The 948,999-nt window shown below is 43.2% G+C and overlaps 1 protein-coding gene and 1 long non-coding RNA gene across 2 annotated transcripts; one reads left to right on the forward strand and one right to left on the reverse strand.

The window, feature by feature from the left end:
- The first annotated feature begins 79,841 nt into the window (after positions 1 to 79,841).
- LOC126458517 (uncharacterized) lies at positions 79,842 to 782,967 on the forward strand. The gene is made up of 7 exons (XM_050095620.1): positions 79,842 to 80,510; positions 276,599 to 276,943; positions 337,843 to 338,041; positions 373,483 to 373,561; positions 626,067 to 626,236; positions 632,437 to 632,608; positions 779,632 to 782,967. The coding sequence occupies exons 1-7, from the start codon at positions 79,878 to 79,880 to the stop codon at positions 780,071 to 780,073; spliced, it is 2,040 nt and encodes a 679-aa protein (XP_049951577.1). The 5' UTR covers positions 79,842 to 79,877; the 3' UTR covers positions 780,074 to 782,967.
- A 73,520-nt stretch (positions 782,968 to 856,487) lies between these two features.
- Positions 856,488 to 872,035, reverse strand: LOC126458518 (uncharacterized). The gene is made up of 4 exons (XR_007585644.1): positions 871,897 to 872,035; positions 869,048 to 869,178; positions 868,764 to 868,939; positions 856,488 to 857,292 (listed from the first exon to the last, which is right to left on the reverse strand). It is a non-coding gene; the product is annotated as an uncharacterized LOC126458518 (long non-coding RNA).
- Between the last annotated feature and the right edge of the window lie 76,964 nt (positions 872,036 to 948,999).

The following is a 948,999-nucleotide window of genomic DNA, read 5'->3' on the forward strand; positions in this document are numbered from 1 at the left end:
GAAGTCATTTGTAACCTAGTCCAGGAGACACAAATGAAAGACACAGTACAAAACTGCAAGGCTGTCAGCTGGTTGCAACTAAAGTGCGCGTCATTCATGACGGCGGCCGAGTTTAAGTTCGTTCTGCGCATCTGACGACACAAAACACAGTCAGCCAATGAACAGAGAACGACGTTGCCAGATCTCGACTGCAGTACAGAGTACTGATGAGTGTCTTCAGTTTTAGAAACGTTCAGTCATAAATAAAGTAACTGAAAGAAAGCAATGTCTTGATAGCAGAATTTCTTTTATAGAAAGTTTGGAAAAAGCATTCTTTATACCAATTGCTTCATATTCTATTAATTAATTAAACCAAACAAGCAATAAGCCTCTTAATTCAGGCGATAGCAAGGGAAGATGTTTGTATCATTCTCACTAACCGCTTTTTCGCAATAAAGAACGGCGATAATTGTTTATTTCCTATTGTACTTCGACGAAACGTAAGTAATTCATAATCATAGCAACAGTGTTTGTCGGTATTTTGCGTCCTACTTTAAAGGCCTCCAGGAACCATATTGAATGATGAGCTGCAGTAGTGTAATGGTTAAAGTGTTTGGCTGCTAGGCGAAAGGTTCCGAGTTCAAACCTTGTTCTATGCTTAACATTTTCCTTATTTAAAAACAATATCGAAGTGTCTTACCTCATGAATTTTATTCGTTTGAATGGTATTTTTTGAAATTTCTTGTGGCAACTGAAATCAACCATACGAAAAGTATACGCTATTGACTTTTACCTCTGTAAACTCTTCAAAATTTCGTGCAGTGGTTTACCACATTTAATGCTGCACAATAACTGCGTTGAACATCGAAACAAAATTAAGTCATTTATGGGGGGAAGGTATCAGTCAAAGAAGATGTGTAAAAATCAAATTTTTGGGCGAAATAGTTTTTGTGAAATCAAATGATAAGTGTGTCAAAGCAGTCGGAACACCGTGTGTCTGCACAGGCGAGCAGTGCAGTGATGATATAAATCGCGCACAGCGCGGAATGCGGGGAGCACGTCTCTGTAGCAGCGAAAGGGTTAATGCGGCCGTGGTGACTTTACTTCATAAACTGCTCGCTCCCCCCTAAACGTAAGTTTGCTTGGTGCGTGCAACTGGCAACGCAGCAATCTCCCGCGTCTGGGCGGGCATGCGCGAACCGCCAAGATAAAAGAATTGAACTATAGTTCCAGATCTGCCAGGGGAAAATCTTCTGCCAAAGAATGGCCTAAAGTTTATTAGCAACATTATTACACATTATGGGAATGACGAAAATGAGACTTTCGCTCAACAGTGAAGGAGACATACGACTTCATGGTAGTCATGTTTAAGGAGTCCATGAATACTTTAGACGTCTGATATGCTGAATTAAGTGGTTTATACAGCAAGGAATAATAATAACAACTCTAGTACAGCACAGGAGTTAGGAACATTACAGTAGGTAGCATTACTGCAGATTGCATGTACTCACTGGAACTGCTGAAATCCGGTGATTCTAAATGGGTACCTGTTTTGTGGGATGCTGTTTACCACCATGAGCTGCGTGCTGATGCGCCTGTGTGGAATAACAGTGTGTGTGAGTCACTTGGTGAGGCAATTCATCCTCTATTACATAATGGCCTATTGTCTGGTCAACAATGCACACATACTAGTCGTGTGCTACAGAATTTAATTTGAAATTACGAGTTTAATAGTACACTAAACCACTTGTGCTATGCATAAAACTGTTTGCGTCAGGTACTGTTTTACAGACCAACCGTGCACAGTCATTCATATATAAGGCGTGGATGTTCCGTTCCCACGATTGAGGTGTTTCTGTGATACTTATTCCCTGTCACCGTTCCAGTGCAAACTGCTGTTTGCCTAAGTATTTCAATTAAACAGCTTCATCTATTCTTTTTATACTCAGTTGACTGAATAATTCCAGTGTATCAACTGGACCTGCTATTTTATTTGTTTATTCATTTATTTAGCGTATGGCTTACGGAATTGTATTTTACAGGTATGGGACACTGTTGTAACTAAACGATAGTGTGCCTGGGAACGTACGAGTTTCTTTGGTCGGCATTTCAATCTAGTGTCTGATTTAGAATCACATGAAGGAAAGCGCATTACAGACCACCATAAACAGTTTTCGCCACTTTCTATAGTTTTGTTTTTGTTAGACATGAGGCTATTTTGTGTAACATTTATAAATATTTCGCGTTCTACATATTTAAGTGCTATATCTTACTATGGGTATTTAGAATATATTGTTAATTCTTCAGGTACCGGATTTTATGGTGAGAAATTCTATATACGAGGGTCGTTCCGAAAGTAATGTCGCCTATTTTTACGGTATATTGATAATTTTCACTTATGGACCGTCTGACAGCAACTGAATAAAACACAATTTTAGTGCCATACGCGTATTGGCCTTTATTTTCCGCAAGGCATCATCAGTGGCAGGTTGCGTAGACAGTTTCTTACATATTACGCTCCTGTTGCATTTTTGGTGTTGTTCTTCTTCTAGTGAATGCCAATTTGCTGTTTTTTCCACATTCCACAGCACTATGCACTGAACGCTTGTTTGAAGTGAAAATTATCAATATACCGTAGTATTACGCGCAACTGAGGAGGACAGGACCACAAAAGTTGAAGATGTCGCCTATTTTTATTCATGGAAACTATATGAGATACATAAATCACAACAGCACACCTAAATAGAGCAGTATTTCAGCTGCAGACTGTCATTTTTCCACATAGTCACCAGCACTCGTTACGCACTTTTGCCAAAGGTGAACCAGAGCCTGCATGCCGCGGTTGTAAAAATCGAAACCGACTGAGGCTAACCACTTCCTTACAGCTTTGAGAACAGCATCACAGTGTTGAAAATGTCCGCCACATAGTCCATTTTTCAGAGGCCCAAAGAGATGGAAGTCTGAAGATACTGAATTGGGATGGTACGGTGGATGTGGTAAGACAGTCCAGCCGAATTTCGCAATGAGTTACATGGTCGCAAAGGTGGTGTGGAGACTGGCGTTATCATGTTGCAGGTGACAATCGCTTCTCTGGCCTTACCCCGGAAATTCGGTTTTCAGTTTAGTCAGTGTTGTCTTGTAGCGTGGTGAAGTGACAGTTTCTCCAGGCTCCAGAACATCCAAAAGAACCACACCCTGACTATCCCAGAAGACTATGCGCATCACTTTGCCTGCAGACGGCTGTGTCTTGAATTTCTTCTTTTACGGAGAATTCGCATGTCGCTATTGCATGGACTGTCTTTTGGATTCCGGCTCGTAGTGGTGACAACACACCTCATCTCCGGTGACGATGCTGTTCAGAAAATTGTCAACTTCAGCGTCATATTGGTCCAGCAGGTCCCGATAAATTTCCATTCGATGAGTTTTTTGTTTTCCGCAAGCATATGGGGACGCATCTCGCACAGACTTTGCGATAACCAAGATGTTTCAACATTGTTTCGAAGGCATTACAGCCGACATTCGGCTCTATACACAGTTCTCTGGTCGTTATCCGCCGATCACAAGGGTGAGTTGATCAAGACGCTCGTCATTGCGAGGGATGACAGGTGCATAGGGTCGACCAGGCTTTTGCTTGTCATGCACGTCTTTTCACCTCCTTGAAAACGCCATACCAATCGCCTCATATTGCTCACGTCTATTGTATCGTCTCCATACATCTTTAGCAAGTGTCTATGGATTTCAATCGGTGCAATTTCTTCAGCAGTGAGGAATTCAATCATACATCGCTTTTTTATACGAGCGTCCATATCAGACTCCATTTTGGAACTCTCCTCTGCTGGCGCCAACTACCACAGAACAACGGAACCATCTGCAAATTAAAGAGGAAGGTTCAAGCATTAGCACTACTCCAGCGAAGTCTGGCGCAGACATCCAAAATCACCACAAAAGAATAAGAGATATTACCTTTGGAACGACCTTGGTATTTTTAGAACTACACTACTGGCCATTAAAATTGCTACACCAAAAAAGAATGCAGATGATAAACGGGTATTCATTGGACAGATATATTATACTAGAACTGACATGTGATAACATTTTCAAGCAGTTTGGGTGTATAGATCCTGAGAAATGAGTACCCAGAACAACCACCTCTTGCCATAATAACGGCCTTGATACCCCTGGGCATTGAGTCAAACAGAGCTTGGATGGCGTGTACAGGTACAGCTGCCCATGCAGCTTCAACACGATACCACAGTTCATCAAGAGTAGTGACTGGGGTATTGTGACGAGCCAGTTGCTCGGCCACCATTGACCAGACGTTTTCAATTGGTCAGATATATGGATAATGTCCTGGCCAGGGCAGCAGTAGAACATTTTCTGTATCCAGAAAGGCCCGTACAAGACCTGTAACATGCGGTCGTGCATTATCCTGCTGAAATGTAGGGTTTCGCAGGGATCGAATGAAGGGTAGAGCCACGGGTCGTAACACATCTGAAATGTAGCGTCCACTGTTCAAAGTGCCGTCAGTGCGAACAAGAGGTGACCGCGACGTAACCAATGGCACCCCATACCATCACACTGGGTGAAACGCCAGTATGGCGATGACGAATACACGCTTCCAATGTGCGTTCACCGCGATGTCGCCAAACACGGATGCGACCATCATGATGCTGTAAACAGAACCTGAATTCATCCGAAAAAATGATTTTGCCATTCGTGCACCCAGGTTCGTCGTTGAGTACACCATCGCTGGCGCTCCTGTCTGTGATGCAGCGTCAGGGGTAACCACAGCCATGGTCTCCGAGCTGATAGTCCATGCTGCTGCAAACGTCGTCGAACTGTTCGTGCAGATGGTTATTGTTTTGCAAACGTCCCCGTCTTTTGACTCAGGGATCGAGACGTGGCTGCACGATCCGTTCCAGCCATGCGGATAAGATGCCTGTCATCTCGACTGCTAGTGATGCGAGGCCGTTGGGATCCAGCACGGCGTTCCGTATTACCTTCCTGAAACCACCGACTCAATATTCTGCTAACAGTCATTGGATCTCGACTAACGCGAGCAGCAATGTCGCGATACGATAAACCGCAATCGCGATAGGCTGTAATCCGACCTTTATAAAAGTCGGAAACGTGATGGTACGCATTTCTCCTCCTTACTCGAGGCATCTCAACAACGTTTCACTAGGCAACGCCGGTCAACTGCTGTTTGTGTATGAGAAATCGGTTGTAAACTTTCCTCATGTCAGCACGTTGTAGGTGTCGCCACCGGCGCCAACCTTGTGTAAATGCTCTGAAAAGCTAATCATTTGCATATCACAGCATCTTCTTCCTGTCGGTTAAATTTCGCGTCTGTAGCACGTCATCTTCGTGGTGTAGCAATTTTAATGGCCAGTAGTGTATGTGTTCGTTCTTTCCACTCGCTATACGATATTGTAATAATAGGGAACTGTGAAGGTGGTTCGATGAACTTTCTGCTAGGCACTTAAATGTAATTTGCAGAGTATCCATGTAGATGTAGATGTTGCAATAAAACTCATTAATACGAGTTGTTTGACTGTTTAGCGAACCGAGTATGCAGATTTCCAGACACAACAAAAAACATAGAAAGAAAAATGACTGACGAGTATAGTCGATTTTACACCAATTAATGTTGGCATGTTAACTCTGTGGTGCAATAATTTTACTGCAGACGACAGCTTGTAATGGTCATTTGTCTGGCGTATTCAGTCAGTCATAAGGCTGCAAATGTATGCAGGGCACAACACCAGCATGGAGTGCCCACTGCAATGATCTTCTGCGTTTTCACCCTCAGGACTGACTGAAAGCACTAAAGAAGCGATCATTAGTAGCTGCCCACTGCAGTGGATGCTATGTGTTACAGGGTTAAATGGTGTAGCAGCAATAGTGAATATTTACGGGAAGGCAATGCTCGAGGTCAGAACCGACACTGCAGCCATATACTAAAGCATTCAAGTGAGATGCTGTTGAGGGATGTATCCTAGACATAGAGCTGGACTATCCCGCCCATTTGCATGATGAGCACATAGTTGGGCAACCATTCAATTACAGCAGGATACTTATGAACCATACATATAGAAACTTAACGTATGCTAGTTATGTGATCCAGCAGGCACCAGAGCGTAGACTCAGCTGGCAACCGCCTGTGAACAGAGTCAACGAGAAATTTTGGATTAAATTATTGGTGCTAGTGCAGCAACCACCGTACCCCCACATCAGAGGAAATGATTGTTCAACTGTACGACACCAGCTGCTTATCAATGGATGTGAAACATATTGGAATGGAGCTTCTTTTATATTTAAGTACATTTTTATCTAAAGCAATATGTAAGAATTTATAGAAATAAAAAAAATCAGCAAGTAAGTTACCTGTGAGTTATTGTGCATTTATAAAAATCCCGGGATACTGATATAAATGTAGAGTCGTCGCCATGGCTGAGTGGACGAAGCACCGCCATCATAAGGAGCTTGTGGTAACAGACTGGTACTGCAGTGGTGCTGGAAACATGAGGGGGAATAAGAAGAAGGATGGTTTGTTTCTTCTCGATGACATCCATGATTTAATTGTGGGAGCTCCAATTGTGGGAAGACTAACCTTTTTCTGTCACGGTTAACATATCCCGAAAGGATTCGATTAGAGCATTTATATACATTTTCAAATACACGTATCAACAGAAATACCGGTTATTACAGGAGATTTTACATATTATCGATGAAGTTACTTATCTGACGTTCAGAAAAAGCAGTGACACTCCACCACCAGAAAAGGTAAAATCCAGTAACATATTTGTATTAGATGACATCACTGTGGGTAATCAGGATCAGATATGCAAACATTTCTGCTGTGGCCGACATGTAAAAGTGGAAAAGTAGATGTTTTTTATTTGAATCAGATGTATTCCTGGATTCCACAGCGGTTAGTTCGTGATAACGCTAACCTCATCATCACTTTCAAATGTAACAATATAAATTTAAAGTATATTTGTCATGTACATTGTAACGTGGCAAATTGTTATGAGTTGTCACCTTGCGTTGAAAATGTAGCTTGCCGTCACTTCTGTGCCTGTCGCCCAGGGATATGTAATGGACTCCCTGCAACAGTCTGGGTGACCCCTGTACCATTAATCGGAAACTAGAAGCAGCTGGATTAGGGATTTACTGTCCTATGTGTAGGCTGCTGTTAACACCGCTACACATATGGTTTCACTTGGAATAATGCCGTGACTGGGAATCATGGACTGCTGAAGAATAGCATCGCATTGTGTTCAGCGATGAATCACGATTCTGCTCTATCCTGGCTAACTATCGTCAGCAGCTATGGCCATGTCCTGGGGAGGGGTCCCAATCATCCAATGTTCTGGAGTGGCGTACCTGTATTACTCCTGGCAAAATGGTGTGGGGGGTACGATTTCAGATATCAGCTGGTTGTGATTGAGGGAAATCTGAAGGCACAACGATACGCGTTGGACTTCCTGGGTCCTCACGTGTTACTTCTCCTATAACAGTATCGTGGGGCCATTTCTAAACCGGACGGTATTCGTCCACACACAGCACTAGGCTCCATGAACTGTTTGCATGATATTTAGCTACTCTAGTGAGTAGCAAGATCACAGATCTGTCCTCGATGTAACGTGTTGGACGTCAACTTGGTCCCGGTGCCAGATCCAGGATATCAAGGTCCAATAACTTACAGTTGTGGCCCAGTTTGTCTCATGAGAGGATACAATGGCCTTACAAACCGCTTCCCAACCGAATCCAGGCCAGAAGGTGTGGAACGTCTTACTGATAGATGGACTCATACTGCAAGGTTCTTCGTAAATTTTGCTCGCTATTCTAATCACTAAAATGACATAAATATCCTCTCAGCCCACGAAATTGCATTTCATCTCCTCCTCCCCTTCCACATGTTTCACATTTCTTGTCAGGCAGTTTGATTCCGAAGGGTATTACTCGCCATTAGTTATTAGTTCTTTTCTTATTACAAGTTCAACCAACGAAAAAAAAAACTTTAAAATAGTGCGACAGCGTTTCCAGTAAATTAAATAACGGACAACAGCGTCTGACACCCTTATGAGTGCGATCTACGTAACAAGTTACTTGCTGTTTCGTCGATGGCGTACCAAACAATAAGATAATTTCACTATGGTCTTCGCTCTTCTATTCAGCTTGACTCCAGCTGCGCTGAAAGTAGTAATTAACTTAATGGCGTAACTGCTTAATTAGTCTCAGGATGGAATTACTTTCTCGCTCTCGTTTTACAACAACGGATCGTTAGTTTCATTCGAGTAAGGCAGCAGAGAAGGTAAGTCAGTTAATTTCCTGCGATTTACCCCTGAAACTGCGTTTTTTGTTGGTAACTATCATATTACAATCCAACAAAAGTAGTAAGTTCAACTAAAATTATTAATATATGTTTTGTAGTTTATTTCTGAGTTAAATCTCCCTGCGAAGGTTAGGATCTTTGAGTCTTCTCGCCGGCCATTGGTGGCCGAGCGGTTCTAGGCGCTTCAGTCTGGAACCGCGCGACCGCTACGGTCGCAGGTTCGAATCCTGTCTCGGGCGTGGATGTGTGTGATGTCCTTAGGTTAGTTAGGTTTAAGTAGTTCTAAGTTCTAGGGGACTGATTACCTGAGATGTTAAGTCCCATAGTGCTCAGAGCCATTTGAACCATTTTTTGAGTCTTCTCGCATATGACTAGCAGTCTAAGATATTATCTTTAGAGAAAACATTGTGGCTAAAAATGAGTTACACATAACAATAGTACAGGTAATGAAGATATTTATACCAATGAAAAGGCTTTTTAAAATAGTGAGGGCTTTCAATAAGTAATGCAACACACTGTTTCTCGACCAGATTTGGTCGAAAAAATGCAGAATTTGTTGTGCGACTTTGTGGAATATTCTCGTTTCAGCCCCAGTAGTTTCATGAAATTCCGATAGGTGGCTGCGCTGTACGTAGCCTTCAACATGGCGTCTATGATTCAGGTGCATTCCGAGCAGAGAGCTGTCACTGAGTTTGTTTTGGCGGAAACCAGAGCACCGAAGATATTCATAGGCGCTTGCAGAATGTCTACGGAGACCTGACAGTGAACAAAGCGTGGTGATCGTCACGCATGATGGAACATGGGTTCATCACTTCGAACCGGAAACAAAACGACCATCCATGGAGTGGTGCCACACCTCCTCTCCTCCGAAGTAAAAGTTCAAAGCCGCACCCTGAGCCTGTCTTCTGGGACTGTGAAGCGGTTATTCTGTTTGATGTCCTCCCGCTCAAGTGTATTGCTCTTCCCTCAGGAAACTGAAGAAACGACTTCAGCGTCTCATGACAACTCAAGGCCTCACGCAAGGCCGAGAGGAGTCCACAAAACTTCAAGGACTGTCCTTCCTTATTCATTCTACCTCCTGGATCTCGCATCTTCCTACTTCCATCTGTCTGGTCCAATGAAGGATACGCTCAGCGGCAAGCAGTATGTCGATGATAGGGAGGTTATTGACGCAGCAAGACGTTGAATCCAACGTCGACCATAGAGTGGTACCATGCAAGCATACAGGCCCTTCCAGAGGTGCATAAGGCCATCTCATTGAAAGGAGATTATATTGAAAAATAGGGTTTTGTAGCCAAAAGAGTGGGAATAATATGTTGCATTGAAATCCTGAATAAACGTAACCAGCTTTCAGAAAAAGAAAATGTGTTGCATTACTTATTGAACGCCCCATATAATCTCAGTGTTACTAACATTGTAGTGTCATTTCTCGTAATGTAATTTTCAAACTGAGGCATGACTAACAGAAAGTCATGGGAACGGTAGGAAAGGATCAAATCAGGAGCATAGATGGGATGGCGAAAGTCATGAAGTAAAAGCGAGAAGTTAGTGAAAGAGATACTCAACGACGAAATAATCGAGTTAGAAGATAGAAAAAGAAATTGTTAGGAATGGGAACGCTGGAAGAAGTACTCATATCTCTACCTCAAAAGCTTTTATTATGTTGATAGTGTTTACTTCAATGTCCAGCCTTCTACGCCGTACAGAAATGGCAACCAAATGGAACACCTTAAAAATCCTAATTTTAAGTCGAGGTCAAACTCCAGACATTTAAGCAACTCTTAAGCTTTTCAGAAGGCCAGTCGAGCATTTTCGATACAACTTTTTCTTGCTTCTCCGATTTACAAAGCCATTTGCCCCAGTGTTTAAATTTTCTAGCTCTTCCTATGAGCTTTACGATATATGTTGTCCTAGAGTTCGTAGATAAATTCATTTTCCTTGAGATCATCATGAGTCTTGTGTTTCTGATACCAAGGTTATATTGACCAGTTGTTGTAGTGTAACCATGTTACCACCGATTTGCACCGTATTATCAGCGTAACACATGGAGTTGATTCACTTTAAATTTACTTCACCTCTCATTTTTGCATCGTCCACAGCTCTTGAAATGTTGTTTCCAAATAGAGTTTGAATGACAGATCTGACGACATAAATTCAGCGATCGTACCCATGAATGGTGATCAGTCTTCAGTGGCAAGATGTGTGCAAAAGCTACCACTTGAACAAAGTGCGAAAAACTGGAAAACTATTTTATTATCCTACCAGAACTTTATGAATATTGAAATCTTCGATCAATTAGCTCCTACTTTTTTCTTGACGCTGTTCCAATACCATAACAGAATATAATGAAGATCATGACTGAAACTTTGCACGAGCGTCTCAACTGGGAAGAAAATACTGCCGCTACATGTAGGAACACATCCACTTGACACTTTTCCTTCAAAACACTTCGGAATATATCTCCACAGGACGTGAAACGTAAACTTGTGCACTCACCCGCTCTACCGCACCTCCAGTGTTGCATTGTAATCGAACATGGTAGGAGTAGCGAGAACACTAGACGATTAGAACAAACCACGAATGTTTGTGTGTATTACATATGTAACATCCGTTTATAAGACTGTATGAGTGCTTCATATGCCTTGTTAGGCTGTTTGCGGCCAGACACATTGCATGACTATAACATGCTATACAGTGTGTCCAGGCGCTATCCTCAGACACTTGTTGTTGTGGTCTTCAGTCCTGAGACTGGTTTCACGCGGCTCTCCATCCTACTATATCCTGTGCAATCAGCTTCATCTCCCAGTACCTACTGCAGCCTACATCCTTCTGAATCTGCTTAGTATATTCATCTCTTTGTCTCCCTCTATGATTTTTACCCTTCACGCTGCCCTCCAATACTAAATTGGTGATCCCTTGATGCCTCATAACATGTCCTACCAACCGATCCCTTCTTCTAGTCAGGTTGTGCCACAAACTCCTCTTCTCCCCAATTCTATCCAATACTTCCTCATTAGTGATGTGATCTACCCATCTAATCTTCAGCATTCTTCTGTAGCACCACATTTCGAAAGCTTCTATTCTTTTCTTGTCCAAACTAGTTATCGTCCATGTTCCACTTCCATACATGGCTATACTCCATACAAATACTTTCAGGAACGACTTCCTGACACTTAAATCTATACTCGATGTTAACAAATTTTTCTTCTTCAGAAACGCTTCCCTTGCCGTTGCCAGTCTACATTTTATATTCTCTCTACTTCGACCATCGTCAGTTATTTTGCTCCCCAAATAGCAAAACTCCTTTACTACTTTAAGTGTCTCATTTCCCCTAATCTAATTCCCTCAGCATCACCCGACTTAATTCGACTACACTCCATTATCCTCGTTTTGCTTTTGTTGATGTTCATCTTATATCCTCCTTTCAAGACACTGTCCATTCCGTTCAACTGCTCTTCCAAGTCATTTGCTGTCTCTGACAGAATTACAATGTCATCGGCGAACCTCAAAGTTTTTATTTCTTCTCCGTGGATTTTAATACCTACTCCGAATCTTTCTTTTGTTTCCTTTACTGCTTGTTCAATATACAGATTGAATAACATCGGGGAGAGGCTACAACCCTGTCTCCACTCCCTTCCCAACCACTGCTTCCCTTTCATGTCACTCGACTCTTATAACTGCCATCTGGTTTCTGTACAAATTGTAAATAGCCTTTCGCTCCCTGCATTTTACCCGTGACCCCTTCAGAATTTGAAAGAGAGTATTTCAGTCAACATTGTCAAAAGCTTTCTCTAAGTCTACAAATGCTACAAAAGGAGGTTTGCCTTTTCTCAATCTAGCTTCTAAGATAAGCCGTAGGGTCAGTATTGTCTGAGGGTATTTCGCCTGTCTCATACATCTTGCTCACCAGATGGTAGAGTTTTGTCAGGACTGGCTCTCCCAAGGCTGTCATTAGTTCTAATGGAATGTTGTCTACTCCTGGGGCCTTGTTTCGACTCAGGTCTTTCAGTGCTCTGTCAAACTCTTCACGCAGTATCATATCTCCCATTTCATCTTCATCTACATCCTCTTCCATTTCCATAATATTGTCCTCAAGTACATCGCCCTTGTATAGACCCTCTATATACTCCTTCCACCTTTCTGCTTTCCCTTCTTTGCTTAGAGCTGGGTTTCCATCTGAGCTCTTGATATTCATACAAGTGGTTCTCTTTTCTGCAAAGGTCTGTTTAATTTTCCTGTAGGCAGTATCTATCTTACCCCTAGTGAGATAAGCCTCTACATCCTTACATTTGTCCTCTAGTCATCCCTGCTTAGCCATTTTGCACTTCCTGTCGATCTCATTTTTGAGACGTTTCTATTCCTTTTTGCCTGCTTCATTAACTGCAATTTTATATTTTCTCCTTTCATCAATTAAATTCAATATTTCTTCTGTTACCCAAGGATTTCTACTAACCCTCGTCTTTTTATCTACTTGATCTTCCCTACTGCCTTCACTACTTCATCCCTCAAAGTTACCCATTCTTCTTCTACTGTATTTCTTTCCCCCATTCCTCTCAATTGTTCCCTTATGCTCTCCCTGAAACTCTGTACAACCTCTGGTTAGTCAGTTTATCCAGGTCCCATCTCCTTAAATTGCCACCTTTTTGCAGTTTCTTCAGTTTTAATCTACAGTTCATAACCAACAGATTGTGGTCAGAGTTCACATCTGCCCCTGGAAATGTCTTACAATTTAAAACCTGGTTCTTAAATCTCTGTCTTACCATTACCTAATCTATCTGAAACCTGTTAGTATCACCAGGCTTCTTCCATGTATACAACCTTCTTTTATGATTCTTGAACCAAGTGTTAGCTATGATTAGGTTATGCTCTGTGCAAAATTCTACCAGGTGGCTTACTTTGTTAAAATTACTCAAGGTGTTTAGGGATTATTAATGTAGAATGTTCACATGAATTTACGAAACTTGCATCTAGATAACTTAAAATTTATTGGTTTCATCGAGAAGGCGTCTGATGTACATTCTCATTTAGTTTTCTCCTTAATTCGATGTACTTGCTTGCTCTCCAATTACACAGGTTTGTCCTTTATTGTTTTTCGTATGCGTGCAATCAACATTTCAGGGCTTAGTTCCTGCCATAGCGGCACTCTCCCACCATGCCCGCCTTGGGTTTTCCCATCAGTAACGCCCCCCGCTATCTGCTGCCCTTCTGCTAGTTGTGCTGTTTCGCGAGTACTTTCTACCGCTAATAGTGGAGTATGAGACTATCGTCTGAAAGGGCGTAGCCGTAGCCTAGATGCTATCTCTTGGTGAACTATGCACCTCTCAGCCAAGGTTACCGCGCATGAGAACGCGCGCCCCGCGTACGTGGTAAAGTCTCGGCGTTTGGCCGAGTCTGCCTTAACCTCTCATACGACGGCAATCGATCCAGTTGTAGTTAGTTCGACTCCTTTGCTAGAGTAACTTCCAGCGCAATTTGGCTGCTACGGCCTTGGTATGATTAAGTATTAATTAAAAAGTTTACTTCCAAATCTTGACTTTAAATTTGTGTGTCTCAGATTCCGAGGTCCGTCCAACTGAGAATGATGGTCGGCGGCGGAGGGCATCCCTACACTCCAATAGATAAGCTTCACAAGGTATGCAAAGTGTTGGGGCTGATGCCTTTTGAAGTGAACCCGGAATCAGGCCTAGTGACAAGAGGAGTGGTGAACACGACGTATGCGGTCGCGGTGCTGGTCGTACAAGTTACCGTGCTCGCGACTGCCGTGCTCTTCACAGCCTCACCGGCTGCCAGAGAGTCCTTCGCCAATACAGTCAATGCGGTATGTCACACTGCGCCACCGCTGCTGTCCGTCCTTTCGCTTCTGGCTGACCTGACAGTGAACGTAAGCAAATACCAGAAACTGGTACGTGTCGCTTCAGCCTGTGATGCCTTGCTCGTCACGAAACGTGAAAAGTGTCGGTGGAACATAGTGCTATCAGTGCAGGCAGCTATCATCCTGATGTCAGTGCTAGGAAATGTAATGCATGTCTGTGCTACAGCAAGCAGTATTTCCACTTTCGTGGAAGGAATTGCGTTCCAGTTTTCCGCTGTAATAACCATAGCTGTCACCTTCAGATTCGTTTACATGGTTTTTTATATCAGATGTCGGGCAGTAGCGTTGAATGAGCGCCTTCATAGCATGGCATTGAAATGTGATGGTTTCCTCTCTCCCTGTCGCTTACGGGGTTCACAGAACCGAATTCGAAACAGGGATGCTATTCGAGAGATTGTCTGTCTCAAGAGAGTGTTTGAAGGACTCTGTGAACAGTGTGAGTTGGTTGTGTCCATCCATCAGGTGTTTATGGTGCCGATGCTCGCTCTGTTGTTGGGGAGGTGCACATACAGCGTGTACTCTGCGACGTGGAGCGCCACCGGCAGCCTGGCCACCGTGGCGGCGCATTACTCGATGGGCGACGCGGAGTTCCTGGTGCTGAGTTGCGTCCTCTGGCTGGGCGTGTTGCTGCCACCTCACACGGTGAAGTGCGAGGCGCGCCGCACACGGCGACTGGTCTGTGCGCTCCAGCAGGTGCACGCGTCCGCCGCTACGCGCCGCCACCTGTCTCGCTTCGCTTCCCAGCTGATGCACGACGGTCTGCACTTCCGCTTTGTGGACTGCCTCGTGCTCGACATGGGTCTCGTAGCGCCTGTCATCTCCAACCTCACCACATTCAGCGTCATACTCATCACGTTTGGATGAATCTCCTTTTTGGGATGGGTTGTTGCTACTACGCCTTGTAGGCAGCCTTTATCGAGACTTTCCACCTCTGGCAAGTTGAGAGCTCACAAGAACAATATCTTTGGGTGTAAGATTGTGGACGGGAAACTTCGACCATAGATACTAGTAGACTGTGCATGGGGGCTTAATTAAATATGATTGAAAATACTTTTTAGTATTTAGTATGTCCGATTACGCTGTTTCGTAAACGGTTGGCCCTGACTAGTATTATTATGCAATCTGACTGCAAAGAACAACAACAAAGAATGAAATGAAAATTTTCGTTAACACAATTAATTAATTAAGTCCCCAGCAACTATGAAACCTACGAAACCAAAGCATAAGTATAACTGTTCTGTATGTGGAAGTATGACTCAACGCACATCTGGCACGGTTCTTCTTCAACAAGACAAGAATTTTTTAAATACCAATTTTACTGACGTGATAAAAGAAAATTACAAATACTATAATTGCGTAAGGAAAGCAGAATTAAACTCTAATACAAGAACACACGCCAGATGCTTTGTTGTCTGAACCTGTAATGACGCATTATTTAGGACACTGAAATAAAAAGAAACGGAGTTAGTTACCTCATTTATATTGATGAAAATCACTCTAATCCTTACATTATATCTCACACTAGCTCTCTACTATCACATCTCAACCAGAACTCTCCAATATCACATCTCAGCAAGCACTGCCTACTAGCACATCTCAACAAACACTCTCTGCTACAACATCTCAGCACAGACTGCCACGAGACCTCGACAGGCACTGACTACTACGAGCTCTCTCCAAGCACTGACTGCTACGAGTTCTTAACAGGCACTGACTGCTACAAGCTCTCTCCAAGCACTGACTGCTACGAGTTCTTAACAGGCACTGACTTCTACGAGCTCTCGACAAGCACTGTGGAGGCGGCTTAATAATACTCTTTGGCGCAATCTCTGGCGCAGTGGCTCAGTGTAGCCACCTTTCAACTGGCCTTGCTGTGCAGAAGCTATAGGGCTGGTGTGGCTCCAACATAAACCACGTGACTGTTGGCCAAACGTGGTGGGATTTCAAATCAGCATTCTGCCATCCTATGTTTGTATCGTATTTTACCCACATTTCTCAATTGACTGCCAAAGGCTTCCAACAAAAATTACTTTTTTATTTGCGAAAAATTATGTCAGAACTACATTTGACCTGGATTTGTTCACAGTACCATTTATAAAATCTAACAAATACATCGAACGCCCCTCTGGTGGTCAGCGGGACGAAATTACTATAAACTATCAATTAAACTAAAATGTCGTTAAAATTCTTTTAAACAGTAAGAGTGGGCTCGTGTCAAAACTTTAAACATTGGATTCGCCGCGTTTTGAGCTCTAGTCACTTATAAAAGAAAATGGGATATGGGAGTTATGTCAACTATAGGTGCCAAAATTGTCGAGTTTAGGAGCAGGTCCATTTTAGAGTATCAATTTTAGGTGCACTTCAAAGGTTCAGTTCATACTATTTTTACAGAAGTTTAAGCTATCAGTTAAAAAAATGATATTTTAGATGGAAGGTGAGACTTTGAAGTTTCAGAAAATAATTTTGGAATAGTACTGGAAGGTAGAAAAAAAATTCTCTTCATGTGTCGACTATAGGTGATCTTACAATATTATAAGGTAGCAAAAAGGCGCGTATGTGCAGATGGCTTAAAGTTTTTCCGTTTCAGGGCCTGTATCCAAAGCTGCCTTCGGTTTTCATCCTTAGGGAACCTATGAGTAAGAACGAGAAATAGTTATACTTAATTCTGTAACCGAATTATCACAGATACTTTCCAAAATGAGTCTGAGTCTGACTTTACAGGCATCACTTTCAACACTTTAATTTACTTGATACTCTATTTTAAGTGTAAAAAACATAATAGTCACTTCAGCAGATTTCAATAAACGCATCTGCACTATCATAGAAACACTTACACGTGAAATGTAATGCCATTTCCCCCGACAAAACGTTGAGTACAGCCATAAGCGCAACACGAAACAACCATGTTTTGCCAACTTTCACGTGACTTTAGCCCACAGATGTTGGAGTCACGAAAATGACGTCAGGGCCAGTCTCTTGTATTTGTGGTCGAAGACGGGAAAGCAGTGTATGGTGGGATATGGGAGCAGGAGTGAACGTGCATGTGGATGTTTGCGACAATAAGCAAATTAATTTTACTTTATATGTATATTGTATTTAGTCAAATTTACCAACAATGAAACTGTATTAAAGTCATCACAAAGATTCATTCCTTTTTCTTTGTGTAAGCCCTACCAGCTGACAGTGACACTGAGTGGCCAGAATACAAGACAGGAAGTAACTAATTTTGTGAGTGGCGTGACGCAAACCCTACAGGTACTGGGTACTGGTTTGACAGTTACAGGTGAGGAGAAAGGAAGGAGATTAGTGTTTAATGTCTCGTCAACAATGAGGTCGTTGGAGACAGAGAACAAGCTCAGATTAGGGAATGATTGGGAAGGAAATCAGCTGTGCCCTTAGAAAGGAACCATCCCAGCATTTGCCTTAAGCAATTTAGGGAAATCACGGAAAACCTAAATCAGGATGGTCGGATGCGGGTTTGAACCGTCGTCCTCCTGAATGCAAGTCCAGTGTGCTAATCACTGCACCACCTCGCCCTGTGATTATAGATAACATGAGAGCATTACCTGTAGTGAGTGAGGCTGGATAATATTTATATCTGTGTTTGTCACTCACCACTGACATTGAATATCTGTAAGTTGCTCATTGTTGGCTTATAGCCAATGCATCGATTCTTGAAACTGTAATAACTTCAAAATGATTCTACCATATACATTTCAATAGCTTTACATATACTGGTGAATGACTCAAACATTGTCCTGCCAAAACTAAACAACAATAATTACACACAACACTCATGATACCCAGCCCACCAGTCATAAAAATCCCACGTCTCGTATTGACTCACTAAAATATCTTCCACTAACTCTCCTTCAGACTAGTCACCCCAAGAATCCATCTAAACAAGTACAAAACTGAAGCTACTGACCATATTGAACATGGGAGTTGCACCCTTTTCCCTTCCTTCACAGATAACCATTAAACTAAATGACAATTTTGTGAGTAATAATTCACAATTTGCAAGTATTTTTAACAATCACTTTCAAAATGCATCAGAAAAATGGTATTAAATGGTTTAGTTAAAGATGCAAGAGAATATATTAAAAATGTCGTTTCACAAACCGTTAAGCTATTAGAAGTAGCACCAACACCCTTCTGTGAAATTAATAGAATTCTAAAAATTCTAAAAAAACAATTTATCGTAGGGTGTTAATGGAATTTCAGACGGAACTCTGAAAAGTTGTTCTGACTTAGTAATAGTGCCCTTAATGACATATGTAATGCATCACAGGCACAAGGAACTTTTCCAGATAGATTAAAACATTCAACTGTTAAACCTTTCTATGAGAAAGGTGACAAGAAAGACTTCAATAATTATCATCTAGTTTCGTTACTGATGTTTTTTTCCAAAATATTCGGAAAAGTAATGTATTCATGACTAATATCACATTTGAACAGAAAAAATTTACTTAGCACATCACAGTTTGGATTCCAGAAAGGTTGATCAGTTGATGATGCTATTCATACATTCACTATCCAAGTGTGCTTTAAATAATAACATATAGCCAGCTTGTATTTCTTGTGGTCATTCCATGGGGTTTGCTGCATATATCATGCTAATATCACAAAAAACTTAAGTTTTATAGAGTTGTATGCTTTGCAAACAACTGGTTTGAATCATACCTAACAAACAGAATGCAACACCTTGTGATGAATATTCAAACATTGTTGGAAGGAGAGAGCATTTCAGTGACTGTGGATAAAGTGAAAGGGATTCCCACAAGGTTCATTTTTGGTTCCACTCTTATTCCTTCTCTTTGACAATAACCTTCCACTTAACATTCATCAAGCAGAATTGGTAATTTTTTCAGATGATACAAGTGTTATAATTAATCCCATTACAGAGAAAGCAGCAAAAGAGATTGTTAATGGTTTTTTTCTAAAGAGTCAATATGTAGTTCCCTGAATATGGAACACACTATGTTCAGTTTTGTTCAGTACATAAAGTCGTACCAATGACTGATGTAGCACATTGATCAGCAGTCAGTAAGTAGCGTAGAATGCTCTAGATTTTTGGGTGTACATGTTGATGAAAACTTCAGCTGGATGAAGTGTATAACCAAGTTTCTGAAACAGTGAAGTTCAGCTACTTTCGCTCTTCGTAAAATTGCTAGTCTTTGAAACAAATGAATCAATCTCCTGACATATTTGAATATTTGCACTCAATAATGTATTATGGAATAATTTTCAGGAATAAATCACCAGTGGAAAGATAGTATTGACTTCATAAGAATGACCAGTAAGAATAATATGTGTTGTTCCACTGGGGTCACTGTGAAGCTACCTCCTCAAGGAGTTAGCCATTTTCACAGCACCGTCACAATACATACATTTGCTAATGAAATTCGTCATAAATAATCCATCACAATTTCAGAAGAATAGTGATGTCCATACCTACAAAACTATATGAAGAAATTTTCTTTATTTCACATAATTGAAGCTGTCAGTGGCCTAGACAGGAGTTTGGTATGTGGCAACGAAAGTTTTCTTTTTATTGATTTCCCAATAACATAAAGTGTCTGCCAGGCAGCAAAGTAAGTTTTAAATCTAACCTAAAATCAATTCTCCTAGACAACTCTTTCTATCCATGGACGAAAATTTATTTACAACCTTGTAACCTGTAAAAAAACTATTTTTACTTGTAGTTGCATGAGTGCTTGAGTAGGACTAAACTTAATATTCTCATTAATATTAACACTTATATATACATATCCTGTAAACAGACTAGTCCCATATAATTTCGATAAGAGAGTCATTAGATGATCTATTGAATATATAAGTAACTAAATAATTAAATTTCTTAATCTACATATCCTATATCAATACAGCTTAGATCTCAGCACATCTTGAATTATAGTTCTTAAGGGTGTTAAAACCTATCTATTTTTCTTCTCTCATCTGCATCCTTCAGCTGGTAATAATAGTCCATTACATCCTTAAATTCTACAAAGGTCTTAAAAATCTTTTTTATTTCCTACAAGCTTGAACAGCAAAACCTCAGTGTCTTCTTCATCCCTTACAACTATGGAGTAGTGGCACACATATCTACATATACCTCCACCTACGCATACTCTGTTCCATTCCCCAAAGTATCTTTAATCGGCTCTCTTTCCAACTCAGCTTTACGTTCTAACATCACCCCTTCCTAATAACGATAGTCCTGATCCATATCCTCTAGATAGTTCAGACTACAACTTGGTATTCGACATTCTATTATCATCATCAACTTCGCCTCAGACTCTCTTAGCACTTGTGTAGCAACTCCAACAAATTAAAACTGCTCAAAAGCACAATTTGACTTAACTGTCAGGATACGACAACAGTGCTGTCGGGTCATACACTACATTCTTTGCTGCAATATTTTATCCCCTGTAATTTTGTGAAGTCCAAAACTTCTTGTGATCATCACCAGGTCGGTGAACGATCAGGACTTCCGGCAAACTTCTGCGAAAGTTGCATTAATGTCCCTTCTGTCTCTGTGATCTAAGTATATAGTATCGAATGGTGGCTGATTTGTTTAACAAACTTTCGCCACTTCAATTGTATTTGAACGCTCTTAAAAGATTCTTCGTCAAACATGACATTTCAAGTAAAACAAACCAAGAACACCGTTTTCGAAGATGCTGAGTAGATAACTGGAACGCCACTAGTTGGGAGAATTCTATCTAAAGCTACCATTGTGCTAAATGTCATGAGAAAAATGCTGTCCATAATGCACTGAAGTCATAATCTGTCACCGACGTCGCTGAACAATCAAGATCGTTATCACAGTAGGCTGTACAATGATGTGAGGAAGGTCATTGGGTAGCGATATGCTAAACAGATGGCAACAGTAATGCGTACACAAAGTATAAAAAGGCGGAGCTATCGTTTGTCTCAGGGGATTCATGTCAAAAGGTCGGCGTGATTACTGCCGCATGACGGGACTAAACAGACTCTGGAACATTCATTTCGAAATTATTTAGGGCATTCAATGTTGCGAGATCAATGGTGTCAAAAGTGTGCTGAGAATACAAAATTTCAGGCATTATTTCTGGTCATGGACAACGAAGTGGCCGACGGCCTTCACTTAACGACCGAGAGCAGTGGTGCTTGTATAGAGTTGTCAGTGCTAACAGACAGTCAACACTGCCTGAAATAGCCGCAGTGATCAATGTGGGACGTATGACGAACGTATTTGTTACGATAGTGCACGAAATTTGGCGTTAATGGGCTGTGGCAGTAAACAACTGGCGCGAGTGCCTTTGCACGATATCGCCTGCAGCGCCCCTCCTGGGCTCGTGACCATCTTCGTTGGACCCTAGACGACTGAAAAACCGAGGCCTGGTCAGACGATTCCCGATATTACTTGGTAAGAGCTGATAGTAGGGTTCGAGTGAGATGCAGACTCCACGAAGCCATAGACCCAAGTTGTCAACGAGGCACTGTGCGAGCTGGTGGTGGCTCCATTATGTGTTGGGCTGTGTTCATATGGATTGGACTGGGTCCTCTGGTTCAACTGAACCGATTATTGGCTGGAAATGGCCATGTTCGGCTACTTGGAGACCATTTTCAGTCATGAACTTTATGTTCCCAAACAATGGTGGAATTTTTGTGGATGACAACTCGCTCCGTCACCGAACCACAGTTGTTCGAGACTAGTTTGAAGAAGATTCTGGACAGTTTGAGCGAATGATTTTGCCAACCAGATTACCCATAATGAAACCCATCGAATATTTATGGGACATAATCGAGAGGCGAGTTCGTGTAGGAAATCCTGCACCGGTAATGCTGTGGCCACCCACTTCATATAGCGTAGCGCCTACTGCATCGGCATCCCATTTCACGTCAAACCAACACGGTACGCCTGAACCACATGCCTTATATTCACCAGGAAAATCTGCGTCGTCTGCGTTGTCACACAAATATTTACTGGTGACCACAACACAACACCAGGTCTCCACCAACGGCCGCCACGGACCGCTAACCGTTCGCGGAGCCTGCAGAACAGTTCAGCAAAGGTCGCAGCTAACCCAGAAACTACTTTGATACGCCAGGCAAGTGATCGCAAATAGATCCGGCAGATATATCCGCCAGACGGGCTTTATAGGGCGGCGCACTGCCGACATACGGCAGTTCGACGCACTGCTTCGAAGTCTACAGAACTGCCGCCCCGACAGCCACGGCCAGACGCCTCTTCTAGCGGCCGAACTCTTGCAGATGGACTTGGTAGCCGGCCGGTGTGGCCGAGCGGTTCTAGGCGCTTCACTCTGGAACCGCGCGACCGTTACGGTCGTAGGTTCGAATCCTGCCTCTGGCATAGATGTGTGTGATGTCCTTAGGTTACTTAGGTTTAAGTAGTTCTAAGTTCTAGGGGACTGATGACCTCAGATGTTAAGTCTCTTAGTGCTCAGAGCCATTTTAACCATTTTTTTTTGGACTTGGTATATTCGACAAACCTCTTGACATTGTAGAATTGTTTCGTTGTGATCTCTCCCCGTGAAGAGACGGGTCTTTTCTACTATAATTTGTTATTTTATATTTGTGACGATCCGCAGGTGCGGTACAAGATGACTAAGAATCAATTTCCCTCTGGCAGTATAGAACAGTACGCAGCGATTTACGTAGATTCTTCTCACGTACGTTACTTGCGTTAATATTATTAGCAGCAAATAAATACAATGCCCCCCCCCCCCCCCCTCCGGCGGGCATGACTGCGCACTACGTCGTAGGAATTCATAAGACGCACTTCTTGTGACATAGTGCGATAGATATAGAGGGGAATCTCCTGTTCGGTCTCAGTTTGCAGAATCTAAATCAGATTTTTCCCCCGTCATTCTTCTGATTAGTTTGATCTGGGCCGCCACGACTTCCCCCACTGAGCCGACCTCTTCATCTCAGAGTAACGCTTACACCAAAGCGGTTATTTGTTGTATAGATTCTCTATCTTTCTTTGCAGTCTGTGACCCCTACGACTGATGTTTTAACATATCTTATTGTACCACCTCTTCTTCTAATCAGTATTTTCCTTGCTGAGACATTTCCAAACGTAGCCACGTCAACAGCTGCAGATATAGAAAATAGATGAATAACTGCAGGTATTAAAAAGACCCCCAGACACTTAAATTTCTCAGTTCTTTATAAAAGCACTACGCAGACCTGCAGCTCCCAGGTTGCTACCACAGGTACAAAAATACACGGGAAGATGGTGCTTGCCGTAAAGAATCGCTCAATGTCAAAACAATATATAATGCAGGAAATAAAATAAAAGTAGTACTTGCAGTCGTGGGACGCGAAACTGAAAAGGCAGACACAAGTATAATAACATACAAATCAAATGTAAGTATAAGTGAAAATACTCAGGAATTGGCCAATTTTGTGAATGTCTATTTCTCTGGTATGTATTGCAAAGAAACTACAACAAAAGCTCTCTAACACATATAACACCCACGATGACTTAACACAGCAATCAGACTGCTGTTGTTTCCCACAACACAGCTTGTAATCTGGAAGACAAGACAGGAAGTACAAAAATAAGAAGCCCTCAGGCATGAATGTGCTCTCAGTCTCCGCTCTCAAGCACTACGCAGACCTGCAGCTCCCAGGTTGCTACCACAGGTACAAAAATACACGGGAAGATAGTGCTTGCCGTAAAGAATCGCTCAATGTCAAAACAATATATAATGCAGGAAATAAAATAAAAGTAGTATTTGCAGTCGTGGGACGTGAAACTGAAAAGGCAGACACAAGTATAATAACATACAAATCAGATGTAAGTATAAGTGAAAATACTCAGGAATTGGCCAATTCTGTGAATGTCTATTTCTCTGGTATTGCAAAGAAACTACAACAAAATCTCTCTAACACATATAACACCCACGATGACTTAACACAGCAATCAGACTGCTGTTGTTTCCCACAACACAGCTTGTAATCTGGAAGACAAGACAGGAAGACAAAAATAAAAAGCCCTCAGGCACGAATGTGCTCCCAGTCTCTGTTCAAAAGATGTACATAGACGACATACTCGTACAAGAAACATTAACAAACAATATTAATGTGTCCTTTAGTTTAGATATTTTTCCTGAGTACGTAAAGCATGCACACGTTCTGCCCTTATTGAAAGAAGATAATGAGGAGAGTATTGAAAAGCAAAGGTCAGTTTTACTACTGTCTGCATTCACTAAAAGAATTGAATCAAACACGAAAGATAGATTTAATGAGTTACATAAATAACTACAATCATTTAATGAACCACAAATTGCTTTCCCAAGTGGGAGAACTGCAATATCGGCCTTTACAAAACTCACAAAAGTGAGAAATGAAACTCTTCACAAGGGTAATTGTGTTACAGGCATATTATTAAACTTGTCTAAGGTTTTTCACACTGTGTCCGTCAACGTAACCACTAAATACGCTAGAAGCACTAGTTGTAAGAGAAATAGCAAATGAGTGCTTCCGGTCTTACCCGATAAAGAGAGTGTAAAAGGCAGAGAGAGTCTGGCGCTGAAAAATTTTGGTAAAAAAATTGTCAAACAACAGAAATATGTAAACAGTAGTGTACTTCAGAGTAGTCTATGTTCAAAGGAACAGACACTAGAACATGCAATTAGGGTCTCGCGGGGGCACGTGCATGGATAGCTGAAGTGGTTTAGGCAAACGCTCATGTAAAGTGGGAAGTCCGGGTTCGTCTCCCAGTCAAGCACAAATATTCACATGTCACTAGGAAATCTTATACCAATTGTACATTCTCAATCGCAAATTGCTGATGCATTTCATGATACATTTCCAGACTGTAAGACATAAATTATGACAGCAACATCATAGTCACTGATAAAATACCAGAACTCTTACTCGTATTAGAGAAAGCAAATGAATTCCTCAAGGATGTTTACGAGGGGGCAGTACGTAATAGATTAACACCGAATATAAAGAAAGCAGATAGTACTCACTTAAGCATAAAGAAGCAAAATAACGCTATTGCATTAAACATAGATGATACATTTATATATTGTGTAACAGACACAAAGCTTTTAAGGCCTAATATTGACTGTAAATTAATGTGGGACGATCAGAAGAAGACACTAGCAAAAAGAATATTAACAGTACGTTATGTTATTAGGGTTGTATCATCAGTTTGCAACAGCTAATGTCTTGTGGTGACATACAGTTCCAACGTACAGTCAGTTCGTAAATAAGTGATTCTTTTCTGGGGCCGAAGGCAGATAGTTCTACACATAATCATGGAATAAGAACCAGTTTAAACTTACATTTACGAAGGGAAAACAAACGAAAAACTGAAAACATCATTTTCTACCAAGGAATAAAATTGTGTAATAAAATTTCCAAGGAGATTAGAAATATTACTAAAATACATCTGCTCGAATAGGAAACTAATGCACACTACACAATTACAGATTACTTAGAGGACTCAGAGTAATGGTTAGTAATGAAAGGGAATAACTATAATACCCAGTCACATTCCAGTTGTTGTTATGGTCTCCAGTCCTGAGACTGGTTTGATGCAGCTCCCCATGCTACTCTATCCTGTGAAAGCTGCTTCATCTCCCAGTACGTACTGCAGCTTACATCCTTCTGATACACCTTACAGTATACGATGAAAATGTAATGCTTTTACAAGAAAACATGTGCCAAGATCTATAGTATATTACAGTAATGTCTTGCCATTCTTCTGAGCTCATCATCTCACTCATCGTGGTGGGATGGTCAGACATTTTTTTTCCAGCGGACTGAAGAGAGGACGTGAAGCTGTGCATGGGACTTAGTTGCACGTTACGGCTCTGGAGTCAGTTTTCCGAACAGACTGGAGTTTGCGCAAAGGGCCTAGCCGCAAGTTCGTGGTCCAGCGGTCACTAGCGGATGTCCTTAGTGTGTGCAGCAATAAAATGCAAAACTATGTTGTATGTTATAAGTTATCTGGAGCAAATCGTGTGTAAATCGAAGAACATTGTACAAAAAGGACGAACTGATTTAGGTATTTCACTTGTTAAGACGATTACAATGCTTCATTTTCGGGAGGATGGATAATGCTCTGGCCAGTCATCTTGAGTTAGGTTTTCCGTGCTTTTCCTGTGTTATTTCAGGCAAATGTAAGGACAGTTTCTTTATCAAGGCCATGACAGTCCACCTACCATAGTTTCGTAATAGGATACTTACATATTTTGTGTGTATGTATATTTTGAGTTATTTATTTTCATTATATTACGATGACAAACCCTGTATTACTATGAGATGATCCTCAACAAATAAATAAATAAATAAAGTCATTTCGCATAGAATTCATTGATTTACAGGTAGACAGACCGCGCAACCTATGCTTCGAAATATAAAATTCAGCTTAATCTGAGTGGTACTGAAGTTAACTGTTTCAGATTTTTTGTAAAATCCGAATAAGTAAACATGGAATCCCTTTCTCACGCAACAATAATTCCTCAAACTCATTTTTAAAGAATGGTTGCAATGTATCAGCCATAAACAATCGGCTTTTCGTTATTTTTTTCCGTCGTTCCTCAGTTGCCTCAAAAATTCATTGAGGTATGTTCCGTCTTTGCAACTCTGGAATATTGGGATTGAATTAACACATCTCCAAGTCCACACACATGGAAATCGTAAACAACAACAAACAATAATTCAACCTCAGGAAATTTGTACTACAAAAGATGTTTCTAATCGGAAACGGAAGAGGATATGAGGCAACGTAACATTGTAACATATTTGTAACTACTACATAGTGCATTTATTACACAAATACATATAAAAAGAGACATGTATTACAGGCCACTGAACGTGCTTCAGAAATAAAAGAAGCGAAACGCGTATGGCAAGAAACAAAATGCCTTTCATTTAGTTGCAAAAACATAATATACCTCCCCTAATCGGTTTTTCTCTTTTGTTAACGTGTATGTGTGCGTGCTTGTGTGTGTGTGTGTGTGTGTGTGTGTGTGTGTGTGTGTTCTCTCTCCTTCGTACGACGAGTACTCCAGTGTGAAAGAGAAAGTAATAAATCGTTGCAGATTCCATGCGAAATTCCTGGTTGGCATCGAGTCTGTTATATGAAAGAGTTAACATGTAAGCAAACATGTCTTAGTACCGACTTAATAATTATAGCGATCAACCGGTGGATAAATGTATAACTTGCAACTGTAACTTTGCCAAATTTACGAATTCAAGTAGTGTAAAGTGTGATAGAGATTTTCGAGTCATGATCCTCTTTCCTTAGTTATATAATAAATCTCAACATACGCCTTAGTTATTATCATTGAACTATGATAAAATAGAGGAGGCAAAGTAATTAAGGCACTGGATTCGGATTTTAGAGGACCTGAATTCAAAATTCCGTCCAGTCCTCCAAATTTCTTTCCATAGTTCCTGCACATCATTTAAGGCAAATTCTGGGATAATTCTTACGGAAAGCATACTCCCGTTTTCCTTCCCAATCCTTGTCCTCTCGGAAGTTGTGCTTTGTTCTGCCGATATCGTTGTCAATGGGATATTACACCCTAATCTTTCAGTCGCTGAAGTATGCTTGTTCGTAGGTCATTATCACTTTCTATAAAATGTTGTTGGACTTTGGACGCAAAATGTGTCAATACTAGTTTTATCACTAAGCGTTTCGTTCCGCTCATCAAGCATGATTGTACCATAATTGATCGTGTTCCACTTTCTTGCTTGATGTAACGAAATACAAATTTTTAATAATGTATCGACCGATTCATTAACGATAGTGCCTTATGGATTAATTACGTATCGGAATAAGACTCCGGGCGCAAGAGTGACATCAGAGGCCTCCTCCTAGTTAATTATTCATCTACATCTACATTTACATCCATGCTCCACAAGCCACCTGACGGTGTGTGGCGGAGGGTACCTTGAGTATCAGTATCGGTTCTCCCTTCTATTCCAGTCTCGTATTGTTCGTTGAAAGAAAGATTGTCGGTATGCCTCTGCGTGGGCTCTAATCTCTCTGATTTTATCCTCATGGTCTCTTCGCGAGATATACGTAGGAGGGAGCAATATACTGCTTGACTCTTCGGTGAAGGTATGTTCTCGAAACTTCAACAAAAGCCCGTACCGAGCTACTGAGCGTCTCTCTTGCAGAGTCTTCCACTGGAGTTTATCTATCATCTCCGTAATGCTTTCGCGATTACTAAATGATCCTGTAACGAATCGTGCTGCTCTCCGTTGGGTCTTCTCTATCTCGTCTATCAACCCTATCTGGTACAGGTCCCACACTGGTGAGCAGTGTTCAAGCAATGGGCGAACAAGTGTACTGTAACCTACTTCCTTTGTTTTCGGACTGCATTTCCTTAGGATTCTTCCAATGAATGTCAGCCTGGCATCTGCTTTACTGACGATTAATTTTATATGGTCATTCCATTTTAAATCACTCCTAATGCCTACTCCCAGATAATTTATGGAATTAACTGCTTCCACTTGCTGACATGCTATATTGCAGCTAAATGATAAAGGATCTTTCTTTCTATGTATTCGCAGCACATTACACTTGTCTACATTGAGATTCAATTGCCATTCCCGGCACCTTGCGTCAATTCGTTGCAGATCCTCCTGCATTTCAGTACAATTTTCCATTGTTACAACCTCTCAATGCACTACAGCATCATCCGCAAAAAGCCTCAGTGAACTTCCGATGTTATCCACAAGGTCATTTATATATATTGTGAATAGAAATGGTCCTACGACACTCCCCTGCGGCACACCTGAAATCACTCTTACTTCGGAAGACTTCTCTCCATTGAGAATAGCATGCTGCGTTGTGTTATCTAGGAACTCTTCAATCCAATCACACAACTGGTCTGATAGTCCTCTTACTTTGTTCATTAAACGACTGTGGGGAACTGTATCAAATGCCTTGCGGAAGTCAAGAAACACGGCATCTACCTGGGAACCCGTGTCTATGGTCCCCTGCGTCTCGTGGACGAATAGCGCGAACTGGGTTTCACACGATCGTCTTTTTCGAAACCCATGCTGATCCCTACAGAGTAGATTTCTAGTCTCCAGAAAATTCATTATACTGGAACATAACACGTGTTCCAAAATTCTACAATTGACTGGCGTTAGAGATATAGGTCTTTAGTTCTGCACATCTGTTCGACATCCCTTCTTGAAAACGGGGATGACCTGTGCCCTTTTCCAATCTTTTGGAACGCTACGCTCTTCTAGAGACCTACGGTACACCGCTGCGCTCAAGGAAGTGTGATAAGTAAGAGCGCGGAACGAGCTCTAGTGAGATCTTTCCTGATTCCATTGATCCCGTTCGTCTCAATGCTTGGGATAACGCTTGGCGGCCTCGCCTCTGTGTTACGTGGCACAAGTATTTTCATTTGTTCTTCTGATAGTCCGCATCGTCGGTTCTAAGCCAGTATTTATATTGTGATGACAGTAACTGTTTGCTGTCTGTGCACGACGTATAATGTTGTCATGAGTTAGACAAAATAATTATAACAATAAATTAAGTATGTGAGTGAAAGTGATGAAACAAAATGAACGTAGAGAACGCTTGAAATAACATAAATAGAACGTGAAACTGAAGAATTTACTTTCGAGCATAGGGTATGTTTGAAATCATTAGTGTCCAAAACACACAATGTTATGGAAGAGGCCTGTTTAGCTAATGCTGCTGAATACGAAACTGACGTTAAAATTCACATAATACTCTATGTGATCAAAAGTATCCACACACCCCCCCCCCAAAAAAAACGTTTTTCATATTAGGTGCATTATGCTGCCACCTACTGCCAGGTACTCCATATCAGCGACCTCAGTAGTCACTAGACATCGTGAGAGATCAGAATGGGGCGCTCTGGGGGACTCACGAACTTCCAACTTGGTCAGGTGATTGGGTGTCACTCGTGTCATACGTCTGTAAGCGAGATTTCCACACTCGTAACCATCCCTAGATCCATTGTTCCTGATGTGATAGTGAATCGGAAACCTGAAGGAACACGTACAGCACAAAAGCGTACAGACCGACCTCATCTGTTGACTGACAGAGACTGCAGACAGTTGAAGAGGGTCGTAATGTGTAATAGGCAGGCGTCTATCCAGACAATCACACAGGAATTCCAAACTGCATCGGGATCCACTGCAATTACTATGACAGGCGGGAGGTGAGAAAACTTTGATTTCATGGTCGAGCGGCTGCTCGTAAGCCACATATCACTTCGGTAAATACCAAACGACGCCTCGCATGGTGTAAGCAATGTAAACATTGGGTAATTGAACACTGGAAAAAGGTTGTGTGGAGTGACGAATCACGGTACACAATGTGGCGATCCGATGACAGGTTGTGGATATGGCGAATGCCCGGTGAACGTCATCTGCCAGCGTCTGTAGTACCAACAGTAAAATTCGGAGGCGGTGGTGTTATGGCTTGGTCGTGGTTTTCATGGAGGGGGCTTGCACCCGTTGTTGTTTTGTGTGGCACTATCACAGCACGGGTCTACACTGGTGTTTTAAGCACCTCCTTGCTTCCCACTGTTGAAAAGCAATTCGGGGATGGCGATTGCATCTTTCAATACGATCGAGCACCTGTTCATAATGCACGGCCTGTGACGGAGTGGTTACACCACAATAACATCCCTGTAATGGAATGGCCCGCACAGAGTCCTGACCTGAATCCTATGGAACACCTTTGGGATGTTTTGGAACGCCGACTTCGTGCAGGGCCTCACCGACAGACATCGATACCTCTCCTCAGTGCAGCACTCCGTGAAGAATGGGCTACCATTCCCCAAGAAACCTTCCAGCACCTGATTGAACGTATGCCTGCGAGAGTGGAAGCTGTCATCAAGGCTAAGGGTGGGCCAACACCATACTGAATTCCAGCATTAGCGATGGAGGGCGCCACGAACTTTTAAGTCAATTTCAGCCAAGTGTCCGGATACATTTGATAACATAGTGTACCTCTAGTTCTCGAATTACAACCATTACCTCTAATTACATGTTTTCACTAAATGTCATTCCGATGTGTAATAAGATGTTAGCACTCCATGAATATGCCGTCATTCTCACAGCATGCTGTCATCATGTGACGTCTGCATTGGATCTTCAAGTGATAACTAACGTAGTGGGCAGGAAATGGTTTTAAATTCCTAACACTTTATATAATAGAGTGATCATGTTTTATGCTCCTCCAAATACCCACGTAAGCTTGTATTGTCATATAATTCCAACTGAGAACCAACGATTAACAATCAAGTGTAACTGTGCCTGTCGTCTTGAATCCGAGGCCGAGACGTCGAAGGATCTGTGACAAGCTAGGCATCGATGTCCCCTCCCGCTAAATGGGTTTGGTGTGCACTACATCTCAGAGACTGCTGCCCAGGTAACTGACGGTCTGCGAGGTGCACACAAGTGTTTTTTTAGACTAGGCGACTCTCTAGCCAATACCCAAATAACGATAGCTGTAGGAAACACAGAAATACCAGTTTAAGATGGAAATAAATGCCTTCTACCGGTGAGAGTATTACAATCCTAGTGGTTAACTGCCGAAGTATTTGCAACAAAGTTCCAGAACTCGAAGTCCTCCTGCAAAACAGTGAAGCTCAGGTAATACTAGGTACAGACAGGTGGTTGAAACCTGAAATTGATAGCAGTGAGATTTTTAAGGAAGATTTAAGCGTATATCGAAAGGATAGGCTAATGAGAAATGGGTGTGGTGTATTTGTGGTAGTAGACAAGACGCTCAAACCCACCGAGATAGCCGGCCGGTGTGGCCGTGCGGTTAAAGGCGCTTCAGTCTGGAACCGCGTGACCGCTACGGTCGCAGGTTCGAATCCTGCTTCGGGCATGGATGTGTGTGATGTCCTTAAGTTAGTTAGGTTTAAGTAGTTCTAAATTATAGGGAACTGATGACCACAGAAGTTAAGTCCTATAGTGCTCAGAGCCATTTGAACCATTTTGAACCCACCGAGATAGACGTTGCAGCTGCATGCTCGAGTAAGGAGGAGAAATGCGTACCATCACGTTTCCGACTTTGATAAAGGTCGGATTGTAGCCCATCGCGATTGCGCTTTATCGTATCGCGACATTGCTGCTCGCGTTGGTCGAGATCCAATGACTGTTGGCAGAATATGGAATCAGTGGGTTCAGGAGGGTAATACGGAACGCCGTGCTGGATCCCAACGGCCTCGTATTATTAGCAGTCGAGATGACAGGCATCTTATCCGCATGGCTGTAACGGATCGTGCCGACGTGTCTCGATCCTTGAGTTAACAGATGGGGACGTTTGCAAGACAACAACCACCTGCACGAACAGTTCGACGACGTTTGCGGCAGCATGGACTATCAGCTCGGAGACCATGGCTGCGGTTACCCTTGACGCTGCATCACAGACAGGAGCACCTGCGATGGTGTACTCAACGACGAACCTGTGTGCACGAATGGCAAAACGTCATTTTTTCGGATGAATCCAGGTTCTGTTTACAGCATCATTATGGTCGCATCCGTGTTTGGCGACATCGCGATGAACGCATATTGGAAGCGTGTATTCGTCATCGCCATACTGGCGTATCACCAGGTCTGATGGTATGGGGTGCTGTTGGTTACACGTCTCGGTCACCTCTTGTTCACATTGACGGCATTTTGAACAGTGGACGTTACATTTCAGATGTGTCACGACCCGTGGCTCTACCCTTCATTCGATCCCTGTGAAACCCTACATTTCAGCAGGATAATGCACGACCGCATGTTGCAGGTCCTGTACGGGCCTTTCTGGATACAAAAAATGTTCGACTGATTCCCTGGCCAGCACATTCTCCAGATCTCTCACCAATTAAAAACGTGTGGTCAATGGTGACCGAGCAACTGGCTTGTCACAATACGCCAGTCACTACTCTTGATGAACTGTGGTGTCTTGTTGAAGCTGCATGGGCAGCTCTACCTGTACACGCCATCCAAGCTGTGTTTGACTCAATGCCCAGCCATATCAAGGCCATTATTACTGCCAGAGGTGGTTGTTCTGGGTACTAATTTCTCAGGATCTATGCACCCAAATTGCGTGAAAATGTAATCACATGTCAGTTCTAGTATAATATAATTGTCCAATGAATACCCGTTTATCATCTGCATTTCTTCTTGGTGTAGCAATTTTAATGGCCGGTAGTGTATTGGAGCCTTATATCAACCACTTAACTGGCACCCTAATGTGAAGAAAAACTTAAGAGGAATTATAAAGAATGTAGCATCTAGTCGCGGAAACATTATTTATCTCGTTGCAAATCGATTTCGACCGATATCAGTCATCATCGGTGCTAAAACATACACAAGAGACGGGGCATAAACAACTGCTTGAAAAAACGAAAAAATTGACAATAAAACGGTTACATCAATTACATCATATACAGATGTGTGAAATTAAAATTCAAAGTCATAACATACCATTTTCCTAACCGATACATGCCATAAGTAGAAGTACTGTCCTTGACAGATTTCTGTCATGAAGTGACACATCATTGGTCAACACTACAACAAGACAACATGAGGCTGCGGCACGTTGCAATAAGCGCCCTCTATGTAAAATACAAAAGTAATGTAAAATACAATCAATAAGGAATATATCACATTACAAAAAAATTATACAGTGATGGTAATTGATAATACCAATTTAAATAATTACAAGTGAAAAGTACGAACATTGTTTGCAAGATGATAATAACAAATTAAACATATACGTCAAAACTACGACCGTCAAAATTGTAAGAAGAGATAAATTGGTTAAAAATATGATTCCAGTCTCACAAATGTAGGAAATGAAACTTATTTGTCATAACGACGTACCCGAATAGTGGTAACAATGGCCACTCCCGCTCTACATACGAACTACAAGTGCATCAAAAGGCATATTTATGTTACTTCCAGTAGATAACACTATGTTACTGAACACTAATCCAAAGTTGACAAAGTACAGGTAAAAATTACAGTACGAGATAAACAATCGTACCACTTAAATAATGCTATTAACAAAGTATTGCGCATATAAAGAACCACATATGTGGATAACGACTTTAGATCAACTATGCGAACTATAGCCTCATGAACAAATGTACCATGCGCCCTTGTATTTCTCATGAGTATGGTGGTAACCGATACAAGGATTGCCATATCACAGCCAACTACCGGCGATAAAATAGGTGCTCAATAATCAATCACAAAACAACAAGAGCAGCACGCTCAAAATATGTAAAACTAACTCTGACGATTATTTGGAACCTTACATCAAGTAACGTCTATTTATTCTACATTTTTAACTTTTAGTTTTATAAATGGTTTTGTATCTTCTTGTATGTAATAACTTTTAAATAAAATATGTATTTTGTGGAATCTGATGGAATTTCCAATTTTCGCACCTAATCTGAGGAATTCTTATTAAAAAAGTGGTTGTTAGATGGTAAATGGTTTTCGGCGTTTAGAGTTTCACAAAACTCAAAAAATTCTGGTCGTTTGCAAATACTGTCAGTGGCACCAAAGTTAGTGTCCAATCCCTAGCGAATGAGACAGGAAAGGAAGTTAAGGGTAACAAAGCAAAACTCGAAATGCTTAACTCTGTTTTCAAATATTCCATCTCAAAGGAAAACCCAATAGAATTGCCCCAATTAAATCCTTGTACCACTGAAAAGATGAGTGAAATCAGTTTTAGAATCAGTGGTGTTGACAAACAACTGAAATCGTTAAAATTGAACAAAGCTCCAAGACCCGATGGAGGCCCCATCAGATTCTGTATTGAATTTGCTGGTGAGTTATCCCCTTTTCTATCTATAATTTATCGTAGATCCTTCGAACAGAAAACCATGACCAGCAGTTGGAAGAAAGCATGGACAACAGCCGTCTCCAAAAAGGGTATCAGAAGTGATCCGCAAAACTGCCGTCCAATATCTTTGACACTGCTTTGTTCTAGAATCTTAGAACATGTTCTGAACAAACATAATGAGGTATCTTGAACAGAATGACCTCATAAACGCCAACCAGCATGGATTCCAAAAACATCGATCTTTCCAGTCAGTACGGAATGGTTTCTTCGCTCATCACACGAGCGTGCGCATGGCCAAATCACAAACTGGATGTTTCAAAAGGTCGTGTGCTGTATCCGAACGAGGAAATACCTACTATGCTCGTGATATTCAGAGGTTCCAGTCATACATATTTCTTTCACTTGGAACTTGTAATTATACTCAATTCAGTCCACGTTATCTTCCCGTAGCCATTCCGACGTGACTGGTTATTGACATCCTGACATAACGCAAGAGAACAAAAATCGTCACCTTTTAGGTAAACATTAATATTGAGACATGAACATTAATATGAAATGTACAACTTGAGTGACAAAAGTTTTTAATAACATAACAATAACTTGGAAACTGCGTGGTGTAGCCACTGAATCAACACTGCATGACGACCTGATCCCACGGTAGCTAAGTTACGACTCTCATGCTCTCTGCGCTCGCGAGTAAGACGACTATCGATAGGTCAGCGATTCAACAAAATGTTTATATTCCCTTAGAGAATTTTCTTTTTCTAACTCTGAAAGAGAGTCACGAAAAACAAGTCAAGACATACACTACTGGCCATTAAAATTGCTATACCACGAAGATGACGTACTACAGGCGGGAAATTTAACCGACAGGAAGAAGACGCTGTGTATGTGCAAATGATTAGCTTTTCAGAGCATTCACACAAGGTTGACGCCGGTGGCGACACCTACAACGTACTGACATGAGGAAAGTTTCCAACCGATTTCTCATACACAAACAGCAGCTGACCGGCGTTGCCTGGTGAAACGTTGTTGTGATGCCTCGTGTAAGGAGGAGAAATGCATACCATCACGTTTCCGACTTTGATAAAGGTTGGATTGTAGCCTATCGCGATTGCGGTTTATCGTATCGCGACATTGCTGCTCGCATTGGTCGAGATCCAATGACTGTTAGCAGAATATGGAATCGGTGGGTTCAGGAGGGTAATACGGAACGCCGTGCTGGATCCCAACGGCCTCGTATCACTTGCAGTCGAGATGACAGGCATCTTATCCGCATGGCTGTAACAGATCTTGAAGCCACGTCTCGATCCCTGAGTCAACATATGGGGACGTTTGCAAGACAATAACCATCTGCACGAACGGTTTGATGACGTTTGCAGCAGCATGGACTGTCAGCTCGAAGACCATGGCTGCGGTTACCCTAGACGCTGCATCACAGACAGGAGCGCCTGCGATGGTGTACTCAACGACGAACCTGGGAGCACGAATGGCAAAACGTCATTTTTTCGGATGAATCCAGCTTCTGTTTGCAGCATCATGATAGTCGCATCCGTGTTTGGCGACATTGCGGTGAACGTACATTGGAAGCGTGTATTCGTCATCGCCATACTGGCGTATCACCCGGCGTGATCGTATGGGATGCCATTGGTTCACTTCTCTGTCACCTCTTGTTCGCATTGACGGCACTTTGAACAGTGGACGTTACATTTCAGATGTGTTACGACCCGTGGCTCCACCCTTCATTCTATCCCTGCGAAACCCTACATTTCAACAAGATAATGCACGACCGCATGTTGCAGGTCCTGTACAGGCCTTTCTGGACACAGAAAATGTTCGACTGCTGACCTGGCCAGCACATTCTCCAGATCTCTCACCAATTGAAAACGTCTGGTCAATGGTGGCCTAGCAACTGGCTCGTCACAATACGCCAGTCACTACTCTTGATGAACTGTGGTATCGTGTTGAAGCTGCATGGGCAGCTGTACCTGTACACGCCATCCAAGCTCTGTTTAACTCAATGCCCAGGCGTATCAAGGCCGTTATTACGGCCAGAGGTGGTTGTTCTGGGTACTGATTTCTCAGGACCTATACACCCAAATTGCGTGAAAATGTAATCCCTTGTCAGTTCTAGTATAATATATTTGTCCAATACCCGTTTCTTCTTGGTGTAGCAATTTTAATGGCCAGTAGTGTAATATCACAATAGATACAAGGAAATGAAATACATGTACAAACCTACCTACATTGCAGCCCACTTCAAAAGGACATAACCGCAATTACGAAAACAAAGAAAGCATGAATAGCAGAATACAAAAATATTTAGGTTCCGTGAAAAGAAAATACAGACACATATACGCTACTCAAGACCTAATCGTTTTATACACCTGACACCGGAGAGGAAAAAAAATGTTATGCACTTACACAGTAGTATTTGGCCGTTCACACAAGAAAACTTTCACTACTTACAGCAGTGCACCAGTGGGTTGCTCTCTACAGAGAAAGGTGAGAGGGATTGGGGCGGCGCGGCGCAGCCAGCTCGCAGAGGTATATTACGTGGCCGCTGTCGCAGCATACAGCACTTACAACGTCAAGTATCAGACTGCCACTCTCACTTCGCGGTAATCCGTCCATGGCATACATGAAACAAGTGCTTATCAGTGCTGACCTACTTCTGAACTACTCATTACACATATAGCTTAGCCTACCAGAAGTAACCCTTGCACTATACTCAACTGGTATCAAGGACACATGTAGAATTACAAAACTATAAGTGAGACTGTGCACACTGCAGATATTGTGCTCATCAGAAATATGCCTTATTATGCCAAAACAAAATAGTAATTAATTCATGTTTGAGAAAACTTTTCCAATTACCATCACGTTACGAACCTACCATTGAAACGAAAACATCACCTATCTGTCTCTTTCACATCAAAAATACATACTTTGAATGAACCTCATTAAAGACAGAATGCATATACAGAGTGTCACGTTACTCAGTCTGCTAAAACCAGTCAGTGTGACCTACAATATCACTCCGGTAGAGCGTCGTCACACTTCTCTGACCACACAAGGAAAATGCCGCTGATCTGTTGGCATAAGAATCAATAAACTTCTACTTACTAATCGGAAGCTGAAAATATCTGTAAGTGGCCCACTACATAATTACATACATTCCAGAATTAAACCACTTAATATGAACCAAAAGCATATTTTTCTCTAACACTACTCACAATGAAATGGTTTGACAGTCTCCACACGATGTTTACCCTCATGGTTACCGCATTTCGCGGCTTCCACCTCGACAGTATTCGGTCACTCAGAGCCTATAATACGATATGGAACCTTGCATTCATGATGTAACTTCCGTATCTCTTCATTCATCTCGCTTGAGCGCATATGAGCTAAAAGCGTTTCTGCTGTCTCTCTACTGGCGTGAAAGTAGACTATTAATTACATTCTCCCTGCATTTTTCTGTCTCCAACAGAAGGGCTACATTAAAATATGAGAAACATTTTCCTCATATTATCGACAATGGTACAATCTGTCCGTTGCGATTGGTAGTCTGCCACACGCTAATTGCGGAATTACCATTAAATTATCCCATTATGTTTTTATTCGCCGCAAATTTTTTGTCCGAATATGCTGTGACGCCGTTAATTTGTACACAAGGCACGTGGGTTTCACATACTATTCTACCTCACAATAATGCCCTATAAATCTGCATGAACGGAACCAGCCTGATTCGGTAGCCGTATAAGGTTTTTTTCCAAGTAGAGCATAATGTTCGGGAGGCGACATCTCGCATACACAGCGACACGTATGGTTACGCTGTACGACAAAACAGCTGAGGTTGACTGTGTGATGTCGGTGACCTCGAATTGTAGAGAAAACGTATATAATATTTCACATATGCCACATCACAAGCCCAGGAGTGGGTAACGTTATCGGTAACCACCCTATGGAATTCATAAAGTGACCAGACATGAGACTACAGGAAACTTTTTTATGTTTTCCTTGTTTAAAGAGCAGGGGACTATCTGGCTAGAGACGGCTGCAAGGTGGATCGTGTGTTTGTTCCCCGTGCAAGACTTTGAGGTACGTACATATGAGTCGTATCTTTTATTTTCAACTACTCTTTTATGGAACATAATGATGTCACATTGGCAATTTCTGGTAATGCCTCACTGCTATTTCTGATGTAATTGCACTATTTTGTCTCTGCTTTCCGTGTATTATGACGTTGATACAATCGTCTCTGCAAACCGCCCCTCACATGCTGTCCCACTGAAAAGTTGAGGTATCATACCTCGTAATACTCATATTTAGAGCCATTTTGTTTACGTTCTGCGTATTGGAGGTCAGAACATAAGAAATTTAGTTGATGGCTTGATATTAAGTGTATGCTTCAGCCTGAGGCAGCATCGTGGGTGGGTAGAATCTGTAACGTAATTTCCGGTTCTGACTCACTACACTTTAGAACACAACTAGTTCCACATGTACATCTACATTTCTTTATTCTGTATATGTTTTTCCTTGCAATACGACGTCTACATCTTCGTCTCTGCACTGTCATGCTGTCACACTGTAATGTTGAGGTACTCTTACCTATTTAAAACCATTTTGTTTAAGCTTTGCTCATGGGAAGTCCGAACATGAACGATGTGGTTGAGGACTTGACATTAAGCATATATTTCAGCTGAGGTAGAGTTATGGATTGGTAGTATCTCTAACGTCATTTGTGGTTATGATTTTTTTATAACACGACGACTTCAATATCTACGTCCACTTATCTGTAGGTTATAGAGAATTACATCACTTTAATAAATGTTTACGGCATTTGTTTATCATTTATGGCAAAGGAGGGTGGTCATACAATGTCTTGCGCTAGGCGTATTACGATGGCCATTGTGCTTGCAAGGCATATGAAATCGAATATTCGTAGCAATGTAGCTTATATTACGATAGACATTTATTTTAATGTGTTATACATAATAATTTATACGTGGCAGTAGTTAATTTGTGCTTGCAAAATGTGGGACTTCTCATGTTGTACAATAAGTAGTTTTTTTTCCGATAAATTGACTCTGACATCATCTGTGGAAGTGACACAGTTCTCACTGTTACAGGCGGTACATGTTCTTTTATAGTCAAATTAATATTTGGTAATAAAACCACATTATTCCTTCCTTTCCTAATCAGAGAATTGTTAATTACGGGTATGTGTGTGTGAAAAGGCTTTACTTTCGTGAGTTAATGTTTATGTTTCCTGAAGTGCAATTGCACAGACTGAATACACAGTTTACATATTTAGATACTACTGCAACGTAGCCGGCCGGGATGGCCGAGCGGTTCTAGGCGCTACAGTCTGGAACCGCGCGACCGTTACGGTCGCAGGTTCGAATCCTGCCTCGGGCATGGGTGTGTGTGATGTCCTTAGGTTAGCTAGGTTTAAGTAGTTCTAAGTTCTAGGGGACTGATGACCTCAGATGTTAAGTGCCATAGTGCTCAGAACCATTTGAATCACTACTGCAACGTGAACACCGCACTCTCCACGCCACGTTGATGACATATTTTTAGAACGACGTGAGCAATAATTTAGGACAAATACAGTCTATAAATTATTTAGAGAGCCTCATGATTGCAAAGTGCTGATATTTACATAGCGACCTGTATGCCTGTATCATTTTAATAACAGTGTTTATTTTCAATCAATTTCATCGATTACACTTTTTAGTGAGTAACAAGATGCACTGTCCGTCCTAAAATGGTGCTCGAGAACAATTTAAATATGGGAATATATACTTCGAGGGCGTGTTGTGACTTACGTCAATGGCAGGCCTCATCACTTACATTAAGCCTGTCTATTTGCCTATTTATTGCGGTATTGTAGGTAACGCGGTTTTTTCTACTGTTATGATTCTGGTCAATTGATTTGTGTCTCAGAGCGGTTTTTCATGTATTAACCTCAACCAACCCTGGATATTTGGTGTAAACATTGGACTTTTGCGCTGCCGATCTATTTTTCATTTTAGAATCTTGCAACACCTTAGCTATGGAAAATAATTAATTTATGACTCTTGTGTTTTTTACTGCAGACTAATCTGTTGGTAACAGTGAGAACTACTTACTCATGGTACAACTAATGAACTATGGACGATTTAACAGAGGCTCGAAGCCATCTATTGGTATGGTACAAACATCGTACAACACCCGATTTTCCAGTGCAGCCATCTGCTGGTGATAGGAGGAACTGGGATGTGAAACAGTACTTGCTTTTATTTCGCCTTTTCTGGGTGTGTAGGGTAGTATTTAGGGTAAAAATTATGTTCAACAAATACAAATTCTTAATTTATATGTATATTTTACAATAAAATGTTTTTAGAGAAAAACCGATTTTTCACAGCAGCCAACCACTGGTGATGGGAAGAACTGGGATGTGAAACAGGACTTGATTTTATTTCACGTTTTTAGGGTCTGTGGGATGGTATTTAAGGTAAAACTCATTTTCAACAAATATAAATTCGTATTTCGTTATTTATATTTTTCAAGCAAATGTTGGTTTTAAATTATTTATAGAGAAATATGCTGTCTGCACAATCCAATATCCCATGGCGAATGATATACAATGATGATCTGAAATATTGTAACCACCTGCTTATTAGCCTGTTTGTTCGTCTTTGGAACAAAATACATCACCGATTCTGTGTTCCAGAGATCCGGCAGTTTCACTGTCCTACCTCTTTCCGTAGATCTCATGACAGTATCACGTGAACATACGACCAGCTTCGCCGTTTTCGAGGTAATCGTCCACAGGCTCTGAGTAATAATAACCTGCTTTTTGTCAAAGTCACTTACGTCAATGGGTTTCCCCATTTTCAGCCCATACCTTCGCTAGGGTGATCCCCCCGTCCATGTCTGCTTCTCTTACATACATTTTTTTTCCAAGTCACGTGCCGACAGTGCCATCCGGCGGCATCCAACATCGCAGTGGGCAGTCGTCATAATATTTTGGCTGATTAGTGTATAACTTCAAACAAAAGTTACTGTTATTTATTTAATCATATGTCCAGGGCCCCCCGTCGGGCAGGCCGTTCGCCTGGTGCTGGTCTTTCAATTTGACGCCATTTCAGCGACCTGCAGTCGATGAGGATGATAGGATGATGATGAGGACAGCACAACACCCAGTCCCTGGGCGGAGAAAATTCCCCGACCCGGCCGGAAATCGAACCCGGGCCCAGAGCATTGACAATCCGTCACGCTGACCATTCAGCTACCGAGAGCGGACAAATTTACTGTTGATCCAGTCCTTAAAAGAAATTTTGGAAGTCAGTAACAGAAACGTAGCTGACAAGTTTTTAGGCAGTTCACATACCATATTTGGATGCATATGGCACTTGGGGAGGGTTGTGCTTCATAAAAATTGCAGGAGGACAGGGGGTGGGAGAGCCCTCCCCTCCCCTTCCCTCCCCTTCCCTCCCCTTCCCTCCGCCGGCCGAAGTGGCCGTGCGGTTAAAGGCGCTGCAGTCTGGAACCGCAAGACCGCTACGGTCGCAGGTTCGAATCCTGCCTCGGGCATGGATGTTTGTGATGTCCTTAGGTTAGTTAGGTTTCACTGGTTCTAAGTTCTAGGGGACTAATGACCTCAGAAGTTGAGTCCCATAGTGCTCAGAGCCATTTGAGTCCTTCCCTCCCCTTCTTGACCTTGGCACATGGAAGGATGCCAGGATTCCCGGAAAGGCCTTGGAGACATGGAATTGCTGATGATACCAGCAAAATATGACGTGCACAATTGTCTCAGCTGAACATGATACCAGAAAAAAATGCTGGCAGGTGCTTCATCAGCGTTTTCCGCTAGAATGCGGACTGCCATCCTGCTATCATTATAGCAAAGCCGTTAAATTCATTTCCCTATAAGTACGTAGTGCAAGGGTAGTTCAGGTACACAGTCGAATTCATAATCCACATGTGTATCTGATGTGGATCTCTTTTACTCTTCGATTGTCACAAACCTGAGTGAACATATATACAGATCAGGGGAGAGGGGATTACAAACACCGAAAAATAGCCCCAGAAAAGCATTTTTTTGCCGTTATGCATTTCTTCCCGCCAGATTTTGGTGATGTGAGGGATGAACATGGTGAGTGCTTTCACCAGTTTTCTCCACCGATAAAGTTACGAAAGAAAATGGAGCGCTGCCATGATAGTTGATTGTTACTGGATGGTGGAAAGGAGCACTCCTGCAAACAGTGCCAAAGGTAGGCTGTAAAGAGACGCTCTTAAGGTATAGGGATTTGGGAAGAAAATAAAAGTAAGTGAAGTTGTGATTGGCTCAAGTTCACACGCTCTCCTAAAGGAGACTAATCGAGAATAACAACAATAATAATAATAATAATAATAATAACAGTGTGGTGAAACATTGCTATATCAGCAGCTTGTTAAAGCTGAACATAGCTGGCACTATTATTATCGTTTGATTCTGTGAGTGATAAAACTCTCGAGCTAGAAATGCACCATTCCAAGCAATATTCGATTGGACAAGCACGCGAATCTTAAAGTGGGGGGGGGGGGGGGGGGGGGGAGGAGGGTGCAGAAGTGAGGTAGCGACCTACCCCGAAAGTTATACAGAAGTGTAGTAACTTTCCTTTGAGATAACCTAAGTACAGGGCTCTCTTATCATCCTGCTCCCTTGTCTCCCGCCCCCCCCATCTCCCCCTCCCCCCAACGATACACAAATAGTCCAGCGCCCATCTTTGAGCGATATCCTTTTGTCTGGACTCAGTTCATAATGGCTCAAAGCTAAGAAACCTAAACAACATCTCTGAGATTATAGACATTTGTTACTTGGCTGCACCGAAAACCGTAGTGGGAGATACATCATGAAAGACAGAGAATCACATGACAGTTTTTTTTCCGAAAACGTATCTTCACATTGGATACTAAGCCCACATCTCGTGGTCGTGCGGTAGCGTTCTCGCTTCCCACGCCCGGGTTCCCGGGTTCGATTCCCGGCGGGGTCAGGGATTTTCTCTGCCTCGTGATGGCTGGGTGTTGTGTGATGTCGTTAGGTTTAAGTAGTTCTAAGTTCTAGGAGACTGATGACCATAGATGTTAAGTCCCATAGTGCTCAGAGCCATTGGATACTAAAATCATATCATCTCAAGACCCACACTCTTTACTATGCACAGAGGTAGAATAATAGGGCAGATATAGGTGCACAAGGTAATTGTTTACAGTGTGAAACATAACCTCGTTGTATAAAAAGAGTGATAAATTAACTGGTACCAGGTGTCATCGGTAATGCACCGAAAGTGGATTGGCTCTACAAACGTAGATGCAGATGAAATGGACTTGAACTTTTAGACGTAAACTCATTTGGATATCCGACCTCATTAAGAAGATAGCGATGCAGGAGTGAGGGCACGTCATGCGTAGGCGAAGAGCAGCGCTAATTTATGGACGTTTCAGCAGACACCCGGAGTTGGCGTTAGTTTACGTCTGGAATTCATAATAGACTTGTAATTGGTGAAACGGCCACATTTCGTCCCTAAATGTTAGCACCAGGCGGGAAAATCAACTTGTTGGTGAAGCACCAGCATATGTTGAAAAGAATGCAGTTCATTGTTCGTAGGGAATAAAATTTGAGGCGAAAGTAAATCATATTTGTGATGCTGATGTCGAAATCGCGGCATCAACAAACAAATTGTGAGGAATGTTTATTCGTTTGCAAATGATAATGTGGTATCCTTCCTGTACCCTAGTTGCCGGCCGCGGTGGCCGAACAGTTCTAGGTGCTTCAGTCCGGAACCGCGCGACTGCTACGATCGCAGGTTCGAATCCTGCCTCGGGCATGGACGTGTGTGATGTCCTTAGGTTAGTTAGCTTTAAGTAGTTCTAAGTTCTATGGGACTGATGACCTCAGATGTTAAGTACCATAGTGCTCAGAGCCATTTTTTTGATCCTGTACTCTAGTTACACCTTCTGCACACAAGTGAGCGCGTACGCACTCACTCACAAATATTACTCACGTTTGAGACTTGCTGCGTGCACAAGAGGTATGACAAATTGTATTTTAGAATTTTGTTTTGTTCTCTGTTTGTGGCTATATTACCTTCATTCTCTCAGAATAGGGCTTTTTTCCTTTTCTCAGACCAAGTGGTTCCACTAATTTTGGATTCTTTGTGCCTGGAAAATTGTCCAAACGTTAATTTTCTGGTTAAATTCTTTTTGGTGGTGTATTTACAATAGTGTTACCCCTGTTTCTTTCGGGTTATCTTTCACTGCTAGGGCCCATATTATTGTCTCAGCTTCGAGTTTACTGTAATTTTCAGAAAACTCTGCAACTTGTCTTATTTATCGGATTCAATCCATTCTTTTAACACTTGTAGAATTTTAGCCTACGTTTGTTTATATTCGAATACATGTTGATTTAATTCTGAATCTCTTTATTTCCTCTTCGTTTATGTATTCCTTCTACAGTATACGAGTGCTTCGGTGGGTCGAAGTTGTGTAGTTAAACAACTGGAGATATCACGATAAGTAAAAGACCATTTATTGGCAGTTGAGCTGGATCAGGAGAGTTTAGCAACTCTGTTGGGAAATCCTTAGTCCTTATTGAGTTCGACTAGTGTATCTACGTTCTTATATTCAACGACTCCACCAGGTAACATATAAGTATGTGATTATTTAGGTTTGGAGGTCTTAATCTTTAGCCTCATGAATGTCATTATTTTTACCTGTTATCTCCCCTGTTTCTACGCCACCAGTAAGAGCCAAATGTCATCGGGACCGTCATCCATCAGCCAAGGCCATGGTTATGGTATTAATAGCTATCATTTTCGATTAATTTTTACATGACACGCCTCCCAACTTCACACCTGTTAATAAAGGTGTGAGGAATATCTTACTCCCCCCCCCCCCCCAATGTATTTCCAGATAGAAATGGAGTTGTGTATCATATTTAGTCAAAACTGATAAACACATTCGACAATTATCGGTTGTAGAGAGGAGTGTCAACAGCCAAATACTGTAATTCGACACTAATATTCTTCGTTTTCGTTTATTTTTACACTCCCCCCCTTACCACCACCCCCCAACCCCATCACAACCCTTGAGTGAAATGTCATTGGCAGTGTCAGGAATCAGCGTTTCCCCTCTTACAAACTGTTACACTGAAAAGACATGCAGTTCCCGCCGTGACGCTTTATTGCGTGGGACATACTGACACACAGGTTGCTGTTTGCGGAAGTTTGCGTTTGGGAGGGGGGGGGGGGGGGGCTATGTTGAATGAACCGCCGAAGTAAATTCTACCGAACTGAACAGATTTCGTCCATAGATGTCCAAGTGGAGGCCTGGTTACCCAAAGTTTTCATTTCACATCTCTGCTCGGACTCCCAGATGTGAAATGGCATCGGAACTGTCGGAAAGCAGTCTGGCAACGCCGAAAACTGTGTATGCTCTACCAAGATCGGCAGTTTTGGACTATTTTTACCCGTTGCCTTGTTCCAACACGAAATCCCAGTTCCATATATACTTCCCCAGTATTTTTCCCTAAGCAAGAAGGCAATGTGTATTTAAACAGTAATTTCTACAGACGTTCTGAAGTTACGCCTACATACCACTCCATTCCTTTCCTGACGCCCACCACTATACCTAGGAGTGCTCAGGTTCTGTGGTCCCTCCCAAGTAATGATGTAAAGAATTTCGACACGGCGTTAAACTTTCAGTTTAATAATTATCATAGGCAGTAGAACTTAGCATGTCGATATTTCGTACAGCAGGAGTGTAGTAGGATTTATCACGTTCCGTTGCAAAGTACGAGGGGCGTTTGAAAAGTCCGTGCCAAGTCCGAAAGATGGCACCACCGGCACGTATCGAGGTCATGTTCAGTTAGTAGCATCTTTGGAAAGAACGCACACCAAGTTTCAGACATATTGGTCTATTTTTTGTGTTTGGCATTCGTATGAATCAAGGAAGTCGAGTGATTGTCAAAAAATGTACGAAAAAGAATTTCATGTGGTCATTAAACATTACTTTATGAAAGGTAAAACGCCTCAGGAGACTTATGAGAAGCTTGATAAACACTACAGTGACTCTGCACCTTCGAATAAAATAGTTTATAAGTCGTTTCAAAATTTTCGGAGTGGCCATATGGGCACAAGTGGAGCTGAACGTTCTGGACGCCCTGTGGAGGTTACGACTCCAGAAATCATTGATAAAAGCCATGATATGGTGATGGATGACAGAAGAGTTAAGGTGCGTTGAGACTGATAGTGCTGTGGGCATCCCGAATGAACGGGTACATAATATTTTGCATAAACATTTGGACATGAGAAAGATATCCGCAAGATGGGTTCCGTGATTGCTCACGCTTGACCAAAAACGGAATCCTGTGAAGTGTTGCAAGGATGGTTTGCAGCTGTTCGGGAAGAATCCGCAGGACTTTAAGCGTAGTTTCGTGACTGTGGATAAAACATGGATAGATTACTATACTCCTGAGACCAAAGAACAGTCTAAACAATCAGTTACCAAGGAAGAATCTGCACCAAAAAAGGCGAAGACCATACCTTTGGCCGGAAAGGTTATGAGGACTGTCTTTTGGGATTCACAGGGGATAATCCTCATCGACTATTTGGAAAAGGGTAAAACTATTACAGGTGCATATTATTCATCGTTATCGGACCGTTTGAAAACCGAGCTCCAAGAATAACGCCGGCCATTGGACCGCAAAAAAGTCCTTTTCCATCACGACAATGCACCAGCACACACCTCAGGAGTTGTGGTCGCAAAATTAATGGAAATGGGATTCCAAATCGTTTCACATCCCCCGTATTCTCCAGACTTTGCTCCCTCGGACTACTATTTGTTCCCCAGTTTGAAGAAATGGCTGGCGGGACAAAGATTTTATTCAAACAGGGAGGTGGTTGCAGCAACTAATAGCTGTTTTGCAGACTTGGACAATTCCTATTATTCAGAAGGGATCAACAAATTTGAACAGAGTTGGACGATGTGTATAAGTCTAAAAGGAGACTATGTCGAAAAATAAAAAAAGTTTGACCCCAAACACGTAAGTAGTTTTTATTTTTGCACGGACTTTTCAAACGCTCCTCGTACACGTCACGATTGAGATCCGAACAAATATGCTGCGTAATTGATCCTAGTATACTGAACCGTATACTGAACCACTCAGTCGTATTTTCAAGCAAATATTCTTGGAGGTACCACTCTCTGCAAACTAGAGTGCCGGTCGGAGTGGGCGTGCGGTTCTAGGCGCTACAGTCCGGAACCGAGCGACCGCTACGGTCGCAGGTTCGAATCCTCCCTCGGGCATGGATGTGTGTGATGTCCTTAGGTTAGTTAGGTTTAATTAGTTCTAAGTTCTAGGCGACTGATGACCTCAGAAGTTAAGTCGCATAGTGCTCAGAGCCATTTGAGCCATTTATGAACCACACTAGAGTGTGCCTATGTATCATTGCCCTGTACTGCAGAGTCATATGACAGGGTCCTGCACAAGGCAGTGGTCACTATGACTTTGGCCTGACATCCATTTACATGCATATCCGTAGGAACGTTGCATTGTTCTTCTTAACGACACTGACACTGAGCTATCGTATTTATCCGCCGACACCAGGCAGCGACATTCAACTAAAACGTCCTCCCCTGTACGGGAATTACATGTATGTACGAGTACAGGTTGCGAAGCAGGAACGAACATGTGGAAGATTGGATATGGTCGTGAGTCGTTCACGAATAGCCAGAGGCGTCGTCTCGCGCAGAGCTGGATATCCGGGTTCGAGTCCCGATCCGACACAAACTGTCATCGTCGTCATTCCCTTGAACAGCTGATGGTTCTTCGTATTCGCAACTGCGAATACATTTCACGCAATTGATGTAGTTGCCTGACAGTTGCGTCACTAATCGCTCGTACACATCTCCGCAGCCGTTGTTGACGCTTATCATCCGTGGTCCGTGGGGCATCACAGCGGCCTCTTCGCCGGTTCTGGAAAGCGCCATTTTGCCACGCACAGTATACTTTAACCACGGCGGCACGTGAACAAGTTACAAACTTAGCCATTTAGCGAATGGCCAGTAATCACGCCCCCTTTGAACGTCAGACAACTCGCTCGGTTTCCGCATTGTGACAACTTCTGCATTGCTTTCGCTTCCCCCCCTCCCCTCCCCTCTCGGCCCCACGCTTCATATACCTAAATACCTTCCACTGCTAGTGCTGCCACCTGCGGTCTATGAGTTGTGGTTGTACGTTGAAGTTGAACGTAGGGGGTGGTCACATTAATGAGTCTCGACTGTATTCACATTAATGTGTCTCGACTGTAGGTAATAAAATAAAAATTTTAAGCTTAACAAAAAAAAGCCCCTTGACCCATGTGTGCATTTCTTATGCACTTGAGTCATTCCACATCATAACGGTTACCGTGAGATTGATCAATGGGACACGTAACTAACCAACTAACTAAATGGAAGACTTTCACAGTTGAAAAAGAGTACAATATCTAAAGATGATAGTAAGAAACTGTGGCCTGGTAAATCCGTTCCGCCGAGATTATAAGGTTTACCCAAAATCCACAAGGGAGGTTTGCCACGACACCCCACTGTAGTAATTTGAGTGCGCCAACGTACAACTTAGAGAAGTATCTAGGATGTGTTCTTCATCCTTTTGTCTGCAAATGTGAAAATCAGATCTCCAGTTCAGTGGAATTTATTCGACGTTTGAGTACATTACCAAGGTCCTGTTTATAAACTTGCTGTTGTCTGTCTATTTATATGGTTCAAATGGCTCTGAGCACTATGGGACTTAACTTCTGAGGTCATCAGTCCCCTAGAACTTAGAACTACTTAAACCTAACTAACCTAAGGACATCACACACATCCATGCCCGAGGCAGGATTCGAACCTGCGACCGTAGCGGTCGCGCGATTCCAGACTGAAGCGCCTAGAATCGCTCGGCCACCCTGGCCGACTCTTATTTATATGTTTTCAACTTGCAGAATCTATGAGTTTAATCAGCGAGATGCTGGAAGTGAAAATATTGGAAATTTGTCCTCATGTGCTTACACCAACTTATTTTTATTTAATGAAAAGCCATATGAACTGGTGGTGTGGCTATATGTAGCCGCTTATCACCCACAGTTCTTAACTTGTTTCTGAAAGATTTTGAAGATAGAGGTCTGAAGACAACAGCCTTAAAGTCATCATACTTTTGGAGATATTTTGATAACATCCTTTTAGGTTGGACACATGGACCAGACACCCTTAACCGTTTCTTGGAACTTTTTGATTACCTCCACCTCAGCAATAAGATTAGAAGTGGAGATTGATAGAAAGCTACCAGTTTTGGACGTTCTCGTGTAAAAACTGAATGGTGGGACTCTGGGGCACGGCATTTAACATAACCCTACGCATAGTAACCGGTACATGCATGACTAACAGTCACCCGCAATACAGACGCTCGGGGGTCCTTAGGACGTTGGTCTGTTGGAAGTGAATAAATTACCTAAATTCTCTATTCAAACGGAGAAAATCCTTTAACAAGGGGAGGTCGCCAATCGGTACACGCCGATTTCGCCCAAATTGCGTGTGTAGAAGGAGGTGGGTCTCTACATCACGTGGCTTAAGCCGGCACGTAGCTCAGCGTATTCGCTCAGAGGGTTAGCTGCCCTCTCTAATAAAAAAACTGAGTTAATGGACCAACAACGAACTGAAACGGGTGTCTTGCGACGCTCGCTCCGAGCAGATGCAACGACCTAAAACGAACAAAATGAGATTTAAAAAAAAAAAAGAAGAAAAAAAAGGCGTGTTCAGTCAGAGAGCTCGTTGGCCTCTGTAATAAAAAACTGAGTGAATGGATCAACAACGAACTTCAACGGATGGCATGACGTCCGCAACGGAAAAAAAAGCGTATTGGTAAAGCCCATTGGTTACGAAACAGGCAACCTGAGATCAATCCTAGGTACTTCCTAATTTTTTTCTGTTTTTTCTCGCTGCTATTTTACTTCGTTTCTTCAGATTGTTCAACTATTTACCGTAGAATTTAAATACATTCAAGTTTTCGAATCAAATATAAAACAATCATATTGTGAATGACGTACAAAAACGTTAGAAAATAAAACATTATTCTTATTATGTGCCGGCCGTAGTGGCTGTGCGGTTCTAGGCGCTACAGTCTGGAGCCCAGCGACCGCTACTGTCGCAGGTTGGAATCCTGCCTCGGGCATGGATGTGTGTGATGTCCTTAGGTTAGTTAGGTTTAATTAGTTCTAAGTTCTAGGTGACTGATGACCTCAGAAGTTAAGTCGCATAGTGCTCAGAGCCATTTGAACCATCTTATTGGCTGGCTCTGAGCACTATGCGACTTAACTTCTGAGGTCATCAGTCGCCTAGAACTTAGAACTAATTAAACCTAACTAACCTAAGGACATCACACACATCCATGCCCGAGGCAGGATTCGAACCTGCGACCGGAGCGGTCTCTCGGCTCCACACTGTAGCGCCTGACCCATCTTATTATGTATGACGCTAACAGACGTTACCCCAGCTGACCGCTGGAATCGCAAGCGGCGCGTCAGCTATCAGACGGTAGGGCCTAATGATTTCTCGCCAGTGAGTGTCACGACTGTATGTATTAGACTGTACTTCTATTGTCAGTTCGCAACGAGTCGTGGAGCTGTGAGTACGGTCGCGCCAAAATCAAACATGGCAACCCAACAAAAAGTGACTGATAATCTCGAAACGTTTGATGAAGATTTCAAAGCAAACTTCACCAGTGCTCTTTCCTACGCTTTTTCAATTTATAAACAGAAAGGGATGATCACTGATAATCCTACGTCCTTCAGTCCTACAGTAATATACATGGATTAAGCAACTGAAGAGGCAGCTATCGATGTTATGAATACGCATTTCATAGAGCACGACGAAGATCTGATACTATGCACAGAGCCTGATGAAGAAAATATTTATGAAGACGTAAATGGAACATCTCTCTCTCTCTCTCTCTCTCTCTCTCTCTCTCACACACACACACACACACACACACACACACACACACACACACAGAACACAGAGAGAGAGAGAGAGAGAGAGAGACGTTTATCGTATGCAGTCTCTTTTTATTTGTGACAGGTGACTTCAAGTACAGATGAAGATTATACTCCTGAAGATTTCTCCACGAGTTCCTCACGTCCGTCAGCAACGTCGGCTGACAAGAAGAAGGTCCTGGAATTTGCTGAGGCTCATCCCAAATGGAAATTTTCAACATTGCAGTCTAGATTCCCAATCCTGAAGAAAAGATATTATCTTAAAATTTGGAGAAAAGAAGTACACCAAGGTGGCAGCAGACTTGAAAAGTTGTCCTTAATTGGCTCGGAAACGCGGGAAAAATTTCAAGATGCGCGACACTGCCATGAACAGATGACGTCTAGAACCCTTTATTTTCTTTAACCCTTTCGCCTAATTATATAAATATACTGCTTGAAAGTGTTTAATTTCTACGGTAAATAGTTGAACAATCGGAAGAAATGAAGAAAAACAACATGGGAAATGTTTTGTACATAGTTTCGCGTAGTCAGCGCGTACACAACTTTCCCAATAGAGCGCGCCCCGCTAAGCACAACAGTGCAGGCGCAGCGCTCGTCCGTCTCCGCACTACGAGATGGCGCTGTCTTAGAGACGGGCCAAATTCTGCTTCCTCCGATCCGCGTATTAATATGTAACGCAGCCAAAGAGATTGCTGCTAACGTAGAACCTTTTCTCCTCGCGGGTCACACTCGCGCAGTGATACATGAACGCTCGAGGTATTATAACGACTGTACAGACCTCCAATTAGTCACACTGCACTAGTCTGCAGTTGTCTGTAGTCAAGTTTCAGTCTGCGCCAAATAAGATTATCATATTCCTGTACATGGCCATGAAGATAAATGAATAGACACTTTCTCAAGTATCAGAGATATGTGAGAATAAGATTAACGTACCAAGACCAAAGGAACTTCAGATTGTCAATTGTAAACAGCATCCAGAATCAAGTTATTTCTATGATTTTTATTATTTTAATAAGTGTGTGTGAAAATTAATCAAGTTCTGTTTAAAGACATATTGCTGACACTCGCCTACTTCGTTAGAGCGACAAGGCAAATAATCTGATGGTGTGTGTTCTGAAGGTCTTACAGTACGCACACCACAGGAAAAAACAGAAAAAAACCAGGGATCACCTGGGTTTTATCCCAGTTCGCCAATTTCGTAAGCAATGCGCCTCACCATTACACTACGCCGTTAACGACAAACAGAGTGCTAAATAGGGTATATGGTGCTATCGGAACAACTTTCAACTTTCGAGAGCATTTGCTCCTTTCCTCTGGCCCACTCAGCCGAAATATTTAAGGCACGTGATGTTGGAGACCCACCTCCTTCTACACACGCAATTTGGGCGAAATCGGCGTGTCCCGATTGGCGACCTCTCCTTGTAAGAAGCAGATCCGTTGTGCTTTGGGGTTCGGACCATTACAGGAAGTACAAATAATGACTCTGAGCACTATGGGACTTAACATCTGAGGTCATCAGTCCCCTAGAACTTAGAACTACTCAAACCCAACTAACCTCAGGACATCACACACATCCATGCCCGAGGCAGGATTCGAACCTGTTATCGGAGCGACAGGAAGTACAGCACGATGAATCAACACCAGGCTGCTTTCCTTCCATATCCTGGGAGTGTAGCATTTAAGACAAGGAGAATTTTAAGACATTTTAACACCAAAAATATGTTTCGTCCGCCAATGAAGATTAGTGCCGTTTTGGGTTCTGTTAAAGATGATCGGGGGCTAGAACGCCTGACGTTTGTAAGATTCCATGCCAATATGATAGAGGATAAACTGGTCAGACTATTCGTAGGAGTAAGAACAGGTGTGTGGAACATCGTCGCCACAGGAGAGTACAGCAACCCGAAAAATACGCGGTGACGAAGCATTGCTTAGCCGAGCGACACGCAATGAAATACTCTTCTCGTTATCGGAATTGTGTGTTGAAGGAATCCATTGAAATTAGGCTGGCTGATAATCTTACTACTAATGACAAGAGCTATTCTCTGAGCAAGTCGTGTAACCCTGCGCTGACCTGCATTAAAACACGACGTTCTCAGACTGCAGAAGGTATTGTAGATTAGTTACGGCAGTGATACCTCACTTTTGCTTGCTTTCGCCGCCGGGAACTTGCGAACGGATCGAGTACTCTCTGCTGGGCTGTAAAGGACATTAGTTCGACCAGACTCAGCAACTGCAGCGTCTCACCTGAAGATGACGGCCAGGTGGGCGGTGAAAATATTGTGTCAACTTGACTTGAAGATCCAGCTGCAAACTCGAGAAGAGTACCATGAAGCAGAGAAGCCAGGAAGACAGGTGAGCAAGATAAAACAACGCATCTCAGAAGACATTTTAAAATATCATTCAGTATACATGATATGTGCTAGTGGGGTTCAATAAGTAATGCAACACATTTCTTTTCTGAAAGTAGTTTGGTTTTATTCAGTATTCCAATGTTGTTGTTGTTGTTGTGGTCTTCAGTCCTGAGACTGGTTTGATGCAGCTCTCCATGCTACTGTATCCTGTGCAAGCTTCTTCATCTCCCAGTACCTACTGCAGCCTATATTTTTCTGAATCTGCTTAGTGTATTCATCTCTTGGTCTCCCTCTTCGATTTTTACCCTCCACGTTGCCCTCCAATACTAAATTGGTGATCCCTCGACGCCTCAGAACATGTCCTACCAGCCGATCCCTTCTTCTAGTCAAGTTGTGCCACAAGCTCCTCTTCTCCCTAATCCTATTCAATACCTCCTCATTAGTTATGTGATCTACCCATCTAATCTTCAGCATTCTTCTGTAGCACCACAATTCGAAAGCTTCTATTCTCTTCTTGTCTAAACTATTTATCGTCCACGTTTCACTTCCATACATGGCTACACTCCATACAAACACTTTCAGAAAAAACTTCCTGACATTTAAAACTATACTCGATGTTAACAAATTTTTCTTCTTCAGAAGCGCTTTCCTTGCCATTGCCAGTCTACATTTTATATCCTCTCTACTTCGACCATCATTAGTTATTTTGCTCCCCAAATAGCAAAACTCCTTTACTACTTTAAGTGTCTCATTCCCTAATCTAATTCCCTCAGCATCACCCGACTTAATTCGACTACATTCCATTATCCACGTTTTCCTTTTGTTGATGTTCATCTTATACTCTCCTTTCAAGACACTGTCCATTCCGTTCATTTATACCCTCCTTTCAAGGCACTGTCCATTCCGTTCAACTGCTCTTCCAAGTTCTTTGCTGTCTCTGACAGAATTACAATGTCATCGGCGAACCTCAAAGTTTTTATTTCTTCTCCATAAATTTTAATACCTACTCCGAACTTTTCTTTTGTTCCCTTTACTGCTTGCTCAATATACAGGTTGACTAACATTGGGGATAGGCTACAACCCTGTCTCACTCCCTTCCCAACCACTGCTTCCCTTTCATACACCTCGACTCTTATAACTGCCATCTGCTTTCTGTACGAATTGTAAATAGCCTTCGCTCCCTGTATTTTCCCCCTGCCACCTTCAGAATTTGAAAGAGAGTGTTCCAATCAACATTGTCAAAAGCTTTCTCTCAGTCTACAAATGCTAGAAGCGTAGGTTTGCCTTTCCTTAATCTTTCTTCCAAGATAAGTCGTAGGGTCAGCATTGCCTCACGTGTTCCAACATTTCTACGGAATGCAAACTGATCTTTCCCGAGGTTGGCTTCTATCAGTTTTTCCATTCGTCTGTAAAGAATTCGCGTTAGTATTTTGCAGCTGTGACTTATTAAACTGATTGTTCGGTAATTTTCACATCTGTCAACACCTGCTTTCTTCGGGATTGGAATTATTATATTTTTCTTGAAGTCTGAGGGTATTTCGCTTGCCACATACATCTTGCTCACCAGGTAGTAGAGTTTTGTCAGGACTGGCTCTCCCAAGGCTGTCAGTAGTTCTAATGGAATGTTGTCTACTCCGTCGACCTTGTTTCGACTCAGGTCTTTCAGTGCTCTGTCAAACTCTTCGCGCAGTATCTATCTTACTCCTAGTGAGATAAGCCTCAACATCCTTACATTTGTCCTCTAGCCATCCCTACTTAGCCATTTTGCACTTCCTGTCGATCTTATTTTTGAGACGTTTGTATTCCTTTTTGCCTCCTTCATTTACTGCATTTTTATAATTTCTCCTTTCATCAATTAAATTCAACGTTTCTTCTGTTACCCAAGGGTTTCTACTAGCCCTCGTCTTTTTGCCTATTTGATCCTCTGGTGCCTTCACTATTTCATCCCTCAAAGCTACCCATTCTTCGATCCTCTGCTGCCTTCACTATTTCATCCCTCAAAGCTACCCATTCTTCTTCTACTGTATTTCTTTCCCCCATTCCTTCCAATTATTCCCTTATGCTCTGCCTGAGACCCTGTACAACCTCTGGTTCTTTCAGTTTATCGAGGTCCCATCGAGGCAGCATTCCAATACACGACATTATTCCCCACTCTTTTGGCTGTGGACCCCGTTTTTCAAACTAATCTCCGTTCAATGCGACGACCTTACGGCAGCTTATGGGGAGGGCCTGTATGGCCTCATGGTACCAATCTACTGATCGACGTGGGAGCCAACGTCTTGCTGTATCAATAGCCTTCCCGTCATCCGCCTTCTGCTTCCCGCGGAGTGCATCCTTCATTGGGCCAAACAGTGGGAAGCCGGAAGGTGCGATATCCGGCTGTATGGTGGATGAGGAAGAACAGTCCAATGAAGTTTTGTGAGCTCCTCTCGGATGCGCAGACTTGTGTGAGGTATTGCATTGTCATGGAGAAGGAAAAGTTCGTTTGCGTTTTTGTGGCGACGAACACACCGAAGTCATTTTTTCAGTGGAGAAGTGGTGCAGCGCCACTCCATTGATTGCTGCTTTGTTTCCGTTTCTATGTAAGAACCCATTTCTCATCGCCTGTGACGATGTTCAGCAAAAAATTGTCACGATAAGCCTCTTCTCGCGTAAGCAATTCCGCACAGACTGTTCTTTGTCGTTCTTTATGGTCTTCTGCTAGGCGTTGAGGAACCCGGCGGGCACACGTCTCTGAGTACCCCAACTGGTGGACGAATGCGTCAGCACTACCAACAGAGACATTCAGTTGTTCGATTGTAATCCGTCTATCACCTCGAATGAGAGTGTCCACACGTTCCACCACTGCACGAGTCACAGCTGCGTGCGGCCGCCCGGGATGCGGGAAATCGGACAGGTTCGCGCGACTTTGTTGCGATGATGACAGAGGCATCGCCCACCGACTCATCGTCCTTTTGTTCACTGCCATGTCACCGTAGATAGTACAAATGGCTTTAAGCACTATGGGACTTAACATCTGAGGACATCAGTCCCGCCGGCCGTGGTGGCCGAGCGGTTGTAGGCGCTTCAGTCTGGAACCGGGCGACCGCTACGGTCACAGGTTCGAATCCTGCCTCGGGCATGGATGTGTGTGATGTCCTTTGGTTTGTTAAGTTTAAGTAGTTCTAAGTTCTAGGGGACTGATGACCTCGGATGTTAAGTCCCATAGTGCTCAGAGCCATTTAAACCATCATCAGTCCCCTAGACTTAGAACTACTTAAACCTAACTAACCTAAGGACATCACACACATCCATGCCCGAGGCAGGATTCGATTCTGTGACTGTAGTAGCAGCGCGGTTCCAGACTCAAGCGCCTACAACCGCTCGGTCACAGCGGCCGGCTGTCACCGTAGACAACAAGCGCCTGTCAATATCTGCGATGCTTTGGTTTTCCGCCAAAAGAGTCTCAATCAGAGCTCTCTGATTGGCACACACCTCCGTTACAGACGCCATTTTGAAGGCAACGAGTAGCGCTACCACCTATCGGAACTTCATAAAACTATAGTAGCTGAAGCGGCTATATTTCACGAATTTTTTGAACCGAAATTGCACGAAAAAACGGGTGCATTACGGGTGAACGCCACTCGTATTCTGCACTGGAAACCACTTCAAAAACCGTACGAAATTCTGTGGTTTTATATGAGCAATTTTTTCACGTACTGGAATGTACACCTTTTTTGGGACGTTGTGTATTTAGAAAAAAAATATCACGTTTCGTCCCAGAGCAATACTTACGCTTTTACATGTGAATCCATTTTGTGAAGCGAATTGAATTTTTTAGTAAAACATTTGGATGGTATAAATTCCCAGCGCTGACTGAAACAGCTAAAAAACGTTTCGAGGTTCTTCATTGCATCCATTCTGAGCATTCGTACCAGCTCTTCTAGCGCCTTAAGCGGTTTATAAATTCTACTATGGACTTTCTTCAGCATACAAGCAAATCCCTGCATACTGCGTAAGTCCGAATATTTGCGCCTTTATTTAAAAATAAAGAAGTACAGAAGTTCGCAGGCTTGCAAGGCCAGTGTCAACCTGAAAAAAAAAATCATTTTGCTAATTAGAGCGTTATCATTACGAATGACTAAAACGACTAAAATGCCGACGTTTCGACTGGCTTTGCAACAGACCTCTTCAGGACGACTAAGAAGCTTATAAATTTAGGGTTCCTCGAGGTCGAAGTCTAAATCAGAGACGGACCCGCAGCTCACTCGAGTGGCGCTACCAAGCTGAAAACCAAATGAGGCAGTCCTTCGTTATAGTCGCAGTGCGCATAGCATACAGTTATCCAGAACCAGATTTGGCGGAGCAACAATTTATAACCACAGATTCCGCATTCAGGAGGAGTAGCCAAGGAAGGCCGTAACCTGCGCTGATGATAGATATTTCCTGTTACGTATTCTATTCTACCCCAACTATGGTATCCTTTTGCTGTAGGCGCCGGCGAGGTGATGCCATCCATTGCTGCGTGCAGGAGGCGTAATTAAAGGTGATGTGTATGCGCGGCGATGAGCTTCGTGTATGCCACCCACTCGCGATGTGTCACAGGGGAAGCGTTTGCAGCGGATGCACTAATACACTCGTTCAACTGATCAATGGAGGTACTGGTTGAACTTGTTATGTGACATCAGAAGTGTTCCGATTGTGTGAGAAACTGAGCCCGTTTTCATCCGTCAGACATCTAACAAATAGTTGCGTTGAGACGAATCAGTTCAGTGTGTTGGCAGACATGTAAAACTAGCGGAAAAAGTATTAGTCACCGCTTGAAAAGAACGCGCTTGTCGCTTTGGAGCGTTATTGGTGGTGTCCAACTAACAACCACCCACCACTGCCTTAGGTCATGGCAGTGATGTGGTACGTATGCATCAGTCGGTGGTATGAAATCAGCGCAGTAAGATGGATAGACGTAGAAAAGTCACAGAACGAAATAAACGAGCTATCGTGTTTGGATATGTCCATGACCATAGCGTGAAAGAAGCTGTCGGATTTGTTGGTCTAACGACGCGGCGTGGTCAACGTGTCTACACGGAATGATGTACCATTCGCAGCCATGTAAGACGACGTAAGAGTAACGGTTAAACTATCCTTACCGACAGGGAGCGAAGACGAGTGACACGCCTTATCAGTGAGTATCGGTTTCAAATAAGACAGAAACTGGTACTGTCAATCAAGTCCATTTCAACCGTTTGCCGAGCGAACACTCTGCAGGGATCCGCACGCAATGGACATCTTGAGTCGGTTACCTCGAAAAAGTCATTGCCCACATCGGCACGTGAAGCTGCATGCCTTAGAGGGCAACAAAGTAACAGCACAGCCGCTGATTGGAGGCGTGTAAGGTCGTCTATCGAGTCGCGATTTTTCCTCTGTTCAAACGACGCAAGGCGTCAAATGTAAGATCAGCCCAATGAGATGTTTAGCACGTAATAAGCGGAGGGTGTATTTCAAACCGGAGGTGATAATGTGATGTCTTGGATGTGTTTTACACACCACGACTTGGGCCACTCATTCAGCTTATTGTGAACCTGAACTACGATGTTTATTTCAACTCACTCGGAGACCAAATGCTGCCCTTTCTTCTACACCTTCATGATGTGTACTTATTGCCACACATATTCCAAGATGACAACACCCGTGTCCACAGGGCTGCACACATACGTTCCTGGTTTGACTAACACTAGAGCATCACAATAAAGGATGGCAGCCAAAAACAGTTGCAGGATATAATTTTTTTATTAAAATTCTTGACCAAGGTTTCGGTACATATAAATATACCTTCATCAGAAGTAAACTTCTAAAATTACATCATGCACTGGAGAATAATGAAACAATTATGCCAAAAGGCGTCGTCAGTAATTAAAGTATCATCTCCATTTGTACAACATGTGTAATGGGCACAGGATCAAAGCGAACAGTTTAACAATACTTTAATTACTGACGACGCCTTTTGGCATAATTGTTTCATTATTCTCCAGTGCATGATGTAATTTTAGAAGTTTACTTCTGATGAAGGTATATTTATATGTACCGAAACCTTGGTCAAGAATTTTAATAAAAAAATTCTATCCTGCAACTGTTTTTGGCTGCCATCCTTTATTGTGAAGAATTTTAACAGTTGCTGCTGCAGCCATGTTTAAAATCTTGAAACTAGAGCATCATATCGCATCTCGAAGGGCCCGCTAGAACTCCTGATCTTAATCCCACGAAAAAGGTTTTGGACTATTTGGAATAGAGGGTGTAACATGGCAGTCATCTTTGCTCTAATTGGGTAGCTCTACAAGATGAAATCACTATAACTTGCTTCAAATGGATATGGCGGCATAGCTGAAGAAACTTGCACACTTTCTTCCCAGCTGCACTGATTGGAATGTATACCGCAGAGACAGGCTGGACAGTGAAAGGGGAGGCGTGTTTATAGCGATAAGAAGTGCAATAGTATCGAAGGAAATTGACGGAGATCCGAAATGTGATATGATTTGGGTGAAGGTCACGGTTAAAGCAGGCTCAGACATGGTAATTGGATGTCTCTATAGGCCCCCTGGCTCAGCAGCTGTTGTGGCTGAGCACCTGAAGGATAATTTGGAAAATATTTCGAGTAGATTTCTTCACCATGTTATAGTTCTGGGTGGAGATTTTAATTTGCCGGATACAGACTGGGAGACTCAAACGTTCATAACGGGTGGCAGGGACAAAGAACCCAGTGAAATTTTTTAAAGTGCTTTATCTGAAAACTACCTTGAGCAGTTAAACAGAGACCTTCTGGAGACAAACAGACCCGAACTATTTGAAACAGTTAACGCAGAACAAGGAATCAGTGATCATAAATCGGTTACGGCATCGATGATTTCAGCCGTAAATAGAAATATTAAAAAAGGTAGGAAGATTTTTCTGTTTAGCAAAAGTGACGAAAAGCAGATTACAGAGTACCTGACGGCTCAAAACCAAAGTTTTGCCTCAAGTACAGATAGTATTGAGGATCGGTGGACAAAGTTCAAAACCGTCGTACAATATGCGTTAGATGAGAATGTGCCAAGCAAGATCGTAAGAGATGGAAAAGAGCCACCGTGGTACAACAACCGAGTTAGAAAACTGCTGCGGAAGCAAAGGGAACTTCACAGCAAACATAAACATAGCCAAAGCCTTGCAGACAAACAAAAATTACGCGAAGCGAAATGTAGTGTGAGGAGGGCTATGCGAGAGGCGTTCAATGACTTCGAAAGTAAAGTTCTATGTACTGACTTGGCAGAAAATCCTAAGAAATTTTGGTCTTGTGTCAAAACAGTAGGTAGATCAAAACAAAATGTCCAGACACTCTGTGACCAAAATGGTACTGAAACAGAGGATGATAGACTAAAGGTCGAAATACTGAATGTCTTTTTCCAAAGCTGTTTCACAGAGGAAGACTGCACTGTAGTTCCTTCTCTAGATTGTCGTACAGATGACAAAATGGTAGATATCGAAATAGACGACAGAGGGATAGAGAAACAATTAAAATCGCTCAAAAGAGGAAAGGTCGCTGGACCTGATGGGATACCAGTTCGATTTTACACAGAGTACGCGAAGGAACTTTCCCCCCTTCTTGCAGCGGTGTACCGTAGGTCTCTAGAAGAGCGTAGCGTTCCAAAGGATTGGAAAAGGGCACAGCTCATCCCCGTTTTCAAGAAGGGACGTCGAACAGATGTGCAGAACTATAGACCTATATCTCTAACGTCGATCAGTTGTAGAATTTTGGAACACGTATTATGTTCGAGTATAATGACTTTCCTGGAGACTAGAAATCTACTCTGTAGGAATCAGCATGGGTTTCGAAAAAGACGGTCGTGTGAAACCCAGCTCGCGCTATTCGTCCACGAGACTCAGAGGGCCATAGACACGGGTTCACAGGTAGATGCCGTGTTTCTTGACTTCCGTAAGGCGTGCGATACAGTTCCCCACAGTCGTTTAATGAACAAAGTAAGAGCATATGGACTGTCAGACCATTTGTGTGATTGGATTGAAGAGTTCCTAGATAACAGAACGCAGCATGTCATTCTCAATGGAGAGAAGTCTTCCGAAGTAAGAGTGATTTCAGGTGTGCCGCAGGGGAGTGCCATGGGACCGTTGCTATTCACAATATACATAAATGACCTTGTGGATGACATCGGCAGTTCACTGAGGCTTTTTGCAGATGACGCTGTGGTGTATCGAAAGGTTGTAACAATGGAAAATTGTACTGAAATGCAGGAGGATCTGCAGCGAATTGACGGATGGTGCAGGGAATGGCAATTGAATCTCAATGTAGACAAGTGTAATGTGCTGCGAATACATAGAAAGATAGATCCCTTATCATTTAGCTACAAAATAGCAGGTCAGCAACTGGAAGCAGTTAATTCCATACATTATCTGGGAGTATGCATTAGGAGTGATTTAAAACGGAATGATCATATAAAGTTGATCGTCGGTGAAGCAGATGCCAGACTAAGATTCATTGGAAGTATCCTAAGGAAATGCAATCCGAAAACAAAGGAAGTAGGTTACAGTACGCTTGTTCGCCCACTGCTTGAATACTGCTCAGCAGTGTGGGATCCGTACCAGACCGGGTTAATAGAAGAGATAGAGAAGATCCAACGGAGAGCAGCGCGCTACGTTACAGGATCATTTAGTAATCGCGAAAGCGTTACGGAGGTGATAGATAAACTCCAGTGGAATACTCTGCAGGAGAGACGCTCAGTAGCTCGGTAAGGGCTTTTGTTGAAGTTTCGAGAACATACGTTCACCGAAGAGTCAAGCAGTATATTGCTCCCTCCTACGTATATCTCGCGAAGAGACCACGAGGATAAAATCAGAGAGATTAGAGCCCACACAGAAGCATACCGACAATCCTTCTTTCCACGAACAATACGAGACTGGAACGGAATCGAGAACTGATAGAGGTACTCAGGGTACCCTCCGCCACACACCGTCAGGTGGCTTGCAGAGTATGGATGTAGATTTAGATAGAAGGCATTATCTAGCTGAGACGCGTTATGTCAGCTGAGGATTAATAATTTTTTGTGCGCTTTTATTACGTCCATTTTGGCCACATAAGGACCATCTCGTGTATAAATTTCAACAGCAAATAATTTCCTGCATGCGGTGGCCGGCGTGCTGTTCCGATCAGAATATCGCACTCTTGTCTGGAATACTAACGGGACGTGTGTTGCTGCTCACATTATCCTCCCAAGGCAATTTCAGAACTCTACCCTATGCTTAAGAGGCGTAGCACACTGAATAGGAGGGTGTCTAGGTCCATGTACATGACACTTTTTCGACCCCTGATGACGTACGCAGCCCCTGTTTGGGGATACGCTGCGCCAAATCGCCTGCGCCGTCTGCAGCTCATACAGAACAAGGTACTCAGATTCATAAGCAACGCTCCGCGCTACACACGCACCGCGGACCTTCACCGGAAATATCGGCTAGATACCATCTTGCAGGTATTCCAAAAACTCTCCACACGACTGTACAATAACACGAGACACTCGCGCAACCCGTTTATCCTTTCTCTGGGTAACTACGACCACAACCATAGATGGAAGCGTAACAGACCAAAGACACTATTGGCTAGGAACTAAACATCTATGGTCCATAGCACGCTAACATGACAGTACTGGCGAGCCCCTGCAACACAGTTGCTACTGGTAACCCCAGATGCACGACCAGCCGAAAAACAGGCAACCGCAGGGAAACCGTACTGTACACAGCACGCAAACCAGCCACACACACACACACACACACACACACACCCTACACCGTCTGTGAGCCGATCTATGACCGATCGCCTACTGATGAACAACGACCTTGAACTGATGCAGGGACGCAGCAACTGCAGCAAAGCCCGCAACGATCTCCAACAACGACAAAGGTAACGATGCACGATACCTCGCACTAACATAACTACACCTTGCATGCACTGTCGCAGATAGCCAGCCGCTACTGCCCTTACTACCCGTCCTACTGTCGCAGAGGTTTTTTCCCCTTGGCGCTTGCCTTGGCACTTTTTTTCCTCTGCCCTTACAACCGCTACTCTTCGATCGCTTTCGTCCACTTTCTATCTCCTGATGGACCGTGTTAATGAGTAATCTTACCCAGACGCATGGATAACATCACAGCCCGCATCCTGTGACTCTTGATTCAAAAACTAACATGTTATACGGAGGTGACAGTAGAACTTTTGGTTTGGTCACCACGTTGGTGTGGGCGTGGATGGGTCCCATCCTTGTGTTCGAAAGAATAATGGGAACGTGTGGATCAACGTCAGATAGTTTAAATATATTTTGATACAAGTGCTACATGTGGTCTTATTCAATAGCTTGTGATCTTCGCTTTCAGTGTAGTTATCAATTAAAATCGTTCGCGATCTGTCGGCTGTGTTATGCACTACGTGCCAGGTGAGCCCTCAGAACGAAGTGAGCACAGCTGTCCCAGTGTTTTCTAATGAGGTTCAAAAATGGTTCAAATGGCTCTGAGCACTATGGGACTTAACATCTGAGGTCATCAGTCCCCTAGACTTAGAACAACTTAAACCTAACTAACCTAAGGACATCACACATATCCATGCCCGAGGCAGGATTCGAACCTGCAACCGGAGCAGCAGTGCGGTTCCGGACTGAAGCGCCTAGAACCGCTCGGCCACAGCGGCCGGCGCTAATGAGGTACACAGATGGCAGTTGTCATTTGTGCAGGTTGTGTTGGTGGTCGTCCGGTTACACCACAGAGTCTCCTAGATATCGCACGGGCTCTTATTGAAGAATGGGAACGGATACCACAGGTTGACCTCCGTAGGCGCATACGGTGCACGCGACGTAGGTGTCATGCAAACGCTAACGGATGGCATTCATGTTTCTGAAGGTCTCAGAGTTTAATGAAAAACACCCAGGGTGACGGGATGAACGGTTGTTTGCAATTTGTTTTCAGCACCTGTCGGACGTTGCTGTTCTTTTCATATAAACGACCGCGGATGGAATTATGTTTTGTTGAGTACTTAATTTCCGAAATATAAAGGCATAATCTGATAACATACCAAGTCCTCAATAATTGGTCCCTTCATTCGTTTAACCAGTACATTTTAGAGCTCACTGACACCGCAAAATCATAGCATTACACCTCGCTTTGCCGTCCCACTGTTCGATGTAGTTACACTCTCTTTAAAGTCAGTACCGCCATTAGACTGTTATTTATTTACACTGTTACAGTTATACTTACACAATCATGATTTCGGCTTCAAAGTGCCGTTATCAAGTGTTTTAAGTGTTATTAATTGCCTAAGATGGCATACTGTCGTATTGAAATACACTATTAGACACATTGTCTAAGAGTCGACATTTCTGGCAGAGCCTACTGCTTTGCTTCGTTACTGAGTACACTATCTTGACTCTAAAATAAATAAACAACAGTCTAATGGCGTTACTGACTTTAAAGAAATATATTATGACTGTGGCCCCGCATTACGAAAAAAATTTTAGTTACACTCTGTTCTAACATTACTTGCACGAAACATACCCATCCCCTTTCGTATGTTTCAAAGATGTTCACACTTTTAACATAAATTATTTATTTTACACTTACTGTTTATTTACGCCGTGTCGCTTTTGCTACATTTTCGCCACGTTTTATAATACCTGAGACTCTTCAGACCAAATAAGACAGGGAACAAAAATTTTCATCACTGTAATCGTGACTACACTCTAAATACTCTACATCACTAGGTGGCTATTGTCCGTCGAACACGATCGAGCTGCTAACTTTCCATAACATTCCACTTTTCCATTCGTTTGCTCCTAGGGAAGGATAGGAAAGGTTGACGAGAGATGTCACCATAAGGTCGTAAAATCCTGTCGACAACGAAGTCATCGGAGACAGCGCAAAAGCTCGTACTGAGGAAGAATGGGGGAGGTAATCGGCCGTGTACTTAGTGGAATCACCCCTACACTTGCCGTAAGCGATTTACGGCTTAACGGGAAATTGAAGCTCCGCTGACTCCAATTGAACAACCATGTCACCATGTTCGGTCTGACCGATGAATGTTCTTCGTTTCTGACAAAATTATTGAAGTTTTGAGCGTTAAAATTGTGCAGTACCGTAACTTGAACATGAAAAATCTTCCGAGTGAGCCATCCTGCCCTCGCTTCGCATACTATTCTAAGGTTTCAGTATGATGTGGATATCTAAATGTCACCTTAATAGTAAATAATCATCCTACAAGCTGCCACAGTTTCTATATAGGGAGGCCCAGGAGGAATGGTCAGTATTTAAGGATGTGACAAGAACGATCATCCGAAGCAAAAGAGACTAGTGGACATGGGGTCGCGTTGGTGCTGTTGTAAGTTTTCGTCCTCTGTTGGAGGCCAGACAATATCGCGTAGTTGACATGGTTGCGGTTGTTTCTATTCTTCTTGTGTTGACTGGCGCCACTTGGTTTTGCAAGCGTTGCCTGTCCGCTAGTGGCAGCAGCGGCGTTATCGATATATAGTAACTGTGGACCTATCTTTAGGGATGACGTCGTTGTACTTCTGGGTCGTGTGAGTGAGCAGTTCGGTTGGGGATTCCGGAGGAGCCAAGAAGGCAGTGCGAAATCACTCCGGGACTGCTGGCGGCACGCATGCACTGCCGGATGGCAGAGATGTCACCATAAGGTCGACCTAGTCGTCAACCGGATCCAACAAGCTTTAAGTTGAGTGGATTTTAATCCTAGCAGTGAAACCTCCACCATTGTGAGATCTCGCGATTCTCCAGTGACTTTGGTTGGTGTTGCTGCTCGCATTGACGCTGAGACGAAGAGCAGAGAGTGGAGTGCTTGGGGAAGGCGGATCTAATTAGCTTTCCCCGACCCCTTGTTACTAATTGCTGCATTCTATGTGTTACTATTTGTTAAGTTCAACCAGCGGCATTTTTCCTGCCTGGTGGCCGCTAACGCCCCAGTTACCTGCCCTGGAGGTAAGTGTATGTAACAGAAGCGTACGCTTCCTCACCTTGCCGCTGCTGTCCGGTAAAGCGTGTAGTTTTGACAGTTTCCTTGATTTGTAGATCGGTTGATGTTTCTTCTACTCTGATAGTAGTGGTTCATTTCTCCTTTCGGACCCTCTAAACACAGCATTCTGAGGATGTAGTGCTGACCATCTGTTCTGGCTTTGGCATGGTGTTCCATCGTTGCATTGGTTATCATACGTTAGGTAGCTTCAGCAGATTACCACTAGTCGTTCGTTAGACTGCCACTAGTCTGAGTTACCATCTTGTGAAGTGACTGCAACTCTTGGCTGCCTTTCTCATCGCTCGCGGAAGTGTTTTTGGCCTGACCTACTCAGAGGTCGAGTCCTGGAGCACCGTCTGTGACTAGCCCTAGTGTTTTATTATTGTGTTATTATTTTATTATTGTATTACCAAGTTACCATATTTTGTCTCACCTGTTTTGTGATTAGTTGCCTGTCTTTTAAATTAACTTTTGCTATTGTCTTGCAATTTGACAATATGTTTGTTTAATTTTTTTAGTAATTGCTGTTCTTGACGTTAAAGGCCTTCAGCCGTGACTGTCGCTATTTGTCTTAAAATTCTAATGTGGCAATTGTATTTTAGCAGTTAACCTTTAAGACCTTGGTGATTTGATTTCAATATTTTAATAACTGTAGTTTGTAAGTTGCAACAAGTTAAACAATTCTTAATTTATTGCCATTAAGGCCTTCAGCCGTGAAACAATTCTTAAATTATTGCCATTAAGGCCTTCAGCCGTGAGTGTCGTTACTTGTCTTAAAATTTTAATTTGACAATTGTATTTTTGCACCGAGCTTAAAGACCGTGGCCACTTGTCTTTATATTTTAATATCTGTAATTGGAAGTTGCAGCAAGTTTAATCAATTCTTAATTAATTGCCATTAAGGCCTTCAGCCGTGAAACAATTCTTAAATTATTGCCATTATTTTAATTTGTTGTTGATTTTAAATAATTTGGGTGTGATTAAAAGAAAAACCATCTGGTAGTTACCGATTACGGCCCCGTCCCCAATCGTAGCCGGATCCTGCCTTCCTTGACTACCAGGTCTCAACAGCTCCTAAGGTATGCATTTTACAGCCCGTGTTTGCCACACATTTCTGCTTCGAATGACCATTCTTGTTATAGCCCTGAAAATTGACCATTCCTCTTGCGACACCCTGTACGTGGATCAATAAGTTATTTGGCCGTCTGTATCAGGTACATGTGGAGGAGCAGGTGTACAGGCAGCTTCTGGCAGGATTACTGGTAGACGAGTGGTACAGTTCACTGAGACGAGTGTTAGCATCAGGCCCAATTTCGAAATAATAATAACGTCATTCACAAATGTTACATTAGGTACAAAAATAGCTTCCACTATCCACAAATTAAGCTCCCTCTTGTACAGAAATGAACAAAAAATATTTGACCACTTCCTCTGTAAATTAAAGATTCAGCGAAATAAAGCTCTAAAATTAACTGACATCATTACTGATTTGCAACCCCTCTCACTCCAAAAATGTATTTCTGAATGGATTGAACCTTTACGTGGCTGGGCTACACTTAATTTAATTTAGTTGTAGATTAAAATTTTTTAAAAAAAATCTAGTTACATAAACGACTAGCATGTACCCACGTTTTCAAAGAGAAAATGCAGGGGTTAGACAAAAATATGGAACACGGCGGGAAACGTATTATGCCTGAGCTAATTCGAACGCGGGCAAACTGTTGGTGCTACTATGGTGGGTGCTTCCGAACGAAGGTGGCCAAAGTTTCTAGTGCTTCTGGGGGCAACATATCGAAGATTCATGCTGCAAACTGAGAAAGCGGAAAATGTCGTTAGGCAAGTTACAGAGCGGACGTAGATACGTGTTGAGCAATAGTGACAGATGGTGATTGAAGAGGACAGTGACGAAAAATGATGGCCAATAGCTGCCACAGCAGGACTCAATGTCGCACTCGCGAACCCCGTCAGCACCAAAATAGCACGAAGGGAGGTTCGTGAGCAAGGACATGAAGGCGATCTGAAATTCCAGAATCACTAAGCAGTAATCCAGACGCCCACAACTGGAAAACATGGTGACGAAGCCGTGAAACCTAGGCTGTGGCGCTATGGGAGAAAGTCATTCGGGTGAATTAGTCTTGTTGCACACTGTTTCCACATTCTGACCAAGTTTACGTCCCAAGAGTGAAAGAGGGTGGGAGTTCGGCGGTGATTTGGACAGCCATATCGTGGTATGAGTCCCAGGGTTACTCTGCAAGCTCGCATTACTGCCAATGATTACGTGACCATTCCGGCTGATCACGTCCATTTCGCGGTATGAAGTTTGTTCCCCAATGGCAATGATGTGTTCCAAGAGAACTCGGACCCTCTTCACATAACTCACATCGTCCCGGCCTAACTTTGTGAGCACGACAATGAAATGTCACATCTCCCCTGACCACACGAGCACCAGATTTCAGTATTATTGGGCGTTTGTGGCCTACTTTGGAGAGAAGGCTGCATGATCGCTATCCACCTTCATCATCGTTACCGGAACTCTCCAGTATCGACTGTGGGGAACAGCGAGTAGTCGACGTGAGGGTCACAGATCTGTCGGAGACATAGGATGCAAGGTGACTGGCTTTCTACATCTACATCTACATCTACATCTACATCCATACTCCGCAAGCCACCTGACGGTGTGTGGCGGAGGGTACCCTGAGTACCTCTATCGGCTCTCCCTTCTATTCCAGTCTCGTATTGTTCGTGGAAAGAAGGATTGTCGGTATGCTTCTGTGTGGGCTCTAATCTCTCTGATTTTATCCTCATGGTCTCTTCGCGAGATATACGTAGGAGGGAGCAATATACTGCTTGACTCTTCGGTGACGGTATGTTCTCGAAACTTTAACAAAAGCCCGTACCGAGCTACTGAGCGTCTCTCCTGCAGAGTCTTCCACTGGAGTTTATCGATCATCTCTGTAACGCTTTCGCGATTACTAAATGATCCTGCAACGAAGCGCGCTGCTCTCCGTTGGATCTTCTCTATCTCTTCTATCAACCCGGTCTGGTACGGATCCCACACTGCTGAGCAGTATTCAAGCAGTGGGCGAACAAGCGTACTGTAACCTACTTCCTTTGTTTTCGGATTGCATTTCCTTAGGATACTTCCAATGAATCTCAGTCTGGCATCTGCTTTACCGACGATCAACTTTATATGATCATTCCATTTTAAATCACTCCTAATGCGTACTCCCAGATAATTTATGGAATTAACTGCTTCCAGTTGCTGACCTGCTATTTTGTAGCTAACTGATAAGGGATCTATCTTTCTATGTATTCGCAGCACATTACACTTGTCTACATTGAGATTCAATTGCCATTCCCTGCACCATGCATCAATTCGCTGCAGATCCTCCTGCATTTCAGTACAATTTTCCATTGTTACAACCTTTCGATACACCACAGCATCATCTGCAAAAAGCCTCAGTGAACTTCCGATGTCATCCACCAAGTCATTTATGTATATTGTGAATAGCAACGGTCCTATGGTACTCCCCTGCGGCACACCTGAAATCACTCTTACTTCGGAAGACTTCTCTCCATTGAGAATAACATGCTGCGTTCTGTTATCTAGGAACTCTTCAATCCAATCACACAATTGGTCTGATAGTCCATATGCTCTTACTTTGTTCATTAAATGACGGTGGGGAACTGTATCGAACGCCTTACGGAAGTCAAGAAACACGGCATCTACCTGTGAACCCGTGTCTCTGAGTCTCGTGGACGAATAGCGCGAGCTGGGTTTCACACGACCGTCTTTTTCGAAACCCAGGCTGAAACCTACAGAGTAGATTTCTAGTCTCCAGGAAAGTCATTATACTCGAACATAATACGTGTTCCACAATTCTGCAACTGATCGACGTTAGAGATATAGGTCTATAGTTCTGCACATCTGTTCGACGTCCCTTCTTGAAAACGGGGATGACCTGTGCCCTTATCCAATCCTTTGGAACGCTACGCTCTTCTAGAGACCTACGGTACACCGCTGCAAGAAGTGGGGAAAGTTCCTTCGCGTACTCTGTGTAAAGTCGAACTGGTATCCCATCAGGTCCAGCGGCCTTTCCTCTTTTGAGCGATTTTAATTGTTTCTCTATCCCTCCGTCGTCTATTTCGATATCTACCATTTTGTCATCTGTGCGACAATCTAGAGAAGGAACTACAGTGCAGTCTTCCTCTGTGAAACAGCTTTGGAAAAAGACATTTAGTATTTCGGCCTTTAGTCTGTCATCCTCTGTTTCAGTACCATTTTGGTCACATAGTGTCTGGACATTTTGTCCACCTACCGCTTTGACATAAGACCAAAATTTCTTAGGATTTTCTGCCAAGTCAGTACATAGAACTTTACTTTCGAAGTCATTGAACGCCTCTCGCATAGCCCTCCTCACACTACATTTCGCTTCGCGTAATTTTTGTTTGTCTGCAAGGCTTTGGCTATGTTTATGTTTGCTGTGAAGTTCCCTTTGCTTCCGCAGCAGTTTTCTGACTCGGTTGTTGTACCACGGTGGCTCTTTTCCATCTATTACGATCTTGCTTGACACATATTCATCTAACGCATATTGTACGATGGTTTTGAACTGTGTCCACTGATCCTCAACACTATCTGTACTTGAGACAAAACTTTTGTATTGAGCCGTCAGGTACTCTGTAATCTGCTTTTCGTCACTTTTGCTAAACAGAAAAATCTTCCTACCTTTTTTAATATTTCTATTTACGGCTGAAATCATCGATGCCGTAACCTCTTTATGGTCACTGATTCCTTGTTCTGCGTTAACTGTTTCAAATAGTTCCGGTCTGCTTGTCACCAGAAGGTCTAATATGTTATCGCCACGAGTCGGTTCTCTGTTTAACTGTTTAAATCTGGTTTCAGCCAACTTTCTGTCCCTAGTACTATATGGGCGTTGTGACCGTTTATTAATGAGAGCAGTTCTGGGACCTTTCTATAGACGCTCCTGTAGTTTACTATTAGCACATTAATATTGTTATTCCCTGTTGCATTTTGCCTACTCCTACCCTGCCACGTCTCAGGAGGCGTCTTGTCGGCCCTAGGGAGGGAATTCTCTAACCTAAAAAACCCCCATGTGCACTCCTCACGTACTCCGCTACCCTTGTAGCCGCTTCCTGCGTGTAGTGCACACCTGACCTATTCAGGGGGACCCTACATTTCTCCACCCGATAGCGGAGGTCGAGAAATTTGCACCCCAGATCTCCGCAAAATCGTCTGAGCCTCTGGTTTAAGCCTTCCACTCGGCTCCAAACCAGGGGACCGCGATCGGTTCTGGGAACGATACTACAAATAGTTAGCTCTGATTCCACGTCGCGAGCGAGGCTTTCCGCCTTCACCTATTCCGCCAACCGCCTGTACGAACTGAGGAAGACCTCTGAACCCAGACGGCAGGAGTCATTGCTGCCAACATGAGCAACAATTTGCAGTCGGGTGCACCCAGTGCTCTCTATCGCCGCCGGTAGGGCCTCCTCCACATCTCGGATGAGACCCCCCGGCAAGCAGACAGAGTGAACACTGGCCTTCTTCCCCGACCTTTCCGCTATTTCCCTAAGGGGATCCATCATTCGCCTAACGTTGGAGCTCCCAATAACTAATAAACCCCTCCCCCCGTGTGCCTGCTCGGACCTTGCTGAAGGAGCGGCCACATGTCCACTCACAGGCAGAGCGGGCGATGCCACACGGCCAGCCTCCACATTTACCCTCCGCCTCGTGCGCCGCGAACGCCGCTGAACCCGCCACTCCCCTTGGGGAGAGGGTGGCCCAACCGCGCTCGGTACCCGCGAAGATGTCTCGACAGCAGGGATAGTGGGTGAAGCATGTAACACCTGGGGTGTACCTTGCGACGCACCAGACTCCCCACTGCCGCTACACTCCGAGGCAGCAGCCTGAAGACGGCTGACCGCGGCCATCAACACGTTCAGCTGTTCGCGAACAGTGACCAGCTCCTCCTGCGTCAGAATGTCAAGCTGGGGTTGACTATTGAGCACTCTATTGAGAAGGAAAGAAACTGCTGCCTGTGAGTCGATGGAAAACTTTACATTACTTGGAGGAGTTAATGGGGAGTATAGAGTTGAGTCTAGCGCATATTGGCTGCTAACTCTGGTGTTTTTTGGGGTTGAGTAAGTTTCTGATATGTCTCTGTAATTGCCTGTGGCGTGTATCATAGTCACGAGCCTGCAGGAATGTGTGGTATAAGCGCCAGCACTCAGGTAGCAGGAGTAGAGCTTATGGAGAGAGAGTGGGATGGTTTGTACATATGAGTTTGCAGGAAAGAAGCGGAAGGCTGGTTTCCAGTAGGGATGTCTCTGGATTCCAAGTAGGCATTCCAATTAGTGAGAGAGTAATCTTGGATAAATTTTGGACGGTACACTGAGGTGATGAGATGTGATGAGTTGGGGATGGTCAGTAGGATGGGCAGGTGACCACTTCCAGCGGGATCATAAGGCCGTTGCAGAATCCCTGAATATGAAAGTAAATAGGAATATGAAAAAAGCGAGGAAGGTTTATCTGTTTAGCAAGAGTAATAGAAGGCAGATTTCAGACTACCTAACTGATCAAAACGAAAATTTCTGTTCCGACACTGACAATGTTGAGTGTTTATGGAAAAGTTCAAGGCAATCGTAAAATGCGTTTTAGACAGGTACGTGCCGAGCAAAACTCTGAGGGACGGGAAAAACCCACCGTAGTTCAACAACAAAGTCAGGAAACTACTGCGAAAGCAAAGAGAGCTTTACTGCAAGTTTAAACGCAGCCAAAACCTCTCAGACAAACAGAAGCTAAACGATGTCAAAGTTAGCGTAAGGAGGGCTATGCGTGAAGAGTTCAGTGAATTCGAAAGTAAAATTCTATGTAGCAACTTGACAGAAAATCCTAGGAAGTTCTGGTCTTACGTTAAATCAGTAAGTGGCTCGGAACAGCATATCCAGACACTCTGGGATGATGATGGCATTGAAACAAACGGAGGACACACGTAAAGCTGTAATACTAAACACCTTCTTCCAAAGCTGTTTCACAGAGGAAGACCGCACTGCAGTTCCTTCTCTAAATTATCGCACAAACGAAAAAATGGCTGACATCGAAATAAGTGGCAAGGAATAGAAAAGCAACTGAAATCACTCAACAGAGGAAAGTCCACTGCACCTGACGGGATACCAATTCGATTCTACACAGAGAACGCGAAAGAACTTGCCCCCCTTCTAACAGCCGTGTACCGCAAGTCTCTAGAGGAACGGAAAGTTCCAAATGATTGGAAAAGAGCACAGGTAGTCCCAGTCTTCAAGAAGGGTCGTCGAGCAGATGCGCAAAACTAAAGGCCTATATCTCTGACATCGATCTGTTGTAGAATTTTAGAACATGGTTTTTGCTCGCATATCATGTCATTTCTGGAAACCCAGAATCTACTCTGTAGGAATCAACATGGATTCCGGAAACAGCGATCGTGTGAGACCCAACTCGCTTTATTTGTTTATGAGATCCAGAAAATATTAGATACAGGCTCCCAGGTAGATGCCATTTTCCATGACTTCCGGAAGGCGTTCGATACAGTTCCGCACTGTCGCCTGATAAACAAAGTAAGGGCCTACAGAATATCAGACCAGCTGTGTGGCTCGATTGAAGAGTTTTTAGCAAACAGAACACAGCATGTTGTTCTCAATGGAGAGACGTCTACAGACGTTTAAGTAACCTCTGGCGTGCCACAGGGCAGTGTTATGGGACCATTGCTTTTCACAATATATATATAAATGACCTAGTAGTTAGTGTCGGAAGTTCCATGTGGCTTTTAGCGGATGACCCTGTAGTATACAGAGAAGTTGCAGCATTAGAAAATTGCAGCGAAATGCAGGAAGATCTGCAGCGGATAGGCACTTGGTGCAGGGAGTGGCAACTGACCCTTAACATAGACAAATGTAATGAATTGCGAATACATAGAAGGATCCTTTATTGTATGATTGTATGATAGCGGAACAAACACTGGTAGCAGTTACGTCTGTAAAATATCTGGGAGTATGCGTACGGAACGATTTGAAGTGGAATGATCATATAAAATTAATCGTTGGCAAGGCGGGTGCCAGGTTGAGATTCATTGGGAGAGTCCTTAGAAAATGTAGTCTATCAACAAAGGACGTGGCTTACAAAACACTCGCTCGACCAATACTTGAGTATTGCTCATCAGTGTGGGATCCGTACCAGGTCGGGAGATAGAGAAGATCCAAAGAAGAGCGGCGCGTTTCGTCACAGGATTATTTGGTAAGCGTGATAGCGTTACGAGATTATGGCGGTTTTTGTGTATCATCAACATGGACAAGTGCAGTTGCTTTGATTTGATTTGTAAATGATACTGACAATATTATACACATGTATAATGCATTTGTAATAATGTTGACTGTAAGCTGTGTTCATATCACTAAAATTACAGATCGTACATCAGAGCTTGTATAATTTTTTCGTCTTCGATGGATTTAATTATTCTTAGCAAATTGATCATGAAAAGGAACTACAAAATACCACCCACACACAACACTGACGTATGCTACCAAAAAATATTTTTCTCCATGATTCGTCCGTAGTTTAATTTTGGCCTCATGTGTCAGCAATGAAATCTTGTTCAACAATAAATACCATCGGCACTGTTCTTAGAAAATGCAGTCTGATTCGATTAATTTTATCTTTTATAAATAGAGTTCAGTACCACCGGTGTACATTTGTTTCTTACATATCGGAATATTGTTTGCAGTTTCAAGTAATTTAAATTTGCCGCTGTAATAAAAGTTACGATGGCGGCCAACAAAAGATAGAGGATTCCTTTTTTAATTAAGGTTTTCTTTTTCCCAATAAATAGTTAATCATTTAAATTGATGCCACCAAAAAAAAATTATTAAATTGTTTTCCAAATTAGTTTAACACAAACCCATGCTATTTTCAACTAGAAGTACAGACGAAGTTGCTATATAATCGCAACTAACAATGGCTGTGCTTCTTGCAGCTATGATAAAACAATTAATACAAAATTATAATTAAAAGAGGAAGTGAATTTTCAATAATTAACCATAAATAGTTTTAACGCATTTGGCTAAATATGTTTTTACCTGCAAATGAACATAAAAGTACAATAATTTTGCATTAAATATTTATCATTTAACAGACCTCAAATCGATTTGCGTCTTGCGTCGGCGATGTACATCAGAAGAAGACGACAAAAGGGTACAAAACAAAAGAAAAGAATGACATAGATTAACAAAGAATGTGAGACAAATATTGTCTCTGTTTTACATAATTATCATCTTTTTTAAGAAATAATTACATAATTGAATGAATATTATCCACACGTTCATATTCCACTCGTAATATATATATATATATATATATATATATATATATATATATGTACAGGGTGAGTCACCTAACGTTACCGCTGGATATATTTGGTAAACCACATCAAATACTGACGAATCGATTCCACAGACCGAACGTGAGGAGAGGGGCTAGTGTAATTGGTTAATACAAACCAAAAAACAATTCACGGAAGTATGTTTTTTTAACACAAACCTACGTTTTTTAAAAATGGAACACCGTTAGTTTTGTTAGCACATCCGAACATATAGACAAATACGTAATCAGTGCCGTTTGTTGCATTGTAATATGTTAATTACATCCGGAGATATTGTAACCTAAAGTTGACGCTTGAGTACCACTCCTCCGCTGTTCGATCGTGTGTATCAGAGAGCACCGAATTACGTAGGGATCCAAAGGGAATGGTGTTGGACCTTAGGTACAGAAGAGACTGGAACAGCACATTACGTCCACATGCTAACACCTTTTTATTGGTCTTTTTCACTAACGCACATGTACATTAGCATGAGGGGTGAGGTACACGTACACACGTGGTTTTCATTTTCAATTACGGAGTGGAATAGAGTGTGTCCCGACATGTCAGGCCAATAGATGTTCAATGTGTTGGCCATCATTTGCTGCACACAACTGCAATCTCTGGCGTAATGAATGTCGTACACGCCGCAGTACATCTGGTGTAATGTCGCCACAGGCTGCCACAATACGTTGTTTCATATCCTCTGGGGTTGTAGGCACATCACGGTACACATTCTCCTTTAACGTACCCCACAGAAAGAAGTCCAGAGGTGTAAGATCAGGAGAACGGGCTGGCCAGTTTATGCGTCCTCCACGTCCTATGAAACGCCCATCGAACGTGTACCTCACCCCTCATGGAAATTTACATGTGCGTCAGTGTAAAAGACCAATAAAAAGGTGTTAGCATGTGGACGTAATGTGCTGTTCCAGTCTCTTCTGTACCTAAGGTCCATCACCGTTCCCTTTGGATCCCTACGTAATTCGGTGCTCTCCGATACACACAATCGAACAGCAGAGGAGTGGTACTCAAGCGTCAACTTTAGGTTACAATATCTCCGGATGTAATTAACATTTTACAATGCAACAAACGGCACTGATTGCGTATTTGTTTATATGTTCAGATGTGCTAACAAAACTAACGCTGTTCCATTTAAAAAAAACGTAGGTTTGTGTTACAAAACATACTTCCGTGCATTTTTTTATGGTTTGTATTAACCAATTACACTAGCCCCTCTCCTCACGTTCGGTCTGTGGAATCGATTCGTCAGTATTTGATGTGGTTCACCAAATATATCCAGCGGCAACGTTAGGTGACTCACCCTGTATATACAGGGTTTTACAAAAGGTACGGCCAAACCTTCAGAAAACATTTATCACACACAAATAAAGAAAAGATGTTATGTGGACATGTGTCCGGAAACGCTTAATTTCCATGTTAGAGCTCATTTTAGTTTCGTCATTATGTTCTTCCACCTTCGCTTAATTGAACACGTTATCATGATTTCATACGGGATACTCTACTTCTGCTGCTAGAACATGTGCCTTTAGAAGTACGACACAACATGTGGTTCATGCACGATGTAGCTTCTGCATATTTCAGTCGAAGTGTTCGTACGCTTCTCAACAATAGATTCGGTGACCGACGGATTGGTAGAGGCGGACCAATTCCATGGCCTCCACGCTCTCCTGACCTCAACCCTCTTGACTTTCATTTATGGGGGAATTTGAAAGCTCTTGTGTACCTAACCCCGGTACCTAATGTAGAGACTCTTCGTGCTCGTATTGTGGACGGCTGTGATACAATACGCCATTCTCCAGGGCTGCATCAGCGCATCAGGGATTCCATGCGACGGAGGGTGGATGCATGTATCCTCGCTAACGGAGGACATTTTGAACATTTCCTGTAACAAAGAGTTTGAAGTCACGCTGGTACGTTCTGTTGCTGTGTGTTTCCATTCCATGATTAATGTGATTTGAAGAGAAGTAATAAAATGAGCTCTAACATGGAAAGTAAGCGTTTCCGGACACATTTCCACGTAGCATATTTTCTTTCTTTGTGTGTGAGGAATGTTTCCTGAAAGTTTGGCCGTACCTTTTTGTAACACCATATATATCGATATCGTGGATGTTATAAGATGTTTGGCAAACTGCTGAAGTGGCAGACTCTGCAAGAGAGGCGCTCTGCATAGCGGTGTAGCTTGCTGGCTGGCTCTGAGCACTATGGGACTCAACTGCTTTGGTCATCAGTCCCCTAGAACTTAGAACTACTTAAACCTAACTAACCTAAGGACATCACACACATCCATGCCCGAGGCAGGATTCGAACCTGCGACCGTAGCAGTCACACGGTTCCGGACTGCGCGCCTAGAACCGCGAGACCACCGCGGCCGGCTGTAGCTTGCTGTCCAGGTTTCGAGAGGGTGCGTTTCTGGATGAGGTATCGAATACATTGCTTCCCCCTAGTTTTACCTCCCGAGGAGATCGCGAGTGTAAAATTAGAGAGATTCGAGCACGCACGGAGGCTTTCCGGCAGTCGTTCTTCCCGCGAACAATACGCGGCTGGAACAGCAAAGGGAGGTAATGACAGTGGCACGTAAAGTGCCCTCCACCATACACCGTTGGGTGGCTTGCGGAGTGTAAATGTAGATGTAGATAGCTATCGTCACCGGGTATTTTGCTCGTCCGAACATTACGCGTGACGACGGCTTGTGAAGTACGCAGACGAAGGATTAATGGTCTTTGGAGTAGCTCGATTTCCTTTGGAATGCTGCCAAATCCGGGCGAAAACGATCCGCGTGGAAAGAGCCGCGTCTGGCCGAGAAACAAACCCACGCGGCCGCTGGAAGCTGGCGCCCGAGGGCAGCGCGTCACGCGAGCGTGCAAACGACGCGGGTCGGCGAGAGGGATTCCCGCGGCGGTGCGCATGCGCGACGTGGCACAACCGGAACCCGGAGAGCGGCGCGCGGCAGTGCAGCGCCCGGCGGCCGGTCAGCAGTGAACAGACGGCGGTCTGCGGGCAGCGGAGCATGCGGCTGCCGCTCCTGGTAGCCCTAGCCTTCGCCTTCGCCATCGCCCTCGCAGCACGCGCCGCAGCGCTGCAGCCCGTGGGCAGCTGCTGCGCGCCGAGCTTCAGCTATGACGCCACCATCTGGGCGTGCGTGTCCGACGCCAACCACACGACGGACGCCGGCGATGACTTCCTCAACCTCACCGCGGCGCCTGGCGAATATACCACGGAGCCGCTTCCCACAACCGACGTCACGCTGCTGCAAAGTGACCCCACGTCCGGCAGACGACAGGAGGAAACTGTGGAGAACGCTTACAACGGCAGTGTCGGCGCCACTAGTGAAGCCGCCGTGACCTGGGGCTACGCGGAAGACTCTGGACCGGTATCCGGCGTCTTCGAGGACGTCACAACCGACTGGGACGTTATGTTGGCGAACTCGACGGACGAGCGGCTGCCCGACACGAGCGCGATGCTGGTGCCGGAGAACTGCGAGAAGGGGGCGCTGGTGGACGTGCCGGAGGACCAGCCGCTGCCGGAGGGCGTGGGTCGCTGCCTCGCCGGTGACGGCCTCGTCAGGGTGTGTGTCGACGCCGAGGAATACTGTGCCAGCCACTACTGCCTGCCCAAGTGCTGCCCGCACGGTCAGAGCTTGGTAAGTGCCACAATCCTTCTTCACATCTTCAGATCACAGTGACTGCAATTCTGGACCATGCGTCGTCTCGCTTGCAATAGACGTCTAACATTCTGCGTGGTGTCTGTTTGTTCTAAGTCGTGTCTCCCTACCACTTTCGCGCAACGACGCTCTGAGCTTGTTTTTTACGGAATTGACTAGTTTGAACCTGGGACCTGTTGCTGGTAAGGAGACGCCAGACCACACATGACATGTAGAGTTCAGAAGATCAAATACTTAATGATTTGAGTGTCAGCTCCACTGCACTCCCTGTAAAAGAATCTTAATGCTAACTAAATTTAGTGGAAGGGGTTCAAGGCTTTCCTATTTTTAGTTAGCTGGTAAAATAACGTCGAAAAAGCAGCTAAGTTTACCATTGGAATTTTTATTCTACTCACAAAACATTGTTTATAAATTTCACTATTGATAAAAGGAAATATTTTAATACAGGATGAAAAAAACCAACTGCGTTCAACAAAAATGTGAACGAATATTCCCTGAATGGGTTTCCAAGTTCTATAATGGATCGAAGGATGACCTATGCCATATCACATCTATAATCTAGGTTTAAATGAAGCTTTATAAAAGAGAAAACTATCAAAAATGGTCTACAGTGACCCTCAATTATCTATAATTACTTATTTAACTTGTCGTAAATTACAGTGGCTGATGTGGTTTCTCAATAACTATATAACAAAAAAATCATCCCGTTTCAGATTTTAACTCCTAATAGCAAATGTGAATACCACGAAGTTCAATTGACGATCGACACTAGTATTATGTAATAAGGGGGTGTAGCAGATGAGACTTCTGCAGTTCTGAGTGACGGCTTATGCGCTCTCATGTGGCATCGCGTGCGTTCATTACCTTGTCGTTGATTAGGCAGTATCAGAGGGCGGCGGGCGGCGCAGCTCCACACACCTCGCCATCTAGGAAGCAACTCCTCTCTAACCTCTCCTTACTACAATTTACCAAAGCTGGTTTAAGAAAAAGGTATGTGGCTGTGTTTTTAACTGACCAATCAGGGTCTCAATGTTAACCTTAAGCTCCGCCTACAAAAATTCTGTCTATCCAATGAGAAACGTTATACTTTTCGTGGTGGGGCAATGTTTTTAACGTTTGCAACGAAACAGACACGCGTATAGTCTCACGCTAAAACTTGCAGCTGGTGTGGCCATTTTAGCGTTATCGTAAGATCTATACTGTTCTTCTGGAGGGCTCTATCTCTTAACATGGGCTGGCGGGTGGTCTTGGCGGTCGGCCGACGATGTGGGTGTCCGTCCCATATCGTAGGGCCTTCTAGCTTAACATGGTTCTGCTCTCGGCGTCTGTTGTCGTTTCTCCCCTCGGAACTGCGTCTGTTTCACGGTGGGAAGGTATGACATGCATTTAGGCGTTCTTGTGTTATTCCATTTGGTATTCCATTTGCTCACTCGTTGATCGTATTACTTTGGTTAATTTAATGTCAGGATTTGTTCGGAACTATGTGACATAATGTCGGATTTGCTATCATGTCAGGGTTTTCATGGAAGGTGTTGGATTTGCCTGACACCTTACAGACGCAGAGAAACCACCCTCGTCATTTATTTTGCCGGTATATTTGTTGATCTTCTTTTTTAAGCAAATCCAGGCATTTGTGCTGAACCGAGACTCGAACCTGGTTTTCCCGCTTATCGCGAACGGTCGTCTTACCATTAGACTGTCCGAGCACGTTTCACAGCCAGACGCAAACTTCCATATGTCGTCAACCATGTGTCTACAAACTGCACCTGTACATCCATTATGTATACATTTTTAGTTGAAAGTTGACTGCCCAGTGTTGGCGCATACATACGATAGTGCAGTACCTGTTGTCAGACGTACGATGCAATATTCCTTCGGATATGCATGAATGTCCGAGGGAACATTGCGTCATATATCAGAACAACTGCCAAGATGAGAAACGTAGAAGTAGATATCCTCGGTGTAACAAAGCAGCTTAAATCACTTAATAAAGGCTAGGCCTTCGGTCCAGATTGTATACCAGTCAGGTTCCTTTCAGAGTATGCTAATAAAATAGCTCCATATTTAGCAATTATATACAACCACTCGCTCACAGAAAGATCCGTACCTAAGGACTGGAAAATTGCTCAAGTCACACCAATACCCAAAAAGGGAAGTAGGAGTAATCCGCTGAATTACAGGCCTATATCACTAACGTCGATTTGCAGTAGGTTCAAATGGTTCAAATGGCTCTGAGCACTATGGGACTCAACTGCTGTGGTTATCAGTCCCCTAGAACTTAGAACTGCTTAAACCTAACTAACATAAGGATATCACACACATCCATGCCCGAGGCAGGATTCGAACCTGCGACCGTAGCAGTCGCACGGCTCCGGACTGCGCGCCTAGAACCGCGAGACCACCGCGGCCGGCGATTTGTAGTAGGATTTTGGAGCATATACTGCATTGAAACATCATAAAGTACCTCGAAGAAAACGATTTATTGACACATAGTCAGCACGGATTCAGAAAATATCGTTCTTGTGAAACACAACTAGCTCTTTATACTCGTAAAGTAATAAGTACTATCGACAGGGGATGTCAAATTGATTCCATATTTTCAGATTTCCAGAAGGCTTTCGACACCGTTCCTCACAAGCGTCTTCTAACCAAACTGCGTGCCTACGGAGTATCGCCTCAGTTGTGCGACTGGATTCGTGACTTCCTGTCACAAAGGTCACAGTTCGTGGTAATAGACGGAAAGTCATCGAGTAAAAAAGAAGTAATATCCGGCGTTCCCCAAGGAAGTGTTATAGGCCCCCTATTGTTCCTGATCTATATTAACGACATAGGAGACAATCTCAGTAGCCGTCTTAGATTGTTTGCAGATGATGCTGTCATTTACCGTCTTGTAAAGTCATCAGATGATCAAAACGACTTGCAAAATTATTTAGATAAGATATCTGTATGGTGCGAAAAGTGGCAATTGACCCTGAATAAGGAAAAGCGTGAAGTTATTCACATGAGTACTAAAAGAAATCAGCTAAATTTCGATTACGTGATAAGCCACACAAATCGAAAGACTGTAAATTCAACTAAATACTTAGGGATTACAATTACAAATACCCTAAATTGGAACGATCACATAGATAATATTGTGGGTAGAGCACACCAAAGACTACGATTCATTGGCAAAACACTTAGAAGGTGCAACAGGTCTACTAAAGAGACTGCTTACACCACGCTTGTCCGCCCTATTATGGAGTAGTGCTGTGCGGTGTGGGATCCGAATCAGGTGGGACTGACGGATGACATCGATAAAGTACAAAGAAGGGCAGCTCGTTTTGTATTATCGCGAAATAGGGGAGATAGTGTCACAGACATGATACGTGAAGTGGAGTGGCAATCATTAAAACAAAGGCGTTTTTCGTTGCGATGGGATCTTCTAATGAAGTTTCAATCACCAGTTTTCTCCTCCGATTGCGAAAACATTCTGTTGGCACCCACCTACTGTTGTGGATTGGCAGGAGAGCCAACCCAGGAATCTAGAGGAAGCCGAAAGGCACGCGTTTTAGCTCACGCAGGCTGGCGTGAGGTCTGGAACAGGGCAAGGAAATTAGACTTTAGAAAAAAACGGACGTAGCTGGTGGAATACTTAACTTTAATCCATTAATGGTGAACGTCGGTCTGACGGTACATGACTAACAAGATCAATAGCAACTGATAATGGCACCTTGCTAGGACGTAGCAAATGACGTAGCTGAAGGCTATGCTAACTATCGTCTCGGCAAATGAGAGCGTATTTTGTCAGTGAACCATCGCTAGCAAAGTCGGTTGTACAACTGGGGCGAGTGCTAGGAAGTCTCTCTAGACCTGCCGTGTGGCGGCGCTCGGTCTGCAATCACTGATAGTGGCGACACGCGGGTCCGACGTATACTAATGGACCGCGGCGGATTTAAAGGCTACCACCTAGCAAGTGTGGTGTCTGGCGGTGACACCACACCTACATAGGGAGAAATGACCATCACGATAAAATAAGAGAAATCAGGGCTCGCACAGAAAAATTTAAGTGCTCGTTTTTCCCGCGTGCTGTTCAAGAGTGCAACGGTAGAGAGACAGCTTGAAGGTGGTTCACTGAATCCTCTGCCAGGCACTTTATTGTGAATAGCAGAGTAATCACGTAGACGTATATGTAGATGTACATGTAGACGTAGACACTGCAGTACCGTACGCTAACGTTTTGGGACCAGGCCAGTTAATATTTGAGGATTCTCATACTTGCTGAGTGAAACTAATCAGTAAATCAAATAACACACGTCATGTGGCGGTTTGTCTGTGCATTATTCAAGCCTGAAGACTTTCGTGGTCACGGTCATTGAAGGTAAAATCTTCTAGGACTTTAGGCCGCGTCTGTTACACTTCAATTTCGTCTACGCAATAGACGTTTTGACCCTTCAGCTGGAGTCTTCTTCAAAATCTTCTAGAGTTCGCAGACACGTGAACACTGCCCGACAGTGAACACCAGAAGATCCTGAAGGATATCACAGCAGAGAGGTCGAAACCGTCGATAGCTTAAAAGATACTGAAGACGGACATGACGCGATCTGACACCCTAGTAGTCTTTCATAATTAATGCCAAGTTTTAGGAACCATCGGCTCTTTTGTTATAATAAATAAACAAACACCGTCAGGGTACATTTTTTTATTACCGACTATCGGTTTCTATCTGTGCTGCAGATCACCAGGTCTAAGCTGGAACACGAAAAGAGACAACAACAATAAATATTGCGGAATGATGATGTTACAAAGACTACGCTCAAAGTATGTACAAATAACAACAAAGTATTATGAACCGACAGATACTTGGCACCAAAAATTATTATACTAATGTTGCCGAACTGCACTTTGCGGCACAAGGTATGTGTGGTTTGATAATATTTTGTTATCTGTGCAGTCTTTGAGCGTCAAGTTAGTAGTATCAAGTGTAATTTTCGTTGTTGTTGTCCTTGTTCTTGTCCCATCTTTGACATGAAGATGATCTGCAACGCAATTTTAAACTGCTAACTGGTAAGGAAAAGCTGTGATCCAAACGATGTTTTTTGTTTATAGAAATAAGTTTTATCTTTCTGTACATTAGCAACACTCTTTATGCAGGGCGTACCAAAATTCCCGTTACAAACGTCTAGACTTGTAGAGTGTAATGAGCAGATCATATTCTGAATTGGAACTCATTTGAAAACACGTTGGTAACGCGACCACATTTACAAGTAATTGATTAGGCGTGACCAAGTATATAACATTTTTTTTACAATTCCACTCATTAAAAGCCAAAGCAATTGGTCGTGTACTTGTTGACGGATACTCTTCAACGTGATACTTTGCGGCCTCTTCCAATTCGGGTGTGCGGCGTCAACCTGTTAACGTCACGCCTCTTAACGGCGAAGGTACCCTCTCTCGAAGCCGTTGCGCAATTGTGGCGAAAATGAGGCTCGAACCAGGTCAGAGAGGTAGGATAGACACCAAATGACATTAACCGATCCGTCATCCCACCCCCCTTCTCCCCCCACCATGACCACCCTGTTGCATACCTACCTAGCAAACATATTTTCAGACGGCTATACCGAGGAAACAGTAGGTTTCTGGACATGGGTTCCTATTCAAGCTATTATGTACTCACTCCCTTCTACAAGTCCTTGAAGTTCGTAACCGGAATTTCCGTACGCACTGTGTTGTTAGTAATCAGCTGTAAGAATATATTCTTACCAAGCAAAGCGGCAGCAGCTGTTGAATAATCATTTATTAGAGCAACCGGTTTCGCAGCACTAAAGCTGCATCATCAGGTACAACTGAATAGAAAAAACAGATGGAGGAAAAAAATTTAAAAATTTTTGCAATAGTTACAGTGAAAGCAGTATGTAACTTCAATGCTATTTAAACACTAAATATACGAAAGTGACAACAAACCTCAAGAGAATCGGTACACAATAAGCAGAATACTCACATTCAAACCATTTACAGCAAAATGTAGAGATCATTGGAGGCCCTCACTCACGCTCAGTAATGCTGTATTAAAACGTGCTTGAAAGAACGGGAGTCAAAATAAGAGAGGCGGAATGAAGGAGACGGTCATAGTAAATGACTCAAGTTCTAAGGAGAAACACGGAGAGTCATATAATAAAAATTTTATCAATCAGATCAAGGACTGGATAAAACTCGTAAAAGTCTGTTGTATGACGCTGGCCCTGAGGAAATAACCAAATTATCGTGTACGACCATGAAATGTACACTAAAACCATATAATACAGAAGACCATAACGAAAATAAACGAGCAGAAGGTAAAATGAGTAGCAAGGAAAACAAACTAAATCGAAGAATAAAAACCCTAGCTGTTACCGTATGCTACAAACGTATCACGGCGAGAATAAGAACGAGGCGATACCAGCTGAATACTGAGCAGACGGACAAGTGACGAGTTGACAGGCAAGCGCGAAGCAACCCGGGAATAGGCGGCGCGACAAGATGACAGAAAGAAACTATTTAATAAAACCCGAATGTCGGGACGCGTCCATACATTCATAGCGGTATACTAAAAAAAAGTAACGAAAATATACGAAAGTAATTTGATAATACATGAAACACGGCAAGTAAAAGTTATTTATTGATATGAAGACTGTCGACATTAGCAAGTACTGTACATTTCGGTGTCTTAATTCCGTTTTGCTGTTTAATGTATATTCCAGTCGGCGGTTACCAACCCGCAGAATGTCAATTTCCTCAAGTATATTCAAGGTATGACCTTCATTCTGGCGATGAAAAATTTATGAAGCTTTGGACCAATTGGCAATTCTGTACCCGTGTCCATTTGTACTTAATGCTGACATCAAGTGCGTAAAATTCAAATGCTCACGAAACCTGATCTCAAAATTCCTATCGGTTTGACGAACGTATTTCATGGGTCAATTGTCGCACCTGGTGCAATATACTGCAATAGCTGAATATTTCGGATTTGTTGCATTCTCGCTACGCCTACACTCATCTCGAACGTCACGAAGAATGAAGCAAGCTGGTTTTATACTTTTTCTCCTCAACCTGTAACAAAACTCATAGGAATTTAATTATCCTGCGTTTGTCTCGGAGAAGGAGGGGTAGGCCGGTGTGGCCGTGCGGTTCTGGGCGCTTCAGTCTGGAACCGTGTGGCCACTACGGTCGCAGGTTCGAATCCTGCCTCGGCCATGGATGTGTGTGATGTCCTTAGGTTAGTTAGGTTTAAGTAGTTCTACGTTCTAGGGGACTGATGACCACAGATGTTACGTCCCATAGTGCTCAGAGCCATTTGAACCATTTTTTTTTTTAGCAGGAGGGTACATTAAAAACGTCTAATTCCCCATCGATGTTCGAAATTAATTTATTTTAATTCTGTAGCTAGATGCGTTCCTGTAGCCGTGTACAAAAGCTACCCAAAGCGAGGCAAGCCCTGTACACAGTTGTCTGAGAACTGTATACACAGTTTCAAAGACGATCATAGGATTTCATATCGCTGTATCTACATTAATTAAAAAAGGAATCTCGGGTGGATTTTAACTTACAAATCGAATGAAGAGATTTCTTATTCGCCGGTTGTAAATTGCCGGTTGATGTAGCGCTGGTAGAAGTCTGCGTTGAGTCACTATGTCCAGAGAGCCTTTATAGCTAGTTCATTCTCTCGCTCCTTCAATGTACGAAGTGCGTCGACATGCTAATAACAGAGCAACAAGAGGCTTTTTGCGTTCTCCCTTTTTACAATTGTAACTAATTTAAGCTGCGTGGCTTGGTTGCCATCGAGAATACGTCACTGCAGAAGCGTGCAGATATCTCACTGCGCTACTGGCCCGTAATTTCATGTAAAAATTGTCATTGGCATTATGGAGCATACACTTGCTATGCTGGTGATAAAAAATATGCATTCTCGGGGATATGTTATATTCTATGACTAAACTGTACATGAACATGGTTATACACTGCTGAGCAAAACTTAAGGGCGAAAGTAACGTTCACGTGGTGTGTCACTCCCAAATAACAAAAAAAACTTCGTCCAACGGGTCCGACCTGCCGCCGTGCCATCCTCACCCCACAGGCGTCACTGGATGCGGATATGGAGGTGTATGTATGTGGTCAGCACATCGCTCTCCCGGCCGTATGCCTGTTTATGAGACCGGAGCCGCTACTTCGCAAAACGGCTCTGAGTACTACGGGACTTAACTTCTGAGGTCATCAGTTCCCTAGAACTTAGAACTACTTAAACCTAACTAACCTAAGGACATCACATACATCCACGCCCGAGGCAGGATTCGAACCTGCGACCGTAGTGGTCGCGCAGTTCCAGACTGTAGCGCCTAGAACCACTCGGTCACCCCGGCCGGCCGCTTCTTCTCGGTCAAGTAGCTCTTCAGTTTGCCTCCCAAGGGCTGAGTGCACACCGCTCGGCAGCGCTTAACTTCGTGATCTGACGGGAACCGGTGTTACAACTGCAGCAAGGCCGTTGACCTCCCAAATAACATAGCTCAATGAAACCTGCAGCGTACGTGGAAAGAACAGCTGCAGTATATTAGAGAAGGTAACTGAAATAAGTATACAGTGAGATAAAGAGAAATGACACGTTTATTCAAAGGCAATAATTACAGTGAAGTCACAGCGATTCATAATGGTTCCTGGACTTTACAAAAGGCGGGAAATGGTTCTTCATAGGGTGTGTGATTACCATGGACGTCAATGCATGCTCTGCACAGTGCTGTCACGCTGGCCAAGAGTTTGCTTAGGAGTTCTTGTAGTAGGGGGTTCCATTTCTGCATCAGTGCGGTTGACAACTGCTGATGGCCGTTGTTGCAGGTGGACGTGCTCGATGGGATGTAAGTTGAAAGACAGTTCAGGCTAGGGCAGTCAACGAATATCCTCTCTTTCAAAGCTCTCCCTTACCTGCGCTGTTCGATACGGCCGCACATTGTCACCCAAAAAAATGAAATGAGGGCTGAATGCACCCCTGCACGTCAAGAAGGAGTACAGTGACACATTAGCATTGACGGGTGAGTGAACCGTGTTCAAAGATTTAGATGTCAGTACGCTCAGTTAACAGTATGCCTCCCGACACCGTAACACCTGGACAACCAAAGCGATCTTGTTCGACAATGTTCCTGGGTGCATTATATGTTCTCACCTCTCGCCATATGAGGGTACGTCCAGAATTGTAGAACACGATGGTTCTTATAGTTGTGTCATTGTGTGAGGAGGTATAATGTTGCGTGGTCGTGTTGACCTTCAAGTCATTGCAAGCGATACACTCAGCGTTCAGCATTCTACATCTACATGTATACTCCGCAAGCCACCCAATGGTCTGTGGCGGAGGGCACTTTACGTGCCACTGTCTACCTCCCTATCCTGTTCCAGTCGCGTATGGTTCGCGGGAAGAACGACTGCCAGAAAGCCTCCGTGCGCGCTCGATCTCTCTAATTTTACATTCGTGATCTCCTCGGGAGGTATAAGTAGAGGGAAGCAATATATTCGATACCTCATCCAGAAACGCACCCTCTCGAAACCTGGACAGCAAGCTACACCGCGATGCAGAGCGCCTCTCTTCCAGAGTCTGCCACTTCAGTTTGCTAAACATCTCCGTAACGCTATCACGCTTACCAAATAACCATGTGACGAAACGCGCCGCTCTTCTTTGGATCTTCTCTATCTCCGCTCTCAACCCGACCTGGTACGGATCCCACACTGATGAGCAATACTCAAGTATAGGTCGAACGAGTGTTTTGTGAGCCACCTGCTTTGTTGATGGACTACATTTTCTAAGCACTCTCCCAATGAATCTCAACCTGGCACCCGCCTTACCAACAATTAATTTTATATGATCATTCCACTTCAAATCGTTCCGCACGCATACTCCCAGATATTTTACAGAAGTAACTGCCACCAGTGTTTGTTGCGCTATCATATAATCATACAATAAAGGATCCTTCTTTCTATGTATTCGCAATACATTACATTTGTCTATGTTAAGGGTCAGTGGCCACTCCCTGCACCAAGTACCTATCCGCTGCAATTTTCTAATGCTGCAACTTCTCTGTATATTACAGCATCATCCGCGAAAAGCCACATGGAACTTCCGACACTGTCTACTAGGTCATTTATATATATATTGTGAAAAGCAATTTTCCCATAACACTCCCCTGTGGCACGCCAGAGGTTACTTTAACGTCTGTAGACGACCACCCATCAGTCGTCAAAGGCGCTGGCGGAGGAATGGAACGTCGTATCACAAGAACTCCTTATCATCCGTGTGGTCAGCATGCAAGCACGTTGCAGAGCATGAATTGCCGTCCTTGGTGATCATACACCTTATGTTCCCCTGTTTGTTATGTCCAGGGGACGAGCAGCTCGTGGTCTCGCGGTCGCGAACTCGCTCTCGAGCACAAGGTCCCGGGTTCGATTCCGTGCGGGGTCAGGGATTTTTTTCCCCTGCCTCGAGATGTCTGGGTGTTTGTGTTGTCCTCATCATTTCATCCTCATTCGTGAAAGTGGCGAGATTGGGCTGAGAAAAGGTTGGGAATTTGTACGGGCGCTGATAACCACGCAGTTGAGCGCCTCATAAACCAAACATCATCATCATCATCCAGGGGACGATAATGAAGCGCTGTGACTTCAGTTTGATTATGGTCTAAAACTGACATGGTGAGACCGTGGCTGTGTACAATTAATGTAGGCTAATTCTTACAAAGAAGAAGACAGCACCCAGCCACTATTAATACTGCTATTTATTTAGATAAATAGCGCCGTTACCCGTTTCGAACTGGCAAGTTCAACATCAGACGGCTGTTCTCATGATTTTATAAATCTGCATTCTTTGTGATAACTTCACATGTGGCAAATTCTTTTTGGTGTGTGTGTGTGTGTGTGTGTGTGTGTGTGTGTGTGTGTGTGTATGTGTGTGTGGTGCTTCGCACAATGTGGTGATGTACAAATTACATAAGTGTTGGATATATTTTGGAATATTCGAAAAATACAATCCTGCAACTTCGCAACAAAATCGCGCCGAATTTTCGGCGGCAACAACACACCAAAAAATACTTCGCCACAGTGGAAGAATAAAAATCGAAAATGGACGATAATGTAAAGTGTATCTTGAAAATCATGTGAACAGCCGTCTGATGGTGAACTTGCCAGTTCGAAACCGGTAACGCCGCTATTTACCTAAATAAATAGCAGACTTAATAGTGGCTGGTTGCTGTCTTCTTCTTTCTAAGAATTAACCTACATTAATTATTGTCTTTAAACAATGTGTACTTCCTGTTCGTCTCACCAAATATTCTTTTGAGTTACCGTCTATAGCATACTGTAGCAGTTGTTTCTACGTATGAACCAAGTTTCATCGAGCTATTTTACTTGTCAGTGGCACTTCATGTGAAAGTTACTTTCGTCCTCAACCTTCACTCACCAGCGTATTACTGCTATGCTCCAGGAGAATTCGCTGGTCATGTTCTGTAACAGAAGAGAAGAAGCCGTTACGAGAATTGTAGACACCACTGAAAACTATCACACAAATTAACGCACCAAGCGAAGTGTTATAAAGCCAAAAATCCGGAAACTTTGTTCAGAAGGAAAGGAAGGAAACATTTCCAGTCGGCGACAAGCCTGAATTAGAAGGATGGGGAAGAATATCCCGCATTTTTCCCAAGGAACTACAAAAAATGGCTCTGAGCAGTACGGGACTTAACATCTGAGGTCATCAGTCCCCTAGAACTTAGAACTACTTAAACCTAACTAACCTAAGGACATCACACACAGCCATGGCCCGAGGCAGGATTCGAAACTGCGACCGTAGCGGTCGCGCGGTTCCAGACTGAAGCGCCTAGAACCGCTCGGCCACAACGGCCGGCCAAGGAACTACATTCACCCTATAAGTGGTCTAAACAAATGGAGAGAAGCCTAAATCTGAATAAGCAGACAGAGATCTGAAGTTCACGCCTTAACCATTGCACCCCTTTAACCAGTGTAAATTTATTAAAGAGACGCTGTAAAAATGACTAAAGAAATCCGTCTACATTTTTAGTCTTATTCCTTCTTTCTAGAAGAAAAAAGCAAACGTTGAATTGCGTAAAGAGTATGTTTACATGGCATTTCATTCAGTGAGATACTGGCCTCACATTCTGGAGTTCCTGGTTCAGATACTGCTCTCCAGTTGTGAAATGCATAGTGATGTAAACCCATACATTCACTGTCGTTTACAACCCGCATTCTGGAACAAAGAGAGTATTTTAGTTGTTAGGTGTAACACATACAGTACAATATTACAGTAACCTCGCAATTTTTGCAGATGATGGAGTTATTTACGATGAAGCACTGTCTTAAAAAAAAGAGGCAAAAAATTCAACCAGATCTTGATGTAATTTCAAAGCGATGCAGAAACTGGCAACTGCTTTGAAGGTTCAGAAATGCAGGATTGCGAACATCGTAGAACGCAAAATGTAGTATCCTATGACTACTATAAGTCACTGATAGAGCTAGTTAACTCACACAAATGCTTCGGTGTAACAGTTTGCAGCGATATGAGATTGAATGAACACATGGGCTGAGTCTTAGGCAAAGCGGACTACACATTTTTAATCTTTTGAGAAATGCATGACACATAGCTGTTGGTATTACTTTATTATTACTAACGGTTTCGGTCATAAACCATCATCTCGATGTGAAAGACTGAACGATACTACTCACGTGTCACAAACTGACATGGAAACACATTTACGGGTATACTCATTACAACTGTGCACATATAGCAAAACGAGATTTTTTTCATAATGAATTTTCGCTTTGCTAGATGTACACAGTTGTAATGAGTACACCAGTTCGTGTGACATGACAGTAGTATTATTCATTCTTCGGTACCAAAATGATAGTCTATTACCGAAATGGGGGCTAATAATAAATTAATACAACATCGTTACATTATGCATTTTTCAAAACATATTAGTGTTGTTGATAGCTGCATGAAGTAAATGTTTAACATTTTGATTCATTGGTAGAATAAGGAAAAACAACCTGTCTACAAAGGAGATTTCCTTAAAACCTCTTGTGCGATCCATCCTAGAATACTGCTCTACTGCGTGGGACATGCATCAAATAGGACTAACACTGGATTTTGTACCTGTACAAAGAAGGGTGATATAAATGGCCACAAGTTCGTTTGAGTCATGAGAGAGCGTCAGAGATATGCTGCAAAAAACCTAAACTTGACCCTGGACGTCTGTTTCCGCGCAAGCCCACTTACAAAGTTTCAAGTCTGTTTGGCGAGGTATCTAGGAAAATACTACAGCCTCTTGCGTATGGCTCCTGCAGGGACTGAGAAGATACATTTAGTCTAACTGTAGGACCCACAGAGATCCTTAACCAGTCATTCTTTCCGTGCACCGTACACGAATGGAACAATGAGAAGTATTCTCTGTCATCCAATTCACAGTTGTTGCCGATAATGTGTGTAGGTGTACAAATGACACAGTTTTAGTATTTTTTTCCTGACGTCTCAACGAGAAGTTTAGGTCTTAACAGTTCGACTGCAGCTAGGATATTAGAAACGGAGCAAAAGATGTGAGTGGGAAGTGACAGAGAAGCAAAAAAGCCACGTTTTGTCCGAAGGAACCAACCCGGCCCTAGTGGCATTGAACAAATTAAACCTTAAAAATCGACATTGAAATGAAATACACTACTGGCCATTAAAATTGCTACATCAAGAAGAAATGCAGATGATAAACGGGTATTCATTGGACAAATATATTATACTAGAACTGACATGTGATTACATTTTCACGCAATTTGGGTGCATAGATCCTGAGAAATCAGTACCCAGAACAACACCTCTGACCGTAATAACGGCCTTGATACGCCTGGGCATTGAGTCAAACAGAGCTTGGATGGCGTGTACAGGTACAGCTGCCCACGCAGCTTCAACACTATACCGCAGTTCATCAAGAGTAGCGACTGGCGTATTGTGACGAGCCAGTTGCTTGGCCACCATTGACCAGACGTTTTCAATTTGTGAGACATCTGCAGAATGTGCTGCCCAGGGCAGCAGTCGAACATTTTCTGTATGCAGAAAGGCCCGTACAAGACCTGTAACATGCGGTCGTGCATTATCCTGCTGAAATGTAGGGTTTCGTAGGGATCGAATGAAGGGTAGAGCCACGGGTCGTAACACATCTGAAATTTAACGTCCACTGTTGAAAGTGCCGTCAATGCGAACAAGAGGTGAGCGAGACGTCTAACCAATGGCACCCCATACCATCACGCCGGGTGATACGCCAGTATGGCGATGACTAGAACACGCTTCCAATGTGCGTTCACCGCGATGTCACCACACACGGATGCGACCATCATGATGCTGTATACAGAACCCGGATTCATCCGAAAAAATGACGTTTTGCCATTCGTGCACCCAGGTTCGTCGTTGAGTACACCATCGCAGGCGCTCCTGTCTGTGATGCAGCGTCAAGGGTAACCGCAGCCATGGTCTCCGAGCTGATAGTCCATGCTGCTGCAAACGTCGTCGAACTGCTCGTGCAGATGGTTGTTGTCTTGGCAAACGTCCCCATCTGTTGACTCAGGGATCGAAACATGGCTGCACGATCTGTTGCAGCCATGCGGATAAGATGCCTGTCATCTCGACTGCTAGTGATACGAGACCGTTGGCATCAAGCCCACCGATTCCATATTCTGCTAACAGTCATTGAATCTCGACCAACGCGAGCAGCAATATCGCGATACGATAAACCGCAATCGCGATAGGCTATAATCCGACCATTATCAAAGTCGGAAACGTGATGGTACGCATTTCTCCTCCTTACACGAGGCATCACAACAACATTTCACGCCGGTCAACTGCTGTTTGTGTATGAGAAATCGGTTGGAAACTTTCCTCATGTCAGCATGTTGTAGGTGTCGCCACCGGTGCCAAACTTGTGTGAATGCTTTGAAAAGCTAATCATTTGCATATCACATCATCTTCTTCCTGTCGGTTAAATTTCGCATCTGTAGCACGTCACCTTCGTGGTGTAGCAATTTTAATGGGCCGTGTATAAAAATATGCTTCAGCATGGATATGAAAAATAATTATGTTTTTATAAAAATCATGCCAGTCCTTAGTCACTGCCAGAAATTTCTACAAGATGTCCCTATTTAAACGCAAAAGGTGTAGTAGCTAATTTTTTTTGCTGAGGATCACCAAATCAGACGCAACAGTTGTATAATTGACAGATGCGTAGTAGCCTTTGTTGGGAGACGATTAGGGTCAGTAACAAGAGGTCTCAAGCTTGCAGAGTCACGAACTTGCATGGTCAAATCTTGTGTCGTTGTTCGGCATTGACTCTGCGCGATATCAAAGCGCGTTGCTGCCTCTCCAGTGACCGCAACACGCAGTCGCGCCCTGCTACTGGAGCACCGCAGTGGCCGGTGACTGCACTTCTCCGAACGCTGCCTAACGGCGCTCCTGTAAGACTTGTCGCTGCTACAGGTCACGTGGTACGCTAATGGATGAAAAGCACGTACTCGCTAGTGCCTATACGACAATACGTGCAGGGAAAAAAAGCTGTTGGATCTATTGTATCGATGTTGCTGAAAGCGTTTCTTACTTCAAGTTACTTCAGAAACGAGATGCTGAGTCACTAACGTACGCGGACAAGGAGAAAATCTCACGGCTTGGCATTGAAGGACAGTACTTTTATGCATTTATTTCCATGTCATACCCTCTTAACTTCATGCACTTTATTCAATGTTTTTCCACTGAGCAGACTCGACGACTGATACTGAGAACTCAGTAAAATAACCATTTACAACCACTATCGGGCTAAAAAGTGTTCCAGACGCAAATTTCTCTACCGTTTTTTTATTTTGCTGATATTTTTTCTTTTGTTTAAGTGGTTCCTTCTCGTGTAATTTTTTTCATCTGGTTAGTTAAAATGACTTTCGGTGTGTCTGCAAGTTACTGCTTTCTTTTTTAACTGATAAACAGTAAAAAGAGACACTTTGGAATATCAGAAACTACTAGCCATAACCTTTCCGGTAGATATAGACGATTTCAGTGACATGAGATAAAAACTAATCATAGGGGTGTGGAAAAGAAAACTAAGTACAGATGTGCGGCAACAAGTGGACATGCTGGATGAGTAAATGTTAAGCCTGGTCAAGAGACAAAAAGATGGTTCAAATGGCTCTGAGCACTATGGGACTTAACATCTGTGGTCATCAGTCCCCTAGAACGTAGAACTACGTAATCCTAACTAACCTAAGGACATCACACACATCCATGCCCGAGGCAGGATCCGAACCTGCGACCGTAGCAGTCACGCGGCTCCAGACTGAAGCGCCTAGAAACGCACGGCCACACCGGGCGGCTGGTCAAGAGACGCATGAATCCGTGGACAAGTAGAATAGATAAAGAAAGTAGACACATAGCAGGAAAATTGCAGAAGGTAAAAGAACTTTCTATAAAAATATGCAGCCGTTAAAATCCACGAATATGAACTTCGAGAGCAGAATGGGATTCATGAAAAGCTATGTGTGGGTGCAGTTCTCTAAGAGTGTGGAACATAGACAATGGGGAAGACAGAAATGAAACGTGCAAATGCGTGGTATCACGGAGACATGAACTAATAAAATTTTCTCGGGCTTCCAGCCGTGTCAAGCCACAAGCTTTTGGACAAATGTTCTTGCTGACTGTGGTGACGTCATCACTTGACAATTGCCGAAGGCCACTCTTCCGAAAGCTTGTGGATATTTAACTACTTGGCACGGCTGGAATTTCGAGAACATTTTACTAGAGATGAAACAATTAGAAGCACTCAATAAAAAGGTCTTGATCGCTTTCTCTTAGTTTCAAATAAAAGCCTTTAATATTTACGATTGAGTGAAACACGGTTTCACGTGCTTTGGCGAGGTCCACTGGCTTTCGTGCACTTTTTTGATTGCTATTTCGTTAGGAGGCTGGTTTACATCTCATCCACTGTCACAAGTCGTTGTCAAAAAAAGTGAACTGGATTTTTAAGTGGTAAAGAAGTTTGCTGTTCCTATTGCGTCGCCTATTTCATACATCTTAAATGTCGATCGTCCAAAATCATATGACACTTTTTCGATGTTTTCGTTAGCGATTTTAGTTTTGGACGTCCATCATCTAAATGAGAGTGTAAGAAAAGGACAAGGATGTCCTTGTGAATCTTCACCTACCGAAGATGGATTTGCGTTTGCAATTAACCGGCACACCACAGAATGCTATTTTACCGAAACATAAACGACATGACTACTTCAAAAAAGCCATACAAAGAAATGCATTGCGAATACACCTAACTTATTATTAAACGATTCCCGACGTTATCGTAACAGAAGTTTAATTGATATCAACGCTATCTCTGAGGCAGCCCGAGTAAGTACCCCGTTGTCCTCGTAACTTAGGATATTGACTCACGGATCCGCAATATTCCTGTTCTTTTCTAATGTAGACAGTCCTTATAGTTAGTGTCTCCCAAATTTTGAGCACTCCTAGGAACCACTGTGTATAATACGGCTCATGTGCAATATTCGGTTCACAAATGGTTCAAATCGCTCCAAGCACTATGGGACTTAACATCTGTGGTCATCAGTCCCCTAGTCTTAGAACTACTTAAACCTAACTAACCTGAGGACATTACACACATCCATGCCCGAGGCAGGATTCGAACCTGCGACCGTAGCGGCAGGGCGGTTCCGGACTGAAGCGCCTAGAACCGCTCGGCCACAGCGGCCGGCTTCGACAATATTGCTGCGTGGATTTCGTATTCCCTCTTCCCGCTACATGAGGATACACACTGCAACCTAAAAGCGCGTAAAAACAATTTCAAAAACATGTTCAAATGTGTGTGAAATCTTATGGGACTTAAATGCTAAGGTCATCAGTCCCTAAGCTTACACACTACTTAACCAAAATTATCCTAAGGGCAAACAGACACACCCATGCCCAAGGGAGGAGTCGAACCTCCGCCGGGACCAGCCGCACAGCTCATGACTGCAGCGCCTTTGACCGCTCGGCTAATCCCGCGCCCCAAAAACAATTTGGTACAGTTACACCTAAATACGCTATTCCTCATGCGTATTTTTTTCATCCGAAAGAACTTCTGCTACAATGGGTAAAAACAGACGGCAACTAGTGTAAACAACAACGACAAATGCAGCGTAAACCTGAACAGTCGCCTGAAGGTGAACCTGACGTTCAATACCGGTAACAACAATATTTCTGTAAATAAATAGCGTTATTAATAGTGACTGGTTGCTGTTTTCTTATTTCCAGGAATCAACTTGTATTTTGTACATAGCCGAGGCCAAAAAAAGTTTAAAAAGTCGAGCGAGGTAGCGTAGTGGTTAGTACATCGGTTTTCGGGAAGACGACGGTTCAAATCCGCGTCAGGCCATCCCGATTTAGGCTTAACTTGACTTCCATAAATCGATGCAGGAAAATTCCAGGATGGTGCACATGAAAGGATGTGACTGATTTCCTTCCCCTTCCTTGAATCATTCCAAGCTTGTGCTCCGCCTCTTATGACGTCGTTGTGGACGGGATTTAAGCCCTTATCTTTTCAAAAATTCAGTTTTCGACAAAGATAGTGTTAAGAAAGAGGCCCAGTTTTTTCCACTAAACTAAGGAATTCTGATACCTAGGCAGTGAAATAACGAGAGACGGACGGAACAAGGAGGACATCGAAAGCAGACTAGCAATGGCAAAAAGGGCATCCCTGGCCAAGAGAAGTCTACTAATATCGAATATAAGCCTTAATTTGAGGAAGAAATTTCTGAGAATGTACGTCTGGAGTACAACATTGTATGGGAGTGAAACGTGGACTGTGAGAGAACCGGAACAGAAGAGAATAGAAGCATTTGAGAGGTGGACTACAGACGAATGTTGAAAATTAGGTGAACTGATAAGGTAAGGAAAGAGGAGGTTCTGTGCAGAATCGGAGCACAACGACACGAATGTATTTAACAGGATTGACAACGACACACAAATGTGTCAGCTTACATTACGTTGACGTGGCTTAAAGCCATAATATCAGCACTTGATAATGGCCTAAGGCCGAAATTGCAATAGTGTAATAAAACTTATAACAGTCACTGGCGTAAAGATGATGTCTTTCATTGCTTCTCTGTTTCAGTTGGGGTTGGGTTGGGTTGTTTGGGGGAAGAGACCAAACTGCGAGGTCATCGGTCTCATCGGATTAGGGAAGGGAGTCGGCCGTGCCCTTTCAGAGGAACCATACCAGCATTTGCCTGGAGTGATTTTAGGGAAATCACGGAAAACCTAAATCAGGATGGCCGGACGCGGGATTGAACCGTCGTCCTCCCGAATGCGAGTCCAGTGTGCTACTACTGCGCCACCTCTCTCGGTCTCTCTCTGTTTCAGTGCCTTACCAGTTAGGAACTACATTTTTCTTCACCCAAAACTTCCAGGCTGATGGGCCGTGGTCAATGTACGACATGTGACAATAAAGTAATGAGACTGATGTGAAAAAAAATGTTGCTTACCGTTTTAGCCAAGTTTAATGTTGTCACCCTCACAATACTTCTCTTTTGATTGCACACACTTTTTCCAGCGCTTCTGCCACTGATGGTAACATTTCTGGAACTCATCTTCTGTAATATCCTCCAAGACCCTCGTCACAGCTTTTTGGACATCTTGTGTTGTTTGAAAATGGTGTCCCTTGACCGCCGTTTTGACACTTGGAAATAGAAAAAAGTCGCACGGAGCTATATTTTCTGAATAAGGTGGCTGTGGTAGTACTGAAATTTGTTTTGAGGTTAAAAATTGCTGTACTGACAGAGCAGTATGGGATGGCGCATTATCGTGATGCAGAATCCAATTATCAGTAATGTTGGCACGGACACGAATAACTCTTTTACGAAGTCTTTCTAAAATTTCTTTGTAGTGATATTGGTTAACTGTTTGTCCAGGAGGCACCCACTCTATATGAACAATTCCCTTGGAATCAAAGAAGCACACAAGCATGCATGGTCGTTCACTGCGGTCTTCATCTTCAACATTCGTTCTGCCTTCGCTGAACATTTTATGCCAACGAATAACTTGAGCTCTTGACATAACCTCCTCTCCAAAAGCCTTCTGAAGCTTGCCGTAAGTTGTCGTCGCGTTTTCACCCAATTTAACGCAAAAAGAAATTCCATACTGTTGCGCAATATTATGCGGTTCCGTTTCCGTGACGAGAGACACAAACACGTGTTAACTTATTACAGCACAACACACGACTGACAAGGGAACCTCCCCATCGCACCCCCGTCAGATTTAGTTATAAGTAGGCACAGTGGATAGGCCTTGAAAAACTGAACACAGATCAATCGAGAAAACAGGAAGAAGTTGTGTGGAACTATGAAAAAAATAAGCAAAATATACAAACTGAGTAGTCCATGCGCAAGATTGGCAAGGATAATGTGAACTCAGGAGCGTCGGGGTCCCGTGGTTAGCGTGAGCAGCTGCGGAGCGAGAGGTTCTATGTTCAAGTCTTCCCTCGAGTGAAAAGTTTAATTTTTTTATTTTCAGACAGTTATCAAAGTTCAGGCACTCACACATAATCAACTTCGCTCTCCAAAATTCCAGGACATGTTCAGATTTGCTTCTACATATGCAGGATTTGACGGTCTACACACGGAAAAATTTGAAAACGTTAAAAACATATGTTTTGACAGAGCACAGGGAAAACTGTGCCACTGAGAAACTGTTGCATTCATTTGTTGCAGTTTATGTAACAGACTCTTATGTTTTCATCACTTTTTTGGAGTGATTATCACAAGAAAACCTAAATCGGGCAAGGTAGAAGAATCTTTTTACCCATTCCCCAAGTGTACAAGTTAGGTGGGTCGACAACATATTCCAGTCATGTGACGCACATGCTGTCACCAGTGTCGTATAGAATATATCAGACGCGTTTTCCTGTGGAGGAATCGGTTGACCTATGATCTTGCGATCAAATGTTTTCGGTCCCCATTGGAGAGGCAAGTCCTTTCGTCTACTAATCGCACAGTTTTGCGGTGCGGTCGCAAAACACAGACGCTAAACTTATTACAGTGAACAGAGACGTCAATGAACGAAAGGACAGATCATAACTTTGCGAAAATAAAGAGAGTAAACTTTTCACTCAAGGGAAGACTTGAACCAAGGACTTCTCGTTCCGCAGCTGCTCACGGTAACCACGGGACCACGGCGCTCCTGAGCTCACGCTCTCCTTAATGTTGCCTATCTCAGCTGACACTATCCTTGATGTTGCCTATCTTGCGCATGGACTACTCAGTTTGTATATTTCGCTTATTTTTTTCATAGTTCCACACAGCTTCTTCCTGTTTTCTCGATTGACCTGTGTTCAGTTTTTCAAGGCCTATCCGCTGTGCCAACTTATACCTAAATCTGAGGGGTTTGCGATGGGGAGGTTCCCTTGTGAGCAGTTGCATCGATGTGCCACTTGGACTAGAAGCAGCTTATGGACCAAGGTCAAAGATATTGTGCCTACGCAAGCCTGCAGGGTTGCCACTTCTTGCAAAGAAAATCAGTCTCATTACTTTATTGTCGCACCTCGTATAAAACTCTCCCCTGACGTTTCGTCTCTGACTGTGGGAGACATCCTTCGAGGTAAAGCGGCAAACTGGAGGAAGATGTCTCCCACAGTCGGAGACGAAATGTCAGGGGAGAGTTTTATACATCGACCACGGCCTTCAGCCCGGAAGTCTTAAGTGAAGATAATACCACTGTATGAGCTACATTTTTGTTTTGTTTTGTTTTGTTTCGTATCGCCTTTAGGAGCGGATCAAGGTTGTCGTTGTTGTTGTGGTCTTCAGTCCTGAGACTGGTTTGATGCAGCTCTCCATGCTACTGTGTACTGTGCAAGCTTCTTCATCTCCCAGTACCTACTGCAGCCTACATCCTTTTGAGTCTGCTTAGTGTATTCATCTCTTGGTCTCCCTCTACGATTTTTACCCTCCACGCTGCCCTCCAATACTAAATTGGTGATCTCTCGATGTCTCAGAACATGTCCTACCAACCGATCCCTTTTTCTAGTCAAGTTGTGCCACAAGTTCCTCTTCTCCCCAATTCTACTCAATGCCTCCTCATTAGTTATGTGATCTACCCATCTAATTTCAGCATTCTTCTGTAGCACCACATTTCGAAAGCTTCTATCTCTTCATGTCTAAACTATTTGTCGTCCACGTTTCACTTCCATACACGGCTACACTCCATTCAAATACTTTCAGAAACGACTCCTGACATTTAAATCTGTGCTCGATGTTAACAAACTTTTCTTCTTCAGAAACACTTTCCTTGCCATTGCCAGTCTACATTTTATATCTTCTCTACTTCGACCATCATCAGTTATTTTGCTCCCCAAATAGCAAAACTCCTTTACTACTTTAAGTGTCTCATTTCCTAATCTAATTCCCTCAGTATCACCCAACTTAATTCGACTACATTTCATCATCCTCATTTTGCTTTTGTTGATGTTCATCTTATACCCTCCTTTCAAGACACTGTCCATTCCGTGCAACTGATCTTCCAAGTCCTTTGTTGTCTCTGACAGAATTACAATGTCACTGGCGAACCTCAAAGTTTTTATTTCTTCTGCATGGATTTTAATACGTACTCCGAACTTTTCTTTTGTTTTCTTTACTGCTTGCTCAATATTCAGATTGAATAACATCGGGGAGAGGATACAACCCTGTCTCACTCCCTTCCCAACCACTGCTTGCCTTTCATACCCCTCGACTCTTATAACTGCCATCTGCTTTGTGTACAAATTGTAAATAGCCTTTCGCTCCCCCTTTTTTACCCCTGCCACCTTCAGAATTTGAAAGAGAGTATTCCAATCAAAGGATCAAGGTAGTGGTGCTTACGAAGCCGAGTGAATGTTCCAACAGCACTGATTAATGCGTATTCGTAATATCGCTGTGTTGGTCACTCGTGCGTAGCGCGTGCAGTCGAATCAGTCACCCTGAAAGCGCCTAGGCCATAGCAACGTAGTTCCTTCCGACACGGCAGCGCCCTCTGCAGACAGCACGCCTGTTTCAGTATCTGCATGTCACAGTCGGCGCGACGGCGACTCGCTCCGACGGCATTGTCCTTGATCTTGTATGCCGCGCCTCCTTGCCCCTACCGCTGCCCCCACGCACTGCCTCGCTCTCTGTATTTTGTGATCGCGCGCTGCGAGAGACGGCGAGGCAGCTGCCGTAGTCTGGAGCGGCGACAGCAACAGCCAGACTGGAAGGCCACTGGCGACCTTGACTCTCGTGGCGCCACATGCCGCCGCTTCCCGTTCCATAGAACCGGCGTCTTTCGAAGAAGGCGTGTCCCACAGCTACTTGCGATCGTTCCGAGAAGGTGTTTATCGTTCTTTGAGTGTACTATATGTTGCAAGGAATATCTGCATCTCAAGCACATCGATGTTGGTGCCAACGCCGACTTGCTGGAGTATCTGTGTTACCACAAGTGTCAACTGTACCATCTCCTTTTTCTCTTTCCTGTATCTCTTTCTTTATCCGCTCATAACTTTGTCTATTTTTTATTTCATCCAGCATACCTCCTTCTTTCTGCCCCTCTGCTTCCTTGTTGACTCTTCGGTGCACGCATTATCTTCGCAACACACCTTCCAGCCAAGAAGCTATCCTCATTGTTATCACTGCAACTATTACTTTTTATCCTCTTTTTAAAAACATTTCTTAATTTATCATTCCGTCAGTCCATTTCACTTTAAGAACTTTTCCCTACAACCGCGTTTCAAAACTATCAAAGCATTTTTCCTCCTTTATAACTCTCCTTATAGCCATATGACACTACGATTCCGACAAAACACTTGTCGATTCTCTTTCTTAATTCTATTGGAATTCTTTTTCTATCCACCAACCTTCCAGTTTTCAAAAGCTCTGTGTTCTGCCTATTATTTCCTCAACACGGCTTCCATTTTATGCTGTATAATGTGCATGAAAGATTTTACTTGTACCAATGTGATTGCGTCCAGTAATATTTTGAGGCATCGATCATGTTTTCCGATTCTTGTCACTTTGCTCTTTCCTACGTATATCGTCATTCCGTGGCCTATTTCCCACATTTACGACCTAAACTATCAAAAATTGTAATGCTTACACCAACAGCGAACACCGCTTGATCATCAGCGTGCTCGACTGACTTCATTGTTTCTGTTTCTACTATTATATTTCCTCCTTTCTCTAATGCTTTGTTTGTTTCTGAGCATAAGTGTTGAAATGCATTGGTGACATTACTTGCAATCACTGCAAGCGAATTGGCTTATACACTTAGGTGGAGAAGTCTATCAGGTTCATAGTGTCTGTTCCATTTTACTAAAATTTTTCGCAAAGTACAAAATCTGTACAAGAATATCTCTAATGGCTGGCTCTGAGCACTATGGGACTTAACTGCTGAGGTCATCAGTCCCCTAGAACTTAGAACTACTTAAACCTAACTAACCTAAGGACATCACACACATCCATGCCCGAGGCAGGATTCGAACCTGCGACCGTAGCGGTCGCGCGGTTCCAGACTTTAGCGCCTAGAACCGCTCGGCCACTCCGGCCGGCAATATCTCTAATGAAATAGCATTTAAATTGAATTTTACGTCTGTATTTGGCAAACTGCTGTAGCGCGCATCACAGAGGATATTTTTTGTTGCACCATGTTATGTTTCTTTCTGTTCCATTCGCTCATAGATAGGGAGTACAATAACTCCTTAGTCTAAATATATCTTCTTGGTTTCTGTGAAAGCACTGTTAAGAGAGCTCAAGCTACAAACCGGTTCTCAACAATTTTCTGTGCGCATTTATCGCGATGTAACACGTGTTTTTTACACTACTGGCCATTTAAATTGCTACACCACGAAGAAGACAGGCTACAGACGCTAAATTTAACCGACACGAAGACGATGCTATGATATGCAAATAATTAGCTTTTCAGAGCATTCACACAAGGTTGGCACCGGTGGCGGCACCTACAACGTGCTGACATGAGGAAAGTTTCCAACCGATTTCTCATACACAAACAGCAGTTGACCGGCGTTGGCGTTGCCTGGTGAAATGTCGTTGTGATGCCTCGTGTAAGGAGGAGAAATGCGTACCATCACGTTTCCGACTTTGATAAAGGTCGGAATATAGCCTATCGCGATTGTGGTTTATCGTATCGCGACATTGCTACTCGCGTTGGTCGAGATCCAATGACTGTTAGCAGAATATGGAATCGGTAGGATCAGGAGGGTAATACGGAACGCCGTGCTGGATCCCAATGGCCTCGTATCACTAGCAGTCGAGATGACAGGCATCTTATCCGCATGGCTGTAACGGATCGTGCAGCCACGTCTCGATCCCTGAGTCAACAAATGGGGACGTTTGCAAGACAACAACCATCTGCACGAACAGTTCGACGACGTTTGCAGCAGCATGGACTATCAGCTCGGAGACCATGGCTGCGGTTACCCTTGACGCTGCATCTTAGACAGGAGTGCCTGCGATGGTGTAATCAACGACGAACCTGGGTGCACGAATGGAAAACGTCAGGTGGTTGTTCTGGGTACTGATTTCTCGGGATCTATGCACCCAAGTTGCGTGAAAATGTAATCACATGTCAGTTTTAGAATAATATATGTGTCCAATGAAGACCCGTTTATCATCTGCATTTCTTCTTGGTGTAGCAATTTTAATGGCAAGCAGTGAATTTATATGCTTCTAGTACCATTCTTCATCATTTTTGTGACATTTTCTCGAGATTCTCATGACTGTGTGACCATAGGCGCTGCCATCATTTGAATCCGGCCGATGCCCTTTTGGTCCAATCTGATAAAAAATCCACACGGCAGAGCAGTTTTTTCCAGAGGTTGCGCTAGCGTTTAATAAAAAATTTCTTACATGGACTAAGTTCACGGCGCATCCCATTGATAAATCGAATCGTGCCATCCCTCAGTGAAACAATCTGCTAATTCCACGTTATATTTCGAAGTCTTGTAGCTCCTATTATTTATATATGTCTCCATCTGTGGCTGACTGTGACATTTTTATCTTCTGTGAAACGTTGATCTTTTAAATTTACATTCATTTAGATGTAGCTGCCAATATGTGGACTTTATTGGTGTCTTGTGAAAACTTGACTGACTGTGTGTATGTTTCGTACACAGATAAGAGCATCGCGAGAGATAGGTTTAAAGCTGTAACTAGCAGTACACGTTGAGTTTGCAGCACACCCGTATTTTCTTCCATTACGCTCCGTTATTCAAAAGTTGCCTTCGAGAAAGTTTTCAGTTCAGTCTGGGTATACATCGTCCATAAAGCTTCAGTGGGCCACCGACTGCAAATACTTTTGAAAGCAACGAGATACAGCTTACTTGCAGAGTGGTTTTCTATAGTCGCCGAAGATAAAATGACAGGATACTTCTCAGATGGTTGCACGTATATGTGTAACAAGGTGTTTGGCTAAATAAGAGTCGTTCGTGGAGTGCTTCGGAGGATGGAGAGAGAGAGAGAGAGAGAGAGAGAAAAGAGAGTGATTGGGGGGGGGGGGGAGGGGGGACGACAACGCATTGTGCTACAGCTATTCTAGGGTGGAACTCACTCTATTTGCTGTGACTTTTTAACACAGAAAATGTTTTAAAACTCAGTGAGAATGACAATCCCGGTGAGAAGTTACATGATTAGAAATTGAAGTATTAGCGTACTACCGCACTAAGAAAGCCGCGCTGCCGTGGCGGAATACAACCCGATTCTCACACCATAGTTCTGATCATTACAGAAAATCGAGTTTCTAATCAGATCTTGTTGATATTTAAAGAATTTTTTAAAAGAAAGTTTTACGCGGAGTACTGGAGCAAAGCATTGAAAGCTTCGACTTTAGAAATCGATCCTGTCACTCAAGATCTCACTCACTCGGAAGTACTACGATTTTAGGTTTCCTTATACCTACTACGGTGGCACATAGTTACTAATTTGCACACCTTCCTTGAAAGCAAACACGTAGGATTTCATAATTAAAGACTTGTGAAACCAAAACGCCGTGAGGAGGAAACCCTGCCAGCACAGCTTCGCGTGCAGTATCACGTGTGACGCAAACACTGTGCACTGTGTCCGCTGATGCACGGGACCAGTACAGGGCAAGCGGAGGCATCGTCAGGCTGCAGTCGCCGGGCACGCACTGGCCCGTAGCTCAGACCCTGGCAGGTGGCCGAACTAGCGACTCAGATGCGACCTTGAACGCCACTCCCAGGAACTCACTGTGCCAGCTAGCGTTTCAGGCTGTTGGGTCAGTAGTCTTTGGTTGCTCGAGGTCAGAACTGCAGCTGGCTGTTGCAGTGACTGGACACGTTGATCCCGAAATCCTCTTTTTTCTGACGAAGAGAGACTGCATTTACTTGGGTACATATATCCACAGAAGATCTTAAAATCGTCATCAATGACTTCAAGGGCCTGTGCATGATGTGAAGGCAACTAACTTTGCGAAGTAAAATCGACTGTCAGAAGTAATCTTACGAGTGTTACTAGTTACTTCAGAAATATAGTTGAGCCGTGGCGGGCTCGAGTCACGCTTGTCTTGGGTTAAACCTTGGTTGCAGCCATGTAGTTTTATTTCTCCTGTGGTTATCACGATAATGTTGCTGTCCTCGCCGTGAGTATCTAGTATCGATATTAGTACAGCTATACTATCCTTGGTGTGGCGGATATACACTCCTGGAAATGGAAAAAAGAACACATTGACACCGGTGTGTCAGACCCACCATACTTGCTCCGGACACTGCGAGAGGGCTGTACAAGCAATGATCACACGCACGGCACAGCGGACACACCAGGAACCGCGGTGTTGGCCGTCGAATGGCGCTAGCTGCGCAGCATTTGTGCATCGCCGCCGTCAGTGTCAGCCAGTTTGCCGTGGCATACGGAGCTCCATCGCAGTCTTTAACACTGGTAGCATGCCGCGACAGCGTGGACGTGAACCGTATGTGCAGTTGACGGACTTTGAGCGAGGGCGTATAGTGGGCATGCGGGAGGCCGGGTGGACGTACCGCCGAATTGCTCAACACGTGGGGCGTGAGGTCTCCACAGTACATCGATGTTGTCGCCAGTGGTCGGCGGAAGGTGCACGTGCCCGTCGACCTGGGACCGGACCGCAGCGACGCACGGATGCACGCCAAGACCGTAGGATCCTACGCAGTGCCGTAGGGGACCGCACGGCCACTTCCCAGCAAATTAGGGACACTGTTGCTCCTGGGGTATCGGCGAGGACCATTCGCAACCGTCTCCATGAAGCTGGGCTACGGTCCCGCACACCGTTAGGCCGTCTTCCGCTCACGCCCCAACATCGTGCAGCCCGCCTCCAGTGGTGTCGCGACAGGCGTGAATGGAGGGACGAATGGAGACGTGTCGTCTTCAGCGATGAGAGTCGCTTCTGCCTTGGTGCCAATGATGGTCGTATGCGTGTTTGGCGCCGTGCAGGTGAGCGCCACAATCAGGACTGCATACGACCGAGGCACACAGGGCCAACACCCGGCATCATGGTGTGGGGAGCGATCTCCTACACTGGCCGTACACCACTGGTGATCGTCGAGGGGACACTGAATAGTGCACGGTACATCCAAACCGTCATCGAACCCATCGTTCTACCATTCCTAGACCGGCAAGGGAACTTGCTGTTCCAACAGGACAATGCTCGTCCGCATGTATCCCGTGCCACCCAACGTGCTCTAGAAGGTGTAAGTCAACTACCCTGGCCAGCAAGATCTCCGGATCTGTCCCCCATTGAGCATGTTTGGGACTGGATGAAGCGTCGTCTCACGCGGTCTGCACGTCCAGCACGAACGCTGGTCCAACTGAGGCGCCAGGTGGAAATGGCATGGCAAGCCGTTCCACAGGACTACATCCAGCATCTCTACGATCGTCTCCATGGGAGAATAGCAGCCTGCATTGCTGCGAAAGGTGGATATACACTGTACTAGTGCCGACATTGTGCATGCTCTGTTGCCTGTGTCTATGTGCCTGTGGTTCTGTCAGTGTGATCGTGTGATGTATCTGACCCCAGGAATGTGTCAATAAAGTTTCCCCTTCCTGGGACAATGAATTCACGGTGTTCTTATTTCAATTTCCGGGAGTGTAGTTTCAGGCTGGGCGGTGTGTGACCAGTCGGTCGGTTGGCTTGGGGCAGTAAGGAAGTCTGTTGCGCGTGCATTGGCCAGGGCGGTTGGAGTGTGAGGTGCTGCTTGCGGGTGCTACGAAGTTCGTCGCCCACCGATCTTGAACATGGAAGTTAAGTCGTCACTTAACCTACTATCGAGCCTCAACTGTTTACATTTCCTCGTTTGATCCTGGTTATCGCTTTTGGGACATTCCTGCGAGCAACAATGTGTGTGTATTCAAGTCGGCTAGGATTCCAGCTGTCTTCCTGTGGAGTTTAAATTAATTTATTCCCTGTTATTGAAGTTGACCAGCGGTATCTTCTGCCTTGTGGCCGTTGACGGTCTGGTTACCTGCCTTGGTTGTTAACTTAATTTTCGGCGACGTATTTTCGTCGTCGTGTTGTTGCTGTCCAGCGTGGCGTGTAGTTCGACAGCTCAGGTGTTGTTGGTCGTTGTGGGCTCCAGTATTCTGTGTGTCGTTGTATTGAAATCTTGTGGACGTTTTGCTGATTGCGTGGAGCGGAACTGATTTTGTTGGTTGGTCGGTCGGCTGTCTGTCGGTTGGGTTGCCTTCAGATTAAGAAGTCGTTGGACAGGCTGCCAGTCTCAGCTAAACGAGCGTTAGTGTTACAATCCCAGGCCGACCCTTGCAAACTTATGAGCGCTGTTCCTTGTGTGTTACATAGTAATTTCCCTGATTGGATTTTAGTTATATGACTGATGTGTGGCCTTCAGCCGAGTGTCAATATGTCTTACATTAATGTTCTCGTCTTGCCCTTAAGGCATGAGATTGTTATTCTTTTATATTTGGCCTTCAGCCGAATTTTACATGAGGTGTTTTAAGGTAAAGCCGCCTGCCTCTTAAATTGAAACTCTTTTTTTATGCTTTAAGCCGTTAAACATATTAAGTTGATACGTGGCCTTCAACCGAGTATTAATATCTCTAAAATTAATGTTCTTGTCTTGTCCTTAAGGCATGAGATTTTTGTTCTTTATAGGGGCCTTCAGCCGAATTTTATATAAAATGTCTTGAGATACGGCGTACTCCCTTTTAAAATTGAAACTCTTCTTTCTAGGGCTTAAGCCGTTAAATTATTTACTGATGTGCAGCCTTCAGCCGAGTTTTAATATCTCTTAAATTAATGTTCTCGTCTTGTCCTTAAAGCATGACATTATTATGCTTTTGTATGGGGCCTCCAGTCGAATTTTCCACGAAATGTCTTAAGACAAGACATTCTGCCTTTTGATTGAAACTCGTCTTATTGCTTAATATGTGGCCTCCATCCAAATTTCATTAAAATTAAATTGCTAAGGCCTTCAGCCTGTTTAGATTCAATATTTAGAAAAGACTCTTGGGTGAAACCTCCAGAAGAACGTTGTATTTCAATTTCTTGCTTAGGCCTTGTGTCTTGGATTTTGAGTGTGGCCTTCAGCCAAGGAGGTCGATTAAAGTTTTGAGTGTTTTGCATCGTTGTTGTAATATTGTGTGTTGATAAATAAACCTGTATGTTGAGTGCAATTGATAGCAACTTATTTTGGCCCCTTTCCACAACCTAATCCGCTCTGTCCTGCTAGCCCAGGCATTTCAATAGTGACAAACGTTGTGGGATACCCCTTAATATCGTGTCGGACCTCCTTTTGCCCCGCGTAGTGTAGCGACTTGACGTGACATCGATTCAACAAGTCGCTGGAAGTCCTCTGCAGAAATACTGAGCCATGCTGCCTCTGTAGCTGTCCATAACTGCGAAAATGATGCCGCTGCAGGATTTTGTGCACGATTATGTCCCAAAAATGACCGATAGGATTCATGTCGGGCAGTTCTTCAAACCTATCGCGAACTATTGGGTCCCGGTGATAGCGCATTACCATCCATAAAAATTCCGACTTTGTTTGGGACTCACATTCGGGAGGACAACAGTTCAAACCCTCGTCTGGCCATCCTGATTTAGGTTTTCCATAATTTCCCTAAACCGCTTCACGCAAATGCTCGGACGGTTCCTTTGAAAGGCCACAGGCGATTTCCTTCCCCATTTTTACCTCATCCGATGGGACTGATGACCTCGCTGTTTGGTCCCATCCCCCAAATCAACCAACCAACTAACGTTGTGTGGGAATGGCTGTAAATAGTCTCCAACTAGCCGAACACAATCACTTTCAATCAATGATTGGCAAAGATCAGTTCTTTTGGACCAGAGGACCCAGTACAGTCCATATAAACATAGCCCACATCTTTATGTGGCCACCATCATCTTGCACAGTGCCTTCTTGGCAGCCTGGATTCATGGCTTCATGGGGTTTGCGCCACACTCGAAGCCTACTATCAGCTCCTACCTACTGAAATAGGGACCTACCTGACCGGGCCATAGTTTTCCAGTCGTCTAGGATCCAAATGATATGTCACGGGGCCAGGAGAGGCGCTGCAGGCGGTGTCGTACTGTTAACAAAGGCAGTCACAGCAGCCATCTGCCGCCATAGATCATTAACTCTAAATTACGCCGCACTGTCCAAACCAAGACGTTCGTCGTACGTCCCACATTGATTTCTGCGGTTATTTCACGCTGTGTTGCTTGCCAGACAATTCTGCACAAACGCCGCTGCTCTCGCTCCTTAAGTGGAGGCCGTCGCCCACTGCCTTGTCCGTGGTGCGAGCTGACGAATAAATGATATTTTCGGCACATTCTTGACATTGTGGATCTCGGAATGTGGAAATCTCCTAAGTACAAATGACAGCTCCGCCAACGCACTGCCCTTTTACACCTCGTGTATCGAATGCTTCCGCCGTCTGTATTCAGTATGTGCATATCTCTAACCCACGACTTTTGTCACTTCAGTGTATTGATCCAAAAAAAATTCTTCTTCTACATTAAAAGAACGTTCGTTCATTGCCTCTGAGTAAGTTATCTACTTCCACTAATTTACTGTACAGGCACCGATCAGAGCTTATCGAAACTGTGTATGTTCAGTTGTTCATATAACAATGTAAACAATATGTCGAAGTTACTTGACTGGTATGTCATATACAACGGAAATCATCGAAGATCGCAAGTACACTACTACCCATTAAAATTGCTACACCACGACGATGACGTGCTACAGACGCGAATTTTAACCGACAGGAAGAAGATGCTCTGATATGCAAATGATTAGCTTTTAAGAGCATTCACACGAGGTTGGAGCCGGTGGCGACATCTACAACGTGCTGACACGAGGAAAGTTTCCAACCGATTTCTCATACACAATCAGCAGTTGACCGGCGTTGCCTGGTGAAACGTTGTTGTGATGCCTCGTGTAAGGAGGAGAAATGCGTACCATCATTTCCGACTTTGATAATGGTCGGATTGTAGCCTATAGCGATTGCGGTTTATCGTATCGCGACACTGCTGCTCGCGTTGGTCGAGATCCAATGACTATTAGCAGAATATGGAATCGGTGGGTTCAGGAGGGTAATACGGAACGCCGTGCTGGATCCCAATGGCCTCGTATCACTAGCAGTCGAGATGACTGGCATCTTGTCCGCATGGCTGTAATGGATCGTGCAGCCACGTCTCGATCCCTGAGTCAACAGATGGGGGCGTTTTCAAGACAACAACCATCTGCACGAACAGTTCGACGACGTTTTGCAGCAGCATGGGCTATCAGCTCGGAGACAATGGCTTCTGTTACCCTTGACGCTGCATCACAGACAGGAGCGCCTGCGATGGTGTACTCAACGACAAACCTGGGTGGACGAATGGCAAAACGTCCTTTTATCGGATGAATCCAGGTTCTGTTTACATCATCATGATGGTCGCATCCGTGTTTGGCGACATCGCTGTGAACGCACATTGGAAGCGTCTATTCGTCATCGCCACACTGGCGTATCACCCGGCGTGATGGTATGGGTTGCCATTGGTTACACGTCTCGGTCACCTCTTGTTTGCATTGACGGCGCTTTGAACAGTGGACGTTACATTTCAGATGTGTTGCGACCCGTGGCTCTACCCTTCATTCGATCTCTGCGAAACCCTAGATTTCAGCAGGACAATGCACGACCGCATGTTACAGCCCTGTACGGGCATTTCTGGATACAGAAAATGTGCAACTGCTGCCCTGGCCAGCACATTCTCCAGATCTCTCACAAATTGAAAACGTCTGGTCAATGGTGGCCGACCAACTGGCTCGTCACAATACGCCAGTCACTACTCTTGATGAACTGTGGTATCGTGTTGAAGCTGCATAGGCAGCTGTGCCTGTACATGCCATCCAAGCTTTGTTTGACTCAATTCCCAGGCGTATCAAGGACGTTATTACGGCCAGAGGTGGTTGTTCTGGGTACTGATTTTTGTGCACACAAATTGCGTGAAAATGTAATCACATGTCAATTCTAGTATAATGTATTTGTCCAATGAATATCCGTTGTCATTTGCATTTCTTCTTGATGTAGCAATTTTAGTGGTCAGTAGTGTATAATTTAAGTTTAACAAAAATCTACATTTATTTGCTTGGAATTCTCAATATTTTCTCCCCACAATTTCGAAAATTGCAATTAAGAACCCACTGTAATTCACACAGGTACGTGTTTCTGGTGTGTTGACATTACAATGATTATTGTTACGTTTCTCAGGAGAAGCAATAAATTAATTCCCCGTGAAGACCTTGATATGAGATTGGGCACCTATTGAGTATTGTGTTTCGTATTTGTGATATGAGCTGCATTAGCTATTGCTGATACTGAGAAAAGGCAGATAACCTAAGCACAGTGTTAAAAGTTGTACTTCAGTTCTGTATTTATAGAGTGGCTTGTGTGTGGAGACGTTTTCCACTCTAATATTTTTGGAAGCATGGTTCATTATTGTTTACACAAGCTCATCACGCATAATATTAGCCACCCCCTCAAAAGAGCACTAATGGCCTTACCGCAGTGGTAACAGCGATTCCCACCGGATGACCGAAGTTAAGCGCTATCGGACTTGGCTAGCACTTGGATGGGTCTGCCGAGCGCTGTTGGCAAGCGGAATGCACTCAGTCCTTGTGAGGCAAACTGAGGAGCTACTTGACTCAGAAGTAGCGGCTCCGGTCACAAAAACTGACATCGTCCGAGAGAGCGGAGTGCTGACCACATGCCGCTCTACATCCGCATCCAGCGACGTCTGTTGGCTGTGGATTACGCAGCGGTCGGTCAGTACCGTTGGACCTTTCGAGGCCTATTCGGACGAAGTTAGTTAGTCAGTACACTTTACAAGAGTGCACTGGTCGCGTTGGAGTGCTGTAGGTGGTTTAGGCCTGGCGGAAGGCGATTATCTGACCTTCCACCGTGACAGTGAAGCAGTGTTTCCTTTAATTTACGTCTATGGTCACAAACTTGTTTTTAACAGATTACCGTTTTCCGTCTTTAATGACCATCAACCAGATCTACAGAAAAAATGGGAAAAACGTAAATACACTCGCAGATTGGCTACAGCTTAAAAACAATACATAGAGCACAATGAAAAGTAGCACTGACGATATATACATTTGTGCGCTTTAAGTTTCCCATTTTTGCTGCAGATCTGATGATGGTCATTAAAGACCGAAACCGGTATCTGTTAAAAACAAGTTTGTGACCAGAGACGTAAATTATTGTATTCATGGGTCACTGTTTTTTCGCGACAATGTCGCAGCTTGTGAAAGTGAAGCAGTGTTTACGTGCCAATCGGTTCTATGGAATCAGCACAGTGAGATGGCAAGGTCTAGAGACGTGACAGAATGGTAGAATGGAACTGTCGTCCTTGGATATTCGACCACAAGTTGAATGAAGTTTTGTCCGATAAGATGGTGGGTGTACGTGTCTATAAGAAATGGGGTCTGCATGGAATGTAACTCGGCGTAAGAACATTGTCTGTAACAGCCACTGATACTGTCAATGAATGCAGGACCATCTCAATCAGTTTGCGACCGAACATTGCGAAGGAACCAGCGTACAATCGACAATTTGAATCGAGTACCTCGCAAAAGGCCACTTCAGCGACACATAAGGCTGGACGTATTCAGTGGGCCAAACAGTCCCGAAACTGGACAGTAGCTAGCTGGGAGCGTATATTGTGGTCCAACGAATCGCTATTGTCTCTGTTTTCAAACCATGTAAGACGCCGTCTGCCCTGGTGGCGCAACGCGGCGCTCAACCTGTGTGTAGAAGCTGCAGTTGAGCCAGGAGGTGTTTCTGAGATGCTTTTTTTTTTTTTTTTTTTTTTTTTTTTTAATATACCGCCACTTGGGTCCACACATTCAAGTTACCTTGTACATGAACGTTAACGAGCATGTGTGCTCCAACATTCCCAGTGACGAACTGCTGTCCTTTCTTCGATGTATTCACGACGAGTATGCTGTGGACATTCCCTTCTTGTAAGGTGACAACAGTCCTGTTCGCAGCGTCATATTGCACCCTGAACAGAACGCCAAAAACCAGATCTCAACCACATAGAGTATTTGGATCTGCGAGTGAAACGTAGCAGTCAACATCCCACACGCTCTACGGGATGTACTCATTAATTAGTGGCTTCAGTTGGACTCTTGAGGACTCTCTTCTTCAGCTAATTGAGACAATTATTGTGCTAGATGCGTTGTTACATGGTATGTGTCCTTCGAGGTGATTAACGAGGAGAACGCAGCAAGTGCCCTAACCTGATTTCCCAGAAACTTTGCTCAGTGGAAGAGGAGTCAAAATAAGCGAACACGTGTCTCGGCTTATCCATAGATACTCGACAGATACTGAAAAAAACGACAAAACTTTCGAGATATTTTCCAGGTATCTATTTTCCTTTTACGGTCGATAGGATCAGCTGAAATGGTGATTCTGGGAATAGCGTTGTGAGTTCTTAATTTTGGCCCCATGTTCGGACCCCCCCCCCCCCCCCCCCCCATTATTGATTTTATTTTTGTTTTTCATTTTTATACCCGTGTGTGTAAAACATTACTACACGAATGTTTTCCGTGTGTACTGGTATAACATTGTTATTCTTCGTCTGCTAATTTCAAGTCAGAGGAATGAATTTTTAAAAAATGAGAAAATTATTTGAAATTGTTTTCGGTGAAATTCGTGTAGTGTATCTTGCTTCATAATCAATTTCAAGCGCCAGTTTTCCAAAAAGTGATGCGTTATGCGTTATGGTTTGCCACGAAATTATTGCCTACCGCCTAAGTCTTCACCAGTGTTAGCGACGCTTCTTTCCCGAGTGAGATTTATCCGAAGAAATGTCGCTGTGGAGAACCTGCCTTCAGGCAATGCCCGTGGTGCTCGGAATATCTGTGTTTCGAATGTTTCTACGGTAGGTACCATCCAAGGCAATGCACCAATGAAGAATAAATATATGACTTAAATATAGGAATTAATATAAGAATTGATATGAAACTGAACTATCAGCATATGAGAGTTTTCAAAGATTGTAACTCCCCAACATACCATACACACGTATGTTATAAAATATACAGGGTGGTCCACTGATCGTGACCGGGCCAAATATCTCACGAAATAAGCGTCAAACGAAAAAACTACAAAGAACGAAACTTGTCTAGCTTGAAGGGGGAAACCAGATGACGTTATGGTTGGCCCGCTAGAAGGCGCTGCCATAAGTCAAACGTATATCAACTGCGTTTTTTAAAACAGGAACCCGCGTTTTTTATTACATATTCGTGTAGTACGTAAAGACATATGAATATTTTAGTTGTACCACTTTTTTCGCTTTGTGATAGATGGCGCTGTAATAGTGACAAACATATGGGTCAAAATTTTGGGCGAACAGTTGGTAACAGGTGGGTTTTTAAATTAAAATACAGAACGTAGGTACGTTTGAATATTTTATTTCGGTTGTTCCAATGTGATACATGTACTTTTGTGAACTTATCATTTCTGAGAAAGTATGCTGTTACAGCGTGATTACCTGTAAATACCATATTAATGCAATAAATGCTCAAAATGATGTCTGTCAACCTCAATGAATTTGGAAATACGTGTAACGACATTCCTCTCAACAGCGAGTAGTTCACCTTCCGTAATGTTCACACATGCATTGACAATGCGCTGACGCATGTTGTCAGGCGTTGTCGGTGGGTCACGATAGCAAATATCCTTCAACTTCCCCCACAGAAAGAAATCCGGGGACGTCAGATCCGGTGAACGTGCGCGCGATGGTATGATGCTTCGACGACCAATCCACCTGTAATGAAATATGCCATTCAATACCGCTTCAAATGCACGCGAGCTATGTGCCGGACATCCATCATGTTGGAAGTACATCGCCATTCTGTCATGCAGTGAAACATCTTGTAGTAGCATCGGTAGAACGTTACGTAGGAAATCAGCATACATTGCACCATTTAGATTGCACATCGATAAAATGGGGGCCAATTATCCTCCCTCCCATAATGCCGCACCATACATTAACCCGCCAAGGTCGCTGATGTTCCACTTGTCGCAGCCATCGTGGATTTTCCGTTGCCCAGTAGTGCATATTATGCCGGTTTACGTTACCGCTGTCGGTGAATGACGCTTCGTCGCTAAATAGAACGCGTGCAAAAAATCTGTCATCATCCCGTAATTTCTCTTGTGCCCAGTGGCAGAAGTGTACACGACGTTCAAAGTCGTCGCCATGCAATTCCTAGTGCATAGAAATATGGTACGGGTGCAATCGATGTTGATGTAGCATTCTCAACACCGACGTTTTCGAGATTCCCGATTCTCGTGCAATTTGTCTGCTACTGACGTGCGGATTAGCCGCGACAGCAGCTAAAACACCTACTTGGGCATCATCATTTGTTGCACGTCGTGGTTGACGTTTCACATGTGGCTGAACACTTCCTGTTTCCTTAAATAACGTAACTGTCCGCTGAACGGTCCGGACACTTGGATGAAGTCGTCCAGGATACCGAGCAGAATACATAGCACACGCCCGTTGGGCATTTTCATCACAATAGCCATACATCAACACGATATCGACCTTTCCCGCAATTGGTAAACGGTCCATTTTAACACGGGTAATGTATCACGAAGCAGATACCGTCCGCACTGGCGGAATGTTACGTGATACGACGTACTTATACGTTTGTGACTATTACAGCACCATCTATCACAGAGCTAAAAAAGTGGTGCAACTAAAACATCCGCATTTCTTTACGTACTACACGAATATGTAATGGGGGTTCCTATTTAAAAAAAAAAAAACGCAGTTGATATCCGTTTGACCTATGGCAGCGCCATCTAGCGGGCCAACCATAGCACCATCTGGTTTCCTCCTTCAATCTAGACAAGTTTCGTTCTTTGTAGTTTTTTCGTTTGACGCTTATTTCGTGAGATACTTGCCCCGGTCACGATCAATGAACCACCCTGTATGTATAACACTTATTGTGAAATCCATTTGTAATTTTACAGTTAATATACGCCCTTGTAGCCCACGATATAATAAGAACCATTTATGTAGTAATCTTCTACAGAGGTGGGTAGATAAATGAAAACAATAAAACAACAAAGACCATAATCAGGTTTCGACTACTGGGTGCAAAATTAAAAAGCCGCGGCGCTAACCACTGAACCACAATCACCTCTGCGGATGTCGCGCGCTAAAAGGCACATTAAGTACCTCGAAAATACCTTAAAAATATTGACCGTTCCTTTTTCAGAAACGGTCAAGTTCTAAGGATAAGCCGAGACACGTGTTGGCTTTTTTTTTGGTACTACTCTGTCACTGAACGTAGTGTCTGGGAAGCCGGGTGATGGTACTTGCCGTGTTCTCTTAGTAAGTCTTCGCGCGGTGCGACTGTAGCAGTCGCAGCTGAACTGTGAAGATCCTGCAGTGCAGCTGGAAAGGACACGGTCGGCCGCTCTGTTCCGGGCAGCGAGGCTGAGGCCAGCCTCGGAGTGTCCTCCGCCGTGCAGGCGACCTCCGTGCGTTACACACCTGTCCGGGCCCTCTGCCAGCAGCCACGCCGCGCTGCTGTCCACAGGAATTACTGCTAAGCCGGGCACTGCACAGGTCAAGACTCTCGACATTCGTCTCGGGAGTTTCTCGGTTGAAATAGACTACTGGGTAATCCGTCGTTTCCCTAAGTCGCATAATGCGAATGACAGACTGTACAACCTCCCTCCAACAATACTTTGCTGATTCTCAACTGAAACGGCTTTTGTTCCGGTGATTGGACTCTCCATCTTCAGATCACAACGTCCTCCAGACACGCATGCACGTCTGAACGAACAGACACTGTGCTGACGATTACAGCTGTGGTAAACACAATGAAACTGATTCGCATTATGCGAAGCCAGAGTGACGTCAAGTGTACGCGACAAAATAAAATTTGTGACTGGGCTCGGAATCGCTTATCCAGGGTAGCTGAAATGGTTATGGTGACCGCTCTAGTAAATGGGAAACACGGGTTCGAGTCCCAATCCGGCACAAATTTTCATTTGCCACAAAAAGCTGACGTCAATCCGGATTCGCAAAATGCGAACCAATTTCGTAGTAAAACGAAAACATGTCGTTTTATGCATGAATATTAAAATTCCCCAAGTTTAGGTGAAACACGTTGCCTTGAAAGGATAAGTTCATACCATGCACTTAGACTATTGAGTTCCTTAAGGAATCTACTTCCTAAGAATGACAATACTCACCAGTTAAATTCCACTTTCACACTGAAATTCGCTGTTGCTGAATTGCTTTTCCAAATTAAGCTATCGCTCTACACTACTGGCCATTAAAATTGGTACACCAAGAAGAAATAAAGATGGTAACGAGTATTCATTGGACAAATATATTATACTAGAACTGACATGTGATTACATTTTCACGCAGTTTCGGTGCATAGATCCTGAGAAATCAGTACCCAGAACAACCACCTCTGGCCGTAATAATGGCCTTGATACGCCTGGACATTGAGTCAAACAGAGCTTGGATGGAGTGTACAGGTACAGCTGCCCATGCAGCTTCAACACGATACCACAGTTCATCAAGAGTAGTGACTGGCGTACTGTGACGAGCCAGTTGGTCGGCTACCATTGACCAGACGTTTTCAATTGGTGAGAGATCTAGAGAATGTGCTGGCCAGGGCAGCAGTCGAACATTTCCTGTATCCAGAAAGGCCCGTACAGGACCTGCAACACGCGGTCGTCCATTATCCTGCTGAAATGTAGGGTTTCGCAGGGATCGAATGAAGGGTAGAGCCACGGGTCGTAACACATCTGAAATCCAACGTCCACTGTTCAAAGTGGCGTCAATGCGAACAAGAGGTGAGCGAGACGTCTAACCAATGGCACACCATACCATCACACTGGGTGATACGCCAGTATGACCATGACGAATATACACTTCCAATGTGCGTTCACTGCGATGTCGCCAAACACAGATGCGACCATCATGATGCTGTGAACAGAACTTGGGTTCATCCCAAAAAATGACGTTTTGCCATTCGTGCACCCAGGTTCGTCGTTGAGTACACCATCGCAGGCGCTCCTGTCTGTGGTGCAGCGTCAAGGGTAACCGCACCCATGGTCTCCGAGCTGATAGTCCATGCTGCTGCAAACGTCGTCGAACTGTTCGTGCAGATGGTTGTTGTCTTCTAAACGTCCCCATCTGTTGACTCAGGGATCGAGACGTGGCTGCACGATCCTTTACAGCCATGCGGATAAGATGCCTGTCATCTCGACTGCTAGTGATACGAGGCCGTTGGGATCCTGCGCGGCGTTCCCTATTACCCTCCTAAACCCACCGATTCCATATTCTGCTAACACTCATTGGATCTCGACCAACGCGAGTAGCAATGTCGAGATACGATAAACCGCAATCGCTATAGGCTACAATCCGACCTTTATCAAAGTCGGAAACGTGATGGTACGCATTTCTCCTCCTTACACGAGGCATCACAACAACGTTTCATCAGGCAACGCCGGTTAAATGTTGTTTATGTATGAGAAATCGGTTGGAAACTTTCCTCATGTCAGCATGTTGTAGGTGTCGCCTCCGGCGCCATCCTTGTGCGAATGCTCTGAAAAGCTGATCATTTGCATATCTCAGCATCTTCTTCCTCTCGGTTAAATTTCGATTGGGTAGCACGTCATCTTTGTGGTGTAGCAATTTTAATGGCCAGTAGTGTATAACAGTTCACGGTAGCCTTCATAACTGATCAACTAATAATGTAGCTCGCCAACGGATGCCGCCGACTAAGAATCACGATACTGATTTGTCCGCTGATTTCCTGTGTAATTATGTGCCCCCCCCCCCCCCCCTCCCTGCGAATAAACCGATTAATCACTCACTGTGGCCCGGCTATTCCACGGAAAATTTCCAAACATAATTCACCCAACATCTGCAAACTTCTCATATATACGCTGTCTGATCACTGGGCAGGCATCGTACTTGAACATAATCCTACTCCCTAATATCTTGGAATAACTCTGGATCGCGCGTTAACATATAGAAAGCATTGCCTAAACACCAAACAGAAAGTGGCAGCCATAATAACATAGTGCGAAAATTGATAGGTCCAAAAATGGTTCAAATGGCTCTGAGCACTATGGGACTTAACTTCTGAGGTCATCAGTCAACCTAGAACTAAATAAACCTAACTAACCTAAGGACATCACAGACATCCATGCCCGAGGCAGGATTCGAACCTGCGACCGTAGCGGTCGCGAGGTTCCAGACTGTAGCTCCTAGAACTGCCCGGCCACCTCGGCCGGCTGACAGGAACATCATGCCTCGCTGGCATATCTCCTCCTGAAATCAGACGTGAGGTAGCCGTGAGATATGAGAAAAGTAAGGTCACGACGAAGGAATCCCATCCACTATATGGTCGTCAGCCCGCACGTCCTAGGCTGAACTCAAGAAAGAGCTTCTTGACAACTACTGAGGCTCTCATCAAGAATCCATATGCGGCAGGGATCTCTCGATGGCGGGAGAAATGTCGGTATTTGGGAGAATGGATGGCTCCAAAGGAAGAACTTCCCCCTGGAAATTCGGAGAAGTGGTCAATATGGAGGTCTCTCAATAGATTACGATCAAACAAAACGAGATGTAAGACCAATCTGCGGACTTGGGGTTTCTCTGTGGACTCAGTTCTTTGCCAGTGTGGCGTTGAGCACATTAACAGCCATTTCCTTCAGTGTTACTCCCAACCAACCACCTGCACCATGCAGGACCTTATGAGAGCTACACCAAATGCACTTGAAGTGTCCAATTCTTGGTTTCTTTTGCGTGAAATTATGTCAACACTTATATTTTTTTGATCTGTACATTTGACACGATAAATAAATAAATCAAAAGTATCCAGACATCTATTAGAGGACATTAATATGGGGTGTGTCCTTCGACATTAAAACTTGAACTCTGCTGGGGACACTTTAAATAATGGCCGGCCGGTGTGGCCGTGCGGTTCTAGGCGCTTCAGTCTGGAACCGCGAGACCGCTACGGTCGCAGGTTCGAATCCTGCCTCGGGCATGGATGTGTGTGATGTCCTTAAGTTAGTTAGGTTTAACTAGTTCTAAGTTCTAGGGGACTAATGACCTCAGAAGTTGAGTCCCATAGTGCTTAGAGCCATTTGACCCATTTTTTTTTTTTTTAAATGTGTCTGATCGTCTGTGGAAGAGTAGCAGCTCATTTTTCCTCAAAAGGCGAAACCAGAGAATGTATGTTGGACGCTGGAGTCTGCAGAGAAGTGGACTTTGGGTTCAGGTCGGTCCTCTAGGCAGGCCAGTCCATTTCACGAACGTTATGGTCAACAGACCACTGGCTCAGATAAGCTGCTTTATGAAAGGATGCATTGCTTTGCTGATATACACAGCCATCGTCTCCGAAGTGTTGTTCTAGTTTACGCAGTACACTGTGCTGTAAAATGTGTTAGTATCTTTCCCCACTTAGCTTTTCCTTAAGCACAATAAGTGAGCCATACCGCAATCATGAAAACCACCTCTCCCCCCCCCCCCCCCCCCCCCCCACCGTAATACCACCGTCTCCGCCGTACTCTGGCATTCGCCAGATGCAAACCCTTGCATCAGATTACAAGGTATAGCGTGACTCATAGTTTTTAACTCCATACGCACACTATGAGTGCTATCAGAACTGCTGACAGCACTGTCTTTGGAACACATTATACGTCCCCTTAGACCCGGGTTTCCGATTAAACGTCCCCTTAGACCCGGGTTCCCGGATCGATTCCAGGCGGTGTCAGGGATTTTCTCTGCCTCGTGATGACTGGGTGTTGTGTGATGTCTTTAGGTTAGTTAGGTTTAAGTAGCTCTAAGTTCTAGGGGACTGATGACCATAGATGTTAAGTCCCATAGTGCTCAGAGCCATTTGAACCATTTTTCCCCTTAGAAAAATTAGAAATGATTGTGCTTAAACTGACACGCAATATTTTTAGCGCAACGCAATCTGACTTTCAAATGAAGGCACTAACTACTGATTAGCATATTTAGCAAATGAAAGATTTTGGTAGAGAATAGACAATGTATTTACCTTAATAATGTTCCAAAGTCACCATATATCAGTTCATGGCATCCAGTCTTACAAATTTACTGTCTCTGATGGACACAAGTCCAGATCATCAGCTCTCAAAACTCCACCATCTCTCTCCCCACATGCCCCACTGCTGGCGGCTCACTTCCAACTGCGCAACGCTACGCGCTGTTCACATCCAACTCCCCAACCTTACACTAGCGAATATTAGAACAATGAATCCAACCAGCCACAGACTTCACACAGCACAGTCGGTGATTTTCATATAGAGCGCTACGTGGCGTTACCAACATAAAAACCTAAACAGCCTACTTTCAACATGAGTGATTCCTTCCTCTGATTTCATGCGATTTTTTACAATTACTTTCCGTGATGCCCAACTGTCCCCGTCCGACAGTACACGAAGACTGCCTAGCCATGCTTCAGTTGTGGTTGTTCCTTCGCGTCTCCACAGTCACATCACCAACAGTTGGCTTATGTGGATATGGTGTCTGTTCTTTCGGACACGTCCGGAAGAGCAGACACCATTGATGACCTGCAGCTGTCTAGAACGAAATTAGAATTATATATTAATACATTAAGCTGCTGACGGGCGTTGATATATATCAATGGGATGTGCGGATGCACACATATTACCCGAACCCTTGTGTGCAGACATTTTTACCAATGTCTTCCACGAGTAATGAATGTGTTGGGTAGGGACACTACGATTGTAGTGTGCGGACATATAAGGTGAGAATGTGGGTCTCGCGGGAGGTGTGTGCGAGATAGTCCCTGCAGTCGCACTATCCTCTGTGCCCTTGGTGGCTCAGATGGATGCCAGCGCGGTAGCTCAGCGTGTTCGGTCAGAGGGTTAGCTGTCCTCTGCAATAAAAATACTAAGTTAATCGATCAACGACGAACTTGAACAGGTGTCTTACGACGTTCGCCCCGATCAGATGCAACGAAAGAAAGCGAATAAAAAAAAATGGATAGAGCGTCTGCCACGTAAGTAAGAGATCCCGGGTTCGAGACCCGGTCGGGGCACACATTTTCACCTGTCCTCGTTGATATATATCAACGCCCGTCAGCAGCTGAAAGTATTAATATATAATTCCAACAGTTGTCTTGGTCAGCTTTAGAAGGTTTGAAATTTGCCAGATGGGTTCGTTACTCGTGATGACACCCAATGACGGGTCCACTCAGTCAGCGACCTCTTGTCACCGATCTGTTGTGCTGTTACTGCTTGTTTAATGACAACACGATACTTCCCTCCTGCTTTTATACTGGGGCTCCGCCTCTAGTGACGTATCTGCGTTACGTCGTGGCGTCTGGATACTTTTTACCAGATTGTGTGTTTCTGGTGCTATTGGACTGTATACGACTCGCTGCTCGCATAAATCCGCGTGAACGAAACAGCAGCGCAGTACCGCCTGTCGGAAAAGGCGCGCTCAACTTCGGGTGTCGCAGAGAACCACCGATGCTTAACGTTCACGACTGACTGCGTCACGTCACTGTCGATAAGTGGTTCAAATAGCTCTAAGAACTATGGGACTTAACATCTGAGGTCATCAGTCCCCTAGACTTAGAACTACTTAACCCTAACTAACCTAGAGACATCACACACATCCATGCCCGAGGCAGGATTCGAACTTGCGACCGTAGCAGCAGTGCAGTTCCAGACTGAAGCACCTAGAACTGCTCGGCCACGCCGGCTGGCCCACTGTCGATAACGGCAGCCCTAACAGATGACTCCTTTGGAAAGGAAACAGTCGCTTTCCATTCACATCTTTATCCAGCCTGAGCTTGTGCTCCGTCTTGTCGACGGGACGTTAAATCCGTGCCTTCCTTCTGTTAGGAGTAGCCGCTCCAATATCACACTGTTCAGCGAATCTGCAACTGCTGTAACAAATCAACGGGCAACCGTGAATTTGCGATAGTATCATGCATCGACGTAAATCGAGTTACTTGAGACCTGCAGAATAATTTGACGTTCAAATAGGTATTTAAGGTTTAAATATTGTAGCGAAGTTCTCGCAGAATGGCAGAATGTTTGGATTAAACGAGACCACTCACCGAAAAGCAGAAACGTTGAAACGTTGATTTATCGATAGGCACACACAAAAGAAAGGAAATTTGCTAGCTTCCGGAGTAGGGCATAGGCGCGCGTGATTTGTGTGTTTGTGTGTGTGTTTTCTGTATGCAATTATACTCAAGCTCGTCAAACGATGACTCTGAAAGTTAGAAAGTTTTCTTTCTTTTGTGTGTGCCTATCGATAACTGAACACCTCTGCCTTTTGCTGAGTGGCCTTTTTCAATCCAAAAGTATTTTAAAGGTTTAATGTTTTTAAGTGCACCACAATGACTTCAAGCTATGAAATATTATGGTATGAACGCCTTCTTTTTCCTAGCGTACATCCGTCATACCAGGACCAACGCCTTCGCCATTTGACAAATTTATTCCATTTTAAGTCGTTGTCGGTTGTCCTTCCTGTCGCCACAGTCATTACCTCCAGTGTATCGCATTTTCTGAGGCAGAGAGTCTAAAACCAGCTAAAAACCATACTCAAGCTGGCCGGGGTGTACCAGACCAACCGTAGTTCATTTGGCACGAATTACGGTAAGAATGCTAACATGAATTACAATTTTAAATACTGAAAAAAACTTTAATTTCAAATTAGGTTTAGAGTAACTGTAGGATATACGTTATAACTGTCGAAAGAAAATTCTTTAATTTGCTCTTAAACTGCCCTGTGTTTCTCATAATATATTCAAGATGAGCCAAGTTGTTGAAGCCATATGGCCACATTTTTAAGTTCTTTCTGTGCTATATTAAAACTGTGAAGTAAATGTTGAGACTGGCTTTTGTCTCCATTTTAATATAATTCATTGTGCTACTTTGAGTGTCGTTACTACGTGACAGACTTTATCAAAGGCTATCAACGCATTCACACCCGACAAGTAATTTACTTTAGATGAGTCCTTGCCCGCCTCCGAGAAAATTTCGTATAGGAGTAACTTAGCGGAAAAACAAAATTGCTGCTCCAAATGTTCATAGTTGCCAAACACGGTGCTGTAGCGGTAATGCTACATACATCGTTGCATCGTGTAGGAACGTCGAGAGTAAGAGAGGCTAATGCACTTACTCAAACGCACAGAATGTCATTTTTCTCGATATAAAGTACCTAATATCGCTACAAAGTACCTTCTTTCATACAAGTCCGATGGCTTATGAAGTACACATACAGGATGAACAAGCTGATCCTACCGATGTCGTTTTGTGCAGCCTGCATTACGTCTGTACCAGGAATGGTAACAAGTAACAGGCACGTAACCGATACAGGTTCCCTCTCAGAGCCTCTGGCGATTGTTGTCAAACGGAATCACACTGTAAAAATACAAGTGAAGGTTGGCTATGAGATACACGGTATTTTTTGGATCAAGACATACCTTACTTGTTCCATACTTATCCAAGTGTCTCCAGTCTTTCTTTGTGCAATTATTAGTCGTGTTATCATACAAGTTTCAGATTTTTCTTCTGTTTATAGTATTTAATCTTTCGTAAACGGTTTAGGAACGTTGCGATATACCGTGTGTTTCATCACCGGAGACAACGAAATTAACAGGAGATATCAAAATTGAAAGTGTGGAAGTAACAACTTTCCATTACATAACCCAATGAAAAGATTAATGTATGAATAACGTGACGAAGTAGTTTCATAAACAAAATTTGTAAAATAGGTGTAAGATGTCTTCGTATACTTTACCAGTTATTATGCGACACTTTTCGCGTTGTGCTTCACATCTCCAGAGCGAACTGGCCAACAACATTTGTAAGTAGGCTGTTTAGGTTTCTATGTTTGTAACGCCACGTAGCGCTCTGTATGAAAATCGCTGACTGCGCTGTGTGCAGTCTGTGGCTGGTTGGATTCATTGTTCGAATATTCGCTAGTGTAGTGTTGGACAGTTGGATGTGAACAGCCCGTAGCGTTGGGCAGTTGGAGGTGAGCCGCCAGCAGTGGGGAGAGAGATGCAAGAGTTTTGAGATGTTAATATGAGTGGACGATCTGGACGTGTGTCCGTCAGAAAAAGGAAATTTGTCAAAATAGATGTCAAGAATATATATACACATATTTATTATGACTTTTGAACACTATTAAGTTAAATTCATTGTTTGTTCTCTATCAAATCTTTCATTTGCTAACTATATGCCTATCAGTAGTTAGTGCCTTCAGTAGTTAGAATCTTTTATTTAGCTGGCAGTATTGGCGCTCACTGTATTGCAGTAGTTCGAGTAACTAAGATTTTTATAAGTGATTCATGAAGGGTATAGGTTATTGTTAGTGAGGCGTATTCTTTTGTAGGATTATTAAAAGTCAGATTGGGTTGCACTAAAATATTGTGTGTCAGTTTAAAAATGATCAGAATAAGTAAAGAGAAAACTGTCTGAGTACGTTCAGTTTTACTCAGCTGTTTCTGTATCAAGTAACGTAGAAGTCTACCAGCAGTCTTTCTTTACATTCAAAGGGGAAGTTTCACATTGTTCTGTCATGTGGGTTTGCATAAAAAGACCGGTAGGGGTATCTGAATCACAATTTATAGATGACGATGTACGGAGAAGTTATTAATAAGGGAAATAAATTTAACGAACGACTTTGCGATTACTGTGAATAATCCTTCAATAGCCGTCTAGTCCGCTTAATATATGTCTTTATTTACAACGTAGTTTCGGCTACTGCCACAATGAGATTAATACTTAGAGCTTATAAAACGACGTGCAGTGTCAGTTTCAATAAAACCTAAGTGTGGCGTCAACTCAGTGTTGACAGGTGCTTTTATTGATATTGAAAGTTCTAAGTTTCGCTCTAATTATGGGAACAGCCGGATCGACATTTTAAATATATTAAGCGATCTAGACGACTTTATTCACAAAGCATCGTAGTGTAGCTACAATGGATGGAACCCATATTCAGGAGCGGATTGGGCCTTGAATACTTCCCCCACCTACATTCAACTTCTCTTAATATTTCGGTAAATCAGTTACGGTGAATTCACGGTAAACACCTCTCCAATATGCTTGTCCAGTCTAACTGTTCCATCCCGCATGTTTTGCTGAGCTGCCTTCCAGATCCACACAGACAGACAGCAGACAGAGCAAAACAAGCATTGTGAGCCTCGAGCTTCTATAGGCGTATCGAGCCCACAGCTCGTGGTCTAGAAGCTAGCGTTGCTGCCTCTGGATCACGGGGTCCCGAGTTTGATTCCCGGCCTGGTTGGGGATTTTCTCTGCCCGCGGACTGGGTGTTAGTGTTGTTCCCATCATTTCACCATCATCCTCATTCGTGAACGTTACTAAAATTGGACTGCGTGAAGACTGGGACATTATATGGGCGCTGATGACTGCGCCGTTGAGCGCCCCACATACCAAACATCATCATCTTCAGCGTATGGAATGCAGCCAGGTAGCTTCCTCGACAACCTGCAATTTTTCGACAGGTGTACACCCTGTCACTTTCAACGCACAAATGAAACTAAAAGTTGCTGTGCCTGGCAGTTTTACCTTGAGTGCCTGGGTTGGCCAACCAGGAAACCGAAAGACAGTACATGCAGAAAGACAACAGTCGCCGTAAGCAACGAGCACCGCCACACAACCATATACGACCAACGTCAAACGTTATCGACAGCGAAATATTTTTGGAAATTTGTGGTGAGGTCTTATTGGACTAAACTGCTGAGGTCATCGGTCCCTAAGCTTACACACTACTTAATCCAACTTAAATTAACTTATGCTAAGGATGACACATACACCAATGCCGGACGGGGGATGCCACGCCTACCGTGACAAGACGCCCCAGACCGCGTGGCTACCCCGCGCGGCGATAGCGAAATATTTGCACGCTCCTTCGTTGTTGGTTGATATTTCACTATCGTTAAACTGTTGAACGAACGGAGTCCAACGTCACGCGTATAATCGCAGCTCCTAGGTACTGCAGCGTATCTCTTTGCTGGTGAAGAGAGAGCCCTGTTCTGACAGGTTAACAGTGAAATCATTGTGTGAGAGCCAATACTGAAATAGCACTCGATCCCCTGGCGGGAATCGTCGGTATCTTATCGCAACAATTTACGTTGAAATTCCTTTAACGTTACACTGGGGATAGTGGAATGCCACTGTGTGCATGATATCAAAGAAACAGATTGTTGTTAAGCATCCAACGACTGCAAGGAAAGCGATATAACTAAAATAAATTTGCGCGGTTCAGAGTCTGCGATTTGTGAATGCATGATTCAACTCTGAACACGGTCCCTAAGCCTAAATACTACTTAATCTAACTTAAACTAACTTACGCTGTGAACAACACACACACTCATGCCCGAGGGAGGACTCGAACCTCCGACGGGAGGAGTCGCACGAACTGTCACAAGGCGCCTAAGACCACGCGGCTACCCCGCGCGGCTTGGAAGTTGGTTTACTACAATCAAGTATTTTCAGTGTATAACCAACTTGCATCCGAACGCATCTCACTGGTTGCTTCCACAGCTCCATACATTTCTGCTCGTTGTTTTCGCTGATGATGTGCAGATGCTCTGCTGCCTTTGCGGACTCAAAATACGTATGCGGCATACGGCTTGTACACTGTCACTGAACTGACAGATTTTGATGAAACCCATCAGAGTTTATTGATTCAGTTCAAGATCGAGAAAACGACGTTACTGTGGTCTTCAGTCCGAAGACAGGCTTGATTCTGCTCTCCGTACAACTTTATCCTGTGCTAGTCTTTTCATTTTTGCATAACTCCACACCCTTTCACCCTCCCTCTCCTCTTAATTGCCGAGTGCATTAATACGCCGCTTCTGGGTGATGGGAAGGCGAACCTGACCTGGTTCGAATCTGCCTCATGGATTAACGACGAAAGCTGTAAGCCTGGATGTAGTTTTCAGACGGTTTTCCATATCCCACAAGGTAAATGCCGGGCTGTCATAAAAGAAAGGTCCTGCAGGATATGGCATCCGATGAACAGTGACGAGTTTTCGACCAAAGTGCTGAGCGAGTTCATTCGTTAGTTCAGAAGGGGAGGCCAACAAGCGTTTGCCAGCTTTCGGCCTGTAGGCGATGACAAAATCGACGCGCACGCCCTGCAGTCTTTCTCAAACGATTTTATAGGAGATATTAGGTACAAAAATTTCATTTATGCTTTACTTGTAGCCTTATATGTCAGGTTCACTATGATGTGCCCATCATTTCGTTAATGGTCCAAATGGTTCAAATGGCTCTGAGCACAATGGGACTTAACATCTGAGGTCATCAGTCCCCTAGAACTTAGAACTACTTAAACCTAACTTACTTAAAGACATCACACACATCTATGCCCGAGGCAGGATTCGAACCTGCGACCGTAGCGGTCTGTCAGTTTCAGACCGAAGCGCCTAGAACCGCTCGGCCACACAGGCCGGCACGTTAATGGTCATAGTTATTTTGATATTTACGTAGAAGTAAGACACTGCGCCAAATATGAAAAAGTCTGCAATGAAAAATAGGGATCGCTATGATTTTGCGTTTGTGCATGATGCTGCGTATGAAATTTAGCTAACATATTGAATTTTTCTCTAGACTTGGGTGGAGATCTATCTGTCAGCAATCTCGAGAAAACTGATCTGACGTAACGCACTCATTTGCGATCGCACCGCGCCAGCGATAAAGCCAAAGTGAAATATCCACAACATTCCTCATATTTCGTAAACGGTTTGAGATATCAAAATGATATTTTGGCAAATGGTAATACACAAAGAAGAGAGTATTTTGTCATATGGTTGGTATGCAAAACTTCATTATATACCTTGTTATTCCACTAACTACAGACTTTTTCGATGGAAGAATGTAATTTTTAGGGGCCATCGTTGGCTGTTGTAACGAGGAATGCTATGGGGTTTGGGACAACATAAGTACTGAGGATGTATTTTTTCATAAGATGCGAACGTCGAGAAGAGGACGACGAGAAAGAAGACTGCAACTGACAGGGAACACGAAGAAGCTGTTGTGGCTACGACGCTAATGAATCCTCACAGTGGTACGAGACATATTGCCAAGGAATGTGGAATCAGCAAGACGAGTGTCATTCTCGTCCTGCATCGACAGAATTTCCCTCCCCATCATCTGGCACTACATCAGGCTCTGGTCGACTGTGATTTCGAACGTCGTACAGAATTTTGTCAGTTTGCCCATCAGCAACTGAGAGACGACCCTACGATTTTCCAACGTGTGTTCTTAAGCGGTAAAGCAACGTTTACTAACAACGCTAGCGCAAATTTGCATAACATGCACTACTGGGCAGCCGAAAATCCGCACTGGCTTCGTCAGGCGTGGAGCATGAAAGTGTGGTGCGGCATCACAGGAAATTACGTTGTCGCACCTTACTTCATCTCAGTCGTTCGAAATGAACATTTTTTACTCACATTTTCCGACGAACAGTCTGTCGGTTCTTTTAGAAGAAGTACCACTGGATATTCGGTATTGTATGCGGCTGCAACACGACGCTTGTCCAGCTCACACGTCCCGTGTTGCAACGCAAATACTGAATGAGAACTTTCCTGGACATTGTATAGGACGTAATTCTGTTGTCAAATGGCCTGCGAGGTCCCCAGATCCGACTCCTCTTGATTCCTTTCTTTGGGGAACACTCTAAAGATGCAGTATATGACGAAGTCTCATCTAGCCAGACAATATGTGTCGTCGAATCGCCAGTGTATGCTTTACTATATCAACCATTATAATACATCTGTTCATCACTCATTCGAACGGCAATTGCAAATGTGGCTTCCACTCCATAGTCAACAGTTGGAACACATGCTTAAATTAAAGATAAAGATTTTTCTTCGAAGACAAAGTTTATGTTATGTGATTTGGATAGTTAGTAATTATTTTATTTCATTCACGTGTGTATGAAATTGCACTGCAATGTCAAAGTCGACAGCGTATATTGCACGTAGCTGGTAACATTGTCATTACGCGCTTACGTTCAGCATGAAACAATTTTTCGTTAAGAACAGTATTCATTTTGGGCTGTACAGGCGGTCACCAAAGTATATTTAATAAAATGTTGAGTTCAAGGAATGCACCCATATGACATAATTGAGAACAGTATAGGTAGGGACAATTGTCCGACAGCCGGCCGCGGTGACCGATCGGTTCTAAGCGCTTCAGTCCAGAACCGTGCGCCTGCTACGGTCTCAGGTTCGAATCCTGCCTCGGGCATGGATGTATGTGATGTCCTTAGGTTAGTTAGGTTTAATTAGTTTCTAAGTCTGGGGGACTGATGACCTCAGATGTTGAGTCCCATAGTGCTTAGAGCCATTTGAACCATTTTGAACAATTGTCCGACAGCATGTATTTTATCTCTAAGAAGCATACTGCCACGCACAGGAAAAGATAAACCAAATCCCCCTTCTAACATTAGTTGGTTTTTGCAGCGTATAAGATCTCTTTACTTTTGAAGAATAAACAGTCGATTTCTGTCTTCCAACTCATATAAATTTGGGAGGACACACAAATGTAAAATAGTTTTCTTAAGCCCTAGTTGTGATACGCTAGATTCTAGCTTATGTCATATTTCCATATACAACATTCGTTGTTGAACCTGCATCTAGGTCGTAAGTTGCCTCAAGGGGCAATCAAGCTTTATTCTCGTACCGCAGGCCTACGTTGCGGTGTAAAACTAAGCAGCCTGGTGCGAGACGCCTGCTTGGCAGTGTTTGCACCGCAAACGATGTTTTCGACCACCGTGCTCTCACATCTAGGACATTTCTGTTTTTTTACGACACGTTTCAATGGCAACATTAACAAATGCTATATCAATGTAACTGTCTTTTCAAGGGGTATCGGATACAGTTATGAAAAGTATACGGTTCTGTTTTTTTTCTTTTTTTAACGTACTTACTTCAATATCTCAGTTGATACCAGCGCTAAAAAGATTAACCAAACAAAAACATACGTGCCCCTCGACGCTCTAACATTTGACGAAAACCGCGTTTCATACATGAAACCGTTGATGAAATAAAAGAGGTATTACGTCTTTCGTGAGTTACCCTGTATAATTAAGGCGATGACGGCCAATGGTTCCTTCAGTGCAGATGCACACTAAGCTCAAACTCTTACTGGAATCAGCGAAATGCAGCGAGTAATGAGGTTACTGAGCAGGGGCGCTATATCAGTAGAGTGTGGTGTAAGTTGAGAATTTGGGTCTGACCTGAGGTGTGCTAGGATAGTCCGTGAGGTTGTGGTGACCACTGTTGAAGTGGTCAGCGCATCTGCCTAGGAAGTGAGAGACCCTGGTTCGAATCCTTGTCCGGTACAAATTTCAACTGGCCCCATTGATATAAATCAAAGCCCTCTGACAGCTAATGTCTTTAATTTCTTTGTGTCTTTATTGTCCTTATAATGTGACCTTGGAAATGATATTCCTGAAACTTGTAATCATACGAGGCCTATGCTAAGCAGTTTATCAGGTTCCTTCTTGGAACATGTATCTCCGTTTCCTCTAAAATGTCTAATTGTCCTCCATTTTTTTCTTTAGATGCAATATCTTTATCTGCTCTTGAGTACAGCCAATATTGTAATCATCCCCTGCTGAATGTGAGCCTCTTTTCTTCAAGGACATTTTACAGTATTAATTGTGTCAACACGTCTTAGTTTAACAATTGTAAGCTGCTTTAAGGGCGTAAATAATGGCAGTCCTGATTAATCGCCACCCCTTTCCTCTGCCATACAAAATACTCTGAAGCGCCAAAGAAACTGGTAATGGCATGCGTATTCAAATACAGAGATATGTAAACAGGCAGAATTCGGCCCTGCGGTCGACAACGCCTGTATAAGAGAACAAGTGTCTGACGCAGTTGCTGGATCTGTTACTGCTGCTACAATGACAGGTTATCAAGATTTGAGTGTGTTTGAAAGTGGTGTTATAGTCGGCACACGAGCAATGGGACACAGCATCTCCGAGATAGCGATGAAGTGGGGATTTTATCGTACGACCATTTCACGAGCGTACCGTGAATATCAGGAATCCGGTAAAACATCAAATCCCCGACATCACTGCGACCGGAAAAAGATTCTGCAAGAACGAGACGAACGACGACTGAAGAGAATCGTTCAACGTGACAGAAATGCAGCCCTACAGCAAATTACTGCAGATTTCAATGCTGGGCCGTCAAGAAGTGTCAGCGTGCGAACCATTCAACGAAACATCATCGAAATGGGCTTTCGGATCCGAAGGCCCACTCGTGTACCCTTGATGACTCCACGGCACAAAGCTGGGCGGACGAGTCTCGTTTGAGATTGTATCGAGCGGATGGACGTATACCGGGTATGGAGACAACCTCGTGATTCCATGGACCCTGCTTGTCAGCAGGGGACTGTTCAGGCTTGTGGAAGCTCTGTAATGGTGTGGGGCGTGTGCAGTTGGAGTGATACGTCTAGATACGACTCTGACAGTTGACACTTACGTAAGCATCCTGTCTGCTCACCGGCGTCCTTTCATGTCCATTGTGCATTCCGAAGGACTTGGGCAATTACAGCAGGAAAATACGAGACCCCAGACGTCCAGAATTGCTGCAGAGTGGCTCCAGGAACACTTTTGTGGGTTTAAACACCCGCTGGCCACTAAATTCCCCAGACATGAACATTATTGAGCATATCTGGAATGCATTGCAACGTGCTGTTCAGTAGAAATCTCCACCCCCTCTTATGGACAGCCCTGCAGATTTATGGAGTCCATGCCACGTCGTGCTGCGGCACGTCTGCGTGGTCGCTGAGGTCCTACACGATATTAGGCAGGTATAGTGAAAGGAGATCGGTAGCGTGAATCTCAAAGAAATCAGACAATGGTGCGCCTTAATCAATTAATGAAGTGAGTAAGGTCTTGCTTCTACAGCAGGATGGAGCTTCGGCACATTTCCACGTGCTACGATCAGTATTAAATCTCCTTAGTGTTGACCGGATTTGGTTACCTTTAGTAGTTTCTGTTCTGTAACCACGTACGGTTTGTCACCTGCGTGATTTCGTATCTTTTAACAGAGAGGACCGCATGTTCGTTTTCCTGGTCTATAATGATTAGCGGAACTGATACAAACGATCTCAACTAACCGACTGGTGGACTAAATTCCACGTCCATCGTGCACACCTACAAGACCCTCACCCTTCTTATCCACAGCTACGTAAATGTTGCGCGGATCTCCTCTGCAATTCTGTCATTCCCTTCAAATTGATGAACTTCACACACTCTGTAAAGGGTACCAGTATCGACAGTAGTACGACGTAGTAAATCGTACATTATTCGAACAGTTTGTTGATGAGATTAAACATGACTCGAAGTTTCCTATCGATTGTTAGGTCATCGGCGAGTAATTATTCTGCTTATTGGTGGAAGTTGGGCACGTATAATTACACACGAGATCAGCAGACAGAATAGTATCGTCAACTTCCGTTAGCGGAACGTATTATTATTTCAACAGTTGTAAAATTGCGGTGGACTGTCATAACATAAAAGGTTAATTTGGAAAAATAATACACAAATGGCAACCTTCATTGTGAAAGTGGAATAAATTTATCTGTTAATATTTACATGGTTGTGTCTAGGCATTGTTAGGGACTATGGTATTACGAAATCAGTAAACGAAGTAAAATGTTATGCAATTGCAATCCTAAGTGCCTCCTGCACCCTACACGCTGTTCTTCAAATTTAGGTAGAAAAATGTTTGTTTTAAAGGATATTTCAAACAAAAATTTTCTACCTAAATTTGAGGAATTTTAATAATTCGTCAAGTAAAAACGCATGTTTTCGTTTCAGGCAACACGGTCAGATTTCGCAGCTGTGTTCTCTCTGTTAACCATCCCCTACCCAAGTGCGATCGCCGCAAACTAAACTATTGAATAAAAAAAAGATAGAGGGTGGATTGTTACAACTCCTGCTCGCTTTCTGCATACGACTACTCCCCCCTCCATACCAGCTCATGACGTTCGTACACCTGGAATACCTTCATCAGCCTCAAATCCCCCTCTAATCCAATTCAAACGTCCCGCTGTGTTCCCCATCCTTGAAAACCTTTCGTGCTGCCACACCTCGGTCCCATGCCGCACCTTCCTTACATCTCTACGTACTCCATGATATTTCCTGAGGTAGCCTGAAATATCTTTTCCTCGCAGACACCACCTTTTCCAGTCCCTTCCCCTGAATAACTGCAATCCTGACTGCCTCCTACCACCTACACTCCTGGAAATTGAAATAAGAAGACCGTGAATTCATTGTCCCAGGAAGGGGAAACTTTATTGACACATTCCTGGGGTCAGATACATCACATGATCACACTGACAGAACCACAGGCACATAGACACAGGCAACAGAGCATGCACAATGTCGGCACTAGTACAGTGTATATCCACCTTTCGCAGCAATGCAGGCTGCTATTCTCCCTTGGAGACGATCGTAGAGATGCTGGATGTAGTCCTGTGGAACGGCTTGCCATGCCATTTCCACCTGGCGCCTCAGTTGGACTAGCGTTCGTGCTGGACGTGCAGACCGCGTGAGACGACGCTTCATCCAGTCCCAAACATGCTCAATGGGGGACAGATCCGGAGATCTTGCTGGCCAGGGTAGTTGACTTACACCTTCTAGAGCACGTTGGGTGGCACGGGATACATGCGGACGTGCATTGTCCTGTTGGAACAGCAAGTTCCCTTGCTGGTCTAGGAATGGTAGAACGATGGGTTCGATGACGGTTTGGATGTACCGTGCACTATTCAGTGTCCCCTCGACGATCACCAGTGGTGTACGGCCATTGTAGGAGATCGCTCCACACACCATGATGCCGGGTGTTGGCCCTGTGTGCCTCGGTCGTATGCAGTCCTGATTGTGGCGCTCACCTGCACGGCGCCAAACACGCAGAAGCGACTCTCATCGCTGAAGACGACACGTCTCCATTCGTCCCTCCATTCACGCCTGTCGCGACACCACTGGAGGCGGGCTGCAGGATGTTGGGGCGTGAGCGGAAGACGGCCTAACGGTGTGCGGGACCGTAGCCCAGCTTCATGGAGACGGTTGCGAATGGTCCTCGCCGATACCCCAGGAGCAACAGTGTCCCCAATTTGCTGGGAAGTGGCGGTGCGGTCCCCTACGGCACTGCGTAGGATCCTACGGTCTTGGCGTGCATCCGTGCGTCGCTGCGGTCCGGTCCCAGGTCGACGGGCACTTGCACCTTCCGCCGACCACTGGCGACAACATCGATGTACTGTGGAGACCTCACGCCCCACGTGTTGAGCAATTCGGCGGTACGTCCACCCGGCCTCCCGCATGCCCACTGTACGCCCTCGCTCAAAGTCCGTCAACTGCACATACGGTTCACGTCCACGCTGTCGCGGCATGCTACCATTGTTAAAGACTGCGATGGAGCTCCGTATGCCACGGCAAACTGGCTGACACTGACGGCGGCGGTGCACAAATGCTGCGCAGCTAGCGCCATTCGACGACCAACACCGCGGTTCCTGGTGTGTCCGCTGTGCCGTGCGTGTGATCATTGCTTGTACAGCCCTCTCGCAGTGTCCGGAGCAAGTATGGTGGGTCTGACACACCGGTGTCAATGTGTTCTTTTTTCCATTTCCAGGAGTGTACATGCTATTTCTTGATTTTTTTCGTTGCCTACACCACATTACTATTTTTTTATAACGTTCTCTGGAATTCCTTTTGTACCCAAATCCATCAATCTTAAAGCGTTAACAGAGGCTTCGAGCACCATCATCCCCTCAGGAGTCAAGAAAGTTTGGAAATTTGTGGTAAGGTCTTATGGGACCAAACTGCAAAGGTCATCGGTACCTAAGCTTACGCACTACTTAATCTAACTTAAACTAACTTACGCTAAGGACAACACACACACCTATGCCCGAGGGAGGACTCGAATCTCCGACGAGGAGAGCCGCGCGGACCGTGACAAGACCGAACACATCAGAATCAAGATTCACTTCATCATTTCATTAGATTATTATCAATCTATTTTTATGTATTTTGTTTTATTCGAAGAATTAATAAGGGAAACAGGGCGTAAGCAGTCAGCCACAGCTGGAGGAATGTAAATAACAAACAAAAGAACAGACCCAAAGTACCTATCATGTATTCAGAGACGTACATGTGTAGCACCTATGAGGCACAGACACCTCTTAAGTTGCATATTTTATACTGAAAAAGCAGTAAAGGAAACCAAAGACAAATTTGGAGAAGGAATTATGCTTTAGAGAGAAGAAATAAAAACATTGAAATTGGCCCATGGCTTTGCAGTTCTGTCAGAGGCAACATAGGGCTTGGAAGAGCAGTTGAAGGGAATGGATACTGCCTTGAAATGAGGATGTAAGATGAACATCAACAAAAATAAAATAAGGGTAATGGATTGTAGTCGAATTAAATGAGGCGATGCTGAAGAAATTAGATTAGTAAATGAGACACTAAAAGCAGTAGATGAGTTTTGCAATTTGGGCAGTAAAATAGCTGATGATGGTCGAAGTAGAGAAGATAAAAAATACACAGAGAAAGCTTTTCTGGAAAAGTGAAATTTATAAACATCGAATACAAATTTAAGTGTTAAGAAGCCTGTTCTGAAGGTACTTGCCTGCAGTATAGTCTTGTGCAGAAGTGAAACGTGGACGATAAGAAGAGAATAGAAGCGTTTGAACGTTGATGCTAAAGAAGAATGCTGAAAATCAGATGTACGGCGTGACTAATGAGGAGGTACTGAAACGAACTGAGAAGAAAAGAAATTTATGGGACAACTTAACTAAAAGAAGGCTCGGTTGTCAGGACACATTCTCCGACATCAATGAGTTGTCTGTTTGGTACAGGAGGAAAGTGTGGGCCTGTGGGAGAAGGGGGAGAGATAAAAATTGTAGAGGGAGACCAATGGATGGATACATTAAGCAGGTTCAGACGTATGTAGGTTGCAGCAGTTATTCGTAGACGAAGAGCCTTGCACAGTTAGAACAGCGTAGAGTGCTGCATCAAACTAAACTTTGGTCAGATCACAATAGCCTCTGTGAATGTAATTTTATGTGGTTGCTTACAACGTTTATGATCAGGCACTGGACGCAATCCCAAAAGTTAAATAGTTGCACTTTCCACCCGAAGTATTTCTACTCGTACATTATATGAAAAGATAAATTTCATGGGATAGCAAATGTAGGAATAGGGTTCAAAGGGAGAATTCTAAGTAACCATTTTATGCAAAGAAGAGGAAATCCCAGAATCAGCTCATAGAGCTTTCTGCGCAGCGCTCTACCTTGAGAGAGACAGAGAGAGAGGAAAGACAGAGGGGGGAAGTAGGGGAAAGGGGGGAAGAGAAACTCTCCTGCTCGATCTGAATTAACAGTGGTCGGTGCGGTACACCAGTCAGCGGGAACTTGTTTCATCCGGTTCCCTGCACCCGTGTAGCCAAATACTGTACTTATAAATTTCTGCCTAACAAACACAAGCACAATACGAACATGGAAGATTACATTTTGATACCAACAACCATTCATAGAGAGCATTGTGGCGGAGCGAACTACATTTATCGTAATTAAAAATTGTCTAAGGCACGTCACGAAATGAGAAGCTTAAGTTAAAATACGGGCGGAGACACACGGAATTTGCACATTTTGCCACGAGATGGCGCACACGATATTCTTCCTACGTCGACAGGAAGTCTGTTCGGTTGCAGGGTTACAATGAAACAATTGCTGAAAATGAATGGGTGATTGCCTATCGCTGGTGGTTCTAACGACATAGAAAACCGTTCAGGATGAGGTCGTGGCTCGTCAGAACACGACATTTAGAGACCTGTATAACGGTGGAAGCAGAGAATATTTAGACGACGCTTGAACGACTTGTCTCGGATTTATTTTATGAAAACGAGAGCGCCATAGAAATGCTGCACAATCCCCAGTGGAGGTCTCTAAATGCATCACTTGACTTACCTTTTATTTGGACAACGTGATTTCATATGCTCCACGACAAGCTGTTCCCCTCACCTGACCTCGTTGTTGTTGTTGTGGTGGCCGGCCGAAGTGGCCGTGCGGTTAAAGGCGCTGCAGTCTGGAACCGCAAGACCGCTACGGTCGCAGGTTCGAATCCTGCCTCGGGCATGGATGTTTGTGATGTCGTTAGGTTAGTTAGGTTTAACTAGTTCTAAGTTCTAGGGGACTAATGACCTCAGCAGTTGAGTCTCATAGTGCTTAGAGCCATTTGAACCATTTTTTGTTGTTGTGGTCTTCAGTCCTGAGACTGATTTGATGCAGCTCTCCATGCTTCTCTATCCTGTGCAAGCTTCTTCATCTCCCAGTACCTACCGCAACCTACATCCTTCTCAATCTGCTTAGTGTATTCAACTCTTGGTCTCCCTCCACGATTTTTACCCTCCACTCTGCCCTCCAATACTAAATTGGTGAAAGCCGGCCGGGGTGGCCGAGTGGTTCTAGGCACTGCAGTCTGGAACCAGTCTCAGGACTGAAGACCACAACAACAACAGTATTTGGCCACACATCGAAGTAATCTAGTGATCACTTTGTGCACAAAATCCTTCACCGTCAACACTTTTGCAGTTATGGACAGCTATAAAGGTAGCATGGCTCAATATTTCAACAGGGAACTTCGAACGACTTATCGAGTCCATGTCACACCGAAATGCTGCGCTACGGCGGGCAAAAGGGAGTCCGACACGATATTAGGAAGTATCCCATGACTTTTGTCACCTCGGTGTGTGGAGACATGGCAACAGCGGTTAAATTTGAGCATCTTCTGTGCAGAAGACAAAAAGGGAGAGTGAGTGGGAAGATTGTACCGATACGCATCATTCAGTCTAGGAAAAGTAATAGGATACTTGGTAGATGTAGATTTACATGTGAACGTTCTTGTCTGCTCCCGGAACGAGGAGAGATTCGTGAATTACACGTGGGGTAATACCCACCTGTGTTGCTGTCTTTATTCCACACGATCATTTCACTTCTCCTTGACAAAAGCGAGGAAGCGTAATCGTGGTAACAAAAGTACCCTGCAAGTACATTAGAAGTTAACGTGGCCTCAGCAGGCAATTCAACTGTTGGAGCAGCGTCAGTTTCAATTTTGTTAAGCGTCTCAATGCAGAAATGGAAAGGGAAAACCGTTTAGTGCGGACTACGTGGAATGTATTTTAGACCGCATCGGATACTATCTTGATATTAACTCGGGCGGAGTCGCTATTACGGTCTCTGATGATCAGAACTCGCCGAATTACCCGTCGTTAGGCAGAAATTCTCGAAGCCAGCGTGAGTGGACGCAGCTTCCGGCGCGGACTTTCCGCAGAAGTGACGGCTGGTTGCGTAGCGTCAGAGAGAGCCGTGTGGCGTGCGGTGCGGCCGCTGCTCGGCGGGGTAAGGTGGCGCGTGTTACGTGCAGATCGAGCAGTGTTTGCTTTCGCTCCGCTGATTTACTCTGGCGGCTGGAGGCCACCGGGGGCTAATTTTAAATTAGCTCGAGCTGCACCAAAAAAGATACTCTTTTAATGGACCTCTTTTGTCTACAATAATATACTGCATTGACGAGACCAGATTCATAAATAAATCATGCTAGCTGTAAGCCTGGAGACGCTGATGAAGTAAGATTTTCTTTTCTTTATTCAAAAAGTACGAAGTTTCTCACGTTAAGTGACCCCCAGTGAGTCCTACAAGCTTGGATGATTTGGCGAAGGAAACAGCAGCAGACTTGTTCTTCAACACGGCACTCGCTTCACTGGTTCAGGTACACCAAGGAAAACGTATCTCAAGATGGTGGAAGGAATTGTTAGGGCGAATCGTGTGCCCTACCTCGTGCTGAGAAAATAAATTAAATGATCGTGGCCTTCCGCAACTGGTTGCTGTTGTGGTTTTTAACCCAAAGACTTGTGTGTTGGTGCTCTTGAATAACATGACAACAAAGTTCGACAAAAAGACGCAATAAACGATACATTTGCTGTGAAACCTGTAAGTGTGTTCTACAGAAGTTTCCATGTATTATGTACAGAAGCTGCTAACAGATGGCGCGGTAATCTCAACACATAGTGCCTATAAATACCACGTGGTTATAATTAACACAGAGGTCCAGTATGGGCTATAATTATGGTATGGCAGCGAAAATTGGTACATATTGTAAGTAGGCTGTTTAGGTTTTTATGTTGGTAACGCCAAGTAGCGCTCTGTATGAAAATCACTGACTGTGCTGTGTGCAGTCTGTGGCTGGCTTGCATTGGTGATCAAATAGATGAGCAAAACTGAACGTACTCAGACATTTCTCTCTTTACTTATTCTAATCATCACTAAACTGACACACAATATTTTTAGCGCAACGCAGTCTGACTTTCAATAATCCCTACAAAAGAATGGCCCTGACTAACAATAACCTATACCCCTCATCAATGACTTACCTCACAAAAATCTTCGTTACTCGAACTACTGCAATACAGCGAGCGCCAATACTGCTAGCTAAATAAAAAATTCTAACTACTGAAGGCACTAACTACTGATAGGCATAGTTAGCAAAACAATGTATTTACCATAATAGTGTTCAAAGGTCATAATATATATATATATATATATATATAGCAGTTCATGACAACCAGTCTTACAAATTTCCTTTTTCTGACGGACACACGTCCAGATCGTCCGCTCTCAAAACTCTGCCATCTCTCTCCCCACATCCACCACTGCTGGAGGCTCAACTCCAACTGCACAACGCTACGCGCTGTTCACATCCAACTGCCCAACACTACAATAGCAAATATTCCAACAGTGCAAACCAGCCACAGACGGCACACAGCACAGTCAGTGATTTTCATGCAGAGCGCTACGTGGTGTTACCAACATAAAAATTTAAACAGCCTACTTACAATATTCCAAAGCATTAATGTGGAAGCAATTTAGGCTGGAACAAAGCTAGTCCCAATTTTGGCCGCCTAGTGTAAATGTGGGCTGTGAATGCAAGAAAGATGTTTCAATGCGTGACGGGAAGAAAAGGCCAAACAAGTGAAAAAGGCATAATGTCCATTTTATTATTAACCGTCGCTTACACAATTTGTTCAATATGCGCACTGGAGACGTCGACGAGATCTCCATCCGTAAAAGGACGTGATCAACAGTTGCTCGTAGCAGTTACAGAATCTGAGCAATGTGTTCCTGTATACTCGCCTTCAGATCAGGTAGAGACTGAGCGTGTCCCTGGTAAACGTGTTCTTTCAGATATTACCAGAGTCAAGTCACCTGGATTCAGATCAGGTGATCTTCAGAGCCATGTATCTGGAAAACCGCTAGAGACAACACATTCGTGGACGCTTGCATTAATCTTTCACTGGGCGAGCAATGTGAGGTGTTGCTCCATCTTGCATGAAAACAGTGGTTTCCACACTGTTGCGCTCCTCCAAATCACGAATCACGAGCTGTACAAGGAAGCGTCGATAACGTGCATACGTCACAGTACACCTGACAGGCTCTGTGGGTGTATTATGTTCAAAGAAGAATGGACCGAGAATGAAGCTGCTTGTGAATTCACACGACACAATCACTTACGGGGAGGGGAATGACTCTTAGTGCACAACAAGAGGTTTAGCAGTACCCCAAACTTGACAGTTCTGCATATTCACTACACCCTATAGAGTAAAATGTGCCTCATCACACCACAGAATATTGCCCAGTCACGTGTCGTCATCTTCAGTGCCGGTTGTGGTGGCCGAGCGGCTCTAGGCGCTATAGTCTGGACCCGCGCGACCGCTACGGTCGCAGGTTCGAATCCTGCCTCGGGCATGGATGTGTGTGATGTCCTTAGGTTAGTTAGGTTTAAGTAGTTCTAAGTTCTAGGGGACTGATGACCTCAGAAGTCCCATAGTGCTCAGAGCCATTTGAACCATCATCTTCAGTCCGTGCCAGAAACCAAAGAGCAAATTGGTGCGGATCAAGAGGTTTCACTTGCTGCACCTTCTGGGTCCTTTACGGGTACCAGTGAAAACAGACCCCAAAACTTTCAATAATGTGGACAATGGGATGAACAATTCTCGCGACACTGCACAAGCACTACCACAACTCATGGCAGTTGCTGCACGGTGATTTACAGCAACAGCAACCTCGTCAATGACTTCCACCGGTATAGGACGCCTTCCTCTTCCTGGTGTCACACTAGACGCACGAATGTTTTCGTATTTCATGATCACCTTCTTTAAACCATTTAATGACATGGGGCCTCTCCTCAAACCATTCACATAAAACAGTTTCACTAACAGCGAACGGTCTCTTTTCTCTGTTGACTTACGTTACGGCTTATCATATGACAGCACGGATGTCATACCATCATACAAAATGTGTACAGCGCCAGATCTGGACCTTGTAGCCACAACCGGAACTAATTTTTTCCACTGTAAATCGGTTCCGCATTAATGCATTAGAATATCTACCAAGATTCTCTGCCATACGGAATTACAGCTTACACTGGACCTCTGTGAGTATCTTTACTCTAACTACCACCTCCCGGTAGTACTCCGAAGCCCAGTACCTATTCCTGGATCCTCAGAACATGCCTTCACCTCAGCTGGGCGTTGCCATCTACATGACACTCGTATGGCCAATCTTCGAATGTGCGGCGGTTGTCTGAGACACACAGACAACGAACATTTGCAGAGCTTCAGAACCTTGTCCTCCGCCTAGCCCTACACATGCCGCAACGCTTTCTCACAGATGGAGCAGTGCGGTACCCTCCTTTCGCGGGAAGTACCGCCAAACTCTTCTATCGGAAGACTCCACATTCCGCCAATCCATAATAGCGTGCTCTTGGCACGCGAGTGCAAAGACAACTCTACACATTGGTCGCACCTACTGAGCAACTAAGGCGCTGTCAGTAAGACAGGACTAAAATGGTTCAAATGGCTCTGAGCACTATGGGACTCAACTGCTGAGGTCATTAGTCCCCTAGAACTTAGAACTGCTTAAACCTAACTAACCTAAGGACATCACACACATCCATGCCCGAGGCAGGATTCGAACCTGCGACCGTAGCGGTCTCGCGGTTCCAGACTGCAGCGCCAGAACCGCGCGGCCACTTCGGCCGGCGACAGGACTCACAACAAGTCTGTAGAACTCGTTAAGAACAACCAGATAGCTAGGACATCAACCTCACCCATTAAAAGTTCGGAAGCACGTTACAACGAGGTTGAACTCCGCCACCGTTCGGGATATGAAGAAGTCCCGTCATTTGCAGCGCGACCGACAGTGTGATCGGTTTCACCACAGATACATGTAAGTGGCTTACCGTGTCGAAGGAAGAGGTTAAAAATCATGTATTCCATTGATCAACCTCTGTTTCTGGTACTGGACTATCACAGGTTAGAACACAGTATTACGGTAACAAGGCGCAGCTTTAAAACAGGATTTAGTGTTCCAAAGTGACACGACACCAAAACTGTTCGCAAACTGTTCTCCAAATTCGAACGAATAAGCAGCGTAGGTGATGATCTAGTGGGTACTGTTTCCCCCGGGCTAACTGTCGTTTTCCTGCCCTGGGCTTTGGCGTAATTAAACTCAATAACTCTATAATCGAAGTATTCAAATGGGTCAGAGCACTATTGGACTTAACATCTCAGGTCATCAGTCCCCTAGAAACTTAGAACTACTTAAACCTAACTAACCTAAGGACATCACACACATCCATGCCCGAGGCAGGATTCGAACCTGCAACCGTAGCGGTCGCGCGGTTCCAGACTGAAGCGCTTGGAACCGCTCGGCTGCCAGCGGCCGGCAATCGAAGTATTCAGCAAGAAAGTAAGACACCTATTCGGTAGGATGTCGTTGGCCCCTCCTTGTGGTGCCCGTTCTACCCTCCAACGTTTGTTGTGTAGCGACAAACTGTTCCAGAATTGTAACGATTGTTCACTAGTTATCGATTTTCGCATAAAAAGGGTCGATAGGGCGTCATCTGCATACCACAATCCAAATAGTAACTATTGGAAATGTAGTTGTTTCGCTCCACACTAGTGTGGTTTTCGGAACCCCGAAATAAACTGCTTTACTAGTTCACTACACCATTCAGGTGGAAGGGTACTTCATCTGTGAACCAGAGACTTCATATCTTTCATCATAAATCACTGTTAGAATCTAATTCGTAGAATCAGTACTTTGCCGCACAGTGGGTACAGGTATGTCATGATGGCTTTAGAGTTTGAAAAGAAACAAGTGTACACTGTGTCTCAGTATTATATTCTCGTTGGAATGCTTGAAAACAGTCTCTTCTACAATTCTTCGCTCATATTTCGCCGAATGTTGCTGAATAAGTCCACAAACTGTCGCGACATTTTCAGGAGTAACGAGAGTCAGCATGGGGCAAACAGTCCCCACTAGATCATCACTCACATGAATTGGGAGTCCATCCTCACCCGATATGGCTCTTGTGACTATCTTTGTGGGGCACATTGAAGAGCACTGTCTACTTGAATCCATATCCGTTGTGACACTACAAAATGTGATGGCAGATTTCTTTCTGTGTTTCCCCCACGTTGGACACTTTTATGAAAGGCTATGATGCAGCCCCGCGGGATTAGCCGAGCGGCCTTAGGCGCTGCAGTCATGGACTGTGCGGCTGGTCCCGGCAGAGGTTCGAGTCCTCCTCGGTCATGGGTGTGTGTGTTGTCCATAGCGTAAGTTCGTTTAAGTTAGATTAAGTAGTGTGTAAGCACAGGGACCGATGACCTAAGCAGTTTGGTCCCATAAGATCTTACCACAAATTTTTAATTTCTATGATGTGATTGCAAAGACTGTTGGCAGAGGACAAGTTTATTTATGCATCCTCATGTACAGCGTACAGCTCCATCTGTTACTACCTTTTACTATTATTTGTTTGTTTTATTTTATGTGTCATGTGCTGTAGGACCAAATTAATAAGCAGGTCTCCATGGTCATGAAACGAGTCAATACATAAAATTATAACGGAAGAATAATAAAAGATAAAATGAAATGTATCTGAATCTTATGCAGATGACAAGCCGTAAGTTTAACATAATCAACAATATAACACACAAATTAGATTAATTTCTTAATTTTTCCTGGGGTTCTTCGACAGAAAGAAAGGCATGAGCCATGAGGAAACTCTTCAGTTTATACCTGAAAGTGTATGAATTACTGCTAAGATTTTTGAATTCTTGTGGCAGCTTATTGAAAATGGATACAGGAGAATATTGCACGCCTTTCTGCGCGAGAGTCGAGGAGGTGCTTTCCAAATACAGACTGGATTTCTGCCTAGTGTTAACTGAGTGAAAACTGCTAATTCTTAGGAATATGCTGATATTTTAACAAAAAAACGACATTAAAGAAAATATGTAATTAGAGGTAATTCCCACTTTGGTCTACATGATTTTTTATAATCTTATACAGTCACCCAAGCTCCCTGATAGCGCTATACCCTGTTTTCAACGTTCTAATGGAAAGATACTTTCTAGGAGCATGTGTTGAAGAAAGTATATTTATCGTCTAGGCTATCAGTACTGTAATCGTCCTGCCAATCTTGTACCTTGATGACGGTTAAAAAGGTCTCTATTGCAACTGGATTAGCTTTTCTAAATAATTTATAATTATATTTAACATGTGACTGAGCACAAAAATAATTTAGCGTCGAAATTTGTGCATCCTGGTCTAAAAGACCATTCACCATTTTGCTTACAGAATGCTTCTCTAGTAATGAACGATCAACAAAAATATTGTTTATGGTTGTACTACTGATCATCTTCACTCTTGTTGGAAAGAAAAAAGTTGGCGTCAGATGATATGAATTAAGGAGATGTGCCAGCATCCTCTTACTTGCGCATTTACTTACACAATTAGTATAGAAGTCTCCACAAAAGTAATTTTTTGTACTTCCTATAAATGAACGAAGAACCCTCTCCACCTTGACCCCAGAAATGTTCTGAAATCAGAGACAGGGGACCTATAAATAACAACAATTAGAAGTTTAGTTCCCCTAAATTCAACCATACCTGCTCAACATTGAAATAGCTGTTCCGTGCAGTGCTTTGAAACATCAGTGGACTCAAATAGAATACTGTTTTTCACGTACCTGGCCACTCCCCCACATCGCAAAGATCTATTAGAAAAACAGCCAGTTAACGTATATCCTGGTAAAGGAAGCCTCTGAAGTATCACATAATGTAAGAAGTGCGTTGATACACCAGTAATGTCAGAGTCACGTCTATCTACATCCACACAGATTACTTTGCGAGTGGCGGAGGGTGTCCTATACCACTACCAGCCATTTCCTTTGCTGTTCCACTCGCAAATAAACCGACGGAAAAACGACTGTCTATATGCCTCCGTATGAGCCCTAATTTATCCTATCTTATATTCGTGGTCCTTACGCGCTCTGTAAGTTGGCTGCAGTAGAATCTTCTTTTTTTTCCAGTTCTCTAAATTTTCTCAGTAGTGTTTCTCGAAAAGAACGTCAGCTTCCATCCAGGTATTTCCATTTGAACCCACCGGTAACAAATCTAGCAGCCCGCCTCTGAATTGTTTCGATGTCTTCCTTTAATCCGACCTGGTACGGATGCAAGACACTAGAGCAGAACCCAAGAAAACGTCGCATCTGCGTCCTGTATGCGGGCACCTTTACAGATGAACCACACTTACCTAAAATTCTCCTAAGAAATCGAAGTTGACCACTCACCTTCCCTACCGCAATCCTCACACGCTCGTCCCATTTCATATCGCTTTGCAGCGTTGCTTACAGATATTTAAACGAGGTGACATGTCAAGCAGGACACTGCTACTTCTGCATCCGAACCACAAGGGGTGTGTTTTTCCTACTCATCCGCATTATCTTACAAATTTCCTCATTTAGAGCTAGCTCCTATTCATCGCACCGGCTAGAAATTTAGTCTCTGTTGATCCAATGTGGACACGGGGCAGCTTCTGGCCGAACATTTAACAATGAAATTGGCCAAACAGCCGTGCAATTGAGATGTTATGTTATTTTATCATCGCTACCAGTTTCGACCTGAAGATAGCATAATGAATTGCCGAAACTGGTACCGAAAACAAAATAACATCTCAGTTGCACGGCTGTTTGGCCAATTTCATTGTTAAAAATTAGAAATTTTGTCTGAGTCATCTTGTATCCTCCTACAGCCACCCAACTTCGACACCTTACCGTACACCACAGCATCATCAGCAAACAACCGCGGGCCGCTGCCCAGCCTGTCCGCCAAATTATTTATGTACATGGAGAACAACAGGGATCCACTGTAGCCGGGCGGTGTGGCCGTGCGGTTCTAGGTGCTTCAGTCTGGAACCGCGTGACTGCTACGGTCGCAGGTTCGAACCGTGCCTCGGGCATAGATGTGTGTGATGTCCTTAGGTTAGTTAGCTTTAAGTAGTTCTAAGTTCTAGGGGACTGATGACCTCAGATGTTAGGTCCCATAGTGCTCAGAGCCATTTGAACCATTTTTTGGATCCACTTCCCTGGGCCACTCCTGACTATAACCCTGTCTGTGATGAACAGTCACCCTAGAGGACAACATACTGGTTTCTAAAACTTAAAAAGTCTTTGAGCCACTCACATGTCTGTGAACCTATTCCATATGCTCGTACCTCCATTAACAGCCTACAGTGGGGTATCGTGCCAAATGCTTTCAGGAAATCTAGAAATATTGAATCTGCCTGTTTCCTTTCACCCATAGTTCGCAGCACAGCATATGAGAAAAGCAGTTCATTAACTTTCTCTCTAATACCTTGTACATTTTGATGAATTTCAAAACTTCTGTATAATGTGCTTACACCTTTGACATTAAACACGCCGTCTTTGCATCTTTCAATCAATCTTTGTTTTCATGTAATTTAATTTTAAAATTAGGGAGTCCATAGTTATAGTGAGGTCTTAGTTTTCCATCTATAATCCTCCTTCCCCCCTTCCCAGTAAACAAAATATATGCTGTAGACTGCGGATCTTTAGTGCACCGTCTTGTAATCCATTTGCAGAACTACAATCTGTTACAATCATCTTGTGATCTTAGGCCTTAAAGGCGCAGGAAGTGATACATCGATGGAGTAACTGCTTGTGTTATTGATCCCGTGTCTGCAAGTCGCCGGAATGACACGATGTCCAATTCTTTTCAGCTGGAATGTGACATTCAGACTCATTATCATTCCTATGGCACACACATGCAGTACATTTGTAATAAGTAATGTTCGTCATTGTATAAAACGAAAATAAATCGACTAAATATTAATATGTAGGTTTGTAATCCTCTCCACTGCTCTGGTAATGACATTCATAAAATCATTTCATTAGTCCTTGTAGCATCGCAGGAAGCACTCCTCTCTTACACGACAGACTGTTCCAGTGCACCATAGTCGCAACCCGGCGAATCAGAGCACCGAGCTTATCCAGTGCGGATTCTATTTAATTTGACCCACAGTTTCCTGTCAGGTTCGACACCCACAGTGTCACAGTTAGGTTTCTCGAACCATTTCCACTCTTGGTCATTTCCGATGTGTTGGCAGTTCTTGTTCAAGAGATCTCTTACTTTGGCGTTATTCGTGTAACGTCCCCTTAGAAAAATTATAAATGACTGTACTTATAAACCTCTTACATTATTTGATTTTCAAACAGCTGAGCAGAACTGAACGCACTCAGACATTTCGCTCTTTACCTATTCTGATCAACACTAAACTGACACACAATATTTTTTAGCGCAACGCAATCTGACTTCCAATAATCCCTACAAAAGAATGGCCCTGACTAACATTAACCTATACCTTTCACAAATCACTCACAAAAATCTTCGTTACTCGAACTACTGCAATACAGCGAGCGCCACTACTGCCAGCTAAATAAAAGATTCAAACTACGGAAGGCACTAACTACTGATAGGCATAGTTAGCAAATGAAAGATTTTGATAGAGAGCAAACAATGTATTTACCTTAATAGTGTTCAAAAATAATAATATATATAGCAGTTCATGACATCCAGTCTTACAAATTTCAAAACTCCGCCATCTCTCTCCCCACATCCACCACTGCCGGCGGCTCACCTCCAACTACGCAACGCTACGCGCTGTTAACATCCAGCTGCCAGACACTACAATGGCAGACAACAATGCCAACCAGCCACAGACTGCACACAGCACAGCCAGTGATTTTCATACAGCGCGCTACATGGCGTTACCAATAAGAAAACCTAAACAGCCTACTTACACTTGTAGTTAGCCGTTCAGCTACAGTAGTGGCGGGTGGGTGCCTCGACCGAAGTCTGTTTCTTCGTAAGACAGGTGATGAATACGTCGTTACTTATTTTCTTGTACACTCCTGGAAATGGAAAAAAGAACACATTGACACCGGTGTGTCAGACCCACCATACTTGCTCCGGACACTGCGAGAGGGCTGTACAAGCAATGATCACACGCACGGCACAGCGGACACACCAGGAACCGCGGTGTTGGCCGTCGAATGGCGCTAGCTGCGCAGCATTTGTGCACCGCCGCCGTCAGTGTCAGCCAGTTTGCCGTGGCATACGGAGCTCCATCGCAGTCTTTAACAATGGTAGCATGCCGCGACAGCGTGGACGTGAACCGTATGTGCAGTTTGGAGACGTGTCGTCTTCAGCGATGAGAGTCGCTTCTGCCTTGGTGCCAATGATGGTCGTATGCGTGTTTGGCGCCGTGCAGGTGAGCGCCACAATCAGGACTGCATACGACCGAGGCACACAGGGCCAACACCCGGCATCATGGTGTGGGGAGCGATCTCCTACACTGGCCGTACACCACTGGTGATCGTCGAGGGGACACTGAATAGTGCACGGTACATCCAAACCGTCATCGAACCCATCGTTAGACCGGCAAGGGAACTTGCTGTTCCAACAGGACAATGCACGTCCGCATGTATCCCGTGCCACCCAACGTGCTCTAGAAGGTGTAAGTCAACTACCCTGGCCAGCAAGATCTCCGGATCTGTCCCCCATTGAGCATGTTTGGGATTGAATGAAGCGTCGTCTCACGCGGTCTGCACGTCCAGCACGAACGCTGGTCCAACTGAGGCGCCAGGTGGAAATGGCATGGCAAGCCGTTCCACAGGACTACATCCAGCATCTCTACGATCGTCTCCATGGGAGAATAGCAGCCTGCATTGCTGCGAAAGGTGGATATACACTGTACTAGTGCCGACATTGTGCATGCTCTGTTGCCTGTGTCTATGTGCCTGTGGTTCTGTCAGTGTGATCATGTGATGTATCTGACCCCAGGAATGTGTCAATAAAGTTTCCCCTTCCTGGGACAATGAATTCACGGTGTTCTTATTTCAATTTCCAGGAGTGTATATTATGACCGATATGCGTGACATGAGCCTATAGACTGATGCCATTGACTAAACCATAGCGAAATACCATGTCACTCATTTGACGTGTGCAATAATAATACTTCTAACGTTATTCACACTCCACGGAATCACTAACCTTGTTCTAATGACAGCACAACTTGTGTCCTGTTAAATATTAGAATATGAATTACCTGAGAAAGTAAATCCGAATATGTTCCCATTTGAAAAATACGCCCTCTCATATGCAAAATTTTGACCCATGAATCAGTTTTAGTAACACGATCTGACTGCTTTTGTTGTAGAAAATTACGTAGCCAGTGAACACAAACTTGATTAGTGCAGCGTTTTACAGTGGGCATAGAAAACGAAAATTGAATGTAAGTCAATATGAGTAATCGTATGAGATACCTTACCAACCGTAAAAGTGTTTAAGCAATCTGGCTTATAGCAAGTTTCTGTGAGAACTTGTATGTGGGCGCAGTTTGTATTATAGCATTCCATTATAAGGCACCAAATAAACACGCTTTCTTTATAATAAGTCACTCTTTCTCTGACACCTTCACTTCTCCTATAACATGCCTTTTTGCTGAGAAACATGAGCAGAAATGTGAGCTATAATATTCATAGTGATTGGTATCGATGTTAATGTAAGTTCCCGTGAGAAAATCGGAAAACGTAAATTCAGGTAACTGACTTGAGCAAAAGAGTAAGTTTCAATGGTATCCTATTACTTGTGCCCAGAAAACGCTTGTCACCCAGAGTTCCAAAATGTAAGAAAATCGAACAAAGTGTGATTCAGTAAAAATCGCAAAGCATTTAGAAGGATTCACTAGTAAGGAGTGTGACTAAATTGACTGTATTACCATTCAGATGAATTAATAGCAAGCAGATTCCAAAACGAACCTCGAAATGCATTCTCCTCACAAAGACACATATGTGAGATGCGAATCCAGCACGTGAAAGTTACAGCAATTGCATGACGCGGATCAAGAAGAAGTTAAGCATGGAACATACGTATGTCGTGAATGATTAACGAAATATTATTACAGATATGCATTTCCTGCACAGAACCCAGCCAGCTACATATAACCATTCCACCGCCAGCAACTCGCAGCATTCGACACCAAGAACCTCTTCCTTCAAAAACGAGGGATACGAGAGCGCCTACTCAAGCTCATGACGCAGCATTCGCCACAAGCGGGCCGTGACCTGGTTGGTCGGTTCACCGGCAATGCAAAGACTTCCTGGATGCCTCACGGACTATCCTCGAAGATAAAAAGTTATTCGTAGTCGATTAAGTTATTCGCAGTCCATACTAGTTACAGAACTGCACCTCTGCAGTAACCCTGTGGTAAACTGCACTGACTCGCCAAAGAAACTAGTACAGGCGTTCGTATTCAAATGCAGAGATATGAAAACAGGCAGAATACGGCACTGCAATTGGCAACGACTATATAAAGAAGTGTCTGGCGCAGTTGTTAGATGCTATAATGGCGTGTTATCACGATTTAAGTGAGTTTGAACGTGGTTTTATAGTCCGCCACGAATGATGGGACACACCACCTCCGAGGTAGCGATGAAGTGCGGATTTTTCCTTACGAGCATTTCACGAGTGTACCGTGAATATCAAGAATCCGGTAAAATATCAAATCTCCGACATCGCTGCTGCCGGAAAAAGATCCTGCAAGAACAGGACCAACGAATACTGAAGAGAATCATTTAACGTCACAGAAGAACAACACTCCCGCAAATTGCTGCAGATTTCAATGATCGGCCATCAACAAGTGTCAGCTTGCTAACCATTCAATGATACATCATGGATATGGACTTTCGGAACCGAAGGCCCACTCGTGTACCCTTGATGACTGCGCGACACAAAACTTTACGCCTCGCCTGGACCCATCAACACCACCGTTGGACTGTTGACGACTGGAAACATGTTGCATGGTCGGACGCGTCTCGTTTCAAATTGTATCGAGCGGATGGAAGTGTACAGGTATGGAAACAACCTCATGAATCCATGGAGCTTACATGTCAGCAGGGGACTGTTCAAGCTGGCGGAGGCTCTGGGGCTTGTGCATTTGGAGTGATACGCGTACCTTGATAGGTTTAGGTACGACTCTGTCAGGTGACACCGTACGAAAGCATCCTGTCTGATCACCTGAATCCATTCATGTCCAGTGCGCATTCCGACGGACTTGGGCAATCCCAGGAAGACAAAGCGACACCCCACACGTCCAGAATAGCTACAGAGAGGCTCCAGGGACACTCTTCTGAGTGTCAACACTTCCGCTGGCCACCAAACTCCCCAGACATAAACATTATTGAGCATATCTGGGAAGTCTTGCAGCGTGCTCTCCAGAAGAGATCTCCAACCCCTCCTACTCTTACTCCTTTATGGATAGCCCTGAAGGATTCATGGTGTCATTTCCTTCTAGCACTACTTCAGACATTAGTCGAGTCCATGCCACGTCGTGTTGCAGCACGTCTGTGTGCTCGCGGGGACCCAAACGATATTAGGCACGAGTACCAGTTTTTGTAGCTCTCCAGTGTAGTACGCAAAGATGTTTGAATTTTAAAATAACAAGTTAAATATTGAAAGTTGCGATGTAACCGTCATCTTTCAATAATCCAAATCGTTGCATACGGGATGGATGGCGTAGGAGAATGATGTAAGTGCTATATCTGACAACAGCACCACAGTCAGAGGACCAAGTCCGAAGACATATTGAGTAAGACGTGAACATCAGCAGGAAGACAGCTTACATCATTGGGCACTGAGAAGTGGGATGGACAGTCGACAAGCATTTCTTTCTGGACAATTACTTACAGAATGCTACAAAGATTGTTGAGTTTCCCTTCTACGTCACTATTAACACTCAAAAGTTTGAACATTTAGGTGGGGTTGTGATTACCTGGAATCAGCTAGTTGAGTTCCGCATTCGCTAAACGCCTTCCTACCTACGTGTCTCTGTAAATCGTAGAGGGATGTTAGGCTTTAGTCACCCTTTACAGTATTTGCTCTCCTGTATAGAGAAATGTAATACTGAAACAATTGTGGCTCACTTTGATTTGTGGCTCACTGCTTTATTATGTGTGATTAGTGTCCGACAGCCTGAAAAAAAAGGTCATGCAGCAGCCTGCATAGCACCGGTCTCACTGTGGTGTCAAATAAAATAAAAACTGTCCTGCTGACAGCAGTAATGTAATAAGAACGTTGCCATAGAGGCTTCTGGCAATAATTTTATGGTACCTGATGATAATCAGATGGTCGAAACAAATAAACATTTGTTTCTTTAGCCGCTCTTGGCAGTCCTGAAATACGAGGGTCACTCCAAAATAAATGCAAACTATTTTTTTAAAAATCCATCTTCTATTCTACAAGTTTGAAAGTTTTACTGTGTGTAGATACATCCTTTAGGAACAATATTTTCATTTCTCCACATAATATCCATCCCTCTCAACTGCCTTACGCCATCTTGGAACCAGCGCCTGTATACCCGCACGGTAAAATTCTGGACCAACCTGTTGGAGCCACTGTTTGGCAGAATGCACAATGGAGTCATCATCTTCAAACCTTGTTCCACGAAGAGAGTCTTTCAGTTTCCCAAAGAGATGATAGTCACATGGAGCCAGGTCAGGACTGTAAGGCGGGTGTTTCAGTGTTGTATATCCGAGTTTTGATATCGCTTCCATGGTTTTTTGACTGACATGTGGCCGTGCATTGTCGCACAACAGCAAAACATCCTGCTTTTGCCGATGTGGTCGAACACGACTCAGTCGAGCTTGAGGTTTCTTCAGTGTCGTCACATATGCATCAGAATTTATGGTGGTTCCACTTGGCATGATGTCTACAAGCAAGAGTCCTTCGGAATCGAAAAACACCGTAGCCATAAGTTTTCCAGCAGAAGGTGTGGTTTTGAATTTTTTTTTTCTTGGGTGAATTTGCATGATGCCACTCCATTGATTGCCTCTTCGTCTCTGGTGAAAAATGATGGAGCCATGTTTCATCACCTGTCACAATTCTTCCAAGAAATTCGTCTCCACCATTCTCGTACTGTTCCAAAAGTTCGCTGCATACCGTTTTCTTGTTTCAGCCATTGTCAACATCCTGGGAATCCACCTGGCACAAACCTTTTTTGACGCCAACACTTTCAGTATTCTGCAAACACTTCCTTCCCCTATCCCAACGTAGCGTGACAATTCGTTCACTGTGATGCGTCTGTCAGCAGACACCAATTCGTTAACTCTCTGCACGTTGTGTGGAGTGTGTGCAGTACGAGGCCTGCCGCTGCGAGGACAATCCTCAACATTGCCGTGCCCGCTTTCATCACGTAACCTGCTTGCCCACCGACTAACTGTACTGCGATCAACACCAGCATCTCCATACGCCTTTTTCAACCTCTTGTGGATGTTTCCCACTGTCTAGTTTTCACAGCAGAGGAATTATATGACAGCACGTTGCTTCTGACGAACGTTAAGTGTAGCAGCCATCTATGCTGTGACGACGCCACTCACGGGAACAGGTTGAACTAAGTTTGAAAACAAGGGGGAGAATGTATCTACAGACTGTAAAACTTTCACACATGCAGAATGAAAACTGTATTTTTACAAAAATAGTGTGCATTTCTTTTGGAGTGACCCTCGTATAACTTACTTTCAAATAATGATTATGTAACTGCTGTTACAGCAATGTTAGCGGAACGAGAATAAAGTAGATCAACGGCGGCTAGTATTATACACCATTTTTTATTCTATTTAAGTTTAATTGAAAACCATCTTCTGAGCCACATTATATCAAGCAATCACAAGAACGGATTTCTTGAAGGCTTTCTACCCGGTTAATTATTCCAGCGTGTACTGAACTTTTGAAATGAGGGCATTTGGCCATTTGCAGGAGACCACTGACTTGGTATCTCCATAAATTGAAGCATTCACAGTCTCGATTACGCCTTGATTTATTTCGATAGATACAGGTTTCGGCTTTGAAACGTCACCAGATTTGAAAAAGCGTTGCGTTACTAAGCAAACGTGGTGCAAATTCGCGACGTTGTTCTTTTTCAAATCTGGCGATAGCTGAAAAGCTGAAACCGATAATATGTTTAAATAAATCAAAATGTAACGAAGATTGTGAATTACACGATATATTTAATCAGTTATTACTTACGTTTAGCCGGCCGCGGTGGTCTCGCGGTTCTAGGCGCGCAGTCCGGAACCGTGCGACTGCTACGGTCGCAGGTTCGAATCCTGCCTCGGGCATGGATGTTTGTGATGTCCTTAGGTTAGTTTAGGTTTAAGTGGTTCTAAGTTCTAGGGGACTAATGACCACAGCAGTTGAGTCCCATAGTGCTCAGAGCCATTTGAACTTACGTTTAACTATGTTTAACACTATGTAAGCTACATAACCGGTGCACGAATCTCTGTTACATTCAACATATTGTTCTTCAAAAAAATCATTATGTTCTATCACGACATGAGAACTGTGACGCAACATTGAAAATGGCTCGTTGTGTCTAAGTTAGCTGACATCAATCAAGGCTGCTGTCACGCTGTAGAGCTTCTATCGCGTCGGACGCATCAGATTTCTCACCAGAGGCGTGACGTCATTCCGGACCGAATGGACGAAATGTAATTAGCTGGCTCATCCATCGTGAATATTAATGGAAGCAAAATTGTGACCTGAAACTCGAGTAAATGGTGGCAATGAAATCATGAAGAAATTGATTCAATGCCTGAGATGTTACTACCACTTTAAAATAATATCAAAGCTGAGGTCATGTTGTAAAAAGTTGACTACTTACCTTAATATCAAAAATGGCTCTGAGCACTATGCGACTTAACTTCTGAGGTCATCAGTCGCCTAGAACTTAGAACTAATTAAACCTAACTAACCTAAGGACATCACACACATCCATGCCCGAGGCAGGATTCGAACCTGCGATTGTTGCGGTCGCTCGGTTCCAGACTGTAGCGCCTAGAACCGCACGGCCACTCCGACCGGCTTACCTTAATATCCTGCTTAAAGATTCACAATCATAACTTAATTTCCACAAATACGCCTCAACCAGTTGAATGCCGCGGTATTATAGACTTTTCCAGGCTTCTGACGCAACTTTTATTGCTCTTACTTCGCGGTAGATACACGTTTCTAAAATCTCATTCGTCGTAAATGGCAATGACATTATTGGTTGTAAATTAAAATGAAATGAGTAGCTTCAAGACTGGCCACTCTTTCGCACTTTTATCTTTCACGGAGTCATCTATCAAGTACATTTCACTAAACTGTGTCTAGTTCTGAAAAGTACTCCTCGACTTGTTTGACGGTTTCTGCAATTTCATAATCTTATACCATGGCGTAAATACTGTCAATTTCCCAAGAACCAAATACACTCCTGGAAATTGAAATAAGAACACCGTGAATTCATTGTCCCAGGAAGGGGAAACAGCCGGCCGATGTGGCCGCGCGGTTAAAGGCGCTGCAGTCTGGAACCGCGAGACCGCTACGGTCGCAGGTTCGAATCCTGCCTCGGGCATGGATGTTTGTGATGTCCTTAGGTTAGTTAGGTTTAACTAGTTCTTAGTTCTAGGGGACTAATGACCTCAGCAGTTGAGTCCCATAGTGCTCAGAGCCATTTTTGAAGGGGAAACTTTATTGACACATTCCTGGGGCAGATACATCACATGATCACACTGACAGAACCACAGGCACATAGACACAGGCAACAGAGCATGCACAATGTCGGCACTAGTACAGTGTATATCCACCTTTCGCAGCAATGCAGGTTGCTATTCTCCCATGGAGACGATCGTAGAGATGCTGGATGTAGTCCTGTGGAACGGCTTGCCATGCCATTTCCACCTGGCGCCTCAGTTGGACCAGCGTTCGTGCTGGACGTGCAGACCGCGTGAGACGACGCTTCATCCAGTCCCAAACATGCTCAATGGGGGACAGATCCGGAGATCTTGCTGGCCAGGGTAGTTGACGTACACCTTCTAGAGCACGTTGGGTGGCACGGGATACATGCGGACGTGCATTGTCCTGTTGGAACAGCAAGTTCCCTTGCCAGCCTAGGAATGGTAGAACGATGGGTTCGATGACGGTTTGGATGTACCGTGCACTATTCATTGTCCCCTCGACGATCACCAGTGGTGTACGGCCAGTGTAGGAGATCGCTCCCCACACCATGATGCCGGGTGTTGGCCCTGTGTGCCTCGGTCGTATGCAGTCCTGATTGTGGCGCTCACCTGCTCGGCGCCAAACACGCATACGACCATCATTGGCACCAAGGCAGAAGCGACTCTCATCGCTGAAGACGACACGTCTCCATTCGTCCCTCCATTCACGCCTGTCGCGACACCACTGGAGGCGGGCTGCACGATGTTGGGGCGTGAGCGGAAGACGGCCTAACGGTGTGCGGGACCGTAGCCCAGCTTCATGGAGACGGTTGTGAATGGTCCTCGCCGATACCCCAGGAGCAACAGTGTCCCTAATTTGCTGGGAAGTGGCGGTGCGGTCCCCTACGGCACTGCGTAGGATCCTACGGTCTTGGCATGCATCCGTGCGTCGCTGCGGTCCGGTCCCAGGTCGACGGGCACGTGCACCTTCCGCCGACCACTGGCGACAACATCGATGTACTATGGAGACCTCACGCCCCACGTGTTGAGCAATTCGGCGGTACGTCCACCCGGCCTCCCGCATGCCCCCTATACGCCCTCGCTTAAAGTCCGTCAACTGCACATACGGTTCACGTCCACGCTGTCGCGGCATGCTACCAGTTAAAGACTGCGATGGAGCTCCGTATGCCACGGCAAACTGGCTGACACTGACGGCGGCGGTGCACAAATGCTGCGCAGCTAGCGCCATTCGACGGCCAACACCGCTGTTCCTGGTGTGTCCGCTGTGCCGTGCGTGTGATCATTGCTTGTACAGCCCTCTCGCAGTGTCCGGAGCAAGTATGGTGGGTCTGACACACCGGTGTCAATGTGTTCTTTTTTCCATTTCCAGGAGTGTATAAACAAAGTCTGAGAGGAGTCTAAACGGTTTCGCGGTGACAAATAACTCTACATGCATTTAGTTAAAATTAATCGAAACAGGTGTATAGGGTTATTTGCAAGGACGCAATAAATAATTTCAGTTTCTGGTTTAAGTCTTCCTGCAGGCAGTGTGTCACGTCTAACACAAAACAAGTGGAATGCCTCTTTGCCTAAGAGCAGTGCAGGAAATGTACTGTATTTAGACGTCCAGGGTGCCACAAAATTATATTACAATTGTGGGACAGTTGTCACTTACGATCCCCTTAAGGAATGCCGTGTGTCTCTATACACTTGGCGAAAGTTATGGACGATGTACTGTTACCGTATTCATGACATGTGACATACACTTAAACGAATATTGTTAGCTTTTGACACCATACCAAAACGCATAAACCTGTTGGAAGAACCTCTAATTATTTTTATATGAATAGAACATTCTGTACTTTGCCCTTACCTTGTTCCCTCCAGGTTACGACGAAAAAACTTCTTAAGAGTTTCAGAATCTGGATGGAAGAAAGGTTCGGGTTTGATGTCTGCACGACTGCCGGCCAGTGGAAGCCGGGCTGAAGTTCAACCGGAAAAGAACGAATGTCGAATTCTGTTATTTACCCAGTTATGGAATCCGTCTTACAACGGAGGAAAACCTCCCGAAAACATTGGTCAGAAGCAGGAGATTTTTAATTTATTTCTGGGACAATGTCTCCAATTGCCTCTCATAAAAATAAAAACAATCTTTTGTGTGTCAATTATATAAGTATGTATGCTTTTGAAATTACCGTATTCGACTACAGTAATTTAAGATAACAGCAGAAAAAGTAAATCGTGATGACTGGACGGGTGATAAACCGTTTTCGTCTGGAATACGGCAGTGTGTTACGCTCTGTGTGACCTCACGAGAGGTGAATAAGAACTCCTGCTTCAATCAAGATAAAATTTATTGTGAATAACATATTTTAAAAATAAATGGCAGTCTGCATGAGCAAAGAGCATACGCCTGGACGTTGTTTGAAGATACACATTATTGTTTAGTTGGCTACAGTTTCTAAATTTGAAAATATTACTGTTAAAATCCGAATGACTCAGATGACATGCCCTGTATGGGCAGCACGAGACGCTCGTGAAAGGTGCCATTTACTACTACCGTTTATATTCATTCTTGCGTAGAGGGCCAAAAAAGATTCTCGTGTTTTGGAGTGACTTACCGATCACTGTTAATCGAAGTGAGTAGGTTACAGGAGGGTATTAGTTTCATAATGATACTCATGATGTTGGGTGGCCGTTTGGTTCTGTATCGCTTGCTGAAGAACCCGAGTGCTGAAACTCTTATTAAGAGAGTTAAGAGGCAGACGATTAATCTTATATCGTTTAAAGCCAGAGGACTGTACCGTTAAAATGTGAAACGGTACAAGCCACCTTTGTTTCCTGTAAGATGCACATCTTAGATTGACGGCAGAAAGGCAAGAAGTCTTAATAATCAACATGTCAGTGTTGTAGAAACAGAGTAAAGGGTTTTTAATTATATCCTCCTAGTTACGTTTCGTGTCACGGATGGAGTTTTACTGCGATGTCCAAAAAGTGTGAAGTAGTGGAGGAGGTGAGACATTCATAGGGCAAGAGAAATAAGTCGTTTACAAGTGAAACACGTTTATGTTAGATCAATATTTTCCTGGATTTTTACGATGCGCTAGTAGTACGTAAGAGCAACGCTGAAAGATACAGCACGGAGCGTGCAAAGCCTTCTTGCGAGTCCGTTCGTTTATCCAAGGCTCTGCAAATGTTGTCAAACTGGTTCTCAGCCACCAGCAGTAAGTCTGATCCGTTTGATATCCACGCTGACCGTGTGTACCGTATTCTCGTAGCTTGTAGTAAAGAGAAAATTGCACAGTAAGCCACGCGACATGGTTTCGTACTTTATTCGTTTTAATATTATTTCGTGGTTTCTGGGCTAACAACTACACCACAGCGCACCATGATATTTAACGACACTATATCTAATTAATAGGTAGTGACTGTTTAAAATTTGGGCCAGACTGTGACTCGAATTTATTGCTTATTGCGAGACCTGGCATGCACCGATATCATTTCATCTCTTTAGAGTTTCATTGCTTTCATCTCCACTAATCCGTCATTCCCTTTAAGTTCATTTGATTCACTTCGTAAATAGCATACCTAGTTTACATATTTATAACGGAAGTGTAGTTTTCCCACTCCAGATGAGTACTGGCATACACCTGAGTACGAAAGGAAGAGAGAAAATCATTTTATGTCTTGTGGTTCAAATGGTTCAAATGGCTCTGAGCACTATGGGACTTAACAGCTGTGGTCATCAGTCCCCTAGAACTTAGAACTACTTGAACCTAACTAACCTAAGGACATCACACAACACCCAGTCATCACGAGGCAGAGAAAATCCCTGACCCCGCCGGGAATCGAACGCGGGAACTATGTCTTGTGGATTTATATTGGAGGAAACGTGTTACACGGACGAGGATGAGCGAACGACTCGAACGTGACGTTGAAATCCTGCCATTTTCGTGAACTGATACAAGGAAATCACCGGAAAACTATGCCAGGCTAGAAAGTTGGGAATTTATTACGCTCCTTCCCAGTACGAGAACAATATCTTAACCATTGTTCCATCTTGCTAGGTATTCAACCCCGTTTCATTTACACATTCTGTCAGGTGCCTACACCTAAGTGCAACGTGTGGTATGGAATAAATTTGCATGTGACGACTTTTATGTTGAATGGTTTAAAGATAGAAGCAAAATTCGGCATGTACCGTGTAAATCCACATATGCTTAAAAATGGTCCATTTCGCCTATTCACGTGTATATCTTGAATCAATAACCACATGTGGGAACAGATGCCGTTGGGTTACGTTGCCATTGCTGTGGAACAGTGAGCAGCAATTAGCTTGAGAGAATACATGAACACAACAGCAGACTAAAATTTTTGGATTTCTTCGGTGGCGATCGGCTCTTGTCACCACACACTATCGCACCTGTTCATTTGTTGACTTGAATCTTCTTCGAAGATACCTGTGACCATAAGGACGTATTGGCCGCTGCATGATCCTTTATTGCCACAACGGTGCTGTTAGCTGTACTTGATAAAGCGATATCGTTGTAACCGATTCGAATGATGCTACTGGCGCAAGTCTGATTCGCCTGAATTTAGCTTTTTGATGTTCCTGTTAATACAAGAACGAAAGATCGTCATTATAAACGGCTCATGTAGTCCATGAAACTAAACCTCCCTGATGATGTTCTACGGATAATGGCTAGTTAATCCTCGCTGCTTCATCTTCGACACTGAGGGCATTATTGGGGAGACATGCGATCATTTCCTTGCCGTTACTTGCCGCCTATCAATTGCGGAGCTGTTGGTTCTCTTTCATGAAGCTTTTCAGTTACCTTGCCCTTTCACGATGGACATATCCTTGGTGGCCTTGTTCCTCTATTCTAAAAGAAATAACTTTCTAAAATTATCATATATATAATTTCTCAAGCCAACATTTCTTTTTCTCAACACATACTAATCGTACAGGGATGAAGGAGTATCGTTAGAAACGTTTTTTAACCAGCATCTGACACTGAATGTCGATTTTGCGCTAAAACCTACTATCTGTGGAACATTTCAACATAAAAAAGTCTTTCAACTATCATAGCAAATTGCATCATGAATGCCCAGCTTCAGCCTATATTTTACGAAGCCAACTTATTAATCACGAATAAGAAACTTCATTTTCACATTTTCCTCTTACAAATACCATTTTATTTGTCTTAAAGAACTTATTAAATGGATAATTTGCACACAGCATTGCCATAGATAATAACCGTGACCACTGCTGTAGTCCATTACTCCTGCCCTTAGTACAAGTTGACTTTTCTGAACGAATATACTTACCAAATCGACAAACATATTTGTCATTAAAGAATGTCGAATCAAAACATCTTTCAGCCGTCTAAATGTCCAGCTGTTATGTTATGAGCAAACAGTTTAGGATATATATTATGCTGTCTTCAGGCCCTCTGAGCGACGTTAGGGAAGATTCCCACCTCTGGTCCAGGCAAAATAGGTATGACTGGTATCCGTAGATTTTTGACACAGTGATCTCTTCGACCATCATCCATCATTTGCTGTCTCAAAAATCTACACATACCAGTCATTGAATGCTGGGCCCTATTTTGACTGGATCAGAGGTGGGGATCTTCCTACACGTCGGTCAGGGGGCCTGAAGACGGCATAGCATATAGCAGAAACTAGTTGCTCAGTAAAATAATTGAAAATTTAGGCGGCTGATACGTTTTTTGATTCGACATTCTGTATTGAACAAGGACTCGCAACCATGTGTATAAAGCTAGACATACAGATATTTGTCGTTGTCGCCTTGAATTGGGATTTATACCTATTGGTACTGCGGCTTCAAGTGTTTACAGTAACTGAAAATGTTTATCGAGTTAAAGTCATAGGTTATGTGGCCCTTCTGACAGTGCCTTAGCCGTCAGCTGTGGCCGAGCGGTTCTAGGCGCTTCAGTCCGGAACCGCGCGACTGCTACGGTCGCAGGTTCGAATCCTGCCTCGGGCATGGGTGTGTATGATGTCCTTCGGTTAGTGAGGTTTAAGTAGTTCTAAGTTCTAGGGGACTGATGACCTCAGATGTTAAATCCCATAGTGCTCAGAGCCATTTGAACCATTTTTTTGAACAGTGCCTTATCTCTGGCCGTCGTACAAGCCGGGACAAACACATTTTTGGCTACATGGAAATGTATACACAAGAACGTATCATAAATTCATGATTATTATTTCACGTCCAGAATTCATTTTTTAAGATTTTTCTCTTCATTCCAACAGCTATTCATATCCCAACGACTACACTTATTCCAAATGCCGTTATTATTTAAAACTATAAAAATTCGAATGTTTCGCTCCCAATCCGAGTATCGTTCTCTAAATAGGTTATTATTAAGGCAAAAGATAATTTTTTTCCCTTATGGCTAATGCTACCAAAATGTATCGTCAGAGAGCTGTGAACACTAAGTATGTCCTGTGACATAACAAAGGTACTTTATGGTGTATATGATGGAGTGCTGTTGTTTAATCACGCCGTATTGGTATCAGTGAGAAAGCTTATAACTTTTGCCTTGCTCTTCCATAAAACAAGCAGTGGGTTTGCAGTATATCTCCGTGCATCTCGTGTGCAGCCCAGTAGCACAGGGTTTGCTCATCTAAGAGTTAAACTCAATTTCGGTATCTGGATTCTAATAAAACGTAATACTTTGCAGCAGCTTACATCTGACACAGAATATATTTCAGCACGAAACTAATTTATCATTGCCTCATAAATCACAAGTCTTATGAACACCTCATTTCAGTGGGCCAGTGATACTAGAAATTAATTCGCTATTTGCGTTTACGTATTCATGTCATTTATTGCTGACAATCATCTTGTTAAGATTGCAGTTCTTATTTCCGTGCTTGCTAAGAAAAGTTTATTGCTGATAATACGCGAATGTGCAAAGCTAGTTGTTGCAACCACCTAATAAATGCAAGCCACTCAGATCATTATTCGAAGGGAACATCTGCTGACTATGACTAAAAAGACTGCAATACTCTAAAACATATCTTAAAGTAAAAAAAAAAAATTACGAAATTCCGTGTTCTAGCTGAAGGCTTCCCGTTGATGATGAGGCCTTCCGTCGTGCTTATTTAGCAAACTTGTAGTGACAACTGAAAATCTGTGTCAGCTGAAATTCAAAATGCCAAGCAGATTCTGGTTTTGAGGATCTGAGTTTATTCTCTGCCAGAAACCAGACTGCTCTGTGTGGCAGTATTGAGGAATCACGTAGTTATAGTGGACGTCTTTCTCTAAACTAGTCAATGCTATAACGCAAAAAGTATTAGTTATTGTAACGTTCCGTACTAGTAATTACTGGCGCACATAGCCGAACGTCCGCAGCTCGTAGTCTAGTGGCTAGCATTGCCGACTCTGGGTCACAGGGTCCCGGGTTCGATTCCCGACAGGGTTGGGGATTTTCTCTGACTGGAGACTGGGTGTTTGTGTTGTCCTCATCCTTTAATCATCATCATTCGTGACAGTGGCTAGATTTGACTGTGTAAAAATTGGGCTGCATTAAAATTGGGACTTTGTACGGGCGCTGATGACCACGCAATTGAGCGCCCCACAAACCAAACATCATCATCATCATCACATAGCCGAAGTCACTAACACATGCTGGCGGTAGGTCTGGAGGAAGGTGATTCTAATCCTGGTGACGGAGGAAATTTTCATTCTCACAGTTCTGTGGCAAAGAACGGAAAGATGGAGACGTGCAATTCCTGGCCGCTAAACTGTTTGCCAATGTGCTGTGCTGAATACTAAACATGTTCTCAATGTCTTATCAGTGAAGATAAGTGACATTATGGATCGTCGTACGTCAGGCGGATGGGGACATTAGTGTTGTCGTTAGCATTGTTGCTATTGTAGAGAATTAGGCATCGTGCCAGCATCCAGAATTCCACAGTTATTAATAAACCGAGGGAGCAGCACTAGTGGTTATGGCACTGAACTCGCGTAGTCAGAGAGACGAGTTCAAGTCACGTTTTGGCCATCTAAAAGTACGTTTGCCTAAGTCACTTACGGAAAGCACCTGTACGATTCTTTTAAAAAGGACACTCGTGAATTTCCGATATACAGGGTGATTCAGCCCCTACCGATTCGTTGTAAGCAACCTGCACTACGTATGTACCAGGAACGGTATCCAGAGAGCCGATAGCCACGTAATCGATGGTAAGTTCCCTCTCAGAGCTTTGGGCGACTATTGGCAAACGGAATCATACCGTAATAAATACAAGTAAGGATGGGCCATGAGTTACACGGTATTCTTAGACAACAGATACCTTACTTCTTCCATACTCAAATGGTTCAAATGGCTCTGAGCACTATGGGACTTAACATCTGAGGTCATCAGTTCCCTAGACTTAGAACTACTTAAACCTAATTAACCTAAGGACATCACACAAAATCATGCCCGAGGCAGGATTCGAACCTGCGACCGTAGCAGCAGCGCGTTTCAGGACTGAAGCGCCTAGAACCGCTCGTCCACAACGGCCGGCTCTCCCATACTCATCCAAGTGTCTCCAATCTTTCTTTGTGTAGTTAACGATGTAGTCACACAGCTTTTGGATGTCTCTGTAAGTTTATTCCATTTCTAGTATGTAATCTTACGCAAATGGTACAGGACTATTGCCCTATAAAGCGTGATTCACCATCGAAAACAACAAAATTAACAGGAGATATGGAAATGAGAATTGTGGGAGTAATAACTTTCCAATATGCAACCTCTGAACCATTTACCAAAGATTAAGTACTGTAAACGGAATAAATTTACGGAGATATCCAAAACCTCTACGACTATACTCATAATTACACAAAGGAAGATTGGAGAGACTTGGATAAGTATTAAATATGGACATTTATGTGACAAATTTTGATACTAGCAAACTTGCTCATCAAAACCTACAGTCTACCTCCCGTTGGTCTAGAATTATGAAATTTGTCAAGAAGAGAGGTTTCACAGTACAAGTAAAAGAAAAAGATCCGGAAATTATTAATTTGTAATTCTACCATGCTGTTGTGGTCTTCAGTCCAGAGACTGATTTGATGCAGCTCTCCATGCTATTATATCCTGTGCAAGCTTCTTCATCTCCCAGTACCTACTGGAACTTACATCCTTCTGGATCTGTTTAGTGTATTTATCTCTTAGTCTCCCTCTACAATTTTTACCCTCCACGATGCCCTCCAATACTAAATTGGTGATCCCTTGACGCCTCAGAACATGTCCTACCAACCGATCCCTTCTTCTTGTCAAGTTGTGCCACAAATTTCTCTTCTCCCCAATTCTATTCAATACCTCCTCATTAGTTATGTGGTCTACCCATCTAATCTTCAGCATTTTTCTGAAGCACCACATTTCGAAAGCTTCCATTCTCTTCTTGTCCAAACTATTTATCGTCCATGTTTCACTTCCATACATGGCTACACTCAATACAAATACTTTCAGAAAAGACTTCCTGACACTTAAATCTATACTCGATGTTAACAAATTTCTCTTCTTCAGAAACACTTTTCTTGCCATTGCTAGTCTACATTTTATATCCTCTCTAATTCGACCACCATTTGTTATTTTGCTATCCAAATAGCAGAACTCATCTACTACTTTAAGTGACTCATTTTCTAACCTTATTCCTTCAACATCACCTGATTTAATTCAACTACATTCCATTATCCTCGTTTTGCTTTTGTTGATGTTCATCTTATATCCTCCTTTCAAGACACCGTCCATTCCATTCAACTGCTCTTCCAGGTCCTTTGCTGTCTCTGACATAATTACAATGTCATCGGCGAATCTAAAGGTTTTTATTTCTTCTCCATGGATTTTAATACCTACTGCAAATTTTTCTTTTTTTTCTTTTACTGCTTGCTCAATATACAGATTGAATAACATCGGGGAGAGGCTACAACCCTGTCTCACTCCCTTCCCAACCATTGCTTCCCTTTCATGTCCCTCGACTCTTATAACTGTCATCTGGTTTCCGTACAAATTGTAAATAGCCTTTCGTTCCCTGTATTTGACCCCTGCCACCTTCAGAATTTGAAAGAGGGTATTCCAGTCAACACTGTCAAACGCTTTCTCTAAGTCTCCAAATGCTAGAAACGTAGGCTTGCCTTTCCTTAATCTGTCTTCGAAGATGAGTCGTAAGGTCAGCATTGCCTCACGTGTTCCAACATTTCTACGGAATCCAAACTGATCTTCCACGAGATCGGCTTCTACCAGTTTTTCTATTCGTCTGTAAAGAATTCGTGTTAGTATTTTGCAGCCGTGACTTCTTAAACTGATAGTTCGGTAATTTTCACATCTGTCAACACCTGCTTTCTTTGGGATTAAAATTGTTATTTTCCATCCCAGTTCGAACATGAAATTACAAAACTTCGAAATCCTTGACTTGGGGCTGATATCCTGCCAGTATGAGTTTCAGTAACAGACAAAAATCGTTGAAATCCTCGATTCCCTGAATAGACGTAGTACCTATATACATAATTAAGTTTGCACAGAACCATCAGTACGCGACTCATACTCTTATCTGGCCAATTTTCTTTCTTGAAAAAGGCTAAATTTTTGTATCAGGAAAATGTTCCTACTTGATTCCTGACGCAGCGGAAGTGGCAACGCAGAGGAAGCCGAGACTGCCAACACGGCTCTGATTTGTCTGTTGAAGGCGAGGTCATTCCAGTCAGATGCCGGATCCACTGTCAGATTCCATAGTTTATAGAGTCATTCACGATACACATCCGACTTTCTGCAGCATTCCAGTCTAGCGCATTCTTAAATGTAGTAGCGGAAAATATGAGCTGCATAGTTTGCGTTAGCGCCTTTGCTTACCGTCGGGCACTCACGAAGGTAGTCTCTATTTCTGCAAGACAGAGCACAGAGAAGGAAGAGGTTGTAAATACTGATCAAAGCACTTGTGCTTTGCCCCTTTCGCAGAAGCAGTTCTGCGGCCTAACTCAGAGGCTACAGCTGCATCCTTGTCTGTCAGCCAGTCTCCCAGAGAACGGACGCCCCCAAAGACGTATATAATCAACACAGAGAGGCCATCTGTCCGTTACAGCGCAGTGGATGACAGCAAGAAGTAGCACCGGCCGCTGGCCGCCGTGTTTTGTAACTTCAGGCGCACCGAACAGCTCTACTGGACAGATGCAACGGCACTGGAAAATCATATGTTTTTGCTATCGAAATATACAGTAAAATTATTTTGTTGATCATAAAACATGGTAGGTGTGTGTGCAGTGTACAGTTTTAACAATCATCATAATGATGCAAATGGAATGTCGAACTTCAGGTAGTTACAAGCGTGTTCGCGGGAGAGCTTCTGTGAAGTTTGGAAAGTAGGAGACGAGGTACTGGCGGAAGTAGAGCTGTGATGACGGGGCCTGAATCGTGCTTGGGTAGCTCAGATGGTAGAGCACTTGCCCGCGAAAGGCAAACGTCCCGAGTTCGAGTCTTGGTCCGGCAGACAGTTTTAATCTGCCAGAAAGTGACAATACATCTATAGATCCAGTGTAAAATCATGTGTTAAACAATAAGTACAAATGGGCTATGCATGTATATAAGCTCTTAGTTAGTCCTCATTTTTTATGTAGACTTCCTTTGAAAGCCAACCAGCTAACACATCAGTGGGTAACAAACATAAGGCGGGAACAAGTGACAGCCCAATCAGTACAGCCACATACTCTCTTTTCATCATAGGGCTTCTGGTGAATGCTCTGACACAAAAATCCTAACGCAATATGATATGAAACAAGACAGTCCTATCTTCCATTAGAACTGCTGAAAGCCAAACAAAATACATGACGATAGAACAAAAAACTCCACCCCACATATCTGCAATTGTCCTCAGCAGCAATGATAATGAAGCCTTCGAATCGCGTGCTGAGTTGGTTGTTTACCACGACTGTCACCTGATTTCTTTGTAAATACCGACGATCTGTATAAACATATTTCTTTGATAGACACATAAGACAACTTCATAGCGTGAAATACGCTGAACGTCATCGAAGGCAAGGGTGTAATAACTGCAAGTATGAGACATGCCGAAATTCGCCAGTTTCTGTAGGGTAAGATACATCGGTAATTACAGAAACGCGCGTTCTTACATTAAAGTCACCAAAATGACGCAAGAGCTAGCACATCGTGCTGCGTAGTTTGTATTAATGTCTTTGCTTACGCACTGTGTATTTAGGAGCTACTCGTATTTGCCGAAACGTGTCGTGAGTCCAATAAAAAAGGAAAAATTACGAGTGGTAGTAGCAAATTTTATTGTATGACAAACAAAACCACATGATTTCATGCTAGCAGACGATATGAGGGTGCGAAACATGGCGGATGAGTTTTCAATTGTTTTCAAACGTGGCGGCGCCTTGGCCAGTCTGTGTTGTTTAGCCCGGTATTACGCTATCAAGTTTCTTTCTCAAAGATTTGATCAAAGATGTGATCAAATGTTCGTCAAATGTATTTGACATAGATCTTTGACGTGGCGCTAAAAAGGGGTATTACACTGTCATCATATTTTTCGTCAAAGTTCAAGTCGGCTGACAACAACAACTTGTTATTAACCGCAGCAGTTGCATGTACCACAATTGCACTGTGTGCACATGTGGAAGAAAAGTGGGGTGAAAATGAAACGTACCTAGGTGAAGCTGTGGGTTTTACGACAACAGGATAAAAGCATTGAACAAAACGTGTTACGTGATCTTATAGTGGAGGACGACAAGTCGTACATCAATTACTTAAGAATGGTGGAGCATACATTTCTGTATGTGCTCAGTAAAGTCTATCCTCATATCACAAAGCACAATACTCACTTAAGAACTGCTACAATACTCACTTAAGAACTGCTATATTTGCAGAAGACAGGCTCACTGTAAGACTGCGATTCCTTGCTACAGGAGAGAGATAGGTTAGGTTAGGTCAGGTCTCCAATCTTCTTACTCTATTTATGTATTCAGGGTGCCTCACGTTGTAAAGCGCCTCATGAGCTTCATACATCTCTATTAATTTTGAAGTTGTTGGTACACGCCAATTGTATTTACTGACAATGTTTATAAAAACACAACAGATGACAGAACGCTGCAGCGATGCTAGCGCTCCACGGGTAACATGTCTCATTGTAGTGATGGGGAGCTCGTGAATGAGTCGTTCAAATGAACGCTTCACTCAAGTGAAGTGTGAACTATCCACTCAATTTCAATGAACTGGTACTTCAAAGTCTTCACAGATACCACACTCCACACTTTTTTCTAGTTCACTCACTCTCTTCCCCTCTCACACTACATCGGCGCTACGTCACTCATCCTCCCTTCACTTCAGTCCTCCCTCTACTGCCTGTCGACGAATCGCGCGGTGTTTGTGGGGAACGATAGGTTTACGAGGGGTTGGGGAGGAGAGGGGCGAGGGGAAAGCAGCGTCAGTTACTTCCTGCAGTGCTGACATCATTACCCATGACTATTTGTGCAGTTAAACTTCGCGTCTACGGGTGGCCTAACGTTGGCAGCGCTTGCAGACAAATGAATATTAAAGATACAAACGAAGAGGCTGTCTATGTGAGCACGCACAGCCAACATGAAAGTAAAAGGTTTGTTAATAACACTGAAAGAGGGATTTTACCTGAAATCGTACCAATTTTGAATCTGGAGGGTTATTATTCTCAACAAAAATAAAATCTACAGGAAAACTTATGAATAATTACTTAACGTAGGTATATAGACTTTGTGACAGTGGTAAACATACTTATTCTATTTTGGATTAAATTTAAAAGGAACATAAAATGGGACTGCAGCCGGCCGGTGTGGCCGTGCGGTTCTAGACGCTTCAGTGTGGAACCGCGTGACCGCTACGGTCGCAGGTTCGAATCCTGCCTCGGGCATGGATGTGTGTGATGTCCTTAGGTTGGTTAGGTTTAAGTAGTTCTAAGTTCTAGGGGACTGATGACCACAGATGTTAAGTCCCATAGTGCTCAGAGCCATTTGAACCATTTTTTGGGGACTGCATTTCGTTGGTAGCCCTAGTTTTCAGTCCATGAATACAACAAATAATGTTTCATTTGGCGGATAAAGACTTTTTTGGGCGTTTCATGAGAAAATGCCGAGCAAGATTAAATGTAATACCTTATTTATATGTGACAGGCTTCTCTGTTTGTCTTTCCTTTGTCCACTTCAACCATGCTCTATTTAACACAGACGCTGTAAGAGCGTAAAACGTTGCGTGCAGGTTACAGCAGATTTCAGCTATCTGTTGGTAAAATTATGAAGTATTGCGAAGCTTTATGGTACGAGCGAGGCGAAGCGAGCGTAGCCGCGGCTAAGCGGCGAACTGGGCAACTTCGCCAGGCTTCCGTATTTCATGAATGAACTACTTCATTTGAACGCTGCAAGGCAAAGAGTGAAATGAATGAAGTAGTTCACAGGAATGAACGAGTTCGACCCATCTCTATCATATTGCAGTGAACAGAAGCCAAGCGACTATTGTGATCAAATCTGTAACGAGGCCCGAGATTTGACGACATTTGACAAAGTTCCTTATTACACCATCAAATTTCTTTGACAAAGACATTGGACAAAGAAATTTGATAGTGTAATACAGGCCTTACAGAGGTCGCTGGACGCCCCTCTAGTCACATCCAGTCCACCTGTAGTTAGGCGGGGCAGGGCAGTGTTGACCCGATGCTGCTGCGGCAGAAGCGGACCTGCGCTAACGGGAACGGCTGCAGCCGGTGCGCGTGGCTGGCAGGGCGCCGGCCGACGTTTACGCGCTCTGTCGTCGCCCCTCCCAACCACAAAAACAAATCGCTCCTCGGTTTCATGCCTGCTGGGATGTGTCCAACCGGCCGAATCTCCTCTAGTTACGTGATCTCGCCAATTGCGTCGCAGAGTGAGCTGTTACTTTTTTATTTCAAAAGTGACAAGGTATTTCAGATCGATTCCGTATTTCTGGATTTCCGGAAAGCTTTTGACACTGTACCACACAAGCGGCTTGTAGTGAAATTGCGTGCTTATGGAATATCGTCTCAGTTATGTGACTGGTTTTGTGATTTCCTGTCAGAGAGGTGACAGTTCGTAGTAACTGACGGAAAGTCTTTGAGTAAAATAGAAGTGATTTCTGGCGTTCCCCAAGGTAGTGTTCCTTATCTATATAAACGATTTGGGAGACAATCTGAGTAGCCGTCTTAGGTTGTTTGCAGATGACGCTGTCGTTTATCGAATAATAATGTCATCAGAAGATCAAAACAAATTGCAAAACGATTTGGAAAAGGTATCTGAATGGTGCGAAAATTGGCAGTTGACCCCCAAACTCATCCATATGAGTGCTAAATCGTTAAACTTCGGTTACACGATAAATCAGTCTAATCTAAAAGCCGTAAATTCAACTAAATACCTAGGTATTACAATTACGAACAACTTAAACTGGAGGAAACGCATAGAAAATGTTGTGGGGAAGGCTAGTCAAAGAGTGCGTTTTATTGAGAGGACACTTGGAAAATGTAACAGATGTACTAAGGAGACTGCCTACACTACGCTTGTCTGTCCTCTTTTAGAATACTGCTGTTCGGTGTGGGATCCTTACCAGATAGGACTAAAGGAGTACATCGAAAAAGTTCAAAGAAGGGCGGCACGTTTTGTATTATCGCGAAATATGGGAGAGAGTTCTACTGAAATGATACAGGATTTGGGCTGGACATCATTCAAAGAAAGGCGTTTTCGTTGCGTCGGAATCTTCTCACGAAACTCCAATGACCAACTTTCTCCTTCCAATGCGAAAATATTTTGTTGACACCGACCTACATAGGGAGAAACGATCACCACGATAAAATAAGGGAAATCAGAGCTCGAACGGAAAGATATAGGTGTTCATTCTTTCCGCGCGCTATACGAAATTGGAATAATAGAGAATTGTGAAGGTGGTTCACTTAAATGTGATTTTCAGAGTATCCATGTTGATTTAGATATAGATACATGTGTTCTAGTCTCATATTTGTGATATTCGCTGGGACTAGGCTTAATAATTATGAGTTACAAAACAGTTAATTACGTTCACGTAAACTTGAAATGTCATATGGAATCGTTGGCTGGGATACCCCCAGTGATGGGTTCAGCCGCCTATCGGAAAGGTTGCTTCCCTCCAAGCGCATGGGCCTTTTTCCTTGCTGATACGTCGGACTCAACAGTTAGCCGGTTTCCGTCAAGGAGACAACTTCAGCTGGTTCCCATCTCATGCAGGATGGCGTGTTGTATTGCTGATAGCTATTATTTCAGCAGAAAGCATACGGATTCTCCGCCGCTCATTTTTCTTTCTTTTCCTTGTTTTTCTTTTGCACTATGTGAGAATGCTCATTCTTCTGTACAGTAATACGATACAAGTTCTGCGATTATAGACCTGAAGATGGCCATTTAACCGGCTGATACTGGTTATATACGGAAAAATAAACTTGCGATTCGGGCAGTAAAATCTTCTAAAAGGTAGTAGCCTCTCAAATATAGAAGATCGCCTCCTGCTTCCACTGACGATGTCAGTTAATAAAAAAAAATTTTATATTTCTAAAGTGTATGTGACAATAATGGACGCGTGTACAGTGTAGTTTGTGTTGTATGACGATTATGGGGGATGGGAGAGGGAGAAATGCGGTACCGCGCAATGCCTGCTCCTTTCGACGAGCGCCATGTGAGAGGCTGAGCTTAAAAAAAAAAAAGTCCCACCCGACGGACAGCTCATCAGCGTCACATGCCGTCACTTCAAAGACGGTAAGGGGAAGCTTCGAGTTAAATCCACCGCTCTGGCGCAAAGACTGGTGACCAGCAACTCTCCTCCCCTCGCCGGCCAAATATTGGCAGTCAAAATTTCATCACCTACCAGGATTCGAACCGGCTTTCCTCCGAGTGGAGCGCAACCGCAAGGGCGTGCGTGAGCAACCTCTGTTACGGAGACGGGTTTATGAACATACAGGGTGTCCCATTTATCTTCACCATCCTAGATAACTGTCTGTCCAGATGCAAATGACAAAACGCTTCTAGCAAATGTTCTTTAGCCGTCAGGACGACAAACAATCAGCGTGATTGCCTTCGTTGTAGCTCTGTTTTTTACAAAGACATGAACAGCGGTATGACTTTTTTAAATGGCACCCTGTATTTTTTATTCGGTAATTCATTTTCTTTCCTAAAGACCTATTCAAAAATGTATCACGGTGTACCATTCACTGAAACCCAACGTTATTAATTACATAACAGAAAGCTGACGTTGACGCTCCCAGCGCTTGGTCCAGGTACTCGGGGTAATGGAACACATCCACGTGCTGACGTTGACAGAGGACAGATGTAAACATAAGCAGAATGCACACCCGTCATTCCGTCAACCATCGTCAGTTGAAAACTTGTGTGAGTACAACGTACTCCAACGAGGAGAAGGTAGAAATGCTACTCATTTGTGGGGATTGTAAGTTAGCAGAACAGTAATTGCTACACTGTTTTCTTATGTATGGGTACATTTAGTACTGTAGTTTAGTCCTTTTAAACACTGTTGTGTAGAGTATGCATACAGTAAAGGCTGTCCTTCCTACAAACTGCATCGATAAAACGTTTCTTTTATTGTTGTTGCTGTTGTTATTGAAGGTAGGCGAAATGCTACACAGGCACCTGAACTGTACTGAGAGCGATATCCTGACAAGAATCCACCTTCCCGATGGATATTTTCTCGTCTTGCGACGCTTCAAAAAACGGGAAGTTTCAACCTACGTCAGTGCAATCATCGTAGCACTCGTACAGAGTGTTACTGTTCTCGCTTCCCTTGCTATGAATCCACATGTGAGCACACGACAGCTTCAACACGAGATTGGCATTCCTAAAACCAGTGTACATCGTATTCTTACACGTCATGGTTCCATCCTTACCATGTACACCCTCATCAAGAATTTCATGGAAATTATTTCCAGAATCGTGTGCAGTTCTGTCAGTGGGCAGAGTAGCAAATCATCGCCAACCCGACCTTCTTCTCCAACGTTCTATTTACCATCTATCTACATCTACATTGATACTCCGCAAGCCACCCAACGGTGTGTGGCGGAGGGCACTTTACGTGCCACTGTCATTACCTCCCTTTCCTGTTCCAGTCGCGTATGGTTCGCGGGAAGAACGACTGTCTGAAAGCCTCCGTGCGTGCTCTAATCTCTCTAATTTTACATTCGTGATCTCCTCGGGAAGTATAAGTAGGGGGAAGCAATATATTCGATACCTCATCCAGAAACGCACCCTCTCGAAACCTGGCGAGCAAGCTACACCGCGATGCAGAGCGCCTCTCTTGCAGAGTCTGCCACTTGAGTTTATTAAACATCTCCGTAACGCTATCACGGTTACCAAATAACCCAGTGACGAAACGCGCCGCTCTTCTTTGGATCTTCTCTATCTCCTCCGTCAACCCGACCTGGTACGGATCCCACACTGATGAGCAATACTCAAGTATAGGTCGAACGAGTGTTTTGTAAGCCACCTCCTTTGTTGATGGACTACATTTTCTAAGCACTCTCCCAATGAATCTCAACCTGGTACCCGCCTTACCAACAATTAATTTTATATGATCATTCCACTTCAAATCGTTTCGTACGCATACTCCCAGATATTTTACAGAAGTAACTGCTACCAGTGTTTGTTCCGCTATCATATAATCATACAATAAAGGATCCTTCTTTCTATGTATTCGCAATACATTACATTTGTCTATGTTAAGGGTCGGTTGCCACTCCCTGCACCAAGTGCCTATCCGCTGCAGATCTTCCTGTATTTCGCTACAATTTCCTAATGCAGCAACTTCTCTGTATACTACAGCATCATCCGCGAAAAGCCGCATGGAACTTCCGACACTATCTACTAAGTCATTTATATATATTGTGAAAAGCAATGGTCCCATAACACTCCCCTGTGGCACGCCAGAGGTTACTTTAACGTCTGTAGACGTCTCTCCATTGATAACAACATGCTGTGTTCTGTTTGCTAAAAACTCTTCAATCCAGCCACACAGCTGGTCTGATATTCCGTAGGCTCTTACTTTGTTTATCAGGCGACAGTGCGGAACTGTATCGAACGCCTTCCGGAAGTCAAGAAAAATAGCATCTACCTGGGAGCCTGTATCTAATATTTTCTGGGTCTCATGAACAAATAAGGCGAGTTGGGTCTCACACGATCGCTGTTTCCGGAATCCATGTTGATTCCTACATAGTAGATTCTGGGTTTCCAGAAATGACATGATACGCGAGCAAAAAACATGTTCTAAAATTCTACAAGAGATCGACGTAAGAAAGAAACTTTCCTGGCAGATTAAAACTGTGTGCCGGACCGAGACTCGAACTCGGGACCTTTGCCTTTCGCTGGCAAGTGCTCTACCATCTGAGCTACCCAAGCACGACTCACGCCCTCTCCTCACAGCCTTTACTTCTGCCAGGACCTCGTCTCCTACCTTCCAAACTTTACAGAAGCTCTCCTGCGAACCTTGAGGAACTAGCACTCCTGAAAGAATGTATATTGCGGAGACATGGCTTAGCCACAGCCTGGGCGATGTTTCCAGAATGAGAATTTCACTCTGCAGCGCACACTCCGCTGCAGAGTGAAATTCCCATTCCGAAAATGATGAAATGAAATGTCGTGTGACGAGGGCCTTCCGTCGGGTAGACCGTTCGCCTGGTGCAAGTCTTTCGATTTGACGCCACTTCGCCGACTTGCGCGTCGATGGGGATGATATGATGATGATTAGGACAACACAACACCCAGTCCCTGAGCGGAGAAAATCTCCGACCCAGCCGGGAATCGAACCCGGGCCCTTAGGATTGACAGTCTGTCGCGCTGACCACTCAGCTACCGGGGACGGACTAAATTGGAAATTATGCTTCTTGTGGTTATGTTGTGTACCGTGTGCGTGCTATTCTAGTAATTATACACTGAAGCACCAGAGAAACTGGTATGTACATGAGTATTCAAGTACAGAGATATGTAAATAGGCAGAATACGGCGCTGCGATCGACAACGCCTATATAAGATAACAAGTGGCTGGCACAGTTGTTAGATCGGTTACTGCTGCTACAATGACAGGTTATCAAGATTTAAGTGAGTTTGGAAGTATTGTTACAGCAGGCGAACGAACGATGGAGCACAGCATCTTCAAATGGCTCTGAGCACTATGGGACTTAACATCTATGGTCATCAGTCCCCTAGAACTTAGAACTACTTAAACCTAACTAACCTAAGGACAGCACAAAACACCCAGTCATCACGAGGCAGAGAAAATCCCTGACCCCGCCGGGAATCGAACCCGGGAACCCGGGCGTGGGAAGCGAGAACGCTACCGCACGACCACGAGCTGCGGATGTTCCTTCTTAAACAAAGCACAGGTAAAAATGGTTCAAATGGCTCTGAGCGCCATGGGACTTAACATGTGTGGTCATCAGTTCCCTAGACTTAGAACTACTTAAACCTAACTAACCTAACGACATCACACACATCCATGCCCGAGGCAGGATTCGAACCTGCGACCGTAGCAGCAGCGCGGTTCCGGACTGAAGCGCCTAGAACCGTTCGGCCACAGCGGCCGGCAAAGGACAGGTAAATACAAGGAACATACATTATTGGTCCAGCGACAACCCACGATGTCTCTGACAGGTGGAACATCAGCGTCAATGGAGAGTTAAGGTCTGGTGTGGGATGCTTGGTACTACAATTATTGGCCCTTATTTCATCAGTGGTAGTCTAAACGGCACAGCGTATGCCAACTTCCTTAGACGAGTTCTTCCTCCTCTTCTAGATGAAGTGCCTCTAATAACCACAATGCTTATGTCGTATCAACACGATGCATGCACAGCACATAATGCCTTGCGTGCACGTTGTGTTCTGAACCAAAGGTATCCTGCCAGAGGGATTGGTCGAGGAGGAACAGTTACTTGGCCTGCTAGGTCTCCTGATTTAAATCCTCTGGACTTTTTTTCTTTGGGGATGCATTAACGACGTTGTTTACCGCGATATTTCAACAACTCCAGAGTACATGCAGGAACGTATCGTGCTTGCTTGTAATTCTCTTCAGCAGGCAACACTGGAAGCAGTAAATAATTCTTTCAGTCAACGAGTGCACCAGTGTATCGGTGTCCAGGGTCACCACTTCGATCACCTTTGAATGTTGTACTCCTGGGCAATGGTAAAGTACAGTCAAAGTCAATTTTGTGTTATGTTTCTACTTGGTTTTCATTTTTTCTGACAATTCCAGTAAGGGGACGAGTTTGTGATCCCCGGCTCAAAGTCAATGTTGTGTTAAGTAACTAATAACGTTGTGTCTCAGTGAATGGTAAACTGTGTTACAGTTTTGAATCGGTCCTTAGGAGAGGAAATGAATTACCGAATAAAAATACGAGGTCCCATTTAAAAAAAGTCATACCGCTGTTCGTATCTCTGCAAAATAATAAAGCTACAATGAAGACAATCATGTTGATTCATGTCCCCCTGACGGCTAAAGAACATTTGCTTGAAACATTTTGTAATTTGCATTTGGACAAACAGTTATTTAGGGTTGTCAAGATAAATGGGACACCCTGTATATTTACACGAAACGATTTCCACAAGCAGAATTGAAGTGACGGCATTTCAAGACCAATAAGAGGAAAAATTATAGTAAGTGGACAAATAATCGTACAAATTTATGAATTTAAATATCTAGGGTGTAATGTTAAGCAAACAAAACAATACAATGTTGAAATTAAGTTTTAAAGGTTTAGGAATTTTGTGGTACGATGCGGCAAACATAAAACGCAACTTTAAAAGAAATCCTATTCATTCTATACAAGGCTACCTACATCTACGTGATTACCCTGCAATTCATGGCTAAGTACCTGGCAGAGGTTTCATCGAACCACCTTCAAGCTACCTGTATTTCTCTAACGTTCCACTCCCCGAACGGTAATGGGAAAATCGAGCTCTGATTTCTCTCATTTTATTATGAAGATCATTTCTCCCTGCGTAGTTGGGCGCCAAAACAATATTTTCGCAATCAAAGGAGGAAGTTGGTGATTGAAATTTCACGAGAAGATCCTACCGCAACGATAAACGGCTTTGTTTTAATGATTGCTACCCCATTTTATCTATCATGTCTATGCACTCTCCTATTTCACAACCGAGCGAGGTGGCGCAGTGGTTAGACACTGGACTCGCATTCGGGAGGACGACGGTTCAATCCCGCGTCCGGCCATCCTGATTTAGGTTTTCCGTGATTTCCCTAAATCATTCCATGCAAATGCCGGGATGGTTCCTCTGAAAGGGCACGGCCGACATCCTTCCCCATCCTTCCCTAATCCGATGAGACCGATGACCACGCTGTCTGGTCTCCTTCCCCAAACAACCGGCAACAAACCTATTTCAAGATAATACAGAACGAGCTGCCCTTCTTTGAACTTTTTCAGTGTTCTCCGTCAGTCCCATCTGATGCAGATCCCACATTGCACATCAGTACTCCAGAAGAGGGTGGACAAGTGTGGTGCAAGCAGCAGACCTGTTGCACTTTCTAAGCGTTCTGCTAATCGATTGTAGTCTTTGGTTTGCTTTACCCACAGCATTATCTATGTGATCTTTTCAGTTTAACTTATTCGTAATCATCTCATGTTACGTGCACAACTGATAATGCATTTCTCCTTCTGCTATCTTTGCACATGGATTTCTGAAGATATAAGTAATTACGAAACATGTCTTCACCTGCAGTAGGACTTTTCACGCTACCTAGCCAGCTTACCTACGGGTTTATGCATGTTTTCTTTTTTTTTAGGAATAATAACATTAGACAGGAATGAAAACGTGGAGTCGGCTACAGACGTTATTAAAAAATAAAAAATAAAAATAAAAAAACGAAGTGAAGTGGAGTAATCATGTTTAACGTACGCAACACCACAGAATCACTAAAATTGCTTCTCAATATAAATACCACAGAAAAATAAATATTGATGACCTTTAAAAAGATGGCATCAACAATTCTGCCGCCTTACAGGCCAACAGGTTGAGTCCTTGATAACAATGACGTTATTATCGTTATTGATGATGTGATGACAGTGATGAAGATGATGATACACTGAGTGGCCAAAAAATAATGCGCAGGAACTGGGCATGAGTCGCTCGTCGGCTACTGGAAGCCTGACTCAAAGATGATCAACGATCTCCCTGTATTGGTCTGCGGATACCACGTGACGTCTGTCCGTCAAACGTATATGATTGTTCTGTGCGGCAGTTTATGCATGTTGAAACACTGTCTCTACAAGACTGGAGATCCACAACAAAAACTGTCGAGCTCGGGAACCTGAATTCTTGTGTAATCACCATCATGGTATGACCAACGTGTTTTTTTACCGATCATCATCCCGCGTTTAAAGTATGTTAACTCATGATGTAGTACCATTTTCGCCACACTCGTATCTGCAACAGACTGTTCATGTATCATGTCTAAAATTGCCCCCCCCCCCCTACCGTGTCTACCAGCAAATTTGAAAATGGGGCAATCCAGTTTAATTGTGTAAATAACAATTTTTTTGTTAGTGAGAACTTTGCGTTTAGCAGCTGCTGTGCCTGTTCTGTTTTCCATGCGTCGATAGAATAATCTTAGAGCCACGTTATCATGACCCTCTAGTACCTAGAGTAACCGCCATGTTCTGGGTACATCGCATAGAACGCAACGGCAACATTAGGGGGAGCTTTTCGGTCATATCTACATCCCTGCTCTCTTCAGTGTTTCCACAGTCGTGGTGTAGACACAATTCAATTAACACAACGCTCTGTGTAGTTTCACATGTGTGTAACTGGTATTACCCATTGGGGTGTTAGAGAGATTGGAGGTGCGCGGAGATCTTGATCGTCTTGTTTTAACCACTGATACCTGATCATGAAACTTCTATCAGGCAGTATAGTGTGATCTGCTGAGTAGTTATGTTTTTATTTTCGATCTTTCAAAATTATTTTTCCTTAGAGATCTGAGTCAATTTAATCAAAAGACACGGCCCTCTGTTGAGATCCTGCTTCTCACTTCGTAGTGTGATTTATATTTCAGAACGTATTTGACAATATCCTACGTAAAGCTGCCAAACATTTATGTCATTAGTCATACATGTAAGAAATTTTTGGGTTTTCAGATCGAGAAGGAGGGAAGACAGACTATGTGAGGGTATTATCATACACTGTTAAATAATTAATGGCTCCATTTTGTGATTTTGTGTATGTTATACTAGCTTGAGTTATCTCCTAGCACAGAAAAATACTCTTTCTGCCATAGTACTCTGTATACCTTCGCTTTTCGTTATTCTTGGAGCTGTTCTTAGGTGTTCCTGGTTGTTTAGCTATTCAGTTATCAGTCCTTTCTCGTCCTGCTGGTGTTTGGCTGTACTCACAGAGGTTTTCTGTGTGTATTGAATAGTTTATCTCAGTATTCGCATGTAATGGTGCCCAATAATCTTACCTTCTGGAGCTGCAGACTACGAAGCCAGTCTGAAAAGAGTCGCATTGTACAAGGTGTAAAGATATTTCTGTTGGTGACTGAGGACGATGTACTGCACAAAATAATATCAATATTTACGTCATTTGCAGATTAATAATTATACCAGTTACAAATCGTATGCTTTTGGATTGGGTAGCATCTCTAAGTACATGTGGCAAGAGCAAGACATTAATGCTAATTTTCCTCTGGGCGCCTAGTCAAGTGCTGAAGTGCTGACACGTTGGAGCAAAGTGGATAGTCTATACTGCCAGGAGTTGTTGAGCCGGATAAAGTCATGCGAAAGACATTAGGTCACAAAGTTTGTGATGTATTTGTGGGAAGACTGATCGACACAGGGAAAAAACTACCACCTCACTGATGTCTTGATATGTTAAGGTACCACGTACAAAAATATTTTCAGTTATTCCCATTACACCCTGTACAGTAGTACTAACACCCTCGAGTTACGTTTCATTACGCATTAACAAATAAGTAGTTACTTTTGTAATGTACTTTTCTGAGTGTTAAATTTTGCTGTGAGCTGTTTCAAATCTGGCTGACAACTGGTGACCACAATTCACACAAGTTCAGTTAATTGTTTATCAGTTATTTCAGATCTATGTTTATATTTCACGGAGTTGAGTGCTGAGAACAATGATTCACGCATATGTAGCCCCAAAAATTAAGGTCTTTTCGAATTTTTTTTGTTAAGGGGTACTTTCTTCTGGAAAATTCTTTCAAAATTTAGTAGTTGAATAGCTAATTCGTTTCAGTCCTTTTAGTTTTTTGGCAGTTCCAGTAGCTTCAGCTCCACAGCTGCTGAGTCTTTTACTACCGGCGGTCAGATGCGACAACCACAACATTAACAACAAACTGGCATTCCAGAAATGAACATAGCTTTCTAAGGGTCTTCGAATCACTAAGACTGCTATTCATTTCTACAACGACGTCAGACTTTTACCGTTTTCACTTTTAGTTTACGAAAAGTTTTACTGTTTTCTTCGGACATTTGAAGTGAGCGAATGTTTTCGTATTAAGCTGTTTCCTAAGCAATCTTAATTTGTTGTGGAAGCTAAACCCCATGAGAAATTAGATTTCTACTCCCCTTTAATGATACATTCAGCGTTTGTAAATTCTGTGAAACATTTGTAATAAATCTGTGTCTTACAGCTACTGAGAGAAGATTTTGTCTTACAGCCATTGATTGAAGATTTTCCTTCTCCTGGCAAAAATTGTATGATTATATCCAATAAATGGAGAAATCTGCCTATGACAGTATGTGTCGATAGCCAACTCAATAAAAAATTAAAAATGTACATCAGAAATCTCGTTTTTTTTTTTTTTTTTTTTACATTTATTCTATGAAGGATTTGAACTGTTGGTGTAATTTAAAATATCTACCGTGTAATAATGGTAAGACAGAGATTTCGGAACAGATTTTAATAGTAAGATATTTCTAGGGCAGATGTGGACTCTGAGCACAATTTATTGGTTATGAACTGCAGATTAAAACTGAAGAAATTGAAAAAAAAAGCAGGAAGGTAAGGAGACGGGACCTAGATAAACTGAAAGGACTAGATGCTCTAGAGAGTTTCAGAGGAACATTAGGAATCGATTGACTACTCCAGAGGAAAGTAGAGGCTGAAAATACCGCTTCAGTTGAAAATTACTTTATTTTCACACGACCGGTTTCGGACTGTCATAAGCCCATCCTCAGGTGTCGTAGCTGTGCTGTGATCCCCGAGCGCTATGTGTACCAGCCGCGGTGTGCTGGTGCACGCAGCGCTCGGGGACCACAGCACAGCTACGACACCTGAGGATGGGCTTATGACAGTCCGAAACCGGTCGTGTGAAAATAAAGTAATTTTCAACTGAAGCGGTATTTTCAACCTCTGTTTTAATGCTTAGTTGCGGATGTTCTTCAAACAGGATTGTTTGTACAGGGGAAAGAGTGGATGACCTTCAGAGATGAAATAGAGAAGACAGCAGAGGATGAAGTAAGCAAAAACACGAGACCTAGTAAAAATTGTTGGGTGACACAAGAGAAATTGAATTTCATTGATGAAAGGAGAAAATATAAAAATGCATTACATGAAGTAGGCGAAAGGAAATACAAACGTCTCAAAAATGAGATCGATAGGAAGTGCAAAATGGCTAAGCAGTAACGGCTAGAGGACAGATGTAAGGATTTAGAAGCATATATCACTAGGGGTAAGATAGATGCCGCCTACAGAAAAATTAAAGAGACCTTTTGAGTAAAGAGAACCACCTACATGAATATCAGGAACTCGGATGGAAAAACAGTCCTAAGCAAAGAAGGGCAAGCAGAAAGGTGGAAGGACTATGTGGAGGATCTATAGAAGGGAGATGTACTTCAGGGTAATATTATGGAAATGGAAGAGGATGTAGATGAAGATGATATGGGAGATACTGTGTGAAGAATTTGACAGAACACTGGAAGACCTAAGTCTAAACAAGGCCCCAGGAGTAGACAATGTTCCGCAGGAATTACTGATGGCCTTGGGAGAGCCAACCATAACAAAACTCTACCAACTGGTGAGCAAGATGTATGAGACAGGCGAAAGACCCTCATAGTTCAAGAAGAATATAATAATTCCAAGTCCAAAGAAAACAGGTGCTGACAAGTGTGAAAATTACGGAACTATCAGTTTAATAAGTCACGATTTCAAAATACTAACACGAATTCTTTACAGGCAAATGGTAAAACTGGTAGAAGCCGACCTCGGGGATGATCCGTTTGGATTTCGTAGAAATGTAGGAACACGCAAGGCAATACCGACCCTATGACTTATCTTGGAAGATACGTAAAGGGAAGTCAAACCTACGATTATAGCTTTTGTAGATATAGAGCAAGCTTTTGTCAATGTTGACTGGAATGTTCTATTTCACATTCTTAAGATCGCACGGCTGAAACACTGGGAGCGAAAGGCTTTTTACAAGAAGTACAGATGCCAGATTGGAGTTATAAGAGTCGAGGCGCATGAAAGGGAAGCAGTGGTTGGGAAGGGAGTGAGACAGGGTTGTAGCCTATCCCCGATGTTATTCAATCTGTATATTGAGCAAGCAGTAAAGGAAACAAAAGAAAAATTCGGAGTAGGAATTAATATCCATGGAGAAGAAATAAAAACTTTGAGGTTCGCCGATGACATTGTAATTCTGTCAGAGACAGCAAAGGACCTGGAAGAGCAGTTGAATGGAATGGGCAGTGTCTTGAAAGGAGGATGTAACATGAAGATCAACAAAGCAAAATGAGGATATTGGAATGTACTCGAGTTACATGATGCCGAGGTAATTAGTTTAGGAAATGTGGCACTTAAAGTAGTAGATGAGTTTTGCTATTTGGGGAGCAAAATGACTGATGATGGACGAATTAGAAAGGATATTAAATGTAGACTGAAAATTATGAGAAAGTAGTTTCTGGAGAAGAGAAATTTGTTAACATTTAGTATAGATTTACGTGTCAGGAAGTCTTTTTTGAAAGTATTTATGTGGAGTGTAGCCATGTATGGAAGTGAAACATGGACGACAAGTAGTTTAGACAAGAAGGGAATAGAAGTTTTTGAAGTGTGGTGGTACAGAAGAACGCTGAAGATTAGATGGGAAGATCACGTAACTAATGAGGAGGTACTGAATAGAATTGAGGAGAAAAGAAATTTGTGGCACAACCTGACGAGAAGAAGAGATCAGTTGGTAGGACACAGTCTGAGTCATTAAGGGATCACCTATTCAGTACTGGAGGGCAGTGTGGAGGGTAAAAATCGTAGAGAGAGACCAAGATACGAACACAGTAAGCAAATTCAGAACGATGTAGGTTGCAGTAGTTATTCTGAGATGAAGAGGCTTGCACAGGATACAGTAGTATGGAGAGCTGCATCGAACCAGGCCTCGAACTGAAGACCACAACAGCAACACGCTGCCACAAGGTTGCACGGATACAGCACTGACAAGCCGACAAGAGCAGCCCTAGATCGAGGCAAGCGGCTATAATGCATCGCGTGTTCCTCATACTGAACACTTTCTCTATTCGTGTACTTCAAGGACCAGCCTTATTCAGTAGGAATCAAATAAAAAATTGATAATACCCGACTCCTATATTAAGTGCCCATTATGAAGTACACATAATGAGGAAAAAGTGCTGCTAAAACGAGAAGTGCAGTACCAAAACTTTTAAGAAAAATACGTACTATATCGGATCCTAGTCTGCGCTGTTGTATCAAAGAGAAGCAAAAGAGCGGATAAGACACTGCTGACTACGAAGTCATTTTCGTTCTTAGTCAATTAAACGGACTTTAGGAAAAACGTTTTTGAAGTCAGTGATTCTTTACTTAATAGTTTAAATTATTTTATGTACTATGTGACAACTGAAGTTCATTTCTTGGTAAAATTCGGAAAATTTATACAGAAGAGGTAATTTCGTTATTATATGCAAAATAAAGTTTTCACATAAAAATATTTACTCAAATTGGGAATATATTTCTTGTTTTTGAAATTGTTTTGGATTTTAACTACATATATGATACGTATAGTAAAATTACTGTTTTAATAGCTTGTAATGGTTAAATTAGATCACAAGTGACGGTCACAAATAATGTTGATAGGCTGATGTTCTATTTCGTCGTACGAGTAAAAAAGGAAATATAAATATGTTAACTGGAAGATAAGAATGAGCCGTGGCGCCAGTGAATTAGTAGACTGTTCTGTCTGGCGCCACTGGCTCAGGTGTAGTATCGACTATCCCTCTTGCGGCCCCATTGCCAATGTTTACGAGGAAGAGTTGGTATCTATGGGTTGTGTCCTTAGAAGGTCTTTGCTTGCCGATTTATATATACGGGGTTCGATGGCCCGAGAGGGAGGCACGAAGTTTGGGGATTGGCTGTAGCGCCGCGATAAGAGGTGGTCAAGAGGACCGAGCGTCCGAAGCCACGAGCGGCGCAAGGAGGGCCTGCGCAGAGCGAAGATACCGGACAACTTCACCGGGGTCAGCGTCGACTACAAGCAGCAGGCCGACATCCCGTCGGTTGGTTGGCAACATTCGTGTCGGACGACCGCTCGTGGCCTGGCTGCCCTCTTCTACCTGGCTTTCATCGGCACCCCTCAGTAACCGCTGCGGCGCACCGTGGATCCATGGAACTGCTTGCTGGTAAATTGGAGTAACATTCTGTAATCCTCGTGGTGATTTGTTTCTTTGTCTACCCGCCCGTCTTATTATTTTCTGGTTTGCATCCGACCCTCAGAATTTTACTCGGTAGGCTCTTTGGTCGTAAATATCGGCAGTAGTATTGTACTAAGACACTAGCTGTCGTTTGAAAATTTGTCCCGCTATTATATTGCATTTCCTATCTGGTTTGTACCCGATCATTAATATTGTAATTCGTCAGCTCTTAGTCGTAAATACAGCCGGAAAGATAATACTAAGGCACAGGTTGCCGTTAAACAAAAGAGGGACCTTGCGGTTAGATTTAGTTGTTAACCGGTTCATTTCTTTTATTGTAATTGCATTTCTGGGTCATTAGTTATAATATGAACAACGTGTTGTTCTAAGCTGTTCGTTTCTGTGTTTGAAAAACCGGTTCATTATTGATGTATTTTAGATGGATCTTGTGGTTCCGCCGATTGAGTTCTCTTGTGATAAGTGTTCACAAGTAATGTTTTGAGACGTTCCTTCAGAGCAGTCTTCATAACTGACAATCAGTTTAACTTTGAAAATATTAACAGCTAACTGTCATCGGGGCTTTAGTCAAAATACATTTGTCAGAGGGGACGGGTTGGGATCCAGTCACACCTTGGTAGCCGATTGAAATTAAGAGGTTGGTTGCTTTGAAGTAAGCCTTATAATTGTTTATTATTTGCTAATCTGTTTAATCTTTAAGCACAGGTGCGCATCTTAACCCCGAACATGCAGCTTTCAAATTAAAAGTTAAGTCATCTGTTTTCAGTAACTGAATCACTCTTGTCATCAATGGTGTTTATATAGTTTTCATGTGTTGCAGAAGGGCATTTAATAAGACAGTGTCCAGCGCGGTAGTAAACACCGCTGCAGGTCCGGCCGCCTTGTAATCATTGCAATACAGCACTTCAGATATCTTTTGAAGCGATTAAAAGCTTATTCAACTTAAGGTTTAAGGTCAAAAGAATTTTGCAAATTAGTTCATTTTATTAAAGAAAAATTAAATGTTTCGATTATCTGTAAAACACAGTTTACATATTGTTAAATAAACAGGTTGTGTGAAAAGAAAGTTATATTGGTGGGTCCTCCCTTCGACGTTTTCCTTAATTCCAGTAAGTACCACATATCAAAGAAAATACATACACTTCGAAGACGTGAAAAATAAGTTCTTAGACATATAATTTCTTTATTCAGCGCTGTCCTCTGTTAATGAATCGATTGCGCAAAAACAAAATTGTTGTCAAAGTATGATAAGAATGGAATGTTTCATAGAAGTTCTGTGTTAAAAGTGTCGACTTCTTATACTCTACTCAGGCGAGCTAGCTAATACTCTGGCAGAAGAAAGGAAGATTAGAATTTATTATCCTGTAGAGGATGAGGTCTCTGGAGACGAGGCACAATGGGAAGGATGAGTAATGAGATCGGTTGTTGTCCCCCTCGGAATGGAAATTACCTAAAAATTGGCAGCCGCACGGGGATTTGAAACCAACTTTTCCCGAATGCAAATCCATTGCGTTAACCACTCCCTTCGTCTTTCTTATGCCACTGGGCCATCTCGAACTGTTTAATCTCTTGAAATAACTAGTGATTATCTACAATAAATGGAACGGGTAAACTTGCAAACGATAACTGTGCAGTGCGAATGAAAGTGTGTGAGCAATGTGGCGCCTAGAGCTAATTAGCTGCTAACGACGACAGAGCCTCGTGAATAGAAGTGAAGGCTTTGGCGTTTCTCACTATGTTTGTAACCGGAGAAAATGGTTCACTTTCAGGAAGAAATGTTACCAAATGAGGCACATTCACTATGTGGCCAACAGTCGCCGGAAACTGCACCGAATGCGCTTCCTGTAACTTAAAGCTACGTTCCAGAGGTTTTAAAGTATAGGCACGATTTGTAATGTCAACACTACAGAAATATTTTCTCCAACGATTCAAAGAGGACGAATGATGTACACTACTTGCCATTAAAATTGCTACACCACGAAGATGACGTGCTACAGACGTGAAATTTAACCGACAGGAAGAAGATGCTGTGATATGCAAATGATAAGCTTTTCAGAGCATACACACAAGGTTGGCGCCAGAGGCGACACCTACAACGTACTGACTTGAGGAAAGTTTCCAACCGATTTCTCATATACAAACAGCAGTTGACCGGCGTTGCCTGGTGAAACGTTGTTGTGATGCCTCGTGTAAGGAGGAGAAATGCGTACCATCACGTTTCCTACTTTGATACAGGTCGGATTGTAGCCTATCGCGATTGCGGTTTATCGTATCGGGACATTGCCAATCGCATTGGTCGAGATCCAATGACTGTTAGCAGAATATGGAATCGGTGGGTTCAGGAGGGTAATACGGAACGCCGTGCTGGATCCCAACGGCCTCGTACCACTAGCAGTCGAGATGACAGGCATCTTATCCGCATGGCTGTAACGGATCGTGCAGCCACGTCTCGATCCCTGAGTCAACAGGTGGGGACGTTTGCAAGACAACAACCATCTGCACGAACAGTTCGACGACGTTTTCAGCAGCGTGGACTATCATCTCGGAGACCTTGGCCGCGGTTACCCTTGACGCTGCATCACAGACAGGAGTGCCTGCGATGGTGTACTCAACAACGAACCTGGGTGCACGAATGGCAAAACGTCATTTTTTCGGATGAATGCAGGTTCTGTTTACAGCATCATTATGGTCGCATCCGTGTTTGGCGACATCGCGGTGAACGCACATTGGAAGCGTGTATTCGTCATCGCCATACTGGCATATCACCCGGCGTGATGGTATGGAGTGCCATTGGTTACACGTCTCGGTCACCTCTTGTTCGCATTGACGGAACTTTGAACAGTGGACGTTACATTTCAGATGTGTTACGACCAGTGGCTCTACCCTTCATTCGATCCCCGTGAAACCCTACATTTCAGCAGGATAATGCACGACCGCATGTTGCAGGTCATGTACGTGTCTTTATGGATACAGGAAATGTTCGACTGCTGCCCTGGCCAGCACATTCTCCAGATCTCTCCCCAATTGAATACGTCTGGTCAATGGTGGCCGAGCAACTGGCTCGTCACAATACGCCAGTCACTACTCTTGATGAACTGTGGTATAGTGTTGAACCTTCATGGTCAGCTGTACCTGTACACGCCATCCAAGCTCTGTTTGACTCAATGCTCAATGTCCAGGCGTATCAAGGCCGTTATTACGGCCAGAGGTGGTTGTTGTCGGTGCTGATTTCTCAGGATCTATGCACCCAAATTACGTGAAATTGTAATCACGTGACAGTTCTGGTACAATATATTTGTCCAATGAATACCCGTTTATCATCTGCATTTCTTCTTGATGTAGCAATTTTAATGGCCAGTAGTGTTTATCGGTGAGTAACTGCAGGGACCTAAATGGAATTCCTTAACAGAGGTTTCACGTTAGTTACAGGTTCTCAGTAAGACGCTCTCGTTGATTCTGTGGTAATCCATCGAGGGCAGTGGAAGAGCAGCCGGACCTGAAGTACTTGAATAATGAGAATGAAACCAACAGCTGTATTGTAATCCAACGTCGTTTATTCAAAACATGCTACCACTTTCGAAGGCAAAAAACGTCATCTTTAGGCCGCTGTATATGGAAACATAAATAGCTTGACAGAAAAGAGTGGGAGTACAGACACCAAAAGTCATAGTTTGTGACTAAAAACTGGAATAAATTTCATAGTAAAATTACATAACAAAAGTATACTGTCGTTATCCATACAAAACAAAATGTAGCATCTAAGTTATATTGCTTACTTTTTTTTTAAGCCAATAATCACAGACTCCAATGACATAATGTACCCGAGGGAAAACCATGCATACAGCGACTTACACTAGCAATGTTTGTTTCGTTATGTTGTTGTTATTTTTGGTATATCCTATTTTCGCAGGTGTTCCGGTTAGGGCTGTATGTGACTTCGATTGCTTTGCTGGTGTAAGTCGCTGTACGCGTGGGTTGCACTCAGATACGTTATGTCATTGGAGACTATGATTACTGTCTGAAAAAAATAAAAAAGTAAGCAATATGAGTTAGATGCTGAATTTTGTTTTGCATGGATAACGATAGTATGTTTTTGTTATGTTATTTTACGATGTGATTTATCCCATTTTTTAGTCACAGACTGTGACGTTTGATATCTGCACTCTCATAATTTTGTGTCATGCTATGTATATAGGGGCCTGAAGATGACACTTTTTGGCGTCGAAGCTGGTAGCGTGTTATAAGTAAACGACGTTAGATTACAATGCAGCTGTTGGTTTCAGTTATCATTATTCAAGTTTTCGTTGATGTCCTGGCTTCCTCAGGTGCCGAAAGGGCCGTGACCAGTTGGCAGTTAGCGATGTCGTTTTGAGATGAGACCCAGAAGAAAGCAGACAGAGGAGCTTAGGTCCATGTGCGTTCCTTGCTTCCAGCAGGCCTTCTATATAGTCTCACACGGTTTTCAAAACGCAACAAATAAATTTTTTTCCAAAGCGCCCCAAAATTTAACTCCATGTCCATTCTTAGTGATGTTTTTGAGGAGCTAAAAGTAAGGAAAGCATTACACTTAATCATTGCTGCTACGGCAGATCTAAAAAAATAACTGATTGGGATCGTTGACCCCTCAAGTTTGATACGCATCGAAATCGTCACCAGTTACTTCACAGGACTTCTGAAGCATCTGCAGCTCAGGTACCGAGGTCAGAATTACGCATCGAGGAGCAATAGTACTTGGTTTAGATGATAGCGCTGATGCTCAGGAAAACACAGGAAGGAATGCTCGAATTCACTAAGAGTGGGGCAAAGAATTCCATTATTGATATGTTCAAATGGTTCATATGGCTCTCAGCACTATGGGACTTAACATCTGAGGTCATCAGTCCCCTAGGCCTTAGAAGTACCTAAACCTAACTAAACTAAGGACATCACACACATCCATGTCCGAGGCATGATTCGAACCTGCGACCGTAGCGGTCGCGCGGTTCCAGACTAAAGCGCATAGAACCGCTCGGTCACAAAGGCCGGCTATCGATTTGTGAAGCAGTGGGACGAGTCGTGGTAAATAACGTCGAAATAAGAAGATCGTGTATGGGCTTGGTGGACGTCTGTTAGCCGGTATTTTCAATAGTGTTTTGTGAAGACAGTGAATTTCGTTGAAAGGAGAACGACAATGTTGGATGATCTGTCATAAATAAAATAGCTGGAGACGGTTTTTTGATCTGAAATGGTGTTTCCTGATTTGAGTTCGGGTCACTGTTTTTAATTGGTGCAAAATGAACACTAGTGCTTAGGACATCGTTTTACACACACGTACTTACACTGGGTTAACATTCTGATATTCGATCTTTAATGTATGAATATGGTGATCCATAAAGCAAAGTCCCTCGTATTGTGGATTGAAGATAAATATGTTTGCTGGAGTGGTCTGCACAAAGCGATAAGCTAATATTAAATTGAACATCTTCGGGATGAGGTACAGAGTCACTTACGTACTACATCAATTCCCGCCAAAATTCATTATCACTCAGAATGGAATAAGTTCCACGTTTCTGGCAAGAACTTACTGGAAAACATTCCCTGAAAATTGTTGGAATAACAACAGAAAGAGTAATTAGGCATTGTTAATTTCATCACTTGCGTCAATGGAATGAACAGATCCGGATTTCTGTTAACATTCAGTCACGCATTGTGTGCTATACTTGTAAAATTTGTGTAAAGATGTGAAGCGCTCGGTGATAAAGTTTCTTAAAAAAATATTGGCAGTCTTCTAAAACAATTAACATTCCGGTTGGAAACGTCGCTATAGTGGAAGTGGATGCCACACTGGATTACAAAAATCGTGGCCCACAGTTAAGCTGTGTCAAAGATCTGCGTCTTAACTGTACTTCTTCGCAAAGGCAATGCAATCTGTTCCTGCAGATTTTACGTTGGAGATCCATGATTTAATAATTATATGCAAAACTCTTTCGGAACTCGATTGCGTCGATATCTTCCTTGGTTAGGTGGTAAGTGTTTCGATTGTTGGGTCTTCAACAATTTGGTTCCATGCTATACATATATAGAATATGTCTAGATTACACTCGTAATTGAAAATAATGTTCTAAGCATCTTTTACTCCGTGTTGCTTCAGTAAAATAAAATACTGCTACGAGTATACAAAGTCACATACTCAGTTGCTCAGTCAAGGGCTATATGTTGTTGTTGCTTGTCTTCTGTGTTCCATCCGGAGATTGGTTTGATTCAGCTCTCTACGCTAATCTTTATTTCTGTATAACAGCCGTAACCTGCATCCTTTTGTTGTCGCCTACACTATACGAGATTTTTTGTCTTCCTCTACAATTTTTACTCGCCACACTTTTTTCCACTGTAGCAGTAGCGTCGACAGCAATGGAAAGAGATATACCAAGAAAATTAAAGAGAGGTGGTACTGATAGTCATGGCACACAGAACAGGTCAGAACACTATTGCAGAAGCAACGAAACAGGCATGCCAAATTTAAAAGAACGCAAAACCCCAAGACCGGCGAAGTTTTTACAGGAGCTTGAAATTTATCGCAAAGTTCAATGCGAGATGCTTTTAATAGTTTCTACAACGAAACTCTGTCTCGAAAGAGATTCTGGTCGTATGTAAAGTACTCCAGTGGCAAGACGCAAACAATGCCTTCACTGCGTGATAACAATGGTGATGTTACTGATGACAGTGCCACCAAAGCAAAGTTACTAAACACGGTCTTCAGAAATTAGTTCATCAAATAAGACGAAGTAAATATTCCGGAATTCGAACCAAGAACAACTGCCAACATGAGAGGTAGATATCCTCGGTGTAGCGAAGCAACTTAAATCACTTGATAAGGCGAGGCCTCCGGTCCGGATTGTATACCACTCACGTTCGTTTCAGAGTATGCTGATACAGTAGTTCCATTCTTAGCAACAATATACAACCGCTCGCTCGTCGAAAGATCCGCACCTAAAGATTGGAAGTTGCGCAAGTCACCCCAATACCCTAGAAGGGAAACATGAATAAATTCGATGAATTACAGAGCCATGTCACTAAAGTCGATTTGCAGTAGGATTTTGGAACATATTCTATGTTTGAACAATATGAATTACCTCGAAGGAAACGGTTTATTGACAAATAGCCAACATGGACTCTACAAAATATCGTTCTTGTAAAAGGCAAACTGTTTTTAATTCTCACTACGTAATGAGTGCTATCGACAGAGGACGTCAAATTGATTTCATGCTTTTAGATTTCCAGAAGGCTTTTGACATCGCTCCTCACAAGCGAATTCTAATCAGGTTGCGTGCCTGTGGAGTACCGTCTCAGCTGTGCGATTGGATTCGTGGTTTCCTGTCAGAAAGGTCACAAGTAGCAGTAATTGACGGAAAGTCATCGAGTAATACAGAATATCTGACTTTCCTCATGAAACTGTTATACGCCATCTGTTGTTCCTCCTATAGGTATACGATTTATGAGATAACCTGAGCAGACCTCTTAGATTGTCTACAGATGCTGCTGCCATTTACCGTCCTGTTAAGTCATCAGATGATCAAAACCTATGGCAGATTTAGACACTGTATCTGTATGGTGAGAAAAGTGGCAACTGACTCTAAATAATTAAAAGTGTGAAGTCATTCACGTGAGTACTAAAAGAAATCTACCGTATTTCTGTTACACGATAAATCACGCAAATCTGAAGGCTGTAAGTTCAACTAAATACTTGCGGACTACAATTACGAATAACTTAAATTGGAACGATCACATAGATAATGTTGTGGGGAAACCAAGCCAATGACTGCGGTTTAATCATGAGAGCTCGCACGGAAATAATTAAGTGTTCGTTTCTCCTAAGGGGTATTCGAGGGTGGAACGATAGAAAAATAGCTTGAAGGTAGTTCGATGAATCCTCTGCAAGACATTTCATTGTGAATTGTAGAGTAATCATGTAGATGTAGGTGTAAATTTAGATGTATGACTAATTCTTGATTCTCCAGGACGTGTCCTATGAGTGAAGTCCTGTCATCAAGCTCTTTTATCCCTGATTCGCTTTAGTTTACTTTCGTTAATTATCTGATCTACCCACCTAATCTTCAGCATTTTCCTGTCGCACTACGTTTTAAAACCTCTTGTTCTGTTGTGTATAGTGTTTATCGTCGATGTTTCAGTCCAGACAAATACTTTCAGAAAAGACTTCGTAAAACATAAATTTTTACCCGATGTGAACATATTTGCCTTTTTCAGAAAAGCTTTTCTTGCTATTACAAGTCTGCATTTTACACACTCTTTAATCTGACGTCATCAGACATTTTGGTGCAAAATTAATAAATATTTTCCGCTGTTAGCATCTAATTTCCTAATGTAATTTCTCTATCATCACCAGACTAAATTTGAATAAACTTATTTATTGTTTTATGTTTATTGATGTTTAAATTGTAACTTATTCTCAAGACCCTATCCATTCCATTCATTAGATGTTCTAAGCCCTTTGCCGTCTCTGGCACAATAGCAATGTCATCAGAAAACCTTAGTTTCTATTTCTTCTCTCTGAACTTAAATCCGGTTTTTATATTTCTCTTTGGTTTCCTTTACTGCTTGCTCTATGTATAGGTGAATAACATGGGGGTAAATTACAACTCTCTCTCATTCGCTTCGCAGCTACGTATAACAGCTCCATTGTTTGCAACCAAGAAGTCCGGGACAGCATCCACTTAGAACTTCAGCCAGCAAAGGGTCACCGCTGTACGAACACAAGCAAAGCGTGGGTCGGCCATGAGCCTTTGTTTGAGGACCGACACTGACGGAAAACACTCGCTGCACTGTTTTGCGAGAGATAAACTCTCTTGCGGAATGGTGCTAAACACCTTCTCTGACAGCTAGCTTGGACGAGCTACGTGGTACCCCACACGCGCAGAAGTGTGTTAGGAATATTTTCAGTTTCATTAGCACATGGACAGAATATATAAACTTAACAAGCCATTGTAAACTGCATTGCTTAGAACTGTTTGCGTCAATATTAGCGTTACGTTTTCTATTCTATGACGTGAAGGACAAATAATAGTACAATATGTACACCTCTATATGCAAACTAATCTCTCTTTTCTTGTTTTCACTAATCATAGACGAGATTTGTGCAGAATGGAGGAGTAGGCTTGCTGTATAGTTTATCTCGAATAACGTTCTTTTTAAAGCTTTGAACGCTTTCGTGATGTCAGCCTCGCCGTTATTCCAACTAACGAATCGCTCTTCCTTTATTCCAAATTTACACGTTTTCGTGATGTCAACCTCGCCTTTAACAATCGCTCTGCCTCGCCATTTGATTGAGGATGGGATGGGCCGGTACACACATAGCAAGTGCTGTTGACATTGCAAAAATCCGAAAAGTCCCTCGACGTAAATTGTGGACTATTGTCCAATACGACAGTGGCGAAGATCCGATCTAGAATTTTGACAGTAGCAGAGGATGTCACCGACTGCACTGGCACAACAAATGGAAATTTTGAGTATGCATCCACAATTACCAAGCGGTTCCAACATAGAAATGGTCTTGCATAATCAATTTGTACCCTCTGTCATGATCCCTATGGCTTAGGCTATGGGAAGAACTGCTGCCGCAGCGTACACTGAGTCTGTTGACAAAGACGACAGCTCCTTGACATTACCTCAGTCTGACGTTTCATACTCAGCCATTAACAACGCTTTCTTGTGAGCTGCTTAGTGCGTACCAACATCCAGTGTGCGATGAGTGAAGGAGTCCTAAAACTTGGCGTTGCAGCGGGGCAGGGATGAGTTCGTGAGGCGTGTCCTGTGAAGTGAGCTGCAGAAGAACTTCATAGTGAATCGATAAAGATTTTGACGGTGTTGTCAGGAGTGGTGGGTGACTTTTCTGGCTGTTCATCGTGCCAATACACTGCGGCGCTCGTGCCGAAGCTTCTCGTCAGTATGTGTCTCCTGAGCCACCAATGAAACATCCAGCGGAAATTCATCCAACTGATGGCAGACGTGGCTGTCAATTTGAAGACATTCGAGCTCAGTTCCGTCACACTCTTCGTTACGTCCTACTAGTATCCATGATAAGGCATCTGGGTTGGCGTGCTGTGCATAGTTATACTCGTTTAAGATCAAGGACCATCGTTGCAATTTGTGCGCCGTCCTTTCTGATATCGATCGGTCAGTTCTGAACAACGCGATGAGCGGCTCTGTGACAGTAATTAGGCTAAACTAGCGGCCGTAAATACATACACCAGACTGCAGATGGTAAATGGAAATGAGCGTTTGGCGTCATTGGCCGGGAGGCCCCTTGCGGCGCAGGTCCGACCGCCTTGGTGCAGGTCTTATTACATTCGACGCCACATTGGGCGACCTGCGCGCCGGATGGGGATGAAATGATGATGAAGACAACACAACACCCAGTCCCTGAGCAGAGAAAATTTCCGACCCAGCCGGGAATCGAACCCGGGCCCGTACGACGGCAATTCGTCACGCTGACCACTCAGCTGTCGGGGCGGACACTGCAGATGGTTAAAGCACCAGCCTGCAGACACGATGACTAGGGCGTCTTTTTCCACCTGTTTGTATTTGATCTGAGCGGAATTCAGCGTATTTGAGGCGAACGCTGTCGGCCTATCATGATCGGCGACTTTGTGGTATAAGACAGTGCAGACACCGTACTGGGAGGCATCGGTTGCTAGCGCCAGCTGTCTCGCCAGATCAAAGTGAATCAGGCAACGTCGTTGCGAGAGTGTTTCCTTCAGCTTGTATAGACATGGGTGCACTGCTGCGTCCAGAACAACTTGTGCTGCGTTAGGGATAAACTGCATGTAATGGGGATTGGTAAATCTTTATTTGCTTGAAGTTGCTTGTTGAGAGGTCGTATGCAATAACCGTAGATGACATGGCGCAAGTGCTCGATTCTTGGCTGTAAATCTGATACTTAGGTGGTTGGGGCAAAAGCCAAAGTCTCGCAGTAACTCAGTTAATTGAATGAGATTTTCACTCTGCAGCGGAGTGTGCGGTGATATGAAACTTCCTGGCAGATTAAAACTGTGTGCCGGACCGAGTTTGGAAGGTAGGAGACGAGGTACTGGCAGAAGTAAAGCTATGAGGACGGGGCGTGAGTCGTGCTTGGGTAGCTCAGATGGTAGAGCACTTGCCCGCGAAAGGCAAAGGTCCCGAGTTCCAGTCTCGGTCCGGCACACAGTTTTAATCTGCCAGGAAGTTTCAACTCAGTTAATTGCTTAAGTTTGGCGAGGTGGTCCTGTTCGTACTTTCCAGATACAATAATGTCGTCGAAGTAGTTGCAGCATCATTGAACCTTCTTGGTTACCTGTTCAAGAGATCGTTGAAATGTTTCTGGGGCCAAGGAAACTCCTAAAGACAACTTGTTATATCTGTATAACCCTTGTGGTGTGCTAACCATCAGTTTCTGTTCCGTCTCGTCGCACATTTCCATTTGAGGACACGCATCTTTGACGTCAATCGCTGAAAAATATTTTCCCCCACTGAGCCTGACTGCTAATTCTTCGGGCTTCAGTATCGGATAGATATCCATAATAGCTTTGATGTTGACTCGTTCTTGCCAGACACGATAATGTCGTCAACGTAGATGCAGCAGCGTGGAACCTTCTTGTTTACCTGGTCAAGATATCGTTGAAATATTGTTGGGAACGAGGAAAATCCGAAAGGTGACCTGCTATATCTGTATAACGCTTATGGTGTTTTTGATTCGTCTCGCCGTCCACTTCCATTTGAACAAATGCAGCTTCGACGTCGATCATTGGTAAATATTTTCTCCCACTGAGCCAGGCCGCTAATTCTTCAGGATCAGTGTCGTGTAGATACCCGTAATAAGTTGCATGTTGACTGTGAGTTTTAAGTGTCCACACGCTCGAATATCATCGTTTTTGTTTTGCGTAGAATCACTAGTGAGGTGGACCATTCACTTGACGTCGATGGTCTGATGGCTCCGAAAGCGTGTAATCGATCCAGTTCAGTTTTGCGTGCGTCTTTCAGAGCGAAGGGCACGTTGCGTTCTTTGCAGAACTTAGGCCAAGCGTTTAGTTTCATCGTAGTGTGGATTGAAAATGCTAGATATGGCCTAAAGACTCCGAAAGTAGATCCCCGTACTGACAGACATAAGGTTCACTGCGTCCATAACAGTAAGTCCGAACGTGTGGAAGGCATAAATCCCCAAGATATTCTGCATGACAAGTTGATTGACCACTGTCACATTTAGGCATCGCTGCAACTGATTGTAAGCACCAGAACCCTTTCGTAGGAATGACCATATTGTTCTATCCGACCAATTCAACATGCCCAGATTGCAAATACAGCGCGCCTATGAGCTGGTACGTTTCTAGATTCACGAGGCTTGTAGCAGCTCCCGTTTCTATCTGAAAGACAATGTCCTTGCCATAAATTTGCAACGTGACAAACAATTTCTTCCGATGCGATGATATCGTTTCCTGTGATTTGCGTTGCAGCAACGATTGCGGCCATATGAGCCGAATATGAGTAACAGCGTTGTGACGTGTTGCCATTTGATGGCTACGAGAAGAAGCTACATGTTTGGTTTGTCGCCTAGATGTAACTCGAGCTTTGCGCAAGCCCTTGACAAGCTTGCCATTGCGAGCCTGGTTCAATTTGGCATCGAATTTGTTGGCATCATTTATCGGCCCTTGCGCGGGATTAGCCGAGCGGTCTAAGGCTCTGCAGTCATGGACTATGCGGCTGGTCCCGGCGGAGGTTCGAGTCCTCCCTCGGGCATGGGTGTATGTGTTTGTCCTTAGGATAATTTAGGTTGTGTGTAAGCTTAGGGACTGATGACCTTAGCAGTTAAGTCCCATAAGATTTCTCACACATTTGAACATTTTTTGTCGGCCCTTACTCCTGCACGACAATAGAGCCGGTTTGGCCGAGCGGATCTAGGCGCTTCAGTCTGGAACCGCGCGACCGCTACGGTTGCAGGTTCGAATCCTGCCCCGGGCATGGATGTGTGTGATGTCCTTAGGTTAGTTAGGTTTAAGTAGTTCTAAGTTCTAGGAGACTGATGACCTCAGATATTAAGTCCGATAGTGCTCAGAGCTATTTGAACCATTTTTTTTGTGGATCACGAGGTCCCTGGTTCGATTCCCAGCCGAGTCAGGAATTGTCTACGCACATGGAGGGGGTGTTTGTGTTGTCCTTATTATTTCATTATTATTCGTGAAAGTGGCAAGACTGGACTGTGTAAGGATTGGGAATTTTACGGGCGCTGATAACCGCACAGTTGAGGGGCCCACAAACCAAATATCATCGTCATCATCATCATCAAACAAATAGACTTGATATGTCCTTTCATGTTGCAGTAAACACATGTTGGTTAAAGGCGCTGCAGTCTGGAACCGCAAGACCGCTACAGTCGCAGGTTCGAATCCTGCCTCGGGCATGGATGTTTGTGATGTCCTTAGGTTAGTTAGATTTAAGTAGTTCTAAGTTCTAGGGGACTAATGACCTCAGTAGTTGAGTCCCATAGTGCTCAGAGCTATTTGAACCATGTGAAACACATGTTGTTGTTGTTGTTGTTGTGGTCTTCAGTCCTGAGACTGGTTTGATTCAAATGGCTCTGAGCACTATGGGACTTAACATCTGTGGTCATCAGTCCCCTAGACTTAGAACTACTTAAACCTAAGGACATCATACAATTCCATGCCTGAGGCAAGATTCGAACCTGCGACCGTAGTGGTCGCGCGGTTCCGGACTGACGCGCCTAGAACCGCTCGACCACCACGCCCGCCAGACTGGTTTGATGCAGCTCTCCATGCTACTCTATCCTGTGCAAGCTTCTTCATCTCCCAGTACTTACTGCAACCTACATCCTTCTGAATCTGCTTAGTGTATTCATCTCTTGGTCTCCCTCTACGATTTTTACCCTCCACGCTGCCCTCCAATACTAAACTGGTGATCCCTTGATGCCTCGGAACATGTCCTACCAACCGATCCCTTCTTCTAGTCAAGTTGTGCCACAAACATCTCTTCTCCCCAATCCTCAATACTTCCTCATTAGTTATGTGATCTACCCATCTAATCTTCAGCATTCTTCTGCAGCACCACATTTCGAAAGCTTCTATTCTCTTCTTGTCCAAACTATTTATCGTCCATGTTTCACTTCCACACATGACTACACTGCATACAAATACTTTCAGAAACGACTTCCTGACACTTAAATCTATACTCGATGTTAACAAATTTCTCTTCTTCAGAAATGCTTTCCTTGCCATTGCCAGTCTACATTTTATATCCTCTCTATTTCGGTCATCATCAGTAGCATTCTGAAATGTGCATTCACTACGACGATGTTTCACAAAACAGCCTGGACAAGACTGATTACCGCGAAAAGCGGAAGCACGGCTCTGCACGCTGCGTAGTTGAGTTGTTGTTGACTGCCAGGAGCGCGCGCTGTACTTCCTGGTCCATTGGCAAATGTTTGCTATGACGAGACAGTGCAGATCTGCGCGCGTTCGCACGGTACGGGCGAGGCCCTGCTGTCTGAGAACGGTGGTCGCCGGCTATTCATATCTCACCTGCCGTCACTGGTTGAAATTGCTCTTCAGGAAGCTTCATAAGCATAAACGAGTTTTAGCACAGCGTTCAGCGACAGGTTACTGACGCTGCAGCTTCTGGCCAGGAGGTGCTGTATAACCAAATCCCGAATCATTTCATCCGCTTGCGTAGCCTGACAGGACGATTTGGCACACTGAAATTGGCATTGACGTGACAATCCATGTAGTTCCGTGGCCACTTGCTTAAATGTTTGGTGAGGGTTCTTGACAGCTCGGAAAAGTCTGAAACGCGTAGTGCTGATAGGCGATGAATGTGCATAGTGATCGCAAAATTTCTGGAACAATTCGTAATCAACTGTAGTGTGGTCCTAAAGAGGACACAATTTCAGGGTTAATTTATAAGTAGCGGGGCCAGCCCAAGCAAAAAAGCAGGCGCGGTGTTTCGACTAACGGATTCCGTACGCCCCGAAGTGACATTATACTGAGTGCACTATCCGAAAATTACCTCGAGCAATTAAACAGAGAACCGGTTCGTGGAGATAACATCTTGGACCTACTGATAGCAAACAGACCCGAACTTTTCGACTCTGTATGTACAGAACAGGGAATCAGTGATCATAAGGCCGTTGCAGCATCCCTGAATATGGAAGTTAATAGGAATATAAAAAAAGGGAGGAAGGTTTATCTGTTTAGCAAGAGTAATAGAAGGCAGATTTCAGACTACCTAACAGATCAAAACGAAAATTTCTGTTCCGACACTGACAATATTGAGTGTTTATGGAAAAAGTTCAAGGCAATCGTAACATCTACATCTACATCTATACTCCGCGAGCCACCTTACGGTGTGTGGCGGAGGGTACTTATTGTACCACTATCTGATCCCCCCTTCCCTGTTCCATTCACGAATTGTGCGTGGGAAGAACGACTGCTTGTAAGTCTCCGTATTTGCTCTAATTTCTCGGATCTTTTCGTTGTGATCATTACGCGAGATATATGTGGGCTGTAGTAATATGTTGCCCATCTCTTCCCGGAATGTGCTCTCTCGTAATTTCGGTAATAAACCTCTCCGTATTGCGTAACGCCTTTCTTGAAGTGTCCGCCACTGGAGCTTGTTCAGCATCTCCGTAACGCTCTCGCGCTGACTAAATGTCCCCATGACGAATCGCGCTGTTTTTTGCTGGATCATGTCTATCTCTTCTATTAATCCAACCTGGTAAGGGTCCCATACTGATGAGCAATACTCAAGAATCGGACGAACAAGCGTTTTGTAAGCTACTTCTTTCGTCGATGAGTCACATTTTCTTAGAATTCTTCCTATGAATCTCAACCTGGCGCCTGCTTTTCCCACTATTTGTAAAACGCGTTTTAGACAGGTACGTGCCGAGTAAAACTGTGAGGGACGGGAAAAACCCACCGTGGTACAACAACAAAGTTAGGAAACTACTGCGAAAGCAAAGAGCTCCACTCCAAGTTTAAACGCAGCCAAAGCCTCTCAGACAAACAGAAGCTAAACGATGTCAAAGTTAGCGTAAGGAGGGCTATGCGTGAAGCGTTCATTGAATTCGAAAGTAAAATTCTATGTACCGACTTGACAGAAAATCCTAGGAAGTTCTGGTCTTACGTTAAATCAGTAAGTGGCTCGAAACAGCATATCCAGACACTACGGGATGATGATGGCATTGAAACAGAGGATGACACGCGTAAAGCTGAAATACTAAACACCTTTTTCCAAAGCTGTTTCACAGAGGAAGACCGCACTGCAGTTCCTTCTCTAAATCCTCGCACAAACGAAAAAATGGCTGACATCGAAATAAGTGTCCAAGGAATAGAAAAGCAACTGGAATCACTCAATAGAGGAAAGTCCACTGGACCTGACGGGATACCAATTCGATTCTACACAGAGTACGCGAAAGAACTTGCCCCCCTTCTAACAGCCGTGTACCGCAAGTCTCTAGAGGAACGGAGGGTTCCAAATGATTGGAAAAGAGCACAGATAGTCCCAGTCTTCAAGAAGGGTCGTCGAGCAGATGCGCAAAACTATAGACCTATATCTCTGACGTCGATCTGTTGTAGAATTTTAGAACATGTTTTTTGCTCGAGTATCATGTCGTTTTTGGAAACCCAGAATCTACTATGTAGGAATCAACATGGATTCCGGAAACAGCGATCGTGTGAGACCCAACTCGCTTTATTTGTTCATGAGACCCAGAAAATATTAGATACAGGCTCCCAGGTAGATGCTATTTTTCTTGACTTCTGGAAGACGTTCGATACAGTTCCGCACTGTCGCCTGATAAACAAAGTAAGAGCCTACGGAATATCAGACCAGCTGTGTGGCTGGATTGAAGAGTTTTTAGCAAACAGAACACAGCATGTTGTTATCAATGGAGAGACGTCTACAGACGTTAAAGTAACCTCTGGCGTGCTACAGGGGAGTGTTATGGGACCATTGCTTTTCACAATATATATAAATGACCTAGTAGATAGTGTCGGAAGTTCCATGCGGCTTTTCGCGGATGATGCTGTAGTATACAAAGAAGTTGCAGCATTAGAAAATTGTAGCGAAATGCAGGAAGATCTGCAGCGGATAGGCACTTGGTGCAGGGAGTGGCAACTGACCCTTAACATAGACAAATGTAATGTATTGCGAATACATAGAAAGAAGGATCCTCTATTGTATGATTATATGATAGCGGAACAAACACTGGTAGCAGTTACTTCTGTAAAATATCTGGGAGTATGCGTGCGGAACGATTTGAAGTGGAATGATCATATAAAATTAATTGTTGGTAAGACGGGTACCAGGTTGAGATTCATTGGGAGAGTGCTTAGAAAGTGTAGTCCATCAACAAAGCAGGTGGCTCACAAAACACTCGTTCGACCTATACTTGAGTATTGCTCATCAGTGTGGGATCCGTACCAGGTCGGGTTGAGAGCGGAGATAGAGAAGATCCAAAGAAGAGCGGCGCGTTTCGTCACAGGGTTATTTGGTAACCGTGATAGCGTTACGGAGATGTTTAATAAACTCAAGTGGCAGACTCTGCAAGAGAGGCGCTCTGCATCGCGGTGTAGCTTGCTCGCCAGGTTTCGAGAGGGTGCGTTTCTGGATGAGGCATCGAATATATTGCTTCCCCCTACTTATACCTCCCGAGGAGATCACGAATGTAAAATTAGAGAGATTAGAGCGCGCACGGAGGCTTTCAGACAGTCGTTCTTCCCGCGAACCATACGCGACTGGAACAGGAAAGGGAGGTAATGACAGTGGCACGTAAAGTGCCCTCCGCCACACACCGTTGGGTGGCTTGCGGAGTATAAATGTAGATGTAGATGTAGAACCTGGATATATTGGTCCCAGTCTTCCAACTCAGAATTGTTGTTCTTGTTGTTACTGTTGTGGTCATCAGTCAGCAGACTTGTTTGATGCAGCTCTCCATGCTACTCTATCCTGTGCAAGCCTCTTCATCTCCAAGTAACTACTGCAAGCTACATCTTTCTGAATCTACTTACTGTATTTGTCTCTTTGTCTCCCTCTACGATTTTTATCCCCCACACTTCTTGAAATACTAAATTCGTTATGCCTTGACGTCTCAGAATGTGTCCTATCAACCGATCCCTTCTTTTGGTCAAGTTGTGCCACAAATCTCTTGTCTCCCCAACTCTATTTAGTACTCCCTCATTAGTTACGTGATCGGCCAAAATAATCTTCAGCATTCCTCTGTAGCACCACATTTCGAAAGCTTCTCTTTTGTTTTTACCTAAAATGTTTATCGTCCATGTTACACTTCCATACATGGCTACACACCACACAAAAACCTTCAGAAAATACTTGCCAACACTTCATTCTGTATTCGATGTTAACAGCTTTCTCTTCTTCAGAATTAATTCTTCTCATTATCAAACGGGGCGAAAGGAGGTGGTGGCAGGCTGCTATGGTGGACCGAGTCTGTTGTTCCCACCAGCTGCACGAACTGATTGTGCAAAGTAAGAAGTTGTTCAAGCTGGTCAGACATTGTAAATCGTCTCACTATAAATACTTTGAATCAGTAGGCACCTGGTGATTAGCAACAAATCATCTTCCTTTCATTCTCGTCGACAGTGAAGTATACCAAACAGATATTACAAAGAATCATTAAATCTGGATCTGTAATCAAGAAGCAGGGCACAGTGAACCAGGTATATTTCAGATACGTAAATACCATACATAGAAATATAAATAACAATCGTGACCCGTAGACAGTCCAGGTCACATAACACTTGAGCACAGACAAGCCAGCCGGCCGGTGTGGCCGAGCGGTTCTAGGCGCTTCAGTCTGGTACCGCGCGACCGCTACGGTCGCAGGTTCGAATCCTGCCTCGGGCATGGATGTGTGTGATGTTCTTAGATTAGTTAGGTTAAGTAGTTCTACGTTCTAGGGGACTGATGACCTCAGATGTTAAGTCCCATAGTGCTCAGAGCCATTTGAACCACAGGCAAGCCAATCGATGAACCAGAGAGGAACCAAATAAAGTTTACAAATGTTCGTCTTAGAATCTGATAATGTGTCGAGAACTTGAGTTATTGGCACTTGATACTCTCACGTAGAAATCGAAAGTCGACGGTTCAAACGTCGGTTAACTAGTGTCCAAGGGCGCGGCTCTTCCGTGGCGCCGTTGCTGGCGGGAGCTGGCGTGCGCTGTGGACGCACAGGAGTAGGAGGAGGAGGAGATAAGTGTTTAACGTCCCGTCGACAATGAGGTCATTAGAGACGGAGCGCAAGCTCGGGGTAGGGAACCATCCCGGCATTTGCCTGAAAGGATTTAGGGAAATCACGGAAAACCTAAATCAGGATGGCCGGAGACGGGATTGAACCGTCGTCCTCCCGAATGCGAGTCCAGTGTGCTAACCACAGCGCCACCTCGTTCGGTGTGGAGGCACAGTGGTCTGCATTAAGGCCATTCGTTGCCCTTGCTGTATCCATGGCAACGGCTGCGCGCGGTATGCGAATGTGCGGACTGAAGTGGAAATAGGAAATTTGGTGTCAGGTGCCGGCACCACATTTAGTATCTTATTTCCTTCAGTCACTTGATTTAATTCGACTACATTCCATTACCCTTGGTTTACTTTTGTTGATACTCTTACAACCTATTTGCAATATACTGTCCGTTCCGTTTAATGGCTCTTACAAATCCTTTGCTGTCGCTCACAGAATTAGTATTTCCTCAGTAAACCGCAAAGTTTTTATTTTTCCTCTCTAAACTTTTATTTCCGCTCCAAATTTCTCATTCTCCTTCGTTTCTTTTACTGCTTGTTTAATGTGCGAGAGGTAACTTACAATCCTCTCTCACTCCTTTCTCAACTACTGCTTGTCTCTCACGTCCTTCAGCACTTGTAACTTCAAACTGGTTTCTGCACAAGTTGTTCGCTCCCTGTATTTTATCCGTGATAACCCCAGAATTTCTAAAAGTGTGTTTCAGTCAACAGTGTCAAAAGTTTTCGCTAAATTAACCTACGATTTATCCATAGGTTTACCTTGTTTCAACCTATCTTCTAAATCGTGGGGCTGACATTACCTCTCGTATTCCCACATTTCTGCAGGACCTAAACTGATCTTCTCCGAGGTCAATTTCTACCAGTATTTCCTTTCTTCTGTAAATACTATGTGTCAGTATTTTGCAAATGTGGCTTATTAAACTGATGGTTCGGTAATGTTCATACATGTCAGTACCTGTCTTGTTTGGGATTGGAATTATTACATTCTTCTTAAAGTCTGAGGGCGTTCTCCTGTTTCATATATCTCGCACACTTACTCGAATAGTTTTACCAAGAATCTGAATAATTCTGAAGGAACGGTGTCTACTCCAGAGGCTTTGTTTCGACTTAGCTCTTTCAGTGCTCCGTCAACTTCATTTCGCAGTGTGATACCTCCAAACTCATTTACTTTCTGTTACCTTTCTATTACATTGTCTTCAAGTTCATTTCTCTTGTACATAGCTTCTATGCGGGGTGTTTCGAAACTTGACTGTAAAATTTCAGGAATGTTCTGAAATGCATACATGAATAGCTATGAGCACCTGTTAATCTTCGCTACTGTGAAACACATCTCTTCTATTGAACAAGTGCTCGTAGCCAATAAGGTACACATTGCTTGCTTGCTAAACCTTTCCTGTTGTGTGGTATTAATTCCTGATGTTTTTCTGCGGAGTTTTGGAACAACCTGTATATTCCTTTCACCTTGGAGTTTTCCGTTCTTTTGTTACAAGTGACTAGCTATCTGAGCTCTTGATATTCATACAACTGCTTCTCCTTACTCCGAAGGTCTCTTTAACTTTCGCGTACGCGGCATCTTAAGTCGGTTTGACGTCGCCGCGGGACGTTCTAGTATTTTGGGTTTCGCCATTCTTTTTAATCTTGTTGTTAACGATCTGTTACGATTTGTTCACTGCATGTGCTGCAGGTTTTTTGAATTAAAAAATGCTTACTGTCTTTTCTCATTTGTGTATTTTTCTCATTGTAAAGATTTTATTGTTTGTAATAAACTGCTGTCAGACGTACTTTCCTACATTTCCACTCTCAACCAGCTCCCTACCGCTTTACATTTCTTCTATGCCTCCTTTATAGCAGTATCGTGATTTCCTGTTCTGGGTATGAAATCACGAACTTCTGGCATAACACAGCAATCAGTTCGATGTTCAAAATAATATAAATCGTAAGTTCAGATATTGTAATTACTCCGAAACTACTAATCAGATTTTGAAGAGCGAATCACCATTGAATTCCTCTGTTTTAGAACTACGATACGAATATCAATATTATTATAATTTGATTTGAGAAAGTTAAGTTGATCCCTACACCTCTGTAATTAAACTAGCTACGAAAAAAGACTAGATATTGTTTAATAAAGACTTTGACATAAACATCTGTGTGAAAACAGAATTATAATATCTTAAATGTTTCAGGAAATATTTCACGTGACCATCCTAGATGGTGTACCATCTACAGTATAAAAAAAAAAATTTAAAAAAATTTAAAAAAAGGCGGACACACCATGCAGGAATTGTCGAAGTTAGACGAATTTCAGTAATGTGATGGACATGTACAGAGAAACAAATAACTACAATATCAGAAAAAATGGGTGATTTATTCAAGGAAAAAAGCTTCACAAATTGAGCAAGTCAATAACGCGTTGATTCACCTCTGGCCCTTAAGGGAGCAATTATTCGGATTGGCATTTACTGACAGAGTTGTTGGGTATCCTCCTGAGGGATATAGTACCAAATTCTATCCAACTGACGTGTTAGCTCGTCAACATCCGGAGCTGGTTGAAGGTCTTTGCCCATAATGCTCGAAACGTAGTCAATTGGGGAGATATCCGACCTTGCTACCCCAGGTAAGGTTTGGCAAGCACGAAGACAAGCCTTAGATACTCTCGCTGTCTGGAGGCTGGCGTTATCCTGCTGAAATGTAAGCCCAGGATGCCTTTCCATGAACGAAGCGAAGCGTCGACATGTTTCTGTGCTGTAAGGGTGCCGCAGATGACAACCAAGGTGATCCTGCTAGGAAAAGAAACGGCACCCCAGACCATTACTCCTGGTTGTCAGGCCATATGGCGGACGACAGTCAGGTTGGTATCCTACCGCTGTCTGTGGCGTTTCCAGACATGTCTTTAGCCTGAAATTCATTGACTGGAGTAGAATTGATGAGCCTGTTTCGAACTGAGCGCCGATGATCAGCGTAGACGTGCCTGGAGACGCCTTGGACACCAGTGGGATAGTAATCTGTCTGAATCCCGTCATACGTCCCGACAGTCAAGAGTGATGGTCTGGGTACCAACTGTTTTCATAGCAAGACCCTTTGGGTGTCATCCGCCGTACCCTTACAGCACACCGATACGTCGGAGATGTTCCATGCCTCGTTTTGTTGCGCTTCGTGGTGAGCCATCCTGGGCTTATATCTGAGCAAGTGATGCCCGATCGCACACGGAGTGAGTTTCTACTGCTTGCCTATGTGCTTGCGAAACCCTACCTCGGCCAGCAAGGTCGCCAGAATTCTCTATCATTGACAGCGTTTGGAGCATTATAGGTAGGGCTCTCCAACCAGTTTAGGATTTGGACGATCTAACGCACAAGTTGGACAGAATTTGCCATGATATCCCTCAGGAGGACACCCAATAGCTCTATCAATAAATTTCAAGGCGAATAATTGCTTGTATAAGGGCCAGAGGTGGACCAACGCGTTATTGACTTGCTCAGTTTGTGAAGCTCTTTCTCTTGCATAAATCATCTAGTTTTTCTGAAACTGTAAGCGGGGTCAGGGATTTTCTCTGCCTCGTGATGACTGGGTGTTGTGTGATGTCCTTAGGTTAGTTAGGTTTAAGTAGTTCTAAGTTCTAGGGGACTGATGAAATGAAATGAAATGTCATGTGGCTAGGGCCTCCCGTCGGGTAGACCGTTCGCCTGGTGCAGGTCTTTCGATTTGACGCCACTTCGGCGACCTGCGCGTCGATGGGGATGAAATGATGATGATTAGGACAACACAACACCCAGTCCCTGAGCGGATAAAATCTCCGACCCAGCCGGGAATCGAACCCGGGCTCTTTGGATTGACAGTCTGTCACGCTGACCACTCAGCTACCGGGGGCGGACTAGGGGACTGATGACCATAGATGTTAAGTCCCATAGTGCTCAGAGCCATTTGAAACTGTAAGTAGTTGTTTATCTGTACATGTGCATCCCATATTGTCCGGCCCGTGTGGCCGAGCGGTTCTAGGCGCTTCAGTCTGGAACCGCGCGACCACTACGGTCGCAGGTTCGAATCCTGCCTCGGGCATGGATGTGTGTGGTGTCCTTAGGTTAGTTAGGTTTAAGTTTCAGTTTTAAGTTTCAGCCATCCCATGTTGTGATATCCGTCCCATTCGGATAATTAGTTCGTGGTGCTTCTTTCTTTTCTGGAGTGTATACAAGGGGTAATTATAAAATTCCTGAAACATGTCGAAAAATCGGTAGAGATAAATGACCAAGAAAAAAGTAACAAATGATATAGTATGTGAAATATAAACCCTTACAGTTATTTTTGCTATGTTTATAAATGTGAAAGAAACTTTATAAATGTTGCGTGTGTCCATCTTTCGTCACAAGGCACACATCTAATTGTCAGTCCAGCTCTGCCCATTCCTGACACAGCATATCTGGAGTGACGGTAATAACAGCTGCTGCGAAATTCTGGGGTGTAGGTGGGACGTAAAAGCTATCCTTGATTAAACTCCACAAGAAAATATCGCAAGACGTCAAGTCAGTGACCAGTGGAGAAGCTGCTGCAGCACTGCCTGTGAAACTTACGAAAGATTTTCCACTCTGTTGCCTGAGGGGTACACAATTCTGCACTAGCTTGATGGGTAGACGTTGTGGGAATTCGTAACATTAAGTCCCTTACTCGGCTCACTGTCTGTTCGGATAGGCTCTATCGGCCCGAAATCTTGCAACGCACGACGTATATCTTGTACGACTTCACTATGCTGCTGTTAACTGCTGGTGTCGTGTGAAATTTACTATGGAACACACTTTCGCACACTCCGACTTACCCACACTGTAATTACTGATCCAAATTAATTGTTTAAATTCTGTCTCTGCTGATTTTCAGGACATTACTTCGTTCTTCTTAACATCACATGGAACAAACAGGGTGAAAGTTCAGAAATGTTGACTGACCAAAATAACTGGTACTTAGATGGTAAAATTCTTCTTCGTTGTTTTCGTGGTTCACGTCTAGGGGTCTTCTTCGTTGCATTATTTTAGGTTAGTGACAAAATGTTTGGATCTGCAGGAATCCACGGGTTTGATCCTTTCGCATCAGTTCTAATCAAAACAATGAACGCGCTTCAGTTTTCACTTTATTGATATTCTATTGAAATAATTTAACAAATTTAAAATAATTATAGAAAGATCCTTTTTACTATTGTTATTTAGACATAATGGGTAACACTCTGTCAACTTTGACCACATGCGGGCATACACAGTTTCTCTCAGCGAACTTTCCACCGCAAATAACTTGAACCACTGATAATCCATAGCATGTTAAATACAAAGGTAACAACACTGGGTCAAAGGTTGTTAAATTTCTCCGTGCTTACATGCCTAGGTGACATTTACATTCAACAAAACAATCAAGATAATTTTTATAAGAAATATTTACAAAATTTAAGACAGTTAAAAAAAGGGTATCGCAAAATGCCTGAAAAAACATCTTGTATCGGAAATTACACTTAGTACATAGAACATGGTGTAGTCAGACCAGTTTCATTACAACTCTCACTGCCCACTGGCAGAGGGCACATACTGCATTTTCTCCTTGGTTCAAAAACGGTTCAAATGGCTCTGAGCACTATGGGACTTAACATCTGAGGTCATCAGTCCCCTAGAACTTAGAACTACTTAAACCTAACTAACCTAAGGACATCACACACTTCCATGCCCGAGACAGGATTCGAGCCCGCCACCGTAGCGGTCGCGCGGTTCCAGACTGTAGCGCCTTGAACCGCTCGGCCACCCAGGCCGTCCTCCTTGGTTCGCCACCATTTTTATCAACTACTGTCGGTGGGCCCTTCTCGACTGCTTTCTAAACTAACTTTCCGGTACCACGTTTAAAAATACCTTGAGAGTCTAATATATATAACTGTGTGTGTTTGTGTGTAGTAATCTGCCGCGGAGCTGCAGGCGTGGGGTGATAATGTACGGAGCAGGCGGCGCGCGTGTCAGAACGAACGACCCGCCGGCAGCGGACTCCATTAGGAAGGGCGGCCTGTCGTTAAAACGTCAGATGTGTGGCCGGGAGGGGGGGCGTGCCGTTCAGAGCTTTTCTTAGTCGGCCCAGAATGCACTCCTAATCTAGCTGCGCCCCTTTCATTAATGCAGCACCAGCTGGCTGCGACAGTAATACACGGCGATATAAAGTGTGTGGGCCCGGCACTCGGCACAGTATCACATTCCAGCCGAGAATAGCAGTCCACTGAAACGGACTGTTGTTCCCAGCTCAGCACCAGACACAAGAGAGATATCTAAGAGCTAATAGAGACTGGATACGTCAAGTATCAGGCTCGTGTGAACTACACATGTCTTTATTTACACCTACCATATCATTCTTCACCAACCTTTCCTTACAAATTGGGTTACAGTGGATTAGAAATTTGAAGCCTACAATATAAAAATCTGATAACAGGAATGGCAATAGTAGCATCAAGAATCCGTATCTATATTCTCTATATTTTACTAAGATGTGCAGTATCTATGTAAGTTGAACATCTCCTTCTAAACTGCTGGATCGACTTGAGCTAAACTTGCTGCACGTGTCACTTGCGACGTGTAAAGAAGCACTTTGGGAGTAAGAACTACCTATCTCTCTTAGGGGTGGGGGGTGTAAAAGAAGCCTAACACACCAGGCGCAAGTACCTAGGCTCTGTTCATCCAGTATCTGAAATTGACAGCACTTAGTGACTTGCGTATGACTTTAGCCTTTACGAAACTTTTCTCGCTGACCCCCCCCCCCCCCCCCCCCACACAAATTATGAAAGGAAAAAAAAGTATGTCGTTTACTGCACCTTTACTGTTCATTCAATAAAACTGCCGCAGTAGGTTTCTCCTTTGTCATCTTCTTCCTCTTCTTCTTGAGGATTATCTACGTCTGCCACCGCTTCTCCGCTCCCGGTGCCATCTTTTTCCGCCTTGACTCTCTCCAATGTTCATACTCCATGCTTCCGTTGCCATCGTCTAGTCAGCTGCGTCGTGGGCGACCCCTTTTCTTCCGCTGGGGTGGCATCCATCGGAATATACTTCATTCAACCTATTCACATGACCAAACCACAGCAGCTGTTTTTGTTGGATGTCGCCACAAATATCCTTACCCATTTTATCCGTTGTCGGACTACGTCATTTTTTCTCCTCTCCATCCTAGTACAACTCGAGCGTCGTCTTAAGTAGTTCATCTCAGTGGCAAGTAGTTTATTCTTATTTCTTTTGCAAAAGTCCAAGTCTGCTGCTCCGTAGAAAACTACACTCCGCTATGGTCTTATACATTCTCTTCTTCGTTGCTCTCAGCTTTTCATTCTACTGAACGGAGCTCATTCCGCTTCTTACAGATTGTTATTTATTAATTCTACTATCTATTTTCATCACTACTTGTGCCCTGTTTATTCGATAATATCTCACGGTATTTTAGCTTTCCCACACTTACAATTACTTCTCCTCCTGTCTCGAAATTATTAACTTTTCCCGTTCCAACAGCCAAGTACTCACTCTTCTTCATGTTCATTTTCAGGCCAGCCATATTATATTCCTGTTCACATAATCTTCCGTCAGTTCTTGGTATAACAACATTGCAATAAATAAAAAGCACCAGTTTGCTTTTGTTCTATAATATTACTTTTATTGTTTACTCAGTAAATGTCTGAAAATGGCCTTGTAAGCCGAAAACCGGTTAACAATAAAAGTAATACTGTAGAACAAAAGGAAACTGGTGCTCTTCATTTATTGTTATATTCCTCTTTAAGCTTTCTTATCGTGTAGCACAGGCCATCTTCTTCTTCTGCTAGTATATCTCATGAGCTGCAAAACAGAAGCTAAATGTCTTACTGTCGCCTATCGTCACTCCCGTAACATGGCATTTTCTTTGCGAAGTCTGCAGCTCGCTCATAGATACAGATTAAGAAGGTCGGTCACAGCCCACATCCCTGCCTCAGACCTTATTCTTATGTCCAACTATTCCCAATCCTTACTCTCGCTGTGGTATTTTCATATAATTTCATAACAGCCTTACTAATCTTTGTTCCAATTCTATCTCTTTCAGCTTTTCCCGCAGTTTGTTGATGGTTACATTATCATATTCTTTTTCTAGGTCAGTCAGTGCAATATGCATCTCCAATCCAACCTTCCTGCGTTTGTTACATATGTTGTCTATTACCGACCTTACTGCTCGTAATCTTGCTTGCTCTTCTTGCTGTTTATGACTTATTATTTGCTTCTTTAAGTACTTTCGAGTACACTTCTTCCGCCAAAAGGCATCACTGCCCACCCTCTAAAATTATTTCGATCCTTACGTGACGCTCTCTTATGTACCAGTGTTACGTAACATGCCGTCCATTCTGATGGAACATCCACTCCATTTGATACTATTTCAAACAGCTTCCTGAGCATCTCCAACAATTTAGATTATCTAAATTTCACTAGCTCTGGCTGTAATGAACCAAATCCTGCTGCCTTCTTCATCTTACAGCTCTTCAGCCTGCTGATGAACACTTATATATAAAGGCCATAACTCCTCCTGTTCCGTTCTCATTTCCCGTCTATGCGAAAATTCAGGCCGATTTTCCTGGAACAGATACTTAAATACGTTGTCCATTGACTATGACTAATATTATCATGATGCAACTGGTCACGAGGTCACGAGGTCACGAGTTCACACTCGCATTGTTCTCCTTACTTCAGCACTCCGAGTGCCAAAAAAACATGGACACCGCAAAAAAGACGTTTGAATTTATTACTTCTTTGATAACCTTATTCGCAACACATTTCACAGAGAGTATCCACATAAACTACTGAATGTACCTGCTGTGTCGTGCGAACAAGACACAATCGGGGAAAAAGCACCACAGGCGCAAAGATGCGAGCTGGTGCCAGTGCAATAGAGATTGAACGAGTTCCACCAGCACCCCGAGAGGTGCTAAGGATGAAGATATCGACTTCGCCTCGACCAATTGCAGGCTGAGTACAATCCGCCAATGACCGGACGACAACGGACAGAAGTCTACTCGGAAGATGAAGAGCAACTCTCGCCCACTTGGTTATAGATCATCGTCCAGATCTGACTTAGACAAGGAACGTCATTTAGTGAACTCTTAGAAGTGAACAGATAGTTGTTGTAAATTGCATTTGCTATGTGCTGTGAAGTTTACCTACGATTGTTTGCACTCAGCCACTGAGGGCCTTTTTTGTGTTATATTACACACAGTGTTTCAGATTTCATTATTCAACAAGTCACAAAGATAAGTAAACCTTTTTACTTCGTCTGCCTTTGTTACTAATTTGTTAGAGTGTTGTAGAACTTTAGGTCTCCTCTCCTCTTACCTGACCCTGGTGCATAACTGTGTAATAGTGGCAGGCAGAAATGGTCTTAGCGTTGTACTGCACCAGACGCCGTTTCACGAACTCACAAACTCGGCCTACCGTAACAACAATGGCAACTCGGCCTCCACAGCAGTTGCGACGAGGCCTTTAAGAAACTGGCGACGAGGGTTTACAAAAGTACCTGCAAAGTTATATCATTGTACGACCCACACTTTCGGAAATAAGACGCCATAAACACTTAGACGCATGAAAAACTAGGTTTTCCTGAAAGAGAGCACAAATTATCCAGACAATTCTCAAACGATGACTGACACTGAGAGCCCATAGCGACTTCCAAGAAACTTTAAACATAATTTCAAACCCTTCCTACAAATGTTCTCGCTTACATGCTAAAAAAATGTTTAACACATTAACTCGATTGTAGAGTCATCAGAAGTTGAAGTTGTTTTATACAGGAGAGTACGGTTATTTAAAGGAATTGGGGTTTAGTGTTTCCTTATTATCTGGAAAGAAGCAATGTGAGGTTAAGAAACACCTACATTCCATAGGAGTGGGAACTGGAAGGGAATCGCGTTGGGGTATAACTCATGAACACCTGGAGCAATTTTAACCAAATTTGTTAGATAAATGATTTTTTATTTGCGTAAAAGTACTGTGGAAGCAAGGTAATTCGCTAGCGCTAGGAGTTGGGGTGGGGATGAAAAGGTCTGACGTAAAACTGTTCGAAAAAGATCTGTTGGTACTTTTTCCTGTAATTAGTTGACGTGGAATATTTTTAATTGTGTGATGTGCCATTTGTCTTTTATTTGTGCTGTTCAGTGTATCAATCATTTCGAGGAAATTAGCACTGCAGCGAGTCAATAATTTTGCCAGCGTGTTTCGGGACCTAAGGTCAAGTCATACGGCACAGATAAATTTAACATTCCCTGTGGAGTCGTATGACGTAAAGCAGTAGAGAATCACACATATACAATGCGATGGCTAAAGTCACGAGATAGATAAGATCATATAAGATAGTGCTAGTATCGCATACACGGAGTGTAAAAGGGCAGTACATTGGTGGAGGTGTCATTTGTCCTCAGATGATTCACGTGAAAACATTTCCGACATGATTATGACGTCACGAATTAACAGACTTTGAACGCGGAATGATAGTTGGAGCTAGACGCATTGGACATTTCATTTCGAAAATCGTTAGGAACTTCAGTATTCCGAGATCCGCAGTGTCAAGAGTGTGCCGAGAATACCAAGTTTCAGGCATTACCGCTCATCACGGACGACGCAGTGGTCGACGGCCTTCACTTAACGACCGACTTGATAAACAAAGTGAGAGCCTACGGAATATCAGACCAGCTGTGTGGCTGGATTGAACAGTTTTTAGCAAACAGAACACAGCATGTTGTTCTCAATGGAGAGACGTCTACAGACGTTAAAGTAACCTCTGGCGTGCCACAGGGGAGTGTTATGGGACCATTGCTTTTCACAATATATATAAATGACCTAGTAGATAGTGTCGGAAGTTCCATGCGAGTTTTCGCGGATGATGCTGTGGTATACAGAGAAGTTGCAGCATTAGAAAATTGCCGCGAAATGCAGGAAGATCTGCAGCTGATAGGCACTTGGTGTAGGGAGTGGAAACTGACCCTTAACATAGACAAATGTAATGTATTGCGAATACATAGAAAGAAGGATCCTTTATTGTATGATTATATGATAGCGGAACAAACACTGGTAGCAGTTCCTTCTGTAAAATATCTGGGAGTATGCGTGCGGAACGATTTGAAGTGGAATGATCATATAAAACTAATTGTTGGTAAGGCGGGTGCCAGGTTGAGATTCATTGGGAGAGTCCTTAGAAAATGTAGTCCATCAACAAAGGAGGTGGCTTACAAAACACTCGTTCGACCTATACTTGAGTATTGTTCATCAGTGTGAGATCCGTACCAGGTCGGGTTGACAGAGGAGATAAAGAAGATCCAAAGAAGAACGGCGCGTTTCGTCGCAGGGTTATTTGGTAAGCGTGATAGCGTTACGGAGATGTTTAGCAAACTAAAGTGGCAGACTCTGCAAGAGAGGCGCTCTGCATCGCGGTGTAGCTTGCTGTCCAGGTTTCGAGAGGGTGCGTTTCTGGGTGAGGTATCGAATATATTGCTTCCCCCTACTTATACCTGCCGAGGAGATCACGAATGTAAAATTAGAGAGATTCGGGCGCGAACGGAGGCTTTCCGGCAGTCGTTCTTCCCGCGAACCATACGCGACTGGAACAGGAAAGGCAGGTAATGACAGTGGCACGTAAAGTGCCCTCCGCCATACACCGTTGAGTGGCTTGCGGAATATAAGTGTAGATGTAGATGTAGAGAGCGGTGGCGTATACGTAGTGTACGTCAGTACTACCAGAGAAGCAGCACTGCGTGACATAACCGCAGAAATCAACGTGGGATGTACGACGAACGCATCCGTTTAGACAGTGGGAGCAGTGTGGCAGTAATAGGCTACGGCAGCAGACAGCCGACGCGAGTACCTTTGCTAACAGCACGATATCTCCTGCAGCGCCTCTCCTGGGCTCCTGATCATCTCGGTTGGACAGTAGACGAATGGAAAACCGTGGTCTGGACGGATGAGTCCCGATTTCAATTGGTAAGAGCTATGGTAATGTTCGTGTATGATACAGACCCCTCGAGGTCATGGACCCAAGTTGTCAACAAGGCCCTGTCCAAGCTGGTGGTCGCTCCATAATGGTGTGGGTTGTTATTTATTTCAAGTTTCTGCTACCAGTCACTTTTTATTTTATGCTTAATCTAACATAATGCAACGCGTGTCGAACATGTTTTGTTCATCATCAGGCGTTTATACATACATACATACGTACATACATACATAGAGAAATGTTACTTAAAAATAAACAGTCTTAAACTAGATTAATGTAGAACACATTGCCCATTGTTTTTTAAGGTAGCTGCTGGTGTGGCATTTGGGGGGGGGGGGAAGGAGGGGGGCAGTGTAGTGTCAATCAACAGCTCCGCCATTACACCAGTGATGCAAGTGAAGCAGCAGGATGATGAAATTGTAAGTGATCAACTGTCATATAAAAGCCTTAAAGCCTTTCACAGTATTTTCGTAACACGTAACTGATGCACATCTATCTGCATCCTATACAGGCTCTGATATACATAGTCAACCACAAGGAAGAAAACCAGCAGAAGACCACTGATTTCGATTTCTACGCATACACAGCCCCCCCCTCCTTCCCCCAAATGCCACACCAGCAGCTACCGTAAAAAACAATGGACAAAGTGTTCTAGATTAATCTAGTTTAAGACTGTAAGTAACATTTCTCTATTTATGTATGCACATATGTATAAACGCCTGAAGATAAACAGAACATGTTTGAAAGGCGTTGCATTATGTTAGATTAAGCATAAAATAAAAAGTGACTGGTAGCAGAAACTTGAAATAAATAATTATCCTACACTGTCACGGTTCACAAACATAGCCATTATGGCTGAAAATAATTAGGTGTGGGTTGTGTTTCTATGGAATGGAGTGGGGTCCTCTGGTCCAACCAACTGGTGATTGACATCGACATACCAGAATCTCCTGTAACGCCTGAAGCAATGTCTACGAAACTAGGCGCATGTAATGCTTGCCTTGACAGTACGACTTCCCAATGGGTGACGTTGGGGGCGAAAAGGGGTGATGCAAAAGCATAACTCAGGAACGCCCATAGCATTTTTAACCAATTTTTATATATACATGACTCATTATTTGCATAAAAATATTGTGGGAGTAAGATATACATCAATAACCCTACCACCAAGAGAGGTGCGGTGGGAACAAGAAGAGATGACACGTAAAAATGTTCGGAAACGACCCACTGGTATTTCTTTCCTGTACTTAATAGACTGGAGCGCATTCTGGAACTTATTTGTGTTTTTCAGTGCGTCAGCCAGGTCGCGAGAATGAGCACTGCAGCAAGCTAGTAATTCCGTCAGCGTGCTTTGCGCCAAAGATCACACCACAGGGCACTAAAGTACACACAGAGAGGACGTAATTACAGAAAATAAATGTTTGTCGCATATAGGCATAGATAGGGCAAGGTACTTTTACAGATTTTCATTTGACGTTCAGTGATAAAACGAAATACAGCTCTTTCTTGGACGTAAAACAACATTTCGACTTAGCGTACTATCTGGAGCTACCCTGTACGAACACTTCAGCACATTAGGAAAAATGGAAGTAAATCACTATAACAACCCAAATGTATGAGAGGTATTTTGAAAAATGTGTAATTTTATTGTTACAGGAGTGTCGTTACTAGATCATTGTTCGACTGCCTTATGTGGAATGCACACTGATTTTATTTTATATCTGAAACTCTATACTGCTGTATTCATTCTGGGTTAAGGCGTAAAATAATGTTACTTTGACCAAACAGGCTTCCGCCTGGAGCATCTCTGATTGGGTACCACCATAACTTGTTCTTAGCTTCTGCCGCACAGTTATTTGTCTACGCACCTTCAATAAACTTCTTACTGTTAGGTGATTATGACTTTCTTGTCAACGAGAAGTTTCTTTGAAAGGTACATTACGTGTTGCTATCTTGTGTCTAGTGTTACCTACTGTTTTCTTGAATAGTTCTTCCCTTAATGTGGCTGTGCTGAAAACAATAGGCAGACAATATTCTCGCTTTCTGGCGAGCTGAAATGAATAACTATTGCATGGAGAAATATTATCTACTTAAACATGTAACTTCTGTTTATTTATAACAGTCGTAACATGAGGCTGGCTCGATAAGTCGAAAGGTCGTGATGTAAATGAAAAGTGATAAAACATCCTCATTTCGCGTGTTTAGAGGTGTAACTGCTTTATCAGCAAGCGGCAGCTCACTGCTATTCATATTCAAAGTATCTCTATCAGTCTTCCCTTCTTCTGAAAATGGGACGTCGCTTGCTTTTTTGTTACCGTCACCTTAGTTGACCACTGAACTCTCCTCAAGAAATTACTTACCGCTCCACGCACGCCTTTGCTCGATCTCACGGCGTTTCAGTCTTGCTGTTGCCTTCATCTGTTCCTTGTGACCTGCATTCACTGCATGCACCTCCTTCCCTTGACATACTTTACTAATCCGAAGTAAAATATCGTAGTCATATTTGAAGCTTGCTGTACGACGCCCCAAAAGTTTATTGCAGTTGCATCACCTCGTTTCTTGATGTCGACGTTGTGGCTAACTAGCGTCTGCACTCTGATACGTTATTACAGAACCTTCTCGCTTAGGACACGTTATCTAACAAGTATACTAAACCGTGCCACGGAATTTACATTCGCATTGGGAAAAGAAATATCACGCTACAACCTTCCACATTTTAGTGCCAACCTGATTCTGGCCAAACAGGATTCCGTCTCGCGACCTCAGTATCAATTCAGGTTACTTAGCTTGTGCTTTGAAGTTACTTTGAAGGTTGTAACAAAGTAGCTCTGTGACCTTAACATGGAGTTACTTACTCAGCTCTATGATTATACACTAACGTGACAAAAGTCACGGGATATGCACATACATACATAGCGATATTATCATGCACACAAGGCATAATAGGGCAGTACATTGGCAGAGCTTACACGGGTGATTCATTTAAAAAAGTTTCCGACGTGATTACAGCTGCACGTCCGGAATTAACAGACTTTGGACGTAGAGTGGTTCGAGCTAGATGCGTGGGACATTCTATTTCGGAAATCATTAGCGAATTCTGTATTCCGAGATCCATAGTGTCAAGAGCGTGTCGAGAATACCAAATTGCAAGCATTACATCACACCACGGACAACGCACTGGACGACGGCCGTCACTTAACGATCGACAGCAGCGGCTTTTGTGTGCGGTTGTCAGTGTTAAGGAAAAGGAACATTGCGCGAAATAACCGCATAAAACGCTGTGGGACATATGACGAAGGTATCCGTTAGGACAGCAGGGCGAAATTCGTCGTTAATGGGCTGTGGCAGCAGACGACCGACATGAGTGCCTTTGCTAACAGGATGACATCGCCTGCAGCGCCTCTCCTGGTCCCCAAGCATATCGGTCGGACCCTAGACGACTGGGAAACGCTGGCCTGTAGCCTGGTCACATGAGTCCAGATTTCAATTGGTAAGTGCCGATGGCAGGATTCGTGTGGGGCGCAGACCCCACGAAGCTACGAACCCAATCTGTCAACAAGGCAGTGTGGCAGCTGGTGGTGGCTCCATAATTCTATGGGTTGTGTTTTCGTGGAGTGGAGGAGTTCCTCTGGTCCAACGGGTCCGATCGTGGATTGGAAATGATTATGTTCGGCTACTTGGAGACCACTTTCAGCCACTCATGGACTTCATATTTCCAAACAACGATGGAACTGTTTGCATGAAAATGCGCCATGTCTGAACATTCTGGACAATCTGGGGGAAGATTTGGGCACCCAGATCGGCCGACGTGAATCCCGCCGAACGTTTGTGGAGACAAAATCGAGAGGTCAGCTCGTGCACAAAATGCTACACCGGCAGCACTTACGTAATTATGGACGGTTGTAGAGGCAGCATGGCTTAATATTTCTGCAGAGGGCTTCCAACGACTCGTCGGAGTCTGTTAACGTCGAGATGCTGAACCACACCTGGAAAAAGGAGGTCCGATACGACGTCAGAGGTACCCTATGACTTTTGTTACTTCAGTGCACACTGAGGCTACGTGGATAACATCTCTACTAACACCCTACACAGCTGTTGAGAAGATAGGTAACTTTTGTATTTAGACACTGTCTTAGAACGTACAGAATATCTGTTTTCATTTCAGCCAGCATATTCACAATAAGTTACTAATAAACTTTTCGAAAGGTATGGAACTTCTAGGAAAACATGATTCGAACAACAACGTCGCTACCTCTCCCGGGACGCTGGACTCGCATTCGGGAGGACGACGGTTCAATCCCGCGTCCTGCCGTCCTGATTTAGGTTTTCCGTGACTTCCCTAAATCGCTCCAGGCAAATGCCGGGATGGTTCCTTTGAAAGGGTACCCCGACTTCCTTCCCCGTCGTTCCCTAATCCAATGAGCCGTGACCTCGCTGTTTGGTCTCTTCCCCCAAACAATTAAATCCAGTCCAATCCTCTCCTGGGTTCGATTCCCGGCCGGGTTGGGGATTTTCTCTGCCCGGGGCCTGGGTGTTTGTGTTGTTCTCATCATTCCCTCATCATCCATGGAACTGGCTCGATTGGACTGTATATGGATTAGGAATGTGTAGGGGCGTTGATGACCGCGCACTTGAGCTCCCCACAAACCAAACATCATCATCGTCATAATCGAACAACAACATTTGCGTTCGGTCAGTTGTTTTACCAAAAGGGGCCATCAACTATTCACTTGAGTTTTCTAATAGAAAATCCGAGGGCAGTTCAATAAGTAATGCAACACATTTTTTTTCTGGAACAGAGGTTGTTTTATTCAGCATTGAAATACACCAGGTTATTCCCCAATCTTTTAGATACACAACACTATTTTTCAACGTAATCTCCATTCAATGCTACGGCCTTACGCCACCTTGAAATGAGGGCCTGTATGCCTGCACGGTACCATTCCACTGGTCGATGTCGGAGCCAACGTCGTACTGCATCAATAACTTCTTCATTATCCGCGTAGTGCCTCCCACGGATTGCGTCCTTCATTGGGCCAAACATATGGAAATCCGACGGTGCGAGATCGGGGCTGTAGGGTGCATGAGGAAGAACAGTCCACTGAAGTTTTGTGAGCTCCTCTCGGGTGCAAAGACTTGTGTGAGGTCTTGCGTTGTCTTGAAGAAGGAGAAGTTCGTTCAGATTTTTGTGCCTACGAACACGCTGAAGTCGTTTCTTCAATTTCTGAAGAGTAGCACAATACACTTCAGAGTTGATCGTTTGACCATGGGGAAGGACATCGAACAGAATAACTCCTTCAGCGTCCCAGAAGACTGTAACCATGACTTTACCGGCTGAGGGTATGGCTTTAAACTTTTTCTTGGTAGGGGAGTGGGTGTGGCGCCACTCCATTGATTGCCGTTTTGTTTCAGGTTCGAAGTGATGAACTCATGTTTCATCGCCTGTAACAATCTTTGACAAGAAATTGTCACCCTCAGCCACATGACGAGCAAGCAATTCCGCACAGATGGTTCTCCTTTGCTCTTTATGGTGTTTGGTTAGACAACGAGGGACCCAGCGGGAACAAACCTTTGAATATCCCAACTGGTGAACAATTGTGACAGCACTACCAACAGAGATGTCAAGTTGAGCACTGAGTTGTTTGATGGTGATCCGTCGATCATCTCGAACGAGTGTGTTCGCACGCTCCGCCATTGCAGGAGTCACAGCTGTGCACGGCCGGCCCGCACGCGGGAGATCAGACAGTCTTGCTTGACCTTGCGGCGATGATGACACACGCTTTGCCCAACGGCTCACTGTGCTTTTGTCCACTGCCAGATCACCGTAGACATTCTGCAAGCGCCTATGAATATCTGAGATGCCCTGGTTTTCCGCCAAAAGAAACTCGATCACTGCCCGTTGTTTGCAACGCACATCCGTTACAGACGCCATTTTAACAGCTCCGTACAGCGCTGCCACCTGTCGGAAGTCAATGAAACTATACGAGACGAAGCGGGAATGTTTGAAAATATTCCACAAGAAATTTCCGGTTTTTTCAACCAAAATTGGCCGAGAAAAAAAATGTGTTGCATTACTTATTGAACTGCCCTCGTAAATCGAATTCTGAACAACAGTATCAAAAAGGACAGTTTTGTCACCAGAATTGATACGAATGAGTGGTGACTTATTGTGCAGGGTAGCGGTGTGTAAAGGTGGATGTGTCGAGTTAGAATCATAAAAATCTCAACATGCACTTGATTAAGACAACAACTACCTAAGAAATTGTTTCTCTGTAACAAATAGGATCCACGGTCTTAACACGCACTCCCCCTTCTGCAATAAAAAAGTACGGATCGTAGCTGTCTTCATGCTACAGTCCACTCCACACTATCACACTTTGTGACTCAAAGTTGATATCATTTTCTAAAAACCACTTGAAGCACCATTTTTACTCACAGATTGAGTGGAATAGAACTGACCCTCGTCACTTAACAACGTTTGTCAAAGAGGACTCTCATCTGACTGTTATTTCGTTATTATCTCTGCTCCATTGGTTTAATTTGCTATGACACTTAGGATTTGTTCCTTTGCGTATGCTGGTCTTTTACCAGAATGTGCTACACGGCGGCCATCCACAGAGCCAGCTATTGCGAACGACCACTCGCAGTAACGAAATTACACAAACATTTGGTACTGATCGTAGTCACGCAAGGCGATCGGTGTTCGCTATTCTACATCTACATTTACATGATTACTCTGCAATTCACATTTAAGTGCTTGGCAGAGGTTTTATCGAACCACAATCATACTATCTCTCTAGCATTCCACTCCTGAACAGCGCGCGGGAAATACGAACACCTAAACCTTTGTGTTCGAGCTATGATTTCTCTTATTTTATTTTGATGATCATTCCTACCTATGTAGGTTGGGCTCAACAAAATATTTTCGCATTCGGAAGAGAAAGTTGGTGACTGAAATTTCGTAAATAGATCTCACCGCGACGAAAAACGTCTTTGCTTTAATGACTTCCATCCCAACTCGCGTATCATATCTGCCACACTCTCTCCCCTATTACGTGATAATACAAAACGAGCTGCCCTTTTTTGCACCATTTCGATGTATTCCTTCAATCCCACCTGGTAAGGATCCCACACCGCGCAGGAATATTCTAACAGAGGACGAACGAGTGTAGTGTATGCTGTCTCTTTAGTGGACTTGTTGCATCTTCTAAGTGTCCTGCCAATGAAACGTAACCTTTGGCTCGCCTTCCCCAAAATATTATCTATGTGGTCTTTCCAACTGAAATTGTTCGTAATTTTTACACCCAGGTACTCAGTTGAATTGACAGCCTTGAGAATTGTACTATTTATCGAGTAATCGAATTCCAACTGATTTCTTTTGGAACTCATGTGGATCATAGCATGTAAGCTTTCACGGCCGGTGTCTTCGTTAATTAAAACTTCCAAGCTAAATTGCCGTGGTCCATATATAAAACTTCTTCTCCTTCCTGACGTTTCGTTGCCGGCTGGGGGCAACATCTTCTGAGGTGGGTCGCCGACTCACCTCAGAAGATGTTGCCCGCAGCTGGCAACGATACGTCAGGAAGGATAAGAAGTTTTATATATGGACCATGGCAATTCAGCCCGGAAGTTTTAATTCATGTGGATCACATCACACTTTTCGTTATTTAGCGTCAACTGCCACCTGCCACACCATACAGAAATCTTTTCTAAATCCCTTTGCAACTGATACTGGTCTTCGGATGACCATACTAGACGGTAAATTACAGCATCATCTGCGAACAACCTAAGAGAACTGCTCAGATTGTCACCCAGGTCATTTATATAGATCAGGAACAGCAGAGGTCCCAGGACGCTTCCCTGGGGAACACCTGATGTCACTTCAGTTTTACTCGATGATTTGCCGTCTATTACTACGAACTGCGACCTTCCTGACAGGAAATTACGAATCCAGTCGCACAACTGAGACAATACCCCATAGGCCCACAGCTTGATTAGAAGTCGTTTGTGAGGAACGGTGTCAAAAGCTTTCCGGAAATCTAGAAATACGGAATCAACTTGAGATCCCCTGTCGATAGCGGCCATTACTTCGTGCGAATAAAGAGCTAGCTGAGTTGCACAAGAACGGTATTTTCTGAAACCATGCTGATTACGTATCAATAGATCGTTCCCTTCGAGGTGATTCATAATGTTTGAATACAGTATATGCTCCAAAACCCTACTGCAAACCGACGTCAATGATATAGGTCTGTAGTTCGATGGATTACTCCTACTACCCTTCTTAAACACTGGTGCGACCTGCGCAATTTTCCAATCTGTAGGTACAGATCTATCGTGAGCGAGCGGTTGTATATGATTGCTAAGTAGGGAGCTATTGTATCAGCGTAATCTGAAAGGAACCTAATCGGTATACAATCTTGACCTGAAGACTTGCCCGTATCAAGCGATTTGAGTTGCTTCTACTTCTAAGAAACTCATGCTAGCTGGAATATTCCTTTCGTCTTCCCTGCTGTTCAACAGCGTTCTTCATGATATTCGAGTACTGCAGAAACTTTCATAATTAGTTTCCTCGTCACTGTCAGCATTCTTGTAATTTACACTATCACACGCATTATACAATTGTATGCCTTACACCGAGCGAGCTGGCATATTAACTTCGCGAAGAATGGGATTTAAATCCCTTTCGAGAAAGCATATTTGGATTTTCCTTCCTTCGTATAAATCGATTAAAGAGAATATCGGGACGATTGCTCACACAGCCAATTTTCTTACTCATCCATGGCCAATCCGTGTTCGTGTCCTATTAATGAGGCCTCTGTGACCGCACGTTAAACTCTATAAAGTTTCTTCCTCTACTTTTGTACAACTCTTCAAATGGTTCAAATGGCTCTGAGCACTATGGGACTTAACATCTGAGGTCATCAGTCCCCTAGAACTTGGAACTACTTAAACCTAACTAAGGACATTACACACATCCATGCCCGAGGCAGGATTCGAACCTGTGACAGCAGCGGTCGCGAGGTTCCAAACTGGAGCGCCTAGAACCGCTCGACCACAGTGGCCGGCTACAACTCTTAACTGAAGAACATTTATCCACTCAAAACTCATCCAGTGCGCATTTCAGTTACCACAATTATCTGTGTCCCCTACGAGCCTACTATTTTAAAAATGGTGAGCGAATTAAAATTATGTGTCCTGTGTTAAGCATCTTTACATTTAACTAATACTCTTGTCGCCCTCATACATATCTGGGATATTTCACAACGATTCTTCCTACTTATCAATAATATCTTCTACACGAGGGAACACAGAAACTTGGGCCGGTTACAGGGTACTGGCAGGAGCGTTCCTGCTGCAACTAGCTCGCCAGCTCGTTCATTACGAAACGTGCGTCGAGTCGAGATGGTGATAGCACAACAAATGCACGAGAGGGGCTTCCACAGCTTCATATGTTTCGTGTCTTTATCACGGAGGAAATCTGCGGCCCGTTCTTTCTTTTCGAGGAAAAGTCGCTTACAGATTCACGTACCTGGATATGATGGTGACCTGCTTTCTCCCCAATTGTGAGAAACTGCCGAAAATTCCATTTTTCAGTAGCACGGAGCACCAGCTTACTGCCACCTGAATCCAAGAGCATTTCTTAACAGTGACCTATGACAACGACGGATCGTTCTGTAAAGCCGGCGTCAGACGGATAATGGTTCCAAACGTCAACGTTGAGCGTACCGAGTGCAATGTGAACCTGAACGCTCAGAACCGATGCGACTTGTGTATACGGTACGAGTACTTCAACATGGTGTACGCGATCAAATTGCGCCCCAGTGGCTCGCAAATCAAATGGTTCAAATGGCTCTGAGCACTATGGGACTCAACTGCTGCGGTCATAAGTCCCCTAGAACTTAGAACTACTTAAACCTAACTAACCTAAGGACATCACACACATCCATGCCCGAGGCAGGATTCGAACCTGCGACCGTAGCGGTCGTGCGGTTCCAGACTGTAGCGCCTTTAACCGCTCGGCCACTCCGGCCGGCCGGCTCGCAAATCACACTGTATACAAAATGGACGGGTGTAAAATTCTTACGTTAGCTCTGTTAAAACGCCCATATCCTACCTTCTCCATACGCTAATCGTGTTGTTCTGTCTGTAGTACACATAAATCGAAATTTCAGGAACCGTGAACATGGTATAAGGCAAGAAGCAAAATACGGTGTTCAGTCAATAAGGACATAGGCTTATAAAATATCCATTAAATATAGTGCGATGCAAATTTACAACAGTTACCCACGTCAGATAAAAATTAATTCATCATTCTCACTTGTTAGTTAAACCCTAAAGTTATTTTTACTTGACTGCTGTTCCCATTCAGCAGCAGAATCTTTACAACATCTGAAATACAAAACTTGAAACAAGAAAGTGCAAAATATCTTCGTGCAAGTAGTGAATGCTGTCATGTAGAATATCACAGGATATTCTTCTATTAAACTAAAATTAAAGTTTAAATAAATTTCGGGCTTGCAGCCGGTCGTCGTCTAATACATTCCGAGATAATTCAATTGGGCACCTTCCAGACATCTTCAGGTCAGCCTTCGAAGAATTCCGTGGCTCACCTGTAGCTGACTGGCAGGTGCCCAATTGATACATCGCAGGATGTATTAAATGATGACCAGCTGAAAATCCGAAATTTGTTTGACTGAAGTAGAATTAACTTCAGTGATGAGTCCTGCTTCGAACTGAGCCAGGATGACCAGCGAAGACGTGTCCAATTCGGATAATTCCTTCATGATGCATCGTTCATTTATTTTTTTATTCTTGGAGTGTATTAAGCTTTGGACGCACGTGATGCTGCTTTCGCTTATATGTATCATTCACCATAGTGTTCAACGTACTGGGCTGTATTAGTGAAATATTTTTCGAGCCAGTCACGTACGTATTTACAAAGACGTTACGTGTGATCTATCTTGGTCATTAGTCGTTAAGGAAGTCAAGGAAGACGTACCTACTTGTTCACCTGATCTGTTATTTGCTGGATGTCATGTACAAATTAAGCAAGCTGCGTTTATCAAAGGTGTTTCTTTTTTTCTGAATCTTTTCTGATTTTTTTACAGAGGCTTGTTTTCCTTCAGGAATTCCGGCCGAGGTGGCCGAGCGGTTCCAGGCGCTACAGTCTGGAACTGCGCGACCGCTACGGTCGCAGGTTCGAATCCTGCCTCTGGCATGGATGTGTGTGATGTCCTTAGGTTAGTTAGGTTTAAGTAGTTCTAAGTTCTCGGGGACTGATGACCTCAGTAGTTAAGTCCCATAGTGCTCAGAGCCATCTGAACCATTTTGAACCTTCAGGAATGTCGTAATGTATGACCCTTGAATATGTTGCAAATGTTGTGTACTACTCTACTCTGCACATAACGGTAAGGAGCGAAGGGCTACAGTGTTGCAGCAGCTGTCATCGTAGGGAAGCTGGAAAGGAACAGAAATGATTGGCGAGCACGTAAATACAGTAAACAGAAGTTTCACTTAACTTGTAGCTTTCTCCAAGCGTTGCGAAGAAACTTCACAAAAGAACAAACAGCAGTAAAGTCCAGCTGTTACAAGAAGCAAACAAACGAGCGCCGTGCGGTGTGAGGCTCCCATTACAAAAGCACGAGAGAGCTGTCAGAGACCGACTAAAGACTGTCGAAGAGTGTGGTGGAGACTGGCCATATACCTGCTGCCGGCCATCCTATATCGCGGCAGCAGAGGGTGCTTGTAGCCGGAGTCACTGAAGGCGTGGCGCGGCGGGCCCACATCACTGGATCCGCCGAGTCCCTGTGCGATCGCTATCGGCGTCTGTCGGAAACATGCGTTTCCGTTGTCAACAGTGAGACGCCAGTGAGTGTGGTATCGATCTATGACACCACACCAGGATCCTGCAGCAGACGAACGTTAGCGATACTAGTTGGTAATTCAGAGCATCCGATCTCTTACGCTTTTTGTAAACAGGAGTGACCTGCGCTCTTCCCTAGTCTTATGGAACTACGAGGTTTGTCCAGCAAGTAGGTTCCGATTGGTCTCGAAATGGAAACCATAGTGAAAATAAAAATGTTTTGTTTGTAACAGTTAGATACACGTTCCATCTACTTCTCTATATAGTCGCCGCTCCGAATTAGACATCTGTCGTAGCGTTGTACGAACTTTCTAATACCCTTGTCATAGGAGGCAGCTGCCTGTACTCTCAACAGATTCTCTACGCTGGTCTGCAGCTCGTTGTCTGTGTCAAAACGTTTGCACAGCCAGCGGTTCGTGTGAGCAGAGATGAAAACAGGGGGAGAATGTCTGGAGTGTATGGTTGGTGATCAGACACTTCCCATAAAAATGCTCGTGGAAGGTCCTCATTGCCCCTGCAGTGTATGTTCGAGGACTGTCATGAAGAATGAAATGCAGGACAGTTACGTTGTGTCGCATGAGATCAGGGGATATCTCTTGGCAGACACCCATACTTGAAGGGAGACACTATCTTCTAAGCATTTTTACGTGCTCACTGTGCAACATGACGCGATGGACGGGCGTACTAGAGACACCACCCAACACATCTGTGCAAAACTTCACAGGATTTTCACTGTTGTTTGCCTTTCACAATCGAACGGAACTGACTTTCCGGACACCTCTTCTATTTGCTTCGCAAGCGATTCTCTATCAATACGAGCTAGAAAAGAAGCTAATTCAATTTAAAATCTTATTGAAATTCCACCAGAAGTTGGTGCATTGTTCGCTTTAACTAGTCTTAATAACTTCTCAATGTCGGTGCTACTAATATCGTTATCTCTTCATGTGTGAGTCTGGGCGGCTGTGAAACGAGTGAAAATTAAAATTTCTGCCTACTCTCTGTTGTTATCAGTTTCGACATCGGATGGATCCATTAGAAATTAAATAAAAGGGCTGGATCCGTTCACTGACTTTACATATGATCAGAGCTTCCTAGGAATTTCTGGTAAAATTTACGGGAGGATGTTACTGAAGAAACCATTGCAGGCTTCACGCATGATCCTTTTCATGGATACGAACCTGTTACTAATAATTTTTCTCCATCATTACCCCTACAGTATCTCTTGAGTCTGCCAGTCTCTGTTTTCGGAACGTTTTACGAATGGTATCACTAAATCACGACGGCCCTTTACCGTCCTTTACTGTTGTACATGGAACGTGCCTATCCAAGCCGCCGTTTATGGCATTTTTCAGCTTAACCATAGTGGTTCTGTGTTTGGCAGATCTGAACTAAATGTTAGCATTGCGACTAGATGATGGCTGCATAGGCAAAACTAGTACCTGATAAAGAGTATTATTTTAACGGCAGCTCTTGGTGATTAAGAAAGCAATACAGTTCCGAGAAAATGACGAGCTCTTCACAGAATTAAATTTAATTTCTTGAGTTGGTCACATAGGTTAACCGAACTTTCAGTCTGGTCAGTATAATAATAACACTACGACACTCTCACGCTATAAAGTACAACGGTACAGATTTGCAACTGCCGGTCATGCCGCATACATACATGTTGAGGCTGTTACAGAAAGAGTCACCGATTTCATAACATCGCGCTACCATAAGCAACAATGGGCTCTCGTTGAAATGGTATTTGCTTTTTATGATTAATTTTTATAATTAAACTTATCTAGTGGAAACAAAATCGATATTTTAAACACGCTATTCAAAATAGTACCAAAGTCATGCGGGTACACTTTGAAGCGCCTAGAACCGCTCGGTCACCACGGCCTGCATCAGAGCCAGGCAGGACGCAGATCTATCCTGAAATGCCATTTGGATGAGGTGTCGAACTTCTCGGGTGAGACCTGACCCATCTCGTCGTGTCCTACGGCCTTCCGTGAACCATTCTGCACACAACCCGTTGCACTGCCGAAACACTTCGGCCCAGGCGAACAGCAGTTTCCCGGATGGATGCATCAAGTTCTGTCATGCCAGCAATGCACCCTCTTTCAAACTCACTGATGTAACAGTGCGGTTCGCGCAAAGATCTGCGAGGCATCCGGCAAGTCTGCTTAAGTCGCACTGATCCATTACCTTCGGTTTATAGCGAAAACGAGAGTCGCGGGGACATAGATGGTGTTGCACCGCGATATCGTTGTTGATCTTGAACTCGTGGGCCGACATGGTTCAAATGCTAATCATTTCTGCAGAACATATTAATGCACATGTCCTGTTAATATGAACATCCTTTCTCTAGTCGTTCAAGGTGATTTTTTTTCTATCCAGGCGTTCAACGAATAACGCTGTTGATGTCGTGATACTCGTGTTGCATTTGAATTAACACGCAGGGTGTTTCAGAAGTGATGATCAATAATTCACACTTGGAAAGTACAGGCCGAAAGTAGTTATAAAGCGCCAATAAATATGCGTCCGCAGGTATCGCAATAATTCGAGTTGGTAACCAACTGTAAACGCCCCTGGATACCGCGGTATTTGCGTCAGCATCTGAAGGTTTGGAATCGACTACGTGTTTGTGTACGCAGGTGCATCTACTTCCCTTTCCCTCCCCGTGTACGGTACTGTACCGGCCTCACAATCAGTTACGAATCGTGAAGGCACCACGGACAGAGGCTACACCATGAAGAGTACGCTAACATGTACGGGGCTATTACAAATGATTGAAGCGATTTCATAAATTCACTGCAGCTCCATTTATTGACATATGGTCACGACTCACTACAGATACGTAGAAAAACTCATAAAGTTTTGTTCGGCTGAAGCCGCACTTCAGGTTTCTGCTGCCAGAGCGCTCGAGAGCGCAGTGAGACAAAATGGCGACAGGGGCCGAGAAAGCGTATGTCGTGCTTGAAATGCACTCACATCAGTCAGTCATAACAGTGCAACGACACTTCAGGACGAAGTTCAACAAAGATCCACCAACTGCTAACTCCATTCGGCGATGGTATGCGCAGTTTAAAGCTTCTGGATGCCTCTGTAAGGGGAAATCAACGGGTCGGCCTGCAGTGAGCGAAGAAACGGTTGAACGCGTGCGGGCAAGTTTCACGCGTAGCCCGCGGAAGTCGACGAATAAAGCAAGCAGGGAGCTAAACGTACCACAGCCGACGGTTTGGAAAATCTTACGGAAAAGGCTAAAGCAGAAGCCTTACCGTTTACAATTGCTACAAGCCCTGACACCCGATGACAAAGTCAAACGCTTTGAATTTTCGGCGCGGTTGTAACAGCTCATGGAAGAGGATGCGTTCAGTGCGAAACTTGTTTTCAGTGATGAAGCAACATTATTTCTTAATGGTGATGTGAACAGACACAATGTGCGAATCTGGGCGGTAGAGAATCCTCACGCATTCGTGCAGCAAATTCGCAATTCACCAAAAGTTAACGTGTTTTGTGCAATCTCACGGTTTAAATTTTACGGCCCCTTTTTCTTCTGCGAAAAAAACGTTACAGGACACGTGTATCTGGACATGCTGGAAAATTGGCTCATGCCACAACTGGAGACCTACAGCGCCGACTTCATCTTTCAACAGGATGGTGCTCCACCGCACTTCCATCATTATGTTCGGCATTTCTTAAACAAGAGATTGGAAAACCTATGGATCGGTCGTGGTGGAGATCATGATCAGCAATTCATGTCATGGCTTCCACGCTCTCCCGACGTAACCCCATGCGATTTCTTTCTGTGGGGTTATGTGAAAGATTCAGTGTTTAAACCTCCTCTACCAAGAAACGTGCCAGAACTGCGAGCTCGCATCAACGATGCTTTCGAACTCATTGATGGGGATATGCTGCGCCGAGTGTGCGAGGAACTTGATTATCGGCTTGATGTCTGCCGAATCACTAAAGGGGCACATATCGAACATTTGTGAATGCCTAAGAAAACTTTTTGAGTTTTTGTATGTGTGTGCAAAGCATCGTGAAAATATCTCAAATAATAAAGTTATTGTAGAGCTGTGAAATCGCTTCAATCATTTGTAATAACCCTGTACTTCGTGTATGGTAAAGCGAATGGCAGTGCCTCTAATGCTGCACGATTGTATTAAGAAGCTTTTCCTCTCCGCAGGCAGCCCGAGAGGCGTACATTTACCCGCATACATCAGCGTCTTAGAGAAACAGAGAGTTTCGCACACTATGTACGAGAAAGTCGACCCAGGTCCATAACACCCAATGTTGAGGAAAGAGGAAAGGGTGTTACGCACGTATGAGTACTTCAACAACGAGGACTGCTACCCGAGAGCGTGCCGTGAGTCATGGCAGTGAGTGGCGGATTTTGCATCGGCAAGTATTCTATACATATCATTTCCAGAGAGTGCGAACCCTCACCAATGCAGATTTCCCTCCTGGAGAGAATTTCTGCCAATAGGTGCAACAATAGTGTCCCTTGAATCCCCTGTTTGTAAGCAGTATTCTGTTCACGGATGAGGCTGCATTTACCCATGCCGGTATTTTTAAGTACCGTAGCTTCCCATTTGGGCCGATGTAAGTCCTAATGCAACACACGTGATCACGACGTCCGCGTTGTAATTCGTTGAACGTCTGGGTAGGACTGCTAAGAGACCGCATAACTGGACCACATTTCTTGCCATAGAGAGTAACCGGACAGCAGTACATGATGATGTCCCACTGAACTAACGCCTGAACATGTGGTTCAGGCATGACGGTGTTCCAGCACATTTTCATTTACGAGTGCACCGACTTCTAACTCGGACGTATGGTCAACACTTGATAGGCAGAAGAAGACCGCTACCATGGCATTCAAGGAGTCCGGATTTAAATCCCATGGATTTCTGCGTGTGGGGTCATGTCAAAACCCTGGTCTACGCTGGCGAGGCCAACTCTATTTAGGAATTACGCTTGCGGATTGAAGCAACCTTCCAGCTCTTACAGAATTCCTCGAGTCTGCCTGAGAAAATACGCAATTCATTTCAGAGACGAGGTCAATGTTGCATTCAGAGGCGTAGACAACATTTCGAGCACCTACTTTAACGTTTACGGATGCCATGTGTTTCTTGACATTGATGAACCATAACAGAAAATGTGTTGTATTCCGACAACGGTTGATTTGTGGACCATTTTTGTTGGAGCTTTTTAGCTACTTTTTGCCTGTACCTTCCACGTGTGAATTATTGATCGTCACTTCTGAAACACCCTGCGTGTTAATTCAAATGCATCACGAGTATCACGACATCAACAGCGTTATTCGTTGAACGTCTGGATAGAAAACAAAATCACCTTGAACGACTAGAGAAAGGATGTTCATATTAACAGGACATGCACATTAATATGTTCTGCAGAAATGATTAGCAATTGAACCTGGCTCTGACAGTCCGTCGCCTTTTGTTATAGCATGGGTTACGTGCGCGTCTCCACTTCTCCGCCTACCTTTGACGACTGTGTAGAAACATGCTAGATGGCAATGGTGTATGGAACGACGCCACTGAGGACAAAAATGGCATAGATAGTGTTTCCGGACGGATCCAGGTTTTGTTCGTATGAAAATCAACAGCAGATAGAGTATCACAGTGACTACATTCGCACAAGACGTACAGCGCCAATTCAAGGCCTTATGGTGTGGGATGCTTTTGGGTACAGCCACAAATCACCACTGGTGCTTGTCCAGGACACTGTGACCAGTGCGACTCATAGCCATACCCTTTTTGCACAACATCCTAGACGCCATTTTTCAGCAATACAATGCATGACCACATGTTGCTGCACGAACAAGTGCCTTCTTGGTATCACAAGATGTCAGCCTTTTGCTCTGTTCTTGTCGCCAATCGAAAATGTGTGGGGTATGGTGAAACGACGGGTACAGCGCTGTGAGGGTGCAGCGCTGTGACACAATGCGAACCATCACAGATGAACTTTGGAAACAGGTGAATGCAGAAAGGATGCTTATATCACAGGACGCCATTCGCGCCTTATACGCGTCGATGCCTTCATCATGCATGGAGCAAGTTATCAGGGCCCGTGGCGGACCCTGTGCCTATTTGCCAACAGGACACATGCTGAACCGAAGTGACTGAAATGCTAATCATTTCTGCAGAACATACTAATGTACATATCCTGTGAATCTGTACGTCCTATCTCTAGTCGTTCTGCCGGCCGGTGTGGCCGTGCGGTTAAAGGCGCTTCAGTCTGGAACCGCGTGATCGCTACGGTCGCAGGTTCGAATCCTGCCTCGGGCATGGATGTGTGTGATGTCCTTAGGTTAGTTAGGTTTAATTAGTTCTAAGTTCTAGGCGACTGATGACCTCAGAAGTTAAGTCGCATAGTACTCAGAGCCATTTTTTTCTAGTCGTTCTAGCTGTATTGTTTTTTCTTATCTTTTCTGAACATGAGTGTATATATACACACACACACCAAATAAAGAGAGTGTTAGCTGAAAGCATCATGAAACCATTCAGAAAATTCATCGCAGCTGCAGACCCTATCACAACATAAGAAAAGCTCTTCAGATCTTAAATTCTCTGTAATGGGAATAAGAATTACTCTAAGAGATAAATAATCATTAATTTTGCAAATGCTGTTGTCTCTGCAGTAGATCTGATCCGTTCCGTCCACTGTACTCCGTCCGTAGTAACAGGCACACGAGTCACTTGTTTCACTCACGCCAAGTAATACGCCACACTCAGGAAAACCTTTTCGTGGCATAATATTCCCAGACGGAATGAAAGAAAAATAAAGGACTAATGAAAAGGAAAGAAGAAAATAAAGAATGGAAAATTAAGGAAAAATGGAAAAAGGAAAACAAAATGCAAATAAATGAAACTTAAAGGGAAAAAATGAAAAGAAAAAGAAAAGTACAAAGACAGGCTTGGATTGGATAATGATTACGAAGGAAATCGATTCTTTGTTTAACGCGGTACCCCGATATTCATTTGGAGGCAATGTACGGAAACCACGAAAAGCGTAAATCAGGATGGAGATATGAACTTAGATTCTCGTTAATGCGAGGTCGGCCCCTTCCTCACTGCGCTACTTCGCCCAGTTCAGACAACAGAAGAGTAAAATGAAAGCCCTACAATGCAGTACAGAAGTGCTTCTTTTATAGAAACTGACACCAGCATAAGTTTATCTTTTTTTTTACACGACTGCATACTAATCGTGTAGGACCCAATGAAACCATAAGACGTTATGGATTAGTAATTGATAGCAAACCTAAAGGTTGACAAGTTTAGGTCATTCATTAATACTGGAATAAATAAAAATATCATCGACATTACTCTTTTGTTAGTTCAATTTAACATTAGCGGCAGTTGTGCTTCGGGTGTGGCGCTTCTATACTTTAAACAAACTTTTTGTTTTGAATTACAGTAATTCAAAAGACAAATGCGTTTTGCATACTGCGCAGCCTCGATTCATCTACCGGTAGCAGTTCAGCTGTTTAGGAAAGTGTGCTGCGGTTTTTCTGCCTGTCCACACTTCAGACACGCCTCTCAAAAAGCCGTGATCTGTAATAAGGTGCGGATGGATGGGATCCAGATTGTTTCAGGTTACGTTGGTCTGACAGTGAGATCCGGTAGTTCAGATGAGATGGGCGGTTACGTCACGTTGTTTAGCCGACCGTAACCTCACTCTTCGTTTTGACTATCCAGTCATTTCATTATCAACGCTCCACTTAAAAATAAAGAACACGGCACATGTGTAGTGCTTAGGATGCAGGATGTTTATTGGTAGAACATTACACGAAACATGTGCAAACTGATGTTCAAAATTTAAGAACCTTCAACATTGCAGCGCGTCAGCAATTGTTGGTTAATGTATCAAAAAACTAGAAACCAGCCTCGACTGCGAAAGTAGTGATATCCGGGGCGGGTTTGTAGTTTTTTAAGATGTTCAAAATGGTTCAAATGGCTCTGAGCACTATGGGATTTAACTTCTGAGGTCATCAGTCCCCTAGAACTTAGAACTACTTAAACCTAACTACCCTAAGGACATCACACACAACCATGCCCGAGGCGGTTTCAAACCTGCGACCGTAGCGGTCGCGTGGTTCCAGACTGTAGCTCCTAGAACCGCTCGGCCACAGCGGCCGGCCAAACTGATGTGCTTTCCTTGTTTGATTCATTGTGTTGAACATCTTCGTGTATCAAACAGTGATGATATGCAAAATTTTCCTAATTTCGTGGATATTATGTTATTAGACCCGACCCTCTGAGTTGGCGAAGGAATCTATATGACAAGTTCAAAGAGTGTACCTCCCTGCACAGGCAATTTTTGCTAGTGTGACTAATCTTCACCCGGCTCATGCGACAGTGAACGTGCACTCTAAAAAGTTTAGGGAGACTATACATTGCTTTCAAAATATTGGACCATAACTCGGCTTGGCACTTAACCACTGTGCTCCATGGTACGCTCTGACGTGATGCGTTGTCAAATTTGTCATCCACAGTGTTCTGCTTGGTAAGGACTGTGACTAATTTTATGAAATACACTGAATGTATATTTTTTAATGTCGTCGATGTTGACCTGATGATGCCGAAACAAATCACAACAAAATTTGTAAATAATAATAACCGATATTTAGAAAATATTTCTGTTTGTAGGTGTAGTTATTCGTCACGTAATACGCGAGCGCGTTCTCTTGCACCAATATACTTCGTTTGCCTGTAGATTACTCGATGTTGTAACAGGTTTATACAGGACGATAGCACATGGTTACCTTAATTATAGTGTGAAGTTTTCCATGCACTGTGGTGACACATTTTTTATGAACTGAAGATCCTTGTGGTTATAGGGATTCCCATGAATAAAGTTGGAACCATTATGAAATTATTGGTCATTGTTTATCCACCCCTCTCAAAAAATGGTTCAAATGGCTCTCAGCACTATGGGACTTAACATCTGAGGTCATCAGTCTCCTAGAACACAGAACTACTTAAACCTAACTAACCTAAGGACATCACACACATCCACGCCCGAGGCAGGATTCGAACCTGCGTCCGTAGCGGTCGCGCGGTTCCAGACTGAAGCGCCTAGAACCGCTCGGCCACACCGGCCGGCCAACCCTCTCAGTCAGTGTGGATTTTCAACTGACCAGTAATGAATTATGTGAAGGTTGATTAGTCCATGGTTTTTAAATACTGCTTCACCCGTGAAATGAAAGAAAAAGTTTTGGACTAACCAGAAAATCATTAATTTACTTTATTTAATTAGGAAGAAGCACATTTATTTCTTTATGAGATGAAGGGATACGTGAATGATGACGTATTTACTGAGTCTGGAACACCGAACTGCTTGGAAACAACCCTATATGCTGCGCAACGGGCTAATTTGTAAATTGTTACACCTACTCTCCATTTTAGTGGCAAAGGTTCTCGTTCGCAGACAATGGATAGTGACAAAATATTCATTAATTCCACGCTCATGATTAAGAGTTAGTCTTTACGCATTAAATTACAATTCGATTCTCCAAAACGTTGAGGTGTAATAATGTTCGACCAGTTATCGCATTGCACTTTTTCGCACCGCATGTGATTTAGGTAGTTTTAATTAAACAGTTTCGCATTAATTAATGCTGTACGTAGTGAGTTAGTTAATTCTATGTTGCATAGTTCATTTTTATGATTAATCATAATGGTGTGAAACGACTAATTTTACATTCGTTTGTATTGCCATTTTCGCACGACCTAGTCGTCTTCTTCACGTGCTGCGAATTATGCTGTTATGTGTACTCGCTGCCTGGACTGCAGAAACACTGTAGGTTGCGAAAATTGTGCGAAAATGGACATACAAATTTGGTTTAACTCACGAAAGTACACCATTAATTAATCAAGCAGAAAAAAACTGAGAGATCACATTTATGATGGTACTTTTTTAATAGAGAAGTGGATTAGTAATCCCTACCCATCACCTTGTATATATTGCTCATATAGAAATTTTTCTAGGAAATAGAAGGAATTGGCAAGGAGGAACTATTTCACTTTGTTTTCAAATTCAGCTTCGCTGTCTCTGTCAGCCGTTTCATATTACTGATCAAGTAACCAAAAATTTATGGCAGTATTTTGCACCCCTTTTGTGCTAAAGACAGCCTTAATGTGAAATAATGAATTTTATTTTTCCATTTGGTAATTATGTACGTCATTCTTCCTACTGAATAGCGGTGGCTTATTTACAACAAACTTAATGAGAGTATAGAGCAGTAGCCAAAGTGCCTAAATCCTGAAACAGATATATACGGAATTATCACGAGTGAGCACCTCATATAATTCTTGCAGTGCCTTTTATACGATGAAGACTTTATTTGTTAAAGATAAGGTACAGCAGACCATCATTCATACGACATTATTGAATGAAAATATGCAAAATGCGTGAACTTATTGATTTGCCTGTCCCCAAAATTTGCAATGATTCGAAGCGAAAATATGGCAGAACTGTTTCAGGATTTCAACAATAATCTTTTTTAAAATTAAATTCTCATTAATATGGGAATGAAGTGTCATGCTGCTTGACAGAGCGTAGGGGACCGATGCAGGAGACCCGCATCGCCGTTGCCTTCCTCCGACCTTAATGGGAACGAATGATGATGTTGAAGACGACACAACAACAACACCCAGTCATCTCGGGGCAGGTGAAAAATCCCTAATCCCCCCGGTAATCGAACACGGGACCCCGTGCTCGGGAAGCGAGACCGCTACCGCGAGACCACGAGCGGCGGACATCAGCAATATGGATCCTTAAAATTTTTGAAGTTCCCATTCCATTTATTATTTTGTTGCCATGTGTTACACTTCTCACTAGTTTAGTACGTCTGGATGTGCAGAGCTGAAAGCGTAGTGCGTTTCTTAATTGAAACAATTCTAAGAAAACCACTTAATAATTCTTTTAAGTACTTTATTGCCATTTCTTCTGTTACTGTGCCTAAGTGTAAATTCATTACAACACTAATGGTGTGTGTAAAAAGAATTAATTCTGCTTGAAAGGTGGTTTACATATATGAGAAACAAAAGTGCGCCTGAGAATCTCTCCTCGTTACACTAACTGAATTATTAAGTATAATTTCAGCATTATTTTCGTTTGATATGCTCTCCATTGGTTGGCTATACCATGAATACTGCGGTTCATACAGTCAGTTGCCTTAGACAGGGGCACAGAAAATGTCAACCGATTCTATTTTGTAATTTAATACTTGTAATGTTTGGCGAACGAATGTGTAAAAGGCATTTTCAGTAGAGCAATTCTTCTAAAGTCCAGACTATGATTTACTGAGGATATCAGTGTTGTTCTGGCGGGATGCTATTCTGGAATACATAACCTTCGCAAAGATTTTGAAAAATGATATCATTAGTACATATTCAAGACCATAAAATGCTGAATAGGACATAAAGAAAAGTGGCACTCTTCTAGACGTCGTATTATTTGCGGAAATTTACTGGAAATCCGAGAACTTTGTATAAGAGCACGTCTCGTAGAAATGTGTTAGTGGCCTGTCCGTAATGGGCTCGATATCTTTGGCTGCATGTGATTATATGCTGGTGTACATTTGTTTGTTGTGTGTTGGGTGTATCTTTCATTTTTGTTTTAATTTTGTGATTACGTTTGCTATCATATTTGTTTCCTATTCTTTACGGTTTTAGGTTTTTCTCCTAACGTATTTGCGAACATGATGACAAATAGCGTCGTTAATTAAATTTCCAGCTGATACTCATGTTCTACTTACCCTTCTGCGAAGGACCATATTTGAAAAATCTATCGTCAGTTAGCCGGCCGGAGTGGCCGAGCGGTTTTAGGCGCTACAGTCTGGAACCGCACGACCGCTGCGGTCGCAGGTTCGAATCCTGCCTTGGGCATGGGTGTTTGTGATGTCCTTAGGTTAGTTAGGTTTAAGTAGTTCTAAGTTCTAGAGGACTGATGACCACAGCAGTTAAGTCCAATAGTGCTCAGAGCCATTTGAGCCATTCTATCGTCAGTTCTCAGTGATATAAGTGTAAACAATATGCATGGTAGCTTGGGCTAAACAAACTAATGATCACTATGAGAAATACAGTACGCACGAAGTGTGCAATTAACTTAGTAGGTTCTCACGTAATTATTTTTTTATTGCTTTGTTAATAGTTCCAAGAAAACCAGCCTTGACGTCATTACTTTTTTGTGTCTCAGAATGTGTTTATGTGTACTTGACTCATTCATCGGACCGTCTTCATAGACGTTAGTCTCAACCACGTCACATACAGCAGTCACACACTTGCGGATCTCAGGAGGCAAAAACAAACCCGCGACGGAAACAAATGCCTGTACTATACAGGAGCCGCGAAACTTTCTTGGAACGAAACCATTACGTCTTAAACTAGTGAGGCGACTCGGTCTTAAGAGATCGGACTGGCAATTTGGGGGAGAGCAATTCAGTTCCACATCCAGCCATCTATTTTAGGTTTCCCGTGGTTTCTATAAATCGGTTTAGATCAGTTTCAAAAGGACAAAGCCGATTTACTTTGAAACGTCTCCTTAGAAAAATTTATGAATTACTGTGCTGATAAACCTCTTACATTATTTGATTTTCAAACAGCTGAGCAGAACTGAACATACTCAGACATTTCGCTCTTTACTTATTCTGATCAACACTAAACTGACACACAATATTTTTAGCGCAACGCAATCTGACTTGCAATAATCTCTACAAACGAAGGCCCTGACTAACAATAACCTATACCTTTCATGAATCACTTACCTCACAAAAATCTTCGTTAGTCAAACTGCTGCAATACAGCGAGCGCCAATACTACCAGCTAAATAAAAGATTCTAACTACTGAAGGCACTAACTACTGATAGGCATAGCTAGCAAATGAAAGATTTTGATAGAGAACAAACAATGTATTTACCTTAATAGTGTTCGAAAGTCGATGGAACAAAACAACCAACAGTTATATCTTGGATGTGATATCTGAATATATTCGCAGCACACGCACGGGCCGGACGATCCATTTGTTGTGGGTACCTTCCCACTCTGGTATCCTCTATAATGATGAAGTTGATGCATTAGCCGAACAAGCGGCAACCTTAGGCACCATCCTGGATCTGCACCTTCCTTATACAGACTACTTACGTGAAGTCAAGGATCACGCAAGACAACAATGGCAGGAAATGTGGAACGTTTCTCAACAGACAAAAGGCGGTTATTACGCAGTGCTACAACCTCGGATTCCTTCACAGCCGTGGTTCATGAGGACACATCTGGACCGATCCACGATTTCTGCCATCATAAGACTCCGCTTCAATCATGGCTCTTTGCCACAACATCTACATCGGATCAAAGTTTACAGTTCACCAGCATGTGAGTGTGATCCTGAATCGGAAGCTGATGTCAACACATCTTATTTATGTGCCCCAAATTTGACCGTCAACGGTTGGTCTTTCTGAAGACATTGCTGAGTATGGGCTACCATCTTCCTCAGTCAGCTTCTTCTCTTTTGTGTACTAAAGACGTTCGTCTATATAAAGTGATAGTTAACTTCATCAAGAGTACTGGTTACAATCTGTAGGTTTTAATGGTGTACGTATATTATAAATATGTCTTGCTGATGAAGATATTTCAGAATTGGTGTGAATTGTAAGCCAAGACACTTTTAATTATTTTCCAATTCAATTCAATTCAATTCAATTATTAAAACATTATGTACAAAACTGTAACAGTTAAGCTTTTTATTCTTGTAAATATGCATTTCTGTATTTGTTTATTCAATTATGTGTACATTGTCACTACGTGTTGCCGATGGCTCAATTGAGTACACACTCAAAGGCCAAATAAACAAAAAATTAAAAAAAGTCATTTTATATATATATCAGTTCATGACATCCAGTCTTACAAATTTACTCTTTCTGATGGACACACGTCCAGATCATCCGCTCTCAAAACTCCGCCATCTCATTCCCCACATCCACCACTGCTGGCGGCTCACCTCCAACTGCCCAACGCTACGCGCTGTTCACATGCAACTGCCCAACACTACAATACCGAATATTGCAACAATGCCAACCAGCCACAGACTCCACACAGCACAGCCAGTGATTTCCATACAGAGCGCTACGTGACGTTACCATCATAAAAACCTAAACAGCCTTCTTACAACTTCCCCATCCGAGCTTGTTCTCCGGCGCTAGTGACCTTGTCGTTGACGGGACTTTTAAGCCTTAATCTTCTACGACTGAAATGGAATGTCCGTATGGTTTTGATGGCCAGGAGTTCACTCCTGGGTAAGTTCGGCCGCCGAGTTGCAAGTTCTTTCAATTGCAACAGTTTTTCACACATATCAGTATTCGATGTGATAGTGTATTTCCCGAACTATGTGTCGTATAACGATATAATTTTACTGTTGCATTCATTGCTACATGTAAATGCTGTCTGAAAAATGTGTCGCAAATAAAGTTAGTAGGAAAGAAGCAATTAATTAAAACTTCATGTTTCATGCAGCAGTTCTACTGCATAAACAGCGAAAATGTAGTACGTGATAAACTTTTTTACTTTCATCTATTTGTTTGGGTTATCAGCGAGTAAATGTTATATAAAGGCTTAATATTACGTGTAAAATTTGTTCCTCTCATTCTCAAATACTGGGTGAATAAAGTATGGGTACTCCCGCGTCGTGGGCTAACCTTCTTTTTCACCCCAATCCTCAACCCTTTGCTACGCAGAGATATATACGGTAGTCTATATATTAATTCATGATGTAAGCTGTCTCCGTTTCAAAATTCATCCAAATTCATCCACTCGTTTCATCGTGAAGGCATAACACACACACACACACACACACACACACACACACACACACACACGAATTTTCGCATTTATAATGTGTAAGTGATTAATCATTTGGTAACTTCGGTAGCAAAATATGCAAGAAAGAAGAATTAAAACTAAATATGTTGCGTGAAGGATTCTGATAACAGCTGAGTTTATTTATTGTTCTAATTTACTAGGCCACCACCCGTATGGGCAAATTTAAACAGCAACGAAACTTTTAATATTTTCTATCAGATACAACTACTCCATCACACTGTTTCAAATAACTGACGAGTAGCATTAACGCATGTTGCAAATTCTAATTACAAGACTCTCGGGTCGAACAAGGGCGAAATTTACTAAGCTAAAACACTGATTGGTTCAAATGGCTCTGAGCACTACGGGACTTAACATCTATGGTCATCAGTCCCCTAGAACTTAGAACTACTTAAACCTAACTAACCCAAGGACAGCACACAACACCCAGCCATCACGAGGCAGAGAAAATCCCTGACCCCGCCGGGAATCGAACCCGGGAACCCGGGCGTGGGAAGCGAGAACGCTACCGCACGACCACGAGATGCGGGCAAACACTGATTTAACCAAGTTTTGTTCGCGAGTAAGCTTTCTGTCGTCAAATTGTCGGACTTAAATTTGGGCTAAATAAAGTTGCAATACTTTCGACTAGCAAATCTCTCTTTGAAATAGCTAGCCAGTTACCTCTAAAACATTTCTTGCAACTTTAAGTCAATTCTGAGCGTCTAACAAATTAATAGCGATACTTACTAGATTAACCAATAGCAATCTTTGTGTCCGTTCTGCGACGTTATGCTCTTCATCCGCAATGTTTTCGTTGTTATTTTGATTCGGTGACCAGAGAAGTATTTTACAGTCTCATACCTTGTTGACGTCACCCACAGCTATACTACAGGAAGCTGCGTGAAGTCTGTTCTGTAGCTACACTACTGGCCATCAACATTGCTACACCACGAAGAAATGCAGATGATAAACGGGTATACATTGCACAAATATATTATACTAGAACTGACATGTGATAACATTTTCACGCAATTTGGGTGCATAGATCCTGAGAAATCAGTACCCAGAACAACCACCTCTGTCTATAATAACGGCCTTGATACGCCTGGGCATTGAGTCAAACAGAGCTTGGATGGCGTGTACGTGTACAGCTGCCCATGCAGCTTCAACACGATACCACAGTTCATCAAGAGTAGTGACTAGCGTATTGTGACGAGCCAGTTGCTCGGCCACGATTGACCACACGTTTTCAATTGGTGACAGATCTGGAGAATGTGCTGGCCAGGGCAGCAGTCGAACATTTTCTGTATCCAGAAAGGCCCGTACAGGACCTGCAACATGCGGTCGTGCATTATCCTGCGGAAATGTAGGGTTTCGCAGGGATCGAATGAAGGGTAGAGCCACGGGTCGCAACACAACTGAAATGTAACGTCCACTGTTCAATGTGCCGTCAATGCGAACAAGAGGTGACCGAGACATGTAACCAATGGCACCCCATACCATCACGCCGGGTGATACGCCAGTATGGCAATGACGATTACACGCTTTCAATGTGCGATCACCGCGATGTCACCAAACACGGATGCGACCATCATGATGCTGTAAACAGAACCTGGATTCATCCGAAAAAATGACGTTTTGTCATTCGTGCACCCAGGTTCGTCGTTGAGTACAGCATCGCAGGCGGTCCTGTCTGTGACGCAGCGTCAAGGGTAACTGCAGACATGATCTCCGAACTGATAGTCCGTGCTGCTGCAAACGTCGTCGAAATGTTCGTGCAGATGATTGTTTCTCTTGCAAACGTCCCCATCTGTTGGTTCAGATATCGAGACGTGGCTGCACGATCCGTTACAGCCATGCGGATAAGATGCCGTCATCTCGACCGCTAGTGAAACGAGGCCGTTAGTATCCAGCACGGCGTTCCGTATTACCCTCCTGAACCCATCGATTCCATATTCTGCTGACAGTCATTGGATCTCGACCAACGCGAGCAGCAATGTCGCGATACGATAAATCGCAATCGCGATAGGCTACAATCCGACCTTTATCAAAGTCGGAAACGTGATGGTACGCATTTCTCCTCCTTACACGAGGCATGACAACAACGTTTCACCAGGCAATGCAAATCGGTTGGAAACTTTCCTCATGTCAGCGCGTTGTAGGTGTCGCCACCGACTCCAACCTAGTGTGAATGCTCTGAAAAGCTAATCATTTGCATATCACAGCATTCTCTTCCTGTCGTTTAAATTTCGCGTCTTTAGCACGTCATCTTCGTGGTGTAGCAATTTTAATGACCAGTAATGTACTACAAACGGCGGCCCTCGGTATTCATTTAAGAATAAATTTTGTCGAAAATTATTATCACTAAAATCCAGCTCCTGGATGGCATCGGATGCAAAACGAGTTTTAAATAATCTAAAGGACACCCCTGCATGCCACCTGAGGTGTTAATCTACGAAAAATACAATATTGCCGTAACAAAGAGTAGACGGTCGCTTGAAATTATTTTGTTTGTAGGCATGCAATTTTATTTGCAAATTCACTTCACTGAAAGTTCGTGCTACGCTCTTACAGTCCTGAGGACCTGGGGAGAGGTCTGTTTCCTCCTTTGTTTTCGAGACGCGCTGCGGTGTTACTCCTAGCGTCACGACATAGAGTGCCGTTGGGTATGACTTCACGTCACGGGCGGTAGTGATTAATTTAACACCAGAAACACAACAGTACGTCACGGACGTCCTGTGTCCGTGTGTGTTACCTTTCATGCGACAGTATCGTGTGCCATTTTCCAACAGGACAATACTCCTCCACACATTGCACGTGTTTCCATTAACTGTGCGCGTGATGTTGTGGTACTTCCGTGCCCAGCAACATCTCCAGATCAGTCTGATAGAGCCTTTTTCGCACTAGCCTGGATATCACTCCTGTCTCAGTGCTAGTATCCGGGATATCAAGGACCAGTTACAACAGTTGTCGGCCATCTTGCTTTAGGAGAGGATACTCTTACCAACCGAATCAGTGCACGCATCCACGCCAGAGAGAGTGCAGAGTTATACTAAAACATGGGCTCATAAGGTCAAGCTCTTTGTAGATTTGATTCGATTTTGTAATCACTGAAATAACATCACATACTCTCACAACCCGTTAAATTTCACTTCGTTTCCTCCTCCGCTTCCGAAATAGAGTTGATGTATGTGAACAGAATTTACACTGAAAGTAAAGAACAATTAATTAACGGTAGGCTTTCGCCTGATCCGAGTAGATAATTGTTGTTGTGGTCTTCAGTCCAGAGACTGGTTTGATGCAGCTCTCCATGCTACTCTATCCTGTGCAAACTTCTTTATCTCCCAGAACCTACTGCATCCTACTTCCTTCTGAATCTGCTTAGTGTATTCATCTCTTGGTCTCCCTCTATGATTTTTACCCTCCACGCTGCCCTCCAATACTAAATTGGTGATCCCTTGATGCCTCAGAACTTGTATTACCAACCGATCCCTTCTTCTAGTCAAGTTGTGCCACAAATTTCTCTTCTTCCCAATTCTATTCAGCACCTCCTCAGCCGGCCGCTGTGGCCGAGCGGTTCTAGGCGCTTCAGTCCGGAACCGCTCTGCTGCTACGATCGCAGTTTCGAATTCTGCCTCGGGCATGGATGTGTGTGGTGTCCTTAGATTAGTTAGGTTTAAGTAGTTCTAAGTCTAGGGGACTGATGACGTCAGATGCTAAGTCCCACAGTGCTTAGAGCCATTTGAATCATTTGAGTACCTCCTCATTAGTTATGTGATCTACCCATCTAATCTTCAGCATTCAGTAGATAATTACACATTAATAAAATTTCCGTCTCTGCTCTAATGCACGGATTGCCCCTTCTCCAGTGTGAGAGTGTTTGAGGTGATGTACGCTATATTTTAACAGAATATTTTTAATATGAGGGTTGCAACTGGCTTATCAGCTGATATGCTCTCTATTTCAGGAGACGATGAATCAACTGTGGTTTGTGTCTTAAGATTCTGTGTAATGTGTGACTTTCCACTTTGTCTCTCAGAAGATTTTAATGTGTTTAAACGGTGAGTGGTCCATCTAGTATCTTCTCACTGATCAATCAGGGACAGTTCTATGTTACATTACTATGGTTGCTGTATAGATGTTTCACAAAATTATTTGAGTCATATATATTTTTTTCTTCTGCGTGAAAATGTTAGGGCAAGTCAGTTTCAAATGAAATTAAAACCACAGTGAAAATCCAATGAAGCGTTGCGCAGGTGCTTTTCACGGTGTCTCTAGCACGCCTGTCGCTTGCGTAAGGTCACACTTTTCAGCTGTGAGCGCACAGTCAGCAAGTAAAGATGCCTAGAGTAATAGTGTGTCCCGGCAAGTGTGAAGTGTCTGTTGTCATTCGCTGAGGGTTTTCACCTGATTTCACGCAACCCACATACCGTAAGTGTCATACATGACAGTGTAGGGAATTGGCAGAAAGCGCAGGTGGCTGCCTTCTGTTACGAGGGTATCGGGAAGGTGGAAGAATGATACAACAAATGTCTAAGGCGGGGCAACGACTATGTGGAGAAGTAACTGCAAAGTGTAGCTAAATGTTACAAATAAAACATTTTTGATTGTCATTGTGGTTTCCATTTCGTGACCGATAGAAGCTTGAAAAAAATTCTTCTACTGATGCAAAAAATTAAAAATTTAATAACATTAGTCTTCAGCATTGGCGCTGATGACTTCGTTCTTGAGTGCACAACCATAGACCTCCAGCTAGAATTGCCATTTGTTTATCCCACCGACGTAAATCTCAGACGACGACGTTTTCTGTCTTAACGGAGGCCACGTCGGTCATACACAGATGCCAGTATACGCACATGACTGAGTTCTACGAACAGGCCATTTTTAAACTTGTGTCCGTTTAAGAGAAATGTGCCGAAACACTTGATGCAACACTTAAAAATACATAAGGAAGTGTACGTTTAGATCTGTGCGTATCTTTGTATTGTCCATTACATTAGAGGTATGCTGAAATAATTTCTGTACAATAATTTTTATGCATTGTGATATTTAGCTGAAAATCATTTATATCAGGATGTGAACAACAGTGCTCACTGAATGTCCTGTTTCCATGTAGTTGGCAAGCGAACGACTTTATTAATCTGTAACAATATGCAGGGTGTTTCACAATTCCTATTTTAGGCTTCTACGCATTGTAGAATGGTCTTAGTAGATAAAGATTTTAAAAGAAACCCATGTCCATAACCGTACCGCTCGGACGTAAAATAAGTCTGAAGAGCGTATCAGTGCTTCAGAGTATTCAGCTCTGACCTGTGTACGCTACAGGAGCTCATGGTGTTGGCAATGTTTCGGGTACACCTCGCCGGTTTGTCTTCTGCGTACCGACGGATGCCCTCTTTTAATCCGAAAGAACTGCATATCCATGGAACACCACAGACAACCCTCCTAGTTTCGAAAGTACACTACTGGCCATTAAAATTGCTACACCACGAAGATGACGTGCTACGGACGCTAAATTTAACCGACAGGAAGAAGATGCTGTGATATGCAAATGATTACCTTTTTCCGATCATTCACACAAGGTTAGCGCCGGTGGCGACACCTACAACTTGCTGACATGAGGAAAGTTTCCAACCGATTTCTCATACACAAACAGCAGTTCACCGGCGTTGCCTGGTGAAACGTTGTTGGAATGCCTCGTGTAAGGAGGCGAAATGTGTACCATCACGTTTCCGACTTTGATAAAGGTCGGATTGTAGCCTATCGTGATTGCGGTTTATCGTATCGCGACATTGCTGCTCGCGTTGGTCGAGATCCAATGACTGTTAGCAGAATATGGAATCGGTGGGTTCGGGAGGGTAATACGGAACGCCGTGCTGGATCCCAACGGCCTCGAATCACTAGCACTCGAGATGACAGGCATCTTATCCGCATGGCTGTAACGGATCGTGCAGCCACGTCTCGATCCCTGAGCAATCAGATGGGGACATTCGCAAGACAACAACCATCTGCACGAACAGTTCGACGACGTTTGCAGCAGCATGGACTATCAGCTCGGAGACCATGGCTGCTTTTTCTTTTTTTTTTTTTTTTTGTGGTTTTAGGGCGCACAACTTCAATGGTCATTAGCGCCCTGACTACTCTAAGAATGCACCGCGAGGCACAAGTTGACCACAACAACTAAAAGGGAAAACACGATAAAAGACAGACTGACAGGCATAGGATTAAAAAACAGCATCATCAAATGTCCTTAGCGAGGTGTGTCAAATTGATAAAACGAAGAACACGAGCAGCTGCTCGTGGGTCATCCGCTAAAATGGCATCTAAAGTATTTGGCAGGTTAAGATCGAGGCGCAGTGTGTTAAGATCTGGACAGGACATTAAAATGTGTCTAACCGTCAGCAAGTGCCCACATGGGCAGAACGGCGCCGGCGCAGCCGTCAGCAGATGGCGATGGCTGAACCGGCAGTGTCCAATTCTTAACCGGGCTAAAACGACCTCCTCCCGCCGAGAAGGGCGTGAGGACGTCGTCCAAGCCACGGGAAGAGGTTTTAAGGCCCGAAGCTTGTTGTCGGTAAGTGCAGCCCAATCGGCATGCCACAGAGATAAGATGCGCCTACAAATCACCCTGCTAAAATCGGACGAAGGGACGCAACAAGAAGCTGTCCGAGGCTGGAGGACCGCAGCCTTGGCCGCGGCATCTGCAGCTTCGTTCCCAGGGATACCGACATGGCCAGGAACCCACATAAAGCTAACTGGAGAACCGACGTCCACCAGCTGCTGAAGAGAGCGTTGGATCCGGTGTACGAAAGGGTGAACCGGGTACGGATCACTGAGGCTCTGGATGGCGCTCAGGGAATCGGAGCAGATGACATAAGCAGAATGTCGGTGGCGGCAGATGTAAAGAACAGCCTGGTAGAGGGCAAAGAGCTCAGCTGTGAAGACAGAACAATGGCCATGGAGCCGGTATTTGAAACTTTGTGCCTCAACAATAAAGGAACACCCGACCCCGTCATTGGTCTTAGAGCCATCTGTATAAATGAAAGTCATGTCGATGAACTTCGAACGAAGTTCCAAAAAACGGGAGTGGTAGACCGAACCGGGGGTTACCTCTTTTGGGAGCGAGCTGAGGTCAAGGTGAACGCGGACCTGAGCCTGGAGCCAAGGTGGCGTGCGGCTCTCGCCCACTCGAAAGGTTGCAGGGAGTGAAAAATTAAGGTGTTGAAGGAGGCGACGAAAGCGAACTCCAGGGGGTAGCAGGGCAGAGACATACAACCCGTATTGACGGTCAAGAGAGTCGTCAAAAAAGGAACGATAAGACGGATGGTCGGGCATTGACAGTAGCCGACAGGCATACCGACAAAGCAGTATATCGCGCCGGTAGGTGAGTGGCAATTCGCCAGCGTCAGCATGAAGACTCTCTACGGGACTGGTATAAAATGCTCCGATCGCAAGTCGTAAACCCCGATGTTGTATGGAGTTGAGGCGGCGTAAGATGGATGGCCGTGCAGAGGAATATACGAAGCTCCCATAATCCAGCTTGGAGCGGACGATCGACCGATATAGACGAAGTAGGACGGTTCGATCCGCTCCCCACGACAGACCACTGAGAACACGGAGGACATTTAAAGAACGGGTACAACGGGCGGCCAAATATGACACATGTGGAGACCAGCTAAGTTTCCTGTCAAATGTAAGGCCTAAAAATTTGGTTGTCTCCACGATTGGGAGAGCAACGGGACCGAGTCGTAAGGACGGTGGGAGAAACTCTTTGTAGCGCCAGAAGTTAATACAGACCGTCTTCTCGGCAGAAAAACGGAAGCCATTGGCGACACTCCAGGAGTAAAGACGGTCAAGAGAACGCTGAAGACAGCGCTCCAGGACACGTGTACACTGCGCGCTGCAATAGATGGTAAAATCGTCCACGAAAAGGGAGCCTGATACATCAGCTGGGAGGCAATCCATTATTGGATTGATCGCGATGGCGAAGAGAGCGACGCTCAAAACTGAGCCCTGTGGCACCCCATTCTCCTGGCGAAAGGTGTCGGACAGGATAGAACCCACACGTACCCTGAACTGTCGATCCATTAAAAAGGAACGAATAAAAAGAGGGAGGCGACCGCGAAGGCCCCATGTATGCATGGTGCGGAGAATGCCCGCCTTCCAACAGGTGTCGTAAGCCTTCTCCAAATCAAAGAACACAGCCGCGGTCGGGCGCTTCCGCAAGAAGTTATTCATAATGAAGGTCGACAAGGTAACCAGATGGTCAACAGCAGAGCGGCGCCTACGAAATCCACATTGTACATTGGTAAGTAGGCGTCGAGACTCGAGCAGCCAAACCAATCGAGAGTTAACCATTCGCTCCATCACTTTACAGACACAGCTGGTAAGCGAGATAGGTCGATAACTGGAAGGCAAGTGCTTGTCCTTCCCCGGCTTAGGAATCGGGACAACAATAGACTCGCGCCAGCATGCGGGAACATGTCCCTCAATCCAGATGCGATTGTATGTACGAAGAAGAAAACCTTTACCCGCAGGAGAAAGGTTCTTCAGCATCTGAATATGAATAGAATCTGGCCCTGGAGCAGAGGACCGTGATCGGCCAAGTGCGTTTTCGAGTTCCCACATGGTGAATGGGGCATTATAACTTTCACAATTCGAGGAGCGGAAGTTAGGTGGCCTAGCCTCCTCTGCCTGTTTGCGGGGGAGGAAGGCAGGGTGGTAATGAGCGGAGCTCGAAACCTCTGCGAAAAAGCGGCCGAAGGCATTGGAGACAGCCTCAGGGGCCACAAGGACGTCATTCGCGACCTTCAAGCCAGAAACTGGTGAGTGGACCTTAGTGCCAGATAGCCGGCGCAGGCTACCCCAGACAACAGAAGAAGGAGTAAAACTGTTGAAGGTGCTTGTGAAAGCAGCCCAGCTGGCTTTCTTGCTTTCTTTGATAATACGACGACACTGAGCACGTAATCGTTTATAATTGGTACAATTCGCCACTGTAGGGTGGCGTTTAAATGTGCGTAAAGCACGTCGACGAGCACGTAAAGCGTCTCTACGTGCTGCGGTCCACCAAGGGACCGGTACGCGACGTGGAGAAGAAGGAGGGTGAGGGATGGAATATTCAGCAGCAGCGAGAATGACTTCCGTGAGGTGTGCGACCTGACGATCGCAACTTGTAAAGGTTTGATCCTGAAAGGTCGCCCTGGAAGAGAAGAGCCCCCAGTCTGCCTTGGAGATGGTCCAATTAGAGAAGCACGGAGAGGGGGTATGCTGCAGGAGATGGATAACACACGGGAAGTGGTCGCTCGAATATGTATCAGAAAGTGCATACCACTCAAACCGGCGTGCAAGTTGGGGAGTACATATAGAGAGGTCTAAATGGGAATAGGTGTGAGATGTGTCCGAAAGAAAAGTAGGGGCGCCAGTATTGAGGCAGACAAGATCGAGCTGGTTGAAAAATGGTTCAAATGGCTCTGAGCACTATGGGACTCAACTGCTGAGGTCATTAGTCCCCTAGAACTTAGAACTAGTTAAACCTAACTAACCTAAGGACATCACACACATCCATGCCCGAGGCAGGATTCGAACCTGCGACCGTAGCAGTCGCGCGGCTGGTTGAAAAGGTCGGCTAACAAGGAGCCCCTCGGGCAGGATGCTGGAGAGCCCCAAAGGGGATGGTGGGCATTGAAGTCTCCAGTTAACAAAAATGGTGCAGGTAGCTGAGCAATAAGGTGCATCACGTCTGCCCTGGTAACAGCAGATAACGATGGAGTGTAAACGGTACAAAAGGAAAACGTAAAAGTGGGGAGAGTTAATGCGGATGGCAACTGCCTGCCGGCCGGTGTGCAACGTGATGGGATCGTAGTAAATATCATCCCGGACCAGCAACATAACCCCTCCATGAGCTGGGATACCTACCACAGGGGGTAGGTCAAAACGCACAGAGGTGTAGTGTGCCAAGGCAATTTCATCGCATGGGCGTAGCTTCGTTTCCTGGAGGGCTACGACGAGCGGACGGTGCAAGCGGAGCAGCAACTTCAAGTCCTCTCGGTTGGAGCGAATGCTGCGAATATTCCAGTGAATAAGTGCCATCGTAAGAAAAAGAAGATGAGAGAAGTGGTCACCTCGAAGGCCGCTTAGGGCCTGGCTTCGAGCGAGCACTGCCGCCGCTATCAGTAGGCGGACAGTCATCGTCCATTGGGTCTATAGGGTCATCGGCCATCTCGGGAGGATGGCCGGGAGGGGGAGTTTCCTCCGCCAGTGAACGGCCAGATGTACGGCTACCAGCGGTGCGGCCAGGCGAAACGGATGACGGCCTGGGGCGGCAACCGCTGGGTGGCGCAGGAGAAGAAATGCGCCGTGGCGGAGAAGGAGAACTGTGCTTCCTATGCGCCTTTTTGGAAGGACGTGTAGTGGAAGGACCGGTCGAAGGCTGGGAGGTCGAGGTACGGAGGAAGTCTGCACGGGATGGTTCCTTCTTGAAGGCCCGTGCATCTGACTGCGATGTCTTCGTCTTAGCAGAAGCTGAGGAAGGTGCTCGTGTCTGTGGGGTGATGGGAGGAAGAGGAGACGTCGACCGCGCGATCTTAGCACTGGCCGAACGGACGACCGTGGTGCTGAAGGTCAGATCGCATGTCTGGGTTGCTACCTCCCGGGTAGTCCGAGGAGAGGCGAGGACAGTACTGAATTTCCCCGCTGGGAGCAGCGTGGGCTTCCTACTAGCCAATAGCTTGCGAGCAGCCGAGGTGGACACTTTCTCTTTGACCCGAATTTCTTGGATACAGCGTTCTTCCTTATAGACAGGACAGTCGCGGGAGGATGCGGCATGGTCACCCTGACAGTTCACACAACGAGGAGACGGAGGTGGACAGTCACCCTCATGGGCATCCCTGCCACAAGTGACACATTTAGCCGCATTGGAACAAGACTGTCGAGTGTGATTGAAACGCTGACACTGGTAGCAGCGCGTAGGTGTCGGGACATAGGGGCGAACAGAAATAACCTCGTAGCCCGCCTTGATGCGCGATGGCAGCTTAACACTATCGAAGGTCAAGAAAATTGTCCAGGTCGGTACAAGGTCATTGTTGACCTTTTTCATGACCCTATGGACAGCCGTCACGCCCTGCTCAGCGAGGAATGATTGAAGCTCCTCGTCAGTCAATCCGTCGAGGGAGCTAGTATAGACTACACCACGAGACGAATTCAAAGTTCGGTGGGCCTCCACCCGGACAGGGAACGTGTACAGGAGGGTGGCCCGAAGCAGTTTTTGTGCCAGAAAGGCACTCTCAGTTTCTAGTAATAAGGTACCGTTACGCAACCTGGTACAAGATTTGACAGATCCGGCTATGGCATCTACGCCCTTCTGAATAACGAAAGGGTTGACAGAGGAAAAATCCTTTCCGTCCTCAGATCGAGAAACTACGAGGAACTGTGGGGCAGGCGGTAGTACTTTTGTCACTGTTGGCTGGTCACGTTTCCGTTTTTGGGTCGAAGTCGAAAGAGATGGAGTAGAATCCATTGCGGAGGAATCCCCCATGATTGCCAGCGTCTCCGATGGCGCGCTCCTTCCTTGTGGGGACCCTCTCAGAGGGCACTCCCGCCTTAGGTGAATGTTTACACCTCAGGTCACACCTCCCGAGAAACAGACGGAGGGACCAATCGGCATGGTCAGAAGGTATCAGCTCAGGCAATCACCCCTCCCCGGGCCTGGCCTTTACCAGGGGGTACGCGCGTGCCTTACATGTCTACCCAGGGCGGGGACTTACGCGTTACCCCGTCACCGGCTACGCGTGCGAACGCGTGGGTCGGCCTTCAGGCACGCACAGGGAGGAAGGAAGAAGAGGAAAAAGAAGAGAGAGAGGGAGAAAGAGGACAGACTGTCTCAAACGCCGAGGCGGAGACCAGAGAAGGCAAGGAGAAGAAGGCAATGAGAAAGCAAGGAGAAGAAGGCAATGAGAAGGCAAGGAGAAAAGGGCAATGAGAAGGCAAGGGGAAAAAGGCAATGAGAAGGCAAGGGGAAGTCAAGGGAAAGAGTAAGGAAGACAGTGAGGTGGAGAAGAGCAAAGAAAGGAACCAACAAAAGGAAGGAAGAAACGAGAAGTGAAAAACCAGAAAGACCACGATGATAGGTCGTGGAACCGTCCGTCTCCGGACGCAGGCGCTAACTACCCCCGTGAGGGGGATGGACTCCTTTTAGTCGCCTCTTACGACAGGCAGGAATACCGCGGGCCTATTCTAATCGCCGGACCCGCAGGGGGACCATGGCTGCGGTTATCGTTGACGCTGCACCACAGACAGGAGCGCCTGCGACGGTGTACTCAATGACGGACCTGGCTGCTCGAATGGCAAAAAGTCATTTTTTCTGATGAATCCAGGTTCTGTTTACAGCATCATGATGGTCGCATCCGTGTTTGGCGACATCGCGGTGAACCCAAATTGGAAGCGTGTATTCGTCATCACCATACTGGGCCGGCCGGTGTGAGCTTGCGGTTCTAGGCGCTTCAGTCTGGAACCGCGTGACCGCTTCGGTCGCAGGTTCGAATCCTGCCTCGGGCATGGATGTGTGTGATATCCTTAGGTTACTCGGGTTTAAGTAGTTCTAAGTTCTAGGGGAGTGATGACCACAGATGTTAAGTCCCATAGTGCTCAGAGCCATTTGAAAATCGCCATACTGGCGTATGATCGGGCGTGATGGTAAGGGGTGCCATTGGTTACACGTCTCGGTCACCTCTTATTCGCATTGACGGCACTTTGAACAGTGGATGTTACATTTGAGATGTGTTACGACCCGTGGCTCTACCCTTCATTCGATCCCTGCGAAATCCTACATTTCAGCAGGATAATGCACGTCTGCATGTTGCAGGTCCTGTACTGGCCTTTCTGGATACAGAAAATGTTCGACTGCTGCCCTGGCCAGCACATACTCCAGATCTCTCACCAATTGAAAACGTCTGGTCAACGGTGGCCGAGCAACTGGCTCGTCATAATACGCCAGTGACTACTCTTGATGAACTGTGGTATCGTATTGAAGCTGCATGGGCAGCTGTACCTGTACACGACATCCAAGCTCTGTTTGACTCAATGCCCAGACGTATCAAGGGCGTTATTACGGCCAGAGGTGGTTGTTCTTGGTACTGATTTCTCAGGATCTATGCACCCAAATTGCGTGAAAATGTATTCACATGTCAGTTCTTGTATAATATATTTGTCCAATCAATACCCATATATCATCTACATTTCTTCTTGTTGTAGCAATTTTAATGGCCAGTAGTGTACGATACTGTCGGAGGTGCTGCTGTAAAAGGAAGATTAGAGTTTAACGTTCTGTCGACAGCGCGGTTATCAGAGACAGAGGACAAGCTTGGGTTAGGAACCATTCTGGCATTTGCCTGGAGTGACTTAGGGAAATCAGGGAGTACCTAAATCTGCATGGGCGGACTTGGGTTTGAACCGTCGCCCTTCCGAATTCGAGTTGCTTTTGTAGTTGGAGGAAAATGGTATATGGTGTCATAATGAGAACAGAGGCTGACAATTGTATCCTATTCGTATTTTATTGACGTGCCGTGGAACGCGAGAATTGAAAATGATCCGATGTTCACACACTTATTTCACATCCAGGCGGTACACATTCTGACAGCTGGTTCCTTATCAAATATTTATCTATTAAGTACCCTCTAAAACTGTAGAAGCCTGCAGTAGTAGCTGCGGAACACCCTGCGAAGCGACAATGAAGAGCAGTTGATGCAGGCTGAGAGCGTTCATAATGTTACACTTGTTCGTATAGTTTTAATATCAAATGCGTCCCGTTCCATAGTTTCCTTCAGTCAAACGATCTCTATATCACTACCATAGCCATACAATTTCAGATACGTCTTCATCTATTACAGGCTGATGCTCTTTTGTAGAGTTACAAGTCCTGTCTCTACAGTGGGGAGTCCCTGAGCTGTCATGGCAACCTTACAATAGGCAAGGCGACTTCCAAGGCCACTAGAAGAGAACAATGGTGCTGGCTTCCACTCGTCGTGTTTTGCTCGTCCTCGGGAAACTCAGTTTTCGTCTCCTACAGCGCTCGCTTTAGAACAAACAAGCTAAGTATGTTTTTTTAAGCGTCTTGTGTAGCATAATGCACTATAACGGGAAAGCGAAAACCAATGGATGCCGCTTTTGAATCCCTCGTCATTTAAATTCGTACTTTGACTTTTTAGGCGAGATATTCTGGTGCTTTAGAATTAGAGAATAAGTGAGTCTGGAAACGTAATCACAGCCCTCTGTCTCGTCGTTTGCATGGATGCGAAGTATTTCGTGGGAAACAAGAGGATGAAGTATTGCTGAATTCTTACTATCAGTTCGTCAGTTGCATTTGTGTAACTTGGGTATTGTTTTTATTTAACGTTGTGTGATCTTTATTCTTCCTACATCTAATATTCTTATTTTTCAGCATATTTTGTGTTCGCCTGATGTAGTTAGCCTACAGTTTTTCGATCTTCACCATCTAATCGATTTAGTGCTCTGACTAATACGATAAATTATCTGCATCGTAGAATTTCTGAACTCTTTAATTAAACTATCTGTAGTGCAGATTATTGATGTTTGGTGTAGTCGGTAATTTAGAGTGTTGTACTGTGTCGAATTTTAGTAACAGTTCGTGGCATGTACTGAAGCGATGACGTTTTTTTTCCATTTTAGTGTGCCAAGTGCCTGCGCGTGTCGTGTAATTGGCAATTGTGTATGCCCGTTTGAATCATTTTGGTTCACTATGAAAATTAAGGGAATTGAGATGATGGAACCTGTTTCTGACGTGTAGCCTATTTCTCCGAGAATAATACTGAAAAGGTTACCGAGCTCAGTGACTTCATCCCATAAGTAGATCACCTTCAAAAATACTACTCAATGAGATAGACACAAAAACCTGACACTGGTATTGACGCGATGTATGCTAAGAGGATCTGTACGCTACAACTTTCATTCTCACGTCAGCTAAATAACGGTGAACCTTTTTTTGCCCAGTCAGAACCCGATTAACATAATACAACAAAGACATTGCAGCATCGCATAACTGCACAACGGTAAGTTCCGTCCAAGATGTGGATCGATTTTTGATATTATACGAGCTGAAAGAGTTGTCACAAAAAGCAGAAAGTTGTAGATATGCTTGCTTTCAGCATGTATTCCGATAATAAATATTATGAAATCAGCCTTCCGTATAAGTGCTGCGACTAATATTTGTGGAGTAGCAAGGGAAGAATGTGGAATCGGAAACGGGCTAAATGATGATGTAGTTTAAGGTGTCTAGTATCTCACTCTAAAGCCGTTCGCCTTGGTGGGGCTTCATTGAGAAAATAACGTCTTTGAAAACTGATTTACATGCAGTACATCGAAAGGACATTGTTTTTCGCTGTGTTAATAAAGGTGATTGTGTAAGTGCCACGTTTAGAGTCTTTGGCTCAATTCCAGTCCAAGATCAAGGTTGTTTTTTTCCTTTCTTTTTCGTTAGATCCCCCAAAGGTATAGGGTTTCGTCGGTCATCTGATGTATTCTTTTATCAAGTTGAAAAGATAGTTCAGAAATTTCAAAGTTCATCTGAATTGTTACGGAACAAGCGTGCAATTTCTAAACCTGAGGTTGAGGTAAAAATGGAATCACTTGTTAATTGGATTTTAAGTCCACCTGCCTTTTCCGAATTATAAAGTACGAATGGCATGGATCAAAATTAACGGATGAAAAACCACTGTTTCCAAATATTAATGAAAAAGTTTCTCCTTAAATTTTTTGAAAACTAAAAACCACTGTGGCAAGATATCCTTCAGACAATGTTCATGATGCAATTTCCGTGACAACAATCTTCCCACGAATATCTCTGTTTTAATACAGAATTCATACAAAGAAGAAACGAAATATTTAAGCCACAAGCATTATCCTTGCAATACATACCAGACAACATGACATTAAGACTTTGTAGCATTATAATCCACCCGTTTGAAGCAGAAGTTTATGAACAGCTTCCAGCATTGATTACTAACGAAACTGCATCTCGTATCCTGGTGAGATGAACACACTTTCCTTATTATAATGGATGAGCAACGGTGTTATTGGGAGAATGTGATAATCCTATAAACAAGGCAGCCCTATGATTAGAGCGCTTTAATAACAAAGCTCATGTTCTGCAATCTTTGTGCTCTCCAGCTAAGTGCCGCCCTACAATGAGTGTCTATAATAAGGCTGAGCGACAACGGCCAACCAGGGGAAACGTGTTTGCTAATCGGCGCCACATCGACCCAAGGCGTGGGAGGCCCGACACAAGATGAATGGCTACCCACAGGTTTTCCGGCATAAGAGGTGAACTTTGCGTTGGACTGCGTCTATCACGTCGGTCTGAAATAGATACTCGGAAGTTAGAAACATCTAAAAGCTGTGGTAAAATAGTGGGGAAGGACTGGTAGCTTTTTATGGTGTATAAAATACCCCGGAACAGATGTTACGCTTGATGAATCTTGAGATTATGTCTTATTCGGCGACATGTTTATGTTGTCATACCTAAATGGCTGAGTACGGCGTTCGTCTTACATAGTAAGAGGTTTCAATACCCAGCAGCACAAGTCAGGTATAAAAACTAGCTCAGCAACTTCAGGGGAGAAACTTAGATGCTGGCCATCAGTCGAGCACAATGTTACGATCCACGAACGGATATGACGTGGAGGTGCTCCTGCTACAGCCAATGCTGGCATCACAACGGCAGTTACAATTGTTACCGTATTTGTGAAATCATAGCTCAAACACACTTAAGTCCAGACCCGCATAATGTCGTGGTTTTGACGAATTACAGACAATGAACTAGAGAAGTGAAGTTCTCCAACATTTTCACCAAAAAGTTCTACTATCGGGTTGCTGTTTCCATCGTCTCCTCCCGCATTTTGCCCTTTGTGTCTGTCAAAAGAAACGAAAAACTACGGAAGTGCGAGGCAATTTATAAGCTTTACCTTCAATCACCACACTGAAAGAGGGTAGAAGGTCCCACAAGCTTCCGTGCTAAGGCAGTGGCATTCGACCCAGAGGTAATCTGTTCGAATCACAGCAGAGGGAGAAATTATCATCACATAGAATTTAACCGCAACGAGGACGATAGATCCTGCCACACAAGTCGCGTCTACCAGTTTGTGCACCACTACGTGGGGTATATTCCAGTTCTCTCCGTAATGTTTCATAGACTGACGACATCATGTAATATCACGCTCAAAGTGTTGTTTAGTGGTATCCGAAACGTCTTGTTTCCGTCTGCTTTCGTGCAAAAAAAATGGAACACTAAACTTCAAAAGTTCAAGTTGCATTCATCAGTACCAAATAGATGCAGTCTAAGCTACTAATCAATTGGCACATCTACATCTACATCTACATCTACATTGATACTCCGCAAGCCACCCAACGGTGTGTGGCGGAGGGCACTTTACGTGCCACTGTCATTACCTCCCTTTCCTGTTCCAGTCGCGTATGGCTCGCGGGAAGAACGACTGTCTGAAAGCCTCCGTGCGCGCTCTAATCTCTCTAATTTTACATTCGTGATCTCCTCGGGAGGTATAAGTAGGGGGAAGCAATATATTCGATACCTCATCCAGAAACGCACCCTCTCGAAACCTGGCGAGCAAGTTACACCGCGATGCAGAGCGCCTCTCTTGCAGAGTCTGCCACTTGAGTTTATTAAACATCTCCGTAACGCTATCACCGTTACCAAATAACCCGGTAACGAAACGCGCCGCTCTTCTTTGGATCTTCTCAATCTCTTCCGTCAACCCGACCTGGTACGGATCCCACACTGATGAGCAATACTCAAGTATAGGTCGAACGAGTGTTTTGTAAGCCACCTCCTTTGTTGATGGACTACATTTTCTAAGCACTCTCCCAATGAATCTCAACCTGGTACCCGCCTTACCAACAATTAATTTTATATGATCATTCCACTTCAAATCGTTCCGCACGCATACTCCCAGATATTTTACAGAAGTAACTGCTACCAGTGTTTGTTCCGCTATCATATAATCATACAATAAAGGATCCTTCTTTCTATGTATTCGCAATACATTACATTTGTCTATGTTAAGGGTCAGTTGCCACTCCCTGCACCAAGTGCCTATCCGCTGCAGATGTTCCTGCATTTCGCTACAATTTTCTAATGCTGCAACTTCTCTGTATACTACAGCATCATTCGCGAAAAGCCGCATGGAACTTCCGACACTATCTACTAAGTCATTTATATATATTGTGAAAAGCAATGGTCCCATAACACTCCCCTGTGGCACGCCAGAGGTTACTTTAACGTCTGTAGACGTCTCTCCATTGATAACAACATGCTGTGTTCTGTTTGCTAAAAACTCTTCAATCCAGCCACACAGCTGGTCTGATATTCCGTAGGCTCTTACTTTGTTTATCAGGCGACAGTGCGGAACTGTATCGAACGCCTTCCGGAAGTCAAGAAAAATAGCATCTACCTGGGAGCCTGTATCTAATATTTTCTGGGTCTCATGAACAAATAAGGCGAGTTGGGTCTCACACGATCGCTGTTTCCGGAATCCATGTTGATTCCTACATAGTAGATTCTGGGTTTCCAGAAATGACATGATACGCGAGCAAAAAACATGTTCTAAAATTCTACAAGAGATCGACGTAAGAGATATAGGTCTATAGTTTTGCGCATCTGCTCGACGACCCTTCTTGAAGACTGGGACTATCTGTGCTCTTTTCCAATCATTTGGAACCCTCCGTTCCTCTAGAGACTTGCGGTACACGGCTGTTAGAAGGGGGGCAAGTTCTTTCGCGTACTCTGTGTAGAATCGAATTGGTATCCCGTCAGGTCCAGTGGACTTTCCTCTATTGAGTGATTCCAGTTGCTTTTCTATTCCTTGGACACTTATTTCGATGGCACATTGGGAGCTCCCGACATGAGTAAAGCAGCAAATCTTTGAAATGAGGCATCTGAAGAGTCTCTTGGTTTCTAGCAGCCAACCGTGTCGTGTGAGTCATTCTTTACAGATGGGATGGTTCCGACGACGTCATCAGATGCACTATGAGCGATTTGTGGCAGCAGGACCATCAAATACCGTATTCACGAAATCTAGCCCAGTCCCTACTCGTGGTTCAGGTCCACGTACTGCGGCGTCCTACGCGCTTATTCGTTGCTAGCTCATTAACCAAAAAGGCTTCCTGAGATGCGTTGCCTCCAGACCTGCTCAATTTCCCCAGGGATTGCTCATCGCTCGTACATACACTAGAGCTATCCTAATTCTCACCTTCCACTAGCTGCTCGCGCGTATACTACTTTGCACGCCGGTATACTTACTTTGGAGATATTCGATAGATTCGGAAACCCAGTCCGCATAGCCTAAATCTGGAGTTCGAGGTTCACGACAAAATGGGGATTCAGGCCTCACCTTACTGCATTTGTGCCCGTCACAGATAATTACATGAGAATGTGTATGTTGACACAAAAATTGTCAGACTATGCAGGGTAGTGACGATACTTCATAAACATAATAATGCAAACTTGGAAAGCAAGATGGTTTGACAAGGATTCCTACACTTATGGAAGACATGTGCATCTGCAGAGACACACTATGTGATCAAAAGTATCCGGACACTCTCTAAAACACAGATTTTCATATTAGGTGCATTGTGCTGCCATCTACTGCCAGGTGCTCCATATCAGCGACCTCAGTAGTCATTAGACATCGTGAGAGAGCAGAATTGGGTGCTCTGTGGAACTTACGGACCTCGAACGTGGTCAGGTGATTGGGTGCCTGTTGTGTCACACGTCTGTACGCGAGATTTCCACACTCGTAAACATCCCTAGGTCCACTGTTCCCGATGTGGTAGTGAAGTGGAAATGTGAAGGGACATGTACAGCACAAAACCGTACAGGCCGACCTCATCTGTTGACAGAGAGAGACCGCCAACAGTTGAAGAGGGTCGTAATGTGTAAAAGGCGGACGTCTATCTAGACCATCACGCAGGAATTCCAAACTGCATCAGGATACACTACAAGTACTATGAAACTTAGGCGGGAGGTAAGAAAACTTGGATTTCATGCTCGAGTGGCTGCTCATAAGCCACACATCACGCCGGTAAATGCCAAGGTGTAAGGAGCGTAAACATTGGACGATTGAACAGTGGAAAAACGTTCTGTGGTGTGACCAATCACGGTACACAATATGGTGATCCGATGGCAGGGTATGGGTATGGCGAATGCCCGGTGAACGTCAGCTGCCAGCGTGTGTAGTACCAACAGTAAAATTCGGAGGAGATGGTGTTATGAAGTGGTCGTGTTTTTCATGGAGGGGGCTTGCACCTCTTGTTTTGCGTGGCACTATCACAGCACAGGCCTACATTGATGTTGTAAACACCTTCTTGCTTCCTACTGTTGAAGAGCAATTCGGGGATGCAGGTTACATCTTTCAACACGATCGAGCACTTTTTCATGATGCATAGCCTGTGGTGGAGTGGTTACACGACAATAACATCCGTGTAATAGACTGACCTGCACAGAGTTCTGTCCTGAATCCTACAGAATACCTTTGGGATGTTTTGGAACACCGACTTCGTGCCAGGCCTTACCGACCGACATCGATACCCCTCCTCTGTGCAGCACTCCGTGAAGAATGCGCTGCCATTCCCCAAGAAACCTTCCAGCACCTGATTGAATGTGTGCCTGCGAGAGTGGAAGCTGTCATCAAGGCTAAGGGTGCGCGAACTCCACATTGAATTCCAGCATTACCGATGGAGGGCACTATGAACTTGTAAGTCATTTTCAGCCAGGTGTCCGGATACTTTTGACCACATAGTGTATGTAGATTCTGAAGGACTACTAGACAATGATCATGAATACTGCATGAGTGCGCTAATACTGTTAAACTTAGTAAAAGCCACCAGTTCTAAGAACATCCTTTTTTGATAATGCCTCTTTTCTTCATACTGACACAGAGATCAAGAAGGCTGTCCTCAGATTTCAGGGCCAAATGTCGCTATATAGCCAGCTGGGGGAGCAAAAATATGGTAGCCCCAAAACTGCAACACACTACCATGCCTAGGTCGATATAGGAAAACCGTTGGCATTCAAACCGGCTTTCCTCGTCTCTGAATGGACGAATACAGATCATGTACGGTTTTCAGGGGAATCTTCCACCATTCTTCCTGCAAGATAGTACTAATTTCAGATAACGATGATGAAGGTGGGTAGCGATCACGTCCCTTCTCTCCGAAGTAGATAACGAATGCTTAATAATATTGAGAGCTGGTGATTTGTGGTGGCCGGGGAATATGTGACAATTCATCCGCTAGTTACAAAACCAGACCTGCAGAATGCGAGTTGTATGAGCAGGAGTCTGTCGTCTTGGAGAACAGAATCACCATCGGCTTGCTGATCAGCCAAAACTGTCACGTAATCCTTGGCAACATTGCGACCTTGCAAAGTAACCATGGTGTCCACGGAAAACCACGATGCGTCTTTCCACATCATCACCGAACCCCCCCCCCCCCCCCTCCATGTTTCACTCTAGGTACGTAAAATCGGCCAGAAGTTGGAAACTGTACAAGTAGATACATCCGACTTTCTTCCATTGAGCAATAGTCCAGGTTTTATGGCTTTGGCACCGCATTTTCCTGTAACGGACATTTACATCACTGATGAGTGGATTTGGAATTCCAGCCGCTGTGCAATTCCCCATCTCATCTAGCTGTCTTTTGTGGATTTGGAGCTGACAGTGTTTTCGAGTGCGACGTTCAGCTCTGTAGTGACTTTCGCAACTGTTATCCCTTGTCTTCCGTCACAGTTCTCTTCAATGACTGCCTGCCACGATCACTCAACACAAAGTTTCGCCCGCTTTGGGACTCAGAAGATGATGACTTCCGCTTTCCCCGTATGCAGTATAACTGTTCGGTACGGTAAGCCTTGATACAGTAAATACTCCGGATATCTTTGTTACGAAGCATCAACCATACGAACACCGACAATTTGCCCACGTTCGAACACTTATGTCCCACGTAATACACCCACGAGTACACAGAGCACTGCCCTGACAGTTACTGATACAACGTATTGAGACCAAGGCACAGCTACCATTCCTGTCCAAATACAACAACGCAACCTGCAGGCTTGGCGTCCATATTTTTGCGCAATCTTCGTAGATACAATGTCCACGGAGTACATGGCCGAACACCCCAGACGACGGCTCCATCTATACCCAGATCCCACGGCAAGGTGCCCGTTATTCAAGATATTCAAAGAGAGCACCGTATTATGCGGGAGTCCTCACCTATCTGGCACTAGAGATTCGGCTCAGTTGTGCAGTGTGCTCTCTCTGTCTCGGCCAGCTACATTGGACATGCTGCGTAAACTTTTTTATGTAATTTATCTGTGTATAGAATACTGAATATTCTTTTTCAAGATCTTTCCCCCCTTCTGACGTGTCGTTGAAATATCCTACTCAATTTCTGAGCAACACTGACTGTTGGTGAGCCCTGTACTGCGCGTATGAAAAGTGCCGTCAAACAAAATGTTAACGTTAGTGAAATGCTGAATTTGAAATAAGGAAAATAAACCGAATTAAATTCCAAAAGAAACTAACAGCGTACTCAGTGGAAACTGGGTATCTGAAACTCACTGCCGGCCGCTGTGGCCGAGAGGTTCTAGACGCGTCAGTCCGGATCCGCGCTGCTGCTACGGTCGAAGGTTCGAATCCTGCGTCGGGGATGGATGTGTGTGATGCCCTTAGGTTTAAGTAGTTCCAAGTCTAGGGGGCTGATGACCTCAGATGTTAAGTCCCATAGTACTCAGAGCCATTTGAACCATTTGAAACTCACTACTGAAGTACGTTATGAAAGTTACGCAATATGAAGTGGAATGTCTGACTACAAATATCCACAAAATAAAGTACTGCTCAACGCACAGGAACGTTCACTGTTCGTTGCAAATTAATCTCGTTACTGAGCACAACATCTGAGAATTCTGACTACGTGCTGTTTGCACACAAGAATGCAAACAGATCTGCCCTGAAAGAAAACTAACTTACTTCTTGCTCAGCCTGCTGTTTTGTGTCTTGAGTAATGACGTTCTCGAAAGCAAAATGAAACCAGTAAATGCAGCAGCTAAGAAAAGATAATCTACTCACTATTAAATTTTTCTTTGACTCGTCAGAAACAATTTGTGGTTGCGTATGGCGTAAGGTGCAATGCCCATACAACAAGGTCTTTGTAACTATACTAGTAATTATGGAAGAGGGTTTTACTTTAAAGAAAAACGTTCTTGAAAAAATTAAACTCTGATTACTGTTAAAAGAAAGACCCCAAAAGTTACGAAATTCAGTCATTATAAAAATTACAGATATTTAAACCAACTGCATTATTTACGACATAACAAAAACAAAGAGAGCAAATTACCACTAATCATGAATATTATTAATATCTAAGGGACAAACATATTCTTCAATTAATGATTCTGACAAACAAACACTTCATTACGTTACCTTACATTAGTGAAGTGGAATGCACGCCACGACTGTGATATAATTATCAAAACGGTAAAAAACTGGATATATTATAATAAAGAGAGAACGTAAACTACAACTAATTGCTGCTTTTTACCATTTTGAAACACTTCATTCTTGCGCGTACATTGGTTACCTTTAAATATTCCTCCAAATAGCTTCCCCATCTATATAGCCAAGAAAATATCTCTACAAACAAGTTTTCATCCCTGCGGTAAAGTATTCCAGATAATTTCTACCAGATTCACAAATATCAGGTCTCTTTCTGTAAAACACAACAGCTCGATGCAGTGCTTCCAATAAGAATGGCCTAGCGCTGCATGACTGACGAGATCGAGCACACCACAGATTACATTAAACACAAGGGATCTCATCAAAGACATAGAGTACCATTATCCGCCATACTTTCGGAAGTCATTGTATACGAGTGACTAAAATGAGAAAGTACCGCCGCGTGCAACTGCCTTTCGGTAATCAGTCACGTGGCCTAAATTGCTCGCTGTATGGTGCGATTTTTCTCTTGCCCGCCAAATTTACGAAAGCTTTGTCAACGTTTGGATGGTAGCTAAATATTTGTGAGAAACAAGACTATAAATATGATAGCTGCTAGTTTCATTCGCAGAAATTCAAGCTATGCTCCTTTACCCTTGCCGGCCGTTGTGGTCGAGTGGTTCAAGGTGCTACAGTCTGGAACCGCGCGACCGCTACGGTCGCAGGTTCGAATCCTGCCTCGAGCATGCATGTATATGATGTCCTTAGGTTAGTTAGTTTTAAGTAGTTCTAAGTTCTAGGGGACTGATGACCTCAGATGTTAAGTCCCATAGTGCTCAGAGCCATTTGAACCATTTTTTTTCTTAGGCTTCTTCCTATTCACACTCTCGGAAATCGGAACATAAAACGGTTCAAATGGCTCTAAGCACTATGGGACTTAACTTCTGAGGTCATCAGTCCCCTAGAACTTAGAACTACTTAAACCTAACTAACGTAAGGAAATCACACACATGTTAGTCCGAGGCAGGATTCGAACCTGTGACCGTAGCAGCAGCGCGGTTCCGGACTGAAGCGCCTGGAACCGCTCAGCCACAGCGGTCGGCTCGCAACATATTCAGAAACAAACAGCGAAGTATTTGTGACACGCAAGAAAATAAATTTCATTGTTGCTCATTTCTCTTACAGCGATTAGATTAGATTCCTGCCAAACGACAGCCTTTGAAATTGCGAAATATCCTATATAAATAAATAAAATCGGGCAAATATTTCTGACAAGAAAGAATATGAATGGCATCGCTGGTTGTTTCATTCGCAGCAGCAGCATCTTTCGGTTTTTTATTTTGCATTGAACGCTGCAGCATATAGGTTGGTTGGTTGGTTTTGGGGAAGGAGACCAGACAGCGTGGTCATCGGTCTCATCGGATTAGGGAAGGAATGGGAAGGAAGTCGGCCGTGCCCTTTCAGAGGAACCATCCCGGCATTTGCCTGGAGTGATTTAGGGAAATCACGGAAAACCTAAATCAGGATGGCCGGACGCGGGATTGAACCGTCGTCCTCCCGAATGCGAGTCCAGTGTCTAACCACTGCGCCACCCCGCTCGGTGCAGCATATAATTCTGATATGAATAGGGAAGCCCCAGAGTGTGTTACAAACGTGAAGACGAAAGAAAAGAGCATAGCAAGACGCGAACATACTTCCGTCGATTGCCCCTGTTGCACGTCTCTAACCTCATGACCACAGCGATCTTCTGAATCATGAGTACACCTATCTCTGTTTCCTTAGCATCTTACGAATTTCGTTACTAAACCATGGTATGTCCTTTCTATCCCATATCCAATTACTAGGCACATAACTCTCCAGACCACGATTTAGAGTGGGTTAAACTCTGCCCATAATTCGTCTACGTCCATCTTACCACAACTAAGTGATGTCACTTCACTGTATAAGTGAGATGCTAACAAGTACATATCTGCTCTATCTAGCACAAACACTCTTCTAGCTTTCATGACTGATTTATTTTCGTAACCATAGTTGCTATAATCACATCATGATCACGAATTCTCGTTTCTACAGGGTGGTCCATTGATAGTGACGGGGCCAAATATCTCACCAAATAAACATGAAACGAAAAAACTGCAAAGAACGAAACTCGTCTAGCTTGAAGGGGGAAACCAGATGGCGCTATGGTTGTCCCGCTAGAGGGCGCTGCCATAGGTCGAACGGATATCAACTGCCTTTTTTTTTTTTTTTTTTTTTTTTTTTAATAGGAACCCCCATTTTTTCGTGTAGTACGTAAAGAAATATGAATGTTTTAGGTGGACCACAATTTTCGCTTTGTGATACATGGCTCTGTAATAGTCACAAACGTCTAAGTACGTGGTACCACGTAACATTCCGCCAGTGCGGACGGTATCTGCTTCGTGATACATTACCCGTGTTAAAATGGACCGTTTACCAATTGCGGGAAAGGTCGATATCGTGTCGATGTATGGCTATTGTGATAAAAAAAATGGTTCAGATGGCTCTGAGCACTATGGGACTTAACATCTATGGTCATCAGTCCCCTAGAACTTAGAACTACTTAAACCTAAGGACATCACACAACACCCAGCCATCACGAGGCAGAGAAAATCCCTGATGCCGCCGGGAATCGAACCCGGGAACCCGGGCGTGGGAAGCGAGAACGCTACCGCACGACCACGAGATGCGGGCTATTGTGATAAAAATGCCCAACGGGCGTGTGCTATGTATGCTGCTCGGTATCCTGGACGACATCATCAAAGTTTCCGGACCGTTCGCCGGATAGTTACGTTAGTTAAGGAAACAGGAAGTGTTCAGCCACATGCGAAGCGTCAGCCACGACCTGCAACAAATGATGATGTCCAAGTAGGTGTTTTACCAGCTGTCGCGGCTAATCCACACATCAATAGCAGACAAATTGCGCGAGAATCGGGAATCTCAGAAACGTCGGTGTTGAGAATGCTACATCAACATCGATTGTACCCGTACCATATTTCTATGCATCAGGCATTGCATGGCGACGACTATGAACGTCGTGTACAGTTCTGCCACTGGGCACGAGAGAAATTACAGGACGATGACAGATATTTTGCACGCGTTCTATTTAGCGACGAAGCGCCATTCACCAACAGCGGTAACGTAAACCGGCATAACATGTACTATTGGACAACGGACAATCCACGATGGCTGCGAGAAGTGGAATATCAGCGACCTTGGCGGGTTAATGTATGGTACGGCATTATGGGAGAAAGGATAATTGGCCCCCATTTTATCGATGGCAATCTAAATGGTGCAATGTATGCTGATTTCCTACGTAATGTTCTACCGATGTTACTACAAGATGGCCGGCCGGTGTGGCCGTGCGGTTCTAGGCGCACTAGTCTGGAACCGCGTGACGCTACGGTCGCAGGTTCCAATCCTGCCTCGGGCATGAATGTGTGTGAGGTCCGTAGGTTGGATAGGTTTAAGTAGTTCTAAGTTCTAGGGGACTGATGACCTCAGATGTTAAGTCCCATAGTGCTCAGAGCCATTTGGACCATTACTACAAGATATTTCACTGCATGACAGAATGGCGATGTACTTCCCACATGATGGATGTCCGGCACATAGCTCGCGTGCGGTTGAAGCGGTATTGAATAGCATATTTGATGACGGGTGGATTGGTCGTTCACCGGGTCTGACGCCCCCGGATTTCTTTCTGTGGGGAAAGTTGAGGGATATTTGCTACCGTGATCCACCGACAACGCCTGACAACGTACGTCAGCGCATTGTCAATGCATGTGCGAACATTACGGAAGGCGAACTACTCGCTGTTGAGAGGAATGTTGTTACACGTATTGCCAAAAGCATTGAGGTTGACGGACATCATTTTGAGCATTTATTGCATTAATGTGGTATTTACAGGTAATCACGCTGTAACAGCATGCGTTCTCAGAAATGATAAGTTACGAACTGTTCGTCTAAAATTGTGAGCCATATGTTTGTGACTAACAGCGCCATGTATCACAAAAAGAAAAATGTGGTCCAACTAAAACATTCATATTTCTTTATGTACTACACGAATATGTAATAAAAATGGGGGTTCCTATTTTTCTAAAAACGCAGTTGATATCCGTTTGACCTATGGCAGCGCCATCTGGTTTCACCTTCAAGCTAGACAAGTTTCGTTTTTTGTAGTTTTTCCGTTTGACGCTTATTTCGTAAGACATTTGGCCCCGTCACGATCAGTGGACCACCCTGTATACTGACACTGTAGATAAGGTTCGACCTATTCGTAGCTACAAGGTCTAAGATATTTCCATTGCGTGTGGGATGCCGTGCCCCCCACCTCCTCCTTTTCCTCGAACGGATACGGATCCTCTACACCTCCCGCAAACTCGATCCTCCTCACCCGCTGGTCTCTCCCATCCTCTCCCGCCCCCGTCCGCTGCCGCGCCTGTACTTCCATGTCCCACCTGCTCTCCACACCCTCTCCCAAGGTGGCTTCCGCCAGCTCCCCCTCCCTGATGATGCCCTCCTCCCCTCCATCTACCCCTCTGACCAACTTTGATCCTCCCTCCCTCTTCCTACGTTTTTTCTTTTGGGCACCTTCTCTCCCTTCTCGCCCCCTTCTGTCCCTCCTCCCTTTCTCCCCACTCCTCCCCCGGGCTTCCCCTACCCCCATACCTCCATTCCTCCTCCCATCTCCTCTGCCACTGGCATCTTTGCTCTCCCCTCTCCCCCTACCCCTCCCCCTCCCCCTTCCCCTCTTGACAGGTCCCCAGACTCGCACACGTTACGTGGACATTCGCGCGCCGGAGATCATCGCCATCCGTTTTCTCGTGAGTGTGCCATCGTGTTCTTGTTTAGTGTTCGCCGTCACACTCCAACGTTCACCTGAGCCGTCGAAATCATCAGTGTTTGTGCTCCGTGCCAACGTGTTTCAGTGTATTTTTCGTCGAGTGTGAACGGCTCCGTGTTTTTTGCCTGCCAATATGTCTATTATGTATCTCCTTTATGTTTTCTCATTGTCTACTCTAAGGTTGAAGAGCAGCGTAGGATGCTGCTGCCAGCCTACCTGATGTACAGGTATTAAAATTACAATGAAGGAAAAAAAAACTCCCCCCCAAATGAATCCAAGGGCGTCCCAGTATATACCCTCTCCCTCCTCACCACTCACCCTTTTACAAAACGAACCCAGCAAGCCGCAGCAGGTGAGTCTATCTCAGAGGCCGGCAGCAGGTATCAGAGGAGTGGCGCCCGTGTTGCAGATGGCCAACAAGGAGTGCCTGCCGAGCACGCGCGGGCTGCCGCTGGCGGAGAACCTGAGCCTGCCGCAGGGGGCGCAGTCGGGGGGCGTGGCGCTGGTGGCGGCCGGGCTGTCGTGCATCAAGTACCCTCTGCAGCCGGACCGCCTGCCGCACAGCGACGGCCGCCGGCTGGAGCGCGACGACTCGGCGCCGGGCCGCCTCGCGCTCGCCGTGCCCGCCGTCGGAGAGCGACACGTGCTCGGCCGCTACTGCCTCGAGTTCGTCGACATGCCGCCCAAGATGCAGGGCGTCTACGCCTTCGTCTGCTTTCCCGACACCGTCGACGAGGTCACCCTCAAGCACAAGGTACGCCTTCTGAAAGTATTTCTCTGCTATACCAAGATTTAAGATCAAATGAGGCAGAAGCGATGGATAACATTCCCCATCCGAGCTTCGGATCATTGGAGGAAGTGGCAACAAAACGACTATTCCCGTTGAACTGTAGAATGTATGGGTCGGGCGACATACCATCTGACTTTCGGAGAAATACACTACTGGCCATTAAAATTGCTACACCAAGAAGAAATGCAGATGATAAACGGATATTCATTGGACAAATATATTATACTAGAACTGAAGTGTCATTACATTTTCACGTAATTTGGGTGCATAGATCCTGTGAAATCAGTACCCAGAACAACCACCTCTGGCCGTAATAACGGCATTGATACGCCCGAGCATTGAGTCAAATAGAGCTTGGATGGCGTGTACAGCTACAGCTGTCCATACAGCTTCAACACGATACCACAGTTCATCAAGAGTAGTGACTGGAGTATTGTGGCGAGCCAGTTGCTCGGGCACCATTGACCAGACGTTTTCAATTGGTGAGAGATCTGGAGAATGTGCTGGCCATGGCAGCAGTCGAACATTTTCTGTATCCAGAAAGGCCCGTACAGGACCTGCAACATGCGGTCGTGCATTATCCTGCTGAAATGTAGGGTTTCGCAGGGATCGAATGAAGGGTAGAGCCACGGGTCGTAACACATCTGAAATGTAACGTCCACTGTTCAAAAAATGCCGTCAATGCGAACAAGAGGGGACTGAGATGTGTAACCAATGGCACCCCATACCATCACGCCGGGTGATACGCCAGTATGGCGATGACGAATACACGCTTCCAATGTGCATTCACCACGATGTCGCCTAACACGGATGCGACCATCATGATGCTGTAAACAGAACCTGGATTCATCCGAAACAATGACGTTTTGCTTTTCGTGCACCCACGTTCGTCGTTGAGTACACCATCGCAGGCGATCCTGTCTGTGATGCAGCGTCAAGGGTAGCCGCAGCCATGGCGTCCAAGCTGATAGTCCATGCTGTTGCAAACGTCGTCGAACTGTTCGTGCGGGTGCTTGTTGTCTTGCAAACGTCCCCATCTGTTGACTCAGGGATCGAGACGTCTCTGCACAATCCGTTAAAGCCATGCGGATAAGATGCGTGTCATCCCAGCTGCTAGTGTTTCGAGGCCGTTGGGATCCAGCACGGCGTTCCGTATTACCCTCCTGAACCCACCGATTCCATTTTCTGGTTATTGGATCTTGACCAACGGGAGCAGCAATGTCGCGATACGATAAACCGCAATCGCATAGGCTACAATCCGAGCTTTATCAATGTCGGAAACGTGATGGTACGCATTTCTCCTCCTTACACAAGGCATCACAACAACGTTTCACCAGGCAACGCCGGTTAACTGTTGTTTGTGTATGAGAAATCGGTTGGAAACTTTCCTCATGTCAGCACGTTGTAGGTGTCGCCACCGGCGCCAGCCTTGTGTGAATGCTATGAAAAGCTAATCATTTGCATATCACAGCATTGTGGGGCGGCGGGTGGAATAATTGTTAAATGTTCCTATTATTTATTTAATGCTGTTGTTTGCTGTTCTGAACACTGGCTCTCTAACTACAATATTGGCAACCAGAAAGTGGTTAGCAAAACGTGAAGCCTAGTGCCCACTTCATCTGAGAAATACATTTATAGCTGCAGCTTATAGCTCTGAAGAATTAGGAGATTGTCTGGGATTCGTAATCAAAAACCATTCTCTCTAAAATGTTCACTATATTCTGAAAGTCACAGACCAAAAAGAATCCACACAATCCAACTACCAGAGCAGTTCAGAGTCTAATGCGCTGATGCAACTATAACTGTTCAAATTAAATTTTTAAGTGAATGCTCGCCATAATTTGATGATAATGTTCATCAAACGCCACATTAATAATGGTAGAATGTCTGTCCTGCGGCGGCACGTGAAAATACGACATACGCAAACTAAAGATAGATCATTAACGTAATCCCAAAATTAACACTTCACTCGAAAACGATTTCATGGTTACGCGTATCCCGAGTAACTTATTACGGCATCCGAGGCTGTTTATATCAATGATACCGACGCAACGCGACTCCCGGCACAGGTGGTGCGCTAATCAGCGTGTGGAGAGAACTGGGGCCTGCCTTCTTCTCGCGCAGCGTTCTTACATATAAAGTCGCGGTGTGGACGGATAAGGGAACGCCTGATCAAATCTGCTCTCCCGACTAGCCGCTGGGCTAGTAATGCACCACTTTAAGTTATCGAATAAATCATTGCTTCCTCTGAAGCTTCCGATGAAGCTTTCAATTTAATTGTGCAATCAGCACACAAGTAAGCAATCATAATAAAAGTCTGACGTGGCTAAGTCAAATACTTTGGACGAGAGAATTAATTTAATTAAACTACACGCAGTAAAGGAGCTCTGAACTTGCTCTTTGGAGATACGCTATAGCTATATAGTTATTCTCTTGAAACTTCTCACATTTTTATGATTATAGCGGATCTCCCTTCTACTTAAATTTAAACATCCGAGCTTTATTTATTCGCCTACTTAATCTATCTTGCTTCCTTAATTTCTAAAACAAAAACCAGAAAATCATGAATTTCAAATAAAATTTTAATTTGTGAGATTCAGAATACTGTTTCTACTAAATTATTATGCAAAAGGAATTTAAATATAAATTTTTTTTCTTGCTCTTTTCTGTTGCGCCAATGATTTTTACAGAAAAACATCCAAATTTCGAAAATGGTTAAAGTTATTGAACTGATATCCAACACATAATGATTTTGTATTACTCCTGACATGCTAGAAACGTTTCAGGTTATTTACTTCATTTTAAAGTATTGCGCAATATTTATGACGTCAGAGCTAGGCTGGCACACAATGGAAAAACTGATGTAAATTTTATAAGGCGTGAGTATGCTGCTTCCCTACAGCATATTCTTCCTGTCGTTTAAATTTCGCGTCTGTAGCACGTCATCATCGTGGTGTAGCAATTTTGATGGCCAGTAGTGTGTCATCCACACTGTCCCGAAGACTGTAACAGCTGACAAGTGCGACAACTAACGCACAATCGTCTTAACAGCTCATCCACCCAAATTGCTTACAAGAACAATAAACAGAAGAATGGAAAAGAAAACCTAGGATGTGATAGATGACGATCAGTTTGGCTTTAGGAAAGGTAAAGGCACGAAAGAGTAAATTCTGACGTCGCGGTTCATAATGGAAGACAGACTAAAGAAAACTCAAGACACGTTATGGAAGAAGTGTTCGACAGTGTTCAAATGGTTCAAATTGCTCTAAGCACTATGGGACTTAACATCCCCTAGACTTAGAACTACTAAAACCTAACCAACCGAAGGACATCACATACATCCATGCCCGAGGCGGGATTCGAACCTGCGACCGTAGCAGCAGCGTGGTTCCGGACCGAACCGCCTAGAACCGCTCGGCCACAGCGGCCGGCGTTCGACAGAGTAAAATGGTGCAACACGTTCGAAAGCTGAGAAAAATAGGGGCAAGCCATAGGCAGAGAAGAGTAAAATACAATATGTACAAAAGACAAGAGGGAATAACAGGAGTGGACGACTAAAAACGAAGTGCTTGGATTAAAAAAAAAAAAAAGGTGTAAGACAGGGATGTAGTCTTTCCTACCCTACATGAAGATGATATCTGTTCTTTCGGACAGATACCGTCTTCATATAGTTAAGGCTAACCAGCCATTGACCTTCTTCTTCTGTGCTGGATGCACACACATTGCGAACCGCGCGACCGCGACGGCTACGGTCGCAGGTTCGAATCCTGCCTCGCGCATGGATGTGTGTGATGCCCGTAGGTTAGTTAGGTTTAAGTAGTTCTACGTTCTACGGGACTTATGACCTCAGAAGTTTGGTCCCTTAGTGCTCAGAGCTATTTGAACCATTTGAACCACACGCATTGCCCGAACGCTTACGGGACTCGCTAAGATTGTCTGACGCGAGTAATGAGTGTAATGGGCAGGGGCACTAAGAATGTAGCGTGTGGACATTAAATTGGGAATGTTAGTCTCACGGGGAACGTGCAAGCGACTAATTCCTGCAGTCGCGCTATTCTTTGTGCCCTCGCTGGCTCAGATAGATAGACCGTCTGCCATGTAAGCAAGAGGTCCTGGGTGCGAATCCCGGTCGGGGTACACATTTTCAACTGTTCCCGTTGATGTATATCAACGCCTGTCGACAGCTTAGGGTTTTGACTTAATTATCATTTCATTCCCACCCTACTGTCCAATAGCTGAATGAGTACAGAATATGAATTGAGAGTAAATCGAAGAAAAACGAAAGTAATGAGAAGTAGCAGAAACGAGAACAGCGAGAAACTTAACATCACGATTGATGGTCACGAGGTAGGTGAAGTTAAACAATTCTATTACGTAGGCAGCAAAATAACCAGACGGACGGAGAAAGGAGAACATCATAAGCAAACTTGCACAGGCAAAAGGCATTCCTGCCCAAGAGAAGTCTACTAGTATCAAACATAGGATCCAATTTAAGGAAGAAATTTTTGAGAATCTACCTTTAGACAACACCATTGTATTGTACTGAAACATGGACCGTGGGAAAACCGGAATAGAAGAGAATCGAAGAATTTGAGATGTGGTGCTACAAACGAATGTTGAAAATTAGGTGAATTTATAAGGTATGTAACGAAGAGATTCTGCGCAGAATCGGAGAGGAAGGTAATATGTGGAAGACACTGACAACGACAAGGGACAGGATGATAGGTCATCTGTTAAGACATCAGCAAATGACTTATGTAGTACTAGAGGGAGCTGTAGAGGGTAAAAACTGTAGAGGAAGACATAGATTAGAATGTATCCAGCAAATAATCCAGGATATAGGTTACAAGTGCTACTCTGAAATGAAGAGTTTGGCACAGGATGGCAAATCGTGGCGGGCCGCATCGAATCAGTCAGAAGTCTGATGACTGAAAGAAAACCAGAGGTTAGAAAACTTGGAAAGGGGAATGGACAGGAGTTAGATACAGTGGAAATTAGTGGGGTTCGGTGGCAAGAGGAGCAAGACTTCTGATCAAATGAGTGAATACAGGGTTATAAATACAAAGTCAAATAGGGGTAATGTAGGAGTAGATTAAGAAATGAATGAAAAGATAGGATCTACTATAAACAGCATAGTATTGGTGCCCACATCCACCACAGTAGTACTAGATTATATGTTAAGTAGCGCCTTATGTGATGAAGAGATTGCAGAAAGTTTTGATGAGACCTCGCTAAGTTGAAAGAGCCAGAGGTTCTTGAGACAGTCATCGACTGACTAGAACAGGGGAAAAGAACGACATAATAAACACAGTACAAGACGAATGGGTAACTTTGAGAGATGGGATAGCGAAGACACCAGGAAAAGAGGCAAGGTCTAGTAAAAATCCCTGGACGTCAGAGGAGATCGTTAATTTAAATGCTGAGAGGAGAAAATATAAAAATGCAGCAAATGAAGCAGGTGAAACGGAATGTTGTTGTTGTGGTCTTCAGTCCTGAGACTGGTTTGATGCAGCTCTCCATGCTACTCTACCCTGTGCAAGCTTCTTCATCTCCCAGTACCTACTGCAGCATACATCCTTCTGAATCTCCTTAGTGTATTCATCTCTTGGTCTCCCTCTACGATTTTTACACCCCACGCTGCCCTCCAGTACTAAATTTATGATCCCTTGATGCTTCAGAACATGTCTTACCAACCGATCCCTTCTTCTAGTCAAGTTGTGCCACAAACTCCTCTTCTCCCCAATTCTATTCAATACCTCCTCAATAGTTATGTGATCTACCCCATCTAATCTTCAGCATTCTTCTGTAGCACCACATTTCGAAAGCTTATATTCTCTTCTTGTCTAAACTATTTATTGTCCACGTTTCACTTCCATACATGGCTACAATCCACAAAAATACTTTCAGAAACTACTTCCTGACATTTAAATCTATACTTGATGTTAACAAATTTCTCTTCTTCAGAAACGCTTTCCTTTCCATTGCCAGTCTACATTTTATATCCTCTCTACTTCGACCATCATCTGTTATTTTGCTCCCCAAATAGCAAAACTCCTTTACTACTTCAAGTGTCTCATTTCCTAATCTAATTCCCTCAACATCGCCTCACTTAATTCGTCTACATTCCATTATCCTCGTTTTGCTTTTGTTGATGTTCATCTTATACCCTCCTTTCAAGACACTGTAAATTCCGTTCAGCTGCTCTTTCAAGTTCTTTGATGTCTTTGTCAGAATTACAATGTCATCGGCGAACCTCAAAGTTTTTATTTCTTCTCCATGGATTTTAATACCGACTCCGAACTTTTCTTGTGCTTCCTTTATGGCTTGCTCAGTATACAGATTGAATAACATCGGGGATAGGCTACAACACTGTCTCACTCCCTTCCCAACCACCGCTTCCCTTTCATACCCCTCCACTCTTACAACTGCCATCTGCTTTCTGTACAAATTGTAAATAGCCTTTCGCTCCCTGTGTTTTACCCCTGCCACCTTCAGAATTTGAAAGAGAGTGTTCCAATCAACGTTGTCAAAAACTTTCTCTAAGTCTACAAATGCTAGAAACATATGTTTGACTTTCCTTAATCTTTCTTCTGAGATAAGTCGTAGGGTCAGTGTTGACTCACGTGTTCCAACATTTCTACGGAATCCAAACTGATCTTCCCCGAGGTCGGCTTCTATCAGTTTTTCCATTCGTCTGTAAAGAATTCGTGTTAGTATTTTGCAGCTGTGACTTATTAAGCTGATAGTTCGGTAATTTTCACATCTGTCAACACCTGCTTTCTTTGGGATTGGAATTATTATATTCTTCTTGAAGTCTAAGGGTATTTCGCCTGTTTCATACATCTTGCTCACCAGATGGTAGAGTTTTGTCAGGACTGGCTCTCCCACGTCCGTCAGTAGTTCCAATGGAATATTGTCTACTCCGGGGGCCTTGTTTCGACTCAGGTCTTTCAGTGCTCTGTCAAACTCTTCACGCAGTATCATATCTCCCATTTAATCTTCATCTACATCCTCTTCCATTTGCATAATAGTGTGCTCAAGAACATCGCCCTTGTATAGACCCTCTGTATACTCTTTCCACCTTTCTGATTTCCCTTCTTTGCTTAGAACTGGGTTTCCATCAAAGCTCTTGATACTCATGCAAGTGGTTCTCTTTTCTCCAAAGGTCTCTTTAATTTTCCTGTAGGCAGTATCTACCTTACCCCTGGTGAGATAAGCCTCTACATCCTTACATTTGTCTTCTAGCCATCCCTGCTTAGCCATTTGCACATCCTGTCGATCTCATTTTTGAGACGTTTGTATTCCCTATTGCCTGCTTCATTTACTGCATTTTTATATTTTCTCCTTTCATCAATTAAATTCAGTATTTCTTCTGTTACCCAAGGGTTTCTACTAGCCCTCGTCTTTGTACCTATTTGATCCTCTGCTGCCTTCACTATTTCATCCCTCAAAGCTAACCATTCTTCTTCTACTGTATTTCTTTCCCCCGTTCCTGTAAATTGTTCCCTTATGCTCTCCCTGGAACTCTGTACAACCTCTGGTTCTTTGAGTTTATCCAGGTCCCATCTCCTTAAATTCCCACCTTTTTGCAGTTTCTTCAGTTTCAATCTACAGTTCATAACCAATAGATTGTGGTCAGAGTCAACATCTGACCCTGGAAATGTCTTACAATTTAAAACCTGGTTCCTAAATCTCTGTCTTACCATTATATAATCTATCTGATACCTTTTAGTATCTCCAAGGTTCTTCGATGTAACCAACCTTCTTTCATGATTCTTGAACCAAGTGTTAGCTATGAATTATTTATGCTCTGCGCAAAATTCTACCAGGCGGCTTCCTCTTCCATTTCTTAGCGCCAATCCATATTCACCTACTACGTTTCCTTCTCTTCCTTTTCCTATTGTCGAATTCCAGTCACCCATGACTATTAAATTTTCATCTCCCTTCACTACCTGAATAATTTCTTTTATCTCATCATACATTTCATCAATTTCTTCATCATCTGCAGAGCTAGTTGGCATATAAACTTGTACTACTGTGGTAGGCGTGGGCTTCGCGTCTATCTTGGCCGCAATAATGCGTTCACTATGCTATTTGTAGTAGCTTACCCGTACTCCTATTTTTTATTCATTATTAAACCTACTCCTGCATTACCGCTATTTGATTTTGTGTTTATAACCTGACCAAAAGTCTTGTTCGTCCTGCCACCGAACTTCACTAATTCCCACTATATCTAACTTTAACCTATCCACTTCCCTTTTTAAATTTTCTAACCTACCTGCCCGATTAAGGGATCTGACATTCCACGCTCCGGTCCGTAGAACGCCAGTATTCTTTCTCCTGATAAAGACGTCCTCTTGGGTAGTCCCCGCCCGGAGATCCGAATGGGGGACTATTTTAGGTCCGGAATATTTTACCCAAGAGGACGCGATCATCATTCAACAATACAGTAAAGCTGTATGCCCTCGGGAAAAATTACGTTGCACCTACGGTACGGCTATCTGTATCGTTGAGGCACGCAAGTCTCCCCACCAACGGCAAGGTCCATGGTTCATTGACGGGGGGGGGGGGGGGGGGGGGGGGAGGGGGGGGGGTGAAACGGAATACAAACGTTTAAAAATGAGACTGGCAGAAAGTGAAAAAATACATAAGCAGGAGTGGCTACAGGACAGATGTAGGAATTTAGAAGCATATTTCACTATGGGAAAGATAGATACCCCCGATAGGAAAATTAAAGAGGCCTTTGCAGAAAAGATAAGCAGCTGTATGAATATCAACTAAGCAAAGAAGGCAAAGCTGGAAGTTGGAAGGGGTATATAGATACCCTGTAGATGGAAGATGAACTTGACGACAATGTTATAGAAATAGAGGAGGACATAGATGTGACGAGATGGGAGATACGATACTGCAAAGAAGAATCTAACAGTGCACTGTAAGACCTAAGTCGAAACAAGACCCCTGGACTATATGACATTCCGTCAGAACTATCTATCACCCATGACAAAACTATTCCATTTGAAGTGCAAAATGTATGAGACAGGTGAAATACCCTCAGATTTCAAGACGAATGTAATAATTCTAATTCTAAAGAAAGCAGGTGCTGATAGGTATGAAAATTATCGCACTATCACTTTAAAGTCACTGATGCAAAATTCTAACACGAATTATTTAAAGAAGAATGTAAAAACTGGTAGAGGCCAGTCTCAGGAAAGATCAGTTTGGATTTCAGAGAAATGTAGAAACACTTGGGGCAGATACTGAACCTATGACTTCTCTTAGAATATAGGTTAAGGAAAGGCAAATCTTTGTTTATAGAATTTGTGGACTTAGAGAAAATGTTTGACAGTGTTGACTGGGATACTCTCTTTCGAATTCTGAAGGCACAAGTGGTGAAATACAGAGAGCAAAAGGCTATTTACAACTTGTACAGAAACCATACTGCAGTTATAGGAGTCGAGGGGCATGAAAAGGGGCCAGTGGTTGAGACGGGAGTGAGAGCGAATTGTAGCATATCACCGATGTTATTCAGTCTGTACATTGAGCAAGCAGTAAAGAAAAACAAAGAAAAATTTGGACTAGGAATTAAAGTTCAGGGAGAAGGAATAAAGACTTTGAGGTTCGCCGATGCCATTGTAATTCTGTCAGAGACAGCAAAGGACTTGGAAAGACACTTGAACGGAATGGACAGAGTCTTGAAAGGAGGATATAAGATGAACATCAGCAAAAGCAAAACAAGGACAATGGAATGTTGTCGAATGAAATCAAGTGATGCTGAGGGAATTAGATTAGCAAACAAAATACTAAAAGTATTACATTAGTTCTGCTATTTGGACAGCAAAATAACTGATGATGGCCAAAGCAGAGAGATATAAAATGTAGACTGGCAATGCGAAGAAAAGCGTTTCTGAAAAAATAGAGATTTGTTAACATCGACATAGATTTCAGTGTTAGGAAGTCTTTTCTGAACGTATTTGTTTGGAATGTAGCCTTGTATGAAAGTGAAGCATGTGCGATAAACAGTTTAGACAAGAAGAGAATAGGGGCTTTTGAAATATGTTGCTAGAGAAGGATGCTGAAGATATGTACTGAATAAAATGGGGAGAAAATAAATTTGTGGCACAACTTGACTAAAAGAAGAGAGAGGCGTATAGTACATATTCTACCTCAAGAGACCACCAGTTTGGTATTGGAGGCAAATTTGTGTGTGTGTGTGTGTGTGTGTGTGTGTGTGTGTGTGTGTGTGTGTGCGCGCTGGTGGATGGGTGGGTGGATTGGTGAATAGGTGGGTGGATGGGTGTGTTGGTGGGGGGTAAATATCGTAGAGAGAAGGCAATAGATAAATACAGTAATCCGATTTAGAAAGAAGTAGGTTTCAGTAGTTATTAGGAGATGAAGAGGCTTGCACAGGCTAGAGCAGAATGGATACCTGCATCAAACCAGTCTTCCGACTGAATATCACAACAAAAATATAGATACCACGTGTAGAAGCCTGTGTGTGATATTCTCTTGTGGAGAGAGCTGGAGGTGTAGGAGCGGGCGAATGTTGTCAATGGGTACCGACGTTGTAGTTAATCGCATTCTTGTGTAGGGCGACTATGCAGTGTGCGTGCCTTTGGCTAATTAAAATACGATGTACCTACTTTCTTCTGTTCTGTACTCTTTGTACTACAATTAGCATACGGCATCAGTTAGACATAGCCAAACAACCCTCACAGACAAACAAAAACTAAACGAAACCAAAACTGGAGAAAGCGGGGCTGTGCATGAGGAGTTCAACGAGTTCGAAAGCAAAATTCTGTCTACCGATTTGGTAGAAAATCCTAAGAAGTTTTGGCCTGATGTTAAATCAGTAAACGTGTCAAAACCATCTGTCCAGACATTGTGACCAAACTGACAAGGAATAAAAGAATAACACAGGAAAAGCCGAAACACTAAACGTCTTTTTCCAAAACTGTGGCGCAGAGGAAGACCGCATTGTAGTTCCTCCTTTAAATTGTCGCAGGAACGAGAAACTGAAGGAACTGAAATAGCTCAATGGAGAAAAGGACACTGGTTACGGGTGGCCAGTACTCTCTTTCTACAACACAATTGCACACATGAATTAACACAGTTCTTTATTTACATGAACAGAAAGCTGCTGCTTAACTTTAACAGAGTCCATGTGTTGTGGTACAAGCTCTCCAATAATAATCCGCGTTAGCCTCACTGCTGGTGAAATACAAGTCCCACTATAAACACTACTCTAGTCGCTACGTACTGTCGTACCCTAAGTCCACTCTGCTGGATGAATGACAGACGACAACTACCTTGAGCAGTTAAACAGAGAACCGACTCGTGGCAATAACGTGGTAGACCTTGTAACATCCCCCTCACTTATCGACCTTAATGACAGTGAAAAATTAAACCGTGTGTACCTAATGGAAATTTGGGAAAAGCAATCGTCACCGAAGTTAATCTGTCGGTAAAGAGGGAGGAAAGGGTTACATCTAAATGAAAGGAAAAATGCAGATGAAACTGGTGGAAATTAATTTTGAAAAGGGGTAAAGTTAATAAAGAAAGTAAATGTGCGGCCGTTACGTCAACAATCAACTAGCGGTAATTAGATATTTGAGATTTGGGGGAAATTACGGTCGCCAGTCCCATGGACAATTACTATAGTAACTGAAAAAGAAAGGTTATTACACATATAATCAGCACTAGAAGCGTGGCAACTGAAGGTTGACACGTGTAGTGTGAAAACTGAAAGTTTGTCAGGAGTAATAAATTTCGCTACACTCTGACTTAATTTAGCAAAAGAATTAATAAAACCGGAAAATCGAAAGTTAATTTAGTGACTGAAGTTAATAGTGAGCTTTCTTTCTGAAGCACATCGAAATTCAGTAAAATACGGTTAGTCTTGGACTACCTCAACAATCATTTCAAAAGCTAGTTGAATCTACGCAATTTAGAAATAAGAGATTTAACTTTGAACTTGAATTAAATGATTCTGAACAACTAACAATAGTAAAATTTAGTACGTACCAAGCTGAGCTGGAGTCACAGGTAAGCTAAAATATGCTAACAAAACTCGCACTCTTAATTTGTGCTTGTGTAATCTAAATATTGTAGCCAGCTATAAATACCTTAACTGAACTTTGAAATTAAAGCAATGAAATCGAATTATATTACTTTAATGCTGGCGTTTGAATTTCAACGACACTCGGGTTCATTTCGGAAAAGAAAGGGTACCTGCTTTGTAATGCAATTGGGACAATGAGCAACAAAGGTTCGTACTCAGTTGCTGTAATTTTGTGATGCAACAATTTTAAAAGCTGAGGTATGCCATACAGTTCTGAAACTTTACGTGCTTTTAGTCTTCCTTGTTGGTTGATTGAAGGTTTGAAGTCGTCGATCGAGGAGGTGGCGTCAGTCACTCATTGTCGGCCGTCGCTGTTGCAGAAGCTGGATGCTGGCGCGCCTTCTTCTCGACACGGTCACCAGGCGAAACGGGCTCTTGATGTGTGCCAGCTAATGCTTCCCGTCCGCGACACCGTGCTAGAAACTATTATAGCCAGTCGAGCGCAATTACATGCTGCCAAACCCTGAAAGCGCGACAACTCGCGGGAGCGTCACACAACACACCTGCTCAACCGCACTACTCCAGCCAGACTCTCTCTGCTCTGCCCGCAGTCCACGCGGCAGAGTTAACACTACCAAAGATCCTAAACACTTTGGTTCTCCACACGACCTATCGGTGTAATGGTTCGATAGCATAGTTTCCCTAGGCCAGACCCAGCGTATAAATACAAATAATATTCACAAAACAAACCAATTATAAATCGACATAAATGCATATATGTACAAATAGTAAAACAATTACAATATACAAAGACACAGAAATGTTATATCTTCAGGTAACAAAATAAGGGAAAAAATTTGCAGTGCAATAGATGGAAATAGGAGGATATGCATTTCCGGCGTTACAACCTTCTGGTGACAAACAGATCCGAACTATTTGAAACAGTTAACGCAGAACAGGGAATCACCGATCATAAAGCGGTTACTGCATCGATGATTTCAGCCGTAAATAGAAATATTAAAAAGGGTAGGAAGATTTTTCTGTTTAGCAAAAGTGACAAAAAGCAGATTTCAGAGTACTTGACGGCTAAACACAAAAGTTTTGTCTCAAGTACAGATAGCGTTGAGGATCAGTGGACAAAGTTCAAAACCATCGTACAAAATGCGTTAGATGAGTATGTTCCAAGCAAGATCGTAAGAGATGGAAAAGAGCCACCGTGGTACACCAACCGAGTTAGAAAACTGCTGGTGAAGCAAAGGGAACTTCACAGCAAACATAAACATAGCCAAGGCCTTGCAGACAAACAAAAATTACGCGAAGCGAAATGTAGTGTGAGGAGGGCTATGCGAGAGGCGTTCAATGAATTCGAAAGTAAAGTTCTATGTACTGACTTCGCAGAAAATCCTAAGAAGTTTAGGTCTTATGTCAAAGCGGTATGTGGATCAAAACAAAATGTCCAGACATTCTGTGACCAAAATGCTACTGAAACAGAGGATGACAGACTAAAGGCCGAAATACTAAATGTCTTTTCTCAAAGCTGTTTCACAGAGGAAGACTCCACTGTAGTTCCTTCTCTAGATTGTCGCACAGATGGCAAAATGGTAGATATCGAAATACATGACAGAGGGATAGAAAAACAATTAAAATCGCTTAGAAGAGGAAAGGCCGCTGGATCTGATGGGATACCAGTTCGATTTTACACAGAATACACGAAGGAACTGGCCCCGCTTCTTGAAGCGGTGTACCGTTGGTCTCTAGAAGAGCGTAGCGTTCCAAAATATTGGAAAAGAGCACAGGTCATACCGGTTTCAAGAAGGGGCGTCGAACAGATGTGCAGAACGATAGACCTATATCTCTAACGTTGATCAGTTGTAGAATTTTGGAACACGAATTATGTTCGAGTATAACGACTTTTCTGGAGACTAGAAATCTACTCTGTAGGAATCAGCATGGGTTTCGAAAAAGACGATCATGTGAAACCCAGCTCGTGCTATTCGTTCACGAGAATCAGAGGGCCATAGACACGGGTTCCCAGGTAGACGCCGTGTTTCTTGACTTCCGCAAGGCGTTCGATACAGTTCCCCACAGTCGTTTAATGAACAAAGTAAGAGCATATGGACTATCAGATCAATTGTGTGATGGATTGAAGAGTTCCTAGATAACAGAACGCAGCACGTCATTCTCAATGGAGAGAAGTCTTCCGAAGTAAGAGTGATTTCAGGTGTGCCGCAGGGGAGTGTCGTAGGACTGTTTCTATTCACAATATATATAAATGACGTTGTGGATAACGTCGGAAGTTCACTGAGGCTTTTTGCGGATGATGCTGTAGTACATCGAGAGGTTGTAACAATGGAAAATTGTACTGAAATGCAGGAGGATCTGCAACGAATTGACGCATGGTGCAGGGAATGGCAATTGAATCTCAATGTATACAAGTGTAATGTGCTGCGAATACATAGAAAGAAAGATCCTTTATCATTTAGGTACAATGTAGCAGGTCAGCAACTGGAAGCAGTTAATTTCTTAAATTATCTGGGAGTAGGCATTAGGGGTGATCTAAAATGGAATGACCATATCGAGAGGTTGTAACAATGGAAAATTGTACTGAAATGCAGGAGGATCTGCAACGAATTGACGCATGGTGCAGGGAATGGCAATTGAATCTCAATGTATACAAGTGTAATGTGCTGCGAATACATAGAAAGAAAAATCCTTTATCATTTAGGTACAATGTAGCAGGTCAGCAACTGGAAGCAGTTAATTTCTTAAATTATCTGGGAGTAGGCATTAGGGGTGATCTAAAATGGAATGACCATATCGAGAGGTTGTAACAATGGAAAATTGTACTGAAATGCAGGAGGATCTGCAACGAATTGACGCATGGTGCAGGGAATGGCAATTGAATCTCAATGTATACAAGTGTAATGTGCTGCGAATACGTAGAAAGAAAGATCCTTTATCATTTAGGTACAATGTAGCAAGTCAGCAACTGGAAGCAGTTAATTTCATAAATTATCTGGGAGTAGGCATTAGGCGTGATCTAAAATGGAATGACCATATAAAAGTAATCGTCGGTAAAGCAGATGCGAGACAGAGATTCATTGGAAGAATGGTAAGGAAATGCAATCCGAAAACAAAAGAAGTAGATTACAGTACACTTGTTCGCCTACTGCTTGAATACTGCTCACCGGTGTGGGATCCGTACTAGGCAGGGTTGATAGAAGAGACAGAAGATCCAATGGAGAGCAGCGCGCTTCGTTACAGGATCATTTAGTAATCGCGAAAGCGTTACGGAGATGACAGATAAACTCCAGTGGAAGACTTTGCGGGAGAGTCGCTCAGTAGCTCGGTACGGGCTTTTGTCAAAGTTTCGAGAACATACCTTCACCGAGGAGTCAAGCAGTATATTGCTCCCTCCTACGTATATCTCGCGAAGAAACCATGAGGTCTCTTCCACCCTCCACCCCCCCCCCCCCCACCCCCCGCCACCCCAAACAAGCAAGCAAGACCATGAGAGTAAAATCAGAGAGATTAGAGCCCAGACAGAGGCATACCGACAATCTTTCTTTCCACAAATAATACGAGACTGGAATAGAAGGGAGAACCGATAGAGGTACTCAAGGTACCCTCCGCGACGCACCGTCAGGTGGCTTGCGGAGTATGGATGTAGACGTAGATGTAGATGTAGACAAACTCGAGTGCAAGTTCGTGCCTGAGCTAGTGACCGAGCTAGTGACTGAGGCCCTTTCGAGAGGGCGTTGGCGGCGTGTTGCTTGCAAGTCTGACTCTGGCCTCTGGTGATAGGCACGTTTGATGAAGCGCCTACTATCGACCTTTGCGCCACGTCTTTTCTGACCGGTGTGCCGACGACAGCTTACGCCAGCACATTCCTCCCCCTCTAAATGCCTCACCGTTGTCGTGTAGGGAAGATCTGAACGACAACGGGGAGGGAGGGAAGACGCTGGACGTAGAGATGAGCCGGGAGCTGTGACTGTGGAGGACGGCGTACTCCCGACCCTGCCCCGCCATCTGGCTTGCGAGGCAACAGGAACATCCTCCGGAAAACTGCTGCGAGAGCAGACGTCCAGGCCTGAGGGCGTGTCCTGGGGCAATGACGGCAATGGCGACGACGGGTTCACATCCATCGGATCGGCGAACGTAGAAGGCGGGGGCTGGGGCGCATCGTCCAGCCGTTTCTCCTGGGGTGCCCTGGTGGCACCAGCGGGCGGCTGCGAACGCCGCTCCGTCTCGTGAGGTCGTGAATCTGGGGGAAGAAAAGCAGCAGAACCACGGGGCAAATGACACGCACGAATTTGCTTCTGGTGGCGGCGCTGCAAACCACCGGGACCTGCAATCAAGTACATAAAAGAACCAATGCGTTCCTGGATTATGCCTCCTTCCCAGCCCCTACGGTTACCATAAACCATGAAAAGAACAAGATCGCGCAACGGAAAGCGATACTTGCTGATTATTGGCCGCGCTGGATGCTGCGGTGAATGTAGCAACACCCGATGGCGGCGTCCATCGTCTCGTGAATGGGAGCGATAGGAGGCGAGAAAGAGTTGCAGCGTCTGTTTCAGTGTGTGGGTGGTGCGAAGCTTGGCCATCTGTTGTTTAAAAATGCGTACGGAGCGTTCCGCTTCTCCGTTGGCCTACAGGTGAAATGGAGCACTTGTTACGTGATGAATGCCATTTCGTTCACAAAGCTGATGAAACACAAGTCCTTCTGGCAAACCTTCGATGTAAAGACGCTTGAATGGTGCTATGTGATGTGACAGAAGCCATACGCACCGCAAATGGGAACTTGATGAAAGAGTCTAGCGCTATGAGCCAACGAGTGTTCCAAAATGGCCTTGCAAAGTCAGGTGCACTCGTCAACATGCCGATTGAGTCTTAGGCCAAGCTGAGAGTGTCTGTGGCGGAGCGGACTGGTTTTCCGCACATGCCTGACACTGTGGGCGCCCATGCACTGCCAAGTACAGTGCCGGCCTGCTAACTGTTTAGTGGGAACAGTTCGCCAAAGTCCTTAATAGAGCAATCGCAACACATTCTTCTTCAACACTTTGGGAATAAGCACGTGCGATTGTCCACTGTCGTTTTGCACTAAGATCACACTCTGTTGAACTGAAAGGCTGTACCGACGCGCAAAATATCGGCGCGCAACTGAGTTCTGAATACTGTTCAATGAACGAGGCCAACAAAATCTTGAGATCTGTGTCTGCTTCCGTGGCCAGTGCAATTTTTCTGTAGTGAAAGGAAAAAGATGCTAGCAATTCATAGTCCTGCACATCGATTTGGCAACAAGATGCGGCAGATGCATCAAAATCAGAGTCTGGGACAATCTGAAGGCGAGATAGGGAGTGTGCATTGACATGCCTTGCCGTATGTCTGAACACAATTTCATACTGATACTGCGAAAGTAACAAAGCCCAACGTTGCAATTTTTGAGCAGTGCATGTAGGAACTGGCTTTGATGGATGAGACAAGGACTGCAAAGGCTTGTGATCTGTCACTAAAAAGAACTTGCGACCACACAAATAGTGATGTAATTTGGTCACACCATGCACAATAGCAAGAGAATAATTGAACTGAGTTTGAGTGTGCAACTTTGAGATAAAAAGCAATGGGTCTGTTTTGTGCACCAATTCTGTGCGAAAGCACTGCGCCGATTCCGTAGGAAGAAGCGTCGACTTGCAAAACTATTGGCTTGGTAGGGTCCAAATGCACTAAACATCTGTCACTAAGTAAAGCATTTTGAGTTCCTGAAATGCGTCTTGACGTCTTTAGTCCACAGAAAAGGTACATTTTTGCGACTCAAGCGACGCAATGAAGCCGCGGTCTGAGCGGCATTCGGCATGAATCGAATGTAGTATGTCATCTTGCCTAGTACTGACTACAGTTCAGACACATAGCTGAACATCTATGGCAAGACGTCACTATATTGGGCCTGCTCAAACTTCTCGGCCGCTATGGCACCCGAACCATATTGCTCTAAGATTAGCAATACTTGGAGAAGTGATGGATCAGAGTATTTTAAGATCTGTTCTCATATTCTACGATCTGGGACATTGAATGTTACTGCATCACGTGCCATTAAATCACACTAAAAGTTACAACTACACTTAAATTTACACTTCCTAGTCATGCCCGTTAATCCTGTGCAGCACAGGCGGTACGCCTGTTCCGTATTTTTTTGCAAGCGAAAGAAGTGATATCTATCTGCAGCTACGTGGACTTGCTGGTCATAGTATTTAGTTAATGCAGCGATTACTTGGTCATAGACGACTTCGTCGGGAGACGCGGTTGCGAATAGTTTTTGTATTAACCTGAACACTGGCGACCCCGCAATCGAAAGGAAGTATTGTAACTCTACAGTACCTTGAACACGATGTGCTTGACAACGTGCTTGGAACTGAGTCAGGTATTCAATCCTGATTTTGCTGAATTACTCCAGGTAAAAGGAGGTCAAACTCGATATGAAATGAAATGCAAGTCTTTCGATTTGACGCCACTTCGGCGACTTGCGCGTCGATGGGGATGAAATGATGATGAGTAGGACAACACAACACCCAGTCCCTGAGCGGAGAAAATCTCCGACCCAGCCGGGAATCGAACCCGGACCCTTTGGATTGACAGTCTGTCGCGCTGACCACTTTTTTTTTTCATTTATGTCTTCAGCATTCAGACAGAAGAGGCTATAAAAATATTTTATGCCAGCTGCTCTCGATCCACTTACATTATGAACAGAAACAACGCACGCTACCGCTAGATCACTTTTTTTTTAAATAAAGAAAGTAAATTACCTCTTCCACTTCATTCCACTTCAGGCGTTGGCCCCCATCACCCATACTACCCCCAAAAACCTATGTAGCCCAAAAACAAAAACAAAGCTAGTGCCACCGCCACTTTCATCCTAAAGCTAACTAGGACGGTCGTTCGCCACCACTCCAGGTTCCGCCAACGAACAAAAATTAAATATGCCTCTGAACTTTGTATAAAAAAAAAAAGTAAAAGGAGAAAGGAAATGATATAATACTTTATTATATTTTATTTGTTGTTCAAATGGTTCAAATGGCTCTGAGCACTATGGAACTCAACTGCTGAGGTCATTAGTCCCCTAGAACTTAGAACTAGTTAAACCTAACTAACCTAAGGACATCACAAACATCCATGCCCGAGGCAGGATTCGAACCTGCGACCGTAGCGGTCTTGCGGTTCCAGACTGCAGCGCCTTTAACCGCACGGCCATTTCGGCCGGCTATTTGTTGTTCATTTTGCTCTTATTTTGTTCTTGTGTATTTATTTGGATTCGAACGCAGGTCTCCAGCCCACGTTTTTTTAAATCTTTTTTTTATTTATATAGATATCAATGTGCGAACAGTCATAGTTAATCAAGCCTGGAAAACTAAAACAGAATGAAGACGCCATCGAAGATATGAAAGATAAATAACATGACAAGAAAGCTACCACGTCGTCGTGAGGCTTCCCAGCGACTGCGCCCACTGATAAAGATTGTTCAATATATGCTCGTTTGCAGTTCGTTCTGACCTCATCTGCCACTGCCTGGAACATTCCAGCTGCACGGCGGGCTGTGAAAGACACTCCATAGGTAGTTTGCGAAGCACTGTCGATATCTGGCATGCCCGGAAATAGCATGATGTCTTTCTTGCAAATAGAGCCAGAAGTCAAGGAAATTCTTGTGTCCGTCACGACAGAGGTAATGGACTGCATGTCCACGTATCCAGGTGACAGAATTGGTTCGAGTCTTGGGGTAAAATGTCTCATCCGGCAACAATAACGTACGTGCAGATATATGCTCCGGCCTAACTTGCAAGAGATAAGCCAGCATCTGCCGCACTAGGTGCCAAACCGGTTCCGTCTCTCCACAGCTGAGGCGGTGCTCGTCAGAATCTACTGTATTACAAGCCACACAATTGGGAGATTCTGCCATGTGGATATTGTAGAGACGTTCTTGCGTCACCAGCTTCCCGTTAATGACTACGTACCATTGGGAAACAACATCGGAATCAAGCATGGCATCGTGTACAGTCTTCGACACCACGCGCCACCGTACGTCAGGATATTTTAGTTCGACCACATTTAGGGGGCGGCGTTGCAGCATGTCATGATATAGGCGTCGAGTTGTGGCCATTTGTGGTGTCGTGAGCGCGACACTGCAATAACTTTGTTCTAAATAGAAACGTCCTATATAAAAGAGGGCCGCTGGGATGTCCTGTAGTGGCACCGGCGCTCTTAGTGAAGCAGGTCGTAGCGCCGTCAGAAGCAGACTCAAGAGGCTCGTAGGACAACGGCGCAGCAGACATAAATGTGAGCTAACATAGAGGGCCCTGGCCCTATCATGGACGTTAACTAGGCCGAGACCACCTTGTTCCTTGGGGAGGGTAAGAGATACGTATCTGATCTTCAGTAACATACCAGCGGTGACGAAGTATCCCAGCGCTGCCATAATGTTTCGAGCCAAGGGCTTCGGAATGGGTAGCGTTTGGGCGACATGCGGTATGGGGGACGCAAGGTATACATTGGCATAATACGCCCGCTGAACGATGTTGAGGGATCGCAAGCGCTGATTTGCAGTTCCGGCCCTAATTTGGTTAAGAAGGCGTCGATAATTGAGCGTCGTCGCGCGTCGTATGTCGTTCATGAAATCTAAGCCCAAGCAGCGTACAGTATCACTGAAGCGTAAGGGGGCAATGTGTTCCTGCGGTAGCCCAATCCCGATGCTCAAGGCGACGGACTTGTCAACGTTGATTTGGCTACCAGAAACTGTACCGTAGGTTGCAATCCAGTCCAAAGCCGCGGCCATGACGTCAGCTCCACGTATGACGATCATCAAATCATCCGCATATGCGGTGCAACGATAGATGGAGCCGCCGAACTGTATCCCAGTGAGCCTGTCTCGGAGACCACACAACAAAGGTTCTAAGGCCAACGCAAATAACAATGTTGATAATGGACATCCCTGTCGTGCTGATCGGCGGATCGGCATGGGTGCCGTCAGTCTTCCATTAACAAGAACTCGAGAAGTTGCACCATGTAGTAGGCGTGTCAACACTGTGATATAGGGGTCGGGGTATTCCATGCGCCGTAGAACGGCCGTGAGGAAAGTGTGGCCCACACGGTCAAAAGCTTGGCTAAAGTCGATAGACGCGAGCGCTGCCGGCAAACGTCTCACCCGTGCAAGGGAGATGAGATCTCTGTAACGACATAACGCAGTTCTGATGTTGTTGGGTCCCCCTAAGGACGTCTGATCGTCGGACAAGACGTGCAATAGTGTGCCGCGAATACGTTCTGATAGCAGCCTGGAAAAGATCTTGAAGTCGCTGTTCAATAACGTTAAGGGACGATAATCGCGGACATGATTCCGTCCCTTCGGCTTATGGATGGGGACAATCAGACCTTCCAAGAATGGTGCAGGCAATGTTATACCCGGGGACATCAATTCCTGGCAAATTTCAATCAAACACGGTAGCAACAGTTGTTTAAAGGCTCGATAGAACTCTAATGGTAATCCATCTATTCCTGGTGATTTATGGGGAGCACCTTTACCAATGGCGTCGAGCACTTCCTCTTCTGTCACTTCTCCCAGTAAAGTCGGTACCATGTCTGGTGGAACCGTACCGTGGACATGTGCTGAAACGGTGTCTACCGTCGCCATATCAGGGAGCACTGCTGAATAAAGTTGAGCGTAATGCCCATAGAAGGCTTCTGCTATATCTGCTTGTTCTACCACGTGTCGACCGTCGTCCGTTACCATGTCGGTTATCAGTGCCCTACGGCGCCTCCTGCGTTCTAGGAGCACGTGGTGCATAGATGGCCTTTCTGATTGTATCATGTCTGGAGCACGCGACCGTGTAACAGCGCCTTGTAAATGATGGCGTGCTAAGAAGACGAGCTGCGCATTCGCGCGATTGACTATGATCTGCCTGTCAGGTGAGGGCTCCATAGCAAGACATTCCCGTAGGACGGTGTAATAAAAGTTTTCCGTGCTCCTCCTCCATGCCGCTGCTTCCCGGCCGTAAGCCATGAAGGTGCGCCTAAGAGCAGGCTTCGCACATTCAATCCACCAACTGAGGGTCGATCGGTAACGACCACGACGCTGTAAGGACGCGTTCCACGACTCTTCGACAGCACCTTTACATGCCGGCCCGTCCAGATGGGCGACGTTCAGTTTCCAGGGGGGCCTACTGCGCCACACACGTGCAGGTTGGAGGGCAATGGTGCAAATATAGGCTGTGTGGTCGGTGAAAGCAGTGGGCCAGAGTTCTGCTCCTCTCGTCGTCGTCGAAAGGGTGCTTGTGATGTAAATCCTGTCTAACCGACTTGATGAATGGCTTGTATAATGGGTGTAACCAGGAGCTGGGCCATGGATGTGGCGCCACGTGTCAATCAGGTGAAGGTCACGCACTGTTGTTGTTGTTGTGGTCTTCAGTCCTGAGACTGGTTTGATGCAGCTCTCCATGCTACTCTATCCTGTGCAAGCTGCTTCATCTCCCAGTAACAACTGCAACCTAACTCCTTCTGAATCTGCTTAGCGTATTCATCTCTTGGTCTCCCTCTACGATTTTTACCCTCCACGCTGCCCTCCAATACTAAATTGGTGATCCCTTGATGCCTAGAACACGTCCTACCAACCGATCCCTTCTTCTAGTCAAGTTGTGCAACAAATTTCTCTTCTTCCCAATCCTATTCAATGCCTCCTCATTAGTAATGTGATCTACCCATCTAATCTTCAGCATTCTTCTGTAGCACCACATTTCAAAAGCCTCTATTCTCTTCTTGTCCAAACTATTTATCGTCCATGTTTCACTTCCATACATGGCTACACTCCATACAAATACTTTCAGAAACGACTTCCTCACATTTAAATCTATACGCGATGTTAACAAATTTCTCCTCTTCAGAAACACTTTCCTTCCCATTGCCAGTCTACATTTGATATCCTCTCTACTTCGACCATCATCAGTTATTTTGCTCCCCAAATAGCAAAACTCCTTTACTACTTTAAGTGTCTCATTTCCTAATCTAATTGCCTCAGCATCACCCGACTTAATTCGACTACATTCCATTATCCTCGTTTTACTTCTGTTGATGTTCATCTTATATCCTCCTTTCAAGACACTATCCATTCCGTTCAACTGCTGTTGGAAGTCCTTTGCTGTCTCTGACAGAATTACAATGTCATCGGAAAACCTCGAAGTTTTTATTTCTTCTCCATGGATTTTAATACCTAGTCCGAATTTTTCTTTTGTTTCCTTCACTGCTTGCTCAATATACAGATTGAATAACATCGGGGAGAGGCTACAACCCTGTCTCACTCTCTTCCCAATCACTGCTTCCCTTTCATGTCCCTCGACTCTTATAACTGCCATCTGGTTTCTGTACAAGTTGTAAATAGCCTTTCGCTCCCTGTATTTTACCCCTGCCACCTTCAGAATTTGAAAGAGAGTATTCCAGTCAACATTGTCAAAAGCTTTCTCTAAGTCTACAAATGCTAGAAACGTAGGTTTGCCTTTCCTTAATCTAGCTTCTAAGATAAGTCGTAGGGTCAATATTGCCTCACGTGTTCCTATATTTCTACGGAATCCAAACTGATCTTCCCCGAGGTCGGCTTCTACTAGTTTTTCCATTCGTCTGTAAAGAATTCGTGTTAGTATTTTGCAGCCGTGACTTATTAAACTGATAGTTCGGTAATTTTCACATCTGTCAACACCTGCTTTCTTTGGGATTGGAATTATTATATTCTTCTTGAAGTCTGAGGGTATTTCGCCTGTCTCATATATCTTGCTGACCAGATGGTAGCGTTTTGTCAGGACTGGCTCTCCCAAGGCTGTCAGTAGTTCTAATGGAATGTTGTCTACTCCCGGGGCCTTGTTTCGACTCAGGTCTCTCAGTGCTCTGTCAAACTCTTCACGCAGTATCATATCTCCCATTTCATCTTCATCTACATCCGCTTCCATTTCCGTAATATTGTCCTCAAGTCATCGCCCTTGTATAAACCCTCTATGTACTCCTTCCACGTTTCTGCTTTCCCTTCTTTGCTTAGAACTGGATTTCCATATGAGCTCTTGATATTCATACAAGTGGTTCTCTTTTCTCCAAAGGTCTCTTTAATTTTCCTGTAGGCAGTGTCTATCTTACCCCTGGTGAGACAAGCCTCTACATCCTTACATTTGTCCTCTAGCCATCCCTGCTTAACCATTTTGCACTTCCTGTCGATCTCATTTTTGAGACGTTTGTATTCCTTTTTGCCTGCTTCATTTACTGCATTTTTATATTTTCTCCTTTGATCAATGAAGTTCAATATTTTTTATGTTACCCAAGGATTTCTACTAGCCCTCGTCTTTTTATCTACTTTATCCTCTGCTGCCTTCACTACTTCATCCCTCAAAGCTACCCATTCTTCTTCTACTGTATTTCTTTCCCCCATTCCTGTCAATTGTTCCCTTATGCTCTCCTTGAAACTCTGTACAACCTCTGGTTCTTTCAGTTTATCCAGGTCCCATCTCCTTAAATTCCCACCTTTTTGCGGTTTCTTCAGTTTTAATCTACAGTTCATAACCAATAGATTGTGGTCAGAGTCCACATCTGCCCCTGGAAACGTCTTACAATTTAAAACCTGGTTCCTAAATCTCTGTCATACCATTATATAATCTATCTGAAACCTGTCAGTATCTCCAGGCTTCTTCCATGTATACAACCTTCTTTTATGATTCTTGAACCAAGTGTTAGCTATCATTAAGTTGTGGTCTGTGCAAAATTCTATCAGACGGCTTCCTCTTTCATTTCTCCCCCCCCCCCCCCATCCATATTCACCTACTATGTTTCCTTCTCTTCCTTTTCCTACTACCGAGTTCCAATCACCCATGACTATTAAATTTTCGTCTCCCTTCACTATCTGAATAATTTCTTTTATTTCATCACACATTTCTTCAATTTCTTCGTCATCTGCAGAGCTAGTTGGCATATAAACTTGTACTATTGTGATAGGCGTGGGCTTCTTGTCTATCTTGGCCACAATAATGCGTTCACTATGCTGTTTGTAGTAGCTTACCCGCACTCCTATTTTTAATTCATTATTAAACCTACTCCTGCATTCCCCCGTTTTGATTTTGTATTTATAACCCTGTATTCGCCTGTCCAAAAGTCTTGTTCCTCCTGCCACCGAACTTCACTAATTCCCACTATATCTTACTTTAACCTATCCATTTCCCTTTTTAAATTTTCTAACCTACCTGCCTGATTAAGGGTTCTGACATTCCACGCTCCGATCCGTAGAATGCCAGTTTTCTTTCTCCTGATAACGACGTCCTCCTGAGTAGTCCCCGCCCGGAGATCCGAATGGAGGACTATTTTACCTCCGGAATATTTTACCCAAGAGGACGCCATCATCATTTAACCATACAGTAAAGCTGCATGCCCTCGGGAAAAATTACGGCTGTAGTTTCCCCTTGCTTTCAAACGTTCGCAGTACCAGCACAGCAAGGCCGTTTTGGTTAGTGTTACAAGGCCAGATCAGTCAATCATCCAGACTGTAGCCCCTGCAACTACTGAAAAGGCTGCTGCCCCTCTTCAGGAACCACACGTTTGTCTGGCCTCTCGACAGATACCCCTCCGTTGTGGTTGCACCTACGGTACGGCTATCTGTATCGCTGAGGCACGCAAGCCTCCCCAACAACGGCAAGGTCCATGGTTCATGGGGGTAGGGTCACGCACTAGCATTTCCAATTCCGCACACGGGACGTGATGTGGCTGCTGATCAGACGGAGATAATGTACAGTTAAAATCTCCTCCGATCACCATATCGTCTATGCGGCCCATAAATAGACGCGTAATATCTTCCGAAAAAAAGCGGGCCCGATCTCTCCGTCTCCCTGATCCTGAAGGGGCGTATACATTGATGAGTCGTACACCGTTGACAGTTACTGCCATGGCTCTTGCACTCTGTAAGTACAGTACGTCCGTAGCCGCCAAACCGTCCTGTAGCAGAACAGCCACACCACAATCGGTAGAAGAGGCGTGGGAGATGTGGGCGGTATATCCGTAGAAGTCAGGGAAACTAGCGACACATACTTCCTGTAAGAGGGCCACGTCGATGTCCGCCGCGTCAAGCATGCGTTGTAGCATTGTCAGTTTGTGTGGTGCCCTTATCGCGTTGATATTGATTGTGGCAAGGCGAAAGGTGTGCTGCCTAGCCTCTTCACCTAGGTTAGACGCCATGGCAATCAAAGCTAACCGCAAGAGATGCCGGACCCACGAAACCCGTTACAAATTATGAGTCTTTCACGCTAGGAGTGGCATCCCCAATGCCGCCCCCTCCCCTGTCACCCGTGCCCTCTTCAGGAAGTTCCTCAACATCGTCCGACCACATTGGGTGCAACATGATGCTGTGTAGCTGATCGGCACCTAAATCTCTCTCACGTACGTCGTCTTTGGTAGAGATGGATGGAGAGCCATCCATCGACGCGACCTGCCGCGTTTGTGGTGCAAGAAGTAACCGGGCACTCGTAGTATGGGCAAGTGAACCGTCTACACCACTTAGATCCTCAGCAGGCGCAGCATCCATGCCGTCTGATGAGATGTCACCTTCTTGACCGGCCGTGTGTAGGAGGCAGTCGTCAGAAGGGGTCCGCCGACGTCGCTTGCGTCGTCGAGGCGAACGTTGCTTTCGAACGTGGACATCCGTATCCGAATGTGGGAGGCAATCCAGCGTCGTATGACCTTCCGCTAGGAAAGCCGCGGTCGGGACAATGTTCGCGTCCACGTCCATCACGTTTTGAATGTTATGTTGCGTCTTGAGTCCGTGGGACTGTTGCTGCAGTTGTTGCTGTGAAGGGGGCGACATATGGGTTGGCACCGAGGGTCCTTCCTCTTCCTGCCTTGGTACTTCTGACGTCGATGGATGTGTCTGATCGCCCGTTTCGTCCTCAACTATGGTGCGCATCGTCGTCTGAGCGTACGTGAGAGGCAGGATTGTCGTCCCCGTCGGGGAAACGGAGTCTCCCACTGGTATCTGCGTAATTCGACGTTGTAAGCAGCTCGATCGAACATGGCCTTCCTGCCCACATCCGGAACATTGCCATATGGTCCGAAGGCGTCCTTGATAACTTCCTCTGGGACCTCGAAGGGGAGCTCAAAAACCCTTACAGTCCTTAGGCCCATGCCTGCATGATCCACCGTCACTGCACCGATATGCCCGTCAGAATGTTTGAATCTGAGAGAGTTCGAGTATTTAGAAACCACTGTCGCGTAGACCTCTGCACTGGTCATTTTAACATAAACCACGCTCGCCGTTATAGAACAATGTATTCCGACGACAGTCGCCGGATCTAAACGTAGATCGTCGCGTATGAATTGTTCTATTTCATAGGCTCGAGGACGCGCGTGATCTGGTTGGAAAGTAGTTTTGATCGTATCGTGGCGCCATGTGTGTGCCATAGTCGCACTGAACTTGGAACAAATACAATTCGTGCCGCGAGAAGGTAAACACAAGCAAGCGCTCACGGTCGCGCACGGCGGGGCGCAGCGGACGTCCTCGCCCCACCGCAGCCGAAAGCAGACTGACCACTCAGCTACCGGGGGCGCACTAAACTCGATATAAGGAGGTATCATCTCAGTGTGTATAAAACACTGACAAGAAGACGGGGTAATATCATAGAACATGTGTTAAGACATCACGTAATAATTTCTATGTTACGTGAGGGAACTGTAGATGTTAAAAACTGCAGGGGAAGATAGAGACTGAGGTATTTCAAACATATAACTGAGGGCGTAGGATGCAAATGCTACTGTGAAATGAAGAGGTTGGCACAAGAGAGGAATTCATGGTGGCCGCATCAAATCAGTCAGAAGAATGATCGCTCAAAGAAAATGGATCTCTGTGGATGAAGTTACGGTTTTCCAAAATCTTTGAAGTATGACCATTATAAAGAGAGTTGATCGAAATATTTTAAACAAATATTTTGATTAAATACAACTGGACGAACAAGCAGTTCACTTGGTACTTTGCATCACACAGAAAAACATCTAAAATTCGCAGTCACGATGTTAAGAGTAATTCCAATACGGGTAAAATTAAATTAATCTATCAGTCCAGGTCTCGAATCTGGGTATCTACCAAATGTACCATCCTAGCATATGTCACGGAATTGCTCAAAGCTTCAACTTAGCACAAACTTCACTTCATACCTTACCCTTTGCCATGATACTGTAGGGCTAGGATCTTGAGGGGAATAGATACCGACGGGAGGACGGCTTCCCCACGGTGACAGAACTTGCGGGCAGCTTCATTTTGTAGCAGATAATCTACAAATCATATGTACGAAAATGCAATAGGAAAGACGCCATATCAGTAACAGCCCTGGCGCTGTAGAAAAGTCAAACTCCTTGCTTTAGCCATATCCCTGGAGGTGCTATGCCCATAAAATCGTGACAGAACCTCTGCGGGGTTTAAAAAGAACGGGAAAAAACAAATTCCAAGTTCAAACTTTGAGTCACTTTGTGAGACATCGCGTAGGGTGAATATATAGCGCACTTCCACCAAAGAGTCACGGTCATAGGGTCTCAGCAACAAATAAATGTTTCAACGTCTCATTTACAGGGTGTTTCATAATTAATGTTACACACTTCTCGAGGCTGTAGAGGGGACTTAATAGGTCAAGTTTTACTTGGGAACTCACGTCTGGAAACGTCATCCAACGACGCTACAGAGCTTCAAATTTACAGGCGCCGGAGCCTGTAAATGTATGTATATATACAGGGTATTTGCGTGATGATGTTACAAATTTTCTTGGATGCTGGAGAAGGATAAATATATCAATTTGACGTAATGGGCCATGTGCCGGAGACGAATGAGTCGAAACCTATAATCGAAAACCGTTCTGATACCTCTGACAGTGTAATACATGTACTGGTACTGTTGTTGCTAAGGTTATAGGGTAGGCAGCTTTCAGTGATGGTAGTATGGACCAAAAGAAGGAAAACATGTCCATTAAACATGGGAACTAAAATGCATACCTGAGGAGCTATGAGAACTTCTTTATCTTCGCTGCTGTGAAACACATCTTTATTGAACAAGTGCTCATAGCCCATCAGGTACGCATTTTAGAGCCCATATTTACTGGCCTGTAACTCTGAGGCTCTGTAACGCGCTTGGATGACGTTTCCAGACATGGGTTCCCGGATAAAATCTGATCTACCAAGTGCTCTCTGCAACCTCTAGAAGTGTGTAACGTCAGTTGCGAAACACCATGTATAATATTGGTGAGTTACCAAATGAAGGGGCCCTTTGTTGAAAAAATGCGTCCCACACAGGTTTGAAAAATAGGCATTGCAAGGAAGCACTATACGGTGTGCTGTTCACTGAAGAACGCGTGTAGACTTCAAGCAATGTGTAAATGTGTATTGGGCACACACCTGAAGCATCCTACACGAAGGCTAAGAGAGTAGCCTCCACAGTCTTCCGAAGAACAGGTTGCTGGGGCAGATCAGTGCGTCTGCAAGAGGACGAGGGAAAGGAGGATGTAGCTCAACATATTACAACTGGAGGTAAAGCAATGGCCAGTTGAGGAATAGACGAGAGAAGAAATGACCGTGGCTCTGTTCAAGGATACTGAGATGATTTTTTAAATTACTCGAGTCTAAATCAGACTAATAGAAAGGGGTTTGAAACTCACTCCTTCCGAATGCGAGTATAGCGACTTGATAGCCGCGGAGTTTCGGTCTGTCTATGTGCATTCAAAAGTGACGGCCACTTGTATATTATTGGATAGTGTAACATTCTGACTTTTCCATTCCTGGAACGCAGTGAAGCAAACATGTGATCACAGTCACGTACGCAAAACTTGTATTGTACTATCATAAAGAAGCAGTTATGTAATTCATGACATTTTCATTCACGTCTCTAGTCACCTTGAAGTATCCCCAGCGGGAACAAATTCATCCCATAAGTGAGAGTGTATAAGAGTATATAAGATATTTCCGTGGTGCTGAGACTGAAATACATCGCGGTAACAAGATACCAGAATGACAGTGCTCGTTCGTTAGAAGACAGTGTTTGGATGTACATAAAGTTTACTCTCGTACAAGTTTACAGAGGATGAGACCTACACCAGCAGGCCTTCAGAGACTATTCAGAGATGTTATCTGAGTACGCTGACATCAAGAACTCAGGTCTCCAGTATCTTACTACAAAGTACTGTGATGCTGGTGTGTTTAACATGAGTGACGTCCTTTGTCCCACGGTAAACGAATGTCGGTGGATTTAAAAAAGTTAATTATCTACTTCTCATCGTATGATGCAAGAACTGAAATAATATCATAAAATAACTGTTAAACGGAAATTAGATCACTCGCGCCAAGTTACAACTGTATACCTGATCGGAAGTCGAACCGTTCCCATCTTTCGCAAGCAGTGCTAGAAAATTCGCTATCCGAGGATACCTGATGGACCGATTCAGAGATTTTGTTTGACATTCCTTCTTCTCTTTCAGTTCTCAGAAGCTGTTGGTTAGCGCACACCTTCTTGATATGAGCTATTATTTCCGAACAATCTCATTACTATGTCGCCTTCAGCAATGGCTAGTGCACACCGTGTTCATATGAGCTGTTATTTACAAGTGTTCTCATCAGTACATCGCCGTCAGCAATGTGACTATTAATGTTATCCACCCTTCAGTGTCCCATTTCTTCGACAAAAATGGTTCAAATGGCTCTGAGCACTATGGGGCTTACCTTCTGAGGTCATCAGTCCCCTAGAACTTAGAACTACTTAAACCTAACTAACCTAAGGACATCACACACATCCATGCCCGAGGCAGGATTCGAACCTGCGACCGTAGCGGTCGCGCGGTTCCAGACTGTAGCGCCTAGAACCTCTCGGCCACCGCGGCCGGCCATTTCTTCGACAGATCCAAGTAAGCGATAAAGAGTATTTCATAAACCAAAATTCTTCGTGTAAGACCAGACGAGTATTTCCTTCAACGACATTTATAGTGATCGAAAGAACACTGGAACAGAACCACCTTCACAGGGTATCTTTGAACAGACTGTGAATAAAGATTTTTAACTCCCATCCATATAATTGCAAGTACTGTGAAAATACATTCTAAGACATAAGTAAAGCGACGCACCTCGAAGGAATAACCCAAATGAGACAGAAATCGGTAGATGTGATGAACATATTCAAACAAAGAAGTAATTACAATTCAGAAATAGTGGATGATTTATTCAGGAAAAAGAGCTTCAAAAATTGAGCAAGTCAGTGTCGTTGGAGGCCCTGCTGAGAGATATCGTCTCAAATTCTGTCCGATTGGCGCATTATACCGTGATCTAGGGGTAGCGTTCTCGGGTTCGAATCCCACCACTGCTTCAATTTTGATTAATATTCAGTATTGCTAGGCCGAAGACTTCCGGCATAAGAAGTCACCCTCATTCTGCCAACGGCCTTGTCAAGAGGTCGGAGGAGCGGACAGAGGTTCAGGGCACCTCTTGTCCTAGGGGTGGAAAACTGCAGCTAAAGGCGGAAGAGTCAGCAATGATCAACGGCATGAGCAGGCAGGAGGCAATGGAAACCACTGCATTAAAGTCACATAACGTGTATCCACAGGACATGTGGCCTGTAACTGAAAAAGTGCCATGATGATCACTCTCTTGGCAAAAGAATCCGGAATAGTCCCCCATTCGGATCTCCGGGAGGAGGCTGCCAAAGGTGAGGTGACCATGAGAAAAAGACTGAACAAACAACGAATGGATAACGTTCTACGAGTCCAGGCGTGGAATGTCAGAAGCGTGAACGTGGTAGGGAAACTAGAAAATCTGAAAAGGAAAATACAAAGGATCAATCTAGATATTGTAGGTGTCAGTGAAGTGAAATGGGAAGAAGACAAGAATTTCTGGTCAGATAGGTATAGGGTAATATCAGCAGCAGCAGAAAATGGTATAAGAGAAGTAGGATTCGTTATGAATAGGAAAGTAGGGCAGAGAGTGTGTTACTGTGAACTATTCGGTGATAGGATTGTTCTTATCAGGATCGCCAGCAAACCAACACCGACAACGATAGTTCAGGTATACATGCTGACGTCGCAATCTGCAGATGAAGAGAAAGAGAAAGTGTATGAGGATATTGAAAGGGTAACACAGTACGTAAAGGGAGATGAAAATCTAATAGTCATGAGGGACTGGAATGCAGTTGTAGGGGAAGGAGAAAAAAAGATTACGGCAGCATATGGGCTTGGAACAAGGAGTGAGAGAGGAGAAAGACTGAGTTCTGTAATAAATTTCAGCTAGTAATAGCGAATACTCTGCTCGAGAATCACAAGCGGAAGAGGTATACTTGGAAAAATCAGAGTGACACGGGAATATATCAGTTATATTACCTCACGGCCATACAGAAATTCCGAAATCACATAATGGGTTGTAAGTCGTATCCAGGAACAGATGTAGACTCTGATCACAATGAAGCAGTGATGAAGAGTAGGCAAGATCAGCTGGAAGTTCTCTAAGGCTATAGATAAAGAAATAAGGAATAGCTCTGTAGGCAGTACAGTTGAAGAAGAATGTACATCTCCAAAAAGAGCCATCACAGAAATTGGAAAGAAAAACGTGGGTACAAAGAAGGTGACTGCGGAGAAACCAAGGGTAGTAGAAGAAATACTTGAGTTGATCGATGAAAGGAGGAAGTACGAAAATGTTCCGGGAAACTCAGGAATACAGAAATACATGTCGCTGAGGAATGAATTAAATAGAAACGGCAGGGAAGCTAAGACGAAATGGTGAAGAAATCTAAAAAGAATGATTGTTCGACGGACAGACTCAGCATACGGGAAAGTCAAAACAACCTTCGGTGACATTAAAAGCAAGGGTGGTAGCATTAAGAATGCAACGGGAATTCCACTTATAAATGCAGAGGAGAGAGCGGATAGGTGGGAAGAATACACTGAAAGCCTCTATGATGGGGAAGATTTTTCTGGTGTCATAGAAGAAGAAACAAGAGTTCATTTAGAAGAGATAGGGGATCCAGTTTTAGAATCAGAATTTAAAAGAGCTTTGAGGATTTAAGATCAAATAAGGCAGAAGGGATCGATAACATTCCAACAGAATTTCTAAAATCATCGGGGGAAGTGGCAACAAAACGACTATTCATGTTGGTGTGTAGAATGTATGAGTCTGGCGTCATACCATCTGACCTTCGGAAAAATATAATTCACACTGTTCCGAAGACTGCGAGAGCTGTCATTCAGCTCATACATACAAGTTGCTGACAAGAATAATATACAGAAGAATGGAAAAGAAAATTGAAGATGTACTAGATGACGACCAGTATGGCTTTAGAAAAGGTAAAGGGACGAGAGAGGCAATTGTGACGTTGCGGTTGATACTGGAAGCAAGACTAAGGAAAAATCAAGACACGTTCGTAGGATTTGTCGACCTGAAAAAAAGTTCGACAATGTAAAATGGTGCAAGATATTCGAAATTCTGGGAAAAAAGGGGTAAGCTATAGGCAGAGACTGGTAATGTACAATATGTACAAGCGCCAAACGGAAATAAAAAGAGTGGACGATCAAGAACGAAATGCTTGGATTAAAAAGGGTGTAAGACAGGGATGTAGTCTTTCGCCCCTACTGTTCAATCTGAACATCGAAGAAGCAATGATGGAAATGAAAGGAAGGTTTAGGAGTGGAATTAAAATTCAAGGTGAAAAGATGTCAGTGATACGATTCGCTGATGACATTGCTATCCTGAGTGAGAGTGAAGAAGGATTACATGATCTGCTAAATGGAGTGAAGAATCTAATGAGTACAGAATATGGATATAGAGTAAATGGAAGAAAGACGAAAGTAATGAGAAGTAGCAGAAATGAGAACAGCGAGAAGCATAACACCACGACTGATGGTCACGAGGTAGATGAAATTAAGGAATTCTGCTGCCTAGGCAGTAAAATAACCAATGACGGACGGAGTAAGGAGGACATGAAACTACAGACTAACAATGGCAAAAAGGGCATTCCTGCCCAAGAGAAGTCTACTAGTATGTAACATAGGCCTTAATTTGAAGAGAAAACTTCTGAGAAAATAAATGTGGAGTAGAGCATTATATGGTAGTGAAACATGGACTATGGGTAAACCGGAACAGAAGAGAATCGAAGCATTTGATTCGTGGTGCTACAGACGACTGTTGAAAATTAGGTGGACTGATAATGAAAGGAATGAGGAAGTTCTTCGCAGAATCTGAGAGGAAAGGAATATGTGGGAAAAACTGATAAGGAAAAGGAACGGGGTGATAGGACATCTGTTAAGATATGAGGGAATGACTTCCATGGTACTAGAGGAACCTGTAGAGGACAAAAATTGTAGAGGAAGACAGAGATTGAAATACATCCAGCAAGTAATTGAGGACGTAGGCTGCAAGTGCTACTCTGAGATTAAGAGTTTGGCACAGAAGAGGAATTCGTGGCGATCGCATCGAACCAGTTAGAAGACTGATGACCCAAAAAAAAAAAAAAAAAAAAACATCGTCAAAATCCCGAGATGGTGTATCATTACGCGTATTTAGGCGCGCTAATCGACCGCCCTGTACTGGTAAGAGATGTTGTGTGGCTGAAGGTAGCAGGCCCGGTTCTCAGAGCGAGCCGTGGCAGTTCTGGCTTCCGGCTACGTGACCGGTATGAGCGAGTGCAGGTACAAAGTCGAGTAGCGTTGCTGGAAATAGGGAAATTCCCAGTAAAGGGAATTTTGATGGCTGTCGCTTGCATGGGCTCTTCGCAGGAGGTGCTCCACGAAATAGTGGAATATCAGAGAATCTTAAAGATGGCTAAGTTACAGGTCTTTGAGATTTGCCAATAACTCACAGTCAAATACTAATGAGAATGTCAGTACAATTGCGATCGCAGAAAAATTAGGCGCATCCAGCGACACAACAGTAATTTCAATATCTTTAAAACAAGAAAGGTGATAATTCACTGTGAATAGACGTTTACACAATGAACCTCTGAAATAACAACTTTTAATCGATTCGTGCGATTTCAACAAACGATATTTTTGAAGGAAATATTTCACTGTAGTTATCATCCCTGAAAGCCATGTATCTGTATCTGGTATCTTTACTGATTTACGACGTCTTTTATATCCGTTACATTATCACAATGTTTGTTAGAACATCGTATCTGCCGCACTTGAACAGTAAATGAACACAGAATAAGCACCTAATATTGTCACACTTGTGCACTTATTTAATGAACAGTTTACTATTTTGCTAGTAGCTATATTTAATGTTGAATTCAAGTACTACTGAAAAACTGTGCTAATTTATAAGTGATCAGTTGCATGTGTTAGTGTACACCACGATTGGGAAGAGGACCAAAAGACGATTCTGTGAAGAAGGTATAAATAACTGTTTAAACCATACTTAAGTACATTCTATTGTTGTATACCGTGAGCACACTCCCGCAAGAATGCTGGTTTATTCATTTATTGTAAATTATCTGAGTGTAACCGAATGTTTATGACGTTTCTTTGCTTAAACATTGTTGTAATGTATTAGTTTAGTCTGGGAAGTGGTCAAATTGAGTCGAATCGTGTCTGTAGAGCTTAAGGCCAATGTATTTTTGGTGGGGATGGCCTTCAGCCAATGGGAAGGCAGACAATAGCAGAACGCTACAGGAGCCAAGTGGAGACAGGGTCTTCTCGAGTGAAGACCTCAAGGGAGCTATTCTGGACACTTTTACGTTGGTGCTGGAAGAGGAAAGACCTGCCTGTGGTAATGTGCGGACGTATAGGTGATAGAGTTTGGGCAGTGGACACCCACTAAGCAACTGCAACTTTCGAGGACACTTCATGTCTAGTTCTTGAACAAGGCAGACCTGGCTGCAGTAACGTGCGTGATGCGATCTTATAAGTGATTGATTCTGATCGGTGAATGGCCGCAGATATATATAACTTACTTAAAAATCGAAGTTTCAAATCTGCTCCAGAATAGGGCTATAACTTTCGTCTCTTGATTTACGGAACTGAGAACAACAGAGTATGAGTTACCATTTTTCGTATAACGGTTTTAATTTGTGAATAATCATGTGGACTCTGAACTATTTTGAGATGATTGTGTCATAAAATGGACTTAGTTTTCACGTATCTTTGATGACTATTTATTCCGGGGATTTTGCTACAATTCTCGTAACGCTCTGAAGGTAACTTAACTGCATCTGCTACAGGTATTTTCTGTTTGTATTTTAACTGAATATCGTAGAAAGATTTCCAATTTGTTTGTGATGTCCTTTTTTGAATAAACATTATTCGAGATAATTTTCCGTAGTCATCAATTACACAATGGAACCTTTGTTATTAAATTATTCAGTTGACACTTACTTTGTATTTTCGTGTCTGTTATTAATTCGCAGTTATAGCCAAGGCACAGACTGTTTGACTGCAGGACCACAGCTACAAGTTATTACGAGGGTTGGACCTTAAATAGTGGCAACTACTTATTCACATCCGATACAAAAGAGTTACATGTTTGCATCTATTACTGTCCTTCAAAGTAGTCACAAGCGTTGTGTAGAACCCGTTGCCAGCGATGTGGAAGCCATAGTATACCGTTAGCAGAACCTGTTCTGTTGATGGTGCGAATGGCGCGGTCTATTGCCTGTCGAATCTCTGGAATAGTTGTGAAGCAAATGCCACGAAGTGGTTCCTTCATCTTCGGAATCAAATCAAAATCAAAAGGACTTACGTCCGTGGAGTATGGTGGACGGAACAGTACTTCCCAGTCCAATCGACTGAACAGAGCAACCACAGCTTGTTATCCTAATGCATTACGTTCCTCCACGTCAGACCGTCAATGCACAGTATTATTGTTCGTTTTTGGAGCATCACCTCCAACCAGCTTTGAGAAAGAAGCGACGACACTTTCTGTTCAATCCACCCATCATTTTGTACGACAATGCGCTGGCGCATACAGCACAATCTGTGAGTCCTCTATTCGGTCGATGGGACTGAGAGGTACTGTACCATCCATATAGTCCCTGGTTGGTTCATATGGCTCTGACCACTATGGGACTTAACATCTTAGGTCATCAGTCCCCTAGAACTTAGAACTACTTAAACCTAACTAACCTAAGGACATCACACACATCCATGCCCGAGGCAGGATTGGAACCTGCGACCGTAGCAGTTCCGCTGTTCCGGACTGAAGCGCCTAGAACCGCATGACCACCGCGGCCGGCTATACTCCCTGGACTTAAGTCCTTGTGACTTTGATTTGATTCCGAAGATGAAGGAACCACTTCGTGGCATTCGGTTCACAACTGTTCCAGAGATTCGACAGGCAGTAGTCCGCTCCATTCGCACAATCAACAGAACAGGCTCTGCTAACGGTAAACTACGCATTCCACATCGGTGGCAACGAGTTCTACACAACGCTGGTGATTACTTTGAAGGACAGTAATAGGTGCAAATATGTAACTCTTTTGTATTGGATGTGAATAAATAATTGCCATTATTTAAGTTCCAACCGTCGTATTTACAGCGAATTAGCTGCGGCACATGAAAGCAGACATGCGCGGCACAACCCTATGACTACATCGGCTGTTCTTTTCTAACAGAGCCGTCCATAGCCCAAGTACCCAAGTATGAGTAACGGCAGGTAAAGACGGAAATGGTTTGCTCATATGGACTGCTGTTTAGGAGAGCATCTACACTCAGCACAGTCGCAATGGTTAGGTGGCCCTGCCCATAATGCTCCAGTTATGGAGAGAGCTGATAACTAAGCTTCCAAGGATAGGGTTTAGCAAGCTGGAACACAAACAATAGCAACTCTCGCTGTGCACGGGTCGGCGTTATTTTGCTGAAATGTAAGCACAGGATGGTTTGCCATCAAGGGCAACAAAAGGGGCGTACAATATCGTCTATAAACCGCTTTGCTATGAGAGTACCGTGGACGGCAACCAAAGGGGATCTGGCACAAAAAGAAATGGCAGCTCAGTATGACGCCTGGTGTTGGGCCCTGAGGCGGGTGACGGTCCGGTTGGCATCCCACAGCTGCCCAGAGTGTCTTCAGGCACGTCTTAGATCTGGAATCTCATTGACTGGAGTACAATTTTTAGTGATGCGTGAAACATCGAACGGAGTCCCGATGACCAGCAAGGGAGTCAGTGGTGTTGTAGAAGGTACCTGCAGGGATGTGGAGCCATGCCGACTGCAGTGCCATAGTCATCTGCGCCAGGTTTCTCGGCTGAGGATCCATGGCGTGAACAGCAACATCGAGGTGGACCCAAAGATTCTGGACTGAGTTTAAATCCAGGGAGTCTGGTGTCCAGGAGAGTATGGTGATCTCATTCTGATCTTCTTCAGACCACTCACGTGCACTAAAACATGTGTGACGTGTTGCATTTCCTGCTGGTCGATGCCATTGTGCCGACAAAAAACAAACTGCAAGTACATCTATATCTACATCGATACTCAGCAATCCACCTTCCGACGCGTGGCGGAGGATACCCCGTAGCAGTACCATCATTTCCCTTCCTGTTCGACTCACAAATAGAACGAGGGAACAACAACTGTCTAATATCCCTTACCTTGTATTCGTGGTCCTTACGCATGATTTATGCTGGAGGCAACAGAATCGTTCTGCAGTCAGCTTCAGATTCTGGTTTTCTGAATTTTCTCAATAGTGTTCTTTGAAAAGAACGTCACCTTCCCTCCAGAAATTCCCATTTGAGTTCCCGAAACATCTTCACAATACTTGGGTGTTGTCCGAACCTAACAGTAACAATTCTAGCAGCCCGCCTCTGAATATCTTCGATGTCTTCCTTTAAACCGACCTGTTACGGATCCTCCCAGCACTTGATCAGTACTCAAGAATAGGTCGCACTAGTGTCCTATTTGCGGTCTCCTTTGCAGTGAACCACTCTTTCCTAGAATTCTCCCAATAGACCGAAGTCGACCATTCGCCTTTCAAATGGTTCGAATGGCTCTGAGCACTATGGGACTTAACATCTGAGGTCATCAGTCCCCTAGAACTTAGAACTACTTAAACCTAACTAACCTAAGGACATCACACAACACCCAGTCATCACGAGGCAGAGAAAATCCCTGACCCCGCCGGGAATCGAACCCGGGAACCCGGGCGTGGGATGTTGAACTTGGGCTTTCGTTTTGCTGTCTTCAACTGCGATTTTACATAGGACCAGAATTTTCTCGGGTTCTCTGCCAGATCTTTTGCTGAGGTACAACGGTGATACTTGCAGGCTTCGCGCATATATCTTTCCACAGATGCACATGTCGCTACTAACATTTGCTTGTCGTCATTTGCGCTTTCTCTTTTGAACCGAGAGTGCAGCAAGCTTTGTTTCCTCAGTAGTTTCCGAATCTCGTTATTAAACCATGATGGGTCTTTTCCGTCCTTAATCCACTTACTAGGCACATAATTCTCTAGACTACGATTTACAGTCTCGTTAAATTTTGCCCACTATTCCTCTACATCCACCTTACAGGGACTAAATGATATCCGTTCTTTGTCTTAAGTGGGATGCTATCAACTGCTTGTCTACTCCTTCTAGCGGAAATATTCTCCTATCCCTCTTTACTGATTTATTAACATTCGTAACCACAGTTACTATAATGACATCATGATCGCTGACCCTCGTTTTTGTAATTACGTTGTCGATAAGGTCTGGCCTATTTGTAGCAGAACGTAGACCGCTATACAGGAAGGCAAATGTTCCACTGGAACGCAAGCAGATCGCGTTTGCCCCAAGAAGGCGTAATAGGACCTCTAATATTTTCAGTTCACCTAAGTAATTTATCAGTCGCATTCAGCAGCACTGTGATATAGTTCTGCGCCGACGGTGTTTGCTGGTGTACAAAATAAAGCGTAATCATTGGACGACTACAGGGAATGCAGAAAGGTTTGTTGTAATCAATCTTAGCCATCTCTGAATGTGAATAAATGTACGGTAACGCCTACAACAAAGAAAAATACTCCGATAGCAACTGAAAACAAGATTAGCCTTGAGCACGTCACATGTGTAAATACACTGCGCAACGTAATTAAACGATCACCTTTTCGAAAACCGTAATTGTCTCCTAGGGCGACTTATAAGTTTGAAATTTGGTTCAAAGGTGCCTACAACATATCTCTGTAGAGATGAAAAAGCATAGCACCCTATGACGATGCATACAGTAAGGTGTTCACAGAAGCGAAAAGTAGGCCACAGCTCATTAGTTCATTTCAGCTGTAAGATGAATTAGTGAAATAACATTGGCATCAAATTTCACCACAGCTCTGCCTAACGCCGCCGTGGACGTGTTAAACACTGAGAAGGTCATACCCACATTTCAACCTTTCTTTTTATGTCTCTGCGACGGAGATCAGCACCGTGACAACCAGATTTGAAATCACGCGGTATTCTTGTGGGTGACCGAGGAAAACGTTTCGGACATACCGCCGCTCAAAATGGACACGAATGACGTGGCACAAATGACATCAGTGGAACCATTTCCTTCTCAGCGTTGATCGCTACACATTTCGCGGCTGACAACGACATTTCGTAGAGCGATGAACAACGGGAAGCCGTTGTTGACAATGTTTCACACTGCTAACACCCTCGGAAGTTTCAACTCTTCTCTAAGGTGATTGTAGGGCTGAATCCCAATGGAGCATGATCGCACCCCCTTGGAGTGTAGCACGACCGCAATTTTTGCTCTCGTGTAAGCGCTGGAACCACTAGGGAACGTTCAAAACCGGTAGACGAAATCTGAATGTAATCCGAAGCAGCTTGTTCAGCCCTTCTGTATTCGACCTCCTGTGGCATGATCTCGCGGGAGTGTAACATTAACACGTGCGTGAATAAAACGGCAAAGAAAGGAACCCTGACTTCTCCGCCCCCCCCCCCCTCCCCCACCGTACATCGGCAACAACGTTACAGATGTACGAGGGGCGTTCAGAAAGTAAGCTCCGATCGGTCGCGAAATGGAAACGACTATGAAAATCCGATAAAGCTTTGCACAGATGTGTTGGGTAGTGTCTCTAGTATAACCCCAGTTAGCATCACGTCGCTCTTCTCATTTCTGAGCTCGCAGTGAGTGCGTAAAGATGTCTAGAAAATAGTGTCTGCCGCCAAGTACGAGGGCCTGGTGAGAAATTTCGCCTGAAGCTATGCAGCTAACATTACATAACTGTCGTGCTGTTTCGTCTTCACGACAATTCTCAGCCGCATTCTGCAGGGGAAATGAAGATGCTCCTGCATCGTTTTCAAATGGAAATGTTAGATTACCCACAATACAGTCCGCAATTGTCTCCCCCTGAGTTTCATCTCTGGTCACATGAACCGCTGTCTTTGAAGACAACATTTTGACACAGACAACGAGGTGTAGGCCAGCGTGGAGAATTGGCGGAAAGCACTGGCGGCTGCCTTCTATGATGAGGCTATTGAAAAGTTGGTACAACGCTATGACAAAAGTCTAACTCAGAACGGCGACTACGTAGAGAAGCAGCTGAAAGGTGTAGCTAATTGTTACAAGTAAAACATTTCTGATGTTCACTGTGGTTTCAATTTGGCAAATCAATCGGAGCTTACTTTCTGAACAGGCCTCGTACTTGTCGGTAACTTCGACACCAATTCAGCGTAGCGACTGTTCTAGCGCCTGCAGGTAGACAAACCACACCAAAGGGGTGCAGAAGTGGATGCCTAACACTCAAGCTTTAGAGCAGCCGCCCGTCTCATTTGGCGTCGATATTTCTGCAGCTAAATTTCTAACGTGCTCAACACAAGTGCCCTGTTGGGCAAATTTAGAGCAGCCATACGCGAAGGAGACTATACGGCAATTCTCCTGCCGCCGTCGTATATCTCGCATAGGGATCATGAAAATAAGATAAGAGGATTAGTGCGCATACAGAGCCATATAAACGGTCATTTTTACGTCGCTCAATATGCGAATGGAACAGGAAACAATATCGATAAGACACTGCTCTGCAAAACTTAAGGATGAGGTATGTACGAGGGCTATTTAGAAACTAGGGAACGTTTTCTTCTGACGCCGCTAGGCTCGCGCCGATCGCGTCTGTTTTGGTATGTGCGTGCTCGGCAGCTCAGTCGGCATCCATCCGTGACAGCGGGAACGTCTCTGCGCGTCTGTTTTTTTCGATATTCGAATTTTAAATGTGTGCTGCAATCTAAAATCCCGCCAGTTGTGTGGTGCGGTCTGTGGTGCGGTTTTTGTTGGCAAAAACCTAAAACCTATAGAAATTTATCTTGAACTGTGTGAAGTGTACGGAATCAACGTAATGAGTGAATGTTCCATCCGGAAATGGTGCATTCGTTTTAAAAATGGCCGAACCAACGTCCATGAAGAAGAGAAGAGTGGACGCCCGAGTACTGTGAGTGACGATATTGTCGCCAAAGTTGATGAAACGATTCGTGAAAACCGTCGCTTCACAATAACGGAGCTTTCACTTTCTTTTCCACAAGTTTCACGAACTTTGTTGTTTGAAATTGTCACACAAAAGCTAGGCTACCACAAATTTTGTGCACGACGGGTGCCAAAATGCTTACAGAGCACCATAGAGAACAGCGAATGGGGGCACTTTGACATTTCTGGAGGCATACCACAAACATGTTGATTCATTACTGGATCGAATCGTAACCGGTGACGAGACTTGGGTGAGAGGTAAACTACAGTCCATGGAGTGGGGGCATACAACGTCGCCCCAAAAACCAAGAAAATGTATGAAAACCTTGTCAGCAAGGAAGTTGATGGTGACAGTGTTTTGGAATAGGCAAGGTGTGCTTCTTATTGATTTTCTCGAACGTGGAGCAACCATAAATTCTGCCCGGTACTGTCAAACTTTGCACGCCGAGGAAAGCTGACGTCCATAATATTGTTTTTGCACGACAATGCCGAACTCTTTAATTCATTCAAATGGGAAATTTTCCCTCATCCGCCCTACAGCCCCGATCTTGCACCAAACGACTTCCACTTGTTTCCCAAGATCAAGAACTGGCTTGCAACGCAGCACTTTGATGACGACAAGAAACTCCATGCGGGCGTGACTCACTGGCTGAAGATTCAGGCGGCAGAATTTTACAATGAAGATCTTACAAAGCTTGTCCACCGCTATGAAAAGTGCCCCAATGTGATTGGTGACTACATGGAAAAGTACACTTCTGGCCATTTAAATTGCTACACAAAGAAGAAATGAAGATGATAAATGTGTATTCATTGGACAAATATATTATACTAGAACTGACATGTGATAACATTTTCACGGAATTTGGGTCCATAGATCCTGAGAAATCGGTACCCTGAAAAACCACCTCTGGCCGTAATAACGGCCTTGATACGCCTGGGCATTGAGTCAGACAGAGCTTGGATGGGGTGTACAGGTACAGCTGCCCATGCAGCATCAACATGATACCACAGTTCAACAAGAGTACTGACTGGCGTATTGTGACGAGCCAGTTGCTCGGCCACCATTCACCAGAAGTTTTCAATTAGTTTGAGATCTGGAGAATGTGCTGGCCAGGGCAGCAGTCGAACATTTTCTGTATCCAGAAAGGCCCGTACAGGACCTGCAACATGCGATCGTGCATTATCCTGCTGAAATGTAGGGGTTCTCAGGGATCGAATGAAGGGTAGAGCCACGGGTCCGTAACACATCTGAAATGTAACGTCCACTGTTCAAAGTGCCGTCAGTGTGAACAAGAGGTGACCGAGACGTGTAACCAATGGCACCCCGTACCATCACGCCGGGTGATACGCCAGTATGGCGATGACGAATACACGCTTCCAATGTGCGTTCACCGCGATGTGACCATCATGATGCTGTAAACAGAACCTGGATTCATCCGAAAAAATGACGTTTTGCCATTCGTGCATCCAGGTTCGTCATTGAGTACACCATCGCAGGCGCTCCTTTCTGTGATGCAGCGTCCAGGGTAACCGCAGACATGGTCTCCGAGCTGACTGTCCATGCTGCTGCAAACGGCGTCGAACTGTTCGCGAAGATGGTTGTTGTCTTGCAAACGTCCCCATCTGTTGACTCATGGATCGAGACGTGGCTGCACGATCCGTTACAGCCATGCGGATAAGATGCCTGTCGTCTCGACTGCTAGAGATACGAGGCCGTTGGGATCCAGCACTGCGTTCCGTATTACCCTCCTGAACCCACCGATTTCAAATTCTACTAACAGTGTTTGGATCTCGACCAACGCGAGCAGCAATGTCGCGATACGATAAACCGCAATCGCAATAGGCTACAATCCGACCTTTATCAAAGTCGGAAACGTGACGGTACGCATTTCTCCTCCTTAGACGAGGCATCACAACAACGTTTCACCAGGCAACGCCTGTCAACTGCTGTTTGTGTATGAGAAATCGGTTGGAAACTTTCCTCATGTCAGCACGTTGTAGGTGTCGCCACAGGCGCCAACCTTGTGTGGCTGCTCTGAACAGCTAATCATTTGCATATCACATCATATTCTTCCTGTCGGTTAAATGTCGCGTCTGTAGTACGTCACCTTCATGGTGTAGCAATTTTAATGGCCAGTAGTGTAGTATGTCAGTCGTTCTTTCAGATGTATATAATAAAATGTATTTCTCGTACTTAGTTTTTTTAATGCCAAATCGTTCCCTGCTTTCAGAATATCCCTCCTATAATAACGTATTAACAACTGGGTGGTAATGAATGAAAGTGCGGGACTATGTTTCCAGAGGTCTCCCTGTCATGCACAGGAAGCTGGACACCAGATGGCCTGAGGCCGGCGTGACTGTAGCGCCAAATGCGGCTGGCTCCGCAAGACGAGGCGGTTCAAGGAACTGGAAAAAGTGTGTGACAACCAGCGAGCAGTTGCTGTGCTCTGTGCTAATGTTATTCATTACAACATGGTCCAGAGACAGCAACTGGATGGCTTCAGAGGACGAAGAATAATGGACACACTGGAAGGACGAAGCTTGACGAGTGTAGACCAGAAGTTTCGTACTGTTCGCAGCAGTTCCTAAATAATGGAACGCTGCATGTCATTCTCAATGGAGAGAAGTCTTCCGAAGTAAGAGTGATTTCAGGTGTGCCGCAGGGGAGTGTCGTAGGACCGTTGCTATTCGCAATGTATTTAAATGACCTTGTGGATAACAGCGGAAGTTCACTGAGGCTTTTTGCGGATGATGCTGTAGTATATCGAGAGGTTGTAACAATGGAAAATTGTACTGAACTGCAAGAGGATCTGCAAGGGATTGACGCATGGTGCAGGGAATGGCAATTGAATCTCAATGTATATAAGTGTAATGTGCTGCGATTACATAGAAAGAAAGATCCTTTATCATTTAGGTACAATGTAGCAGGTCAGCAACTGGAAGCAGTTAATTCCATAAATTATCTGGGAGTAGGCATTAGGGGTGATCTAAAATGGAATGACCATATAAAAGTAATCGCCGGTAAAGCAGATGCCAGACTGAGATTCATTGGAAGAATGGTAAGGAAATGCAGTCCGAAAACAAAAGAAGTAGATTACAGTACACTTGTTCGCCTACTGCTTGAATACTGCTCACCGGTGTGGGATCCGTACTAGGCAGGGTTGATAGAAGAGACAGAGAAGATCCAATGGAGAGCAGCGCGCTTCGTTACAGGATCATTTAGTAATCGCGAAAGCGTTACGGAGATGACAGATAAACTCCAGTGGAAGACTTTGCGGGAGAGTCGCTCAGTAGCTCGGTACGGGCTTTTTTTGAAGTTTCGAGAACATACCTTCACCGAGGAGTCAAGCAGTATATTGCTTCCTCCTACGTATATCTCGCGAAGAAACCATGAGGTCCCTTCCTCCCCCCCCCCCCGCTCCCCAAACAAGCAAGCAAGACCATGAGGGTAAAATCAGAGAGATTAGAGCCCAGACAGAGGCATACCGACAATCTTTCTTTCCACAAATAATACGAGACTGAAATAGAGGGGAGAACCGATAGAGGTACTCAAGGTACCCTCCGCCACACACCGTCAGGTGGCTTGCGGAGTATGGATGTACATGTAGATTGTTTGACGTACATGGTGACAGTTCTGAACCACAGGCATTCCTGGCCGAAGGGAAGGAGGTGGTCGATCACGGTCAACAGGTGACCGCTACGTTGTGCAAAAGGCAACAAAGGACCCACGTGACACAGTGGGTGCAATTGCACCCACATTTAAGAGGACTGCAAGGCGCGCAGTTTCACACTCCCCAATAGCACAGCGACTGCACTGGTGTGCGTTGTGTTCCGCTGACACTCGGAAATCGACAGTACCATTTGCGATGGTGTCAGGACTGGAACAACAAGGAGTGGGGTCGCGTGCGCTTCTCGAATTAGAGGAGGTACAGTCCACCGTATGGCGGGAGATGAAAACACGTAATACACCCATGAACCATGGAGCTTGCCGTTGGTGGGGAGGCTTGCGCGCCTGAGCGTTACAGATAGCCGTACCGTAGGCGCAACCACAACGGACGGGTATCTGTTGAGAGGCCAGACAAACGCGTGGTTCCTGAAGAGGGGCAGCAGCCCTTTCAGTAGTTGCAGGGGCAACAGTCTGGATGATTGACTGATCTGGCCTTGTAACACTAACCGAAACAGCCTTGCTGTGCTGGTACTGCGAACGGTTGAAAGCAAGGGGAAACTACAGCCGTAATTTTTCCCGAGGGCATACAGCTTTACTGTATGATCAAATGATGATGGCGTCCTCTTGGGTAAAATACTCCGGACCTAAAATAGTCCCCCATTCGGATCTCAGGGCGGGGACTACTCAAGAGGACGTCGTTATCAGGAGAAAGAAAACTGACGTTCTACTGATCGGAGCGTGGAATGTCAGATCCCTTAATCGGGCAGGTAGGTTAGGAAACTTAAAAAGGGAAATGGATAGGTTAAAGTTAGGTATAGTGGGAATTAGTGAAGTTCGGTGGCAGGAGGAACAAGACTTTTGTTCAGGCAAATACAGGGTTTTAAATACAAAGTCAATTAGGGATAATGCAGGAGTAGGTTTAAAAATGAATAAAAAAATAGAAGTGCTGGTAACCTACTACAAACAGCATAGTGAACGCATTATTGCGGCCAAGACAGACACGAAGCCCACACCTACCACAGTAGTACAAGTTTATATGCCAATTAGCTCTGCAGATGATGAAGAAATTGATGAAATGTATGATGACATAAAAGAAATTATTCAGGTAGTGAAGGGAGACGAAAATTTAATAGTCATGGATATCTGGAATTCGAGAGTAGGAAAAGGGAGAGAAGGAAACATAGTAGGTGATTATCGATTGGGAGTAAGAAATGAAAGAGGAAGCCGCCTGATAGAATTTTGCACAGAGCATAAATTAATCATAGCTAACACTTGGTTCCAGAATCATAAAAGAAGGTTGTATACATGGATGAAGCCTGGAGATACTAGAAGGTATCAGATAGATTATATAATGGTAAGACAGAGATTTAGGAACCAGGTTTTAAATTGTAAGACATTTCCAGGGCAGATGTCGACTCTGACCACAATCTATTGGTTAGAAACTGTAGATTAAAGCTGAAGAAACTGCAAAAAGGTGGTAATTTGAGGAGATGGGACCTGGATAACCTGAAAGAACCAGAGGTTGTAGAGAGATTCAGGGAGAGCATAAGGGAACGATTGACAAGAATGGGGAGAAGAAATACAGTAGAAGAAGAATGGGTAGCTTTGAGGGATGAAATAGTGAAGGCAGCAGAGGATCAAGTAGGTAAAAAGACGAGGGCTAGTGGAAATCCTTGGGTAACAGAAGAACTATTGAATTTAATTGATGAAAGGAGAAAATATAAAAATGCAGTAAATGAAGCAGGCAAAAAGGAATACAAACGTCTCAAAAATGAGATCGACAGGAAGTGCAACATGGCTAAGCAGGGATGGCTAGAGGACAAATGTAAGGATGTAGAGGTGTATATCACTAGGAGTAGGATAGATACTGCCTACAGGAAAATTAAAGAGACCTTTGAACAAAAGAGAACCACTTGTATGAATATCAAGAGCTCATATGGAAACCCAGTTCTAAGCAAAGAAGGGAAAGCAGAAAGGTGAAAGAAGTATATAGAGGGTCTATACAAGGGCGATGTACTTGAAGACAATATTATGGAAATGGAAGAGGATGTAGATGAAATGAAATGGGAGATATGATACTGCGTGAAGAGTTTGACAGAGCACTGGAAGACCTGAGTCGAAACAAGGCTCCGGGAGTAGAAAACATTCCATTAGAACTACTGACAGCCTTGGGAGAGCCAGTCCTGACAAAACTCTTCCATCTGGTGAGCAAGATGTATGAGACAGGCGAAATACCCTCAGACTTCAAGAAGAATATAATAATTCAAATCCCAAAGAAAGCAGGTGTTGACAGATGTGAAAATTACCACATTATTAGTTTAATAAGTCACAGCTGCAACATATTAACGCGAATTCTTTAAAGAAAATGGAAAAACTGGTAGAAGCCGACCTCGGGAAAGATCAGTTTGGATTCCGTAGAAATACTGGAACACGTAAGGCAATACTGAACTTACGACTTATCTTAGAAGAAAGATTAAGGAATTGCAAACCTACGTTCCTAGCATTTGTAGACATAGAGAAAGCTTTTGACAATGTTGACTGGAATACTCTCTTTCAAATTCTAAAGGTGGCAAGGGTAAAATACAGGTAGCGAAAGGCTATTTACAATATGTACAGAAACCAGATGGCAGTTATAAGAGTCGAGGGACATGAAAGGGAAGCAGTGGTTGGGATGGGAGTGAGACAAGGTTGTAGCCTCCTCCCGATGTTATTCAATCTGTATATTGAGCAAGAGTGAAGGAAACAAAAGAAGAATTCGGAGTAGGAATTAAAATCCATCGAGAAGAAATAAAAACTTTGAGGTTCGCCGATGCCATTGTAATTCTGTCAGAGACAGCAAAGGACTTCCAACAGCAGTTGAACGGAATGGATAGTGTCTTGAAAGGAGGATATATGATGAACATCAACAAAAGCAAAACGAGGATAATGGAATGTAGTCGAATTAAGTCGGGTGATGCTGAGGGAATTAGATTAAGAAATGAGACACTTTAAAAGTCGTAAAGGAGTTTTGCTATTTGGGGAGCAAAATAACTTATGATGGTCGAACTAGAGAGGATATAAAATGTAGACAGGCAATGGCAAGGAAAGCGTTACTGAAGAGGAGAAATTTGTTAACATCGAGTAGATATTTAAGTGTCAGGAAGAGGTTTCTGAAAGTATTTGTGTGGAGTGTAGCCATGTATGGAAGTGAAACATGGACGATAAATAGTTTGGACAAGAAGAGAATAGAAGCTTTCGAAATGTGGTGCTACAGAAGAATGCTGAGGATTAGATGAGTAGATCACATAACTAATGAGGAGGTATTGAATAGAATTGGGGAGAAGAAGAGTTTGTGGCACAACTTGACTAGAAGAAGCGAACGGTTGGTAGGACATGTTCTGAGGCATCAAGGGATCACCAATTCAGTACTGGAGGGCAGCGTGGAGGGTAAAAATCGTAGAGGGAGACCAAGAGATGAATACGCTAAGCAGGTTCAGAAGGATGTAGGCTGCAGTAGGTACTGCACAGGATAGAGTAGCATGGAGAGCTGCATCAAACCAGTCTCAGGACTGAAGACCACAGCAACAACAACAACATCCAGGAACACTGTTTAACGTGATGAGGTGGTCCAGATGTCATGGTGTGGGAAGATACAACGTTGCGTAGGAGTAGTGACCTCTGAATCTTTGAAAACTGTACCCTCACCGGTCTACGTTATTGGGACGCTGGACTCCTTCCCTATGTGCGTCTTTTCAGATGTGCGTTCGGTCCTGACTTCGTTGTTGTGGATGATATTGCATGACCGCCTCCAACAGCGCACGTGGAGGAACTCTTGGGAAGAGATGATATTCGCTGAATGGACTGAAGTCCCTCCGAGTTAAATCTCGTCTAGCACGTGTGGAGTACGCTGGGGAGACTTATCACAGCACGTCCACGAGCACCAACGATCATCCATCAGTTGTCAACCGCACTGGTGAATGAATGTAACACCCTCTGAAAAGAACTTCTTGCCCACCTTGTGGCCAACATCGCAACATGTTGCAGAGCGTGCATCGCCCTCCGTAGTGATCACACCCCCTATTAAGAATAATGTTCCGTCTTTCTTAATGTCCGGCAGACCATAATGAATAGCGGTGATTTCACTGTAATTATTGTCTTTGAATAAAGTCTCACTTCTCTTCATTTTATTGTGGATTTCTTTCATTTACCTTCGTATTATTCTGTAGAAGTTCTTCCCATGTATGGTTCAAGTTTCCTAGAGGTATGTCATTTGGCAATCACACATCACGCGAAAGTTGCTTTCTCCTTAAGTTTTGCACACCAATGTATTACCACGGTACATGTCTGCCAGTCACTGTACAGTTGCTTGCAGAGTGTATAAACAGGTGTTCAGGCTATATGGCTCCTTGGTAACTGCAGCTACATAATTTTATACACTGGTGCTCCAGATCTTGATTCTCAGAACTGACTATTTGATGTTGACTACTCAGACATTCTTACTAAACAAAAATAGACTAGTGAGCAAAACTTAAGCATGCATATTAAGAACCATTTTGCACCTTTTGTGATGTCCAGGGTACCAACAGGAATCATGGTGACTTTAGAGTAAACATTGTCTTTGAATGAAAGTGTAATTTCTATTCATCTCATTGCGTCTTTATTTCACTTACCTTCTGTACCATATCTTTCCATGTAAGGTCCAAGTTTCATCGAGCTATGTTACTAGGCAGTGATACATCACGCGAAAGTTACTTTTGTTGTTAAATTTTGCATACCAGTGTGTTTTTCTACCTTTCTTAACATCCCTTGTAATACCTGTAGCCATTAACGCTGTGACAGCTTTATGTTCAGTGATGCCCTCTATTACGCTAACTAGTTCGAAAAGTTCAGGTCAGTTTGTTGCTATGAGGTCTAAGACTTTATATCTTCGCGAGATCTCTAGCTACATGCTAGAAGTAATTTTCGGATAAGACATTGAGAATAATGCCACACGAATATCGGCGTCTCTGGCATCAGTTTTGATCGCATGACTCTCCCATTTTGAATCTGGCAAACTGAAGTCTCCCCCTATCACAATGGAGTGATGAAAACTCCCCAACAGGCCATGAAGGCCTAACGGTACCGACCGGCCGCCGTGTCATCCTCAGCCCATAGGCGTCACTGGATGCGGATATGAGGGCTTGTGGTCAGCACACCGCTCTCCAGGCCGTATGTCTGTTTCTGAGACGGGAGCCGCTACTTCTCAATCAAGTTGCTCCTCAGTTTGCCTCGCAAGGACTGAGTGCACCCCGCTTGCCAACAGCGCTCGGCAGACCGGATGGTCACCCATCCTAGTACCAGCCCAGCCCGACAGCGCTTGACTGCGTTGATCTGACGGAAACCGGCGTTATCACTGCGGCAAGGCCGCTGGCACACAATGAAGTGATGAGCAAACTTATTCTCTATCTACGGCAAGTTATCTCTGAAACACTCTTCCACTAAAGCTGCTGAACCAGGTGCTTAAGAAAAACATCCGATTACTATCTTATGACCCTATTTTGATGCTTAACTTCGCCCATATAATTTCACATTAGGAATCCGCAATAACACCACTGGACACGATGGTTCTTCAAAGAAGGAAGTTACCCGTGTTGTCCTACGCTAACAACAGTCGCCAATTGTCTGGGCTTCCCGCAGACACAGTTCTGCTGCGGTACGTCTGACAGGTGCATCACAGTGAGGGAGCGAAAGGGCATGGCAACTGCAAGAGAATTCCAAAGATAAAGTGCGTGGAATAGCATGGTTCTTGTGGGCGACATGTCTAAACTCCATACAGACTCCTGCTGAAATTCTGGCGCTATATAGACCAAATGCAGTGTCGCGTCCACACACAGTGACGGGGTGGCAACATTTTGACAAATGTTGCACACACGTGGGTGATGCTGGTCGGGAAGGGAAGCCATTGACATCGGCCACAGACGACAATGTCCAAGTAATCGAGGAAATGATTCGCAGCTAATTCAGATTTTTCGATGAAGAGGACGTTCACACAGCGGTTCCCGAAAGACGCCGTGACCATGGAGCGGATTTCTAACGTCGATGAACTGAACGATTGATAGACCGTTCGGAACATTGTTTGCAAAAACTTAGTGACTATGCTAAAAAGCAGTGTCACTTTGAAGTGTAGTTAAGCATTCAATAAAAGTTACACGGCCTGCCATAATGGTTCCTTTGGAAGGGCACGGCCGACTTCCTTCCCCATCCTTCCCTAAACCGATGAGGCAGATGACCTCGCTGTTTGGTCTCTTCCACCAAATCAGCCCAACCCTGCCATAATTATGTGTAACTTACTTTTTATAGCCCCTCATATTATAGAATTATTTACTGTAATAAACACGTTGCCAAAATTGTTGTTTATCTTACCCTTGCGATATATATTCCAATCTGAATTTCGAATTTCGTTGCGAATCATTCCGGATCCAACCACCTCCCCGTCCCTAGTACTGCTTAGGGATTATTGCCCGCAATAGCGGTACCAAATCTAGGACCTTCCCATCGATGCTCCTGCAGTTTACTATCATGCTAACCTTTTATTTTTCCGATATACGAGACAGATCTTCTCTGAGAACAACGTAGCTGGACTTCGATTTCGGCAGATGATTCATCACTGATCCAAAGGAGTGCCTCATCTAACGTAAAACAACTCGAATGTACACAGCACTTGTACTCCGCGTCCTTTGAGTGGTGCACGTCTGATATACTGAAGGACTCTTCACAATTCTCCGCCCTGTACCGGAGGTCGAGCATTTCGTATTCAGTATCGTCGTAGAATCACCTGAGCCTTTTGGTTTGACCTCCCACAGTGTTTCAGACCAAAAGACTGAGAAGGACTGTGGGTTCGATTGTGCACACAGTACAGGGTGCTTCAAAAAGAATACCACAACTTTAAAAATGTGTATTTAATGAAAGAAACATAATATAACCTTCTGTTATACATCATTACAAAGAGTATTTAAAAAGGTTTTTTTTCACTCAAAAACAAGTTCAGAGATGTTCAATATGGCCCCCTCCAGACACACGAGCAATATCAACCCGATACTCCAACTCGTTCCACACTCTCTGTAGCATATCAGGCGTAACAGTTTGGATAGCTGCTGTTATTTCTCGTTTCAAATCATCAATGGTGGCTGGGAGAGGTGGCCGAAACACCATATCCTTAACATACCCCCACAAGAAAAAATCGCAGGGGGTAAGATCAGGGCTTCTTGGAGGCCAGTGATGAAGTGCTCTGTCACGGGCTGCCTGGCGGCCGATCCATCGCCTCGGGTAGTTACGGACAGATAAGTGCCAATGTGGTGGCGCTCCATCCTGCTGAAATATGAATTGTTGTGCTTCTTGTTGGAGCTGAGGGAACAGCCAATTCTCTAACATCTCCAGATACTGTAGTCCAGTTACAGTAGCACCTTCGAAGAAAAAGGGACGAAAAACTTTATTGGCTGAAATGGCGCAGAAAACGTTCACCTTAGGCGAGTCACGTTCATACTGGGTTGTTTTCCTGCTGATTCTCAGTGCCCCATATACAGACATTGTGACGGTTGACTTTCCCGTTAGTGTGGAAAGTTGCTTCATCACTAAACACAATCTTTGAAACGAAAGATTCATCTGTTTCCATTTGAGCAAGGATAAAATCACAGAAATCGATTCTTTTAATCTTATCAGCTGCAGACAGTGCTTGAACCAATTTCAGACGATAAGGTTTCATAACTAACCTTTTTCGTAGGACTCTCCATACAGTTGATTGTGGAATTTGCAGCTCTCTGCTAGCTCTGCGAGTCGATTTTCCTGGGCTGCGAACAAATGCTTGCTGGATGCGTGCTACATTTTCATCACTCGTTCTCGGCCGTCCAGAACTTTTCCCTTTGCACAAACACCCATTCTCTGTAAACTGTTTATACCAACGTTCAATACACCACCTATCAGTTGGTTTAACACCCTACTTCGTTCGAAATGCACGCTGAACAACTGTCGTCGATTCGCTTCTGCCGTACTCAATAACACAAAAAGCTTTCTGTTGAGCGGTCGCCATCTTAGCATCAACTGACGCTGACGCCTAGTCAACAGCGCCTCAAGCGAACAAATGTACAACTAAATGAAACTTTATAGCCCCCTTAATTCGCCGACAGATAGTGCTTAGCTCTGCCTTTTGTCGTTGCAGAGTTTTAAATTCCTAAAGTTGTGGTATTCTTTTTGAATCACCCTGTATAATGACTTGAGCTCATACCCCATGGCCAATGGTAGAGTCAGGGGCTCCTCCACATCTCGGGTAAGACCTCCTGAAAAATAAACCGAATGCAGACTGGCCTTCTTTGCCAACCTGCCTGCTAGTTTTCTAAATGAGTCCCTCCTAACGTTGGAGCTCCCAATGACTAGCGTCCACGCCCTCTGCACTTGTCCTAACTTGGCCCAGCAGTTAAGGCTCCGTTTCTGACTCAGGTGAGTTATCAACAATGTGTAGCATCTAGTACCTGTTGCTAAGGCATAAGGGAGCAGCCGTGCGACCAGTTCCCACTTCCGCATTCCACCCAGAGATATGTGAACCCCCTACTGTCCGCTACTCACTCTCTAGCGAAATCAGAACGTTCAAATGTTGCGTATCTGAAGGCTCATTGGCAATGGTGTGCCCTAGGGCTTTGAACAGTACCAAAGCGGTGGCAGCTCCCGTCACTGCTGCCCCATCATAGTTGCAGTTTAGAGCAGTAGCCTTACGCTGCCGACCGAGGCCAACGAATCTTCCAGCTGTTTCCATACTGTGACCCAGTCTCCTTGTGGCCTCACACAGCAAGCATAGACCCTATCGATTTCTCACTGTATGAAATAAACTGTATAAAATCACAAAAAATACCAACAAAGCAGTCAGCAATAATGATTTCAAGTTGCCTGCGTATTTTAACAATTGGTTACAAACAATGAAATACTCATAAAACGTACTCATCTTCGTTTTACTATTTTATTCAGTCGTTGTATACCACATGATGTTTTCCTGCAAACGTTCATAAGGTTCTTTAATGTTCACCACCCATTCATAAATAAATCACTATCTCCGCTGCAAACATTTTATTTTATGTTCTTGATTTTGTCCACCATGTAATAACAACACAATATTGTCATCCTCGGATAGTTAAGAGTTACACTGGCTACAATGAACCTTCACCTAGAAACTGCACTCGTCATAATTCCAAAATTCAGCTGACTCATCGCATAAGCTCAAGGTGGGACGTTACAAATGGTACTGTATAACATTTACACTCCTGGAAATGGAAAAAAGAACACATTGACACCGGTGTGTCAGACCCACCATACTTGCTCCGGACACTGCGAGAGGGCTGTACAAGCAATGATCACACGCACGGCACAGCGGACACTCCAGGAACCGCGGTGTTGGCCGTCGAATGGCGCTAGCTGCGCAGCATTTGTGCACCGCCGCCGTCAGTGTCAGCCAGTTTGCCGTGGCATAGGGAGCTCCATCGCAGTCTTTAACACTGGTAGCATGCCGCGACAGCGTGGACGTGAACCGTATGTGCAGTTGACGGACTTTGAGCGAGGGCGTATAGTGGGCATGCGGGAGGCCGGGTGGACGTACCGCCGAATTGCTCAACACGTGGGGCGTGAGGTCTCCACAGTACATCGATGTTGTCGCCAGTGGTCGGCGGAAGGTGCACGTGCCCGTCGACCTGGGACCGGACCGCAGCGACGCACGGATGCACGCCAAGACCGTAGGATCCTACGCAGTGCCGTAGGGGACCGCACCGCCACTTCCCAGCAAATTAGGGACACTGTTGCTCCTGGGGTATCGGCGACGACCATTCGCAACCGTCTCCATGAAGCTGGGCTACGGTCCCGCACACCGTTAGGCCGTCTTCCGCTCACGCCCCAACATCGTGCAGCCCGCCTCCAGTGGTGTCGCGACAGGCGTGAATGGAGGGACGAATGGAGACGTGTCGTCTTCAGCGATGAGAGTCGCTTCTGCCTTGGTGCCAATGATGGTCGTATGCGTGTTTGGCGCCGTGCAGGTGAGCGCCACAATCAGGACTGCATACGACCGAGGCACACAGGGCCAACACCCGGCATCATGGTGTGGGGAGCGATCTCCCACACTGGCCGTACACCACTGGTGATCGTCGAGGGGACACTGAATAGTGCACGGTACATCCAAACCGTCATCGAACCCATCGTTCCACCATTCCTAGACCGGCAAGGGAACTTGCTGTTCCAACAGGACAATGCACGTCCGCATGTATCCCGTGCCACCCAACGTGCTCTAGAAGGTGTAAGTCAACTACCCTGGCCAGCAAGATCTCCGGATCTGTCCCCCATTGAGCATGTTTGGGACTGGATGAAGCGTCGTCTCACGCGGTCTGCACGTCCAGCACGAACGCTGGTCCAACTGAGGCGCCAGGTGGAAATGGCATGGCACGCCGTTCCACAGGACTACATCCAGCATCTCTACGATCGTCTCCATGGGAGAATAGCAGCCTGCATTGCTGCGAAAGGTGGATATACACTGTACTAGTGCCGACATTGTGCATGCTCTGTTGCCTGTGTCTATGTGCCTGTGGTTCTGTCAGTGTGATCATGTGATGTATCTGACCCCAGGAATGTGTCAATAAAGTTTCCCCTTCCTGGGACAATGAATTCACGGTGTTCTTATTTCAATTTCCAGGAGTGTATAAGTCTAACAGCACTACAATTTCTTGATATAAATGTTTCACAGTGGTTAGTATCCTATTAGCATGGCCTATTTTAGCAGTTATTCATGTACGAATAGTTACCCATTGCTGCACTCACATATCAGTAGTTTTGTTATGATGAGCGAAGGTGAGTAAGCAAGCTGTTGTATGTGCAATAATGTCAGCTCCCTTCAAGCGTCTGTCTGTTCAGGTAAATGCAAGTCGTGATGTGCGCCCTGCCCTCCTTCACTTAACACTCTGAATGCATGGTGCGACGGCACATGCAGAATCACCGCCGTGTGGCTCGTGCGGAAGGGTGTTGGCAGAACTGTGCATTTACGCATTGTGCTATTGGAGTGCCTGTACGTTATACAGTGTGTATATTATGCAACAAATTTAATGATTTTTAAGGTGATTTATGTTCACTCGTGTAAAGAAAGATGTTTCATTCCCTAATTCCCCCTTTTAGGGAACGACTTTTCATTATTATTTTTTATTTTATTTTTTTTACTTTGTAAAATATCGTATGATCCTCCCCAGGGTTCAAGATAACGCCATACTAAATTTCATCGAAATTGGTTTATCAATTTCGTCATGAAAAGATAACAGACAGGCATAACTACAGAAGTATGGATTAAACACATTCATAGTATAAGCTTTGGATTCATTAAGTTGAATCGTGTTAATTAGACTGTATCAACCAATGAAAGTATTTTCACAAATATAATGGAGTTCAAAAGTCAAAGAGTAAATAGCAGTTACAAAGAGTAAATATTTTACTAATTCGCTTATTATACTGCACAGTTTCTAAAGTAGTCTACGTTCTTCCTCAGCATACAAGTTATCTCCGTACCAAATTTCATCAAAATCTGTTCAGCAGTTTAGTCGTATGTAAGAGCCAAACACTTTCGCTTTTCATCAATATGGATTCTTATTCATAAAGCTAAGTACAAGCAAAATACACTACTTCGACTTCATAAGGCTTGACATAGTCAACAATGTGGAACAGCGATCTTAATTTATTTATATGGAATAATTTATTTATTTATTTTTATTTTTATAATTTATTTATACGGAATTTATAAAACGATATTACTGGTTTCAATTATGCTAATAATCATCTACAGGTCATAAAATATTGTTATAGAGTGTAACATGTGGCATGTTGAACATTGAAGTGCTGAGTCATAAAAATCAGTGTTATGCGCTGTAACAATATTTATGATTTGAAGATGATTACTAGCACAATCGAACCGGTAATATATGAACTCTCGAATTTTGACTTTAGTTGTACAGGTGCCAAAACGTTTGCATGGAAACTAGGTAATTAATCATATTTTAATTAATTTGTTTTATGGATCATTATTAGTCATAATGGTATGCAAAACTAATAGTTGTAATGTCATTTTATAGCAAATTTTCGAAATACAGCATACTGAAAACTGTGTTAAATAGACAATGAAGCGCTAAGATTTGAACAATATATGTCTTCAGATACAAAATATGAAACATATGGTAGTGTGCAAGAATAAAATTACAGATACAATCAGGTTCAAATGGTCTCATAATTTGCAGAAAATGTTATCTCCCTTGCAAAAAGTATGTGTAAAATATTATGATCGTTTCGTTCATATATCAATTATTGCTAAAATATTGAACGTTAATTATTATTCTGAAACAGTTTGAGAGTTACATGAATAGTCTGTATGTGAATAAACGACAGTAGCAAAATAACATACGTAAGTTAAGTGTGTCGCAACACTAAGAAAATACAGCAAAAGGCCGTCAGGAGAAATGACAGTATGACATTGAACATGTATTATGAACTAAAATATTTTCAGGAAGTGCGCGCTACAGCTCTTATGTATTTAAAAGAGTTCATATTTCCGTCTTGAGCTGTTACTAAAATAATTTACTTCTACAACCACATTTAGTCATATGACTATCAGCAGTTTCCTAAAAGTATTCACAACAGAGTCGTACGAATCTGTTCACAACATTACCGCCGATTACAGTTTTATCATGAATGAGTACAGTCCCTAACACAGTTTTTACAGACTGACGAGGTAATTTGTGTTGCGATATGAGAAAAGTGTATTATTAAGGGTTTTATAGCTTGATCATAAGGATTTTATATTTCGATTAACATGATGGTAGTAGAAGGAAAAACCAGTCCAAGTTGCAAAACATTCTTCATTCATTCGATGACTAGTTTCGGGCCGAGACCCATTTTAAATCATCGTAACAAAGTCAAAAATGGCGTTTTTGAAGACGTCGAAACTGTGCAGTAAATACACTACTGGCCATTAAACTTGCTACACCACGAAGATGACGTGCTACAGACGCGAAATTTAACCGACAGGAAGAAGATGCTGTGATATGGAAATGATTAGATTTTCAAAGCATTCACATAACGTTGGCGCCGGTGGCGACACCTACAACGTGCTGACATGAGGAAAGTTTCCAACTGATTTCTCATACACAAACAGCAGTTGACCGGCTTTGCGTGGTGAAACGTTGTTCTGATGCCTCGTGTAAGGAGGAGAAATGCGTACCATCACGTTTCCGACTTTCATGAAGGTCGGTTTGTACCCTATCGCGAGTGCAGTTTATCGTATCGCGATATTGATGTTCGCGTTGGTCGAGATCCAATGACTGTTGGCAGAATATGGAATCGGTAGGTTCAGGAGGGTAATACGGAACGCCGTGCTGGACCCCAACGGCCTCGTATCACTAGCAGTCGAGATGGCAGGCGTCTTATCCGCATGGCTGTAACGGATCGTGCCGCCACGTCTGGATCCCTGAGTCAACGGATTTGGACGTTTGCAAGACAACAACCATCTGCAGGAACAGTTCGACGACGTTTGCAGCAGGATTGACTATCAGCTCGGAGACCATGGCTGCGGTTACCCTTGATGCTGCATCACAGGCAGGAGCGCCTGTGATGGTGTACTCTAACGACGAAACTTGGTGTACGAATGGCAAAACGTCATTTTTTCGGATGAATGCAGGTTCTGTTTACAGCATCATGATGGTCGCATCCGTGTTTGGCGATATCGCGGTGAACGCACATTGGAAGCGTGTATTCGTCATCGCCATACCCGGCGTGATAGTATGGGGTTACACGTCTCGGTCACCTCTTGTTCACATTGACGGCACTTTGAACAGTGGATGTTACGTTTGAGATGTGTTACGACCCGTGGCTCTACCCTTCAAAATGGTTCAAAAACCTCTGAGCACTATGGGGCTTAACTGCTGAGGTCATCAGCCCCTAGAACTTAGGACTACTTAAACCTAACTAACCTAAGGACATCACACACATCCATGCTCGAGGCAGGATTCGAACCTGCGACCGTAGCTGTCGCTCGGTTCAAGACTGTATGTAGCGCCTAGAATCGCTCGGCCACCCCGGCCGGCCCCGTAAAGGCTCGCTCAGATCAGCTCTACCCTTCATTCGATCCCTGCGAAACCCCACATTTCAGCAGGATAATGCACGACCGCATGTTGCAGGTCCTGTACGTGCCATTGTGGATACAGAAAATGTTCGACTGCTGCCCTGGCCGGCACATTCTCCAGATCTCTCACCAATTGAAAACGTCTGGTCAATGGTGGCCAAGCAACTGGCTCGTCACAATACGCCAGTCACTACTCTTGATGAACTGTGGTATCGTGTTGAAGCTGCATGGGCAGCTGTACCTGTACACGCCATCCAAGCTCTGTTTGACTCAATGCCCAGCAGTATGAAGGCCGTTATTGCGGCCAGAGGTGGTTGTTCTGGGTACTGATTTCTCAGGATCTATGCACCCAAATTGCGTGAAAATGCAATCACATGTCAGTTCTAGTATAATATATTTGTCCAATGAATACCCGTTTATCGTCTGCTTTCTTCTTGGTGTAGCAATTTTAATGGCCAGTAGTGTATTTTACTAGCAGCTCAAGGCGGTAGTATGACATTTTTCGTGTATTACAAACTGCGTATGTTTGACACGGCTCAGCGGCCAGTCTGAGCCGGCCGGCACGTGGTCGTGTTGCAGCTGGAGTCGGCGGGCCTGGTGCTGTCGGTGGCGTGCCTGGGCTTCACGCTGGCCGTGTACGCGTGCCTGCCCACGCTGCAGAACCTGCACGGCCGCACGCTCATGTGCCACATCGCCGCGCTGCTCGCCGCCTACATCGGGCTCGCCGTCCTCAAGATCTTCACCGGCAGCCTGCGCAACGTGCCCTGCACCGTCACCGGTGAGTCCCGACACTGCTTCAGTCTGGAACCGCGCGACCGCTACGGTCGCAGATTCCAATCGTGCCTCGGGCGTGGATGTGTGTGATGACCTTAGGTTAGTTAGGTTTAAGTAGTTCTAAGTTCTAGGGAACTGATGACCTCGGATGTTTAGGCCCATGGTGCTTAGAGCCATTTGAAATTTGAAATAGGCCGCGTCCATTGGCGTGGAGCGCTGAGACGAAACTGCTGCTACTGCCAAGTGGTACCGCTGGAACTGAAGTGCTGACGCGGCCAGATGGAACTGCCGGTATTGCCAATTTGAAGCGTATGGCGTAACTGACGTTTTGCAGACAGAGAGAGATGATGCAGTGGTTTCCGCGCTGAACTCGCTTTCGGAAGGACGACGGTTCAAACCCACGTCTGGCCATCCTGCTTTAGGTTTTCCGTGATTTCCCTAAATCGCTTCAGGCAAATGCCGGAATGGTTCCTTTCAAAGGACACGGCCGACTTTCTTCCCCATCCTTCCCTAATACGATGGGACCGATGGCCTCGCTGTTTGGTCCCCTCCCCCCACATCGACCAACAAACTACCTGACTTTTTGCAGTCTGGCGGTAGCCTAAATAGTCGAGAGTGGATGGGTATCCGTGTGGCGCTGAGATGGCACATGGCCTGGCACAGGTGAGTAGTGCCCTGTATCCACGGAATCTTTCATGACCCCTTGCTTCAGTAAAATATTCTCGGTTTGTAAGCTACCTGAACTTTGAATAAAATACTCGAGCTTTCAGTATCTGTCTCTACCATAGTCATCAAAAGTTAAAATTACAGACTGCCAGTGCAGGCATGGTGTTCTGCTTATATAGGTGCAACGGAGTGTCTGGAACCTTCCAGAGAAGGTCAGAGTGACGCATGCACGGATGGCAAATTGGGTAGCTCCTAGCAGTTCTGTCCCGCCGCGGGCAGAGTGAGGTCAGATGGTGCACGGGCCCAGCACTACATTTGAAACCGCCACTCCTGCGTCCCTAGAAGTGTCTGGTTCCTGTGTTTACTTTCGTTCAGTGTCCAAAGCCCGCCCACATGCCCTACTAAATGCGGAAAATAGTGTCCTGCTGATAGCGTTCTCCGCTGCGTCAGGTACGCTGCCTGTCGATGAGTTGGCGCCCCCAGTTTCTGTAGAGGCGCCGTGTAACTCCGCGGCAAACAGCCCAGGCAATACACGGAGAATATCTCTGTTTTGATAAGAGCCATTTAGGTATGTCCTCTTGGCGGGGCAGCTGCCCGTATAGCCTGCATGGTGAGCAGAGGAAGTGACTACCAGGTCGATATAGCATACACTGTTTGTGAAAAGGTCGTGTTATGCCTGCTGGAAGAAGTAGAAACGACTGCCGCCACGTGTCAGAATTCGACAACAGCAGGATCGTGACCTACAGAGAGAGCAGTTTACTGTTCTGCCATATTGCATCTCCCTTAGGTCGGTATCCAATGACTGTCATACAAATATGGAATTAATGGCTTGTTCGCTCAGTCTTGCAAAACCATACAATTATTAGTTGTCTCTAAATCAGTTGAGCTTGTGTGTATGTAGTTCAGAGTCAAAATTTCTCTCTATAGCAGATGCACAAAAGTGATTTAGTAAGTTTGAGAAACAACTCACCTTACTTCTCGATAGAATCTCCTTTGACGAATATTCCAACGAACCTCCAGCTCTTTGATTCTATTGGAAAAATACGTTCTGTCAAACTCTGCAAAATGCTCGTTGACTGCAACTGTCACTTCCTCACTTCATAAAAATTTCTTCCCAGTAAGACAAACTTTCAAGTTAGAGAACAGGAAAAGGTTACTTGTGGCTAAGTCTGGTAAATAGGGTGGATGAGGAGCCAGTTTAAAGAAAGCTCATGCACTCTCACTATTGTTATCGGTGATATTTGGGATGGTGCATTATCCTGGTGAAAGAGCAATTTCTTGCGTGCCAGTCATGGTTTGCTTTCAGTCAACGCAAGTTCCAAACGTCCAACACTGAAGTGTTTAGGGTTCTGTTTTGGTTCTGTCTTTTCCCATTGTAATCTATGAGGATTATTCCTAGGGAATCCGAAAAAACAGTGGCCATCACCTTACCAGCTGACAAAATGATCTTTACCTTCTTTGGTGCACTTTCATCAGTATTTGTCCATTGTTTTGATTGTCGTTTTGACTCTGGTGTGTAATGATTGATCCAGGTTTCATCAACCGCCACAAATCGGTGCAAAAGTCTTGCGGATTGCAATTAAACATTGCCAGACTTTGTGTTGAAATGTTGTCCTTTTGGTCGATTGAGCAATCGCGGCACCCACTTCGCCCACAGCTTATACATAGCCAATTTTCCGCGGAGCATATTGTGCACTCACTCAGTTGGGATGCCTACAGTCTCAGAAATGTCACGAATTTTTATTCAGCGGCCTCGCTTTACTGTATCATGGATTTTGTCAGTGGTTTCCTTTATGATTACCTCAAGCGGACGGCCGGGGCGCACTTAGTCTCCCGTGCTTGTCCGACCACGATTGAATTCATTAATATGAAAGTACATGGTGCTAATTTCACGTAAACTTCATACAACTCTATTTTGAATAGTGTGCCACTCCGACACTTCAAATGAAAAAGTTTGATAACAGCACGAGCCGCGGTTTTCTCCATTTTCAATCGCAGTCTAAACCTTGATCAATTTGGACGCCCGTCAACAATGAACTGTATGCTGTACATTGTTCAAATTCTTTATATAATCCTTGGAATATCAAGCTTACCAACCATGAAAGTGCAACAAAAATATTCCATTTTCTCATGGAAATTTACCAAACTTATCACACCACCATCGTACATCCTAAAACACTTACTGACAGATTAAATGCGTGTTCCGAGCCACAATTCCTTACCTTTTCATTTCACATTTAGCATTCCTGCAATCTAGCACACGCCTGTAATGTTTCATTACTGTGGGATCACACTGCGCTATCTTTATCTCTGGATAGCTATTCCTGTAACGTAAACCTAAGGTAAAAATTATGTCCCTTCCACTGCGCTCTTACATCTCGATATCTTCGCCCATTCCAGCTTCCAAGGAGCCTCATGTATCTCATTTCCATTATGAATCTATACTTCTGGTACTTCTGGCAATATGCAACGTCAGAAAGGACAGTAAATATCGAAATTTTGCGTATTGTGCAAATACATGATTTAATTCGTAGGATAAGTGGGTGCATTTACACTGAGAGCTGTCACCTCTTGCAATAACATTAACGCAGCTCGCCATCAAGTGAACGACAGATAGTGATAAGTCACTGTTTTCTACTTCAACTCTTAGAGCCAGAGTTCATCAGTAGTAGTTGGTGACATACCAGTCTCATGGAAAGCCGTTTTCAGTGGTAAGAGATCTGTAGAATGTGCTGTCAGGGGCAACACTCGAACACCAATTGAATTGAGATAGGCCGGGACAGCACTGACATGTAAAGGTCTTGCGTTATCTTGTTGAAAGGTAGTACGACGGAGATCTAGAAGATAGAGTCCAACCACCAACCGTAACATGTTAGAAAAGTAACTACTGTTGTCAAAATTATGCGAACCTGAGGTGGTCGTGCTGGGTACCCTTCCACAGCATCATTCTAGGTGCCAGACCGACGACCGCGATTCCATTGCGGCAACGTTTTTTCTCCTCAGAGTCATCACACACAGATAAGTCCCTCGTGATGGTGTACAGAGAACTTGGACTCGTGTGAAAAGATGACACGATGCAACGCGTATGTCAGATGCTGTCACTGGGCGTGCCACTGCCGACGGGTCGCACCCTACTGTCATGTGGAGCAGTCCGTGATGATCCAGAAGCCTTCATACTGTTAGAGTGAATACTTAACTTGCTGCAAAGAAGCCCATTTCCTGACTCCTAGAAGGTGGAGCGAACGGTATGCCAGTCTTTTCAGGTGCTAGTCGTGTGATGACACTGAGGTCGTGCATGGCATGCAATATGACCTTCCCAAGCACATCGATTTCATATTCGCATGAGAGTCGTGGGACCATAGCCAAAGTGAACTGCAATATTGGTGAATGATAACCGTAGTCCCGATAGGCAACTGACTTTCCTGTTCCGATATGTAGCCATTTCTCCATACACGAGGCTTAACTTAGTCTTCCTGGTAAATAACCAACGTTCAGATACCATTTCTGAATGACAGACTTAACTGCAGTGGTGCTGAAAAGCTAATTATTTGCATATGGTCCGTAGTAAACTGCATGCTAATTTGTTGTTTCTTGCATGTCTCTTGCATGCCTCTTTCACGATGTTCCAATTTTACTGGGGAGCAGCGTACAATTGTAGAAATACAGTGTTGGATAAAATTATGGAAACAGTGCGAGAAATGCATGCTTTTACATAAATATAGATGTTGACCAAAACCTGCAGGTTTCGTTGTTGTATTTGACCATGAGCGGAACCTGCGCAATGTCAAGTCGTGGTCAGAACATTGTTCTGTGTAGCTATGAGTGCATTGTCGAAGCTAAATGTATTCGAACGTGGGCAAATTCGTGATGTTCGTACGGTTGGTGTTTCCGTAACCAAGAGAGCTGAGGTGTTTGGAGTTTCAAGAGGCCATCGTATCGAAGGTTTATACAACATACAGGGAAAGCGGAGAAACTCCATCCGCTAAGTCGCAACGTGGCCGAAAGTGTGTGTGCTCAGTGATCGTGGCAGACGCTTATTGAAGAGGATTGTGACGAAAAATAAGCGGACGACAGCTGCAGAGGTCACCTCAGAGTCGAATGTAGCACTCGTGAACCTTGTCAGCACCAAAACAACACGAAGGGGGCTCCATTACTGGAGAATTGCATGGAAAATTGGAATTCCAAAACACCTCATCAGTAATGCAAATTTTCTTTACAGCCGGCTGCCGTGGCCGAACGGTTCTAGGTGCTCCAGTCCGGAATCACGCTGCTGCTATGATCACAGGTTCGAATTCTGCCTCGGGAATGGATTTGTGTGATGTCCATAGGTTAGTTAGGTTTAAGTAGTTTCTAAGTCTAGGGGACTGATGACCTCAGATGTTAAGTCCCATAGTGCTCAGAGCCATTTGAACCATTTGCCCGTTACAGGAATACGTGATGCTGAGGCCATAAAACCTTCGCTATGGAGCAATGGAAGAAAGTCATTTGGTAGGAGGAGTATTGTTTCAAACTGGGCGAGTTTGCGTTCAAATGTGAAACATGGCGGAGGTTCGGTTATGACTTGGACAGCCATATCGTGGTATTCCATTGACCCCATAATTACTGTGGAGGGTCACATTAATGCCAGGCATTATGTCAGCATTTTGGCTGATCCTGACCATCCCACTGTATAATGTTTGTTGACTAAAGGTGATGCTATGTTTCAAGGCGACAGGGCCCCTGCTCACAAAGCTCACATCGCCCAGATCTTAATAGTATTGAGACTTTGTTGTCTACTTTGGAGAAACAGATGCGTTATCACAGTACACCTCTGTCATCGCTACCTGCACTTACCACTACTTTGTGGGATTCCCTTGAGAACCATACAGGATCTGTATTTATACATTCCGAGGCTATTGGAAGCTACACTACTGGCCATTAAAACTGCTACACCAAGAAGAAATGCAGATGATAAACGGGTATTCATTGGACAAATATATTATACTAGAACTGACATGTGATTACATTTTCACGCAATTTGGGTGCATAGATCCTGAGAAATCAGTACCCAAAACAACCACCTCTGGCCGTAATAACGGCCTTGATACGCCTAGGCATTGAGTCAAACAGAGCTTGGATGGCGTGTACAGGTACAGCTGCCCATGCAGCTTCAACACGATACCACAGTTCATCAAGAGTAGGGACTGGTTTATTGTGACGAGCCAGTTGCTCGGCCACCATTGACCAGACGTTTTCAGTTGCTGAGAGATCTGGAGAATGTGCTGGCCAGGGCAGCAGTCGAACATTTTCTGTATCCAGAAAAGCCCGTACAGGACCTGCAACATGCGGTTGTGCCATTCCTGTACCCAGGTTCGTCGTTGAGTATACCATTGCAGGCGCTCCTGTCTGTGTTGCAGCGTGAAGGGTAACCGCAGCCAGAGTCTCCGAGCTGATAGTTCATGCTGCTGCAAACGTCTTCGAACTGTTCGTGCAGATGGTTTTTTGTCTTCCAGACGTCCCCATCTGTTGACTCATGGATCGAGACGTGGCTGCACGATCCGTTATAGCAATGCGGATAAGATGCCTGTCATCTCGACCGCTAGTGATACGAGGCCATTGGGATCCAGCACGGCATTCTGTATTACTCTCCTGAACCCAACGATTCCATATTCTCCTAACAGCCATTGGATCTCGACCAACGCGAGCAGCAATGTGGCGATATGATAATCCGCAATGGCGCTGGGCTACAATCCGACCTTTATCAAAGTCGGAAACGTGATGGTAAGCATTTCTCCTCCTTACACGAGGCATCACAACAACGTTTCACCAGACGACCCCGGTCAACGGCTGTTTGTGTATGAGAAATCGGTTGGAAACTTTCCTCATGTCAGCACGTTGTATGTGTCGCCACCGGCGCCAACCTTGTGTGAATGCTCTGGAAAGCTAATCATTTTCATATCACAGCATCTTCTTCCTGTCGGTTAAATTTCGCATCTGTAACATGCCATCTTCGTGGTGTAGCAATTTTAATGGCCAGTACTGTATTTTGAATGCCAACGGTTTTCCTACACCATATTAAGCAAGGTAATGTGTTGTGCATTTGGTGTTTTCACATCGCTGTGAGGAAATGCTAAGGAAATAATCATAAGAAACAACAACAACAATAGAGCCACATCACAAATTTAGGAATAAATATGGAAAGTTGAGAGACAAATTTATTTTCCCAAAAAATCAATCTGGCATGGCACAAGGAAAAAGCCGTTCGATATCGCGGTGAAGCAATAAAAAAGAGCTAATGTGTCTGTCACGTGCTTCACTCAGAACGACATACTGTTTAATGTACGGTGCTTGTGTAACACAGTGTTTTTTGGGAGCGGTGGAAATGGTTAACAGGCAACATTAGTTCGATATATTAGTGCGGCGTAAGACAGTTATTGGAAGCAGGTCAAAGAGAGGTCGATGTCACAAGAGAATTCAAAGTTAGTCCGCCTCTGAAATACAGGCTGTCGAAAAGATTCTTGTTGACGTAAAACTCCTCAAAGATTCACGCTGGAGATAGCCCGCATATCTTGACCGTCGCTGCTTGTGACGCAACCAAACAATCTGTTTGCTCAATTTGTGCGTACCATGGTAGGTATGTAACAAAAATCAAAGGGGAAGCAGAAATGTACAACTGAAAACACCGATAATGGATGACACGATTACTGACGTGAGGGTGTCATAGTCTTCAGCATTCATGGAGTGATGATCGATTAAACACAGAGTCTGTGAAACGTAATGTTTCTTCAAGTCGATCACTCTTCTACACTGCATATTAAGATAATTATATTTGTTATTTCTACCTGATACTTACAAACATTACAAAAAATGTCATAATACTACAAAAAGGAAAACGAATAAAGGGAACCAACTTTACACCAATACCAAATTACACTACTGGCCATTAAAATTGCTACACCGCGAAGATGACGTGCTACAGACGAGAAATTTAACCGACAGGAAGAAGATGCTGTGATATGCAAATGATTAGCTTTTATGAGCATTCACACAAGGTTGGCGACAGTGGCGACACCTACAACGTGCTGACATGACGAAACTTCCCAACCGATTTCTCATACACAAACCGCAGTTGACCGACGTTGCCAGGTGAAACGTTGTTGTGATGCCTCGTGTAAGGAGGAGAAATGCGCACCATCAAGTTTCCGACTTTGATAAAGGTCGGATTGTAGCCTGTCGCGATTGCGGTTTATCGTATCGCTCCATTGCTGCTCGCGTTGGTCGAGATCGAATGACTGTTAGCAGAACATGGAATCGGTGGGTTCAGGAGAGTAATACGGAATGCAGTGCTGGATCCGAACGGCCTCGAACCTTAGCAGTCGAGATGACAGGCATCTTATCCGCATGGCTGTAACGGATCGTGTAGCCACGTCTCGATCCCTGAGTCAACAGATGGGGACGTTTGCAAGACAACAACCATCTGCACGAACAGTTCGACGACGTTTGCAGCAGCTCGGAGACCATGGCTGCGGTTACCCTTGACGCTTCATCACAGACAGGAGCGCCTGCGATGGTGTACTCAATGACGAACCTGGGTGCACGAATGGCAAAACGTCATTTTTTCGGATGAATGCAGGTTCTGTTTACAGCATCATGATGGTCGCATCCGTGTTTGGCGACATCGCGTTGAACGCACATTGGAAGCGTGTATTCGTCATCGCCATACTGGCCTATCACCCGGCGTGATGGTATGTGGTGCCATTGGTTACACGTCCCGGTCACCTCTTGTTCGCATTGACGGCACTTTGAACAGTGGACGTTACATTTCAGATGTGTTACGACCCGTGGCTCTACCCTTCATTCGATCTCTGCGAACTGCATGTTGCAGGTCCTGTACGCGCCTTTCTGGATACAGATATCTCAGCAACTGAAAACGTCTGGTCAATGGTGACCGAGCAACTGGCTCGTCACAATACGCCAGTCACTACTCTTGATGAACTGTGGTATCGCATTGAAGCTGTACACGCCATCCAAGCTCTGTTTGATTCAATGCCCAGGCGTATCAAGGCCGTTATTACGACCAGAGGTGGTTGTTGTGGGTACTGATTTCTCAGGATCTATGCACCCAAATTGCGTGAAAATGTAATAACGTTGTCAGTTCTAGTATATTTGTCCAATGAATTCCCGTTTATCATCTGCATTTCTTCTTGGTGTAGCAAATTTCAGTGGTCAGTAGTGTATTATTAACCTCTGATTTATGGACCCAACTACTAATACTACTATTCTTAATGCAGACTCTACCAGTCAAATCGGTACATCCCTGATTTCTTCCGTTCGTTCAGGAAAATCTAAACTTTAGAAGGAAGTTTCCGCTACTAGTTTCGCCCTTAAACTATACCGAGATGAGACGAATTGGTGACATCCGCAGGGCTAACTACACTGACAGAAAAAATAGCAACACAAGAAGGAGTTGTGCGGCATGAACGTAAGTTGGTTGGCGTGATTCTACATCTGAAAGATGATGTCCATTCAAATTTCGCACCAGTCTCATAAGAATGACTCTAGTAGCAAGATTATGAGGATGCATATCAGGTTCGCTTTAAACACACGCTGTAACGGTCGTGAGCCTTGGTTACCTCTGAGTTGGATGTGGAGAGTTGATGTTAGTCAAGAATGCCTTAAAGGCGACAAAGACGCCATTATCATCACCTCCCAGATATCGAACATGGTCGGGTAACAGGGCACGAGAAGCTAGATGTTGCTTCTGTGATATTGCAGGAAGTCTTAGCAGGAAAATGTGGCCACTGAACGTGATTGCTGGAAGCGGTGGTCACGATAATGTACGGTCGCAAGAAGACCAGCTCTGGACGCCACGAGGCACTACCAAGAAGGAAGACCACTGTGGTCGGTGTATGAGTCTGGTGTATCGTACTGGATCTGCAGGAGCAATATGAGCAGCTGTTGACAGCACAGTGGTACAAGGAACTGTTACAAATCGCTTACTTCAAGGACAGCTCCGAGCCATACGCCCTGCATTGCACTGACCCCAAACCACCGCTATTTCCAACTTCAGTAGTGTCAAGCGAGAGCTCCTTGGAGGGCAGTTTGGAGGTCTGTTGTGTATTCTGATCAAATCTGGTTCTGCGTTGGTGTCAGTGATGGCTGTGTGTTGGTCAGAAAGAGGCCAGTTGAGTATGCGTTCTAAACACCCTGGACCTACACCTGGAGTTATGGTCTCGAGATCGGTTTCGTATGGCAACAGTAGCGCTCTCCTGGTTATCCCACACACCCTGACTGCGAATTCAACCTGTTGTGCTGCCATTCGTGAATAGCATTCCAGGGGATGTCTTCCAACAGGATGATGCTCGCCCACATACCGATGTTACAACCCAATATGCTCTACAGAGTGTCGAAATGTTGGCTTGGACTGCTCGATCATCGAACCCATATGGGACATCATAGGAAGACAACTCCAGCGTCATCCACAATCTGCATTAACCCTCCCTGTATCGACCGACCAAATAAAACAGGCATGTAACTCCCACAAACTGACGTCCGGCACATGTACAACACAATGCATGCACATTTTCATGTTTGCCTTCAACATTCTGGCGGTTACATAGGTTATTAATATACCAGAATTTCACATTTGCAATGTTTTATCTCGCGCTTACATTAACCTGCGATCTTGCTGTGTTAATCACTTACATAAGGCAAACGTAATTTCACTAGCGTACTCTAATTACTTTTTGGTGCTGCAGTTTTTTTCCCTATGTGTGTACTGATTGCGTGCAAAATTTTCGGCCGGCCAGAGTGGCCGAGCGGTTCTAGGCGCTACAGTCTGGAACCGAGCGAGAACTACTGTCGCAGGTTCGAATCCTGCCTCGGGCATAGATGTGTGCGATGTCCTTAGGTTAGTTAGGTTTAAGTAGTTCTAAGTTCTAGGGAACTGATGACATTAGAAGTTAAGTCCCATAGTGCTCAGAGCCATTTGAACCGTTAAAAGTTTCGAGATGCAACAGCCACATGCAAGAAAAGTCAGACCGCCTGCTATCCGTGTGATCTAAGAATGTTGGAAAGTGATGGGAAGATGTACTGCATAGCTCAGTTTCTACTTGTGTGCTTGCTCATATGTAGCAGTCTGAAATATCTGCCTAAAAGCGGAATAGTTTTGTGCCACATTGCAGGAGGACATGATTCACTGATAAGAGGTTCTATGGAAAAGCTACATGCACGTACATACCCTGCAAATACTGTGAAGGCTTGACAGAGGGTACTTCCGACTGTGCCATACGTTAGCGTTTGGTTCCCATCCATTCGCGTGCGAAGCATAGAAAGCATAGAAAGATTAACTCGATGCACGGCGATTAGTCTAACCTTGTCTTAGCAGTCCCTACGGGGTCGACACCCAAGATGGTCAGATATGTTGCCGACGGGGTCGACAACCAAGATGGTCAGATATGTTGCCGGACTCCTCATTTTTCGTAGGGCAGTTAGCGCATATCTTTAGCATCTGACAGCATTTGTGCGACACTCTGCAAAGACATAAACAACTCTGTCACGTTTCCTGCTGTTCTTTGTATAAGTTCAATATTCCCTGTACAGCAATTTGGTATGCATCCGATACACTCTTGCTAGATAGGTTGCACGAGCGTTTCGTATGCAGGAAAAACTGCATTCCCAGTATCGCGCCTGTTAGCTAAAGTGGTAAGTACTGTGGGACCAATCTGCTGAGATCATCGGTCCCTAGGCTTACACTCTACTTAATCTAACTTCAACTAACGTACACTAAGGACAACACACACACACACACACACACACACCCATGCCCAAGGGAGGACTCGAATCTCCGACGGGGGGGGGGGGGGGGGAATCCCCGCGAACCGTGGCTAGGAGCCTCAGACCACACGTCTATCCTGCGTGGCTTAATCAAAGTCTGCCAGCTGGTTTATCTATGAATGAGGCTATCTTATCGTTCCATTTCATATCCCTTCAAATTTTTACACCCAGGATTTTGCAACAGCTGACTTACTTCAGTTGCGACTTATGGCTAATGTAGTCATCGAATATTGTGTTTGTGCGTTTTGTGAACCGCAGCCCTATGAAATGCGGAAATGAGCAGTAGACGTCACTAGAAGCGGACTCGCCCATATAAAATGTGTTTGGGAGTATTGTGTTGTCAGTATAGAAGCGGTAACAGCACAGTGGGTCGCTCAGGAGAGGTCAGTGACTTCGAACGTTGTCTATTCATCGGTTACAATTAAACTGACAGTGTTACGAGTGCTGCAGTGCCGGCTGTATACCTCTGAGGGCGCTGAAACATCGTAGGTATGTTCATTAATCCTTGCGCCCATGGAGTTTGCTGAAAAAAATAATAGTTTCACTTTCTGCCACCAAGTGAAAACATGGTGCTGTAAGCAGTCAGAATGTGGTGAGGGTGCAGGAAAAGGGGAGGAAGGATCAAACACATGATAGTGGTGGTTCTGGCACGTTAATTAGGATGTGGTCAAAAGTTACACGTGTTTTGTATGGTCTCCCGACTCAGCAACATGCTAACTACGTAACACGGCATGGTCGGCAGTTGATTGAAGCCTATCCAGTGTAATCAGAGCGATAAGTCGTCGTTCGCTATCCTTCAGATCAGGAAGAATCCGGGTACATCCCAGAAAGGCACTATCTGGGATCTGGAAGGCCACACATCTTGTAATTGCCTAGAGATGCATTCGCTATCGAAACAAATCTTTCCCCTGACGAGTGACATGTGGTGATGCCACACCTTGCATGAAAATATTGGTGTGGACACAGCTGTGTGCTTGCAAATCATGTGCCGCAGAGGGAAGCTCTTGTAACCTGCATATGTCACTGTACACCTAACAGGCCTGCGAGGTGTCATCTCCTTGAGGACAAACGGAACGAGAGTGAAGGAGATTGCGAAATCACACCACACAATCACGCAAGCGGAGTGCAGTGGATGTTCCTGCACAACACGTGGCGGAGTAGAATCCCATACGCGACAGTTTTGTGTTTTACGGCCTCATCCATAGTAGAATATGCCTCTCCCGTCCAAAGAATATTCCCTGGCTACATGTCATCCATTTCCATCAAGGCCAAAGAAGAAGGGCAAAGTCACGGTCTTGTAGCCTATCTTGTTGCTTCATCTGGAGCACATTCTGAATCTTGCAGGGATACCAGTACAAAATGCGCCGCAAAATCTTTGGAACTGTTGTCCACGGGAGAGACAGTTCCCATGACACAGCCGACCAGAATTTGAGGCATGTGCTACGCGGTCGGTTATAGCTACAGCAACTTCACCAACAATCGTCATGGGAGAATAATTACTGTGTTATTCTCATAGCGTAGACGATAGCACACAAGACTGCTCAGCCTTTAGCTCGGGTTCAGTCTTTACTGCCATCCCATGTCCAATTTCTGTATCGCTCTCTTTTTTGGTTTTGAGAAACCAAGCCGCGCGGAGTGGCCGCGCGGTTAGAGGCCCCATGTCACGGATTGCGCGGACCCTCCCGCCGTAGGTTCGAGTCCTCCCTCGGGCATGGGTGTGTGTGTTGTTCTTAGCGTAAGTTAGTTTAAGTAGTGTGTAAGTCTAGCGACCGTTGATCTCAGCAGTTTGGACCCTTAGGAGTTTACACACATTTGAACATTTGGGAAACCAAGTGAAGAACAAGTTTGCGACCGCAGCTTGAATTTGCGAGCGCAATGGCCTGAGTGGCTAACTTCAATGTCAATTAACTTGTAACGGCGCAACGTATCGATTTTTTTTCAAAACATTATTTTTCTCACCATTTACCATGCAACACACTTACAAACTTTTCAGATTTTTTGCTGTTCATCCTGTAATTGAGAGTATACAAAAAACAAAAAAGGCCTAAGCAAAGAGAAATAGTACAGATGAGATTAGTGATGAAGTTATCAAAACTGGCGACCACCTAGTTGACGAGGTGAAGGAATAACGCTTGACGGACGAAGTAGCAGACTAGCACAGGCGAAGAGGGCTTTCCTCACTAAAGAAAGTCTGCTTGTATCAAACATAGGGTTTAATTTCAAGATGAAATTTCTGTGAATGTACGTGTGGAGGACAGCATTGTATCCTCGTGAATCGTGGACTGTGGAATAACCGAAAAAAAAAAGAATCGAAGCGTTTGAGAAATGGTGTTACAGTAGAATGATGAAAATTAAGTCGACTGACCAGATAAGAATAAAGGAGGTTCTCTGCAGAAACGGCGATGAATGGAACATATTGGAAACACTGACAAGAAGAGGAGACAGGATCGTAGGACATGTGTTATGACACGTAGAAACAATTTCCATGATATTATTGTAGGGGAAGAGGGACCGGAAAACATCCAACAAATTATGGATGACGTTGACTGTAATTTCTCGTCTGTGATAAGGAAGAAGTCGTGGCGGGTTGCATCAAACCAACCAGAAGACTGACAGCCATTAAAGAGAAATGTTGGGCAAATAACCGTTCACTGTGAGCAATGGCTTTCTTCGAATTGTGCAATGATTTTTTTGTCTGTCGTTGTATCTTTCCAGCTACTACCAACACCCATTAGCCAGTTTTAAACAGTTGTGCTCACTGACTGGAGCACACAGAACCCGTTGTATCCTGCAAGAGAGATTTCTTCAGCTCTGAGTGTCTAATAACAGACTCTGATCCTCTCCAGAGCAGTGCTCGCTGGAATCTCTGCATAAACAAAATCAGAGCTCAATTGTAGGGAGAATTGATTACCGCTGGTACTGCGTTTTACTCTCATCTTCTGCCGCTACTGTACAGGTATTATTTTTGTGATACTAGGCAGGTCATAAATATATGATTGATTTTCTTGCATACGCATCATCATTATTAATCTGCGAGCAGGACAATTAGGCTATTTTAAGGCTGAAAATCTGTAGACGCATCATATTCAGTAATGAAGCAGAGTCGTAATCGGAAAATAAAAATATTTGTGATAGCGTTATATTTTCAGTGTGATTGGAGAGGATTACCAGTATTTAGTGAACACATCTTTGCACATATTGATACTGCTTTCCTGATATTGCAGCTCTTACTACTCCTTACTACTCCTGTTGGTAGAATCTCAGTAAAAATAACTCAATAGCGGATAAGTCTAGGTACAGAACGTGAAGACCACGTCATAGCATCCTTGTTAGACAAAAAGTTTCCCAGAAACGTGTCGGATATACTCCGTACTAATTCTGATTCGTACACTGTAAGGCCAACGCACAGTCACCATAATTTCGCCTTTTTATGATGTGGACTATTATAACAACACTATAAAATAGCCGTACGTAAACTGTTCCACATTTCTGGTGTCGACTGTTGTAGACCGCAGTTATTTTCAGCCAGAATTCCGAAATTTAAAAACATACACGTTGCACGCGAGCAAAAAACACTTTTTCCTGTCCAGTAAACAAATGTGTGTTTAATACACATTTTCACACTGAAGACATAAAGAATGTGCCGACACATAATTAGATTTACAAAATATCGAGGAAATGTCAGAGTTACGATATATCCATCATTATTATATAAAAATTACTGAAGCAGAAGCCCACAGCAACTCACAAAACGCCAGGCTGTAACTTTGGGGCTATGAGGAGGCACTTCGTGTATCAATTATGGATTTCTTCTCTCCTCCTCTTCCCCGCAACACATGACCAATAGTGTTCGGACATCTATTAGAGGACAACATAGGGCGTGTCTGTCCTTCGTCTGTATAATGGCTTGAACTTTGCTGGAGACACGTTCAATAAGATGTCTGAATGTCTGAGGAGGAATGGCAATATAATCTTCCACAGCAGCCGAAACTGGAGGAGGTAGTGATGTTGGACGGTGGGTTTTTGCAGCGAAGTCGACGTTCTAACTTATTCTAAAAGTGTTCCATCGCATTCAGGTCGGGACTCTGGTCGGCCAGTGTTTTTCAGGAATGTTAATGCTCACAAATCATTGCCCCACAGATACTGCATTATGACATCGTCCGTTATTATGCTGATATAAACCTTAATTGTCTTCCAACCGTCCCTCTACTTCACGCAATACACAATGCTGTAAAATGTATTCATATCGTTCCGCATTCAGCGTGTTGTTAGGCGCAATAAGGGTACCACTCCCTTACCTCGAAAAGCACACCCAATCCACAACACTACGTCCTCTCTACTTCGCCGCGCGCGATTAGCCAAGCGGTCTAGGGCGCTGCAGTCAGGGACTGTGCAGCTGGTCCCCGCGGAGGTTCGAGTCCTCCCTCGGGCATGGGTGTTTGTGTTTCTCCTTAGGATAATTTAGGTTAAGTAGCGTGTAAGCTTAGGGACTGATGACCTTAGCAGTTAAGTCCCGTAAGATTTCACACACATTTGAACATTTTTTCTCTGTACTTCAGTGTTGGCACTACAAATGGCAGCAGATAAGGTTCTTTTTTTTACAATCGCCCTCTGCTGTGCTCGATGGTTGCTGTCCGTCGGTACATGAGGTCTCCCTGGTCTTGGTTTAGCTATAGTGGTTCTTTCGCGTTACCACTTCACAGTCACATCACCAAGAATCGACTTGGCCAGCTTTCGAATAGTTGACATGTCCATGATGGATGTACTTGGTGGTTATAATTAAATTGACGGTGTTCAGAGTGCTGGAGTGGGGACTGTATACATCGCAGGACGCTGAAACATCGTAGGTATGTTCATAAACTGGTGCACTCGCTGAGAATGCTGAAAGAAATAATAGTACCGCTTTCTGCCACCAAGTGAAAATGTGGCGCTATAAGCGGCCAGACAGCGAAATGTTTCCTGTTTTGACGTCAGTACACTGTTTGTCGCTTGTCGACGATTGTTTACTTCTTTCGTGAATTGACTATAGATGTCAAGGGTTAACAGGGTTGAAATTTTCTCACAGGAACAGCTGCAGAGAGGCTCCATGTCAGCAAATGGGCAAAACAATATTATCAAGAAATTTGAAGGAACAAGTGAATTAGGTGGTGCAGCATTGAAGAGTGAGGCCGCTTGAATTTGCGCGCGCAGCGACCTGATTGGCTAATTTCGATTCTAATGAACTCGGAAACTGCGCACCGTATCGAATTATTTTCTCAACAATTTTTTTCTCAGCGCAAGCTACCCTGCAACCCCTTTAGTAGTCTTTCATGCTGCTTCTGACCACACTGTACAATGTGTACTCATTAGCCACTTCATTCCCTTCATCCGGTCCTTTCAAATGGCACTAAGCACTATGGGACTTAACATCTGATGTCATCAGTCCCCTAGATTTAGAACTACTTAAACCTAACTAACCTACATACGTGACACACATCCATGCCCGAGGCAGAATTCGAACCTGCGAGCGTAGCAACAGCGCGGTTCCGGACTGAAGCGCCTAGAACCGCTCGGCTACAGCGGCCAACACCCGGTCCTTTAATTCTCCCTCACTTGCACTGTGGATGGCAACTGCATCAGCGAATCTTTTTCCTTCAGGCTTAACTTCATCCCAAATCCTCAAACTCTGTTTTATTTCCATCATTGTTTTCGCGACGTACAGGTTCATTTGTAGAGGAGTATAACTTCGCGCCACCCTTACATCTTTTCTAACCTAAGTAGTCCTCTCTTTTGTTGCTTCCTCTTTCTTCTTCTACAAATTGTACACGGGTTTCCCTATAGCCTCTATCATCCGATTATCGGACCGGAATTATAGTTAAAACATGGACATTCCTCTTATCTGGCTGTTGCTAACCTCCATGAATATTACACGAGTTGCGAAGTATTCTCTTTACTTTTCATTAATGCACTGTGTATCCATAACTGTCATTCAACTGTAAATTGTTTTCTTTTGTTTTTGAATGTCTGACTAGAGGAGACACAACATCTTTAGGATGTTAAGTTACTGACTGCAACCGCTTATTTCTTTCCAGTCATTATTTTTAGGTTAGTGTTACGTAATCACCCGACTCTTCACGTATACATTTACTCATCTGTACTGTACTTCACTCAGCCTTCTCTATGATCTGCTTAACACACCTCTTCCTTCCTGCTGGCTCTAGTTGCAAACCAAACGTTTCTTCATACCTAGCTTCATGTCTGTCGCACTTATTTCTTGTGACAGTTTTCCAATGACTACTTAAATCTCGTTCATTCCAGCAGCTCTTCATTTCACAATTCGTCCGTCACATTTATTATTAAATCTCTACACAGCGCTTATTCTCATTATTCTAGCGTCTTGGTCTCTAATTTTCTCGCAACACAAATTTCAATTTCTAGACCCCGAAGCACAATTGACAATACTTCCACCCTGTAGAGCTCTTTCATGTAAAAAAGCTTGATTCAGGTGCGCCATTCGGCTTGTCCTCTTTCTGCTCCTCTCTTGTGTAATTTTGGTTTCTATGCAGCAGCGTACTATTTCTGTCTCTTCACAAATTTTCTTATTTGGCAGAGCATTGTTCTTTTACTACTACTACTACTCTTCAGCGATTCCAGCTTTTGTTTCTTTCCTTTTCAATCAATATTTTGGAAGATGTACTTGACCATTCTCTTCAGCAATCGTAAGTCTTCCTTACTTTAGGCCAGAAGGCCCACGTCGTCTGTCGTCCTTAGCACTTGTGCCACTACTCGAATTTCTACGCTTGTTCTGAAATTCCCTATCAACTTTTTCGTTGTTTTTAGACATACTAATTAAAAAACTGGAATAGGAAGCTGTACCGGTAATCCTTCCTCATGCTATCTAAAATCGCTTAAAGCTAAGACTGGAACGTTCCTTTGAAGGGGACGGCCGATTTTCTTCCCCAGTCCAAACCAGAGGGCGGATATGTGCGTAAGCAAGTTGGGCCTGGGCCTCGGACGCCTAGAGGCATTGCAAGAGCATTCCATTTTAGATATACTTAGTCACATACAACAACAACAAAGAACTGCTTGTAATCTAAAAAGATGGAAGACTAGTAAGCAACTTGTAAACAGGATTGATTGTGATGAGGTAACTGATCACTATTTCGAAAAGCAGTCTCGATGGGTGTAAATCTCACCTTTTATATTCATGATTTCCTATTAAAATAAATTTACTTCTTTTCTTTCCGTGAATAAACCTCATCGGTCTGATTTGTTTCGTTGTTGTTCTAAGGTGAAAATGGTTACTGTGTTTCCATCGTACATATCCCCTCCAACCCAAAACCGAACACCATGACCTTGCTCGTTTCTTCACATCGATATAATTATTCTTTCTCGCAGCAGAAAGCAGCGATATAACTTTTAAGAGCGGAGGATATGATAGTTGGTCTTACGTAATTCCGTTACTAATCATATTTTTAATACGGTATTTCAACTTTGCAAGGCAACAAAATGCCGAAAAGTTACGAGGGTTGTTGGGGTCAGGATGGGTGGGTGGGGACCGCTGACGTCTGTAAATGCGGTCCTGGCTAAATCGTCATCGTCCTAACGCTCTCCATAAGTTATAGTGCAGTTGTAAGCCAAATTAGAAGGAAAATGCCAAGTTGTTACTCAGCCAAGCTTTATTTCTTATCATTGACAATCGTCAAGGGTAGAAATTTAGACACTGCAGATTTTACGGCAAATATTTCTTAAACTCCCAGAGAATCTTTGCTTGAAGCTCCAATCGTACAACTTCGCTATGTATCAACGTCGCTTTGCCCATTCACGCTGCACGTGCGGTCTTTCTCGTAAGTTAATGCAGTCCATTTGCTTGGCACGTGTCTACAAGCAGAGACCAAAATAATCGGACAGTAAGTGCTGGCAGCGAAAAGCGTTTACAATTTCCACCGGCGTTTATACATTCGCAAGGCATGCTTTCATCCTACTCAGTGGCTGACACAAATTTTGGACCGTTCTACAACCGTGGTTCTCGACAGACATGCTGTCCCAGATACAATCTTCATTCTCCTGTGGATGTCTGTCGGTGTTGGTCCTTCGGCGGCCAAGAAAAGAATAACAACACGTTGCTACCGTTTGGACGCATTTAGTAATAAAGTCGCCATAGTTCACGTGTGCATATATACCGCAAGTACGTCCGAAAGCCACGAATGCCACACTAACCACATGTCGGTGCTTGTATTCCTGTATCGTAGCCTCGCTACATTGTATACAAGCTGAAGGAATGCTCTCAGACGGAAACTTTTTGATCGCCCCTTCCACATCTTCTTCATAATGTGTACCACAGTCATAAATACGTTCAATTAAAGGACATTTTCCCATTTAAGCTCTGTATATACTAAGATTATGAGTTACGTGCGCCGAATATCTGTCAAATCGTCCCAAACAGTACAATTCGAGGCTTTTGTGGTCACTCGTTGACTTATTGCCATTTCGGAATCTTCAGGTGACATCTCCTAAGCGATTTTCCTGGCATTTCACCAGCACGAATGGATGGCATTGTCAAAGGTTCATCTTCCACCTGCCATTATCAGTCTATATCACAGAAATATCTGATGGGTGGAAGCGTCACATAAAATTTCTTTATTTTTTATTTTATTTTTTACACTTAGCATAGGGTTGTTCTATTTTATGATTGCCTTGTTCAACGTTGTGATACTCAGTAACTAGCTGTCTAAAGAAAGAAGAAGACATCAGACCTTTTGCACGAGTTTTTGTCAGACATGGTGGGCGTTCGCGATACATCCACCTACCATTCAGTATTAATGAACTCTACCGCGTTCAAATAAACCAGCTGTCCTCGTACATTGTAAATCACAAGAGGAAACTTTCGACTGATATAAAATACGCGAATCAGATACGACATTAATATCTTTAACATTTAATGACGGAAGCACTTCACGTTCCACACCAACTACCGAGGGGTTCTAGGCGCTTCAGTCTGGAACCGCGCGACCGCTACGGTCGCAGGTTAGAATCCTACCTCGGGCATGGATGTGTGTGATGTCCTTAGGTTAGTTAGGTTTAAGTAGTTCTAAGTTCTAGGGGACTGATGACCTCAGATGTTAATTCCCATAGTGCTCAGAGCCATGTGAACCGTTTTTTCCACACCAACTAATGTTATTGAACTTTCAACAACTGTTACTTTACATCTCAGTGGAAAATGTTTTTGATGTGGAAGCCTCATCCACAAAATTTGGGATTCTGGGTGTGTTATACCCGAAGTGTGACATTATTTTATCGTGATCATAGTTGTACAACTTCCGTGTATAGAATATTTCAAGCACAGTAATTTACTGGACCTATGTTACTGTCGTTACAATGACCCACTCCGCCGTTGAGGTGGAAATAGAATTTTCATGACATACAGGCATTTTTAAATCTTAGCCAATATCATTCCTTAGAAGACGTCAGATGATGCTGTAATTTACTGTCTAGTAAAATCATCAGACGATCAATTCCAATTACAAGATGATCTAGAGAGAATTTCTATATGGTGAGAAAAGTGGCAATTGGCACTAAACAAAGAAAAGTGCGAGGTCATCCACATGGGTACTAAAAGAAATCCGATAAGTTTTGGGTGTACGATAAATCGCACAAATCTAAGGGCTCTAAGTTCGACCAAATACCTAGGAATTACAATTACGAGCAACTTAAATTGGAAAGACCACATAGATAATATTGTGGGGAAGGCGAAAGAAAGACTGCGCTTTGTTGGCAGAACACTTAGAAGATGCGACAAACCCACTAAAGAGACAGCCTACATTACACTTGTCCGTCCTCTGCTGGAATATTGCTGCGCGGTGTGGGCTCCTTACCAGGTGGGACTGACGGAGGACATCGAAAAAGCGCAAAGAAGGGCAGCACGTTTCGTGTTATCGCGCGATAGGGGTGAGAGTGTCACTGATATGATACGCGAGTTGGGGTGGCAGTCACTGAAACAAACGCGGTTTTCTTTGCGGCGAGATCTATTAACGAAATTTTAATCACCAACTTTCTCTTCCGAACGCGAAAATATTTTGATGACACCCACTTACATAGGGAGAAATGATCATCATAATAAAATAAGAGAAATCAGAGTTCGAACGGAACGATGTAGGTGTTCCTTTTTCCCACGTGCCATTCGAGAGTGGAATGGTGGAGAGGTGGTATGAAGGTGGTTCGATGAGCCCTCTGCCATGCACTTGGGTGTGAATTGCAGAGTAACCATGTAGATGTAGAGAGATGTAGAAGCCTCCGTCCTCTAGTAGGATCTTTGAGGAGATGCAGAGTCCTACCACTTTGTGAAGCAGCCATCGGTAGGGTGGCGTTTGAGTTGTTGAAACGCCAATAAAAAAATAACTGTGTGAACTGATAACCTTTACAGCCAAACTGGATGAGATCACGTACGCTGTACGTTAACAGTCAGGCAAATATGAACATATAGAGCTGCGGTGTACAAAAGTTGATAACGATGAATTATTACACAACACAGACACAATACGCCACACTTTTATTAACTAAAGGAGCGTACAGGTCATAAGACGGACTCACAGTCAGAGAGTTTAGAGCAAGGTCCCGGTCGACTGCCAGAGATGATGTTTGTCGACGCAGAATTCCCACAGAGACCCCCACCCCCGCCCTTCCCTGTTGTGTGCTGCACTGTGAGGCAGGCCTGTAGTGCAGGGGCGCCTACAGAGAGGTTTTCTGGGCGCGTTGTAGTCTGCAGTAGATTGTCGTCGGGAGGCGATGTACGCTGGATGGCGTAAAGATTGTAGTCGTGTAGGCAGGCCAGTGTGCAGTGGTGGCCGGCCATAGCGTGAGGGTGTGGCATCGTCCAAATTTCGAGGAGTGCTGGATGAGATACCATGGCAGATGGCGTCATCAGAGGCAAGCGTGGCGCCACGATTGTGAGGATACCGTCGGCGGAAAAGTCGGAGGTGAAAGCTGTGGGGTATCGATGTCGCGTGGTAGTTTGACGGTCTTGCGAAAGTGCTTTGCGCTGGAGCCGTTTGTAGTCTGGTGGTCTGCATGCTGACCTTTGACGAAGAGGGCGCGTTGCGTGTGAGCTTGACGTTAAATTCTTCAGGGAAGAAATCGTAGACGTCCAGACACAATTAGAAGGCTGACGGTACAGCGCCTGAAATGGGAGGGTCGACAGGTGTAGCAGAGGGAGAGCTTGGCACGTATTGTCATCCGGTGCTGTGTCTTGTAGTGACCACGCAGGTTTAAGTCTGTTAACAACACTGTTGTACGCTCTCTTTTAATAGTGTGGTTAACGTACGATAGTGTCTTCTTGTGGCGGCCTGAGTACTAGGGTGTAATGTTCAAATGGTTGAAATGGCTCTGAGCACTATGGGACTTAACTGCTGTGGTCATCAGTCCGCTAGGAACTTAGAACTACTTAAACCTAACTAACCTAAGGACAGCACACAACACCCAGTCATCATGAGGCAGAGAAAATCCCTGACCCCGCCGGGAATCGAACCCGGGAACCCGGGCGTGGGAAGCGAGAACGCTACCGCACGACCACGAGCTGCGGACAGGGTGTAAGGCAGATCGTACTGTTTCACATCATAACATTAGATGGTCCCAATCTTTAAGTGCTTTGTCTAGAGAGAGCTTAGCCACCGAGTGCGGAAGGCACGGAAATGTTTTGAGATGAGTAGTGTATCTCTTGACATGAGAGACGAGCTCAGCTAGGTCTGGAACATAATTTATTGTTCTTGAAGCACCAAGTCCGCTGGCAGGATTTCAGCCAGTGATGTCGTGTTTTTACCCTGTGCAGACCCCCAGAAGTACCCGCGACAGTGTCTCAGTCCATAGTCTACTGTGTTACATGAAGGACGCCTTTAACGTTCTGTACCACCGCTCGACGAGGCCACTGCTTTGTGGATAGTACTCTGTGATTCAGAATCGCCTAGGGCCTGTCATATTATACAGTTGTACGAAGAGGGCGGATTAGAACTGCCAGCCTTGGTTGGTTGTGATGAACAAGGGGCAGCAGAAGCGTGAGATCCACATTTCAATAAATGCTTTGGCGACAGGTTCAGTTATTAACTCTTTCAGTGGTGTTGCTTCAGTCCATCGTGAGACACTATCAATCGCCGAGAGAATGTATCGATAGCCATCGGAGGCAGGTTGTGAGTCGACGAAGTAGATATGCAGGCCTTGAAAGCACTTGGGACTCCAGAGCGACACAAGGGCAGTTTTGCGTATCGTGAAACTTCGCTCTTTTGACATGTCACAAATTCTTGGGTCCAAACTTTATAGACTTCCTTCACAATAGTCTTACAAACCGGTCCGTCAGCAGGTGAGCAGTTGGATTGATGCCAGAGTATGCCAAATTATGGAGTTGATCGGAGACGAGTCAGAGGAATGGCCGATGTAAAAGGGGGAGTCTCTGATTTTCTGAAACGCCACAGAGTATCAGGCGGTCGCAGCCGGCATAGGTATAAATTCGATCCAGAGGTTTGTGGACGGGTCATGAACGAGGACTTGTAACTGTTCACGTTGTTGTTGTGCCTCAACAAACTGTTCATAGTTGAGATGAGATAGCAAGGCACTGAGGCACAAGAAATAGTCTGCCACAATGTTCACCGCATCTTTCAGGTGCAGACACCAGTGGTAAAATGAGCGATGTACTCTAAGTGCCAGACCATTGGTGACAAGGGTCCTCAGGTGGGTTTCAGATAGAGTAGGCGAGTAGACGATGATCAGACCAAATAATCAAGGAAAATCTTTCTACGTTTTGCTTGTGGTAGTACACTGCTTCGTAGAGCGCTAGTAGTTCCCTATTATTCGCAGGTCACTTGCTTTGCGAACGGCGTGAGTTTGAGCGAAAAAAACGAAAACAATGGAATGGCTGACGAACGTCCCCACCTGCTGCTGCAGCACAGCTCCAATGGATTAATTCACTTGCGTCTGTTGTTATTATTTGCTGCGTGTCTGGACAAGATTTGTTTGAGTCAAAGTTGGCGTTTGCCTTCATTGACCACGACGCCGTTATGAGAGAGGCTTTTGAGAACTTGTTTGAGATGCGTGTTGTCTGAGACATTTCCCAATGAGAACATTAAGATATCATTAAAATAAGTGTAACAAAATAGGAAGCTGAAGAGTAGATCATTGATAAAGCATTGCCATGTTTGTGGCAGAATCATAAAAGTGATTAACCCAAAAGGTGTGGTAAGAATCATTTTGTGAATGTCTTCTGGACATGTAGGTATTTTTAGGTATGCCATCTTAAAGTCAACGACACTAAAAGCCGCGCGGGATTAGCCGAGCGGTCTCAGGCGCTGCAGTCATGAACTGTGCGGCTGGTCCCGGCGGAGGTTCGAGTCCTCCCTCGGGCATGGGTGTGTGTGTTTATCCTTAGGATAATCTAGGTTAAGTAGTGTGTACGCTTAGGGACTGATGACCTTAGCAGTTAAGTCCCATAAGACCTCAAGCACATTTGAACATTTTTTGACACTAAAAACAGAAGCGTTCAATTAATAATAGGTAGCTCCTGGTTGTTTGGAACTGGGTACCTGTGCGTAACAGTGTGAGCATTAAGCCTCTATTGACACCACTGCAAAACATGAGGGAATGGTTTTTTTTTTGGGGGGGGGGGGGGGGGGCGGACCAATTCTATAGGTGAATCCCAGTAAGTGTCAGAGGTGCGACTCTCCCAGTATGTGTAAGTACATCCACTTCACGGCCCTCAGTAGATCCGGCGGTAGACCAGGTGGCAGGTGTGCTGATAATCTTATGATCTGTTCTGTTCTTAATGGAAGACTGTATGACTGGGTCTTTTGGGGGAGCATTCAGAGATATAGTACAGAGAGCACAAGCAAACGGCTCAGTATGGACCTTTGTATTGGTAGATGGCGGCAGTGCTGTGAGCATCACCATGGATGGCGGCAGAAGTGCCGAGTCGGCATGGTGTAGAGATACCATTGAGGTGGTGGCGATGGATGAAGGCAGTCAACGCAGCTGGTCGAAGTTTCGCCATGTTGTATGGAATTCCTATTTGATATCTTGAATTCTGCGTTGGTTGACTTTGTTGTCATATTGCAAGTGAAAGTCCGTTTTTTACTTGTCGAAGTAGAGTTGCTGAACGTTCGTTTCGCCACTGAGGGGATGTGGCCAATGATACTTGTGGAAGAGCAGCCGATACTCATGTGAGTCACCACACTTCCAGACAGGCCCACAACCAGAAGGAAGTGATAGTGAAAGTCTGCACTAATAACTGGTTTGGCTACATTCATCATGATAGACGTCCAATTAAAGCGAGTAATGGGTGAGGTGGTGGAGTAGAGCAGCTTTCATAATCTGATAAGTATTTTGTGCTGTAGGTGGGTTGGGAGGGGGGGGGGGGGGCAGGATGATATCACTTATTGTGTTCGCATGTTCCCCCAAACTGGCTAATTAGAATGATTACATCACTTGAAGCAAAAATGCTGTCCACAGTGACGAACCATGAAGTTGATTGATCTGACCGAAAATGAGGTAGCTTGTGGCCAGTAAGTTGCTAAGGCGATGTTAGTGGTGGAAGAACAGCCGAACTAATATTGTCAGTACCTGGCATGACATGATTTGCAACTAGGATTGCTACATCTAGCTGAGACCTCGTTGGGACACTCTGACATAGGGATGTAGAATAGAAGTAAAAAAATGAATATAATTACTTTTTCCTTACAACACAATTACATGGAACTTGTGGCAGTAGTAGTTGGTACACCATATTTTTCCGAATGTTTCACCTCCTTCAGCAAGTCTGTTTTCCGTTTTACCTATTTATAAAACTCTATGCACACCAGCTTGTTGTTAAACTGCCACTGTAGGATAGATTTCACAGTCCTTGCCAGCAGTCGATTTCTTTCATCAGTCCCCCGGTTTTTTTCTTTATTGTAATTTCGTTCCCCTGCCCCATATGGGCAGGGGAGGGCCGGCAGTGGCACAGTCCACTGCTATTCAGCCAGTTGGCTTTACAAAAATACAGAAGGCTGATTACACAAAAAGGGAGATAAAAAGGGGGGGATAACAAGAGGATTTAAAAAGGGGCGACATGAAAACACAGTAAATGGAGACGATGGGAGTTAAAATACACACTGAGAAGGGGCCATGCACTGGAGGACAGTTAAAAAGTCGACAAAAAGTTAAAAGAACACTGCTGGTAAATCAAAGTGCACTTAAAAAAAACACTGGAGGTAAACTCAAGTTAAAAGTCGGCCACAGGATAAAAATCGCACAGAGCAAGACACTTTCAAAAACATCTGGAAAAGACAGAGCTCTCATGAAGAACAAAAAACCGCTGGTAGGCACCTGCCGAGGGACTGGAGGCTGATGAGGAGGGAGAAAGAGGGGTGGAAGGTGTGGTGTGGGGGGGGGAGGAGGAAGACGGACAAAAGGGGGCAGGAGGCGCACCAAGAGGCAGGAGACGGGCAGGGCAGGAGATGAAGAGGGAAGACAAGGCAGGAGGGAGTGCAGAGACACTGAAGGGGGGCCCAGGAGAGGGAGGGGGTGTAGGAGGGGGAAAGCCGCTCAGGAGAAGGGAGGGGGAGGAGAGGGAGCCCTGAGGAGGGGGCAGGACAAAGGTGGGGCTAGAGTTGGTAGGAGGGGTAGACGTCAGGGCGAAGCTCATCATCCGGGAGGGGTAGGTCCTAGAAGTTCCACTGGGCCGACATCAGCGATAGTACTCTTTCCGCAGTGGCGTTATGTGCGGGAATAGAAAACAAATACTCAGATAATTTTAGCAGGTGGCATTTGCATCAGGAGTTTTGGTTTCCTTGAGAAGGTAAATCCACCTTTTTTTCCACGGTGTGTTTAGACTTCCGTTCTTCCGAGTCACAGTTAGTTTCTAAAGACGTCTTTGGATATATACATTCATGCTTAAATAATTCCAGCCCCGTACTATTAGAGGAGTCTGGTATTTTATCGAATGATGGCGCTAGATCTGGAAGGTGGTGGCATCCTCGATACAGGACACGCAACATGAAACACCATCTATGAGACAACCTTGTTAACGTAAACTTGTTGACATAAACAAGAGTAAGTGAGGCTGCATTTATATGTTACGCTAACAGATGGCGTTTTTCAGTACTGTATTTTGCAAAGTCGGGACAAAATTTAGTCTTACCGGGATGTCAGGACAAGAAGGTCCATAACAGTGACAGTCCCGATGTATCGGGACGGGTGGCAACCCATACGTGGTAAACAACACGGGGGAGAATACAGATGGATGAATGAGATAGCGAGCTTTCGAATTCACACTTAACGCGGTTGATAGCTTTTTGAAGGTAAGCAGGCACGAATCCAAACGGGCAGATTGTTGTAGCTCAAGAGTAGCCCAGTTTGTCAGAGAAATGGGTCCCATCTGAGGTCACATAGTACAGTGTTTGTTACAGACGGTTGCTTGGCGGTGTTGCGCACTGTCGCAGCACGTCTAGAAGAGTGTCACCGTCACTTTTTATGACACGAGATGCATGCAGAGTGTTATCATTAGCACCTGATGTCGTGGCACGAGAAACGTTGTCCAGTGGCCTGGACTGTGTGGCACAATGACGGCACGACGGCAGCATTAATGTTGCGCCATAATAGGAAATGTTCAAATTATGTACGAACACTGTCACTGGAGTCACAAATGTAGTCTTTCGAAGTTGTGATGACGATGAATAATCACACATCAAAGGCGCGATATAGTTCACTTTTATTAACGAAAGGAAGTGGCACGTCAGAATCATCCGAACTCAACAAAGTCATAAAGCAGACTCACAGTCAGAGTTTTGTGTAAAGTCCCGGTCGACCACTAGCGCTGATGTCTTTCGACACAGTGTTCCCACGAACAGAATGGAAAACTTATAGAATGTAGACGCCCAGCGAGCGTTTACTTCACTAAAAGCTTCCAGGCTGAGAGGCGTAGTTGGTACATAAAACTATTCCAGATGCTTCGTCTCCTACTGTGGGAGACCTCTTCGGAAATGAAGAACTGCACGGTCTTTTCGTTGATATCTATATGTACCAAAAATACCTTCAACTTGGTCTTGTGAATAAATTCGTAACACAATATACAGAATCAAGAACTACTTACCACTGAAACGTCCATCGACCACGTCTCATATGCCGAACTGTAAGTTACACGTTAAACTATAGAGAGCGACATTATTTCTTTACTTTGTATTACGCCTCAAGCGCAGTAACGTACTGTGTGGGCTAATAAGTAAGAAATGGAAAATTCGTACGAAGGAACAACAATTCATACATTTTCTTATGACATCAGTGGGACACCATCCCGGCGCTACTAGTGGGTATCATAGCGTTCACACTAACCACATACGAGTAAATATCTGCGGGGTCCGAAGATTGACTTGATACAGCTCCCCGCGCTAGTCTATCATCATCTCTACATAGCTACTGCAACATACGTCCATTTGAATCTGCTTATGCATTCGAGCCTCGGTTAGGCTCTACAATTTTTACCGCCCTCCCCCTCCTGATTCCATGGAAACAGCTGAGAGGCAGATTAATGAGCTTAACGTACAAGCACACACACCACACATCGCTCAATTAACAAACTGACAATTACTTGATGCCTCAGCTTTTCTATCAACCTGTCCCTTCTTTTAGTCAATTTGAGTCATAAATTTCTTCACTCCTCAATTCAATTCAGTTCCTCTGCATTAGTTACTCGATATACCCATCCGATCTTCAGCATTCTTATACAGCATCACATTTTACAAGTTTCTAACCCCGTCTCCTCTCAACTTTTTATCGTCCACGTTTCACTTCCGTATGAGGCTGTAATCCGGACCTTCAGAAAAGATTTCCTTACACTTAAATTTATATTCGATTCTAACCAACTTATCTCTTTCACGAGTCGTTTCTTGTCATTACCAGTCTGCACTTTTATTCTCTCTACTTCGGCCATCATCACTTATTTTGCTGCCCAAATAGCAAAACTCCTAATTACCTCAGCATTACCTGATTTAGTTGGACTGCATTCCATTATCATTGCTTTACTTTTGCTGTTCATCTCATAATTTCTTTTCAAGGCACTATTTCTTCGGTTCAACTGCTATTCCTTTGCCATCTCTGACAGATTTACAGTGTCGTCGGCAAATCCCAAACATTTTGTTTATTCTCTCTGAAAATTAATTTTCTTTCCAAAGTTCTGGGAGAATAAATAAATACTGAATTAGAGTATCCCAAAATATACAATAAAAATAGTAATAAACATTCAGCAAAATCTGGAAATCGATTGTCTCGCTTTTGCAGATAATCTTGCAATTTTTTCTGATTCCATGGAAACAGTTGAGGGACAGATTAATGAGCTTAACGTACAAGCACAGAAGACTGGCCTCCAAATTTCATTTGAGAAAACCGAGTTTATAACGAACATATATTCTCCACCTACGCAAAATTAAGCAAGTTGAAAAGTTTAAATATCTCGGGGAATGGATAACAGCCACCTTATCAGAGAAAAAAGCCTTTATATCACACATGAACAAAATGGAAATGCAATTCCATTAAAGCAAAAACATCTACAACAAAAGATCAGTATCGTTCAATGCAAAGTTAAGGCATTACTGCAGTGTTACCCGTCCAGAGGTCTTGTACGCTTCTGAATGCCTAGTAATGAACAAAAAAGGCCTAGTCGAAAAACTGGAGGCCATGGAAAGGAAGATTTTGAGAAAGATCTTAGGTCCCATCGAAGAGAATGGGGAATATTGAAGACGTAATAATTATGAACTCTATTCCCACATACAGAAGATAACCGACACCATCCGGAAAAGAAGGGTTATGCTTTATGGACATATGACCCGAATGAGCCCTGGAAGACTCACCAATCGTATGATCACCTACTTTCAGGAGTTTCAGGAGAAGAAAGCAAAATGGGCCTGGTTCACAGAGGTGGAGAAAGCTCTTAAAGAAATGGAGATCACCCATGATGACATCTTGGAGACATCAAGGAGAAACTTATGGCGTGGCAGGGTTTCCAAGAAAAGCCAAAACTAAAACAGGAAAGGCTTGTACCCAGGAAAGGAAGGAGCAACACCGAGAACGGTTGTGGGAGCACTGGCCAAACAACACAACACGTAAAGCAAGACAGTTGAAATAACGCGTTCCAAAGATGGCCTATATGAAATTAATTAATGAATGAACGAAACATTGAGCAAAAAAAAAAAAAAAAAAAAGTCTCGTTTTACGGCGATTAATAGTGGGAAACGAATGTGGTGTAGAGTCTGCCATGGCCCATTAGTATGATTTAGGAAAATGAGAACAACCCTATTCAGAATGGCTGCAGACAAACGCAAATTCTCTTAGCATGAAAATTTCTTCGAAAATATTATCCATGTGAAATAAGGGAATGAAATCATGTGAAGTAAAAACTTATCATCGTACCGGTGGTGTTGACTGTGGCCAAAATGCCAAGCTGCAGGAAGCAAAACTGGAGTTCAACACACTGTCTGCATCGAAATCACTAGAGTCTGAGCACAAAGTCGCACTGTTTCAAGCATGGGGACAGAAATCGGCTGTGCCCTTTCAAAGGAATCGTCGCGGCATTTGCCGAGAGCGGTTTAGGGAAATCATTGAAAACCTAAATCTGGATGGTAGGATGCGGATTCGTCCAGTGTGCTAACCACTGCTCCATCTCGCCCTGTGCAGCTTCAGGATGTCCTACATATGTGCGTTCCATTTAATGCTCCCAGTACCAGGGGAGAAGGAGGGAGGGACTTTATGTCCACCTTTAGTCAGTTAATTTATATTTTAAAATTTTGAAAAAAATATTTGTTATTTTATTTCAGTTTAACTTAAACCCAAAAATTTAAGTGTTAGTAGTACATATCACATTCCCCAATGAGTCTCATATTCAATATTATCACGCTGAGGACCTTATTTGCAACATCAATACCTCTTTAAAAAGTATGCTGTGAGTAAGAACCAACAACAGTTAAAGAAATGGACATAAAGTACCGCCACTTGGCAATACACGTTACTGAAAGTGTGTTGATATTGCTAAGAGTGCGCCAAAAAGATATTTCCATGTTCTAGACACTGCTAACGCATCACACCCTCCTAAAAAGGTAATCGTAAATGCAAGGCAACAAAAATTAACGAATTCCGTTTCTTTTTTATTTTTTTAGGTTGGGTATTAGGTTCTCGTTCATCCCCCCCCCCCCTCCTCCTGGTAACGCTCGTTATGGAAAATGTGTTGGTATTGCTAGGGTTAAAACTTCTCGCATGCTGTAAAGTCTAGAAATTGCGAGTTGCAAGTTTTCTATTTCACTAATTTTACAACCGTTGCAGAAGAGAAGAATAGCGTTTTATTACCATTGCAGGCACCACATTGTCTTCAGCACATCTGCATTACTAAATGACTAACCAAATTCATGGCTCATGGTACACAGTCCCAGTCGCATTCTGCCTATCTAACTGCTTCCAGGGGTAATGAATTTCATTATTAATTTACCCATTTCACTGGTTGTTAAGCACTGTGGCTGTGGACTACATTATTTTAAGAAATACAGAAAACAACCACATCTTTATGTACGTTTATTTATGACAATACGCCTTTAGAGCTGTCACCCATCTTCATTTGGCACAATAAGTATTTGGATCTACAGCAAGTACACCGTGAAAACGTCGGTGGAAGCTGGATGCTGCAGCTGAAAGATTAATAATTTTGTTTAGCTACTACACTTCGCTAGTTGCATATTTGTCATATATTACTGCTTAAATGTACTACCTTTCTACTCTGGTTTTTGTTATTCCGATTATCGCATTTATAGAGGTGACACAAACACTTTTCCGCATGTATCCAGGACAAAAACAGAGAAGTATCCGGCATGTTTCCGACTGACATCTTTGTTTTGCTTGCATCAGAGAAGTACATCTATGGTCAAAGTTTTATTTTTCTTTGACCATAGATACAATTCTCCAATGTAAACAAAGATATCAGTCGGCAAGATGGCAGATATTACGCTGTTTTTGTCCAAATGTTTGTGTCACATCTGTAAGCGCGGATTCGGAATAAGAACAAGCAGAGTAGAATGATAGTACACCTAACCAATAATAATTTGGTTAGAACTCGCCAGATGTTGTTGCTAAACAAAATTGTTAATCTTGCACAGGCCAACTGCAACATCCAAACGGCTGTCGATGTTTTAACGATGTACTTGCCAAAGATGCGGATATTTATTACGTCAATTAAAGATGGATGAAAGCTCTAAACACGTATTGGCGTAAATTAAAATATATAAAATAGTGGTTGGTGCTGTATTTCTTCAAATAAATAAAACTGTAATTCAATGTTTCACATAATTATTGATAGAATTTAGAAATTGAAAATGCTGTCATAATCTACTCATTAAGAGGTATAATTTTATGTTAATGCTTTAACACAGGAAATACAGGTGGTTATGTTACTGTTAGAAACTGTGTATATGTCTTCAGACGGTATAACTCGCGGCGCTCCTTCACCCAAATTATGTTCATCCCGTATTTGAGAATGACAGCACTTACCGATTTCCAACTTTATACGTATTTTCATATCTTTACAAAACTTTTATCTCTGACACACCCAACAAAATGATGAAAGTAAAAAAGTTTATCGCTTACTATATTTTCGGTGCCCACGCAGTAAAATTTCGGCATCGGGCATGACATTTTAATTTGTTTCTTCTTTACAACTAACTCTGGTCACGATACATTCTGCAGACAGTATCCATGTACATCTATAAATACATATTTTCTGAATATTTTGGTATAAGGTCTACCCGTAGTCTCCGTGACTCGTTACACAGTAATTACTTTTCGTTTGATTTCTTATCCCCATTTATCTTTGTACAAGTACTGCAGTTAAACTATGTGCGCAACAGTGCAAATGTCGATGGCATGCGCTGTATGTCTTGTTCCGAAACAAATTTGTTTCACTCACTCATGGTACTTGCTGTTGAGAATGACAATGCCAAATTTACACTACGCTTGAAACATCCCCTTAGAAAAATTTATAAATGACAGTGCTGGAAAAGCTCTACGTTATTTGATTTTCAAACAGCTGAGCAAAACTGAACGTACTCAGACATTTCTCTCTCTACTTATTCTGATCAACACTAGACTGACACACAATTTTTTTGCGCAACGCAATCTGACTTTCAATAATCCCTACAAAATAATGGCCCTCACTAACAATAACCTATACCTTTCATGAATCACTTACCTCACAAAAATCTTCGTTACTCAAACTACTGCAATACAGCGAGCGCCAATACTGCCAGCTAAATAAAAGATTTTAACTACTGAAGGCACTAACTACTGATAGGAAGAGCTAGCAAATGAAAGATTTTGATAGAGAACAAACAATTGATTTATCTTAATAGTGTTCAAAAGTCATCAGTTCATGACATCCAGTCTTACACATTTCCTTTTTCTGACGGACACACGTCCAGATCGTCCGCTCTCAAAACTCTGCCAGCTCTCTCCCCACTGCTGGCGGCTCACTTGCAACTGCCCAACGCTACGCGCTGTTCACATCCAGCTGCCCAACACTACAATAGTGAATATCCCAACAATGCCAACCAGCCACAGACTGCACACAGCACAGTCCGTGATTTTCATACAGAGCGCTACGTGGCGTTAGCAACATAAAAACCTAAAGAGCCTGCTTACACGCTGTCAGACTGGCAGTTATTTCTGCTCAGTTCAGTCTCAAAATTCTTTTTCCAGCAGTGTTCATTATATGTTAAAGCTCGTCAATATGCATCTCGTGTATGGGTTCATGGAATGCAACTGAAGAGAGCGCGATGATGCTATGCCGGTCTGCGTCCTCAGCGATAGTACCCACGTCACAGTACTTTTGCAGCCGAGGGTTGTTTCATTACACTTGGTTTTGTGTTGCACGTTTTGGTTGTTGTATATTACAGTTTTTTCACATTTGTGAAGGTATTTTCACATAAACAGATGTAATTGGATAACTAAGTGAACAAACCGTATTATACAGGGTGTTACAAAACGGTACGGCCAAACTTTCAGGAAACATTCCTCACACACAAATAAAGAAAAGATGTTATGTGGACACGTGTCCGGAAACGCATGTTAGAACTCATTTTAGCTTCGTCCACCTAAGCTCAATGGAGCATGTTATCATGATTTCATACGGGATACTCTACCCGTGCTGCTAGAACATGTGCCTTTACAAGTACGACACTACATGTGGTTCACGCACATTTCAGTCGAAGTGTTCGTACGCTTCTCAACAACAGATTCGGTGACCGATGGATTGGTAGAGGCGGACCAATTCCATGGCCTCCAAGCTCTCCTGACCTCAGCCCTCTTGACTTTCATTTATGGGGGCATTTGAAAGCTCTTGTCTACGCAACCCCGGTACCAAATGTAGAGACTCTTCGTGCTCGTATTGTGGACGGCTGTGATACAATACGCCATTCTCCAGGGCTGCATCAGCGCATCAGGGATTCCATGCGACGGAGGACATTTTGAACATTTCCTGTAACAAAGTGTTTGAAGTCACGCTGGTACGTTCTGTTGCTGTGTGTTTCCATTCCATGATTAATGTGATTTGAAGAGAAGAAATAAAATGAGCTCTAACATGGAAAGTAAGCGTTTCCGGACACATGTCCACATAACATATTTTCTTTCTTTGTGTGTGAGGAATGTTTCCTGAAAGTTTGGCCGTACCTTTTTGTAACACCCTGTATTATTACCTTGTAACATGTAACCGTAGACCATGGACCCCTTATAACAAAACCCTCAGAAAATATTCCTAAACAATCTCAGAAGATTTTTGCAGAGTTCGGCTGTTTTCTACAGTATTTCTGAGACTGTTCCACTTTTTTGACTTCTGATGATTCTTGACAACTGTGAGTAACTTGAAGAATTTTTTCTGAGTCTCTTTCAGTTCAGAAGAGTCTGACAACAAGACGCCCCACCACTGACCCCTGTGTGTTGCAGGTGTGCTGACGCTGTTCTTCTTCCTGGCGGCCTTCTCGTGGCTCACCATCATGTGCTTCGACATCTGGTGGACCTTTGGGTGAGTAGAATTTCTCTTCCTGGATTCGCCTGGAACATCCTCATATCTTTGAATTATCAGCCATTAGACAGTTGTCTTGAGGAAATTCATTTCGCTTCTCAGCCACAAAAGAGTGGTAGCAGTGATTTTTCCAGAAAAATAATAGGTAGAGCTGGTGCAAAAAAAAGTGGCACCGGCGCAGGAAGGCCTTCTCGCCATAAGTGCTGGAGAGTTCACTCCGTCATTCCGAAGGGGTGGCCACCTCAGTTGGACGCCACCAGATGGCCTGCACTCCCCTAGCGTTCTCATTGCTATCCCTTTGCTACACAACATGGAAATGCAGTCATCGTGCACCATAGATTTAGGCAATGTTCTTCATAATCAGGCACATGTTATTGTATGGAATATTACTATATTTTTGTCGGAAGCGGCAAATGAGGAAGCAAAAATCTCATGAAAAATTGTGATTGGCAGGGTTTCAGGAGATGTTAGCTCTTCCAATCTCTCTCAACGAAGAAGGAGGGGGAGGCGGGATGGGGGGGGGGGGGACATAGCTACAAGTACTTCCCAAGGCTTCATTACTGTGGGGAAATGAGGAGGAAAGAGAACAAAATATTGTTCTTAGGTAATAATGCCAAACTGCTTATCAAGGGACTGGCGCGTAATTTCCACATGACACATATTCTTAATGTTACATCTTCAGTGTTGTACAAGTAGTAAGTGATGTTCACTAAACTATGTTTTTACCCTTTTTTGTTTTAAGAGATTTCCTTCTAACAGCATTTGGTAGCTAGTTTCGCTTTGTTGATCTTCTGGTTATGTGACTATTTCTTTTTTGGCATTTCAGAGAAAAACTGTTGATTCTGAACATCTACATTCTCGAATTATTTGTTGTACTGCCATAACATGTTAATATGATGATTTTTCAGGCTCATTAACTGTAGTTCACAAGTTATGTGACATAAGTAAGGGTTATGGGTTTTGTGTCCACACCTGAGGACATTGTGAACATTAACCTTCACTACTTTATTTCCATAAGAACCGTTGTAGTAACTCACTCACTAGCCGAGCCATCATAACCGTGTCTGATGTCCTAGCATGAATATGTGACTTATAGGGACTCCCTTGTGAGCCGATAAACACATATCTTCTGAGCCAAAACCACACGAGTTGGAAACAGTTCTGGCTGGGCCACTCGACTACTGCGTGTCTGGCGCACTGCTGAAGGTGTATACTGGCACCGTAGTGGTCATATTTCAAGACAGCACCAGCCTCTGCACATATTCACATGCGACGGCTCTGCCCAAGCCTGTAACCCTTACCTCACATCCCCCAAAGAAGATCAGTTACCAAATGTGGCTCAAAACGACCACCTAGACGTCATGAATCTGTTTCGCCAATTGCGGTATCAGAATGCAGTGCAACGTTTAGCTAATTTGCAGTCACAGTAACGATTGGTACTGACGAGTGGCTTTTAAAACCACAACTTGGTGCATGACATATGCTATAGCCACAAGAAAAATTAATAAAAGAAAGAAAAATACAATACTGACAATTAAGTAAGGATTAGCATTACTGGAAGATACAAAACACTTAATCTTATTTCCTGATGAAATGAAATTAAACTCATTGTTGGTAGTCATGACATTATCTTGTGTATACATAATTAAATCGCTGTCATTGGGGAAACTGGACATGGAAACGTTTGCATATGTTAATAGGTATGATTCTCTGCAGTAAAGTAACTTTATTGTTCGTAAAAGCTTTCTGGATGTATGAAAAGTAGCTGGAAATACAGAACGCATATCAAACAGATCACATGATGAATCACAGTGGATGGAATTTTAAATTTATCTACCACCATTTAATTTGAACATAAAAGATAGTTCAGATGTACCAGAAGCTGTACATATATGTAAAAGTAACATCGATAGTCGAATTGAAAGAGTAAATTATATCTTCAGAACATCGTTTAAGAAATGGATGATGCTGATGCAATAAATTCCTAGAGTAATCATCTATCTGAGGATCATTCATAAATAGTTTTTTCCCCACAGCTGTACACCCTACTATCTAAGAAAACTGCTGATTCTGAGAAAATTAACTACGTTTAAATACACACAGATCTTACTCATTCAGAGATAAAAAATACATTTGACTCTCGCTGATCAGCAAATAATCCTTTAGGTGATACTTAACATCAGTGCCAACTTGTAGCCACATTGCACGGTAAGTATAAATCTTATACATTTCAAAATTATGTAGCAACTGATACAGAAACAATAACACTCATCTTCCATCATTAAACAGCATATGGATTAACTACCAGAACTAATAAGCATTTAAATTGTAAAGATTAACAGGGTACATCACAGTAGATGTTGTATCTAGGTTTCACTAAATTAACAGTTATATCTGTGAGAACTGGTTTGAATGCAATACCACACTGCTGAAACAGTCATTTTACTACTTTCTAGAACTGTTTTTAGATTTTTTGCAGCAATTCCAGCAGTCGATAGACTGTCAGCAATCCTTAACAACAGATTATTTAATCCTAAGCAATTACTTACAGCATTTAATCCTCCAAACAAGTCGCAGAGCACCACGAATTATGTTGAAATGTGTAATGAATTCCTTTACAATCAGCTCAGTAAAAACTGTGTGATTAGTAATGATTCTCTGCATATTCCTTAATAGAATTATTTCATCAGAGAGATTAAACGAATCCGTACTAGGTTGTTTTTCAAGATCTAAAATTTTGTCTTTAACGTCCAACAGATCCTGACTGGTTGAAGTATCAAATACAGTAGAAGGGTACTTCCGCCAAAATTAAACCAGGCACGTTTACACCTAATCAAGGTTTTGTGTGGCAAAAGGTTTAAGAAACAGTTAATCTCTTACTCATTATTAGCCAATGTGGACTCTACCGGCATTTTGCGGTGATCCATTTCTTATGCCAAGACGTTTCCAGTTCCAAAACTGTATCATTATCTCTGACTGAACGAATTAAATCAATTTGTCACTTAACTGAATTGAATTATCGTTGAATCTCACTTGTATTTAAGCACAAGTTTAGCATTATTTGTTGAAGCTACCACGTCTGATAGTGGTTCAGACAACAATTACCATAGCATTAATGGAACATAATTTCATACCAAAAACTGGAATAACAGTAAACATGTTTAACTAGTTCTAAAAACATAATAAAAATGCATATCTTGTTGTAGCCCGTGGAATAAGTTTTAGTTACGCTTGTGCACTCTAAGTAATAGCTGCAATCTACACTAATGGCCATTCAAACTGCTTCACCAAGAAGAAATGCAGATGATAAACGAGCATTCATTGGACAAATATATTATACTACAACTGACATGTGATTACCTTTTCACGCAATTTGGGTGCATAGATCCTGAGAAATCGGTACCCAGAACAACCACATCTGGCCGTAATAACGGCCTTGATACGCCTGGGCATTGAGTCAAACAGAGCTTGGATGGCGTGTACATGTACAGCTGCCCATGCAGCTTCAACATGATACCACAGTTCATCATGAGTAGTGACTGGCGTATTGTGACGAGCCAGTTGCTCGGCCACCATTGACCAGACGTTTCCAGTTGGTGAGAGATCTGGAGAATGTGCTGGCCAGGGCAGCAGTCGAACATTTTCTGTATACAGAAAGGCCGGTACAGGACCTGCAACATGCGGTCGTGCATTATCCTACTGAAACGTAGGTTTTCACAGGGATCGAATGAACGGTAGAGCCACGGGTCGTAACACATCTGAAATGTAACGTCCACTGTTCGAAGTGCCGTCAATGCGAACAAGAGGTGACCGAGACGTGTAACCAATGGCACCCGATACCATCACGCCAGGTGATACGCCAGTATGGCGATGACGAATACACGCTTCCAATGAGCGTTCACCGCGATGTCGCCAAACACGGATGCGACCATCATGATGCTGTAAACAGAACCTGCACTCATCCGAAAAAATGACGTTTTGCCATTCGTGCACCCAGGTTCGCCGATGAGTACACCATCGCAGGCGCTCCTGTGTTTGATGCAGCGTCAAGGGTAACCGCAGCCACGGTCTCTGAGCTGATAGCCTATGCTGCTGCAAACGTCGTCGAACTGTTTGTGCACATGGTTGTTGTCTTGCAAACGTCCCCATCTGTTGACTCAGGGATCGAGAAGTGGCTGCACGATCCGTTACAACCATGCGGGAAAGATGCCTGTCATCTCGACTGTTAGTGAGACGAGGCCGTTGGGATGCTGCACGGCGTTCCGTATTACCCTCGTGAACACACCGATTCCATATTCTGCTAACAGTCATTGGATCTCGACCAACGCGAGCAGCAATGTCGCGATGCGATAAACCGCAATCGCCATAGGCTACAATCCGACCTTTATCAAAGTCGGAAACGTGATGGTGCGCATTTATCCTCCTTACACGAGGCATCACAACAACGTTTCACCTGGCAACGCCGGTCAACTGCTGTTTGTGTATGAGAAATCGGTTGGAAACTTTCCTCATGTCAGCACGTTGTAGGTGTCGCCACCGGCGCCAAGCTTGTGTGACTACTCTGAAAAGCTAATCATTTGCATATCATAGCATCTTCTTCCCGTCGGTTAAATTTCGCGTTTGTAGCGCGTCATCTTCGTGGTGTAGTAATTTTAATGGCCAGTAGTGTATATTTGCACAACTCATTCACAGATGGAAATGCCTGAGAAATAAACACATGTTTGGTACTCACTCACACTACATACATCTACGAGCGTTGGAGGGGTGTCTGAGACTGCATCGCTCGGTGCACAGCAATGTCTGGTCCTCAAAGTTTGGCTGTGATCCCGTGCCACTCGTTCCCTGGATTTAGGAACAGCTGGTCTGCTCCTCGATCGTTTCTCTTCACGTGTTGCGAGGAAGTCTTCCCAGAAATACGTTTACACAATTGACACGAAAGACAGTTAAACAAAAAAAAGACTCGTTGCTTAAGAGTGAATGACGACAACACCTCTGATATCGTATATTGTCCTTTCCAAAACTTCTAAAACTTCTTGACCTGACTCTTCAACACTACATGTCGTCAGTGGTCATCACAGTGGCACTGATGCGTTCTCGGAGCTGTTCCACTTGAAACGTGGCAGTGTGCTGTGCACGAGTGGCCACGCTTCAGATAAGCAATAGTTTTAAGAACTTCAAGTGATACCTGAGAATATGAGGTGGCTTCAGAAAGGAACCCGATTGTTGTACGGGCAATAAAACTAAAGTGCTAGCCTTTTTAATTAAGCCGATTACAGTGCAGCGGGACAGTAGACAGAGAGACGACAAGAGCGGAGGTAGCGTGTCGAAGGGTTACGATAAGAGCCGAGTCGGGCGCGGTAGGCCAGCACGGTGACTTGCAAGAACGAGGAGGCGGAAGGACACAGAAAAGCTAGGGGTAGCTTAGAAATACGACGAAGCGTCCACGGGCCGATATCCCTTGGGGATGGAGAAGGTGGACCGGTCCGACCAGAGGCTGCCGAAGTTTTTAGGTCGTTTGAGGAAACTTTAAATTAGAGCAGAGGGCCAGAGTGAATTTTGCAGAAGAGTGTAAATCAAAAGTGTATTTGCCCAGAAAGCCACAGGGAAGGTATAAGGTAAAATTGTTTTAAGGGCAGACATGGTGGCTGACGTCACAAGCGGTTTAGTGGGGGAGAAGGAGCGCACATCACGCCATTGTTGAGGTCTAGCGGTTAGACCGGGGAGCAGTATGGATGGCCGGCAGTTGCTCTCCCGCAAGATTACCAACTAAAAAATGGTTCAAATGGCTCTGAGCACTATGTGACTTAACTTCTGAGGTCATCAGTCCCCTAGAACTTAGTACTACTTAAAGCTAACTAACCTGAGGACATCACACACATCCATGCCCGAGGCAGGATTCGAACCTGCGACCGTAGCGATCGCGCGGTTCCGGACTGTAGCGCCTAGAACCTCTCGGCCACTCCGGCCAATTACCAACTAAGCTTTGCTTTGTGGCTACATCTGCATAAGACAGTGACAAAGTAACGTTCGCGTAGGCGGTGAAGTTATTTTAATTGTGAATGAATGTTTATCTTATAGTTTTACATTTACTGTGGTATAGACGCAAATAGATAATTGAGCAAACCCTAGTGCATGAAACAACACGACAGTCACTGAACACGGTAAGTCACCTGCTGTGCTCGCTCTTGCTGTTGCAATTCTGTTTTTTTTTTTTTTTTTTTCCTGCCGATGATTATTATGACCTATTGGTTATGATCATGCTTATTTTTATGTGGAGTATCAAGTGTAAGTAAAGACGGAATTCCGTGGTATCCGGTAATACAAGATCCTGGCCTTGCGCACTAAAAGACCCGCGTGGCAGCTGAGTGAATAATATTAAAACGATCACAATTGGGATTAGCCTGATTGAGACGACAACTAAAGGCAATCGGTATCCGACAGTGGTCATAAACCCACCATCGCAACTTGTCCGTAATAAATTGTATCAAAGGATTGTCAGGCCAACGAGTCTCTAGAATATAATTTCTTCTATCAGAGCTACGCTGCATTATTTAGTAGCACCGCATTTCGTCTCCAAAACCTTAGTTCTACGTATTTACACTACTGGCCATTACAAATGCTACACCACGAAGATGACGTGCTACAGACGCGAAAGTTAACCGACAGGAAGAGTATGCTGTGATATGCAAATGATTAGCTTTTCAGAGCATTCACACAAGGTTGGCGCCGGTGGCAACACCTACAACGTGCTGACACCAGGAAAGTTTCCAACCGATTTCTCATACACAAACCGCAGTTGACCGGCGTTGCCTGGTGACACGTTGTTGTGATGCCTCGTGTACGGAGGAGAAATGCGTACCATCACGTTTCCCACTTTGATAAAGGTCGGATTGTAGCCTATCGCGTTTATCGTATCGCGACATTGCTGCTCGCGTTGGTCGAGATTCAATGACTATTAGCAGAATATGGAATCGGAGGGTTCAAGAGGGTAATACGGAACGCCGTGCTGGATCCCAACGGCCTCGTATCACTAGCAGTCGAGTGACAGGCATCTTATCCACATGGCTGTAACAGATCGTGCAGCCACGTCTCGATCCCTGAGTCAACAGATGGGGACATTTGCAAGACAACAACCATCTGCACGAACAGTTCGACGACGTTTGCAGCAGCGTGGACTATCAGCTCGGAGACCATGGCTGCGGTTACCCTTGACGCTGCATCACAGACAGGAGCGCCTGCGATGGTGTACTCAACGACGAACCTGGGTGCACGAATGGAAAAACGTCATTTTTTCGGATGGATCCAGGTTCTGCTTAGAGCATCATGATGGTCGCATCCGTGTTTGGCGACATCGCGGTTAACGCACATTGGAAGCGTGTATTCGTCCTCACCATACTGGCGTATCACCCGGCGTGATGGTATGGGGTGCCATTGGGTACACGTTTCGGTCACCTCTTGTTCGCATTGACGGCACTTTGAACAGTGGACGTTACATTTCAGATGTGTTACGACCCGTGGCTCTACCCTTCATTCGATCCCTGCGGAACCCTACATTTCAGCAGGATAATAAACGACCGCATGTTGCAGGTCCTGTACGGGCCTTTCTGGATACAGAAAATGTTCGACTGCTGCCCTGGCCAGCACATTCTCCAGATCTCTCACCAATCAATGGTGGGCGAGCAACTGGCTCGTCACAATACGCCAGTCATTACTCTTGATGAACTGCGGTATCGTGTTGAAGCTGCATGGGCAGTTGTACCTGCACACGCCATCCAAGCTCTGTTTGACTCAATGCCCATGCGTATCAAGGCCGTTCTTACGGCCAGAGGCACTGATTTCTCAGGATCGATGAATCCAAACTGCATGAAAATGTAATCACATTGTCCAAATAATACCCGTTTATCATCTGCATTTCTTCTTGGTGTAGCAATTTTAATGGCCAGTAGTGTACTAAGTCCAGAATCCACAGCGTGCCGAATAACGTACGAGTGGCTGAACTGCAGGTAAGGGAAGGTAAGATTACAGGTCGAGAAAGTGCGGAGGCTGGCTACGCTGCCACTGCGCAGGTAACTCACAAAGAGGACCTACCACGCACCTCCGTAAACCTACCGCTTACCGTACCAGACAGTCGAAGGGATCAAGTACGTTATAAGTTAGGGTTTGTCATTCGGCAGAGGAGATGGTACAAAGTGGTGCAACCGACCTAGGGAATGTTACACTGTATTCTTGGCAGTCGGTGTGTTAAATACGGTCCTTAATGTACTCCCAAAGAAAAAAAATCATAATGCGTCAAGTCAGGTGACCTGAGGCGGAGGGGAGAGGGTAGGCAACAGAGCCACATCATCTTCATCACTACGCCCAATCCAATGTGTCAAGGCACTGCACGTGCATCACCAAGCCAACTGGTGGCAACAACGCAAACTCGCTGAGTTTATGGTTCTGTTCATGCATTAATCATATTTTTACATGTAATCCTTTGGAAAATATAGACTTTTCAAAACGAATGTATCATTCATAGTAGCCCTTTATGTTCCGCGTAGGCAACGGCCTTGCTGCAGTGGATACACCAGTTCCCGTAAGATCACCCAAGTTAAGCGCTGTCGGGCCTGGCTGGCACTTGGATGGGTGACCATCCAGCCGCCTTGCGCTGTTGCCATTTTTCGGGGTGCACTCAGCCTCGTGATGCCAATTGAGGAGCTACTCGACCGAATAGTAGCGACTCCGGTCAAAGAAAACCATCAAAACGACCGGGAGATTGGCGTGCTGACCATACGCACCTCCTATCCGCATCCTCCACTGAGGATGACACGGCGGTCGGATGGTCCCCATGGGCCACTTGTGGCCTGAAGACGGAGTGGTTTTTTTATGTACGGAGTACTCTGATAAGGCTTGTCCAACGCGAGGCCGTTGAACCCGTAAGGAAGGATACGGCCCACTGAGCAGGGTACAACGACAGCTTCGGACTGCAGACCAGCGTCGGTGTTGCGGCCAATGTCCGTCTCGATGGCTCGCACGTGGCCGGCGAAGGCTCCCGCCGCTTCCGAGGAAAGTAGGCCCCCAGCGGCCTCATTCGACACTCCCTGCGAGGCACGTCAACAAACAAGGCTAGTCTGAGTCATCCTGCTAAATACTTGGGGATTTCTTCCGAGAAACTTCCCAGGTGAGGAGTCAGCCAACACGGTTATTCACGTTCGGTAATATACAGGGTGAAAAGTATTTAAACCGACAAACTTTGGGAGGTTGTAGGGGACATCAAAACAAATATTTTTCCCTAATGTCATTTTTTCCTATGAGGAGTATTTAAACCGGTAGAAGAAGATTTCTCTGGCGGCAAATTAATTAAACCAACAAACACTTTACCATTTTTTATGACCAAGAGACAACAACTAGGTAGCAGATACGGCCCAATTAAACAGTCTCCAACAACGCTGACCCACACATTAACGAAGAACCGCACTTGATGAGCGCTAGTAACTGTGGCATGTGGGTTATCCTCACTCCGAACATGCGAATTGTACGTGTTGAAGGTTCCATCACGCCCGAACGTTGCTTCATCGGTAAACAACACAGAGGATGGAAATGTAGGATGCATTTGACACTGTTCCAGGTACCACTGCGAAAACTGTGCTCTGGATGGATAATCAACTGGTTCCAGGTTGTGGACACGCTGTAAGTGAAATGGACGTAACAATTGCTCTCGAAGGACTGTTCTTACACTCGTCCGATTCGTCCCCATTATACGTGCAATTGCACGAGTGCTGATTGAAGGATCCCGCTCCACATGCTGCAAGACAAATTCCTCAAATTGCACCGTTCTTACCGTGCGACAGCGTCTCTGTCCAGGTAATCTGCTAAATGATCTGGTTTCACGCAGACATTGGTACACAGCAGGAAAGGTCGTATGATGCGGCATACGGCGATTAGGATATTGTTGTTGATAAACCCGCTGTGCAGCTCGTCCGTTGTGGTGCGCTACGTAGTACCCACCAACCATATTACATGACAATTTAAATAATAAAGTATTGTATGAGTTACGTTCTTTCATGCATAGCGGGACGCATTTTTGGAATTTATTCCCATTTTCAAGAGGTATGGAAATGTACCTTACCACTGGATGTGAGGTCTGCATCTCTCTCCATGCAACCGTCTTTTTATGATTTCACTGCCATCGGAAAACAGTAAGCATAAATATTGAAATTTTAGATACTGATGTACAGGTCAGTTTTCTTTTAAAACTATTACACAGTACAGTCATTAACCGCTACACACACAACCAACTGACAAAATCAGCCATACCCACACACATAAAAACAACTCTGCTGACTCCTTTCACAAACGTAGATCTTAAGAAACTCCATCACTTCCGGAAATCACAAGCTATTGATTTAATTAAGGAATTAGAAATTTTTCTACAACACAAAAAGTCAGAAGAAAGAAGCCTTTAATGATTAGATAGTGATTCGTTTAATTTTTCATATGTTTTTTGTATATAATAACTGTCACAAATTTAAAAAGTATGTCTTTCTTAATTTTAGCAAATATAGCAACAGGGTGAAAAATAGTATGAATGTTAAAATTTGAAGCGTAACTGTTATTGAAATTTGTCGATGAGTTACTGATAGTAGCTGCAAGGGGCAGTTTAATGTCGCTACAAATATAGTCCACTAAAGCAGCATGACTTTGACCGTACCCAAACTCTTTGCAAAGCAATTATGTCGCAATATCTGTATGCTACGCCTGATTTAAATTAAACAAACACTATGAATGATGTGTTGCTGCGTGATGAATGCTGCTCAATATCTCTATGTAAATATACAAAAAATATGTGACTGTAGGCTCTCCTGGCGTAAACTGTTGATGAAGGTTTCTTGGGTCTCCAGCCGGGTAGTAGCGTTGATATCTCGCGACGTTTCGGGTAGTGTCATACTACCCATCCTCTGGCGCAGTCAGAAGATGGGTAGTATGACACTTACCGAAATGTCGCGACATATCAACGCTGCCATACGGCTGGAGACCTGAGAAACGTACATCATACAAAAAATACTATCATGTAATATCAGCATCGAAAATTCAAAGATTTATGTTTTTAGATTTTCCGACTGTAGTAAAAATATGAAATGGCGTCACAGGGAAGGAAAGGCATAACAACACACATCCGATACCCATATAAACACCCATATCTCTTGACAGTGGGAATGCATTACTAAAACGCATCGTGCTACACACAAAAAAGTAGCAGATTTAGTATTTCATTATTTAAATCATTACTGTAACACTATCAGGCCTTCGACAACGTCGTTAAAGATGATGAAGGAAGGAGAAAAGGATAATCGTCTCGTCAACGACGTGATCCTTGGAAACGGTACTGAAGCAGGGATAGGAGAAGGACGGGGAAGCAAATGGGCTGTGTCCTAGTCAAAGAAACCAACCTGGTATTCGCCTTAATCAGTTTAGAAAAACCACTGAAAATCTAAACATGGATAGTAAATGGTACTTTTGAATTACCGTTCTCTGATATGTGAATCGAGTATTTTTACGTTATCCTTCCCTGCTCGGTTTCATGACTAATTACCGTCACTAATAGGTACAGAAACCAAATGTGTGATCCTGCCAATATGAGCGCCGAATAAAAGATCAACACCGCTGGGAAGTCGCACCAATTCTCCCAACAACACCGTAACTCGTTTCCACGCAGATTAAATGTTTGTATGAGTTCAAGATTCTAATGCACAAGATATGTAAAAAACGTATATCGGATTCAGACAAAAAAATAATCGTCATAATGCGCAAAGCTCCAGTAGCGATCATATAACTGATTGAGCTATAAATGCCAATGAACGTACATTACACTGAGAGTCGCCATAATACGCACAGCTGCAACAGCGATCATATAACTAACTCAGCAACAAAATCTAACGAACATACATTATACTAAGACTCAGCAAACACGAAACTGTAATTATGTACTTAAAATTGCGTGTTATTCTATATGCGTTTGCAAACAAGAAGTCAATAAAAATGCATATGGTTTTATTTTAACGCACGATCCATTTCGAGTCCTGGGGGCTAATCTTGAAGTAGTTAGACAGTCTACATCGATTTTTTTCAGATTTGCGTTGATTCTGGCCCTGCTCAGATTATAATAGTATATTACAAAGCGAGCACATTGTGAATATAAGTTCATAAAACTAATACAAACCGAAAAATAACTTACAATACACAGACGTATTTGTGGAAGTACAGCATCTTTAAATTTGAAACTCTTTGACTTGTTTTACTTGTGTTTACAATATGTGTTCTAGAATGAAAGCTGTATTGTTCACTCATACTGTGGGTCAAAACCAAGTATCCACCTCTGGAAACAGGAAATTATTTTCAGATTTGTATCCGTTTTGTAAGCTTATATTCACAATTTGCCCACTTTGCAATACACCATCGTAATCTCATCAGGACTAGAATTAACCTAAATCTGAAAAAAAATCAATGTAGTGTGTCAAAGCACCTGAAGATGAGTCCGCAGGGCTAGAGGTGCATCGTGCGTTGAAATAAAATCACTGAAGGCGGTTGTTCTTTTTTTTACAAAAGGAATGCGGTCAAGCAAAGAAACATTGACAGCAACGGATAAAATTGAAATTCATATGAAATGAAGAAATACGCCGTTCCACCAGGCTGTGCTTTAAAAGCGCGCTTTATTAAGCACTAGTAGTTCCGAGAGTTTCTCATTCGTAAGTGCATCTACTACAGATCGTAGATCATCCTCGTCAAACAGAAATCGCAAACATTTGACAAGGACTTTAGAACGAGCAACGCCAAAAACCACCAGTGCTTCATAAAGCAGAATTTTAAAATACAGCCGGGGGGAACGACGTCTTTCTTCAAATTTGTCGAGGCAGTGGTGCCCACGCACGTAGACTAAGTCGACATATGAAATGTTTTACATTATCAGCGTTAACGAAGAAGTACAAGTAGAGCGTAAAAATAACTCCTAGTATAGATGCATAATCTTTGAGCTGTTCATTTGTTTTCACAACATTTACGTTCTGTGGACGAGAGTAGACACGGCAGCACAGCCTTGTTTTAACGTTCTGTAAGTAAATTCACACACTCGCACCTGCATAAGTGCATAGACGCATTTTGTTATGGAATTCCACAAAGATAACCATCTCTTACGAGACTCTATAGTGTTAGCAGACTTCTATTGTCATTAAAGTAATTTGGAAGTAGTGACAGGCACGCAGTAAACCATTCCACACAGAAATTTAACGATTGTGCTTCTGTACTTAATTGTTGCCGTTGTCTGTGTCCGTTGTTAGCATTTTATGACAATATCACTCGCAAAACAAATATTTATGTGAAGCTTAATTCGATCTTTAAAAAGTTCGTAAGTTTCTATTTAGTTGGTGATCGAATTCACGATGACCACTTTCAGCTGACAAGAGAATACTAATGGAAGGCAATATATAAAGCCTTCAAAATAATATAAACTTCAATGAGTAAATAAGAATTACAGTGCTACGAATTAGACAACGAAGAAATCTAACTTACATGTGGTACCCAGATCAATAACAAGCAAGCGAGATACATGCGAACAAAGACAAGACAAAGGTAAATTCTAGCCCATAGTTGTAATTTATGTACTCTTAACTTTATTCCGTATACCACACTGTACTCGTTTCAATGAAGTTGGTAGATCGCTGTAGTCTCCAATAACCAAATGAAACATTATTTCTTCTTCCTTCTGGCCATCAGATTCAAATAACATTTTATTACGGAGTACAGTTCCGTCTTTTGAGTGTAGCTCTCCTTAAAAATTACCAGGAATGTTTTTCATGCATATATACCATATGAGAACTCTTATTGCAAGAACTTTGTTCAAATGCGAAGTTTGTACTTCGCTCGTCCGTGCTAAAATTTAAAGATATTTCCTCTTGTGTTTTCATCCTAGGCACGGCGATAGCTTATTGTGACTAGTTTGTAGTTCCACGCGTATTCTTTGTACCCGCGCCGCGCGAGTGATACGTCATGTGATTGTTCGAGCAGCTCTTGTTACAACGTCGACTTCCGTGGCGTATCGGGAAATCTCAGACCGCTTCGAACATGAGCATCGTTTACCCACCCCTGCTAATAAGCCGACGATAAACAAATAATAATGAAATAAAAGGCAATTCGAGTGCTTTTCGTTTTTTTTTCATCCTTAAACAAAATACCTACAAAGAAGCGTAAGTAGAATCCCTCAACGTGATATAACATTAACTGATTGATGCCAAGTGATTCCGTCATTAATGACCGGAGAGAGATGTCAGGGTGGAAAAGATCTCGTATGAACATTGCTAGAGTAATGGCTGCAGGACCCACCACTGTGTTGCATTGCTAGCTTGGACAGGACTAAAAGAGCACTTTATATTCTAGAACGAATGTATTACGGATATCATACGAGAACTATATGACTATGAAAGTTGTTTCATGTGCATATCTGCTCGACGTAGGGCTTTGTCTAATCATTACAAACCAACCAACCATTTAAAAACCGTTTATGACGACATTCTGGACGCATCCTGATGTTAGTTCATCCCGTATTACAAAGTTCATTTGCATGATTTTCACGGAAATTATGTGGAACAATGTACTGACGGTCAATACGTTGTTTGTTTATATGTACGGCTACATGCTGGTCATTTGCAAATTAAGAAATAAGACAGTGGTTTAAACTAATGAAATTGATCAAATTAGTCTTTAACACTATACATGTTAATGGTGAAATACGCTCAAGTTTAATAAGGAAGTAAATACCATTGACTCCTACAATACATACGCTATTGTTTATGTTATTTAAACATTCATCTGTGGAATAGAAAAAGCTGCTCAGGAGAGACAATTTTTGATAGATTTAAAATTTCCCTGCGTCTGTTAGATATTTTACGTTATTGCATAAAGAATCAGAGATTTCAGTGGTGCATAATTTTGCTTTTGCAGTATGTAACTGTAGTCATACAAACAAATACTGCTCATCATGTCTTTCTCGCGACACCCAGTTTCAACAGAAAGCATCGCTTTGTTTCCCGTTACAAACAAAATGATTTTTAAAGAGGAACTGTACGTGCCCGTTCGATAGAGAGGTCCCACATTAGTTTAGTGTGATTTTCGTTTTATCGGCATGCATTAACAGGTACAATAAAACACGAAGAATAACCAGTATTCCAGCAGTCAATGAGCAGCGCTTCTGCGTGGCGGTAGTAGTCATCGCGGACAAGGAAGGTGTTTTCGCTGCTGTAGTACTAGTTACTCTTCGTGTTTTAACGTCTCTGTTAATGCTTATCCATAAAAGAAATTACACGATACACATATATCTATGGGGCACGTAACATTCCATTTTAAAAATCTGTTTGTTTGCAACAGCCGGCCGCTGTGGCCGGGCGGTTCTAAGCGCTTCAGTCCGGAACCGCACTGCTGCAACGGTCGCAGGTTCGAATCCTGCCTCGGACATGGATGTGTGTCATGTCCTTAGGTTAGTTAGGTTTAAGTACAGTACTGGCCATTAAAATTGCTACACCAAGAAGAAATGCAGATGATAAACGGGTATTCATTGGACAAATATATTATACTAGAACTGGCAAATTATCACATTTTCACGTGATTTGGGTGCATAGATCCTGAGAAATCGGTACCCAGAACAACCACCTCTGGCCGTAATAACGGCCTTGATACGCCTGGGCATTGAGTCAAACAGAGCTTGGATGGCGTGTACAGGTACAGCTGCCCGTGCAGCTTCAACACGATACCACAGTTCATCATGAGTAGTGACTGGCGTATTGTGAAGACCTAGTTGCTCGGCCACCATTGACCAGACGTTTCCAATTGGTGAGAGATCTGGAGAATGTGCTGGCCAGGGCAGCAATCGAACATTTTCTGTATCCAGAAAGGCCCGTACAGGACCTGCAACATGCGGTCGTGCATTATCCTGCTGAAATGTAATGTTTCGCTGGGATCGAATGAAGGGTAGAGCCACGGATCGTAACACATCTCAAATGTAACGCCCTCTGTTCAAAGTGCCGTCAATGCGAACAAGAGGTGACCGAGACGTGTAACCAATGGCACCCCATACCATCACGTCGGGTGATACACCAGTATGGCGACGACGAATACACGCCTCCAATGTGCGTTCACCGCGATGTCGCCAAACACGGATGCGACCATCATGATCCTGTAAACAGAACCTGCATTCATCCGAAAAAATGACGTTTTGCCATTCGTGCACCCAGGTTCGTCGTTGAGTACACCATCGCAGGCGCTCCTGTCTGTGATGGAGCGTCAAGGGTAACCGCAGCCACGATCTCCGAGCAGATAGTCCATGCTGTTGCAAACGTCGTCGAACTGTTCATGCAGACGGTTGTTGTCTTGCAAACGTCCCTATCTGTTGACTCAGGGATCGAGACGTGGCTGCACGATCCGTTACAGCCATATGGATAAGATGCCTGTCATCTCGACTGCTAGTGACACGAGGGCGTTGGGATGCAGCACGGCGTTCCGTATTTGCCTCCTGAACCACCGATTCCATATTCTGATAAGTCATTGGATCTCGACCAATGCGAGCAGCGATGTCGCGATACGATAAACCGCAATCGCGATAGGCTACAATCCGACCTTTATCAAAGTCGGAAACGTGATGGTACGCATTTCTCCTCCTTACACGAGGCATCACAACAACGTTTCACCAGGCAACACCGGTCAACTTCTGTTTGTGTATGAGAAATCGGTTGGAAACTTTCCTCGTGTCAGCACATTGTAGGTGTCGCCACCGGCGCCAACCATGTGTGAATGCTCTGAAAAGGTAATCATTTTCATATCACAGCATCTTCTTCCTGTCGGTTAAATTTCGCGTCTGTAGCACGTCATCTTCGTGGTGTAGCAATTTTAATGGCCTGTCGTGTAGTTCCAAGTCTAGGGGACTGATGACCGCAGATCTTAAGTCCCATAGTGCTTAAAGACATTTGAACCATTTGTTTGTAACAGGAAACACACAGACGCTTATTGTTAACGCTGAGCGTCGCATGAAAGGCATGATGAGCAGTATTCGTTTAGGCAGGCTCAAGTTACACACTGCAGGAAAGAAATTGCAAATAACAACAGAAAAGCAACAGAAAATACACGTGACGACTTTTAGGAGAGACATCCTGTGTATGTGGTCAAAGTGAAGAACCTCTAATTCCTTGATGGGCCGTCTACAGTATCATTGTGAGTGAGCTCTTACTATTCCCGCTGCTAATTCTAATGCAATCAATACTTTCTTTCTTAGTTATGAAATTGTAGCCCGAGAAAATTATAAGTCATCAATGAGTACAAAATATGGTAAGATTTTCATATGTTTATTTCTGAAACCAAATTATGCCAAATTCAAAAGATGCAGAAATAAGGTTTTAGAGAAACTGTAAAGTCCCTTTCACCACAAATTTTTTTAAGTTTGTAGAGCCAAAAATTTTCTACATTAAGTGTTGACGTTAAACTCTTTATTGTTCAGCGTTTAATTTACTGTAATTCATAAATTACCCGAACCGTCCATTTTCGGAAAACCACTTAATAATTTATTGTAAAACGTTATTAATAGATTCTCCTGTTGCTGTCTCTCTTATAGTACTGATGATGCTTGATATTCCATAGTTGCTGTCTCTCTTATGGGAATGATGATGACATTTTGTTTATCAGCGGAAAGCACAAACGCCATGTGAGAGTGTTGTAAGTGAATAGTATTTACATTGCAAGGTATCGGACTGAGCCCTTTTGAAATTTCGACCAGATTTCTTCCTCAGTAAAAATTTGTTTTTGATATTCTTTACATTATGTCCAATGAACTCATCGCGAACGGGACGGCAAACCTGTCTTCTTTCCTTTTGGTAGATGATTCATACCAGTTGTTTACAACGACATCAGTTATATGAAACTTGACATTTTAGAATATAATATCATGGTTACACAATTACATGCTTTGCGTAGATCACAAACGGTGATATTTTGGAATTTAAGAATCTTAATATTTGACGAGTAAATGTATAAGCCACACTCTCAGTCGATTAATTGCAAAGTAAATTGCTTCTGCTTAAAGGTAACACTACTCTGAGTACATAACACACTTGAATATTTTAGAAAAAGATATCAGTAAGCAAAGTAGACTATAGTTATTTAAAACTTTCCTGCCACCTCTGTATTAGTGACGCATTACATACAGTCAGTAACTTCAGGCTTTTCGACATTGAATCCACTGGGCCTGAAAAAAGCAATCTTCATTGTATGAGAGGACAAATTCGTCATGCACAGATTAAGTATGTTTAGCAAACAGACTGGTTTCTTAAAATTATAGCTCCATTTTCAGTACAGACAATTTATGGAAGAAATAAAAAGACGACATTCTGATAGCCAGTTCCCAACTTTTTGAAGAGAAAAACTCGTTACATGAAGACGTGTAAACTATAGATAACATCTAATAGTGTTAATTATCGCAAATACAAGTGATTCCGTGTAACTTATCGAAGCTGCTTACAAACTCTGACACAAATTTATTGTGAAAGGCAGTAAATGACTTGTAAAAGTCTCCTTCCATATTCCTCTGATCCCGTTCTGTCTCTCGTATCTTACTCTAAAACTCTTGCATCCTGGTATCAGCAAAGATCATTGAGTCAGCCTGTTTCCACTAGTAATAGGGTCATCCAAAGACTGGGATAATTTTTTTAATAACTGGAGAAAGAGTAATTCTTTTCGTCCCAAATGTTTATTAAGAGCGGGAATTTACGCCTCTATCCGACGGGAGATAACAGAGCTGTCATTTTTCTTCTCCGTTCTGTGTTGTCATTACTTTGGAAATAACGAGTTTCTTTTGTCAGTAACTGCACAATATTTTTGCAGCCACTCAAAAAAGAATGGAGTCAAAGCTCCGGATTAATGGAGGACTGCAATGTGTTGCAAGCCTGTGAGCCGAACAGAATCCCCTAAAGAAATAAACAATGACGTTCCGCGTAGGATACAGTTGACAGCAGAGAAATAAGCAGATGAGGGCCGCTAGAGCTGCACGTGCCTAGCAAAGGCCGGAGTACTTACGAGTAACTTAGGATCAGAAAGAGAGGCGGCTAGTCTGCTCCGCCAGATGAAACGGCTAACAAACTCCGCGTGCAGCTTGAGACGCACCTAATGAATTTACACTCTTGTCAGTCCCGCTAACTAGAGGACTGTGTCACGCAGTAGCTCATCTGGCGGGACTAGTCTTAATGATGTTGTCACGTCGCTAGTGGAGATAAGGTGTCATATTACGTTTCTTGTGACCTTATTACTGCATTATTCATAAACTACATCGATTTTTTTAAATTTTACCATAATTAGTTAATCGAGAGATTAGATTTAAAAGATTCTGAAACGTAATCAGATTGCGAGTTGCGTAATTTTATGTGTAAGAAGGAACAAAACAACTGAAGCGCTGAGAACCACAAGTGCCTAAAGCACACTGTCATCCATTTTGAGATTTTAGCATGTTGATGTCCCTGATATCTGTTGATGTTATGGTGAACCAGCTTTATCTATTTATGTACCCTCACACGGAATATATGAAAATTCACGAAAAGCTATCTCACCGATTTCTAGAATATTCAGTTCCATACGGGTCGAAAGCCAACGCATAATTTTGTTGCTCTGCACTGCTCAATTGTTTTCAAGGTACACAACATAATTTAGCGTCTACGTAGTAGTAATACTTCATAATAGGAGGTGTATCGGCAGTTCTTTATGTTCTGGTTTAGTTTCACATTAATTATAAACTTCACAAATGTAAAAAGGCAGTATTGTAACTAGCCTGCACAACGGAATTTTGTGAATTAACATTAATAATAAATATAATCTCAAACATAAATATTTGATAACATGAAGTGAGTACATTATTTTTACATTTTGAAAGTTGGTTTTAAAACAATTCAGATCTATGAAACTGGTAGTTCGTCTATAAATCTGATTTTCTCAAACACTTGTTTTTCTCGAAACTTTGTTTCTGTGCTTTGAGCCCTTATGGTTCTCAGTGCCTCAGTTTCTGTAATTAGTACTAAATTATTCCATGTCACATAAGTCTGACTGATCAATGATATTTGTTTTCTACACTTCATTAACAGAGTATGTGCCGAACAGCATCCACTTAAATGATTGGGCAGAAGATGGCGAACAAAACACTGTGGGTCTGTCTATGCAGCTAAGCAGATTTGCATACTTTTCATCTTAGCACAGGGTCTTCTTAAGCAGCTGTCCTGGCTACTGGTATGTTTAGGAGATTCCCGTATTACATGCAGCACAAAACAGTACAGAAATCCTCTGCTCAGGCGAGAGATGATTGCCACCACCACTATTGAAATCTTCGTCAAATATTTATGATGACGAGGAAACACTTGTCAGACGTAGTGCAACACACATTGGTATCAATACGCTGTATATTGCAAGATTTGTATTTCAGAAAGAAGAAAAAGGTTTCCTATACTTGCTCTACTTAACTGCTATCGAAATCGTGGGTGCTTCCCTCTTTACACAAGTATCACTCCTGCTAGAAGTATGTTTACGTGTTAAAAGACACCCCAGAGTGGGCTTAACTCTAGAAACGGCTGCGAAATACTAAGAATTTCCAGAGTCAAACACACTCACAGCTTCGGCAGGGCGGGGCCATCCACTTTAAATAGTGTAATTGAGCAGTACCCTTTATCTCCCTAATTATATTCGGTGCAGCGACTCGTTACGAAAGTATAGAAACCCGATGTGTGGCAGATTTCAATTCGAAAGTTTATGTCTTATGGCTCAATACCAAGCCTTGTTAAACGATTGTGGAGAGTCACCATGTAGGGTTTGCAGAGAAAGACTGTAAGAATTTAACCAGTCATTGTTTCATGTCTCCATTTACACTTATCTCGAGCTTAACTGTCGATCTACGCTCGTTATGAAAATACACATCAACCCCCCCCCCCCCCCCCAGCCCCATTCTGCCAATGCAAGTTCCGCGTGTCAGGGCCCCAAGTCATTTTCTTCATGACACTGGTGAATTCATGAATTACTTAATCAGATTTTCTTTACATAGGAAAAAAGGAAGTTTCTGGTTGACCTTCTTCATCTAAAATGAAACCGCTTGAAGGTTTTAGAGCGGTTATGTAAAATCTTTTATTTCAGAGTTCCTTGTAAAGAATGTAGAGAAGCTCCAACATAATCACAGATGGATATGATATCTTCAGAATGACTGCAAACACGGCAGACCAGTTCAGAGTCATGTCTACATCGAAACTGAGGAAGAGATCTTCAGAAACGGCTGTGAATTAGATACAACTTAGAAATTACATATTTGTCCATAGATGTCTGAGGTCGAAGGAAAAAATGTATACCTGTATTAACCCTACTGTCGGATAAAACTGTCTGTCGGATCTGGGTCCAGGTCCACAAATCAGATTTCTTGACTTAAGGTAATTTTTAAGTTTACGGTTTTAATCTGTCAGAAATGTTAGGTAGTCTTTAAAGTTTCTTGCCACGCTTTAATAGCAGTTCAGATAATATTGCGTCTATAAAAATATTGCTCATGTCAAAAAGTAGTGCTTAGAGTATTAGAAGCAGGAAAAGCCGCAGAAAACTGTATCTTCTACGGCCCAAGTATTAATACTTCGAAATGGTCTAAGCCATGGGCTATTTGAACGCACTTGTCGAACAGCTAGTAACGAACATCTCGTTTGTATACTTCCTAGACGAAATCAAAAATTTTTATAAACTGAGTTGAGACAAAAGACTGTTGCCTCTACGTTTGTTCGCCAAAGTTACTTAGCATTGTGGTTCCAAGATCAAATGAGCTAGCAGGATGGTACTTTCCGATAAGAGAAAATATTTGGTAAAGATATTTTAGTACTTTAGTCAACAGTTAACACATTTGTGGGGTTCTTTATTATCTCACGCATCACTCTTTTGTTTACAATTCCACTACTACTGCAACGTTGCTAAAACGATGCAATGTAATCGTAGTACCGACTGTGCAGACGTGCGCTAACCAGCGACCATTATTTCCGTAGGTATGTTCCATTTGGGGTCGAAATCTACCCCACGAAGATGTTAACGTTACTTTATTTGTTTGACTTAACAACAGTTTCTAATTATTTTAAACAGAATGGGGCGACGTGTGAACGATCATCAAATTTTGGAGTTATTGTCAGCTGGTGAAGACTGCTGTCTCATTGGATTAACCAATTTAGTGACAATGAAACAGAAATGTCTGATCATAAAACTGACAGTGAAATAGAGAACAATGAAGAGACAAAAGAGGAGAATGTTCGCGAAGACAAGCATGAAACAGCAAGGCAATCTGGCTATTTTTATGGTAAAAAGCCGTTATAAGTAGGAGTAGCGAGATGGTCATCGGTAATTTATAAGACGACCCGGCATGTCATTGATCAAAACAAATATCAAAGACAGGAAAATGAATTTCAGAATTTTTTCTAGGGAACTGCAGACTACAATGGACAGATTTTGGGCAAAAATTTTGAAAATGATAGCAGGGTTGGCGAATCTGCAGTGCAAGTCCAAGCGATACCGATTCAGCGAGAGAAGTGGAAGATGCCCACGTTTTAAAGACACAAAAACCACAAAAACTTGATACAAATGTTAAAAGTAAGAGTAAAAAATGCATACCATTGACTATGATGTGTGCGTTGACTGTGATGAACGAAAATAAGTGCTTAATTGATTAGTTTCTGTAGCCACTGTCATTTTTTATTGGTATCATTGTTCATTTTTTCTTTATATTTGCTTTATTGAACATTATTTGATCTCAAAAGACGTTTCTGAAAGTCCTTGAAGTAGATTTTCTTTTTTTAAGTTACTTGCAAGAACTCTTTCTAGGATGAAAATTTTAATGTAAGAACCTTAGTTGTTGGTATGATCATGTTTTCTTTTTTCTTAATAAAAATTGGTTTGTCATAAAAAGAAGCCCTTCCTTTATTGATTGCTTAAAAACAGCTTAGAGAAAGTAAGTAACTTTCAGATCGTATTTGTTTTGGAGACGAAAACTACCCCACGAAGTTACTATTGTCAGTCTGAGTAGCAAGTATAGTTAAGGATTAATAAATTTATCATGAGGACGATCATTATGTATTGGGTGAAATTGCTTTTACAAAACACTGTGTCCACCGATTAGCAAAAAGAGATTGTGTGTTAACTAAGGTATGTCTAATTATTAGCCGGCCGCGGTGGTCTAGCGGTTCAGGCGCTCAGTCCGGAACCGCGGGACTGCTACGGTCGCAGGTTCGAATCCTGCCTCGGGCATGGATGTGTGTGATGTCCTTAGGTTAGTTAGGTTTAAGTAGTTCTAAGTTCTAGGGGACTGATGACCACAGATGTTAAGTCCCATAGTGCTCAGAGCCATTTGAACCATTTTTTTGTCTAATTATTTCGAATTATAAATTACACGTTGCACAGCCTGTCTTAGTACGTAGGAAGGAACAGAAGTAATTCTCTACATGTAATATTTAGAGAGATAAGGCTTATCGTGGTGCGCTAATAAAGTCAATACTCTGCTTTAGAAAAAAAAAAAAAAATGAAGGCGGGGTTTAAGCGTCCCGTCGACAATGAATTCGTTAGAGACGGATCATTAGCACAGATTCGACACGAATTAGGCTGTAAATAGATCGCAGTCTTTTCGACTGAGTTGCACCGGTATTCTGCTGAAGTTATTTTGGGAAACAGCGGGAATCTCACATCAGCCTGGCGCGACAGTGATGTGAAGCCAGCTTCTCACGAGAGCGAATCCCGTGTGCTGCTCATTCTACTCTGCTTTAACAAAATACAGTAGCACGAAGTGGTAAATCAGTGACAGGTTGTGTAATTGGCTTTTCAGAGTTGCGTACGGTATAGGTGCCATATAAATGTGGTCTAAAGTTACATTGGCTCTCCTTGGTCAGAAACATGTGGTGCTCTCCGTATCAACGGTTCCACTATCTTGCGCTAACTGTATTAGACGGAAAAAAAAGTGACGGAACACCAATGCTTTCAAGTTATTAATGACTCTCCGATTGGAACGCAACTGCTCGAGATAGGAACAACAGCGATCATATGTTAAAATGTAACCAAAACACAAAGTTATATTCCCGAAAGGAAATTTTATTTCTGACTCGTCACTTACGAGCATTATTGCTTCCATATACTGGGACAACTCCATCTTAGGTCTTTATTGAAAAATCTGGTGCCAATATTTTAGGAAATTACTGGTAACGGATATTTAATATACTCTTTGTTCCACTAGTTAATCTCGCATTGCGAGCTATCGCAATAATAAAGATTTAGTGACCGTGCGATGTAGCTCACAGGTTAAAACAAAAGAGTCGTATTGGGTCTGGAAGAGCTTCAAACCTTCATGCGAAAATTCTGATTTCAGCTTTCCATAGTTACTTCAAGCAACCATGAGCGAATGACAAGACGCGTCCTCATTCAAAGACCTTAATCGTTCATCAGCTGAAATAGTGTCAAATTTATTTCTAATTGTTTCGATGTGCACGTGTGGTGTACTGCAACACGAGTGCTATCATATAAGTTTGTCTGCCACGCGAAAAAGGCCTCTCCCACCATTTCTCATCAGAACTCCGTGCTTAAGAGCGACGAATAATGAGAATATTCGAAGTACCTATTTCCTTATTCACGATTTTCCAGTGACATGATCTTCGTCGAATACAACCGATGAAAAAAGACTTAGCTACCATTTACAGTCTCATGTCCTCCACGCGTCAAACAATGAGCTACCGCTAAATCTGAATCTATACGGAGCTCGTGAAACTGTGCAACATCTACAACACAATCCCACTTGTTTCCAAATTATCAAACGCTTCTCGATATTTCTTCTCTTCTAAGCTTCATACGATCTTCGAAACTATTTCTGCGCACATCTCGTAATCGGCACCAACAATCCATTTCCTAGTTTTGTGTCTATCCAGTGTAAATTTTTAAACGGTGTCTTTTGTATTTAAGACCTTTTCAGTAGATAATTCCTCATCGTTAAATTTTTATTTTTTTGCACATTCCAGTATATTTAAATCAATTCTTGTTTTATTGTTATGTTTACTGTATTAAACATAACTCCGGTTCGGTGAGCTTTACGTTACACTTCTGTATTGTGATTTCCTTCTCAAAATTCACGTGTATCGGAACTCCTTGATGACGGTGGGATTTTGTAAGACAGTAACCGGTGAACCAAAAATAATAACAGTAATAATAATAATAATTAATATTATATAATGTATATAGTTTGTATTCTTGATTTCTTCATATAATATTTCAGTTTATATTATTCAATAACCTTATAATAAATTACGAAGTAGAAATCAGCTGACAGGTTGGAACAAAATGTGGACTGTGGGGAGTATCAAAGGCGAAACCTGTCGACGCTGGCTGCTTGGAGAAGCAGCTGAAACGACAGTCGTGACCCCGGTCTCGCCTGAGTGACACATGATGCAGCAGAGCAGAAATAACATTTCCACGAAAACTGCAAATATCGGAACATATGTTCTCCATCCCACACCACCTGTGCGGGTTTCAGATGATACACTGAATCTCAGGGATAAATCATTTTGTAGCGTGTTCATCTGGCGATTACTTCATGCCTTCTTTTAGTACTTATAAAAGTACTCACCGTTTTCGTAGTGTTTTTATGCCAATTAAATAACTATCAAAACTCCTTGAAAAACCATGTAAAGCAGAATGGGATATGTGAACGAACATTGATCTAAGTGGAACTACGTACAGTATCAACATTTAACAAACGGGATTTTACACGAAGTGGCCACACAAAATATTTATATCCTTTGAGTTTTAGTGCTTCGTTGGTTTTGATGAAAAACCAGTGATCATTATGTCTTCAACTTGTCACAGGTTAGGCTTAGACCTCCCCATCCGTTAATCACAGCAATATAGTTTGTTGGGTTAATATCATGTTCGTTTCACTCGTGTAATTACTTTCTGTTTCACGCATGAACAAGAGACACGCCGATTCTCAGCGACATATTGACGCAACTGCCTATACACATGTGTATACACCTTAGCTGTGGAATAGTTATAAAAACCATACATCTTCTAGATTAAGTATATATGCTCTTATTCATGAATGTTCTTTACCTTCCTCAAGTATGCAGACGGGTTATGGGAACTTCCAACAATCTCGAGACGTTGCGTAGCCGATTTCCCTGAGTGATTTTCAGTGGCAAATTCTCGAGTACCTCAATTTTGTGTGTCAGACATATCGCTCTGATCATGAGGTTAGATTGATTTTTATATCAGAAATAAATCAGTCACTCAATCTATGACGACTGCAGTTTCTTTTGTCATCGAAAAGTTAACCAAGACTTGCAAAACCATTCCATGAGTAACGTGACTTTTCTCGGACAGAATGCGTACCTTAGGCTGAGGTGACAAAAGACATGGGATAGCGATACGCACATATACAGATGGCGGTAGATCGCGTACACGAGGTGGATTGGTGGAACTGTCACTTTACTCAGGTGATTAATGTGAAAAAGTTTCTGAAGTTATTATGGCCGCAAGACTGGAATTAACAGACTTTGAACGCGGAATGGTAGTTCGAGCTTGCCGCATGGGACATTCCATTTCGGAAATCGTTAGGGAATTCAGTATTCCGAGGTCCACAGTGTAAAGAGAGGCACACCAAATTTCAGGAATTACCTCTCACCACTGACAGCGCAGTGGCCGACGGCCTTCACTTAACGACCGAGAGCAGCGGCGTTTGTGTGTAGTTGTCAGTGCTAACAGACAAGCAACGCTGCGCGAAATAACCGCAGAATAAATGTGGGACGTACGACGAACGTATCCGTTAGTACGTTGCATCGATATTTGGTGTTAATGGGCTATGGCAGCAGACGACCGACGCGAGTGCCTTTGCTAACAGCACGACATCGCCTGCAGCGCCTCTCCTGGGCTCCTGACCATATCGGTTGACCCTACTACCGTAGCCTGGTCAGATGAGTCCAGATTTGAGTTGGTAAGAGCTGATGGTAGGGTTCGAATGTGAGCAGACACCTTGAAGCTATGCACCCAAGTTGTCGTCGTCAACTAGGCACTATGCAAGCTGATGGTAGCTCCATAATGGTGTGGGCTGTGTTTACATGGAATGGGCTATCTCATTGAGTGGAAGTGGATATCTTCATGGACTTCATGTTCCCAACTACGTCACCAGGCCAAAATTGTTTGCGATTGGTTTGAAGAACATTCTGGACAACTCGAACGAATGATTTGATTTGGCCGCCCAAATCGCCCGACATGAAGCCCATCGAACATCTGAGGATCGGGACATCAGTTGGTGCACAAAATCCTCCACCGGGAACACTTTCGCAATTATGGACGGCAGCATGGCTCAATGTTTCTGCAGGGGACTTCCAGTGACTTGTTGAGTCCATGCCACGTCGAGCTGATGCACTAATGTGGGCAAAAGGAAGTCCGACACGGTATTAGCACGCATCCCACGATTTTTGTCACCTCAGTGTGTAGTACTCTTTCTTTAAGGCAGATGCTTAAAATGCAGCCATATTTACGACGGTGGACTGTACAGTGTCCACACGTGTGTCATCTGTCTCTTGAATTAGACTCTTTGCCTGACCTAGAACACTGAAAGGCCTGAGTCGAAACAAGGCGCCGGGAGTAGACAACATTCCATTAGAACTACTGACAGCCTTGGGAGAGCCAGTCCTGACAAAACTATCTGGTGAGCAAAATGTATGAGACAGGCGAAATACCCTCAGACTTCAAGCAGAATATAATAATTCCAATCCCAAAGAAAACAGGTGTTGTCAGGTGTGAAAATTACCGAACTATCAGTTTAATGAGTGACAGCTGCAAAATACTAACGCGAATTCTTTACAGACGAATGGAAAAACCGGTAGAAGCCGACCTCGGGGAAGATCAGTTTGGATTCCGTAGAAATACTGGAACACGTGAGGCAATACTGACCTTACGACCTATCTTAGAAGAAAGATTAAGGAAAGGCAAACCTGCGTTCCTAGCATTTGTAGACTTAGAGAAAGCTTTTGACTATGTTGACTAGAATACTCTCTTTCAAATTCTGAAGGTGGCAGGGGTAAAATACAGGGAGCGAAAGGCTATTTACAATTTGTACAGAAACCAGATGGCAGTTATAAGAGTCGAGGGGCATGAAAGGGAAGCAGCGGTTGGGAAGGGAGTGAGACAGGGTTGTAGTCTCTCCCCGATGTTATTCAATCTGTATATTGAGCAAGCAGTAAAGGAAACAAAAGAAAAATTCGGAGTAGGAATTAAAATCCATGGAGAAGAAATAAAATCTTCGAGGTTCGCCGATGACAATGTAATTCTGTCAGAGACAGCAAAGAACTTGGAAGAGCAGTGAACGGAAAGAACAGTGTCTTGAAAGAGGATATAAGATGAACATCAACAAAAGCAAAACGAGGATAGTTGAATTTAAGTCGGGTGATGCTGAGGGAATTAGATTCAGAAATGAGACACTTAAAGTAGTAAAGGAGTTTTGCTATTTGGGGAGCAAAATAAATCACGATGGTCGAAGTAGAGAGGATATAAAATGTAGACTGGCAATGGCAAGGAAAGCGTTTCTGAAGAAGAGAAATTTGTTAACATCGAGTATAGATTTAAGTGTCAGGAAGTCGTTTCTGAAAGTATTTGTATGGAGTGTAGCCATGTATGGAAGTGAAACGTGGACGATAAATAGTTTAGACAAGAAGAGAATAGACGCTTTCGAAATGTGGTTATTACAGAAGAATGCTGAAGATTAGATGGGTAGATCACATAACTAATGAGGAGGTATTGAATACAATTGGGGAGAAGAGGAGTTTGTGGCACAACCTGACAAGAAGAAGGGAGCGGTTGGCAGGACATGTTCTGAGGCATCAAGGGATCACCAATTTAGTATTGGAGGGTAGCGTGGAGGGTAAAAATCGTAGAGGGAGACCAAGAGATGAATACACTAAGCAGATTCAGAAGGATGTAAGTTGCAGTAAGTACTGGGAGATGAAGAAGCTTGCACAGGATAGAGTAGCATGGAGAGCTGCATCAAACCAGTCTCTGGACTGAAGACCACAACAACAACGTGACCTAGAAGGTAAAAGCTCTGTACTGTAACAAAACATATCGCTCATGAGTCTATATATATGTAGGTATTATGCCTAATGGTAATTGTATTATCCTTTTAATTCTGTTGATTAGAGATATTCGTATCTACCTACTTCTTCCTTTTTCTTGTGTCTTTGTCCAGTATCTGTGCGGGGGGTGACATGGCATGGTTAGTTTAAGGGGTGGCCGGAACAGCTCCTTTCGCCGCTTCATCCACCCCCCCCCCCTCCCTCCGCCGTCCACCCCTCTTCACCTGGGACGGCATATGTGTACCCCAAATTGCCAACATGTAGTGTTATTCATCCGAAAGTAATCGAAAGTTTTCTAAATGTTTGCGAATCCTGTAAATCAGGCGGGACTCGGATTTCAGCCCGATACTCACCTAGTGGGATGTGGGAAATCACCTAAAAACAACATCCAGGCTGGCTGGCACATCAACCCTCATCGTTAATACGCCGGGCCGATTCGATCCGGGGACGGCACATCTTCCCGTCTCGGAAGCAGCGCTTTAACACCCACGGCGTATATAAATTCATCTACGAAGACCTCAGGACCATTTCATGTCTAAAATACCAGCACCAAATTTGTCAGAAAAGAACTAATAAGGCTTCGATGGTTAAGTGGATGGGATACTGAAATTGAATTGGAAGCAGTTTAGTTCCAATTTTCTATCCGGACATACAAACTTAGATTTTGTGTGGTTTCCCTAAATCGCTTAAGGCGAATTCCTGTCCATTTTAAAAGGCTATGGCTGTTTTCCTGCTTCTGTTCAACGGCAATAGCACATTAAACCTCAAGTTTTCTTCTTTCCTTTCCTTTTTTTTTTATATCAAACCAATCTGCAAGCATTGGCATTGTTGAAAGATATATGATAGTTCATCAAAGAATTCATAAGCCCATATGCTCCCCATTCGTGTTATAACTGCCACATGAAAGTGGCAAATAAATAACAGAACAGGATTTTGGGTCACACATGGTGTGCAGAAATAGTAGACGCAACCTTTCGAAAAAGTGGGACGGAGGGACCAGCGTTTCTCTTCGCCAAACACTCACCGTCGTTGCTGGTGCCTTCTAAGAGCACACGGTGACTTGGAAAATTTAGAACTAACGGCAGTTTTCACTGAAAACTCTGCGGACGCCATATACTGTAGAGGCAAAAGATAAACTTGTAAAATACTCGTAAAGTGATGCAGCCGCAGCAAGACCTTCCGTTTGGACACATTTTATACGAGCGTTGATTGCGCCGAGTTTTCACGCGTCGTTAACGCCACTTGGCACTGCTGAGATTCTGACTGCGCGAGAGGATTCAAGGCTGGGAAATGTGCGTTAAGCAATGCTAGCGGAGACAGACACGTTAATTTCTGTTAGTAAACAACAGTTGTCAGTATCCTACGCTAACACCGCTCGACATCTCAGCCTTGACCGTGCTAGCGTTTCCTACAATCATGATTCGACCTTTCAATTTAAAGCGTGACTGCCGCCAATTACTGGTTCACTCGTCCTGTCGTAGCGTTGCCCCACCAAGTTGCTCGTGTACCCTAGCGGCGCTCCACTTCATTCAGATGGGGCCATCCAATTGTGATAAGGTACACTTTCCGGGCCAATATTTACATGTTATCAATCATAGAATTATTTAGAATGCTACCTTCTGCTTCTACTGAGATCCGCGTCGAAGTATTGCAGAGTGATAGCGGCAGTTAAGAGGAGGTATGTACGTTGCTTGCCGTTTAAACTACAACACCAGGAAGAATAGCAAATAACGAAAATTTGCATCTTGTGCGTATACAGTGAGCTGACAAAAGTTATAGGATAACGATATAAACGTATACAGATGGCGGTAGTATCGCGTACATAAGGTATAAAACGGTAATGCATTGGCAGAGGTGTCTTTCCTCTCAGGTGATTCATGGAAAAGGTGTCCGACGTGATTACGGTCGCAAGACGGGAATTAACAGACACTGAACGCGGAAGATAGTTGGAGCTAGAGGCTTGGGACATTCCATTTCGGGAATCGTTAGCGAATTCAGTATTCTGTGATCCACAGTGTCAAAAGCGTGGCGGTAATATCAGATTTCAGGCATTACCTCTCACCACGAATAACGCACTGGGCGCCGGCCTTCGCTTAACGACCACGAGCAGCGGCGTTTGCGAAGAATTGTCAGTAAAAACAGACAAGCAACACTACGTGGAATGACGGCAGAAATCAAAGTGGGGCGTACGATGATTGTATCCATTAGTACGCTGCGGCAAAATTTAGTGTTAATGGGCAATGGCGGCAGACGACCAACGCGAGTACCTTTGCTAACAGCACGACATCGTCTACAGCGCCTCTCTTGGGCTCGTGATCATATCGGTTGGACCCTAGACGACAGGAAAACCGTGGCCTGGTCGGATGAGTCCCGATTTCAGTTGGTAAGAGCCGATGGCAGGATTCGAATGTGGCGCAGATCCCACGAAGCCATGAACCGAAGTTACCAACAAGGCACTGTTAAATCAGCTGATGGCTCAATAATGGCGTGGGCTGTGTTCACATGGAGTTGACTGACTCGTCTGATCCAACTGAACCGATCATTGACTGAAAATGGTTATGTTCGGCTACTTGGAGACCATCGGCAACCATTCAAGGATTTCATGTTCCGAAACAAAGATTCCAATGGGTCACAGTTGTTCGCAATTGGTTTGAAGGACATTCGGACAATTCGAACGAATGATCTGGCTACTCAGATCACCCAATATGAATCTCATCGAACATTTATGGGACGTAATTGAGAGGTCAGTCCATGGACAAAATCCTGCACCGGAAACACTTCCACAATTATGGACGGCTATAGAGGCGGCATGGCTCAATATTTCTGCAGGCGATTTCCAACGACTTGTTGAGTCCATGACACGTCGGGCTGCTGCACTACACGGGGTAGAAGGAGGTCCGACAAGATATTCAAAAATGGTTCAAATGGCTCTAAGCACTATGGGACTTAACATCTGAGATCATCGGTCCCCTAGGCTTAGAACTACTTAAACCTAACTAACTTAAGGACGTCACACACATCCATTCCCGAGGCAGGATTCGAACCTGCAACCGTAGCAGCAGCGCGGTTCCGGACTGAAGCGCTTAGAACCTCTCGGCAACGACAAGACATTATCCCAAGAGTTACTTCACCACAATGTACAGTATAATGGGAAAAAAAGATGATTAACTTTGTAGGTGTGCAGAGCGCGACATGAGGTAGACAGAGCTTGAATATTCAGTGGTAGCACACGCCATGACGCAGTGTGCTGTGGCCCTGTAATGATGACGAAGGTCATCTGTCAACGTTCGTTCTTCTCGGAGCCTCTGCACAAGCATTTTTAGTTCAGGACCTCCGTTTCTCTATGGCATATTTTACAGACTTTTCTCCACGTCCCTGTTTTTAGCTGTCTTCCCTTCCGTCGATTGGGATTAACGTGTAGTCTTTTTTAACTCCTCTCTTTGTCTTAGTGTTTCACACTTATGACACGGGCGCGTATGACCCAAGTTGTTTTTTTGCCCTAAAACAAAACAAAACAAGCACGCGTCCATCGACGCAGCACTATCGGTGCGATTCTCTTCTACCATGTCAAGGGAAGACGTAATATCGGTCGCCGTGCTGATATTCCACGGTGATCCACACATCTTCACACTAAATAGAGTTGCTGTAAGATCGTGAAAGATCGAGCGAACAATTTGCCTGTCCTATCGGCTACTGGTCGCGTAGAGCCGTCGAAATCCTGAAATGCGCTGAGTATGGCCCTTCCGGACCCATCCATTCCTAATTTATGTGACAGTCGTGCGACCCCCGATCAACGCTAGCAGCAGTATCACGGAACGATAAACCACATTCCCGATAGGAGACGATCCTACCGCTGTCAAATTCCTACAGGAGCCGGTAGACGTTTCTTCTTCTTACACTATTCATAAAAAGTTCTTCACATCAAAAGACATTCAAATGCGTTTTTAAATGAAAAACCCGATGTATAAGCTATTTTCAGACAAAGGAAGTAGCTTACGAAACACTCGTTCGACCAGTGCTTGAATATTGCCCGTCAGTCTGGGATCCACACCAAACAGGATTGACGGAGGAAATAAAGATCCAAAGAAGAGCAGCACGTTGAGTTACAGGTTCATTTAGTAAATACGAAAGCGTTACGGAGATGCTCAGTCAGCACAAGCGGCAGACGCTGCAAGAGAGGTATTCTGAGGTATTCTGCGTCACTATGTGGTCTAGTGTTAAATTTCCGAGGGTGTACGATTCTAGAAGGGTCATCCAATCTATTGCTTCCACCTAGGTATGTCTCGCGAAAAGATCGTGAAGATAAAATTAGAGAAATTCCAGGCCAGGCGGAGACTAACCAGAAGTCGTTGTTCCTGCGAACCAAACGCGGTAAGAGGGAAGTGATAAGTGGTAAGCAAAAACACCTCGTAAGGCGGCATGCGGAGTATAGATGTAGATACAGCATATAGAAGCCGTTAGTCCTACTTAAAATGTGCGGCTGCGCTGAAATGACGATCATCTGAACAGCCAAGCTATATAGAACACTTCATGACAATTTGACGTTTGTTGGATACCGTCTTTATGTTGTTTCAGTTTTAATCGACAACTGCGTAGTTTCATACTTAGAGACGAAAGGACTTTCAACAAACTGAATATGGCCTAAGAATCCACGAGACGCAGAGCCTTTCATTTGTCAATGCATTCAATTAAAAGACTAACAGAGAAAACTAAGGACAACCAACACAAGTACAGACAAACACAACTCATCTGGTATCCAACAACTAACATGTCAGGACTGCAAATCAGTTTATTTAGGGCAAACAACAAGAAACTTTAATACCAGATACACAGAACAGAGAAGAGCATTAAAAAGCAACAGCTGTCATTCCACTTTTACTGAACACCTTATGGACAAGAAGCAGAACTCAACAAACATCAATACTGATTTGAAAATTCGAAAATGCAGCAACAGCCCCCCCACAAAACATAATAATTGAATAACATTATCACATAAAAAAAGTCATAGAGGAAGGAAAACAAGTGAAAAATGAATACACAGCTCTCTGCAATGGAACTCCGTTCTCTTCCCTCAAAGAATTATTAGACAAGACCATCCTATAGAGCTCTCACCCTCCCCCCCCCCCCCCCCAACACTCTGCAGAAAAGTAATTGTAATAATAATAATAATGAAAAAATACTCAAACCTTCTCTCTCTCTGCCACTCTCTCTCTCTCTCTCTCTCTCTCTCTCTCTCTCTCTCTCACACACACACACACACACACACACACACACAAAATGCGCAGACACCTCTGAAAGATTCAGCCTTCAACTGTTCTACCGTCAGCCATCTTGTTTTTACACCTTCAACTATTCTACCGTCCACCATGTTTGTTTTTACAGCTGGTAAATTGTGAAACAGTGACAGTGACAGTGACAGTATATAGAGTTTGACAGTGATGAAGATGAGGAAAAAGAAAACGTAAGTGAAACATAATGTAAATAGACACACACACAGAGAATTAATTAATTTCAGGCATAGAAATAACATTTTTCAAATCGTAATTTTGGCTTAAACAATTTATCTACTGTAATGTGTAAGTGGTTGCAGATGACAAACTGTGGAAAAAAAGCAGTCACTGTAGAAACACAATACATCAGAAAAATTCCCCCATGTGGTAAAAAGGTATGAATTCATAATTTTATGTGTTTTTTCAAATATCTGTAATTACGATTTAAAAACTAATAGTTACATGTATACAAGCATTAAAGAACATTCTTTATCTTTAACAGCCATAAAATAAAAGCCCTCTGAAGATGCTGCAACTGCAGTGAAACATGTTTGGGTTAAAAAATAAAATTGTGTTTTGCTGAAGGCGGACCCTATCCAAAAACATATACAAAATACTAACACTTTCCTTATTTTTTTTAGGAAAGTGTTACTGAACTTGTCAATACGATATTAGAATGTTGGGATGCAGAATGTGCGTTTATCACAAGGCAGCACCCTACCTAAGAATTTTCTTCTTCATCTTCTTCTGCCTTCCACGGATTGGCCTTCATAGCTGTAATTTCTTTGGGAATACAGTATATATCCGAAATAGGGATCATATTGTGATGAAAAATACACTGTGCAGTCACATTAACGTGGCCACCTGTTACAAGGCTGAGTGACCATCTCTTCAATGCAGACCACTACCAGACATGCAGGAAGACAGTCATTGTGGCTCTGGAAGGTACCGACGTTGATTTGGAGCCATGCAGACTCCAGTGCCGTGGCCAGCTTGGCTAGGTTTCGCCTGAGAATCCATGGCGCCAGCTGATTTGACTTGATTTGATTTTTTATTGGTCCAGTTTTATCATATAGAACAAGTTGTACAATTCATATTGGACAGGTCAAAGATAAGTTACAATAATACATAGTATTAGCAAAATAGTAGGCAAATTAAAAATAGGTACGTATTACAATTAATTTTGTTACATATTTAGAAATTCTCTGACAGAACAGAAACAGTGCTTTATTAGAAATGCCTTTAGTTTAGCTTTAAATATGGGATGAGTAGCATTTTTTATTTCCTCTGGTATCTTATTGTGTAGTATTACATCAATGTTAATTATGCTCCTCTGATAGGTGGTTGTTCTATGATATTTTTGATGTATATTTGATTTCCCTCTAGTACTATAGTTGTGAACATTTTTGTTCTGTAGCAGTTTGCCTGTTTTCAGGAGGTAGTCCCTAGTGAACAAGATAGTTTCATAAATGAATAAACTTGGAACATTTAGAACACCAAGCTCAGTAAAATGGAATTTACAGGACTCCCATCTTTTTAAGGCGACAAATTATTCTTAGAGCTCTTCTTTGCATTCTAAAATCCTTTACACTCTGAGTTGAGTAACCCCAGAAAACGATCCCATATTGGACTAGTGAGTGGAACTGTGCATAGTATGCCTGCAGCAGTGTTGTTTCGCTTGTTGTAGCATTTAAAATTCTTAGGCCATAGCACACACAGATGATAGTTTTGTAGACAAGTTATTTATATGTGTGTGTCCCACATTAAGTCTTGCTAAACAAATAGACGCAAAAATTTTGTGACACTTATATTTTCTAGGGTATAATTTTTTAATTGTGCTTGAATAGACATTTAATTAGTTGGAGGAATTAAATGAAAATCGACACACACAGTTTTTTCAGTATTTATATTGAGTTTGTTTTTTGTGAACCACTCAGAAAGTCTTTTCATAGAACTTTCTGCTGTGGACTGTGAAGTTTCTAGACTGGATCCAGTGAGCAATATGCTGGTGTCTTCGGCAAACAGGGTAGTTTTTGTGGGACTCATATATTCAACTAAGTCGTCCACATAAATCAAGAAGAGTAATGGGCCTAAGATTGAGCCCTGTGGTACACCATATTTTATTGGTAATTCGCTAGAAAGAAATGAATTTTTTCATGTTTTATTCATTTTGTTGAAGTGATACTTTCTGCCTGCAGTTTCTTAGGCATGAACACAACCAGCTATGTGCTACGCCTCTTACTCCTCGTCTTTCTAATTTTTCGACCAGAATGTTATGGTCCAGGACATCAAAGGCTTTTCATAGATCTAGAAAAATACCTGCAGCTAATTCATGTTGATCAAGGGATTTTAAAATGCAGTCTAAGAATTCGAAAATTGCTGTCTGTGTATATCTAGACTTTCTAAAACCATGTTGTTGTACTGTAAGAGGTGCATATTTATTTATGAAACTTAAAAGCCGAGGTGGTTCCACAGATTCTCCGGAGAGTTTGCTGTCATCACCCAGGGAATGTCACGAAAATATTCTCCAGACCATAACGCTCCCTCCTTGTCTGCTTTGAGATGTTTCACGCCGTACATGGCAGATGCCCGTTGGAATATAAAGCTTGATTCATGTGAAAAGGCCACCTGTCACCGCTCAGTGGACTTCCAGCTGCGCTACTGGCGTGTGAAGTCCAACCTTCGTCGTCGATGAACGCAGTCAGTGTGATTGCTTGAATCAGTCGTCTGCTGCGGTGGCCCACACACAGCAACGTTTACTGAAGGGTCGTTTAGGAGACACTGTTGATAGCCCTGTGGTTCATCTGGGCGGTCAGTTGTTCAACAGTTGCACGTCAATTCGCCCATACATTTCTCCACAGTCGTTGTTCACCCCTTTCATCTATGGCCACAGTTACATGGGAGGCGGTTTTGGATAGCGCCATTTTGTTATGCACGGTATACTTTAACCACGGTGGTATGTGAACAGCTTACAAACTTAGCCGTTTCGGAAATGCTTCCACTCGTGGCCCGAAAGCCAATGATCATGCCCTTTTGGACTTCAGATAAACCGCTCCGTTTCCGCATTACAATAATGACTGCAGTGTTTCCCGTGTCCCCACGGGAGGCTTTATATACCCTCACTGCGTGGTGGCACCTACCGTCTGTGAGTGGTTACTGCATGTTCACGATGAGCTTAAGTGGTGGTCACATTAATGTGACTGGACTGTGTTTGTTATAACGTACGCTAGAGCTTAGATTATTAGTACTCCACTGTGACGTGCATCCTAGAGACTCGCAAAGCACTCTTCACTTTTAAAAAACAATTCCTGTAGATGTCTTTCACTGAGAAACCAGCTGCACGTAACTATAATCTCTAACTGTAATGCGTTCTGTTGAATCCCGATTATAGCTCCACCACGATTGTTCATCCACTTCCAAGCACACATGATTGAGGCATCTACAAAGAAGGAAATCAGATGCATTGAGATCTGGAGAACCCAGTGGCCCTGATGCATTTGTCAAGTCAAGGTAGAAACATTTGAAGAAACAGACGCAAAATTTCGCTCATTTGCGGTCTAATAACTTTCTTCGCTAAGGTGCACATTACTTTTACGCCATTCTAAAAGGCTCTATCTCTAATAATTGTGGTACTAGCTACAGCTAATCATACTGTAGCTGTGAGAGTACTATATCTTGAGCTAAGCTGTCTCAGCAAAGAGCTTTTAAACTCCAAAAACGTTACAGAAAAGGCGATTTTAGCTGAAAGACGGAAACATTAAGCCGGCCGTTGTGGTCGAGCGGTTCTAGGCGCTTCAGGCTGGAACCGCGCGACCGTAATGGTCGCAGGTTCGAATCCTGCCTCGGGCATGGATGTGTGTGATGTCCTTAGGATAGTTAGGTTTAAGTAGTTCTAAGTTCTAGGGGACTGATGACCTCAGATGTTAAGTCCCATAGTGCTCAGTGCCATTTGAACCAATTTTGAACGGAAACATTAAAGGAAAAATAACATAGAAACGAAATTGCTGGAATAGCATGGAATGTGGTCTGGAGAAACATCAGTAGTGATGTCTTTCGTCTGACGTGAGAACAGCGAGGTACAAGGTAGTCAGTAACATCATCAACACTAATGAGTGTCTCTTTGCCATAGGTTTAAGTGACACTAATCTCTGCTGCAAATGCAGCCTCGTTGATAGTGTGCCTCATCATTACACATGTGGAGATCGGATTATCAACTGAAGGTGGACCAGGGAGAAAACTGCTCAGATAACAAGAACTTCAGCAAACAACGTACCGACTAACATTTCGCCGGCCGGAGTGGCCGAGCGGTTAAAGGCGCTACAGTCTGGAACCGCACGACCGCTACGGTCGCAGGTTCGAATCCTGCCTCGGGCATGGATGTGTGTGATGTCCTTAGGTTAGTTAGGTTTAAGTAGTTCTAAGTTCTAGGGGACTTACGACCACAGCAGTTGAGTCCCATAGTGCTCAGAGCCATTTGAACCATTTGACTAACATTTCCTTCAGACCAGAAGAAAGTTATTACCCTCAAGCAAAAAATAACGCAGTGATTTGGTTGATGGGCAAATATACAAGTTACGTTTTTAACAATATTGGGAGCGATGAACATATTGAATACAAGAAGTATATGGAAAATGAATTCGAGAACACACTTAAGTATCAGAATCACAATAAGAAATATGGTAACATGCTCCGAATTGTCTTCAACATTATGGGTATAGGTTAGGGACACGTGGATTCCTCGTGGAGATGGGATGGGTTGGGTCACGTTCCCGACCCTAACCTCACCTGCAAGTCACACATGAATAATAAATCAGTAGTACAGCAGATACAAAAATATGACAGCAAATATCTGGTGTCTGTTATAAAGGAAGATCTTGAACTCCCTAAGGATGCGTTTAGAAGGCTGGAACTGACAAAAAAAATAACAAGGCAGGGAAGGACTTTGCGATGCCGCTGTTCGGGACTGCTCTTCTGTCCACGTAATTTCTCATGGAATGAACACACATCAAGGATTTACTGAACGATTAACTTGGGTCTGAGAAATGATGATGAGGAACCTCAGGCTGCAGAAGAAGAAAATGTGCATGATGAACTGCCACCAGTTGAAGGTGACAGTGAAGGTGCTAAATGTGTGCTACTGCTAGAGACTGAATATCATCCTGCACTCTATGAATTCTGTAATTTATGACTGCAATTATCTGTCACCTTATCTATGTCATTTCATTGTAAGCTAGCCATTTTTGTTACTGTTTTTGTGGAATAAAAAAATAATAAAAATATCGAATTAAACGACTCAGCACAAATTCGGTTCCCGAGTCCCCAACACTACGCGATTTACAACAAATGAGATACCTGAAACGACAGGATCAAAAGTGTACTGATGCATGTTTTCTACTTCTTCCTGTCTGTTGTAAAAACTTGCCTTGAGAAGTGAACCAGAACTCATCTAGCGAAAGAAAAATCGGGGATTAATTCAAGTCTTTTTTTTCCTGCTGCGCTCTGACACACCACACAACAGAAAGTTATTTTGTCACAGAACAGAGAAAAATGCAGATTAAAGCTTTAACCAATGGTAAGAGTGGTGTCCCTTATACTTTTCACAGAAGAGGTTTAGGATGTTGAAAACAATAATATCCGAGTCTTATGTTTCTTTCTTTTCTATCTATTGAAACATTAAATCTTTGTTTTGACGTAGAGCTTCTGGTAATACCGCCTCAGGCAGATTTTCATCTTGCCGACGCCAAAATATTTAGAACAGGCCAAGTGCCTGGCGATGGCAGGTGAGCAGGTTTGCGGCCCATTTATCGTGCAGCTGTATGTCAGCAACAGTGTCACACAAATGACTCGAACGCTCTCCGTACCAAACAAACACAACGGGCCTCACGAACCACTGCGGAATCGCGGTGACCTCCTCACTGTGATATTACCAGTTGGACCAAGTCGCCATTTCACAGAAGCCAGTGTGGGTAACAGAATTATATAAGTCCAATAAAAACATTAGAATATAACTTTTTCTGCACAATTAAAAAAATAATAGTTCCAATGTAATCGCAATTGAGATCAATGCATTTGATCCAGCGATTTTCCAGTTTTTTTATTTGTTCAGAAAAGAAATTTCTTAATCTATTTTGTCGATAGATATATCGATATTATAGTGGCTATATGATACGTTATGTTGTGAAACACTAATTAACAACTAAATTTATGATCTTTTAATCATGTATTGCTCCATGCCATTACCGGTTGCCCACCAAACTTTCATTGACAGGAGGCTACGGTACAATTAATGAGACGAATTACTGAACATCTGTTGCATGTCTATCGGTGCCATATTGCCCAACAATAAAAAATCTGCTTTAAATGATGAAGACTGGGAACGTGCACCTTTGCTTTAATGATTGCCATTGCAACTCGCGAATCATTCCACTATTTCGCCGTAATACAAAACGAGCTGCGCTGCTCTGAACTTTTTCGATGTCCTCTGTCAATGCCGTCTGGTAAGGATCCTATACCGTGTAACAATACTTCGGAACAGAAGGATCTTGCACCTTGTAAGTCTTCCGCTAAAAAACGCAGTCTTTGGTCTGCATTATCAATGTGATCGTTCCTACTGAAGTTCTTCGTTATTGTAATCCATAGATATTTAGTAGTCGTGACTATATTTAAATTTGTGCAATTAATCGTGTGTTCGCAATCGGAGGAGAAAATTGGTGATTCAAAATTTCATGAGAAGACCCCGTCGCAACGAAAAACGCCTTTGTTTTAATGATTGCCACTCCGATTCACGTATCATGTCTAAGACACTATCTCCCCCATTTCGCGATAATACAAAACGAGCCGCCTTTCATTGTACTTTTTCGATGTCATCCGTCAGTCCTACCTGATGTGGATCCCACACCGCACAGCAATACTCCAGAATAGGGCGGACAAGCGTGGTATAAGCAGTGTCTTTAGTAGACCTGTTGTACCTTCTAAATGTTCTGCCAATAAATCGCAGTCTTTGGTTTACTCTACCCACAACGTTATCTATGTGGTCGCTGCAATTTAGGTTATTTGTAATTGTAATTGCCGGCCATTGTGGCCTACCGGTTCTAGGCGCTTCAGTCTGGAACCGCGCGACCGTTACGGTCGCAGGTTCGAATCCTGCCTCGGGCATGGATGTGTGTGATGTCCTTAGGTTAGTTAGGTTTAAGTAGTTCTAACTTCTAGGGGACTAATGACCACAGATGTTAAGTCCCATAGTGCTCAGACTAATTTTTTTGTAATTGTAATCCCCAAGTACTTAGTTGAATTTATAGCCTTCTAATTTGTGTGACTTATCGCGTAATCGAAATTTAGTGGATTTCTTTTCGTACTGATGTGAATAGCATCACACTTTTCTTTATTTAGGGTCAATTGTCACTTTTCGCACCATACAGATATCTTATCTAAATCATTTTGCAATTCGTTTTGGTCATCTGATGACTTTACAAGACGGTAAATGACAGCATCATCTGCAAACAATCTAAGACGGCTACTAAGATTGTCTCCTAAATCGTTGATAACACTTCCATGGTGAACGCCAGATATTACTTCTGTTTTACTCGACGGCTTTCCGTCTTTTACTACGAACTGTGACCTTTCTGACAGGAAATCACGAATCCAGTCGCACAACTGAGGCGATACTCCAGTAGGCACGCAGTTTGGTTAGAAGACGCTTGTGAGGAACGGTCTCGAAAGCCTTCTGAAAATCTAAAAATATGGAATCAATTTGATATCCCCTGTCGATAGCACTTATTACTTCATGAGTATAAAGAGCTAGTTATGTTTCGCAAGAACGATATTTTCTGAATCCGTGCTGACTATGTGTCAATAAACCGTTTTCTTCGAGGTACTTCATAATGTTCGAATGCAGTATATGTTTCAAAATCCTACTGCAAACCGACGTTAGCGATATGGGCCTGTAATTCAACGGATTACTCCTACTTCTCTGTTTGGGTATTGTTGTGACTTGAGCAATTTTCCAGTCTTTAGGTACGGATCTTTCAATGAGCGAGCGGTTGTATTTAATTGCTAAATATAGAGCTATTGTATCAGCAAACTCTGAGAGGAACCTCACTGGTATACAATCTGGACCGGAAGCCTTGCCTTTATTAAGTGATTTAAGCTGCTTTGCCACACCGAAGATATCTACTTCTATTTTTCTCATCTTGGTAGTTATTCTTAGTTCGAATTCGGGAATATTTACTTAGTCTTCTTTGATGAAGGAGTTTCGGAAAACCGTGTTTAATAACTCTGCTTTAGTGGCACCATCATCAGTGACTTTACCGTTGTTATTGCGCAGTGAAGGTTTTGATTGTGTCTTGCCATTGGTATGCTTTATGTATGACCAGAATCTCTTTGTGTTTTCTACCATATTTCGAGACAGAATTTTGTTATGAAAATAATTAAAATCATTTCGCATTGAAGTACGCACTGTATTTCTAACTTCTGTAAAACTTTGCCGGTCTTGGAGACTTTGCGTACCATGAGACATCAGTACCATCACTTATTAATTTATGTGGTGTATATCTCACAATTCATGTCGATACTATCTCTTTGAAATCATTCCACAACTTTTCTACACTTACATGATCAGATCGGAAGGAGTGCAGACTGTCGCGTAAGAGCGTTTTTATGTCTTTTTTTAAATAGATATACTTTGCGTTTCTTTTTTGTGGTTGGAGGTGTTACAGCATTAAGCCTAGCAGCAACTGCCTTGTGGTCGCTAATCCATTTATTCGTCACGATACTCACTATTTGTCCAGGATTATTTGTTGCTAAGAGGTCAAGTATGCTTTCGCAACCATTTACGCTTCGAGTGGGCTCATGAACTAATTGTTCAAAATAATTTTCTGAGAGTGCATTAAGTACAATTTCGAATGACGTTTTATGCCTGCCGTCTGCTTTAAACGTATAATTTTTCCAGCATATCGAGGGTAGATGAAAGTCACCACCGACTATAACTGTATGAGTGGGGTACCTATTTGAAATGAGACTCAAGTTTCCTTTGAACTGTTCAGCAACTATATCTTCTGTATCTGGAGGTCAGTAAAACGATCAAATTAATAGTTTAGTCCGATTGTCAAGTATAACCTCTACCTATACTATTTCGCAGTAACTATCTACTTCGATTTCTCTACAAGGCAGACTACTTCTGACAGCAATAAATACTCGACCACCAACTGTATTTAATCTATCCTTTCTGAACACTGTTAGATCGTTTAAAAAAATTTCGGCTGAACTTATTTCCTGCTTTAACCAGCTTTCTGTATCTATAACTATTTGAGCTTCATTACTTTCTATTAGGGCTTGGAGCTCTGGTTCTTTCCCAACACAGCTACGACAATTTACAGCTACAATACCGATTGTTTCTACAACTAACTTACTGTGTTCTACCTGTTCCCTTTTAGACGGACGCCCTTTCTGTGGTTCCCTGGGACCCTCTAATCTAAAAATCACCCAGTCCTTTCCACACAGCCCCCGCTAACCGTGTAGCCGCGTCCTGTGTGTAGTGGACTCCTGACCTGTTAAACGGAACGCGGAAACCCACCACCCGATGGCGCAAGTCAAGGAATCTGCAACCTTCACGGTCACAGAACCGCCTGAGCCTCTGATTCAGACCCTCCACTCGGCTCTGCACAAAAGGACCACAGTCGGTTCTTTCGACGATGCTGCAGATGGTGAGTTCCGCCTTAATCTCGCAAGCAAGACTGGCAGTCTTTACCATTTCCGTAAGTCGCCCGAAACCAGAGACAATCTCCTCCGATCCAAAGCGACACACGTTATTGGTACCGACATGAACCACCACCTGCAGTTGGCTGCACCCTGCACTCTTCGTGGCATCCGGAAGCGCTCTTTCCACATCCGGAATGACTCCTCCCGAGTTGGACATGGAGTACACACTGGCTTTCTTCCCCTCCTTGGCAGCCATGTTGCTAAGGGGCCCCATTACGCGCCTAACTTTGGAGCTCCCAACTACCAGCAAACCCAACCTCTGTGAACGCCCAGACCTTGCGGACCGACAAGCTTCCTCTGGAACAGGCTGGACGACTGCATCCAGTTCAGAGACATTGTCAGCCACAGATAGCGCCCGAAACCTGTGTGGATGATCTCGCATATTTTATTGTTTAGTCTCGCCATACAGGCATCTTGTGTAACTCTTTTTGCAATTGGTTTTGATCTTCTGATGGCTTACTAGACGGTAAAGAACAGCATCATCTGCAGACAATCTCATATTGCCTTCTTAATCGTTTGTATAGGTTACGAACAATGGAGGGCCTATAATACTTCCTTGGATAGCGCCAGACGTCAGTTCTACTTCACTCGATGACTTTTTGTCAGTTATTACATACCGTGACCTCTGTCAGGAAACCACGAACCCAGCCGCACAACTGAGAAGATACTCTATAGGCACGTAGTTTGATTAGGAACTACCTGTGAGGAACGGTGCCAAAAGTCTTCCGGAAATCTAGAAATATGGAATCAATTTGAAATCCTCTATCGGCAGTACCCATTACTTCATGTGTTTCGGAAGAACTACACATATCAAAAAAAGTTTTGCATCACCCCGGTTCCCAGAAATCCTGAAGATAGACGTTGACTGTGGATATTGTATTACAGACACAGTTCCTTTGACTGCTCAGAGATGCCACTAAACCCGTCCAAAGATGTAAACAACCATGCATGAGCATCGCCTATTAGACGGAGGGCGTCCGACAGCCGATCAGTTCCAGTCACTTCACCAGGAAGAAGGTACACGGCTTGTGTTGTCTGTAGTTCAACTATGCCTAGACGGTCAATACCGCGGTTCGATCGCGTCCGCATTGTTGCTTTGTGCCAGGAAGGACTCTCAACAAGGGAAGTGTCCAGACGTCTCGGAGTGAATCAAAGCGATGTTGTTCGAACATGAAGGAGATACAGAGAGACAGGAACTGTCGATGACTTGCCTCGCTCAGACCGCCCAATGGCTACTACTGCAGTGGATGACCGCAACCTACGGATTATAGCTCGGAGGAACTCTGACAGCAACGCCACCATGTTGAATAATGCTTTTCGTGCAGCCACAGGACAGTGCGCAACGGCCGCTCACTCTGAGGGACCTACGCCGAATCGCCGTTGAGGAGTGGGACAATCTGGACCAACAATGCCTTGATGAACTTGTGGATAGTATGCCACGACGAATACAGGAGTGCATCACTGCAAGAGGACGTGTTTGGAGTCAATCCGGTCAGGCGGAGTAATAAAAAGGGCGAAAATGATGTTTATGTTCATCTCCATTCCAATTTTCTGTACAGGTTCCGGAACCGAGGTGATGCAAAGCTTTTTTGGATGTGCGTATGTTTTCCGAATCCGTGCTCTCTATGTGTCAAAAGGTCGTTTTCTTCGAGGTAATTCATAACGCTGGAACACAGTACACGTTCCTAAATCGTACTACAAATCGACGTCGGTAATATGGATCTGTAATTCATCGAATTACTCCTACTTCCTTTCCTGAGTTTTAATGTGATCTGTGCAATTTTCCAATCTTTAGGAATGAGTCTTTATCGAGCGAGCTGTTGTGTAGATCTTCTGAGTAAGGAGCTACTACATCAGCATATTGAAAGGAATCTAAATGGTATACAATCTGGATTGGATGACTTGCATTTATTAAGTGACTTTAACTGCTTTGCTATATCGAGCGTAACTACTACTAAATTACTGTTGTTGGCAGCTGCCCTTATTTCTAATTTGGAAGATAATAGCTAAACGTAGTGTAAAAATGATGGGATAAGTGTACGGTCCACGTACCTGCAATGAAATATTCTAGTTGCTTTTCTTCGAACGTTTTCCCTTCCCACGTGGCAAAAATTATGGTAGAGGGTAGATTTTCATTGTAACATCAGCATTATTTCTACATGTACACGATAAAACATGGTATCACGGTGTTGCTACATATTTCAACATAGTAGACCTCCAGCTATTGACGTAACACTCATTTATAACACAGATACCCTCTTTGCTCGACGAAAATGTTTCCCTCACCAGTCTATTTTTTTAATTATTATTAGCAGACAGAAAAAATGGACACATGCGACCAGATTTGGGTGCCACACTACGTTAAAGCTTTGATGAACCAAGCGTCCTCAGCCTTTATAAAACTGCATTTATTTGTTGCGACTGCAGTTCCGACTGTTTGTCACTTTCAAGCATATGTAAGCATAAAATACGTGATAGGTGAGTGAAGTTTACAATGTGAGGCATCGAACATTACAGAGTAAGTAGTGCTTAGCCCCCCCCCCTCCCCCCCCCCCTCCCCATGTACCATGGACATTGCCGTTGGTGGGGAGACTTGCATGCCTCAACGATACAGATAGCCGTACCGCAGATGCAACCACAACGGAGGGGTATATGTTGAGAGGCCAGACAAACGTGTGGTTCCTGAAGAGGGGCAGCAGCCTTTTCAGTAGTTGCAGTCAGGATGATTGACTGATCTGGCCTTGTAACACTAACCAAAATGGCCTTGCTGTTCTGGTACTGCGAACGGCTGAAAGCAAGGGGAAACTACAGCCGTCATTTTTCCCGAGGGCATGCAGCTTTACTGTATGGTTAAATGATGATGGCGTCCTCTTGGGTAAAATATTCCGGAGGTAAAATAGTCCCCCATTCGGATCTCCGGGCGGGGACTACTCAAGAAGAAGTCGTTATCAGGAGAAAGAAACTTGGCGTTCTACGGATCGGAGCGTGGAATGTCAGATCCCTTAATCGGGCAGGTAGGTTAGAAAATTTAAAAAGGGAAATGGATAGGTTAAAGTTAGATATAGTGGGAATTAGTGAAGTTCGGTGGCAGGAGGAACAAAACTTTTGGTCAGGTGAATACAGGGTTATAAATACAAGATCAAATAGGGGTAATGCAGGAGTAGGTTTAATAATGAATAAAGAAATAGGAGTACGGGTAAGCTACTACAAACAGCATAGTGAACGCATTATTGTGGCCAAGATAGACACGAAGCCCATACCTACTACAGTAGTACAATTTTGTATGCCAATTAGCTCTGCAGATGATGAAGAAATTGATGAAATGTATGATGAGATAAAAGAAATTATTCAGGTAGTGAAGGGAGACGAAAATTTAATAGTCATGGATATCTAGAATTCGATAGTAGGAAAAGGGAGAGAAGGAAACATAGTAGGTGAATATGGATTGGGAGTAAGAAATGAAAGAGGAACCCGGCTGGTAGAATTTTGCACAGAGCATCAACTAATCATAGCTAACACTTGGTTCACGAATCATAAAATAAGGTTGTATACATGGAAGAAGCCTGGAAATACTAGACGGTATCATATAGATTATATAATGGTAAGACAGAGATTTAGGAACCAGGTTTTAAATTCTAAGACATTTCCGGGGGCAGATGAGGACTCTGACCACAATCTATTGTTTATGAACTGTACACTAAAACTGAAGAAACTGAAAAAAGGTAGGAATTTAAGGAGATGGGACCTGGATAAACTGACTAAACCAGAGGTTGTACAGGGTTTCACGGAGAGCACCAGGGAACAATTGACAGAAATGGGAGAAAGAAATACAGTAGAAGAAGAATGGGTACCTTTGAGGGACGTAAAAGTGAAGGCAGCAGAGGATCAAATAGGTAAAAAGACGAGGACTACTAGAAACCCTTGGGTAACAGAAGAAATATTGAATTTAATTGATGAAAGGAGAAAATGAAGCAGGCAAAAAGGAATACAAACGTCTCAAAAATGAGATCGACAGGAAGTGCAAAATGGCTAAGCAGGGATGGCTAGAGGACAAATGTAAGGATATAGAGGCTTATCTCACTAGGGGTAAAATAGATACTGATTACAGGAAAATTAAAGAGACATTTGGAGAAAGGGGAACCACTTGCATGAATATCAAGAGCTTTGATGGAAACCCAGTTCTAAGCAAAGAAGGGACAGCAGAAAGGTGGAAGGAGTATATAGAGGGACTATACAAGGGCGACGTACTTGAGGACAATATTATGGAAATGGAAGAGGATGTAGATGAAGATGAAATGGGAGATATGATACTGCGTGAAGAGTTTGACAGAGCACAGAAAGACCTGAATCGAAACAAGGACCCCGGAGTAGACAACATTCCATTAGAACTACTGACAGCCTTGGGACAGCCAGTCCTGACAAAACTCTACCATCTGGTGAGCAAGATGTATGAGACAGGCGAAATACCCTCAGACTTCAAGAAGAATATAATAATTCCAATCCCAAAGAAAGCAGGTGTTGACAGATGTGAAAATTACCGAACTATCAGTTTAATAAGTCACAGCTGCAAAATACTAACGTGAATTCTTTACAGACGAATGGAGAAACTGATAGAAGCCGACCTCGGGGAAGATCAGTTTGGATTCCGTAGAAATGTTGGAACACGTGAGGCAATACTGACCCTACGACTTTCTTAGAAGAAAGATTAAGGAAAGACAAACCTACGTTTCTAGCATTTGTTGACTTAGAGAAAGCTTTTGCCAATGTTGATTGGAATACTCTCTTTCAAATTCTGAACGTGGCAGGGGTAATATACCGGGAGCGAAAGGCTCTTTACAATTTGTACAGAAATCATATGGCAGTTATAAGAGTCGAGAGGTATGAAAGAGAAACAGTGGTTGGGAAGGGAGTGAGACAGGGTTGTAGCCTATCCCCGATGTTATTCAATCTGTATATTGAGCAAGCAGTAAACGAAACAAAAGAAAAGTTCGGAGTAGGTATTAAAATCCATCGAGAAGAAATAAAAACTTTGAGGTTCGCCGATGCCATTGTAATTCTGTCAGAGACAGCAAAGGACTTGGAAGAGCAGTTGAACGGAATGGACAGTGTCTTGAAAGGAGGGTATAAGATGAACACCAACAAAAGCAAAACGAGGATAATGGAATGTAATCGAATCAAGTCGGGTGATGCTGAGGGAATTAGATTAGGAAATGAAACACTTAAAGTAGTAAAGGAGTTTTGCTATTTGGGGAGCAAAATAACTGATGATGGTCGAAGTGGAGAGGATATAAAATGTAGACTGGCAATGGCAAGGAAAACGTTTCTGAAGAAGAAAAATTTGTTAACATCGAGTTTAGATTTAAATGTCAGGAAGTAGTTCCTGAAAATATTTGTATGGAGTGTAGCCATGTATGGAAGTGAAACGTGGACGATAAATAGTTTAGACAAGAAGAGAATAGAAGCTTTTGAAATGTGGTGCTACAGAAGAATGCTGAAGATTAGATGAGTAGATCACATAACTAATGAGGAGGTATTGAATAGAATTGGGGAGAAGAGGAGCTTGTGGCACAACTTGACCAGAAGAAGGGATCGGTTGGTAGGACACGTTCTGAGACATCGAGGGATCACCAATTTAGTATTTGATGGCAGCGTGGAGGGTAAAATTCGAAGAGGGAGACCAAGAGATGAATACACTAAGCAGATTCAGAAGGATGTAGGTACTGGGAGATGAAGAAGCTTCCACAGGATAGAGTAACATGGAGAGCTGCATCAAACCAGTCTCAGGACTAAAGATCACAACAACAAGTGCTTAACCATATCGTTTCGTACATTTTCCTAGGTGAATGCCAGCCTGGTACCCTAGTTCCGCCTCAGTTACACGATTCGTAGACTTTTTAAACTGACAGAAAAAATCGCAGCAATAAAAAATATTTTTAACGTAGAGTATTGAAATTTTGGGAATCCATTTGTCTAGGTAATATATTTAAGTGATTGACATATCAAGATCACAGGTTAATGTAAACTCGAAATATTCCATTGCAAATGTGAAATGCTGGTACATTAAGAAACGGTGTAACAGCCACAATGTTAACTTCAAGCATGGAAATGTGCATGCATTGTGTTGTACGGGTGCCGGCCGGGTGATAGTTTTTAGAATTGAGTTCAGGCCTGTTGCACAAGTTCGATCAATACAGGGACGGTTGATGCTGGTTGTGAATGACACTGGAACTATCGTCCGACGATGTGCCCAATTGGAGACAGACTGGTGATGTAGAGAGCCAAGACAACGTGTCGACACTCTGTAAAGCAAGTTAGGTTACAACAGCGGTATGTGGGCGAGCGTCATCCTCTGGAATGCTGTTCATGAATGGCAACACAACAGGTCGAATAACCAGATGATGTACAATTTTGTAGTCACGGTGCGTGGGACAACCACGAGAGAGTTCCTGCTGTCATACGAAATCATACGACATATCATAATTCCATATATAGGTCTCGTGTGTCATGCACACAGACAGGTTGGTTGCAGGCCCTCAGCTGGCCTCCTTGTAAGCAACAGACGGCCATCACTGTCACTGAGGCAGAACCAGCTTTCATCAGAATACTCAACAGACCTCCAACGTGCCCTACAATGAACTCTGCCTTGACACGACTGAGGTCGTAAATGGGGGTGTTTGGTGTCAGTGAAATGGACGCTACAGGGCGTCTGGCTCAGTGCTGTCCTTAAAGAAACAGATTTTTAAGAGGTCGTTGTGCTAACGGCTGCTCAAAGTTCTGCTGCAGATGCCGTACGATGCGCCAGAGCCGTACGCCCTCTGCGCAATGGCACATGGCAGTCTGGATACCGGTCTCCTTGCAACCGTAAGTTCTCGTTACCACTCCGCCAGCAACCATGTACAGTGGCTACATTCCTGTCAAGTCTTTCCGCAATATTGCAGAAGGAACGTCCAGCTCCTCGTAACCGTATTACACGACCTCGTTCAAACTCGGTGAGGCAACTTTGTCGCCTCAACAACATTCTTGACTAACCTGAACTCACAACGTCTGATCTCTAAGGTAACTAAAGCTTATGACCATTACAGCGAGTAAAGCAAACCTGATTTGCATCCTAATAGTGGCGCCAATAGCGCCACCCTTACACGACTGACCCGAACCTTGAGCAGACATCACCTATCAGATGCAGAAACACGCATACCAGCTTTCGTTTACGTCGCATAACTGCTTCTTGGTGCTGCAATTTTTTTTCCGTCAGTGTATAACGTTCACACACATCTACATTCGTAACACTAGACGCATGCGAATGGACGTACACAAATTCGGTCGCTGGAGGAAATCAATGCTGACAGGAACATTGCCATATCCACGATAACACGCCGACCCTGTGAATGACACGGGATACGATCGAGAAAAAGGAGTACATAGACGTATCGAATATCGTTGCACAAATGTTTAATTTTATAAATTACGCGAGGCATTATTTCAATGATTCACACAATGTCTCTGTTTATGTTATGCGTTATGTAGTATTGTACTATTAGCAGTCGTAGTGTTTCATTTATCTGGATAGTCCGCCCCGGTAGCTGAGTGGTCAGCGTGACAGACTGTCAATCCTAAGGGCCCGGGTTCGATTCCCGGCTGGGTCGGAGATTTTTCTCCGCTCAGGGACTGGGTGTTGTGTTGTCCTAATCATCATCATTTCATCCCCATCGACGCGCAGGTCGCCGAAGTGGCGTCAAATTGAAAGACCTGCACCAGGCGAACGGTCTACCCGACGGGAGGCCCTAGCCACACGACATTTCCATTTCCATTTATTTATCTGGATGCCGAAGTAACTTTCCAGCGAAACGACGGAACAAACAAAGTTGGGAGTACGAGGGCCCACATATGATAATTGCTGAATCTCACCAACGAAGATTTAAGCTTAACTGATTGGTCATCGCCTTCTAGGACATGTGTGTCTCGCAGTACGTCGGACGGGAGCAGATTAGCACCATTATCTGCATATTAAACATTCGGAACTTCTGGACACAGTACTGAGCACAACTGACAACTATAAGAAATTGTTAAGGCTTTCGCGGCCATTTGTTGACATACTGCCTGTTGGTTTCTGTCTCGGATTCTTTCGGTCGATGTTCGTCTGATGATTGTTCTGTTATGAGACGAACGTCGGCTGAAGAAACCGAGACAGAAGCAAACAGGCAGTTAGTCAACTATAGGAAAACTCGGTTAGTCGGGCAGGATATGCTGCTAGACTTTGTGAAAGACATTACTGTATTTTCGGCCAGAGCAGAGCTGATCACTGAAGTGTTTCACGACATTAACTAGAATGTGCTCGCCGGCCGGTGTGACTGAGCGGTTCTAGGCGCTTCAGTCTGGAACCGCGTGACCGCTGCGGTCGCAGGTTCGAAGCCTGGGGCATGGATGCGTGTGATGTCCTTAGGTAAGTTAGGTTTAAGTAGTTCTAAGTTCTAGGGTACTGATGACCTCAGATGTTAAGTCCCAAGTGCTCAGAGCCATTTTTTAGAATATGCTACTATGATACCTTGAACAAAATGTATGAGTGTGCAATTGTTGTTAGTCATTCTCAAATGGTTCAAATGGCTCTGAACCCTATGGGACTTAACTTCTGAGGTCATCAGTCCCCTAGAACTTAGAACTACTTAAACCTAACTAACCAAAGGACATCACACACATCCATGCCCGAGGCAGGATTCGAACCTGCGACCGTAGCAGTCGCGTGGTTCCAGACTGTAGCCCCTAGAACCGCTCGGCCATTCACAGAGGTCACACAAGCAACTGCAAGCTTGAGAAGCACGCGCAATCAAGGATTCTGTGCAGGCATAAACAAATCCTCTTCCCCTCCAGGCCTTTCAAGCCTGCCTCCTCAGTGTTTGCGTTTCGAATGTGTGCAGCTTGGACGACGACGATTTGCTCGGCTTTGCCTTTGTGGTGCGAAAAAAGGAAGAGGTAAAGTGATACGTGCGGTAAAAACTTGTAAAAAGACTGAAAAGCGTATTCTCACGTTATGTTACACAGTCAGGGTTGCCTGACGCCATGTGCCCGCTGGCGGCCACAACAGTGTCTCACGCCTAACACCGTGACCTCGCCTGCCGATAAAACATCCATCTCTACCCCTGTGGCAATCAGCTTCCTAAAAGTCGGGCTACAATCACGAGGAAAGCTTTAATACCACTCGAAAAACAGTGATATCGAGTTATCTCGAGTGCTAAAGCGTGCTACGAAGATTTCAGATACGCATCTATATGTACACTAGGTGATCAAAAGTATCCAGGCACCTGGCTGAATATGACTTACAAGTTCGTGGCGCCCTCCATCGGTAATGCTGGAATTCAATATGGTGTACGTCCACCCTTAGCCTTGATGACGGCTTCCACTTTCATAGGCATACGTTCAATCAGGTGCTGGTAGGTTTCTTGGGGAATGGCAGCCCATTCTTCACGGAGTGCTGCAATGAGGAGAGGTATCGATATCGGTCGGTGAGGCCTGGCACGAAGTCGGCGTTCCAAAGCATCCCAAATGTGTTCTGTAGGATTCATGTCAGGACTCTGTGCAGGCCACCCAATCTCAGGGCTGGCATTGTCGAGTAACCACTCCGCCACAGGCCGTGCATTATGAACAGGTGCTCGATCGTGTGAAAGATGCAATCGCCGTCCCCGAATTTCTCTTCAACAGTGGAAATCAAGAAGGAGCTTAAAACATCAATGTAGGCCTGTGCTGTGATACTGCCACGCAAAACAACAACGGGTGCAAGCCTCCTCCATGAAAAACACTACGAAACCATAACACCACCGCCTACGAATTTTACTGTTGGCACTACACACGCTGCCAGATGACGTTCACCGGGCAATCATCATACCCACACCCTGCCATCGGATCTCCATATTGCGTACCTACCGTGTTTCGTCACTCCACACAACGTTTTCCGACTGTTCCATCGCCCAATGTTTACGCTCCTTACACCAAGGGAGGCGTCGTTTGCCATTTACCGGCGTGATGTGTGGCTTATGGGCAGCCGCTCGACCATGAAATCCAAGTTTTCTCACTTCCTGCCTAACTGTCAAAGTACTTTCAGTCGATCCTGATGAAGTTTGGAGTTCCTATGTGATAGTCTGGATAGAAGTCTGCCTATTACACATTACTACCCTCTTCAACTGTCGGCGGTCTCTGTCAGTCAACAGACGAGTTCGACCTGTACGCTTTTGTGCTGTGCTTGTTCTTTCGTGTTCCCACCTCACCATGACATCAGAAACAGTGGACCTACGGATGGTGTGGAAATCTCGCGTACAGATGTGTGACACAAGTGACACCCAATCACCGGAAGTCCGTGAGTTCCGCGGAGCGCCCCATTCTTCTCTCTCACAATGTCTAATGACCACTAAGGTCGCTGATGTGCAGTACCTAGCAGTAGGTGGCAGCACAATGCATCTAATATGAAAAACGTATCTTTTGGGGGGTGTTCGGATACTTTTGATCACACAGTGAATATCTGTGTTGACTAGCGCACTTCATCTCTTCCAGCCCCGAATTAGTAAACACCTATTTTTTTCCTCCTGTAATTGAGTCTGCAATAAATGATCTTTTCAATAACGACTTTTTTGTCTGATTTAGGGTAAATTTCTTTCTATTTTCATAAAAGTATAACGTAAACAACCTTCCTCTTTCCCTTACGTGATTCTCTTTCGATTTAATGTTCTTCAAACAAGGCTGGTTTTCGTATACTCGAATAAACTTTCCCAACAGTGTGGGACTGGTTTATCTACAACACTCGACATTGTGTCGCTACGAAGAGTGTCTCATGGCTGACGTTTGCCTACACAAGCATATGAACTTTGGTATGCTTGCACGAGTTTGCATGACTGAAAATCGATCAAACCTCAAATACCTGGAACAGCCTTGTGCAAATTTTCCCTTCAGACTTTCTAGCACACTTTCACGAACTGCTTGATAACCCATTCTGTGACCGCTTTTACAGATGTCTCATGCACGTATCTTGCTCGTTGTTGTTGTCTTTGTTGTGGTCTTCAGTTCGAAGACTAGTTTGATGCAGCTCTCCATGTTACTCTATCCTGTACAACCCTCTTCCTCTCTCCATCATTACCACCCAACATTCATTAGAACCTGCTTACTCTATTCAAGCCTTTGCCTCCCTCTACAGTTTTTACCCTCCACAGTTCCTTCCGTTACCAAAATGACAATTCATTGATGTCGCACGATGTGTCCCGCCAACCGAGCCCTTATTTTAGTCAAGTTGAGCCATAAATTTATTTTTTCCTCGATTCGGTTCAGTACCTCCTCACTTGCTATTAGATCTAGCCAGCATTCTTCTACAGCACCACATTTCAAAACCTATTTTTCTCTTATTGTATCAACTGCTTATCGTCGACGTCTCGTTTCCATATAAGACTAAATGTGATGTACATGTACAGACGAAAAAATCATTACAGTTTCAGAAAAAATGGATGATTTATTCAACAGAAAGAACTTCACTAATTGAGCAGTTCAATAATGCACTGGTCCACAACTGGCCATTAAACAAGAAGTTATTCGGTTTGAAATTCATTGACAGAATTGTTAGATGCCCCCATGGGGGACATAGTGCCAAGTTCTGTTCAATTGGCGCGTTAGATTGTCAAACTCCCGTGTTGGTTGCAGGGCCCTGCCCATAATGCTCCATGCTCCAAACGTTCTCAACTTCGGAGAGGGGGGGGGGGGGGGGGGGGAGATCCAAGGAGCCTGCTGGTCAAGGCAGGGATTGGCAAACGCGAAGACAAGCAGCAGAAACTCTCGCCAGCGGGCATCATCTTGCTGAAATGTAAGCCCACGATGGCTTACCTTGAAGGGCAACAAAACGGGGCGCAGAATATCGTCGACGACCGCTGTGTTGTAAGGAAGCCTCGGATGACAACGGAAGGGGTCCTCCTGTGAAAAGAAACGGCACCCCAGACCGACACTCCCCGTCGTAGGCCCATATTTCAGGCGAAAACCGTGTTACCATCCCATAGCTGTCTGTGGTGTTTCCAGACATTTCTTCGTCATCGGGACTCCTTTCGAAGCGGAACTTATTCACTGAAGACAATTCTACTTCAATCAGTGAGATTTCAGACCAAAATCGTGTCTGGAGATGCCCCGTACAGCGAATAAATCATCTAATTTTTCTGAAATTGTAATCATTTGTTTGCTTATAGATGTGCAGCACATCTGCCGATTTCCGTTCCATTCGGATAATTCCTTCCTGTTGCGTCGTTTTTTCTGTCTTTGAGAGTACCTTCAGAAAAGAGTTCCTAACACTTAAATTGATATTAGGTGTTAACAAGCTCTTTTTCAGAAATGCTTTTTTTTTGCAATTATCAGTTTAATTTTTATGTCTTGTGTTCTTCGACCATCATCGTTATTTTGCTGCTCAAGTAGCAAAACTTATTTACTACTTTTGTATTTAACTTCCTAATAAAATCCCTTAACATTGCTTGATTTCCATTACTCTTATTTTACTTTTCTTGATCTCCATTTTATAATGACTTTTCATAACACTATACATTCCGTTCAACTGCTCTCCCAATTACTTTGCCGTCTCTAACAGAATTACATTGTGATGGACAAACCTCAATTTTTTAATTTCTTCTCTCTGAACTATAATTCCCTTTCCAAATTTGTCCTTGGTTCCTTACACGGACTTCTCAAAGTACAGACTGAATATCATCCGGTATAGGCTACAACCCTCTTTCACTTCTTTCTCAAGTACGGCTTCCCTTTCACGTCCTTTGACGCGTATTACTACAGTCTGGTTTCTGTACGAGTTGTAAATAACCTTTCCCTCATTGTATTTTATCCCTGTTACCTTGAACAATTTTGACGAGTCCAGTCACCTTTGCCAGAAGCTTTTATATGAGTCTATAAATACTAAAACCGTAGTTTTTCTTTAAACCGATCGTCACCGAGGTCGGCTTCAACCATTCTCTAAATAATTCGTATCAGTATTTTGCTACCATGACTTAAAAAAACTGATATTATGGTACTGTTCATACCTGTCAACACCTGCTTTCTTTGGAATTGGAATTATTACTTTCCGTTTCAAGTCTGAAGGTTTTTCGCGTATCTCATGTACGTTGTATATAAGCTAGAATAATGATACCATAGATGGCTCTCCGAAAGATCTCAGTAATTCTGGGTAAATGGTTTCTACTCCAGGGGCCTTGTTTCGTCTTAGGTCCTTCAGTGCCCTGTCAATTTTTTCTTCTCGCATGCTTCGGTTTAAAAAGAATATGTTTGTTAACAAACATTGAACCAAAATATGTCTGGACCTTGAAACAGTCTGTATAGATCTGTACACTCACAGTTCGATATGAAAACATATGAAAGGGAAAAGGCAGGGAGGATGGCAGATGTGTCCTACTAAATACGCACGATTGCACACTGCTTCGGCCGAAGGGACTCCTTTCACAAATGTTTGACGGCTGATAACAGGTTCCGGTTTCTCGGCGTATCAAAACACGTCTACTGACGTCTTGCAAGCTAAACCGAGACTCGTCTGCAGAGAGAACAGTCATCCATTGATCTGCTGCAGTGTGTACACGTAGTGCCACCTGCAAATGCTGTGTTGATGTGACGTCAGTGAGAGGTAGCGCGCAAGTAGCCGACTCTCACACGTGCCACCAAGAAGAGGCCGTGAACAAACACGACTGTAGGGAGTGTAGCCCGTAGGTCGTGCGATCGTGGACTAATTCATTCGAATACTTAATAGCAAACATCGGTATTCAGACGCGTCGAGTGCGGTGGCCAGCCTCAGCTGAATTATTCGGGAATCCCATACATGGGTAGGGACTGGTTGTTTTCACGCTCTATCGTTAACAGACGGACGCACATTATGACCATCTGTTTCACTGCATGTTGGTTCATCATCAGAACGCAATGCGAGGCATGGATTTGACAAGTCCTATGTTCCAAGACCAAATGACACCAAATTTTTACGCGCAAAACACGCAATTACCGTAAATTTCAGAGCACTGGATTGAGACGCTCATTCCCAGTAGTCGAGCTATAACGAGCCTCCTTCGGTCTAAGTTGCTTATATCAGTGGATCTCCCCATTTGCGAGCCCTATCGTCGCTAGAATGATTCCCCATTGCTCTCTGCTACGTTTGTATACCGTAAACCGGATATGCTTTGGCCGCAGACGTTACTTTGACTATTCATACACCAAAAGTCTTACAGCTCTCTGCTGGCTCTCAGTTGGATGTTAGTACATACTGTTTGGTGGTAAAGTTCCATCAATATATGCTATATGGCGCCATGTAGTGCCGATTTTCTTGCGTAACAATTGGTGAACCTGTTGCAGCTTATAATGGTACACGAAGTCCGCCCCTGGAAGCTGAGTGGTCAGCGGGACGAAGTGTCATACCTCAAGTCCCGGGTTCGATTCCCGGCAGGGTCGGAGATTTTTTCCGCTCAAGGACTGGGTGTTTTGTTGTCCTTATCATCATCATTTCATCCCCATCGACACGCAAGTCGCCGAAGTGGCGTCAACTCGAAAGACTTGCACCAGGCGATCGGTCTACCCGACGGGAGGCGCTAGCCACACGGCATTTCTATTGCATTGTATACAAAGAAGTGTGTTAAAATCCAGCTGTGCGAAATCCACCGATATCATTTAACTCCAAATCCAGTAGTGTTTTCAACTGTATCATGTATGTTACCTGATTAGGTCCCAAAACGGATAACTTATTAGTGTTTTGTTCATGTGTATATATCTGCCTGTATATAACTATGTCTGTGGTCATCTGCATGTGGTCAGTATTTCAAAAATACAATGTAATTTTGATCACCCAAAAATAAATACATTGATCTAAAGTTTCCTTAAGTGCTTCATTAAGCATCATAAAAGAAAAAAACCTAGTATGGTACATAAATCAAACAGTGTGATCCATAATCAGTATTGTAAATATAATGAACGTTTGTAGGATGAAGTAGCACACACATAGCTCGAAATTTAGTTGAACATAATATCTTCAGTTTCATCTATTTAGAACGTAAATCCTCGTTTCAAAACAGCCAGTGTATTAGAACCAAGGTTTTCTGTTCATTTATTGACTCAATATCTAGCGTTTATGGGCAAAGTTCTGTTGTGGTTGGCAGGAGAGCCAACACCGTGTTACTTGAGGAGGCCGAAATGCACGCGTTTTAGCTCACGCAGGCTGGCGTGATGTCTGGAACAGGACAAGAAAATTAGATTTTAGAAAAACGGACGTAGCTGGTGGAATACTTAACTTTAATCCATTAATGATGAACGTCGCTCTTGACGGTACATGATTCACAATGTCAATAGTAACTGAATATGGCGCCTTGCTAGGTCCTAGCAAATGACGTAGCTGAAGGCTATGCTAAACTATCGTCTCGGCAAATGAGAGCGTATTTTGTCAGTGAACCATCGCTAGCAAAGTCGGTTGTACTACTGGGGCGAGTGCTAGGAAGTCTCTCTAGACCTGCCGTGTGGCGGCGCTCGGTCTGCAATCACTTATAGTGGCGACACGCGGGTCCGACGTATACTAACGGTCCGCGGCCGATTTAAACGCTACCACCTAGCAAGTGTAGTGTCTGGAGGTGACACCACAAGTTCATTCTTTGTTTCCAGAGATATTCGACATTATATGTTATACCTGAATCAGTGTCTGAACCACAACTTGCAGTTTAAGTAGCATATGACAGACATAGCTATTCTTAATTGTTGTCACATTAACAATTACAAATGAATCTTCGTCTATATACTGCTGATAAATGTTTGTATTTTTTTTAGTTCCACTCTGTCATTGGCATCAACACTGTTTAATAAATTGTGTATCTGTAACCCTGGGGCAACAATTACCAATAGCCAAATTAACTCAAAACAGAGAAGTCATGCACATGACCTCAGACATCATAATATACAGGCAGATACATACGTGTGATCAAAAAACTAATAAGTGCTTCGTTTTGAGACTTGATCGAGTAACATACATGAAACAATTTAAAACACCAACCGCTTTCGAGTTAAATCAGTGAACTTGGCACAACTATATTTTAACACGCTTCTTCGTACACAACTATAAGTTGCAATAGGTTCACTAACTGGAATGGTACCTGACAGTTGCGGTGACAGAGTAGGGTCAGTCAGTGTATCCCCAAATCAATGCTAACTTTGACCACCTACAATTTTTTTCGTTACTTTTTCTGCATTTTAAAAAATTTACTAATTAGATTGTAATCCTTTCATACAAATCCATGTGTTAACTAACATAAATATAATAGAAGTTATAAAATAGCCATGATAACCACATCTGAATCTGAAAATCGGTCAAAATATACCCAGTTTATGGTACTGTACTTTCACGAGCCCTTAGCGGCAGAAGGCCGCATTCGGTCTTGCAATGGACACTTTATTATGTTTGCATGTTTTGTATCACGTTCTGGGAGTCACATGCGTGGGTAGAGACTGGTTGTTTTCACGCTCTATGAATAACAGACTGGCATACGAAACATTATGACCACCTGCTTAAAGCTGTTTTGGTCCACCTTCGGAACGAAATGCAGCAGTAAAAATGTACATGTCGCATGGCATTGTTCGGTGGCATATGGGTTCAGCTGCCTATCAGAAAGTGTGTTCTTCCTTCACGCACATTGTCCCATTTCCTTGTGAATAAGTAAGCGTTGTGTCGTATGTATGTACACTGCCGGAAAAATCTCAACAGCAAAATACAAATAATGTAGAGCAATGAAATTTCGGGAATACAATTGTCTAGGTAACAATTTTAAGTGATTAACATTAAGGCCACAGATTATGTAAGCGCGAGAAGCTTGCAAACAGGTATGCATTGTGCTGTGCGAGATGGAGTACCATGCCTGTTGCACTTGGTCTGCAATACAGGGAAGGTTAATGCTGTTTGTGGATGACGCTGGAATTGTCGTCTGATGATGTGCTCAACACGAGACAGATCTAGTGATCTAGCAGGCCAAGGCAACAGATCGACTCTCTGTAGAGCATGTTGAGTTACAACAGCGGAGTGTGGGCGAGCGTTATCCTGTTGGAAAACACTGCGTGGAATGCTGTTCATGAATGACAGCACAACAGGTCGAAACACCAGACTGACGTGCAAAATTCCAGTCAGGATTCCTGGATAATCACGAGACTGCTCCTGTTGTCATACGAAAACGCACCCCATACCGTAACTCCAGGTGTAGAAACAAAATGGTTCAAATGGCTCTGACCACTATGGGACTTAATATCTGAGGTCATCAGTCCCCTAGAACTTAGAACTACTTAAACCTAACTAACCTAAGGACATCACACACATCCATGCCCGAGGCAGGATTCGAACCTGCGACCGTTGCGGTCGCGCAGTTCCAGACTGTGGCGCCTAGAGCCGCTCGGCCACACAGGCCGGCCCAGATGTAGATCCAGTGTGTCTAGAACGCAGACAGGTTACTTGCAGGCCTCCTTCTAAGCGCCGACCGGAGTGGCCGAGCGGTTCTAGGCGCTACAGTCTGTTACCGCACGACCGCTATGGTCACAGGTTCGAATCCTGCCTCGGGCATGGATGTGTGTGATGAACATAAACCGTCAACTTAAGTCACAGTTGCAGTCCGTCATCCACAATGGTTATATTCAATGGTTACAGTTTTAGTCAATTGTGGGCCCTCTTATAAATGGTTAATATGCAAGGGTTCCGGATTAGTTTTTGATCGAGTGTTATTACAACATGTTTTAATTTTTTACTTGTGGGTTGCACGGCCGTGGATTTTCAAGATTTTCTTGGTGTTTTCTACAATTGATGGTTTGGTATCACTGGTTACACCGGGAGGTGATATTCTTGAGATACAATTAGAGGAATTGTCAGGATGAATGGAGGATAGGATGGAGTGCAAGGAAAGCGTTATTACATTGAAGTAGATACACAGGAGCCGATGGTTTTGGGATGTCGATCGTGTATAAGAGATAGGAGAGTGGTGATGGTCTTTCGAAGTGGAGGTATAACAAAGTATAAGAATATAAAACTGTATGTGAACGGCGTAATTTAGCTCCATTTTCTACAAGTATTGCTCGTCAAAGATATGAAGATTTTGCATCATCACACCAAATAGTCCACTGAATATCACATATCTTTCAAGGGAACCAAGTGCACAGTCAGTTTCTCACCTTTCTTTCTTTCTTTCTTTCGCTACCGCCTTTATCCCGCTTTGTGCACAGGGTCGGCAGGCTTAAGTGCGGATTTGTCATGGTTAATTGTAAGGGGTGGCCAGATGCCCTTCCTGCTGCCGCCCCATACCCCCCGGGACAGAATTAGTGTACCCCTGCTGTCTGCGTCTAGTGTAAATCGTGAAATAGTGTGCACGTGTTTCAAATGCCTGCGAGTCTTGTAACTGAGGTGGGACGTGGGGACCAGCCCGGTATTTACCTAGTAGGATGTGGGAAACCGCCAGAAAACACATCCAGGCTGGCCGGCACACCGGCCGTCGTCGTTAATCCGCCGGGTGTATTCTACATCTACATCTACATACATACTCCGCAATCCACCATACGGTGCGTGGCGGAGGGTACCTCGTACCACAACCAGAATCTTCTCTCCCTGTTCCACTCCCAAACAGAACGAGGGAAAAATGATTGCCTGTATGCCTCTGTACGAGCCCTAATCTATCTTATCTTATCTTTGTGGTCTTTCCGCGAAATGTAAGTTGGCGGCAGTAAAATTGTACTGCAGTCAGCCCCAAATGTTGGTTCTCTAAATTTCCTCAGTAGCGATTCACGAAAAGAACGCCTCCTTTCCTCCAGAGACTCCCACCCTAGTTCCTGAAGCATTTCCGTGACACTCGCGTGATGATCAAACCTACCAGTAACAAATCTAGCAGCCCGCCTCTGGATTGCTTCTATGTCCTCCCTCAATCCGACCTGATAGGGATCCCAAACGCTTGAGCAGTACTCAAGAATAGGTCGTATCAGTGTTTTATAAGCGGTCTCCTTTACAGATGACCCATATCTTCCCAAAATTCTACCAATGAACCGAAGACGACTATCCGCCTTCCCCACAACTGCCATAACATGCTTGTCCCACCTCATATGGCTCTGCAATGTTACGCCCAAGTATTTAATCGACGTGACTGTGTCAAGCGCTACACTACTAATGGATTATTCAGACATTACAGGATTCTTTTTCCTATTCATCTGCATTAATTTACATTTATCTATATTTGGAGTTAGCTGCCATTCTTTACACCAATCACAAATCCTGTCCAAGTCATCTAGTATCCTCCTACAGTCACTCAACGACGACACCTTCCCGTACACCACAGCATCATCAGCAAACAGCCGCACATTGCTATCCACCCTATCCAAAAGATCATTTATGTAGATAGAAAACAACAGCGGTCCTACCACACTTCCCTGTGGCACTCCAGATGATACCCTCACCTCCGATGAACACTCGCCATCGAGGACAACGTACTGGGTTCTATTACTTAAGAAGTCTTAGAGCCACTCACATACTTGGGAACCAATCCCATGTGCTCGTACCTTACTTAGGAGTCTGCAGTGGGGCACCGAGTCAAACGCTTTCCGGAAGTCAAGGAATATGGCATCCGTCTGATACTCTTCATCCATGGTTCGCAAGATATCATGTGAAAAAAGGGCGAGTTGCGTTTCGCAGGAGCGATGCTTTCTAAAGCCGTGCTGATGCATGGACAGCAACTTCTCTGTCTCAAGGAAATTCATTATATTCGAACTGAGAATATGTTCGGGAATCCTGCAACAAACCGGCGTGCCTACCCGAGACAAGGAAGCAGTGCGTTCTCGCTCTCGGCTACCCTGGCGGGTAGTCAGTTTCTCACCATTTCAGTTAAATTTAGATTTCCATTTTGATCCCCAATGGTGACGACATGCAGAGAATAAAACATTGCTGACAATTTCGCACGGCGGGTCACGTCCTACCGCGGAGAAATCGCGGCGGCGGGACCGCGATCTAAATGCAGCGTGCTTGCGGAATTCCCGAGTAGGACGCGGCAGACTGGACAAGCAAACAGGGCTCCTCTTTGTGTGGCGTGGAAAGACGTTTCCCTGCGAGGTGAGGCAGACAAGAAGTGGCCGTCACATGACGCAGCCTGGCACCTGCCCTCTGACAATGACTACGTGCAGAGTCACCGCGATGCGCGGTTCCGGGCCGAGCGCTCTGGGATTTCACCTCCACACCGCAGTGGCCAGCAGACGCAAGAAAAGAGATTAAGTATGGTGTCAAATAGTTTCAGGTATGTAGCCCAGGTATCAGTCAGTTCAGTGCTTTGATTCTCTATTCCATAAAACGGTGCTTGAAGCAAACTAGCACACTGGACAAAAAATTAATCACCTCCAGGATACACCGCGTTAATGCTGTGTAATACAGCCCTAGCCTTTAAAGAAAACGGTTTAGACATTTATTCAAGTATGCTGTGCCCTGCTGAACCCTCTCTTATTGAAGGTTAGATCCTGTAGAACTACCAAAATTGCGTGGATGTTCGTTGCCACGTTACATCCGCTATTCTAAGTAGTCCCACACATTTTCTGTGGGATGATCAAAGGACAGTCGAGACAGGATAATAAATTTGAGTCCTTGTCAAACCAGGAACTTAGGCATGCAGCCCCCTGAACACGTCTATTGTCATCTTCCAAGATAGGAGTGTACGCAGCATGATCGTCATGAAAATGTAGAAGAAATGGCGATACTTGGTCACCGAAAATGTTCAAATAAACATCAAATTTTAGGATCACCCACCCGAATGTGTGGGCCCAAGACTTTGTACGAAAAATGCCGGCCGGCCGGAGTGGTCGAGCGGTTCTAGGCGCTACAGTCTGGAACCGCGCGACCGCTACGGCCGCAGGTTCGATTGCTGCCTCGGGCATGGATGTGTGTGATGTCCTTAGATTAGTTAGGTTTAAGTAGTTCTACGTTCTAGGAGACTGATGACCTCAGAAGTTAGGTCCCATAGTGCTCAGAGCCATTTGAACCATTTTTGAAAAATACCGCCGAAACAACAAAGAACAACCTCCAGCCTGAACACTACACACTGCGGATTAAACGCCTCACTGAACTGTCGGTGCTCACTACATCATTTGAAAGTGGGTAAATCCGCGACCCGTCGGACCACACTGTCAGCTAATGTCCAGTATCTGTCTTCCTCGGCCCTTAGAAAACGTGCAGTTTTATGTGCTGCTGTGAGCAATGGTCTTCTGTGAGGTACCCGATCCCAAATGTACATTACATGGAGTTACATTCACTATGTTTGCTCAGAAACTGGTTGAGATGGACCTATATTCATACAGAGAAAAAATTCCCATCAGAGAATTAGTACACAGTACGTTGCTAGACATTCTGTTTTTATTTGTAAGTTTATTTCGCCTTTATTGCATTTATGTACAACATGTGCAGACAATCGTATTTCTTTACATTTTACATAACATATAACTTATGAAGGTTCTTTTACATTAGATGATGTACTCACGTCCTGGCGTTGTAAACGGACATTTGTCAGCTTTCACTGACCTGTTGCTGCTATCCATAGTTGTTGAATGTAATATTTTTTGAGTAACGTTTTCAAGTTGTTTTATGGATCCTTGTGTTTTCTGGTGTTTGGTTACCCCTATATAAAATTTCAATAAATTTTTTTCAAAACTATGTGCTTGAAATCCGTTTGTTCATTTAGTATATCGTGGGGATAGCCCCTAGTGTTTATGCATATTTCAAATTTCTCTAGAATATACATGACTGGACGTTTTGTGGTTTCATGCTGGATTTGTAGTGCGTTTTCAATATTGTCAACTTCGTGTTTCTCATTTTTGAGGTGCAAGAGATGTGTATTGGTTGTTCTTTGTTTCTCTCGCGTGTTCTCTGAATCTGACGATGAAATTTCTTCCCGTCTGACATATATAAAATTTTGTGCAGTTATTACAGTTAACTTTGTAACTTCCAAGGTTTAACTGGCTTTTTGTCAACGTAGTTTTGTACTAATATTATTTGCTGTTATGAAGGCTAATTCCAAGTTTGTATTTTTTAGTAGGGTGTAAATTTTATCGGATAGTCTTCCCATTTAGTGTGTCACTACGTACACGGTTTTCTTTTTTAATGTAGTTTCTTTCGTTAGAGTTATTTTATGAATTATGAGGGCTTTTTAGCGTGTAGTTTTTGTTGTATAGCTGTAGAACCATATTAAGGCTATAGTTGTTCTTGCATGCGATGTATCGCAGTGCAGTTATTTCTTTATGTATGGCCTCCTGTTGCAGTGGCAGATATAGGATTATGTTACTCATGGAATGAAAGAATGCATATTTGTGAGATTTTGGATATGAAGATGTATGGTTAATTATTCCATCTGTAGTGGCTGGTTTTCTGTACATTTCAAAAGCGTGTTTATAGTTGGCTTTTGTGAGATCCAGAAAGTTTATCGACGCTAAGGAAACGCTAAATGCTGAAGGATATGAACATATTTTAGAACATTGGGTACTGCGTACAACAGAGGAGACTTTGTCTGTTATCAGCATGACAATGGACCCTTCATAACACAGCATCTCTAAGGAGATGGTCTGAGGGCAATAACATTTCTGAAATCGATTGGCTTGCCCAGAACCCCGACCTGAATCCACTGGAACACGTCTTTGGGAAAAGTTAGAACGTCGTCTTCACTCCAGACGCTAGTGTCCAACATAACTACCTTGTCTTGTTTCAGCTTTTGAGGAAGAATGGTTTGCCATTCCTCCACAAGTATTCAGACACATCTCTGAAAGTGCCCTAACAGAGTTCAAGCCATGTTAAAGGCACGTTAACGTCCACTAATAGTTGCTTTGTCCGGTAAGCTTATTACAATGCATGATGCTCTTTAAATAACGAAATGCCCACCTGTAGTCTATTGTTGCTCCTGTTTATCTTTTACCATTAAAAGATAAACAGCAAGTTCATTTTGTAAATAAATCTTTATCTGTGGATAAAGATGACGAGGTCTGCAGATTAAGATTGTAAGATTGTCCTTGGAATTCGATTTTTGGTGGCTGTTTAACCAGCCCACAGCATTCTTCAAGATCTCCTTTCTTCTGACACACTTGTGGGGCCTACTCTGTCAAAATAATGATACGAACCATCAAGTTGTGTTGCTCATAGCAATACATGCGAAATAAAAATAAAAATACCACCATGAGCGATGTGTTGTAAAGAACAATGTGAAACAGGAACAAAGGGATAGATGTTTCGGGAGTCCAAGTAGAACGTGGAACGGAAGACGAAACCGGGTCTTGGGGCCAAACCTCGTTCAGTCAGTAATGATAACTAACTGTTTGATTGTGCTTTTATTGTAATTCACTAGTTATGCAATAATCTCATGTGGATCATCATTATTTCGTTTGACAGCACTTATGCTGTCGTTATGTATCTGTCAAAAACAAACACCGTCCAAACTAGCCTTGAAGACCCAACTGTACCGACCGGCCGCCATGTCATCCTCACCCTTAGCCTTCACCAGAAGCGGATACGGAGGGGTATGTGGTCAACACGCCTCTCTCCTGACCTCTGGCAGTTTTCGTGAACAGTGTCGCCACTTCTCTATCAGGCAGCTCCTCACCTGGCCTCACAAGGGCTGAGTGCAGCCTGACTGCCAACAGCACTCGGCAGACCCGGACAGTGATCCATCCAAGTGCTATCGAGGCGCGACAACACTCACCTTCGGTGATCTGACGGGAACCGGTGTTACCACTGCGGCAAGGCTGTTGGGCTTTTGTATCTGTCAGTCCCTCTATTTATGACTCTCCTCTCGTCAGCGAAACATTCTTCAACAGCGTCATTTTACCATAGTAAAGTAATAATTGTGGGTTGGTTTGGTATTTATGCTATGTTTCTTCTTCCTTTCACCATCTTCTATTGGTCTCTCTTTCGTTCAGTTACTCCATTCATTTCTTCTTTTTTCCTCCAGGAGAATTGTCAAGGCTGTTACTGTAGTTTAAAAAGCGCAATAATAGTCATTTTATTACTAGTTTAATGGTATGTTTATTTATTTATTTATTGTTCCGTGGGACCAAATTAAGGAGAAGCCTCCATGGTCATGGAACGAATCAATACATGAAATTATAACACAATAGCAGAAACAGATAAAATGAAATACAAGAAACGTATTCAGGCGACAATTCGTAAGTTTTAATAAAGAAAATCAACAATGTAACACTGGAATTTGCTTAATTTTTCAGCTCTTCCAGGAGTTCCTCGACAGAATAGAAGGAGTGAGCCATGAGGAAACTCTGCAGTTTAGACTTAAAAGCGTTTGGGCTACTGCTAAGATTTTTGAGTTCTTGTGGTAGCTTATTGAAAATGGTTGCAGCAGAATAGTGCACTCCTTTCTGCACAAAAGTCAAGGAAGTGCATTCCACATGCAGATTTGATTTCTGCCTAGTATTAACTAAGTGAAAGCTGCTAACTCTTGGGAATAAGCTAATATTGCTAACAACAAACGACACTAAAGAAAATATATACTGTGTGGGCAATGTCAGAATTCCCAGACTATTGAATAGGGGTCGACAAGAGGTTCTCGAACTTACACCACATATAACTCGAACAGCCCGTTTTTGAGCCAAAAATACCCTTTTTGAATCAGAAGAATTACCCCAAAAAATAATGCCATATGACATAAGCGTATGAAAATATGCGAAGTATACTACTTTTCGCGTTGAGCTGTCACTTATTTCAGATACTGCTCTAATGGTAAATAAAGCAGCATATAGTTTCTGAACAAGATCCTGAACATGGGCTTTCCACAACACCTTACTATCTATCCGAACGCCTAGGAACTTGAACTGTTCCGTCTCGCTTATAATATGTCCATTCTGTCTGATCAAAATATCAATTGTTGTTTAGTTGTGAATTAGAAACTGTAAAAACTGAGTCTTACTGTGATTTAGCATCAAATTATTTTCCACAAGACACGAACTTATTCCATGAACTACATTATTTGATAATGTTTTAATATTATACACAAGATCCTTCACTACCAAGCTGGTGTCATCAGCAAACAGAAATATTTTTGAATCACCTGTAATACTAGAAGGCATATCACTTATATAAATAAGAAACAGCAGTGGCCCCAGCACCGACCCTTGGGGAACGCCCCACTTAACAGTGCCCCATTGGGACTGAACATCACTACCACTCTCAATATTGCGGAGAATTACCTTCTGCTTTCTGTTCTTAAAGTAGGAGGCGAACCAATTGTAAGCTACTCCCTTTACTCCATAATGGTCCAACTTCTGTAGTAATATTTTGTGGTCAACACAGTCAAAAGCCTTCGTTAAATCAAAGAAAACACCTAGCGTTCGCAACCTTTTCTTTAATCCGTCCAAATCCTCACAGAGGAAAGAGAATATAGCATTTTCAGTTGTTAAACCATTTTTAAAACCAAACTGTACATTTGACAGCAAATTATGTGAATTTAAATGCTCCAGTAACCTTGTATATACAACCTTCTCGATAACTTCAGCAAACACCGACGGCATAGAAATAGGTCTATAATTGTCAACATTATCCCTTTCTCCCTTTTTATAAAGTGGCGTCACTACCGAGTATGTGTGTATATGACAACACATTTAGTGTTAAACCTACTCAGTAAATGCTGTGTTGCCTCTAAGCACTTAGCACCATTTTCCAGCACTGAAGTTTAATTACAAGCCTGAAACATGCTGACCGCAGACAGGTTTTGCCCCTGTGCTGCGAGTCTCTCCTAGGATGACAGACAGTTTACGCCCGTCACTATGATGGTGAGTGACGCAGCAGCGCCAGCGAACCAGAAGCTCTTCAGGCAAGAGCCACAGCAGCGCAGGAACAGTGGACCAACAAACCTGCCGCCTACCACATCAACTCAACGTCTTTGACGACATGAAACTTCTATACACTACTCTACGAGCTTATCGCACAGAATTTGTGTAGAGTAACACGTTTCCTACACTTCCAAAACTCTAAAGCAACGTTACTCTCCACCTGTCCACAGCTAACCTGAAAACATAAGACACGAACAGCATTCCCTACTTCCCCTAGAGCACCAAATCTCACAAAAGAACAGTTTTGTGTATGTTATTAATCCGTGACAGGAGAGGGAAAATCGAAGAATTTTTTGGTCAAGAGATTATGTATACACTGAGGTGACAAAAGTCATGGGGTAGTAATATGCACATATGCAGATGGCGGCAGCATCTCGTACACAAGGTATAAAAGAGCAGTGCATTCGCGGATCTGTCACTTATCATTATTTCCAGCCATAATGGCTATGTTTGTGAACCGTGACTGTGTGGGATAATTATTTGTTTCAAGTTTCTGCTACCAGTCACTATTTATTTTATGCTTAATCTAACATTATGCAACGCGTTTCGAACATTTTCTGTTCATCTTGAAGCGTTTATACATACATAGAGAAGTGTTACTTAAAAATAAACAGTCTTAAACCAAATTAATCTAGAACACATTGTTTTTTACTGTAGCTGCTGGTGTGGCATTTGGGGGGAAGGAGTGGGGCAGTGTATATCTAGAAATCGAAGTCAGTGATGTCTTCATCTGGTTTTCTTCTTTGTTGTTGACTATGTGGATCACAGCCTATATCGGATGCAAATAGATTTGCATCAGTTATGTGTTATGAAAAATAGTGTGAATGGCAGGCAGGCAGGCACACGTCGCCAAAGTTCTGATGGGTCACCGTGTGGCTTCTAACCCTGTGTGCGTCATGCAGAAGATCATGCACAGTCGTTGTTACATTGATGATTTGGCTCTATGAAACTGTTGCAGGGACACGCAGGTCTACTTTGCAGTAAAATGTATGTTAACATCGTTCAAGGGATGCCATGAACTTATTCCTCAGTTTCAATGTTCACTGCAACTCTTTTCAGAGTATCATCACCTTAACATCCTGCTACACAAAACCACATTATCGCGCTGTATCATATCTTCGCATAAATGACTATCTCGTTTGACCTTCTAAACGGAAAGCATGCAACGGACGTACCAAACTGAATTTAATGTTGAATCACAGCAATGTTTAATAACATTTCAACATCGCAACACCAAGAAATAAATAATTAGAGAAGGAAATTTCTGAAATATGTTTGTCTAGGTAACGTCTTAAAGTAATTAACGTTGCAAGATCATAGGTTAATGTAAGCGCAAGAAAAGACGTTGCAATTATGAAATGCTGGTACATTAATAAACGACATAACCACCAGACTGTTGAATGCAATCTTGCAAACATGCTTGCATTGTGTCAGAAGATTCCGGAAGTCAGTTTGTAAGATGGAGTTCCAAGCCTGTTACACTTCGTCGGCCAAGACAGCGACGGTTAAAGATGGTTGCGGATGACTGGAGTTGTCGTCCGATGACTCCGCTAAGTGCTCGACTGAAGACGGATCTGGCGACCGAGCAGGCAAGGCGACATGTTGATACTCTGTACAGCAAGTTGGGTTACAACAGCGGCATGTGGGCGAGCGTCATCGTGCTGGAAGATGGTTCAAATGGCTCTGAGCACTATGGGACTTAACATCTCAGGTCATCAGTCCCCTAGAACTCATAACTACTTAAACCTAACTAACCTAAGGACATCACACTGAGAGGCACCCACATGCCTTGCTCATACTGTGGCATCAAGCAGTCATGCCTGCAAGATGAGTGGTCTGCCAAGCGAGTGGATTCATTCTTATTTATCGACTAACATGAACTCTAGTACTCACACTTAAGTTACAAGTTATCCTCCTATATGATTAATACGCAACGGAAACATGCATCTGACTATCAGTAATTTACAGAACTCTGACTGTACACTACGCACTGGCAATACCACATTTTCTTTTTGCCTTTTATTTAACGGCTTTTGTCAACACGTGGCCACCGCACTGAATATGAATGGCGCACACATTATAAATTCGGGACATTATGACAACATACAATTCGAAGGAAAAATCCACCAATCTTTTTCTTTTCACTATCTTATTTATTCCGATAAATTCTCTAACCTAAACACACAAATTCTATAACCTACAACAATAACACATAAGAAATTCCGCCCAGTGGGCATGGCTTTACATTGGTGAATCTCTATATTATGGTCTCGTAATTATTTAACGCTACAGTGCACTTTCTGGATAGGATGGTGGATCTTTTATTATTTCTCACACTTCGACTCTCACAATCATCATCACGAAACTATCCTCCAGACCGAGCAGTACAGAAGGAACAAGCATAACCCACTAATCTTTTGAAACTACCTTGCTACTCTCCCATGCAAACCACACATACCCGAATTACATGACATACACCACACTACAATATGAAATACTACACAGAGAATAGTCACAACATTATCACTTTCAGCTTTCCCACTTCAATTAATATTTATCCCAGTTTCACACGACACTGCCCCACTTCGTAATTCTACTTTCCTACTATGAACTCTGGAGATATATGCACGTCTTCCTGTGCAATGCAAGCCAAGTGGCGTTGCTGGATAGACGGCCGACTCACCTTGCTTCTCTCTCAGAGTTTGAATCTAGCGTCACACGGAATCATATCACGCAAAGTAATATTAAGAACGTATTCATCACACACGCGAGTCCTCAACTGATACCATGGACGAGTACTTCTCTTTATCTTTTGTCTCATACACAGTTTGAGACTCACACAGTACTCACCACATGGAAGTACTCGTCTCTAATTTCAAGTCCTGCACACGCCATTTCTTAAATATTTCAACTTATGGTACACACGCGATTTCTTAAATATTTCAACTTATTGTACACACGCTAGTATTTCAGCTTAACTTAAGCACACGGAAGTATTTCAACTTATTGCTACACGTGGTTTCATTGTGACCGTTGGTCACTTCTGAAGATTACTACAATCCCATTAATATTACCTGCCTGACATTTAATTCTCCCCACAAAAGTTCCTGAAATAGAGAAATTATTATTTCAAACTACTCTTAAATATTCCACATGCATACCATGTCTCCACTCTTTTGTCATTACGGAGCACAACTAAAACAGGTCTTAACAGCACAAGATCTAGCGGCAGAGTGCTGAAACATGGCCGTTCTTCAGGTCATCTCGCATCTCTGTCGAGGTGGGGGAAGACCATGCTACCGTATTGGTCAGCCACATTTCAGGCGCTCAAAGCTCCGGTAAGTTTCATCTCTTTGGTTCCACCAAAGGTGGCCAAAGGATCGTCTCAAAGATGATCATATACTCACATTCACTATCTGCGGTTAGCAGACGACCATACATTCATTCATTTCACAGATCTCACCAAACTGGATGTAGGGATTTATTTTGTGGGAGTGCACATGTGATCAATTAAATAAATAAATTGTCATTCTTTCCCACACTGGTATCCGGCCTCGCTGTATTAATTGAAACTGAGTTATTATTAGAAAAAATATGTTGTTCAGACAAGAATAATGAAGTATGTTGTACCTATTTTTAATGTCGGGCGGTACTGTACCCTTTCAACACACATCCATACACGAGGCAGTATTCGAACCTGCGACCTGTGACCGCTCAATGTCATTCAATACGATCACGACGACACCCCTCGATCGACGTTAGCGCTCGTGGTGTCACTCGCCTTCATACATGACAGTGGACATTTGAAAATTGGTGACGCTAGCTCAATCGTCGTCAATTGATTTAAATGTTATTCCCGGGTGACTCTTAAATCAATTGCTGCCACGGGGGTCAGGAGAAAGATCACATCCTGGTGATACCAGCATTATGCGTATTTAGATGTTCGATTAATCTGAATGGTTTGCAATGTTCCAGCGATTCTATTCGAACTCTATGCTGATGTACCGACAAGGACCATTTTCGCAGATAAACATGCAAGTACGTATTGGATGTTCAGTTTCTCAATATAGTTCGTCGCACACACACATTATACATCCGCTGTAAGAACAATTTCATGCATTTACATTTTTGGTGTTCCACAATATTGGTTGGCTAAATATTATGACGATACGTTGTACACTTCCACAGATATTGTTTATCATGTAGTCAAGACTACGTAATGAAGCCAAAATCGTGGATAAAATTGAAATGTAGTTTGTTTATTAACACTTTTCTTTTCACCAACTAAATATGAAATATGAATCGGGATTGGAGGTGATGATCCTATCCTTCTTTTCAGTATTAGAATGGTCGATATCGTGTTCTGAATAACGCGTGTCATATAATGTCCAAATATAGACAAGACCCAGGCTCTCAGTTCGGCTTTTAAATGTCTATTCTTCGCTCTCGAAATGTTCGATGTGATTGTCTTTCACACGCAGGGTTCAATTTAACGGTGTACGCACTGTTTTTAGTATTTTAGGTCCCCATTAATTAATATCTGGTAGTTAATAAGCGAACTATTTTTATGCTGGCGCGTTGTTTGTATCAGTTACCCCCGCAACCGTCCAATGATAAGATTCTCTTATTATTCCGCTCACACGCGTTTCACAATTTTAAAAAATTCTGAATTATGTAAACTATAGCTTTCCGTTGCGTACAACTTTCGTGGGTTCCACAACCATAATAGTTTCCCAAGAGTATTTTTCCCAGCTAACACAAAGTTCGAATTATGTTGTCGGAAACATTTTCACTTCATCCGACAATAAACGTCTCTGATCACTTCATCACACGTAATGCATTTTAAACGTGCTTGAAGAGTCTTTAAATAATCTCCTTAACGAATTTCGCAGTAGCGTACCACTTTTTCATCGACTAGCCCGATCGCGATAACTGAAGGTTATGTGTTACATATTCTTTTATATGTGTTTTATTTATTTATTTATGTATTTATATGTATTATTTTATATGTATATATATATATGTATATGTATATGTGTTACATATTATTTTATATGTATTAAAAGACAAACGCACCCCTATATCTTTCTGTCCCGCTTGGTCTTTGCTACTTTGCTTTTTATTACTTTTCATTATATTGCTTCTTAGCAATACTGTGCAGTTATTAAAGTTTCGTATTACTTTCCCCTTTTTAATTCTTCCAAAATAAAATCTATTTATCCCCGATTTTAATAATATGATGCGAATTGACACGCCTGTCCGCAAAGTACCGTTATAGACTGTAGCTGTCGCGTGGTTCCAGAATGAAGCACCTAGAACAGCTCGGCCACTGCGGCCAGCTCGTGCTGGAAGACATCCCCTGGAATGCTGTTCGTAAATGGCAGCACAACAGGTCGAATCACCAGACTGACGCACAAATTTGCACTCAGGGTGCGTGGGATAAGCATGAGAGTGCTCCTGCTCTCACACAAAGCCGCACCCCAAACCATAACTCCAAGTGCAGGTCCAGCGTATCTAGGCCGCAGACAAGCTGATAGCAGGCGCTCGCCTGTCCTGCTTCTAACCAACACACGGCCGTCACTGACACCAAGGCAGAACTGGCCTTCATCAGAAAAAACAACAGATCTCGACTACGCCGTCCAATGAGCTCTCGCTTGACACCACTGAAGACGCAGACGCTGGTGGTCTGGGATCAATGGAAAGGGCGCTAGAGTGCGGCTGGCTCGGAGCTGCCCTCGAAGAAGAGACCGATCAGCAGCAGTTCGTTGTGTCACTGAGGTGCCAGCTGCTACTCGAATTGCTGCTGCAGCTGCATTAGGTTGCTCCACAGCCATACGCCGAACCCGACGATCTTTGCTCTCGGTAGTGGCAAGCGACCGTCCACAGCCCTGTCTATTTGCGGCGGTATCTTCCAGTGACCACAGCTGACAGCAGTCATGTAAAGTGACTACATTCCTGCCATGTCTTTCTGGAATACCCCGGAGTGAACATCACGCCCCTCGTAGCCGTATTACATGACCTCGTTCAAACTCAGTGAGCCGTTGGTAAACGCATCTTCGTCGTCTTAAAGGCATTGTCTCCTAACATCAACTAACTACGTAAAATCTCAAAGCTATCTCTCAGCACAGTTACCCGATTTGTTACCTTTGTTACCAATTCTATGTCATTCACCAGCCACAGCTGGACAGACAGCGTCAAGATACAACATTATCAAAATACATGAATATAACTTCACTGTGATAGTAATTTAATACCACAAAAGTTATAAATTAGATTACAATAATATCACAACTATAAAATAGATACGAGTATATAATGAAATGAAATATAACGGTTGCTGTTGGTGTCATGGAACTGAGCTGCAGCTCAAGTAAACACTATGCTATTACTGGAGAAGAATTCTTCAATATTGTAGAAGGGTTCCACTTTTAGCTTACACAAAATAGTAGTTTTAAACTGCTCCCATGGTAAAGACTGAATGTGATCAGGTAGAGCATTAAACAATTATAGGGCCACCATTGGGAAGCTGTTTTGTGTCTTTGCTAATCGACACCTTGGCATGTCGATACTGTCTTCGTTGCGAGTGCATACTTCATTTCTCATTCTGTAAATATCATGGTTTCTCTTTATATGGAAGAGGCAGTTCAATATATACTGGCTGTAAACAGTCAGAACTCCTAACCTGGTGAAAATTGGTTTACGATGGTCTTTTTTTTTCTTGAAGTATTGACCCTCATTGCTTTCTTTTGCAGTAAAAGCACATTCTTGCAGCCTGCAGAATGGCCCCAGAACGACAGCCCGTAACTGATGTAGCTGTGAAACATTGCATAGTACACAGTTAGCAGGTACTGTTGTGGTACTATACTTTTCAGTTTCCTCAAGAGCCACAGGACCCGTGAAAGTTTGGAACATACATGTTTGGTGTCCTGTTGGCAGGTTAATTTGGTATCAGTGAGAAAGCCCAGAAGTGTAACATCTGCTGCGTTACCCAGTGCTCCAGTATTGATGAGGCTGCATATCATCCTCTGAGTCTTTTTTTTTTCATTAATTTTCATTTTGTTCATGATAAACCAAGCCTTAGCTTCATTGAACAAGACTTCTGCTTGTTGGACTGCCTGTTCAACATTCTCTCCTTTTGAGAACAAGGTTGTATCATCCGCAAACTGCAAGGTGTGCCCATTGGAGCCTATGTCTTTTACGAAGATAAGGAACAGCGGGGGCCCTATTACCGCATCTCATAGTGACGCCACTAGCAGCACTGTTATGCGATTGTTGCGAAATTTTAATAGTCGTCATCTTTCAAATGAAGAACCATGCCTACCAATTTTCGCTTATTTCGCACAACTCTTTCTTGGTGATGGGATTTGTTTTTCTTCAGACTACGACGTCCGCTACCATTTCCCTCCCACTCACGACCGCTCTCGGGGTGGACGCCACCAAGCTCGTTGTCAAGCTGCCGTGGAATCTCTGTCTCTTACTTCTGACCAGTCAGTGGCGAAGAAAAGTAACACTGCCACATATGGCCTTGCTACGATCAACTAATGAAACATGGCGACACTGTTCCCGCATAAATAGCTTGTGACCACATCGCAGTATGCGACGCAGTAGTAGGATTTAAGTCATGTTGCACAGCATATCAGACTGCACGAGGCCAATTAATCATAAACGTTGCATTCTCTGCAGGATCCTTTCTTCCAGGAGAACGAGTCCGGTAAGGGATGCAGCGGACGTTCTACACTCCTGGAAATTGAAATAAGAACACCGTGAATTCATTGTCCCAGGAAGGGGAAACTTTATTGACACATTCCTGGGGTCAGATACATCACATGATCACACTGACAGAACCACAGGCACATAGACAAAGGCAACAGAGCATGCACAATGTCGGCACTAGTACAGTGTATATCCACCTTTCGCAGCAATGCAGGCTGCTATTCTCCCATGGAGACGATCGTAGAGATGCTGGATGTAGTCCTGTGGAACGGCTTGCCATGCCATTTCCACCTGGCGCCTCAGTTGGACCAGCGTTCGTGCTGGACGTGCAGACCGCGTGAGACGACGCTTCATCCAGTCCCAAACATGCTCAATGGGGGACAGATCCGGAGATCTTGCTGGCCAGGGTAGTTGACTTACACCTTCTAGAGCACGTTGGATGGCACGGGATACATGCGGACGTGCATTGTCCTGTTGGAACAGCAAGTTCCCTTGCCGGTCTAGGAATGGTAGAACGATGGGTTCGATGACGGTTTGGATGTACCGTGCACTATTCAGTGTCCCCTCGACGATCACCAGTGGTGTACGGCCAGTGTAGGAGATCGCTCCCCACACCATGATGCCGGGTGTTGGCCCTGTGTGCCTCGGTCGTATGCAGTCCTGATTGTGGCGCTCACCTGCACGGCGCCAAACACGCATACGACCATCATTGGCACCAAGGCAGAAGCGACTCTCATCGCTGAAGACGACACGTCTCCATTCGTCCCTCCATTCACGCCTGTCGCGACACCACTGGAGGCGGGCTGCACGATGTTGGGGCGTGAGCGGAACACGGCCTAACGGTGTGCGGGACCGTAGCCCAGCTTCATGGAGACGGTTGCGAATGGTCCTCGCCGATACCCCAGGAGCAACAGTGTCCCTAATTTGCTGGGAAGTGGCGGTGCGGTCCCCTACGGCACTGCGTAGGATCCTACGGTCTTGGCGTGCATCCGTGCGTCGCTGCGGTCCGGTCCCAGGTCGACGGGCACGTGCACCTTCCGCCGACCACTGGCGACAACATCGATGTACTGTGGAGACCTCACGCCCCACGTGTTGAGCAATTCGGCGGTACGTCCACCCGGCCTCCCGCATGCCCACTATACGCCCTCGCTCAAAGTCCGTCAACTGCACATACGGTTCACGTCCACGCTGTCGCGTCATGCTACCAGTGTTAAAGACTGCGATGGAGCTCCGTGTGCCACGGCAAACTGGCTGACACTGACGGCGGCGGTGCACAAATGCTGCGCAGCTAGCGCCATTCGAAGGCCAACACCGCGGTTCCTGGTGTGTCCGCTGTGCCGTGCGTGTGATCATTGCTTGTACAGCCCTCTCGCAGTGTTCGGAGCAAGTATGGTGGGTCTGACACACCGGTGTCAATGTGTTCTTTTTTCCATTTCCAGGAGCGTATAAAGATTGAAAAAGTAGGAGAGAAGTACTGGCATAAGTAAAGCTGTAAGGACAGGTCGTGAGTCGTGCTTGGACAGCTCAAAAGTCAGCTATCTCTGGACGCAAACAGCCAGATATTTTAGCGGAATATCGGGATCCCGTTCACCTGACTTGAGAAACTCAAACATCCCTGGCGGCAGCCTTTTTAGACTTACGAAAAAGCGTATGATAGACTGGAATAAACTAACTAATATCCAAGAGGTATTACTAGTCCATGAAATGAGTTCGGCTTTTCAAAGTATTACTTCTCCATGACAAGAGCTCGGTTTTTCAAATATTTGTCATGGAAATTAATCAGTTTTATCAGTCAATGAAAGAGACACAAACTTAATAAACATTGAGTTACTGAATATGTGTGTAAACTCTAATTCAGTATAATTGTTTGGTGAAAAGGTTTTTTTCCCGACAGTCACTTTATCATACTTCAGTGAACAAAATGAAAATATAGTCTCTAATAATGAACATAGTTCGGAGGCACGAAATATCGACATAACGAAAGCCGGTACCAAAGGTTTTTCTCTTGAGTGTGTAGAGTGGCGAAAGATTTAACATATTATCGACATTCACAGCTACAGCTAATTTCAAAACATTTCATTTGACGTGTGAGTTTTCAGTATTCCTAAGATTTCAGCCGCTCGAGAAACTGATCTAGCGGAGAATTGTACCCACAGAACGAAATTATTATGGCTGTGTGTCTAATACTGCGTCGGTCCACAACAGTATGCAAAAACGCTGCAACTTGTCACGGCAGGCATTCTAGAGAACTCTCATATACGGTCAGAAGCAGGCAACGCCAAATGTCCATGTCTAGGACAGGAAATTATTGAAAGTTACTAGCATGTGGTTGCTGAGATCTGATCTGGTAGCTTTTTTTTGGAAGTTTGTGGTAAGTGTAGTATCCTGCCCAATCATGTAATATAGGGTGCCTAGGAAGCTGTTTCTCGGATCGCTAGACAAACATTTTTTTTCCTTTATTGTATTTCAATACCTCATCGGGGCGGGCTGGCAGCAGCATATGCGCTGCTCTTCAGCCGAAAGACATAGGACAAACAATAGAAGACGTTTAAAAATATACAAAGGAGAAAACATGGTGAACAATAGACAAAAAAGCACTCCGTCTTCAGGCCACAAGGGGCTCACCGGGACCATCCGACCGCCGTGTCATCCTCAGTGGGGACGCGGCTAGGGGGGGCGTGTGGTCAGCACAACGCTCTCCCGGTCGTTATGATGGTTTTCTTTGACCGGAGCCGCTACTATTCGGTCGAGTAGCTCCTCAATTGGCATCACGAGGCTGAGTGCACCCCGAAAAAGGGCAACAGCGCATGGCGGCCTGGATGGTCACCCAGCCAAGTGCCGACCACGCCCGACAGCGCTTACCTTCGGTGATCTCACGGGGACCGGTGTATCCACTGCGGCAAGGCCGTTGCTCAATAGACAAAAAAGAGGCGGCTGTAAAATGGATATTAAAAACCGTAAAAAAGTAGCGCACACAAAAAACCACACACTGGGACGATTAAAAGATCACAAGGCACAGTACGACCAGAGCATAAAAGTATGGACGGATGGCGTAGCACATAACAAACACTGACAGTAACACTAAGTACAAGGCCAGCACACAATTAAAATCTAGACAAACAATTCAAGCAAATCATATTAATAGAGTGTATTACAGTAAGTTAAATTGACAATATTTAACTTTGCGTATTCAGAAAGGTGTGTCGAAATCAAATGACGACATGCAAATAATCAATGTCCTTCGGTATATCCAATTTCAATGCAAGCAAAACAATTCAGTTCATAAGTCACTGCTGTAACGTTAGTATGACGGCTCGTCTTCCAATCCGCTGCGGCTAGGCGACACGGCGCTTATATTCTCTTCTATACAGGGTGTTACAAAAAGGTACGGCCAAACTTTCAGGAAACATTCCTCACACACAAAGAAAGAAAATATGTTTTGTGGACATGTGTCCGGAAACGTTTACTTTCCATGTTAGAGCCGGCCGCGGTGGTCTAGCGGTTCTAGGCGCGCAGTCCGGAACCGCGCGACTGCTACGGTCGCAGGTTCGAATCCTGCCTCGGGCATGGATGTGTGTGATGTCCTTAGGTTAGTTAGGTTTAAGTAATTCTAAGTTCTAGGGGACTGATGACCACAGTAGCTAAGTCCCATAGTGCTCAGAGCCATTTGAACCATTTTTTCCATGTTAGAGCTCATTTTATTACTTCTCTTCAAATCACTTTAATCATGGAATGGAAACACACAGCAACAGAACGTACCAGCGTGACTTCAAACACTTTGTTACAGGAAATGTTCAAAATGTCCTCCGTTAGCGAGCATACATGCATCCACCCTCCGTCGCATGGAATCCCCGATGCGCTGATGCAGCCCTGGAGAATGGCGTATTGTATCACAGCCGTCCACAATACGAGCACGAAGAGTCTCTACATTTGGTACCGGGGTTGCTTAGACAAGAGCTTTCAAATGCCTCCATAAATGAAAGTCGAGAGGGTTGAGGTCAGGAGAGCGAGGAGGTCATGGAATTGGTCCGCCTCTACCAATCCATCGGTCACCGAATCTGTTGTTGATAAGCGTACGAACACTTCAACTGAAATGTGCAGGAGCTCCATCGTGCATGAACCACATGTTGTGTCGTACTTGTAAAGGCACATGTTATAGCAGCACAGGTAGAGTATCCCGTATGAAATCATGAAACGTGCTCCATTGAGCGTAGGTGGAAGAACATGGGGCCCAATCAAGACATCACCAACAATGCCTGCACAAACGTTCACAGAAAATCTGTGTTGATGACGTGATTGCGCAATTGCGTGCGGATTCTCGTCAGACCACACATGTTGATTGTGAAAATGTACAATTTGATCACGTTGGAATGAAGCTTCATCCTTGAAGAGAACATTTGCACTGAAATGAGGATTGACACATTGTTGGATGAACCATTCGCAGAAGTGTACCCGTGGAGGCCAATCAGCTGCTGATAGTGCCTGCACACGCTGTACATGGTACGGAAACAACTGGTTCTCCCGTAGCACTCTCCGTACAGTGACGTGGTCAATGTTACCTTGTACAGCAGCAGCTTCTCTGACGCTGACATTAGGGTTATCGTCAACTGCACGAAGAATTGCCTCGTTCGTTGCAGGTGTCCTCGTCGTTCAAGGTCTTCCCCAGTCGCGAGTCATAGGCTGGAATGTTCCGTGCTCCCTAAGACGCCGATCAATTGCTTCGAACGTCTTCCTGTCGGAACACCTTCGTTCTGGAAATCTGTCTCGATACAAACGTACCGCGCCACGGCTATTGCCCCGTGCTAATCCATACATCAAATGGGCATCTGCCAATTCCGCATTTGCAAACATTGCACTGACTGCAAAACCACGTTCGTGATGAACGCTAACCTGTTGATGCTACGTATTGATGTGCTTGATGCTAGTACTGTAGAGCAATGAGTCGCATGTCAACACAAGCACCGAAGTCAACATTATATTCCTTCAATTGGGCCAACCGGCGGTGAACCGAGGAAGTACAGTACATACTGACGAAACTAAAATGAGCTCTAACATGGAAATTAAGCGTTTCTGGACACATGTCCACATAACATCTTTTCTTTATTTGTGTGTGAGGAATGTTTCCTGAAAGTTTGGCCGTACGTTTTTGTAACACCCTGTATACGTTGGTATGTACATTCATTCATTCAAACACCTTACAACAATGGATGAAGTTATGGTAGAACTATCTCCGTCCCGCATTGTAACACCCTGTAGATGCCGCTCCAGTCTTGGTGCTGTCCTAGTCAGCGTACTATTTGCTGATGTCGTCTCACAGCCCTCTCTGCTCCTGCTTTCTTGATCTTCGTTGTAACCTCCCCACAAAATATAAATAAAATAATATGAATATGATTCTAATTTAGTGTAACCTCAAAACAAAATTCTTTCACAGTGTAGCCTCTCCACAAAATTCATTTACATTTATAACCTCCCTACAAAATTCTTTTTACATTAACCTCCACACAAAATTTTTTCTGATTTAGTCCAAGCTCAAAATTCATTCACATTTAGCGTAACCTCACAACAGAAAAATTCCTAAACCTCTCAACAGTAAAAATTATAATTATGTCGTTCACATTCAGTGTAACGTCCCAATAAAAAAAGAAATTCAGTAACCTGGTAATAAAACAATGTAACTAACCTCTCAATTAAAATGTCGCTCACTTATTACTTCTCAGTAATTCACTGTGAATTTAACCTGGTAAATTTTGGACGACAGCAGTGCTGCGTCATGGCCCTGAAAGATCATTCTGAATAAAAAAAGGAAAAATTCTTACCTCAATGAAGTCGCCGGATATAGCTGCTCTTACAATAATTTTTTTTCGGCACAGCTCTGTGCAATGCTGGCCGACCTATCTGTCATTCATGAAAGGAAGCAACTGATTCTTCTACTGCAATAATCGGGATGATCATGGATGGGAGAAATTAGTAAATTCTTTAAATTGAAATGAATGGTTGTTACAAGTTACTTTTTATGAGCAAGATTATTATTACGAGATTTTTAAAACATTTACATGGGACTTGAGATAACATTACTAGATATGCGCGATTCTGCTTTTTACCTTATACAATAATACTCAGGCTCCGGCATCGCTGCACCGCGACCGGGCCAGCCAACACGATACACCAGACCAGACCAGAGCAGACTCCAGACTAGCAACAACTTACTGCTACAGCTACACAGTTCCTACTGCAGTCAACACTGCTCTCTGGTCAGAGACCTTGCATATCGCAGGCAGCGCATGAGCAATACATTGAAATTACGTCTGCTCGGACATCTTACATCGTGACGGCGCTTTCGTTACGCCGGAACGGTAACAGTAACAGCTGAGGTCATCGGTCCCTAGACGTACACACTACTTAACCTAACTTATAGTAACTTATGCTGAGGACAACACACACACCCATGTATGAGGGAGCACTCTAACCTCCGATGGGGGGAGCCGCGTGAACTGTGGAAAGCCGCCTGAGACCGCGAGGCTACACTGCGTGGTGAGCTGGTAGTTGATGACATCGTAGATGTATTGTATGGGGTTAATATTCGGTCGACTTGAAGCTCATTACACCTACTACCGTTCTTCACCGTGCACCATCATCTCCGCAACTTCAGCTAATTATGTCAGCCGGCCGCTGTGACCGAGCGGTTCTAGGCGCTTATTAAGTCCCATAGTGCTCAGAGCCATTAGAATCATTTTTGAATTATGTCATTTGGTGAGTATGGTCACACGTATAAGTCGTGAGAAGTGGAGTGCCGTACGTAATGATATCGTTCGAATCAGATGTGCTCCGTTCGAATTATATGTGCCCTCCTGAACACTTCTTTTCAGTATTGTTCATTCAAGTTTTCCGAGCCGATAAAAGTTCGATATCCATTTCGTTCGGTATCGTATGGCAGAAAATTAGCTGTTGCACTGGCATTTGTCCTATTTCGTTGAATTCTAACTACAGTCGCATGCTTCACAATGTAGGGCCGCCTGCCAAGAAAGGGGATATCGTTAACGCATGTTGGTTATAATCCGCGAAAGTGAGTAAATTCTTATGTATTTGACTGGAAAAGGCCTGCTTGTACAGCGTAATGGGCAACTCGGCAGCTTGCGAGACTGGGAGGTTGAGCCAGACCAGGATCAAATCCGCGGGCCGTATTAAAGACCGTGGCTGGTGCACTGGCCACTGAATGTGGTTTTTAGACGGTTTCTCATACTTGGGCAAATGCTGGGCTAGTCCCCAATTTCCGTCTCTTAAAATGCAATACACAACTCATTAAAATACGCACAAAAAGAACACAGTTTACACTATTCAGTGACAGGAGGCGCACACCACATCTCTCTCTTAAATAATTAAAGGCGTCGGTAAGAGCGACGGAATCCGGTCACTAAGCTAAAATAAATTTGTCAAATCTTGAGGAGGTTCGAGTCCTCCCTCGGGCATGGGTGTGTGTGTTTGTCCTTAGGATAATTTAGGTTAACTAGTGTGTACGCTTAGCGACTGGTGACCTTAGCAGTTAAGTCCCACAAGATTTCACACACATTCGAACATTTTTTTCAAATCTTGAGTAAAGCTGATCGGGTACTAGTGGCCATTATCACTAAGAAGAAGTAGTATTAGACCGGAAAAGCGAGGAGAAATGAAAATTCTTGACAGACTATAAACTAAATGCTGGATTGTAACTGTAAACCATACCCTTTCCTTACACAGGAATTGCCATTACCAACTGATCTACCCAGGAACGACTCAGATAGCGTCTTCCCAGCTTCAGTTCCACCATTACAGAAGCTCGTATCCCAAACTGTGCTGGACTAGCATTCCTAATAGAAAGGTGATCAGGGAGAAATTATTCCGCCGCAGCGTTAGTTCAGTTTATAAGAACATTCTCCAAAGAAGGGTAAGAGTCGGATTTTAGTCCTGATTCGAAACACAGATTTAGTCTGTCAGGAAGTTTAGAAACAGCACACATTCCGCTGCAGAGTGGAATATTCATTCTAGGAAGGTATGGTTTCGCCATACAGTAAATTGTCACCAGGCCGTGTGTGAAAGCTCTCGATTAAATCTCAAATCTCTTTGCAGTGTCCTATGTGGTGCAGGCTTCCTAATTAATAGCACCCAGTAGCGCAGTACGTAGCTTTAATGGGAAGACATTGTCAGCTGCGAAAGCTGAATCCGGTGTGCTTCAATGAAGTGAGATAGGACCGTTACTGTTTGACATTTGATAGCATGCATAGGGACAAGTAAGTTTGTTTCATGGATAATCACAACTCTTGATCAATCTAGATATTGCAGTAAGTATGGTTTTTAAACGAAACAGTTTATTAATGGCATTCGTAACCTCTTGAAGAGACGGATAGAGTGATATAACGCTTATTAATGTTGGGGGCAAAGATATTTCCCAAAAGTATGTGAGACAGAGGCAAGGCGACCGGAGACTGCTATTGCCCCGAGATGGATGGTTGGTTGGGTGTTTGAGGTTTAAGGGACCAAACAGCAAGGTCATCAGTCCCTTGTTTCAAATATGCTCCATTCCGCTAATGGGACATCTGAGGAAAGTCAGAACAATAAAACGGAAAAAGGTAAAAACGTAAAACGGCAGTCATGTTGTCATTGGTAAAAACAAAATGAGGGAAGTCGGCAAGAGAACGAACCCAACGCTATGCTGAAGCAGCATAGGCAAGACCACCTGTGACTTAAAAGGTGCAACCGCTAGAATGTAGAAATACGTATGGGAAAAGGAGACTAACCAGTCCTTAAAAAAAAAAGAGGGTAAAAACAGAGTAAAAGGGGAAGAAAAGAGGATCTCGGTCAGGGAGGTGAATCGGGAATCTCCAAACACGGCTTACAGTGGGAGACACCCAAACACTCACCGCCCTGCCCCAACACCAGAGAGAGATTAAAAAACTTAAAACTGAGAATAAAAACCACTTTCCCGGAGGAAACCGAGAACCAGAGAGACCTTCCGGGAATCGTCAGCCAACCCGAGATGGAAGAGTCAAAATCCCTCAATATCTCCAGCACGTGAGTAATATTACATGATGGCACTAAACGACGAGGGGCAGGGTGGGGCAGCTAAGAATCATTTGCGCTTAAATCCTGTAATGTGTGTCCCGTCAGTACACACCGAGTGAACACATACATTTTGTGTATGTCAGCCAGGACAACGTTCCTCAGGACAAAATGCATTTTTAATTGGTGAATGACGGAAGTGACATTTTGATGAACATTGTTATCTTGACACATGTCTCGATAGCGGCTAAATCCACGCATTATCCTTATCAGATAGATATATGGAAGGAATAATACCAGTTCTTTGTAGAACGACAAGGGATACGTAGGTTATTAGCCTTCTTTGAACTGAAACCCGGAACAGATGTCTGTAGTTTCTTCACTAGTCTAATTAATAATTATTTCGCGTAGGCCATTGACTGAAATGTGGAATGCTGCGGAACGCTTGGAGCGAGGTAGCAAAAAATATGATGAAAGAAGTTTCGTAATAATGAGTTAAAAACGGTACTTTTAGTCAACTTGTTTTTCGTATTGTCGTTCTGAAGCCGCTCTTTATAGGAAATGCAATTCAACCGCAGGCGATCGATTACGTCTCCTAAACTTAGTATATAACAGCTTCTGAGTAGCACTATAGTATTATTTTTGTAGTAGATGTTTAAATAATGAAACAAACAGAACGCCCTGAGATTTATAGGAAGACTAGCACAGATACTTGCGGGAACGATATGCCGAATATTCGGACGACATAGATATTGCTAGCCGAACTAAATTACTGTTTTTGAAGAGATTAGGTATTACATTTATTTACACTGAAGTTCATTCCTGTTGAGGACTGACATCCCTCAGGATTTTGCCTGATAAGCCCGGTGTTTTAAAGAAAAGAAATAATTCTCCTTTTCTCACTCATTTTTTTGCAAAAATTCTGCTTAGAGAAACCCAATTCGAAACTCAGATCTCCAGGTCTAGGTGCCAAAGCGATAGTTATATATCAATAATCAATACATACGATTTTCGTCATGGTAGGAGTTATGTAATAATAATCAATAGTTGTTAGTGACGTCATGATTTCGCAGCGGAATTGGGGCTTTGCTTTAGTGACTTTGATGAAATATGGAGGCACTTCTTATGGTGTATGCAGTATCTAAAATACCTTGTTCGTTTGATAATCTGTGACATTCAGATAAATGTCATTTCTTTCGGTGAAAAATTGTGAAGAAGTGAAAACGAAATGCAAATTTTCTGGTAAATTACAACTTCAGAAAGATACGGGTTTTGAGTGTGGACGGAACAAAGCATTAAGATATAAGTAACTTAGAGAGACATATTAGCAACAAAAACAAACTGTAAGAAGTATCTCCTCGCCCATCACTATTTCCACAAGTCTGTGGACTGCACATCGAACTTAAATAAAACTAAGATTGGTTCCAAAGAGAAACACAAAACTTAGAAACGTTTCTAAGTAACATAGTTAATAAGATTTTTTAGCTATTGTCACGCACGATTTAAATAAACGCCTGTGAATTCTATAATAATTATTACATTAAGTGATAATTCCTTAATGCAGATTTATTTAAGTTAAATTACGTTCTTTTTAATCTTTATATATGGTTCAAAACGTATAACTTTTCAAGAAAGGTAGTACGGTACATTCTCCACGAAAATGTAAAATTGAGCCATCGTCCTTCAAAACAGGCATTTTTTTAAAGCTTTGTCTTATACTTTATTTTAAAGATTGCAACCTTATTCGTATTCGACCTTGCTTCCCCGCAACTAACTGACCATATCTTGATTTCCATTCATTTATTCCACTTTTTAAATTAGAAATTTTATTAATAAAATAGTACTACGTTCTCCTTCGTCCAAAGGTTCCCGATATACAGTTATTGTTCGACCTGTAGGTGACGGCGTCCAGTGAAAATCGACGAAATAGCACAAGTATTCTAAACGAGGGTTCAGTTCTTTGTAATAATATTTTGGCAACGATTATGACGGCTGCTGTACCCACATACTGCACAGATGTATGTTGGGAATTCTCAGTCGTCGCACTTCACGATTAAGTGTCATGACGGAAAATAAGTACTTCGCTCGGAAATTAATTTATAGATCGTAATTTTGATAGTTCGTTCGCATTAATAGTGTGGCACCGTCCATATCCCAGGATTACGAAAGCTCTGGCCAAAAGTTGCTCAGAGTACTACTTTGCCGGCCGCGGTCGTCTAGCGGTTCTAGGCGCTCAGTCCGGAGCCGCGCGACTGCTACGGTCGCAGGTTCGAATCCTGCCTCGGGCATGGATGTGTGTGATGTCCTTAGGTTAGTCAGGTTTAAGTAGTTCTAAGTTCTAGGGGACTTACGACCTCAGCAGATGAGTCCCATAGTGCTCAGAGCCATTTGACCCATTTAGTACTACTTTGCTTGATTACTCAGGATTAAATTTTACGCAGCATTTCCGGGTTAATGTGCTTTAGGTCCAAGATTTCTTTTGCAACCTAACCAGAGTTCACGTATCACTTCGAGTAATATATTTACACGTAGCTGTCTTCTATATGATTAAACATTAAATAGTTTATCCCTCACAACAGCCTGGATGAATCAGTATTCGGGTTGGAGGAAGCAAGGTAAGTAATTAAACTTCTTTTGTTTGTTTGAAGATGCATGTGTACTGTCTGCCCTGGGTTAATTCTATAGCTGAGGTGGTTCTCCGTTGCCATCATCCTCCATCGAATAAAGTGACTGGCGTGCAGTCGTAATGTATGGATGACTGCCTACACTATGTAGTATTGCATAGATACTGTTATGGATTAAAAGAAGTGTTCAGATCTGTAGCAGCACAACCTAATCTGCTCGAATAACACCAGAGGAGGTTCCATATTCGATATCGCGATCCTACGGACAGATTACTGACAATGCCAAATGTCTTCACTCGATAAGATAGATCTTCTGCGGAGAGTTCCGGGTTTTAATTCAGGGCATTTGTCCAATACCTGCTATCAGGAACTTTCCGCACCAGTCGACTCCCTCTTGCCGGCCAAACATTGGTGACAAAAATTTATTCCACTGCCAGAATTCGAACCACTTGTTTCAGAGCTATGGGCCACCACACAGGCGAGTGGATACAAAGGAGGATAAAATTACAGATACGACATATTTACTGCAAAGTAAAAAAATTAACTCTACAATCAGTCATTGCCTGCGGTCGACCTCCTCTTTATTCTTTGCCTACAGTTTCACTAGACAACGGTTTAAAATCAAGCACTACGAGGTGCATCTGAAAAGTAATGATAGTTTGATTATAATTAAATGTTAGCCGCTCTGAACAAATTTGCATGCAAGTAACTCCAGTAATTGATTGTTTTCGAAATCACGAAAGTCATTTTTTGGATTCAGTGGTCGTTCGATTTTCGACGAATGGGAGGAAATATGGCTTGGAAAATCGTTCGCCAGTTGCGACTGCGTGCTGTAATTCTGTTTACGTGTGCAAAATAATATACAAGACATTGGTATCGAGGCTAAAACTGACCATGCAAATGTGCATTGTGAAGACTGCAGTGGCTGGTTTTTTCTCAAGATCGATGAAATCCTGCGATAGTGGACCAAAAGCTGCGAGCTATACGAATAACACGATTGAGAATTTCCGTTGGGAACGTATTGACTACCTATCCGCCAGTCCCGATCCCGCACACAGAAGCTATTATCTGTTATTGCATTTAATCGTCGTTGTCAATTGGTTCAGTGCCGTACTGGAGAACTTCTATGCAGAGAGGTGGAAGAAGCTGCTGCAGCGTTAAGAAAAAGCCTGGGAAAGGTACGGTAATTACGAAAAAAAGATGAAATAGGATTGTAGGAATATAAAAATGCCAGTAAAAGGTTTCCTAACGAATACTCGTTTATACGACCACACTGCCTATAGTTTTTATATATGTCTCATAAAAAATTAACTCATACCAGAACAGAACGCAAACCTAACCGATAACCGCGTTCCTAGGCTACTAAGGTTCCACAACTACAATTGCTGCAATCAGTGCATCACAGTGTAGCCTTATCGGAGAGTCCTTGTATATCCATAAGAAATTATACTGCCAAGGAACATCAACATACCGTAGAAAGATAAGTCAGCGTAATTTTATTCAGTCGATGATGGTGAACCAATTTGTTACTGGCTCAGAAGTTTCTTATCGTGCTCAGCACTGGTGAGTGCATAAAGAAGTAAAATTAGTAGGTGTGCATAACGCCTTCAAACAAACGATGTGACGTAAGAGGAAAGCTTTGCCACAGCTTATAAAATGGCTTTTATCTTAATAATATGAATATTTATATATGTGTTTGGAGAGAGAGAGAGATTGATTTAGACTGAGACTTTACTTTAAGTCGTAACTGGTACCTGAATTTTGGTTGCAGCCTCCTCAAATGATCAGCTTCTGCACCAGTTGGTGACGCATTATAATTTGGAGGAAGTTATTGGTCTTTAAGATTTAAAGTACGACTCTGTTGGTTACTTGGCCGTATTGCGGATAGCTTTGAGCCCAAGTTTTCGTAGCTTTTCATACCTAAGGGACCACTGTTGTAAGTAAATACGATCAAAAAGCAATCTGCTTTACGTGAGAAAAGGAGATTGCTTGGCCCACAAACGTCCTTCAAACTACACGCCCTGCTACATCAAAATTGGTCAGTGGAGTTTAGCACCATACTATTGTACAAGATCATAATCCAATTACTGCAATTAAGAAATTATGAGAGGTTGCTACGTATTGAATGAAAACTATAGAGAATGAATTTCCTTTCCTGTATTCTGGTGAACTTTGTACACTTACAATTCTGTCGATTGATAGCCGGCGACGACAATGTAGTTCACCTCCTTTTCCAAAAACAAGATATTTCTATTCTGCACTTCCACAAAAATTTGTACACAGAAATGTTTGGCAACTCTTATACATACAATAGCAATTTTCATTACACGTAACAATACGTTCTGAGCGACGGCCTAACAACACGTCCGCTTTCCACAAGATACAGATCAACAGTCCTCCTTCTTTTTAAAAAAAGCAATTGTCTTTTTTTTTAGTCCATACTCAAAGATTCACAACTACTATCGTTGCGGGGATTGCGCGCTAAAGAGTTTCTTGCTGTCCAGCTGCGCTTCACTTCACTTCAAGTACTTTTTGAATCATATTTACCTTTACGGGATTTACATACATTACTGAGCTTCTCAGAATAAAATAAGGCACAAATTAGTTTTAAAAAAAGGCAGTGAGGCACACGTAACATTACAGGCTTTCAGTAACTGGTGATAAGAGGTTCTTACATCATTTCCTACTTGCAGATAGCGCTTTTTTGTTGCAGAACGAATGGGAGGACTGATTCCCTGTCCACTCAAAGAACAAATAAAGAGAATGAACAGCAGAAAGACTTGAACGTCACTTAGCTTCTTTAGGCAACGCCCTGAAGCGGAGTTATACGGTACTTTTTGTGCATGATACGTCAAAACAGGAGCTACCCATTAGGAAGAAAATTGCTTTATCGAGCAGAAATGAAATAATGGGCGACGCTGCTGGGGTTTGCAAATTGACGTCGCTTACGATGTTCCTCTGACGAGACTCCAGGGCGACCAGATGCTGTTCTAAACAAGCTATTAACTTCTGTCATCACTACAAGATTCGAGTTGACCCATAACTACAAGTTGTGGTTACAACCAACATGTAGTTTCTCCGTAGTTCCTCGGTTTGCAGTCTCAATAATGCTCTCCTCGTAGAAAATAACGAAGGCTTCATTTTGTACAGATTTGCGTGATCTATTGGCCTCAAACCATCGTAATGCTGAGATTTTTAAGTTTCCCTGAATAACGGGAGTGGTGACTCCTCGCCGAATTTTGAATTTCATTACAAGAACCAAGGTGTAGCAAACTAATTTATTACATATAAACCAAAGATCCTTTGTCTCTCATTATGTAAAATCTCTTAGGTGAACTACGATCTTTAATTTTAAAATATAAGGACCAGTCAAATGACAAACGAACGCAAGCCATAACGGGACCATGGGATGGTTCCCTTCAGAAGTAATCACCACACATTTATCCCACTAAGAGACGCAGGCGAGACGATCAATTCCTGTTTCGTTGAACGCTGTTGGCCGCTGACCGATCCACAGCAGCACCAACTCTTTCGCTTCCTCACCGACTGAAACCGAAGTCCATGTATCTCTTTCTTCAGGTCGCCAAAGATGCGAAAATCATACAGTGAACGATCCGGGCTATACCATAGAGTAAATTTCTCTGGAGTGAGCATTCACATGCGCAGAACTGATTTTGTGTTGTTAACATACATTGCCGGCCTGGTCACGTGTTCTCGGGACGTCGGGTGTTTTTCCGTATAGCGCCCTGTATATTTAGAATGTCACTACATCCCTAATACAGACGGATTCCTTTAGTACGTGTCGTGGATTATTTATATATGTTGCGCAGACATTTTAACAGTATCCATTAGATACCGGGAATAAACCAGCTGCGTAACTTTTAAGGGCAAGTGATATTACATCCTGCTTCTTTGCGATAGGTGTCACAGTTCAGATGCACTCGATTTTTGGTAGTTTTCGGTATGATACGGCACTTTATAGTATTACAGAGCCTGACGTACATTTTTGCAGTGATAGTCTTGCAAAACGACTTGACAGTACGCTAGTACTTTTGCAAGTGTCCGAAAAACACCGAATTTGCCACACATTAGCGATTATATCCCTGCTAATTCGTCCTTCTTTCTGCTATTTCTGCGTATTTATTTTCTCGTTTTTGCGACCTAAAGCACTACTTTTCTTACTGGTGACACTTTGAAGTATTTATCTGCTCCCAGTTTATTAAATAAATAGTAGACTGAGTAATCTATATACATAATCGACAAGTCACCGATAAATGCATGGAGGATAGTATTTGCTGAAACAACTAACGATTCTCTTTCCTGTTCCACTAGCAAATTTACGAGAGGAAGCGATTGTTTGTAAGCTTTTACACGAGTCGTAATATCTATTATATAGTCATAAAATCGTAGAAAAATAGGTCTACAGAATCAAGCCTTAATTATAATGCGTCTCAAAATTTTTAAACATATACAGTGTCTCTTACTAATATGATAACTATAATTAGAGCTACATGGTAATTACCCATGAAAAGTTACTATCCCTCCTTTCACATATTTTTCTTTGCATCCATAGCAACAACAGTAATTCACCATCGTTGTTACACTATCAACAAATGGTGAAACACAACAAAAAGTCTTGATATTATAAACTTCAAACGCTGCAGAAAGCACATACGCACAGCGAAGTTCCGAAAACACGTGACAATCCTGGTTTAATGTTGACAATATGCGCAGAACGCAGTGCTCACTCCAGAGATACTTACTCTATGGGCTATACGGAGGATGTTGCAGTGTTGCCTTACCAAATTGTCAAAGCGTAGCCTCTGTCCGATTGGAAGTGCGGGACTGGCGTTTTCGTGCAACAAGATGCACGTCAAGTTACTCGAGCGTGGAACCACAATCAATATGTAGCGGTATGAAGACAAATCTCAGATACTGCGGGGGGCCATCAAGTCAAAAGGTCCAGGAATGCTGTCGGACGAAACCATCGTGTTACACGGTAACGACCGCTCCCACACTGCCAGTCGAACGAAGGCGATTTAGTTAGGAAACACTGCAACATCTCCGTACAATCCGGATCTTTTACCGTGTGTTTTTTACATCTTAGGCGACCTGAAGACATTCGTGGACGTCGGTTTCTGTAGGATGAGGAAGTGCAAGAGTGGGTGCGGTTGCGGATGCGTCGGCGACCGAACTTGTACTACGAAACAGCAGTTGATAGTTTCATCTTCCAGAGGGATAACTGTCTTAAGCACGTGTGGTGATTACTTTTGAATGGAACCATTCCACGGTCTCATTGTGGCAGGTGTTTTCATTTGACTTCCCCTCATAATGAGGCGCGAATCGCCTTCTAGCTTCTGTCTGCCTTCATGTATCCACCAAAGCGTAAGGCCGCTCCTTTTCTGTTACTTATGTTATTTCAAATAATAAACATACTCTTTTAAGTATACTCATATTATTTTATTGTAATCGCTTGAAATCCTGTTGTTGATGAATTGTCCAGAAACTCTTTATGTTCCGATTTTAACTACGTTGGGAAGCGATATGTTTGGTGACGTGTTGATTTGCGCGCCACGCACATGCCGTTGTATGTAGATTTGCAAGTTAAAAAAATTGAACCTTGCAGTCTAAATTTCTTTCACGAAGTCCGATTAATGTCTTACTGTATAGTACAATATTTTGGCACACTGTGTTTCATGGTACCACAGGCCCCCGTCACCAGACCTATATGCTCTCCAATAAAGACTCTGAACCTGATGATTACGAAAGCAGATAACAAATAAGTTTCAATCTACTATTAGTAGGATAGGTTTCAACGAAATCAAATTTTTTCACTATTTGCACCCATATTCTGCTCGTGCTGTGGTCGCTGTGATGTTTCACAACTAGCGAACAATTAGTTTTCGGTAAAACGCAACATTAGCATTTCATCTCATTTCATATTCCTTCCCCATTTTTTTAATATTTGTTAGGATGCTATACAATGGGTCTAAACTCCAATTTATTGATGGAAATTTACGTTATCCCACCCCCAATACGGTGTTCATAGATGTAAAATACTGGTATTCAGAAATACGATAGAAAAGTTTGAGATGAACCGGAGCAAAGATTTATCCATCGTGGCTTACCTCTGCTGCGAAATTTGATTGAGCAGCGAAGAGAATTTTTAGGCATCCCCACAAGTTTAAGTTCAGGGCAGTTGAGTCCAGCGATCTGATGGGCGTTCTTCCACTGTATTTTCATCGTGTAGAGTTTATAGCCATGTTTTAGGCAAGAATTATGATGAAAATGTAGTTTGTAACGTGAAAATATTTAATTTTGCCGTACAGCAAGTGGTGCAGTGGTTAGCACACTGGACTCGCATTCGGAAGGACGACGGTTCAATCCCGCGTCCAGCCATCCTGATTTAGGGTTTCCGTAATTTCCCTAAATCGCTGCAGTGAAATGCCGGGATGGTTCCTTTGAAAGGGCACAGCCGACTTCCTTCCCCGTCCTTCCCTAATACAATGAGATGGATAACCTCGCTGTTTGGTCTCTTCCCCCAAACAACCCAACCAACCCAAGTGTGGTACTCAAATTGGACTATGGTTGTCCACAGCGTTACTTAAACTGTGGTAAGTTCGGTTCACTATATAAAAATCGCGCGCGCATGTCTTTCCGCGCGCGCGCGTGTGTGTGTGTGTGTGTGTGTGTGTGTGTGTGTTTGTGTGTGTGTGTGTGTGTGTGTGGAGGGGGGGGGGGGGGTAGGAGTGTTGCTGAGGAGGCAAAATTTTTGCTGACGAGATAGAATTTTTGCTGACATTATTGCATTTAAAGTTGCAACTGACTCAGCGTCTTGTCCCTGCGTCTGGGCATCATGTGCACATGCTGTCACACTTCAAGGTCAATACCCACATGTGCCGCAGTTGGGTTCAAGGTCAGTCAAACTGTTGAGCAACACATAGGTGTACTACGGAGTGTCTGTTTGACCAACAAATAAGTTGTGGGTAACAATGCCAACGCTCGTTCTGAGTGTCTGTCCGCCGTATATAATGTTCCATCAAATATTCTACGTCGCTCATTTCCGGAGATCTTGAAGTTATGTTCATGTTACTTTCAATATTTGCACGTGACAGCTCGGATACACAAAAACCTTATCTGAACGATAAGTTTTACCACTGTCAGACGGATAACTGGCCCTCCTTTTTCCCATGATAAGCTCCCCAGATAAATTACCAGCACCCCTCGCCCAACAAACAGTCTGTTTCCCGGTGCAGCATATGTCGTCATGATAGTAACAGCGATGTTTGACATCTGCCTAAGCCTTGTATAGATATCCGGAAACAAGTACGCCTTAAATGCTTTGAAGCCGCAGACAAACAAGTCGTAATATTTATGGGTTGTGTAATGATAAAAAAGCCCAAAAATATTTTTTTCTGTGAGTAAATTCTTATTACACAAAGTAAAAAATGCAGCCCGTACTTAGCCACTGTAGTGTTTAAAGCTTATGCGTTTGTTAATTACTTGTTCCATAGATCAAATTCACGATAAACGCTATGATGTGGAACATGTCATCGTAACAAACATTGAACTCTTTTATGCAACTAACATAAATCAAGGAATAAAAATAATATTTATATGGCTACATGTTTTTCCTTTAAAATGGCTAATTATCTCTACTGAATAATTATACTTGTCAAGAACGGGCCTAATCAGTCAACAATCGGAAACAGTGGTTCAAGAAAGCCGCTCATCCCCAAGCAACTGCATTATGCATAGCTCAAACAACTTGTTTTCCGTTATATCTTGTTTTTTCTTAACATCATTTTAATCTGAGTGTTAAAACCGTTCAAAATAACCGGTTTCTGAAATAACCGATTTTCATTGTTTCATTCCTGTTATTTTCTGTAGCAAACGTAGAAATCGTGCAACGACTGAAACTTTTTCACTCTCGCAGGTTCAAGATACACCAAATCAAAATATTAAATTAAATAGACAAAGAAAAGAAAACTTAGTACACCTATTGTTCGCTGCTTTTCTCGAAAAATGATAAGTGGTTGAATACTTCAAAAAATCACCAGTGCTGTCATTTCGGTTCTAATTTTTTTTAACTCTGCTCAAAAATTACGTTGTAATCGGGGATCATATCACTATTTGGGCATTAGAATAGTTTGTACTAAAGGGCGAAACTCCGTATTGAAGAATTCTGTTTTCCACGTTAATTTTTCTATTTTCAAGAGCTGCAAGCAGATAAAGGCATATTATATAGACACAGGTAGCAGATCAAATACTTTCTATTTTTATTTTACACTGTGAACGAACTGTTGTTAACGTTTTAATTTATTACTGTTGCCATTATTTCCTTCCTCTTTCATCATTTAATAGAAATGGCAGGCATATCTTTAATCTTTTAAGCAAATGATGCATCATATTTCACTGCTATGGCACTTCGTAAAAAAAATTTCCAGACTTGAGTTAACGCCTTTCTACAACACAGCAAATGTTCGGCAACCACAGCGAGAAACTACCGTGTGACAAGGTTCGGGCAAGCCTTGCACACTGCACGAATACGCGTACCACAAGCCACGACACACGTTATTGTCCCAACAATGCTGTACCAATTCTTGTGCCATGTCTTTGTTGCTCGATTCTGTCGGCATTGCTATTAAAATAGCACTGGCTTTTCCTTACCTGTAATAACGAAATTTTTCAATACCGAGCAAATTTTACGAATGAAAATTACTCCCTTTTTCAAAAAGTTTATTTAAACACCTAAAGTCTTAGCACTGCTACTACTGGTAATTGATATTTCGATTTTTGTACTCGGTTATTAGTAAAAAATAAAAATATAAGTGAGGGCAAACAAAATACCGGTATCGGTTTTAACAAGTCGGTTTTTCCCATCCCTACCTATGCACACGTAATAGCTGCATATCAATATCAAACACCCAATTTATTGTCTGTTCGGCGAATGGTCTATCTCAGTCACTTTCAGAAAGCACGTTGAGAAAGAGACTGCGTGCGAAGGACGTGTGAAGCGGATCGTCAGAGTTTTACAAATAGTTTGGTTAACGTCAGAACTTTACTTCTGGCTATCCTTTTTATTAATTAAGGTTGTAAGTTTCAATCCCCCCTTTCGTCCAGATGTCAAGGATATTATCGGTCACAAGTTTACTCATATTTCAGGCAATCGGAATATATTTCGTTGGATGTATATACAGAATGGATACCGGTTTAGCCGTGTACCTAGTACCCGTTCCGTTGTTTCCATGTAGGTACAGCTCTATGATTATTCATTATTATTTCAAATAGTGACTACTGTGAGAATGGCCATTCCATAACGAGTAAAATAGCTAAGTGACTCGCTGTTTGTTTGCAAGCATTTCAACCCTAACAGATTAAGTTCGCGCTTGCAGCTGTTGTTAACAATACTTCCCTCACTCCAGTTAGCATAATTCTAGGTTGTTTCCCATTAAACTAAGAAAATGTAGTTGAAACTTTATACATGGTAACCATGGTTTCTTATTATTATTCACTGAACTCACATTTACGAGAACGACAGTTCAAATCTGTGTCCGGCCATCCAGATTTTGGTTTTGCGTGGTTCCCCTAGGTCGCTCCATGAAAGCGCTGGGATGGTTCCTTTGAATAGGCACGGCCGAATTCCTTTCCCATCCACGAAACAGTCCGAGCCTGTGTACAGTTTCTAATGACGACGTTGTCGATGGGACGTTAAACCTCAATTAAAATCACTCCACTCCATGACTACCGCAGTGTCACTGGTACAATAGCCGTGATAGAACTTAAGAACAGAAAAACAGTCGTTGTTGCAAAACAAAGACTATTTGTTTCTATTTTAAACCTCAGTCTTCCTTTCTCCCTTCGAGCAACTTTCAATCAGTACATTACCTCTTTAGTAAGTCATTCGTATTCTCTTCACTTTTATTACTAAGTAATAATCTTTTTCTCTCTACGTTTACCCTTACTGTGCTCATCGTCGGCATTAATCTCTTATTTCTTATTGATTACTGCCCACGTAATGCCACTTCTCTATTTCTGACCATGTAAAAAAATAAAATAAAATAAAAAACAGCACTTTGTTCCTACCGTAGCACAAGAAAGGCGATTATGACCTAGGCAGATTTATGGATGTAATAGAAGACTAGCTTTCCGACTTAGCTGGCAGCTTCAGAGAGAGTTAAATCGAAATATCTTGGCACATGTGCGCTTTTTTACTTGTTAGTCTTAGTAACCATGTCATGTAATACAACGCACCGTGTCGCAAAAAGTAACATGAGACATAATGTCATGACGTATAAAATGATACATGCCATCATGTCACCCAATTCTCATGTTGTGCAATATGACCAATACCTCATGAAAGTTAGGGATGCATGCATCCCCGCTCCGGGATACTTCACATTACAGATGCGCCCCACTCTCGGCTACTTCCTTTTGTGGATGCATCCAATTCCCTAGAAGCACATAGCGTTGTGTCTGTTTGTTCTTACACCCCACACCATACGTGTAACACGCAGTGGGCCTAAAAGAGCTCACTGCGCTGAGGAAGTAGGGTTTAACTCGTAAAAAGGCGCGAATATGTCAAGATGTTTTGATTTAAACATCTTTGGAGCTGTCACATAAGTCGAAAAGCGAGTTTCCTTCTTTTGCATCCCTAACTCTGCCAAGGACATATTCGCCTTATTTTGTGCTACGGTAGGAGCATTTTCCATTCTTGCACTCATCTTTTACTCAACCATCAATTTGACATTAGACAGCCATCCTTGCAACCGATGTAGATTTTTGTTGTCTCGGGCTTCGCCTGATCCGATATAGGTTTTTTATTGTCTTTCTAACCATGTTGCTTGTGTCGTGGCAACGGATAAAGCTTTCACAAAACAACAGGACGATCATTAATCACATTTATTTGCCTATCTTCTTAAAAAATCTGAACCGATTCACAAAAGTCTGAAGCGTCGCGCTCAAAACAACTCACAGAAAACGTAAATGCGAATAAAGCTAGATTTCTGAAAGAGAGTTTTTAAATTTATTGTAACAATGCATTTTTTATTTGTCTGATTAACTTTAAAAGGTTTCCTTGGATTCAATTCACGTAATAACTAATTTAACGTGCTACTCGACTTTAAAACATCGTGTCTTGACAACTGATATAAATTATAAGATAAAAAAAAGTTTCCATTTGACTTTTATCCACTTACCTACCCTTGCAAAAAGTTTGGACCGATTCGTACAAGCTTAAAGTATAGAAGTGGAGCGCTTCAAAAGCTCCCAGAGAAACGTCTTTCTTGGTCCGGCGATATTTAAGGGTGACTGTTTTTGCACGTAAAATCCGAACGGTGTACTTACAAGTGGCACATTATCGGACCATTAATTTCAGCCCAATTCAAATATTTTGCAAAAGTAATACTTAAGGGTGACTGTTTTTGCACGTAAAATCCGTATACGGTGTACTTACAAATGGAGCATTATTTGAGCATTAATTTCAGCTCAATTAAAATATTTTGCAACGGTAATTGATAGGTTCGCACAGTTTGCCTGAGCGCCAGCTCCGGTTTGTCGTTAACCCTCCCTCCTAAACCGCAATTCTGCGGCCTTTTCAGCTCGTATTGTTACAGCACTTCCCGCGCTGTAAGGATTGACTGCACTCGACACAAGAAGACGCACTGACTACATAACACCTATAGGACTCCCTCGTGCCGTCTACTGACGTAGCCCGAGACAACAAAAATCTACATCGGTTGCAAGGACGGCTGTCTAATGTCAAATTGATGGTTGAGTAAAATACGAGTGCAAGAATGAAAAATGCTCATATCGTAGCACAAAATAAGGCGAATAAGTCCTTGGCAGAGTTAGGGATGCAAAAGAAGGGAACTCGCTTTTCGACTTATGTGACAGCTTCAAAGATGTTTAAATCAAAACATCTTGACATATGCGTGCCTTTTTACGAGTTAAACCCTACTTCCCCAGCGCAGTGAGCTCCTTTAGGCCCACTCCGTGTTACACGTATGATGTGGGGTGTAAGAACAAACAGACACAACGCTACGTGCATCTAGGGAATTGGATGCATCCACAAAAGGAAGTACCCGAGAGTGGGGTACTGACACCACGGCCCTCCAAACGAGCAGACCTTGCCCTTCAGCCTACGTCACAGGTGCGTCATCACTATCACGACTGCATGAGCGCTACGTATGAATGTAATGACGAACACGCTTAAATGTAACATCATGTGAAATGTCGTTGTCATTCCTCTTCTGAAACCAATAGACGATCGTTGACAATAGTGGGATGTGGAACTGAAAACCACCAAAAAGCATTTACGTATTGTGATAAGTATACGCCACATGAGAGATATTGCAGAGCTAACCTGTTTCTCATCTTCCTGACTGCCTGACGGGCTTTGTACGTTATCACAGTCAGAGACACTATCGCACTAATTCGAGTACGCTCCGCAAGGAACAACTAATTTTTTCTCTGCAGAACTGAATGTACATCAGCACGCAACAAACACAAACTGGGGCGGATCCCCATTAGCAAATTCGTTCGCTTATCACACAGTCGGTCAGCTGTAAATGAGAACTATCACACGAAAACTAAATGAGAATCATAACGCAATTACTTGACAATGTACGTTGATGGAATATGGTCTAAGTGAGCTTTTACGTTTCATTTCAGTACACGTATTTCCTATTTTCAGATTAGTCCCCCATCGGTTCTCTACTGTGAACAACGAAACAAAACCAGAGACGAGCATATCAGAACGAGAATTGTTTCGTTTCGTGAGATTCCGTTAGTTTCTTTGTCTGGCATTAAACTTACAATAAAATTACAGTAATTAATTGGTACAGCAAGACACCATCTGGTTAAGCGAAAAGCACGAACATAATCGAGACTGTTTGTTGCTGAATCAGCTAACGGGGAGCTGAGACTTTCAGGACCTGCTTGTAAAGGAAGGGAAAAATCTGGCCCGGACAATATTTCATGCATCTTAACATACCCAACCCTACGTACTTGTCTCCAGCGTTGGTCTTCTGTGGTTTTTTCACCAACGACTCCATGAGACACCTTAGGAAAAAACCCAGCCTGTATTTTTTTGCCTAGAGTAGCGCCATGAACGTCGATGCGGAAACATAAGTAGTTTATAAACGCGTGCCTCACACGCATCACTCATTGAATACCTCGTATCGCCAGAGGTATTCATTTACGACTATTCATTCCTCATCTCAAAGTACAGGGTGTTTCAAAATGAATATACTGGTTTTATCGCTTTGTAGCATTTATTATACTCAACGTACAACTATAAATTGTACATCAAATGAAAGAGCAACTTAAACAGGTTTGTTTGTATATCTTTGTGCAAAGGGAAGCGTATGGAATAACCAAGAGCAACTGAAGAACGCGTTGAACGAGTGAGAGGTTCCACACGGAGACCCAAGAAACCCCTTCGGAAGGCCAGTTGTGAATTAGTAATTCCAGTGAGTCTGTGTGGAAACTTTTAACGAGACGCTTAAACTACGTCCTTATCGTTTTCAGATCTTACAAGTCCTAAAGCGTACAGACTATAGTTTACGTGCCAACTTAGCAAACGAAATGTTGCTGAATGATGATGAAGATCTTCTGGATCGTGTCGTCTTCAGTGATGAATCGACACTTCGCCTGAGTGGAGTTGGGGGAACATACACCATGTGCGCAGCTGGGGGTCATTGCTGGAATTTTATAGTTCTACTCATACAGTTTGAACTTGCATAAGTTTTCTCGTGTCTTCTTTTCTTTTTTCGGCACTATTTATCAGTGAAAAAACATTTTCTTAAATAAAACATACAAAAATATTCACAGATCTAAACTAACTGATGAGCATTTGAAGTCGCTGCTAATGATTTCCATTAATAAACTTGATCAACAAACACAGAAAATTGTTAAGTGCGAAGTTACAATTAATTACAATGCTTAATTTCATTATGTCAGTTAGGCTAAATTTTCATGAAATATCCCATAGTTAACTGCAGTTAAAATTTTCAATTACATTAAGTATGTCAGTTAACGTGTATCTTAGTTGGTCATAAAACAAAAACAGCTGATTATTGGTTCAAATGGCTCTGAGCACTATGGGACTTAACTTCTGAGGTCATCAGTCCCCTAGAACTTAGAACTACTTAAACCTAACTAACCTAAGGACATCACACACATCCACGCCGAGGCAGGATTCGATCCTGCAACCATAGCGGGCGCGCAGTTCCAGACTGTAGCTCCTAGAACCACTCGGCCACTCCGGCCGGCAGCTGATTATTGTATGTATTTTCCATGAGTCATTTGTATTGTAAGTTTTATACTGTAACTTCATGTAATGAGCATGATACGTTCCTCTATCTTACACATAATCAACAATCGTTAAGTGAAACACTTCCTTCCGTAGGAGTCCATGGAGAATGGATTAATGCTTTCCATTCCGAAAAAATAGGTCGTGAAACAGATTTATAACGCAGTATTGTAATTTTTTCTTTGTAGTACAGTGCATCCTATTTTAGAAGAGAGATGTCTAAAGATATTTGCTTATGCCTGCGCTTCAAAATTTGTCGAAGAGAGACGTAGCATATTCGTAGCGTGCATAGCTACTGGCTTAAAGGCATCTTTAATGAATTCGTGTTAGCTGACGATTTCAAATCAGAATTTTAATTCATAAATACACTACTGGCCATTAAAATTGCTACACCACGAAGATGACGTGCTACAGACGCGAAATTTAACCGACAGCAAGAAGATGCTGTCATGTGCAAACAATCAACTTTTCACAGCACTCACTCAAGGTTGGCGCCGGTGGCGACAGTTAACAACGTGCTGACATGAGGAAAGTTTCCAACCGATTTCCCATACACAAACAGCAGTTAACCGGCGTTGCCTGTTGAGACGTTGTTGAGATGTCTCGTGTAAGGAGGAGAAATGCGTACTATCACATTTCTGACGTTGTTAAAGGTCGGATTGTAACCTACCGCGATTGCGGTTTATCGTATCGCGACATTACTGCTCGCGTTGGTCGAGATCCAATGACTGTTACTACAATATGGAATTGGTGGGTTCAGTTGGGTAATACGGAACGCCGTGCTGGATCCCAACGGCCTCGTATCACTAAGAGTCGAGATGACAGGCATCATATCCGCATGGCTGTAACGGATCGTGCAGCCACGTCTCGATCCCTGAGTCAAAAGATGGGGACGTTTGCAAGACAACAACCATCTGCATGAACAGTTCGACGACGTTTGCAGCAGCATGGCCTATCAGCTCGGAGACTCAACGACGAACCTGGGTGCACGAATGGCAAAACGTCATTTTTTCGGATGAATCCAGGTTCTGTTTACAGCATCATGATGGTCGCATCCGTGTTTGGCGACATCGCGGTGAACGCACATTGTAAGCGTGTATTCGTCGTGGCCATACTGACGTATCACCCGGCGTGATGGTACGGGGTGCCATTGGTTACACGTCTCGGTCATCTCTTGTTCGCATTGACGGCACTTTGAACAGTGAACGTTAAATTTCAGATGTGTTACGACCCGCGGCTCTACCCTTCATTCGATCCCTGCGAAACCCTACATTTCAGCAGCATAATGCACGACCCCATGTTGCAGGTCCTGTACGTCCTTTCTGGATACAGAAAATGTTCGACTGCTGCTTTCTCCAGATCTCTCACCAATTGAAAACGTCTGGTCAATGGTGGCCGAGCAACTGGCTCGTCACAATACGCCAGTCACTACTGTTGATGAACTGTGGTATCGTGTCGAAGCTGCATGGGCAGCTGTACCTGTGCACGCCATCCAAGCTCAGTTTAACTCAATGCCCAGGCGTAGCAAGGCCGTCATTACGGCCGGAGGTGGTTGTTCTGGGTACTGATTTCTCAGGATCTATGCACCCAAATTGCGTGAAAATGTAATCACATTTCAGTTCTAGTATAATACATTTGTCCTATGAGTACCCGTTTATCATCTGCATTTATTCTTGGTGTAGCGATTTTAATGGCCAGTAGTGTAGATCCTGCAATGAAAAAGGTTACCACACACCAACGAAGAAAAGATGTTGCAAATCTCTGCAGAGAGCTGCAACATCGTCGCGGAAACCGGAGCAGTGGTACGGGCGACAGGAGTTGCGGTGCAAGGCTCATTACGAGCAATACACGTAACTGACTGAATACGGCCTTGTGGCAGCTTCTACTTTGCAGAGTGGTATTTTTTAGGAGAACGCGTGAATCAGTGTTCATTTATAGTGGACAAAGATACCGATCCAGGCCAGAGGACGATTTTTGAAACGGTTATTAAAGACTGAAAAAAAACTAAACAGACTTTACGCGAAACATCGTTCGTTAAGCGAATCAGTTTCTTACATTTTCTTTTACTCGTTGTGCGAATTACTCGTTATGCGAGAGGATCGATAAACAAGGTTCTACTGTAATAAAGAAAAAATTACGGCGGGCCGGATGCCATGCATGTCTCAACAGTTTATGAGGGCCGATTTGATGGTGTTCGCAGGCCCGTGTTGTCCCGCGGACCGTTGTTTGGAGGCTCCTGGTCTAGGCTAGTATTTCATTTCTCAGCAGGACCCATTTGGTTGTCATCCGCGGCACACATACAGCGTAGCGGCACGTCGACGACATTCTACGCCCCGTCTTGTTGTCCTTCACGGCAAGCCATCCTGGGCTTACATTTCAGGAAGATAATGCCCGCCCTCGCACGTTGAGAGTTTCTATTGCTTGTCTTCGTATTTGCCAAACCCTATAATGAGCAGCAAGGTCGCCGGATCTTTCCACAATTGAGAACATTTGGAGCATTATGGGCGGGACTCTCCAACCAGCTCGGCGTTTTGGCGATCTAACGCGCCAATTGGACTGAATGTGGCACAGTGTCCGTTAGGAAAACGTCCAACGACTCTATGAATCAATGTCAGGTCGAATGAACGCATGCCAAGGGCCAGTGGTGGACCAACGCGTTATTGACTTGCTTAATTTCTGAAGCTCGCCCTCTCTTCAATAAATCATCTAATTTCTTTGTAATGATTTGTCTCTTTATACACGTACATCACATGTATCGATTTCCGTCCCATTCGGATCATTCCGTTGTGGTGCGTCTTTTTTTGTTCTGTTTCTTCTTTTTTCCTCCAAAGTGTAACTCGTATTTTTAGATGAGAGGAACGCTGGTATGCTACCCATTATTCGTGCTAACTACAGGGTGCGTCAAAAAAATGTATACACACTTTGAAGTGTCATAGAAAATTTATTTCCCGTTCTACAATGTTAAATTTCTGGAAATGGAAAGCTTAAAGTCCAATTGGAAAAATAAATGTACTTTGCATATGTGATTAATGTTCAAACTGGTGGCCTTCAGCATCACTACATTTCTGAGTACGAGTCACCACTGATTCCGTACGTCGTACCAAAGTGTCAAATGAGATTTCTGTGCACACCGCCCGAATCTCATTCCAAAGTGTGTCCAGTTTACGTGGTTTACGTTTGTACACCTCATCTTTTACTGTGGCCCATAAGAAGAAATCCAGCGGCGTGAGGTCTGGAGAGCGTGCAGGGAACTCGATTGGTCCCCTGCGACCTATCCACTGGCCTGGCACATTGTGATCCAGGTATGCTCGTACGTCCCTATGATAGTGCGGCAGGGCGCCATCTTGTTGGAAATAAAACTCATCATTACCGTATAATGCACGAATGGCAGGGAATATGGAGTCAGCAAGCATTGTTAGATACGTTTCTCCAGTAACAGTGCCTTCAAGGCGGAAAGGCCCTTGCAGACAAGCCACACCACGCATTTACACCAGGCAAATTCACAGCCGTTTCAACTGTAATGTGAGGATTATCTTCAGCCCAGTACACACAATTGTGCCTATTGACAGTTCCACTGAGTTTGAATTGGGCTTCATCCGACCAAATTATGCTACCCATAAATCCCGGTTCACGTCTCACCATCTCCTGAACCCATTCACAAAATTCTAACCTTCGTTCTGGATCGTCGTCTCTTAGCTGTTACACCAGCCTTGGAATGTACACACGAAGCTTGCATTTCTTCAGAATGCGTAGCACACTACTAGAACTTACATTACGCTCACGTGCCGCTTGCCTTGAAGATTTTTGAGGGGAACGCTGAAACAGTTACAAGACCAATTTTTGTACAATTTTGGTAAACATTTTTGGACAACAGTGATCAATAAATTGTTATATTTTGACTAAAGTTCAGTCTTGATCACGTCATGTATGTTTTAATGATACAGGTGACCGGTTTCGGTTCTTTCTACAAAACCATCATCAGACCCTGGCTCCTTTATGATGGTAGGCGGAGCTCTCCTCGCTGCTACGCAGTCAACTGATATCAGTTGACTGCGTAGCAGCGAGGAGAGCTCCGCCTACCATCATAAAGGAGCCAGGGTCTGATGATGGTTTTGTAGAAAGAACCGAAACCGGTCACCTGTATCATTAAAACATACATGACGTGATCAAGACTGAACTTTAGTCAAAACATAAGTTACAAGACTGCAGTTGTGGAATCATCAATTGTAGCTGTACGAGGTCGCCCTGATCGACCTTTATGCACATCACACACTGTTCCATGAATTTTGAATTTGTCTCGTAGACGTGTAATTGTTAACCTTGAAGGTGGTTCTCTACCATGCTCACTTCTCCACTGTCTTCGAACCGAAGCTACATTCTCAAACTTCCAGTACGACTTAATTATCTGCTTCCGCGCTTCAAAGCTCAAACGCACGTCCGCCATGTTGCAGTTACTTCCTTGCCACTGCTGCCACCTGTTGAAGAAACATAACATTACTTTCTCAAAGATATTTAACCTTGCAGAACGGGAAATAAATTGTCTATGACAGTTCAAAGTGCGTATACATTTTTTTGACGCACCCTGTATATGAATAAGAAAAGTGACGGTTATCGCGGGAGATGTGAGGTTGTTCGATGGGAGGGCACCTGTTGCGAGCACATTTCATCTAATTAGGCAGAGATAGCGACGCGAGGTTGGTAATGGGCGCGCTGCTGTTCTTATTAAGGACTCAGTGCAGTTAATAACGCGAGAGTGTGTAACCTGGCCATTTCATTAGTTAAATCGTGCCCACTAATCTCATCGGCGCATAGTTATTAAGCGTCTGCTAACATGCCGCTCTTTTAAGGAGAGTTAGCTAGCACAGACACTGCTTAACGCGTTATGCAGGATCCCATAAAACCGAAATAGGGGCACTTAATCATTTTAAAGCTTCTGTTTATCGCCTATGTGAAGCAGAATCACTCTTAGGCCAGATGTACGTCGATATAAATCTACTCTTTTGCTGTACGCTCATACGGTCAACGAGACATGAAATCTCAAACTGCTAAACTCTTGAAGCAGTTTTTAGCGGAAAGTGAATGGTACTAATTTTCAAATCCTTAAGTTACATCTTCGATGACGTTACGCTAACGTGCAACATAACCTTCCGTGAGGTTACTGCTTGCTTTATTGCCTGCACGTAATCAAGGAAATAAGCACAGAAAGTTCAAAAAAATGCAACAAAAATGCTAATCGGTCTTGGGCGATAACTGGAAAGTAATGGCTGTCCAGCAAATATTAATGTCCATTAACAGCTGTTTACCATTAATTACTTGCATACGAAAATATAAAGAACTCAGTTTGTATGTTGAAATATACACCATTCAAATCAGTTAGTAGATCAGTCAAAGCAACCTGACATGTCTTGAGGAGAAAGAAAAACCTTGCACAGTTTGGAGTCACAACCGTTTACTATTAAAACAGGAAGACGTAGATGTCTGCTCACGTAGTCGTAATACTGAAGTTATTGGCATCTCTCACGATTGGAGCTTAACGATTCACCTGTGGTCGATGATGTGTTGACTTACATAGATTGAGTCACTAACTATTGCCACCTAGAATAACTCAGAAAGTATGATAGGAGCTGTAAAGTTTGTGGGACAAAAGTCGCACGGAACAACGGGGGCCAAAATATAACCTTGGTTTTTAGTTGCTAGGTGGTGTCGCGTCAGAGATATGAAGGTCAGCTTTGTTTTTTTAAATGGGATGCTATAGTTTGGTACTTATTTTCTGATAGCGACTATCGATACGAATCCAGTGATGTGTAACAGTAAGGTCTTTGAAGGTCAACGATGGTTACAAAGGTGGCATGAACGTCTATTTACAGAAGGTGTTCGAAGTGATCACCACTGGTATCAATGCAGTGCTGCAATCTTATTATTATGGGTTGGGTGGCATTCCTTATCACATAGGCACTTACCGAAGTTCATGCTCTGACAGTTCTCCCTTGTATATTGTGCAAATAACAAATGTTCGCCGAATACGGCGTATCCATCTAATGTGCCATTGACATGTGAACACCATTCGACGGTTTCGCAGTACAACACTAATAGGAACGGTAAGACTAGTATCGTCGAATCAAGCGAATGTGAATGATGTATTCCTTCGAAGAACAAGTCGATGTGCTTATCATTTACGGAGAATGCCAACGAAATTCAGTGAGAGCTAGGGACTTATATGCTGAAAGACATCCTCAACGTACACACCCTACACGTCGTACTTTTAAAAATGAGTATGAAAATTGAGAACAACTATATCTTTAACGCGTCGGAAACATATCCGGCAAAGGAAAGTTACTAACGAGGAAACGGAAACTGTTACTCTTACCACTGTGGTTCGAGACCCTTATGTTAGTTCGCGTCAAATCGCAAAGGAATCTGGCATGAGCCAGAGTAGTGTTGTTCGTGTTCTGCATCGCCATAAATATCAGCCTTACCATATCAGTCTCCACCACGAATTAACTGGTACGGATTGTATGCGTTGCACTGAATTCTGCCGATGGGCTCAACTTCATATTCAGAGGGATGACGCATTTATTATTTTGATTTTATTTACTGACGAGGCTACATTCAATACGCATGGAAATGTTAATTTGCATAACATGCATTATTGGGCAACTGAAAATCCGTGTTGGCTGCGGAAAGTTGCATACCAAAAACGGTGGTCGGTGAATTTATGGTGTGGGATTTTGGAGGACAGAATTATAGGCCCCTACTTCATCGAAGGAAATCTTAATGGTAGGAAGTACACCACGTTCCTGCAAGAGACACTAGGTCTGTTACTGGAAGAAATGCCTTTAGGAACAAGGAACAGAATGTGGTATCAACACGATGGGTGTCCGGCACATTTTTCGCTGATGGCTAGAAATGAGTTTCAGAGACAATTCCCAAATCGCTGGACTGGACGCGGAAGAGATGTGTCGTGGCCAGCTCGTTCGCCAGGCTTGACGCCTCTGGATTTTTTCTTGTGGGGATTCGTAAAAGGCATTGTTTATAAAGACGTTCTAACTACACCTGAAGATATGCGAGAGAGAATTGTCAGAGCATGTGGTACGATAAGTGCCGAATTGATAAGGAACACCACTCTGTCCATGATAAGAAGATTGCAGCACTGCATTGATACCAATGGTCATCACTTCGAACGCCTTCTGTAAATGGACGTTCATGCCATCTTTGTGACCATCGTTGACCTTCAAAGACCTTACTGTTACACGTCACTGGATTCGTCTCGATAGCCGCTATCAGAAAATAAGTACCAAACTATTGCATCCCATTTGAAAAGACAAAGCTGACATTCATATCTCTGAAACGACCCCACCTAGCAACAAAGAACCAACGTCATATTATGGCTCCCGTTGTCCCATGAAACTTTTGTCCCATAAACCTTTCAGCTCGTGTCATACTTTCGGAGTTAGTCTTGGTGGCAATAGTTAGTGACTCACCCTGTATAAAGGGCGTACAAGCAGCCCACTGTCATCATACCACTGGACAATGGCCAAGGGCTGCTTGGTCGAAGGCGCCTCTAATTTTAATCACTTTACGTGGCTGGAAACCCTGAACATTTTATGCAATGTTACAGCCACGTCTGCATCCTTACATTCACATAATTAGTTCACATCATCTGTTTCACAAATATTTATTTTACATTATTTGCACAATTTAATGTCAAACATGACATCCCATCGTTCACAATTGCTTTGATGTGTTGCTCGTTTTTGTCGTGGACAAGAGCAAAATTGACTAAACTGTGATTCGTGAAGAGGTTCCTATTTTTGGGTATGTCAGTTGTGTTCAGTACGGAACAAGCTTTCATAAGTCGAGTCAAAAAAGCTAACCTATTTTAATGCATTATCTACCAATATCTTATAACTGTTTCCATCACCAAAACGACAGAAATTCAACATATTAACTTCATAACGAATGAAAAGTAAAAAACATTACGAGAACGAATAGTGAGGGGCAAACGCCATAAGATCAGTGGCCTGATGCACTCGGTTCGCGGGACGCAGTCTGTGCCTGTCAACACCTCTGCAGTTTTACTGGAAATAATCCTCGGATGGAAATGCTCTACGATGTTTGGATATGGCAGGAAAAATTAATTTAGGGAAATCTGTTAACTTACCCAAGCTTACGTAACACTAGTCAATGTCATCATCATCCCAGCTCAGAGTATCGTCGCGTCCAGCCAATGCACTGTTCCATTAGGTCGGAAAATGGAATGAATCACTATTTCCTTTGCTGTGGTCTAATACATCTGTGGAAATCAATTTTCGTGTGTTCCAGGACAGTTACTGACCTTAGTCATGTAACCTGCGCTAGTAAATCCTAAAAGTTATATGATGACTCTAACTGTAAAATAACTTTTGGATTTTGTTAATAACAATAACTGAAGTGCTAAAAATATGAGTAAAATCACTACTAAAGTTAAATAAAAGCTGCACATTTGAGATTGCATAATCTGGACCGAAAATTTGCTTGTCGGAGAAAATAACTAGCATCCTGTCTCATTCTGTTTTGAAGTCATTCTTAAATAAATAATAAATACAAAGGTTATATTGTGTAATGCATTCCTGCATTAAGAATGTTCCACACAAGTATTGGCATGTGGTATTGTACTGATAGAGGCCTCCTATCCGAGAGGAATATCTGATCATCTCTTGAGTAGATATCAAAAGAGAAATTTTCTTTCAAAGCTAGACGGTTCAGTTGGCAAAGGTTATTGTGCGGCAGAGATTTGGCAGTATGTTAATACACTGTACGGTCACATTAATGTGACCACCACCTAAGTTCGACGTCAACGTGCAATAACCACTCGCAGACGGCAGGTGGCAACACTAGCAGGGGAGGGTGCGTAAATCATGTTAGGGATGGGAGGCCGCCGAAATCAGTACAGTCGTTGTCGTAATACGGAGACGGAACGATTTATCTGACGTCCAAGAGGGCCTCGAACGAAGAGTCGAAGCGTTTCTGAAACGGCTAAGCTTGTAAACCGTGTGACCGCGATTATAGTAGTCTGTGCGTGGCAAAATGGTGCTACCCAAACCGGCACCGAGGCAACTGCGGTACAGCACGAGCCACAGATGACAGGGGTGAAATTCTGCTGCGGAGATGAGCTCAACAACTGACCTCCCAGATGAACCAAGATGCTACCAACAGTGTCTCTTGTACGACCGTTCAGCGGACGTAGCTGCGTATGGACCTCCGTTGCAGGCGCCTAAAATAGAGGTGGCGCCCCTCCACGCCCACTCCGGCATGATGGCCAACTCAAAAGGTCTGCTGCCATCTCTACATAAGGGTTAGTTTTCACTAAAGTGAGGTGTCGCAGGATGTGGATACTGCGATGTTTGCGTACGTCTGGTTAAGGTTAACCATTAATATGCGCTCATCTGGAGATAGATTGGGTCGAAGTCGAACGAAGGGTAGCGGTTGGAAGGGTTCAAAATGGTTCAAATGGCTCTGAGCACTATGCGACTTAACTTCTGAGGTCATCAGTCGCCTAGAACTTAGAACTAATTAAACCTAACTAACCTAAGGACATCACACACATCCATGCCCGAGGCAGGATTGTAACCTGCGACCGTAGCGGTCACGCGGTTCCAGACTGATGCGCCTAGAACCGCACGGCCACACCGGCCGGCGGTTTGAAGGGCAGCGGAGAAAAAGTGCCAAGGCAAGAGCCAAGGGAAAAGAACCTCTGCGAGAGTTAGGCCGGGTGGTAAGAGCAGTAGCGGATGTCTTGCTGCCTGCGATAGGTCGTGCAAGGGTAGGCTTAGTTAGTAGTGGGTACCATGCATGTCGATAGCTTTGACGTTGTGCGGTGGTGTTGCTCGGCGGCTGCCGCTGGGTGCCGGTGTTGGGCTCTCGTGCAGCGTCAGCAACCTGCGACAGTTAGGTTTATTATCGTTTTTGTGTCCAATAGGTCATATACCGGATGCACAGTGTAGGGTGATGTTGGCGAATTGTTTGTGCGTCGGTGGGATAGCTCGTCGGTGTCCCTGCTGTGGCCCGTTGGTCGGCTCTAGTAGCAGCTGGTAGTTACCAGTCAGTGTTGCTGATACGCAGGGGCTTGCCGACGTTTGTCGCTTTTTTGTGTAAGTTAGTTTACCATAGGTCGCTATGCCCTGACTTGTAGTGTCTTTGGCCGCTTGTGCTTCCACCTATGTGTGCGATCGTAGTTTCCCAGAGTGAAGATGAAAGGACTGTTCGAGTGTCTCGAGTTCCTTTATAGTCGTGTTGTGTGTTTTTTTGAATACTTCCTTGAGGGTTTCAAGGCGGTATTCTCGGTGAAGATCCACGGTGCGTGTGTAGCGCTTTGTTCTGTATGATCTGCAGGCGGCGCAGTCGTGTAGGAGCTGCATATCCGCAGACGGGAGCTGCGTACGTCATCAGAGGTCCAAACAGTGTCATGTATATGGACCTCGACATCCTCCTATTCAGTCTGCTTTCCCTGTTGAGCATTGGGTAGAGCTGTTTGAGCCTCGCGTGCGCTCTGTTGGCAACATACTCGATGTGGTCCCCACATGTAAGTTTCCGGTCCAGCCAGACACCTAGGTATCTGACTTTCTCTCGGAAACGTATTGGGCGTGTATGTAGTGTTATCGGTCTACTGCGCAGTAGTTTCGGTCTGCGTGTAAACAGAACTGCCAGGCGCCTGGTTCGCGCACCCCTGACGACTGCTGTTTACCGGCGACGACGGCTAGAAATTGCAGGCAAATACCACAGCTGGAAGTCCACTGAGTGGCCCTTTTCAGATGAATCGCATTTTATTCTCCATCGGACACATGGTCAGGCTGCAGCACTTAGAGTATGTTACGATGGAGTACTTTCTGGTTTTATGTACGTGACATAAAAGAATGTGATGAGTACGATATGTAATACATGACACAGCAAATGTGCGTGATAATGGCTCACGGCCGAAATTACCTAACAGTATGATTTTACTGAAGCCCAATACAGCCTATAATGGACAATGTATTCTTTTATTAAACGCTTAGAGGCTGTGGATCACCACGGAAGCAAAATCTTCAGGGCATACGAACGCTGGATCGTCGGGATAGGCCAGGACGCAGAAGGAAGGCGAAACGTCCACTAAATCCGCTGGGCAGAACAGGTCATTAGGATTATGGAAACGGCCAAATAAGGTTGTTGTCTCTTTCACCTTAGAATTGTTCAAAATTCAAATGTGTGTGAAATCTTATGGGGCTTGACTGCTAAGGTCATCAGTCCCTAAGCTTACACACTACTTAACCTAAATTATACTAAGGACAAGCACACACACCCACGCCCGAGGGAGGACTCGAACCTCCGCTGGGACCAGCCGCACAGTCCATGACTACAGCGCCCTAGACCGCTCAGCTAATCCCGCGCGGCCCGTAAAATTGTAATTTATTGTAATTTAATAACACACCAAACTCCAAATCTTTCACGACTGAAGGTCTCCAAACAATAAATCTTAAAAAATCAACAAGGTAATTTCAAGTGACTAAAACACGCAGGTACAATTACAAATAAAATAATTAAAATATATACATATAGCCGGCCGGTGTGGCCTTGCGGTTCTAGCGCTTCAGTTTGGAACCGCGTGACCGCTACGGTCGCAGGTTCGAATCCTGCCTCGGGCATGGATGTGTGTGATGTCCTTAGGTTAGTTAGGTTTAATTGGTTCTCAGTTCTAGGCGACTGATGACCTCAGCAGTTAAGTCGCATAGTTCTCAGAGCCATTTGAACCATTTTTTTATATACATATATAAACAACGCTGAAAGCCTCAAGGCAAGGGTGGATAGACAAACACAAACAAGATGCAATACAAACAGCTGAAGGCCCACAGTAAAATTATCAAGATTTTAAAATAAATTACCATAACCTTTCAAAGTCAGAAGGCCGCAATGTTTAAGCTTGAAAGGCAATTTTAAGAATAAGGTTCCAATGCTGAAGGAGCCGAGCGGTCTAAGGCGCTGCAGTCCTGGACTGTGCGGCTGGTCCCGGCGGAGGTTCGAGTCCTCCCTCGGGCATGGGTGTGTGTGTTCGTCCTTAGGATAATTTAGGTTAAGTAGTGTGTAAGCTTAGGGACTGATGACCTTAGCAGTTAAGTCCCATAAGATTTCACACACATTTGAACATTTTTCCAATGCTGAAGGCTCACAATTTATTTTCCAAAATTTTAAAAAATATAACCATAAGCCTTAAGTTTTAAGTAACTGTAACCGGACTAAAAGAAAAGACAACACAACGGCAATAACCTTTCAGCAAATATCCACTTCCCAGAATCCAAACTTACTTACATAAAACACAGTAAAACCAACAATTTTTTTATCATTGGCTACGATAGATTATAAATAGACAATTAAACACCGGTGAGAAAGACAGTAAAGACAACAGCACTCAGAAGCCTCCAGGGCGTCAGTCGGCACTCGTTCACTTAGGTGAGACAGGTGGTGAGCCCAACTACACTTGATCCGTCGGAACCCAACCAAGGGACAGCCACGGAACGACCGACAAAGCGACTTGCTTGCCGTCAGTTGGTACATGAGAACTCAAACACAAAATGTTACGGGCGTGATTATCCACAATCAAATATGTATATGTATTAAGCTGTGAAACTACATACCGTGTTTGACAGGGACAACCGGTGAGGAAAGGACACTGCCTGAAATTACTTTAGTGGCCAGGTCAGGTAACCAAAACACTATCGTCCACAAGGCACAAAATTCCGCTGGTGCACTTTAATTGTAGTCAACCAATATAGTTAATTCCACCGCGTGGCGACTAAATTTCACCAATATAAACACTCGGTGTTGCTCACAGGAAAACCTCCCCAACAGCGCGAACCACAGAAACGAACCACACAACATGAATGGATGTGACTTGGGTACTTGAAACCACTACTCAACTTTGACGTTCTGGGTCGGTGAACCACGAAACTCGTAGCGATCAGACAGCTCCACACAGTGCGCAGGGACCACCAGCGGATCCAGCCGACTGGCTGCACCGCGCGGAGATAACTTCCATGGTCCGCAGCAACCGACCGACTCCTCTCAAAATGCCGACAACATCTAAAACAGTCGTCAGTGGAAATAACGCCAACTACACACACAACCTGACAAACACTTGGACGGAGGCGTGAACGATACCCAGCAGTAACTAAGCACGCACGAAGACAAACAGGGAGTCGATGCACACACACACAGCCGACTCATGAACGATCGGCGAGACAAAATGCATCGTCCGGTAGGACCACCGACCGACGATCCACCAAGACCGTGGCCCGGCTCAAGTGATGCGTGACGGCAATGGTCGGGCGAGCCATGTCGACGCAGACCTCACTACTCCAACCCGACTGCACTAGTGCCGCATTGCAACTCCCCGACTGACAGGTCCGGACTGCGCTCCAGACGCTTTCCAGCTGACTGGCAGCCCGAACTCGTGACCCGAACTGGCTTACGACAGACAACGACCCGGAAGTAATAGCAGTCCAGCAAAGATAGTAGCGCTGGTCACGGTCAGTGAAAGCAGCAACTCAGTGACAGTAGTAATTTAAATTAACGTAGTGAGGTGCAAGTAGGTTCAAAACAGGGTGTATAATACATGATGGCGGGAACACGAGCCACCCACCGCTCAGAAGCATTATTGTCTGGGAAATGTTTCGTGGTATTCCCTAGATGGTTTCGTCATTCTTGAAGGTTCAATGGGTCAACACAAGTATGCATCTATCCTTTGAGACCATGTCCACGGCTACATGAAGTTTGTTTTTCCCCACGATGGCATCTGCCAGCAGAACAATGCAACGTGCCGCGCAGTGTATGCGCGTATTTCGGAGTGCTGGAGTCGGCATGCCTGCACATCCCTGTCGGTGCCTTCCGGAACCTCATCGACTCTTTTCCTGTACGTCTCGCAGCGGTTCAAACTGCAACGGTGACAGATGGTCGCATTAATGTGACTGGACAGTGAATGTTTTGTTTCGTTCCTGTGACTGTAGGCTTCTGCTGAGTCCCTCTTGTATCTGTTCCGCCAGGTGTCCTAGCTCTCCGTTGCAGGTTGGAGAGCCCACGGTCACGGAAGAATAAATGAGGCAGCACGTGGGAAAATAGCGGCCAGCACCAGCTTGCGGAGCGCGTCTCAGGTGATGTCTGACACCTTGCCGACAGCGAGTTCATTACAGCCCAGTTTATCTAGCCTTACCTAATGAAGCATCTAGAGAGCGTCGACCGCGATCTGTCAACGACACACGGCAGCTCATGACTTAATTCTACTACCAAAGATGAAAAAAAAGGATATCAGATGAAATTTGCGAAAGGACACAGCATTTTTGCACAGGAGTGTGCACCCAAAATGTCTCGATGAGAGTAATGTCACAGTACTGTTACTCATGCAAGTAACACCACCACAGACCTCCTGCTAGTGCTTACCTCGCTTTTATAACACCTATACCCCTTGATGATCATTAAGGAGAACCACGCTAAGATCGGCACGCGTAGATTCAGGGGATTGTTGAAGCAATGTCCATTCGTTTCATAACTCTTCGAGTCGACTTAAATGCACGTGGTGGAAACGTATGCCATCAGCATTGTATGGTCACCCGTGAGGTGCGTAACTTCATGCAACCGATTTGTCTTGGACATTCGTAACGAAATTAACCATGACACATATGGAGAAGAAATAAAAACTTTGAGGTTCGCCGATGACATTGTAATTCTGTCAGAGACAGCAAAGGACTTGGAAGGGCAGTTGAATGGAATGGACAGTGTCTTGAAAGCAGGATAAAAGATGAACATTAACAAAAGCAAAACGAGTATAATAGAATGTAGTCGAATTAAATCGGGTGATGCTGAGGGAATTAGATTAGGAAATGAGACACTTAAAGTAGTAAAGGAGTTTTGCTATTTGGGGAGCAAAATAACTGATGATGGTCGAAGTAGAGAAGATATAAAATGTAGACTGGCAATGGCAAGGAAAGCGTTTCTGAAGAAGAGAAATTTGTTAACATCGAGTATAGATTTAAGTGTCAGGAAGTCGTTTCTGAAAATATTTGTATGGAGTGTAGCCATGTATGGAAGTGAAACATGGACGATAAATAGTTTGGACAGGAAGAGAATAGAAGCTTTCGAAATGTGGTGCTACAGAAGAATGCTGAAGATTAGATGGGTAGATCACATAACTAATGAGGAGGTATTGAATAGAATTGGGGAGCAGAGGAATTTGTGGCACAACTTGACGAGAAGAAGGGACCGGTTGGTAGGACATGTTCTGAGGCATCAAGGGATCACAAATTTAGCATCGGAGGGCAGCGTGGAGGGTAAAAATCGTAGAGGGAGACCAAGAGATGAATACGCTAAGCAGATTCAGAAGGATGTAGGTTGCAGTAGGTACTGGGAGATGAAGAAGCTTGCACAGGATAGGGTAGCAGGGAGAGCTGCATCAAACCAGTCTCAGGACTGAAGACCACAACAACAACAACAACATATGGAGGAAAGTTGCTACTCACGTTTATGGGATAAGTGCTTAATAGCGTTTGAAACCAAATGAGACGTGCAAAACTTCATTTACACAGAGTGGTCAGAAACAGTCTGAAAAGCTCGTAAGGGTGTTGCAGGGTAGAATGTGCTGAGAAATAATAGTTCCGAGTTAATTAGCATTGAAATTAGCCAATCAGGCCACTGCGCGCGCAAATTCAAGAGGCCAGCCGAATACAATTAATATCAGTTGTTCTCAATGCTTAAACGATAGCGCACGAGACTGCTCAGCCTTTGGATCGGGTTCAAACCTTAAAATCGTCCCATGTCCAATTTTTGTATCGCTCTTTAGTTCGGTTTTAGTAAACCGAAAGAAGAACACGTTTAGCGACACCGCCTCTGGCGGGGTGCTTGAATTTGCGCACGCAGTGGCGTGGTTTGCTGACTTCAATGCTAATGAACTCGGAAATCGCGCAACATATCGAATTTTTTTCTTAACCGTTATGTCTCAGCACAACCTACCCTCCAACACCCGTACCAGCTTTTCAAACTTTTCTGACCACACTATAGATACTACTGATTCTTTTGACGCTATACTTTGACCCCTTCTAATCCTTTCTCATACTTTCAGCCTTTCCGATAATTTTCAATGCTTATCATATTATTTTAATACTTCAGATATTTTCCGATACTTCCGAAACTTTTCGATTTTTCGATATTTTTTGATATTTTCCAAGAGGTTTAATAACGGTAACAAGCAGCTTGATAGCAATGTCTAATAACTTCACGGAAATATCAGTGTGGGCTATGTGTAATAAATTTTGTGCTGCGTGTAAACGTAGTGTAGAATTCTTTTTTTTTTTCTTTCATCGATGCATATGGTACACACTCTGTGGCTGAATGCGAGTTCCTGAGACGCTTCTGTCGCAAAATTAAGTCGTACTCTAATAGGACTAGATGACAGAAAGCAACGTAACGCACTCAAGAAGACGCAACTCATGCCGCGTTGGTCGTACCAGATGATTCAAACATAGGTCAGATTTTAGAAGTAGACCTTTAGTACCCTGAATATATCCATGAAAATCACTGCTATCTACAGTGAAGCCCAGAAAAAGTGGTAGAACCACCCAGCATCAACAAGCCAGGAGTTCCAAAGAAGCTGATTTCCGCATTATGTGATAAAAAAACATATGTGATTTGATGCACCCTGCCTACTCGTCAAATATAGGGTGCCTAGAAAACCTGATTTCTCCGATCGCTAGACAACAATTCAAGCAAATCGTATTAACGAATTTTATTACAGAAAATAAATGGCAACACTTAACTTTTGAGAAATGCGTAAGTGTCGCGAGCAAAGGGCGACACGTCGCGTTGTCATCCTGGAGAGGGGCCGGTCAGCGTGCAATTGGCTGACGTCGTCTCACAGCCCTCTCTGCTCTAACGTTCCCGCCTGGCTTCCCGGCTCTTGACTTTACGCCTGAACGTGATTCACTACATAAAATTAAAGCAGGGTCTGAACAATAATCGTGTTGTGAGCGAAGTTCACCGGGTATTATCATTTTGTTCAAGTTCCGTGGCTGAGAAATGTATGAATGCAAAGTATTATTTCGAAAATATATTTTTCAAACCTGTAACAGTGTATTTGGCTCAACTATGCAGAATGTGCATACAACACTATTATCTGTTCCATAGTACTATACGGTTCAGAAAGCTGAACGCCTACAAAGAATGAAAGAGAAAAACTGAATGTTTTCGAAAGAAAAGTAATGAGAATAATCTGGGGACCTGTGTTGGAGAATGACGCATAGAGAATTCGAAAGAACAATGAAATTTATCAGTTAATTAAGCAACCCAATATCACCCAGAAATTAAAAAGTAGGACACTGCAGTGGGCTGGACATGTGGCCAGAATGGGAAACAACAGAATCACCAAGAAAGCATTTGAAGGCACTCTCCAGGCAACAAGACCTTTGGGCCGACCTCGTACAAGGTGAAAAGATGACCTGGAGAAGGACATCGCAGCATTAGGAATTTCCCCAGGGTGGAGAGAGTCTGCGAGAGATAGAAGGCGGTGGAAGCATATCGTTGAGGCAGCGCATGGTCTACAGGGCCTGTGATCGCTGAGAAGACAGATAGAAGAAGATGCAGAATGTGCAAAAAATACGTGGTGTGAAGCTAGTAACAATTTGGCGAGGCGAATGTGGAGCTACTGCTCTAATTGCTGTGTCGTACTGAATTGAACAGCCTTAACAGTGTTTTTAACAAACCATATATGTAGGAATGGCTGTTACAGGTATTTCTAAGACACTTTTCGTAGATTTCCATTATGGGAATATGTTGACGAAATTTGAGGCAACAAATGTTAAAACGTGTTACACAGACGCGGATAGATCAATATATCACAAATTACCTTTACGTACGGGTGAAATTATACAGTGTGTGTGCGGGTGTAATGTGTTAAAAGTGATGTGCGTTGGTTGTTTGACACTTCAGGTTATTGCAATAATAATATTTATAACATCCCATGCATCAATAAAAAGAAAGTGGGTTTAGTGACAGATGAATTATAGGGGGACATTATTACGGAATTAACAGAACCGAGGGCAAAATTGTACGTTCTTTAAACTAAACACATTGCAAAAGTTGTGAAGCACTCATCAGTTAAGGAATTAAGCATAGACTATTACCGGAAATGCGAGGTAAGTGATGTCAAAAAATCGACTGTTCAGTATATAATTCGATTCAAACTACATGCATTTTCCACTATAGACTAAAGTAAAATGGCATTATCGCAAAAAAACGATAAAAGCTTCGTACTCGATGATAAAGTGAGGGCTATAATGTGGAGTCATATTCGAGAAAGCAGGTAAAATCAATAGCTGTGAGCTCCAAGAGGGGCCGATTTGAAATTGTTTTAACAGTAAAACATACGTACTTGTTTTAGATGTATTTCTGAAATAAAATTGTAACCTATCGGTTGTAAACATTATTATGAAAAAGAAAATGTCACCTACTGGCTGCGGTTGTATTATAGCAATGTAACATACTGCAATTGTAACACACGGGTAATACAGTGTAATGTTCAGTCACATTAAAGTAACCGTCTGTCAAAAGCCTGAGCAATCATCATATGAGACCGGACCTCTGCGAGACGTTCAGGAAGAGCGTCAGTGATGTTCTGGAAGGTGCATAAATAGATGAGGAGACATACCGATCCCAGTACCATTGCCAGCTGCGCTAGATTTCTCGATTGAGGATGCATGAAGCGAAAATCCCGTTCGAGATGGTGCAACAGATATTCTACTGATGTAAAGGCCGTGGAGTTTGATGGCGAGGGAATTACGGTAAACTCGTGCTCTTCGATCCCACGCACGTATACTGCGAGCTGTGTGACTCGTTGCTTTATCCTGGTGGTAGATGCCATCGTGCCGAGGAGAAACAGGCTGCATGTAGCGGTGGACATGGTCTCCAAGGATAGATGCACATTAGTGTTATAGACTGTGCCTTCTATAACGACAAGATCACCCAGAGAATGTCACGAAAACATTTCCCAGACCATAACGCTCCCTCCTCTGGCCTGGACAGTTTCATCGATTGTTGCAGAGTTTTTGTTTCATACTTTTCGTGCCATACACGTCAACGGCTATCTGTCCGATGGAGCATAAACCGTAATTCATCTGAAAAGTTCATCCGTCGCCATTCAATGGACGTGTAGTTGCGGCACTGGAGTGCCAGTTCCAGCGTTCGTCGCCAATGAACAGCGGTCAGCATGGGTGCATGAATCAGGTGCCTGCTACGGAGGCCCATACGCAGCAGCATTCGCCGAACGGTCGTCGAGGACACACTGTTGGTGCCCCCTGGTTCGTCAGAGCACGTGTGTTCGCCCGTACACATCTCCACAGCCGTCGTTCACCGCTGTCATCTGCGGCCCGTGGTGCACCACAACTTCCTCGTCGCCAGTTTTGGCACAAATTTGGCGTACAAGGTATGCTTTAGCTATGGCTGCATGATAACAATTAACAAATTTAGCCTCGTCGGAAATGGTTCCACCCGTGGACCAGAAGGCAACGATCACGTAAGCGCTTTATACACTGAAGAGCCAAAGAAACTGGTACACCTGCCTAATACCGTGTAGGGCTCCAGCGAGCACGCAGAACTGCTTCGACACTACGTGGCATAGACTCGGCTAATGTCTGAAGTAGTCCTGGAGGGAACTGACACTATGAATCCTGCAACGTGTTCATGTCTGTGGAGTTTGGTGGCCAGCGGAAGTGTTTAAACTCAGAAGAGTGTTCCTAGATCCACTCTGTGCCAATTCTGGACTTGTAGGATGTCGCATTATCCTGCTGGATTTGCCCAAGTCCTTCGGAATGCACATGACCATGAGTGGATGCAGGTGATCAGACAGGATGCTTTCGTACATGTTACCTGTCATAGTCGTATCTAGACGCATGAGGGTTCCCATAGCACTCCAACTACACACGCCCCACACCATTACAGAGCCTCCACCAGTTTGAACCGTCCCCTGCTGATATGCAGGGTCCACGAATTCATGAGGTTGTCTCCATACTCGTACACGTCCATCCTCAGGATACAATTTGAAACGAGCCTCGCCGGACCAGGCAATATGTTTCCAGTCATCAAGAGTCCAATGTCCGTGTTGACGGGTCCAGGCGAGGCGTAAAACTTTGTCGTGCTGTCATCAAGGGTACAAGAGTGGGCCTTCGGCTCCAAAAGCCCATACCGATAATGTTTCGTTGAATGGTTCGCACACTGACAATTGGTGATGGTTCAGCATTGAAATCTGCAGCAATTTGCAAGAAGGTTGCACTCCTGTCACGTTGAACGATTCTCTTCAGTCGTCGTTGGTCCCGTTCTTGCAGGATCTTTTTCCGGCCGCAGCGATGTCGGAGAGTTGATGTTTTACCGGATTCCTGATATTCACAGTACACTCGTGAAATGGTCGTACGGGAAAATCCCAACTTCATCGCCACCTCGGAGATGCTGCGTCCCATCACTCGTGCGCCGATTATAACACCACGCTCGAACTCAATTAAATCTTGATAACCTGCAATTGTAGCAGCAGTACCGATCTAACAACTGCGCCACACACTTGTTGTCTTACATAGGTTTTGCCGTAGCATATTCCAAGCCCTTCATGTGTGTGTGCAGTTGCTAGATTATATCACAGCTTACTTGAAATTGGTTACTTTGTAAGAGAGTGCATTCCACAATGAGTAAGCACATGGCTGTGTGCAGACAAGCGAAGTGTGTGCCAATTCCAGTCTGGTTTTAATCATTTGAAAACGTTGCGCGATTGCCTAGAGAGAACAATCACCACTGGAGGAGAACGATATCATGCTCCGCCTGTTGTTGCTGTAGGAAGCTGCCTGATTGGCTGCTTCATTTTTTGTACAATAAATACTGAGTTGTGATTGGGAGAGCTAAATATGTGCCCTTACTGTAGCGCAAGTGGCTAGAGGTTTTCTGATTGGACTATTTCCAAAGAAATAAATAGAAAGGGTCAGGTTAGAGGAAGAGACATGGTTTAAGAAGGGGACAATCGGAAGGGAGAGGAGAGGAAGCTGGCAGTGAAGTCAAAGTCAAACTTTATCCAAAGAGCAGTTCTCTCTTGTCTCAATAAATTACCCCAAAATAATTAAAATTCAGTAAGCCTCTGAGACCGTTGTCTCAAAATGCATGTAACCGATCGACAAATGACTCCACTGACATCTTCCTATTATTCTTCCTGTGGGCTGTTACATCACTGCAAGTAAATTCCATTTATATGTCACGAGTTAAAGTGTTTAGTCCCCACAATTCTGGTACGCAATTGCTCAGTACCATGGTTACTCAGGGTCAGATCGAAGCACACTTAATTTCTAGACTAATTTGATTATGTATCCGTTAACAACTGCTTATTTGAGGATAATAGGGCTGCACGCATGTTGACTGAATCCTACGCTCATCTCTTAGATCCCAAAGCCAGCAGTTCTTTATTCTTTCGAAATTATGCTTTTTTTCTCCAAGTAAAGATATTTTGCTTTCATTAACAACAAATTCTACATCATTATAAATTCGCCATAGTGGACACCTGTTTAATCGGCGTCTTGGCCGTTGTATCTTCGTCTGCAGACAAAGAAGCAAGTTGCTTTGAATAATTTGTCGAATTCCTTGTTCACCTTCTTCCTTTTTAGTAGCTCCCTGTTACTACACTGACTCATAATTGCAATTAATAGTGCTTCTACAAGTTAAGCTATCCCTAAGTATATGTTGTTCTAATGTAACTCTCAGATTCTGTCTATATAACTCTTAAACAACGTTTGTCTATTATTTAGTTTATTAAAAACTACATGTACTGACTTACCTGTCTTATACAAAAGACATTTTCGCCATGTGCTGTTCTATTTATTATAATTTCTACGATTGCAATTTCTACCTCTAATTCACTTTATAGGATTAAGAATACTTTCACCCGTGCTGAAAACACAGCAATCGTCAGTTGTCAGCTGTTTTCATCATACGAGTAGATTGTCTTGGAAGAAATATTGCCTCGGACTAAGCAGACACTGTAAAATGCAGACACTGCGCTTCTGCATTTAATGCCAAAGCAAGGCAACCTGAGGAGAAAAGCAATATCACTCCCAATTCGGGAATTACATGAATTAAGTGCGAACACTGTGGGACGTTGAAACAGTGATATCTGGAAGTTCGGATCGGTCCTGGAGGCATGTTCGGATAACCGTAGGCGTTAAATCGACCGCTCACGACAAGCGGGAAATCCGGGTTCGAGTCTGGTCCGGCACATATTTTCATATGTTTCTGCTAAATCGTATCCGCATCCGCAGTTTGCATGAATGTCGGAAAGGATATTGCATTGAACTAAACAGACACTGTAAAATACAGACACTGCGCTACTGTGTTTTGAGGATGTCACACTTCTTAGAGCCGGCCAGAGTGGCCGAGCGGTTCTAGGCGCTACAGTCTGGAACCGCGCGACCGCTACGGTCGCAGGTTCGAATCCTGCCTCGGGCATGGATTTGTGTGATGTCCTTAGGTTAGTTAGGTTTACGTAGTTCTAAGTTCTAAGAGACTGATGACCTCAGCAGTCAAGTCCCATAGTGCTCAGAGCCATTTGAACACTTCTTAGACACTGTTTTTCATTTAACTTATTTTGGGAAAAGACGAACATTTCTTTAGTATAGCGTATAGTTGTAACACATGGAAGTCAGTACGAGAGCGTGGATACACATTGCATGGGGGCTTAATTATATAAATACACTCCTGGAAATTGAAATAAGAACACCGTGAATTCATTGTCCCAGGAAGGGGAAACTTTATTGACACATTCCTGGGGTCAGATACATCACATGATCACACTGACAGAACCACAGGCACATAGACACAGGCAACAGAGCATGCACAATGTCGGCACTAGTACAGTGTATATCCACCTTTCGCAGCAATGCAGGCTGCTATTCTCCCATGGAGACGATCGTAGAGATGCTGGATGTAGTCCTGTGGAACGGCTTGCCATGCCATTTCCACCTGGCGCCTCAGTTGGACCAGCGTTCGTGCTGGACGTGCAGACCGCGTGAGACGACGCTTCATCCAGTCCCAAACATGCTCAATGGGGGACAGATCCGGAGATCTTGCTGGCCAGGGTAGTCGACTTACACCTTCTAGAGCACGTTGGGTGGCACGGGATACATGCGGACGTGCATTGTCCTGTTGGAACAGCAAACTCTCTTGCCGGTCTAGGAATGGTAGAACGATGGGTTCGATGACGGTTTGGATGTACCGTGCACTATTCAGTGTCCCCTCGACGATCACCAGTGGTGTACGGCCTGTGTAGGAGATCGCTCCCCACACCATGATGCCGGGTGTTGGCCCTGTGTGCCTCGGTCGTATGCAGTCCTGATTGTGGCGCTCACCTGCACGGCGCCAAACACGCATACGACCATCATTGGCACCAAGGCAGAAGCGACTCTCATCGCTGAAGACGACACGTCTCCATTCGTCCCTCCATTCACGTCTGTCGCGACACCACTGGAGGCGGGCTGCACGATGTTGGGGCGTGAGCGGAAGACGGCCTAACGGTGTGCGGGACCGTAGCCCAGCTTCATGGAGACGGTTGCGAATGGTCCTCACCGATAGCCCAGGAGCAACAGTGTCCCTAATTTGCTGGGAAGTGGCGGTGCGGTCCCCTACGGCACTGCGTAGGATCCTACGGTCTTGGCGTGCATCCGTGCGTCGCTGCGGTCCGGTCCCAGGTCGACGGGCACGTGCACCTTCCGCCGACCACTGGCGACAACATCGATGTACTGTGGAGACCTCACGCCCCACGTGTTGAGCAATTCGGCGGTACGTCCACCCGGCCTCCCGCATGCCCACTATACGCCCTCGCTCAAAGTCCGTCAACTGCACATACGGTTCACGTCCACGCTGTCGCGGCATGCTACCAGTGTTAAAGACTGCGATGGAGCTCCGTATGCCACGGCAAACTGGCTGACACTGACGGCGGCGGTGCACAAATGCTGCGCAGCTAGCGCCATTCGACGGCCAACACCGCGGTTCCTGGTGTGTCCGCTGTGCCGTGCGTGTGATCATTGCTTGTACAGCCCTCTCGCAGTGTCCGGAGCAAGTATGGTGGGTCTGACACACCGGTGTCAATGTGCTCTTTTTTCCATTTCCAGGAGTGTATGTAATGCAAATACTTTTTAAATTTTTGTAGCTGTATGTCCGATTACGAAGTCTCGTAACCGGTTGGCCCTGACTAGTTTTAGTACGCAATCTGACTGCATAGAATAACAACAAAGAATGAAAGAAAATTTTCGTTAACACAATTAATTAATTAAGTCCCCAGCAACTATAAAACCTACGAACCAAAACACAAGTGTAATTGTTCTGTGTGTGGGAGTGTGATTCAACGTACACATCTGGCACGGTTCTTCTCCAACAAGACAAGAAATTTTAAATACCATTTATACTGAAGTAATTAAAAAAAAGAAATACTATAATTGCGCAAGAAAACCAGAATTACACTCTAATACAAGAACACAAGCCAGATGCTTTGTTGACTGAACCTGTAATGACGCATTATTTAAGACATGGAAATAATGAAAAAACAAGGGGATATTTTACCTTCATATATATTGACGAAAAGCACTCTGATCATTACAATATCTTCATTCGAACAACATCTGCTGTCTAGCCCATCAAACAACTGCATAAAACATGGAGCAAGCACTCCCTACTACAACATCTCAACACCGACTCGCTACTACCACATCTCAACAAGCACTCTCCACCACGACTTCTCGACAAGAACTCTTCACTACGACATCTCAGCAAGCACTGACTACTACGAGTTCTCGACAAGCACTGCCAGTGGAGGCGGCGGAATAATACTCTTTGGCGCAATCTCTGGCGCTGTGGCTCAGTGTAGCCACCTTTCAACATAGCATGAAAATATTTCTCGGTCTGTGATTTCGCTCTGTCGATTCCATAAATTAGCATAATTCAAACGTATGTAAGAAGTTGATAACAACGGTTTTAGTGACGTTAACGATCAATTCTCCGTAGCACTTATTCACTGTGAAATAACAGAAGAGGGAAATTTGCTTTCTCCTGTGCTCCGACCGCAGATGACTTTCTGCACAAAAGAGAGAAAAATAGTTACTCAGAAGTAAGCATAGCCTTCTAATTCTGAACAGATACACTGAATAAAAAGATCATGAAAAGTATATTCATGAGGAGAAGCCTCGACTTTGCTGAGAAACAAAAAAAGGCATTTCTTTGAAAAGCAAATAAGAGGGTCCTGGTACAGGGAGCGGCATAGTACGCCGAAAATGTATTTCGGAGAACAGAGCAGAAAAACATCAATTTGCGTCTGCACTGGTTTAACACTCTAGTCTTGGATACCGTTACATGAAAGAAATACCGTTACATTAAAGAACATTTCGAATTATTATACGTAGGACCTATTTTTGTGCATTGTACGCTTTATAAAAAAATGAGGCTGAAATTCCGCTCTCAAGGCCTCATCTTCATCAACCTTAATTTATTTTCCCACTAATGCTAATATGTAATAGAGCCTGCTGTACTGACACTGGGCAATTTGTTATTTAGGAGTTGTAACGCACAAATCCTTTGTCAGGCAGTTCAAATTCCGGATTCCCGTCATTTCTCTAAATTACTTTAGTCGAATACCAGAATGGTTGCTTCACTGTCATCATCACTGATTCTCTCCCCATTTCTTGTTCAGTTCAAACTAATACTTTGTCTCTAATGATTCATTGCCAATAAACCGACGAATGCAATAGGCATACTCGCTGATGTTCCCGATATATGATAGTCTTTAATTTAACTCAGTGAATATTTCTGTACCGTCAGTGCTCTTTTGTCGATGTGCTATGCCCCTGGATAATCTCTGCAAAATTAAGTTTAACTGACCAGCTAGATGAGCGCCTATATGATTTATTTCATGAGGGGTTGGATGGCGAGGAGTAATGGATACTGCTTCATTTGTAACTAAGTAATTAATACATTTTATTATCTGCGAATTCCATTAAAAATAAAAATTCCAATATAACTGACGTATTTACTCAGGTAAACACAGTGAAGTCCTTAAGGAAAATCAGCACCTCCTATGTTATTCAAGCTGTACACTGAGTAAACAGAGCAGGAAACCAGTGAAAAATTTGGAAAGGAAATTAAAGCTCAGGGAGAGAGAAATAAAATCATTTATGTCTGTCTCAGACGGAAAATGACTTGGAATATCCGTTGAACACAGTGGATAGTGTCGGGAAGATATATTATTAGGTCAGTATTAACGAAAGTAGAATAAGGGTTAAGCAATGAAGTCGAATTAAATCAGGCGATGCTGTAGAAATTAGATTAGCAAATGAGCTACTAAATGTAGCAATAAAGCTTACATACACTCCTGGAAATGGAAAAAAGAACACATTGACACCGGTGTGTCAGACCCACCATACTTGCTCCAGACACTGCGAGAGGGCTGTACAAGCAATGATCACACGCACGGCACAGCGGACACACCAGGAACCGCGGTGTTGGCCGTCGAATGGCGCTAGCTGCGCAGCATTTGTGCACCGCCGCCGTCAGTGTCAGCCAGTTTGCCGTGGCATACGGAGCTCCATCGCAGTCTTTAACACTGGTAGCATGCCGCGACAGCGTGGACGTGAACCGTATGTGCAGTTGACGGACTTTGAGCGAGGGCATATAGTGGGCATGCAGGAGGCCGGGTGGATGTACCGCCGAATTGCTCAACACGTGGGGCGTGAGGTCTCCACAGTACATCGATGTTGTCACCAGTGGTCGGCGGAAGGTGTACGTGCCCGTCGACCTGGGACCGGACCGCAGTGACGCACGGATGCACGCCAAGACCGTAGGATCCTACGCAGTGCCGTAGGGGACCGCACCACCACTTCCCAGCAAATTAGGGACACTGTTGCTCCTGGGGTATCGGCGAGGACCATTCGCAACCGTCTCCATGAAGCTGGGCTACGGTCCCGCACACCGTTAGGCCGTCTTCCGCTCACGCCCCAACATCGTGCAGCCCGCCTCCAGTGGTGTCGCGACAGGCATGAATGGAGGGACGAATGGAGACGTGTCATCTTCAGCGATGAGAGTCGCTTCTGCCTTGGTGCCAATGATGGTCGTATGCGTGTTTGGCGCCGTGCAGGTGAGCGCCACAATCAGGACTGCATACGACCGAGGCACACAGGGCCAACACCCGGCATCATGGTGTGGGGAGCGATCTCCTACACTGGCCGTACACCACTGGTGATCGTCGAGGGGACACTGAATAGTGCACGGTACATCCAAACCGTCATCGAACCCATCGTTCTACCATTCCTAGACCGGCAAGGGAACTTGCTGTTCCAACAGGACAATGCACGTCCGCATGTATCCCGTGCCACCCAACGTGCTCTAGAAGGTGTAAGTCAACTACCCTGGCCAGCAAGATCTCCGGATCTGTCCCCCATTGAGCATGTTTGGGACTGGATGAAGCGTCGTCTCACGTGGTCTGCACGTCCAGCACGAACGCTGGTCCAACTGAGGCGCCAGGTGGAAATGGCATGGCAAGCCATTCCACAGGACTACATCCAGCATCTCTACGATCGTCTCCATGGGAGAATAGCAGCCTGCATTGCTGCGAAAGGTGGATATACACTGTACTAGTGCCGACATTGTGCATGCTCTGTTGCCTGTGTCTATGTGCCTGTGGTTCTGTCAGTGTGATCATGTGATGTTTCTGACCCCAGCAATGTGTCAATAAAGTTTCCCCTTCCTGGGACAATGAATTCACGGTGTTCTTATTTCAATTTCCAGGAGTGTATTTCGTCAGCAAAATAACTGATTATGTTCGAAGTTTAGAGGTATGAAACGCAAACTAGCGTAGAAAGAAAGGTATTTCTGAAACAGAGGAACTTGTTAACATCTAATATCAATCTAAGTTTTAGGAGGTATTTCTTGGAAGCATTTGTGCTGCCTGTAACCTTAAACAAAATTACTGGATTGATTTTAATTTGTTCGATTATGTCCACGAACATTGGAGTGTTTTAAATGATGTTCACAGCGACTAACTATTGGTTAAATAACGTGGTTAGATATTCCGGTGTCCTGTAGGTTAAAGCAGTGGTAAATGGTAATGCCGTGTGGCTAGGGCTTCCCGTCGGGTAGACCGTTCGCCTGGTGTAAGTCTTTCGAGTTGACGCCACTTCGGCGACTTGCGTGTGGATGGGAATGAAATGATGATGATAAGGACAACACAACACTCAGTCCCTGAGCAGAGAAAATCTCCGACCCAGCCGGGAATGGAACCCGGGCCGTTAGGTATGACATTACGTCGCGCTGACCACTCAACCACTAGGAGCGGAAAAATGAGTGTTCATCAAACAGTTTTCTCAGGAGCCAATACTGACATTGCGGGACGGTATCTCACGCTGCATACATATCCCTCTTATTAATTGGTAATCTACACAAATTAGTTTTTGATGAGTCCCCAACAGCCTGGCTATGGTATGAGCACAAGTTACTGGCTGCCAGCCCCAAGTGCTGAAAGTTAAAATTCGGCACCGTTCGCAACACTTCGTATCGACTCTTCCCCATTTCAGATCTCTGTCACCCTCAGTGGCTCCAAAGGTATGACACTTTCTCTGCGTGACGAAGTTTTATGTTATCTGTGTGGGTGGACGATTAATCGATAAACAACAGTAATGGTACTTACACTTAAATGCATTATACACTATGAGACTCGATCATAAATGTCCACTAAATGTTTTGAATCTTATTTTAGTCCTACTCATTGCGTTGAATTACAATAGTCTTAAATTAATTTCACATTTCTTGTTACAAATAAGTGCTGCATTTGAAGAAGACCATCTCTGCCATGCACATTGACGAATCCATGTTACGTCCGTGTCAAAATTTATACCATAGCAGCTGATCAATACAATTCGTACACGCCCATGAGTTGTCAGCACTGCAACGCAAACAATAAAACTACAGACCTCTCACAGCCCCGCAGAGGGCACGCTGCTTATCGATGCGCCACTGAGGTAACTAACTTTACTTAGCTCCCGCGAAATCACCAACGTCTGTCTAAATTAAGCACATCTTAAAATATTGCTCCCTCCGTGAGTATTCTGTTTCCTCCCGACCAGGAAAACTGTACTCTTAAGAACTAGTTGACTTTAGTTAAGGTTTGTGAATTCGACTGTTAGTTGCTAGATGCATATTATTATAAAATAGGCTGAGAACCGTATGCAAATCGAACACATTTCGGACTGTAATCGGCCCGCTGGCGGCAGTTTGACAATCATTGGGTTGTAGCGTATGTAACTTGGAGAATATGTCACAATGAAACGCCTTGCTTATTGATTTTAGGCAAACCTTTTACTCTTGGCGGCCTAGGATGCATAAAGCTGAAACTATCTTGATCAGGATCATTGAATTCCTTCCGTTCTTCAGAGCTACAACAAATAAAATAGACAGAGACCTGGCCAGACACGGTTTTCAATCCATTTTCCAACCATCCATCAAAATTAAAAGATTTGGTCTCAGTGTTACTGGAATTTATAAAATGCCTTGTGAATGTGGTAGCAGTTACATTTGTAAGTCAATACTAGCGATTCCAGAACGCTACACAGAGCACCATTGTCAAATTAAATATCGCTATTATGACAAATCAGCTGTTTCCGAACACAGTTTCAGGAACAAACATACGATTATGTTTGATAAAGCGGAAATATTACCCCATGCATCTTTCCGCTGGGATTCCGTCATCGTCGCGCGCAGTGGTCGCGCGGAAAGAACCGCCATGTCACGGATTGTGCAAGCCCTCCCGCCAGAGGTTCGAAACCTCCCTAAGAGATGGGTGTGAGTGTTGTTCTTAGCATAAGTTAGTTTAACTAGTGTGTAAGTACAGGGACCGATGACCTCAGCAATTTGGTCCCTTAGGACTTCACACATTTTGAACATTTGATTCTGTCATCAGTGAAGACGCTGAGCTCAGAATATGTAACAATAGCTTTAACCGAGACACTTTCTACATTTTTGGTGGTGTATTGCAACGGGAACTTGATACTGAAGGCCACACAGAAATCAGCTGAATCTCCACCATCTGCATAAATCAGCTTTGCTGCCAATGTCTTTCAGTCCATACACAGACATTATTTCTGATAGCATATGGAAGTTCTGTGGGTTCGTGACGTCTCCATGAGACAATTCGGCCAAATAAATAAAGTACGTAACGGATTGCTGAAATTTCCTGATGATGTCGAAATCTCCAGACTCAATACAAAGCTGACACAGCAAGGACTCAGTGGAGCATTAACTCAATAATTTTTGATTGTTTTGAGCTGTGAATGCTTTCCGTTTCATCATAGACGCAATTGTTATTTAGGTGAATGTCAGAAGTTAACAGTAAACATACCCACTCTGAAGCTCGCGAACTCTAATCGGGGTCTCACGATGCTGTTAGAGACGTGCAGCGACCGTGTGTCTCTCATATTGTGGCAAAATTGCATCGACGTCATTTTTAAATGTTAGACTTGCGTAAATTAGTCGTCAGTTCGTTGCGTGAATAGCGAATTTGTACTAGAGACGAAGTTAAGCAGAGCAGACAATGTGTATGTTGTTTCAGATAACTACTGATTAACTATTAACGGCAGGCGAGCATGTAAATGTTGTTTCTTGACGTGAGCTGTGAAATTTGCACCAGCTAACATATAAGGTATGACTACTGTCTATCCATGGTCGTGCAGTATAGGATACTGACGTGAGAATAACATGGTCCACGAAGTTTATCTGTTTTGAAGAACTGAAGTTAGAAAACAATTTCGTCCGCAGCTCGTTGTCGTGCGGTAGCGTTCTCGCTTCCCGCGCCCGGGTTCCCAAGTTCGATTCCCGGCGGGGTCAGGGATTTTCTCTGCCTCGTGATGACTGGGCGTTGTGTGACGTCCTTAGGTTAGTTATGTTTAAGTAGTTCTAATTTCTAGGGGACTGATGACCATAGATGTTAAGTCCCATAGTGCTCAGAGCCATTTGAACCATTTGAAAGCAATTTCCATTGTATACCGAACTGAGAAAGAAATCGAGACACTTGTGAAGGTGAGGCAGAACAAAAATGGTTAAAACGAATAGCAGAAACTGAAAATATTTGTTACTCCTCATACTATGGACGGAATTTTAATAATGAAAATGTGAAGCGGTGATTCAAGAAAATTCATGAGGCCCAAACTACATCCGGAATTGGATGCATTGTGGTTTTGCTGCCTGATGTTAGATTCGAAAATATTATATTTCAAAACAAAATCTACCGCTTTGCGAGTCAAATATTTCACTTTTGTTTGTTGATCTACATGGTCAGTGAACAAGCTCTACTGTACGTGTCTCTGGAATGAGAATGCTGAGGTGGAATGAACAATCGAATGTGTGCACCGAGGAATAAATAGTAGTTACACTCTAAAAAGAAAGGCATAAGAACCGACTGATATCATTCAAAAGTATAAGAAGAACTTGTAAATGGATGAAGTTCGCGTCTCGTTATCTCCAAATTTAATTCATTCGTAGATATCAAACGCACTTTATCATAAACTTGAACTATTTGACAATAAGCATTTATGTTTCTCTTAAAAAATTTAAAAAAGTTTCCACTGAAAAATTTCCAAAAAAGTTGCACTTGTAATACGGAATAATCAGTAAGTGTGGACTAGGATGATAGAAATGTAGACAATCATGTAAATTTGGAAAAAAGATACATTTAATGTGCACAAAATAAAATTCTGAGATTGGTCTTAAAAACATCTATAAGAATTACTTATCGGTGACAGAGAAAAAATAATTTGATTCCATAAAAAATTTGTTAATTTTGTTAACTTAGAAACATTATTTGTTTATGCAGTAGAGGTGATTCGTTTTACATTCATGTATTTGCAAAAGTTGCCAGTGTACCTTTCTTTTCAACACCTGAAAAGATAAGGGATACCACGTTTTTCACATTGCCCGATACACTATCTTGGACTTCATAACATGAAAATACAACCAACTGTATCCACAGCCAAAAATCGAGCAATACAAAACGACTTATTATTCTTCTACTTAATATACTGAATAGTTTTAACCGTTAGCGTAAATTTTCAATAATTATCGCATATTTTTAAAAGCTTACCTGCAAACATTTTTTCAAACTACTGAAACAGTTTTTTTGCACCGTAACTCAGACGATGTCTGGAGACTAATTGGACTCACTGCAGAGGATCGCGGGGACATTTTGAAGTAGTTCATGCGTCTCCCGCTTGTGAATACCACTCGACGGATGAGAAATCACGCTGTGCCATGTTGCTCGACTATTCCATAATACCCGAAGTTCATCTGATATCGTATACAGAGTGGTGACCAGGTGAAGATTACGCTTGTTAAAGAACTTGGCGATCTCGTGTCTATCCAAACAGTGCTCAAAGTGTCGAAACGAGAAAAAAGAGAAAGACATTGATGATGATAACTGATATGATATACTGAGCTGAAAGAATGGTGGGAATAAACCTGCTGGAGGGGACCGCCACAGTTGCAAGGTAAGTGCTGTGTTGCTTTTTGTCAAATAAAGACGACTAAGTTCAAGGTTAGAGGATAGTCAGTGTAGTCGCACCCACGTCTAATGATTGGAAATCCCTGTAGCGGTGCCGCTGACGCGGAACAGTTCAGCGTGTGATTCATGCTCGACTTAAGAGGCGCAGGTCTCTCTCCGTCCACTTCCAGCTCATGGCACTTAGATAGCAATCTTCGCACGGAGTTGGAGGTCTGGCAAGTTACGACTGCAGGCTACGTCGTAATTCATGTCAGTTAAGTATCGCTATTACTTCTGCATGGACTGTTACTCGTGCTACAGCTCTTAACATGGAATGAGTAAGATTGTTACCCTTCAAGATAAACACTTTATGTGTGACCAACACACTGAGCTCCTATCCGGGAGTACCCGCACTCGATCCCGCAAATCTGAAGTTCTGCCTAACAATCGGCGTCTTTTCCCAGATATCTAAAGCGGAAATACCGTGAAACTTGTTAGTGGAGCACATGACCTAGTGATCAGGAATTTCCACGCCCCCATCTCTCCTACCGTCACATATTCCTAGTAATAATGTCACAGGGGCCTAAAAGAAATGGCACAGTCATCAGCCTTAAAGGAGTAGACCGTGGTAGAAATTTGTTTTTGTGCCTAATTTTTTATTGTTTCAAATGTTTCTTTGAGAGTCTGTTTTGAAGATTCATTCAAATAAGGTGTGGCATAAACGTTAAAATATGTTAAAGCCGCGATTTATTGCCTGGGAGTCTGGTGCAACCGCGTGCTCGAATGAAACCAATGTAATACGGGTCTTGTTAGTTTCGGTTAGTATCATGAGGGCATTAATATCAACTAAAATATAAGATTTCTCTTCGTAACATGATTTGTTTATGAAAAACAAGCGCTTGTCTCTTGTGTGCTTAACTTGTCATTTCGCTTTTTTATGCAGTAAAACGTGAGTGCTTGAAAATGACAAACAAACCTACTTACACGGATAGGAATGGCTCGAAAGGTAACCCCAATCGTACAAAAGTGCCAGTTGTGTTGACAGTTCGAGCGGCGCGGTCTATTATTGCCCGACGAATTTGTAGTAGTTCTGAAGCGAATGCCGTGAAGTGTTTCCTTCAGTTTAGAAATAGAATTGAACTTACGAGGGCTGAAGTCAGGGGCGTGCAGTAGGTGGTATAGCACTTAGCAGACACATCAGTCAGGTGATTGGGTGTCAAACAAATCAGTAACAGCTTGCACTGTACGTACTTGAGCACTGTCCTGCAAAATGATGGTGAGGTCCTGTAGAAAGTGTCATCACTTCTGTCTCTAAGCTGGTCGTAGGTTGTGTTCCAAAAATGAACAGCATAGAGACAGAAGTGATGACACTTTCTACAGGGCCTGACCATCATTTTGCAGGACAGTGCTCAAGCACGTACAGTGCAAGCCGTTACTGATTTGTGTCACTGATAGTGCTGCTAACTGCTATACTACCTACTGCACTCCCCTGACTTAAGCCCTCGTAAGTTCAATTCCATTTCTAATCTGAAGGAAACACTTCACGGCATTCGCTTCTGAACTGCTACAAATTCGTCGGGCAGTAGACCGCCTCGCTCGAACTGTCAACACAACTGGCACTGCTAAGAGTATCCTACGACTTCCCCATCGCTGGCAACGGGTTATACACAATGCTGGTGACTACTTTGAAGGTCAGTAAAACTTTGAGACACGTATCTATTTTGTACGAGTTGTAAATACATAGTTGCCACTATTAAAGTTCCAACCCTTGTACTTACTTTGCGCTGAAATGTTAATAATTTGCGTATCGAAGCATGCAGAAGAAGTTTTAACATTTATGGCATACACTGTTCATGCTAATCTGATGTTAATGCGCAGCAGTCTGTTTAATTTGTTATCAAGCACATAACTTCTTTCCTGCTAATTCCAGTGGGGTCTTTTGGTGTCTCACAAAATGAATTATCTGTTTTTTTTTGTTTTTTTTTTTTTTTTAGCATGTTGCAGTGAGCTAGAAAAGAGAAAGATCTGGAAGTTACACGACATCGTAACTGCTTGCGTAGCTACCTGCATGAATGCTAGGAAGGCTCCGTCAAAGAAAATGCAGTTTTTTAAAATAAAAGTAAGGCAGCTCTAGAGAATATGAGGTGGGAAATACTGCGGCACGCCGACACAAGTTCTTTCTATCGTGTGCGATACCAAGAAGTAGCGGAAATGTCGCGACTCTTTTCATGTTGGGCACATCCAGAACGGTCCAATATTATGGGTGGTTATATGAAGCTGCCCTAGTTCTAAAAATGGCGTCTCTCTTATAAGGGCTGAAAAAGCAGTCAGTTATAATGTGACACACTAAAAGCAGAACAAACACGATAGTTTTCTGATTACAAGGTGAAACTATGCAACTGCGGTGCCCTGTTTCAGGGTGGATCTCGCTGATTTCATAAATTTCGTCTGACTGCTTAGATGCCATGACTGTTTTGATGGTATTTCGAACAGCAGATTAGTTTGGGCCCTGACGTAAACAAGATCATTTCCTGACGTGGATGTACGGCTCTGCACGGCCAGTTGAACAATAAGAGGAACGGTACAGTGAGCAATATGTCGGCTTCGTGCTTTCTACTGAGCGAAATGGCGCAGTAGCTACAGCATGGAATATCGTTGGAAGATGATCTGCTTACTGATTCGATCGTCCTGATTTGAGCTCTGTCGTTTTCTTAAACCAGCCCAAAGGAACGCTACAATGGTCCCACACGTTAAAGAGAACACTTATGGAACAAAGGGACGAAGATCAGAGTTCAACGTACTGTCGTCATTCAAGAATTACTGATGCAATACTAGTTCAAGTGGGCAAGCGTACGGGAAAACCAGCAGTGATTGTGTTGAGGAAACCACTCTGAATTTCATACAACTAATTTAGAGAATCTACACCAAACTTAAGTCAGCGTAACGGTATAGAAATTTGAAACTCGTTTGTCCTAACCGCGAACCAACGCCTTATCTGGTGCGCCATCTCACTCTGTAGAAAGTGGGAAGCCGACGTGATATTTCTGACTGTACCGTTCCTCTTGATGTTCACTTGACCTTGCGGGGCTGTACAGCCGTGTCAGGAAATGATCTTATTTAATCAGAGTCCAAAGTAATCTGCTGTTCATAATGCCATCAAAATAATCATGGCATCTAAGTCGCCAGGCGAACTTTATGAAATCAGCGAGATACACCCTCGAACAGGGCACTGCGGTTGCATAGTTTCATCTTGCAATGAGAAAACTAACGTGTTTGTTTTGCTTTTACCATGTCAAGTTTTAACTGACTGCTTTTCGTCCATTATAAGAGAGACGTCTTTTTCATAGCTGGGCACTGGTTCTCTGTTTTAGACGTTGATGACCGATGTGAATGCTGAAATTATGTGATACGTTGTCATTCTACTTTAAAATATTAGGTTTTTTTTTTCCTTTCTGTTTACAACACGGATTGTCAAGATATTACGCCAAATGGGTTAACCCCACTATTTACTGCTATTAACAAATTTTATGCTTACGTAGTCCACAGACGTTCGTCATAATGGTAGCCAATGTTTTTTGCGACTTTTCGCACGTTCTGTTCCTGGAGTTTCTAACTTCTCCCGGTTCTTTTGGCTGACAGTCAGGACAGCAGATCAAAGAAAGATTCTTAACCATGAATCCTCCCGCCATTGTTTTGAATTTGTCGGCCACAGATGGTTCTATAGGAATTGGGAAAAGTTACAGTTTATCAGCGTGTCGACGTCTACGTTATTGGAGACAGATTACTTGTTCGTTTGAAGAAGGGAAGCGGAAGAAACCTGTCGGGACCTATGTAAGGAACTTCTCGAATTTTCCACGAATGATTCACCGAAATTGCGGAAGTTCTAAATCAGCATGATCAGACTTGGAACTGAGGTCTGTAGCTCCGTTTTCTGCTGAATGGTACCAGGAAAGCATACGTTTGGTTTGTTGATGTTTTTTTTTTTTTTTTTTTTGTGGGGTGCTCAACTGTGCGGTCATCAGGGCCCGTAGAAAGTCCCAATTTTTACACAGTCCAATTTCTTTTTTACACAGTCCAGTCTAGCCACTGTCACGAATGATGATGATGGCAGCAACACTAGCCACGTGACCACGAGCTGCGGATGAAAGTATACGTAAATGTGGAATAGTCCTCATATGGCTTTATCATGAATGTGTTGTAACATCTTGTAGATGTATCTGGCCAACAGTGTCTCATAGTATGGCTGTGTATACGACGGATGATCATAACCTGCAAGTAAATTTTCACCTTACAATATTCAGGAGGGACAGGGTTCGAGTTGGCTACTGGATATATTGCACCTCATTTCTGCTGGGCTTTCTTTAGGTGACTTCTACGCGTTATTCAAAGGCAGTCTTGATATACTTTACAAATATTTCAAAGAGGCCGCGAAAATAATTCTCACCTATTTAGACTGCATTTTTGCACTATCATCCATTAAACAAGTCAGAAAGAATACGACATATGTTAAAAGTATAAAACGAAATTCTGAGTTCAGTACTCAATCACATACTCTAGAAACTGACATTCTATTCTTTTCATTAGCATTGTCCGTCGACAAAAAATTGACGCTTTTCGCAGTAAATGAGAATGAATGAGCTGGTATTATCACACTCTGGAGTCAACTACCGCCAAATTAACAACACTACTGTCCATTACGGTAATGCTGTATTGCCTGTTTACTTATGAACCGCGCTGCATTGAAAACGACATGAAATGTTTCGTACCTCCTCACTGAATTTTTTTTTCGTTCATCTGCTACGAACGCTTCATTTCTTCGTTGTTTCATAGTAGTTGTTATTGCATTAAACACAACTTTTTCTTCAGTCACGCTTTTAATTCAGAGAGAGACTCCACCTATTCCGCAGCAACTTCGCTCAGCTCCAAAAAGCGGAATAAGAAAAAGAAAGCGTTGGAGGCCCTTTCTTATTCAATGCCAGTCATTCGTCTCACGTCATCAGTCCACGATAGCGATTACAAAAAATACAACAGAAAGATATGAAAAATCATCCTGACGTAAAATAGAAGTGATACCTGGCATTCCCCAGTGAAGTGTTACAGGCCCTCTACTCTCCGTAATCCACGTAAACGATTTAGGAGACAAACTGCGTAACCTTCTTAGAATGTTTGCAGATGATGCTCTCATTGCTGTCTAGTAAAGTCACCTGGAGATCAAAAGCAGTTGCAGAATGACTTAAGCATGATGGTGCGAAAAGCGGCAATCGATTCTGACTAGAGAATAGTTTGAGATTATTAACAAGAGAACTAAAAGAAATCCGTTAAATTTCGTTTACACGATAAATCACACAAACCTAAAGGTACTCACTTCACCTAAATACTAGGAATTAAAATTACTAGCAACTGAAAATGGAACGACCACAGAGATAATATTGTGGGGAAGACTATCCAAAGACTTCGTCTTATTGACACAATACTCAGAAGAAGCAACAAGTCTACTATAGAGACAGCCCACACTACGTTTGTTTGTCCTCTGCTAGAGTATTATTGTGCCTATGGAATCCTTACCTGACAGGATTGACGGAGAACATCGAAAAAGTCTAAAGAAGGGCAGCTTGTTTTGTATCATCACTAAATATGGGGGAGAGTGTCACGAATATGATAAGCGAGTTGGAGTGGTTACCATTGAAACAAAGGCGCATCTTGTCACGAATTTCAGTCCCCAATTTTTTCCTCTGAATGTGAAAATATTTGACTGTCGCCGGCTACTTCGTGATAAATAATCATCGTAATAAAATGAGAGAAGTAAGTGCTCGTACGGAAAGAGTTACGTGTTCATTTTTCCCACGCGCTGTTAGCGAGTGGAACGGTAGAGTAGTAGCCTGAAGATGGTTCGATGAACCCTTTGCCAGGCGCTTAATTCTGAATTGCAGCGCAGCCATATAGATTTGGACGTAAATTAGATTCTACATGGTTCAAAAACTGAAGAGAAAAGCTCCAAAAATGCAGACAAACACTCTGATAGTTTTCATATTTAAGCGACGTATCCGATGTTACTGGTCCGGTCGTCACTGATATGAGACCAAATCTGTGCTACCGACGGTTGACAATTTAACAATGGCTCATATAAATATGTGCGACGAAAACAATATTTACGAATGCTCTACAGCATTTTTCAGTGCTGCATCCCCGCGTTTAATACATAAAGTAGCATCAGGAAAACACACAATGGACAGAAATGGAACAAGAAATAACATGACGATGGCGAATGGATGCTCGAAGTGTCTCACTCATAATATCGTTATCGGCGAAAAGTTGAATATACTTACACTTAAAATATTCATCAGAATAGAATGACATTTTTGTTCCGTGAGTTGTTAATAATGTGTCAGTTTCCTTTTTTCCAACTGGCCACTTTTCTGTGGCACTGGTACTCTCACCAGTGCAACGGCACGAACGGGATTTATAAACGAGCAAGGGTCGTAGTGTTGGTAATCAATTCACCGATTTTAAGGCAACACTTGCGACGTGTATGGCATCCCACTAGCGCCGATCAAACATACGAATGGCTGCATGGCTGGACTAATAAAAGTGTAGTTAAAATATGGGTTACACTCACTCTTTGGATAGTGTATGGTTTGCTTTCAGTTTGTGTGTGATTGATTTTGTCGGCTTCAACAAATTGTCCAAGAGCTGCAAAACGCTCTCCAGGAACGAAGTAGCAAATACCAGTCGAATATGGAGCGTGAGAAAAAGGGTGTAGACAGGTGTGAATGCTACAGAATTAACTAATAGTTGCAAACTACTGACACGAATTATTTGCAAGTGACTGGAAAAACCGATAGAAGCCGATCACTGGGAAGATCAGTCTGGGTCCCAGAGAAATGTATGGGCACCAGAGGCAAAACTGACCATACGACATCACTTACAAGATAGGTCAAGGAAAGGTAAACCTATATTTAGAGCATTTGTGGACTTTGAGAAAGCTTTTGACAGTGTTGATTGGGAATTGTTAATTTGATATTCTGAAGATAGCAGGAGTAAAAATAGGGAGTGAAAGGTTATTTACAACTTGTACAGAAACCAGACGGCAGTCATAAGAGTCGACGGGCATGAAAAGGGAGCAATGGTTGAGAAGGAAGTGAGACAGGGTTGTAGCATATCCCCAGCGTTATTTAATCTATACGTTAAGCTAGCCGTAAAGGAAACCAAAGAAAAAGAGGGAATTAAAGTTCAATGAGAGGAAATAAATGATTATGTCATTGTATAGGGGTCGGTCAAATGAAAACCAAACACTTACCACAACGACACCGTGGTATGGTTCCATCCAAACGTAATCACTGCAAGCGTTAAGAAGGGGACAAGAAGATCAATTCCTGTTTCGTAAAACGCGGTCGGTCGCTGAAGACCCACACTCGCATCCACTCTTGCACTTCCTCGTCCGACCGCCGTCCAAACGCGTCTTTCTTCAGGTCGCCAAACATCTGAAAATCACGCACTGAATGATCTGGGCTGTATGGAGGACGTTGCAGTGTTTTCCAATCAAATCACTGGAGCGTAGTCTTCGCCCGATTGGCTTTGTGGGAGCGGGTATTATTGTGCCACAGGATGATTCCCTCCGACAGCATTCCGACAGCCGGACGGCAAACGACAAAGCCAATAGTGGAAATATCCCACATATCCCCCCACCAAAGAAATTCAAAGCTGTTCACACACGTTGCTGTAAAGCCGGCCGGAGTGGCCGAGCGGTTCTAGGCGCTACAGTCTGGAACCGCGTGACCGCTACGGACGCAGGTTCGAATCCTGCCTCGGGCATGTATGTGTGTGATGTCCTTAGGTTAGTTAGGTTTAAGTAGTTCTACGTTCTATGGGACTGATGACTTCAGAAGTTAAGTCCCATAGCTCAGAGCCATTTGAACCACGTTGCTGTAAGATCATGATGACCTCCTCCTTCGACTGCAGGGTCTCTCTGTTGGCAGAGTTCCTCGAGTGTGGAACCACAATCAACGCTCAGCGTTACAAAGACACCCTGCAGAAATTGCGACGCGTCATAGAGTCAAAACGCACAGGAACGCTATCGGACGGAATCATTTTGTTGCTGTATAACACCCGCTCTCACACTGCTACGCTTCAGCGATCTGGTTCGGAAACACTGCAACATACTCCGTACAGCCCGGATCCTTCACCGTGTGATATTCACATATTTGGCATCCCGAAGAAAGGCATACGTGGAGGTCGGTTTAAGTCGGACGAGGAAGTGCAAGAGTGGGCGTGGTTGAGGATCCGTCAGCGACCAAACGCATTGTGCGAAACAGGAAATGATCGTCTTGTCCCCCAGTGGCATAAATGTCTTACCGTGTATGATAATGAAACCAATCAATGGTCACTTTGAGGTTGGTGCTCGGTTTTCGTCTGACTGCAAAGCACATGGAAGAGCAGCTGAATGGAGTGGACACTATCTTAAAACGAGGATATAAGGTGAACATAAACGAAAGATAAACAAGGTAATGAATTTTTTAACATGAATATAGCTCAAGTTTAGAAAGTCTTTCCTGAAGGCATTTGTCTGGAGTGCAGCCTTGTATGGAAGTGAAAAGTGGACCATAAGCACTTCAGAAACGAAGAACGTAGAAGATTTTGTAATGTGGTACTACAGAAGAATGCTGAAGATTGGATGGATAGATCGCGTAACTAATGAGAAGGTACTGAACAGAACTGGGCAAGAAAGGAAATTTGCGGAACAACGTGACTAAAAGAAGGGATTGCGCCCATTCTGAAACAGCAAGAAATCATCAGTTTAGTATTGCAGGGAAGTGTGAGGTGTAGAAACTGTAGAGGAAGACCAAGAGATGAACAGGCTTGTACAGGATAGAGTAGCATGGAGAGCAGCATCAAGACTACAAAAAACAACTACAACAACAACAACACAAAATCATTGGTATTCGTCGTGATTGTGCAAGATATTTCAAAAATATTTATCCGATTGCCAAGACTATATGTTGGACATGAATTGAGATAGACTTGTACTGAATTTTAAACTTACATACGGCAATTCGAAGTTTAGCTTGGCGCCAGTTTCAAGTTGACGTTTCTTGTGGTAACCGGTGGGGTTCCCCCTAGTGCAACTAGCTTTTTCGTTCATTACTTACAGCCGATGGCCTTCGACGATGGAAGCATCAGTTTCAGAACACCTATTTTTAAGTAAAGAGGAATCTACAAGTCGCCCTCTTGTGCTCGTTGCAGATGAAGAGCGCATTCAACAGTTTTCTGCACAAAGTCCACAGAAGTATAATCGTCGTGCCAGTCAAGCTGTCAGCCTGACACGTTTTGCTGCAATTTTCACGTTTATCACCACATAGGATTCACTTGCTACAGGCTGTTCATTAAAGAGATAAACAAGAACGTGTAGAGTTTTGTGAATTTATTTCGGACATGGAAGCCCCGAGGGTTGTGTGCCCTCGTAAAATTGGATCGTTCTTTTTAAAATAAATGGCTTCGTAGTCCAATGCGTAAGTTAAAATTTACACCAAGTTTTTGTCTTCTTTCATGTGGATGATATAGTCCTGTGGAATCGGAGGAATGTCTTTCTCTTTAACATCTTGTATTGTCAATGTATGGTTCCTCCCTTTCCGTTCAGTCGTACAAATTCTGTGATCAGATTTCATTTTGACTAACCCTCGTTTTCTCTGAAAGAGTGCTATTATTAGACTCCATTCTCTTATCAATACAGTGTGAATCGCTGACGACGAGGATGCGTTAACAGCGGGGTAGCCAGGCGCGGATAGAAATCGCACGCCGGATTAGAGACAGTTGGCCTGGAGCACCTGCTAGCCACTGCGTTTGTTTTAGATGGTTCCCGACACCTGTCGTGGCAAATACTTAGTTGCTTCCCCTGCACTTGCCTGAGGAACACAAAACTTAATCAGTTAATCAAGAACACATACAGAACAAAATCACAAGGTACAAGACTTTCCATCCCATCTTGGTGTGAAAGGTATTCTTGTGACAGGTTTGACATGAGTCCACGGGAAAATAACAACGACCAAATTAAGAAGAGCAGATTCCCTACAGTTTTCAAACCTCGAGAACAGTGATAACGTAAGTAGAGGTGTACGTACCGTTATTTCTAGTTCAGCTGTGAGTGTAACACTTCGGCCAGACTTCCTCCTGCTCTTCGCTTGCGGCATGCGTTTCTCTTCTTCTCTGAATGAGTAACAAAGTGGAGTGCTACGCGAACAGTTTTTTTTTACTGCTGGCACGTGAGGAGCACTGCTTGGGAGGCGGGCGTCCTTGGTCATTCCCCCTCTGCCGTTTGCCGTTTCCTCGTTGCCTGTCGCGCTGGCGGACTTCTCACTCTTCGTTAATACCCTAGTCCGACGCTCTGAAATACGTGATAAGCCTCTGGTCCCTGTGTGAAACTGCCTAAAGGCTGCAATTCTACTGCTAATAATTGGCTGAGGAACAAAACTATACTACTGACCATTAAAATTGCTACACCACGAAGATGACGTGCTACAGACGTGAAATTTAACCGACAGGAAGAAGATGCTGTGATATGCAAATGATTAGCTTTTCAGAGCATTCACACAAGGTTGGCGCCGGTGACGACACCTACAACGTGCTGACATGAGGAAACTTTCCAACCGATTTCTCATACACAAACAGCAGTTGACCGGCGTTGCCTGGTGAAACGTTGTGTTTATACCTCGTGTAAGGAGGAGAAATGCGTACAATCACGTTTCCGACATTGACAAAGGTCGGATTGTAGCCTATCGCGATTGCGGTTTATCGTATCGCGACATTGCTGCTCGCGTTGGTCGAGATCCCATGACTGATAGCAGAATACGGGATCGGTGGGTTCAGGAGGGTAATACGGCACGCCGTGCTAGATCCCAACGGCCTCGTATCACTAGCAGTCGAGACGACAGGCATCTTATCCGCATGGGTGTAACGGATCGTGTAGCCACGGCTCGATCCCTGAGTCAACAGATGGGGACGTTTCCAATACAACAACCATATGCACGAACAGTTTGACGACGTTTGCAGCAGCATGGACTATCAGCTCGGAAACCGTGGCTGCGGTTACCCTTGACGCTGCATCACAGACTGGAGCGCCTGCGATGGTGTACTCAACGACGAACCTGGGTGCACGAATGGCAAAACGTCGGCCACCACATTCTCCAGATCTCTCACCAATTGAAAACGTCTGGTCAATGGTGGCCGAGCAACTGTCTCGTCACAATACGCCAGTCCCTACTCTTGATGAACTGCGGTATCGTGTTGAAGCTGCATGGGCAGCTGTACCTGTACACGTCATCCAAGCTCTGTTTGACTCAATGCCCAGGCATATTAATGCCGTTACTACGGCCAGAGGTGGTTGTTCTGGGTACTGATTTCTCAGGATCTGTGCACCCAAATTGCGTGAAAATGTAATCACATGTCAGTTCTAGTACAATATATTTGTCCAGTGAATACCCGTTTATCATCTGCATTTCTTCTTGGTGTAGCAATTTTAATGGTCAGTAGTGTACTGCTACTAACTAAATTCCTGAGCGTGCTTATGAGGTAGAAGGGAACAACTCTTAATTACATACTATAAAGATTGGTAGCGTCTTGAAATAAGGTACGTGCAGCAGTAACGGAACATTTCACGCTCGATTCCCATTTATGACAACTCACAAGTAACCCCTTGAGTGCGAGGTGGCAAAAGGCCAATTATCTTTACGACATTCGTCGCCGCACATATCGGTCTATCATGCAGTCACAATATTGGGCACCAATGGCAACAGTTGGCGGGGCTGGAGGTATCCAATAGTGAGCACAGCATGAGGCTATGGGGCGTAGTTGAACTGCTTAGTCGACGAGTACCTCACAACAATGCTACAGTGCTAAGTTGTGTTGATACAAATCAGAACAATGGAAACGATAAACAAAGCAAACATTGCATCATATCTTCAACGACAGTTGCCGAAATTGACATTTCGTCGGAAGGAAACCCAAGGAATGTCGCAGAGTGCGAAAGATGTGGCAGTCGAAATATTAGCGTTTCTGCAAGATGAATTGTGTGGTGTCGTATACCCTCGACTGTGCGGACAACACGAGTGAGGAGTACAATGATGACGATAAGTGCTTAACAAGTGTTGGACACGGAGCCACAAATCCCTTCACCAATGAAACGTAGTAAATGACAGTCGTTGCCCAAGGAACGGATACTAAACAAAATTACGTAAATGGAAGATCATCCGCAGCACAGTAAGAAAAGTTATGAACAGATTTCGAGTAAGTCCGCGGCAATATGACTGTGTAGCGTGTACGAAAAGCTACGGACATTCAAGGGAGCACAAGCGGCACTTGTTACAAAAACTGGAGTTTGCCAGAAAGGATGCTCGATATAACTTACAGGGTGTGCTTGATAGCGACCCATTACGTTATGCACATCACATTGCGCGCGATATAGATTACAATGTTTTTAAGGGAAGCAATGGATGGTTGCAAAACTTCAAACAGTGCTACAGAATTGGAAGTCCTAATAAAACGGAACTTCAGTCAAAGCGTCATCTTTACGATGCACAGCAAACTGCGGAATTGGCCCGAAAATTTGTAGATGAGATAAACAAACGTATCCCATCGTTCAGTAAGGAATTTGTTTCCAACTCTGACCAGTCGTGATTTGAAGAGGAAATGCATATGAAAGGAATCCTGGAAATTAGAGGTACCTAAGTGTTGTATCAAGATAAACTACCATCAATGCCTTAACGCATTCACATACGATTATACTGGCTGTTAATCTAAATGATAAATTGTACAGAAAATTATTTATTGTGCTGCGAGAAGCTGGAGGGCTCTGCCCCTTCAATTCTTTCTCGTGTGCGTAATCTCGCAAGGGCAGTAGGGAATACTAGGGCTATTCGGAAAGAAAGTTCCGATTGATCTCGAAGTGGAAACCACTGTGATAAACAGAAATATTTTATCTGGAACAGTTAGCTACAGCTTCCAGCCACTGCTCTACATAGTCACCACTTCAACTTAGACATTTGTCGTAGCGTTGTACCAGCTTTCCAATACCCTCGTCATAGACGGCAGCCGCCTGTGCTACCCGCCAATTCTCTACGCTCATCTATAGTCCGTTGTCTGTGCGAAAATGTTGTATTCATAGCCAGTACTTAATGTGAACCCAGTTACGGGCTGTAGTGAGGGAGATCAAACACTTTCCAGGAGCATTTTCATTGCGCCTGCAGATTGCGACTGAGAATTGTCACGAAGTAGGAACCGTGTGACTGTTTTGTAATGTGGGCTGCATAACATCAGGTGAAATCTCTCATCAGGACCTCATACTTGGCGGGAGACACTATTTTCTGCGCAGCTTTATGTGCTCACCATGCGCTCAGAACTGAAAAGAGCTAAGTGATGCAACCGACAGGCATACTAGAGACACTGTCGAACTCATATGTGCAAAGCTTTATTAGATTTTCACAGTGGTTTCCATTTCTTGACCGATCCTAACTTATTTTCCGAATATCCCTCGTATTTACGTCACAGCAAGCAAGAGTGGGAAAACGGGTGTAAGAGAGCTACAACAATGGTATGAGCACCGCTTTTGGCCAATATCTGGTCAAATTAACTTGCTGTTGCTTGATTCCTGGTATGTGTAGAAAAATGATACTCCTTTAAAGAAAACTATCCCTCCTGAAACGTGTGTGACATAACAATTCATATCACCTGGAACCACTGGTCAAATTCAGCCTCTGGATGTTTATTTTTCAGCGCCTATAAAACATTATCGCTCTGTTTGCAGCCACACCTTAAACGATAGCCTTTTTTTCACGACAAGCTACACGACAAACTGTTTCGCATTCGGTTGCATGTCATCACATTCTATCAGTTCTCATCACCCCGTTACAACAATATGACTCTGTATACATTCTTTAAGAGTGGATACTTAGTTGAACTGCTGCACGGTTTGTAACTCCCAACAAGGTGGCCTTCGATCTTGACGGTGCGAACCTTTGTGACCACTGTGGTGCGTCATCTTTCATTCGATTCCCATGGTGCAAGTTAATAATTTGCTTTGAACATTTCTTGATTGTCGACGATGTCCATTTTGTGAACATACATCCCTTAGAAGGCTGATCTCTGTACCTCCCGGACACTTACGTTCTACCGCCCTCCTGATGGACATGGTGAGTCATTACCAGCTAGTATTTTTCCTGTCATAATTGTTAACACAACACTTTCATATGAGCCTTACTAACGAATGAATTTGCAGTTCCGCACTGAAGGGGTTCCTTGTCAGTTATGGGCGGCGTGGCTCTGTTGTCGGAACATTAGAGAAACTGGAGACCAGAAAAAAACCGATTTATCTCAGTGGAATATGTTTTAATGGATAAACATCCATATAATATACATTGTGACGTTCGGCATAATGTTAGCGAGTCAGTGTTAACAGTGCAACTAAGTGTGAAACTTAAGTGAAAATATGAGCAAGAATTAAGAAAAATCAAGACACCTTCAGAGGATTTGTGGACATAAAAAAGGCAATCGGCAAAGTAAAAACTGGAAGAAGGCCTTAATTCTAAGATTTAAGCTATAGGGAAAGACGGATAATGCACAATATGTACTAAAACCAAGAGAGAACAATAAAAATGAGAGACTAAGAGACGTGTGCTCGCACTGGAAAGAGTGTAAAACAAGTATGCAGTGTTTCCCCTACAGTTCAACCTGTCATCGAAGAAGCAATGACTGAAATAGAAGAAAAGCTCATGAGCGGCATTAAAATTCAGGGTGAAACGATATCAGTGGTATGGATCGCTGACGCTATTGGTGTCTTCAGTGACTGTGAGGATGAAATACAGGAACTGTTGAATGAACAGTGCTATGGCCACAGAATATGGACTGAGAGTAAAAAAAAGAAAGACACAAATAATGAGGAGTATCAGAAATTGGATTAGTGATAATCCTAAAATCATTGCAGATACCACGAAAGAAACGAAGTGAATGAATTCTGCTAGATTGGAAACAAGATCATGCTTGACTGACGAAACAAGGCAGATATGAGAATCCGACTAATACAGGCAAAGAGATCATTCCTCGTAAAATGAACTAGACTAGTATCAAATATATTCCGTAATCTGAGGAACTGTTTCTGAGAATATTCGTCTAGACACAGCATTTTATGGAAGTAACCAGTGGATAAAACGAAGAAAGAAAAGAATCGAAGCGTTTGAGATGCGGAGTTCCACAAACATGTTAAAAATTAAGTGAGCCGGTAAGATAAGAAATGAGGTTCTCTGCAGAAAGGAATTTGTGAGAGGCAGGAGAATATGGGACGTTAGCAGAAAACTTCCGCGGTTCTAGAGGGAGCAGTAGAAGACGGAAGGTGTAGGGGAAGCAGAGATTTGAATGTATCAAGCAAATCATCAAGGAAGTTGAGTAAGTGCTACTCTGAGATGAAAAGGTTAACACAGAAGACGAAGTTGTGGTAGTCCTCATCAAAACACCTGATGATCAAGAAGAAAGTGAAAATCAACTTTCGAGTATTAAAGTACATGATGTAATAATCCTTCCTTAGTAATAAGTTAATGAAACATATATTGCTCACGATATTATCCTAAATATGTTCATCTGTTTTATGGCGACAGATTCGCAAAAATAAATGAATAAATAAAATAAAAAAATAGGCATCGACTAACACAGTAAATATTTTAGTTCCATTACATTCATCAGCATAAATTGTTAGTGTGTCACTTAATAACACATGATAGAACGGTAGAGTACCGTCATGGTAAGCAGCTGCAGTGTGGGGGCGGCTGTGCTGTTTCTTTGCCTAGTGTCTTCGTTCCGCGTGAGCGTGCATCTGGTGACAGACTGCCGCTTCTAAACATACCCCGCTCTGCGGACAGTTTACGGTAAGATCATAATATTTCACAGTGTCGTCGCTCTGTTTATGTGTGCAGATGGACGCGAGGTACTTGTTTTAGTTTATGACAACATCGCAAAAAACGGGTCTCTCCAATTGACAGCGCCTCTCTGGCAGCGCGCTGAGTCTTCCTGGTTTCCCTTCAGACGCATCGAAATACATTGCCTTGACACCATACTGATCTCAAATTCGCAGTTCAGGAAGCTGCAGCTGAAGTGAAACACCGAAGATGTTCACAGCCCTGTTGTACCCCACTCTCCCACTTTTGCTGATGATGTTCGAGTGGGGGTTATGACCCCAGGTTTGTCTTCGTTGTACTCAAAATTGACGATTATCACTGCAATGAATCACGCGACAAACACTGCCGTAATAAATACAGTTTTAGTAATTGAATAATTTACGTAGATTTTATTATACCATGGATTACAAAGCAATTAGCGAACTGAAATGGTGTGGCATCCCCGACGGCCACAGAGAATTTGTTTCCACTGGACCGAGCTGGGAAAAATATTGTCAGCCTCAAGACTGCTAACCCAGCACATGTGAGGAATATTAGAAGACGGGTTAGTGCAAGTGTCTTTCAGGGTAGTTCGTAGCTTCTGTGAAACTTTTCATTATTTCCAAATGCGTTTTTTAGTCATTGTGATCATGTATTCTGACTATCTGCGCGTTCTCTGGCCATGGCGTAGTTGAGTTTATTGTAGTTAATTTTGTTGTATCTTTTTCTGCCTTATCCTGTTACTTTCTTCGGACAGTTGATTGGTGACTTCGTGACTTCCAAATGTTCAAGGATTCTCTTAAGTGTTTTTTGGTGGCGTTCTCTTGATATGGTCCTGGAAGTTCTGTCTTTGTTTTTCAGACGTGTTGTTCTTTCAGTTTTTAGGGCTGCATACCTCATTCAGTAAAAACTGAACGCTTGCAGCATCGCTTTGTTGTCTGTCTGTCCATCTGTTAAGAGCCCTTTTCCTCAGGAACGGTTGTACGTATCAAGTTGAAATTTATCTCACATTCTAAGGCCTGCGATCACTTGGAGGTGTAAAATATTTCAGCTTCTAAGTCAATGCAATCAAAAGATGCAGCCATTTATGTCACATATTTCGATATTCGCAAACTCACCCATCAAAACCTAAAGATGACCTCTATACATAATAAAGTTAACACACAGCTCTCAGAGCGCGAGTGCTACTCGCACTTGTCTAGTTTCTTTAATTCATTTCTTTGCTTGCTCCCAATTTGATTTTTGTCAGTTCTTTGTGTACGTGATTGGCTCTGAGCACTATGGGACTTAACTTCTGAGGTCATCAGTCCCCTAGAACTTAGAACTACTTAAACCTAACTAACCTAAGGACAGCACACACATCCATGCCCGAGGCAGGATTCGAACCTGCGACCGTAGCGGTCGCGCGGTTCCAGTCTGTAGCGCCTAGAACCACGCGGCCACTCCGGCCGGCTGTACATGATTTTCTTAAGATTTTTCTCCAGTTTCTCCATTGGACGCTTTTTCTTTAATGTAACACATTCAGTTGCATTCATATTGTCTGGCTCTATCACATTAACACAGTACTTGAGCACTACATCTTTTGACATCAGTATTGTGGTACAGGCACTTCGGCGTGGTTGCAAGGCGTTCTACTGCTTTCTCGATGTTTCCTCATACACTGTTCATTCTCCTCAAGGTATCCATCGCCTAAAACTAAGCTAAACTCCCACGAAGGCCCAACGGTTACCGACCGGCCGTCGCGGATTCCTCAGCCTACAGGCGCTGTGGATGCGGATATGGAGGGGCATGTGATCAGTACACCGTTCTCCTGGCCGTACGTCAGTTTACGAGACCGGGTATCCATCCCCATCACTTGAGACGAAGCAGAAACTCGGATAATAGAAGGATGGGAAAAAATAATTGGCAGTACCCTTTCAAAGGAATCACCCCGGCATTCGCTTTCAGTGATTCGAGGAACTCACGGGAAATGTAAATCTGTCTGGCAGGACGGGGAACTGAACCTCCGTCCTCCCGAAAACGATTCTATTGCGCGTCTCACCACTGCTTTAGTAACTTCGCTCGGGCTGAGAAATTTAAAGAGCAACGTTCTCAAAAATGACATATACTTATCAATAAAACAAAAACATTGTTGGGGACTGATAGATAACTTCACATCTTCAAGACTTCTCACAGAATCCGCTTGAAGTATCCTCCAATTTCTCCGAACACTTTTCTACTTTCTACACTTTTTCTTACACTTACAGTTTATGTATTAGCCTGCTTGTGTTACGGCCTTGTTCAGCGATCCTTTCTCTAGCCTGTAGTTCAGTTTATGCATATTCACTAGTTTTCCCAGAAATCTTTGCTTACCAGTTCTCAACATTGTGTTGACATATATGTACTTTGTTTGCTTCTGTGTTTTATCTTCAGATATTTACATTACCAATATAATTTTAATTGAAATAAATTAATGCCATGCAGGAGTACTTCACATCTTGAAGACTTCTCACAGAATCCGCTTGAAGTATCCTCCAATTTCTCCGAACACTTTTCTACTTTCTACACTTTTTCTTACACTTACAGTTTATGTATTAGCCTGCTTGTGCTACGGCCTTGTTCAGCGATCCTTTCTCTAGCCTGTAGTTCAGTTTATGCATATTCACTAGTTTTCCCAGAAATCTTTGCTTACCAGTTCTCAACATTGTGTTGACATATATGTACTTTGTTTGCTTCTGTGTTTTATCTTCAGATATTTACATTACCAATATAATTTTAATTGAAATACACTCCTGGAAATGGAAAAAAGAACACATTGACACCGGTGTGTCAGACCCACCATACTTGCTCCGGACACTGCGAGAGGGCTGTACAAGCAATGATCACACGCACGGCACATCGAACACACCAGGAACCGCGGTGTTGGCCGTCGAATGGCGCTAGCTGCGCAGCATTTGTGCACCGCCGCCGTCGGTGTCAGCCAGTTTGCCGTGGCATACGGAGCTCCATCGCAGTCTTTAACACTGGTAGCATGCCGCGACAGCGTGGACGTGAACCGTATGTGCAGTTGACGGACTTTGAGCGAGGGCGTATAGTGGGCATGCGGGAGGCCGGGTGGACGTACCGCCGAATTGCTCAACACGTGGGGCGTGAGGTCTCCACAGTACATCGATGTTGTCGCCAGTGGTCGGCGGAAGGTGCACGTGCCCGTCGACCTGGGACCGGACCGCAGCGACGCACGGATGCACGCCAAGACCGTAGGATCCTACGCAGTGCCGTAGGGGACCGCACCGCCACTTCCCAGCAAATTAGGGACACTGTTGCTTCTGGGGTATCGGCGAGGACCATTCGCAACCGTCTCCATGAAGCTGGGCTACGGTCCCGCACACCGTTAGGCCGTCTTCCGCTCACGCCCCAACATCGTGCAGCCCGCCTCCAGTGGTGTCGCGACAGGCGTGAATGGAGGGACGAATGGAGACGTGTCGTCTTCAGCGATGAGAGTCGCTTCTGCCTTGGTGCCAATGATGGTCGTATGCGTGTTTGGCGCCGTGCAGGTGAGCGCCACAACAGGACTGCATACGACCGAGGCACAAAGGGCCAACACCCGGCATCATGGTGTGGGGAGCGATCTCCTACACTGGCCGTACACCACTGGTGATCGTCGAGGGGACACTGAATAGTGCACGGTACATCCAAACCGTCATCGAACCCATCGTTCTACCATTCCTAGACCCGCAAGAGAACTTGCTGTTCCAACAGGACAGTGCACGTCCGCATGTATCCCGTACCACCCAACGTGCTCTAGAAGGTGTAAGTCAACTACCCTGGCCAGCAAGATCTCCGGATCTGTCCCCCATTGAATGTTTGGGACTGGATGAAGCGTCGTCTCACGCGGTCTGCACGTCCAGCACGAACGCTGGTCCAACTGAGGCGCCAGGTGGAAATGGCATGGCAAGCCGTTCCACAGGACTACATCCAGCATCTCTACGATCGTCTCCATGGGAGAATAGCAGCCTGCATTGCTGCGAAAGGTGGATATACACTGTACTAGTGCCGACATTGTGCATGCTCTGTTGCCTAAGTCTATGTGCCTGTGGTTCTGCCAGTGTGATCATGTGATGTATCTGACCCCAGGAATGTGTCAATAAAGTTTCCCCTTCCTGGGACAATGAATTCACGGTGTTCTTATTTCAATTTCCAGGAGTGTAAATTAATGCCATGCAGGATTACTTCACATCTTGAAGACTTCTCACAGAATCCGCTTGAAGTATCTTCCAATTTCTCCGAACACTTTTCTACTTTCTACACTTTTTCTTACAGTTACAGTTTATGTATTAGCCTGCTTGTGTTACGGCCTTGTTCAGCGATCCTTTCTCTAGCCTGTAGTTCAGTTTATGCATATTCACTAGTTTTCCCAGAAATCTTTACTTAGCAGTTCTCAACATTGTGCTGACATATATGTACTTTGTTTGCTTCTGTGTTTTATCTTCAGATATTTACATTACCAATATAATTTTAATTGAAATAAATTACTGCCATGCAGGATTGCTGGAAAAATGCAAATGTACCATAACTACAATGTATATTAGGATACAATTACAGCCGGCCACGCTGGCCCAGCGGTTCTAGGCGCTTCAGCCCGGAACCGCGCTACTGCTACGGTCGCAGGTTCGAATCCTGCCTCAGGCATGGATGTGTGTGATGTCCTTAGGTTTGTTAGGTTTAAGTAGTTCTAAGTTCTAGGGGACTGATGACCTCAGATGTTGAGTCCCATAGTGCTCAGAGCCATTCGAACCATTTGATACAATTATAATTTATGCACGGCTTAAATGCATATCACTGGATGACGACACATATAAGGTCGCCCAGGTGATAGGGTAAGGTAAATTACCAACTGCCTAATGTCTGCTCACTCCAGTTCTTTGTTAGTGTATGACTGGTTTCTTACGTTCACCCCTTTCCTCTCTCTCCGTCCGAACAGGTCTCGGAAAGGTACAGACCGACTGCCGTGTCATTCTGAGCCGATAGGCGTCACCGTAATGGAGGGGCATGCGGTCAGCGCACTGCTCTCCCGGTCGTTATCAGTTTTCGTGACCGGAACCGATACTTCTAAATCACGTAGGCTCTCAAGTGGCCACGCAAGGGCTGAATACACCCCACTTGCCAACAGAGCTCGGTAGACCGAGAGTTCACCCATCCAAGTGCAAGCTAAGCCCAACAGCGCTTAACTTCGGTGAACTGAATGGAACTGGTGTTACCACTGCAGCAAGGCCGTTGGCGTCTTACGTTAATTACGGTTTATTAATTGAACTATGTACAGTGTTGACGTCAGTTTCATTAAATAGGTGTTAAACAGCATTTCGAAAAGTTTTGCTCGTCAGTAGGCACTGGCTTACTGCTGACACATACGGGGTGTTACAAAAAGGTACGGCCAAACTTTCAGGAAACATTCCTCACACACAAAGAAAGAAAATATGTTATGTGGACATGTGCCCGGAAACGCTTACTTTCCATGTTAGAGCTCATTTTATTACTTCTCTTCAAATCACATTAATCATGGAATGGAAACACACAGCAACAGAACGTACCAGCGTGACTTCAAACACTTTGTTACAGGAAATGTTCAAAATGTCCTCTGTTAGCGAGGATACATGCATCCACCCTCCGTCGCATGGAATCCCTGATGCGCTGATGCAGCCCTGGAAAATGGCGTATTGTATCGCAGCCGTCCACAATACGAGCACGAAGAGTCTCTACATTTGGTACCGGGGTTGCGTAGACAAGAGTTCTCAAATGCCCCCATAAATGAGTCAAGAGGGTTGAGGTCAGGAGAGCGTGGAGGCCATGGAATTGGTCCGCCTCTACCAATCCATCGGTCACCGAATCTGTTGTTGAGAAGCGTACGAACACTTCGACTGAAATGTGCAGGAGCTCCATCGTGCATGAACCACATGTTGTGTCGTACTTGTAAAGGCACATGTTCTAGCAGCACAGGTAGAGTATCCCGTATTAAATCATGATAACGTGCTCCATTGAGCGTAGGTGGAAGAACATGGGGCCCAATCGAGACATCACCAACAATGCCTGCCCAAACGTTCACAGAAAATCTGTGTTGATGACGTGATTGCACAATTGCGTGCGGATTCTCGTCAGACCACACATGTTGATTGTGAAAATTTACAATTTGATCACGTCGGATTGAAGCCTCATCCGTAAAGAGAACATTTGCACTTCAAATGAGAATTGACACATTTTTGGATGAACCATTCGCAGAAGTGTACCCGTGGAGGCCAATCAGCTGCTGATAGTGCCTGCACACGCTGTACACGGTACGGAAACAACTGGTTCTCCCGTAGCACTCTCCATACAGTGACGTGGTCAACGTTACCTTGTACAGCAGCAACTTCTCTGACGCTGACATTAGGGTTATCGTCAACTGCACGAAGAATTGCCTCGTCCATTGCAGGTGTCCTCGTCGTACTAGGTCTTCCCCAGTCGCGAGTCATAGGCTGGAATGTTCCGTGCTCCCTAAGATGCCGATCAATTGCTTCGAACGTCTTCCTGTCGGGACACCTTCGTTCTGGAAATCTGTCTCGATACAAACGTACCGCGCCACGGCTATTGCCCCGTGGTAATCCATACATCAAATGGGCATCTGCCAACTCCGCATTTGTAAAAATTGCACTGACTGCAAAACCACGTTCGTGATGAATACTAACCTGTTGATGCTATGTACTGATGTGCTTGATGGTAGTACTGTAGAGTAATGAGTCGCATGTCAACATAAGCACCGAATTCAACGTTACCTTCCTTCAACTGGGCCAACTGGCGGTGAATCGAAGAAGTACAGTACGCACTGACGAAACTAGAATGAGCTCTAACATGGACATTAAGCGTTTCCGGACACATGTCCACATAACATGTTTTCTTTATTTGTAATGTTTCCTGAAAGTTTGGCCGTATCTTTTTGTAACACCCTGTACAGTCGCTTATCAGATTCATTACCTGTGCCATGTACAAAACAGCAGTGTGTCGCCCAACGTGGGTGAATAGCCGCTACCACAGAGTTAATGAGTGCTGCCTTCCTTGGCACAGTATAAGCAGCTATGGTAAGCCACGCTACAAACTAATACTTCGTGTGGTGAGTAACCGAGTATTCACGGTGGTATTTATTCACAGGAAACCGCGCAACAAAATTAAAGGATCCCATTTTAGAAATCCCGTAATTCGGCTCAAAGCTGCCTACAAACTCCCTCTGTAATGGTGCGAAAGCTTGGCACCCTGCGTCGTCTCCCTCGGGCTTGGCGACGCTTCAGACGGCAAGATATCGACGCATGCGAAAAAAAGCCACAGTTCAGAAGTTCATGTGAGCCGTAGGGTTCTTTAGTGTCAAATTGACCCCAAGTTTCACCACAATTCTGCCGAACGCCACCGGGGACGTGTCACACGATGGGAAGATCGTCATAGCTCTTCTTATCCACACTTCAGCCCATGTTTTGAAACGTCTGCGATGGAGATCAAAATAGCGACGTCCAGTTTTGAAATCAAGTCGTTTTCTCATGAGTGGCCGAGGAAAACATTTCAGACACACCGCCTCTCAAAATCTACATTGAAAGCCTCGGGGTGGTGGCATAAAAAGCGTAAATGAAATCATCCCTTTTCCTGGGGCGTTGATTCTCACAAACATCGCGGTTGGAACCGACAGTTAGCAGCGTGATGAGCAGTAAACCCCATATAAGGGGTATCGAAGGGGTTTCCCAACCCTCAGGCGCTGGCACAGCCGTGAGGCTTAACTGGTATCGAAATTCCTGACTGGTTCATTTGTAACATGCTTAACGAAGTTGCGTGGGTGGCACCGAAGCCGCCGCGCGGGATTAGCCGAGCGGTCTGCGGCGCTGTAGTCATGGACTGTGCGGCTCGTCCCGGCGGAGGTTCGAGTCCTCCCTCGGGCATGGGTGTGTGTGTTTGTCCTTACGATAATTTAGGTTAAGTAGTGGTAAGCTTAGGGACTGATGACCTTAGCAGTTAAGTCCCATAAGATCTCACACACATTTGACAAATTTTTTTATTTTTTAATTTATTTATTTATTTAATTTTTTTTTTTTTTTTGCACCGAAGCCGTTGCCAAACTGGCGGGTCTTAGAGCTACCCTTTGCCGTTTTATTCACGCACTTGACGCACTTGTCTATGTGTCATTCCCCTTGAACACGCCACAGGGGAAGTACACTTTGCTGCTTTGGATCATGTTCAAATTTCGTCGAATAGTTTTAAACTGTCCCTAGTGGTTCCATTCTGAACACAAGAGCAAAAATTGCCGATGCGCTCCTCTCCAAAGGGATCCGACGAATGGTTCAAATGGCTCTGAGCACTATGCGACTTAACATCTATGGTCATCAGTCCCCTAGAACTTAGAACTACTTAAACCTAACTAACCTAAGGACAGCACACAACACCCAGTCATCACGAGGCAGAGAAAATCCCTGACCCCGCCGGGAATCGAACCCGGGAACCGGGGCGCGGGAAGCGAGAACGCTACCGCACGACCACGAGCTGCGGACTCAGCAGTGACAAATGTTTAACATTTTTCTGTTGCACATTGCGCTGCGAACTGTCGTTTTCGACCGCGAAATGTTTGTAAATGAACGCCGCAAGGGAAGGGATGGTTTCATTGACGCTCTTCATGTTGCCTCCAGACGCTTTTTTATGTATATTCCGATCGACGGTGTGTCTGAAATGTTTTCCTCGGCCATTAATAAGAAAATCACGTGATTTCAACAGTAGATATAGTGGTTCTGACCTCCATCGCAGATGCGTCACAAGAAGGGGGTAAAGTGCGGGTAGCAGGGGCTATGATGTATTTTCCATTGCGTGACACGTCTACGGCACTGCCGGCCGGTGTCGCCGAGCGGTTCTAGGCGCTTCAGTCTGGAACCGCGCGACCGCTACGGTAGCAGGTTCGAATCCTGCCTCGGGCATGGATGTGTGTGATGTCCTTAGGTGAGTTAGGTTTAAGTAGTTCTAAGTTCTAGGGGACTGATGACCTCAGATGTTAAGACCCATAGTGCTCAGAGCCATTTTTTTCTACGGCAGTTGGCACAATTGTGGTGAAATTTGGTGCCAATATGACATGATTAAGCTACCGCATGTGTCGACACCTTGCCGTTTTAAGCGTCACCCAGCCCGAGGGTGACATTCCAGGGTGCCACGCTTTTACACAATTATAGAGGAAGGTTGTACGCACATTTACATCAAATTTCGCACACGAGTCGCAGTGGAAAGCAGTTCCGGGGTTTCGAGAAAGTGGTCTTTTAATTCTGTTGCGCAATGTATCTTAATTGCACAATTGGTCTGGAACTTAATGAGAGGTAAATAATTAAAGATATATGAATTCAGCGACAAAAATCTATAGAGTTATCTACACGATCTAAAGGAAGTCCTTTTTCCCGCTCTTCGTTCCCCAGCTCAGCAGGAGTATGATGTAGAATGAACTGTGTATATGGCGTCCTCAACTCTTAGAGTTTGCGTATATGGAGTCCCACAGTTGTTGAACCTCGGTGTTACGTTCACTCAGAAAAACAGCGCAAGTGTCTATTCTGTATTATACTTGCATCGTTGCAAGCTATAAATATTTTCTGTACATTTATTCTTTTCCATACTTCCTTCAGATTTCTGCGTTACTAGGTAAGCGGTACACAGATTTACTCTTCCGACATTTCTTATCGTGCACAGGTGCTGGAAGTCTACTTAGCATGGAGATAGATTTAAGGATAAACAAAGCTAAGATGACGACCATAAAACGTAGTAGAAAGAGAAACAGCCTGTTACTTGTTAACAATGAAAACGAGAAGGCAAGGTAACAGATGTTGTGAAGGAACTATCATAACTAAGAACAATCCTTGCAGAAGATGATCACAGCAAATGATACATTGGAAGCAGAGCAGTGAATACGGAAAGGTATTCTTTAACGCAAGAGTTTTTTCGTTATCAAATATTTATAGGACATAGAGGAAGATGGTAGTCAAGCTGGACGTCTGAATCAAGTGTAACATAGACCATGAGAATATAACAAAATAAGAAAATGGAAGCGTTTGAGATGTGGACAGTAAAAGAATGTTGAAAATTAAGTTGGCGGATAAGTTGTGAAATGAAGAGGTACTAGAAGGAATGTATAAGTAGGATTCAATGGAAATTCTTACTTTCAGTAAGGGGTGACTTAGTGATAGACTTGCTAAACTGTGCAAGAGATGCGTGGGAGGCGCAGAAAAGGAGAAAACTTACAGAATCAAACAGAGACTGGCATATGTTACAAAGCTTTTAGAGGATGTTAAGTCTGATGGGTATGCAGAGAGGGAAAGATTACCACAAGAGATAAAAGACGGCATCAGACCAGATGAAAGACTGACGTCAAAGAAAGGGATTCGATGTGCACTTAATTTCAACATTCGCAACAACAACGACAGCAACAATAACAACGAGGAAGAAGACAGGAAAACCGGCTGGAGAAAACTCTTCGAGCTGCTGGGTTTTTGAGATCAATGGAAGGGATCACGTATCAGTGTTAAATGTCCTAATATCATCCCCTCGGCCTGTCTGTTCCCACTGTTCATCAGCTGACAGCGTGGGCTTCCCTCCCTCTGTGAGTCAATTTGCCGTGATGAACCGTCTGCTCGCGAACCTCATCTTATCAACGTTACGCTGTTATCAAGCGTCGTAAATCTCTTGAAACCCGGCCTAACTGGATGAACATCTCCACCCAATTAACTGGTTGAGTCATTCACGATATATACGCTGTAACGGTTAGCTCACGGTGAGTCCACAAAAGGCCGTACTAAAAAAATATTCATTCCTAATATCTGTTCAAAAAATGGTTCAAATGGCTCTGAGCACTAGGGGACTTAACATCTTAGGCCATCAGTCCCCTAGAACTTAGAACTACTTAAACCTAACTAACCTAAGGACATCACACACATCCATGCCCGAGGCAGGAATCGAACCTGCGACCGTAGCAGTCCCGTGGTTCCGGATTGCAGCGCTAGAACCGCATGACCACCGTGGCCGGCCTCCTAATATCTGTGTTTACAAATAAAATTTAGCAGAAGACACTGTCTCAAATTCATGTTTGCATACGAAGTAAGTGCATTTTATATGCGACAACACTTTCAGTAAACCGGCTCACCTTAGCTGATACCTGACATGTTACGAATAAAAACGGTTGTTAGCAGGACACACGAGCAAGACTACAACCTTCTCTTATTGACGTTAATTTGCAGTAGAATTACATAACATAATTTGTGCTAGAGTATGATGCCCATGAAGAAATTTGTCTCTTCCCAAACACTGATCGTGTTCAACTCTGCTTGTCCCGTATGTTCACAGGGTGCAAAAGTCTGTAGACAAAGAAACTTACGTTGAAGCTGTATTTTCTTACTTCCGGAAAGTTTACGATACAATTGTCCATGGTCCCCTGAACGTACAGATCTTTTATTTTGCCAGGTTAGTGTTTGAGTGTGACATGCTTGCCTTAAATCAGTTGTCATATGACGAGGGCGATAGCGGTACGCTAGGCCTAGGGTTTTCCTGAAATTTGTCCAAGTGAAGCTGTAGCTCTGAGAGTTTCGACACCCATAACGAACGACTGTACACTGCACTAGCTGATTCCAGTCTCCTGACCACTATTAACACCTCACTTGGTACAACCGAGTAATTTGGCGCAATCTTGCAACGAGGAGAAGGGAGTTCATGTCTCCGTCCGACCATCCATATTTTGGTTTTAGATGGCTTTTCTAACTTTCCTTTGAAGAGGACACGGCCGATTTCCTTCTATATCCTTCCTCAATCCGAGCCTCTGCTCCGTTTCTAATAACAAGCCTAATGTTCCATTTCTCGGTACAAAAAAATACCAGTTAAAAATACCATTACGGGTATGCTGTCCAGTGTTAGTATACTCGAAATGGTTATACTGAGCTCTTTTCTCTGTCCATCAGATAGACTCCAGTAGACCTTGGTAGTAAACATCAACTGCTGACCCCTTCAGCCTAAATGTCCACTTAATTTTAGTCTGTCTCTGTCTTGTCTCTATAGCTGATTGATTCGAGACTCTGCCGAACCGCAGATGAGAGATCATAACGTAAGTCCATTGTCTTAACTATCCCATGTCCAGCGGTTTTAGCCATTCCTTTTGAAACCCCGTGAGTAAGATCATGTAAGAAACATTCGTCTTTAATTTATTAATGAGATAGTCGAACGTTTCCCTGCTCATCCGTGTATATTCGAAGAATTGTCTGATGATATTCGTAGTTGATAATATATATTATGAAATTTTCCATGAAATTTTCCATGTAGATTCTTCTCTTCGTAAATTTCACGCACAGCGCTCCTTGTCGTCTTATTTTCCGAAGTAAAGCTAATTTCGCTGCCTTATTCTCGAGCTACAATATTCCACGATTTAGGGATGTCGTCTGGTAGGAACAACTGGCTGACTCTAGTAGCCATCTTGTAGCAGCAGATCGTCGCTCGCATGCATTGACGCATGATCGTATCGCCCAATGCTGTCACTTGTGGTGCTGGAGTGTCGCATATCCAGACGTCGCTCGCTGTCGGTCGCTTCTGATGCATAATACGACGCGGCCCAAGGGAACGCAGCGACATTCTGCGAGCAGACATCCCTCATCAAGACCTGTCCACGTTCCCCAGCCTTGTAGCTTCAATGCGGATTGGCAGCTCTCTGCAGCTGATTACCTTTGCAATACGCATCGTCATGATGACATGCAATGGAACGTTCTAGAAAGAAGTGGGCTGTTAAGACACAACAGGCCAGAAGCTATAATCCAAGAAATAAACGATGCTGACGGAGACGTTGGTCGATTCATACTTGCACAAATATATGCGACAAACACGGTAAAATCGGCCGTGCTCTCATGGATAATGTTGTCAAGCTCCAGTGTGTAGTGAGTATGCTGTACCTGAACCTGTAAACACGTTCTCCTGAGCTACAAACTGGAGGAAAAGAATACACTGGAGAAAATAAAAAGATCGTCACCAAGTTAAGAATATTCTCGGAATCTAACCATAAATAAAGTAAAACACCCGGCCATGCACCCCTCGTTAGAGCGACGGAATAAATTTCTAATCAACAGATAAACGGCTTGTTTTCCCCAGCATCAAGCGACAAGCGAACGAATGGTACTTAAGATCAACGATTCGTATCCACACAGACCGAGGTTACATTAATGAAAGGACACTTTCCTGAATCAAAAAAAGATAGCTATATTATGCAAAATTCGAGGATATCCTACAGTAAGGTCTTGAAGTAAGGTGTTAATGTTGTCCAGTTATTGTGTCTAGTCACTAGTTTGAGCAGAAACGTAGTGAAATGTTTTCGCATGTGATTCTCAGTGTTTCCACGACGAACTGCTTGTTCTATAAAATTACGGAAGTGTAAGAGTATTTTGCCTCCAGCCTTAGTATTTCGGCTGAGAACCGCCGAGCCCTCTGCTGAGCCGTAACAATGACGGTGAAAGCTTTGCGGATGGCTGGCGGGGATCAGCCAAAATACCAGGAGAAGAGACTTACAAATCTGTGCGATACCTGTGTCATGTACGTAACTGTGAAGTGAGGTTGTACGGCACTGTGGTGTGCAGCGACGTAAGATCTAATACTTACTTTAAACTTCTGTTTATACGCTGAGGCGCCAAAGAAACTGGTATAGGCATACGTTTTCAAATACAGAGATATGTAAACAGGCAGAATACGTCGCTGCGGTCGGCAATGCCTATATAAGACAACAAGTGTGACACAGTTGTTAGATCGATTAATGCTGCTATAATGACAGGTTATTAAGATTTATGTGAGCCTGAACGTGGTGTTATAGTCGGCGCATGAACGATGGGACGGGGCATCTCCGAGGTAGCAATGAAGTGGGGATTTTCCCGTACGACCATTTCACGAGTGTACTGTGAGTGTCAGGAATTCAGTAAAACATCAAATCTCCGACATCGCTGCGGCCAGAAAAAGATCCTGCAAGAACAGGACTAACGACTACTGAAAAGAATCGTTCAGCGTGACAGAAGTGCAACCCTTCTACAAACTGCTGCAGATTTCAGTGGTGGGCCACCAACAAGTGTCAGCGTGCGAACCATTCAACAGAATGTCATCGATACGGACTTTCGGAGCCAAAGGCCCACTCGTGTATCCTTGATGACTGCACGACACAAAGCTTTGCACCTCTCCCGGGCCCGTCAACACAAACACTGGGCTGTTGATGACTGGAAACAAGTTGCCTGCTCGGACGAGTCTCGTTTCAAGTGGTATTCAACGGTTCAAATGGCTGTAAGCACTATGGGACATAACATCTGAGGTCATCAGCCCCCTAGACTTAGAACTACTTAAACCTAACTAATCTAAGGACATCACACACATCCATGTCCGAAGCAGGATTCGAACCTGCAACCGTAGCAGCAGGGCGGTTCCGGACTGAAGCGCCTAGAAACGCTCGGCCATACCGGCCGGCCAAATGGTATCGAGGGGATGAACGTGTGCGGGTATGAATCCATGGACCCTGCATGTCATCAGGGGACTGTTCAAGCTGGTGGAGGCTCCGTAATTGTGTGGGTCGTGTGCAGTTGAAATGATATGGGACCCCTGATACATCTAGATACGATTCTGACAGGTGACACGTACGTAAGCATCCTGTCTGATCACCTGCATCCATTCATGTCCATTGCGAATTCCGACTGGCTCGGGCAATTCCAGCAGGACAATGCGATACCCCACACGTCCAGAATTGCTACAGAGAGGCTCCAGGAACACTCGCATCCACAACACAACAGATGTTCGAAAGTGGGCTCCATGTAATGCAGTGCACTCGTTCACACGTCGGGATCATGGATTGCCACACCATTTCGCACTCTCTGACCTCTCTCCAAATAGCGTCACAGGCGTCGTGAATACTTCTCAAGGGTCCGCACATCGGAAACTGGTTCAGCAAACACGAAGCTTTGCAGTTGCCCCCAGAGGTAAAACTCCACGGGGTTTAAGTCCGGTGTTCTAGCAGGCCATGCTACAGGGCCTCCGCGTCCTATCCAACGTCCAGGGAAGATGATCTTGACATGTCGGTCAACTGTAATGCGATGGTGCTCCGCCATGCAGAAATCACATAGCCTGTCGTATTGCCAAAAGCACATTCTCAAGCAGCCCAAGTAGAGTATTCCTCATGAAGTCCAGGTACGTTCTTGCGCCGAGGCGTTGTGGAATTATGACCAGTCCGAATATGTGGTGGCCAAGAATCCCTGGCCACACACTGACGCTAAACCGGTGCTGATGAGACACCTCAACCACTCCCCGAAGATTGTCTGCAGCACACAGGTGACCATTATGCGCATTGATGATGCCAGTTCTGATAACGTTTGCTTCGTCAATAAAGAAGACGGATGACAGGAATTCCATTCCTGTGATGGTCTGGCGCAAAAATCATCGAAAAAATCCTTCCCGTAGAGAGAAATCCGCTGCTGATAGTCCTTTGCACACGCTGCAAGGTTGTCATGCAGGATACACATAACTGTACTTTGGCTTACACCATGTTGGTGGACCATTTGCCTGGAGCTTGTACTACAGTTCGTCTCAGTAACCTGTTGAACCTGATTCTCCAAATCTGGTGTACGTACAGTCCGCTGCCTCCCTGCACGTTCGTCTGTCTGAAAGGACCCATGATCACACAAACACCCAGAAAGGACTTGAAATATTGTGTGATGTGGTTGGTGTCTGTTAGAGTGTTTGTTTTACCATTGCCATGCTGCCTCTCGACCGTTTCCATCTGCTTGGCCATAGACAAACACCATCTCGGCTTGTTCCCGACACGAATACCGGACCATTCCGCTGCTGACAGCACTCTGCGTCAATCACACAGGCTATAACACACGAGAAACACTCGGCACGTGGTCAGAGGAACTGTCATTCGCCAGCGCAATCTACCGTGGCAACAATGCGTTTCCGGACACACGTTCATAGTACGTTTTTTCCCCCATTTCCAGTCAGGAGTCCGTCCCTACAGTTTTCGGTTTTATACTACTGGCCATTAAAATTGCTTCACCACGAAGATGACGTGCTACAGACGCGAAATTTAATCGATAGGAAGAAGATGCTGTGATATGCAAATGATTAGCTTTTCACAGCATTCACTCAAGGTTGGCGCCGGTGACGACACCTACAACGTGCTGACACGAGGAAAGCTTCCAACCGATTCCTCATACACAAACCGCAGTTGACCGGCGTTGTGAAACGTTGTTGTGATTCCTCGTGTACGGAGGAGAATTGCATACCATCACCTTTCCGATTTTGATAAAGGTCGGATTGTAGCCTATTGTGATTGCGGTTTATCGTATCGCGACATTACTGCTGGCGTTGGTCGTGATCCAATGACTGTTAGCAGAATATGGAATCGGTGGGTTCAGGAGGGTAATACGGAACGCCGTACTGGATGCCAACGGCCTCGTATCACTAACAGTCGAGATCACAGGCATCTTATCCGCATGGCTGTAACGGACCGTGCAGCCACGTCTCGAGCCCTGAGTCAACAGATGGGGACGTTTGCAAGACAACAACCATCTGCACGAACAGTTCAAATGGCTCTGAGCAATATCTGACTTAACTTCTAAGGTCAGCAGTCCCGTAGAACTTAGAACTACTTAAACCTAACCAACCAAAGGACATCACTCACATCCATGCCCGAGGCAGGATTCGAACCTGCGACCGTAGCGGTCGCGCGGTTCCAGACTGTAGTGCCTAGAACCGCTCGGCCATGTCAGTTCGACGACGTTTGCAGCAGCATGGACTATCAGCTCGGAGACCATGGCTGCGGTTACTCTTGACGCTGCATCACAGTCAGGAGCGCCTGCCATGGTGTACTCAACGACGAACCTGGGTGCACGAATAGCAAAACGTCGTTTTTTTCCGGATGAATCCAGGTTTGTTTACAGCATCGTGATGGTCGCATCCGTGTTTGGCGACATCGCAGTGAACGCACATTGGAAGCGTGTATTCGTCATTACACGTCTCGGTCACCTCTTGTTCGCATTGACGGCACTTTGAACAGTGGACGTTACATTTCAGAAGTGTTACGACCCGTGGCTCTACCCTTCATTCGATCCCTGCGAAACCCTACATTTCAGCAGGATAATGCACGACCGCACGTTGCAGGTCCTGTACGGGCCTTTCTGGATACAGAAAATGTTCGGCTGCAGCCCTGGCCAGCACATTCTCCAGATCTCTCACCAACTGAAAACGTCTGGTCAATGGTGGCCGAGCAACTGGCTCGTCAGAATACGCCAGCCACTACTCTTGATGAACTGTGGAATCGTGTTGAAGCTGCATGGGCAGCTGTACCTGTACACGCCATCCAAGCTCTGTTTGACTCAACGCCCAGGAGTATCAAGGCCGTTATTACGGTCAGAGGTGGTTGTTCTGGGTACTGATTTCTCAGGATCTATGCACCCAAGTTGCGTGAAAATGTAATCACATGTCAGTTCTAGTATAATATTATTGTCCAATGAATACCCGTTTACCAATGGCTCTGAGCACTATGGGACTCAACTGCTGAGGTCATAAGTCCCCTAGAACTTAGAACTACTTAAACCTAACTAACCTAAGGACAACACACACATCCATGCCCGAGGCAGGATTCGAACCTGCGACCGTAGCGGTCGCGCGGTTCCAGACTGTAGCGCCAGAACCGCTCGGCCACCAGGGGCCGGCCCCGTTTACCATCTGCATTTCTTCTTGGAGTAGCAATTTTAATGGCCAGTAGTGATTTAATATTCACACACACACACACACACACACACACACACACACACACACACGCACACGTGTCACTTTGGCCAGGAACACTACCGATTAGGAACACTATCGGTCTCGACTTCCATCGTCAGACTCCTACGCATAATGCACAGCCCTTGGAGAGAAGCTTGGAGTCCGAAAAGAGTGATGACCAATAAATCTACCTTGTTTACGGTTGCTTTGTTGGGCGCGAACTAAGGAAAATAACGACATTAGTCTTTGCTATCTGTAAACACTTTTCTTGTTGTGAAGTCTGCCATTCCTCTCTTCGGTCTGTTTTGAGGACATTTGAAAAGTGGCACTGTAAAGTCGTCAAAATGGACGGAGACGGTTCTTTTTTTAAACGATCTTCACTGCTCTGAAGCACAAACAGGAGGCACTCTAAGGAAATGGGCGTCATTCATATTGTTACGACAGCGCCCTATATTCGCCGCCTCATTTGCGGGAACGCAGCATGTTCGTATTTTAAGACTCCTCTGTTCCCTGCGACTCACGCAGTGAAAATATGGACTCTTCCAAGCTCTTTTTCGTTTCTTTCTCAGTTAGTTTCTTTTCATTTCTGTCTTTCACGTGCTAGCCTCGTTGTTGTGACTGGCATGACTATAATGACTGCAATCCTGCGAACTGCTATGCTCTTTAAAGACTATGTGATTGCATATTTATATATTTTTTATTCCAGTTACGGATCGCAAAAAAATTTATTCCCAGATTGTTAATTTGGGTACGTAGAGGCCATCTTCAGCTCTCATGCAAACAGTATACTTACAAGAACAGTGGTTTATTGGGATATGCATTAAGGTTGTCAACTTTATGAAAAGGCTTAGATACGACGATGACATGTGTCCATGTCGAAGGTTGTTTCAAATTTTGACACGTACTGAAGCACTATATTTTCCAATACACAACTTGATAATGGCCTCAAGCCCGAATTAGCAATAGTTAAAATAAATAATTTCTAGTGTGAACGGCAAATTTTACAGTCTATGTCTTACCAGAAATTTTGCGTATCAAGTTATTAATTTTGGTCCGTATTGACCATCTTCAGACCAGAGCAAACACACGTTGCTAATCACATCGAGTCGGCGTATGTAAAAATGGTACAGTCACAATAATGGACCAAACAAGCTTCCTCGCATACATATGAAATTTGTGTATCAGTCTCATAAGTTTTGTCATAAAGTTAACTTGTCTTTTAAAACTGAGCATGTGATGGTTAAATTTTATACGTATGCGATGAAGCTTGTTTGTTTTATTGCGACTCTACCATTTTTACATACGCCTCCTGCGTATGATTAGCAAAGTGTTTTTACTCAGGTCTGAAGATGGTCAGTCTGGATCGAAATTAACAATTTGGCGTAGAATTTCTTTGTGATCCGTAATTGAAATAAGAACTACTCTGGGTAAATTTTGCTACGATTATTTCGCAAACTCGTGAAGTCATTGTGTATTTGCCTCCTAGGAAACAGAGGTGTCCAAATCTATTAATGGATTTAAGTGCCACTTCCTTGCGACTTTCTCAGCTTAAGTGTGTGTATAGCTCGATTTACGTTTCCCTTATTGCTGGCTATAAGTCTTTTTATACCTCTTAAACAAGTTACACAAATACACTGGTTTCCGAAAGAATTGGAAGGCTGCATAAACAGAATTAACTCTAGTAAACGTAAGGCAATGGCATGGAAGTTGAAGATATACTACAGCAGTAACGCATAAAACTACCACACATAAATCAGTGGCTTTGCATTCCACTTGCGTCGTCGTGACGTACTAAACAACTGCATGTTCCGTAGTAGAACGGCATTTGGTGCTTTGCGAATGAGAGTAATGTCAAATGGTGTCCAGCTGCCATTAACCAGAAGAATTGCGGTGGTGGGTCAAAGTCACATGGGAGGCAGGTCAAACTTTGGCAGGTTGTGTTGTATGGTTAGATGTTGATTTTGTGTTTCTCATATTTTGTAGCAACAATTTCTGACCTCAGTTTTAGTACTCAAAAAGTTCAGCTAAGAACCTGTGGTACACTTTTGGTTTTCATCATTTATATGGTGAGGCGTTTATGTACTAGCCGAGATGGGGCACTAAAGGAGTTAATAGCTTTTCATAATATCAAATAATGTAGATAAGTGTTACAAATAGTAATCAGATGAACTAAATAAAGTAATGCACTTGAGAGCAAGATTTGTGACCATGAAAAACAAAATAATGATTTAGGTACGCAAGCCGTAGTAATGCAATGAGGGTACATTACAATTGCCTTGATTCCCACAAAAATTGTCTCTTTTGAGCCAGAATTAAATTGACCGGATTGTTGATGGAAAAGTAGAGTCAAGTGTTTTAGGCAGTTCTTGGGCTAGGGAGCATTTGTATCCCAACAGAACGATTGTCTTACTGTAGCTCTCCAACAGTATAGGGTCAAAGTTTGAGTATTACATAGTTCCTTCAGCTTAGGCAAATGGAGAAAATCGGTTGGTTCTTTCTGTATCAGATGTGGTTTACTCTTAATGGGCTTGTGGAGGCACCATTTATTTCATGGGAGGTTCCTGAGAAAACTCGGAAAAAGCGTTTTTCAGCATTTTTTAGCCATCAAGAAAGGGTATCTAAATAATTAACGGCAGCAAATTGCTCAAATTTCAACGGTATATTCGCTAGGCCTTTATCTAGGAGTTCCATGGGTTTTGGATACCAACACCGAGCCGCGGATGGCAAGACGGCTACGCACAGAGTTTTTATGATATATTCGTAAGATCCCGATCTCGTAGAGCCTTGGAAGTTTTCTTGATATCTTCATCCGTTTCCGAGACACAGAGATTCGAAGTGACCCTACTTGTACACATAAAATACGCACGTAAAATCCGATTTGAGGAGGAAACATAGTTTATAAAGTGACTTAGCACGGAGAACTGTTCTGTAAAACGTCTCTGTTATCATCAGAAGGTTTCTGAAAACGCCGTATTGTAGTACTGAAAGCAAATGCAATATTTTTGTGCACGTAAAACACGGTCAGAGGTGAAAAATTAGTTTTGTGTTAGTTCAGTTTCACATAAGTAAACTATCAAAATTTTACTAACCAATCAAGTTATTTTCGTATGAGTGATATTCCCTGCTGTAGCATTTGGAAAGAAGGAACCAGGGAGAAAATGTTCCCACCAAAGCACAAAAAGGGGTGAATATGCTCCTGTTTAAAAGACACTGACTGAAAAGTGGGGTACCAGCTCCTCATTCTACGTTCCTCAGCACCCTCAAAAATTTTCCCAAAAAATTTTAGCACACGAACATATGCGTTTTTTACGCTGAGAGAGAGGAGAAAGTGGTGATGGAAAAGAGACAGAAAAGTAACAGATATTGGAAAACAGTAGACAGTGGTTGTGGTATAGAAAGAGCGAAGGAGACTGTGGCAATGTGAGAGAAAGAGAGGGACACTGTAGCCGTGAAATACAATAAACAGTGGCAAAACAGTACAAGGAAAAGATTGAAGGACACAGTGCCAGTGTAAGAGGAATAAAGAGAAGAAAGGAACTGGATGAAAGCCAGTGACAATGAGAGACAGAATCTGTGACAATGACAGTGAGAAGAGGCAGTAGCAGTAGGAAGAAATGAATGAGATAGTAGTACTGTGTGAGAGAAAGAGGTAGATAGTGACAGTGAGAGGATACAGTAGATTGAAGGAGACTATGACTGTGAGAAAGGAGACATCGACAGTTAGAGAAACACAAAGAGATAATGACAATGAGTTTGGCTGAATGAGTGAATGAGAACGGGCAAGTGGGAGAGTATGGATACGAGCAACTTACCACGATGGATTAGTGGGTGTGAGCGAGTTACAGTTAGGAAGCTTATGGGAATGGGAGGTGAGTTTCATGTTAAAAAGAGCGCGAATATGTTCCCGTGCCAAAATTTTTGGGAAAATTTTTGAAGCTGCTGTGGAAGGTAGAATGAGGCAGCTGGTACCCCACTTGCCAGAGTCTTTTGAACAGGAGCATGTTCGCTCTTTTTGTGTTCAGATCGGAGCATTTTTTCCGCTAGTAACAATATGTTCGTTCTATTAATAATTATCTTAGGGTCACTTTCTTCACTGTTAATTGTTAATAACCTCGGGGCAAATGAAACGTTAGCAGGTGGTCTTTTTCTGGGATGTCTTAGTACTTATCATTACAAGGGGACAACACTAGTCCCGTGATTTAGTAAAGTGTGGCATTCAGGCTGCACATGGGGAAAGACAGGATCTCAGGCACTGGGAACTGCTTGTGTGGGGCTGCAGCCCAGCTAGGTCTGACCAGACCAAGCAATCACTCCAACTTACAAGACGCTATCCAAAAGTTACCGAAATTTGAATTTTGTGCACAAATGTTTACGAGTACATTGAAATGCCACTGCGTGTCTCCTTGTACATACTTTATGAACCAACGTGTGAGTGGCTAGGAGCTTAGCAGATTGGATAGTTGTTGGTGAGCACACTTTCATAGTGTTTCCGTGAGTCTGCGAGTTTACAATGGCTGATGTGAGTCCAAGGTGATATGTTTATTTTTTTCTGCTAGTTTAACGCTGAGATGGAGTAAAGTTTCAATTTAGATCCTTCAACAGGTTGTTTACAGGAGGCACGGCCTTTCTCTTGAAAAAAATGGTTCAAATGGCTCTGAGCACTATGGGACTTAACTTCTGAGGTCATCAGTCCCATAGAACTTAGAACTACTTAAACCTAACTAACCTAAGGACATCACAAACATCCATACCCGAGGCAGGATTCGAACCTGCGACCGTAGCGGTCGCGCGGTTCCAGACTATAACGCCTATAACCGATCGGCCACCCCGGCCGGCCTTTCTCTTGAACACAACGGCTGTAGATACGCTGCTCCTATTCTGAGAAAGAAAACAACAATGATTTTTTTTAAGTGTCGAGATTGTTCATAGAAGCTTCGTTCATCCTGGTCTTCCAGCACCCGGGTTCCCGGGTTCGATTCCCGGCGGGGTCAGGGATTTTCTCCGCCTCGTGATGACTGGGTGTTGTGTGATGCCCTTAGGTTAGTTAGGTTTAAGTAGTTCTAAGTTCTAGGGGACTGATGACCATAGATGTTAAGTCCCATAGTGCTCAGAGCCATTTGAACCATTTCATCCTGGTCAGACGGCCAATAAAGCGTTCTGTCGCGACGCTGAAAGACGTTCGAGAGAGGGCGTGAGAATAAAACTTCCACAGAAATGGGGAATTAATTACTGTCTACCCCGCCATGACAATTCACTCTCGCGGACGGCCTACATTATTTAGGAACTTTCAATTACAAACAAGCTGCCAGTTGTTCCCCAAGCACCACACTCACCAGACTTAGGTTCGTGTGACTTCTTTCTTTTCCCCAAGATGGAAATCGATTTGAACGGGGCAAAAATTTGTTACAGAGGAGGAGATTCAAGGGAAATCTCAGATGGCAGTAAATGCCCTATCACAGACAGACTTGGAGGATGCTTTTTGAATGTGGCTAAAACGTTGATATCGGCGAATCAGGTGGCAGTGGAAAACAAAATCTGGTTAAGAGGTAATAATTTTACTTGACGTATTTAGAGAACTTTTGGATATCGCCTACATGTAAGTCAAACCGGCCGGAGTGGCCCAGCCGTTCTAGGCGCTTCAGTCTGGAACCGTGCGACCGCTACTGTCGCAGGTTCGAATCCTGCCTCGGGCATGGATGTGTGTGATGTCCTTAGGTTAGTTAGGTTTAAGTAGTTCTAAGTTTTATGGGACTGATGACCTCAGATGTTAAGTTCCATAGTGCTCAGAGCCATTTGAACCATTTTTGTAAGTTATCTCTAATTCTCACGACTAAAGTCTTGTGCGAGCGTCCAACAAATGTTAATGGACTCACATCACTTGTAGCATCGATGTGTCCCATAGTAGAGGTATCTCGAGAGCTCTCGTTTTCCCTGGCATTCTGTAAGAATTCACACTGTATGTATCCTTTGTTTTGAGTCTTGCTCATCGCATTATTTGCTACCAGTTTTCGTTGCCCTTGAATAACGACTTCTTTTCCGTTGCTAAAAACACACACCTTCTAAAACATGTTCCCTCTAAAAGCAGCCCAGTGGATTGTTCTGGTAGGTAACATCTCTCTCAGAAACTGCAAATTTCGTATCTTGTAGGCCGTAAAATTCTGTTGCCTGTATACAGCACTCTAACTCGTCCATTGTATACTATCGGCCACTTACCGCCCTACAACATACTTAAGGTACGTCCCACAATTATAAAGCTACTCATAGGCACGCCTGAGTCGACATGTGTGCTCTTACTGTCTTCGACGGCTCCTATTGAGAAAGTATTAGAAGCTAATACACGATTTTAATCTATATTTGCTAATTGGAAGTATCTGACCACCATCCTGTGCCAGTCACGGCACAGAAAGGAAGATGTCATCTACCGGGTACTGCTGGCAGAAGACTTCATGAAGCTGACATGCATCCCAAGCCGGGAGCATCGCCTTTAACGTGTACACATCATAAAAGGGAGCCCTTAAAATGGACATATCAGTCAGTCTATACTGCAAATCAATTGTAGCAGCCTCTCTGCGAGGATGAGTACTGATGAGAAAATTCTTTTTTCTGTTTTTTTTTTAGTATCCGATAAGATGTAATCCGTTAGCATCCATGTTCGATGGGAGTCATGTCGGATCTGGTTGGTCAAATCATTTGCTCCAACTCTCCAGAAAGTTCTTCAAACCAATTGTGAACAACTGTGGTCCAGCGGCATGGCGTATAATCATCCATAAAAATTCCGTCTTTGTTTGGGAGCATGAAGACCATGAATGCCTGCAGATGGGGACCAAATAGCCGAACATAACTATTTTCAGCCAATTATCGGTTCAGTTGGACCAGATCAAGCAGTTTATTCCATGTAACTACAGCTCACGCCATTATGGAGCCACAAGCAGCTTTCACAATGCCTTATTGACAGCTTGGATCCATACCTTCGTGGGGTCTGCAACTCTACCATCACCTCTTATCAACTGAAACCGGGACTCATCTGACGAGGCCACGCGTTTCCAGTTGTCTAGGGTCCAATCGATTGATCACGAGCCCAGAAGAGGAGCTGCAGGCGACGTCGTGCTGTTAGCAAAGATACTCGCATCGGTCTTCTGCTGCCATAGCCCATTAACGCCCAATTTCGCTGCACTGTCCTAATGGATACGTGTGTCGTACGTTCCACATTAGTTTCTGTGGTTATTTCACGCAGTCTTTCTTGCCTGTTAGCAACTCTAAGCAAACGCCACTGCTCTCGATCGTTAAGTGAATGCCATCGGCCACTGCGTTGTCCGTGCTGACAGATATTGCCTGAAATTTGATGTTCTCGGCACACTGTTGACATTGTAGAAATCAGATTTTGGAATTCCCTAACGATTTCCGAAACTGTATGACCCATCCGTCTAGCTCCAGCTATCATTCCGCGTTCAAAATCTGTTAATTCCTTTCGTGCGGCCATAATCACGTCGGTAACCTTTATCACTCGTCCATGAATCACCTGAGTCTTACGGACAACTCTGAAAATGCATTGCCTTTCATAACTTGTGTACGCGATGCTATTGCCATGTGTATATGTCCATATCGTTATCCCATAGCTTTTGTCACCTCAGTGTGTAACCCTTGTTGTGACCCTGCGAAAATAGTTTCTTCACGCCACAACTGTCGGTTCTTTGATTGCTCGTCTGTGGTATCAATTCGCGTTGGCGACTTTGGCATGGCACCGCGATCTATGGACGATACCACAAATCTATACGTCAAAAACTTTTCTGAAAGTATTTGTATGGACTGCAGCATGGAATTGAAGTGAAATATGGACGACACACACTTCAGAAAAGAAGATAATAGAAACTTTTGAAATGTAACTTTACACGAGAATGCTAAAAACTAGATGGGTATTTCTAATATTTAATGATTATTGGGGAAGAAAAGAAATTTGTGGCACAACTTGACTAGAACAATAAGTCGCTTCATACCACACCCCATGACCTGTCAAGAAATCGTTAGCTGGGAATGGAAGGGGGTGGTCGTAAAAAGTTTTGCAGGAAACCAATAGACGAATACAGTTAGCAGGTACAAATGGACGTGAACATAGTAGCGCAGGATGGCCTAGCGTGGAGAGCTGCATCGGCATTTCGAGACAATAACCGCAGTAGCAACTGAACAAGGTGAGAGGGATGAATGTGTAAAAACACTATTACACAGTGCTTTTTTTGACGTTCCAGTGGTTAGATTAATGTGCCGCAGACCACAAAGAAAATATGATTCCACAATTATCCCTCTTTCGGGTATTGTAAGACTTTTTATAACCTACCTATGACAGAAACTTCCAAGTATTGTTTTATTTTCAGTTTTGAAGCATAAACAGTATTCAAGAATCGTTACAGCAAGGACAGCACGCAGCAGAGATCACAGACTCCTCTCAGTGCAGTCTGTTTGCGTCTGCAATATTTGTTTATGTGTGTAGCTGAAGTAGGGCTGCGCCATAACACGCCAAGAACATTGAAAGCTCGTTCTTGCAGCCATGAGACGCAGGAAATCCATCTTTCTCGTAGAACTTCTTGTTTTTATGTGCAGCCCGGTTTTGTGAGCAGTGTCAGTTTCGTTCACTAATAATCCGCCTTTGAGCAGCGTCTGTTGTTTACACTCCTCGTACTGCAGAGGTTTGGAAGCTGTCAGTGTACAGCGTTCAGTAAATTTGCGTCCCAGAACGAATCTGTGTTGCTCTCTCTCTCTCTCTCTCTCTCTCTCTCTCGGATAACAGGCAGCGTGTTAATAGCCGCCGTGTGCAAGAGAAAGGCCGCGGTTGCTGTCAACTACGTGTTGGAGGGTCTAACTTGAATCTCTGTTGCACTTTAGCGTTTGATTTGCAGAGAAAAACCAGATCAATAGGGTCTTAATGTTGCTCTTGACTTACGTACTGATATTCGCTCCCAGATACCGAAATTTCTAGAACACAGCGTATTTCCAATTCCGGACCATTGAATATAATTTTAAAACGTTCAGAATTATTCTAAAGCATCGACTTTACGATTCCAGAACATTCTAGAGAATTGTGTAAATTTTCAGATCCTTTGAGAGAACTCTAAAGTATTCATAGAAATTCTATAGGATTAAAAAGCATTCTTGAATTTTGCGGAACATTTCCGATGGGAATCATAATTTCACTTTTTTCGCATCTTTCAATCCCAAGTCTTGAAAGCATGGCGAGCTACTGCAGAACTTCGTTCTTTCTCAGCTGAATATCGCAGCAGGCAGAGAGTAGAGCAGAGGATACCGCAACTGGAAATCTTCCTCATCGGAAAAAAGGTTCTCACATTTTAAATCTTGTAAAAAAGACACGGCTGCGGCTTCAGTGAGTTCTCAGCCTCATAACGTTCCACCAAATGCAAACCTACACCAATCAAACTCTCTTACACACGAAACATCAGGGCTACACACACACACACACACACACACACACACACACACACACACACACACACAGTTAACGAAGAGACATCTAAGGAATCCAAACCAAATACATTCAGAATGAGTAATTACGTCGACGTGCGGTTATGCTGAGTTATAGCGGAAAATATATGCGAATATTCTAACATACTCAACTATTTTTTAACATTTATAGCTACCGAACTATGACACCGATTTTTTTAATGGAGCTTTATTCTTCTTCTGTGGCACTGGAAAGATCTTTCGAATATGAATTCATCGACAGAAGATGTGTGGAACTTGGTGAAATATTAACAAGGTAACAGTGCTGTAAACTAACATCCCACAAACGTCTGTAAGCAAACGCATAACTCAGACCCTGTTCGTGTGCCTACCTGTGCGCTTAAAACCCATCAGTCTGTTGTAGCGATCAGACAGCTTGCTCGTGAAGTTAGTCAGACTTTCACAATGTATGCGACAGGAAAGAAATTAAATATGGTTTTCGTTTATGGCGAAAGTCACCACAAAAAACTGCAGTAGCGGTACACTTATATGGTAAAAGACATCACGAACGCGCCAAGCATTCACGACTGCTTGCAAACATCAATTAAAAATATTCAAAAAAATGCATATGGGAAGAATAAAATATGCCAAATGCAAAACAACACCGATTGATGTGAGAAATGCAACTAATATTTCACCAATGATAACATAAAATACTACGAGGCAGCCTGAATGTGCGAATAGTATCAACCAAAGGAATGTTCTACAAATACTGCATTCTAACGTATTTCATCCTTTCCACGTTTCGCTCCATCAGCTTCATGGCAATGTCTTTCAAATTCGGCTACAATTCTCCGAATGGTGTCTACGAAAAATGTAAGGTGAGCGGGGTTTCCATGTAATATTTTGTTAACGGATGAATCATAATTTACAAACCATCGGCAAATGAGATCTTCGTAATATTCAGTACTAATACTGATTAGTTGAAAATCGATGCTGGTTGCGAGAAGTGCTTAAGCAACGACTTGGTACGTCAACGTGTGGTCCAGGCTTTTCATGAATGGCATCGTTGGTCCCTGTTTTATCATGGGACTATATAAATGTCCGCAAGTATCTACTGTTCCTAACATATATGCAGGCGCAATTATTGGAAGATATCCTACTGGACGTAACCCATGCAGTATCACCATGACGGATAACCCAACCATTCCGCAGAAATAATTGCGAGCCTTCTTATCAGAACATATACAGATCGTTGGCTCGGTCATTCAGGTAAAAAAATGGCATGCACGCTCACCAGGCATAACTTTTTCGAACTTTTATCGTTGCATGTGTCATATCTAGTAATACAGCTCGATAAAACTTGGACCACACATAGAAAGAACTGCTTCAGTATAGTACAGAACGCAACTGAAATAAATATGCAGGAAATGGCACTTTTATTCAAAGAAAGTAATTGCACTGAAGTCTCCGCGGTTTATGATGATTCCCTGGACATTGCAAACTGGGGGACAAGGCATTTGATGAGATGTGTGGCCACCACGGATGGCACTGGATGCTCTGCAAGTGCTCCCACGTTGGACACAAGGTTGGTAAGGAATTCCTGTGGTAGGACGTTCCATCTGTCTACCACAGCGGTTGACAGCTGCTGGATGGACATTGATGCACGCCGACCTGCCGAAATGCGTCTCCCCAAAGCAACCCACACGTACTCGATGACATTTAAGTGGGAGGGAACTGGCCTGCCTGTTCCCCCGTCTTAAATCCCAACTGAGCACATCAGAAAATTCGCTACATTGTCTGCTGTGACTTATCGGAGAAAATTCGCCACATTGTTTGCTGTGACTTGTCGGAATGCACACGTCGAAATATTTATCCGTTCTAGGTATATTTTGGGTAGTATGTCTTAACTGCCTTACCATGCATAAGTTTGCCATTGGGCTATAAAATTGTTTCCCCTAAAATGTCATGTGTTTTTTAATTAGTTTACTCACAGTGAGTGTGGAGGGGCTATCTGTACATACTTTCTTAGGAGAAAAAAGCTTCTTAGCCAAGATCGCAATAAAACTCTGTATTGCGGATCACCGGTTTCGGTAAAACTATGGTACCATCAGCAGATCTGTAACAAAATTGCAAAGGTGGTGTAACCTGTTATATAAATAACGCCAAATTGACCTGTAGAGGAATCAATCGCATCATACCTTCCAACAGGTTATTATCAACATCTTGTGCCAGATGCACATAAAATCTTTCCATTAAGTCTCCACATGCACAACACATGACATGAATGATGTGTTGCTACGTCAAAAGTAAAAGACTGACTGTCAACAGCCAATGCCTGAGATGAACTGACAACAAGCAAGGTGTCGCTGTAGTGCATAGTTTCTACCTTTAAAATTCAGATACGTAATTGAAAACCAAGCTTGATTCCAAATATTCACTGCTACAAAACTTCTTGATGATTTCTTCCTGCAAAACATAGTTAAGGCACCCTATGCATCATATTTAAAAAGCACTGGCTGTTGACAGTCAGTCTTTTGGCGTCCTAATAGGCATGACGTGTGATCATATGGATGCAATGTTTGTGGCGATTTGTGTGTATAGTAATTTTAACTTTTACTTTTGACGTACCAACACATCATTCATATCATATGTTGTGCATCTGGAGATTTAATGCAAAGATTTTGTGTGCATCTGGCACAAGATGTTTATAATAACCTGTAGGGAGTTATGTTCTATGGGTTAAATTGGTATTACTTATATAACAGGTTGTAACACCTTTTGTAATTTTATTACAGATTTGATGATAGTAACATAGTTTTACCGAAACGGGTCATCCACAATTCAGTGTTTTATTGCGATCGTGGCTACGAAGTTTTTCTTCTCCTAACGTAGTGTATTTACTGATACCGTGGCTTACGTGGCCTCTACTTTATCTGTGGGAACTGAAATCTTTGAGAAGTTACTGAAACAGACGGCACGATTAGACTGGTGCAGCTGAGCCGCTCGGTCACGTAAGCGCTGCAGGGACAGGGATAGAACGCACGCGGAAAGGTGGGCGCGCTTAAACAAACGCTGGAGATGACCCGCAGCTGGAACGGAGCCAGGCCTACGCTGGGTAGGGGGGGGGGGGGGGGGGGCTGGGGGGAGGTGAGTTGCGAGGCGTCTCGACGCGGCGAGTTTACGCGGGAATGCGCTATGATTCCCACTCCGTGCCTAATGCCTGCTGAGAACACTTTGGAGAATCTAGAGCAGGTTAGGAGGGCGGCATCTTAAACCCGAGTCAACTACTGGCCTCATTATTCCCCCTACTCGCCCTTACCACAGGCTTCCCATACTATCAATAAAAAATGAAATACAACTATTAGAAGCTGCGCTCAAACCTTTCAACTGTAGTTTGTGTTAGCACAGTAGTTTGTGTTCCTGAGCACTGGTGTAAAGACACAGAAATCTAACATGTAGTATTATAATCGAATGAAAGGGCAAACTCTTACTGCAGAACTGCTTCAAGGGGTGGAGCATCATGCATTTATATCAGAAAAAGAACACAGTTCAAATCAAGACATGACCTCAGTACAGTAAGTGAAAACAAACACTTTGAAATATCAGCTATTGAATTAACAGGGCTTGATATCACCATGAAATTAATAATTTTTGTGTGTATAGATCTCCCAGTGTTAGTGCGGACACTTTATCCAATAAATTAACAGAGTGAAATTACAATGACATCCAGACCTTTAGCCGCTTACAGGCGTCGGACATGTCCGAAACAACAGATACCATCTTCATATAAATTAACAGAAGTTCTAGATAAAGTCTCTAGTACAAAGACCAACATAATTCTGTGTGGGGACATTAAAATCAACACTAATATCATAAATGAATCCAGCAGCACCCTCATAAATATCCTTCAAAGTTTTGGCATGTCTCTATTAGTCAATAGTGCAACAAGGGTTACCACAATGACTGCATGAGTAATTGACCATGTGGCCACAAATGTGGACAGGGAAAAATGTGATGTAGTTGTAAAAGATATTGGACCGTCTCTGTCAAATAACAACAGTAAAATCAGCCATCGAATCATCCCCTAAAGTACAAGCCTACAAGCGACATCTATCAGAAATCAGAATAAAAGATTTTTCAAAAGAACTAGCAAAATAAAGCTGGGTAAAGTCATAAGGAAACCAATGTGAATATTAAATTCTCTAAATTCTTCACATTATTCAAATTGAACTTTGAAAAGGCATTTCCAAAAGTATGCAAGTCTGTATCAATATCTCACAAAAATAGATGGATAACAGTAGGTATTAAGAAGTCCTCCCAAACACTTAAATACCTCAGTTCCATGAAAAAGAGTCGCAATGATCCAGAATTCTTAAATTTGTATTATAGATACAAAAAGATTTGTAGGGAGGTGCTTATTGCAGCAAAAAATTCATTTAATGACAAAATAATATATAATACAGAGACTAAGAGAATAAAAGCAAAGCAGTCGGGGATGTCACAAAAAAGGAAACGGGGAGAGGCAAACAAACGCAGAATAGCATACTGCTAAGGGAGGGGGATAAGGTAATAAATAATCCATAACACTTTGCAAACTATGTAAATGAGCATTTCTCAAGTATTACAGAGAAGTTGCAGCAAAAATTCCCCCAAACAAAAATAACGTCCGTAAATAATATTGCACTAAGAACAATGATGTTACTTCCAACCACAAAAAATGAAGTCAATAAAACCGTTCAAAAACTAAAAAATAAAGTCAGTAGGCTTAGATAAAGTACCAAAATCTGTACTGTGTTTCAGTACATAGGGATTATATAAGGAACCTTAATTAATATAATAGATGAATCCTTCACATCAGGGACATTTCTAGAGCAATTAAAACAGGCAACAGTTGTACCTTCGCTCAAGAAAGGTAATGCAGAAGACATAGAAAATTACCGGCCCGTTTCCCTGCTGTCACCATTCTCAAAAATAATAGAAGCAATTACGAGTGACAGATTTATGAATTACCTGAATAAATGCAATCTTTTAAGCGAATCACAGTTTGATTTCCGAAGTGGGAAAAATACGGAGTCAGCCATAGTAGAATTCACAGAAGTTGTACGTGATGCTCTCGACAAAGACGAGTGTGTCACAGGCATATTTTTGGATCTTTCTAAGGCCTTTGATACAGTTGACCACAAGATTCTATTAAATAAATTAGAAGCATTAGGAATAAGAGGGGTAGCTAATGACTGGTTTCGATCATACCTAGTAGATAGGGCACAAAGATTAGTGATATACTTCAAATAGATCTAAACATTTAGTAAAAACCTTATCAGAACCAAATGCATTAATATAGGGGTTCCGCAAGGTAACATATTAGGGTCAATACTATTCCTGATATACATCAATGACTTTCCCAGTAGTGTTACCCATGGTGAAAAAATTCTCTTCGCTGATGACAGCAATATTATAGTCATTAAGAAAACAAGAGAACTCCTTGCAGAGAAAGCAAATGAAACTCTCAAGGAAGTTTACAATTGCTTGATAAGCAATAAAGTGACACTGAACATAAAGAAAACTAATGACATGAATTTCAGTTAGAAGAGGGAAAACGACAATGTTAAATTAAATGTAGATGGCACCTCTATAGACTGTGTAACAAATGCAATGTAGGAATGAATATTGATTCTCAGCTGAAGTGGTATGAACACACCAAGGTACTTGCTAACAGAATGTCAACTGCATGTTATGCCCTTAGAATCCTATCATCACTGTGTAACATGCAGTGTCTTTTATTTAGAGACTATTCATATGTATACTCAGTTCTTAACTTTGGCATTCTTTTTTGGGAACAAATGCACAAAATATGAACACAGTTTTCAAACTCAAGAAAAGAGCCACAAGAATCATAACCAAAAATGGTGGTCGAGTTCATTCTGAAGATCTGTTCAAAACACTGGGGATTTTAACTACTCCGTGTGAATACATTTACCAGTCAGTTGTAAACACCAAAAATAACATTGGTAATTACTGCACAAACCGTGCAGTGCATGACCATGGCACAAGAGTTAGAGTCAATTTACATTTACCAAGAAAAAATAAACATAAAACTCAAAATAGTATTTTCTATCAAGGAATAAAACTGTACAAAAAATTACCAAAAGAGATTAAAGAAATCGAAAAAATATACTTAATTAAAAAAGCAGCTTAAAAGTACCTCTTATGCAATACGTTTTATACATTGAAGGATTTCTTAGATAAAACAGAGTAGGGGTTTGATACAAAACGTGTTACACAAATAAATAGTAATCATGATTATAAAACATCCAACATTCCACATAACACTTTCTTTTTTCCTTTTCTAGAAAAACTTACCCCCAAGCTAGGCATTGCGCATTACTAAGACCTCTTCCCCTTTCTGAGCTCAACATCTTACTCATTATAAAGGGATGCCGACTCAGTTTTCCAGCACAGAAAATGGCCCAGAGATCACCAGTGTGTGTGTGTGTGTGTGTGTGTGTGTGTGTAGTGATTGAAGTGTTATGAAACAATGTGTGTATAGTGTGTGCAGTGGCTGATAGTGAGATATAAGTGAACAGTGTGGCATTACATTATTTAATAAGTTATTTGTAAAAAAAAGTATTTATACCAGGAGTAAATCTAATGATTGTCTCTAACTAGAGGTCTGTAAATGTATATGTTTACGAATTAGCTTATTTTAAATTGGTCTAAACTTGTAAATACTTTGACATGTCCTTTATCCTTGTAAAAAGAGATATACGGATGAATACAGCTAGTACTACTATTACACTGCGCTACAGAATTAAAGGATCACTTTTCCGAAACTCCGAAAAAAGTGGCATAGCTCAGAAATTAATGTGAGCTGTAACGTGTCAGATTTGCACTAAAGTTCCCCACAATTCTTTCCATCGCCACCGCGGATGTGTCACACGATGAAGAGGTCGTCGCAGACCATCTTACATTTCACATCTTCTTTTGACGCCTCTACGTGGAGATGAGAACCGCGACACCCAGCCTTGAAATCAAGCGGTTTTCTTATGGATGGCTGAGGAAAACATTTAAGACACACAGCCATCAATGAAACCACGTCTTCGATTGGGGCGTTGATTTCCACATATTTTGAGGTCGAAAACGACAGTTCGCAGTGCCATGAACAACACAACGACGTTCTTGACAACGTTCAACATTCCGTTCTCCTCCTGGGCGTTTCAACCTTACTCTAACGACATCAGGGGGCTGAAACCCTATTGAACTTGATCTGATCGGTTTTTACTGTAGTGCGACCGCAATTTTTGCTCTGGTATACAGGATGAAACCACTAGGGACCCCCTGAGGCCTTTTCTCAGCGGCGACGTGTCTGTGATGTTTTCCTCGGCGACCCATAAGAAAACCGCGCGATTTCAGCGCTCATTGTCGTGGTTCTGACATCAATCACAGAGGCATCAAAAGAAGGGGTGAAATCTAAGCAAGATGGGGTTTGACAACATTTCCATACACGTCACGTCCACGGTGGCGATGGGCAGAATCGTGGTGAAATTTGTTGCCAATGTGACATCATTAACCCACAGATCCGCCTGTCATCTAACTGGACAGCTCCTTGTTGAAAGTATCTTGATTCAATAATGTCAAAAGATCTTTCCCCGGATGACGGGATAAATGCACGAATAGGAAAGGCTACCAGCACTATCAGAAAGTCCCGCACACGAGCATGGGACAATAAACATCTTACATTGTCGAAAAAAATACTTGTGGATCAATCATGTGTGCTGAGTACCGTCCTGTGTGGAGATGAGACTTGGACGTCGTATGCCAAACAGGAACGAAAGCTCAAAGCCTTTCACCTGCGGTGCTTACGGAGCATCTTGGAAATATCATGAAAGAATCATGTGACAAATGATATAGTTCTGAAAACTGCAAAACAACAGAGTATCACTGCCAAGCTCAAGCAACGTCGCCTGCGGTGGCTGGACATCTACATCGTATGGACCACTCCCGTCTGCCCCGGCGCACATTACTCAGTGGAATAGCAGGAGCAAAGAGACCTCGTGGAAGGCCTTCACTACGCTTTAGGGATTGCGTCAAGCGTGGTATGAGCGCATTTAATACTGACAGTGACAAGTGGGAGCAACTCGCTGACGAACGTAGCAAATGAAGGAAACTGACTGCAGATGGAAGCAATATGCACGACCAAGCGTGGCTTAACAACTTAGCTGCAAAACGATCGCGCAGACATGAGCTTATGACTAACCTTCCTGCTGGGGTCACTCTTCTTTGCCTCGCTTGAGGGCGCCAAATCGGCTCTCGCGTCAGACTTCTGAGCCACCAGCGAAAATGTCTCCAGGATGCCACTTGAATCTTCCGACAGGAAGCACCAGGCCATTATATAATCCACTTTACAGCTCACATGGACTTCTGAGCTGTGACCTTTTTCCTTCTTTTCTTTTTTTTTTGCGTATATCGATACTTTGCTGACTAAGCCGTCGCCGAAGCCCAAGGGCTACCTACAGAGGAAGGTTGTAGACCTCTTTGACTGTGTGGGTTAGAAGTGGTCATGTCAGCAAGATAGACGACACAATTGAGAATCGTCATTGGTGTGCTAAAATGGGCACCAGAAACGAAGCTTCCTGGTTGGTTGGTTGGTTGGTTTGGGGAAGGAGACCAGACAGCGTGGTCATCGGTCTCATCGGATTAGGGAAGGATTGGGAAGGAAGTCGGCCGTGCCCTATCAGAGGAACCATCCCAGCATTTGCCCAAGCTTCCTGTCTTGTGCAATTTATACCAACCAGATGTGAGACAACAGGCAGTGAACCGAGAACAAATCAGTACCCAGAAACTTTCCCATCAAATAGAAAGCCTTTGCGGGATCCCAACAATCTCACCCCGCTCTTGAAAACTTAGATGAGTTTTGGAGAGCTTGTAATGTTACGAGAGGCCAGATCATGGAGCAAGACGCAGAGGTGAGTGGTTTGACAATCTGCGGCTGGTTGCCGATCGGGTGACGAATGGGAGTGAAGCAGGTGGTAGAGAGCCGGATATGGGTTTTTCCCGAGATCAGTGCATGCGCACATAGCTGAAAGGGTGGAGATGACTTTTTGGGAGGTTATTGTGGTTGAAATGAAAGATGAATATTATATTTTCAATGAAATTATGTAACAAGCCCTACATACATGATACAGGAGAAACCAATTACACCAGAAAATCATTGTGACGAGTCAAATCATTGCAATAACAAGCGCGATTCCATGATTAATAATGAAAAAGTTGAAATTGTTTTAGTTATGATTCATTTTGAAATTAATGATTGAACCACTGGAGAGATATGATAGTATGAAAGCTGACGATGTCAGTGAACACCGCAGCAAATTACTTTTCAAATCAGGCACGTGTATAAAGATTACTAATGAGTTTGTTAAAAGTTGATATTCAAACGTGCCAGTACTATAAATCTTGCACAGTTACACGTGATATGCATCGGATGTAGACATTCTCTGTGACCTTTCTTCACTATTTCTTCGGTACTGTGTTAGTATTTTAATAAAAGGTTGCAAAATGATCAATAATTTACTATTCGCTAGCATCTTATACACACAGTGTCTCTCAGAGCCGTCAGGCCCATTTTCGCCAGATGGGTGCAATCTAGTTTTTGCAATGTGTAGCTGGAGTCAGCCCAAACAAATTCTGCTCATCACGTCTGTCTTGCAACGTCCAGTGTCAACGGAAAGCGTCGGTTTGTTTCCCCACTAAAAAGAACGATTTTTAAACCGAAATGTAAAATACTCATTCGCGAGAGCGGTCCTAAATTAGTCTAGAGTGATATTAGATTTGTCGATATACACTGAGGTGCCAAAGAAACTGGTATAGGCATGAATATTCAAATACAGAGATATGGAAACATGCAGAATACGGCACTGTGGCCGGCACGCGGGATTAGCCGAGCGGTCTCGGGCGCTGCAGTCATGGACTGTGCGGCTGGTCCCGGCGGAGGTTCGAGTCCTCCCTCGGGCATGGGTGTGCGTGTTTCTCCTTAGGATAATTTTGGTTAAGTAGTGTGTAAGCTTAGGGACTGGTGACCTTAGCAGTTGAGTCCCATAAGATTTCACACACATTTGAACATTTGCCTATATAAGACAACAAGTGTCTGACGCAATTGTTAGATCGGTTACTACTGCTAGAATGGCAGGCTATCAAGATTTAAGTGAGTTCGAACGTGATGTTATAGTCGGCGCACGAGCGATGCGATACAGCTTCTCCGAGGTAGCAATCAAGTGGGGATTTTGCCGTTCGACCAATTCACGTGTGTACAGTGAACATCAGGAATCCGGTAAAACATCAAATCTCCGACATCGCTGCGGCTGGAAAAAGATCCTGCAAGAAGGAGACCAACGACGACTGAAGAGAGTCGTTCAACGTGACAGAAGTGCAACCTTTCCGCAGATTGTTGCAGATTTCAATGCTGGGCCATCGACAAGTGTCAGCGTGCGAACCATTCAACGAACCGTCATCGATATGGGCTTCGGAGCCAAAGGCCCACTCGTGTACCCTTGGTGACTGCACAACACTGGACTGTTGATGACTGGAAACATGTTGCCTGGTCGGACGAGCCTCCTTTCAAATTGTATCTAGAGGATGGACGTGTACAGGGACGGAGACAGTCTCCTGAATCAATGGAGGTTGCATGTCAGCACGGACTGTTGAAGCTTGTGGATGTTCTGTAGTGGTGTGGGGCGTGTGCAACTGGAGTGAATGGGACCCCTGATACGTCTGGATACGACTCTGACAGGTGACGCGTACGTAAGCATCCTGTCTGATTACCTGCATCCATTCATGTCCTGTGTGCATTCCACGGACTTCGGCAATTACAGCAGGAAAATGCGACACCCAACACGCCCAGAATGGCTATAAAGAGACTTCAGGATTATTCTTCTGAATTTAAACACTTCTACTGACCACCGAACTCCCCAGACATGGACATTATTGAGCATTTCTGGGATGCCCTGCAACGTGCTGTTCGGAAGAGATATGCACCCCCTCGTACTCTTACGGATTTATGGACAGCCCTGCAGTACTTATGGTGTCAATTCCCTGCAGCTCTACTTCAGACATTAGTCGAGTCCATGCCCACGTCGTGTTGCGGCACTTCTACACGATCGCGGTGACCCTGCACGATATTAAGCAAGTGTACCACTTTCTTTGGCTCTTCTGTGTATATTAATTGAGACTGCAAGCACGAAGAATTATCGGCACTCAAACAGTGATAGCACCATCCTGTCTCGCGCAGCCTGTGTGGTGTTTTACCGTCCCTGTTGATGCATATCGACAAAACGAATAGCACACCAGACAAATCTGGCCCTCTATATCGAATGGACATTACGACTGTACTGGACACTACCTACTGTAGTTGAATAGTTTGGCTCGAGCCCCCACGTGCTGTGGCACGAAAATACATATTTTTCTCACATTCAGCTTAATTGAGTGGCCTATAGATGTGGCTGGTCTCAATGTTTGGCTACGTTTTTCGTCATAGGGTGCCAGCTCACACCTGTCGTAAACTCAATTTTTAAGCTGAAATAAAATATAACAAAACAATGCACGAAGGTACTGCGTTGAAATTTAAAATATTGAGACACTCACGTTGTTTTATAATTTGAACAAGTAGTTTCTTTTCTTCAATATATTGACTAAACACTTAAAATGCAGTCTGAAGAGCTATTAAGTAAAGGCGGCCGTTAATAACTGCTGCTATGACACTTCACTATAAAATTCATATGTCGCGATCACGGCATTCGACAGCCTGTTCACAGTTCACAAAGTACACTCTTGTCTGCCGTTCTAAACCACTATATTGTGCTCCACTTGATCGCTTTCGAATGTCGCTACACACATATGTGGCCCCGAACGTGGCTACCGACCCACTACTACCCCCAGATGCGCGGCACGTCCGGCTCTTAGCCTCGCTCAAACTCAACTGTACTGTCCTCAAAGATGGCTCCCCTATACACCCTCGAAACGACTGCATAACTCAAAACAATATTTGACAAAAAGAACTACGAATATTCTAAAACTAAACACAAAAACACATACGATACATTGAAAAACATGGAAATTTTCGGGGCAATAACAATTTGAAGTCCAATCTTTTGTATCTGCTACCGGTTTTTCACAAGTAATGTTCTTGCTGCGTGATTTTGCTTTTCCCTGATTTTTGATACTAAACATAAATAAACAAATAAAAATACATAGGTTACTTAATTATTCATCTACCTCTTTAAACTTTAGAATGCTGTCGCTAGTTTCGTCTCTTTAGATTTGTTTATTACCAAAAACACAGTTTCTCTCAGTCGAATCCCATATTCCGACGTCTCATTCACAAATGGTACACACTATGCTAAATCGGCTATGACTGCTCGATGCAGCTCTACAAGCCTCATCTGTACATTTTGTTCATATTAATCGGCCAAAGCATTGCCGAGATATTAGCTTTTGAACTTTCATAAATTTACAATTTTTAAGACAACAGTAACTTTTAAACTATTATATATTTTTGTCCACGGGTCCAGATAATTTAGCTTTACACATTTTTCTGTCCATGAGTGCCAACTCGCACATCCGTGTCACTCTTACTTCTGTTTTTATCAATTTTTCTCTGGCATATGAGTTTCTCCAAGCGCGCAGACACGGCCATACACGCCCCCCTGCCAACTTCAGCTCGGGTTTTTCCAAGGCCGCGTAAACGCTAGGCCGCTCACCACGGCCCCGTAGCAACCGCCAGCCAGGTGCTCTGCGACAGGAAACTGCCGCTCTAAACTCCCGCCACAGCTTGTACGCTCACAACATGCAATTTTTGCTTTTACAAATCTGATAACGTTAAAACAAAGACTAAATTGCAAATATCTATCGAAACAGCAGAGAAAATGCGGGTGACAACTCCTAGCAGAGACACTCGATATACATACAGTTAGCTTTAAATTTGAATGGTGGTGAGTATGTAAGTGCCTACCCTGAATTCAGTAATATGTGATTTCACAGAAAATATTCAAGGGCAAGAGGCGTGACACGCGTTGTCTTTTGTCGGTGTCCTTGTGCTTTGGTCGATGTTGGTGTTGGTGAGTGTGCTTTCGTGGAGTGACTGTGTTTCCGAGCAGCCCTGTGAGATACATACTCCAGCCTACTATTGGACTTGGAGTTACAGACTTTAACTTTTCGAAACACGTTCAGCTTTGTTTATGTGATTTGCGGCAACTGCGAACTGTAATTACTTGCTGCAGTTGATTTTTTTCTTTTTTGTTGGTCGTTGCGGACGTCACACGACATCCGTTCAAGTTCGTTGTTGATCCTTTCACTTGTTTTTTATTACAGAGGCCAAACAGCTCTCTGACTGAACACGCTGAGCTACCGTGCCGGCAAATTCTGAATCTACATGTAAATCTACATCTACATACAAATTCCGCAAACCACCGCATGGTGCGTGGCGGAAGGTACTCTGTACCGCTACTAGTCATTTCCTTTTCTGTTCTACTCGCTAACAGAAAGAAGGAAAACGGACAATCTATATTCCTCCTTACGAGCCCTAATCTCTCTAATTTTATCTTCATGGTGCTTACTTGAAATTACGATGGCGGCAGTAGAATCCTTCTGTAGTCAGCCTCAAATACCGGTTCTCTAAATTTTCTCAGTAGTGCTCCTCGAAAAGAACGTCGCCTTTCCTCCAGTGATCCCCACTTGAGTTGCCGACACATCTCCGTAATACTTGCGTGTTGATATTAATATTCATGTGCGATGGACCTGTTGCATGTTTTTCGCATTGATTATTGAAGATAACAAATCGTAGTCTATCTAATACGTGGAAACGATAACACCAACAGCTGTATTTACTGGTTTTATTCATACGAAAACGGTTTCAATATTACGGTACGTCATCTGCAGGGTAATAGATACAAAAAAGGACTTAACATCTGAGGTCATCAGTACCCTAGAACTTATAACTACTTAAACCTAACTAACCTAAGGACATCACACACGTCCATGCCCCTGGCAGGATTCGAACCTGCGACCGTAGCAGTCGCGCGGTTCCGGACTGAAGCGCCTAGAACCGCTCGGCCACAGCGGCTGGCGTTAATAGCTCCAGTAAACATATCAGTTACTGTACTATATAAGAAGCATCATTATACCTGTAGCTGCCGGCTGCGGTGGCCGTGCGGTTCTAGGCGCTGCAGTCCGGACCCGCGGGGCTGCTACGGTCGCAGGTTCGAATCCTACCTCGGGCATGGATGTCTGTGATGTCCTTAGTTTAGTTAGGTTTAAGTAGTTCTAAGTTCTAGGGGACTGATGACCTAAGATGTTAAGTCCCATAATGCTCAGAGCCATTTGAACCAACACCTGTAGCTGTTTTTTTTTTTTTTTAAATTATGATATGTAGCCTATCCCCGATGTTATTCAATCTGTATATTGAGCAAGCAATAAAGGAAACAAAAGAAAATTCGGTATAGGAATTAAAATCCATGGAGAAGAAATTAAAACTTTGAGGTTCGCTGATGATATTGTTATTCTGTCAGAGACAGCATAAGACCTGGAAGAGCAGCTGAACGGAATGGACAGTGTCTTGAAAAGAGGATATAAGATGAACATCAACAAAAGCAAAACGAGGATAATGGAATGTAGTCGAATTAAATCAGGTGATGCTGGGGATATTAGATTAGGAAATGAGACGCTTAAAGTAGTAAATGAGTTTTGCTATTTGGGGAGCAAAATAACTGATGATGGTCGAAGTAGAGAGAATATAAAATGTAGACTGGCAATGGCAAGGAAAGCGTTTCTGAAGAAGAGAAATTTGTTAACATCGATTATAGATTTAAGTGTCACGAAAACTTTTCTGAAAGTATTTGTATGAAGTGCAGCCATGTATGGAAGTGAAGCGTGGACGATAAATAGTTTAGGCAAAAAGAGAATAGGGGCTTTCGAAATGTGGTGCTACAGAAGGATGCTGAAGATTAGATGGGTAGATCACATAACTAATGAGAAGATACTGAATAGAATTGAGGAGAAGAGAAATCTTTGGCATAAATTAACTAGAAGAAGGGACCGATTGGTATGACATATTCTGAGGCATCGAGGGATCACAAATTTAGTATTGGAGGGCAGCGCGGAGGGTAAAAATCGTAGAGGGAGACCAAGAGATGAATACGCTTAACAGATTCAGAAGGATGTAGGTTGCATTAGGTACTGGGAGATGAAGAAGCTTGCACAGGATAGAGTAGCATGGAGAGCTGCATCAAACCAGCCTCTAGACCGAAGACCAAAAACAAGAGCATGATATGTTAACTGCATTAGACTGAACCAGTTCAAACTACACACGTGCGTGTGACGTGGACTGTATTAAAAACTTTAACAAACGTCAACAGCTATAGACAGAGTCTACAGTTTATTGTATTTGTAATTACTGCAAAAAATGGGATAATGGGATAGCCTGCAATATATATATAGGCTATCCCATTATCCCATTTTTACTAGGTAGGAGCCAAGCATCCAGATGTATACACATCACAAAATGTTCTCTCAAGTACTGGAAGTACAAACTGATTTTTTTCAATTATTGTATTCATTGTTATTACACGAGATAGAATAGTTAGATGGACTTGCGGTTTTTGAGTAGAGATTGTAACCTATTCGGCTATATTAACCGTTTTAATGCTGTGGTGCGTAATTGGCCTCTTGCAGAGAGTGGACACAAGCGTATCATAAGAAACCTAGTTAAGGTACTTAAAATATTTAATCACTTGGTAAAAATCTATCCACATAGGGCAGAAACATTAGTTGTAATGCAGTAAGTTGATTACGCATACTATCTATGATGTTCCACTCATTTCGTCCAACTAGGCTAACATACAATTTTGGACAGGATTGCTATACACACGGTATACCAGAACAGAGGGACACTGTACTAACAAGGCAACAGAGCAAATCATATACCTGCCATCAACACACAATGCAAACACATGCAACCACATATTACTATACATTACGCAGTGTCCAAATGTAACGCCAGAAGAGACATATTAAGAACAGTTGAGGCACTTAAGTAGATATTAGCGGGTTAATAACGTTACGATAACGGTGGATTAAATCGTAATTAGTTATAAATGGCACTTTGTAAACTGTTGTTGTATTTCACCTATCTAACTATATATATGACCTAGTAAGTAAAACAGTTATCAGTCCGAAGGTTGTTTTGAATACCACACTGCTTTACTAGGCATGGTCCTGTTGTAAGTGGTCTACCGCTGCATTTTTCTGGCCTTTGAACTAACTCACCCAGCTAGTTGTAGGAGGACCTACTAATTTAACGTGGATTGCACATCACGGTGCAGCTCAGCATTTTTCATATCAGCAAACACTGCCAGATGTGAGAGAAGTGATAAGCCGCAGAAAAAATCGTAGCATTGACCAGGGATCGAACCCGAGAGACCTGGATTTGTAGTCTGTCACATTACCACTCTAGAGTAGTTAACAAGAGTGGCAGTCCGGAATGGACGCCTATCTAATATAACTACATCAAGTGTGACAAACATGACTCACGTTACTGTCGGCTGAGGCGAACGGCAGCGCAGGCGGTTTTTTATGAACAATAAAACCTACACTTCAGATCACCATGCTGAAGTTTATATGAACAGACTACAATCCATTCACATCAGTGAGTGATCACGTTCATTTCAGGAACCATCATACTTTTTGTAAAAGGTCCAAGAATCATCGGCTTCCGAAAAACTGAAGCCCAACACGACATAATACATGAAAAACCATACGTAATCAGGCGTGTCTGTCGCAGGCAAACGCAAAGCTAATCACACTAGCTCTGTATACCTTCTTATAGTGCATGCGGCGGCGGTACATTACCTGAACTGTTGATAGTAACTAGCTCACTAATATAACAGAATGAGAGATGAATGTCATAACCATACCTAATATTTCAGGTTGATCCAGTCTCTGACGGAAACAAAGGGAAAAGGTTGCATACTATAGAAAGTGTTACACAAAAATAGTTCAGTACAATGAGGTACACGACTTTAATAATAATGCAAAACTCATGTCGTAAGTAGAAAACTGTCGAATTCAATAGGAAACATGAAGAGTCATACACCAAATCACACATACCAAAAATGTTACATTGGAACCACAACAGTAATGGACGTTAGTTAGTATACGTCCAGCGCTAGCAATAGACAGCATATAAGCATGACGGGGGAAAGCTAAGAACACTACAGCCCATGTCGTAATGCGGAAAAGGAGCGATTTATCTGATGTCCAAAAGGACATGATCACAGACATTTCAGCCAAGAATGGCAGCTTTTGCGAAACGGCTAAGTCTGTTAAGTGGTTGAAGTACGCCGCCCTTGGCACATTGGCACAATCCAAAACCAGCGTCGAGGCAACTGAGGTACATCACAGGCCACAGATGACAGAGGTGAACGACGGGTGTAGAGATGTGTACGGGCGAACAGACGTGCAACTGTTGAGCCGTTGTCCAAGGGGTTACCAGCAGCGTCTCCTGAACGACAGTTCAGCGAACATTGTTGCGTATGGGCCTCCGCGGCAAGCGTCTGGTTCATGCACCCAAGCTGACCGTTATTCGTCGGCGACGAAGGCTGGAATTTGCTCGCTAATACCGCAACTGGGCGTCCAGGGGAATGTTTTCGTGGCATTCCATGGGTGAACTCGTCATTCTGGAAGGCACAGTGGGTCAACACAAGGATGCATCTATCCTTGGGGAACATGTCCACCCCTGCATGCAATTTGTTTTTCCTTGGCACGATGGCATCTACCAGCAGGACAGTGCAACGTGTCACACAGCTAGCAGCGTACTTGCGTGGTTTGAAGAGCACCAGGCTGAGTTTACAGTACTCCCCTGGCCACCAGACTCCCCGCATTTAGCACCAACCGAGAAGCTGTGGGACCACCTCGATCGGGCTGTTCGCGCCAAAGCTTCTCAACCGAGAAGCCTAGCGCAGGTGGCTACGGCTTCGGAGTCTATCTGGCTCCACTTCCCTGTCGATAGTCGATATCTTCTAGAACCTCGTTGACTCGTCCTCCATGTCTGGCACCAGTCCGCGCTGCAAAAGGTGGCTTTTGACAGGTCGTCGCATTATATGACAGGACACTGTGTGATAAAATAATAACTACTGCTAGCCACTGGAAACTGGAGAAACTAAGTCTCGCTTGTAACCTCTGGTAGTATACTTCAGCTCAGGAATAAAAGTGAAGCGTAGGTGGTGGAACATCATACCAGTCACGTGAGGAAAAGTGTGATAATTATATTGGCCCATCAGTCTAAAATACGATGGGTCGATATTAAATACCATAAAATCTAAATATATTATCTGATAACTAGTCATCGTTGTCGTATGAGTCCAAAGAAAAAATGGCTGTGAGCACTATGGGAATTAACATCTATGGTCATCAGTCCCCTAGAACTACTTAAATCTAACTAACCTAAGGACATCACACAACACCCAGTCATCACGACGCAGAGAAAATCCCTGACCCCGGGGGGAATCGAAACCGGGAACCCGGGCGCGGGAAGCGAGAACGCTACCGCACGACCACGAGCTGCGGACTCCAAAGAAAAGTACAAGAGAGATTATATACTGGCCTGTGATGTTAGAGTATCGGGCTGCATATAAAACACTTCTAGTACGCTACAACTTTTATGTTCATCACAAATGGAACCTCGAATAACGGAAATTAACAGCATAATTTGTGGCCTATTATTCTCACAGTTTACTCCGAAACCAACTGAAAAACGTCCTAGTCTTAGACACAGACAAAAATGTACGTGTGTTCAATATCCTAAGTAATTCAGCTGAAACCATTACAGTCGGCTAAAGTGATGTTTCAGTGAGCAGTTTCTTAAAAAATGAGACTACATCAGCATTACAAACACGCTTAGAAATACGAAAACACTTTTAAATACAGGTTTTTTAAGAAGTAATGCAGGTAGCAGATGTTCCGTCTGGAAGACACTGTGTCTACACGAAGTAGACTAGATGACCCAGGCAAAGCTCCGACAACCTCCCCTTACCTACTCGGCACCGGCCAGCCGTTTACCAGCAGCAGCGGGCTGTCAGAACTGAGTGCTGAAGCTGCGTGGATGTTTGTGGTATGTTGCACTTACATTCGGTAGCGAACGACGAAAATCTGTGATATCGTGTCAGTGACATACTCAGTGCCTTTTTTTTTATAAATAAAACCAATATCTGAGTGAATACTTGTAATGTGAATTCACCCCCTTGTCTATAAATGTCCAAGTACCAACGAACGGCGAAAATCTATGGTATCTAGCCAGTGACATATTCAGTGAATTTTTTTTTTCTAATACAGCCAATATCTGAGCGAATACCTGCAATGTGGATTCACCCCCTTTTCTATAAATGTCCAAGTACCAATTTGCCTTACTTATTTTAAAACGCACTTATAAAGCCTTCCACAAGGATATTAATTTAATAAATTTTCTCAATTGCAATCTATTTTTCAAGTATGAACATTTTAGTGTACTTTTTGATCAAATTTCAGCTTCTGGGACGTAATTATGTTGTTTCTCAGGCACGCATAGTTGTGGGTGCAAATGCTACTTCTGTAGCTATTGCAGCAGTTTAAACCAAAATGTATTTAATTGTGGCCGGCCGGGGTGACCGAGAGGTTATACGCGCTACTGTCTGGGACCGCGCGACCGCTACGGTCGCAGGTTCGAATCCTGCCTCGGGCATGGATGTGTGTGATGTCCTTAGTGATGTGTTGGTAAATGTGCCAACACCTTGTAGATAGAGGAGGCCGAAATGCACGCTATCTAACGCAGACGGGCGTGAATTCTGGAACAGGATAAGTAGTGAATTCTAATAAGAAAAGTATGCAGCTCCTCGAATACTTAACTTTTATCTATCCTTGTTGGTTTACAACGTTCTTGATGAGACATTTCATACGATAACTATCAAACTATGTAGGGCTAATGGCGCCTTGCTAGGTCGTAGCCATGGACTTAGCTGAAGGCTATTCTAACTGTCTGCTCGGCTAATGAGCGATGCTTCGTCCGTGTAGTCGCTAGCAATGTCGTCGTACAACTGGGGCGAGTGCTAGTCCGTATCTCGAGACCTGCCTTGTGGTGGCGCTCGGTCTGCGATCACACAGTGGCGACACGCGGGTCCGACATGTACTAAATGGACCGCGGCCGATTTAAGCTACCACCTAGCAAGTGTGGTGTCTGGCGGTGACACCACACTTAGGTTAGTTAGGTTTAAGTAGTTCTAAGTTCTATGGGACTGATGACCTCAGAAGTTAAGTCCCATAGTTCTCAGAGCCATTTGAACCATTTATTTAATTCTGATTTTATCGTTGCTTCGATATGACTGTAAAGCAGATCCAGTGAATAATTGTTGCCCTATTCCGATGATCTCCAAATGAACTTGTTGCTACCATCAGAAAAGCTAATTTTATGTGTATGCAACTGTACCTATCTAAATGGTCTGTTACAATTTAAATTTGAATTTTTGCAATTTTAGGGACTGCCTCTCATTTTATAAGTATGATCTCGAAGGAGAAAAAAAGAAAATTAAGAAATACTGAAAGAAAGAAGAAAAAGAAGCACTAGTGCCGCCTCTCGGCTAGCACGCGTATCTTCGAAAGTGTTTTGAGCCAAGTTGACAGCTGATGCCACGTTTATACACAAACTTCCTCTTGGTTAGATCGGTACCAAGAGTTGTATATCGACGGAGTATCAAAGAAAACTCCAATATAGTTTGTGCTGTGTGCTGTAATCCAGGAGAACGTTTATAAGCGGTAAGTAGTAAGTAACACTTGACACACGGAGCACATCAAAGCAGAACTGTGAGCGTTCGTCGTGTAGGGCTCCCGCGGGGACGTCAGTAGAGCGTTAGTTTGTCATACCAAGGGCAGTGGATTCGAGCCCTGTTCACGTTAGTTTTTGTACTGTTATACATGTGAGTAACTAACAAGTATTCATATTTTGTTACCCTTATTATTTTTATTATTATTACTATTCATACTTCCACATGTGCGCTGCAGTTGTTTCTTTAGCCTTATGTTCCCATTGTTTATTTTTATTCTATTAAATTACAAATGCGCTCTATAGTAGCTGCTTTCAAATAAACGAAGCGAAAGCAGATTGTCAATAATACATTCCTTTAAACTCCGAACAGCCCTTTTACATGCCACGAACATTTCCTCCTATACAACAGTTTCTCACGTACTATCGTACTATACCTAGCATGTCCAGGGTTCGAACCCAGGACCCGTGGTCCGACAAATTAACGGTCTACCGACTTCCCCACGGAAGCTCTGCGCGAGAGACGCTCACAGTTCTGCTTTCCCTGTGCTCCGTAGGTCAGGTGTTACTTATTACTTACCGTTTAAGCACGTTCTCCTGTCACAACAAATTGCGCAAACTATATCGGAGTTTTGGCTGATGCTCCGTCGATTTACAGTAGTTTACTAGCACCGATCTGCCTGTCTGACATCTGGAGGTTTGGATGTTAGACATAGGTTTTATTAACACTGACACTGAATTTTGTTTTAAGAGTTTCAAGTTTTGGTGATTTAACTTTTAAAATGTTTTAACTTTCTAATTTTTCGTCTTTTGTAGCCTTATAATGTAAACAAACACGTCACATTCAGAAGTTTCTTTATTCTTGATTACGAATCTGGTGATGGCAGTAGCCAAAACGATATTATAGTTGTCCGCAGCTCGTGGTCGTGCGGTAGCGTTCTCGCTTCCCACGCCCGGGTTCCCGGGTTCGATTCCCGGCGGGGTCAGGGATTTTCTCTGCCTTGTGATGACTGTGTGTTGTGTGATGTCCTTAGGTTAGTTAGGTTTAGGTAGTTCTAAGTTCTAGGGGACTGATGACCATAGATGTTAAGTCCCATAGTGCTCAGAGCCATTTGAACCATTTGATATTATAATTAAAGGAATATATTAAGCAATCTACCTGGCTTTATTCACAAAATAAGTGATCACTCTAGAAAATTGCCCATTTTCAATATGTTTTTATGAGGTCGTTTTCTTGTCTCTCTGTTCGTTACAAATTTTGCGTTTGATTTTAAACAAATTTCCCGATTAACTAGAGACTCGAAAGTTTAAGCATAGCACAGAACTGAATGACAATGTAATGTAAGTCGCTTTCTTGGTCTGTTCGGTAGGGGTGGGGGTGAAAAAGTTTGGTAATGCCTGACGTCTCAACTGCTCTGCCTGCGAGACCAGTGTGTTTTGCAGATAGTATTCCAGGTGACGTGCTGGCTCTCTCTGCTTCAGCATATCAATGCCAGGCCACACACAAGTGCTGTGACATCTACAACAATCCGACACCATGTGTTCACTGTCATCAATCATCCTCTACACAGTCTCAACTTGGCCACATCCAATTTCTATATGTGTCCAAGACTTAAGGAACACCTTCTAGGTCTTCATTTGGACAGTGATAAAGGCCGGCCGGAGTGGCCGTGCGGTTCTAGGCGCTACAGTCTGGAGCCGAGCGACAGCTACGGTCGCAGGTTCGAATCCTGCCTCAGGCATGGATGTGTGTGATGTCCTTAGGTTAGTTAGGTTTAATTAGTTCTAAGTTCTAGGCGACTGATGACCTCAGAAGTTGAGTCGCATAGTGCTCAGAGCCATTTGAACCAGTGATAAAGCGGTTCTAGGTTTGGTGACCTTTTGACTCCATCAGCAAAGTCAAACATTCTACACTGAGATCATCAACGCACTGATTATTCGTGGGGGGGGGGGGGGGGGGGGGGGATGTGTTCATCGCCAAGGTGCCAATGTCGAGAATTAAATAATGTGGACATTAAGAATAAAGACATACAATGTTAATAAACTTAGTTTTATTTAAATAGCTTTAAGAATTTTCACATAAAAATTCAGAGAGATTACTTTTCAGCTTGTTTTCCTACATGACAAGTGTGTACGTGGTTAAAGCCATAGGTAAAAAGCCAGTACATATGTAAGTAACTACTTAAATAAAAAAGTAATCTCATGAAAATGAGGAGGAGGAAATTAGTGTTTAACGAGGTCATTAGAGACGGAGCACAAGCTCGGATGAGGGAAGGATGGGGAAGGAAATCGGCCCTGCCCTTTCAAAGGAACCATCCCGGCATTTGCCTGAAGTGATATGGAGAAATCACGGAAAACCTAAATCAGAATGGCCGGACGCGGGATTGAACCGTCCTCCTCCCGAATGCGAATCCAATGTGCTAACCACCGCGCCACCTCGCTCGGTACATGAAAATGAGAAATTTCACACACGCAAGACTAAAAGGCAATAAATAATTATTTAAATAAATATAAAGTTTTAATTTATCATGTTTTGCAATTGGACTAAAAATTATACAGTATTTGGCCATCTAGGCGAGGAGAGTTAGTGGCGTAAAGTTCCTGATTACCAAACTTTGCGCAAATGGCCAGGTTTAAACATCAAACCTCTCTGCAGTATCTCATGAAGTGGCACTGTTGATGGTGTTCCACCCGTCGGATGGGGACGTTAAGTTTGGCGGCCCCCTTGATGGTATTCACGTGAAGTAGGCTATGTGGCAGCCCAAATATTATAATGGAGCAGGTTGCAAACAAATACCAAAAAAAACTAAAAATTATGAAATAATTTATCTTAGGGCCATACATATCCTAAACCCAAACAGATTGCCCTGAAAATATGTGTGGTTGTAAATTTTTAATTCGAGCGGGCTAAGGCGCTGCAGTCGTGGACTGTGCGGCTGGTCCTGACGGAGGTTCGAGTTCTCCCTCGGGCATGGGTGTGTGTGTTTGTCCTTAGGACAATTTAGGTTAAGTAGTATGTAAGCTTAGGGACTGATGAACTTGGCATTCAAGTCCCATAAGATTTGTAGAAAAATTTAATTGCTGTGACAACACTTTTAAGACTTATAACTAAAATCGTCTAGTGCATGCAGCAGATATAGTTACGAGGATGATGATGTTTGGTTTGTGGGGCTCTCAACTGTGAGGTTATCAGCGCCCGTACAAATTCCCAAACTTTGCTCAATCCAGTCTCGCCACTTCCATGAATGATGATGAAATGATGAGGACAACACAAAAACCCAATCATCTCGAGGCAGGTGAAAAATCCCTGACCCCGCCGGGAATCGAACCCGGGACCCCGTGCTCGGGAAGCGAGAACGCGACCGCGAGACCACGAGCTGCGGACAGTATAATTAGGAGGCGAACTATCATGCGTCAGTTATCTATTGCTTCTGCCCTAGTGTTACAAAATGGCTCTAAGCACTATGGCACTTAACATCTGAGGTCATCAGTCCCCTAGACTTAGAACTTCGTAAACCTAACTAACCTAAGGACATCACACACATCCATGCCCGAGGCAGGATTCGAACCTCCGACTGTAGCAGCAGCGCGGTTCCGGACTGAAGTGCCTAGAACCACGCGGCCACAACGGCCGGCGTTAGTGTTACGTTATAAATCTTACAACTATTGTCATTGCTATTAAGAATTTACAAGCACAAATTTTCAAGACTATCTGTATGGGGTTGGGAATCGGTATGCTGCTATGAGGAATTATTCTGTACATTCTACTCCGATTTGTATTAAAAACGGGATTTTATTTAAACAGGTATTATCCAGCTGTGATTTTGAAACGCTATGCACATAACACAGTTTGCGTACCGGTTAATATCTGGCTGTGCTTAAACTAGAAATAATCGTGGCCGGTGTGAAGGATGGGGGGGGGGGGGGGGGGAGACGGTGGTGAGGGCGCAGTGAGTAGGACCACTGGCCTAGGCTTCTGCAGACAGCGTGTCAGTTCCGCCTGTTTACATCTCGCTTCCAGCTGAGTGTGGAATGAGACTCACGCAGCACAGACGGCGTGTGGCCGACAGCAGGTGCCTGCTTTGCGTGCGCTCGCAGCTCAGCGGCGAGGCGTGTAACTCGTCGGTCAGCGCCAAACAGGCAGCTGGGCGGCTGGCGAGGGCCGTCGTTTAAATACTCCGGCAGCTCAGCGTCACGATCCCCCACCCTTTCAGAATGGCTCGTCCGTCAGAATAGTCTCACTCGTTGCGGTGCTCTGTTACTAGTTTCCTCAAAAGAGTTGCGCTCTTTCGCGTACCTCTGTCGAAAGATCTTGACATGCCAGTGACGACAGCCTCCCGCCGATCGTCATATTCCCGAAAACCAATTGTACTGCGGTGAGGAAATTGCAACACTGTTGAACCTCGATAATCCGGACTAGATGGGACAGTGACTCTTGTGTGCACTGAAGCGACAAAAGTGATGGTATAGCGATATGCACATATACAGATGGCGGTAGTTCGCCTACACACATAGGGCAGTGTATTGGCGTAGCTGTCACATGTTACTCAGGTGATTCATGTAAAAAGGTTTACTACGTGATTATGGCTGCACAACGGCAATTAACAGACTTTTAACGCGGGATGGTAGTTGGAGCTAGACGAATGGAACATTCTCGTTAGTGAATTCAATACTCCGCGATTCACAGTGTCAAGAGTGTACTGAGAATACCAGATTTCTACATCTACATTTATACTCCGCAAGCCACCCAACGGTGTGTGGCGGAGGGCACTTTACGTGCCACTGTCATTACCTCCCTCTCCTGTTCCAGTCGCGTATGGTTCGTTGGAAGAACGATTGCCGGAAAGCCTCCGTGCGCGCTCGAATCTCTCTAATTTTACATTTGTGATCTGCTCAGGAGGTATAAGTAGGGGGAAGCAATATATTCGATACCTCATCCTGAAACGCACCCTCTCGAAACCTGGCGAGCAAGCAACACCTCGATGCAGAGCGCCTCTCTTGCAGAGTCTGCCACTTGAGTTTGCTAAACATCTCCGTAACGCTATCACGTTTACCAAATAACCCTTTGACGAAACGCGGCGCTCTTCTTTGGGTCTTCTCTATCTCCTCCGTCAACCCGATCTAGTACGGATCCCACACTGATGAGCAGTACTTAAGTATAGGTCGAACGAGTGTTTTGTAAGCCACCTCCTTTGTTGATGGACTACATTTTCTAAGGATTCTGCCAATGAATCTCAACCTGGTACCCGCCTTACCAACAATTAATTTTATACATTCATTCCACTTCAAATCGTTCTGTACGCATACTCCCAGATATTTTACAGAAGTAACTGCTACCAGTGTTTGTTCCGATATCATATAATCATACAATAAAGGATCCTTCTTTCTATGTATTCGCAATACATTACATTTCTCTATGCTAAGGGTCAGTTGCCACTCCCTGCACCAAGTGCCTATCCGCTGCAGATCTTCCTGCATTTCGCTGCAATTTTCTAATGCTGCAACTTCTCTGTATACTACAGCATCATCCGCGAAGAGCCGCATGGAACTTCCGACGCTATCTACTAGGTCATTTATATATGTTGTGAAAAGCAATGGTCCCATAACACTCCCCTGTGGCAATTTCAGGCATTACCCTTCACCATGGAGAACGCAGTGGCCGATGGCCTTCACTTAACGACCGAGAACAGCGGCGTTTGGGTAGAGTTGTCAGTGCTAACAGACAAGCAACACTGCGTGAAATAACCGCAGAAATCAATGTGGGACGTACGTCTAATGTATCCGTTAGGACAGTGCGGCGAAATTTGGCGTCAATGGGCTGTGTCAGCAGACGACCGACGCGAGTGCCTTTGCTAACGACACGTGTTGGACCCTAGACGATTAGAAAATCGTGGCCTGGTCAAATGAATCGCAGTTTCAGTTGGTATGAGCCGATACTAGGGTTAAAGTGTGACGCAGGCCCCACAAAACCATGGCCCCAAGCTGTCAAAAAGGCACTGTGAAAGCTGGTGGTGGCTCCATGGAATGAACGGGGTCCTCTGGTCCAACTAAACCGATCATTGACTGGAAATGGTTGTGTTCGACTACTTGGAGACCATTTGCTGCCATTCATGGACTTCATGTTCCCAAATAACAGTGCGAATTTTTTAGATAACAATACGCCATGTCACTAGGCCACAGCTGTTCGTGGTTGGTTTGAACAACATTCTGAACAATACAAGCGAATGATCTTACCACCCCGATCGCCCGATGTGACTTCCATCGAACATTTATGGGATATAATCGAGAGATCAGTGGTGCACAGAATCCTGCACCTGCAGCACTTCGCTATAATGGACAGCTATAGAGGCAGCTTGCCTCAATATTTCTGTTGGCGGACTTCCAACTACTTGAGTCCATGACACATGCAGTTGCTCCACTATGCCGGCAAAAGGAGGTCCGACACGATGTTAGGAGGTTTTCCATGACTTTCGTCACCTCAGTGTATGAGAAGAGTAAAAGAACGATCCCGCAGAATCACAGACCAATATCCTTAACATTGGTTTGCTGCAGACTCCTAGAAGATATTCTCGGTTCGAGTATAATAAACGTTCTTGAGATGGAAAGCTTTTGCTCATAAATCAGCATGGATTAAGAAATCATCGCTCGTGCGAATGTCAACTTGCCGTTTCCTCACATGATATCCTGCTTACCATGGATGAAGGGAAACAGGCAGATTCCATATCCCTAGATTTGCGAGAAGCGTTAACACGGTGCCCCACTGCAAACTGGTAACGAAGGTAGGTGCAGACGAATCAAATGGTTGAAATGGCTCTGAGCGCTATGGGACTTAACATCTGAGGTCATCAGACCCCCTAGACTTAGAACTACTTAAACCTAACCAACCTAAGGACAGCACACACATCCATGCCGGAGGCAGGATTCGAACCTGCGACCGTAGCAGCAGAGCGGTTCCGGACTAAAGCGCCTAGAACCGCTCGGTCGTAACGGCCGGCGTAGACGGTTCCTAGATACGAGAGTGACCCTAAGACCTCATAAGTAATAGAACCCAGTATGTTTTCCTCGAAGGCGAGCGCTCATCACAGTCAAGGGTAGCGTCAGGAGAGGATCAGGGAAGTGTTGTAGGACCGCTATTATTCTTCATAACTACACGTCAATGATCCGACGGACAGGGTGAGCAGCTATCTGCGATTATTCGCTGAAGATGCTGAGGTGTACGGAAGGCGTCGGCGCTGACTGATTGTAGGAACATACACGACGACTTAAACCAAGTTTTCTAAAGGTGTGAAGAATTCCAGCTAGCTCTAAATATAGAAAAATGTAAGTTAATACAGATCAGATGGAAAAAGAATCCCGAAAATATTCCTATACAGCATTAGTAGTACGCTGCTTGAGACAGTCGTGTTGGTGGAATACTTAGGCGTAACGTTGCAAAATAATATGAAATGGAACGAACATTTGAGGATTGTGGTTTATAGAGAACTTTACGAAAATGTGGTTGGTTCATCTGTAAAGAAGATCACATATAGAACAGTAGTGTGACCAATTCTTGAATACTGCTCGAGTGTTTAAAGGAAGACATCGAAGCAATTAAGTGGCAGCCTGCTAGATTTGATATCAGGAGGGATCGAAAACACGTGTTACTGAAATGTTTCGAGGACTCAACTGGGAAACCCTGGAGGAAAGACGACGTTCTTGTCGAGAAACACTATTGAGACAACCATTATTTGAAGTTGACTGCAAAACGATTCTATTGCCGCCAACATACATCTCGCATAACGAAAATAATATAATACACTCCTGGAAATTGAAATAAGAACACCGTGAATTCATTGTCCCAGGAAGGGGAAACTTTATTGACACATTCCTGGGGTCAGATACATCACATGATCACACTGACAGAACCACAGGCACATAGACACAGGCAACAGAGCATGCACAATGTCGGCAATAGTACAGTGTATATCCACCTTTCGCAGCAATGCAGGCTGCTATTCTCCCATGGAGACGATCGTAGAGATGCTGGATGTAGTCCTGTGGAACGGCTTGCCATGCCATTTCCACCTGGCGCCTCAGTTGGACCAGCGTTCGTGCTGGACGTGCAGACCGCGTGAGACGACGCTTCATCCAGTCCCAAACATGCTCAATGGGGGACAGATCCGGAGATCTTGCTGGCCAGGGTAGTTGACTTACACCTTCTAGAGCACGTTGGGTGGCACGGGATACATGCGGACGTGCATTGTCCTGTTGGAACAGCAAGTTCCCTTGCCGGTCTAGGAATGGTAGAACGATGGGTTCGATGACGGTTTGGATGTACCGTGCACTATTCAGTGTCCCCTTGACGATCACCAGTGGTGTACGGCCAGTGTAGGAGATCGCTCCCCACACCGTGATGCCGGGTGTTGGCCCTGTGTGCCTCGGTCGTATGCAGTCCTGATTGTGGCGCTCACCTGCACGGCGCCAAACACGCATACGACCATCATTGGCACCAAGGCAGAAGCGACTCTCATCGCTGAAGACGACACGTCACCATTCGTCCCTCCATTCACGCCTGTCGCGACACCACTGGAGGCGGGCTGCACGATGTTGGGGCGTGAGCGGAAGACGGCCTAACGGTGTGCGGGACCGTAGCCCAGCTTCATGGAGACGGTTGCGAATGGTCCTCGCCGATACCCCAGGAGCAACAGTGTCCCTAATTTGCTGGGAAGTGGCGGTGCGGTCCCCTACGGCACTGCGTAGGATCCTACGGTCTTGGCGTGCATCCGTGCGTCGCTGCGGTCCGGTCCCAGGTCGACGGGCACGTGCACCTTCCGCCGACCACTGGCGACAACATCGATGTACTGTGGAGACCTCACGCCCCACGTGTTGAGCAATTCGGCGGTACGTCCATCCGGCCTCCCGCATGCCCACTATACGCCCTCGCTCAAAGTCCGTCAACTGCACATACGGTTCACGTCCACGCTGTCGCGGCATGCTACCAGTGTTAAAGACTGCGATGGAGCTCCGTATGCCACGGCAAACTGGCTGACACTGATGGCGGCAGTGCACAAATGCTGCGCAGCTAGCGCCATTCGACGGCCAACACCGCGGTTCCTGGTGTGTCCGCTGTGCCGTGCGTGTGATCATTGCTTGTACAGCCCTCTCGCAGTGTCCGGAGCAAGTATGGTGGGTCTGACACACCGGTGTCAATGTGTTCTTTTTTCCATTTCCAGGAGTGTATATGGCGCGTACGGAAGCATATGGGCATTCGTTTTTTACTCACTCTGCTTGCAAGTGGACCAGGAAAGTAAATGACTAGTAGTGGTACGATGTGCCCTCTGCCACGCACCATACGGTGGCTTGCGAATTATGTATGTGGATGTAGATGTAGGTGATCTGGATTGTCGAAAATTCGCAAAAAAATGGGATAAATGACATGAACACACACCTTACATTTATTTTCACGTAATTACAAAAATTATAAATTATATTCACATTAAGTTATACCAGATATTGAAAAAGCACTTAATTTTATATACTAAAACAATCCGTAAGTTAATTTTGACCCATATTTGTATTTCGTTTATGTGCAGCACGATCAAGCAGGCGTTCCATCAACATCAGCTCTACCGAAGTTATTTCCACCTGCTGTTCAAATAAACCATTTTTTTCTGTCCAGCTCAATTGTTCCACCTGTATGTGTGATAATTTATTTAGACTGAATGCCACGTCGTCAGTCGCCGACAGCTGGCAATTATATGTCAACCTTGTCACATTTCTCATCAACCTTAGCTGGGTGTGAAGTAAGGATCATGATTAGAAAGCTTATTGCTTAAGCTTACCATTTTTTCCGCAGTGTTGGGCCTGAAATTGGAACGTCACTCTCTAGCTCTCTTTGCACTACGGCACATGAAAAGTGTGCCATGTAGCAACTCATTCTTTCCTTTTTTGGTTAACTTGTGACTCTTTAAACTGTTCTTTGTTATAGTTTTGCAACAAAAGCCAATCGCACTCCCTTGTTGTTCCGAAATCAAATTCTGCAGCAGTGTCTTTCAACAGTTCTCCTCCATCCATAACACGCAGTGCATCTAACGTCTCTTTGATGTTATTTTACACCCCAGAATGGGAAGGCTATACATTACTGTACCACTCAGTGTTAATTTGTTGAGTGACACTGAACCAGGAACCGCTTGGTTGGATAAAAACTTTATGGATGCCGTCGTCTACTGTTATCATTATTATTTGCGGAATATCAAACGATGTACAACTGCTGTATTGAAAAAAAAAAGTCCAGATGAACTGAAGATTCGGGATAATGAGGGCCAGATAACCGAGACTACACTACACTTAAAAGTATTTTATTGATCATACCCCTTTTTGAACAATTAGACACCAACACATACACTGTAATAACGAAGAAAACGACAGGGGCACAGGAATGTAGTTACTTGAAGTGACGCTTTTAGTGATCGTGTTCGTCTTCCAGATGACGGTTCTCATATCCAGAACATCAATGGTACAGTGACCTAGATTTTCTAACGCCACAAATAAGTTGAGTTAATTCGTTGCTCTATGGATTCCTCTGTGTGCGTCTTTCGCTTTGTGAGGTCCCAATCACAGCCTACGGTCATTAATCGCCCGTGATTAGCTGAGAACCGTAAACGTGGCCCAGGACTATTGTTCCGTGGGAGAAAGAGTAATTCAACGGCACGGTGGTTCTAGGAAATTGAGTATAGTTATGGAGTTGCAAAGCGATCTGAGTATCGGGAGCGGCTTTGTGTGGACATGCTGGAAGCACGTCGCTCCATCTCATGGGAGTATCACGCTTTTTGCGCTAACTACAGAATATTTGCTTTGAAATCTTTCTCGTGGAAAGAAATAATCTATTTGGGTACTAAGTAGTTTATAAATGCTGAAATATGCATAAGTTGATTTCCACTGTGGGAAATGTAAATGCGGAAATTGAACTTGTTTACTGCCTGGTGAAGAAAAACTCAACGAAGCGAAGGAAAATCTTTCGTTCCAGAAGTACTACTAGGAGCGCGATTTTACGTAACACTGATTATGACAAAACAGTATTTTAACAGTGTCCTTTTAGCGTCGAGTGCATGGGATCCATATCAGTCTTTCTCAAACTAGAAAAGCTTTGCTGGAAGAAAGGTCAACTATTCAATGCGCTCACGGTCCACTGTTAATCCAGAGATATAACGGCAACAACAGTTAGGAATGGTGCTGTGAATCGAACTCGGGCATCATACTGGCTTCGCGTTGCCAGCAATACCTCATTATCTAGTTGGGGTACCAGCAACAATTGACGAACACGATTGTATCATTCGACGACAATGTTCGTGAAATGAAGTCGTCCAGCAGGTTAAACTGTACAGTACGGCGAGAGGGGTTTGGGCAGATGGATTAGGTGGTTGCCAGGGGAGACGGAAAGTCATAAATAGTTAAATACTAAGATAATGTTTGCGTTTATTGCAGTTTGTAGTTTCCAATGGAACAATGAAAGAAGGCTGTAGTTACACCACTTGTCGGTCGGGAGGCTGTAGTTACACCACATGTCCAGTTGCATGAGCGACAGGAGTTGGGGGGCAAAAGTTAAAAGATATTCCAAAGGAACAGTGATATTATCAGCGCAAATGTGGCTTAACAGAGAGACAGAGGCACTCTTATTTGTAAGAAGGCAGACTCGGGAGGCATTGACATGGACTCTCTCCCATTCCTCCTTACTGGTCATTAAAAAAATTCTAGGCTATGCTACTCCTGGACATTGGTCCATAAAATTCAGTATTCATGTAGCTGCAGGTGTACTTGCCTATAACGACGGGGGCAGTTGGGCTGCGCGTTGCTACTGACAATTGGGATTATACAAAACACAGAGATCATCTTATTTATAGTGCAAGAAATTTCTGAGAAAGTACATTTGGAGCACAGCATTGTATTGCAGTGAATCAGGAACTGCGCGCAAACCAGAACAGAAGAGAATCGAAGCACTCGAGATATGTTGCAAAAGAAGAATGTTGAAAATTAGGTGAACTGATAACGAAATGGATGAGAAGAATCTCCGCAGAATGGGTGAAAGGAACGTATGGAAAATACTGACAACAAATAGGATCATAGGACAACTGTTACGACATCAAGAAATAACTTTCTCTACATCAGGAAATAACCTCCGTAGTAGAAGATGGAGCTGTAAAGGGTAAAAACTGTAGAGGAAGGAAGCGTTCGGAATACATCGAACAAATAATTGAGGGCGTAGGCTGCAGGCGCTACTCTGAGAGCAAGAGGCTGACACAGGAAAGAATTCGCGGCGGGCCGCGTCAGAAGAATGATGACACAAGAACAGTAGTACTCCACAGCTTTTATAAATACCACTGTAATGTATAACCACCACAAAGCTGCTAAAATTTTTACTGTCCTGCTTCTGCTAGATGATGACGCAATTCGAAACTGGTTGCAGAACGACACATATTTTAACAGCTATGTGGTTCATGTATTACAATGCGACCCAGAATTATATTTCTACTTTTTTTCATACTTCACGTATGGTTGTCGAAGAGGCTGCTACATATAGGCATTTTCTTTAATGGACGAGGCTGCCAAGAATACAACCACCGGCGTTGATGTAAACGTCCAGAAATTCAACTGATGTGTTTCAGGAAACCTACGAGGAAATGACGACAAGTGAATAAATTAGAATTTAGGACGGGTTTCGCTGGAATGCAAGTTCGACAGTTAACCAACAAGCCACTACATTCTGTTTGTCGCATAACAAAAGGTGCGTGCGTCTCACTCACGCAGTTTTTTAATGTGGCAATTTCTTTCGAACCTAATTAGCATCAGGGCACGGCAGGCAGGAAATACCAAGAAACGTAATGGTAATTATGTCTCTGCCTGAAGTGTGGTGTTCTTGAATGCGGTTAAGGTTATGGGGAACAGTGGTTGGACGCGTCACTGGTATTTACCGCGAGACACTCCCTCCCGTGTGATTCAGCGAAGAACGCAAAATTAGATCGACGGGTTTTGTTACCACTTCAGAGAACAGTTTCCCCGTGACAGGTTTCCAGTATCCATCTCGTTGAAATCGAGACGATTAGGACGAACTGTGAAACACGGTTTCTCACGAAGAACAACCGAAACATAGTGAGGGCAGAAACAAGAACAGCTTACAACGTAAACTGCCGTATACACTTACAAGTGGAATGACGGCGCGATCTTCGTAACTGTGTGATGCACCTCTCTCTGTCAATGGTGACAGCCTGCCACTAACGTAAGAACACTGACTTTTATTCATATGTAACACAAATATAGGAATAAAAGAAACTGAACTCCGCCCGAACAGGCCATGAAGGCCCAACGGTACCGACCGGCCGCCGTGTCATCCTCAGACCCCGGCCTTCACTGGATGCGGAACTGGAGGGCCATCTACATTACACTCCGCAAGCCACCTAATGGTGTGTGGCGGAGGGTACTTTCGGTACCACTATATGATCCCTCCAACCATGTTCCACTCGCGAATAATGCGTGGGAAGAATGATTGTCGGTAAGCCTCTGTGTTGGCTCTAATTTCTCGTATTTTCTCCACGTGGTCAATACGCGAGATGTATGTGTGGGGAAGTAATATATTGTCTGACTCCTCCTGCAAAGCGCTCTCCTGAAATGTCAATAGCAAATCTCTCCGTGATGCACAACGTCTTACATCTGCATCTACATGGCTACTCTGCAAATCACATTTAAGTGCCTGCAGAGGGTTCATTGAACCACCTTCACAATTATCTATAATTCCAATCTCGTATAGAGCACGGAAAGGACGAACATCTATATCTTTCCGTACTAGCTCTGATTTCCCTTATTCCTCTCTTATAACATCTGACAGTGGAGTTTGTTTAGCATCTCCGTTTCGCTCTCTCGCCAGCTAAACGATCCCGTGACGAAAGGCGCCGCTCTTCGTTGGATCTTATCAATTTCTTCTATCATTCCTACCTGATAGGGATCCCAGATAGCTGAACAATAAGAATCGGGCGAACAAGCGCCTTATAGGCCACTTCTTTCGTGAGTGAGTTACATTTCCTTAAGATACTTCCGACGAATATGAGTCTGGTGTCTGCTTTTCCCATTATCTGTTTTATGTGGTCATTCCACTTAAAGTCCCTCTGGATAATTACGCCTAGCTGTTTTACAGCAGACGCTGCCTCCACCTGTTTGTGATGTGTATGCCATGTGTTACATATATTTACATTCAGGGTCAACTGCCAGAGCCTGCACCATCCATCAGTTCTCTAAAGTTCGCTCTGCAAATTCTTACTGTCTTCAGGCGTTGCGACTTTAGTATAGACAACTGCATGATCTGCAAATAGCCTTAAAGAGCATCCGACGCTTTCTACTAGATCCTATATGTAAACAGCAGCAGTCCTATTACACTCCCCTTTGGTACTCCGAATGTTACCTTTACATCGTCGATTTTGTTCCGTCAAGAGCGACTTCTTGAGTCCTGTCTGCAAGAAAGTCCTGAATTCAATCGCACGTCTGCTCCGATACTCCGTAAGCTCGTATTTTTTCATTAAACAGGAATGCGGGAAGGTGTCAAATGCCTTACTGAAATCATGGAACAAGGCATCAAATTGATCGCCGCTGTCCACTGCGCTGTGGATCTCATGGAGGGACAGTGCGAGCTGAGTTTCGCAGGATCTCTGTTTGCAGAATCCATGTTGATTTTTATAGAGGACATGTTCATTTTCCAAAAACTTCGCAATTCTTTAGCATAAAACATGTTCCATAATTCTACAACGGACTGACGTCAAGGATACGTGGTCAGCACACCGCTCTGCCGGCCGTATGTCAGTTTACGAGAAGAGCCACTACTTCTCGATCAAGTAGCTCGGAAACAACACGCACGAAACATGTGGTGTGATAATTATGGCTGAAATGTCTCTAATCATAACGTCAGAGCGTCTGATTGCTTTTAGCCCTTGTAACAACAACTCTTAAGGATATTCTTAACGGTGGAGACAAACGGACCAGTGGCAAGGGGACCACAGTCGGGTGGTGCCTGATGGATTGACACTGTGAGACTCGCATATAAATACTGACCTTTTGCCCGCGGGTTCGATCGCTTACACATTAGGCACAAATACTGCACATCTCTTCCTCCCCCATTTGTCTGTCCATCACCTCCTCCCCTTCGCTGCCTATCCATCTTCTCCTCCCTTCTTTCTCCGCACATTTCATCCTGCCCCTCTCCCACTATCCTTCTCCTCCACCACCTCTCTCTGCTCAGCCCTGTCGGTACCCACATACGCACGTCTAACAATGGCAAGTCAAGGCCAACACTGTCTGCACAACACGCCTATTGTGCCCTCTCTCTCTCTCTCTGTCTCTCTCTCTCTCTCTCTCTCTCTCTCTGTGTGTGTGTGTGTGTGTGTGTGTGTGTGTGTGTCTCCATGTTGTCCTCCCCACTTCCTCTGTGCATCTCATATTACCTCTCTCTCTCTCTCTCTCTCTCTCTCTCTCTCTGTCTCTCTGTGCCCATTACGCCTTCTCTCTGTCAGCCAATCTCCTCCTTCACCCTCTCTGCTCTCCTCCCCATCCCTTATATCCGTATCATCCTGTCGCCGTATCTTTTTCCATCCCCTCCTGCATCCTCGCGCTATCCATCTCTTCCTGTCCCCTGTCCCCATCCACTTTCTCCTCCACGCCTCTCCCTATACATCTCCTTTCGCTGTTCACCTCGTCCTGCCCCTCTCTCCTTATCCTCTTCCTCCTGCCCCCTCTCTCTGCCCATCTCCTCATCTGTACATTTAAACCTTCCCCCATCCGTGCCCATCCTCATGTGTTGCCTCTACAAAACAGGACGACAAGGCAAGCCACCACTATTTCCACACAACATGTCTTTGGTGCTGGGCAGCCTATGTGGCTGTCCTATCTCCACTCCCATTGGAGCTATGAGGCTATAAGCCTCAGAGTTTTGATACTTGTGACGTTTGCCATTTGTGTCAAATTTGGTTGAAATCAATCCTGGGGTTTTGGAGAAGATAATGGATGTATGTAATACATACATACATACATACCAACATACATTCATACATACTGCTTTATATATATACGTATACTAGCGTTTTCCCTGCAGCTTTCCCCCCAATTTTTTTTTTGGGTCATCAGTCTTCTGACTGGTTTGATGCCACCTGACACGAATTGAATTCCTCTCCTGTGCCAACTTCTTCATCTCAGAGTAGCACTTACAACCCACGTCCGCAATTATTGGCTGGATGTATTCCAATCTCTGTCTTCCTCTACAGTTTTTGCCCTCTACAGCTCCCTCTAGTACCATGGAAGTCATTCCATCATGTCTTAACAGATGTCCTATCATCCTGTCCCTTCTCTTTATCAGTGTTTCCCACATACTCCTTCCGTCTCCAGTTCTGCACAGAACTTCCTCATTCCTTACCTTGTAAGTCCACCTAAGTTTCAACATCAGTCTGCAGCGCCACATCCCGAATACTTAGATTCTCTTCTGTTCTAGTTTTCCCACAATCCATGTTTCATTCCCATACAATGTTGTACTCCAGACGTACTTTCTAAGAAATTTCTTCCTCGACCTAAGGCCTATGTTCGATTCTCTTGGATAGGAATGTTCTTTTTGCAATGGCTAGTCTGGTTTTGATGTTGCTCCGTCCATAATTGGTTATTTTACTGCCTAGGTACCAGAATTCTTTAACTTCATCTACTTCATGACCATCAATCCTGATGTTAAGTTCTCATTACTTTCATCTTTCTTCGATTTACTCTCAAACCGTATTCTGTACTCATTAGAGTGTTCATTCTATTCAGCAGATCATTAATCTTCTTCACTTTCATTCAGCATAGCAATGTCATTAGGGATTCGTATCACTGATACCCTTTCAACTTCAATTTAATTCCACTCTTGAACCTTTCTTTTATTTCCATTATTGTCTCTTCGATGTACAGATTGAACAGCAGGGGCGAAAGACTACATCCCTGTCTTACACCCTTTTTAATCCAAGCACTTCGTTCTTGGTCGTCCACTCTCATTATTCCCTCTTGTTTCTTATGCGTATTGTGTATTATTCCTCTCACCCTTTATGTTACTCCTATTTCCAACATCTTGTACCATTTTACATTGCTGAGCACTTTTTCCATGTCGACAAATCCTATAAAAGTGTCTTGATTTTTTTTAGTGTTGCTTTCATTATCAACTGCAACATCAGAAATACCTGTCTTGTGCCTTAACCTTTTCTAAAGCCAAACTGCTGGTCATCTAGCACATCCTCAATTTTCTTTTCCATCCTTCTGTCAGCAACTTGGATGCTCGTGTACGTAACTTTCATGCATGAGCTGTTAAGCTGATTGTATAATGATTCTCGCAGTTGTCAGCTCTTGCAGTCTTCGGAATTGCGTGGATGATATTTTTCCGCAGCCAGATGGTATGTCGTCAGATTCATACATTCCAGCCATCAATAGTCGTCTTTTTGCCACTTCCTCCAATGATTTTAGAATTTCTGATGGAATGTTGTCTATCTCTCTTCCTCATTTGATCTTAAGTCCTCCAAAGCTACCGAGCGAGGTGGCGCAGTGGTTAGACACTGGACTCGCATTCGGGAGGACGACGGTTCAATCCCGCGTCCGGCCATCCTGATTTAGGTCTTCCGTGATTTCCCTAAATCGCTCCAGGCAAATGCCGGGATGGTTCCTTTCAAAGGGCACGGCCGACTTCCTTCCCCGTCCTTCCCCAATCCGATGAGACCGATGACCTCGCTGTCTGGTCTCCTTCCCCAAACCAACCAACCAACCAATCCTCCAAAGCTCTTTTAAATTCTGACTCTAATACTGGATCCCCCCCTCTCTTCTAAATCGACTCTTGTTTCTTATTCTATCGCATCAGTCAAATCTTCCCCCTTATAGACGCTTTCAGTGTATTCTTTCCGCCTATCCACTCTCTCCTCTGCATTTAACAGTGGAATTTCCATTGCACTCGTAATGTTACCACCCTTGCTTTTAATGTCACTGAATGTTGTTTTGACTTTCCTGTATGCTGAGCCAAGTCCTTCTGACAATCATTTCGTTTTCGATTTCCTCACGTTTTTCATACAGCCGTTTCGTCTTAGTTTTCCTGCACTTCCTATATATTCCATTCCTCAGCGACTTATATTTCTATATTCCTGAGTTTCCCGGAACATTTTTGTACTTCCTCCTTTCATCGATCAGATGAAGCATTTCTTGTACTACCCATGGTTTCTTCGCAGTTACCTTCTTTGTACCTACCTTCTGCTTCCAACTTCTGTGAGGGTCCTTTTTAGAGATGTCCATTCCTATTCAACTGCACTGTCTACTGATCTATTCCTGAATGCTGTATCTATAGCCTTAGAGAACTTCCAGCGTATCTTGTCATTCCTTAGCACTACCGTATCCCACTTCTTTGCTTATTGATTCTTCCTGACTAATGTCTCAAACTTCAGCCTACTCTTCATCACTGCTTCATTGTGATCTGAGTCTACATCTTCCCCTGGGTAAACCTTACAATCTAGTATCTGATTTCGGAATCTCTGTCTGACCATGATGTAACATAACTGAAATCTTCCCGTATCCCTCATCCTTTTCCAAGAATGTCCCCTTCTCTTGTGAGTATTGAACAGAGTATTCCCTATTACTAGCTGAAATTTATTAAAGAACTCAATTAGTGTTTCTCCTCTCTCATTCCTTCCCCAGGCCCATATTCTCCTGTAACCTTTTCTTCTACTCCTTCCCCTACAACTGAATTCCAGTCCCCCATGACTATTAGATTTCCATCTCCCTTTACGTACTGTATTACCCTTTCAGTATCCTCATATACTTTCTCTGTCCCTTCATCTTCAGCTTGCGACGTCGGCATGTATACCTGAACTATCGTTGTTGGGGTTGGTTTGCTGTCGATTCTGATAAGAACAACCCTATCACTGAATTGTTCACAGTAACACACTCTCTGCCCTACCTTCCTATTCATAACTAATCCTACTCCCGTTACACCACTTTCTGCTGCTGTTGATATTACCCTATACTCATCTGACCAGAAATCGTTGTCTTCTTTCCATTTCACTTCACTGACCCCTACTACATCTAGATTGAACTTTGCGTTTCCCTTCTAAGATTTTCTAGTTTCCCTACCACGTTCAATCTTCTGAAATTCCACGCCGCGACACGTAGAACGTTATCCCTTCGTTGATTATTCTATCTTTTTCTCATGGTCATTTCCCCCTTGGTAGTCACCTTCCAGAAATCCGAATGGGGGACTATACCGGAATCTTTTGTCAATGGAGAGATCATCATGACACTCAATTGCAGGCCACTTGTCCTGTGGATACACGTTACGTGTCTTTAATGCAGTGGTTTCCATTGCATTCTGCATCCTCATGGCGTTGATCATTGCTGATTCTCCCGCCTTTAAGGGCAGTTTCCCACCCCTAGGACAATAGAGTGCTCTGAACCTCTGTCGCTGCTCTGCCCTCTTTGACAAGGCCGTTGGCAGAATGAGCATAACTTCTTACGCCGCAAGTCTTCGGCCGCCAATGCTGATTGTTGTTGTTGTTGTGGTCTTCAGTCCTGAGACTGGTTTGATGCAGCTCTCCATGCTAATCTATCCTGTGCAAGCTCCTTCATCTCCCAGTACCTACTGCAACTTACATCCTTCTGAATCTGCTTAGTGTATTCATCTCTTGGTCTCCCTCTACGATTTTTACCCTCCACGCTGCCCTCCAATGCTAAATTTGTGATCCCTTGATGCCTCACAACATGTCCTACCAACCGATCCCTTCTTCTAGTCAAGTTGTGCCACAAGCTTTTCTTCTCCCCAGTTTGTTGGTTGGTTGGTTTGGGGAAGGAGACCAGACAGCGTGGTCATCGGTCTCATCGGATTAGGGAAGGATTGGGAAGGAAGTCGGCCGTGCCCTTTCAGAGGAACCATCCCGGCATTTGCCTGGAGTGATTTAGGGAAATCACGGAAAACCTAAATCAGGATGGCCGGACGCGGGATTGAACCGTCGTCCTCCCGAATGCGAGTCCAGTGTCTAACTTCTTCTCCCCAATCCTATTCAATACCTCCTCATTAGTTGCGTGATCTACCCACCTAATCTTCAACATTCTTCTGTAGCACCACATTTCGAAAGCTTCTATTCTCTTCCTGTCCAAACTATTTATTGTCCATGTTTTACTTCCATACATGGCTACACTCCTTACAAATACTTTCAGAAACGACTTCCTGACACTTAGATCTATACTCGATGTTAACAAATTTCTCTTCTTCAGAAACGCTTTCCTTGCCATTGCCAGTCTACATTTTATATCCTCTCTACTTCGACCATCATCAGTTATTTTGCTCCCCAAATAGCAAAACTCCTTTACTACTTTAAGTGTCTCATTTCCTAATCTAATTCCCTCAGCATCATCCGACTTAATTCGACTACATTCCATTATTCTCGTTTTGCTTTTGTTGATGTTCATCTTATATCCTCCTTTCAAGACACTGTCCATTCCGTTCAACTGCTCTTCCAAATCCTTTGCTGTCTCTGACAGAATTACAATGTCATCGGCGAACCTCAAAGTTTTTATTTCTTCTCCATGGATTTTAACACCTACTCCGAATTTTTCTTTTGTTTCCTTTACTGCTTGCTCAATATACAGATTGAATAACATCGGGGAGAGGCTACAACCCTGTCTCACTCCCTTTCCAACCACTGCTTCCCTTTCATGCCCCTCGACTCTTATAACTGCCATCTGGTTTCTGTACAAATTGTAAATAGCCTTTCGCTCCCTGTATTTTATCCCTGCCACCTTTAGAATTTGAAAGAGAGTATTCCAGTCAAAATTTTCAAAAGCTTTCTCTAAGTCTACAAATTCTAGAAATGTATGTTTGCCTTTCCTTAATCTTTCTTCTAAGATAAGTCGTAGGGTCAGTATTGCCTCACGTGTTCCAACATGTCTACGGAATCCAAATTGATCTTCCCCGAGGTCGGCTTCTACCAGTTTTTCCATTCGTCTGTAAAGAATTCGCGTTAGTATTTTGCAGCTGTGACTTATTAAACTGATAGTTCGGCAATTTTCACATGTGTCAACACCTGCTTTCTTTGGGATTGGATTTATTATATTCTTCTTGAAGTCTGAGGGTATTTCGCCTGTCGCATACATCTTGCTCACCAGATGGTAGAGTTTTGTCAGGACTGACTCTCCCAAGGCCGTCAGTAGTTCTAATGGAATGTTGTCTACTCCCGGGGCCTTGTTTTGACTCAGGTCTTTCAGTGCTCTGTCAAACTCTTCACGCAGTATCGTATCTCCCATTTCATCTTCATCTACATTTCATCTTCACCTACAATGCTGATTATTAGTCAAAATTCAACAGTGGAGGGATTCTTAACCCAGGACTGAGGACGTTTTGGTTACTAATCAAAGACGCTACCTCTAGACCCAAATATACATTCAAAACACTCTCACTTTTCATCTCTTGTTCCTCTCTCTCTCCGTCCCCCTCTATATTTCCTCCTCCACTTCTCTCTACAAATACTCATCCCCCTCTCTCTGTCTCTCTCTTCCTCTCCTCTCCCCCTGTCCATCTCCTCCCACCTTCTCTCTGTCCATCTGCTAATGCCCTTCTCTCTGCTCATCTCCTTCTCTTCCCTCTCTCTGTCCATCTACTCCTGCCCCCAAACTCTCTTCATCCATTGCCTGCTGCCCCCATCTCTCTACCAATCTCCTCCTGACTCCTCAACCTGCCCACCTACTCCTTCCTCCCTGTACCCTATGCATCCCATCCTGCCTTCTCTCTCTCTCTCTCCCTGGTCCATTCCTTTCTGCCTACTCTCTCTGTACATCCCCTCCTCTATACATCTCAACCATCCGTCAATTGTATCCAGTACATCCGTTGCCCCTGCAAAACAAACTTAATTACTTTGGAGCTGGTTGGCGAGAGGTGTGGTACTAAGATAACGAAATTTTACAACCTAAACATTAGTTAATTATCAAGAAGTAATTGAACACCACTTACAATTATCAAAATACTCAATTTCATTGTGTTAGCACTGATGACTGGTAAATAATAGTGTTAAACCTAAGGCTCAAAACATCAATAAATGTAATTCTTAAAATGCATGGATGTAAAGCGATAATTTCGAAAAAAAAGTAAATAAATAAAATTCACCACATCTTGACGGACACTAAGTAAAATCTCCTTTTCTTATCAAAATATTTTAAAATACTATGTAGTTGCAGCAGGAATTATTAATTGGTATACAGCTTTGCTCATTAACATGCAATTACTAGGTACCAGCATGCAGGAACAATGATCAATCTTAAGTGAATAATATTTCACTACTCAAAAAACTTTGATAATATTAGGACAGATACAGGACAACAGATGCGGGGGCATCCTACATGGCAGAGGCTGAAAAAATCCATTTTTGCCCATATCTCCGCTCTTGTTGCAGCTGCGAAGTTGCAGTGTTGATACTCATGAATTTGGCTGTTTGCATAACAAATATGATTCAGATAGATCCACTGGTTTTGGAGGAGATTCTGAACATACATGCATGTATACATGTGTGCATACATGTATATAGTCTGCTGCCTTATCCCCAAAGCTTCCCTCCATGCCTGTTCATGAATCTCCTTCCATCCCTTGTGCCTACCGAAGCCCTTTCAAGTAATTAAATTATCCATACAAATTTCATTAAGGAACGAGATGCCTCGCCACTAGGTACCAGCTTACAGGAACAATGATCAATCTTAAATGAATAATATTTCACTACTCAAAAAACTTTGATAATATTAGGACAGATACAGGACAACAGAATCAATGGCTGGGGGCCATGCGAACAAATTTTACAATGAGCGAAGGTAGTTTAGGATTTACACAAAATTTGATTAAGAATAGAAGATGCCCATCAGTAATTTTTAAGGGACGATAAGCTTACGTCCAAACACGCCTTCGTTGGCAGGCGGGCTGTCAGACCTACAAACACAGTTACCTAAGTGGGATTTGGAAGGAATCAGCTGCAGTAAATCATAAAGGAAACTAATTGTAAATACAAATGCCTCCTGGACAGTGTCGTATACAACTTGAATATAGAATGCCAAAGTGAGACAAGCACTTAACCTCATGGGGTTACAGGCAAGCAAACAATGGCAGTAACTGATGAAATATACAGAAAAAAATAGGTAATCCCAGCGGGCAGAAACGCCAAACAAACGAACCACAATATGATTATTACACAGGTGGGTAGTTCGGCGAACGGCTAATGACAAGTAATGTTCATTTACCAGAATCAGGTGGCCAGCTGCTTAACAAAATAGATACATTTTCCACAGATGTAACAGGAATTTACATTATCAAAAATGATCTCATGAAAGCCACAAGACCAACTGAAGCATAGAGCAAGGCATCTTTCGGAGTTCGATCTTGAATTCAATAAACAAAGTGTTAAATAATGGCTAATATGTCGTGTACCACACAAACATATATGCAGAGTTGAACACTATTCAAGTAAAATACAAAACACCAATAAAAACAAGCTAGACAAACACTGAATAGGTAATATACCAGGCAAGTAACTTATAGAAAAATTTTAAGTGGGGGCTTGCATACACAATCAACCAACCAAGCCATGTGACCCACTAAAGTGGTAAGTAGGAATCAAAATAGAAATTACAATTCACTTTCACCACAAATAGCGAATTCGTGTCCAGAAAATTAGCTGTATAAAAATACAAACGAGCGCCTTCGCTCACGCAGAATATCGGAGGAACGAACACAGTTACCAGCTAGATCCAGAAGGAACCAGCATGCAGTGGGTTAAACGTCAGTTAAGAACAAAATTACATTCCATTACAGAAAAGAGTTCACTGTAAAGTCCACATGTCAACACACAACGGTTCCCCAGCAGGTTCGCCCTATCCAACGGTTGAGTAGATGACAGTTAAACTACAACTGGCGGTAAGGCGCCAATAACATTTCATGGGCTATGCCAGCACCTCCCAGCTTTTCTCACTATAACAGACACCCACACATCCTAGCTAAAACCAGACCTCTGATTCTCCACATCGCTCCCAGCAAGTCCATTCCTTTCTGTTTGTCATGCAAGGCCTCTATACTTTTGTCTGCCATTCTTCATGTACCCTCTTATGGGTCAGCATCCTTCAGTTTCCTAACAACGAGACGGAGACATACACGGGGTAGATACTATCTATAACTGAACACCAATTATGGTCCACACACACACACACACACACACACACATACACACACATACACGCACACACATCACAAGCACATCGATAAAGCAAGCTGATACTACTACCAAAACAAGCCTATCATGCCGGGGCATCCTACATGGCAGAGGCTGAAAAAATCCATTTTTGCCCATATCTCCGCTCTTGTTGCAGCTGCGAGGTTGCAGTGTTGATACTCATGAATTTGGCTGTTTGCATAACAAATTTGATTCAGATAGATCCACTGGTTTTGGAGGAGATTCTGAACATACATGCGTGTATACATGTGTGCATACATGAATATGGTCTGCTGCCTTATCCCCAAAGCTTCCCTCCGTGTGTGTTCATGAATCTCCTTCCATCCCCCCCCCCCTTTTCGCTGCCCACCTCATCTTCCTACCTCTACTGTCCATCTCTGCCTCCCCCTGTCTCTGTATATTGTTTCTTCCCCTCTCACCCTGTTCATCTCCCCATCACCCTTTCTCTCAGTCCAATTCCTCCTCCCTTCCCTCTATTCCTCCTCCTCCCTCCTTTCTCACTGACGGAATATCAGACCAGCTGTGTGGCTGTATTGAAGAGTTTTCAGTAAACAGAACACAGCATGTTGTTCTCAATGGAGAGACGTCTACAGACGTTAAAGTAACCTCTGGCGTGCCACAGGGGAGTGTTATGGGACCATTGCTTTTCACAATATATATACGTAAATGACGTAGGAGGTAGTGTCGGAAGTTCCATGCGGCTTTTCGCGGATGATGCTGTAGTATACAGAGAAGTTGCAGCATTAGAAAATTGTAGCGAAATGCAGGAAGATCTGCAGCAGATAGGCACTTGGTGCAGGGAGTGGCAACTGACCCTTAACATAAACAAATGTATTGCGAATACATAGAAAGAAGGATCCTTTATTGTATGATTATATGATAGCGGAACAAACGCTGGTAGCTGCTACTTCTGTAAAATATCTGGGAGTATTCGTACGGAACGATTTGAAGTGGAATGATCATATAAAATTAATTGTTGGTAAGGCGGGTGCCAGGTTGAGATTCATTGGGAGAGTCCTTAGAAAATGTAGTCCATCAACAAAGGAGGTGGCTTACAAAACACTCGTTCGACCTATACTTGAGTATTGCTCATCAGTGTGGGATCTGTACCAGATCAGGTTGACGGAGGAGATAGAGAAGATCCAAAGAAGAGCACTGCGTTTCGCCACAGGGTTATTTGGTAACCGTGATAGCGTTACGGAGATGTTTAGCAAACTCAAGTGGCAGACTCTGCAAGAGAGTCGCTCTGCATCGCGGTGTAGCTTGCTCGCCAGGTTTCGAGAGGGTGCGTTTCTGGATGAGGTATCGAATACGTTACTTCCCCCTACTTATACCTCCCGAGGAGATCACGAACGTAAAATTAGAGAGATTCGAGCGCGCACGGAGGCTTTCCGACAGTCGTTCTTCCCGCGAACCATACGCGACTGGAACAGAAAAGGGAGGTAATGACAGTGGCACGTAAGGTGCCCTCCGCCACACACCGTTGCGTGGCTTGCGGTTATAAATGTAGATGTAGATGTGGACCAGTTCCTCCTGTCCATCGTCTTTCTGCTCAGCCATGTTCATCTGCAGGAGTACCCCTTGCAAGGTAGGCTTATACTATCTGTGCAACACACCTCTTATCCTCTATCTCTCTGACCATCTCCTTCTCCCTGTTCTCTCTGTGTGTGTCATCTTCCTTCTCCCCTTTCTGTTAATCCCCTCCTCCCCTCTCTCAGTGTCCATCCCCTCCTACCCCTCTCCTTCTGCCTCTGTCTGTCTGCCTCTGTCTGGCCATTCCCACCTCCTGTGCCTGTCCTGTTCATCCTCCCCAACTCATATTAACCACCTCCTGTGCCTGTCCTGTTCATCCTCCCCAACTCATATTAACCACCTCCTTTCCCCCATCTCTCTGCATGTGTAGCCCCTGGAAACACATTGATAAAGCGGACATTACTACTACCACGACACACATGTTGTGCAGGTGTAACACACCCGGGAGTACGAATGGGTGGGGGTATGCTTAAATTGTTTACACTTCTTCTTTTCTAGGCCGGGCGCCCTATCCACACCATGTACCTGATAATCCCGCGGCTGTCGTATTGTCCTGCTCCACACTGCTGTTGGCTTGCCTGAAATTATCTATCGAACGATGCAAGCGGGTTTAGGGGAGCCACTTAACGTTAAAACACAACACTGTCCTATGTCTGTGAATGAACATCAATATTCTGAGACGATATGGAAACCACAGGTTGCACTGTTTACACTCTAAATTGTAAATATTTATCCCAATTAACAATATTGATGATTAACAGTCCAAAAGATCATTCGGACGAGCGTACGGGTAACCGACACTACGCGGGTGATTGTTGGTGATGCGGAAGCCGAATGACCAAACGAAAGTTCTTACGCTCGTCACACATACAGATATCTGGTAATAGTCCTCCTTGTCACTAGTAATGATATAACACTGTTCGTAAAGCTAATTTTTCAGTTCTCAGTTCTCACTTGTACGAGCGTGCGCGTAACCGTCGCGGCGCGGCTGATTGCTGACAGTGCGGAAACGCGATGATCGAACGCACGTCCTCACGCTCGCTACAAGACTGCACTCTTTTATGGTAACTGATTTCTACTGATTCACATCAGTTCATTCTCGGAGACCGAACACGGCGCGGATGATTGATACTGTGCGACACGCAAGGAGAGGACACACAAATACGTTATCGGTGGCACTGCTCATTTTCAATTACATCTTTGCTCTGAATTACTTCCATATTTAATCACTTTACTGTAATAGCACTTGTAGCAACACTTCAGCCTGAATAGTAACAATGCTTCTTACATGCAGAGCTACAAACTACACAACATAACAGTTTAGTGTCCCGTGTTCGACTCTCTAGACGCGGCTGCCGGCAAAGATACGCCACAACTAAGCCAGCGATATGGCAATACGCTTACACAGGGCCAACTACATATCAGCTGGTAGTAAACTACGTTTTGTCTCTGACTTATAGGCTGCTCTGCGAAGCAGATCGATAAGGCAGGCCAATGCTATTCCAAAACATCACTCCAAAGCAACACAGCTGGTGTGAAGTGCAGCCAATATGTTGGGAACTGGAAAACCAATTCTTGTCCCTGACACAAAGGTTGCCCAGCAAAGCTACCGATAAGGCAGGCCAATACTATTCCCACACAACACACTTGTTGCACAGGGCAGCCTCTCCAGCAGGGTCTGATACCTTTTGGCCCATACCTCCATTCCTATTGGAGATAGGAGGTCATAAACCCCACAGTGCTGGTACTTATGACATTTGCAGTTTGTGTGCCAAACTTGGTTGAAATTGACCCTGGCATTTGGGAGGAGATGTCTTACATACATAAATGCTGCTTCACGTATATACTAGCCTTTTTGATGCACACATTCAACATGAATGTCGTACATATGTCTCTCTCCTCCTTTCTCTGTTTTCATCTCCGCCTCCCCTTCTTTCAGTTAATTTCCTGCTCCCCTCTCTCTCTCTTTGTCCATCTCCTTCTTCACTCTCTCTTTCCACCTCTTTCCCCCTCTCTCTGTCGATCTCCTCCCCCACTCTCTCTGTCAGTCTTCTCCTCCAACCTCTCTCTTTGTTCATCTCCTTCGTTGACCTCTCTCTCTGTCCATCTCCACCTCCTACCTTTCTCTGTCCATTTAATCCTAACCTCTCTCTCATTAGCCATCTCCTTACCCTCTCTCTTGTAATCTGCTACCTCTATGTAAAGTTAATCCCTTGGACATAACCGTCTTGACATACAAGCCCAAACAGATTAGGTTCTTTCCGCCCAGACTGATCCACAGGCCAAAATAGATTATTTCTTTTCAGTTCGTGAAGGGTCGTCCACTGCATCTTTGTCCCGACGAGTTGCTTTCTCTCTTTGTCTCTCCCAGCAGCTTGGAGTTCCCTTCTACACAGTCTTATTGTCGAGTGGGAACATCAGAGAATTTCTAAACCCAGAGATTTCGATCTGGTAAGACAAAACTTAAACGATAGGGACTTCCTGCCTGTGAAGCTCACTATCTGACTCAGTCGTAAAATTCTCTCGACATCTTTTACAGAACGCTTCCACTGCACCCTCGGAGAGCTGGGACCACCACAACCACAGAGCACACAAGACAGTAGGAAACGCATTCGTTCTGTTTATTTGCTCGGTGCAGCGCTTATTTTGCATCACGATAGCCTCGCAGCTCCGTAGAAGCCTTGACCCAGAAGCTGCTATGTTGCCTTAAGTTGCGGTGTTACTGGCGCGTGCCTCCAGCGGCGACAGAAGGAAAAATTAAGCTCATTTGTAGCCGGCAGTATTTTCAGGCTTGACAGTTTATGATTGGTGGTGTACACATACGACTCACACTACATTACAAGCACAGCTATTTCCATCCTGCTCTGTATAGCATCAAAAACACTGTGAGTTGCCCTCCTATCTCGACTAATTACGAGTGTTGATGCAAAGTAAAGAACGCACTTTATACTCCGACATTAACCCCTAGAAAGTGAATGTGACTCAGTGATAACGCCATCTGACCATTTTACTAATGATACGAGAGGGCAAGCGCAACAAAAGAGAGACAGTTACTCTCAAGTAAGAATTGCGTATTGAACGCTAGCATGAAACTGTGAAATGAAATGATCGTATGGCAGTGATGGCCGGGAGTCCCCCAACTGGGGGAAGTTCGGCCGCTAAGTTGCAAGTCTACATCTACATCTACATCCATACTCCGCAAGCCACCTGACGGTGCGTGGCGGAGGGTACTTTGAGTTCCAATATCGGTTCTCCCTTCTATTCAAGTCTTGTATTGTTCGTGGAATGAAGTATTGTCGGTATGCCTCTGTGTGGGCTCTAATCTCTCTGATTTTATCCTCATGGTCTCTTCGCGAAAGATACGTAGGAGGGAGCAATATACTGCTTGACTCGTCGGTGAAGGTATGTTCTCGAAACTTCAACAAAAGCCCGTACCGAGCTACCGAGCGTCTCTCTTGCAGAGTTTTCGACTGGAGTTTATCTATCATCTCCGTAACGCTTTCGCGATGACTAAATAATCCTGTAACGAGGCGCGCTGCTCTCCGTTGGATCTTCTCTATCTCTTCTATCAACCCTATCTGGTACGGATCCCACACCGGTGAGCAGTATTCAAACAGTGGGCGAACAAGTGTACTGTAACCTACTTCCTTTGTTTTCGAATTGCATTTCCTTCGGATTCTTCCAATGAATCTCAGTCTGGCATCTGCATCTTTTCAGTTGACGCCATATTTGGCAGCTTGTGTGTCTATGACGATAAAACGATGATAAGGACAACACAACAGCCAGTCCCCGAGCGGAGAAACTCTCCAACGCAATTGGGAATCGAAATCGGGACCGCTGCATGGAAGTTAGACGCGCTGACCACTCAGCTTTGGGGACTCCTGAAACTGTTAATCACATAAACACAACATCCAAGCGGTATATAAATCGTATCTTACGGGTCCGATTTGTACAGGGAGAAATGTCTTTGACGCCCGTTACCTTCTTTGCCTAATAGGTTACAAACATTTAGTCTGTGCATTTAATTGAATGGTCCGTAATCAGAAAGACTCGGTAGCAGTAACTCTCAGAGTAACTGCATAAGTTTGAACTTACCTCGCTTTTCGTAAATCATTTACAAAACAAGGCGTGATGTACAATGTAACCATGAATTCAAGTCCAAACAAGAGCAAGAAGCACACTATCCTTTGGTCTTGCATGAGGATCCTGTCATGGAAGCAAACACGCATGGCTAAAGTTCTTAGTACTAGGAAGAAGTGTGAATTAATGCAATAATATTACGAATCCCTCAAAATATGGAAGTTAGTGGACAAAAATTACTTGGTACTTGAGCTTACAGATGCCTAATACTGAGACGGATTCAGACCAACAAGTGTTCTGAATCAAGTGAAATGTGAACAAAGACCTGATATTCCACATGTGAAATCTGCACAGAAAAAAACGAGAAAACTATGTGACTTCATCACGTAGATTTCTGTCGTAGTACCCAATCATACAGGGTTAGAATTATTGAACTATCTGAAATAAAATCGTCATAATTTCTGAACGGTTTGCGTTAGGGCGTTCGAGCTGCACGACTGGCCGCGAGGTATGATGGGAATTAGTATGCAAATGCATGGTTTGGCTTAGTGACGAAGCCCACTGTCATTTGGATGGGTTCGGCAACAGGGAAAATTGGCGCATTTGGGGGACTGAGAATCAGCATTTCGCGATCGAGAAGTCTCGTCACCCTGAACGGGTGGCTGCGGATGTGCAACGTCCAGTCACGGAATAATCGGTGCGATATTTCTAGATGGCACGGTGACTACTGAGCGTTTCAAGGTTTTGGAAGATGATTTCATCACCATTATCCAAAGTGACCCTGATTTCGACAATATGTGATGCAGGACGAAGCTCGAACCCATCAAAGAAGGAACGCATACTCCGAAGAGAAGTCTTCCGAAGTAAGAGTGATTTCAGGTGTGCCGCAGGGGAGTGTCGTAGGACCATTGCTATTCACAATATACATAAATGACCTTGTAGATGACATCGGAAGTTCACACAGGCTTTTTGCGGATGATGCTGTGGTATATCGAGAGGTTGTAACAATGGGAAATTGTACTGAAAAGCAGGAGGATCTGCAGCAAATTGACGCATGATGCAGGGAATGGCAACTGAATATTAATGTAGACAAGTGTAATGTGCTGCGAATACATAGAAAGAAATATCCCTTATCATTTAGCTACAATATAGCAGGTCAGCAACTGGAAGCAGATAATTCCATAAATTATCTGGTAGTAGCCATTAGGAGTGATTTAAAATGGAATGATCATATAAAGTTGATCGTCGGTAAAGCAGATGCCAGACTGAGATTCATTGGAAGAATCCTAAGCAAATGCAACCCGAAAAAAAAGGAAGTAGGTTACAGTACGTTTGTTCGCTCACTGCTTGAATACTGCTCAGCAGTGTGGGATTCGTACAAGATAGGGTTGATAGAAGAGGTAGAAAAGATCCAACGGAGAGCAGCGCGCTTCGTTACAGGATCATTTAGTAACCGCGAAAGCGTTACGGAGATGATAGATAAACTCCAGTGGAAGACTCTGCAGGATAGACGCTCAGTAGCTCGGTACGGACTTTTGTTGAAGTTTCGATAACATACCTTCACCGAGGAGTCAAGCAGTATATTGCTCTCTTCTACGTATATCTCGCGAAGAAACCATGAGGATAAAATCGGAGAAATTAGAGCCCACACAGAGGCATACCGACAATCCTTCTTCCCACGAACAATACGAGACTGGAATAGAAGGGAGAACCGATAGAGGTACTCAAGGTACCCTCCGCCACACACCGTGAGGTGGCCTGCGGAGTATGGATGTAGATGTAGATGTAGTGTTTAACGCCCTGGAGGGGCACTTTGGGAACCGCAATCTCGCTCTGGAGTATCCAGAGGCCACTGGTATGGGCCTCGATTCACCACCATATTCTCCGGATCTGAACACATTCGGCACCTTTTTGTGGAGCTATATTAAAGACAAGGTGTACAGCAATAACCCCGTAAACCATTGCTGAGCTGAAAACAGCCGTTCAGGAGGTCATCGACAGCATGGATGTTCCGACACTTCAGCGGGTCATGCAGGATTTCGCTATTCGTCTGCGTCACACCATCGTCAATGATGGCAGACATATCGAACATGTTATAACCTAAAACCGAATATCTGTAGTGGCGTTTACATGTTGAATAAAGTGTGTGCACGCCGTAGCTTGTTTTCATGTAGTTCAGTAATTGTCACCCTGTATGAAGAAAATCGCAGTGCTTGCGGCTGGCTGCAGCCTCACTACAATCTACATTTATACTCCGCAAGCTACCCAACGGTGTGTGGCGGAGGGCACTTTACGTGCCACTGTCATTACCTCCCTTTCCGGTTCCAGTCGCGTATGGTTCGCGGGAAGAACGACTGTCGGAAAGCCTCCGTGCGCTCTCGAATCTCTCTAATTTTACATTCGTAATCTCCTCGGGAGGTATAAGTAGGGGGAAGCAATATATTCGATACCTCATCCAGAAACGCACCCTCTCGAAACCTGGCGAGCAAGCTACACCGCGATGCAGAGCGACTCTCTTGCAGAGTCTGCCTCTTGAGTTTGCTAAAATATCTTCGTAACGCTATCACGGTTACCAAATAACCCTGTCACGAAACGCGCCGCTCTTCTTTGGATCTTCTCTATCTCCTCCGTCATCCCGATCTGGTACAGATCCCGCACTGATGAGCAATACTCAAGTATAGGTCGAACGAGTGTTTTGTAAGCCACCTCCTTTGTTGATGGACTCTCCCAATGAATCTCAACCTGGTACCCGCCTTACCAACAATTAATTTTATATGATCATTCCACTTCAAATCGTTCCCCACGCATACTCCCATATATTTTACAAAAGTAACTGCTACCGGTGTTTGTTCCGCTATCATACAATCATACAATAAAGGTTCCTTCCTTCTATGTATTCGCAATACGTTACATTTGTCTATGTTAAGGGTCAGTTGCCACCCCCTACACCAAGTGCCTATCCGCTGCAGACTTTCCTGCATTTCGCTACAATTTTCTAATGCTGCAACTTCTCTGTATACTACAGCATCATCCGCGAAACGCCGCGTGGAACTTCCGACACTATCTACTAGGTCATTTATATACACTCCTGGAAATTGAAATAAGAACACCGTGAATTCATTGTCCCAGGAAGGGGAAACTTTATTGACACATTCCTGGGGTCAGATACATCACATGATCACACTGACAGAACCACAGGCACATAGACACAGGCAACAGAGCATGCACAATGTCGGCATTAGTACAGTGTATATCCACCTTTCGCAGCAATGCAGGCTGCTATTCTCCCATGGAGACGATCGTAGAGATGCTGGATGTAGTCCTGTGGAACGGCTTGCCATGCCATTTCCACCTGGCGCCTCAGTTGGACCAGCGTTCGTGCTGGACGTGCAGACCGCGTGAGACGACGCTTCATCCAGTCCCAAACATGCTCAATGGGGGACAGATCCGGAGATCTTGCTGGCCAGGGTAGTTGACTTACACCTTCTAGAGCACGTTGGGTGGCACGGGATACATGCGGACGTGCATTGTCCTGTTGGAACAGCAAGTTCCCTTGCCGGTCTAGGAATGGTAGAACGATGGGTTCGATGACGGTTTGGATGTACCGTGCACTATTCAGTGTCCCCTCGACGATCACCAGTGGTGTACGGCCAGTGTAGGAGATCGCTCCCCACACCATGATGCCGGGTGTTGGCCCTGTGTGCCTCGGTCGTATGCAGTCCTGATTGTGGCGCTCACCTGCACGGCGCCAAACACGCATACGACCATCATTGGCACCAAGGCAGAAGCGACTCTCATCGCTGAAGACGACACGTCTCCATTCGTCCCTCCATTCACGCCTGTCGCGACACCACTGGAGGCGGGCTGCACGATGTTGGGGCGTGAGCGGAAGACGGCCTAACGGTGTGCGGGACCGTAGCCCAGCTTCATGGAGACGGTTGCGAATGGTCCTCGCCGATACCCCAGGAGCAACAGTGTCCCTAATTTGCTGGGAAGTGGCGGTGCGGTCCCCTACGGCACTGCGTAGGATCCTACGGTCTTGGCGTGCATCCGTGCGTCGCTGCGGTCCGGTCCCAGGTCGACGGGCCACGTGCACCTTCCGCCGACCACTGGCGACAACATCGATGTACTGTGGAGACCTCACGCCCCACGTGTTGAGCAATTCGGCGGTACGTCCACCCGGCCTCCCGCATGCCCACCATACGCCCTCGCTCAAAGTCCGTCAACTGCACATACGGTTCACGTCCACGCTGTCGCGGCATGCTACCAGTGTTAAAGACTGCGATGGAGCTCCGTATGGCACGGCAAACTGGCTGACACTGACGGCGGCGGTGCACAAATGCTGCGCAGCTAGCGCCATTCGACGGCCAACACCGCGGTTCCTGGTGTGTCCGCTGTGCCGTGCGTGTGATCATTGCTTGTACAGCCCTCTCGCAGTGTCCGGAGCAAGTATGGTGGGTCTGACACACCGGTGTCAATGTGTTCTTTTTTCCATTTCCAGGAGTGTATATTGTGAAAAGCAGTGGTCCCATAACACTCCCCTGTGGCACGCCAGAGGTTACTTTAACGTCTGTAGACGTCTCTCCATTGAGAACAACATGCTGTGTTCTGAAACTTCCTGGCAGATTAAAACTGTGTGCCCGACCGAGGCTCGAACTCGGGACCTTTGCCTTTCGCGGGCAAGTGCTCTACCATCTGAGCTACCGAAAAACGACTCACGCCCGATACTCACAGCTTTACTTCTGCCAGTATCTCGTCTCCTACCTTCCAAACTTTACAGAAGCTCTCCTGCGAACCTTGCAGAACTAGCACTCCTGAAAGAAAGGATATAGCGGAGACATGGCTTAGCCACAGCCTGGGGGATGTTTCCAGAATGAGATTTTCACTCTGCAGCGGAGTGTGCGCTGATATGAAACTTCGTGGCAGATTAAAACTGTGTGCCCGACCGAGACTCGAACTCGGGACCTTTGCCTTTCGCGGGCAAGTGCTCTAACATCTGAGCTACCGAAGCACGACTCACGCCCGGTACTCACAGCTTACTTCTGCCCTAGACACTGAGAACTTCCTAATTAACCATGGGAAAGAATCAGTCCAGGAAATGCTTTTAAAAATAAGGTGACAGTCACACATGTGATCTAGGTAGGCTTAGAAGAGGCTAGATGGGGATTGGATAAATAGCCGTTGAGTTATTAACATCAAGAATAGCTTTTACGATACATTCTTGTATTAAGGTTAAAAAAACACATGAGGAAGCACAGTAGGATACGTGGATTACAGACGCACACTTTCAGACTAGGTATTCATCACAGAGAAAGAAGTTACTTATAAATTCGAGAAAGAACCAAAATCTAAAATGGGTTAGAGAGAAACTAGGCTTGATGGTGTAGTCGGACACAAAATTATGCCGAAATTCATACTAAAAATTACGCGGAGTTACAATGATGGGTACAGTGAACAGAGACTACGTTCTGTGAATAGTTCTAAGGTGGGAGCCACCGTAAATCAGTTAGCCACGTGGTTATCCACTAAAGAGGACCATCGATTTACTATGCAAATCACGACAAAGAAAGATCACGAAATCAAACTATAACGCACGAGAATTTATTTAAAAAGAAAAACTGGTTGGTTACTGTTTAGAATGCCGCGAGGACAATCTCACTTATAAGCACGTGCTACCGGCTATGCAAGCGACGCAAATGAAGCTAAAATCTCCACAAAAAAAACCAGTAATCAGTTACTTGCACTTGGCCTCTTTCCCCTATATCGCGAAGTTACAGACCACGACGAACACTCCTGTAAATTCCGAAACTCGCGAATTACTATCATTTCCTTCATACGAGGCGTGTTTTTTAAGTAAGTACCGTTTTGAAATTAAAAAAAGACGTGCTAAGAGTCTCAATAATTTTACTTTTACGTGAAAACCTGTACCTTAATTTACGCACTGACGCCATTACAGTCTGATTCTTCCTTGTTTACCTTGTGTACTGAATGCTTAAGATGCCTCCGATAATCGTGAGTCCCGCCGACTGTGAAGCACGGGCTGTTATAAGATTTCTTAGTGCTAAAGGCCTAAAAGCGATCGATATTCATCGTGAGACGTGTGAAGTTTACGGAGAAAACATTATGAGTGATGGAATGGTAAGAAAGTGGGTGAGAGCATTTGAAGATGGCCGCACAAATGTGCATGATGAACAACGGAGTGGGCGTCCTTCGGTCGTTAATGAAAGTTTGGTACAGGAAGTGGACAATAAGGTGAGAGAAAACAGACGCTTTACGATTTCCTCTTTGGAGGATGCCTTTTCTTATGTTTCTCGTAGTGTTTTGTATGGTATTGTGACCGATCACTTGAATTACCGAAAATTGTACGTACGTTGGGTACCGAAAATGTTGACGGATGTGCACAAAACCAAAAGTTTAGACAGAGCATTGACTTTTCTTGAGCGGTACCACAACGACGGTGATGATTTCTTATGCCAAATTGTTACGGGCGATGGAACATGGGTGACCTACGTCGCACCAGAATCAAAGCAACAGTCCATGGAAGTTGAGCAAGGGTATCTTTTTGCTGCAAGACAATGCCCGTCTGCATGTGGCGAATCAGACCTTATCACATCTTTTCGAAGGGAAACTCTAGATCATCCTCCGTACAGCCCCGATCTTGCACCCAGTGACTACCATCTGTTCCTGCACTTGAAGAAACACCTGTGCGGTCAGCGTCTTCAAGACGATGACGAAGTCAAAACAGTGGTGATGCAGTGGTTAACAAGTCAGGCGGCAGACTTCTGTGAGGAGGGTATTCAAAAACTGGTACAACGTTATGACAAGTGCCTCAATATTGACGGAAATTATGTAGAAAAGTAGATTAAGGTACAGGCTTTCATGTAAAAATAAAATTATTGATATCTTAGCACTTTTTTTTAATTTCAAAACGGTACTTACTTAAAAAAACACGCCTCGTAGATTATGCTTGTCTGTAATTCTTGAAACCTACTAAGAATGAATCAGAGACTCGGTTAATCTGAACTTACACGTTCACAAAATTACTAAGGACGAAAACTAGGTGTTATCTTTCCTAAGACTGCCATGGCAGTGAAGCTGCTCGCCCCGTCCTCAGTGTCCTACGACAGACCACAAGCCGACAAAGACAATAAGCGCGTTCTGCCTGCAGCAATTCAATAAAGCGACGGACCCTCGGTCGCCGGTGTCCCTCTGCCCGTAGCTTTACAAACAAAGGTTGGCTAAGTTGCCCCTACATTCAGAGAAACTTACCAAAAGCCCAAAGAGCATATAAATATTCACGTAAACGATAAGCACGCTTCCAAGCAAACAACAAGAGAATAATGTGTGGTGAAACACAGGGCGATGACACAGACACAAGGTGAATGCTTTACCTTATCATTTAAACCCTCAAAAAGTATATCTTTAATATGGGAAACAACTTATTTATGAAAAACAATTCAAATGTGGTAATATATTGTTGAAATATCATTGTGGCATCCAGATATAGCATTAAGCTGATCATCTTTCCCTCAGTTTGAAATTATAGGAGCACTGACATATAAGCAATGCTGTTATTTAAAAGTGGGTATCGACCCTGAAACTGAATGAAGCAACTTATACAGAGATGCTTCAATGCCTCTGCTGATTACAAGGAGTTTTTTCCTGTACCACCTCTTGTAGTTCCCATTGCTAATCCCACTTGACAACGACACTTATAGCTAAGATACACTACTGGCAATTAAAATTGCTACACCACCAAGATGACGTGCTACAGGCGCGAAATTTAACCGACAGGAAGAAGATGCTGTGATATGCAAATGATTAGCGTTTCAGAGCCTTCACACAAGTTGGCTCCGGTGGCGACGCCTACAACGTGCTAACATGAGGAAAGTTTCCAACCGATTTCTCATACACAAACATCAGTTGACCGGCATTGCCTGGTGAAACGGTGTTGTGATGCCTCGTGTAAGGAGGAGAAATGCGTACCATCAAGTTTCCGGCTTTGATAAAGGTCGGATTGTAGCCTATCGCGATTGCGGTTTATCCTATCGCGACATTGCTGCTCGCGTTGGTCGAGATCCAATGACTGTTAGCAGAATATGAAATCGGTGGGTTCAAGAGGGTAATACGGAACGCCGTGATGGATCCCAACGGCCTCGTATCACTAGCAGTCGAGAGGACAGGCATCTTATACGCATGGCTGTAGTGTAACGGATCGTGCAGCCACGTCTCAATTCCTGACTCAACAGATGCGGACGTTTGCAAGACAACAACCACCTGCACGAACACTTCGACGACGTTTACAGCAGCATGGACTATCAGGTAGGACACCATGGCTGCGGTTACCCTTGACGCTGCATCACAGAAAGGAGCGCCTGCGATGGCGTACTAAACGACGAACCTGGGAGCGCGAATGGCAAAACGTCATTTGTTCGGATGAATCTAGGTTCTGTTTACAGCATCATGATGGTCGCATCCGTGTTTGGCGGCATCGCGGTGAACTCACATTGGAAGCGTGTATTCGTCATCTCCATAGTGGCATATCATCCGGCGTGATGGTATGGGGTGCCATTGGTTACACGTCTCGGTCACCTCTTGTTTGCATTGACGGCACTTTGGACAGTGGACGTTACATTTCAGATGTGTTACGACCCGTGGCTCTACCCTTCATTCGATCCTTGCGAAACCCTACATTTCAGCAGGATAATGCACAACCGCATGTTGCAGGTCTTGTACGGGCCTTCCTGGATACAGAAAATGTTCGACTGCTGCCCTGGCCAGAACATTCTCCAGATCTCTCACCAATTGAAAACGTCTGGTCAGTGGTGGCCGAGCAACTGGCTCCTGATTTCTCAGGATCTATGCACCCAAATTGCGTGAAAATGTAATCACATGTCAGTTGTAGTATAATATATTTGTTCAATGAAATCCCGTTTATCATTGCATTTCTTCTTGGTGTAGCGCTTTTAATGGCCAGTAGTGTATTAATCTTATCAGGCGAGGCGGCCTAATGGTACAGTAACTGGATCTGTATTTGAAAGGAAAGGAGTTGAAATTCCCGTCCAGGCATCCGTATTTAGTTTTGCCATAGTTTTCCGACATCGATTAATCCGAGTATGGGTAGTTTCCTTCCCATTTTGCCCCATACCGAGCTCTGAGTCCGTCTCCAACGACCCCTCTTCAACGAGATGTTAAATCCAGATCTTCTTTCCCTTTCGTTGAATGTGGGCCTCTAGCCGCCCCCACGGCCTGCTGTCCAGCTCTCCCTGGCAACAGAGTTAGGTCAGGTGCACACTGGGACTCAGTTGAGAACGGCTGGGCAGCGCAGGAAGGCTTTCATGCCTCACGAGTGTAAATACAACAGCGAAAATTGAGGCACAGGGCAGAGCGGCAGACAGCCTGCTTCTGCCTTCGCCGCGTAGTGTTCGGGACCAGTTTGCTGCGGGAGCGCCACACCTGCTCCCTCGAGTTGGAGTTTCAAAGTGACGACCTCGAAGTTGAAGATATTGGAAATATTGATAGTTACGAGGAAGTTTCATCTCAGACTGATGGTCCTGCGGAACTGAACATTTCCTCATTGATCAAGCATCCTTTTTTTCAAAGCACAACCAAAGAAAGTGAAGGAACTTGATGTCTCCAAACTTGTACGACATTCCATTGTGCAGAGTGAACAATGAGGCAAAGGAAAGAGAGACTGAACGTTAAAATGGTTGAAGACTCAAAATACGCCGGTGGCCTACCATACAACTTCTTCGCGTCGATGTACCAAGAAACTAAAACTAAGTCGCTGAAAGATCAACATTTCATCCGAGGTAAAATATTTGATGTGATTTCGCAAACTGAGGCATCTCTCCTAAGAACTCACAGTCCTCCATCTCGAGAACTCGAACCACCTCGGAATTACGACGCAGCAGGTGTTCGTACCCATCGGACTCGTCGTAAGCCAGAGTTACGTCTGTGACACTTCTTTAGAGCTCAGTTGACGTGCCTGGATCTCACGCTCAAATCATGAACAGTAACAATAATTTCTCTTGCTGAGTTTCCAAAGTAACTTATGTAACTCTTTCTTATTTCGGTAACACGTCGCTCAAGAATACAACAAGCTTTTCGCCACTTACAATTGATTTTTGGGGTTGCACCCAATAGAAAATATAATTTCCGCACAAGCTTTTGAATCTAGTGCAACTGAAAGGCTTAAACAGAAGTAGTTAGTGACCTGTTTATCCGAAAACTTTTCATGTCAACGTGAATGCGCCATGAGTGTTTCTCCTACACGAGTATCACATTCTATATTCTGATTTGTTCCGTTTTGAAGTGTTACATAGCAACATCAGCATGCCATTTTCTTTATCAGAACCCGACTCTGGATGAGTTCTGCCAGCCCTTTGCAAGGAAGGTCTACGTACTGTATCAACAAGGAAAGACGGTATGACAGTGGCTAAACTGCCTCCCAACGTGCGCACACACTGTATTGCGAAAGTGCCAAGTAGTTATAACACGTTACAACACGGAAACTACACTACTGGCCATTAAACTTGCTACACTACGAAAATGACGTGCTACAGACGCGAAATTTAACCGACAGGAAGAAGATACCGTGATATGCAAATGATTAGCTTTTCAGTGCAATCACACAAGGTAGGCCCCGGTAACTAAACCTACAACGTGCTGACATGAGGAAAGTTTCCAACCGATTTCTCATACACAAACAGCAGTTGACCGGCGTTGCCTGGTGAAACGTTGTTGAGATGCCTCGTGTAAGGATGAGAAATGCGTACCATTACGTTTCCGACTTTGATAAAGGTCGGATTGTTGCCTATCGCGATAGCGGTTTATCGTATCGCGACATTGCTGCTCGCGTTGGTCGAGATCCAATGACTTTTAGCAGAATATGGAATCGCTGGGTTCAGGAGGCTAATACGGAACGCCGTGCTGGATCCAAACGGCCTCGTATCACTAGCAGTCGAGATGACACGCATCTTATCCGCATGGCTGTAAGGGATCGTGAAGCCACGTGTCGATCTCTGAGTCAACAGATGGGGACGTTTGCAAGAGAACAACCATCTGCACGAACAGTTCGACGACGTTTGCAGTAGCATGGACTATCAGCTCGGAGACCATGGCTGCGGTTACCCTTGACGCTGCATCACAGACAGGAGCGCCTGCGATGGTACAGTCAACGACGAACCTGGATGCACGAATGGCAAAACGTCATTTCGTCTGATGAATCTAGGTTCTGTAAACAACATCATGATGGTCGCATCCGTGTCTGGCGACATCGCGGTGAGCGCACATTGGAAGCGTGTATTCGTCATGGCCATACTGGCGTATCACCCGGCGTGATGGTATGGGGTATCATTGCATACACCTCCCGGCACCTCTTGTACGCATTGACGGCACTTTGAACGGGGGACGTTGTATTTCAGATGTGTTACGACCGTGGCTCTACCCTTCATTCGATCCCTGCAAAACCCGACATTTCAGTAGGATAATGCACGGCCGCATGTTGCAGGTCCTATACGGGCCTTCCTGGATACAGAAAACGTTCGACTGCTACCCTGGCCAGAACATTCTTCAGATCTCTCACCAACTGAAAACGTCTGGTCAATGATGGCCGAGCAACTGGCTCGTCACAATACGCCAGTCACTACTTTTGATGAACTGTGGTATCGTGTTGAAGCTGAATGGGCAGCTGTACCTGTACACGTCATCAGAGCTCTGTCTGACTCAACGCCCAGGCGTACCAAGGCCGTTATTACGGCCAGAGGTGGTTGTTCTGGGTACTGATTTCTCAGGATCTATGCACCCAAATAGCGTGAAAATGTAATCACATGTCAGTTCTAGTATAATATATTTGTCCAATGACTACCCGTTTATCATCTGCATTTCTTCTTGGTGTAGCAATTTTGATGGTCAGTAGTGTATTTACCGTACGAGTACCAAACGTGATAGCATTAATGTCCAGAGTATGGGGTGCATGATTTCCATGCGTCACAGCGCCACCGTCCAGTTCCTACTATGGCCACCAGGTGCCGTGATCAGTCATCGTAATTCATAGTCTCATACACGTGACCAGTCGCAGTTCACTTGTTGACCTGTCAACATGAGCTTGGACAAAAGGAGCACGGCATTACTGGTGAGGCTCTGTTATCAAAACAACAGTAATGCTGCAGCTGCACTTCGAGAACATCATCGAGTGAAAGGGTTACGGAAGGATCCTCTTTTTCCACCTGCTGTGCGGAGCGCGACGAAGAAGTTCGAATCAGCTGGAAAGTTCGGCGTCTCTCCGGGAACAGGCCGACGACCTGTTGCACCAAACGTGTTTGATGAAATCGCTGTTGCTATGGCAGACAACGTTGCGCGCAATTCTCGGTCGTCAGGCAGTGCGCGTGCTGTGTCGCGACAGTTGAACGTTCCGGGGTCCAATGTACGGAAGGTGCTTCGAATCATTCCCAAATGGGATCCATACAATAGTCTATATCGTACACCACCTTGCAGCACAGGACACACAGCGACGTGTTGACTTCGCTTTCCACTTTCTCGCAAGGACTGAAGTTGACGATGGCTAGCCCTGGACCATCCTATGGACAGACGAAGCTCACTTTTCTCTGACGGTGAGGTGAACGCACAGAACTGCTGAGTGTGGAGATCTTCACTTCCAGTCACTGTGCCTGAAGTTCCAATGTATAGTGAACGTATCACCGTATGGTGTGTCTTCACGGCTACGTTCATCATTGGCCCAATCTTTTTTGAACAGGCTGGCGCTCAAGGACCGAAGACGTGCAGTGTGACTGGTCACCGTTACTGCAATATGCTTCGCCAGCATGTCATTCCCGCCTCACAGGAGAAAGACGCATTGAACTCAACAGTTCTCGTGCAAGATGGGTCTCCACCGCGCATCACTCGTGAAGTCCACCTGATTTTCCGAAATACATCTGGAAACGATCGAATTATCAGACGACCGCTTCCAAATGCTTGGCCGGCACTATCACTTGATCTCACTCCCTGTGATTTCTGGTTGTGGGGTTACCTGAAGGAGAGGATTTACCAGGGGAACACTGATATATGTGCTGATCTGAAGTGCATCATGTGAAGAGAGGTTAGCCAGCATACCTGCTTCTTTCTTATTTTCGGCCATAATGGCAATGTTTGTGAACCGTGACTGTGTTGGATAACTATTTATTTCTAATTTCTTCTACCAGTCACTTTTTTATTTTTATTTTATGTTTAATCTAACATAATACAACGTGTTTCGAACATGTTCTGTTCATCTTCAGGCGTTTATACATATGTAGTTTAAGACTGTACATACATAGTTTAAGACTGTTTCTTTTTAAGTAACATTTATCTGTATGTATGTATAAACGCCTGAAAATGAACAGAACGTGTTCGAAACGCGTTGTATTATGTTAGATTAAACATAAAATTAAAAAAGTGACTGGTAGCAGAAATTAGAAATAAATAATTATCCCACACAGTCTCGGTTCACAAACATAGCCATTAAGGCCGAAAATAATTATGATTCAACCTGACAAGTTGTAAAAGTATTTCGTACATACAGAAACATTAGATTAAAGTTACTTAAAACATGTCTTGATATAGAATTCAACCAAACCTGTCTATACGAAAACGTAGTACCTAAATATGTGAACATTAAGACTAACTGTAAATCTATCTCAGCACAACTTGCTAAAACTAGAGGAGAGAAGTTCTGGCTAAGATGTGAAGTAAAACAGTTATATAAAAAGAAAGAAGACCTCAAGCGATTACCTTACAGCATCTATCTGGAATTAATGTTATTAGCACATCCAGCACAGATCCCATTACTCGATTATATCCTTGGAAACATAATAAAAAACACATATAATAAAATAAACAGCACTCATCAAAAGAAGCTTGACAATCTGAGAAAGGGAAACAAGCTGCCTATCGATAAATACGTAAATAAGAATAGTAACCCCCACAAATTTTTCCAAAGAGTTGTAAATTCAACTATACACTGCCCCCCTCCTCCCCCCTAAAAGCCACACCATCCGCTACAGTAAAAAACAAAGGACAAAGAGTTCTAGATTAATCTAGTTTAAGACTGTTTCTTTTTAAGTAACATTTCTCTGCATGTATGTATGTATGTATAAACGCCTGAAGATGAACAGAACATGTTCGAAACGCGTTGTATTATGTTAGATTAAACATAAAATAAAAAAAGTGACTGGTAGCAGAAATTAGAAATAAATAATGCTTCTTTCTGCTGTGCAGAATGAAATTCTGCGCATTCAGACTCTTCTGGAGACTGATGGGTGCCATATTGAGCCCCTATTTTAGCAGTAATGGTACCGGTATGTAAAGGTATGATGTACCACAGCAGCACATTAAAAGTGTTTCAATTGATTTGATTCTGTATTATTTCTCTTCCCCGTGTCCTTGACATTAATGCTATCAAGTTTGGTCCTTGTACAACAGTTAGTTTCCGTGTTATGTGTTTAATGTCCACCCCTAGTAGCTGAGTGGTCAGCGCGACGGATGTCATACCTAACCGCCCGGGTTCGATTCCCGGCTGGGTCAGAGATTTTCTCCGGTCAGGGACTGGGTGTTGTGTCGTCCTTATCATCATCATTTCATCCCCATCGACACGCAAGACTCCGAAGTGGCGTCAATTCGAAAGACTTGCACCAGGTGAACAGTCTACCCGACGGGAGGCCCTAGCCGCACGGCATTTCCATTTCAACATCTTAAATAGGGAAAGTTTAATTATAACCACCCGGTATTTTCTTCGCTGCCCTGCCCTCCCCTTCGTTGTCTGCGTTGCGATGTTCGCCTGGCCTTAGCGCTCTGTTTCAGTGGGCACACAAGCAAACCGCCATTCGCCACCTGACTCCGTGGCTAGGTTCACACGCTGCCTCAGGCTCGGACGTGACGGTCTGCTCGCGGCCGCGGTGTGCTGACCGTTTTAGAGGCCACGTCACGGCCGTCCCACATCACGGCGCAAGCCTCCGTCTGCAGGCGAGAAACACCATGTCACACCTGGTATTACTATCGCGGACACGTCACTCTACAATTACTTAACGTTCATGGAAAGTCGACATACCCTCCCAGTTCTCTCGCTACATCGAAATAAAAATTTAACCACCTGAGGACAGTGGTATATTCGCACTGGAGGTAATGCGTAACGTCACGTCAGGTAATGGTGCAGTTAGCGGAGGGCTACGCCACCGCAACGTTTTGTTTGGATTCCAAACTGATGAAACTACGCCTTCACATGATTACTTAGTTCAGTACATATCGCTTCAACACTACTGGCCATTAAAATTGCTATACCACGAAGATGACATGCTATAGACGCGAAATTTTACCGACAGGAAGAAGATGCTGTGATATGCAAATGATTAGCTTTTCAGAGCATTCGCACAAGGTTGGCTCCGGTGGCGACACCTACAACATACTGACATGAGGAAAGTTTCCAACCGATTTGTCATACACAAACAGCAGTTGACCGGCGTTCCTGGTGAAACGTTGTGATGCCTCGTGCAAGGAGGAGAAATGCGTACCATGACGTTTCCGACTTACAGCCTATCGCGACTGCGGTTTATCGTACCGCGACATTGCTGCTCGCGTTGGTCGAGATCCTATAACTGTTAGCAGAATATGGAATCAGGGGTTTCAGGAGGGTAATACGGAACACCGTGCTGGATCCCAACGGCCTCGTATCACTAGCAGACGAGATGACAGGCATCTTATCCGCATGGCTGTAACGGATCATGCAGCCACGTCTCGATCCATGACTCAAGAGATGGGGACGTTTGCAAGACAACAACCATCTGCACGAACAGTTCGACGACGTTTGCAGCAGCAGCAGCTCGGAGACCATGGCTGCGGTTACCCTTGACGGTGCATCACAGACAGGAAGACAGGAGCGCCTGCGATGGTGTACTCAACGACGAACCTGTGTGCACGAACGGAAAAACGTCATTTTCTCGTATGAATCCAGGCTCTGTTTACAGCATCATGATGGTCGCATCCGTGTTTGGCGACATCGCGGTGAACGCACATTGGAAGCGTGAATTCGTCATCGCCATACTGGCGTATCATCCGGCGTGATGGTATGGGGTACCATTGGTTACGCGTCTCGGTCATCTATTATTCGCATTGACGGCACTTTGAACAGTGGACGTTACATTTCAGATGTGTTACGACGCGTGGCTCTATCCTTCATTCGATCCCTGCGAAACCCTACATTTCAACAGGATAATGCACGACCGCATGCTGCAGGTCGTGTACGGACCTTTCTGGATAAAGAAAATGTTCGACTGCTGCCCTGGCCAGCACATTCTTCAGATCTCTCACCAATTGAAAACGTCTAGTCAATGGTGGCCGAGCGACTGGCTCGTCAGAATACGCCAGTCACTACTCTTGATGAACTGTGGTATCGTGTTGAAGCTGCATGGGCAGCTGTACCCGTACACGCCATCTAAGCTCTGTTTGACTCAATGCCTAGGCGTATCAAGGCCGTTATTACGGCCAGAGGTGGTTGTTCTGGGTACTGATTTCTCAGGATCTATGCACCCAAATTGCGTGAAAATGTATTCACATGTCAGTCCTAGTATAATATATTTGTGCAATGAATACCCGTTCATCATCTGCATTTCTTATTGGTGTAGCAATTTTAATGGCCAGTAGTATATTATCCTTAGTTCTCGTCTTCTTTTATTTTGTTGTTAGATTTATTTTAATGTTTGCCATATCTTTATAGAATAAAACGTCTCATAAGATAGATTCTGTTTGTTATACACTGTTCACTCACATCAACGTGATAACCTGCCAAAAGTCCTTTTGCAAACGCTGACCTCTGCGAGACGTGCAGGAAGAGAGTCAATAATGAAACTTCCTGGCAGATTAAAACTGTGTGCCAGGCCGAGACTCCAACTCGGGACCTTTGCCTTTCTCGGGCAAGTGCTCTACCAACTGAGCTACCCAAGCACGACTAACGCCCCGTCCTCACAGCTTTACTACTGCCCGCGAAAGGCAAAGGTCCCGAGATCGAGTTTTAATGTGCCAGGAAGTTTCGTATCAGCGCACACTCCGCTGCAGAGTGAAAATTTCATTCTAGAGTCGATAATGTTCTGGAAAGGGCCGACAGTTATGTGGAGCTATGCCAACCCCAGTGCTGTGGCCATCTGCGCTAGGTTTCTCGGTTGAAGATCCATGGCACAAACGGCCCGTTCGAGGTTGTCCCACAGATTCTCGAGTGGGCTTAAATCCGGAGAGTTTTGTGGGCGGGGGAGTATGGTAAACTCATCCTGGTGCTCTTCAATCCAGGCATGCTCACTGTGAGCTGTGTGACATGTTCCATTGTCGTGCTGGTAGATGCCATCAGCCGAGGAAGGACAGCCGGCCGGGGTGGCCGAGCGGTTCTAGGCGCTACAGTCTGGAACCGCGCGACCGCTACGGTCGTCGGTTCGAATCCTGCCTCGGGCATGGATGTGTGTGATGTCCTTAGGTTAGTTAGGTTTATGTAGTTCTACGTTTTAGGGGACTGATGACCTCAGAAGTTAAGTCCCATAGTGCTCAGACCCTGCCCGCATCTCGTGGTCGTGCGGTAGCGTTCTCGCTTCCCACGCCCGGGTTCCCGGGTTCGATTCCCGGCGGGGTCAGGGATTTTCTCTGCCTCGTGATGGCTGGGTGTTGTGTGATGTCCTTAGGTTAGTTAGGTTTAAGTAGTTCTAAGTTCTAGGGGACTGATGACCATAGATGTTAAGTCCCATAGTGCTCAGAGCCATTTGAACCATTTTTTTAAGTGCTCAGACCCATTTGAACCATTTGAGGAAGGACACCCCTACATGCAGTTCTGACTGCATATAGGAATGGACATGATGCCCAAGGATAGAACCATGTTAGTGTTGATATATTGTGCCCTTCCAGAAGGGTGGGAAGAGCTAGGGAATGTCTTGAAAACATTTCCCAGACCTAAACGCTCTCTTCTCGGGCCCTGCAACCTTCTGACGTTTGTTGCACGGTTTCACGGAGATGGAGCATAAAACGTGATTCCTCTGAAAAGGCCACCTGTCGCCACTCAGTGAACGTCCATGAAAATCATAAACAGCCTACTTACATAGAGAAAACATAAACAGCCTACTTACACGGTATTGGCGTGCAAATTCCAGCCTTTGTCACCGATCAACAGTAGTCAGCGTGGGTTCACGAACCAGGCATCTGCTGCGTTGATCCAAGGGTAGCAACGTCGGCTGAACAGTTGTTGAGGAGACAGTGTTGGTAGCCTCTTGATTCATCTGGATGCTCAACCGCTGCACGTCTGTTCGCCCGTACACATCTCCGCAGCCGTCATTCACACCTGTCATCTACGGCCCGTGGTGCGCCACAGTTGCCTCGGCACCAGTTTTGCATAGCGCCATTTTGCCAATGCACGGTACACTGTAAACAGGGCGGCACACGAACAGTTTACAAACTTGCAGAATGAGATTTTCACAATGCAGCGGAGTGTGCGCTGGCAGATTAAAACTGTGTGCCGGACCGAGACTCGAAGTCTGGAAGGTAGGAGACGAGATACTGGCAGAAGTAAAGCTGCGTGGACGGGGCGTGAGTCGTGCTTGGGTAGCTCAGTTGGATGCCGGCACGGTAGTTCAGCGTGTTCGGTCAGAGAGCCGTTTAGCCTCCGTAATAAAAAAACTGAGTGGAAGGATCAACCACCGAACTTGAACAGGATGTCTTGCGACGTCCGCAACGACCAAACACAGCGATCAATAACGAACTAAATGCAAAAAAAAAAAAAAGTTGGTAGAGCACTTGCCCGCGGAAGGCACAGGTCCCGAGTTCGAGTCTCGGTCCGGCACACAGTTTTAATCTGCTAGGAAGTTTCAGTTTACAAACTTAGTCGCTTTGGAAAATGCTTCCAGGCTTGGCCCTAAAGCCAATAGTCATGCCCTTTTGGACGTCAGATAAATCTCTCCATTTACGCATTACAACAAAGTCTGTACTGTTTTCCGCCCCCCGCCCCCGGACACGCTTTATACAGGGTGCTCCATTGATAGTGACCGGGCCAAATCTCACGAAATAAGCATCAAACGAAAACACTACAAAGAACGAAACTCGTCTAGCTTTAAGGGGGAAACCAGATGGCGCTATGGTTGGCCCGCTAGATGGCGCTGCCATAGGCCAAACGGATATCAACTGCGTTTTTTTAGACAGGAACCCCCATTTTTATTACAAATTCGTGTAGTACGTAAAGAAATATGAATGTTTTAGTTGGACCACTTTTTTCGCTTTGTGATAGATGGCGCTGTAATAGTCACAAACGTATACGTACGTGGTATCTCGTAACATTCCGCCAGTGCGGACGGTATTTGCTTCGTGATACATTACCCGTGTTAAAATGGACCGTTTACCAATTGCGGAAAAGGTCGATATCGTGTTGATGTATGGCCATCGTGATCAAAATTCCCAACGGGCGTGTGCTATGTATGCTGCTCGGTATCCTGGACGACATCATCCAAGTGTCTGGACAGTTCGCCGGATAGTTACGTTATATAAGGAAACATGAAGTGTTCAGCCACATGTGAAACTTCAATCACGACCTGCAACAAATGATGATGCCCAAGTAGGTGTTTTACCGGATGTCGCGGCTAATCCGCAGATCAGTAGCAGACAAACTGGGCGAGAATCGGGAATCTCAAAAACGTCGGTGTTGAGAATGCTACATCAACATCGATTGCACCCGTACCATATTTCTATACACCAGGAATTGCATGGCGACGACTATGAACGTCGTGTACAGTTCTGCCACTGGGCGCAAGAGAAATTGCGGGACGATGACAGATTTTTTGCGCGCGTTCTATTTAGCAACGGACCTTCATTCACTAACAGCGGTAACGTAAACCTTCATAATATGCACTGTTGGGCAACGGAAAATCCACGATCGCTGCGACAAGTGGAACATCATCGACCTTGGCTGGTTAATATATCGTCCTGCATTGTGGGAGGAAGGATAATTGGCCACCGGCATTTTATCGATGGCAATCTAAATTGTGCAATGTATGCTGATTTCCTACGTAATGTTCTACCGATGTTACTACAAGATGTATCACTGCATGACAGAATGGCGATGCACTTCCGACATGATGGATGTCCGGCACATAGCTCGCGTGCGGTTGAAGCGGTGCTGAACAGCATATTTCATGACAGGTGGATTGGTCGTCGAAGCACCACACAATCGCAAGTTCACCGGATCTGACGTCCCCGGATTTCTTTCTGTGGGAAAGTTGAAGGATATTTGCTATCGTGATCCACCGACAACGCCTGACAACACGCGTCAGCGCATTGTCAATGCATGAGCGAACATTACGGAAGGCGAACTACTCGCTGTTGAGAGGAATGTCGTTGCGCGTATTGCCAAATGCATTGAGGTTGACGGACATCATTTTGAGCATTTATTGCATTAATGTGGTATTTACAGGTAATCACGCTGTAACAACATGCGTTCTCAGAAATGATAAGTTCACAAAGGTACATGTATCACATTGGAACAGCCGAAGTAAATTGTTCAAACGTACCTACGTTCTGTATTTTCATTTAAAAAACCTACCTGTTACCAACTTTTCGTCTTAAATTGTGAGCCATATGTTTGTGACTATTACAGCGCCATCTATCACAAGGGAAAAAAGTGGTGCGACTAAAACATTCATATTTCTTTACGTACTACACGAATATGTAATAAAAAATGGGGGTTCCTAATTTCAAAAAAAGCAGTTGATATCCGTTTGACCTATGGCAGCGCCATCTAGTGGGCCAACCATAACGCCATCTGGTTCCCCCCTTCACACATTTCGTTCTTTTTAGTTTTTTCGTTTGACGCCCATTTCGTGAGATATTTGGCCTGATCACGATCAATGGGCCACCCTGTATATCCTCCTCTGCTAGTGGTGCCACCTACCGTCTGTGAGTGGTTATTGCACATTGACATCGAACGTAGACGGTGCTCAAATTAGTGTGACCATGCACGTTCCTAATTTTTTCGGGTTTAAGAGACACTATGTGACAGCGAAACATTGTCATATAGAAAAGTTCTACTTAATTTCTGATTCATTTTGACACCAAAACGATATGCGTCACGGGAAAAGGTAAGTTGTAAATTAGACTTTCGGCTCAAACTATTCGGAACGCCGTGCTGGATCCCAACGGCCTCGTATCACTAGCAATCGAGATGACAGCCATCTTATTCGCATGGCTGTAACGGATCGTGCAGCTACGTCTCGATCCCTGCGTCAACAGATGGGGACGTTTGCACGACAACAACCATCTGCACGAACAGTTCGACGACGTTTGCAGCAGCATGGGCTGTCAGCTGGGAGACCATGGCTGCGGTTACCCTTGCCGACGCTGCATCACAGAAAGGAGCGCCTGCGATGGTGTGCTCAACGACGAACCTGGGTGCACGAATGGCAAAACGTCATTTGTTCGGATGAATCCAGGTTCTGTTTACAGCATCATGATGGTCGCATCCGTGATTGGCGACATCGCGGTGAACGCACATTGGAAGCGTATATTCGTCCTCGCCATACTGGCGTATCACTCGGGGTGATGGTATTGGGTGCCATTGGTTACACGTCTCGGTCACCTCTCGTTCGAATTGACGGCACTTTGAACAGTGGACGTTACATTTGAGATGTGTTACGACTCGTGGCTCTAGCCTTCATTCCATCCCTGTGAAATCCTACATTTGAGCAGGATAATGCACGACCGCATGTTGCACGTCCTGTACGGGCCTTTCTGGATACAGAAAATGTTCGACTGCTGCCCTGGCCAGCACATTCTTCAGATCTCTCACCAACTGAAAACGTCTGGTCAATGGTGACCGAGCTACTGGCTCGTCACAATACGCCAGTCACTACTCTTGATGAACTGTGGTATCGTGTTGAAGCTGCATGGGCAGCTGTACCTGTACACGCCATCCAAGCTCTGTTTGACTCAATGCCTAGGCGTATCAAGGCCGTTATTACGGCCCGAGGTGGTTGTTCTGGGTACTGATTTGTCAGGATCTATGCCCCCAAATTGCGTGAGAATGTAATCACATGTCAGTTCTAGTATAATATATTTGTCCAATGAATACCCGTTTATTATCTGAATTTCATCTTGGTTTAGCAATTTTAATGGCCAGTAGTGTACATATCGCTAACTCATGACTTGTCACCTCAGTGTATTTGCTAATTCCGAAATGTCTTCGCCTCACTTGTTGTGTTGCAGTGTCTCAACTCTTTACAGCGAATGCTACGAGCACAGTATAGTTCGCTGAAGTGTCCGGTGTTTGTTGTGCAGGGCGGTGCGTAGCTCGCGGGAGAGCTCCCGCCGCAGCAGGACGCGCCGGCTGTTCACGCTGTACTCCCTGTACGCGTGGGGCGTGCCCACCGTCATCACCGGCGTCGCCTACTACCTCAGCGCCACCGGCAGGATGTTCGGCCTAGGCCGCGTCTCCTGCTTCATCCAGCGTAAGTCCTAACTCCACCTACATTCTACTAATGGCTGAAAAATACTGACACGAACAGAAGAATGGTAAAACTGGTAGAAGCCGACCTCGGGGAAGATCTTTTTTGGATTCCGGAGAAAAGTAGGAACACGCGAGGCAATACTGACCCTACGACTTCTCTTAGACGATAGGTTAAGGAAAGGCAAACCTATGTTTACAGCATTTGTAGACTCAGAGAAACCTTTTGACAATGTTGACTTGAATACTCTCTTTGAAGTTCTGAAGGCAGCAGACGTAAAATACAGGGAGCGAAAGGATACTTACAACTGGTACAAAAGCCAGACGGAAGTTACAAGAGTTGAGGGGCATGAAAAGGAAACAGTGGTTGAGAAAGGAGTGAAACAAGGTCGTAACCTATCCCCGATGTCATTCAGTCTGTACATCAAGCAAGCAGCAAAGGAAATCTAAGAAAAATTCGGAGCAGGAATTAAAGTCCAGGAAGAAAAGATAAAAACTTTGATGTTTGCCGATGACATTGTAATTTTCAGAGACAGCATAGGGCTTGGAAGTGCAGTTGAATGGAATGGACAATGTCTTGAAAGGAGGATATAAGAAGCTGAGGGAATGAGATTAGAAAACGAGACAAAGTAATGACTGAGTTTTGCTATTTGGGCAGCAAAATAACTAATTATGGCCGAAGTAGAGAGGACATAAAATGTAGATTGGTAATGGCAAGAAAAGAGTTTCTGAAGAAGAGAAATTTGTTAACATGGAAGATATCCGGCTTCTGGACAACACAATGCACGCACGGTTTCATGCTTTTATGCAACATTCTGGCAGTTACATCCATCATTAACTTACAATCATTTCACATTTGTAATGGCTTATCTCGCGTTTAAATTAACCTCTGATCTTGCAAGGTTAATCGCTTACATATGTTACCTAGACAAATGTATTCCCAAAATTGTCTCTATATTAATTGTCTTTATTCTGTCAATCTATTTTCGTTTTCGTTTTTCATTTTATTTACTATTTACGTATTTTTTTCGAAGTGTTGGTTCTGATTAATTACTCACCTATCCCTTTCTTATAGAGGACATGTATTGAACTATGTACATCATGAGTTGTACGAAAAAAGTCTTCAAAATACAGCACAATAAATAAAATGCTTGTGCACTTATTTGTGTTTTACTCGAAAAACTTTTAAGATGCAAGGACTATAAGAATTTTTAATATATTATAAAAAAACAATGCAGTGCCACTACAATATCTAAGCACACTTACAACTATGCACAGACTAACACGTCATTAGAAAAAAAATATCTGATATTTCGATAATAACTCACATAATTTATAAATAACCGTTTAACTCTGGCAGTCACTGAGTCAGTTAGCTTCAGAAAGCGCTTTTACCACTTGTACTCTCAAGCCCTAAATTAATTGTACAAATGGTCAATGGGACATGAAACTAGCTAACTAACTAAGTTTTGTTAATCTAATTAATCTCATCACACTCTAGATGAATGCACCCGCTGATGGCAGTATGCTGCCGAAACACGTCGTGATGATAAATATTGTGAGGCGTTGGCCTTTTCTTGGCCGTCTCCAGACATTTTTTACTCTACGTGCAACTATATTACGTGTAAACAATTCAATTCCAGTTTTAATGGTGACATGAAACATGACTGGTTACGAGATTCGATGGGTGCTTTAGTTGATATCATCTTGATTACATACCTTCTTTAGCTTGTTTTTCTGTCTAACGTTTCTGCATATGGTTCGGTTCCTGGAGCTACTTGTGGGGTCCCCAGAAATCGCAGTTCTCACTGATCTGACGCAGAAGGGACTTCATTATTTCCTTCAGCTGGCGTCCTCCTGGCGAGATACGAAGAATCTGACGCTCAGCGGCCAATGGCTAAGTCGGTTATAGCCGAAACAGAAATGGACGTTTTGTTCTAGCTTCGGCGAAACGCAGTTCTCACAACAGTGTACCTGAGCACGGGGGCAGGGCGAGGAAAGCCATCCCCGTTAGGTTAACTGACCTCAAGAGCAAACAAACATTCTGCCGGGAGGCAGCGGGACACCACTCGCTAGTCAAAATAATATCGTCTCCAGCGTACTCTGGGGAATACAGACTCAGACTGTTCCATGAGGATGTAGACCCTTCAAATTTATCGTTCCTGTCTCCAGAAATTTTACGAGCAGGGCGAACGACTGCCACGCTCTGGGAATCGGGCCAGCCGGTTGCTGCTTCGTGCAGAAGGTGCTGATTGGCTAGTCCAAAGTTAACACTTGGTGGGAGGCAAAGGTTCATGATAATTTGCCGCAACTGAATGGCGTTTCGGGGCTGCCCTACGATTGCCCGCGAGGGAGAAACGTGAGCGTTGCCCCAAGTTTAGACTGTAAGCCAGAGACAGGAGGACTGGACAGTAGTATTCCGGGGACGGCAAGTGAATTGGCCGTTAGTGTTTTGAGTCTTAAAGTTTTTCATCCGCAAGGGAGTCGGCTACAATGGCGCGCGCAGTCTGCAAGCATCGCCACGGTAGCTGGCAGTCCTGTCCACACCTAACGCGTCACTCCGGCAGAGCTCAGCGGCGCATCGTCGGCCGCCAAGCACGCAGTCCAACGGTCGTAAGACGGCACTACACCGCGAGAGACTGGCGCAGAAGCGAGAAATAATTTGGAGGGGGATTTTTTTGATAGAACGGTTGAATTCACGGTGATTCCTGGTATCTGTGCAGTGTGCAAATTAAGGGGCGCAGCACGAGCATTCTTATTCTACACTCACGCTCATAAATTAAGGATAATTGCGGAATGTGGTGCCACACAACGTGGCACTGCACAAAACTGGCGCTAATAGCATAGGCACATAGGGAACACACACGACACAGATCTGTAAGTTCACGGTATTGGTGATAAGTTGAGAAAACCGTCCCGAAAAACATGTGCTTCATAAAGCCACTGTTTCCTGCGCATGTACCCCGACATCAGTATGGGATATAATCACCATGCACACGTATACAGACCGCACAACCGGGCTGGCATACTCAGGATCAGGTGGTCGAGCAGCTGCTGGGGTATAGGCTCCCGTTCTTGCACCAGTGCCTGTCGGAGCTCCTGAAGTGTCCTAGGGGTTTGGAGACGCGTAGCGATACGTCGACCGAGAGCATCGACGGGGTTTGGGTCTGGAGGACAGGCAGGCCAATCCATTCGATTGATATTTTCTGTTTCAAAGCACTCCTCCACGATGGCAGCTCGGTAGTGCCATGGGTTATCATCCATCAGGAGGAAGGTGGGACCCACTGCACCCCTGAAAAGGTGGACACACTGGTGCAAAATGATGTTCCGATACACCTGACCTGTTACAGTTCCTCTGTGAAACACATGCAGGGATGTAAGTGCACCAATCATAATACTACCCCACACCATCAAACCACGACCTTCATACAGGTCCCTTTCAAGGACATTATGGGGTTGGTATCTGGTTCCTGGTTCACGCCAGATGAAAACCCGGCGAGAATCACTGTTAGCACTACGCCTGGACTCGTCCGTGTACATAACCTGGGACCACTGTTCCGATGACCATGTCCTGTGTTCTTGACACCCGGCTTTACGGGCTCTCCTGTGACCAGGGGTCAGTGGAATGCGCCTTGCAGGTCTCCGGGCGAATAAATCATGTCTGTTCAGTCGTCTGTAACTGTGTGTCTGGAGACAACAGTTCCAGTGGCTGCGGCAAGGTCCCGAGCGAGGATACCTGCAGTAATCCGTGGCCGTCTGCTGGCACTGATGGTGAGATATCGGTCTTCTTGTGGTGTTGTACACTGTGGAAGTTCCATACTGTAGATCCTAGACACGTTTCCTATCTGCTGGAATCGTTGCCATAATCTTGAGATTACACATCGTGGCACACGGAGGGCCCGTGCTACGACCTGCCGTGTTTGACCAGCCTCCAGTCGCTCTAGTATTCTACCCTCATAACATCATCAATTCTTTGAGCTATTTTCAACACACAGTCACCTTTAGCAAGTCTGGAAACGTATTCACACTTACTCGCTTCACCGTACTCTGACGTGCACCAACACACCTCTGCGTATGTGGACTGCTGCCAGCGCCACCGTGCGACAACCGCAGGTCAAATGCACGGCATGGTCGTACCCCGAGGTGATTTAAACCTGCAAACCGCCCAGCAGAGCTTTGTTTCATCATGTATCAGCATTATCCTTAATTTATGAGCATGAGTGTATTTCTTTACTTCTGAGGATAACGGGTCGAATAATCACTGATGTTATTAATCAATAGTGGAGATGATAAACGTCGATGTCCTCCTTTTTCATAACATCCCGATTGTCAGCATTGCCCTTTCTTTTCTTGTACTCAGTTGACAATTTATAAACTTTAATGCAGTGCCGCTGGTTTAGTGGCTGACATTTGGATATTAATTGTCCAGCGACTTCCGCTGGTGATGGGTCTGTATTATTCTGTATTAATTCATTTTTCTTTCATTGTCAGATCATTAATTTCACTTATTGTCTCATTGAATAAATTACATCTTGCCAGATCTACACTACAGGACATTAAAATTGCTACACCACGAAGATGACGTACTACAGACGCGAAATTTAACCGACAGGTAGAAGATGCTGTGATATGCAAATGATTAGCTTTTCAGAGCATTCACACAAGGTTGGCGCCGGTGGTGACACCTACAACGTGCTGACATGAGGAAAGTTTCCAACCGATTTCTCATACACAAACAGCAGTTGACCGGCGTTGCCTGGTGAAACGTTGTTGTGATGCCTCGTGTAAGGAGGAGAAATACGTGCCATCACGCTTCCGACTTTGACAAAGATCGGATTGTACCCTATCGCGATTGCGGTTTATGGTATCGCGACATTGCTGCTCGCGGTGGTCGAGATCCAATGACTGTTAGCAGAATATGGAATCGGTAGGTTCAGGAGGGTAATAAGGAACGCCGTGCTGGATCCCAACGGCCTCGTATCACTAGCAGTCGAGATGACAGGCATCTTATCCACATGGCTGTAACGGATCGTGCAGCCACGTCTAGATCCCTGAGTCAACAGACGGGGACGTTTGCAAGACAACAACCATCTGCACGAACAGTTCGACGACGTTTGCAGCAGCATGGACTATCAGCTCGGAGATTATGGCTGCGGTTATCCTTGACTCTGCATCACAGACAGGAGCGCCTGCGATGGTGTACTCAACGACGAACCTGGGTGCACGAATGGCAAAGCGTCATTTTTTCGGATGAATCCTGTTTCTGTTTACATCATCATGATGGTCGCATCCGTGTTTGGCGACATCGCGGTGAACGCACGTTGGAAGCGTGTATTCGTCCTCGCCATACTGGCGTATCACTCTGGGTGATGGGTGCCATTGGTTACACGTCTCGGTCACCTCTTGTTCGCATTGACGGCACTTTGAACAGTGGACGTTACGTTTCAGATGTGTTACGACCCGTGGCTCTACCCTTTATTCGATCCCTGCGAAAGACGGCCGGGGTGGCCGAGCTGTTGTAGGCGCTACAGTCTGGAACCGAGCGACCTGAGAAGTTAAGTCCCATAGTGCTCAGAGCCATTTGAACCATTTGATCCCTGCGAAGCCCTACATTTCAGCAGGATAATGTACGACCGCATGTTGCAGGTCCTGTACGGGCCTTTCTGGATACAGAAAATGTTCGACTGCTGCCCTGGCCAGCGCATTCTCCAGATCTCTCACCAATTGAAAACGTCTGGTCAATGCTGGCCGATCAACTGACTCGTCACAATACGCCAGTCACTACTTTTGATGAACTGTGGTATCGTGTTGAAGCTGCATGGGCAGCTTTACCTGTACACGTCCAGGCGTATCAAGGTCGTTATTACGGCCAGAGGTGGTTGTTCTGGGTACTGATTTCTCAGGATCTATGCACCCAAATTGCGTGAAAATGTAATCACGTCAGTTCTAGTATAATATATTTGTCCAATGAATACCCGTTTATCATCTGCATTTCTTCTTGGTGTAGCAATTTTAGTGGCCAGTAGTGTATTTATTAGGACTGCCCGTTTCGGCAGCACGCTGCCATCATCAGGTGACCTCAACCAATCCCATACAACATGGATAAATTTAAGGAACGTAATACTGCCTTGTCATACTGTTTGCCATCTGAAGCACGTGTTCCCATTTCTGAGCCTACGTGACGGATGGCGTGTGTGTCCGCAGAGGGCAGGACGGAGTACCTGGAGGTGTTCTCGGCGCCGGTGGGCGCGCAGCTGCTGGTGAACGTGGTGCTGTTCGCGCTGACGGCGCGCTGCTGCTGGCGCGTCAAGGCCGACCTGGAGCGCATGGCGCCCGCCGCACCCACCAAGAGGAAGTACCGCGCGGATCTCGCCAAGTACGTACGCAGCCCAAGCGCCTCCTACTCATTCACAAACCCTCAGAGCCCAGAAGTTGAATGGTGGCGTTGTGGTCATCGCTCTGAGGGCCGGTTTCATGAAGCACTCCTGTGCAAACCTCTGCATAACCACTGCATCCCCCATCCTTTTGTACCAGCATTCTGTGGTCATGCCCCAGTCTCCTTCTACAGTTTTCACTCCCTACACTGCCAAATTAGCTACTCCTTAGAGCCTCAGGATCCGTCCCACGACTGACCTCTTGTTGCATTCAAGTTGTGGCATAAACCTCCTTTCTCCCCAATTTGAATCGTTTGTTATCTGATCTACCCATCTACTTTACAGCAATCTTATGAACGAGGGGCGTTCAGTACGGAATGCAAAATATTTTTTTTCGGCCAGTTTCGTTTGCGAAATGAGGAATTTATTGTGGGACACGTGGAATATTTCCGTTTCAGCCCCCATAGTTTCATGAAGTTCTGATTGGTGGCAGCGCTACACGTAGCCTTCAGAATGCCTGACATTGAGTTTCTTCTGACGGTAAACCAAACCACGGAACAAAAACACGGTGAATCGTCGGATGAGGCGTCTGTCATAATCGCAACAAGGTGGCGCAAACCTGACCCATCTCCCACGAGCCGGCGTGCCTCACACAGCTGTGATTCCCACAACGTTGAAACGTGCGGACACTCTCATTCGAGGTGATCGACGCATCACAAATACCTCGCTGCACAACTGGACGTCTCTGTTGGTGGTGCACCCAAGAGGAGCTCACAAAACTGCACTGAACTTTTCTTCCTCGCCATTCTACAGTCCGGATATCGGACATTCCGACTTCCATCTGTTTGGCCCAATGAAGGATGCACTCCGCGGGAAGAAGTATGTGGATGATGGGGAGGTTGGTTATTGATGCAGCGAGACTTTGGCTCCGACGTCGACCAGTAGATGGTTGGTTGGTTGTTTTGGGGAAGGAGACCAGACAGCGAGGTCATCGGTCTCATCAGATCAGGGAAGGACGGGGAAGGAAGTCAGCCGTGCCCTTTGAAAGGAACCATCCCGGCATTTGCCTGGAGCGATTTAGGGAAATCACGGAAAACCTAAATCAGGATGGCCGGACGCGGGATTGAACCGTCGTCCTCCCGAATGCGTGTCCAGTGTCTAACCACTGCGCCACCTCGCTCGGTGCGACCAGTAGAGTGATACCATGTAAGGTGGATCGAGGCCGTCGTATTGAAAGGAGATTATGTTGAAAAACAGGGTTTTGAAGCCTAAAGAGTAGGCAATAATATGGTTATAGGAATGAGTGTATTGGAATCCAGAATAAAACTAAACTGCTAAAAAAATGTGTTGCACTGCTTATGGAACGCCCCTCGTAGAACCAAATTTAAAAAGCTTTTCTTCTTATGTGATCTCAGAATAAAGCGTCTATATGAAGCAGGTTTTTATTAAATGACGTACGTTCGTAACGGTATTAATCTGTTCCTTTTCCTGTCCACTCGCGAACAGTATTCGAAAAAAACGTTTACACGTTTTGTAAGAATTCTACTCTCTCTTGCTTTATTCTGCGTTATCTTTATGTTTAATCTGTTCTTGTGACAAGCCCAAACAGGTTAGCAACATTCACAAGAGGAATCAGAGTGGAATACTTGTGAACCCGCTATGTGCACCGACCAGTGAATATAGATAACGAAGAAAAGAACAGCAATCGATCGCGAAATCCATCGTTTTATTACAGCAGCTCTAGATTTTTCCTCCCCCCATGAACCATGGACCTCGCCGTTGGTGGGGAGGCTTGCGTGCCTCAACGATACAGATAGCCGTACCGTAGGTGCAACCACAACGGAGGGGTATCTGTTGAGAGGCCAGACAAACGTGAGAGGCAGCAGCCTTTTCAGTAGTTGCAGGGGCAACAGTCTGGATGATTGACTGATCTGGCCTTGTAACACTAACCAAAATGGCCTTGCTGTTCTGGTACTGCGAACGGCTGAAAGCAAGGGGAAACTACAGCCGTAATTTTTCCCGAGGGCATGCAGCTTTACTGTATGATTAAATGATGATGGCGTCCTCTTGTGTAAAATATTCCGGAGGTAAAATAGCCCCCCATTCGGATCTCCTGGAGGGGACTACTCAAGAGGACGTCGTTATCAGGAGAAAGAAAACTGGCGTTCTACGGATCGGAGCGTGGAATGTCAGATCCCTTAATCGGGCAGGTAGGTTAGAAAATTTAAAAAGGGAAATGGATAGGTTAAAGTTAGATATAGTGGGAATTAGTGAAGTTCGGTGGCAGGAGGAACAAGACTTTTGGTCAGGTGAATACAAGGTTATAAATACAAAAGCAAATAGGGGTAATGCAGGTGTAGGTTTAATAAAGAATAAAAAAAATAGGAGTGCGGGTAAGCTACTACAAACAGCATAGTGAACGCATTATTGTGGCCAAGATAGACACAAAGCCCACTCCTACTACAGTAGTACAAGTTTATATGCCAACTAGCTCTGCAGATGACGAAGAAATTGATGAAATGTATGATGAGATAAAAGAAATTATTCAGGTAGTGAAGGGAGACGAAAATTTAATAGTCATGGGTGACTGGAATTCGTCAGTAGGAAAAGGGAGAGAAGGAAACATAGTAGTTGAATATGGATTGGGGCTAAGAAATGAAAGAGGAGGCCGTCTGGTAGAATTTTTCGCAGAGCATAACTTAATCATAGCTAACACTTGGTTCAAGAATCGTGAAAGAAGGTTGTATACATGGAAGAACCCTGGAGATACTGGAAGGTATCAGATAGATTATATAATGGTAAGACAGAGATTTAGGAACCAGGTTTTAAATTGTAAGACATTTCCAGGGGCAGATGAGGGCACTGTAGATTAAAACTGAAGAAACTGCAAAAAGGTAGGAATTTAAGGAGATGGAACCTGGATAAACTGACTAAACCAGAGGTTGTACAGTGTTTCATGGAGAGCATAAGGGAACAATTGACAGGAATGGGGGAAAGAAATACAATAGAAGAAGAATGGGTAGCTTTGAGGAATGAAATACTGAAGGCAGCAGAGGATCAAATAGGTAAAAAGACGAGGGCTAGTAGAAATCCTTGGGTAACATAAGAAATATTGAGTTTAATTGATGAAGGGAGAAAATATAAAAATGCAGTAAATGAAGCAGGCAAAAAGGAATACAAACGTCTCAAAAATGAGATCGACAGGAAGTGCAAAATGGCTAAGCAGACATGGCTAGAGGACAAATGTAAGGATAATAGGGGATTATCTCACTAGTGGTAAAATAGGTACTGATTACAGGAAAATTAAACAGACATTTGGAGAAAGGAGAACCACTTGCATGAATATCAAGAGCTTTGATGGAAACCCAGTTCTAAGCAAAGAAGGGACAGCAGAAAGGTGGAAGGAGTATATAGAGGGTCTATATAAGGGCAACGTACGTGAGGACAATATTATGGAAATGGAAGAGGATGTAGATGAAGATGAAATGGGAGATATGATACTCCGTAAAGAGTTTGACAGAGAACTGAAAGACCTGAATCGAAACAAGGCCCCCGGAGTAGACAACATTCCATTAGAACAACTGACAGCCTTGGGAGAGTCAGTCCTGACAAAACTCTACCATCTGGTGAGCAAGATGTATGAGACAGGCGAAATACCCTCAGACTTCAAGATGAATATAATAATTCCAATCCCAAAGAAAGCAGGTGTTGACAGATGTGAAAATTACCGAACTATCAGTTTAATAAGTCACAGCCGCAAAATACTAACGCGAATTCTTTACAGACGAATGGAGAAACTGATAGAAGCCGACCTCGGGGAAGATCAGTTTGGATTCCGTACAAATGTTGGACCACGTGAGGCAATACTGATCCTACGACTTATCTTAGAAGAAAGGTTAAGGAAAGGCAAACCTACGTTTGTAGCATTTGTAGACTTAGAGAAAGCTTTTGACAATGTTGATTGGAATACTCTCTTTCAAATTCTGAAGGTGGCAGGGGTAACATACAGGGAGCGAAAGGCTATTTACAATTTGTGCAGAAAGCGGATGGCAGTTATAAGAGTCGAGGGACATGAAAGGGAAGCGGTGGTTGGGAAGGGAGTGAGACAGGGTTGTAGCCTATCCACGATGTTATTCAATCTGTATATTGAGCAAGCAATAAAGGAAACAAAAGAAAAGTTCGGAGTAGGTATTAAAATCCATGGAGAAGAAATAAAAACTTTGAGGTTCACCGATGACATTGTAATTCTGTCAGAGACATCAAAGAACTTGGAAGAGTAGCTGAACGGAATGGACAGTGTCTTGAAAGGAGAGTATAAGATGAACATCAACAAAAGCAAAACGAGCATAATGGAACGTAGTCGAATTAAGTCGGGTGATGCTGAGGGAATTAGATTAGGAAATGAGACACTTAAAGTAGTAAAGGAGTTTTGCTATTTGGGGAGCAAAATAACTGACGATGGTCGAAGTAGAGAGGATGTAAAATGTAGACTGCCAATGGCAGGGAAAGCGTTTCTGAAGAAGAAAAATTTGTCAACATCGAGTATAGATTTAAATGTCAGGAAATCGTTTCTGAAAGTATTTGTATGGAGTGTAGCCGTGTATGGAAGTGAAACGTGGACGATAAATAGTTTGGACAAGAAGAGAATAGAAGCTTTCGAAATGTGGTGCTACAGAAGAATGCTGAAGATTAGGTGGGTAGGTCACATAACTAATGAGGAGGTATTGAATAGAATTGGGGAGAAGAGGAGCTTGTGGCACAATTTGACTAGAAGAAGGGATCGATTGGTAGGACATGTTCTGAGACATCGAGGGATCACCAATTTAGTATTGGAGAGCAGCGTGGAGGGTAAAAATCGTAGAGGGAGACCAAGAGATGAATACACTAAGCAGATTCAGAAGGATGTAGGATGCAGTGGGTACTGGGAGATGAAGAAGCTTGCACAGGATAGAACAGCATGGAGAACTGCATCAAACCAGTCTCAGGACTGAAGACAACAACAACAACAACTCTAGATTTTGACTACTACATAGTCATCTTCAGCCGCATATAAACAGATGACATTAATCCGAAACGCCACGTAGTAAACAACATTGGTTGATGTAGAGCATACAGAAATCTAGCATACTTTGGGCTAACGTCAGCTGTTGTTATATGCACTGAACATGACTAAGTAACATTTTAAATCTAGAGCTGCTGTAATAAAATGACTGATTTCGTGATGGGTTGCTGCTCTTTTCTCCATTGTCGGTTCACCAGACTCTTGTGTCTTTGAATCTGCACTACACTTCTCCAGAATTTTCTCATTTGATGTAAGTTTGTCATTTGCTGTTACCAGTGCTGCACTCTAAAGCTGACATTTTGCCTCATCTACTATAGTTAGGACTCTTATAGAGGCATGTGTGCACTAATATTTTCGTGAACAAAAAAGAAAGTAAATTAAAACGCTAGCAGGTACCGTTGCAGTGGTACGTAAAGCACCCACCAGCACTCCATCGAATTGAAATGTTTATAGAATTCCACGTCGCTGGCAAAATTATCATGGAGGTAGTTCTTGTCTAGGATTTATATTTAGCTGACGCTTATCTGTAATTACCCATAGAAGTAGAATCCAGTCCGGAGCCGCGCTGCTGCTACGGTCGCAGGTTCGAATCCTGCCTCGGGCATGGATGTGTGTGATGTCCTTAGGTTAGGTAGGTTTAAGTAGTTCTAAGTTCTAGGGGACTGATGACCACAGCAGTTGAGTCCCATAGTGCTCAGAGCCATTTTTTGAAGTAGAATCAAAACTTTTTATGTTAATCAATATATTAGACTACCTTTTTATGTGGAAGTACTTCCACAATGTTACAAAAATACTTAGAGTGGCTTATACAGGGACTACCACAGGCTGTGAACATCTAGATGACGTCATGATCGTCACTGGGTCCATCCAGGAGCAACACATCCGAAATTTAAGAAAGCCATGTAATAAACTTAGTGGGGAAAATTAAACGCTGTCCTTTTCATAAGAGCTTTCGATACCTCTGCCATACACTGACAAAAAATGTGCTGAACTCTCATCAGCTCATATTGAAGGATAATATCCTTTGCGAAGGGAGTTATTGAAGCTAAAAAAAGTGTGTGAAGTCTTCTCCGTGACTGGACACATTTACGCCAATAGATGTTCCGCTACTCGGGATAGGCTCTGTGCTGTCACGTAAGGCACCCAACGGCAAAGAACAACTGATTTCATATGTGTCTAACAATGGTACATGTGAATTATAGCCACCGGCTGTTATTTATGGTAACAGCATCAATAAATACCGTGTTTTCTTACACACAACAAAATCCCACCAAACCACAGGTGTCAAGCAGTTAATTTCGTTTTTGGCTTCGAAGCGAACGTATTTAATAAGACAGCACAACAGTTTCTGCAGTGAGTGGTCTTTCTGAGCAATCACCACTCAATAGGTCAATGTCCACGATGTGACGCACGTACTAATGCGTCCTAATCATGAGTTCAATAAGCAAGAGGCATTCTGTTTTCATCTCGATTAAAACATTAGGGTCAAGACAGACCAACAGATATGGCAAGAAAGTGAAGTCCTGTGCTATTATAAATACACATGATCCAGTGTCAATCACAGAAAAAACTTCCTGGCTACGCGGCCATTTAATCTTATAAAATACTTAAAATGCTAAAATACTACGCCCTGAGGAAGTTCACTGCAAGACGACCGAAACGTCGTTTATTTTAGCATTTTAAGTTTTTTTAAGATGGCACAGCAATACACAGAGAAGAACTGCAATGAGATCCTGTGTTATTGTTAGCTCAGAAACACGGAGGGGTACAATATATCCAGTCGCCACTTCTTTCTTTTCCCACATTGAGAATTGTTTATCACTAATCTTTCAGCCATGCTCATTAAGTGCACCTGTTTACTGTCCGTGACTGTAATGAGAGTATGTAGAGTGCAGCGTCATGTTTGTGTTGCCGATTGCGAAGATACACAAGAAGAGGGCGAAAGCTGTTGCCGATACAAAGACTAACTCTTCTCAAAGGATTCCGAGAACACCGTTATGCTTAACATCGCCATGTCCTCTATACCCAGTCTTGCCAAAATATTTGCAGTTTAACGTAAGTCCTTAATGCAGTGTCTGGAGACCAATAACTCTGGGAATGAGAAACTTTACGCCATCGACCCTTCTCCCCTCGCAAACCAGATATTGGTGACTATCACTGGGTCCAGGCAACAAGACGCAAAGTGACCATTGTCGGATCGAGTGTCAGGGCAAAAGCATGCAATGTGCAGTTATATGTGGTTTATTCCCATGATCTTATAAACAGTGCAATAATGACTGACCTATGTGATTCGTTTTTCAAAAAAATTCCAATAACGCTCAGCAGTTTCGAATGTTCTTACTTCTCCTTTCATAGTTGCATCTAGTCAAATGTCCTTAGCCGTAGGCGTTAACTGTCGTTGGTGATTGACAACTTTGACTTTTGCTTTCAAGAAGTCTGTGATTCGAGGCTCGTTTGCATAGCCTCTTCCTGAAGCCGTCGTTAAGTCTTAACTTCGTCCTGTGCGATGCATCCTCGAACTGCAGTCTAGCAGTGCGATGCCTCAAAGAAATTCGAAAATCATGCAAAGGAAATAGTAACAAGTTAAAGTTTTGACTCGATTCGCCAGGTGTGTGGGGATGGCTCAGCCTACAGGAGTACCGGTCGCGTAATACAGCCATCCCGCCTTGAGTCTCGGCCTAGCAAGCACGTCTTTACAAATGATTAACCAGTAAACTTGATTTATCGCACAGAAGTGTCGGAATTGTATCGACAGTACTCCATGAGTTATTCCCACAATCCATGCTTGGGTCGAAGAGATTAAAGTCGCCGCGTTTTCTTTTTATCCCCAGCATAATGTAAATCAGTCTCTCGCATTGACCTTTTCCCGGGAGGCGGGGGGAAGGGGGGGCGGGGGAGAGGATGCTGGAGAACAAATGCTCAATTTTTCAGTTAATGGAGACGTTTTTGCAAATACTTTTTAAAACCTTTTTACGGATTCGTTCGGTGACTTGGGGCGCAATACATGTTTCCCTTCCGGCTCAAACTTTTCCTGGTAATTTTTTTCTAATTAGAACACACTAGACATTTGCGTGACTGCGCGTTTTACGAAGACACTCATGGCTCTCTCTCGGACGCCATTTGGGATTCGCGTTTAATTAAGAGAGAGCTGGACTAAGAGGAGATAAGCAATAGTGGAACTGGCAGGGGAGCGCTAGCCCCGTCGAGCCTTAATACGACTGCGTCGTCGAATCCAGGGAAATCCCCAGGCAACAGTATCGTACCGTGAACGGGAAGTCCCTCTGCAGTGCTCTACGGTAGCAGAACAAGCGTGCTCAATACTGGAAAGAGTAGATGTCGTTCGTTAACTAACGATGCTTCACTGTAAGATTGACTGCTCTTCAACTGTCCAAGTACTGTGAACAATGTACCACGACTTCGAGCTGAGCTTTCCTAGATCATCCCCAACAACAGTCCAGAAACGAGCCTGTTCAGACGCCCCAGACACTGGACAGTGGGTCGCTTGCCTAAAATACATGGTCTGGTTCATGTATAGTAATAAGAGAAAGTACGATACCGAATTTTATTGTGACGAAGAGACTACGTCAGTTCCGAGTACACTAGTTACAAAACTTACCTTACACTAACTGAGTACCAGGCGATGACCTGCTATGTATTTATTCCAGTTCTATTAGTCCATTTCCTCCTCTCGCTCTCTCTCTGTCCATCTCCTCTGCCCTCCTCTCTGTCCAATTCCTTCTTTTCCTTTTCGCTCTGTCGACCTGCTCCACCCCCCATACTCTGTCAACCTCATCCTGCTCCTCTGTCTACCCATCTGCTACTCCCCTCCTTCGCTGCCCATTTCTTCCTCTTCCCTTTCTATGTCCATCCCATCTTCACCCTCTCTTTGTCAATCTCCTCCTCTACCCTTTAACTGTCCATCTACTGCTCCTCCTCTCGCTGTCCACCTCCTCCTTCCCCCATACGTCCTGAACCAGTATTAGGTGAATGAAGTTCAGCCGTGTACTGCTTTATACTAAAGATGCATTTTACTGCTTTGTACGTAAGATGTATTTAGCTACAATGTACATTTATGTGGCTGTCATAATGTACCTTATCCAACAGCTTATTGGACGATTTGATAATGAGCTTAGGCTCAAAACTAGTCATAAAGTAACAAAGGAAATTAATATTGTAACTTTGATGGTTTTCTGCAATTTATTACATAACTTGGTTAACCAGAATAGTTGCAGAGGTCATGCCTTATAGAATGCCTTAAATTACTAGCGAAAGAAGATGTTATGCGGGCTCCTGATAATGATTAACGTCTTGTCCAGTATGCTTACGTATCGTCATAATTTCGATATCATTTGTGGTTATGGTAAGTTCTTGTGTGACCAAACTGCTGAGGTCATCGATCCCTAAGCTTTTTTTTTGGGGGGGGGGGGGGGGTCATCGGTCTTCTGGTTGGTTTGATACGGCCCGCCACGAATTCCTCTAGGCGTACACACTACTTAATCTAACTTAAACAAACTTACGCTAAGGACAACATACGCACCCATGCCCGAGGGAGGACTCGAACCTCCGACGATGTCATTTGTATTCAACCATAGCGAACTACATCTACATCTACATCTGCATACATACTCCGCAATCCACCATACGGTGCGTGGCGGAGGGTACCTCGTACCACAACTAGCATCTTCTCTCCCTGTTCCACTCCCAAACAGAACGAGGGTAAAATGACTGCCTATATGCCTCTGTACGAGCCCTAATCTCTCTTATCTCATCTTTGTGGTCTTTCCGCGAAATGTAAGTTGGCGGCAGTAAATTGTACTGCAGTCAGCCTCAAATGCCGGTTCTCTAAATTTCCTCAGTAGCGATTCACGAAAAGAACGCCTCCTTTCCTCTAGAGACTCCCACCCGAGTTCCTGAAGCATTTCCGTAACACTCGCGTGATGATCAAACCTACCAGTAACAAATCTAGCAGCCCGCCTCTGAATTGCTTCTATGTCCTCCCTCAATCCGACCTGATAGGGATCCCCAACGCTCGAGCAGTACTCAAGAATAGGTCGTATTAGTGTTTTATAAGCGGTCTCCTTTACAGATGAACCACATCTTCCCAAAATTCAACCAATGAACCGAAGACGACTATCCGCCTTCCCCACAACTGCCATTACATGCTTGACCCACTTCATATCGCTCTGCAACGTTACGCCCAAATATTTAATCGACGTGACTGCGTCAAGCGCTACACTACTAATGGAGTAGTCAAACATTACGGGATTCTTTTTCCTATTCATCTGCATTCATTTACATTTATCTATATTTAGAGTTAGTTGCCATTCTTTACACCAATCACAAATCCTGTCCAAGTAATCTTGTATCCTCCTACAGTCACTCAACGGAGACACCTTCCTGTACACCACAGCATCATCAGCAAACAGCCGCACATTGCTATCCACCCTATCCAAAAGATCATTTATGTAGATAGAAAACAACAGCGGACCTACCACACATCCCTGGGGCACTCCAGATGATACCCTCACCTCCGATGAACACTCACCATCGAGGACAACGTACTGGGTTCTATTACTTAAGAAGTCTTCGAGTCACTCATATACTTGGGAACCAGTCCCATATGCTCGTACCTTAGTTAGGAGTCTGCAGCGGGGCACCGAGTCAAACGCTTTCCGGAAGTCAAGAACTATGGCATCCGTCTGATACTAGGTCTGACACGAGGTCAGCAGTAGGCAAATACAAGATGTAGGAAGGAGGGAAGACGACGGTTCCACGTCCCGTCGACATCGAGGTCATTAGAGACGGCGCACAAGCTCGGAATGTTTCAAGGAAGGGGACGGAAATCCGCCGTGCCCTTTCGAAGGAACCATCTCGGCATTTGCCTGGAGCGATTTAGGAATATCACGGAAAACCTAAACCTGGACGACTGGACGCGGATTTGAACCGTCGTCGTTCCGGATGCGCCACCTCGGTCCGTAATGCAAGAGCTGAAGCATTTAATGTTGGTTTCGCAAATGACCCGCCTTCGCGACAGCTGAATAGCGTACATTACGAATGCTGCAGAAAATGATTAGCGAGTTCTTTGCATCATTCATCTCCAAGTTAGGCAATCTGTCGATGAAGAGTACTGCCATACCCGCAAGATATATCCATGCCTAGTAAAAATCCTAGTATGATACTGGATTAGACCCCCACTTTGTTCTAATTAGTACACTACTGGCCATTAAAATTGCTACACCAAGAAGAAATGCAGATGATAAACGGGTTTTCATTGGGCAAATATATTATACTAGAATAGACATGTGATTACATTTTCACGCAAATTGGGTGCATAGATCCTAAGAAATCAGTACCCAGAACAACCACCTCTGGCCCTAATAACGGCCTTGATACGCCTCGGCATTGAGTCAGAGCTTGGATGATGTGTACAGGTACAGCTGCCCATGCAGCTTCAACACGATACCATAGGTCATCAAAAGTAGTGACTGGCTTATTGTGACGAACCAGTTGCTCGGCGACCATTGACCAGACGTCTCCAATTGGTGAGAGATCTGGAGAATGTGCTGGCTAGCGCAGCAGTCGAACATTTTCTGTATCCAGAAAGGCCTGTACAGGACCTGGAAAATGCGGTCGTGCATTATCCTGCTGAAATGTAGGGTTTCGCAGGGATCGAATGAAGTTTAGAGCCACGGGTCGTAACACATCTGAAATGTAACGTCCACTGTTCAAAGTGTCGTCAATGCGAACAAGAGGTGACCGAGACGTGTAACTAATGGGACCCCATACCATCACGCCGGGTGATACGCCAGTATATCGATGACGGATTCCCATCTTTCAATGTGCGTTCACCGCGATGTCGCCAAACACGAATGCGACCATCACGATGTTGTAAGCAGAACCTGGATTCATCCGAAAAAATGTCGTTTTGCCATCCATGCACCCAGGTTCGTCGTTGAATACACCATCGCAGGCGCTCCTGTCTGTGATGCAGCGTCAAGGGTTGGTTCAAATGGCTCTGAGCACTATGCGACTTAACTTCTGAGGTCATCAGTCGCCTAGAACTTAGAACTAATTAAACCTAACTAACCTAAGGACATCATACACATCCATGCCCGATGCAGATTCAAACCTGCGACCGTAGCGGTCGCTCGGCTCCAGACTGTAGCGCCTAGAACCGCACGGCCACTCCGGACGGCAGCGTCAAGGGTAACCGCAGTCATGGTCTCCGAGTTGACAGTCCATGCTGCTGCAAACGTCGTCGAACTGTTCGTGCAGATGGTTGTTGTCTTGGAAACGTCCCCATCTGTTGATTCAGGGATCGAGACGTGGCCGCAGGATCCGTTACAGCCGTGCGGATAAGATGCCTGTCATCTCGACTGCTATTGATACGAGGCCGTTAGAATCCAGCACAGCGTTCCGTATTACCCTCCTGAACCCACCGATTCCATATTCTGCTAACAGTCATTGGGTCTCGACCAACGCGAGCAACAGTGTCGCGATACGATAAACCGCAATCGCGATAGGCTACAATCCGACATTTATCAAAGTCGGGAACGTGATGGTACGCATTTCTCCTCCTTACACGAGGCATCACAACAACGTTTCACCGGGCAACGCTGGTCAACTGGTGTTTGTGTATAAGAAATCGTTTGGAAACTTTCCTCATGTCAGCACGTCGTAGGTGTCGCCACAGGCGCCAACCTTGTGTGAATGCTCTGGAAAGCTAATCATTTGCATATCACAGCATCTTCTTGCTGTCGGTTAAATTCGCGTCTGTCGCACGTCTTCTTCGTGGTGTAGCAATTTTAATGGCCAGTAGTGTAGAAACACGCCCCAGCTAGTGCGTGCATTTACTCAACGCTGGCACTGTCACGAGTTCGCAATGGTACAGAAGTCGCAGTCGCGCTCGCGCCAGAGCGCGGCTGGAAATGGCAGAACGCATGCGATGCGTGGGCGTGGCCAGGCAGCCGCGACGGGCAGAGGACAGGTTTCCGTGGCGGTGGGCGTGCCCTCGGGGAAGTCGCGTGCCTCCACCGCGTGCAGTCTGCACGGTCTCCCGCTGCACCAGCGTTATCTCGCTGCCTCGCCGCCCCCTCTGCTTAGCCAAGTATTCCACACGGGCACGTTCAGGGCAAATGCACAGACAGACTCATCCAGTTCGCATGATGACTGTAGTAGGTCTATCACTATGACACAAACTGGAAATGCCAGCGTGTCAGACCAACTGTCGATAGTGACTCGGTTTTGCTACCGGAACTGTGCACTTCGGAACCGCTGACCGTACTTCAGTGACACCCTTGGTCTTCCGGTATTCTTGCATTTCTAAAAGCAACTACTTCTACATTTGCATATACAAGTTGTCCCATTTATCTAGAAATAACTTTTTGTCCACAAGCAAAATAAAAATTACATCAAGCAACTGTTGTACAGCTCGACTGCCTTTCTTGTAACTCTGTTTTTTACGAAGGTATGACATCAGTATGTGTTTTTTAAGTAGCACTTCACGTATTTTCTTCAGTAATCCACTTCCTCGTCGGCCGATGTGGCCGAGCGGTTCTAGGCGCTAGAGTCTGGAACCGCGCGACCGCTACTGTCGCAGATTCGGATCCTGCTTCGGGCATGGATGTGTGTGATGTCCTTAGGTTAGTTAGGTTTAAGTAGCTCTAAGTTATTGGGGACTGATGACCTCAGAAGTCCCATAGTGCTCAGAGCCATTTGAACCAATCCAATTCGTCCTGTTAAGATCTGTTCAAATACGTATCACAGTGCACTGTTTACGTAAACACGGCTTTATTAGAAACGTAACACGCAACTGACTTTAACTCTCCTATACTATCAAACGGCGCAGGTACCTGGGGTTGAAAGTGTCTGTGTGTGCAATGCACACCAATGAAGAAAAGCTAGAGATACTACATATCTATCGAAAATGTAAGTTAGCAGAACAGTAATTGTAATAATCAAGATACAGAGTAACTACAGACAATGGCTGCGAGTGAGCACTGATTTAAATCAATGGGCGGGGTTGAAAGTTTGTGCCGGATCAGCATTCGAGCCCGTCTCTCCTGCTTACTAGGAAGATGCGCTGACCACTGCGCCATCTTTTTCTTCTTCTTCTCCTCCTTCTTCTTCTTCTTCTTATTATTATTATATCTTGTCTCCCTCATTTTCCTGTAACCTATAAAAAGATCTCTATTTGCGACCCGCACTTGGACCCTAAAAACAAAAATATGTGCACCATTACGGGCGTTGGCCCATAACTAAGCCGAGCCCAACAGTTCTACCTAAACTGAGGAGTACTGAAGCAACTCATATCACTTAATGAAAGCAAGTCTTCTGGTCCAGACTGTATACCAATTAGGTTCCTTTCGGAGTATGCAGATGCATTAGCTCCATACTTAACAATCATATACAACCGTTCGCTCGACGGAAGATGCGTACCCGAAGATGGAAAGTTGCACAGGTCATACCAGTATTTAAAACGGACAACGGGAGTAATCCACTAAATTACAGGCCCATATCGTTAACGTCGATATGCATCAGGATTTTAGAACATATATTGTATTCGAACAATATGAATTACCTCGAAGGAAACGGTCTATTGACACACAGTCAACATGGGTTTAGAAAACATCATTCCTGTGAAACACAAGCCGGCCGAAGTGGCCGTGCGGTTAAAGGCGCTGCAGTCTGGAACCGCAAGACCGCTACGGTCGCAGGTTAGAATCCTGCCTCGGGCATGGATGTTTGTGATGTCCTTAGGTTAGTTAGTTTTAACTAGTTCTAAGTTCTAGGGGACTAATGACCTCAGCAGTTGAGTCCCATAGTGCTCAGAGCCATTTGAACCATTTTTGTGAAACACAACTAGCTCTTTATTCACATGAAGTGCTGAGTGCTATTGACAAGGGTTTTCAGATAGATTCCGTATTTCTGGATTTCCGGAAGGCTTTTGACACTGCACCACACAAGCGGCTCGTAGTGAAATTGCGAACTTATGGAATATCGCCTCAGTTATATGACTGGATTTGCTATTTACTGTCAGAGAGGCCACAATCAGAAGATCAAAACAAACCGGAAAACGATTTAGAAAAAATACCTGAATGGTGATAAAAGTGGCAGTTGACCCTAAATAACGAAAGGTGTGAGGTCGTCCACATGAGTGCTAAAAGGAACTCGTTAAACTTCGGTTACACGATAAATCAGTCTAATCTAAAAGCCGTAAATTCAACTAAATACCTAGGTATTACAATTGCGAACAACTTAAATTGGAAAGAACACATAGAAAATGTTGTGGAGAAGGCTAACCAAAGGCTGCCTTTTATTGGCAGGACACTTAGAAAATGTAACAGACCTACTAAGGAGACTGCCTGCACTACGCTCGTCCGTCCTCTTTTAGAATACTGCTGCGCAGTGTGGGATCCTTATCAGATGGGACTGACGGAGTACATCGACAAAGTTCAAAGAAAGGCAGCACGTTTTGTATTATCGTGAAATAAGGGGAAGAGTGTCACAGAAATGATACAGGATTTGGGCTAGGAATCATTAAAAGAAAGGCGTTTTTCGTTGAGACGGAATCTTCTCACGAAATTCCAATCACCAACTTTCTCCTCCGAATGCGAAAATATTTTGTTGACTCCGACCTACATAGGACGAAACGATCACCACGATAAAATAAGGGAAATCAGAGCTCGTACGGAAAGATATAGGTGTTCATTCTTTCCGCGCGCTATACAAGATTGGAATAATACAGAATTTTGAAGGTGGTTCGATTAACCCTCTGCCAGGCACTTAATGTGATTTGCAGAGTATCCATGTAGATGTAGATGGAGAGAAGAGGAGTGGGAAGGTAACAAATGTATGCCACAGATAAAATGATCTGTCTTTTTTTGGCCCGAACCTGTGGAGTGAAGTCCATAAAGCTGCCCGTATTTAAGTCCGCCCGTAGCCGTGGAGAAATCCATAGATGTCTTCTCCAAATAAAGGGGAATATCGTTGGGGATCGTAGTATCAAAAAATGTGAAATAGTTCATGAGATCAGCTGTTCGTTTCATGGCCATTTCAACTGCATGACGGCTCGTAGAAAAAACTCCATAGGAAGTTGGAACAGTATTGCCTATGTTTCGGATTACAGACAATGGCACAATGTCGTTCGTTCGCATAAGTCCAAAAATCGGGAATACGTTTCTCGCCAGTGGAAAAAATATATCGAACTGCAAGGCTGCGGAACCAATTCACAGAGCGAGTCTTCGTCTGCAGGTAGTACAAGTCATCGGAGAACAATATCGTTTGCGTTGTTATTCGGTCAGGAGTAGCACGTGTGAGAAATGCCAGAATCCGCTGGACCAACCGCCAGGCGTCTACTGCCGGGCCACATGCAAAGCGATGATCGTCCGTGTCCGTCACCTCACACGTGACGCAAAGTGCGGAGTCGGCGAGGTGAACTGGGAGGAGACGAGAACGATTCGGTTGTTTCCCAGTAACGGTGGAATTTCACGCGGGGCGTGCAGCTGTGTTAAGAAAACGGACGCTCACCGCCCGCCATATACTGCTCCGCCCAAAGTGCGGGTACTTCTGTTGCATCACACACTGGTATCCCAAATTAAAGCAACAAACGGAAATTTTGCAAAGTTGCGTTTATTTTGCCACAAAACAGTATAAACAGAAGATAGTAAAGTAGAAACAATGTAAAGAATGCAGAACTGCAGTGTGGAAAACGGTAGACAAAAATGTTCTTGTTTTTTTGCCAACTTAACAGATTTGCACACACATTCTGACAACTGATTACTGTGCTCAGTACCGGGTATGACCACCTCTGGCAACAATAAACGCCTGACAACGACGAGGCATGCTGTGAATGATGGCACCAATCTCATGTTGAGGCAATAACGCCCACATTCTTCCTGCAGAGCTGCTCGCAAGTCTTGAGGAGTGGTTGGTGGATGTTGATGTGATGCAGTCCGTCTCCTTAGTGCATCCCAGACGCGCTCTATGGGGTTCATAGCGGAAGAGCGAGCAGGCCACGTCATGAGTGCGTTATCTTCCGTTTCCAAGAAAACGCCAACCACGCGTTTTCTATGAGGTCGATTGTTATTGTCCATCAACCTGGAGTCTGTGCCTACAGCACCTCGCAACAACTGCATATGAGATCCCAAGATCTCCTCACGGTACTTAAGAGCAGTTAAATCTTGCTGATTCACCTGTATAATTTCATGAAGAGGTGTTCGAGTGGTCAACATAATCCCTCCCCACACCATTAGGGATCCTCCTCGATATCGGTCCCTTTCCACAATGCTTGGATCCAGAAATCGTGTTCCTCGTTCACTGCGGATAAAAATTCGTCTATAATGATTGTGCAGACCAATTCGGGACTCATCAGTGAAAAGATCATTGGCCCACTGTTTGACCATCTAGATGGCCTGTTGACGACTCCACTCTATACTTCCCTTCTGAGAAGACGCGTCAGAGATACACTTACAGCAAGTCCCCAACAATAAAGACCACTCTGCCGAAGCCTTCTGTTTTGCCTCGATCCATAACGTCCAGTGGATGTTGAGAGTCAGATGCCAGTTGTCGTTCAGAACCGAGTCGGTTCCGTAGTGCCCTTACAGTCAAATAACGGTCCTCTCTTACCGATGTGGTCGGCCCTGCTCCAGTCTTTGGGATACAGTTTCGGTCTGTATAAACTGTCGCCACATCCGAGAACCAACAGAACGAGTCACATTAAGCCAATCGGGCCACATCAGTTTGCGACTGTCCTGCTTCCATTCCTCCTATACCTACACTGTAGAGAGTCTGGCAGGCGTCTTCTTTGTGCCATACTGCACCGTCTGTGACTGTGTACACAGCGATTGTGAATGTGGGACTACCTGACCAATACTACCCCATTTGATAGGTGCCCTGACATCATCGCTGGCGTAGTTGTCCGTTTACCGGAATGCCGTCTTCCATGCAGAACACGATGGCACGGGCATCTGTTGACAGTTGATAAGATTATATCGTGACTTAGATACAGGACGGAGTAATAGCGGTTTGTTGCTTTAATTTTGGGCACCAGTGTATTTGGGGCGCGGGCTAGTTGCCTCTGAGTGCAGATACCTTCATCGAGAGCAGACGAACAGGCGACAAAGAGGCAGGAAGGTGTCTGTGTTCTAGAAAAAAGATTCCGATGTCACAGAAGAGCGGTGGGATGTCTGACAACGTCACTGGAGGAACAACCAACGAGGCTGGGGCATATGCGTCAAGCAATAAGGCACGTCTGGCAACGCCGCCTCATCATCTACTGCGAACTGACAAAAAAAAAAAAAAAACAAAAAAAAAAAAAAAAAAAGCGGCTGGAGCTCTGTCTGGAACATGGGAAAGACCCACACTCCCTCGAGCCTGGGGAAGGGTGAGGAACTCACAGCAGACATTGAAGATCACACCCTGGCTAACATGCGGCCAGGAAGGGTGTGCTTGGCCAGAAGTGTTTGCACCACGTGAGGGAACCGCGACGCTACATAGGTGTTGACATAGCACGCATGTTGCAGAAGGTCAAGGGAGTGGAGGCGATATTCAACGAGTCAAGGCCTGATCCGGTGCAGCTGCCGTCTGCATTTTATGTCCGCAGAGCACTGCATGTCAGCTGTGAAGTCGATGCTAAGGCAACTTCAGATATCAGAGTCACTGAGCAGGTCAATGCTCCCATTAGACATGTCTGTAATGATACACATTGCACTGCGAAGGCAGAGAACCGAATCGTCTGCATAGGCAGTGCAGCAAAATCGATGTCCACCTAGCAACATTCAATGGTTCTAGGGCAAAGGCATACAGCAACAGCAACAGGGGCACCTCTGTTGCACTCAACGACTGATCAGGATAGGTTGTGTAAGCCTACCGTTATACAGCACCTAGGATGTGGCACCACGCAGGAGATATGTGATCATCTCGACAATGGTTTATGGGTATCCCATATGAGAGAGGACAGCTGTAAGAAAGGAATGATCGATTTGATCAGACGCATGGCTGAACCATAAGGATGTAAAAGCCACAGGCAACTGTAGAACTTGAGCAGTCAGATCAGATCCCTGTAGTGGTGGACTATCCAGATGTTGCACTCTCCACCTTGCGACGCCTGATCGTAGGCCATGACATGATGGGCCTCTGAAGTCGTGCTGCTAAAAGGCGTGTAAGACCCACTATTTAGCAAGGTCAAAGGGCGATAGTCTCTAATGTGTGGACTCCCATGGGGTTTGTGGCTAGGGTATTGGGCACCCTCACCGCAGTTGACATCAGTTCTTCACCGATAGCAGTCCAGTTTGGCGCTAAGAGTTATCGGAAAGCACGATAAAATTCGAGGAGGATGCAGCACAAGCCAGGTGACGTTGTCAGGCACCCTCAGATAGCATCGAGGACTTCAAAAAAAATGTTCAAATTTGTGTGAAACCTTGTGGGACTTAAGTGCTAAGGTCATCAGTCCCTAAGCTTACACACTACTTAACCTAAAGTATCCTAAGGACAAACACACACACCCATGCCCGAGGGAGGACTCAAACCTCCGCCACAACCAGCCGCACAGTCCATGACTGCAGCGCCCTAGACCGCTCGGCTAATCCCGCGTGGCTCGAGGTCTTCGCCTTCTGTTACTGGTGCCTCCAGTGCCAATGCCGCATCCTGGTACCATGTCAAACTTTGGCCAAGAGACTTCTTCTGACTGCTGGTGAACCTGGGTGGTTTGCATAAAACCTAGCATAATGGGCAGCTTTACTGTATGATTACATGATGATGGCGTCCTCTTGGGTAAAATATTCCGGAGGTAAAATAGTCCCCCATTCGGATCTCCGGGCGGGGACTACTCAGGAGGATGTCGTTATCAGGAGAAAGAAAACTGGCGTTCTACGGATCGGAGCGTGGAATGTCAGATCCCTTAATCGGGCAGGTAGGTTAGAAAATGTAAAAAGGGAAATGGATAGGTTGAAGTTAGATATAGTGGGAATTAGTGAAGTTAGGTGGCAGGAGGAACAAGACTTCTGGTCAGGTGACTACAGGGTTATAAACACAAAATCAAATAGGGGTAATGCAGGAGTAGGTTTAATAATGAATAGGAAAATAGGAATGCGGGTAAGCTACTACAAACAGCATAGTGAACGCATTATTGTGGCCAAGATAGATACGAAGCCCACGCCTACTACAGTAGTACAAGTTTATATGCCAACTAGCTCTGCAGATGACGAAGAAATTGAAGAAATGTATGATGAAATAAAAGAAATTATTCAGATTGTGAAGGGAGACGAAAATTTAATAATCATGGGTGACTGGAATTCGAGTGTAGGAAAAGGGAGAGAAGGAAACATAGTAGGTGAATATGGATTGGGGGACAGAAATGAAAGAGGAAGCCGCCTGGTCGAATTTTGCACAGAGCACAACATAATCATAACTAACACTTGGTTTAAGAATCATGAAAGAAGGTTGTATACATGGAAGAACCCTGGAGATACTAAAAGGTTTCAGATAGATTATATAATGGTAAGACAGAGATTTAGGAACCAGGTTTTAAATTGTAAGACATTTCCAGGGGCAGATGTGGACTCTGACCACAATCTATTGGTTATGACCTGTAGATTAAAACTGAAGAAACTGCAAAAAGGTGGGAATTTAAGGAGATGGGACCTGGATAAACTAAAAGAACCAGAGGTTGTACAGAGATTCAGGGAGAGCATAAGGGAGCAATTGACAGGAATGGGGGAAATAAATACAGTAGAAGAAGAATGGGTAGCTTTGAGGGATGAAGTAGTGAAGGCAGCAGAGGATCAAGTAGGTAAAAAGACGAGGGCTCGTAGAAATCCTTGGGTAACAGAAGAAATATTGAATTTAATTGATGAAAGGAGAAAATATAAAAATGCAGTAAGTGAAACAGGCAAAAAGGAATACAAACGTCTCATAAATGAGATCGACAGGAAGTGCAAAATGGCTAAGCAGGGATGGCTAGAGGACAAATGTAAGGATGTAGAGGCCTATCTCACTAGGGGTAAGATAGATACCGCCTACAGGAAAATTAAAGAAACCTTTGGAGATAAGAGAACAACTTGTATGAATATCAAGAGCTCAGATGGAAACCCAGTTCTAAGCAAAGAAGGGAAAGCAGAAAGGTGGAAGGAGTACATAGAGGGTCTATACAAGGGCGATGTACTTGAGGACAATATTATGGAAATGGAAGAGGATGTAAATGAAGATGAAATGGGAGATATGATACTGCGTGAAGAGTTTGACAGAGCACTGAAAGACCTGAGTCGAAACAAGGCCCCCGGAGTAGACAATATTCCATTGGAGCTACTGACGGCCGTGGGAGAGCCAGTCCTGACAAAACTCTACCATCTGGTGAGCAAGATGTATGAAACAGGCGGAATACCCTCAGACTTCAAGAAGAATATAATAATTCCAATCCCAAAGAAAGCAGGTGTTGACAGATGTGAAAATTACCGAACTATCAGCTTAATAAGTCACAGCTGCAAAATACTAACACGAATTCTTTACAGACGAATGGAAAAACTAGTAGAAGCCAACCTCGGGGAAGATCAGTTTGGATTCCGTAAAAACACTGGAACACGTGAGGCAATACTGACCTTACGACTTATCTTAGAAGAAAGATTAAGGAAAGGCAAACCTACGTTTCTAGCATTTCTAGACTTAGAGAAAGCTTTTGACAATGTTGACTGGAATACTCTCTTTCAAATTCTAAAGGTGGCAGGGGTAAAATACAGGGAGCGAAAGGCTATTTACAATTTGTACAGAAACCAGATGGCAGTTATAAGAGTCGAGGGACATGAAAGGGAAGCAGTGGTTGGGAAGGGAGTGAGACAGGGTTGTAGCCTCTCCCCGATGTTGTTCAATCTGTATATTGAGCAAGCAGTAAAGGAAACAAAAGAAAAATTTGGAGTAGGTATTAAAATTCATGGAGAAGAAATAAAAACTTTGAGGTTCGCCGATGACATTGTAATTCTGTCAGAGACAGCAAAGGACTTGCAAGAGCAGTTGAATGGAATGGACAGTGTCTTGAAAGGAGGATATAAGATGAACATCAACAAAAGCAAAACAAGGATAATGGAATGTAGTCTAATTAAGTCGGGTGATGCTGAGGGAATTAGATTAGGAAATGAGGCACTTAAAGTAGTAAAGGAGTTTTGCTATTTGGGGAGCAAAATAACTGATGATGGCCGAAGTAGAGAGGATATAAAATGTAGGCTGGCAATGGCAAGGAAAGCGTTTCTGAAGAAGAGAAATTTGTTAACATCCAGTATTGATTTAAGTGTCAGGAAGTCATTTCTGAAAGTATTCGTATGGAGTGTAGCCATGTATGGAAGTGAAACATGGACGATAAATAGTTTGGACAAGAAGAGAATAGAAGCTTTCGAAATGTGGTGCTACAGAAGAATGCTGAAGATTAGATGGGTAGATCACATGACTAATGAAGAAGTATTGAATAGGATTGGGGAGAAGAGAAGTTTGTGGCACAACTTGACTAGAAGAAGGGATCGGTTGGTAGGACATGTTCTGAGGCATCAAGGGATCACCAATTTAGTATTGGAGGGCAGCGTGGAGGGTAAAAATCGTAGAGGGAGACCAAGAGATGAATACACTAAGCAGATTCAGAAGGATGTAGGTTGCAGTAGGTACTGGGAGATGAAAAAGCTTGCACAGGATAGAGTAGCATGGAGAGCTGCATCAAACCAGTCTCAGGACTGAAGACCACAACAACAACAATGGGCATGAAGAGCGCATCCACTGCTGCATTGGATGTCATGTTGCCTGCCTTCGTCATCAGTTCAAAAATGGCTCTGAGCACGATGGGACTCAACTGCTGAGGTTATTAGTCCCCTAGAACTTAGAACTAGTTAAACCTAACTAACCTAAGGACATCACAAACATCCATGCCCGAGGCAGGATTCGAACCTGCGACCATAGCGGTCTTGCGGTTCCAGACTGCAGCGCCTTTAACCGCACGGCCACTTCGGCCGGCTTCGTCATCAGTGATGATCCATATCAGGGCCTGGTGCCATATGCGTAGATGTTAATAATTCAGACACCAGAGAGTGTGAGAGCCATTCCCTTCGCATCTGGGAGATATTGGACCTCGTCAAAAGGTAACTCTTCACAGACAAGGATCGCCAACCGCTACCAGTGTCTGAGCATGGGAGACGAAAGGGATATACTTAAAGGGTATAAGAAAACCATCGATAAGCACTTCCTTTTAAGAAGTCCACGTATAAGCCTGCTACACCAAGTTTATCATGGAGCATAGCCAGTTTGTTTGGGGCATGGATAGCGTTGACATTGATCATAGCTAGGCGATATGTCTGTTCCAGCACACCTGATCTACCAGTGGCATCCAGCTGTGGTATCCACAGGCCGTTCCAGTTCTTCTTCTATTTATTCTTCCCAAGGAACAGAAGTAGCACAAGTGCGTTGTTCAGGGATAGAACCATCAGGACACCCCTACTTGTAAGCGACCTCCAAAGACGGTGAATCTACAGAGGGCGCAGCGGCGGAAAGAAAGGCGTCACAGGCTGTGGAGGACAAACTGATGAGTTAGATAGGGAAGGAGGCACGCTCAGACGCAGATCTTTCGAGATCGATGCGTCTTCCAACGTCGATTCGCCATCCTCTGCTGTCAACCTGAGGAGACAACCGTCAGATGGCGTACGAATAGATTTCTTGCACTTCCTCTGTGCCTTCTGCTTCCGAATGCGTTGTTCCATATCGGAGTGTTGTCGATTGTCATCCGACGCTGCCCCAACCGGAAGGAAGGCAGAGGTTGGTTTGACGCCGGAGTCGACGTCCATCGCAACTCTAACGTGTTCTGATGGGTACTCGAGGACGTCGTTTCCGCCAGAGGTGATGGGGAGGGAATCTGAAGACTCACCTCCCGGCAGTGTCCAGCATCAAATGGTTCAAATGGCTCTGAGCACAATGGGACTTAACATCTGTGGTCATCAGTCCCCTAGAACTTAGAACTACTTAAACCTAACTAACCGAAGGACATCACACACATCCATGCCCGAGGCAGGATTCGAACCTGCGACCGTAGCAGTCGCGCGGTTCCGGACTGAGCGCCTAGAGCCGCTAGACCACCGCGGCCGGCTTGTCCAGCATCGATGGCAGATGGGAAGGAATCTGAGCCGGTGCATCTGTTACCTTCGCAACAGTGGCGTAGGGAACAGGGAGTGCTGTACGTGCCACAGTTGGTGCGACATCTACCGGCGTCTGAATAAGGCGTCTTCGGAAAAAAATCCGACAGGACGTGGCCCTCATGGCCACAGCCGGCACAAATGTGCGGCTGACAGTCGTACACTGTGATCGCCTGCAGGCCGCCAATCATCAAGTAAGAAGGCATGTGTTTCGTCAGTTCAAGTTTGTTCTCACGCACGCCATTTAAGACGTGGATGTTCGCTAAGTCAGTCGTTTTTCTGCGGCGTGAAAGTCGAAAAATAGATATGATCACATGTTGCGGTACCATAAACAGCTACAACAAGACCATTGAGGTGTTTGAATTTCAGTCACTGGGTGAAACATTGCACAAAATCAGCGCACACTTCTTTGGCCTGCAGTCTAATGTACACGACGCTCCACGTGATGGAGAAGTGAATTCCTACAACATCTTCAGGTGCGAGATGAAGTTCACAACATACGAAATGTTCCACTTTGTTTTCTAGAGATCGTGCATGTTCCGCTTGAACTGTGATCTTTATAGACACATGGAGGTCACTGCAGGTCATAACGTAAAGGAAGATAGCGACGTAGCACCGCACACATACATGTAAACAAAAACACGCCTGTGGAGCGGTGCTCAGAGTGGCGAGCACGTCCGCTTCATGTCACAGCTATGAGCCGACTGCCATGCAATCTGGACAAAGTGGTCATCTCAACTGCATGGACTACTGTAGTATGCCTCCCGTCAGACCGAAATTTTCAACCTTTCCACGCACTACTAACGCAGTGCCCCTTGTCCATTATCCTCATTACTCGTGGCATTTCGCCGATTCCCACAAGAGTTAGAGCTTAGTATGTGCGTGCACTGAATGGGTCATTAGTCGTTCTCACCTTCATTATATATATGTGGTGTCTGGTGGTGTGGTAGGATAGTCTATCCACTTGTGATGACCACTGTGTCTGGATGGCATTGTGGTCAGAGAATCTACCTGGTAAACAGATGACTCAGATTCGAATCCTGGTCTGGCGCAAATTTTCAACTTGCCCCATTGATATAAATCAAAGTCCACTGGCAGATAATATCTTTAATTCCTTTGTGTCTTAATCAAAATATCCACGGGTATGCTGCCGGTCTATAGTGTCCAACGGGCACAATATTTCGGCGATCAAACATGTCGCCATCATCAGGTGAACTGACGGACTGAGCTCCTGTGAACGTGCCGGCACGGAGATCCGTACGCTATGGCTGCTCAGAGGGAACTGGGTTCGGTCGCGGCGGCGGCCGATTTAAATACCCTCCGCCCGCGGCGCGCTCCCTCCGCCGTCCGCGCCCAGCGCCACGGTCGTGCGGTGGAACAGATTGCGACGGCGTCTGAGATGACGTCGGTGTGATGGCTCTGTCCGCCGTGGTCCATACACAGGCGCACTCTCGGGAAAAATCGCCCGCATTCTGAAGAAACACCGGGTCGGAACTGTGTTTTGTCCTCCAAATAAAACTCGTGCACTGGTGGGGAGCGCCAAAGATGATCTCGGTTTGAGGAAGGCCGGCGTGTACCAGATTCCGTGTCAATGTGGCAAGTCGTATATTGGTCAGACGATGCGTACCGTCGAGGATCGATGCCGTGAACACCAGAGGCACACTCGACTGATGTATCCGAGCAAGTCGGCGGTCGCTGAACATTGTTTGTCGGAAAATCACGCCATGGAGTATGACCGCACGAGGATTCTGGTACAGACGTCGAGATACTGGGACAGCGTTGTTAGAGAGGCCATCGAAATTCGCACCAATGACGACCTCATAAACCGTGACTGTGGCTATAATCTTAGCAAGGCTTGGGAACCAGCGATCGGGTTAATCAAGAGTAAATCGAGCAGACGTATAGTTGTGACGACCACGGCGGACAGAGCCATCACACCGACGTCATCTCAGACGCCGTCGCAATCTGTTCCACCGCACGACCGTGGCGCTGGGCGCGGACGGCGGAGGGAGCGCGCCGCGGGCGGAGGGTATTTAAATCGGCCGCCGCCGCGACCGAACCCAGTTCCCTCTGAGCAGCCATAGCGTACGGATCTCCGTGCCGGCACGTTCACAGGAGCTCAGTCCGTCAGTTCACCTGATGATGGCGACATGTTTGATCGCCGAAATATTGTGCCCGTTGGACACTATAGACCGGCAGCATACCCGTGGATATTTTGATTATCAAATACGCCGGGAGAAACTCAAGAATCCCTTTGTGTCTTGATTCATAGTGGCTGCTGGATGAAATTGGTCTCTGTTCTTTCAGACATGTCCAAAAGAGCAGATACCACATATATACGAGGGTTGGAACTTAAATAGTGGCAACTATTTATTCACAACCGTTACAAAATACATGTTTGCACCTGTAACTGTCCTTCAAAATAGTCACCAGCGTTGTGTTGAACCCGTTGCCAGCGTAGTACACCGTTAGTAGAGCCTGTTCTGTTGATGGTGCGAATGGAGCGGTCTAAAGTTATGGTGATTTTCGTGTACGACTGTGATGGTGTTATCCTAACGCATTATATTCTCCCACGGCAAACCGTCAATGCACAGTATTATTGTTCGTTTCTGGAGCATCACTTGCGACCAGCTTTGCGAAAGAAGCGGCGACACTTTCTGCGCAACCCACCCATCATTTTGCACGACAATGCGCGGACAAGCTGTAGCTGCTCTGTTCGGTCGATGGGACTGGGAAGTACTGTACCATCCAACATACTACCCTGACTTAAGTCCTTGTGACTTTGATTTGATTCCGAAGATGAAGGAACCAGTTCATGGTATTCGCTTCAGAACTGTTCCAGAGATTCGACAGGAAGTAGACCTCTCCATCCGCACCATCAACAGAACAGGCTCTGCTAAAGGTATACTACGCCTTCCACATCGCTGGCAATGGGTTCTACACAACGCTGCTGACTACTTTGAAGGACAGTAACAGGTGCAAATATGTAACTCTTTTGTATCGGTTGTGAATAAATAGTTGCCACTATTTAAGTTCCAACCCTCGTATAATTAAGGTGAGAACGGCTAACGATCTCTTCAATGCAGATGCATACCAAGCTCAAACTCTCACGGGAACTGGTGAAATGCTGCGGGTAATCAGGATGATGGATGAGGAGCACTACATTAGTATTGTGTGAATAGGTTGGGAATTTGGGTCTGACGGGAGATGTCCTAGGATAGGCCGCGCAGTTGTGATGACCATTGTGTCCCGATGGCGCATTGGTCAGCGCATTTGCCACGTAAGCTGGAGACCTGGGATCGAATCCCAGTCTGGCACAAATTTTCAACCTTTCTCATTCATTTAAATCAATGCTCACTCGCAGTCAATGTCTTAATTCCTTTGTGCCTTGGTTCATAGTGGTTGCTGGATCAGTCCGAAAGAACAAACACCATATATATATATATATATATATATATATATATATATATATATATATATATAGGGTGAGTCACCTAACATTACCGCTGGATATATTTCGTAAACCACATCAAATACTGACGAATCGATTCCACAGACCGAACGTGAGGAGAGGGGCTAGTGTAATTGGTTAATACAAACCATAACAAAATGCACGGAAGTACGTTTTTTAACACAAACCTAGCTTATTTTAAATGGAACCCCGTTAGTTTTGTTAGCACATCTGAACATATAAACAAATACGTAATCAGTGCCGTTTGTTGCATTGTAAAATGTTAATTACATCCGGAGATATTGTAACCTAAAGTTGACGCTTGAGTACCACTCCTCCGCTGTTCGATCGTGTGTATCGGAAAGCACCGAATTACGTAGGGATCCGAAGGGAACGGTGATGGACCTTAGGTACAGAAGAGACTGGAACAGCACATTACGTCCACGTGTTAACACCTTTTTATTGGTCTTTTTCACTGACGCACATGTACATTACCATGAGGGGTGAGGTACACGTTCGACGGGCCTTTCATAGGACGTGGAGGACGCATAAATTGGCCAGCCCGTTCTCCTGATCTTACACCTCTGGACTTCTTCCTGTGGGGTACGTTAAAGGAGAATGTGTACCGTGATGTGCCTACAACCCCAGAGGATATGAAACAACGTATTGTGGCAGCCTGCGGCGACATTACACCAAATGTACTGCGGCGTGTACGACATCCATTACGCCAGAGGTTGCAATTGTGTGCAGCAAATGATGGCCACCACATTGAACATCTATTGGCCTGACATGTCGGGACACACTCTATTCCACTCCGTAATTGAAAACGGAAACCACGTGTGTACGTGTACCCCACCCCTCATGGTAATGTACATGTGCGTCAGTGAAAAAGACCAATAAAAAGGTGTTAGCATGTGGACGTAATGCGCTGTTCCAGTCTCTTCTGTACCTAAGGTCCATCACCGTTCCATTTGGATCCCTACGTAATTCGGTGCTCTCCGATACACACGATCGAACAGCGGAGGAGTGGTACTCAAGCGTCAACTACAATTACACTAGCCCCTCTCCTCACGTTCGGTCTGTGGAATCGATTCGTCAGTATTTGATGTGGTTTACGAAATATATCCAGCGGTAACGTTAGGTGACTCAACATATATATATATATATATATATATATATATATATATATATATATATATATATATGAAATCATGTGTTTTTAATTACAATACAGGTACATATAGTACAGTACTGTAGCTGTAGTAATTTTAAACGACATATTGCTTACAGTAAAGGCAGTCCTTAATTAATGACTGCATCCTCATTACTTTTCTTTTACTGCAGTTGATGGTAAGCATAATGCTCGTAGAGAGGGGATGAGCAGAGACAGCTCTGCGCGAAGTCAGGATAGCTGTTGACAACCTGTGAAGCATTTCGGCGCTAGTAAAACGTTACTAGAGTTCAATTGTCTTTACAATTCATTGCTCTGGCGCACCAAATTTGAGTGTTGCTCATTCAGCTGCATGTTGGATTCTAGCTGCTGCCCAGTCAGCTCATTGTATGGATGCCCAGGAGAAGGTGTTAGCGACCATGGCGTTGCAGTGGGTTGCCGACGAGCAGGCGAGGCTGTTGTCCGGCATGAAGTGATCTCTGCTCTGGCTGCTGCGGTGTCCACAGTCCCACTCGGAATTCTACGATGTCCCTTGATGACCCATCAGCAAACTACCTGGCGGCGGTGCTCGTGTGGTCTGTTGATCTCCTCCGTATTGACCTGGTAGACGGGGCCGCCTGAGCTGAATAGGAACGTGGACCCCAAGGGTCACTATTGCTGGCTACCAAGTTGAAGTTCAGTGCTGGCAGCATTCCGGGATGTGGTGTTGTCGGAAGTCAGTCAGTTTCTTCATCAATACATGGTAGACAGCGAGCAGCATAAAGTTCACCAGGTGAAGACCACCATCTCGAGTACATCATCGGCTAGTTCACAGATTGTGCTGGAGCATCTTGGACATAGGTTCACTAAAGTATTGTAATTAACTCATATGTCCTCCTGATTCTACCACATTCACTTAAAAGGTTGTTAACTGCTCTATCGGGTCCTTGCTACATGTTCTCGTGTAACATATTGATTTTCTTGCACCATGGCTTAAGAGGTAATGAATATGCTTGTCTCACTATCCTTGCCTTTTTATCGGAGTCTTCTTCTGCTGAATGCATATTCTCACTCGGTGGATGATGTCGTAATGTGTCCACGTACCGGCACGCTTCCTGCTTTAGGGTCATTTCCGGCTTAACTGGATATTGCCTGCGACATTGCGAATGAGTATAAATAAAAACTTCTAATTTCCTACCTCTTACTATTCTGTGCAGTAACACTGCTCAGGCAGAGAAACTCTACAGAGAATGATATCCTGACGAGAACCCAACTCCCAACGGATGTTCCCTCGTCTTGTTGTGATGCTTCAGGAAAATGTAGGTTTCGTCCCAAAGCAATGCAATTGTCACAGAATTCGCACAGAAGGAGTTGTCAAAATTACTCTTCTCGCTTCTGTTGTAATAGATCCAAACGTCAGCACACAAAGCTTGAAGAGGGGCTCGAAATTCCTAAAACCAATGTACATCCCTTTCCAACATGTCACGAGTTCCGTCCTTATCATGTACACTTACACCAGGAATTGCATGGAAATGATTTCCAGAATTGTGCAGAGTTCTGTCAGTGGGCACAGTTGCCAAGCCTCGCTAATCAGAGCTTCTTTTCCGATGTTCTCTTTACCGACGGATGTTCCTTCTCAAACAAACGACCAGTAAACAGAAAGAAAACGTTTTATTGCTCTTGGGCGTCCAGCTAGATTCAGTCGTTTACGAAATACGATATTTCGACAGCATAACATGCCATCATCTGCAGATGGTACCTGTGGAACGAACACCTTCGTTACATCGCGCCTGCTTTAGCCTCTTATCGCTTCCTCAACTATTCACAGCTCTGAGCCAAATGAAGACATAACGTCAGCCGAGAGCTACTACAGCGCCCGACTGGGCGATAGAAGCACTGAGGGACCGGGGTTCGCGACCAGCATTCGGCGCTCGCATACCCCGCCATTTCACCTGACGCGGCATGCAGAGAGTAACGAGGGAAGGGGTGGGGAGCGATAAGGATATAAAGAAGCGCGAAGTATCACCTGAAGATGAAGGCAAGTTACGCTGTCGAAATGTCTTGTTTCGAAAGCAACTACGCCCCCTGGACACTCGGGGTTAATACAACGGTTGACTCATCCCGAAGTCACGCACAAAGAAATAAAAATAAATGTGAAAACCCACAATGGCTTAGGTAGTGTAATATCAGAGTGGGCAGCTTAATATTACAATTATTGGCCTTATTTCATCAATGGTAAACTAAATAGCTCGGAATGTAATCTTCTGGAAGCGGCTGTACATTGAGAAGAGCTCCGATACCACTTGGACGCCCAATAACCTCGAGTAGCTCCAAGAATGGGGCTTTCGGAATGTCTTTCCGTCCTCGTAAGATCCTTCCTTTCACCACACTTTTTTAAATATCGAATCAGTGATGTCCTCTCCGACCACTTTGACCGATAGAACTGTGTCCGTCAACGTAATGTTTTAAGTGTGACTGTTTTTACCGTTGCTGTTAATAGATAACGTCGACAGTTAAAGATGCTGTCCTGTTTTCTTTGTTTGTTGATGACTTCTCCGTCTGTTGTTCTTCCTCCAATCTTGCAACAACAACCCGACAGCTGCAGCCGACTATCAGGCGGATGGAGAGCTGGGTGGAGAAGAAAGGTTTTACTTTCTCTTCTAAGAAGTCGGTATGTCCATTTTAACTATTCACGTCCTTTTTCAATTTTTCTGAATGGAGAATGAAAGGCACTGTTCTTAATTTTAAAGACACGGTAATGTTTCGGCCTCACATTTGATTCTAAATTTACGTGGTTGCCATAGCGTATGGACCTGAAAACACTATCCCTAAAAGTTCTAAATATGTTAAAATGTATAATCCACAATTCATGATGAGCAGACTGAACAAATTCGCTCCAGTTCTACAGAGTCTTTGCGAGATTTCGGCTTGATCATGTACTATGCATGGGTCTGCAAGACTCTTTTCTTTACAAATTGTGGACGTGCTGCACCATGAAGGGATTAGACTGGCCATTGGCGCCTTTAGAACATGACCCATAACGAGCTGAGGCTAGTGAGCCACCACTTCACATCTGTCGACGACTCCTCATGGCGTGACAGGCCTATAAATCACTGTCCACGCGATGCACGCCTGCGTACAATACCGTTGCTCGGTAACCACTGGAAAGGCTCTCTCATACTCGATACTGAGTGATGAGACCCTTTGAGATACGCGCGAAGGACTACCGTTTAAAGACGAGTGTGGTTGATTTTAATGTTTTACACCAATATTGTAGCAGGTCTCCACCTTGGGTCCTAGAAAGGTCCAGAATTATACGTGGCCTGACAAATTTTAAGAAACCATGGACTCCAGGTTTTACGTTTCAATCTATGTTTTATACCATTTTGGATAGGGGTCACTGATGGTTCAATGTAGGGAGACTCCCTTGACTGTTCAGCAGTGTTCCCCGACTGTGACTTCAGGATTCAAGTTTCCCATGAATAAACTGTCTTTACCGCAGAGCTTCAAGACATCATGACGATGCTGGAGCAGATGAGATGTCTTCAAAACAGTTTCTCATCTGCACCGATTCCCTTAGTGCCCTGCAATCATTGCACCAAATATATTCAGCAGAGGATATGATGCCATTAATACAAGACCAACCCTTCTTTCCTCAGTAGCAGCGGACGCAGTTATCATACTGCTTGATACCATGACACGTGGGTATTTGAGAAAATGCAAAAGCGGATCGAGGAGCTAATGAGGTCTACAGGTAACATGCAGAGACACAATGTGCCGTTCTCCTGTAGCCAGTCGTTTCACTGTTGAGTGGTGAAGTCATGCAGTTATGGGAGGAGGAGTGGCTAGCAGTGAGGGACAATCGGATGTCGTTGGTGAAGCGAGCTATCCAGCCGTGGTGCTCCTCATGCCGGTTAGTCAGGTGGAATGAAGCGACTCTCACCCGCCTCCGAGTTGAACGCTGTCTCCTAACACATTTCTTCTCCTCCGACGAGACCACCCCCTCACCAGTCTGTGACGCTTGTGGTGTGCAAATTACTGCACGTCACATTTAGCTGAGCGCATTTTATTTTGAGCTAAGAGGACAGAAGCAAATTTAAATGGGGATTTGCTCTCTGCGATGTCGTGCTGAAAATTAATGCGTCCGAATTTTTTACGTGAAAGCTCTTAAAGTCTTGTCCCAACGAGAAACCAGTTTGTTGATAGCGTCACTGTAGAATGTCTGACTAGTGACGGAGCCACAACGTCACCTCTGCTAACGCCGCTTCATTACTATCAGAGTGAAGTCCTATACGGTGTTGTTTAAGTTTTGGAAACAGATGAAAATCAGAAGAGTATCAGTTATACACTACTGGCCATTAAAATTGCTACACCAAGAAGAAATACAGATGATAAACGGGTATTCATTGGACAAATATATTATACTAGAACTGACATGGGATTACATTTTCACGCAATTTGGGTGCATAGATCCTAAGAAATCAGTACGCAAAACAACCACCTCTGGCCGTAATAACGGCCTTGATACGCCTCGGCATTGAATCAATCAGAGCTTGGATGGAGTGTACAGGTACAGCTGCCCATGCAGCTTCAACACGATACCACAGTTCATCAAGAGTAGTGACTGGCGTATTGTGACGAACCAGTTGCTCGACCACCATTGACCAGGCGTCTCCAATTGGTGAGAGATCTGAAGAATGTGCTGGCTAGGGCAGCAGTCGACCATTTTCTGTATCCAGAAAGGCCCGTACAGGACCTGCAACATGCGGTCGTGCATTATCCTGCTGAAATGTGGGGTTTCGCAGGGATCAAATGAAGGGTAGAGCCACGGCTCGTAACACATCTGAAATGTAACGTCCACTGTTCAAAGTGCCGTCAATGCGAACAAGAGGTGACCGAGACGTGTAACCAATGGCACCCCATACCATCACGCCGGGTGATACGCCAGTATGGCGATGACGAATACGTGCTTCCAATGTGCGTTCACCGCGATGTCGCCAAACACGAATGTGACCATAATGATGCTGTAAACAGAACCTGGATTCATCCTAAAAAATGACGTTTTGCCATTCGTGCACCCAGGTTCGTCGTTGAGTACGCCATCGCAGGCGCTCCTGTCTGTGATGCAGCGTCAGGGGTAACCGCAGCCATGGTCTCCGACGTGATAGTCCATGCTGCTGCAAACGTCGTCGAACTGTCGTGCAGGTGGTTGTTGTCTTGCAAACGTCCCCATCTGTTGAGTCTGGGATCGAGACGTGGCTGCACGATCCGTTACAGCCATACGGATAAGATGCCTGTCATCTTGACTTCTAGTGATATGAGGGTTTTGGGATCCAGCACGGCGTTCCGTATTACCCTCCTGAACCCACCGATTCCATATTCTGCTAACACTCATTGGATCTCGACCAACGCGAGCAGCAATGTCGCGATACCATAAACCGCATTTGCGATAGGCTACAATCCGACCTTTATCAAAGTCGGAAACGTGATGGTACGCATTTCTCCTCCTTACACGAGGCATCACAACAACGTTTCACCAGGCAACGCCGGTCAACTATTGTTTGTGTATTAGAAATCTGTTGGAAACTTTCCTCATGTTAGCAAGTTGTAGGTGTCGCCACCGGCGCCAACCTTGTGTGGAATGCTCTGAAAAGCTAATCATTTGCATATCACAGCATCTTCTTCCTGTCGGTTAAATTTCGCGTCTGTAGCACGTCATCTTTGTGGTGTAGCAATTTTAATGCCCAGTAGTGTAAATAACAAAAACTTGAAATTTTTTAAGTCTTCCTAATGTTTTTCCTCTTGTGCTTCTTGTTCTTCTTCTTCATTTCCTACTTCAGCCTCTTTCTACTCGACATTTGTTTCCACTTCATCATCGGCATTATTTGATTCCTTGAAATTCTCTGCAGCAGGCACCAAGAGCGCAACAACTTCCGACGACAAAAGTTTTCACTTTCCTAGGAGATGGTTTCCGCAAAGTAGAAATAGAGCGATCGGCTGTTGCCAAAAGTCTCCAGAACACATTCTCCATATTTTTCTTGCGAGAAGACTTTTGGGCAAAACTTACGCCACTGGTTTGTTGGTTCCTGCGCATTTTCCGACAGCTGATCTATTGGTAAAAGTCTAGAATTAATTATGTCCGGTCGGTGGATCAACAGTCTATGGACTCTTGATGGCATGTTGTATCCTGAGTCCCCTTTGACATAATTCCTATCTGTTGCACTGCCGTAGCTTCGAAACTTTTCAACGTCAGTTTGTATTTCCTCAATGTAAATCGAGGCATTTTGCAAATGTCGCTTGAAAAATGTCTCAAAGCCGGAGTTGCGACTTGCGGCTGAATTTTAAGGCTCATTCACAAAGATATTAATTCATACTACAGGACGGAATGAAAAAGGAGGCTGAATGTCTTGGAATCTAAAACTCATCCCTTTTTCGCTTGCGTTTTCCAATTTTCTTGCTTGCATTCCGGTAAGTAGTTAATTAACAAAAACCAGTTGTTAGTTAATGATTAAATACTGAAATAACAGTTCGTAATTAAGTATATACCTTCTATAATAGCCTCCATTTCAAAAAAAATCGGTATGATTGCGCTAAACAAAAACAGTTCATCCGAACGACGCAGTATTTTTCCAGCCCGGCCAGCTTGGGTCGCGGCTGACTTTATGAATGCCGTGTTGGACCTGAAATTCAGCCTCCGGAAGAAACAGCTGGCCACTTATAAGAATACGATTCAATAGCTCCAACATTACTCTCGCCAAACTATTAAACGAAACTTCTTAACTCTGAACTTTTTTTCGGCACTTTTTCGGGATTCTGACCCAATGTGCGTCGCCTACGCGGAGCCATACGGAGCGATCGACTGTCTGCCGGGAGTTCGATCGCCAGCGATTTCAGTGTGGTGTGCTTTGAAACCATTTCTACAAGGACTGTACAGGCATAAACGCACCGCATAGCCTTCAGCAGCCGACGACAGACGCTTGTCACAGCAGCTTCCCGTGGCTTTCAGTCGCTCAGTCTAATACATGTTATTCACAAACAAATCCTCAGCAGAAAGAAGATGTGTCACACAAAACCTTTTAAGGACAGACGATCGTGAAATTGACCGAAGATGTCAATTTTCAATTTAATTTTTTTTTTATTAGTAGAACTCATGGACAATAAGTTTGCAAAGTTTCTATGAAGAAATCGATCCGAAGTAGCTGAAAAATAATTAAATGTGTGACGAAACCTTCCTGACACGCTCACTTTTTGAAACGACACTTGAATACCAGCGCGGTGAACAACAATTCCGTGGATCACTTTCAAGCAAATTTGGGTGGGATATGTCCAGAAAGCTGTGATATATATTCCTTTATTATTATGTTTATTACCAATTCTATGTCATTCACCAGCCACAGCTGGACAGACAGCGTCAAGATACAGCATCATCAAAATACATGAATACAGCTCTACTATGATAATAATTTAATGCCGCAAGACATATTTAATTTATAAATTAGATTACAATAATATCACAACAATAAAATAGATACAAGTATATAATGAAATTAAATATAACGGTTGCTCATGGAGTCATGGAACTGAGCTGCAGCTCAAGTAAACACTACGCTATTACTAGAGTAGAAGTCTTCAATATTGTAGAAGGGTTGCTCTTTTACCTTACACAAAATAGTAGTTTTAAACTGCTCCCATGGTAAAGACTGAATGTCATAAGGTAGAGCATTAAACAATTTTAGGGCCACCATTGGGAAGCTGTTTTGTGTCTTCTCTAATCGACACCTTGGCATGCCGATACTGTCTTTGTTGCGAGTGCTGCATTTGTGAACTTCATTTCTCTTTCTGTAAATATCATGGTTTCTCTTTATGTGGAAGAGGCAGTTCAATATATACTGGCTGTAAACAGTCAGAACTCCTAACCTGGTGAAAATTGGTTTACAGTGGTCTGTTTTTTTGCTTGAAGTAATGATCCTCATTGCTTTCTTTTGCAGTAAAAGCACATTCTTTCACCCTGCAGTAGGGCCCCAGAACAACAGCCCATAACTGATGTGGCTGTGGAACATTGCATAGTACACAGTTAGCAGGTACTCTTCTGGTACTACACTTTTCAGTTTCCTCAAGAGGTACAGGACTAGTGAAAGTTCTGAACATACATGTTTGGTGTGCTGTTGCCAGGTTAATTTGGTATCAATGAGAAAGCCCAGAAGTTTTAACATCTGCTGCGTTACCCAGTGCTCCAGTATTGATGAGGCTGCATATCATCCTCTGAGTTTTTTCTTCATTAATTTTCATTTTGTTCATGATAAACCAGGCCTTAGCTTCATTGAACAAGACTTCTGCTTGTTGGACTGCCTGTTCAACATTCTCTCCTTTTGAGAACAAGATTGTATCATCCGCAAACTGCAAGGTGTGCCCATTGGAGCCTATGTCATTTACGAAGATAAAAAACAGCAGGGGCCCTATAACCGATCCCTGTGGCACACCATGCTGCAGCTTCTTCTCACCTGAATCGTCTCCCTGCACGGAGACAATCTGTCGTCCGTTTCTCAGGTAGGATTCAAGAGTTTACAGGACAGATAACATATGTTTTTAGCATTCTGAGCAGGACCTTATGTAGGATGCAGTCAAATACCTTACTAAGATCACCGAGTACTAGTGCTATAGACTCCTTGTCTTCAAAACCCTGACTTATGTTTGTAACTAAGTCAAGTACAGCTGTTGTTGTTGACCTGCCCTTCCGAAAGCCATGTTGCGCATCATAAAAGAGACTATTCCCTTCAAAATAACTTAATATTTGTTCTTTCATTATCGACTCCATCACCTTCGCTAGTACTGGTATTATAGATATGGGCCTGTAGCTTGACACTTCATGTGGACTGCCTTTTATGTAAACAGGCACTGTGCGTGCTACTTTTAGGAGGTCTGAAAATTCCCCTGCACGGAGGCTTTCATTTATTACTACTGTTAATGGCTGTGCAATTTCACTGATTATAGTTTTTAACATGGTACAGGACATACCATAAATATCAGGGCTTCCTGAAGATTTGTAGCTTTTTACAATTTTTATTATTTCTTTTGGATACACTCTCTTCCACATTACCATGCTGCATTTATTCTCAAATTTCACAGCAGCTGCAGGCTCTATTTCAAAGTCAGGAGTTTCATCTATTGCGTTTCACACTATTTTTATAAAATAGTCATTAAACTCATCTGGACTGCAAGAATTAGAGCAAGAGGTGGGCTTTTTCCTGTGCTCATTAACCAGATCCCATGCTGCTTTACAAGGATTGTGAGCGTCTTCAATAAATCTGGCTTTGCTTTTCCTCTTTGCTTTTTCTACTTCCTTTCTGTAGATCCTTTTGGTCTGTAAATGACTAGAGTACTGTCTATCTTCTTTGGTTTGTAGGTCATCTGTGGCTCTGTTCCGTATCTTGTAAACAATACCAAACCAGCTGCTTTGTTTATGAAGAAGCAATTTATCTTGTGTTACTGACGCATTTTATCCAGAATTACAACTTATGATGCAGTTCTTGTATTTAGTCATGGGAGCGTAGAGAAGATAAACGTATTAGAGAGAATGGGTTTCAAGATAGGAAACTTCACTGAAGACATGAGAAAAATAGATTTACAGCGGCTCTCTGCAGCAGAAAAGTCAGTTTAAGGCCTGGTAAAAGAAAGAAGGCAAAAAAACAAGAAATCAAAAGAGAAGCCTGAGGGGTAAGAGAAGCCTGAGTACAAATCAGAGCCATCTGAAGATGTGACATAAGAAATAAATGTTAGGTTGAACTTTAAAATGCATTTCTTGAAAGTTATGTTTTTGTTTTTTTTTTTTTAATTTTGTGTACTTCTTTTCCCAGAATCTATGGAGACTAGTTCCGAAATTTTGTACACTTATTCCTGAAAACCCAATAAATGTTGTCTCAAGACTAAATTTTGAAATTTTGAGTGTAAGCTGAGATATGCTGAAAATTGCTCCGAATTTTGGATAAATTTTATATTATACTTACAAAATTATAATTAAAAAGTTATTAAAATTCTCCTATTAGATATATTCAAAAAACATAACAAGAGAAGCTTAGTATAAGCAAAGAGATTAATTAAACAGAGAAAATTTTTGTAGAAATTTCTTGAATAGTTTCTGAGACAAAGGTACATATACACTCCTCGTAATTGAAATAAGAACACCGTGAATTCATTGTCCCAGGAAGGGGAAACTTTATTGACACATTCCTGGGGTCAGATACATCACATGATCACACTGGCAGAACCACAGGCACATAGACACAGGCAACAGAGCATGCACCATGTCGGCACTAGTACAGTGTATATCCACCTTTCGCAGCAATGCAGGCTGCTATTCTCCCATGGAGACGAACATAGAGATGCTGGATGTAGTCCTGTGGAACGGCTTGCCATGCCATTTCCACCTGGCGCCTCAGTTGGACCAGCGTTCGTGCTGGACGTGCAGACCGCGTGAGACAACGCTTCATCCAGTCCCAAACATGCTCAATGGGGGACAGATCCGGAGATCCTGCTGGCCAGGGTAGTTGACTTACACCTTCTAGAGCACGTTGGGTGGCACGGGATACATGCGGACGTGCATTGTCCTGTTGGAACAGCAAGTTCCCTTGCCGGTCTAGGAATGGTAGAACGATGGGTTCGATGACGGTTTGGATGTACCGTGCACTATTCAGTGTCCCCTCGACGATCACCAGTGGTGTACGGCCAGTGTAGGAGATCGCTCCCCACACCATGATGCCGGGTGTTGGCCCTGTGTGCCTCGGTCGTATGCAGTCCTGATTGTGGCGCTCACCTGCACGGCGCCAAACACGCATACGACCATCATTGGCACCAAGGCAGAAGCGACTCTCATCGCTGAAGACGACACGTCTCCATTCGTCCCTCCATTCACGCCTGTCGCGACAGCACTGGAGGCGGGCTGCACGATGTTGGGGCGTGGGCGGAAGACGGCCTAACGGTGTGCGGGACCGTAGCCCAGCTTCATGGAGACGGTTGCGAATGGTCCTCGCCGATACCCCAGGAGCAACAGTGTCCCTAATTTGCTGGGAAGTGGCGGTGCGGTCCCCTACGGCACTGCGTAGGATCCTACGGTCTTGGCGTGCAGCCGTGCGTCGCTGCGGTCCGGTCCCAGGTCGACGGGCATGTGCACCTTCCGCCGACCACTGGCGACAACATCGATGTACTGTGGAGACCTCACGCCCCACGTGTTGAGCAATTCGGCGGTACATCCACCCGGCCTCCCGCATGCCCACTATACGCCCTCGCTCAAAGTCCGTCAACTGCACATACGGTTCACGTCCACGCTGTCGCGGCATGCTACCAGTGTTAAAGACTGCGATGGAGCTCCGTATGCCACGGCAAACTGGCTGACACTGACGGCGGCGGTGCACAAATGCTGCGTAGCTAGCGCCATTCGACGGCCAACACCGCGGTTCCTGGTTTGTCCGCTGTGCCGTGCGTGTGATCATTGCTTGTACAGCCCTCTCGCAGTGTCCGGAGCAAGTATGGTGGGTCTGACACACCGGTGTCAATGTGTTCTTTTTTCCATTTCCAGTAGTGTATTATATTTGAAATCAAAATTTTTAAATTCCATAAAAATTAAATATTTATAACCCAAGGAACTTAAGAGTAAATGTGTTAATTTCATTTCAAGTATGGCACAAAATTTCATTTCTGTAACTTCAAAATTGTGAATTTGGTGGATCTTTTAAATAGTATGTTTCTTCGTGAACGTCCTCCCTTAAATGTGTCTTTGCTGCGTCTAATTGCTTCTCTAGGAGCCTACGAAAAATTTATCCTTAGTTATCAATGCATTCACATCTCAACAAGAACACTCGTAATGTTATAACGTCTGCCGTTCCTGGAGATATGATGCAAGATTGTCAACATTCCGGGTATGTATCCGTATAATCGATGCTCTTCTAATGGAAGGTAAAAAATTAATAAGCTTCCTTGATGATGGAACCGACAAAGTACTGCGTACGTTATCACCCCCCCCCCCTCCCCCCCCCCCAAAAAAAAGTTGGTGCATTGTGCTAATTATTGCCCCCTCGTTCGGTAAAGTGTTGTGTGGGTTTACAGTCATGTTGTAATCACTGCCTGCCCAGTACTAATGAAACTAAAGATAGTCGTTCTACGAGAAGAAACATAAAACGTGTACCAGAAGGAATGGTCAGTATTCAGGGATGTGGTGTCACCGCCAGACACCACACTTGCTAGGTGGTAGCTTTTAAATCGGCCGCGGTCCGCTAGTATACGTCGGACCCGCGTGTCGCCACTGTCAGTGATTGCAGACCGAGCGCCACCACACGGCAGGGCTAGAGAGACTTCCTAGCACTCGTCCCAGTTGTAAAGCCGACTTTGCTAGCGAAGCTACACTGACAAATACGCTCTCATTTGCCGAGACGATAGTTAGCATAGCCTTCAGCTACGTCAATTGCTACGACCTAGCAAGGCGCCATTACCAGTTAATATTGAGATTGTAAAACCTGTACCGTAAAGAGCGATGTACACCAATTATGGATTAAAGTTAAGTATTCCAGAAGCTATGTACTATTTTTGGCTACTATAATTCCTTGTCATTTTCCAGACCTCACGCCAGCCTGCGTGAGCTTTAACGCGTGCATTTCGGCCTCCTCTAGCTATACGGTGTTGGCTCTTCTGCCAACACATCAAGGGATATGACAGGCTAAAATGCGTACTTTCATGACTATGTTCACTTCCTCATTTTTGATACTGTGAAACAAATACACCACAGGAAAAAAATTAATACACTTGGAAATACGATGTAAATTTTGATCCGAAGGCGGCATATGCCACCTGGAGAATATACACTCCTGGAAATGGAAAAAAGAACACATTGACACCGGTGTGTCAGACCTACCATACTTGCTCCTGACACTGCGAGAGGGCTGTACAAGCAATGATCACACGCACGGCACAGCGGACACACCAGGAACCGCGGTGTTGGCCGTCGAATGGCGCTAGCTGCGCAGCATTTGTGCACCGCCGCCGTCAGTGTCAGCCAGTTTGCCGTGGCATACGGAGCTCCATCGCAGTCTTTAACACTGGTAGCATGCCGCGACAGCGTGGACGTGAACCGTATGAAGCTGGGCTACGGTCCCGCACACCGTTAGGCCGTCTTCCGCTCACGCCCCAACATCGTGCAGCCCGCCTCCAGTGGTGTCGCGACAGGCGTGAATGGAGGGACGAATGGAGACGTGTCGTCTTCAGCGATGAGAGTCGCTTCTGCCTTGGTGCCAATGATGGTCGTATGCGTGTTTGGCGCCGTGCAGGTGAGCGCCACAATCAGGACTGCATACGACCGAGGCACATAGGGCCAACACCCAGCATCATGGTGTGGGGAGCGATCTCCTACACTGGCCGTACACCACTGGTGATCGTCGAGGGGACACTGAATAGTGCACGGTACATCCAAACCGTCATCGAACCCATCGTTCTACCATTCCTAGACCGGCAAGGGAACTTGCTGTTCCAACAGGACAATGCACGTCCGCATGTATCCCGTGCCACCCAACGTGCTCTAGAAGGTGTAAGTCAACTACCCTGGGCAGCAAGATCTCCGGATCTGTCCCCCATTGAGCATGTTTGGGACTGGATGAAGCGTCGTCTCACGCGGTCTACACGTCCAGCACGAACGCTAGTCCAACTGAGGCGCCAGGTGGAAATGGCATGGCAAGCCGTTCCACAGGACTACATCCAGCATCTCTACGATCGTCTCCATGGGAGAATAGCAGCCTGCATTGCTGCGAAAGGTGGACATACACTGTACTAGTGCCGACATTGTGCATGCTCTGTTGTCTGTGTCTATGTGCCTGTGGTTCTGTCAGTGTGATCATGTGATGTATCTGACCCCAGGAATGTGTCAATAAAGTTTCCCCTTCCTGGGACAATGAATTCACGGTGTTCTTATTTCAATTTCCAGGAGTGTAGATGTACTTATAATGGTTTCATCGTCACCCGCCAACACACAGTGTAGTGGCTTAGTTACAAGAGCGCCATCTGTGTGTACCCTTTAATAGCGAGTGCTCACAGCCAGAAGGCTACATGTCGTGCAGACGTGTGAAGCAAGCAGGCAACCATAGCACGGGGATGCACTCGTACTTCTTACAGCCAACTGACCGAGTTTAAAAGGAGTCAAATAGTGGCCGTCAGTGTGGCGGGAGTGGCGGGATGGTCCTTTCGGAGAACTGTCACACGAAGTGGACGTGTTGCGTCACATGTGCAACGATACTGGTAACAATGCTCACGTGAATACTCTCACACCCGTGTACGAGTTTCCGGACGTCCACGCAGCACAGACTCCCGCCAGGGTCATCGCATTGTCAGATCAGCAGTGGCAGATCGTAAAGCTACCCCAGCACAGATAAGAAGCCTCGTGAGTTCAGACGTGTCAACACGAACTGTTGGGAACCGGTTTTTATCAATGGGACTACGGGTACGCACACTTCAAGCCCGTCTTCCATTCACGTCACAACATCGGCGTGCACGACTCGATTGCTGCCGTCAGAGGATCACTTGGAAGATGAAATGGCGCCCCATGACCTTCAGCAATGAAAGCAGATTCTGCCTGCACGCAAATGATGTTAGTTTGCGCGTGCGACATAGACCTGGTGAGCGTTGTCTCGTAGAGTACATTCGTCCAAGACACATCGGTCTCACCCCCGGCCTTATGCGACAAGCTGCAACTCTCATTCATCTTTGGCGTTTCTGAAGGGGACATTAAACAGCACTCTGCATGTGCGGAACTTTGTTAGACCTGTTCTTTTGCCGTTCTTGCGACAGGAAGTGATGTATTGTTGCAATAGGATAAAGCTCGCCCACACACTGCCCGTGAAACTCAATGAGCTCTTTAAGACGTGCAGCAACTACCCCGACCAGCACGACCTCACGACTTGTGCCCAGTCAAGCACGTGTGGAATATGGTGGGACGAGAAGTGTCTCGTGCGACTCTTCAACCAACAACTTTTACAGGAGTACGTGAACAAGTCGAGTAGACGTGGAATAGCGTAAGCCAGGACAGTATTCGCCATCAGTTCGATCTACTGGATGCCGCCCGTGAAAGGTACGCAACTTTCTAATATGAGTGCTTCAGAAGCGGTTGTGCTATTCATCTGAAAATGTAATCATTTCATGCCCTCCATATGCACTGTTGCAACAGTAACTCTCGAGTGAACTGGAAACGTCTTCATACAACACGCTTTTTGCGTTTCATATTGTGAGAAGTGGTAGTATGGACCAAACACGGCTTCTGAAGTGCATACTTTAAGAGCTATGAAGGCTTTTTCATCTTCGATACTATGGAACACTTTCCTTCTACTGAACTAGTACCCATAGTCTTAAGGCATATATTTTAGAGGCCATATTTACTAGACTTGTAACCTCCCCACAATAAAAATAATATGAATAATATTCACATTTAGCGTAACCTCCCAAAGATAATTATATAATAACTTCCCAACAGTAAAAAATATAAGTATATAATTCACATTCAGCGTAACCTCCCACAGATAAAATCCGTAACCTTGGAACAATAAAATGTGACTAATCTCCTAATAAAAAAAAATGTGACTCATAGATAACCTTTCAATAATTGACTGTGTGTGAATCTAAACTGGTAAATTTTCGACGTCAGCAGTGCTGCGTCATGAAAGATCACACTGAATAAATTGAAAATTCTTACCTCAAAGTCGGCGGATAACGCGTATATATCTGCTCCTATATGAAACTAAACTTTTCTGGCACAGCCCTGTGCAATGCTGGCCGATAGATTCGTCATGTATAAAAGGAAACAACTGATTTTTCTTTACAATACTCGGGATGACAATGGATTGGAGAAATTAGTCAATTCTTTAAATTGAGATGAATGATTGTCAAAAGTTAACTTTTATAAGAAAGATTATTATTAAGAGATTTTTTAAAACATTTACATGGGACTTGATATTACAATAGTACATATGCGCGAGGCTGCTTTTACCTTACATCCTTACATTATATCGCTCAGGCTCCGCCATCGCTCCCCACGATCGGCCCAGCCAACTCGATACACACGACAGCTCGCTAGCGACTACTACTACAACTGCTACACAGTTCCTACTGCTGACAACACTGTTCTCTGGTCTGAGATTCTCTTATACCTTACATATCGCAGGCAGCGCATGAGCAATCTATCGAAATTACATCTGCTCGAGTGCGCTAGCAACAAATTTCTTAATCATGGACCTCTTAGAGACTTTTTTCTTATTTTAGTCCATACTGTCCACTTCCCTCTCGAAAAATAAGGAAAGGCAAAGAGCTTGTAGAAGAGAAATATGTTTCACAGTATCGAAGATGGAGAAGTGCTTACAGCTCTTAAGGTGTGCATTTTAGAGCCCATATTTACCTGACTTTTTTGTGTCGAATGATCGTTCCTGTCATATCCCTGAATATTGACCATTCCTCCTGTGACATCCTATATAGTTATTAACAATCTTATAAAACTACGTATTCCTAATTTCCAAAGAAAAACAAATTGGAGTAGGTGTGCATTTTCCTCCTGTTGCTTTCATGACCGGATGGCGACGTTGTTTGGAGGACGGATCACGTTAGCAGATCGTAAGGAGGATCACGTAGGTGACCCTTGCAAACTGTCTGACCTGAGCCAATGCTTCTGCCGACAGCCTGCGGTTAATGAGCGTGGGAGCGGTTCTCTCGAAGATGGATGAGCCACTAATGTGCTGTTCTCCAGTACATACCAAAAACAGAAAGTTTTCCGAGTGCCTGTGAGATCTTCATCTAATCATCTCCTATTAACGTTCGCTAGTTTTCTTCCGCCTTCTTATAGAATACAGCCACAAGATTTTTTCTTAATACAGGGTGTTTCACAATTCCTGTCATAGACTTCTAGGGTTTTCATAATTCCTAACACAGGTCTCTAGGGGTTATAAAGGTGATTTAGTAGATAAAGCCTTGTTAAGGAACCCCCGTCCAGAAATGAACCATTTGGATGTAAATTAAGTTTGAACATTGGATCACTTTCAAATCTGCCGTTTCACGGTATCCACACAATGAGCTCTGAATTGTATAATGCCATGAGTTACGTACCGATTACCTACATCTACATGTACACACATACTCCGCAAGACACCAAAGGTGCGTGGCACAGGGTACCTTACACCACTAGTAGTCATTTCCCCTCCTGTTACACTCGCAGACAGAGGGAGGGAAAATCGACTGTCTATATGCCTCTGTACGAGTCCTAATATCCCTTACCTTCGTGGTCCTTATGCGAAATTTACGATGGTGGCAGTAAAATCGTTTTGCAGTCAGCTTCAAATGGCAGGTCCCTACATTTCCTCAATATTGTTTCTCGAAAATAATGAGGTCTTTCCTCCAGAGATTCCCACTTGACTTAACTAAACCTCTCCGTAACACTCGCGTGTTGATCGAACCTACCGGTAACAAATCTAGCGGCTCTCCTCTGAATCGCTTCGATGGCTTCCTTTAATCCCAAACACACGAGCAGTACTCAAAAATGGGTCGCATTAGCGTTCTAAACGCGGTCTCCTCTATGATGAACTACACATTCCTCAAATTCTCTCAATAAACCGATCGACCATTCGCCTTTGCTACTATCGTTCGTACGTACTCGTTCCATTTCATGAAGCTTTGCAGTATTACGCCTAGACATTTAATTGACGTGACTGTGCCAAACAGCACATTAACAACCTTGTATTCGAACATTACTGGATTCTAGAATGAAATTTTCACTCTACAGCGGAGTGTGCGCTGATATGAAACTTCCTGGCAGATTAAAACTGTGTGCCGGACCGAGACTCGAACTCGGGACCTTTGCCTTTCGCGGGCAAGTGCTCTGCCACCCAAGGTACTGGCGGAATTAAAGTTGTGAGGACGGGCCGTGAGTCGTGCTTGGGTAGCTCAGTTGGCAGAGCACTTGCCCGCGAAAGGCAAAGGTCCCGAGTTCGAGTCTCGGTCCGGCACACAGGTTTAATCTGCCAGGAAGTTTCATATCAGCGCACACTCCGCTGTAGAGTGAAAATTTCATTCTAGAAACATCCGCTAGGCCGTGGCTAAGCCATGTCTCGGAAATATCTTTTCTTCCAGGAGTGCTAGTCATTACTGGATAGTTTTCCGAACTCGACTGCATTAACTTTTTTTTCTGCATTTAGAGCATGCGGTCATTCATCACAGCGACTAGAAATTTTGTCTAAATCATCTTGTATAGTACGGCAACCACTCAACAACACCTCCCCGTACACCGCATCATCATCAGCAAACAGGCGCAAACTGCCTGCTCGCTTGTCTCGTATGAACATCCGGCGTCGAGGACAACGTACTGGGTCCTGTTACATAAGAAGACCCCAAGTCACTCACTCATCTGGGAACCTAATCTGGATTCTCGGACAGTAGGTTAACAGTACGCAGTGGGGCACCATGTCAAACGCTTTCCAGAAATCTATGAATATGCAATCTGCCTGTTGCCCTTCATCCATGGTTCACAGGATGTATGTGAGGAAAGTGCAAGCTGAATTTCGCACGAGCGTTGATCTCTAAATCCGTGTCGAGCGGCGGTCAGAAGTTTCTTCCGTCCCAAGAAAATCTGTTACATTCGAACTCAGAACGTGTTCAAGAATTCTGCAGTAAACCTATGTTAAGGGTGATGGCTTGTAATTCTTCGGGTCCGTGTTTTTACCCTTCTTACATATAGGAGTCATCTGCGCTTTTTTCGAGTCGCTTGACACTCTGCGCTGGGCGAGAGATGCGCGATACATGCAAGTTGAGTTAGGGGCCCGTGCCGTACTCCCTGTAAAACCGAATTGGGGTTCCATTCGGATCTGGCGACTTACTCGCTTTCAGCTCTTTCAGTTGCTTTTCTACGCCAGAGACGATTCTTACTATGTCCACCGCACTGGACTCTGTGCGGCGGTCAAACGTCCGTCAGATTCTCTCTTACATAACGAAGGATGTCCCCTTCAAAGTCGAGAGTGCGGCGCGTCCCTGGAGCACCACAGTCAGCACTCCCAGTTGCCAACGATCAGTTTTTCGCAGCCGTTGTCACAGTCGGACGATAATGGTATGTGATGTCCTGATTGCAACACGACTGACAACGGCGCGCGCTTTTCGTTGCATGTGCGTACCATGAAGCCTGTAATGGGAATTCTGCGTACTTGTAAGTTGATTTACTCTCCTTAACAGTCTCACTCTCTTCTCTCTGCATCAATACTCCGAACCCAGTTGACGCTGTGTGGCGGAGGATATTTCTCATACTACTACCTGATCTCCCCCTTCCCTGTCCCATTCGCGAAAGACTCGTGGCAAGAATGACAGTAGGTAAACATCCGTATTAGCTCTAATTTCTCGAATTTCCCCGTCCTTGTTACTTCACGAGACACAATGATAAGCCAAAACATTATGACCACTGGCCACCGCAACGTTGGATGCCCCCTAGTGGCGTTGCGGGCATGTGACGCAGTAACAAAAATACACTACTGGCCGTTAAAATTGCTACACCACGTAGATGACGTGCTACAGACGCAAAATTTAACCGACAGGAAGAAGATGCTGTGATATGCAAATGATTAGCTTTTCAGAGCATTCACAAAAGGTTGGCACCGGTGGCGACACCTACAACGTGCTGACATGAGGAAAGTTTCCAACAGATTTCTCATACACAAACAGCAGTTGACCGGCGTTGCCTGGTGAAACGTTGTTGTGATGCCTCGTGGAAGGAGGTGGAATGCGTGCCATCACGTTTCCAACTTTGATAAAGATCGGATTGTAGCCTATCGCGATTGCGGTTTATCGTATCGCGACATTGCTGCTTGCGTTGGTCGAGATCCAATGACTGGTAGCAGAATATGGAATCGGTGGGTTCAGGAGGGTAACAGGAAACGCCGTGCTGGATCCCAACGGCCTCGTATCACTAGCAGTCGAGATGACAGGCATCTTATCCGCATGGTTGTAACGGATCGTGCAACCACGTCTCCATCTCTGAGTCAACAGATGGGGACGTTTGCAAGACAACAGCCATCTGCACGAACAGTTCGACGACGTTTGCAGCAGCATGGACTATCAGGTAGGAGAGCACGGCTGCGGTCACCCTTGACGCTGCATCAAGGACAGGAGCGCCTGCGATGGTGTACTCAACGACGAACCTGGGTGCACGAATGGCAAAACGTCATTTTTTCAGATGAATCCAGATTCTGTTTACAGCTTCATGATGGTCGCATCCGTTTTTGGCGACATCGCGGTGAACGCACATTGGAAGCGCGTATTCGTCATCGCCATACTGGCGTATCACCCGGCGTGATGGTATGGGGCGCTTTGAACAGTGGACGTTACATTTCAGATGTGTTACGACCCGTGACTCTACCCTTCATTCGATCCCTGCGAAACCCTACATTTCAGCAGGATAATGCACCACCGTATGTTGCAGGTCCTATACGGGTCTTTCTGGCTACAGAAAATGTTCGACTGCTGCCCTGGCCAGCACATCCTCCAGATCTCTCATCAGTTGAAAACGCTGGTCAATGGTGGCCGAGCAACTGGCTCGTCACAATATGCCAGTCACTACTCTTGATGAACTGTGGTATCGTGTTGAAGCTGCATGGGCAGCTGTTCCTGTACACGCCATCCAAGCTCTGTTTGACTCAATGCCCAGGCGTATCAAGGCCGTTATTACGGTCAGAGGTGGTTGTTCTGGGTACTGATTTCTCAGGATCTATGCACCCAAATTGCATGTAAATGTAATCTCATGTCAGTTCTAGTATAATATATTTGTCCAATGAATACCCGTTTATCATCTTCATTTATTCTTGGTGTAGCAATTTTAATGGCCAGTAGTGTATGTGAGCGGAGTAGACACGGATGGGCCATTACCCTAGCGAAGATATGGCCTGCAAATGGTGAAATACATTTAGATAAGGGACTTTGGCAAAGGGCAGATTATTGTTACGCAGAGCCGGTGAACGAGTATCTCGAAAACGGCGAAGTTGGTCGAATGTTCACGTGCTACTGTCGTGAGCGTCTACAGAAAGAGGTAGAAGAGCAGTGAAACTACCACTAGGTACTAAATAGTTGTACCTCCGCGAGTCTACACAGGACGTGAGTTTCGGAGGCTTCCCTGCTCTGGAAAGTAGGATACATGGTGATCTGTGGCATCTCTGACGAAAGAGCACAGTCCTGGTGCACGCAAAAGTGTTTCGCAGCACATCATTCATCGAATATTGTTGAACATGGAGCTCCGCAGCAGATGACCCGTACGTGTTGACATGCTCACCCAATGACACCGTCAGTTACGATTGCAGTGGGTAGGGGACCATCGGGGTTCGACTGATTATCAATGGAAACGTGTCGGTTCTTCGGGTGAATCACATTTCTGCTACACTATGTCGCTAGTCGTCTCCACAAACGCCGTCATCGAGATGGAGAGCGACTCGAAACGTGCAACATACCACGGACACAGGCTGGTGGGAGCAGTGTTATGCTGTGGGAGATATTCTCCTGCTCTTACGTGGGACCTGTGGTAGCTGACAGCTGCGAAACACCTGTATCCCTTCATGCTTGATGTCTTCCCCGACGGCGATGTCTTCCCCGTCTTCAACAGTGCCACGGTGGTTTGAGGAGCATTACAGTGAACTCACGTTGATGTCTCGACGACCAAATTCACCTGATGTAAATCCTATGGAACCCATCTGGGTCAATATCGGGCATCATCGTACGCAAATCAGTGGTGCGTCATTTACGCGAATTACATTACCTATGCGTAGACCATAATGCCACATACCTCCACAAACCTAACCAACAAACTGGCAGATCTCCGACACGCAGGATCAGTGATGTATTTCGTTCCAAAGATGGACAAACAAGCTATTAAGTAGGTGGTCACAAGGTTTGGTTAATCAGTGTAATCAGGAAGTAAAATGTTATCCCAGTGTTCCCGGAATGAACTCTCTAGAAGTTTCAATACTAAACCACTCCACACATTGCTTGTGGGGTCTGTCACTGGAGTTTATTGACCATCTCTGTAACACCCTTGCACTGCTAAACAAACCTGTGACGAAACACACTCTTCGTTGGACCTTTGCTAGTCTTCTATTTGACCTACTAGGTATGGGTCCCGGAGTGATGAACAATACTCAAGAATTGGTCGAGTGAAAGTTTTGTAACCAACTTCTTTCGTGGATGAGTTACATTTCCTCAAGATTCTTCCTATGAATCTTACTGTAGCATCTGCCGTTCCTACTATTTGTTTTATATGGTCACTCCACTGAAGGAACCTCCAGATGGTTCCTCTTTACGGTAGATACGATTTCCAGCTTTCTTCTCTTCCTCTCTCAACTGTGAAAGTATGGGCGTGTCGCAGTTTCAGTTTTCTTAAGGTCCATAAGGAGACGTTCTGAGTCCCGTTCTTTTTACCTCTGCGAAAGCATGCTGTGACCTTCTTTCTAGGGTGAGAGCCGAGGCGGCTGTCATGGCGCATCATTACTTCTGTTGCAGGGCAAACATCGCGTTACCGGAATCGGACTTTCACTCTGCAGCGGAGTGTGTGCTGATATGAAACTTCCTGGCAGATTAAAACTGTGTGCCGGACCGAGACTCGAACTCAGGACCTTTCCCTTTCGCGGGCAAGTGCTCTACCACCTGAGCTACCCAAGCACGACTCACGCCCCGTCCTCACAGCATATCAGCGCACATTCCGCTGCAGAGTGAAAATCTCATTCTGGAAACATCCCCCAGGCTGTGACTAAGCCATGTCTCCGCAAAACCCTTTCTTTCAGGAGTGCTAGTTGTGCATAGGTTGGCAGGAGAGCTTCTGCTAAGTTTGGAAGGAAGGAGACGAGGTACTGGCGGAAGTAAAGCTATGAGGATGGGGCGTGAGTCGTGCTTGGGTAGCTCAGATGGTAGAGCACTTGCCCGCGAAAGGCAAAGGTCCCGAGTTCGAGTCTCGGTCCGGCATACAGTTTTAATCTGCCAGGAAGTGTCATCGCGTTGCCGGATTCCGAACAATACGCTGGTCGGTTCACTTAATAGCACATTTCCTGATTGATCACAATCACCAGCCATACGACATCCACTCCTGGATTCTACAGACTTCCCAAACCTTACGGCCTTCAGATGTTCGCATCCATGTTGCAGCTGCGTGTTCCCTAATTCCATTAATCCACCTACCATTAGGTGTCACAGCGGCCTTTTCTTATTTCTTGGCATTAAGCAAAAACTTTTCCAGTCCATCTACCACCCACTTATCCACCAACACTCTATTTTCAACGTGATGGTAGTTACTTCCATTCGAATGTGTTCCCTGATCTATTTGTTTGTTCTGATCTTCTTCTTCTTCTTCCCCCTTCAAGGATTAGGTGATTTCACCTCTTCTGGTCAACGAGGGAGCATATAGGCGATCTCCCCTTAAATGCCGTAACCTATGTTTTGTTAGCAGAGATGTTCATGTTACATTTAGAAGCCAAAAAACTATGTTTTTAAAAGGCTCTTCTATGATTATCTTCATTTTCTTGAATTATAATTTGAACATCGTCGTATAGAAGGGCATTAAAGCTTTTCTCTCTGTTGATCTCAATGCTGTAGGTGATATTTTGTTTCCAAGATCTGACGAGGTTATCTATGTAGATGCTGAAAAGAGTTTAAGTCAGACCATATCCTTTCTTGTCTGATTCCTATTGTTCTTAATTGTTTAGATAAGTTATCTCTATCTTTGATTATAATTTTTGTCTTTTTGTAAAGAAATTTTACAGAGGTAGATACATTGGGAAGCGTCTTTTTCCTTAATCTGCCACAGTAGATGTCAACTGACTTTGTCAAACGCTGTTGTTTTGTACTAAAAATACCATCGTCATTTTGTGAAACCTATTTGTTCTTCCAACAAAATTGTGTTATTTAAGATAGTATTATAGATTTTTTTAGCCTACGTTAACGAAGCTAATTTCGGTTTAATTGTTTGGGTCGTTGCTGTTGCCTTTCCTGAATATGTAGAAAATTTTAACCAGATTCTACTCCTCAGGTGTCTTATCCGCAGTCCAGCATAGTTTAAAGAGATCTATCATACGTTTCTTCAGTGAAATACCTCCGTATTTAAACAATTCGGCATTTATTCCGTCTGTCCATGTTGCTTTCCTGTTCTTCAATTTTAGCATTCATTTCGATGAGATTGATTGGATCTCACGTACTCTTCCGCAGCTGAATATTCAACGCAGAGAGATTTTTACAATTCTGTTCCCATTGTTCCATGGTTGTTGCATTTCTTCTGCCCGTGTCTTCTTCCTTTGGTTATTAATTTGTACACTATTTACTGTCGTCCAGAAATGATATATATATATGGGGAGGCTGGGTCAGTCATCAGTAGTGTGTGGTATCACTTGAGAATTTGGGTCTGATGGGAGGCATACTAGGGTAGTCCATGCGATTGTGGTGACCACTGTGTCCAAAAAAAATGGTTCAAATGGTTCTAAGCACTACGGGACTTAACATAAGTGGTCATCAGTCCCCTAGACTTATAACTACTTAAACCTAACTAACCTAAGGACATCACACACATCCATGCCCAAGGCAGGATTCAAACCTGCGACCGTAGCAGCAGCGCGGTTCCGGACTGAAGCGCCCAGAACCGCCCGGCCTCATCGGCCGGTACACTGTGTCCAGATGACGTAGCAATCAGCACATCTGGCTAGTAACCAGGAGACCAAGGTTCGAATCCCAATCCGGCACAAATTTTTAACTTGCCCCATTGATATTAACAAATGCCCACTGGCAGCTAAAGTCTCTAATTCCTTTGTGTCTCGAGTAATTTAAATGTCCTCTGGCGTCGGTACGGGCGCTAAGCAGGGTAAGGGGGTTTGACGGTACTGCCATCTCTATGCTTCCACTCCAGCTTCTATGTTAACTGACCCCAACAGAGAGGGTTGCTGCTTCCTCTCATTAATCCAAGTAGAGTGCGCGTGGTCCCACGTTGCCTCTACGACCATTGCAGTCCTCAACGTAAACCTGGCAAGGGGCCCCTACAAGGTACTATCGTCTGCGCCAGACGAACCTAGGTTTTATAAAAAGAGGTGTTACTCCTTCCCCTCCTTTTTTCGCAACCTGGCTTGGGGCTTGCTACGTCGGGTTGCTTCTTCTTAATGTGCAGGTTCCTGTGTCCTATAAGGGAGCCTCACCTTTTGCTTGGATTTCACTTTAAAAGTCCATGTTTCACAGCGATAAGACACAACTGGGCATGCACATGGAAATTCTCCTGTATAGACTCACTAGAAGATGAGTTTTGAAATTCCTATTTAATTTGCTAAACACACTTTAGGTCATTTTTACTCTTCACCGTATGCATTTTTCTGTTTTTGTTTTCCACTGATCCGTATACTATAACTCACCAATTGGATCTATGTCTTCAGTCCTAATATCGTCCCTTTCCTTTTCAATGTATTCATTGCACGTTGATTTAGTATCATCATAGGTGATTTTCAGGCCTACTTTCAAATTTCTGTATTTAGTTCTACCACACTTGTAGAAATTAATTGGCGCTAGAGGCAAACAGTACACAATGTCAGCGCTAAAACTAAGGTATTTTAGGTATGTTACATTAACATGTAATTACTACACTGAACATTTTCATTGGAAATATGAACTGGCATTGAACCAAAGTAATCATTTAATGACCACTCTTACGCCAGTCACGATACCGCATAACTAGTTAAACCATATCTGCTTCTATATTGCTGTTGATAAAAAAGCTGTAATATGAAACATATGCCAGACACTCCCCCCTTTCCCACTTTCCTTAACTCGCATCTCGAAAATATTGTTCTACCTCTCAAACTGATAAGATACTAAGGCTTGTTAGAGAGAAAACGCGTTCAAATCCTCGTCTAACCGACCTGATCAGATTTCCCGTGATTTTTCAAATGATTTAGGTAAAGCCTAGAACGTTTCCTTCAACCACGACAGGATAGTCCTTCTCTAAACGAGATGCAGTTTATCCAACAACATCCACATTGAGAAGACGTTGTAGTAATCTTCCTCTCTTTCTTCGTCTTCTTCTGTTAATTTGCGTGAAATGTTTTCTTTACTGGACAAATAATAGCATAAGGGGCAGTCAGATGAAGATGGGACAGAAGGAAAATAAGTAACTAAACTCTTTACTATTCAAAAGTCATGACCATAAGCCGGCTGGGGTGGCCGAGCGGTTCTAGGCGCTACAGTCTGGAACCGCACGACCGCTACGGTCACAGGTTCGAATCCTGCCTTGGGCATGGATGTGTGTGATGTCCTTAGACTAGTTAGGTTTAAGCAGTTCTAAGTTCTAGGGGACTGATGAACTCAGAAGTTAAGTCCCATAGTGCTCAGAGCCATTTGAACCATTTTCATGACCATAACTATTAATACATTTATCCTACAGTGAGACAATACGGTCAATGCGTTCATGGAAAAGATGTTTGCGGTTATCTATGGAACCACGATTGCAGGCAGGCGGTTACCTCTTCGTCCGAAGCAAATCGAAGCCCACGATTGCATTTCTTCAGGGTTCCAAAAATATGAAAATCGCTTGGGGAGAGATCGGAACTGTATCGAGGATGTCCAAGAAAAACTTCAGAAGCATAGGCAAAACAACTTTGGCAACATGTGGGCGGCCGTTATCCTGCAACAGAATGATGCGTCCGTCAAGATTCCTGGGCGTTTGGATTTGATGGCAGGCTTCCATTTTTTCCAAAATGTCCACATACCACTGTACTTTTGTTGTGACGCCGTGTTCCAGAAATTCAATGAGCAGCGGGCCCTTATAGTAAAAGAAAAAGGTCATCGTGATCTTCCAGGAGCTGACGTGCCTGTTGTTAAGACTGTACTGCAGAAGTTTCGCTGGGAAACCCTTACACACCCTCCATGCAGTCCCGATCTCCCTCTACGCGATCAACATGTATTTGGAGCCCTGAGGAAAAACACTCGTGGCCGTCGATTTGTTTCGGACGAAGAGGTGCACGTCCGGGTACAGTCACGGTTCCGTAGGCAGTACAAATAATGAACTTCCATGTGCCTCACAACAAATTCGATCTACACAGATTTTGATTCCACCACTCTTTTGCAGCTCCTGCGAAGGATAATAATACAGGCTGCTGAAAGAAAAGTGTCGCGTAACAGTACACGTCCAGAAAGCAATACCTGTTCAGATATGGGTCAGTCTGTCCACTCTGTCTGTTACGTAGAAATAGACACTACAGACATGTGGTTTCCACGCATCCTGATACATTCTTCAGGCGTTCTTTGCAGTGAATCACGCACTCTTTCAAATACACCTGGCTTCATTCGGACTGCGCCACGTGCTGTGTAACGTCTGCAAATTGTCGATGGGTTGGGCGTTCACTCAAGCCTATAAATGTCTCCGCTGCCAGAAATCCAAAGGATTAAGCTCCTGTGAAACCAACCTATCTGATCTTCTCCACCAAACCATCCCACATGAAACACTGCGGGGAGGCACTGTCGCACGATACGTAGAAAATGGTTTGGTGCTTCGTCGTGCTTAAATCGCAGTCATTGTCTTTCTGCAAGAATAATACTCCCCAATAGCGCTGGCCATTCACTGCGCAAAACTCGGTGCTACACAGCACCTGCTAAACTGTTTTGTAAAGTGTATGGTCCTATGAGTCTGTCACCGACAGCTCCTGGAGATACATTGATACTGAAGCAGTCCTGATGCTTCACATCCACGATTTCTCGAAGATTTGCATCTGCCCACACGTGCGTGTTGTGGTACGAGGCGTGTTTTTTGAGCAAGTACCGTTTGGAAATTAAAAAAAGACGTGCTGAGATATCTCAATAATTTTATTTTTACGTGTAAGCTTGTACCTTAATCTACTTTTCTACATAATTTCCGTCAATATTGAGGCACTTGTCATAACGTTGTACCAGTTTTTTAATACCCTGCTCGTAGAAGTCTGCCGCCTGACTTGTTAACCACTGCACCACCACTGTTTTGACTTCGTCATCGTCTTGAAGACGCTGACCGCCCAGGTGTTTCTTCAAGTGCAGGAACAGATGGTAGTTACTGGGCGCAAGATCGGGGCTGTACGGAGGATGATCTAGAGTTTCCCTTCGAAAAGATGTGATGAGATCTTTGGTCTGATTCGCCTCATGCGGACTGGCATTGTCTTGCAGCAAAACGATGCCCTTGCTCAACTTCCATGGACTGTTGCTTTGATTCTGGTGTGACGTAGGCCACCCATGTTTCATCGCCCGTAACAATTTGGCTTAATAAATCATCACCGTCGTTGTGGTACCGCTCAAGGAAAGTCAATGCACTGTCTAAACGTTTGGTTTTGTGCACATCTGTCAACATTTTCGGTATCCAACGTGCGCACAATTTTCGGTAATTCAAGTGCTCGGTCCCAATGCCATACAAAACACTACGAGAAACGTTAGGAAAGTCATCCCGCAAGGAGGAAATCGTAAAGCGTCTGTTCTCTCTCACCTTATTGACCACTTTCTGCACCAAACTTTCATTAACGACCGAAGGACGCCCACTCCGTTGTTCATCATGCACATTTGTGCGGCCATCATTAAATGTTCTCTCCCACTTTCTTACCATTCCATCACTCATAATGTTTTATCCGTAAACTGCTCAGCTCTCAAGATGAATATCGATCGCTTTTAGGCCTTTAACACTAAGAAATCTCATAATAGACCGCACTTCAGAGTCGGCGGGACTCACGATTATCGGAGGCATCTTAAACACTCAGTACACAACGTAAACAAGGAAGAATCAGACTGTAATGCGTAGATTAAGGTACAGCTTTCATGTAAAAATAAAATTATTGAGATATCTTAGCAAGTCTGTTTTAAATTTGAAAACGGTACTTACTTAAAAAACACGCCGCGTAATTCATGATGCCTTTTTTTTGTGAATCCTGTCTCATTTGTAAATAAAATACAGGCTCTAAACTACAGATCTTCGACGGCCCGTATCTCAGCAGGTATTCGCATCAGTGTAGGAGCTTTTCTACTAGTTTTCATCAACACTACCTCCTGTACGAATAAGTGACATTTTTAAACACCCTGTATGAGGACTATTCTGCTAACGTATATGTCCGTTGACATTGGCACAGACTTCCTGGTGTTGCTCATTATACCCACGACAAGAAAACTCAGACACCCTCGATTAACCTCTGTCTTTACTCTACCGATTCTACACTACTGGTCATTAAAATTGCTACACCACGAAGATGACGTACTACAGACGCGAAATTTAACCGACAGGAAGAAGATGCTGTGATATGCAAATGATTGGCGACACTTACAACGTGCTGGCATGAGGAAAGTTTCCAACCGATTTCTCATACACAAACAGCAGTTGACCGGCGTTGCCTGGTGAAACGTTGTTGTGATGCCTCGTGTAAGGAGGAGAAATGCGTACCATCACGTTTCCGACTTTCATAAAGATCGGATTGTAGCTCGCGTTGGTCGAGATGCAATGACTGTTAGCAGAATATGGAATCGATGGGTTCAGGAGCGTAATACGGAACGCCGTGCTGGATTCCAACGGCCTCGTATCACTAGCAGTCGAGATGACAGGCATCTTATCCGCATGGCTGTAGCAGATCGTGGAGCCACCTCTCGATCCCTGAGTCAACAGATGGGGACGTTTGCAAGACAACAACCATCTGCAAGAACAGTTTGACGACGTTTGCAGCAGCATGGACTATCAGCTCGGAGACCATGGCTGCGGTTACCCTTGACGCTGCATCACAGACAGGAGCGCCTGCTATGGCGTGCTCAACGGCGAACCTGGGTGCACGAATGGCAAAACGTCATTTTTTCGGATGAATCCAGGTTCTGTTTACAGCATCATGATGGTCAAATCCGTGTTTGGCGACATCGTGGTGGACGCACATTGGAAGCGTGTATTCGTCATCGCCATACTGGCCTATCACCCGGCGTGATGGTATGGGGTGCCATTGGATACACGTCTCGGTCACCTCTTGTTCGCATTGACGGCACTTTGAACAGTGGGCGTTTCATTTCAGACGTGTTACGACCCGTGGCTCTACCCTTCATTCGATCCCTGCGAAACCCTACATTTCCGCAGGATAATGCACGACCGCATGTTCCAGGTCCTGTACGGGCCTTTCTGGATACAGAAAATGTTCGACTCCTGCCCTGGCCAGCACATTCTCCAGATCTCTCACCAATTGAAAACGTCTGGTCAAAGGTGGCCGAGCAACTGGCTCGTCACAATAGGTCAGTTACTACTCTTGATGAACTGTGGTATTGTGTTGAAGCTGCATGGGCATCTGTACCTGTACACGCCATCCAAGCTCTGTTTGACTCAATGCCCAGGCGTATCAAGGCAGTTGTGTGTGAACGTGTGTGAAATCTTATGGGACTTAACTGCTAAGGTCATCAGTCCCTAAGCTTACACACTACTTAACCTAAATTATCCTAAGGACAAACACACACACCCATGCCCGAGGGAGGACTCGAACCTCCGCCGGGACCAGCCGCACAGTCCATTACTGCAGCGCCTAGACCGCTCGGCTAATCCCGCGCGGCCAAGGCCGTTGTTCTGGGTACTGATTTCTCAGGATCTATGCACCCAAATTGCGTGAAAATGTAATCAGTGTCAGTTCTAGTATAATATATTTGCCCAATGAATAACCGTTTATCATCTGCATTTCTTCTTGGTGTAGCAATTTTAATGGCTAGTAGTGTAGTTACAGGTGACCTAGTAGTACAGGGTAACCCACACCTCGCTAGCCTGCGAGACAGGGAAGTGAGAAGACGCGAATCGAATCCGCTCGACGGCTTAACGATTGTTGGTCTGGTACACCGGTTAGCCTCAGTGTGGTTTTTAGGCGGTTTTCTTCGCTCGCTTAATCAGGTTCTGAGCTGGACTCTAATCTTAGCTTCAGACAACGAGAACCACAAACAGTTGAAATACGATAACACACGGAGCAAAGCTTACACGATTCACAGACAGATGGCTCCTCCGTAAGATAATCTGATGACTAGACAACACGACGAGCACCCGGCCATAAAGTTAGAATATATTTGCCATATCATGAAAACAGCAGACACAGTGGCGTCCGTTCGCAGTGCAAGGGGAAGGGGGAGGTGTTTTCCACCTTCCCCCCTCTTAGCCCTCAGGCAAAGGCTGAAGTATAGTGTATAAAAAAAATGCCCAGGTATGTGTTTATTCCAGTCTTCTAGTAGTCCATCTGCTCTTTCCCCTCTGTCTCTGCCTACCTTCTCCTTCGCCCCTTCTCTCCCCGCCGCCCCCACTCTCTGTCCATTCCCTCCTTCTCCCCCTCTGTTTGTTCATTTCCTCTTCCCCCCTTTTTCTCTCCTCGTTGTCATCTTCATCGCAGCGCTGTCGGAGATTTGATGTTTTACCGGATTCCTGATATTCACGGTACATTCGCGAAATGGTTGCACGGAAAAATTCCCACTTCATCCCTACCTCGAGATGCTGAGCTCATGCGCCGATTATAACACCACGTTCATATTCATTTAAATTTTGATAACCTGCCATTGTAGCAGCAGTAACCGATCTAACAACTGCGCCTCGCGTGGATCTGCACGGAGACAACTTGTCCTCCGATGTGTGATGGAGTTCGCAGCAGTTATTGCTTTGCCTCCCATGCATGCCGATGTAATGCGTCTTCACATGTAGATTGTCTTCTTGGGTGTCTCCCCAGCACAGTTCTGCAGTGCTCCGATCTAACAACTGCGCCAGACACTTGTTGTCTTACATAGGCGGTGACGACCGCAGCGCCATCTTCTGCCTGTTCACGTATCTCTGTATTTGAATGCGCATGCCTATACCGGTTTCTTTGGCGCTTCAGTGTAGGATGAGCTTTTTACCCGTGGCTTTGTCTGCTTACGCACATTTGAAATATATTTCACATGTATTTAATAGATTTCACACGCATTTGTACACTTATTTCACCAGCATCTGTAGAGAATTTCGCCCTGTAGTTTCATTTCTATGCAGCTCAATGTTTATGACGTCGTACCTTCTTAACTACTAGTCGTATAATGATATCATTTTGCACGTACATCTAGTGGTATATGAGGCTACTGTCTGCGAAATCTATTGTGACTAGAGTTACTAGTAAAGAAGTAATAAATTAAAACGTAATACACCATGCGGCAGTTTTACTGTATGAACAGCGAAAATGTGATACGAAATAATTTTTTTGCTTTATTCATTGTGTGGACGTTGTCAGAGAGAAAATGTGTCGTAAAGATCTGAAATTATAGGTAAAGTTTGTTGCACATTACTAATTGTTCTCATTCTCAAATACTGGATGAATAAATTATGGGTATTCGCGCGTCATGGGCTACACTTCTTGGTCACCGCCACCCCCACTCCTTTGATAGGTAATATAAGGTAACCTTTTTGTTAATTTAGGACATAAGCTTATTTTCATTTCAAATTTCATCCTAATCCACCCAGCCGTTTTGGCCCCAAAAATATATAAACGATTCATCCTGTTATCTCGACAGTGAATGATTCTCATGGAACTTCTCTCTAAGGCATCTTTGCCTGTGCCCAATAGTGGCCATGTTACGTTAATGGCCTGTTCTGCCATATCATCGTGTATACGAACAGTTCTGCCCGATGGCGCAGTACATGAAAAGTCGAATTGATACAAAATCATTAAGCTCGATTTTTCCACTAGGTCACAAGACAGTCTACTGTTAACTCAGCATCTTTAATGCTCAAGCAATCTGAAGCATTTCATCTTTCTAAGCGTGTGGCATTACCTTTTTCGATGCGAGCTAATCATCCCGGAACCAACGAGCAGTTTGTAAATGAATCTTGCTATGAAAAGATCTGAATGAAGAATACCATTGCTGTAAACAGCTAACATATGCATTGATCACGTTTTTCATGTATACGCACGCGTTATTCAGCAGCACTGGAGCGAACAGCCTTTCAGAGAGCGAAATGTGCAGCCACAATGACAAGCCCTCTCATCGACTGTTGTAATCCGCAGTGAAGAATCTGTCACAGTTTCTTTCGCATTATAACTGAGAAGTACAGTACCTGAAGATTCTGTATCGTTTTGTCACTTGAAGCAATGAAAAAAAGTAAATAAAAAATTTGGGAGAGACATGACTAAAAAAAATATTACGTCAGTGCTTCTGTTAGAATTACACCGAACTTGTTGCGTGGTGTAGCCGCGCGGTTAGAGCCGCCATGCCATGGATTGCGCGGCCCCTCACGCAGGAGTTTCGAGTCCTCCCTCGGGCATGGGTGTGTGTGTTGTTCTTAGCATAAGTTAGTTTAAGTAGTGTGTAAGTCTAGGGACCGATGACCTCAGCAGTTTGGTCCCTTAGGAATCCACACACACGCGCACACACACACACACACACACACTGAACTCCTACTTCAAATTGCGCTGCACAGCGGTCTGTTGCGCTTATCTAGTCTTTGATAGGCCGCCGCCTATTAATTAAGCCACCATGGTTATTACCGCAGCCTCACAGGTAAATATTATCCAAACGATGGCTGTGTGATATCGCTCAGCGACTTTATCGAGTGACCCCTCGCGACATATGGTCCCTCTGGACTACCACAAAAAGTACCACGAAACCACCATTTGCACACTTGTCGTCGTACGATTGCTCAGCAATTCGAATCTTCTTCGTAATCACTTAAGCAATTCAGTGAGGAGGCTCGAAATTGATCTTCACAGCGCTCTACTAATTGCCGTCCTTTTGAAGGAAATTTGTTCTTGCTTGGCTTCCAGTGAAGAATTAGCTTAATCAGCCCGTTATGAGAAACTTGGAAAACATACACTAACCTTAAAAGATGACGACCGATAAAGTGCTATCCAAGTATAAAAGATTCATTCGCAAGGATCCCACATGAAAAATCTACAGCCACAAATTGCACGTGATTGTGACCCTAATTATTAGTATTTGTGCAGTTATCCTCTTGAACACATGAATCGGGGCACTGTTGTGTTCTCTTTTTACAAATTTTATTTTTCGGCACGTAAGATTAACTCAGGACGCGCCGAAGGTCGAGGTTTGTGGATTTACTCGGTAAATAATCGTCAGAACCTACGAATGACAACCATTCTAAATATTTCTTTCATACGCTACAGAAATTAAAGTCAGGGGACATAAAAGCTGGTCAGTATTAAAGATTGCTGGTTAGCTTTCTCTCTGCTCGTCGATGTAGATGTACCTTGTAATTTTGCTCGTGTGACACAACCCAGTGATATTATTGCGTAGAGTGGCAACAATATTCCAATTTTTTTTGTATTTGTTGGGATGCACGGCCTCCAGATGCTTAACAAACATAAACATGGTCCTTAGTAGGCTGTAATACAACGTTTATTTATCATGCGATTTTCTAATTTTGACTAAGCGTCATTGTCAAGCTCATTTGTAGCATCTGTATTACATTTCATTTTTAATCACTCTTAATTACGAGTAAACAGTAGCCATATTTCGTCATCTTACGAAAGGGTCCACACTACAGTGACGCCTTTTAAGATCGCATCCTGAACTTTGCTTTGTGTATGTATGTGTGTGTATGAATGTATGTATGTATTAAAATGGGGACCTACAGGGTGTTTCAAAAATGACCGGTATATTTGAAACGGCAATAAAAACTAAACGAGCAGCGATAGAAATACACCGTTTGTTGCAATATGCTTGGGACAACAGTAAATTTTCAGACAGACAAACTTTCGAAATTACAGTAGTTACAATTGTCAACAACAGATGGCGCTGCGGTCTGGGAAACTTTATAGTACGATATTTTCCACATATCCACCATGCGTGTCTGGCGGAATGGCTTCACATGCAGATGAGATGTACTGCTTCAGCTGTTCAATTGTTTCTGGATTCTGGCGGTACACCTGGTCTTTCAAGTGTCCCCACAGAAAGAAGTCACAGGGTTTCATGTCTGGCGAATAGGGAGGCCAATCCACGCCGCCTCCTGTATGTTTCGGATAGCCCAAAGCAATCACACGATCATCGAAATATTCATTCAGGAAATTAAAGACGTCGGCCGTGCGATGTGGCCGGGCACCATCTTGCATAAACCACGAGGTGTTCGCAGTGTCGTCTAAGGCAGTTTGTACCGCCACAAATTCACGAAGAATGTCCAGATAGCGAGATGCAGTAATCGTTTCGGATCTGAAAAATGGGCCAATGATTCCTTTGGAAGAAATGGCGGCCCAGACCAGTACTTCTTGAGGATGCAGGGACGATGGGACTGCAACATGGGGCTTTTCGGTTCCCCATATGCGCCAGTTCTGTTTATTGACGAAGCCGTCCAGGTAAAAATAAGCTTCGTCAGTAAACCAAATGCTGCCCACATGCATATCGCCGTCATCAATCCTGTGCACTATATCGTTAGCGAATGTCTCTTGTGCAGCAATGGTAGCGGCGCTGAGGGGTTGCCGCGTTAGAAATTTGTATGGATAGAGGTGTAAACTCTGGCGCATAGACGATACGTGGACGTTGGCGTCATTTGGACCGCAGCTGCAACACGGCGAACGGAAACCCGAGGCCGCTGTTGGATCACCTGCTGCACTAGCTGCGCGTTGCCCTCTGTGGTTGCCGTACGCGGTCGCCCTACCTTTCCAGCACGTTCATCCATCACGTTCCCAGTCCGTTGAAATTTTTCAAACAGATCCTTTATTGTATCGCTTTTCGGTCGTTTGGTTACATTAAACCTCCGTTGAAAACTTCGTCTTGTTGCAACAACACTGTGTTCTAGGCGGTGGAATTCCAACACCAGAAAAATCCTCTGTTCTAAGGAATAAACCATGTTGTCTACAGCACACTTGCACGTTGTGAACAGCACACGCTTACAGCAGAAAGACGACGTACGGAATGGCGCACCCACAGACTGCGTTGTCTTCTATATCTTTCACATCACTTGCAGCGCCATCTGTTGTTGAAAATTGTAACTACTGTAATTACGAAAGTTTGTCCGCCTGAAAATGTACTGTTGTCCCAAGCATATTGCCGGCACACCGGACCTAGACACATCTGCCGGGCGGATTCGTGCCGGGGACCGACATGCCTTCCAGCTCGGGAAGCAGCGCGTTAGACTGCACGGCTAGCAGGGCGGGCTTGCTTTGTGTACAACAACATGGCTGCCAAGGAAGGGAATAAAGAGAATGTGCACTCCGTGTGCTGCAGGTGGAGTCATTCCAAATGTGGAATCAGTCCTTCCGGATGCCATGAAGAGTACAAGGTGCAGCGAGCTGCAGGTGCTGGCCCACGTTGGTACCAATGATGTTTGTCGCTTTGGATCGGAAGAGATTCTCTCCGATTTCGAGCTGCTATCAGAAGTGGTAAAGACTACCAGTACTGCTTGCGAGATGAAAGAAGAGCTCACAATTTGCAACCAAGTCGATGGACCGATTGTGGACCTCTAGCTCATATATGAGTAGAGGGTCTGAATCATAGGCTCAGGCGGTTAGCGACCGTGTAGCCTCGCCTTGTGCCATAGGGTGGTGGGGTATCGGGTTCCGCTAAACAGGTCAGGAGCCCAATACACTACTGGGTAGTAGGGGTTGTGTAGAGTGGACTGGGCGGTTTTTTAGGTTAGATGGTCCTGGGAAACACGACAAGGGCTTCAGTCCCAAAGCGTTCAGGTAGAACACAGGAAGAACGTAGATCTAGGAACCATCAGTATAACAGTCCTAAATTGTCGTAGCTGTGTTGGGAGACTACCATAGCTCCAAGCGCTGATAGAAAGCACTGATGCTTAAATCGTTATAGGCACTGAAAACTGGCTAAAGTCAGAGATAAAGCCAGCCGAAATTTTTGCGAAGGACATAACGGTGTTCAGAAAGGGTAGGCTAGACACTATTGGTGGTGGAGTGTTTGTTGCTGTTAGGAGTATTTTATCTTGTAGCGAAATTGAAGTAGATAGTTCCTGAGATTCAGAATGGGTGGAGGTCATTCTTGGCAATCGGAGTAGAATAATAATTGGATCCTTTTACTGACCTCAAAACTCAGATTATACAATTGCTGAACGGCTCAAAGAAAACATGAGTCTAGTTTTAAACACGTATCCCATTCAAACAATTATATTTAGTCGTGGCATCAATTTACCCTCGTAATGTTGGCAAAAATACATGTTTAAATCCGGAGGTACGCATAAAACATCATATAAAATTGTACTGAACGCATTCTTTGAAAATTATTTCGTGCAATTAGTTCATGAGCCCACTCGAATAGTAAACGGTTATGAAAGTGCACTTGATGTCTTAGCAACAAATAATCCTAATAACAATAATAACGAGCATCAGGGATACAGGGATTAGTGAACACAGAGCTGTCGCAGCGAGACTGAATACCGTAACTCTTGAATCCTCCAAAAGTAAACAAAAAATGTATCTTTCAAAAAAAGCAGATAAAAATTCGCTTGACGCCTTCCTGAGAGACAATCTCCACTTTTTCCAAATCAACAACCGGATGTGGCTCGAATTCACAGAAATACTGACGACAGCAGTTGAGAGATTTATACCAAATAAATTAATAAAAGACGGAGCGAATCCCCCACAATACACAAAAACACTGTTGCAGAAACAACGAAAAAAGCATGCCAAATTTAAGCATACGCAAAATCCCCAAGGTTGGTGATCTTTTACAGAAAGTTGTAATATGGCGCGGACTTACAACTTGAGGTGCTCATATAAATTTTCACAACGAAACTTTGTCTCAAAACTGACAGAAAATCGAAAGAGATTCTGGTCGTATGTAAAGCATGCTAGCGGCAAGACACAATCAATGTCTTCTTCGCGCGATAGCAACGGAAATACTATCGATGACACTGTTGCTAAAGCAAGCATACTAAACACAGCCTTCCGAAATTCATTCACCAAAGAAGATGAAGTAAATACTCCAGAATTCGAATCAAGAACATGTGTTAGCAAGAGTAACCTAGAAGAAGATATCGCCGGAGTAGTGAAGCAACTTAAATCATTTAATAAAATCAAGTCTTCCGGTCCAGACTGTATACCAATTAGGTTCCTTTCAGAGAATGCTGATGCAATAGCTCCTTACTTAACAATCATATACGACCGCTCGCGCGACGAAAGATGCGTACCCGAAAATGGAAAGTTGCACAGGTCATACCAGTATTTAAGACAGACAACGGGAGTAATCCACTAAATTACAGGCCCATGTCATTGACGTCGATATGCAGCAGGATTTTGGAACATACATTGTGTTAAACCATTATGAGTTACCTCGAAGAGAACGGTCTATAGACACACAGACAACACTGATTTCCCCCCAGGGGATCCACAACTCTTTTGTGGATACGTGCGTAGCGAGCACGGGGCCCCGAGCTAATGTGGCCTTCCTTCCTTTCCGGGCTGCATACCTTCCCTTTCCGCATCCTTCCCCATCCCCTGTCTTCACCCCCCCCCCTCACCTCTGGCTGTTTCCTTCACTTTCTCCCCCTCTGGGAGTATGGTTTGCGCCTACGTCCGGAGACGGACGCTTGTAAATGTACCGCATTCTTCTTCTTCCTTGCTTGTATGTCTTCTTCCTTCCTTTGTCCTTCTCCTTTCCTTACCTCTTCTCTTTACCCTTTTCTCCGCTGCGGCGTTTGAGACCCCCTCTTCTTTCCTTTCCCTTTCTCTTTCTTCCTCCCTGTGCGTGTCTGAAGGCCGACCCACGCACTTCCATGCGTAGCCGGTGACGGGGTAACGCGTAATTCCCCGCCCTGGGTAGACAGGTAGGACACGTACGTACCCCCTGGTAAAGGCCAGGCCCAGGGAGGGGTGATTACCCGAGCTGATACCTTCCGAAAGTGCCGATTGGTCCCTCCGTCCGTTTGTCGGGAGGTGTGACCTGAGGTGTGAACAATCACCTAAGGCGGGTGTGCCCTCGGTGAGGGCCCCCACAAGGGAGGAGCGCGCCATCGGAGACGCCGGTAATCATGGGGGATTCTTCCGCAATGGTTTCCTCACCTTCCACTATGTCTGCTCACAAACGTAAGTTCACTGAGTCTCAGCCACAGACGGTTCTTCCATCGTTGCCACAGTTCCTTGTTGTTTCTCGGTCTGACGAAGGTCACGACTTTTCCACGGTCAACCCTTTCATTATTCAGAAAGGTGTCGACGCAATTGCGGGTCCTGTAAAGTCTTGTTCCAGACTACGGAATGGCACCCTGTTGTTGGAAACACACAGTGCCCTCCAGGCTCAAAAATTGCTGCGTACTTCTCTGCTCCACACCTTCCCTGTCCGGGTGGAACCGCACCGTACCTTAAATTCCTCGCGTGGAGTCGTTTATACACGCTCCCTCGATGGATTGTCTGACGAAGAAATTCAGCACTACCTGTCTGACCAGGGCGTCACCGCTGTTCATCGGGTTATGAAAAGGGTTGACTCGAACATCATTCCAACCCGCACTGTCTTCTTGACATTTGACAAAGTTCAACTCCCATCAAAAATCAAAGCAGGCTATGAGATAATTTCCGTTCGCCCTTATGTCCCGAACCCTACGCGTTGCTATCGATGTCAGCGGTTCAATCACACCAGCCAGTCCTGTTCCAATCCGGCCAAATGTGTTACGTGTGGCCGGGATGCCCATGAGGGTGCTTGTCCACCTCCATCCCCTCGCTGCATCAACTGTATGGGTGACCACGCTGCTTCCTCTCGAGATTGCCCTGTTTTTAAGGACGAAAAGCTGATCCAGGAAATAAGAGTGAAGGAAAAGGTGTCGACCTTTGCTGCTCGAAAGTTACTCGCCAGTCGACAGCCCACCGTGCCTCAGAAAGGAAAATACAGCGCTGTCCTTGCTTCTCCTCGGCCAACAAAGGAGGCGGCCACGCAGACTTGCGATCTCACATTTAGTACCACGGTCGTCAGATCGGCCAGCGCAAAGATCGCCCGTTCAACCTCACCTCTTTCGCCTGCCCACTCTATGGCTCACCCTTCGTCGGGTTCTGCTAAATCTCGAGCCCAAAAGTCAGACGCCAAGTCTTCCAAAAAAGAGCATTCTCGTGAAGAGTTTTTACGTACTGCAACTTCACAACCATCGGTTCCACCTTCATCTAAACATACCTCCAAGAAGGCTACGAAGAAACACAGTTCCTCTCCTTCTCCGCCAAGGCGTGTCCCATCTACAGCACCACCTGGCGGAAATCGCCCTCGGCCATCTTCTGTGTCGCCGAGGCGCACTGTTGGTGGCCGGTCAACTGGCCGATCGTTGGTGGCAGGAGCTGCTCCTGACCAACCTATGGATCAGGATCTTCTGCCTTCGACTGAATGCCATTCCATCCTGTCGGTCGCAAGCTCTGAGCAGTCGTTGAGTTGACAGCACCCTTGGTGACGTTCCTCCATTTTCTGTTCACCCTATGTCCATTATCCACTGGAATATCCGCGGCATTCGCGCCAATCGGGAGGAATTGTCGATCCTCTTACGATCCTACTCGCCGGTCATCTTCTGTCTTCAGGAAACAAAGCTGCGTCCCCATGACCGCTTTGTTCTCCCTCATTTTCAGTCCGTCCGATATGACCTCCCCTCTGTTGAAGGCACTCCAGCCCATGGAGGACTCATGATTCTGCTCCATGATACTCTCCATTATCACCCAATCCCCTTAAACACTTCGTTCCAAGCTGTCGCCGTCCGTCTTTCCCTTTCTGGATACACGTTCTCTCTTTGTACAGTATACATTCCATCGTCTACACCAATGGCACGAGCTGATCTCCTTCATCTTCTTGATCAGCTTCCACCCCCCTATTTGCTGGTTGGGGACTTCAATGCCCACCACCCGCTTTGGGGATCTCCACATCCTTGTCCACGTGGCTCACTATTGCTAGACGTCTTCCACCAAGCGGATCTAGTCTGCCTCAACACTGGGGTCCCTACATTTTTGTCTGCCTCCACGGCAAATTTATCCCATTTGGACCTTGCGGTCGGTACTGTTCCGCTAGCTCGGCGCTTCGAATGGTTCGCCCTTGATGATACACACTCGAGTGACCACTTTCCATGTGTTCTTCGACTGCAGCCTCAACTGCCATATATGCGCTCGCGACGCTGGAAGTTTGCCCAAGCCGATTGGACACTTTTTTCGTCTCTAGCGACATTCGATGACCGTCGCTTTCCCAGCGTCGACGATGAGGTCACACATTTTACCGACGTTATTCTCACAGCTGCGGAACGTTCAATACCACGCACCTCCGAATTGCCCCGGCGCCCCCCAGTTCCTTGGTGGAACGAGGCATGCCGTGACGCAATACGTGAGCGGCGACGTGCTCTTCGCATTTTCCGTCACCATCCAACTTTGTCCAACTGTATCCGATATAAGCAGCTCCGTGCGCGATGCCGTCGCGTCATCCGCGATAGCAAGAAGGCAAGCTGGAAATTCTTTACTAGCTCATTTAACAACTTCACTCCCTCCTCGGAAGTTTGGAGTCGGCTTCGACGGTTCTCAGGCGCGTCTAGTTTCTCCCCGGTCTCTGGGCTCACTGTCGCGCATGCTACCTTAGTGGACCCCGTCGCAATTTCTAACTCATTGGGTCAGCACTTTGCTGAGATTTCGAGCTCTTCAAGTTACCCGCCAGCGTTTCTCCCGAAGAAACGTGCAGCGGAAGTGCGACATCTTGCTTTCTCCTCTCAAAATCGCGAAAGCTACAATACTGTTTTCTCCATGCGCGAACTCCAACATGCACTCTCTTCTTCTCGCTCCTCCGCCCCAGGACCGGATGGTATCCATGTCCAAATGTTGCTGCATTTATCAACCCATAGCCTGCGTTACCTCCTTCGCCTTTATAATCGAATTTGGACCGACAGTACCTTTCCCAGGCGATGGCGGGAAGCTATTGTCGTTCCCGTTCCGAAACCTGGAAAGGACAAACATCTCCCCTCTAGCTATCGCCCCATTTCTCTCACGAGTAGTGTCTGTAAGGTTTTGGAGCGTATGGTGAATTACCGTTTAGCTTGGTGGCTGGAGTCCCGCAGTCTTTTAACACCAGCCCAATGCGGATTCCGAAAGCATCGTTCTGCTGTTGACCATCTTGTTGCTCTCTCCACTTATATCATGAACAATTTTCTCCGGAAACGCCAAACGGTAGCAATATTTTTTGATCTGGAGAGAGCGTACGATACCTGTTGGAGGACAGGCATCCTCCGCACACTGTTCTCTTGGGGCTTTCGAGGCCGGCTGCCCCTTTTTCTTCGCGAATTTATGGCAGAGCGCACATTTAGGGTGCGGGTGAACACTACTCTCTCCCGTACTTTCTCCCAAGAAAACGGGGTACCCCAGGGCTCCGTGCTGAGTGTTGTACTGTTTGCCATCGCCATAAATCCAATTATGGATTGTCTCCTACCTGATGTCTCGGGCTCCCTCTTTGTGGACGATTTTGCGATCTACTACAGCTCTCAACGGACCAGCCTTCTTGAAAGACGTCTTCAAGGATGTCTCGATCGCCTCCACTCGTGGAGCATCGAAACCGGCTTCCGTTTCTCACCCAGTAAGACCGTTTGTGTTAATTTTTGGCGACGTAAGGAGTTTCTTCCGCCCTCCTTACATCTAGGTCCTGTCAACCTTCCGTTTTCCGACGTCGCAAAATTCTTGGGTCTTATGTTTGACAGAAAACTGTGCTGGTCCTCCCACGTTTCCTATCTTTCGGCTCGCTGTCTGCGTTCCCTTAACACCCTTCGTGTCCTGAATGGTACCTCTTGGGGAGCGGACCGGGTGGTCCTTCTCCGCCTCTATCGCGCCTTAGTGCGCTCGAAATTGGATTATGGAAGCATAGTCTACTCCTCTGCTCGGCCGTCTATTCTTCGGCGTCTCGACTCTATCCACCACCGTGGATTACGTTTAGTGTCTGGAGCTTTTTACACCAGCCCTGTGGAAAGCCTTTATGCTGAGACTGCTGAACCTCCGCTGTCCAATCGGCGGGCAGTCCTTCTGAGTCGTTATGCTAGCCATCTGTCTTCCATGCCTGCTAATCCAGCCTATAACCTTTTTTTCGACGAGTCCTTTGATGTCGGGTATGCAGGCCGCTCCTCCTCCCTACTACCCCCGGGAGTCCGCTTCCGTCAACTGCTCCATTCTCTTTCCTTCCGCTTTCCTAAAACCTTCTTGACAACTTGGGGTACAGCACCGCCTTGGCACCGTCCCCGGATCGACTTGCTCAGAGACCTATGTGAATTTCCCAAGGATGGTACCCCTACACTTGTTTACCGTCGGGCATTTGCTGCTCTATGTGCACAAATGACGGAAGCCACATTTATTTACACCGATGGCTCGAAAACATCGTTAGGTGTAGGGAGTGCCTATATTGTTGGCGACACCCCAAATCACTTTCGGCTTCCCGACCAGTGTTCGGTTTATACTGCGGAGCTTTACGCTGTTCTCCAGGCTGTCCACTACATCCGCCGCCATCAGCGGATACGGTACGTAATCTGCTCAGATTCTCTCAGCTCTCTCCTCAGTCTCCAAGCTCTTTACCCTGTGCACCCTCTGGTCCACCGGATTCAGGACTGTCTGCGCTTGCTCCACCTGGGGGGCGTCTCAGTGGCGTTCCTGTGGCTCCCGGGACACGCTGGTATCTGTGGAAATGAGGCGGCCGATATAGCAGCCAAGGCTGCAGTCTCTCTTCCTCGGCCAGCTCTTCAGTCTCTTCCGTTTACCGATCTACGGAGCGGTTTATGTCGCCAAGTTACTCATTTATGGCATGCGCATTGGTCAACACTTCCCCACAATAAATTGCGGGAAGTGAAAGCCGTTCCTTGCGCTTGGACCTCTTCCTCCCGAACGCGTCGTCGGGAGGAGGTAATTTTAGCCCGACTCCGGATAGGGCACTGTCTTTTTAGTCATCGACATCTTTTAAGCGGTGATCCTCCCCCACTCTGTCCCCACTGCTCTCAGCTGTGGACGGTCAGACACCTTTTAATTGAATGCCCCTATTTTAATCCGTTACGCTCCCGTCTACAGCTATCGCCTGATCTATCGTCGATTTTAGCAGATGACACGCGCTCAGCTGACCGCGTTCTACAGTTTATTAGAGACAGTGAAATGACGTCAGTCATTTGAAGCCTTTTTTTTTGGGGGACAACCAACCCCTTTCTATAGTGGACTTTTCAGCATTCCTTCTGCCTTTAGTTTCTCAAATTTTCTGACTTTGTTTCCATTGCTGCTGATTTTAAATTTGGTTTTTTTCCTGTTTTCTACGTCACGGGCTGGGCGCTAATGACCATAGAAGTTTTGCGCCCTAAAACCACAAACAAAAAAAAAAAAAAAAAAAAAAAACAACACTGATTTAGAAAACATCGTTCTTGTGAAACGCAACTAGCTCTTTACTCACACAAAGTGTTGAGTGTTACTGACAAGGGATTTCAAATTGATTCCGTATTTCTAGATCGAACTTAGAAAGACATTGATCGCACACTAAAACAAAGCGACCGCTATGAGGTGAAGCCCAATACTTATACAACACTCATAATGTGCAGGTAATGCCGATACGATCTTAGCTGACCAAGGCTGTAGGCAAAACTACCATTGACTGCCCTTACTTATGTTAGTCTACGGTAGTTTTGCAACTACAGTCACACGTAATACCTCAACCGATATTGAGAACAAAATAAAAATTCTGAGGCATAATTTTTCTGCACATCCCTCAAAAAAGAAGCCAAGCTATGAATATATGACTGAAATGAAATGCGCTTATGACATCCGGGGAAGTTCTGCCGCCAAGTGCAAGTCTTATTTCAGTTGACGCCACATTGGGCGACTTGCGCGCCGGTTATGAGGATGGGCCGGCCGAAGTGGCCGTGCGGTTAAAGGCGCTGCAGTCTGGAACCGCAAGACCGCTACGGTCGCAGGTTCGAATCCTGCCTCGGGCATGGATGTTTGTGATGTCCTTAGGTTAGTTAGGTTTAACTAGTTCTAAGTTCTAGGGGACTAATGACCTCAGCAGTTGAGTCCCATAGTGCTCAGAGCCATTTGAACCATTTTTTATGAGGATGAAATGATCATGAGGATAACACAACACCCCGTCCCCGAGAGGAGAAAATCTCCAACCCGGCCGGGAATCGAACCCGGGCCTGCTTGAATGGGAGGCGAGCACTTTACCACCCAGCAAAGCAGGCGGACGTAAATGACAAACATGACACTACTAGGAAACTACGTATAAAGTAATTCCATGATAAATTAAAAAAGCACATAACGCAATACGAAATGTTGCACAACATGTACACAGTACCTCAAGTTAGGTACCATACATTTAATACAAGTCCACTATTGTGGCTTGGCAGCTAGATTGCAGTCACGTTGAAATGGGAACCTCTCCCTTAACCCATTCTCGGATAAAAGATTTTTGTTGTAGTTTGCATCTGGTGCACGAAAATAGTATATGGTCCACGTTTCCTTCTTAATTCTATTATTTACATTAATGGAGATCCTAACATCCCATTCGGAACAGGTGTGCTGGAAATTTGCTATGTTTAAGGGAATGCGCGTCATCGTTGTTACGGAGTGTCTGCTTCCATTCCAGTTAGTAAAGCGTGGAAATAATGCCATTTTTGGTTACAGCAGGCCATAATACACTTTTATTGAGATCTGGATCTACATCTACACACATACTTCCCAAGCCACTGCAAGGAGCGTAGCCGAGGGTACCCTGCGGTACTGTGTTTCCAATCGTTTCTCGGTTTCCGTCTTCCAGTCGTTTTCACTTTTTCATAGTTTTTGCTGACACTCAGAATATCTTGGTAAGGTAGTCTATCACTTAAGATTTAGCCTAAGTTCGTTGCTCGTTTTGCTACACTATCCACTGTGTCATTATGAAAGGCATTGAATTCGGGAAAAAACCTTACTATTCGCACTTGGTTATTTGTGGCAGCTTCTTCAACAGCGTCCACAATTAAAGGTGGCACATACATTTTTTGTTTCACTTTGTTTGTTTTGAGGCTATTCAGTGCGCTTAGGGAATCGGTTAATGTCACCTACTGCTTAGTAGCAAGAGCTGTCACCCTCTACAGCTTCCCTGACTGCAGTGGCTTCTACATAGAAGACTTTTGCCTACTTAAATAAAGAGTATACGGCGTGATAATTTTCTGCAGGATCAAATCCTGCTTTGTCTTTGTCGACAGTCTTCGATGTATTCGTATAAATCTTCGTCGAATCCAGGGAGACAGTACTAAGCAAAACGTTGATTCACATCTACTTCTGCATCGATACTCTGCAAATCATACTTAATTGCCTGGCAGAATGTTAATCGACACGCCTTCACAATAATTCTCCATTATTCCACTCTCGAACAGCGCACCGAAAAAACGATCACCTATATCTTTCCGTGCTAGCTCCGATTTCCCTTATTTTATAATGATGATCGTTTCTCCTTATGTAGGTCGGTGTCAACAAAGGATTTTCGTGTTCTGAGGAGAACGTAGGTGACTGAAATGTCTTGAGAAGATCCCGCTGCAACGAGAAACGCCTTTGTTTTAATGATGTTCACTCCAAATCTTGTATAAAGTCCATCACACTCTCTCCCCTGTCTCTCGATACTACAAAACGTGCTGCTCTTCTTTGAACTTTCTCGATGCTATCTGGTAAGGATCCCGCACCGCGCAGCAGTACTCCAAAACAGGACGGACAAACGTAGTATAGCCAGTCTCTTTAGCAGATCTGCTGCATCTTCTAACTGTTCTGCCAAAAAACGTAGTCTCTGGTTCGTCTTCCTCACAACATTTTCTGTGTGTTTTTTCCAATTTAAGTTGTTCGTAATTGAAATTCCTAGGTATTTAAACGAATTTCCGGCCGTCAGATTTGGCTGATTTATCGTTTAAGCGAAGTTTAACGGATTTCTTTTAGCTTTCATGTGGATGACCTCAAACTTTTCTTTATTTCGGACCAACTGCCAATTTTCGCATAATATAGACATCATTTATAAATCGTTTTGCAATTTGTTTTAATTTTCTGATGACTTTACTAGACGATAAACGACTGCATCATATGCAAACAACCTAAGACGGCTGCTCAGTTTGTGTCCTAAGTCGTTTATATGGATAAAGAACAGCAGGGAGCCTATAACACTACTCTAGGGAACGGCAGTAATCATTTCTGTTTTACTCGATGACTTTCCGTCGATTACTATGAATCCATTCACATAACTGGGACGATAGTACGCAATCTGATTACAAGTCGGTTGTGAGGTATAGTGCCAAAAGCACAAAGTTTTTGCACTGTTCAATAGCCAATGTTTACGCTCCTTACACCAAGCGAGGCGTCGTTTGGCATTTACCGCTGTGATGTGTGGCTTAATAGCAGTCGCTCGACCATGAAATCCAAGTTTTCTCACCTCCCACCTAATTGTCATAGTACTTCCGGTGGATCCTGATGCAGTTTGGAATTTCTGCCTATTACACATTACGACCCTCTTCAACTGTCGGCAGTTTCTGTCAGTCAACAGACGAGGTCGGCCTGTACGCTTTTGTGCTGTACGTGTCCCTTCACGTTTCTACTTCACTATTGCATCGGAAACAGTGGACCTAGGGATGTTCTGGAGTGTGGAAATCTCGAGTACAGACATATGACAAGTGACACCCAATCACCTGACCACGTTCGAAGTCCATGAGTTCCGAGGTGCGCCCCATTCTGCTCTCCCACCGTGTATAGTGACTATTGAGGTCGCTGATACGGACTACCTGGCAGTAGGTGGTAGCCCAATGCACCAAATACCAAAAACGTATTTTTTGGGGGTTTCCAGATACTTTCGATGACATAGTGTATGTAGACGTGAACAATAAAAATGCAGAATGTTAATAAAATTTGTTTTATTTAAAAAGCCTTAAGAGTTTACACATAAAAAATTTGGAGGCATTATTTTTCAGCACGTCTTCGTAAATGGAATTAATGAAGTGCATAGGAGGATAGCCATGAAGAATGGTACTCTGTAAATATGATGGATGGCTGCATGGCGATTTCCAAATAGCAGTAAAGAAAAGAAAAAAACGTTTCGTTTCACGATGGCTACTCATAGACGTTATTCATAAATTCGGTGGGTGAAAAATACAGATTTAATTTCCTTATTATAGCTATAAATAAAAGGAACAAGTTGTTAAGGCATCAAAATAGTATTAGCCGACTTAAATTTACTCACTTTTATTACAATATAGGTCATCACGTCATGTTTACCGTTGGCAGTAGTGAGTCCCTATTACAGGACACTGCATTCTAATTGTGACCCACCTACATGGCCGAAGTCGCTTACACAAACTTCGACCTGGTGGTAAACCGGTTCGAGTCCTGGGGTGGAAACAGTTTTCACTATCAGTATCTGGCCGCCAAGGGAAGGAGAGGTGGCGATGTAAAGTTCCCGATCAACAGACTTTGCGCCAATATCGTGGTTCAAATACCAAATCTGTCCGAAGTGTCTCATGAAGTGCGGATATGTCACCCTGTTGATGCTGATCCGTCCGTTGGATGGGTACGTTAAGCTTCGCGGTCCCAGCCGACCGTTGTGGCCGAGCGGTTCTAGGCGCTTCAGTCCGGAACCGCGCTGCTGCTATGGTCGCAGGTTAAAATCCTGCCTCTGGCATGGATGTGTGTGATGTCCTTAGGTTAGTTAGGTTAAAGTGGTTCTAAGTCTAGGAGACTGATGAGCTCAGATGTTAAGTCCCATAGTGCTTAGAGCCATCTGGAACCATTTTTGGCGGTCCCCTTGGTGCTATTCGTGAGGAGTAGGATATGTGCAGGCACCGGGTTTCACCCTCTTCCTTCTCTCATCGTAATCATCATCATCGTACAATGCAAACATCACACACACACACACACACACACAAACACACACACACACACACAATGCATACCTGCAGTATTACAAATAGTGTGTAATGGAGCATGTTATGTCAGTAAGTTAGGGCTGGCTCTGAGCACTATGGGACTCAACTGCTGAGGTCATTAGTCAGTAAGTTAGGGGCTCTCTGAAATCTTTCTGGTTGAAACTATTGTTATGCATGTTACTTCGATAGCTCTGCAGAACAAAGGAGCAAGGTAGTTGTTTGTCCTCCATAGCGAGAACTTGGGTGTTGGGGAATTTTGTTAAGTGGTCGGCCTCACAGGGCGTGCTCCGCCCAACCTCATATGACGCTTATTTTAAATGATCCTGGTCTTGACGGATCGCCCGATCATCCAACTTTTCCACATGTATGTGGTGTCGGTACACTCGTGAGATTGCGAATTGGCACAGTTTGTCCTTCACCAATCTGATACGTTCTGATCTTCTTGGTCTACTTGTTTGTAGTTACACACGCCGGGTTTGTGCAATATGCATCCCCGGTGTTGGCCGTATACCTTGATCCTTGTCACGTTTCCTACGAGAGGTGCGTAGTAGAAAGTTGTTGTGCCCCATCATTACATAAGGACGTGGGACACTTCGAAATTAAAAGATTGATAAATTCAGTGTAAGGCACAATGATGACCGTGCAATATGGCTCATTGGCACAACATTTCTGAAGTGCGTCTGATGAAACTGTAAGACTTGATGAATACTTTAAAAATTTTCTATTTATAATTGTCAGTCTTTCGGATACACTTTGAATATTTGGGAGCGTTAGAATCATATGAACGCTCGTTGCAGCACAGACATCATTTAACACCGAGGTAACTGTGACATGATGTCCTTAGCGTTTGCAAAATCTTAATGGTAGCAAGTACACCACATTCCTGCCAGAAACATTAGGTTTGTTATTTGAAGAAATACCTTTAGGAACAAGGAACAGAATGTGGTATCAACACGATGGGTGTGCGGCACATTTTTCGCTGATGGCTAGAAATGAGTTGCAGAGACAATTCCCAAATCGTTGTATTGGACGCGGAGGAGATGTTCCGTGGCCAGCCCGTTCGCCAGAATTGACGGTTCTGGATTTTTTCTTGTGGGAATTCGTAAAACACATTGTTTATAAAGACGATCCAACTACACCTGAAGATAGGGGAGAGAGAATTGTCAGAGCAAGTGCTTCGATAAGTGCTGAACTCATAAGGAGTACCACTCAATCCATGATAAGAAGATTGCAGCACTGCATTGATACTAATGGTCATCACTTCAAACACCTTCTGTAAATGGACGTTCATGCCATCTTCGTGACCTTCGTTGACCTTCAAAGCCCTTACTTTTACACATCATTGGATTCGTATCGATAGCTGCTATCAGAAAATAAGTACCAAACTATAGCATCCCATTTAAAAAAAAAAAAAACAAAGTTGACCTTCATATATCTGACGCGACACCACCTAGCAACAAAAAATCAACGTCATGTTATGGCCCCCGTTTTCCCATGCAACATTTGTCCTACAAACTTTCAGGCTACTATCATACTTTCGGAGTTATTCTAGGTGGCAATAGTTAGTGACACACCCTGTATAAAACGTTTTTGTTATTCAAGAACAAGTTCCGCATTTATCAGTAATAACAGTAAATGCTTGCCTTTTATCATGATGGACAACGCTCTACTTAATACAATGAAACAACAGTAATTGTATGAATTCTTTTTATGTGTCTGCATGTAAACTGCACTTGTATCAAAATAATTACTTCGTTCACATAAAAGCGCAGAAGTTAGGCGATCAGCTAAGACTTGATGAATACTTTAAAAATTTTCTATTTATAATTGTCAGTCTTTCGGATACACTTTGAATACCGAGCGAGGTGGCGCAGTGGTTAGCACACTGGACTCGCATTCGGGAGGACGACGGTTCAATCCCGTCTCCGGCCATCCTGATTTAGGTTTTCCGTGATTTCCCTAAATCGTTTCAGGCAAATGCCGGGATGGTTCCTTTGAAAGGGCACGGCCGATTTCCTTCCCAATCCTTCCCTACCCCGAGCTTGCGCTCCGTCTCTAATGACCTCGTTGTCGACGAGACGTTAAACACTAACCACCACCACCACACTTTGAATATTTGGGAGTGTTAGAATCATATGAGCGCTCCTGGCAGCATAGACATCATTTAACACCGAGGTAACTGTGAAAAGATGGCCTTAGCGCTTGCAGACTATTATTAAGTGTTCTTTACATTTATGTGTTTCCGGTGAAAGTATTAACGCAAAAATGGAACAGAATTCGTAGCCCTTTTAAACGCTATAGTCTTCGTTGTTAGACTTTTACCATATGCCACGTGGCCGCTAGTTTGTGGAAACGCGGCTGATGGTTACTCGAGACCGTGTGTTTAAGTGCTCCACATTTGTTCTCCCTTGAAATGAGTATCAGGTGCGCCTATATCAACTTCGCTATTCATCGATCGGCTATCGCGTTGCAGTGAACATGAGCATGCTTCCATGCCGATGTAACCTTAGCCTTGTGAAAGAGCTGTACTACAGTTAGTTTTGAAATTAAAGTATGAAATTATAGACATTACACTCAGTGTTAATTTGGACCGGCAGAGTTAAAAACTTATCTTTACGTAACTTTTACTTCTCGTGTTTTCAATTCTATTGTGTCATCAATTATGTAAAGCCTTCCAACAGACATATTTTCATGTTATATCAGATGTTAAGAAAACTTTTCTGAAAATCTATAGCGCTTAACTTCTAATTGCATTTCATTTAACCCTACAGACGAGAATCCCCTCAATTCCTGCAGCATCGTAATTCTCTCTATATATTAACGTCGATTTTACAACTGAAGAAGAGGACAAACACCTTCCATCCTTGCAACGAAAAGCAGGTGATTCCTTCAGATATCCTGTGTATTACAAACCCACCCAGAACGTCAGACCGAAGAAGATAAAAACAAAACAAAAACCACGGTATACGCTCTGTATATGGATAACATTTTGTTGAAAACTATAGGAATGCGCAGAAAGGAAGAAACGCGTTTCATCCACAAATGAAAATGCAGACTGTTTTTGATGCTTTGAAAGACCATCTAACAATGGGGCCGTATGTACTTGCCCTCACCGATTTGATTCATGTTGACAACGTGTGTAGAGGATGGCTAGAACTTTAACTAATGTAAAGAGAAAGGTGCACCTCTTAAGGGAGGTCCATTAATAGTGACCGGGCCAAATATCTCACGCAATAAGCATCAAAGGAAAAAACTACAAAGAACGAAACTCGTCTAGCTTGAAGGGGGAAACCAGATGGCGCTATGGTTGGCCCACTAGATGGCGCTGCCATAGGTCAAACGGATATCAACTGCGTTTCTTTAAATAGGAACCCACATTTTTACTACATATTCGTGTAGTACGTAAAGAAATGTGAATGCTTTAGTTGGACCACTTTTTTCGCTTTGTGACAGATGGCGCTGTAATAGTCACAAACGTATAAGTATGTGGTATCACGTAACACTCCGCCAGTGCGGACGGTATTTGCTTCGTGATACATTACCCGTGTTAAAATGGACCGTTTACCAATTGCGGAAAAGGTCGATATCGTGTTGATGTATGGCTATTGTGATCAAAATGCCCAACGGGCGTGTGCTATGTATGCTGCAGAGAGAGAGAGGCGGCAGAGAGACAAAAGTACCGAATGGGGGGGGGGGGGGGGGGTAATTGGGAGTGAATGTGTGTGTGTGTGTGTTATGTATTTTATTTCTGAATGACAATTTAGTTCTTCAAGTTCAAAGCGTCTTTAAAATTCTGAAAGAATGTGGCAGATCTGGTGAAATACTCCCATGTGTGCTAGCACTGTCAGCTATTGTAGTCCCCTTGGCCAGCCACCAGATTGTTTTTGTTCAGCCTAATGATGATGGGCTGGTCTTTCCCCAACTCTTCTAAATGAGTAGCAGTCGGAGCCAATTAGGCTGATGTTAAGGGTGAGTAATTCCTCCATGACAGTCAGTGATTTCCAACAGCCATTGCAGAAATAGTTCTAAAAGTTCAGCCAGCAAGCAGCACCTTGCGGAAGTTTTACAAACAAAAGCTACAAATGGGCAATGAAAATGCTTTCTTTCTGCTCCCGATTCATATTAGCTGGAAGGCCTGAATGAGAGAGAATTTCTTGGAGCGGTTTGGAGTTCTCGGACACTGAGGAGTTGGGGTTTTCTTAATATATCTCGGAAGCCAGGAGGAGGCGATCATTCTTGATCAGCCGAGTTATTTCTTGCAGTGCAGCAAATTGAGAAATTCCAAAGGTGTGTTACCGTGTGCGGATGTGGATTTCAGGTTGAAAAAGTCTTATTTTCTAGGTGTGTTGCCATCATCACATCTGCTGTCGGTACTCATGTGGTCGGTCGATCTCTTCCCTATCCCTAGTAGGTTTCAGCACCTGGAGGCACCTGAGTGTTGAACAGGAATGTGGACCCCATTGAGCCCCTGTTGCTCAGTTCCACATTTTAGTTCAGTGCTGTCAGCACCCTGTGATGTGCCTTTGTCAGAAGACAGTCAGTTCCTTCATCAGTAGATGGTAAATGGCAAGCAACATAAAGTTCATCAGGTGAAGGCCATCATCTTGAGTACATCTCTGGCTAGTTCATAGACTGTGCTGGACCATCTAGGACAGAGATTCACTACAATATCATAATCATGGAATCGAGTGCTATTACTGTGAATGCTATCAATCCCAATGATCGAATCATGATGAGAGCTAGAGAGATAGGATATTTAAAGGGAGCTAGCATGAGGCTATGATGCAAAGCTCAGTTTGTAATAGGTGCATGCATCCTCCTTATTATCACTTAACAGGCTGTTAACTGCTGTGTCGGCTCCTTACTTGTGGAAGAGATAGGCCGCGCGGGATTAGCCGAGCGGTCTCGGGCGCTGCAGTCATGTACTGTGCGGCTGGTCCCGGCGGAGGTTCGAGTCCTCCCTCGGGCTTGGGTGTGTGTGTTTGTCCTTAGGATGATTTAGGTTAAGTAGAGTGTAAGCTTAGGGACTGAAGACCTTAGCAGTTAAGTCTCATAAGATTTCACACACATTTGAACATTTTAGGAAGAGATAGAGTTTTTTTGAAACATGTCTTATGAGCTAACGAATATGCTTTCTCACTTTCTTTGATTTTATGTCACTGCCTCTTTTCTGCTGGATACGTATCCTCAACCAACACACAGCATCGTAATGTGTCGATGACCTGACCCCTGATTTGCCTGTGGCAATGAGAGTAGGATTTAATAAATGTTTTCTAATTTCTACTTCTTACTATTCTGTGACGTAACAGTTTTGTTATGTGAAAGTTATCATTCGAAGTTGCTATGAGCCAGTTGGAGACATTGTAGCAACTGTTAAGTGGTGTATATATTCCAGTCCAGTAGTAATATCTTGAATTCTTTCTGAAGGCTGTTGGAGTGCCAGAGGGCTTTGATTATTGAAATTGGGGTATTGAGAGGTTTAGCCCTGTCTTATGAGTCGAAGTGAGGCCGCAACACCTGTTTAGACTGAATTGATAGTATAACAGATCAGAGAATTAATAGAGGTCTACCAATAAATATTTCCAATTAAATCCATGAATCAGTTCATCGTTTAATTTGTCTCTCATACTTCAGATCACCAGGAATGCGTGCTTTGTGGATGCAGCCGTTACACCATGGAATCTCCAAGGTACATGTGATAGAACGGTTTCATTCTGGCAGAAGAGTACAAGACTGAGCAAAAGTGTTGCAAAGCACATCATTCACAGCACATTGTTCAACACGAAGCTCTGCAGAAGATGGCCCCAATGTGTTCCGACGTTAACCCAACTACATCGTCAATTACCACTATGGATGCAGGGTTCATTGATACTTGGCCATGGACCGATCATCAGCGCATGTCCGGATATGCCGTCCAGGTGAACAGCTGCTTGGGAAGCGCACTTTGCTATGACCAGAGTCTGGTGGGGGAGCATTAAGCTAAAGGGGACATTTATCTATGTTTCCATGGGACCTATGGTGGTAATCGAAGCCACTATGATGCTGTGGACTACGTGAGCATTATTACAGACTACCTGCTTCCCTTCACGCTGACTTCGCCAATGATGATGGCATCTTCCAACATGATAACTGTCCTTGGCACAGGGCCAGAGTTGCGCTTCAGGGGTCTGAAGTGCATGACAGTGAACTCACGTCGACGTCTTTGCCACCAAATTTGCCTGATCTGAACGCAATGGAAAACATGTGGGCCATTACCAGGTGCCAGTTCCATTCCTACAAATTACATGATCTGTTTGTAGACATTTGATGCCACATACCTCCTGAAACCTACAAAGGACTCTTGGAGCCCCTGCCACGCAGAACCGCTGCTCTACTGAGTTTCAAAGGTGGACTAACACTCCATTAAGCAGGGGATCATGATGTTTTGACTCATCACTGTGTGAGGGGCAATCAAATGAAAATCCAACACTAGCCACAACGGGGCCATGGAATGATTCTATTCAAAAGTGATCACCACATGCGTTAAGACATTTATCTTGCTGTGACACGAGACAATCTATTGCTGTTTCGTAGAAAGTCGTCACCCACCAATGGATTCACAACCGCACCCACTCTTGCGCTTCCTCGTCCGACTGAAACCGACGTCCGCACATGTATTTCTTCATGCCGCCAAAGATGTGAAAATCACAAAGTGAAACATCGGGGCTGTAGGGAGGATGTTGCAGTGTTTCCTAATCAGTTCACTGAAGTGTAGCTTTCATCTGATTGGCAACGTGGGTGCAGGCATTATCGTGCAACACGATTATTCCGTTCAACAGCATTCCGACAGTCCAAGGGCAGATCATAAGGCGAACAGTGTAAATATTACCCATATTTCCCGCCAAAGAAAACCAGAGCTGTTCTCACAAGTTCCGAAGAGGCCATAATGATCTTCTTCTTCGACTGCAGCGGTCCTCTGCTCGTCGAGTTTCTCGAGTGTTGAACTACAATCATGAAGTTGCTTCGCAGAAGCTGCGACGAGCCGTAAAGTCAAAAATCCCAGGAATGCTGTCCCACGGGATCATCCTGTTGCACGATATCTCCCGAGCCAACACTGCCAGTCGGACAAATATTACACTTCAGGTATCTGGCTGGGAAAAGCTGTAACGTCCTCTATACAGCTCAGATATTCCAACGTGTGATTTTTACGTCCTTATCGACCTGAAGAAAGACACGCGAGGACTTCAACTTCAATCGGACAAGGATGTGCAAAAGTGGGTGCGGTTGCGGATCCGTCAGCGGCCGACCACGTTCTATGAAACAGGAACCGACCGTCTCCTAGTGGGATACCTATCTTAATGCATGTGGTGATTATTTTTCAATGGAGCTATTCAACGGTCCCGTTGCAGTGTGTGTTCCTTATGGATTCCATACAAACTGCAAATGAAACAAAAAATGCAACGATCCTCTTTAGATCTCATAGCTCAAGAATAACTGTTCCATTGCTATACAGAGTTATTCATAAGTACCTCTAGGATTTCAAAAATCAGCTGCACGAAGATCACAAGACATACCGAAAAGAGTTACTTATCAGTGGATACAACATCAGTCCAAGTTTTATCACATTTTGCAAGTGCTCGATATGGAAACCACATGTGATGTGGCAAACGTGATTATGTGCATGCAGTTCATTGAAGTTCCTGCTGTTGCTACCCATAAAGGCGCAATGACGGCAACCCACTTTGGAAATTTGTTCATTAGGTTGCCTATCTGCAGGTACAAACTGATCGAACGCGACAGTATGGAACAGGTGTTTCGTTTGTATGTTGTGGCAACCCTGCCCCATAGTGGTGTGCTCTGCAACTACACCATACCACATACAGGGTGATATTACACTACTGGCCATTAAAATTGCTACACCACGTAGATGACGTGCTACAAACTCAAAATTTAACCGACAGGAAGAAGATGCTGTGATATGCAAATGATTAGCTTTTCAGAGCATTCACACAAGGATGGCGCCGGTGGCGACACCTACAACGTGCTGACATGAGGAAAGCTTCCAACCGATTTCTCATACACAAACAGCAGTTGACCGGCGTTGCCTGGTGAAACGTTGTAGTGATGTCTCGTGTAAGAAGAAGAAATGCGTACCATCACGTTTCCAACTTTGATAAAGGTCGGATTGTAGCCTTTCGCGATTGCGGTTTATCGTATCGCGACATTGCTGCTCGCGTTGGTCGAGATGCAATGACTGTTAGAGGGTTCAGGAGGGTAATACGGAACGGCCTCGTATCACTAGCAGTCGAGATGACAGGCATCGTATGCGCATGGCTGTACCGGATCGTGCAGCCATGTCTCGATCCCTGAGTCAACAGATGGGGACGTTTGCAATACAACAACCATATGCACGAACAGTTCGACGACGTTTGCAGCAGCATGGACTATCAGCTCGGAGACCATGGCTGCGGTTATCCCTGACGCTGCAGGGAGAGTCTGCGATGGCGTACTCAACGACGAACCTGGGTGCACGAATGGCAAAACGTCATTTTTTCGGATGAGTCCAACGTTTACAGCATCAAGATGGTCGCATCCATGTTTGGCGACATCGCGGTGAACGCACATTGGAAGCGTGTATTCGTCATCGCCATACTGGCGTATCACCCGGCGTGATGGTATGGGGTGCCATTGGTTACACGTCTCGGTCACCTCTTGTTCGTATTGACGGCACTTTGAACAGTGGACGTTACATTTCAGATGTGTTACGACCCGTGGCTCTACCCTTCATTCGATCCCTGCGAAACCCTACATTTCAGCAGCATAATGCACGACCACATGTTGCAGGTCCTGTACGGGCCTTTTTGGATACAGAAAATGTTCGAGTGCTGCCTTGGCCAGCACATTCTCCTGATCTCTCACTAATTGAAAACGTCTGGTCAATGGTGGCCGAGCAACTGGTTCGTCACAATACGCCAGTCACTACTCTTGATGAACTGTGGTACCATGTTGAAGCTGCATGGGCAGCTGTACCTATACACGCCATCCAAGCTCTGTTTGACTCAATACCCAGGCGTATCAAGGCCGTTATTACAGCCAGAGGTGGTTGTTCTGGGTACTGATTTCTCAGGATCTATGCACCCAAATTGCGTGAAAATGTAATCACCTGTCCGTTCTAGTATAATATATTTGTCCAATGAATAGCCGTTTATCATCTGCATTTTTTCTTGGTGTAGCAGTTTTAATGGCCAGTAGTGTAATTATAGTGCAGCTACTCACGGAGGTCCGTGTGGGTTGTAATTATCGTACAGCAGCAAAACTTGGTAGATATGCCAATGTGTTAATGCGGAATCGATTTACACTGCAAAAATTAGTTCTAATTTTTCCCTCCAGTTGCAAATCTGGCGCTGTACAGCATCTCCATTGCTCATGTTGAAAAAATTGTGTAAGCGGCAGTTAATAATAAAATCAACATTATTGCCTTCTCATTTGTTTGACCTTTTCTGTCCATGTCCCGTTCCTAGTCCATTAAAAGTGGAAACATTTCTATACATATTTCTGACATTCACAGGGCCAGATTTGCAACTGGTGGCCAAAATTTGAATTAATTTTTTTCAGCGTAAATCGACTCCGCATTAAAACATTACAGTATCTACCAAGTTACGCTGCCATACGATAATTACATCCCACAGTGGGCCTCTGTAAGTGTCTGCACTTTAATTTGAACCACCTGGCATTATGAATTTAAACTTGGAGAGATGTTCCGTCAATTGGCATGTGCCATTTTTCTGTAAGTCTTGTAGTTTTCATGCAGTCGTCTTCTGTAACACCTGAGGTACTTAAGATTAACCCTATATTTTCTTTCATTTTTTTGTCGCAATTAGTTTCACGTTTTGATGAGTGAATAAATGAAGACAGATAGTGTTGTTGTGGAAGAGTTACTCCCTTAAATATTATCCCCTACAGTCCACAGTATTTTCTCTGGAAAAAGTTATTACAGAATAGGACAAGCACTTTCTGAAGTGAATTATTATGCCTGAGAAACATCCTGGAATTTATGTGAAACACTCAGCAGACATAATATGTGGAAAGTGAAATCCCGGAAAGGCCATAGTGCTATTGAGATAGAAGGTGCAAGCCAAAATAATACGTGTTTTGTACCACTGATATAAGATATCTGTCTGGTCTATTTTCCCTCACTGGGAGGACTACCACAGTACACACTTACACTCTCCTAAGTTGTGGTGGAATGCGTTGCGTCTGCAGCTGCATTCTTCATTGTACAACAGAGAAATTGTTCATGAAGCAGCAATTAAAATGTATTTACTTGCAAACCGGTTTTGGATTGTTATACCTCCATTTTCAATGCAACAATTCGTTTTATTAGTTCAGGGCTGAAATTTCCCTATGTTGACAGTGACCGTCAGTACTGTTTTTCATTGTTGACGTTCATAATTCGTGTTGTTACAACTCCGAATAAATGAAATAATTGTTCCTCGAAAATGTTTTCTAACCTTCAGAAACCAGATATCAAAATAATTTAAGTAGCTGCATGGTGATAATTACTCTATTACCCCGTACTAAGGTAAAATGACGTTTTGACACTCCTAAACTGCTCTTAACGCCAAAACTCCCAACAGAGAAATCTTAAACACCCTCAATACCTAACAAGATGGTGCGCCATCCAGGCCGATGGATTGGTGTAGCATCGGCCCAACAAAATTTCGTCTACACATGGGCACCCGGCGCGTGAGTTCTAACTGCATTTGCTTCCCGTGAGATTTTGTCAAGGACAAAGTTTACGTCTCCTCATTTCCACCGACACAGTCAGAAATGAGAGTGCTCTTTATTACCTTCTGCCCTTATGTAGGTTAGATACCGAGTAGCTACCTTTTGTCGGGCTGGAGATGATACAACGCGATATGAAGCCCCTATCCCATGCGTCTCGCCCTGTCAGCGGAATTTACGACTTGCTGTGGCCATAAAACAAAGTGCTGATTACCGTGGAGGTAACGAGCGCGTCGTTTGATGAGAACGATGTGATATAAATTACTCACATACAGACATCTGGAGATGAATATCGCACTGGCACCAGCAAACGTTACCATAAAGTACTTCAAATGAGTAGCGAAGCACGTTTTAATTGTTTGTAATTTAAAATCAGTCGTAGATTTCAACCGCATCCACATTTCCAACATTAACTCCTCATACTAAAGTACCCACTTTAGGATTGTATAGCATTTGTGAAATTTTTATCCTTAAGGTTTGGGGCGCCCAGTATTTAAAAAAAAAAATCACTGTAATCAGTAAAATAACTTCAATTCAGAATGAGTGAGACTTCAGAATTGGCGGGGTGGTTTTTTGGTTGAATAACCATGTGACAAAACTGCACAAAAATTAAAAGGAATCTGTTGTTGTTGTGGTGCTCAGTCCAGATACTGGTTTGATGCAGCTCTCCATGCTATTCTATCCTGTGCATGCTTCTTCATCTCCAAGTACCTACCGCAAGCCAGCCCGATTGGCCGTGCAGTCTAACGTACTGCTTTCCGAGCGGGAAGGCGTTCCGCTCCATGGCACGAATACGCCCGCAGAATTAGTGTCGAGGTCCATAGTGCCATCCAGTCTGTGGATGGTTTTTAAGGCGGTTTTCCATCTGCCTCGGCGAATGGGGGCTGGTTCCCCTTAATCCGCCTCAGCGACACTATGTCGGGGATTGCTCCGCAATCACTTTTTCCACATACGCGTACATCGTAATTGCTCTACCACGCAAACATTGGGGTTATACTCGTCTGGTGTGAGACGTTCCCGGTGGGGGGATGGGGAGGGGAGGGGGTGGGGGGGCGGCACTGGGACCAAACCGCAGAATAACCCTGGGTTCGATGTGGGGCGGCCGTAGGGTGAGTGGACTACTGTGGCCTGTTGTGGGGTTGTGAACCACTGAGGGCTACGGCAGGGACGAAGCCTCTCCGTCGTTTCTAGGTCGCCAGTTCCCTAAAATACAATACAATACCTACCACGACCTACATACTACTGAATCTGCTTAGTGAATTCATCTCTTGGTCTCCCTCTACGATTTTTACCCTCCACGCTGCCCTCCAATGCTAAATTGGTGATCCCTTGATGCCTCAGAACATGTTCCATCAACTGATTCCTTCTTCTAGTCAAGTAGTGCCACAATTTCCTCTTCTCCTCAATTCTATTCAGTACGTCCTCATTAGTTACTGGTCTACCCATCTAAATCTAGACCTGCTGAAATTTCCTATCCTTTGCAGAGCATTAGTGTGTTGTCAGAGAAAGTATAGTTCTATACTTTGGGGAATTCAAGGATACTTGACGGCTGCAGTTTAAAATGAGGTAGTAGATTCATGAGATGTAGCAGAAAAGAGGCGGTATATTTTGTAGCAGGTTGCTGAGGAATCTAGTGCCGTCAACTTACATGTGCACTACAGTTCTCTCCAAATGAAACTTTGGATATCGTCAAGCACATTAACTTTATTTCCTTGGATAAACACAGTAGATAGTTAGTACATGTTCCACAGTTCATTTGAACGATTCATTTATGGAAATGATATGGAACGAGTGAGTTCAACGGATATGTATGCATGATTAGTGTTAACATTAAAGAAAACACTACTTTTTAGTCCTACACATGCAGTTACACTTAAAAACCAGTTTTTTTGTTGTTTTTTTTTTTTCTTACAGGCTACTAGTTTTTAAACAGAAATTCGTCCATGGAATAGCCGGAGTTATCCAGGAGAAATGATTTCAGATTAGATTTAAAACTTGCTTTGCCAACTGTCAGACAGTTTATCTTACTGGGCAAGTGATCAAGAATTATAGTTGCTGCATATTTAACTTCTTTCTGAACCAATGAAAGCTTTAATACTGGGTAATAAATGTCATTTTTCCCTCTAGTGTTGGAGGTATGGACATCACTGTTCTTCTTAAATTGTGATAGATTATTTATGACGAATTTCATTGGCAAAAATATGTATATAACCTCCTGACATATTTTGCACATTTCCACTTAATAATGTGTTATGGAATAATTTTCTGGGGTAACCCATCACTCAGAAAGAAAGTACTGATTGTAGAAAAGTGAGCAGTAAGCATGATATATGTCGTTCAATGACCTTTATTACCCATTATTAAAGCTGTCAGTGGCTCCGACAGGAGTTCCATATGCAGCAACAATAATTTTGGTCATTTGCTCTGTAACATTAAATGCCTGACAGGTAGCAAAGCAAGTTTTAAACTTAAACTAAAATAATTTCTCCTGGACAATTCCATCTATTGAATTACCTGTTTAAAAACTTGTAGCTAGAAAAAAATACTAAACATGTATACACATCCTGCAGACTGATTCGTGCACATCGTTTCAATAAAGAATCGTTCAAATGATGTATGGAACATGCAACCAATCAAATAACAATTGTGAAAGCATGTATACACATCCTGCATACTGATTCGTGCACATCGTTTCAATAAAGAATCGTTCAAATGATGTATGGAATATGCAACCAATCAAATAACAATTGTGAAAGCGCAGATAAATTCCGAACTCCTTGAAGAGATATGTACATGAGGTCCTTAGGTGAACATCACATATTATTCCTACTGCTCGCTACTTACTTTCTAAGTGGTAAGTATGCCCAATAAATTATTCCATAAGACGTTACTGAGTGGAAATATGTAACTATACGAAGAGCAGACGTAACTGAACTTAATTGATTGAGAAACTCAGTAATACGCTCCTTCCAGTTCAAGAGGTATGTATACCCAAACCTTTGGAACATTCTACCCTATTTACTGATTCCTGTCCGTGTGCTACATCAATTGATTCTATTTGTTGTACAGAATTAAACATAGTGGTTTTTTTTCTTTAAAAATTTCGGGTGAGTCCATTTTCAGAGAACCACCACACCATTAACAATCTCTTCTGTTTCTTTCTCTCCAATGGAATTTATTACAAGACTAGTACAGTCTGCAAAAGAATGCCAGTTCTGCTTATTGCATGTTACGAGAAAGGTCATTCACATATATAACGAACAGGTATGTCATAGAGCAGTGTATGGTACACTACTGGCCATTAAAATTGCTACACCATGAAGAAATGCAGATGATGGACGGGTATTCATTGGACAAATATATTATACTAGAACTGGCATGCGATTACATTTTCACGCTATTTGGGCGCATAGATCCTGAGAAATCAGTACCCAGAACAACCACCTCTGGCCGTAATAACGGCCTTGTAACGCCTGGGCATTGAGTCAAACAGAGCTTGGATGGTGTGTACAGGTACAGATGCCCATGCAGCTTCAACACGATACCACAGTTCATCAAGAGTAGTGACTGGCGTATTGTGACGAGCCATTGGGATCCAGCACGGCGTTCCGTATTACGCTCCTGAACCCACTGATTCCATATTCTGCTAACAGTCATTGGATCTTGACCAATGCGAGCAGCAATGTGGCGATACGATAAACCGCAATCGCGATAGGCTACAATCCGACCTTTATCACCGTCGGAAACGTGATGGTACGCATTTCGCCTCCTTACACGAGGCATCACAAAAACGTTTCACCAGGCACCGCCGGTCAACTGCTGCTTGTGTATGAGAAATCAGTTGGAAACATTCCTCATGTCAGCACGTTGTAGGTGTCGCCACCGGCGCCAACCTTGTGTGAATGCTCTGAAAAGCTAATGATTTGCATATCACATCATCTTCTTCCCGTCGGTTAAATTTCGCTTCTGTAGCACGTCATCTTCGTGGTGTAGCAATTTTAATGGCCGGTAGTGCAATTCACGAGCAGCATTGGTTTGCTGTCGCTTCGGTCGTGTTAAATAGTGTCGAACTGTGGAGATAGCGCTGGTGATTATCAGGCAGTAGGCATTTTTGTCAGATTCGACTACCGTAGCCATGCGACAAAGCCGAACTTCCAGAGCTGCTTAGCGGACGAACGCCTTCAACAATTCACTGTGTGAAATGACTTATTCCATCTCACGACTTTAATCCAACAGCGCACGTTTTAGACGCTTGTGTAAGTATAATTTTTGTATTTATAAGTCAGGGCAACAATGGAAGATGGATGTAAGAAGAATGGAACAGCGAGCATACTTGAAAATTGCCTTTCACGCTGGCAGAAATTCTACTCAGGATCACGCGGAACTACGAGAAGCTGTGGGTTGTGCGGTCATACTGCATGCTAGCGCTACAGCCAACACTGCAGACGTCGTCAAGAATTGTGTTCAGCGTTGGGACGGGAAATCCTCCGCCACCCAACCTACTCACCAGAACCCAGTCCATGCGACTTCGAACTCATTCCACAACTGAAGAAACCAAAGTGTGGGAGGCGCTATGCAAATAGGACGGATATCATCATGGCTTTTCGGCGTTAGGTGGCACACATTGATGGCAACGCCAATGGCATTCAACGCCTTCCCCATAGTTGGCAACACTGACTGGATGCATTGGGGGAGTATTTTGAAGGACAGTGGATGATTTTGATTCATTTTTGTTCCATTTGTACTCGTGCACAAGAAATTTACACAGAGTTTCAATGCGCGTGTTTCATTTCACCCTTTGTCGCGACCTCCTGTGCTGGAATCCTATTTTATGTTGGTTTTCAGATACACACTGCCATACCGGTTCAACGTACTTCATTAAATTACCATATTTCCACATTATCGTAAGATATACTATAGTTGCTATGACTTACAGAATGAAACAGAGTAGCATGGAGAGCTGCATCAAACCAGTCTCTGGACTGAAGACCAGAACAACATCACCTGTGCTGTTTGAAAAATGCTTTAATTTTTACTGCTGGTTGTATTCGTCGAATATCGTCAGGTGACAAGTGCCTGGGGCACTGAACAGCACTTCGACACGAATGAAAACAGTACACGCTTCTGAAACTATTTCGATAATCGCCAATTCACTCCACAAGTTCGCAGACCCTTTCCACTAGATGATGACCAGTGTGCGCAACTGACAGTGCAAATTAAAGCATATTCCCAACAGCGACTTCAGCGGATGATTTACGTGTGCTTTGTAAGGTAAACGAGATGTGTTAAAAAGTACTGAGACTGGTATTTTGGAAGCAAGAATTTCATACTTTTTACGCACCAAGGTTGTTCCTTTCAGAATAGTTCCCTTCGGCAGTTATACAGCGCCGGAGGCGTTGTTTCTTCATGGCAGATCTGGAAGGCTTCTGCTTAAATACTTTTCAGCTCGTCGGCTGCGCCCATCTGGGTACTGCACAAACTGCTAACGTGACGCCCTGCAAAGTGGTTTTTGAGCTGGGGAATAAAAAGAAGTCTTGGTGACTGAGATCCATTGAGTATGGGGACTGTAGAATCACATGTTTGTTACTTCTTGCCAAAAAATTCGTTGATGGAGACTGTACAGTGAAAAGTCACATTGTCATGGTGAAGCATCCAGCTGGGTGCAGCGGGCGGTTGTACACGTGTTATCTTTTTCCTGAGTCTGTCAAAGATTTCCCGATAAAAACTTTGATTGACAGTTTATTCATGAGGCACAGATACCTTGTGGATGATCCCCAAACAACAAAAAAACATGAATGTCGATCTGATTTCGGATTTGCTCATTGGGATGGGGTGAGTTTGCAGTATGACCCCTCCACCTTTGGTATATTGCTTTGGGATCGTACTCGAAAATCCATGACTCGTCACCTACAATAAGGACACAGAAGAATTTTGGCTCCCTTTGGAGGTGCTCCTGATATCAAGAAAGACCTCGGCCTGTTTGTTCTGCTCAGTCGTGAGATTCTTTAGAACCATCTTTGCACACACTTTAATCATGTCCAAATACTATGTTAACATTTGTGACACTCAAAATTAACTCACATCAGTCGACGATCTGGCCCCACGAGACATTTCACTCTTCCGACAGCATCGTCCGTTCTTGAGGTTTAAGCCGCGCGGAGTGGCCACGCGGTTTAGGGCGCCGTGCACGGATTGCGCGGTCCCTCCCGTCGAAGGTTCGATTCCCCCCTCGGGCATGGCAGTGTGTGTTGTTCTTAACATAAGTTACTTTAAGTAGTGTGTACGACTAGGGACCGATGACCTCAGCAGTTTGGTCCCTTAGGAATTCACACACATATTTTTTCTTGAGGTTGAATATCTTCTCGCATGAGTTTCTTCTTCCATTTCTCACCCTGCTAGAAACGACTTGTGCTGTATTAACATTCGTGCCCTGTGGCAGGAATGGTCTCCATAGCCCCCTTGTAACATTTCGTATCTCACACCAGCGGTTTCGCCAAGCTTCGCAAAAAATATTATGGTGCAGCGTCGCTCATACTTTTCCCGGCCCATGTTCGTAACGTTCTTAAAAAGCACAGTTTCCGATATGAAACTTTCTGGCAGATTAAAACTGTGTGCCGGACCGAGACTCGAACTCTGGACCTTCACCTTTCGCGAGCAAGTGCTCTACCAACTGAGCTACCCAAGCACGATGCACGCCCCGTCCTCACAGCTTTACTTCCGCCAGTACCTCGTCTCCTACCTTCCAAACTTTACAGAAGCTCTTCTGCGAGCCTTGCAGGACTAGCACTCCTGAAAGAAAGGATATTGCGGAAACATGACTTAGCCACAGCCTGGGGCTCCTTTCTTTCAGGAGTGCTAGTCCTGCAAGGTTCGCAGGAGAGCGTCTGTAAAGTTTGGAAGGTAGAAGACGAGGTACTAGCGGAAGGAAAGCTGTGAGGAGAGGGCGTGAGTCGTGCTTGGGTAGCTCAGTTGGTAGAGTACTTGCCCGCGGAAGGCGAAGGTCCCGAGTTCGAGTCTCGGTCCGGCACACAGTTTTAATCTGCCAGGAAGTTTCATATCAGCGCACACTCCGCTGCAGAGTGAAAATCTCATTCGAGCACAGTTTCCTTTCAGACTCTACTCACCTCCGTAGCCTAAGTAGCTAACGTAACTCTGTGCTGTGACACTCGACTTGGAAGTAGCTGTTTTTGTGAATTATTGGATTGTCTTCGAATTTTACAATCTCCCTTACATGACTAATGCTATTGTTTACTCATACAACCACAGTATCACATATTCATGTTACATACATCATTCCATTCACAAATTTGTATGTCGAATTTGCCATAACTTACTTGACCGTCATTGCCTCGGTTCATGATGTGAGTGCTAACACATACAAATTACAAAAATCATAAAACATCATATACACAAAGAAGAAGTTAACAAACTAAAGTTCCTTAAAGGGCTCGTCTCTCTGATGTGGGGATAGCCGGTTCGAATCATAGCGCTGGAAGAAATTTTTACCACCTGTATTTGGCTGACAAGGCGATTATGTGGCGTACAATTTCTAATAATCTGAGCACAAATGTCTTACATTAAATTCCAAACCTCTCCGTAGTGTCTCATGGAGTCTGTGGGACGGAGACGTCAAGGTCGGCTGTCCCCTTGGTGCCGTTCGTTTCATCACAGGTTCTTTTATTAAATACGAAAGCGTCACAGAACGCCCATTCAACTCAGTGGCAGAAGTTACAAGAGAGTCGTTGTGTATCATGGTGTAACGTAGTGTAACTTACTGCTAAAAGCCGCGCGGGATTAGCCGAGCGGTCTAAGGCGCTGCAGTCCTGGACTGTGCGGCTGGTCCCGGCGGAGGTTCGAGTCCTCCCTCGGGCATGAGTGTGTGTGTGTCGAGCTGGCAACGCTCGTTTACCAACTGCAGCAGCTTCAAAGTGGCTGTGAGTCAAAGGCACGACTTAACCCAACCGCCCTCCGAAGGGAGAGGAAACACGGAAAGATATTGATGTTCGTTTTTTCCGCGCGGTGTTCGAAAGTGGAAAAACAGAGAATTATTGTGGAGGTGGTCGATGAACCCTCTGCCACGCGCCTAAGTGCGATTTGCAGAGTAGCCATGTAGATGTAGATGAACAGCGTTGGCGGTGCAATACAGTGTTGCCAATCTCGTTATTTTTTCTAACTTGCCTTGTATTGCCATTCTCAATGTACCATCCGACTGTTACGTCGCGTTAGCAGCTTGACAAGAAGACTGGTGTTCACGTCTGGTGGGATTCTGTTATCGGTACATGTCTTTTATAGCTCGTAGGGACAATTACACTAGGTTTTGACATTACTCGTGCTGTACCAAAGGTGATAGACCACGAATTATTTGTCTGTAGCCGTGTTCATGCCATGTTGTGTGTTCCACAGATTGCTTAAGACTCGTCATATACGAATCAACAGTTTTTTTTTTTTTTTTTTTTTTTTTAAGTTGAAGTCATTTCTGTGATTTCTTTCCTTAATTTATCGAGTCCACTGCAATCTCTACCGGTTTTTATGTTAGTACAGTTGTTTTATAACACTGTTCTGCGTACTGCGGATAAGTTTATCTCGAGCGAGAGAGGAGGGAGTTCCAGTTAACCCGCGCGGTTGGTCGGACTGCGCGCTTGTGTACAAGCGGCGCTAAAGATAGTGGAGCCCGCCCTGGGTCACTGCGATCCGGCTAAACAGCTGCGGTGCCGTCTAAGTTGTTATCCCTCTCTCAAAGAAGGGCGCCATGCCCGTGTCCGTGAATATGCTGCCTTGGCAGTTGTAACTGGGAAGTCAAACTGTTCCACAGATAGTATTTTAGACATAAATACGTGGCTTTCGACTTAAACGTTGACCCGTCGGGTTTTAAGTCCGCTAAGTTAAAACCGCGACCGACTTTCTGGCCAAAATCGATTATTCCTTGTGAATGTGCGTGACGGGCTTATGTGCAAATCTGCCACCAACCACGTCGCTAGTGGGACAGTAACGCCGATGATCAATTGACTGTGCCGAGAGTGAGGTTCCAAAATCTTGAGAACGTTACAGATTATGCATACACAGAAATAGAGGACTGTAGAGTTGTCTGCTAACATCGGAATTTAGCCTATTCTTTCCCATCTCACCCCTGTTATAGTACTGGATTTTATGTGTTTGTGTCTTCTTAATCTTTATTTCGTTGTTTGCTTTGCTTTCGTGAAACATTGCAAAAGTTGCAAGAGGGCCCCGTTATTTTTCTGCTAGTGTTCTCGCACAAGAGGGTGACGAAATATCTGAAAGGAAAAAGGTATTTACATTTTACAACACCTGGACCAAGAAAAAGCCTACATTATGCACACATAAGAACGCAAATAGACAAACCATTATTGATGAAAATCGTTTCAACAGTGAAAAAGTCGGGATTATTTAATAAAAAATAATTTTTGGTATTCTTTGTCACATAGAAAGAAAACAAGAGCCAAACTATAAAGAGCCGCTGCTTACTGCCTTCTAAATATTGTTTGGCGTGTTTGAAAATATACACTTTCTCGAGCAGACAAAATTAGGAGTTTTGAAGCATTTGTACAACTCGTTCCCTGTTCTTTCAATTCTCAGGTCTGTGCACAACCTTCGTCATGAACATCCACTACGAATTTTGCTTTGGTCTTTAATAAACTCTATTATCATTGCTTGTTCCTACAGTCTGTTGCTACATTTTGAGCTTTCCGTAAATTGGATGAACTTGATAAACTCACTTCCGTCGTTCATGTGCAAAACCACACAACAGACAGCACAGGCTATTTTGGTGCTGACGTGTAAACGGATACGACACGAGTAGTCGATTGAGGCAAGAAAACAGCTCGTCTAAAAAGGGGTTTATACGGGCACAAGTTACCAAATTTTGGCTGTTTTGCAAAAAGAGAAGTCCGAAGTAGTCACAGTGAAGGAAATACACTGCCCGATCAAAAAGGTGAAGACAATCAGAACGTGTGGAGAAAACAAAATGGAACTTCAACGGTTGACAAGGAAAGTGATGATATTTCAATGATTACAAAATGGAGTCAAATCCACAAAGAAACTGACTGTATGAGCCCACTTGTCAGTGTGATATTGCACTCTCTTTGCCCTGGATGCACCCAACGATGCAGTTGGTGAGGGGATCATAAAGCCGCTGCTTCCTCTCCTGAGACAACTGGTCCGTGAAATCCTCGATTCTGGCACTGTGACCGAGCTAACTTCTGCCTGGTCCAACATGAGTTCTGTCTGCGGTAGATCTGGGGTTTTTACTGGCCGCTGAACTACCTCACATGCCATGTGCGTAAGAGCATTGTCCTGTTTAAAAAGGCACCACGATACTGTTGCGTGAGAGGTGACACACGACAACACACGATGTCTGTGACATATTGTTGAACAGTCAGGGCTCCCTTAATCACTACCAATTGTGACCTGAAGTCAGAGCCTGTGTAAGGCCCAAGTGAAACAATTTGGAGCATCGAGCTGAGAGGGCCGCCGGAGGCGTTACAACTGCGAGATTTCTACACAGGACGTACACAAATTAGTAACGGCCGCTTGGGGTGCCAAGCTGAGAGGGGCGACCAGTTGCGCAATTTGTATACAGTGCACATCACAGTTAGTACGGAAAACTGAAATGGGTGAAAGTGCAGGAGGGGGGCGCAAATAATAAGTCGATTATGTGCAAAAGCGTTCTCGAACCAGCCCAGCCTGAAGTCACATCTGATGGCTCCCCACAGTGTGACACCAGTGTGTCGCATGGGGGCTTAATTAAAATAATTAATGAATAAGTGCAATAATTTTAGTAGCTGTGTGACCGGTTACGAAGTCTCGTAACGCCGGCCGAAGTGGCCGCGCGGTTCTGGCGCTGCAGTCTGGAACCGCGAGACCGCTACGGTCGCAGGATCGAATCCTGCCTCGGGCATGGATGTGTGTGATGTCCTTAGGTTAGTTAGGTTTAACTAGTTCTAAGTTCTAGGGGACTAATGACCTCAGCAGTTGAGTCCCATAGTGCTCAGAGCCATTTGAACCATTTAGTCTCGTAACCGGTTGGCCCTGACTATTATTAGCACGCAATCTGACTGCATAAAATAAAAATAAAGAATGACAAGGAAATTCCATTAACGCAATTGATTAATTAAGTCCCCTGCAACTATAAAAGCTACGAAACAACAAAGCACAAGTGTAACTGTTCTGTCTGTGGTAGTGTGACTCAACATACATGTATCTGGCTCGGTTCTTTCTCAATACGACAAAATATTTTAAACACCATTTACAATGAACTAATTGAAAAACCATGAATAATATAATTGCACATAGAAACCAGAATTACAAGTCTAATAAATGTACGCGAGCCAGATGCCTTGTTGACTGTACCTGTGAGCAAGAGGCATTGTCTTTAAAGAAAACTGTAATACCTTTTTACCTCATTATATATTGACGAAAATTTTCCATTACACCAGCATCATAAATCAAAAGCCCATCTCCTCAAATACACTCTGACAATTGCAACTTCTTCCATCTATACATTACACCAACCGAACAGCATCTACTCTCTCGCCCAACAGAACAACAACTGCCCTCGACATCCTGTGAACTACTACTGCACCAGTGGAGGGGGCGGAATAATAATCTTTGGCGCAATCTCTGGCGCTGTGACTCAGTGTAGCCACCTTTCACACTGCTGTGGCTCTCCAAGACAATTACCGCTGTTCTTTATTGCGAAAAAGCAGTTAGTGAGAATGATACAAACACCTTTCCTTGCTATCGCCGGAATTAGGAGGCTTATTGCTTGTTTGGTTTAATTAATTAATAGAATATGAAGCAATTGGTATAAAGAATGCTTTCTTCAAACTTTCTATAAAAGAAAGTCTGCTATCATGACATTGATTTTGTTCAATTACTTTATTTATTACTGAACGTTTCTAAAACTGAAGACACTCGTCCGTGCTCTGCACTGCAGTCGAGCTCTGGCAACGTCGTTCTCTGTTCATTGGCTGACTGTGTTTTGTGACGTCAGATGCGCAGAACGAACCTAAACTTGGCCGCCATCGTAAATGACGTGCACTTTAGCAGCGCAGGACGCCGGGCCCACTTCCTTTAGAATCCGGAGAGGAACGGCCTAGTTGCGCGTGTTTACGTTTACTTCTCGCTACGAGTCATTTTTCTTATCGCGTCCTTACATCTGCTGAGCAGCGGACTTGTTTACTCGTTCAGTTCTTTATCATTTGCTGTGTCTCCGCTTTACCATCACAATCGTCGGTATCGGCGAGGTGCTTGGGCTGGCCTTCTGTTAGGGAATGGCTAGCTCCAGGCCCATAGGGAACCAGATCCCCCACCTGAAGGCAGCTAGCTCGTGTTCCTAGCGTCACGCTAAGACTACCAGGATGAATCCACGTACTGCAATCAAAAAGGGGGATGTTCAACCGCTAAAGGTTGTGATCGACTCACCATTTAAGAGGGAGCCGACTGTGACGCCCCGACGGAAACAGAAAGAGGCATTACGATTGATTCTTGCGCAAGTTGCTGCATTTGCCAGCCCATGGGAAACTGTTGAAGAAGGTGCTATCAGCCTGTCAACACCGCATTTTCGACCTGAAGAAACGGAACGTCTGACCCCAAGTCAACCGATCATTGCGTGTTGCGCAACCTACGACGTCACAGGACACCAGCTCTCACCCTGCCTGACATCGGTGCTGTTCCTGACGGTGACAATGAATGTGGATTGACTGAGACCGTGAAACAAGAAGATGTAGATCTCACGACTGACACGCTGGCTCAGGAACCGGCAGACGATGAAGTTTTTGTCACAGTGCAGTCTAAACGTCGCCATCAATCTGGCTCGCTGGCACGTGACTCCAACTCTCGCAAACGGTGGGCGGAGACTGCAGAAACGATAAATAGTTTCCAAATCCTTGCTCCACTGCACACTCACGTCGACAACTCGTCGGTGTCTCGACAGGATACCAGCTGACATCCCAGGAACCTGCAGTGGATGCTGCTCCGCAACACCTGAAGAAAGTACCGGCACTTACCGTTTATTCCTCTGAAAAACACCTCGAATTAAATGCAGCGTTGAATGCACGGTTGGAGAGCCCACTTAAGGCTGTCTGTCAAGGCGACAGGGTCAAGTATCATTTTACTACCATTACTGACCAGCGGAAAGCCGACTTCATTTCTACACTCGTCAGTCATCTGAGGAAAAGCGGTTAAAGTTTGTCTTGAAGGGTCTCCGCTCCGGTCGGTGTCTTGAAGAGAGAAATCCGAGGAGAAGGTTTTCCTGCAGCTACTGTGCACGAATATAAAAAAAAACGGAAGGACCCATGTAAGGACTTATAACCTCTCCCTCTTTACGTTATTATCTTGCCGCCAGAGGAGGCTGTGACTGAATCTATAAATCTGCAATATGTACTTGATACTAGGGTGTGTGTCCAAGATTATATACCGAATGAGGGCCTCCCTCACGGTAAACGTTGCCGGCTCTTTGAGTATACGGCGAATTACCGTCACCTTCCACCAAGGTGTGTGAGGTGTGCCGGTTACAATCATTCTCGGGACTGCACTCTTGCAAGAACGGAGAAGGTGAAATGCCGTAATTGTGAACAGGTCCACAACGCTTCATATAGAGAGTGTCCGGGTTACCAAGACTTACTTCATGCCTACCAAAGACGTGCTATTGCCGGGTCACAGCCTTCTCGGCGCACAAAACTGTCATCAAGCCGTCATCCCAGGGCATCTACCAGTTTTCCGACGTCCGTTCACAGTCATTCCATTCATCTCAGTAGCCTCCGCAACAACCACCACAACCACAACCTTAACAACACCGCCAGCTACCACGTGCTACGCCCCAGAATCGATGGCAGACGTATCCACAAGCACATCATCGACATCAACATCCTCATTCTCCCGACGCTTTCACTTCTTTTATGGGACCTATTACGCTTGCTATTGCTGACATTAGGAAACTGTTGTACATGCTACACCAAAAACTTATGAATATACTGATCGTCGTTGAAGGACTTTATAACGTTCTTAGGCGTTGTTTTTACTCATCGTATCTGGCAATCTGCTGCAGCAGAATTCCTTGATTCTCAGTCACTGTAAAAATTCCGACTTCAGAAAAGTTAAAATTAAAAATCAGTCTCGTATTGTGTTTCAGCTAGAAATTTATTACAATCTCAAACTAAATAAAGGCAACTTGACAAAGGTGAAATAAGTTGTAACATACTTACAATAACGAATTAATTATGCACAACCAGCTACATGCTCTCTGTCCAAAATCACACAAAGTACTGACTCCCTTATGCCAATATGGCTACCCCTATATATAAGTTCTAAACAATCCCGAACAATCCTCGGCATTGTTTAAGATGAATATTTGATTAATTATCAATTAAAACTTATACAAAAATCTGAAAATACATATATAAACGTATGTCTGCTCAGTATAGTAAGTACACTATGATATTAGTACATGTCTGTTATTTCTTTCGATAGTAAACTCTCAAATAATAAATTACAATAATACATTTATATTTTTCATTAATTATTAGAGACTCCTGTTGTGGGAAACATTCCCTTCATTTACAGAGCTTCTACACTTTGAACTGTAATAGATTAAACAGTTATTTTTTCAGTTATAAGTTTTTCTAGGCGTGTTAAATATTTTGTTTACATGTGCGATCGTGAATTAGACTAGGAAATGTTCGTTTTAAATAGGTCTTAATGGGCTGTTACGTTTCAACTTCTCCAGGCGTTTGTTACGCTGTAATTGGGCCGTTAGGTCAGGGCACCACTCACCACCTTTTCCTTTAATTATGTACCCCTTGTAATGTCAATGTTTTATCAATTTACATTTACTAATCCGAAGGTGGAAAGGACGCATTGAGTGTCCAGCTTCCTCTGAAATCGCTATAACAAAGAGACGATTTCCTTTTACTTTTCACCGTAGAAGCACAGACCGCTAACGGCGGAAAGACTTCAGTCTCACATAGGAAAAAAGGGGGGCTCAGACTTCAGTCGTGTTCTGATTGCGGTCTCGAATTATTTATTGTACTCTGGTTGTTTGGTTTCTGATATTGCTACGTCTAGGTTCTTGATTTGGCTCGACTTATCATTCTGCTGTGTTGTCTTCGTCGTCCGTCCGTTACGTGGTTTTCGCCGATTCTCCGTTGACGCCTTCGGCCGGTCAGCCAGTGACTCTTGGTCGTGTCCGAATCCGTTGCTACAGAGGTTTCACTCGAAAAAGCTGCATTTGATTACCTCACCGATCCTTGTACGACTTCACATGTGACTTCATCTCTAATTAACGCACTGTTGTCGAAACGTTAAACCCCTTGCTGTCATCTAAACTAACTGAGGCTGGTCTTTTACTCGAACATTTGTGGCTGAGCGAGACAATCTGTCTTTTATGGAGACTTCACAACATGAATTTTGGCTCCCAAGAAACCTACGATCTAATGAAATATTATTTGAATAAAGCTGCACAAATATTCAGCCAGATCTCGGCAAGATTTTAAAATGATGCAAAGACTGGCAACCTGCATTAAATTTTACACTTCATGAAACGAAAAACATAGTGTCTTAATGGAACGATCACGTAGGCTCTGTCGTACGTAAAGTGAGGGCAGACTTTGATTTGTATGTAGAATACAAGTGAAGTGCTGTCAGCCCAAAAAGGAGATTTCCTACAAAACACTCATGTGACCCACCCTACAATACTGCTGACGTGTGTGTGACTTGAACCAAATAGGACTAATGGGGGAAGTTGAACATATACAGTAAAGGGCAGCACGAAAGGGCACAGGTTTGTTTGTCCCGTGGAAAAGAGTATGAAGGTGCTAAACAAACTGAATTGACAGACACCTGAAGGAAGTCGCAAACTGTCACGAGAAACTTCAGTTAAAACTTGCGAACTGAGAGGCCGTGGTTGATGTACAACACCATTCCCTGACGTTTCGTCTACAACCAATTTGTTTTCCGGTTCAGGGCAGTTTAATAAGTCGTCAAAATATTATGTCCAAGCCTGTAGTATATTATTTGATACAGCGGTAATGTTACCCAACGAAGACGTGAAGACCTGTTTTCCGCGCTTGATACCCCATCCTGATCTTATTTATGGTGTTATACAATTTGCGAATGTTGTTTGCTTTCTGGTCATTCTCAATGTTCTCTATGGCATGCTTCATCCTCTTCATACGGTCTTGCTTGTTTCCTTCCGTGTATTCCTGTAGCCCTTTGTCCGCCCCAGTAGCTGAGTGGTCAGCGTGACGGATTGCCGTCCTCTGGGCCCGGGTTCGATTCCCGGCTGGGTCGGGGATTTTCTCCGCTCAGGGACTGGGTGTTGTGTTGTGTTCATCATCATTTCATCCCCATCCGGCGTGCAGGTCGCCCAATGTGGCGCCGAATGTAATAAGACCTGCGATATGGCGCCCGGACCTGCCCCGCGAGGGGCCTCCCGGCCAATGACGCCAAACGCTCATTTCCATGTAGCCCTTTAGTAGTTTCGTTATTTTTCCTGTTCTGTAGCCATGCCTTCCTAGCTATGATGCTAGTTTCTAACGCTGTTTTGCGTATATCATCGAAACCTTTCTTCTCCTTTGGTTCTACTTTTGGTAATGTGTTTTCAGCTGACGTTCGAATCACCTCCTTAAAGTCCATCTAGATCTCATTTATGTCTTTTTGTTCACTGTAATTGACTTCTTCTGTCATTTCGTCAACTATTTGAACTCAGTATGAATGCAGAGTCTCGCGGCAATAACATTGAATAAAATGTTCTCGGTTTTCCAACTGCGCCAATTGCTTAAAACTACACGAGCTTTCGGCCAAGCACTCCTTGGCCATTGTCAAGTGTTATGACTGCCATTGAGCTGTTGGTGCGCCCTTATATACCTATATACATGCGGGACACTGTGAACATCATATAAAAAACTCAGCAGAATTTATCAGCAGAATCAACCGTCTACGCCTTAGTGAAGATGATATTATGGTCAGTTTTGATGTAGCGCTGTTTACGAATGTGCCTATCAAAGACGCTTGGACCTAATTTCCCAGTACTTTGTAAGTGACGTGGTCGTCCTCCTATTTCTTGTACAACGGCCAGTATTACGATCAGACAGACGGCGTAACAATGGGTAGCCCTTTGGCTCCAGCTGTTGCAAACCTCTTCATGTAGAATTTTGAGGATATTGCCATAGATACTGCGCCATTGAAGCCGAAGCGTTTCTTTCGATACGTTGACGACACGTTCGTCATTTGGCCACACGGACGCGAGAAACTACACGAGTTTTTGGAACACCTCAATGGCATCCACAGTAATATCCAGTTCACCATGGAGGTGGAAAACGATAATGCATTGCACGTCCTCGACGTCCTTGTCCACCGTAAATGAAATGGGTGCCTTGGCCACAGCGTCTACAGAAAACCCACCCACACAGACCTGTTCCTGCACTCCACCAGTCACCATCATCCAGCACAGAAGCGCACAGTATTGCAAACATTGGTGCATCGTGCAAGAGTAATATCAGACGTCGATAACCTGTCCCATGAACTGAGCCACCTACGCAAGGTTTTCAGGAATAACGGCTACAGCGTCCATCAAGTGAAAGAAGTGATTTCTGGGAAATATCAGAATAAGACTACCGACGAAGAGCAGGAAAAGAAACTTGCTTTGCTGCCATTATGTGGCTCTGTGTTGGGCAAGATAAGCCGCCTGTTGAAATACACAAGATTAAATCAATCTTCTGGCCTCCAACGAAAATCCGTCAATTACTGAGACCAGTTGAAGACGCTGTAGGTCTCAGAACACCTGGAGTCTACGAAATACCTTGTGAGTGTGGCCAGAAGTACATCGGACAAACAGTGCGCACTGTGGAACAACGGAGGAAAGAACATGAGAGGTATTATCGCCTACGCTATCCAGAGAAATCTGCGTTAGTTAAGCATGCGTTAGAAAACGGCCACCACATAAAATTTGACGATACCTCTGTCGTGGCTCGCACTAACGGCTTCTGGGACAGTTTAATAAAGGAAGCTACTGAAATAAAAATTACCGCAAACACCCTCAATAGAGACGATGGCTTGCCGCTCAGCGCTGCGTGGGATCCAGCGATCGCGTGGTTGAAGAGGGCACATCGAACGCCGACTTAAAACATGCCCATATATGGCAATGTCACGGGCACCAGTGACGTCACAGCCGGCAGCTAGCGTATATAAGGGCGCACCAACAGCCCACTGGCAGTCATAACACTTGACAATGGCCAAGGAGTGCTTGGCTGAAAGCTCGTGTAGTTTTAAGCAATTGACGCGGTTGAAAACATTGTATTCAATATTTGAACTCTGTTGCTCACTTCCTCTTGAGACTGATAAATTTCAGGTTTGTCCCTCAGTGGTTGATCTTCGCGCTGCGCCGTGCATCCTTGCTGTTTTGTATGATTTGTTTTCAAATTGAAATCCACAGATGCAACCATCATGTTATGCTCAGTGCCCATGTCGGCACCTCGGTCAGTGTTATAAACAAGGTAACAGTACACTTATAGAAAACCTGTTTTTCCGTCCCCAGATCTTACGTTTTCCCGCCGTTTAGCCTACTTCATTTTCTGTTGGTCCCGTCGAAAAACCCTATTCTCTAAATTAGTTATTTTCCTCCCATCAAAATCGATTAATGTGGAAACTACCTCGTGTTCCCACTCACACACAGTTAATGTGTGACACAAATCTGTACAGTTCGTTTCAGTATCTAAATCATTTTGAGTTCTATGAGAAATATAAGTGGCACTTTTAGGACAGTTTCAAAATGTTTCCGCAATGTTTCGTCACCTCACCGTACTCTTAAACTGCAATAACCTATCAAAAACAGCATCTGAATTTGTTTTTTCTTTTAATGGCATTTCATGTAGTTCACAAAACAATAGGCAAAAAACTCTTCATCGTAGCGCAATGAGTTTGTACTAATTTCTCAAGATTCTCATTGACGAGCTCTTCTACACATTTAGTTTTATTTGTCATAGTATTAACAAAGGAACTTAACTTTTCAACTACATCTTTATACCATTCAGCCGCGCGGTCTTATACGCTGCGGTCATGTACTGTGCGGCTGGTCCCGGCGGAGGTTCGAGTCCTCCCTCGGGCATGGGTGTGTGTGTTTGTCCTTAGGGTAATTTAGGTTGAGTGTGTAAGCTTAGTGACTGATGACTTTAGCAGTTAAGTCCCATATGATTTCACACACATTTGAACATTTTTTTATACCATTCAAGATTCACAAGAATTTTTTCATATTCATGAAACTTTTTGAAATTGCTGAATTGTGATTTCGTCATGTGACCTAAAAAGCATATACAGTTTACTGAGCGAACATTTAATTGCTTTAGAACTTACCACCTATGGCTATAATGAGAGCCAGTTCATTCGGAATGTTCTCTTTATGCCATCTACGTCATTTTTTAAATTACAATTTTTGTCAGGTTGCCACGTATTCAATAAAACCTTTTACGTTAAGAAATCACCAACTTTTTCTTTTTTTTCGAACGTAGTTTCCTATATTGGAAATAGTGACCAGGCGACTACTACCCTTTTCATCAAAACACCTGAAGCCAGCAAAATAACAGCTCGGTCTATATTTTCTCCTTCCGTATAATTACTGGACTTTTTAATAGAGATATTTGAGTTTGACTCATCGTTAGCTTTAGTCTCAGGTAGCATAGTTTTCGGTTTCCTCAATTTTTGTTTTCGGTTCTCATTCGTTTATGAGGTACAAAAAGCTTACGAATATCAGTCATTTTTCCATCATATTCACTATGCTTTTAAGCCTCACAATGCCCAAAATTGTAAGTAAACCACATCAATGCATCACTGCCCATTCGCAGCTCATTTTTGACTACGAAACACCGCCGACAACTTGGAATGGCAGTTGTAGTTGAAACAACTGGTCTTTTCCACCTGTTTTCTTTGTCTCCAGTTTAACCTGACAACTAAAACCGCTCAAAAATAACCGGTTTCTGAAGTAACTGATTTTCGGTTTCTTATTTCTATTGCTTCGATAAATAAACTTAGACTTCGAACAAAGATGGAACAATTGTAATGAAGGTGAAGGAGTAGGAGATCTCGATCGATATGGGGTTCAAGATGTTCCAGAAATCAGTCTCATTGCCCTCCGGAAAGAATTACGAATGTGAAGGAGACGGGCGCGGTGACTGCAAGAGCGAAAGGTCACATGTTAATAACTTTCCTATTGTCGCTTTTGGATGATATCAATATTTAACTCTTAAGCAATCGCAAAACTAAGGGATCATTTATAATTTTATTCCACGTATATAAAATTATATATACATCAGTCAACTTTACCGTCTCTTCCAAGGATTATCGTGCATGTTTTCTCCTTGTATGATGTCGCAAGTTTGTTGTGCCTCCTTCCATTTATAATCTTTTGGAGCAAATGGAGCATTCTACTTCACTGCTTCCGCACTTCATAAAATACTTCCATTCTGCCGTACAACAGATGTCCAAGAACGACAGCGAGAAACTACTATACAGACCGGGTGTGGGCAAGCTTGCACACTGCACATACAAACATACCGTCTAACAGGCCATGCCACATGGCAGCAACAGGTACGTTATCGTCTCAGCAGTGCTGTACCAATTGCTATCTCATATCTTCGTTTTTCATTTCTGTCAGCGTTGTTCTTAAAAGAGCACTGATCGCTTTTCCCATTTTCTATAATAATCAATATTTCGAAACAATGGAAATTTGACGAAAAACCAAAAAATTTATCACTGTTGCTGTGGCAAATTTATAGGCTGGTTTTTACCCAGTTATTTCTATGAAATGAAAAAACCTCATACAACCGAGTCCAAACAAATACCGACTGTTCACAACTAAAATATTGGCATCAGTTTTCACCACACAGTTTTTCCCATCCCTACCGACAACACTTTCATGCCGTACCAATCAGCTGAGTTATGTCTCAGTGCTTTGTGGAATTCCAGTATGTAGTGATAGTGAGTACACAACACACTTCATGTTATAGGAACTCGATATGTACAAGAATACACAACACAACACACTCGAGTCACAGAGATCGAACCATCAGAGATAAGACTGCCAGTCATTTTCTCTGGCCAGCGATCCTAATATTCCCACAGACCCCCCCCCCCCTCCCCTGGTAGTGCAGAGCACAGCGTGGAAGCGACGACTGGGTGGCAGAAGCTTGGGCGAGGGTGGTATGGTGCAGTGTGTAGATATGATAGTCACGGAAATGGACGGGTGCATGGATGGCATGGCCCATGCGGGTGAGCATGGGATGGGGAGGTGGGGAAAGTGTATTCCCCAGTATGTGTGTGTCGGGTGGGTCTGTAAAGAGCTCACTTTCTGGAGGGCACAGGCAAGTAGTGGAGAGGCCAGACGGCTGTCATTGTTGAAATATGTGTACAGAGTTGCAGGGTCGACATTATCAGGTAAGGTGAGAACGTCCCAGTAATGTTGTACCAAAGACTCAGGTGAGATTGTTCAGTCACCGTGGGCCCATGTTACAACCAGCTCCTTGTCTGTAACCATGAGGCTAAGTTCCTCCGGGGGGAAGCAGCAGACATTGAGTAGCATCTGGAAAGGAGGGATGAGGGTTGGGAGTAGGGGGGGAAGCCCCCATGACGTAGAGTCTGTATCAGAGGGCTCATTGATGAAATACCAAGCAGATTTCAGTCAGTTGATGGAGACAGTGGCAGGCTTGCTGGTACACAAAATGTCATAGGTGTTGGGGCCACATCAGAGAACTATATGTGGGCCCGAGAATGGGGGCTGGAGTGCAGCAGAGACAGAATCATCACACAGCATGATGTGGTCACATATAGCTAGGTCTTTGGAGACGAAAATTTTAGGAGGGGAAGGGGGCGAGGAAGGGGAACATGAATGTTAGCAATGTGATGCCAGACGCTGTCAACCAAGACAGGAAACAAGGTTAGCATAGGGGCTGATCGGAGGAGACAAAATCACTGAGAAGGGATGATGTCTTGCCATATAAAATCTCGTCTAGTGAGGCAATGAGGTCTTGTTTATGCACTGTGTGGACACTCAGCAGCATCCATGGGAGTCTGTCGGACCAGTCACCCCTGTAGCACATAAGAGCTGCCTTTAGGGCGCAATGCCGCCCCATTAGCTTCAGAGTGGTAGGCAGTGGTTCTGTAACAGGTAATGCCACACAGTTTACACAGTTTGGCAAACAGTGAGGACTCGAACTGCCTACCTAGGTCTGTGGTTATGGAATGCATGAACCAGGTAGAAATGATAGCTGTGGAAACTGTTTCATCAGTGATATCTTGGATTGAGGTAGCCTCTACCCAGTATGTTACCTGGTCAACAATGGACAGGAGGTAGCGGTAGTTGTCAGATGGGGGAAGAGAGCTGACCAGGCCACATGAATGTGTTGGAAGCGTCACTTAGGTATCTGGAATGTGTCTAGTGGGGGCTGAGTGTGCCGGGTGATTTTACATTGCTGACACGGTATGCTGGACCTCGTCCATAACTTGCAGTCTTGCTTAACATGGGCCAAACGTTCCGCTCTGTTATAAGGCGAGTAGTAGGTTTGACAAGGGGTGGACGAGTTTGTGAATCAGGTCGAAGATAATTCTGCAGAACTGTTGTGGGATGAGCAGGGGTGTGCATCACAGGAACATGTCACAGAGGACAAGACTGGCTGAACCAGGGATAAACTTTATCTCAGTGATGAGGGTAGAAGAGGCATTGTTTAAGAGGTCCTGTAGTTGAGAGTCATCCTGCTGTCTGTCAAAGGCCCAGCTGTTGTCTGATGGGCGAACGACTCCAGCTTGTAACAGCCTGTCCACTTGTGCCTTCATCGTGTGGAGGTGGTCAGTGGATAGACGTCTGGGGCACTGACTTTGTGGTGGGCGGGGTGTAGTGTTAATGCAGTACACTGTCCTGCTGTTGATGGCTGACAAGATAAAAATATCACTTGGGGTGGAGCCACTGGTTGAGAGTTTGTCAGCATGGGCTATGTGTAGGTCATTGTTCCGAACAGCAGGAATGACATCAGATGTCAGCTGTAGGCTGGAACCAGGTTTCCCAAGCAAGACAGTATCTGCACATGTACAGTGGAAGTTCAGATGCAGCATGGTATTCAGCATTGCATGCAGGCACTGGCTCAACATGGGAGGTGGTGGCGTCAGATGGCAGTTGCAAACTGGAGCCGGGCTGCCCAGGCAAGGCTGATGCATGCACATGTGCGGCATGGTTGATGAGCCATGGAGGTTTGGTTGCAGAGTGGTAGGCAGTGCTGGGTGCATGCACTGGCTCATCAAGGGCAGCGGCGTACTGTGCAGGTGCGGGTGCAGCGCGAGTGAGGCCGTTCTGCGGGTTTGGAGCAGGAGGGAGCGTATTGTGCAGGCTCAGATGTGGTGCAGAGGCATCATCTGGCATGGGAATACGTGGTGGAGGTGAGCAGCAGTAGTGTGAGTGTGGTGCAGATGATATCAGTTGGCTAAGGAAATGGTGCAGAATAATTGGCAGGTGATGTACTGACCTGGGTAAAGAGTGAGGTAGGGCAGCTGTCAGGTGACTTGAGGTGCCAGGTGACAGAGGCAGGTCCATAGCCTTGGCAATAGGTGAAGAATGGAGGCACTCAAGAGTGCAGCCGGCCTGTGCAAATTCTGCCTAGGCTGTTTGGATGTAACTGTATAGGGATGCATTGTCCTGTTGGAGGCTAGTAAGTGTCTCGTGTGCGCGTCCACACACTGTTGACAGACGTGTAGATCAGTGCAGTCGACACACTGTTGTATGTACCATTGTGTGGGCATGCCTGAGGGCGGAGGAGCTTCACCGTCGCATTGGGATGGTGAGGTGGCCGAGGAACGTGTACTGTCAGCAGTGTAGTCAAGAGGCAATCAGATGAGTTTGTTTGCATGCAGTAAGGGCACAAGGAGAAAGGCCCATAGGAAATCAGTTCCCACAACCAGCTCCATAACTTCAGCTACAATGAACAACCATCTGAAGGGTGTAGCGAAGCTGACGTCTAGAGTCCATGGCTGGATACCTGTAACAGTGATAGAAGAGATGTTAGTAGCTGTCAAGCGAAGATGGGATTCTTCAGACATAGGAAAGGCAGGCATGTGAGATGCCATGCTGATCTGCAATCTGGTGTCGACCAGGAAATGTACTCTGCTGATGTGGCCAAGGATGTACAGATTGTTGTTCGGAGTGACATCAGAAGCTGGCAGCCAAGCAGTGACTTTGTGTGTGTTGAGGCTGCTTATACATTATTCACAGCTTGGGGCACCTCTGGCAGGCCGTGAGGCAAGTCTGGTAGTCACAAGGTTGATGATAGAAGTGCACAGTGTCACTAGAGCAGGCGGCGTACCAACAGATGCGAGACTGCATGTGCATGGCTGCTGATGCACCAGGAGTGACAGCTGGAGCCGCGTTTTTTTTGGAAGCACATAGGGCGGTATCACTGTGATGTCAGCATCAGGTGGGGCCGGGAACACTTGGCGACTATAGGAGTGCGTATCCATACAATTGTTGGGAGCTTTGTTGATGCTGTGCCCATATCGAGAAACAGCAAAAATGTGGTCAGCCAGCGACAGGCAAGTGTCAAGAGACTGGTTACTAGTGGTGATTTAAGTCATCTGCACCTGCATGAGAGCATGACGATCCAGATCGTCCAAGCACCTCATCAGGCATGATGCACAGGTCTATTTTGCTGCAAAGATGCAACCAAGTTTGGAGGGGGTCCAGTCCTAGAAATGTTCATTGTAAAGAACCTGGTGTAGTTTCTCGTCGGGAGTCCGGAAGAGACATCATAAGAGCATTGTTTTGGCAGTCCTGTTGTTGCCCATAGACGGCGGTGCCAGGATGACGTCGTAGGTAATGTCAGTGTGGGTGCCAAGGTGGCTGAGTGGAGTGCAGTACTTCGTATCATCGGGGACGATGACATTGGAGGCAAACATGCTTCGACGATCACGAACCACAGGTGCAGGTTGTCCATACAGAATGACGATAGTGTGAGCCGTGAAGCGACCAGTTGGTCAGTTTGGTAATGTAACTGGAGACCGGCCGCACAGCATGTAGAAAACTCCAGGTGGACAGTGGCCGGTAATGTAAGCGGATGCACGGACCGTAGGACGGACCGCCCGCAGCGTGACGCGGATGAGACGGTATGCATATCGGGCGGACACGTGTCTACTACGTACGATAACGATTGTCAGTTGAACTGCACTGTTGTGCCCCTGCGATTTGCGACGAAGCTGCAGTGTGCGAAGTGTCACTGTCGCTTTTAATCACATGGGCAACATTTGGAGCACTGTTCATGTCTGTCGACGGCGAGGGGCGTAAGAGGTCGCCCAAATTCGCAGTCGGTGTAGAGTGACCAGACGTCCGGATTAATCTGAACATGTCCTCCTTTTTAGCTCTTTGTCCGGGGTCCGGGCGGATTTTTACTGTGTCCGGCTTTTTCGCAAAGATGAGCATAATACAGTTAAATTTACAATTCGTCCCGTTCTACTGCTCTTTTCTTAAATACCTTAACTATTGGCACAGCCTTCGTGATAAACACGCACGAAGGTGGTGTTAGTAGGCGGCACCAGGATCGTCGATGTTACCGTTGATCGACCTATAAGCGAATTCAAATATCGATTATTTAAAATTTTCGTGTTGTATCTTCGCTTTGTACTGGCTTGGCGTCCTGTGAGTATAATTAAGTAAGCCTAAACTTCTGCAAGAAATTGGTTCCTCAGAGAAGTATCAATAACTGTTAAGGAATGTATGTATGTTACGTCTATAAATAATAAACTCATTTATTAAAATTGAACGTATGTTTAATGGGGAATACTGCAAATGAGGATACCACCCGTCAGCTTTGGACAAGTCACCTGAAAGTAGCCAATCAGGAGTGGCGTTTAGGCAGCCATCTTTGTTAAATCTTAAAACTACGCGTAAATATAAAAACAATTGATGCCACACTGTCACCACAATCAATGTTATTAATTTAAAACAAAAAATATTGCTCTGGGAACCACCACCTGACCACCAGTAACAGTTAACTACTAGTTTTACCAGTAATTCCCGGCAGTCACGTGACTTTTCCAAAGCTGACGGGTGGTATCCTCATGTGCAGCTGACCCGTTTGATGTGTCTTCTTTTTTCTTCCCTTGTTCTCCTTTTTCAAGCTGTTTGTCCTCCTTTTTAAACAATTGCATCTGGTCACCCTAAGTCGGCATAACACATAAGTGGTGTGATGGCCACATTGTCGCGAAGGGAATTTGCTTTATTTTAGCATTCATTCGATGTTCGGGGTCAACAATGTGGAACTCCAATACGTAGTGATAGCGAATGATAGACGACACAATGGTACAGACCCTACAATACACTTTATTTTATAGAAGCTCGATACATACAAGAATACTCAACATAACAGACTCAAGTTACAGAGCGAACTGCCCAGCTACCGTCAACCGCCAGAGATAAGACTGACAGTTGTTTTTTCTGGCCAGCAGTGCTAACGTTCCCACAACTTCATACAGACGTACACATTAACAAATGGTGCTTATTTACATTATTGATTATTAAATTACTTACATGAAGCTTGTTGTACAGCAATCACTTAATGAGAGCTACCCTGTGTTGAATGGCGTAAGTTGTCAGTTGTTCCCATGCGACTTCTTACTTCTACCGACAAGTACCGATCAACGGCCCCACACGCTACAAAGGAAATGAAAATAAATATAACACATTATGCTATTTTAAATTAGCGCCTGACAGTTGCTAGTCATTATTTGAATTCTGAAGGAAATGAGCTCATATCGAGTGTCTTTTGTCACACCAACAGCCATCTGAGGTGCATGAAGACTTATGTACCTGTTGTTGTTGTTGTGGTCTTCAGTCCTGAGACTGGTTTGATGCAGATCTCCATGCTACCCTCTCCTGTGCAAGCTGCTTCATCTCCCAGTGCTTACTGCAACCCACATCCTTCTGAATCTGCTTAGTGTATTCATCTCTTGGTCTCCCTCTACGATTTTTACCCTCCACGCTGCCCTCCAATGCTAAATTGGTGATCCCTTGATGCCTCAGAACATGTCCTACTAACCGGTCCCTTCTTTTTGTCAAGTTGTGCCACATACTCCTCTTCTCCCCAATTCTATTCAATACCTCCTCATTAGTTATGTGATCTACCCATCTAATCTTCAGCATTCTTCTGTAGCACCACATTTCGAAAGCTTCTATTCTCTTCTTGTCCAAAATATTTATCGTCCATGTTTCACTTCCATAGATGGCTACACTCCACACAAATACTTTCAGAAACGACTTCCTGAGACTTAAATCTATACTTGATGTTAACAAATTTCTCTTCTTCAGAAACGCTTTCCTTGCCGTTGCCAGTCTACATTTTATATCTTCTCTACTTCAACCATCATCAGTTATTTTGCTCCCCAAATAGCAAAACTCCTTTACTACTTTAAGTGCCTCATTTCCTAATGTAATTCCCTCAGCATCACCCGACTTAATTCGACCACATTCCATTATCCTCGTTTTGCTTTTGTTGATGTTCATCTTATATCCTCCTTTCAAGACACTGTCCATTCCGTTCAACTGCTCTTCCAAGTCCTTTGCTGTCTCTGATAGAATTACAATGTCATCGGCGAACCTCAAAGTTTTCATTTCTTCTCCATGGATTTTAATACCTACTCCGAATTTTTCTTTTGTTTCCTTTACTGCTTGCTCAATATACAGATTGAATAACATCGTGGACAGGCTGCAACCCTGTCTCACTCCCTTCCCAACCACCGTTTCCCTTTCGTGTCCCTCGACTCGTATAACTGCCATCTGGTTTCTGTACAAATTGTAAATAGCCTTTCGCTCCCTGTATTTTCCTCTGCCACCTTTAGAATTTGAGAGAGAGTATTCCAGTTAACATTGTCAAAAGCTTTCTCTAAGTCTACAAATGCTAGAAACGTAAGTTTGCCTTTACTTAATCTTTCTTCTAAGATAAGTCGTAAGGTCAGTATTGCCTCATGTGTTCCAACATTTCTACAGAATCCAAACTCATCTTCCCCGAGGTCGGCTTCTACCAGTTTTTCCGTTCGTCTGTAAAGAATTCGCATTAGTATTTTGCAGTTGTGACTTATTAAACTGATAGTTCGGTAATTTTCATATCTGTCAACACCTGCTTTCTTCAGGATTGGAATTATTATATTCTTGTAGGAAAATATATATATATATATGTATATATTCTTGTAGGAATATCAAGAGCTCAGATGGAAACCCAGTTCTAAGCAAAGAAGGGAAAGCAGAAAGGTGGAAGGAGTATATAGAGGGTCTATACAAGGGCGATGTACTTGAGGACAATATTATGGAAATGGAAGAGGATGTAGATGAAGATGAAATGGGAGATATGATACTGCGTGAAGAGTTTGACAGAGCACTGAAAGACCTGAGTCGAAACAAGGCCCCCGGAGTAGACAATATTCCATTGGAACTACTGACGGACGTGGGAGAGCCAGTCCTGACAAAACTCTACCATCTGGTGAGCAAGATGTATGAAACAGGCGAAATACCCTCAGACTTCAAGAAGAATATAATAATTCCAATCCCAAAGAAAGCAGGTGTTGACAGATGTGAAAATTACCGAACTATCAGCTTAATAAGTCACAGCTGCAAAATACTAACACGAATTCTTTACAGACGAATGGAAAAACTGGTAGAGGCCAACCTCGGGGAAGATCAGTTTGGATTCCGTAGAAACACTGGAACACGTGAGGCAATACTGACCTTACGACTTATCTTAGAAGAAAGATTAAGGAAAGGCAAACCTACGTTTCTAGCATTTGTAGACTTAGAGAAAGCTTTTGACAATGTTGACTGGAATACTCTCTTTCAAATTCTAAAGGTGGCAGGGGTAAAATACAGGGAGCGAAAGGCTATTTACAATTTGTACAGAAACCAGATGGCAGTTATAAGAGTCGAGGGACATGAAAGGGAAGCAGTGGTTGGGAAGGGAGTAAGACAGGGTTGTAGCCTCTCCCCGATGTTGTTCAATCTGTATATTGAGCAAGCAGTAAAGGAAACAAAAGAAAAATTCGGAGTAGGTATTAAAATTCATGGAGAAGAAGTAAAAACTTTGAGGTTCGCCGATGACATTGTAATTCTGTCAGAGACAGCAAAGGACTTGGAAGAGCAGTTGAATGGAATGGACAGTGTCTTGAAAGGAGGATATAAGATGAATATCAACAAAAGCAAAACAAGGATAATGGAATGTAGTCGAATTAAGTCGGGTGATGCTGAGGGAATTAGATTAGGAAATGAGGCACTTAAAGTAGTAAAGGAGTTTTGCTATTTGGGGAGCAAAATAACTGATGATGGTCGAAGTAGAGAGGATATAAAATGTAGGCTGGCAATGGCAAGGAAAGCGTTTCTGAAGAAGAGAAATTTGTTAACATCCAGTATTGATTTAAGTGTCAGGAAGTCATTTCTGAAAGTATTCGTATGGAGTGTAGCCATGTATGGAAGTGAAACATGGACGATAAATAGTTTGGACAAGAAGAGAATAGAAGCTTTCGAAATGTGGTGCTACAGAAGAATGCTGAAGATTAGATGGGTAGATCACGTAACTAATGAGGAAGTATTGAATAGGATTGGGGAGAAGAGAAGTTTGTGGCACAACTTGACCAGAAGAAGGGATCGGTTGGTAGGACATGTTCTGAGGCATCAAGGGATCACCAATTTAGTATTGGAGGGCAGCGTGGAGGGTAAAAATCGTAGAGGGAGACCAGGAGATGAATACACTAAGCAGATTCAAAAGGATGTAGGTTGCAGTAGGTACTGGGAGATGAAAAAGCTTGCACAGGATAGAGTAGCATGGAGAGCTGCATCAAAACAGTCTCAAGACTGAAGACCACAACAACAACAACAACATATTCTTCTTGAAGTCTGAGGGTATTTCGCCTGTCTCATACATCTTGCTCACCAGATGGTAGAGTTTTGTCAGGACTGGCTCTCCCAAGGCCGTCAGTAGTTCTAATGGAATGTTGTCTACTCCCAGGGCCTTGTTTCGACTCAGGTCTTTCAGTGCTCTGTCAAACTCTTCACGCAGTATCGTATCTCCCATTTCATCTTCATCTACATCCTCTTCCATTTCCATAACATTGTCCTCAAGTACATCGCCCTTGTATAGACCCTCTATATACTCCTTCCACCTTTCTGCTTTCCCTTCTTTGCTTAGAACTGGGTTTCCATCTGAGCTCTTGATATTCATACAAGTGGTTCGCTTTTCTCCAAAGGTCTCTTTAATTTTCCTGTAGGCAATATCTACCTTACCCCTAGTGAGATAAGCCTCTACATCCTTACATTTGTCCTCTAGCCATCCTTGCTTAGCCATTTTGCACTTCCTGTCGATCTCATTTTTGAGACGTCTGTATTCCTTTTTGCCTGCTTCATTTACTGCATTTTTATATTTTCTCCTTTCATCAATTAAGTTCAATATTTCTTCTGTTACCCAAGGAGTTCTACTGGCCCTCGTCTTTTTACCTACTTGATCCTCTGCTGCCTTCACTTCTTCATCCCTCACAGCTACCCATTCTTCTTCTACTGTACTTCTTTCCCCCATTCCTGTCAATTGTTCCCTTATGCTCTCCCTGAAACTCTGTACCACCTCCGGTTCTTTCAGTTTATCCAGGTCCCATCTCCTTAAATTCCCACCTTTTTGCAGGTTTTTCCACTTTAATCTACAGTTCATAACCAATAGATTGTGGTCAGAGTCCATATCTGCCCCTGGAAATGTCTTACAATTTAAAACCTGGTTCCTAAATCTCTGTCTTACCATTATATAATCTATTGGATACTTTCTAGTATCTCCAGGATTCTTCCATGTATACAACCGTCTTTCATGATTCTTGAACCAAGTGTTAGCTATGATTAAGTTATGCTCTGTGCAAAACTCTACCAGGCGGCTTCCTCTTTGATTTATTACCACCAATCCATATTCACCTACTATGTTTCCTTCTCTCCCTTTTATTACTCTCGAATTCCAGTATGTACCTAGTGATGTGAAAACTAAGAAGGTGACTTTTCATTCCCTGCTGAAGGCAATATTTCTGAGCTGGAACTCACACCGTGGATATCCTTCTCAATGGGACCACGTACTCATTTAGACCAGAAGCGCATGCTTCTAGGCAAATTGCAGCAATGCTTGTTTTTAAGAGCCTCTCTAACCAATATTCTGAACTCTTCTTTTTATAACATGGTTCCATAAACTCTTTCCTACCACTGTTTCTCGCATGCTAATACAAGATGCACAAGTGTGGATAAGGAGACCTGCATGATTGTGACAACTCCTGCCCTTGCTAGAAATGTGTTCTCCGGAAATCAGCTACGGTTATATAACATCATAGGCAACCACAGTAAGAGACATGAAGGTCTCTAGCTCTCCTCTCCCCAAAAGTCTATAGTATAGAATTTATTTCCTGCTAAACATCTCATTTAGCCATTTGTAGCAGTACATGGCTGATCGACTGAGACAATATTCATCTATATCAAAAATGGCAATTTTAAAGCCTTACCTCCTTCCCCTCCCCCCCCTCGTGGGTAAATTTCTGTGGTCACCCATGTAGGCATACACCACATAATTAAAGAAGATCCTTGACAGGTAATGGTGCTGTGGCCAGCTTTCAAAATGTGGTTGGTGAGCGGAGTGAAAAGAACAAAAAGCATGGCAAGATCGAACCTTTTAGAGGGCCAATCTGATCTGTGGGCCTGCAGAGAGCCACATCTGACACATGTTCTCCTTCCTCTCTGTGTCTAACAAGATCTTTGCCAGAAGAGCTTCATTTCGCCAAAAATAATTTTGTCAACCTGGCAGACTTATGGACTGAAAAGATTTTATTTTTTTCTCAGAATAATTACTATCGAAATTCTAAACATATATTTACTATTGTTGCTAACCACTTTCTTTAATGGTATCCTGATATTAAGTTATCTGCACAGACATCTGCAAGGAACAAGATGGAATACTTCCCTCTCCTAGGATCTGGAGTACAGAGTTTTCATCCATTACTGAATTCTCCTACACTTTTCTGGTATACAGGGTGATTTTTCCCACCATGTACAACCTCTAGGGATTGATTGATGAGAGGATATGTGACAAAAAGGTCTAATGAACATCCAGAAATGCATGGTTTCCATGCTGCAAGTAATTTATTCAGTCATACAATGTAACAGAGACTGCAGTCGAATACACACTGTACCATGTAGCCACAGTTACAACATGTGCTGAAAATGGTTTTCATGTGCCTCAATGCATGCATGTATGTGTGGTAGCATGTTCTGTCACACATGTTCACATTGACCAGGCTGCATCCAAACAGTGTCTAAGGTATCATGAATACACTTCTCCAGTGTCTCCACATCTTGAATCGGCTCAGCATACACAGTACTTTGGAGATGGCCACATAACCAGAAATTGCACGGGTTGAGATCAAGTGAATGAGCAGGCCATGCCATTGGACCCCCTCATCCAATCCATCGACCAGGGAAGATATGATTGAGATAAATTCAGGCATTAATGGTGAAATGGGCTGGAGCACCATCATTTAGCAGGCACATAACCATTTGAATCATCAATTGCACTTCTTCCAACGGAGGTGGAAAAGTCATCTGTTAGCCTGTCAGTCTGTTAGGCAACATAGAAGAAAGACTAGAACCAATATACGGTCGCCAACTATCCCGGCCCACAAATTTCGGCTGCCCAATGACGATGATTCGCTGTCACTTGCGGTTCTGTACACAAACCCGCAGATGACCGTTATGAAAGTTGAAGATACCACTCCACATAAAGGTAGCCTCATTTGAGAAAAAGACGGATGACACAAATCCCAGAATCGTGGTTGCCTGCTGAAGAAATCGGTGACAAAACTTCTCCTGATGTGGAAAGTCTGTCGCTAGTAGCACTGCACACGCTGTAAGTGGTAAGAGTAGTAAGTTCCACATCTGGCTTACCCTGTACTGGTGGACCAATTGCCTGGTACTGACGCGGCAGTCGCCTTCCACAGAGTTTTCCATCAAGTCTGGTGTCCAAACATTTCTGGTATATCCTTCATGATTTCCTGCTTCCTGAAATGACCCTGTGTCAGACAAATGGCGAAACACAGTTGCAAACATTGACTGCTATGATTGTTGTCAGTGGGGATAGGTGTCCTGATACAACCTTGCTGTTCACCACCATTGCCATTTTCCTTTCCGTAAGTAAACACCATGGCGGCACAGCTCTCAATCCGAATACGGAACCATGTGTACAGCACTGTATCACATCCACTGCAAGGTAAGTCAGCAAGAGAAATGAATCAGGCACAACATTACCAGTTACTATGGCAGTAGAGGGCACTAGGGCATGACATATGAAGAACAATACCACCCTCTAGAAGAAACCATGCATACTGTAACTGTAGCTGTATGCTACAGCACTTATTAGACTACAGTTTCTGTAACAAAGTATGATTGAATAAATGGTCTCTAGCAAGGAAACCAACCATTCCAGACATAAGTTCATTAGGCCTTTTTTGTTTTTTTATCGTCTCATTGATCAATCCGTAGAGTTTGTACATGACAGCAAAACTCACCCCGTATAATAAGTTTTTTGAGTCGACTAAAATTTAATTCTTGTCACTTCATATGTCTCGAAATTGGTTACTCATTCCTATCAAAAATTGCAATTTACAGTTCCCCTCCCTTGAGAAATTTTTGGAGTCCCGCCGGATATTCTGGTACAAGTATAATTTAGTATAACTGCAGTCGTTATTGACTTGTGTAGTCATGAAAATGTAATTTGTAGGGGAAAGTGTTTTAAAAGCATGTATGGCAATATTTGCTTTGTAGTGTTATGCTTCATTTACATTTTACTCTTAGAAAATGTAATTAAATGTTATAATGAAAAAAATTATTTTCAAATCAGATTCCTTCTAAAAAATAAACAAAACAGCACTAAACAAAATATAAAAGGTATTAAATCAGAGAATACATAATATAGTTTCAAAATGGGTACTAGTTAACATCTTCCAGGTTATGGTATTTCCTTGTGGTTTCTTTGCTGAACCGAAGTGCACTACTTTAGGACGTTCCTGCAGGCTTTCTTTCTGTCAGTTTGCTTTTCTGATGTTTAAGGAAAAGACTAACCACACTTTTCACCTGCAGTTCTGTCTTTGAAAGAGTGTTTGTTCAATGTTATTTTATTCTGCCGATTCTAAGCCCATTTTCATAAGTCATCAAGAGTAAGTCCAATGAAAGAAGCTTCCATGGTAAGGCAATACTTAGCCAGCCAGCTCTTCTTAGAGATATTTACCCACAATTGTAGGTCTGCCAATTTTGTTTTTGTTGCTCCCACTGGTGTACCGTACTACGTGTTAGAAGCCTCATAAGTTTTGCTTTTGGAACGTTAAACTGTTTACTGCCCTTCTTCGAACACATCTCTTTCTGAACTGAAACAATAGATATAGTCATTTTAGAAGGACTTCACTTTCTTCAATCAACCTTCCTCATTGTCTTCTTCAAACCTGGTATAGAATTCAAAGAGAATAAAAGGGTGTACTAATAAAGGCAGACTTAACATGAAAAAATAAGGGGTCCAATTTAAGCAACTGAAGAGGATAAGGTTATGCAGCCACACCCTATATTGTGTTAACCAAATAAATTTTTTACCAAACATCTAAATGAAATTGTTTCATCATAAACATTAATGTTAAACCTTACTGTTGAAGAACACATACATGTTGAAAGACTTATTTTTCCATTGTCAAAACATGTAATGATGAACTGATAAGTAACAAGTGAGGCGGGAGACTTGTGCGCTAGAGATGGCAAAATCGTTCATCCTTGGGTACTAGTTCATTGGTGATCCGCTCTTTTTTGGGAACCGTTCATTTTTACTCATTCACCGTTCATTGTGCTTGGTACATGGTTCTTATGAAAAATTGAAAATTAGTAGCATAGGTGACTGAAGATGGAAAGCGCCAAGAGGGGGGACGTGCTTCCCCCCCCGCCCTGCCCCCCCCCCTCCCCCTCCTGGAGTACAGAGTTTTTATTCATAACAGAATTCTCACACGCTTGTAATTTTCGTGATTCTGCAAAACATCTTGTTTAGCCAACTGTAGCGTTATGTGGCTGATCGCAGTGAAATAATATACAGTGGCGCAAGAAAAACCAGACCGAGAACTGACTGCTCACCAATTATGCATGATTTGTTGACCGCTACGAGCAGAATAGATAAATGTGTAATATTTAGACAGTGAAGAAATAACAAATAAGCTAATGCAAGCAACTTCGAAACAATAGATAACGAACGATTGGTAAGCAACAATAAGCAGTCTAGTACTTGGGTCTGATTTTTTGTGCACCACCCTGTACCACTGAAATAATATTGTAGGAGTTATCATATTCTCTTTACAAAATGTGACACCATATACTTGATTACGAAGTGCGGGCTTCATTCAGTTGTAAGTCGGTCTGCCTTCCATAACAACAAACAAGATCTTTTTACCTTGGATTGAAAAATACGGAAAATGTCCACACGTGTGTGTCATGCCGACGCCCTTTGCACGTGTAATAACAAAAAATCTTGCCTTTTTACAAGCATTTCTTCTACTGTTTATCGAAATAGTGAAGTAAGCTTATACACCATTTTGTTACCTGAAAAGATGTATGTATTACATACTACATAATTTTTATGTAGTTTACATAATTATAAAATCATTTTAATTACTGGTTGTGGATGCTGAATAGAATACGAAAAGAACCAGAAGGTCAGAGTTAAAAAAAGGTTTGAAACAGATCTAGAATGGGCATGCGAAGTGAACAAAACAAACAACAACAACTCGATACTGTACAACTATGAGTGGAACTGCAACGAGTGGCCACATGAAGGAGGACAAGTCTGGCCAAGTGAGACCGAGACAGACAGGAACGGGACCGAGGCTGGAACGAGACCAGTCAACGTGCCATTCGCAAACGGGGCCGACCATTTCCCATTCCCGGGAACTAAAAGTAGAAAGCCGAGACCAAGACAGACGGGAATGGGACCGAGGCTGGAACGAGACTGGCTGACATGCCGTTCCGGGAACGAGACCGACCATTTCTCGTTCCCGAGAACTATAAGTAGAAAGCCGAGACTGAAGTGAGCTATGAAAGACTGTTCCTTAGAATTCGTTCCTCGCTCATTCTGTTCATCTTGGTGAACCGTTCCTTTGGACCCGTTAGTTCACGAATGACCCATCTCTATTGTGCACCGTGCTACAGAGTGGTAGAAACCTAAACTACTACTTACACTTGATTCCACATGAGTTCAGGAGAATGCAGAGCTAAGAACCGGGGGATCCACTTGAGGGGCATGAGTCTGGTTTTGAGTGCTTTGCTCTATGGTTAATGTATGCTAAATGAAGTACGTAAATGTACTGAAAAATTGTAAAAGACAAACATGGGTCTGTGTAAAACATGTAGCAGTGATTTGGTTGACAATATACACAACGGCTACAATGAGTCAAAGCAAAGCTCTGCACCTATTGTGTGAAAGGAGACATAAACTTCATTGTAAAGCAAATCGCTTCAAACTCACTGTATCTAGTTGCAGGTCCTCCCGTGTGAAGGTGTCATAAGAGCTTGGCACCATTTTCTTCTGAATATAATCGCAATTGCCCAGCACTGCTGGTATAATCACTTTTAGAACAAGGTTGGATTAATGCGTAGACCTGTTATGTGGCTATGTGTGGACCTAGAACGCTGAGAGGAATGGAGATACCAAGAGACGTTGCATTATTTGTAGTCTTGGTCACATCCTCACACAAAAAGAAAAACAAATGTGTTGTCATTTAAAAACATAGAAGGCTGACCATCAGCACTGTCCCCAGCAAAGCTTTTGGTTTATTGTCAGGTTCAGCTGGAGATTATTTAGTGTCATTGGCTGCTCTTTGGTTGCGTTTCGCATTGATTCGAGCACAAGATGACATTTCTATGGTTGTCAGTTGTCACTATTGAGTGCGTTACCTATTAGTCCTTCCTTTTTTTTTTTTAATCTTGTCCATCCGGTATGGTGAATGAAGTGTAGAAGCTAAGTAAAGCACAAAATAGGAAAGAAAATGCGGAATGAATAAGCCGAGATGCCATTCAAGCTCAAAGGTTTGATGCATATTTTTACAAGCTTCAAAATGCAATTTTGAACCACTCAATTGCTAGTACTAACATTTTCTACATTTACATGAGGTACAACTTCCAGAACATGGAAACTGACTGGAAACCATTTTTAACGTCATGTTTACATGTTAAGCTGGGTTTCCACATGCAACAAAAGTCAGGCCACAGCAAGTGGCTTGATGGGTGACAGGGCACTGGCAGTGGCACTATGTCTTGAAATGCTCCTCCCAAAATGCATGTGGCATTGTTTTTCAATACAGTGTCAGCTGGGATTGTTCACCTGGGCACTGGTGTTGTCATTCAGGTTATGGTATTAGAACTAAGCCAAGAATTTTATAAGAGGAAGAGAAAGTGGAAGTTTTGGATTTGCAAGTGGATTTCATGCAGAAATAAAACATTGATTTGGCATCAGACAAACGTGTAATGGACATAGCACTCTTAAATGAAGACTCATTTGTGAAGTACTTTCGAATAACAATAGTCAATTTTGAGTAGTTGTAGAGGTATAACTTGAGCTCTATTAAAAAATCTAGTACTTACATTAGAGATGCAGTCTTAGCTGAAACTAGAAGTGACTATTCAGTATTTGGCATCTGGCAATTACCCATCATTTTTCCAGTATTTCTTCCATGCTCTCAAAAGTACAATTTCAAGGTTCTTGTGTGATGTGTTGGATTCTATCTATGATACCCTAAAGAGTGATTTAAAAGCTTACATTTTCATTCTTGGGCCCCACATCAGTTAAATACTGTGAAATATTAAAGTTATTCTACACCGAAATTTGGAGTTGTGCTTCCAGCACGTGACTAAAAGACACTGTTATATAGTTTATTTCCTTTATTAAAAGCTGCACTCAGTCTGAAATCAGGACTGTACTGCCACAAGAAATCTTGTTAGTTCCTTTTTCAGATCCACTGCGCAAGTTTTTAAGATCGTTGAAGTTTCCAGTACTAGAATCGGAATATATTGGCAATATTGGATTAATTTTCACCATTTGTTGAATGAAGTGATCTGCTGTGAAACTGCAAATCATCTACCATTGATTACTCGGTAAAATAATACTTGTTTACTCACACACATCTTACCCATGCATCATATAATCAACTTTCACCACACAAATTAACCATTATGTGCTCATAAAAGTCAGACTTTCTGGTATTGTAGCACGAAAACTACAGTAAAATGTAAAAAAATAAACTATAGAAAAAACAATGCATTTTGGAGATATCTTTAATGTCATGTATCATTTAAGCAGAAAAGAAAACTTTTAAGTGTAGAGTCCTAGATGTTTCTTTAAGTAATACTATTATTGATAACATTTTTTGTAATATGGAATCTTAATTTTGTAGACCACCAAAAAATACAGTATATGATAAATAAAAACTTCTGAAGTTTAGAATAAATAAGAGTTCAGGACAGAGGTGGCAGATGCTATTGTGTGTAAATATGACCCTATTTGAGAGTACTGCCGAGTTGCTTCCATGGATGGGAGGTTTCCATTTCACGTGCGGATCCAAAGGGTGGAGAGCTGAAGATCATGACTCGCCTAAAAAGAAAAAGCAGTGTATGAACCACTGATGTAAATAAGTTGTTATGATTAAATTTAGACATTTTGTTCTTAGTATTATGGTAATCTTAAGGATCTGTAACACATTAACTGTGGATGATAATGTGCAGTCTTGTTGGGTCAGGAACTGGGAGAGAGTAGAAGAACAAACTGTGCAACCCCTGCTGCCCCCTCTTCCCCTTTCCCCAGAACCAAACTCTAGATCCGTGTCTGTCCCATTTACACTATGAGACCCAGCTTATATGGCATGACTATCAGATTGCAGCCATTAGCTGTCAGATAGTGACAGAGAGCTAACTTTTGCTGCTGTTTATACAACGTGTAGCACACACAATCACTGTCAGAATAGAAAACCCTGAGGTGCATCCCTGGCCAATACTAGCAGGGACTTTTAATTTGCTACAGGAGTGCGGCAAAGTAAATGACACCAAAAAAAAAAAAACCCTCCAGGCAAAAGCACACTTTATCCCTTCTCTTCCTGGGTGTACTCAAAGTGGGCATGACATTGCATTCACAAAGCAATAAGGTGCCTGTGTGGTAAAAATTATGAATTGTTTCACATACAAGACATCTGCTCAAAATAGAGTCATGCACGGTGCAGGTTTCAGCCTGCCTAGCCATAGCCCCTAGCCATAGCCTGTGGGATCATGAAGGCCGTTATCCAGCCAATTTCTTGCCTGCTGGCATGTACCGGACACAGGCTAGCCTAACTCACATACCACCTGATTACAAGGCTTCAATTCAGTGTCCTGCCCTATGGACTATGGGCTAGTGGGCCAGGCTACTGAGCCTTCCATTGTCTGCAACCTCTGAAAACTTACAGAGAGAAAATAGAGTATGACATTGTGTACTGTTTGATGCCTACCATGTGTGAACGGACTCTTACATTGTATTAGTGCTTCTAGTCTACAAGAAAGCAAAGCCTTTAATGTCATCCATGTAAGCTTGATGTGCACTATTTGGAAATTAAGAATATGGTCAGTGTAAAGACATTCTCTAATTGTTGTCTTTTTCACATACATTTCACTCTCTTCCTTACATATATTAATGGCATTGCACAACCCATTAACTGCCATATTGTAAGCTATACAGATTACACATCAATCTTACTCTATGGGAGTGAATCTAATGGGCTAGAATCTCTTGCTACTAGAGGTGTAACATGAGTAACAAAATACTTCAATGATCTGGGACTCAAGGTGAATGTCACCAAATCTCAACTACTGACATAATATGAATAGTGTGTGTAATATCTCTGCAACAGAAAATGGTACTGTAAATTCCTGGGTGTGTATGTTGATGAAAATTAATTTCATATGCGGAAAAGTCAGTAGGGCCATATATCTCCTCAGCCAGCTCACAAAGGTAGTTCCTAGCCAAGCACCGAAATTAGTATATTATGGAACATTTACCCCTTCCCCAATTATGGAATTGAACTAAGGGTCTGTGCAGCTGATGTACACTTAAAACAAATACTACTACTACAGAAAAAAGCAATAAGACATATACATGGGATGGGACATAGAGATTCATGTCATGAAGTGTTTGTGCAGCACAAATATCTGACAATATATTCTCTGTACATCTTCAAAATAGTTGTATTTTTTATAAGTCAACGAGCAGAAGCAATCAAGGGCAGTGATGTACATTATCACAACACTAGAACAATGTTAAAAATGACTGATAGAAGTCCATATATCAGTGGTTTGATTTGGTATAACAAGCTACCAAACTCTCTAAGAACGTACACGGGAAATGTTTTTAAAACAAAATTAAAATCTTTTTTAATAGAAAAATGTTTATATTCCTTCAACAAATTTTAAGATAGTGATTGTAACATGAGGCATTAGCATATCAGTTGTAATTTGATAAATGTAAAAAATAGACATAAGAAGCAACAGCTACAGAATACAGTGTATTTTATAAGTGTAAATATAACCATAGTATTAAGTCTGACGTTTGTGAAAGCCATCATTACGATGGCTCCATGCAAAGAAAATGTAAATAAATAAATGTCACAAATGTCATGCGATACCTCTTAATATCATATCAGGCCTTCTTTTGCCTGGTGTTGTGCGGAAACTCAGTGTGGCATGGACTCAACAATTCGTTGGAAGTCCCCTGCAGTAATACTGTGCCTTGCTGCATCTGTAGACACCCATAATTGCAAAAGCATTGCTGGTGTAGGATTTTGAACTGAACTAGCCTCTCAATTATGTCCCATAAATGTTCAATGGAACTTATGTTGGGTGCTCTGGATGACCAAGTCATTCACTTGAATTATCTAGAATGTTCTTCAAACCAATCATGAACAATTGCAGTATGGTAACATGGCACACTGTCACCCATAAAAATCCCATCACTGTTTCGGGACATGATGCCCTTGAATGGCTGCAGATGGTCAATGATTGGTTCAGCTGGACCAGAGAACCCAGATAATTTCATGTAAACACAGACCACACCATTATGGAGCCACATCAGCTTACACAGTGCCTTGTTGACAACCTGGTTCCATGGCTTCATGAAGTTTGTGCCACACTCAAACCCCACTGTCAGCTCTTACCAACTGAAATTGGCACTCATCTGACCAGGCTACAGTTTCGCAGTCATCTAGTGTCCAACTGATATGGTCATAAACCCAAGAGAAGTGTTGCAGGCGATGTGCTGTTAGCAAAGGCACTTGTGTCAGTCATCTGCTGTGATAGCCCAATAATGCCAAATTTCACCACACATACCCTAACAGACATGTTCATCATATGTCCCACATTGATTTCTGCAGTTATCTGACACAGTGTTGATTGTTTGTTATTAGTGAGAACTCTACGCAAATGCTGCTGCTCTCGGTCATTAAATGAAGGCTGTCAGCCACTATTTTTCTGTGGTGAAAGGTCATGCATGAAACTTGGTATTCTTGGCACATTCTTTGCACTGTGGACCTCAGAATACTGAATTCTCTAACAATTTCTGTAAGGGAATGTCCATGCATCTAGCTCCAATTACCAGTCCGCACTGAAAGTCTGTATTTCCATTGTGTGTGTATTAGCATATCAGAAACTTTTTCACATGGATCACCTGAGTACAGTTGACAGCTCCATCAATGCACTGCCCTTTTATACCTTGTGTACATGATACTACCATCATATATATGTGTGCATATCACTATTCTATGACTTTTGCACCTCAGTGTATGTAAGTACTGTAACTCGCAGGAGGGAAAAAAAGTGTAAAATAGCACCACAGTGAAGCATGTGAGCTCCAACATTAATGGAAACTACTGTCAATGATACCATGCATAGTTATTTGAAACAACAATATAGGAGGATAAATAAAGTCCTTTGCAGATGAGCACAGAAAGTAATCCAGAAGAGATTACAGGCTGGCCTGGCGAGTAGCCACAGTGCACAGCCTGGTTGGATGGGGAAGTGAAGGGCCAAGGTTAGATAGGAAAGATGGTGTTGACCTAGCCCAGCAGGCTGCATTAGCTGCATAGTCTCACGAACAAGCTAGGCTGACGTGTGTGTTGTACGGCCCAGGATGTGACACAGGCTAGGTTGGTTGGAACTGCACTGTGCATGATTCTGTTCACAAACACAATGATACAGAGTGTGAGAGGAGATATTTTAGGATCTGATAGTACTATTAGTAGGGTACCATACCAGATGTGCCACTACCCCTAGAAACAGCTGTTCTGGAGAGGAAGTCTCACTGTCAGCAAAAACATTCTGCCAGTCCATATGCCATTACCAAGTATGCTGGATATGCCCCTCACCTGTTTGGTCATTTGAGGCAGATAATGACTAGCAATGTGACATTAGGTGCAAGACACTTGGGCATCTGTGCTTCTTTTATTCCATACTAAAATCCTATGCCCACATTCCCTGCTCACTCATGCTCTAATTGGTACTCATAAGGCAATGCTTAAGCATATACCTGCAATCAGTTCACACATACGCTAGATTTAGTATGTGCAGAATTGGATCCTGAAGCCTGCTCTGCAAACTACCAATAGACTGCCCTACAAGGCAGAGCCACGAAGTTTCCAGCAACTTGATACTTTGGGACAATTTCAGGCTGGCTGCATTCTGTTTTATTGCAAGACATGGCAGTCAGTTATCACCAATCTGGGCAACCAGATTTATTTCTGTACTAGGTGGCTGAATCTGCTGCAATTATAGAACATCCTGCAACAGTAGATGAAGAGCTGAAAAACTGACAAGTTAAACAGCTCAAATGATTGCATAAGATGCATGCGATTCACAGCTAAAAGTTTAAATCCTGACTCATATTATACCAGTTCAATGAGCAGTAAAGGCCAGTTAGCAGTAGAAATTGACATTAATGGTTATACACCAAATGAAACATGCTGTATAAAATCTCCATAGCTCCATCTTCTGATAGGTCATGGGACAACAGCTTTTACCATACCTTTGTGTAGTACAGATGACACCTTGAGCAGTATTTATGGGTCTTATTTTACTTGCTGTTGATTTTGGTGTTACACTATTCCATCTTCAGGCTCCGTAATTTTGTTACACCTGTAAAAATGCAGTATGAAACTATCTACAGATATTTGTAAAACTGATCACAGGTTAACTCCATTAAACTAACAAAATTCCAATTTTCATATGTATATCTGACTAGCCAAGTGTTAAAACTATAACAAAAGGCAAAAGCTATAGATAACGTCTATGCTATGTCAAAATTATAATTATTGCACTAAAATTAGATAGCCTATGAAGAAGATGTATTAATAGGTAAGAGCAGTGAAGGTACATGAAGGGATTAGATGTAAATGGAATTATTCAATAAAGTGTAAAGCAATATTCAGCTAGATCAGTCAAAGAAGGGAAGGGAGGTGGGAGAGCTGCACTCCTCCTGAGTCAGTGACATAGAATTGTTCAGAGAGTGTAGCACATAATGTGGCACTTACATGGGGTTATATCTGGATGTATTATAAAACAAAAATGTAAATCAAAGCTAATATTGGTAAACCCCTTAGTCATATGCTAAAACTTACCTGTGTAGGGTGAAGTCATGATATGTACAGTAACAGATTATACATGGCTATTTATGATGTTATGCCCACTTTGGCTAAGTAAGCTAGTAACTGGTTGTCAGGGCCGGTTCATGAACATTTTCCCACACAAGCAACTTATTATTTGGTGTCCCCCTCACCTACTCGTCCCTCATAATCATTCACTTATTTCAGTTTTTGCTACCAATTGTGATACACATTGTACACAAATCAATTAACAGTGATACTCAATGTACACAAATCCAGCATTTAGGCACCCATATGAGCTTGGTGCCCCAAGCAACAGCAACAAATCATGATATGTCCTTTGTAGAAGTCTTACAACTGTGACATCTCTGGCTTTCTTCTCAGCTTGGTGCTCCAGGCAGCAGTTGGTGTCATTTGGGCCATAAACTGGCTCTGAAGGGATTTAGGGGAGTGGGGGGGGGGGGAGGGGGGGGGCAGTGATTCTTTAGACATGCCAGTCCATATAGAAAGGACATCATTATAATGGAGAACATAGAGAACCTCATGCATCTGTTATCGGAAACACATTGCTCTTATCTGTTAATACACCTCTGTTGAAGGCTGTATAATCTATGTCATAGGCTTTATAATTATAAATATGATTTATAGACATTTATCCATATCTCTTCTCCTTTGTCAATGTTTTTAACACTTTTCTAGTCACATATACGGAGTTAATCTATGATCAGTTTTAAAAGTAGTTATAGCTAGTTTTATACCATATTTCATACATGACAAAAGATATGTTTACTATTTTTAAGAGCCTCAAATTGATTTACAATAAAATCAGAGCTATAAGTACACATAACGGGTCATTCCCACTACATAAAGACAATGCATAAAATTCTTTGCTGTCTAGTTGAATAACAAGTTAAAATAAGAGTTAACACATAGATAAACTAATCAACATATTGTATCCTCAGAAGGATCTACCATTGTGTTCCCCTAAAGAAAGTGTTGGCACATTTGAGATATTTTCACTCCATGTCCTCCTATGGAATTATCTTCTGTGGCAATACACTTAAAGTAAATGAACTTTTTTTTTTCAGAAGAAGTGAGCAGCAAGCACATTATGTAAAGCAGATTACTGTACATCTTGTAGGATCTTTTAAGGATCCTGGAGCCTTTACACTCACTGACCAATACATTTACTCCTTAATGTTTTTTGGTGCTGATCAAAATCAGTTTCAGTTGAACTGTGATTTACACATTCACAAGGCAAAAACTGGCACAGAGCTAATTTTCTTGTACACTTTGCCTTCTCATCTAGGATTTCGAACGGAGTTATGTATTCTGGTGAGATGATGTTCAACAAACTACCATCTATCATAAACCAAGAAATCAAGAACCTTACCAATTCAAAAGGAAATTGAAAGCATATATTATTAGCCACTGTTTCTACAAATTATCTGAATATCTACATTCAGGGATTGAAAAGTCCTGTTAACGATGTGGCAAGCAGCAGTATTTGTTTTAAAGCTGCATGATAGAAATGTACTGCAGATAAGACTTAGTATTTACAGATTTTGAAAAATATCATCTGAGAAAATCGCAAATAACAAATTAAGAAAACTTATGAAAACTCACATACATCACCAAAGTGGTGAAAAAATGGGATTTAAAATGGTGTGGTAATGTGATGAGATTAAGGTATGAAATTGGCTGAAAAAGTACTTTGTTGGCAACTTCCATATATGAGAAAAAGAGAAGACACTGTGCAGAATGGGAAAATCAAGTGGAGCAGGCTATGCAACAAAGAAACTTGAAAGAAGGCTTTTTCAAAGTAGCAGCTTTCGTATTAATTTGCTCACTTAAATTTAGATGACAAAAGTGTGAATAGTTTTAAGCTGTATAGTGATAGTTTATTGTTGAATCAGTATAAAGATAACATTTTTATGATTTTTTTAAATGCATACCTTGATTTGTTCTACACCCCTGAAACTATGGAACTTGATGAAAAAATTAACAAATAAACAATACCAAAGAGAGAAGTCAACTTACATAATTTGGAGTGCAAGGAGAGCACAAAAGTTCTTAAACTGCATGTAAGAAACCCTATAAAGTCATTACATGTTGCTTTTCATGTTGATAAATAAATCACTGCTGGTTGATTTCTATCTGCTCATGCTGTGAACATCAAACATTAGCCCAATAAATCTACTACTTGACAGCACCAATGGACCTTGAGAGGACATTTGCCAAGACTGTTGGTGCACGGTTTCTTTACCTAGTTCAAGTCCGCTCAAGGACTTGATGTTGCCCTTCACTGATGGTGATCATCCATTGCATAGAATGATTCTTGTTCCCCTCATCCCATGACTCGTTAAAATTTTCTGAATTTAATAAACATCTGGTCAATCTCAACAGAAAAAAATCTGTGACTCAGGAGCTACGATGATATTTATTTCTAGAGCAGGCACTTAAGGCAAGATAACAGTTCAGCATAGGTTGTAGCACATGTTGACTTGCTCATGATAATAGCATTAGTGTTCAGTCCAGCTTTGATATCTTTCAGCAGCTGTGAAATGAAGTTATAGACAATATTAAACCCGTGGTCCACTCTGTATTGTGTTTGCTGCATTATCATGTTTCTCTATGGCTGGATTGCTCTCTATCAAATGCAGAAGACAATGGCTGGAGTTCTTTTTGTAAATTAAATAGAGTTTTAAACACTAAGCTTCCAATTTGCCTGCAATGTGAAGTTTACAATCAGTGCATATATTACCAGTTTTGACTTGTGAAATGAGATAGGGTATTTCAATGCAAAAAACATTCGAAAGTGGACATTTCTCAGTGAGAAACAGAGAAATAGGTGTTATTGATTGTGTGGAAACACAGAAAAACAAACCAATGGCTCCAGAGAGGTAGATGCAGTATTTCTCACTTTCCAAAAAGCATTTGACTCAATACCACATCTATTCTTATTATCAAAAGTATGATTGTGTGCAGTCTCAAGCAAAATGTGTGTAATCCAATGAGAATTTTTTGGTAGGAAAAACGCAGTATCTTATCTTGGATGGAGAGTCATCAATATATGTAGAAGAAATGCCCCAAGGGCAGTGCCTAAACAGTTGGTGCACTATTTCTTTACCTACTTCAAGTTATCTCAAGGACTTGATGTCGCCTTTCACTGATGGTGATCATCCATTGCATAGAACTATTCTTGTTCCCCTCATCCCATGACTTGTTAAAATTTTCTGAATTTAACAAACATCTGGTCAATCCCAACAGAAAAAAATGTGTGACTCAGAGACTACAATGATACTTATTTCTAGAGCAGGCACTTAAGGCAAGATAACAGATCAGCATAGGTTGTAGCACATCTTGACTTGCTCATGATAATATCATTAGTGTTATCATAATCTAAATAAGGTTGGGACCCTTTCTGTTCATGTTCTACATTAGTGACCTTGGAGACAACATTAATAGCAACCTCAGACTTTTCACAGACAATGCAAGTATCTGTAATGAAATAGTGTCTGAAAAAAGCTGCACAAATATTCAGTCTGATCTGAATAAGATTTCAAAGTGGTGTTAAGACTGGAAACTTGCTTTAAATGTTCAAAAATGTGAAAGTTTGCACTTCAAAATGAAAACATAAAACATAGGAGCCTATGACTACAGTATCGAGTCACACTTGGAATTGGTCAACTCATACAAACACCTAGGTGAAACACTTTGTAGGGATACGAAGTGGGACAGTCACATAGGCTCACTCTTATGTAAAGCAGGTGGCAGCCTTCTGTTTATTGATATAATACTAGAAAAATGCAACAGTCTATGAAGGAGATTGCTTACAAATCACTCATATGACTCCTCCTAGAATATTGCTCGTGTGTGTGGAAACTGCACCATATAGTTCTATTAAGGGATATTGTATGTATACAGGGAAGGACAGCATAAATGGTCATAGGTTCATTTGACAAATGACAGAGTGTCAAAGAGATGCTGACAAAACTGAATAGCACATACTTGAAGACAGACACAAACTGTCTCAAGAAAGTCTCCTTATGAAGTTTCAAGAGCCAACTTGAATGATGACTCTTGGAATATACTACAATCCCTTACAAGTTGCTCATGTAAGGCTCATGTGAACAAAATTAGAGTAATAATCATTCTTCTCAAGTGCTGTAAGTGAATGGAACAGGGAGAAGCCCTGATAAGTGATATAACGGGAAATACACCCATCATACAGTTCACTGAATTGTAGAATATGACTAGAAGTTGTTGCAGAACTGGATCAGAAAACATAATTGACTGAATGATGTAACTAATAAAAATGAAGTGAGGTGGATGGAAAATGTAGCCAGGCAAGTGGCTGGTAAGTTGATCAAAGAAGTTTTTTGCCAAATGCCAAAAGACTGCAGTAGATCAATACAATGATCTAATGGAGGTTGGGCAGATGACAATAGAAAATGGGAGGAGCAGTGTGGATACATATCACTGAAGACCATAATCTATGGATATGTCTTGACTAAGCCGTCATGCACCATTGAATTTCAGATGGCTGATGATGATTATGAGGAGACCACTAGGTCCAGTCAATAGGATGAGGAATTCTGGCTTATGCAAAACACCTTGAAAAGGTGCATAAGGCATAATTTCATCCTGTTTTTGTAGCAAGCACGAACATAAGAAGAACTGCAACACCACAAGATGATTAGGTCCAGGCATTTTTTCTGTGTCAGTTAATTTTCTGTTCTGCAGTCTATCTGATTATCTGGCATTTAGGAGTTGATGTAATTGTTGAAAGGAATTAGAATACACACCAACACATTAAAACCCTAGGATATGAGATGACAGAGCAATATTAACTCTGCTGAACACATGCACACTATCGTATTCATCATTTTGTTATTTTTTATTTATTTATTCATCCGTAGACAACTTGTGTTGTATGGATGTTGTCAACTCTATACATGGAATGAGTATATACATAATAGTACTTCTAGTAGTACATATTTCTATGGTGCAACTTAATTCTTTGTACACAAAACAAATACACACCAATCTTAGTTACAAATAAATATAAATTTACAAATGTATTCTTGCATGGATTACACAAAACAAATACACACCAATCTTAATTACAGATAAATATAAATTTACAAAGGTACTCTTGCATGAATTGAGGTGAACACATGTCATTTACAGTATTCTTTGACAGTATAGTAACATTTATCTGCTAAATAATTTTTTCCTAAAGGCATGTATTCCAGTTTCAGCTTTGATCTCCTCTGAAAGTCTATTATATATTTTTATTCCATTAAATAATAAACTATTTTGGGTTTTTGTTTTCTTTTTTCGTATGAGATGCAAATGGTGGCAGGATCTAGTCCAGTGTTGGTGTATAGATCTGTTTTGTGTGTACTGGTCAATGTGTTTCTTTATATATATCACAGTCTGAAAGATGTATTCACATGGTACTGTCAAGATTCCCATGGTTTTGAATAAATCCGTACAGTGAGCTCTCTTGCTGCTTTTTGTTATTATTTGTACAGCCCTCTTTTGCAGCTTGAAAATTGCTTGTACGTTCTGCACATTTGTACCCCAGAAGGTTATGCCATAACTAATTATTGAATGCACATATGCAAAGTATGTAGTCTTAGCACATAAACTATTACATACTGACATAATTATCCGGAGTGCATAGCAAGCAGTAGCAATTTTCTTTTCTAGTGCTGCAATATGGTCAGTCCAGTTAAGCTGTGAGTCAACATGCATTCCTAGGAATTTTGTGTTTGTGACACAATCTATAAGTCCATCTTTAACTTTTAGGTCTATGCTATTATGTTTTTTATTTATGTGGAAATTAATACTGTTTGTTTTTTTAATATTGAGGGTTAATTTGTTGCTTACTACCCACTTGCATACATGATCGAGAGTTTCTTCAGCTTTGTCTCTCAATGTGTCTGGTGACTCATCACTGATAAGGATGCTGCTATCATGTGCAAATAGTATTGCTTCCCCGTATTTGACACTCTCTTGGGTAAAATATTCCGGAGGTAAAATAGTCCCTTATTCGGATCTCCGGGCGGGGACTACTCAAGAGGACGTCGTTATCAGGAGAAAGAAAACTGGCGTTCTACGGATCGGAGCGTGGAATGTCAGATCCCTTAATCGGGCAGGTAGGTTAGAAAATTTAAAAAGGGAAATGGATAGGTTAAAGTTAGATATAGTGGGAATTAGTGAAGTTCGGTGGCAGGAGGAACGAGACTTTTGGTCAGGTGATTACAGGGTTATAAATACAAAATCAAATAGAGGTAATGCAGGAGTAGGTTTAATAATGAATAAAAAAATAGGAGTGCGGGTTAGCGACTACAAACAGCACAGTGAACGCATTATTGTGGCCAAGATAGACACAAAGCCCATGCCTACTACAGTAGTACAAGTTTATATGCCAACTAGCTCTGCAGATGATGAAGAAATTGATGAAATGTATGACGAGATAAATGAAATTATTCAGGTAGTGAAGGGAGACGAAAATTTAATAGTCATGGGTGACTGGAATTCATCAGTAGGAAAAGGGAGAGAAGGAAACATAGTAGGTGAATATGGATTGGGGGGAAGGAATGAGAGAGGAAGCCGCCTTGTAGAATTTTGCACAGAGCATAACTTAATCATAGCTAACACTTGGTTCAAGAATCATAAAAGAAGGTTGTATACCTGGAAGAATCCTGGATATACTAAAAGGTATCAGATAGATTATATAATGGTAAGACAGAGATTTAGGAACCAGGTTTTAAATTGTAAGACATTTCCAGGGGCAGATATGGATTCTGACCACAATCTCTTGGTTATGAACTGCAGATTGAAACTGAAGAAACTGCAAAAAGGTGGGAATTTAAGGAGATGGGACCTGGATAAACTGAAAGAACGGCAGGTTGTAGAGAGTTTCAGGGAGAGCATAAGGGAACAATTGACCGGAATGGGGGAAAGAAATACAGTAGAAGAAGAATGGGTAGCTCTGAGGGATGAAGTAGTGAAAGCAGCAGACGATCAAGTAGGTAAAAAGACGAGGGCTAATAGAAATCCTTCAGTAACAGAAGAAATATTGAATTTAATTGATGAAAGGAGAAAATATAAAAATGCAGTAAATGAAGCAGGCAAAAAGGAATACAAATGTCTCAAAAATGAGATCGACAGGAAGTGCAAAATGGCTAAGCAGGGATGGCTAGAGGACAAATGTAAGGATGTAGAGGCTTGTCTCACTAGTGGTAAGATAGATACTGCCTACAGGAAAATTAAAGAGACCTTTGGAGAGAAGAGAATGACTCGTATGAATATCAAGAGCTCAGATGGAAACCCAGTTCTAAGCAAAGAGGGGAAGGCAGAAAGGTGGAAGGAGTATATAGAGGGTTTATACAAGGGCGATGTACTTGAGGACAATATTATGGAAATGGAAGAAGATGTAGATGAAGATGAAATGGGAGATACGATACTGCGTGAAGAGTTTGACAGAGCACTGAAAGACCTGAGTCGAAACAAGGCCCCGGGAGTAGACAACATTCCATTAGAACTACTGACGGCCTTGGGAGAGCCAGTCCTGACAAAACTCTACCATCTGGTGAGCAAGATGTATGAGACAGGTGAAATACCCTCAGACTTCAAGAAGAATATAATAATTCCAATCTCAAAGAAAGCAGGTGTTGACAGATGTGAATTTACCGAACTATCAGTTTAATAAGTCACAGCTGCAAAATACTAACGCGAATTCTTTACAGACGAATGGAAAAACTGGTAGAAGTGGACCTCGGGGAAGATCAGTTTGGATTCCGTAGAAATGTTGGAACATGTGAGGCAATACTAACCTTACGACTTATCTTAGAAGAAAGATTAAGAATAGGCAAACCTATGTTTCTAGCATTTGTAGACTTAGAGAAAGCATTTGACAATGTTGATTGGAATACTCTCTTTCAAATTGTAAAGTTGGCAGGGGTAAAATACAGGGAGCAAAAGGCTATTTACAATTTGTACAGAAAGCAGATGGCAGTTATAAGAGTCGAGGGACATGAAAGGGAAACGGTGGTTGGGAAGGGAGTAAGACAGGGTTGTAGCCTCTCCCCGACGTTGTTCAATCTGTATATTGAGCAAGCAGTAAAGGAAACAAAAGAAAAATTCAGAGTAGGTATTAAAATTCATGGAGAAGAAGTAAAAACTTTGAGGTTCGCCGATGACATTGTAATTCTGTCAGAGACAGCAAAGGACTTGGAAGAGCAGTTGAACGGAATGGACAGTGTCTTGAAAGGAGGATATAAGATGAACATCAACAAAAGCAAAACGAGGTTAATGGAATGTAGTCAAATTAAATCGGGTGATGCTGAGGGAATTAGATTAGGAAATGAGACACTTAAAGTAGTAAAGGAGTTTTGCTATTTAGGGAGTAAAATAACTGATGATGGTCGAAGTAGAGAGGATATAAAATGTAGACTGGCAATGGCAAGGAAATTGTTTCTGAAGAAGAGAAATTTGTTAACATTGAGTATAGATTTAAGTGTCAGGAAGTCGTTTCTGAAAGTATTTGTATGGAGTGTAGCCATGTATGGAAGTGAAACATGGATGATAACTAGTATGGACAAGAAGAGAATAGAAGCTTTCGAAATGTGGTGCTACAGAAGAATGCTGAAGATAAGGTGGGTAGATCACATAACTAATGAGGAGGTATTGAATAGGATTGGGGAGAAGAGAAGTTTGTGGCACAACTTGACTAGAAGAAGGGATCGGTTGGTAGGACATGTTTTGAGGCATCAAGGGATCACAAATTTAGCATTGGAGGGCAGCGTGGAGGGTAAATATCGTAGAGGGAGACCAAGAGATGAATACACTAAGCAGATTCAGAAGGATGTAGGTCGCAGTAGGTACTGGGAGATGAAGAAACTTGCACAGGATAGAGTAGCATGGAGAGCTGCATCAAACCAGTCTCAGGACTGAAGACCACAACAACAACAACATATTAGGAAGAGTATTGGCCCTAACACACTTCCCTGAGGGACTCCTATGTTAATATGTTCTGGTTTGGAAATGTGTTTTGTCAATCTGCTGAACTTCATTTGTGAGATCTCTACACACTGTACCCTATTTTCCAAGTACGATTGAAACCAATTATTTACTGTTCCCTTATTCCTAGTGCCTCCATTTTGTTTAGTAGTATTTTGTGGTCTACCGTGTCAAATGCTTTGCTAAGGTCAAGGAATATGCCTGTTACATGTTCACCTTCGTCAAGTGCTTCTAAGACAAAATTTGTGAAGTGAGCTACTGCTGAACCTGTGCTTCTTCCTGGCCTGAAACCAAACTGTTCTTTACACTGTAGGTTGTACTTGTTTAGGAAATCCATTAGTCTCTTTTTCATTATATTTTCTATTACCTTGGAAAAGGATGAGAGTAATGAGATGGGCCTATAGTTTTCTATATTTTCTGGATCGCCTTTCTTAAATAGAGGCAGGACTTTTGCACATTTTAAGTATTCTGGGAAGCAGCCTGCAGTGAAAGATTCATTTATGATGTGTGTCAAAGGATGTTGTATGCTGTCAATGCAGTCCTTCAGTAAGCACACTGGCACTTCATCTAAACCTGCTAATGTTTTATCCATATGGTTCAATTTTTGTTCAGGCTGTTTTTTGCCAAACTTTTGCTGTAGCTTGGTAGCAACACTGCTGAAGTACTCATTTACAGTATTTACTAGTGTATTTGGGTTATGTATAATAGCACCATTATGTTTAATTTGTATGTTTACTGTTTTTAATTTATTACTGTTTGTTTCCTGTTTGGTAACAGTCCAGGCTGCTTTAATTTTATTTTCTGCCTTTTCTATAATACTGTCATTGTGGGCTTTTTTTGCATCTCGTGATACTCTTCTGTATATTCTTTTGCATGTGTGGTAGTAGTTTAGGAAACCAGGATCGCTATGGTAGTTTTTTAACCTGTTCAGTTGTTTGAGTGTTGCAGAGGGTTTCCTTATTCCTTTGGTCACCCAGGTATTTCTTTTGTGTGAGTGTACTGCAGTTTGCACCTTTGGGAATGCTTCATCAAATCTGTGTTTAAATAGTGACATGAATTTAGAAAATTTCTTATTTACACTAGTTTCAGCATACACTTTTTCCCAAGTTATACTGTTTATTTGCTTGGCAAATTCTGATCTGTTTGGTTTGGAGAAAATCCTTCTGTATGTGTATGTTTTAGTTGTATTGTCTATATTTATGTTTAATTTTAGGATTTGACAGGAGTGATCAGAAAGGCCAAGGTTATCTACAATAATTTCACAACTTTCTTTATCTATGTCTGTGATGATGTGATCAATTGTTGATGATGAGTTTTTGGCTATCCTCGTGGCTCTGTTAACTAATGGTGATAACTTATAACAGTGTAATATATTCAAGAATGAGTTACAGAATCTGTCTGGGTTTTGTGTGTTTATATTTAAGTCTCCACAAATGAGAACCTTCCCTTTAGGATTCGAAGCCATGTCTAGAATCTGGATTAGTTTTGTAGTGAAAGTATCTATATCACCACTGGGTGAATGGTAAATACATATTATAGTTAACCTTTGTGCCTCATCTGTCTTGCTTATCTCTAAGGCTGATACTTCTATTGTTTGACCACTTGCACATGGGATGCTTCTGTGGGTTGTGTGTGTTGAGACTGTGTATGTCTACACAAAAGAAAACATGAACTGAAGTTTGTCTGCAGATGTAACAACTGGTAGTGCAACATTTGAAGATCTCAGTTCTGTCGTTATTGATGAAAGCTTGCTCAATCATAGTGTTCCATAAAGCTAACATTGAAGCACAGCAGGAAATCATCTGGTTTAATGTCACAAAGGAAGGTCAAGACTGAATGTTCTAAGAGGAACCAACAGTGATAGCCCTCTTCAAGTTGCATGGAAAGTTTTCTCAGTAAGATGTCTCTGCTTCACAAAACTGTCTTCGAAATTCTGCCATTATAGACAATGTTGAGAATAATATTTGAGCATGCCAAGGAAATAAGTTAATCACAGTAAAATATGGCAAGCAAGAAGAAATGTAAATGACTGTAATAGTTTGGCATTTGTACAAGAGGCCTAATAAAAATTCCCTCAGCTCAGTAAGATACCTGGAAAGAATGGCCTAAGTAAAGAGAGGGAGAAAGGATACACCAAAGAAATCCTGTATTAAACAAATCAGCAAAGACCTGAATGCTCATCACTTAATCATTGAGGCAACTAAACAAGTCACCCACGACTGGATACATGAAAGACTGCTGGAAGTGATGTCCTTGACCTTTGGTATTTTAATAAATCGCAATGTTACATCTTACTACGAACATCAGTATGTATTGCACTTACATAATTTTTATTATTATTCTTTTTCGTGTGTTTTTAAACTACCCCTGTTAATAACATGTCCTTTGTAGATACAATAAAACAGGCTCACTGCCATATACTGGTACCTTATGTAAATTGTAGACACTCTTCATTTTGTCGTATGAACATTCCATTTTACTGATTCTTTCACCTATTACTAGATCCTTCTAACAAATTTTCTTATGTGTTCCTTACATTAAAACTGATGTTTGGACTCAAAAGTTTTATTATGTTAGGAAACTCTTTAAAGAAATGGAGTGGTTTATGCCCAGATTAGATCAAAGCGTGCAAAAAATCAGTAAATTTCCCAATGGATAAATGAATCACCTAGCACAAAAAGAAAACTGTGTCTGTCAGTCAGAAGCATCCCTGAAGCAGACGCTACAGCTCATTGCAAGACAAAATGTTAAAGACAGTAGTACAAACTATGAAGAAATGCATTACAAGAAAAGATAATCACATCAAGCAACTCAATACAGACAATCTGTGCTGTAGGGAAGGAGGAAACTGGCAGAACCATGGATGAGAACCAGCAGACGGGTTTAAAAGTAAATGATACTTCCGCACTGTGTGCACTTTTTAACAAGCTTTTCATAACTGTTAGGTACTGAAAACAAGAGGCTGTCAGGTTCAGTATGTGCTGCTAGGTTAAACCTCAGACCAACCATTACAAATAACTTCAGTAATATGAAGATGAACCACACCACACTAGAAGAAGTAATTTCCATCACAAAGTTATTAAAATCAAAAAATTCTATTGGTTGTTGTAACACTTCAACAAAGTTAATTAAAGAGATTGTTCTGAGTTTATTATCAAATTTAATTATTTGTATCGTGGACATTTAACACCAGAAAATTTTCCAGTTGGCTGAAACATGCTGAAGTTAAACCTCTGCATAATAAAGAAAATAAAGAGATACCATCAAATTGCTGCCCAATTTAACTTTTTCCAGCATTCTCAATAAGTTTAGAAAAGGTAAAATACGAGTGGCTTCTTAACGATCTGACTACAAATATTGTATTGTCAAAGTCACAGTTTGGATTTCTAAGGAATTCCAATACTGAGAACGCTATTTATACATACAGAAAGAATGTGCTTAAGCTGTTAGACAATAAATTACAGACTACTGCTATATTCTGTGACTGTATAAATCACAAAACTTGTAAGAGGTTTTCTCACAGCAAATTATGACAGCAAGCTAATAAAAATGGCTGACAATATTTATTCATTTGGCAGGTGAATACGACAGAAATGTTAAAGTGCTTAAACAAATCTTAATTTGTAATGCAGATGTTATCAGACACAACTGATACAAAAATAATTCTTTGTTACTTTCACACCATATCAGATGGGATCTTTATCTGGGGAGAGGTGTGGCGGAGTTTCATTCATCGAACTAAGCTAAAGTTTCCTGAGCCCAAAAGTATGTGATATGAAAGTATGTAGTTATCCCAGCTCAGTTACACTATGTTGGTAGCTGCTGAGCAAACATTGTCTCCACGTACACGTACACCATAATTACTTTACCACAAAAACATTTGGGTTCACACTGATCTGGTATGAGATGATCCCGGGAGAGGGGGGGGGGGGGGGCACTGGGGACCGAACCGCACAATAATTCTGAGTTCGGTGCAGGGTGGCAGCTGGGTGGGTGGATAGCTGTGGCCTTTTGTGGGGTTGTGAACCACTGAGGGCTACTGCGGGACAAAGCCTCTCCATCGTTTCTTGGTCCTCGGTTTAAATACACAAGTATGTAATACCAATTACTTGTTCTTTGAACTCAAGAAAATCCTGCAGAGGCCTGTTCAAGGAATTGGGTGTACTAACTACTGCTTTAATGAAATCTGTCATAAATAATACACTATGTGATCAAAAGTATCCAGACACCTGGTTGAAATGACTTACAAGTTCATAGCACCCTCCATCGATAATGCTGGAATTTAATATGGTGTTTGACCACCCTTAGCCTTGATGACAGCTTCCACTCTTGCAGGAATATCTTCAGTCATGTACTGGAAGGTTTCTTCAGGAATGGCAGTCCATTCGTCATGGAGTGCTGCACTCAGGAGAGGTATCGAAGTAGGTCAGTGAGGCCTGGCACAAAGTTGGCGTTCCAAAACATCCCACAGGTGTTCTATAGGATTCAGGTCAGGACTCTGTGCAGGCCAGCCCATTACAGGGCTGTTATTGTTGTGTAGCGACTCTGCCACAGGCCATGCATTATGAACAGGTGGTCGATCATGCTGGAAGATGAAATTGCCATCCCCAAGTTGCTCTTCAACAGAGAGAAGCAAGAAGGTGCTTCAAACATCAATGTAGGCCTGTGCTGTGGTAGTGCCATGCAAAACAACAAGTGGTTCAAGCCCCCTCCATGAAAAACACGCCACACCATAACACCACCGCCTTCGAATTTTACTGTTAGCACTACACACGCTGACAGATGACGTTCACCGGGCATTTGCCATACCCACACCCTGCCATTGGATTGCCACATTGTGTACCATGATTCATCACTCTAAACAACATTTTTTCCACTGTTTAGTCATCCCATGTTTATGCTACTTACACCAAGCAAGGTGGTGTTTGGCATTTATTGGTGTGATGCGTGGCTTATGAGCAGCTGCTCGACCATGAAATCCAAGTTTTCTCACCTCCTGCCTAGGTGTCATAGTACTTGCAATGGATCCTGATGCAGTGTGGAATTCCTTTGTGATGGTTTGGATAGATGTCTGCCTATTACACATTACGACCCTCTTCAACTGTCGGCAGTCTCTGTCAGTCAACTGACGAGGTTGGCCTGTATGCTTCTGTGCTGCATGTGTCCCTTCACATTTCCACCTCACTATCACATCAGAAACAGTGGACCTAGGGATGTTTAGGAGTGTGAAAATTTCATGTACAAGCATATGACACAAGTGACACCCAATCACATGATCACATTCTAAGTCCATGAGTTCTGCAGAGCACCCCATTCTGCTCTCTCATGATGTCTAATGACTTCTGAGGTCACTGACACAGAGCGCCTGGCAATAGGTGGCATCACAATGTAGCTAATATAAAAAACGTATGTTTTTGGGGCTGTTTGGATTCTTTTGATGACATAGTGTATATCTATTTTACAAACCAACAGCTGAATTCATAAAATCAATACCAGATATAAAAATATCCTACACAAAGATGTAATGTCTCTTTTTTTGATCAATAAAAGTGTCCATTATTAAGGACAATACATTTTCAATAAATAAGATTGAGTTTAAGAGGCACTTAAAGGATTTCTGATTAGCCAGTTATTTCTACTCCATTTGTGAATTTCTTAGTAGAGCCAGCTGATGTGCATATTATTAATAATATCAAATAATGCAAGAGTTAAGTAACATTTGACTTTTTCACATCTTTAGTGCAGTAATGTGATCGTTGTATGTAAGTGCTGTAAATGCTTTCTATTTGATGATGTATGGCTACAATGGCCTAAGAAGTACTTTTTCACCTCAGTGTAAGATGGCTACTTTCTGTTGCAGGGTGGTGATGAATGCAAAACTTTTTGTGGTGATGGGCCTGACATTCACATTGGATGTGGTGTCAGGTATGTGGGTGAATTCCCCAGCGTGGGTCTGGTACATTCCTGATACTGTGAACGTGCTGCAAGGAGTGCTCATCTCAGCTATTTTTGTGCTGAAACGGCGTGTGCTGCGTGCATTGGCTCGCCGCCTGGGCCTGCCGTGGGGCAGCTCTGGCTCAGATGGGGGCACAGGGGGTGCCAACACACCGCCCTCTGCCTCTGCTACATCCCGAGCTGTGCGTGCCCGTAGCCTCACCCCAGCTGCTGCTGTTGATACACCCATCCCACTCAAGAGCACACCCTCAAATTCCACACTCCTCACAACCATCAGTATCAACAACCACAACAACAACAACAGCCATCACATCCAGCGCAAGTCTTTCGTCACCACCAGGACTTGAACACAACAATCACATGTGTAACTACTATTTCTCAGAGCTCAGTCTTATTTCTTTGTGCTATTTACTATATACAGTGTAGGTCATACATAACTGGAAGTCATATGTGGACTAGAACAAGCTGTGAAAGACTACACATTGAAATGTCATTTCGAATTAGTCACGAAATTCAGACCTGAGAAAGTTAAGTGAAGTTCAGAAATGTTAAGGTACGATTTTCATCACCTAAGGTAAACAAAACACAAACATGAAACAGTACATCAACAAACCACGAGGTATGGAGAAATGGATTGTATAACAGCTATTTAAACATTTCTTTACTGTCATTCTATGCTCTTCCTGATATTCCAGCTAGAAATGATTAAGTTAATTTTTTGAGGATGGTAAAAACCCAATGTTTATTACACATTTGCTGTATAAGGGAAAAACACTGCTGATTTATTAAATACATTTTACAAAGGATCCTCAGCACCCCAATTTCTTTCAAGCATCCTGCCAATTTTGCATACGGCTAATTTTTGCTCTTTATTGGCTTAATCTCATAACTACATGTTTCTGAATACATTTTGCAAAACTTTTTACGCTTATCCTAAGGAATGGACTGTGTATGATAACTCGTAAAATGCCCTCCAAGAGAGATATTTTCATTCTTTCTTCATCACACTGTACTAGGATATATTAAACACATCTCATTATTAGAGCATGGTCATATGATGGTGCCTGGGTTTGGATTCTGGTGTTCAAAGAAATTTTTGTCACCATTATTTATTCATAGGCCATGGGGAAAGAGTTGGTGGTGTAAGATTCCTGACCACACATATATGTGCCAGTGTCTTACATGAAGGTACTATAAATAAGTCTCTTGTATGTGGGCATGTGCTATTGTTGACAGACATACATCCACTGGATAATGACATTAAACTCAATGGCATCCTTATTGTTATTCAGGAGAAGTATACTATGAGATGACACTAGCTTTCACACTATGTTACTTCCACATTAACATAAATACCATGATACTTCTAAACACACCAACCACAGTCAACACACTACATAGCTACGGATCTGATACATTGGACAAATGCTGTAGGAAATTTCTGGTAGAATGTAAATGCAAAAAATGAATTATTCATTATCCAGACATGTCATGTCATTAGAGCTAATATGACAAAAAACTTATCATACCTCAGAGAATTAATGATTATCCATTAAATATTTGCATAAAAGCCCTGCACTCCAAATCTGGGAGAGGGGGGTGGTCCATGTGTACCTTCTTGCTCCACCTTGCAGATGCCTCTGTTTCGACATACAGTAAGATGAAATGACATCCACCTGCAAAGTGTGCACCAGACATTCAGCCAAACACAAAACAAGGATAAGCAAAATTATGTACTCTTCTGTGTCTCTAATCAGTCTCGCTTTAGTAAATTATTACTATTGTAGACTTTAAATAAGGTAGGATCAGTGAAAGAAAATATGATTATACTTATGTATTCCATCCTACAAGGAACAGCTACTTGGTAGAGTTCCCTTTGTTTCTGAGTTGTTATGAGCATCATTTCATGTATCTAAAAGAGGAGAAGAACAGAGTTATTGCAGAAGTAAATTTTTTGCCATAATTTATGTTTCCTCATGATAAAAACAAGTACTTTTGATTTTTTTTGTAGTTCCTGTATTAGTCAATTCATTTAATACTTATTTAGCAGTATGGAAATCTTTCCTGAAGTTCATCCTGATATTCTGTAAGTTCCCTACTTGCAGTCAGTTAAGGATGATTTCTAAATTACATTACAAAAAAATTAAATTGTTGACTGTCCTTGAGCACAATAAGTAAAACTGCTATACAGTTTAACGTGTCTTTTTCTGTGCTTGAGCACAATAAGCAAGACTATAAAGTGTAACCTGTCTGTTCTTTTCCAAACTATATTCATCATTTCCCAATATTTTTCTTGTGTACTGAAGTGAACATTTTAACTTTAATTTTTCTGAGAAAACACAATAGTTTTCTTTCCATGTGTACGTTCAAAATGTATTCTCTCCCCTATCCTGTTCCCCTCAAAAGTGCAGCACGTCTAATATCAAGTCAGTTTTCTAAAAGTAAAAAAATTCCTTCTGCTTTCAGCATTAGTTAATTTTTTACGATATATATGACTATGAGACATGATAAATACAACACTAAAGAAAACTTAACTTCTTTGCTGCAGTGGAAGATTAATTGCCAGAAGTCTTTTTGTACATATTTCTAGAATGTCACAATTTCTTTTATTTGTTAACTTTAGTCCTGTTCTGAATTAGGAGAGTGAGCAGTTACTGCACTTAGTAAACAAGCTGTTTTGTATAATTGTATATTATGCTTCAAGTGCAGTTGTCGTACAGAGCAACCAACTGAAACTTAATTTGAAAGTACCTGCTTTTGAACCACCAATGATTTATCACAATTTATTACTGCTTTTATATTGACAACATTTTTTGATGAGGTGGTATTCTTAGTTTTTAATATCAACATTTCTATAAAGAAAAGCTTTACAGATATAAGACTGAAATTGATTTGTCAATTATTTACTTATGTCAGTGTTGTATTACATAAAAACACTGAATTTTAGATGAAGTGTTTAATTATTTGCACAATAAATGTTGTGTATTGTTGAAAAACCTGCACAATAAAATACATCAAAGTCTTTGAATGTTTTTGTCTAGTGCACCTTCAGAGACATTCCATTCTGTAATAAAATGTAAAAGACCATAAAACCTTGACTAATGCATTCTGTAACTGCAGTTAGTGCAACATGATTCACTGTGCCACAAGACATCTGCATCTGAATGTTTTGCTTAAACATAATCAATAATTATGTTAATTTGTAAAATATTGAACAAATAAAGTGTCTGGTGTCTGTCTATATCTGGTAGTGTACCTACACAAAATCAAAAAATTTGTCATCAAATCTCTCTCTCTCTCTCTCTCTCTCTCTCTCTCTCTCTCTCACACACACACACACACACACACACACACACACACACACACACACACACACACACACAGCAAGAAAGAGTGAGAGTTTTAGTTTATATCATATATGTCCAGTTCAATAGACTTCTCATCATAATGCTCTGAATTTCAAAGTAGTTTTGCTATCTGTAAACTGTATACATACTGGAAGCAGCTGTAATATTGCAATGTCCTCTTCAAGGAACTTTGTATTTGACGCTCTCATATCTACATTCATAATTTTTGCAAAAGGCAATCTAAACACTACTAATAAAGACTCACCCCAATTTATTCACAACAATATGTTTCTCAGAAACTGTGCAAATTATATTCGTATTCCAAAGCAAAGTCCAGTCCACATCATATCAAAGTTCTGTGTATGACAAATAGGGTCCACAATGTAGACACCTTAGGCAAACCAATACCATACTAACCACCCACTCCACAGATCACACCATAACTGACTCAGTTCAGTCCTGCTCTGACTATGCCACATTCTGGTGTGGTCTCATCAAAGTGTGCTCCTGATGACATGTGCACCATGGGTATTGGCACCACAGCAGTTGACAATAATGTTGTGCCAGCTACTAGATTTCCATAGTGTCATCAGGTGGCACCACTACATTCAATCCTACCCATACACCAACTGCTGGGTTAGAAAATGCAGGTGGTGCGTAGTTCAGAGGGGCAACCATCGGGAAAGTTTTCTGCAGAAGGCAGAGGCAGGGTGAGGCTTTATGGAAGTTGCATGAGTCACAATAGGACCAGAGTGACCACAGGGGGCAGAGAAGCATATGGCTGCTGATGAAGATGGTAAAGGTGAAGTTGATTTACATGGTACTGCAGAAATCTGTATGCAGAGGCCATGGTGTACATCTGGGAGCCATAGTGAATGGATATCATCGCATGGGTCTATGTTGGGTGGAGCATGAACTGATGGGCACACAATGGGGTGCTTATCCAAAAGGGTAGGCAACATATCCTAGACACTGCAGTGAGGTAGGCCATGCAGCCACTCCCCCCTAAGATGCAGCCCTTGACTGGGGGGAGGGGGACAGCCCTGTAGGTTGCTACAAAACTATAGGAGGCATTAGACAGCATTGACTTGTGGATCAGGATGCTGAAGATGTAGATAAATGATTCTGCACAAATGTTGGTGGCTGGGTGAAAGGTGTTGTGACTCGCGGATCATTCAAAGCGCCGCCACGCAATTACGCGCGTCCTCTACGTGCGGCGCTGTCTGCCAGCCATGCAGCAGCTGCGCCACCTAAGCAGCCAGCCGAGCAGCAGCCGCTAGACTGGGGCTCAGTGCTCATTCGAATGCTAACGTGTACACATGTCTTGCTTGTCAACTTACTCTGTGACTTATATGTATTGTGTCGTTCTGAAATATATTTGTTAAACTTGACGTTATAACAATTGGCGACGAGGTAGTGGATTTTTCCTTTTCACCATTGACCCACAGGTTTCCATGGCTACTGTTGAGCAACTATTGCAAAATCTCCTTGAACATCAAACGCTTCTAACAGCGGCAATTCGCGATTTCATTGCGGCGTCAAATGTGGGGCATTTCTCGTCGTTGGCTGTACCTCCTTTTCCTCCTTACGACGAGACGGCGGAAGACTGGTCTGATTATGAAAAACATCTTCGACAGCACTTCTTGGCATTTCATGTCACGGACGAACAACCATGTAATCCTCTGTTCCTTTCCTGGATTTCAGCTCAAATGTATCGGTCATTGTCGCAGTTGGCACCTTTGAAGGATCCTGCATCTTTGTCCTTTGCTGAAATGTGCTCACTTCTGTCTGTCTATTTTCAAAAGCAAACGCATGTGGTAGCCTCTCATGTTGCCTTTTATCGTTGTCAAAAACAGCCACATCAATCCTATCGCGCTTGGGCTACTGAACTTCACGGCCTCAGTCGAAAGTGTCAATTTGTTACTGACGTTCACAAAGAGTCCTATGTCAATTCCATGGTATGGGATGCTATTATCCGGTTGGCGCCTGACAACGAAGTTCAGCAACGTGCCCTTCAGTTGGCGAATCCGACTCTAGATGAAGTTCTCTCCATTGCGCTGTCTTTTGAAATTTCTCGCGCCACTGGGGCGCAAATAGAGGCGTGGGGTGATGTCAGGGAAATACAACCTCTGTACGCTGATCACAACGCGTGCCGGCCGACATGGCCGCAGTGCACTCTCACGCGCAGCCTCGGCCTAGCCATCAACAACCCGCTAAGAAACTGCAGCAAAACCCCCGGCAACTTCCTTCATGTCCGCGGTGTTTTACGAAACATTCATGCGAGGATTGTCCCCAACTTTGGGCTGTGTGTCACAATTGCAAAAAGAAAGGTCATGTGTCTTCCGTTTGCAAATCCAACCGCATGCATGATGTTCATGAACATGACGCTGATTCTGATTCTGTGTTGTCTGTCAATTGCACTTCTTCCCTTTCAGGGAAGTTATTCCTCACTGTCCAAATCCTTGGTCGAGATGTTCGCATGCAAGTGGATATTGGTTCTGCTGCCACTATAATTAATTCTCAGACGTATCTTCAGTTGGTTCTCCACTCCTGTCACCTGTCACTCAGCAATTACGTACGTACAATAAACAGAAGATTTCTCTCTTGGGACAGTTTAATGCTGAGGTATCTTACAAATCCGTCATTCACACTGTTCCCATATTTGTGGTCGACCAGAGCAACGCAGAAAATCTTTTTGGTTTCGATGCCTTTCGCGTTTTTGGGTTCTCCATAGATGACTCTGTCAATATTGTCGCTGATGCTATTCCTTATGCTCAACTGGATTCCTTGTCGACGACATTTTCGTCCCTTTTTTCTCCTTGGTTAGGCCGTGCAAACGACTTTGCAGCTCATATCACACTCAAACCCACTGCTCAGCCTAAGTTTTTTCGGTCTCGGCCAATTCCTGTGGCCCTTCGTGATCGGGTAAAACAGGAGTTGGATCGTCTCACTACTTCAGGGGTCTTGCTTCCTGTCACTTCCAGTGAGTGGTCCTCTCCTGTCATTGTCGTTGCTAAGCCAAATGGTGATATTCATCTCTGTGGCAATTTCAAAGACACAGTAAATGCTCAATGCCTCATCGACACTTACCCTATGCCCTGTCCTGAAGAACTGTTCACTAAACTTGCTGGAGGCCAGTATTTTTCTAAAATTGACCTGTCAGAAGCTTATCATCAACTTCCTCTCGATGCTGCTTCCCGGCAGTTTCTGGTCCTTAACACGCCTTTCGGCCTCTATCAATACCAACGCTTGCCATTCGGGGCTGCTAGCACCCCTGCTCTCTTTCAGCGATTCTTGGAACAATTATTGCTCCCTGTCCCTGGGTGTATCAATTACATGGACGACATTGTTGTCACTGGCTCCACCACTGAAGAACATCTTCAAAATCTCCGCACACTTTTTCATGTCTTACAGACTGCCAGTCTTAAGTGTAATCTTCAGAAATCACAATTTTTTCAGGCATCTATCACATACTTGGGGTTTCAACTCTCTCGGGATGGTATTCGTCTGCTTCAGCAAACTGTCGCTGCGATCAATGCCCTTCCTTGCCCTACATCTGTTAAGAAACTGCAGGTCTTCTTGAGGAAAACAGCATACTATCACAAGTTCTTACCGTCTGCGGCTTCGGTGGCTCAGCCGTTGCATCGCCTCTTGCATAAAAATGTGCCTTTTCACTGGTCCGCATCATGCGAAGCGGCTTTCCAGAAATTGAAGACTATGCTGAAACAGGCCCCGTGCCTGGCTGCTTATCGACCTGGCCAACATCTTGTTCTTGCCACAGACGCCTCTCAATACGGGGTTGGTGCAGTCCTTGCGCACCGTTTTTCTGACGGTTCGGAACAACCCATTGCTTATGCCTCCAAAACGCTCACGGATGCCCAACAAAAGTATTCTCAAATTGAAAAAGAAGCTTTGGCCATTATTTATGCTCTTCATAAGTTTGGTGTTTTTCTCTATGGCTCAAAATTTCATCTTGTTACGGATCACAAACCACTTGTTTCCTAGTTTCATCCATCAATGTCACTTCCCGACAAGGCTGCACACCGCCTCCCGCGTTGGGCTCTTTACTTGTCTCGTTTCAATTATGAGACTCATTTCCGGCCAACGGCTCAACATGCAAATGCTGATGCTCTGTCGCGCCTCCCATGGGTCCTGATCAGGCATTCAATAGGGACGAACTTTTGTGTTTTCACCTGGATGTTGCCGAGCAGCAGGTTGTGGACGGGTTCCCCATCACTGGGGACAGGCTGGCGGCTGCTATGGGTTCTGACCCTACCCTCTCCCGGGTTATACTCTGTATTCAGAAGGGTTGGCCAGATCGCCCGTCCGCTAAGACTTCTGATCCGTTGCGGAACTACTACGCTTTGCGCTACTGCCTCACGGCTAGGGATGGTGTTATCCTCCTCTCCACTGACAATGCTTCGCCGCGTGTTGTGGTACCTGCGTCTTTGCGTGCTTCGGTCTTGCACCTCCTTCACCAAGGGCACTGGGGTGTGTCTCGCACAAAATCTCTGGCATGCCGTCATGTGTACTGGCCTGGCATCGACTCTGAAATAGCACACATGGTCGCTGCCTGTGGCCCCTGTGCGTCACAGGCCGCTGCCCCGAAGTCATCTTTGTCACCGTGGCCTTCGCCTGAGAAGCCCTGGGAGCGCATTCATGCTGACTTTGCGGGACCTTTTTTAGGTACTTATTGGCTCCTCGTAATTGACGCCTACTCTAACTTTCCTTTCATTGTCCGTTGCACGTCGCCTACCACCGCGGCAACCACCAGTGCTCTCGCCCGCATTTTTTCTTTGGAAGGCCTCCCCTCTACTCTTGTTACTGATAATGGTCCACAATTTGCCTCTTCCAAATTTGTGGATTTTTGTGCTCGTCACGGCGTTATGCATGTCACAGCCCTGCCGTTCCATCCACAATCCAACGGTGAGGCTGAACGACTGGTCCGTACATTTAAGGCTTACATGTGGAAACTTCTGACTTCTTCTGCTGCTGATGATGTGCTTCTCCAGTTTCTGGCGTCTTACCATTTCACCCCCATGGGCGACCACAGCCCGGCAGAGATCTTACATGGCCGACAGCTACGCACGCTACTTCATCTTCTGCGGCCTTCCACCTCATGGCCGCGGGTGCCTTCACTTGGCCGGTTCACCGATGACGACCTCGTCTGGGTACGGGGATATGGCAGACGGCCAAAATGGAGCCCGGGCCGCATCTTAAGACACTGTGGCAGATGCCTGTATGAAATCCAGATGGACACGGGTGTTGCAGTGCGTCATTCGGACCAGCTTCGGCCTCGTGTGCAGCAACACCTGTTCCGATTGCCGCTACACCACTTTTGGCCCTACCTGACGCTCGGGATCTTAGCATCTATCAATACTCACAATGCAGCCCTCTCACCGTCATCGCAATGCCAGCGCAAGAACGGATGCCACCAGAAGACGTGCCCATGCAGGAACCGGATGACCTTCCTCTGTCAGAGCAAATCTCCTCGCCTCCTCCTCCAACGGACGCCAACACATCGCCCATGTCTCCTGTTATATCAACTGGACTTGCCGCAACAGGCAGATTGGTGCAGGGGGCCTCAGCAGATTCGACCCCTATGTCTCCTGTCATCTCAACCCGTTATCATTGGGGACACTTCCGTCCGTACGGGAAGCCTCCTCCTCGAAACTTTACGGCGAGTCAAACAACGCCTATGGACGTTAGCCATCTCCAGGACACCTCCATCAAGACCAGTGCAACAATTTCAAAGGGGGTAAAAGTGTTGTGACTCGCCGATCATTCAAAGTGCCGCCGCGCAATTACACGCGTCCTCTACGTGCGGCGCTGTCTGCCAGCCATGCAGAAGCTGTGCCACCTAAGCGGCCAGCCGAGCAGCAGCCGCTAGACTGGGACTCAGTGCTCATTCGAATGCTAATGTGTACACATGTCTTGCTTGTCAAATTACTCTGTGACTTATATGTATTGTGTCGTTCTGAAATATATTTGTTAAACTTGACGTTATAACAAAAGGCATGATGTTAAGGTGTTGAAACATATTATGGGTGCAAAATTGTTTGAAGTCGTAGGAGGTTAACCCCACCCTGTTATCAGAAACCAAGGTGCATGGGGTTTCTTAAAGGGCAAAAATTGTTTTCCAGTGCTGTGACAGTAGTGACCTGAGACATGTGTAACACGAAAGGAAAGTGAGAAAAAGAGACCAATCACAACCACCCACATGGAGCTAAAAAACGAGCTAGTAAAATCTAGGTGAATATGCTTCCACCTTCAGGCCAGGGAGAGAACAAATCGGGCAGCCCATACATTGATTTGTTTTCCCTGCTTTTTTTCTAATCCTTTCTCTGAAACTTGTACTTTTATTGTGCTTTAATCTTTTGCAGTTGTAACACTTGATAATGGCCTAAGGCCAAAATCTAGATTGTGGAATAAAAACTGTTGTACAGTCAAATGTCAGTTATATCTTTCAGAAAGTTCATCTTGGGTTGGTATAGGATCAGTTTCGACTTTAGCTTACTTCAAAATCACCACAAAATCTGAAACTGCATTGGTTTGCATTCTGTTACCAGAGGAGTGGCCCACTGACAATGGGGAATAGGTGTTAGTACATCTTCATGAGTGAGTATGTCCAATTCGACTTTAAAGGCAACTTTTAGAGCCTACAGCATGTGATGAATTTTGAAAAATGTGGGGCAGTCATTGCTTTAGGAGTGACATTATCTTCAAAATCAGTTGCCTTTCCTAATCAAGGTGAGAAGATTTGAGCACATCTATCACAGAGTAAGGTGATGCGAGATCCTTCAGACTGAATAATGTGCTTTGTTTTATGAAATGTAAATCCAAAAATGTGGATAGAGTCCATCCCAAATGTGTTGCCCAATCTCAGGTCAGCTACTTTGCATGTAAAGGAACATGATGACATCTGTAGGCCCAATGATTTGTCTCTTGCCTGTAAAGTCAGCAATCCTAAGTAGATTGGTTTGTCAAGGACATACATGCACAGTGTCCAACAGTAAACTCATAGAGTGTATGCCAACAAATGCATCTAAGTACATTTTGGGCTGTGTTCTGAGAAGTCTGCACTTCTGTAGGAAGCTCATTCCATTCACTTCCATACATTGGGGCATATTTGTAACTGAACTGCTGAAACACGCCTCTTGCATGTGTCTCTTTCTGCAACACCAAGGCATTTTGTGAGTTAATGGTGGCACCTGTAGCATGCGTGATGAAGGAAACAATATTTACAGCCAGGCAGTAGCGCTGCTGCTGACATGGCTTGTCACCACAGGTATAATTATTATTTACAGAGTCATTCAGACTGTGGAGCAGTTGAGGGCCCCAACATGGTGGCATAAAACTCCATACAATTGGTACTGGAGAGCTGACTGCTGTGATGTCTTATTTTACTGTAAACAAAATTTGGGCTGTGGAGGAAGTTCTGTGGACTTGAGCTATTTGCTTTACATCTGTCATGGATCCAGTTTCCTCAGTATGTGGTTTCTCACTTCCAAGTAGGGTATAAGCCACACTATAATATGCCAGATTAAAGAGTCCACATAGTTCTTGCCTGTACCAACATTTGAAATTGCAACTCCTACCTATTCCATCTGAGCCAGTGAGGCAGTCTGCATAAGACTGATTGGGCTCTTTTATTGCTGCCAAAATTCCAACCTGGCTGCAACAATATGTCTTTTTGTCAAAAAATGTGTGTGAAATGTAAAAAACAGCTTTCTTGCTGTCCTGGTCAAATTGAGATGTATATGCCTTTTGTTGCATAAACCGGCCTCTATAATAGGTCCCATAGTCTTGTGTTTTACTGAAATTTGTGACCCTATGGGATACACAATTTCACAGTCAAATGCCTATTATTGTTTCCTGGTTTTATTGAAATGAGTGACCTCCAGAACACACATTTACAAAATCAAATACTTGTTGTAGCTTTCTGGTTGAATTTTCTGCTTTACAAGAATCAGTATAACTCATTTATTCATTTATGGGTTGTGGACATCTGTGGATTAAGCTGCAAGTGTAATTTTATATGTTGTAAATTTCTGGAATGTAATGCACATCCCAATAGCTACAACATCGTGCTATGGCGTGCACCAGACAGGTAAGTAGGCAATAGCAGAAATTGTCAAACTACTAGATACACCATTATACAAGTAGCTGCAGATTGTGCAGGCACTGAAGGTGGCACAGGCTGTGTGCTGACAGTTGCAGGTGGAAGCAGAAATTTCAGAGAGCACTGTACACCAAAGCACCACACCCAATTCTTCATCAGACCTGCCAATATGAAACACAGTGCTACTCTTAACTTTTTACACAGTTGTTACAGAATGAGCCTCATATTAAACAAACTATTCAGCTGGAATATAGAGGCCTATTCCACTACCTATATTTGAATGCTCTTAAATTCTAGACATAATTTCTCTCCCCAACATTACCCTCAATCTAAATCAAGTAGACCACAGTATCATTCCAATTACCCTTCTCATGCTCAGCATTTTTCATTGTGTGGTTGAACAACATGTTCATTTTGGCAGGCAATTTGCAACTATTATAATAAGTATGAACATATAGCTCCTGTCTGTCTGAGTTGTAATAAAATGAGGGCTAAATTGCAAGAACCCTTGCAAATGATTATTGATTCAGTACCAATCCAGTATCTCACTGTCAACATAACTTTTTAACTTTCTGTATGTATTGGAGCAGGACATTGAATTTGAAGCTGGTATTCTAATCAATGAACATTCATTTTAAACAGCTGAAAGTTTTAACTGTGTTATGAGTTTCCCTCTTGCTGTTTTCCTCTGCAGTGAAACATACATCCTGATCTTAACTCCAGTTGTTCTTCATTTTTTTTGCATACAATACCCTGCATATATTTAATTCTTCTTTCAGCTGGACTAAGCTATATTTGGGTACTAAGAGTTTGCACTTTATGGTCATAAGTAGAGATATTAGAAGTCTAAAATAATAACCGCTACCTGTCGTGAGACATGAGTGGTAGCAGTTATTATTCTAACCGCCATAAAGGAACTGTCACGGAATTCAACTGCATCCAATATCGACATAATTCACTTGATATTAGAAGTAGTTGTGTATTATTGTGCATTTAACCAAACTTTATGTAGCAAGATATAGCACGGAAGTAACTAGGTCTCTCTCATGGCCTGTAGCCACTGCCCAGGTTCCTTCTATCCAGTACCACCAATTCTGCTTCATTCAGGCTGGAATGCTATTATCCTAGCATTTTTGCATGGCAGTAGAGTGTCCAACAACCAAACCCACAGTACACTAGCCTGTCATGGCCTGAATAGTTAGGCAAGACACATGAATTGTGCTAAACCTTAGTAGAGCTGTGTTCAAGCAGTCTCAGCCGAAGCCTCAGTGGTTCAAAATGTCTGTGGCTAGTATAAGTAACACCAGCCCCTGAACTGATCACCAGACAGTAGGGACTACATGTTAATACTGTCATTTAACCATCAGTCAGTCTTTATACTCCATATGGTGAGAGAAGAGCTCTGACAGTTGACATGGCCTTGGCGCATATGCTTCATGCATCCACAACAGCCAATCAGATTGTGAGCTTTTGTTTACATGTTTACGTTACCTTGGCAAAGCCCCAGTGTTGCCATAGAACTGGGCAACTGCTGCTTTCAGTCAGTTGCGCCACATGCTACGTTCAGGTTTGTGTGTATACATGTGCATTTTGCTATTTCTGTGAGTTTCTCACCGTGTGTGTAAGTAGAAAAGTGTGTATAAGTGGAAAATGGCTGCCTGTAGTCCAGAGAAGAGGGCTTTTGGGAAAGGAATGCGAATTTATATACAGATTGCATGTTAACTTTGAAAGGGAAAGGGACAATGGTGGGCCTTTGATATCAGAGTAAAGTGGTTGACAGAGTGGCAGAAGCCTGGAAAGTCAAGGAAGAGATCGTGTCATGTGACTGAAGCAGACATCTTTTACAAAAGTGCTATCAGGCAACACATTATGTGTACTACAGCAGGAAGGAGTATCTGACACTTAAAAAGTTGCTGGCATCACTGTCGGACAGTGGTTTGTTCACAGGTAGAATGACAAGTCTCTCCCTTGTTTTGTAAAAAATGGCTTCCATTGACAAACATTCTCAGCACGAAAGGTATTAATGGAACACGGAGACATTGTAGCATGGAGGTGTTGTTTCCTGCATGAGTTGCTAGCAGTGAATCCAGAAAATGTAATACAGATTGACAAAATGTGAGTCAACATGCGTCATGCATGTTCCATCGCATGGACGGATGACGCACGCCACAGAACTATGAGTTTGCCTACTGATAAGAGAGGATGACTAATTATAGTTCATGAATGGTTTTGTGCCCAGTGCTATGATGATGTTTCAGTAAAAAACTGTCGACTACCATGAGGAGATGATGCAGATACATTCAGAGACTGTTTCGTTACTCATTTACTACCAAACATCAGTTCTGGTAGTGTTTTTGGATTGGACAATGTGCCGTACCATTCTGCACAATTAAATAACGTACCAACAGCTGCTGCAAGGAGAGATGAAATAGTCAGCTGGTTGAAAGATGATAAAATAGGCTTTGAGCAGAATACACGGAAGGTGGAACTTCTGGAATTAGTGAAACAATACAAGCCACAGAAAATGCATTATGTGATGGCTACATTAGCAGGGAACCACGACCACAAAGTTATATGTCTTTCACCATACCACTGCCATTACAATGCAATTTAATTCATCTGGGCTCAAATAAAAGCAGATGTTGTGGAACAAAACAAAACCTGTACATTGCGAGACACAGAGAGGTTGGTAAATGAGGCTGTCACATGAATAAAGCCAGAAAATTGGAAGAACGTCATGAACCACATGTGGACAGAGATTACAAGGTCAAACATAGAAGAAGGTGTAAGAGAAGAATTCATTCATAATATTGTAATTTCTTTATCAGATGATGAGGACAGCAGCAGCGAAGATACCAAAGACAATGTGGTCATGACAATAGATGACCAATAAGATGACGATCTTGGGGTTTCCATTCTGCCAGACAAAAAATAGAAGTAATGTCCTTTTTCAATATTTTACATATAAAATTTGTGCAGTTTGCTTTACCTTGTTAATGTTGAAAATATGATTGTGTGTTACTTTTATTTTGGATGGGACCATATTCATAATAATTTTTTTAATGATGTTACCGCCGTTCGATGGTAATAATTTTTATTGTTATACGATCCAGAGTTCGACCTTAGGCCATTTTCAAGAACAGTAATTTATTTATAAGTCAAAAGATATCAGACTGGAATGAAATACAGTGAAATCTGAACCGTATAACACTAAAATAAAAACTGGAGCAGTTAAATGGCTGCAACATCATGAAAGAAAATATTTATGTGTGTGTTTGTGTAAGGTGACAAACACTGGTAACGCATGTTAAAAAATATTCCATCAAGGAACATAATCGTCAGCAGAATGCTGCCCCTAGAGGAATGCTGTAATGAATGACGTGGCAGTGTCAGTTTCTGAAGGAGCCAAGTGTTGCGTCCGAAGGGTGGGACGGGAATGTCTGTCATCCCGCTCCCCCTGCCACTGGCTCACTGCCCATCCGTATTGAATACTGGCAACTGCACTGCCAGCTGTCAGACCTCTTCTCTCAGTGTATGGAATATAGGTGAATTGTAATACCTTTATTCAAAGGATACCAGACTTTAACTCATCACACCACTTGCAGTGTGATTGAATAATCAGCCCATTAATATTTACCAGCTATAAAGTAATCCAATTGCTAACACTAAGTTTAAGTACCATGAAAGAATGTTCTGCATACAGAAAAGACCTGGAGAAATCAGAAGGGGTCAGACATATAATGGTTAAAGAAAGTGTTTGAAACCAAATTCTAAACTGCAAAACATTTCTGGGACCAGATATGGACTCTGCCCTTAATTCATTGGATATGAGGTGCACATTAAATCTGAAGAAATTACAGAAAGGTAGAAAATTAAGGAAATGGGATCTGGATACATTGAAAGAACCAGAATCTGTTGAGAATTTCTAAGTGAGCATTAAGCAATAACTAAATGACATGTGGGAAAGGAATGCAATGAGATTCGATTGGGTAGCTTCTAGAGATGAAATAGTGAAGACAGCAGAGGATCAAATAGGCAAAAGTACAAGGCCTAGTAGAACTCCTTGCATAACACAAGAGATATTGAATTTGACTGATCAAAGAAGAGAATATAAAAATGCAGCAAAAGAAGCTGGCAAAAAGGGATACACACATCCAAAAAATGAGATTGACAGAAAGTGCAAAATGCCTAACCAGGAATGGTTAGAGCATAATTGCAAGGTTGTAGAAGCATTCATGACTAGAAAAAAGATAGATGCCCCTCATAGAAACAGTAAAGGAACCTTTGGAGGAAACAGAACTAACTTGAGGAATATCGAGAGTTGAAGTAGCAAGTCAGTACTGAGCAAAGAAGGGAAGGCTGAATGGTGAACGGAATATATTGACAGACTATACAAGGGAAATGAACTTGAAGATAATGTTGTAGAAGGAGGAAGTAGATGAAGATGAGATAGGAACAGGATATTCCCAGAAGAATTTTACAGAGTGCCGGCAGACCCAAGTCGAAATGGGGTCCCCAGAGTAGATGACAATCCCTTAGAATTATTGAGAGCCTCAAGAAAGCCAGCCATGACAGAACTATTCCACCTGGATGAGACAGGAAAAATACCTTCACACTTCAAGAAGAGTTTAATAATTCCAATTCCAAAGAAGGTAGGTTCTAACAGGTGTAAACTTTGCCAAACCATCAGTTTAATAAGTAGTGGTTGCAAAATATTGACACAAATTAACAGAAGAATTGAAAAATAGATAGAAATCAACCTCAGTGAAGATCACTTTGTGTTCCAGAGAAAATGTTGGAACATGTGAGGTAACTTATCTTAGAAAATGGTTTAAAGAAAAGCAAATGTAAGTTTATAGTGTTTGCAGATTTAGATATAACTTTTGGCAATGTTAACATGAATTAACTCTTTGAAATACAATAGGGGCAAAATACAGGAAGTGAAAAGTTATCTACAACTTGTAGAGGAACCAGACTGCACTTACAAGAGTCAAAGGATATGAGAGGGAATAGGGAATAGTAGTTGAGAAGGAAATGAGAGAGGATTGTACCTTATCCCTGATGTTGTTCAAATTGTATCCTTGCCGAGCAGTAAAGGAAACCAAGGTGAAATTCAGAAAGGCTGTTGATATTCAGGGAAAAGAAAAGAAGCTTTGACACTTGCTAACAACACTGTAATTCTGTCAAAGATGGAAATGGACTTGGAAAATAGTTAAACAGAAGGGATAGTTCCCTGAAAAGCACTGTTGAGATGAAAATCAACAAAAGTAAAACAAGGGAAACAGAATGTATTTGCAGTATGTCAGAATATACTGAGGGAATTAGATTAGGAAATGAGACACTAAAAATAATGGATGAATTTTTCTATGTGGACAGAAAGATAGCTAATGGCAGCAGAAGTAGAAAGGATACAAAATGCAGACTGGTAATACTAGGAACACCACTTCTGAAAATAAAGAAATTGTTAACAACAAAGATTAATTTAGCTGTTAGGAAGTCTTTTCTGAAGGTCTTTGTATGTAGTGTAGCTTTGTACAGAAGTGAAACCTGGATGATAAACAGTTCAGACAAGAGAGAATAGAAGCTTTTTTGGGGGGGAGGGGGGGGGGGGGGGGAGAGGGAGGTGGTGTTGTGGCAGCTGTGCTCCAGAAATGCAAGAATGGACTAGAGCTGTTCACAGCTGGCACAAGGTAGCTGCAGCAGGTATCTGTCAGTGTGAACACTTACTGTTAGGCAAAACTCTGGCAACAGTATGGCACACACAGGTGTGGGTCACCAAAAAGCAATGGCTAGTGTGAGCTGAACCACTGTACAGAGCAAACGCAATTTCCAGTCTATTTCCGCAAGCCACAGATGATGTGAGTCAAACACAATGTGAACTCTCCAGCAGAGTGTGCAGAAGTTTGCTTGGTGCTCTCCATTTGTTTTCACTTTCATTTTGTTGTGTCCACAGAATACTCAGCATCCCCTTGATTGCGAAGAAAGTTCACTTCATTCTAGATTTGTGTCCACTGTTCTCCCATGGTCACATAATCAGACAACACGTTCATATCACTGAGGAGTGTACACCCTCCTTGTATTAGTGTTCAGGTGCAGCTATTGTGCAAACACCATTACCACAGTCACCAGTTATTACACACTGCAATCAGATTTCATTTTTGTTAGTTGTTCTACTCACACGTGGCAACTAAAATGTATTACATGGGAAACATGCTCTTTGTCAATTTCCATAGCCTACATCCTGAACATAGTTTATGAGTGTGACAGTAAAGCTGGCTCATTGCACGATTGTCTTATAAGTGGCAAAACCATGCATTCCTGCTTCTGTGTTACAGAAGAATACTGAAGTTTAGAAAGGTAGATCATATAACTAAAGAAGAGAAACTGAACTGAAATGGGGAGAAAAGAAATTTGTGACACAAGTTGACTAAATGAAAGGATTGATTTACAGGACATATGCTGAGTCCTCAAGTAATCATTAGTTTGTTAATGGAAGGAAGTGTGGGGGACAAATGTAGAGGAAGAACTAGATTCAGATACAGTAAGCAGGATCAGATGGATTTAGATTGCAGTAGCTATGCAGAGATGAAAAGTGTTGCACAGGACAGACTACAGTAGAGAGCTTCCTCAACAAGTCTTCAGAATGAGGACTGCTACAACAAAGTGATCCTTCAAGATTATTAACATATGTGTACTAACAGTTGCATGGCACAAACATCTGGAGTGGACACTGGCATCCACTGCAGCTGGTTCCTTGCACTAACATGTAATTAAAGCCTCCCTTTTCTGTCCTACTCAGGCACAGGTACAAACGAAGTTCATACTCACCTGCTAATACAGTAACATAGATACCAGTGGAACAAACTTGATGTCCCAAGTGGTCGACAATGACATAGTTAAAGGCTGACTATGTAACTTTATTGACCTGAAATTTCTCCTCTAAAGTCTCATTATATGTCTTTTTCAATAGTGCTGTTACTAATGGAACAGTAACCAAAGTTCATAAAGTTCACTGGTAGCAGATTACTAGATTAACGATAATTACATGATTACAGTTTCACTCCCAGGCACTGATCTTAACTCGATACCACCTTCACCATGTTTACATAGTGAAAGCCATCCTCTGATTGATTTCAGCCAAGAACATAGACGGTCATTTTTAGATTACTCAAGACAAACTGAAAATTTCATGATAAGACATAGGTTGTGCATTTTGTAACTACTGGCCATCGACTGACTAAGGCTTTGTTCACCACACCTATTTATAAATGCACGTAATGTGGAAAATTACAATTTTTTGAAATACAGAACTGTTATATTTTAGACATTAACACAAAAATCAGGAAAATTAAAAGGAGCAAAGACACAATAGACACTGAGCAGTATAATTAGAAAATGCAAAACTATTGATACTACTTTACAGGGGCACATTTTGTTGTGAAAGGGGACTCCCAAAATTTACTAGAAACTCTCAAAAAAGTCAAATTTTCTACCTGTAATAATTAACTGACTATCAAGGGAAAGACAGCCACTCACCTATAGTGGATCAGGACACGGAGAACAGAAACACATAACAGAAAACAGCATTGACAATAGTTTTTGAATGCTAGTTCTTTTTCTAGCAAATGTACACATTCACACACACAACCACACAGACATCCAAATGTGCACTCCCACAACCACTGCAAGACTGACTACTTGAACACAGTTATTGACAGCAGTTACCTGAACTGATGGAGGCAGGGAGAGTGTAGTGTAGGGAAGAATGCAAGGAGGAGTATCGGGAAGGAGGCAGATCTTTGGACAGATGACTCCATGGCCCCACAACAAGATGAAAAGAGTACAGAGGGTACAGCAAAAAGAGATCCAGGAAGAGGGATAAGGGGGTGGGGGTACTGAGGAAGAGAAAGGGAGGGTGGATAGGAAGGAAAGGTGGTGATGAAGAGGGAGAAAGGGAGAGGAGAGTGAAGGGAGAGGGTTTGAAAAGAGAGAGAGATTGTCCAGAAAGGCATTGCAAGATATGAACATATGGACGGAGAAGGAGTGGTTTGGACAGAACAGAGAAGGGAAAAGATAAGGTGAGGTACTGGGAACAGGTTAGCAGAGATTTAGGACTATGAGAGCGCAGGATGTGTTGGAGAGACAATTCACATCTGCATGGGTCCAGGACAAGTTTCTCTGAACTGCCACTATGAACTGTCACACAAACTCACAGTAAAGGTAGAATTTCAGTGAGAGTGTAACATAGCCTCATGTTTTGGGTGAGGAATCGCTTCCAGCACAAAGGCTCCAGTCATCAGTGCTGCGATGAAGTACTTGAAAAGATGGGTACACTGATATGTTGACATCTGCGTCCACCATAAACTGCAACTTTGTATGATGTGTGGTGACAAAACTTTGATGGCTGACATCAGGGAAGCCACTTACTGTCCTCGCTGACTTGAGGGCAATTTTTCCATGTCACATGGTGAACAGCATTGTCGAGCTTCTGAACAAAATAATTTATGGTACCAGCAGGCATTATCTGGTGCCTCTTGCTGAGTGCCAGTGCTGCAACAACCAATTGGAATCTAATGCCTGAAGAGTGGCAACCTGTTGGCAAGCTTCACAATTTCTTCCTTTAATGCGTCCGCTGCATTGTCTGAAAGGAGGAAGGTGACATGTGACACATGAGGATGGATACATATCAGTTATATGTTCGGTTATCTGTGCTAAGACATCAAGGTCACACGGTGAGTAGTTTCTGTGTGTTAGGTGATAAATGTAACAGCCAGATACAGTGACAGTCTTCTTAACAGAACTTTACACCAGAGTCCACAGGTGACACAGCAATTGAGTAGGGGAGCAATTTCCTAACTCCTCCATATTAGGTAACTTCTGGAAATGTTTGACTTCTCTCTGGGATGAGCAGTGTTTGGTTGTGAGGCCAAGATATCTTGGACTTCATTGATGGCAGTGACAGTGTAACTATATTTGGTTGCTTGTTGCTTCTATAGTGCTAGAAATGGGATTTCAGGTGCTAAATATAATGTTATGGAAAATTAAAGTTATTCTTTTACTATTTTTCTCCCATCATCTGTTTTTATTGGTTTTTATTTATTTGCTATTAATTTCAAAGTAACAACACCTTCATCTTCAGGCACTTCAGCACTGTGGTATACCACCAAAAATACATCTGGTTAACTTCCCATCATGCACGACTGATGAAACTGATACACACTGAGATTTTCTATCAGTGATTCATCAAAAATTGACAGCAATGGTGCCTTCTTACTAGCAGCTTCCCTTCTCCAAACCCTTTTCATAGTTGTATGCAGGGATTAGATATGTTACAACCTATATAATTGAGTCAGTGGGCTACTCTCCTGGTTATCATCAGGAAATAGTCCAGAAATCTCAGACTTTGTGGGCTTCAAGGTCATGGTGAATGCTCAAGCCAGAGTGGATATGTACCTCCTTCCAAAGCTGAGGAACTATACACAAAGCTGGCAGCTGGACACTTCTTCTCCAAAAGTGACCTTTCCAAGGCATACTTAGAGTTTCAGTTACATGAATGTTCACAGAAGATTTTAGTGATTAACACACTGCACAGCTTACACAAACGTAAGTAGTTGGCTTTTGGGGTCTCCAGTGCCACTGCAAGTCTCCAGAGGCTCCTGTAACAGCTGCTTCAAAATGTGCCTAGTTGCATGAACTATTTGGATGATGTCATCATCAGGGGAAGTACCATTGAGCAGCATTTAGCAAATCTGAAATAACTTTTTTTTGTTTTGCAGCAGGCAGGTTATAAGTGCAATCTCAGTAAGTGCAAATTTTTTCAGCCTTCAGTGAAGTATTTATTAGATCAGATTAGCACTTGTTCCATAGATTATGAATACGACACTTTGTAATGATGTGGAACGTATCAGGTTAATAAAAGGTGTCTATACAAGATATTACATTACACAAAATATTACATGACACTTAATGGTGGTTTTTTTTTTTTTTTTTTTTTTTTTTTTTTTTTTTTTTTTTTTTTTTTTTTTTTGGGGGGGGGTTGGGGAAATTACCCACTTATTTTATCCAAAAATTCGTCTAATGATTAGAAGGAGTTGCCATTAAGAAATTCTTTTAATTTCCTTTTAAATGCTATATGGCTTTCTGTCAGACTTTTCATGCTATTAGGTAAGTGACCAAAGACTTTCGTGGCAGCATTATTTACCCCCTTCTGAGCCAAAGTTAGATTTAACCTTGAGTAATGAAGATCATCCTTTCTCCTAGTGTTGTAGCCATGCCAAGGTAATCCTATTCCTGATGTCCAGGCGGAGCTTCAGGGAATCCTCAGAACCTTAGGCCCCCTACAAAACCTTTCACCTGACTCCATCAACCTCCTGACCCCACCGACACCCCGCACCCCTACCTTCTACCTTCTTCCTAAAATTCACAAACCCAATCATCCTGGCTGTCCCATTGTAGCTGGTTACCAAGCCCCCACAGAACGTATCTCTGCCTACGTAGATCAACACCTTCAACCCATTACGTGCAGTCTCCCATCCTACATAAAAGACACCAACCACTTTCTCGAACGCCTGGAACCCTTACCCAATCCGTTACCCCCAGAAACCATCCTTGTAACCATTGATGCCACTTCCTTATACACAAATATCCCGCACGTCCAGGGCCTCGCTGCGATGGAGCACTTCCTTTCACGCCGATCACCTGCCACCCTACCTAAAACCTCTTTCCTCATTACCTTAGCCAGCTTCATCCTGACCCACAACTTCTTCACTTTTGAAGGCCAGACATACCAACAATTAAAGGGAACAGCCATGGGTACCAGGATGGCCCCTTCATACGCCAACCTATTCATGGGTCGCTTAGAGGAAGCCTTCTTGGTTACCCAGGCCGGCCAACCCAAAGTTTGGTACAGATTTATTGATGACATCTTCATGATCTGGACTCACAGTGAAGAAGAACTCCAGAATTTCCTCTCCAACCTCAACTCCTTTGGTTCCATCAGATTCACCTGGTCCTACTCCAAATCCCATGCCACTTTCCTTGATGTTGACCTCCACCTGTCCAATGGCCAGCTTCACACGTCCGTCCACATCAAACCCACCAACAAGCAACAGTACCTCCATTACGACACCCATTCCACATCAAACGGTCCCTTCCCTACAGCCTAGGTCTTCGTGGCAAACGAATCTGCTCCAGTCCGGAATCCCTGAAGCATTAAACCAACAACCTGACAACAGCTTTCGCATCCCGCAACTACCCTCCCGACCTGGTACAGAAGCAAATAACCAGAGCCACTTCCTCATCCTCTCAAACCCAGAACCTCCCACAGAAGAACCACAAAAGTGCCCCACTTGTGACAGGATACTTTCCGGGCTGGATCAGATTCTGAATGTGGCTCTCCAGCAGGGATACGACTTCCTCAAATCCTGCCCAGAAATGAGATCCATCCTTCATGAAATCCTCCCCACTCCACCAAGAGTGTCTTTCCGCCGTCCACCTAACCTTCGTAACCTCTTAGTTCATCCCTATGAAATCCCCAAACCACCTTCCCTATCCTCTGGCTCCTACCCTTGTAACCGCCCCCGGTGTAAAACCTGTCCCATGCACCCTCCCACCACCACCTACTCCAGTCCTGTAACCCGGAAGGTGTACACGATCAAAGGCAGAGCCACGTGTGAAAGCACCCACGTGATCTACCAACTGACCTGCCTACACTGTGACCCATTCTATGTGGGAATGACCAGCAACAAACTGTCCATTCGCATGAATGGACACAGGCAGACAGTGTTTGTTCGTAATGAGGATCACCCTGTGGCTAAACATGCCTTGGTGCACGGCCAGCACATCTTGGCACAGTGTTACACCGTCCGGGTTATCTGGATACTTCCCACTAACACCAACTTATCCGAACTCCGGAGATGGGAACTTGCTCTTCAATATATCCTCTCTTCCCGTCATCCAGCAGGCCTCAATCTCCGCTAATTTCAAGTTGCTGCCACTCATACCTCACCTGTCATTCAACAACATCTTTGCCTCTACACTTCTGCCTCGACTGACATCTCTGCCCAAACTCTTTGTCTTTAAATATGTCTGCTTGTGTCTGTATATGTGTGGATGGATATGTGTGTGTGTGCGAGTGTATACCCGTCCTTTTTTCCCCCTAAGGTAAGTCTTTCCGCTCCCGGGATTGGAATGACTCCTTACCCTCTCCCTTAAAACCCACATCCTTTCGTCTTTCCCTCTCCTTCCCTCTTTCCTGATGAGGCAACAGTTTGTTGCGAAAGCTTGAATTTTGTGTGTATGTTTGTGTGTCTGTCGACCTGCCAGCACTTTCATTTGGTAAGTCACATCATCTTTGTTTTTAGATATATATTTCCTACGTGGAATGTTTCCCTATATATATATATATATATATATATATATATATATATATATATATATATATATATAAAAACAAAGATGAGGTGACTTACCGAACAAAAGCGCTGGCAGGTCGATAGACACACAAACAAACACAAACATACACACAAAATTCAAGCTTTCGCAACAAACTGTTGCCTCATCAGGAAAGAGGGAAGGAGAGGGGAAGACGAAAGGAAGTGGGTTTTAAGGGAGAGGGTAAGGAGTCATTCCAATCCCGGGAGCGGAAAGACTTACCTTAGGGGGAAAAAAGGACAGGTATACACTCGCACACACACACATATCCATCCACACATACAGACACAAGCAGACATATTTGGTCTTTAAATATGTCTGCTTGTGTCTGTATGTGTGGATGGATATGTGTGTGTGTGCGAGTGTATACCTGTCCTTTTTTCCCCCTAAGGTAAGTCTTTCCGCTCCCGGGATTGGAATGACTCCTTACCCTCTCCCTTAAAACCCACTTCCTTTCGTCTTCCCCTCTCCTTCCCTCTTTCCTGATGAGGCAACAGTTTGTTGCGAAAGCTTGAATTTTGTGTGTATGTTTGTGTTTGTTTGTGTGTCTATCGACCTGCCAGCGCTTTTGTTCGGTAAGTCACCTCATCTTTGTTTTTATATATAATTTTTCCCACGTGGAATGTTTCCTTCCATTATATATATATATATATATATATATATATATATATATATATATATAATTTTTTTTTTTTGTGAGGCTACAGTGAAGATCTCTAGCTCTTTAAATAAGTATCTGCAGGATGATCTTGGATAAAGAGCTCCAGCAATTGCGCAATGAACACTCTTTTACTCAATGATGAGTTACCCCAGAATATGATGGCATAGGAAAGCTGAGAATGAAAATAGGCATGGTAAGCTAATTTACTCAGATGTATATCGCCAAAATTTGCAATGAAGTGTGTTTTTTCCAGTTCAACCCCTCATCAATGCATACAGCTAGAAATTTTGAATATTCTACCTTAGCTACCGATTTCTGATCGAAGTCTATATTTATCAATGGTATCATTCCATTTACTGTGTGGAACTGTATATACTGTGTTTTGTCAAAGTTTAATGAGAGCCCATTTGCAGAGAACCACTTAATGATTTTTTGAAAAACATCGTTTACAATTTCACCAGTTAATTCTTGTCGGTGGGGTGTGATAGTTATACTTGCATCATCGGCAAAAAGTACCACCTTTGCATCTTCGTGAATACAGAATGGCAAGTCATTAACATATATTAAGAACAGCAGAGGACCCAAGACTGAACCTTGCGGCACCCCATTCTTGATTGTTCCCCAGTTTGAGAAATCACCAGTTTTTTGCATATTAGGTGAACTGCTTGTTTCAACTTTCTGCACTCTTCCAGTTAGGTGTGATTTAAACCATTGGAGCACTGTCCCATTCATACCATAGTACTTGAGCTTATCTAGAAGTGTTCCATGATTTACACAATCAAAAGCCTTTGATAGATCACAAAAAATCCCAGCGGGTGAGTTCTGGTTACTCAGAGCATTTAATATTTCATTAGTGAAAGTATATATAGCATTTTCTGTTGAAAAACCCTTTTGGAAACCAAACTGACATTTTGTTAAAACTTTATTTTTACAAAGGTGTGAAGCTACTCTACAATACATTACTTTTTCAAAAATTTTGGATAAGGCAGTCAGAAGGGAGATTGGGCGGTAGTTGTTGACATCAGATGTATCCCCTTTTTTATGCAGTGGTTTAACAATGGCATACTTCAGTCTTTCTGGGAACATACCCTGCTTCAGAGAGTAAGTACATATGTGGCTAAGAATCCCACTTATTTCTTGGGAACAAGCTTTTATTATCCTGCTGGAAATGCCATCAATTCCATGTGAGCTTTTGTTCTTGAGAGAGTTTATTATCTTCCTAATTTCTGCAGGACAGGTGGGTGGAATTTCAATTGTATCAAATGGTGTGGGTAAGGCCTCTTCCATTAACTGCTTTGCTTCTTCTAATGAACATTTAGATCCTATTTTCTCTACAGATGCCAGATCATTTCTCAGAAAGGTATTTTACCAATGCAGAAACATGTTGAAGTGGTTGCATCCATTCTTTGGCTGGCAAACCTCAGGCAGCTCCAGGCTTTTCTGGGAAAAAATTACGTATTACAGAAAATTCATTCCAGCTGCATCTTGGCTAGCTCACCTGCTACGCCAATTGTGTAAGAAAGGAGTGGCTTTTGCGTGATCTGCCACATATTTATTTATTTATTATTTATTTATTTTATTTATCCATCTGTTGACAATAAATATTTTATGGATGTTGTCAAGCCATTTCAAAGAAATGGACACAAACAATATATACGTAAAAAAGTACAAAACAAAATAATACAATGAGGTTAATAATAATACAATGTAAGTAATATAGCCTATATACATCCCTGCTTGTTATTTTAAATGCATAGTCTGTTTTTCATAAGGCTTTAGTTTTGTCCTCCCTAAACGGCAAGTCCTTATATACACCACACTGCTTAAGTATATATTTACATCACACAACAGCTGTCCTTTAAGTATGTAATGTAATGAATGATTAGGTAATGAATGATTAGGTAGGGCCTACATATTGAGTATTTTCCATTTTGTCTTTATAAATATCATCAGAAAAAAATTATTGAGCTACATAGTCATTTACACAATAAAAACATTGTTCTACTAGAAATTTTTTAAATTCTGTTTTAAATTTGTCATCATCTTCTAACTTCCTGATGTTGACTGACAGTGCGTTGTACAGTTTTGCACCGATATGGCTCACATGCCTTTGTGTATTCGTTCTTTTTGTTCGCTGAGTATGGAGTGCTGCGCTATTATGGGTATTGCAGTTATGAAAGTCAGCATTTGTCTGAAAATCTGCAGTGTGGGTCCTGACATACAATACACATTTGTATATGTATAATGATGGTATAGTAAGTATTCTAAGCGTTTTGAATATGGGTTTGCAGTGTGTCTGTGGATGACTGTGAGTTATTATTCGGATGGCCCTCTTCTGCAACAAAAAAATTGTTTTAGGCGCCCTGTTGTGGAACCCCAAAATATTATTCCGTATGTGGCAAGAGACTGAAAATAGCCGAAATATGCCATTCTGGCACCCTCTGAGGTACAAACATTTGCAATAATTCTGAGAGCAAAACAGGCTGAATTAAGTTTCTGTACAAGTTTTATTAAGTGGTCATTAAAATTTAAGTTTTCATCCACATGAATCTCAAGCAATTTTGTGGATGTCACTCTGTCTAAGGCTTTGTCACCCCACACCAGATCAAGATTTACATTTTGACATCTTTTCCCAAACTGCATATAATTTGTTTTATTTACATTCAATGTCAACCTGTTTGCATTGAGCCAAGAGTGGATGTAATTTAGTACTTTATCAGCAGTTGTTGGTAGCAACAAGCTGTTTTTGGATATTCAGGTTTTTCTTCGTTTGTAAATTTTAAGCTTAATGAAGTTGTTGCATTTATGAAATAATTGTTAATATAATTTGGCAAATCTTGTTTATTAATATTGACATTTTTTAAATTTTTGATGCTAATGTCATGTTTTTCACAACTCTTCCCCGTTTCAGTCTTCACAATACCCCATATGGCTTTTGATTTGTTTTCAGACTGTCTTATAAAACTATAATTACTCATGAATTTTGCTTTAGCAATTACTTTTCTATGTACCCTCTTGTAATTCCTGACATATTCTATGAATTGTGGGTCTGTGGATGTTTTCATTTTGGAAATTAGTCTCTTTAGAGTTCCACAGGAAGTTTTGATGCCAGCTGTGATCCAAGAACTTGGCTTTGTATTGCCATGTGACCTGATTTTTGACAGCTTTTTTGGAAAACACATTTCAAAATATCCCATGAAAATGGAAGAAAATGTGTTATATGCATCATTTGTATTTGTTAGGGATAGTACTTCTGCCCAAGCCTCATTAGTTAGCATATTTATGAATTCTACACAGTTCTCTGTAGAAAAATTTCTTTTATACATGAAGTGTACGAAACAGCAATAACAGAGCTCAAACAGTGTCTACTCTGAGCATCTTATTTGGTGGTGTTTAGCAGAAGCAGATTGTGCTAGTGACAGATGCACTGGACAGAGGGTGGGGGCTGTCCTCACTCACTGAGATAATGATGGGTCAGAGTACCCCATCGCTTACACTTCCAAAACCCTAACCTACCACAAATGAAATACTCTCAATTTGAGAAAGAAGCACCAGTAATTATATTCACTTTGAAACAATTTCATGTCTTCCTCTATGGCACCAAGTTCCACCTGGTAACAAACCACAAGCTGTTGATCTTGTCCTCAATTGTTTATTTTTTTTTTTATTTGTTTATTTGGTATGCGTATTCCATAGATCCGTACATGCGAGTGATTCACCTGGATGTGGAACGTGTCAATACAATTGTACAAATGCAATTAATGCTACAGAATAGTAATATAATACAATGATATAGATATTAATAAGTATCACTTCTTCTCATTTACAAGCCGTCATTTAACTAGTATAGCAATTCTCAATATAACATTATAACTACAACATTAACACTATAACATTAACATAATATTGTATCATCCATCTAATAACTAAGAGACTAAATACATCTATTATTAAGGGAGGGCATTACTTCTGGAAAAGAATTCATCTAACGAGTACAGTGGATGGTCAAGCAGGTATTTTTTTAACATACCTTTGAACAGCGTTTCATTTTCTCTTGTACATTTAATATAATTAGGCAATGCATTAAAAGTCTTTATAGCAGCATACTTTACTCCCTTCTGCACAAGTGTTAAATTTTTTAGTTCAACATGTAGATCATCTTTACCTCTAGTATTGTAGTTATGGTATGAACAATTTGTTTCATACTGAGCATAGTCTTTATTAACTACATTCATCAGAGAGTATATGTACTGACATGTTGTGGTCAGAATACCTAACTGTGTAAAAAGTTTTCTACATGAGGTTCGTGGAGGAACCCCACACATGATTCTGACTGCTCTCTTCTGAGCAGTTAAGATTTTTTTTGAGGCTGGTGAATTACCCCAGAATATTATGCTGAACTCATTAATGAGTGAAAGTATCCAAAGTAAGCTGATTTTAAAATGTTGATGTCCCCAAAATGAGTAATGATTCTTAGAGCAAAAGTTGCTGATGAAAGCCTTTTTAGAGTAAGGGACACATGCTCTTCCCAGTTGAGCCTACTGTCAATGTGAACCCCCAGGAATTTAGTGGAGTGCACCTGTTCTAGTTCCTGATTGTTATGAGCAATTACTATATTTTCTAGAGTTTTATTTTTTGTGTGGAACTGTATAAAATTAGTTTTTTTAATATTAACTGAAAGAGAATTAATTGAAAACCAAGCTGTAACTTCTCTGCGTATATCATTGACATCAGTCTCCAGATCAGCAGTAGACTTACCATCTACAACAATGCTTGTATCATCAGCAAACATTGTGAATTCACAATTTTTACTAATGGACAGGGGTAAATCATTAACATATATTAAAAACAGCAAGGGTCCAAGGACAGATCCCTGGGGAACTCCATGCTGAATTTTGCCCCATTCAGAATCCACTAGATTAGAAGATCCTTTGTTGCAGCCATTTAGAACCACCTTTTGTTTCCTGTCTTCAAGATATGATTTTAACCATTTACCTATAGGCCCTTTGATTCCGTAATGATAGGCCTTCTCCAAGAGTATCTTGCGGTTTACACAATCAAAGGCCTTGGAAATATCACAGAAGACACCAACTGGTGACTTCTTACTATTAATAGACTCCAAGACATCATTTGTGAGCGAATATATGGCACGCTCTGTGGAAACCCTTTTTGAAAACCAAACTGTCTGTGGTTCATAAAATTAAGTTTACCAAGATGTGCCACAATCCTGTTATACACTGCCTTTTCAAGAACTTTTGAAAATGTTGGTAAGAGTGAGACAGGACGATAATTTTTGACATCTGTAGCATCATCAGACTTGAAAAGAGGTCTCACAATGGCATATTTCATTCTCTCTGGAACAACTCCCTCATAAAGAGACGTGTTGCAAATGTGAGCAAGTACTACACTTATATCATTACTGCAGGCTTTCAACAGTTTACTGGAGATGTTATCTGTACCTGAAGATCCTTTACTTTTCAATGAGCGAATTATTTTTTTATTTCATTAACAGTTATGGGTGTTACATTTATATCATTAAAACATTGTGGAAGATTAAGTTTCAGAATATCTGCAGCTTCCCTTAGGTCACCACTGCAACCTATTTGAGAGGTGACATTTAGAAAGTGGTTGTTAAATGTGTCTGCTATCTGTTTACTATCAGTTATTTCCAAATCGTTAATTTTTAGGACAGCAGTTTTTTCATTGTCAGATGGTGCAGTACCTGTTTCCCTCTTTATTACATTCCAAATCGTTCTAATTTTATTGTCTGAACAGTTAATTTCAGATTGTATGCACATACTTTTAGATTTTTTAATGACTTTAGTTAAGATTTTGCAGTATGTCCTATAATATTTCATCTAGAGGGGATTATTGGATTGTCTGGATATTATATACAGTTCTCTTTTTCTCTGGCATGATATTTTTATGCCCCTGGTGAGCCATGGTTTTTTGCTTGATTGCCTGTTCTGTAGTCTACAGACCTTTTTTGGAAAGACATTTTCAACTATACCTGATAATTCATCAGTAAATAAATTATATTTTGTATTAACATCATTTGCAAGATAAACATACCTCCAGTCAGTCTCCTGAATGCATAATTTGAATTTTTAGATATTTTCCTCATTCATGTTTCTAATGGTTTTCCACTGTGCACTAGCTTTGTTCTGATTTGTATTAAAGTTGTCAATTATGAGTATTTGTCAATCACGATCAGAGAGACCATTTATGACTTTTTCAACTTTGATGTGATTAGTTTTACTCATATCTACAAAGATATTGTCTATTAGAGTGCTGGAAGTGGCTGTAGTTCTTGTGGGAAAACTGACAGTGGAGACAAGGTTGTAGGTATGCATTAAATTTGCAAACTCTGTCTTAGAAGATGAGCTTTCTAGGAAACCTATATGAAAATCTCCAGTCACTATAATGTCCCTATTTTTTCTTGTGAGATACAATAGCAGAGAATCTAATTGTTTCATGAATACTTTAAAATTACCATATGGAGCCCTGTATACTGCTACGATTACCAGTTTCTTTTTAGCTTCTACTATTTCTGTGACACATGCCTCGAAGTCTTTCACTACACAATATTTCTCTACATCTATTGTATTAAAGGACAGGCTGTTTTTCACATAAATAACTGCCCCACCTTTGCACATATGCTTTCTACAAAATGAGGTAGCTAAAACATAGTTTGGTATATTGAGCATTTCGATGCCAAAAGTGACATGGTGTTCTGTCAGACAGAGAATATGAGCACAATTTGCGCCTGTTGGTTCATCAATATTTACAATAAATTGGTCTAACTTACAGAGCAGGCTTCGAATATCTTGGTGAAAAATTTTGAGCTTATTTTTAATTACATGATTGGTTGTGTTGCTGCCACTGTTGGGACTGAGTTTTATTTCTTTTGGCATACCAGTATTACAGGAACAGTTTTCTGCAGGGAATAGGGAGCTGTTGTGCTGGTAACACCCACATTTGTTGTTATTGACTACATTACTTACATTCTGATTGGAACCTTGAGCAGCTCATGTCCCAGATTGTACTGCTCATTGACTCCAGCACTGAGCATTGTTTTTCTCAAGACATAACTATGAAATCCATTTCAGAAGCACATCCCAGCATGCAAATGTGAACATGCCCTGGGTGATGAGGCTCAACAAGCCATGGACAATTTTCTTATAGTGGGAAGTCCACATTACCACCACCATGGAGGCAGTCACCATTCTCAAATAAGTTTGCACCTTCATCTTGAGAAGGTGGCTGGATCAATTGACCAAGCAGCACTCTAGTCCTCTTTGACATTATTATGGGTTGCATTTGATTCTAGTTGATGGTGCCATCCTCTTAACCACAGACCACACTGCACCACATGTAGTGATTCAAAGAGATTCACGACAACAGACTCTACAGCTGCTGCATCAGGGACATTGGGGTGCTTCCAGGACCAGGCAGCTCAGCTGGTGCCACACTTATTGGCCAGGAATTGATGAGGAAATAGAGAGCCTAGTCTGCCAATACAGCAGGTGTGGGAACAGTGGGCAGCCCCACTTCACATTTTTTTGCAATGGTCAGGACCCACTATAGCATGGAAATGAGTGCACCTCAATTTTGCATGCCCATTGCTGAATACCACATGGCTCATCATCATAGACACTTTTCCCAGATTCCTGTACATTGTTAAGTGCCACACAATCACAATGAAATACACAGAGGGGGCAGGGTCAAAGATTTTCACCATCATGAGACTCCTGCAGACATTAGTGACCAACAGTGGTCCACAATCTCAGGCAATGGTCTTTGAGAATTTCGGCACTAAGAATGGAGTGAAGCACATCTGTTCACCTCCTTTTCATCCTCAATCAAATGGAGAGGCAGAATGGTTTGTTCAGACATTCAGAGAGGGAATGAAGAAGTATGTCCAAGATGCTTCCACAGAAGACGCTCTGACATTTTCTTTTTCTTTTTTTTAGTTCATACAGGGCAACGCCATTTGGTGAAAGGAGCCTGTCAGAACTACTACATGGACATCAACCTAGTTCTCTTCTGCATTTACTGCTGCCCACACCCAACTCCCCAGTTCACTCTCAAGTCCATTCCTCCCACCCTCTTCCACCCGTCCCACTCTAATTCCACTGTTAGCTGTTCCAGGCCACTGCAGTAACAGGAGGATAGTCTGGCCTCACCTTCATCTTTCCCACCAAGGGAGAGATCACCACTTCGGGTCAAATTACCACAGCCACGGATGCCACTGGAGGGTGCACATGAGGAGCAGCTGCTGTTAAGGAAGCCAGATATCAGCATGGTGTTGCCTACAGTCTCTGCCACATTACAGAAGACCCTCAAAAAAAACTTCAGAATGCACAGAAAAGTAAGATTAGCCTATTTCACCAAATTATTAGAGGATTTAGCAATAAGGTAGAGAGTTTCTTGTCGGTTTGGAAAATTCAGAGAGTTCTTAAAAGACAGACATCCTATGCCTGTCTGAGCACCATATAATGAGAGGGTAAGATAAGTTACATTAAAAGATTACACTATTGCAGCTTACTCGTGCAAAACTAACATGGGAAAAGTAGGATTTGTTAGTTATGTTAAAACAGAACACAAGTTCAAAAACATTGAAGTAGATTTTGTAGTGATTAGCACATAGAAGTGTGTGCTTGTGAATTAATACTGAAAAGCAGTTCACTTTTAATTGTAATTGTAAATAGATCCCCACTTGGAAATTTTGAACTGCAATCTGGATTCCTTACTGTGATATCTGTCATATAGCAGCAAGAACATAACAGTCTGTGGTAATTTCAATGTAGATTTTCTAAAGCAATTTATAGGATAAATGATCTGTAGATCTTACATGAATCCTAGAATTTTATCCCAGTAATTAACTTTCCAACATGAGTGGATAAGGACAGTAGGATTCTGATTGATAATATTTTCTTTGATGAAGTTCAAAGCAAGAAAATAACTGTTTACTCAATAAAAAATGCTCTCTCTGATCATGTTGCCCAGTTAGTTTGGATAAATAATATAGTGCCTTACAGTATGGATTCTTCTCAGTGGTAATCAGTTAGAATAATTAATTACTCCAGGACAAATGTTTTTAAGAATAGTTTGCAGGAGATGACTGGGATGTGATTTATAATGAACCAAATGCTAACATAAAATTTAACCTGTTCCATGATAAATTCATATCATATAGCTTTCTGCATAAGCTAATCAGAATGGCCACTCAACAGGTGCACAAAAAACGTGGATCACTATGGGGATTAATGTATCTTGTGAGAGGAGAAGGGAAATGTATCTTTTGTAAGAACAAGTCAGGATCCTGCAGTGGTTGCACACTACAAAAACTACTCAAAATTACTTCCTGACAGAGTGAAAATCTCATTCTAGATACTCAAAATTACTACAAAAGGTAATTAAAAATCAGGGAACATGCACATGTCAGAAATAAGTACTTCCAACAACAGACTTATGCCTATATGGAATGTACTGAAATGACAGACAGGACAACCAGCCGCAGAACAAGACAACATCACTATTGAATGGAATTGAAAGATTATAAATGATGAGTCACAGGTAGCAAACACATTTAATAATCATTTCTTAACTACATTAGGAACCATAGGAACAATCAGTTCAAGAGCAAAATCACATCAGTATTTTTAAAATGTAACACTCATAAAATTCAGTCATATTAATGTATTACCAGCTTCTCCTTCCAAAATTGAGAAAATTATACATTCCCCCAAAAATAAGAGCTCATCTTGTTTTGATGGTGTTTCCAATAGAGTACTAAGGATTTGTTACCATGTGATAAGTCCAGCCTTATCCAAAATATGCAAAGCATGACTAACCCAAGGTGTTTTTCCAAAGAGACTGAAGTATACTGTTGCTAAACCCACCTTTAAGAAAGGTGATAAGAGAGATGTCGATAATTACTGACCTGTTTCACTGCTGACATCATTCTCCAAAATTTTTGAGAAACTGATGTATTGTGGAATAGTATATCACCTTAGCAACAATAGTATCCTTAGCAAATCACAGTTTGGGTTTCAGAAGGGTTGCTCTACTCAGAATGCCATTTACATCTTCACTCACCAGATTTAACAAGCATTAAATAATAAAATAGCACTACTTGGTACTTTCTGCAACCACTCTATGGCATTTGAGTCACAGCATTCTCCTAGACAAACTAACATTTTATGGAACTGATGGTACAATGGTACAGCCAACCAAGGATAATGCCATATCAACCAAAAGAATGAAGAAAGTTGTAATTATTTATTCAAGCAATATAGTCCAGTGACATAATTCTGAGTGGGGAGAAATCACATATGGGGTTCCCCAAGGTTCAGTCTCAGGTCCTCTACCCTTCCTCATATACGTAAACAATCTTCTATCCAATACACAACAAGCAGAATTAGTTCTTTTCGCAGATGACACTAGTATTGTAATCAATCCAATCATACATACAGAAATAGAAGAAATGCTAAACAAATTTCTTAAGAGTATCATTGACTGACTTTCTGTAAATGGTCTTGACCCTCAATTTTAAAACAGACATAATACATTTAGTTCTGCCCATCTAGGAGTACTAAACCAATGATAAGTGTGACACGTGCCGAGGAAATAATAAATAGGATGGAAACTTCAAGTTTCTTAGGTGTCCATATCGATGCAAATTTATATTGGAAAAAAACACAGTTTCCAACTCCTAAGACAACTTAGTCCAGCCACATTTGCACTTAGAATCATTGCAAATCTTGGGGAAAAAGAAATCAATAAGTTGGCATATTTTGCATATTTCCATTCAGTAATGTAATATGGAATAATGTTCTGCAGTAACTTTTCTTTAAGAAAGAAAGTCTTCATTGTGCAAAAATGTACTGTGAGAATAATATGTGGTACTCATCCATGATCATCTTGTAGATGTCTGTTTAATGAATTGGGTATTCTGACTACTGCTTCACAATATATTTATTCCCATACAAAGTTTGTTGTAAATAATCCACTGCAGCTCAAAAGGAACAATGATGTACATAATTACAATACCAGAAGGGAAAATGACATTCATTATCTCACATTAAGGTTGTCTTTAGCCCAAAATGGGGTGCACCATGCTGCAACAAAAATTTTTTATCACTTATGCAGTGTTATAAAATGTCTGACAGACAGCAAAGTAAAATTTGAAATCAGACTGAGAAAGTCTCTCCTTGATGACTCCTTCTATCTGTAGAAGAATTTCTATTACTGCAATGTGTAAAAGGTGGTGCTTAGGAATTGCTAACTGACATCTGTATACCTTTTTTCTCTTCTTGTTGAAAAAAACTTTTGAAATGGTCAGAATGTAATCATACAAATTAATTTTCAATGTGAATGTAAAATGATTTGTTCCACATCATCACAATCTGTCATGCAAAATGATCCATAGTACATGTAGTCAACTAACTAACTCACATTGTGGCCCAGTGCTTCTTGTGGTGATGAATCAGTCTACTGATGTAATGCAACATTAACATAATTAGTAGTTCCATTAGTTTCATGTGCACTGTTAGTGATTACTTTGTAGATGTCACACATCATTTGTTCTTTATGTCTGGCTTCACAACAACTTGCTTGTTTTCAGACTGCTACTCATCCTTTGTGTCACTTGTTGCGTGTGCAGAATTGCAGTGCACAACATAATGTTGCATCTTCCACCACAGTATTTTCTTTCACAAATTTGTAATTAGATTCTTCCCATATCCTTTGAAAATCATTAGATACCGCTTTGTATGTGTCTGAAAATTTTGTTCTCATGTACTCTATGAGTCGTGTCTCTCTGCGATTTACATCAGCCTTCAATGTTCAATACAACTGCATTACCATTTCATTTCCTAATATAACTTTTGTTTGACTTGGTTCCTCACTGTTTACATCTCTACTCTCCCATGTTCTGACTCAGTTTAGTCATATTTCTTTGTGAATAAATAATTTCAACTCTTGCCTCATCTGAGCTCTTCTTCATTTACTACCGAATTGAAAATGTCAGCTAAATTCACTCTTCAATTCCACTACTTTATTGAACTAAACAACATGCTCATCTTAATTTCCTCCAAAATAAGACAACAACAAGATCAACACAAAACTGAGATGCAACTGTGATAGAATACAAATGACACAGAATATGAAATAAAGGAACTCCCAATTGCAACAGTTCTTGAAATGATATCCATGTTAAGATGCATTCTGCTTATAAGATTACTTCTACCTTTAGAAAAGCAATGCCTCAAAGAAAAAAAAAGGAGAATGAGAATTCAGAAGCAAAATAATGATTAAAACAAGACAAAATGTTAACCAAGCAAAACGAGATGATGTCAAAACTGAAAAATTTGTCAGCCCAGCAGGATGTCTTAATGACTGAGATTACAGAACTAAAAACTGCATACCACAGCATTCCTGATGTGATAAAACAATTGATGAACATGCCCCATTAAAATAATGTGTTCATAAACCGAATGAAAAGGTAGATGATTTTACATCAGAGTAGGAAGTTAAAATTAGAGAAAAACTTGATGCACAAAGAGAGAGTTTCTCGAAAGATTTTTCTGAGTTGATTTTACATAAGGAAACAAATATTAATGGAAGATCGAATACAGAACTACTGTGGGCTGTACGCAGACATTTACTAAATTTTTATCTGAGGAAGGCACTTTGGGAGAAGTTATTAATACAGAATTAAACCAAACTGAAACTGCACTAAGCAAAGATTTACCATAATGGCAAGATAGTGTCATGTCACAAATTGGTAGCATACAACAAGAGCTGTCTGTTGTTAAGCAGATAGTACATGACACACCACATCTGTTGCTAGGATCAAAGGCAAAAAAATTAATTCTATGTCATATGAGGGAATGTACCAAAATGATATAGATTATAGAGATGTGTTACCTAATTATGTATCTTATTGGATGGGTCCAGCACTGCTACAGTCACCGTTCTATTAGACAAAAGCTTTTTAAAGCACAGACAGATTCAGGTTTTACACCTGACAAAAAAGGTATTCATCCTGTCATACTTATCAAATCATTTAGAGGTGTGTTAACAAGGTTGTGCCCAGATCAACAAGAGATCCACTTCACTACAGGCTTTATTCAGGGAGAAGCCATGCTTTGGGCATCTGAGACTGCTGAAAATTGTCAGACTTACAAACAGTTTGAGAAGGCATTCTTATCACAATATTGGTCCAGTTGTGTGCAAGAAAGACTGCACAAGGAGGTATTCAACCCTGGACCATGTAACAATAGACAAGGAAGTCTTTGTGGATATTTCAAGAAATACTTGAATAAGACACTATATTGGGATGAGCCCTTGCACAGTGATGTTCTATGGAAACTAATAAAATGAATAGACAATGTAATTGAACTGGAGTCTCAGCAGTGATCTTATGATGATGATGTCTTTGAATTTTACTGCTCTTTCTCTTCACAATTCAGTATCAATCACACTCTGATTCAACATTCTTGGAGTAACCCACATTCACAGAGCATCTAGAACGCTGATCATCAAACCGCGGCCCGCAGGTCGCATGCAGCCCAGATCATGTTTTAGTGCGGCCCGCAACCCTTCTCGGCTTCGCACAGATAGCATCAGTTATCTACTTGTCTGGCGTAGTGGTGTTTTGTTTATGGAAACTGCATAGAACTGTGATTAAAGTCAGGGAAGTAATTAGGTAACTGAAAACCATCCACCACTTTCATTTAACACGCCACTTGCTAGTGTTCCGCAGTGCTAAAGGCGTGAGTGGCCTGCTAGCCAACAATGTGAGCCATGCATCAAACATGCTGCGTGCCCACAGCTGCTCGTTTGTCGGCAGCGGGCTTGTCCTGCAGCTGCCTCATTGTTAGCTTTGTCGTGTCAGTGTGTCAGTCGTGAACTAAGTTTCAGTGCCCCTGAACGTTCGTCGCATATTGAGTGTATTTGTGCTCATATTTGGTGATATAATTACTGGTGGAATAAATAATGTCTGATGTACCCTCAAGAACAGTGATGAAGAGGAAAATCTGTAAAGAGAAAAGAAGTTTCCAAGAAATATGGGAAGAAGAGTTTTGCTTTATAAGTGGACACAAAAAAGGTACTGCTACTTGCTTAATATGCCAGGATACGATTGTGGGACTGAAGAGATACCATTTATTTCGCCACTACACAAGTAAGCACAATTCACTTACAGTAGCTTTTCCTTTGAATTCAAATGAAAGAAAGAAAAAATTGCTCATCTAAAATCTACCATTGATTGTCAACAAAATGTTACGTTAGCAGCAGTTGGGCAAAGTGAGGCTGTCACAAGAGCATCACACCAAGTATGGAATATTCAATGACACTATCAGGCACATGAAAGCAACACTCAGTAAGTTGGCTGGCACTAAAGTAATTGTCGTTAATATTCCACAGAGACATGATCTAATGGACCAATCTATTGTGAACTTGGAAGTGCATAAAACAAATGTTAGGCTTCAAACTATATGTAACAAATTTCGCAATGTGTCTTTGGTAAACGTCAGTAATCTAGATAGAAACCTGCACACAACTCATGTATGCACGTGAACAAGAGAGGTAAAAAGATTGTGAGTAAATTAATTATTGATGAAATCAGACAAAGCTATGGAATGGCACAACCCACCCAAACAGGACTTTCCACACAAAGAGCTACAGCTGACAAGCCAGGAAAACTTATAAACCCTGCTGGACAGCCTGGTAGCTCTAAATCTCCCTGTATGGTCCAGCAGGAGAAACTTAGCCCTAATATCATACAGCAGAACCCTTGTACTCAAAACAACCAGTCTGGTAGGGTGACATGTCCATCAAGTGCTCAACAATCCAAACTCACTTTCAAATTAATTCAGCAGAACTTTCAAAGTCTCGGCAATAAGCACAACGAGTTGGATACCATTGCAGCAATTGATAACCCTGATGTTTTAGTTATAAGTGAACACTGGTACACGGATGAGCTAATTAGTTGCTCTGCCTTCAGTAGAAAAGAGAAACGTCGTGGTGGGGTAGCTATCTTTGCAGCCAGTGGTAGTTATTATAGAGTAATAGATGTAAGTGCTTTCAGCATTGAGGGTGTAATAGAACTAGCAGCAGTTAATTATAAGTGGGGGAAAGAGAACTTAATTATTATAGGCCTATACAGACCTCCATCTGGTAGCCTAGACAGTTTCTTTGATGTTCTTAATGACTTGCTTGTTGACATTGACAGTAAACACTGCAATAAAAATGGCTGGGTTAACATAATACTAACTGGAAATATAAAGATTGACTTGCTGTCCAATGACTCTGTATCTAAAAAAACTAATGCTGATACTACTTCAATTTAACTTAACATTTCTGATAAACGAGCACACTAGAGAGGTCAATAGTGTAAAATCATGCATTGACAACATTATAACTAACATGTCCCACTTTACAAGCAGTGGATCAGTTCTGAAGCTTGCCATTTCTGACCACCACGCAATACAGGTATTGATAGAAGCTGAAAATCTTCATGTCAATAGAAAAGAAAAACAATATGTGACAAAAAGAACCACCAATGACGATGGTGTTAAAGATTTCAACAGTTTGCTGAAAAGCTTACAATGGGGTGAAAAAAACAGCATCACTTTCAGCGATTTTTCATCAGATTTTTATTATTGCTTCAATGTCTCATGCCCAGAAATGACCTTTACAGTAAATGACTGCAAAAAGATACAGAAAAATAACTGGATAAATCGTGAAGTAAAAACAGCAAGAGAGAAGTTTGGACTTTTCCAATATGCAATGATAAATAATAACAATAATAATAGACTAAAGGTAGAATTTAAGAACTATCAGGATTACTATAAAGATCTTCTGCTAGAAACTAAAAGTAAATATGTAGCCACAATGTTAAGAAACTCTACTAACACTGGTTTAGCTGTTTGGAAAGTAATAAATAGCTTTAGGGATTGTAAGGACAGATCAACAAGTGATTTTACTATAAACCATAAAGGGCATATCATGAAATGTCAATGTAAGATTGCAAATGTTTTTAATGAGTACTTTTCTTCTGTTGGAAAATCTGTCAATGACCACTTTAAGAATCTTCAGCATAGATATAAGTGCATTCCAAACAAACAAAGCATATACTTGGCCCCAACCAATAGCAAGGAAGTCAAAAACATAGTGTGGCGTAGAGCGCCATAAATATCAATATTTGTTCTGTGCGTAAGTGTGCTATCTTTGAGGAGAGGGCTTTGGGCAGGATGTTGGACGCTAACGGCAGTTAGCCTTCGGACTTGTATCTGTGTAGAAGCTAAGTGTGAATAAATCTGTATCTGAGTGAATTCTACAACTATTGTATATTCCCTCACTGGTGACCCCGTTTTTGTGTAATATGCGTCCGAGTTACCGCCCGAAGGTTATTTACGTGCCTACCGCGTCGGGTTTCTCCGCGATCGCGAGGGCCTTTGTTCAGCTCCAGACAATGGCCTTTCAGCATTCACCGCCGCCTGGATTCCAGCAACATCTCTCCAGCACTCCTGCCATCGTAGTGGACATGCCGCAAGAATCTTCGGAATCCTTCAGCCAGAACATGCAGTGGAATTCATCGAATGCCGCCAGTTTCTTCCAATTGCCAACGGTCATGGACTCTGGCTTTGTTAGCCTGGACCTTCCCACGTGTTCTCCACAGAGTGTTGGTCGGAACATTCCTACTCCTGTGTCGAACACACAATTCAATACAGTTCGTGGCATCAAGCGAGGTTTTGCTACTTTGGAAAATCCAGTAGTAAATTCAAACTCGAATCAGTTCCTGCCACGTGTGTATCCTTCCGCGCCGGTTAGACAACAGGTGTTCAATGCTCGCCAAACAGCAAATATCACACCGATTGTGCATCCTAGTGGACGTGTGTGGAATCCTTGTGTTGCTCCTAATCAAATCAACAATTCTGTGCTGGACAGTAATTACTCTGACATCTACAACCAGCCCCACCACTCACTTGTTGAGTGAATACTGTGTGCATAACGGACATTCACCGGCGTACTTAAGCACTTGTGGCTTCTCTCCGAGCTACCACATCAATGAGAATGCACATTTTGACTATGATCCTCACACCGTTCGAGCGTCCGTCGCTTCTCAGCCCCCCCCCCCCCCCCCCCCCCCCGGCGTCAACTGAATTTTGCGATTCCCGCATTACGGGACGCCAATAATTCGGACTCCCAATCTTCTGCATGCTCTACTTCCGTCCGAAGTAATAGGCGCACCTCCACAGTGACTGCAGTGCCGAATCTGCCGAAATTACCAGACTTCAAACCCGCTCACCCGGAGTTCTGCTTTAACCTGGTTGAGCAAACATTCAATGTCTGTGCTTTGGACGACGACGCACGCTTCGCCTGCCTCATGAACCATCTTCACGACCGCGCCGATTTAATTTACGATCTGGTCAAAGCACCCCCCCTAGCAGGGAAGTATGCTGTGGCGAAACAGATGATACTGGAGCGAGTCTCTAAAACCAGGAGAGAAAATGTGCGACAGCTCATCTACGAAGAGCGTCTCGGCGACAGGTCTCCGTCCCAGCTGTGGCGGTGCATCCGTCTTCTCGTCGATGAGCAAGTTATGCCTGATGACACGCTCGCAGAAATCTGGACTGAAAAGCTGCCTTTGCCTGTCCAGACTGCAATCTCTGCGTATGAAGATAGGCCAGTAAATGAACGTTTACACGCTGCCGACAGAGCATACTCTGCCAAGCAACGTGAGCTCTGTGCACTGCATTCTGGACGTGACCGCACTAAGAAGCTTTCTGACGCCACGCGCTTGTCTGGTGCTGCTAATAACAAGTTTGTTAAACTAGGCGCCCTGCCTGCACCTTCAACTCCCTGCAACGACAGTGCATCGGCCTCTGTGGAAGACTCTGGGGCACATACTCCGTCGCCTAGCAACTACCCACAGGAGCACAGGCCTGCCCAACATTACTGTTTCTTCCACGCGAGATTTGGGGAGCAAGCTCGCAAATGCCAGTCACCGTGTTCTTACCCAAACTCCAACCACAGGTAGGCTACGGTGCCACCTCCTGCGATGTAAACAATGGGCACCATCCTACGTTGCACTCCATTTCGGACAATAACAGTAAGTGTGGTCGAGTCTATGTTCGCGATTTACGATCAGGTGTATGTTTTCTGGTAGACACTGGCGCAGACGTCTCTTTGCTGCCGGTTCGCCTAGCAACCAATAAAGTGCAACCACACAAAACAGTACTTCATGCAGTGAACTTGTCTACCCTACAGTGTTCGGGTTCCACTTTGTATACAGTGAAACTTTCGCCTGAGTGCAAGCTGGAGTGGACGTTTCTAGTGTCAACAATTGAAGAACCTATTCTCGGAATTGATTTCCTCAAGCACTATCAGTTGTCACTAGATCTTGTGCAAAATACTGTGTTTTACCCCCCCCCCCCCCCCTAACAAACATATTCCTTTCGCTTCGCCGAGTGACAGTTCGGCTAACACCAAACATGTGTGCTGTGCTAAGAAGTGTGTAAACCTATCCGTGGAGCTGCAATCTTGGACAAACAAGTGGCTAGTGGAGTGCGCCAAGTCTTCGAAGTTGTGGATGGAACGTACGGAAATGCTGCTGCATCTCCGCGACATACACCACAAGTTGGCCTCCACACAACAACGCCTCGCAGCACTACAAGCAGACGACTCGTCGGCTACAGACAAGGTCAGTCCATGCCAATCTGGTGTTCCCGTGCCCACACACGTTAACGACAATGTTGTGAACTCTGTAAACTGTGTCAGCACCCCCTTTTGTAATGATAGGGTATGCCCGAGTGCTCATGCTCCTTGCGTTCCGAATGAACAGTTAACTTGCCAAGCTCGTGGCAATGAACTACGGCCATCTGCTGTCTGACCACGCCCACTCGTGCCTACAGCACTCGTAGCGGCACGGCCCGCTACCAAGAACCAGTGTACCAACCTCGCCCATGTTAACATGTGTGCGGCCTTTACGCAGCCTACGAGCGGGTGGAACACCTGTACTTCCGTGCCCTCAGTGCCACAGCTTGGCCCGTCCACCATTGCCTGCTCTGCTTCATGGACATCTGACTGTCGTGCCGCGCCACGTATTGCAGTAGTCACTAATGGCACAGTTCATCGGTTAAGTCTAACCGATGGGCCGCCCATATCGCAACGCCCACGCCACCTCAAGCCGGAATTTATGAAAATAGCAAAAGAACAATTGGACGATCTGTTACAAAAGGGAATAATTGAACCTTCTTCCAGTTGCTGGGCTAGTCCTATCCTGTTTGACCAAAAGAAAGACAGTACTTGGTGTATGGTCAGAGACTATAGGCGTTTAAATGCCCGCACCATCATTGATAAATATCCAGTCCCACACATTGCAGACTTCAATCATGCGCTCGCAGGTGCAAAGTACTTCTCTGTTTTGGACTGTAAGCACGCATTTCATCAGATTCCTATGGCTCCGGAGGATATTGAAAAGACTGCCATAACCATTCCCTTCGGGCTGTTCCAATACAAATTTATGCCGTTTGGGTTGAAAAACGCCCCCCAAACGTGGCAGCGTTTCATCAATCAAACTTTATCCCATCTAGACTTTTGTTTCGTATACATGGACGACATATTGGTTTTTGCTTCTACTTTGGAACAGAGTGAGGAGTGTGTTCAAGTCGTGACAAATATTTTAGCAGCCGCTGGTATTGAACTGAACAATAAAAAGACTCAATTGCACCAGTCATCCGTCACATTCCTAAGTTATGTTGTGTCATCAGATGGTCTGACACCACCACAGGACAAGATCAAGACTGTTCTTGAGATGCTATGCCCTTAGACCTATAGGGAATTACGCAGGTTCATCGGAACAGTTAATTATTACCGGAAACATCTGCCAGCCACTTCTGCAATGCAAGCTCCTCTCACAGATGCTCTCGCTGGCCCACAAACTTCTGGCACCCGCCATGTACCATGGACACCAGACATGGACAAGGCATTTAATGAACTCAAACAGCTGTTGGCCTCCGCTGTCACTATTGCTCACCCATGGGTGGACGCCACAATGTTTATCACTACTGACGCTAGTGACAATGCTATCGGCGCAGTACTGAGTCAGACATGCAACGATGTTACGACCCCCCTGCAGTTTTTCTCAAAAAATCTAAACAACGCGCAGAAGAAATACTCAGCATTCGAGAGAGAATTACTTGCAGTTTACGAGGCCATAAGACACTTCAGAACTGATGTTGAGGGATGAGATTTCTATGTGCTCACTGATCACAAGCCGTTGGTTCCTGCCATAAAAAATCCTGCGGCTGATCCGCCCCCACGACGCTTTCGTCACATCGATTACATCTTGCAATTTACAAATGACATTCGCTACATCCGAGGAGCGGACAATGTGGTCGCTGATTTCTTCTCGCGTGTTGGTGCTGTCACAACCTTAATTGACTTAACGGACTTACCTCGGTTGCAATCGGCAGACCCCGATACCATGCAGTTAATTTCAGACCACAGCTCCTCTCTCCAACCGGTACGCTCTACTTTCCCTGGCATATCTGACTTAGTGTGGTGTGATGAATCAACTGGTACGTTGCGGCCATTCATTCCTAAGCCCCTTCAATGCCAGGTCTTTGACAAACTACACACATTAGCACACCCCGGTGTCAAAGCTTCCACCCGTCTGGTAGCTGAACGGTTTGTCTGGAGAGACATGCGCCGTGACTGTCAGTCTTGGGCAAGGGGATGCATGGTGTGTCAACAGAACAAAGTTTCCATGGACACTTCTCCACCCCTTGGCTGTTTTGCCCAACCGCCAGGCCGGTTTCACCATGTTCATGTCGACCTCGTAGGCCCTTTGCCCCCCTCCGAGGGTTTCCGTTACTTGTTTACAGCTATTGCAGGATGACTCGGTGGGCTGAGGCTGTGCCTATTCCAAACATTACCTCTGAGACAGTAAGTCGAGCATTCTTAGATTCGTGGATCTCTAGATTTGGCTCACATGTTTACCTCACCACTGACCAGGGGCGACAATTCGAGTCTTCAGTTTTCTCTGACTTAAGTAAAATGTGTGGTATCGTCAAAATTCATACTTCTGCATACCACCCCCAAAGCAACGGGCTTGTCGAGCGATGGCATCGCACCTTAAAGTCTGCCCTGCGTTGCCATGACTCACTATGGACAGAGGCACTGCCCTTCGTGCTTCTTGGCCTTCGTGCGACTTTCAAGGAAGACCTCAAGGGTTCCGTAGCCGAGTTTGTGTATGGCCAACCTCTGGTTTTGCCTGGAGAATTAGTCACTCCGACCCCACTTCCACGGCCCTCTGAACTCACTTCACTTCTCGAGCGGGTGCGCTTGCACTGCAGCAAAATTCAGCCGCCACCTCCGGCTGCTCATACACCTCCGCACCTGTACATACCCCGCATGCTAGACTCTTGTGAGTACGTGTTTCTCAGAGACGACTCAGTCAAAGCCCCACTTCAGTCGCCCTACACAGGTCCTTACAAGGGCGTCAAACAGTCGGAAAATAACATGGATCTCCTCATAAAAGACTCTGTTATCACGGTCTCACTCAACCGAGTGAAACCAGCTTTCATTGAGCCTCAGGTGAACCTCCCTGATTCTGCCCCTATTTTCCCACTCCTGCTTCGAGCGGCCATCCATCTTCCCACACCATGCATTCGGGTATTGATTCTCCACAGCGTGCTTCTCTGCTGAGCACTGCTCCTTCTCCGCGTTCATCTAATTTGAGTGGCCAATCTTTTCGGGGCTTCACTCCTCACAGCCCTCGCAGTCGAACTGCCAACCACTCGGATTCTACCATTGTGTTACCATCTTCGTGTGACAGCTCTTTGTCACGCCGTTCAATCCACGCTGGCTCCTCGTTGCCTTCGGTCACGCTCCCTCATCTGTCAGCTGATCACCCGAGGTTGTCTCCTGCGCAGTCCAGTGCAGCTGCCACCCCCCTCTTGGCAGATGCTTCCCCCTGCCATGGCTTTCCCACACCTCCCTGCCTCCCTACCATTGCTCGTACAGGTGCCATCCAAGAATTCACAACACATGTGCACCCTGATGACATACATAAATTATCTGTTGTCGTAGATGGCGATACGGTGCGAGTGGTACTCGCGTGTGACAATATTGAGGGAGGAAGTGCAGAATCTCGTGTGGTGCGACACTTTAAATTGAGCAGAAGTGCTGCGTGTGGCAATTTGCGTGCCTTTGTTAGGCCATCTGGCAAGGTGATTCTCTGCCTGCCGGCTGACAAAGTGCTACACCTCCACTCCAGGACAGGACGTCATCTTCAGCCGCCGGCGTCGCTTGCTGACTTCACCGTCGACGTACCTGGTTTCACCCCCCGGTCTCCTACCAGTCGACCGCTTCCGCCTGACACAGAAGAACTGTGCGTTACCTTCCTAACTTCTCACCCCCCCCCCCCCCCCCATTCACAGGGACGTACTCCATACTGTGCGGGGGGGGGGGGGGGGGGGGGCTATGTGGCGTAGAGCGCCATAAATATTGATATTTGTTCTGTGCGTAAGTGGTAAGTGTGCTATCTTTGAGGAGAGGGCTTTGGGCAGGATGTTGGACGCTAACGGCAGTTAGCCTCCGGACTTGTATCTGTGTAGAAGCTAAGTGTGAATAAATCTGTATCTGAGTGAATTCTAGTTGTTTACCTACAACTATTGTATATTCCCTCAATAGTAATGTCATTAAAAAATACAAAATCAGCAGGCTATGATGGATTGTCTATCAGTACACTGAAAAGATGCATAGACAACATATCTGATGCCATGGCCACAGCAGTAAATGATGTAATTGCATCAGGTTGTTTCCCAGATAGTCTAAAGATAGCACAAGTAACCCCAATTTACAAGAAAGGTGATAAATCTAAAATTGAAAACTACTGCCCCATCTCAATCTTACATGCATTTTCCAAGGTAGTTGAGAAAGTTATTTATACTAGACTAATGACATTCCTGAGTCAACACAATTTAATATTTGAAAATCAGAATGGCTTTATGAAAACCAAGTCAACTTCAGTAGCAGCAGCACAATTAATAGAAAAAAACAGCCATAGAGAACAAGGAGTATGTAATTGGAGTGTTCCTTAATCTAGAAAAAGCTTTTGATTGTGTCAACATCACCATATTATTTGACAAGCTGTGGAATCTGGGTATCAGAGGAACTGGCTATGAGCTAATAAAATTGTATATGAGCAATAGAAAACAGTTTGTGTTGCTTAAAACAAACAGTGGGTCTTACAAATCTAAAATTACTGATATCAAATATGGAGTGCCTCGAAGTTCTGTCTTGGACCCCTTCTTTTCTTTATTTGTGTTAATGATATACAGTATTGTTCTCCTAACTGTGCAAAAATATTGTATGCACATGACACATCAATAGTGTGTGAACACAAAGCTATGAGAGTCTGGAGGTGCTGTGCAACAGTGTAACTAATGAAATAGTCAAGTATTTTAATGAAAGCCATCTAAATGTAAGTGCTTCAAAGACTGCAATTATGGAATTTAACACAAGGAAACAAATAGAATTGGACATGAAATTATCCATAGGAAATGACATTGTAAAAAAAAGAAAAATGGACAAAGTTCTTGGGAATTACAATCCAGAACAGCCTCAAATGGGACATGCATATCGATTCCTTAGCGTGTAAGCTGTCGAAGAATGTGTTTGCAAAAAATTGTTGTTGTTGTTGTTGTTGTTGTGGTCTTCAGTCCTGAGACTGGTTTGATGCAGCTCTCCATGCTACCCTATACTGTGCAAGCTTCTTCATCTCCCAGTACTTACTGCAACCTACATCCTTCTGAATCTGCTTAGAGTAATCATCTCTTGGTCTTCCTCTACGATTTTTACCCTCCATGCAGCCCTCCAATGCTAAATTTGTGATCCCGTGATGCCTCAGAACATGTCCTACCAACCGGTCCCTTCTTCTCGTCAAGTTGTGCCACAAACTCCTCTTCTTCCCAATTCTATTCAATACCTCCTCATTAGCCATGTGATCTACCTATCTAATCTTCAGCATTCTTCTGTAGCACCACATTTTGAAAGCTTCTATTCTCTTCTTGTCCAAAATATTTATCGTTCATGTTTCACTTCCATACATGGCTACACTCCATGCAAATACTTTCAGAAACAACTTCCTGACACTTAAATCTATACTCGATGTTAACAAATTTCTCTTCTTCAGAAACGCTTTCCTTGCCATTGCCAGTCTACATTTTATATCTACTCAACTTCGACCATCATCAGTTATTTTGCTCCCCAAATAGCAAAACTCCTTTATTACTTTAAGTTTCTCATTTCCTAATCTAATTCCCTCAGCATCACTCGACTTAATTCGACTACATTCCATTATCTTCGTTTTGCTTTTGTTGATGTTCATCTTATATCCTCCTTTCAAGACACTGTCCATTCCAGCTCTTCCAAGTCCTTTGCTGTCTCTGACACAATTACAATGTCATCGGCGAACCTCAAAGTTTTTATTTCTTCTCCATGGATTTTAATATCTACTCCAAATTTATCTTTTGTTTCCTTTACTGCTTGCTCAATATACAGATTGAATAACATCGGGGAGAGGCTACAACCCTGTGTCACTCCCTTCCCAACCACTGCTTCTCTTTCATGCCCCTCGACTCTTATAACTGCCATCTGCTTTCTGTACAAATTGTAAATAGGCTTTTGCTCCCTGTATTTTACCCCTGCGACCTTTAGAATTTGAAAGAGAGTATTCCAGTCAACATTGTCAAAAGCTTTCTCTAAGTCTACAAATGCTAGAAATGTGGGTTTGCCTTTCCTTAATTTTTCTTCTAAGATAAGTCGTAGGGTCAGTATTGCCTGACGTGTTCCAATATTTCTACAGAATCCAAGCTCGTCTTCCCCGAGGTCAGCTTCTACCAGTTTTTCCATTCGTCTGTAAAGAATTTGTGTTAGTATTTTGCAGCAGTGATTTATTAAACTGATAGTTCGGTAATTTTCACATCTGTCAACAGCTGGTTTCTTTGGGATTGGAATTATTATATTCTTCTTGAAGTCTGAGGGTATTTCGCCTGTCTCATACATCTTGCTCACCAGATGGTAGAGTTTTGTCAGGACTGGCTTTCCCAAGGCCGTCAGTAGTTCTAATGGAATGTTGTCTACTCCCAGGGCCTTGTTTTGACTCAGGTCTTTCAGTGCTCTGTCAAACTCTTCACACAGTATCATATCTCCCATTTCATCTTCATCTACATCCTCTCCCATTTCCATAATATTGTCCTCAAGTACATTGCCCTTGTATAGACCCTCTACATACTCCTTCCACCTTTCTGCTTTCCCTTCTTTGCTTAGAACTGGGTTTCCATCTGAGCTCTTGATATTCATACAAGTGTTTCTATTTTCTCCAAAGGTCTCTTTAATTTTCCTGTAGGCAGTATCTATCTTTCCCCTAGTAGATAAGCCTCTACATCCTTACACTTGTCCTCTAGCCATCCCTGCTTAGCCATTTTGCACTTCCTGTCAATCTCATTTTTGAGACGTTTGTACTCCTTTTTGCCGCTTCACTTGCTGCATTTTTGTATTTTCTCCTTTCATCAATTAAATTCGGTATCTCTTCTGTTACCCAAGGATTTCTACTAACCCTCATCTTTTTACCTACTTTTATCCTCTGCTGCCTTCACTATTTCATTCCTCAAAGCTACCCATTCTTCTTCTACTGTATTTCTTTCCCCATTCCTGTCAATTGTTCCCTTTTGCTCTCCCTGAAACTCTGTACAATCTCTGGTTTAGTCAATTTATCCAGGTCCCATCTCCTTAAATTCTGACCTTTTTGCAGTTTCTTCAGTTTTAATCTACAGTTCATAACCAATAGATTGTAGTCATAGTCCACATCTGCCCCTGGAAATGTCTTACAATTTAAAACCTGGTTCCTAAATCTCTGTCTTACCATTATATAATCTATCTGAAACTTTCTAGTATCTCCAGGATTCTTCCATGTATACAACCTTCTTTTATGATTCTTGAAGCAAGTGTTAGCTATGATTAAGTTATGCTCTGTGCAAAATTCTAGCAGATGGCTTCCTCTTTCATTTCTTACCCCCAATCCATATTCACCTACTATGTTTCCTTCTCTCCCCTTTCCTACTCTCGAATTCCAGTCACCCATGACTATTAAATTTTCGTCTCCCTTCACTATCTGAATAACTTCTTTTATCTCATCATACATTTCATCAGTTTCTTCATCATCTAGCTAGTTGGCACATAAACTTGTACTACTGTAGAAGGCATGGGCTTCGTGTCTATCTTGGGCACAATAATGCGTTCACTATGCTATAAATATGATTAGCAAATATTGTAAGGACATGTGTGTACTAAAAACTGCTTATCATGCTCTATTCTCATCAAATTTAAACTATGCTGTAGAAATATGGGGTGCAACAACTCAAGCCAACCTAAGCACATTATTAATACTACAGTAAAAAGTTATCAGAATTATTTGTGGTGCCAAACCTCGAGAATCATGTCGGAATCTGTTCCCAAAATTAGGTGTGCTTACTATTATAGGTGTATACATATTGAAAGTTATATTGCTAGTGAAAACAATAAATCCAAATTTCAACTGTGACCTGCACCAGTATGATACAAGGCAATAGTTCAGATACCATGTAAATAGCTACAGAACAGCTTTATACGAAAAAAATGCACTTCATGCTGGGCTGAAGCTAGCCAATGCCCTACCAAAAAGTCTCACAACCCTTCCTACTAACAAATTAAAAGATCAGCTAATAAGAATTCTAATTAAAAACCCTTACTATTCCCTAGACGAGTATTATATCTGTATGAAAAAGTGCTTCATAAGTATGTCAAGCTCATAGTTTTAATATAATGTTGATAACAACAATATTTATAATATTGTGATTGTATACTACCAAATGTAAAATACATCAAAATGTAAAAAAATGTAAAATTTATTAATAGAAACAAATCTTTAGTTTGTAATTTATAAACTGACGTATTCAGAAGAATAATCTGTATGACGTCCTGAAACTGTATTATTTCTTGGGATTGTATTTGATTATTCAATGTTGAATAAATATTATTATTATTATTATTCTGGCAAAAAATATGAAAGCTTTCACTGATGCTGAATTAGTGATGCATTGTATGATGACTGTTTCTGAAACTTTGTTTCAAAATTTCTCCAACAGTAAACAAATATCAGCTGAAATAAATAAGCTCACACTTTCAGAATCTACCTTTCGACGTTGTATAGAAGATATTTCAAAATATATGTTTGAGGTTGTAATTAATGAAGTCAAACTATCCAAATACTTGCATGTGATTACAGTACAGATTTAGCTTTGATGGCTCAGTTTTCATTATTTGTGTGTTACTGCACAAATGATGGTATAATAGAGGAAGATTTTTTAGCAATTATAACCATGAAAGATCACACAAAAGGATGTGATTTTGCGGGTGCAATTAAAGAATTTGTAAAAAAAATGACTCATCTATGAGCAAATTAATATCAGCGTGTACAGATAGTTGTCCATCAATGATGGACGTCAACAACGGTTTGATAGCACTGATTAAGAAGGAATGTAATTTGCCAAATTTACTCTCCATTCACTGCTTACTGCATCAAGAAAGTTAGGCATGTCAAATTTCAAATACCAAATTCAAGAATGTTATGCAAACAGTTATAAGCATTATAAATTTCATTCGTGCCCGTGAACTTAATCACCGAAAATTTAAAGAACTTCTGCAGGTATTGCAAGCTTGTTACAGTGATGTTCTCCTACATACTGCTGTCAGATGGCTAAGCAAAGGAAAAGTGCTGGAATGGTTTGTCAATTTGAAATCTGAAATTATTTTATTCTTAAAACAAAGTGGCAAAAATTATCCTGAACTTGATGATGATGATGATGATGAATGGTGGATACTTGCAGTTTTTTGACCAATATTACACAAAAGTTCAACACACTCCAAAAAAAGATAGTGGTCAATTTCAATTGGCACTTGACAGAGGACATGAAATGTTCAGATATGAAAAGAAGTGATTTGACACCAAGTATAAAGTCAGACATAGACAATGGCAACAAGACAATGAGCTGTCTCCAGGCCTGACCAATGGCTAAAATTTGTTAACAATGACATGGAAAACGGAATGGGATACAGGTGCGATGTCAGCGATTTGTATTAGCTTTTTTCTGAAAGTTTTGAGAAGTAAGGGAAAATGCCAGGAAAATGTTGGTAAGATGTAAAACTGATGTAAATTGAGGATCAGTTTAAGTAAGAAGATGGGAAGAACTTTAAGAACATATATTTATTCACACAAGTCAGCAGTGGATATATGTGAGTTGAGCTATGCTTGTGGCCATTATTTAGAGTTATTTAGTATGACTGGCAGGGTCACTGTTTGATAAGTAAAGGCTGTGACAGTTTAGCAGACAATGACAGCTGCAGTCTGTCTGCAAATGTGAAAAATGTGGTAGAGCTGTGATTGTGGCATTAAAACACACAGGATCAATTTCAGGAATGAGAAATGAGAATATGGTATGAGACTTCACATCTGGACAACAGGAGCAGATTTATTTTGTTGATGGAGTGTTGGAGCTGATGAAGTAAGTAATGTAAGAGGAACACAGCTTCATAAGAGAGGAATCGTTGGTGATATTTAATGAAGGTACAAGATGTATTCAAGTGTGTTGTTGGGTGGAATGAAGTTTCACAAGAAACAAGTTATAATTTGTTGACAAAAGTTATGAAAATACCTGCAGGCATTAGAATTATGCGCCAGATAAGACATCAGCAGTGAGAATGCACTGGGATAACTGAGCATTGGAAGATGCACAGAGGGAAAAATAGAGAAGAGAAAGCCATGTAACTCCATGTGTGTGATGGCAGAGGTCAGACTCTGAATGAATACACCATTCCTCAAAAGTATACCAAAGTCTCGACAGACAAAAAATTAATGATGGAACAAATATAAAAAAACATAATTACATGCGCTGTAACAGAAGATGTTCAAGGAGGTAAGTCGAAGTGCAAGTTCAAAGAGATAAATGATCATAAAAGCCAAAAACTAGCTGATGCATAGAGGAATTTCAAAATGATTCCACTTGTGAACTGTAGTTGTTTAATAGTTTTGTATCTCTTCAATGCAAGAAACATGAGGGATTATTTCATAGTATAAGGGTATATTATGAAGAGGAGGCCCAGATCATCTGTGGGAGGCAGACAGGAAGCCAATGGACCAAAAAGGGACCCCATCCTCCTTTCAACGACATCCACGCAATTGTATGCCAGATTGTTTTTCTGAGCTCTTGAGAAGAGTGGAAAGGGCACCAATTCAAACACCTTTTAAAGCAGAAGATTCAACATTTGCAGTGTGCCAGACGAGGTGACAATTGATTGCTTCCCCAGGACATGAGATGCCAATGTGAAATGTGAGATGCATTTTGTTGATTGCTGTTAAAACTTTTCAGCATTTGCACATGTTCTCCTGCTGAGAGGAATGTGGGAAAAAACACAGTGAAGTGGAAGGAGAATTTTGCCAGAGCATCAGGTAGATGTGACAAATGAGTGGGCCACAGGATATCGATATTTAGCTGGTGACATGGAGTTTGCCCAGTGAAGAAATTCTACTCACAAAAAGGTCTACATGCTGTTTTTCTTTATTACCATGAGAATTTGGGAATCATGGGCAGTATAAAAATGTTTAACAATGATAGTTAACAATAATGTGATTGACCAGAAGGAAACATAATTTAGCCAATCGAGCATATGCCCATGCCCAGACATAGCTCTGTAGAACACAGAGAGATCACCTTGGAGGGAAACTTGTTTGCAAGACAGGAGAGAATACACTTGTGACTGAGCCAGGAAAGAAGACAGGAAAGAGGAGTCTTGTGATCAAGATAGCATCTGCAATACTTCCTTGTATCACTTTCAGCATGCTATCTACTTATATTTTGACAACTGGTAGCAACTTGTTAATTAAAGTATTTTAACAGCCAGTGAGGAAGACATAATTCACCATGTTGATTTATGGTTGTTGTTGCTTGTCCTTTAAAGGAATGCAAAGGAAGTATAATGGTATTTCTGCTTAGTATGTGTGACAAGAAATACATTTCAATTACCTGAGCAGTCAACATAAAAAATCTGACAATGAAAATGTTTACTATAAATGGACAAAGTTCAAGAATATTGCACAATATGCCTTACATAGATAGTGGACTTTTTTTGAGATGAGAACAGAAAAGGGGATGGGGAGAGACAGTGGTACACAAAAGTACCCTACACATTACACCATAATGTGGCTTGTGGAGTATAGATGTAGATGTAGACACAGAGAAAGGACAGCTAACATCAGAGATCAAATCACCTTGGGCTAGAAGAAGAGAGCATTTCTTGATGCAAAGGTCTAGCTCTAACCAAGCCTTTAAAATGCACTAAAGCATTATCTTAAAAATCTTCACCATATCATCAAATGGCAAAATACCATGCACTACACACAAAAATTTCAAAATTCCAGGAACAAGAAATACGAAGTTTGGAGCATTTTTAGGCATGAAACTTGGTTAGGCAAATTATATTCATCTCCCTCACTATGATAACAGCAAGATAGATCATTATAAATTCAAATCATTTGCCACAAAATTCAATGAAAACTTCCTAATAGTCACTGAAAATGGAAAGATAAAAATGGTCCATCAAAAACAGATTCATTAGAGCAGCCTTGCATACTCGACACCAAACATAAGTTTTTGCCAAATTGTCTGCTAGAAAGGTCACAAAAGAAGATTAGATCATTAAAAAGCAGTAACTCTTCTAGTGTATGATGTTATTTGGACCTATGTAATAAAATCTTGTGCACATTTGATAGTTCCCACCTTGAGTTCCCTTTGTAACCAGTCAGTGTGAAGATGTATTTTCTGAAAACCTGAAATATGCAGTGAGAACAAGATGGCGGTGAAAAAAGGTACGCGAAATTCGAGTTCCATGAAAATCATGAAACAAAATGAGTTTCTATGCAATCAGTGCAGAAAAACTAGTTTAATCCAACCAGGGAAATGTTATTGCTGTAAGTTAAAAGTAAAAAACGTACATGAAATCATCACAAGATCGAAAGCAAGTGAAAAGATGGAAGCAAGTTCAGTGCAAAACAAGTGTAAACATTGTGACGACTTTCGTAGTGTGATATCCGCAAGAAATAGTGAAATAGAAGAACTAAAAAGGACTGTAATCCAACTAGAGAAACAGTTGGAAAATCAGGACTGTAATAATCAAGAAGAACATTATCAACACAAGCTCCACACAACATCGGACACCAGTGACGTAAACAAAAAAAGTACAGCAGCCACAAGCACAAAACTTGGACATATCAAACTAACTGCTTCAAACAAAACTCCAAACGAGTCTGGAAACAGTGTAGCTGAAAAACAAGTGAGTCCAGAAACTATTAAAAAACAGCAGGTGTCAAGTTCCGTGAAATCTACTAGTGTTTCAAAACATGACCAACGCAAAAAAGACAAAAAAGTACTAATTTTTGCCGATAGTCACGGTCGTCAACTGGCGGAAAGAGTGACAAACAGTCAAACCTAAGCGTACAAGCCTTTATAAAGCCTGGGGCAGGAATGGAAGAAGTTACGAAGTCTCTTGCAAAATCATGTGAAAACCTTGACTTCAATGACTGTGTCGTGATTTGTGCAGGCACAAACGACGTTGGCAGAGATAAAGGTAAAATACTCATCACAGTTCTCGACAGTGTGCTGCCCAAATTAAACAAAACAAACGTAACTGTGGTAAATCAACCCCATAGGTATGACTTACCGCCCTGGTCATGTGTAAACAAACTGATAGAAAGAGTGAACATTGAGATAAATGAACTGTGCAAAAAATATCCTTATGTGAATCTAATAGATGTCAGTACATTAAACAGAGACATGCATATCAGTCACGGCCTACATTTGAATTACTATGGTAAACAGTTCTTGGCTGAAGAAATCTGCCGTCTTGTAAACAAGAGTGACAAGAAGCACAAAAAGATTGCAGGTCAGAGTACCTTGGAGAAATGGATCACTTGGGAAGCCTCATCTCGCCCAACTAAAGAAACATCAGGCAGCCTCCTCATCTGAATGATTTTTTACTGCCAAAAGCAGTAGCTACAAATTGCACAAACAAGAAACATTTAAACTGAAGGTAGGTGGTACTGTAGATTTTCCCACAAATTCTGTAATAAAGATCTTTCACCAAAATGTTCAGTCCCTAAGCAGTAAAGTAGAAGAACTAAATATTTTATTAATGCAAGAACTAGAGGATATTTCCATAATGTGTCTTTCAGAACACTGGCTTGATGAGAACTTAATTAAATCTGTCTGCCTACACAATTTCACTCTGGCTGAGTACTATTGTAGACCTAGTGGTCACTATGGAGGTGTAGCCATATATGTAAAAGATAATATAGAGTTTACTAAAATAGATAATGTCACCTCCCTAAGTTGTGAAAAAGACTTTGAGATGACAGCGATAAAAATTCCGAAATTAGGTTTGATAATAGCTACAGTGTACCGCTCTCCAACAGGAAAGTTTGAGGTATTTTTAGAAAAAATGGAAATTTTCTTAAATAAGCTGCATAAAACAAGGTGTAATGTTGTAGCATGTGGTGACTTTAACATAGATTTTCTTAGTAAATGTAAACAGAAAACCGCCCTTGGCAATCTCATTAAAACACATAACCTTACAGCCACAATTAAAGTTGCAACGAGAATAACACCAACCAGTCAGACAGGTTTAGATCAAATCCTGATTGATAAAGAGAAATTGGAGTGGTCAGTAAAAGTGTTTAACACAGGATACAGTGACCACAAAGCTCAAATACTTACCACCACAAAGGAAGGAAGACTTACTAAAGGTCAAGAGAAGGATCTACAAGCAGAAAAGCATTGACCACTTTAACTCACTATTGCATACTGAAGACTGGTCTGATGTCTATGAAAAGCAAGCTCTGAATTCAAAATTCAATATTTTTCTAGAAAAAATGGTAAAGCATTTTGATACAGCCTTCCCTCAAAAAATGGTAAATATAAGAGAGAAGACAAAAGGAAAGGGTTGGATTACTAAGGGAATCAGAACCTCTTGCCAGAAAAAAAGGGAGCTCCACATAATGTGCAAAGAAAGTAATGCCACTGAGGAAATGCATACTCACTACAAAACATACAATAAAATCTTACAAAAGGTCATTAAACAGGCAAAAAGAATGTACAATGATTACAACATAAATAATTCTACAAATAAAGTGAAAGCTATGCGGGACATCATTAAAAAAGAAACCGGCAAAAATAAGAGAACTGAGGAGAACATTGTCTTGATACACAACAATAAAAAGATTTTACAGCCTACAGAAACAGCAAACATATTCAACAAATACTTCACTGGGATAGCTGAAAATTTAATAAAAACTAATTTTAGTTCAACTCAGCATCAAGTGGTAAACAAGTGCAACAGTAATAAATTTTCAATGTTTGTGGACCAAGTAAGCAGGGAGGAGACATTGAAGGCTGTCAGAGAACTAAAGACAACATACTCAGCAGGAATTGATGGTATACCGAACAGAATCCTAAAACTCTGTATCCAAAATATAATTGACCCCCTTACTCACTTATGCAACTGTTCCCTAGAGTCAGGCATCTTTCCAGATCAACTAAAAACATCAAAAGTCATCCCTATTTTCAAAGCTGGTGACAAAGATGAAGTAATAAACTATCGTCCCATTACATTAACATCCTGTTTCTCAAAAGTAATAGAAAAAATTATGTGTAGTAAGTTGTTAAAGTTTATAAACAAAAATAGTGTGCTATCTAATACTCAACATGGCTTTAGAAGCAAGAAATCAACGGAGACAGCAATCTATGAATGCATATCTACTGTATTAAAAACAATAGATGAAAAACAACAAACAACAGGTATATTTTTGGACCTAACCAAAGCCTTTGATATGGTAAACCACAAAACCCTATTGAAGAAGCTAGAGCACTATGGAATTATGGGGTTGGCAAATGATTGGATTCGTTCATTTCTCAGCGACCGTAAACAAAAAGTATCCATCAGACATATAGATGATAAAGCACGAATAATCACGGAATATGTATCATCAGAAAGCCCAATAACTTACGGGGTACCGCAAGGGTCGGTAATGGGACCCCTACTTTTCTTGTTATATATCAATGATTTGGATATACATATTGATTCCCACAAAGTAATACTGTTTGCTGATGACACAACAATACTGGTAAAAGCAGCAAAAAAATGAAGATATACAAGAAGAAGTAAACACAGTTACAAAACATCTAAGTAACTGGACAGCAGAAAATCAGTTGATAATAAACTACAACAAAACAGTAGCCTTAAATTTCCATAACCACCAAAACACCACATTGATATATCCAGAAATAAAAATCAATCAACACCCTATTGCAAATGATGAGGCTGCAAAATTTCTCGGCATCTGGATACAGAGAGACTTAAAATGGGACAAACACATGGAACAAATTAATGCCAAGCTGAGCACGGGCTGTTATCTTCTTAGGGTTCTCAAATGATGCATAAATGAACAGGCAATATTGTGTGCCTATTGTGCATACTTCAATGCCCATCTCAAGTATGGACTCATATTCTGGGGAAATTCCCCAGCAGCTCAAGGGACTTTCAGAATACAAAAAAGAGCCATTAGGATTATGACAGGGAGTGGTGCTCGACAGTCCTGCAAACCAATATTTAAAGCACTGAATATACTACCTCTACCGTGTATGTTTATTGTTGACACACTAATGTATGTAAAAAAGTATATGATTGGAAATGATAATAATACTTTAAAAAACAAAGATATACATGATTATAATACTCGAATAAAATATAACTTGCATGTACCCCCAGCCAATACCAGTTTGTATCAGAAAGGTACATGCTATCTGGGTATTAAACTCTACAATAGACTATCAAATAGTATAAAACGCTTACAAAATATTAGTGCTTTTGAAAGATCTGTCAAGAGAATATCTACGGTACCACTGTTTCTACTCAGTAAAGGAATACTTGGACCAGAATAACTGTTAAGAACTAAAGCTACTGTAATTTGCAACATTGTATCATTGTAAGAACTACAACTATTGAAATTGGTAGCATGTTGAAAAATGATTATTTAAATATGTATCATTTTACACTTAGTAATAAGTCCAATATCATCCTCTACATTGTACTACATATGATCAAAGGACTCAATAAATAAATAAATAAATATGCTGAAGTAACAGTCATTTATGAAAGTGGAAATAACCAACTGATCTCTAACAATAGACCCATCTCTCTCCTTCTCACATTCTCAAAAGAATACTGAACCATCTTTCGTAGAATAACCTTTTAACAATATCTAAGTTTGGTTTCAGTAAAGGCTTCTATTGGAGAAAGATGTAGATTACTGTAAAATGACATCACATTATCAGATGATACCACAAAAATAAGATCAAATTCAAACTGGGAAAACATTACATATGGTGTCCCACATGATTTGGTTCTGGGCCTACTCCTGTTCTTGACCTTATGTTTATATTAGTTCCATCATTAAATTTTTGTCTGTCGAGACTTGTGTATATTTTTTGGGAATGGTGTATTCATTCAGAGTCTGACCTCTGCCATCACACACATGGAGTTACATGGCTTTCTCTTCTCTATTTTTCCCTCTATGCATCTTCCAATGCTCAGTTATAGGATTCCAAAAACTGTAATTTTTGCTGATGACACGAGCACACTAATAAAGGGCTCACAAATCACACAGCCATGATAATGGAATAGGCTTACAATTGATTACCAGCTAACAACTTAATTGTTAATTTTAGAAAAACTTACAAGGTGTACAACTTAGCTTCCACCGTTTTTTCCCCAACATTTGAGGCTTTAATGAAACAAATTGGTTACACATGTATCATTTGAAGCATTTTCCATCGACGGCCACTACTTTCTCCCACATTTTGGGCAGTGTACAAATCACGCATCAAAAAAATTGTTCATCTTTTGAATCAATCCACGAATCGATCCAATTTGTGAGGTCTTCATGAGATCAGAAGCGTTGGTCAGCCAGGCCATGTGCCTATGCACCATTGATCTAAACAGGTGATAGTCAGAGGGAGCAATGTCTGGAGAATATGGTAGGTGGGGTAGGGCTTCCCATTTTAATGTTTCCAAGTATGTTTTGACCTCTTTTGCAATGTAGGGTCGAGTGTTGTCTTGTTGCAAAATCACTTTATCATGCCTCTCGCTGTATTGCAGACGTTTGTCTTTTAATGCTCTGCTCAAATGCATTAATTGCATTCGATAATGAGCACCTGTGATTGTTTCACTTTAACACCTCATAGTACACGATGCCAAGCTGGTCCGACCAAATGCAGAGCATGATCTTGGAGTCGTGAATATTTGGTTTGACCGTCGACGTGGAAGCATGGCCAGGATATCCCCATGATTTTTGCGTTTCGGGTTATCATAATGAACGCATTTTTCGTCCCTGGTCACAATGCAATCCAGATATCCCTTCCATTTTTGCCTCTGAAGCAACTGTTCACAAACACACAAACTCCGTTCAACGTCTCTTGGATTCAGCTCACACGGGACCCAAGTTCCTTCATTCTGAATTGTGCCCATAGCCTTGAGACGTTTTGAAATGGCTTGCTGTATCACTCCCACTAATTGTGCCAATTCTTCTTGAGTCTGATTCGAGTTTTCACTCAGCAACGTCTCCAATTCTGCATCTTCAAAAACATTCTCTCTTCCACCACTATGCCAGTCTATAACGCTAAAATCACCATTCTTGAAGCATTGAAACCACTCACATGTTCTTTCACTAATAGCGTCCTTACCATACATACTTGACAGCATTCGATGAGACTCAGTCGCTGTTTTCTTCATATTGAAACAAAACAGTAACACCTCCCACAAATGAGAATTGGGCTCGTAAACTGGCATTTTCAATCAAGAACAACTTTATAATGCAGACACAAATCAACTAAAGTTTGAATGAGGTTATGTTGACTGAGGTCCAAACTAACTGCCTGAAGTCTTTGATCTGTTTCTTTCGACCGCTACTTACCGTTGTCGCCACCTATCGGCAAATGTCGGAAGCAAAGTTGTACACCTTGTAATTTCATAAAAACTAAAATTCTACACAAACAAAAATGAGTTACAGGTATCAGAAGTAGCGACCAATGGTAATATATTGGACGAGGCTCCATGTGTAACATTCCAAGGCATCCAGATGAATAAAGAACTAAGTTGGAACCAGCATGTGGCTAAATTAAACAGAAGTGCTGTTCTGCCTGCTTTGCACTCAGAAATCTCTCACACTTTGCTGAACTACAGACAGTATTGTCAGCGTACTTTCACACGACACTGTTCAATGGGCAATACAGCTAAGGTCAAAAAGTATTTACTCCGTAGAAGTGTGCAATAATAAGAAAATTTATGTAAAGTTGGGAACTAAACATCTTGTAGAAGCCTCTTCAGGAATATAGGGATTCTTACACTCGTGATCCAATACTATTCTGCCTAATGGTATTCTGTGCTTTATAACAAAACTGAATTTGGAATTAACTCAGAAATTCTTAACTACAATACAAGGAATAAAACTAATTTCCACACAGACTACACATCTCTAGGTAGTGTTTGAAATGGAGTCTATAACAGGTTACTGATAGACATCAGACAGGAAACTAAAAGTTCCCATACATTCAAAAACAAAGTAAAAGAATAATTGTATCAAAAGGAAAATTTGCTCAAGAAAACTATAAAATTATGAGACAGAATTACTGGTCATTACTTACCATAAGGAGGAATGTCAATTCATCCAATAGGCACACGAGGCCATCAGCACTACAGTGGCCTAACCCACAGCACACTGGTTTGTGGGAATGTCCACTGGAAGATACTGACGTTTGTAGAATTGATGTGTAAGGTAGCGATTGCGGTGTATAGCAATGATTGTGATATACATAATGTGGTATGGTGTCCGGTAATCGGCTATACATGGAGTTAACTGTAATATTGTTTTTAGACCATTTTTTGAGTGGGTTAGGCCACTATTGTTTCGGTGCAATTGGTCATAACACACAAAACATGTGGGATAGGCTGTTATTGCTTTACACACTGTAGTCAAACATTGGACAAGATAAACATGAGGTGTTAATGTTCATCGTTCGTATTGTGATTTACAGAGATGGCATCACCACAGAGCTGTGCAGATGTCCAAGTTATGGTAATAAGCATGGTACACCAGGGGTACGAATTACAGCAAGGTCATTAAATTGGTCTTTTTCAATGTGCAAATAGTGTATCCATTAGGATATAGTACATCCATAGTCTCAGTTACTTTCGACCTTCGTTTAGCAAAACTGACATTGGCACACGGGACATCTGGCTCATTGAAGTACTTATGAAAGATGGTATGGGGAGAGGATGCTATATACAGAAGCCACTTAAATGGAACCATTGCACTCTGGTATTTTGTGTCGACACGTCTCGATTACATATGTTTCTCTCCACATGTACTGTGGACATGAAATCATTCCTTGTCATCGGTATAACGGTGAAGGGTTATTGTTTTCGTGCAGTGATAATGACACTGATCACCAGTCAGAGGGTGCGTATATGTTCAGGTGAAATGTTCTGTTCTTCGCAATGACACCAAAGTCCTGGTCATATGGTAGGTATGAATGCCTACAGACTAGGAACTTATGGTGGATTACTTCCAGTGTGAACTCTGCACACAGAAGCATGAACTGACACAGTAACACAGTTTTTATAATCCGATTTTGTCCACCACATTGATCCAAGTATATAATCAGTTGCTTTGTTTGGACGTTATGTTTAATGTAGTCCATGAGACATGATTCAATTTCTTGCAGTCCTCGGGATGCTTCGCCCTCACTCCATACATACATGGTAGCTTTCTTGGTACATAGGTCATGTATTACAAGGCAGCATGTCCACAATTGCCACTTGTACTAACATATACTTGTCGTAAGTACCAGTGTCAGTAAAGTCCTCATCAAATCAAAGGCAATCACGGTCATATCGCTGTACTGATGCTTCCCTTCTGCATCGTGATGCATTCCTGTCCACGCACTCTCAGCCTTTCGTTGATGTGACTCTCTTTCACATTCCCGTTTACCCTTCTCTTACACAGTGTCGGCTGCAGCATGTTTGATGTTATAGAGGTCACATTTATGGCAGGAATCACTTTCAGGGGGATGAAAGGACAGAGTAAATCTTATATCAAATATCTGACCAAATATGTAGTAAGAGACAAGATCATCCTGCTCAGCTTTATATAAATGGTATAACTTCCCCATGCTCAGGTCTGGTGACAAATACTTCCAATCCACTGTTTCATTCATTCGTGCATAATGGCTCTGATTTGCTGGAAACTGTTTTATGAAGTTCTCTACCGCGACCATCTTTGCTATTGGTGTTTTGGTGCTCCACTTTGTGCAAAAGAACCCCTGTAATCCTACTGTCTGATATATGCAAGATGTTCTTAAATCATGTTTCACACACCTTCACATCCACCCCTCCTTCATTCTAAAAATGGTATAGGTGCGTTGTTACTCGTCGTGACTCTTTAGTACCAGAGGAATACCCGTGTGCCTCAGGGACTACCCTCACCAAAACAAAAATGTATGCCAACTGCAAGTCGAAACTACCTAATGCATAGAACGAGTCAAATAGATGTAGTTGGTATTCAGGTGAAAAATGTCAACCACATTCCTTCTGATACACGCATGCTCTGAGGATGGGGCATTCCTTGGCACTACATTTCCCTTCACGTTAATGTATTCTTCCCTTTTTGATCGCTTTTCTTTTCGAATGTGTGTGCTTTCCTGACCTGTTCTCTCCCTTGTTGCAGTGCAATTACGTTACCAGTACTACGATCCCCCTCCAATACATCCATGTATGATGTAGAAGGTGTGGTATCCTTCGATGTACCACATTGATTGGGCTCTGCTAACATGACACGTAACTCATCCGCAGTGGTATAGGCTACTATAGCGCCCCATTTAGTGTGGCGCTGCATGGTGCACAAACAACGTCTGACGCTGCCACATTGTCCACTGTGTCCGAATACATGTCCAGCAATTGTGGGACATAATGGTAGGGCGCAAAGTGATGTTCTGTGTGAATATCTCATTTTTTCCAAAAATGTCGGATAGGCCACAATTGCGCTGATAGCCTCATATATAAGTACTTACACTATAACACATATATACATTCTCCTCTGATTAAAATGACTTTGACTGACTGACAGATTGCCGGAGGGCCAAGAGGGGGGAGGGGAGCAGTGAGCGTTGCACGCCTACAGCTAGCTATTTTATGCAGGGCTCTGCATCTGCCTACAAACCTGGCAACACAGTGAGCACGTGGCACATGAGAAAGAACTACAATCTGCTGGCAGATGTGATGGATGACCCTACCACTCAACTCACTGAAACCTCCATCACAAAGTAATTTTAATCAGACTGTACCCTTCCTCAGTGAGATTAGGTTTGGTTAAGACCCCAGGATGAGACAGGCTCACTAGCTGCAAGGACAAGAAGAGGCAAAATCACTCGTGCTCAACTCAGCCTATTTTTTATTTAAACACAAATATTTTGAACCATCTGATATTATTACTGTGGATTTCAGCTTAGCAAAACTTGGGAACCAGCACTGATGCCACTAACATTTTGTCAGCTGCGGAGATACAAATTCAATGAGATCATACCAATGGGAGTTCGAAAATAGGACAACTAGGCCAGGCACCAACACTTGTCCACATTTATACATTGGAGTCTGCAGCTCTGAAAGTTGATTTCACCTGTGTAATGTTAAATCCTCTCCCCCTCCCCCCCCCCCCCCTCCCCTTTCTGATGCCAACTATTTTATAGTGAACAAACAAATTTGCCTACTACTACAGATCCCCTACACAAAAAGTGCTTCCATCCAACACACAGCAATACGTAACTTTCTGGAGCAAGGAAATTACCATAGCCACGCACAAGACATACAAGGTCTCCTCAGAAAATTCCAGAACTTTGTCCACAACATTTTTCTACACTTATCTTTTACTTATTATCCATGCTCCCTTTGAAATACTCTGCTCCACAATTGATACACTGCTCCCAAAATCATTTTCACTTCCGGAAGCAGCCTTGCTATGCCTCTTGCTGGATCGCATGAAGCACTGTCTGCGAATTTTCTTTTATTTTGGCTATCATTGCAATCTTTGTCCTTTCGACGTGCTTTTCAACTCTGGAAATAAATAAATGTCCACAGTGTCCAGGCCTCGAGAATACAGAGGATGAGGCAGCACAATGATTTCGTTTTTTGTGCAATAGCCACACACCAACATGGATGAATGTGTGGGTGTATTATTGTGATGCAAGAGCCATGAATTATCTCACCATATTTTAGCTCGTTCACTTCTCACATTTTCTCGCAGGCATCGCAACACATCCCAATAGTACCATCGACTAATAGTTTGTCCCTGTGGCATGAAATCATGATGAAATAATCCTTCAAAGTCAAAGAAGACTATCACTACGGCTTTGACATTTGACTTGACCTGACGAGCTTCTTTTGGGCTTTCCCGACCATTTGTGAAGATTGAACCTTGGGCTCAACATCATAACTGTAGACACACATCACATCACCAGTTATGATTCTCTTAAGGAACACCTCATCCTCATTTGCATGATCCAAAAGCTCTTCGGAGATTGTGAAGCAAAGGTCTTCCTGGTCTTGACTCATGAGCCGTAGAACTAACTTGGCGGCAACACAATACTTTCCAAGATGCTGTGTAAGGATTTCATGACATGTTCCAACTGAAATATTTTCTTCTGCAATCTCTCTGACAGTCTTCAATTGGCAAACACAATTTCGCTGACATTCCTGACATGAGTGTCGTCAGGACACATTGAAGGGTGTCCTGAACGAGAGCCATCTTTAACTTCCGTCCGACCGTTCTTAAACCTTCTGAACCAATCGTAACACCAAGTATAGCTTAAGCGATCAACACCGTAGGCTTCCTGCATCATTTGATGTGTCACTGTGAAGGTATTCTTGAGTTTCACACAAAATTTAATGCAGACACATTGCTCCTATAACTTTTCCATCTCTAAATTTCCAACTGTGCGACACAATGTTCTACTCAATACAGCACTGAACAATAACTAACAGACATACAACAATGAAACTTCTGGCAGTTATTCATTAAACACAGCCTTGTGCAGGGATGCCAACTGCATTTCACTCCAACCCACCATTGGCATGAAATAACGAATGTTCCGGAGTTTTTTGAACAGACCTCGTACTTCTGGGCCCAGAAGAAATTAATGATTAATTTCTAATAATCAGTAAGTGAGATGCAAAACAAAATCAAACAAAATGGTACGTCTGCATTACAACTGCGTAGTGCTGAGCCATTAGAAGGAATTTTTTCCACTGGAATGTTATTACTCCCAGTGATATTATAAAAGCTGAGTCAAAGTTTTAGTACCTTAAAAGTATAGACAGTTATTAATTCTCAGACCATGTATTTTTTAATGCAATATGCCTTATCTGAGAGTCCTTACTTTCATTTTTAATTAATGTTTACAATCTGGAATTTTTCTGCATGCGCTCTGAATTTCTAAAGTCTTCAAAAATAGGAACAAGCATCTGCCCCAACACTACTGAACTGTTCCTACAGTTTCAGTTTCCTCTGGAGTCTGTTGATATCTTACATACAACCAGCCAAACATCTACTTCAAACATCACCATCTCTTCTCCAACACATGGTTTTGTTCTCAACACGGTAAAAATAGTACTGCTTCTGACACTGTCACATAAGTTGTTAACCAAGGGCTAACTGCATTTGAAGATAATAAATTTGTATCTATTGTACTTTGTGTTCTCAGTGTAGTCTTTGATTATATAGCAATTTAGTATCCTACTTGCAAAACTGGAATTTGCTGGCATACACAGCCAATATTCAATTATAATCAAGTTCTTTTTAGACAACAGGAGACAATCCTTACTCATTTAAAAATAGATGCACTTTCGTAAAGGAATTTCAGACTGTGTGCCACAGGACTTGGTCATTTCTTTTGATCATTGCACCTTCCGCTCCAGGGATTAATTCAGCAGTATGTTACGCATAATACGACACTACACACACACACACACACACACACACACACACACACACACACACACACACACACCACAAAATTCTATCGAAAAACTCATGAGAAATTAGATCTAGCAATGAATTAGTTTCTTTGCATGAACTCCACTGTAATTCTAATAAACGACAGAAGCTAATTCAGTAAAATTATTGGGCTTTCGCATTCCAAATTAAATTGGAGGAACATATTAGGCATTATGACTCAATTCTGTTTTCTACAAATACACAATTTGTGTGTGTCCGATTTTAAAGTACGACAGCCAGGTTGGTGTCTTGTGGATTGTCGCACATCCACCACATTCTGCTAACTTCGAGATAACTTAACTATAATGCAGGCAGGATATTCTTCGAGAAATAAAAACATACTTTACACAATGTGATCCTGTTTCATAAACTGTTCATTTCACACTGCTTCACTGATTTGACTGCAATAATGGATTGAGCAATGAGCCCAATCCACTGTTCACTAAGCCCTGAACAGCAAACTGCTGTTGAGAGTTTAAATCCACAAAATTGACGGTAGAAAACTTACGCTAGTCAATGAACTCGTGCAGAAATTTTCCTGGTTCATATACTGTTACATGAAAAATTCCAAACACATTTAGTTGCTCCCACACAGTCCTTGCCTAATATGCTTATACAACCAACTGGCCATGGCTAACATTGCAACCACACTTAAACACCCTTCACTCTGGCACTGCAATGCATTTATGCACATATATTTACCAAAACTGTACATCTAAACATTATGTGTAGCTCATACTGGCGCACCTGACATGCTGAAATATGCTTTTTATAGTTAAATCAGCCAAAAATTCTCTCATCGGTTACACACGGACTTTCCGCTTGATAAATACTTTATTACACATATCACTATCGACGAAGTATCATACATAATACATAAAGAGAGAGAGAAAGAGAGACAGAGAGAGAATGTCCATTCCAGAAGGCCTTCCTGGCCAAAAGCTTACATGATTATAGTCTTTTTATTGTGTGTGTCTGTGGCTCAACATTTCCGCTATAAGTAGCAGTCTATACTTTACGTAATATTGTCACTGAACATAAAGTGAGTTATGTACACACACAAATGGATATTCTGATTCATTATTCCATACTGCCATTATAGTTTGTAACCATCAGAATAAACATCCCTTGCTTTTATAAAAACATCTGAACCTTATTTTCCAGTGCTGTTCAAAGCATTATCAGTGGACCCTTCATTTCTAGCTAAAGTGCATGGTAGCTGTGAAAGAATATACAGGGCTTTAGTTTATGCCACACAGTACGCTGCCTTGCAATGGTCATTCATTCAGTGAAACTATTCTCGTAACCCTACCTGTTGCTCTTAGTCGTAGTTTACTTCATGGTCAGTACATTCTGCCAACTGGGAAGGATCACCTATAATCTGATCCGACTTTCTCACAACTAGTCCAGCTGTACCTGGACTCTCATTGTCAAACACGTGTACATTAGCTTCACCTGTGTGTCATCTCTCACAATTTCTGTACGACAGTAGTAACTTGTAGTAGTGGCTTACTGTAAATGGACACAACTATCATAACAGTGAGGGGGTGGGGTGAAGGATAGGGGGGGGGGGGGGGGGGGGGAAAGCAATTGGAATCACGAGCACCTCACAATAACACCAGCCCACTTTCTGCTATACTGACAAAAAAAACTACATAGCAGTTGGGCTGGGAAGTCGTTCTGCACCAACCTTATTTACCTGATCTTGCACCCTCAGATTGTCACCTTCCCTGATCTCTATCAAACAACTTCCAAGGGACTTCCTTTCTTGATGAAAATGCACTCTGAAACTGGCTCAATGAGTTCTTCACTTCGAAACCATGTGATTTACACAGTCGCAGAATCGAAGTTACCCCAACATTGGCAGACTGTTGTACATAGTGGAGGAGAATATATTAGTGATGTCTAAAGTCTGTTACAAATTAATAAAAATGTGAATTCGGCAATTACATTGTGATGTGCAAGGCAATGGCATTTGGTACCACAGCATCTCATGCAGTCACTTTCAACTTCTGCTCCTGTGAACTCATTCTCCAGAATTCTCAGCCATCCCACAGACAGTGAACCATTTAATATGCAAAACTCAATGTCTGAAATTATAAACAACACAGGACGACTGAAGGGTAAGGTTTCACATTATGCCACAGCCTCTTCAGTGTAGCAGTGGAAAATCTTTGGTATGACTTTTTGAATAAGTGTTGAAAATTTTCCATAACTACTGGCCAATGGTGTCCAATGTTGCAAAAATGTAACTAACTATAACTTGGGGTTGTACTGCATATTGTGATCAATAAAGTAAACGGGACCTTGAACCCCATGGGAAAAAACATTTATCTTTCCAAAAGCCAAGCAATGATACGTCTTGGTGTTGTAGCTCACTGGGCTGCCCTGTGACAGTCCCATAGTGTTCCAGAGTAACTCAATAGCTCCGCATGGCTTGACTGCCCGATAGCGCAACACAGAGCTGTAATGATACAGCACGGCTCCTTAAATGTTGCCTATGTAGGACCCTGTCTTCAGCAACCCTTGCACTGCTGGCTGCAGAGAATACTGTGAGGCTGAAGACGGAATTTGAGGTTTTGATAAGCTCGCTATGCTATATAAGCGGTGGCACATCCGGTCTCACTGCCGGCCTGGATTGGACCGGGCTGCTGTACAGGCAACTGCACGGAACAGAGTTATTGAGCCATATTGCACTACGGACACTGTCGACATGCGAGTCATCGTGTTACTGTTTTCAAGAATGTTACGAACGTACATTTGAAGAGTGGCAATGGAGTTAGTGTTGTGAAAAATGAACTGAAAGGTGATACCAATAACTCTCCTTTTGATGGTAGGTTGTAATTTTAATGTTAGTACTGAAAAGAACAGTAGCTCCAGTCGTGACAACAGTTGGTTCACTGTTTTCATTGTACGAGCAGAGAACAGCGTTCCTGCCACTGCTTGGCTGGCAGCCAAGTCCAACAAATGACATAATGCTCATGCATATCTATTTCTAAGTCCATTGCAATAGCATCATTCTAGAAGTTCCAGAGAAAGGTGAATGGAATGCATAGTATTTCACCTGCATACATTTTGCACTTTCTAGACAGCATCTGACTAGAGTAAAAGTTCTCTTTGCTGATAGTTCTCTTTGCTGATGACAGCAACATCATAATCACATATGAAACACCAGAACTCCTATTAGAGAAAGCAAATGGAACCCTCAAGTATGTTTACAATCGGGAAGTATTGTTATAAATTAACACTGAATATAAAGACAACAAAAGCACTTTGCATGACAGCATAAAAGAGTCTAAAGAACTCTGTCACATTGCGCACAGATGATACATTGCATTAAAAAAAATAAATAAAAAATAAAAAAAAACACACACACAGTTACTGAGTTCTTTCATAGTTTGTTTGTGGGAACATACTATTTCTACATGTACTCCTTTCACAGCTACAGGATTCTTCACTGGAAAACTAAGGCCTAAAACAGACAATTTTTAAACTGCAGGAAAGAGCCATAAAAATAAATAGTTATTGGGCTCACCGTAGAGATAGATCTATCCTTACTGCACGTCTACCAACATATTGTGCATATCAGAAGAACATTAAAAAGTTTTTCGCTACTAACTCTACAAACAATTATGGAGTAAGAGTCAATTTTGACTTACATTTACCAAGGAAAAACAAACAAAAAACTCAAAACAGCATTTTCTATCAGGGGATAGAACTGTATAATAAACTGCCCTAAGAGACGAAACAGTTCACTAAAATGTATCTGTTTAGAAACAGCAGATAAGCCATTATTCACAAGTAATGCTTATTACACAAAAAATACTTAATCGATGACTGAATAACGAAACGGAAGAACTACAACACCCTGCCACACTACAGTGCATGATCACAACAAATCATGTGCCGAGATCCACAGAGCACGAATGACGTCATTCTCCTGAGCTCACCTCACTCGTCATGTGCAGCATGCTGTACCAATTTTTCAGGCAGAGATGTGAGGACATCAATTCACAATGGGTGCACAGCTGCACGTTTACAGGCCTGGAGTCAATGTGCGTGCACAGTGATCAAGAGCTAAACTATGTTATAAGTCGTCTGGAGCAAACTGTGTGTAAATCTAAGAAAGTAGACTAATAGTCAGCAACCAAATGACGAAGTGCAGTTGTTAAAGACACTGATCTCACTTTCGTGAGGACGGAGTTTGCTACGTCTCGCCAACCCGATTTGAATTTCATGTGCTTTTCCTAATCGTTTCACGCAAATGAAGTTATTGTCCCTTCATCAAGGCCTATCCTATATATTCTTTGCATGTATATTTTGTGCTACTTGGTTGCATTGCATCGAAATGAATAATCCTGTTATCCGCAGACACTACCTCTTAATTTTTTTCCACAAAGTGCACCAAAAGGATAGAATGCCTAATTAGCATTTGTTTGATGCTACTGATCTCTTGTTCACAACAAAAATTACATCTTCTCATACTCTTTGCAGCATATATCATTGGTTCGTCATTCTTTCATCACTTAAGAGAATATCTCGAAACACAATGACAATCATTGCTTTTAAATCAGTTTCGCTTTGGGGATAGAAGCAGCAGTGCCCTTTTGCTACTAAGTAAGAATAATGATACTGGAGGAATTTATGAAAAATAAGGTAACATCCACACATGTCAACACCACGTGTGATATTGCAAGCAACGATTATATACCAGGTTATTAACCATCTCGCCATGTCCTGCCAGCTATTGCACCTTCCCACTGGAACCCAAAACTTTGTAAGAATCTGGTTTCATCAAGTGTGTTACCCCATACATTTTTCTGGTACACTACCCACAAGGAATTAGCAAGTTTGAAATTATTCATGCTGTTTACTGTGAACCAGCTGATTCAGCTACCTCAGGATAGGCTTAGCTCACACCAGATCAGGAATGCTAAGAGAGCGACTGTATAAAGTGGTTTATATGCACTACTTCCTCTAAAATACATGAATGACATGTTGTATTTGCAGACAGCACATACTGAACTTTTATAAATACAGAATATACTAAAACTGCACCTTCACTGTGTATTTAATTCTCTATCTACAAATCAGTAGAGCGAAGTTCAGCCGTCTGAACTTTTGCAGTTTAAATAGGGAAACACTTTGGTAGTACCAGATTCAAGATGATAATGTTTATGTAATGTAGTAATATATAGTCATGCACTTCATTTGAAAGGCTTAACATAATGAGCCACAAAGTACTGAATCACTGTATCCTAGAGATGTAGTTCGTCATTTTGCAAGCTTTCTTGTGTATACAAGGTACTTCTGTCCATAAAAAGTAAATACTTTCATTCACATCACGATATCTTGCTAGAAACGTTACAAACTATTGGTATATGAGGAGTTGTGAAGAAACGGTTTAGTCTACACCTCCATTAATGGGAGACATGTGACAGAAATTACCTAAGCCAACACTAAAAACCAAAAATCGCTTACAGATATGCATAGCTTACAGTGCTCTCTTATTTCTAATTCATGAAAATGACCAAAGTTCCAAATCAATTGTACTCTTTGCTGACAGTACAAATATTGTTGTAACTAACATAAATCAGGTATTGCACTCACATAAAGCTTTTGGCCATAATCTTGATCAGCAGAAGAGAAGCACAGAGAAGCACAGAGAAGCACACACCATTCATACACACAAGCAGGCACACCTCACACACGTGACTGCCAGCTCAGGCCACAATGCTGGGCCAAGCTGCTAGAGCTGATGGTCATGTGTTCGTGAGGTGTGCTTACCTGTGTGTATGAATGTTATGTGTTTCTATGTTTCTCTTTTGCCGATGAAGGCTATGACCAAAAGCTTTGAGTTCGTACCTTTAAATTGTGCCTGTCTGCGACATCATCTTTGTGGTAATTAACAATCCATCTTTTCCTATACTGTTGATATTCCTACCTGGAGTAAACACTGTTCAAGTTAGCCTTAAACAAATCAAAACTTAATTAAACCTATTGCATGAAAACTGTCACAAAATGACCTGGACCTCAGAATACAAAATGAAAGAGGTTACGAGTGTAGCTGTCACAGAATTTTTAGGTGTCCATAAAGATGAAAATTTCGGCTGGAAAGCCACATCCACTAACTTAGTAATTTGTCTAGTAAACACTATAGTGCAATTTTCTACTTTGCTTACATACACACTGCTATTACCTATGGCCTCACTTTCTAGATAAATCTAAAAACTATTTCACACTACAAAAACAAGGTGTTATAATAATTACCAACAGTTCAAGTATAGCACCCTCCAAGCAGTTATTTTAACCCTAGGATGCCCAAGCCTTTTTATCTAACTTTGATGCCTGGGGGTGGGGGGAGGGGGTTCGGCGAGCCCACAGATGTAAAATAAGTTTACTGACAAAAAATTACAACTATCAAAATGGTTTATGTATTTTAACTAAGGCATCGGTTTATAAATGTTGTTAATTGTTATAAATATTGGATAGAGTGAATAAAAAATTGACATTACAATACAAAATACAGATGTGTTCATATACAATAGACTGGTCCTCAACTTCAGGGCAAGAGACACACTTCACAATTTTTTCTGAATGTGTGTTACACACGTTTATGACACTGTCCACAATACTGTTTTGGTTTACTTAGATTGTTGTACTTCTGCTCTATGTTTTAGCTTCTCTTACACAAATATGGCACCGACCTTTCCCTGCAGGAGGCTGATGTGCTTCTGTTGTCACTTCTTTTTCTTTTGTAGAATAGTCTCCACTGATTGAACAATTTGGTTAGATAACCCTCTTGCATTGGCACTTCTTTCTTCTACCTGCAATTTCACTAGTTCCATCCCAGTTTGCAGAAGATAAAGTTTCCGTTTGTTGTGTTTCTTTTCATTCCATCTTGGATGTTGCTGGATGAATATAGTGGTTGCATTGATAGCACAAATGTCGATGAGAGAGTAAAATACAGATACAGACGATCTCTTTGTTCCCCTCTTGCAGGTGTACATACGTGCTATTAGATCAATGGTATAAATTCCACCATTAGTGGAATTATAATATGCATTTGTCTCATTTTTAGTCTTCTCTCCTCCAACAGTGCCTTTAACTTGGTGCATTGTTGATATCAGTAAGTTTTAACTTGGTTTGGTTTTTGCTATGTAGGACACCAAAGTTACTGGCGGCCTACCTGTTGATGGGTCTGTGAACAAGAACATTGATGAATATAGCTCTCAATTTGAAGTGTACTTCATTATGTCTGGAATATGCTTCCTGTTTGACTGGAGAGTTCCTACTGTGGTAACTTTGTGGTCTTGGTATAACTCTTCTGCCAAATCCAGCGATGTGTAGTACCGGTCTGTAGTAATATTTCAGCCAGTATTTTTTCACAGGTGCTACCAGACTAATTGACCACAGCTGCTGAACCCCATTCTTCTTTCGACAAATTCTGAACATTACCTGCATAGGGTCCCACATTCAAGATGTATCTGTCAACTGCATCGGACGTCATGTGTATTAAGGATGCCATACTTGCCTAGTTTATCCTTCCTAAATACTTTGAAGGGGCAGCGCCCTCCAAACAAGCTGAGCACCTCATCAATGGTGAGGTGGACCCCTGGTTTATACAGTAGTGGAAACCTATCATTCACTTTGTTGAAAAGATCACCGGTTGCTGTGAACTTGTCTGCTTCCCTTCTTAGCTGGCGTGTACTTTAGTCATCAAACCTTATGATTGCAAGAAGTTCCTTGAAATGTTCCCTTGCCATAATACTCTTGTAAACTGGTCGACCCACTAGGTCTGACCAAAGATCGTGTACACTGACAGAATTGTCCTTATTTGCCCCCATAAGTATCACGATTCCTATAAAGGCATACAATTCTTTCTCATTAGTCAAAGTAACATTTCGCCTAACTGCCTCTTCATTTGAATGTTTTACCTATAACATCCATGATGTCAGGCGTAAGAAGTAACTTCAAGGGTTCTCCAGGTGATTGGCAAACACCAGCTGGAGTTATTCCTGCCTGCTCTCTTACTATATTAGCAACAGACCTCTGAGGAATTCTAGGCTGTGTGGTCACGTACCTTCTTCCAGACTTGGCCACAATAATATCCTGATGGTCACTGCCTGAAGGTACACTATCTTCATCTTCTCTAACATCCACATCACTTTTCCCGATCTAAATCATAGTCCATTTAACACCATCCTCATATTCACTTTCACTCCCAAATGACGAGTCACGTATTCTTTTAGTCATTTCTAAGTTGGGTGTGAACAGTAGGGAACTGCACTAACTCGCTGCAAGTTTACAAGATAAATAGCAGCTGATTGACATCAACAATCCCTTCCTCTGAAAGTAAACCGATGTTGTGAATATCAAGAATACCAATCACCAAGAAACTAACTTGCATTGTTGTAGAGATGAGAAATACAAAATCCTACTAAGGGAAATTTTCTATAGCATGGAAGCCTAAGAGGGGAACGGGTTGTTGGACCCATTACAAGTTAATAAGTTTATTAATTTTTTTTCTTTCAAAGCAGGAATTTTCTATAAAATACATAGACACTAATGTTTCATAAAATAGCTAACAAACAATAACTCAAAGGAAATATGTAGTATGAAAGTTACTTGGGCAAAAGCAGGGGGGGGGGCCATAAAAAAAAATTGTTGGTTCAACAAACATCCCCCCCCCCCCTCCTTAGGCATCCTAGGGTTAACAGCTAATATTCTTAAGATTTTGTATTCATGGGGATCCACAGGCCCAGATGCTTAATAAACGTAAACATTGCATTAGACTACTACGGACGATGTTTGTGTGTGTATTAAGCTAATGTGCATTGACAATTTCAGATCTGCATAGGTAAATGCCTAATTTATCGATTTTTTTCTGGAATTATGAACAATTTAAATAATTAAATCAAACAAACACTCCATTTGATCCTTGTTTATTACAACAAACATTACATGAAGTAAGGTAATCCTGCTGTCCAGTTGTAAGTTGAGACAAAACAAACATTACTTATTACCAGTATGTTCACTTAAAAAGATTTTCAATTTACACACAGAAAATTTGAAACAAAAATTAAGCACAACTGTTCTCCAGGGATTCTTGCATGATCATATTGACAAATGAAAAAACAAAAATACAAGGGAGAATATCTTAAGTAACTTCATCCCAAAGCAAGAAGAGTTCTACATGTGCTGAGTATAGTCTACTTAGGATAGCATCCTCACCCACTGCAGTCCAGTTAATTTAGAAAAAAAAAAATAACTGGCCAAAGTGAGAACTGCAACACATCAAGTAGTAACAAAGAACTGTACTGCAGGAAGTTGGGACATTACAGTCCCCGCCTCAACAGGTGCAGATGGTTCACACTTAGCTCTCTGGTGTGTGAACACATCTGACATGGGCCCCCCAACAACCTCAACTAAAGAGAAGAGGTTCGCTAGGAAGAAGGGTATGATTGATTTAGTTTGGTTTGTTTCTTGACTAGGTTCCCATATTCAACTTTAGGAGATTTGTTGAGTTGGCTTTTTTGCGAGGCGTAATTTATATTTTGAGACTTTTCTTGGGTTGGGGTGCTACCCTAAGAGAGTCAATAGCACAAGAGCTCTCCTCCTGCACACACTCAGCACTGTTACATAAGTTTGTATCTCAAACGTGTTAAAATATAACTTTGATTTTGACAATTTTCTTGTTTTCTGTGGGAGCCCACCACCTCAAACTGGAACACCTGTGGAAAAAAAAAAGTTTTATTCCTTACAACCTCAAGAAGTCTTTTTTAATATGTTTGCAAGTTACACAAAATTGTCATAAAAATGAACACTTCACCTCTGGCAGCAATAGAGAATTACTCTTTTGTGTAGTCGGGCATGAGCCCATTTTACAGTGTAAATAAATCTGCCATATATTCACACTCCACATTCACCTTAGTAGCAAATGAGTATTGTAGTGCATGTACAAGCAACAATTACTATGAACCACTTGATGAATAACAATGTGTGGGGCACTATTTTCTATTTGATACTTCGATACACATAGTTAATCCAGATACGTTTTGGTGCATTTACTAAATAGATCTTTAAGAGGTATAGGATTTGCAAATTGTTTTATATTCACAATCCTGCACAGGTAGAGGTACACTATAGTGACTGAACATAACCACAAAATGCAAGAACAGTGTTTTATAGACTCCTGACTTTAGTAATATAGGGAGGGGCAAAAGATAAAGAAAAATGACACGTTCCTTTCAGTATAGATTCTCACACGATGTCTTAAAAATTGGGCTTTGCTTTGTGAGGTTCTCTATTTTCTAGTGCATCATTCTTCTGTGGCTTGTTTTGTTTCCATCTGCTTACAAATTCCCGATGTTCAATACTGCACGTTTATATAAAATTTATCATATAAATAACACTAGGGGTAAAAGAAAACAATTCGGGAACATAAGCAGGCTTCTGAAGGTTTCCGTACAGTGTAAAGGTAACTTCGTGATTTTGTTACTCAACATGCACAACATTCATTAACTGCAGCCACTAACTTGCCAGAAAATCACAACATTTTTCACCATGTTTCACAGCAGATCACACTGTAGTTCCACCCTTAAATCATCATAGACACATCAAAATGACATCTAAGTAAGTGCCCATGTGTTGAAAAGCAATTGGAATTGCTCAACAGAATAAACACCACTGGATCTGATAGAACCCCAGTTCAATTCTACACAGAGTTTGTGAAAGAATTCACCTCACTTCCAGCAGCAGTGTAACATAGGCCTCTTGAGGAACAAAGTATTCCAAATGATTGGGGGGAGGGGGGAACATCACCATTTTCAAGAAGAGTCACCAAGAAGATGCTCAAAACCAATAGCCCTACACCTCTTATGTCATTCTGTTGTGGAATTTTGCAACATGTTTTAGACCGAAAATCTCTGTAGGAATCAACATGGGTCCCGAAAAATCCTGTGAAACCCAGCTCAATCTCAGAAAGCAGTAGCCACAGGCACCCAGGTAGATGCGGTGTTCCTAGACTTTATGGAGTACCATACTGAATATGTGACTGGATTGTAGTTTTGCTAGCTAACAGAACACAGCATATCATTGTGAACTGAAAATTCTTCAAACGCAAAAGTAACTTCGGGCAAGCCCCAGCAGAGTGGTACTGGAAGATTGAATGATAACTTTTCAGAACGTATGAAAATGATCTGGTAGGAAAAGAGAGAGAAGGAAACATAGTAAGTGAATATGGATTGGTGAAAAGAAATGAGAGGAAGCCGTTTGGCAGAATTTTGCACAGGAGCAATACCTAATCATAACTAACACTTGGTTCAAGAATCATAAAAGAAGGTTGTACACATGAAAGAATCCCGGAAATACTAGAAGGTATCAGATACATTATATAATGGTAAGACAGAGATTTTGGAACCAGGTTTTAAATTGTAAGACATTTCCAGGGGCAGATTTGGACTCTGACCACAATCTACTGGTTATGAGCTGTAGATTAAAACTGAAGAAACTGCAAAAAAAGTGGGAATTTAAGGAGATGGGATCTGGACAAACTGATTAAACCAGAGGTTGTACAGAGTTTCAGGGAGAGCATAAGGGAACAATTGTCACAAATGGGGGAAAGAAATACAGTACAAGAAGAATGGATAGCTCTGAGGGATGAAGTAGTGAAGGCAGCAGAGGATCAAGTAGGTAAAAAGACGAGGGCTAGTATAAATCCTTGGGTAACAGAAGAAATATTGAATTTAATTGATGAAATGAGAAAATATAAAAATGCACTAAAAGAAGCAGGCAAAAAGGAATACAAACGTCTCTAAAATGAGATCGACAGGAAGTGCAAAATGGCTAAGCAAGGGTGGCTAGATGACAAATTTAAGGACGTAGAGGCTTATCTCACTAGGGGTAAGATAGATACTGCCTACAGGAAAATTAGAGAGACCTTTGGAGAAAAGAGAACCACTTGTATGAATATAAAGAGCTCAGATGGAAACCCAGTTCTAAGCACAGAAGGGAAAGCAGAAAGGTGGAAGGAGTATATAGAGGGTCTATACAAGGGTGACGTACTCGAGGACAATATTCTGGAAATGGAAGAGAAATTTGTTAACATCGAGCACAGATAGTGTCAGGAAATCGTTTCTGAAAGTATTTGTATGGAGTGCAGACATGTATGTAAATGAAACATGGACGATAAATAGTTTGGACGAGAGAATAGAAGCTTTCGACATGTGGTGCTACAGAAGAATGCTGATACAGAAGAATAGATGGGTAGATCATATAACTAATGAGGAGGTATTGAATAGGATTGGGGAGAAGAGAAGTTTGTGGCACAACTTGACTAGAAGAAGGGACCGGTTGGTAGGTCATGTTCTGAGGCAACAAGGATCACAAATTTAGCATTGGAGGGCAGCGTCGAGGGTAAAAATCGTAGAGGGAGACCAAGAGATGAATACACTAAGCAGATTCAGAAGGATGTAGGTTGCAGTAAGTACTGGGAGATGGAAGTTTGCACAGGATAGAGCAGCATGCAGAGCTGCATCAAACCAGTCTCAGCTGAAGACCACAACAACAACAACAAGATAACATAGGCCGGTATTACACTATCAAATTTCTTTGTCCAATATCTTTGTCAAAGATATTTGATAGTGTAATAGGGATCTTTGACAAATGTCGTCCAATATTTGATCAAATCTAGGCCGAGGCCGTATATTTGATCAAAGAAATCGCTTGTCTTCTGTTCACTGCAATGCGATATGTTACCACGCGGAGCGCTAGCATCGCTGCAGCGTTCTGTCGTCTGTAGTGTTTTTATAACCATTGCCGGTAAATACAATTGGTGTGTGCCGACAACTACAGAATTAATAGAGATGTCTGAAGCTTATCAGGCGCTCTACAACGTGACGCACCCTGAATAAAAAATAGATTAAGAAGATTGGAGACCTAACCTGACCTGACCTAACCTAACATAACATAACCCTCTCCTGTAGCAAGGAATCGGAGTGTTATAGTGAGCCTGTCTTCTGAAGATGTAGCAGTTCTTAAGTGAAAATTGTGCTTTGTGATATGAGGATACACTTCATTGAGCACATACAGAAATGTATGCTCATCCATTCTTAAGTAATTGATGTACGACTTGACGTCTTCCACTGTAAGCTCACGTAACAAGTTTTGTTGAATGCTTTTATCGTGTCGTCGTAAAACCCACGGCTTCACCCAGATTAGATTAGTTTTTCGTTCCATAGATCCGTGCTGAGGAGATCCTCGTGGATGTGGAACATGTCGATTTTTTTTAAGCTGAAATAAAAATACTAATAGTATGAATAAATACATCATTTGTTTCTATTAAAAATTTCGCCAATGGAGTAGAAGGAGTTTGCCAGTAGTAAGTCTTTCAGGCTCCTTTTAAACTGATCTTTATTTCTAACTAATTTTTTTATGTTTCCTGGCAAATTATTGAAGATGAGTGTTCCTGAGTAGTGGACCCCTTTTTGAACTGAAGTAAGTGTTTTTAAGTCCTTGTGCAGATCATTTTTGTTCCTGGTATTGTATGTATGAACTGAGTTGTTTGTTGGAAAAAGAGATATATTATTTACGACAAATTTTATTAAGAAGTAAATATACTGAGAGGCAGTAGTTAACCTGCGAGCCGGAAGTATAGTGAGACTGTCATTTGGGCCTACGAGAGTTATAGTTTTTTTTGTTTGTTTCTCATGCCTAGATAACTGTACAAACATATCGTTGCATGTATTGTAATAATCATTACATATAATGATCCACATGCAACAATATCTCTACGGAAGTATCTAGGCATGAAATACAAAACAAAAAAGCTAACCTGCAAATCTCGTACGTCCAAACGACAGTCTCACTGTACTTCTGGCCCGCCAACAGTTTCATTTTCATTCTTATTTTCCCCCGTACCAATGCAAGAATCTGAAGTACCCAGTTCTTTGAAGAGGTTTCTGCAGGAGGTCCGTGAATTTACTCCACAAATAATACGTATTACACGCTTTTGGACCTTGGAAACTTTTGTTTGACTTCAAGATTTACCCCAAAATATTATCCCATATGACAATGAAAGTATGCAAGCTTTTTCATTTTTATGTTGCCTATGTCTGCTAACACTCGAATTGCAAATACAGATTTGTTAAGGCGTTCTGCAGTTCTGTGGTGTGCTCCTCCCAACTGAATTTATTATCAAGTTGTAATCCCAGGACTTTTAAGACTGTCAACCTCGTATGTATGGTTCCATTTTCTCCCCCCACTTCTTTTCCGCATGTGCACACAATGCAATTGGAGTACGTAGAACTGCTGCGGTTAATAACAAGTTGTTGTCAGCCATCTTGAACTTTGACGAAAAATTTGATGACAGTGTAATACCCCTCGTAGCGCTACGTCAAAGATCTTTGTCCAATATATTGGACGGAATATTGGATCACATCTTTGATCAAATCTTTGACAAAGAAATTTGATAGTGTAATACCGGCCATAGGAATTCTGTGAGATGTTTTGCAATTGGTGCTGTTGTATACACGGAAGCGAAATGCAAGAATACTAACAGAGAATCGCTGGGGAGTGTGGCAAGTGACCCCCAACACAAACATATGTTAATGTACTATGATTGCATCGACAGAAGACCCTTTAGTGGAAGATCACATGATTGCAGAACAATCACTGGAAGCATTTATGATCATAAAGTATCCAATGGCATGCGTATGGAATAATCCTAAGTGGAATTACCACAATAATGGCGAGTATGGTAACTGCCAGGCAGATTCACTGGAAGTATCCTCAGGAAATTTAGTCCATCAACATAGGAAGCAGCTTACGCAACAGTCGTTTGACCAATACTTGAATATTGCTAACAGTGTGGAATCCGCACCAGACAGGACAGTTACAGGAAATAGAGAAGATCTAAAGAAGAGCAGCACATTTTGTTACAGGTTCATTCAGTAAGAGCAAGATCATCATGCAGATGCTTAGCCAATTTCACTGGCAGATGCTGCTAGAGGCATTCAACATTATGTTATGGCATACTGTCATAAGGTTCCTGGCATACTGTAATTAAGTTCCAATACCATGTATTCCTCGCTGAGTCAACCAATACATTGCTTCCTCCTATGAATATCTCTTGAAAAGACCACGAATATAAAATTAGGGAGATTAAAGCCTATACTGATGCTTACCAACAACCCTTCTTCCCACCAACATATACACAACTGGACGAGTGACACTTGTACAAAAAGTAACCTCTGCCACACACCGTTTCAAGGTGGCTCGCAGATGGATTGATTGATTGAAGAGGGTATGGGACAAAACGGTTAGGTCATCACTCCCGCAATTCAAAGTTACTTGCACCACAGAACACTGTTGGACCATGCATGACGACTTGAGCACCTACATAGTTAAGAGGTATTAATAGCTATTGTCTATTGCTTTATAGACTACAAGGCACGTATGCCTTTTCCTCCTGTAGTATCACGGCATCTTCTGTGTGAACGGTCCAATGCTGTTGTTCGCACAGCTGCACGAAGACCGACGTCTTCTTCCCAGATTCATTACTTATACAGACTGAAGTGGGTGGATCTAGTCAGTAGGGTCAAACTATAAAGCAAAGAAGTTAGAACACACAGTAGAAGGCATAAAAGGGTACATCAATTCTAAAAACTGAGGGGTGGGAGAAAGAGTGCTTTTTGCATGGGGGAGTGGTCATGGGTCCCAGACTTAGGAAACACAGGCCCCAAACACATCCATCCTGCCCTGCTCCAGGAGCAAAGCAAAATTTTATAACTGAAAATAAAAACCACATTCACGTAGAAAACTGAGGACTAGTTTAACCATCCACGACTTGTCTGCTGAAAGACAAGGAATCTGGAGAGCTGTACTTAGTACAAAGGGAAAAAGGAAGAGGACCTCACACACACACACACACACACACACACACACACACACACACACACAAACGAGTGCCAAACTGCAGTAGTTTCCCAACTATGTAGAGCCTTTTAAGAGCAGTAGTGCACCAGATTCATTCTACTGTTGGGCAAAAAGAGACTTGACTTCAATCTGCTTATCTGCACCTAGCATCATGGAAGGGATTGGGGGTAAGTATCGCCACACTGAACGGTCAGCAGTTCACTCCCCAGGATGCCCATATGGCTTGGGACCCAGAGGAAGGCAATAGAGCACACGGTGCAGCCATGGGTAGAGAGAGTTCATGGATAGCAGAGACCAAAAGATGGTGGGAGTAGCATCAGTCTACAGCCTGTAAGCTAGTCATTGAGTTGGTACATATTAAAACACTGTGCGGGGGAGGGAGTGGAGGCCCGAGAAACTGACGACCCTGTTTATGCTAACTGCTCTGCTCTGTGAACACACTACAATATGATCCTGGCAGTAAATGATGTTCCACACCAGTAGGACACGTAGAAGTGTATCCTGAATTATCTATCGTTTTAGAGCAATCGGTGTAGAAGATTGATGTTGCATCTATGTACCGTTACCCTGAACTTCTCGAGCAGCATGTAAGCCATATCACATCTTTCTTAATGACTTACTTGTCATCTACAATGTCACACAAAGAAAAGGAGTTTGGTGGAACACGCATCATGTGCCAAACATCCGCCCTGGTACCACCCACTGCAAACAGGGATCACCTAGTGGCAGCACCAGCTTCCTGGCGAGGCGAGGGCTATGGTGGGGAAGGGGGGGGGGGGACAGGGAGGAAGGACGGTGACAGGAACCCACACCAAAGATGCTAGGAAGTGAGTTCTTCCCCATCTGGCTCACACTACGGACTCCAATTTACAGATAGAGGTCAAACCCCCACAAGCAGACCAGAAATCGCACAACAAAGCGAAGTCAGGAGGATAGCCAGACGAACATAAGAACACCAGGAGAGACAAAAGGAAGAGGCAAAGAGAATGGAGTAGGGGCAGCGAAGGAGATGGAAGAGGAAGGTAAACCAGCCCAGAAAAGAAAGGAAGGCTGCAGTGGCTCAGGGAACCATGCGCACCATCCCTGTACCTACAAGAGAGCTGTGGGCTCACTTGGGGAGAGGGTGGCTTGAGGAGTATAAATATAGATGTTCGTGTAGAACGTACACAGTATTCACAACGAAAACCACCTCTCAGGTGAGTGCCCCTTCTCACTCAAATTCGTAGAAATCAGAGACATAAATTGACGGGCTTGCTGCTAAAGCCACATAAGTCCATTTCTGGTCAAAAATGAGGTGTTTCGGCATGTGATATAACATCAGAACGTGCATCTTTTGGTGCAAGAGCCAGACTTTTGTGGACTGATCTGAATGAGATATGCATGGTTACGTTTGGTGGAAGAAACACATTAGTCCTGGACTTGCCTGGTTCTTGCACCGGTAGTTGGCAGCACTAGTGTGGCAGGCTGTTGTGTTGTTTACATGGCTGCATGTGAAGTTGTTCAGATCGTGCATTTATCTGTACTGTATATTGTGTTTAAGGCATGTCTTCCGATGATTCACGCAGCGATAGTGAATATGAACACGTGACAACGAAAATAAAAGGTGATTCTAGTAAATGGAACAGAAACAGAGACAAACTGAAAAGGCTATGTGGAGAGTCATATGTAACATACAATGGCGAGGTTATTCCAGCTCGTGAAACTGGGCCTGCACGCAACTGCAAAAGAAAATGTTTCGAAGTACATTTGCGAAAGAGTGAAGTATTCTATGAACAACTTAGGGAAGAAAGTAAAAGGGCCAGGGAAAATAAAGCTGTTGCATGTTTAGCTTCTGATTGCCACCAAAATTTGCCTCTTCCAGTACTTCCTTCAACAGATGTATTTTATCTGAGACAACTGTGGATGCACAACTTTAATATACACTGTTGCAGCAGTGGAAAGGCTCACATGTTCATGTGCACAGAATGTGATAGCAAAAGGGATCCTGATGAAGTTATTTCCTGCTTAGATTGGTACCTTAAACATGTCATTCCCCCTGATACAACTGAAATTGTATTATTTTCAGATAACTGTGCTGCCCAAAACAAAAACATCCCATGTCTAAGCCATGTCTCCGCAGTATCCTTTCTTTCAGGAGTGCTAGTTCTGCAAGATTTGCAGGAGAGCTTCTGTAAGGTTTGGAAGGTAGGAGACGAGATACTGGCAGAAGTAAAGCTGTGAGTACCGGGCGTGAGTCGTGCTTCGGTAGCTCAGTTGGTAGAGCACTTGCCCGCGAAAGGCAAAGGTCCCGAGTTCAAGTCTCGGTCGGGCACACAGTTTTAATCTGCCAGGAAGTTTCAAGAATTTAGATGTTTTTTCTAAAAAGTGAATGCCACTCTTCGGGAAGGTGCAATCTAGTTCCTGTGAAACAAAACATGTTCAAAAGTTACAAAGACCACTTTAAACAGTTCTTTAAAACAAATATGAAAGCAAAACACAATGAGCTTTTCAAAATTTCACAGTATAAAATATTGTAGTACAGCTATGCTCACAAATACATACTTAAAGCCAGCCAGACTCAACAGATGACTGTTATGTCAGAGTTTGCACCACTAAAGAAGGCAATGAAAGGTGACATTACCTTCCCAGAGGAATCACTGTATGGTGGTCCTATACCTCTTAAAAGGCACAAATATTATGTCATGAAATTGGTTAGAAAGTATATTCCTACTGCACATATGGGTTTCTATGAAAAACTCTGCAGGAAATGATGATGGTGAACACAGCCCAAATGAAATAGAGTAAGAATATTTTAAAATGACCATGAAGTAAATCAAGTAGGTCAACAAAATGTTCTGGGACTGTAGATTTTATATTTAGTTAATGATAATATCCTTAAAAAATTTACATCAGGACAGAATAGTTTACGTTATAAGGCATGCAAAACTATGTATAATTTCTCCGACAAAAGATATTGTAAAATGCCTGGTAATCAATAAAAAGTAAATTATGATTCATTAATTGTTATTTTGTTTTCATGTTATTTATGTCCGATTTTGCATGCAGTATTTCAGATTTTGAAGTCTTTGGTGCAAAAACCATGAAGTCCAAATATTTATAATTGCAATTTGATTGATTAATGTGTATTTTTAATTTCAAAATTTTATACATTGCATATAAAATACAGAGCTATAAGCAAGTAATGTTGTCTTATATAATTTCTCAAAAATACACACCTTCTGTAGATGTCAAACTTCGCTTTTCAGTTTTCTCAGAATATGTATTTTGTGATTTGCCTGGTTTTTGCAGCAAACGCTTCAACTACGAATGAATGAAGCTAAACAATGTTTCCCCCAAGACTCCAAAATGCCAGATTTAAATGCAATTTAACTGTTGCCTACAACAGAGTAAACATTTTGAGGCCTGTTGCCACCTACTCCTTCACAGCATAACTCACATGGACAAAATACTTTTTTGAGAAGTAAGCTGAATTTACAAATACTGGTACAGGATGATTTGGGCAGTTTGGCTGCAGTTGGCAGTGGTAGTTCAGGCCCAATGTCTACGGGACCCTTGCGCAGTCATAGTTCAAAACACTCCCCACCTAGAAATGCCACAGGATTCATAGTTAATGGCTCAGTAAACTCTCAATGAAGTTATCGCCTTCCAACTTCGCCTAAACCTCAAGCTACACAACAGATCAGACTGCCATCTCAACCAAGACAAATCTACCCTTCGCAGCAGACAGCAAGCAACGTGGAAAGTGAAATGTACAGCTGCAGTCAAGGGAACCCACATATAGGCAAACAATGAGCCATGAAAACTACAGAGATACAGTAGAAAACTTAAAACATGGACGTAACAACAAAGGAAGTCACCAGACCACAGTGACAGATAAGCAACCTAATGTTCTTGAACCCAGTATCCGATGAGGAAATAACCAAGATTATAAACAAGCTAAGAAAAAGTCTACTGGACACGATGAAATGTCACACACCACTATTGGATACTGTCAACTGCTCATTAATTGGAAGGTAGTATCTGTGTACAAAAAAACAGAAAGAATGATGATCCTAACAAATGCAGACCAGAATCTGTAGTATCAGGTTTTTCAAAAATAATAGAAATGCTCATGCTCAAAAGACTGAAAGCTCAACACGAATACCAGAATGGGAAATAAAAGGTATAGCAACGTCATAATCAACAGACTTTATTGTACAGGTCTAGGAAAATCGAATGGAGTTTTCTTTGCCCTACCCAAGGAATCTGACACAACCAATCAGTCCTACTATTAAAAAATTATATATAACTGGTATACACAGGCATGCAGCAACCTGGATAACATCAGATCTCTGTGACAGGAGGCAATATGTAACTGAGCATAATATACAGATCATAAGTTCCTAACATGAAATGTGGTGCACCTCAAGTTTCTGTAATGGGACCTTTCCTCTTCAATTAGTATGTAAATAATTTTTTGATTGGACTGGACTGGGTGAAGCAGCTTCAGTTAGGTGGTCATGTATAAAACTAGACAAGGATCTAATTTGGAAACAGCAGATAAATAATCGTTCGAACACACTAAGCTCTGTGACATTTGTGGTACATAATTGGCTCAGTATGCACTTCAAGATCTATTGTACACTATTTATAATGGAGTTTCTGAACCTTATATGCAATATGGAATCACTGTATGGAGGGACTCTGCTGTCACAGGAACAAAATGAAATAAAGAAGGAACTCATCAGAATTATACTGAGAAAGAAGCAAAAAGAATTGTATGTGACTGTAGGCTTTCCCGGCGTTCAAACTATTGATGAAGGTTTCTCGGGTCCCCACCTGGCTGGAGACCCGAGAAACCTTCATCAAAAAGAATAGTTACAAACATCTTAAAATTTTTGAAATTTCCACCATTCTATATATGCTAGACAATTGTGACTGCCAATGTGAAAACCTGCAGAACTGGAGACCAGACTGTTCATCCACATTTACAAAAGAAATACAGACTACAGATTTCCAAAAAAGGGCCTATACACTACGGTATCGAGATAATACCAGCATTGTCATGAAATTACAGAACCTCAGGACTTAGATGATGTTCCTGGGAAAAAGTTAGTCTAGCGGTAACTTCCAATACCAATAAGAACACCATCACCATATCTGCAAGCCAAACTAGCTAAAAGAAACATTTCAGGAGCTGACAACAAGCCACTGAATAAAAAGCACAAAATTAAGAAAGAAAATCCAAGTTTGGTGATATAAGACTATACATTACAGTATAAATACTTACTGGGAGAAAACAGTTGTGCGTTCTCAGTTACCAAGATAATGTACATGTACAAGGGTGAAATTTGCAGCAGCCCAAGGAAGTGTGGTACACTTCCTTTTCCGATTCCTTTTCCTGCAAGACTTGCGGAAGAAGCCTTCATTTCTGCGTTCTGACATACTGATAGATGAGCTTAATTTCTGGAAAACGCATTCAGTCACAGTGTATGAGAAAACTATTTTAATGGAAAAAAACTTCAGTGCAGAAGAAAACTAGTATATAGAATTTGAGGTGTTGCAAATTCTCACCTGATGTCTGATGATGGTGATAATAAATATTGGATTTCATGTTGAAAATGTGACACATCCACAGGCTGATGGGGAGTGTGCAAGCAATGATGTGAAGATGTTACCAGTATGCCATTTTACTTCATGTAATGCTAGAATAAGAAATAATTATATACAACTAAAACTGTCACAGCATGTATTTAATAGTCACAGATTTCACAGGTGTACTACTGTGTGCCACATAGAAGTCATCACAAAATTGACAGTCAATTTACAATAAAACAAAAACTTTATAACCGTAACTTGAATATTACTACTCTTTATCTCTTAGGCCAAATGTCTACCTCGGAAATATGGAAGCGTCCGATCCCGCCCGTCTGCTTTGAGCCATGACGTCACAAATATGGCGGAAACAAAAAACAAACACACACACTTTCCACAAGAAGCCTAATGACACTAACGGGACAAGCGCGGGAAATGGTGTGTTTTGGGTGGGGGGCAAACGAAATATAAACAAATTTAGGCGCCTTGAGTAGCTACAACGTGTAAGTGAAGACAGCCATGCATGAATACCCACCCACCTCCCCAGGGGGGAGAAGATAAAGATGCTTCAGTAGCTGATTAGTGTTTTTTGTCTTTCAAAAAAAAAAAATCTCACGGGATAGAACGAACAGATCAGAAAAGTAAATAAAATAAGATAAAACAGAACTGGAGACAGCCACACTCAAACCAAACTCCGCGCCATCATGACGTCACACAAAACACCCTTACGTCACGGGTCAAAGCCGACGCGTGGGATCGGACGCTTCTGTCGACCCGTCTACACCTCTAAAAAAGTGCCCAAGTAAAGGAAAGAACACCAGTCTCTCACTTTCCAGATAGCAGCTGCCAAGTGAAGGAGAATTTAATAATTTAAAATTATCAAATTTGTCAAGATACCTCACTTCTGATGTTGTATTGTGCACAGTGATCTCAAGTTGTCAGAAATTGAACTGTTATATGTCCTGGGACCCTTACTGTTTCGGCCATATACTGATGCCAAACATGAAGCTTACTTTAAGGTATACTACACTGTTTGCAGATGACACACATCCAGGTAATAGACACAAGACAAAGCTGACCACGATTGAAATAATAAACCACTTGTGCCATCACTGAGTGAATGGTTCAGTAAGAAAAATATCACTACTGTGGGAAAAAAAAAAAAAACCCTACACGAGTTTCAGCTTCTCATCTCAAGAACGAGAACTCTTCGACTTGCTCCTAAATAACCAAAAGCTCACCAGTGCAAGTTCCCTTGGTTTCTTGGTATGTGGCTTGAAGAAAATCTTAAATGGAACACTCATGTCAGTTAAATCTAAACAAGCTGTCAACTGTGTGTTTATACTCTATGGGCATTCAGGAAATCTGTCACCAATTAGTCCCTAGACAAGTATATTCTTCTTACGTTCATATCATACTACAATAGGGGGATCCCGGTGGAACTCGCCCTGCAGCAAAGGAATCTTCAAATTGCAATTTAAAAGGCAATATGTATAACACGCAATCTGAGATGATGAATCATGCAGGCAACATTTCCAGAAACTTGGTATTATGGCACCACCATCTGTTTAAACTTCCAAAGGAAAGGCAGACCGGTAATATTCAATGAACACATTCGTAGCTATTAAACAAGACAGCAGTGGGCCCTACATATGATTCAGTCCAGAATAAGTTACCAAAAAACTGTCTTCCATGTCAGGATTAGGCCTGATTATGGTGCACATTTCCTAAGAATGAACAAGTGAAAGTACAATGTCTCCTGCTTTCTTATAATATTGAACCAACTTTCATGAAACATTGTTACAATGTGACTGTAAAAATTACTTGTAAAAATGTATGCTGACTTGTCCAATACATGTCCAAACTGCACAATATTATGATTACATGGATCAATAAAATACAATATTAAATGTTCCAACTGATCTTAATAAGCCACACTAAAAATCCAAAAACTGACAGTCACAGCAAGCAATAGGTGATTTCTAACTATAAAAGGCAACAGATTATACCCTTTCCTGTATAGTGAAATAATACTGTAAAGGGGTGCCAGATGTCACTTAGAAACCCTTCAGCCCCAACCTGCCAAAGCTTGTTCGCTAGGGGAATTCCTCCAATATGAATTTATTATATTATACATATTTAAGCGTTAAATACTCTATCGACAAGAACAAAAATTTGTATTGTTGCTCAAATTTAATCTTATTCGCTCAAGAACTATCCACAAGCACCAACATTGAATCAATCTTCCCGCGCAATTAATACACAACGGTTATCCGCACGCAAAGACAGATACAAGTCTAGCACTACAATTAACGCCTTCGTAAGCTAGAATTATGCTTAAACATGTCGGCCTCTAATCATACATGTTCTTCAAACGGAATTGTTTTTCATGCTTTGGAATGTATCTTGACATACAGTCACACCATACAAACACAATATACTGGAAAGTTCTACGCACATATCAAAATACCTGCGCACGGCAAGTTATTCTCTAACAAACTGGTGTAGTTTAAAAGAAAAAATAAACGCTGTTTGCTTCCTGCACGGTAAAATACCACATCATCTTTGGCTCCTGCACGTGTATCGCCTTGTAAAGCATTTTTAATGATGTCAATTCAGTGAAACTCTTAATACAGTACTACATTTCGCAAACACAGTGATCACAAGAAAAACTAAGCTTTCAACCAGTTCGCCACATGAGACGAAACTGTTCGAAACTTCTGTGTGTGCGCAAGTTAGAAAGAAACTTAACGTGCAACAAGCAAGACTGCGTTTCTCTTAATAGCTCGTGTGAAAACAACATCCACAAGAACTTGTTACCAACTTACTTTGCTGTGGCTTCCTGCCCTCCACGCTGCGCTCTCCACGTTACTTCGACTCCATCCTCCACAGGAAAGCGGCGTGTGCGTCTTTGTCTCGGCTTATATAGCACTTTGCGCGTCACAGTAGGAAAGTGGGGGAACTACCAACCTCGTGACAGTGCACCGTACTTGTAGAAGTGTTGGGGGTTTCTAGTGTTTGAAATAACACAAAATGATTTCCCTTTATACTCATATTTATAGACGAGTGGCAGTCTTGTATTCCTTTGCTAAATAAAAAATAGGTACGGTACCGGGCGGAACAGAAGGCACGATGCAACAATATACATTTGCGCATCATTGGACGATGTGGGCATTTTGTGAAACGACACGCCAGTATCTCTTGATTTTTCATTGTCTTTCGCAGTGAATTCGGTTTTTCTTGTATTTTGAATTCGTTATTTTTGACTGAAAATGTGATCAAACGTCAAAATGTTTCAGTTATTTGAAAATTATCAAGCGGTTATGGTTTCCTGCGACGTGACAAGTTCTGAGAATAAACGTCATATTTAAAAACAAAGTCACACTCGAAGCAAAAAAAAAAAAAAAAAAAAAAAAGCAAAAAAAAGCCTCCGGTAGACATAACTTCATTTCACTGGATTCGCAGTATATAAACCTAGATCGGCATACGAATGGAAGTCAGCCGAAACTCAGACTGCGATGATGCAAAAGTAAAAATGCTCATTTCCATTTTCAAATGTTCCTTTACAAAACAAAATTCAGGACTGCCGTCCCAGTTTTTGTTGTACAATTTGAAGATGATCAACAAACATACTGGTATCGGAGGTGTTGAGAAAATACTAAAATCGCTACAACTGTATAGATCCACAGGACCTAAAGTTATCCCTTTCACGTTCCACATATTATTTGTGGCCGAGTTAAGCCCTTAAACACATCAATACATTAAATCCCTCGAAATAATTTACACAAACAGTGGGCAGTGTTTGGGAGAAAGAGCAGAGTCACACCTGGCTACAAAACGCGTAACAGAAATATCAATGGCATCTATCGGTAGTAGAATCTTAAAACATTCCGAGCTGAAATGTAATGAGGTACATTGAACAGAAGACCTTCCGAAAAAGCATGTGGCTCTATAACACACCAACGCTTATTTAACGGAAGCACGATCATACACGGGGCGTTTCACAATTGATGTTACACGGGTGTAGATGTCGTAGAGGGCAATTACGTCATTCAACGACGCTACAGACCATCAAAGTTACAGGCGCCTGTAAATGTATGTATACACAGAGTGATCCTGTGATGATGTTACTAACTTTCAAGGAATGTGGAAACAGATAAACGTATGAGTTTGAGATAAGGGTACCTAGAGCTGAAAAGAACGAGTCGAAAGTTACAGGCGAAAATCTTTCTGAAACATCCGACAGTGGAGTATGTGTACTGGTACTGTTGATAAGAATGTAGACCATGCAACTTTCAGAAATAGTATGGACCAAGACAAGAAAAAATGTCCAGTATACATGGGTTCTAAATTACATGCCTGAGGAGCTAAGAGCACTCATTCTTTTTTAACAGTGTGAAACACATCTCCTCTATTGATGAAGTGCTCATAATTCTTAAGGTATGCATTGTGGAGCCCATATTTACTTGACATTTTTCTTCTTTTGGTCGAAACTACTGGCTCTAAAAGTTGGCTACCCTACAATATTGGCAACAACAGTACCAGTACATGTATACAACTGGCAGAAGTATCAGAACGGTTTTCGCTGATAATTCGACTCGTTCGTTTCCAGCACAGGGACCCTTACATGAAGTTGATACATTTATGCTTCTCCATCATCATTGATAGTATGTAGTATCATCACGGAATCACCGTGTATATACATACATTTACAGGCGCCGACGTTTATAACTTCGAAGTTCTGTAGCGTCAAAGAATGACGTTTCTGGACATGGGGCTTATGTAAAACTTGGTCTGCTAAATTCCCTCTACAACCTCTAGACGTTTGTAACATGAAATGTGAAACACACTGTATAATATCAAACGTAAATTGTGACTGGACTGAGGATTTGGTAACGAGGACGTAACATATCTTCCTCGACAAAGAATCACACACACACATGTAATAATCGATTGTTTTTCTTAAGCATTATAAAGTCACAATCTACATCTACATTTATACTCCGCAAGCCACCCAAAGGTGTGTGGCGGAGGGCACTTTACGTGCCACTGTCATTACCTCCCTTTCCTGTTCCAGTCGCGTATGGTTCGCGGGAAGAACAACTGTCTGAAAGCCTCCGTGCGCGCTCTAATCTCTCTAATTTTACATTCGTGATCTCCTCGGGAGGTATAAGTAGGGGGAAGCAATGTATTCGATACCTCATCCAGAAACGCACCCTCTCGAAACCTGGCGAGCAAGCTACACCGCGATGCAGAGCGCCTCTCTTACAGAGTCTGCCACTTGCGTTTGTTAAACATCTCCGTAACGCTATCACGGTTACCAAATAACCCTGTGACGAAACGTGCCGCTCTTCTTTGGATCTTCTCTATCTCCTCTGTCAACCCGATCTGGTACGGATCCCACACTGATGAGCAATACTCAAGTATAGGTCGAACGAGTGTTTTGTAAGCCACCTCCTTTGTTGATGGACTACATTTTCTAAGGACTCTGCCAATGAATCTCAACCTGGTACCCGCCTTACCAACAATTAATTTTATATGATCATTCCACTTCAAATCGTTCCGCACGCATACTCCCAGATATTTTACAGAAGTAACTGCTACCAGTGTTTGTTCCACTATCATATAATCATACAATAAAGGACCCTTCCTTCTATGTATTCGCAATACATTACATTTGTCTGTGTTAAGGGTCAGTTGCCACTCCTTGCACCAAGTGCCTATCCGCTGCAGATCTTCCTGCATTTCGCTACAATTTTCTAATGCTGCAACTTCTCTGTATACTACAGCATCATCCGCGAAAAGCCGCATGGAACTTCCGACACTATCTATTAGGTCATTTATGTATATTGTGAAAAGCAATGGTCCCATAACACTCCCCTGTGGCACGCCAGAGGTTACTTTAACGTCCGTAGACGTCTCTCCATTGAGAACAACATGCTGTGTTCTGTTTGCTAAAAACTCTTCAATCCAGCCACACAGCTGGTCTGATATTCCGTAGGCTCTTACTTTGTTTATCAGGCGACAGTGCGGAACTGTATCGAATGCCTTCCGGAAATCAAGGAAAATAGCATCTACCTGGGAGCCTGTATCTAATATTTTCTGGGTCTCGTGAACAAATAAAGCGAGTTGGGTCTCACACGATCGCTGTTTCCGGAATCCATGTTGATTCCTGCAGAGTAGATTCTGGGTTTCTGGAAACGACATGATACGCGAGCAAAAAACATGTTCTAAAATTCTCCAACAGATCGACGTCAGAGATATAGGTCTACAATCATGTAGAATTGTCTAAATGATAATGTTTTCGTCATTTGACAAGTATTTTCTTCTGGATACAATGCGGGACTGCAATTTGACTTTTTAGGCGTTGTCAAGTGATCGGTTTGGCGCCAGGAAGGGCATCCGGCCACCGCTTGAGTTGTTGTTGTTGTTGTTGTTGTGGTCTTCAGTCCTGAGACTGGTTTGATGCAGCTCTCCATGCTACTCTATCCTGTGCAAGCTTCTTCATCTCCCAGTACCTACTGCAGCCTACATCCTTCTGAATCTGCTTAGTGTATTCATCTCTTGGCATCCCTCTTCGATTTTTACCCTCCACGCTACCCTCCAGTACTAAATTGGTGATCCCTCGATGTTTCAGAACATGTCATACCAACCGATCCCTTCTTCTAGTCACGTTGTGCCACAAGCTCCCCTTCTCCCCAATTCTTTTCAATACCTCCTCATTAGTTATGTGATCTACCCATCTAATCTTCAACGTTCTTCTGTAGCACCACATTTCGAAAGCTTCTATTCTCTTCTTCTCTAACTATTTATTGTCCACGTTTCACTAACATACATGGCTACACTCCCTATAAATACTTTCGGAAACGACTTCCTGACATTTAAATCTATACCCGATGTAAACAAATTTTTCTTCTTCAGAAACGCTTTCCTTGCCATTGCCAGTCTAAATTTTATATCCTCTCTACTTCGACCATCATCACTTATTTTGCTCCCCAAATAGCAAAACTCCTTTACTACTTTAAGTGTCTCATTCCTTAATCTAATTCCCTCAGTACCACCCAACTTAATTCGACTACATTCCATTATCCTCGTTTTGCTTTTGTTGATGTTCATCTTATACCCTCCTATCAAGACACTGTCCACTCCGTTCAACTGCTCTTCCAAGTCCTTTGCTGCCTCTGACAGAATTACAATGTCATTGGCAAACCTCAAAGTTTTTATTTCTTCTCCATGGATTTTAATACCTACTCCGAACTTTTCTTTTGTTTCCTTTACTGCTTGCTCAATATACACATTGAATAATATCGGGGATAGGCTACAACCCTGTCTCACTCCCTTCCCAAGCACTGCTTCCCTTTCATACCCATCGACCCTTATAACTGCCATCTGGTTTCTGTACAAATTGTAAATAGCCTTTCGCTCCCTGTATTTTACCCCTGCCATCTTCAGAATTTTAAAGAGAGTATTCCAATCAACATTGTCAAAAGCTTAATCTATTTTCTAAAAAATGGCTCTGAGCACTATGGGACTCAACTGCTGTGGTCATAAGTCCCCTAGAACTTAGAACTACTTAAACCTAACTAACCTAAGGACAGCACACAACACCCAGCCATCACGAGGTAGAGAAAATCCCTGACCCCGCCGGGAATCGAACCCGGGAACCCGGGCGTCTATTTTCTAAGATAAGTCGTTGGGTCAGTATTGCCTCACGTGTTCCAACATTTCTACGGAATCCAAACTGATCTTCCCCGAGGTCGGCTTCTACCAGTTTTTCCATTCGTGTGTGAAGAATTCGCGTTAGTATTTTGCAGCTGTGACTTATTAAACTGATAGTTCGGTAATTTTCACATCTGTCAACACCTGCTTTCTTTGGGATTGGAATTATTATATTTTTCTTGAAGTCTGAGGGTATTTCGCCTGTCTCATACAGCTTGCTCACCAGATGGTAGAGTTTTGTCAGGACTGGCTCTCCCAAGACTGTCAGTAGTTCTAATGGAATGTTGTCTGCTCCGGGGGCCTTGTTTCGACTTAGGTTCCTCTTGAGTTAACCACGCCAAATCCGTTAAAAACTGCGCTTACCCTGCGCCGATCCGAGCCGAAGGCATAAGAAAAAGAAAAAAAAATTTAATTAGTGGTAAGATCTTATGGGACTAAACTGCTTAGGACATCGGTCCCTAAGCTTACACACTACTTAATCTAACTTAAACTAACTTACGCTGTGGACAACACATACACCCATGCCCGAGGGAGGACTCGAACCTCCGACGGGGGGAGCCGCGCGGACCGTGACAAGACGCCTCTGATCGCGCGGCTACCCCGCGCAGCCTATGAAGAAGAATAAGGGAATGGTCAGGCGTGTTACGTCGAAACTTGTTGTAATTTTTTGTCATTCGCCGCAGTGGTAACAGCGATTCCCGTCAGATCAACGAAGTCAACCGGTGTCGGGCTTGGCTAGGACTTGGATGGGTGACTGTCCCGGTCTGTCAGCGCTGTTGGCAAGCGGAGTGCATTCCTCCCCTTTGATTCAGCCCTTGCGAGGGCAATTGAGTAACTAATTGATTGAGAAGTAGCGGCTCTGGCCACGAAGATTGACAACGGCCGGAAGAGCGGCGTGCCGTCAACTTCCCCTCCATATCCGCAACCATTGACGCCTGTCATCTGAGGATGACACGGCGGTTGTCGGTACCTTTGAGCGTCCGAGGCCTGTTCAGACGGAGAGGTAATGTCACGTGAGATCTACGAGACAAATTTCAGCAGCAGGTAATACCAAATTTCTTGAAAACCACTTTTTATTAGGGTACGACACGCAAGGAAGAGATGGGGAACCACTGAAAGTGGCTAGCTGTGTGCTGTTCGGCTGGTATATCGCATGTGACCTAGTCAGTGCGGCAGTTTATCATTGCACCACTACCTGAAAAATTTGAAAAATATTACCTCCTTGTGGCTGTGTTAAAAATGAGATGGAACTTTATTTGCGATTTTCTATAAGTTAATCGCTGTCAACTGTTCTGAACCGTCGCTTTGACTATAGCTCGAGATTTAAAAACTTTTTTTTTTTTTTAAATCTTGCAGAGTGGGTGGTCGGGAACCATGTGAACGTTTATCGTCTTTCTGGGGAGGTCAACAGACGCGAACAAGCAAACAACAGAAAACAGGTGCTATGTGGTTTGTCATACGGTGGTAGTACTTCACGAACATTTATATAAGAAGGTAGTGTTGTATTGGTTGAATATTTGTTGAACGAGGGTGACGAGAAAAGCGCCAGTACTGTACCAATTAAGCGGATATAAGGATAAGTTTTTATAGTATTTCCTATGGTTACGCAAAAATGATTTAGTGTTGGCAATATTATGTTGCTTAACTGGACCTTAGATAATGCTAACGACACAGGTGCGAAAGACTGCAGAGGTTTTCAATATTGGAATGCTCGTTTCAAAAAATTGGTAGTAGAAAACTGTGTCTAGAAAGATAACGAATTTCGTCGAGGATGATATTGGGAAAAGGTGTGCTTCAAACTAAAGCGGTCGAAGTTTTTGTTGCAAATTGAAAGTATATATATATATAATTTTAATTTGCAATACATATATATGTAAATCTTTTGTAAAATATATATTTCAGAGGTAAATATTTCGTAAACGAACGCTTGTGACAGGGTCATCGAAGTTGTTAAAATTGTAAAGAGACGTTTTATGTTTCTTCCGTTTCGTGGGAAAACATCGCTTTTTCTTCTAAATTTTCAGTCACATCAGAATTTATAAAATCTTGAATCGCTGTCAAAAGTTTTTCTAACATACCCAGACAAATAAGTACAGACAGTTTAGATCAGGGGTCTCCAAACTTTTTGATCCGCGGGCCACATTGACTCCTCCACGAAGTCATAAGGGCCAAGATCTACGTAGTGAGAAAAATAAAGGTGTTGTTGCTCTCCTTTCTAGGCCGTAGAAAATGACGGTGGCTCAAAACCATTAGTAGTGCATTGTATTATTCACCAACAGTTTTTGTGTGGAAAACATTTAGATATGTCAGAAGTTTTAAAGCCAGTTATTTCAGTTGTTAATTATATCAGATCCCATGCACTCAGTCATCGCCAGTTCCGCGAGTTTCTTGAAGATATCGAGGAAAGCGACTTGCCATATTACACTGCAGTGCGCTGGCTTAGCTGCAGTAAAGTTCTGACCCGTTTTTTTGAACTCCAAACAGTAATTGAAATTTTTTTGAACGAAAGGAATCGCCCTCTGGCTGAGTTACGGAACGGTGAGTGGTTATGGAAGCTAGCATTTTATACAAACTTAACCAAACATATGAATGACCTTAATTTAAAATTGCAAGCTGAAAACCAGCTTCTGCCTGATTTATACACGCATGTTAAGTCCTTGCGACAAAAGATTGCTTTGTTTCAATCACAGTTGAACAAAGTATGCTTCACGCATCTTGATACATGCCAAACATTCATTCAGCAAACTGAGATTCTGTTTCCTGTAACTTTCGCAATTGAAGCTTTGGGCGTTTAAAAATTAATTTTGAATACGTTTTTCAGATGTCGATGCAAATTCAAACGATATCAAAATATTTCAAAATCCCTTTGGCGTCGATATAGAAGCGTTACCCGCAGAACTTCAGTTTGAAATTATTGATTTGCAATGTAGCGACTGTTTTAAAGAAAAACATTCAAAGTCAACATTACTGTCTTCCATCCACTCAGCTACCAAATTTACATTTGCCCGTGGCTTTTTTTTCCGCTTTTGGCACTACTTATTTGTGTGAAAAATGCTTTCTCCAAAATGAAACATGCAAAAAGTATTTACAGATCAAAATTAAGTGATGAGCATTTGAAGTTGCTGATGATTATCTCTACCAGTAAACTTGATCTACAACTGGAAGTAATTATGAAAGGAAAGTTACAGCTAAATAAAAGTCATTAATTATCACTAAGATGTTAAATCTCTTTACGTGAATACTCTAACACTGTGAGTTTTCAAGATATAAATCAATTACAGTTATTTTTATACATCAATTACAAATAAAATATACATCATTATGTACACCAGGTATTGAATTTTCTTTAAATTGCCTTTAAGTAAAAATATTTTATACGATTTACTTGCTATGTGTATTTTACAACGTAATCAAAAGAAAGTGAAACCTCGCTTAAGAAGCATCTTCCATAATGATTGATTACTAAGGCTAGTCGCCGAAGTGGCGTCCATTTGAAAGACTTGCACCAGACTCGTGAGTAGAATAAAATGCAAAGAATTTTTTTACTTAAAATGTTTTCACCAAACTAGTCTGTTAACCGTTCTTTTTTTTCACTATCGCACGGAGAATGGTCTATCTGTTTACTGTGGATAGCCCCAAGTTTAACCATGACCTTCCGCTTTGTAAAGATAGAGCTCCGACAATGTCGCGGTGTACTGGTCGCGATAGGCCTCGAAACTCAATTGTTGTCAGTATAGGTACCACCTCAAATATTTGGAGGGCCGGATACCGGGGATGTCCTGCCAGCTAACGCGGGCCGGTTTGCCGGCTCTCGCGGGCCGGTTTCGGCCCGCGGACCGTAGTTTGGAGACTCCTGGTTTAGATCACAACCATTACTCCACCTCCTCCGCCCAATTTCTTAAAGAAGCGAAAGCTAATTTTTACGCATCTCAATGTTTTTGATGCTGTATCTCCAGAACTATGTGTCGTACAATGGTATAATTCTGCAAGTACAATTCAGCGGTGAATGTGGATACTGTCTGCAAAATGAGGTGTGAGTAATAAATTAAAAACTTCATGCACTTACTGTATGAACAGGGAAAACATTTCATCGTTTTGTGGGTGTTCTCAGAGCGAAAAAGTATCGTAAAGGTTTGATATGAGTAAAGTTTGTTGGAAATTGCTAAGTGGAGAATTCTCAAATATTGGACGAATCTGGGTGATTTGCGTGCCATGTCTTAACGCTGCCTCATGGGATACACAGCTTCTAAATGTAATATTTGTCTTACTGTGTTAAAACTTTAACATGGGATTACAACTCTTAATAAATAGATTATTATAGAAATTAATTTTTTTTAAATTCGATCAACACTGGGTCCCTGGAGCCGTCAGATAAACACCGTTCAAATGGGACAACGAACCTTACACCGGTATATCCGTTTAGAAATATATACTGGCACGGCAAATGTGTTTCTCCCGTTACAGGGAGAATTTTTTGCACCAGTATTCTACAGAACACAAACGGGCAGTAATGGACCAATCACTGCAGCTTCGAGCGAAGATTTTCTACCTCGCTGTTATCACTACACTATCACTTTTCATTTCCTCGGTTCAAAAGCCTACTCAAACAAGCATGGCATTCCTTAAAATAAACAGATACCAGACCAGACTCAAACTCACGCTTACATTTCGGCAGAAAATATCTAAGCGTGCCTGTGCATAACACGGCTGTCAAATGTCTTATTCCAACCTTTCTGAGGCAATTACCTCCGTGTGCAGTCATATATTACCCCTCCTTCCCCTCTGCCCCGCCTTATCAACGTTAGCACCTAACTAACGCTGGAACGAAAAAGAATTTTCTTGGAGTAAAATCGTTTTTAAAAGGCCGAAGGATGAATGATATTTAGTTTTTGTAGTGATTTTATCAAACAAACTAATGAGTCAGTGAGATAACTGGTGCAACGTTTTTCTAACAGGGTGAAAAGTATTTAAACCGACAAACTCTGGGAGGTTGTAGGGGACATCAAAACAAATATTTTTTCCTAATGTCATTTTTTCCTATGAGGAGTATTTAAACCGGTAGAAGAAGATTTCTCTGGCGGCAAATTAATTAAACCAACAAACACTTTTCCATTTTTTCATGACCAAGAGACAACAACTAGGTAGCAGATGTTGTTGTGGTCTTTAATCCTGAGACTGGTTTGATGCAGCTCTCCATGCTACTCTATCCTGTGCAAGCTTCTTCATCCCCCAGTACTTACTGCAACCCACATCCTTCTGAATCTGCTTAGTGTATTCATCTCTTGGTCTCCCTCTACGATTTTTACTCTCCATGCTGCCCTCCAATGATAAATTTGTGGTCCCTTGATGCCTCAGAACATGTCCTACTAACCGGTCACATCTTTTTGTCAAGTTGTGCCACATACTCCTCTTCTCCCCAATTCTATTCAGCATCTCCTCATTAGTTATGTGATCTACCCATCTAATCTTCAGCATTCTTCTGTAGCACCACATTTCGAAAGCTTCTATTCTCTTCTTGTCCAAACTATTTATCGTCCATGTTTCACTTCCATACATGGCTACACTCCATACAAATACTTTCAGAAACGACTTCCTGACACTTGAATCTATACTCGACGTAAACAAATTTCTCTTCTTCAGAAACGCTTTCCTTACCATTGCCAGTCTACATTTTATATCCTCTCTACTTCGACCATCATCACTTATTTTGCTCCCCAAATAACAAAACTCCTTTACTACTTTAAGTGTCTCATTTCCTAATCTAAATCCCTCAGCATCACCCGTCTTAATTCGATTACATTCCATTATCCTCGTTTTGCTTTTGTTGATGTTCATCTTATATCCTCCTTTCAAGACACTGTCCATTCCGTTCAACTGCTCTTCTAAGTCCTTTGCTGTCTCTGATAGAATTACAATGTCATCGGCGAACCTCAAAGTTTTTATTTCTTCTCCATGGATTTTAATACCTACTCCGAATTTTTCTTTTGTTTCCTTTACTGCTTGCGCAATATACAGATTGAATAACATCGGGGAGAAGCTACAACCCTGTCTCACTACCTTCCCAACCACTGCTTCCCTTTCATGCCCCTCGACTCGCTTACCCACACATTAACGAAGAACCGCACTTGATGAGCGCTAGTAACTGTGGCATGCGGGCTATCCTCACTCCAAACATGCGAATTGTGCATGTTGAAGACTCCATCACGCCCGGACGTTGCTTCATCGGTAAACAACACAGAGGATGGAAATCTAGGATGCATTTCACACTGTTCCAGGTACCACTGCGAAAACTGTGCTCAGGGTGGATAATCAACTGGTTCCAGTTTGTGGACACGCTGTAAGTGAAATGAACGTAACAACTGCTCTCGAAGGACTGTTCTTACAGTCGTCTGATTTGTCCCCATGTGACGTGCAATTGCACGAGTGCTGATTGAAGGATCCCGCTCGACATGCTGCAAGACAGCTTCCTCAAATTGCAGCGTTCTTACCGTGCGACGGCATCCCTGTCCAGGTAATCTGCTAAATGACCTGGTCTCACGCAGACGTTGGTACACAGCATCAAATATCGTATGATGCGGGATACGGCGATTAGGATATTGTTGTTGATAAACCCGCTGTGCAGCTCGTCCGTTGTGGTGCGCCATGTAGTACGCACCAACCATATCAGTGTACTCACTCCAGGTGTATCGCTCCATTAGTAAACAGAGCACTACTACACTGGTGGACTGCAGTTGCCTACAAATGAAGAGCGTAATACATCCTCTAACAACTGAAGATCGTAATACGGCCTCTAACAACTGAAGAGCGTAATACGGCCTCCAACGGTTTAAATAATTCTCGTAGGAAAAAATGACATTTGCGAAAAATATTTGTTTTGATGTCCCCTACAACCTCCCAGAGCTTGTCGGTTTAAATACTTTTCACCCTGTAGAATGATGAAGCGATTCTCAGTACATCGTGAGCGCTACCTTACAACTCCATCTCAGAGAAGGAAGTTGACGATCCACATCTAGAGTAGATACTTGTTACAAGACATGAATCATTTGCACCACTTCTGTCCATAGCGATACATGCTTCACCCTGATCCTACACCCCCATTGAAAATCAACCAAATTAAAATATGTGCTGCACTAAGGCCTACTCCATGAAAGTCACTTGATTGCTGGACTCCTTACTTCTGAAATGGCAGAAATTGGGAAACTTCAGACTGCAGTGCTTTGTGTCTGATCATTACCACTAATAATAAAATAATAATGCCGTGAAGGCCCTACAGCAAGGTAGTAGCCGTTACATAGCTACTGCTATTGTGTTGTGCTGTGAACTTGTTCGTTTATTGTTGGGAAGCGAATAATGAAGCAGTTATTGTCTATTACGGGAACTGTAAGGGGCAGTCAAATGAAAACGAGACAAATGAAAAAAAAAGTAAACCGTTTATTATTTCAAATGTAGTCGCCACAATACACTTTTCCCCCTGATAATACATACATCCTACTGTGAGACAAGACGGTCAATGCCTTCATCGAAAATATTTGCTGTTTCCTTCGGAACGATGATTTCACGCAGGCGTGCACTTCTTCGTTCGAAGCAAATTGGCGGCCACGAATGTCTTTCTTAGGACACTAAAAATTTCAAAATCGTGTGCGGAGAGATCAGGGCTGTACGGAGAATGTGTACGAGCATTCCAGTGAAACTTCAGCAGCGTATTCGAAACAACAGGTACGACAGCTCCGGGGAGGCATGGCGGCATTTGTCTCCGACTGCAAGGGGTGCCCGTTGCTCATTGACTTTCCAGAACTAGGCACCACAATTAACGCACAGCTGCACGTGGGCATTATGCAAAAACTCAAGCTACCCATCAAGTCCAAACGACCAGGAATGTCGACGGAGAGCGTAATTCTGTTGCAGGATAACGTCCGCCCGCATGTCCAAGGTTGTTTCGACCACGCAGTAGAAGCTTCGCTGGGAATCCCTTACACGTCCTTCATACTGTACTGATCTCTTTCCATGCGATTTCCATATTTTTGAAGACCTAAAAAAACACATTCGTGGCCATTGATTTGCTTCGAAACGAAAAGTTGCATGTATGGGTACCAACGTTTCTCCATGAAGGCACTGACCGCTTTGTTTCACAGAGGGATGATGTTTGAAATGATAAACAGTTTACTTACTTTTTTACCATCTGTCTCGTTTTCACTTGAGTGTCTCTTATACTTAAAGCACGGAGAAGGCATTTTCGTGAGATATTTACGCATGTATGATGCACCTGTCTCACAGATGTATGCTTCAGAGTTTTTGTGTAGTGGGTGGTCTATGTGTGGAAGATACTGTTCCTACATTAGTTTCACAACCGGTAACCTCCATCACACCGTCATGGTTAATGCTAGCACAGTATAGTCTCGATAATTCAGGCGACCGGGGCCAGGACAACCTCGAACTATTGAAAATCGGACTATCGAAATTCATCTGGGAAAAGAAATAAAACGATGTTCATAAGAATAAACCACATGAACAACGCCTGACTTGCTTTTTTTTCTAAACCCTGACTTCTTTATAGCTTTTCGGTTAAGAGATTCTTCAGAGCATTTACTTGAAGAAAACTGTTCCAATTTAAGTCGGTTCCTTGGCTTGTCACCAACAGTAGCTTCGGCGACACCATATTCGAGAGCAATTTTTTTTTTATTGTTTCTTTTTTGTCAAGTCGTTTCAATGCTTCTACCTTAACATTCAAAGGCACAATTTTGGTTTTCTTCGTGGCAGCAATCATTTTTTGGAGTACAAGCAAAACAGTCAACAAAGAAAACGAAACACAACACCACTGTACTTTACCGATAATGACAAACACCACTCTCAACAATAGGTATACTTCTGTAAACAATCAAAAACCGGGAGAAGCGTATGTGTTGAGCCGTTCAACACCTGTATAGTGCGATCAGCGGCTACGAGGTTCAATAAACAGTACTGTACTGTAGGCTCGGATTTATGGGACATTCTTAACTCAGAGAATCGAAATATGGATACTCTACTTTATTTAAAGAAAAACGTTACTTTTGGTAACTTATGTAAGCAGTATTACAGTCTTTTCGAAACAGTTGGGTAGTAATGATCTTTTAAAAATAATTTACTTTCGTTACTTGTTTTTACCCCTCAGAAAACTACGTTTTACCTCTTGGGGAAAGAGGGGGGGGGGGGGGGGATGGCCCCCAGATTGGGAACCACTGTCATCTAAACTGTATTTTCATGGTATAAGAAATCTACGTTTCGCACATTATATCACAAATGCACCTTTTCTCAATAGTTAAAAGGAATAAACACTGCCGTGCTGGACTTTCGTATTTATTACAGTGTAATTGAAATATATCTTGAATTTATCTACACAAATTTATTTATTTCTCAGATGTTTTCAAATCGGCGAATTTAGCTCTTCCATTCATGGAGAGGCACCTTCAATACAATGACGTCATTTTCTTGAGTTTGGAAATACCAAACTTCAGCCTATACAGGGGGTCCCAAAATATTAGGGCCATAATTACACAGACTGCAGAAAATCATAATCTGAGGATTTGGAGATAGGGAAACAGTCATCGTAAATGAATATGTCAGGCAATGCGAGGTCTTGAAAAGTGCAGTTGTCGTGCGGCGCGCATTTTCAAATTGCTTATGCTTCTGCATCGACGTAGCTGTCGTTGCTTTAGAAGGCAATACACAGTCATCTGTGATTTATCTACGGCATTTTTTTCTATATGGTTACACAAGTTCGTTGCTATAAAACCCCAGTAGGGGAGCTGCTTGTTACGAATGTAGTTGACTGTTTTAACAGACAATGGCTCACTGAAATGCAGTCTTCGAACAACTGCTGTGAACTTACCTTGCTGCTATAATAAGCAAGTTGTTTAGTACAATAAAAAAGTAAATTTTCATTTCTGGCCATTAGTTTAGGATCGTCATCTTCTGTAGTACGTACACTGCGAAGGTTTGGGACATGTATATCAGTTACGTGCAAAATAAAAAGCATTCAAGTTCGCACCAGAAACGTTGCAGGGAAACACGTTAGTCAGGCGGAACTACTGCAACCTACGTTCACTTGAACCTGCTAATGCTGGTCAATGCCTGGTCGCTCTCTACAATTTTCCCTTCCCTACAATGATTCTTACTCGTAGGAGTTTACTTTCATTCCCATGCAAGAACTAGCTTCGGGCCAAACAGTCATCGTTGGAATTTGGTAAGCTGCGAGCTTGGTGATGCGAAGCCGTGTTATTGTTGATCGTTAACGCAAAAGTTAGTTTTGCGTGATAATAAAAGTTAAATCAGATTTCGTTCAAAACGCAGCCAGCAGCATCGACTTACAATTTTTGAACTATTGTTTAACACAAAATACAGGTTACAGCAATGATACATCTGACGCTCGAAGAAGAAGGAAGAAGCGAATATTGGTTCTGTTGGAATGACAAAAATAAAGATCGAAAATATCTGTCACAAGTAATTGAGGTACAAAGATGAAGTTGCTTTCTGAGACGTAATCTTATCTCGAATACCGGAATATCAAGTTCAGTAAGGATGGTTCAAATGGCTCTGAGCACTATGGGACTTAACTGCTGAGGTCATCAGTCCCCTAGAACTTACAACTACTTAAACCTAACTAACCTAAGGACGTCACATACATCCATCCCCGAGGCAGGATTCGAACCTGCGACCATAGCGGTCGCGCGGTTCCAGACTGTAGCGCCTAGAACCGCTCGGCCATCAGTAAGGATGGTTGCTTGAAATAAAACGTTTTGCTACAATTGACAATGTAGCTATACTTGATACACGAGGATGCGTCGTTATCAGTCTATCGCTTCTTTTAGTCAAACTGTATCATGAGACTCTTTACAGTCTGGAACCGCGCGACCTCTACGGTCGCAGGTTCGAATCCTGCCTCGGGGATGGATGTGTGAGATGTCCTTAGGTTAGTTAGGTTTAAGTAGTTCTAAGTTTTAGGGGACTGATGGCCTCAGCAGTTAAGTCCCATAGTGCTCAGAGCCATTTGTTGAGACTTTTTTTCTCTCCAATTCGATTCAGAACTTTTTCGTCAGTTACTCCATCTGTCCATCCAATCTCCAGCATTCTTTTGTAACATCACATTTCAAAGCTGTTCTCTTCTAGTCTGTTGTCGTTACGTTAGACTTCAGTAGAAGACACTCCAGACAAATAATTTTAGAAAATACTTCCCAGATGTCACCGTATTTCTCTTTTTCAGAAGAGCATTTCTTGCTATTGTCAGTCTGCATTTTATCGTCTTATTTCTGCCATCGCCAGTTATTTTGCTGCTCACAGAAGTAGCAAACCTCTTCTACTAAACTTGTCATCATAGCCTGATTTAATGCGAATATACTCAATTACCTTTGTTTTTATTTTCTTAGTGTTAGCCCTATAACCCCTTTTCAAGACACTATCCATTCCTTTCAGGTGACATTTCAAGCCCTTTGTCGTCTCCGCCAGGATTGCAGTGTCATCGGCTAGAGATATATTATTTCTCGCTGAACTTTAATTTCGTTTCCACATTTCCCTTAAGTTTCTTGTATTGCTTGCTCAATGTGCAGATTGAGTAACGTGGGAGATAAGCTACAACCCAGTCTCATTTCCGTATCAATTACTCTCTTTAATTTTCATCGATTAATAACTGATTTCTCCAAAAGTAAAATGATCTTTCGCTCCCTGTATCTTATCCATGATAACGTCAGAATTTCAAATTAATCCAGTCCACACTGTAAAAAAATGGTTCAAATGGCTCTGAGCACTATGGGACTCAACTGCTGACGTCATTAGTCCCCTAGAACTTAGAACTAGTTAAACCTAACTAACCTAAGGACATCACAAACATCCATGCCCGAGGCAGGATTCGAACCTGCGACCGTACCGTAGCGGTCTTGCTGTTCCAGACTGAAGCGCCTTTAACCGCACGGCCACTTCGGCCGGCCACACTGTAAAAGCTTTTTCTAAATTTACTAATGCTAAAAATGTAGGTCGTAGGCTTATTATTGTCCCGCGTGTTTCTTCATTTATCCGAAATGCAAATTATCTTCCCCCAAGTCGAATTCTGTTTGTTCCGTTTTCGTACAGGTAAAAAATGTAACTGCTGTAATTTTTAGTTATATCAGCAGTATTTTGAATAAAGAAAAAGAAGTTGAGTGCGATTGTTTTGTAATATGCCATTACTGAGAACTTGATGCGTTGATGGTACAATTTAATCTGTATGTCTACTTCGAATGACCAGTCATCCATACCCAGTTACGGTAATAGAACATCTCCAATAATGCCGACGGGAGACTAAACTAATTGTCCCCCCCCCCCCCCCTTTATGTGCACAGACGAATTCCTTGTAACGTCGCTGGTCTGTGAGTACACTTGCAACTGCACACCTACTAAATCTCCAACAAGTGCACCTGTGATTTCTTTTTCGGTTTTCTTTTTCGCGTTAGACTGGTACCGAGGCGAAGCGTTAGTACGGACCCTTATCCTGGGGAAAATGTACACTGCCGTCCTATGAACAAAGTGTAAAACTTTCATGTACTTGAAACTGAGAATCAGTTACCGAAGCGGTCCATCAGCAATTTTTTAAAAAAATTCCGAAACGTTTATTCATAGTTAGCGGCAACTTTGTACTGAGACAGTCGCCAGCTTTTTCTACTATCACAACACGATAAATAAAGTGGAAATAATACAGATATTGTAAACGGGGATTAAGAAAGTTAAGTAAATTATTCATTAAACACATCAGTGATTGGTATCTTTTACCAAGATTTTGGACCCGGATGAGGGGAGCAGTAATAAGACAAGTGTTCCTGCATCGTTACAATTCATAATATTTTGCGTTCGTTCCTGGGAAAGACCACACCAAAATTGCACAAACGTTAAGATGCGTACATCGTCTTTTTTATTGTACATGAGACGTACACCAACAAACGAGAGCATCTGCATAGTTGCACAGATATTCTAATTTAAAATTACCAAGGTACAGATATTACAGTTGTTACTTTACGGAAATGATTGTCTACTTGTTGTCGGTTAGTCACGCAGTGCCGTCATAAGCGCAGCAACAATGAGCATGACTGACTGACCCCAGTGTGTCTCGTTCGGGGGAAGTACAAGTGCTCCCCCGGCTTACAGCGATCGCACTTCCCGTCTTGTGTGACTCAATATGAGAGAAAGGCTGGTACATTCCCTGTTTTCATTGCCGGAGCGTCCCAGCAGTGCAAGCTACTGGCCGCAGGGTCGCCAACTGCAGCGCCTCGCGCCTAGTTAACTGCCAGCACCGCCTACATGGGGCCTCACATACACAGCGCCGGATCGCTGACGCAATAGCGTGCAATCGGTCGCGCGCTTCGGGCCCGCCACATGAGCGATTTACCAAGGAATTTCAACCAGTATTTCGAACGCCATAGACTCATCAAGTTCTAGGAAGGAAAACGAACCTGTGTTTAGCAACAGTGGCAGTTGCTTTCTGCATGTCGTGTTACACTTTAAGTAAAAAAAAAAAAAAAATCATATTTATTAAAATTGTTTTGGGACGCTTGTACTGGAAACTGTATGCTATATTACAGAATACATTATGTTTTCCATTGACGGTATGTGGGTCTCTTATATGTTTATATATGTTCTTTATAACTACAACAATAGTTTTATTCACACGCTTTGCTCTGTTGTTCGCTATTAACAATTTTGCTTCATAATATCGGTAGATAAAATTTTCCATTCCATTGCGGCAGGGTGCTACAGGAACCAGTATCGAATTATTTCACAATGAAAACAGTCCTGGTTGCGATATTATTTAATATCAGTAACTCCTTTCATCCTTTTTGGATATCATCGGATTGTCTGTATATCCATAATATGAATAAGTGGTCCATGTGAAGGACATCGCCAAACCGAGAGTTGCACTCACCACAAAATAGATAATCATCATAGATGAACTTTCCTCTCTGTAGCTTTTAGATTTACGTTGACAGAGTTCATATGTAACAGGTTTGTGGTGATTATGATGAACTAAGGATAGTTCACCAGCAGTTCTTGTTTGTTCTGAAAACAGGAATTTCACGGGCAGGAGCTCTGGATATCTCGTGGAGAGTAGGAGTCATAAAATACGGTTTAGGGACATTAATACCCAAACAGGTCAGTGTGCGATAATCCTCCAAAACATTAAGAGTTCTTTTTCTTTCATAATAATACATTTGCCTCAATTCATGATGTGTGAACCACTAGGAAAGATTCTCAGATACTTCAACCACATCTTCATCAGTCAAGCTCTTATGATCCCCAATTAGGAGCTAGCATCCATATCGGAAAATGTATTATAAGGAGCTGAAATAAAATATGAACAATGTTAGTCTGGTGCTCATTTGATAAGGCCCTAAAGCTAATCAAATCAGCGCCAAATTGGTGTTGGTTATATTTTATTTGAGCTCCTTATAATACACTACTGGCCATTAAATTTGCCACACCAAGAAGAAATGCAGATGGTAAACGGGTATTCATTGGACAAATATATTATACTAGAACTGACATGTGATTACATTTTCAAGCAATTTGAGTGCATAGATCCTGAGAAATCAGTACCCAGAACAACCACATCTGCCGCAAAACGGCCTTGATACGCCTGGGCATTGAGTCAAACAGAGCTTGGATGGCGTATACAGGTACAGCTGCCCATGCAGCTTCAAGACGATACCACAGTTAATCAGGAGTAGTGACTGGCGTATTGTGACGAGCCAGTTGCTCGTCCACCATTGACCAGACGTTTTCAATTGGTGAGAGATCTGGAGAATGTGCTGGCCAGGGCAGCAGTCGAACATTTTCTGTATCCAGAAATGCCCGTACAGGACCTGCAACATGCGGTCGTGCATTATCCTGCTGAAATGTAGGATTTCGCAGGGATCGAATGAAGGGTAGAGCCACGGGTCGTAACACATCTAAAATGTAACGTCCACTGTTCAAAGTGCCGTCAATGCGAACAAGAGGTGACCGACATGTGAAACCAATGGCACCCCATACCATCACGCCGGGTGATACGCCAGTATGGCGATGACAAATACACGCTTCCAATGTGCGTTCATCGCGATGTCGTCAAAGACGGATGCGACCATCATGATGCTGTAAACAGAACCTGGATTCATCCGAAAAAAATGACATTTTGCAATTCATGCATTCAGGTTCGTCGTTGAGTACACCATCGCAGGCGCTCCTGTCTGTGATGCAGCGTCAAGGGTAACCGCAGCAATGGTCTCCTAGCTGATAGTCCATGCTGCTGCAAACGTCGTCGAACTGTTCGTGCAGTTGGTTGTTGTCTTGAAAACGTCCCCATCTGTTGACTCAGGGATCGAGACGTGTCTGCACGATCCGTTACAGCCATGCGGATAAGATGTCTGTCATCTCGACTGCTAGGGATACGAGACCGTTGGGATCCAGCACGGCGTTCCGTATTACCCTCCCAAACCCACCGATTCCATATTCTGGTAACAGTCATTGGATCTCGACCAACGCGAGAAGCACTGTCGCAATACGATAAACTGCAATCGCGATAGGCTACAATCCGACCTGCATCAAAGTCGGAAACGTGATGGTACGCATTTCTCCTCCTTACACGAGGCATCACAACAACGTTTCTCCAGGCAACTGCTGTTTGTGTATGAGAAATCGGTTGGAAACTTTCCTCATGTCAGCACGTTGTAAGTGTCGCCACCGGCGCCAACCTTGTGTGAATGCTCTGAAAAGCTTATCATTTGCGTATCACAGCATCTTCTTCCTGTCGGTTAAATTTCGCGTCTGTAGCACATCTTCGTGGTGCAGCAATTTTAATGGCCAGTAGTGTACATTTTCCGATATGGATACTATTACTAAATGGGGCTCATAAGACCTTGACTTATGAAGATCTGCTGAATTGCCTCAGAAATCTTCAGAGTGGTTCACACATGATGCATGGAAGCAAATGTCTTACACTGAAGACCCAAAGAAACTGTTGCACCTGCCTTATATCGTGTACGCCCTTCGCGAGCACGCTGAAGAGCCGTAACACGACACGGCAAGTACTCGACTAATGTCTGAAGTAGTACTGGAGGAAATTGACTCCATGAATCCTGCAGGGCTGTCCATAAATCCGTAAGGGTACGAGGGGGTGGAGATCTCTTCTAAACAGCACCTCGCTGAATACCGTTTGTTGGTATATCCTCGCGACGTTGTGATTACGCGAGAGGAAATAGTGTATTTATTTACTCATTTTGGAACGTGAGCTCGTGCAAGTTTTCTGAGTGAGAATTACGTCCAGGCACAATGCCTTTCTCGTAAATACTCTACTGCGGTTCATTTATTGATGATGTGACACTCTCACGCTAACTAAACAGCAGTGTGATGAATTGTGCAGCTCTCCTTTGAATCCTTTCTGTTTCTGCCAATTCCACGTGAGACGGATCCCACATTAACAAACAGTGCTACGTAATTGGTCGAACAAGGATTTTCTAAGCGACCTCTTTTTTCTAAGTGTTCTCCCAGTTAATGTTTAGTCCTGCGTCTGCTCATAAATACGTTGGATTTTTTAAAAATAAATGTTTACTTTAGGGAAATAACATTTTTCATGAACAAACATTGGTTTATTTGAGTCTCCAGTTTGTATAGTGGCGCTTATCACTGTCGTCCACATTTCTGTTTCCATCAATTCAAATGTACATCTGGTCTGTTCGCATTACTTTCCATGGGTTACTGCCCTTTTATTAAGCATATGTACTATTTTTGTAAATTGGTATTATGTATTCTTGTTTCATGTTCTGTCTCCTTGAGGATATCCTCACTATGAGTCTACGATGATAGTGTATCTAATCTACTGGAAGCGGAAGTATGTGTCTTCCGGCGACTCGTGAAAAAGCTCTCTCAGAGAGCTGAGGGCTTGGTGCAATACGTGTGTATCTCAGAAGCACTGCGTTGTGGTTCCCATTGTAAGGGACTGCTTCAGGTTAAAAGCCTCATATCACGTCGCTGTAAACATTATGCCCACGGCTGACCGACTTCAACCATATGAAGCCTCTTGATTGCGTAGGTTCCTCTAAAATCTAAATGTACTGTTATAGTACGTGGCCACAACTACGATAACATTAAATGACACAAGTAAGCTCGTAAGCGCGTGAATTGAGTACTAACGAGAAAGGAGGAATACATAAATTATTCATAATCACGAGCATTTCCGAAATGAGATGTGCGGTCTCATACAATGGAAATGCACACAATGAGACTATGCGTTCATTTCTTAAACGAAACAACGCCTATTTTACTACGAAACTAATGGTGGTGGGGATTTGAAATGTTGCAGGGTTATTGTGCATGAAGCATCGTCTTTAGTCTTCACTGCCACACTTGACCCACGTATCTCCGCCTACTACAGTCGTTTGTGTCCGTATGCTATCTGTGTTCGAAATGCCTGTTACTGCGAAATATGGATGGTTCCAGTCTTGCACACAGCGACTGCTGAATGTGAATTAATATGGTAATCGTTACTGCTACTCTGCCCTGAACTATGTTCGCTTGCTCCCCGTACATGACTCCTATTCATTGGTAAACAATTAAGAGCTTTGCTCATTCCTGCTTCCCAACCTAATGTCTGCAATACTCATTCCTTGATTCGGTCGCGATCTCTATCAGAATCCTCGTACCTTCGTCGCTGCTGTTCATTGATCCTTCCTGTTTATCCTGAAATGAAAGTAGCAACCGAAACTCCACAGATTCTTCTACTGACACAGATCCTGCACCTGCCTGTTAAGACTTTTTGGATGTCAAAAACGAAGACTGCGTTTTGCACCAAGAAAACTTCATCTATCAATTCGTGAAAAGCTACATTTCCTCCGCCAAAGGCATAATTGTTTTAGTTGTTAAAATCTCCCACAAAAAAAAAACTTGCTCCATACTACGTTATTACACGGACATCACACTAGGCCTTTTTGCTGCTCACGCAGTTTCACGTCGAGTCTCAAAGGTAACTAGCGCTCACGACAGTTACAGTGTATATTTCAAGCAAACCAGATTTGTATCCGCATAGTGCCCCTACTGGCGCCACTTTTTTGCGACTGGCGCGAAATTTGAAAAGACATCATCTTTCAGATGGAGCAACACCCCTACCATCTTTCGTTTATGTCGCACGACTCCGTCTTGATGTTGCGGTTTTTTTTTTCATCAGTATATATTATACGGCATTTAAATGTGTAGAACGTGAATTATTTACAGATGCTGCTGAACATGTCTAACAACAACAAGAACGGTAGAAAGAGGTGGGAGCTGATTACGGCGGTTACTTGCGCGCATTCCTTTATGTGATTCTAAAATCAGCCATTAAACTGATGTACTGACCAAGAAACATCGTATGTTCTTGGGTACACTACCCTCTAGGTGCAATGCTCTCCCCTTCCTTAATTTACGACCTTGTTTCATTCAAGCTGAAACAAAAAGCGCATCTCAGAGAAGCTCCACTATCAAAGTTGTTCACTATGAACTTCAACTAACGCGGGGCGTTAAAAAAATTATCATGGTTAAAACAAAGAATCTGGAATGTAAATTAATATACAGAAAATGTTTACTTAATGTCGGTACAATTTACAGCACTTTGTTAGCTTACAAAGATTTACTTGCATCTCGTCATGTTGATGGATGTATTACATCATTTTAATGTCTTCATTTCTGGTCAAATGAGTGTTGAAAGCTACATTCTTCTGTGTTATTTGTGTAACCCGTAACCCATGCCCGGCCCTCGTAACAGTGCCGGTAAGAGAAGCTGCCGAGAGGGGCAGTGCGAACAAGGTCAGTGAGTGCAAACTGTCGCTGCGTTGCCAGATGGCGGACGATGCAAGCAAGTACCACTAGCGCCGTTTTTTGTTTTCAGTAACAGCAGATGTATCAAGCCTGAAGCAGATACAGAAAATTTTGTCTCACTGTACACTATCGATGTTGATCTTGTAAATTTTCTAAAAAAATAAACTCACCTAATAATTTTATATTTTCATCTTCAGCATTAAAAAGTTGTAGCACCATAATCAGCATTATACCATGTCATTTGTTCGACAACAGAAAATGATGGTCTTCACTAGGACACTGCCGCACATCGCATTCTCGACGAAAGGAAAAAAAAAGATACTGCAAATCAAGTACTACAAATTGAAGTCATAGAACTATGGCGCGTTTTCAAATTAAAAGAAAGATATGAGAACAGAAAGAGGTTAACTGACTTCCTCAAACATTTACCAACGAAATAGTTCCAGAATGAGTAGTTATTTTCCCTCGTAAAAAAGTGTCAAGTCTGAACAACGATAACCCGTACCAGAATATTATTCGAAACGTGTTTCAAGACGGTGGTGGATCAATCAGTCATTCCCAACAGTAAAGGTCTTGTGCAAGGAATTCCTATAATATCGTGTACTTTCACTTTTAAATTTATTTCAGTCTAGATTACGGCAACTGATAACATTGGATACTACTTTCAATCTGTACAGCAGATCGTCTTAAGTTCCCAAAAAATGAGGAATTCACAGTACCGTCATGCACGATCTAGTGTGCCTGACGAGAAATAAACAAAGAATAAAACGTTAGTTTGGTAGATTAAAAGATGGTGTGTTAACGTGTACTATGGCGATGACTTTATTTTAGCCTCTTGAATGCTTCCTTGGTAGTTTAATGACATTACTTTGAATGTCTGCAGTTTGTGATGTACTGAATTTGCTGGAATTGGTTATGACCTGGCATATGCTACTTTGTTTTATTATCCAGACTGTACAGACTTCAGATACTCTTATCAATACTTTCTGTTTTATACACACTACAACGTTTCGTACATCCATTTTTTTGCAGGCAAACAGATGTGGCGTCCCTGAAGGAAATGAATTTAAATAATGACAGCGATCAAATCTACATCTATTTGATTACCCAGCTTTTTCACACTCAAGTTTTTGGCAGAGGGTTTGCAGAACCACTTTCAGCCTGTTTCTCTGCTTTTCTTCACATGAATAGCATGTGGGGAAAAAGGAATACTTGATCTTTGTGTGCGAGCTCTGTTTTCTCTTATTTTACTACTATGGCCATTTCTCTCCATTTAGATGGTAGTTAACAAAATGATAGGGCATTCGGACAAGAAAACTGGTGACTGAAATTGTGAAAAGATCTCGCAGCAACGAAAAAAAGTTTTAATGATTACCATCCCCACCCGCTGATTATATCTGTGACATTCTGTCCCTTATTTCGTGATAATAAAATGCCAGTACCCCTTCTTTGAACTTTTTCAAAGTGTTCCGTCAATTCTGCCTGGGTTTTTTTTTTTGGTCATCAGTCTGCTGACTGGTTTGATGCGGCCCACCACGAATTCCTTTCCTGTGCTAACCTCTTCATCTCAGATTAGCACTTGCAACCTACGTCCTCAATTATTTGCTTGACGTATTCCAATCTCTGTCTTCCTCTACAGTTTTTGCCCTCTACAGCTCCCGCTAGTGCCATGGAAGTCATTCCCTCATCTCTTAGCAGATGTCCTATCATCCTGTCCCTTCTCCTTATCAGTGTTTTCCACATATTCCTTTCCTCTCCGATTCTGCGTAGAACTTCCTCATTCCTTACCTTATCAGTCCACCTAATTTTCGACATTCGTCTATAGCACCACATCTCAAATGCTTCGATTCTCTTCTGTTTCGGTTTTCCCACAGTCCATGTGCCTGGTAAGGAACCCTAACTGCTCAGCAATACTCTAGAACAGGGCTCCCCAACGTGTGGTCCGCGGACCCCTTAGGGGTCCGCCGGCTCTTTCTAGGGGGTCCGCGGTTGCCCTTCACCAAATAGTGTAAAATAATGAGTAAAATTATTGAATAAAAATGTGAAAATCAAATTCATCACTATTTTTGTTTTTCGTACTTCAGGTCGTATTCCCATGCAGCCTTTGCGGTTCCTAAGTGAGGACGCATACACAGTTTAAGGCACAGAATAAGGCTTCTCTGATCGACTGTTTCGCAACAATATGGAGGTCGTTTGTGCGCCGGCTCACGGCGGTAGATGCGCTGAAACCTTTGACGCATGCGCGGAGCGAGCTTTGTCAACCAATTACGGTGCTCGCTGGCACGTATGCGGTCCCAGGCATCATAAAATGGTTCAAATGGCTCTGAGCACTATGGGACTTAACAGCTATGGTCATCAGTCCCCTAGAACTTCGAACTACTTAAACCTAACTAACCTAAGAACATCACACAACACCCAGTCATCACGAGGCAGAGAAAATCGCTGACCCCGCCGGAAATCGAACTCGGGAACCCGGGCGTGGGACATAATTAAATGTTAACCTTGCTTTGTCAGTGCACTACCTATTTCATAAGTCGATTTTTTACCTTCAAGTTGTTTTCATTCATCTCTAAACCAAAGACTAATGATACTTCGGGGGGTGGGGGGTGGGGGGTGGGCGGAGGGGGTTATTGGGAACATGGCTTTCGCTCTGTAATTTAAAGTTACTGTGCTCTTGACTGACTAGGGGTCCGCCCTGGATTTTCGACTGAAGATGGGGTCCACCAGCTGAAAAGGTTGGGAAGCCCTGCTCTAGAAGAAGACAGGCGAGCGTATTTTCATTGTATTTTGGTTCCTCCCTTTTGCATTACATTTTGTGGAGTGTTAAATACGATTATCAGTGATTACGTAACGTATTTAGCTTGTAGTAAAAAAATACAAACATTCAAAAAATGTCCTACAGATGGTGCTTCATCTGATCAGAATAGCAATAATTAGCACAACAAAGTAAGACAAAGCAAAGGTGATGTTCTTTACAGGAAATATGTCCACCATCATTCCTCAACAACAGCTGTAGTCGAGGACTAATGTTGTGAACAGCACTGTAAAGCATGTCCGGAGTTATGGTGAGACATTGGCGTCGGATGTTGTCTTTCAGCATCCCTAGAGATGTCGGTCGATCACGATACACTTGCGACTTCAGGTAAGCCCAAAGCCAATAATCGCACGGATTGAGGTCTGGGGACCTGGGAGGCCAAGCATGACGAAAGTGGCGGCTGAGGACACGATCATCACCAAACGACGCACGCAAGAGATCTTTCACGCGTCTAGCAATACTTTTTTTTGTTTTTGGTTCTAATAAAACCCCATATCATTCCAAGCATGTGTGTCAATTTTTACCTCTCTATCTACATTATTCTGTGGTTTATTAAGTTCTCAAAATTATACTGACTTTTTGATCACCCGGTATATAGACGATCCAGATACTTTGTCTCGTGTGCGCACTTAAATGCGCTGTTCATGGGTGACCTTGTTGGGATCGTGGCTAGTGCACTGATAATAAAGTATAGTGAAAGAAATCGAAAGAAGAGACGTTGGTAGAAAATTAAATGTTTGTGGAGGGGCCACCTTTCGGCTGTAATTTACTTTCGACTTTGAAAGTAGAAGGAGCAGGATTTTTTTAACATCACCCTGTAATGCTTAATACTTTTTGACCAGCTCTTCGATAACCAACTCCTCCTTGGGATTTTTGTATTCGGAAATATTAAATTCCCACAAACATGATGCCTCGTGAAAAATCTTCAATCAGCTACCACAATATCACCGTTGATCACGTCTCCATAACTGATGTTTAACAGTAAGAACAATGAAAATAATTAAAAAAACGACGAAGCTTTTTCCACTGCGCGAAGAGAAGAACCGCAGGCCATTGTCTACAAACACGTCCACACTACGAAATGTCGCGCAACGTTGTTGTAGAATCGTCACGTGTCCCCCATTTCTAGTAGGAATCAAGAGTTTGCGAGATTGTTACGAAAGCGTGTTTATAGGTAAGAAATGCATCTTGTCTACAGGGTGGTCCATTGATAGTGACCGGGCCAAATATCTCACGAAATGAGCATCAAACGAAAAAATTACAAAGAACGAAACTCGTCTAGCTTGAAGGGGGAAACCATATGGCGCTATGGTTGGCCCGCTAGATGGCGCTGCCATAGGTCAAACTGATATCAACTGCGTTTTTTTAAAAATAGGAACCCCCATTTTAATTAGATATTTGTGTAGGACGTAAAGAAATATGAATGTTTTAGTTGGACCACTTTTTTCGCTTTGTGATAGATGGCGCTGTATAAGTACGTGGTACCACGTAACATTCCGCTAGTGCGGACTGTATCTGCTTCGTGATACATTACCGTGTTAAAATGGACCGTTTAAGGTCGATATCGTGTTGATGTATGGCTATTGTGATCAAAATGCCCAACGGGCGTGTGCTATGTATGCTGCTCGGTATCCTGGACGGCGTCATCCAAGTGTCCGGACCGTTCACCGGATAGTTCGTTAGTTAAGGAAACAGGAAGTGTTCAGCCACATGTGGAACGTCAACCACGACCTGCAACAAAAGATGATGCCCAAGTAGGTGTTTTAGCTGCTGTTGAGGCCAATCCGCACATCAGTAGCAGACAAATTGCGCGAGAATCGGGAATCTCAAAAACGTTGAGAATGCTACATCAACATCGATTGCACCCGTACCATATTTCTATGCACCAGGAATTGCATGGCGACGACTTTGAACGTCGTGTACAGTTCTGCCACTGGGCACAAGGGAAATTACGGAGCGATGACAGATTTTTTGTACGCGTTCTACTTAGCGACGAAGCGTCATTCACCAACAGCGGTAATGTAAACCGGCATAATATGCACTATTGGGCAACGGAAAATCCACGATGCCTGCGACAAGTGGAACATCAGTGACCTTAGCGGGTTAATGTACGGTGCGGCATTATGGGAGGAAGGATAATTGGCCCCCATTTTATCGATGGCAATCTAAATGCTGCAATGTATGTTGATTTCCTACGTAATGTTCTACCGATATTACTACAAGATGTTTCACTGCATGACAGAATGGCGATGTACTTCCAACATGATGGATGTCCGGCACATAGCTCGCGTGCGGTTGAAGCGGTATTGAATAGCATATTTCACGGCAGGTGGATTGGTCGTCGAAGCACCATACCATGGCCCGCACGTTCACCGGATCTGACGTCCTCGGATTTCTTTCTATGGGGAAAGCTGAAGGATATTTGCTATCGTGATCCACCGACAATGCATGTGCGAACACTACGGAAGGCGAACTACTCGCTGTTGAGAGGAATGTCGTTACACGTATTGCCGAATGCATTGAGGTTGACGGACAACATTTTGAGCATTTATTACATTAATGTGGTATTTACAGGTAATCACGCTGTAAGAGCATGCTTTCTCAGAAATGAGAAGTTCACAAAGGTACACGTATTACACGTATCACATTTGAACAACCGAAATAAAATGTTCAAACGTACCTACGTTCTGTATTTTAACTTAAAAAAAAAAAAACTAGCTGTTAGCAACTGCCGGCCGGAGTGGCCGTGCGGTTCTAGGCGCTACAGTCTGGAGCCGAGCGCCCGCGACGGTCGCAGGTTCGAACCCTGCATCGGGCATGGATGTGTGTGATGTCTTTAGGTTAGTTAGGTTTAATTAGTTCTAAGTTCTAGGCGACTGATGACCTCAGAAGTTAAGTCGCATAGTGCTCATAGTCATTTGAACCATTTTTTTGTTAGCAACTGTTCGTCTAAAACTGTGAGCCATATGTTTGTGACTATTACAGCGCCATCTATCACAAAGCGAAAAAAGTGGTCCAACTAAAACATTTATATTGCTATACGTACTACACGAATATGTAATAAACAATGGGGTTTCCTATTTAAAGAAACGCAGTTGATATCCGTTTGGCCTATGGCAGCGCCATCTAGCGGGCCAACCATAGGACCATCTGGTTTCCCACTTCAAGCTAAAAAAGTTTCGTTCTTTGTAGTTTTTTCGTTTGACGCCGTATTGCATGAGATATTTGGCGCGGTCACGATCAATAGACCACCATGTATATACAAAATCGCTCGATCGGTTGTAGGACCTGTCTAGATACAAAAATCGCCCGACATTGTATACAAGTATGCACAGGGTCTTAGCAATAAAGTTAAATATAACCATCTGCTCTGTTAAATGATGTAAAAGCCTGAGCAGCATTTTTGAATTTTTTTCGATTCCATTGGCTTGGATTTGCGGAATTGATCACCAGCATACGTATTCGATAATTACAAATTAATCAGGCGCAGGTGACTTTACACAACCATGTCTCAGACAGATTCAGTCCACAGTGTACAGCATCACAGTTCACCTTCACTCGACGGAACAGCTGTCGCTGAATGCGCATCACGTACCTAACTGTAAGGGCCCCGTTTAACCGAGCTCTGACGACCTCTTGGGCTGGCCGCAAGATGAGACGCAGGTCCATGAGGTGGCGCAGGGTGACTCACGGTGAGTTTTGGCGAACCACACAACCGAATGGTCCTGCGCACGTTAGAGCGCAGCGTGACGTGACACAGTTCCTGCGCTTGGTGACCCTGCGCACCGCTGTCTCCTGTACGCAGTTTACTGCGAGGCTCACGGTGGTTCTGGCTGTACGTGTTCGCAAAGTTCTGTATGATACAAGCCATGAAGATTACTTCAAAACGAAGCTGAAAGCAGAGAAGTGGGAGGAAGTGGTCAAGGAAACGGGCATACGAAATGGGAAGTTGCATTGTAATTCGTTGTTAACATTCTACATTGACATTGTTAAAACCCTGTAACAAATTTTCGTGATGTGCTCTGTCCTGGTTAAATGTTTATCAAAAAATATGCCTAGGTTCCTTACAATATCATTCCTTACTAGCGTGTAGCCCTCCATATCTACCAGTGAAAACGGAATAGATGGATTTAACCAGCTCTTTGATATCAATATAGAATCGAAACTGTCGTCCGTGTACATTTCTGATATATATATATACTAGAATTTCAGTGCAGACGCACATCACGCGTGCCTGTGGCGCCACCTCATAGCGCCATTTAAGGCTTGGCTATTTCGACGAGTGTACGTTCGGCACGTGTGTATACCTTGTGGTTGTTTCACAAGACGATCAGTTATGCCTCGTAGATAACAGCGAACATCGTTTGATCAAGTATCCGAGTTCGACAGAGGAAGGATAGTGGCTTACCGAGATTGTGGATTATCATACAGAGAAATCGCTAGTCGTGTTGGACGAAACCAAACAACTGTAATGCGGATATGTGACCGTTGGATGCAGGAGGGTACGACGGACCGGCGTGGTCGATCGCATTCACCTCGGTGCACCACTGCACGTGCTGATAGGCAAATTGTGCGCATGGCAGTGACGGATCGCTCAGTGACATCCCGAACCATAGCACAGCACATTGCGTCTGTAACGCATCATCCAGTGTCTGCGCGTACCATTCGACGCCGTTTACAGCAGAGTGATCTGTCCGCAAGACGTCCATTGCTTCGTCTACCATTGACGGAGAACCACAGACGTCTCCGTCGCCAATGGTGTGATGACAGACGGATGTGGACGGCAGAATGGAATGACGTTGTCTTTACTGACGAGGCACGCTTCTGTCTGCAACACCACGATGGTCGGATTCGAGTGTGGAGACACCGTGGAGAGAGGATGCTGGACAGCTGCATTATGCACCGCCACACTGGTCTTGCACCGGGTATTATGGTATGGGGCGGTATTGGATATTACTCTCGCACGCCTCTAGCACGCATTGCCGGTACTTTAGATAGCCGGCGCTACGTAAATAGCCGGCGCTACATATCCGAGGTGCTGGAGCCAGTTGTCCTTCCTTACCTTCAGGGCTCGGCCACAGCCATATTTCAACAGGATAATGCGCGACCACACGTGGCACGCATTGTCCAAAGGTTCTTCGTCAATAACCAGATTGAAGTGCTTCCCTGGCTGGCTCGCTCTCCGGATCTTTTGCCGATAGAAAACATGTGGTCCATGGTTGCTCAACGAGTGACGCAGATTACATCCCCAGCTGCCACACCAGATGATCTTTGGCAACGTGTGGAAGCTGCTTGGGCTGCTGTACCCCAGGAACACATCCAACGTCTCTTTGACTCAATGTCGAGACGTGTGGCAGCGGTGATCTCCAACAATGGCGGCTACTCTGGCTACTGATTCTGGCAGGAACCACATGTCACAGACGTCTGTAAACGTAATCATTTGATACTTGGTCAACATGTTATCTACAAAATAAATTTTGTTGTGCTACCTCTTGTCTTTCTTGGTGTTGCATTTACGGTGGCCAGCAGTGTGTATATATATATATGACACGAAGTTCTATGAGCACTGTTTAAATTGATTTGTTGTTGGATAGTCCTGATGACTAATAGGATTCTGTTTCTGCTAATGTCTGTATGCGAAAATACGGTTTCTGTTAATTGATAATAATGCAATTTGCCCACTCCTCGCTATATGTATAGTAGCCCTGGCGACAGCAAGGGCTTTTCTCACCAGCTACTCTGCCCCTTCTGACTCACGCCATATGGTCCTCTTCGTGCCTTCTTCGGCGTGAGAACCTGCTTTTTGTTTCATCAAAGCGATGTAACACACCGTTTCGAACTCAAGCTCAGAATCGCAATCCGATTCTGAACTTATATCTATTAACATAGCAGAAGCAGTCGCCATCTCTGCCAGAGCCAAAGTTGCTCTGCAAACTGCGATCCAACTTGCGATGATTGTCGCCGTGACTCACGCTGCCATGAGGAATTTGGCGCGAGCCCCCCTGCGTCACCTCACGGGCCTGCGTCTCATCTTGCGGCCCGCCTAATCCAGTGGACACCGTTGCGTATGCGCAAGTCTAAACGCTCCAGGACGAGGTGGCTCATAAAATGCTCAGACGATAGTCGCCCCGTCAGGCTTTTCCCGAGCGGCTAATGATCCGCTCGCCATCATGTTTCTCACAAATTTATACGCACCTAAAATGCAAGAGGGGATGCTCGCAAAAATAAAACCCAAATTAGCCGACGGTAGGTTCAACTAACTACAACAACCTTTGGTCGAATGGCTACGAACTCCTCTTCCTCCAATACTGAGCCCCCCCCCCCCCCCCCACCCACGTCCGCCACGCCTTTCTCCACGGCCAGAGTTTGACAAGCTACAGTGTAGTCACGCCACGGAGTTCCAGATAGAGAGTTTTTCGAGCAATGCATTTTGGCCAAAAGGAGGTGGAAATTTTAAGTTCCTCACAAGGGAACCTCCCCATCGCACCCCCCTCAGATTTAGTTATAAGTTGGCACAGTGGATAGGCCTTGAAAAACTGAACACAGATCAATCGAGAAAACAGGAAGAAGTTGTGTGGAACTATGAAAAAAATAAGCAAAATATACAAACTGAGTAGTCCACGTGCAAGATAAGCAACATCTAGGACTATGCGAGCCCAGGAGCGCCGTGGTCTCGTGGTTAACGTGAGCAACTGCGGAATGAGAGGTCCTTGGTTCACGTCTTCTTCCAAGGAAAAATTTTAATTTTTTTATTTTCAGACAATTATTATCTGTCCGTCCGATGGGAGGTAACTGCGCCGTAGTATGGGGACGCTACACCTAAACGGAAAAATTTGAAAACGTTAAAAACATATGTGTTGACAGAGCACAGGGAAAACTGTGCGACTGTGAAACTGTTGCATTCATTTGTTGCAGTTTATGTGACAAACTCTTTATGCTTTCATCACTTTTTGGGAGTGATTATCACATCCACCAGAAAATCTAAATCGGGCAAGGTAGAAGAATCTTTTCACCCATTCGCCAAGTGTACAAGTTAGGTGGGTCGACAACATATTCCTGTCCTGTGACGCACATGCCGTCACCAGTGTCGTATAGAATATATCAGATGTGTTTTCCTGTGGAGGAATCGATTGTCCTATGACATTGCGATCAAATGTTTTCGGTTCTCATCGGAGAGGCACGTCCTTTCGTCTACTAATCGCACGGTTTTGCGGTGCGGTCGCAAAACGCAGACACTAAACTTATTACAGTGAACAGAGGCGTCAATGAACGAACGGACAGATCATAACTTTGCGAAAATAAAGAAAGAAAACTTTTCACTCGATGGAAGACTTGAACCAAGGACCTCTCGTTCCGCAGCTGCTCAGGCTAACCACGGGACCTCGGCACTCCGGCGTTCACATTATCCTTGATGTTGCCTATCTTGCACGTGGACTAGTAAGTTTGTATATTTTGCTTATTTCTTTCATAGTTCCACACAACTTCTTCCTGTTTTCTCGATTGATTTGTGTTCAGTTTTTCAAGGCCTATCCACTGTGCCAATTTATAACTAAATCTGAGAGGGGTGCGATGGGGAGGTTCCCTTGTCAGTAGCTAACGTTTTTGCAGTTTGAAGGATGCTGCACCGTTGTGAATGCACACGCCGATGTCAAGACTACTGATATAAAGGGTGGTTATAACTAAATCGTCACTACTTTAGTCAGTTTAGACAAAAAGCTACTGTGTTTACCGTATGGGTACGGTACCCAACATTATAGGAATCGTGTCCAGATTGTGCGCTGCAGTATTTGATTTGTTATTAGTGGTTGGCGATAGTACTGGGAAGGCGACGTAGGGGTGAATCACGAGCATTAGTGTGCATTACAGCTGGAGACAGTCAAAATGGGTCTCGACAAGGTGAATAGGGCTCTACCCTTAAAGCTGCCTTATCAAAACACCAGTAATAATGGTGCTGCTTTTCGCAAGCATCGATGCATTAAAAGGACACGGGAAGCTCCTCTTTCCGCACTGGGGTTGAAGAACATGCTTCGGAACTTCGAATTAACAAAGGATACGGGAAGGTCCTCTTTCCGCACTGGGGTTGAAGAACATGCTTCGGAAGTTCGAATTAACTAGTGATTTGGGAACTACTCCAGGTCGACGGCGAACTGCTGATTTATGGCTGTGGGGGTACCTGAAAGAAGGGTTTCTCAACAGAACACTTCACAGACTTCGGAGATTGAAGACGAGCATAGCGAGGGAGTTAGCCAACACAACGCCTGAGATGTTTCGAGCACAGCAGTAGAGCGATCTCTAGTACTGTTCCAGCCTGAAGGACAAGGTTTATGAACAGGACACTAGCACACTTAGGAGGTTGAAGATGAACATAGAGAGGGAGGTAGCCAAAATCCCTCCTGAGATGTTTCGAGCAACAATAGGACAATCTCTAGAGCGGTTTCAGTCTGCCGTGGATGTAGATGATCATCACACTAAGCAACGTAACCATGGTACGCAATTAACAAATGTTATACTCTCATGTGGATATTAAAATATACTTCTTTCAACGGATTATTCGTTATTTTTCTTCCGCATGTGCATACACATGTTTGCACGAAGTTTCATTGTCCTGTGATCACTCGTTTCTCATAGAGGTCGTCTCAGATAGCGGAAGTTGAATTACAACCTCCTTGAACAAGGAGAGCCTTAAAAGTTCGGGGAATAATCTCAGAAAATAAATCAGACATGAACTATAAACAAAACACCTATACTAGCCGTCAAAGTAATCAGCATTAGCTACCAAAAACTTTTGACTTCGGTTGTAAACTTGTTGGAAATTGTCGGCAAACGCTTCTTGTGGAATCGTCCGAAGCAGCGTGGTCATCAGTTGCTGCATATCCACATCATCACAGAAGATGATACCTCGTAATGTCAATACGATCGGGAGGCATGGTATTGGTCGTCTTCCCTGCCTGCTAAAAAAAGAGACTGACAATATCCAAGATTTAGACGATGTTGACTGCCTTTTTTGGCAGCAAGGGCTTGGTCCATCATGAATTCTATCCCAGGGAGGTGAGGAAGATGATGAACACCGTGCCACTGAGTGTTGTTTGGCCTCTGGATCGTACTGGTAGCATCAGACTGATGTCGTGTAATGATGCTGACATCCAGCAACGCATGACTACGGTGCTTCGAGCGATTCCACAAGAAGTTGTTGCTGAGAGTTTCCAACAGTCTTACCACCAATGTCGGAAGTGTGTTGCACCTAGTGGTGATAACTTCGAAGGCCAGTTAAGGTATTTTGTTCGTAACTCTTGTTTCCTTTATTTTCTGACACCATTCACTGAACTTTTCAGACACACCTTGCTTCAGTCGTCACATGAGATTACTTTCTTATCACTTTATATCCAGCACCGCCCGTTGATACTGCAATGTTCTATGTCATAGCTATCTGGATTAGCCTTAATCTTCCGATTATCGGTAAAACTTTTCCTGCAAACGTGGTGGAAAATTTCTTTATACTGTGCAATATGCTACCAGAAAATCCAAATGTTGCTTTGACGTTGCAGGAACCAAGAAGCAAATGCGCGTGTTTATTACTAAATGGTCGCTTATGAGCATCTCGGCATATAAAGATCGCTGGATTTTTTTATTTTTTTAATACCAGAGTGTAGATCTCTATACTTCATTTCCTTGGATGTGAGCGCAAAAATACTACTGTATTTGAATTTAAATACGAAACCAGGTTCCGCAGCAATTTGTTACAGCAGCAACACGTCCCGTCTCGCTCGACCACGTAATGGCTGAACAGACTAAACCTGCAGTTAAGCACAATCACATATCATTATCTATAGTAATTCTTGAAAATTCTGCAATGGTAAGAAAGTCTGTACTCCACATTCCAGGGACAGGGTTGGCGGATGGGCGAATGCATCTTCGCACAGGTAATGAATACTGCCTCTGCGTCTGTTTTAGCAGAGAACCTTTGGCGTACACTAGCGTATAGACATTTCTGAAAAAGAAATGCTATAAATAAAAACCGCAATAACTGCGAAACTCGTGAGGTTTTCCTGGGTTTAAGTCGTTCGTATGTGACCATCGAAGACGGCAGCTTCCATGTTGGCAAGTGTTGTACATAAAACTTCATGCCTTATTTCACTGTGGGTGTCCACAAGTTGGATGGCCATCTTGGTTACATGGTTACAACCAGTGTGGTCAAGATGTCAGTCATCAAGTAAAACAGTATCAATCCAAAGGCTGGCGTGAGCAACACATTTCGTTACAGAGCATGACTTTATTATAGATGCTATCCCTAACACATTTCGTTACAAAGCGTGACTTTATTGTAGATGCTATCCCTTTGCCTTTCTACGACCTTTAAACTCTATTACCTAGTCATTTATATTGAGACCTACAACTGAATGAGAACCCAAAACATAGTGCTAACGTTTTTCCACATCCAAAAAGCAATACCAGCGGCGAAACTATTAATGACAGAAAATTAGCCCTAACGCCAACTTGGGGTCGACTTGAACTCAGTATTATAGTCTTACACTTTCCCACTCAACTACTTAAGTTAGAAATGGAAACAGTCTGAGATGAACTGCTCTGAAACATCTCTCTCTCTCTCTCTCTCTCTCTCTCTCTCTCACACACACACACACACACACACACACAGACAGATATATACACACAAACATAAAAACGTAAGTGTAAAAAATTTAAAATTATTTAGGCACAAAAGCATAAAAATCAAATAGAAATGTTATAGACACCAAAGGCTAAATATCACAAATATATACGATTGAGTGATAACAGGAACCGTGTGATGGACTAGTTACTACATAAAATCTAGTCTATCGCCTCCCTCTTCGCACACGGCTGCTGTGCCCTCCTTACCTTCCAACCCCCCCCCCCCACCTCCCCCCCCACCCCACAAACAAACCTTCCTGTTCATGACAGTTCATCAGTCTCCAGAGTAAATACTGGCGAGAACCTCTTAACACCTGTTGCTCCTCAGTGCATGTCTACGGCTCGATCAAATGAAGTCCATACCTGGAACGAAACGCTGTATTTTGGCAATACTTGAGGTGCAACATGCCCAAAGCGTCTTTGATATTATTTATTTCTTCTTCAAGCGTGCAGTAACGCGGAATGTAAAATATTTGACCTCGTATTTTATTTTTCACTAGCCCATAGAACAAGAATAGCTAAGCTCATAGGCTTCCACGGACGGTGTCAGTTTGAATAAAATCATTTTGCATAATAGGCCGCTCCGTTATTAAACATTAAAAACAACCGAAATACCGACGACTCAAGTGTACAGTAGTGGCCCTGAGGAAGACCGCTGCAAAGAGTTCGAAACGTCAGCATTTCAAACTGTTCTTTAAGTTTCGCAATGACGCGGCCAAATTCAAGCAACAAGTTTTATCTGTTTCCCTCTAACCACACAGCGGCTTGTTGCTGCCCTCATCGCCCAAAGCTGCGTTTCAGAGGGGTGGGAAACTTGCATATCCTTCTCAACACTAGAGACTGAATGTTTACTAGGGCGTAAAATGAAGTACCATGTTTCCCACTAAGGTAATTGTGGTTGTGGGATACAGAAATAGATTCATGGTAGAAATCATTTGGGAGAGTGGGAGAGTCAGTACATGCGCTAAAAAGGAGAAGTAGCGCTAAAAATTATTTCAGAATCTACATCTACATCCATATTGTTCAAACCATAGTGGAAATGCTGGTTGCTGTTTACAGTACCCAGAAGGAATATCTGAGGCTCTTATATCAACAATTCCGGTTTTGTTTTTATGCTAAAGGGGTGTTTAAATGGACCATATTTTACAGTTATGTTGCTGCCGTGTTGTTCTCAAGAACAGTGCTGCAATATCGCGGCAGGACACGGCAGTATTCGCAAAATGTGTAAGTATGGCGCTACAGTCTGGAACCGCGCGACCACTATGGTCGCAGGTTCGAATCCTGCCTCGGGCATGGATGTGTGTGATGTCCGTAGGTTACTTAGGTTTAAGTAGTTCTAAGTTCTAGGGGACTGATGACCTCAGATGTTAAGTCCCATAGTGCTCAGAGCCATTTGAACCATTTTTTGTAAGTATGGCCCGGTTCTATGCCCCAGAGAGTGGGTAGTTGCCAACGTCTGGTGTCGTCCATATGGGCTGGAGAATATTTCATGTTACTGGGTCACACCATATATTGCATCTGCCTGAATATGCTTCTTCTCAAATTTGGACCACATTTACGGCGGCGCTGCGTCGAGATCGAGAACGCGTTGTTGGTGATCCTCTAGACGGTGAAAATATATTTCGTTCGGGAGTTTTACGTGTCGGACCTACTCAGCTGACCCATCGTAGGACAGCAATTGAGCCGTTGATCAGCTGATCAGCAATATCGTTCTTCTTTCTTTCCTATGCTTACGCCGTTTTCAACGTTAGGCAAATTTATTTTTATTTTGTTACCGGAAACCTTTCCTGTAATCAGGAAGGTAGTCGGATGCACTACATTTGAACGAACAACCGTGGAAAACCGTCTTATCGTCACCGCCTGTTAATTGTGATTTAATTGTTTTACTTGCAATTAATATGGAAAGAAATTCCGGTTTGTGAACTATTTTTATATTAAAATGAAAGGCAATAGCGGCAATCTTTAAAGGAACTGGGACCTCTTTGATTAAATGACTCACTTAACTCTAAACTTTTCCGGAAGTTATTGCAATTTCTTCTGAAAGTAGCAACAGCCCACAGTTTTGGCTTGGAGAGCAAATCTTTTGGTAAAATTTGTTACTGATCGTGAATTTAAACATGTTTCCTTGCGGAAATTAGTACTAAACTGATTATCGGACTTCGTAATATTAAAATGACTGCAGGTTCTATCGGATTTCACAAACAAAAGACTACGGCGCATGAAATGGTGCACGAAAACTATAATAACCAAAAGAAATGCTTCCTTATTTATGAAAAAACACAATATCATGAATCTGTAAAGGAAGGACAGGTTCATAAACGAAATACGGTTAAATTTTAACAGCGAATTTTATAGAAATGAAAGTTAACTTGCACGATTCCACATAGCCTAACGGCCACACTTGCGTTTTTTGAAGCTGGACGCTCAGCGTCAAAAGACGCCACAGTAAGGCCGGCGCCACACGAGCGGAATAGCTGCGGAACGTCAGACGCGCGGGAAACAACCGCACCGCTATGGAGCATGGAGTAGATGCAGCAATCCACAAGGGGCGGAACGTCTGCGGCTGCGGAATTTTGCCGCTTGCCAGCCGCATCGCCCATAGCGGGTCATGAGAATCAATTGGGCATGGCGCAACAGGTGTGCGGAGAAGGGCCACCTGACAGCAGTCAGTGCTGGGAGCGGAGTAGAGTGGCCATTTGCAGCAGGCAGTTGCGTGCTCCCTTCCGTCTGACTACAAAGTGACTTCCACGATGTGCCCACTAGACATTGAGAAAATAGATATCGAGATTCTAATAATGGAAGTGGAAAAAGGGCCTTGTATTTGGGATGTAAGGACCGAGGAATACAAGGACAGAAATAAAAAGGATGCAGCATGGCATGAAATCTGCTGTGCATTATTCGATGATTTCGCAGATGATTCAAGAACAGAGAAAAAATCCGTTGGTAAGTTTTTCGTCCACTATTAGAATAATACAATTGAGATCACTCTGAATTGCAACACAGTTAGCGAATTAGTTTTCCGAAACTCGTTAAGTATTTTTGTTTAGAGATTGCTGAACAATGATAAGTGTTGAAAAAGCCCTGCATTTCTATTATTGTTGACGTGTTACACATTGCGTCTAGCCGCAGGCCGTCGACCGTTGCGGAAACAATCCGCTCGTGTGACCCCGGCCTATAGGCAGGCTGGAGAAGGCCGGTAGTGGCCACACACAGCGTCTTTTTCTGCCAACGTCCGACGGGAAGGCGCATCCTCAAGGTCAGACGCTAGTCGGATGGGCCGGGACCCATTCCTTGCGTCAGAAGACGCTTCTCACATGTGAACTCAGTAGTAACTTTGCAGTGTGTCAACACAAATTAATGTGTTTAGTCAAATGTTTCATTACAGTTTTTTCGATGTGTGAGATGGAAAAAATTGAACTTGACAGCGAACGTAGTATTTTAGAAGTTCAAGCTCGACCTTTTTTATACGACATTCAAAATGCGGATTATAAAAACAGACAAAAATGAAGAGACGGTTGGCTAGCTTTGACATCTAATGTTGTTGGTGAAGATTGGGACAACATGGACAAAGAAACAAAAGAAGCCTTAAGTACAAGTCACAATATATGCGCTTTATTGTAGAATATTAGAGATGTCTTGTTATGCCAAGCAGTCTTTTTCACTCAGCAATATCGGTTTAGCCGGGGTACATAACCTGTGCGGTAGAACAGAAACATTCAGCAAACTGCCGGGAGTGGTGGCCGGGCGGTTCTAGGCACTTCAGTCCGGAATCGCGTGACTGCTACGCTCGCAGGTTCGAATCCTGCCTCGGGCATGGATGTGTGTGATGTCCTTAGGTTAGTTAGGTTTAAGTAGTTCTAGGGGACTGATGACTTCAAATGTTGATAGTGCTCAGAGCTATTTGAACCATTCAGCAAACTGATCTCTTGTGTGTGTTCCTTTCACGGTCCCTCTTGTCCTCTGGGCCGGAATGCTGTCCAAAGGATACGATAACGTGTCTTCAGAGTTGTACCCATCGTTTTCCCTCACAAAGCTGTGCAGTACACAAGTGGCTTTAACAATGATGTCAACCAAATCGATACTGACGTCAATCGGACGGTGGAATATACGCCATTTATTGGCTAAAATACCTAATGCACATTCCACGTACTGCCTGGCACTCGATAAACGGTAGTTAAAAAATGCTTTTAATGTTAGTCATGTCCTTATCGGGGTATGGTCTCAAAGGTTTTCACACAGGCAAAGGCTTCATCTGCCAGAAACACATATCGCAGAAATCGATCAGATGTATCGTTTGGTAAGGGGGCTGGTGGTGGTAATGGGAAATAGTTGGAATAGAGTTTATTGCCAAAATTAGTACTTTTCAGGATGTTTGAAACTTCCTCGTGTCCAAAGGCCCCAACATCTATATATCTGACGCGCAGGATTAGCCGAGCGGTCTGAGGCGCTGCAGTCATGGACTGTGCGGCTGGTCCGGCGGAGGTTCGAGTACTCCCACGGGCATGTGTGTGTGTGTGTGTGTGTGTGTGTGTGTGTGTGTGTGTGTATGTGTGTGTGTGTGTTTGTCCTTAGGATAATTTAGGTTACGTAGTGTGTGAGCTTAGGGACTGATGACCTTAGCAGTTAAGTCCCATAAGATTTCACACACATATATACATCTGAAGCAGTTATTTGCGTCAGCTACTGCCATTAAAACTATTGAAAAATACTTCTCGTAGTTTTTTATTTATTTATTTATTTATTTATTGTTCCGTGGGACCAAATTAAGAAGTCTCCATGGCATGGAACAAGTCAATACATGAAATTATAACACGATATTAGAAACAGATAAAATGAAATATAAAAAACGTATTCAGGTGACAAGTAAGTTTAAATAAAGAAAATCAACAATGTAACACTGGAATTTGCTTAATTTTTTAGATCTTCCAGGAGCTCCTCGACAGAATAGAAGGAGTGAGTCATGAGGAAACTCTTCAGTTTAGACTTAAAAGAGTTTGGGCTACTGCTAAGATTTTTGAGTTCTTGTGGTAGCTCATTGAAAATGGATGCAGCAGAATACTGCACTCCTTTCTGCACAAGAGTCAAGGAAGTGCATTCCACACGCAGATTGGATTTCTGCCTAGTATTAACTGAGTGAAAGCTGCTAACTCTTGGGAATAGGCTAATATTGCAAACAACAAACGACATTAAAGAAAATATATACTGTGAGGGCAATGTCAGAATTCCCAGACTATTGAATAGGGGTCGACAAGACGTTCTCGAACTTACACCATATATAGCTCGAACAGCGCGTTTTTGAGCCAAAAATACCCCGTCCTGTTGATAGACTCCACCGACATCACTGAAATGTGACCCATGCTTTCTGTCATCAGCGCACCCCCCAAGTCTCATGTTATTACGCTTGATGGCTGTATTAAGATGAGGCCGATTGTGACGCTGAAACAGTTCCACGAAATGCACTTTCGTGTTGCCAGTCTGAGTGGCTATCTTTTCCAGGTCACCATCTATGTCATACTCCCCATCCCTATCAATACTATTACCAGCCCCACCCACAATCACTACCTGATCCTCTTTAGTAAAATCCCTACATAACCCCCCCCCCCCCCCCATGTTAACAGTCACCTGAGCCAATCCTGCATTAGGCTTCACAATGCTGGTGACCTGGTACTCACTCCCCAGCACTTCCTGCAACTGCTGGCCTACACCTCTGCCATGAGAACTACCTAACAGCAGAACCTTCTTCTTCCTCTTCGACTTTGCAACTGTTCTAGCCACCGTAACTACCGAGGTCTGCTGCATACTTCCTACTACATTTACAGCTACTAGAGATTCCTCTCCACTAGACTCTGACAGTTGGTCATATCTATTGTAAACACCAATAGTAAAACTATCTGAAAATCTTCTTCTCCTAGCAGATCTCTTGCCAACAGCCAGCTCCCATTCCCCAACCCCCTTTACCCTCCTCATCCTATGTAGCTCCTACTGTGCGTTTTTCAACTACACCTGAAGGGCACAGATCTTACGCTCTTGCTCCTGTATCAACTTACTCTTGCTACATAGCCTACACTTCCAGGAGAGGATCTCACCAGAATGCCCACTGGCTTCCCCACTGCATTCCCCCCAGTGAAAATACTTCGAACAAGTCGCACACCGCAACCCACTACTCACGAACCTACGGCAAAGCCCACACTTCTCACTCATGGTAAAATTTTACTTTTTTTAAGTTCCGCTACTACAATAAGAAGATGTTAAAACCTGACTACAATAATCACAAACTTACTCTACAAGGGAAGTCACTACTATTATTAACAGTATTAATAAACAACAAATGTGAATATAACAAAAGACTAATACAGAAAGAGAATCAAACGTCTAATGACACAGTAACGAAGCTGAAAACAGTTCCCAAAAGGTTCTTCTGAAATTATTTCACCAGAAAACACAAGAAACACCGGTTGAAGACTACTAAAGTTCCTAAATAAACCACTATACACAAACAATTAATCATTACTTAGCTTTCGATGCGCCGCTACAGCTGCAACTGGTCAGCGTGGTATTCACTACTCGATCCCCATGGATTGATCGCTCTAGTATGGTTATCATCAAAATTGGCCTTTTTTTTTTCAAACTGTAAACTAATATTCAACCAGTCTTCAGCAGTTAATTGTTTTATATATTGGCCTTGCATTATTTCCCAGATTGCTGAGCATGTCTCACGAATAATCTTTGAAATTGTTGAACGTCCAAGTAGAAACTTGAAGTGTAGAGATCTGATGGAACTGCCAGTTGCGAGATACCTACAATGAAACATTCATCATGGGTTAAAATTAGAACCAATATTTATGGTAAGTGTTGTTTTAGGGAAGGATGTGCAAAAAAAGTGGAAGAGCATTAAGGATTGCTACTAAAAAATGTGAAAATGCACGATGGCAAAAGTGGAGATTCCTCAAAACCCAGGAAACATTGCGTTTATCACAAACAGTTATCATTTCTCCAATCTTTATGTGTAGAAAGAGAGTGAGTATTCCATATTTATAATGTTCATGCATATTTAAGTTCTAGACTAAGCCATGCATGGCAATAAATTATAAAATTTTGCTGTGGACAACTGCAGTTTTTTCTTTTTACCATAGACATCTGGGAATATGGCTCTCGATCTAACAGAAAGTGCGCAAGGCGCTGACAACAACACTGCAAAACAAGAAGCAAACACGACATCTGAAATACAACACACAACATCCAAAGTCTCTCCCCCTGCTCACACTGCGCAAAGGGAGAAAGAAAGTCCATTTTCGAAGAAACAAAAACAGGACGAGTTTGAAAAAATGTTGTTGGGCGTTGTGGAAACGAGTTTACAACAATCACATACAAAGGAACTCAGAACTAATGATCCAGATGAAATGCCCTTACGTTCGCAAAAGCCCCTTATTAAGAACTTTAGCCCAGCTGAAAAGATGGATTTTCAACTGAAATATTTACAGTTGGTTCAGTCCTACACACGTGCACAGCCATCTAGAATGACATCTGAAAGTGACAAACAATCATCTCAGTCCACAAGCAGCACACCTACAATGATCTTCGAGGAAAAATCAGAAAATTCAATCCTGTCCTTTTATGCACTGTAAACAAATAATACAATAAGTAATAAAACTTCATTTACCTCAGAGTAACTGATAGTTTTTCTTCAGCCCTTATACAATGACGTAGTCGAGTGTTTCTTCCAGTAATAGCATTCGACACATTAGACAGCAGAGTTTCGTATGACTTAATAGACATCCTGTAGTACTCAAAACACTTTTCAGGGTTTTCTTTAAGTTTGTTGTGTAACAGATTGAATGTTCCCCTCTCTGATCTGTCCTCAATTATTGGATGAGTCCAAAAACGTCTTTTTTGTCTACGTCGTCCCTGTCGAATCAGTAACAATGCAGCACATATTATTGTTGCAGATTGTTTACTTAATAAATTCATTTCTCAATGCTGGGATGTTACCCGGGCAGGTCTGAAACTCTACTGAGCCATATATGGCCAAATTCACGTCTTTGGTCGCTGGGACGCGTTGCGTTGAAAGAAGCTATATACACGGTCGTATGTGGCCACCACCAGGCGACTTGTGAAGCTGTTTCTTTAGACGCTGAGCGTCCAGTTTCAAAAAACGCCAAGTGTGGCCATTGCCTAATATTTAAAAGAAAAGATTCTGTGCATGAAACGCGCAATACTCAAATGCACGCACTTGATATTCTGATTTCTAATAACAGTTCCAGCTGCAAATACTGAAGTAACAGTCCAAGAAAGATCTGCTATGACCATTTCATCTGATCCACGGAATTAATTGCGTAACATAAATCAAGGTATCCGAGAGAGACAACTACAGTGTGTAATGACACATTCCTATGCAGAGACATACAATATCTTAAAAGCTGCGCCAAAGATAAATTGAGAGGCATGTATATTATAATCTTTGTAAAGTTCACATTGGATTCTCTTTTGTTTAATACTCCAAGGAGCTAAGGGACACTTTCGATTGTTGCCTTGTGGAGGATGGACGTGATTTTTGGACTGTGCGGAAAGGCAGCCATATGGTTGGTAATTATGGTTTGTGCGACGAGCACAGCAAGTCTTATTGTGTTATGAATAAAAAAATAGTGAAAAGTATCGAAGTGTTACGAAAATTATTTATAGCGACGTAGCATAGTATTCCTTGGTTTCCACCGTCTTCGTGAAGTGAACCGATGCCGACTCATGATGGTACACACGGTCAGCAAAGAGAACAACATCGATGGCGACTAATGAATTAATATTGTGGCAGAAGGACTAATTCTACGTCTAAGGTGAGAACTGATTAAATCAACAATGACGCGGAATTTAAAATATAAAATGTTTTTTATTTATTTCGCCACACTGGCGACCGCTGACAGGGACAGTGCTGGTGGAACAAAGAGTAAGTACTTCATTGTTGTGCTACAAATGTACTTGTACTAATTACTGTTTCTCTGTTACTTGACGCACATGGAAAATGACGAATAAAGTGAAACAATATTAACTGTATAAACGGATGGCACAATAACCAGAAGGAACAAGGACAAGGATTTACAAAACTAACGTAATCGTGAGTGACGCAGCTCAGTCGGAATTAAGGTAGGAAAGCGCAAACGCATGCAGTGGCTGCACCTTGGCTTAGCTCCACTTAAAGCAGAACCTTTTCCTGTCCATATTAAAATCCTGGTAGTGTTTGTGGCAACACACAATTACACTTTGATAATTACTTTTTTATGTTCAACAATCGCAGAATTAGAAGACGTAGTGCGCCATCTTGTAAATTTCCGACGCGCAACAAATAACAATCGCGAGATATTTTTATTAATTCAACTGCGAGAGAATTTAAAGATTTAGATTAACAGTAAAGTACAGATAAAAATGATATCTTCACAATGGAATCGGAGAACTTTAATTTGACAAATGTTCATGGACACGTCACCGATTCTGACAATAGTGACGTAAATGATGACGCAATTAGTTTTTCAGCACAACATAATGTAGAAGTAAACACAATTCAATTGCACTCCACAGGGATTAACAATAACGAACCACTTGCAAATGAAACCTTGTGCACAGTCGATGAAGCATCGATTACCAGATCAGATGAAAATATTTCGCGTGAAATCAGTGAACCTAGCCCGGTTTCGATTCAATCAGACCGTGGCAGAGAAACAATGGCAACAAATAATGGCATAAATACAAACACACAAGCTTCGTCAGTTACGCTTGAGGCATTATATAGTCTGATGTCAAACGTGAGCGAGCAATTATCTGATTTAAAGATGAGTCACAACACAACGAACACAAAACTGGCGAATCTAGAAGTCAGCCACAACGAACACAAAACTGGCGAATCTAGAAATCAGCCACAACACAACGAACACAAAACTGGCGAATCTAGAAATCAGCCACAACATGGCAAACACAAAATTGTCAAACATGGAAATTGGGTTCCAACAGCAGTTTTCAAGTGTAAACACGCAATTTGAAAACATACACAGACATTTCGATCAACGCTTAAATAAACTCACCAATGAAATCGATCAAAAGATCGAAGACAAAGTCATCAAAACCGTCAATAGTGTATACAATGTATTGGCAAATGACTTAGAAAAGAAATTGTCAGATCTTACAAACAAACAGGAACAGGAACTGTCAGAAATAGTAGAAACACACAATCAAACACAAACCGTACAAAAAGAAATACACGAAAACGTACAGGCTATTCAATTAAATTTAACAAGAGTACAGTCCGCATGTGAAGAAATACGTGACCAAGTTAATAAAGTTAACGAAGAAGTCGGTTTTCTGAAACAGGAGACTCGACGTATCAACGCGGACATTATCAAAATAAATGAAACTTTAGAAAACGGTAATGTAAATGAATCAATAACTGACCGGGAAACAAAACTTTTTGAAAAATTAGGTAATGAAATCAAAGTAGCCGAGGACAGAATACGCAAGGAAATTGCTGGTAGACTGAATGTTTCAAATGACTTGCCTACGTCAAGCAGCAGGCAGCGCGACACTTACTCGCCCGTGCCAGATTACGATGTCAATAACGCAGAACATCACGCGCCCAGTCCGGCGTATGTGCACGCACCGGCACAGGCAAACAATGGCTATTCGCCAAACGCGGTGCTGCAACAGGCAGTAGGTGTGTCGCCTTGCATCTCGACGATTCTAGTCGATGAGAGCCTGTTGAAACATAGACAGTTTCCAGTTTTCTCCACAGAATCCAGAAAAACTCATCCAGTCGTATTCGTAAGAGCATTTAAAAATGTCTTACCAAGAAACTGGACTGAGGCACAGAAGATTAGATATGTAGTAGGCTTCACACAAGGCGACGCACTTTTGTGGGCCACAGACATGGCTGAACAGTGCGTCACCTACGAACAATTTGAACGGGCTTTCTTGGAGAAATATTGGTCTGCTGGGGTCCAAGAAAGACTGCGACGTGAAGTGTTCAACCCACAACCGTTCAACCTCAAAAACGGCGGGTTGAGAAAGTATTTCGAAAAGTACTTGAATAAGACGCGCTATTGGAACAATCCAATACCGCACGTAGATGTTCTCAAAATTCTGAAAAACAGACTACCCGCGAACTTACGCGAAAAATTGGTAACCATACCGGAGAACGACCTTGAATACTTCCTTTCCGTGCTTGACTCAACTGATCTAATATACGAAGAAGAGCCGAGCACAAGTAATCGGAATGAATATTCCGGAACCAATCAAAACAACGGTAACGGATATCATTTTAATGGCAGTGGACAAAACCCACACAGTTGGCATCCGTATGCGACAAGGCCAAATAATGGAACCTGGAATTACGGAAATCGGAGGAATTCGGCGCCACAGAGACGTGAAGACCGAAGGTACAGTACAGATTACGGTCCACGCCGGTATGGAAATGATAGAAATCACGTGAATGATTGGTCAGGCCCGCGTGATGAAAGGCGGCACACAAATGAAAATTACAATAGTTACAGTAATAGGAATGATAGACCAAGGAGGAATAGCGACGGCCGGTCGCAAGAAAATGTTGCACGCAGCGGTCCGGAAACTAATTGGCGACAGAATAACCACTCAGTACACTTTGTAGAGGTAACGGACAGTACTGAAGCAACGCCTTTGTCTCCCCCGGTAAACAACAATCGGCCGTAATGAGCCCCCACCGGCCGACCGATTTGACAACAGGGGGCACAAACAAGCACACATTACATCTTAGACAATTATTTTTAAGATATGATCAGGATGCGACCGTAGAAGATGATCTATGTGAAGAAGAGATGAAAGCACCGGACAAGGTAAGTGACCTCGTGCAGGCTGTAATAACAGCAAAGATAGGAACTATAATTACCAACGTAATTTTAGATACAGGCGCATCTACGAATATTATTTCTAACAGTTTATTTAAAGAAGTTTCGAAAGTATTAAAAGTACCAGTGTTGCCAACGGAAAATTGTAAAATCTTGACAGCTATAGGGAACAAGTCAAAAAGTATTAAGTGGCAGACGCAAATACCTGTTACCATTAGCGGTGTCACGATAAACTGTACATTCTTAATCGTTGACAAATTAATCGTCAATTGTATTTTAGGCATGGAAGTTTTCCGGCAGTATAAAGTGAACATCGACATAGGCAGTGGACTTTGCTATTTCCGAGTGGGCAGTCGTAGTGTGAAGGTCAATCTTGTAAGGTCAACAATAGATCGTAATGGCCAATTACAGAAACAAGCTGAAGTAAAATTAGTTTACCCACAAGTTTTATTGATAGATATTCCTTTCCCCGAACAATTAGACACGGAAATAATTAACGAACAGGCCGCCCACGAGAAGGTAGGAAAATCCACTTGTCTTTCAGAAACTCAACAAAATGAACTAGTAGATCTTATTTATGAATACCGCGACATTTTTAGAAAACAGCCAACGATAATCAAAACGTATGAATACAAAATGGAAGTCTACCCACATAAAACGTACTGCCATAAATCATATGCGATACCATGGGCAAAGAAGGAAGCGGTTCGCAAAGAAATAGATAGAATGGTTCTGTGGAAGGTGATAGAACCTTCACATTCACCGTACTGCAGTCCCATCCTAGCTGTTAGCAAACCTGACGGATCAGTCAGATTAGTACTTGATACGCGGGAAATTAATAAGATCACCGTACCAATACGCACTAGGCCGGAGAACTTAGATGAGCAATTGCTTAAATTTCATGGAGTGAAGTATTTAACATCCGTTGACATGAAGGCTTCGTATTGGCAAATAGCCCTACATAGTGATAGCAGAAAATATACTGCGTTCATTCGTGCTGGCAGAAGCTATCAATTCCAAGTACTGCCATTTGGACTCAACGTGAGTGCTGGGGTGTTTATAGAGGCTTTAGACAGAGTATTGGGTCCAGAACTGATTAGCAAAGTGACGTTGTATGTAGACGATCTCTTGATAGCCACGGACACCTGGCAAGAGCATGTAGAATTGGTACACAAGGTGTTCCAAAAGTTCCGAGAATATGACGTCACAGCAAATTTTAAGAAGTCCGAATTCGGAAGGTATCAAATAAAATTTTTAGACCACATTATTTCACCAGGCGGAATTTTACCAGATCCAAAAAAGCTTGATGCCATAGAATATTTCCCCTCACCACAAACACGTAAACAATTGAAAGCGTTTCTGGGGCTCACGTCATTTTTTCGAAAATTCGTGCCAAACAGTTACTGAATAGTGATTACCTACTCAACCTTTTAAGGAAAAACCACACATGGTTGTGGACAGTAAAATGTGAGGAAGATTTCGTAAAAATCAAACAGGCACTCATAAACGCACCCATTTTGAAGCATCCTAACATGAACTACAACTTTTGTTTGAGCACGGACGCATCATGTCAGGGATTAGGCTCTTGTCTGTTCCAATTAGTAAATGACAATGGAGAACAGAAAGTAAACATAATTAGTTTTGCCAGTAGAACGTTAACGAAATGTGAAAGAGCCTATTCGGCAACTGAACTTGAAGCGTTAGCTGTAGTGTGGGCTTTCCGCAAGTTCCAATACTCTCTCTGAGGAAGGCATACACGAGTGTTTTGTGACCATCAAGCACTATCGTTTTTACTCACATGCAAATTGTTGCACAAACGGATTGCACGTTGGTGTTTATTCCTCCAGGAATTTGATTTCGAGATAGTTTATATCAAGGGTGAACAGAATGTAATTGCTGACGCATTATCGCGTTTGCCACAAGGCTTGAGCGAGTTCAATGAATTGATCGAACAGACTTCCGATTTTAGAGTTTTTCTGATGCATGATGGCACATTTCAACCATATTACAGAAAGATGTGTAAGGACATGAGCAAACTACAAAAGGAAGACAATAGATGGAGACAAGTTATGCAAAAACTGCAGGCAGATGACAATAGTACATTGAAACAATATTACACAATGTCAAACGATGTTCTTTTCTACAGGCGCAATCCACAATCCAACACCTGGTGTGTCTGCATCCCGGAAGAATACATAGACAATTTGATAAGACACACACATAGAGTATGGGGACACTATGGGGTATCAAAATGTACAGCGAAAATATCAACGTATTGTTACTTCCCGAATCTCAGACGCAGGATTGAACAAATAATAAAAAAGTGTACAATATGTCAGAAGGTTAAACATCTTAATAGATCTTGTTTGGACGTATTACACCCTATCATTCCAACTGGACCAAGAGAACTAGTTTCTGTGGACGCAGCAGGACCATATCCACGAGCTAGGGGAGGAGTTAGATATGTGATCGCATTTTATGATGTCTTCACAAAGTACTTAAAAATGTATGCTATAAAAGCAGTACTGTCGGGATCAATAATCAAACGCATGATAGAAGCCTACATACCACTAGTGGGAAAACCGAAAATTATATTAACTGATAATGCAACAAATTTCACTAGTAATAAATGGAAAACATTTCTCGAATCTCAAAACATAAAACATATATTGGTATCCAAATTTCACCCAGAATCGAGCCCGATTGAGAGAAATTTTAAAGAATTTAATCGCTTTATAAGAACTTATGTACCAAATAAACAGACAAAATGGGTAGAATACATAGCTCCATTTCAGCATATTGTAAATAATTTAATTCATACTTCAACAGGCTTTACACCTACAGAGTTAATGTTTCAAGGCACAGAACTTGACGAATGGGCTAAACCTTTACCTAAATTAGCCACAAAGGAAATAACACTAGGCGAAAAGGTACACTCTTTGACATAAAACTCGACCGGCGGCCGGCCGCTTCAGAGGCTAAGTCCGCGCCGATCGCGACATGGGACAATAAATGTGGCCAACTCGCTAATTCTCTAAGTCCGGTTATCTGCACAATCTGGCAACACTGCAGACTGCGGCACTTCCTGGAGAAAAACTTGTCCCATGATAGAGAAACACTAGGCTGATTACGCCTGTGGTCTAGCGGTAGCGTGCGTTGTTTCTGTTCGTAATGTCAGTGGATCGAGAACAGCTAGCATAAAATATTTTTATAGTCTCTTCTGTCTGAATGCTGAAGACGGGAATGTAATGGTAGCGCAGATTCAATCTATTTTGCTTTCTGACACACCGATATCAAAATTTTATCCAGTAACGATTTTGCGGCAGATTTCCTGCAGACTGTCCTCCTCTGGACGCCGTATGCGGCAAAGCTCCGAGATCCATTTGCTGGCTACCGGCAGCGGCCGTGGCAACAGCAGCGGCGCTGCACTCCCCCGGTCTTTATCGAAAGCGCCTGCTCCCGCTCATCGCTTTTGATGATTTAAAACGCTTTATTATTAAATGTTGCTCCACAGAAAATTTCTACGATTTCCATTCACGCTCAAAAGCAACGGAGACAGACGCCCTGATTAGTAGGCGGGTATTATATTTCATTAATCGGCAAGAGCTGAGTATGGCCCGAAATTAATTTTATAGACTGGGATGAAATTAAACCACCTCGCTACATTCGATGAATTTATAAATGCTTCATACCTCGTTTCTTTTCCTTTCAAACTCAATTATTTGTGCAACTTTTGGTCAATGCTCGGATGTTTTCGTCAAGCCGGGGTGAGCGTCTGTGGTGTAAAGTGTATTACAGTTCTTGTTTCATTCCTTATGGTAACTCTATGCGATAAACTGTGTGAATACCTTGCAATGCATGCTCTGTAGCAGTGCAGGACACTGCACATTTGGAGTTCAATGTATGGGTTCATGGAGTATTTAATGTTGATCGGAAGTGATAGTTAAGGTCATCAGATTTAGACCAGAAAAATTTGTCGTTTTGGAGGTTTCAGAGAACGGAAAGGAATTGCTAACGCCGGTGTTAGAAAACGTCTACAGTTAAATGCTATTGCAAAAATTTAGAAGAGGGGAACTATATTAATCAACATGTGCACTTCATAAACAACCTTCTGACATGTTAGACCTATATGACGAACAAAACTCAAATTTATATCGTTGACAGTCGCTTTGAATATTTTCAGGATCTATTTTACAGTGAAGCACCTTGGCATTTGCAAAGCAGACATCCATGATATTAACTTAATTTACTAAGTCGAATCTGACGAAGATTGGTGTTTAAAGGCATTCTTCAGATTTCGTATAAAGAATTTTTACTAGCCGTTTGCAACTCCATTAATTAAAATGGAAAATAAAAGGTTGTAGTCAGCGGCTTCCACCGAGATTGGAACTGCTATGTCATACAGTACGACCACCGCAACGCACAAGGGAACCTCTTTTTTTTAATTCTGCTTTTTTTTCTTTCACGTTTTTTGACGATTACCCCTTTGTTTCTCTCTTATTTTAAAGCCTCTTAGGAAAATGGCAATAAAAAAAGAAACTAAGTGCCACCGCCACTTTTCATCCTATAACAAAAAAAAAATCTGGTCCACTTCAGGCGTTGGCTCCTGACTAAACCTACCCCAAGAGCCGCCTATATACCATGGGAAATATGGGAATTCAAGGTTAGGGCTATCATTACAAACAAAACAAAATCTTGCTTTTTCTGAATTTTATTTTTATTTTTATTTTTATTTTGTTTATTTTTGTTGTGTAACTGATCAGACGCCTTCTGCGCCCCGCTGGTAATATGTTGAGTCACGTCTTCTCGAAATTGGTGTGTTCCGTTCAGTAGTTGAGAAATGTTCATTGGTTCAAACTGGAAACCTTCTTCACTCTTGTCTTAACACATTCCAGCTGCGAGGCGGGTCGTGGAAAGCACTCCCAAGGAAGTTCGAGAAAAATTGTCTGTATTTTGGGTGGCGGACAACGACATAATGACGGTCGTTGAGGTATGTCCAAAAATCAAGTACAGAGTCTACAGTTTGTCCAACTAGGTAGTGAATGGCATGTCCGCGAATCCAATTCACAGCATTGGTCTTTGTCCGAGGAAAATAGTCACGTCCCGGAACTAATAATGAAACGGGAGTATTCTGATTCAGAATGTCCCGCGTTAGAAAAGCCACAATATGACGAATAACCTCTGAGCTAACGACACACTGGCGACCACAGACGGACTATAGTCACTGCGATGTTGCCTGAGCCTCAAAACGCAACCTTAAAACACACAAACAGGTGTTACTTATGTGAAGAACGCCGTTCTTGGAGTCCAGAAATTAATTATACTTTCTAAGTGTCTCATCTTACAGTGGTTTCTATCGCAGAGTCTTCGATGTGGAAAACGAATGTCAAGTGAATTTAGCGAGGTAACGCCGGCCTACACCCGGAAGTAAATGCACTATCAGAGTGTTGACAAATACTTGCTACGACGCTGCCATTTCTCGGTTCTCTTACGAGGCAGCTCTTCAGCGAAATGCTTGCCGTGATTCTCCGATACGGTCCTTCAGAGTGGAGACGCGCGCGCACGTTTGGTTTTTATGCGGCGTTCTCCCCTGATGGTGTCTGAAGTCGCCTTGTGGGCTATGTCTACATTTGAGACATTCAATTATCATTAATCCAGAATGATACAAGTTTCAGCTTCCGGCGTGGAAGAAGGCTGTTGACGCCGACATTATATCATTTCAACGTAGGGAAAGCAAAACGGGTCATTCAATGTTTCTCATCCAACATAAAGCATGTGAGATAATTTTCCGTAACGTTCATAATCATCTAAAAATACAAACGAAGTAAAAATACAGCTGAAGCTTATTCGAATTGAATATAATGTAAGATACCAAACGCTTTACACCTCGATGTCGAATTTGTCCACGTGCAATCTTTTGCAGCATACAAAAAGAATGTCATGATTACCACGAGAATGAAGAAATATGTTCGTACGGATGGAAGCAAGGAGAGACGCAGTCAACAAATATTCGATTCCTCATGGCATTCATTTCATTTGAGACGTAAGAAGAGTTAAAGCGGGATATTACTTTCGTTAACACGAAAGAGATGCCGCACATATTGATAACGAGGAAGTCTGCGTCTTCATACGTTTCCTCCTTGAAATCTGTATGCTCTCTTATATACTAAGTAGCCTGATCATTGTTTCAGTAATGTTACCCTCTTGTTTGACCCCGTAACGATGAACAGATTCCAAATGCATGTCTCTGCATGAAAGTAGCTGTTCGAACCCTTCCTGGGTTGCTTTTTGTGTTTTATTGCTTGGAATTCCTGAAGCACACCACTGTGCCTTCTCCCCTTGTGGGTTAGGTCTCAAAACTAAACCGCTTTTTATCCAATGGCATAATTTATTCAGACAGCATCAGCACAAGACTGTCAAACAAAGCCTTCCATTTACAGTTGCAACACTCTAACCAGCACTGACCGAAGTGTAATCCACGGTCATGGTCCGAAATTAGCAGCCGTCTGCTACTGTGGCAAAGTCCGTACTACACTTTCGATTCCGCAGCACCATTTTATCTTGTAACACTGTGTAGTTGCAGAGTTGTGCCAGCATGTCTGTCCTCACACTGTCAACTTTATGTATCTCACTTCTCCTGCAGCGTTGATCACGAGGAGCATAAGTAAATGAGTGTATTCTGCATGACGTAACATTCAGTATTCCCTTCTTTCTTAGCCAATCTTCATGTGCATCGATACCAAATAGGAATGTGAAAACTCTTGCGAGTGAGAGAATGACAATAACAATCGTAACAAGAACAATCAAATACTGAATGATGTTTATTCCAACGCAGAACGAGAATGGCTTTAAATATAAAAATCTATATCTATATCCATATCTATTGATCTTTGAGTTGGCACAATGCAAATGTATTCTTAGCATTTAGTTACTGAATTTAGTTCGGGATGTTTGCAGAGAAAAGGAAAAGTCGGTACTTCTCGCTAGTGTAATATAATGTGAACCAGCAACTACCCTTTCCTTAGAACACGACTCAAGCAGGTCCCCAAGTAGGTACCAAGGCACTGCTGCATTCTGTTCCCTGACATTGCTCTTATGACGGTTAATGCAGATAGTTCCGATTATGAAATACAAAACGTATTGCAGGTTAGTTCCTAGTATAGTAACATTAAATTTGCGTTGTAGACGGCACATGAACGTGACGACTATCCATATTACTCATCAATATAAAAAGACAATATTATGGGAATTTAGCAGAATTACTCAACATGAAATCTGAAATTGGTTGACTGACCGCACAGGTGCTAAACGTCGTCAAGAGTATACGATGTCCTAATCGCATTAAGAATATGAGGATCGTCTTCGACAGCTCACAACTTTCACATTACTATCTCCACCCTACTCCAGACAGCCCTCGGTGGAGTTGCACTAAGTTGCCGATGCAATATAAGGCCTTCAAACCGACAACAGACCACATATTGCAAAATACAAGCGAGTTCTCTTGCAGCGTAAGCTTATTGTAACCAATCTAAAAATTATTGGACAGGAACATTGTCCTATTCAAAAAAAGCTGTCCAGCAGGTCCTCTAATCGCTCCTTGGTACAGTCGATTGACTATTGAAAATGGTTCCAACAAGTCACCACTAGAAAACACTGCTCTGTACCGCAATAACTCAAGATGTAAAGTAATACCACGATACTACAAATATCAGGGAAGACCTTATCACAGATAAGACTGTCCTTAAGGCTTGTAAGCTCACATTTATTACAATAAATGACATACCTGAAATGTTACCACTCTCATTATTACGTCAGATTGGTAATGCACGTAGTAAGTTCGTCGTATTCATGATTTCCTCTTCAAAGTAACATACCGTACTTATTAATTAACACAAAATGACATTAAAAATTTAAGTTATTCACGAGCAGCTAGTTGAGAACATGTATGAACTTCAAATGACACGACGAACCGTCTTGTTCCGCATATGGATTCAAACCCAGCTCATGCAGACTAAGCAAAGATTTCGTTACTGACGGAAACTAACAGTCATTCCTGATTAAGCATACAGAGAGTGATATACCTCGATTTTAGACAGTATCAGTTAGCAAATATCAACTTTAAATTGCATAACGCAAACATGTTTAACAGACGCGAATTCCTACCCATCATCTATTGTCCCTGTTAACGAACTAAGAGAGATGTTAAATATTGCTTCTTCACAAGTAACTTACTTGAAATGCCGCGAGGTAAAGCTATGTGTTGGACACGGATTCGAACCCAGAACCTAATCGGATTGCTATCGAAGCACAGTCAAATGTGACATATCGGATTTTCGCGGCAGTAGCTAGATGTTTTAACTGAAACGACGAGACGAAACATTAATTTTTTCCTTCCCAGGACTTCTACCCGGCACCTATCGCTGTTATATTCTAGAGAAAACGAACGTTAAATATGGGTTTGTTGCGCCAGCAGTGATATGTGAGCATGTTTCAACTAGAAATAATATGACGAAGTGGTCAGCGCTCACTGGGAATAGAGCCCCACATATATCGTTGTTGACTACACACAAAGAGACGTCAGCTACCGAATTTTTCTCCACCAGCTGCTCAGAATAACATCTTGAACTTACAGTCATCGCGCAAATAGTTCTGTGTCTCTCTGGGAGTTAAAAACGTCAGATATCGTTAGTGTTGACAACGAATGAAAATACATTAAAAATCAAAATTCTTATCCACCAGCAGATAGGTGTTCTCATGCTAGAGCTTGATAATACATAATTAAATCTTTACTGCCGGGCCAGGATTCGATCCCATTCACGCGTAATATGTGGAGATGTTGAGGAATCTGCAGTTTTGAACAAACAACAAATTGTAGCCGAGTTGTATTGTCACGAAGGGATCAAATTCCGCGTTAAGGGCGGTCTGAGTTGCATTCCCAGTTCAGAACCAATCTTATCGACATACAGAAGCTCAGATAAAAGATGGAATAAGTGTCCTGTGACCATACATAGCGTTTGTTTCGTCACTTGAAATAAATAACTAGTATAAGAAAGGTTACTGGTGATAGAGTTTCTACATGTCACCACTCCAGACTTCATTGTGGTTCAACCTACCGTCTACTTGGTAGAGAAGGAAAATCATCTTTAATGTGAATTTTCAGACCACACTGCCATTACACCTTCTTCACTTGGTGTAGCCAGGAGAGAATGGACTCTGTCTCTCCCTATCTAAAATCATTGACAGAAGTGGGAATCCAACCCAGACCATAGGTATAACAACCTACCATCCGTCCAACAGACCACGAAATCCTCTTCTCTCATTTTTCTATCGTAACACCGTTGCGCCACACTGGATGAGAATTCTGACACACAGGCGTCCTGTAGTAATTTGCACCATGTTCAGTAAATTCATCTACTTGGTTGACCGAATCACCATGAACTAGCTGCCTCGGCTACCCAGTGCATACATTCCACTCTATATTTTGTAATCACCGAAATAAAATCACGTACTGCCACCTACACAGAACTGCCAACAGTGTAGGATGCAGAAGTTTAAATAGGAAGTGTTCCTTTCCACTTGAGCTATTGTATTGCGCTATCTGTTTGTAGAAAACGTCGTTCAGTAAAAAAAAAAAAAAAAAAAAAAGCTGTAACTGTTTGTCTCTCAGAAGTCAAGACCTGGCCATATGCATAATCTCACAGTGCTGTGGAATCAAAAAGCTCTGGAGGAATGGTTGTCGAGCTCTGGAGCTGTTGTAGCTACGTGTCAGCTAGTAGCGCAAATAATATGTCGCGAGTTCGAATACATTCAGTGCTACATTTTTTAAAACGCAATTCTGCTGTCTGCTGAAGTTGTCAATCTAATGGAACTTTGAACGTACTTCCCTTAACTTCTCAACCCAAAGTAGTCACATGTGGAAAAAGGGCTAACTACTGTGACATTTTGTTCTGTTCAGGTTTAATAGACAGCAGGCAGCAGATGCATCTCGAAGATGTGTAGGGAGAGCGCATCATGCCATAATATGTCAGAAAAGTATTTTCTACATTAGCTGTCGTGTGGTAGTGAGATTTTATTCTTCTTCAAACTTTGTTTGACAGCTTTAACTCAGAACAAGTTTTCTACATGCATGTAATCAATAAACTGCACGTGCATTGTCATACTGTCATAGATAACATCAGAGAATTCGCATATATCGTTGATGATTAATTTCTCTCTCATGTTTACTATTGTTTTAACAACACTAAAGGAAACCTTACGAAAATTGTGCGCTGTATTATAAGAAATGGAATAAAACTAACCACGATAACCTTACGACGAAAGTATGTTTTAATAAAACCGAGTATCTGTACACAAATGCGCCTCTGTCGACACGAATTAGTAAAATACTACTCACTTAGATTTTGATTGGGTCTGTGTTTCATTGGTATGCTGTGTCATACTCAAGAGGTATGCAAATGTGGCATTTCATAAATATAGTTACGTATTCCTAGAAACCCAAAATTCGCTTGTCGGCAGCGGAAAGAGGCGTTACCTGTTGTGCAGCATTGTAAGTTTTTCAACATTGCACTATGAGCCGAAAGTATTTTCTTGCGATTTCCTTATTGATGTTTGATCCGACTCCTTGTAGCCCTTTCACAGAAGGGATAAAAACGTTGCAGTCAGTGAGACTGGAACTGCAAACCAAAACAGACGCTTTTCCACAGGTCAGCACGCTACCACAGAGCTGGCGATGAGGTATGGGTCTGAGTGTCCTCTTACGACGGCAATAGTGCCTAGAACTCGTAAACCGCTATTTCAAGGTCGAGATTAGTTGCGATTTCCACCTGCAACGACTTTCCTGGGCTGAAAACCGTAAATTTACAATCTTTTGTTACCCTTCAAGCGATAATAACTCAGATTATTCAATGGAAATGACAGGTAAAATCAAGTGAACTTTGAGGCTTAATTCCGTGCACACCAGGAAGTAACTCGTCGATCACAGAGTTGCCAAACATACGTTGCCTTGTTGCCAAATCTCAGTTACAGTGCCAGCAGGAAGAAGACGAACCGATGTGATCCAACAGCGGGCTGGGAAGTGACCATAGCTGGTGTCCTCAAGTCGCGGCTGCTACGGCTTGGAATACGTAATGCGTCTGACTCGCTTACTGTAACTAGGTTTAGGGACTGGAGCGTAGTTACTAATAATACTCAGAACTGACTGCAAACTAAGCATCATAAATCAGTAACTCTCATTGTTGTTTTTGTATTTCTTTAGTAAGTGTACTCAAAACTAAGAAACTCATTCACAGGCGTTTTCGTGCCTCGCCGATAGTCGAGCACAACAAACAAATAAAAATAAAAAAGAATGTTTATATGTGTGTGTGTGTGTGTGTGTGTGTGTGTGTGTGTGTGAGAGAGAGAGAGAGAGAGAGAGAGAGAGAGAGAGAGATAAAAAAGAATGAGAGTGTAAAAAATTGTTGTAAAGAAATTGAATCATGGTATTTAAAGAATTCTTTCATTGTAATGACACGCTCCACATCATTACGAAATGTCGTATTCATGATCTATGGAACAAGAAGAAATCTAATGTAATGTAATCTAATCTAATCACATCATATTGATGACTAGCCATAAAGAGTCATTAATTACCGAAATTTTTGCCAATACCAGTAACCAAATCTAAACTTGAAAATAAAAGACGACAAGTTTTGTAATAAACCGAAACTCCTATCAAGACCCTTTCGTCCCTGTTATCTAACCACGAAAGATGTCTGATATACCTCCATTCTGAAGTAACAAAGTTTGTATGCATTTAAAGATGAAGTGCAGGATGTGAAGTTCTGTGACGGAGATACAAATCCAACACGTAATCGGATTGTTAACTAAGAAAAATCAAATGTTACGTATCGGTTTTTCTTACGAGCCGCTAGGTGTCTGAATCTAAAATAAGGATACAAACTTTTGTGTCTAAGAGACAATCGAACTGCACACCTACAGTGCATCCACGGATGTAGCTTAAGTATCAGTTTCTTACTCACGAACAGTAAGATGTGTGCGTGTTTGACCAGAAATAACGACACCTGTTGCGATTGTTGGCAACACATGAACAGACATTAAAAATGCGCGTTAATTTTCACTAGCAGGTGGGTGTGCACTTGATAGAGCTGGAAATGAAATTATGAATATTTTTGTACTGGATCAGGATTCGGACCCAGATATTCACCCTTGGAGGAGACCTAGAGAAGACTGCAGTCTTGGGAAAAGTAACGAAATGATTGAACTATACTGTTCTGAGAGATTCAGATCCTCGAAAGAGGAGATACGAATGCGAATCACAGTCCAGCACCAAATTTTTCAACGTCTCTAGTTCAATCAAGTACAAGTAAACTAAGAGCCATGTCCCTTTAAATGGCTATCGGTTCATCAAATAAAATAAAATTTGCTAATGTAAGTAAGCTTACTGGCGACTGTATTTCTGTTTACAATGACTTCCGCTATGTCATTTCCCAACGTAAACTGGCTCTGCCCAGTTGGTAATGAAGGAACATCATGCTTAATGCTGATTCTGGATTATAACGTCTTTCTCTTGAGGTTACCAGAGGTAAAATAAATCTGTTTGTGCCTCTTAAAAGCAAATGCCTGAACCCACGCGTTGCACCTGTGATAGTTCGTTCCACCAGACCATTGTGGCCACATTTCCCAGCCCCTTGAGTGTGCTGTAACGGATGATGTGCTTAGCTTACAAAATTAATCACGGTGGAAAAAATGCGAGTCTATTAAATGGTTAAGTAGAAGCAAGTTTCTGACGCAGAGATTATGCTATTCTCATGTCAGCAGGATGTAAAGACTCTTCTAGGCATCATAGGCTGGATGTGAAGCCATTTTGATTTTTCACAAATTCAGCAAATTTCTTAGTTCGAGAAAATCCACTGTGAAGTGTGAAGTTGCCGGATAATTCGATTATTACTGTTATTATTACTATCATTTTATTCATACCGCTGCTGGAACACAAGTGCTTGAAGATCATTTAATGCCTTTTGGTTACTATAGAAGTAGTTTCCCAAGAACAGGTTCTTTCCCTGTCTACGGAATCCCTTTCATGTTAATATCAAACATCAGCAATTACTCTTAGATTACATTAAAACTAAAGTAATTGACGAAGACGTTACTTGATGACAAAAACGCGCTCCCTTTCGTCATTTACTTGCACCTAGAAATGGCTATCGAGTACTGACAAACCAAAAGGCAAGAGATCTTACTGCCTTCCGATATACGTCGCTGTCAGTTCTTCCACATGATTTGGTCGACATGACCTGTTTCAAGTTGTGTATGACAGACGATGTTTTAGAAAATCTATTGTTTCCCTTTGAAATAAACAGAAGTATTTTCATTCTACGCTGTCCAAGTACAAAATTTTCGCAATATTAGTTCAAATTTAATATTCGCTTCTATAATGTAGGAAAGTATTTCCCAGTTGCAAAACTCGCATCCGAAACATTGCCCTGACCATAAATTCTAGCTCAGAGTGACACCCGTTTAAATAACCTCATGTAGCGAAGACTGTTTGCCAGTGCTCTTTCTCACCGGAAAATACGCAATCCACTCATTTGGCTCCATAAGTACACTGTAACAGTAATTTCTGTCTGAAATTTGTCAGTAAGCTTTTGCCTTCCAACCGGCGAAATACGGCAGAGTGCAGCCGGTAAACAATTCACAAATCACGAGTTAGTGCCGATAAGACGATTTCTTTAAACATTATCGAAGCTGAGGGAATTTAGTTTCTGCTTAAGTCGTCTCAAGCAGCAACGTTCACAGATATCTCAAATAGGAAAAAGCTCATTATCAAGGTACAAAGGTTGTGAAACAAACTTCCCACAGTTTGTGTCAGGTTGATCTTTTCGTCTGATAACACTGCTTAAGTATTTTGTCTAAGAGGTATCACAAGTAGTGTTCCTGTAGCTATGGGAATCATTGGTTGAAAGCGAGTTTAACACCAATTGGTACAGTGCTGCTAAACATTCAAAATTATTATCAACCTAAGTCTGAGTTCATCCACAAACTGAGGCGTATTTATAATATTGAAGCTAGACTGTGTATCCTTGTCTTCCTTGAGTGGTCATTGGAAGGTGTTTACACACACGTATACAATACTATGAATACTTCGAACGCTATGGTTAACGTTGCTCTCATAAACTACTTTTGTTTTTTTAATTCTTCTGGGTCTTCAGCGCGCAATATGTGTTGTAGATACAGTCTTAGACCAAAAAATTGACCGCCCAGTCGTTCACGTAAGGTGGACAATACAGTCGTGCTCCTCTCAGAATTCTATGTCTGGCAACATGCTCGATCTGGCAACATGTAGACTGCGGCACTTCCCAGAGGAAGTCTTGACTCCAGTCTTAGTACATTACTCTTCACTACGACCGTAGTCTAGAGGTAAAACGCGAGACCAGATAATATTATATAGTAGATTCGCTTGAATTACACTCATAGCTTCAGCACCGAGAGGAAAGGGGCGATAAAAATTTTGTCGATATGTGCTTTCGGTCGCCAGACGTCATATTAGCTGGTCTCGCATTTAACCTCAAGACTACGGTCGTGTTCCAGAAGCGGTATGAATAAAATGATAGTAATAATAACAGTAATAATCGAATTATCCGGCAACTTCACACTTCACAGTGGATTTTCTCGAACTAAGAAATTTGCTGAACTTGTGAAAAATCAAAATGGCTTCACATCCAGCCTATGATGCCTAGAAGAGTCTTTACATCCTGCTGACATGAGAATAGCATAATCTCTGCGTCAGAAACTTGCTTCTACTTAACCATTTAATAGACTCGCATTTTTTCCACCGTGATTAATTTTGTAAGCTAAGCACATCATCCGTTACAGCACACTCAAGGGGTTGGGAAATGTGGCCACAATGGTCTGGTGGAACGAACTATCACAGGTGCAACGCGTGGGTTCAGGCATTTGCTTTTAAGAGGCACAAACAGATTTATTTTACCTCTGGTAACATCAAGAGAAAGACGTTATAATCCAGAATCAGCATTAAGCATGACGTTCCTTCATTACCAACTGGGCAGAGCCAGTTTACGTTGGGAAATGACATAGCGGAAGTCATCGTAAACAGAAATACAGTCGCCAGTAAGCTTACTTACATTAACAAATTTTATTTTATTTGATGAACCGATAGCCATTTAAAGGGACATGGCTCTTAGTTTACTTGTACTTGATTGAACTAGAGACGTTGAAAAATTTGGTGCTGGACTGTGATTCGCATTCGTATTTCCTCTTTCGAGGATCTGAATCTCTCAGAACAGTATAGTTCAATCATTTCGTTACTTTTCCCAAGACTGCAGTCTTCTCTAGGTCTCCTCCAAAGGTGAATATCTGGGTCCGAATCCTGATCCAGTACAAAAATATTCATAATTTCATTTCCAGCTCTATCAAGTGCACACCCACCTGCTAGTGAAAATTAACGCTCATTTTTAATGTCTGTTCATGTGTTGCCAACAATCGCAACAGGTGTCGTTATTTCTGGTCAAACACGCACACATCTTACTGTTCGTGAGTAAGAAACTGATACTTAAGCTACATCCGTGGATGCACTGTAGGTGTGCAGTTCGATTGTCTCTTAGACACAAAAGTTTGTATCCTTATTTTAGATTCAGACACCTAGCGGCTCGTAAGAAAAACCGATACGTAACATTTGATTTTTCTTAGTTAACAATCCGATTACGTGTTGGATCTGTATCTCCGTCACAGAACTTCACATCATGCACTTCATCTTTAAATGGATATACACTTTGTTACTTCAGAATGGAGGTATATCAGACATCTTTCGTGGTTAGATAACAGGGACGAAAGGGTCTTGATAGGAGTTTCGGTTTATTACAAAACTTGTCGTCTTTTATTTTCAAGTTTAGATTTGGTTACTGGTATTGGCAAAAATTTCGGTAGTTCATGACTCTTTATGGCTAGTCATCAATATGATGTGATTAGATTAGATTACATTACATTAGATTTCTTCTTGTTCCATAGATCATGAATACGACATTTCGTAATGATGTGGAGCGTGTCATTACAATGAAAGAATTCTTTAAATACCATGATTCAATTTCTATACAACAATTTTTTACACTCTCATTCTTTTTTATCTCTCTCTCTCTCCCTCTCTCTCTCTCTCTCTCTCTCTCTCACACACACACACACACACACACACACACATATAAACATTCTTTTTTATTTTTATTTGTTTGTTGTGCTCGACTATCGGCGAGGCACGAAAACGCCTGTGAATGAGTTTCTTAGTTTTGAGTACACTTACTAAAGAAATACAAAAACAACAATGAGAGTTACTGATTTATGATGCTTAGTTTGCAGTCAGTTCTGAGTATTATTAGTAACTACGCTCCAGTCCCTAAACCTAGTTACAGTAAGCGAGTCAGACGCATTACGTATTCCAAGCCGTAGCAGCCGCGACTTGGAGACACCAGCTATGGTCACTTCCCAGCCCGCTGTAGGATCACATCGGTTCGTCTTCTTCCTGCTGGCACTGTAACTGAGATTTGGCAACAAGGCAACGTATGTTTGGCAACTCTGTGATCGACGAGTTACTTCCTGGTGTGCACGGAATTAAGCCTCAAAGTTCACTTGATTTTACCTGTCATTTCCATTGAATAATCTGAGTTATTATCGCTTGAAGGGTAACAAAAGATTGTAAATTTACGGTTTTCAGCCCAGGAAAGTCGTTGCAGGTGGAAATCGCAACTAATCTCGACCTTGAAATAGCGGTTTACGAGTTCTAGGCACTATTGCCGTCGTAAGAGGACACTCAGACCCATACCTCATCGCCAGCTCTGTGGTAGCGTGCTGACCTGTGGAAAAGCGTCTGTTATGGTTTGCAGTTCCAGTCTCACTGACTGCAACGTTTTTATCCCTTCTGTGAAAGAGCTACAAGGAGTCGGATCAAACATCAATAAGGAAATCGCAAGAAAATACTTTCGGCTCATAGTGCAATGTTGAAAAACTTACAATGCTGCACAACAGGTAACGCCTCTTTCCGCTGCTGACAAGCGAATTTTGGGTTTCTAGGAATACGTAACTATATTTATGAAATGCCACATTTGCATACCTCTTGAGTATGACACAGCATACCAATGAAACACAGACCCAATCAAAATCTAAGTGAGTAGTATTTTACTAATTCGTGTCGATAGAGGCGCATTTGTGTACAGATACTCGGTTTTATTAAAACATACTTTCGTCGTAAGGTTATCGTGGTTAGTTTTATTCCATTTCTTATAATACAGCGCACAATTTTCGTAAGGTTTCCTTTAGTGTTGTTAAAACAATAGTAAACATGAGAGAGAAATTAATCATCAACGATATATGCGAATTCTCTGATGTTATCTATGACAGTATGACAATGCACGTGCAGTTTATTGATTACATGCATGTAGAAAACTTGTTCTGAGTTAAAGCTGTCAAACAAAGTTTGAAGAAGAATAAAATCTCACTACCACACGACAGCTAATGTAGAAAATACTTTTCTGACATATTATGGCATGATGCGCTCTCCCTACACATCTTCGAGATGCATCTGCTGCCTGCTGTCTATTAAACCTGAACAGAACAAAATGTCACAGTAGTTAGCCCTTTTTCCACATGCGACTACTTTGGGTTGAGAAGTTAAGGGAAGTACGTTCAAAGTTCCATTAGATTGACAACTTCAGCAGACAGCAGAATTGCGTTTTAAAAAATGTAGCACTGAATGTATTCGAACTCGCGACATATTATTTGCGCTACTAGCTGACACGTAGCTACAACAGCTCCAGAGCTCGACAACTATTCCTCCAGAACTTTTTGATTCCACAGCACTGTGAGATTATGCATATGGCCAGGTCTTGACTTCTGAGAGACAAACAGTTACAGCTTTTTTTTTTTTTTTTTTTTACTGAACGACGTTTTCTACAAACAGATAGCGCAATACAATAGCTCAAGTGGAAAGGAACACTTCCTATTTAAACTTCTGCATCCTACACTGTTGGCAGTTCTGTGTAGGTGGCAGTACGTGATTTTATTTCGGTGATTACAAAATATAGAGTGGAATGTATGCACTGGGTAGCCGAGGCAGCTAGTTCATGGTGATTCGGTCAACCAAGTAGATGAATTTACTGAACATGGTGCAAATTACTACAGGACGCCTGTGTGTCAGAATTCTCATCCAGTGTGGCGCAACGGCGTTACGATAGAAAAATGAGAGAAGAGGATTTCGTGGTCTGTTGGACGGATGGTAGGTTGTTATACCTATGGTCTGGGTTGGATCCCCACTTCTGTCAATGATTTTAGATAGGGAGAGACAGAGTCAATTCTCTCCTGGCTACACCAAGTGAAGAAGGTGTAATGGCAGTGTGGTCTGAAAATTCACATTAAAGATGATTTTCCTTCTCTACCAAGTAGACGGTAGGTTGAACCACAATGAAGTCTGGAGTGGCGACATGTAGAAACTCTATCACCAGTAACCTTTCTTATACTAGTTATTTATTTCAAGTGACGAAACAAACGCTATGTATGGTCACAGGACACTTATTCCATCTTTTATCTGAGCTTCTGTATGTCAATAAGATTGGTTCTGAACTGGGAATGCAACTCAGACCGCCCTTAACGCGGAATTTGATCCCTTCGTGACAATACAGCTCGGCTACAATTTGTTGTTTGTTCAAAACTGCAGATTCCTCAACATCTCCACATATTACGCGTGAATGGGATCGAATCCTGGCCCGGCAGTAAAGATTTAATTATGTATTATCAAGCTCTAGCATGAGAACACCTATCTGCTGGTGGATAAGAATTTTGATTTTTAATGTATTTTCATTCGTTGTCAACACTAACGATATCTGACGTTTTTAACTCCCAGAGAGACACAGAACTATTTGCGAGATGACTGTAAGTTCAAGATGTTATTCTGAGCAGCTGGTGGAGAAAAATTCGGTAGCTGACGTCTCTTTGTTGTTCAAATGGCTCTGAGCACTATGGGACTCAACTGCTGAGGTCATTAGTCCCCTAGAACTTAGAACTAGTTAAACCTAACTAACCTAAGGACATCACAAACATCCATGCCCGAGGCAGGATTCGAACCTGCGACCGTAGCGGTCTTGCGGTTCCAGACTGCAGCGCCTTTAACCGCACGGCCACTTCGGCCGGCGTCTCTTTGTGTGTAGTCAACAACGATATATGTGGGGCTCTATTCCCAGTGACCGCTGACCACTTCGTCGTATTATTTCTAGTTCAAACATGCTCACATATCACTGCTGGCGCAACAAACCCATATTTAACGTTCGGTTTCTCTAGAATATAACAGCGATAGGTGCCGGGTAGAAGTCCTGGGAAGGAAAAAATTAATGTTTCGTCTCGTCGTTTCAGTTAAAACATCTAGCTACTGCCGCGAAAATCCGATATGTCACATTTGACTGTGCTTCGATAGCAATCCGATTAGGGTCTGGGTTCGAATCCGTGCCCAACACAAAGCTTTACCTCACGGCATTTCAAGTAAGTTACTTGTGAAGAAGCAATATTTAACATCTCTCGTAGTTCGTTAACAGGGACAATAGATGATGGGTAGGAATTCGCGTCTGTTAAACATGTTTGCGTTATGCAATTTAAAGTTGATATTTGCTAACTGATACTGTCTAAAATCGAGGTATATCACTCTCTGTATGCTTAATCAGGAATGACTGTTAGTTTCCGTCAGTAACGAAATCTTTGCTTAGTCTGCATGAGCTGGGTTTGAATCCATATGCGGAACAAGACGGTTCGTCGTGTCATTTGAAGTTCATACATATTCTCAACTAGCTGCTCGTGAATAACTTAAATTTTTAATGTCATTTTGTGTTAATTAATAAGTACGGTATGTTACTTTGAAGAGGAAATCATGAATACGACGAACTTACTACGTGCATTACCAATCTGACGTAATAATGAGAGTAGTAACATTTCAGGTATGTCATTTATTGTAATAAATGTGAGCTTACGAGCCTTAAGGACAGTCTTATATGTGATAAGGTCTTCCCTGATATTTGTAGTATCGTGGTATTACTTTACATCTTGAGTTATTGCGGTACAGAGCAGTGTTTTCTAGTGGTGACTTGTTGGAACCATTTTCAATAGTCAATCGACTGTACCAAGGAGCGATTAGAGGACCTGCTGGACAGCTTTTTTTGAATAGGACAATGTTCCTGTCCAATAATTTGTAGATTGGTTACAATAAGCTTACGCTGCAAGAGAACTCGCTTGTATTTTGCAATATGTGGTCTGTTGTCGGTTTGAAGGCCTTATATTGCATCGGCAACTTAGTGCAACTCCACCGAGGGCTGTCTGGAGTAGGGTGGAGATAGTAATGTGAAAGTTGTGAGCTGTCGAAGACGATCTTCATATTCCTAATGTGATTAGGACATCGTATACTCTTGACGACGTTTAGCACCTGTGCGGTCAGTCAACCAATTTCAGAATTCATGTTGAGTAATCCTGCTAAATTCCCATAATATTGTCTTTTTATATTGATGAGTAATATGGATAGTCGTCACGTTCATGTGCCGTCTACAACGCAAATTTAATGTTACTATACTAGGAACTAACCTGCAATACGTTTTGTATTTCATAATCGGAACTATCTGCATTAACCGTCATCAGAGCAATGTCAGGGAACAGAATGCAGCAGTGCCTTGGTACCTACTTGGGGACCTGCTTGAGTCGTGTTCTAAGGAAAGGGTAGTTGCTGGTTCACATTATATTACACTAGCGAGAAGTACCGACTTTTCCTTTTCTCTGCAAACATCCCGAACTAAATTCAGTAACTAAATGCTAAGAATACATTTGCATTGTGCCAACTCAAAGATCAATAGATATGGATATAGATATAGATTTTTATATTTAAAGCCATTCTCGTTCTGCGTTGGAATAAACATCATTCAGTATTTGATTGTTCTTGTTACGATTGTTATTGTCATTCTCTCACTCGCAAGAGTTTTCACATTCCTATTTGGTATCGATGCACATGAAGAGTGGCTATGAAAGAAGGGAATACTGAATGTTACGTCATGCAGAATACGCTCATTTACTTCTGCTCCTCGTGATCAACGCTGCAGGAGAAGTGAGATACATAAAGTTGACAGTGTGAGGACAGACATGCTGGCACAACTCTGCAACTACGCAGTGTTACCAGATAAAATGGTGCTGCGGAATCGAAAGTGTAGTACGGACTTTGCCACAGTAGCAGACGGCTGCTAATTGCGGACCATGACCGTGGATTACACTTCGGTCAGTGCTGGTTAGAGTGTTACAACTGTAAATGGAAGGCTTTGTTTGACAGTCTTGTGCTGATGCTGTCTGAATAAATTATGCCATTGGATAAAAAGCGGTTTAGTTTTGAGACCTAACCCACAAGGGGAGAAGGCACAGTGGTCTGCTTCAGGAATTCCAAGCAATAAAACACAAAAAGCAACCCAGGAAGGGTTCGAACAGCTACTTTCATGCAGAGACATGCATTTGGAATCTGTTCATCGTTACGGGGTCAAACAAGAGGGTAACATAACTGAAACAATGATCAGGCTACTTAGTATATAAGAGAGCATACAGATTTCAAGGAGGAAACGTATGAAGACGCAGACTTCCTCGTTATCAATATGTGCGGCATCTCTTTCGTGTTAACGAAAGTAATATCCCGCTTTAACTCTTCTTACGTCTCAAATGAAATTAATGCCATGAGGAATCGAATATTTGTTGACTGCGTCTCTCCTTGCTTCCATCCGTACGAACATATTTCTTCATTCTCGTGGTAATCATGACATTCTTTTTGTATGCTGCAAAAGATTGCACGTGGACAAATTCGACATCGAGGTGTAAAGCGTTTGGTATCTTACATTATATTCAATTCGAATAAGCTTCAGCTGTATTTTTACTTCGTTTGTATTTTTAGATGATCATGAACGTTACGGAAAATTATCTCACATGCTTTATGTTGAATGAGAAACATTGAATGACCCGTTTTGCTTTCCCTACGTTGAAATGATATAATGTCGGCGTCAACAGCCTTCTTCCACGCCGGAAGCTGAAACTTGTATCATTCTGGATTAATGATAATTGAATGTCTCAAATGTAGACATAGTCCACAAGGCGACTTCAGACACCATCAGGGGAGAACGCCGCATAAAAACCAAACGTGCGCGCGCGTCTCCACTCTGAAGGACCGTATCGGAGAATCACGGCAAGCATTTCGCTGAAGAGCTGCCTCGTAAGAGAACCGAGAAATGGCAGCGTCGTAGCAAGTATTTGTCAACACTCTGATAGTGCATTTACTTCCGGGTGTAGGCCGGCGTTACCTCGCTAAATTCACTTGACATTCGTTTTCCACATCGAAGACTCTGCGATAGAATCCACTGTAAGATGAGACACTTAGAAAGTATAATTAATTTCTGGATTTCAAGAACGGCGTTCTTCACATAAGTAACACCTGTTTGTGTGTTTTAAGGTTGCGTTTTGAGGCTCAGGCAACATCGCAGTGACTATAGTCCGTCTGTGGTCGCCAGTGTGTCGTTAGCTCAGAGGTTATTCGTCATATTGTGGCTTTTCTAACGCGGGACATTCTGAATCGGAATACTCCCGTTTCATTATTAGTTCCGGGACGTGACTATTTTCCTCGGACAAAGACCAATGCTGTGAATTGGATTCGCGGACATGCCATTCACTACCTAGTTGGACAAACTGTAGACTGTGTACTCGATTTTTGGACATACCTCAACGACCGTCATTATGTCGTTGTCCGCCACCCAAAATACAGACAATTTTTCTCGAACTTCCTTGGGAGTGCTTTCCACGACCCGCCTCGCAGCTGGAATGTGTTAAGACAAGAGTGAAGAAGGTTTCCAGTTTGAACCAATGAACATTTCTCAACTACTGAACGGAACACACCAATTTCGAGAAGACGTGACTCAACATATTACCAGCGGGGCGCAGAAGGCGTCTGATCAATTACGCAACAAAAATAAACAAAATAAAAATAAAAATAAAAATAAAATTCAGAAAAAGCAAGATTTTGTTTTGTTTGTAATGATAGCCCTAACCTTGAATTCCCATATTTCCCATGGTATATAGGCGGCTCTTGGGGTAGGTTTAGTCAGGAGCCAACGCCTGAAGTGGACCAGATTTTTTTTTTGTTATAGGATGAAAAGTGGCGGTGGCACTTAGTTTCTTTTTTTATTGCCATTTTCCTAAGAGGCTTTAAAATAAGAGAGAAACAAAGGGGTAATCGTCAAAAAACGTGAAAGAAAAAAAAGCAGAATTAAAAAAAAGAGGTTCCCTTGTGCGTTGCGGTGGTCGTACTGTATGACATAGCAGTTCCAATCTCGGTGGAAGCCGCTGACTACAACCTTTTATTTTCCATTTTAATTAATGGAGTTGCAAACGGCTAGTAAAAATTCTTTATACGAAATCTGAAGAATGCCTTTAAACACCAATCTTCGTCAGATTCGACTTAGTAAATTAAGTTAATATCATGGATGTCTGCTTTGCAAATGCCAAGGTGCTTCACTGTAAAATAGATCCTGAAAATATTCAAAGCGACTGTCAACGATATAAATTTGAGTTTTGTTCGTCATATAGGTCTAACATGTCAGAAGGTTGTTTATGAAGTGCACATGTTGATTAATATAGTTCCCCTCTTCTAAATTTTTGCAATAGCATTTAACTGTAGATGTATTCTAACACCGGCGTTAGCAATTCCTTTCCGTTCTCTGAAACCTCCAAAGCGACAAATTTTTCTGGTCTAAATCTGATGACCTTAACTATCACTTCCGATCAACATTAAATACTCCATGAATCCATACATGGAACTCCAAATGTGCAGTGTCCTGCACTGCTACAGAGCATGCATTGCAAGGTATTCACACAGTTTATCGCATAGAGTTACCATAAGGAATGAAACAAGAACTGTAATACACTTTACACCACAGATGCTCACCCCGGCTTGACGAAAACATCCGAACATTGACCAAAAGTTGCACAAATAATTGAGTTTGAAAGGAAAAGAAACGAGGTATGAAGCATTTATAAATTCATCGAATGTAGCGAGGTGGTTTAATTTCGTCCCAGTCTATAAAATTAATTTCGGGCCATACTCAGCTCTTGCCGATTAATGTAATATAATACCCGCCTACTAATCAGGGCGTCTGTCTCCGTTGCTTTTGAGCGTGAATGGAAATCGTAGAAATTTTCTGTGGAGCAACATTTAATAATAAAGCGTTTTAAATCATCAAAAGCGATGAGCGGGAGCAGGCGCTTTCGATAAAGAACGGGGGAGTGCAGCGCCGCTGCTGTCGCCACGGCCGCTGCCGGTAGCCAGCAAATGGATCTCAGAGCTTTGCCGCATACGGCGTCCAGAGGACAGTCTGCAGGAAATCTGCCGCAAAATCGTTACTGGATAAAATTTTGATATCGGTGTGTCAGAAAGCAAAATAGAGGAGAAAGCAGTTCAACAAAAAGATAAGAAAGGTTACAGAATTTAACATAGGACAGGAAGTACTATTACCTACCCACCCAAAATCCTCTAAAATTAAGGCATTAAACAAAAAGTGGCAGTTGTTGTATGATGGCCCTTTCATTATAATAGACAAACCTCACCCAGGATGTTATCTGTTAGGTAACACACGAACGGGCAAGGTGAAAGGGTTATACCCCCACAAGGACATCAAGGAATTTTTTCATTAAAGGTTATATGTTATTTTAGCAAAATTGAAATTGTACAACCTTGGATCACTTGGTAAAATTGCTGTCATTAACCTAAGAAACTTGCGAACAACTAGGGGCATATGCCAGCTTAAAAACGCATATTTAACCAAACCTAATGAAACATGTGTTACTGTGAGTCTTAACACTATAAAATAAACCATACGGTACTTTTGTAGTCTAACTCAGTTATTTAAGAGAGGGGAACAAAGACAAATTAGCGCGAAGGTCAGAGTTTGTTCGCTTGAGACGAGCAACAAACCACACGTCGAAGTTGCAATCCAACGCTCTGCTCATGAGCACGCGATAGCTGCATGTCAAGACGAGGTCATTGTAGGCAGCGAGCCGGGGAGAAATCTTCCCCCCTTCCCTGTCCGATCAGCTGAGTGTATACAAAGCGCGAAGGCGCATGCGCTGTCGAGTCCAGGTGTCACGTGACTATTACACGATGGAGGCTATCACGAATAATGTTCACCAACAATGCAGAGTTTTCCCCGCACCTACAGTCCAGTCGTGGTACGTAAGCGCGCATGCGCGGAAAGTTTAATAAAAGTTTTGAGACCACTCTTACTATGAGACACAGAGACGAAAGTCATTCAAAAACAAGAAAGGAAAGGGTACACAAGTCTTGTAAATAGTAACTTAAAAAATTTAATTATAAGCTGGTATTACGTAATAAAAGTGAACATACAAGTACATACTGGTCATGGACGGTATTGTAATATTATATTATACTGAGTAAAATCTTAGCTTGTACGGAAGGAGAAAGAAAATAGAAAAATAAATAAATAAATAAATAATGCAGATATATAACCGGAAGAAAGGCTATGTACACGAGAACAGCACACAATTACATATAGGGAAAAAGCAGCAAAAAGGAAATCAAAGAGATAACGCATACATTTACATTACACAGTAGCTAGCGATTTTCAGAATGAACAACAAGGTAAACGCGGGAATTTTTGTGACTAAGGAAAAGAGTGACACAAGCTTTAAAATAGGGTAATAATAAACAGACCTATGCAGCGTGAGTAATGAACTGAATCGCTCTCAAAACAAATACCTAGGGTTTATAGAGAGAGAGACACACATTAACGTTAGGAAACACCTGAAGCACTCAGCAAACAACTTTGTAGAATATATAAGCTATACACGAGGGTACATGTACGAAAGCTAAAGTGTAAAGGAGGAAAATAGGGAATGTTGCACATTAATGGACTGTAAGGCAGTTATGTATGTAAGAAGAAATATTTAGTTGTAAGTATTATTAGTATAAGGGACGATGCTCAGCACACCCTGAATTATTTTGGAATATTGAAGGAATGGTGCAGGGTACTGAAAAAGGGCCCCACCAGCAAAGTGTATACTATAGTGGTAGATATTTTTTTGTGTATAAACGTACGTATGAATGTGTGAAAGGCAAAAGAAGCTCTGTACATGTACGGAACTTAAACAACGTAGAAGTGTATAAGGAAAATTAAACTCTAAGACAACCTCTTATAAACATGTGTACCTAACATCAAGAAACAGCTTAATTAAAACCGTAAGACTCTACGAGTTTACGAGAAAATGCGAAAAACCTGATACAAAGTGCAACATTAGCGATGCTTCACTCATGTATGCAAAAGGAAGGTATGAATTACTTTACCCACTTGAAACATGAAAGGAAAAATCATGTCAAAATTATATCTTTCACACATATAACAATTTACAGTCACAAAGAATGAAAATGATGTCGCCGCTATACGAGAAACAGGTAAGTAGTGTGATCGACGACCTGTAAGCAAAGGAATCGTCTATAAAATAAACTATGAAAAAAAAAAAAGTCATACAGAATTTCATGCTGCACTGAAGCTATGAAAGTGTGATTATTCGTGTACATAGATTTTCATGACAACCGATGCATTAAAATGTCTGTATTTTTTCTCCCATGATAACACAAGACGCGTATAAGCGCACTTTAACTGAAGATGATACACGCACACAAGGGCGTGCCGCTATTGTGAAACACTGTACATATTAATAGTAGCTACACCCTGAACTTCAAAATTTTATGTTTATATGTCCATGTTAAGGTAGGAAGTTTTATTAGGGTTAATTATTTATAAGCACACCAGAACGTGCTTAAGCACAAAACACTGTACATATTAGGGTTATGCTGCATATAAATGATTATTTCGTGCATTTTCAGATTTTATACGCAAAAAACCGTAGCATACACGTAGTCGTTGCCACTACCCTAAGTAGAAGGTAGAAAATTCCCTTCCCAAGCTTCAGTGGAGCGGCTACAGGTGTATTCTCTGCATGCTGATGCATGTCGTTGCGTATGAAGAATACGTAACGGAGGTAAACCTTAACTTATACTCGAGTTCAAGAAGGAAAACAAAGGACTTGTTCCTTCTAACATATTAATGGGAAAAGGCGAGTGTGTGTGTCAGTAAAATCCAAGACGAAGAAGCCACTATGAGTGGTCAAAAAGTTTTTCAATTTTAGTCGATAGTTTTTTCCTGCAGTTAATGTAAACAATGTATTGTATGTATTATATGTTATTCCTTTGTATGTGATGTATTTTGTATTTCATGCCAAGTCCCGTGACTTACAAATTATGTCCATTGACCAGAAGTATTGAGGGGAATGAATCTCAGTACAATAGGTAAAAGGGGTTAATGCGAAGAAAAAAAAAAGTGTAGTGAAAAGGAAGTTTCGATCGCAATACTCGCGGTTAAAGTGGTGTGTATGTAGAAATTAAAATTGTGCAAAGTAGTGCTACGTTGCAAGTGTCAGAGAGCCTAAACAAGTGACATCGAAAATCGAAGCTTGTATCGTCAAACGACACATGGCGTCACAATAGGAAAGGACAATGCCAAACAAGTTTGACACGGTACGCTTCTTACCAGGAGCTGCATCGACGGGATCGTCCTCCGCCTCGCACATAGTGTGGTGTGTTCTTTGGGGCACATATCCCAATGTACCTCGTCGTATCCAGTCTAAGTACTGGAAGGAACTACAAAAAGCACACGCATACTGAGGTTCGGAAGTCTCGACGGTACCCGCACGTCGGTGTATATTCAGTGCACTGGCGCGCGCATTCAACCAACGTCGCCCGCTAACGGACGACCAAACAATCAGGCGCGCGTATCACCCGCCCATATTCAACACGGGCTAGCGAACAAAGCTCGTCGCCCCAGAATAAATACAGAAAGCAATACAAGGACTTAATTTTCACCTCTGATGAGGAAGGAAACATTTGTATGTAACGTTGTATTCAGTGTATATTTTATTGTACA

This window comes from Schistocerca serialis, chromosome 2, assembly GCF_023864345.2.
Source record: "Schistocerca serialis cubense isolate TAMUIC-IGC-003099 chromosome 2, iqSchSeri2.2, whole genome shotgun sequence".
NCBI classification, from domain to species: domain Eukaryota; kingdom Metazoa; phylum Arthropoda; class Insecta; order Orthoptera; family Acrididae; genus Schistocerca; species Schistocerca serialis.

Coding starts and splice junctions, on each gene's coding strand:
- LOC126458517 (XM_050095620.1), top strand. CDS start 79,878: ATGCGGCTGCCGCTCCTGGTAGCCCTAGCCTTCGCCTTCGCCATCGCC. Junction 80,511..276,598: donor GCCCGCACGGTCAGAGCTTG/GTAAGTGCCACA, acceptor CCCGTGTTGCAG/ATGGCCAACAAGGAGTGCCT. Junction 276,944..337,842: donor AGGTCACCCTCAAGCACAAG/GTACGCCTTCTG, acceptor GTCGTGTTGCAG/CTGGAGTCGGCGGGCCTGGT.